Below are 985,240 nucleotides of genomic sequence, written 5' to 3'. Positions count from 1 at the left end.
GTAGGACCAATTCAGGAGATGGAACATCTAATCTATAGAAAGAAAAAAGGAGATGGGGGAAGCGGGCAAAATTGTCAAAGAAAGACATTTCCCCAGTATTGAAGGACCTGAATTTCCAGATTGAAAAGGCTCTAGTGAGTGCCTTGCAAAATGAATGAAAAAGACTCACACAAAAGCACTTAATCCTAAAATGTCAGAACAGCTGAGATGTTTTAAATTCCCTGAATGCTTCAGATAAAATAACAGAATCCAGACAAAAGAGCAGGCATGAAAACAGAGAAAGGCACTGGACTTCTTAATGATACTAGAAGCTAGAAGAAAATGGAGCAATATCCTAAATTCCAAGGAGAAATCATTTACAATCTAGGATTCTCAATAAAACCAACAAATCAATGAAGTCTAAGAGCAGAAGAAAAGTATTTTCAGACATGCAACATCTCAAAAAGTTTTCTTTCTATGAAATCGTTTCTCATGAAGGTACTTAAAGGTGTTTTCCACCAAAAAGAGGACTTAAAATAAGATTGTGGCAGGCCATGTCTCACTAATGTAGGCCTCCATAACAACTGTTTCAGTACTGAGTGGTTAAGTTAAATATTAAAAGCAAGTGTTCTTATACAAAGGCTGGAATGTAACAAAAGCCCACCAAGAGTGTTGCCTAGGCCTTAAAGCATGACAAAATAACAAAGAAGTCTTAACAGGGCCCATTTAGGATTAAATAAGTTTTATTGGGGATCTGAAGAAACTCCCCAAGCAACCACAAACAAGTTTATTGGGGATCTCAAGGAACTCCTCAAACCTCCGTGATTTAGTACTCCCTGGTGATCCTATGAAACTGTCTGGAGAGGGGCCTCGTTGCTATAGTTTGCCAGTAACTCTGCCATCAGACTGGAGCTATACCCTGTCCCCTCCCAGTTTACCCACCTTGGCCAAAAAGACAACCACAGGACAACAGGAACAGCAGAGAAGTCATCCTCCAGTTGTTCCTGATGTTCATCTTCTCAACCCCTAGCCCAGGGCATGTAGCTCTGTCCACTGTGATCTCTCATTTGTGTAAATATTCATGTATATATGTATTTTTACTTTTAATGTGTGCATTTGTGTTGAGGGAAGATAAATTCTTTCTGATTAAAGACTTTTTTTATACAAAAAAAAAAATAAGAATAGTATAGCTTACAATTCCTTTCAGAGGTACACGTTCATCATTTTCATATGCCGTTATGTGAACTGAAAGATAATGCTGAAAGAAAATACATACACAAAGAGTTTACATTATTTTTTTGATGTAGTTATACAAAATTATATATGTGTTTATTTTTTAATTGTACTTTAGGTTCTGGGGTACATGTGCAGATCATGCAGGATTGTTGCACAGGTACATACATGACGAGATAAGAATAGTCACCCCAGCACCTAGACCCATTTACATTAAAAAATTTACTGAGGCTCCAGATGAAGGTGTTCAGGACTCAGACTTTAGTTATAGATTTAAAGAAGTTAATCACTGATGTCTTTAGATGAATGCACACTTACATGTAGACATATAGCTTAGAAGATACATAAGCTCTGGAAAACTTTGTAATTTTGAGTTGGTCTGGCAATAACTTCCAGGCCTTCTCCCTGTAACTAGTTGTAGAAATAAAAACTCTCTTCCTCCCCAATTCATCTGCATCTCATTATTGAGCCACAAGAAATAGCAGCCTCACCCTCAGTTTGGTCCAAGAACAAGATGAAGACATGGAATCAACATTGGAGAAAGGGAAAGAGGAATATCCAGGATGATATTGAAAGAAATTTCTAGGACAACAGTTGTATCACAGGCCTAAAAGTATAGATTGAAGCAAGAGAATGAATATCTCTGGAACTGATGTCTCCAAGAAAAAAAACAATGGGGTCAATAGAGTTCCTGATGTATTTCATCACAGTAGAGCTGTATTCCTGTTCTAACCAAATTTGTAGATGACTTCAGGGTAGGCATATAAGAGATGAAACAAACAGAAAATAGCAATTATTAACCACAGGAGGAAAATTTATTTCAAAAACAGAAACTTCATATTTATAAATGTAATTATAGTATTTCATGTAACTTAGCCTTAACATTTATTGCATAATTATCTTAATCTAAGCACTAAAATTGATTAAATGAAGAATTATAATTGTAGTTTCTATAATATTATAGGACAAGGGTAAGAGAAACTGGGTGGAAGAAATATGAGAGAGCTAAACTCTCTTCTTCCGTAGTAGGAAGTCAGTGGATAATTTCCAATATTGAAAACTCAAGAAAAGGTATTGTGAGTATGCTTCATGGTAGAAAGGGTAAATGCCAGTGTTAAGAGTAGAGTTCAACTATCAGATGGTGATGAGGACTGAAGAGTAACAGTGGTTAGGGCTGGGCTGCTGTTTTCTGTTATAAATGAAGATGTCATTTCACCTGCATTGCTTTGATAAATACAGCATTAAAAAAAAAAAAGATCTGTAGGTGAGTCTGTTGCATAGCCAGGTTTGAGAGCTATTGAGAGAAAAAACAGAGCAAGGAACATCTGTCTCCATCACTGCAGATAGAATACATGTTAAAAAGGATATGCCTCGTCTACATGAGTGACATTCTAGAGGGAAAAAAAGGCGGGGGGGCAGGCGTCGTGGCTTATGCCTGTAATCCCAACACTTTGGGAGGCTGAGGTAGGCAGATCAACTTGAGGCCAGGAGTTGGAGACCAGCCTGGCCAACATGGTGAAGGCCCATCTCTACTAAAAATACAAAAATTAGCTAAGCGTGGTGGTGGGTGCCTATAAGCCCAGCTAGGGTGGATGAGGCAGGAGAATTGCTTGAACCTGGAAGGTGTAGGTTGCAGCGATCCGAGATTGTGCCATTGCAATACAGCCTGGGTGACAAAGCGAGACTCCGTCTCTAAACAAATAAAAATAAAATAAAAAGGAAAAAATTTATGTCAATTATAATAATATTTTATCTTTGCTTTCTAACTTAGTTCTTCACTCAATGAATATTTCTTGAGCACCATTATTTACCAAAAGCACTGTTAAGAAGCTCTGAGGATACAACAAGGAGCTGCTGCCAGGACAGGGTTCCTTCCCTGAAGTCAAGTGGGACATATAGACAATAAGCAAGAAAAAGGATTAGCAGACCACCTACAGATTGTCATAAATGCTAAGAAGGAAGTGAATAGAATGACAGAGAATAAAAAGGACTAGAAAGAAGGAAACAACTAAGTTACAAGTCTTAGAATCATAGTTATATAGTGGGAACTTAAATCGCTTAGCCTTTCTGAGCTTCAATTTTTGCATCTATTAATTGCAGATAATAATTACAACCTCACTGGTTCTTAAGAGGATTAAGATGTAGTAAACAAAAAAAAAAAACTGAAAGAATTTTCAATGGATAGATTCCTTTTCAGATATAAGGTATCACCCTTAGGGGAGCCATTGTCTCCTCTTAATTGGTTTCCCTGCCTCCCACCCTAGGTTTCAGTGGTACACATTGTCAACAGTGAAGTCACCTAACCATCATTTTCATTTTGACATTCCGATCTTCAAATTCTTTGGCTTAGAAGTATGTCTAGTTTCTCAACCTTGGCTTCAGGGACTTTTACAAATCTACAAGCAATTTATCCAGACTTATCTCCCACCTCACAGTTACCTCTCCCTCTTCCTCTCCAGCAATAGAATACTTTATGCTTCCACATTTACTTTATTTTCTAATTTACATACAGTAAAATTCACTGTTTTTGTTGTACAGTGTTCTATAAATTTTGACCAACGCATAGCTGCATAACTATCACCATGATCAAAATGCAGAATAGTTCCAACTTCCCCACCCGCAAAATTCCTTCATGCTATTTCTTCATAGTCAACCCTATCCCCACACAACCCCTGATAACCGGTGATCTGCTCTTTGTCACTATAGTTTTGCCTTTTCAAAATGTTATATAAATGGAATCACATTGTATATAGCCTTTTAAGCCTGACTTCTTTCACTTACCATAATGTATTTGAGATTTGTCTGTTATTGTGTGTATTAGTCGTTTTTTGTTTTTTTTTTCATTCTATCAAAGTATCAAAGTATAGTGTTTCACTGTTTGTTTATCCATATCTCAGTTGAGGGACATTTGGTGTTTTCCGAATTTGGGCAATTATGAATAAAGTTGCTATAAACATTCACACACAGGTTTTATTGTATGAACACAAATTTTCAGTTCATTTGGCCAAATACCTAGGAGTGAAATTGCCAAACCCATGGTAAGTGCATATTCAGCTTTATAACTGCTGAACTTTTCTGAAGTGGCTGCACCATTTTACATTTCCACCAGTAACAGATGAGTTCCAGTTGCTTCTCTCTTACCAACACTTGGTGGTGTTACTGAGATACTGGAATTTATTTGTTTTGCCATTCGTATAGGTGTGTAGTGGTATCTTGTGGGCTTTTAATTTACATTTCCCTAATGACTAATACTGGTAAGAATCTTTGCATGTGTTTACCTGCCATGCATGTATAGTCATTCCTCTGTATTCTCCAGAGATTGATTCCAGGATCCCCACTTTTATCAGAATCTGCACATATTCAAGTCATTCACTTGGCACTGCAAAATCTACTTTGTGAAATCAGCCCTCTATATACTTGAATTATGTGTCTGAAAATACTGTATTTCACTTCACCTTTGTTTTATTTATTTATTTTTGAGAAGAAGTCTCATTCTGTTGACCAGGCTGGAGGGCAGTGGTGTGATCTCAGCTCACTGCAAACTCCACCTCCTGGGTTCAAGCTCTTCTCATGCCTCAGCCTCCGGAGTAGCTGGAATTATAGGTGCCTGCCACCATGCCGGGCTAATGTTTGTATTTTTAATAGAGACAGAGTTTCACCATGTTGGCCAGATTGGTCTCAAACTCCTGACCTCAAGTTGACCCACCCACCTTAGCCTCCTAAAGCACTGGGATTACAGGTGTGAATCACCATGCCTGGCCTCATTTCATCTTTGGTTGAAAAAAACCTGCACATAAGTGGACTTGTGCAGTTCAAACCCATGTTGTTCAAGGATCAACTGTATATTATTTGGTGAAGTGTCTGTTCAAATCTTTTGCCCATTTTAAAAATTTGGTTTTGTTTTGAAAAGAAAGAAAAGCTGAAGGACTCAAACAACATGATTTCAAGACTTATTATAAAGCTATAGTAATTAAGAGAGTGAGGTATTGGTAAAAATATAGGCGGGGAGAGAGATCCAAGATGGCTGATGATTAGCAGCTCGGGCACGTACCTCCCAGTGAAAGCGCAAAGAACGAGAGGACGCCACACTTTCAGACGAATATTAGTTGCTCACGGACCAGGAGATTCCCAGTGGAGGAGCTCCACGGGTCACCAGGGCGACTCTTGTGGCCGGCGTGGCGGTTTTGCTGGTGCCTTAGCACACCAGTTCTTAGTGCAGAGTCCGGAGATTCCCGGGCAGAAAAGCACCATCAATCGTAACACCGCTGTTTTGGCCGGCTCAGTGGATTGCTCAGATTTCGGCGCAGGGAATCAACAAGTTGGACGTCAGATACCCAGTTAGAAAGTCGGTAATTGTAAAGACGACAGACAGACAAATATATAATGAAGGGAAGAAATCAGCGTAAAAAGGCCGAGAATACTCAAAATCAGAATGCCTCTCCCTCTACAGGGGATTGCAATTCCTCATCAGTAACGGAACAAGGCTTAATAGATTACACGTGTGTTCCAATAACAGAAGCAGGTTTCAAAACGTGGGTGATAAGAAACTTCTGTGAATTAAAAGAACTTGTTCTAACCCAATGCAAAGAAACTAAGAACCTTGAAAAAAGGTTTGACGAAATGTTAACGAGAATGGACAATTTAGAGAAGAATATAAGTGAATTGATGGAGCTGAAAAACACAACACGAGAACTTCGCGAAGCATGCACAAGTTTAAACAGTCGAATTGATCAAGCAGAAGGAAGGATATCAGAAGTCGAGGACCAGCTCAGTGAAATGAAACGAGAAGACAAGAATGCAGAAAAAAGGATGAAAAGGAATGAGCAAAGTCTCCAGGAAATATGGGACTATGTGAAAAGACCTAATTTACGTTTGATAGGTGTACCTGAATGTGATGAAGAGAATGAATCCAAGTTGGAAAATACTCTTCAGGATATCATTCAGGAAAATTTTCCCAACCTGGCAAGGCAGGGTAATATTCAACTCCAGGTAATACAGAGAACACCACAAAGATATTCTTCAAGAAGACCAACCCCAAGGCACATAATCGCCAGATTTATTAGGGTTGAAATGAAGGAGAAAATACTAAGGGCAGCCAGAGAGAAAGGTCAGGTTACCCATAAAGGGAAACCTATCAGACTTACAGCAGATCTCTCAGCAGAAACCCTACAAGCCAGAAAAGAGTGGGGACCAATATTTAACATCCTTAAAGAAAAGAACTTTCAACCCAGAATTTCCTATCCAGCCAAACTAAGCTTTATGAGCGAAGGAAAAATTAAATCTTTTGCGAACAAACAAGTACTTAGAGAGTTCACCACCACCAGGCCTGCTTTACAAGAGCTTCTGAAAGAAGCACTATACATATAAAGGAACAACCAATATCAGCCTTTCCAAAAATATATCAAAAAGCAAAGAACTTTAACACAATAAAAAATTTACATCAACTAATGGGCAAAACAGCCAGCTAGCATCAAACGCCGGTATTAAACTTTTATATATTTTAATTGGATAAAAAGCCAAAACCCATCGGTATGCTGCATCCGGGCCCATCTTACATGCAACAATACACAAAGACTCAGAGAGAAGGAGGAAGATTTACCAATCAAACAGAGAGTAAAAATAAACTAATAAACAAAAAGCAGGAGATGCAATTCTCACCTCTGATAAAGTAGACTTTAAAGCAACAAAGATCAAAAGAGGCAAGGAATGACATTACATAATGGCAAAAGGATCAATGCAACAAGAAGAGCTAACGATTCTATAGATCAACGAGATAGAAAATTAACAAGGATATTCAGAACTTGAACTCAGACCCGGAACAAGTAAACTTAATAAACATTTATAGAACTCTCCACTTCAAATACACAAAACATACATTACCACCTCACACCTATTCCAAAGGTGACTATATAATTGGAAGTAAATCACTCCTCAGTAACCACATAGCATTTCATAGGTTTAAATTAAATATTGGTTGGCTGTTTGTTTGTTATCTTCTTCCCTTATTCCTTCCTGACTACATCATTAAGTATAATTATCAGTATAAAAGAGGTTTTCAATACCCATTACTAAATTGCATTCTAGCCTGGGCAAGAAAGCAATACTCCCATTCTCTCTCCCTCTTTCTTTTCCTTCTCCCTCCTCCCCATTCTCTCTCTCTCTTTCTCTTCCTTTTTCCCCCTTCCTATTCTCTCTCTCTCTTTCTCTAAAAAAAAAAAAATATATATATATATATAGGCAACAGATCAATGGAACAGAATAAAGAATCCAGAAATATACCCATGCAAATATGGTCAGTAAATTATTGGGAAAGGTGCAAAGACAATTCAGTGGGGAAAGGACAATCTTTTCAAAAAATAGTACTGGAACAATTGGACATTGACATAGAACCATGATCCATATCTCTTACCTTATATAAAAATTAACTCAAAAATTGATCACAGACCTAAATGCAAAATATAAAATGATAAAACATTAAAAGAAAACACAGAAAATCTTTGTGATCTTCAGTTAAGAAAAGTGTTCTTAAATATAGCATCAAAAACACAATACATAAAAGAAAACAGTTGGTAAATTTGACCTGATCAAATGTAAAGATTTTGCTCTGTGAAAGATACTGTCAAGAGAATGAAAAGGCAACCCACAGAAAATATCTGTAAATCATTATTACTTTCCTATAGAGAAACACACTTTGATAAATATGCCCTAATAGTCTAGTCCCCTTTGTAACTAAAAACCCGTATACATTTGCAGACACTGCATATGGATTAGATATACTGCAGTGTGTTACCATGGAATGAAATAAAACTTTACCAAAACAAATAAGTACCATGGATGGCATCATCTTACAGATCCCAAATTGCTCTCATCATGGCTTATCCCCGGGGAGGTCATATCTAATGAGGGCAAGGCTGGAAAGGAACATGTATTTTATAACTGTAGATAATGTCTTGAGTGGATCTGTGAATATGTATTTATCTAAACATACAGTTACAGAAAGTTAAAACACATTTGAAAAAAATTCTAAATCATATATCTTATTTGGTTGACATAGCAACTCTATTGTTTCATTTTGTTGCCACATCTACTGTTGTATTACTGTTTTCTTTTAAAATCAGAAGACTGGCAAAAAAAAGAAAGAGAGAGAGAGAGGGAGGGAGGGAGGGAAATATATTTAGCTCAGGCTATCTTTAAAAGAAATAATGAAACTTTAGGAAAAGGGGTCTGTACTTGACTCGTTCTTTCTCTCCAACTGGTTGGCATGTGAAGAGATTCAAATACCTTTTCATTTTGGTATATTGAAAATTAGAGTCATAAATAATCATTGGGAACTCTGGAGTCTAATGTATAAAATTAAAACATAATATTTCTTAAGCAATCTTTAGAAAGAGTTTCTACAGCATACTCTGGAAAGAATGGAAACTTGGCATTACAATATGCTCCCCATCCCCAAAAAGTTATGCTGTTATGGGCTAAACTGTACTCCCCCCAATTCATATGTTGAAGTCCTAATTTCCCTACCTTACAATGTGACTATATTTGGATACAGGGCATTTGAAAAGGTGATTTAAGTTAAAATGAGATGGTTAGCGTGTGACTGATTTCCTTACAAGAAGAGGAAATTGAGACACACAGACTCTAGGGATGCTCACATACAGAAGAAAGATCATCTGAGGACACAGAGAAGGTGCCCATCTGCAAGCCCAGAGGCCTCAGAGAAAACCAATCCTGCCAAAACCTTGATCACGGACTTCTAGTCTCAAGAACTATAAGAAAATAAATTTCTGTTATTTAAGTCATCCAGTCTGTGCCACTCTGTTATTGCAGCCTCAGCTAACTAATACATACACCAAGGCATTTATTCATACTCATAATGTCAGCTCAATAATATTTTTAATATAAATGAAACATAATATTTTAAGATTGAAAACAAAGCAAAACAGAAAAACTAAGAAATGAATGTAATAGATGTGTTCAGAAGTATTAGACCAAGTATCCAAACCATAGCAGCGTGATACTTGCAAAAGGCAATGTCAAGGAATGATAACATGTCACTGAAGGAAATTTATCAAACACAAGCTAAAATCAGACAATGTTAGAGGCTTAGTGTATTAGAGACCACCCTAGCAGTCTCATTTTAAATTACTCGCCTTTTGAAAAGCCCTATCTCCAAATACAGTCACATTCTGAGGCACTCAGCTTCAATACATGAATTTTGGGAGGACACAATTCAGCCCGTAACACTTATACCTTGGGAGCTGAAGTACTTTTTTTTTTCATCTTTTAATGTTCATGGAAGAACATGCATTTTCTTTGACAAAACTTGTCCTATTTTTCTTCCCTGAATATGTAATATTTGCTGCATAGCATATTACCACAAACTTAGTGGCTTAGAATAATACCCATTTATTATCCCATATTTCTGTAGGTCAGCAGTTCAGGTAACACATGGTTGGGCCCTCTGCATAGTCCTCACAAGGCTGCCATCAAGGGTTCCACTCAGGCTATGATCTCATCCAAACTCCGGGTCTTCCATACTCACTCAGGCTGTTGGCAAAATTTAGTCCCATGCAGCTATAGAACTCATGGTGGCCTTCATCTTCTGCAAAGCAAGCAGGTGAGCAATTCCTGCCTTTGAATCTTTGCCATACAAAGTAGTGTAATCATGGGTGTGAAATCCCATCAGATTCACAAGTTGCACCCATATTCAAGTGGAGGAGATTATACCAAATGTGTGTGTCAATGGGCAGGAATTTGGGGATTTGTCTTACATGTGTGGTGTGGCTTTTTTCTTTTTATTTTTTGAGATGGGGGTCTTGCTATGTTGCTAAGGCTGGTCTCAAACTCCTGGGCTCAAGCGATCCTCCTGCCTCAGCCTCCTGAGTAGCTGGGATTATAAGCATAGTGCTACCCTGCTGGGTCTCTTGAGGGCCATCTTAAAATTCTGCTTATCACAATAAGATAATAAAATAGTAATTATATAGTGTAATACATAATTTCATAATTGAAATTACGTAAGTAATTTCAGTGTGATGAGTTTAAGTGTGTTAGGAATTTTCTGGTGCAAATGCCAGAAACCCAACTTAAGCACCTTTAGGCAAACAGGGTAAAGTATTTGAAAGATGTCATATATTTGGAATAAGTGTGAATAACCACAGTGCTAGGAGTTACATAGGTATGCAGAAACAACTAAACCAAGGTCTAGGCAGTAGTCACAATTCACTTTCTCTCTCCCCCATTTTTTTCCTTATCCCTCATTTTCATATTCTTCCTGTTACATGCACATACACATAAACATGCTAACAAACTCTGTGGAACAGTTTCTTCTATGTGGCACTGACAGTATTCAAGTTTCATAATTCATAGCTACTACTATGGAAGAGGGAAAAAAAATCTTAGCAATTCTAGTTTAAAAAATTCAAGAGGACTCCGATTGACTCCTCTCTCATATATCGAATATCAAGATCAGGCCCAGCGCTATGCCTCATAGCTGTAATCCCAGAGCTTTGGGAAGCTGAGGTGGGTGGATTGCTCGAGCCCAAAAGTTCATGACCAGCCTGGGCAACATGGTGAAACCCATCTCTACTAAAAAATACAACAATTAGCAGGGTGTGGTGGGGCACCCCTATGGTACCAGCTACTAGGGAGGCTGAGGCCAAGGGACTGCTTGAGCCTGGAAGGTTGCAGCTGCAGTGAGCTATGATCATGAGTCACTCCAGCCTAGGTGACAGAGTAAGACCTGTCAAAAGAAAGGAAAGGGAAAAGGGATAGAAAGGAAAAAGGAAAAGAAAGGAAAAAGGAAAAGAAAGGAAAGGAAGGAGAAAGGAAAGGAAAAACAAAGGAAGAAGTAATGGAAGAAGGAAAGAAAAGAAGGAAGGAAGGAAGGAAAGAAGGAAACAAATCAAGATCAGTCAAGTATCAACAGTTGGCAGAATTATGGAAAAACATGGCCGTTTCCCCTGAAACTACATAGTTGAAGTGGCATAAAAGCCCTTCTCAAGGGATGGGTGCTAATCTCTACCATTGATTTTTGCTACAAGCAGCTACAGGGCTGCTTATGGCTTTCTAACAGAGGACAGGTAGTGTGGAGATTCTATACAGAGTTTTCTTTTCTTTTCTTATTTTGACACGGAGTCTCGCTCTGTCACCCAGGCTGGAGTGCAGGTGCACAATCTCAGCTCAGTGCAACCTCTGCCTCCTAGGTTCAAGTGATTCTCCTGCCTCAGCCACCCAAGTAGCTGGGACTACAGGTGTACACCACCACGTTCTGCTAATTTTGTTTTTTTTTTTTGTATTTTTAGTAAAGATGAGGTTTCATTGTGTTGGCCAGGGTGGTCTCAAATTCCTGACCTCAAGTGATCTGCCCAACTTAGCCTCCCAAAGTGCTGGAATTAAAGGCATGAGCCACTGCACCCAGCCTCTATATAGAGTTTTGTATTTCAAAACTTTAGCACCCTTTTATTATTAATTTTTTTCTAAAAGATTGTTTCTAAGTTATATTTTCATAATTAAGATATTCTAAATGTACTAGAAATACTCACTATTGGTAGCAGGTTATCATGGAGTTTACAGTTGGTTTTAATGGAATCCATGTGCCTCAAAACTGTATGGAAAATTGGACAATTATATGAGCATATAAGAGGCACAGTTTTCCGGGGGAAATGGTTAAGACTCATTTGGCTCTAGAGCAACCCTGCTTGGTTTAAGTCATAGCTCAGTCACTTGCTACCTGGATAATCCTACTCTGGTTACATAACCTGTATGCTTCAGCTTTCCTCATCTGTAAAATGAGGATAATAATACAAACAAATCTGAAGGTTTGTCTTGAAAATGAATACACTAATATGTATAAAGGATTTAGAATGGTAAGAGTTTAGTAAACATCAGCTATTGTTAGTTCAACAGCACTCTTTTGATTCCTAGTAGAATCCAAATGCCAAAAAGGTTAAAAATAACAGATTTGAAGAAATCCTTTTGTAAATCCTTTTTAAAATAAACTTTAGTTAATCACATCCACATGTATCTGTTTTCTGACTCCATATGTTCATATACCAGGCTTCAAACCATGATGCAGCATTAATGACTATGAAGATTATCTGTGTGAGAAAGACCTACCAAAAACTCTTATAAGCAAGGTTTGATTATAAAGAAGCCAAGGCAATCTTTATAAATCCTTTTCCTTGCAGAGTGAGTCCGAGCTTTTGCTACCTATTTAGTAATGATAATCAATGCCCACATTTAGAATAATCTCTTTAGTACTTAGTCCATCGTTAATAGTATGAAATACATAGAAATTACTTTCCTGATAGCATTTATACCTTGCATTTAGTCACTAATAATCTTTAACTTCATCTCCTCTTCTTCAACTCTGGGGGAACGACTCAAAAGGTCCAAAGCGGTCTATGGGCCAGTGTTTCACTTCCTTCTAAACAAATGTCAGCTGGGCCTCTGCTTCTTCACAGGCTTTTGTTGGAGAATGTTATCATATGTACTACTGGTCCCTAATAAAAACTAATATGTACTGAGCACTTATTTTATGCTTAGTTATATACCAAGTGCTTTTACACACACCATCTCATTTAAGTCTTAAAAAAAACCCTGTGGGGTTGGTACTGGTATTATCCCTATTTACAGATGTAAAAAATGAGGCAGATAGAGGTCAAATCCATGATTCACAGTCTCACAACTTTTTAATGTAGGTATTGTGATTTGAATCCAGGTAATCGAATGCAACAGGCACATTCCTTAACCATTATCTATGCTGCCTTGCCAGTTAGTTCTTAAAAAGGAGAAGAGTGATTCTGAGAGTAAGGAGGGATGACTAACATTCATGCAAAATGACAGAAACAGTAGAGAAGATTAGGTCTTTTAAAGTAAAAAATAACTTGGCTGATAGGCAAACCCAAGTTTGAGAACTTGCTCCACAACTTTCCAGCTATATGACCTTGAGGAAATTACTTAGCTAAGTCTTAGTAATCTAGCTTGTAAAATGAGGGCAATGACAGCACTAACTTCACAGGGTGGTTATGAGGATTAAATGGCATTATGCCTGTAAAATGTTTATCAAGGTGGCTGGCATTTAATAAACACTGCATAAATGTTGCTTACTGTTATTATTATTTTCAGTATTTTATTCTACTTGGGCGTCTCAGCTTCAGACACCGCTTTTCTTTGTTTTTGTGGTTTAAGTACAGAGCTGTGTTGAACTAGGGTTGAGTCTTACTAATTCAAGCTCCAGGCAACCAGATCTTCACTTTCTTCCTGCAATTCTATTTGCCACCCACCATATCACTACTGATTTCGTGCCAGATTATAGATTTTCATTCACACATTTTAATTTAGAACCTTCCCTTTTATCTGTTTTTCAAGCATATTGTGTTAAAATTCCCAAATGATACTCTCAGAGTTTGCTACAAAGTCCTTATGATAGCTTTTAGAAAACTTAAAGTTGTTCTTAGGGGAACAATCATTGCTTTGCATTTCGTTGCTGAACAGAAAATCTAGAAGAACAATATCAACTTTTAAATGAAATTATATGCCTGGAAGGGGAGTATAAATATAAAAAAAGGAGAGCACCTCATTATCATTCTTTCAAGCTGTTGGAGTGAAACTTGAGTCATTGCAAATTCCAATATCAAAAACTCTCTTGGATATACTAAAGAACATCATTATGCACATAGCAATAAAATGAGGATGTTATTAGAGGGAGCCACTAAGAATAAAAGATAGCCAAAGCAGATTTCTAAAATGAATAATACAATAAGCTCGTTAATAAGTATTGTAAAATAGCTCTAAAATTTTCCAACTGAAACTGAATTCCTTGGGGTTCTTCACCAGCCAGGGGCATCATCTTTTTTTTTTTTTTTTTTCTGCTTAAATTACTCATATTTCTTTGCTGGCCCATGCAAGAATTTTCTACCTATAACTGTCTAAACACAAAGAAACATTTGATTTCGGTATTGATATTTATCAGAGTACTCTTCAAAATAAGTGAAATTAGGCTTTTTACGCCGGGGAACCTGCAAACGGCTTTTGAACGAAGAATAAGCATACGAAGAAGTCATGCTTCATCATTTTGCTGTAATCTTCTAAACTGCCTTCATGACGTAAAACTTTTAATTGCAGAACATTTAAGAATTATTGCATGTCTCTTCAATAAAGCTAGTCATTAAAGTTTATTTTTTAGTTGATAGTAGTATATTCAGAAATATACATACCAGTTCATTTCTCTTGCCATTTCCGTTTACCTCATACAGAGGTTTCAAGTGGGATCTCTGTCACATTCACATCCAGAGATTTCGGCCCTAAGAACTGTTCATTTTTAATGTTTGTAGTTTCAATGATTTAACTTTTTCTTTTTTCTCATTTTTTTGCTGTGTGATTATAAATTATAAATTTCTGAATTAATTAGCTGAGTAGGCTACAGTGTGGATAATAGAGCTAGTGTTAGATCATTTTTAAAGGTTTTAGGTCTGTAAGGAGGGAAAAAAGAAAAGGAAGTCGGGGAGTCCCCATACCCCACACTCTGTTCAAAGGTTAGGAAATTGTGGTCAGGGGTTCCTTTCCTTGGCTTCCACCATCTGAAGGCGTCTATAGCAAGAATTAGAATCAAAACCAAAGAAACAAGAAATCAGCTGAAAATAAAACACTAAGAAATGGTAGCTTATTTTCTTTTGCCATGCTGCAAACGAGGGTCGAATTTTTAGCAAAAGCTGATGGAGCTGCTGGCTGAGTTTTTCCTGGAGCAGGCAGTACGTGCATCTCCTCCTTCGCGCCTTCTCCCAGCTCCTGCCGCGTTCGTTGACTGAAGTTATTAAGGCAAGGCCTGCGCCTCGTCCAGACTCCGACCAGGCCCCGCCCAGCCCAGAGGTGGGCTGCTCCCGGCATGGGGGCGGCCCAGCCCCAACCACCGAGAAGAGGACCTTTGGTGTCCTAGAGCGGCTGCAGGCCGTGGGCCCGGGTTGGAGAACACGGAGTACCTGAAGCCGCTTCTGTTGTCCCGCGCGGTCTCCTGCGTTCCAGGAGCCGGCACCTGATTCCCTACGCTGAGTGCGGCCCTCTGGCGGAACGGCGTCTGTGGCGAGGAGCAGGGTTCCAGCCTGCTGCGCTGACGCGGTCCCTGGCATTTTCCGTGCTGGCCCTGGGTCGCCCTCGACGCTGCTTCCCGCCGGGAGCCTCCTCACTGCAGAAAGGCGCTTCACCTGGGGCGGCCGGCGGGGAACCGGACCGAGCTGGGCCCCAGGCCCGGCGCTGAGGCTCTCGGGCCGCCAGACCTCCTGCGGGTTGCTTCACTTTCCTCGGTTTTCTAGACCCCAATTTTGGGGTTGAATCCTTGCTGTGGTTTTGTAAGAATTAAATAATAAGGCTAACACCAATCATTGCTGCTTACTCGGTGCTTCCTGTGGGCCTGGCAATATTAACAGCTTAACACGAACTCGTCTGCATTCATTCGCTACTCGTTGACTTTCCTATCAATACTGCAAGGTGCTGGAGGGGCCCCCACCCTTTGGTCAGTAAAAGTGCCAGGGTCACTGACCTTCTGAAGACGTTGAGGATGAGAGGTTTGTTGGAGTCTGGAAGTGGAGAGAGACTGAATAGTTAACTACAAAACACGTTTTTTAATTACAACTTCGAGAGCCGATAGCGGGAGACCCCTTTGGGGAGGGGTGGAGGTCGGGAAGGGGAGGAAAGGAAAGGCTTCCCTGAGGAAGTAACGTTGCAGCTGTGACCTGACAGATGGGGCCGAACCAGCTGGACTCGAATTGTGTTTCAGGCTTAGGGAATAGCGTAAGGACTCAAGCTGTTTCCTTCCAGCTTGCGTCCCTATGCTCAAACTGGTATTTGGCACACACCAGTAGTGGAATGCCACTCAATGCCTTATTCTCTTCCCCTTCTCTCAGCTCTGTCCCCTCCACGTAGTAGGAAAATGAAGCTGGTAACTAATTTTGGCCCGAATAGTCCTGTTATTGTATCTATTACACTCCACCATGCAGGTTCTTCCTCTTTTTGATCAAAATAGGTATTTTTGAAAATGTGAAGAAAGCAGTATCATCTTTATGGTTTCTCATTGCCTTCTAAATCAGATATAAACAACAAACTTGCTTGAGGTGTTCTCTGTCAAACCAAGGACCTACATTTAATTCCAACTTACAATCCGCTGCACCCTTTCGCTATATTCCTTAGTTGATGTTGACTCCATTTGGAACCCTGTGTTCAGCGTTGAAAGCATTGCATATTCTGAAGCAATTGTGTTCTTACTCAGCGCAGGCATTTATGTTATCCCAAGAATCTCCCTACCTCCAGAACATGTTTACTTCTTAATCACTTCCTGATAGTAAGAAGACTATTACTCTAAATAGTTACAATTATTGAATATAGACATGTTTTTGAATTAGAAGAATCCTATCCCAATCCAAGGTATAATTTGCTGATCCCATGCTGATTCCTTTTCTTCCCACTCCGTGTCCTTTCATCTGCTATTCCCGAGTCCAGATGCCAGCCAGGCATTTGAGAACCATCTGATGGTAACAGGACGGAGGCTGACTCAACTTCACTCCACCACCTGCCTTCCTGCCTTCAGGGAGATTTTGTACATAGCTTATCCTTTAACTTCTGCTTGTTACTGTTCACAGCACTGTGATTCTACTTTAGGCACCTTCTATACATTCGTATTCGTTACTTTTTTTCTCCTCTTTCCTGTTTATGATTAGAAAGGTGCCTTGGGCAGTATGGCCATTTTCACGATATTGATAAAAAAAATAAAAATAAATAAAAAAAAAATAAATAAATAAAAAATAAAAAAAAAAGATAAAAAAAAAAGATAAAAAAAAAAAAAAAAGAAAAAGAAAGGTGCTTAACCTATTTTATTTCAGAACCAAAAAAGAGATCAAATTATAATGATAACATGAGTATAGTATTATACTAAAGGACACTAGTAAGACACTCAGTTCCTGCTCTTTGTTCCCATAATATTTTGTGAATATGTCTGATAGTATTTAATACATTGCGTTATGACTGGTTGGTTGTGTCATTCTCCACTTACTAATTAGACGTCTTTGAGGATAGAGATTTTTTAAAATGTTTTTCTTCATTTGTTCTTGTACTTAGCTCAATGCCTGGCAACAAAACAAACAAAAAAAATCATTGTTGAATCAGTTTTTAAGTGAAATAGGAGTAAATGGGAGGCTCCAGTCTTTGAAAATGCCTAGAGATCCCTTCAGAATCCTCACACATTTTCATCAATCTTCTTACCCTGTAAATAAATATACTTTCCTCAAACGTTAAAGATATTTGTAAAATAAATTTATTCAATTTATTTTTTTCTATTACAGTGGTGTGTGTGTGTGTATATCTGTATGTAGTTATATTTAAACTATGTAGGAGAAAAAGAGCAAGTCTGTGAAGTATCATTTCCCCATTTACCAACAAGACAATTATCTCAGAAGGTTAAAATGTGAGAGAAACAACTAGTGTTCAAACCCTGCTCTTACTGATGCCACAGCCAATGTTCTATCTTTGGTAGAAATCAAACTGTATTTTTCTTATTGTTCAAGTAATGTAATTAACTATAGAAAAATAAGAAATCACAGATGAACAAAATAAAGCAAAAGTAAATAAAATTCATCCATGATTTCATCATTCCAAGCCAACAATTGTTAACATTTTTGTGAATACATATATATACACACATATTACATATGTACAGTTGTTTGGAGTTTTTTTACAAAATGAGAATCACGCTAATTTTAATCTTTTATAATCTACTTTTTTGCTTAACAATATGTGATAACTCCTGTCTCTTGATTCATTTATTTCGGTTCTTCATTCTGGGCACTATTTACATATTGGGCCAGATACTTCCTTGTTATGGAGTGTGATAAAAATTCTTTGCTTGACCAAACTTTATCCAGGCTCCTGAATCTTCTTCTAGGCCTGTCTGTATACTTTCTTGTAAAATCAGACTTAGCAACAAACCTTTTTCCTCAGTTTAGTGACTGCCCCCGACCACCCAAATCCTTGATATATGATCACCATCGATACGTTCCTCATCCTCCAACATCCCTTAGATGAATTCTCATAACCCTAGCCTGTCATCAGCAAGAATCCTGTTCGGTTGTGTTAGCCAAAGTCCTCCTTATCCTTGATGCTTCCTCTTAGCAGTTTTCTATTCACTTATCCTACCCTGTTCCTTGTCTATAAATTCCCACATTTCCCATGCTGTATAGAGTTGAGCACAATCTCTCTCCCCAACTGCGAAATCTTATTGCAGTTGTTCCTATCCCTACGGCACTGATCTTGAATAAAGTCCTCCTTGCCGTGCTTTAAGAAGTGTCATTGATTTCTTTTACAGGGCCTGTCCTATGCAATGTAGAATATTTAGCAGCATCCCTGGCCTTTATCCACTGTATGCCATTAATACTACCCCTTCTTCATTGTGGCAAACATAAACGTCTCCAGACATTGCCAAATGTCTCCTGGAGGACAAAATTGTCCCTGGTTTATTCTAATATTAATCATTTCTCTTTTCTTGACACTTGCCTACCCAATGACTATTAGAAACTCAATAGTAAATGTTTCACATTTTGCATTTTGTTCTAGAAATAGTTAATATCAAGTTAACAGAAGTATTACAAAATTAGATGTTTTAAACTCTTTATTAAACTCTGAAATAATGCCACCAAACTCTGGAATGCTTTTTCATCTTAGAATGTACCCTTTTTATGACCTGTGGATTTGTTGTTTAAAATTTAAAAGTTAGCTTTGAGTGAATGAAGCATAAATTGTCTTAAAGGAAAGGTATAGTAACATTATGAAAAAGAGTATTAAGACTGATAGCCTTTGGGAGAAGTGAATTTGCTAAATGAGTGATTTTGATAAAATTTTTATGCACAGATATATGTACTTGGTTGATTTTTATCATTGCAATGTCTTTTGTATCTTTGATATTCAAAAGATTTCTACAATAAGTACATTCTTACACTAAAAATTCTTGAACATCTTTCCAAGTTTAAAAAGTCAGAAATTTTTAGAAGCTGTTACATTTTACTTTTTCAAAAATGTTTTTGGCCAGGCACGGTGGCTCACACCTGTAATCCCAGAACTTGGGATCACGAGGTCAGGAGTTCAAGACCAGTCTGGCCAACATGGTGAAACCCCGTCTCTACTAAAAATACAAAAATTAGCTGGGCATGGTGGCACATCCCAGCTACTCAGGAGGCTGAGGCAGTAGAATTGCTTGAACCAGGACCTGGGAAGTGGAGGTTACAGTGAACTGAGATAGGGCCACTGTACTCCAGCCTGGGCTACAGAGTGAGACTCTGTCTCATAAAAAAAAAAAATTTTTTTTACTATTAAATGAAAACGCATTATAAAAATTGCATTAAACATGCAGTTTAATGAATTGCTATAATAGGAACACCATATAATCACCAATGCAGGTCAAGAAGTAGAATATTGGTAGGGCTCAGAAGCATCCCTACGTCCATGCCCATCCCCAGCCACAGCTTCCTCTCTCTTCTTAAGTGTAGTTCCTTCCTGGCATTTATGGGTAATATGTAGTCACTTCATTGTTCTGTTTATTCTCTATTTTTAATTTTAATTTTAATTTTAGAGACAGGGTCTCAATCTGTCACCCAGCTTGGAGTGCACTGGCACCATCATAGCTCACTGCTGCCTCAAACTCAAGCAACTCTCCATCTCAGCCTCCCAAGTAGCTGGGATTTTAGGTGTGAGCCACCACACCTAGTCCTTTTTTAATCTTTCACCACAAAAATGTGCATCTGTTTACACTGGAGTTTAGTTTTGCTTGTTTTTGAAGTTTATATAAATGGAATTATACACTATGTGGTCTTTTTTATCTAGCTCAAAATTATGTTTACGAGCTTCATCTATATCATTGTGTACATTACATTTTATTTATTTGCACTGTTGTATTGTTTTACATTCTACGAATATATCACTACCCTTGATGAACATTTGCTTTTTTCTGGATTTGGCCAATATAATGCCTGTTGATACACATGTGCCTACATTTTTGTTGCCTATACATCTAGAATTAAATTGGTGCATTTAAGAGAACACATTCTACAAATTCATAGCAAAATACCAAACTGTTTCCCAAAGTGGATCTCCACTTATATCTCCACCAGCAGTTTATGAGATTTCTCGAATTTTCATATTCTTGCCAACACTTGGTATTTTTAGTCTTTTTTATATGTAGCCATTGTGGTGGGTTTCTAGTGGCTTTAATTTGTATTTTCCTGATTCATAATGAGGTAGAGCACCTTTTCATGTGTTTATGAAAAGATATCCTCTTCTTTGACATCTGGTCAAAATGTATCCTAAGTGTCTGGTCAAGTTTCTTGATCATTTTTCTGTTGAGCTTATCTTCAATCTTTTTCTTAGTATTTTGTAGTAAATATTTTCTCAATATGAGTTATTTGTGTTTCATTTCATTTCATGACTTGTTTCTTTACTTTTCAGTTTTCAACTTTTCTAATTACTCTGTATTAGGAATATGTCTTATGCATAACATTTAATTAGATTTTGTGGCATAATTCTTCTGAAAGTCATTCTGTTTTCATAGGCAAATGTATTGATATCATAGACATCCATTTTACGTTTCTTGGTTTTTATCTTTTATTATGTGATTGATACCTTTTTTATGTTTGTATTTTATATTTATATGTATTCCTTCTAAAAATGCAAAAAAATGCATTGTATGTTGTTTTTAGGCTAGATGTTACCATAACTTTCTTTTTTCTTTTTTGCTCAAGAGCAAAACTCTGTCTCAAAAAAAAAAAATTTGTTCTTTATTTCTTTTCAATATACATACTATGCACATATGTATATATATACTTCCCCACTCTGAACAATAGGTCCTTTTTATTTCTACTCTCTGCCCTCTAAAACCTGAGTTAAATTAAACTGTATTTTTATATTCTTCTAATGTTTACTTCTATATCTTGAAATGTGGTTCTATATTTATCACTTGATCTGTCAGCTTTAAAACCTAACTTTGTAACCTCAGCTATAACTTAGAGAAAATCAACATGTTACATACCTCCCACCTTTTTACTCTTTCTCCTCTCCTATTTTGTGAATTATATATATTTCTATATTTACTGTAGCCCTCATGGTTGTTTTATTCTTAGTCTTAAGTTAAGTTAAATGGAATCACTGCTTTCCACGGGTACTGTTGGAAATAATGTTAGTGTGCCAGTGTTGTTAGGAGGGCCAAATGAAAAAGAATCAACATTCATTAAATTTTACTGAGAATTTAGTGTGTTGTAAGTCCTATGCCAGGTATCTGGGAATATAGAGGGCAACCACATTGTCTCTGCTTTTAGGGAGTTCCCATGCTCATGGAAGTGACAAAGAATTTCAGTCCCGTGTGATAAGACGTGTGCCAGAGATAAGTACCCTGTGCTCCACACCAGAGAGAAGGTGTTCCTAACTCAAGCTTGGGGATACCAAAATGATCGGATTCTGGGAGGAAGTGCTACTGATATCTTATTCATGTGTCTTGAAGCATGAATAGGATACCGCTGACTGATAAAGGGATGAAAGGAATTATTGGTCTAGAAAACAGCAATGGCAGAGGCATGAGAGAGAACCATGTTTAGAAATTTGCAGTAATACTGAACTTAAGTCTGGTCTTAAGCTAGTGTGAGTAGGGAAAAGAGAAGTGAGGGAACTAAAGAAATGGGCAAGAGGGCATTCATGAAGGCTGTATGGAACTACTGTGGGGTCTTAAGTACAAAAGTGACTGACTGGATTTGTATTTCTGATGAACATTGGCAGCAGCAAAAGTGTGGACTCAATGAAGCCAGACTGGAGGAAGGAGATGAGTTGCATAGTCACCACTCTCAAACAAGGTGATTCTTTGTGAGACTGACACCAAGACTTTAAACTCTTCATGAGGAGTGACTGAAAATGGACTGGAATGAGACTGGTTCAGGCCAACTTCCACTGAGCTATTGATGTCCCGTATAAGAGGGGATTTAAAATGAAATTACCCAGACTTTAGGGAATGAACTGATATTGGCCAATGTATTTTGATGTAATTATCTTTGGGAACAGGCTCATATCCCTATTTGGATGGGGGGTGAGGGGAGGGAATGGGGGATTGAGGTTTTTGTCTGCAAGGAATGTCAGCCATACTGAGAATGAAAACTGGCAGGTTTCAACTGGGTAAGAGGAAAACTTCCTCCTGTTTCTGGTGCTATAGTCAGTTTAGAATAAATTCAAAGGCATGGAGAGTCCTGGGGCATATCCAGAGGGGAAGCCACCCCTGGACAGGTGGATATTGGCTAAGAACAGGATCTCTGGGACCTTTGCATGGGTCTGGGCCTGTGCAGGCTGTAAGTAACTACCTCACTCTGCTTCCTTCTTTTTATTCCTAAACCTGCAGTGAAGTTGTGTCAAAAGTTATAGTCTGGACTCGGTTATACTGTGGGGAATTCAGGAAGGGCCTAGCCCGTCTTCGGAAAGAAATGCAAAGGAGAGAGCAGTACACTTGTTGGTAACAGAAGTCATCTGCAGAAAGCCACACTCAACTGAGCTGTCATTGTGGTCTTACAGAAAGACATGCAGCCTTAGAGCCTTAGAGGGCACATGGCCCCTGGAGACCTGCTAAAGAGACCATATGGTGGAAACTGAGAGTTCTCAGAAGCAGCTGGTGAGTCATCTGATGAGGGCTTTCTGGAAATTAATCAGGGTTGAAGCCATTATAGTTTGTGCCATAAGAAAAAGGGATTTCCTTATTTTATACCCACAGGATAGTGTGATCTTGCACAATGAGGTCACACAGTCATCCATGAAAACAAGGATGAGGGCCAAATAATGCAGAGGGAGTGATGGAGGAATACTGAAGACAGAAAATCGGCAGGGTGTAGTAACATTGAAATCTGGCCTAGTGGTAAACACTTGAAAATCGCAACCATAGAGATGAAAGTCGGGGCTATAGGTTTAGATAATATTGCCAGGAAGAGGGTATTGAGAAAGTACTTTGTAAACAGTAAAACATTTCTAAACGTTAGCAATTAACTTCACATCCTAACAAAGTAGTCACATTATTTTATAAGCACATTTCATACATTTTTATTTAGTATGAATATATATGTATAGATATACGTGTGTGTGTAGTACGTGCTGTTTCTATCTTATCTTTTTTAATCCTAACCTTTTAAAGACAAAAACCTTTATGAAGTCCATTAAAGCTGTTGCTAAATTTCTTCAGTGCTAGAAGAGAATCTCTCAACCTTGGTAGTATTATTTTGGTGTGGGCTGGATAATTCTTTGATGTGGGATAGTCCTATGCATTGTAGGCTGTTTAGAGGCATCCCTGTCTTCTCTACCCATTAAATGCTGGTACCTCTACTCCACCTCCTCCCTGGCCCAGTTAGTGTGACAAATTAAAATGTCTCCAGACATTGCCAAATGTCCCCTAGAGGGCAACATCAACCCTGCTTGAGAACCACGAGTAGACTATATGTAGCCATAAATTAAATAGTGCTAAATCTGAGATTTAATTTTTTTCTTTTTTTTTTGAGACAATTTTGCTTTTTTGCCCAGGCTGGAGTGCAGTGGTGCAATCTTGGCCCGCTGCAACCTCTGCCTTCTGGGTTCAAGCGATTCTATTGCCTCAGCCTCCTGAGTAGCTGGGACTACACTGCGCTACCATGCTCAGCTAATTTTTATATTTTTAGTACAGACAGGGTTTCACCATGTTGGCCAGGCTGGTCTTGAACTTCTGACCTCATGATCTGCCCACCTCAGCCTCCCAAAGTGCTGGGATTATAGGCATGAGCCACCGCACCTGGCTGAGATTAAAATATTTTAAAGCAATGAATTTTATAATGGGAACATCCATTCAACATTACGGTAATAATTTCTAATTTCATCTGTTCTATATACAATGCTCAGGCATTCATAAGTTTCAAGCTGAATGTCCTTTGTGGCATATTAAAGGAAGTATCAGCAGAACAATTAATTTCCCTCAAACTGATTTGAAAATTTGTCAGTATTCAGAGGAAGCCTAAGTTGAAGTGTGATAGTGTTCACTTGGTAAGCCTTTCCTTTTTCAGCAAGTTAAGAGTTTAAACAAGTGACAAGAAGATTATTTTTATTTCTTAAGAAAATGAATGTTTAAAAAATCTGTAAGCACTTTTGAATTACCATTTAGAATTTAGTAACTGATATATTAAGCAGAAATCATTCCGTACCATTCATTTAGAGTTGGACCACAAAAGCAACTCACTTGTAGCTTGATTCAATAATTCTGAATTAGGTTTGAAAATAAGACGTTTTATCAAACATATCACATAATTCAGAACTTATTTATTTATAATTTATTCTGTACTTCTCACAATTACCTTGATTTAGAGAGAAGTTATCATAACAAACAAACAGGTGTTAGAAAAAAAATGGCCTCCTGCTGTTAGGATCTGCTTGTATTTATGATTTTCTTTTCTTCTAGTTTAACTTCACTTTCAGTTTTCTGCCATTATCCAGAAAAGGAACACCACTAATCAAGAGGTAAATGGCAGTTTTATATTTTCATGGATAAATAACACAGACTTTTAGTGCTTAGAGGAACTATTGCTACACCCTTCATTACGAACATAAGAAACTGAGTTCTGGAATAAGTGACTTATTCCAGTGTTCGTAGTTTCAGTGCCACTTCTTAATAGGGGGTCAGAAAGTTTCCTCAGATAACACGTGAAAGAAGTGTGCCCAAAGACTACAGAAGAGTGGAGAACAGGACTGTCTGGTAAAATGAAAGAAAGCATGCCAATTTGGAAGGCAGAAGGATCGCAATTCAAATGGCTCTGTACCTATTAGCTGGCTCTACCCTTACATGGCTGGATTATTTGGAGGCAAGTTGGTTAACTTATCAGGTTCTCAGTTTCTACATTTGAAAAATGAGGCTAGTGACATCTAATTTTCAGTTGTTGGAGAATTAGAAATAATATATGAATAATGTATATTGTATATCCAAACATGAATCACAGCTAAGTTGTGTAGTAAATGCTGATTAATTCTAAATAGTATTCCTAAGTATAAAAACAACATACATGTAATACATAATATAGATAAAAGCTATACTTATATATAGTCTATATTTTATATATAGCTAAAGGTTTATATATATTTGAGAAACAGTATATTTTAATGTAATTGAATTGATCAGTATTCTCCTTTATAAGTCATATACACATATTTTCTTGTGTGTAAATAAATCTATTTGTTTTCCTCTTCTCTATTGTTTTTGAATTTAAGAAATGGGTTTGAATGTATTTATTTAAGTGGGCTGAGCTGATGGTATATCACATGAAAACTTATTTTAATAAAGAGAAAACCTATGGTTTTTGTTCTTTTTGTAAATTGTGAAATATATGTACATAAGAATGTATGAAATGTATACACATGATATAAATAGTAATAACAAAGTGTACATTAAGTATCTACTGTTTCTGTTACAAAATAAAACACTGTCAATAATTGGAAGCTCCTTTTTTGCCTTTTCCTGAACATGGCTCCTTCCCTTTCCATGGAAATAGCTACACTTACTTTAAAGATAATCATTTTCTTGCTTCATTGTAATATTTACTCAACCTGTGTATGCATCCCTAAATGACCAATTGTGTCTGTTTTTGAACTGTGTATAATAGAATCATAATGTATATATTCTGTTTCTATTAACTTTTGCCACGATATTTTGTGAGATTCCCACATGTTGCTAGATGTCCATTTGGCTTCTGTATGGGGATCCATTGTATGAGTGTGTCAATACCCTTTCTGCTATAATGCATATCTTAGTTATCTTCAGCTTTTCCATATGACAAACCAGGCTGCCATGAATGTTCCAATATATGATTCTTAGTGTACATGCACAAGAATCCTTCTAGAGCACATACCCAGGAGTATAAATGAGGGTAAAAGTATGAGTGTATTCAGCTCTACTAAGTACTGCTAACCTCTTTTCCAATGAAATTGTATCAATTAATACTTCTACTAATACGGATAGGAGACTCCAATGTTAACTATATTTGATTTGAGGTTTTAATTTGCATCTCTCTGGTTACTTGTCAAGTTGAACATCTTGTTTGCATTAGCTTTTAATTTCCTCTTTTGTAAAGTCCCTGTTCTAGTCATCTGCCCATTTTTCTAGTAGGCTGTATATCTTATTCTATCATTTTATAGTTCTTTATATATTCTTTATATTGGTTCCTTGTCAATATTTGACAAATTTCTTTGCCTAATTCGTAGCTTGTCTTTTCATTCTCTTTATTATGCTTAAGTGTTTTTGTTTGAGACAGTATCTCACTTGCCCAGGCTAGAGTCCAGTGGCATGATCATAACTCCTGGGCTCCAGTGATTCTCCCACCTCAGCCTCCTAAGTATCTGGGACCACAGGCATGCACCACAATGTCCAGCTAATTTTTAAAATTTTTTGTAGGGACAGGGTCTCACTATCTTGCCTGGGTTGGTCTCAAACTCCTGGCCTTAAACAATCCTCCTACCTAGGCCTCTCAGAGTGCTGGGATTATAGGCATGAGCCACTGTGCCTGGCCAGATGTTCTAAATTAAATGTAACCAGATAATGCTTCTTTTCCTTTATGATTAATGTCTTTGTGCCTTATTTGAGGAATCTTTCCTATCAAAGACTATAATACTTTTTACAAATTGTTTACAAAATTTTTCCTTATGTCAAAATCATAGGATGTTGTCTTACATTTACTTCAAAGCATTTATATTTTCCCCCTCACATTTAGGTCTTTAATTCACCTAAAATTGATTTTATGTATACTGTGAGGTAGGGAGTCAAAAAAATTTCCCCTAAATGAATAATATATTTTTTCTGCATCATTTAGTAAAGTCTATCTTCTATCCACTGATCTATGATGTGACTTCTATTATATATTAGGTTTCCATATATGTGTGAATTTATGGGGGCTTTTTGTTCTGATTCTTTAGTAATGTCTTAATTATTATGTATTTATAATAAGACGGGAATTTAGGCTAAGTATCTTATACTTTTTTCTTCAAAATGGTCTTGGCATTGTTCATTTGTTTTGTTTGGTTTTTCATTATACAGTTTTATAAAGTCCTATGAAATACTCTTGGTATTTAAAAAAACTGCATTGAATTTATAGATTAATTTGTGGGAAATTGACATTATAAGAATATTGAGTCTACTTACCCATAAACATGGTGCTGCTCTCTGTTTAGAATTTATTTTTTCATAAAGATCTTAAAGATTGTTATAAATGACCATTGCATCCCTCTCACTTTCAAATTCAGATATCAAAACCTAATTTCCAATGTGACGGTGTTCGGAAGTGGGGCCTTGGGGAAGTAATTAGGTTGCAGGGGTGGAACTTTCATGACTCGATTAGGGCCCTTATAAGGAAAGACATGCTGTCTTTTGGCTATGTGAGGATAAAAGGAGACAGCTGTCTACAAACCAAAAAGAGGCCCCTCTCCAAACATCAAATCTGTCAGCACCCTGATCTTAGACTTCCCAGCCCTTCAAATTGTGAGAAGTAAAATCTGTTGTTTAAACCACCCAGTCCAGGGTATTTTGTTGAAGCAGCCCTAGTGGATGAAGACACACATGTTCTGTAGATTTGTTTCTATACGCCCCTGACAGACACCTTCTATTTGCCTCTCCTTATCTACTCACCACTCTTCTGTGCTTTCTCATCTCTGCTTTGTTCTTTATTCCGGGAGGAGGCTGACTTGTAAGGACTATATCCATGGGCTCCTATCCTCTCTGTCTGTGATTGCGTTCAGCCAAAAGGGAGCTTCAGCAGTAGATCAGAGAATGAATGGGAGGACAGAGAGGTCGGGGTATCACTGATTACTGTTTCTCTTACAAGGCTACCTTGGGTTGGCTATGTCCCTACACTGAGGGTTACTTCTCCTCTCAAAGCGGTATAAATCTCTTTTTTGCTGGGTTTTTCTCTTCATCCCCATGAGCAGAGTGATAACAGCTTCTTATATGATAAAGAATAGAAGTCCAATAATTGGACATTAAGGGTTATTTAAGGTTTTGTCCTGGAAGAAGAAAGAGAACATTTTTCATAAGTATGAGATGGTGACATATTTCACATGACATAGAAATATAGCAGAAATAAACACATGTGAAAAGCCTTTTTAAAATAATAATAATCATTGAGCACAAACTATGTGCCTTGCTTTGTGCTAAGTGCTTTACATATTTTATGTCAGTCGATCTTTATGATAATCTTATTAGATAGGTTTTATTGGCCCTTTTCACAAGTGAAGTTTTAAAAATGATTTCTCAAAGTCACCAGGACTAGTTAGTAAATAATAGAAGCAGGAGTTTAACTTAGATCTGCCTAATTCCAAATCCATTCTATTAATTTTCTTGCTGTTCTGCATACATTATATGGTTAAATTAATACTCAAAGAATTATGTTCTTTTAGGATGTAGTTTCAGTTAAGTGATCAGGATGTAGTTTCAGAGGAGTGATCTGGCTGGATGATCCTAAGAGATTAAATAATGAAGTGGCAAAGAAATAAAGACGGCAGTGGCATACCAGTTATTTGATAAGTCTAATAATAAAAGGTTGGGACTAAACAGTATGATTTGCTATTCATCTCATTTTTTTCTACAAATTCTATGCCACACAAAGTCTAACTTTTCTCACCCTGAGAAATGCTTACTGACCCTCCCTGAGGAGTACTCTACATTATTCTAATAGCAATGCCCCAGTTTTACAGGGGTTTCTTATCCTCATAGGGAAAAAGAAGCTAGACAATTAGCTTCTTGGGGACAGAGCATCTCATTCATCTCTGTATTCCAACCACAGAGCCTGGTATGCTTCGAACTAAACATTATGATTTGGACTCTACTATTTGAGTCTTGCTGCAGGGCTTCTTTATACTCATTAACATTAATACAGTGACTGTCTTCCAGGTCACCTTGTCCCAGCAACACAGAAAAAGATATTTATGTCTGCCATCCTTCTGGCTTTCCTTCCTAATAGCTCTCCTACCTAATATTTAAGCACAGACAGGTGCCATTTAACAAAAACCACCGAAGAAGGTTGGGGGAATAATCAGCTTTAACCTTGGATCACAACTCTCAAAAGAGAGCAATCATTGCTATCACAGGAAACAGAGAAATTCTCTGAGGATAATAGTCAAAATGTAGAATAAAAACTAGTGCCCAGATTCATGGTGAGAAGGTAATGGAATACGTAACATTTTATCCTCCCCATCTCAGATGAACAAAGACAAAGAAGAGTTTAGGTCATGGCAAGGCTCATAAGAAAGGTATGAGATGTTCTAAAGAAGAGGACACAGTGCAGCTAACTCAACTTTGCTTATTTCTTTTCATGTATCTTTCTTGTTTTTATAGTATTTAAATTTTTTTAATTATTGAGTTTTGTGGGTATGTAGTAGGTGCAAATATTTACGAGGTAAAGCATTTTTCCTTCCTTCAGCTCACATACTTTATGCTTTTAACATGCTTCTTAAAAATGTCTTTACTGTAGAAAGTCACAATAATAACAGTTTAACAACAATTATTAAATTATGGTACACAAGAAGTGTTATTCAAATAATTGGGAAAAGTAAATATGGAAAATAAGAACCGTGAAGACTATAATAAAAGTCTACTCGCAAAAGATCACATCTATCCAACTAACATGAGGGGAAAGGAATCAGCAGGATATAAATTGTACTTATGAATGACTAATAATGGTAATAATAATGACAATTACAGGTCAATCCTTCTACTTTGAAAACTGAAATAAGTGGGAAGCCATGAAAGACTGCTAAGTATAGAACAAAAATCTCCTATTTCTGGTTTAAAGTTTGGAAAGTGAATTAAAAAGATGTAAAAAAAAAAAAAGTGATTTACCATAGCATGGCTGAAAGAGAATGATGCTTTGAACAAGAACTCTGGCTGCTCATTTTAGTCTCCATAATTGAATGGCGTGATAAAGCATAGTACATGAAGAAAATATCTGATCTAAGTGATGTTAGAGAGGTTTTTACAAGATTTAGAAGCCCAAAACTATAAGGTAAAAGACAGTTCAGGGTGAAGTTAGATGTCTTATGTGCTTAGTAACAGAGAATATGAGCTATTTTTAAGTTTAGGAGAAAGTTTTCCAAGGCTTAGACTCTCTCATATTTCATTTGGCGTGTCAGCTAGATGGATTTCCAAATAAGTAAAACATTCGATAGTTTGTAATCTGTTTCTTTACTGGAAGCCCTTTTTTCTCTTGAAGGTAGCCTGTTAAATGTGGGTGAAAAGATATTTATGTCTACATAAAAGAGAAGTTTAAAATTAATTCCATCTTATGGAAAAGAGAGTGTAGTTGGTAAAATTTGCTTGCAAAGTATTGTAAAACTTAGTGGAAACAGTTTTAAGGTCTAGTTTAATATAAATTATAATACATTTTTCTTTACTATTCATCTAGTTCTCTAAATGCTACTCTATTGATAATACAGTTTTGAATTATAATAGTATCACAATAATAAAATCATCATAACAAAATGGAGATGAAAAGTGAATTCATACTTAATAATATTTTACATTTACTTGACCTGACATAATTTTCAATTTTCATAGAGAAAAGTTAAAATTAGATCTCCAGTCCAGGAGTGGACAGAATAATATGTGTAAGTTGTTTAAAAGATCATTAGCCAATCTAAAATAAAAATATATCAGATATATAATGTCTCAATGAAAATAAATGACTATTATTCCAAGCTCAGTAAAATAAAAATACTCCTATTTATATATTTATGCTCCCTTTCTCAGACATTGCAGCCTTTAGCATCTCATAAATCCTAGCTAATTACATGTCAAAAGGAAAGGTTAATTATAAATTTAATATGCTTCCCTTTTCTATCTAATGAATCAATATCACACAATGGAGAATGCTAAGGGGCTAGAAGAGTAAGACAAATACTTTAAAATAACTGCTTTAGGTTCCATTTGTGAAGAACTTCCTAAACAGTGATGCTGCCCCTTAATGGAAAAGGCTGCCTTGCTAGGCAGGCTATTTATTCAACAACCATTTATTGAGCGTCAACTACATTTCAGGCACACTATGCTAGGATGTGGGTTGTATAAGGAACAAATATATCTAAAACAATCTTTTTGCTCTCAAGGAACTCACAACCCTAGAGTAATGAATGCCTTTATTTGGAGCTCGTATTCCTGCAATTCCCTAAGAAGTCTGTATGATACATGACCCCTTAGCTGCTGCTGTCAAAGCAGTCCCTTACTGGAATGGCTGGTTGAGCTACAGACCTCAGGAGTTCCTTCTTGCCAAAGAGTTTTTGGTTTACTTCCCAAAAGAACTGTTAGACTTTTCTAAATACCATAGGATTTTGTAAATTTAAAGCAACACGTAATAACTTAAATAAATCAAATATGTTTAATATAACAGGATTATAATTTCTTTTTACAATTTGAAAGAGAATAACATGTCTTTGTTGATGTTCCCTAACTCAATAGAAGATCACTCTGTTGTCAAAATTATCAGCATCACAGGTTGGTGATGTGAATATATTATGCTTCATTAAGCTGTGCTGCTCTGGGAACATCAATTTATCTTTCATCTTATTTACTTTATATAAAAGACTATAGTATCAGCATCGACTTAATTCTCTAATGTGCTGTGAATCATAGTTTTTAATAACATAAGAAAATGCTTATGAGACTTGTAATGGGTCGATGGTGGATCTCAAAAAGGTATGTTTTCGGCTCCTAAATCCCAGAACCTGTGACTGCAACCTTATTTGGACAAAGGATCTTTTCAGATGTAATTAAGATCTTAAGGATCTTGAGATCCTGTATTACCTGGGTGGGCCCCAAATCCAATGGCAAATGTCCTTATGACACTTCAGGCAGAAGAGAAGACACAGACACAGAGGAAATGTCAATGTGAAGACCAGGCAGAGATTAGAATGACATGGCTTCAAACTGAGGATGCTGGAGATCATCAGAAGCTGGAAGAAGCAAACAATGGATTCTCCCCAGATCTTCTAACAGGAGTGCTGTGGCCCTGCTCACACCTTCATCTCAGACTTGTGGCCTCCAGAACTTAGAAAGAATAAATTCCTTTTGTTTTAAGCTATGGAGTTTGTGCTAATTTTTTTCAGCAACCACAGGGAACCAATACAATATGCTAAGTGAATAAAGTAGGACATGAAAATGTATTTCCATTATAATTTCAACTATATAAAAAGATGTATGGGAAATTTTAAAAGAAACTCATCAACATATTGGCAATGACTGCCTGTAGCTGATAAAATTGTAATAACGTGTTATTTGCTTGTTTATAATTTCTGTATTTTCCAGATTTGCTAAAATGACTCTATTATGTAAGGAAAAGTCTTAGAACATCAAGGAGGCAACATAGTTTAAAGGTTAAGACTGTGGGTGCTGGAACCAGATGAACTACTTTTAAAAAGACCTGCTTCTTAATAACTATGCATCTCAATGATCTCTTTGTTTCTCTGTTTTCTCATGTGAGAATAATAAAATTGACTAAAGATTATTTTAGGATTTAGTGACTAATACTATATTTTATCTATTCTGAAGAGAATCTTTTTTCACCCTTTAACATCTCTGATATTGGGCCATGACTTACAGTTGATGGTAGTTGCTTATACATGTAAACTTGGCTGTTGCTTTTCTTGTAGTTGCTACATCAATTGAATTATGTATATTGTAGTGCTATACAATTTGAATTTATTACCATTTAAAATGCCTTCAACATTACATTGATTCACCATGAAAACAAACATTGTTGTGTATGGACAATGGCACCAAAGTAGAGCAGGAGGGCTTAAATTTGATATTTAGTAAAGCAAGTATTTGTCCCTGAAGAAAAGACTGCAATTCCACTTATTCATGCAAAACACCCCAAAGAGGAAGCTGTGGTACATTTTGTGACTAAAATGTGAGCCTATCATATACCAGCCAATGCCAAAGAAACTGTGTAATCCTCAGAACAGATGAAAGAAATTTCAAAGTAATGAGAGGCTGGTATGATCAATTCATGCCTTGTGCAGAACCATCATTAAGATGTCAAGCACCAATATGTCAGAAATTTCCTGTTTACTTTAGATAGAAGTTGCTTAGCTTTCAACAACATGTTGTTCAATTGGAGAAAAAAGTATGTGTTGTTTGTGTTATCGTTTAGTCAGCACTTTTTCAAAAAAAGTTATTTCTTAAAGATACGTAGGGAAATGGTGCATCTTACAGTCAGTAACATCTCAGTTTCAATGAAATATGATTCAAAGAAATACTTTATCACCATGCCCAATGTAAGGTTTGAATGAAGCAACCGAGGTTCAAATGAGGCAACTGAGGCCAGTTATTGTAATAAAGAAATTTAATCAGCTCCTGGGCGAGGTTCTGCTCTCCAACAGGAGGGGCCGGAGAAGCCGTGCTTGACTTCTCTGGGACGTGGGGTTTTATAGGGAGTGGAGGCGTTTTGATTGGTTGTGGGGAAGCAGGACATGCATGGGGTAAGCTGCCATTGGCAGGTAAGCAGGATGCAAAATGCTATTGGGCAGGTTTTGGAAAGGCTTCTTTTAAATTTTGGTGGGGTTCTTCAATGGTTGGCTAGGTGCTGAGTGCAGAGGCTAGTGTCGAGTGCAGAGGCTAGTGTCGAGTGCAGATTTGCATGCTGAGTGCAGAAGTGGGCGTGGGGGAGTTTAATGGTTGGCTAGGTGCTGAGTGCAGAGCTTGGTGTTGGGTGCAGATTTACGTGCTGAGTGCAGAAGTGGGCATGGAGTGGTGACATGGTTTCTAGGCGTGGAGGGGGGTGGGCGTGTCTGAGCTCCCGGCGAGGCGACCAGTCTTACACCCAAAACATGGTAAGTACTTCCTAAATGTTAGTTATATATAGTAAGCAGGAAGAAAAGCAGATTATAAAGTTGTATGTGTAGCTATCTCACTGCAAAAAACAAACAAACAAACAAACAAACAAACAATCAACCAAGATTTAGAGGGAATATATAAAAAAACAAATGATATTTGTTAGATTGATCAGTTGGTGGATATTTTTTCTTTCTGTTTTCAAATTGTTAGAGACTTGTCATCTTCTCACAATTAAAAAAATTTAATCGAAAAATGTATTTTGTAAACATGATTAAAAAAATCACAATAGTTTAAATTGTACATTAAAAAAATGCAACTCTCTCTCCCATTCCAGATACCATTTGTTTTCCCAGAAGCAATTACTTATTTCATTTTCTTATATAACCTTCTTGATTTTTTCTGTGTATAAATAGCATATGTGTGTTTGTACATATGATTATAAACACTTCATTCTTATACAAATGAAAGTATACTTTACATACTATTCTCTATTTTTATTTACACTGTAATGGTATAAATAGTATATTGTTCCATATCCCGTATAAATCTTAATTCTTGATAGCCACATAGTATTAGTATCCATCAGGATTTAGTACAGGAAGCAGAAATTACTCTAGGTATATCAGAAAGAAGAGATTTAAAACAGGAAATTGAGTACTCACAAAATTGCTGGATGGGTTCATGAGGCAGAAGACAGGGGTCTGCTACTGGATACTGATCTCAAGGGATCAGCACTGAGATCCACAGGTCAGCAAATTGCTGCTGCTTCCACTGCTCGAGCCCCACAACTGCCTCAGTTCCCCTGAAGCTGGTGACCAGACACTGATTGCTATATCTGGGTGGATGCCTCCAGGTTATGATAAAGCTGATAACTAGACACTGGAATGCTGAGTCTAGCTGCAAACCCTAATGAGCTGGCAGCTCATATAAAGGAGGCCTCCATTTACTTCCAACTTCCAGATATCACACACATGTTTCCCACTGGTGACATCAAATTCCCACCCAGAACTCTAGCTGCAAGAAAATTTGAGAAAACTGTTTCTTCCTGTGGGCAGGAACATAGAAAGGGGTAGAAATATATCCTCAGGGCTAATTCACCATAAACAGCACAGTGCCCCACAGTGTCAACGCACTATAAATGACTTAACTAGTCCCCAACTGTGGGAGTGGTGGTGTGTGATATGTAGACCTATTATACAACTTTGCTATAATAAACAATGTGCCAATAAATATCAGTCTAAATACGGCTTTGAGCATCTGTCATAATACAATACATTCTAAGAAGTAAAATTGATGATATTATTCTTTATAGACATCTCTATATATTAAGTAATAAACTTATTATGAAGTAAAACTGGTGGCACTATAAGTTAGTTGTAGACAACTTTACATAATAATAAACAAAAACTCACGTCACACTAGCTGAAACACAAAATAGCATTAGTAGCTCAATTATGCCATCAAGGATATATTTAAAATTTTTTAAATGTTGGCTGGGCGTGGTGGCTCATGCCTGTAATCCCAGCACTTTGGGAGGCCGAGGCGGACAGATCACGAGGTCAAGAGATCAAGACCATCCTGGCCAACACGGTGAAACCCCGTCTCTACTAAAAATACAAAAAAATTAGCCAGGCGTGGTGGCAAGCGCCTCTGGTCCCAGCTACTCGGGAGGCTGAGGTGGAAGAATCACTTGAACCCAGTAGGTGGAGGTTGCAGTGAGCCGAGATTGAGCCACTGCACTCCAGCCTGGTGACAGAGCAAGACTCCATCTCAAAAAAAAAAAAGAAAAAAAAATTTTTTTTAAGTGTTTGTGTAATGTTTAAAATCATACAGAAGAGTGCCCCACATTCCTGTTTGCTTTATTGCTGTAATATACAGAAACGTTTTAGAAATACCTTTATTCCTCTATCTTAAAACCTAAACGAATGCCAGGTTTGTAGCTTTTTGCCTCTCACCAAAATCTCCGCCCCACTGTGGCTTCATTGTGTTTACCAGGCCTGCACTGGGGACAGAACAAGAAGGGGTGTGGCACACAGTTTAGAGCAAAAGTAACTGGGCCACCAGGGACGGCAACTATGAGCTCAGTAGTGCAGCATTCCCAACCCCTGCACCACCCAAAGGAGGAGTAACAATAATTAGCGTTCTTGGAGTGCTTGCCAGAGGCCAAGCTTCGTTCCTTCATTTAATCCTCAGGATGACTCTCTGAGGAATAGCCACCATTGTGATCCCCACACACAAATAAGAAAAGCAATCCTTAGAGAGGTGATGAATGCGCTCAAGGTCACAGGGCTTGTTTTTGCAGGAGCCTTTGAATCTCAATCATCTATCTCCAGAGGCTGTCCTTGCCATTCTCCTAGAATGTGGATTTGTTCTTTCTTTCAGGACTAAGCAATAATTCCTGAAACATGAATCTGTCTGAGGTGAGGGAACGCTGATATTTGGTGTAGTCAAAAAAGATGGAATCCCAACCTTAGGAAAACCCACATGTTCTATAGCCACACACTCTACCTCATATGCCAATGTGTTCTCATTATGATAACAAGCAGGAGAGTAACTGCAGATTAGAAAAAATCTACTACTGGAAAAGCAATGCATAGTTCGTGTATATTTTCATTTAGTCAGCCAGCCAGCCAGCCATTCATTCATTAACTGGCTGCTATTCACAGAATACTGTAGGTCTGTGGGGACTAAGAAAATAATACAAGTTACAGTCTCCCTTATGCCCTAAAGGAATTTACAATCACATTACTAAGAATAGATAAATACATATCAAAAATTTAAATAATTATAGTACAAGACAGAATAGTATCTTTGTAATGTTCTTGTGAAATTTAAAAACTCTTACACTGTAATTTTTAAATATAATTTTTATGTAATTTGTTCCTATCATACTTGTAATGATATGAATATATTACGGTTTTAAAACAGAGTAACTTTCGCAATGTATCATGACGTACTCAGTTCAATCTTCAACTCCATGAAAATTACATGTGCCTTTAATCCTAGTTCTAATTTCTACTAAAGACAATATTTTTTTCAAAAAGTTCCCTTTAAAATGATTTTTTAAAAATGGACCAGGTGCTGTGGTTTACACCTGTAATCTCAGCACTTTGGGAGGCCGAGGCGGGTGGACCACAAGGTTAGGAGTTCTAGACCAGCCTGGCCAAGATGGTGAAACCCACTCTCTAATAAAAATACAAAAATTAGCCAGGCTAATTTTTGGTGGTGGGCACCTGTAATCCCAGCTACTCAGGAGGCTGAGGCAGAGAGTTGTTTGAACTTGGGAGGCAGAGGTTGCAGTGAGTCGAGATTGCACCACTGCACTCCAGCCTGGGCAACAGAGAGACTCCGTCTACAAAAATAAATAAATAAAATAAAAGCCCAGCCCTGCATCCCTTGATTGAAACTGAAGACAAATATTCCCCTTCCCAGCAGCCAGTGCGTTCAAGTGGGTTGAAGGTAGAGTGAATACGACCCAATTTTGGTGAATTGGATGTCCCTATGTGAGGTGAGGTTCAGAGGATGGCTAAGGCTGGTTGTGGCCAGTGCCCAGGATTGTGGAGTCCCGCAGGGTGGCAGTGAGTGTCTAGTGGTTGTATCCTAAGAATACTGTTACTGTGATGTGATTGTGACCTTAGCTTGACCCTACTGGGTCCTATCCATTTTTTCAGCCTAATTTCAGCAGTCCTACCAGCTCAGGTCCAATCACCTTACAATAAATTCGTTTTGTTTTTAGCCTAAATTAGCCAGAATCAGTAGCTGTTTGACACCAAGAATCCAGAGGGATAGGATTTTCAGCAGCCTTGGGGCAGGCATTTGAGGGTGTTGAGTGCAGTGCCTCTCTACTGGCAGTGGTGGCTGCAGCTGAAAGAACTGTCTAGGGTCTCCGCTATGGACAAGATCAGCACCCCGTGCCTGGCTCAGTTTGTGATTTTTAATTTATTTAATTTATTTTTTGTAAATTAAATAAATTTCAGTAAATATAGGCTGCATATTCCTAGTAATAAACAATGAAGTTTAAAATTGCTGGCATAATTTGCCTCCCTAACCCTGAGATGTTTACTTACATCAAAAGATCTGAAAAAAAAATAATTTCTGTACTACTGTGTAATATTATCTAGAATATTTGTTTTATTAAATTAAAATTAATTTTTAATGAATAATATTAAACACTAGCAAACAAGAGAACAGCACCCCGTGCTGCCTCTGGCAGGTCTTTGAGTGTCACCTGCTTTATGGGAAAGTGCTATGCTGAGATATAAAAAACATTGAATTGCTTAATGATAGGGAATTAAAAAAAAAAAAACACTGAAGGCCAAGGGCAGTGGCTCACACTTGTTTTCCCAGCATTTTGGGAGGTTGAGGCAGGCAGATCACCTGAGGTCAGGAGCTCAAGACCAGCCTGGCCAATGTGAAACCATTTCTTTATTAAAAATACAAAAACTTGGCTGGGCATGGTGGTACACACCTGTAATCCCAGTTACTCAGAGGCTGAGGCAGGAAAATCGCTTGAACCTGGGTGGCAGAGGCTGCAATGAGCCGAGATTGCACCACTGCACTATAGCCTGGGCAACGGACCAATAATCTGTCTCAAAAAAATCAAACAAAAAAAGGACACTGAAGCCTTAATTTTAATTCAAGCGTTGCTGCATTGCCTTTTAGGCCTCAGTGTCCTTTTAGGCCTGAGTGTCCCATTCATACCCTGCAGTGATGAGAACAGAGCACTGAAAAGAGCCCTCCCTGTGTTAGGGTTCTGTGAGTCTCTTCTATCATTCCAGACAACTAAGGTTGTGATTGCCATTTCTTTTTTTTTTTTTTGAAACAGGGTATCGCTCTGTCATCTAGACTGGAGCACAGTGGCAGGAACATAGTTCACTGCAGCAGAACCTGCTGGACTCGAGCGATCCTCCTGCCTTAGCCTTCCATCTAGCTGGGACCACAGATGCATGCCACCACATATAGCCACGTATTTTTTTTTTTTTTGGTACAGATAGGGTATCACAATCCTAGGCTCAAGTGATCCTCCCATCTTAGCCTCCCAAATGCTGGGATTACACATGTGAGCCACTGTGCCTGGCTCAGTTTGTGATTTTTAATTTATTTAATTTATGTTTTGTTCAGTAAATATAGGCTGCATATTCCTAGTAATAAACAATGAAGTTTTAAATTGCTGGCATAATTTGCCTCCCTAACCCTGAGATATTTACTTACATCAAAAGATCTGAAAAAAAAAAAAATTTCTGTACTACTGTGTAATATTATCTAGAATATTTGTTTTATTAAATTAAAATTAATTTTTAATGAATAATATTAAACACTAGCAAATATATTCTTCAATGCCATCTAAATATTATTTCTACTATACTAAGAAAGTAATACAAGTTACAGTCTCCCTTACACCTTACAACCACTTCAGAAAAAAATCATTAAATGCATATCAAAAACTGAAATAACAATTAGAGTACAAGACAAAACTGTATCTAAAAATTCCCAAAACAGTAGTTTTGAATATGCATAAAAATGTATGAAGAATGTATTAGTCAGGGCTGACCAGAGAAATGGAACCCTTGAATATATGTGTGTGTATGTGTATATATACGTGTATGTGCATGTGTGTGTGTGTAAATATAGACAGACAGAGAGGGAGAGATACAGAGAGAGATTGATTTTAAATAATTGGCTTACATGATTGTGGAGTTTTGAAGCCTGGCAAACCCAAAATCTGGAGGGTAGGTTGGCAGACTGGACACCCAGAGGCGTGGCAGTTGGAGTCAGAAGACATTCTGCTGGTCAAATTCCCTTTCCTTCAAGGGAGGTCAGTCTTTTTTCTCTTAATCAACTGATTGGATGAGACTGACCCACATTATGGAGGATAATCTGCTTTACTGAAAGTCTGCCAATTTACATGTTAATTTCATCTAACAATACTTTCACAGAAGCATCTAGAATAATATTTGACCAAATATATGGGCACTGTAGCCTAACCAAGTTGACACATAAAATTAATCATCATAAAGATCTGACATATGGTTAAGTGTGAAAATGAGTAATGTGGAGAGAAAATGCCATCTATCATTGAGAGAAAGGAAGAGAGAGGGTGTCATGGAAACAGTGTGGATTACACTGTGCCTAGGGAGAGGTAATGATGACAAGAACGTCTATTGTCTTTCTCACCCTCCAGATAGTGAATGACAGGATGTAGGTAAGTATGCTGCTAGCAAGGAAGATTCTTCCAGCTCTTTCTTCCCACATCATTCTCAGTGACTGGCCACTTACCCTCCCTATGAGCCCATCTGAAACCTAACTAATTTAGATGAACTTAGACCTACTACACATCTTTTAGAACAAAACAAAATGTTATTAAACCAAGATAATCACAGCTAACATTTATTGAGTACTTCTTATATGTATTAGCCACTGAACTAAGTGTATTATCTAATTTAATGGATACAAGACACAACAATGTAAAATAGGTGCTACTGTTAGCCCCACTTTACCAATGCAGAAGACTGAAGCTCAGAGAGGTTAAGTCACTTGCCCTAAATTACACAGCTAATTCCAGGAGAAGCCAGGATTTAAATCTAGGCCTGCTTGATGTAAGAGCTTATGATTTTCACCACCAAAATGGATGTAAAAAAAAGATTTAAAAAGTGCTACCTAGGTAAGAAATTGTCAATGGCTTAAATTTATCTTTGTTTGGATTTTCCCCAAAGCATACTTGAGACAACATTTTGAATGTATGTAAACTCATCTGAGAGGTTATTCTGAGAAACACAGTGAGGGTGTGAGGAGATAGGCAGAGACGGGAGGTCAGCTGACAAAAGGAGTGTTAACCAATACATCACTATGTAAGCTCAGTGCCCTGGAAACTCTCCAAGAGACTGCAGAACATGGCTCAGAACTGACCTACCAAAAGCAAGGAAGCTGGCATTTTAATCCACCAGTTTTCATCCTTATTGGGTAACTGTTGTTCCTAAAGATGTTCATTCCATGCTTTTACTCTGTTGGAGGGAGTGTAAATCAGTTCAACCACTGTGGAAGACAGTGTGGCAATTCCTCAAGGATCTAGAACTAGAAATACTATCTGACCCAGCAATCCCATTATTAGTTATATACCCAAAGGAATATATGTCATTCTACTATAAAGACACATGCATACATATGCTTACTGCAGTACTGTTTACAATGACAAACACATGAAACCAACTCAAATGCCCATATACTATGGAATATTATGCAGCCATAAAAAGGAGTGAGATCACTTTCTTTGCAGAGACATGGATGAAGCTGGAAGCTACCATCCTCAGCAAACTAACACAGGAACAGAAAACCAAACATCGCATGTTCTCACTCATAAGTGGGAGGTGAACAATAAAAACACATGGACACGGAGTGGGGGAAAAACACACACCTGGGCCTGTTGGGGGATGAGGGGAGAGGGGAGTGAGGGGCTGTATTAAGGAAAATCGAGTCCACAAGGGGCCTAGTTTCAAAGGCAAGAGCTTCCCAGCGCCATACCTCCATCCACACCCCTATCCAGGAATGTAAAGTTCTTCGTCTGCACAGCTAGCTAGAAATTCCAGGTGTGCTGCTTTGTTCAAAAAGCCCTCGAAAAGCTCTGGGAGGAAGGGCCTCTGTTGCTGACCTAGCAGCCAATCCGGTATCAGAGTCAAAGATCAATCACTCCAGGGGAAGTTTGAAAGAACTCCTCTCATTGGAGGAGAACATGAATGGGGCGGGAATAACTCCAAGGTTAAAAACCCACTGCTCCTTATCCATAGGGATTCCTCCCTTGGATCCCCTTCCATAGCTCTCTTCTTCTCTCTCTTTCTTTCTCTCTCTCTGCCTAATAAATCGCTCTTTGCAAAACTCTTTGGGTCCACAATATTTATTCAAACGGTAAGCTCACATCGCCTCTGAGGCCCTATTCCCCATTCCTGGGGCAAGAGAGGCCAAGGACCTGGGCACAACGGGGAAAAAATCAGATCAAAGAACTGGAAGCTCTTTGGGACGCCACCGCAGCTCTGCTCCCGTCCCAGTGGCCGTTACATCTTCGGCAAGCATGGCAGAGAGCTGAGCCCCTGCGCCCTGCCCGGTTACAGAAGGAAACCTAGATGATGGGTCAATACATGCAGCAAACTACCATGGTACACGTATACCTGTATAACAAACCTGCACCTTCTGCACATGTATCCCAGAACTTAAAGCAAACAAAAAAAATACAAAAAATAAATGTTCCCTGGCACTTCTGACATGTAGCACACATGGGCCGAGCAGGAGGCACAGGTACTTCAGGAAGCCCTTGGTGTGCACAAGAACAGGTCCCTGAAGTTACAAATGACCCATGGGTTGGGCCCATGGATATGGGTGGGACATTGACAGATAAGATACAAATTAATTAAAACAATTAATAACCAGAAACTTCCCTTGTTGTGTTTGAACAGTTAATTTCATAGACTTCTGCTTTTGTGAAATTGTATCATAAAATAAATTAGTTTTCATCCTTTAAATTCTCAATTTAAGGAATGCTTGTAATATTACAAAAAAGAAAATAACTAAAATGATATCCATTTCTAAGAACATGCCAGAATTGATAAAAGATTCATATATTTAAAAAAATGCTGCTTCTCTGAGAAAATACCAAATGGCGGATGACGCAGATGCAGTGGGCTGGGGGCAGGCTCTGGGGGCACGGGGATGGGGAACCGCCGTGGCTTCCGCGGAGGTTTCAGTAGTGTCATCTGGGGCCCGGCTTGCAGCCGTGGAAAGGGCCAGGCCTGGGCAGAGGCCACAGAGCTCATGGAGGCAGGGCTGAGGATAAGGAGTGGACGCCCGTCACCAAGCTGGGCCGCCTGATCAAGGACATGAAGATAAGTTCCTGGAGGAGATATATCTCTTCTCCCTGCCCATCAAGGAGACTGAGATCATTGACTTTTTCCTGGGGGCGCCTCTCTCAAGGAAGTGGTTTTGAACAGTATACCAGTCCAGAAGCAGACCCGCGCCGGCCAGCGCACCAGGTTCAAGGCGTTTGTTGTCATCAGGGACTATAATGGCCACATCGGTCTGGCTGTTAAGTGCTCCAAGGAGGTGGCCACTGCCATCCCCGGGACTGTCATCCTGGCCAAGCTCTCCATTGTTCCCGTGCACAGAGGCTACTGGGGGAACAAGATCAGCACGCCCCACACTGTCCCTTGCAAGGTGACAGGCCACTGCGGCCCCGTGCTGGTGCGCCTCATTCCTGTGCCCAGGGGCACTGGCATCTCTCGGCACCTGTGCCCAAGAAGCTGCTCATGATGGCTAGTATCATGACTGCTACACCTCAGCCAGAGGCTGCACTGCCACCCTGGGTAACTTCCCCAAGGCCACCTTTGATGCCATCTCTAAGACCTACAGCAACCTGATCCCCGACCTCTGGAAGGAGACTGTATTCAGCAAGTCTCCCTATCAGGAATTCACTGACCACCTCCTCAAGACCCACACCAGAGTCTCCGTGCAGAGGACCCAGGCTCTTTCGGTGGCTATAACATAGGGTTTTTATACAAGAAAAATAAGGTGAATTAAGCCTGAAAAAAAAATCACAATGTTAGCTGGACCACCCCAGTATTTCTCTGGAGAATCACCAACCGTGGTCACAAAAATAATTGCTGCTGTTCCCATGCTGGAGACACACAGCTATGTGTGTGCCTGTAATTGGGTTGCCCCTGCAAAACTGAAAGCTTGCAGCTGTTCTAGAAGGTAGGATACTTCCCTGTCTCTTTGAAGTGCCACCCCAACGACTTTCCAAAATGAATTGTGTGTGCATCCTTATGATCTAATCTTTTTTTTTTTAATGCATCAGACCTTCCCAAACATATTCTACAATCCGTTCAGCCCTGTTTTCGTGATACAGCAATAAACAAGCAAAGACTCTATTTTATTTATATAGGTAACAAACTGGATTTCAGAACTGAAATAAACTAAAGCAGTAAACAGCCAGACCACAATTTCCCCAAAGGACAAAGTTTAGGGCCGTTTTAAAATTGTTTATTTGTGTTCTTATCATGTGACAATAGCTTCTAATTGATTCTAAGTCATGGATTCTAATACATGTTTTCCACGCACTGCTTGTAGCGAACGAGGAGAAGGACCAAGACCCTTTTAATTTTTTTTTTTTTTTTTTTTGAGACAGTGTCTTGCTCTCTTGCCCAGGCTGGAGTGCAGTAGGGTGATCTCAGCTTACTGCAACCTTTGCCTCCCAGGTTCAAGCGATTCTCTTGTCTCAGCCTCCTGAGTAGCTGGGATTACAGGCACCTGCCACCATGCCTGGCTAATTTTTGTATTTTTAGTAGAGACGGCGTTTCACCATGTTGGAAAGGCTGGTCTCGAACTCCTGACCTCAGGTGATCCGCCCGCCTCGGCCTCCCAAAGTGCTGGGATTACAGGTGTGAGCCATCGTGCCCAGCCTACTTCAGTTTAATTTCTGAATGCTGTGTTATGACTTCATAATTACTAAGTTCAAAAGAGAATTCAGATTGACTTTTTTTTTTTTTAAACATTCTTCATGGAGAAAATGAGAAACTTGTTACAGAATTTTTAGAACCATCTTCCAGATACATGGAGAGTTTGTAAAGAGGATCTTGAAGAAAATGGAAAGGTATCGAGAGATGCCAGTTCAGTATAACTGAGTTAACCTGAGGGTGTTCTCCCGGAAATACTCTACTAAAATTATATCCTAGGCTAAAAAACCCTTAGCTTTTTAGCCTTGAGTTTATTTCCTATAAATACCACAGCCACTAAGTTTATTTAGTAGAGATTATAGTTATTGCCTCATAAAAAGAAAACACCCACAATTTATCTCCTTAAGAATATTTAATCTAGAGGTGAGTTTTAAAGGACTAAAAAGACCAGTTTGGAAAGTTGAAAACTACACTTATAGATGGAAAATATATATTCATGCTATAGGAATTTTTAACCTTCTTATAAATGTGAGCAAAAGATCTTAATGTCCTTTAGGACGTAATTTTTATTTAACAGACAGTTGTCACCATGGATATTTTCTTTAATCTAGAAAAGTGCCTTAAAGGGTAATTAGACCAAATAATACATTGAGAATGAATAATAGAAGACTATATCCATTTCCATCATAATCAAAGTCAAACCCACAGCTCTAATTCAACATTCAGTAGTTGAACACATCTAGGTGGAAGATCCTTTGGGAATTTGCAGATTTTTTTTTTTTTAACTCAAAGTTCATTAAGCAAAAACTTAATCTAAAACTGCCAGACTTTGTACCCCATGATTATCAGGTTATTCTTGAGAAATTCTCTACCTGTCTCTTTGTCTGCATTGATTTCCTGGGTCTCAGCAGCAATTATTTTTTTCCATGTGAGCTTGAGAAGAAGCAATTTATGTTTGTCTGTTTATGTTAGGACACTGGGAGTGAAGAATATATTCTACCTGCCCTTTGCAACTGATATTGCCAGTCTCACCATCAGAATTATTACACAGAATTATTTTGCCTTTCATATATGCTTACAGAGAGAGCTAAATATTTGAGATTTAAAAAAGAACACTCCACTAGAAAGAATAAAATATAACCATTCTTCAAATTCAATGTAAAAGTTTTAAATCCTACTTAGGGGGTGATAAAAACAGTCTATCTTATTTGTTTCCAAAGCTAAACAAAGAAAAACTAACTGTTCTGGAATGAGTAGGAATGCAGAACTTAATTTCTTATCAGGTTGTATCTATGTTAATGGAAAAATAAGTCCAGCATATTGCATTTTTATTGTGTTACATTTCAGAAACACAAGCACAATGAGTTTCATGTCAATTATGACTGCTTATTTATAGATAACAAAGTTATTGCATTTCTGCCCTCTATTATCTTTCTTCAGTTTCCATTTTTAGTATATTTCTGTTGTTTTGTTTTAACCCAGACATTCTCTCTGAATTAACCTCCTTCTATCTTTGGCAGCATCCTTCTCTCTTCCAAGGATTTCAATACATTATTATGTTCTGCACATCCCAGTAGCTGCTAGAAAAAAGCCTTCTGTATCTGCTGCCCTGTAATCCAATTATAATCACACAGTGCCATTTTTTGGAGGTGTTTATAGTTGGAGATACTTAGTTTACAAATTAAATAAGACAAAAAATTTGTGCTTCTGAATGTTCAGTTGTCCTTTTTAAGGGTCAAGACACATCAGCTCTGTAAAACTCAGCTTCTTCATCTATGGAGAGAAGGGGTTAGAATACATTAATCTCTAAGGTTTCTTTCAACTGAGATTCTAGATCTTAGACTCTGCATCAGAATGCCTAGGTTTGAATATTCACTATTTCTTTACCACTTTGAAAAACTTGCTTAACCTTCCAGTTAACAAGAATAATAATACCTAACTACCTAGTAGGTTTGCTATAAATATTAAATAAATTAATGCATGTAAAGCACATTGGATAGTGTTAGGCATATAAGTATGCTTTAATAAATGTTAGTTCCTATTAATACTATTTAATAATATCTTCATTTTGTAAGTAGATATGTATTTAAGCTTTCATTTATTTACTTACCAAATATTTATTAAACATTCATTTTGTATAGATCTATATTGGGGATACAAAAAAAAAGTCAAATAAGACATTATTTCTGATCTCAAGCTTGTTAGAGTCTTGTGGAGAAGAAAAACAAGTAAACAAATGATTATAATTCAGTGGAGTAAGTGCTTTAATAGTAGAAAGAATCCTGGGCATGGGCGGGATGGAGTGAGGCAAGGCTCACGGTGAATGTGATCACGTCTAAGTTGAATCTTAAATTTGACCTGGAGTTAACCAGAGTCAGCAAGGCACAGGGCAGTAGGAGGGGTAGGGATTGGGGGATGGAAGGAGGTCCAAGTAGAGGGAGTATCATGGGCCAAGACTCAGACGCATGAAAGAGGATGAAGTATTTAGAACTGTAGATGTTCTGTTAATCTGGAGAGGGGGATACGTGCAGCAAGTGACAGGCAAGCTACTTAGGTGGAGCGAGTGCCAGCATTTAAGAGAGCGTCAGGGGAGGGAGGATTTGGGAAGGAGACTGAGAAAAAGAAGCCTGGTGGGGAGAAGAAAATTAAGATTGAGTAACAGAAAACAAGGGAAGAGAGGACTCATGTGGACACTCAATTGTGTGGGATGCAGCAGGGAGCTTAAGTGTTACTTGTTTCTGCTTCTTCTGTTTTCCTTTGGATTAACTGAGCTTTTTTAATGTTTCCATTTTTCTCCACTTTTGACTTACTACCTATACTTGTTTCATTGATATTTTTAGTGGTTGTTCTAAGGCAGGGGTGGCAAGTTTTTCTGTAAAGGGCCAGACAGTAAATGTTTTAGCTCTGTGGGTCCTCCAAATATGAAAGCAAATTAACTTGGCTGTGTTCCAATAAAACTTTATTTACAAAACATTAGGCAGGCCAAATTTGGCTGGTAGGCTGTAGTTTGCCAACTCCTGCTCTAGAGTTTACAATATACATCTTGACGTTATCATGGTATACCTTTAAATAATATTTTACCACTTTATATTTTAAGAATTATGCTACAGTATACTTCCATTTTCTTCCTCTCCTACTTTGTGCTGTTCTTGTCATATTGTCATAATTCTTCTTCTTCTGTTATACTTCTACACGTGTTATAAAGTCTACATAAATACATACCCTGCTTTTATTTTTACTTAAGCAATGATCTCTTTTAAAATATTTTTTTAATGAGAAAAATCTCATTATTTTTTATTTATGCAATGATTCACCATTTCTGGTGCTGCTCATTTCTCGGTCTAGATCCAAGTTTCCACATGATGTAATTTTCTTCTGCCTCAGTTGGGACTGGGAGTGACTGCAATACTAGGAGCAGGTCAGGTATCCATCTTTTTCCCCATGCTCCTGTCATGTGGCTAGCTTGGGCTTCCTCATGACATGGCAGTCTTAGGGTAGTTTTTTTTTTTTTTTTTTTTTTTTTTTAACCTGATGGCTGGCTTTCGCCAGAGCAAAGGTTCTAAGAGTAAGTGCTTTCGGAGACCCAGAAAGAAGCTAGTAGGTTTATTTTGTTGTTACCTAGCTTTGGAAGTTATTCAATTTAATTTCCATTATGTTAAAAAAAAAAAAAGTGAGTTACAGGGTTAGCCCAGATGAGGACTACTCAAGCGCTTGAATATCGTGAATATGGTTCGTGGGGAAGGGAGGACATTCTTAAACACAGACTCCCAAATGACAATAAGGATTTTTAGGAGGAAGAAATTGTTATGTATAGGATCCTTGAGGAAAATATTCACTGACAGGATGATAAGATGAGACAGTAGGGCTTTAAAGGATGTGTGCATTCCCCATAAGCCAAAAAAAAAAAATTGCTGATGGTGAAATGAGTACATCCCCTTAGGAGGATCTGGATTTGAATCCTGCCTTTTCCATTATTAACCCTGTTTCTGGGTTCTAAACCTCACTGATTAGTTGGTGGGGTTGGGGAGATGCCAGAAATACCAGTATAACTCAAAAGGCCTGGATTCTATCAGGGGCTCATTGAAAAAGAAAGGAGCTATTATTACTCATAAAATGATGACATTCCAAGCTGTGTAAAAATGGAAGTTTACTGCAGCCTTGACCTCCCAGGTTCAAGCCATCTTCCCACTTCTGCTCCAAGTAGCTGGGACTATAGGCACATGCCACCATGCCTGGCAAAACCTTTGTAATTTTTAAGACAAGTTTTCACCATGTTGCCCAGCTGTTTGGCTGCTTTTAAGATTTTCTCTTTATCATTTATATTAATCAATTTGACTATAATGTACTTTGGTGCTTGTATTAATTTGCTATTGCTGTGGTAACAAATTAGTATGAACTTAGTTTATCTTATGGTTTTAGATATGAGATGCCCAAAACTATGCCCTTAAGAGTTAAACTCAAGGTGTTGGCAGGGCTACCTTCCTTCTGGAGGTTCTAGGGGAGACTTCATAACTTGTCTTTTTCAGCTTCTAGAGGTTGCCTGTATTCCTCGATTCATGGCTTACTCCTTGCTCACTCTGACCTCCACTTCCATTGCCATAACTTCTTCGATTCTCTCTTGTCTCCTTCTTATAAGAACCCTTGTGATTACATTGGGCCTGTCCATATAATTCAGGTTAATTACCTCATGACAAAATCTTTAAATTAATCCTATTTGCAAAATATTATAAAGTAACATTCACAGACTCCAAGAATTAGGACATGGAGATCTAGGGGGACCATTAATCTGCTTACTATAGTGTTTTTGTTTTGTTCCATGTTTCTTCACTTGAAGTTTGTCGAGCTTGTTATATCTGTGGATTTATCATTTTCATTAAACTTGGGGAAATGTTTCTTCAATTTTTTTTTCATTTTGCCCTGTCCTTCCGTCTGTGACTTCAATATATGTTTATTAGACTGCCTGATAATGGTCCCACAAGTCATTGCTTCTGTATTCATTTTTTCTTCAGTCTTTTTTCTCTCTGAGGATAGTGTCTATTCAGTGTCTTTAAGTCCAATGATCTAATTTGCTGTAATTTCATCCAATGTATTTTTCATTTCAGGTATTATATTATCACCTCTAAATAAACATCTAGGTCTTTCATCTATCTTTAATTTCTCTTCTCATTACGGTTAATGTTTTCTTCTACCTTCTTGAACATATGAAATATATTTATAATAGATGTTTTAATCTTTTTGACTGTTGATTCTAACATATTTGTGATTGATTTTCTCTTACCTGACAATCATGTTGTCCCACTTTTTGCATGCCTGCTAGTTTTGGCTGGATAACAGACATTTTGAATTTCATGTTGTGAGTGTTGTGTTTTGCTGTTTTTCATTAATTCTTGTTGAGCTTTGTTTTGGGACATAGTTAAATCACTTTGAATTACCTTTGATAATTTTGAAGCTTGCTTTTAAGATTTGTCTGGTTTGGATCAGAATAGCCTTTAGTTTAGAGCTAATTTGTGGTTGCCACTAAAATCATATCCTTTGGAAATTCTGATCAATGCCCCATGTATGAGGAGGTCTTCCCACCTGGACTATTGTGAACATAAATTACTCCTAGATATGCATGAATTCTGGTAATTCCTATGCTTATTCCTTCCTGTTGGTTTACTCATTGGCCTTGGGTAGTTTCCTTACAAACATGCTAACTCAGATCAAAACTCAGCTAAAGATCTGAGGAAAGTCCTGTGCAGACCTCTTTATTTGCAGTTCTTTTTCTTCTTTACTTTGCCCCATAAATTCTAACCATATTGGCCTTCATGCATTTTAAAATCAGTGAGAATGCCAGGCCCTACTTATGTTGTGGTCTTCTCATCAATAAACTGGGACAATTATAGGATTCTTCTCTTGTGGATTACAATTCTGTACTACCTGTTATCTAATGTAGCATACATTAAATATACTAACCATTGTTTTATATATTTGAAAACCATTGTTTTATAAATTTGTCTGGTTTTCTAACTGTTTAAGGTGGTAGGGTAAATCCAGTCCTTATTACTCCATCATGATCAAAGCTTTTAGTATATTTTAAAGTATAAAAACAAACATACATTAAATATGTGTATTTATATAACAATGATTTATAAGCACTTTTACAGCCATTTCTTCAGAAGCCTTTCTTAAAAGAGGAATAGTCAGTACCAACTTCTACTGTCCTTAATTCCACAATATCTGGGTCCCTAAATCAAAGACCAATCACAATATGAAGCAGGCAGCATATTAACTACCTCCCTCTCTGATATGGTTTGGCTGTGTCCCCACCCAAATCTCACCTTGAATTGTAATAATCCCCACATATCAAGGGTGGGGCAGGGTGGAGATAATTGAATCATGAGGCCAGTTTCCCCCATACTGTTCTCGTGATGGTGAATAAGTCTCACAAGATCTGTTGGTTTTATAAATGAGAGTTCCCCTGCACAAGCTCTCTTGCCTGCTGCCATATAAGATGTGACTTGGCCCCTCATTCTCCTTCTGCCATGACTGTGAGGCCTCCCCATCCCTATAGAACTGTGAGTCAATTAAACATCTTTCCTTTATAAATTACCCAGTCTCAGGTATGTCTTTATTAGCACCATGAGAACAGACTAATATACTCTCCATCTTCCATCAAATGAGATTCAGAATTTATTTAGGTAAATAGCTTACAGTAACTCCCTTAATTGTCCCTCTTGCCCACCTTTTAATCACTCTAATTCTCAAATATGATGGTTAATTTTATGTGTCAATTTGACTGGGCCACAGGATGCCTGCACACCTGGTTAAACATTTTCTGGGTGTGTCTGTGAGGGTACTTTAAGAAGAGATTAGTATTTGAATTGGGAGACTAGGTAAAGCAGATGGCCCTCCCCTGTGGATAGGTGCCATCCAATCAATCCATTGAAGGCTTAAATGGAAGAAAAAGGTGGAAGAAGGCTGAAATCTCTCTCTGTGTGTCTGAGCTAAGACACTGATCTTCTCTTGCCCTCAGTGCTTCTGATTCTCAGGGCTTTAGACTCAGCTTGAAATATAAGGCATTCATCCTCCAGCTCTCAGACTTTTGAACACCACCATCAGCTTTCCTGGGACTCTAGCTTGCAGATGGCAGATCACAAGACTTCTCAGCCTCCACAATCATGTGAGACAATTCCTTATATAAATCTTATTACTTCTCTCTCTCTCTCTCTCTTCCCTCCACCCCACACTGGTTTTGTTTTTCCTGAGAATTCTGACTAATACATCAGGGTTGGGTTTCCATGGTCCTGTCTCTTCTCTGTGACTCTACCTGCCATGGATACAGCTGACTATACTAGAGCTGGGCCAATCATTAAATAAAATCTGTGACTAGATGGAGGTTGCAAGAGACCATGGGTAATAAATAATGAGAGATTTAGAGTCTGTGTGGTTGGAGTATGCTCTATGAACTCAGGAGCTAGAAGCTGCCACTATCAGTGTGGACTGAGGCAAGCTAGCCAACAGATGCAAAGAGAGAAAAATGTAGCATATGTCCAATGAGAAGCAGAGATGGTAAAATAAGGCCTGTGTTCCTGATGATTTTCCTATTCCAAATTCCAGTTGCTTCCTGAATTCCTGACCTTCCTCTTATGATAACCCTATCCTTCTCTTTCACTGAAACTATTGTTACCGGCCTGGATTTTGAGTTGCCCAGAGCAAACTGCTGGGTTTCCACATTCCACATTCAGTCTCCTTTGCTGCCAGTCAAATTTGGGGAAGGCCCATTTTTCTCTGACTTGCAGCTCTTTCCACCACTATGTGCTACAGTTTACAGGATTTGCTTTTTATCTCTGGTCTTGGTAACTTGTCTCTTCCCGTTGCCAGATCTTCCCGGGCCACTGAAGTCTTGCCCCAGTCCTCAGTGACTGCAACCTCTCTGCCTTACCTGCAAACTGATTTTTGGGATAAAGCCCATCTGACTCAAGGGCCATCCATCCACGGTTCCTGGCTCCCGCACTGCTGCTTGCACTGAGAGGGACCTGTTGTGACCTGTTGTGATCTGTGTGACCTGTTGATCACACAGAGGAGGCCGCCACTCTCTACATACAAGGCCAGACCCAAAGGTGACACAGGGTTTTCTTCTGATGTGATAATTTTTGGGACAAAGCAGGCTGCTACACTTTCTAATATTCTTTCCAATCCAGTCAAAGTCATGGGAGGAGGTTAGGCAGTAAGAGAGTGGAGCACTGTTCATCATGTCTCCCCTTAAGAGAGCACCTCACTAATGCCAATCTATATAAAAATGTGTAATTGAATACATTAATAATGACGACTGAATTTGCTATTTTCCTGGATTGCAACCACAAGGAAAACTGACATTTTCAGAATAAAAATGGACAAGTATTGCCTCCTGTATCTTCAGCACATATTGTTATTAGAGTTCATTTTTTATTTCACATGCCCACGTTTCTCTCCAGCTGATCATAAATTTGTAAGCCCTGACATAAAACAATTTTTAGCAAGAGGGTGCATGAGGAAAGTCATAGTGGGTTATTAAGGCAGTACAGAGAAACCTAAATATTAATAGGTCATAAACAAATCTTTAAAATGAGCAGTTACGTAACTTAAGAATACCAGTGAATGAAATCAAAGATATGAGATTCCATGTGAATTTATACTATAATTATTAAATTATTAAACTCTTTCATGAATTTATCCAAACGCAACAGATATGAAGATGTTTTAAAGAAGAGAAGGTTTTTGTGCCTCTAGTGATTTTCAGGGTTTTTTTTGTTTTTCCATTTTATGACCTGACCTAAAAAGCCAATGTCAATTTCTGTCCTGTAATAAATGCCTTTCTATCCAAACCAGAGATATTAAAATAAAGAGTATATTATGTCTAACTTTAAAAAGTGACCACCTAGCCTCAAATTCAACTTAACAAAACTTAGAAAAATCAGCCAAGGATATGAATAAAAAATGCAGAGATGACTAAATACAAATGACTAATAAATACTATATATAAAAATATGTTCAACCCTCTTAACAAAAATTCAAATTTATATCACAAGATGGTACTATTGTGGTACTATTATTTCTTTATCTTATCAATACAAAGTTTTAAGAAGATAATACTTGACGCTGGTAAAGATACATTGAAATGGTCCCTCAAATACTGCTGATGGGAATGCAAATTGATGCAGGCTTTCTCAGAATAAATTTGGCAATAAATATAAAGAACAGTGGCCAGGCACAGTGGCTCACGCCTGTAATCTCAGCACTTTGGGAGGGCATGGTGGATCGCTTGAGCCCAGGAATTCAAGACCAACCTGGGAAACATTGTGAGACCCTGTATCTCAAGTAAAAGATATATAAAAAGAACAATTAAACATGTTTTTCTTCAGAGATTCTATCTTAGGAACTAATCAGAGACATAAGAAAGATTTATGAATGAAGATTGTTGTAAGAGTAAAATTTAGAAAAAAAATTTGTGTCAAAATAATTTTACCTGCAAGTATCTGAAACCATGATACAAGCTGACTTAAATCAAAAGCAAATTTATCTCACATAACAAGTACAGAGGGGGAAGCTAACTTCAAGCCTGCGATTCAGTTATTCATCAATGTCATAAAAAAACTAAGTCTTCATCTTTTCTGTGATTTTCAGAAGTAAGATGGTTGACCACTCAGAATTCACAATGTCTAGAGGAAGAAAAGAGACTGTATTTTCTAAAGACTCTCTCTCAGATGTGAGAAAACTTCCCCAAATCTTTCTAATCAAACTTCCTTTCATATATTATTGGCTAGAAGTAATCATATGCCATTTCTGAACCAATCATGGGAAAGGGAATTGTATTATTCTTAGACCAGTTGGCTCTACTAGAACTTGTAGTGAAATCATCTTTTTACGATGTATGGTTACTTGGAGGAAGACTATATTACTGGAAAAAAAAATTATTCTTTTTGGAAAATAGAAAGGACAACCCAAAGTGTGCATTATATATCTAAATGAATTAAAACAGTGGTATGTTAAATTATAGTACATTGATGTTTTATGGTAGATGATTATCTGATCATTATAAATCTTGGGTTTTAGGAATGTTTAAAATGAAAAAATTATAAATGCTGTCTTAGTCAGCTCCTGTTACCATAACAGAATATCATAGACTGGGTGGCTTAAACAACAAAAACTTATTTATCATAGTTTGGTAGGCTAGAAAATCTACGATCAAGGTGCTGCCTAATTCAGTTCTTGGTGAAGGCTCTATTTGTGGCTCATAGATGGCTGTGTTCTCACTGTGTCCTCATAAGGCAGGAAGAGAGAGAGAGAGAAAAAATGCAAATTCTCTGGTATCTCTCTTTATGCGAGTACTAATCTCATCATGAAGGCCCCACATTTTTGACTTCATTTAATCCTAATGACCTGTCAAAGACCCAGTCTCCAAATACCATTATATTGATGGTTAGGACTTCAAAATATGAATTTGAGGTAGGAGGAAATGGCACAAACATTCAGTCCATAACAAATGCTATATCAAAAAAAGAGAGACTATTTTTGATCTCTCAGGCAAGGGAAAAAGAAAAAAAAAGAAAAGAAAAATGTATATACATTATACCTATGTGATACATAACTATACATGTTAACATGTATGGAGGTAAATCAGAAAAAAATGATAAAAAGTTAGCTGTGTATATCTATGTATAATAAGATTATTGTTGATTTTTATTGTCTATTTTTCTACATTTAAAATTTTTTTTACATGGGTATATATAAAAAATAAAAAAGTTATTTATAAAAATTCAACTCATATTTGAGGCTTATGACAGATCTAATTTTAGTAATGTCAATTCTCCACCTTTACTGTGTGGTTCATAGTTTTTGGATCTACAGAAGACCAACTTTGCAGGTTTATTAGGTCAGAAGTTTTTAAAGGCACTTCCCTTTGACTATTTATACAGTATTCAATCAAATAGCTGTTGTTTTACTACCCAAAGATTCAGCCTACCTTTGATACCAGCACCTGGAGTACTTGTGATAAACTTTTTGAGGAGTGCACGGTAGTGGCAGCAGCTGTCTCCTGTTTGGGGCTTGATGGCATCTGTCTCTAAGACAACTGATTGAGGACCAGTGTGAAATACTCCTTTTATAAGTACATGGCTCAGTGGCCCTTTGACTAGCTATAGCCACATGAACATATTTGAATAAGTGGGACCCTTCTATTGTCCGGTTGAGACAGGCCCAATAATCTTATCACCTTTGGTCTAAAGGGACACTGAAAGAGTTGGATAGGAAACAATTCCAGGACTGGAAAAGAAGGCTTTTAGGGTGTTCCTTCTAACAGACAGGTAGGGTAACCAACTGTCCCAGTTTGTTCGTTAGGGACTGACAGGTTTCCCAGGATGAGAGACTTTCAATGCTAAAACCAGAAAGTCCCGGGAAAGTTGGGATGGGTTTGTCTCCCTAGTCACAGTTCCAGAAACTGCTAGAGCCAAAAGAGCTACACCTTGGTGTCACTGAAAAACGATTTGGGGAGCTGAAAAAGTATTCATATTATGTTTTGTTTTCTTCCATTTTCTTATTAACATCTCTCTTGGAACATTCCAGGCTGTTTCTGTTGCACTACTAAGGAATGGTATTTTTTGCCTCTTTCCAGCCAGCAGTCAAGGGAAGCAGAAAGACTCCACGGGCCTGGCTGGGTGTCAGTATCAGGAAACCCTTAGAAGACCGAGGGAAGTAAAACCCAATGGGAGAGGCCTTTCTTGTCCAGCAGGATCTCCTACAGAAACTTTGCCCACTAAAAAAATTTCTTTTTAAAAAATTAAAGATTTCATCCTTTTACAAGGTCTGCAACCTAAATTTTTGTTCATCTTTATCTTCATTTTCAGTTTTCAAGCTCTGTTGTCATGACAACATCATGAACTGAGTAATTAAACCTCCTTAATGTTTGTTTGTGTCTGCTATGTTATTTAAAACTGCGAGGTTTTCTTTAAAAAAACTTGATATTTTATTTCTCATTTGCCTCAGAAATTCTATGGACTTATGATGCTTCTTTTGGACATGAACACCAGGGCCATATTCAACACATAAATTATCTCTAAGAATTTTATCATAGGCCTTATCTTCATATATAGAGGTTATGTGCAAAACTATACCGTGTTTTCACAAGGTTGTACAGATCAATGCATTCTGTGCAGTACGTTACACACTGCCCTACTTTTTTCACTGGTGTGATTATCAGAAAGGTGAAGAAAAAAACCTTAAACTGTGAAAATGCTTATGTAGCTAACAGCAGCATGCAATGAGAAACTCAAGAATATGACCATTAGGCTGGGTGCAGTGGCTGAAGCCTGTAATCCCAGCAATTTGGGAGGCCGAGGTGGGATGATCACTTGAGCCCAGGAGTTCAAGACTAGTTTGGGAAACATAGGGAGACTTTCTCTCTACAAAAAATAAACAAAATTAGCTGGGTGTCCTGGCACAAGCCTGTGGTCCCAGCTACTTGTAGGACTGAGGTGGAAGGACTGCTTGGACCAGGGAAGCAGTCATGCTGCAGTGAGCCATGATTGTGCCACTGCACTCAAACCTGGGAGACAGACCCTGCCTGCCCCCGCCGCCCCCAAAGAACATGAGAGTTAATAGTATACTTAAGAAATTAATGATTAGTGTCGTTTCCAACATTGGATGTTACTGAGAAAAAAAAAAAATTTGATACTTGAATTACAATTCAGACAGGTTTCTTGAATAGTATATTAACTGTACTGAATGGATGGCTAAACTCAGACATCCATGCCTTTAGGCTAATGAGATGCATTTTCTTTCTTTCTGGAATTAGCATGTGAATGCACGTGCTTTAGCATCTGAATGCTTTTGCGTTTGTTGAATGAATCAGTTTATTCTTTAGAATGTTTGGAAGAAAATATGCTTGAGAAATTAACCAATATTATTTTTTTCTTTTTATTTCTTCTACTTCTCCCTTCCTTCAGGCTATGTGTCAGTTTGATCAGATAAAAAATGTGGCAGAAAGAGAACTATCCTAGGTATCTAGACAGACTTTCTCATAGGCCACCTAGAAATAAGATTCCTATGTTCCAAATGTGGCACCGAGGTTGCAGAGCTGTGCTAAGCAGCACAATGGACCACTCTGCTATAAATCAGATGGGTGGACAATTGATATCCAGAGGGGCCCACCTTGGTCCTGGGTGCTGAAACCTTGGCCTAACTGATGGTAGGTAGGAGTTGAAATGGGTCCTGGAGTTAGGAAGCAAAACTCCCCCAAAAAGCTATATTTAAATGTTCTGAAGGCCATGTAAACTGGGGACTGACCAAGATGGCCTTAATGCTCCCCACAGCTGGGCTAAACTTTACACAGTCTTGTTCCTGACCATAAGTTTCTGACCTCCCTTTCTTAGAACATTTTCTTTAAAAAATATTGCAATTGTAAATTATTTTTCTGCCTCTTTGAAATGTAAATCTTTCACAACCCAGGGATGTCTTTCTCAAGGAGCTGGAGCTGGGAGGCATCCCTTTGAAATGTAATCATCAAAAAAAAAAAAAAAAGAAAGAAAGAAAGAAAAAGGGCTCCTGTCTCCTAGTTGCTGTGGGAAGGAGGAGCCTAAGTTGATAGTAAACAATGAGTAAATAAACATGACTCCCTGAAACATCCTCCACTACTTTCCCATAAGCTTACACTAATCTTACTGTGGAGTTGGGTTCAGTGTCTCTCTCCTGCTGCTTTCGTTTCTCTCCCTTATTGCAATAGTCTTGAATAAAGTTTTGCTTGTCTGCTTAACTAGTCCAGTGCAATTTTTGTTTTCATTTTTTTTTTTTTAGAGATGGGGTCTTACTGTTGCCCAGGATGGACAGCAGTGTCTATTCACAGGTGCCATCATAGCGCCCTTCTGTCTCAAACTCCTGGTCTCAAGCGATCCTCCTGTCTCAGTCTCCTGAGTAGCTGGTACTACAGGCATGCAACATCATGCCCAGCAACTTTTCTTTTACAGAGCTCAAAATTAAACAATTAAGCTGCCATATAAAATTTAAAAAGAAATTATTTATTGTACAGTTTAGCTCACAGCCTGAAATTCATAACCCTTAAAGATAGAAACATTTCTCCTCTGCAGGTGGCTCCTAAAATCCTGAACATTTTGTATATTGGAATCAGATTCAATAATACATTATTTCCTTATAAACCTGCTTCCTTTTTGAAATAACATTCCTTATTTTTCTTATCACCTGATATGGTTGCTGCTTTTTCCCTTCAATTTGATCATTTGTTTTCCCTCTGGGGCATAAAAGTTGTTATGAGGACTGGAAGTGGGATCTATAAGCTAACTAGCACAGAGCCTAGCCCTTCACATCCATTCAGTCAGTACAAAGAGAGCTGCATTCTTTCATCAAAAAACCAAAACATTCTATAGTCCATAAGCAAAGAAGGGAAAGTTTTAACTTTTAAGGCTTTTTTTTCCCCACAGCTTGAGAATTCAAGACAATATACATTTTCTCTTTTAATTATAAATACCAGAAGAACTATAGCTTAAACAGTAAAGACTTTTAAAATTCCACATAACAAGAATGGTGTTGTAAGTAATTATAATGAACACAGGTCTGTGGGTCAAGAGTCTGGGCACAGCAATTGCTCAAATGGGTCTTCTACTCAGGGCTTAGCAGAGCTGAAATCAAGTCATTAGCTGGACAGGGCTCTCATCTGGAGGTTCTTTAGGAGATTCTGCTTTCTAGCTCATTCAGTTCGTTGGCAAAATTCAGTTTCCCGAGGTTCCCATTTCCTTGACATGGTTACCTTCATTTTCAAGCTAGCAACAGCACTTTTAATCCTTTTCGTTCTTGGAATATCTGACTTTACACTCTACTGCTAGCTGGAAAAATATCTCTGCTTTTAAGAGCTCATGTGATTCCACTGGACACACTTGGATAAGCCAATATAACCTTCCATTTTATGTCAGCTGACTAGTACCCTTAATTACACCTGTGAAGTCCATTCTGCCACGTAAAGTAACATTCACAGGAGTGACTCCCAGAGAGAAGGTCATGAGGCCCAAAATTCTGCCTACCACAGATGGATTTGGAATATATTTCATAGGTAGAAGTGAAAAAATGAGCTTCAAAAAGTATTTAACATCTTATCTAATGACACATTTATTCCTTATCTAGAAACTTCTTTTTTCTTTCTTTCTTTCTTTTTTTTTTTTTTTTTTTTTGAGACAGGGTGTCACTGTTGCCCAGCAGGCTGGAGTGCAGTGGTATGATCACAGTTCACTGCAGCCTCAACCTCTGGGCTCAAGCAATTCTCCCACCTCAGCCTCCTAAGTTGCTGTGACCACAGGTACCCATCACCATGCCTCGCTATTTAACTTTTTTTTTGTAGAAATAGGGCCTCCTTCTTTTGCCCAGGCTGGTGTTGAACTCCTGGGCTTAAGCAATCCTCCCACTTCAGCCTCTCAAGAGTATTGGGGTTATAGACATGAGCTACCACACCTGGCCTGGAAGCTTCCTTGAGGCCCCAATCATTTCTTTGAGTTCTCCCCTTCATCAGTCTGTAAATATCCTACTTGAGATCTTTGGGTGTGCAGAAAGAAGAGAACAACAACTATCACTCAAGAAAAAATTTGAATTTGGAAATAAGAATTTTGGTTTGTGAGGCAAAAAACATGATGAAATAAAGCAGGAATTTGTGAGTGTGGAAGTCACTTTTCCTGTGGCTTTTCTTCTGCCTGGGTGTGCTGGCATGAAGGAAGCAGTAGAAATTAGTAAAGAGCAAAATAATCTGGGACTTGGAGTCAGATATGATATGTGAGCAGGGGAAACCAGAAGTGTTTCATATTAAAGAAGGTAAAATAGCAAAGAAGATCCAGCAAGCCCTAAGCAGGAAGGGAGCAAATAAAGGCAGAGACAATGTTAAGGCCACACAATATCATTGACTAACTAACTTCTTTAGGAAAAAAATTTCTTAATATGTGTACATTTTAAAAAGAAACCATTTTCATAAAACACATAATTTCACTACTTAGAATTGACCCTGTAATTTTCTAATGATAGTCAAATATTTATCAAGTTCCTTGTCAAGTACATTATATACATACATACAAACATGGGGGGCTATTATTATATTTTTAAATTTTTTAATTTTTTGAGATGGAGTTTTGCTCTTATCTCCCAGGCTGGAGTGCAGTGGCATGATCTAGGCTAGCTGAAACTTCCTCCTCCTGGGTTCAAGAGATTCTCCTGCCTCAGCCTCCTGAGTAGCTGGGATTACAGGTGCCCACCACCACACCCAGCTAATTTTTTTTTTTTTTTTTTTTTTTTGTATTTTTAGTAGAGACGGGGTTTTGCCATGTTGGGTAGGCTGGTCTCAAACTCCTGACCTCAGGTGATCTGCCCACCTCAGCCTCCCAAAGTCCTGGAATTACAGGCGTGAGCCACCGTGCCTGACCAAGGCTGTCATTTTCCGGAGGAAAAGGCCGCAGTGAAAACTGAGTGGACAGCTTGATAAATCTAAGATAGGAAAATTTCTTTGAACCAAAGGACCTTTTGGAATGTTCTATTTTTTCTCACACACCCAAGACCTCTGCAAAAAACATCTACCACAACCATAGAAAATGTACGTTTTAATCTACTGTTTCTTCCAGCAGATACAGATTTGGATTTTCAGCGAGGAACAGTCTCACATTCTTGGTCCAAATTTTTAAACTGCTAAGTCACTGTGTAAGAAACAGATGACTAGATGTTGCTTTCCGTCGCCTTGGATCAGCTAAAACAATTGCGCCCTCTAGCCTATGAAGTCTGTTCTGCAAAGGCCATTTCAACAGTGTTTGCTTCAGGTTTATCCTTAACTTTGGTTCTTGAAGCCAAAAGTCATAAAAAATGTGGTAGAGATTCACAAAGACCTCTCCAATTTTCTCTTTCAATTATAAATAACAGAATAACTAAAATGAAAACAGCTTAAACAGTGAAGACTTTTAAAATCCCACATAACAAGAATTGTGTAATAATGTAATGGCATAAATAAAGCAATTAATCTCATTTGGGTGCATAAACTGGCTACTGTGAGGTTCATTTACTTCCTTAGCTCTACCAGAAAAACAAATTAGCTACACTTTCGTCCTCATATTTGAGAAACCTTACATATTATAGGAAAAATATTCCCTAAAATATTACTAAGTAAGAAGTTATTGATCATTCCCTAATAAAGGCACATGACTAAACTCATAATGATAAAGTCTGGAATTTGCCTGCTTGCCCTTTATGAATCACCTGGCATTTAGGATACTGATTTTTTAAAAGCTACATTTCAGTCAGTTAAAACCACCTCAGCATCTTTAAAGAATGCTTAGATTTGATCTATTTCTACTTTTACTTTGAGGAAATCAAGCTGGGAGTTCTGAGAGCACATTCTGTTTGTTTATTTGTTCCTTTTATCCCTTTCTGTCCTCTCTGCTTGCTAGAGCACACCTCACCTTGAAAAGAACTCATCAGCAGCTCTCACAATGGGAGTTGCAAAGCCTTCATCTAGAGCCACATTTAACACAGTTTCATTCTTTTTCTGCTTTGATTTTGAATAGTGCATATGTTTGAACACACTAACCACATTTTGGCCAAGTTTCCTTCATAGAGTTGGAATTCAGATTGGTTGTCAGGTTATTTAAAATAACTTTCTATCTGGATTAGATCCCTGATAATTGCTCTGATCAACTATGGTACATGGTTAAGGTAAAAAAAAAAAATACTGAGAAGAGACCTTAGTTAATCTGATCTTATTTCATAGACAAAGACAAACGGCCAGTTTATTTTAGTTAAGGAGACCAGGAAGGAAGAGGAGACATCATTAAAGAGTAAATGTTTCCAGCAATTAGTTTCCAGGTTGTTAAGCCCAAATGATTGATCTCATTTGGTTATTTTAAAGGCTACTTGGAAATAAAATGGAAACAGTTGGGAATACTTCCTTTGTATATAGAGAATTTGGTTCATGGGAACAGCTATGTGTGCCTGAACATTTTGTGTCACACAAACTCCTGCATTTGACGTTTCCATCAGAGAGAACAAATAAAAACCATCTTAGAGCTTTCAAACACTCAAGCCATCTGGGGGCTTTGAAAGATCTTGTCATTTCAGAAGTGAAGAAATGGGGATGCTCTCAAGAGCGAGGGCAGCTTAATGGATTCCCCCAAAGCAACTTCTCATGACTTAATTACTCTAAAATTTTCTATTTTTTTACATTGCCTAAAATTCTCATCAACAAGAAATTCATTTGATTTTTTAATATCAAAACCTCATATGAAGATAGTAAACACCTTTGGGATGGTTAAGGTAATCTCTGCCATTCACAAATGTATGTATATAATCAGGTGAGATTGGTTTAATAAATCTTTGGGACAATAAAGGGTATTTTTCTTAATTAAAAATTATGATGGAAAATTCAGTATCAGTCATGTTTAGTAGTTCTTCCTCTTCTCTAATGTTATGTAAGAGTCCCAAGCAGCTTGCGCTATCCAAAAACCTCAGAGAGGAGAGCCTGGTATGAGCTCATCATAGTTGCACTGAGATCCTCATTATTTGTGCTTATTACATGGCACTCTGCTGATTGTGGCACCTGCCCCTTTGCACCAAAGTCAGCCACTTGGCTCTCTGAGGAAGCTCTAAAGGCTGAGGCACTCTGTGCTCAGCAAACAGGCACCAGTCCCATCAGACATCCTTCTGAGTTTCTGTGTAGGGGAGGGCATGAGTGTCAACTACAAGAACTTACCACCCCTTTACTTCTTCTAGGCTCTGGAAGGCATCCATACTTAGAGGTGGGTTCTCCCCTCTCTTTCAGTCAACAGAAACCTTCCCATCCACACAATCCTGCTGTTACAGTGAGAGAGAGAGAGAGAGAGAGAGAGAGAGAGAGAGAGAGAGAGAGAATAGAGAGACAAAGACAGAGACAGAGAGAGGGAGAGACCTTTTTTTTCTTTTCTTTTTTTTTTTTTGAGATGGAGTCTTGCTCTGTAGCCCAGGCTGGAGTACAGTGGTGCCATCTCGGCTCACTGCAACCTCCACTTCCCGGGTCCTGGTTCAAGCAATTCTCCTGCCTCAGCCTCCTGAGTAGCTGGGATTACAGGCATGCACCAACATGCCCAGCTAATTTTTGTATTTTTAGTAGAGACAGGGTTTCACCATGTTGGCCAGGCTGGTCTTGAACTCCTGACCTTGTGATCCACCCACCTTGGTCTCCCAAAGTGCTAGGATTACAGGCATGAGCCACCGTGCCCCACCACGCTGGAGGGACCCTTTTGAAAACAAAGACTTAACCTTCTCCTGAGCAAAGACAGCTTCAGACCTCTAGGATACTTGCCCTTTTGAGAAAAGAAAGTTAAAAGACCCTATTATGGAGAGTTCTTCAGTTATCTATTGCTATGCAGTGAAAGGTGGCTGGGCCTGGGGTCATCTTGAAGGCCCTTCCACTCATTTATAGCTGGTACCTGTACTAGGGATACTCCAACAGCTGAGGCTGGAACAGCTGAGTTCCTTGGGCATCTCTCCCTCTATATTGCCCCTCCACATGGTCTCAAGGAAGCCTCAGGGCAGCTGGACTTCTGAGTGGCCGAAAGCTTCCAGAGTGAGTAGAGTGAGTATCCCAGGGCCACCAGCAGAGGCTGCCTGGTCTTTTCTAACCTAGTCATGAAGTGACTCAGTGTTATACTTTCAGTGTACTCTATTCATTGAGGGAGTCATGAAGATCCACTCAGCTTCAAAAGGCGGGGCCGTGCACTTCACTCTTGGTGGGAGAAGTGTGAAAGAATTTGTGAACATGTTTTGAAACCACCACAAGAGCATATAAGAAAGAAGCAGGAGGAGGAGGAAGAAGATAAGGAAGAGGAAGAGGAGGACAAGGATGAAGAGGAGGAGGAGAAGAAATCATTTGTTTCTCAGATTCTCTTTCTCCCCCATGTGCACCCATGACCACCAGGCAGCTGCGAACTATCTCCCTTGCTTGGAAATCCTGTGTAAAGCTCTCCTGCTTTCACTTTTGGTCTCACTGTCCCAAAACCTGATCATCCCTCTCCACCATGCCCCTTTAGACTAAAGCCAGGTTGGGTTCTGTTTCTGATTACTCTGCAGTTCTGTGCACTGAAAGCTATGGACAAGTACTACTATTTCAGTCCTGGCCAGACCATGGGGGGAACCAGGTCCCAGCCAGGGCAAGAAACAGCTCCAGTTGTCTGGGAGGAAGACTAGGAGGTGTTAGAGGCACTGAGGTTTGAAAAAGAAAGCTTGGCATATACAAGTGGCATTCTTTAAATCAGCAGTTCACTGGGCTTTCTGCTTTGTGGCTAAGAATTGGAAAAATGTCTCTGGGCTTCATGTCTTTACTCTTAGAATCCCATGGTTTCCCTCAGAGGACACAGAGCACAGACTGACTTTGCTGGTGCTGACGGTAGCTCCATATGGATTGCCTGTGAGCCTCCACTCTCACTTATAAAATGGGCAGCCTTGAAGGATTAGGCATCTAAAACTTTTACTATGATATGAGTCTGGCCCATATCGTGTTTTTTTTTTTTTTTTTTTTTTTGAGACGGAGTTTTGCTCTTGTTACCCAGGCTGGAGTACAATGGCGCAATCTCGGCTCACCGCAACCTTCGCCTCCTGGGTTCAGGCAATTCTCCTGCCTCAGCCTCCTGAGTAGCTGGGACTACAGGCACGCGCCACCATGCCCAGCTAATTTTTTGTATTTTTTGTAGAGACGGGGTTTCACCATGTTGACCAGGATGGTCTCGATCTCTTGACCTCGTGATCCACCCGCCTCGGCCTCCCAAAGTGCTGGGATTACGGGCTTGAGCCACCGCGCCCGGCCGTTTAGCAGTACCTTTTCTTTAACAAGATCTATCCTAAGCTCTGACCTACCCACTTACCAAAGAAATGGAGCCATAAACCCACTGTATATTGGATTTTACTTATAATAAGTGAGGGTCTCACCACATTAACAGTGATTCAGAATCACCTTGCAGAACAGATTCTTTCTGTCTCTTCTATTAAACTTTTTCTTTTTTAACAATTCACAAAATTTGGGCAGATTTGATTCATTTTCAATTTTAAAAATATTATTTCTATATAATTCCTCCTCAAAGAAGTGCTTATTCGTTATACATAATTCAGTGAACTATTTCTTTCAGCCTCTATAGGAAAAAATCGGGAAAGCAATTCCGTTTCTTCTTCTGCATATAATGAATCTTTCCCCATTTCTTGTAGTTAATGTCTTAAAAAATAAAAATGAATGACAGCCTGAAACATGCTTCTCATATTCATCTGTGATGTTGTGTGGTTAATAGTCCAGTCTCACATTTGCATGGGACCAGCTGTCAAAGATGGCACCGCAGGGAATCCACTATAATTTTAAAACATGTTGCAGAGTCACATACGTCCATAAATCTAAATTCACTAGAATGCTTATGGGGACATATTATCATCAGATTTGAAAATAAACCCTTTATTGCTTTCATTTTGAACTTCACCCTTTACTTGACTCAAATTATCTTTATCAGATAATGAATGAGGGCCTTCATCATGAGTTCACAAGTTTCCAGGAGCAATTTCATTTGCAAAACTTCTTAAAATTCTTATCAGAGTCCATTTTGGACATAGGGCAATTTTCTCTGTTCCTTTTAAGAAAAGTCTCTTTTACCTAGTTAATATCTATGATATGTTACAGTTAACATGTAATGGGAACAATAGTCAAAACCATAAATTAGTTTAATAAGTGCAGATTAAGAAATTTGAAATCCACGTATTGGCAATCATAAAAATATAGTGTCCTCATCCCACACATAGTAAAGATTGGCACAGCCTACAAAGCTGTCTCTATCTGCTTGATAAAAACCATTTTTTACTTATATATAACATAGCCCTGAAGTTTGTTAAAAGGGAAGAAATGGAATTTAAGCCAAATATTTTCTCATTAGTTCCTAAAACATCAATGCAGTTACTAATTAATTTATTTAGTGATTTAAGATTAGAACAATGTAAGTCATAGCCTTTATTCTTGCATATTCCTGAGAATAAGTATAAAAATCTTAAATAAGTATTCATTCTCAAAAATAAGTATAAAATAATATTTAGATGGGATTTAAGCCTTCCTGCAGCACCCCTATCCCAATTCCAAACCTTGGAATAGTTTCCCAATACACAAAAAATGAGGTGACTAAAATTTTCAAACCTCTCTCCAAAATGATTGCACTAAATTCAATAGGTGTGTGTTGGGGGCAACATGTTATTTTCTATTTCTCCACAAATATACCCAATACTAAAATGAAAGCTAAATCCCAGTAAGGCATGTAATTGTCTACATCAGACACAGCCAAGTGTAATATCCCATTAAAATAAAGAGATCTTTTTATTCTGAAGTTAGTTGTGGCTCCTTATAGTAAACTTTCATCATGTATCTGTGGAATTAAATATATAAATACATATATAATTATAAATAATTTCTTCACATGCAAAGGTCATTTATCTTAAAAAGTGAAAATAAGTTTCTTTTGTAGTTGAAAAAAAGCTAAGCTAAGGGAACTTGAGTATGTTCCTTAAACCTCTCTGAGCCTCCATTACCTCATCTGTGAAGTGGGCAGAAAAATACTTTCATGTGGAAGAATTAGACAAGAAGCAGAAGTGGTCGGTTTATTATTTCTTTAGCTGGGATAGGTGGGTCTCTTTCTCCAGTCCTGACCTTGGTAAATCGCTGTGTAGTGATTACCAAGCACCCTCTTCTCACTCGCTATTGTTCCACCCCAGATCCCCTTCAGAGCCTGCCATTCCCCTACCCTGTACCTCAGTGTTGTCTAACCTGTCCAGTTCTGCCAAGGGGCCCCTAAGGGATGTTAAAGAAAACTCCATGTCTGGAATTGCAGATGGTGGGTCCAGCCTCAGAGGAGCCCCACCTCAGCCTACAGATGGCTTAGGGTGCTACTGAGTTCACTCACTATCAGGGACGATTTCACTCACCCTGCTCTAGGTTTCTACTAGGCTTGTTCCCCATCTTTTTCTCAGCAGATCATCTTGCCTCCTGCGACACTAGAAAAATGGAGACCTAAAGGCAGGTGCTCAGCTTCCACCTCCTCCCTGGCTCCCATTCTAGCTCTGTTGCTCATTTATTTTATTTTATTTTGTCTCTAATCAGTGTTTGATCTTTCCTTCTTCATTGATTTCTCCTCATCTTATAAATGTAGCCAAGCCCAGCCAATCCAAAAAGAATTCCTATCAACCCTGCTTTCTTCTCCAGCCACCTTCAACCCTCAATCGTTTTCTTCTTTCATGGCTAGTATTCCCGAGTGTCCTGGACAATCTCCATTTCTATCCAGTATAGGTTCCATTCCTATTATGTTATTGGTGCTGCTGTGATTAACAATGATTGCACTGATGAATTCAACTTCTAGGAATGGGAACTAGGCACTGTGGATACAGTGGTAAGGCAGACATGATTCCGTGGGATGCCATGCTGTATCTTTATGGAACATAAAATATAGTGGGGTGTCAGTTTTGATCCTTTGGGAAACAGTTGCCAAGGCAGAATTAGCTATGTAAGAGATTATTGAGGGAAATGCCTGTGAAGAATAAAGGAACTGGAGTAGGCAAGGAGAGCCCTTAGATCACAGTGCAGGTGGGATATCTGTGCAAAGAGAGAAAGAGGGAAGGGTTGTATGGGAAGGACCACAGACCACAGTTCAGTTCTAAGAAAATCTCAGCTGTGCTGATAGGGCATCCTGGAGCAAAAGTTGCCTGTCAGAGGCATCCTGTTGCTATAGAATGAATGTTTGTCTGCCCTAAGTGCATATGTTGAAATCCTAACCCCCAAGGTGATGGTATTAGAAGATGGGGACTTTGGTAGGTGCTTAGGCCATGAGGATAGAACCCTAATCAGTAGGCTTAATGCCCTTAAAAAAGACTCTGGAGAATTCTCTTGCCCTTCTGCCACATGGAGACACACTGAAAAGAGAGCCATCTATGTGCCAAAAAGTGGGCCTTGCCAGACACCAAATTTGCTTGATCTTGAACTCCCAGCTGTCAGAACTGTGAGAAATAACTTTCTGTTGTTGAGAAGTCACCCAGCCTATGGTATGTTGTTATAGAAGCCCAAACAGACTAAGGGAGAAAACTGATACTGAGAAGTAAGGGTGCTGTTGTAACAAATACCTGAAAATCTGGAAGTGGCTTTGGAATCGGATACTGGGTAGAGGCTGGGAGAGTTTTGAAATGTGTGCTAGACAAAGCCTACAATTGCAATGAACAGATATTTAAAGGCAGTGCTGGTGGTGGCTCAGAAAGAGACGGGAGCCTCAGAGAAGGCCTCAATCTTCTCAGAGAAGATTAACCTAAATGGTCATGAACAGAATGCTGTTAGAAATATGGACAGTAAAGCCCATTCAATGAAGTCTCAGGTGGAGCAAAGGAACATGTTATTGAACAATGGAGGAAAGGCCATCCTTGTTATAAAGCAGCAAATAACATAGAGTCGTATTCATGTCCTAGTGTTTTGTGTTTTGTAGAAGGTACAGCTGGTCGTAAGGGGCTGTACATATAGGCACAGATGGGTGCTGAGAAATGCTGAGTGTATGATAAATTATGCTGTTGGCTAAGAACAGCAGCAAGGAAAACCGAGCCAGCCCCGCAAAGCAGAAAACTGCTCAGGATAGTCTAAAGTAGCAAAACAGTATATGTATATCATACACCAGTTAAAAACAATTCTCTAAGCATGAGATATGTGACCCTGCCCTTGTGGCTCCCTTGTGGAAAATACTTTCTGGTTTGTCCTTCATCAGTGGTAAGAAGGCACCAGCTGCCTACCTAGTTTATGCTTGGTTCTAGGAGAAAACACAGAACACCTGCTGTTAATAATAATCACCTGTTCAGAGAGAAAAACTACATGGGTCAGAGTCTCCTTGAGGTCTTCAGCCCAGAATGCTGTCAGCCCCCTGAGGCTCTCAAGTCAGAAGGCTGTTGGCCCCTGGATAGTCCCACTTTGCTGTTCTATCTGGGTCTCTGCTTCTTAATCCCTTCAGCACCATTTGGGTGGGGATCTCTGTGGCCAAGCTGGTCTCAGAAGATGAGATCTGGAAGAGGGATCCCAGAGCACCGGTGATGAAGATTTAAACCACCTGCCTTTGCAGTTTACTTGCGCTCTCTGGTCTTGCTTCTGGCTGCAGATTTTTAGCAGCACTGGCCAATTTTGCCCCATTGGATACCATGCTCTATTAATTTTCTCTGCAACTCCCTAGAGTCAAACGTCCTTGACTGTCCCTTTGTCCTTATTGATCAATACAATAATTGTGGGCTTCTGGCTTTTAGTGGCTAAGCACCACTTCTTGGCTGTATTAGTTCACTTCTTCATGATGAGTCCAGCTCTATGAACGCCTCTTTTACCATTGTCCCTGGCCTGCAAAGGAGGCCACCACTGAATATTCGAGCATTGCTGCTGCCCCTCTCTCCAGTACATTCCTGATGGCTGTAGCAAATGGTATATTCTCTGGGTCCTTCCATGGAATATCATCCTGTGGCAGGTCTTCTGGTTTCATATACTATACCTACCCAGCATCTCACTTTCTACGGCTTTTTTATTCCCTCCTCCACCATGTGCAGGGCAACTCAGGCATTTCCATTTTGCCTAGCATAGGACATTATTTTTTCCAGGCTTCTAATAGTCACCCTAGTTAGAAGTTTGTCCTATTCATTTGAGTCCTTGCCAGGGTGGTGAATCTCATGTCCGGAGGAAGTGCTGCAAGTTACTGAATTTCTACTTATCCAGTTTCGTGTTCTATAATAACTCCCTTTATCAAGCACTCTCGAAATTCACTCCCGAGGGTATTTTCCCAGCTCTTTTATACACATGCTGGTTAATTTTTGCAACTCCTTCAACAGAAATCTCCGTCTTTGGTTTTCAGGTTCAGCATGTCCCCAGCTGGATTATGTTATCTTGACAGCCAGGAGTGTAGGCAGAATTAACCCCTGAAGAGGGTACCTATTACTTTATGGAGGAAAGACCTTTGAGATATCTTTCTTCTGAGGCTGCTAGCTCTTCCTCTGGAGAGGCAGGCTCCCTCCCTAATTTCTGAGATTTCAGGGGGCTCTGCAGAGGTAAAATTCACAGAAAGATTGTTTAGATGTCCTCATTTTGTTTCAGAAACCAGGTTTTCCCAACCTCAGCCCTTACCTTAACAAACAGATCTGCTTTGTCTGTACATTTAAATATCTCTGGAGTTAGGCAACCTCAACTATCAGACCTTAACTTTGTTCCTCAGCTGTGATCGTTCGACCACTGCAGGAGAAAAGGGTCCCTTTGTAAACTACTTAAACTCATACTTAGCCCTTAATTGTTTGTTAACTCTCATTTCTCATTATCCCCCTGTGGGGCTTCAGTACAACTTACTAATAACCAGTCATTAACCAAAGTAGGCTTTCTTGTTCCATTTTTCAACTGCTTAAATCATCTCACTGACAAGGGCATTTTCCTTCACTGGATGTTTCCTACGTCATCACCTTCCCAAAGTCATCCCAAACCACCTTTCCAACCTCCTCTCCTGACACCTGCCTTCTCTCATAAGCACTTTAGGCTGACTGTTCTGTAAGCATTTTTTGGAGCTGCATCCAGCCTACATGACTATGGGGTTGTCTTGGCCTACAGTTTTCATTGTTCTTCTCATCCTATAATCCGTCATTGTTCAATGGTCAGCCCAGGCATTGTCTACTGGAAGAGTCACAGAGAGAACATGCATTTGCTTTAGGGTCAAACAGTCCTGGGCTATAGTCTCAGCTCTACCACTTACTGCTGCAAGAATCCAGCAGCTTTCTCAGGATGGAAACCCCTTTGCGAATGCTCACGTGCAGGCACGGTTGAGTTTCCAGGTGAGCCCCAGAGTGCAGATCCAGGCTATGGTAAGGGTGTATTCAGGTGCCCAGTGGGTGCAAATGGAAGCTGGATTGGGGTTGGGGCTTTTAAACATGCATCCAAGGACTTTTAAAAGCCAAACTACCTCTGTAGGCCTTGGGAAGCCTCAACCAGTCAGAAGAGATGAGATAGTGACTGCTGGAGTGGTGAGATGTGAAGCAGATCAACCAGTGGCACAAAGCAGGTCTGTTAAGGTAAAGGCTGAGGTTGGGAAAATCTTTTTTTCTTTTTGAGATGGAGTTTCGCTCTTGTTGCCCAGGCTCGAGTACAATGGCATGATCTCAGCTCACTGCAACCTCCACCACCCGGGTTCAAGTGATTCTCCTGCCTCAGCCTCCCGAGTAGCTGGGATTACAGGCATGTGCCACCACACCTGGCTAATTTTGTATTTTTAGTTGAGAGGGCATTTCTCCATGTTGGTCAGGCTGGTCTTAAACTCCCAACCTCAGGTGATCTGCCCACCTTGGCCTCCTAAAGTGCTGGAATTACAGCCGTGAGCCACCATGCCCAGCCCAAAATTTGGTTTCTAAAATGAAATGCGGACATCTGGGAAATGCTTCTGTAAGTTTTACCTCTGCAGAGGTAAAGTCTTAACAGTGGTTAAGAGCCAGAATGGATCTAGATTCAAATCCTGACTCTGCTACTCAGCTGAATGACTGTGGGCAGTTTAGTTATGCTCTCTGAACTTCAGTTTCTTCACGGGAAACCTGGAAGCTAAGCCTAGTGACACACAGTAGTGAGGGCTGACTGACAGAGTGTATAGAAAGTATCTGGCACTCTGCTCACAACATTCTGGATAAAATGAAGAAATAACACTGACCAGTTCATGTTCCTGTGCTAGGTGAGGGGCTCTGCCATAGGTGGCAAAGGGGATCTCCTGAGTGGATTCTAGGCCTGATGAGGCCCCCAGCTGGCTTCCTTTGTCCCTAAAGCTCCTTGTTTTTTCTTTTTCCTGACTCTTGAACTCCCTCTGGGCGCTCTGTTTCTGCTCAGGTTGCTGGGCAAGTTTTCCCCAGCTGGTCCCCAGTGCACTATCTCATTTATTCCCTTACTTCATCACAGTTACCTTCTCTGCCTCCCCTTGATTAGGGCCTTGCTGGGGATCCACCCAATTAATCTGGTGAAACAATTCAGGGCAGGGCATTAATGACTGATAATGCTGCCTTCCTTCTAGGGAATCTGCTGTAGTTTAGTAAAAATCTCCTTAACTTGGTGCAAAGGAGTGACAAATGGGTTAATTTCAGGACCCTTTCAAGGTCAACACTGGGACAACAACCTACATACAATGATCAACTAGGAGGGTTAGCAGCAGAAGTGTGGCAGGGCTCTACTGTCCCTTAAATCTGGTTTATGTTGCAGAGGCAACAGGGCTACTTCAAGGAGCATACCAAGCAGAACTGTGCAGGGGAGAGGCTCCAGACAGGTGCATTTTTGAGCCACTGCTTCGATCCAGGACTCAGCCTGTCTCGCCTGGCCTAGCACAGAAGGCTCTTCTCTGGTCTTTCTGCCTCCTTGACGGGTCTCTCTCCCTAGTCTCTCTTTCATACCAGTGCTGGAGGACCTTTAGAAGATCCATTCTGGAGATGTCATCCTCTTGCTTAAAATCTTTTGTTGGGTGTCCATTACCTTCACGATACAACATGGACGTCTCAGCCTGACACACAAGCCCCTCCTGTCCAGCTCCCTTCTGCAGCTCATTTCCTGCCACCCACAGCACACACACACACACACACACACACACACACACACACTCTCACTCCAGACTGATCAAATGACTTACTGTTCCTGAAAGTCCTGAAGACCTAGCATTTGCAGTTCCCAGCACCTAGACTATCTTCCTCCTCACCCTGTGCCCTGACACCCCCTGGCACCCTGCCTGTCATCTCCACATTCTCCCTCCCTTTGATTGTCCCATGGACTCCTGTCCATTTTCCAAGATTCATCTCTTATCACATGCTGGTGACAGTGCCACTCTCCTTCCACTCTCACTGCACTCTGGCAAAATGAACTCTTTTCTCTTTTGCCTACCAAGCATGCCTCTGTTATAATATTTTCACTTTAAAAAACATGTTTGGCCAGGTGCGGTGGCTCACGCCTGTAATCCCAGCACTTTGGGGGCCAAGGCAGGTGGATCACGAGGTCAAGAGATCGAGAACATCCTGGCCAACATGGTGAAACTTTGTCTCTACTAAAAAATAGAAAAATTAGCTGGACATGGTGGTGCATGCCTGTAGTCCCAGCTACTTGGGAGGCTAAGGCAGGAGAATCACTTGAACCCAGGAGGTGGAAGTTGCAGTGAGCCGAGATTGCACCACTGCACTCTAGCCTGGTGACAGAGTGAGATTCCGTCTCAAAAAAAACCAAAAACCAAAAACCAAAAAACATGTTTTACCCACATTAGGTAAAAGTTCTTTGAGCATTTGGAGCCTGCCCTGTTTGTTTGAATTGTCAGCTTCAGAGATTCAAGACAATCAATAAATGTGTTCTGAGCAAAATGAATATGGCCATGAATAACCAGAATTTAATTTTCATTTTATATCCATCACACATTATTTAATCTCTCATTCCTCCATTTCCTATTTTGGCAAAAGAAAATCAAATGCCTACCTCTGAGGATGGAAGTGAGATTTTATGTATATGAAGTGTCCTGTCTCACGCTGGGCACAGAATTGGCTGTCACATTGGGCTGCTGCTGCTGCCACCTTAACCCACCTCAGTGTAGATCTGGGTTGAGTTGCAGTACCTTTGAAGATACACCTCAAGAGTCAAAGGAGAAATCAAGAAACTCGGGGAAAACCAGAATTCACCAGTGTCTTCTGTGTGCCTACCCTTATGCCGTGGCATTTTACACACTGTTCCCAAGGCCCTTTCTGGGTGTCCTATTTGCTGTCTTTCCTCACTGCTTAGAATTGGAGAGTAATAGTGGTTGCTCAATAAATATTTTAATTTATATGAATGGAGTAGAATCTTTCCTATATTGATTGGTAGTTTACAGAGCACCCTTTTCTTCTGCTATACCTTCTCAGTAATTAAGTTACGGATTTTCCTTGAACAACAACTACAATGCTGACAGATTTATATGCTGTTACTGTTGATTGCTTGAAAGAGACTAGTCCTTCAGACTGGGATAAATGAGTTTGGCTCCCAGTTTTTGTCAGCTTTGTGAGTAAACAGTTCAAAGAAATAAATCTCTACTGTGGTTGACATTTTCTCTATTAACAAGTAGAGGGAGTGAAAGAGACAGAGAGAAAGATTCCCATATGTGTACAGATACATATGGAGATAAATATTCCTCCCATTTGATAGCTATTCAAAGCACACTACTAGCCTGGTGCCCTGGAATAGCCTATTTGTTAAATGCTAGAAGAATCAGGTAACTCTACAAGTTTCAAATTGCTACTGAATGTCAATCTTTGAAATATATTGTCTGTTCAAATAAACTGACAAGCAAATTTTTCAGAAGGCAGGAGAAGACCTTCTGGATGTAAAAGGAAAAAAAATCTAACAAAGAGCTCTTGGTTATGAAACACTTTAAAAACAAAGGGAGGTGACAATAAAATATCATTTCTTTGGCATTGTACAAATTCAGTCAGTACCTGGGCAAGGCTATTTCAGTCCTTCACTACCAGATCTGAATTATAATATATGCTGTTACTTATTGCTTACAGAATGTTGTCTCTTAAGAAATGTTTCTGCGAAAGTGTACTTATATAATGGCATTTTCCTGATGTCTAATTTACATACATTTACTTATGATTAAGCAATTATATATAGCATGCCTAGTACAGACCAGGTGTGTTTTAGATACTGGGGATGTTGCCAACAACAAGACAGTATTTACTCTCGTGAAGCTTACATTCTGAAGGCTGGGGCTGGGGAGATGGAGAAAGCATGATTGTTAAACTTATGAACAAGAAAAATATTATAGAGTAAAAATATTATGCACTAGGAACATAAAAGCCTCTACAGTGAGAATGGGCTTGGTGTGTTGAAGGATCAGCAGTCAGGTCAACGTAGTTGGAGTGAAGTGACAAATGTAGCAGTAGGAGATAAGGTGGAGCATTAGATGTGGCAAGTCTAGATATTGAGTTTGGATTTTACTGACAGTGCAAATGGGAAGTTGTTGGAGGGATTTTTAACCTCAGTAGTGAAAAAATATGAGGAACATTTAGAAATGTGGGTAGAGAACAGATTCCAGTGAGTCAAGAGTGGAAACAAGATTTGCAGTTAGAAGGTATAGTTCTGGGTCAGGAAAGGAATGATGGTGGCATAGACTAGGGAGATGCTAGTGAAGATGAAACCAGTGGGAAGATCCTACATATGAGTCATGTATGGCTTCTGTTAACTGATTGCTCATGACACTTTTCTAAACAAAATTTTAAGCATGGGAACAAATTCCCCTGTGAAACAATTCCAAACCTGCCAAAGAGTCAGCAAAAAATAAAATATGTTCACTTTTTGGATATTCAAATGCTAAATCTAAGCCAAGCACCACGCTTTACACTTTATCTTGTTTAATCATCATTACAACCTTATGAAGGAGATGTTATAATTATTCCTATTATGCCAAAGATAATTGATGAGGAAACTGAGACTTAGAGGACTGAGGTCACACAGCTAATAAAGGGTATAGCGAGGACTTGTAATCCAGGCCAATTTCTACCAAAACCAGTGAATTTAACTACCAACCTAAGCCACTCTCCAAGAATGAAATATAAAGTGATTCACTGTAAACACCCTCTCTTCTATCATAGTTTTACTAAGGACTCTAGGTTTTACTATTGACTCCTCCTGGGGAGGAGCACATATCTAGAGTCTATGGGTGTGACTTTGGAATGGAGTATAACAAAGAGGACCAAAGAGTTACCAGATGGATTGTACATTTCTCAAGCTCCATCCTGTGTGCAAGCATCTGGCCAAGCATTTATAGGACAGTTTTCATCAGTAAAAAGGGGCTTAACAACCCACGTTTGTGTTATAATTTGAAAATCTTGTTGACTCTCTTTCAGTGCCTCATACCCTTACAGTTCTTTATCCACAGCCTCTTTTCATACCCTAGTCTAGGCCCTTATCATCTGGTGCCTAAGGAAAGTAATCCTTATAGTTTACAAGATTCCCTTTCATGCTCATGAATGGGTAAAATCAATATTGTGAAAATGACCATATTGCCAAAAGCAATCTACGAATTCAACACAATCCCCATCAAAATACCACTATCATTCTTCACAGAATTAGAAAAAAAATCTAAAATTCATATGGAACCAAAAAAGAGCCCACATAGCCAAAGCAAGACTAAGTAAAAAGAACAAATCTAGGGGCATCACACTACCTGATTTCAAACTATACTATAAGGCCATACTCACCAAAACAGCATAGTACTGGTATAAACATAGGCACATAGACCAATGGAACAGAATAGAGAATGGAGAAATAAACCCAAATACTTATAGCCAACTGATCTTCGACAAAGCAAACAAAAACATAAAGTAGAGAAAGGACACCCTTTTCAACAAATGGTGCTGGGATAATTGGCTAGCCATATGTAGGAAAATGAAACTGGATTCTCTTCTTCACCTTATACAAAAATCAACTCAAGATGGATTAAGGACTTAAAATCTAAGACTCGAAACTATAAAAATTCTAGAAGATAACATTGGAAAAACCCTTCTAGACACTGGCTTAGGCAAGGATTTCATGACCAAGAACCCAAAAGCAAATGCAATAAAAACAATGATAAAAGTTGGAACTTAATTAAACTAAAGAGCTTTTGCACAGCAAAAGGAATAGTCAGCAGAGTAAACAGACAACACATAGAATGGGAGAAAATCTTCACAATCGATATATCTGATGAGGGACTAATATCAAGAATCTACAAAGAACTCAAATCATTAAGAAAAAACCAAACAGGCCGGGTGCAGGGGCTCATGCCTGTAATCCCAGCACTTTGGGAGGCCAAGGTGGGCAGATTACCTGAGGTCAGGAGTTTGAAACCAACCTGGCCAACATGGTGAAACTCCGTCTCTACTGAAACACAAAAGTTAGCCAGGTGTGGTGGTGGATGCCTGTAATCCCAGCTACTCGAGAGACTGAGGCAGGAGAATTGCTTGAACCTGGGAGGAAGAGGTTGCAGTGAGCCGAGATGGTGCCACTGCACTCCAGCCTGGGCAACAGAGCAGATTCTCTCTCAAAAACAAACAATTCCATCAAAAAGTGAACTAAGGACATGAATAGATAATTCTGGAAATATGATATACAAATGGCTAACAAACGTGAAAAATGCTCAACATCACTGATAATCTGGAAAATGTAAATCAAAACCACGATGTGATACCACCTCACTCCTGCAAGAATGGCCATAATACAAAAATAAAAAAACAGTAGATGTTGGCATGGATGTGGTGATCAGGGAACACTTCTGTACTGCTGGTAGGAATGTAAATTAGTGCAGCCGGTATGGAAAACCGTATGGAGATTCCCTAAAGAACTAAAAGTAGAACTACCATTTGATTCAGCAATCCCACTACTGGGTATCCACCCAGAGGAAAAGAAGTCATTATACAAAAAAGGTACTTGCACATGCATCTTTATAGCAGTGCAATTTGCAATTGCAAAATCATGGAGCCAACCAAATGCCCATCAACCAACGAGTGGGTAAAGAAACGGTGGTATATATATATATATATATATATATATATATATATATATATATGATGGAATACTACTCAGCCATGAAAAGGAATGAATTTACAGCATTCACAGCAACCTGGATGAGATTGGAGACTATTATTCTAAGTGAAGTAACTCAGGAATAGAAAACTAAATATCTTATGTTCTCACTGATATGTGGGAGCTGAGCTATGAGGACACAGAGGCATAAGAATGATACAATGGGCTTTGGGGACATGGGGGGAAGGGTGGGATGGGTGCCAAGGGATGAAAGACCCCAAATAGGGTGCAGATTTGTTGACGGGTGTACCAAAATCTCACAAATCACCACTAAAGAACTTACTAATGTCACATCCACCTGTACCCCAATAACCTATGAGAAAAAAAAAGATTGTCCTGCAAAAACAAACAAAAAAAGCCAAGAAATCACGCCCTTTCACATATATTATATTAACTCTCACAACATTGTGAAATAGATATCACTGCATTTTGTTGGTTTGTTGATACATATATCTTTTTTCATACTTTAACATATTTAAAATCGGAATTGAATTATACTCAGTGGCAACTTATTAAATTGCCATTGGCTTGAAGACAGTTGTGGTGTATTTGTCATTGCCTCTACGAGCTCATTCTTATTAAATTGCCATTGGCTTGAAGGTGGTTGTGGTGTATTTGTCATTGCCTCTATGAGCTCATTCTTATGTATTTTTCCTGGTAGTATGAATGAAACTCAGTGTTCTCAACTTCTAGATTTCAATAGACTGTTCTGGTTATTGCCTAAAAGCGAGTTCTATATATGAGTTCTGGTTATTGCCTAAAAACTTTTCATGAACACCTTTGAATATTTTCCAACAACAAAACTTCCTAAATGAATGAAGCTTGAAAAAACATATTGCAAGGACAATAGTGGACTACTCTTAAAAAACAGTGCACTGCCGGGCATGGTGGCTCACGCCTGTAATCCCAGCACTTTGGGAGGCCGAGGTGGGTGGATCACAAGGGCAAGAGATCGAGCCCACCCTGGCCAACATAGTGAAACCCCATCTCTCCTAAAAATACAAAAATTAGCTGGGCATGGTGGCTTGTGCCTGTAGTCCCAGCTACTCAGGAGGCTGAGGCAGGAGAACTGCTTGAACCCTGGAGGTGGAGGTTGCAGTGAGCCGAGATTGTGCCACTGCACTCCAGCGTGGCACCTGGCGACAGAGTGATACTCTGTCTCAAAAAAAAAAAAAAAACCCACAAAACAAAACAGTGCATTGCCAATGCATCTATAGCACAAGGCATAACACTGTACACATCAAACATGGATGTAGGTACTTTGAATCAAAGAGTGATCCAGAAGAATTGTAGTATGGATGTCAAGAAGTTTTAGGAATACTTTAACCCAGAGATTCTCAAACTTTCTTGGTTGATGGTACTTCTAGTTTCTTGGTACCTTTTTCACAGTACCCCTAGACTAAAATAAATATCAAACATTTCCATTTATGAAATAGTTAGGTCCAACAACTTAGTAGCCATTTGAAAAAATGTTTTCATTTTATCCTTAAGTAACTAAAATTACCTACTTATGGGATCGGTGTGCACTGCACAACATTCCAAATCTTGGGATCAAATTGCACATTACCTTCTTCATTTCCTATTCCTTTGTTTTTGCAGTACTCACATTAAAAAAAAAAAATCACAGCAATTGCCAAAAAACCAAGCTTCACAAAATATGTCATCCAAAGGAATGTAGCCTGATCTAACGTTGAAATTGTCACTAATGTTGGGCTAGAAGTTTATACCATATCTGAACAAATGTCAAGAATCACTGTGTTAAAAATATTATATCCCACAGCATCCCAGTAAGTGCCCAGTAGCTCTGTGAGGTGCTGTGGTGCACAGTTTGGGAACCATGGCCTTGAGCAATCCATTTTGCTCATAGTTTACTTTTATGAATGTATGAGGGAAATATATGATAAAAAGCAATGTCTAAGTATAAAAGATCAATTCAATAAACATGAATTAAAAATTCCAATGTGATAAGGAATCATTTTGCCATAGTTTTATTAAAATTTTTCTTTCTTTGTGTATGCCTAACTGTTTCTAATAACTGATGGCACCTTAGTTAAATTCTATATTACAGATCAAGCTAATAAGGCATTGGATTCTTAATTGATCTCTCTGACTCTAGGCACTTATGCTATATGTTGTTACCAGATCAGTTGTCCTAACTTGTATTTTCACTATGTCACTTCCTCTTATCAAATTATTCAATAATTTGCTATGGCCTATAAGATAAAATTCAGATTTCTCAATGTGACAAGTAATACTTTCTGCAATCTAAGATACCTACCTTGTGGCCTTACCCTGTCTCTACCTCTCAGAGACAGGAGACTCTCAGCATTAATGAGTAAATCACTTCTCCACTCTAGGCCTCAGTTTCCCTATTTATAAAATGAGAAGTTGGACTCAATCACTGGTTCCTAGTTTCTTTGAAAAAAAAATTAGAGACTGACTTAGTGTTACCAGGTTTTAGCTTATGATTAACTCTAATACTTATATAGGTACAGTTGGCCCTCCATATTCATAGGCTTCACATCTTTTGAGTCAACCAGTCACAGATCAAAAGTTTTTGAAAATATGGATGGTTGAGTATGCACTGAACATGCACAGACCTTTTTCTTGTCATTATTTCCTAAACAATAACGTATAGCAACTATTTCCATAGCATTTACATTGTATTAGGTATTAGAAGTAATCTAGAGATGATTTAACGTATACCAGAGGATGTGCACAAGTGATATGCAACTACTACACATTTTACAAAAGGGACTTGAGCATTCGTGGATTTTGTTATCTGCAGGGGTCCTGGAACAAATCCCCCACAGATACTGAGGGATGACTGTCATCTATTTTAATCGTCTTGTGTTGCAACTAAAGTGAATTATATCTCAAAATAAATAATAAAAAACTGAATAAATTACCTGTAAAAAAAACCCTCGATCTATTGTCTTATTTTTTTCATTTAACTATAGACATCTTTATAGACTGTTAAGCACTGGTTCTTAGAACTACATTTGAGACCAAACGGTGAGACCTTTTCTACTCAAATTGTAGCCTTAGATCAGGGACATCACATCACCTGCAAGCTTGTCAGAAATGCTTCATCTCAGGTCCTGTCCTGGACTAGCTGAATCAGACTATGCATTTTAACATGATCCCCGAGTGACTTGTATCCATATTAAAGTCTGAGAAGCCTTGAGCTAGATGCCATTCAGTACACACATTCTCTATTATTTGTGATTGTCTTGTACAAACAACATAGCTACCTAACGATGACTTGCACTATGACTTATATCCAACTAATCTTGTATTGTTCCTCTGAGTTGTCTATTGCTTGCCTACCTCTATGACTTCCTCCTATCTATTCTTCAACAGTTGGCTCAGGTTTCATCTTTGCTTCTCTATCTTCCAGCCTTGAGTGACTTTAGAAAACTTGATTTTTCAGTCTAAATCAGTTTCTTCAACCATAAAATGGGAATCATAATATCTATTTCATAATGTTTTTGAAAAGATTAAATGAGCTAGTAAATGTAAACTTTGTACCACAGTGCTTGGTGTAATAGGCCCTCAGTAAGGGGTAGCTGCTATTGTTATTGTCCTTGTTCCTATAATAATAGTAATAATACAACAGTATACTAAGCAGACAAAATATACTGCCCTGTGAAGATTACTTTGTAGTGTGTACTGCTAAATAAATGCTTTTTAGGAACTGTAGTCATGCCTTAATTTGCCACGCAGTCACTTGTAGGCACAGTGGGTCTTAGAGATTGCTGGAAAGCTAGTTGTGAGATTTTGTATGCCTTGCTTATAATATTTATCATATTATGTTTTGTATTATGGCTATTTAGGTGAGCAGTTTCTCCCATTGCACTTGACACACAGTATGTATGCTTAGTGAATGAAAGCCTTGAGGGAGCCTTTGTCCTTTCACCATGAGATAGCTGTGGCAAAGGCTGTCTGAACAGCCATTTTGGATAAAGGTGTTCTCGGTTCCAATTAGATGCTGTTCTCTCTGAATTATTCTGCTTGCCCCAGCTGTTTAATGTGGATATCAGTATAGCCTCACTATCTTTCTTTCTTTCTCTCTCTCTCTTTCTTTCTTTCTTTCTTTCTTTCTTAGACAGAGTCTCACTCTGTTGCCCAGGCTGGAGTACAGTGGTGCTATCACGGCTCACTGCAGCAGCAAACTCCTGGGCTTAAGTGGTCCTCCCCTCTCAGCCTCCCAAGTAGCTGGGACCACATGCATGCACCACCATGCCTAGCTCATTCATTTTTGCAAAGATGGAGGACTCCCTATGTTGGCCAGGCTGGTCTCAAACTACTAGCCTCAAGCAATTCTCCCACGTCAGCCTCCCAAAGGGCTAGGATTAGAGGTTGAGCCACCTTGCCAGGCCCTCAGTATCTTTAAGTTGTCTTGTCACAGATGCTAATGGCTTTAGGGAAAACTTCTAGCTAGAAAAACAATGCCAACTACAGGATGGTAAAGAGTGCACAGACTTTCATAGTATGTGATGCATCATAGTATGCGATGCATCCATTCTCTCTGATTTTCCAATGTGGCCCTTCTTGTAGTGTTAGATGACTACGTAAAAAAAGATCTTGGAAACTTTAGTGTAAATATAAATATTACCTCTAAACAAATTTCAAGGAAATAAGGAACTGCCAAATGGTTTCTTTTGGCCTTGTCTGCTCCATGATGTAACTGATATCATTCCTTTTCCATTAATCACTCAATTTGTTTTGGTAAATCTAAGGTAAATACAACTTGTCCTTACCTTTGGTAAGGTCAAGGCTGTGTGCTTGTGTGAATCCATTTCCTGAAACTAACTCAATATGAGCACAGAAGACTGGGAAACCAAGGTTGTCTGGTTCACGAAAACAGCTTAAAAATCACCCTCCAACTGGGGTCACCCGCCTTACTGGAGTCTCATTGGCAATTTGCTGATTAGTTTCTCTTTCTATAAGAAGCATCTCTCATTGGAAACACTCGTGTCCCCTTCATCCTCAAATCTACTATCTAAATCCAGGATGCTTGGGGACATCTTTAATTCAGACATTTGACTGAACAGAGCCCTTTTTCCCCCAAGTAGCAAGTTATGCTAAATGCAGGGTAGGAAAACTCAATAACTCATAGAAAAGGCATTCATTTTACTTTCAAATTTCAATCACCAGGGTGAAGGGTCAGGAAAGGCCATGACAGAAATTCTTGCAGAAAATCCCCCTGTTGCCCTGCAGCCAGTCATCTTCCTGCTGCATAAATCATTGCATTCTGTGGAATGTCAGTGCCAGCTGTAATCGGACTGCCAAAGAGAAGGGCTTTCTTCAGGGCTTCTGACTGAGGCAGTTGTATTTATTTGGGCTTGGACTGACAGCTGAATGGCCCTTTCAAAATAACAAGATTCATGAAAGAGTTGTTCCTATACATGCACTTGGCGCTGGCCTGGTCCCACTGTGGCAATGTGGAATCCGCATTGCTGTGCATGGTCTCTGCCTGTAGCACACTCAGACCCCTCGGTTCCCTCTAAGGTCACCTGAGTGGCTGTTCGTGTCCTCCTGCTTCACTCCTTTTGGTAGAATACCACATTTAAAAGACAGAGAGGATACAGACTCTTGACTCTAACATGCAGCAAATGAACAAAGTAGGAAGTCCAGAAAAATCGGATTTTTCTAAACCAGATATTCCTGGACTTCCTTAACCCTTTTCATTCTTTTCTGCTCTCTGCAGAATCAGGAATGAGATTTATAGGCAGGCTGGAGGCTGGCCTCAGACATGTAGGGAAGGATATACATTTGGCTTTCACCATCTTGTCCCACTTTTTGCCTCTCTCCCAGAGAGCATCACTTCCTTCTTATCACCTGTTTTCTCAGCTCACTCACATGTGCTCATATTCCCCTCCTCTAGTGCTCGAAGACTTGACTTCTGCACCCATCCTCTCCCGTTATGGGCCAAGCTGTCTCCCACCTTGGTTGGAACAAATGCAAAAATAGTGTTTTGCTTTATTCAGGAAGGCTGGGGGGAGGAGAGTGCAGCTCATGGGTTTGAGAGCTCCTGTTAACCTATGCTTTCTGCACACCCAGAGAACAGTGAAGGTTGTCAACCTGTTGGGATAAATTCTGCCTATAGGAATCTCAAAATGAACTTTTCCACGTAATTCTTGCAGGATGAGAAAATGTGTGCCAACATTTCCGCAAAGAAAGAAGTTAAAGGAACTCATCTGGCCAGAGATTCTCGAATACTATGTGCATTGGACCCCCTGGGGTTCCCACAAGTGAGTCAGAAGGAAGGAACCTCACTCCCATGGTGCCTCTACTTATGTGGGGAGTGAGGTTTCTTCTACCTGCTTTTCAACCATGTTTCACATTTCCATGAAGCATCTGGCCTTTGGCACCAGCAGGCATCTGTTTCTTGTTTATGTCCTAGGATCTGAATGCTGCAAGGCAAGGACTTCCCTCTGGCTCAAAGCAATCACCCCACACATCCCTGAGAGAGCTTTTTTTTTTTTTCAGGTCAATAATTCTCAAATTTAAGCTTGTACCAGATTCACTTGGAGGCCTTGTTCAAACAGATTACAGATCACCAACCTCTGGAGGTACTAATTCAGTAGGTCTAAGGTAGAGTCCAAGAGAATGCATTTCTCATAAATTCCCCAGTGGTGCTGATGCTGCTTTTGCTGGGACTGCACTTTGAGAACCACAATTTTATCTGAGATGTGTTTGTGTAGCAGAAGTTAGTGATTAACCCTCAGTGAGGTCCCAGGAAAGGGTAGCCTGGAACAGGTGAAAAAGTCAGATGTTGGCCTTGGGTGTGACACTGTCTTTCTCTGACCTCATCATCAGCCTGGACATTTCTTCTGCTCCTGATAAAAGGCAGTGAAACACATGGAGCCATGGCTAACTTATTTGTCCCTGGATCCCTCCCTCTTCCTATTCTTCCTTTCTTTTCCTTTTTTCTCTCCTCTTCTCTCTTCCTTTTGAAGGTCACTTTCTCTGAGATACCATGTATGAGAAGTATCACAAAAAAGTAAACCAGAATCCCATTTTAGCAACAGATTTCAACTAAGTTTGAAAAGGAGAGCCCTACGGTATGGAGGAGAGTCCTATAAGGAGTGAAGTAAAAAATTCAAGAAGGACAGAAAGATTAAATCCTTCTCCAGCTTCAGACTCCTCTCTTGCAAATTATTTTTTTCACTAAGAGACACAATCAGGCAAATGAAACACAAAAATATTGCTTTTGCACCATACATATTTTACTTAATCTTTACAACCATATGAAGTAGTATGGTTACTAGCCTTTTTTTAGATGAGGAAATTGAGATTTTGAAAAGCTAGTAACATGAGCACACTCATACAGGGACTCTGCTCCAGAGTAAATATCTTAGTCCTAGGTCTGGGATGACTTCCTTCACAAAAGCCACCACAATGAATGTGACAATAATGGTGTGGGTGGGGGGTCATGGGGATCATAATTCACAGAGGAGCTATTTTGACAAATAACCAGAAACTGGAGAATGGAAAGACATTTGCAGACTGGCTAACAAACTCAGAGGATTAGAATATTCATGAGGAATAAAAAGTAAGAAAATGGAAGGAGGAAATGAAAACTTTCAATTGCTAGGGGAGAGGTCAAGAAAAAATCAGTCAATTATACAAAGAACTGGTCCAGTATTGTTTCCTTATCTCTGTTACCATCCACAGTGGTCACCTGGGCAAAGCCCCAGGTCCTCGATTGCTCTTTAGTACCCGTAGGGACCCCACAGAAAATCGCTGGGTGTGAATGTAGAAACCCTCCAGACTAGTTACTCTATGCTCCAATGGCCCTTGCCCTCATCCAAGCTTTCTGCCTCCTGGGACTACCTTGGTGTTTGAAGCTATTATCCTTTTGCACCTGGCTCTGCTTCTGTATTTTATTCCAACTTCACTTCCTAGCTGACTGATGAAACTCTCTACTGGAAGCACCACCTATCCTCAAACTCAGCACTTCCAAACTAAACAGCTTCACTCCCAAACCACTTCTCCTCCTGACTCCCGTTTCTCCTGTTAACCAGACTTGAAAACAACAATCATATTTGGTGCCTCATTTTCTCTTCCACAGAATTTAGCCAATAACCAAGTTGATACAAACTTCTACAGTGTCTCTTTAATCCATTGTTTTTCAATTACCAAGGCCTCAATTCTAGTTTAGACCCTCATTTTCTTTTTCTTTCTTTCTTTTTTTTTTTTTTCTGAGACGGAGTCTCACTCTGTCACCCAGGCTGGAGTGCAGTGGTGTGATCATGGCTCACTGCAGCCTCAACATCCTGGGCTCCAGCGATCCTCCCACCTCAGTCTCCTAAGTAGCTGGGACTACAAGCTTAGGCTACCATGACTAGTTAATTTTTATACTTTTGGTAGCGATGGGGTTTTGCCATGTTGCCCAGGCTGGTCTTGAACTCTCAAGCTCAAGCAATCCACCTGCCTCAGCCTTCCAAAGTGCTAGAATTACAGGCATGAGCTGCCACACCAGGCAGAGATCCTCATTTTCTTTATGAAACATTATTACTGAATCATTTTTTCCCTTGCAGGCACTTTCAGTCTCTCTCAACACTTACCTGTTCTCTACCTTAGGATCAGATCATTCTGGAACTGCTCTAATCATGCTGCTTCTTTGCCTAAAAATTTTCAGTGGCTCAAGTGCATTTTCTTCAGATTGGTTTCAGAGGCTGGCAGGGACACCTGCTGTTTTTTCTACCCAACAGGCAGTTATTTATTTGGTAAGGCTTTAAGTTTCTTTACAGGCACCCATTCCTTCATTCTAGTTTGGCTGGTAGTGATCCTTCTTCTTGGCTCTAGGAGTGAACACATGATGAATCCTCCTAGACCCAATAATTGGATCAGGGATAGGTATATATTAGTTAAGTCAGATAGACGAATCTCTATTCTGAGACTTTTGTCTGAGCAGTTGAGAAAAAGCAGCTCATTTTCTGTTGAGGCTGCTAGAAGTCACTATGATAAAAGACGAAAGTTGCCAGGAATTACCAACTACAACGTGAAACCAACAGAAAAGAAAGAGGTGTAGTCTACTGAGCAAAGTGACAATCCCTGAATCCAGCTTTGAGTGAAGCCAGAGCACATCCTTGACTTTGTGTTTTTTTGTTTTTGTTTATTTTTTTTAGAGACAGGGTCCTCACTATGTTGCCCAGGTTAGTCTTGAACTCCTGAGCTCAAAGGATCCTCCGGTCTCAGCCTTTTAAGTAGCTGCGATTACAGTCGTGTGCCACCACACCTAGCATTCTTCCTTTCCAGTTAAATAGGCCAATACATGTCTTTCTGAGCTTAGTTCAATTTTAGTTATGTTGCAGTCATCTTCAGCCTACTAAAGAATCCTGACCACTATAGCTTTCTTCTCTTTTTAAACATCTCTTTCAACACCTCTGTCATTTGCTAAACCATTCACTCTTGTCTCAAAGCATAACGATTTTATATATCTGTGCTTTTGCTTGTGCTGTTCTTTCTATCTGGGACGCCACTTGCAGGCATCTCCATGGCCCAATCTTCTATCTATTTCAGATGTTACCCTCACATATGATGTCTTTTCTGCCCTTTAGCTACATAAAGTCTTATCTCCATTTGAATTCCCCCATTCCCTGCTGAGTCTTCTTTGCCATTAAATTTTAACATATTTCACCAGTGGTCCACATTAGATGCTCAATAAAATGAAGCTAATGCTTGTTGGATTGAGTTGATTTAAGGTCCTCAGGAAAATAACAGGAAATAGCTTATTATCCTTTCTATATCATACCTAGCTTTTGTTTCTTCAAGCAGACAGGTAGACATTTTCACTGCTACTTCTTTAATCACACATGACGCTGTAAACTATAATTTTGCAGAATAAAAACACCTTTATTTGAACCTGTGGGACATAGCAGTAAGTCTGGTTTTAGGAAGATATTTTATTTATTTTAATATTGGTTGCTTCTCTTTGTACATAAAATTTGTTGTTTTTGTTGATCTTATTGTAATTTTGATGTTTGTTTTTTTCAAAGTCAATTTTGTTGATTTGTTTTACTAGCAATTTCAGTATTTTTGAGGCTTCTATATATTGCTTTCTTCTTTGGAATACTGCAAAATTCTTTGAGTCTTGTTCAAGTTTTAATATGACATTATTTGAAAGGAATGTTCAGTTGTATTCAGTGTTTATGTAACACCTGCCAGTTTATCCTCTGAGTAATTTACAACTCCTCTAGGGAACAAGAAAGTAACCAACAAGGTAATCTGGCAGAAGAGGGGTTCTTTCTATAAATTCCAACCTGAGTGGTTAAACAAGAAAATTTCAATCAAACACCTTGAGCTCTTGTCTATGTGATGCCAAAGACACGCTTTCTGACCCTAAGTTAAAATAGTTACTTTGATGTCACATAAACACAATTCATGGAATCAACATTGAATTTGAAAGGAGTCGCAAGACTGAAATCCAGACCTTTTCCCCCTGATTGCCACAGGCTGCATAAACTTGAAGGGCTGCTTTATAGCACAGCAGAAAAAAAATCTAAGACGTTATGTTTGTCTTAGAAAGTGGCTTAGGAAAGGAACTCTAGATAGTTTATGCTTTTTCCCATATTCAACTCATATACCATTGAGAATTTTTTTTTTTTTTATCAGAACTGAAGGATGGGGGAACTTGTATGTTTAGATTTTATATGTATGTGAGTTTCTGAATCAAGGTATTTCGGTTTCCACATGCTTTTTTAGCTGGCTTTATAAGTAATATTTGCACTGTTTCTACCTGATTTTTCAAGTAATACATATATACTTACAGAAAACAAGACTACAGGCAGGGCACGTTGGCTCCCGCCTGTAATCCCAGCACTTTCAGAGGCTGCCGAGGCAGGAGGATTGCTTGAAGCCAGGAGTTTGAGACCAGCCTGGGTAAAAAAGGAAGACTCCACCCCCGACACATCTCTACAAAAAAAAAATAATAATAATTAATTAAAAATATTCATGTTGTAGCATGTATCAGTACTTTATTCCTTTAAAAAAGACTACAATATTATTTTATAGCCACTTTACTGATAAAATTAAGAGATTTGGCATTCCAAGTATTGGAGAGGATATAGATTAACAGCATCTTTTATATGTCAAGAGTTTAATTGGTCCAAGTACACTGAAAAATAATTTGGCATTATCTTGAAGAGTTGAGAATTCATATACCCTATGGCACAATTGTACTCATTAGAATATGCCCAGAGGAACATGTACCAGGAGTTAATGTACAAGAATGTTTACAGCAAGCCTGTAACAGTAATAAATAAACCAACCAACCAACAAAAACTGGAAACAACTGAAATGCCCAGAGACTAGGAAATGTATAAATTAACCATTGAATAATTAAGCAACAGTGAAAATGAATGAATTATAACTACATGCAGCAGGCTGTTAAAATCTAAGTAACATACTGGTGAATGAGAAAAGCAAGTCTCAGAAGACTACATACAACATGATGTCCTTTAGTAAAGTTCAAAAGCAATGAATGCTAAACAAGATTTTGTTTAAGCATACATACATATAATGAAAAAGAAACATAAGAGAATGATAAACCCCAATTTAGGAAAATGATTATTTATAGCAAGAAAGCAAAAGCATGCAATAGGGAAGAGTAGATGGGAGAGTTAAATCATTGTTATTGTTCTAATTCTTGGATTGTGTGGTAATTTGTGGGTGTTTGTTGGGTTACCAAGAAATAAAATGAGACAATGCTATGAATAGGCCAATGATGGTAGCGTACCATTAACCAAGAATTGAGATGAATCCAATTCTTTGTACCTGAAGTCCAGAGTTTAAAAATAAAGGACAACAAATTCATACAAGAATAATAAGAAAAATCCATGTTATCTGGAAGTACTTTTTTCAGTTTCAGGTAAACAAGAACCAGCTTCCTTATCTCTTCTTAGACTGACATTCTTAGTAGGACCTTCATTCTCAGGAAGGCTAAAGCTAAAGGAGCATGCTGACCAAGGCTAACCTCTCTTAAAAGGATCCCCGAAGTCCTGTTTAGCTTCTACGAGCCTTTTAAAAATTTCTGCCTTTACTTTTCATTGTTTTTTTAAATTTCTTTTTTTTGAGTTGGAGTCTTGCTCTGTCTCACAGGCTGGAGTGCAGTGGCACAATCTTGGCTCACTGCAACCTCCACCTCCTAGGTTCAAGCGATTCTCCCGCCTCCCGAGTAACTGGGACTACAGCCACATGCCATCACATTCAGGTAATATTTTGTATTTTTAGTAGAGATGGGGTTTCGCCATGTTAGCCAGGATGGTCTTGATCTCCTGACCTCATGATCTGCCTGCCTCAGCCTCCCAAAGTGCTGGGATGACAGGTGTGAGCCACCACGCCCTGCCAAATTTCTGCCTTTATTAATTCTGCTGGTTCGCACCAACTTCTCTCTACTTCCCTTCTCTCTTTCACACTGCTTCTGTTTATTATCTCTTATTGCTCCTGATTATTCATGACCTCAGTGTCTTACCTTCTTTCTTTGTTATTTGGTGCTTTGTTCCCAAAACAAATGATTCATTCCAATGCCTTAAATTCAGAACTCCTTAGGAGAGATCTATTTGGGCAAAGCTCACATATCAATCACCTAAAATGTGTCTAACCAGCAGGTTTATTAATTGCCTGCCCTGATTCATTCACTTGGGACCACAGGTAACTTTTGGGAAAATCTCTTTTGAGAAGGGCTGTGGGCATGGCGGACATTCCAAAGTGTGGCTCATTCAGGACAGGCCATCTCATAATGCACAGCAACATAGGCAGGAAGAGCATAAGGTATTTAGGAAGAGGGAGGATTTCTATCTCCTATGGTTTCAGAGAACATTAGCAACTCATTTTGGACTAATGTGTAAAGAATTCTTGGAGGAGGTTTTTTGTGTTTTGTTTTTTAAAGGAAAAGAAGGAATTTCATATTGACTTGGGAAAGGCTTAAGCAAAGAATTGAGGAGAAAGGAATGAGCCTGCAGTGAACAGAAGTAGGCTGAAATATTAGGATATCTGAGATAGTAAGAGAAGAGAGAGTCTGGTGTAATTGGTAGAGAGAAATTGGTGATAATATTAATCAATCAATTCATTCAACAAACATTTATTTTTGAATAGATACATGTACATGAATTAAAATATGTTAAGCACTTAGAATAGTGCCAGGTTTTGTTCCAGGTCTTGGTATATACCAGTAAATAAAATCACAAAAGTCTCTGCTGTGTGGAACTTATATTCTATTATTATTTAAGTTAGGAGCTTAAATAACTTGACTCACTTTATCTTCATGAGAGTACTCTGAAGTAGAGTCATCTATATAAGCTTGAGTGATTTACTTTGTGCCAGGCTCCACTCCAAAAGTTTTACACACTTTAATCCAGATCCTCCTTACAACAATCTTATGAGTCAAGGTAATGTTATCACCCCCATTTTACAGGTGGGAAAACTGAAGCATGTGGATAGGTTAAGTCACACAAGCAATAGGTGGTAGAGCTGGGAATTAACTAGTGGATCTAGTTTTAGATTCTGTGATTCTTGTTGTTTTGTGATGATGCTTTTCTGCTGTGCTGTAATATTACTCAAGACACAGAAGTAGATATTAAAACTCAGGTCTGACTCCATACTGTAGATATTCTGGCTACATTCATACACCCTACAATTTAGACCTTGAACTTGATCTATAGAACGATAAGAAGTTGTTAAGTAGCTTCGTGAAGAAGGTACAGTGGTCCAAACAGGGACAAGTAGAAAAAGAGAAAGAATGAAGATGGTAAATTCAAGTAGGAAGTTGCAGACACTGAGGTGAGGGTGAAGTGTGTACAGATCAAGGACTAACATGCGAATAAAGTGGTCAGAATGAACTGCATCAATATTAGTTGCCAATCTGTGGGTATCATCAACATTTGGGAATTGACTTGATTTCAGATATTCTATCTAAAAGAAGTAGAATGAGATAAGCACAAGCTTTACCAATATCACAAAAAATACTGTATTATGAACTTCATGTACATGGCAACCAACACTTAAAAGAGGAAACTATATGAAATAAAAAGTAAATTTATCTTTTCTCTTTCTCCCCAATAATAATTAGTTTTTAAAAAATACAACTGATGATTATAATCATAATTCTAAATAATTTCTGTATGCATCAATTTAACAATATCTGTTGATGCCTAATAATACAAAATGAGCAACTAGTGCTCCCACAGTATTTCTGCATTTCTGTTATCATCCCAAATTATTGGTCTTACCATGGCTTTTACAGGGTTGTTGACATTTGCATTCTACTTTATAACTGTAGTTATCTTTCATGCTTTACATAAAGGACATTTTTTTCATAAATTAGAAACCAAAACATAAAATGATAAATATTATGATAATGTTCATTTTATTCTCTGTATAATTGACTAATGTGACTGGAACCACAGAAAAAGAAATGTAGTTTATGTTATCAACTTGTGCCATTCAAAAAATAAATTTTCACAAAGAAGGCATAAGTGGATTTTCTTTTCTTACTCTCTACCAATTATTCAGAATCACAGTATCTCTAAGTTTGCTTCACATTCATACAGTGATTTTTCTGGTTTAGTTTTCTGTTTTCCTGACATTTTTAGTTGCCTTTCATCATTTTGAGTCAATGAAGAAATATGACTTTTTCTATTACACCATTAAGCTTTCTGGCTTCTTTGTTATTCCTCTTAGAATAGAAGTCTGCTAATATCCAGGTCTGATTTTGTATGATTGCTTTCTATGATTGCTGGTCAGCTATCTTTCTGATATTACTTTCCTCTTGCATTCTTAGCTTAGTCTGTTCTTTTGGAGTCCATGTAGCCTTCTTCAGTGAATTCTTCCTTTTTTTCCCCGTAGTATATCCTCAAGTATTTTTGGGAAAGTAAATGGAAGCAAATTTTTTGAGTCTCCCAGTGCCTAGAAAAATTGTTATTTTGCTTATACGTTCTTCTTTTAATAAACATTCTAAACTAGTTTAAATTAAAAATAATTCTCCTTCAGAACTTAAGGGTATTGTTCCATTGTTTTTTGGTAACCAATATTGCTGTTGAGGAGTCTAATGCTAATCAAGTTTGAATTCCTTTGTAAAGGACCATTTGTTTTTTCTCTCTAAACTTTCAGAATGTTTTTGAAAAATCATGAGGACGTGACTAAATATGTTTTTCTTTATTAGTCATACTTATAGGTTGTTATGAGAGTGAATGAGACAATCCATGGAAGGCACTTAGTAGATGATGTCAAGAATGTTATTCATGCTAGTTGTAGTCATCCTGCTCAGAGGTGAATAAGCCTTTCAACTTGAAGAGTGTCTTTCTTTAACAAAAATGTTATTCAGCTATTTTCTCAATAATTTCCCCCATGCCATGTTTTCCTCATTATGCATGACTTATTAGACAGATTTTAGACTGCTCAGCTGTATTCTTTGTATCTCTGAACTTCTTAAAATTTTTCATATTTTCCATCCTTTTCTATCTTTGACCTACTTCTGAAAGATTTCTTTTACTTTATCTTTGCTACTTTATTATGTATTTTATTTTGGTAATTATGTTTTTGGATTTTTTCTTTTATTATCCCTTTTTATAGCAGCTATTCCTGTTTTATAGAAGCTATATCTCATTGGATTGATACTAATTCGAATTCTCAAAAAATTCCTTCTTCCTCTACCCACCCACCCCTGCTTTTCCCTTCAGTTGTTTATGTCCTCAGCTATTTATTCCTCTGGGTAAATTTTTATTCTATTTGTTTCTCTCATGCCATGGATGAGTTTTGGTTTTCTACTCAGATTTGTGAATTAAGGATGAGGTTGGTTAATAATGATCACTGATACAGGTTTCTTCTGCTGCTATATGGGCCTTTCCTTCACTCCAGGATTGCACCGTGATTTCTATGTGTGTGTCTCTCATTGCCCTCCAGATATGGGGACAGGGCACAGGTAGGATTACCTCCAGTCACACTCTTTTTGGTGCCAAAATATTCAGGGTTTTACTCTGGAGCCATCTTTTCTTTAGAGACCAGCCCTATGGTTTGTCCCAAGGACAAAAATAATGGCAACCACTTCCAGTTTAAGTAAGGAGCAGAATGGAGGGACAGAGCTGTTTTGAAGATACTTCTCCAGGTTGCATCCTGATTGCTACTGCTGTTCTTGCTTGTCTCTCCTTCTGACTTTTAGTTGTGAGCCTCTCCACTCCAGGAAGAGAGGCTCCCACCTGTACTTCATCCCTCTTGCACACATTCTTGGCTATAGTTCTTTCAGCTTTAACTAATCTATCAGTATAATCTACAAGTCCATCTTATAAAGGTCTGTCAAAAATCTCTGGCCTGCTGATAGCTGCTCTTTCCTGCTTTCAGTATTATTATGCATTTATCCTTCTTCAGATATCTTAACTGTCACTTCTGTGGGACTTGGGGGAAGATAAATACAGGTTTTCAATCAATTTCCTGAACCAGAACCTAGCTACTACATTTTGATGGGCTTAAGTTCATTTTTGCTTGCATCCTTGAAAACTATATATTTTCACAAGATAAACCTCATGTTCTGGTATTATAGCAGTATCACAGTGAGCTACAAATTTTAAAAGATGTGAATTTTGGGAAAGGCAAAGTTTAGGCACTTCAGCAGGAAACTGGGCCAGTGAGCTAATCTGTGGCCTCACTATCTGGGGAAGGACTCATCCCCTAGAAATTTAGCTAAATGACTGACCATCAGTGGATAGTTTCTGATATGCTTTGTGCTTGGGAAAGAAATAAAGAAGACTAATTCCTAGAGGGCTGAGTAATCTTTTTAGGATCAGTTAAAGTTAGTAAGAAAAATCTAGAAGCTCAGCTCAGACAGGCCCGCAAGTAGCATTCATTGACTATCTTATTGTTGTGTTTTCTTGACTCAGCAGGTAGTATTTATGGCATCATAAAACAACCATGGAACAAGAAACAGAGAGCCTGTTATACAATGTACTTAGTGTGCAGTAAAGTATTTGATTTTCTGGTGAGGATCATAAGTAAGCCCAGGGCTTGGTTCTCAACACTGGCAGCACATTAAGAATCGTCTGTTGGACTTTAAAGTCCTAGCACCCAGCTCAGTAACATCAGACTCTCTGGAGACAGAAGAAAGCCATCAGTGCCTCTGGAAGCTCTCTGGTGTTGAGAGCCATATCCCTAGAGAAATTCACAGCAAGGGAAGGGAAGTTATGTCCGTTATGCAAAGAAGGGAATAGGATGTTTTTGGTACAAAAGAAGGGGGCAGAAATACCTGAGACTGGGTAATTTATAAAGAAAAGAAGTTTAATTGGCTCATGGTTACACAGGCTGTACAAGGAAGCACAGCAGCATCTGCTTCTGGGGAGGCCTCAGGGAGCTTTTAATCATGGTGGGAGGCAAACTGGGAGCAGGCATCTTACATGGCAAGAGCAGGACTGAGAGAGAGGTGGGAGGTGCTTCACACTGTTAAACCACCAGATCTTGTGAGAACTCATTCACTATCACAAGAACAGCACCAAAGGGGATGGTATTAAAGGACTCATGATAAACCAGCCCCAAGATGCAATCACCTTCCACCAGACCCCACCTCAACACTGGGGATTACATGAGATTTGGGTGGGGGACATATCAGGATGTTCATTGCAGCTTTGTTCATTTCTGCCAAAATTTGGAAGCAGCCGAGATTCCCTTCATTAGGTGAATAAATAAACTGTGGTATATCTATATATGGCTTAAGATTCAGTAATAAAAAGAGAAAAACTATCAAGTTAGAAAAGAAACATGGAGGAACCAAATGCATGTTACTAAGTCAAAATATCCAATTGAAAAGGCTACATACTGTATGATTCCAAGTATACCACATTGTGGAAAAGGCAAAACTATGGAGACAGTAAAAAGATTTGTGGTTGTGGGAGGAAGAAGAATAGATAGAGCACAGAAGATTTTTAGGCAATGAAACTGTTCTGTATGATAATCATGAACACATGTCATTAAACATTTGTCAAAACTCACAGAATGTACATCAAGAATAAACTCTATGCAAACTATGGATTTGGGATGATAATGATGTGTAAATGTATGTTCATTGATTGCAATAAATATACCACTCTAGTATAGGATGATGACAGTGAGGGAGACTGTATGTGTGGGAGGGGAGGGGGTATATAGGCACTCTCTATAGTTTCTGTTCAATTTTGCTGTGATTCTAAAACTATCCTAAAAAGTAAAGTCTATTTAAAAAAATTTTTTAAAAAGCAAGTCAGGATAAGGAGTTGAAAGTTTAGACTGGAGCTAGTAGATTGCTCTTATCATTTCTTGGACAGGGAATTACATGGTTAAGAGGAATGTTTGAAGAATGACACCTTCCACAATGTATAGAGTGGATCACAACATCAGAAAGCTATGGCAGCAACACAGATGCAAGTTGATGAGAGAAAATGAAGGTTTGGTGATGAGCTGAGATTTGGCAATTATGAAGAAAAACTTGATGATTGACAACTCCTCAGTGCAAGCCCTGTTGTATTCTTTTAATTATTCTGATAAATGAAAGTAGTGAAGTCATCTAAAAGGAAAGGCAAAAGCATGAATTAAGAGTTGAAATGTGCATTAGGTTCTAAAAAATCTGTTCTTCAGAACAAGGCTGGAAGGCTGCACATGGGAGGCACTTGAGTACATTAAAAAGCCACTGTGAATTATTTTAAAAATCTAATTTGCAAAGGCCACTGGCATTGCTTGGGTGCATTTGTAAATCAGGCACTCACTTAAGTCATCTTCAGTGGCTAAAGCTGTAATTTCCATGCAAAGGCTCAAAATATTAAATCATTAATTGAAAAACAGTACTTTGAAAATCCTGTTTGCAGAGTTCATTCAGCTGGGCAGGATAGGGTCAGGCCAGTTTTTCATCTGCAGAATAGGCTAAGCCTTTTTGCATGATTGCTCTGGAAAACAAATCCTTCACATGGCAAATGAATGACTCCTTGGTCTGTTTGCTTTATTAAAGGCTATCGTGGTCCTTTTTATTTATATGCTCTCAGTTTCTGCTAAACTCACAAACTTGAATATAAAATGTCCGTGCTTATTTAATCTGCTAGCTATTGTTTATTCCCTCTCTTATGAAGCCAGGGCTGGCAGACTCAGCTTTTATTACAATGGCTATAAAGCGTCTGTGGCATCTGTGACAAGGGCAGGGGTCTGCTGCTCTGTGCTCTTCTGCTGCAGACTGGCAACTTGGGGTAGTGAGCACAGATGCTCCCCAAGCTCTCCCTCCTACCCCCCAACTGCTCCTGCCAAGCCTAGATCACCTTTACAGAACAGAGGGTAACTCAATGTCAGCATCTCACACAAGCTAATCTTTCCTCTGAGGCAGCTGACAAAAGCTGCTGAGAACAGGCGAGTGATTCTGGATTCCCTCTCTGAAGGTCTTTGCTGATTTCAAGGTCAGGTAGGTAGTGCACATGGTATCTTAATTAGAGCAGATGCCACAGAGTCTGGAATGAAATAGAAAACAGGGAGAAAGAGAATTCACGTGCCTCATCTAGTCCTGATACTTTCCCTATGTTACCACATTTTAGCCCTCTCCCATCTTAAGAGATAAGAAACATTATTTTTCCTCTCCTTATAGGAGAAAAAAATGAAAGCATAGGGAAATTTAAAAACCTGCAGTCAGGCATTCTGATAAGCAGTGACTAGTAAGTGCAGAACTTGGGGGGTTAAGCCAGGCCTGCCTAACTTCAGAGCCCAGGGCTTTTCCCTCCACTGATTCTTGCCTTGGAGGATGGTCCCCATGCCTTGGCCCATGTTCCCATGGGCTCCCAGCATTCTGTGCCTTCCCTACCTGTGCCTTCATTACTACATTACTTCCAAGTCCTTGCTTGAATGGCAGGACCCAAGGGCTCACGCATAAAGTCATTTCTCTGTCCCTCCCACAGAATGCAGGTCAGTTGGGAAATTCTCATTCTTATCACACACATCAATTTTTGTCAGCGGTAGGATTAATTTAGCCCATTAAGTAGTTTCCCATTAGGCTTGAGGCTTAACTGAGGTGTCAAAATTTGATGTCTAATATTTTATGAATTACACTGATATGCTACTTCTTTGATTCCTTTTCATAGTCTGTGTTATGACCATCTGGATACCTCCTTCTCTTGGAGTTTTTGGGATGGTGGCCAAAGCAAGTACAGAATACTGAACAGATCAATATAGTTAAGCACATTACCATAATCCACAGACATTAAAACATCAATACCTCATTCCCCTGACAAAGCTTATATCAAACAGAAGGCTCCATGGCACGATAGACAGATTCATTAGGCTTTCACCTCTGGGAATGGGTTTCAACAAGCTTAGGTCACTTACAAAGATGAGTTTCATGTTCTTAACTTTGCCAAACTTTTTGTTTATTAGTATTTGGGCTCCAATTGTGATCCAATCCAATCAGGCCAACAGCTTTTCCTTATGAAAGGAACATTCTCCACGTGTCCCATCAAATGCATAATGTCAACATAAGAATTTATTTGAGCTGTGGGTGACCAGTATCCTGTTCTACCAAAAATACCTGCAAAAATTTAGACTGAGAAGCTTTGCATATAACCACATCAGTATGTTAATCCAAGACATGAAGAATCATAATTATTTTATTTTTTTCAGAGACAGGGACTTGTTCTGTTGCTCAGACTGGAGTCCAGTGGCACAATCATAGCTCACTGCAGCCTCAAACACTTGGGCTCAAGCAATCCTCCCAGTTCAGCCTCCCAGGTAGCTGACACTATAGACACAATACACCATACCTGGCTAATTTTTAAGAATTTTTTTAGAGATGGAGTCTCGCTATGTTGCCCTGATTTTGAACTCCTGGCCTCAAGCCATCCTCCTGCCTCAGCCTCCCAAAGCACTGGGATTACAGCCACCACACCTGGCTTCTTGAGGAATTTTAAAACTTGGCAAATATTTCTTGGGCACCTACTGTGTGCCTGGCACTGTTCAGGACATGAGAGACATAGCAGTGTGCACAACAGACTAGGAGTTTATCTTGTAGTTGAGGAGACAGATAAGGAAACATGTACATAAAGTCATCTCACGTAACTATAGATGCTGGGAAGAAAACAGACATGATAATGTGACGTGGGGGCACACGAGGTAGGGTGGTGAGAGAACTTTCTGAGGAGTTAGATCCACTATGTAAAGAAAGTGGCCCTGCAGAAAGGTGCCCTAGACAGAAAGAATAGCAAGTGTGACTGCCTTGAGGTGAGAATGAGCTTTGTTTATATGAAGAATAGAAATCAGGCCATGGTGGCCTTAAAGTCAGAGAGGTTGGCAGGAACTAGATCATGCAGAGCCTTCCTGGCCGTGGTAACTGGAGGATTTAAATCAGAGAAGTGACATTACTATTATTGTTATTTAATTTGATTTTACTACTTATTATTATCATTAATTATGACTCTTTTTTTAAAGTAAACTTGTTCATGCTATGGCAGGGATTCTCAACAGGGGGTGATTTTGCCTCCTGGGAACATTTGTCCCTGTTGGGAGACATCTTCGTTGTCACACTGGGGAGTGCTACTGACATCTAGTGGGCAAAGGCCAGAGATGCTAAACATCCTACCATGTCTGGACTACTCCCTACAACAAAGAAATAGGAACCCTAAAATGTCAATCCTGACATGGCTGAGAAAACCTGAGTTATGGCAGGGAGAATGGATAACTGGAGAAGGAGATAGAGTGGAAGCAGGAGGCTGGAGCAAAAGCTCAGGAGAAATGTTGGTTATTTGGACTTGGAAGGGTAGCAGCAGGCCTGTAGAGAGTGACTCAGGATATATTTTGGAGATAAAGCTGATAGGACCTGTCAGTCAATTAGCTATGGAAAGTAAAGGAAAAGGAGCCAAGGGTTACTCTCTTATTTTCAGTGGGAGCAACTGGGTAGACAGTGAGGTCATTTACCAAGATGGGGCACAATACATAAGGAATAGGTTGAGAGAGGTAAGATCAAGAATATTGTTTTGGACACATTAAATATGAGCTCTGTTAAACTTTCCTGTGGAGATAGCAAATGAGAGCTGAATATATGAGTCTGAAACTAAGGGTGGGGCCAGTTATCAGCATGTAGATTAGGGGACAAAGTAAGGAAGAAGATCTAGTGGTGGGGGCCGGGAGAGAGAAGTTAGGAAAGCAGGAAACTACAGTGCCCTGGAAACCACGGGGAAAGGATTTGAAACTGATGCTATCTATGTTGAATGTTTCTGAGGTGCCAGTGAGATAAGAGCAAAAAATAACGCCAGAATTTGGGTGGCCTGACTGGCTTTGGCCAAGGCAGTCGTGACACAGACTATCACAGCTTTGTTGGAGTGGACAGGATTGAGTTCTGATTGAAGTGGGCTTCAGAGAGCAAGGAGGTGTAGGAAATGTAATCAGAATATTACTTCTTTCAGTAAATATTGATGAAAAGAGAAGCAGAGAAATAGGGCAGTAACATAATTCCAATTATAGAACAACACAAAAAGTGTTATTTTAAAAAATAGAGTTCTTTTTTTTTAAGTCCCAATTTGTGACATTTGAAATTAACCAATAGAATTAAATGAATATTTTCATGGTGTTGCAGGTGTTGGTAAATAACACATGCATTTCATTCAAATTAGAATTCCATTTTATAAATGAAATTCAAATAAAATTTTCTAGAACCACTGAAAAACCACTAAAACTTTAGAATGGTAATTTTTGGAAGAATGCATTTGGAATACCACTATACAAAATTAGTTTTAACAGCAAAATTTCATGCATCAATCAATCAGTAGGGCAATAAACTTTTACTCACAATAAGTCCTTTCTCTTGACCCTGAAATTATAGCAAGATTTTAATCCTGTTGCTGTCACTTTTTAGCTCTTTGGCCTTGAGCAAATTACTTAACCTCTTGACATGTAAGATTCACCATTTGTAAACCAGTCAAGGTGAGAGTGAAGAATAAAGGAAATAATATATGCAAATGTGTGTGTCCAGCATGGGGCCCACCTTCTCCCTTCTTTCTGCCACCTCCACTTTAGAACTCTCTGACCAAAATTAGCCTTGCAATGACTTTGTGTGGAACATTACATACAGCAGTGCTGGTCATCATGGAGGCTCTGGCTCTGGTTTTGTCCTCAGCTCACCTGTTACGTCTTTGCACTTCATCAAGCAAACATCTAGACCCAGAATGCAATGGACTTTGCAAACACTGGTTGCCTATTACCTTGAATTTATAAATGATGTAAAACTAAGGAAAGATTTGCTTTTGTGGTTTCTGGATTTTGGTGTATGAGATATCATAGAAAACTAAATATGTGTAAGCTGTGACAACTTCAATGAGACCATGCCACCATATTTTTAGATTAGGGTTTAGACACAGCCAGGACCATAAAATAGTTATTTTTCCCCAATGTTCCAACCACAAATAGAAGGTTTTTCAAAGCAAGGAAGATAAAAAGACCAATAATAATAATAATAATAACTCTTGAATTATTTATACCAGTAGAAGTGAAAAAAAATTACTTTCAAATTTTAAAAAAATTGCCTAATATTGAGATTGTTGAAGAGAAAAGAACTTATTTGTTGATTTGTATTCTATTTTCAGTAATGGGGATTGCTAAAAGGAATCCATACAGGAGACAAGGAAATTGTGGTAATGAAATCTTTGTATAATTTAAGCTAAGCAATCATCTCCAGAACACCAAACCACAGGCTTCCCGTACTCATCAGTCCAGATGAATGACACATTCACAAATGTATCATTAGAATGAGCAAAAGGTTTCTTGTTTTGTTTTTTATTTTTAGACATTGCTAGGTAATATTTATTTATGTGCAATTTATAAATTCTGTCAAGTCTTCAACTGATTTAAATGAACAAAAGACATCACTAAGTCATAGGCTAGAGTTGGAAGGAAGCTTAAAAAAGCCAAAGGCCCGTCTACTCCTCAGCAATGTTCATAACCATTGGTCATCCAGGTCTCCGATTCAACTCTCTAGAGATTTAGAAGTGACTGTCCAAATAGGCAGCCCATGCCAATTCCAATCTACTCAGAGGTCTATAAATTCTGTCCTTTAAAGCCACACAGAAACAGGCTAATGGCTCTTTCTATGCAGGCATTGCCTGTAACACAACTCAACTCCTAGTAGAGAGTGATGGCCATGGGAGTGAGGGGATGATTAGGTTGCTGTAGGTGGGTCACCAGGCACTTCAGGGCTCTTGCTTCTTGTGAGAGGAGGGAGTACTGGTGAGTGAGAGTGGATAATGCTGTCTGTTGACACTGATCATGTTTCAAGATACAGTTTGAACCTTATGGACATGCTGAAGGATGTATGTGATTTCAGTCCCAATTACAGCTGACACCAAGTGAGTTTCACATATTTTTCCCTTGCAGTCCCAATTTCCCCACTACCACTCTGCATGTCTTAGGTTGGAAAATGAACATTCCAGAAGTCATCTATGTGAATATTCTGGGAAGGCAGGGAAAATGGCAGGGCAAGAATGCTCCCAGATTAGAGTTGAGGACTGTCTTTGAGATTTTAACCTATGTCCAGCACCCTTCCTGGGCAGCTTCCATGATGAATGAATTCTGTCTTCAAATATGGAGTGCACTTGGGCTTTCAAACATATGAACGTCTCTTACTATCACACGGAGTCAATGCCAATAAGAATTAATTAGGATCTGCTGATCATTCCTGCCATGCCCTCCTTTATGTAAACAGAGAGAGCGTCCAAATTTCTTCAGGCTCAAAACGGGGTGCAAAAATTCCATAGTCCTCCCATGTACCAGCATCCTTAGTGTAAGACTTCTAATACAGAAAATCTTCAAAGGTTCCATTTTCAGGGGATGTTTTTTCATTTTGATCATGCTTTACTTTCTCTTAGTGTTATTTTTATCTGTCTTGGATTCATTTTACTTTCTTAAAAACATTTGTTTTTTTGAAGATGAGGTGTCACACTGTTGCCCAGGCTGAAGTCCAGTAGCACAATCATAGCTCACTGTAGCCTTAAACTCCTGAGTTCAAACAATCCTCCCCCTCAGCCTCCCGAGTAGCAAGGACAACAAGTGTGTGCCACCATCCCGAGTTAATTTCTTTTATTTTTTTGTAGAGATAGGTGTCTCACTATGTTGCCCAGACTGGTCTCAAACTTCTGGCCTCAAACAATCCTCCCACCTTAGCCTTCTAAAGTGCTGAGATTACAGATTACAGATGTGAGTCATTGCTCCTGGTGAATTTTTTTTTTTAATTTTAGGTTATGTGGGTTACTTTATAGCCCTGAGACAAAGTCAATTAATAATAATGAAGCAGTGTCTAGTTCAAATGATTTTCAGAATGTTAATACTTAAAACCCTTTAAAAGTTAAAAATATGTCCTGCTTCCCATATTATAGTAGTAGAACATTTAGTAGCCATTGGTTGAGAAATTTTATAATGAATAAAGTGGAAGCTTTTGAACACGTCCCAGTAGCAATTGAACAAGTCTACAAGTTTGAAAAACATAATAGAAGTGAGTCGCATTAATCCTTTAAAGGTAGTGCTTGGTATGGACACCAATGCACTAATTCTTTAACTCAGTCTCCACTTAGAAGTTTGCACCCACCCTTTGCCCATGTTCCCTCCTTCCCTGCTACAGACTTCCATGAAGAACCAACATCTTTCATTAGCAGCTTCTTGATTCATAATACTTACTGGTTTTGCCCAGAATGCAAGCTAAAGCTTCTAGCTTGACCTAATTGGATTTTACGTTAAAACCATAGAAATTTGGATCTGGAAAGGATAATAGAGGTCATCTAGTTTTACCTTATTAATACCCAAATAAGAAACCTAAGACCCCAAGGCTTAGAAGTGGCTGCCCTGGAGCACAGAGTAGGACAGAACCAGGTCCTCCTGGTAGCATTCTGGTCCCAGTCTCTGCCTGGGTCTGGTGCACAGAGCTACTAGGTCTGCATCTGGAGCACTGGCCGCTCCAAATGGCTGGAAGATTCACTGGTATCAGGCTGTGTCCTGCTACTAGCATCCTATTCATGTAACTCCTCTTGCCCAGAATCTATTTCTCCCCACAATCACTTGGAAGCAATTTAGTTCATGGTCTAGATTCAGCTAGAGTAGAACCCTTCCATGAAGCATTTTTAGACCCTCAAATAAGACAACCCACCTCTTTTGTGCTTCTACTGTACAAATAATAAGAATAATGTCTAACATTTACTGAGCACTTACTAAATGCCAGTAACATTGCATGTTACATCTCACTTAATCCTCATAACATACTATGCCATACGAACTATTATTTGCCCCAGTTAAAAAATAAGGAATGAAAATTTAGGGATATTGAGTAATTTGTATAAGTGTCAGAAGTGAGATCCTCCCTCCCACAGTGTGAGTCAAGCATCACACCCTTAACCACTCTGTTATGTTGCTGTGTATTGCACAATAGTTGTAGCAAAGCATCCATAACTTCTGAGCGTACTTATGTTTTAATGTATGTCTTTCTTTCCCATTAGACGATAAGCTCCTCAGAGGAATGAATAATATTTTATGTCTTTTTTTTTACCCTATAACTAGCAGTTTCTGTCAGAGAGTATGTTCTCAGTATGTATTTGCTAAATGAATGAATGCATGAATGAAATAATCACTGCAAAGGTGGTTTTTAACGTACAGTTCCAAAAACAGTTCATGCATAATGATCATTTACAAGTGAGAGGGCAGAACTAATGATTTATCTGCATGAATCATGACTTCCCCAAATAGATACAAATTGTGGCAAAAATGTCAGATAACAGAAGTCTTTATATATTAGCAGAGTCAAATATTGCTATAGGCCAATATGGAAACTTTAGATTTCTCTTTCTCCCTGAATCCCTTTCTCTGTCCACAGACCCCTCCTTGTTAAGGAAGAGCGCAGAGGAAGCAGAGAACTTGGAAGTAGCATTAGAATGGAATCAGGAGAGCTGGACCCAAACCACTTAGCTCCAGTGAGACTGGCATGTGAGACAGCCTGGAAAAACAGCTCTTTCCATTTCTTCTAAGCAGGGATATGCTCTCTAAGGCCTTGTAGATGCAAACATTCTGGAATTCTAAAATTCACCAGGTGGTCTGTAGGCTGATCCAAAATGAAAGTCATTTGAAAAAAGTCTGTTATTTTGGGCTTCCCCAAAGCATATATTTTCTATATTGCAGAGTTGAAGCTGCATTTTGAAAGGCAGAAAATAAAGATTTAAAAAATTGAAACTAAACCTGTGCTTCTTTTGTAGGGGCAAGGCCCCAAAGATTTTGTGTTTGTGGTGGTGAAAAGAATTAGAGCAGGCTGGGCACAGTGGCTCATGCCTGTAATCCCAGCACTTTGGGAGGCAGCTGCCTGGGCAACACAGCAAGATCCTGTCTCTACAAATAAACAAAAAATTACCTGGGCATAGTGGCATGTGCCTGTAGTTCCAGCAGAGGTGGGAGGATCATTTGTTTGAGCCAGGGAGGTCGAGGCTGCAGTGAGTCATGATTTTACCACTGTTCTCAGCCTGGGTGACAGAGTGAGACCCTGTCTCTAAAAAAAAAAAAAAAAAAAAATTAAAGGAGCTCTCATATATAGGAGGGTTTTAGCCAGGAAAAGCAGGAAAGATGCTTATGACCCTGAGCTAATCCCCTAGCCCATCTTGGTCTACCTGTCTGTCAAATGGAAGGGTGGGAGCTCATCAAAGATCTCTTCTAGAGCAAACATTCCATGCTTTCATGTGCTCCTGAAATCAACTCAGGATCTCTCTTCACACCACCAGTGGGGGTAAGCCCCCATTTGGAAGCCCCTGTCCACTATGTTGCCACTTCTTCCACTGCCTTTCTACTGATACTGTGGCTTTGGTCATGTCCATCATCTCTGTATGACCATTATAAGGTCAAATTCAATTGCTTCTGTTGGTTGTTGTTTTTACTTTGATCCCTATCTATATTTTTGGAGGGGGATGCTTGTGAATTATCTAAGGAAAGGCAAATGCTCATGTATGTCATATTCTAGCTGTAAGTCAAGGGGTCTGCACCTATCTCTTACAATAAGAAAAATACAATATGTATGTATTTAACATGGGACTTTAGCCAGGCATGGTGGTGCACATCTGCAGTACCAGCTACTTGTGAGGCTGAGGCAGAAGGATCATTTGAGCCCAGGAGTTGAAGACCAGCCCGGACAACATAGCAACACCTTATCTCTAAATAAATAAATGAAAAGGAAAAAATAAATAAACTGGGATTTCCCTTGGAATGAGTATTCTTAATTTTATAAATAAATGATTTAGTTTGACACTTGAAATCATCTTCATTATTAATTTTCATGATTCTTCTCATGAAATATATTTTGCTTTAAAGAATAAGTAATAATAATTTAGTGTTTGAAATTAGCCATGAATGTTCACGATTTAATTATTATAACGTGCTATGACATTTTTAGCGATAACTATGATAATCACAGCACACAAGTTTCCCATAGATATTTTTGGATGAATTATGTCAGTTGTTCTTATAAAGCTTCCTTTTATCCTTTACCACTTTCCCTTTTAAACTTGCTATATATACTTACAGAACAGCAAAATTTCCCACAAGATGTTTTAATTTGCATTTCTCTCAATGACTAATCTGACATGGCAGATAGGAGATTCTTACTGTTTCTATCTCAGTAAATGCTAACCAAGTATTTTGTTTTTGTGCATTGAGAAATCTAGTAATAATAGAAAAGAAATAAAGAGTCCGATGTTTGCATGTTTTCATTCTCAAGATGGCCATATTTTTGAGATCATCCTTTTTTGCAAAATGTCAGTCCACATTTCCATTTCAGTAACTTTGCTGTAATGGAAAGTCATACAAGTGTCGCCAGAATCAATAGTTTAGATTCTTGTGTCTGACTCTGACAGAAGGATTGCTGTATATACCATGTGTTTCCATTTGATATTACCTGAGTTTCTTATTTGTAGTTATCTTTTAGGATAGTGTGATTCTGAGTCTTCTTTACTCCCAAAGTGATACATGATTTTATTGTCGTGTTTTTTTTTAAAAAAAAAACACATTTTGTCATTTGTAAAACATTGAGTAATTATTCCATTTCTCTGTATTTGTACCAGGAAGGAAGCATTTATCTGTCACATTAGTTGGCAAACTAATGCTCCGTAAGCTTCCATTGGATGTTTTCTACCAGCTATTTATAGCCAACTAATGGTCACTTTTCAGGAATTTTTGTCCATGTTCCACATGTTTGTTTGTAACAAGTCAGTTAACGGCCAAGAAGTTTCAATGAGAAGACCCCTCAAAAACTGGCTTCAGCAGTTAGAATGGCGATCATTAAAAAATCTGGAGACAGCAGATGCTGGAGAGGATGTAGAGAAATAGGAACACTTTTACTGTTGGTGGGAGTGTAAATTAGTTCAACCACTGTGGAAGACAGTGTGGCGATTCCTCAAGGATCTAGAAATAGAAATTCCATTTGACCCAGCAATCCCATTACTGGGTATATATCCAAAGGATTATAAATCATTCTATTATAAAGACACATGCACACATATGTTCATCGCAGCACTGTTTACAATAGCAAAGACCTGGAACCAACCCAAATGCCCATTGATGATAGACTGGACAAGGAAAATGAGGCACATATACACCGTGGAATACTATGCAGCCATAAAAAACGGTGAGTTTGTGTCCTTTGTAGGGACATGGATGAATCTGGAAACCATCATTCTCAGCAAACAGACAAAAGAACAGAAAAACAAACACCGCATCTTCTCACTTATAGGCGGGTGTTGAACAATTAGAACATATGGACATAGGGAGGGGGGCATCATACACTGGGGTCTGTTGGGGGGGAATAGGGGAGGGACAGAGGGGGATAGGGAGGTTGGGGAGGGATAACGGGGGAGAAATGCCAGATATAGGTGATGGGGGGATGGAGGCAGCAAACCACATTGCCATGTGTGTACTTATGCAACAATCCTATATGTTTTACACATGTACTCCAGAACCTAAAGTGAAATAAAATATATATTAAAAAAAAAACTAGCTTCAGGATTTTCTGCACCTATTGCTGGTTAGAAATAGGACTTGGGAAGTATTCATCTGCACTTGTCACCAAAAACAAACTGAAGATCTATGATAAATGGAGGCATCCACATATGAATGGTAGTCTAGGTTTGTAAATGCAGACCATGTGTGTAATTGCACTGTTTCTGCTTGTGTTTACAGACCTTAAGTAAATCTTGCATCTGGCCAATGGGATACATCTAGGAGAGCCCTCATGACTATGAGAATGGAAACCACTAAGTTCAAAGGGTAGCCAGGAGCTGAGGCTGAAGGATGGCAAAGATTAAGACAGAGAAAAATATTTCAATTTGTGAAAGAAATGAGATAAATAAATTGCCTGACTTATTAGTAGTTTTATTTTTGAAACAATCATAAAGATTTCTTGGGAAGGTAGGCAGAAGGACCAGAAACAGAGAATGGGGGCAAGGCAGAGGTTAAATAGACATGTCCAGACTGAGAGATATAAGCAAAAATCATTTCCAAACCTGGAGAGAACAGGACTAAGTTGACCATTCAGTAGCATTTATTGAGTACCTATTGTATGTGAGTCACTGATTATATTACTATGCATTTCCAGCTCACTACTAAACAGATTGCTACTTTGCTGGCATTGCTGCCTTGAGTGGACAGGCATTACTGTGTCTGTCCAGAACAGTACTCCTTCTTTTCTGGGGAATCATTCTTCACTCATTCCAACCATGTGGCTGTGCTGATGGAGGCCAATCTTCCTCCCTCTATAAGGAGTGGGTACCTAGCACAGATGGGCCAACCTTTATACCCATTTTTGCTTGCCACAGTGACTGTACTTGGTTGTATGACCTAGGTCAAGCCAATCAGAGTCCTTTCTCAGAATTTTTCTAACTGCAGCTGGTAGGGCAGATCCCTCTTTCATCCCTTGTCATCAAATTTTCAGGATGTTAGCCTAAATCTAGCTATCATTAGAGTCCTATAAAGACAGCTGGCCTAGAGGACCAAAGCTGACATTCAGAAAGAAGAGAAGAAAGTGGAATAGAAACACAGAGAAACATTGACCTGTTGGCTTTTGAGTTCTGTAACCAATCACCTATGAGGTCAGATCCCAGGTATTCCACGGCATTATGTGGGCTTATTCACTTCTTCAGAGAGTTAGAACTGTGTCTCTGCACCTTGCAACTAAGAATCTTGCGTATCCATTGAAATTTGTTATTTTGTTGAGATGATTGTCATAATACTAGAAGAAGTTTTTAAAAAAAAGGGTTGAAGAGGAAAGGCATATACTAGGAAGATGGAGGCAGAGGTAGTATGGAGAACTGCATTCCCAAATCTTGGCCCCAGGAGAAATCACCAAGCCCTCAGTCAAGAGCAGAGAAAGCAAGGGACAAGCCACAAGCCAGCGATTATAATCTGACATAAAGAAGAGATTGCTGGTTCACCATTCAGTTGCCGGATGTGTTTTGAACTAGTGTAGATAATATCTTATCATGGTTAGGCTATTAGTGCATTACCAAAGCACAAATGCTCAGGTTTATTTTCTGAATCCTGATTTGAGATCATGTAGTTTAAGAAGTCACTCTACACAAATAGTGTCAGCATTTAGCTCATCCGTCTTTTCAGATTAAGCAGAAATCAGACACCAAAAAGAAAAATAGTAAACTCTGAATATCCTGGAAGAGGCAGGAACAATAGAATGGAATAAATGTTAAGCAACAATGACACATTTTAGGTCTTGTTGTATTGATTTAAAGAAAGTAACTCAAAGTAAGTAAATATTCATTGGAAGATTAGTAACTGTAAATAACTGAAAACCCAACTCAACTGGTTTAAGCATTCCAGAGAAATTATAGTTTACATCATTTATGTGGGGGCCTTCAGGTGAGGTTGATTGGGGTCATATCCCTTTTCCCTGTAATTCTCTAGGCATTTCCAATACTGTGACTCCAGGTTTTCAGTAAGGGCTTCTCTTAGGAAATACATGCTCCACCTTTCTTTTTGTACAAGCCCTGTTAAGACTAGGCTTGCCTTTTTATTTTATGACCCTTCTGAAGACCACAAGGCATTCTAGCCCACTGAGTTTTCTTTCCAGGTTTTCTAGTGCTATAGACTCAGTTGGCATGTGGTCACAATTCCCATGTTTAACCAGCTGATTTGCTATCACATGACAATGATGGCCAGTTTCCCAGACTAGAATAAAGGTTCACTATCTTCTACCTAATTTCCACTCAACAACTCTGGCAATTTACAGTCTGTTACTTTCAACTCCTTATTCCTGGGAACAAATTCTGGGTCCATTAAGATGTGTTTGGTTGGAAGTAACAGAATATGCAGAGTAACAGAACATTCAGCTTAAGCACTGAAAGTGCTTTATTGGCTCATATAATGCACAGTTTGGCTCACACTGATAATACCAGCACTTTGGAAGGCTGAGCTATGAGGATCCCTTGCGGCTAGGAGTGTGAGAACAGCCTGGGCAACATAGTGAGACTCCATCTCTCCAAAAATAAAGTTTGGTGGTCATGTAGCTTTAAGCCTGGTTTGATCAGGGCTCTGGCTCCATTTCTCCAGCACGCTTGGCTGTGCCTCTCCCTGTGTTGGTTTGGGTTTCAGGCTGGTTTCCCTCATGGTAGTGGCATGGCTGCCAATGGCTAACAAGGCTATGAGTTTCTTGTTTACAAATAATTTCTTTCTAAATTTTACAGCTTTTCTGTCACATTAGTGGAGAGACAGGAGTTCTGGCCCACAACTAAGTTGTAGGTAATAGTTCCCCATCCCTACCTATTAACCTAACAAAATGTAAATCATTTGCAAAATTAGGAGACAGGAAATCTCAGCCCATTAATTATTTTTACAAGCATTTTTTTTTTTTAGGGCACCTGACACTAAGCAGGTTTTTAACCTGTGATTCACTTTTTTCTTCTTCTTTCCCTCAGATAGAACAATTTTCTTGTTTCCAGATTGATATGTGACAGCAAGGAGGATAGACGGTTGTTGGTAATAATAGGAAGACCTTGGGAAAGGGGCCGTGTCATAAAGAACATGCCATCATCTTACTTCTTCCCATACGGCCTATTATGGGCTAAATTACGCCACTCACTCTCACATTCATATCTGGAAGGGCCTATTCCTCAGTACCTCAGAATGTAACTATTTGGATACAGGATTTTAAAAGAGGTAATTAAGTTAAAATGGATTTGTTAGGGTGGGGCTTAGTCCAATATGACTGGCATCTTTATAATAAGCGATTAGGACAGAGATAACATTGACAGAGAAAAGAAGATGGCCATCTAAAAGACACAGAGAGAGGCCTCAGAGTGAAACCGACCCTGCCAACACCTTGATCTTGGACTTCTAGCTTCCAGAACTTGGGGAAATACATTTCTGTTGTTTAAGCTTCCTAGTCTGTGGTATTTGTGATGGCAGCTGTAGCAAACTAACACTCGACCTTCTTCCTTCTCTCTTCTCATCTTTCTCTTAGAATTATCAGTAGAAAAAGGAACAAGTCATTTTTCAGAGGAGTAACAGGTAGTGGTACAATATTACCACCCACTATATGCACACACCCTGGGATATAGAGACCTGGTTGTATGAGGATGTCTGCTCCTTCATGCCAGCTCTGCAGAGGGTCCCTGGACACCACTTTGCATCCAGGACAGTCATATTATAGACTCATAATATACTCTGTTCTTTTTTGCTAAGGCATAAACACATCATAGTTTTCAAGTTGAATTCCTTAAGAATGAATTTAAGCATTGGAGTAGTTTATGTATAAACCTGTGTTTATTTAGAATGTCTAACTACATGTTCAATTAGAAAGGAAATAATAGGTTATGAGGAAGATGTAGTCAGAGGAGTACCTATAAATATCCTAAGGCAGGGGCCTAGCCCTCTCCTAGCCCTCTCCTCTGTGAAATGTGCAGAAATGTCCAGGAGAAGGCCTGGGGGAGTCTGGGGAACATACTCCTTCCTTCCTTAAATAAATTCTGGGAAATTCCCAAAGAAAAATAGCAGAAGGAAGAAAATTTGGAAAAGACAGCATAAATAACTCAGAAGTCACAGCAAACAATATTAGATTTGATGGTTCAAGCTTATAATTCTCTCCCCAAAGTGCCATTCTTTGAGAGCTTACATGGAACTATGCTTAAAACACCACCTTTTTCCATCACTATGCCCTTCGTGATTTAAATGTCACAAATAAGCAGAGTACAACCTGACACCACCTCAGTCTTGACAAGAGATCAAGGACCACAGCATCTGCTGTTGAACTGGGTACAGCTGTGAGTTCAGTTAGTGGACAAACAGTCTAAATTGCTCCTAGCTGCTGATCTCAGAACAGTTCTCACTTCTCACCTAGGCAGCTATCCTGTTTCCCAAGCAGTTCAAAAGCCCAGCAATTTGATCATGTGATAAATACAAATAAAGCTTTTGGTTTCACCCATCCTTCTTTATTATGAACACTGGGTGAAGCCAACTTAAGGGAGTAAGTGTTCAAGGAAAGAAATAGTTACTGTGTTACCATTGAACAAAAAACAGGTGGGTGCAAATTCCTTACTTAGTTGTTTTGTTTGGTTTGCTTCATTTCCTTCCACCCAGACCTTCTCCCGCTCTCCATAACCTGTTTTGTATTCTCCTCGTAGATCTAACCCCTCCTCTCCAAAGAAAGAAAGCTAAATTGTTTTTAGATAAAAGTGTCATCTGGCTCCCTCAAAATGGGAAATTCAATCATACAAATGACTGTACAAATGACTGTGGAGGCTGGTTTTCCATTTCCAACGTGGTGTCACTTAGAATGAGATGTTCCTTAGCAGCTGTTGTACATTATTATGGAGGCTGAAAGCCCATTCCGCCAATCACAGCAGAGGACACCTAAAGCTGCTGCGACTCCCTCCACAAACAAATTACTTGAGGCTGTAAAATCTTAATTGCCAACAGCAACCAAGAAAGCAGACTACATTTGGGAAGTCCAATGTACCATGCTTGGAGTACAAGCCAGAGACAGAAAATGGGAGCAGTGACTTGCTGTGTGGTCAGGGGACCAATGAGTGACTCTTCACACTGTCAACTCCTCTGTGAGGTGAAGGTATAGGGGATCTGAGAACCACCAGAGGGGAGGGGCCACAAAGCTTGGTTGCATGTCAGCTGGCCTCAGCCAGACCTCTACCCTCTCATTCCAACAAAATATTTTCCTGGGCCTGCTGCCCTTCTCTGTTGGATATTGTTCTTTAGGTAAATTTAAAACATGTTTTTAAGGTTAGTAGATACAGTTTAAGGACAACTTTAATTTATGAAATACACCTGTCATACAGTCTCATGATTGAAGAAAAAAGGACTAATGATTTGAGACACCTGGCAGAGAATAATTCAGTGGAAATGTACAATAAAGTCATTCTAATGTGCTCAGATAACTATTATCCCCACAAGATGGGGGACAATAAATTAAAGTGCATTAGCTTTTTCATTTGGCATCCACAAAGATGGTAAAGGGAAAGGGAATAAATATTTGCTGCCTGTCTATCTGGGGCCAGGCCTTAGTGTAAAAGATTTTCATATACATTATCTCATAGATTCCTAGAAAACCTTGTTAGAAATTGTTATTTCCATTTTTACGGGTGAGGATATTGAGGCTGACACTATTTAAATTGCCCAAATATCTACACAGAGAGTGAGTGAACTAGAATCTGACGTAGCTGACTCTGTGTTCTTTTCATTACATATTTCAATTTTGGTTATATGACTTTAAGAAAGTAGATACCAGTAAATCTTTCCTACCTTGGGTATGCTTGATTTTTAGAGTATGTGCTATATGAAAATAGTATGTCTTTGGAAGCAAATTTCTCATAACTCAAGTAACATAAGTTTCTCCTCAGTATTTTCACTTCCACAATCGTCTCTTCCATTTTCCTATTTGCATGAGCAAGGAATTTATAATAATAGAGTAAAATAGTAATGCTAGGAAATACGTGATCATAATCCTCTAAAAAATACTAAAGTGCTAGTCCAGGGGAATACATATAATTCTTCCCTTCATTGAAAATCATGAAGATACCATGGGTCATGACAGCAAATGAAAGCCATGAAGACAAATACCAAAAAAAAAAAAAAACCCCAGAAACCCAACAGGCACACACACACACACACACACCCTCAGGGAAAACTCTGTATGTCTCCAAGGCTTGCTGGTGAGCTCCTTATAGAAAAAAAAAAGTGAACAGAAGATCTCATATAGGAAATAAATGATGGTTTGGCTGGCTTGGCCACTGCTCCAATTGCTGGTGTGAGTCTGAAGGCTTGACTGAGGGAGCCCAGGATTTACACAGCCAAGGGACAAACCAAGCCAGTTTACACCCTGCAGGAAAAATGTGGAAAAATCAAGGCCAAAGGTTTAGAGGTAGGACAGAAGTTGAAGGTGCAGAGTGCAGAGCCAAGAGGTGAGAGTTTGGTAGAAGTGGAGATCAAGGCAAGAGCAGGGCAAAAACAACACTGAAGGCAATGACCACGAACAGCCTTGAAGCATTGGTAAACCTCTCCCATGTTGGGACTGCTCAATCTTTAAAGTACAGTGTATGTAACGTGGGTGGTATGTGGTAGAGTAGACAAGTACCTAGGATGGAGAGCCACAAAATTATCCATGCATTCTATACGGAATTATTCTTGTTGTTTTTATATTTATTTTAAGGTGGCTCTCCCCAGTTCCAATAACCAACACCTCCATTCTTCTTTGCAGAGAAAGCACTTTATCCTTTTCCTTTCTGTGAGGTTACTCCTACTGGACCTCTTCCTGATGCACATATGCTGTTGCATTTCTCTGTTACACATTTTCTTACCATGTGTAAGAAAATATTTCTGCCATGTTTTCTATTATTTACATTATTCCAAGTGCGATTTACATTTCTTACTGAGTATTATAGTCATTCGTCTGTCTCCTTTTCATAAAATTCCCTGAAAAAACATTTAAAGCTGGAAACAAAGTATTATTTCCTGTAAAGATGGAAAAACTTAGAACATCAGCATTCAGATAGCCCTGTAGCCATGGAGCCCAATGGAAACCTGCCCTCTTATACAAATATTTTCCTTTAACATTACACAAAGAATCTGGTGTATTAAGAGTCCCCCTGGAAAACAAAGTAAGCACTACTATAAACTTGCTTTGCAATACCTAGGCAAGGAACATTGGAACTCCACCTTGAATTATAAAACATTGAAGCACAAAACATTGTTGGGCCTGCGGTTGCACTTAAAATAAGATAAATGTAATTCTTAAGCTAAAAATCAGAAAGCTGTAAGTCAAAAGTGGGCCTGGGTTGCAGTGGGAACCCCCTCAGACTCTTCACTTGTCCTCCCTCTTCACCCCTTGTAGGGAAGAGCCACACCTGGGGCTATGTGTTCTTGGCCAATGTACTTGCACTCTGCCTAGAGCAAAACACATGCTCTTCAAGTAAGTGTGCCCTAAAGGAAATATCATGGAGGCAGAGGAATACTCTGTCAAAACTCCTACTCCCTCCATGCAAACTTCTTCAGAGTATCAGAGAGGTGTCGAGACCCAGGGGTCTTCAATCAGGTTGGTTTCAGCAAATCTCTCAATCAACTCTAAATTCCATTTGGGGTAGAAAACCAGGGAATGGTATTTTCTTCTCCCTACAGCTCTGAGGCTTGCTTTGATTGAATATCTTGATTCATTAAAGGCAGATCAGACTCCAAGGTTCTTTAGAGTTAAAATGTGCCTGCAAACAAGTTGCCAGCATACTTAGCCTGATTTTTCTTCTTTTAAATTCAGAACACCTCCTGAGGTTTCTTCACTACGTCCTCACACAGTCCCCTTAGTGGACTCATGGTTGGTCTGGTTAAAAGCAAGTCTGAACACTATCTTCCCTAATGTATCTGCTGTCAGCTGACAGATTCTAACTTGGTTGTGTTTCCAGATCTTTGTCTCTTATGGTTTGAAAATGGGAATATACAGCTGCAATGTGGCAATCAAAGTGGGGGAGGTGATCATTTACATTCTAACACACAGAGACTTCCTAGTCAAGGTTACTTATAAATCAAATACATGCCATTTCATAAACACCCCCAAACAACTGTATTTCATTATGAAAATGTGAAGCAGGGCAGTTAATGGGTATCTAAGGACTAAAATCAATTTAACTTACAGGCACTCAGCTGCTATAACAGTTGTGAACATGTCTGAATGTTAATAAACACTGATTAGTATTAATATCATACAAGATTTTAAATGTGACTGGCATGAAATTCTCAATCTAATGGATAGGGAAGACTGTTGACAAAGATTTATTCTCTTTATTCTCTTGTTGACAGAAATTTTCATAGGCTTGACAGTATTACCATCAGTTTCACAAGTGTACTATGGCACTTCTTGATTTTTAGAGACTATAACAATCTCATGAAAAGAAAGAGGGTTGAACACTCATTTGTCACTCAGACATAACACTGAAATGGCACAGAGTAAACCAAGGAGCAGCAAGTGAAATGTGAAAATGAAGAGGAAAGAGAAAGTGAAGATGTACAGGCCATGATAATATAGAACAGTGGTGCGAATGAGGGGCCGTTCCTCAGAGAAGTTGACAGTAGCCATGACCTCCAAAACAAGTGATAATGCAGAGACACAGCTTACTTTTGTCACCTTTCAACACAATGTAAAGGAGCAAAATGAAGAAGAAAAATACATTGATTGGAATTGCAGAGATGTCAGATTTTAGCAAGTTTCATGTGAATTCTATTTTCTCACTCACCATTATTTGCCTTGACTATTCTGTATATGAAATGTCTCCCACTCAGAGTGGAGAGTAAAGGTCAGGATTACTATGAATCAGTGGGTTTTACTTGAATAATGTCTCTTTTCTAAGAATTGAACACAGTTAAATACAAATATTTCAAAACCACTTGAACTTCCACCAGTCTCCATCATAGGAAAAAGTATACAAAGAGGCTCAACAGTTGTTTCACCTAAAAAAACAGGTGAAAAGAAAGAGAACACTACCTTTAAAAATGCAATCAAATTTAAATGACAGTCCATGCAAAATTTTTGTTTTGGAAATTGGCAATCAAATTCTAAAACTTAGAAGGAAAGGCAAAGAGCGAAGTGTAGCTAAGGCAATCTTCAAGAAAAACAAAGCTGGTGGACTTGTATTATGAGATACCAAGAGCTGTAATAATTAAGACAGTATGGTAGTGGCACAAGGATTGGCAAATAGAACAATGAAAGAGAAAAGTCCAGAAATATGGTTACCTGATTTATGCAAAAGGTGACACTGCAATGCAGTGGGGAATGAATAATCTTCTTAATAATAGGTGTTGGATCAGACACCCAGATGGGGAAAAATAAATGTGTACCCCACCTCTCACCATACAAGAAAATAAATTCTAAATGGGTTGCAGAACCAAATGTGAAAGGTAAAACAATAAAATTTCTAGGAGAAAATGTGGGAGAATTTCTTCATGACTGTGACGTGGGCAAAATTCTTAACCTTACAAAGAAAAAGACTGATAAATTCAACTTTAAGCACTACGTATTAAAGGATCCCATTAAATGAGTAAATCTACCACCCATGGTGTAGGGAAGATATTTGTAATACAGCTAACCAACCAAGGACATAAAACCTGATTATGTAAATAATAATGCAAATTGGGAAAAACTCTAACACATTACTGTGTTTTTTTCTGCTCTCACACCACAATAATCATCAACACAGAAGACTTCTGGGACCAAATGTGTGTGTGAGGGGGCTCTCTCCACCACCAAGTGGGCATTCAGTTAATTCTCCAGTGGACACCAACTGGGTGTCCTCCCATTCAGTTCCAACACTATCTACCTGGAGATTACATCGGATCTCACAGGTTGAGGACTCAGTCCCCAAGACTACCAACCTTTAGATACCATTCACAAGTCCTGGCCTCTGGAACTTCTGATCAACAAGCTTCAAGTTGAGGGTCCCACGACCCCCTCTTCAGGTTTGATTACTTTGCTGGAGTGGCTCACAGAACACAAGGAAACACTTACATTTACTGGTTTATTATAAAGGATATTACAAAGGATACAGATGAAGAGATGCATAAAGAGAGGAGGAGAAGGCATGTGGAGCTTCCATGCCCTCCCTGGGATTACCACCTTCTAGGAACCTCCATGCATTCAACTATCTGGAAGCTCACCAAACCCTGTCCTTTTGGGTTTTTATGGAGACTTCATTACATAGGCATGATTGACAACTTTGTAGACATGTGACTGAATAAAACGAGTATGATCTCGTACCAGTAGATTGAGTGGGGAAAACCAGCAAGATTCGTCTGTTCAGATTCTTCTTGACCTCTCTGTGCAGCATTCCTTCCTCCAGAGTATGGGGTGGGACTCTCTCTGGAATAAGGGTCTTTTGACCCACAGATTAGAGTCCTGTTTTGGGCAGGTAAAAGGAAGCCAGGATAAAATTAGAGAGATTCTGTTTCCTGGGGCCTGCTCCTGAAGCCTAAAACACCCCAAAATTATAACAAAAGACTGTAACAAAGGCCATGGGATTTATGAGACTGTAACAAAGGCTAAAGGAGTTATGATCCAGGAACTGTGGACAAAAGCCAACATATATATATTTGATATTTGTTATTCACAACACAAATGAATAAGAAAAAAATCTATATTTTTTAACATATATATATATAGTAAAGGATATTACAAAGGATACAGATGAAGAGATATATAAGGAGAGGAGGGGAAGGTGATATATATATATAAGTTAAAAAAATATAGATCTTTTCTTATTAATTTGTGTAATAGGAATGAATATATATATATGTACATATGAAAAACACAAATAAGGTAATACAAAAATAAGGTTTTACTTGGACAGAGACTATCCAAGTGGCCAATGAACATATGAGAATGAGCTCAACTTCACTGATCATAAGCAAATGCCACACTGAAGAAAATAAAATATACTTGTCAAAAGTAAAAGTTGAGTATTATCACCTTCTGTTACACTTAGTAATTGGATGTTCTTTCTTGTAGGTCTTTCTGTTAGTACACCTGGCCAGGTGGCCTACTCTAATGGGCAGTATGTACACAGGTAAGGAATGCTGCACTTACCTCCTTCTTGGCTTATGTGTATAACCATTTCTCCTAAGACAGGAATAATACAGGACGATCACAGGAAAATAGAAAATTCCAGGCAGCAGTTTCACATGACTAGCAAAAGGAAATTATAGGAATAACTGCAGAATCTAGAGGCTGATAAGATTCTGAAAAACCAAGGTGTAGGCCAAGCTGGCTAAGACTGACTGGACCTATACCATGGCACTGGATTTGACTGAGGATTCACCTAGGACCTCATTATATGCTCGTTAGCATACCAAACCCACACCCATCAGTACCGTGACAGTTCTGTGAGTACTCATATTTGTTGTAAAAATGAGTGGCACCTCAGTTCCCAGAAATCTCCATCTTTTTCCAGGAAACTTCATGAGCATTCCACTCTTTGGTTAAAGAAACTCATAAAGATAGCAGCCCCAAACGCCATTGTATGTGACTCTCTCTAGAGTATGTCTACACTCCCCTTTCTTGAGTGTGTCCTTTTTGTTTTGCAATAAATCTCCATACTTTCCCTGTTTTCTGACTCGTCTTGAATTTATTCTGAAGAAGGTATCGAGAGTCTGGACACTGGTTGGGGTTGAGGTCCCACTGGCATTTTGGGACCTCCCCCAGACAACTGGCATCACTCCTACCCAATCTATTGACGCAAAGCAACAGGATCTACTGAGTACACGTATCTTTGTTTTATAAGTGGGCTTCTGGGGTCCTGGTAATGTACTTTCTCTTTTATCTGGATATTGATTATATAGGTGTGCTTCGTTTGTAAAAATCATCTAACTGTGTACCCATAATTTATACATAACTTCTCTGTATAAATGTTATACACATATTATAGCTGTTATACTTCAATAAAAAGGTTTAAAAATTAAATAACCACCTGAACTTAAAATCTTAATGCATTCTTATTGTCTGCTACAACCTACAGGAATATTGAAAGATTTACTAAAACAATGAACACACACACACTCTATACCTATATTCACCAATTAGTAAAATTTTCAACAATTAGTAAAATTTTGCCACTATACTTTACTTCTGAATTCTTCAGTGTCTCTCCTAAAAACAAGAACATGACCATACAAATACTTGTAAAGGAAAAAACAAACTACTTTTTTCCTCTCTACTTTCACATGCAACACAGCACAGAATACTTCTTTTTCTTTGTTTTAGTAGACAGTTTAAAAACTGTATATATTTATTGTGTATAGCATGATGTTTTGAAATATGTGTACATTGTGGAATGGTTAAATCGAGCTAGTTAACATATGTATTACCTCACATACTTATCTTTTTTTTTTTGTGGGAAGAATGCTAAAAATCCACTCTCTTCATGATCTTCAAGAATTTGTTATTAACTATAGTCACTGTGTTGTACAATAGATCTCTTAATCTTATTCCTTCTAACTGTAAATTTTTATCCTTTGACCAGTATCTTCCAAACCACCCTGCTCTCCCAGCTCCTGGTAACGACCACTCTACTCTCTGCTTGTATTGTGTTCAATTTTTTTAGATTTCACATGTAAGTGAGATAATGTGATCTTTATCTTTCTGTGCCTGTCTTATTTCACGTAATGTCTTCCAGGTTCATCCATTTTGTTGCAAATGACAGGAATTTCCTTTCCTTTTAAAGTCTGAATAGTATTTGATTGTGTATATATGCCACATTTTCTTTATCCATTCACCCAATTGTTACAGTAGTGTAGCTAGTCAGACAACAGCAGGGCAGAAGAGCAACTCCCCCAACCAGGAATGTCAGATGACTATCAGGTGATGGTTAGGCAGTTATTAATTATTGTTAACTGTCTCTCAAAAATAATAATTGTTCACAGCCAGGACCATGGAAAGGTAGTCTCCCCAAAAAAATAGGAACAACCTGAAGCTTGTGATCAGCAGCTTCCCCAGAAGATCTCAGGAGTTAGGGAAGTGGGCTTACACATTGTGCAGTAAGAGGCAAAATGGAGACACTTTACTGGTATATGACCTTATAGGAACACTCAACTGGTAAAGGAAGAACGTCTCAACTGAGTATGCATACAACTTCAGTAAACACACTGTGCATGCAGCCTCTCCCAGGCACTGGCAGGCCACTGTACATGTGGACAGCCCACTCCAAGGGAAGAATCAGGGGAGAAGTAATGCAACCCTGGAAGCATGCCAATGTATAAAACTCCAAGTCAAAGGTCAACTCGCACATTTGATCTCTCAAGTTGCCTTCTTGGCCCTCTTTCAAGTGTATGTTATACTTCCTTTCATTCCTGCTCTAAAACATTTGAATACACTTTCACTCCTGCTCTAAAACTTGCCTGGCTGGGAGCAGTGGCTCACGCCTGTAATCCCAGCACTTTGGGAGGCCAAGGCAGGCAGATCACGAAGTTAAGAGATCGAGACCATCCTGGCCAACATGGTGAAACCCCGTCTCTACTGAAAATACAAAAAAATTAGCTGGGCATGGTGGCATGCGCCTGTAGTCCCAGCTACTCAGGAGGTTGAGGCAGGAGAATTGCTTGAACCCAGGAGGCGGAGGTTGCAGTGAGCCAAGGTCGTGCCACTGTACTCCAGCCTGGCGCCTGGTGATAGTGTGAGACTCTGTATAAAAAAAAACAAAACAAAACAAAACAAAAAAACTTGCCTCAGTCTCTCACTCTGCCTTATGTCCCTCAGTCAAATTATTTCTTCTGAAGAGCAAAGACTGGAGGTGGCTGCAGACCTCTACAGATTCGCCACCACTAACAAAGTGATGGACACTGTAAGGTATATTGCCAAGTCAAAATGAGGAAACTGAGGCCAGTGTGAGAAAATGAAAATCCAATTTATTCAGCTCCCGGGCGAGGTTCTGTGGTCCGGGAAAGGGCCAGAGAAGTCGCACTGGGCTTCTCAGGGTGTGGGGTTTTATAGGGAGTGGAGGTAATTGATTGGTCTTTAGGGAAACAAAGAGCAGACAGTTTCATTGGTGAGGAGGGTTGATTGATCATTAGGGAAACAAAGAGCAGACAGTTTCATTGGTGAGTTTCATTGGTGAGGGGGTTTGACTGATCACTAGGGAAACAAAGAGCAGACAGTTTTATTGGTGAGGGGAAGTCAAGGTGCCGATGGGGCGAGCTGCCATTGGTTGCCAGGCAGGACTACTGGTGGGTTGACCGGCTGGGGAGGTCAGTGTTAAGCTGCCGTTGGACAAATCTTTGGCAGACTTTTTAAATTTTGAAGGAGTTTAGTGAGGAATTCAGGAGTGGGTGTGTGGAGCCTGCATAGAGAGACCAGATAGGAGTGGGTGTGGGTAGCCAGCATAGAGAGGTCAGCACGGGGAGAGATAAGTGTGTCAGCATGGAGAGGCTGGCACGGGGAGAGATCAGTGTGTCCATTTAGCTCCCGGCGAGGCAGCCGGCCTTACAGACACTTAAGTTAATTCCATCCCGTAGCTATTGTGAATGATACTGCAGTGAAGATGGGAGTGCAGAAGTCTCTTGACATACTGTGAGAAGGTATTTTAATGGTCCATTTGCAAGACATGATAAATCTAAGCACTGGCAGTCAGCCTGTGGACATAACAAAGCGAATGGCTCATGCACCAAGAAAGTCACGATAAGTGAATGGAACGTAAAGGAGGGGTCAGCCCATAAAGTTTCATTATTGGAAAATCAAAACTTAAGCAGGGAAGGGGTCCAGGGTATGACCTTATAAGGGGATAATGAAACTTGGGTGATGTCCGGGAAGATTATAACCCCACAGAACTCAACCAATGAGAACTGGTAGAGGGACTTAGATGCTAGGAAATAAATTGCCTGCTGTAACTGGCCCGGGTGTGCCTGCCTACCAGACACCCGATCTTGCAAGACCGCCATTAAAAATCTCACTTCTGCTATTCTTCGTGTCTCTGAGTCCATTCTTTGGGTTTGGACAGGTAAGTGTGTTTCTCACAATATCAATTTCATTTTCTTTGGAGATATACCCAACAGTGGGATTGCTGGATCATATGGTATTTCTATTTTGAATTTTTAAAAGTTTTTTTTGAAATTTTTGAAGTTTTCTATAATGGGTGTACTAATTTACATTCCCACCAAAAGTGTACAAGTGTTCCCCATTCTCTACATCCTCAGCAATACTTGTTAGCTTTCATCTTTTTTATAATGGCCATTCTAACAGCTGTGAGGTAATATCTCATTGTGTTTTTGATTTGCATTTCTCTGATACGTAGTGATTTTGAGGATTTTTTTCGTTTACTTGTTGGACAGTTGTACATCTTTCAGAAATGTCTATTCAGGTCCTTAGCCATTTTTAAACTGGGTTATTTGTTTTCTCACTATTTAGTTGTTTGAGTTCCTTGTATATTTTGGAATGTTAACCTATTATCAGATATATGGTTTGCAAAATGTTTTCTCCGATTCCACATGTAGTCTCTTCACTCTCTTGATTGTTTACTTTGTGGTGCAGAAGCTTTTTAGTTTGATGCCATCCAATTTGTTTAGTTTTGCCTTGTTGCCTGTGCTTTTGTGGTCATAGACAAAAAATCTTCACCCAGACCAATGTCATGAAGCTTCTCCCTGTGGTTTCTTCCAGTAGTTTTACAGTTTCAGGTCTTACATTTAAATCTTCAATGCATTTTGAGTTGATTTTTATATATGATGGAGGGTCTAATTTCATTATTCTGCATGTGAATATTCAGTTTTGCAATACCATTTATTGAACAGACTTTCCTTTCCCCATTGTACAGAGTACTTCTGTGACCAGATGTGTAGGGATTATTCCCCACATGCCAAGCAATTCTCCAACTCTCTGAATGCCAGCTGGATGTCCTATAAATCACTCCAATTCTGACACTACCTGGAGAGCATCAGATACCACAGGTGAAGGGCTTAGTTCCACAAGACTGCTCCTACTGTAGATGCCAATCACAAGTTCCAGGCTGTGGCCTGTGCTTCTGATTGACCAACTATAAATTGAGGTTCCTATGCCCCAATTCTTGGGTTTGATAATTTGCTAGAATCACTCATACAATCCAGGGAAACATTTTATGTACATTTACTGGTTTATTATAAAGGATATTATAAAGGATACAGATGAATAGCCGCACAAAGAAATGTATAGGGCAAGGTATGGAGGAAGGCATGTGGAGCTTCCAGGCTCTCTTCAGGCGTGCCACCTAGCACACACCTCCAAGGGTTCAAGAGTTTTTATACAGCTCAATCTCTAGGCTCCTGACCCTCTCCCACCCTTTTCTGGAGGTTGGGTGGTGGGACTGAAAGTTCCAACTCTAATCCTCTAATCCTTAGGTCTTCATGGCAACCAGTCCCTTCATAGGCTATCCTGGAGCCCCACCCTAAGTCACCTCATTAGCAAAAACTTAGGTATTAGGCAAAGGGTGTTATGAATAGCAAAGACATTCCTATTACTCAGGAAATTCCAAGAGTTTTAAGAGCTTTGTGACAGGAATCAGTGACAAAGACTAAATATATTTTATATTATACCACAGCACTACATAACCACAAGACCATGATTATCCTGAAAATATGTAACAGTTCTTATGTAAATTCCATGTTCAAATTTCTCCAATTGTCCCAATAATATCCTTTATAGATTTTTGTTTTCCTAAAGTTCCGGGCCTCAAACAATTTGTTGTCAAGTCTCTTCAGTAGCAGTTGCTCTCCTTCTCCAGGCTGCCTGGTGAGGGAGACATTCTACGTTCTCCACCCTGCCCCAGTCTTCCTCCCAGTGCCCACTGGGGTCTGTGCAGAGTAGCCTGAAAGTGCTTGTAAATGTCCCTTGTACCTGAGCCTTCCAGTGACTCTGTATTTTCATACTTGCCCATACTCAACTTTTAGCAATTCATTAAAAATTTTACCTTGAATCTCACTCACTTGTCTAATGACCTCATCTTCCTCTGTGCCCTGCCAGAGGCAATCCATGGCTCATGCACTGTCTCTTCCTGGAAGCATCCATTTTTAACGTAGATTTTATATTAGTTAGATACATTGGAAAACATAGGTCTTAGATGGGTTCAAGAAAATTATGCCTTTATGCAATATGTAACATTCGCTTGATCTTGGGGGTTGGAATGACACTTTCCAACTTTCTACATCTTAAGAAGCTAGAACTCAACTTGATTTTAAACATTTAATGTATTCTCTTTCACATTACAATTTTGAATGTGAGACAATTTGAGCATCAAAATGATGCCTTCAAGCTACCTCTTGTGACTTTTTGACACGGTGTTATTTGTTCTTGAGCACTTCCTTTCTAGTATAAGATCTTCCATGCTCACACTGTATTTTTTCTGCTTCAGATCTGGAATTGCTCTTGTCTTTACAGATCTTTGGTTCTTTTTAGTAGGAAGTAGCAAAGGGAGACCTGAATGCTAAATGTGTTCATTGCCACCTGGTTGTCATTATTTCTAGAAACTTTTAGTGATAAAGCTAACAAATATATACTTTAAAAAAAATGTTAGTTTGTACAGATGTTATCTATTCCATTTCCACACCATACTCCCCCTTTCCTTCTTCATTTCTTTATTGTATTTTCCCTTCCATGGTAAGAACTCTGGTTCAAACATTGATAAATTAAATTTAATCATTGTCTCTATTTTATAAGAAAAATATATTTCAGGATAAGTATATTTATACTAGTGTCAAGAACAAACCAACTAAGTAAAATCCAAAATTTCTTGCAGTTCTGAGGGTGTATACTGTATACATACATTGTACTGTGTTTAGAAGTTGCTTGAATTGATTCATTTTTGGTGCTTATGTTAAAATTTGATATTCAAAATTTTAGCTTCATTTGTTTTTGTTTATATTCAATTTAAGGTTTTTTCATCCTTGTAGATATAATTGTATTTCTTAAAATATATAAAACATTACTTCAGAAGTAAATTGTATGTTACAAGATATACTCGGGTGGTCTCACTCCCTTCCCTATTCCTTCCATTCTGTTCTCATCCATCACTTGCAGGTAATCGGTTCCATTAATTTCTGATTTATACACACATTATACATGTACATATTTACTTAAAGACCTGCAAAATATGCAAGTGGATTTGCTAGCAGTTATCTTGGGTTTATGAGTGCAAATTTATTTACAAGAGAGGAAAATTTCCTTTTTTTCTCATAAAGATGACAACTGACTTGAGAAATTAAAAGCTTCTTGAAAATTTTTATGCAGAGAATTGTGTTCTCTTGCATCATCTGTCAACTATAATTTTTTGTTGTATTAGAGCATAACAGAAAATATGACTGTTAAAGACTGTGATAAACATTAATACATTTCTTTCACTTTTTTTCCTATATTTCCTTTCCTTCCCCCTTTCTTTTCTTCCTTTATTACATGGATACTTATTTTTTATCCTTCTAAGTATGAGGTACAGAGATTAACAATACAGGTGAAACTCCTTCCTTTAAGACAGTAATATTCTATTTGGGGAGATAGTGAATGAATAAAGCAGTATAGAAAGATGAGCTACCATTTCCCCATATTACCGTAGGCTGATGACAGCAGGTAAGGTGAGGGATACCTATGAATAGTCTGAGTTGTGTTAAATCTCAGTATCCACCTACTTGCCTTCTTCTTTCCAGGTTGAACAAACAGAAGTTAGGAAGAGGTCATTAATGGTGTGAAATTCTCTTCCTTCCCTTTGTTTAACCAGCCAAATTTGCTTTGACATATGTTGGAGATGGGAGTACGGGGAATAAAGACTGTAAAACAGAAACTCCTTTGCAAACTAACTTTGAATTTAGGAGTTTGGAGAGATACAAACAAAACTATATGTTTGTGCAAGAATATCACCTCAGCCCCATCTCAGCAGAGTATTGCTGCCAAAGGATGATGTCAGCAGTTATGTAGTTAAATTAGTCATAGGCATAGTGCTGGTTTTTTGCCCCATGGCAATTTGTAACATTTGTCCTTCATTTCCAGATTTGTTACCAGATCATATAAAATCCCATAAATTCAAAAGCATTGAATGTGCTTAAAAAAAAGAAGAACATGTTATGATGGAAACCAAAGTGATATTAGTTAGCTCTATACAGATGTTTATAGATGGTTCATATAGCTGTTACATTGTCCTTATAAATAAATGGACTTAGGATCAGACTTTAAAATCTAACCTGTGTATAACTATAGGAGCTTCTGAACTTAATTAAATAAGAATTGATTCTGTGTCTTTACGATATATATCTTCCAGCAACATAGGGTCCTAAAGTCATTTAGTCAGGAATCCCCTGTAGTCAAAATGATCTTTGAAAATTCCTACATGGATTTATGTATGTAACTGCATAATATTTCTAAAGTTTGAAGACTATTGAGTTAGTCTCTTAAAAATGAATAAAAATAAGCTCTCAATGCATTCAAGTCATTCATCCTTTAAGATAATCATCAAATCTCTGGCTGGCATGGGGATAGATGAGAATTCTAAGATGTCTTTGCTTATCTTCAGGATAACTTCATATTTTAATAGCAGGAAGCACATTTATTTTTAACACTGTGGCATTAATAAGGTATGTATGTGAAAGCATCTAGTCCAGGGCCCAGCACATAGCTGGTCCTCAATAAATAATAGGGGCTGATTTTGAGTCTAAGATTTGTTTGATCAGGGCCACATGCATACTGATTTTAAAAAGTAATAGAGAAAGACTCAGCCACCTGCTGCTTGTCATTTCAAATATGCATTTCTGGTGACTCTGCTGAACTGCTGTCACACTCATGCCTTTGGGAAATGATTTTAAGCTCCCTTAAGTGGAGTCACACTCAACCAAAGGATAGGTTCTCAAATCAGTATGAAAAATAAATGCATTTGGACAGCATGACTAAAGTATAGATGTCTTCTTATCTGTAGTTCAGTGCACAATTAATTTCTCCATCATTCCCAAATCTCTATGTTCCCTTTTTCTTCCTTTCTCATCTCTATCAGAGCCCGTGAAACCTTGCAGGATGCCCCTTGCTGAGTTTTTTAGCATTTTTTTTTCTCAATAGGAATATGCAGACTCTAGGAGAACCTCCTTGGCAATTATTTAACTTCCCAGTAATGACATAGAAACAATTAAAGCAAACTTTCTTAATTTTACTCACTTGAGTATTAATTAATTTGGAAAGTAGTGTGGATTATTTCTGTATCTATGTCTAAAGCTTAATTAAATTAACCCCTAAGAGGAAATATAGCCTGTTTATAGAAGTGCTCTTCTTTAAATATTTTCATTATCAATTTTTATAACTAAATTGCAAACATATTCCTTGTATTAAAACACACACACGGCTGGGCACAGTGGCTCACACCTGTAATCCCAGCACTTTGGGAAGCCAAGGTGGGACGGATCACTTGAGGTCAAGTGTTCAAGACCAGCCTGACCAATATGGTGAAATCCTGTCTCTACCAAAAATACAAAAATTAGTTGGGTATGGTGGCCGGCGCTTGTAATCCAAGCTACTCAGGAGGCTGAGGCAGGAGAATCACTTGGACCTGGGAGGCAGAGTTTGCAGTGAGCAGAGATCTGCCACTGCACTATAACCCGTGTGACAGAGTGAGACTCTGTCTCAAAAAACAAAACAAAACAAAACAACAAACACACACACACACATACACAGACAATAGAGAAGAATATAACGTGAAAGATCATAATCCTTATTGTGCTGTATTCATCCATTTTCATGTTGATAAAGACAAACCCGAGACTGGGCAATTTGCATAAGAAAGAAGTTTAATTGGACTTACGGTTCCATATGGCTGGGGGAGCCTCAAAATCATAATGGGAGGCAAGGAAGAGCAGGTCCTTTCTTACATGAATGGCAGCAGGCAAAGAGAGAATGAGGAAGATGCAAAAGCAGAAACCCCTGATAAAACCATCAGCTCTTGTGAGACTTATTCACTACCATGAGAACAATATGGGGAAAACCACCCCCATGATTCAGTTATCTCCCACGGGTCTCTCCCACAACACGTGGAAACTATGGGAATATAATTCAAGATAAGATTTGGGTGGGGACGCAGAGCCAAACCATATTACATGCCCCTAAATTCCAGTCCACTCTCCAGAGACAACCAACTATGTTAACAGCTTTGTGTATTTCTCCAGAACTTTAATTTTTATTTGCATATGTATATGCAATTTAAAATATTTAGTATTGTTTTCTTTGCCTTTATATAGCAATACTGTAGTTAAGTAACAATATGTTGTAGTTCAATTTGCTTTTTTTTCACTTAACAATGTATCTTGGTAAACTTTCCCTAACCACGATCCACCTCACTTTTTTATTTTTATTTATTTATTTTTACTTTAAGTTCCAGGATACATGTACAGAATGTGCAGGTTTGTTCCATAAGTATATGTGTGCCATGGATGTTTGCTGCACCTATTGACCCATCCTCCAGGTTCCCCCCTCTCGCCTTGCAACACCCAACAGGCCCCAGTGTGTGGTTGTTCCCCTCCCTGTGTCCATGTGCTCTTGTTGTTCAATTCCCACTTATGAATAAGAACTCACCTCACTTTCAAAAGTAAACTTGTGTCATACCATTTTTCTGCAGTAATGCATGTGCCATATAATCTATTTAGTATTTACATATTGATGGATATCTAGTTGTTTCACTATATAAATCACGCTTCAAATAACATTAATGTTCTTGTTTCTTTGTGTACATATGTATTTTTTTAGGACAGCTACTTGGAAGTGAGTGAACCTCCTAGTCATAGACAAAATCAGAAGATTTTACTATATGGTAAAAAATTGTCCTCTCACAAAGACTTTGTCATCATATACCAAGAATGCAGGACAACATCTACCTCCCTCACATCTGAGCCCTTCAGTGATATTGTCTCCTCAGTTTTTTACAAATAAGATGGAAAGTAAATTATATCTATTTACTTTAATACATGTTTCTCTTTCATAGAGAAAGGGGACCATTTTAAACTATATTTATTAGCTATTCATGTTTATTTCTTCTGTGTAATGTTCTTTTTACGCATTTTAAAGTTTGAATGACCATCTTTTCTTAATGATTTGTAAGAATTCATTATATTATTTTCATATTTATTTATTTTGGGTTATATATTACTCATCTTTTAAGATGTCATTTTTGTCTTTCAGAAGTTTTTAATTGTTACATGGTCAAGTCTTTTCACTTCTTTCTTTTTTGTTTCTGGATTTTGGATATTGTTTCAGAAAGACTTCTCTACCTCTATGTTACAAAAATATTCTCCTATGTTTTCTTTTAAAATTTTTGTATGTTTTAATTTTATATACAGAATACTTTAATCAACAGAAATTTATATTGCTATATGGAGTAAAGTAGGCACCTAACTCCTTTTTTTTCCTGAATGGATAACTAGTTGGTTCAATTATTACTATATAATTCATGCTTTCTTCATTCATTGGGAGTGTTTCTCTTATCTTTTACAATATACCCATATAAATTGGATTTGTTACAGATCTGTCAATTCTATTCCATTTATAAATTTGTAAATGATTCTTCAAATACCATGTCTTTTGAATTGCTATAACTTTATATAATTTTTTTGAATCTGATGGGGCACATCCCCCACTTGTTTTCAGTTCTTGGGTTTGAAAATTCTTTGTAAAACTATTAGAACATACTTGCTAATTTTATTATAAGTACTATATACCCTTATCTCTTTTTCATCTATTTTTGTCAATGAATTGTGAAAGGAGTAAATTGACATCTTCCATTAAAATTCTGGTTGATTCTTCCTTGTAAAAACTTATTAGTGATTCCTCAACATATTACAAATCTATTGTGTTAAATGCATACACTTTCCTGACTAGTATGACTTCTTAGTGGATGGTAACTTCTTGCTAAAATGAAATATAATTCTTCATTTATTTTAGTGCATTTTATTTTTCAAATCTATTGATACATATTTTTATAGCACTTGTTTGAAATAATCTGTTTTTTCCCTTTATGTTCAGTCTTGTGTCGTTTTGTTTCTTGTAAATAGGATGTAATTGGAATTTTAAAAAATGATTTTGACATATTTAATATGAAATTTAACCCATTCACCATTTTTGTATTATATACTCCAAGTTATTCCTTTCATTTTATGTTTCTATTGACTATGCTATTTTCTTCTTTACTTAAAAAATGTTCCTACCATTTACTGGCTTTATTGAATTTTTATTTTTTCCCTTAATATTTCTGTTAATAATTTGGAAGTCAGTCATATTGATTGCAGTCTTCTAAAAGTTGTTTCTGTGTATTTAAAGGACACATTTAAACAACTTCTTTTTCCCTCTCCTTTTTCACCTATTCTTTCCTTCTCCTCCCTTCTCTCTTTCTCTTCCCCTCCCCTACCTTCTCTTTTTCATGATATGTGCCATGTGTCTTCAGTTTTATGTCCTCTCTCTCTCTCTGTACTTCCCTCTCTCTCTCATTCTTCTCTTCTTTTTCTTTGTTTTCTAGGATATTTTCTAAACTTGGTCTTCTGTATCTCTATTTTGTTTTCATCTTGATTCATTTTCTTATTAAGCCTTTCAATTTATTATTTTTCAAACTACAACAATCATGTTGTCAATGAAAAGAGTCAAACTCTGTAAAATATTTGAAGAGATTTACTCTGAACCAAATATGAGTGACCATGGCCCATGGACATAGCCCTCAGGAGGTCCTGAGAACATGTGCCCAAGGTGTTTGGGGCACAGCTTGGTTATATACATTTTAGGGAGGCATGAGACGTCAATTAAATAAATTTAAGAAGTACATTGGGTTGGTCCAGAAAGACAGGGCAAGCCAAAGTCTGTGGGGGGCGAGGGGGTGGTGGTGGTGTGTGGGTGGAGCTGAAGGTAAATTTAAACATTTTCTGGTTGATATTTGGTTGAGTTTATCTAAACATTTGGGATCCATGGAAAGGAAATGTTCAGGTTAAGATAAAAGATTGTGGGCCAGGCATGGTGGCTCATGCCTGTAATCCTAGCACTTTGGGAGGCTGAGGCAGGTGGATCACCTGAAGTCAGGAGTTTGAGACCAGCCTGGCCAACATGGTGAAACCCTGTCTCTACTAAAAATACAAAAATTAGACACCTGTAATCCCAGCTACTTAGGAGGCTGAGGCAGGAAAATTCCTTGAACCCAGGGGTGGAGGTTACAGTGAGCTGAGATTGTACAACTTCACTCCAGCCTGGGTGAAAGAGCGAGACTTTGTCTCAAAAAAAAAAAAAAAGATAAAAGATTGTGGAGACCAAGATTTTTTTGAACTCTTCCAGTGACTGCCCTTAGAGACAAGAGATGACAAATATTTCCTATTTAGATCTTTAAAAGATGCTAGACTTTTAGGAAATCTCTTTAGAATTGGGAGGTCCTGGAAGAAAAAGATCTAGCTATGTTAATAGAGATTATTTACAGATGCAAATTTTCCCCCACAAGGACAGCTTTGCAGGGCCAATTCAAGATATGGCAAAGAAACATGATTTGGGGTAAAATATTTTGATTTTCTTCCTTGTCTTGTAATGTTATGCTAGAGTCAGGTTGGAAAGTAAGTCATGATATGTAGGGTCAAATAAAACCCATCTGATGAGTTAGGGTTTGTAAGACATGACTCCTCAAACCCCTTAGGTAGGAATTTGGGAAAGATAAAAATAATCAGAGGTTAGTTCTCAATGTTTTAAATTTAAAATAAACTTTTTTCTGGCTTCTTCTTAAAACCAGTCTTTTCTTATTTTATGAAGACAAGACCTTCTTTAGTCTTTCTGAGAATATCAATAATTTTTTTTTTTTTTTTTTTTTGAGACAGTCTTACTTTGTCTCCAGGTGCCAGGCTGGATTGCAGTGGTGCGATCTTGGTTTACTGCAACCTCTGCCTCCCAGGTTCAAGCAATTCTCCTGCGTCAGCCTCCCGAGTAGCTGGGACTACAGGCACACACCACCACGCCCAGCTAATTTTTGTATTTTTAGTAAAGATGGAGTTTCACCATGTTGGCCAGGATCATCTTGATCTCTTGACCTCGTGATCTGCCTGCCTTGGCCTCTCAACGTGTTGGTATTACAGGCAATAATTTTTTTTAATAGTTATTTTCTGCCCTTCAAATTATCTTTCCTTTCTCAGAAGTCATTTGTTTTCTTTGTTCATGGGTTTTTTTTTGTTTTTTTTTTGATTCATGCATTCAGTATTTGTATTGATTTGTTTGGGCTGCTATAACAGAATACCATAAACTGGGTGGCTTAAACAACAAGAATTTATTGCTCACAGGTTGGGAGACTAAGAAGCCCAAGATCAAGGTGCTGGCCAATTTGGTTCCCCAGTGAGGGTTCTTCTGGCTCACAGAAGTTTTAAGCTCTGCTTTCTCTCTCTTCTTATAAGGACACTAATCTCATCATAGGGGCCCTAATGATCTCATGTAAACGTAATTATTTCCCAAAGACCCCACTTTCAAAAGTTGTCACATTTTCAGTTAGGGCTTGTATTAATTTGGCTGGGGGTGGGGGGGATACACAATTCAATCCATAGCGGTATCCTAGGTTATCAGTGCATGTTTATGACCGAAAAAACTAGGTCAAATAATAGGTAGTGTATTAGTTTTTTATTGCTGCGTAACAAGTTACCACAAATTTATCAGCTGAAAACAACACAAAAAGATCTCACAATTTCAGTGGGTCACCAGTTGGTATGAGTTGGTTGGATCCTCTAGTCTGGTTCCATCTGGAGGTGGAAGCATGTTAACATGCTGGTTTTGCAAGTTATCCAAAATAAGGAACTGTGACACTAGGAATGCAAGTCCTTAGGATATTTTATTCCAGAAAAAGGAACTTTTTAAATAGGATATTCAATAAACATAAATTTTGTTCTGCCTCTCTTAACTTCCTATACCTAACCAGGAACCTTAGATAAGTACTTCACTTTCTTTATCATACAGGTCTTGGGTTTTAACCTATGATCAAGCATTGCTGTAGCCTGTTGCTGAGGTGGATTGAGTTAGGAGATCTCACTGGCCCTGCTGTTCTGTATCAATCTCTGATTAATTTTCCTGACAGCAGCCCCGGGATCCCATTCTGAACTTGCCATTTGCTCAGTCTGAGCTTGAAGTTTTGCTACCTCCTTCATTACCTCTGAAATTGTTGTTGTTGCTGGTAGTGGTGGGGGGAGGTTAGTAGGGTGTGTGTCGGGGGTGTGGCGGGGGGAGGCTATCTTTTACTCCATTTCATCCCATGTGCTTTCTATTTCCTAGGAATTTTTCACAATTTCTGATCTGTTGATAGCACTTTTAAAAACTAAGTTATTTTCTTGTGATTCTAAAGATTTATTCATTGCAAAATATGTTTTCAATTTTTTAAACGGATTTGAGTGGAAAAGGAGGTAGATGTGTGGCTCAGTCCAACATTTTGCTATAATCTCATAAGATTTTTTTTTACAATTTGGGTTAACTGTCTGCTGGTAGATAATTTAGTCAACTCTCAAATTGTTTTCTTGTCCTTTTATTCTCTTAATATTTATTCTTCCTTCCTTAGTTGTCCAAATAAAGAGTACAAAGATAAGGCAAATATAAAAATCAAATATCATTTTTCCTTTTTTGTTCATTACTGTGGAAAAAAAGCTGACTCTGGGTGAAACTGCTGGCTGAAATAAAGCCCATGATTAGTGGGTGTCCTCTCTGCCTGAATCCCTTTTGCATGTGAAGGGTAGAGATAAGAATAAATTGGCTTAAAACAGATTAACAGGAGAAAAAGCATATTTAATTACATATGTATGCATGGGAGTCCCACCGAAATATAAGGCATCAAAGGAGGGCCAGATCATTGAAGATTATATAGTATTCCGAGTCACAGAGAGGAAAAAGGTCTTGGGGCTTCTGAGAGGTATTGGAGACAAGTTATGGGAGGGTGAGGGCAGGAAATGTGTTGTGAATAAAGGTTGCCTCATTATGGGATAAAAAGTCTCTCAGGTAATTAAAAGTCTCAAGCAGCCCTTTTTCTGGTACAGATACTTTTACTAATGTTGATTTATTTTATAGACATAAATATCTTTTACAAAAGTCCAGCTTTTGAGAGCTACTTCTGTATTTGCAGTTTCTCACAATAACCTGTTTGAAATATGCTACAAAAGTATATTTTGGAGTGGCATATTCTGGTCATCTACAGTTATATTTTGTCCTGAGCCCTAAAACGTGGATAACTGAGGCACTTTCATTACTTACAAATAACTAGAACATTTTAATGAAACAGGCTTATTCAATAAGCCCTCAAAAGCAAAAAGAAAATGGAATCAACTTAGTAGCCTCTCTTAGGGAACTAAAGTAAAAGTACTGAGAGAGCCCAACCTTACAAATAATAATGAAATTTCCTAATTGGATGATAAAGTACAAAATGTCTTGTCATGAGATAATATGACATAATTTAGCTTATGATTTAAGGGAAAGAGTTTAAAGAATCAGATTTTGAAAATCATATAAATAAATCAAACAACACATGCAACTAGTATATGTGCAATTATACAAATACATATACAATTTATTGTCCAACTCACAGAACAAGGTGCTCAAATTTGAACTACATTGAACTAAATCTATAGTAAACTTGTATGCTAAATGTATATAAGAGATCAGAGCATGAATTCAGATCCTGAGAGAGTAGTAGTAACTGACATATAGGGCAGGGGAGAGCCATTTCACATGTTCTTTCTGCAGAAATACAGTAAAGGGAATTTTTAAAAAAATGTTTCAGAGAAAGCCATGGTTTGCAAAATGGGCCAGGTGGAAAGAATATTAATTCTAATATACAAGGCAAGCATTCGAGGGTGAAGGACTAGAGACTGTAATCCATCCTTTTCTATGCCAGATTGAGTGCCATCCATACCATGCCAGGAAAACGTTCTTTTTAGGGCCATGAACCCAGTGAAAAATTGAGTACCACCTATAAATTCTATTCACTCCCTTTTCCAGATCATTAAAGGCATTAAACTAAACCAGACCCAACATGGGCTCTTGCAACGCCCTACTACACATTGCCCTAGAGTTAATTATGCTATAATTAATCATTCGCCCATTGTTTATAATCACCCAAGCATTTTTAATATAACTAGATTCTTATTCAAGCCTGTTTTAAATTACTTTTGCAAATGAGATTTGGAGGTCCAGATACAATGATCCATTGGCACTTACATTAATCAATTATGCAGCACTTTCTCTCTCTCCTCCTTGGGTGTTTTTCTGATAGAATATGCCCTCTCTGCAGATCTGTGTTTCATGTTAGACATAAAATATGCCCTCTCCTGTGCTCTAGTTGTTTACAACTTTTCTCTTTCAATAACTTCACCATAATTTTTTAATCTGTTGACATAAAAACAACCAGATAATATTGATCCAAATCATACTTATTGTTTAAAAAATTAATTATACATCTGCTTTATTTCTTATTCACTTCTCTGCTCATGTCTTTATTTTTAGTAATTCATGCTAGTGCTCCATTTGAAGTAACTTGTTTAACTTGTTGATGTATTTCTTTAACATCATCTAGTCCTTTTATGCTTGGATGCATGTCATATATATTATCCTTTTGGACGTACCAAATAGTTTATTACTTTTTCAGACTAAATTGTAGTTATTTTTCTCATTTCTTCCTACATATTTTCTTATTTCTTCTATACACTTTCAAAAACAATCTTTTATCTTCCTTTTAAGTTATGCATCTATGCATTTATTACTAGACCTTATTCTTTTCCAGCTCTCTATGTCTTTAACTAATAAAACATAGTGCACATAGCTAACCATAGTTTAGAATCAAATAATTTTATAAGGTTTGTAAGGAAAAATAATAGTTTCCCATCCCCACTCCAGCATTTCCCTCTTTGAGAAACAACAAATTTCAACACATTGCTGAATATTTCGTTATTTACCTCTATGACTTGAATTAAAGTGCTTGAATTTCTTATCATATCGTTTTTATTTTAGGCATTATCTATTGCCTTCCCATTATGGAAGTTGGGATTTTGTCATCTGTACCATACCAAGCCTTACCTGTTCCTACCACATATGTATTTCGTTTCCTTTACTTCATTCTCCACATCATACTTTTTATTAGATTAAAATGAGGGTTTATTTTATTATGACTACCTAAATGCTATCTGAAATTGAAATAAATTATAAACTCTGATAAGTTACTTTTACTTGATCGTTACTTTTACTGCAGAACTTTTTGGTTTTTCCTGGAATTAATGATTATTTTCCTCTTTTTTGATTTTTGTTTTACTTATCAATCATTCATCCCTTAACTTATGTATTGATGAATGCTCCCCTCAAGACTGCTAGACTCATTAGATATTATCTTCATTTCATCTTCCTATAGAAGACTCTTCCAGAGCCTCTGACATCGTCCAGTCTGAAATGGCGGCACTCTAGGTCTGATACTCCGCTTTCATCCTGGGATCCCCCTTCACCACTGTCCTGGGATTCATTTATCTCCTCTTCTGTTGGCTCTCCTGGTCCCTCAGTATTAGGTTTTCCACTTTCTTAGCTTATTCTCCAAGCTTTCTAAAAATACAGGCATGGGAGGTGATTTTTTGGGGGTAACTTGCATGTCTGAAGATGCTTTATGTCCATGCTTGTCCAACCTGCAGCCTACAGGTTGCCTGTGGCCCAGGATGGCTTTCAATGTGGCCCAACACAAATTCGTAAACTTTTTAAAAATATTATGAGATTTTTTTTTCTCATCAATTATCATTTGTGTCATGGTATTTTATATGTGGGCCAAGACAATTCTTCTTCTTCCATTATGGTCCAGGGAAGCCAAAAGATTGGACACTCTTGCAAGTTTACACTGTCCTTATACAATAATTGGCTAGGAATAGAGATCTGGATTGGAACCATTTTCTTTCAGATTGTTGAAGGCATTACTCTGGTGCCTTGTATAATAGCTTCCAACATCATTGTTGAGAAGTCTGACGTATTATGTTTCCTGCTCTTTTAGTACTTAATGAGTTTTTTCTTTCTTTCTGGAAGCTTCTATTTCTTTTCAATTTTCTCTGTGTTCTGCAACTTTACAATGATGAACCTTGGTGTAGATCTCTTTTTATCTATATGTGCTGTAGATTTGGTGGCCCTTTAAATCTGGAAGCTAGTTAACGCAGTTCTAATGATTTTTTACCCCTGATTACTTGTTGATTGCTTCCCTTCTATTTTCTTTCTTTCCTCTTTTGGAACTCCAGTCATTTGAATATTAAACTGAATTAGACTTCTCATTTTATTCTCTTTCATTTTCCATATTTTTGTTCTTTTGCTCTGCTTTCTGAGATATTTCCTTAATTTTATCTTTCAAGCATTCTATTAAATTATTCATTTTTATCATATTTTCAGTTTCAAATATTTTATCTAGTAAGTTCAGTTTCAGATTCTAATAGATCTAATAGAATATTCTTTTTTTAAATGGCATCCTGTCTGGTTTCATTTTTGCATCATCTTTTGCTACCTAAGCATATTTTCTCCAACTTTTTACTATGAAAAATTTTAAACATATATAAATGGCAAAAGAGTAGTAGTATGATGAATAACCATAAAAATTCTACCTAAATTCAATAATTGTTAACATTTTACTTTATTTATTTATCTATATTATGTATGTATGTATATAATTTTTTTGCCAAACCACTTGAAAATCAATTGTAGACATTGTGTCACTTAACCCCTAAATTCTTCAGTGGGTCTAGGATGATCAACTCATCCTGGTCTGGTTTTTAAATGGAAATTCTTGTGTCTTGAGAACCTCTCCACTCCCTCACCATGTCCCAGCAAACCAGGACAGTTGATCATCCTAAGTGAGTGGCTCACAGTGATGATATTCTCCTACAGACCCACAGGACCATTATCACACCTAAGAAAATTAATGCTAATCTCATCTGATTCAATTCTACATTCAAATTTATCTAATTGTCTATTACAGCATATATATGCATATGTGTGTGTGTGTGTGTGTGTGTGTGTGTGTGTGTACTGTCTCTCTCTCCCTCTCTCTCTGACATTGAGAAACCAGACCAGCTACTTACAGAATAATGCTATTTTGAATTTTTCTAATTTTTTCTTCTGGATGTTCTTCAGCTTTCTGCTCTAATAATGTTTTATACTGCATGCTAGTACTAAGGCTAGGAAGTTGAATAGATTGAGGTTAAATATGTTTGGCGAAAGCATTCTGTAGATTATACCATCCACCTCAGAGCACATCACAGTAGAAGGCACAAAGTATCAAATTTTCCCACTATTAAGTTTGAACTCTCAAGTAAGGTGATGATCAGCAGATCTGTCTACTGTAAATGAATGTTATTTCCTTTGCAGTTAGCAGGTAATCCACAGGATGGTATTTGGGGGCTCTGAAAATATTCTGTTCCCCACAACATGATTTTAGCATCTATTAATGATTTTTATTTGGAACAGTATTACAAATGTAGTTACAAAGTACTGATTTGTCTAATTCACTCATTTCTTCTACATTTTTTAGCTGATAGTCTTCTATAACAAAGAACTTACCTTAAACTATAAATAAAATGGAGGTTCTCATAAAGAGGGTCAGTAATTGTTTACTTTTTTCTCTTTCATTGCCAATTTTCAGAGTGAGGAATGGTGCTATTGCCTCCACTGGTGGCAAATAGGGTCTCTCTCTCTCTCTCTCTCCCTCCCTCCCTCTCCACCCCCCATATCTGGAATTATAGATATTTTTGTTAATATAAAAGATTTAAAAATTAGTTTACTAAGATTTTCTTAAAGTCCTGCCGCATAGAAAAAGATTGATTTCTCTTGATGATGGTAAAATGAACAATTTGTTTGATCATTTTCCTATTGCAGTAGTGTTTAATAAAGTGATTCCTGGCAGCTTATTTTCTAAAAACTCAAACAAAACACCAGATATAATTCTGGGTATGTAAATATCTATCTCTCTACATGTAGTTAGTTACTTTTCCCAAAATGGAACTAGAGTGGCGGTATCTATCAATGTCCACCATTCGCAAATACCTTTGCATCTGTTTTCACTGTGGGGTCTGTCTCTCTCCCCTGACTTAAAGAGTAAAGCTGATTGGATCTGGCTAATGGGCATCTGTTTCAAATGCTGGTGAGCCTGCCATAGCCTGTGTCTTCTGCCTCAAAAAGAATAACTGGGCCAATTACCTTTCTTTCCCAGGAATTTGGCATTGGAAAACTGAGAAACTAAAGCAGCTAGCAGTAACACTGAAGTAGAGGTAGGACCAGAGAAGCTTTGATAAGCCATGTTAAGCAACAACCACATGAAAGGCAAAGTCATGGGGAGATGCTGTAAGCAAAACAGGGAAAAGCAAGTCAGGTGGGTTGATGAACCAGGACAGTGTTGTTCATCTCTGGGAATGGCACCATCAGGTATCCAGTAGCCCCAGCCTAATGCAAGACATTGTTCTTGCATACGTATGGTAACAGGCTTAACTGCATCCCCTTCAACCATTCTTCAAGCAATTCTCCACCAAAAATATAAATCTTATCCTGTTATCACTACTCCCACCTCAACTCTTACCCCTATAAATTTCATAAAAGACTTCCCATTTTTCATAAAAGGGAGATAGAACTTCCACATGGCTTTTACTGAAGTACCATATAGTCTCCCTAGCACATCCACTTCAGTCTTCTTGGCGCCTTGTTCTCTCTTTAAGCCATTGTAACTTCCACATACTGCCCCTTGTTTCTGGAGCACTACTGCCTCTTTCTTAGACAACTCTTACTCCCACTTCAGCATTGGCATCACCTCTTCAGGACACTCATTCCTCTCTTAGAGCCTCTAACAGGTCTGTGAATCCCCTCTTCACAGTGTACAGTTGAAATTGTTTATTTTATATTTGTGCCTGTTTAACATCTGTCTTCCCCACTATTCTAGAACCCCTGTGGCCACTGTATCTGGTTATTGCTCACTATTTTATCTCAGTATCTAGCACAGATATTGACACATGGAAGTGACTCAGCAAATATCTATTAGATGAATAAATGAGAAGCAAAGAAGCCAGGGAAGAAGGAGAACATGAACTTGCTTCTCTTTCGTTCTCTCCACTCCACATTTGATTCATTAGTCAGTTGTGCAGAATCTATTTGCAAAAATGTGGATTCACACCTGAATCTGAATACTTCTCATTACCCTCACTTCTGCTAACCTAGTCCAAGCCACCATTAACTCTCATCTGAATTATTATATTAACCTTCTTCCTGGTCTTCCTTCTTCTCTAGGTCCCTATAGAGCAGTCAGAGTGGTTTCTTAAAACACCAGTCCCACATGACACCTTCCAATGCCTCCCATAACAAAGAGAGTAAAGTCTAAGCATTTTCACACTCATGAGCCTCTGCATGATCCTTGGCTACTCCCTCTAGTTCACCTTTCCCATTTCCCTCTTCACACTACCCAGTCATGCTGGCCTTTTTGTTATTCCCTCAACACATGAAAACCATTCTGGCCCTAAGAATTCAAACATTTATATTTTCTTTGCCTGGAATACGTTCCCCTACATTGCCTCCTCCAATCTTTCAGGTGTCTGCTCAAAAGTCTCCTTCCCCGATAGGCCTTTTCTGACCACTCTAACTAAAATAGTCCATCTGCCATCCCTGTCAATCTTGTCATCTTTTTGTTCTTTTTCTTCATAGAGAATTTTACTTTCTCAGATTAAATCACACATTATTTTCTTATCTCTCTAGTGGAATATAATAACCACCAAACACCATATTGCTATTGTATTAGGAAAAATCAGGGTCCAGAACAAAAGCACCTAGAGTTTGCTTGATAAATATTATGGGATGAATAAATTAGAAAGAAAACTAGCACCAAGACAGTGCCCAGCACATAGCAGTTGCTCAGCATATAATGCTACTGCATTCTAAAGATATTTAACCTTTGATATCATAAAAAATTGAGACTGAATTCTCAAATTAAGACAAATATAAATGGCATTTTAAAACAGTATATTTAATGGAAGAAAGAATAATCTTTTCAATAAATTATGCCAGGACAACTGAATATGCACAGGCAAAAGAATGAAGTTAGATCCCTACCATATACCATATACAAAATTAACTGAAAATGAATCAAGGACCTGAATGTAGAGCTGAAATCATACAATTCTTAGAAGAAAATATGATTATAAATCTTTGTAACCTTGGATTAGGCAATGATGTCTTAGACATGACACCCAAAGCACAAGCTACGAAAGAAAAAAGTGGATAAATTGGGCCAGGTGTGGTAGCTCGTGCCTGTAATCCCAGCACTTTGGGAGGCTGAGGCAGGCAGATCACCTGAAATCAGGAGTTTGAGACCAGAGTCCAGCCTGGCCGGCATAGTGAAACCCCATCTCTATTAAAACTACAAAATTTAGCTGGACATGGTGGTGCATGCCTGTGATCTCAGCTGTTTTGGAGGCTGAGGCAGGAAAATTGTTTGAACGCAGGAGGCAGAGGTTGCAGTGAGCCAAGATTGTGCCAGTGTACTCCAGTCTAGGTAATAGAGTGAGACTTCTTCTCAAAAAAAGAAAAGAAGAGAAAAGTAGATAAAGTAGATAGATAAAACTTCAGAAACATTTAAAACTTCTTAGATTCAAACAATACCATCCATAAAAATGAAAAGATAATCCACAGAATGGGAGAAAATATTTGTAAATAAAATATCTGAAAGGGTTGCTACTCAGAATACATGAAGAACTGTTACAACTCAACAATATGGGCGAAGTATTTTAATTGACATTTCTCCAATGAAGATAAATAACCAAAACACATGAGAAGATGCTCAACAACATTAGTAATTAGAGAAATGTAAATCAAAACCACAAGGGATACCACTAAACACCTACTAGGATGGCTAAAATATTTTTTTTTTTAAAAAAAAGGAAAATAGCAGGTGTTGGCAAGGAAATGGAACCTGCATAGGTTGTTGATGGGAATATAAAATGGTACAGCCATTTTGAGGATCCTCAAAAGGTTAAACATAGATTTACTATTGGACCCAGTAGTTCCACTCCCATGTATATATCCAAGATATTTAAAGGTGTACATCTACAAAACAGTTTGAACATGAGTATTTATAGCAGCATAATTTGTGGTAGCCAAAAAGTGGCAACAATACTGATGTCCATCAACTGATGAATGAGCAACAAACAAATGTTGTATACATACAATGGGATATTATTCAACCATAAGAAGGAATGATATATTGATTTGTGCAACAAAATGAATAAACCTTAAAAAAATTAGGTTAAATGAAAGATGCTAGACACAAAATATCACATATTGTATGATCCCTTTTATATGAAATGTCCAAAATAGGCAAATCCATAGAGACAGAAAACAAATAGGTTGATTGCCAGGGGCTGAAGCAGATGGGAAATGGAGTGACTGCTAATGGGTACAGGGTTTCTTCTGGAATGAGGAAAATGTCCTGGAATTAGATAGTGGTAATGGTTGCAGAACTTTGTGAATATACTTTAAAAATCACTGAATTTTATCCCTAAAAAGTGTGAATATTGGTATATAAATTATATTTCAATAAAAGAAAGAAAAAACTAAGTACAATTTATGATCTCATTAGAAATATCCCTGTATAAAGGCATTATTAGTTTCCTCATTTTGAGCTATAATTTTCTTTTCAATTCTTTATTAAATTTTTAAGCTCATTTTTGAATGAGAGATAATCATTGACAATTTTCTGTAAAACAAAAGCAAAGAAGATGAAAGAATTAGAATAAAATCATTTAAAGTAGCTCTTGGTCATTTTGTATTTTTTATGTGGTCAATATGTATACATCTGAAGAGAACTGCCCCAGGGTCTGATGGCTTCCTAATTTCTATAGTTGCTCTCATGATGTCCTGCTGTACTGTGGTAACTGCCTCTGAATTTCCAAGAGAATCCCTTTGTAACTAAAATAACCCACATTTAATTGACTGGTTAGGTGAGTTACTGTGTCTTACAGTCATACAAACTCCATGAGAACAAGCATTTACTTCCCTGTTTTGTTTTATTTTTTTTACGTAATCATGTAGTATTAAAAATCTATCCAATGTCAGTAAACATACACTGTATATGAATCATATAAAATGACTATATAGTGTTTCATTTAGCACAGATCTCCACACATAGAAGTAACTAAAATGTAAAATCTGACCAGTTTTCCATAATTAGACTTTTAAATTTAAGCACATTTATCTTCTTCATTCATTTGCATACTTTTGTGAAAGAAAAATAAATCTTGGGGCCCCCAAATCACTAAGCTAAAGGAAAAAGTCAAGTTTAATAGTTTTTATTGAATTTTCAAACACATTTTTCTAAAACAAACCCTAAAATCTTCTCTGGAGAAAACAAAACCTAAAAAGATGAAAGACTTACAATAAACTGATTAATATTTTGAGGTTTTATTTTTTCCATTGGGGTTAAAAAATGGCTGAACAGAAACCAGAATTCAGAATTCTGTGCAAGAGAACTGATGTCAGAGAGAACTGATGTCACACAGCCTGTGTGCTGACCCATGGAAAAAAGGGCCAAACAGTGGCTTTCCAGTTTCTTAGCCTTAGCTGAAGAGTGTGCCTGTAAAAGCGAGATTTTAAAATTTGGATCCTCATTATCCATAACGAGGATCATTCTTCTGTAAGTCATATGTTTGAGTAAAGAAGTACTTTACACGAGAACACAAAATCAAACACCGCATGTTCTCACTCATAGGCGGGTGTTGAACAATGAGAACACATGGACACAGGGAGGGGAGCACTACACACTGGAGTCTGTTGGGAGGAAACAGGGGAGGGACAGCGGGGGGTGGGGAGTTGGGGAGAGATAGCATGGGGAGAAATGCCACATATAGGTGAAGGGGAGGAAGGCAGCAAATCACACTGCCACGTATGCACCTATGCAACAATCTTGCATGTTCTTCACATGTACCCCAAAACCTAAAATGGAATTAAAAAAAAAGAAGTACTTTATTCAAGTTCTTATTTCCTAAAATTAATTTTGTTTTTAACTTTCTTTTCAGTTGACTCTAACCCACCTATGGGAAATTGGACTCAGCTAAGTATGGAAGGTAATAGAACTGTTTTTTTGTTTGTCTGGTTGTTGTTTTTTTTTTTAGTTCCACTTCAGTTTACTAACAAAATAAATAGAATTATTTCTTTTTCTTTCTTAGGTCACTTAAACCTCTATTATTTTAAGTGTAATAGATTGTAATGGTTCAGTGTGTGTGATTGACCAAATTGCTCATTCCAGATAAACTGGATTTTCAGGGATTAAATTTATTTAGAAGGGAAATGACAGAAGAACACTGTGATTTATAAAAAGGACAGAATGATGAGCTCAATGAAAAGGTTGGCCGGATGCTCTGCAGTATCTTCTTAAAAATCTTTGAGGTTTTTTTTGACCCAATCATCCTAGAGATAATTCAAACATTTTTTCCCCTAAAATTCTTCTCATAAAATGGACTTGGGTATTCTCAGTTTGTAAGATTAACAGTTTGAACAAAAATTCATTCCCAATTCCCTTAGTCATTCCAAAAGGACTGTTTTGAACCTGGCTTACAGCATAGAATTAATTCTGAGTCTCACAGGAAACGTATTTTGGAATTTTTGGGAGCGGCTGCGGGAAACAAAGCTCTCGAACACCGAATGGGGAAGGAATGAATTTATTATTATTATTATTATTATTATTATGGCCAGGAGCTGGGTGATGGTTCCAAATTACCCAGTTCGTCTAACAAAGGAAGGTTCTGTCTTTATATAGGCTTACACTCCAGATATTACATGTGGAAGAATTTTAGGTTTACAGCTTTAGAAATTACGTATGAAAGGGTTTCGGGTTTACGGTTTTAGGAATCACATATGAAAATGTTCTAGTTTCCAGATGGAGGTTCGATCTTGTTTTAAGTAAAAACAGTGTCTTCCGGAGAGTTTCCCTGATACCAAGCATATTATTTACAGGAAGGTAAATTCAGGAGGTGCCAGTCAGCCAGTCTTTCCTTCTATTGAAATGCATTGTGGAAGTTGAGGGGGAAGTTGACCCCAGATGCCTGGGTCTCCTTCCTCACCCCCTACTTTGAGACCTTCAGTACTTTATAATATCAGCGAGAGGTCTCACTCTTATTTTCACTTTCCAGATTCTTTGAAGACACTTATTGATAATGATTTATATAATATACTTGTGATGTCATTTTTCTGGTCTATTACAGCAATAAAGGATTTCTTTTTTTTTTTTTTTTTTTTTTTTAAAGAACTTGTAACTAAAATACATAATGAACTAACTTTCAAAATCAATTCCACTTTTTTTGTGGGGGTGGGGTGGGGCAGGACATTGTCTCGCTCTATCTCCCATCCTGGAGTGCAGTGGCATGATCTTAGCTCACTACAGCCTCCAGCTCCTGGGCTCAAGCGATTCTCCTGCCTCAGCTTCCCTAGTAGCTGGGAATACAGGCACACATCACCACATCTGGCTAATTTTTGTATTTTTAGTAGAGACAGGGTTTGGCCATGTTGGTCTGGCTGTTCTCAAACTCCTGACACCAAGCAATAAAGGATTTCTTAGACATTTAGAAGTACAAAGGGGGAATAAACAAATAGCCACTATCGTTATTACACTTATGATGAGGGTTTTTAATCCTCCCCAGGCTGAGGACCAACCTTTAAACAAGGACTTAGGGTTGAATTTATGTCATACCTACACAGGTACATGTGCTAGTTTGGTTATATTCTTAACTGCATTACCCTGGTTGGTTATGTGCACGCAGCAGTTGGTTAGTTTGAATTTTCCACAGACGACTCCTTCAGCTTCCAGCAAATAATCTAGGGCCAGCTGGTTCTGATAAATCCCATTTCTCATTTGAGTTTCTTGGGCCAAAAGGGACAGAGCTAATTTTTGTATTTTTAGTAGAGATGGGGTTTCACTATGTTGGCCAGGATGGTCTCGATCTCTTGATCTCATGATCCACCCACCTCGGCCTCCCAAAGTGCTGGGATTATAGGCAAAAGCCACTGTACCCGGCCCATTCTTTGTCTAATAGTTGCAAAATTTTTCTTCTAGTTTGGCATTTATGTTTTGACTTTGCATATAATCCTTTTTTTAGTATTGGTTTTTTAGTAGCTTTATTGAGATTTTATACACATACTACACAATTTACCCATTTAAAGTATACAACTCGTTGACTTTTAGTATATTCACAAAGTTGTGCATTCATTGCCACAATCTATTTTAGAACATTTTTATTACTCCAAAGAGCTACTCTGTAACTCATTCTTCTAGCCCTAGGAAACCATTAATGTACTTCTTTTTTTGATTTTTTTTTTTTTTTTTTTTGAGAAAGAGTCTTGCTCTGTTACCAGGCGCCAGGCTGGAGTGCAGTGGCAGGATCTCGGCTCACTGCAACCTCTGCCTCCCAGGTTCAAGCAATCCTCCTGCCTCAGCCTCCTGAGTAGCTGGGACCACAGGCACGTTCCACTATGCCCAGCTAATTTTTGTATTTTTTAGTAGAGACAGAGTTTCACCATGTTGGCCAGGATGGTCTCGATCTCCTGACCTTGTGATCCACCCACCTTGGCCTCCCAAAGTGCTGGGATTACAGGCATGAGCACTGCGCCTGGCCACCTCCTTTTTTTAATTGAAAAAATTTTAAAATATTTTAGTAGTTTTTAGGGTACAAGTGGGTTTTTTTTTAATTTCAATAAGTTTTTGGAGAGCAGATAGTGTTTGTTTACATAAATAAGTACTTTATTGGTGATATCTGAGGTTTTGGTGCATTCATCACCTGAGCAGTGCACACTGTAACCAAGGTGTAGTCTTTTATGCCTAACCCCCTCCTATTCTTTTCCCTGAGTCCCCAAAGTCCATTGTATAATTCTTATGCCTTTGTGTCTTCATAGCTTAGCTCCCACTTACAAGTGAGAACATATGATGTTTGGTTTTTCATTCCGCAATTACTTCACTTAGAATAATGGTCTCCAGTTGTATCTAGGTTGCTGTGAATGCCATTATTTCATTCCTTTTCATGGCTGAATAGTATCCCATGGTATATGTATACTACAATTTCTTTATCCACTTGTTTACTGATGGGCATTTGGGCTGGTTCCATATTTTGCAATCACAAATTGTGGTGCTAGAAACATGCATGTGCAAGTATCTTTTTCATATAATGACTCCTTTTCCTCTGGGTGGATGCCCAGTAGTGAGATTTCTGGATCAAATGGTAGTTCTACTTTTAGTTCTCTAAGGAATATACACACTGTTTTCCATAGTGGTTGAACTAGTTTACGTTCCCACCAGCAGTGTAGAAGTGTTCTCTTTTCACCACATCCATGCCAAGATCTATTATATTTTTATTTTTTGATTATGGCCATTTTTGCAGGAGCAAGGTGATACTGCATTGTGGTTTTGATTTGCATTTCCCTGAAAATTAGTGATGTTGAGCATTTTTTCATACATTTGTTAGCTATTTGTATATCTTCTTTTGAGAACTGTCTATTCATGTCCTTAGTCCACTTTTTGATGGCTTGTTTGTTTTTTTCTATATGATACAAGTTCTTTGTAGATTCCGGATATTAGTGAGGGAATGTATTCTCTTCCCGGGTCCACAAAGGGGCATAGTTTCAAAGGCAAGAACTTCCCAGCGCCATACCTCCACCCACGTCTCCATCCGGGATCTTAGAGGTCTTTGTTTAACTTTTGCACGCTCGAGAAAATAATCAAAGATCAATCACTGCAGTGGAAGTTTAAAGAAACTCCTTTCATAGGCTAAAAAACTTAAATGGGGCGGGAATATCTCCCAGGTTAAAAGTCTCCTTCTCCCTCATCGGAGCGGACTCCATATCTGGATCCCCTTCCACGATATTGTGGACGCTGCTTTTCTGTCTCCTTTTTCTCTCTCTCTGTCTAAATAAATCAGTTTCTGCAAAACTCTTTGGGGTCCGATATTTACTTATAAGCCACTGTGCCCCAATGGGTCCTCCTTCCCATTCTTGGGTGGGTGAGGGACCAAGGGCTTGGAAGAACCCATCCTAGCAGGGGAGCTGAGCCTCCCCCATGACCCGGAACCCGGTCTCATCATTCCTTTGTCAGATGTATAGATTGTGAAGATTTTCTCCCACTTTGTGGATTGTTTGTTTACTCTGCTGATTATTTCTTTTGCTGTGCAGAAGATTTTTAGTTTAAGTCCCATCTCTTTATTTTTGTTTTTGTTGTATTTGCTTTTGGGTTCTTGGTCATAAAGTCTTTGCCTAAGCCAATGTCTAGAAGGGTTTTTTTCTATGTCATCTTCTAGAATTTTTAGAGTTTCAGGTTCTAGATTTAAGTTCTTGATCCATCTTAAGTTGACTTTTGTATAAGGTGAGAGATAAGGATCCTGTTTCATTCTCCTACATGTGGCTTGCCCATTATCACAGCACTATTTGTTGAATAAGGTTATTTTCCCCACTTTATGTTTTTAATTTCCATCTTGATTTCATTGTTGATCCATTGATCATTCAGGGGCAGGTTATTTAATTTCCACATTTTTGCATGGTTTTGAGAGTTCCTTTTGGAGTTTTCAATTTTATTCCACTGTGGTCCTAGAGAGTACTTGATATGATTTCAGTTTTCTTAAATTTGTAGAGACTTGTTTTGTAGCCCATAATATGGTCTGTCTTGGCGAATGTTCCACATGCTGATGAATAGAATGTATATTCTGCAGTTGTTGGGTAGAACGTTCTGTGAATATCTGTTAAGTACATTTGTTCTAGGGTATAGATTAAATCAATTGTTTCTTTGTTGACTTTCTGTCTTGATGACCTGTCTAGTGCTCTCAGTGGAGTATTGAAGGCCTCCACTATTATTGTGTTGCTGTTTATCTCATTTCTTAGGTCTAGTAGTAATTATTTAAAGATTTGGGAGCTCCAGTGATAGGTGCATAAATATTTAGGATTGCAATATTTTTCTGTTTAAGTTCCAGTGTTAGTGCATAAATATTTAGGACTGTGATATTTTTCTGTTTGCTAAGTCCTTTTGTCATTATATAAATGTCCCTCTTTTGTCTTTTTTAAGTGCTGTTGCTTTAAAGTTTGTTTTGTCTGTTATAAGAATAGCTACTCCTTCTCCTTTTTGGTGTCCATTTTTATGGAGTATCTTTTCCCACTCCTTTATCTTAAGTTTATGTGAGTCTTATGTGTTAGGTCAGTCTCCTGAAGACAGCAGAAACTTGGTTTGTAAATTCTTATCCATCCTGCTATTCTGTATCTTTTATTTATTTTTTGTTTTTATTTTTAGAGACAGGGTCTCACTCTGTTGTCCAGGCTGGAGTGCAATGGTGTGATCTCAGCTCACTGCAACCTCCATCTCCTGGGTTCAAGCAATTCTCCTGGCTCAGCCTCCCGAGTAGCTGGGATTACAGGCACATGCCACCACATCTGGCTAATTTTTGCATTTTTAGTGGAGACAGGATTTCACCATATTGACTACACTAGCCTCGAACTCCTGACCTTAGGTGATATGCCCACCTTGGCCTCCCAAAGTGCTGTGAGTACAGGATGAGCCACCATGCCCAGCCTGCTATTCTGTATCTTTTAAGTGGAGCCCTCAGGCCATTTACATTCAACATTAGTATTGACATGTGAGGCTGCCTGAATACCTTGCTTTTTTAAAAAATTGTGTTTTTGTTTTAAAGGTCCTGTGAGATTTCTGTTTTAAGGTGGTTCTATTTTTGGTGTATTTAAAGGATTTGTTTCAAGATTTAGTGCTCCTTTTAGCAGTTCTTTTAGTGCTTGCTTGGTAGTGGCAAATTCTCTCAGCATTTACTTGTCTGAAAAAGACTATCTTTTCTTCATTTATGAAGTTTAGTTTCACTAGATACAAAATTCTTGGCTGATAATTGTTTTGTTTAAGGAAGTTGAAGATCAGGCTCCAATCTCTTCTAGCTTATAGGGTTTCTGCTGAGAAATCCTGCTGCTAATCTGATAGGTTTTCCTTTATAGGTTACCTGGTGCTTTTGCCTCATAGCTCTTAAAAATTCTTTGCTTCATCTTGACTTGAGATAACTTGATGACTATGTGCTTAGGCAATGATCTTTTTGCAATGAATTTACCAGGTGTTCTTTGAGTTCCTGTATTTGGATGTCTAGATCTCTAGCAATGCTGAGGAAGTTTTCCTTGATCATCCATTCCCTCAAATATGTTTTCCAAACTTTTAGATTTCTCTTCTCCCTCAAGAACACCAATTATTCTGAGGTTTGGTCATTTAATATAATCCCAAACTTCTTGGAGGCTTTGTTTATTTTTTTAAATTATTTTTTCTTTTTCTTTATTGGATTGGGTTAATTCAAAAACCTTCTCTTCAAGTTCTGAAGTTCTTTCATCTGCTTGTTTGATTCTATTGCTGAGACTTTGCAGTGCATTTTGCATTTCTCTAAGTGTGTCCTTGATTTCCAGAAGTTGTGATTATTTTCTATTTATGCTATCTATTGCACTAAAGATTCTTCCTTTCATATCTTGTATCTTTTTAAAAATTTCATTAAGTTGGACTTTACCTTTCTCTGTTGCCTCCTTGGTTAGCTTAATAATCAACCTTCTGAGTTCTTTTTCTGGCAATTGAGGGTTTCTTCTTGGTTTGGATCCATTGTTGGTGGGCTAGCATTATCTTTTGGGAGTGTTAAAGAATCTTACTGTGTCATATTACCGGAAATGTTTTTCTGGTTCTTTCTCATTTGGGTTGACTATGTCATAGGGAAGAGCTGGGGATCAAGGGCTGCTGTTCAGATTCTTTTGTCCCATGGAGTGCTCCCTTGATGTGGTGTTCTCCTCCTTCCCCAAGGGATGTGGCTTCCTGAAAGCAGAACTGCAGTGATCGTTTTTCTTTTCTTTTTTTTTTTTGAGATGGAGTCTCACTCTGCCACCCAGGCTGGAGTACAGTGGTGCAATTTTGGCTCACTGCAACTTCTGCCTCCCAGGTTCAAGCAATTCTCCCACCTCAGCCTCCTGAGTAGCTGGGATTACAGGCACATGCCACCATATCCAGCTGATTTTTGTACTTTTAGTAGAGACAGGGTTTCACCATGTTGGCCAGGCTGGTCTTGAACTCCTGGCCTCAAGTGACCCACCCACCTCAGCCTCCCAAACTGTTGGGATTACAGGTGTGAGCCAACAGAGTTACGATCCCAGGTGGATTATGGTTGCCTCTGGTGTGTCATGCAGGTCACCAGGGAAGTGAAGGAAAGCTGGCAGTTACAGGCCTCCCCAAGCTTGCACACAGCCCAGAAGGCCAGGCTCACTCCCACTATGCCCCTCCCCCAGTTACACTCGGTTTATTTATAGGCAGTAGGTAAGCAGGGCTGAGAACTTGCCCTAGGCTACTAGCCTCCTGGCTGAAAAAGCAAGCAGAGCTTTCAGGTTTTGCACCGCCCTGCCTGCCATGGCTTCTGTGCTGTGTCTACGCTCCCAATTCACCGCCTTTTCCAAGTTTTGTCCAGAAAACTTCACGTTTGTTCAAAATTGTTACAAAGTTCAGCTGGAAGTTTCCTTCACCCTGTGGTCTTTTCCTAGTTCCTCTGGCAGCCCTCCCAACGACCTCTGCAAGACAATGTCAGAAGTAGCTTCCGAGAAAGCCCACAGGGCTCTTCCCACTGCTTCTTCTAACCTTGTATTTTGCTTGGCTTTCTAAATTCATCTCAGCTCCAGGTAAGATCAAATCTTCCTCCCGTGATCTGGACCTTCAGGTTCCCTAGTGAGGGTGTGCGTTTAGGGGCAGATGATCCCCTTTTCACACTTTGGACACTCATAATTTTTCGGCTACCTCCTAGGGCCTGCAGGAGCAATCTGCCTCCTGCAAAGGGTCTGTGGATTCTCTTGGCTTTCCTGGTATGTTCCTGTGGTAGTTCTTGGAGCAAAAGTTCTCAATGTTCGAGTCTCCACATGGTTCTCTGTTCATCTGAGTGGGAGCTGCAATTTAGTCCTGCCTCCTATCTGCCATATTCCCAAACTCCCAATCCCACTAATCTACCTCTATCTCTATAACAATTGGTTGGGTTTTTTTACATGCAAAAAAAGATTATTCTTCTCAGTTTTTTATCAAATTTATCTCTCTTTTTTTATACTTACTCCCTTTTTTGTACTCCTTTTTTTATTCTTCTAAAGAATTTTGAGTCATAGTTTGGAAGATTTCCTTATTCCCAAATTATGATAGAATCTACCTCTTCTTGTACTTGTACAGGTTTTTTGGTTTTTTTTTTACATTTAGATCTCTGATTTATTTGGAGTTTATCAGGTGAATCACATGAGGTATCAAGCTAATTATTTTTTCCCAAATGACTATATAGTTCCAACACTTCCACTGAAAAAAGTGTCTTGGTATTAGTTTCCTATTGCTGCTGTAACAAATTACTACAAATTTAGTAGCTTAAAACAACACAAATTTATTACCTTATAGTTCTGCAGGTCAGAAGTTCAAAAGCAGCTTTACCAAGCTAAAATCAAGGTGTTGGCAGGGCTGCATTTCTTCTGAAACTTCTAAGGGAGAATTTATTCCTTGTATTTTCCAGCTTCTAGGGTCTGTCACATTCCTTGGCTCACAGGCTTGTCATCCTGAATTTTGCTTTTCATTTTCTTATTTTGTTCCTTTGTCTCCCTTTTATAAGGACACTTGTTATTGCATTGAGTTCACCTGGATAATATAGGAGGATATCCCCCCTCAAGATTTTTCATATAATCACATCTGCAAAGTTCCTTTTACCATTGAAGGTAGCACATTTACAGGTTCTGGGGATGAGGATGTGGACATCTTTGAGGATTATTATTTGGCCTACCACATCATCTTTTCCCCAGTGTTGTAAGTTGACACTTTTACTATGCATCAATCTTCAATAATTGTGTCTATTTCTGGAGCGTCTATTCCATTTGTCTGTCAATGTGCCAGTACACACTGTTTTATTTAAAAAGACTTTATAGCTTCTCTAGCCTTCCACTCTTACTCCCTTGCTTTTTTTGAGGTTTTTCTTGGCTGTTTTTCTTTGTTTATTTTTCCATAAAAATTTCAGAATCAACTTGTTCAACCCAAGAAAAGAAGTGTGTTAGTATTTTATCACAATTGTTTTACATTTGTGTGTTAACTTACAGATATCTGATATTTTAATAATGTTTATTCATCCCATTCAAGAATATAAGATGCTCTGTATTCATTTAAGTCAAATTTCATGACTTCAGGAGTGTTTTTTATTCTATTCATATAGGTTTTCCACATTTTTTACTAAGTTTATTCCTAGATATTTCTTTTTCACTTTGCTTTTTTAAATGTCTTCTCTGTCTTTGTATCATCAACCCCGTTATTGTTTGTACATATATAGAGGTATTAATTTTCTTAAACTAATTTTACATCTTGCCACTTTACTCAGTTTATTGTTTGTATGTTTTATTTTCTTGTTTAGCCATGTAAAAATCATAAAAAGATTTAAAAAATACTTACGTAGTTGAATTTACTAATTTTTTTATTGCTTCCAGATTTTGAATCGTAGTTAGAAGGCCTTACCTACTCTCAAGTTACAAAGACATTCACCTTGAAGGCCGGGTGTGGTGGCTCATACCTGTAATCCCAGGCTGAGGCAGGCAGATCACTTGAGGGCAGGAGTTTGAGACCAGCCTGGCCAACATGGTAAAACCCCGTCTCTACTAAAAATACAAAAATTAGCTGGGCATGGTGGCATGCACCTATAGTCCCAGCTACTCAGGAAGGCTGAGGCAGAAGAATTGCTTGAACCTGGAGGGTGGAGTTTGCAGTCAGCCAAGATTGCACCACTGCACTCCAACCTGGGTGACAGAGTGAGACTCTGTCAAAAAAAAAAAAAATCACCTTGATATCCGGATATATTAACAAATCAACTGAAAATAGTCCTTTTTGCCTCTCCCTTTCCAAGTTTTATACCTCTATATATTCTCTTTTCTGCTTTTAAATAGTAATAGAGATAGTGGGAAACCTTGGCTTGTTCTTGACTTTAGCAATAATGCCTCTAGAGTATCCTTACTAACTTAGATGCTAGTTTTGGCTTTGAGAGGTATATACCATATACAGTGATGCTAAAGAAGGATTCATTGATACCTATTTAACCAAGTATTTTTATCTGGAATGAGTATTGAATTTTTTTTTTAAAGATCTTTACAGGGCTTATGAAGATGAGCATATAAATTTTCTCTTTAGATATACTAATATGGTGAATTAGATAAATAGTTTTCCTAATATTAAATTATACTTGCATTTTAAACCAAAAATAAAACTCTAAGCCTCTCAAGAATCTGAATGACTCCCTCCCCTTGGCCAAGTACGTTTCAAAGTTAACCTGAAAAACTAGTTCAGGACATGATGAGTAGGGGGCATTTCACATGCCTCATTATACCTTCCTCTCTTTTGGAATTACTATACAATAGGCTCTTTAAGTTTGATAAGAAACATTTACAATCTATTTTCTCTGAAACCTGCTACTGGAGGCTTCATCTGCATGATAAAACCTTGGTCTCCACAAGCCCTTATGATAACCCAGACATTCCATTCCAGTGATTCCATGTCTTCAGCTAATAACCCTTTCAACCAATTGCCAATCAGAAAATCTGAATCTGCCTGTGACCTGGAAGCTACCCTGCTTCCAGTTGTCCTGCCTTTATGGACCAAAATGCCTAGACCCAAATTGTAATCTGACTACCTTGAGCACATGTTCTCAGGATCTCCTGAGGACTGTGTCATGGGCCATTGGTCACTCATATTTGGTTCAGAATAAATCTCTTCAAATATTTTAGAGTTTGACTGTTTTTGTTGACATGTTCTTATAAACATTTGTAAATTTTTTCCATTTTAATGGCTAGTTGATTCTCCTTTGTTCTTCCTAATCCTATGCATCTGTGTTTTCATTTTCTCTTCCTAAGTTCAGTAATTTGGTACTTTGTTGATATTTTTCAATTTATGAAGTTATTTATTGAACTTTTTATTGTACTGTTTTCTTTTATTATTTCTGAATTTTGGCTTTTATCTTTTGCTTTTAATTTTTTCTAAATTAATTTTATTTATTTTTATTCTATTTTATTAATGTAAATGAGGAAATGGCAACTCTTTTTGTAAAGGATCAAATAGTATATATTTTTGACTTGGTGGGCCATATTTTTTGTACTGCAACTACTCAATTCTCCTTTATAGTAGGAATGCAGTCATAGACAATATTTAAATGAATGGCATGGCTGAGTTCCAATATAACTTATCAAAACAAACAGTAGGTTGAGGTTGGCCCGCTGGCTGTGGCTTGATGACCCCTGGTATGAGTTGTTAAAGCTATGAATTTTATTTTGAGAACAGCTTTAATTGTATCCTATAGATTATGATATGTAGTGATTATTTATCTTTGGTTTTAGAGATTTTTGCAATATCAGTGTATTTTCCCTTTAACTCAAGCAGTATATATAATAGTTTATAACATGTTCTTCCTAATCTTGAATTTGGTTTAAAAATGCAAGTATAATTCAGTGTGCTGAATTAGGTAGGTAAGTCAGATAAAATGTTCTTTTACAAAATGTTATTTCTAGTTTTATTGCATTACAGTTAGCTAATTTATACTAGTTCTACCTCATGGAACTTATCGAGATTTTCTTTGTTACCCAAAATATGGTAAAATGTCATTTATGCTCCATAAATGTTTGAAAAGACAATGTATTTTTATAACCAATGAATAAAATTTGTTATATTTTTATTATATTCATTTTATGTTGTGTGTATATTTGTTTCCTTAACTTGTCTTGAACTGAGTGAATTAAGGGTCTCTTTTTATTAGATATATCTGCTTCTCATTATATTCCTATATTTTCTGCTTTATTACAGCTGCTGTGTTATTTATGTATAGGTAATTATAACTGTTACAGTTTCATTATGAATTATGGCATTATACAATATCCTTCTTTGTCTTGTCATTTATTGCTTTTTTACTTGCATTATTCTATTTTATCAGATATCAAAATCACAAACATTGCTTATATTTTATTTTTACTTTTGCCTTATATACTTTTAACCATTCCTTTGTTTTTAGACTTGCTGAATCACTTTATTTTAGGTATATCTCTTCGGTGAGTTAGACTCACTTGTATTTATAAATAAAATTGACATATTTGATCTCAGGGGCATGTACAATGTGTCTTGTGTTGACTATGTCTTTCAGTATGCAATGTTACTTTAGCTCTTTTAAAACTCTTGGAAAATTTTTATATACTTACAAAGGGTTGTGTTTTTGTTTCATGGTAGCCTTTATATTAATAATTCGGTTACTGCTTTTTGTCCCCTGCTTTTTCTTACTTAGCTTTTTGTTATCATGAAAACTTTACACAACATGTTTTGATGGCCATCAGTTAGCTCTGCAGCAGTCAACAAGTTTTTTCTATTTTCTCTCTCTCTTGCTTTTCTTCCCATTATTTTTAGTTTTATTATTTCTATTTGTCAGAACATATAACATTGTATGTTCTGCAATGTGGTTACCTAATGTTGGGTTAGTTCTACCTCATGGAACTTATTGAGATTTTCTTTGTTACCCAAAATATGGTAAAATGTCATTCATGTTCCATAAGTGTTTGAAAAGACAATGTAGTTTTATAACCAATGAATAATGTTTCTTATATTTTCATTATATTCACTATGTATCATATATATTTATGTATTTATTATATTGATTATAACATTGTATGTTCTGACAAATAGAAATAATATATACTACTTTTCCCCTCTTACCTTCATTTTGTTTTAATCTTAAATTTTCTTTCTTTTTTTTTTTTCTTTTTTTGAGACGGAGTTTTGCTCTTGTTACCCAGGCTGGAGTGCAATGGCACGATCTCGGCTCACCGTGACCTCCGCCTCCTGGGTTCAGGCAATTCTCCTGCCTCAGCCTCCTGAGTAGCTGGGATTACAGGCACGCGCCACCATGCCCAGCTAATTTTTTGTATTTTTAGTAGAGACGGGGTTTCACCGTGTTGACCAGGATGGTCTTGATCTCTTGACCTCGTGATACACCTGCCTCGGCCTCCCAAAGTGCTGGGATTATAGGCGTGAGCCACTGCACCCAGCTTAAATTTTCAATTAAATGTTAAAGGCTCACCACAAGTCCTTTACCTGAGGTTTCTCTAATTATTTCTTTGTTGGATGAAACTTGTTCTCTACAGATTCTTGCTTTTCTTATTGTTTATTTATAATAAATTATTATAAATAAAACTGTTGGGTCAAAATGTGTGTATTTTATAAGACTTTTCATACATATAGCCAAATTGTCCACAAGACACCAATTTATAATTAACCAGCTGTATATGATAATTTGCATGTCTCAAGAAAAATACTGTAACGTGTATTTTAAGTTGTTATATATGTACTTTATTACATATTCATCATCAATCAATTTAACAAGGAGTTATTTTAGTGAGTTTACAAACACTTAGGAGTTCAACTCCTAAGTGTTGCATCAAACTCAGAACACATTTTGTGTCATCTTTTAAATGTCTTTCCTTAAGTATATGACAATTAATATATATTTTAGTTCTCATATTATTACCTTGTCAGGAGAAATACATATTTTCCAATTCTTTAAGTAGAGTTTAGAGTTCTGTATTTTTCTAGTGAACTATTTTTGCATAATAGTTGATGTCAAACCTAGTAGTTTAAAAAAGCCTACCATTTTGTTATATCTCAAGATTTTGTGGTTCAAAAATTTGGGTGATTTTTATGCTTTATTGGCACTAACTAGTGTCATTACACAGTGTTCAGTTGGCAATTGAGCTGGTCTTGAGGATCCAAGATGGCATCACTTACATAGCTCATGCCATGGCAGGGATGGCTGCAGGCTGGCTTTAACCTCTTCCTCTCCATATAATCTCAGGACCTCTCTGTGGGTTCTTCCTAACAGGTAGCAAGCTTCTTATATTGTGGCTTTAGGGCTCAAAGAGCTAGTTTTAACAGAGATGAGAAGTAGAAGTTACCAGTTTATGTCCCAGGCTTAAAAATGGACACAGCATGCCTTCTACAATATTCTATTGGTCAAAGTAATCATGGAGCCCAGATCAAGAAGAGATGACTTAGAACTCACCTGTTGATGAGAGAAGGGTAAAGGGAATTTGTAGCCATTTTGAGTCCACCACAAATATTCCCTGAATGATTGCATTTTTAAAATTGATTTTCTATATTCTTAAAACTTGACTGATAACTTAGCTGGATATAAAATCTTCGACTAACATTTTTGTTAAGTTTTTTGAATATGTTCCTCCACTATTGTCTTGCTTTGTTTATTGCTATTGCATCATTAATGTCAATTTTATTTTATTTTTTAAGTGACTGGAGAACTCAAAGGATATTTAATTTTTAAGGTCCAAGAGTTTTATTAACTTACACCTTCAAGTTTACTAATCTGGGAAAATGTTCCTGGTAAACAGTGGGTTCTTTCATATGTAAATTAAGAACTATTTTTATTTCAGAAAACTTTTCTTTATAATTTGAATATAGTTCTAGTATGTTGTATTGCTTTAACTTCTAGGAATTTAATCATATGTACTTTGGATCTTATTTTCCTGTTCTTTTAATAGTTTTTACCTTTGTCTTCATTTCTACATTTCTTTTGGTTCTTTTACTTTCTAGACCATATAATTCTTACTATATTGGGTCCTGTGCATTTTCCATGGGTATCTTATAATTTAGTTTTTTTAAAAAATGATTTTGTTGGCTGTGTGCGGTGGCTCATGCCTATAATCCTAGCACTTAGGGAGGCCAAGGCAGGTGGATCACGAGGTCAAGAGATGGAGACCATTCTGGCCAACATGGTGAAACTCCATCTCTACTAAAAATACAAAAGTTAGCTGGGCGTGGTGGCGCACGCCTGTAGTCTCAGCTACTCAGGAGGCTGAGGCAGGAGAATTGCTTGAACCCGGGAGGCAGAGGTTGCAGTGAGCCGAGACTGCACCACTGCACTCCAGCCTGGTGCCTGGCAACACAGAGAGACTCTGTCCCTCCCGTCAAAAAAGAAAGAAAAAAGATTTTGTCTTTTTAAACAAAATTTTTTTCCATGAGTTTATTCAGATTGTATTTTATATCTTCTTATTGCTTGCCCATTACTATTCTGAATTTTTAATTTCTGATCCATGATAGTCCTTCACATTTGCAGTTACTTTGGGGATTATATTTAGTTTCAGTATTCCTCTCTTTCATACTTTTGTTATTTTCCTTTGCTTAGTTTTTTTAGTGTTTTAATCTGCTGACAAGTTTTATTGTCATTTTGTTTTTTTCACATCATAACTGCATGGATCCTGTTTTTTTTTTTCTTCATGACTATTTGTACTGTGATTTTCAAATCCAGAAAGAATAAGCAATTCTGTTCTAAGGAGAAGGGAATTGGAGTATCTATTTCTTAGTGCAAGATTATCTTCATTTGTTGATACAGTGCAGTTCCCTTAATAAATTTTGCTTTAGAAAAATGTTTTCAGCTTTAATTTTTATGTTACAATGTTTTAATAGGTCCTTATATTCAGCCACTCCCTTTGCCTTTATTGCCAATTTACAAAGGACATTACTTCCTTCTCAACCAGAAATGGGGCTTTCTCAAAACGGACACCTCTAGTTTGTTTGTATTCTTAAGAGATGGGGGTCTCTTAAAGGTTCAGCCAGGATGAACTTGAACTCCTGAGTACAAGCAATCCTTCTGCCTCCATCTCCTATGTAGCTGGAACTACAGGTGCATACCACAGCACCCAGCTATTCTGTTTTAACACATTTCCCAGCCCCTTACTTTTGATTCATTAGTAGTCAGGTCTCAGATTTGTTATTAGTATTTTCCCACACAAATGGGATTCTCATCTTTTTGAGATGAACCCACTATACTCTCTTCTCTTCCACATGATCTCTGCCTGACCATTAAATCTCTTGTGGGTCCTGGAGCTAATATTGCTTGTCTTGGATATTTGTTTTTTAACTTGTATGTAAATTAAAGTTTGTAGTTTTCTCAGTCTCTTAGTTATCATGTAGGTGTAGGCTATGGGTAATTTTACTGCTACATGTTCATCTGAATATTTGTATTATAAAGGATGTGCAGTGGTTTTCCAAAACAGGTAACCACCATTTTTACTTAATCATATACTTGTGTGTACACACAGAGGCACACACATGAACACTCTTTTTTGAAGTTTTTTCTCCACGTGGAGTTTCTGTTTCCTATAGATTATTCTGTTTCCTTGTTTTTCATTTTTATTTTTTTGAGACAGAGTCTTGCTCTGTCACCAGGCGCCAGGCTGGAGTGCAGTGGCACGATCTCGGCTCACTGTAACCTCTGCCTCCCGGGTTCAACCAATTCCCCTGCCTCAGCCTCCTGTGCAGCTGGGATTACAGGCACGTGCCATCACGCCCAGCTAATTTTTGTATTTTTAGTAGAGACGGGGTTTCACCATGTTGGCCAGGATGGTCTCAATCCCTTGACCTTGTGATTCGCCCGCCTCAGCCTCCCAAAGTGCTGGGATTACAGGCGTGAGCCACCGCGCCCGGCTCTGTTTCCTTGTTTTGATGCCTTTGTCACGTTGGAGGCTTTTCCCCTGACAACTGGTTATCCGTAGAAGCTGGAGATTTTAGCATTGTGTATGGAAAGGTCACTCATTTGCCCTGTTTTCAGTGTTTCCTATTCTACATACCTTTTATTCTCTCCAAGTTAAGTCTTTTCGCTGTGGCTGGGCAGGATCAATAACTTGGCTGTGTGGAATGAGAGACAGGATACGGCGATCTAACTGCTTCTTAAACAGCCTCTCACCCTAGTCCTCGTTTTGAGAATTCCTGTGGCCGGCAGCGGTGGCTCACGCCCGTAATCCCAGCACTTTGGGAGGCCGAGGCGGGTGGATCATGAGGTCAGGAGTCCGAGACCAGCCTTACCAACATGGTGAAACCCCGTCTCTACCAAAAATATAAAAATTAGCGGGCATGGTGGCGCGCGCCTATAATCACCGCTTCTCAGGAGGCTGCGGCAGGAGAATTGCTTGAACCTGGGAGGCAAAGGTTGCAGTGAGCCGAGATTGTGCCACAGCACTCCAGCCTGTCAACAGAACAAGACTCCTTCTCAAAAACAACAAAAAAAGAATTTCTGTTAACCCTCTCTTCTACAAATACCTACTCCTACTTATTTCCGAGGCTTTCTTGAGATTCTTTGTTGTAACTCTTTCAACTCTCGTTGCTGCTGGCTTGTTATGTCGTTTTCTCACATCTATTCTGATATTTAATTTATTCATCTGTTTTCTGGCTTCCAAGACATTGTTGCTGTTCTGCTCCTAAACTTTTCTCTATGTTCTTGCAGGTTGATGTCTTTTTCAGTCCCAGCACTATTTTTTCATGGGGTTGCAAGAGTCAAGATAGATATGTTTCTGTGACATGCCATCTTTATTGTCTGGGATTTTTTTTCTCTAGATATTTTTAAAAATCACTTTTACTCTTGCTTGCATTCGTTGGTATTACTTCATATAATTTAATTTGATTCTGCTCTTATAAAATCCCAACTCCCCACTCCCCATCGTTCTCCAGAGCTTTTGATGAAAAAACATTTTTCTATGCTGCTGCACCCCCACCTTCTTTTTACCTAATTTCCAATACCAAGATCCTCAGGGCTCCTAGTTGTACTTCTGGTCATTACATTGGAGACTCTTTGTTATATATTATTTTTCAAAAGAATGACAAATGACTGTATTCTGATTATGATATCACTTGTTAGAGCACATATTTTTTCAAATTTGGCACATATTTTCTACAACATACAATCAAATCTCATTTGATTTCTAAACTGCATAGAAGTTCCTGTTCTCTGACTTAAGGGCCTTGGGTCCCTTCTTTTTAATATACTTCATTTGATCAGGAGATGCCCTATGTTTACTCTCACAATCATGACTGTGAGCAATGCAAGTTTCTCAGTACAGTTTTAAAATCCATGAATACCTTAAGTGAATATTCTTAGTTCAAACAAAGTTAATGGAAACAACGTGAGAAAGGTCCTTACACTCTCTTGACACCCAAACAAATACAACTTCTGAGTTTCTTACCAGCGTCTATGCATATACATAGATACATTTTTATAGGTATTATAGTGTATATACAATTTTTTGTTTAGTTTTTCATTTAATGTCTCAAAATAATTTTCTTTGCTGTTGAATAGTCTTCAGAATTTTAAATCTTAATGACAGCACAGTGTCTGCCAAAGATCATTGAAAAAAATCACAGTAAGCTGATAAGAGAGAAACCCATATCATTTCTCCCAAGCAAATCTAAATAATACAGTAAAAAATCTGGATGGAATTGCTTATGGGAAATATATACTATCACAGTTTCTTCCAGTCAGATGATAACTAGCCCATATTAAGCTCCTCATTTTGACCTGTCTCAGCTCTAGCCCCACCTTGACTGTGAACATGTTTAACTTCTTTCACATCTTTGTGCCTTCATAAAGTGTAACTATAGAAGTTCTGGTATTCAGCTTTGTCTAAGGAGCAGGTATGCAAACTGGAGCAACCCTCCTTGACCCCAGGTTGGGCTGGAGAGCTGCCTTCAAAGACTGAAGGCATAGTAGTGGGGAATCCATAGGCCACTAGGCCTGGCCACACTGACCCTGTGGCATAGCTTTTCCCTTACCTACAAAACCACAAGTCCTTTTGTGGTTTCTCCTAGTCACCTCTCCCCATATATGTCTTCTATATTTGTCCCTTTCCCCTCACACCCCATATTCAGTGCTAGGTATGTTTATTCTAGATCAAATCATGTTTCCCATGATCATCTCACCATTCTTCCTGCCACCACCCTGCCTCAGGCCTTCAGAATCTTATCATTGATATGTTACAAATGCTCCTTACAGGATTTCGTTCCTTCCCACAGGTCTATTTCCCACAGCTCCCAAATACCCACTTGCAGAATATACACATATACAATGTTCCCCCCTGCCACTTGCACACTCTACTAGTAATATGGCTATGAGTTATTTTTCTTAAGGAGCATCCAAACATGTCACTCCTCTTCATTTATTAAAATAGGTTTACTGTGTAGTTATCACATGCCATTTATTATGCTCTAATTTTGGAAATACAGAGTGTGTTAGTCACAGTTCTCTAGAGGGAGATAACTAATAGGATGGAGATATATATATATATATATATATATATATGGGAGTTTATTAACTCACACAATGACAAAGCCCCACAATAGGCTATCTACAAGCTGAGAAGCAAGGAAAGCCAGTCCAAGTCCCAAAACTGAAGAACTTAGAATCTGATGTTCAAGGGAAGGAACGGCCCAGCACAGGAGAAAGATGTAGGCTGGGAGGCTAGGCCAGCCTCATCTTTTCACATTTTTCTGACTGCTTTATATTCTTTATATATATATATGTACTTTAAGTTTTTAGATACATGTGCAGAACATGCAGGTTTGTTATATAGGTATACATGTGCCATGGAGGTTTGCTGTACCCATCATCCCATCATCTACATTAGGTATTTCTCCTAATGCTATTCCTCCCCTAGCTCCCCACCCTCACAGGTCCCAGTGTGTGATGTTCCCATTCCTGTGCCCATGTGTTCTCATTGTTCAATTCACACTTATGAGTGAAAACATGCAGTGTTTGGTTTTCCGTTCTTGTGTTAGTTTGCTGAGAATGATGGTTTCCAGCTTCATCCATGTCCCTGCAAAGAACATGAACTCATCATTTTTTATGGTTGCATAGTATTCCAAATGTGTATATGTGCCACATTTGCTTTATCCAGTCTACCATTGATGGGCATTTGGGGTGGTTCCAAGTCTTTGCTATTGTGAACAGTGCTGCAGTAAACATATGTGTACATCTATCTTTATAGTGGAATGACTTATAATCCTTTGGGTATATAGACAGTAATGGGATTACTGGGTCAAATGATATTTCTGCTTCTAGATCCTTGTGGAATCGCCACCCTCTCTTCCACAATGGTTAACTAATTTACACTTCCACCAACAGTGTAAAAGCATTCCTATTTCACCACATCCTCTCCAGCATCTGTTGTTTCCTGACTTTTTAATGATTGCCATTCTAACTGGCGTGAGATGGTATCTCATTGTGGTTTTGATTTGCATTCCTCTAGTGACTAGTGATGATGAGCTTTTTAAAATATGTTTGTTGGCTGCATAAATGTCTTCTTTTGAGAAGTGTCTGTTCATATCCTTTGCCCACTTTTTGATGGGGTTGTTTTTTTCTTGTAAATTTGTTTAAGTTCTTTGTAGATTCTGGATATTAGTCCTTTGTCAGATGGATAGATTGCAAAATTTTTCTCCCATTCTATAGGTTGCCTGTTCACTCTGATGATAATTTCATTTGCTGTGCAGAAGCTCTTTAGTTTAATTAGATCATTAGATCCCATTCATCAGTTTTGGCTTTTGTTGCCATTGCTTTTGGTGCTTTAGTCATGAAGTCTTTGCCCATGCCTATGTCCTGAATGGTATTGCCTAGGTTTTCTTCTAGGGTTTTTATGGTTTTAGGCCTTACATTTAAGTCTTTAATCCATCTTGAGTTAATTTTTGTATAAGGTGTAAGGAAGAGGTCCAGTTTCTGTTTTTTCCACATAGCTAGCCAGTTTTCCCAACACCATTTGTTAAATAGGGAATCCTTTCCCTATTGCTTGCGTTTGTCAGGTTTGTCAAAGATTAGATGGTTGTAAATGTGTGGTGCTATTTCTGAGGCCTCTGTTCTGTTCCACTGGTCTATATCTCTGTTTTGGTACCAGTACCATGCTGTTTTGATCACTGTAACCTTGTAGTACATTTGAAGTCAGGTAGTGTGATGCCTCTAGCTTTGTTCTTTTTGCTTAGGATCATCTTGGCTATCCAGGCTGTTCCTTGGTTCCATATGAAATTTAAAGTAGTTTTTCCTAACTCTGTGAAGAAAGTCAATGGTAGCTTGATGGGGATAGCATTGAATCTACAAATTACTTTGGGCAGTATGGCCATTTTCATAATATTGATTCTTCTTATCCATGAGCATGGAATATTTTTCAATTTGTTTGTGTCCTCCCTTATTTTCTTGAGCAGTGGTTTATGGTTCTCCTTGAAGAGGTCCTTCACATCCCTTGTTAAGTTGTATTCCTAGGTATTTTATTCTCTTTATAGCAATCATGAATGGGAGTTCACTCATGATTTGGCTCTCTGTCTATTACTGGTGTACAGGAATGCTTGTGAGTTTTGCACATTGATTTTGTGTACTAAGACTTTGCTGAAGTTGCGAATCAGCTTAAGGAGATTTGGGGCTGAGATGTTAGGGTTTTCAAATATACAATCATGTCATCTGCAAATAGAGTCAATTTGACTTCCTCTTTTTCTATTCAAATACCTTTTATTTATTTCTCTTGCCTGATTGTCGTGGCCAGAACTTCCAATAGTATGTTGAATAGGAGTGGTGAGAGAAGGCATCCTTGTGCCAGTTTTCAAAGGGAATGTTTTCAGCTTTTCCCATTCAGTATGATATTGGCTGTGGGTTTGTCATAAATAGCTCTGATGAATTGGAGTTACATTCCATCAATACATAGTTTATTGAGAGTTTTTAGCATGAATGGGGTGTTGAATTTTATTGAAGGTCTTTTCTGCATCTATTGAGATAATCATGTGGTTTTTGTCATTGGTTCTGTCTATGTGATGGATTACGTTTATTGATTTGTGTATATTGAACCAGCCTTGCATGGCAGGGATAAAGCCAACTTGATCATGGTGGATAAGTTTTGATGTGCTACTGGATTTGGTTTGCCAGTATTTTATTGAGGATTTTTGTATCAATGTTCATCAGGGATATTGGCCTGAAATTTCCTTTTTTGTGTGTGTCTCTACCAGGTTTTGGTATCAGGATGATGCTGGCCTCATAAAATGAGTTAGGGAGGAGCTCCTCTTTTTCTATTGTTTGGAATAGTTTCAGAAGGAATGGTACCACCTCCTCTTTTTACCTCTGGTAGAATTTGGCTGTGAATCTGTCTGGTCCTGGGCTTTTTTTGGTTGGTAGGCTATTAATTACTGCCTCAATTTCAGAATTTGTTATTGGTCTATTCAGGGATTCGATTTCTTCCTGATTTAGTCTTGGGAGGGTGTATGTGTCCAGGAATCTACCCATTTCTTCTAGATTTTCTAGTTTATTTGCATAGATGTGTTTATAGTATTCTCTGATGGTAGTTTGTATTTCCGTGGGATCAGTGTTGATACCCTCCCCTTTATCATTTCTTATTTTGTGTATTTGATTCTTTTCTCTTTTCTTCTTTATTAGTCTGGCTAGTGGTCTATTTTGTTGATCTTTTCAAAAAACCAGTTCCTGGATTCATTGATTTTTTGAAGGGTCTTTCATGTTTCTATCTCCTTCACTTCTGCTCTGATCTTAGTTATTTCTTGTCTTCTGCTAGCTTTTGAATCCGTTTTCTTTGCTTCTCTAATTCTTTTAATTGTGATGTTAGGGTGTCGATTTTAGATCTTTCCTGCTTTCTCTTGTGGGCATTTAGTGCTATAAATTTCCCTCTAAACACTGCTTAGGCTATGTCACAGAGATTCTAATACATTGTGTCTTTGTTCTCATTGGTTTCAAAGAACTTATTTATTTCTGCCTTCATTTCATTATTTACCCAGTAGTCATTCAGGAGCAGGTTGTACAGTTTCCATGTAGTTATGTGGTTTTGAGTGAGTTTCTTAATCCTGAGTTCTAATTTGATTGCACTGTGGTCTGAGAGGCTGTTTGTTATGATTTCCATTCCTTTGCATTTGCTGAGAAGTGTTTTACTTCCAGTTATGTGGTCAACTTATAAGTATGATGTAGTGCTGAGAAGAATGTATATTCTGCCAATTTGGGTTGGAGAGTTCTGCAGAAGTCTATTAGGTCTGCTTGGTCCAGAGATGAGTTCATGTCCTGAATGTTCTTGTTAATTTTCTGTCTCATTGATCTGTCTAATATTGACAGTAATGTGTAAAAGTCTCCCACTATTATTGTGTGGGAGTCTAAGTCTCTTTGTAGGTCTCTATTTGCTTTATCTGGGTGCTCCTGTATTGGGTGCATATATATTTAAGATAGCTCTTCTTGTTGCATTGATCCTATTACCATTATGTAATGCCTTTCTTTGTCTTTTTTGATCTTTATTGGTTTACAGTCTGTTTTATCAGAGACTAGGATTGCAACCCCTGCTTTTTTTTTTCCTTTCCATTTGTTTGGCAAATGTTCCTCCATCCCTTTATTTTGAGCCTATGTGTGTATCTGCACGTAAGATGAGTCTCCTGAATACAGCACACCAATGGATCTTGACTCTTTATTCAATTAGCCAGTCTATGTCTTTTAATTGGAGCATTTAGCCTGTTTACATTTAAGGTTAATATTGTTATGTATAAATTTGATTCTGTCATTATGTTGCTAGCTGGTTATTTTGCCCATTAGTTGAATGCAGTTCCTTCACACTGTCAATGGTCTTTACAATTGGATATGTTTTTGCAGTAGTGGGTATTTGTTTTTCCTTTACATATTTAGTGCTTCCTTCAGGAGCTGTTGTATGGCAGGCCTGGTGGTGACAAAATCTCTCAGCAGTTGCTTGTCTGTAAAGGATTTTATTTCTCCTTTGCTTATGAAGCTTAGTTCTGCTGGTTATGAAATTCTGGGTTGAAAATTCTTTTCTTTAAGAATGACGAATATTGGCCCCCACTATCTTCTGGCTTGTAGGGTTTCTGCAGAGAGATCTGCTGTTAGTCTAATGGGCTTACCTCTGTGGGTAACCTGACTTTTTTCTCTGGCTGTCCTTAATATTTTTCCTTCATTTCAACCTTGGTGAATCTGAAGATTGTGTGTCTTGGGGTTGTTCTTCTCAAGGAGTATCTTTGTGGTGTGTTCTCTGTATTTTCTGAATTTGAATGTTGGCCTGTCTTGCTAGGTTGGGGACGTTCTCCTGGATAATATCCTGAAGTGTGTTTTCCCACTTTGTTCCATTCTCTTCGTTGCTTTCAGGTACACCAGTCAAACGTAACTTTGGTCTTTTCACATAGTCCTATATTTCTTGGATCCATTGTTCATTCCTTTTCATTCTTTTTTATCTAATATTGTTTTCACACTTTATTTCATTAAGTTGATCTTCAATCTCTGATATCTTTTCTTCCACTTGATCGATTCAGGTATTGATACTTTTGTATGCTTCACAAACTTCTCATGCTGTGTTTTTCAACTCCATCAGGTCATTTATATTCTTCTCTAAACTGGTTGTTCTAGTTAGCAACTCCTCTAACCTTTTATCAAGGTTCTTAGCTTCCTTGCATTGAGTTAGAACATGCTCCTTTAGCTTGGAGGTGTTTGTTATGACCCACCTTCTGAAGCCTACTTCTGTCAGTTTGTCAAACTTACTCTCCATCCAGGTTTGTCCTCTTGCTGGTGAGGAATTGTGTTCTTTTTGAGGAGAAGAGGCATTCTGGTTTTTGGAATTTTCAGCCTTTTTTCCTCATCTCTGTAGATTTATCTACCTTTGGGCTTTGGTGTCGGTGAGCTTCGAATGGAGTTTCTGAGTGGACGTCCTTTTGGTTGATGTTGATGCTATTTCTTTCTGTTGGTTAGTTTTTCTTCTAACAGTCAGGCCCCTCTGCTGCAGGTCTGCTGGAGTTTGCTGGAAAACTACTCCAGATTCTGTTTTCTTGCATCACCAGCAGAGGCTGCAGAATATCAAAGACTGCTGCCTCTTCCTTCCTCTGGAAGTTTTGTCCCAGAGGGGCACCCGCCATATGCTGGAACTCTCCTGTATGAGGTGCATGTCAACGCTGCTGGGAAGTGTCTCCCAGTCAGGAGGCTTGGGGGTCAGGGACCCACTTGAGGAGGCAGTCTGTCCGTTAGCATAGCTCCAGTGCTATGCTGGGAGATCCTCTGCTCTCTTCAGAATCAGCACAGCAGGCAGGAACATTTAAGTCTGCTGAAGCTGCACCCACAACCGCCCCTTCCCCCAGGTGAGATGGGAGTTTGATCTATACACTCCTGACTGAGGCTGCTGCCTTTTTTTATAGTACACCATCCAGAGGGGAGGAAATTAGAGAGGCAGTCTAGCTACAGTGGCTTTGTGGAGCTGTGGTGGGATCTGGCCTGATTGAACTTCAGCAGCTTTGTTTACACTGTGAGGGGGAAATCGGCCTACTCAAGCCTCAGTAATGGCGGACGCCACTCTCTGCACGAAGCTTGAGCATCCCAGATTAACTTCAGACTGATGTGCTGGCAGCGAGAATTTCAAGCCAGTGCATCTTAGCTTGCTGGGCTCCATGGGGGTGGGGTCAGCTGAGCTAGACCACTTGGCTTCCTGGCTTCAGCTTCCTTTCTGGGGAGTGAATGGTTCTGTCTCGCTGTGAGGAAGCCCAAGCAATCTAGAAAGGCCACTTGAGAATGTTTTGGCCTATGGTCCCAGTGAGTTAGGTCCTCAGCCAATAGCCAGGATCAACTCCACTGCCAGATACATGAATGAAGATTCTAGCCCTCAGTATTCAAGCCTTCCTTCTGAAGGTCCGGTTATTGTGGAGCAGAGATAAGCCATCCCACTCACAGAAACCATGGGAGATAATAAATGATTATTATTAAAGGCAAGTCTCTTTAGTGAGTCTTGATTCCCCTCTGGGAGGTATACTCAGACTTTCAGAAACACTGTGTTGACTTCCTTTTCAGAAATGAAGATGAGAACAAAAGATGCATTAATTAGCTTATTTCTTAAGTCACCATCTGTTCACCTGATCATAACTCCCTGGGTTGCACTTTTGGAAAAATTTAACCAAATGTAGCTTATACAAAGAAATGGAGTTTATTGCTTTAAGTTTATGAAAGGTCCAATGTGAATCCTGCTTTCACAACCTTCCAAGTTTAAGTCTAACAACAACAAACAACTATCCTCTCAGCAGATCCAGCAAAACATCTGACTACATTTCACTGGCCCTGATTGGGTGTGTGTCCTTCTGTGGACAAATACTATATATCAGGGGAATGGAATGCTCTAATTAGCTAGATCTAAGTCACAGGAACCTCCTTGAAGCACATGAATTGAAAATGCAGAAGAAGGTGATTCTGGAAAGGCTTCAGGATTTAGTTAAAAAAAGAAGGATGTATAGATGGATAAAAATAACACTTGCAAAGAACCTGAATAGTGTAACTTTCCTCTGCCATATCATTCCTTAATATTCTAGTCTTACCACATAACCTGCCTGGGGCTGATGCCATCAATCATCAGGGACCTGCTGGGATCATAACCTGGTTTTGTGTCCAGCTCCCTTTCCCAATTCTTGGCCTTTATTTTGTGCTCTACCATTAACTTAGTGGCTCTTCCATGAGCCTTCTCTTTTTTTGGCCCTAAGCTAAATCCTAACTTTGGATATAACATTACAGTAAAAATCTCTACAGACTGTAAATTTCCCTATGTCTTAGCTAATATACTTGTTTGGTTTGCTCTTTTACAAGTTGAGGCTGTAATATAAACAGAATTGAGTTAGCCTTTGAAAGCCACACTGATTGGATTTAACTTGAAGGTTCTTATAAAATTCATCCAACCAGATGTTTCAGTCTCTGAAATTCTTAGCCATATAGGAGGATGAGAGGAATCCAGAGTGCAATGCAATGACACTTTTTATTTGAACAACAAGATCATTGAAAAGCAATCTGAGAATTGGGAATTTATCTTTACCATACATACCCTTTTCTCCTAAGAATCTGCTGTACATGGCTAAATTTTTATTTGCAACATTATAGAACTCAATTCAACACAGTGCTTATTTGAAAGAAGTGTTTTAATATATTATTAATTTTCAATCATTTATAGTGACGGAATTTCCATATTATGACTCTGTGAGTCAAAACAAGTCTTTTTCTTTCCTTCGAAGTCTTTTTTAATGTTAATTCTGCAACCACACTTAACCAAAAAAAAAATTATATTCTTCCTTTGTGAAGTTGTTTACTAAATAGAACATAAGACATTTTATCATACATACAGAGAATAACTAGCTGAGGAGTCTATTACATATAATCATAAATACAGTAAGTAGTATAATATTTTTAAAATACTTACCTACCTCTGAACTGCAAATACGCTTTGCTCAATACAGTGGTGCAAATTAAGATTATGAATCCAATAAAAGAAAAAGCCTTAAGTTTACATGGCTAATCCTTTAGGAATTGCATAAAAGGTAACTGCAGAAATATACTTAGAATGATTTACTTTTCTCAATAGTTGCATTTTAAAACAATATATTTTTCTAATAGATTTTCTGTATAATTTTTATCAGTATTTTATTTATTTTAAAATGTATTATTAATATTATTTTTGACTGACAAATAATAATTATGTATGTTTAAGGGGTACAACATGATGTTTTGATATATGTATCCAATGTGGTATGATCTAATCAAGCAAGTCAACATGTTTATTGCTTACCTCATGTATTATTTTTTATGATGTGAGACATTGAAATTCACTCTTTTATTTTGAAATGTATAATATGTTATTATTGACTATAGTTACCCTGATGTGCAGTAGGTCTCAAAACCTATTCCTCTTGTTGATCTGAAAATTTGCACCCTCTGATCAATAACTCCTCTTCCCTCACTTCCCACCCTCCCAGTCTCTGGTAACCATTGCTCTACTCTCTACTTCTATGAGTTCTACTTTATTAGATTTTACATGTAAGTGAGATCATGTGATACTTGTCTTTCCATGCCTGGCTTATTTCACTTAGCATAATTTCCTCCAGGTTCATCCGTGTTGTTACAAATGTCCAAATTTCCCCTCTTTTAAGGCTGAATAGTATTCTATTATGTATACATACCACATTTTCTTTATTCATTACCTCTTGATGGACATTTTAGGTTAATCTCTATTATGGTTATTGTGAATAATGCTACAATAAATATGGGAGTGCAGTTATCCCTTTGACATGTTGATTTCAGTTCCTTGAATATATATCCAGAAGTGGGTTTACTGGATCACATAGTAGTTCTACATTTAGTTTTTTGAAGAACCTTTATACTGTACCAATTTACATTCCCATCAACAGTGAGCAAGAGTTTCCTTTTCTCTGCATCCTCTCCAGCACTTGTTACCTTTCATTTTTTTGACAAAAGCCATTCAAACAGGTGTGAGATAATATCTCATTGTAGTTTTAATTTGCATTTCCCTAATGATTAGTGATGTTAAGCATTATTCATGTACTTATTGGACATTGGTATGTTCTTTAGAGAAAGTCTATTCAGGTCTGTTGCCCATTTTTAAATCAGGTTGTTTTCTTGCTATTAAGTTGAGTTCCTTGTATTTTGAATGTTCAACTCCTTATCAGATGTAACATTTGCAAATAGTTTCTCCCCTTCTCTAAATTGTCTCTTTACTCTGTTGTTTCTTTCGCTGTGCAGAAGCTTTTAAGCCCATATAATCCCATTTGTCTATTTTTGTTTCTGTTGCCTGTGGTTTTGGTGTCATATCCAAAAAATCATTGCCCAGATCAGTGTCACGGAGCTTTCCCCCTGTGTTTTATTTTTGTAGTTTTACAGTTTCAGGTCTTACATTTAATCCAGTTTGAGCTGAGTTTTTTTTTTTTTTTAATATGGTATGAGATGAGGATCCAATTTCATTCTTCTGCTTATGGATATTCAGCTTTTCCAACACCATTTATTGAAGAGACTGTTCTTTCCCAATTGTATGCACAGAACATTCTGTGACCAGATGTGTAGAGAATTTTCCCTAACACACCAAGCAATTCTCCAACTATTATGTAGAATCATAAATCATATGCTATTTTAAAAATATCTGCCAATCTCTGAACTGCAAATATGCCTTGTTGAGTACAGTGGTGCAAATATGATTATGGATTCCATAGAGGAAAAAGGCTTAAATTTGCATGCATTGTTCTTTAGGAATTGCATAAAATGCAATGACAGGAATATTTTTCAAATGATTTACTTTTCTTTGTAGTTACATTTTAAAAATACATATTTTTCCAATAGCTTTTCTGTATAAAATTGCCAACATTTTAATTATCAAAGTTTTTGTTTGTTTTGTTTTTGTTTTTGCTATCAAAAGACTGTTCCTTCATCTGCTATGTGCAGGAACTAAAATAACTTTGAGTTATATAAACTGAGGTCTTGGAGCTTTACTCTTAAAATTATATAATTCTATTTTAGCAAGGTTAACAAAAAGGAAGTTATGCTTATACCCTGATCAATTATCTGATGTTACCTATGCTTCATGAAAGTAGAAACAGGGTTCAGCTGTAGAGAGTATGGCCCTTTTCATTTACCAGTTTGCAAAACAAAAGGATTCTAAGTTGAATATAATTGTACATAGTTGCCAAACACACATTCAAGATCTTTTATTATTGTTGTTGATGATGCATTCAGGGTTATTCCTTTCAGACTGATGTCTACTGGTTGTCCACTTTTTGTTCTCTGTATGTTGACCTTTCACAACATAGGATACGTAGTGTTGGTCTCCCATATTATGGGACTCACAAGATCTATAGCTGGGCCAAATATAGTGGGGAGTGATGTTCAGGTCTCAGTAGATCACTTGTTTCTATACTCTCTAAAACTGATATTTTATTTGGTGGATCAATGCTCCCATAAATCTATATTAAATTAATTAGTCAGAGACCAGAAATGTGTCCTACTTTGACTATCAAATATTTCTGGATGTAAGTGTCAGAAAGGAATTGTATAATACAGATGAATGGCCTTTTCTTGTTCTGCTGATAAGTCTGCTTCTATTCTTATTTCATTTTGGTTAGCAGTGAAAGGAATTCAACAGACACTGTTAAGTATTCCATATTTTTATTCTTTCTTCTTTTTAATAAAAGGATGCCCTATGTTTTAGCTTAGAACATCACTGCCTAGCTGGAGATGGCATTTCTCAGCCTTTCTTAGAGGTAAGCAAAGCCAAATGGGATTCAGCATAATAGACTGGGATAGGACCATACATGTGGCAACTTCTCGTCATCTCCATAAAGAGAAATCACTTCCTCTGAGCTCCCTCTTTTCCCATTCCTAACATTAGGGAAATGCAACTGGAAAAGCTGCCTTAGACCTAGAGATGTAAGCTATGTATTAAGGATGGTTGGTCTGACCCAGCAGCCTGGATTTTGGATGAGCGTGTGAAGTAGTAACCCCATCATTCACTGTATTTGAAGGTCTCTTTGTTTTATCAGCTTTGCCTGCATCCTAAATAATGGGAAATCTCTGAAAATCTTTTTTATTTTTTAATTTTTTGAGACTGAATTTCACTCTTGTTGCCCAGGCTGGAGTGCAATGGTGCTATCTTGGTTCACTGCAACCTCTGCCTGCTGGGTTCAAGTGATTCTCCTGCCTCAGGCTCCCAAGTAGCTGGGTTTACAGGCATGGGTCACCACGCCCGGCTAATTTTTTGTATTTTTAGTAGAGACGGGGTTTTGCCATTTTGGCCAGGCTGGTCTTGAACTCCTAACCTCAGGTGATTCACCTGCCTCGGCCTCCCAAAGTGCTGGGATTACATGCGTGAGCTGCTGCACACAGCCAGCAAAATCTCTAAAAATGTTAACACTCCTATAACCAGCATAATCACTGCCATTTTTATTGTCCTAATGAAAAAACCTTTATCCATTGTCACCTGATTTATTCAGGTGAATAAATCTGAATAAACTGCCCATGTCAAGATTAGCATATCAACAATGACAACATACAACATTATAGGTGCAATACAACATGCTGTACAGATTATGATGACAACAGCAAATACATGTATGTCTGGAGCAGTACTTTTATGCTAAAGGCAAGTTTGAGTAATGTGTGTGTACAGACTTCACATCTCTTCACCAGACTCTGGAGTATCAGAAAGAAGGTGACATGCTACAGATCCTTTGGAACAAGGCGGGAGTGCAATCAGGAAACGGGGCAATGGAAAGGTGTGACTAAAGTATGGAATCTCAAGTTGTATCTCTCTTGGAAATATATTTGCTGCTAAGTAACTGGTACTAAAATCTATGATATTTTGAAACTGAAATTGACAGTTTCAGTGAAACTTTAGGGCAAACATATCACTCTTCAAGGGCAAAAAGGCAGAGTATAACGTTCATCATCTAATTTGTGACTTTAGGTAAAATTCATCACCTCTTCAGGCTGCCATGACCTATCTTCTGCCCTCCTCCCTTCTCTAGTGCAAAGGCTGGCGGAGCAGAGACTCCAGGACAGCTGCAGGCTGACAGGAATTGCTGGCAGTGAAGTTGTCTTTAGGTTTTTCTGTATCATTAAAATTCTATTTCCAAGGATTTTAATGCAGCAATGGAATATATTAAAATATTTATATTACTTACTAGTCCTACTTAGCTACACATAAAAAGTTTATTCTAGATTCAAGGTCTCTGAGTCTTAAAGCTTCATAGATAAGAGTTTTTCTTTCTATAATCTGAAAAGGAGGTGGATGTGAGAATTTCTCCTTGGAAAAAAACACAGCCTCAAGCATCTGAGACCTTCCTGCCACAAATTTACCCTCTCCTGAGAAGCTCAAATGTCCCCTCCAAATTTATGAATATGTAAAAAGGAGCTTGCTTTTCATGCCTGAGTACATGGGGCATGTACTGCTGAAAATCCCTGAAAAATAGACTTAATTAGCACAGGAAAATGCCCAAGAGCAGTCATATAGGGACAAATCAAATGACTCTAACTTTATAAAGCCTAGCAAACTGAAGAATGTCTCTTTCCCACAGATCATGAGCAATACACGTTATTCATTTTCAGGGCTCACATTTACAATTCACATTAGTGAAAATTATCATACTCCAGCAAGGTCAGTTAAATTAGCACTACTGTGACCTCTTTGCTGTGTGTCCCAGCAATCATTCAGTGTGCTAAGTCAATCTTAAGGGCAAGTCACTGGGACAGGTCCCTGTGAGGTGAATGCCATCATCATTTACACCATAAAATCAACTGTTACTATGTGCTAGTTTTGAGTTGAATAGATAGAATAAGGACAATTTGGTCCTCTTATGAAACACAGAAGCTAGTTGAGAAGCAAGAAACAAATATGACAAGCTTAACACTTTTCCTTAGCTGCTAAGTAGAATAAGAGGTACACAGAAATAAATTCTTAATAAGTTGCTCAGCCCTTGGCTAAGGACTTTCCATGTATAATCTCATGCAATCCTTTCTACAGCTTCTGAGGTATTATCCCTGTTCTAGAAAACTGAGGTTTAGAGAAGCAGTTTGATTAAATTCACACAACTGATAAAACAGGTTTGGGATTGGAATCCAGACCTGTTTTCTCTAACGATTTGAGTGTAGTGGACTGACTAGATTTCTTGGAAGAGAAGTAACCTGATATGAGCTGAATTTTAGAGGACAGAACATATGGCTAAAAGAGCCTTCCAAGTCAGGTATGAGGCACTATAGTCTGGATGTTTGAGTCCTCCTATAAGTCATGTGTTGAAACCTAATCTACAAGGTATCAGGATCTTTAGGTGATTAGGGCATGACAATGGAGCCTTCATGAATGGGATTAATGCCCTTATAAAAGAGGTCCTAGAGAGACCCCTTTCCCCTTCTTCGACATAAAGACACTGCTAGAAGCACTGTTTAGGAACCAGGAAATGGACCTTCACCAGGTACTAAATCTTATGGCATCTTTATCTTGGACTTCCCAGCCTCCAGAATTTTGAGAAAGAAATTTCTGTTGTTTATAAGCCCCTTGGGTAGTGGTATTCTGTTATAGCAGCCCAAATGGATGAAGAAGGTAAGAAAGGACTGGAATGTAGAAGCCTGAGGCTGGCCTGTCTGTCCTGAAGCTCTCAATCCTGGGGTGTGATTACCTTCTTCCTTTTGCTATGGCATTCAGAGAGCTACAGTTGTTTCTAGTATACCCACTTTCTGCATTTACATTTTCTCTTTGTTTCACTGGTGGTCTAATAGTGTGAGTTAGCTTTGGGGTCAGAAAAAACTGCATTCTATAATTCAAAAAAAAAAGTCCTCAGTTTCTTTCTATAGAAGGGCATCTGGATATTAGCATTTCCAATAGTACCTAGGAGCCAAGAAATGCATAAACACATCAGAAAGCTGACTTTTCATTGTGTCCTTGAGCAGCTCATTGCAATGGAAACTTTAGTCCAATTAGGGTTTATGCTGCAAACCTAAAGTTCCAATAAAGCTACTAAATTTGTAAAGAAGATTCTGTTTTAAATCTGCTGGAAATTTCAAGCTGGTATCTCCTAGGGTTTCTAAGATACAGTTGTCTCCAAATTGGCCCTTTGTGTTGTGCCCTAGGGCAGCACAGCAGAGCTACAATTGTGTCTAATTAACCTCCTGCTAAACACAAAATGTCAGAAAGGCAAATCACCAAACTAGAGAGGGATGCTGGGTTGTTGTTATTTTCAACAAGGATAGAACTAGCTATCCTGTTTTAGATTTTCGAGGCAACTACTCTGAAATTTGGCATAATATTAGCATGATTTGCATTTCAAAGATGAGATTTGAATAGGTCTTAACTTTGATGAGGTCGTATTTTAAAACCAGTGCTGAGAAAGGCATAGAGATTATTATACCTGAATATTAATTTGGGAGGAGGTAAGATTCTTTAACTAAGTTCTGGATCCATGCAAAATTCTGTTTTCTGCATAACTCAAGGTGACTATAATAGCTGTTTTTTTTCTTTGTTCAATAATGTGGTAGCCTGGCAGAGAGAGCAAAAAACTGCCTTATAATTCAGTCAGGATAAGCTAAAGTAAGCTTTAGTAACAACTCAAAAATCATAGTGCTTTAAATACTAAGTCTTCATTTTGCAAACACACTACACATCCATTGGGTCAGCTGGAACCTAGCTTAAAGGAGGCTCTATATCTGTGTTACCACAATTGCCAATTTGTTTTCTATTGCTCCGTATCAAATTATCACCAACTTAGCAATTAAAACACAGACACACACATGCTTATTTTCTCATGGGTTTCATGGGTCAGGAATCCAGGCATGGCTTGAACTGGGCCCTTGGCTTCACAATCTCTCACAAGGCTGCTATCAAGGTGTTAGCCAGGACTGGGAATCTTACTTGAAGGTTTTTCTGGGGCAGGATTTGCTTCCAAGCTTAAGTGGTTTTTGATAGGTTTCAGTTCCTTGCAGGGAGAAAATGTGCTAGCAAGATAGAGTTTGCAGTTTTATGTAACACAATAATGGAAGTGGCCTCCCATCACCTTTGCCATATTCTGTTGATTTGTTGCAGGTCACTAAATCAGCCAACACTCAAGGGGAGGGGATTGCACAAGGATGTAAATTACAGGTGGCAGGGATTATTGCGGGCCATCTGAAAGTCTGTCTGCCACTCACCAAAGCACACACACAAAAAATGGACATAAGAGTTCATGCCTTGACTCTTAAAGACATAATACTTTCACTTCCATTTCATTGGCCACATCAAGTAATGAGGCCATATGGCAATATCTATCTTGTGTGTGGAGTGTGAGAAGGATGGAGGGTGGGAAAGATGTAAACCTACCATATACCTGGACAGAGGAGAAACAGAACATTTGTGCATAGCCCCAGTGACAATCAAATTTTGTCTATGAAATAAAATCACTTCTTTCTCTATAGGAAGATTACCAGTTATAAACAGATCAGTGCATAGAACAAGAGGCTAACAATTAACCAAGTAAATTATACTATGATACCATTGTCTTAGCTTGGTTTCCCTAGAAGCAAACCTTAAGGTGGGAAATTGAGTACAAGTAGTTTATTTGGGAAGTGATCACAGGGGAGTGAAGGTGTGAGAGGGGAAGGGAAGGAAGCTAAAAGGAGTGTATCATCACAGTGGTTGTGACAGTGGGCAACTGGTTCTCTAACCCTCTGGGAACACTCCTAAGATTTATCCCACCTATGGGATTGGAGAGGTAGGATATTTATCTTTTGACTCCCATCTGTCATTGGCTGGGGCTATTCCTAGGGGCATTAACTCTGAGCATTTCTGGCCTGCTCTTTGACTGGCTGAGAGAGGGCACTCAGACTAAGAGTTTGATCTGTTTGCAGTAGAAACCTGTTTACATGCACTGGCACAGCAAGTGATGAGGGTTTTTATGGCCTGGGCCCAAAAGTATCTGCTACAACCATTAGGCTTGTCTCATATTGTGCTGAAAATGAAGGGAACTGGATTTTAGAATGAGGTTTTTATACCACTGAATAATTTGATATCTGTGTCATTGAAATTCTGCGCTCCTCTCATACCCTGAGCTTGCTTCTAAGTTTATCTGGAAAAAAATAGTAGTAAAAAGTAATCGCTAAGCTTCTTAGTTGTAGATAACAATGAGGTTATTCATTACCATTATTTAGTAATAGTGATGAGTAATAATAATAAGCCCGAAAGTCCATGCATGCCTTTATAATATCACCAGAAGACTGTAGAAAAAAGGGGAGATGGTGGGGGGACAGTTTGTTATTATGACCAGTAACTTTCCTACTTCTTATCTACATATGGCTGTTGATGAGGTATGAAGGTAATAAAGCCAAAGGCATCAGAGGCTGGGGAACTCTGAGAGGGGTGGAGACACAGGAATGGGAAGATAACTTTATAACTTAAGGTAACTTCTTGGCATGTGTATTGGTTTACTGGGCCGCCATAATAAAAGTACCATGAATTATGTGACTTATAAAACAGAAACATATTGTCTCACAGTTCTGGAGCTAGAAGTCCAAGATCAGTAGAGTTTGTTCCTTCTGAAGGTTGTAAGAATCTGTTCCATGCCTCTCTCCTAGCTTCTGATGGTTTGCTGACAATCACTGGCATTCCTTGGCTTGCAGAAACATAATGCCAATCTCTGCCTTCATCTTCACATAGGGTTCTCCCTGTGTGCATGTCTGTGTCCAAATTTCCCCTTTTTATAACACTAGGCATATTTCATTGAATGACTTCATCTTAACTAACTACATCTGCAATGACCCTATTCCAAATAAGGTCACATTCTGAAGTACTGGGGGTTAGGACACAACATAACAGAATTTCAGGGGGATACAATTCAACCCATAACATCATGTAATGCAAAATATATTGTCACTTCATAGATCTAAAGTCCAGCCTGCCACCTAAATTCTAAAGATTCCGTGAAGTGTTTCTCTTTCTTTGTAAATATAGACACCCGCCTTTTCCATAGCATAAAAACCTGCCATTGATTTTAGATAATTTTTCATTTTCCCATAATTGTTACATGTGCAAGTGTCTCCACAGCAAGTTTCTCAAAGACTGGAATCATAAGAAACCCATGTCTGTGGCAATATTAAGTCCTAGATTCCTTTAACATGGGTTGACATAACATCAGGTGACATATACCCTTTTCCACACTAAGTTCTAGAAGGGCAATGGTTCATAGTCTTGTTGAACTTTACAAATACAGATTCCTGGGCTCCATGAAGAGCTAGATAATCTGCACTTTGGGGGATATGAGGTATATAAATCTGTGTGTTCATAAGCTCCTCTAGCAATTTTGATGCAGCTATACCCATAGGCCAGTACTGGGGAAGCTCTAGGGTAGAGTCTACTCCTCATTGAATCTTTAGCCACTGCTTGCCAAGTCTGTTGTCATTTTTACATATTTCTAGCTCTTCTTCTGGGGTAGCATAAAATATTAATTCTTAAAATTCCAGGGTATCACGTTGGTAGAGATTCATGATCAAATAGGTTTGAGATATGCTAAGTTAATAACAGTAAAACAAATTTATCTAACACAGGACTTTTCAAAAATTATAATAGGGTAATATACATTGTGAGCTGGGTTAGGGAAGGATGGTATACAACATCATTCATTCTTATTGTACTAAAGAAACTCTTTTTTCCTAGGGTATCTCACAAGACCATTCTTGTGAAGAACACATTTTGGGAAATGAGATGAAAACTGGAGTCAATCTCAAGAAGCCTGGCTTCCAGCACCACCATTATTATTCAAAAGAGCTAAGACTTCTTTGAATCTTATTATTTTCCTCATCTATAAAATTAAGGAAATTTGTTCCAGAATATTTTTTAGATATTGTAAAAATACTTATTTCTGACTCACATATAGTGTGATGTTGTTTATTAAGAAATCTATTTTGGTGCATTTGAGTCTATCACATTCAAGAGCAACTGAATTTCTACCACTGTAAGGTACTAGTGACAGGAACCATAAAAGAAAGAATCATGTTTCCTCAGGATAGGAAGGAGAAACAGACATTTACACCTTTCCTTATCTCTCTCTCGCTTTACTCTGACTGCACTCCCCTTTCCTCCTATATCGTCCATGTCTGTCTTTGGTACTCTGAAGAAACACATGCGGCAAAAGATGCAATAAAGTGCTATGCTATTTTCTACTTAGCTTCATTATCACCAGAGAGAAGATATGCCAACATGAAAATCAATGAAGAGTTTACTGTTCTTTTCTCCTTACAAAGGAAATCTTTAAAATGATTCCTTATCAGAAAAATTTGGCCTAGTGTCCCTTTGTGAGTTTCATTTAATTAAAATTAGGATAGAGAACTAATTCAATGACAAGTTAAGTGCAATGCTACAGGCAAATTTTTGACGATCCAAAGAAACAATTTCTAATATTGAATAATTTCTGCATATTGCTAGCAGTGGATGACACAAAGGGAAAGCTAGCGTGGTCATGATCCCAGATGTTGGAAGTTTGGCTTGAGGACTTGAGAGTAGCCTGTGGAGCAGCAGTTCTCAAGGGACTGGTATTTTCTTCCAGGATATGGTTGCCAGATTTAGCAAGTAAAAATACAGGACACCTTGTTAAAAAGGAATTTTAGAGGCACCTCTTTTTTAAAGTAAAGATATATCCCAAATATTATGTGGGACATATTTATACTGAAAAAAAAATCTGTGTCTCTAAAATTCAATTTTAACCAGGGATCCTGAACTTAATTTGGCAACCCTATTCTGAGGAGCTTTTTCATAATTTGTGGAGGAAATTTTTGTCATCACAGTGATGGAGGGAGCAGGGATGTTAGATATTGTGCATGTGTTGAGTGTTGAACAATCTTCCACAACAGAGAATTGTCCCATAGCCACATGACTTTGCATATCCCCATGGACATTCTTGAAAACAAAGTATTTTGAGTTGGTTTCAATGTACAATGAATTTAACATACAATGGAATCTTAAGAATCACAATGCAACGACTATGTAAATTAAGGGATGATTTGACTTTTTGTTTTAGTAATTTCAGCTGTTCATTGTTCCAGAAAATCATTTCACCTATGACAACAATGCTTGAGGTATTTCAATTGCCATCATAGTGATTTTATGTGGGTGTGCAAACATCCAATTGTTCATTACTCTTGTGGTATTATTAAGCCCAACTTCTTACTTACTACTTTTAGCTTGTTTCCTTTTACATTAAAATTAGGGCACTATATATTTAGTTCAAAATATTTGTGTAGATAATGTCACCTGTCCTGTGAATTTCATTTCAGGAAAGTAAGGGGCTCTTGGGTTTGATACAGTTGATATTCACTGGTAGAGGGGCCTGGTACCTCAGATTGTCTACTATTTTACATGGGTAGACTCCAGTAGTGGGGGAAACACTTTGACTGAAAATGGTTCTAAAATTTTGGAGGAAAAATCAAAATGTCACTACTATGCAAACATATTGCAACCTCTTTATCTCCTCCTTTCTCACCTCTCTAAATCTCTCAGAGAAGCATGGAAATCAAATCTTCATTCTGCTTTGTTTTAAAAATGCTGTTTTCCCCCTAAGCGTTTGGAAACTAATCACATCATTGAATATCAAATTTATTTCTTGGCATTAATCAAAGTTGTGTTTTATGAGTCCTGACATTTCTAAATGGAAAGGAAATTTAAGCCCTGAGGCTGCTTAGGGTTTACTAATACTGATACTTCTATCAGAATAAGTAATGATAATGTTGATTAGGGCTTAAAAATATATATGTTTCCAAGGGAATACATTGTCTTGCTAAGTAGAGGACAGCCCAGATCTTGAAGATATCCAAACATAAAGATTACAATTCACATTCTAGGCTATTAAGCAGTTTGTCTGGCAGTTAAATTTCTATATGATTCCTTGAACCACCATTATTATAATAAATCACATTTGGGTAAAATTGATGTTGGAGATGCTATCAGGCTGTCTTGGGGAGAAGAAGGGGAAAAAAGGATGCTAGTGACAAGAGAGGTGACTAGGAAGAAGGACAGTAATGAGCTTGGATGTTCTGGTTACCAAGTGCTATGTAATAAACTCTCACCAAAATTCATGGCTTAAAACAACAGCCAATTTAATTATATCTCGTAATATTAAGGATCAGGAAGTCAGGCAGGGTTCACATGAGCATTTCTGCTCCATGTGGTGGCCACTAGTCACTCTGCAGAGATATTCAGCTGGAGGATAGTCTAGTTTGGAAGGTCCAAGACAGCTTCATGTGCATATCCAATATCTTAACAAGGAAAGTTAGAGGTAAGGTTCGTCTAGGCTCCTTGTCATCTCCATGTGATCTTTTCTGCAGGGTAATTGGTCTGCTTACGTAGTGTCTCAGGATTGCAAGAGCGATCATTTCTTGAGATGTGAAGTGGAAGCAGCTGGTCTTTTGGCCTAGAAGCTAGTGCAGCATCATTTGTGCTATATTCAAAACAGTCACAAATTCAGAGGAAAGAAAAATAGTCCTCACCTTTCAAGAGGAAAAGGATCCCAAAGAATTTGTGACCATCTTCAATCAAAACCATCAGATTTGAAGGAAAAAAAAGATAAGCAGGTTGATGGACACAAATGAGACTACCCCAAGATGCAAAGTACCATGTTCATGCAGGAGAGATTGTGAAAAGAGATAGAGGAAAATGGCCCAGTGCAAGATGAAACAGAGTGTGGTGGATGGACAGAAGTACTGCTACTATGATCCTGAAGACATCTGAAAACAGGTTAAATTTACAATGTCATGAAGCATGACAATATCATGCTTGCTAATACAAAAAGGTACAGCAGGCGAATATTTTCAAATATTATACTGTGTCTATTTTATTTCTGGAAGATTACTTCTCCAAAGGCCCTCTGGAAAGTGAGGAAAGAACACGGCAGACAAACGATTAAGTGGTTTCATCTGGACTTCCAAGTTAAGTTCACAAAGTCCATTTTGCTCAAGAGTGTGAAAGTGTTAAGTTGTTTAGATAAGTAGGACTTGCAATTTCAAATGAGCCTAAACATCAAGGAATCAAAGAATAGAGGTTATAAAATGGACCTCAAAATAGAAAGGATACAGTTATAATTGCTTTGTCGAGAACTGGGAGATGTGACTCTGCTTGAAAAGCTATGTACTTTTTAATATGTGAATACTGCAGAGACATGAGGCATATGGGTCAGGGAAGAGTTCTTTACTGGTATAAGCAGATCAACAGCCAGAATAACATTGCAGCACCAGTTCTGAACACCTAGCCCTGCAGGAGATAAGAGCCATGAAATCTTTTTATGTAGGTGCCAGGGGACAGGAAATAATGGATTTTCTTCATTTACTTACAGGAAAGAGCCAACTGCTTCCCACTTCCCTCCCAAAATAAGAGAGGAAAAAAAAAAAAAAAAATTTTGCTGCTTTCAGGTGGGGATGAAAAGGATCCGGGTTTCTCACCTTAACCATTTGGATTACAAATGAAATGTCTCCAGGAGTGTGTTCCAACCTAGAGAGGTCCTGATCCACTCTTTATACGCAAATTCCTAGGAACTAACCTAGATAACTATCATAGGACAACTGACTTTAGGGGAGATAAGAGAAGTTTTATTATCATTTCAGATCACAGCAATTAGCTCCATTATTTAGGGAAACATTGGCTACAGATCTAATCTTTATGGTATGTGAAATGTTTCTAGGGGAAGTGAGAGCCAACTTTTTTTCCCTCTTTCTATCAGTTACATTTCCAAGTTTCAGGAGGCTAGTGCATTTTACAAGAGCACTGATGAATTGAGGAAAGTTTCATACCCCCACAATGGTGCAACAGTAGTTTCCCAAAATGTACGATAGCAATAAAAAAAACTTGCTAGTCTGGGAGGTAGAGATGGGGTTTAGGAGGCCACATATACTCAGAGGCCATAAGACTAGGCTAAATAAGGTACCCAAACTGATCATTTTGTAATGCTTTTAGTTGCATGTACAGTGGCCAGATAACAGTGGTATAAGTAAATAGGCATTTTTTTTTTCCTCTCCTAACAAGAAATCTGAAGGTCTGTACTCAGAGAAGTAATCATTAGTCCAGATTCCTCCTGCCCTCTTAGTATGTAGCTTGCTGGTTGCAAAGTGGCTGCTCTACCTCCTGCCATCATGTAGGTATTACAATCACTAAGAAGGGAAAAGAGCAAAGGTAAAAGGTGTCAACTTTTTTTTTTTTTTAAAGAAGTCCTTCTGAAAAGCCTGTAAAGCCTATCCATTTATATCTTAGTACCCATCTCCAGCAAAAGGAAGTTCAAAAAGGTAAATATTGGTACTAATCACATCGATACCCTGAACAAAAATGGGCTTCTTTCAGCAAAGAGAAGAGATAGAGCTATTAGAAAGGCAACCAGTGATGTCATCCATCACCTGGGCCTCAACTGAGAAAGAAGCACAAAGCTATACAAGTCCCATATAGTTTGGGAGTAGGCTGACTGCCCCACTTCCTATCTGGAACTGTAGGAGGAGGCTTCCTCTCGGTGTACTGGCATTGTCACAATGTGATGAAGTTGGGTAGAAAGGTGGAGGGGTGTGTTTAGATGGAGAGAGGCCTAAGCACAATATGAGGTTTTGTCCAGAAGTTCACTTCCCCAGTAGGGTACTCAGAAGGGAGGTAACAGCAGTGGACTAAAAGATGCCCCAGCCAGGGGTGAAGAAGATGTAGAAGATATGGACCTTGTCACTAGAGGCTCTGGCAGGGACCACAAACATCAACATCATATTTCCATTCAAGCCCCCAAACCAGGTGTGACCAGATACATCAGCAAGCATAGCACTACAGAGGCCAATATTGAGATCCCAGGGAGGAGGACAGCAGCAGAGGCCAATGAAGACCTGCGGCAGGTCTGTAGATCAGACACACTCCCCAACACTGTAATGGGAGATAAGCTCCCCTGCCCACAACTGTAATATTGATGCAGGGGTGGGTGGTAGGAAAAGCTATACATTTTGAATTGTGTAACTATGAATCCTGACCTGAACCTAATAAATGAGAGACTAAATTTCAAACAATGTGATTAAATTACCTTTAATTTGCAAAATCAAGACATTTTCTCCAACATCTGAAGAAATGATGAGTGGGGATGGGGTGGGAACTTGAATTAGTTGAATTTAATTGTGGAGAATGTAAAGAGTTAATATTTTTGCATACCTGAGCAGTATATAAATTTAAAATCAATGGTCATGGATAAAATTAGGATTATGGTGTCAAAGTTATTAAAAATTAGAAATAAATGTGTGACTATTTCTGATATCTAAGTAAAGTTATGAACTGATTTAGCTAATTCCTTTGTCAATGAAAAGAGCCAAACTCTATAAAATATTTGAAGAGATTTATTCTGAGACAAATATGAATGACATGGCCTGAGGTACAGTCACAAGAGGTCCTGAGAACATGTGTCCAAAGCGTTTGGGTTACAAAGCGTTTAGAGGTTCCTAACCTCTAAAATCTGGCTCCCTGAGTAGGAGGAACAGGATTGTTAACAGACAGTTTCGTGGTAACAGCAAAAGGCTCTCCTGATTCCTACAAGATGTAGTCAGTCTTCTCGGTATAAACACAGTGATCTTTCTGGATTCATGACTACACATGCATTTGAGATTTTTCCATTACATTATTTGAACTACTCCCTCTCAAGTTCATAACAAGTGGTGTCACCTGTGAGGCCATCAGGGAGCCCAGGAATTTTATGTCTTAAATCTGTGTCCAGATTACAATAGCGTAGCTAAGTCACATTACAGTAATTGCAAATATGCAACTCATTATTTTCTTTGGATCACTGGAGTGCAGCACTAAAAACTCTAAATTTCAATTTTTGGTTTATTTCTCAAAATAGAACTCATTACATCCAGAATTTTATGAGTCTCTTTAGGAAGATAAGGACAGCTCTCACCCTATCACCATGAGGGAAATAATCACTGAAGGTACTCTGCGGCCTGCATCTCCCATACCTAACTTCCTTCCTTTGCCCAAATTCATCAAGGTTTGATGGTACCATCTTGGATGAAAAGAGGAGGATAAAAGTGCATGACAGGAAAGTTTATGTCACCAGCTGGCTTAATGAAAGATGCTTGGGAATTGATCTTCTAAATATTTTTGAGTTTTTAATATATAACCAAAAATAAAGAATGTAGTATTTATTGGCATGTTTCATGAGTTAAATTTAAAACTTTATTGTCAGGGCTCTTAATTGAAGTAATTTAAAACTTGGCCCACACTTGCATGGATTAGTAAGGTGAAGTGTTGTCTTTTGTGTTGCCCACTAGACCCTCCAAATGACCCTGCATGAAGAAGGGAATAAGCCCAAAATGGCAGGATCAATGCTGGGCATCAAATCACAGCAGGACAAATCACAGTATTTGAGGAGGCTGAGCATAGGCTTGATCTGAGCTGAATCTGACAGGTGAAGCTTGTCAGCAACAGCTGGATGCAGTGGCTCATGCCTGGAATCCTGGCATTTTGGGAGGCCAGGGTAGAGGATCACTTGAGACCAGCAGTTCAAGATCAGCCTGGGCAACATAGCGAGCCTCTGTCTCTACAAAAAATTTAAAACATTATCCAGGTGCAGAGGCATGTGCCTGTACTTCCAGCTTTTTAAGAGGCTGAGGTGGGTAGATTGCTTGATCTCACGAGTTTTAGGCTGCTGTGAGCCATGATTGCAACACCCACTTAGGCCTGGTGACAGAGCAAGACCCTGTCTCAGGAAAAAAAAAAAAGGTTTGCTAGCAAGAGTTTCTGGAGCAGAGTGAGGCAAACTATACTTTGCTGGACAAAACTCTAGCCAAGTGTAAGGGTACAGTAGGATGGGTTCAGGGAATAGATTCTATTCCCTTAAGAAGGAAATGTAAGAACTACACGGAGATTGGGGTAGAGTTCTAGTACCAGAAAGACAAACCACATTAAGAAACCAAAGCAAGAGCCAAGTCATAAGCAATGTATACCACTGGTCGAAGGGGAAAGTCTGCAGCCAGATAAGCCTGAGAATGCCTGGAGGCCTACCCAAGGTACCACAGACCCCTGCCACAGATGGGAAAGGGGTATTTAATAAGTATATGAGGCTGGTTCGTGGAGGTATGAGCAACAGGGCTGCCTCATTCTACAACTCCAAGAGCATTTGAAGGGCAGCCCTTGCCACTACCCAGTAGGGATTGGGGAGGGACTCACAGGGAATATGGTATGGAGTTGTCCCATGCATTTGCCCTGAGTGGGAGAAATTTAGTTTGCACATTTAAAGTCTTTGGAACTTTAGTGTGGTGCAGATGGAGCAGAGATCACTGACAGCAAATTTCTTTGTATTTGTGCACATTTGAGACGTAGATTTAGAAATAATTCTAAATGTCTTGCTGCAAGTTAAGCATAGCGTATGTGAAGGGTCAGGGAAGCATTTCACTTGAAAGCAAATTTTACTTGTCAGAGGCAAGAATCATGTGTTTTTTGATACCTAAGTGCTTTGATTCTTATCTTCAGATTTATTTGTACACGTTTCTCACATGAGCCTGGAAAATGTTACACAGGGAGATCAACAACCAGCTAAACTGTGAGGCCAAGCAGGATCTGAAAATTGCCAGAGATTGCAATGTCTGGCTAATGGAACACATTTATTTCCCTCCATTGCTGCATCTTCAAGGTATGCCTGTCAGTCACTCCTCACAACGATAAACTACTGTTTTATTCTGGTGTCTGCACTCCCCTTCCCTCAGATGAGAATGATAAACTATAATCTGAAAAGTTGCAAAGGTTTGCACAGAAAATAATTCTCACTCATTTTCTTCTAGCTCAGCTATGATTGATTGAGTTCAGTCATGATGACACAAAGCTGGAGCTGTGATCACTCAATATCCCTTCATCAGAGAAAATAAATCAAAGGGAATAGCGCCATGTGGCAGGGAAGTGAGGTATCCCAAAGCTATTTCTGTGGCAGGCTGGGACAGTAAGAGTCTCCTACAGAGGCTGAGTCTCTCATTTTTATTTTCATGATTAGGTTAGCTCCTTTTCAAAGACGTACTGTGACACTCACAAGGGGAGAGCCCATGTTACCTGCCTCAGCTAAATATGCCGACAGTGAAAGGGTTAGGAACAGACTTTCCCCTCTTTTTTCCCTGAGTGAACTGAAAAGCACTTTGAAAATATATTTAGTGTCTTTTAACATTTCTGGGCTCACTGCTGGGTAGTGTTTCTAGAAGCCAAGTAGGGATATAGAAGAGTCACTCTCAAAAGCAAGCTGAGTTGAGTAAAACTCATGATCTAAATATTCTGTTCTAGGTTGGGTGATGAGGCAGGATGGGATGACAGTGCATCCTAGTTACCAGAAACCTTGGACCCTCCTTTGAGGCCTTCCCCTCCTTCTATATCCCCTCCAATCCATCACCACGCCCTATTGATATTACCTCCTAAATGTCTCAAGTCCATACACTTGTTTCTATCTCAATCTCTAATACTTGACCTTCACCTCTCACCAGGACCCCCTGCCAACACCAAGCTGTCCTTACTCCCATTCCTGTGCTCTCATAGTCCTTTCCCCACTTGGCAGCCAGAGAGCTGTTTTCATAATGCCAATTAAGTTATACCACTGTCTTAATAAAATTCCTTCATTGGCTCACTTTGCACTTCAATGAAATCCTAATTCTTGACTGGGGCCTTCAAGGTCCTACATTATCTGACTTCTCTCTCCCTCTGTTTTTACTTCCTGCAACTTATTGATGATCCTCCAAACACACTGACGTCCATCTTGTTCCTTCTGCTCTGCACTTGCTGTCCTCTCTTCCTAGAAGGTGCTTCCTTCCAACCTTGGCTTCTTTGTACCATTCAGGTAATCAGATTAATGTCCACTCCACAGAGCATCCTTCCTAGCCGCCGTTAGATTTTCATTCTCTTCCAAATCAGTCACATTTTATAGATTAACCATTCATCCATTAATTGTTCATCTTCAACAGACTGAGGGATCTCTGAGAACAAGTATCTCACCCTTGTGTCTAGTAATAACTGGCACCTAGTAAGCACTCAGCAGTGAAGGAATGACATTCTGGCTCTAATTTCCAGCCCTGAGTTGCTGAGTTGTTCTAGCTATTAGGCTACCCTGCTCTTAGTGTTACATTAGCTGGATTTCCTCTGGTTCAAGGCACTACAAGAGACAATTTGATATTATACTCATCTTCTGATCTATGCTGCTTTGACTGAGTTCTGCTTATGAGAGTGGGCTTAGCCCATGACTGACCAGGAATACCAATGACTGTTATCCAGGTTCACTAGCAGACAGTGGGAAGGGATAATATGATAGACAAAAGAACACCACAAACTCACTAGCCCTCTTCTCCAGTATGTGTCTGAGAATATATATCTACTTGAATCAGGATCTGTGAATGCTTTGGCTGATGGAATACATTGAGAATAACACTGTGCCAGACCTCAGCCTAGGACTTAAGACATTAGTTGCTTTCATTTTTGGCCTCCAGAAACACACTCAGGGCTCTCTTAGAGCCCTGAGCCACATGGAAGAAGTTCAGCAATCTTGCAAAGAGGCCATGTGGAGAAGCCTTGAAACCACAGGACAGTAAGAGGGCCCTGGCTAAGCCCAGGCATCAGCCGACTCAACTAAGCTGTTAGACACATGAAAGAATGCTTTTTGGACCCCCACAAATCTGAACAGCGACCAGCTGAAAGTAACTTGAATATTGTATTCATTGATTGAGTGGCCCCAATCAATGCCACGAGGCAGAAGAATTGCCAAGCTAAGTCCTGGCCAAATTTCTAACCTATAGGTTTTGAACTTAATGAATTGACTATTTTTTATGATGTTAAATTTTGGGTGGTTTGTTAAATGATGGTACATGACAGGACAAGCATGTAGACTGATTTTTGAACTTCAAAGAAGGTATGACTGTCTACTCGCTTCCTACTTTGAAAGAAATAGTTGTAACTGCCCAGCAATATGATATGCAACAAGACCACAATCAACACTTGGGAATGAAGGGTGGGTGATGAAGGTAGTTTCACAGGTGCAGAAGCAGATTCCTGTTTTTTAGGATGGTTGATCTAAGCCACAATAATATCAAGAATATCTCATCAGGACAGTGCATAAATAAGAAATACCATTATAATAACCAGTTAAATTCCAATCCAGTTTTCCTCCAGACCTAGCTGATAAGCCTATACAGACAGTGTGTGATGTGGTAATTATAGGTGTACTTTATCACATGCTAATAACAGCATCTGCTCATGATTTCTAAGTTTATTTGAGGATGCACAACATTCTCAAAGATTAGTCTTAAAAGGCTTTTTGGCACCCTCTACCAACCCATTCACCAAATCCACTAACAGCAAATAAGAGAAAATCTCAGCATTTTTTTTTCCTGCAGAGTCGTCTTTCTTGATATTGTCTAAACCTAAAATGCACTAGAATATATTTCTGTTTGTTTTAATCACTGCTATGTTCTCAGTGCCTAGAACAGGTCCTAGAACATAGTAGGTAATAAATATTGCAGATAAAATAAATTGCTGCATTAGAAAAAAATAAGACACAATTCTGGGCAGAGGTGGTCACTCTCTAGAGGTATCAGACTACCAGCATCTCTTCAAGGCCTCAGGCGTGCCCAAGTATGGTTCAGAAGATTATCACAAAACACTTTATTTAAAAAGTGTTGAAGTATACTTTATACCATTTAAGAAAAAAGGATGAAGAATAACATAAATAACACCCATGTACTACCACCTGGCTTAACAGCCAGTATATTGCCAACAATGTTCAATTTACCTAGTGTGGCCGTCCCTGGGTGCCTTCTCCATCCTGCCCCTGAAATATAATGGCTAGACTTAATTTAGTGTTTATCAGTCTCACACATTTCTTTATAATTTTATTATATGTATATGTATATGTATCTTTAAGCATCAGTAGTGTGTTGCATGCTTTAAATTGTATGTATTATTTTACTGCATAAGTTCTTCTGTAATTTGCTCTAGTTTACTATTTTTTAAATTATACTTTAAGTTCTGAGGTACATGTGCAGAATGTGCAGATTTGTTACATTGGTATACACATGCCATGGTGGTTTGCTGCATCTATCACCCCGTCATCTGCATTAGGTATTTCTCCTAATGCTATCCCTCCCCTAGCCTCCTACCCCCTGACAGGCCCCAGTATGTGATGTTCCCCTCTCTGTGTCCATGTGTTCTCATTGTTCAATGTGCACTTATGTGTGAGAGCATGCAGTGTTTGGCTTTCTGTTCTCGCGTTAGTTTGCTGAGATTGATGGTTTCCAGCTTCATACATGTCCCTGCAAAGGACATGAACTCATCCTTTTTTATGGCTGCATAGTATTCCATGGTGTATATGTGCCACATTTTCTTTATCCAGTCTATCATTGATGGGCATTTGGGTTGGCTCCAAGTCTTTGCTATTGTGAACAGTGCTGCAATAAACATATGAGTGCATGTGTCTTTATACTAGAATGATTTATACTCCTTTGGATATATACACAGTAATGGGATTGCTGGGTCAAATGGTATTTCTATTTCTAGATCCTTGAGAAATCACCACACTGTCTTCTACAATGGTTGAACTAATTTATTCTCCCACCAACAGTGTAAAAGCCTTCCTATTTCTCCACATTCTCTCCAGCATCTGTTGTTTCCTGACTTTTTAATGATTGCCATTCTAACTGGCCTGAGATGGTATCTCAATGTAGTTTTGATCTGCATTTCTCTAATGACTAGTGATGATGAATTTACTCTAGTTTATATTTAAGTGCAATCTTTCAGAAATTCTATACACATACATGTGCACACGTATATGCAGACCTACTATATATGCTGCTTTGTGACCTCATTTTTTCTTTACAGTTTTTCATCCTAAGACATCTCGCAAATACAAAAAGTAATATAAAAAACCCAAGTTGGGCAAAACTTAAGAAATTAAACATTGTACCCCATGTCTTCCCTTCCTCCACTGCATTCAGCTCCTCTCCACATAGACATTTTATGTTTTCTATCTCCCCGAAATATCTAATATTTGTTTATATTTTTTAAAACTTCATATTGCATTCTGTTCTGAAAAGAAGAGATGAAATTATGACTTTTGAGGTTCCGGGCTTCCTATAGGGGTGTCAGTTCCAGCTCCCAACCTGGTGAGTGCCATTGCACCATTACTTGGTTTCAGGTCCCCTCCTGCCACCTCCCACTCACTCCCCACCATCCCACAACTTCATTACACCTCTATTCTAGTCTCTTCATCATTCAGATTCCTTCAGGGCACACTGTGGGTATCACCACCACTCATATTTTTCTCCTTTATTTTGACACTTGTGGATTTTCCTGTTTTATTATGAAATCAATCATCTATGCCTTTTTTTTTTTTTTTTTTGAGACAGAGTCTCACTCTTTCTTCCAGGCTGAAGTGCAATGGTGCAATCATGGCTCACTTCAGCCTTGAATTCCCAGGCTCAAGCTATCCTCCCACCTCAGCTCTGGAGTAGCTGGAATTACAGGCACATGCCACCACATGCCAGCTAATTTTTTTTTTTTTTTTTCTTAGCGACAGGGTCTCCATATGTTTCCCCAGCTGGTCTACTACCTCAGACTCCCAAAGTGCTAGTGTATAGAGCACCCTTGACATAAGTAACTCCATCTTAGAAAAAGACTCTATCTTCTATTTCAAAAGGCACTTTGCCAACAGGGACGAGATGTTTTGCCTGATCAATAAAGACTGCACCCAGCCAGGTAAGGACATAACCAAGCATACTCTTTCACTATCAGTCCTCACCAGAGGACTCTGTGGTCATAAAAAGAGCAGGACTTCAGCAGCTCCTAACACCCATCGTTGCTGTCACTTGTGTTAAGCACCTGGTATCTGCCGCCAAAGGCTCTGCCCACAACAAAGACTCCTCCTCACAAGAATGACAGATCACCTGGGCAGACCAGGATATTCTTTTTGTCTACATCACTCTTGCTCGACTGGTTCACTAATCCTTTTTCCTATCTGCTTAATGTTAAATGTTTGTTGTGGAACATTTAGTCTATAACATTTATATATTGAGTAAGTATACTATTATGTATGGTTTGCAACATTGACTTGTGCAGTGACTTAATCTCGTGGCTCTGACAGGAAGTACTAGGAAGAACTGCCTCCTTGGAAACTCCATGGAGCTCTTGTCTTTTGTAATTGAAATAGCCTTAATAAAAGTCAGACATTGTGGAAAGACACAGATGTGTGTGGACCTGGTTATCTCTGATTTGCATCCTTCACAATAGCTGGGATTACAGGCATGAGCTACCACACCTGGCCTCATCTACGCATTTTAAAAGATGTTTATTCTACCATATGCAGCTTTTCTAGGTGTAGCAGGGGAGTTTTCAGGATAAGAAACCTGCCAAATTTCTGCAAGTAAAAGTCTTGAAAGTTTCCTAAACATTCTAAATATGTATTGTAGTCAGCACAAATAGTAATTTCCCATAAGAATTTCACAATTTAAATAACTGGCAGATATTTATAAAACATCTGCTAGATTTTATTAGGGGTATGTCAATTTAATCTAAACAACTCACTTTGTTTCAATGTTAACGTGTTTATATAATAATTTTTGTTTTCATAGCTATATTTTATAATTATTAGAGAATAACAATACATGTCTGATAGGTTAAGAAAAAACCCAACAGACTTTTCCTTTATTAGAATAAAAACGAAGGGAATTCCTTCATAGTAGAGTAGTAAAGAAAAGGAGAGGAAGGTAGTTCAGGGACAATCTCCAAACTGGTTAGAACAAGTTTAGTTAGAAAGAACATTCTGAGTTGGATTGACTAACTCAGATGTGAAGGTGCATCCATTGTTTGGTAAAAAAGGTTTTGGTGTGACCATACAAGCAAGTATAACCATTAGTTATGACCAGTGGAAAAATGGAACTCTGTAAATTTGGGAAGCTCTGTTCTAGAACTACACACCAAATATCAAGTAGATATTATTTCATCTGAGGTTCATATTTTGTGGTTATGATTCCTTAGATGTTTTTATTTTGTGCTGGTTCTCTTTTTATATTTGAAATTTCTCTCTGATTTAGTAGGTATCCTGGCTAGCTTCTGACCTCTCCTCCTCATTTTCTGGCCTCTTGCTGCTTCAGCTCCTGGAGACTCATGCATTTCCACAGTGGTCTCTTACCTCTGAGCAGTTGAGTTCAGTCAATGACAGGCACTAGGATGGGTAGAAGGAAATGAGTTGCATATGAGATGAATGAGTATGAGTACTTGTTTCCACAGCATGCTCCCTGACAGGTCATCTTGGGTTATCTGTGTTTCTCTACTCAAGGTTGTGGTTCCTGCCAGGCAACATTTCCATACAGTCTCCTGGTTACGGTAACTCTTGCCCCTTCAGGCTTTGAATGGTCCCCGTATCTCCTTGCTACTAGCTCCACACACCATTGACACTGCCTACCTCTTTATTAAACTCTCTTCAAATTATTTAACTTGATTGTTCCATCCAATTCATGCTGACTAATACAGTTGGATAATTTTGGTGTGAAATGAGGCAAGGATATTGAAAGTGAACAACCCTGCTGATATGGTCAGATATATTTTTTAAAAGATTGCTCTGGCTGCAATAAAAAAACAATTGTAAGAAAGCCAGGATGGATGTGGGTAGATCTATTAGGAAATTTTATAAGTTGCCCTGGAGAGACTAATACTATTTGTCGTGGATTTAGATGAGGAGATGATGATGATTACTCTCAGGTTTCCAGCTTGCATAACTGGAAAACATAACAGCCATAAAATGGAGAACACTGGAACAAATCAGGTTTTCCAAGTACAGGCAGGAGCTCATTTATTTTGATTCTGAATGTGTTTAGTGAAAGGAGTCTTTGGGACATCCAAAATGAGGGCAAGGGGCCAGCTGGACTCTATGGGTCTGGGAAGTTTGGAAGATGTAAATTTGTGAGACGTGTACAGAGATCAGATGGCCTGAGGACAGAGTAAGGAGTGAAAAGAGGAGAGGACTAGGAATGAAACTTGAGGAATCCCATCATATAATGACTAGTGAGAGGCAAGGTGTACAAATGAAACTGAGAAGGACTAGCCAGAGAGCAAAGAGGAATTCAGCTATCAAAATAGCTCTGAGTCTAATACAAATATTGGACAGACTAGTCAGAGTTTTTCCAACATTCAGATCCGTCTCACCTGATGATGACAGCCAATGGTTGCAAAGTCTCACTAGGTTTCTCTCAAACCTTGGGAAGCCACAGAGACAGGTTAGGTCAGGGTTTAGTAATACTGGCTCAGAGCCAGATAACCTGGGTTTGCCTACTAATTTCATCTTCTGTCATCTAAATGAACTTGGGAAAGTTGCTTAACCTGTATCATCCATAAAATGGAGATAAATGTATTGCTTTCATCTTAAGGCATTGTGAAAATTAGACAAAAATAATGTATATAAAGTCTATAGCACAGTGTATGACACACAGTAAATTTTGGATGTTATTCTTTTCATGAAAAGATTAAGGAATAATACCAGGAAAGCAAAACAAAACAAAAGGTAAAAGAAAGAGAGATAAAATATAATGATAGAAAGCCCAGACACACATTTCAGTAGGTTAGTGAGACTAGGGAATGAGGAAAAGCAGATGACAATGGCAAGTAACTCTAATCTACCCCTGCCAGCTTCCATACCCTCTCCTGGTTTTAGTACTGTTAAGTCCTCACAAACCCCTCAATCTGGGGAAATTTGAGATAGTTAGTTACTCTACTGATATCTCACTCTGATACTGAAGAAAAAAAAGCAACAACACTTCCCTCAACCAGTTTGACACCAGGGGTTATAACTAACTTGCTGTTTATGAACAGAGAAGAGAGGATCCCTAAAGGGTATGATTTAAGGGGGTACCAAAAACCTTTTGTCTCTAAGTCACATTGTTCCTCATTTTCAGTCCACTTTCTACTTCTATTCCATTGATTGATCCTGCCTGAAATTCTGAACTGGCTGACCCCTGGGCTGGGGCCACCTGATGCTTCCTTGCAATATCAATGCAGCCTCAGAGAAGCAAGAAAGCTCTTAGCAGGCACTAACATTTTACCTAAATATAATTTATCAAATTTGTCAGTTCCCTGGCAGATGCTGGTGGAAATGGATTAAAATGATGTAAATTTTAGTGGAGTATGTAGCAGGTCAAGAAAGAGTCAGATCATGGATGAAATTCCACACGCATTGATTTAGATAGGTTACCATTGTAGAAACGTCTAGTCCTCTAGACAAAAATTTCCAATTATTTTTTTCCTCTGAACACCTGTCCCAAGTTTCTCTCTGTTTTGGGCTCCTTGGCAAATTATCTTTGGAAAACCTGACATGCTATCTCTCCTTTCTTTAGAGATTCAATATGCAGAGTAGCACAGTAAGAGCTCTGAGAAGTCCAGCATTAAATAATCCTTTTTAATTTTCTTTAACTCATCATTTTTCCATTTTTTTAAATCATTAAGACTTTTGCAGTAGTATATCTCAGAACTAGTATGCTGCAGAACAGTTTTTAGGAAAAATACTATAATTTTTGAAGAGAAAAAAGTTCCCTCTGCACACTGAGGTAAACAGATACTAAAGAAATAAAATAACCACATAGAGGGTTAAAAAAAAAAAAACACATCTGCTTGACAATAGGGCCAGGTCTGTATTCATTCATTCATTCACTCATTCCACAAATCTTTACGATGACTAAATGTGACCACTGACAATGGGGCAGGCAGAGTTTCACATGCTGGAGATATAAGAAAGAGCTAGACAGAGACCACTTTCCCAGAAGTTTCATCCTACAGGGAGACTATAAAATTGAACCTAGGCTTTTAATCGTCTTTGAACATGTTTGTAAAATAAACCTTCAGAACACGAGGTGAGATAAAAGTCCCTACTGGAGTTTGGATAATTACCTTGCTAACTCCTGACCTTGTGGACCTAGATCTGAATCCTAATTCTGTCAGCCCCTGCTTCAACTCCTCTCAATGTCCTTGAACCTCAGCTTTCCTCTATGGAATTATCACTCTAGATGTTAGTATGCTGAGGTATCTTCAGTAGAATAACCAGTTCTAGCCCATGACTGACAAATGCTAATCCTGACGTCCCAGATGGATGGATGAGCCCTAGATCTTCAGGGGACAGGATGGGGTTAAAGTGGTAGTGCTGAGGAAGGAATTCAGCAGCAATTATATATATTGAATTTTTGAAATGTCATATAAATTCACATAAATATATAAAACATTCCATTTTATTAAACAGAAGGAGGAAGAATTACTCTAAAACTCAAACACATGCTTGTCTTGAAAAGCAAGGGTTCAAGCCATGTCTACGCTACTTCATTTCAGATATTTCATATTTACTCCTTTCAAGGTAGCACATCTGAAGTATTTCAATTATTTAGTTATATAAATCTAAACAAAGGCAAAAGGAGTTAGAAAATTAATGTTCTTTTTTTTTTGAGATGAAGTCTCCTTCTGTCACCAGGCTGGAGTGCAGTGGCACGATCTCAGCTCACTGCAACCTCCACCTCCCGGATTCAAGCGATTCTCCTGCCTCAGCCTCCCAAGTAGCTGGGACTACAGGCATGTGCCACCATGCCCAGCTAATTTTGTATTTTTAGTAGAGACAGGGTCTTACCATGTTGACCAAGATGGTCTCGATCTCCTGATCTTGCGATCTGCCCACCTTGGCCTCCCGAAGTGCTGTGATTACAGATGTAAGCCACTGTGCCCAGCACAAAAATTAATGTTCTAATATGCACTGCTATTTGTAAGATGAAATCATATGTAAGTCTCCTGGCCAGTGGCCAAGATAATATGTCAGTTGCAAAAATGAGAGTAAGAGCATCTTCAGTAGCTACTCTAAAGCTGAACTAAGTTAACAGATAAAGCACTTGCCATTTAATGACATTTTTAAAAAGAAATGAATTTTTCTCTTTAATTTCCTATAAGGAAAATTTCAATTAAAAATAAGTGCAATGTTAATAACTTCCAAAAATGACAATAGGCTCCTTCATTTTAAATTACTAAAATATTTTTCATTATTTTATAACTTTAGGCAGTAGTGTCCTCATAAATGTTTAACAACTGGCTCTTTGAGTAGGGAAGAGGGGTTCTGATTTGTAGCATTTGCCAATTTCCATGGTGTAAATACACTCATTTACCGTGGTTGGTTTCAAGCTACCAGTGTGATATTTTTGAGCTGAAAGCTACATATAATTAGCTTTCTTCAGTCAATGTAAGCCAATAAGAGTGGCCTACTGCACACCACGGATTAGATTTTCTTGTTCTGTGTACAGGTTTACTCAAATGCTTTTCTTACAATTAAGGGAACTGCCACCAGGTGATGAGAACTGCATGAATCCTGTGTTTCCAGAAATACAAAGAAATTCATATCATGAATCTTGAATTTTTGAAGTCTACATTAAAGAAAACCCAAATGCCAAACTATAGCTCTTTATTAGAGTTGCTAAATTATGTACAGATATTTAACATTTTTTTCTTAAGAGGTGGTATAGCATGGTGGGTAACAGAGTCAGAGTCCTAATGTTGAGTTCAGACTCTGCCCCTCTCTACGTCTGTGATTTGGGGCTAGTTATTTTATTTTTTATCTCTTTGTACTATTGTTTCATTACCTGTGAATAAATAGAGCTAATTATCACATTAGCTAATGGAGTTATTGTGAGGATCAAATGAGATAGTATATATAAAGGGCTTTGTAACCATGCATAGCACAGTGAGAATTTAATTGTATTAATATTATTAATGCCACCAGCTACTGCTAATGAAATACACTCATCAAGTTGTTGATTGAGGGTTGGCCCAGCTGCAAGATATGCTGGGACTTTGGCACTCTAGGGTCAGTGAAGAGGAGTGGATCTGGAGACAGCCAGAGACTTGCCTGCTGAACAACTAGGGATGGTCTCCCAACTCCACCACTTAGTGACTTTACCCCTCTATGTCTGAGTTCTCATATGTAAAACAGGCACAATAATGGTACCTAACTCATAGCATTGTAATGAAGATTAGCATATGTATATAAAGCACTTCGAATAGCACATTGGCATACAGCAAGCACTTGATAAACAGTTATTATTTTTTAAGGCATAGACTGTTGAACACGAAGTGTGCTAAAGTTGTGACTTGGCCAAAAGCACAAGTGTCATCAAGTGATAGCAGTAGACTGCAAATATTGTTACTGTCTCCTTGGTATGGGTTCAGGAAATGGGGCAGAACAACATATAAGGACAATTGTTCAAATTAACTCATAGGAAAAAAGAAAAACAGAAATAAGGAAATAATAAGTCACTGACTGAAAAATATAATTTGATAGCTTTTTCAATAGTTTATACTAAATTATTGTGCTACCACAGCTTAATATTTCTCTAGGTTATTCTTCACATTGTAGTAATAATTGTTTTCCAATGTCTCTTAAATCATCTCTGGAAATACGTTGCTCCTAGAAATAGCACTGTGCATTACAACCATATGGAGTCATTATGAAACATACTAATTCTTAGAAACTGGCTTAGTTATTCTAGGGTAGGACCTGGACATCTGCATTGTTTTCAAATGGCCCAGATTATTTAAGTGTGCAGCTGGGCTGAGGACTTCTATCTTAGAAGAAGATGGTTTCAGAATTCAAATCAGTGGCCATTAAAAATCTTTTCCTCACAGCTGCTAGCTTTGAGTATTGCAGCATGATGAATAATTCCTGTGACTCTCTCTTTTTCTAACACTACCGAAATCAGATTTTAATTTCTCTTTCTTTCATTAAGCAAAGGGGGAAAAAAGAAGTAAGAAAGAAGAAAAAAAAAACCTTTCAACCAACATTTTTGTCTTTATTCAACCTATATTTGTTGAACATCTGCTATAGGACAAACATAGTGTTGACTTCTAATGAATAATGTAGATTTCATAGCCTGTTAAAGAAATGTGTGGACTGAAGTTCAAAGAGTACCTCCTACCTGGTTAAAATTAATTTGCAGATTTTTTTTTATTAGAAAGAAAAGAAAGAAAGAGAGAAAGAAAGAAAGAAAAAGAATGAAAGAGAGAAAGAAAGAGGAACAGAAAGAGGGAGAGAGAACGAGAACCTTGCTCTATTGCCCAGGCTAGAATACAGTCTAAAAATGGGTATTAAAAGCCTCTTTTATGCCAATAAATGTGTTTAACAATGAAGACAGGAAAGAATAAGGGAGAAAAATAACAAACAAGCAGCCAACCAATATTTCATTTAAACCTGTGAAATGCTATGCAATTGCTGAGGAGTGATTTACTTCCAATTATGTGGTCACTTTTAGAATAAGTGTGATGTGATACTGAGAAAAATGTATGTTTTGTGGATTTGGGGTGGAGAGTTCTGTAAATGTTTATTAAGTTTGCTTGTTCCAGGTCTGAGTTCAAGTCCTAGATAGCCTTGTTAATTTTCTGTCTCGTTGATCTGTCTAATATTGACAATGTAGTGTTAAAGTCTCCCACTATTATTGTGTGGGAGTCTAAGTCTCTTTGTAACTCATTAAGAACTTGCCTTATGTATCTGGATGCTCCTGTATTGGGTACGTATATATTTAGGATCATTAGCTCTTCTTGTTGCATTGATCCTTTTACCATCACGTAATGCCCTTCTTTGTCTCTTTTGGTCTTTGTTGCTTTAAAGTCTATTTTATCAGAGATGAGAACTGCAACTCCTGCTTTTTTTTCTCTCTCTCTCCATTTGGTTGGTAAATCTTCCTCCATCGCTTTGTTTTGAGTCTTTGTGTATCCTTGCATGTGAGATGGGTCTGGATGCAGCATACCAGCATACTGGTTTTGGCTTTTTATTCAATTTGCCTGTCTGTATCTTTTGATTGGGGCATTTAGTCCATTAAAATTTAGGATTAATATTGATATATGTGAGTTTAATACTGCCATTTAATTTTAGCTGGCTGTTTTGCCCATTAGTTGATATAGTTCTTCATTATGGTGATGCTCTTTACCTTTTGGTATGTTTTTGGAATGGCTGATACTGGTTGTTCCTTTCTATATGTAATGCTTCTTTCAGAAGCTCTTGTAAAGCAGGCCTGGTGGTGATGAAATCTCTGAGTACTTGCTTGTTCGCAAAAAATTTTATTTTTCCTTCACTTATGAAGCTTAGTTTGGCTGGATATGAAATTTTGGGTTGAAAGTTCTTTTCTTTAAGGATGTTGAATATTGGCCCCCACTCTCTTCTGGCTTGTAGGGTTTCTGCTGAGAGATCTGCTGTGAATCTGATAGGCTTCCCTTTGTGGGTAACCTGACCTTTCTCTCTGGCTGCCTTTAGTATTTTCTCCTTCATTTCAGCCCTGGTGAATCTAATGATTATGTGCCTTGGGGTTGCTCTTCTTGAGGAATATCTTTGTGGTGTTCTCTGTATTACCTGGAGTTGAGTATTGTCCTGTCTTGCTAGGTTGAGAAAGTTTTCCTGGATAATATCCTGAAGAGTATTTTCCAGCTTGGATTCATTCTCTTCGTCACATTCAGGTACACCTATCAAATGTAGATTAGGTCTTTTCACATAGTCCCATATTTCTTGGAGACTTTGCTCATTCCTTTTTACCCTTTTTTCTCTAGCTTTGTCTTCTTGTTTTATTTCATTAAGTTGGTCTTCGACCTCTGATATCCTTTCTTCTGCTTGATCAATTCGACTGTTAAAACTTGTGCATACTTCGTGAAGTTCTCGTATTGTGTTTTTCAGCTCCATTAATTCACTTATATTCCTCTCTAAATTGTCCATTCTCATTAGCATTTCGTCCAACCTTTTTTCAAGGTTCTTAGTTTCTTTGCATTGGGTTAGAACATGTTCTTTTAGCTCACAGAAGTTTCTTATTAACCACCTTCTGAAGCCTGATTCTGTCAATTCATCACACTCATTCTCCATCAGGCCTTGTTCCGTTGCTGATGAGGAGCTGTGATCCCCTGTAGGAGGAGTGACATTCTGATTTCGGGTGTTTTCAGCCTTTTTGCGCTGGTTTCTTCCCTTCTTTGTGGATTTATCCACCTGTCATCTTTGTAATTGCTGACTTTCAATTGGGTCTCTGAGTGGACGTCCAGCTTGTTGGTGATGAAGTTTTTTCTGTTTCTTAGTTTTCCTTTGGTGGACACCCCTCCCCCACAGAGCTGGACCTTCCCAGGTTCAGCTGTGCTTGCTATGAAACTCTCAATCCTCAGCGCTTCCAACTGCTGTTTTTTTGTGGGGGTGGGACCAGCCAAGCCCGATCACCTGGCTCCCTGTCTCAGAGCCTCTTCTTTTTTTTTTTTTTTTTAATTGAACGGGCGACTCTCTCCCAGGTGTTCCAGTCGCCCACTGAAAAGACACCAGAATCCGTGTAATTTCCCCTGTGGCAACCCACCGCGCTGGCTGAAACAGCAGAGTTGAGATTCGTGGCACTTTTCTGCCCTGGAATCTCCCAGTCTGGCTCCCTGCTTCAGTCCCCTTTTCAATCAGCTGAAATGTATTAAGTACATTCTTATTGTGCAACCACTATCTCCAAAGCTTTTTATTTTTTTTGAGACTGAATCTTGCTCTGTTGCCCAGGCTGGAGCACAGTTGCATGATTTTGGCTCACTGCAACCTCCGCCTCCTGAGTTCAAGCAATTCTCATGCCTCACTCTCCCAAGTAGCTGGGATTACAGACATGTGCCACCATGCCCTCCTAATTTTTGTATGTTTTAGTAGAGACAGGGTTTTGCCATGTTGGCTAGGCTGATCTCCAACACCTGACCTCAGGTGATCTACCCACTTTGGCCTCACACAGTGCTGGGATTACAGGTGTGAGCCACCAGCCCAGTTTACAGAGCTTTTTTCATCTTTCAAAACTGAAACTCTATACCCATTAAATAACAATGCACCCTCTCACCTCCACTCCCAGCCAGAGGCAGTCACCATTCTACTTTCTGTATCTATCAGTTTGATTCCTCTAGGTACCGCAGATAAGTAAAATCGCATAGTATTTGTCTTTTTGTGACTGGCTTATTCTCCTTAGCATAATATCCTCTAGGTTCAACCATGTTGTGGCATATATCAGAATATCTTTTCTTTTTAAGGCTGAATAATATTTCATTGTATGTATATATCACATTTTGCTTGTCCACCCTTCTGTTGATGGTCACTTGAGTTGCTTTCATGTTTTAGCTGTTGTGAATATTTCTATGAAAATGAATGTACAAACATCCCTTTCAGACCTTTCCTTATGTTTTTGACAATTTTTTTTAGAGTTGGGTCTGGTTCTGTTTCCCAGGCTGGAGTGATCATGGCTTACTGCATCTCCAACTCTTGGGCCCAAGGGTTCCTCCCACCCCAACTTCTGAGTAGCTGGGGCTACAGATGCATGGCCATCATACCCAGGTAAGTTTATTTATTTTTTAGAGCTTGTTGCTATGTTGCAGTGGCTGGTCTTGAACTCCTGGCCCCAGGTAATCCTTCCACCTTGGCCTCCCAAGTTTGCTGGGATTACAGGCATGAGCAACTGAATCTGGCTGAAACCCTACTTTCAATGCTTTTGGATATACACTCAGAAGTAGAATTATTGGATCATACTGTCATTCTATTTTTAATTTTTGAGAAAATACCATACTGGTTTCCACATTGACTGTGCCATTTTACATTCCTATCAGCTGTGCACAGTGTTCTAATTTCTCCACATCCTCGCCAAACCTTGTTATTTTCTGTTTTATCGATAGTAGTTATCCAAATGAGTGTGAGACGGTATCACATTGTGGTTTTGATTTGTATTTCCCTAGTAATTAGTGACATTGAGCATCTTTTCATGTGCTTGTTAATCAATTATATATCTTCTTTTGTGAAATGTTTATTCAAGTCCCTTGCCCATTTTGAATCTGGTTGTTTTTGTTGTTGTTGAGCTTTAGGAGTTTTTCTATATATTCTGGATATTAATCCCTTATTAGATATACTATTTGTAAGTATTTCCTCCTATTCAGTAAGTTGCCTTTACACTCTGTTAATGACGTCCATCAATGCACAGAAGTTTTTAATTTTAGGGAAGGCTAATGTCTATTTGTCTTTTGTTGCTCGTGTCCTTGGTGTCATATCCAAGAAATCATTGACAAATCCAATGTTGTGGGGATTTTGCCCTATATTTTCTTCTGAGTTTTATAGTTTTAGGTCTTATATTTAACTGCTTGATCCATTTTGAGTTAATTTTTGTATATGGAGTTAGATAAGGATCTAGCTTCATTCTTTTGCATGTTATTCTTTTGCATCCAGTTATTCCAGCATCATTTGTTGAAAAGACTTTCCTTTCCCTCATTGAATGGGCTTGGCACCCTTGCTGAAAATCATTTGGCTATGTGTATGAGGGTTTATTTCTGAGCTCTCTGTTCTATTCCAGCAATCTATGTGTCTGTCTTTATGCTAGTTATTTGGGTGAAATTTTGATAGGTGGAAGATTACTATTAGCATCAGTAGAGGATCAAAAGAAATATCAGAGCTATAGAAATCCGGGCCAAGAAAATATTTTTAGCCTGGCAACATGTAAGCCATGTATTTATATAACCCAGCTTCTAGCCACCTCCAGTTTGTACTGGCATCTTTTGGAGCAGAAGCAACAAAAATAGCCCAACACAACCTCTGATGTCTTCTTTTCAACATTTCTCTTTCTGCATGCCTCTGTGGTTCCTCCTTGCTTTATCTGCTTTTCTCACAATTCCAACAAGCAGGCTGACGTGGAGGGAAGATTTTTTTCAGGTTTTGAGCTTACATTGGGAGGGATAAAGTAACTAGTTTGTCAGTCACTTATACTTTAGTGTACAATACAGAATGCTGATGATCTGGTGTACTTAGAGGTCACTGAGACAGAAATAGCAGAGAGAAACTACTTTGACATCTACTTTGCTGCAGAGTCAGGACTATAAAAACCCAGATATCTGTTTGGCATTTCTTTTACCTTATTGCTTCCTAATGGTGGAGCCAAGAGCAGGTGTTTTAGTAGAAGTTTGGCTAAGGGTTCTCAGTGCTTTCGGCTGGGTTGTGAGTGCAAACAATGTGGCAAAGGATGCCAAACAGGATGATATCAATGAAAAGCATTGCCTGCCTTTGTATTTTGCAAAGACATGGTCCTTGATCAAATTTGACTGAGATGAATTGGGTATCATGAAATATTGAACTAGTTTCAAAAAAGGTGATGTTTGTCCCATTCTTACTTAAGTTTGCAAGATGCGCTCAGCTATTCAGAGCACTCACACAGAGTACATATTTGAATATCACCACAGGATAATGCTATTCTTGTTCTGGGGATGATCAGAGGGTTTCAGGCTCCCGCTATTTCACATTCCGCTTGCTAAAAAGAGAGAGGTGAAAATCTCTCACAGCAGGAGAAGCTCTTTCCTTGTCAAAAATTCTCACATAAATCATAGTTTCTAGTTATTCTCTTAATCACTGTACCCTTGATTTTCCAATTTCATAATATTTTTGGAAAGTCTTAGTACACAAAGGGCATGGCAGTTTAACAATAATGGTGGGCAAGAAAGGAGTCTTTGGTATGTTTTCTGTGTAAAGCAGCCAAAAAAAATCCCACCTAAATTTTCTTCATGGTTCTCCAGGGTTACCACCTAAGGAAAAAATCAGAACTGAAAACACTTAAGCCAGAAGACATTGTACTTGGAGAGCTTACTTGGATTGCCTGACTTGGAGCTTTTTTGTTCCTCATTTGTGATTTTCATGGGCTACCAATATGCTATAAAGTTAGGTATTTCTCATCTGGGTTGGGTGTGAGATTTCTTATTAAAAATGAAGTTATAACAGGAAGACAAAATATAATTGTACCAATCTGAGATTATGGCTGGAGTACATTTATTCAAAGAAGATTTCTTCTTTTAACAGCTATTAGTTACAGTCTAGGTAAAAATTTCTGCATGCCTTTTAAAATTAAGATATTTGAAAGAGGCCTTTTTGATGCTGTGTGCTGAGTCTTGAAATTGTTTGAGTGTTGCTGCCAAAGACTCTTAGTGCTGAACCTGAAAAGATGTTTCAATGGACAATCATGTAGAACATTTAGAGGAAATGAGCATTTGAATGAATCATTGACCCAAACAAGAAAACCTTCCACATTATTTAAAATGTATCAGAAACCCTCAAGTAATCATCAGCAAATGTGAGTTCAGTGGAACATCCCTAGATCTTTGCTCCAAGAGCAAAATGGTGAATCATCCTTCTAGGGCCCATCAAAAATTAACGTTCTTCAAGGCTCCTTTCATAGCACTTACTGTCGGGTGTGTTTTACCTTATCAAAGGAGAATATGAGTAGGAGGGTGTTAACATAAGCAGTCAAGCCAAAAAAAGTCATTATTCCCTACAATTTTCTGCTCGTGTATAAAATATGACTTTTTTATATTACTATCCAAACAATCCTACTAAATAAACAATGAGAATTAATCAAAATTAAAATGATAATTGTCTATGGTCTCTAATCTGTCCAAAATGATTCATCTATTTGAAAGATTTGTTGAACTTGTTGCAATTAAAAATAGATCTATGAATGCTGAAAATATTATTTTATTTCTTATCTGAGTGGTGGATACATGGGTGTCTTCACTTTGTATGTATATTACACCTCAATAAAATGTAAATATAGGTAATATAAGACATCCTCTATAATAATAAACTTGAAAAAATATTTGCAGCTCATATCATAGACCAAGGGTTAATTTTCCTAATCTATATGTAACTATATATAGTTATATAGGTTATATATATAAACCTCCTAAAATCAAAATGAAAAAGATCTATAACCCAAGAAAAAAATGTGCAAAGGACATGAAATTATATTATAGTTCACAGAAAAAAGAAGTACAAAAGGGTCTTAAATATATATGATAATGTGCAATCTCATTTCAAGAGAAATATAAATAATACTTTATTGAACAGAACTTTTTGTCTATCAGATTGTTCAAGGTCAGAAAGATTGTTACCACTATGTGGCAAAATCAAATCTCTTCAAGATTTTCTATATTACAGAGAGATGTGAATTGCTACCACTTTTATGGAGGACAATTTGATGATATCTATCACATTTACAAATGGATTTTCTTTGACCCAGCAATTCTACTTCTAAAAATTTAATCTATAGACATGTTCAAGAATTTGTAAATTGACACATATACAAGGATATGCGTGGCAGCGTTGCATGAGCAAATGATGAAAAGCAACCTAACTGTCTGCCAGTAGTGGACTGGTAAAATAATACTAAAGTCAAACAACAAGATACCCTTAGCCCCAGAAAAGAATAGGAATATTCTTTCTGAGCTGATGGAACAGGAAATTTTCCCTGACCACTTCACAAGACTCATGAAGGAGGTGACTCATTTACTCAGCTTGTAGCTCTCAACCCCTCACAGGGGGGAAGCATGCAGGTGAGTGGGTGCAGGGGCCAGGGCAAGTACTTCTGGGCGATGGCAGAAACAGAACTCTGTACGACCCTGTGGCAGCATCTAGGGGGATACTCATGACCCACAGAGCTCCAGAGGGCGTGTGTTACTGTATGCGCTTTAGCTTTGCTGTCTGTGGACAGCCTAAGTGTTTAACAGTTCAGTTTAACAGCCGTCTGTATCCTGAGCTCTTGTTCGGTGTCAGGAAGAATCAGGTTGCACAAACAAGTTGAAGATGGGAAATGTAGGAGATTTTATTGCTAATGGAAGTGGCTGTCAGTGGGATGGAGAGATGGAAAGATGAAGGAGTGGGAAGGTGGTCTTCCCCTGGAGTTTGGCCATCCCTGGTCGAACTCTTCTGAGGTCCCACTGTCAAGCTGTCCCTCTGAAGTCAAGCTGTTTCTCTCCAATATCTCTCCTTCTCTGCTGCACCACTCCAAGTATAGGCTGGGATTTTTATAGGTATAGGATGGGGGGTAGGGCAGACAAGGGTGGTTTTGGAAAAGGCAACATTTGAGCAAGAAAACAAGAATGTAAACTTCTCATTTTGGGCTGCGGGTTCAGCTTCAGGGTGAGGCCCTAACTGGCGACTGCCCTCCTCTACCCAACATTTCCCTGCCTTCTGTCCATATCACTGATATGGAATGATCTCCAAGATATATTGCTGGGTGAAAATAAAAACAAGGTACAGGACAGTGTATATAGTACACTATTATCCACAGAAGAGGGGGAGATTATATATTATATCTGCTTGTATATGCACAAAATATACCTAGAGAAATAGATCAGAAATTCATTATTATTATTATTGCTTATTTTCTTGCTTCCTGACTTCTAGAATGTCAAGTTGGAGGACAGAGAGATATTATCACAGCTTTGTTCACTACACCAATTAGAGAACCTGTTACACAGAGAAGGTTAGCACTTATTGAATATTAGCACTCAGACACATCCAAATACACAAACAGGTTTTACACAAACCTCAATATAAGTCCATCGATACATGATGCTCAATAAATAAATAGAGAAACTCACATTATTGATTGTTCTACAGAAAGCAACTGGGTGGCTTGGGAACTGAGGTTCAAAGAATGTGTTTCATTACATATCTTTCTGTACCTTTTGGATATTGAACCAAGTGAATATATTATTTCCAAAATAAAAGGATAAAATTTAAAAAATATGTCCATGAATTTCTGTCCTTTCAAATAAACCTGACCATGTCTTGCAAATAGAAATAGGTCAGAAGCATGGTGGGTGCATGAGGGATCTTATCCAGCCTTAAGGGGCTGATAGGTCAGAGAAGTCAATGAATGTAGTACAATTCAGTTAAAAAAATCAATCCAGGTATTCTGTTCTGTTATGTTTTGTGTTGTGTACTAATTTTTAGTAACTGTTTATGTTGCTAGTGAGTTATCATTGTTACTAAAAAGGCAAATTATGTCTGGGCGCAGTGGCTCATGCCTGTAATCCTAGGACTTTGGGAGGCTGAGGCGAGTGGATCACCTGAGGTCAGGAGTTTGAGACCAGCATAACCAACACGGCAAAACCCCCTAACCACTAAGATACAAAAAATAAGCTGGATGTAGTGGCGCATGCCTGTGGTCCCAGCTACTTGGGAACCTGGAAGGCAGAGGCTTCAGTGAGCTGAAATCATACCACTGCACTCCAGCCTGGGTGACAGGGTGAGACTCTGTCTCAAAAAAATAAATAAATTAAAAAAAAGGCAAATTACTAAAAAAGCAAAAATTTTGGTAGGAAATTACAGAGTCTCTTTCAATACCAGTTCCATTACTCTAAGAAATTCTAGGAATCAGTTAAAGATTGTGGTTATTCAGATTCTAATTCAATCCTATATTTATTGAAATATTGTTGTCTTTCTGAAGAATGCCCTTTATAGAATGCCCCAAATAGAATTCATATGACACAAGAAAAGAGTCTTGGCATTAAGACAACCAGCTTGTTGGGTTGGTGTCATGTCTTATTTGGTGTTCAGCAGGCGTAACACTCTGTAAATAATCGAAACTGTTTTTGGCAGTTAATTAGCAAATGGTGGGGGCTGTACAGCCAATCTGGTTGTGCCAACGTTAATCGTTAAAGTAGCTGAGAAAAATTAGGCCACATGTAGTAATGGCCTTAATTCCTCATGATGGTAAGATATATGTTTAGTGAAATTGTTTAACTCTTTCATAGTATTGATATGAATAGGAGACAGGGAAATACTGGGTAGAAGAGGGCAGTTCCCCAGCAAGGGCTCCACCCTCAAGCCTGGACCCACAGCCCAAAGTGAGAACTTTACATCCCACTTTTCCTGTACAAATGTTGCCTTTTCCAAAACCACCCTGGCCTGCCCTGCCCCTAATCCTGTACCCATAAAAACCTCAGGCTCCACTGGTAGTAGCATGGCAGAGAAGGAGAGAAGAAAAGAAATAGCTGAATGTGGAGAGAAGCAGCTTGATCTCAGAGGGATGGCTTGATGGCAGGACCTCGGAGAAGAGGTCCCTCCAAAGTCAAGTGGTCCCTCTGAAGTCAAGTTGTCCCTCTGAAGTCAAGTTGTCCCTCTGAAGTGAAGCTGCGTTTCCAGGGGAAGACTACCTTCCTGCTCATCCCCTTTCCGGCTCTCCATCTCACTGAGAGCCACTTTCATTAGAAATAAAATCCCCCGCATTTACCATCGTCAATTCATTTGTGCAAACTGATTCTTTCTGGATGCCAAACAAGAGTTCAGGATACAGAAGGCTGTCACACTGAGCTGTTAAACCCTTAAACCATCCATGGACAGCAAATCTAAAAGAGTGCACTGTAACACATGTCCTCTGGGGCTCTGAGAGTCATGGGTACTCCCCTAGATGCTGCTATGGGGCCCCATGAAGTTCTGCTCAGTTCCCAACCTACCCAGGAGTGCCCAGAAGCACTCATCCTGGCCCCTGCACCTGCTCACCTGTGTGCTCCTCATCCCATGAGGGATTGAGAGCTGCAGGCTGAGTAAATGATCCATCTTTTTAATAAGTCCCACTAAGGAATCGGGGGAAATTTAGTTTCATTATTAGGATAGAGAGATCATTTTCAGCGATCACATTTGGTTTTTGACATGGAAAACTTGCACTGTCACCTTCCCTACTTTTGAGGTTTTGGGACTCAGACTAGCTTCCTTGCTCTTCAGCTTGCAGATGGCCTACTGTGGGACTTCATTTTATGACTGTGCGAGTCAATACTCCTTAATAAATTTCCTTTCACATATAAATCTATCCTATTAGTCCTGTCCCTCCAGAGAACCCTGACTAAAACAGACGTTGCAGGTAGTGGGGAACTGCTGTAAGGATACCCAAAAATGTGGGAGCAACTTTGGAACTGGGTAACTGGCAGAGGTTGGAACAGTTTGGAGGGTTCAGAAGACAGAAAAATATGGGAAATTCTTCCTAGAGAATTGTTGGATTGGCTTTGACCAAAAAGCTGATAATGATATGGACAATAAAGTCCAGTCTGAGGTAGTCCCAGATAGAGATGAGGAACTTGTTGGGAACTGGAAAAGGTGACTCTTTTTGAGGTTTATCAAAGAGACTGGTGGCTTCTTGCCCCTGCCCTAGAGATATGTGGAACTTTGAACTTGAGAGAGATGATTTGGGGTATCTGGTGGAAGAAATTTCTAAGCGATGAAGCATTCAAGAGGAAGCAGAGTTTGGAAAATTTGCAGCCTGACAATGCAATAGAAAAGGAAAACCCATTTTCTGGAAAGAAATTTAAACTGGCTGCAGAAATTTGCATAAGTGATGAGGAGCCAAATGCTAATTGCCAAGACAATGGGGAAAATGTCTCTAGAGCATGTCAGAGACCTTCAGGACAGCCCCTCTCATCACAGGTCTTGAGGCCTAGGAGGGAAAAATGGCTTTGTGGGCCAGGTGCAGGGCCCCCCTGCTCTATGCAACCTTGGGACATGGTGCCCTGTGTCCCAGCTGTGGCTAAAAGGGGCCAACATAGAGCTCAGGCCGTTGCTTCAGAGAATGCAAGCCCCAAGTCTTGGCAGCTTAAATATGGTGTTGGGTCTGGTGGTAAACAGAAGTCAAGAACTGAGGTTTGGGAACCTCTGCTTAGATTTCAGAGTATGTATGGAAATGCCCGGATGTCTAAGCACAAGTTTGCTGCAGAACCATGAGGTTCTCCTCATGAAGAAACTCTGCTAGGGCAGTGTGGAAGAGAAATGTGGGATTTGAGCTCCCACACAGAGTCCCCACTGGGTGCTGCCTAGTGGAGCTTTGAGAAGAGGGCCACTGTCCTCCAGACCTCAGAATGGTAGATCCATTGACAGCTTGCACTGTGCACCTGGAAAAGCCATAGACACTCAACACCAGCCTGTGAAAGCAGCCAGGAGGGGGCTGTACCCTGCAAAACCACAAGGGTGGAGCTTCCCAAGGCTGTGGGAGCCCACCTCTTGCATCAGCATACCCTGAATATGAGACATGGAGTCAAAGGAGATCCTTTTGGAGCTTTAAGATTTTGAAATGGCCTCATTGCCTGAGGAATCATAGTAATTTGTTTCATGACCAAGGAAATCAAGGAACACAAACTCCAAGGGAGAGGTTAGAGCACTAGTTTAGTAAGTGAAAAAAAGAGAGAAAGCTCTCTGCCACAGAGAGGGATCCTGAAAAAGGGTTGCCGTTTTACAGTTGAATACAAAGGCTTTTATCAACAAGCTAGTGTGGAGGATTGTTTCATTCACATAAGAGCAAAAAAACTGGTTAGGACTAGGTATATCATTTGCATAAGGTGTGAATTTCTGATAGCCCGCAACCTGCCCACATAGTGCGCATGTGGGCTCTTGACCAGAGTTACTCCATGTTGTTCAACCTCCCTTACTGTGCATGTGTTAGGGGGCAGAATTCTTCATTGCAGAGGTGCCTAACCCAGTGTAGCTCCTCTGAGGTGCCTAACCCAGTGTAGCTCCTCTTATCTTTGCAGCTGCAGACATGTTCCAAGTAAATCTCCCCCTGTGTAAGCTTCCTTATCTGGGTATATCCAAAAAAGGAAAGGAATGTGCTCACTGAGGCCCACTGTATATATGTGAAGCTTGCTGATCGCAGAAAGCATCCTTTTATGCTGGACCTTGCTTACTTATCTGTGTGTGAAGTTTAATCTTTCAGGTTGCCTCTTCCATCAGAAAGGAAATCCAACTGAGAACTTTGCCCTAGCTGTCTGCCTAACTGCTTCCTTCCTTTCTTCCTTCTCAATTTGACTACTCTGCTAGATTTTGAACTTGCATGGGGCTGGTAGCCCCTTTGTTTTGGCCAATTTCTCTCATTTGGAATGGGTGTATTTTTTCAATGCCTGTGCCTCTATTGTATCTAGGAAGTAACTAACTTGCTTTTGATTTTATGTACTTATAGGCAAAAGGGAATTGCTTTGTCTCACATGAGACTTTGGACTGTGGACTTTTGAGTTAAGGCTGAAATGAGTTAAGACTTTGCGGGACTGTTGGGAAGGCATGATTGGTTTTGAAATGTGAAGACATGATATTTGGGAGGGGCCAGGGGCAGACTAATGTGGTTTGGCTGTGCCCCCACCAAAATCTCATCTTGAAATTTAGCTTCCATAATCCCCACATGTCATGGGAGGGACCCGGTGGGAGGTAACTGATTCATGGGGGTGGGTTTTTCCCGTGCTGTTCTCATGATAGTAAACAAGTCTCATGCGATCTGATGGTTTTATAAAGAGCAGTTCCCCTACACACACCCTCTTGCCTGCCACCATGTAAGACGTGCCTTTGCTCCTCCTTTCTCTTCTGCCATGATTGTGAGACCACCCCAGTCATGTGGAACTCTGAGTCCTTTACACCTTTCTTCATAGCAGTTGAAAATGGACTAATACAGTAAATATTACCTGGAAGCACACAGTGTGCATCTGTCCCTCATGGATGATGCTAATTTTAATCATCTGGTCAAAGTATTGTCCAGTTTCTCCACTTTATAATTACTGTGGCTTTCCCTCAGTTGTGATCAATCAGATGTCAGTAAGGAGGTATTTTAATGCTATGCAAATATCCTGCTCCTCACTAAATTTCCTCCTAAGTTTAGCATGCATTGGTGATTCTTGTATAAACCAGTCTTTACCACCATGGTTGCAAATGATGATTTCCCAAATCCAATATTCCCTTGACATTTACCAGGAAGTCCTTGTCATTCTGTGTTAAGCAAGAGAAGTAACTTATATGCTATTATCTATCTATCCACCTATTTACCAATCATCTGTCTGTCATTAGTAAAGACTCATGAGTTCATATTTTTCAATAATTTATAACTCATTATTTTACTTATTCAGTTGTAAACCTATTCAGTTGGCCTCTGTGACTTTGTGACATGCCTCTATTAAAGACTAAAATCTGGATGTTAAGTATACTGATTGCTACTGGCATGTCTTTGCTTCTTAGCCATTTCTGCAGTTAGGAAATTGTACAAATAAATACACACACATAAATATATACATGTATCTATATACTGGCATTATGATAGCCAGCCTCCAAGATGATCTCCAATGATCCCTGGCTATGGATATTCATACTCTTAGGTACATATAACATTGGATGAAGTCTGGTCAGTGTGACCAACAAAACATAGCGGAAGTGATGGTGTGTCACTTCTGAGATTCAGTTGTAAAAGACTGGCTTCCATCTTGGTTTCTCTCTCTCTCTCTCTCTCTCTCTCATTATTTTCTCTGGGAGAAGCAAGCTGCCACGTTATGAGCAGCATATGGAGAGGGTCACCTAAAGAAGAAATAAATCTTTCTACCAACGACCATATCCGTGAGCTTGGAAGTGGATCCTTCAGCATGTATCAACTTTTCAAGATGATTTCAGTCTTAGACGGTAAGACCGGTTGTAACCTCATCAGAGACAGTGAGTCAGAACTATCCAGCTATGCTATTTCTGGATTCCTGACCCACAGAAATTGTGAGATAATAAATATTTTAAGTTGCTAAATGTTAGGCTAATTGTTATACATCAGTAGGAAACTACTACTACTACTACTACAACACACACACACACACACACACACACACACAAATCATGAGTACATACCACAAGAAAGAATCCTATGGGAAGGGACTGATATCTAATACATCTTATGGAACTGGCCTACTGTGACCACCCCCACAACTGCATAAGTAAAATGTCAAGGTTTGGAGATCTGCCCAAGCATTACCAAAGTATTTAACATCCAAGTTCAAATTAGAACCGAATTCTTTTGGTTCCTAGCAGTCCCCTTATTCTAAGGATTCATTGAACTTGTTGCACTGGTATGAATTCAATAACTAACTTAAAATTCACAGTGCTTTAAATAGGTTAATCATTTCTCAGGGCATTTATGTTTAAAACTTAAAAAATAAATTGAATCATTTCCTCTTCTTTTTATCTCGAAATCAAATGCTACAGGGCAGATTTTTATTCATGGTTCCTCTATTAAAACAAGGCATAATTGATCAAGTTTTAGTAACATTTTGATGTATTGCTTTTGAAAAAAACTATTTGCTAAGAGATTAGTAAATATGATATCTGGATAAACAGTTGCCTGCAAGTTGAAAAGCAAAGGTTCTTCTCAATTAACTTATATCACATTAGATATTTATGTCAAGTGGGTACTTCATGGAATTTGACATCAGGACAAACATTATTAATAATAAATCTATCTTTCAGGTATATTATAAAGTATAATTAGTTACTATCTGAAGACTGCTTTGTATGTAGAAACTGCTTTATAAATTCCAAGCACTATTTCTCATTAATAACCTTGAATGCATTTGACATTAATCAAATGTGAGTTAATTTGATATGAATCAAAATTGATCATGACCTAGGAGTGGTATAAAAGATGTAATTATAAAACTTGATAGTTCTAATCAAGTAGGAAGGAATGCATAATGGAAAAAGATATAAACATTTGAGAAAAAATTAAACACTAATCAAAATAAAAAATCAGCTCAGGGCTCAAAGAAAATAATAAAGTTGTGGGGTGGGGACACAATAAGACAACCATTTGACTATTGCTTTGGATTAAATGATATTCTTCTTTTGCAGAATTGGTAATTTGACTTCATGTGAATATCCGAAAGGAATCAAAGCAAGGAAGTAATTACCCCCATAAATCCTTGCAGTAGTTAAAGACTCATAAAAATTTCCAAAGGGTCATAGATGGGCATCTTTTATTTCATTGGGATTAAGATGAGCTCCTTTTCAAAATGTTGCCTAGTACCTTGAAGTTAAAACTATTGCATCTAAAATTCTTACAATTCAACAATAAAAAGACAAATAAGCCAATTATAAAATGAGCAAAAGAACTGAATACACATTCTTCTTAATAAGACACAGTTAAGACCTCATTTAATATGTTGTTAGGTTCTTGGAAACCGTGACTTTAAGAGAAATAACATACAACAAACCCGATTTTACTATGGGCTAATTGATATGAGTAACAGTTAAGTTTCTATGGTATATTTCTGGTCACAAAAACATCACCAAAATTCTAAATAAAGTCCAAGACACTTCTAATATTATACATGGAAATAAATGTGAGCTCTGCACACATTTAGAAAAGATCAACAAAACCAAGATCATTATTTACCCACTTATTCCAGTTCAGGATCACAGGGGGCCAAAGCCTCTCCCGGTAGCTCAGGGAACAAGGCAGGAACCTGCCGTGGCCAAAATGCCATTCCATTACAGAGCATACTCATACACACACCCATACTCACTCAGACTGAAACAATGCAGACACATCAATTCACTCAATGGGCATAGCTGTAGGTTGTGGGAGGAAACCAGAGTGGCCAGAAAAAAACCATGCAGATGTGGGAAGAATGTACAAACTCCAGACAGACAGTGGCCTTGGCTGGGAACTGATTTTCTTTTTCTCATCAACATTATAATGAAATGACATTGAATGAAACAATATTATTCAAGGATCTGTTATATGCAAATGGCCATTAAACACACGGAGAGACATTCATTGGTCATTAAGGAAATGGAAGTTCAAACCACAATAAGATACCACTTTATACTCACTAAGATGGCTAGACCCGAAAAGTCAGGTAATAATAAGTGTTGGAAAGGATATGGAGAAATCAAAATCCTCATACACTGTTAATGGAAATGCAAAATGATATAGCCATTTTGGAAAATAGCCTAGCATTTTCTCCAAAAGTTAGAGATAAAAACTACTCCACACCTAGTAGGATGGTTATAAATTTTTTAAATGAAATTAACAAGTATTGGTGAGTTTGGAGAGAAATTAGAACTCTTATATATTGTTGATGGGAATGTAGAAAGGTACAACCACTGTGGAAAAGTTTAATCTCTCCTCAAAAAGTTACAGAATTACCATATGACCCAGAAATTTCACTCCTAGGTATCCACCCAAAACATTGAAAGCAGAAACTTAAGCAGATACTTGTACACCAACATTTATTGCAGCATTATTCACAGTAGCCAAAATGTAGAAACAACCCAAGTGTCTATCAATAGATGAACTGATAAACAAAATGTATTATATAGACACACAATGGAATATTATTCAGCTATAAAAAGGAATGAAATTTTGCTACATGCTACAACATTAATGAACCTCAAGCACATTATCTAAGTGAAATGAGCCAGACATAAGAAGACAAATATTATGATTCTACTAATATGAGGTACCCAGCATAGACATATTCATAGAGACAGAAAGTAGAATAGAGGTTACCAGGGGTTGAGGGAAGGAGGAATGAGGCGTTATTGTTTAATGACTATGGAGATTCAGTTTGGGGTGATGAAAAATTTTGGAAATAGATACTAGTGATGACGGCATACATTGTGAGTATTAGAATTAATGGCACTGAATTGTACACTTAAGAATAGTTAAAATTCCATTTTTCCACATAACTACATTTTGGTCAAATTTTTTAATGCCAAATTTTATGTTATATACATTTTACCATAATTTTTAAAAATTAATAATACATCAAAGCCATGAAATTGTACTATTAAAATTGGTGGATATTATATGTGAAGTATATCTCAATAAAGCTGTTACTAAAAACACACACACACATAACTATGGCTGCTGAAGGCAAAAATACCTCTTAAATGTTACTTACACACATATACACAAATAAATATATTTGTATATTTCATCTCTGATCTCAAGCAAGCTTTCTTTTCTTTTTTTTTTTTTTTTTTGAGATGGAGTTTTGCTCTTGTTACCCAGGCTGGAGTGCAATGGCACGATCTCGGCTCACAGCAACCTCTGCCTCCTGGGTTCAGGCAATTCTCCTGCCTCAGCCTCCTGAGTAGCTGGGATTACAGGCACACGCCACCATGCCCAGCTAATTTTTTTTGTATTAGAAGGGACGGGGTTTCACCGTGTTGACCAGGATGGTCTTGACCTCTTGACCTCGTGATCCACCTGCCTCGGCCTCCCAAGCAAGCTTTCTTAAACCCCACTAGTCCCATTAGAATTAGTCCTACCCATGCTGTTCCTCTATAGCATTACCACAGCTAGAATTACCACAGTTGAAACTAGATTGCTAGTTCCATGAGAACAAGTGCTTTTAATTCATTACTTTTAATTCACCATTGCTTCCAAGTGCCTAGCATAGTGTCTGGAATAAAATTGTCGGATGGATGAATGGATGGATGGATGGATGATAGGATGGATGGATGACTGATTGGGCTTAAAGTCTGCATGAATAGCTATAAGTCTTGTCTGCTGATAATTTAACACTTGCAGAATTAATGGGTTACACAGGACAAAGAGAGTTCAAATAAGGAAGTAAATAGCACCTGATTCTCAAAATTGCCTTAAGAACTCACCCTAAGAGACATACTTAGAAGCATATTGAATACAGTTTGAAACATTGTTAAAGAAAGAGTCACCCAATTCTAATTTGAAAAGTAAGGCAAGAGGTTTCTAATGGTGCTATATTGTAGTTGGATAAAAGATTCACTTATACATTATATGAAAAATGAATATGGGAGATAAAATATTAAGAGAAACTTTAAATTCTAGAAACAAACAAACATAAACTACTGATATGAGAGGGAAACTACTCAAAGACGTCAAGAGATCTAATTTATTTAGTTAAAGAAACATTTCAAATAGAAAAACTCTAAAAAAAAAGTCTAACTTGTGAGGAAAACAGACTTTAGATTGAAGTGGTCTGAAGAACAGTAAGGCAAGAGCAGAGGGCAAACTCAAACTGAAATTGGAAAAATATTCCTGGAGCTAATTACAGTCAGAAAGTGGAACCATTCCCCTAAAGAGGTAATTATAGTAAACTCAATAGCGATGTTCAAATGGAAATTAAATGTTTATGGAAAATGTGGAGTTCATTTCTCTGAGAGAGGAGGTTCTTCTGGCTGACTCATGAGTTCATTACCCTCTTCCATCTTCTCCTTCTATTTTTTTTTTTTTTTTTTTTTTTTTTGCCTCTTATGAAGTTTTCCATTGTATCTGAGACTGGGTGTAGCGAGTGTTTTACAATTGTGTACTTAGTCAGCATTTGACATTTTATAGGAGACATTAGTTTAAATACCATATGTAAAACTTCACCAAAAAAACTAGGTCAGTGAAGGTTTGCAATATGATTTCTTAGCTTCAATTCATTGCAAGAAAGTATCTCAGGCCAAAGTTTTCCAATCTGAAGGACATTGAAGACTAGTGAAATATTCAAAATCTCTTATTTAGATAGTTATTCATTCTATTTTCTACAGAAAATTGGTGCATTTATATACTTCAAGATACAAATTGTGATTTCTGGCTCAAATAGGAAATTTAGAACAAATGCTTATCTCTTCTCTCTCCCTAGACCTCAATGAAATGATAGTAAAGAATTAAACCCATATCACATCAGTGGAGGAGAAATTTTGAGACATTTCTAGAAAATAAAAAAGAAAGAAAGTCTGTTGACAGATTCAACGAAGCAAAGACAAGACAACTCTGAGCTGTGTATGTGAAATAAAAATGCTGATAGTCTGTAGAAACTCAGTGGAGCAGGTATGATGATGCTAAAGAACCAATGAGAAAAACAGCAAAGGTGCTTCAGGCCAGCAATCTGGAAATCAACACTGTCAGACAAAATCACAGACAGCTTAGGAAACCATCACTATTGAGGGGAGAGAAAAAGGTATTGTACAGATGAAACAAAAATCCTATGAAAATGGAACAAACAGAAGTGGTCCTTGAGAAAAATAGAATGGATCCAACACAACAAATAGCAAAAGTAAGGGGAATAGGAGATGTTCTGACATGATTAAAAAAAAAAAAAAAAACGGGCCGGGTATGGGGGCTCACACCTGTAATCCCAGCACTTTGGGAGGCCGAGGCAGACAGATCACGAGGTCAGGAGTTCTGAAACCCCATTTCTACTAAAAATATAAACAAATTAGCTGGGGGTGTTGGTGGGCATCTGTAATCCCAGCTACTCGGGAGGCTGAGGCAGGAGAATCATTTGAACTTGGGAGGCAGAGGTTGCAGTGAGCCTAGATCGTGCCATTGCACTCCAGCCTGGGCAACGGGGTGACACTGTCTCAAAAAACAAAAACAACAACAACAAAAAAACAAAAGTTAATGTTTCTTTTATCAAGAAGAGCAAATTAGAACTTTAGGGAGAAAAAAAACCCCTTTATAATAAAGCAAATTGAATTATGGCCAGATTTGGATGGAAAATATAAAGATAATTCATGTTAGACATTCATTATAGGAATATTAGTCTTTGAGTGGCCCAGGACATGGGTTTTAATTGTTCCATTATTTAAGAGTTTTTATCTTATAGTTTTAAGGCCAATAGGCTGTATAGTTTGATCATTACTAGACTGTTCTGAGTGACTTGGAACCAGGAACTTTGCCTAGGTACTACAGTGTGCAGGAACTCCCAACTGCATGTATATGCAAAGTGGTGGAGATTGATGTGTGCCTTATACCTACCCACCCCCACAGTGATGAGTGTGTGACATCACTCTTCAAGTGGTCTTCACCTCTCCCAGACTTTACTAGTTTCAGGAATGTTGTCTTGAGCAGTGCAGAGAAGTAGGGAAATGAATTGCTGTGCCCCATAAAAGATTCTGTACAATTAAATTTGATCTTTGGCTTGTCTATTCCCAATTTTCTGTGCCATATAGCCCTACCTTCAAGTATAATGAGAGAGGTATGGCCACATGCCTTTAAGTCATTATAAATGGTGACCTCTCCTGGCTGCTAATGGTGTGGCACATATAGCTAAAGCCTCTCTTCTGGAAAAGGAATATCTTAACCCCATAAAAATGTCCTAAGGATCTAGAAGACAAGTAGACAAATCAGCAGAGTATTTATTGGTTTTACTCTAGTATTGGTATGTTATGCAATGCTATTAAAAATATTTTTTAGAATTCTGAAAGATTCCTGCTGCATGACTTCTTGGAATGAAATATTATTATGAAATAAACTATTATGACATAAACTATTATTATGAAAACCATTCATTTGTGCTTCATAAGTGACAGAGCAAAAAATCCAAACTACTTAAGCCAGATCTGACAATTAGGACTTTGTTAGATCAAAAGAATGAAAACGTAGTTTATAGGCTCTGGAGCTGAAAGTTCAGGGTTTGAAACTGGTTCTGCCATTTACACGTTACTATACCTGTCTTGAGTTTCAAATTCCCTAAAATGGGATCACATACACTACTGTGTAAAACAAAAATAAGCCACCCTAAAATACACTTCTTTGACATATTTCGGGATGGCTGTTCAGAGGGCTGCAGACACAGGAATAGCTCTGAAAAGCTGTCCTTTTGTGAGGGAGATTTGCATCTGTAGAGGAAATCTGCAGTCATAAAATAAACAGCAGATGCAAACATCCTTTCTTTGAGGCTCCCTTATCTGCCTTATCTGGTTTTAGAAAAGATTAACTCACAGGAAAAAAAGACTCTAAAGGCCTGGCATTTTTAAAGTTCAGACAGAGAAACTTTTACCACAGCTGGTCTTTCTGAGGGCTGCTTCCCAAAGAAATTCATCTGTATAACAGACAACCTTGGTATTTCCTCCCCTCATCTCCCCATAACCGCCAAAACCTGTGGCAACTTCACCCAGGAGCTCCAAGGCTCTATTTCTTTCTTTTTTTTTTTTTTTAAATTTATTTTTATTTATTTATTTATTTATTTTGAGACGGAGTTTTGCTCTTGTTACCCAGGCTGGAGTGCAATGGCGCGATCTCGGCTCACCGCAACCTCCGCCTCCTGGGTTCAAGCAATTCTCCTGCCTCAGCTTCCTGAGTAGCTGGGACTACAGGCGTGCGCCACCATGCCCAGCTAATTTTTGTATTTTTTAGTAGAGATGGGGTTTCACTTTGTTGACCAGGATGGTCTCGATCTCTTGACCTCGTGATCCACCCATCTCAGCCTCCCAAAGTGCTGGGATTATAGGCGTGAGCCACCGCGCCCGGCCCTATTTCTTTCTATACAAGGTAAAAACTTCAGTCATGTGACCCTTCATTGAGTCTCATATTTTGTGTGGCTCCAGTGCACATGTGCATATCAATAAATTTGTACGCCTCTTCACCTGTTAATCTGTCTATTGTCAGTTGTTTTATAGACAGAAATTATCAAACCTTCAGAAGCAAAGGGAGAAAAATTCCTTTTGCCTCTACACTATTTACTGCATAGATTGGGTTAAATGAAATAATATTGTTAGATGAAACACTTAACATAGTCCCTGGCACTTTTTTTTTTGGAGATGGGGTCTTGCTCTGTCACTCAGGCTAGAGTACGTGGTGTGATCGCAGCTCACTGCGGCCTTAAACTCCGGAGCTCAAATGATCCTTCCATCTCAGTCCCCCAGTTAACTGGGACCACCAGCATGAGCAACCATGCCTGGCTAATTTTTTTATTTTGTAGAGATGGGGTCACCCTACGTTGCCCAGGCTGGTCTCAAACTCCTAAGCTCAAGCAATCCTCCTGCCTTGGCCTTCTGAAGTGCTTGGATTACAGATATGAGCCACTGCACCTGACCTGATCATTCACTTCTATCAGAAAATGAAATTAGATACTGTATCCCTAATATATTTATATTTCTTTAAAATTATATCCATGTAGCCCAATGTGTTACACAATCCAAAAAAATTAAAACAGAATTGTTTAAGGGATACAACGCAAAATAAATATAAAGAAAAGTTTTATTACTTTCTCCCCACATCCCAATAAGTTATCTTATGCAAATCCTTGCATACATGTACCCTACTATGGAGACTACTACAATAAAGGCTCAAAATGATAGCCATTTCCCAAACAATCTAGGTTTGAATCCAATCTCATAATTCTCCTCTATAATCTTCTACTATTCCTCTCTAAACTTACCTTTCACTGCTACAAAAGGTAAATCCCATAGTATAAGGAGCTTTCTTTCTGCAATCCTGGTAAGCCACACTCACTGCAATTGAATGCTCAGCTCCTTTGCTCAAGAGCCTTCCAGGAAGGCCCTAAGTGACTTCCCCAACACATGGAGTCCCATGTTAGTCCTGTCCTGTCTATTGCCAGCCCCATGTGAGTACAAGCTATCTTGGATCTATGATGGAATATTGAGTGTCGACTTGATTGGATCAAAGGATGCAAAGTATTGTTCCTGGGTGTGTTGCCAAAGGAGATTAGCATTTGAGTCAGTGGGCTGGGAGACGCAGACCCACTCTCAGTCTACATGGGCACCATCTAATCAGCTGTCAGCGTGGCTACAATAAAGCAGGCAGAAGAAGTTGGAAAAAGAGCAGACTTGCTGAACCTCTGGACTTCATCTTTCTCCCGTGCTGGATGCTTCCTGCCCTTGAACACTGGACTCCGAGTTCTTCAGTTTTTGCACTCTTGGACTTATGCCAGTGGTTTGTTGGGGGCTCTTGGGCCTTTGGCCATAGACTGAAGGCTGTACTGTCAGCTTCTCTCCTTTTGAGGTTTTGGGACTCAAACTGGCTTCCTTGCTTCTCAACTTGCAGAAGGCCTACTGTGGGATTTCACCTTGTGATTGTGTGAGTCAATACTCCTTAATGAAGTCCCCTTCATATACACATATATGCTATTAAAGTGGCGTCGTTCATCTGTGGTAATACCCGAGGTTTGTTGCCTCATGCCAAGGAAATCAAAGACATGGACACATGGAGTGAGGTTAATAGTAGAGGTTTAATAGGCAAAAGAAAGAGAAAAGAGAATAGCTCTTTTTCCTGCAGAGAGAGAAGGGGTCCTGAGTGGGTCTTTTGGTTCCGTGGTGAAATGAGACAGGCTTGATGAGGCTGTGTCTGATTTACATAGGGCCCAAAGATTGGTTGGACCAGGTGTGACATTTACACAACATGTGAAGGAGCTGGCCACCACATCCTAATTTTTTTTTTTTTGAGATGGAGTTTCACTCTTGTTGCCCAAGCTGGATTGCAGTGGCATGATCTTGGCTCACTGCAACCTCCACCTCCTGGATTCAAGCAATTCTCCTGCCTCGGCTTCCCAAGTAGCTGGGATTACAGGCTCCCGCCACTATGCCCGGCTAATTTTTATATTTTTAATAGAGATGGGTTTCACCATGTTGGGCAGTGGCCTCAAACTCCTGACCTCATCTCAGCCTTCCAAAGTGCTGGGATTACAGGCATGAGGCACTACACCTGGCCTATCCTCATCTTTTATTATACAAATGGGTTTTTTTACCTGGATGGTGCCCTGTTGTCTGCTCCTTACTGTGCACATGGTTGATAAGGAAAAGGGAAGATGGAGCTGCCATGTTGAACATGCCTATCCCACAGGTAGACTTTGCTATTGTCACAGCTGCTGGCATTCACTCGTGCAAGATTCCAACTTGCCTATCTATGTTTGCAGCTCAATTTTACAGGCGGCTTTTTGTTAGAAAAGAAATGATTTGGGGGCTGCTTTTTATTAAAAGGGAAACCTTACCGAGAACTTCCTTACCTTCATTATCTGCCTAAATAATTTCTTTTTAACTCCTATATCACTATTAGTTCTGTCCCTTTAGAGAACCCTGACTAATACAGACTATTTGGCATAAATGTCTGTTTATCTTGTCTCTCCAGCAAGGCTATTGTTATCAAATGCAGGTTCAACCACTCGCAGCTTACAAAACCAATTAGCAAGGTTGAGGTATGGTAGAAGGAGGGTGACTTTATTATAAACCAAAGCTAGCAGTAGGGAAAATGATCCAGGCTCTTGCCTTAATGGAACCACTTCAAATTTCCAAGTAAAATTCGAGGGTTTATGAAGGGTAAGTTTTGGCATAGAGGGTATGTAGTGGGTAGGCAGTGCAGGTCTACACGACTTGTTCCAATGACTTATCTTGAGTTATTGCCCCATATTGTGAATGGGTTGGCATAATCTCAGGCTTGGTTGGGTTGTAAATTAACTGTAGCCTTGAAGCAATCTCTTGGTGGGGGAGATTTCCTTAGGTGCCTGTGTCAGAGGTGTTTCAACCACAGCACCTCCATCTTGAATAGGGGCTGGGTAAAATAAGATTGAGACCTATGTGGCTGTATTCCCAGAATGTTAGGCATTCTAAGCCACAGGATGAGATAGGAGGTCAACACAAGATACAGGTCGTAAAGACCTTGCTGATAAAACAGGTTGCAGTAAAGAAGCCGGCTAAACCCCATTGAAAACAAGATGGTAAAGAGAATGACTTCTGATCGTCTTCACTGCTACACTCCCAGCAGTGCCGACAGTTTACAAATGCCATGGCAATGTCAGAAAGTTATCCTATAAGGTCCGAAAAGGGGAGGCATGAGTAATCTACCCTTATTTCGAATATAATCAAGAAATAACCATAAAAATGAGCAACCAGAAGCCCTCAAGGCTGCTCTGTCTATGGAGTAACCATTCTTTTATTGCTTTACTTTCTTAATAAACTTGCTTCACTTTATGGACTCATCTGGAATTCTTTCTTGTGCATGATCCGAGAACCCTCTCTTGAAGTCTGGATCAGGATCCCTTTCCAGTAGCATCTGTAGTGTTTCCAAATAATTAGATAACACTTACAGTGTGAGGGGGCACCCAGTGGTTAAATGAACATTAAGAATAAAACTTTAAAAATTGGGTACTCAGTTACACTATCGATCTGCAGACAGAGACCATGTCAGGTTTTTGGTAATCTCTGGCACCCAGACAGTCTGGGCGCTGAGGAATATGATATCTTCAGAAAACATCTGTTGAAAACATTCACATACAATTTATTTGTTTTTAAAAAGTATCCTGATGACTTCTTTGTCTAAAAACTTGTTCCACCACCAAACTAACAATAAAAGTAGACGTTTCTTGCTACATCTACTTCTTAAAATCAAAACAATCTAAGAAGTAAAGAGAACTTTCTTATTTTTCAGATGTAGAAACCAGGATTTTGGGATATTGTGTGAATTTACATGTTTAAAAAATTCCAAAATAAATATTCAGAGTTCAAGATAATTCTTAATTGATCAGAATAAAAATGGCTGGAGGGCATAGAAAGAGAATTTGGATATTCTTTTTATCGTTGGTTCGAATGAGACTCATTAGGACAGGATAACCTCCTTCTGTCTTCCTTGCCTCTGTACCTAATTTGTCTCCAACTCTAGGTATTATTTTATGCTCTGCAAAAGCACTAGGCTTTTAAAATCTGTCAAAAAAGAAAAAGAAAAATCAACTCCCCTTGTTATATAAGGTACCCTGAGAACTGAACATAAGCAGTGCTAGGCTGTTAGATGGCCTAAGTGTAAGATAATGACTATCGGATAGAAAAAAATCAATTGTCTCTTTTTCCCCACCCCAGAAAGTGCTCTTTAGGGGATAGATAAGTGCAGGCTGTAAATAGTTTATTACTTGGTAGTTCTTTCTAATAGCAGGTAGCACCAAGGCTGACAAGGTAACAAGTAGTCACTCATCCAAAGGTCACTTGCTCTGGCCCAGCAGCCTTTTCACTTGGAAATACAATCTGGGTCTAACATTGATTCTAAAAGAGAGCTCATTATACCGCAGCTCCAGGCATCAACTTCGTAATATTTTTAAGTTGTGCTTCTTTTAAAAAATAAGCTCAGACTTGCGATATTTGTGCTTTATTGCTAGTGGAAAGAACAGATTATCATAGTTAGCACAACTGCTTTTATTGAGAAGTAGAAGCCAGGTAGTGGAAAATAAATATTGTGGCTGTGTGTGGGAAGCCTAAAATAAAATTCATTGCTTCAGTTAGCTTTAAGAAAGAAAAGAGGTGGGGATGGGGCTCTGGTTCCTTTGGATTTCCATTGTCCATGCAAGTGGATAGGGAGACAGAGTAGGGTCTGAAGGGTGCTGCTGGGGAGGGGTTCACTGGGGATCACTGAGCAAAAGGGAAGGGCCTCCGGATGGCTGCAGGCACTCTAGACCAGCTGGAAGCCCTTGTATAGTAGCAGAAGACTAGTTCTGAGCTGCCCTGCACTGGGCAGAAAGGCTAGAACCCCAAAGATTTACATTTACACTTTTCAAAAAAACTCTATCCTTAAGAGTAAACCCAAGCAATTCTACTGGGATGAAGTAGAACTTACATTAAAGATGTGATTTTCCTCATTAATCAAGGAAGGCACTCTTCTACTTCTGGCTTTAGTAGTAATATTAGCAACATTGCACACAGACAGTTAAATTTCAGTTATTTGGCATTGATTTAGTTTTGGCTCTTTGGGAGCCAATTAGTTAAAAATTGAATAACGCTGATTATTACATATGATAAGTTTTTCCTGATTATGTCCCTTGTTTAATTTCATACACTATTTATTTACACATTTTATAATGTCTGCTTGACCATATCTCCCACAGCAGTCTTCAGAATCACTCTTAAAATGGAGCTGGACTGACTGCATATTTCATAATTCAGCCCATATTACTTGCAGAGGGAAAATGACTCACCCCAATATATTTCCATGGCTTGTGATTTGCTTCCATGGCTTATATTTTGAAACCTAACTATTGGCAAATTATTCTTCATGTTCAGTAATTCCTTTGGAAAGTTTCCTTGATTATGTAAATACATTTCAGAGGTAGGTTATTCAAGCCAGCTTAGATTTGTGTGCTGGCCTTGCAGTAACTCCACAATATATTACCCATAATTCTTTCCATTGGACAGCCCCTACTTATGTCACACTGCAGTAATGCAGCTTTATCTTGGGGCCATCACCACTAAAATCTCTACTTCTCAGAGGTACAGCATTACAAGCCATTTTGAATCAAACCACACTGAAATCAGAACTGCCATTTCTATACCTCCCTGAAGAAAATGTGTTCCTTAGTTTTAAGCTAATTAAAATGAGCAAAGGGTCACTTTGCTTCAAGGAGAATAATGGAAAATCCGTGTGCCTTTTCTCTTACATTTGCCTTTGGTCAGCTGATTTTCAGGAAGCTTCAGAGGGCAAAGGGGAAGTTTTCCTCTAGCCCTTACATAGACTATATGTGACCAAAAGAGAAGTACTGCAGAGCTAGGAAATAATGAGAATTCCAAAGCAAGATAAAGAGATAGAAAATATGAAAGAGATATTAAGGGACATTGGGGATAGAAAAATCAGAGCCTATATATATCTAATTAAAGTTCCGGAGAAAGAGGAGATGTAATATTTAAATTAAAAATGGCTTGGATTCTCCAAGAGAATTGCCTTGTCTATAAAGAGACATGAGGTATTAAATGAAGGGAGCACGCCAATTCCTGAGGAGAGTAGGTGAAATCAATGTACATCTGACAACACTGTATTGAAACTGAGAATATTAAGATCACATAGAAAATCCTAACAGCTACCAGAGAGAAAAGTCAGATTATAAGCTTAGATAACTCACCTCTGATGTGTATCCAGATCATAAAGAAAAAAACTAAGATGTTACTGAAAATGCTATCCTCTACCAGTAGTTGAGTTTCACAACATTGTCTGTATTATGAGGGAAATTTATTTCTATATAATTTTGTACCCTGCTATCTCACTGAATTATCTCAGCATTTACATAGTTTTCTACTGGATTCTTGTGTTTTCCACGTAGAGAATTACATTACTTAGAAATGACAGTACTGTTACTTCCTTTTTCCCAATGTTTATTCATTTGTCTTCTTTGTCTTTTCTAATTGTATTAACCAGGACTTCCAGAAGAATATGAAATAATAGTAGGCATCCTTGTCTTGCTTATTAGTTTATAAGATCATTTCCAGGGTACAATTTTAAATTAACATGATGTCCCTTTAAGGTGAAAGTGTCTTGTTCTTCAACATGATAAAATGTATCTACTAATTCCTATTTTATTTATGGATTGTTTATGAAGAATGGATTTGAGTATTATTAAATACATTTTCAGCATCTGTCAACATGATCATATACTTTTATATTTTATTAATGCGATACATTATTTTAATAGTTTTTTTCCTGATGTTGAATTATTCCTATACTTCTAGATAAAATGCCACTTGGTCATAATTTCTTATCCTTTAAAAGTGCTGCTGAGTTTTGTTTATGGATGTTTTATTTAGATTATATAGTCATAAGAAAGATTAATCTGTCATTTTCTTTCTTTTCTTATTTTTGCTGTCATATTTAGGTTCCGGTATCAATGTTTTCTCATTTTATAAAATTATTTGGAAGCTTTACTTTTTGTCCTATGTTCTAGAGCAATTTAGGTAACATTGGAACTATCCTTTAGGAGCTAAGTAGGATACTATTGTGAGACCACATGGACTTGATAATGGTGTGGGGCTTGTTTTTTGACAACATTCCATATTTCTTCTCTGATAATTCCTGTTTATATTTTCAAATCTCTTCTCAGGTCACTGTTGGTTATTAAATTTTTTCCCATGAAGTCAATCATTTATCAAGAGAGTTAACACACACACACACACACACACACGCACACACACACACGGCTTAAACCAATCGCAAACTTACAAAAGTTGCAAATTAATACAAAGAACTTTGGTTTTCCTGACGTCTTTGAGAGTAACTTGTTGACCTGTTGCACCATCATCCCCAAATATTAGTGCAAGTTTCCTACAAACAAGGGAAGTCTCCTTTATAATCACAATATGAGGATCAAATTCAGGAACCTAACATTGATATATTCCTACTAATTCTTAAACCCATTTAAGTTTTGCCAGTTGTACTGAGAATGTCTTTTATAGCAAAAAGATCTAATTAAGAATTATGTGTTCCATTTAGTTATCACATCCCTTTAGTCTCCTTCAGTGTGGAAGGAGATATTCTGTCAGTGACATTCATAAACTTGGCACTTTAAAACATTATAGGGCAGTTATTTTGTAAAATGCTCCTCAGTTTAGGTTTGTCTAATGTTTCCTTATGATTAGATCCTGATTAAGTGTCTTTGGCAGGAATATCACAGAAGTTATTAAAAACCTTTTGATTTTATGTAGTTAAATGTATCACTTTTAATTGTCTCTGGATTTTGAGTTATAGTTAGTCTTTCCCACACTAATATTAAAGAGGTATTCACCCTTGTTTTCTTTTGACATTTAAGTTACTATAATTTTACATTTAGTTCTCTGAGGAATCTGGAGTTTATTCTTTGGTGTATTGTGGAATCCAATTTCCTTTTCCCAAATGGCTACCTAGGGACATCTTTGACTCAGTAATTTGAGGTGCCATTCTTATCATATGCTGAATTTCTGTATGAACTTAGATCTCTATCTGGGTTTTCTGTTCTGTTTAACTTGCCTTTCTGTCTATTCATGCATCAGTACCACACTGCCTTAATTATAGAGGCTTTCTAATATGTTTTAATGCCTCATAAAAGTAGTCCTCCATCATGCTTTTCTTTTTTTGGCGCCGCCTCTTTTTTTCCTAGCAATTCTTGTATTTATTTTTATACACAACTTTAGTATCAACTTATCTAATTCCATACCAAAGCTTGTTGGCATTTTTATTGGGATCGCATTAAATTAATAAATTCATTTAGGGTGCATGTCATGAGTTTTCCTATTCAAGAATAGCGGGTATACTTTTCATTTCTTCAAGTCTATGTTTGTGTACTTGAGGAGCAAGTTTTAATGTTTACCTCATATGGATTTTAGATATTTCTTGTCAACTTTATTCCTAAATATTTGTTACTATTATAAATGTGGTTTTTTTCTCTCTGCCATTATGTAGAGGACTTTATTTTGAAATGGGACAAACTTGCCTCGCCTCTGCAGCTTCCCCCGTTCTTCTTCTATGTAATATGTTATCTATCCCATAAACCATCCCTCTACATGAACAACCATTCATTTATTCTTTTAGCAAGTAGAGAGGCCAGCATGTGCTAGGCACAAGGCCACCATGTATGGTGTATGTAGGTGGTACACTACCTGATTTCAAAGCACACCATGCACAGTGTGGTCTATGGCCCTTTAGAGTCCTGGCCAGGAAGCCCAAAGCATCATCTTTGATATCCATACAGAAAGGACATAGAAAGGTCTGTAAGAGAGCAATTTGTTATAGAATTGCATCTGGCAATGTCTGACAAACTTTAGACACTTTGTTCTGGGAGGAGCTTGTATATTACTTAACATAGCAGTTATCATCATGTAGTATGATTACTTGATTATGTGTCCATCTTCTCCCATCTGAGTCCCTCTTTGAAAGGAATGAAGTCTTAATTACTTTTGGATTAACAGTTTGTGGCACATCATACCAGGTACTCAATAAATGTTTATTGAATGAATGAGTGAATGAATGAATGAATTATATTAATCACTAATAGTCTGTACTCTGAAAAAAACATGGATTGCCTCTTCTGGTGGCATTTTCTATCTCCTGAAAATTTAAAATGGATAATTTTTTTCCTCAGAGTAAGAAGAGAATATAGTATTTTAGACTTACTATATTAAAATATACCATTAAAGTGAGATTTTCCCCTAAAGTAGTTCATTGAGTGTGACCACTCTTCATGGACTTTAGAGCCTCCCAGAACCTCTCTTTAGCGGACGTTTCAAGATACCAAAACCACTGGATTCCTTATGAGCCCTCTGCATGTTTTCAGGTATCACAGGATGTAGACTTGTCACTATCAAAATTCCTCTAGCTAGGAAAGAAGGATTTCTCTCTAGATATAAAAACCAAAGTTATTATTATTTTTTTTTTAAGAGTAGCCTTTAGCTGAAACTCACTATACTGAACATAACTGCATTCTCTCACTCTAGTGATGCCCCTTCTAAAGTCTTAAATTGAACTCACAGTGAGTTTTTAAGGCTTCAGAAGAATAGAGTGCTTTCAAACATTTTTCTGGCTTTCTTTTCCAGGCAGAGTTGTTCACTTTTATTCTCAGAGCTATTCAATTTGGTAAATCTCTTCACAAATACCAAAAAATGTTTCATACCTTTTACAAGCACAAAGCACTTTTTTTTACAAGAATCCTCAGGTAGTAGGCAAACAGCAGCAATATTCTTAGAAATGATTGTGAGGAAGTAAATGCTACTGTTGCATCTCTTCTCTCTCAGAGAAAATGAGACATCAAAAGGTGAAGCAAAAAATGTCATAGGTAAAGGAAAGTTACACGGAATGATCGAATGAAATCTAATCTCTCAAGTAAGTACCATCAGCCTTTCAGAAGCAACATCCTAAAGGTCATTTATCTTCCGATGGGCTTACATTTTCTGAGGGTGGGAGCGGGAAATGTGAAAGAGAGGAGATTGTGTGATGACTAAGACCAACTCATTCTTGAAGAGTGAAACAGGTGGTTGACTTTTAGCTCTGTTAGTTGGTGGAGAAAGCCATTGCTTCTCACAAAGCACAAGGAAAGAATATTACCATGGTAACTCTTGAGATGATGGAAAAGAGGAGACAGTATTCCACTTTTGTGCTTTGAGAAAATGCACCTGAAGTGGTAAGATGGGCAACTCCTACACAAAAACAGCAGGAGACTTGCACTGGTGGCTACAGCCAGGCTGAAGGCAACTAAAATGTTACCCCTGTGTCACTCGTGGCTCTAAAAAGTATAGATTCTTGACTTTTCTCCTATTTTGAAAAATATTTTTAAGAAATGTCATTTGCCAAAGTTTGTGGGGATAAACCTTCATCTTCATAATTTGGAAGAGAATATTACATTTCAGCTCTCCTGAATCAATTTTATCCTATTCATATGATAAGAATAAGTAAGTCATGACAATTATCTCCAAATATTAGGGACTAGATTTTCTATTATTTCAGAACAAAAGGTCAACAAGTTAACAGGTGATCCTAACGTGAACAGCATGTATTTAGGTATACAATTATTTCCATAATAACATTTGAACCAAATATACATTTGTAGTTCAGATTGCATAGTGTGACGATGAAAAAAGATTATTTTCAGTCTAAGATATTTTAAAAACTGTCTGTGTTTCAAAACGTAAAAACTAAAAGTTTTCTATAGATCTAGGCCTTTATAATAATTCTTGAAAAACATACTTCATGAGACTCATTTAATTCCAAAACAGATCTGCACAGTCTGTGATCTCTAGAGGTATAAATACATGTAGAGTTATTGTTTTTTAATTGCCTGCAAATTTAAATTAAGCCTTGATCCTGAGATTAAAGATTACCATAGCCTTAATACTAAAATCAGTATTTTTAATGTTGTTTTTGTTGATACCTTTTGCTTAGCTAAAAAATAATTCATCCAGTTGTCTTTTAAATTGTTGCAGTCATTCTTTTGACTTTGAACTTATGATAGCAGTGAGTCGTGGATCACAGAAAAAATTAATATTTTCTCTGCTGAGATCAATTTTTTAAGACTGCATAACAATAATATGAATGAGTCTACCTTAATATAAATAAAAGTAACACAATTTAAAATAAGCTTCATAAGGGATCCATAACTAGCCCCTTATAATTTGAAAACAAGCAGAATATATAAGACAACCAAAGAAATTCTAAATTCAAAACCCTTGTTGTAACTATTGATTAGCAAAAACTGTACAGGGTATCTGTAGCTTAATTCATGTGATTATGGTAAACAACTCTGATATTATATCGTTTCTGTTCACCATTACATAGTCAATATTCTTGGTTGTGAAAAAACAGCTAATCCACCTTTGCCAACTTTAGAAAAACAACTTGTAACTCAAGTTCAATTCGTGGCACAGCCAGCACCTCTATGATCAACAGCAGAAAACACACATGTTCTCTGGTAATAAATATCAGCAAAGGGTGTGCATATTTCTGTTCTTCAAATGACTGAGTCAGTTTAATCTAATTTTAGTTGAAAGATTTATTCATCTCCGGTTCTGCATCAGAGACAAAAATTACTTTATTTGATTAACCGTGAGGACTGGGAAGAAGTCTTCCATATATCTTAATATTCAATTCTAATGCATTCATTAGGAAGAAACAATTCCATAACCTTAAGTAAATTGTCTTAAATTGGAATGGTCAAAACAAAAATCTTAATACCCAAATAGAATTTAGTGTGTTACATAAGCATGCGCAATCATCTAAAATTAAAACTAATCACTTTGTATCAGAAGCGGTAATAAAAGCCAAGTTCTGCCTCATTGTTCTCCAGTGAAGCATGAATAATTCATGACTTAGGTAAGCTTTCCATCTCCCTTGGGTCTTCCACAAGATTTTACCAATTTCACTATTCAAATTCTATCTCTTTAGAGCACTTTAACCATGCTAGAACTGAAATGATGCTAGACATCAAACCCTCTGATATTATTTGCAGATGTGTCACTCACGCAAAGCAGAGTATGACCAGGTCTTATGGTTCCCACTCTTCCTGAATCTGGCCTGGTTCTTTTCCATACTCCTTAACATTCTCCCTAAATTCAAATCTTTTCTTTCTTTCTTTCTTTCTTTTTTGAGAGAGGGTCTCACTCTGTTGCCGAGGCTGCAGTGCAGTGCAGTGGCATGAACACTGCTCACTGCAGCCTCAGTCTCCTAGGCTCAAGCAATCTCCCACCTCAGCCTCCTGAGTAGCTGGGACTACAGGAGTGCACCACCATGCCTGGCTAGTGTGTGTGTGTATGTGTATGTGTGTGTGTGTGTCTGTGTGTGTGTGGTGTTTGTTTGTTTTGTAGGGACAGAGTTTTGTCCTGTTGCCCAGGCTGTTCTCACACTCCTGAGTTCAAGCAATCTGCCCTCCTTGGCCTCCCTATCACATCTACTTCTCTTTTATAGTCAAATCTTCCACTGCCTCCCTCTTACAGGTGTGAGCCACTTCACGCAGTCTCAAATATTTTCTCATTCAAAAGTATCTGGTCCCATCTATTCTTTCCAGAAAGCTGCTATACGGGAAGATAAAAATTATCCTTTTTTTTTTTTTTATAACTGAAACTCTTCTTTTTATAGCATTTTAAAACTTCATAATAAATGCCCCTATCTGTAGTGTCACTGGTTTCATCCATCACATATATTTACTCAGCAAACATCTATTGAATTCCCACTGTGGGTGATGTGCTAATGATAGAAGACTCTAACTCTGCCTTCAAGGAGGTGACAGATGAAGTAAGCCAAACATTAACATACTGGAGGTGAGAGCTACTATCCCACACAGACAGAAAATGTGGAGAAAGTTTCCCAGAGAGGGAGAACTTTCACTTGTTCTTCAGGGGTGAATAGGAGTATCCAGGTGATTGCAGAGTAAGGAGAATAAGAAAAATAACTCTAGGAGGAGATGAACATCTATGAAGGTGAAGAGTTGCAAAATGGCACAAAAATTTTAGTACAGGCATTATACACTCCAATGTCACCAGGCACCAGGCAGTTAGTGTGGATGAGAAAATGCAGCTGAATGCAGGGCAGTAGGAACTGATGGGTACTAAACTGAATGTGGGCCACTTTGAAGGCATGGGCCTATCATAGCCATGTAGAAGGACTGCAGGTCCAGAGAGGTCAGATCTTCCTGACTTCTCAAAAGAAGCCAGAAATGTGGATTTTCATATAGTATGTTGAAATTATTCACTGTTAGCAATTTTTTTTAAATTGCCACTCTGTAGACAAAGTAAAACATGTCTTCTGTGTCAGGCTGAATAATGGTCCTGAAGATATCCAGTTCTTAATTTCTGGAACCTGTGAATATGTTATCTTAGTTGGCAAAAGGGATTTTGAAAATATGATTAAGGAGAAGAATCTTGAGATGAAGTGATTATCCTGGATTATCTGAGTGAGTCTCAAATGTAATGACACTTCAAGTGTCCTTAGAAGAGGGAGGCAGAGGAAGATTTGACTATAAAAGAGAAGTAGACTGACATAGAGACAAGAGATGAGAATTATGTGAAGAAGGGTTCACAAGCCAAAGAATACAGGCAGTCTCTAAACTAGAAAAACAAAAACAAATACAAATACAAATACAAAAACTTTCCCCTGATCCTGTAGACGAAACTAGCCTTCTAATAACACCTTGAGCTTAGTCTGGTAAAACTGATTTTGAACTTATGGCCTTCAGAACTATAAAAGGATAAATTTGTGTTCTTTTAAGACACCATATTTGTCGTAATTCGTTACAGCAGCCATAGGAAAGCAATATATTTTCTGACCTAATTCAGCTCTTGAGCTTTTAGTTTGTAACCTTTGCTTTAAGGCCACAGTTAAAGTTGTGTTTGGGATGGTGTGCCTACATGGAAAATAGCTAGAATTAGACTAGAGAAGTGAGCCTAGACTAGACTCCTGGTGTCATTCCTATTACCTTATTTTGTAAAAAAACATTTGTTGACATGTTATTCTCCTCTGTTAGACTATGAGTTTCTTTGGGACAGGAACTGTCTTATTCTCTTTGTGTCTTCATTCCCTAGCAGAAGGCTTGGCACAAGTTCTTTGCTTAATAAATGAATGAAATGCAAGGTTTAAAGAGAAGCTGGAGCCAAACCATCAAGCGCTTGTTATTGCCATATCAAGGAATTTGAATTTTATCCTGAAAGAGATGGGGAACAAATGAAATGTTTTAAGTATTATAGGAACATGAGCAGTTTTGCTTTCTAGAAACTGACAATAACTTAGAGAATAGTTTAGAAAAGCGCAAATGAAACCAGTAGATTGGCTAGAAAGCTGTTGTAATACAGGAATCCTATAACACTGGAGAATAGTTGAGATAACGAAGATTGAAATTTGTCCAAGAAATTTGGCAATTACAAAGATATAAATACTCTTAGCAAGACAAGTTTCAGCAATGAGGCAAGGTATGTAAGGGTAGAGCAGAAACCACATTACAATGGACTGAGCAGTGAATTCAAGGTGGAAGTTTGAAAACAATGTGCAGAGGTGGAAAAATTAGCTCTGAACATAGATTGTAAAATGGAACTGGAAGTTATCTTGGGAGAAATTGAAGAAGTTCTTGTCTGATTAATTCCATTTTGTCTGTTAAGTGGGAGTTGAAATTCTTTCTTGAGAGTAGTAGTGGGTTAGAAGACATGAGGAGAGTGGTGAAGGCTTGGAATACTTACTAAAGTTAGATGATGGAGAAAGTGAGCTAGCTAGGAGAATAAGGATAAATTGTAGGCAGTGTGAAAGACCAGCAGACACTACAGGCCATGAATCTGTGTAGGTTCCATATCAACCCAGTTGTATGATTTTTCTCCATGGTTGGTACAGTGAAAACAAGAGGCCAAAAGAGTTGAGGATATTTATATGTCATAGATCTCTGCCAGAAAGAAGGAAGTGAAGCCAGGACAAGATTGACGGCCTAAGAGATGATGATGGGATTAAGGGTCAAGGTGCTAGAGAATAGGCAGCAGAGAACCAAAATGATAGGATGCTCTAGTCATATAACAACATGTAGAGGTCTTTTATTTCAGAGTTGGAACCAGTCTGGTTTAAGGAACAGCCTTGAAGTAGGTGACTAAATGGGAGTGGGCAAAAGTCTGTAGAGCTGAGGAGAGAAATCTTAAGACAAATGTGATGCTAGAAGAGTATGTGTAGATATTGAGGTAACCCAGAAGGACTTTGGGTGGAGAAGAAGGCAACAATTCAATGAACTTTTTTGCAGCTCCACTTGTATCAGGTACTGCATTAAGGGATGAGACAAACTCAGTATGAACTAAAGAGCACACAAGGTTGATCAGAGAAAACTGGTAAATAAATGTATCCCATTTAGTATGTGGTAGATAGTAACTGACATGAAATACCCAATTATAGTTGGGATACAAAGGAGAAAGTATACTCAACAACTTGACAATTTCAGAGATTTCACTGAGGAGGCAATGGGTGCCAAAGTTACTGGGGAAATTAATTTGGAAGTAGATAGATGGATTTAGGACAGCCAGTCCCTATGATATACAAGTGAAGATGCAAGCACCAGCAGTGTACATGAAAAAAATGACATCTTCCCTCCAACATCTCTAGCTGCCCTAAATCCAGGCTTTCTCAACCTAAACCATTCAGCACATCACCAGTCCTACTGGCCTTAAATATCACTTTCAACACATCAGTTTCCTTATCAAATCCTTCCATTTTTTTCCAGTTCCTACACCATTGTGCCTAAACTCCTACATCACAGGGAGATAAATGTTGCGTAGGCTGTTTTACTTGTGCCACATTCCCTGTCCAACAATACTTCCCACCACTTATCTATCATGTACTCCTACAATATGTCATCTGCTTCCCTTCTCCTTGACTCATAAACACTTATGCTCATTCCCACAGTTTTTTTCCATGTAGTCTCCTCACTTGTAATATTTCTCCCGAAGTTCTCTTCCAAATGAAGTCATCCTTCATGGTCTGGCTGAAGTTCCATGGCTCCCATGGAATCTTGAGTATCTCTGAATCACTTTATTGCATATCACTATCCTTAGAACTGTGCTATCTGCTTGAATTCTCTAATGGTTCAAGTGTGTTAGACTTGTTTTCTCAAATGAGGTCTCTGAGGAAAGAGACATTGTTTTATATCCCTAGATTCTGACAGTAGTTTGTATTAAGTTGAGCACACAGTAGGTATTTGAGAGACAAATTAATATGATAGAAAGTATCTGAATCAAGAGATCATTTTTTAAATTCAAGCTTTCCCTTTCAGGCTGACTTCTCTTTATTTGGGAATTGAAGAGCCTGGATGCATATCACTTAGACCACTTTTACCTCCTGAAATATGACTCTACTAGATTCTAATTATTTTAGTTATTTGCCCAGCAGCCAAGATAGTAAAAATTATGTACATCATATTGATTTGATTCTAAGATTCTATCACATGGCATGCACTGTATTTAATAGGTGAAAAACTAGATATTCAATGTCACTTTAATTGTGAGAGTTAAGCTCAGTGATGGGTCTTATGTAGATATGCAATAAATATTTATTAATCATTTATTAAGAAAATATTTAATGAGCATCTATTATGTGTCAGGCATAGTTTAGACTCTGTAGGACACCATAATAAACACAACAAACAAGCTATTTGCTCTCTTCGAATTTATATTCTAGTGAAAGCAGACAGATAATAAATAAATGTATAATATAATGTCAGGTGTCAGTAAGTGGTATGAAGAAAAATAAAGCATGGAAAAGGGATAGAGAGTCATCAGGGTGGTTTCAATTAAGACAGTCATCCTTATTTCAATTTCATACAGTAAAGACATGGATATTCTTGTAGACCTGTGCATAGTCAAGTGCAGATATAAATATATAAATAGGTATAAATATGCAGGTAAATATAGATCTAAACCGTCTAGATATAACATTCATTATATTCCATGTACTGAGCTAAGGTGCATCATAGTCACTAGTTTGTCTATCCTTTCAACAATATTTTGAGATAGGTATTACTCCATGTTGCCAATGAAAAACCTCAGGTTCAGAGGCTTTAAATAAATTGCCCCAATTTACTTAGCTATAAAGTGTCAGTAGTTGAAACCACACTGCATTTTCCTGTTATCTGCATAAGAAAACATATTATGTTGATTTTCTTGCACAAAAATATTCAAAATTAGAATAGGAAGGTAAACCATTATGTATTCTGATTATGAGAAAGGAAATCTATTTTCATTTTAAATATGTCTTAAACACATTTACAACATCATACTGAGTGGGCAAAAGCTGAAAGCATTCCCTCTAACAACTGGAACAAGACAAAGATATTCACTCACCAATCCTATTCAACATAATACTGAAAGTTCTAGCCAGAGCAATCAGGCAACAGAAAAATAAAAGAAAGGAAACGAGGAAGTAAAATTGTCTCTCTTCATTGATGATATGATTCTGTACCTAGCAAACTCTAAAGATTCCACCAAAAGGCTCCTAAACCAGATACATGACTTTGGCAAAGTCTCAGGATACAAAATCAAAGTCTAAAAACCAATAGCATTTCTATACATCAATAGCACACAAACTGAGAACTAAATCAAAAATGCAATAACATTTACAATAGCCATACAAAAAATAAAATATTTAGAAATGCATCTATCCAGGGAAGTGAAAGATGGAATTCTACATGGAGAACTACAAAACACCACTGAAAGAAATTGTAGATATCACAAAGCAATGGAAAAACATCACATGCTCATGGATTGGAAGAATTAATATTGTTATAATGTCTGTACTGCCCAAAGCAATGTACAGATTCAACTCTATTCCTATCAAATTATCGATGCCATTTTTCACATAATTAGAAAAAAAAAATTCTAAAACTCATATGGAAGAAAAAAAGAGCCCAAATATTCAAAGCAATCCTAAGCAAAAAGAACAAATCTGGAGACATCACATAATCCAACTTCAAAGTATACTATAGGGCTATAACAACCAAAACAGCATGGTTTTGTTACAAAACTTGACAGACTAATGGAACAGAACAAAGAATCCATAAATATAAATGTATCACATACAAGAACTGATCTTCAAAAAAGTCAACAAAAATAAACAATAGGGAAAAGACTTCCTATTCAGTACATGGTACAGCAAACCATATGCAGAAGAGTGAAACTAGACCCCTATTTCTGACCATATGCAAAAATTAACTCAAGATGGATTAAAGACTTAAATGTAAGACCTCAAACTATAAAAATCCTAAAACAAAGTCTAGGCAACACTATTATGGACATCAGTCTTGGGAAATAATTTATGACTAAGTCCTTGCATTAGGCCATTCTTGCATTGCTATAAATAACTGAGATTGGGTAATTTATAAGAAAAGATATTTAATTGGCTGACAGTTTTGCAGGCTGACAGTGCTGGCATCTGCTTGACTTCTAGGAAGGCCACAGGAGGCTTACAACATGGTGCAAGGCAAAGTGGGAGCAGGCACATCACATGGTGAAAGCAGGATATATATAAAGGGAGAAAGGGAGAGAGAGAGAGAGCGAGCAGGGAGAAGGTACCACATACTTTTAAATCACCAGATCTTGCAAGAACTCATGATCACAAAGACAGCAGCAAGTCATGAGGGATCCACCCCCATAATCCAAAACCTCCCACCAGATCTCACCTCCAAAATTGGGGATTACAATTCAACATGAGATTTGAGCAGGGACAAATATCCAAAGTATATCATCGAGCCTGTGGCCCCTCCCAAATCTCATGTCCTTCTCACATTGCAAGATACAATCATGCCTTCCCAACAGTTCCCTGAAGTCTTAGCTCATCTCAGCATTAACTGAAAAGTCCAAAGTCTCATCTGAGACAAGGCAAATCCCTTCCACCTGCGAGCTGAAAATCAAAAACTAGTTAATTATTTCCAAAGATACAATGAGGGTATGAGCATTGGGTAAACATTCCTTCTTCAAAAAGGGAGAAATCAGCCAAAAGAAAGGAGCTACAGGGCCCATGCAAGTTCAAAACTTAGCAGGCAGTCATTAAATCTTAAAGCTCCAAAATAATTCCCTTTGACTCCTTGTCCCACATCCAGGGGACACTGATGCAAGGGGTAGGCCCCTAAGGCCTTGGGCAGCTCTGCCCCTGTGGCTTTGTAGAGTGCAGCCACCAAAGCTGCTCTCACAGGCTGGAGTTGAGTGCCTGCAGCTGTTTTAGGCACAGGGTGCTGGTGGATCTACCATTCTGGAATCTGGAGAATGGTGGCACCCTTCTCACAACTCCATTAGGCAGTGCCCCAGTGGGAGCTCTGTGTGGAGGCTCCCACTCCATATTTCCCCCTGGCACTGCCCTAGTAGGGGTTCTCTGTGAGGGCTCTGCCCTTGCAGCAGGTTTCTACCAGGGCACCCAGGTCTTCTCATAAATCCTCTGAAATCTAGGCAGAGGCTAGCAAGCCTCATTCATTCTTGCATTCTGTGCACCTGCAGACTTAACAGTACATGGAGGCCGCCAAGGCTTATGGGTTATGTTGTTCAGAGCAGCAGCCTGAGCTCTACCTGGGCCCTTCTGAGCTAAGGCTAGAGCTGTAGTGGTCAGGATTCAGGGTGGAGTGTCTCAAGGATGTGTAGGGCAGTGGGGTCCTGGGCCTGGCCCATAAAACCATTCAGTCCTTCTAGGCCTTAGGGCCTGTGAGGTTAGGAGCAAACTGAAAGATTTCTGAAATGCCTTTGATGTCTTTTTCCCATGTTTGGCTATTAGCACTTGGCTCTTGTTTTGTTATGCAAATCTCTCTTGAAAATGGTTGATCCACAGCCTGCTTAAATTACTCTCCCAAAAAAGCCATTCTTTCCTTGTCACATGACTATGCTGCAAATTTTCCAAACTTTTACACTCCTCTTCCCTTTTAAATATAAGTTCCAACTTATTTCTTTGCTCCTGTGTCTGAGTATAGGTTGTTAGAAACAGCCAGGCCATATCTCGAATGCTTTGCTCCTTAGAAATTTCTTCTGTTAGATACCCTAGGTAATCATGCTGAAGTTCAAACTTCCACAGATCTCTAGGGCATGAACACAATACAGTCATATTCTTTGCTAAGGTATAACAAGGGTGACCTTTGTTCCAGTTCCCAATAAGTTCCTGATTTCCATCTGAGACCCTGGCAGCTGGGACTTCACTGTGTATCGCCATCACCATTTTGGTCATAATGATTTAACCAGTCTCTAAGAAGTTCTAAACTTTCACTCATCTTTGTGTCTTCTTCTGAGCTTTCCAAACTCCTCCAATCTTTGCATGTTACCCAGCTATAAAGCATATTCCATTTTCAGGTGTCTTTATAGCAATATCTCATGGCTGGTACCAAATTTTCTATATTACGCCATTCTTCCACTTCTCTAAAGAAATACCTGAGACTGAATTATTTATAAGAAAAGAGATTTAATTGGCTCATGGTTCTGCAGGCTGTTCAGGAAAGCATAGTGGCATCTGCTGCTGGGGAGGCCTCAGAAAGCATCCATTCATGGCAGAAGGCAAAGGGGGTTCAGGTACATCACATGACAAGAAAGGAGCAATAGAAACAGTTGGGGGGTGTTCACACACTTTAAACAACCAGATCTCTCAAGAATTCACTTATTATTGCTTGGATAGCACCAAGGGGAAGGTGTTAAATCATTCATAAGAAATCCCCCATGAATCAATCCCTCCCACCAAGCCCCATCTCCAATGTTGAATATCACAATTCAACATGAGATTTGGGACAAACATACAAACTCTATTAGTTCTCAAAATCAATTGTAACAAAAACAAAAACTGACAAGTGGGATATAATTAACTAAAGAGCTTCCACACAGGAAAAAAAGTATCAACAGAGTAAACAGACACCTAAAATATGAGAGACAATATTCACAAACTATGCATCTAACAAAGGATTAATATCCAGAGTCTATTAGGAACTTAAACAAATCAACAACCAAAGAAACAAATAACCCTATCAAAAGGTGTGCAAAGGACATAAACAGACAGTTCTCAGAAGAAAACATACAAGTGGCCAAGAAACATAAGAAAAAATGTTCAACATTACTAATCATCAGAGAAACTCAAATCAAAATCACAATAGGATACCAACAGCAGAATGGCTACTAATAAAGTAAAAAATAATAGATGTTGACAAGGCTGCAGAGAAAAGGGAACACTTATACACAATTCAGGCCCTATAGAAAGCAGCTTAGAGATTTCTTAATGAATTAAAAACAGAACTGCCATTTGACCCAACAATCCCATTACTATTTACTCAATGGAAAATAAATTGTCCTACCAAAAAGATATCTGCACTTATGTTTATCACAGCACTATTCACAATAGCAAAAACATGGAACCTAGTTGCCCATCACTCATAGACTGGATAAAGAAAAATGTAGTATATATACACCATGGAATACTACACATTCACAAAACGGAACAAAATTATACCCTTTGCAACAACATGGATGCAGCTGGAGGCCATTATCCTAAGCAAATGAACAGAAACAGTAATCCTAATATTGCATGTTCTCTCTTATAATTGGGAGCTAAACCCTGGGTACACATGGGCATAAAGATGGAAACAATAGACACTGAGGTCTCCAAAAGGAGGGATGGAGGGAATGGGGCAAGGGCTGAAAAACTTTCTGTTGAATACTACTATGTTTACTATATGGGTGACAGGATCAATAGAAGCCCAAACCTCAGCATCATGCAACATATCCTTGTAACAAACCTGCTCATGTATCCCCTATATCTAGAATTAAAACTAAAAGAAAAAGTCTTAAGAGATCAGAGACCCTTTGTGTATTCAAGAATTGTGATGGAATATAATACAGCCATAAAAACCAATAAAACAACTGAATATGAAGAGATCTCCAAGATACATTATTATATGAAAAAGCAAAGTATAAAATTGTTATATGTTATGCTGTCATTTTTGTTTAAAAGTGGATGGATTCTTTTATATTCTTGCATATGAATATCTCTAGAAGACTACAAAAAATGCGTGGTTGTTCTAGAGATGAATAGGAGGGAGGCTTACTTTACACAGTGTATACTTTTCATAATCCTTGAAACTTTTCCTATGTGTATGTATTGTTTATTAAAAAATAAATCTAAAATTAAAAATGTAAAATTGGAATTATTAATGTCAGTGAGACACCCAAATTGTTGATAGAACAATCTTGTGCAAATAGATCCTTTTCTTAACAAGTCATACAAATTTTCAATGAAAGAGGTTTCATTAATGTGTAGATACAATGAAAATTGATGTTACAATAAGCTTGGCTTTCTTCAATAATTGTGGAACAATAATCCTTTTATAAACAAAAGATTAATGGACAAGTGGATGATACCTGAGGATTCAGAAGTGAGTACACAATCTGAGCACTACGGTGAATGTATATGCAGTAATTAGCCAGCAGACATTGAAAGAATGATAGGATCCCAAAAGTCGCTTCTAAGTATTAATATAATGAAATAAAAATTTGAATTTTTTCCCCAAAATAATCCAAACTTTGCTACTATATAGAGTTTTCTCTTCAATGTTTCAAGTCTCCACTGAGAATCTATAAGGTAACATATAAGTCACAAAAAAGTGGTCAGAAATAAATGAGAACATACCAGAAATCTCTTTATATAAAATTATAAGCATGCCAAAAGCCAGTATGACCCTTTTATTTAATGTATTTTAAATAAGAAACACAGTTTATACTAATCATTTGCCCTTTTGAGTCATAAAATGTAAGTTTTTAGATGTAATAGGTATGTCATCTAAAAAAGTTTTACCTGATTCAAATTCATACTCCTCATTAATAGAAGGTAGAAAGCAGAGTACAACCTCTGTGTAATCCCCTGGAAATCAGACCTGTTATTAGCCATCCTTGGGTATCACCATTTGCTGTTCAATAGACTTGCCGCTGATAAAGCATTTATCTGGTAATAAAAGCTTTTTATATATTATATGTGTCAGCTTTGTGTAGTTAGTCATATCTGCAATTAACTCTCCTTTACAATAAGCTTTGTGGAAAGATGTGTGAGTACTGGAAACAAAATCAGCACAGGTTGATGTTCTGTGTCATTTTGTAGGCTACTTTGGCTCCAGGAAGAGAAGGGTGCCAGGTTAACACAAAATTGAATATAGCATAATCTTTAATTTCTGAGACAAGTAATTAACTGGTTTTATATTCACCAGTTCCGCATCCATGGAAATATGAGCTCTTCACTTTGAAAATTCACTCATAATGATGAGGCTACATTCAGTTTTCTTCACCTGATGAAGCAGGTGGATCATTAATATGTCTGACTGCACTGAATACTATACCCATTTACAGCAGAAATGTTCTCAACATAAAACTAATCTACTTGGCCTGAAATGAGGCTCTGTCATCCTTACCATTATTAGTATCTTGCTGTAACCAAACGACCCACATACCTTTGAATTTTTACTGCATTCTATGAATTAGTAAATGGGGACTCTCATGGTTTACTCAATTAATGATAAACGTTTTACTTTCAGGAAGGATTTTTTGTCAGTCTGCTACTTTTTTTACTGATCCATGACTATTGTATATATTTATGGGGAACATGTGATATTTTGATACATGAATATAACGTGTAATGATCAAATCAGGGTAATTGGGATATCCATCACCTTAAACATTTATCAGTTATTTGTGTTGAAAATATTCTAAATCTTCTCTTCTAACTATTTTGAAATATAAATTATTGATAAAGTTACCCTACTATGCTTTTGAACACTAGAACCTTTCCTTTGAACAGTATTTTTGTACCTATTAACCAAACCCCTTTCAGCCTCTAGTAACTACCATTCTACCTCCATGAGATCAACTTTCATTTTAGATCCTAGAAAAGTTTTGTTCTTTTTACTAAAAAAAAAAGTATGAACACATGATTTGTCTTTCTGTGCCTGGCTAATTACAAGTAATATAATGTACTCAGTCTCATCCATGTTGTTGCAAATGACAGAATTTCGTTCTTTTGTATGGATCAATAGTAATCTATTGTATACATATACCACATGTTCTTTATCCATTCATCCACTGATAGATGCTTACGTCAATTCTACATTTTGGCTATTTTGAATACTGCTATGATAATCATGGGAATGCAGATATCTCTTCAATATATTAATTTCCTTTCTTTTGGATATATATCCAGTAGTAGGATTGCTGGATCATATGGTAGCTCTAGTTTTAGTTTTTTGAGGAACCACCATATGATTTTCCATAATGGCTGTACTAATTTACATTCCTGTCAACATTGTACAAGCATTCCTCTTTCTCTACATCCTTGCCAGCATCTACTTTTTTGTTTTTAAAATAATAGCCACTTTAACTAGAGTGAAAAATCTCACTGTGGTTTTCATTTCCCTGATGATTAATAATGTCTTGAACATTTTTTTCATTTACCAGTTGCCCATCTCTCTGTCCCCTTTTGTGAACTATTTAGATCAATTGCCCATTTTTTAATCTATTTGATTTTTTCTGCTGTTGAGTTGTTGGCCTTCCTTATATATTCTGCTTATTAATCCCTTGTTGGAAGAGTAGCTTTCAAACATTTTCTTCCATTTGTAGATTGTCTCTTCGCTGTCTTGATTGTTTCCTTTGCTGTGCAGAATTCCCCAATATGATGCTGTTTTTCTACTTTTGCTTTTGTAACCTGTGTTTTCGAGGTCTTACCCCAAAAATTATTGCCCAGACCAATGTCCTAAGTGTTTCCCCTATGTTTTTTTCTAATAATAGTTTCATAGTTCTGGATCTGACATTTAGGCCTTCAACCATTTTAATTTGATTTTGGTATATGGTGAGGTCTAGTATGGGGTCTAGTTTTATTCTTCTGCATATGGATATCCAGTTTTCCCAGCACCATTTATTGAAGAAACTGTCCTTTCCCCAGTGTATGTTCTTGGTGTCTTTGCTAAAAATCAATTGGCTGTAAACACATGGATTTATTTCTGGGCTCTCTATTTTATTCTATTGGTCTGTGTGTCTGTTTTTATGCCAGTGCCATGTTGTTTTGGTTACTATATCCTTGCCATATATTTTGAAGTCAGGTAGTCTGATGCTTCCAGCCTTGTTCATTTTACTCATGATTTTTTTTTTTTTTTTAGAAAGAGAAAAAAGAAAGAAAGAGAGAGAAAAAGAAAGAAAAGAAGAAAGAAAGAAAGAGAAAAAAGAATGAAAGAGAGAAAGAAGAAGAGAAAGAGGGAGAGAGAACAGGAATCTTACTCTATTGCCCAGTCTAGAATGCAGTCTAAAGATAGGTATTAAAAATCTCTTTAATGCCAATAATTGTGCTTAACAATGGAGACAGGAAGGAATAAGGGAGGAAAATAACAAACAAGTAGCCAACAAATATTTCATTTAAACCTGCGAAATGCTATGCAATTGCTGAAAAGTGATTTACTTCCAATTATGTGGTCACTTTTAGAATAGGTGTGATGTGATACTGAGAAAAATGTATGTTTTGTGGATTTGGGGTGGAGAGTTCTGTAAATGTTTATTAAGTTTACTTGTTCTAGGTCTGAGTTCAAGTCCTAGATATCCTTGTTATTTTTCTATCTCATTAATCTGTCTAATATTGACAATGTGGTGTTAAAGTCTCCAACTATTATTGTGTGGGAGTCTAAGTCTCTTTGTAAGTTATTAAGAACTTGCCTTACGTATCTGGGTGCTCCTGTATTGGGTGCATATATATTTAGGATCATTAGCTCTTCTTGTTGCATTGATCTTTTTACCATTACATAATGTCCTTCTTTGTCTCTTTTGGTCTTTGTTGCTTTAAAGTCTATTTTATCAGAGACGAGAATTGCAACTCCTGCTTTTTTTTTTTTTTTTCCTCCTCTCCATTTGGTTGGTAAATCTTCCTCCATCCCTTTGTTTTGAGTCTTTGTGTATCCTTGCATGTGAGATGGGTCTGGATGCAGCATATTGATGGGTTTTGGCTTTTTATCCAATTTGCCTGTCTGTGTCTTTTGATTGGGGCATTTAGTCCATTTAAATTTAGGAATAATATTGATACATGTGAGTTTAATACTGCCATTTAATGCTAGCTAGCTGTTTTGCCCATTAATCGATGTAGATTCTTCATTATGTTGATGCTCTTTGCCTTTTGGTATGTTTTTGGAATGGCTGATACCGGTTGTTCCTTTCTATGTGTAATGCTTCTTTCAGAAGCTCTTGTAAAGCAGGCCTGGTGGTGATGAAATCTCTGAGTGCTTGCTTGTTCACAAAAAATTTTATTTTTCCTTCACTTATGAAGCTTAGTTTGGCTGGATATGAAATTCTGGGTTGAAAATTCTTTTCTTTAAGGATGTTGAATATTGGTCCCCACTCTCTACTGGCTTGTAGGGTTTCTGCTGAAAGATCTGCTGTGAGTCTGATAGACTTCCCTATGTGAGTAACCTGACCTTTCTCTCTGGCTGCCCTTAGTATTTTCTCGTTCATTTCAACCCTGGCGAATCTAATGATTATGTGCCTTGGGGTTGCTCTTCTTGAGGAATATCTTTGTGGTGTTCTCTGTATTACCTGGAGTTGAGTATTGTCCTGTCTTGGCAGATTGAGAAAGTTTTCCTGGATAATATCCTGAAGAGTATTTTCCAGCTTGGATTCATTCTCTTCGTCACATTCAGGCACACCTATCAAATGTAGATTAGGTCTTTTCACATAGTCCCATATTTCTCGGAGACTTTGTTCATTCCTTTTTACCCTTTTTTCTCTAATCTTGCCTTCTCGTTTTATTTCATTGAGTTGGTCTTCGACCTCTGATATCCTTTCTTCTGCTTGATCAATTCAACTGTTAAAACTTGTGCATACTTCGTGAAGTTCTTGTATTGTATTTTTCAGCTCCATTAATTCACTTATATTCCTCTCTAAATTGTCTATTCTCATTAGCATTTCATCAAATGTTTTTTCAAGGTTCTTAGCTTCTCTACATTGGGTTAGAACATGTTCTTTTAGCTCACAGAAGTTTCTTATTATCCACCTTCTGAAACCTGATTCTGTAAATTCATCACACTCATTCTCCATCGGGCCTTGTTCCGTTGCTGATGAGGAGCTGTGATCCCCTGTAGGAGGAGAGGCATTCTGATTTCGGGTGTTTTCAGCCTTTTTGCACTAGTTTCTTCCCATCTTTGTGGATTTATCCACCTGTCGTCTTTGTAGTTGCTGACTTTCAATTGGGTCTCTGAGTGTACGTCCAGCTTGTTGGTGATGAAGTTTTTCTGTTTCTTAGTTTTCCTTCTGTGGATGCCCCTCCCTCACAGAGCTGGACCTTCCCAGGTTCATCTGTGCTTGTTGTGAAACTCTCAATCCTCAGCATTTCCAATTGCTGTTTTTTTGCGGGGGTGGGACCAGCTGAGCCTGATCACCTGGCTCCCTGCCTCAGAGTCTTTTTTTTTTTTAGTTGAACGGTCGATTCTCTCCCAGGTGTTCCAGTCACCTGTTGAAAGGGCACTGGAATCTGTGTAATTTCCCCTGTGGCAACCCACTGCGCTGGCTGAAACAGCGGCATTGAGATTCATGGCGCTTTTTCACCTGGGAATCTCCTGGTCTGGCTCCCTGTTTCAGTCCCCTTTTCAATCAGCTGAATGGGTGATTGCCTTCCTGGAGCTCCAAACACCAACTAAAAGGGCACCCAGTCCTGTATACTCCGCACTGAGAACTGCCATGCCGGAGTGCCAGCAAAACAGCTGCGCTGGCCAAAAGAGTCATGCTAGCGACCCGTGGGGCTCCTCCGCTGGGAATCTCCTGGTCTGTGGGCAACAAAAATTCATCTGGGAGTGTGGCGTCCACTCACTCTCTGCGCTTTCACTGGGAGCTGCAATCCTGAGCTGCTGCTAATTGGCCACCTTGGATCTCTCTCTCTGATTGTTTTAACTATTCACATCTTTTGTGGTTTCAAACACATTTTGAAATTGTTTTTTCTATTTTTGTCGAAAATGTCATTGGTATTTGGATAGGGATTGCATTGAATCTGTAGATAGATCACTTTGAGTAGTAAAGATATTTTAACAATGTTAAATTGTTCCAATCCATGAACCTGGGATATCTTTTCATTTTTGTTGTGTCTTCTGGATTTCTTTCATCCATATTTTATAGTTTTCAATGTAGAAATCTTTCACTTCTTCGGTTAAGTTTATTCTTACTTTTTTTTTTTTCTTTTGCAGCTATTTTAAATGGGATTGCTTTCTTGATTTCCTTTTCAGATTGTTCACTGTTGGCAAATAGAAATGCTACTACTTTTTGTATGTTGATTTTCTATTCTGCATCTTTATTGAATTCAAATATCAGTTTCTAAGCATTTATTGATAGAAACTTTAGGTTCTAAATATAAGATCATGTCATCTGCAAATAAGGATAATCTGACTTTTTCCTTTCCAATTTCAATGCCCTTTCTTTCTCTGGCTAAGATTTCCAAAACTATGTTCAATAAAAGTAGTAAAAGTCTTTGTCTTGTTCTGTATCTTAGGAGAAAGGCTTTAAAATTTTCCCCATCAGTATGATGTTAACTGTGGATTTGTCATATATGGCCTCTATTATCTTGAGGCATGTTTCTTATATAGTCAGTTTGTTGAGAGTTTTTATCATGAAGGGATATTGAATTTTTCAAACACTTATTTTTGGTTCTATTGAGATGATCATATGATTTTTGTCCTTTATTCTGTTAATGCTGTGGTTCCCTATGCTTTGGGGGCAAACTCATTGATGTGTTCAACCACCTGTTTCTCAGGGAGTAGGATGTTGCATGGGCTCAGATGCCAAGGACATAGCTGTACTACTGGGTCCAGGCAGTGCCATGATACTGCAACCCTCTGGGTGGATGTGGAGGGATCTTGGTGGGGTCCTAAGGATGTGGCGGTATAGGGACTATTGGGCCCCAGGGCAGGATGAAAGTCCAGTGTTGGCTGTTCTTTCAAAATGGCACCATCTTGCAGCAGCTTAGGGGCCAGAGGTGGTACTCCTCATACATACTCTCTCTGGAGCAATGTGCAGTCACATGGACTCCAGGCAGCTCTCTATACTAGATTCAGGAATTGGGAGGATGATGGGATTTCACAAAAAATTTTATTCATCTCTAATAATTGTTAACCATGTTGTAAGATTTTTTTTTATAAGACTTGAAATTTAGGTCAAGAAAACCTAAAGGATTTATGTGACTCATTAACAAATGGTTAGAATAAAAATAAAATAAGCTTCCTCTGGATTATAACAAACAAAAAAAAAACACCATTTTTTCCCATCAGAGTGGTTTCAAAACAGTAAAGAAACACATTGGTAAAGATTCCCTTTGACATAACATAAAGATTGAGATGGGGGCCAGGCGCGGTAGCTCACGCCTATAATCCCAGCACTTTGGGAGACCGAGGCAGGTGGATCACGAGGTCAAGAGATCGAGACCATCCTGGTCAACATGGTGAAACCCCATCTCTACTAAAAATACAAAAAATTAGCTGGGCATGGTGGCGTGTGCCTGTAATCCCAGCTACTCAGGAAGTTGAGGCAGGAGAATTGCCTGAACCCAGGAGGCGGAGCTTGCAGTGAGCCGAGATCACGCCATTGCACTTCAGCCTGGGTAACAAGAGCGAAACTCTGTCTCAAAAAAAAAAAAAAAAAAAAAAGATTGAGATGGAAATAACAGAATTACAAAAAAGATGTTCTTCTAAAGTTGAAAGTATAAAAGATGCACAATTAGAGAGCTATATTAGTCATAAATCTAGGCCACATGTCTGAGACAAGAAATCCTATGAAAAAAGCACTTGAACTAATCTAATATCTATAGGTGGACCTGTTACCTCAACTATCATGTATGCAACTGAATCCTTTGAGCTCAAGCTGCCTTTGAAGCCCTGCACAGATGTACATTAGTGGTAAAGGAATTGCTTTTTCCTGCCCACTCCTATGTAATGTGACAATTTCCAGACATCTTTATACAAAGAAGGCTTGTTTGAGGAGGAACAAAGATATGTACAAAGAAGGGCCAACATTTTTTTCTCAAATCACTAGCCATCCTGTCTGTTGTTCTGTCATCCTTGACCGAATACGTGTCATCTATTTTCTACCAGACATAATACAAGATGATTAAAATAATATAAAGAGAATGTTAATAATGTTCTTCTCTTCTCTGTACTACAGAAAGAATGTACATTTACTCAGAGTAGGTAATAGCATACTTAGAGATGCTAAGCATATATACCCCCACGTAGAGAACAATAATTCACAGTATTCCATCAGCCCCCTCCCCCGCAATGCATGGGGAAGTAGTTACAGGTAAGTAGAATAAGTGAATCTATGTGGTCCAGACTTAGAGTCATGGAAACATTAGAATGTGAGATGGCTTAGAAAGCATGAGAACGTTAAGAGAGGTAGGAAAAGGTGCCGTACCTCAAAGCAATAGCTTAAAAGATTGCATATGGGCAGGAGTAAGCAAGGTATATTCAGAGAACAATGATGGGGCCAATGATTGTCTTGGATTGGTTAGTGGGGCTAAGTATTAATTTGGAAGAGCAACCAGTACATAACATGGAGTCTAGATTTATTTCTTACTGACATTAAACACCCCATTGGAAGATCATGAGCAAAGGAAAATAAATTATGCATAAGTACAAAGCTTAGCTACATAGAAATTCCCTGAAATCGTAAATTTGTTATAAAAGCACTTCACTTAACCAAAGGTCATATCCTCATCTAGACATGGTTGAGAAAACCAGAAGCAAGCAAAAAGCAGCCTTGAGTATTCAGGGGGGAAAAAATCACAAAACCACACACTAAGGTCATCCAATTAACCATTAGAAAACTCTCAGACTTTCACTTAAAAATCCAATTTCTTTCTTCACTGCAGATTAGAAGCAAGAAATTAAAAGGGGTAGCTTCTAGACTCGGGCATCTGACAGTTATAATATGTGATAGCTGACAGAATGACAATGAAAAAAGAGACAGAAAAAGTATTCAAAGCAGCCTTAAATTGAGAGATGTGGGTAATTATTTACCTGAAATTGAGATCAATTATCTCAGTAAAAAAATCTTCATTACATTATTATAATACCTCATTTTCACTCTCTAATAATTTTGTTCCTGTAACAGAAATTCACATTGTACAATACTATCCAAAGGAGTATAGCTTAAAAACATGCCAAAAGGTCAACCTTTCTCTGATTTTCTGACCAATTTCAAATATTACATCCTTTTTTGTATAATAGTTTCCAATTATAACATGTGGTTTTACTTACACTAGATATGTCTAATATTTGCTTCAAGAGAGCTCAATGAAGGCTATTGTACAACTATAACGTCTTCCTTGTAATGCTATAATCACATTATTTGCAGAAAAATAAAAAAGTTCTAAATAAAAATGTTTAAAGTCATATGTAGTCTAAGAAAACATCTTTTTTTTCTTTCTTTCTTTTTTTAACCAGGCCGATTTCTTGCCATCACAATTCTCTTCTCATTGATTTCAAATAGCATACAAACTGGTCTAAGTGAACATATAAAAATGGAAATTGCTTCAAGGCTGAATATAATCCTGATATAGCAGTCATACTTTGTTGCATTTCTGTATTAACCATTAACCCACAAAAAACTGACAACCTTCTCAGGTCTAGTATAGAATCTTGCATTGGTACCTTAGGCTGCCAGATCCATGTCCAAATGTGGCCGGAGAAACATGAGGATGGTGTCATGGTGTGAGAATCCTGGGTTCCTCTCTGGGGCAATGATGTGATGTCTAAAATTAATGAGAAATAACAAAACCAATGCATTTTGAGTACTTATTATACCCAGACACTGTTCTAAGCTCGTTCCCCAAATTAACTTGTTTAGTTTTTTTAAAAGCCCTATTAGGCAGGACTATTATCAGTCCTACTCTAAATATGAGGCAACTGTGGCTGAAAGGTTACGTAACTTGGCCACATTACAAAGCTAGAAAGCAGAGTCTAAATTCAAAAGTATGTCCGTCACATGAGAGTGATTTGGTACCTCAACTGGGATTTCCCCATTTATTTATTAATTATGGTACCTGTCAACGAAATACTAAGATTTGCTTTAAAGCTGTAGAGCTGACATCATGCTGTAGCATGAGCATTTCCCTAATCAGCACTCTCCACTACTCCAGTTTTATGAAAAGGATAAATGACAGTAATGTAGAATTCCAGATAAATTTAGCACTAGCAATCTGCATTTCACTTTCTGATTTTCAGGGATATGCCTGCAATTAATTTCATGGCCCACTCTTCAGCATTAACAGAGGTCCTCAATATAACGATTTACTTTTGTGGGAAGGCATGCATAGGTACATAACTGCTCTTGAGGTTCAGTTTGTGGTCATCCCTACTGAGTTACTCAAGATTCTTTTGGTTGCAAAGGATGTAACCCAATCCAACTAACTAAGCTAACCTAAAATGTTAAGGGTTTATTGTTGGCCTCAGGTGAAGCTAGATCTAGGTGCTCAAAAATATAGTTCATATGTTCTTCACCTTCCTGCTTGCTTTCCCCTATGCCGCCTTCATTCTTAGGCTAACCTCAAGTGGTGTCAAAATGGCTACCAGCAAGTCTGGGCTTAGCCACCACATAAAACATAAAACAGTGTTTCTTTCCCAGTGGTTCCAGCAGAAAGTCCTAGAGTTATGTTCATGGCTGTGACTGGCCTGCTTAGGTCACAGGCCTACTCTTTAACTAGTCTTAATAGTCAAGACATATATTATACCCAACTGTCATGTGCCAATCACTGGCTTCAGAGTGTGGTTTAGCCCCAGTAGTATCATGGGCCTTAACTGAATCAACAGAGGAGGGTCAATTCCCAAAGGAGTTGATTTTACCTCAATGTAAGGAAACAGATACTGAGCAGGGATAAACCACAGATTACCATTATATCCATCTTGGCATGCCAGAAGAATAAGTTGCCATCTTGTCATGTGACTTTGAGGAGATTTGGGGAATCTCCATCACCACGATTTCCCTGTGGTGAACTAATGTGTGGTGAGTCAAGGTAAGAGTAAGCCAAAGAATACTAATAAGGTCTCACTGAATCATACCAGTGCAGATTGTATAGACACAACAATAGCAGCAGAAAACGTAGAGGCTATGGCAATCAGAGATGATATGGCTGCTTGGGCAAAGACAACCTTTAACACAGAGAGTAGAGACATTGCTGCCAAAGAACTTTGCCACACAACAATCCACAGACCGAATTCACATGGATAATGCTTATTGTGAAAGTAACTGCAAGTCACACATGCATCAGCCTTTGTAGTCTTGCAAATACACAGAAAGCAATACTGTCTGTCAGCAGTAGTATCTTTAAATGCAAAGAATGCTGCATGAAGATACGATATGAAAGAGCTCTAGTATTCTCCACGTACATTATTCTAATTTGATTCAATTTCTCATGCTGCATAGGTTTTCATTCATTGAAAGTTGCAGTCACCCAGTTCAGACAATTCCCTACTTATAAACACATTGTGTTAAGATACTTCATTTGTAAGTCAGTACTTTTAAAGTTGAAGCTCATTTTTACATTGCAAATTTATTATAAATTGTAGCTGGATTCTAAGACTAACCCATGAGTATTAATCAATTAATTTGAATGTGCTTAGTACAATGCCTAGCATATTGTAAACTCTTAATAGATTAAAGCTTTAATTAGTTATAAGCATGAACAAAATCATCAAAATAATTTTTTAAAATAAAAATTCAAATTAAGGTAATAGCACTTAGAAAAATGACAGATAGGGACACTCAGTAAGGTAATATGAAAAATTAAGTCCTCAATTCCACTTAAAGAAGATACTTAATATATTTAAGCTTAAAGATTGTTTATTGTTACTAAAGAAGAATTTACAAAATTATCATACTATCTTTTAGAATATCATATTACTTAAATTATTATGTTTTAATTTTGGAATTCTATGTAGTTACAAAACTGAAATTTGGGAGTATAACTAGATCCCAGATGGGAATAGTATTTAATAAATTGTTTTTAATTTACAAGAAATTTTCAGAACTTCTTTTTCCACATACTTATATCTGGATGCAGTTCCACTTATAAATTGAGGACACAGTATACTACTATTACCATAAAAAGAACTGTAATGGGGACACAGCCATAATCAAATTTACATCTTAATTATTTACAGTCTTCTCTTTGCAGCCGGAATAGTCTATGCTTCAGAGTTGTTTTGCAGACAAAATGTCATCCAGGATTTGTACTGCAAACACTCTTTGGACACAGGTGACAAGTTCTTTCTGGTAACTTACATAACTTCTCAGTAAAATAAACTTTATTTAAGAATTAGTTCTACAGATCTATTATAGAATAATCTAATGCTAATTTCAATGTGTTTTCAATTATATAAATGCTAAAAATATCTCATCTCTATCACTTATCTGACCACTTTTAGTGACAACTTTGGGGAGACTTAATTTTAGAAAATTAAAATTAATTTAAGAAATAAAAGTATAAGATCATGGGTATCTAAGAAATTTAATGAGCTAGCATTAATAAGATCACCTGATTAGGATTGGGCTGCTACTTTCCAAGTATCTGCCATACAACGTGTCAAAAGAGATGGTGTAGACACATCAGGACTGAACTTTGCTTCATTCTTCTACTCAGTCAACAAGTAGTTATTGAGTACCTAATACGTATCAGGCATTTTTTTAGTTCTAGGGAGGCAAGAGTAAACAATCTGTGTCCCAGTCCTCTATGGAATTTACATACTTTATGACAAAGACACAATAAATTTTTCAGTACTTCTATTCTTCTGAGGGAGAAAAAAGCAGGGTGAGGATAAGGTTGGGAAAGGGGGCAGTCATCAGGGAAGTCCTCTCCAAAGAAGCGACACCTGAGAAGAGACTTTAATGGGAACACAAACTATGCAAAAATCAGAGAGACAAGAGAGAAGTGCAAAGACCCCAGGTGGGACAAGCTTATTGTGTTCAAAAAACATCAAGACCATGGTGGCAACAACCAAGTGAGCGGACAAGAGAGGGAGTATGGTAGAAGATGAGGTCAGGGAGAGGGCCAGATCCTGTAGGGCCTTGCAGATTATTTTAAGGAGGTTGGGTCTACTTTAGTTGTGATGAGAAGGCATAGGCTGGGAATGGGAGAGTGACATGATATGTACTTTGGAGAAGAGGCTCTACAGAGGCAAGAAGTAGGACATTTCAGCAATTTGGGCAAGGACTAATGTTCCTGCAATTTTGTAATACTGACTCTTTACTACCTAATTTTCAAGGTGAAAAATAAAAATTGTTTTTGTGCAAATGGTATGTCAAGAACACAAAAATCAGCTGTTTAATCTTTGTGGGGTGGTACAAAGGCAGCTGGAATAAAATGTCTGTTTTATATTGACTGTAGGGAAACTGCTTACCTCAACTGCCAATTTACAGAGGATCTCTGTGGATGTTAAATCAGAGAAGAGTGCGAAAGGTAAAAATATCTTGAAACACATCTACCACTTTGTCTTCCATCCCCTCCCGCTGTTGACAGCCTGACTCGGGTGCTGCTATAAATCAAAAAGCAGGAGATGCACTGCAAGCACTGAACATCTTCCAAAGTAAAATGCTGCCATCTGGAGGCTTCCAGAGTACAAAAATTATGCCAAAAAAAAAAAAAAAGCCAATGAATCCCACAAACACTCTGTTTTTGTTTGATGTTTCTATATGCAAGGGATTTTATTGAGAAAAAAATTTTAAAAGGTCATTAATTCAAAAGAAACAAGAATGAAATTGCCCAGTCTCACTCTCTTGCTTTGCCTGGCCCAATTTATGAAGTGGAACTTGTTTATGTTGGTTTTGAAACCTTTCTATTTATTAGGCTGTAAATTTATTATACAAAATTTGCATAGTATGAAAGTTTGTATTCATTTCTTTTCCCTCTATAGCAACTAAGACTAGGTGCCTCTTCAAATGGTATATCTTCTCTGTCTCTTCCATGATTACTGATCTATTCAGGTTTTCTATGTATTCCATTTTGATAATTTATATTTTTCTGGGAAAACATTCATTTCTTCCATATTTTTAATATATCATCATAGAGTTGCAAATAATATTCCTCTATAAAATATTTAGTCTCTTATCTACCCACAGTTCCATAGAACTTTTTATCTTTAATATTATATCCTTTTACTTTTCTCTTTTATTGTAGGATTATGAGCAGGAGAATGACATATTTGGACTATGTCCCAGAGAGATAACACTGATGATAATGAATATAATGGACCGAAAGAGAACACCAGGAACACTGTTTAGAAGGCAACTATAACATCTCAGATTAGTGATGACTGACATCTGAACCATGGAGAAGATTTTGTAAACTAAAACTAGTAGGAATTCTGACCACCAATGTGTTTATAAGACAAACAAAAAAAGGTTAGCATGATGCTACAGTTTCCTGACTAGGATAATGGGGACGTTCGTAACCAAAGGGTAGAGAAAAAATAATTTTTTGAGGGGACATTTGACTTTGAGGTGTTGGAAGGATAGCCATATGAAAATGTCCCATCAGCTGGAGCTAGACATATAAGTCAAAGCTAGAAGTTGCAGATGAAGTTATGAGATAGGCTGAAAAAAAAAATGTAGAGAGAGAAAAAAATGGGTGTATTAAGATGTCAATAACTGAAAACTTTTTGTAAAGCTTTCCATTTTGGGGCAGCTGAACAAAATCAGGGAGCACATTACAGAAGCCAAAGGAGAAGAGAATTTTAAGAAGGACAAGGTTTAGGAAAATCATAGCACAAAACAAGTAATACATTAAAATGATGATGAATTTGACTATACAACAGAAGAATAATTTTCGTATGAAACAAAGTAACATAAATTGGAAAAATATTTCCAATACATCTGGCAGTCATAGAACTAATTTCTTCAATATATGAGCATTTTAAAGTCAATAAAACCATAAAGGAAAATTTGATAAACGTGGTTTTATCAAAAAATAAAAATTCTGCTCTATGAAACTCCTGTTAAGAAGATGAAAGAACATTGTTCAGACTAGAGAAAACAGTTGAAAACCACATACCCAAAAAGAAATTTCATCTAGAATATAAATAACTCTCAAATCTCAAAAGCAAAATAAACAAATGATCCAATTAGAAAATGGGCAAAAGATATGAAGAGACATTTTACCAAGAATGAAATAGGAATGGCAAATAAGCACATGAAAACAAGTTCAACAACATTAGCTGTTAGGAAAATGCAAATAAAAATGATATATCATTACACATCTATGAGAATGACTAAAATAAAAAATGGTGATAATACCAAATACTGGCTAAGATAAGGAGAAACGTTATCACTCATACATTACTGGTAGAATATAAAATGGTACAAACGCTCCGGAAAGTAACATAGCAGTTTCCCTTAAAAGTAAACATGCATTTGCCATATGATGCAGCTGTCACATTCTTGGGCATTCATCTGACATGAAAATTTATGTTCACACAAAAACCTGTTCATGAATGTTCACAGCAGTTTTATTTGCAGCTGCCAAGATTGAAAACAACCCAACATCCTTCAATGGGTGAATAGTTAAACTCTGGTACATTCATACAGTGGAATACAACTCAGCAATAAAAAGAATAAATTTGTATAATAAACAACCTGGATGGATCTCAAGGCTATTATGCTTAGTGAAAATACTGACCTCAAATGGTTAAAATCTGTATGGTTACATTTATATACCATTCTCCAAGTGAAAAAACTATAGAGATAGATAAACGATCAGTGGATGCTAGGGGACAGGGACAGGGTGGATGCTTATATAAAGTAGCATGAGTCTCCAATGTCCATTATACCACTTTGTATGCCTTTGCATACCCATACATTAGCTCCCACTTATAAGAAATACAGTATTTGGTTTTCTATTCCTGAATTACTTCACTTAGAATAATGGCCTCTAGCTACATCCAAATTGCTGCAAAGCACACTATTTCATTCTTTTTGATGGTTAAGTAGTATTCTGTGGTTATATATACACATTTCCTTTATCCACTCATCAGTTGATGGGCACTTAGGCTGATTATTGCAATTATGAATTGTGCTGCGACAAACATACACAGGCATGTGTCTTTTTAATATAGCTACTTATTTTTCTGTGGGTAGACACCCAAAAATGGGATTGATGGATCAAATGGTAGATCTACTTTTAGTTCTCTGAGAAATCTCCATACTGCTTACCATAGAGATTGTACTAATTTACATTCCCACCAGCAGTGTATAAGTATTCCCTTTTCAACACATCCATGCCAATATCTGTTGTTTTTTAATTTTTTAATAATGGTCATTCTGGCTGGGGCAAGGTGGTATCTCATTGTGGTTTTAATTTGCATTTCCCTGGTGATATGTGATATTGAGCATTTTTTCATATGTTTGTTGGCCATTTGCATGTTTTCTTCTGAGCAATGTCTATTTATGTCATTTGTGCACTTTTTGATGGGATTATTTGTGTTTTTTCTTGCTGATTTGTTTGAATTCCTTATAGATTCTGGGTATTAGTCCTTTGTTGAAAGCATAGACTTTCAACATTTTGTTCCATTCTGTGGAGTGTGTGTTTACTCTGATGATTATTTCTTTTGTTGTGCGGAAGCTTTTTTATTTAATTAGGTCCCACTTATTTATTTTTATTTTTATTTTTATTGCATTTGCTTTTGGGATATTAGTCTTAATTTCTTTGCCTAGGCCAATATCCAGAAGAGTTTTTCCTAGATTTTCTTCTAGAATTTTTATGGTTCCAGGTCTTAAGATTTAAATCTTAATCTATTTTGAATTAATTTTTGGTATGGTCAGAGACAGAGATCCAGTTTCATTCTTCTACATGTGGCTATCCAGTTTTCCCAGCACCATTTACTGAATAGGGTGTCCTTTCCCCAACTTACATTTCTGTATGCTTTGTCAAAGATCAACTGGTTGTAAGTATTTGGCTTTCTTTCTAGGTTCTCTATTCTGTTCTATTGATCTATGTAACTACTTTTATACCAGTATCTAGTTTGGGCTACTATAGCCTTATAGTATGAAGTCAGGTAATGTGATACCTCCAGATTTGTTCTTTTTGCTTAAGATTACTTTGGATATTCAGGCTTTTTTTGTGTTTCTATATGAATTTTAGTATTTTTTTCTAATTTTTTGAAAAATGATGTTGGTATTTTGATGATGATGATAAGAATTGCATTGAACCTGTAGATTGCCTTGGGCAGTATGATCATTTCCATGATATTGATTCTTCCAATCCATGAGCACAGGATGTATTTCCATTTGTTTGTATTATCTATGATTTCTTTCAGCAGCGTTTTATACTTCTCCTTGCAGAGATCTTTCATCTCCTTGGTTAAGCATACTCCTAGGTATTTTATTTCTTTATTGCTGTTGTAAAAGGGATTGCGTTCTTGATTTGATTCTCAACTTGGTTGTTGTTGGTATATAGCAGTACTATTAATTTGTGTACATTGATTTTGTAACTTGAGACTTTAATAAATTCATTTATCAACAGTCTTTTGGAGAAGTCTTTAGGATTTTCTAGGTATATGATCATATCATTGGCAAACAGAGATAGTTTGACTTCTTCTTTTTCAATTTGGATGCCCTTTATTTCTTTCTCTTGCCTAATTGCTCTGGCTAGGACTTCCAGCACTATGTTGAACACAAGTGGTGAAAGTGGGCATCATTGTGTTGTTCCAGTTCTTAGGGTGGATGCTTTTACCTTTTCCCTATTCAGTATGATGCTGGCTATGAGTTTGTCATAGATGGCTTTTATTATTTCGAGGTGTATTCCTTCTATGCTCAGTTTGTTGAGGATTTTTATCATAAAGGGATGCTGAATTTCACTGAATGCTTTTTCTCCATCTGTTGAGATGATCATGTGGGTTTTGTTTTTAATTCTGTTTATGAGATGAATTACATTTATTGACTTACATATGTTGAATTACATTTATTGACTTATATATGTTGAACCATCCCTGCATCCCTGGGATGAAATCTATTTGATCATGGTGAATTATTATTATTATTACTACTGTTATTTTTTAGAAAAGGTCTCTCTCTGTCACTTAGACTGGAGTACAGTGGCGCAATCATGGCTTACTGCAGCCTTGACTTCTTGGGCTCAAGCAATCTTCCCACCTCAGCCTCCTGAGTAACTGGGACTATAGGTACACACCACCACACCCATCTAATTTATATATACACATACACATATATGTATATATATGTATGTGTGTGTGTGTATATATATATATATAGTAGAAATAGTGTTTCACCATGTTGCTCAAGCTAGTTCTGAACTCCTGAGCTCGAGCAATCCTCCTGCCTTGACCTCCCAAAGTGCTGGGATTACTGGTGTGAGCCACTGTACCTGGCTTGAATTATCTTTTTGATGTGCTATTTGACGTGGCTTTCTAGTATTTGTTGAGAATTTTTGCATCTATGTTCATCGGGGATATTGGTCTGTTTTCCCTTTTTTTTGGTTATATCCTCTCCTGGCTTTAGTATCAGGGTGATACTGTCTTGATAAAATGTGTTAGGAAAGATTCTCTCTTTCTCAATCTTTTGGAATAGTATCAGTAGGATTGGTACCAATTCTTTGGGCTGTGACTCCATCTAGCACTGGGCTTTTTTTGGTGTTGGCAATTGTTTTATTACTGACTCAATCTCGCTGCTTGCTACCTTGGTCTGTTCAGGATTTCTATTTCTTCCTGAATCAAACTAGGAGGGTTATATGTTTCCAAGAATCCACTTCCTCTAGATTTTTTAGTTTGTGTGCATAGAGGTATTCATAGTAGTCACAAATCTTTTGTATTTCTTTTGATCTTTTGTATTTCTGTGGTGTTATTGTAATGTCTCCATTTTCATTTCTAACAATGTTTGAATCTTCTCTCGGTTAATCTAGCTAATGGTCTATTGATTTTGTTTATCTTTTCAAAGAAGTGACTTTTTGTTTCATTAATCTATTATATTGTTTTTATGTTTAATTTCATTTAGTTTTGCTTTGATCTTTGTTTTTTCTTACTTTCTACTAGCTTTGGGTTTGTTCTTGTTTCTCTAGGTCCTTGAGGTGTGTGTTAGGTTGTCAATTTGTGACCTTGTAGATTTTTTGATGTAGGCATTTAGAACTATAAACTTTCCTCTTACATTGCTTTTGCTGTTTCCCAGAGGTTTTGATAACTTATATCACTATTATCATTCATTTCAAAGAATTTTTAAATTTTCTTCTTGATTTCATTGTTAACCCTAAAATTATTTTGAAGCAAATTAATTTCCATGTATTTATATAGTTCTGAGGGTTTCTTTTGGAGTTGATTTCTAGTTTTATTCCACTGTGGTCTGAGAATATACTTGATAAAATTTGGATTTTAAAAAATTTATTGAGTCATATTTTGAGGCTTATGATATGGTTTATCTTGCAGACTGTTCCAGGTACTAATGAGAACATATATGCTGCAGTTCTTGGGTAGAATGTTCTGTAAATATCTATTAGGTTCATTTTTTCTAGAGTGCAGTTTAAGTGCAATGTTTCTTTATTGACTTTCTGCCTTAATAATCTCTGTCTAGTGTTGTCAATGGAGTGTTGAAGTCCCCCACTATTATCATGTTGTTGTCTATCTCTTTTCTGAGGTCCAGTAGTAATTGTTTTATTAATCTGGGAATGCCAGAGTTAAATGCATACATATTTAAGATTATAATATCTTCTTGTTGGATTTATAATTTTATTATTACATAGTGACCTTCTTTGTCTTTTTGTATTGTTGTTGCTTTAAAGTCTGTTTTATCTGGTGTAAGAATAGTATATTCCTTCTCACTTTTGGTTTCTGTTATAGAATATCTTTTTTCACTCCTTTACCTTGAGTCAATAAGAATCCTTATATGTTAGATGAGTCTCTTGAAGATGGTAGATATTTGGTTTGTGACTTTTAAATCTGTTCTGCCAATTTGTATCTTTTAAGTGGAGCATTTAGACTACCTACATTCAGTGTTTAATATTGAGATGTGAGGTACTGTTCCAGTCATCATGTTGTTACCTAGATACTTTGTTTTTCATTGTTATTGTTTTATAGCCCTTATGAATCTTTATGCTTTCAAGAGGTTCTATTCTGGTCCATATAGACCTTTTGTTTCAAGATTTAGAACTCCTGTCAGCATTTTTTTTGTAGGGATAATCTGGTAGTGAAAAATTCCCTCAGAATTTTCTTGTCTGAAAAAGACTATTTCTTCTTCATTCATGAAATTTAGTTTTGCGATACAAAATTATTGGCTGATAGTTACTCTGTTTAAGGAGGCTAAAGATAGGATCCCAATGCCTTCTGGCCTGTAAGGTTTCTGCTGAGAAGTCTGCTATTAATATGATAGGTTTTCCTCTATAGGTTATCCGACACTTTTGTCTAACTGCCCTTAGAATTATATTCTTCATGTTAAGTTTACATAGCCTGATGACTATATGTGCCTTGGTGAAATACTTTTTCCAGTGAATGTTTCAGGAGTTCTTTAAGCTTCTGATATTTGGATGACTAAATCTCTAGGAAGGCCAGGTAAGTTTTCCTCAATTATTCCCTCAAATAAGTTTCCAAAGCATTTTGCTTTTTCTTCAACCTCAGGAACACCAATGATTCTTAGGTTTGGCCATTTTACATTATCATATTTATTGGAGACTTTGTTCACTTCTTTTGATTTTTTTTCTTTACTTTTGTCTGATTGGGTGAGTTTAAAAGGCTTATCTTTGAGCTCTGAAATTCTTTCTTCTACTTGTTCAAATCTATTGTTAAAACTTTCCACTGCATCTTATAATTCCCTAAAATGTGTCTTTCATTTCCATATGTTCTGATTGGTTTTTCTTTAAACTATCTACCTCTTTAGAAATTTTTTCATTCATATCCTGATTTAAAAATGTTTTCATATTAGTTTTCACCTTTCTCTTGTATCTCCTTCAGTCATTTAATAAGTAACCTGTTGAATTATTTATCTGGTATTTCAAAGATTTTGTCATGGTTTGGACCAGTTGCTAGAAAGCTACTGTGATCTTTGTAGGTGGGGGACAGTTACAGAACCCTGTTTTGTCATATTACCAGAATTATTTTTTCTGATTCCTCCTCATTTGGATAGAGTATTTCTTCTAATTATTTTAGAATTTTTTTCAACTGTGTTTATATTTTAATTTCTTTTTCTTTTTTTTCTCCTTAAGGATATGACTTTAATGATTATAGTTTATTATAATCTAATTCAGTTCTGGGTGCTTTCAAGAGTGACTGCATGAGTTTCTTGTTTATAGAGAGTCTTTATGATGGCTTTCTCAGATGTTGGTTGTAGTAACAATGTGCTCAGTGTGTGGGCAGATTCACTGTCTTCTGTGGGGTAGAATGGCAGAGATCTCTTGAAGCTTATCTCATTCCTCAGTGGCGTGCAGTTTTTTATTTATTATTTTTCCACCAGTAGTTTATTTACTTGGTTAAACAGTTCAGGATTCATGCCAGTAGCTGTGGCTAGAGCACGTGGATAAGTGCAATACCCAATGGTGGGGCGAGGTCCCAGTCTTGACAGAGATGGCTAAGGGAGCTCTCTGTGAAACACACTGAGGTCTTTTCACAGGGAGGGAGGGAGCCACCTCAGCTCTCCTGCAAGTCAGCATAAAAGCAGTCTGCCTCCAAACCAAACTCCTGACCCAGTGTTCCAGCTATTTAGATCAGACAGGCACCTCTTTACATCTGTAGGAATGCTGATGGTCCATGCAAAGAGGGATTGTGACTCTATCCCTTGTGGAAGCCTGAACTGAAGAGCAGTCCTCCTGTGGGGATGTAGTCACCCTTAAGTGCTCCAGAAAGTCTGTCTACAAGTACACCCACACCAAGCTCCCACGAGAGAAGCCCCAGCTGTGTCTGCACAAAAGAATACATTTGTGCAGCCAACAAACATGAAAAAATGCTCATCATCACTGGTTATTAGAGAAATGCAAATCAAAACCACATTGAGATACCATCTCATGCCAGTTAGAATGGTGATCATTAAAAAATCTGGAGACAACAGATGCTGGAGAAGATGTGGAGAAATAGGAACACTTTTACACTGTTGATGGGAGTGTAAATTAGTTCAAACTTTGTGAAAGACAGTGTGGTGATTCCTCAAGGATCTAGAAATAGAAATACCATTTGACCCAGCAATTCCATTACTGAAAGGATTATAAATATTTCTATTATAAAGACACATGCACACATATATTCATTGTGACACTGTTTACAATAGCAAAGACTTGAAACCAACCCAAATGCCCATCAATGATAGACTGGATAAAGAAAATGTGGCACATACATACCATGAAATACTATGCAGCCATTGTAAAAAGGATGAGTTCATGTCCTTTGCAGGGACACGGATAAAGCTGGAAACCATCATTCTCAGCAACCTGACACAAGAACAGAAAACCAAACACCACATGTTCTCACTCATGAGTGGGTGTTGAACAATGAGAACACATGGATACAGGGAGGGGAATATCACACACTGGGGCGTGTTGGGGTGGGAGGGTGGAAGGGCTAGGGAAGGGATAACAGGGGGTGGGGAGATTGGGAAGGGATAACATTAGGAGAAATACCTAATGTAGATGATGGGGCGATGGATGCAGCAAACCACCATGGCAAATTTATACCTATGTAACAATCCTGCACAACCTGCACATGTACCCCAGAACTTAAAGTATAATAGAAAAAAGAAAGAAATTCCCTTCTCCAAAATCCTTCATTAGCACCAGGGCTGTCTAACTGTTGGGGTAGAGCTGCAGACTTTCCCCACTGAGCCCAGTACTGTACCTGTGCCTCTGCTAAAATAAACTTTTCACAAGCAGAAAGTTCTGAGACTCAATTTCTGTCATCTGGATTCTTTTGTCCCATGGAGTGCTCCCTTGATGTGGTATACTCCCCCTTCTCCTAGGAGTAGGAGTCCCTAAGGCCCAATTCTGCTGTTCCTTTGGGTCTAGCCATCCAGTGGGACCACAATACTCCACACTGGGCTGGAAAATGTCTGCAAATTCTGATAGGGATGGCAGGGGACTGTTATAGACTCTGTGAGATTCCTTGGCTCTCAAATTCCATCTATAATAGTAACGAACTGGTCATGTGGGCAGACGTAAGACCTTCTGGTTATCTACCCAGATAGATCTATCTTAGCTTTGTTTACCCCAAAACAGATGCAGATTTGGTTCTTTGAGAGGTAAGCCCAGAAGTGAGACAGGGAAGGAAGGAAAGCAAAGACAGTGTTGATGAGCAGGTTACCACTGGGGGCGAACTAGGCCTCAATCCTTCTGGAGATCCTCTCAGAAACTACGGGAGATACCTCAGAATTGTCCTACTGAGGGATAAGGAAGCTGGGGTATATACAACATCTCTCAACCTCATTGGTTGAGGATTATTTCAGAGGTGTTAATGCAGTTCTGAGAGCACACCCAGGCCTAGAGAACACCCTCAGCAGAGACACTTGGGAATCCATTGGCATGTACAGGGACCAAGTGCAGGAAATCTCCAGAGAAGACTGAATGGATATGGGCCAGGCAAGAACGAGCTATTCCTGTCATAGCCTCAGCACCCAGATCAAGCTCTGGAACATGTTACATGCTCCATAAACAAGAGCCAAACAAAAAGGAAGATTTAGAGATGGATGAATAAAACAAGGGCTGAATGGGATTCTAGTAATTCTACTACCTGAGAGGACGAGATTTTCTTTCTTGGTGTTGGCCTTAATTTTGATCCAGGTTTTTAATTTTTACATCCTCTCTGTTTATATACTGGGACAGGTCCATCCTATTTTTCCTGGCAAACACTCCTCTTCCTCTTCATCTCTGTGGTTGCTGCTTCATATTCCTCCTTCATCAGCAAAAGGTGTTTCCTTGTACCCACCTCAGAGAAAAAGCACTTTCAGATTGACTTTATTCCTACTCATTTTTCAGTGAGAAAAACATTGCCAGATTTCTTAGAAATAAATATCACATTACTTATTGATCCAGTTTTTTTTTCTGGTATGTAAGCTATTGCCTATAAATTAGCTGGCCTACTTTTTAGAAGTTGCATTAATTCTTTCAGGACAATTTAGTACCCTTTAGTGCACAAACAGCAATAGAAGCTAAATTTACAACATGGAAGACTGGAACCATTAATCTAGATCAACGCATTCTAGGGACCACTTGCTTCTTTCCTCCTTTTTATATTGTTTTCATCTGGGTTATGAATAGGACATCTTGTCCTAAGCAAAGAAGTATTATATCTTTGGGACATTTAAATTCTTGATTAATAATACTAAAAGTCTTTTAACCTTAAATGAATATTGCTGATGTGCACATTCTTTTTGCTTTTCACCCAGAGCTCTTGGTTCACATAAGCTTGGCTTAATTTTATTACCCAGCAAATACTCAGTGAGAATGAACTTCAACCATGAAACAAATAATAACCCAAGTATTGAAGATGAGACCTAGTGGGGTGTGATGAGATCATGGGTGTGTATTCTAATGGTTTAGCACCATCCCCTCATGAGATCTGGTTGTTTGGAAATGTGTAGAACCTCCCACTTTGCCCTTTCTTCTTCCTGCTCTGGCCATGTGAAGACATGCTTATCATCTTCTTTGCCTTCTACCCTCATAGTAAGTTTCCTGAGGCCTCCCCAGCCATGCAGAACTTTGAGTCAACTAAACCTCTTTTCTTCATAAATTACCCAGTCCCAGGAAGTTCTTTATAGCAATGTGAGAATGAACTAATATAACTATTAAATAAATGTATTTCTCTTTAAGGGTCCTATAGTGGTTAATTTTATGTATCAAATGGCTAGGCCATGGTACCACAGTTTTTGGTCAAACAGCAGTCTAGATATTGCCGGGAAGATAATTTTTAGATATGATTAACATTTAAAACTATAGATTTTGAGTAAAGCAAATTAGTGTTTGAAATGTGGTTTGGTCTTACTGAATCAGTCAAAGGCCTTAAGAGAAAGCTAAAGTTACCCAAGAAAGAAAGCATTCTGCTGCCACATAGCCTTCAGATTTGAGACTGCAACATCATCTCTTCCCTAGGTCTCCAGCCCACTTGACTGCCCCTAAGATTTCAGACCTGTCAACCTCCAAACTGGTGTAAGCCATATTCTTAAAATAAATCTGTGTGCATGCATGTGTGTATTAATTCTTTTGGGGCAATTGCATACACATATTTTGCTTTATTGCATTTTGCAGATATTGTGTTTTTTCACAAACTGAAAATTTGTGGCACTCCTGCACTGAGCAAGTCTATCAGTGCTATTTTTCCAATTGGACTGACTCAGATTTTGAAAAGCGTTCTGCTGTGGCTAAAATGCTATCAAACAGCATTGCAGACTACAGAAAACTCTCTCATAAAAGAAAAAGCGAATTGACGCAGCAAACTTCATTGTGGTCTTATTTTAAGAAATTATCACAGCTATACAAACCTTCAGCAACTATTGCCTTGATTAATCAGCAACCATCAACAATGAAGCAAGACCCTCTACCAGCAAAAAGATTACAAGTTGCTGAAGCCTAAGATGATTGTTAGCACTTTTAGCAACAAAGTATTTTTAATTAAGGTATGTACATTGTGTTTCTAAACATAATGCTATTGCATATTTAATAGTATAAATATAACGTTTATTTGTGCTGGGGAACCAAAAAAAAATTGTGTGACTCCAACATATCTACAACCATCCGATCTTTGACAAGCGTGACAAAAACAAGCAATGGGGAAAGGATTCCCTGTTTAATAAATGGTGTTGGGAAAACTGGCTAGCCATATGCAGAAAGCAGAAACTGGACCCCTTCCTGACACCTTACACTAAAATTAACTCCAGATGGATTAAAGACTTAAACATAAGACCTAACACCATAAAAACCCTAGAAGAAAATCTAGGCAAAACCACTCAGGACGTAGGTGTAGGCAAGGACTTCATGATCGAAACACCAAAAGCATTGGCAACAAAAGCCAAAATAGACAAATGGGACCTCATCAAACTCCACAGCTTCTGCACGGCAAAAGAAACAGTCATTAGAGTGAATTGGCAATCAACAGAATGGGAAAAAATTTTGCAGTTTACCCATCTGACAAAGGGCTGATATCCAGAATTTAACACGAACTAAACAGATTTACAAGAAAAAAACAAACAAGCCCATTCAAAAGTGGGCAAAGGATATGAACAGACACTTTACAAAAGAAGACATACATGAGGCCAACAAACATATGAAAAAATGCTCATCATCACTGGTCATTAGAGAAATGCAAATCAAAACTACATTGAGATACCATCTCACGCCACTTAGAATGGCAATCATTAAAAAATCTGGAGACAACAGATGCTGGAGAAGACATAGAGAAACAGGAACACTTTTACACTGTTGGTGGGAGTGTATATTAGTTTAACCATTGTGGAAGACAGTGCGGCGATTCCTCAAGGACCTAGAAATAGAAATTCCATTTGACCCAGCAATCCCATTACTGGGTATATATCCAAAGGATAATAAATTGTTCTACTATAAGGACACATGCACATGAATGTTCATTGCAGCACAGTTTACAATAGCAAAGACCTGGAACCAACCTAAATGCCCATTGATGATAGACTGGACAGGGAAAATGTGGCACATATACACCATGGAATATTATGCAGCCATCAAAAACGATGAGTTTGTATCCTTTGTAGGGACAGGGATGAATCTGGAAACCATCATTCTCAGCGAACTGAAACAAGAACAGAAAATCAAACACTGCATGTTCTCACTCATAGGCGAGTGTTGAACAATGAGAACACATGGACACAAGGAAGGGAGCACTACACACTGGGGTCTGTTGGGGGGAAATAGGGGAGGGGACAGCGGGAGGTGGGGAGTTGGGGAGCGATATCGTGGGGAGAAATGCCAGATATAGGTGAAGGGGAAGAAGGCAGCAAATCACACTGCCACATGTATACCTATGCAACAATCTTGCATGTTCTTCACATGTACCCCAAAACCTAAAATAAAATAAAATAAAATAAAATAAATTTTTGTGACTCGCTTTATTGCAGTGATTTGGAATAGAACCCACAACATTTCTGAAGTATGCCTGTGAGTGTATATACACACACACAAAATTGAGCATGACATCACTAATCTTAAAATCCAAAATCTGAAAAGCTCCAAAGTCTAAAACTCTTTGAGTGCCAACATGATGCCACATGTGGAAAATTCCAAACAGAACCTCAGGATGGGTCAGAGTTAAAACACAGGCCCACACTATAGTTTATCCAGCATCCCAAAGGAAAAAAGGATCCTCTCAGCCCCGTTCTCCATTAAATGGAAACAGATGTCTGACTCTTTATATATGCAAAAAGTATACATTTCATAGTCCATCAGTAAACTGAAAGAATTAGATATTGAGAAGATTTGACATTGATAATGAGGCTCCAGACCACGCACAGTGGCTCACAACTGTAATCCCAGCACTTTGAGAGGCTGAGGTGGGTAGATCACCTGAGGTCAGGAGTTCAAGACAAGCCCAACCAACATGGTGAACCCACGTCTCTACTAAATACAAAAAATTAGCCAGGCATGATGATGCATGTCTGTAATCCCAGCTACTTGGGAGGCTAAGGCAGAAGAATTGCTTGAACCCAGGAGGTGGAGGTTGCAGTAGGCTGAGATTGTGCCACTGCACTCCAGCCTGGGGGACAAGAGCAAAACTCCATCTCGGAAAAAAAAAAAAAAGATAATGAGGCTCCAGTTGTTCATTCTTTGACTGGCAGTGAAACAGCAGAAATTGTTCTGAATCAAGGTTATCGTGATAACATTGATAATGAAGATGACATTTGTTAATGCTGCAGAAAAAGTGCCAGTAGACAGCATGGTGAAAATATGTGATGGGCTTATTGAAGGACTAGAGAAGTCTGCATTCATAACAGAACAAGAAATCATGTCAGTTTATAAAATCAAAGAGACAGCCAGAAGCATTAGCTCACTCCTGTAATCCCAGCACTTCAGAAGGCTGAGGTGGGAAAATCACTTGTGTTCAGGAGTTTGAGACCAGTCTAGGCAACATAGTGAGACCTCATTTCTACAAAAAAAATTAAAAATTATCCAGGCATGGTAGCATGCACTTGTCGTCTGGGCTACTCAGGAGGCTGAGGTGGGAAGGTCAATTGATCCTGGGAGGTCGAGGCTGAAATAAGCTATGATCACACTGCTGCACTCCAGCCTGAATGACAGAGCAAAACCCTGTCTCAAAAAAAAAAAAAATCAAAACCAAAAATAAAATCAAATAGAAGATAGACTTCTAAGCCACCAAATTTGGGTTAATGAGGCAGATGACTGGAGGAAACATTTTAAAAAGCCATCCAGAAGAATGGCTCTTCATCCCTAGAGGATCCACAACCTCATCCCTCAACTGTTTCTGATTGTTTTTTTCACCTTAAGAAATCGTTTTAAATAAAAACACAGCATTCAAACTAGGTGCGATAGTTCTAGCCTATGGTCTCCGCTATTCAGGAGGTTGAGGCAGGAAGATAGCTTGAACCTAGGGGTTCAAATTCAGTCTGAGCAACATAGTGAGACCCCATTTCTAAAAATTAAAAAAAAAAAACAAACCCACAGCATTATAGATGGAGACTGACTGAAAGCCTGCTGTTGTTTGTTGTTTGTGTTGTTTAACAGCTGATACAGGTATTCTGGTCGTGCTACTGTGCTGCTTAGTTACCCTGATATTATATTTTCACTGTATTAATTAACTGTTAAGTGCTTAAGTGTGAATAAGTGTAAGAAAATGATTGCTTATCCATTGCATATTAATTCAGTCAAGAATGATGGTGATGCCAAAGAACCACAGGTTATCTACATGGGTGGCTGAGAAAATGACACCTTTGCTTTCTGATGGTTCAATGTACACAAACTGTTTCATGCACAAACGTATTACAAATATTGTGTAAAATTACTAAACTTTAGCTATGTGTATACGGTGTATATGAAACATAAAAGAATTTTGTGTTTGGACTTGGGTCCCCTTCCCAAAATATCTTATTATGTATATGCAAATATTCCAAAATCTGAATAAGTCTGAAATCTAGAACACGTCTGGTCCCAAGCCTTTTGGATAAGGAATCCTCATTACATATATACCCTACTAGTTTTATTTCTTTGGCGAACACTTGTTCCTAAATTTCAAAGAAAGTAAATCTTTAGAGGAAAGTCTTAGTTGAATTTTTATGTTTAGGAGAATTTCTTCCTTGATAATCCTCCATTGTTTCAGACACCAAATTGGGTATTAAGGACACAAAGAAGAAAAATCACGGTCATTGTTCTGATGTTTCAACATGATGAGACAACAGCAAAGGTATATGCAAGGGAGGAAAGGAGGCTAGGAAAGCTTGAGAGAAAGTCACATTTGAGCTGGATCTTGGGAGATTAGTAGGAGCTGGCTACCTGATAAAGGAAGAAGGGATTTTCTAGACAGAAGATTTGAGTTAAACATGGCAGCCATCTCCAATAATCATACATTTATTTAATAAACATTTAATGAATGTATGTTTTGCGTCAGAGACAGGTTTTGTCCCTAATTTTGACCCATGTTTTTATATCTCCTTCCTCAGGCTGGGAAAGATGAATCATATTTATCCTGCTAGATGGCTGCGTCTCATAGTTCTCTTCCCTTCAGAACAGAACATATCCCTGGGGAATAAAATGGTGAGCAAAAGCAAACAGAAAGGAGATGTTTAGAATTAGTTTTGTCAGCTAATGACAGAAAACCTAAAATAACAGTGGCTTATTAGAAAGAATGTTATTGTTCTCTCATGATCTAGAGTGAACAGATAGCAGTGGACTTTATTTTTATCTTACTGTTCCATTAACCTCATTAGGCAGCCATTGCTTGGTGACTCAAGATGGAGGCTTCAGTTCTATTTCTCTTGTCTATAGTATTCTAGCCAACGGGGTGTTGGGGGGGGGAAGGAAGAAAAGATGAACATTTACCTTCTCTTTAAAGACACTTCTTGGAAGTTCCATACATCACTTTATCAATATCCCATTTTAAATAACTTAGTTCTATAACTAAAACTAGTTTTCATTCCTACCTAACATATACTCAGCTAAAAATTGAAGAAGAAAAGACAAATATTAAAGGTCAATGGATTGCATTGCAGAAAGGAGAGAATCAGGATGAATATTACTCTGAAGACTATACTCAAGCTAAGAAACAGAGTTGATAAGCAGAAGTTAATTGTGGTTTTATATCTTTTAAAGTCTTTACTACATAATTACATTGTTTTAATGGTAGCCATTTATAGCTAGTTGCTTAGAAGAAAAGTATACTTGAATTAAAAAAAAAACAGGTAACAAATTTATTTTTGTCTACGTGAGTTAATTAACCCATGGTTATGGCAATTGGTTTTTAAAAGGTGAATTTATGCCCAATAGTTATCTCTTTATTTTTTAATGTTTTGAATCCTTCATATGATTCATGTGAAGGGAAAACACAGAACTAAAAACACAAATAGAAGTCAATAATAAGGTTTTGCTATTAGTTTTTCACCTATAGCAAAAGTAAAAAATGTTTTTAATTATTGTATTCAACCATATCTACGTGGTGGCCCTGGAGAAGCAGCAGTCAGACCTCCTTTCAAAGTACTTGCTGTGAGGAACATTATTGACTGACATATCTCCACAAGCTTCACATGGAGGCCACACACTCTCCCCTTGCTCTCAGCCCATGACTAAGCAAACAGTGGAGATACTAGAAAAGTAAGCTGTGAGATTTCCAAGCCCCATCCTCAAAAGGTCTCATAGCTTCTATTCTCAGTCTTCACATGCCAACACCACAGGAAGAAGTCCAGGCATCTTCCTCAAGAATAAGATACTAAACAGAGAGAATAACTCAGTCAACAGCTGACACCAACCACCAGACCTAGAAGAACATCTTGAACCATCTAACTACACTGAAATTACCAAATAACTTGTAACCACCTGAGCAATCCCAGGCAAGACCTGTAGGAGAACTATGTGGCTCAATTCTATCCATATTGCCAACCCACAGAATCATGAGCAAATAAAACTGTTGCTGTAATAAGCTAGGAAATTTTTGAGCATCATATTAAGCAGCAATAGATAACTAACATGTACCATAAATAGAAGGTATAGGGTGATTAAAGACTTAAAAAATATACATGACAAATACTAACAAGGTAAAAGTTCAGCTCTACATTAATATCAAATAACATAGATTTTAATGCAAAAGTTACTTTCACAGTTAAAAAGGTAGATATAATTCTAAATTGTGTATGACTTATAAAAATTCTCAAAATATATAAAGCAGAAAAAAGGAAATGATGCAACTATAAGAAGTAGAGGCTGGGTGCAGTGGCTCAGGCCTGTAATCCCAGAACTTTGGGAGGCTGAGGCGGGTGGATCACTTGAGGATAGGAGTTCGAGACCAGCCTGGCCAAAATTGTGAAACCCCGTCTCCACTAAAAATACAAAAAAAAAAAAAAAATTAGCTGGATGTGGTGGCGGGTGCCTGTAGTTCCAGCTACTCAAAGGCTGAGGCAGGAGAATTGCTTGAACCCAGGAGGCAGAAGTTACAGTGAGCCAAGATCTGCCACTGCACTCCAGCCTGGGCAACAGAGTGAGATTCCGTCTCAAAAAAAAAAAGTAGATTAATTCAAAATTAACAGGATGGTTTTAGTGATTAAAATAAGTCAAGCAGACAAAAAAAAATAGGCATAAAGGATATTTAAGATCCTATACCCTATGGTGGGCAGAATTCTAAGATGGTTCCCAATAAAGCCCTCTGATATACATAACCCATATAACCTTCTCCACTTGAATATGTGCAGGAACTGTGAACATGATGTGACAGTCAATTCCTTAATTACATTATGTTATATCCAACCCCATCTTGCCAGACTAGAGAGATTCTTGTGCTGGCTTTTGGTAAAGTAACATGTCATTAGGGAGAGGATCCTTTGGCTAGGACAAGAGTGGGCTCTAGGAGCTGAGAGTAACCCTTGGCCAACAGCCAGCAAGGGAATGAAGACATCAGTTCTACAACCACAGGAACTGAATACAACTAACAACGTGAATGAGCTTGGGAGATGACCTTGAGCTGCAGATGAGAACACTGCTGGTGGATACTTTGATTTCAGTCTTGTTTCCCATGAGCCCATGTCCAGACTTCTGACTTACAGAATCTGTGAGTTAATCAATGGGTGTTGTTTTAAGCCTCCAAGTTTGCATTAATCTGTTATACAGGAATAGAAAACTAATACAGTGGTACCTCCTTATCTGAGGGGAATACATTTCACAACCCCCAGTTAATAAATTATGTGAATGTGGTCTTTCTCTCTCTCCTAGAATATCTTATTGTACTGTACTCTGTTACAATGACTACACGATGAGATGAAGTCCGGTGAATGACATAAGCCTTGTGATGGAGCATTAGGCTACTATTGACTTTCTGTATTCCTAAATCTGTGTAACCACCCCTTACTTGCACTAAATGGCTTGATGTCACTCATTTCAGAGGATCACTTGCTGAAGTCTCCATATAGGTTCAATGCTTTCTGGTGCAAACTACATTGCTGTTGATTGGAACACATTTTCTGTTCATGTCTTCTATTCACAAATTTAATGCCTTTTCCACCTGAACTAAGCACTTATTATGCACTGGGGCTGTAACTTTTACAGTTTAAGTTGCAACAGCAAAACTAACAGGAATGTCTTTTTCCTTCTTTGTGATTTCACAGATAGAAGATTCATTCTTACTGTATCTTTTAGCAATCTCAGCATACAATTTTTTTCTTTCTTTATTAAGTTGAGAACTGTCACCTTTTTATTTAAAGGAAGCACTTTATGCCTTCTCTGTGGCACATCTGAATTACCATCATTGCTACTCTTGCAATTTGGGGACATTAACAAGTAAAATAGGGGCTATTTGAATGCAAGCACTGTAATTCCATGACAGTTGATCTGATATCTAAGAGGGTTATTAACTAATGGGTGGGTAGCACATATAGCATGGCTACACTAGACGAAGGAATGATTCACATCCCTAGTGGGACAGCGTGAGATTTGATCACTGCTCAGAATGGCATGCAATTTAAAACTTATGAATTATTTCTGGAAGTGTCCGTTTAATATTTTCTGACTGTGGTTGACCATGGGTACCTAAAACAATGGAAAATGAAACCACAGACTACTGTATACATTCAATAATTAGAGAAGCATATCCTCAACGATGCATGGAATATTTAAAAAATAATCACAAACAAGGTCTTAGGGCAGATTTCAGCAAATTTCAAGTTATTGATGTCATACAGATTATGTTCTCTGATCCAGTACAATTAACACTACAATCTATATATCAGTTTCAGGGCATCCAGAAGTTTTCAGTGCTCCAGGGTAGTCTAAAATTGCTAACAGTGCTATATATGAGCAAAATCCTGACCTCAAGAGAAAGAGGCCACCATGAGTGAAAATATTGGAGACAAATGACTGATGAACTCTGCAATGGGGCTGTGCCTGGAGAATTCACAACAGGTCAGGCACTAGCTGTACTTCCAAGTCACTGGTCCAGGGTCCATAGCAGGATGAACAATTACTGCAAGGACAGTTTTCTCCCCACCATCTTCAGAAATAAGAAAGCCTCTTCCCTGCCACACCTAACAGTTTCTGGAGAAAAGCATGTAGGAGAGAAGAGAGACAAATACTGGTAGTGACCCAAAAGGGAATGAGTGTCCCCAAAAGACTAAATGGACATAAACTGAGATACTATCAACAAGCAAAGTTTAAATTTCACTTAATTTCCCTATTATACAACATAGGTGGCTTGTGCTTTTTCCCGCAGCTGAGAGGAGTGTGAGTGATATTTTAACACACCACATACAATTACACAATTTTCTTTTAAATGAGTTTTAAAGAAGTGTGTGTGTGTATGTGTCTGTGTGTGTGAGAGAGAGAGAGAGAGAGAGTGTTGCTCTGTCACCCAGGTTGGAATGCAGTGGCTTGATCACACCTCTCTGCAACCTTGACCTCCCAGGTTCAAGTGATCCTCCAATGTCAGCCTCCTGAGTAGCTGGGACTACAGGTACATACCACTACACGGAGCTATTTTTTTTTTTTTTTTTTTTAAGTAGAGATGAGGGTCTTGCTGTTTCCCAGGCTGGTCTCAAACTCTTGAGCCCTGCAATCCTCCCACCTCAGCCTACCAAAGTGCTGGGATTACAGGCATGAAGCACCATGTCTAGCCTACAGGAACAGTTTTTAAAGTCAGTTCATAATATAGCATCTCATGGTAGGTATTTGCTTGTTAGACTTATCTCTATACGAGGACCTCAAACTCAACTGCTTAACAAAGACCAGGCAGATAACAGACATTAAATGAAGCAAACTAAGTTTAACAGAATAGGATATGGTAGAGTCTTTGACAAACTGAGGAACACAAGCCCAAAATGAAACCATCCCAAATTCTGTGGACCAATTCTAGTTGATGGGCCACCGTTTTTCATCTTCCATAATATGAAATACGTATGTATAGTTGCTATCTCTATAACAGCTTGATCAAATTGTATCATAATCAAGTATTTTTATATCTGTTTCTCCCACAGTGACAGCCTCCAAATGTTGGAACATTGTCCTATTCATCTTTATATTCCCAGGATATATCTCCTAGCATATAATAAGCCTGTAATAAATGTTTGTGGTGGGAACGGTGAATGAAAGAATAAATGCACAAGTGCCCATAGCAGCAAAGAAATGCAAATTAATATATTAACTGAATGATAGTAAGAGTAATCAAATCAGGAACATGAGCATGAGACAACTAACAAAAGTCTGCTTCTCTGTGATGTGGAATGCAAACAGCTGACAGCTCTCTGCTTAATGACAGTCTGTGACCTGAGATTCTAGAAGCTCAGTGTTTGAAAAAGGCACTAATTTCTTTCATTTTTAATTAGGTGACCAGTGATGAGATTATTATTGCTAGAGACAGGCTGATTAAGAAGTCACTGACAGTCATTTGTCCTCCTCAGAGAGCTGTCACACGGGTACATTTACATAATGACAGCTTCCCAGCTGGGAACTCTACCCTGCTTGTGTCACTTCTGGTGATAAATGCTGGTCCCTCACTGTTTGGGACTTCAGTAAATTTTTCCAAGCAGTCAGTCTTTTAGAGGAAACTTTAAATGAAAAACCTTAGAAATGGAAATACACCCTAAGGGAATTTGCTAAGCCTTCTACATCTCTTTTTTTCCCTAGGAAGTTTAAGGTAGTGGTTGTAGGGGTGGGTTCACCATTTCCATTTAAATGCTTGGAAGAATTGTTTAAAACTGTATCACCTTAAAGGAGGTGGAGAATTATAGGTGAGCGTGTGTGTGTGTGTGTGTGTGTGTGTGTGTGTGTGTGTTTGTGTGTGTAAGGGGTTGGGAAGTGGGGGATGGGTGGAAAGTTCTCACCTAAATATTGTATCTGAAAAGCAGAGAAAGGCCTTTTCACTTAATAAATGTTTAAAACTGACAATATCAAGCCTCTAGATTGCCTTATTTTAATTTTTTTCTTATTTTTAATTTTCAGAAACCCTTCAAGGCTCATTGTGTTTCTCCATTTTTACATAAACAGTTGATTACTTTAACAAAATAAAACATTCATCAGTATAAGTCAAAGACAGGGAGGAGAGAGGGGAAAGCGGGGCAAGGGGAAGGAAAAGGGAGAGAGAGGAGGTAGAAAGGAAGACAGAGAGAAGGAGAGAGAGGGAGAGAGAATTCCTCTTCTGATTATTTCATATTAGTGAAGCCTGGGTTATTTTCTAAATGGAATGTCATTAATCAAGTCCTGAAGTTGAATCATAAAAAAGACAAATGGAAAAACAGCACACCAAATGCTGCCTTCAAAACAGCTGAAAAATATAAGACATTAGCTCATTTGGATTAAGTGTTCTAAATTAAATAAAAATCCAATTATGCAAAATAAGGAAAACTGGTTTACAATGTTGCGAGTTAGGAGTACTTCTGGACTAATAATGATATTCTATCCATGTGTCTGAAATTTTCTGAAATAGGTGAAACAGTTTTCATGTATTTTATTTACATTATTAATTTGGTAAATCTATTTTTCCATGGTTATGCTAAGTACAGAATCCACATCTAGATTAAAAAGGGCTTATTCCAAGAACACAAGGAATTCAACATCAGAGAATCTACAAATGCAATTTACCATATTAACAGACTCAAAAAAATATTCAGTACAATCATTTATTTTGCTTGTAGTAATGTAATTTAAGCAGGACTTGGTAGAGACAGTTTATCTCTGCTACACACAGCTTTAGTTGGGGTGGGTCAACTGCAGCTGGGCAGATCAACTTACTTCCTCACTTACTTGGCAGTAAGTTGGTACTAGCTATCATCTAGAAGCCCAGATGAAATTTTTAGGGAGCCTCAGTTCCACCCCAAAGGGCTACTTGGACTTCTTTCCACCATGGCCACCGATTTCTAAGAGCAAGTGGTCCAAGGGACTTGGGTGGAAGCTGCAAGGCTTCTTATGATTTAGTCTTGGAAGTCCCAGAACATCATGTTCACTGCATTCTCTGGAGTGAAGCAAGTCTCTAAAGCCAATCTAGATTTAAAAGGAGGGGACTACCTAGTCTGATTTATGGATGCCAGCCTTTATAGGAGTTATATGAGAACACTAGCAGGTTACACCTGGAGATCTGGGGGTTCTGTGGGATGGTAGAGCACCTCCTCTGTCAGGGGGCAGAAGTCATTGATCCTATAGGAAGCTAAACCTGGATGTAGCCTTTCCACTCAATGGAGGAGGTGAGTCTCAGCTTTTTGACCAGACAACCCACAGTGAGCACCACAATGAGTACTTTAGCCAATCCTTTCATTGCATTCCAGGTTTACTTGTCTATTTTCATCCATTGTGATGGAAACTTCCTGGGCACCTTCAATATTTCCCACCATCAGGTGTCTCTGTTCTCTCTTCCTGGAATTCCTATTATTTGGACATTGAATTTCCTAGACTAGTCTTCTAATTTTCGTGTGTGTGTTTTTTTTAATTTGTATTTTCCATCATTTATCTTTGTTCTGCTTAGTGGGGGATTTCCTCAATTTGATCTACCAATATTCTATTGAGTCTCTTCCTCGCTGTTACTGTGTTTTTAACTTCTAAAACTTCATTTTATGACTTTAAAAATGGTTTATCATCCAGAGGTACAAAGAGGAGCTGGTACCACTCCTTCTGAAACTATTCCAAACAATAGAAAAAGAGGGACTCCTCCCTAACTCATTTTATGAAGCCAGCATCATCCTGATACCAAAGCCTGGTAGAGACTCAACAAAAAAAGAAAATTTCAGGTCAATATCCCTGATGAACATTGATGCAAAAATCCTCAATAAAATACTGGCAAACCGAATCCAGCATTATGATCAAGTTGGCTTTCTCCCTGAGATGCAAGCCTGGTTCAACACACACAAATCAATAAATGTAATCCATCACATAAACAGAACCAATGACAAAAACTACATGATTATCTCAATAGATGCAGAAAAGACCTTCAAAAAAATTCAACACCACTTAATGCTAAAAACTCTCAATAAACTAGCTATTAATGGAATATATCTCAAAATAATAAGAGCTATTTATGACAAACTCACAGCCAATATCATACTGAATGGGCAAAAGTTAGAAGCATTCCCTTTGAAAACTGGCACAAGACAAGGATGCCCTCTCTCACAACTCCTATTCAACATAGTCTTAGAAGCTCTGGCCAGGGCAATTAGGCAAGAAAAAAAAATTAAGGTATTCAAATAGAAATAGAGGAAGTCAAATTCCCTCTGTTTGAAGATGACATGATTGTATATTTAGAAAACCCCATCATCTCAGCTCAAAATCTTCTTAAGCTGATAAGCAACTTCAGAAAAGTCTCAGGATACAAAGTCAATGTGCAAAAATCACAAGCATTTTTATACACCAATAATACACAGAGAAACAAATCATGAGTGAACTCCCATTTACAATTGCTACTAAGAGAATAAAATACCTACGAATACAACTTACAAGAGATGTGAAGGACCTCTTCAAGGAAAACTACAAACTACTGGTAAAGGAAATAAGAGTGGACACAAACAAATGGAAAAACATTCCATGTTCATGGATAGGAAGAATCAATATTGTGAAAATGACCATATTGTCCAAAGTAATTTATAAATTCAGTGCTTTCCTCATCAAACTATTATTGACTTTCTTCACAGAATTAGAAAAAAACTACTGTAAACCTCATAGGGAACCAAAAAAGAGCCCAGATAGCCAAGACAATTCTAAGCAAAAAGAACAGGTACCATGTGACCTGACTTCAAACTATACTACAAGGCTACAGTAACAAACACAGCATGGTACTGGTACCGAAACAGATATATACACCAATGGAACAGAAAAGAGGCCTCAGAAATCATGCCACACATCTACAACCATGTGATCTTTGACAAACCTGACAAAAACAAGCAATATGGAAAGAATTCCCTATTTAATAAATAGTGTTGGGAAAACTGGCTAGCCATATGCACAAAACTAAAATTGAAGCCCTTCCTTACACATTATACAAAAATTAACTCAAGATGGATTAAAGACTTAAATGTAAGACCTAAAACCATAAAAACCCTAACAGAAAGCCTAGGCAATACCATTCAGGACATAAGCATGGGCAAAGACTTCATGACAAAAACACCAAAAGCAACGAACACAAAAGCCAGAACTGACAAATGGGGTCTAATTAAATGAAAGAGCTTCTGCACAGCAAAGGAAACTATCACCGGAGTGAACAGGCAACCTACAGAATAGAAAAAATTTTTTGCAATCTATCCATCTGACAAAGGGCTACTGTCCAGATTCTACAAGTAACTTCAACAAATTTACAAGAAAAAAAAAACAACCTCATCAAAAAGTGGGCAAAGGATATGAACAGACACTTCTCAAAAGAAGACATTTAGGCAGCCAACAAACATATGAAAAAAAGCCCATCATCACTGGTAATTAGAGAAGTGCAAATCAAAACTACAATGAGATACCATCTCACATCAGTTAGAATGGCGATCATTAAAAAGTCAGGAAACAACAGATGCTGGAGAGGATGTGAAGAAATAGGGACACTTTTATACTATTGGTGGGATTGTAAATTAGTTCAAACCTTGTGGAAGACGGTGTAGCAATTTCTCAAGGATCTAGAACCAGAAATACCATTTGACCCAGCAATCCTATTACTGGGTATATACTCAAAGGATTATAAATCATTCCACTATAAAGACACATGTACATGTATGGTTACTGCAGCACTATTTACAATAGCAAAGACTTGGAACTGACCCAAATGCCCATCAATGATAGACTAAATAAAGAAAATGGGGCACATATATACCATGGAATATTATGCAGGCATAAAAAAGAATGAATTTGTGTCCTTTGCTGGGACATGGATGAGCTGGAAATCATCATTCTCAGCAAACTAACACAGGAACAGAAAACCAAACACCACATGTTCTTACTCATAATTGGGAGTTGAACAATGAGAACATATGGACACAGGAAGGAGAACATCACGCAATGGGGCCTATCAGGGAGTGCAGAGCTAGGGGAGGGATAGCATTAGTAGAAATACCTAATGTAGATGATGGGTTAATGAGTGCAGCAAACCACCATGGCACATGTATACCTATGTAATAATCTTGCATGTATCTGCACATGTATCCCAGAATTTAAAGTATAATTTTAAAAAATGATTTAGCATCCTCTTCTTCTTCAATAGTTGCAACATTTTATTACTCAGAGGATATTTTAAAGAATATTTTTTGTTTTACATTTTCTTTTACATGGTGTATTAGTCCATTTTCAGGCTGCTAATAAAGACATAACCAAGACAGCAATTTACAAAAGAAAGAGATTTAATGAATTTACAGTTCCATGTGACTGGGGAAGACTCACAATCATGGTGGAAGGTGAAAGGCACGTCTCACATGGTGGCAGATAAGAGAAGAGAGCTTGTGCAGGGAAACTCCCTTTATAAAACCATCAGATCTCATGAGACTTATTCAGTATCTATCATGAGACTATCAGGGGAAAGACCCATTCCCATGATTCAATGACCTCATTATGGTCCCTCCCACCACATGTGGGAATTGTGTGAGTTACAATTCAAGATGAGATTTTGGTGGGGACATGACCAAACCATGTCATTCCACCCTTGGTCCCTCCCAAATGTCACACCCTCACATTTCAAAACCAATCATGCCTCCCCAGCAGTCCCAGAAAGACTTAACTCATTTCTGCATTAACTCAAAAGTCCACAGTCCAAAGGTTTATCTGAGACAAGGCAAGTCCCTTCTGCCTATTAGCCTGTAAAATCAAAAGCACGTTGGTTACTTCCTAGATACAATGGGGGTACAGGCATTGGGTAAATACAACCATTCCAAATGGGAGCAATTGGTCAAAACAAAGGAGTCACAGAGCCCATGCAAATCCAAAATCCAGTGGGGCAGTCAAATCTTAAAGCTCCAAAATGATCTTCTTTGACTCCAGGTCTCCCATCCAGGTCATGCTGATGCAAGAGGTGGGCTCCCACTGACTTGGACAGCTCCACCCCTGTGGCTTTGCAGGGTATAGCCCCCCTCCTGGCTGCTTTCACAGGCTGGCATTGAGTGTCTGTGGCTTTCCCAGGCACATGGTGCAAGCTGTCAGTGGATCTACGATTCTGGGCCCTGGAGGATAGTGGCCCTCTTCTCACAGCTCCACTAGGCAGTGCCCCAGTAGGGACTTTGTGTGGCGGCTCTGACCCCACATTTACCTTCCACACTGCCCTAGCAGAGGTTCTTCATGAGGGCCCTGCCCCTGCAGCAAACTTCTGCCTGGGCATCCAGGAGTTTCCATATATCCTCTGAAATCTAGGCAGAGGTTCCCAAACCTTAACTCTTGACTTCTGTGTACTTGCAGGCTCAATACCATGTGGAAGCTGCAAAGGCTTGGGGCTTCTACCCTCTGAAGCAACAGCTCGAGCTGTATCTTGGCCCCTTTTAGTCAAGGCTGGAGCAGGTGGGACACAGAGCACCAAGTCTCCAGACTGCACTCAGCACACGGACTCTGGGCCCAGCCCATGAAACTATTTTTTCTTCCCAAACCCCTGGGTCTATGATGGGAGGTGCTGCTTCAAAAGTCTCTGACATGCTCTGGAGATGTCTGCTTCAAAAGTCTATAAGCCATTGTCTTGGTGATTAACATTCAACTTCTCGTTACTTACGCAAGTTTCTGCAGCCAGCTTGAATTTTTCCTCAGAAAATGTGTTTTTCTTTTCTACTGCATTGTCAGGCTACACATTTTCTGAACTTTTATGCTTTGTTTCCCTTTCATGACTGACTGCCTTTAACAGCACCCAAGTCACCGCTTGAATGCTTTGCTACTTAGACATTTCTTCTGCCAGATACCCTAAATCATCTCTCTTAAGTTCAAAGTTCCACAAATCTCTATGGCAGGGGCAAAATGCCACCAGTCTGTTTGCTAAAACAAAACAAAAGTCACCTTTGCTCCAGTTCCCAGCAAGTTCCTTATCGCCATCTGAAACCACCTTATCCTGGATTTCATTGTCCATATCATTATCAGCATTTTGGTCAAAGTCACTCAACAAGTCTCTAAGAAATTCCAAACTTTCCCACATTTTCCTGTCATCTTCTCAGCCCTCCAAAGTATTCCAAACTCTGTCTGCTACTCAGTTCCAAAGTAGCTTCTATATTTTCAGATGCCTTTTCAGCAGTGCCCCACTCTATTGGTACCCATTTACTGTATTAGTCTATTTTCACACTGTTTATAAGGACATAGCAGAATGTGGGAAATTTACAAAAGAAAGAGGTTTAATGAACTTCCAGTTCCAAATCACTTGGGAGGCCTCACAATCATGGTGGAAGGCAAGGAGGAACATGACACATCTTACATGGATGGCAGCTGTCAAAGTGAAAGAGCTTGTACAGGGAAACTCCCCTTTAAAAACCATCAGATCTTGTGAGACTTATTCACTATTACGAGGACGGCATGAGAAAAATCTGCCCCCATGATTCAATTACCTCCCAGTAGGTCCCTCCCACAACATTTGGGAATTGTGGGAGTCACAGTTCAAGATGAGATTTCGGTGAGGACACAGCCAAACCTTACCACCTGGATAGTTTCTATTCCCTCCAAGTTGCTGTTTTCAGCAAGCTTTGGTCCTCATTTTCTTTTTTGCAGTCTTTTTTTTTTTTTATTGCATTTTAGGTTTTAGGGTACATGTGAAAAACATGCAAGATTGTTGCATAGGTGAGTACGTGGCAGTGTGATTTGCTGCCTTCCTCCCCATCACCTATATGTGGCATTTCTCCCCATGCTATCTCTCCCCAACTCCCCAACCCCCGCTGTCCACCCCACTGCCCCACAACAGACCCCAGTGTATACTGCTCCCCTCCCTGTGTCCATGTGTTCCCATTGCTCAACACCTGTCTATGACTGAGAATATGCAGTGTTTGATTTTGTGTTCTTGTGTCAGTTTGCTGAGAATGATGGTTTCCAGGTTCATCCATGTCCCTACAAAGGACGCAAACTCATCGTTTTTGATGGCTGCATAATATTCCATGGTGTATATGTGCCACATCTTTCCTATCCAGTCTATCATCGATGGGCATTTGGGTTGGTTCCAGGTCTTTGCTATTGTAAACTGTGCTGCAATGAACATTTGTGTGCATGTGTCCTTATAGTAGAACGATTTATAATCCTTTGGATATATATCCAGTGATGGGATTGCTGGGTCAAATGGAATTTCTATTTCTAGTTCCTTGAGGAATCGCCACACCATCTTCCACAATGGTTGAACTAATTTACACTCCCACCAACAGTGTAAAAGTGTTCCTATTTCTCCACATCCTCTCCAGCATCTGTTGTTTCCAGATTTTTTAATGATTGCCATTCTAACTGGTGTGAGATGGCATCTCAATGTAGTTTTGATTTTCATTTCTCTAATGACCAGTGATGATGAGCATTTTTTCATATGCTTGTTGGCCTCATGTATGTCTTCTTTTATAAAGTATCTGTTCATATCCTTTGCCCACTTTTGAATGGGCTTGTTTGTTTTTTTCTTGTAAATCTGTTTTAGTTTGTTGTAAATTCTGGATATCAGCCGTTTGTCAGATGTATAGGCTGCAAAAATTTTTTCCCATTCTGTTGGTTGCCGATTCACTCTAATGACTGTTTCTTTTGCCGTGCAGAAGCTGTGGAGTTTGATGAGGTCCCATTTGTCTATTTTGGCTTTTGTTGCCAATGCTTTTGGTGTTTTGGTCATGAAGTCCTTGCCTATGCCTATGTTCTGAATGGTTTTGCCTAGGTTTTCTTCTAGGGTTTTTGTGCTGTTAGGTCGTATGTTTAAGTCTTTAATCCATCTGGAGTCAATTTCAGTGTAAAGTGTCAGGAAGGGGTCGAGTTTCTGCTTTCTGCATATGGCTAGCCAGTTTTCCCAACACCACATATTAAACAGGGAATCCTTTCCCCATTGCTTGATTTTATCAGGTTTGTCAAAGACTGGATGGTTGTAGATATGTTGTGTTGCCTCCGAGGCCTCTGTTCTGTTCCATTGATCTATATCTCTGTTTTGGTACCAGTACCATGCTGTTTTGATTACTGTAGCCTTGTAGTAGAGTTTGATGTCCGGTAGTGTGATGCCTCCCGCTTTGTTCTTTTTGCTTAGAATTGACTTGGCTATGCGGGCTCTCTTTTAGTTCCATATGAAGTTTAAGATGGTTTTTTCCAGTTCAGTGAAGAAGGTCATTGGTAGCTTGATGAGGATAGCATTGAATCTGTAAATTACTTTGGGCAGTATGGCCATTTTCACGATATTAATTCTTCCTAACCATGAACATGGAATGTTTCTCCATCTGTTTGTGTCCTCTCTTATTTCATTGAGCAGTGGTTTGTAGTTCTCCTTGAAGAGGTCCTTTACGTTCCTTGTTAGTTGTATTCCTAGGTATTTTATTCTCTTTGTAGCAATTGTGAATGGCAGTTTGTTCTTGATTTGGCTCTCTTTAAGTCTGTTATTGGTGTATAGGAATGCTTGTGATTTTTGCACATTGATTTTGCATCCTGAGACTTTGCTGAAGTTGCTTATCAGTTTCAGGAGATTTTGGGCTGAGATGATGGGGTCTTCTAGATATACAATCATGTCATCTGCAAATAGAGACAATTTGACTTCCTCCTTTCCTAATTGAATACCCTTTATTTCTTTTTCTTGCCTGATTGCTCTGGCTAGAACTTCCAGTACTATATTGAATAGGAGTGGTGAGAGAGGGCATCCTTGTCTAGTGCCAGATTTCAAAGGGAATGCTTCCAGTTTTTGCCCATTCAGTATGATATTGCCTGTTGGTTTGTCATAAATAGCTTTTATTATTTTGAGATACGTTCCGTCAATACCTAGCTTATTGAGGGTTTTTAGCATAAAGGGCTGTTGAATTTTATGAAGGCCTTCTCTGCATCAATTGAAGATAATCATGTGGTTTTTGTCTTTGGTTCTGTTTATGTGGTGAATTATATTTATAGACTTGCGTATGTTGAACCAGCCTTGCATCCCCAGGATGAATCCTACTTGATCATGATGGATAAGCTTTTTGATGTGCTGTTGCAATTGGCTTGCCAGTATTTTATTGAAGATTTTTGCAACTATGTTCATAATGGATATTGGCCTGTATTTTTTTTTTCTTGTTGAGTCTCTGCCAGGTTTTGGTATGAGGATGATGTTGATCTCATAAAATGATTTGGGAAGGATTCCACTCTTTTTGGATTATTTGAAATAGTTTCAAAAGGAATGGTACCAGCTCCTCTTTGTATGTCTGGTAGAATTCGGCTGTGAACCCATCTAGACCTGAGCTTTTTTTGGGTGGTAGGCTCTTAATTGCTGCCTCGACTTCAGACCTTGTTATTGGTCTATACAGGGTTTCGACTTCTTCCTGGTTTAGGCTTGGGAGGAGGCAAGTGTCCAGGAATTTATCCATTTCGTCCAGGTTTTCTAGTTTATGTGCATAGAGTTGTTTGTAATAATCTTTGATGATGGTTTGAATTTCTATGGCATCTGTGGTGATATCCCCTTTATCATTTTTTATTGCATCTATTTGGTTATTCTCTCTTTTCTTTTTTATTATTCTGGCCAGTGGTATGTCTATTTTGTTGATCTTTTCAAAAAACCAGCTCCTGGATTTATTGATTTTTTGAAGGGTTTTTTGTGTCTCTATCTCCTTCAGTTCTGTTCTGATCTTAGTTATTTCTTTTCTTCTGCTAGATTTTGAGTTTTTTTGATCTTGCTCCTCTAGCTCTTTCAATTTTGATGATAGGGTGTCAATTTTAGATCTCTCCTTGCTTCTCATGTGGGCACTTATTGCTATATATTTTCCTCTACTGACTGCTTTAAATGTGTCCCGGAGATTCTGGTATGTGGTGTCTTCATTCTTGTTGGTTTCGAAGAACATCTTTATTTCTGATTTCATTTCATTATTTATCCAGTCAACATTCAAGAGAAAGTTGTTCAGTTTCCATGAAGCTGTGCGGTTCTGGGTTGGTTTCTGAATTCTGAGTTCTAACTTGATTACACTGTGGTCTGAGAGAGTGTTTGTTATGGTTTCTGTTCTTTTGCATTTGCTGAGGAGTGATTTACTTCCAATTATGTGGTCAATTTTAGAGTAGGTGTGATGTGGTGCTGAGAAGAATGTATATTCTCTGGATTTGGGGTGGAGAGTTCTGTAAATGTCTATTAGGTTTGCTTGGTCCAGGTCTGAGTTCAAGTCCTGGATATCCTTGTTAATTTTCTGTCTCGTTGATCTGTCTAATATTGACAATGGGGTGTTGAAATCTCCCACTATTATTGTGTGGGAGTCTAAGTCCTATCATAAGTCATTAAGAACTTGCCTTATGTATCTGGGTGCTCCTGTATTGGGTGCATATATATTTAGGATCGTTAGCTCTTCTTGTTGCATCGATCCTTTTACCATTATGTAATGTCCTTGTCTCCTTTGATCTTTGTTGCTTTAAAGTCTATTTTATCAGAGATGAGAATTGCCACTCCTCCTTTTTTTTGCTCTCCATTTGCTTGGTAAACCTTCCTCCATCCCTATATTTTGAGCCTTTGTGTATCCTTGCATGTGAGATGGGTTTCCTGGATACAGCACACTGATGGGTTTTGGCTTTTTATCCAATTTGCCAGTCTGTGTCTTTTGATTGGGGCATTTAATCCATTTACATTTAGGGTTAATATTGTTATGTGTGAATTTGATACTGCTATTTTGATGCTAGCCGGCTGTTTTGCCCGTTGGTTGATGCAGATTCTTCACTGTGTTGATGCTCTTTACCATTTCATGTGTTTTTGGAGTGGCTGGTACTGTTTGTTCTTTTCTATGTGTAGTGCCTCTTTCAGGAGCTCTTGTAAAGCAGGTCTGGTGGTGATGAAATCTCTGAGTACTTGCTTGTTCACAAAGGATTTTATTTTTCCTTCACTTATGAAGCTTAGTTTGGTTGGATATGAAATTCTGGGTTGACAGTTCTTTTCTTTAAGGATGTTGAATATCGGCCCCACTCTCTTCTGGCTTGTAGGGTTTCTGCTGAGAGATCTGCTGTGATTCTGATGGGCTTCCCTTTGTGGGTAACCTGACCTTTCTCTCTGGCTGCCCTTAGTATTTTTGCCTTCATTTCAACCCTGATGAATCTGACTATTATGTGCCTTGGGGTTGCTCTTGTTGAGGAATATCTTTGTGGTGTTCTCTGTATTTCCTGGACTTGAATATTGGCCTGCCTTGCTAGGTTGGGGAAGTTTTCCTGGATAATATCCTGAAGAGCATTTTCCAGCTTGGATTCATTCTCTTCATCACATTCAGGTACACCTATCAAACGTAGATTAGGTCTTTTCACATAGTCCCATATTTCTTGTTGACTTTGTTCATTGCTTTTTACCCTGCTTTCTCTAATCTTGCCTTCTCGTTTTATTTCATTGAGTTGATCTTCAATCTCTGATATCCTTTCTTCTGCTTGGTCAGTTCGGCTTTTGAAACTTGTGCATGCTTTATGAAGTTCTCATGTTGTGTTTTTTAGCTCCATAAATTCACTTATATTCCTCTCTAAGTTTTCCATTCTCATTAGCATTTTGTCAAATCTTTTTTCAAGGTTCTTAGTTTCTTTGCATTGGGTTAATACATGTTCTTTTAGCTCACAGAAGTTTTTTATTACCCACTTTCTGAAGACTGATTCTGTCATTTCATCACACTCATTCTCCATCCAGTCTTGTTTCCTTGCTGGTGAGGAGTTGTGATCCCTTGTAGGAGGAGAGGTGTTCTGGTTTGGGGTGTTTTCATCCTTTTTGCGCTGGTTTCTTCCCATCTTTGTGGATTTATCCACCTGTCGGCTTTGTAGTGGTTGACTTTCTGATTGGGTCTCTGAGTGGACATCCTGTTTGTTGATGATAAAATTATTTCTGTTTCTTAGTTTTCCTTTTAACTGTCTGGCCTCTCTGCTGTAGGACTGCTGAGGTCCACTCCAGGCCTTGCTTGCCTGGGGATCATTTGCAGCAGCTGCTGAACTGTAAAGGTTGCTACCAGTTTCTTCTTCTGCTTTGTCCCAGATGGATACCTACCAAATGTCAGTCTGAGCTCTCCTTTATGAGGTGACTCTTCGGATATACAGGGGTCAGGGAGCTGCTTGAGTAAACAGTCTGTCCTTTATATTATCTCAGGTGCTGAGCTGTGAGCCCCGTTGGTCATTCAGAGCTGTTGGGCCAGTAAATTTAAGTCTGCAGCAGCAGGACTCATAAACCCCCTTTTTTTCCCCCAGGTGTTCTGTCCCAGGGAGTTAGGGCTTTATGAGTTTCGCTGTGCTCCTGCCTTTTTTTTTTTTGTTCAGGGCTGCCCTGCCCACAAGGAGGCAGCCTAGTCACTCTCAGCCTGCAGAGGCTTTGCTGAGCTGCTGTGGGCTCCGCCCAGCTGCCATGTGAACTTCCCTGCAGTCCTGTTTATATGAGTGTAGTTAGAACTGCTTCTGCTATGTTGGCCCACCTCTGTAATGATGGACTCTCTATGTAATGACGGGTTGCCTCAGCAATGGTGGGTTGCCTCAGCAACGGCAGGCTGCCTCAGTAATGGCGGATGCCCCTCCCCCACAGAGCTGGACCGTCCCGGGTTCAGCTGTGCTTGCTGTGAAACTCTCAACTCTGAGCGTTTCCAATTGCTGTTTTTTGGTTTTTGTTTTTGTTTTTGTTGGGGTGGGATTAGCCGACCCTGATCACCTGACTCCCTGTCTCAGAGTCTTTTGTTTTTTAGTTGAATGGTCAGCTCTCTCCCAGGTGTCCTGGTCGCCTCTTGAATAGGTGCCAGGATCTGTGTGTTTTCCTGTGCGGCGACCCACTGCACTGGCTGAAACTGTGGCTCTGAGATTTGTGGCACTTTTTTTGCCCGGGAATCTCCTGGCCTGGCTCCCCATTTCAGCTCCCCTTGCTGGCTAAGTGGGAACACAGTCCCGTTTACTCTGCACTGGGAGCCACTGCGCCGGAGCACAGGCAAAACAGCCACGCTGGCCAAAACAGCCGCCCTGGTGACCCGTGGGGCTCCTCCGCCTGGGTATCTCCTGGTCTGTAGGCAATAAAAATCCATCTGGAAATGCGGCAACCACTCACCCTTTGCACTTTCACTCAGAGCTGCAATCCTGAGCTGCATCTAACTGGCCATCTTGGAACTTCTCTGTCCTCATTTTCTATGGTAGCTTTCCTCCTATACCTGGCAATACTTGGCTGCATGTCCTTGACTGATTAAGAATGCGAAATTAAAAAGTTAACTAGAAGCTTTTGGCATGTGAATGAGGCCTGTCAACTCTAGGCTTCTTTATAAGTTTATCTGGATAAGCTATTTTAAGAGAAAGATCTGGTGTTGATATCGTTAGGTATTCCCTTCTGGCCTGATCATATTTCCAAGAGTCCTCCAATACTCTGACTGGAGAGTGAACATCTGGCTGCCCTTATTTTGGAAGCCAAATAAGGTATGAATGCGAGGAGTCTGCATTCAGCATTCAGTTAAGTATATGGTCTCTCATTCCCCGTTTTGGGCATAGAATCCATGTATTCTCAACTGTGAACTGAATTCCCTTCCCCACCAGTCCCTATGCTTTCTGATCTATAATCAAGTTTATAAAACCACCCTAAAATTGCTAAAGTACTATGTATGTATGGCTGTTTAACTTCTACAAATTTTTTAAGTTCATTGGTGGCATAGTGCTGGGTCCTAGAAACACATTTCATGGATTTGAAAACCAGACTTTGGGTTTTCAAGATCTCCTTGGCTCAATCGATCCATCCACCTTGGTTTCCCGAAGTGCTGGGATGACAGGTAAGAGCCACTGTGCCCGGCCTCAAGTACAAATACTTAAGATAACTTTTGCATAGTATTTATGAAATTTGATCATCATATATATCATTGAAAAAAAGACCTTAAAAAAGTTAACAACTTCTCTTTTTGTTTAGTAGGAAAATTCAAAGTCATTTATAATAATTTCTAGTTTGTTCTTACTGACTTAAACTTCATCAGTTCTACCAAAAAGTAGAGAAAATGATACTTTAAATTTTTATTATAATTTTAATAACAACAATTAAAACCATCAAACAACCACTGCATATGTCAATTTAATAAAGCTTGTATGTTATTAACAGCCAGCTAAGCCCCGTGGGATAATTCTTTCACTCTTTTGGTGAGACGTAGGTGTTTCAAAGAATTACCTCTTTCTTTGGTAATTAAAGCCAATCAAGATTTTTTGCATTTCTACTATGAAAATGAATGCCTTTTTATGTCTTATTGCTTAATTAAGGGATATAAGTCTCCCCTGCTGATAAAAGTGTTTTGCCACTTAAAAACCAGCATTGCAGTATCTCTTTTTCATTTTCTGGTTGAAAGTTGTCTTTATATAGCATGAAGCAAGAGTGACATCTGGTGATCAATAAGTTTATCACATACAACTATGCTCTTAGAAATAATTCATTTGTGTTTTAAGGTTTCTATTAAAAAAAACTTTTTAAGTGGGTACTTTTATATTTCATGAACTTCAAAAGCTGCTTTTAGGTAAAACATGTAGATTATTACAAAGGTCATAAGAGATGGGCTATATAATGAAAATCAATCAAGGGATATTTTCAGTTTCATGAGCACAAAAAATGGCAACTAGGTTTATCTTGTTTGATTTGTAGGAAAGCTGAAACCTGCTTTTTATGTTAAAAAGTATATCGATTCTTCTGAAAATATAAGGATTTTGCAGAAGATTCCTCCCACAAATATTTTTTTAATCCAACAATAAACAAAGCAAAGTATAATGACACTACTATCAACTGTGAACTAAAAGAATGTGTCTAATCTTGTCTAAAAGCTCCACAAGTCATCAATAAAGAATAATTCAATTTATACCATAGTAAATATAAATACCAAGGTCAAAAGAGTTTCCTTTCTGGAAAGGTCAAGGTATATAGCAAGACATTAAAAAAAATTTTTTTCAGCCTGAGCATCATAAGAAAACTTGTCACAACAAAAATAATTTTTTAATTGTCCAAGCATGGTGGTGCACATCTGTGGTCCCACCTACTCAGGAGGCTAAGGTGGAAAGATTGTTTGCTTGAGCCCAGAAAGTCAAGGCTGCAGTGAACCATGATTGTGCCATTGCACTCCAGACTGAGTGACAGAGTGAGACCCTGTGTCAGAAACAAACAAACAAAAAACACACACACATAAACCCCAACAACTTCTTTGGTGTTCTCCAGTTTGGAAGTACCACATCTGATGACAGGAGCATACTACAAAAAAGACATGGACTATATTCTTTGGATCCTTAGCCAACATTCTAAGTCAGGAGTTAGAAGAGATACCAAGCCACAGAGGTTTTCTCCTTGACCTACTACAAAGTGGGAGAGAGATGAGGATAATTCCTGGGGACCACTAACTTGTTATTCAGTGAGAGTGACAAGAAAAAGCAGATGAGTTCAGGGATGTAGGTGAACACACACACATACACACACAAATGACAAAAAACATGGTAACTATTCACCAGTGTGGTTCACTCATCTTGAAGAGAAGAGCAAAACACACTGAAGGTAGTATGTCCTCCCAGTTGGTTAGGACATACTATATCACTGGCTCAACTCAGCTAGCCTCTGGTTCAGGGATTTCAGCAGAATTATGAATAAAAAAGACAACAGAAATAAATTTTCCTGCATACAGTTGCCCATAGACATAAATGACTTTTCACTCATCTCATATAGCTTCATAATTGGATAGAAAATACAAACTAACAATATGTAGTCTTCTAGCTTGAGCTCTAAGTGAAGACTCAGTGTACAGGGAAATAGGAAAAGTCAGTAAGAATTCATGTATAGTATTTTTGGGCAAATAATAATCCTATATAAACTATTCTGATTCAAAGTTGAGAATAAAAGAAGCAAATAATAGAACCAATGCAAAAGTTTAGCAAAAGGAAAAAAAGTGAACACCAGCATCCCAAGAGCATACACTGGAAGAAGTTTATTCCAGAAAAAAGAAAAAAATATCATAAAACATGACTTAACAATGTCAGAGAAAAAGAAAAAGAGGATAAAATAAAATAGAATAGATGGAAGTAAGTATTTTAGGAAGAAGATACTTCAAGTTAATCTGGAGCAAAATTTACCCTACAAAAAAGTGAACTTATGACATTTGGATATATTTAGGATTTCAATGCAGAGGGAAAAGACAAAAGGATAAACATAGTGTAGGAGAAAAAAAGATAATAGACAACAGAAAGGCAACATATAAATGTTTTGTATAAATAGAAGGACAAGCCCTATAGAACAAAAACAATGGAACTTTTATAATATGGAAGCATATATACCTGAATCTACACATCTAAGGGGATCACTGTATTACAGATAAAAATTAATGTAACTAGAATAAGCCACTCCACAAAAATCATCTGTAAATATGGTATCTTATTTGTTTCATTTAATTATTCAGTTCCCTAACTGCTTTATTAAAAGAAAGTTTTGTATCTCCCTGTGGAAACTCCATTCTCTCACAGACCTATCCATGAATTCTCATGGCCATTACAATCCCACAAAGCTCAGAAGAAGGATACTCCAGCTTCCACATCCATGCAGGAATAGAACTGCATTATGATCAGCCCATCTTTGGAATTGGTGCAACCCAACAGATTATTGAAAAACAGCCCATTAGGCAAACACACAGGAATAAGGTGGCAGGCAAGAATCATCAATGGGTGTTAAAATTAGCGGGTAAAATGTAATGAGAAATAAGACAGGCTCAAATACTCTCCTTTGAAGATATTTATTATTAATTGAAAATAGAAAGTGTACATGGAAAAACCCTGCAGACACCATGTTGATCAGGTGATAAAAGGTAATGTCGTGGTAATATGATACATTGATATCATGTACCTCTTGATACGATTCACTGAAAAGAGCACAAATTCATTTCTGTGTTTTTTGGCCAAAAAATGCTTAACTCCAAAGTAATACATAATGAAACACTGGACTAATCCTATCTGAGGGACATTGTAAAAAAATGAAAATACTGACCTATCAAGCTCTTCAAAAGTGTCAAAGTCATGAAAGGCAATGGAAGACTTAGGAAATGTCACAGGTTAAAGGAGATGAAGAAAACATGACAAATAATTGTAATATGTATCCTAGACTAGAAAAAGAACACTGGTGAGAAAATGACAAAATTATAATAGGATTGCAGTTTAGTCTATATTGTTTCAATATTAATTCCCTGGCTTTGATAATTATATTATTATTATGTATTTATGTATATAATATAACTGAGTCCCAGTTGCCCATGTTAGTTACAGACTCCTTAATGTATTCTTTTTTGACTTTCTACTTTGGCTGTCTCACTTTTAGCATTTTCTTACTTGTGCCTATATATTATGTAGGATGTTAACATTAGCGGAAGCTGTGTAAAGGGTATATGGAAATTTTCTGAATTGTTTTTGTAACTTTTCTGTAAGTCTAAAATTATCTCAAAATAAAAGGGCTGTAGCTCATGCTTGTCATTTCAGTGCTTTTGGAGACTGAAACAGCAGGATCACTTGAGGCCAGGATTCAAGACCAGCCTGGGCAACATAGCAAGACCTCATACCTACAAAAAAATTCTTTTAATTAGCAAGGCATGGTAGCATGCATTTGTATTCCCAGCTACTTGGGAGGCTGAGGTGGGAGGATCACTTGAGCCCAGGTTTGGGAGACTGCAGTGAGCTATGATTGTACCACTGCACTCCAGTGCCTGGACAACAGAGCAAGACCCTGTTTCTAAAAAAAAAAAAGTTAAAAATTAAAAATGAATTTAAAATGAAATGGTTTTTTAAATTAATATAATTCACTAATCTTGAAACAGATCCCTGTCCAGGGCACATTGTCCTTTGATGGGAATGATCCATTCCCTCAAAGCTAATCAGCTAAGTTTCTTCTACCCTTGGGCTCCTTGGAGAGAAGTCTTTTGTGCTGGTTCCATTCATTTCTCATACACAGATACATCCCAGGGTTTCTATTAAGCTAGGAGTGCTGGGGTAGGATTGGTTTCTGGGTTAGGCCTTCTCACTATATCAGAATCATATCTGCCTTTTCTCTGCAGAGAATAATCCAAAAGACAAGCAGCATTTTCTTTCTTTCTTTTCTCTTTCTTTCTTTCTCCCTCTCTTTCTTTTTCTTTCTCCCTTTCTTCCTTTCTTCCTTTCTTTGAGAGAGAGTCTCACTACTGTGTTGTCCTGGCTGCCTTTGAATTCCTGGGCTCAAGCAATCTTCCTGCCTCAGCCTTCAGAATAGCTGGAACTACATGCCCAGCTGTTTGTAATTCTTAAAACATAAAGGGTCTGATGATTTTCCTTTCTCTGAGTTATTCTCCCATTACTTCAGTCATCCTACATGTAGCAGACATGGCTGCTTTCCCAGCCCATATCCCCTTAACCTAGTGAGTTCACTTGCACATACTGTAGACAGCTTCTAGCATGCTGAGGTTCTCGCCTCAAGTGCTTCTTCTCATTGCCTGTGAGCTCTTTACACCATCAAATGCAAGAAGTCTTGGCCAGCAGGTATGACCTACAGTGTGGGAAAGTTGAGCCCCTGAGCTTCCAACAATGGGGAAAGGGAGTGGAGAAATAAATGCTCCATCCTTTCCTCCTCTCCTGCTATTATTTAGAGGAATTTTTCCTGTATTTTGTCAGAGATGGCCTGAGTCCCAGTTGCCCACGGTAGTTACAGACTCTATAACGTATTTTTTTTTGACTTTCTGCCTTGCTTGTCTCACTTTTACCATTTCCTCACTTGTGCTTCCTAGAATAATCTAAAAAGCTATCACACCCAAACTGTAACATGGAGTTAATTTAATGATGAAGATAAATGTTCACAAGATATTCTGAAGCAAAGAATAAAACATAGTAGAAAGTAGCATAGCCAATTCATGTCTAACTAGCATGCGATGTGACTTCCTTCCCCTACAACTAACCATAGACATTCTGCTGAAGCTAGAAGGTGGTTGGTGTATCCCAGTGCCAACCCCCAAATTGTGGAAACCCCCAAACTGTGGAAAGCACATGGACATGGAGTATGTGTATGGGGGAGAAGGGTAATGTGAAGAGGAAGAGGAATGTGTAGGTAGAGTAAATGAAGTCCAGACATGAGGGACAGGCATGGGCTGGGGAGGCCTTCTTTAGTTCCTCCCTTCCCTGTCCCTCAACATTTCCTAGACATGCCCATTGGCTGTTGCAATGCCATGTGTAGCAGCCCTATCCAAGTGCCCCCTGGAGGTACTGGGTAACAATGAGTAGTGCAGAAAGTTGGCTACAGACTGGAGCTGATAAGGGTCAGTGTAGGCCTTTATTCCCACCTCTCACCATCTTCCTATGTCCTCAGCCCTCCATTTCCACCCTCCACACTCAAATGGCCACAGGATAAACAGTTAAAATTTTAAAAGGCAGCCCCTGTTCCTGAGTGGTAGGCATAGGCTGGGGTCGGGAGTGAGACAAATGAGTGGTTGAGCCCAGATTGTTTTATTCCTAGACATTGCAACACTCCTAAATAATCTAGGGTGACATAAGCAAGGGCCTATGTTTTCTCCCCTCCCCTAGCTAAATATTTTCTGTCAAGAGAATCAGGCCCAAGGGAATATGAAGGGGTAAAAGGAGATCACTGAAGAGTACACACACAATAACACAATAAAAGAGATTACTTTCATACTTTTTTAAATGTTAGAAGAAAAAAAGATATGTCACACAGTTAGAATTACACAGTATATTGACTTTTCAGATTGATTTCTTTCACTTAGTAATATGCATATAAATTTCCTCCCTGTCTTTTTATGGCTTGATGTAGTCATTAGTATTTTATTGTCTGGATATACCACAATTTATTTATCCTTTCACCTACTAAAGGACATCTTGGCTGCTATAAATATCCTTGGGTAAATATCAAGGAGTGTGACTGCTAGATTGTATAGTAAGGACATGTTTAGCATTGTAATAAATTATCAAACTGCATTCTAAAGTGGCTGTACCATTTTCCATTCCCAAAAGCAATGAATGAGATTTCCTGTTGCTCCACATCCTTGTTAGTATAATATTTGGTGTTGTCCGTGTTCTGAATTTTGGCCATTCTAATACCGTTCTAATAGGTATGCAGTGGTATCTTACTGTTGTTTTAGTTTACATTTCTCTGATGACATATGACGTGGAGCATCTTTTCATATGCTATTTGCCACTTGTACATCTTCTTTGGTGAGGTGTCTGTTAAGATCTTTAACCCCTTTTTTAATTGAATTTTTTGTGTTCTTATTGTTGAGTTTTAAGTGTTCTCTGTATATTTTTGATAACAGTCATTTATCTTTTCCAAATTCTCTCAGTCTGCAGTTTGTCTTTTCATTGTCTTGATAGTGTCTTTTGCAGAGCAGAAATTTTTAATTTTTTTGAATTCCAGCTTTCTCTTTAATTATTTCTTTTATGAATTATGCCTTTGGTGTTGCATCTAAAAAGTCCTCAATGAACTCAAAATTATCTTTTAAGAGATTTTCCTGCTATATTTTAAGGGTTTTATACTTTCTCATTTTACAGTTAGGCATATGATTCATTTTGAGTTAATATTCATGAATAGTATAAGGTTTGGGTCTAGATTAATTTTTTTTGAATGTGAATGTTCAGTCATTTCAGCACCATTTGTTGAAAAACCTATTTGTCCATTGGTCTTTGACAAAGGGCAAAGGCAATACATGGAGGAAACTTCCATGTATTGGAAGCCCTTTGTCAAAGACCAATTGACTCTATTTATATGGGCCTATTTCTGGGCTTCTAATATATTCCATTGATCAATGTGTCTTTTTTTTTTTTTTGCCAATACCACATTGTCTTGATTACTGTAGCTTTACAATATGTCTTGAAGCTGAGTAGTATCAATCCTTAAACTTTGTTCTTCTCCTTCAGATTTAATATTGTGTTGGCTATTGTGTGTCTTTTGCCTGTCAATATAAAATTCACTTTTTGTTTTTTAATATTTGAAAGGTATATGCATTTTATTCTAATATTTTGTGTTTTAAAACATGTAAAAAGCAGATTAAAAACTGTATGTAGTATTTGACATCATTTGACATGATTGCATAAATATTTAGATGGCATTTGAAAAAATATGTGGTTACCTCTTGGTTGTGAGACTACTGGTGATTTTTAAATGTTTCTTTTTCTAGGGCTGGGTGCACTGGCTCATGCCTATAATCTCATCACTTTGGAAGGCCAAAGAGAGAGGAACACTTGAGCCCAGGAGTTTGAGATTACAGTGAGCTTTGATCACACCACTGAACTCCAAGCTTAGGCAACAAGGCAAAACCCTATCTCAATGCTGTTCAGGGGCAGCCACTATAACAGAGCTGAATCCAGTTGCTGGGCTGAAGAGATAACAATCTTTTTCCAGACAATTAAATTGCTATTTAGGGAAGAACTAATCTTTGTATTTTCATTGCCACACATGATCACATACAGCTCATTTGCTTGTCAAACCCCTATAGACACTCAGCCTGCCCAGCAGGTTCCATCCTCTCTCATACCAGGGGAGACCCTGGGATGACTCATATAAACTTTAGAATCAGTTTGCCAATACCCATAAAATAATTTGTTGGGATTTTGATTGTATTGCATTAAATCTATAGATCACATTGGGAAGAACTGACATTTTGACAATATTGAGTCTTCCCTATCCATAAACATGGAATATCTCCCAATTTACTTAGTTCTTTGATTTCTTTCATCACAGTTTTGTAATTTTTCTCATACAAATCTTATACACATTTTGTTAGATTTATAGTTAAGTATTTTATTTTTGTGTGTGCTAATGTAAATTGTATTGTGTTGTTAATTTCACCTTCCACTTGTTCATTGCTGGTATATAGGAAAGCAATTCACTTTTTTTTTTTCGTATTAATCTTTTATCCTGCAACCCTGCTATAATTGCTTATTAATTCCTGGAGCTTTTTGTCAAGTCTTTCAGATTTTCTACATTGACAATCATATCATCTGCTAGGTCTTTTATTTTAATTACACATTTTATATACTCTTGTTTATGTGCTTATTTTTTCTTACCAGTAATTTACAAAAAAGAGAATACAGGGGTGAAATAACATACTTTGTTTCTCTAGTAAATTTTTTCACAAAATAGAGTATGTAATCAAATCTTTTTTTTTTTTTTTGAGATGGTGCCTCACTCTGTCACCAGGCTGGAATGCAGTGGCGCAATCTCAGCTCACTGCAACTTCTGCCTCCTGGGTTCAAGTGATTCTCCTGCCTCAGCCTCTTGAGTAGCTGGAACTACAGGTGCATGCCACCACGGCCAGCTAGTTTTTGTATTTGTAGTAGAGAAGGGGTTTCATCATGTTGGTCAGGATGGTCTCTATCTCTTGATCTCGTGATCCACCCACCTCATCTCCCAAAGTGCTGAGATTACAGGTGTGAGCCACTGCCCCTGGCCAAACCTTTCGTTTAATAATTCACAAAACTCTGCTTTGTTTCTCAGATAAAAGACTTCCTTTTATCCTGAGAAGAATAATCATCTTTAACTGATAATTGATTAGAGATTCTGTGTCTCTAGGGCCTGTTCTCAAGGAGTTTCCATCTGGTGCAGGAATTTAGTTGCAGGTAGAAATAGAAAAGTGAACATGATATCCCTTCACGAAGGTTTGCTGACCACACATCGTCACCATATTCTAGGATTTTTCCCTCTCCTTGCCAGGTACAACCTGACTCATGCTAACAAACAACTTTCCAGCTGCTATGATGTGTCCAACAAGGCCAGTTGGAGCTATATGCAGGCCAGGTCATGTTCAAAATGGCTGGGACAACTTGGTACAATACTAGGGCCACAAAGGAAACTTCACAGAGATTCCCCAAACCCCCTCTGTGGGGATGACCTCAGCTGCTGCCAACATTGCATCTGCCAGGAGAGCCAACAAAGTCTACTGCTGCACATGATTATGTCAGTTTAACCCTACATTGGAGTCTGGCTGGTGTCCTCTGCTATCTAGCAACCACAAGTGAAAATGTAGGCCCCCAAACTCCCCGAAAGACCTCAAGACCATGGTTTGGTTCCTGGTTAGAGCTGGCCAAAAGAGAAATATGAGAGAGATTTGAAAAGTTGTGAACTTAGAGGCAACAGTTAAGAAGAGGAAACAGCTTTTCATAGATGCTGACACTAGCCCTGTAGAGTCCCACTCTAGCAGCTGGATGTGCCTGGCTTTCCCCAAGCTCTGACTTGTTCATCTGTGCCAGTGCTTTAGAGCAACTCGTCTTTTCATAATCCTTCAACTCCTTTATTTTCTCCAGAACTTTACTGCCTCAGCACTTCTCTCAACTGTATACTGTCCAATTCCTAAAATAAATCCTTATTCTATATACTCATAGTCTTTCTGTTTCTCTGAATGAGATTCATGGAAACACCTGCTCTGCAATAATCCATGATAGCAAAATGGGTGCTCTGTACCTACCTGTTTCCCTGCATAACTCAGCTCCAAATAAAAATTGCAGGAAGTTATATCTGATTAGTGGAATTTAATTCATGTTGGCATTCAAGCAAATGAGGATATCAGAAATGTGTGGGCTTGGTTTTGCTTTTAAGTATTAAAATGTGGAGATAGTATCTGTATCAGTCCTATTTGGAATAGCTGATACCCTTAAACTGAGTACTCTGAGGCTAGTTTTTGGTTTGGGAAAGTAACAAGGGATCATTCCTTATCCCAGGGATAGTAAACATGGAGACTGGTTATAATCTCTAGGCCTAAGGGGTAAATCCAGGAGACAGATAACATAAACAGACAGAGGGTTGAACAGACAGGAGATGGGGCCTTCCACAGAGGGACACAGCTAATCCACTGTGACCTGTCAGAGGTAAATATCTTGACAGTTTTCTCTTCCTACCCTCTGGTGTCTTCTATGGCTATGCACTTTCCTACCTCAGGTCTTTGCCCATGCTATGGTCCTCACCCCTTAGTGTAATTAATTCCTGACTACACTTCTGATATCACATCAACTATTACTTCAATCAGTAATATTTTTTACGGTGACTGGATGCAGTTGCTCACACCTATAATCCTAGCACTTTGGGAGGCTGAGGTGGGTGGATTGCTTGAGCCCAGGAGTTTGAGACCAGCCTGGGCAACATGGCAAAACCCCACCTCTTAAAAGAAAAAAACCAAAAACTGGCCAGGCATGGTGGTGTGTGTCTGTAGTCCCAATTACTTGGGAGGCTGAGGTAGGAGGATCACCTGAGTCCAGGGAGTTCAAGGCAGCACTGAGCTGTGATTGTAACATAGCACTCCAGCCTGGGTGAGAGTGAGACCGTGTCTCAAAAAAAGTAATATTTTACAAATAATATTAAAAATAATTGCTTATTTCTGCCACAAAAAGACTTTGCAGCATAAGTTTTAAAATGTATGTTGAAGACACTTAAGGTCCTGTGAAATTATTTACAATAGTAATTCTTAATTTTAAAATTCTACTTCATCATACAGCAATGTTTATAAAATACAAGTGAATAGAAAAATGTATAAAAATAAAAGTATATAAAATACAAGCTGAAGTATTTTACTATTCAAAGGTAAAAATTTTTTTGTTAAAATAAGTTTGTTTTTCTTTTTTCCTTTTTATTGACTCATGGCCTTGCTTTGTCAGCCAGGCTGGAGTGCAGTGGCACAATTTCAGCTCACTCAGCCTCAAACTCCAAGGCTCATGCAATTATCCCAACTCAGCCTCCTGAGTAGCTGGGACTGTAGGCATGCGCCTCCATGCTGGACTTTTTTGTTGCTTTTCTGTAGATAGAGGGTGTCTCTATGTTGCTTAGGATGGTCTCGAATTCCTGGCCTCAAGCAATCCTCCCCGCTCAGCCTTCCGAAGTTCTGGGAAATAGGCGTGAGCCACTGTGCCCAGTTTAAAAGTTTCTTAATGCATATCCTCAATTCTGTACTACCAGTGAATTTGTACCTTGGCTACACACATGAGGATAAATATCACCAGGGGACATTTTAAAATATAGTACTAGATTCCTACCCAGATCAATTAAATCAAAATCTCTGGAAGGTGAGACCTGGAGTGAGTGTATGTGTGTGTGTGCGCGCGCGCACGCATGCGTGTGTGTGTGTATTTTAAATTCCTTCATAGGAGAGCATAGTCGAAAATCAATTACCCACACTGATGAGTTCACTAAATAAGAGAAATTGATTCTTCTTTTCCTCTAGTTACATAGCTATAAAGCCCTAAAATTGATTTTTTTAATACTAAAATAATGTATTTTTAAAATCTTTACATGGAAGAAAACTCTTTTCCTTGAGGCATTTAGATTTCAATACCACAGTACATTTAGAAAACTCATAATTTGGATACAGCAATTTATTTAATACATCTTTTCCTTTCTCCAACATTTCTTTTTTACTCTCTGAAGTATTTTATCTTAATTATTAAAGGTACTGGGAAATAGTTTAGAAAATCTTGCATGAAGGTATCTCTTTCTCTCTACTTATTTAATGTAACTTCTCTGAACTTTTTTATCTTGTTGTACCAGCTCTGAGGCCTGTTTACCCTTCCAGTAGCCTAGTTTAAAAGGTCAGAGATGGGGCTCAGAACATCCTACCCCAAAATATGATGCCTTGGTATAATGTATATTTTAAACTGAAAGAATTTGAGAAAATCAAAGGAGCAGGAAAGTCTCTCTGACCTTTTCCCACCACTCTCCCCTGAAGCAAGTCATAAAACCTAGGAAGGATTTTCTGACCTTTTCCTGAAGCAGGTCATAAGACCCTCATGTGAGAGGTGTCCTCCTATACCTGGAGGAAGGAGCATCCAGGAGCCGATCGTAATCTGGAAAGACACAGTCCTGAATGCCATAATCCCAAATGACTATAATCCTCAAAATATGAATGTGGAAAAAATCATTTAAAAATTTCTTTAAAAGGTATTTATCTATATTTTTAAGGGGAATTTATTTGAAAAACATATAAAAATGCAACAGAACACTTCACAGGCTACTTTACACAATAAAATCGGCAATAATAATATACATATTTTTGCAAGTATAAACATTGAGGTACACTAACCACAGTTGCACAGATATAACAGTTATGGGCAGATGAACCATATTCATGAAGAAATAGGTCAAAAAGGGAACTGTACAAACACATATTACCATGATTGCTAGTTGTGTGCAACCGCTTTGTAACTATAGTTATTTGAAATACCATGACCAACAATCTAAGTCTTTTGACAAGATTGATCAAAAACTGTGACGGGGCCAGGCACAGTTGCTCACGGCTAACACTTTGGGAGTCTGAGGCAGCAAGATCCCTTGAAGCCAGGAGTTCAAGATCAACATGGGCAACATAGTGAGACCCTGTCTCTATGAAAAATTTAAAAATTAGCTGAGCATGGTAGCACATTCCTGTAGTCCTAGCTACTGGGGAGGCTGAGGTGGGAGGATCCCTTGAGCCCACCAGTTTAAGGCTTCAGTGAGCTATGATCTAGCCACTGCACTCCTGCACTTCAGCCTGAGCAACAGAGTGAGACCATGTTGCTAATCAACAACAACAACAACAAACAAACAAAAACTACAATGGGTGACCATCACATATGCAGTTGCCCCCAAAGCCAAGATCTCCAGAAATTTTATCTTTCACAAATTCATGTATCTTTCACAAATTCAAAATGAAGAGAGAGGGATAGCTCTTCATTTATTGAGGAAGTTTCAACAGTTTAATGTTTATGCACAGTTCTTACACACAAAGTGTTCATGCAGTCAAATTTGTGGAAAAAAATGCATAAAACTAATTAGAACTCTCTAAAAGTCTCTACATAATTGATACCTCCAGTATTGGAAATGATGTTAAGATGAAATACATAGCATAGCAAATTGCTTTACTAAATTTCTAAGTATTCCTTAATCCAGTCAAGTTGACACCTATAATTAAGTCCACAAGTCCACCTCTTCTCAACTTGGCACCCATATTCATCTCCTAAAACCAACTTAATTTCCAAATAAAGACAATAACAAGTTAATAGTTCTGCTTAACATGATGCAATTATCCTGTGATTGTGATATTGGGGATTTTGGATGTTAGAGATGGGATTTTAACGTTCAGAATTATGGTGCTTGGGATTGTGTCTTTCAAGATTATGATCCAAACCTGGAGACCCTTTATCTCCAAAGACACAAAGATGCCCAGAAGAATTTAAACAAGAGGCCTTGCAAAGTTTCCCCCAGTTTATTACCATTGATCATACCCATTTTGTCTCATCATATTTATCTTCATGAAACCTACTATAAAGAAAAATTCAGGTCTGACATGGTAGTTCATGCCTATAATCCAAATGCTTTGCGGGGCTAACGTGGGAGAATCACTTGAGGCAAGGAGTTGGAGGCCAGCCCAGGCAACATACCAAGACTTCATTTCTTCAAAAAAAATTTTAAATTAGCTGGGAGTGGTGGTACATGGCTGTAGCCCCAGCTACTAGGGAGGCTGAGGCAGGAAGATCTCTGGAGCCCAGGGGTTTGAGGATGCAGTGAACTGTGATCACACCATTGCACTCCAGCCTGGGAGACAGAGAGAGATCCTGTCCAAAAAAAAAAAGAGAGAGAGAGAGAGAGATGACTTAATGGTCTTTTTGGGTCTTCATTTCTTCATAAAGGCACTCATGTCATGTAAAACTTATTAAGTGAATTTGTATGCTTTCCTTCTACTAGTCTGTCTTCATCAGTTTGATTTTTAGGCCTAGTCAGGGACCCCAAGATTTTTGAAAAATACCTTTCCTCCTCTACATCAGATTGGTGTAATCCATATCCTCAATCATCTCAGAAAATTTTTACATAAATGTAATTTTTATTTCCACTAAAATTATTCTCTTTGTGCTGTCTTTTCTTATTTTTTACCTGTATTAAATTTTTATTTTTCTTTTTTATTTATTTTCCTTATTTTATTTATTTACCTCTTTGTGCTGTCTTTCCTTATTTTATTATTTTTCTGGTTTTGCTTTTAAGATTATTCATGGATCTTCTCTAATCTCCCCAGGAATACTTTTATTTCTTCCTACTCTTAAAGACCCAAGATAGTACACTTTTAAATAAGTTCTACCATTTTATTCATTCTAGCTTTGATGATCTTAAAGAGTCTTTGTGAAGATTTTAGGGGCTCTGGAAAATTATAGGAGAACTTAAAAAAGAAATTATTCTTTCATTTGTCAATTTTACAGTCTTAATGACCTTAGAGGATTTTTCTAAATAAGAGGCTTCAAAGTAATTTGATTTTTTCTTTTACTTCCTATTTTCCTTCTTGGCAGTCTGACTGTTAAAAGAGAAACTGAAAATTTCAGATGAGGCTCTGAGGAACTCTTTAAGAAGCTGCCTTTGAATCTATTTCTTTCTCTTCTATCTAACAGAGGTTTTCTTCCCACTCTGGGGTAGAAAGAGTTTTTAATGAAGTTTTCTCCCTCTCCCAGTGGCCTAGTTTTAAAATAAAGGGTGGGTTTTTTAAACATGAAAATTTTCCAGAGCACCTTTCTTCTTCACCTTTTTAACAGCTGCTGGCTTCTTGTAAAAAATCTGCCTTAGCATCTTAAAGGCACTGGGGAATTAATTATTGAGGAAGTTCTACATGGAGATATAGTCTTCTTTTCCACTTCAAGCACCTTGTTCTTTCTGCAAGCCTGAGATGGTTTTCTCTGATGAAGAACAACATGATATAATGAGAAGTGTTGACTGAACCTAGCTCTGCCTCGTGGTTGTGAAATTCAGGTGTAGATGAAAGAACATGGGTTTTAGAGTCAGAATACAGAGTTTGAGTTTTCTATGAAAATCACCTAACTACATATTTATAACAGATTCACTTAGACTCTCTCAGCCTCAGTTCCTTTATCTTGTTGCTGAGGGAATCATATCTATTCCCATAGAGTTATTGGGAGAATTAAATTTTATGATGATGGGGTTCAGGCTAAATATTTTTGGCTGAAGAAATCTGAGAAAACGGAGAGATCCAAGATGGCCCATTAGGAGCAGCTCAGGATTGCAGCTCCCAGTGAAAGCACAGAGGGTGAGTGGATGCCGCATTTCCAGATGGATTTTTATTGCCCACAGACCAGGAGATTCCAAGGCAGAGGAGCCCCGCAGGTCACCAGCACAGCTGTTTTGGCCAGTGCAGCTGTTTTGACTGCACCCTGGCACAGCAATTCCCAGTGCAGAGTAAATGGGACTGGTCCCCCCGTTAGCCAGCAAGGGGAGCTCCGGGAAGCTCCGGGAAGGCAGAGTCACTCACTCATCTGATTGAAAAAAAGGGGACTGAAACAGGGAGCCAGGCCAGGAGATTCCTGGGCAAAAAAGTGCCACGAATCTCAGCACCGCTGTTTCAGCCAGCGCAGTGGGTCACCGCATGGTAAATCACACAGATCCCGGCACCTTCTCAACAGGTGACTATAACACCTGGGAGAGAGCTGATTGTTCGACCAAAAAAAAAAAAAAAAAAAAAAAGGTTCTGGGGCTGGGAGTCAGGTGATCAGGCTCAGCTGGTTCCACCCCCACAAAAAAAAAAAAACCCAAAAACCAGCAATGGAAAATGCTCTGGGTTGAGAGTTTCACAGCAAGCACAGCTGAACCTGGGATGGTCCAGCTCTGTGGGGGAGGGGCATCTGCCATTACCGAGGCACTCCACCACTATGGAGGCAATCCGCCATTGCTGAGCCAGCCTGCCGTTGCTGAGGCAACCTGTCATTTCAGAGAGAGTCCATCATTACAGAGGCGGGCCACCATTGCCGAGGCAGTTCTAACTACACCCATATAATCAGGACTGCAGGGAAGGTCACATGGCAGCTGGGCGGAGCCCACAGCAGCTCAGCAAAGCCTCTGCAGGCAGACAGTGACTAAGCTGCCTCCTTGCTGGGCAGGGCAGCCCTGAGAAAAAAAAAAGGCCGCAGCACACCAGAAACTCATAAATAAAGCCCTAACTCCCCAGGTCAGAACTGGGCAAAATAAAGGGGTTTATGAGTTCTGCTGCAGCAGACTTAAACGTACCTGCCCAGCAGCTCTGAATGAACAACAGAGCTCACAGCTCAGCACTTGAGCTACTATAAAGGACAGACTGTCTCCTCAAGCAGCTCCCTGACCCCCATATATCCAAAGAGTTACCTCATAAATGAGATCTCACACTGACATTTGGTGGGTATCCTTCTGGGACAAAGCAAAGAAGAAACTGGGAGCAACCCTAACTGTTCTGCAGCTGCTGCAGGTGATCCTCAGGCAAGCAGGGCCTGGAGTGGACCTCAGCAGTCCTACAGCAGAGGGGCCAGACTGTTAGAAGGAAAACTAAGAAACAGAAATAACTTCATCATCAACAAACAGGACGTCCACTCAGAGACCCAATCAGAAAGTCAGCAACTACAAAGACGACAGGTGGATAAATCCATAAAGATGGGAAGAAACCAGTGCAAAAAGGATGAAAACACCCGAAAACAGAACAGCTCTCCTCCTACAAGGGAACACAACTCCTCACCAGCAAGGGAACAAGACTGGATGGAGAATGAGTGTGATGAAATGACAGAATCAGGCTTCAGAAGGTGGGTAATAAGAAACTTCCATGAGCTAAAAGAACATGTTCTAACCCAATGCAAAGAAACTAAGAATCTTGAAAAAAGATTTGACGAAATGCTAATGAGAACAGACAACTTAGAGAGGAATATAAGTGAATCGATGGAGCTAAAAAATACAACACGAGAACTTCGCGAAGCATGCACAAGTTTCAACAGCCGAATTGACCAAGCAGAAGAAAGGATATCAGAGGTTGAAGATCAACTCAATGAAATAAAACGAGAAGGCAAGATTAGAGAAAACAGGGTAAAAAGGAATGAACAAAGTCAACAAGAAATATGGGACTATGTGAAAAGACCTAATCTACGTTTGATAGGTGTACCTGAATGTGATGAAGAGAACGAATCCAAGCTGGAAAATACTCTTCAGGATATTATCCAGGAAAACTTCCCCAACCTAGCGAGGTAGGCCAATATTCAAGTCCAGGAAATGCAGAGAACACCACAAAGATATTCCTCAACAAGAGCAACCCCAAGGTACATAATCATCAGATTCACCAGGGTTGAAATGAAGGAGAAAATGCTAAGGGCAGTCAGAGAGAAAGGTCGGGTTACCCACAAAGGGAAGCCCATCAGAATCACAGCAGATCTCTCAGCAGAAACCCTACAAGCCAGAAGAGAGTGGGGCCGATATTCAACATCCTTAAAGAAAAGAACTTTCAACCCAGAATTTCATATCCAGCCAAACTAAGCTTCATAAGTGAAGGAAAATAAAATCCTTTGCAAACAAGCAAGTACTCAGAGATTTCATCACCACCAGACCTGCTTTACAAGAGCTCCTGAAAGAGGCACTACACATAGAAAAGAACAACCAGTACCAGTCACTCGAAAAACATACCAAATGGTAAAGAGCATCAACACAATGAAGAATCTGCATCAACTAATGGGGAAAACATCCAGCTAGCATCAAAATGGTAGGATCAAATTCACACATAACAATATTAACCCTAAACGTAAATGGACTAAATGCCCCAATCAAAAGACACAGACTGGTAAATTGGATAAAAAGCCAAAGCCCATCGGTGTGCTGTGTCCAGGAAACCCATCTCACATGCAAGGATACACAAAGGCTCAAAATAAAGGGATGGAGGAAGATTTACCAAGCAAATGGAGAGCAAAAAAAAGCAGGAGTTGCAATTCTCATCTCTGATAAAATAGACTTTAAAGCAACAAAGATCAAAAGAGACAAAGAAGGACATTACATAATGGTAAAAGGATCAATACAACAGGAAGAGCTAATGATCCTAAATATATATACACCCAATACAGGAGCACCCAGATACATAAGGCAAGTTCTTAATGGCTTACAAAGAGACTTAGACTCCCACACAATAATAGTGGGAGACTTTAACACACCATTGTCAATATTAGACAGATCAATGAGACAGAAAATTAACAAGGATATCCAGGACTTGAACTCAGACCTGGAACAAGCAAACCTAATAGACATTTACAGAACTCTCCACCCCAAATCCAGAGAATATACATTCTTCTCAGCACCACATCACACCTACTCTAAAATTGACCACATAATTGGAAGTAAATCACTCCTCAGTAAATGCAAAAGAACGGAAACCATAACAAACAGTCTCTCAGACCACAGTGCAATCAAGTTAGAACTCAGAATTCGGAAACCAACCCAGAACTGCACAGCTTCATGGAACCTGAACAACTTTCTCTTGAATGTTGACTGGATAAACAAATGAAGGCAGAAATAAAGATGTTCTTTGAAACCAATGAGAATGAAGACACCACATACCAGAATCTCTGGGACGCATTTAAGCAGTCTCTAGAGGAAAATATATAGCAATAAGTGCCCACATGAGAAGCAAGGAGAGATCTAAAATTGACATCCTATCGTCAAAATCGAAAGAGCTAGAGGAGCAAGATCAAAAAAACTCAAAACCTAGCAGAAAATAAGAAATAACTAAGATCAGAGCAGAACTGAAGGAGATAGAGACCCAAAAAAACCGTTCAAAAAATCAATAAATCCAGGAGCTGGTTTTCTGAAAAGATCAACACAATAGACATACAACTAGCCAGATTAATAAAAAAGAAAAGAAAGAATAACCAAATAGATGCAATAAAAAACAATAAAGGGGATATCACCAGATTCCACAGAAATACAAACCATCATCAGAGATTATTACAAACAACTCTATGCACATAAACTAGGAAACCTGGAAGAAATGGATAAATTCCTGGACACTTGCCTCCTCCCAAGCCTAAACCAGAAAGAAGTCAAAACCCTGAATAGACCAATAACAAGGGCTGAAGTGGAGGCAGCAATTAAGAGCCTACCACCCAAAAAAAGCCCAGGTCCAGATGGGTTCACAGCCAAAATCTACCAGACATACAAAGGGGAGCTGGTACCATTCCTTCTGAAACTATTCTAAATAATCCAGAAAGAGGGAATCATTCCCAAATCATTTTATGAGACCAACATCATCCTGATACCAAAACCCGGCAGAGACTCAACAAGAAAAAGAAAATACAGGCCAATATCCATGATGAACATAGATGCAAAAATCGTCAATAAAATACTGGCAAGCCGATTGCAACAGCACATCAAAAAGCTTATCCACCATGATCAAGAAGGATTCATCCCAGGGATGCAAGGCTGGTTCAACATATACAAATCTATAAACACAACTCACCACATAAACAGAACCAAAGACAAAAACCACATGATTATCTCAATTGATGCAGAAAAGGCCTTCAACAAAATTCAACAGCATTTTATGCTAAAAACCCTCAATAAGCTAGGTATTGACGGAACGTATCTCAAAATAATAGAAGTTATTTATGACAAACCAACAGGTAATATCATACTGAATGGGCAAAAACTGGAAGCATTCCCTTTGAAATCTGGCACTAGACAAGGATGCCCTCTCTCACCACTCCTATTCAATATAGTACTGGAAGTTCTAGCCAGAGCAATCAGGCAAGGAAAAGAAATAAAGCATATTCAATTAGGAAAGGAGGAAGTCAAATTGTCTCTATTTGCAGATGACATGATTGTATATCTAGAAGACCCCATTGTCTCAGCCCAAAATCTCCTGAAACTGATAAGCAACTTCAGCAAAGTTTCAGGATACAAAATCAATGTGCAAAAATCACAAGCATTCCTATACACCAATAACAGACTTAAAGAGAGCCAAATCAAGAACGAACTGCCATTCACAATTGCTACAAAGAGAATAAAATACCTAGGAATACAACTAACAAGGAACGTAAAGGACCTCTTCAAGGAGAACTACAAACCACAGCTCAACGAAATAAGAGAGGACACAAACAGATGGAGAAACATTCCATGTTCATGGTTAGGAAGAATCAATATCGTGAAAATGGCCATACTGCCCAAAGTAATTTACAGATTCAATGCTATCCCCATCAAGCTACCAATGATCTTCTTCACAGAACTGGAAAAAACCACCTTAAACTTCATATGGAACCAAAAGAGAGACCACATAGCCAAGTCAATTCTAAGCAAAAAGAACAAAGCAGGAGTCATCACACTACCAGACATCAAACTATACTACAAGGCTACAGTAATCAAAACAGCATGGTACTGGGACCAAAACAGAGATATAGACCAATGGAACAGAACAGAGGCGTCGGAGGCGACACAACATATCTACGACCACCCGATCTTTGACAAACCTGACAAAAACAAGCAATGGGGAAAGGATTCCCTGTTTAATAAATGGTGTTGGGAAAACTGCTAGCCATATGCAGAAAGCAGAAACTCGACCCCTTCCTGACACTTTATGCTAAAATTAACTCCAGATGGATTAAAGACTTAAACATAAGACCTAACACCATAAAAACTCTAGAAGAAAATCTAGGCAAAACCATTCAGGACACAGGTGTAGGCAAGGACTTCATGACCAAAACACCAAAAGCATTGGCAACAAAAGCCAAAATAGACAAATGGGACCTCATCAAACTCCACAGCTTCTGCACGGTGAAAGAAACAGTCATTAGAGTGAATTGGCAACCAACAGAATGGGAAAAAATTTTTGCAGCCTACCCATCTGACAAAGGGCTGATATCCAGAATTTACAACGAACTAAAACAGATTTACAAGAAAAAAACAAACAAGCCCATTCAAAAGTGGGCAAAGGATATGAACATATTCTTTACAAAAGAAGACATACATGAGGCCAACAAGCATATGAAAAAATGCTCATCATCACTGGTCATTAGAGAAATGAAAATCAAAACTACATTGAGATACCATCTCACGCCAGTTAGAATGGCGATCATTAAAAAATCTGGAGACAACAGATGCTGGAGAGGATGTGGAGAAATAGGAACACTTTTACACCGTTGGTGGGAGTGTAAATTAGTTCAACCATTGTGGAAGATGGTGTGGCGATTCCTCAAGGACCTAGAAATAGAAATTCCATTTGACCCAGCAATCCCATTACTGGATATATATCCAAAGGATTATAAATCGTTCTACTATAAGGACACATGCACACGAATGTTCATTGCAGCACAGTTTACAATAGCAAAGACCTGGAACCAACCCAAATGCCCATCGATGATAGACTGGACAGGAAAGATGTGGCACATATACACCATGGAATATTATGCAGCCATCAAAAACGATGAGTTTGCGTCCTTTGTAGGGACATGGATGAACCTGGAAACCATCATTCTCAGCAAACTGACACAAGAACACAAAATCAAACACCGCATGTTCTCACTCATAGACAGGTGTTGAACAATGGGAACACATGGACACAGGGAGGGGAGCAGTATACACTGGGGTCTGTTGGGGGGGTGTGGGGGCAGACAGCGGGGGGTGGGGAGTTGGGGAGAGATAGCATGGGGAGAAATGCCACATATAGGTGAAGGGGAGGGAGGCAGCAAATCACAATGCCACGTATGCACCTTTGCAACAATCTTGCATGTTTTTCACATGTACCCTAAAACCTAAAATGCAATAAAAAAAATAATAAAATAAAAAAAATAATAAATAAATCAAATAGAATTATTGAGTAAAACTGAAATCAATCTTTCAAGATACAATTTGATGAAATGGTTCTAAACTACCTTTTTGAATAAGTATATCCCATCCGAGGAAGTAATGTTAACTTTTTATCTGTGGGTCTTATCTAATATATTTCAAATACTTGGTAGCTTCATGACACATTCCATTTGCATTTAAAGGAATAAGTATCATGATCTATACTGCCTATCCTATTCTGAACTCAGAACTTCTGAACATGGGTCAACACCTTATTTCTGAGACCAAACTTTACCTTTAACAGAAATATTCATTAGACATATGTGACTTAATTAATCATTGAAAAAGGTTTTCTTGAGCAAAATAAACTTGATATTTTTATTTTTGGTTCCTCAGAGGTATTTAGACTCCAGAGCCAACTGCTGTGGTGAGATTTGGGATGAGAGATGGGACATCGGTGTGCCCTTCTTCTGGACCACTGGGAATTCAGACATTATAGGCAGATGAATTTTAGGAAAAGGTGCATAGGATGTTGATGGCACTTAGAACTATTCATTTAAGTGCACATAGTGTCATTGTTTTTAACCTTACATGTATTTCAAGCTTTATTTATGTTTATGAAATAAAAGGATTCATTCTGTTTAAAGAAACTTCAAGTACCATCAAACTGGTGATTCAAAGAACTTTGGAAGGTATTAGATGTTGTCCATTGCTGTGGAAATTACTCAGTGATGGTTGTCATCTACTGCATACAAGTAAGCTATACCATAGTTTTAGATTCTTTAGACAATTCTACATCTAATAGCTTTATTTCTAAACAGAGTTTCTATTGTATTTCTGACCTATAAAAATTTAGATGCGTCTTTCAGATTTCTTACAAAAGTGATTTTTTTTCTTTTCTGCTTTACATACACTCATATTTATGACCTTAAAAATTATATACTTTTTTTTTTTTTGAGACAGACTCTCGCTCTGTCACCAAGACTGGAGTGCAGTGGTGCGATCATGGCAGTCTCAACCTCCTGGCCTCAAGCATCCTCCTGCCTTAGTCTCCCAGGTAGCTGGGACTGCAGGTATGTACCACTGTGCCCAGCTAAATATTTTATTTTATTTTTTGTAGAGACAGAGCCTTGATATGTTGCCCAGGCTGTTCACGAACTACTGGGCTCAAGTGATCTTCCTGCCTTAGCCTCCCAAATTGCTGGGATTACAGGCTTGAGCCACCATACCCAGCCCCAAATTATATTCACTTAAGAAGATGTCATGACCTTTTCTTGTACATTTTTGTCTTAAATATATAAGTGAATATGTTACTTAAGAGATTTCAAATGGCAGTACTTTTTCCTCTTCTGCCCCAAGTAATTATTTCTTCTTCCAGTAGCCTAGAAATAAAAACCCAATATAATATTGTAACAAATTATGATTTAGACAGAAAATGGCAGAATACAATCTGTGGGCCCAATCCAATCCAACTCAAAGCTTCTTCTGCTTCTTCTTCTTCTTCTTCCTTTTTTTTTTTTATAAAGGGTCTCATTATGTTGCCAAGACTTGTCTCAAACTCCTAGCTTCAAGCAATCCTCCCACCTCAACCTTCTGAGTAGCTGTAGCCAAGAGCCATCATACCTGATCCAAGGTCTCTTTTTATATGACCCATGAAGTCAGAGTGGGTTTTACATTTTAAAATGGTTAGGAAAAGGGGTGAGGCCAAAGTGGCTGACTAGAAACCGCAGTGTTCAGAGCCTCCCATAGAAAAAACACATAAGTGTGTGAATCCTTCACTGGCAACCAAGATATCCAGGTTCTCTCATCAAAATTGACTAGAAGGCTGATGTGACCCACGGAGAGAAGGAAGAGCAGTGTGGTGCAGTGGCCCACCTAAGAGTCACATGGGGAAGGAGAATCCCCCCCGCAGCCTACTGCTTTTTCCACGAAACTGTGCAACCTCCAGATCAAAAATCCCACTTGCAAACCAACGTCACCAGGGCCTAGTGTCGTCTGAACCCTGAAATGTGCAGATTCTTAGAGCCTCTCAGCTGGAATCTGCTTCAGCCTACGCAACTCCAGGGGAGGAGGGATGATCAGCACCTGCTGCCTGCTGTCTAAGCCCTTTGAGCTCTTTGGGGAAGGGGCAGCAGCCAGCACTGGGACTTGCAATTGCCTAACCTGCTAATCTTCCTAGGTGTGGGAAGGGCAGCCCCCATTTCTACAGCTCCAGACTGTGCTCTTCCCCTGCTGTAGCCAGGGAGGCCGGATGTCTTGGTTTCAAGAGTTGTCCCCACAGTCAAACAGAGCAGCTGAGGCAGTCTGCAACCAGCGTGTCTCTTCAGGCCTAACCCTGACCCATCCTTACTCAGTGGGGCTTCCCTGCAAGATCTCCAATAACTCCAGCCAGAGCCTCAGAGAGCTTGAGCCCCTAGGGAGAGGGGTGGCAACAGTCTCTGCAGACCAGGAGACTCAGCCTCTCCTCCTGGTAGTTCTGAGAAATCCAGGCAGCTCAGATGAGTGTCCTTCCCCTCCAGAGAAACCCTCTCAACCAAGGGAAAAAATATTTTGTTAAACGGGTCCTGCTCCCTGTGCCACCCAACTGGGTAAGACACTCCAACAGGGGTTGTCAGATAACATATATAGGAATGACCCTACTGGCATCTGGTTGGTACCCCTCGAGATCAGAGGTCCCAGAAGAAGAAGCAGGCATCCATCTTTGCTGCTCTCAGCCTCCTTGAATGACATCTCCAGGCACGGGAGTGAATCAGATGAATAGGGCCTGAAATGAACCCCCAGAAAATTACAGCAGCCCTACAGAAGAGGGACCAGACTACTGAAAGAAAAACAAACAGGCAGAAAGTGACAACAGCATCAGCAACAATAACAACAACAAAAAGGTCCCCACAAAAACCCCATCCAAGGGTCAGCAGCCTCAAAGACTGAAACTAGACAAACTCATGAAGATGAAAAAGAATCAATGAAAAATTGCTGAAAAACCCAAAAGGCCAGCATGCCTCTTCTCTAAATGATCAAAACATCTCTCCACCAAGGGCATAGAACTGGACAGAGGATCAGATAGGATGAATTGACAGAATTAGGTTTCAGAAGATGGTAATAAAAAACTACAAGGAGACAAAGGATCATGTTCTAACCCAAGGCAAAGAAGCTAAGAAACTTGATAAACGGTTAGAGGAATTGCTAGCTAGAATAACCAGTTTAGAGAGGAACATAAACGATCTAATGGAGCTGAAAAACGCAGCATGAGAACTATGTGAAGCATACACAAGTATCATTAGCTGAATTAATCAAGCAAAAGAAAGGATATCAGAGTTTGAAGACTACCTTACTGAAATGAGACATGTAGACAAGAATAGAGAAAAAAGAAGGAAAAGAAATGAACAAAGCCTCCAAGAAATATGGGGCTTCATAAAAAGACCAAACCTATAATTGATTGGAGTATCAGAAGAATGGAGAGAAATGGAAAGAAGCTAGAAAATACAATTCAGGATATTATCCAGGAGCTCTTCCCTAACCTAGCAAGAAAGGCAAACGTGCAAATTCAGGAAATACAGAGAACACTGCTAAGACACTGCATAAGAAGATCAACCCCAAGACACATAATCATCAGACTCTCCAAGGTTGAAATGAAGGACAACTGTTAAAGGCAGCCAAAGAGAAAGGCTAGTTCACCACAAAGGAAAGTTCATCAAACTGACAGCAGACCTTTCAGCAGAAACTCTACAACCCAGAAGAGATTAGGGGCCAATTTTCAACAAACTTAAAAGAATTTTCAACCAAGAATTTTATATCCTCCAAACTGAGCTTCATAAGTGAAGGAGCAATAAAATCATTTCCAGACAAGTAAATGCTGAGGGATTTCATTATCACCAGGCCTGACTTGCAAGAGATCCTGAAAGAAACACTAAATATGGAAAGGAAAAACTGGTACTAGCCACTACAAAAACACACCAAAATATAAAGACCAATGACATTATGAAGAAACTGAGTCAACTAGTGTGTAGAATAACCAAATAGCACCATCATGACAGGATCAAATTCACACATAACAGTACTAACCTTAAATGTGAATGGGCTAAATGCCCCACTGAAAAGACACAAACTGGCAAATTGGATAAGGAGTAAACACCCATCAGTGTATTGTATTAAGGAGACCCACCTTGCATGCAGAGACACACACAGGCTCAAAATAAAGGGATGGAGGAAAATTCACCAACCAATGGAAAGCAAAAAAAAGCAGGGGTTGCAAACCTAGTCTCTGACAAAACAGACTTTAAATCAACAAAGACAAAGAATGGCATTACATAATGGTAAAGGGAACAATTCAACAAGAAGAGCTAACTATTCTAAATATATATACACCCAATACTGGAGCACCCAGATTCATGAAACAAGTTCTTAGAGACCAACAAAGAGACTTAGACTCCCAGACAGTATTAGTGGGAGACTTTAACACCCCATTGTCAATATTAGATCAACGAAACAGAAAATTAAAAAGGATATTCAAGACCTGAATTCAGCTGTGGATCAAGTGGACCTAGTAGATGTCTACAGAATTCTCTACCCCATATCAACAGAATACACATTCTTCTCAGTGCCACAGGGCACTTATTCTAAGATTGACCACATAATTGGAAGTAAAATGTGCTTCAGCATATGCAAAGGAACTGAAATAATAACAAACAGTCTCTCAGACCACAGTGCAATCAAATTAGAACTCAGGATTAAGAAACTCACTGAAAACCACACAATTTCATGGAAATTGAACAACCTGCCCCTAATGACTCCTGGGTAGATAATGAAATTAAGGCAGAATTCAAGAAGTTCTTTGAAACTGATGAGAACAAAGAGACAACATATCAGAATCTCTGGGACACAAAGCGGTGATAAGGGGAAATTTACAGAACTAAATGCCCACATCAGAAAATGAGAAAGAGAAAGATCTCAAATCCACACCCTAACATCACAATTAAAAGCACTAGAGAGTCAAGAGCAAACTCATCCAAAGCTAGCAGAAGACAAGAAATAACTAAGATTAGGGTAACTGAAGGAGATAGAGACACGAAAAACCCTCCAAAAACTCAACAAATCCAGGAGCTGGTTTTTTGAAACAATTAACCAAATAAATAGACCGCTAGCTAGGCTAACAAAGAATAAGAGAGAGAATAATCAAATAGACACAATAAAAAATGATAAAGGGGATATCACCACTGGCCCCACAGAAATACAAACTACCATCAGAGAATACTATAAACACTTCTATACAAACTAGAAAATCTAGAAGAAATGGATAAATTCCTGGACACATATAACCTCCCAAGCCTAAACCAAAAAGAAGTATAATCCCTGAACAGACCAATAATACGTTCTGAAGTTTAGGCAGTAATTAATAGCCTACCAACCAAAAAAAGCCCAGGACCAGACAGATTCACAGCTGAATTCTACCAGAAATACAAAGAGGAGCTGGTACCATTCCTTCTGCAACTATTCCAAACAATTCAAAAGGAGGGCCTCCTCCCTAACTCATTTTATGAAGCTGGCATCATCCTGATACCAAAACTGGGAAGAGACACAACAAAAAAGAAAACTTCAGTCCAATATTCCTGATGACCATCAATATGAAAATCCTCAATAAAATACTGGCAAACTGAATCCAGCAGCACATCAAAAACCTTATCCATCACGATCGAGTTGGCTTTATCCCTGGGATAAGGCTGGTTCAACATACACAAATCAATAAACGTAATCTATCATATAACCAGAACCAATGACAAAACCCACATGATTATCTCAAAAGATGCAGAAAAGACCTTTGATAAAATTCAACATCCCTTCATGTTAAAAACTCTCAATAAACTAGGTATTGATGGAACATATCTCAAAATAATAAGAGCTATTAATGACAAACACACAACCAATTTCATATTGAATGGGCAAAAGCTGGAAGCATTCCCTTTGAAAACTTGTACAAGACAAGGGTGCCCTCTCTCACCACTCCTATTCAGAATGTACTGGAATTTCTGGCCAGGACAATTAGGCAAGAGAAGGAAAGGTATTCAAATGGGAAGAGAGGAAGTCAAGTTATCTCTGCAGATGACATGCTTTTATATTTAGAAAACCCCATCATCTCTGCCCAAAAACTTCTTGAACTGATAAGCAACTTCAGCAAAGTCTCAGGATACAAAATCAATGTACAAAAATCACAAGCATTCCTTTATATCAACAATAGGCAAGCAGAGAGCCAATAAAATACCTAGGAATACAGCTAACAAGGGATGTGAAGGGCCTCTTCAATGAGAACTACAAACCACTGCTCAAGGAAATAAAAGGACACAAACAAATGGAAAAACATCCCAACCTCATGTATAGGAAGAATCAATATCATGAAAATGACCATACTGTCCAAAGTTATTTATAGATTCAATGCTATTCCCATCAAACTACCATTGACATTCTTCACTATTTTATATTTCATATGGAATCAAAAAAGACTCTGTATAGCCAAGACAATCCCAAGCAAAAAGAACAAAGCCGGAGGCATCACGCTACTTGACTTCAGACTACTACATAGCTACAGTAACCAAAACAGCAAGGGTACTGGTACCAAAACAGACATATACAACTATGGAGCAGAACAGAGACCTCAGAAATAACACCACACATTTACAACCATCAGATCTTCAGATCAGATGGTTGTAAATGTGTGGTTGAAGATCAGATGGTTGTAAATGGGAAAAATGATCTCCTATTCAGTAAGTGGTGCTGGGAAAACTGGCTAGCCATATGCAGAAAAGTGAAACTGGACCCCTTCCTTATATACACCTTATACAAAAATTAAGTCAAGATGGATTAAAGATTTAAATATAAAACCCCAAACCATAAAAACACCAGAAGAAAACCTAGGTAATATCATTCAGGACATAGGCATGGGCAAAGACTTCATGAGAAAGAAGGAGAAAGCAATTGCAACAAAAGCCAACATTGACAAATGGGATCTAATAAAACTAAAGAGCTTCTGCACAGCAAAATAATCTATCATGAGAGTGAACAGGCAACCTCCAGAATGGAAGAAAATTTTTGCAATCTACCCATCTGACAAAGGTTTAACATCCAGAATTTACAAATAACTTAAACATATTTACACAGAAAAAACAACCCCATCAAAAAGTGGGCAAAGGATATGAACAAGACACATCTCAAAAGAAGACATTTACGTGGCAAACAAACATATGAAAAAAGTTCCACATCACTGATCATCAGAGAAATGCAAATCAAAACACAATAAGATACCATCTCACACCAGTCAGAATGGCGATTATTAAAAAGTCAGGAAACAACAGATGCTGGTGAGGCTGTGGAGAAATAGTAATGCTTTTACACTGTTGGTGGGAGTGTAAATTAGTTAACCATTGTGGAAGACAGTATGGCAATTCCTCAAAGATCTAGAACCAGAAATACCATTTGACCCAGCAATCCCATTACTGGGTATATGCCCAAAGGAATATAAATCATTGTTCTATAAAGACACATGCACACATATGTTTATTGCAGCACTAGTTACAATAGTAAAGACTTGAGACCAGGTGCGGTGGCTCATGCCTGTAATCCCAGCACTTTGGTAGGCCGAGGTGGGCAGATCACCTGAGGTCAGGAGTTTAAGACAAGCATGGCCAACATGGTGAAACCCCATCTCTACTAAAAATACAAAAATTAGCCTGGCACAGTGGCACATGCCTGTAGTCCCAGCTACTCAGGAGGCTGAGGCAGGAGAATTGCTTGAACCTGGGAGGCGGAGGCTGTGATGAGCTGAGATCGTGCCACCACACTCCAGCCTGGGCAAAAGAGCCAGCCTCTGTCTTGGAAAAAAAAAAAGACTTGGACCCAACCCAAATGCCTATCAATGACAGACTGGATAAAGAAAGTGTGGTACATATACATCATGGAATACCATGCAGCCATAAAAAAGAATTATATCATGTCCTTTGCAGGGACATGGATGAAGCTGGAACCCATCATCTTCATCAAACTAACACAGGAACAGAAAACCAAACACTGCATGTTCTCATTCATTACTGGGAGCTGAATATTGAGAAAACATGGACACAGAGAGGGGAACAACACACACCAGGGTCTTTTGAGGGGTTAGGGGGTGAGGGGAGGGAACTTAGAGGATGGGTCAATAGGTACAGCAAACCACTATGGCACATGTATACGTATATGACAAACCTGCACATTCTGTACATGTATCTCAGATAGATTCTAATAAATAAATAAATAAATAAAATGCTTGAGGAAAAAATTAGTAATATTTCATGACATGAAAATTATATAAAATTTCAATTTCAGAATCTATAAAGTTTTACTGGAACATAGCTATGCTTCTTTGTTCACATATGTCTATGCCTGTTTTTATACTATGGTGGCACATTTGAGTAGTTGTGACAGAAATTGTATGAACCAAAATGTCTAACATATTTACATTTGGCTCTTTACAGAAAATGTTTGCTGAACGTTGTGTCAGCTAATTATTGTATGATTAAGAGCATGCCTCAGGCTGGGAGCAGTGGCTCATGCATGTAATTCTAGCATTCTGGGAGGCCAAGGTGTGAGGATTTCTTGAGCCTAGGAGTTTGAGACCAGCCTGGGCAACATGGTGAAGGTGGAGGTTGCAGTGAACCAAGATTGTGCCACTGCACTCCAGCCTGGGTGACAGCGAAAGACTCTGCCTCAAAAAAAAAAAAAAAAAAGAAAAGAAAAGAAAAGAAAAGAAAGAAGAGCATGCCTCAAGGCAGAAATAAAATGATGCATGCATATGTCAGAGGCATTTGAACCAGAGTGATTCCATCTTGAATTGGGGTTGGGTAAAATGAGGCTGAGAGTTACTCAGCTGCATTCCCAGGAGGTAAAGAATTCGTAGTCACAGGATATTTATAGTTAAGGGAACAGATTAATAATGTTTAACAAATAGACCTAGGACTTAACAGACCCAGGAAATGTCTTTATGTTCCTTTATCTTAAGAACAAAAGCACTCTTAATTTAAGAATAGATTTTGCTTTAAATATAATAATACAAATTCTTGCGGAAGACACAGTTACACAGAGACCCTGCTGATAAAACAGGATGTAGTAAAAAGCCAGACAAAATCTGCCAAAACCAAGATGGTGATGAAAGTGACCATTGCTCATTATATGTTAATTATAATGCATTGGCATGCTGAAAGACACTCCCACTGGCACCACAATAGTTTATGAATGCCATGGCTATGTCCAGAAGTTACCCTATATGGTTTAAAAGGAAGAGGAACCCCTAGTTCCCTGGGAACTCACTCCCCCTTTCCCAGAAAACTCCTGAATAATCCACCGCTTGTTTAGCATATGATCAAGAAATAATGATGATAACAGCCAACCAGCAGCCTTTGAGGCTGCTCTGCCTATGCAGTAGCCATTCTTTTATTTCTTTACTTCTCTAATAAACTTGCTTTCACTTTGCTTTGTGACCTCACCCTGATTTCTTTCTTGTGTGAATTCTGAGAACTCTCTCTTGGGGTCTGGATAGGGCCCCCTTTCTGGTAACACAGGACTAAGTTGATTTTTAGCATTGGTCTTTTTAAAAGCAGAACTCAGTTTGAAATGGTATTTTTTCTAGTGGTTTCCCACATCATTCAGAATGAATTCTGAAGGCATTAACTAGAGCAAAAGAAGGTCACTCTCGATATTGCCTGTAGCTACCTCTCAGATTTCTACTATACTTCGCCCTTAGTCACTCTGCTCTGGCAACACTTCCTCCTTACTGTTCTGGGAGTTGTACCTCAGGGCCTTGACGTTTACTGTCCTCTCCCCTAACCCCATCACCTTTGGGCATAACCTGCTTGCTAATTGCATTCCTCGATCTGTCCAAATGTTACCACATTAAGAGGCCTCTGTTACTTACCTTATCTAAGATAGCCCCAGTTCCCATAATACATACTCCTGTTTTCTAAAAGGTAAGCTCCCTCGCCCAACCCTCCCAACCCTCACTGCCCACTGGCTGCCCCAAGAAATAGGCACTTTGACAGTTTTATTCTATACATCTTAAAAGTGTTTGGTTCAGAGTAGATGCTCAAAAATATGTGTTGAATGAATTAATTAATAAATATATGATCCTCTGAAATGGATATATGAGAGTTACTGCATCAAATAGTGACTCATGTCTAAAATGCTGCAAGTTACATTGACAAAATAAATACATGCATGTATGTACTACCCTTTGTTGATGAAAAGATTTAAGGCAGAAAAAAAAGGAGAGTAACCCACGTTAAGGCAATTGTGGCTGAAATTGAACTACTATTGGCTAGACTGGTGGCAAAACAGGTGATAGCTGTAGACAAGATGAAGCCAGTTTAGGAAGATCACATGGTGTGCTGAAACAAAGTGGCCTGTGAGCTGTCTGGAGCAGAACCAACAGTGACCGTGCACCTGCTGGCTATGTGTTAGTGGTCCTCACTTACAGGAGCTCATTAACCATGGAAGAGCTGCAGGGCCAGCCTTTTCACAGATATGGAAATTAGCTCTCAGATAGAAAATTTGCTTTAACTTTCTCTCATTTATGCAACTACAACTAGTAGATTTTGTAAATGATAAAATTGCCAAGTGGGAAAACAAAACATTGGTGGTGTTTTGTAAAATAAAATTATGCTGGATTTATTGGAATTCTTCAAAGGAGAAAATGCGGATGAGGGGGACTGGGACTAAATACTGAAATTCTGGTTTATTTATTTATTAACAATTCGTTATGGAAATAACACAAGGAAGGGGGTGGGATTTTGTCCAAAACTGAAAGTTGGCCTGAAGAGAGGAAATAAACAGAGTAGATAGATGAGAAGTTTGAAGGGTTGATATCTTAATAATTAGTGGTAAGATCAGTCTTTTTAGCATCTTTATAAATGATGTGGAGGAGGTCTTATCAGAGAATCACTGGGTTTAAATGAACTTTTTTTTGTTGTTTATAGCAGGAAGGATTTAAGATAAGAAACTGCAGTCGTGGAGTCGTTAATAAATTCTACCTCTACTTGAATGACTTTGAACAGCTGACTCTGGACCAATCAAATGCACTGTTACCATCCAAAAGTGGAAAAGGAACTCTGTATGCGTGTGTGTGTGTGTGTGTGTGTGTGTGTGTGTGTGTGTTTATGAGAGAGAGAGAGAGAGACAGAGAGACAGAATGGGATGGGGGTAGTGGGAGAAGTAATTGAAGGTGGAATCAAAATGGGAACTTTTGAAAAACAGGGCTAGAATGTGTTTTAGGTTGGAAACACTACTGATATTTTTCTAAGGCATTAGTGAATCCCCCCTAGGAAATTCTGACACCAGTATCAACACAACAAGAAAACCCTTTTCTTAAGCTTTTGTAAAACCAAGTGTTAATATACTTGGAATATTGTGTATTTTTTATTGTTATTTGTGAATATCGGGAAGGTTGAAGGGCAGCTAAACTCACTGAAAGGATATGGATAAAAGATGGGCTGCTTATAAGGCTTAAGAGAGCATGAAAACATGAGGTTGAGAATAATAATGTAGGACATAGGGTGAGGACAGCATAGTGGCTTTTGTCCAGTAATTTTTGCCAGTCAAGATCTGCTATGACTTGGATATCTGTTGCTGGTTCCCTGGGTGTAATTCAAGACTTTATATAACCTGGATTTATTATAAATTGCCTTCCCCAAATCATCTCTCATTTCAGTCTCAGATCATTGCCACACAGCATCAGAAATGCATCCAATTAACAAAGGTTAATTGTTGTCATTATCATTATCATACTTAAAAAACAGTCAGCTGCTCCATTCTCTGAAGCCTTCCCAAAAGATCTCCCCCTCCCTCGTCAGGATTAACTGATCGATTTTTTTCGGTTTTTCAAAGCACACATCTTTTTTAAAAAAATTTTTTTAGGTTTGGGGGTACATTGAAGGTTTGTTAAATAGGTAAATTCATGTTACAGGGGTTTGTTGTATAGATTATTTCATTGCCCGAGAATTTATGCCTAGTACCCAATAAGCTTAATTATATCACACTTGTCAATTTTTGCTTTTTTTGCATTTGCTTTCAGTGTCTTTGTCATGAAATATTTGCCTATTCCTATGTCCAGGATGGTATTGCCTAGATTGTATTCCAGGATTTTTATAATTTTGGGTTTTACATTTAAGTCTTTAACCCATCTTGAATTGATTTTTGTATAGGGTATAAATAACAGAGCTTTTTTTTTTTTTTTTTTTTTTTTTGGTGCTACTTCCCAGCCAGAAATTTCTATGACTGGCAGCACTCCTGTCTGGGCTTCGCTTGACCCCGGGCTTGCCACTAGACTTGCCCTGCCCACTTGACCCTTGAAGGCTGTACTCAGCTTGTGCTACCAGCCTGGATTTCATACCTGCTAAGGGTGAACCAGGCGTGCTGGCTGCTGTGATGGGGGGGTGGCTCCAGGTGCTGGAGGACAACTCCAGGTGGACAACTCAAAGCAGGGGCTTCTGTGTGAGGCTATGGCTGGACCAGGCATACCACAAGCAGCTTCTGTCCTGGGTGCTGGTGTTTGCACAAGGGGAATGTGGGTGATCAAAAAACTTGGGAGACACCAGCAACCATAGAACCCCAAAGAGGGTGTTATGGTGTGTTACAGCTCTGGCTCAGGGAGTCTCAAGGTCTGGGCCCCAGAAGGGTTGCAGCTTATCCATGCTACAGTTCCTTTTGTACCCACTGTTCCATGGGTCCTCATTTCTTGTCCACATCCAAGGAGAATGAGGTTATACAGACAACCAGAGAGTAAGCAAGGTGGAGAAGAATTTTATTGAGTGATAGAATAGTTCTCAGCAGAGAGGGACCTAAAGTGGGTAGGGTAGTCCCCCACCTGGAGGTGGGTTGACCCTACCCAAAGGCAGGTAGTACCCCCATGTGGCTCAGTCCAAGGTTTTTATAAGCTGAGAACTGGGGAGGTGTGGGCTGTAGGTAGCCTTGGAAAAGGCAACATTTCATTGGTTAAAAAGCGTTATTCAGAAAGAACCAATTGGGAAAGAGCAGGCAAACAGGAATAGAAGTTCTCACTGTAGTCATGGACTCCATCTGGAACCAGCCACCTGCAACAATCTGGAAATTTATAAGCAAAGAGCAGAATGAGGAAAACATTGAATAAAAATTACTAAGAGGGTACTGCTGAAGGTGGTTGAATAGGAACAGCTCTGCAATCCAGTGAAAACTCAGAGGCCACTACAGGTGATCCCCAGGCAAGCAGGGTCTGGAGTGGACCTCCAGCAGTCCTTCAGCAGAGGGGCCTGACTGTTAGAAGGAAAACTAAGAAACAGAAAGAAATAACTTCATCATCAACAAACAGGACGTCCACTCAGAGACCCCATCTGAAAAGTTACCAACTACAAAGACTACAGGTAAATAAATCCACAAAGATGGGAAGAAACCAGTGCAAAAAGGATGAAAACACCCAAAACCAGAACACTTCTCCTCCTACAAGGGATCACAACTCCTCACCAGCAAGGGAACAAGGCTGGATGGAGAATGAGTCTGATGAATTGACAGAAACAGGCTTCAGAAAGTTGGTAATAAGGAACTTCTCTGAGCTAAAAGAACATGTTCTAACCCAATGCAAAGAAACTAAGAACCTTGATAAAAGGTTTGACGAAATGCTAATGAGAATAAACAGCTTAGAGAGGAATATAAATGAATTGATGGAGCTGAAAAACACAACATGAGAACTTTGCGAAGCATACACAAGTTTCAATAGCCGAATTGACCAAGCAGAAGAAAGGATATCAGAGATTGAAGATCAACTCAATGAAATAAAATGAGAAGGCAAGATTAGAGAAAAAAGAGTAAAAAGAAATGAACAAAGCCTCCAAGAAATATGGGACTACGTGAAAAGACCTAATCTACGTTTGATAGGTGTACCTGAATGTGACGGAGAGAATGAATCCAAGCTGGAAAACACTCTTCAGGATATTATCGAGGAAAACTTCCTCAACCTAGCAAGACTGGCCAATATTCAAGTCCAGGAAATACAGAGAACACCACAAAGATATTCCTCAAGAAGAGCAATCCCAAGGCACATAATCGTCAGATTCACCAGGGTTGATATGAAGGAGAAAATGTTAAGGACAGCCAGCAAGAAAGGTCGGGTTACCCACAAAGGGAAGCCCATCAGGCTCACAGCAGATCTCTCAGCAGAAACCCTACAAGCCAGAAGAGAGTGGAGACCAATATTCAACATCCTTAAAGAAGAGAACTTTCAACCTAGAATTTCATATCCAGCCAAACTAAGCTTCATAAGCAAAGGAGAAATAAAATCCTTTACAAACAAGCAACTGCTGAGAGATTTCGTCACCACCAGGCCTGCCTTACAAGAGCTCCTGAAAGAAGCACTAAACATAGAAAGGAACAACCAGTACCAGCCACTCCAAAAATATACCAAATGGTAAAGAGCATCAACACAATGAAGAAACTGCATCAACTAACAGGCAAAACAACCAGCTAGCATCAAAATGGTAGGATCAAATTCACACATAACAATATCAACCCTGAATGTAAATGGGCTAACTGCTCCAATCAAAAGACACAGACTGGCAAATTGGATAAGAAGTCTAAACCCATCAGTGTGCTGTATCCAGGAAACTCATCTCACATGCAAGGATACATACAGGCTCATAATAAAGGGATGGAGGAAGATTTATCAAGCAAATGGAGAGCAAAAAAAAAAGCAGGAGTTGGAATCTTAGTCTCTGAAAAAATAGACTTTAAACCAACAAAGATAAAAAGAGACAAAGAAGGACATTACATAATGGTAAAAGGATCAATGGAACAAGAAGAGCTAACGATCCTAAATATATATGCACCCAATACAGGAGCACTCAGATACATAAAGCAAGTTCTTAATGACTTACAAAGAGACTTAGACTCCTACAGAATAATAGTGGGAGACTTTAACACTCCACTGTAATATCGGATCAACGAGACAGAAAATTAACAAGGATACCCAGGACTTGAACTCAGACCTGGAACAAGCAAACCTAATAGACATTTACAGAACTCTCCACCCCAAATCCACAGAATATACATTCTTCTCAACATCACATCACACCTACTCTAAAATTGACTACATAATTGGAAGTAAATCCCTTCTCAGCAAATGCAAAAGAACAGAAATCATAAGAAACAGTCTCTCAGACCACAGTGCAATCAAGTTAGAATGCAGAATTCAGAAACTAACTCAGAACCACACAACTTCATGGAAAATAAACAACTGGCTCCTGATTGTCGACTGGATAAACAATGAAATGAAGGCAGAAATAAAGATGTTCTTCCAAACCAATGAGAACGAAGACACCACATACCAGAATCTCTGGGACACATTTAAAGCAGTGTCTAGAGGAAAACATACAGCAATAAATGCCCACATGAGAAGCAAGGAAAGATCTAAAATCAACACCCTATCATCAAAATTGAAAGAGCTAGAGGAGCAAGATCAAAAAAACTCAAAACCTAGCAGAAAATAAGAAATAACTAAGATCAGAGCAGAACTGAAGGAGACAGAGACCCAAAAAACCCTTCACAAAATCAATAAATGCAGGAGCTGGTTTTTTGAAAAGATCAACAAAATAGATCACTAGCCAGATCAATAAAAAAGAAAAGAGAGAAGAATCAAATAGATGCAATAAAAAATGATAAAGGGGATATCACCACAGATTCCACAAAAATACAAACCACCATCAGAGATCACTACAAAGAACTCTATGCACATAAACCAGTAAACCTGGAAGAAAAAGATAAATTTCTGGACACTTGCATCCTCCCACGCCTAAACCAGGAAGAAGTCGAAACCCTGAATAGACCAATAACAAGGGCTGAACTTGAGGCAGCAATTAATAGCCTACCACCCAAAAAAAGCCCAGGTCCAGATGGGTTCACAGCCGAATTCTACCAGACATACAAAGAGGGGTTGGTACCACTCCTTCTGAAACTATTCCAAACAATTCAAAAAAAGGGGATCCTTCCCAAATCATTTTATGAGACCAACATCATCCTGATACCAAAACCTGGCAGAGAAAAGAAAACTACAGGCCAATATCCATGATGAACATAGATGCAAAAATCTTCAATAAAATACTTGCAAATCGATTGCAACAGCACATCAAAAAGCTTATCCATCTTGATCAAGTAGGCTTCATCCCGGGGATGCAAGGCTGGTTCAACATACGCAAGTCTATAAACGTAATTTACCACATAAACAGAACCAAAGACAAAAACTACATGATTATCTCAATAGATGAAGAGAAGGCCTTCAACAAAATTCAACAGCTCTTTATGCTAAAAACTCTCAATAAACTAGGTATTGATGGAACGTATCTCAAAATAATAAAAGCTATTTACGACAAACCCACAGCCAATATCATATTGAATGGGCAAAAACTGGAAGCATTCCCTTTGAAATCTGGCACTAGACAAGGATGCCCTCTCTCACCACTCCTATTCTATATAGTATTGGAAGTTCTAGCCAGAGTAATCAGGCAAGAAAAAGAAATAAACAGTATTCAATTAGGAAAGGAGGAAGTCAAATTGTCTATTTGCACACGACACGATTGTATATTTAGAAGACCCCATTGTCTCAGCCCAAAATCTCCTGAAACTGATAAGCAACTTCAGCAAAGTTTCAGGATACAAAATCAATGTGCAAAAATTACAAGCATTCCTATACACCAATAACAGACTTAAAGAGAGCCAAATCAAGAATGAACTGCCATTCACAATTGCTACAAAGAGAATAAAATACCTAGGAATACAACTAACAAAGAATGTAAAGGACCTCTTCAAGGAGAACTACAAACCACTGCTCAACGAAATAAGAGAAGACACAATCAGATAGAGAAACATTCCATGCTCATGGTTAGGAAGAATCAATATTGTGAAAATGGCCATACTGCCAAAAATAATTTATAGATTCAATGCTATCCTCATCAAGCTACCAATGACCTTCTTCACTGAACTGGAAAAAACCACCTTAAACTTCATATGGAACCAAAAGATAGCCCACATAGCCAAGTCAATTCTAAGCAAAAAGAACAAAGCTGGAGGCATCACACTACCTGACTTTTAAACTATTCTACAAGGCTACAGTAATCAAAACAGCATGGTACTGGGACCAAAACAGAGATATAGACCAATGGAACAGAACAGAGGACTTGGAGGCGATGCCACACATCTACAACCATCTGATCTTTGACAAACCTGACAAAAACAAGCAATGGGGAAAGGATTCCCTGTTTAATACATGGTGTTGGGAAAACTGGCTAGCCATGTGCAGAAAGCAGAAACTTGACCCCTTCCTGACACCTTACACTAAAATTAACTCCAGGTGGATTAAAGACTTAAACATAAGACCTAACATCATAAAAACGCTAGAAGAAAATCTAGGCAAAATCATTTAGGACATAGGCATAGGCAAGGACTTCATGACTAAAACACCAAAAGCATTGGCAACAAAAGCCAAAATAGATAAATGAGACCTAATTAAAGTCCAGAGCTTCTGCACAGCAAAAGAAACAATCAGTAGAGTGAATTGGCAACCAACAGAATGGGAAAAAATTTTTGTAATCTACCCATCTGACAAAGGGCTAATATCCAGAATGTAGAAAGAACTAAAACAGATTTACAAGAAAAAAATAAACAAATCCATCCAAAAGTGGGCAAAGGATATGAACAGACAGTTTACAAAAGAAGACATATATGAGGCCAACAAACATTATGAAAAAATGTTCATTATCACTGGTCATTAGAGAAATGCAAATCACAACTACATTGAGATACCATCTCACCCCATTTAGAATGGCGATCATCAAAAACCCTGGAGACCACAGATGCTGGAGAGGATGTGGAGAAATAGGAACACTTTTACACTATTGGTGGGAGTGTAAATTAGTTCAACCATTGTGGAAGACAGTGTGGCGATTCCTCAAGGACCTAGAAATAGAAATTCCATTTTATCCAGCAATCTCATTACTGGGTATATATCCCAAGGATTATAAACCATTCTATTATAAGGACACATGCACACAAATGTTTATTGCAGCACTGTTTACAATAGCGGAGACTTGGAACCAACCCAAATGCCCATCAATGATAGACTGGACAGGGAAACTGTGGCACATATACACCATGGAATACTATGCAGCCATAAAAAACGATGAGTTTGTGTCCTTTGTAGGGACATGGATGAACCTGGAAACCATCATTCTCAGCAAACTGACACAAGAACAGAAAATCAAACACCCCATGTTCTCACTCACAGGTGGGTGTTGAACAATGAGAACACATGGACACAGGGAGGGGAGCATCACACACTGAGGTTTGTGGTGGAGAGCAAACCTCATTCTATTTCTAAGTTCTCCATTCTGTATCAACACCTATTTTGATTTTTTGGGCACCCTGAAGTATATATTCTTATTTTACCAGACTTCGGAATAATTTCACATATTGTAACATATTATTGTAATGGGAATAGTCTGAGCCATAATATCTATTGGTTTTCTACGGTTTATCATATGAGCCCATCATATATTCACAGTAGGAATAGATGTTGACGCACACGCATACTTTACATCAGCTACTATACTTATTGCTATTCCTACTGGAGTAAAAGTCTTTAGCTGACTAGCTACGCTGTATGGTGGCAACATTAAATGATCTCCCTCAATACTATGAGCTCTGGGCTTTATTTTTCTTTTCGCTGTAGGTAGATTAACAGGAATTGTGCTAGCCAACTCATCATTAGATATTGTCTTACACAACACATATTATGTAGTAGCCCACTTCCATTACTAATGTCTTATCTATAGGAGCAGTATTCACTATTAGGTGGCTTTATTTACTGATTCCCACTATTCTCGGGTTACACACTTGACCAGACTTATGCTAAAATTCATTTTACCATTATATTTGTAGGTGTAAATTTAACTTTCTTTCCACAGCATTTTCTCGGCTTATCCAGAATACCTCGACGATATTCAGATTATCCTGATGCATGTACTTACTACATGAAATATTATTTCATCTGTAGGTTCATTCATTTCCCTAACAGCAGTTATTCTAATAATCTTTATAATTTGAGAAGCTTTCTCTTCAAAACGAAAAGTTTCAACCATTGAGCAGCTATCTACTAACCTAGAATGACTTTATGGCTGCCCTCCTCCTTATCATACATTTGAAGAGTCCACTTACGTAAAAGCTCTAACCGAAAAAGGAAGGATTTGAACCCCCAAAAATTGGTTTCAAGCCAATCCCATAGACCCTATGACTTTTTCAATAAGATATTAGTAAAATAATTACATAACTTTGTCAAAGTTAAATTATAGACCAAAATCTATATATCTTAATGGCAACACCAGCTCAACTAGGCTTACAAAACGCCACATCCCTATTATAGAAGAACTTATCGCTTTTCATGATCACGCCCTTATAATTATTTTCCTAATTAGCTCACTAGTCCTATACATTATTTCCCTAATACTTACTACAAAATTAACCCATACTAGCACCATAAACGCCCAAGAAATCGAAATAATCTGAACCATCCTGCCCGCCATTATCCTTATTATAATTGCTCTTCCATCCCTACGTATTCTTTATATAAAAGACGAATTTAGCAAACCCTACCTAACCCTTAAAGCAATTGGTCACCAATGATACTGAAGTTACAAGTACTCAGATTATGAAGATTTAGTCTTTGACTTTTATATTATACCAACATATTTCCTTGAACCCGGCGAATTTTGACTTCTTGAAGTAGCTAATCGAACAACCCTGCCAATAGAAGCAGATATTCGTATTCTAATTTCATCACAAGACGTCTTGCACTCATGAGCTGTCCCATCACTGGGCGTTAAAATAGATGCAATCCCTGGAGGCTTAAATCAAGCTATACTAGCCTCCATACGACCAGGGCAAATGCTCAGAAATTTGCGGGTCAAACCACAGCTTCACGCCTATTGTCCTAGAATTCATTTATTTCCAAGATTTCGAAGTATGAGCCTCATACTTATACATTGTATCACTGTAAAGCTACTTAGCATTAACCTTTTAAGTTAAAGACTGAGAGAACCCCTCTCTCTACAGTGAATGCCTCCACTAGATATTTCACCATGACCAATGGTGATCCTATCAATAGTTGTAACCCTATTCTATTTTTTTATTCAATTAAAGATACTGAATTTTACTTTCCATATTACCCCATCGTCAAAACTAACTAAAACACAAAAACCTGAGAACAAAAACGAACCAAAGTCTATTTACCTCTTTCAATATCCCAATAATTTTAGGAATGCCCCTAGTAGTATTAATTATTTTATTTCCTACTACACTAATTATGCCCTCTAACAACCTAATCAACAACCGACTTTCCTCTCTTCAACAATGACTAATTCAACTTACACTAAAACAAATAATAACAGTTCATATCATTAAAGTACGAACTTGATCCCTCATACTTCTAGCCCTAATTACCTTCATCGCCCAAAATAATCTTCTCGGACTTACACCTTACACATTTACACCAACTACTCATGTATCAATAAATCTAGGCATGGCAATTCCTCTGTGGGCAGCAACCATGCTGATAGGACTTCAATTTAAAACAAAAGCATCCCTTGCCCATTTCTTACCTCAAGGAACACCTATTCCACTTATTCCAATACTAGTTGTTATTGAGACAATTAGCCTATTCATTCAACCATAGCATTAGCCATATGGTTAACAGCCAACATCACAGCAGGCCACCTATTAATGCACCTACTCGGAGATACTGCACTAACTCTCCTATCTATCTCTCCTCTTCCACAATCACCATCATTATTATTATCCTACTAATTACCCTAGAATTGGGCCTAGCCCTAATTCAAGCCTACATCTTCATACTTCTAGTAAGCCTCTATCTGCATGATAATTCATAATGACACACCAAATACATGCTTACCACATAGTTAACCCAAGCCCCTGACCACTAACAGGAGCCCTGTCAGCCTTTCTATTAACCTCCGGCCTAATTATATGATTCATTTCTATTATACTCTCCTTCTCACCGCAGGATTATTAGCTAGCGCAATAACAATATTTCAATGGTGACATGATGTAGTCCGAGAAAGCACATACCAAGGCCACCACACCATACCCATCCAAAAAGGTCTCCGATATGGGATAATCCTATTTATTATTTCAGAAATCTTCTTTTTTGCTGGCTTCTTCTGAGCATTCTACCACTCCAGCTTAGCCCCAACTCCACAAACAGGAGGACATTGACCTCCTACAGGTATCTTCCCTCTCAACCCAATAGAAGTACCGCTCCTAAACACAGCTGTTCTACTCGCATCAGGAGTCACAATTACTTGAGCACATCACAGCCTAATAGAAGCTGATCGAGAAGAATCAGCTCAAGCGCTATCCATAACTATTGCACTAGGAATTTACTTTACCTACCTACAAATATCAGAATATTCTGAAACCTCCTTCACTATTTCTGACGAAATCTATGGCTCTACATTCTTTATAGCTACAGGCTTTCATGGCCTTCATGTTATTATTGAAACCACTTTCCTTGCCACATGTTATATTCGCCAGCAATTATATCACTTCACATCCAATCACCACTTCGGCTTTGAAGCTGCCACATGATACTGGCATTTTGTAGATGTAGTATGACTATTCCTCTATATTTCTATTTACTGATGAGGATCTTACTCCCTTAGTATAAACAGTACCACTGACTTCCAATCAGTAGGTCTTGATAAACTCGAGAGAGAGTAATTACTCTAGCACTAACCCTAGTGACTAATGTCCTACTAGCTTTACTACTAATTACCATTACATTTTGACTCCCACAATTAAATACATATGCAGAGAAATATAATCCCTATGAATGTGGATTTGATCCTACAACCTCTGCCCACCTACCCTTTTCTATAAAATTCTTCTTAGTCACTATTACATTCCTTCTATTTGACCTAGAAATTGCCCTACTATTACCTCTGCCATGAGCAACCCAAACAAATAACCTAATGCTAACAATTAATAAAATTCTTGTTCTACTTGTTATCCTAGTATTGGGATTGGCCTATGAATGAACTCAAAAGGGGTTAGATTGAGTTGAGTTGGTACATAGTTTAATCAAAACAAATGATTTTGACTCATTAGATTATGATAAATCATATTTACCAAAGTGCCTTTTGTCTACATTAATACCACACTAGCATATTTTATATCTTTACTAGGATTATTAATCTACTGATCTCACCTAATATCATCCCTACTATGTTTGGAAGGCATAATATTATCACTATTCATTATAGCTACACTCACAACCTTAAACATACACTTAACATTAATATATATGGTACCTATTATCCTTCTAGTATTCGCCGCATGTGAAGCTGCAGTAGGCCTAGGTTTACTAGTCTTAATTTCTAACCTGCACGGCCTAGATTATGTGCAAAACCTAAATCTACTTCAATGTTAAAAATTATTTTACCAACAGTTATAATACTTCCAATAATATGACATTCAAAAAACTATATAATATGAATTAATATAATAACCTGCAGCCTATTAATTAGCGCTTTTACCCTTATATTCCTATATCTACCAAACAATTCATGTAACTTATCACTAATTTTTTTCTCAGACCCATTAACATCACCTCTCTTAACCCTAACAGCCTATTACCACTAATAATCCTAGCAACACAACAACACCTCTACAACAACCCCCTCCCACAAAAAAAACTATACATCTCAATACTAATTTTTCTACAAATTTCCCTAATCATAACATTTACAGCCACAGAACGAATTCTATTTTATATCCTATTTGAAACCACCCTAATCCCTACCTTAATCATTATTACCCGCTGAGGATATCAACCAGAACGCCTCAATGCTGGCTCATATTTCCTATTCTATACACTAGCAGGATCTCTTCCATTACTTATCACACTTCTCTATCACTTAAGCAGCTTAGGATCCTTAAATATACTGACAATAATAATTTACACTAAAGAAACATTACTTTCCTGAACTAACAATATTATATGGCTAGGGTGTATAATAGCCTTTATAGTTAAAATACCCCTATACGGACTTCACCTATGACTTCCTAAATCCCATGTTGAAGCCCCAGTTGCTGGCTCAGTAGTACTTGCAGCAGTCCTACTAAAACTAGGTGGCTACGGCATAATACGAGTCACCCCTATTCTTAACCCTCTAACAGAGAAAATAAGTTATCCTTTTCTTATATTATCTTTATAAGGTATAGTAATAACAAGTTCCATCTGCTTACGACAAGCTGACCTAAAGTCACTCATCGCCTATTCTTCCGTTAGCCATATAGCACTTGTTATTCTAGCCATCCTTATTCATACCCCCTGAAGCTTTACTGGCACAATAATCCTAATGATCACCCATGGACTTACTTCATCTCTATTATTTTGCTTAGCAAATTCAAATTATGAACGAATTCACAGCCGAACCATAATATTTACCCAAGGCATCCAAACACTAGTCCCACTCCTGGCCTTCTGATGACTCTTAGCAAATCTTGCTAATCTCGCCTTACCTCCAACTATCAACCTAATGGGAGAACTATTTACAATTTTAGCTTCCTTCTCCTGATCCAACTTTACTGTCATATTTACGGGATTCAACATACTAATTACAGCCCTATACTCACTACACATATTCACTTCAACGCAGCGAGGACCATTAACATATAGTACTAGTAATATAAAACCTCTATGCACACAAGAAAATACACTAATACTTATACATATGACACCAATCCTCCTCCTCACTCTAGATCCCAAAACAATCATAGGTTTGACACCCTGTAGCTATAGTTTAATAAAAACATTAGATTGTGAATCTAATAATAGAAGTCTATAACTTCTTAACTACCAAGAAAGTATGCAAGAACTGCTAACTCATGCCACCAAGCTTAACAGCTTAGCTTTCTCAACTTTTAAAGGATAGCAGTTATCCATTGGTCTTAGGAACCAAAAATATTGGTGCAACTCCAAATAAAAGTAAAAACGCACTCTTCCTTCACTCTAATAACACTAATTCCACTACTAGCACCCATCATAATTACTTTAATCAACCCCCACAAAAATTTTTTATACCCACATTTTGTAAAACTAGCTATTATTTATGCCTTTATCATTAGCATCCTATCCATAACAATATTTATTTTTACAGGCCAAGAATCAATAATTTCAAACTGACATTGAATAACAATTCAAACTATCAAATTATCAGTAAACTTTAAGCTAGATTTCTTTTCCATAATATTTACCCCCGGAGCATTATTCGTTACCCGATCAATCGTAGTATTCTCAATATGATATATAAGCTCAGATCCAAACATTAATCAATTCCTCAAGTACTTATTTTTCTTGTAACGATACTAATTCTAATCACCACTAACAATCTATTTCAACTTTTCATTGGATGGGAAGGAATAGGTATTATATCTTTTCTACTAATTAGCCAATGGCACGGCCGAACAGATGCCAACACAGCAGCCCGACAAGCAATCCTTAATAATCGCATTGGGGATATTGGCTTTATTTTAGCAATGGCATAATTCTTCCTATACTCTAACTCATGAGACCTTCAACAAATCTTCATTCTCAACTCTACCCCAAACTCCTTCCTTCTAATGAGCCTCCTCCTAGCAGCAACAGGAAAATCAGCCCAATTTGGTCTCCACCCATGACTACCCTCTGCCATAGAAGGACCTACTCCAGTCTCAGCATTACTCCACTCCAGCATAATGGTTGTAGCAGGAATTTTCCTAATTATCTGCTTTCATCCCCTGATCGAAAACAACTTGCTCACTCAGACACTCATTTTATCACTAGGGGCTATTACCACCCTATTTACGGTAATCTGTGCTCTAACACAAAATGATTTAAAAAAGATCGTAGCCTTCTCAACCTCAAGCCAACTAGGCCTCATAATAGTAACAATTGGCATCAATCAACCACACCTAGCCTTTCTTCATATCTGTACCCACGCCTTTTTTAAGGCCATGCTATTTCTATCTGCAGGATCTATTATCCACAGCCTCAACAATGAGCAGGATATTCGAAAAATAGGAGGCCTATTTAAAATTTTACCTTTTACCGCTTCCTCCCTTGTTATCAGCAGTTTTGCACTTATAGGCATACCTGTCCTCACAGGCTTCTACTCAAAAGATCTGATCATCAAAACCGCCAACACATCGTATACCAACGCCTGAGCCCTCACAACTACCCTTGTAGTCACTTCCCTCACAGCTATGTACAGTATCCGCATTATTTTCTTTACTCTAATGGGACACCCTCACTTTACAACTCTTAATTAATGAAAATAATCCCCTACTAATAAACCCAATTAATCGCCTAGCAGTGGGTAGCATTTTCGCCGGGTTTCTTATTTCTAATTGTGTTCCTCCTGCCTCACACCCTCAAGTCACCATGCCATATTACCTTAAACTTACAGCTTTAAGCATAACTATTTTAGGGCTCCTTCTAGCAATAGAACTTAACTTCATAACCAACAATATAAAATTAAGCACCCCAGTAAAAACTTTCTACTTCTCTAACATACTAGGCTTTTACTCAATCACTTCTCATCGCTTTAACCCTCATTCAAGCTTAACCGCAAGTCAGAGCTTTACATCAACCTTACTAGACCTATTCTGACGGGAAAAATCCATACCAAAAATAACAACACAAGCTCAAATCTCAATTTCCACAACCACATCAACTCAAAAGGGCCTAATCAAGCTCTACTTTTTATCTTTTTTTATTCCACCTACTCTGGCACTAATCCTAACTATTTAGCCCCCACCCCGAGTAAGCTCAATTGCAATATGTATGCCCATAAACAATGCCCAATAAGTAACTAAAACAACTCAAACACCATAATTATATAAGGCAGCAGCACCCGTAGGGTCTTCATGAATCAACCCTGGCCCCTCACCCTCATAAATCATTCAACTTGCCACAGTCTTATAATTAACAGTAACCTCTACAGTTTTATTGGGATCACCACCTAATAAAGCTACTATAGTTATCTCTATTATTAAACCCAACATGAAAATCCCTAAAATATCAATACTTGATACTCATGTCTCAGGATGCTCATCAGTTGCTATTGCCGCAGTATAACCAAAACAACCATTATACCACCTAAGTAAATTTAAAAAACTATAAGCCCTATATATGATCCACCAAAATATAACGTAATTACACAACCTACAGCACCACTAAAAATTAACACCAACCCGCCATAAATAGGTGAAGGATTAGAAGAAAAACCCACAAACCCCATTACTAAAATAATACTTAATGAAAATAAAGCATATGTCTTTATTCCCACATGGACTATAACCATGACTAATGATATGAAAAACCATCGTTGTACTTCAAATATAAGAATAATAATGACCTCCCCCCATAAAACACATCCACTAACAAAAATTATTAACAACTTGTTTATTGACCTCCCCACACCATCTAATATTTCCTCCTGGTGGAATTTCAGCTCACTCCTAGGCACCTGCCTAATTATTCAAATCATCACAGGCCTATTCTTAGCCATACACTACACACCAGACACCTTAACCACTTTCTCCTCAGTTGCCCATATCACCCGAGACGTTAACTATGGCTGAATAATCCGCTATCTACATGCCAATGGCGCCTCTATGTTCTTCGTATGTCTCTTCCTTCATATCGGCCGAGGCCTATATTATGGGTCTTTCCTTTTTCTGAGGACTTGAAATATCGGTACCATCCTACTACTTACAACTATAGCCACAGCATTCATAGGTTATGTCCTCCCATGAGGCCAAATATTCTGAGGGGCTACAGTAATTATGAATCTTCTATCAGCCATCCCCTATATTGGATCTGACCTTGTGCAATGAATCTGAGGTGGCTTTTCAGTAGACAAAGCCACCCTCACACGATTCTTTTCCTTCCACTTCATTTTACCCTTCATTATTGCAGCCCTAGCAACTATCCACCTCTTGTTTCTGCATGAGACAGGATCAAGTAACCCATCAGGAGTGACATCTGACCCCAACAAAATTACATTTCACCCCTACTACACAACTAAAGACATCCTCGGACTAACTTTTCGCCTCCTATCCTTAATAAGCCTAACCTTATTTATACCTGACCTTTTAACCGACGCAGACAATTACACATTAGCTAACCCCCTCAACACCCCATCCCACATCAAGCCAGAATGATATTTTCTATTTGCATACACAATTTTACGATCCATCCCCAACAAACTAGGAGGCGTCCTAGCCCTTATACTCTCTATCTTAATCCTAATAATTATCCCTATAACACATCTATCCAAACAACAAAGCATGATATTCCGACCAATTACCCAAATCCTATTCTGAACCCTAGTGGACGACCTACTTACACTCACATGAATCAGAGGCCAACCAGTCGAACACCGTTTTGTAACCATTGGCCAAACTGCATCCATTATGTATTTCCTCATCATTATTACCCTAATCCCCGTCTCTGCTTCAATCGAAAACAAACTACTTAAATGATAAATATCCTTGTAGTATAATTTAATACCCTGGTCTTGTAAACCAGAAATGGAGAATATCTACTCCCTAGGACAATCAGGGAAAGAATATCTAATTCTACCATCAACACCCAAAGCTGAAATTCTAAGCTTAAACTATTCCCTGAGCAGCTAGTAAACCTTTATATCATTGAAGGCCCAGTCGTAAGGTACTTTGTAAGTACATACAATATAATATCTCCACCCTGCTATGTAATTAGTGCATTATTGTTTAACCCCATGAATAATACAAAGTACTGCAAATGCTTAATTATACATAGCACATTGAATTAAGACGCGCATTAAATCACTATAAACAGCTTATAAGCAGGAACTATATTTCCACATTGGACCATAGTACATCCAAACCTGAAAGTACATCAAAATATAGTAATACATGGATATCATTCAGTACATGATATCATTAGCCGTACATTCGTACATTAAGTCATTGATCGGACATAGCACATTATAATTTGGCAGTCCTTCTAACCATGGATATCCATACCTACATTTGGTCTCTTAATCTACCATCCTCCGTGAAACCGACCCGCCCACATCTGCCGTTCTTCTCGCTCCGGGCCCATATAGACAGGGCTTGGTTATACTGAAACTATATCTGGCATTTGGTTCCTACCTCAGGGCCTCTCACCAAGATCGTGCATACATTCCCCTTAAATAAGACATTACGATGGTGTGGCACTATCATCCTCTTAACTGAGTCACGGGAGCATGGCGTGCCTGGGTGGGGTTTATAGTAGGGGGAGAACTCTTCAGCATTGCCGGGAGGCTCCGGAAGTTTCCCAACCACCGTCCTGTGGCGCCTGAATGTGCTTTGCCAGACTTTATGCTATCATCGCACCTATATTGAATGTCTTGGCCCCCATCCCCACCACTAAGGTGTAATTCAGTCAATGGTTACAGGACATAATAAATAATTAACTAGTATTTATACCCAATTCAAACCCAAAACCTACTGCCCATAAACCCTATAAACACAACCCGTATTTTCTGAGGCAGATACCATACATCCCACTATTAACATTATTTCCCACATAGATTCTACGAACTGGAAAACATATACACCCTGCACCATCCTACACACCAACGGATAGTACTGCCCATGGTTAGTCCCCACATACCTTAAATTATGCCCTTCAGAAAACATACTTATAATAATAGAGAGTAGTAAATTAAATTTCCAACCTATATAAGCCCACTACTATTTATTTTAGCACTTATCAAGTTAATGTAGCTTAATATTTAAAGCAAGACACTGAAAATGTCTACCCCATAAATATATAGGTTTGGTCCTAGCCTTTCTATTAGCTCTCAGTGAAATTACACATGCAAGCATTCACAGCCCTGTGAAAATGCCCTCTAGATTATCATAACATGAGAAGTGAGTATCAAGCACGCACACATGCAGCTCAAAACACTTTGCTTAGCCACGCCCCCACAAGAAACAGCAGTGACAAACTTTTAGCAATAAACGAAAGTTTAAGTTTCACTGACCATAAGAGTTGGTCAATTTCGTGCCAGCCACCGTGGCCATATGATTGACTCAAGTTAATAGAGCCCGGCGTAAAGAGTGTTTAAGATTTTATCCCTATAAAGCTAACCTATAACTAAGTCATAGAAAACCCCAGTTATGGTAAAATATTTTACGAAAGTGGCTTTAATACCCTGAATACACTATAGCTAAGGCACAAACTGAGATTAGATACCCCTCTATGCTTAGCCCTAAACCTCAATAACTTAATTAACAAAATTATTCGCCAGAACACTATAAGCAATAGCTTGAACCTCAAAGGACCTGGCAGTGCTTTACATCCGTCTAGAGGAGCCTGTTCTGTAATCGATACACCCCAATAAATCTTACCACCTCTTGCCATCAGCCTGTATACCGCCATCTTCAGCAAACTCCTTAAAGATCGTAAAGTAAGCAGAAGTATTATAATAAAAAAGGTTAGGTCAAGGTGCAGCCAATGAAGTGGGAAGAAATGGGCTACATTTTCAAAATTAGAAAAATTACACAATAGCCTTTATGAAATCTAAGGGCCTAAGGTGGATTTAGCAGTAAATCAAGAATAGAGAGCTTGATTGAAACAAGGCCATTAAGCACGCACACACCACATGTCACCCTCCTCAAACATCGCATAAAAGTATATTAACAATAAGCCACTATACACTGATACAGAGGGGATAAGTCATAACATGGTAAGCGTACTGGAAAGTGCGCTTGGACGAATCAAAGTGTAGCTTAAATTAAAGCATCCGGCTTACACCCAGAAGATCTCACAACAAATGATCGCTTTGAGCCAACTCTAGCCCAAACCCCCATACAACTATACTACTTAAATACAATAACGAAACCATTTACCTATTACAAAAGTATAGGCGATAGAAATTCTATTTTAGGCGCAATAGACATAGTACCGTAAGGGAAAGACAAAAATCCTAATAAAGCACAATAAAGCAAAGACAAATCCTTATACCTTCTGCATAATGAATTAACTAGAAATAACTTTATATAGAGAACTTCAACAATGCCCCCCGAAACCAAGTGAGCTACCCAAGGATAGCTAAAAGAGCACACCCGTCTATGTGGCAAAATAGTGGGAAAATCAATGGGTAGTGGCGACAAACCTACCGAGCCTGGTAATAGCTGGCTGTCCAAGACAGAATCTTAGTTCAACCTTAAATTTACTTATAGAACCATTTAATCCTCCAGTAAATTTAATTGTTAGTCTAAAGAGGGACAGCTCTTTAGACCCTAGGAAATAACCTTTACATAGAGAGTAAAATATTCCACTACTATAGTTGGCCTAAAAGCAGCCATCAATTAAGAAAGCTTTTAAGCTCAATACCCATTTACTCTTAATTTTATTCATTACACTGAACTCCTAAAACACATTGGACTAATCTATTACTTAATAGAAGCAATAATGTTAGTATAAGTAACATGAAATTATTCTCCCTGCATAAGCTTATCTCAGACCGAAATAACTACTGTTAGTTAACAGTCTAATCATTACATATCACAGCTTAATTAACTCATTAAATAAACTGTTAACCCAACACAGGCATGCATCCAGGAAAGATTAAAAAAAGTAAAAGGAACTCTGCAAACTTTAACCCCGCCTGTTTACCAAAAACATCACCTCTAGCATTATCAGTATTAGAGGCACTGCCTGCTCAGTGACACATGTTTAACGGCCACGGTACCCTGACCATGCAAAGGTAGCATAATCACTTGTTCTCTAAATAGGGACTTGTATGAATGGCCACACGAGGGTTTAACTGTCTCTTACTTTTAATCAGTGAAATTGACCTATCCGTGAAGAGGCGGATATGACTAAATAAGACGAGAAGACCCTATGGAGCTTCAATTTAATAATACAAACAAATATCTTAAAAACCCATAAGCACTAATCCACTGTCAATGTATTATGAATTTTGGTTGGGGTGACCTCAGAGTACAGCACAGCCCTCGAAAAACACATACCAAGAACTCACTAGTCTAAGTAAATCTACACTTATTGACCCAATAACTTGATTAACGGACTAAGTTACCCTAGGGATAACAGCGCAATCCTATTTTAGAGTTCATATCGAAAATAGGGTTTACGACCTCGATGTTGGATCAAGACATCCTAATGGTGCAGTCGCTATTAAGGGTTCATTTGTTCAATGATTAAAGTCTTACGTGATCTGAGTTCAGATCGGAGAAATCCAGGTCGGTTTCTATTAAATATTCCTCCCAGTATGAAAGGACAAGAGAAATGGGGACTACTTCACAAAGTGCCCTCACAAATCAGATGACTACAATCTCAATCTTACAAATTATTACTCCTACCCAAGAACAGGGCTCGTTAAGATGGCAGAGCCTGGCAACTGCATAAAACTTAAAACTTTATGATCAGAGGTTCAACTCCTCTTCTTAACAATGTGTTTATAGTCAACTTACTTCTACTAGTTATTCCTGCCCTAATCGCTATAGCATTTTAACACTCATAGAATGAAAAATCTTAGGCTATATACAATTCCGCAAAGGCCCTAACATTGTAAGCCCTTATGGAATACTCCAACCAATTGCAGATGCAATAAAACTCTTTACGAAAGAACCCCTACTACCCACCACATCCACCACAACCCTATACGTAACTGCCCCAACCCTAGCCCTCTCCCTCGCTCTCCTTATATGAACCCCTCTCCCCATACCATACCCCCTAATTAACTTCAACCTAGGCCTCATATTTAAGAGTAGGGGACAGCAGGGGGTGTGGAGCTGGGGAGGGATAACATGGGGAGAAATGCCAGATATAGGTGATGGGGAGAAAGGCAGCAAACCACATTGCTACATATGTACCTATGCAACAATCCTGCATATTCCTCACATGTACCCCAAAACCTAAAATGCAATAAAAAAATATATAAAAATTACTAAGAGAGTATATCAAGTTAAGGAGATTCTTGCTAAACTGATCAAATAGGATTCTTGCTAAAGACAGGCCAAAGACTTATACCTCAAATGTGAAGGATGGGTATCTTGGTCAGATCTCAAGCATGATCAGATATCAAGAGTGGGTGGGTGAGGATTCTTTCTAAACTTACTTAACAGGATTCTTGCTAAAACTATGGGCTACGTAGGCCAAAGACATAGTGGAGGCCAAGACCAGGGCCTAGCTGAAAAAAGGATTCAGAGGAATTTGTGTAAGGTTTGCTCAAGGAGAGAGTCTTTGCCAAGATAAATGTATCAATGAAAAGAGTCAAACTCTGTAAAATATTTGAAGAGATTTATTCTGAGCCAAATATGAGTGACCAATGGCCTGTGACACAACCCCAGGAAATCCTCAGAACATATGCCAAAGGTGTTCAGGCTACAGCTTGGTGTTACACATTTTAGGGAGACATAAGACATCAATCAATGCATATAAGATGTACATTGGTTTGGTCCAGAAAGGTGGACAACTCAAAGCAGGGTCTTCTAGGTCACAGGTGAATTCGAGAATTTCCTAATTTAAAATTGGTTGGAAGGATCAAGTTACTGTCTGAAGACCTAGAATCAATAGAAGGGAACGTCTGAGTTAAAAGGTTGTGGAGACCAAAGTTCTCATCATGCACACAGAATCAACAGAAGGGAATGCTTCTTATAGACTTAAAGACTCTGTTCTATCAGTCTTAAGGTCTCTGTTTTAATGTTAATACTGGTTAGCTGTGCCTGAATTCCAACAGGAGGAGGGTATAAAGAGGTATGTCCAACCTCTACTTTCCATCATGGCCTGAATTAGTTTTTCAGGTTAACTTTGGAATGCCCTTAGCTGAGGGGAGGGTCCATCAGTCAGTTGAGGAGCTTAGAATTTTATTTTTGGTTTACAAATGCAAACTTTTATTGAATGCTTTCTCTCAATAATTATAATAATGAGAACCTTTTCCAGGATACCATCTGTCATTACATCACTTCTTTTCTTGTACTTCATTAATCAATGAAAAGCAATTGCAGTCATCTCCAAGTATCTGTGTGTGGGGTATTGGTTTCAGAACCTCCCACAGATAATGAAATCTAGGGATGCTTAAGTCCTTGATATAAAATGGCATAGTATTTGCATATAAACTATACTTATCCTCCCATATACTTTAAATGATCTGTAGATTACTTATAATACCCAATACAATGTAAATGCAATGGAAATAGGTATTATACTGTATTGTTTAGGGAATAATGAAAAAAGCCCTGTCTATGTACAGTACAGATGCAACCATCATTTCTTTTCTCAATATTTTTAATCCTCAGTTGGTTGAACCCAAGTGTAGGACACACAGATATAGAGGGCAAATTGTATATTATTTTCCTCACAGAGTTTTTCTCAAAACCATGATTGGTGAGAGAATAACTTAAAGACAGATATGTGTAGTAAGTTTCAATAAACTCAAAAATGCTAAATCGAGGAACATGTGAAAATAAAAATAATATAAAGACCATAACATTGAAACTTTAAGTATTTTACCTCTTTTAAATAAAAATAGAAACATGTCTGAAATGAATTAAAATAATTTAAATCACTACATTAAAGTGACCTGCTTTTAAGTAAATAGAAAGCTTCAAAACAATTCTCCCACTTTCTACAAAGAGGAAAACGTTACTCATAACATTTTGTTACCACAAGATGACTTATATAAACAAAATGATTTTAAATGACCAGAACTCAGTCATTTACCCAATGACTACCGTCCCCCTCAAAGAACAATTACAGATTTCCAAATGTGCAACTTTAAAAAAATAAACACCTAGATGCTTGTGAACTTATATAACAGAAAGCCTCTCTGAAAGAAAAGAATATTTATTTGGGAATGGAGCATTGTAATGGGTATATTCATGCCATAGGAAACTATGTGCACATTCAGGGAGGTGAAGTAAGATAAAAGTTTTTAAAGAAAAAAAAATGAGGAGGATTACATAACTGTTTGGAAAAAATAATCCTTGGCTACAAGAGTCTTATCATTAATAACAAGTGTGATACCAGCCCAAGGTCACTTATGGGACAGGCAGTTGCTGGACAGATATACTTGTACATTGTGTAAGGTTATGATGGCTTTTGTGCAAGCTTATGATTTTTGCAGTCTTCTGCTATAGTTTTTCTTATCAGGCATACAAGCATGAGAACCCTCCGTTCATGGCCTTCCCTGGCTGTATTTGTCAGGGATTTCTTATTATTAATGACTCTGTTTTGATTCTGATAACTTTCATACACCCAAACTGCTACTGACCCTACCTTTACTTCCCTGACCACTGAAACTCATGTGACCTTTGCTACAAGCTTTTCTATCAAGTCCAGAATTTGGAAGATCAAGAACAGCCACAGTTGGGCTGCCTAGTATTTACCCCACATACTTGCTCCCTGTAAACCGTCTAAATGATTTTTGTTTACTTTGCTACCAATTAAAAAATACTTTCAATTAGAAATTTTATTTAGGATAATAAATATCATTACTATTGCTACTGTCAGCATATCCATACACTTGAGCAGATAAAGTACATGGGGCTGATAGCTTCTTCTTATGCATTACTTCACTCCTAGTGCTTTTTCTGAAAGTTAATGGAGAACAACTGCATTGGAGCCAATTGGCAAATGGGATTTGTGCTGAGGGAGGAGGATAGAGAAGGAAATGGCAGGCTTTTGTGAGGTTGTTAGGACAGCTTGAGGGTAGTGAGAAAGAAGCACACTGAAAAGTGGAAGAAAATAGTGTCAGGAAAAACTGTGGAACACTTATGTTGCTGAGTCCAAGTTTGTGTGATTCACCACACAACAATCAGTAAGTTACGAGAAGAGGTGTTGGGGCAAGGAGAGCAAATTTATTCAGACAGCCAGCAAACTAAGATGATGGTGGATTAATGTCCTAAAGAACCATCTTAAATTAATAAGAATTTGGCTCCTATTATGTTAGGGTAAATGGGAAGAAGGAGGGGGTCAGATCAGGAGGTAACCAGTGACCACAAACGTCAGCGTCAGTGAGGGTCCAAGGAGGTTGTGAAACTTCTGTCTTTGGTCAAATCAAAGTGCTCCTACAAATCTTAATAGGATAATTAACATTATCCTATTATTGCTAATATCCTAAAAGTTACAGAATATTGTAATTCATGTGTACACCGTCCTTATCTCCACAGGAGTTAGTTTAGGAAAGAGACTATTATCCTTACTTTAAGTTAAACTATAAACAATTCCTCCCATAGTTAGCTTGGCCTATGTGGGAGATAAGCAGAAGCAGTTAACCTAAAGGATATCACCAAGTGGGGACAATTACAAGCAAAATAGAGTCAGTCATGCTAGGCCTTCTTTTTACTGTTACACTTTGGAGATGATTGGGTGTTCTATGGAATGCTTGGTTTTGTCTAGCTCAAGTTTCTTGTTTAGCTACATCTTTCATTGCCTCAGAGTTAGGTTACCACTCTTAGCTGTTGTAAACAGATAGCAATACAAATAATTCTTGTCTATCAAAATGCAAATACATTTTTGCTAGTGGGGATGCAATTGATTATTGCCCTGTGGATACCCACCAGCTTTGCATCTGTTGACAAATTCATTTCAGCCTATCTGACAGCCTATATCTTTGTTTGCTCCTTGGATTCTTCTTTGGCCTTTTCAATACCTTTCTGGTTCCCTTATTAATTAAAGAGTTTTAAAAAATCTTTGACACGTATTCATTTTACGTTTGTTAAAAACACTGATTTTCTTTTTAAAAATTTTAAACTTTAGCCTGGGCACAGTGGCTCACGCCGGTAATCCTAACACTTTGGGAGGCCAAGGGGGGTGGATTGCCAGAGCTCAGGAGTTCGAGACCAGCCTGGGCATCACGGTGAAACCCCGTCTCTACTAAAATACAAAAGAAATTAGCCAGCCTTGGTGGTGTGCACCTGTAGTCCCAGCTACTTGGGAGGCTGAGGCAGGAGAATTGCTTGAACCTGGGAGACAGAGGTTGCAGTGAGTTGAGATTGCGCCACTGCACTCCAGCCTGGGTGACAGAGTGAGACTCCATCTCTACATAAAAAAAAAAAAAAAGAAAAGGAAAAAGCAAAAAAATTAAGCTTTTAACAGCTTAAGAGATCGTCCTCCAAGATGTCCATAATGTCTGATATAGACGGGGGCTGGGGCATATTGTTGGAGATGTACACTTCAAAGGAACCCCAGCAGATAAAACAAGTTTTGTGCCCCCCTACAGATGAGTATCAAGCAGTAACAGAACTTTTAAGTCTGTTGAATGTGTTTCTCGACTTTTCCCCACTCCACTGATTATGCGTATGTGTATTTTTGTTGTTGTTGAGACGGAGTTTCGCTCTTGTTACCTAGGCTGGAGTGCAATGGCGCGATCTCGGCTCACCGCAACCTCTGCCTCCCGGGTTCACGCAATTCTCCTGCCTCAGCCTCCTGGGTAGCTGGGATTACAGGCACGCGCCACCATGCCCAGCTAATTTTTTGTACTTTTAGTAGAGACGGGGTTTCACCATGTTGACCAGGATGGTCTTGATCTCTTGACCTCGTGATCCACCCGCCTCAGCCTCCCAAAGTGCTGGGATTACAGGCGTGAGCCACCGCGCTCGGCTGCGTATGTGTATTCTAACCTCAAATCAATTTAGAATTTTTTGCTCGTCTGCACAGAATATATACAGATCAGTGAGTTTTTAAACTTATAACTTCAGTTCTACAACTGAAGTTATATCCTACATGTCTGTGTATATGTGTTCATAATTCAGAAAGCCTTTACTTCTTGTTTTGTACCTGTAAAATGTGTATCTTTTATCTCTGGAGAATATTAATATGCTAGTTAATAACGTTTCTTAAAATACCTCTGTTCTAAAAGGAGCAGGGACCCCTTCTTAGAGGACTGTCAGGCCCCTCAAGCATAGACATAAAGGAAAGTCTTGAGATTCTTTAAGGGAAATTCCAGGCACCTACCTAGCCTTGAGTAGCAAATACGCAACTTGATAAGCAAGAAGGTAATAGTAGCTTAAAACAATAGCCAAGGAGGCTAAAATAATGGGGTATTTGGTTACCCTATAGATCTTGGGGTGAGAACAGGGATTAACTGTTAACCAGCATGAGGGATCTTTATTAGGAGGGTGAAAGTGTTATAAAACTGATTTATGGTGATGATTGTACCACTCAGTAATGTTACTAAAAATCATTAAGTTGTACACTAAAAAGGGTCATTCAGCTAGACGCAGTGGCTCACACCTGTAATCCCAGCAATGTGTGAGGCGAAAGTGGGCAGATCCCTTGAGCCCAGGAGTTCGAGATCAGCCTGGGCAATATGGCAAAACCCCATGTTTACAAAAATACAAAATATTAGCTGGATATGGTGGTGTGTGCCTGTAGTCCCAGCTACTGGAGGGGTGAAGTAGGAGGATCACCTGAGTTCAGGAGGTCGAGGCGGCAGTGAGCCGTGGTGAGACCACTGCATTCCAGCCTGGGCAACAGAGTGAGACTCTGTCTTAAAAAAAAAAAAAAAGGATGAATTTTATGAAATGTAAAATATATCTCAGTAAAGTCCCTTTAAATATTTTTCTAAAAAAAGAAAGATTACATCTTAATATATGACCCCTACCAAATAGATCTGCCAGCTTGCAGACCTCAGATAAGGAGAAAATAGGTACTAAACTCTGACCATTGTTCTTTGTTCTAAGTTTCTTTGAGGGACTTGGAAAAAGTCACACCCACAAGCTAGAGCTAACATTCTTTTCTGCTGACCCCAAATTTTTAAACAAAGCTTCTCTTCCTTAACCAATTGCAAATCAGAGAATCTCTGAATCTACCTGTAACCTGTAAGCCCTGCTTCAAGGTATCTTGTCTTTTTAGGGCAAAACCAATGTTTAACCTCAGTGTATTGATTCGTGATTTTGCCTATCATTTCTGCTTTCTTGAAATTTACCCTTGCCTTTAAAAACCCTCAACTGCAAGCCATTGGAGAGATCAGAATTTAAACATTAGCTGCCCTATCATCCTTGCTTGGCACTGTACAAATAAATGCCTCACTTACCTCGCTGCTATCCTGATGTCAGCGTTTGATGTTGTGCCTAGCAAGCAGATCCCAGTTCGGTTCTGTAAGAGTTCTTTCTGACTGATTCATAAAGAAGTGCTGATATAAATTGAATATCCCTAAATTCCCAGATAGTAAGGAAATCAAATGTTTAATACTTAAAAATATTGTACTTAAAAAAAATCCATTCTGTAGAAACAGCTAAATAAGGAACATTTTAGAATTCAAATTTATATAATTAAGTGAATCTTTGGTAAATGAGACTAGTAATTTTAGTTTTCCTCACTCATAAGTGGGAGTTGAACAATGAGAACACATGCACACAGGGAGGGGAACATCACACACTGGGGCCTGTTGGGTGGTGGGGGGCTGGGGGAGGGATAGTATTAGGAGAAATACCTAATGTAGATGACGGGTTGATGGGTGCAGAAAACCACCATGGCACATGCATTCCTATGTAACAAACCTGCACGTTCTGCACATGTATCCCAAAACTTAAAGTATAATAATAAACAAAAATAATTTTGGTTTTGCAAAAGAGCTATGTCTTCTCTCTAATTTATCAGTGTTAAGCATATGTGTATGTAAGGGAGAAAAACTTTTCCTTTACCTTCTTAGATTCAGTGATGTAGGGCTTGTGAATTAGAATGACAAAAGACAGATTAACAAGCAAAAAGATATATTTTTATTCACATACATACATATGTGGAAGTTCATAGAAAAATGTAACACAAAGGGGCCATCTGATTTTGGGCCTTGTATATCATCTTAATAGAGAAAGGGGTGGGGGACAAAGGACACTTGGGAAAACAAATGACTTTTTGGAAAGACAAAGAAGCCCTTAGGAGAGTATATGAGAGATATGATAGTTTTGTGAAAATGTCTTTATATGAGTGGCATAGAAACTTCTCATCACCAGTGATGAGAGTCAATCTTCCTTGGTTGCTCCTAGGGAGGGGATTTATGTCAATTGAGCTTTTTTTTTGAGTTCTTCTGGGAGGCTCTGTTTTTAGGTAGATAGATTTCAGGGATCAAATGACTGCTCAAAATGATTTTTATGCTACAGAAGCATGTTGTGGACCCATTCATGTGCATTTTATTGGAATTTTTCCCCCACCCAAGCTACAGGCTCACTGATAAAATAAGCTGACATTACTCCTATATAATGTTTAGGATTCTGAAAAATGTAAATTTTGTTTAACGAAATTGAGTCACTACTCTAAAAAATTTATTATTTCAACAGTAATTATGTTTTATAGTATGTCAGCTTTAAGATAATTTCCAAGATCTTTAGGTAACTTAAAACCTTGAACTGTTACTAAGTTAATTAATAGATAATCACTGAATCCCAGGACAATTTCTAAGTAAATAAGAACACTGAACCATTAATTAAACAGTTTAAACTTTATCTACTTTTGTTCCTTATTTTATATGCTACAGAAAGGCTGTATTTTTCAGTCATGTTAATGAGTATGTTTATTTTTACCACCTTAAGAAGACGTAAACCAGATGTGCAATTGCTGTAGAATGTTGTGTTTTGTGTGTTCACATGCTACAAAGTAAAAACAAAACAAAATGCTTGTGCATGCCAAGAAGTTTGACAATCCAACCTCTTGGGAGAAAAAGTTTTCCTCTACTCACTTAGGTTAGAATGGTTGGGGCCTGCAAATTAACCAACAACAGATAGACTAGCAGGAAGAAAGACAAGATTTATTTATGCCTACATATGAAAGTCATTCAATAATGGAACAACTTGCTGAACAGCCAGAGGTAAACGTTTATATACAAACTTAACCAAAAAAGAGTAGATTTAGGACTCTAAAGGGAAAGTACAGAAGGTTCTATTGGGTTTTTGATGCTAATGAGCAGCTGAATTCATACTTCTGGTGGTAAGAGTTAGTCTTTCAAACAAGAAACTTCCACTGAGAAGGGGTTAATGGCTGCTATATTTGGGGAGTACCTGCTTAAATTTAGATAATGTTTCTCTCTGCGGCTGTAGATTGTTCATATATTTTCAGTTTAAAGTAATTTTAATCCCTTCTCTCCCTTACCATCATTTTTTTCCTCTGTGAATTAAAAATCAATAACTTTGTTAAAAGTTATAATTATTAGGGATGGTTGAGACCATAACAGGAGCAATAGTAACAGAGAAATAAAATTGGAATTGTGCTTTTGTTTTTCAAAGAAAAAGTGTAGGTTTTCTTCCTCCCTGAAGGCAAAAACGTTGTTTTCTTAAATCTTCAACTCCTTTATTCCAAAGAGTGTAAGAACTTTAAGGACTCCAAAGAGCTTTGGTTTATATGAGAAATGGTAAAAAAAAAAAAAAAAATCTATTTTTTTGAGTCATTGAACAATAGCAATATCAATCATATGAATCCATTGTATATTAAAACAAATAACATTGTTTTTGTGAAAGATAACTGTATATGTTTAATATAAAAAGTATGTTAGATATAAAAAAGATCTATTGATCTATCTATTGATCTATCTTTTTTTTTTAGAGACAGGGTCTCAGTCTCTTGCCCAGGCTGAAGTACAGTGGCTCAATCATGGCTCACCGCTGCCTCAAACTCCTGGGGTCAAGTGATCCTCCCATCTCAGTCTCCCAAGTAGTTGGGACTACAGGTGTGCACCACCACACCCAACTAATTTTTAAATGTTTAGTAGAGATAGAATCTCAGTATATTGCCCAGGCTGGTCTTGAATTCCTGGCCTCAAGTGGTCCTCCTGCCTCAGCCTCCCAAAGTGCTGGGATTAGAGGCATGAGCCACCACACCTGGCTAAAGTAACAAAATTTTCTAAAGCCAAAATATATGAGAATGACATTGTTTTACATTTTTGTAAATCTCTTAAATATCTGGCTTACTAGAAAATATCGGATTCACATGTCTACATCTGCATTTAATCTGTTGTACTATGATACATCATGTAGTCTCTGCACTGTAAATGTGTGAGAATGAAAAAGGCAAATACTATTCTAATATTATGAAAGTAGTTTTTACTTCGTACACCCCCAAAAGGGTTTCAGGAATCTTAGTTTCCAAGACTGTACTCTATCTTTAAGAAAAGCGCAAGTTTATGCTAGAATATAAAAGTATAATGAAGGAGAAAACTTGAGTGATTTTTTTTCTTTTGATTTAATATAACAGTATGAAAAGAGATTCTAAAATATGTTAAATTTTAGCATACTCAGTTTTAATAACTTACTTCCTTGGTTCACAGAGTAATAACTGTCACCTATAATATAAAAGCTTACCTTTTACCTTTCCTGTTATCTGCCTACATAGCAGAGATTCTCTGGCTAATCAGATTACATTTTGTGTTTACTTTATTTTGATTTACTATGTTCTTTACTATTTAAAGGAAAAAAAGTCTCATTTTTGAAAGAGCTAAGGTTCTTTACAATCATCTTACCAAAAATTGTTTATCATCTTTGATTAAACAGGTAACTAAGAACTGTTCCTCAGCAACCCATGATCCTACCTTAATTAAGTGTCTGCATAGCTTCTGACAACTTTTAGAAATACATTTCCCAAAATTAAAACCCTAAATTTAGAAAAAAATTATTTTTTATATCCCCTGCCAAAATTTATTTATGTATCCCAAAATATATTTCAGATTTCTAAAAGGCTCCTGGAAAAATCACAAAGATTTGGTTTCTCACCATATAAAAAAAGAAAAGCTAGAAATTAGGGTTTTTTTTGAAATGTTACTGTTATAAGAATTAGATGGGAAGAGTTGTCAGATTAGAAGAGATGTTCAATCTTCCCTAGAATGTTTGTGTAGGCAAATGTTATTAATACAACTTTTCACAATGTATATGCTTTATGGGAAGTTCTTAGAGATTTGTCAGTGTTCCTGCTATCTATAAGTTTTTACTCTCAGGGGAAATATGATCAAAACTCATGAAATAGTTTTTTTGTTTGTTTGTTTTAGAGACAGGGTCTTACTCTGTTACCCAAGCTGCAGTGCAGTGGCTTGATCACGGCTCACTGCATCCTCCAACTCCTGGGTTCCTGAGAAGTTAGGACTACTGGCCCATGCTACCACACCTGGCTACTTTTAACATTTTTTGTAGAGACAAGGTCTTACTATGTTGCCCAGGCTTGTCTTGAACCTCTGGCCTCAAGTGATCCTCTCTCCTCAGCCTCCCAAAGTGGCTCGCAGGTATCATGAGCCACTGCACCTGGCTGGAAACTCATGAAATAGTTATGTACTGCATCACAATTGAGAATTTTACTTTCTTATATTATTTTGCAGTAATAAATGAACCACAGCCATTGCCTTTTTATAATCTACGTGTAGTTTTTACTTTACTCTCAGGCTTGCCTGAAGACTCTAAATTACAGCCCAGAGTTTGTATCTTTTAACAAATAAGTACAGTTTTAGAGACTAGTGGAAATGGACCACACCAGGTACTTTTAATTGTTGGCACTTCAACACACAGACTATTGCTTAAGCTTCTGAACTGGTATCACTTAGATAACTTACTTCCTTTTCTTTTTTTGAGACAGTCTCCTTCTGTCACCCAGGTTGGAATCCAGTGACATGACTTGGCTCACTGCAACCTCAGCCTCCTGGGTTCAAGTGATTCTCTTGCCTCAGCCTCCAGAGTAGTTGGGATAACAGGCGTGCGCCACCACGCCCGGCTAATTTTTTTGTATTTTTAGTAGAGACTGGCTTTCACCATGTTAGTTAGGCTGGTCTCGAACTCCTGACCTCATGGCCCACTCGCCTATGCGTCCCAAAGCGCTGGGATTACAGGCATGAGCCATTGCACCTGGACCACTTAGATAACTTTCAGACCCTACCTTGAATGAGTCAGAATTTCCAGAACTCATTTTAGTCTATAAACTGGTGACTCCATGAAGGCAGACTGCTAACCAAGATCCAGTAAAACAAAATTAACTACAGAGGACTGAGTGGAATGGTGAGGGACATTTTATGGTTGTTATTTGTCTGGAATATTGTTGATGTGTTACTGTTCTATTTTCTGGATATATCAAAAAGCCGTTTTTTTCTTAAATAATCTGTAACCCACAATTCAGTTGAATACCTTTGTTTGCCGAAATAAAACATTTTTACATGGTATCCAATTGTCACTGACTCACTCCCCAGAATTGAGAGACTTTTACTAAGTCCCTGTGCTTTCCATGACAATACAGTTATTTACATACATTTAATAGGAATTTATCTGCTTTTATACCAGGATACAATTGGATAGATTGTACAACTAAAGCCTTGCCTGAAGTGTATGATTTCAGAATGATGCTCTTTTACTCAGACATGACAGGTAACTTTTATGAAAAACAAAGGTTGACTTTACATATAGAACAAATATTTATGAAGCCCACCTAGTAAAATTAGTTTACATGTCCCAGGTTTACAGATGATTAAAGGAAGGTCACATACTGGCAATCCAGGAAATTTAGACAATTTTGAGAACCTCACAAAGAGGGGAAATTAATCTATAGATATTATAGAAGAAATCTGGTGAAGGTAAGTTTTGGGTCTTGATTTCTAAGCATTAAGATAGCAAATAATAGAAGCTTTTAAGATTCCAATCCAAAATTCCTTATGATACCTTCCAAACAAAAGTTTATTCTGTGGGAATTAGAACTTAGTGCTTATGTTTGAACAGCAGACCCAATGAAGCTTACATAGTTTGTTAACACTCTTCTTCATAAACATTCCTATAAAAGGCCAATTAGTAAATATTTTAAGCTTTGTGACAGGACCAGGACAAGGATGAGATGAGTGAGATGTATTAGTGTCATGCCAAGCCATACTGGAGTCTTAGGTTATAAAGGATGAAAAAACACCTTTCCTTCTACCATGGCTGAGGTCTCTACAACAAAAGACAGATTAAAAAGAGAAAAACATGCAAAATTATTTAATACAAGTTTTACTTGACACGGGAGGCTTCCCAAAGAAATAAAGAATGAAGAAACAGTTGAATCTAAGGGTTTTTGTATAGTAGGTTTGATCCAGAGTAGACAGTCATGGAGACAAATAAGGCAAACAGTATGATCTAATGGTAATAAGCTGGGGGAAACTTAGCAAGGCATGCTTGTTTTGATTCTTATGGGCATCTCTGAGGGAGGATACTCTCACATAAGGGTCCGGCTTCATATATGACCTGCTTCTGGGGAAGTTTGGAAGACATTCCTCATATTACTACTATAAACTTTATGTGATCATATTGTATTATTTTAGTATGGTACATCCATTTCTGTGACAATTTTGAGGACTTTTAAACTACAAAAAAAGAAAAGTATTACTAGATGTCCTATAAAATGCTGTGTTGTCTGGCCCACCCCTTCTCATTATTTGTGACTTTTATTGCCTCTTAGCTATTTTATCACTCTATTAGTTGTGGTAAACTGTTAGTAATGCAAATGACTTTTGCTGGTCATGCAATTGATTATTTCTCTGTGGAGTCTGACCACTTTTGAATCTACTGAATTCATTTCATCACTCTGGATTACCTCTATTTGTGTCTTCTTTGGAATCTCCTTGATTTGGCTCTATACCCTTTTCTAGTTTCCTCAATAACTGAGTTAAAACATTCCTTAACATATCTTTATTTTTTGTTCAAGATTCATCATTTTGCCTTTAAAAAAATTTATCCTTTAATAATGGGTTAAGATATACATAAGTTATTATAAAAATCCAGTTATACACTCAGGAAATTGAGGATATATATGGAATGATTCATGTGATCCAACTATGTGGCAGGGTGTTGGGGATACAATTATGAATAAGGAAGACAAGTTCCTTCCTTCCAGAATTTACAACCCTGTTAATTTCCTGGTCCTTTCTATTGATTCATCCATTCATTCACTCTTCTATACTGTTTATTGAAGCATACTGTTTATTGAAGCTGTTAGTACTACAGCTCAGTCACATTTGAGTTGAATCAACTTTCTCAATCTAGCCTTTAGGCCTTAAAGACGTGTTTAACAATGTTGCTGTATGAAACCATGTAATGCATTCTACCCAACATTTGTTGATTAAATAAAAATCTTAGTTACATTTCTTCAGCTTTTTTAAATAGAAGAGGAAAAGGTTCTACTCTCATAATTCCTATGACTACAAGACTAGTAACAACTTACAAATAAATTTTTATTCTATTATGATACTGTGTACTATATTATCTACGGAATGTATATACTTACCCAATGATGCTGTTACTGAAAATGTTTCTCAAAATTCTTTGGAATTGCCTTCAAATATACAAGTACACTATTATGAATACCTCACTGTGATATTCATCCATTTAAGGAGGATCTGATTTTAGAATGGGCCAAAAGTCTTTTGGAAAGAATTTTAGTCTCATTTTGCAGATACGAAACTAAAGACAAAAAAATATATAAGGTTTTAGATGACCTCTTTTACTTTCCTTGAGTGTTTTACCACAAGAAATGTAAATATCATCCAAAAGACTTTTAGCATTTCAAAGTAAAATAAAGTATTGAGTACTAAATGAAATGTCCACTTGAGTCCTTCCAGTCCTGCTCCCCTGCTTCATTTACCAGCGGGTGCCACTATTAATGATATGAAACATATTAACACCAACCTTTTCAGTTTATAAAGACAGAACTATATGTACTAATCACACATAGATTTTTTAAAACCTAGAATCATGCAATACATATTTGTCTATAATTTTCCTTTTATTCATAGTCATTTACTATGGGTTTCTTTTTAGTCAGAATAAGAAAATTGTTATTCATTAGTTTTAAGAGTTATTCAATTTTTTTGTGGTAGCAGATCATAGTTTATTCAACCATTTTTCTATTAATGGTCATTTGTTTTAGTATAATGCAATTGCAAAAAAAAAAGAAAAAGATGCTTCAATGAATATCTTTACATTTATATCTATTGTTGTAATATCATTTCTGTAGGATATTTTATATATTATGTAATATTAAAATGTTATATATATTAAAGTTATATAATAAAATAAAAAACTATATAAGCATATTTTAATAGATTTTTCCAATTTGCTTTTTCAAAAGATTGTAGAAGTTATTATGCCTCCCAAGTATTCTTGAAGAATATCAGAGAATAGCAGTTTTGACATGCTCACCAACACTGGATTGTATTAATCTTTTAAGTTTTGACAATGTGATGAGTAAAAACAGAATTTCATTGTTACAGCAATTTGCATCTTCGTAACCAATAATTAAGTCAAGCACATTTTAATGTAATTATTGATTTTTATGTTTTTCTTCATATATTCCTTTTCATATTTTTGTCTAATTCCCATTTTAGGTTGCTTTCTAAATTATTATTAATTTCTAGAAACACTCTAAATATCAAAATGCCTCTATTAACTCTTCATTCCATGTAAAACATCCATTTTCTCCCAGTTTTTTGAGTTTTTTCGGATGTGTCACTAGCTATATACAAATGTGGCTAGGTGAGGTGGCTCATGCCTATAATACTAGCACTTTGGGAGGCCAAGGCAGGAAGACCCTTTGAGCCCAGGAGTTCAAGACCAGAAATTAGCTGGATATGGTTGTGTGCACCTGGGGTCCTAGCTACTCAGGAGGCTGAGTAAGGAGGCTTGCTTGAGGTCAGGAGGTAGAGGCTACAGTGAGCCATGATAGTGCTACTGCATTCCAGCCTGGGCAACAGGGTGAGAAACTGTCTAAAACAAATAAAAATGTATAATCAAATCCATCACTCCCCTCTCTAAAATTATAGCTTCCCTGCATTGATTAGGAAGCAATTTTTTTATTTCCAAAGAAAAATAATAAAATAATAATCAGTGTGTGAAATACAACAAAAACCTTCTCCAGCTCCTAAGTCAAAATGAGAAATCTTAGTTTTAAGCCAAAAAAATTAATAACCAATTCAACTTATATACTCAAAAATCTAAAAAAAAGTAAACAAAATGACTCGTAATATATTAAAATAATACAATATAATCACATAAAGTTTATTACAATAATGTGAGTATGACTTACTAGTTAGAAATTTGTTAATGTAATTTATCACATCAGTAGGGCAAAGATTAAAAAATGTATAATTATTAATACAAATGCCCCCCAAATCATGAAATTGTATCCAATTTCCACTGCTGCTTTTTTAAAAAATATAAAAATAGGAATTCAGGAAAAAGAATATTTATCTCAAATAGCCAAAATCACACTTAATTTTGGAAGCACTAGAATCATTAGTTTTTATATTTCAGGTACGTGACATCTTTGTTTCATCACTGTTATTTGATTTTGCTTGGAAAGTCCATGCAAATGAGTAAGATTAAGAAAAAGAAATGAAAGCTATTTATATAGAAAAATGAGCCAAACTAGAAGATTGGATAATTTTCCACCTAAGAAAATTTTAATTCAAAAGATTTAAGAGCTAATAAGCAAATTCATGCAAGTGGCTTTTTTTTTTTTTTTTTTTTGGTAGAGATGGGCATCTTGCTATGTTGTCCAGGCTGTTTTCAAACTCCTGGACTCAAGCAGTCGTCCTGCCTCAACCTTCCAAAGTGCTGGGATTACAAGTATGAGCAACCATGCCCAGCTAAAGTGGTTTGTAACAAAATAATGATACAACAAGTACTACATTCCTACCTAGCAGGAATTACACTAACTAAACAATGCACTAGAAAAAGCATCAATTTCCAGTAGTGAAAATGCTATTAAGTAATGAGAAAGAAATATTTTTAAATGTCCAGGAAAATGTAATACTTTATGAGGGAACATAAAACTTTGAGTAAATATAGAACTATATCATGTTTCTCAAAGAAATATTGCTATTTAGACATGCAGTGGCTCATGTCTGTAATCTCAGCACTGTGGGAGGCTGAGGCGGGCAGATCACGAGGTCAGGAGTTCGAGAACAGCCTGGCCAACATGGTGAAACCCCGTTTCTACTAAAAATACAAATATTAACTGGGCATGGTGGCATGCACCTGTAGTTCTATCTATTCAGGAGGCTGAGGCAAGAGAATCGCTTCAACCTGGGAAGTGGAGGTTGCAGTGAGCGGAGATTGCGCCACTGTTCTCCAGCTTGGGCGACAGAGTGAGACTTCATCTCAAAACAAACAAAAAAAGAAATACTGCTATTTAAAAATATGTCAGCCATGCATAGTGACTCATGCCTGTAATCCCAGTACTTTGGGAGGCCAAAGTGGGAGAGTTGCTTGAGTCTAGGAGTTTCAGATCAGGCTGGGCAACGCAGTGAGACCATGTCTCTTCAAAAAATACAAAAAAATTAGGTGAGTGTGGTGGTGGCTATTTTTTATCCCTACAGTTTTGCCTTTTTAGGAAAGTTATATAAAGGAAAACATACAGTATGTAGCCTTTTGAATTGGACTTCTTTTACTTTTCATATTTGTTTGAGATTTATCCATTGTGTGGATGTACCAAAGTTTATCCATTTACAAGTGGAAATATTTTTGAGTGGTATTCATGTTTTGACAGTTATGGATAAAACCTCTATAAACATCGGTATACAAGCTTTTGTGTTAACACGTTTTCACTTCTCATTTGTAAGCAGCTAGAAATGAGATTGGGGGAATGTAGGTTAAATTTTATAAGAAACTGGCAACATGTTTTCCAAAGTGGATGTACCATTTGCATTTTCATCATCAGTATATGAGAGTCTGGCTGGGTGTGGTGGCTCATGCCTATCACCCAGTACTTGGGAGGCTGAGGCAGGAGGATCACTTGAGGCCAGGAGTTCAAGGCTACTCTATGAGATTTTTAGTGGGTTCACATTCTTGCCAACACTTGCTATGTCATTCTTTAATTTAGCCATTCTAAATAGTTGTGTGATGGTGACTCATTATGGCTTTAATTTGCATTACTCTCATGAACAATTATGTTGAACTCTACGTTTAGAAACAGTTTTTAAGCTGACTGCTATTAGAAGGACTCTACCCCAGTGAAATACTAAAGTCATTTCTCCATTGTCTTTGTTTTCCCCTTTCAAGCTTTCTCTCTGTTGGCTGAGAAAATAAAATCAAGCCCTAGTGCTTGTTTCAGTCTACTCAGAAGGCTGCCAGAATTTTCCTGACGTTGATTTTTTTGTTCGTTTGTTTTACTTCTGTGGATTATGGTTTCACTTCTGTGGATTATGGTTTCACTACCAAAGGATGATAATGAGTTAGGAAATCATTTGGAATTCCTTGAAAATTATTATTGATGTTAGCAGAAATGAGGAGCTCTATTTCTGTCATCCTCACTTTCTGTTTCACACACATATGCATATGAATACCTCACATAGTCTAAAAAATGGTGGCTTTTCAAAAAATGTATTCCATGCTCATGTTTTATTCCAGAAATTATTCTTTACCCATAAAACCTCCCTTCAAAATTTCTTTTCAGAGTAATTATTTTCCAACTTGATATTAGCAAATATTCCCTTTAATGTGCCTAAAAAGGATTAATTTTCTTCACAGACTACTCCCCAAAACTATATCCATGAGAAAAAACTAAGAAGCATATCTCAATACTGTTCAGGTATAGATTGGAATGTAAAGGAACAGTCAGAAATGGGACATTTCAGGGATGAGAGAAAGCTAGTTAGTAATGAAAGTAGATGAAACTGTATGAAACAGGCAATGCAATTTAAAGTAGGTTTTAGGGTTAACTTCCCTTAGAATTAACTTCCTTTAGAAATAACACATTTTCTTGCAGTTCTTTATGGATTCTCGTCTCTTACCAATAACTATGTGCCCCACAAAATTTTCCAGTGAAGATTATGACACATTTTAGGCCTCTTAAGACTTCCAAAGTAAATTTTCCTTTTTTTTTAATTTATAAAAAAGATGGGGAGGATATTGCTTATCATTTCATGGTTGACATGGAAAACAGCTATATTAATTTTTAAAATAGAGTTCCTCTGGATCCACAGCACATGAAAACAGTACCTATTTGCAGTTATTACCTATTGACAACTCAGCAGTGAACATCTTTGATTTGTAGTGCAATAAAGATTTTAATTATTCAAATTAGACCTAATTCATTAATGTTTAGAGATGTCAAGTTTTTACAAATGTTGAAGACAACAGAGAGGAAATATATTGATTTGCCAGGGAAAATCATTGGCAAAACAATGGAATTTGCAAGAGCTTCTGCCTCTTAGTACTCTTCCCAAGACATAAACACACTCTCTCTCTTTTCCAAAATAAGATTTAAATGAAGATATAAAGCAGTGTTGAAAGGAAAAGAAGTTAGCAAGGACAGCATACTACCCATTATAATGGTTCTCAAACTTACAAAACGAATTTCCCTTGAGGGAGCAAAAGATCCTTATACCCTATTTTTTACTCATTCCCATTTTTCAATTGAGGATGGAAGAGTTGACTCAATACCAAGTGTTGCTGAACAAACAAATTTAAGAACATTATGTTTCATGCCCGGCATGGTGGCTCATACCTGTAATCCCAGCACTTTGTCAGGCTGAGGCAGGAGGATCACTTGACTCTGGGAGTTCAAGACCAGCCTGGGCAACATAGTTAGGCCTTGTCTCTACAAATAATAAAAACGATTAGTGGGGCATGGTGGTGCTTGCCTGTATTCCCAGCTATTCAGGAGGTTGAGGTGGGAGGATCGCCTGAGCCTAGGAGGTTGAGGTTGCAGTGAGCCATGATTGTGCCACTGCCCACTCTAGCCTGGGTGACAGAGTGAAACCCTGTCTAAAAACAGAAAAAAAAAAAGATGTTTCTATCTGCTTTAACAATTGGGTACAGATAATATTTTTAAATCCCTGTCCCCTTATCTTACTTAACATGTAGTTAGTAGGAACTAATGAACCCTAAATAATGGACCCTAAATATGGTTGATACATTTGTATGACAACGTACTGTAGGTGTGACTGAACAACATACAATAACCTAAATGTGATAAACAAATGATAATGTATAATTAAAAAGCATGTAGAACAGAATCAAAACCTAAGCCCACTCAATATAACACTAGTGATATGTTGATAAGGTGTCCTGCCAGAATAGGGAGTTTATGTGATTTACGAGGTTAGAGAGAACAGATTCCTAAGTCATTTTGTCCACTGCTTTCAGATTTAGGTATGACTCCAGCTTTCTATTTTTAAAAAGGAAAAGCAACTAAAAAAAAAAGGTCATTTGTCATCCCTTTCTACATCTAAGGAAAATTATCCACTCCCTGAGTGGTGACAAAGACCAGTGCTTCATTACTTTCCACAGGAGCAAAATAAGGTTAAAAAAAAAAGGCGGGGGCGGGGGGAGGAATTACTAAACCCAGCAACATCGGATAGATAGGTGACAGCCACCTGCAGTGGCTCCGATCAGAGTGATCTCTGCCTCACTACTCCTGCCACCACCCTTCCTCTGTTGCCCACCTGCCTCAGGAGAGATTACACAGAACTTAAATGGTTATTTCCATCCCTCCAGTTTCCGGATTCTGGTTATCATGATTTTATCTCCAGATATAGGGAATGAATTAGGAAGTGGCAACCTGCTACTCATCAGACTCAGGGTAGAGCACACAAGTTTGGGACATAGACATTTCGTTATTCTAATAATACCACAAATTCTTAACACACAGATTTGTGAAGGTGACTTGTCATTTCTGAGTCACTAAAAGTAGATTTAATTCTCTTCCTATAATGTGCAAGTATGTAACCACTTAAAAATTATATAATAAGAAATACAATGTCATTAAATTTAGGAGGAGGCCAGGCACATTGGCTCATACCTGTAATCCCAGCACTTTAGGGAGGGAGGTGGATTATTTGAGGTCAGGAGTTTGAGACCAGCCTAGTCAACATGGTGAAACCCTGTTTCTACTAAAAATACAAAAATTAGCTGGGCACAATGGCTCACGCCTGTAATCCCAGGACTTTGGGAAGCCAAGGTGGGTGGACTACAAGGTCAGGAGTTCGAGACCAGCCTGGCCAACCAACATAGTGAAACCCCATCTCTACTAAAAATTAGCTGCGTGTGGTGGCAGGTGCCTGTAATCCCAGCTATCTGAGAGGCTGAGGCAGAACTGCTTGAACCTGGGAGGCAGAGGTTGCAGCAATCCAAGATTGCACCACTACACTCCAGGCTGGGTGATGAAGTGAGACTCTATCTCGAAAAAAAAAAAAAAAAAGAAAAAAGAAAAAAAAAGGAGAAAAAAATAAATTTAGGAGGAAAAATATTTACTATTAGGGAGACACATGTAATTTCTATTTCCTATAGGCACTGTTTCTGTCAGTTGAAAATGAGAAAATACTAATTATAGAATATAGACACACACAAAATTGAAGGAATATAAAGTTGAACATCTTTGTATTACATTAATTCTATTTAAGGAAAAGATAAATATGTGAGTCTTAAGCAAAAAATAAGCCCATACCTTTGTCTCAATTATCTAATTTATGTAAAAGTGAGAGAACAAAAAATAGTCTGTGCATGTATTAACTTCTGATTAGTTGTTTCCTTTCATGAGCTTCAATTAATCTTTGAAGTTATAGATAATTGATAATTTGATTTCTGCCATTAAAACTACATCAAGTTTTGGTATTCATAGGACTGTATTTGAATATATGCTTTATTCCATGCAAAAATATTCACATTTGATGCACAAACGATTACCAGAAACAAAGTGACTTAAAATAATACATTTATTATCTCATAGTTCTGTAAGTCAGAAGTCCTGGCATGGGCTCAGCTGGGTTCTCTGCTCAGGTTCTCGCCAGGCTGAAATCAAGGTGTCAGTCAGACTGTGCTCCCTTCTGTAGTTCTGGGTATTCTTCCAAGCTCATGTGGTTGTCGGCTGAATTAAGAATTCTGTAGGAGGGAAAGCCTGCTTTCTTGCTGGCCATCAGCCTAGGGGCTACTCTCCATTCTTAGGGGCCACTGCCATCTTCTGCCACAAAAGCCTCTCTACAACATGAAACTTTACTTCTTCAAGGCCAAAACAAAACCATCTGCTGTTGCTTTGAATCTCCCTGACTTGTCCTTGACCCTCTTTTTAAGAGTTCACTTGATTATGTGGATAATACGCCTTTATTTATGTATTTGGTTCTTTTTGAGACAGGGTCTCTCTAACTCTGTCACCCAGGCTCTGGAGTGTAGTGGTGCAAGATCATGGCTCACTGTGGCCTGGACCTCCTAGGCTCAAGCCTTCCACCTCATCCCTTCCACCTCAGCCACCAGATTAGCTGGCACTACAGGTGTAAGCTACCATGTCTGGCTATTTTTAATTTTTTTGTAAAGACAGGGTCTCCTTATGTTACCCAAGTTGGTCCCGAACTCCTGGACTTAAGTGATCCTCCTGTCTCAGCCTCCAAAAATCTGCCTTTAAAATTCAGTTGATTGACAAATTGAGGTACTGACAATTTGAGAGTAAACAAAGTAGGAATTAATTCTGATGGGTATGATAGTCAACTAACACAGAAATACCACAACTGCAGACTGTGGTAACTGCTGTGAAGAAAATGAACAGGGCAGCGTGACACAGTAACTAGGGAAGAACTCTCATGACGGGAGGTGATATCAGGGCTGATATCATCTGGAAACTCAGAATGAATCAGTTAAGAGCTGAGTTGAGGGAAGAACAGGCCAGGAAACAGCTGAACTTTCATATCATGTCTGAAACAAATTATTGAGGAGTATAGATTGCCCTCCTGAAGGGAATTCTCTGGAAACCTGTTTTCACTATCATCTTTGGCCTTGAGTGTTTTAGCAAAAACACAATATGGAATTAAATTTACTGAACACCTGGATGTTCCATGATTTCCAGATGCATAAGACAATGTCTTCTGCCCTGAGAGTGCCTTTCTAGGCTATCCATCACATTTATCACAATTATTGGGATCAACGGCACAAGAACTTTGTTCTCCTTGACAAATGGTGCTATAGGATGTTTTAGCTATTTACCACAACCACCATTACCCAACTTCAAGCATGAAAACTGTTTACACAGGCTGTCTTTTTATAGGAAAATGTGAATTTCAAAGTGAGTATAATCTATTTAGCAAAGAAGAAAGAAAAACGTTACTTTTTACCTGTTTTGCAACATTTTAAATTTATATACTGGTTTTCAGTGTGAATCTCAGTATGTCATAACTCAACTCTACCCTAGGTTGGGATACTATTCAAATACATAACTATTTTATATTATAGAATCCATTATTTCATCACAGTAAGTTATTCATTGAAATAAGTCATAAGAATATACAATTTGGGTGTTTATTTTCTCCCTATATCTATCATTCCCTTCCCTCTATCCAGTTCAGAAAGAATTCACTAAATCCTGACAACTCCCATCAGAAATGTTTCTCAATAACAACCTTACTTCATTCTTCTCAGAATGTCTAAGTTCCTATTTTCTTTTTTTTTTTAAGTTTCACTCTTGTTGCCCAGGCTGCAGTGCAATGGTGCCGTATAGGCTCACTGCAACCCCCGCCTCTGGGGTTCAAGCGATTCTCCTGCCTCAGCCTCCTGAGTAGCTGGGATTACAAGCATGCGCCACTGCACCCAGCTAATTTTTGTATTTTTAGTTGTGTGGGGTTTCACCATGTTGGTCAGGCTGGTATTGAATTCCTGACCTCAGGTGATCTGCCCACTTCATCCTCCCAAAGTGCTGGGACTACAGGCGTGAGCCACCATGCCTGGCCCTAAATTCATACTTTTGAGGCCTTGTCACTAACCTTTTGATCAACTTTAACTGGCCTTCCTTCAAAGAGCTTGCTTCTCCTCTAGTCCATCTTCTACATAGTAGCCTGATTATTTTCCTGAATACTGAACAAAATTCCTGTCCTCATGGAGCCTATGGTATAATGGAACAAACCAAAAATTTTTCAAAACGTGATAATGAGCTACAAAAAAAATAAAAACAGGGTAAGATGAAAGGGCAAAGGAGGGAGTAACTTTAGATAGGCTGGTGACATTTGATTATAACAAATGCTAATGTCCTTCAGCTAAAGAGCAGCAGGAAAACACCTAGAGTCAAAGGAAGCTGGGTTTAATGACTTGTTGCAAGGGGTGGGGGTGGGGGGCCACTCTCCATAAGTGGGTATTGGTATTGTGAAAAACATTACAGCTTGGGTTAGGTGATTTTGGGGAAGTGTCAAGGTTTTGCTCTGGATTGGATGCTGGCAGGAAACAGGTAATCCTGTAACTGAATATTTTAATATTTGCTATATTAAAATATTTGCAGGAAGAATGGAGCAAGACTAAGGTTGTAATTGGTCAAGAAGCAGTGGTGACTTATATTAACCAGAATCCTTGGTCATTTTTGTGGTTTAGAGACTGTTCTTGTATTTGCTGTGTTTATACATGATTATGGGGTCTTATTTTTGTCTTGTCTGTTACAGTTACAGAGTGACAATAACTGATACTGATGTTTTGTGAGATTGTTTATATTTGATAGAACACTCAGAACTGAGAATGCCAAGACAGCTGCCAGTACCACAAATGCATAGCTAATAGTGCCAGTCCAGCTCCTGGCTGTCCAGGGTTGGTTCCCACTGCAACCCAGCTCCCTCTGTTCCCCAACTAGCAAAGCCATCAGCTGCTACATTTGTCCCTTTAATTGCAATTTATGACTCTTATTCATAATTTTGTATCTTTAACATTTACAACAGTAGTATTATTATTTAGGGTACTGAGTTCCAAAACTCACTGTGGCTCTCCTGATAATAGTAGAGAACTAGTGGTATGATGATGGTGGGTGATGAGAACAGACATGCAAAATATCTTAACTATAAAAAACAGGTATTATTTGTCTGCAGAGTCCAATAGGTAGACCAAAGACAATCTGCTTGTGGCTAAATGGTTTAGAAACTGGGAGTAAGAAAACGAATATTGTAAATTTTGGCAACGACTTCAGAAGTCCCAGAGTCTGTTGCTTCATCTCTAAAAACAAGAAGATGAAGTTGGATGGTATGTGTAGTTCTGATATGTTTGCATGGGGCCAGGCTGTCTGTACAGGAATCATATAGGGAGCTTGTTATCATCAGGTAGAGATTCAAGGGCCTCATCTCCAGAAAGTATAAATCATCCTAAGTTTTTGAGACTTATCCATGTTTTTTTTTCTTTTGTTGCTGAGTTGTATCTAATTAGATGAATATATCACTTCATTAATGATGGACATCTGGGCAGTTTGTCGTTTTTGGTGACCACGAATAAAGTTGTTAGGGATATTTTTGTACAAGTCTTTTTATCGATATATGCTTTTATTTCTCTGGATAAATACCGAGATGTGAGACTGCTGGCTCATAGGGCAGATGTGCATTTAACTTATATGAAATAGATAGGTCACTTTTTTTTTTTTTAAATCAAACTGGGACTCACTATGCTACTCAAGATGGAGTATAGTGGCTACTCACATGCATAATCGCAGCAAACTGGGTTCAAGCAATCCTCATCCCTCAGCCTCCCCTGCTGTAGCTTGAATGATAGGTACCACTACAACTGGTTCTGACAGGTTCACATTTTTGACATAAAGTAACAAAACATTTTATAATACTCTTGCCTTTGGTCAAAGTGCAGCCTACTAGAGATGTCAAAGGATCTGTTATAAGGTCTCAAGACCTTTTGACAAATATATCGCCTCCAGGGTTCTTGGAATTCCACATCACTGTAATTAGGCTCTGAAAAATGGATACTTGAACGTGACAGACTTAAGACTAAAGTCATTTCTGACAGAGGACAGAATTAACAAGTATTTGATAGCATGTTTGAGTGGAGGCTGGGTGGGGCTGTAACTCTCAAGTTATCCTTAGCAGATTTTTTTTTAAACACCTGACACTTCCACCCTTCGGCAGGTAACCAAACTCTATCTAAAGGAAAAGAGAAACCAAAAGAAAGAACTCTTTCACCTTCCTGCTAGAAACATCCACCTCTCCTCATTCTCTGTAATCACAATGAAGAAAAGCATCCTTCCTAAAGTACTCTTCATTCCACCTTCTCCCCTTATTTCTCTCATTAGAGTGGCTCATTCCCATCGGTATTTGCCTCCTCCAATTTTTCCCTCGTGAAAGTTAACCTCGATATTGTTAAACCTTCTAAAGGATTGCCTGCACAGCTATTTACTCTTTCTAACCGGGATCACCAAGGTTTGTTATATAGCAGGCACTGCACCTTCATGTTTAAAATACATAATATATGACTAGACAGGATTCCGAGGGTGCAGATAATGAAGCTATCTACAGCTTGTAGCCTGCGTGTTGGATGGCTCACTGAATGAGGAAACTGCTTATCCTTCAGCTGTGTATGGGTAATTTGATATATGCTTTCATTCTGAAATAAAGTTGTGGAAAGGCAGTAGTACGCAACAAGTACGAAAACAAGTGGGGAAACAGTGGTGCGGCACAACCAATCAACCCCTCACATGACTTGGGTGCGCATCACCCAGGAGCCGCGCATCTGCCACTTCGCCCGCGGCGCGGTCAGCGCCCGCACCGGCCCTTCCGGCGGAACCCGCCTAGCAGTCTTCGAAGGGGGCCTCAGTTTCCGAGTCGGGAGTAGTGATGGGGGGTGGAAGGTGAGGGGAAGAGCCGAGGGGCTCCCGGCCAATGGCAGCTCTTGAACTTACACCTCCAGACGTCAGCGCGGCTGTGTAAACGGATGTCACACAGCAGGCTCGGAAGTGTCTCCTCCCGCCTCAGAAACGCGGCGCACGCCCAGCAGCCTCCGAAAAACCTTAGGCGGCGGGAGGGAGGGGCGTGCGCCGCACCCCGCGAGCCCAGAGTCCCACGCCCTCGCCGGCCGGCCTCCTCCCCGCCGTGTCTGTGTGGTAGCCGTCCCGGTTGAGCAGCCGGGCGCCGGCGTCCTCGCCACAAGCGCGCCGCCGCAACTGGCTCCGCCCCCTGCCGGAACGGGCCGCGCGCTCCTGCAGCGCTCAGCAGAGTCGCGGGCGCGCGCGCCGCCGGCAGAGCCGCAGTTAAAATGGTCCGAGCGGGACCCGGCCTTGCCCCCGCCGCGGAGCTGACTGACTGAGCCGGCTGACCGGGCCCGACTGGTCGCCTAGCCGGCAGGCTCGCTCGCTCCCTCCCTCCCTCGCGTCCCTAAAGCTCGCGCCCATCGTTCTCCCCGCTTCCCTGGGCAAAGCATGTAGCCCCCTTCGGGCACTCCGGCGGCCCGCGGCTGACGCCCACCCCCCTACCGTCGCGTGTGTGCCCGTGTGTGCGTGTGTGTGCGCAGCGCGGGCGACCCCGCCGCGGGCCGGAGGCCGAGCCAGCGAGCGGCCTGCCCCGCTGCCGGGAGCTCACCTCTCCGGGCCTCCCTCCCTCCCGTCCCGGTGCCCCTCCTCGGGGCCTTCTATATGGGCCACCTTCTCTCGAAGGAGCCGCGTAACCGCCCGAGCCAGAAGAGGCCTCGCTGTTGCAGTTGGTGCCGCCGCCGGCGCCCTCTCCTCAGGCTGCCCCGCCGGACCCCAGCCAAGGTGCCTCCTCAGCCGGCGGCGCCCCGGAGCCGGGACTGCTTCTTCCGCGGGCCCTGCATGCTCTGCTTCATCGTGCACAGTCCCGGCGCGCCCGCCCCCGCCGGCCCAGAGGAGGAGCCGCCGTTCTCGCCGCCGCCGCCGCCGCGGGACGGGGCCTACGCTGCCGCCTCCTCCTCCTCTCAGCACCTGGCGCGGCGCTACGCGGCCCTGGCCGCCGAGGACTGCGCCGCTGCCGCCCGCCGCTTCCTGCTATCCTCGGCCGCCGCCGCCGCCGCCGCCGCTGCCTCGGCTTCGTCGCCCGCCTCCTGCTGCAAAGAGCTGGGGCTGGCTGCGGCCGCCGCCTGGGAGCAGCAGGGCCGAAGCCTTTTCCTGGCCAGCTTGGGGCCGGTGCACTTCCTGGGACCGCCCGCCGCTGTGCAGCTTTTCCGGGGGCCGCCGCCGCCGGCCGAGCCCCTTACGCCCCCCGAAATGGTGTGCAAGCGGAAGGGGGCCGGGGTCCCCGCCTGCACCCCCTGCAAGCAGCCCCGCTGTGGCGGCGGGGGTTGCGGCGGCGGCGGCGGCGGCGGCGGTGGGGGAGGGCCTGCCGGGGGAGGCGCCTCGCCGCCCAGACCCCCCGACGCGGGCTGCTGCCAGGGTCCGGAGCAGCCCCAGCAGCCGCTCTGCCCCCCGCCCTCTTCTCCCACTTCCGAAGGTGCCCCCACCGAGGCTGGCGGGGACGTTGTCCGAGTCGGGGGCACCGCCCCCTCGTCCTCCCAGCAGCAGCGTGAATGTGGCGACGCGGACTGTCGGGAGCCCCCCGAAAACCCCTGCGACTGTCACAGGGAGCCGCCCCCCGAAACCCCAGACATCAACCAGCTGCCGCCGTCCATCCTGCTCAAGGTGGGTCTGGGCGAGAGGCGCAGGGATGCTCGTTTTCCCCCCACCCCCGGCCCCCGCCTCCGAGGCTTTCTCTCTCCTCCCCCTAAGCGCGGAGGAAGGGGGGTTCCCTGACAGCCGAGGGACGTCCGAACGGGAGACTGGGAAGCCAGTTGGTCCTCTGCCTATGGCCTATTTTTTGAAGTATGAACTCTTGCAATCTACTGAATGTCTTATAGCTTGACTCTATAACCCACCCTTCAGGGTTCAGCTATTATTAGAATCCCAACCCAGTGGTTTAGAAACTTCGCAGGTATTCTGTGGGGGAAAAAAAAATTTGTTTTTAATCAATTGAGGAATTTATACTGAGTGGGTAGAGGCTTTGCATATCAGTATTTGGAAGTGTTCAAACATTACTTTCAGGTTTAATGGCTGGTAGTTAATGTCAAACAGTTAACTTTTATTGAGCATTTACCATAATCAGGCACTGCGCCAGAGCTTTATATATACAATACCCCATTTATCCAGTTAACGTTGCGAGATAAATATTGTTAATATCTTTATTTTGTACAAGAAGAAACTGATTTCTCCGTGCCGTGGAGCAGGGTTTACAGTAGTGAGTCAGGAAGAAGTGGTCTTAGCTCCTGTGGAGCTGACAGTCTAGTGGGGCTTGAAGTGGTTGAATGACTTGTGCAAGGTCACATACAGAAAGTAAAGGGCAGATCTAGGTCTTGAACGAGGTAATTTAAGACTACCTGATTTAAAAATTCCTTTGTTTACTATGTTGTAATGCCCTCCTGCATTTTAACCCTTACGTAAAAGCATACAGATTACCAGAGGTAAGCACAGATGTGTTTTTTTGTTGGGAGACCAGTGAGTAGAGGTAGATGTCCTGGATGAAATTTGTGTCGTTTTCAACTACCATATTTTGCAGTTTTGTCAATGCTAGTGACAACCTTAGGTACGTAATAGAGTTTTTATTAAGTTATTCTTAACTTTTTTCCTCTTTTTCTGCCGTCTCTCACCCCACCCTTTCTGGAGCGTAATAAATATAAACCATTTTCATTGTGGATGATACTAGAGACTGGCCATAAATAACCTTGATAAGAATTTGGCTAATTTTAATATTACTGAAGTAACTTTAATTAATTACAATTATTTTTGTCACCAATATGATTTGTTTGACTAGACTTTTTGCATATTTACAGTACTGTGTGTTTGGGTCTGTTTTACTGTGATATTAATGTTCTTGTGAATGATACAGCAAGAAAGTGGGAAAACTTACATTGCCTTCTGTCAAGATGTAATAATCTAATTCTTATGGTGGTGTGCTTGTTGGAAGAGTAATTGCTTACTCTTTGTGTGCAGAGGAGCATTTTAGGACAAAGGGAACTTTCTTGAGTCCTTTAAATCGCTGGATGATATGGGTAAATAAAATATCAACAAATTTTTGGTGTAGAAGTTTGATTGCTGTCTTATTTGACAAGTAAGACTGTTTCGGAATGAACCAAAACAAAGCCAGGTACCTTCTACTTAAACCATTATTTCATGAAGTAAAAAAAACATTTTAATACCAAGAAAAAAAAAAGGAGGGATATCTCATAATAAAGAGAAACTCTAATAGAATAAAATAAATTTATTATATTAATACTGCATTGTTCTTTTTCATATTTTTCCCTGTGGATGGTTGAAAACTTTATCTAAAGGACATTTGGGAATTACATGGGCTTGCCCTATTGTGTGTATTTGGACATGTTATGTAGATTTCCATTTTTTGTATTAGAAAACTCTAATAAAGATTCTCTGTCTGAGTCTCATGGTCCTAGTGGTATTCAGCATGAAGTGAGTTGTACTATCTGTGATGAATTGAATTAGAGATTGTTCAGTATCTGCTAACCCCAGTTTTTGGGGGCAGAGACTCAGGATTCATATCTTGTTCATTGCTCTGTCTCCTTTAAGTGCAGTGCCTAGCATATAGTAGCACTTAGTAAATACTTATGAACGAATGTATGCTTAGGTCTTTAAGAGTCTGGGCTGAAACTCGGGGTAATATGCCACACCACGAAGAGACATTTCTAAGGAATGTCCATATTCTGACTTTAGTTTGAGCCACTGTAGAGTCTTGTGGTGAAAGGGTTTTGGCTCTGCTTCTGGTAAAGACTGGAGTTGTTTGACTTGGAGAAAGGAAGACTTAAGGAGCTATGACAATTATTTTTTTCTAATATTAGAACAGTTGTTGCATAGAGAGGCACAAGTCCATCATCACTATTGGAAAACATTCTTTGAAATTATGCCCTGTTCTGGTACTGGGTCCATAGCTTTTATAATTGTATTGCTTTTGCTTCTTTTGTACTAGGAAGTTACTATAGCTGTAAAAAACAAACAAACAAAAAAACAAAATGAGGCAGGTAGAATTTGGGAGAGAAATGTGAGGATGTTTAAGAATTAAAAGAATGTTTTTGAGTAAAGCTACTGTGCTTGCCCAGTGGTGTTTTTTATTTTTTTTGGTATGGCAGAGGAGAAAAACTAAACTATATGTTACATCAGAGGCCTATTTGTGGCTCAATATCAACAAGGATGTTTTTCCTCTATATAGGTTAATAAATATGATGTGCTTTAAAGCAGTCAAAAATGCATTTTAATATAATAGTTTCTTTAAAAAGTTGTTTAGCTTTGGCAGAATATCCTATTTTATGCTTATTACCCACATTTTAAATTTCTTCACTTGGATAAACAAAACAAATCTGGATTTAGTCAATGATCTTTGGTTTATAACAGCCGTCTCGCTTTTATAAAAAAGGAAACTAGCCTTCAAAGAAGATAATAGCATGTTTAAAACAAGATGCTACTTGGTTCCAGTGACCATGCCTACGTGTTGATTGTTAACTGACAAATTAGCCCTTCAAGACCATATAGTCCTTTAACCTTAAAAAATGATCTAGGCCCCCTAAGTTTTTATTTTCTCATGTGTAAAATAAGGAGGATGAGCATAAAAATATCCAAAGAAATTTAACTTTGACCTGTGCCTGCATGAAGAGTTTGGTGAATCCTTTCCACACACAAAAAAGTATAAAACTGGCAAAATTGCCCAAAACTATTTAAACTCTGGAAATCAACTAAAATCAAAGAAAAAAAATGAGAAACATTTATTCTTAGGAAAACTGTTAGAGCTTCAGGTAAGAATAGCCCAAGTCTACAGCATTCTTGCATGGGCCCCTACTGTGACCTCTTGCCCCAGCACCTTTGGCAAGAAGTGTAGTTTGGAAAACCAGCAGCATTGCTGCCAGAGAGCTGATTCAATCTGGGACAATGAGTAAAAACCTTTGTCGATAAAATGTAGTGAACTTGGTAGGGAAAAACAAGGAAACACCATATATTTGCTAGTTTAAGATTGTAGTGCCAGTTGGAATGAGTGGAAAACTAGCCATAAATTAAAAGGTAGACCCTGGAAATGGGAGGAACCGTAAAGGGATATCTCTCCACATATCCTGGCATATTGTGAAACTGTGCACATGTATAGGGGAGACGTGAGGTTATCTAACTGAGAGCAAGGGCCAAGGCAGATGAGAATTCTCTAAGCTTTGAATGTGCCCTTCTTAACCCACACACAGATTGAAGAGCAGGCTCAGGCTATTTGAGCATATCTTTGGCATATTCATAGCTGAAAACTAAGCTATTTAGACACAGGATAATTTCCCTAGAAAGCCAGGATAAAACATATATATGTGAAGTAAAATCTAAACAGAAGTATTCACACTGCCCAGAACAGATTTCACAGTTTAAGGCCAGACATGTTAAAAAGCTCAGAAATATAAAATTCTACACTGACTGTTATCTAAAATGTCCAGTTTCTAACAAAAAATTTTGAGACATGTAGAGACAGAAAAATGTGACCCATACTAAGGGAAAAAGAAAGCAGTTAATAGAAATTGACTCTGAGTAAGCCTAGATATTAGACTCAGCATAGACTTCAAACTATTATAAACATGATAAAAGAAAAGAAGCATTATTTAAATAATTACAGAATATAATGACATTTACCCAACAAATTGGAAATCTCAATAAAGAAATGGAAGCTATAAAAGTGTTTTATTCTTTTTGATGCTATTGTAAATGGAAGTGCTTTCTTAATTTCATCTTCAGATGAGTCATTGCTAGTATATAAAATATTTGTTTATTAGTGCTAAAATTAATTTTTGTATTCTCTGGGATTTTCTCTATATAAGATCATGACATCTGTGAATAGAGGCTATTTTAATTCCAACTGCACAATTTGGATGCCTTTTATTTATTTTTCTTGCCTAATTGCCCTGGCCAGAGTCTCCAGTACAGTGTTGCATAGAAGTCATGATGCATGCATCCTTGTTTTGTTTCTGATTTTGGAGAAAAACTTTTATTCTTTTACCATTAAGTATAATGATAACTAGGGGTTTTGGTCGATGCTGTTTCCCAGGTTGAAGAAGTTTATTTCTGAATGTTTTAAGAAAGGGTGTTGGATTTTGTCTAGTGCTTTTTCCTGCATCAGTTGGGATGATCACATATTTTTGTTTTTCACCTTTATTAATACGGTTTGTCAAGTGGATTTTTTTCATATGTTGAACCATCCTTGTATTCCTGGGATAAATCCCACTTGGTCATGATGTATAATCCTTTTGGTATACTGTGGATTTAGTTTCCTTATATTTTATTGAAGATTTTCACATCTGTCTTCATAAGGGATGTTGGTCTGTAATTTTTTGAGATTTCTTTGCCTGGCTTTGGTATCAGGTATGCTGGCTTTATAGCATGAGTTAGGAACTATAATCCCATCCTCTCATTTTTGGAAGAATTTAAGATAGATTGGTGTTCATTCTTATTTAAGCATATTACTGGTGAGGTCATCTGGTCCTTGTCTTTGTTGTAAGTTTTTTTGTTTTTTATTATACATTCCATCTTTTTACATGGTGTACATCTTTTCAGATTTTCTGTTTCATTGAAGTCAGTTTTTATAGTTTGTGTTCTAGGAATTTGTCATCTGTATCACCAATTTAGTAGTATACAGTTATTTGGGTCCCAATTCAAGCAATTCTCCTGCCTCAGCCTCCCGAGTAGCTGGGATTACAGTTGTGCACAACCGTGCCCAGCTAATTTTTGTATTTTTAGCAGAGCCGGGTTTCACCATGTTACCTAGGCTGGTTTTGAACTCCTGACTTCATGATCCGCCAGCCTCAGCCTCCCAAAGTTCTGGGATTATAGGTCTTAGCCACCATGCCCAGCCTTTGATTTTTTTTTTTTTTGACATGGGGTCTCTGTCACCCAGGCTTGAGTGCAGTGGTGTGATCATAGCTCATAGCTATGTAAATGGAAGTGCAGCCTTAAACTCCTGGGCTCAAGTGACCTTCCCTCCTCTCAGCCTCCTGAGTAGCTGGGTCCACAGGCATGCTGGTGCATACCTGGTTAATTTCTTAAATAATTTTTGTAGAGACAAGGTTTTGCTATGTTTCCCATCCTGATCTCAAACTCCTGGCTTCAAGCAGTCTTTCCACTTTGGCTTCCCAAAGTGCTGGGATTATAGGTGTGAGCCATTGTGCTCAGCCTGATCATTTTGAAGAATAAACTTTTGGTTTTGTTGATTGTCTATTATTTTTCTAGTCTATATTTTATTTGTAGCTCTGTATTGCCCCTTGTTTCTACTTGGTTTGTGTTGAGTTTTTAAAGTTTCTTAAGGTAGAAGTTTAGGTTGCCAATTCAAGATCTTTCTTGTCGTTATTTGTATCTATATTCCATACATTTTGCTATATGTGTTTGTTTCATTCATTTCAAATTATTTTCTAATATTCTTTATGAGTTCTTCTTGTTGATTATTAAATTTTCATGTATTTGTAAAATTTCTAGATTTCCTCCTGTTAGTGATTTCCCCTCCTCTTCCCTCCCTTCCCCTCTTCTCTTCTCTTTTATTTTTTGAGACAGAGTCTCACTGTATCACCCAGGCTGGAGTGCAGTGGTGTGATCATGGCTTACTGCAACCTCTGCCTTCTGGGCTTAAGCAATCCTCCCACCTCAGTCGCTCTAGTACCTTGGAGTACAGGTGATGTGCCACCACATCTGGCTAATTTTTGTATTTTTTTGTAGAGATGGAGCTTTGCCATGTTGCCCAGGCTCATCTTAAACTCCTGGGCTCAAGTGATCCGCCTGTGCTGACCTCCCAAAATGTTGCAATTAATAGGCCTGAGCTGCTTTTCCTGGCCTCTGTTACTGATGTCTAATTTCATCATTGTTATGGGAAAAGATACTTTGTATGAGTTTAATATTTTAAAATCTGTTGAGACTTGACTTGTATTCTGATATATGGTTTTTGAGAATGTTCTTTGCACTTCAGAAGAGTATGTATTCTATTTTGTGTAGTGTTCTAGAGATATCTGATAGGCCCAGTTAAGTTTTGTTCTTCGGTTTCCTTGTTCATCTCTTGTCTGGTTGTTGTATCCATTATTGAATCTGAGGTGTTACAGTCTTCAAGCATTAATGCAGAACTATTTTTTTCCTTTCAATTCTGTCAGTTTTTGCTTTATATATTGTTCCATGCTTTTACTTTCAATCTGTGTATGTTTTTGGATCTAAAGTGAGTCTCCTGAAGACAGTATATAATTGGATTGTGTTTTTAAATTTCATCCTGTCATTCCTTGTGTCTTTTTTTTGAGACGAGGTCTCAGTCTGTTGCCCAGGCTGGAATGCAGTGGCATGATCACAACTCACTGCAGCCTTGACCTCCTGGGCTTAAGCTATTTTCCAACCTCAGCCTCCCACGTAGCTGAGACCATAGGTGCACACTGCCATGCCTGGATAATTTTGTCATTTTTTTGTTGAGACAGGGTCCTGCCATGTTGTCCAGGCTGGTCTTGAATTCCTGGGCTCAAGTGATCCAACACAGCCTCCCAAAAGTGCTGGGACTGCAGGTGTGAGCTACTGTGCCTGGCCCTAGCCCTATGTGTCTTAACTGGAAAGTTTAGTCCATTTACATTTAGTGTAATTACTGATAAGGAAAGACATTTACCGTTTTATTATTTGTTTTCTCTGCGTCTTATATTTTTTTTTGTCAAGTCCTCTGATGCTGTTTTTTCTGTTAGATATTTCTAGTGTACCATTTTGATCCCCTTCTCATTTATACATATAATATTCACATGTATTTATTTATATTTGAATTTATATAAACATATATATAATTTATGTTTATATAATTATGTAATTTATAGTTATATATAATAAACATAATTTATATGTTATATAGTATATAAACATAAATATATATAGATATATATTTAAGTATATTTATATATTTGAATATATAGATATATCTATATATTTAAATATATTTATATATTTGTATATTTAAATAAATATATAGATTTTTTAATTTTTAAAATTATATATATTTGAATATATAGCTATATCTACATATTTAAATATATTTATATATTTGCATATTTAAATAAATATATAGATTTTTTTTAATTTTTAAAATTATATATTTGAATATATAGAAATATCTATATATCTATGTTTATATAATGTGAGGATTATATATATGAGAATTATATATATGTATAAATAAAATATAATAAATAATTATGTTTATTTCTTAGTATTTGCCCTGGGCATTATAATTAATACTATATTTTATAACAATCTAGTTTGAATTAATACCAGTTTAGTTTCAGTGGTATATAAAACTTAGCTCCTATATTTATTGTTATTGTCACAAGTTATACCTTTATGTATTTGGTGCTAATCAACATAGATTCATAATTACTGTTTTATGTAGTCTTTATAGGAAAGAAGAGTCATTACAAACCAAAAACACATTAATATGCACTTTTATATTTACCTATGTAAATACCAATCATTACTGGTGTCCTTTATTTCTTAAGTGATTTTAAGCCATTGTCTGATGCCCTTATGTTTCAACCTGTTGGACTCTTTTTAGTATTTCTTTTAGGGGAGGTCTACCAGTGACAAACTTCCTCAGTTGTTTATCTGGAAAGATCTTAATTTTGCCTTTATTTTTAAAGGGTTGTTTTACAAGATAGAGGATTCTTGGTTAACAGTTTCCTTTCAGCACTTTGAATATGTTATCTCACTGCCTTCTGGCCTCCATAGTTTCCAGTGAAAAATCAGTTGTTAATCACATTAAATGTCCTTTTTATGAGTTGCATTTTTTTTGCTGCTTTCAGGATTCTCTCTTGGATTTTTGTCTTCAAGAGTTTGATTATGATACATCTTAATGTGGATCTTTTTGCATTTATCCTGCTTGGAATTCATTGAGTTTATGAGCTAGATTCATGTCTTTCATCAGATTTGGAAAGTTTTAGGATTATTTCTTCAAATATTTAGGCCCCTTGAATTCTGTCTTCCTTCTGTGACTCCAATTATATGTATGTTAGTATGTTTGGTGGTGTTCCATGGCTATGTTAGGTTCTGTTCATTTTCCTTCAGTCCACAGACTCAGTAATTTCAATTGGCCTATCTTCAGGTTTACTGATTCTTTCTTCTTGGAGAGCTTCAATGGATTTTGATGCTTATCAAGAAAGAGATATGATTATAAGAGGTGGTAACACACAACAGGCTTCATTGGGTGGCAGTTGGACAGTGTTATATGAGAGGAAAATTCCTTTACAGTGTGAGGCTGTGCAGAAGCTTATAGCAAGGTAGGCCACCATCCAGAAGTGGAGGATGGTAAGGCAACCCCTGGGGGGACAGGAGAATCGGAGAGCGGGCTTACTGGTCTAGGTGATGTCACTCAACAGCATGGTGGGATGTATAAAAATTTGAGTTTGGTACTAGTGGGCTCTCGCGCTAGTGATTCTCATCCTGCGGGGAAGAAATAACCTCGGGACCAATACACAGAAATCATATTTGGCTCATTTATATAACACTTCTGCTTGCTCTAATCTGTTGAATCTCTGTAGTGAATTTTTAAAGGTCAGTAATTGTATAATTTAGTTTGAGAATTCTTATTAGATTTATTCATAATTTCTACTTTTTATTAATATTCTCCATTGGTTAAACATTCCTGTTTGGTTCTCATGATTTCCTTTAGTTCTTTGTCCACAGTTTTCTTTAGCTCTTTGACCGTGTTTATATTGTTGATTGTCTTTGTCTAGTAAGTCCAATGTCTAGGTTACCTCATGGGCAGTTTCTTTTCATTTCTATTTTTCTTGTGAATAGGCCAGCAAACTAGCCCTTTGCAGGCCAAATCCCCTGCCAGTTTTTGTAAATCATGTTTATTGGAACATAGTTGCACACATTCATTTATGTTTTGTGTGCCAATAAAACTTTATTTGGTTATCTGATTAGAAAGATGGAGTTTCTCTCAGAGATATAGCCACCTGTGCTGCTGTGTAGTTTTGTGTGACTGGGGCTGCTTTTATGATGATAAAATTAAGCAAAGGTAGTGGGAATTCCTTGCATACTTGTGGAATCACAGAGTTCTCTTCCCCAATTCTTTTGGCCAGAATGGTGGGTTTACTTTTGGAGTCTGCTACTGACAGAGCATTTGGGACATAGCCATAGGGAGAAAAGAGAAAAGGAGAAGAAAGGAAAACCAAAAATGAGGATTCTTCTCACATTCTCTGTCTTGTGGAGGCCCATTTTCCTGGTCCTTTGTCCAGAAAGATAGCTTTTTCTCTGAATTTTTGTTGATTGTACCTCCTGTACATTTCTGTACAGGGACCATCCTGAATTCTATGCTAGGAGATTAAAGAAAAAAAAAACCCAGAAAACTCATCGTTGTTATTGGCCATTCTTCAAATTTTGGCACCCCTTCACAATCCATTTGTTATTAACTTTTTAGTGTTTTGAGGTAATTGCTTTTAGTATATTGTCCAGATATTTTGGTTGTAATGACTGCAAGTGAAAGGATGTAGTGGGCTTAATACATGTTTGCTGGCATTGGAGACAAACTTGCTAGTGACTTTTATGATTTTTTTTTTTTTTTGACATAGAGTCTCGCTCTGTCACTCAGGCTGGAGTGCAGCGGCACAGTCTTGGCTCACTGCAACCTCCGCCTCCCATGTTCAAGTGATTCTCCTGCCTCAGCCTCTTGAGTAGCTAGGACAACAGGGGTGCACCACCACGTCCGGCTAATTTTTGTATTTTTAGTAGAGACAAGGTTTCACCAATATTGGCCAGGCTGGTCTTGAACTCCTGACCTTATGATTTTCCTGCCTCTGGCTCCCAAAGTGCTGGGATTACAAGCGTGAGCCACTATGCCTGGCCGCTTTTATGATATTATATACTTCTCACTAGACTTGTTAGAGGAAAAACAGTGGTTGTGAAGGGAACAGGCAGTTATTTTCCCAAAGCTCAAGATTTAAACATAATAAGAGATTCTAGCTTATATGTCTACAACTTTTGTCCATATAGAGGTAAGTCATTTTAGGTCATAGTTATGATTGAAATCATTTATGTATTACAGCAAGTCCTTGAATGATAGCCTTTATTTAGTTCAACATCTGGTTATAATGTTGATGAGAAAAAAAAATTTCTAGCTGGGGCCACAGTCTGTGTAGAGTTTGCATATTTTGCCCATGCCTGCATGTATTTTCTCTGGGTACTCTGGTTTCCTCCCACATCCCAAAGCTGTGTATGTTAGGTTGTGTATAAGGTGTGCATGTGTCTAGATAGTCCCAGTATGAGTGAGTGTACATGTGTCCTGTGGTGCAGTGGTGTCCTGTCCATTGTTAGTTCTTACCTTGAGCCCTGACCTCTGGCCACTTGCAACCCTGAACTGGAATAGTTGGGTAAATAATTATCTTGTTTTTATTAATCTTTCTTAAATGTATAGCTCACATTTATTTCAGTGTTTAATATTATTTAATAATCCTTTAAATTAATATCATTTGTGCTCACTTTTATTTGCCTCAGAATATCTTCTTAGAGTTGGTTCATTTCTGGATCTCAGTGTGGCCCACACATGGTATTTGTTGATGTAGCTTTTAATTTTCCAAGAGTTGTATTGGCCTTCACCTGACCCTAACCATCTTTTTATGATGTAATTTTTAAAAATTATTTTTTAAAATAGATTTTATTTTGGAATAATTTTATTGTTTATATTTAAAGTATATGATGTTTTCACATGGAATACTTCTAGATCTATAGAAAAATTGCAATGATAGTATAGAGATTTCTCCTATGTTCCTTATCCAGTATTGATGAAAACAGTCAAACTCTGTGAAATATTTGAAGAGATTTACTCTGAGCCACATATGGGTGATTAGTGGCCGGTGACACAGCCCTCAGGAAATCCTGAGCATGTGTGCCCAAGGTAGTTGGGGCACAGCCTAGTTTTGTATATTTTAGGGAGACACGAGACATAAGATATACATTGGTTCGGTCCAGAAAGGCATGACAGGCTCAAAGTCAGGGCTTCCAGGTTATAGGTTGTTAAAAGATAAAAGGTTGCATTCTTTTGGGTCTTTTATCAGCCTTTCACTACATAGTTTACATGTGAGGGGGGTAGAGGAATAATCACTTATGCCTTAGTCTGACTTTTTACATAAACAGTACTACAGAGGAAGCTATCATATATGCATTTGTCTCAGGTGAGCAGAGGGATGACTGAGTTCTGTCTGTTATTTGTCCCACATGTGTGAAGAGAAGCTATCAATTTACATGGTCAGGGTGAAATTCAACAGAACTTTGCTTTAGGGTCAAGATCTTGAGGTCTACAGAGAATTTCCTTGTGGGCAAATTGTAAGGGAAGTATGTAGCTTTATTTATTTATTTATCTTTAATCCTTGTAGCTATCTTATTTAGGAATAAAATCGGAGACAGGCTTACCTGATGCAGTTCCCACTTTGACTTTTGTCTTTGGCTTAATGATTTTGGGGTCCTGAGACTTATTTTCCTTTCACACTAGTTTGCTTCCCCTAATTTTATTTTCTTCTGACACTGTGGTAGATTTGCTAAAACTATGAAACCAGCATTGGTAAATTACTGTTAAACTCCAGTCTTTATGTGGTTTTCACCAGTTTTTCGATTAATGTCCTTTTCTGTCCCAGGATCTAACTGGATTATATTAGTTGTCATTCTTTCTTAGTCTCCTCTGGATTGTGATAATTTCTGTCTTTTTTTTGTTGTTCTTCATGACCTTGAATTTTTTGAGGAATTTTGATACAGTGTAGAATGTTCCACATTTTGTATGTATTTTTTCCTTAATATTAGATTGGCTTATGGATATATTGGAAAAGATACCATGAAGGTAAAGTACCTTTCTTATGATTTACTTTTCTTTTTCTTTTTTTCTTAAATTACATATAAAAAGTTCACATGGCTCCAAGGTCAAACTGTAAAACTTCAGAATATTCTCAAGTTTATCACTCTTTCTTCTCTCGTCTTCTTTCCTTTCCCAGAAATGTAAACAGTTTTTTAAATTAATTTTTGGTTTATGCTTTCAATTCATTTTTTTAAACACAAGCAAACACAAAGATATACATGAACACAAATGTTAGTATGTGTGAGTTGGTTCATTTCTGGATCTCAGTGTGGCCCACACATGGTATTTGTTGATGTAGCTTTTAATTTTCCAAGATTTGTATTGGCCCTCACCTGACCCTAACCATCTTTTTATGATGTAATTTTTAAAATCATTTTTTAAAATAGATTTCATTTTGGAATAATTTTATGGTATGTATTTAAAGTATATGATGTTTTCACATGGAATACTTCTAGATCTATAGAAAAATTGCAATGATAGTATAGAGATTTCCCCTATGTTCCTTATGCAGTGTTGATGAAAACAGTCAAACTCTGTGAAATATTTGAAGAGATTTACTCTGAGCCACATATGGGTGATCAGTGGCCTGTGACGCAGCCCTCAGGAAATCCTGAGCACGTGTTTCTCTTTAAGGCAGTCTTTTACAGTGACTTACAAAATGGCTACTTCTATTCAAAAAGGTTTTCTTTTTTAAAAAGTTAACTTTTTCTAACTAATAAAAACCTTTTCCTCTGCCTTGAAAATGTTTAGCACGTATTACATGGTACCATTTTTTTATTCACAGATATTTTCCAATTTGTCACTGGATGAGCGTTGCCTTTCTGCATCATTGGTTTGCAAGTACTGGCGTGACCTTTGTTTAGACTTCCAGTTTTGGAAGCAGCTGGATCTTAGTAGTCGTCAGCAGGTATGGAATCGAATTCCAAGTAACACTCATATGGCCTACTCAAAAATATCTTTATTTCTCTTCAGAAATCTTTACTGTCTTGTTTTTTTTTTAACATAGTTCAAATGACTATAATGTACAATTTTGTGCTTTTGTAGTTTTTTGTGTATCTGAATTCAAGTTAAAGCTAGTTTCTCATAGTAAATAAGATAGTTTTTTTTTGTGTAGATTGGTAATTTAGGGTTGCTATTTAATTCTTTTTTTCTTTGTCTTTTTTCATTACCTTTTCAAAAAGTTGTTAAACTTTTTTATTGCTGGACATCATATTACTATTACTAGCTTAATAGTAGAAAATGATGGCAAACATTTCTGTAGTACTGCCTCTGTGCTGTGTACTGTTCTAAGGGCTTTATACATATTAATTCATTTGATCTACCCAGCAACTCTATAAGTAGATACTGTTATTTTTTCTGTTTTACAGATGAAGAAATGGAAGTAAAATGGGCTAAGATAAATTTTATTTTCTTAACTTTTCTTTTGGTGGACTTTCTACTCTTCCTGTTGCTTAGCTGCCTAATGTGTTTATATAGGGGCGTAAATTAGGAAAAAAATGTTTATCGCTAACAGTTTTTTGGACTTGTTAGATCCCATTTTTAAAACTTGGTAGTATTTGCATTAGAAATTTGCAAAAATATCAATAAGAATAGGATTTTATTGAAGTACTAAACCTCTTCTAAATTCTGCCATGGTATATTACTACTGGTATCCTGACAAATGTTTACCAACTGGCTTTAAAACAAAAGCCCTGATTTGTAATATTTGCCAATTTCTATTACATAAATACTCTCACCATGACCAATGTTAGGCTACACGTTATGCCATTGAATGCAGATTTGGAAAGAGGGGCACACTATAAACTCTTGTGAGTTGCTACGAGCCAGCTATAGCATACTGGTAATGTATATGTTTGTGTGTGTATAACACACACTTTAGCCAAGTTAAGCAAGCTCATGAGGATTTGTGCATAAGTTGTTCCCTTTCTGTTTTTCTGCTTTATTAATAAGAGGTTAAAACAATTAAGATAATTTGTTATTTATCTGCTTGTGTTCATGACATTTATGTCCAAGGAGAATGGTGAGGGAGTTAGTTGTGGACAGTGGAATGGAGAGAAGATATGTGTAAAGCAATCTGTCAGCTTGTTATTTCATTACTCTTCAATGTTTGAGTTATTTATTATGAATTAAAACTAAGAATAGCTTCCTCACTGACACCACATTCCCTCCCCTCCCAGCCCGATGTTGGTAGTAAGGTATGGAGAACGAAAAAGTAAAAAATAAAAGGAAAGGTATGTCAGAGTTTTAACTTTTTCAGGAACTATGTTTATGCTGTTTCCAACAAGCCTAAACATAGATAGTTTTATCTTTGGCTCTTACTCTGAGTGCTGCTTAACAGTGTAGTTCTTTCCTTCTATTCTAAATTTTATGTGCATTTTCTATCTCCATTATTTTACTGAAATTACTTGAATAACATTAGCTATGTTTTGTATTTTGAAAATGTGGTGATTGGGCACAGAATATGTAGAGGCTGGTTTAAAAAAAATTCAGATGGCCATCTGAGTAAAACCAGATGAATTCTAAGCTTACTTATATTTAGCATTGACTATTCTGAGAAAAACTTTTTGATGTGGACATTTCTATATAGCCTTTGGTGTTCTGATTTGCAAAATGGTATATTTTCTAACCCATGAATTATATGAGAGGTAGCATTCTCATAGAAACAGTAAAAGATTTAAAACTTACGTGCTTGTTGTATCATCTGATATCAACTGTAAAAAGTGAAAATACATATAACATTATGACTGATGTAAACTATTTCATGGGTTACAAATGGAAAGTGAAACAGTGAAAATCTCAATATAGTTTTGTTTGTGGTGAGTTTTTGTTGAATTTGAAGGTTTAATTAAAGTGAATTTTCATAATAAGGATAGATTTTTAGGCTTTTAGTGAAACTAACACATATCCTTTGTTGGTGTTTTCTGATACCACTTCTGACATCAAATATGTGGGATTTTCTTCCACACCAGCAAACAATTTTCTGACACTAACTGGATGTACAACAATTCAATTCTGCTAACTCCCAGAGTATCACTGAGTTTAAGGGCTTAGTCCCACTAGACTACCCACACTTCAAATGTCAGTTGCAAGTCCCAGAAGCCACCTGGACTTCTCACTGACCAGTTATACATTTGTGAGTTCCCTTAATTTCCTTCTCAGTTTTCATAATTAGTCATAACTATTCACAGAACTTATAGGGGTTTCTTATAAAAGATACAGCTCAGGACCAGCCAAATGGAACAGATGCAGAAGGCAAGGTATGGGATATGCCACCCTCTCAGCACTTTGATGTGTTTACCATCTGAATCTCTGTCATTTGAGTTTTTATAACCCAATCTCCAGCTTCCCTCCCCTCCTGGAAGTAGCACTGAAAGTTATCACCCTCTAATCAAGGATTTAGTCTTTCTGATAACCAGCCCTCATCCTGAAGCCATCTGGGCGTCTCACTCTAAGTCACTTCATTAGTATGAATTCAAGTATGGTCTAAAGGGCTTGTTATGAATAACTAAAGAAATTCTATTGCTTTGGAAATTCCAAGAGTTTTGGGAGATCTGTGGCAGGAATTCGGGACAAAGACAAAATATAATATTTTTATTATACCAAATTCTTGTTATGCTTCAATATTAAGAAGGTTTATTTTTTGATTGTATTGTACATGCTGTAATATAATTAGTATATTGCTTATTGAGGAAAATTTAGTTAAAGAATGGAAAATAAGTTTTTATTTGTAGCAAAAGTTTAAATTTATTGCTTTTTCTCTTACAGGTCACTGATGAATTATTGGAAAAAATTGCATCAAGAAGTCAGAATATAATTGAAATCAACATTTCTGATTGTCGTAGTATGTCTGATACTGGCGTATGTGTTCTAGCATTTAAATGTCCTGGACTTCTTAGGTATACAGCCTACAGGTGTAAACAACTTTCTGACACCTCTATTATTGCGGTTGCCTCTCACTGTCCTTTACTTCAGAAAGTTCATGTAGGCAACCAGGACAAACTTACTGATGAAGGACTCAAGCAGGTAAATTTTAGCATTTATAAAGTGATTTTACTTGAATTAATTCAAAATGTTTTCTAGCATTTTAATGATTTTGATAACATTTTAAATGATTATGGTAAAATAATGCTGAGACTCAAATGAGTCATTTTTTTAGATATTAATGGATATTTGTTTAGATTATTGAACTACAGTGCCGTGGTTATAATCAGTAAATTAACTGCTGTGTTTTGTAGTGAGAGCCTGAACTTCTTTGACCAGCCATTTTATTAATTTGTGCTTTTGTTACTTAAATTTTGTACCACATTTTGCTTTAGGCAACTGTGTACTTTGGGTCAGCATGAGGTTTTAAAAGTTAGCTTTTAATTTCCCTTTTGTTATACTAGATGGCATACATGCTTAAATTTAAGGCATAAATGGAAGTTCAAATTGAAGAGCATAAAAGTTAGAACAAAGGGCTAATTACCTATATTTGGCATAATAACTGGGTTAAAAATAGTATTATGCATTCCTTCTGTTTGTTATATTTCCTTTGGAAGTGACATTTAAGGTTTCTTGGCTCAGAGTGGATCATTTATTCAGCAGATGAATCTCCTTAAATTTAAACCTTATATATGAATTAACTGAACGCTTAGTATGACAAGAAATTTGGGAAGATTATCCTAAATAATGAGTACTGGGTGTGTCAGTACAATTTGTGTATTAAGAATGTTACCAACTTATAAGGGAGCCTATTTTGTTTGCAGAGGCATATTGTGCAAAATGTCTTATTTGTTTTAATATTTTTCTTGATTCATTTCTGCTATGTACAGGATTATTTACTAGCAAAGCATTTTATGAAGTTCTTAAACATATTAATCTTTTCTGAAGAAATATATATTTTGTGTATATAGCATGATTTTATTTGATCAAAATTTCTCAACAATTTATCTTTTACAAAGAAACATTTTTAAAACATGTATCTGTTTGTTAAGAACTAGATTAGATCTATTTCATATTTAATTCTGATATAACACAAATAGTAGTTTAGCAGGCTTCTTAGGGTATAGCTAGTAATCTTTGTGAAAAAGAATACGATCATAGTCATGGGTGAAGTAGAGAAGGAGCAAAATTTAATATGCCAATCAAGTATTATGAATTTATCTTATATTTACAACTTTGAGACTAATTATGTGAATCTTCCTTAGAATGTGAGGTATTTTGGAGCCTGTTAACTTACTTAGATTAGATGTTTCCTTCAGATTTTTATGGTTTCTGAATTATGAATTAATTACATGTCAGGTAATATTCTGATAAAAGTAGCAAAAACAATCAAATTTTTCCCCCATAGGTAGTTTTCTTCTTAAGTAATTACATAGGATATCATTGCAGTGTAGAGAATATTATCCTGTACTTAAGACTGCTATAGCAGGATGTGTCTGATTTCATAATAGACTCTTTTCCTCTGATGGAATAGTGTTATGGGTATTGTAGAAAGAGAACGGCTTTCATATATGCATAAAGTAGAAGGGTATATTAGAAAGAGAATGGATTTCATATATACATAAAATAGTAAAGTTTTATGAAACAATACATATCCTTATGTGCAGTGCTTATTGATATTATCTTTTCTGTTCTATACTACTATGTTAAATAAATATTGGCCTTGGCCCACTCACTAAATTAATTTATGACCCAGTGATATTTCATAAATCCCACTATAGATTTATATTATGGTTTTAGTAAACTAACAATGTTATGTTAACATGTATAATAAAGTTATAAAAGCCTAAGAGGGAACTAGCCATAATTGATGATTGTACTGGGGCTGTTATTTTTTCTTGAACTCATTAATTTAGCAATTGACTGAATGGTTGATTCTACAGATTATCGCATGGTTTTGTTTTTTTACCTCTTCTGTAAGTAAAAATTGACAAGTGTTTTAGAATGAGGTATGTAAATTTTATTGATAATTTCTTTAGAATATGTTTTATTTATAACTGCCATAATTTTGATTGACTTTAGCAGACAACAAATATGTGTGCTTCTTGAATTCTGTCAGTTTGTTTACAAAATCAGTTGCTTAAAGCATTTCAGTTTGAAGCTCTAATAGATGTAGACTCTGATGTTTTAAATATCGGATTCTGCTTAACAATATTTCTTAAACATGGTGTAGCACCTAAAAAAGTCAGGCTGCTTTTGGCTGAATACTGTCCTTTTTCTGAAATACCACCCTGAAATATTTATATTTGTATTTTCATAATAGTCACTCAATTTTACCATTGGAATGTATTTCTATTATATACATCTTTTAAAACTACAATTATGTATCTAGGGGAAAATTCTGTTTAATCAAGAATAAAAAGCTGTTTCAATTTTCTTAATATTTTGTTATCATTTAGTACTTGCCAGCAAACAAACGATAATGGTAGTCAAAGTATTAAAATATAAGAAATTATATTCACTAAGTTGCAATTTTATGTGACTAATTATATGCAGTTTTAGCAGTTTAACATTCCAACTCATGGAGCTCAGTAGAAATTTCTGGAAATAAGTCACTGTAGGCTTTTTAAATATAAAATGGTACAAAAATAATAAATGTTAACATTAGTAGGTTTTGATCTGGCTATGTTATCAATTTTTAGATCTTTAAAAATAATTACTTAGAGTGCCATCAGCAAAATGTTGGACCAGGCAGCTCTAAAACCCTACCTTTCCACAAAAACATTGAAAAACAAGACTAAACTATCAGATTCAACTTTGTCGGAACCTGGAAACATCAAAGGTTTATACCAACTGAAGGAATGCTGAGACAAGAAAAAAACAACTGAAAGGTGCAAGGAATGCTTTATGGCTTTTTTATTTGCCTGAGTCTCATTCCTTCCCCAGCTTGGCAACAATCTTGAAGACGACAGTCTGAGTTGCCAGCGTGGGACCCAGATGCCCTGTTCCAGAGGTAGCAGAGCAGACCTTATTTGCAAATTATTGCATTTGTCTGATCAACCTACCTGAGAGCTACTTGAAGGGCTGATGCAGGTGCTTATATATCTCTTTTACCTAATTTGAACCCAGTCAGGCAGGGAAATTAGTGGGCATTGGTTGAACACATTATAAAACAAATGAAAACTTGCTTTTGGGCAAGCTTTTCTGGGCAATAGAGTATGGTGAGAAATGCAGTTGACCTGGGAGAAAGAGCCTGGCAGAGAGTTTGTTTTTATTTTTGTTTTTGTTTTGAAATTAGTACAATCAGCCTCAGTGTGTAGAAGGGAATTTAGAAAGCCACATGCATGCCCAGGGCAGGACACATGTTCAGGAAAGACCTAAGAAGACCATAAACTTTATCACTGTGTGCTTGCTAGGCCTAGTACAAGCAGGAAGTAAAGACCAAGGCAGAGTTGTGAATGGTATGGTTAAGTCTTAAAGGAATATCCCAGCACACAGCCAGTCTGCAAAGACTAGGATAAGTGCTTTTGTTTTTTGTTTTAGTTTTGTTTTTAAGCTTTGGCTTCTAAGGAAATCTCTTTCAAAACACTGGCTGAACACTAGCTAAGCCTTGATTAATCAAAAACAGTGAAACGTAGGGAAGTGGGGAGAATCTAATTTCCCAAGTTACTATATTATAATCTAGTATTTTAATATCTAATTTTCAACAAGAAATTATAGGCATGCAAAGAAAACAGTATTACCCATTAAAACAAAAAGAATAAATAGAACCCATTCTTGAGGAAGCCTGAACATTGGATTTACTAGATAAAGATTTTTAAATCAAGTATCTGAAATATGCTCAGAGATGTAAAGGAAACCATGGCCAAAGAACTAAAGGAAATAAGAAAAATAATGTATGAACAAATTGAGAATATCAGTGAAGAGTTAAAAATTATGAAAAGAACCAAATAAAAATTCTGGAGCTGAGAAGTACAATAACTGAAATAAAAAATTTACCGGAGGGATTCAAGAGCAGATGTGAGCAGGTGGAAGAAAGAATAAGTGAACCTGAAGATAGGACAATTGAATTTATTAAGTCTAAGAAGCAGAAAGAAAAAAGAGTAAAGAAAAGTAAGTAGAGCCTAAAAGACCTGTGGGACGTCCATCAAGCAGAAGAACATTCACACATTAGTAATTCCAGAAAAAAGGAGAAATAAAAGGGGCAAGAAGAATATTTGAAAAAATAATGGCCCAAACTTCCAAAATTTGGTGGAAGATATGAATCTATACATCCAAGAAACTCAATAAATTCAAGTAGTATAATGTCAGAGAGGTCTACACTGAGACACATTATAGTCTAATTGTGAGAAGTCAAAGACAGAATTTTGAAAGCAGTAAAAGATAAGTGACTCATCACGTACAAGCACTCCTCAATAAGATTTACAACTGATTTATCATCAGAAACTATGAAAGCCAGAAAGCTGTGGGCTGACAATATTCAAAGTGCTGAAAGAAGAAAAGTCAAGCAAGAATTCTGTATTTGTCAATACTATTAAAGAATAGGGGGACATTCAAGGGGACATTAAGATATTTCCAAATAAGCAAAAGCTAAAGGAGTTTGTTACTGATAGATCTACCCTACAAGAAATGCTAAAGGGAGTCCTTCTGGCTGAAATAAGATACTAGACAGTAACTGAAAGCCATATGAAGAAGAAAGAAAATTGATAAAAGTAACTACATAGAGGTTGAAAGGATAGAAAAAGATATTCCATACCAAGAGAGAGCTAGAGTAGCTGTTTTATTATCAAACAGCAACAACAACAACAACAACAACAAACATTTTAAGTCCAAAAGGGATCAAAGAGACAGAGAATTATTATATATTGATAAATACATGATATTAATCTGTCAGGAAGATATAGCAATTATAACCATGTGTGTACCTAACAACGGAATCCCTAAAATATATATAGATATATATTTTAGGGATTCTGTCATTTAAATCATAAATGAAAGAGTAGACATTACTACTGACTTTATAGAAATAAAAAGTACTGTATGAGAAAACCATGAATAACTGCGTACCAACAAATTGGATAGCCTAGATGAAATGGAAATTTTCTAGAAATACAGAAACCAGAAAAACTGACCCAAGAAGTAGAAACTCTGAGTTCCAGCTACTCGGGAGCCTGGGGCAGGAGGATTGCTTGAGCCCAAGAATTTTAGGTTATAGTCACTGCACTTCAGTCAGGGCAATATAGCAAGACCTCATCTCTTAACAAAAAAATGAAAAGGTAGAAAATCTGAAAATATTTACTTACAATAAATAAGGAAACTGAATCAGTTAAAAAATTGCCAATGAAGAAAGGCTAAGGACCAAATAGCTTTACCAATGAATGTTTTCAAATATTTAAAGAAGAATTAACAGCAGTCCTTCTCAAACTCTTTCAAAAAATTGAAGAGGAGACAACACTTCTTAACTTATTCTGTGAGGCCAACATTACCCTGATTCTGAAGCCAGCCAAAGACCCTACAAAAATGAAACTACAAAACAAACAAAAAACAGCTATAAACCAGTATCTTTAATGAATGTGTAAAAATCTTCAAAATGCTAGCAAACTGAATTTAGCAGCAGATTAAAAGGATTCTACACTGTGATCTACTATGATTTATCCAAGGAGTACAAGGGTGGCTCAACATACAAATATCGATCAATGTAATATACCACTGTGACCTACTATGATTTATCCAAGGAGTACAAGGGTGGCTCAACATACAAATATCGATCATTGTAATATACCACATTAAGAGAATGAAGGGGGAAAAACCCAATCATCTTAATTGGTATACAAAAACATTTGGTGAAATAAACAGCCTTTCTTGAAAAAAAACAAAACAAAACACCTATCAACCTAGGAATAGAGTGATGCTTCCTCAACATAATAAAGACCATATGTGACAAACCCACAAATAACAGATTCAGTGATAAAAGATGGAAAACTTTTCTCCTAAGATCAAGAACAAGACAAGAATGCCTGCTTTTGGCAATCCTGTTTTACATTGTGCTGGAAATTCTAAGGAGCAATTTGGCAAGAAAAAGAAATGAAATGCTTTCAGTTTGAAAGGAAGAAGTAAAACTATTTTTATTTGAAGATGACATTATTTTATGAATGGAAAACCCTAAAGAAACCACAAAAAACCCATTTGAACTAATAAATGATTTCAGCAAAGTGCCAGGATACAAAATCAAGATAAAAAAAAAATCAGTTGTATTTCTACACACCCCAAAAGAAATAGAACCTAAACGATTTCATTTACAACAGCATCCATAACTATAAATTTCCCTTTAAACAGTGCTTTTGCTGTATCTCATAAATTTTGATAGTTTTATTTTCATTTTCATTTAGTTCAAAATATTTTTAAATTTCTTCTTTGACTGATGCGTATTAAGAAATATGCTATTTAAATCTCTGGGAGTATTTTAAAGTTATGGGAGTATTTTCCAGTCATCTTTTTGGAATTCATTTTTAGTTTATTGTCTTAGAGCAGACATTGTGTAATTTTTATTTTAAATTTGTTAATATGTGTTTTGTACCTTGGAATGCAGTCTGTCTTGGTGAATATTACATATTAGTTAGAGAAGAATGTGTATTCTACTACTGGATGAAGTGGTCTATAGATGTCCATTATATCCAGTCGATTAATGGTTTTATTGAGTTGAACTATGTCTTTACTAATTTTCTGCCTGCTGAATTTGTCCGTTTCAGATAGAAGGATATTAAGATCACTAACTCTAATAGTGGATTTATCTAATTTTCCTTGTAGTTCTAACAGTTTTTGCTTCACATATTCTGATACTGTCTTGTTAGATGAATGCATGTTAAGGATTATTATGTCTTCCTGGAGTATTGTTTCTTTTATCATTATGTATGTCCCTCTTGATCCCTGATAACTTTTCTTCTTCTGAAATCTGTTCGGTCTGAAGTTATTATGGCTATTCCCAGTTTTATTTTAGTTAATAATTGTAATGCTTCTTAAGCATTTCTGAAGGATTGTTTTTAAGTACTTTTTCTCTCAATTTATAGTTGTCTCTTAATTTACAGTTTTATTCACTGTTCAGACCATTTTTGAATTAATTGAAATTTTGAAATTTTGTTTGCTGTCTAATTTTTGTGAATGCTCTTTTGACTTTTAAAAGAGGAATTCATTGCAAAATTAAGAGGAATGTACAGAAATTTCTTACATATTCCTATTCCACACATGCATAGCCCCTCCCATTATCAGTATCCCCCACCAGAGTGATACATTTATTATAATCGATAAACCTTCATTGATATGTTATTTCCAAAGCTCACAATTTATGTTAGGGTTCACTCTTGGTGGTGTACATTCTATAAGTTTGACATGTATCTGCCATTACAGATACAGTATAGAGTATCTTCACTGCTCTAAAAATCCTCTGTGCTCTGCCTATTTATTCACTCCACTCCTGTAACACCTGACAACCCCTGATCTTTTTATTGTCTTTGTAGTTTTACCTCTTCTAGAATGTCTGTGATCTGAATCATATATAATGTAACCCCTTTAGATTGGATTCCTTCACTTAGTAGTATGCAGTTAGGGTTCCTCCATGTCTTTTCATAGCTCATTTATTTTTAGTAGTTAATATATCCTGTTGTCTGTTGTGTACCACAGTTTGTCCATTCGAATACTGAAGGACATTTTGGGCGTGTACAAGTTCTAATAATTATAAATAAAACTGCCATAAACTTCTGTGTGTAGGTTTTTGTATGGACATAATTTTTTTTTTTTTGGTACTTTAAGTTCTGGGGTACATGTGCAGATCTTGCAGGATTGTTGCATAGGTACATACATGCCATGGTGGTTTGCTGTCTCCATCCCCCCATCACCTACATCAGGCACTTCTCCCCATGTTTTCCCTCCCCAACTTCCCTGCCCACTGCTGTCCCTCCCCTAGTTTCCCACCCCGCAACAGACACCAGTGTGTGATGTTCCCCTCCCTGTGCCCATGTGTTCTCATTGTTCAGCACCTGCCTGTGAGTGAGAACATACAGTGTTTGTCAGTTTGCTGAGAATGATGGTTTCCATATTCATCCATGTTCCTACAAAGAACACGAACTCATTGTTTTTTATGATTGCATAGTATTCCATGGTGTATATGTGCCACATTTTCTTTGTCCAGTCTATCATTGATGGGCATTTGGGTTGGTTCCAGGTCTTTGCTATTGTAAACAGTGCTGCAGTGAACATACATGTGCCTGTGTCTTTATAATAGAACCATTTGGACATAATTTTAAAACTTTTTTGGGTAAAAACCGAGGTATACACTGGATCATGTGATAAGAGTCTCCAGCTATAATAAGTATAATTCATCTATTTCTCCTTCTAGTTCTGTCATTTTTTACTTCATATATTCTGATGCTCTGTTGTTAGGTACATATACCTTAAAGATTACCAAGTCTTTTTGGAGTGTTGACTCCTTTATCATTATGTAATATCCCCTTTATCCCTGATAACATTCTTTGCTTTGAAGCCTGTTCTGTCTGAAATTAATTTATATGAATATGGCATATCTTTCTTCATCCATTTACTTTTAATTTATATATTTTTGTCTATTTAAAGTAGTTTTTTCTAGGCATCTTAGAGTTGGGTCTTGTTTTTTGATCTATTTTGACAATCTGTCTTTTAATTGCTATTTTTAGACCATTGATGTTTAAAGACATTATTTCTGTAGTTGGATTAATAGCTACCATATCTGTTAAAGTTTACTCTTTGCTGCCTTAGTTCTTTGCTAATATTTTTGTCTTTCATACTTTTTCTGCCTTTTGTGATTGTAATTGAGCATTTTAATGATTCAGTTTTCTTTCTTAGCTATCAATCATAGTTTTTTTCTTTTACTTTTTAGTTATTCTAGAATTCACAATATATGTTTATAACTAATTCAAATCCACTTTCAAATAACTTTGTACTGCATCACAGGTAGTGAAAATATCACAGGTAATGAAAATATCTTATAATAACAAAATATTTTAAAGTTTTCTGGCTGGGTGTGGTGGCTCACGCCTGCTATTCCAGCACTTGGGGAGGCAGAGGCGGGTGGATTAGTTGAGGTCAGGAGTTTGAGACCAGCCTGGACAACATGGAGAGACCCTGTCTCTACTAAAAATACAAAAATTAGTCAGGTGCCATGGTGTGCGGCTGTAATTCCAGCTATTCAGGAGGCTGAGGCACAAGAACTGCTTGAACATGCGGGAGTGGAGATTGCAGTGAGCTGAGATTGCGCCACTGCACTCCAGACTAGTGACAGAGTGAGACTGTCTCAAAAATAAAGTTTTTCATCCCTTATATTATTGATATTATATATTTCACTTATATATAAGCATATATATGTGTGTATATGATCAAATGCATTATTATTTTGAGCAAATTATCTGCTACCTTAATTAAGAATAAGGAAAAGTTTTTATTTTACCTTTATTCTTTCTCTGATTCATTCATTCTCTATATAGATCCAATTTTCCTACCTATGTCATTTTCCTTGTCTCCGAAGAAGTTTTTTTTTTTTTTTTTTTTTTTTATCATTTCTTAGAAGGCAGGTCTAGTGGCAACAAATTCCCTCATTTTTTGTTTGTCTGAGAAAGTCTTTATTTCTCCTTCACTTTTGAAAGAAAATTTCACAGGCTATAGAATTCCAGGTTGGTGGGGTTTTTTTTCACTTGAAACTTTAAATATTTTACTCTACTTTCTTCTTGATTGCGTGGTTTCTAAGGAAAAGTTGGATATAATTTTTATTTTTGCCCCTCTATAGGTAAGGTGTTTTTATCCTCTGGCTTCTTTCTAGATTTTGTTTTTTAACCTTTGATCTCTTGTACTTTGAAAATGATATGCCTATGTGTAGTTTTTTCTTTGTTTGCAGTTTTCCTGCATGGTGTTCTCTGAACTTTTTGGATCTGTAATTTGGTGTCTGATATTAATTTGGGTAAATTATTTGTCATGAGTACTTCAGATGTTTCTGTGTTCCTGTTTCTCTCTCTTTTCTTGGTATTCATGTTTCACTTATGTTACACCTTTTGTAGTTTTTCTGTGCTTCTTAGATATTCTGTTCATTTTTATTCAGTCTTTTTTCTCCTGATTTTCGGTTTTGAAACTTTCTATCATATTCTTAAACTCAGACTTTTTTCCTCAGCCATATCCAGTCTACTAATGTCTCTTTTTATAGTGCCTGTTGGTTCTTGCATGTTGCCTACTTTTTTCATTAAAGCTCTTAGCATATAAATCATAGTTTTTAAAAATTTTCTGGTCTGTTAATTCCAACATTCCTGCCATATCTGACTCTTGTTCTGATGTTTTTTCAGTCTCTTGAAATTGTGTCTTTTGCCGGTTAGTATGCCTTGTAATTTTTCATTGAAAGGTGGACATAATGCACAGTTTGAGTCTCCCTAACTCAAAATTCCAAAATCTAATATAGTCTAAAACTTGAAGCTTTTTAAGTGCTGACATGATGATACTCAAAGGAAATACACATTGGAACATTTCAGATTTTGGATTTTCAGATTAGGCGTACTCAACTGATAAATGTAATGCAAATATTAAAAATCTGAAAAATAGCCAAAAATTAAAATGCTTCTGGTCCCAAACATTTTGATTAAGGGATACTCAACCTATACTGGGAAATGCAACTTTTGTGAATGGCCCTTTAGTAATGGTTAGGTATGGGGAGAGGGGAAATGTTCTATAGTTTTAGGATTAGGTTTTAATCTTTTGGCAGGTTTATGCCACTGGACTACCTTCATCAGTGCTTCTATTTTTTCCCCTATGCTTAGGTGGACTAGGCTAGCTAGAGGAGGCTGGAGTTTGGTATATCCCTTTCCTTATATGGAAGACTAGAGCTGGCTGGAATTCAATCTTTCTCTTCCCCCTAGGAAGGTTAGGCTCTGACAAAACTCCCACAGGTTAGGCTCTGGTAAAATAGTTCCTCCTGAGAACAGGCCTTGTTAAGAATAATAGAATGCTCTGGCATATTTCAAAATGGTTACTTTTCTCCTTTCACTGCTGTATGCATGAGGTGATTTCTCTCCAATATTCTCCCTGAGGACCTGGAAGAGTTCCTGTAGATAAACTCACAAAAGCGTGAGTGTTGTCTTATAACTAGGTCCCCCTGGAATTTTTAATTGTTAGACTTATCCACACTGTGCCTCCAGTATTTTGGCAAATACAGTTCAGGTTTTCCTACTCCAACCCTGGTTCCCACTGAGGTTTCTAGTAGTAATTTCTCTTGTGGTGAGTTGTGCTTCTCTGTATCTGCCTATCTGTTTCTGCAGTTTTGCGGCAGTGGTTTGGTCTGTGTCCTCATTTCTCTGATGGATCTAAAAAGAATTGTTAATTTTTCAGTTTGTTCAGCTTTTTATTTTTTAGAACAGAGCGGCAACTTCTAAAGTCCTTACATGCCAGACTGAAAACCAGAAATATTTTTTTTAAAGCAAGCCTTACAGTTACTGAATGATCATCCTCATCTTGTTTATGTTCAGTTTTGTGCTTTATTTTGTGGAAAGTCCAAGATGTTTCCCAAATCCTTCTAACTTGAATGGTCTAGAATAGGCCTTATTCTAGGGCATTGTTTTTGCTCCCAAGGTATCATCTTTTTTGTGTCTCAGCTGGACTCCAGGGCACTAACCAGGATTTCTCCCTTTTGACAGGGTAGAGCTCCAGTGTCTCTAGCAACATTGAGAGATTTAAAGACTCTCAGCCAAATTGGTAAATATATCAGTTATAACGATTGACTTTACAGTGCTTGGTTAGTCTGGAACTTAGGACATTTATGGATGGCTCAATGGTGATTAGTGCAGATAGGCACTGATTAGGTGCAGTCTTGCCAGTTATATCCAGTGATGTCTGAAAGAGTATCAGTTTCTGCAGTGAGATTAATGGTGGTTTTACTCAGTAGTAGTGAATCATAATAGCTTCTCCTGTGAGGCACTGTTCCCCATATCTAACTACCTCAACTGCTGGTAATTTTTGCATATGCCATCCACATGGTTCTCATCTTTGTGTGGTTATCCATGTGACCTCTATGAAAAGTGATTTCCTTATAGATAAAGCCACCAAAGCTACTTTTCAACTTCAAAACACCATGCAGTCAGTTTAAATTTTTTTTCCCCAGTCTGCAGCACTGTGATTTATGTCTCTTAACCTGAGGTTCTACAACTTGTCTATTCACGTTGATGTTTAAGACTTCACCAAAAATCTCCCTTATTCCTTCTGTTAGTATATAGATTCTGTTATTTTATTTCTCAGTATTTCTAGCTGTCATACTAACTGTTGAGGTCTCACAGAGCCTCCTCTTCACTGCTCAGGATGTTATCAGGTTGATAAATATGACAAAGAAGTAGTGATGGAGGAGCAAGATGTCAACTTTAGGACTCAGAAAATCTAAGGTAGAGAATGTTGCTTTCAAACAGTGATAAATGGGTTTGTTAACCTGACTCTGGAGTTGGCTAACTGACTAGTCATTGGCTATGCTGACCAACAGAGTGGCCCCCAAATAGAGAAGTAAAGATAGCTTGCTCCCTGTGTGTAGTTTATTTGCAATAGAAAGAAGTATATATACTTACGAGCTGGAAATGTCCAGTTTATTTAAATAAAGAATAATCAGCGGAGAGACTAGGAATTAGACTAGTTGGGCTTCCTGCCGAATGAAAAAACATCTTCCCCTACCATATCTGTTTGCATTTTTTAAAAAATGTATTCACTTTTGACTATTTATTGCTGATTCTTTTCTGTCAAAGATAAGGATTTAGCTCACTTAGACTTCCTTCCCTTGTGTCTTACCCTCTCATCCTTCCAACATAATTCTTTTATAATTTTTGTTAAATAAGTATTCAGTATTTACATTTTACAATTATGTACCTACCTTTTTTTTTCTCTAAAGCATTTTATTTTCATTGGAATTAATAGATGTCTTTTTTTTTTCCTTTACCTAGTTTTTATAGTCTTAACACTAATAAAGACCAAAGCTTTCCTCCAGTTGCATTAGTGTGTCTATATGTGAATACTTAATTAAATTTACTGCCTTAAAGCAGATTTGCCTGGAATAGTCTAGTCTGGACTTCTTGTATACAAGTGTGATTGTATTAGTGGTCATCTTAGTATCTTACCACTGTTATTCTTAAGGATTTCTTCCTCTTGCTGTTTGGTTAGATCTTCTATTACCCAGATGTCATGTTTCCTTTCCCTTGGTGTATTCTCATGTTTTGTAGAGCACAGATTCCAATACTTTCCTGATAAAGAGTATATGGGAGGTAAATCTTTTGATAACTTACATGTCTGAAAATGTCTCTAATTCTACTTTCACACTTAATTCATAGTTTGACTCCTGAGTACAGAATTCTAGGTTAGAAATAATTTCTCTTCAGAAATTGATAGGACTGGACTGTTGCTTTATTTTAGTTTTGTTAAGAAGTTTGATGCATTTTCATCCTAATCCTTTCCATGAAGTTTATCTCTGTAAGTCTGTAGAATCTCTTTAAACTCATATTTCTGAAACTTTATAATGATTTGCATTGCCATGTGTCTATTTTGTCATTTGTGCTGGACACGTGGATGAGCCCTTTCAGTCTGGAAGTTGATATCCTTTCATCCTGGAAAATTGGATAGAACTATTTGTTTGAATTTCTCGTTTTCGCCGTATATGCTTTCACAAATCCTTATATCTTCAGCAGTGTTTTTTGGTTCTCAGCTATGTGTGGTATACCCCAGTCCAAAAACTCTATGTTTTGCTCTCCCCAGAGAAATACAGTTTTTAGCCATTGTGGGAAAAAGGGGAAGGTCTGCCTATGCAGTAATGGGGAGGTGATCTGAGGGTTTAACTAATTTTTAAGCGGACTTTCAAGAATTCTAGTATTTCTAGCCCCAACCTCAGCCTCACTGCCAGACATATGTGAGCCTATTGAGAGTTCTTTAGTAGACTTCTTTGCTTTTCCCACTGTTGTCTTTGGATTTAGTTTTCTTAGGTCCAGTGACATGCCATTGTACATTTGTTATAGAAATATATATGCCTCTTTTAATGAATTCAATAAAATCTGATATCTAATGAGCATGATGAATACTAATGAAGGAAAATATTTCAAGGTATCTGCAACAGTGATATATGAAATAATCTTTGATTTCTATTGCTTACAAAGTCTCAGGTATTGCTAAACTACTGTGGTGTTTTTCATGTAATAAGGAAAGGGTGAAGTTCACTTAGAGGATAACTTAAAAAATGAACATGTCCTTTTTAAAAATCTGCTTTCCTGGACCCCTGAATTATCTCCTTGGGCCAGGTAGAACTCTTGGATTAACTGGAACTTAGTAGTATATGAGGCCACAGTCATGGTTTCTTGTATTTGCCCATTTAAAATGAACTTTTTTATAGTGCATAATCCTGATCAGCTTTTTCATTCAAATATTTATTTATTTATTTATTTGAGACAGAGTCTTGCTCTGTTGCCAGGGGCCAGGCTAGAGTGCAGTGGCGTGATCTCAGCTCATTGCAACCTCCACCTCCTGGGTTCAAGCAATTCTCCTGCTTCAGCCTCCCGAGTAGCTAGTACCACAGGTGCGGGTGCCACCACGCCCAGCTAATTTTTCATTTAACGAATATTTATTAAGTGTCAACTAAGTGTAAGATACTCGGCACCAGAGATACCTTATTTAACAAAATAGAGATACCTTATTTAACAAAATAAACAAACCACTATCTTCATGAAGTTTACATTTCTGTAGGAATATTTAATTGGTTGTAGTGCAGCCTATATTAGAATAATGTAGTTTATATCTGTTACCACCCCTGGAAAAGTAACTAAATTCCCACATGTTTCCGATGTCATTATTTTACTTGAAACAACTTGGAAGTTTTTAAAAATTATTATTACAAAACTAATGTTTATTGCAAAAATTAGAGAAGATTCATAGTCAGAAGGAAATAAAAACTCATGTACTTGTCAGGATTAACCACTGTGAACACCTTGGTATGTATTTTAGTCTCTTTTCTGTACACAAATACATATGTATGCATTTAAATATGCATAATTTCTTTATAAAATTTGATTATACTATAAAAGTTATATACATTTTTGTCAAATGTTTGTTCCAATTTTAATGTTTATATAATATTCAGTTTTATGAATACGCCATAATTTATTCAAGTGTAATTTTTTTTTTCCTGATTATTAAGACTAAAAAGAGGCTGGGTTCAGTGGCTCACACCAGTAATACCAGCACTTTGGGAGGCTGAGGTGGTAGGACTGCTTGAGCCCAGAAGTTCGAGATTAGTCTGGGCAGCATAGCAAGACCCTAGCTCTACAACAAAATTTAAAAAGTAGCCAGGTGTGGTGGCATGCACCTGTACTCTAGCTGCTCAGGAGGCTGAGGTGAGAGAATCTCTTTAGCCAGGAGGTTGAGGCTGCAGTGAGCCATGATTGAGCCACTGCACTGTAGCCTGGGTGACACAGTGAGACCTTGTCTCAAAAAAAAAAAAAAACTAGAGTAATAAATATATAATTTTGAACTGTTAAGTAATCTGTGTACCTTGGTGGGCATGTAGTATGAGTTAGTTGAAGCAGGGAGGAAGGTAAACATGTTGATATAGTACTGTTTTAAGTTATGGATTGCTTACATTCTATCGTATTTTAAAAGTAACAAATATTTAACTCTGACATGATTATTTTCAAAAAATATATATGACAATCTCACTGGAAATATATTGTCTTTGTTATGTTTTGAGCATTCAGCTAAATCTCTTTGTTTACAGCTGGGCTCAAAATGCAGAGAACTCAAAGATATTCATTTTGGCCAATGTTACAAGATCTCAGATGAAGGCATGATCGTCATAGCTAAGGGCTGTCTGAAATTACAGAGAATATACATGCAGGAAAACAAATTAGTAAGTACTTGTTTTCATCCTCATGTTGTTCATTTTGTTGCTTACCTTCAAATTCTTTCTATTATTTATAATTTTTTTTTTCTGCTTGTTTTCTTGTGGTGGTTCAAATACTACTTTGTCTAAAGCAAAAATTCTTTTAAAGTGATGATTTTATAACTTGATCTTTTAACTGAATAGATGGTGTTTGTATGTGCTACTTGCATGTTAAAAATCCCTCATTAGCATGTGCTAATTTGTCTTTTCGAATGTGGACAGTGAACTAATGCTGGTAAATTGGAAAAATCAAATTTATTTGCCAAACATAAGTCTATGGTTGTAGTTCTTTCCGTATCTCTAGGGATTATAATAATTCTAGACAATCAGAATTTTTTAATGTCCTGAAAAATGTACTCTTGTAAAATAGAGCCTTTTACTTAGTATGATAAAAAATGGGATTCAATAAATTAGAGCAGATAATATGGGCAATTACATAGATTTTATATTTTAAGCACATACATGGGTAACTCAGACACATTTAATGTATAATACTTAAACGTCTTTTAATCTTTTTTATTGAGAAGTAATTCACATAAAATAAATTTCCCCTCTTTAAAGTATACAACACATCGGTTTTTAGTATATTTACCGTGTTGTGCGGTTATTACAAGTGTCTAATTTTTGAATATTTTCATTGCCCCTAAAAAAATCCTGTGCCCATTAGCTACCACTCCCCATTTTACCTTTCTCCTAGTCCCTGGCAACTGCTAATCTATATTCTATCTCTATGGGGTTTTCCTATTCTAGATATTTTGTATAAATGGAATCACATGATACATGGTCTTTTATTTCTGGTGTCTCACTTAGCATGATGTTTTCAAAGTTCATTTGTGTTTACCATGTATCAGAGCTTTATTAATGTTTATGTCTCAATAATATTCCAAAGCATTTACATTTTTTATTTGATAGGTACATCATATCAATTAAAAGAAAAAGTTGTCATTAGGAGGCACCAGTAGGAGTTCTCAAAATTGAAAAATAGCATACATACAGTCATGGGCTGCGTAACAGTGTTTTGGTTAACAGTGGATAGCATATACAATAGTGGTCCTGTAAGATTATTATATAGTGTATTTTTGCCTCTTCTATGTTTAGATACAGAAATACTTAACATTGTGTTACAGTTGCCTATGGTATTCAATACAGTGACATGCTGTTCAGCTTTGCAGCTTAGGCTCAGTAAAAACTATACCGTATAGCTCAGGGCTTTAGTAGGCTGTTTGGTCTAGGTTTGTGTAAGTACATTCTTTTTTTTTTTTTTTTTTCGTTGAAGAAAGAAAAAAAAGAATGAAGAAGAGGAAGAAAAAGGAAAAGAAAGAGAGCGAGAGAATGGGAGTATTGCTTTCTTGCCCAGGCTAGAATGCAGTTTAGTAATGGGTATTGAAAACCTCTTTTATACCAATAATTATACTTAATGATGTAGACAGGAAGGAATAAGGGAAGAAAATAACAAACAAGCAGCCAACCAATATTTCATTTAAACCTATGAAATGCTATGTGATTACTGAGGAGTGATTTACTTCCAATTATGTAGTCACTTTTGGAATAGGTGTGAGGTGGTAATGTATGTTTTGTGTATTTGAAGTGGAGAGTTCTATAAATGTTTATTAAGTTTACTTGTTCCGGGTCTGAGTTCAAGTCCTAGATGTCCTTGTTAATTTTCTGTCTCGTTGATCTATAGAATCGTTAGGTCTTCTTGTTACATTGATCCTTTTGCCATTATGTAATGTCCTTCTTTGCCTCTTTTGATCTTTGTTGCTTTAAAGTCTACTTTATCAGAGGCGAGAATTGCATCTCCTGCTTTTTGTTTATTTATTTATTTTTACTCTCTGTTTGGTTGGTAAATCTTCCTCCTTCTCTTTGTTTTGAGTCTTTGTGTGTCGTTGCATGTGAGGTAAGTACATTCTATGATGTTCATACAACTACAGAATTACCTAATGACACATTTCTCATAATATTTTCCTGTCATTAAGCAATGCATGTCTGTATTTGAAAACGTTGTCAGAGTAGTCCTGAACGTATAGTATACCACAAAGAAGACTTGCTTTTTTAATTGTACTTCAAAAATAAAGAGATCTTTTTATTGACCCTTGGAATTTATAACATTTAATAAATATTACATAATAGTCATTCTTGAGACAGTAAGATTTGGTAAAGAGAGTTAGGTCTTCTGTGTTAGAGAGACTGAATTTTTGAATATTGATATCTACTCACTTGCATTGTGACCCTGGGAAAGTTACTTGAGTTCTTTATACCTCATTTGTAAATGAGGTTATTGATATCTGTCTATTTGCTGGTTATAGTTTTGAGAAATAAATGACATGGTATCTTTAAATTGTCTGGTGCAAACTATGACTTACAGGAGACATGTAAAATATAGTAGTTTTTATGGCATCACAGCTGTATTTGTTATCTAACTTTTGGGTTTCACTTTACATCCAAGATAAATTAAGGGATGGTGATCTCAATTTAGAAGTTTTCTATTCCTCAAGAAATAGGATATTTGCTAACTTGTATTTTTCTTGTTGAGTAAGCATAGAGAAATAGTTTTATTGGCACATGAAACAATTTTTAGCCAGTGGTTTCCCAAAGAAAGCAACTTGTTTTGTTTTGAAGGTTCTTGTTATGTTCACATTAGTTTTTTTCTAATATTTTGGTACATTGAAAAGATGTTATATACTTAAATGCTAAGGGAATCAGTTTTGTATTTAGTTTTTTTGATTAAACTTTTTTATTTCATTGGAAATTTGAGGTAATTTTGCTAAGTCTTAAAGGCTAATTCACTACAGTTTTTCCCATTTAAGTTTCTTAGAAAAAGAAATGTAGAATCATTTGAACTATTTATTGGATAATTGAGATATTGATAACTAACCTCCCATAGGAAGTTTATATTTTTTAAATTTATGAAACAAGGAGAAATATTTAAATACTTGCAAAGCTACAATTTTAAGTAGTTAGGATGTTTTTATTTTGACATGTATTCTTATTAATGTAACAGCAAATATTTGAAATTAGCAACTAATACAGATATGTACAGAGAACATGTCAGAAAGAATGCCGTAAGAATGTCACCTATGCTTTGACAAATACTTATCATTAGCCAAATTATTTTGCTAATTCTCTTAATAAACTGAATCTTCTCAAAAAGTGTTAGAGCTTAATTGCATAGTCTAAAAATAATCATAGCATAGTTTTAGTATAAACTTTGCTGACTAAAATATGAAGTTGTTTTGGTAGTATTTGAGTATACATACATCTTTTCATATTATATCTTGGCCTTTAGATGGCAGCATTGTCTTTGTATATTTCTGTGGCTTAGTTTTTATGTCCTTGATGTAACTATAAGGATGTAATGCTTCTACAAGTTTCTGCTCATGTTATGGTTTATTTTACACTTTTGTCCTTTATATGACCTTAATGGGAACATTTCTTCTTAAGTAATTCACAATATTAGTTGTGTCTAGAATGCTACAGGATGAAGTTACCATATTATGCAAAGTGGTAAGATAGTAGAACATTCTTATTTGTGGCAGTGGTTTAAGTAAGATAAACTTTAGAATAGGGGAAGGATTTCAGTGTTTATGAGGGAGAAGTTTTATTCATGTGGAAAGTGAGGACAATGATTTGCCTTAAATGAGTTATAGTGAAGCAGAGGACTTAGATATAGAATTTTCCCAAAAGAGAATGAGTTTCTGTTTTAGTTATTTTTGAGTGAGACAAATGTGATGTACCTTCATAGGTAAAGTTTGTATTTGCTATAAAACTCTTGTGTTGACTGTACAAATAGATTTGAGGAGTACAGCTTCAGTGAGGGTCTAGCATATTGTTTGTATCTGTCTCTTCTAGAGGTAGGTTTTATATCACTTCTGTATAGTGCATGCGACAAAGCTATTTTTAAGTCATATTTAGTTTGAGCATATAGTTATTAATGATCTAGAAACCTCAGTTAAGTATATTTCCTCTGCTTCTGACTTTCCCTGCACCAAATTCTACTTCTCTACTTTTTGGACAGAGAAGTTTTTTGGGTGGCTTTTTATTCCATTGTAAAACAATGAGGTCGGATAGATTATCTGTCATTTGTTCTGTAGGCTGATGTTTTAAAGTACTGGAATTTTATTTCAAAAATGACTTCTGTGCTATGTGTCTAGTGTCAGCATTTTTGATGTAGATCTATACATGTTATGTGTGTATTTGGTCTATTTTTACATTTTCTACTCTGAAGAATTGGGCTGTAAACTATTATAGATTACTCAATTGTCAGTAGAATAATAATGTACTATAAATAGATTTCAGAAGGTTATAGGGAAATTATGAAATTTCCTCATTGAAAGTTGATTTCCTGAAAGTTAATTCTGACTGTTTACTTTTTCAGTTTCTTAGTTGATATTTTACTAGTTTTATAATTTTGTGACTTCTCTTAGAGTCCTTTGGTTGCTGCAGTAACAATATTCTTTTAAATTTAATTATCCTTTGGAGGCTTACATGAATGATATAGGATCAAATTCACCTCTCCAGGCTTTTTTTTCCCTCTCCAGGCTGAAAGCATTTTAAGTGGAAATGGAGGCAAAGACCATTTTTGAGTTGCACTGAATTCATTTAAAACCTTGATCTTGCTGTTTCTTACTCAGGTGACTTGCTTTAGTTATCTTAAATTTTTACAGGGAAGGAAAGATCTTTGTTTTCCTTCCTTGCAGAAAGGATACAATGCTACTTCATACATGTTCTTATGAGGATCAAACTAAATGAGATTAAGAGGTAAAGCACCAAATAGGTTTTGTGGCCCCAAAACACAAGAAGGCTTTAATAAAGGTTTTTATCCTCTCCTGTCAGGAGAGGATATTGAAGCTTATTATTTGCTTTCTGTAGTTTACTAAACTGAATTGAGCTGTATCAATGCCTAGTATCACCTAGTCTGATTTCACCGGTTAGCTACTGACAATTTAATGTTTTATTTATTATTTATTTTTATTTTTTGTTCTTTGCTGTGATTTGAGGCTGTTGTAGCAGTTAACTGAAAAGATTGGTAGCCATGTTGATAACTAGAGTAGTATATAAGATAAACATTTGTGTCAGAGTTTAAATAGCAGTAGTTAATTCAGCATATGTGAAACCTTCCATTTCCTGACTCTCTTAGTGTTCACCATAGAGTTAATATATTAATGGATTTAAATATAAGAGTTAATAAGGAGATTGTTTGTCCCCGTCCCTACTATACTCTTGATGTCTTATTTCTCAAATACTCCCTGTGAAGCGAGTTTAATTGTAATACCAGACATAAATAATTTACATTTTGAAGGATTTTGTAGAAAAGGGCTAAGTACTCACTTTAGTCTCCAAAATCATCAAGCGTATACACTTGCCTTCAGTGTTCTTTCCCCTCTTAATGTATGGAACATTTACTTAAACCCAGAATGGTAGTTTCCAGTGAACAGTGATATTTGAATATAGCGTTCTAACGGAGTTGACCTAAAGATACTGAACCTCATCTTATTGTTGTATACGATTGTCTTTGTCCATTTGGGTTACTGTACCAAAATACCATAAACTGGATAACTTATAAACAACATGTCACAGATCTGGAGGCTGACAAGTCCAAGATTAAGGCACTGGCAGGTTTGGTGTCTGGTTTATAGACATCTTCTCCCTGTGTCCTCACATGGTGGAAAGGCAAACAAGCTCCCTGGGGCCTGTTTTATAAAGGCACTAATTCCATTTATTAGGGCTCTGTCCTCATGATTTAATCACTCCCCAAAGATCCCACCTCCTAATAACATCATCTTGGAGGTTAGGATTTCAACATAGGGATTTTAGGGGTGCACAATCCTTTAGACCATAGCAACTACATTTCAGAATTTTGCTGTCATTTGTTGGTAATGGAAAATATTTAATACAAGTTATCTTTTATTGAGCATTTTTAATATACCAGGTACTATGCTGTTTTATATAATTAATCTTCATAACTACCACATGAGGTAGCTATTTTTATCCCATTTTACCAGTGAGATAATTGAGGCATAAATAAGTTAACAACAGATAGATATCAAAGTCAAGATTCTAATCCAGATCTGTTAAGATTCTCAAACCTTTCATTTCCAGCTCTTTGGATTCCATGGATACATTACCTATAATGCTAATCCACACACCTTTGAACAAAGTAACAGCTTCTGAAAGACATTATCTGCCTTTAAAACACTTATGGACCAGTGCTGTGAGACATTAAAGGAAGAAGTTAATTACTAGCAGGAGTAGAAAATCATTTTTTAGAATGATAATTGATTTCAGGAGAAGCTGAAAGTACCAGCGGAAGTGTATTCAAAACTTTTTTCTAGGAAAATACATTATAAAAGTGGAAAGCTAGTATTTAGTGTTGATCTTAATCGTATATGAATATGAATATAATTAATAATAGAATTGCAGTATTTTATACAAAGCTCTGTATTGCAAACATAGTATTTTATGTTTTTGTGACATTTGGATTCAGAAGCTATACCATTTAATTTTTGTCCAGAAGATTTAGTGGAAATTTTAATGAATTCATGAACTGATAGCTGTGTACTCTGTTCCTTAACACTTGTTTCAGATGTTCATTCAGTTCAGTTAACATTTGAACAGTTACTGTGTGCCAGGCACTGTGAGAGGTGTTGAAGCATTAAACAAGAGTTATACTGCCAAAGAGAAGAGATTCTGGTCTCATGATAGTGCTATAGAAACAACAATTACAAAAATAGTTATTCTTATGTGAGGGATAAGGGAGGAATCTGAAAATCCTATAAATAGTAGGTGACATTTGAACTGGGTTTTGAATTATATATAGTGATGTGATGATTATGCAAGGGACATATTTTGGGATAAGGTAATTGCAGTAATGGGAAAGAGCATTAACAAAGATAAGGCATCAGAAAAATATGGGGAATGTTTAGTAAGTGGTGAGTGTTATAGTGCCACTAGGTTGGTAGGCTGGGTGGTAAGGAAGTGTTCATATTTGGGTCTGGAAAAGAAGGAAGGGACCAGATTATTAATTTTTTTCAGTGTCATGCTGTGGAATTTGAAAGTCTCTAGGTAATAATAATTATAGCATGGGATTTTAGCAAATGTGAAGTGTGATCAGATTTTAATGTCTTGTTTTATTTTTCTATTTTAAGAAATTAAGAAAAATGTAGAATATAGAAAGGAGTAATAACAGCTGTATGCCCATCACCCAGAAATTGACAGTTAACATTTTATTAAATTTGCTGCTGCTTCTTGATTAATAAAGCAAATAAACTTCAAGTCTCTGTAGTCATACACTTATACTGTTGTCCCATTATTCCCTTGCAGAGCAACTGCTGTGGTGATCTAAAATGCTTTAAAAAATATTTTAATATGTATGTGGATAACCATGATGTGGTATTTATTTAGTTTGTGGTCACATGTAATTTATATCTGGTGTCATATGGTTAAATATCTGGTCTCACAAAGTATATATATGAGTCTACAATTTGCATTTTTGCTTTTATTTTTGAGATCTAGCTGCAGTGAATATGATGCATTCTTTTTCGTTGTTAGTATTCTGTTATGTGTATAAACCTCCTGGTTATTCATTCCCTATTGAAGGACACTTAGATTGCTTCCACTGGTTTACTATCAGAGACAGTGTTGCAATAAAATTATTGTACAGATCTCTTGTGCTCATCTTGAAGAGTTTCTCTCGGGCATATACCTAGAAGTATATATAATATGGTGCTAAGATATATACATTTTCAGATTTTTTAGATCATGTCAAATCACTCTCTACTGGTAATTGAAATCATGTTTTAAAGATGTATCTGGCTGATGGAGTGTCAACTCTTTTGAGGTCCAGGAGTATGCACTCATCTTTTTATCCTTCCCTCCTAGTGTTGGAATATAATAGACATTCAATAAATACTGGTTTAGTGACGGATGGGTTACTACTGAATTGAGCATGCTTTAAAAAATGTATCACTTAAAATATTTTGGTGACATATTTTATGAAATAAAAGATTAAAATAAAGTTTAAAGATAAAGAATCAAATGTTTTTTCACTTTTCAAGTAAGTAAATTGTTTTGATCTAGTTAGCACATTAATGGTGCTATTCTTTGTGTATCAAATTTATCCAGCCAAAGTCACTAATGTACTCAAAGGGTTTTATTTTTTGGGATAATTGTCTTTAATAACATTCAATTCTGGTCAATAGAATATAATTCTTGTCAGAATTATGTTGACTTGCATATTTTTACGTTAATAAAATCAGTTTTATTTTGTTAAAGTAGTATTTGAAAGATCCAGTTTAATTTGAAACAAGTTTTGTTTTTTTTTTTTAAGTAGAGACAGAGTCTCACTGTATTGCCCAGGCTGGTCTTGAACTCCTAGGCTCAGGCGATTCTCCTGCCTTGGCCTCCCAAAGTGGTGGGATTGTAGGCATCAGCCACCATGCTTGCCCTAAAACAAGTTTTTGATGGTATAATTTCAATCTGAAGAATAAACCTATTTTTACTCATTTTAAATTATTTGCTAGATCTTAACCTCTTACTCTCTTTTTAGTCTATTGGTGTCTTTCTCTTAAGGCTGTTGTTGTTGTTTTTAATCAGATATCTTGCTAGGAACATAAGTGAATTGTATTCTGCCATTTGAAGGCACAAAAAGCAATAAAGAATGAATGTGTATTTTTTCTTTCCCTGTGTGCCAGTGTCGTATAGAGGATAGACAGTGACTTTGGATGATATCCAAATAATTTTTTTTTGAATGCATTATTTTTTACCCAGCAGATTTACCTGCTTAATTATATTAGGTTTAGTAATATTAAAATTAGTTCACAAACTCTGGGGACTCATCAACTGATGATAGGAGATGACCAAATGCAAACAGGATCTCAGGAGGAAGCTAGCTTAGTATTAAAAACTCTGATAAAGATATCCCAGCGTGAATAATGCAGAATTTGTTATGGTTTAAAATACAGAACTCCACATAGTATTTAAGTATTCTTTAAAAATATGTGTATTTTTGGATCAAATTCAAAAGTGCTTCTTTTGGGTTTAAAATTTATAATTGGTAGATTATTCCTAGTGTTATAATTCTTTTACTGGTGCTTTCCCCCCCACCTATATAGTCTGTATTTTAAGCCCTGTTTTTTTTTAATAAAAATCTAATTTTTATTTGCTTTCTTTTTTGACTACCTGTTAAAATCAGAGATTTGAAGCAAAACAAATTATCACTAAGATACAAGCATGAAAATGCAGTCTTGGGCTTTGTGCTCAAGTGTTGGCAATAGGAGATAGTGGGTTGAGTAAAGAGTTGAGTTGTTAGGCTTAGCAAACAGAAATTTTATAAGATTAGATGGCAGTGGCATGCTAGGAGTACATTAAGCCTATCATTTATGAGCATATGTTCCTGAACTACCTTTCTAGCCTGTCAGTCAACAAGTGAGTTATATTATTTGAATCTAGGAATAAGTTTTGGCCTATGTTTTTATCCACAGTAATGAGGTTCTACAGTTTTAGGATATCCAAGAGTTAATCCCAATTATTTCAGTGATTAGGCTTAAAGGAAGGAGAATTGGAGAATCAGCTTTTTTTTTAATATATGTTTTTTATTGCATTTTAGGTGCTGGGGTGGGTACATGTAAAGAACATGCAGGATTGTTGCATAGGTACATACATGGCAATGTGGTTTGCTGCCTCCATAAATATAGTTTACAAACTGTAGTTAAATCTGGCTTCCAGGTAGTAGGATGCAGTTTTTCCATCATTTTATTGTAGTCATTATCACAAAGATACATTATCGTGAATGTTCTGTGCCACTTGGGCCTTTGTCAGGCAACCCTGTCTTCAGGCAAAATATACACAGGCGATGTTCCTGTCTAAACCTGTGTGCTAAATACTGTTTCTATTAGTGCTGCAGATTTTGTTTACTCATATTAGGTAGGTTGTCTTCTGCTCTCTTTCTTGAAATTATTTTCAAAGATTTGAACATAAAGTTACCTGATAGACAGTAGAAAGATGAGTAGTCATATGAGTTTTGGGTAGTTTTTTTTTTTTTTTTACTAGATTGTCTAGATTTTAATAGCCAAGAAGTGTAAAAGCCAGATAAGTCCATATAGTTCTGATACTTACTTTTTTTTCCAATCCTTCTTGTGTTGCATCTTAATTTGTGTAGCCATATCTAGGTTGCAGAATATATCAGTATAGTAATTTTCTTTAGTGCTGCCGTATTTCATTATTTTTCTTTCTAAAGTATGGTGGTAGAAGTACTCAAGTTACTTCAGGAGAGTTTGGGGATAAAAACTTTGTAGTGTCTGTTACCAGATCTTCATTGGTTATTTTTTAAGTGGAGCATAAAATCTAGATGGTTATCATTCACTTTAAGAAGACATATAAATAAATATATTGAGACTCTGTAATACAAAAAAAAGTAATTGTAAATCTGAGTCCTTATTTTCTTTTTTACTGAATAGCTTTGAGACTATAAAGAAGGCATATATTTATATTCATTAGTGTTTAAATGTCCAAGCGAATACTTAGAGGTTATAAAATTGTTTGCATCATATCCTGCTAGCTTTTCATTTTAACTCCTCTGAGAACATGATAAAATTTCCATATCTTTTTACTAGGTTAATATTTGAGTATTTGAAGATAATTTTGTAGTTTGCTACTTCATTTTAAGTTGTTGTGGGACATAATTTTATTCATACACACACACATATACCCTTATTCCATTAATATATTGATAAATCTGTCATATATAATTATAGGCAGTTTCATTATGTAGTATGCATTCTATAGTTTATATTTGTTTTAAGCTTTTTTTGGTGAAGAATTTAATGGATAAAATTATGAAAGGATAAAGAAACATTGTATGTATTCCTCTGAATTCGCTCGTGAACTAAGATGTTTCCAAAGGTTGACTTTTATTGATCATATCGACAATCCAGGAGTGTTCTTTCCAAAATACTGTTTTTATCATTTCAGAAATCTGTAGTCGCTCATTTCAAAGATTGCTTCAGTTACTAGTCTCTGTCTCATCACTATCCGTACTTGTCCATTTATCATTCACTTCTTCTTCTTATGTTTTTTCCAAAATGTGTTCATTACTACTGTCAAACTTAGCTCAATATTATTTTTTCTCAAATATTCTTTGAGAATGACCCCACATTTTTTACTTTCCTGTATTCTGTCAGCTTCCAGTATTTAGTTGGTTCTTATTAATACATTGATAATTTGTTGTAGGGTTGAGAGTTTTAGTTTAGTAATGTTTCCCCATGTAACTCCTTAGAATGGGAATGAGATTGTTTGCATACTGGTTAAAGAAATCTATGTATTCTTCAGTGTTTTGATTAAATGGATAGTTGTTAGAATTTCTTAAGAATAAATTTTTTTCAATGTATGAATTGTAAATTTTCTGAAATGGACTGCCAATGAAGATGAGCCATTTATACACTTAAGTTCTTTTGGTTTAGTTCTGGAAAGATTCTCTTTGAGATAAGGAAGGAGTTTCTTTTCAAGTCACATTTTAAATGAGACACATATCAGTAACTTTAAACATGAATGTTTATACTTTAATATGTACACAAAAGTATATGTTTTAGGATATAAAATTCAATTTTTATTAACTGAATGGGTGAAATATACTTTATTCTATAGCAGTATCAAGTGATTCTTCATTAGCATTCATATGAGAAGAATGGCAATGATAGTTTGAAGAAGTAAAATCCCAAATAAGTGTGGTTTTTTTTAAGAATTAGATAGATTTTAGGATGTGATTTTTTAAAAGTGAAAGTTGAAACTTACGGCTTTAAACATTTTTATTACAAATTACCTATTATATATTTTCATTTACATGGTTTACATCTCATTGAGGATATTTGGTTTGTTTCAGTATTTCCCCCAGTGCATTTTCATCCTTCTGTTTTCAGGCAACCCTACCAAAAATCTCTCAGGACTGCTATGAAGTGTGATCTCTTTTCTTTTGTCATATTTTAATTACCTGATTCTTGAAAAGATGAAAGTTAGCTAGTTGCTTCTGTGGTTGAGTTTGTTCAGAAGAGCTTGACTTTATTGTTGCAATTAGAAAGAGGTAGATATAATATATAATATTTGATATATATTTGCTCCATGGTACCAATAAAATTCATCAGGAAGATCTGGCATTAAATTTAGTTCAGAACACTGGCATTGCATACCATGCAGAAATTACACTGGCAAGTTTTTTTTTTTTTAAATACTTTCTGAAATGGACTGCCGATGAAGTTTTTTTAAAAAAAGACTTAATTTGATAAATTCTTGCCATATATTTTAGTATTTTTTCTTTAATATGTTCTAACAATTTTGTAGAATCGAAAATGAGAAAAGAATGCCCAAAAATAAGCTTAGATATTTTGTTACAATAATGCAGTTTGTTTTTTTAATTTTCTTAAAGGATTAAGTGACATTTGGACGACTTGAGAGGGAAAAAAACTGGACAAGTATTGGTTCTGCCAAACTGTATTGTTTATCCTTGGATTAAATTGTTGTGTTTTTTCCCCCTTCTAGAAGTAATATATTTTTCTAGTATACCCTTATGAGTTTCTGCTGTAAAGTTAGTCCAAGTATATAAGAATAATCTTTTTTTATATATTAAAATCTATTTAAAACAATTACATTTTTCTAATATACTTTATATTATGATGTTTTTAGATTACAGTCAAGAACAAGTTTGTTTTTTTTTTAGAATAATATAATTACGCTGATTGCTGATCAGTACAAGAATAGAAGGTATTTCACATCTGGTCTTCAATAGGGGTAAATCATTTTCAGTCTAGTGTGTGCTTTTGCCTAGTGTCACAGGTTAATTCTTCAGACATGGGTACATTCCCCTTTTCTGTTAAGGCTTTACCTTTGTCAGCTGTTGTAGAAACGAACTTCCAGTTATTATCATCAACTTGTAATCACCTTAATGCTTACCATCTATGTTTGAGCTTCTGTATTTGTATATATCTAAGGTCATTTGTTTTTATGCATTATAATTCTATATTTTCATTAAATTGGCATGTAACTTATAATCATGCAGTTTCCTCTTCTGGTCCTACTTTGCAAAATTTAAAAAAAGCTCTATTTGTTTTTTTTTAAGATGGTGTTTTAACCTTAAAAATAATACTAGCCTCTAAGCCTGCTTTTTTGGCAAATCTCTTTATTGCATGCCTGATAATGAGCCATATATCACTGTATGTGTGTTGGGGGGGCTTGGGGAGTGCAAATATTTATATTCAAGAATTCATAAAATGTTTTAATGATAGTGAAAAATTATGAATAAAATGGTATCAAAATGATATTTGATCTGATTTTTCTAATTTCTAACATTTAAAAACTATTATTATTCAATACCTTAAGAAAAAGGTTGTACATATTCACCACATTATTTAACAAGACTAGTGGAATTTATTTTCAATTTTACCTTATTCTCACACCAGTGTTGTAGAATTTGTAATTTAACAATTGAAATGTTTACTTCTTGTGAATACGTGCATTGCTCTAGGGGACTTTTCCATTTTTAGACAGCGAATGGCAGTACCCACTAAGTAGTGGTCCTTGTAAAACTTCGGTGGTTTCATTTAACCATTAACGTGCCCTTTGACAGCTGGCCTTTACTAATCTCACTCCATGGATTTGAAATTTTTTCCTTAAAGCTTTATAGTTGAATTATAATATATTGTGTCCTTTGTTTTCTCCTGGAAAAGGATTTTAAACAAACTTTCTATTGCACTTGTTGAATATGTATTTCATAGTAACCACCATGAAGTTTGCAGCATTTAAGAAGATGAAGAAGCAAAGATAAAAGATACACATTCAAGAAGGCTTGGTTTCACAGTTGGTGCATAATCCTTTCTGCTGTCATTGGTACCCTAACCCTGTACCTACCAGAACAAAAGAAACTGAATTGAAAATTGTGGGAGCTGGGGAACATTCTGTTGGCAGCACATCGCATGGCCCATAGGCGTTGTCAGGTCTCAGTTTGATGCCCTTTATTCTTTCTGACAGATGTGAGGTAGGGTCTATGAGGGGGAAGTCATTACTAGAGAGAGGGCAGTGTCAGATCAAAAGTAACCAGTGATCAAACAAGGTAAAAGGCTGTGGAAAATAGGCTCTCTTTCTGGACTCAACACCTGCCTCATCACTGAAGGGAATAGTCCTTATGTGTCAGGGCAAGTTGATTTTCTTTGATGTACAGTGAATTAGAAGTCAGAATGGAAGCTTAACTGGAGCACAGAAGATTTTTATTTCCTACTTCTTGGGCAATTTAGATATTTAATTGTTTTTTTACCCTAATTACCTAGAAGTCATTCTGTTGAATAAAATATTAAAATTTACTCATTCTGACTTTGTTATCACTATATATTTGGAAATGGTACTAATAAGCAATTTCCAATAGTATTATAGGTCAGGCTTTACAAGTCATTAGACTCTCCATTTCTCACAAGCTTCTATCGTGACTTCAGTCACATCATTTGTAAAATATAATGGTGGATATAAAGTGCATAGTCCTGAGGTTGGCACGTAGTAGGTCCCCTCATGGTAAAATTTGTGAAGTTACCTCACTAAGTAATTTTGAATAAATTCGAATTAACTCTTTGCACATAAGTACTTACTATGTTTTCTTTTAAAGTAACCCTTTCTAATCAAGTCCATTGAAAGAAAATATAAAGAGAGAATATCATTGGGGTTTTTGTTATGTGTGGTTCTTTTCCCCTGCCCTTTCATCTTTAGAGTATGTGACTAAAGTCCAGAAGGATGATATTTTTGTCTTTTATTAGCTTCCTGTGTGGATAAATTGACAGTTGAGACTACTTCTAAAAATTTCAGTTACATTGCTTTCCTTTACATTAAGAGCAAAGAGTTGACCACTACTAGCTTTCAATGTCTCAACCTTTGGTATTTTAAATACTGCCACATTTTTATTCAGGTTCATAAATAGTTAACAGTCATTATGTCCTCAAAATTCTGGATGTAAGAGTTTATTTGATATTACTTATTTTCTAGTCAAAGGAATAAAGAATCTTACTACTTAAGCATTTTAAACGTGATTTTTTAATCTAGTAATTTGTCTTTTTGTCTTTACATGAAGTCCCATGTTTGATTTTGATACTTTTAGGTAACCTTAAATCTTCTTCCTTTATACATTTAGAAATATAAATATAAAACATAAAATATATTATGTTGCATTGTCTTCACATTAATATTTGGCTTATAGACTACTATTAGTTATAAATATATTTTATGCTTGGGAAATTTTAGAATAATATGTTGAATATAAATATACAGATATTGCTAATTTGACTTAAGCAAAATTTGCTTATAAATTATTATATGTTTTGCTTTGGCTCTCATTTTAATGTGGTTTGACTTAGAAGTTCTTATATAAGATTTGGTATCTATTTTTGAAGGTTTTTTTTTTTTTTTTTTTTTTGAAATTTACAAGATCTTAATACAGATTCATTTCATAATCTATAGACTCTTTTTTTTCTCTTGCTTTTTACTTTTTTGATTGTTGTTTAACATGTTTGTCCTGGCCACATGGCTTACACCTGTAATCCCAGCACTTTGAGGGGCCGAGGTGATGGATCACTTGAGGTCAGGAGTTTGAAACTTGCCTGGTGAACATGGCAAAACTCCGTCTCTACTAAAAATACAAAAATTAGCTGGGCATGATGGTGCACACCCATAATCCCAGCTACTCAGGAGACTAAGAGAGGAGAATTGCTTGAACCTGAGAAGTGGAGGTTGTAGTGAGCTGACATCATGCCACTGCACTGCAGTGTGAGCGACACAGAATGAGACTCTGTTTCAGAAAAACCCAACAACAATAACAACAACAAACAAAAAGTTTGCCCTGAACTACCTTTGAGGGACAGTAACTTGAAACCAATATGGTAGTATTACTCTAATTTAGGGAGAAGAATGATTTTGGTTTTGGTTTTCTGAGGTCATTTCTACAATCCTTCCTTTAACTTGAATATTTGTTTAAAAAGATTGGAGTTTGTTGATATTTTAATATTAATGTTAGAAGTAACATTTATAAAAGGTGAATTTCTGTAAGTGAATATAAATTATTTTTTTCAAAATGGACCTCAGCAGCATAGAATTTTACTAGTTGTAATCTTTGGTTCATGATGTACTGTGGTAATTGGTCCAGGCATAATCTTATTTCATTATAAAAGTTACTTTAGCTAAAAGCTTTTAAACCTTTACTCAGGAACCCTCCATCTATACTATTAACTAGAACATTATCAATAACTTTCATCTACCTGTGCATTCCTCCCTTCTCTCATTTGACTCCCCTTCAGAGATAATCAGAATTAACCACTATCCTGAATTTTATGTTTATCATTCTTTCCATTTTGTTACATTTGTATATATGTCTGATCAATAGATTATTTAGTTTTTACTAGTTTTTAAGGAGGTCATTGATGAACTGGTTGATACTATTCAATTCTAACTTTTAAGATATTCTCCACTATATTTTCACATCAAGTTATTTCAGATTTTTAGATTGAATATGTTGTATCTATATGTTGGTCCCTTGTATTTTGCATTTTCCACTTATAAGTTATATTCATAAATATGGATAATAAGGTATTTTTTTCCAGTTTTGATTTGTTGTAATTTTAGCCAGTCCTGTGACTTTATGTATGGGTTAGAAGATTTACTCTGTTAGGTGACAGGTGTAGTTGATCAGGAATAGCCAACCATTTCCCAGTTTGGAATGGAGATAAGTGAATATTAAGCCTACCAAATGACTTCTATATTTTACTTATCAGTGTGTAGTATCATCATTAAGAAATTCAACCATTGTAATTTTTCATAAGGATAAAATGATTGTATTAAATTTCTTTGATTGCTAGAAGTGCTATTAATTTAGTAACAGCTTAAAAGAAGAAAAATGGAAAAACACATTAAACATACATGTTGATTTTAAGACTTGGATTTCAAAACTACCCATTTCCAAAAAAAAAAAAAAAAGTCTTTTTTTTTTTTTCTTTAACAGCTTAGTTAATTGGTTAGTAGCTTAGTATTTGACTCATACACAGTTTTGGTAAAATCAAACCAAACAAAATATTTGCTTTCACTACAGATGGAGTTTTTTCCATTTTCATTTTTAACATATATTTTTATGTAAAATAAAAATATATGTTCATAATCTGCCTTCATACTTTTGCTAGTCCTTTGGAAATGGGGTTGATTATAACTAAGAATAGTCAGTGCTCTAATGGTTAATGACTTATTGATATTGAGTGAACTAATTGATAACATTTTACTAGAGATCAATTAGGACATTTTAACTTTGACAACAATGGATGTTTTTTCCTTTTGAATAAGTTATGATCAATTGTATTTACAAGGATGTAGGATATAGAATATATTTTTGTACCAGTCTCAATTTTTAGGAGATTTTCATCTAAGTGGAAAGCTTATGTGGGTGCATGTATGTATGTGTGCATGTGCGATGATGTGTGTGCATATATGTATAAAATAAGGTGGTGAAGTGATTTCAGATTAATACAGTGTGAGTTTAGGGGTTTTTTTCTTCCCTTTTTTTTATATTGAGACTATACTTCTTTGCTTTATTAAGTATTCTAGGAAATCTGTATTTGTTGATTTGTATGTGTTCTTTAAAATATATCTTGGTGAGATTGCTTATGAATTATTAATATAAAATAGTTGACATTGAAAGTTTTGGGTTGTAGTTTGAGAAGTTTTACATAATTTATTGCATCGAAGTTTATTCCTTATTGTTTTAAACACATGATGAAGCTAAACAGTAATCCCTTGCATGCTTTTTAAAACAATGTCAAATAATTTTATAAAGATAAAATGGTATAGCTTCTTGGGTTTTCTTGATGTAGATTAGTCATTTGAATAATTTAATGGAAAAAAGTTATATGGTTCATAGCAGTCATTTCCTTATGATATTTTGGAGAAGGGACTGGATTTTGAGAGTGATGTGACATTATTTTATACCCTACAAAACTATATTGAAAGCTAGGGCATACATGGTTCTGTTCTTATAGGTGGTATGATCCTAGCTCCATAAAATAGTTAGTCTTTGGCTACTTTATGGTTGTTAGCTATGTGGATCAGTTAATTTTCTGTAACCCCATATCCTACTGTTCTCTAAGTATTTATTAAATACTAACCACCTATGAAACAGTATGTTTCCAGACCCTTTGTTCATAAGCCATGCCAGTCCACTGACTTTATAGTAACTTTTAACTCATAGGAGTAATTTCCTATTATGTTGTATTTACCTATCTAAGTGCTTGCTGGGGAGGACAGTAACACCTGGTATCAAAACCACTGTTCCAGAGCCTGGACTGTAGCGTCTCATATTTTGAATATTGTATTTTAAGAGTAAACATTTGAAATGATGGTACTTACATAATATTTAATTTACTAATGATAACTTGTAAGTTAGTTCATCTTAAAGTGAAATATTTTGAAGATTTAAGTTAAAGGAGCTATTTTATAGTATAAAACATGGTTTACTCATTACAATTACTTGTTCTGATAATTTTTTGTAAAGACATTTTGCTATTAAAGACTTGTTTCATTGAGCTGTGGTAGTACTTGGGTAATGCATAGGTAGCAATACTTGAAGAATTAAATAAAGTGAATTGAGTTTTGGCATTATTCTATTGAGTTGATATTTGTTTATTTTTAAAGACATTGTCCACTATATTTTATGAGTCCTCCCTTATGAGAACCTGCAGTTAAGTATTCCGCCTGGTCTTAGTACTAGGGAAGGCTAAACTTCTAAGTAATTGTTTTCCTTTATTATGATAATGCTGTGAATTTTATTAAAGATGTATAGTTGTCCATTTTCTCTTTGCTTTGACATCTAAGAAACCAAGAAGCAAATAGTAGTCCATCTAAGGCAAAGTATTCAGGACTTCCATCTTTATTACAGATTAACTTTTTGGAAAATGCTTCTTTTTCCTTTTGCCTTAATGTTTATTTCTACTTGTTTTTCTCCTGTAGAGTTTATTTCCAGAAAGAACTGCCTCAATTCCTTTTTGGAAAGAGACAAGACATACCTAAATATAAACAGAAGTTCTTACATAAGTATATTCTAACTTTAAAATACCTTCTTGTTTGCATAGGCAATTGTAGTATAATGAAAGGCACCTTGGAACTTGAATTGGGAAAATCAAAGGATAGATAATTACCTCTGTCTCTCAGTGGAGTGACCTTTAGCAAGTGACTTCGAGGTGGTTTTCTCATTTATAGCATAAGAATAACATTACTACTTTAGGAGTAAGTCAGATATATGTAAAAGTGTAAGTCACATGTTAAATGAGTAGATTTTCCCTTCAGTCAGTTACCTGTTAAAACTCTTGATAAATACTGAAAGCTATTCATAATTTATAAATATGTACTTGGGACAATTTTGTAATATATTGAGATATATAAGAAAGAGGCCCGGCCGGGCGCGGTGGCTCAAGCCTGTAATCCCAGCACTTTGGGAGGCTGAGGCGAGTGGATCACGAGGTCAAGAGATCGAGACCATCCTGGTCAACATGGTGAAACCCCGTCTCTACTAATACAAAAAATTAGCTGGGCACGGTGGCGCGTGCCTGTAATCCCAGCTACTCAGGAGGCTGAGGCAAGAGAATTGCCTGAACCCAGGAGGCGGAGGTTGCGGTGAGCCGAGATCGCGCCATTGCACTCCAGCCCGGGTATCAAGAGCGAAACTCCATCTCAAAAAAAAAAAAAAAAAGAAAGAAAGAAAGAAAGAGGCCCGTATAATCCCTCTTCTTATAAAAATGTGCATAGTATAAAATTCTAATAATATAGAAAAGTAGAAAAATAAAAACTGAAAGCCTCCTGCTAATTCCTCTGGTGATTATTTTCAGAAAACTTTTAATACACATACCATTATCCATGTATCTGTCCTTATTTTCAAAAATTATATTGCATCTTCTCTTCTACAATACTTCATTATTGATAGGTACTATGGCTCTTTTCATTTTTTTACATCACAAAGCTGTAAATTTTGATGGTTTTCTATCAGAAGAATATATTTTCATATTTTCCCACCCTTTTTATGTTATCTTGTTGATAATTTTGATGAAACCAAGAGGCATGTCTTTTCTACATACTTCTCTTTATCTCCATTCCTAGTGTTTTTATTTATTTTTTTATTTTTTTGAGACGGAGTTTCGCTCTTGTTACCCAGGCTGGAGCGCAATGGCGCGATCTCGGCTCACCGCAACCTCCGCCTCCTGAGTTCAGGCAATTCTCCTGCCTCGGCCTCCTGAGTAGCTGGGATTACAGGCACGCGCCACCATGCCCAGCTAATTTTTTTTGTATTTTTAGTAGAGACGGGGTTTCACCATGTTGACCAGGATGGTCTCGATCTCTTGACCTCGTGATCCACCCGCCTTGGCCTCCCAAAGTACTGGGATTACAGGCGTGAGCCACCGCGCCCGGCCTGTTTTTGTTTTTCTTTTAAATAACGTCCATTTCTGCTGCTGTCATTTTCTGAGACCACCAAATAGTTTAATACCTGGAGTTAGAGATAAGAATAAACAGGCTTAAGATGCTTTAAAAAATGTTCAATACTCGGTCATATCATTAGTGAACATATTTTTCTTTTGGGAAGTTACTAATGCTTTCCTTAAGGCTAGGCTGGACAAAGGGACACACAGTGAAAAACTTCTTGGTGCTTACTCTCATCAGGTGGTTTGTGGGAAGGTACTTTTTGTGTCAGACAGATAAAGATTCCAATACCAGTATAACCATTTTACAAGTTGTAGGTTCCTTGTTAAGCATTGGAGATGATATAATCTCTTGTTGTTGAGAAGATCAAATGAACTCAGTGTATGTAAATTGTACAACAAAGCATCTTGGGAAATAGTTGTTCACAAATGTTAGCTTCCCTCTTGTTAACTTTGCAACTGCTGTTTTTCTTCTGTCTTCTTCATGACCAAAGGAAACCTGGAATTATTGCGAGAGCTTTGTTGGTAGTGAATGCTGTTCTTACTGAGAACTAAGCGAGGGGAAAAGGTAACCAATGGTTGCGTTATGTATTTGAGGGTCCAGTGAGCCTTTCATCTTGGGAATTTCTGCAAGAGTCATATTTAACCTTTGTGTTTACTTGTTTTCAAAACTCTGCCTACACTTGTTACATCTTTTATATTTTTTACTCCTAGTCACATATTCTCAGTGGGTGTTCCAGTCCATTCATTTTTTTTTCCTTTGGTATCTATCATTTTCTTTGCCACCAATCTTCATTCTTTCCAGTTAAATGATCTTACTGTTAAATGGCAAATACTGAAATCATTAAATATGAGCTACATCATATAATCTGTAATTTACCTGACTGCAGAAAACTCAAGTCAGTTTGGTTAAACAATAAGAAGTTTATTGACTTATAACTGAACTGTGCTGAGGTAGTTCAGGCTTTAGAGTTTAGTTAATTCAGTGTCTCCACAGTGCATTTAGGGAGCTAGTTCTTTTTGACTCTTGGCTTAGCTTTCTCTTATGTCAACCTAAGTCTAAGTCTGGATTTTACTTCTGGTTCAAAGATTGTTAACAATTCCTAAGTGAGTGTTGTATGTATATCATAGTTTATTATTTTTTATTGCTGTGTAGCATTCCATTGTAAGGACATACAACAATTTGCTCATCCATTTACCTGTTAATGGATATTTCACTTGTTTCCAGTTTTTTTTTTTTTTTTTTTGAGATGGAGTTTTGCTCTTGTCACCCAGGCTAGAGTGCAGTGGTGTGATCTCGGCTCACTGCAACCTCTGCCTCCTGGGTTCAAGTGATTCTCTTGCCTCAGCCTCCCCTGTAGCTGGGATTACAGGTGTCTGCCACCACACCCAGCAAATTTTTTTGTTTTTTTTATTAAGGTGAGGTTTCACCATATTGGGCAGGCTGGTCTCGAACTCCTGACCTCAGATGATCTGCCTGCCTTGGCCTCCCAAAGCGCTGGGATTACAGGCATAAGCCACCGTGCCCAGCCTGTTTCCAGTTTTTAACTATTTCATATAAAGCTGCTGTGAATATACATGAGCCAGTTTTTGAATGGACAAAAGCTTTCATTTCTCTTGAGTAAATTTTTAGGAATGAGTTGGCTCAATTATTTGGGAAATGTATGTTTAACTTGAACTTTGTGAGAAACTGCGAGTTTTGCAGAGTGGTTATGCCATTTTATACTCTTCCAGCAGTGCTTGAGAACTCCATTTGCACTACATTTTCACCAACAGGTGGTATTATTTTTAGAATTTCAAATTTTAGCCATTCTGAGTGGGTGTGTAGTGGTACCTTATTGTGGTTTTGACTCTGAGTGAGTGTGTGGTGGTACCTTATTTGGTTATCCCTTTGTCTAATGATGTTGAGTACCTTTTAATGTACGTATTAGCCTTTCCTGTCTCTTCTTTTGTAAAATGTCTGTTCAAATCTTCTGCCTTCTTTTTGTTTAAGACAGAGCGTCTCTCTGTCACCCAGGCTGGAGTACAGTGGTGCAGTCTCAGCTCACTGCAACCTCCACCTCCTGAATTGAAGTGATTCTCCTGCCTCAGCCTCCCGAGTAGCTGGGATTACAGGCGTGCACAATCCTGCCCGGCTCATTTAAAAAATTTTTTAGTTTTAGTACAGACAGGGTTTCACCATATTAGCCATGCTAGTCTTGAACTCCTCGCCTGAAGTGATCTGCCCCCCTCGGCCTTCCAAAGTGCTGGGATTACAAACATGAGCCACTGCACCCACTTAAATCTTCTGTCTTTTTTTTTTTAATTGGTTGTCTTCTTATCAGGTTATAAGAGTTCTATATTTTTGATACAAGTTTTGTGTCAGATGTATGCATTGTGATTACTTTTTCTATGTGTGTATCTTTTCATTTTCTTAATAGTGTCTTTTGAAGAGTGCAAGGTTTTAATTTTGATGAAGCCCAATTTATTAATGGTAAGTACTTTTGGGTCTTGTTAAAATCTTCTGATAATATCAGTTGTTTTTCTCTGTTACTGTTTGTTTATCATGTTCACCACCAAAGTGTAAACTCAGTGGAAATAAGGAGGTTATCTTCCTTATTCCTTGCTATATCCTCTGTCTAGAAGAGTGTTGGGCACATGATAGTTGCTCAAAATTAATTTTTGAATGAATGGATTCTTTTGGTTTCATAGGCTAGAAAATGTTATTTATTGCTTATGTCATGTTGACTTCTATTCTCTGTATTTCACCTGTCACTATTACTGTCTTGTTTCTTTAGGTTGATTCCTTGCTTTTCTATTTTTACTTCTGACTCCTTAATCCTAACCCTTTTATGTGTGTCTGAATTGCAGTAGCATCTCCTTACGCTTGTCAGCTGCCACCACTTCTCCTAGGTTTACCTATAACCAAATTCCAGACAAATCAGATATTTACTGTTTTTTTTTAATAATATTGCTTTCCTGCTTAAGAACTGATTTAAGCTCTATTATAGCTGGTGAGGCTGGACCTGCCATGTTAATATTTCTTTTTCCCTTTACTCTTATTTTTTGCAGTTTCTACCTTTGTTTATACTTTTTCCTGGAATACTATCCCTTTTTCTCTTGCTAAAATCAATCCCACTTATTTTTCAGGTGTGCCATTTATTCTTAAGATTAAATTTTTGCCTAACTTACCCAGCTGAATATTTCACAGATACTATATTTTTGTGCCTTTAGAATTGTTTGTTCCTTGAGATAAGAATTCATGCTTTCTACTTCTTTGGTAAAGTTTGGAATACAAAGATAATACTTCTTGGTTTATCACTCTTTTCTTCCTTGACTGAATTTGATGGCAGTACATGGCAAGTTTATGCCTTTCTATCAGTTTTACCTCTTAAATTAAAAAATAATTGTGGTAAAATATATATAACATAAAATTTACCATCTAATTCATTTTTAATTATGCAGTTTATTGATGATAAGTACATTCACATTGTTGTGTAACCAGTCTCCAAAACTCTTGTTATCTTGCAAAACTGAACTTTATACCCATTAAACAACAATACACTGCTTTTCCTCCAGCTCCTGAAAACCACCATTCTACTTTGTGTCTCTGTGACTCTGATCCCTCTAGGTACCTACTTTCTGCCTCTCTGACTTTGATTCCTCTAGGTACCTCTTCTAGGTACCTTAATTTCTTTTTCAGATTGTTCATTATAATCACACAAAATTGTCTTTTGTGACTAGCTTATTTCATTTAGCATAGTGCCCTCAAGATTCATCTATGTTGTAGCATATTAGAATTTTCCTCCTTCTAAAGGCTGCATGATATTACATTGTTTATATGTGTACATGTGCATGAGCACGCACGCACACATACACGCACACACACATATATACGTATACACACCACCTTTTGTTTATCCATTCATCTGTTGATGGACACTAGGTTGCTTTTACTTTTTGGTTATTATGAATAATGCTGCTACGAACGTGAGTACACAAATATCTCTTTGAGACCCTGCTTTCAGTTCTTTGGGGTATATGTTCAGAAGTGAAATTACTAGATCCTAATATAATTCTATTATTAATATTTTTAGGAACTGCCATACTATTTTTATAGTGATCATACTACCATTTTACATTTCAGCCAACAGTGTACAAAGATTCTAATTTCTCCACATCCTTGCTAACACTTGTTATTTTCTGTTTTTCTTAATGGTAGATATCTTAATGGATATAATGTTGTATCTTTTTGTTTTGATTTGCATATCCTTAATGATTCGTGACGCTAAGTATATTTTCATGTACTTTTCTTGGCCATTTACATACCTTTGGATAAATGTTTTTTCAAATACTTTACCCATTTTAAAATTGGGTTATTTTGTTGTTGAGTTGTAGAAGTTCTTTATGTGTGTTTTGGATAGTAACTCCTTATCAAGTAATGATTTGCAAATATTTTATTTCATTCCATAGGTTTCTTTGTTATTCCATTGTGTTCTTTGTTGCACAGAAATTATTAATTTTTATGTATTTTTATTTTTACTTTTGTTGCCTGTGCTTTTGGTGTCAAAACTTAGAAATCATTGCCAAATCTAGGCCAGGCATTGTGGCTCACACCTGTAATCCCAGCACTTTAGGAAGCCGGGGTGGGCGGATCATGAGGTCAAGAGATTGAGACCATCCAGGCCAACATGGTGAAACCTCGTCTCTACTAAAAAATACAAAAAATTAGCTGGGCGTGGTGGTGCACACCTGTAGTCCCAGCTACTGGGGAGGCAGAGGCACGAGAATTGCTTGAACCTGGGAGGCGGAGGTTGCAGTGAGCCAAGATTGCGCCACTGCACTCCAGCCTGGTGACAGAGTAAGACTCTATCTCGAAAAAAGAAAAAAAAAAGAAATAATTGCCAAATCCAATGTTGTAAAGCTTTTGCCCTGTATTTTCTTGTAAGAGTTTTATACTTTTAATTCATATGTTTCAGGTCTTTAATTCATTTTTAGATAATTTTTACATATAGATCAAGCTGAAGGTCCTACTTCATTCTTTTGCACATAGACATCCAAATTTCCCAGCACCATTTGTGGAAAGACTGCCCTTTCCTCACTGAATAGTGCTGGTACCCTTGTCGGAAATCATTTGACTTTTTATGCAAGAATTTGTTTCTTCACTGTTTCATGTATTTGGTCTGTGTCTGTTTTTTTTTTTTTTTTTTTTTGGCCAGTACCACACTGTTTTTATTACTGTAACTTTGTAATAAGTTTTAGAATCAGGAAGTGTGGGACTGTAATTGGATTCTTCTTTTCAAGATTGTTTTGGCTATTTCTGGTCCCTAGATTCCATATGATTGTTAGGATGGGTTTTTCTTTTTCTGCAAAAAATGATCTTGGGATTTTGATAAGGATTGTATTGAACCTGTGTATTTCATTGAGTAGTATAGACATTTTAACAATATTAAGTATTCCAGTCCATTAACTGAGGATGTCTTTCCGTTTGTGTCTTTAATTTCTTTCAGTAATATCTTGTAATTTTCAGTGTATAAGTCTTTTACCTCTTTTAAGTTTTATTTCTAAGAATTTTACTCCTTTTGATGCTACCATAAGTGGAATTGTTCTGTTAATTTCTTTTTCAAATTGTTCATTATAAGTGTTTAGAAATGCACCTGGTTTTTTATGTTGATTTTTTTTATTCTGCCACTTTGCTGAAGTCATTTATTAGTTATAATAATTCTTGTGCATGTGGAATCTTTAGAGTTGTTATTTATAATATCGTGTCATCTGTGAACAGATAATTTTATTTCTTCCTTTCTAATTAGATGCCTTTTCTTTCTTTTTTCCCTCTGATTTCTCTGATTAGAACTTTTAGTACTAGTTAAATAGAAGTGGCATAAATGAGCATCATGTCTTGTTCCTATTCTTAGAGGAAAAGCTTTTAGTCTTTCACCATTGAATGTGTTGTTAGTTGTAGGTCCTTTCTGTCAGTTTTTATTGAGCACTGTTGGTTACATCCAGTGTACACATTATACATTTTCTAGCTATAAACTGACCATCTTATACTGGTATTTAATAAGATTTTGGAGCTTGATCTTTTTTTCCAGGAGTCTGGCATATAGTAAGTTCTCGAATAACATTTTCAGTGACTGTACAGGCCTTGATGTACAGTATAGACAGGACTTTTTTTCTTTTGAGACTGAGTCTTGCTCTGTCACCCAGGCTGGAGTGCAGTGGCACAGTCTTGGCTCACTTACAACCTCTGCCTCCTGGGTTCAAGTGATTCTCCTGCCTCAGCTCCCGAGTAGCTGGGATTACAGGCACCCACCACCATGCCCGGCTAATTTCATTATTTTTAGTACAGATGGGGTTTCACTGTGTTAGCCAGGATGGCCTGGATCTCCTGACCTTGTGATCTGCCCTCCTTGGCCTCCCAAAGTGCTGGGATTACAGGCGTGAGCCACTGCACCCTGCCCTGTACAGGCCTTGATACTAAACTTAGCACCCTGTTTGGAAACACCTATTAAATTATTGATGGAAATGTAATAGATAATTTGAAAGATCTGGAGCAGTAGTTCCCCTCTAATATTTGGCAAAATCAATATTTATTATTATTTTTAGAAAGGATCATGGTTCGAAAATGAAATTATTTTTAAAAATACAAACCAGGAAGTCGTTCTTCTACCAATCACCATCTGCTACAGTGCTCTCTATATGTAATTAGTGTTTATTAAAATATGAGAAAAAATAATATATTCTTATACAAAAAAGTAGCTATTTACACAACGAGCAGGATAATATTTACATAAAAGTTAAACTAGTATATACATATATATGTCATACTTTTCCCCCCCAATGTAACAGGTCTCTCATAATGGGTTCATAAGATTGCTCCCTTTTTTTCTCTTTTTTTCTGGAACTGTGGTATAGTAGTCTAGTATTAGGAGGTTGCTTAATTCTTTCAATCAGTAGCCAGTTGATCACTAGACACTTAAGATATGCCATTGTTTTGCAATTACATAAATTATGTCATTTATAACTATATTGTACAAATTTGGGTATATTTTTAGGGAACATTCTCAGAATGGGATTCCTAAGTCAGAGGGTACAGGCCCTTGTGATTTTTGTAGATATTGCTAGATTTCCTTCCTTGATGATTATACCATTTTGTATGCCTGTATGCAGTGGATTGAGAATGCTTGTTTCCCACATTCTTATCAGTGGTGTGGTGTTCAGCTGTTCCGTTTTTTGCCATTTTGACAGGCAAGAAATGGTATCAGAGTTGGTTTTAATTTGTGTTCCATTATGAATCTGATTGGGAATGGTATGTTTAAAAACCATTTAGATTTCTTTTTCTGTGACTGTATACTTGGCTCATTTTCCTGCTTAATTGCTAACCTTTTTCTTCTACATTCCTAGGCACTTTTTATAAATTAAAGATATTAGTTCCTCATACATGATAGGAGTTGTAAATTTTTTTTCTTGTTTGCCATTTAGTTTTAGCTTTTGCCTATAGCAATTTTGCCATGCAAAAGGTTTTTTTTAAATTTATTTACGTTTACTACTTTTTTGTTTTTTGCCTTCTAAGTTTTGATTTATAGTTAGAAAGTTAAAACAGCACTTTTTGAATGGGCTGGAATATCCATAGGTAATAGGAGCAGTAGCAGTATAAATTGACAATATGGTATCTGTCCAGGGACATTGGAACATGGTCAGGACAATAGTATGCAGATGTACTCTTAAAGAATAGCATTCTGTGCTAGTCTACTGTTCTGTGAATCAGTGGCTATTTTTTATGTGAAACAGTATGGAAAGAGCTTCTGGCCGTTTTTTCAAATCAGTACCAGTAAAAGACATGTACTTGATTTGGTCAGTACTTGGAAAGAAGTTGTTTGCTGTCCTCAAAGCAGCAAAATAAGTATTTTAGAGTTGTGAATTTACCTCTAGCAATAGACACTTTGATATTGTTTCTTCCAGTTCAATATTTTAATATTATTATATACTCAGTAGTTAAGGATGTTAAATGTAAACATTACTTGGATTTGAACATACTACAACAATAAATGCATTTGCAACATGTGATAGGTAATAATAGTAATAATAATAATTTATTGTAAGCATCAATGAATAGGCAACATGAAGATTAGTGTTACTAGATATATTGTGGAATACATACTCTTAGGACACCTCTCTTAAGTGTATTACTTGGTAATTGTTTATTTAACTTTAGATATTTGGCATAAAGTTTGGTTTGCATTTGGCATTAAACATGTGCTTTTTCTTTAAATAAATTTACATGATTTTTCTAATTTAAAATCAGCATTATCTGTAAATTGTAACAAAGCTAATCTGTTTTAAGAAAACCTTGTTTGAAGATAACCTATTTAAATATGATAATATGCTGAAAATCAAGGTTTTAGAGGCCATAGAATTACTTTGGTTAATTATTTTCTTAATTGTAAAAATGAGGGTTTTCGTTCTTGACTAATCTAGCAATTACATATTTAGTAACTGATATCTAATTGGAGCAAACATCATGGGAAGTAGAAAATAGAGTTGAGCCTTCCCTCAGATTTAAATGTTTAAATGAAATTTAAAATTGTCAAAACATTTAAAGTCCTAACTTACAAAGATTTCATTTAAAACATTTTCATGTTAAATAGACTTGTAAAAGAGATTGAATTATTATAGTCCAATTATTTTTTTAGTTTTCTTTTCTAGACAGGAGAGAAAAGACCAAAAAAAAAATTTTTTTTTTGGATGCTTTCCAAGAGCTCTATGTGTTTGCATGAGAAGTTACAATCACTTGATTCAAGTCTGAGTTTTATTGGACAGGCTTGTCTGGTGGGTTAAAATCCCCTCATGCTTTCCCAGATGATTACTGGCTTGTTTTTCTTCCCTTAAAAATAGTAAGAATTTTTTTTTTTTAGCTATACCAGACCAAGTGACATAGGCCACTTTGGGTCTGTATGCTGCTGGCTTAAAGAAAGGATGAAATATGAAAAAACAAAGAAGGGCGTAAAAGAAGAGGTAAGGAAAAGAACAAAGCCAAAGGTAAAAGAAAGGAAAACATTATAATTTTAGAGTGGTGAAATAATTTCTAGGAAATAAGGAGACAGAAGTTTGAATGCTAAGTGTTCTAAAGGCGGACCTCATCATATTAGAAAATGTTGTTTTTTGAGGTAAGAGAATATATTTTTTTAAAATATCAAAATTGAGTAATTTTTCATGATATATAAGTAATATTCAAGGCCAGTAAGTCACTTTGGGACCCTAGAAAACAGGGTGAGTACACATATTTGAGAAAAAAAGACTGCTGCTGACTTTTTGGTGGTATCTAACCTCGACTCTAGTTTTTATAGAAATAGAAGTTATATATTTAAAAATAAATTCTTAAATTGAAAAAGTGAAAGTTGTAAAAAATGTCATTATATTTTTTTCTGAGAGATAATTTTCTCCAGTTAAAATAATAATTTTTAGATTTTTGTCAATTTAAAATATGTGATTTTTAGGGTTATATATAATTTTCATAATTAGGTTGTGTTTATTCAAAAATAACGTTTTAAAATTATTTTGAAAATATTTTAACTCTGATAGAAAAACATTAAACTCTTCATATTATTTCAAATGTTTTATAAATTCTGTTGAAAAATATTAAATAAGTCATTTCATTTGTTAATACGTTTGCATTACAGTGCATAGTTAAAATTCATCAGGTATAACCTTTCCCTAATGATAGTTAATTGTCCCAATCAAATTACAGATGCTTTAATTCAATAAATAAAATATTTAACTTTTGTTTTGCTGTAGGTTTAATGCCACACTGATAATTTTCACATCCAGAAAAATTTCAGTGCAGGTGCATAATTAATGCTGTTTTAATGGGAATGACTTGATATTTTGCTTTTTTTAATGTTAATTTGCCCATTCTGCACTAGAATGATCAGTTTCAAGAACTAGTTTTCTTCTGTCATTTTAACACTATTACACAGAAGTTGTTTGTTTTTTTTTTTGACAAGTTTAAGTAGAATGGCTTATTTAAAATATTTTTGTTGTCATTGCCTGTTTTCGTAGAATAAAATCATTGGAAGGCAGTGCCGCATGTCCCCACCTTGTGTCTTTCAGGGGAATAGACAAAGCAGAATGTTCCATGTGTGAACTCAGTCATAATCAGTCATGGGTGGGTTTGGCTTTGATTTGGGATATGTTATGACTTATTTTTTTAAAATCAGTATTTCTTTTCACTACAATTTTTAAAACTGCAAAGTTAACAGAGCTTTTAAAATATTAATTGCTGCTATTCTATCATAAATATAATGGAGGCTAGGCAGTTGTTTTCATAACCATCACTTGTTTTACTCATAATTTTTAATGCCATGGATTGCAACATTGAGCATTTCACTGTCTGAGAGCATCATATTTTATCTTTATCTTATATGCTGTTAATTCTAGGTACTCAAATTCTGGCTCTTAATTCTGTTGCACTGAGTGCCAGAACTGCTTAATGAAATACAGTTTTGATGAGAGAGAATCAAAATATATCCCATATTCAAAAGTGTATACAAATAGTAAAAGATATTAAATGCTGTTAGTCTTTAAAACTAGTTTTCACTTCCTGCCTCAAAATATCAGGGATACATATTTTTTTAATAGTATTGAATTATTTGGGATTTATTTGGAAATCAAAATAGAAATAAATATATTAAGAGAACAGTGGAAAGTATGTAATAGGAGGTCAGTAAATACTTTTTGATTGATATCTGTGTATCTTACTGGTTGTTTTGCTAAAGACATAGCAAGGATGAAAAACAAGTGCATAAGTCAGTAAGTTACTGGGTGCATTAGTGTTCTGTTATTGAGTACAGTATGCTGGGTATAGCTCATTAGTAGTTTATTGATGAACTAATTGTTGATTATTAAGAATACAGGGCATTTTTGTTGTGCACGTGGGCTTTTTCTCCTGTATTAAGGAAATATAATGTTCACTTGTTAGGGAGGAAAATGTTTATAGGTTTTTTTAGCTATCAGTGTATTATTTTACATTATATTCAGGCATTGGAATATTTTATGATCTGTTTCATAAAAGTCGTTTTGAGCCAGAACCATATATAATTTTATAATTAATTATCTATAAAGCTTTTGTGTTAACAAACATGAATTCTAATAAAAACAGTAGCCTCATTTGATTATTTGCAGATGCATAAATGGATAGAATGTATGATTTTAAAACCTTTTGCATTTGCATCACTTGAGTTGTAATACTTTTACACTAAAGAATATTGTTCCACTTGATTGCTGAAATTCTATGTAGGTCTTGGGATAGATATTTAATCATATTGTTTTAAGATAATATGATGTGCTTATCAGTATAACTTGTTCATGGATTTGGCATATTAAGATGTTTGAAAATTTTTTAAATTGTACTTAGGTAGTTAACCTTTACCATATTGTATCCCCATTTTTATACCATAACAGAATATTTATAAGCAGATCATTAATTTGTAGAAATTTAGCAATAATTAAAAACAGTATTTAAAAAAACTCCAAAAAGTTTTCAGTTGATGTGTAGTGGTTCTATATATTTTGCAGGGACATGTGATTTTTTGATACCTGCATACAATGTGAATTGATAAAATCAAGGTAGTTAGGATATGCATCCCCTCAAACTTTTGTCTTTTCTTTACATTGGGGCTATTGCAAATCTCTTCTAGTTAACAAAACAAAACAAACAAACAAAAAAAAATCAGTAATTTATTGTAACTTTTAAATATGTGTTCTTTATGTTAGAATTTAAAAAGTTACAACGAAGGTTTTATGTATATGACATTAACAAAGAAACGAATATATATGGGTTTGATGTGGGGGAACCAGTTTATTAACTTTGCATGCTTTAACCTTATAGTGGAAAACATAATTATTATAAATAACTTTAAATGTGATAAATTTACAGTTTGATAAATACACAATTATATAAAAAGGTAGAGAACATTTTATTGACTCAGTGTTAAAACTTATACTTCATATAATTAATTGGATGTATAATAAGAAGTTTCCAGTGGTTTAATACTTTGGTGTGATTCAGTGATTACTGATCTCTAAAAAAATCAACAGTATAATTTCCCGTATGTACTATTTATTTTAAGGTTTCCTTTGGTATGCTGTTTTCTGGTTCATGACTTGCTTATTGTTTTTGGAACATAATACTGTTTAAAAATGACTATTTGATTGACAAGGCTAAAACCATATTGAATCTGGTTAGTGTAATAATGAATAGACATCATTAAACACAGGAAATAAGTTTTGTCTTCTGAATTTAAAAGTACTCCTCAGTGTTTTGTTTTGATATTTTAATGTTAAAAATGTTACAGTTCAGATTTGAAGATAGCTATTATTTATATGATATACTTTTGAGTGCCTGCTGTGTTAAGGTTCTGTACAATGTTGGCTAGCACTTGTGTTTTGAAAAATGATTTTATTAATCATAAATTAAATGTCTTTTAGGTTTAATATTTAATCTAGAACAGAAGTAATTTATTGTTGTAGGAGTTATTTCGTAAGAACTTAGAATTTAAAATTGATATTGCCATATAAAAATGGTTTATAGTTCACATTGAATTCTTTCATTGTTGATTTTTTTAAAGATATATTGTCTAGCAAAGTATTTTCATAACAGTTTGTCACTGTTTTTTTTCTCCTTTGAAGTTTTCAGAGGGTCATGCAAGCAAGTATGGATTCTACTAAAAGTCTTAATCTTTTTTAAGGGAAGAGTTTTATTAGATTTCATAATATACAGTATTTCATGTATTGTAATACATAATTTTCAGGATAGATCTGTGTGAGCCTTACTCAAAGAGATTTTATTACTGAAGACCCTTCTTTAACAGATGTCATGAGATAGCCTCATCATTAAGGTATGTGTGTTTGCAGGGCAGCATTATAATCAGACTTCAATTATGTTTTGTGCCCATTTTGGAATGTTTAAAAATGAAGGCTATTTACATAATGGGTTTATTTTATACATCAAATATGATATTTCTTAGCATTATCAATTCTGAAGTATTTTATAGACTTATGACATGTTAACTGATCTTTAAATATTGTGTTTTAAATGCTAGAAAAACATTAGATTTACATCCTAATTGAATTATTAAATGATGTTGATTAGCAAGCCTAATTCAGTTGTTTTGTTTGGCAATTCTTTATGTTTTTACGAGAGACTATGATGCTGAAGTTAAATAAGCATATGATTGATGCTTTGTTGGTTAAAGGATATTTTTTCTCTCTTTTTTTAACAAGGTTAATTTTTTCGGAATACATTCTCTTGGTTGTATTGTAATTAGAAATAACACAGCGAAAGCAGTATGTTACCAGATTTGGTTAAAATTATCCAAGCTTGGGATAATTTTTAGTGTGTTAGTTTATTTACATACAAATATTTTGAAATATGTATTTATTTACACTTTAATAAATAATAGTGTACTGATTGCACTGTTACTAAATTTATACATAAATTACATGTTTTCACCTTGACATTTAAAAGCTCAAAATATTATAAATGAAAGAATCTTGATGATCTTACTATTTGTATTTTAAATGACAAACTCAGAAAAAGTAAAACTAAGAATATATTACTAAAACTGATTTTCTTTCCATCTTCTCTGGATTTCATAGATCTAATGGATTCTAAAAAGATAAATGAGAATTCCTTTTTTGATTATTTTATCTTTTTATTTTAGTAATAAAGTAACCAAATTTATATGTTGTTTTCCTGAGTTTTGTCTTTTCTTTATTTTCTAATGAGCTCTATTTTTTTAAACCATGGTAATTTATTGTAAAAATGAGTAATCTGTCATTCTTCATCAATTTTTAGAGGACAGTTCTCATAGTGAAAATAATGATGTATTACCTGGTGTTTGTTATTTAAATTTACATAAAATTGTAAATAAAAATGGAAAAAAAAATAAATTTGAAAATAAGACAATAAATGATCTTTACTATTACAATAGGTATGAAACTTACCTACTAAATTAGTATTATGATACCTGTATTGACCTAGTGTGCGATATTTTTTGAGACTAAAATAAGACTGTAGATTTTGAAGTACTTTATAAATTATGAAATGTTTTATAAACATAGGATAGTAGTATTATATCTTAGGACTTTAATGACTTTCTTGCCTGGTTTTAAAATAATGAAATGAAATAAATGCATCATCACTCTTAGAAGCAGTAATTTTAGACACTTTGATTTTTTTTTTTCCTGGTGGTGGTTCTTTTTTGGCCTAATTTCTAGGTAGTACAGATCGACTAACTTTTGAACACAGTATTAATCTGAATTAAATTTGTAATATGGAAGAAGAAGTATTCAGGCTAACTACAAAATTTAGAGTTAAAGTGAATAATGGCTTTTGGAATACAGCATATGCCAAACATATGAATGAAATGTTAAATTGTAAATCATTTCTCTTATGCTTATTTTCTAAACTTACTTATGGAATAGTCTTAGGAATTTTATGTTTTCACAGAATTACTTTTTTCTTATACATCTGGTCTTTGTAAATATAATTTAGAGGCTTTTTGATTATGCCATTTTAATATTGGCAGACAGTGTGAAGACCACGATTATTTTTAAGAGTGTATTTCAGTTGATAGATGTCTTTTTTTCTTTTATCACAGTTCAGGAGAAAATATATTCAGAAGAATGTGGAAACATGTTAGCATTTAAGCCTCCATGATTACTTATTAAATATTGGTGGTATTAAGATATTTTAAATATGATCTTTCTTGCTCAGATTTTAGTTTAAATTTTGTTCTATTTTGAAGTGATGGAAAATAGAAATGTTGCAAAAATAGCACAAAGAACTCCTGTTTACTTTTTACTCATATTTAATAATTTTAACATTTTTGTCACCAAATATATCTCCTATTATGTTATATTTTTATCATGAAAACCTACATCTTTCTTTATGGTAACTCAATATTCATATTAGTAAGAGTTTTATTTGTAGATTTGTTTTATCAGGTTCTTTTTCCCATGTAAACCTTATATAGTAAAATGAATAGAATACTGTATTAGTTGTTCAAAAGTATATGCTTTGGGACTAGAACTGATGAGCATTAAATGATTACAACTTACAGATATTTACCTCCTTTCATATATGTGGTATTCCTTGTCACTCAGGCTGATGAATGAAACAATAATCTGTATCTTAATAATGGGTTGAGGAATAATAGACAATAGAATATGATAATATATAAATGTAAATAGTTGAAAGAAAAATCTTTAAACTTGATTACCAGCTTGTGATAATTCTTGTGCTACTGTCCAACTCTTACTGAAATGTTAATGAGCAGAATAGTTTAGTATAGCTACTAAGTGCATATTTTGTAGTTGTTGACTTACTTTAAATGAATGACAGAACTAGGTCTGTCTGTTTTAATTCTTTCCTCACCAACATGGTGGTGGACTTCTTACATGGCATAAGGTAGAGTTGAAATTAAATGGCCTTAAGTGTCTACTTTTTGAAGGCAGCTGGGCTGTTTTTTTCCAAATTGAAAATTCTGCTCCCATAGGATGTGTATCCAGTCTAGGTGCCCAAGGCTGGATGTAAATATAAGTGGTAGGTAGGCTTCTTCCAGAGAAGTTGTGATCTCTGGTACTTCTTTTAATAGAATAGATTATCTATACTTCTATATGATTGGAAGTACGTTCATCAGGTAGAAAGCTGGATTAGATAAATGTCTACTTTATCATCTCTTCTTATGATTACTTTATTTCTTCAATGGGTAAGCAGTGAAGGTGACCCAAGAGCAGAAGTTGGAAGGAGAAATAAAAGCTGCTTGAACATTGGACAGTCAGATTTTTAGTAACTAAGATTTGATTATGTGTGAAATATGTCCTGTCATTTAAAAACATGATGGTAATTATCAATTGGAATTTGTAATTGATTAAATTCATTTTATTTCATATGAATAACTTCAGTCTAACCTAAAAATAGGAAGTCAGAGTCACTGTTATTAACTTATTATAGTTTAACTGCTGAAATGACTATGCTGATAACTTAGAAATTATCAATATTGGAGTAGTTTAATTAGAGGGCCTGGAAGAAATATATACATTTGTGAATATATTACATAGAATAACTAAGTTGGCCCTATGGACAATAATAGAATGAGACCCATTTCTTTGTATGCCCTTAAAATAGTGAAAAATTTACATAGTTGTGTTTTTAAGGGTAGAATTTTGTTTTTACTATAGTATTACCTTGGCTTGGAAGTAACAAATTTAAAATTGGAATAACACGGGTTTTTTTCCTTTAGTTTTAAGGTGCTTTTCAAGTATAACTTAGGTTTATAAGAGTTTTTTACCACACTTTGGCATTTGGGCAGTGTCATAACATGTGTGGCTGCTTAAATAGAAGATATGTGTGAAATTACTCTCATCCTACTATTGGGGCTGCCTTCCAGCAATGGCTTGGACTGCTACAGTCAAGCAATCTGCTACTCAGGATATGTAAGTTTAGAAAAAAGAGATTCATTTTTTTTTTTTTAACAGAGAAAGGAAATTGCTTTCTACATGGAAATTAGAAATATAGGTAGTTCATGAAATACAAATGAGCAACCTTCTAGGAGTTGATTTTTTTAAAGTTATGTGTTTTATAGGAGTTGAGAGAGATTGGGGATGCTTATTCTTTCTAGGAATGTTTTATGTAATGAATTTTTAATCTATTCTGCAATAGCCTTTTACATGAGTATGATGTTGATGGTATGTATTATTAGACTTAGCCATCTTTTATAAGAATGCTTTTATAGAAAAAAATATATCTTTTTGAGTCCTAGAAATGTGTCCCAAAGGCACATTTCTGTCTTCTGATGGTAGCTTCAATGACCTGGATAGAGTGTCAAGCAGTATGCTAGCTGAAGCTGTAGGAGATGGGGTCAGGGTCTGGAGAATAGGTTTTCTACAATAGTTTGAAAGCCAAAGGGACTAACTGGAACTCTTCCTATGTAAGTACCTAGAACACATGCAGCATTTCCTGGCTCTGGGCCTTTATCTCTCTTCTCTTTCATAGGTTCATTGTTAGTCCTTTGTTATTATGCATTCTCTTTCTAACTAAGAGCTCCTTCTTCTTCAACTAACAAGACACAAAACAGTGTTAACATTTCTTTCTCTTTTCCTGTCATCAGAGCAAATCTATCTTTTTTTAGATTCTCTGTGAACTTATGCAGAATGGCAAATGGAGATTTGGAGATGAAATAAAAAGACTCTTAGGAAGACTCTGTCCAAGGAAAGATACCAGTGGTGGATCTTTGGGAATTCAGAGACCCAAAATAATTTATTGTATATTTGGAAGACTACTTAGACTTCCTTGAAGCATATTAAGAGTAAAAAGCATGAAGAAAATTAGTGATAAAAAGTATGTAAGAAGGCCGGGTGCTGTGGCTCACGTCTGTAATCCCAGCAATTTGGGAGGCCGAGGCGGGTGGATCACCTGAGGTCAGGAGGTCAAGACCAGCATGACCAACATGGTGAAACCCTGTGTCTACTAAAAGTACAAAAATTAGCTGGGTGTGGTGGTGGATGCCCGTAATCTCAGCTACTTGGGATGCTGAGGCAGGAAAATTTCTGGTACCTGTGAGGCAGAGGTTGCAGTGAGCCTACATCATGCCTTTGCAGTCCAGCCCAGGTGACAACAGTGGGAGTCCATCTCAAAAAACAAACAAACAAAAAAACAAACTGTGTAGGTAGGTTGACTTTTCTGCATCGGGGAACTGAAGGTAGAATGCAGTGATTTCAGTGATGCTTACCTTTCCCCCATTCCCTTTTCTCCTTCAGTCCCAAATTTTATTTGTGTTGAACTGGTCGTGAATTGTTCTCTGTTAGAAGCTAGAATGGCAGTGGCTGTCGTTATCTGAAGAAGTTTACTGGCATTTTGGCAAAGAGGTAATGCTGAAAGGAGATTAAATCTCAACTGGCAACTGCAGGTAGTGAAGGCTGGAGACAATTCGTATGTAGGACATGTGTAAAGAAGGAACCCTGACAAGTCACACATTTTTATTTAAAATAATAGAAACTTACACTCCATATTAATGATGCTTAAGTAGTGGTGTAATGGTTGTCTTAAATGGCAAAAGAGAAGAACCCTTCAATAGTTGAATAAATTTCCTAACATATATAATCTATTTATTTTAAGTAGCTAGCTTTAAATTATTTCTTGAAACGGTTTAAAAAAATCTCAAATTTCTGATTCAAAATAACTCTTATATAAGTAATTTACTAGAAAATTTCAAATTGTATATATTGTAACCACAACTGGGTTATTTATTTAGCTACATGGTTTAAATGAGCAATTTCTGTTATAATTAAACTTTTTGGGATACAGATAACTTGACAGAATCATTAAGTAGAAATAGCGTGGCCAAATTTGGGACAGAAGATTTAAATTTTTTTTTAGAGTAAAGCAGCTCTTAGAGTAAAAACATTTAGTAATTGAGGGCAAGTTATTTGGATAGAAAAGGAAGTCCATTGGCTAGGTAGTATTTTAAAGGTCAGGATATGTGGATAGTATGATAGCGCTTTTCTCTTAACATTGCAGTCCTTTTGCATATATTGAAGAATGTAGTCCACTCAGAGGTCTTATGTGTTTTGTGAGACCTCAGAATTGTAGAACTGTGATCTTGTGTAGAAAATATGCCAGATGCATAGGAATACCTTCATCTACTGAGGATACTTAGGAAGGTGATGCTTAGGAAGACCTGAATTACCTTCAAACAATTATTTTAAGACATTTCTTAATGCATGGAAATTCATCTGCCTTTAAAAAACCTTAAATATTTAACTTACAGAATATATTTTGTATTTTGATAAATACTCAATTTCAGAAGACCTTTTGTGATTTTTAGCCATCTAACATAATAATTTAAACAATTGTTTTCATTTGAAGTATTGAATATAGAATATTTGTTGTTGCAAATATAAGTAGATGAGGGGTAGAGAATCCTTTTATTTCTTTGTTTTACTTTTTTGAATTACAAAATCAATACATTCTCACTAAAGGGAAAACCTTGGAAAGCACAGTAAAGTACAAATGACAGAAATCACAAATTACCCATAATCCACCGCCAAATACAAAAATCAATCACTGTTTATATCTGAGTGAATGTTTTCTGTGTAAATATAAATTGTATTTTATAAAAAATATTTTATTATTTGTATGTAGCTTCACTTATTAATATATTTTGAACTTTATTCTAAGATGAATAATCAAATAGAACATTAGTTATTTATGGCTGGGAAATAATGTATATGTTAATTTATTTGGTATTTTAAATTTTCTCTTTCTTGCTCTCTGTGTTATGCTGTAATGAATATTGTAGTTACACCTTGGTAGGCATCTTGTTTCCTTTGTTTTTTAAAAGATGAAAATAGCCTTTTTTCTGATTAGTAAAGATAATGCATGCTGGTTGGAATTTAAACAGTACAGTAATGTCTTTTTAAAAGTGTACATTTACAGAGGTCTTTCAAACACATAATCTAATGTTAATAATTTGGTCAATTTTATTTCACACTTGTTAATACATATATGTATAGATATAAATGTTTTTATTTTAATATTAAAATGGCTATGCTCTGTTATTTGGGGATATGCTTATTTACACTATCTCTTATACATTATTCTGTGTGAAGGAATACAGATTTTACCATCATTTTAAAAAACTATTTTGATCTTCCATTGTATTGATGTGTCATAGTTAGTATAACCAATTAATTACGTTTCATATTTAGGTTGTTTCTGACGTTTCAGTATTATAAGCATCCCTGTAATAATTCTCTATTGCCATGCCAGGTTTTTGTTTTTTCTTTTACTCTTAGAATTATTTCTTGGAAATATATTCTGAAAGTGAAATTTTGGGATCCAGAAGATATTTGCTTTTAAAATTTGCTATCCATTGGCAGATACCTCTCAGGTAGAATAGTTGTGTCAATTTATACTCTTACCCACAGTGTATATAAATGCTCTTTTCCTTGTATCTATTCCAAACCATAAGTTAGCCATTTCAAAATGATTTAAAATTAGTAAATTTACAATTATGCTTTTAAAAAATTAATGCTACCTGATTTATTTTCTTTTCAAGTGAAAATAATTGTCTTATCAATTATAGTTAAAGGATGGAGGAAGTGAACGCCAAAGTTAATTCTGTTCTGAGTAGCAACCTGATGTGTCACAGTGCTCGTTCAGATTCTCTTAGTAATTAAGCAGTTTTGTGTAATAATTGCCAATTCAAAATCTGTAAGGGAGGTTTTCCTCCCAAATTACAGTTAATATTTCTGTCACAATTTCCATTCAGCAAAACCTGTTTTGACTGCAGAATATACTTGGAGGAGTCGGAGTCCTTGCTATTGTTAAGATGATAGTACTGGTTTGAATTTCCATTCCACCCTTACTAGCTTTGTGATTGTGGGCAAGTTATTTACCTCTCTGCACCTCAGTTTTACTAATCAGTAACATGGGAATATTTTCTTATAGGATTATTATAATGAGATAATATATAAATATACTTTTTATAATGCCTATACACTCAAGACACTAAAAAATGAAAATCACCATTATTTGTTATTATTTCTACTACTATTATTTTTACTACTACCATTGTCATTTTTACTATTAATACAATAATGTTCTTTGTCATTCCTTAATTTTAGTTGATAAAGATTTTTTTTAAAGGTCATGATAGTAAAAAAACAGCAGTAGTAGGCATTTCTTTGGATAGCTAGAGTAAAAATGAGGACAAGATTGTGTTTCTATTTACAGGAGTAAACAGAACCAAGAACCTGAATCTGTGAGGCAGTATTCATTGATCATACAATATGTAAGAAAATGTGTATGTATATTTTATTATGTCTCCCATTATACACTACTTAAATGAAGTTGTTAAATTGTGTATAACATATAAACATAGATAAAACCTAAAGCAAACTGGAATTGCTTATAAAGTTTCTGATGGTTTGCCTTTTGTTTATTCCTTGATGTTTTATAGCAACATATCTCAAAAAAAGCAATTTTTTCCTTATCTATCTTATTTTAAAGCTATGTTAATGGGTCAGGATGAAGGGTAATTTGTTGTAGAGGCTCTTTCATACAGCAGAACATCCTGTCATTCATAGCAACGAAGTACCTTATGCAAAGATGAACTATCAGTAATGACAATATACATGTTAAACAGAATCGGAGGTTGATACGGTATACAACAAAACAAGATATGGCTGAGTGCAGTGGCTCACACCTATAATCCCAGCACTGTGAAAGGCCAACGTGGGAGGATTGCTTAAGGCCACGAGTTCAAGACTAGCCAGGGCAATATAGTGAAACCCTGTGTACAAAAAAAATTAGGTGTCTACGGTGACACATGCCAGTAGTCCCAGCTACTCAGGAAGCTGAGGCAGGAGAATTGCTTGAGTCTAGGAGTTTGAGGCTGCAGTAAGCTATGATTGCAACCACTGCCTGGCTGGGTAAGAGTGAGACCCTGTCTCAAAAAGTAACTAAATAAAACAAGATTTTACATATACTACAAAAGAGTTAACACCTTTGACTAGATAACTAAAGATCACTTACTTAAATTTAAATCTTTTTTTTTTTTTAAAACAGTCTTTCAAAAATGTCTTCCTAAGGAGAATAGCAGTATAATACAGCATTTTCTTAGTGACTCAAATTCATCACCGTAAATACCAGTAACAGGTCCTGTGTTACACACGTTGATACACTGAGGGACAAGTGAGATGCTTAGGGGTACTTGACCTGATGATCTCAGACTATTACTTTTTGGGTTTCACGATGGATACCTAAAGATAATGTATATCATAAAAAAAAGAGGAAGTGTAAGAACCAATAAATGGGAGGGATTAAAGGAGGCATAATCAGTACAGTTAAATTAGTACATTTAATAGTATGGAGTAATTGCTAGTGTCAATATTTAGAGATAACCCTTGGAGTATTTTTAATGTACTCACAAGTGATATTTAAGTAGTGAAGAGAGAGAATATGAAGGTTCAGTTTCTTTTTATATGAGACTTGCAAATTGTACCCAAGTTAAAATATGCCTCTGTGTTCTGTAGACACGATGATGGAAAAATGCTATCCTGTATTTCTTAAAGTGAACATGATAGAATATGTGACAAACCATGCAGTGAAATACACCTTTACTTCAAAGAAGCTAGATAACATGTTCAAAGATAAGTTATAATAATAGTTAACATTTGAATATGACCCTTTAAAAAACACTATAAATATTTTGTCTAGTTTAATTCTCACACTATCTCTGTAAGGTAGTTACTCCATTTTCCAGATGAGGAAACTTGAAGCTCAGGGAGATGACTGCTAGTATATATCAGGTACAAGGTTAGAAACCTGGCAATATGGCATCAAAATTCATATTCCTAACTACTACCATCTGTGTAGCAAATTATTAAATATAATGTTTTAGACTACAGTGTGCTAAAAGTTGTTCTTGGAGACCTATATCCTTTAGTAATTTGTATTAAATGCATAATCACCAATGTTTGTAATTCACAGCATCATTGATTAAGTCTTTAGGCCTACTTGAGGCAGTAGGAAGTATATTTTCCCCCATATATCTAAAATGCAGAATTATGGTATCAATAAATACACATGCTTTTTTCAAGAAAATGTATAAAATTTACTGCCAAGGTAAAAAAGGTCTCCTAAAATATGCAAATCCATGTATGCTTCCATTTATGTAAACAGGTATGGATAAGATTAAAAATCCAAATGCAACAGCCTTTGGATATTGGGGATCTACTCAGGTTACTACAGCAGTATCCTAGATCATTGTTAATCTAACTCTACTAATGGGTTTTGATATAAATTTATGAGATCCAAACTGGCATTTTTTAAAAGGAAAAGAAGCTATCAGAATGTGTCACATAATAAGGGTAAACATTGTTCTATAGAACTTTTATTTTCAGGACTGGAGAGTTAAAACAGATGGATGTTTCTTTCTGTCCAGATTGTTCAAAAACAGTTTCAAAGGACTACCTAACAGTGTTCTGACTTTACTCCCTTTTTGCTGAGATTCTTGAGCAATTTTCTTAGTCTTCTCTTTATTTTCAGTTCAAACTGAGCATGCCCAAAACTCAGTTGGACTGAACTTGTATTCTTAGCCATCCTCTTCTGTTACTATATTCTTCCATGTTCCCATTCTTGGATAAAGCCTTTCTGCGATTTTTCCTCTCATACAGGATGGAGATGCCACACTTCTTAGTATACTTGACAGTGACTCTCGTGGCTTCACTTATGCTTAGCAAACTTCACTTCTTTTTCCCCCCTCCCTTCAACTTTTAAGTTCCAGGGTACATGTGCAGGATGTTTGTTACATAGGTAAACCTGTGCCATGGTGGTTTGCTGCACAGATATCTCATCACCTAGCTATTAAGCCCAGCATCTATTAGCTATTCTTCCCTGGTGCTTTCCCTATCACCCACTTCCAACAGGCTCCAGTGTGTGTTGATCCCCCCCATGTGTCCATGTATTCTCATAATTCAGCTCCCATTTATACGTGAGAACATGAGGTAGCAAACTTTAGTTTTACTGTGTCCTTACTAACCCACTCTGTGTTAGCCAAATCCACATCTGGTTTTCTGAGCATGCCATATACACTCATTTTTTCCTGCTAACAATTTCTCTTTGCCCTCTTTTCTATTGATTTATGACAGCTTTATGAGGTAGATCTTATATCCTCATTGTTCCTATGGAGAAATAAAAGCTCAAAAAGTTTACCTTTTCCTAGATTCTTCTTTTAAGAATTGGAAATTGAGAAACAGAATCAGTTTCTAATACAAAAGTTTTATTGTAGATATTCAATAGAGTATTGGTCCCTCATGGAAAAGTTTTATTCTTACTATAGAGAAGGATAAGGAAGAGGTCTCCCTTTTTGCAAGGAGGTAAACGGTTTTTAGTTTTTAATCCAGTATGGACAAGGCTGAGATATGAGGTAACAGAAAAGGAATATTGATTGATTATGAGAGGTAGAAATTCCAACTGAGGGAGAAAGAGAAAGATTTCTTGGTCCGTAGGCTTTTTCTTTCTTGCATTGATAATTGTAAGAGATGCTGTTTTTCTGAAGTTGATTTCAGTTTATTTTTGTTCTTGGCAACCCAAAGGGCAAAATTAAAGCAGATAGATATATTTATTTATTTATTTACTTATCTGACTAATCTTCATTTCATTTAAGTAGGGGAAATCTTCACTGAAAGTGATTATATCCTTCAGATTTGTTCAGGAATTTTGGAATTCAGGAAACTTTTCATGATAATTATAAATGATAATTATGTTATATAGTTAACTCATAAATGTTGAATAAACCTATTGGGTTGAATTACTAAATATTAAAATGAAATAATATTGGCATATTATTTCTGAAGTACATCAGTAATTCAAATTAAGATTCAGATAGTTTTTCTAGAATGCTGTTACTTGAAGAAAAACAGATTTAAAGAAGTATAATGTACTAGATACAAATTTTCATAGAGATTTTGGCTGCAACAAATTTAAAACATCTATCAAAGCGTTTAATGCCCATCATAGGTTATTGGTTTTGATTTTAAAAGTGTAATAAAATTAAAATGGGTGGAGATACATGTCTTTGGGCTATGAAAGATAAATTAGTTGGAAGGAACATGGTATAAGATTACCCTGCCAAATAAAAAGCCGTATTTGATTTCCACTATTTCACTGATTCTCAAGCTCTGGTCTAAGAACCCATTATACTCTTAAAAGTTATTTGAGATGTCAAAGAGATTTTGTTGTTATATCTATTGATTTTTTTTTCATTTGAAATTTAAAATGAGAAAATTTGAATATATAAGCATACATTCTATTTGTCATTGGGGTGATGATGTTATCACAGGTCATGTAGTCTATGAAAAATTTCACTGTTAATGAGAGAATGAGAGTGAAAAGGCAAATAATATGTTACTGTTATATTATTATTAAAATAGTTTTGACTTTGCAGATAACCTGGACAGATCCCAGGTAATAATCCCTGGACCAAACTCTGAAAATTTCACTTGTAGTTAAAATACTTCCACTTTAAAACCCTGTTTAAAATGGGAGAAGCCTTTAGTTGAAGTAAAAAATAAAATCTTCAGAATACATATGTTGTAAGTGGTAGTTCGGCAAACTCTTCTAAGTTCAGAATTATTTTCCACAGTGAAAGAAAGCAGTTTGACTTGTCTTTATTTGCATTTAGTCTTAAATTGGAAAATCAACATATAAAAAAGGGGAATGAGTAGTGTTGACTGTGTGTGTGTGTGTGTGTGTGTGTGCGCGTGCACACGCGTTTTGGAGGAGGTGATCTGGTCAAGAAAAATTGAACTGGGACTAGAAATTTGTTCTGGTGTCTCATTAAGTTAACATTTATGTTGGCAATATATGCATTTTGCAGCCCGTTTTTAGTCATACATTATAGTTTACTATACGACTATTACTTATTCCCTATACTCACTAATTCAGAGTTAGTAGAGGGACTATATTTTGAAACATTTATGTATATACACAAATCTTATGATCTTTTAGAGCTTTAGGAAGAGTATATTAAAACTTAAGCATTTTGTAATGTTTGTTATGAACACAAACTAGATTTGGACCAAGGGCTTAAATGTAATGGTGAAGCTATATAATTTCATGTTCAGTTTTCTTAAAATGTTAGTGTTTGCAGTTTTATGTGTTAGGTACTCTACTTAGGAAGTGAATGTAAATCACCTTTATGTATGGAGTTACATGTTCATTATTTGTGACATTTTTGGCTTAAATGATATGGCTTTTCTTTTTTATAAATAAAAATTATTTTGGACTATGAATTATCACTGATTTGTCTTTCAACTTAGGGTTTTCTTTAGAAAATGGAGCATATCTGTATGTAAATTCCATAGATTACATTATTGAAAATACTGTTAGTATGTACGTAAAAGATAAATGTCAGTGGCTGAATGAACATTTTATATTAAAATATCCAAGAAAATACAAAACATTTCATTCCTTAAAGTATTATTTAAATATAGTAAAATTAAGAGTTCAATTAGGTTAAGGGTTTGATGAGGAAAATTATCTTAATTACAGCTGTTTGATTAAAAGAAATTTTTCAGGCTTTGTGTGTAGAATTACATGTTGTAAGTATCTGTTAATTTTCCAGGATTTCTCTCAACCCTAGGCAATGATAGGCTAATGCTCTGTTTTAAAAGGGTTAATTTAAAAGTGATTATTTCCTTAAGCTATAGACTCATTTAGAGAGGCTTCTAGAAAGACTTAACTCTGTAGAATTAGGAAGCAATATATATTTCCTTTACTTTGGGATTTTGTTTAAAGCACTCATTCCATAAACTGGAAGTGAACCCTATTACCCTTGTTTTGGAAATAAATTGTTCTTCAGTTACAATATATTGGTGTATTCATGGAAGTATTTTTGACTAGTGATGACTTTATATTTACTTGGGATAATCATTACACTTATCTTTGTCTTGATTTTAGTGTACACTTTGTGTTTCCTTGGATGTATCAATTTAGTTACATTGGATGACGTATATATTTTTCAGATAAAGGAGACTTGACCAATTACTTTATTGATTGGTCCACATTTGTGGCATGTTTTTCAGAAAGACATTTGATGGGTTGGCGCACAGAAATGTCATATTCCAATCACGACTTGAGAAATGGTTGGATTGCCTGTCCTACTAGGAGGTATTCTTAAAATTAGTTATCCTGTTATATTATGTCAATATGTGTATCTCCCATTAAGAATGAGACATAATGAATTTTGTTATTATCAGAGTTAAAAATCATATTAGGTATTTATAGGTATGATAGGCATCTATAAAATTTATAGAAATTATAATTCTAGGGATTAATGCGCTGAACTTTTTTGGATTCTAAATTTTTGATGGTTGTCCTAAATGGAAAAACTCTGTCTCTTAGTGGATAGTTATTAATACACACCATTTATACCAACAACTAATATACATTTTCCAGGAATGATAAAATTTTATCATTCACATTTCATCCAATAATAAGTGTTACTTCTCCAGTGTTTGTCTTTTTTTCTGGAGATTAGACCTATGGTACTGCAATTTAAAACAAACAACTCCCCCTGGATCTTAACCACAGTTCATTTTTGTTGCATTCAACTGTATAGCAGTTAGCATAATATTTAATTTTTTCCCATTAGAAGTGTAGCTGCAAGTACTGTATGAGAAAGATGTAAGAATCTTGTAGCATAGATAAGCTGTTGTAAATGTGTTAAATTTAGTAAAATTACTGACCCTAAAATTGTTTTGGATTCAAATGATGCCAGCAGTTCTCTATGAAAAAATGACTTGCATTGTTTTTAAAACTTCTTTTTATTAATATGCATTTTTAAAGTTCTTCAGTCCATCTTAGGTTTTTATCACTTAATTCATCTGTATACATATATATCCCCTCTATCTTAAGACTGAGTAGTAGAAAACTGAGCGCCAAAGGCCACTGAATTAATAACTAGAAGGAATAATAGAATTCAGAGATCTCTGAGTATTTTTGTACATTTTCATACTCTCAGAGACAAAAAAAATGGAGTAAGAAGCTGTAATTAAAATGCTATAGTAATCACATCATGAATCAATTTGATTTTACAAAATGAAACTTTAGTAGGTCTGTTACTTTTTATTGTGTACATGTGTATGTATACTATATTTTACTCTGTGATCTAATTATAGACTGTATTTTAAACTATTTCAGACTTTAAGTATGTATACACACACATATTTTTTAATACTTATTTTACTATGATCTTTAATTCTAAATCATTTTGAGTCATCAGTTTTTTGGAACTAGCAGAGAACTTTACTCTTACATATATAACACAATTCCATATAGATCTTCATTATTATGAATGCAAGGTACTAAAAATATAGATCTTTATTTTTTCCTTCTCTTTGTTACCTTTTTATTTGTGGGTGAATGAAAAAAGCTAAGTGAGTTATTTCATACTAATGAATACTTTTTAGGTCTAGGAGCTGCCCTCCAGGTTTTCTCAAATTGCTGCCATAGTGAAATAAAACCATTTCTTCTGTATATAAAACATGGTTAAACTTTACAGTGGAAAATCTTCATGTGGAGATAAGTAATATAAAAAGAAGATCTTTTATAGTCATTAGTTTTAAACAATTATCCAAATAATACCATAGATAATTGGATTCACACATTTAATGACAATTATTATATTTCTTTCTGGAAGCATTTGTTCAACAATTCCAAAAATTGAATATAAGAAAAAATAATAAATGTATTTGTTTCTAAATTGGGCCACTTTGAACTAAGTATAGAAGTAGAAAAAGTTTGAATGTATCTCTGTAAAAAGAATTTTCCATTTGAGATCTTTGACATAGGTGAATATTGAAGGATACACACACACAGACACATGTAGTTTTTCCTTGCTGCTCTGTTTTTTTAATCAAGTAAATGGAGTTCTTTAGTATCAATGAGTAAAACTTTTGAAAATTATTTTACTTTTTAAGTTCGTAAAAGATTTTGAGTCAGAGATATAAATACTAAATCATTTGTATAAGCAGTGATTATTCTAAAATGTTAATGAAAATCTCAAGTGAGCTGCTGATACGTAATCATCTATTTCTGGTTTTGAAAATTTTATAAACTGAAAATTGTAACAAGAATTGTCCATAAGAATGGACATACTCCTTTTAAACTTTAAGAAATTAATTTTCTGAAACTTTTAAATATAGGATCTAGATTTGGACATTTACCTTTATTTACCCATCATTTTAGATGTTCTGGGAAGAAATATCTAATGATTTTTCCATGGCATCTATCCTTTTTTTCAGATTCTCGACTGACATTTTATCGTGTTATTGTGTCCACGCTATTTAGTTCCTCCTGGAGCCTTCCGAATTTCACATGCACTGCTTCAATCAGCTCCTACAGAGTGGATAACTTACCTAGGGACCCAGGCCTTACTGGACAAGCAGCCAATCATGAACAGGGGCAGACTGGCCTTTTTTTTAAATTTTAAATTTTATAATTTTTGCATTTTGAAGTATAGGTATTCATTATAGCAATTTATTGGAAAGTTAAAAGCCAGAGAGCTTTTCTGGAAAAATATATCTTTATCTAAAATTGAAGAATTATATGGATATTAGCCCACCCGTTTTCTTTTCTTTCATTATTCAATAACTTTTACACTGTGATTTAAGCACTTTTCTATCTCTATAAACTAGTGTGTCTTTGTTTTTTAGTACATATTTGTGTAATGTAAATTTGCTTATATAGATATGAAAAAGTAGTTTGAAAAAAGTACTATGTATGTACAAAATATACTTTAATGGTATCTTGGAGTTGGAGATGGGTGAGTGAAAACCTCAGTTTTAGTTAGGAAATAGAAGAGGGATTTGCCCTAAGGAGCTTTAAACTAGGTGCAGATTGGGAATTTATCGTGTATGTATGTCATAAAGATATAAAGGTCCAACTCTGTCATTTGTTTAAAAGAAAATAAACCTGATAGAACCCTGAGAGATTTTTAGCAATTTTAAATAATTTTAAAAACTGTTATAAATCAGACTGTTTTACAATAGCAGTAAAAATTAGGGGCCTTTTTTTTTCAGATATGTACTCATATTGAAATGAGTTGTCCATATTGGGACTTAGGTAATACAGGAAAAAGTGTTGTACTCTTCTAATAAATACTGACACTATATGTGAAACTGAAAGTTAATATTATTATTTAAATGAGTGTGCTATACTTTTAATGTGGATATGAAAAATTCATTTTAAAAACTGTAAGCATAAATATATTTTAAATGCTGAAGTGTTAGGTTTTTATTTTTTGTTTCATTCTGAAAATTATGTATGAATTAAATTAGGTTTTTGATTATTGGTTAAGAATAGTGAATAAACAAACATGGTTTTAAAATTTAAATGAATTAGGAATTGTAAGACTTTGATACTTTAATATTCTATACAAGGAAGATAGTATATTACTGTATCAAAGGATGAACTGTGTTTTGTGTTGGTCAAGAACTTTGCTATTAAAAAAAGATTCATATTTTCTACAATTACAACATTGTTTCCCATCTTTCAGACTGAATTAGTGTTGATATTTTTCTTAGCACCAATAGGCAAGTTAGTGAAATTTAATTTTTATAAAGAAAAACTTAGGGCTTTAGATGTTTTCGGTAAAATTTAAAGCCTATTGAAGTTGTTTTGTTGAGATTTTAGTAGTTTAAATCTTTGACTCTCTTGCTTTATTGGTCTTCTTTGCCTAGTGGAGTAGAAAGAAACAGCTTTTTCTATGCACAGATTTTATACAAAAACAGTTTTTCTCAGTGCCTTCTGTTCTTTATTTAGATGTTTGGAAACCAAATTCTGTATATCTTGTTCACATAGTAGTAAGAAGTAGCAAGAAGACTATAACGTCAATACAAAAAATTATTGTTGGGGCATTGTCTATCATATGGAGCTGTACTTTGTAGAATTTCTGTGGTACTTCGTTTCTTTCTCCCCAGAAAAGAAAAATAGATTAGTCATATAATACTAAATTAATATTGTATAATATAAGCCCTACATGGGTATTTGTGACAATTGAGGAGTAATTGCTTTATCATTATTCTGTTAAGAAGTAATTGCATTGCTTTTGGTGATTGTAGCTTACATTTAGAATTCAGTCAGTTGGGTCATATGCCATTTTTATAAATGAAGAATATAGTGCCGTAAAATGTGAATTTCTGAGATACATGGATTCTGATTTTGCTGAATTTTTTAGTTTTGTTTTTTTAGGTTTGTTATAAGAACTACATTTCTACCAAAGGAGAGAATGTTAAATACTTACTTAATAAGAATTTTAAAGTATAAGTTAAGTTGGGATAAATGACTTAAATTATTTCTTAAATTGTTATGAATAAACATTTTTTGAATTTTATTTCTGAGTTGCTTAATGTTTTTTGTAGTACTGAATGTCAATTTTGAAAGCAATGTTTCAGAAACATATAGAGAACAATTTTAGCAGTCTTCTATAGATAGGTCAGTCAGTATCATTCTTAAAATTCTCTTTGAAGGTATCCAAAATTATTTAGAATGAACAGTTAATGTGGTGTTTATACATTTTGTTTTTGATGTTTGAGTCTTTAAATTGCCACATAGTCTGAAAATAATTTTATTTTACTGGTAATGCTTTTGGAATATTTATTTTCTTTATATATGGAGGTTGAGCACCATCTATTGGCCAACCTGAAGTATATTAATTTGTGAATTCAGCAAAAATTGTTACTTAAGTTCCTTAATTACTGAGGTTACATATGTTACATAATTTTGTCACAATATGGACTTATGTCTGAAAACTTTACCTCTCATAAAATTTACCAGATTGCTTTGACCGTTGTAGGATTATAAAATGACTTTTACTATTTAAGTTTCGAAATCTGCTATATATTACTGAATTATAAGTTATCCTTTAAAAGAGGTGAATGCTCTTAACCCTGTGTTAAGGATAAACCCTGTTTATTTATGGGGTTATTAAAGATGATTATTTGCTTTATGTGGAGATTATCCAATTGAAGAAGAATAGGCGATTTATATATTATTACCTATGCATGCTAGATTTATTATTTCAGAAAATGATGCTAAATTTAACATTTAACATAATAAAATACTTTTTGTTTTCCTTTAATATCAATTTGAAGGAAAAAAGTGTATTATCAAATTGAGCAATAATGGAATTAGGTATATTAAAAAGAAAAATTGCCATTTTTGTTAATATATAATTTTAGAATTTTGATTTTTATCATATTGAATGTGTTATTTTGTTTGAAATGGATATTTACAGTTGAAGTATGTATTAGTAAAGTATTAATTTTCTATTTTAATGATAGATTTAAAATAGATATTAATAAAGCTACCAGTTTTCTTAGAGCAAAGCAAAAAAATATATATAAAATGATGTTTCATGATCTCAAAGATACTAAAAATGTGTATTCAAGACTAGATATAGAAGGCAACTCTGATACTTCTCTTCGTTCCTGACATCAAAGTGAGGCTACAGCTGTATCAAGTCTTAACCCTCATATATTAATAATGAACAGTAAATAAATCAGTGCTTTTGGGTTTTAGGGAGGTTGATTTTTTTTATTTTAGGCTGTACTTTTTAAACAAATCATTCAGTACTTAGATGTATTCTTAGAAAGAAAATAGTTATAAATAAGGCAAAAAGAAACAAGTTTAAGAAACTTACATTAGTAGTTTATGTTTCGTAACAGAAAGTCACTGATTTTTTATATAAAAATAAAGACTTGGGCCCGGCACGGTGGCTCACGCCTGTAATCCCAGCACTTTGGGAGGCCGAGGCGGGTGGATCCCAAGGTCAACAGATCGAGACCATCCTGGTCAACATGACTTGTAGTGTCAGCTGTATTACATTGTTTCAAATTATAATCATATCCTGATTCCCCTTAACTCCTGTTGCTTTTTCCTTATCCACTTAATGTCATCACTTCTTCCTAGTGTTCTAATCTAGAAACTTGAGGCTCAGTCTTGATTCTTCCCTATCTCTTATCTTTCTCCTAAAAATTTAGTGTCTAAGCTTTGGAAATAACTTTATTCTTTCTCTTCTCTTCACAACTCTCCTATTTCAGTCTTCCTCATCTCTCTGACAATTCCAGAGAGCTTATTGTGTAATGTTGAGTAATTGAATTAACTAATGTTATTATCTCCAATCTCTTTCATGTTTCATCATATTCTTACTAGCACTGAAAGGTTTTGTTTGTTTGTTTGTTTTGTTTTTGTTTAATTTTCCTACTAAAACACTTCGCTGGTCATTTTAAAGATTCTTTAATGGCTGTCGACTATGTGCTACACAATTGAATCTAAATTCCTTAGAATATCATTCACTAGGACTTTTATAGTCTTGTTCCAATTGACTTTTTTAGCCTTACTTTTTTCCTTTCCCCTTCCTGTTCCTACCTTTTGAGACCTGAAGCACAGGGCAAATTTGTGAAGTGTTACTTCAAGAATTAATCATACTGGTTTGAGCTCTCCTAGCAATTGGATTGTATTACTGGAAGATCTCTTATTATTAGAAGGTTTGTTGGTTATGTGTGTATTCATAGTTGTGAACTCTTTGAAAACAGTGACTGATTTGTTTGTTTGATCTGTCAATTTCAAGTCTTAAGGACAGTGCTTGGCATGTAGCAGTCTGTATAATATAGTAAAGAGTATGAACTCTGGAGCAAAACTGCCTGTGTTCAATTCTTAGCTCTTCTACTTTGTCTCCTTGAACAACTTAATTCCTTAGCCCTTGAGTAAAATGGGGATTGTAACAGTATGTTATTACTGTGAGGATTAAATGTGTTAGTATATACACAATGTGCTTAGGACATTACATGGTATTATGTACTCTGTATATAGGTACATATAAGAATTAAATACTCTGTTATTTTTAATATTTAAAAATATTAAAATGAATAATTTATGATCTTTCAAAATTTGGAAAAGTACATGAATTTGGGAGAAAGTTCTTAAAAGTTTTTTTCTTGTAGCAAAATATCACAAATTAATGTTAATTGAAAGTCTTTTTGACTGAAAAATATTTTGTTTAAAATTTTAGTAACTAAGAATCAAATTGTGTACAGTTTCAGTGAATAATACATCATTCACAGTTTAAAAAAAGTACACTTGGCGCTGTAACTTACGCCTATAATCCCGGCACTTTGGGAGGCCAAGGCGGGTGGATCACGAGGTCAAGAGATCGAGACCATCCTGGTCAACATGGTGAAACTCTGTCTCTACTAAAAATGCAAAAATTAGCAGGGCATGGTGGCGCGCGCCTGTAGTCACAGGTACTCGGGAGGCTGAGGCAGGAGAATTGCTTGAACTCCGGAGGCAGAGGTTGCGGCGAGCCGAGATCATGCCATTGCACTCCAGCCTGGGTAACAAGAGCAAAACTCCGTCTCAAAAAAAAAAATAAATAAATACTTTTTTTGTTGAAGTTGTTGCTGTATTGTGTTAAAGTAATGCCATTCTAAATAACTATTAACCAAAATGTGTTTTTTTAGAAATATAAATATATTAAGAACAAAGACTAAATTGGCACCTTATCTGTATAAGTAGACTTTTAAATTTAAAAACGAAGACGTAACATAGTTGTTTTTGTTTAAAGATAGGCTGAATATAGTAGCATTAGTAGGTGTCTTTGAAAAACAAGTATGGATATGAAGTAAGTCATTCTGTAACAAGGTTTATTGCAGAAATAGATTTGCTAATTAATAATGTCTTAGATTTGGATTATTTTGTTTTTTAACTTGTTTCTATATTGATTGTCTCGAGTTTTCTCATCACTTCTAGCCATGTTCAAAGTAAAGATATACCTTTATGCAATTTGCTTTCAGTGTTTTTGGAGGAAGAATATGGATGGATACAAATGTCGAGAAGAGACAGTTAAATTTGATTTCTTCAGTTTGAGATTTTTATTCATCATTTGGCATTGTAAGATGAAGGTTAAAAGTCTCTGTTGGGATATAAACTTCTGAACCTAGGCAGTTCTCCTCAGAAATTCATAAAAATATTTATAATGAATGAGAACACTGAGTAATGTTAATATTAGCTTACATGATAAAACAAAGTATTCTTTTTAGGAGCCTACAGTTATTAGGAATTACAAAAAGTATACACTTCAAATAATAGAGTAATAAGAATTCGTCCTTTTTTGGGTTAGAACTTATATTTTGAACACTAGTGTCAGTAAGAATATATATATATATTGTATGTCTTTTCAAAATACTGTTCATATGTATTGTTTTCTTTCTTTGATTGAATGCTTATGTCAGAAATAAGTATAGATTTGACAATCTCTATTTGTTTAATATCATATCTGCTTTGAATTTTTTTATCTTAATGATTGAAATACATTACTTCTCCTTTTTTTTTTTTTTTCTGAGACAGAGTCTTAATCTGTCTGTCACCCAGGCTGGAGTGCAGTGGTATGATCTCGGTTCACTGCAACCTCTGCCTCCTGAGTTCAAGCGATTCTTGTGCTTCAGCCTCTGAAGTAGCTGGCATTACAGGCATGTGCCACCACGCCTGGCTGATGTTTGTGTTTTTAGTAGAGATGGGATTTCACCAGGCTGGTCTTGAACTCCTGTCCTCAAGTGATCCGCCTGCCTTGGCCTCTCAAAGTGCTGGGATTACAGGCATGAGCCACCATGTCTGGTCAAAATGCATTACTTCCCAGTGAGATCCTTGTTGTTGATACTGTTCTTAAATAATTTGTGCAGTGGTAAAATTAACAACAGCAAAAAAAGTTTGCTTTTTATGGTGTTTCATCTTTTGATTATAAAATATACCATGATTTAGCAAGCAAGTCTGATTTATTTGGGGAAGTTACTTAAACATATAATCTTCATTTTAGACCTATAATTTGGAAGCTATATTTTTGTTTTGGAAATTGTATATGATTTCCTAAAAGTTGTATAGGATCAGGTAGAGAGTTAAAACTTAGGGAAATTATAGAGGAAACAGAAGTATTCCAATATTATTTTCTAGGAATAAAATTATGCCTTTTCCCATGTTTCAGAATGTCTTTCACTTATGGAATTCACAGTTTTCACACTTTATTTTAGATGTGAAAGCTTTCACTAGTTTCTTATGAATAGGCCACTAAAATTAGTGTAAAATATTTCAATTTTCTAAAATAACTCTGTATTACAATATTTCACTTTATAATGAGAAATCCTTACTGTAAGATGTAATGATTCCTACCAAGAAATATTTTAAAGTATCAGCAATAACCATATTTTCAGACTAATAAGAAACTAATATAGGTTTACTGTTTCTAGTCAACAAGTATTTTTACAGTGTCTAATAAATACTGACAGTATACCAAGTCTCAGTATTTCCCAATGAAATATTATTTAGGAGGAGAAAGACATTAATAGAGAATTAAAATGTGATGTTCTAAGTGCTATTAATAAGGCATGATGGAAAAGAAACTTAGAGTATTGCTTACGTCTTCTTGGGAGTTTAGAGGTTTTTTGTGAGGTCATGATACCTCAGCTCGTTTATAAAGATTTGAAGAATATTTCCAGGTCGATAGTATTAAATAAAGAAGGAATTTTAGGTTGAGGGAGCTTTATTTGCAAAGGTCTGGGGGCCATTTAGAGAGCAAGATCAGGAAGAACGGACTGTGGACCATGAAAATAAAGAAGGGATTTTAGGTTGAGGGAGCTTTATTTGCAAAGGTCTGGGGGCCATTTAGAGAGCAAGATCAGGAAGAATGGACTGTGGACCATGAGGCTAACTAGAGATATAATAGAGTATAAAAGCTTTTTGGATGATATTCTAAAAATTTTGGATTTTATCCTTTAAGCATTGGGGAGGCATTAAATAATTTTGAATAGAAGAGTAACATATATCCATCTATTTACATTTTTGAATTATTATTCTGATCATTCTCTAAAGGATGGAGATAGAAAGACAAATTAAAGGAATTACTGCAACAGTACGGTAAAGAAATGATGACCACCTGAACTGAGGGCAGTGATAGTGAGAGGAGAGAAGGTATTAAGGAAGTAGAGTCAGCCAGCAAGTCTTGGTGATTAATTGTATGTTGGGTTCAGAATGTTTTTTGCAGTACTCAAGACTGACTGCTGGGTTTCTGGCTTGAACTGCTAGTCACTGACATAGGGATTAATGGAAAGAGGACATAGTTTTGGGAATGGGTGGGCTTCAGTAGTAAACATGTCTCATTTGAGATGTCAGAGAACACTTGGTTAGGAATGTCCAAGTATGCAGTTTGATGTCTTGAGATCTGGAGCTCAGGACATGGCAATTCGGACATTAGCGTCCCGGTCCCAAACTCACTTCATTATTTTCATTTTTTTTTGTTTGTTAATATTCCTCTAAAAAAGGGTAAAGTAATGACAATAAGGAAAACTTAGAACTTAGGTTAAAGAAATTAAAAAAAAAAATGTCTGTATAGAGCCTATTTCACACTTTAAGAAAACTCTCTGGGATTCATTTCTCCTGCCAGTAATTTTAGTTCTTTGCCACCAGCTGTCTTGTGATCAGTGAAGTTGTTTTAAGGAAAAGTAGAGCAGATGATGACCTGGCTGTTCTGAATACTTAGAAATTTAGAGGACATCTAACTTTTTAGCATGCCTCCAACTCACCTAAGTGAACCGTTTGTGTTTTTTTGTTGGGTATGTCATTGTTTCTCTCTGTTGGTGTGAGAAGTTGAGAGTTGACAGAATGTAATCATTAAGATAGGTGAGAATAATTGTTTTGATATCATTACCACTCATATCATTTATTTCACAGTTGCAGAAATGGGACTAGTCCAATATTTAATAATACAACATTTTATATGTATTATATAATCTACATGAGAGTAGGTTTTGGATGCTGTGTTCTTTTCAGGACAATTTAAATCTATTTTTTAAATTATTTTAAATGACGTTGCATATGTGGTATGAACTTTTGTTTTGACTTTGCATTTTTAATATTCTGTATATCATAGGAATGTTTTGTTAATTTTTAAATTGTGATCTATATCAACATACAGAAAAGCAAGATTAAACATTAATATTAATCGAATCACCATATATACTTGAGATTGCTTAATATGCCATCAATTTACAGAATGTAATTCAAATATTATTTGCAATAACAATCACCAAAATATCAATGAATAAATCCAACAAAAGATATGTAAGACCTTTATGGAAAAAGTTATACAAGTTTGTTGAAAGATGTCAGATTTAAATAAATGGAGAGCAGTGTTATGCTTTTGGATGGAAAAACAGGAATTTCTGTTCTATAGTTTATTCTGTAATTTCTATGATTGAAAAGAAATTTCTATGATTGAATGGAAATTTCCCCAAAATTAATCCATTAAGTTCAATACAATTCCAATTAAAATCCCAACTAGCATTTTCTTTTTACAACATTTGACAATCAGATTTAAAATTGACATGAGAAAGTAAGAGCAAGCAGAGCCAAATAATTTTGAAGAACACTAAGGGTAAATTTATCTTACCAAATACCAGGATTTACCATATAGAAATAGTAAAATAATGTGATCATGAGACATGGAGTAAAAAAAACAACTAATGGAACAGTCTGCGTTTTCAGTCTTGCTTCCTAACTCCTCTTTGTATATGACACGCCAGCCAACCTGAGCTATGTGTGCTAACATTCATGCCTAGTACTCTGCATTTGCTATTGCCATTCTATGGAATTCTCTTCATCCCTTTGGACTCTACTTCACTGAATCTTAGGTGTGTTATTAATTTATGTACTACTAAGAAAAAATGTTGCCAATTAAACTGACATACCATCATTGCCAGATACACCCAGCTTCAGAGATATTAAAACATAAAAATGTGTCTTAAGATTTATGGAAGATGATATTTAAAATGCCACTGTCTCCACTAAAAAGATTCCTTAGTTCGTCTTATCTGAAAGTAGATTCTCTCCCTATGAATCTGCGTAGCATTTATTTGTTCATTTTTGTGAAAGTTTTACATAGCAAAACAGACTTGTACAAAGGTTTTCCCCTGAATTTTTCATTTTAGAAGGTATCTCCTACAAATTTTAATAGGACCAAGAGTTACCAAATATTGAGCACATACTGTAAGTCACATGATAGTTGCTTTAAGGATATTATCCTGACTGTTAGGCAACCTTCCAAGGCAATTTCTGTTCTTCAGATTTTTACATAGGAAACTGGAACTTAAGAGTTTGAGAAATTTTCCCCAAAACACAGTTGTAGGATTGGAACCCCAGGCTGCCTAACTTCAAAACCATGACATATCATGTCATGTTGTGCCAGCATTTGCTTGTTTCCTCTCTGCTTCCCTCTCCTGATTACAGTAAGCTCTTTGAGCACAGTCACCATGCATTTTGCATCTTTATAGTCCCCATACCTTCTTATACCATTCCATGAAACCGCATGAATGGCCAATATCTGTAGAATGAATAGAAGCAGAGAAGGAGATCAGGGCACTTCTTCAAACTGATACTTCTTTATATATTGGTCCAGTGTTTATTTGTGTGTGAGATCCGCACAAAGGAGGTGTAATTGAGGCTGAGCTATTCCTTTAAAAGCATTCAAATGTTAGAACAAAGAATAGATACTAATTCAGGGAGTATGTTAACATTTTACAAAAACATTTTTGTATTAAATTTACATATTCATTATAGAAAAGTTGAAAAGTGGAGAAAAATAATAACACATTATCAGGCGTGTACTGTGAACCAGGTACTTTGTATGTATTGTATCATTTAATTTACAAAACAACATTATCATGTAGGTATTATTGTTATCTTTATTTTGTACATGAGAAAGCTGTAGCTAAGAGCCGGTCATTCATTTATCCATGATGTCATTACTAGTAAGTAGAGGTGTTCCAGTTTGCTTAACTTCAGAGTACACACTTCCCTCTTTTTGTTTGGTTTTCTGTATTTAAACTTGGTATAAATGGCATCAATAGTGAACTTTCTGCAGTTTTCATTTTATGCCCAACACATTTTGATTTGTTATTAACATTAATTCATGCTGTTTTACTTCATTCAAATAATTTAAAATGTTTCTAAAAGTAGTAAGTGTGCATAGTTTAAGAAGTCAAAGTTATGTTTAAAGTGAAGAGTAGATACCTCTCTCCATTCCTTAGTCTTCTCCACAGAGACAGCCGCTTTCAGCTTTTTGTTATTGTATTTCCTCTTTTATTTTCCTCTGTATTACCCCACACAAATTTCTCACTACCATTTCCTGTCTTTTAAATTTTAATTACATAATGCCTTTCTACTATGAAAGAAAATACTTTTCTTCCCTTCCATCATTTTCTGTTTTTCTTTTTTCTCTTCCCATCCTTCCAATATATGATGTCACACTATTATTGCTATGTGAACATTTGCAACAGAGCTACATAATGTACTATGTTCAGTTTTTCCCCCTTTTTGTAACTGTTGTTATTTATAAGCATACCTCATTTTATTGTGCTTTGCTTTATTGTGCTTCTGAGATACTGTGTGTTTTACAAATTGAAGGTTTGTGGCAACCTTACATCAGGCAAGTCTGTTGGTACCATTTTTTTCAATAGCATGTGCTAATTTCATGTCTCTGTGTCATATTTTGGTAACTCTCACAATGTTTTATTTTTTTCTAAATGTGATTTTAAACTTTTTTTTTGTTAAAGTTTTATTTTAGGTTCAAGGGTACGTGTGTAGGTTTGTTATATAGGTAAATTGCATGTTATGGGGGTTTGCTATACAGAATATTTTTCCACCCAGGTAACAAGCATAGTGCCTGATATAAAGTAGTTTTTTGATCCTCATCCTCCTCCTCCCCTCCACCCTCAAGTAGGCCCTGGTGTCTGTTGTTCTCTTCTTAGTGTTCTTAAGTACTCAGTGGTTATCTCCTACTTATAAGTGAGAACATGTAGTATTTGGTTTTCTGTTCCTTTGTTAGTTCACTTAGGATAATGGCCTCTAGCTCCATCCATGTTGCTGCAAAGGATAGGATTTCATTCTTTTTATGACTGCACAGTACTCCATAGTGAATATGTACCATGTTTTCTTTATCCAGTTTACCATCAATGGGTATTTAGGTTGATTCCATGTCTTTGCTATTGTGAACAGTGCTGTGATGAACTTGCCCATCCATTTGTCTGTAAGGTAGAATGATTTATATTTCTTAGGGTATATACTCAATAATGGGATTGCTGGGTTGAATGGTAATTCTGCTTTGAGCCCTTTGAGAAATCACCACACTCCTTTCCCCAATGGCTGAACTGATTTACGTTCCCGCCAGTGGTATAGAAGCATTCCCTTTTGTCCACAGCCTCGCCAACATCTGTTATTATTTTTTTTTAATAATAGTCATTCTGACTGGGGTGAGATGATATCTCATTGTGGTTTTTCTTTGCATTTCCCTAATGATTAGTAATACTGAGCATTTTTAATATACTTATTGGCCATGTGTATGTCTTCTTTTGAGAAGTGTCTTCATCTCCTTTGCCCACTTTTTAATGGGATTGTTGCTTTTTGCTTATTGATTTAAGTTCCTTATGAATTCTGGATATTAGACCTTTGTCAGATGCATAGTTTGCAAATATTTTCTCTCATTTTGTAGATTGTCAGTTTATTCTGTCAGTAGTTTCTTTTGCTGTTTAGAAGCTCTTTAATTAGGTCCCATGTGTCAGTGTTTGTTTTTGTTGCCAATTGCTTTTATCTTTGTCATGAAATCTTTGCCAGGTCCTATGTCCAAAATAGTATTTACTAGGTTATCTTCCAGTATTTTTATAGTTTTAGGTTTTATGTTTAAGTTTTTAATTTATCTTGAGTTGATTTTTGTAGATAGTCCAAGGAAGGGATCCAGTTTCAATCTTCTGCATGTGGCTAACCAGTTATCCCAGCACTGTTTATTGAATAGTGAGTCTTTTTTCCCATTGGTTGTTTTTGTTGACTTTGTTGAAGATCAGATTGTTATAGGTGTTTGTCATTATTTCTGGGCTTTCTATTCTGTTCCATTTGTCTGTGTATCTTTTTTCTACCAGTATAATGCTGTTTTGTTTACGGTAGCCTCGTAGTATAAAGTCAGGTAACGTGGTGCCTCCAGCCTTATTCTTTTTGCGTAGGATTGCTGTGGCTATTCAGGCTCTTTTTGGTTCCATATCAATTTTAAAGTAGTTTTTTTTTTCTAATTCTATGAATAATGTCATTGATGTTTCATAGGAATAGCATTGAATTCATAAATTGCTTTTGACAGTATGGCCATTTTAACAGTATTGATTCTTCCTAACTATGAGCATGGAATGTTTTTCTGTGTCATCTCTGATTTCTTTGAGCAGTGTTTTATAATTCTTACTGTAGAGATCCTTTACCTCTCTGTTTAGCTGTATTGCTAGGTATTTTATTCTTTTTTTGTGGCTACAGTGAATTGGATTGCATTCTTGATTTGGCTCTCAGCTTGGATGTTGTTTGTATATAGGAATGATACTGATTTTTGTACATTGATTTTGTTTCCTGAAACTTTGCTAAAGTTGTTTGTCAGTTCAAGAAGCTTTGGGGCAGATGCTATAAGGTTTCTATGTAGAGCACTACATAGTTCTAAATTGAAAACTTTCTGGAAAGGATTCACCATTCTAGATGACATTAAGAAGATTCATTTCTAGGTAGAAAACCATATAGTCTGCAACAGGGATAGTTTGACTTCATTTTTTCCTATTTGATTGTCTTTCATTCCTTTTTCTTGCCTAATTGCTGTGTCCAGGATGTCCAGTACTATGTTGAATATAGTAGTGAGAGAGGGCATCCTGTTCTTGTTCTGGTTTTCCAGGAGAATGCTTCCAACTTTTGCCCGTGCAGTATAATGTTGGCTATGGGTTTGTCATAGATGGCTCTTATTATTTTGAATTACTTTTCTTCAGTGTCTAGTTTGTTGAGGGTTTTTAACATGAAGGGATGCTGAATTATATTGAAAGCCTTTTCTGCATCTATTGAGATAATAATGTTGTTTTTGTTTTCAGTTTTATTTATAAGATAAATGACATTTATTGACATGTATGTTGAGCCAATCTTGCATCCCAAAGATAAATCCTGCTTGATTGTGGTGAATTAGCTTTTCGATACACTGCTGGATATAGTTTACTAGTATTTTGTTGGGGACTTTTGCATCTATGTTCATCAGTGATGTTGGCCTGCAGTTTTTTAATTTTATTGTCTCACAACATTTTAAACCTTTCCATTATTATTATATATGTTATGGTTATTGGTGATATTCAAGTTTTAATTGTTTTAGGGTACCATGATCTGTGTTCATATAAAATGCTAAGCTTAATTGGTAAATGTTGCATGTATTCTGACTGCTCCACTGACCTGTCTTCCAGTCTGTCCCTCTCCTGCATCTCTCTATTCCTTGAGACACAACGATCATGAAATTAGGCCAATTTATAACCCTACAGTAGCCTCCAAGTGTTCAGGTAAGAAGTAGAATCACATATCTCTCACTTTAAATCAAAAGCTAGAAATGATTAACATTAGTGAGGAAAGAATATCAAAAGCTGAGATAGGCTTAAAGCTAGACGTCCTGTGCCAAACGCCACGTTGTGAATGCAAAGGAAAAGTTCTTGAAGGAAATTCAAAGTGCTACTCTAATGAATACATAAATGAGAAAGCTAAACAGCCTTATTGGTGATGTGGAGAAAGGTTTAGTGGTCTTGATAGAAGATGAAAGCAGCTATAAAGCCAAAGCATGATTCAGATCAAGGACCTAACTTTCCTCAATTTGATGAAGACTAAGACAGGTGAGAAAAATGCAGAAAAAGGTTTGAAGCTAGCAGAGGTGAATTTATGAGGCTTGAAGACAGAAGCAGTCTTCATTACATAAAAGTGCAAGGTGAACCAGTAAATGCTGGTTTAGAAGCTGAAGCAAGTTATCCAGAAGATCTAGCTAAGATCATTGATGAAGGTGATTACAGTAAACAATATGTTTTCGGTGGAGATGAGACAGCCTTATATTGAAAGAAGATGACATCTAGGAATTTCATTGATAGAAAGGAGAAATCAGTACCTGGCTTTAGAGGAGAGGCTGACTCTGAAGCTGGTGACTTTAAGTTGAAGCCAATGCTCATTTACCATTTCAAAAAATCCTAGGGCCCTTAAGAATTCTGTTAAATCTGTTTTGTCTGTGCTCTATAAATCGAACAACAAAATCTGCATCATACCACATCTGTTTATAGCATGGTTTACTGAATAGTGTAAGCCCACTGTTGAGACCTACTGCTCAGAAAGAAAAGATTTCTTTCAAAATAATACTACTCATTGACAATGTACCTGGTTACCCAAGAACTCTGATGGGATTTACAAGGACATTAATGTCATTTTTATGCTCACTAACACATCTATTCTGTAGCCTGTGGATTAAGGAGTTTCAACTATTACTATTTAAGAAATACATTTTGTAAGGCTATAGCTGCCATAAATATGATTTCACTAATGGAGCTTGGCAAAGTAAATTGAAAACTTTCTGGAAAGGATTCACCATTCTAGATGGCATTAAGAACATTCATTATTCATGGGATGAGGCCAAAATATAAACATTAACAGAAGTTTGGAGGAAGTTTATTCCAGCTCTCTTGAATGACTTTGAGGGGTTCAATACTTCAGTGGAGTAAGTAACTTCAGATGTGGGAGAAATAGCAGGAGAACTAGAATTAGAAGTGAAGCGTGAAGATGTTCCTGAATTGCTGCAGTTGCATGATCAAACTTCTTAGGGATATGCAAAGAAAGTGGTTTCTTGAGATGGATTCTACTCCTGGTGAAGATGCCGTGAATATTGTTGAAATGACAAAGGATTTAGAATATTATGTAAATTGAGTTCATAAATCAGTGTCAGGGTTTCAGAGAATTTACTCCGATTTTTACTCCATAGTAGAAAGAAGTTGTGCTGTGGGTAAAATGTTATCAAGCAGCATCACATGCTACAGAAAAATCTTTCGTGAACAGTTCATTGATGCATCATACACCATTGTTGACTTATTTTAAGAAATTATCACAGCCACCCCAATCTTCGGCAACCACTACCCTGGTCAATGAGTAGCCATCAACATTGGGGCAAGACTTTCTACCAGCAAGAAGATTACAGCTTACTGAAGGCTCAGATGATCATTTGCATTTTTTAGGACTAAAATATTTGTGTAAATTTACCAGGTACATGTGCAATTTTGTCACGTACATAGGTTGTATAGTAGTTACGTCAAAGCTTTAAGGGTGTCCGTCACCCAAATAACCTACATTGTATCTGTTAACTAATTTCTCATCTTCTTCCCCCACCCCCTCACACTCCCTCACTTTTCCAATTCTTCCTTATCATTCCACTACATCCAAGAGAACATACTTAGAAATACAAATGATATTTGTCTTTCTGTACCTGGCTTGTTTTACTTAAGATAATGACCTCCAGTTCCATCCATGTGGCTGCAATTTTATTCTTTTTTATGGCTTAGTAGTATTTTGTTGTGTGTATATACCACATTTCCTTTATCCGTTGATGGACACTTAGATTGATTGAATATTTTTTGCTATTGTGAATAATGCTGCAGTAAACTTATGAATGCAGATATGTTTTTGATGCAGTAAACATAGGAATGCAGGTATCTTTTTTGATTTCTTTTCCTTTGGGTAGATGCTCAGTAGCAGAGATCAAATGGTAAATCTATTTTTAATTCTTTGAGAAATCTCCATACTGTTTCCCTAGAGGTTATACTAATTTACATGCCCACCACAGTGTATAAGTGTTCCCTTTTCTCTACATCCTTGCCAACATGCATTATTTTTTGTCTTTTTAATAATAACTGTTTTGCCTGGAGTAAGATGACATTTCATCATAGTTTTGATTTGCATTTCTCTGATGATTAGTAATGTGGAGCATTGTTTCATATACCTGTTGACCATTTCTGTGTCTTCTTTTGAAAAATATCTATTTACATCTTTTGTTAACTTTTAAATGGGGTTATTTGTAGTCTTTGGTGGTTGGTGAGTTGTTTGAGTTCTTTCTATATTTTGTGCATTAGTCCCCTGTTAGATGTATGGTTTGCAAATGTTTTCTCCCATTCTACACATTGTTTCTTCACTCTGTTTGTTATCTCTTTTGCCATGCAGAATGCTTTTAGTTTAATTAAGTCACATTCATCAATTTTTGTTTTTGTTTCTTTTTTGAGGTCTTAGTCTAAATTCTTTGTCTAGATCAATGTCCAGAAGAATTTTCCCTAGGTTTTCTTCTAGTATTTTTATAACTTTGGTTCTTACATTTAAGTCTTTAATCCATCTTGAGTATATTTTTGTATATGGTGACAGATAGAGGTCCAGCTTTATCCTTCATATGGCAGTCCAGTTTTTCCAGCATTATTTGTCCTTACACCAGTGTTTATTCCTGTCAACTGTGTCAAAGATCAGTTGACTGTAAATATGTGGCTTTATTTCTGAGTTCTGTATTCTGTTCCACTGATCTATGTGTCTGTTTTTATACCAGTACCATGCTATTGTGGTTACTGTAGTTTGTTACCAGCTTATGTGATGCCTCCAGCTTTGTTCTTTTATGACAAAATTATAATATAATTTGATATCAGCTAATGCGATGACTCTAGCTTTGTTCTTTTTGTTCAAGATTGCTTTGACTATTTGGGCACTTTTTTTGGTTCCATACTATTTTTAGGATTGTTTTTTCTAATTCTGTAAAAAAAATGACATTGATATTTTGATAGAGATTGCTTTGAAACTGTAGATTGCTTTAGGAATGTGGTCCATTTAATGATATTAATTTATTTGATCTGTGAGCATGGGCTGTTTTTTGATTTGTGTCATCTATAATACAGTTTCTTTCATTGAGGTTTTTGTGGTTTTCCTTGCAGAGATTTTTCACCTCCTTGGTTAAATGTCTAGGTTTTTTTTTTTTTTTCGTAGCTATTATAAATGGGATTGCCAACCTGATTTCTTTTTTAGCTAGATCATCATTTGATATATAGAAGCACTGTTGATTTTTTTGTATTGATTTTGTATCCTGCAACTTAAATTATTTATCTGATCTAAGAATTTTTTAATAGGGTCTTTAAATTTTTTTAGATATAAGGTTGTATCTTAACAAACAGGGATAATTTGACTTTTTCTTTTCCAATTTGGATCCTTTATTTATTTTGCCTGATTGCTCTAGCTAAGACTTCCAGTACTTTGTTAAATAGGAGAAGTAAAGTGGGCATCCTTGCTTTGTTCCAGTTATTAGAAGAAATGCTTTAAGTATTCATCATTCAGTATTATGGTAGCCGTGGTTTTGTCTTATATAGCCTTTATTACTTTAAGGTATGTTTCTTCCATGCCTGTTTTGTTATGAAGAGTTTTTATCATGAAGGGATGCCTAATTTTATCAAATGCTTTTTCTGTGTCTAATGAAATGATCGTATGGTTTTTGTCCTTGTTCCTGTTTATGTGACATATCACATTTATTGATTTGCAAATGTTGAACCATCCTTGCATACCTGGTATACAACCCACTTGATCATGGTATATTTTTTGGATATTCTGTTGGATTTGGTTTGCTAGTTTGTTGAGGATTTTTGTGTCTGCGTTCAACAGAGATAGTAGTCTGCAGTTTACTTTTTATTTTATGACTTTCATTTTGGTATTGAGATGATACTGGATTAATATAGTGAGTTTGGGAGAATTCTGTCTTTCTTGATTTTTTTGAAACAGTTTTAGGAGGATTGTTGTTTTTTGTACCTTTGGGATAATTTGGCTGTGGATCCATCTAGTCCTGAGTTTTTCTTTTATAGGGAATTTTTTTTTATTACTGATTAATCTTTTTATTACTGACACATTATTGGTTTGTTTAGGTTTTCTATTTTTTTCTGGTGCAAACTTGGGAGGCTATATGTTTCCAGGCATTTATCCATTTCCTCTAGATTTTCTAGTTTGTGAGCATATAAGTGTATGATGATCTTTTGTATTTCTGTGATTATCAGTTTTAATTTCTCCTTTTCATTTCTAATTTTGTGTCTTCTCACTTCTTTGAATAGTCTGTGTAGCTATTTATCAATTTTGTCTTTTTCAAAAACCAACTTTTTGTTTTGTTGATTCTTGGTATTTTTTAAAGTCTCTATTACATTTAGTTCTGCTCTGATCTTTGTTGTTTAGTTTCCTCTGCTAATTTGGAGTTTAGTTTATTTTTGCTTTTCTGATTCCTGGAGATTCATTTTTATATTGGCAATTTGTAATCTTTCTTCTTTTTTGATGTAGGTATTTAATGCAATAAACTTCCCTCTTAGTACTGCTTTTCCTGTATCCCACAGGTTTTGGTATGCTGTATTCTGTTTCCATTTATTTCAAAACATTTTAATTTTCATCTTAATTTTTTCATTGACCCAGTTGTCATTCAGGAGGATGTTGTTTAATTTCCATGTAGTTGTAAAATTTCCGGAGACCCTCTTGGTATTGATTTCCACTGCAGTATTGATTTTCTAGTTTTATTCCACTGTGGGCTAAGAAGATACTTAATATTATTTTGATTTTTAAAAATGTGTCAAGACTTGTTTTGTGGCTTAACATATGGTCTGTCTGTTCAATATTTTGATAAAAAGAATGTATATTCTTCAGTTGGCCAGAATGTTCTGTAACTTCTGTTAGGTCCATTTGATCTAAAGTCCAGTTTAAGTCCAGTGTTTAAAAATGTTTGTATTGATTATCTGTTTAATACTGTGAGTAGGGTGTTGAAGTCCTCCACTATTATCGTATTGCTGTCTGTCTCTCTCTTTAGGTCTAGCAATACTTTTTTTATGAATCTGGGTATTCCACTTTTGGGTCCATATGTATTTTTAGAATTGTTATATCCTTGCACTCAATTGATTCATTATTATATCCCCCTTCTCTCTGTCTTTCTCTTTTTTTACTGTTTTTAACTTAATGTCTGTTTTATCTGATACGAGTATAGTTACTACGGCTTGATTTTGATTTACGTTTGTGTGGAATATCTTTTTCTATCCCTTTATTTTCAGTTATATATGTCTTTGTCTTTATAGGTAAGGTCAGTTTCTTGTGATCAGCATATAGTTGGATCATGTTTTCTTTTTAATTCATCCAATGTATAGCTTTTAATTGGAGCATTTAATCCATTTACATTAAAAAAATAACAAATGATCAACAAATAAAGAGTTGGTTTTTGAAAAAGACAAACACTGATATGTGAGGTTTTATTCCTATCGTAATTGTTTTCTAAATTCTTTTTTTTTTTCTGTATTTGTTACTGTAGTTTGGTGATATTCTGTTGTGGTGACATTTCTTTCTCTTTCTTCTTTGTGTGATTACTTTGCCAATGAGTTTTATATTCTCATGTGTTTTTATGAAGGTTAATGTTGTCCTTTTGCTTCCAAGTTTAGGACTCCCTTGAGCATTTCTTTTAAAGCCAGTTCTCAATATTTGCTTGTCTGGGAAAGACTTTATTTTGCCTTCTTTTATGAAGATTAATCTTGCTGGCAATGTTTTCCTTCAGCACATTCAGTATATCATCTCGTTTTCGTCTTGTCTGTAAGGTTTCTGCTGAGAAGTTGCTGTTAATCTGATGTAATTTCCTTTATAGGTGACTAGGTGCTTTTTTTCTTTCTGTTTTCAGAATTTGCTCTTTTACTTTGACTTTAAATAGTCTGATTATAATGTGCTATGGCAAAGTCATTTTTGCATTGTATTTGCCTGGGGATCTCTGAGCCTCCTGTATCTGGTTGTCTATATCTCTTGCTAAACTTGGGAAGTTTTCAGTTATTATTTCATCAAATAGGTTTTCTAAACTTTTTGATCTCTCTTTTTCTTTAGGGATACCAATAATTTATCAATTCAATTGCTTTACATTGTCCCAAATATCTTGAAGGCTTTACTTATTCTTTTTTAAATTTTTTTTTTTGTTTTTATTTGACTGGATTATTTCAAAAGAGTTGTCTTCAAGTTCTAAAATTCTTTCTTCTGTTTGGTCTAGTCATTTTTGGAAATTTTTAAAATGTATTTTCTATTTCCTTCATTGGATTCCTTAGTCCAGAATTTGTTTTTTCCCCCAAAGATATCTCTTTGGTAAATTTTTCATTAATGTTCTTAATTGTTTTTCTGTGTTCTTTGTATTTGTTTTCAGACTCCTCTTGCATCTTGTTGAGGTTCTTTAAATACTTAAAATTCTTTATCTGGGGTTTTGAAAAAAAATTTTTTTTTTATTAAGATCTATTGGTAGAGAATTATTGTCCCTCTTTAGGGGAGTCATATTATTCTACTTTTTCATGTTTCCTGTGTGTTTACACTGATTTCTGCTCATCTGGTGAAATGGTCACTTATTCCTAGTTTTGAATTTATTTTCCTTGGGGGCAGGGGACTTTAGAGGGGAGTTTTTTCTGTTTTTGTTTTTTGTTTGGTTTGTTTTGTTTTTCTGAAGTTGTGACTATGATGTTAATTGAGTAGGATGCTTTGGTGTTGTTTCTGGGTGCATGTAGCACTTAAGTTTCTGTATGATTATGAATATTATTATTTTAGCTAAATAGCTTTTCTGGTATCTGTGGTTTCCTCAGTTTGTTAGAGTGCTGTTGTTGGTGGAGGCTGTGATGAAGTTGTGCTGGGTTCTGGGATGTTGGATGGCCTGGTCTTAAAGTTTTAGTGGTGACAGAGGTGGACTAAGCATGCCTATCTTTGTTACCAAGGCTTTGAACACTGGCAACTGTGTTAGTGATTCCAGGCATGCTGATTCTTGGGCCTCTAGGTGTCTTTCTTGGATGCTGGTTTTAATAGAAGTTTACTGGACAGGTGAAGTGGGCTCACAGGTCTCTGGGTTAGTTGGCATGGCATTGTTGATGGCAGTAACAGTGTTGAGATACTTTTCTGGGTTCCAAATGCTGTGTGCTTGTGTTGGTAGTGGTTGAAATGTACAGGCTGGCTTCCAGGCCAGCAGGTGGTGCTTACAGTTAAGAGCCAGAAAGAGCAGGGTATTTATGACCAACCTCAGTCTCTCAGGAGGAGTGCTTCAGTGTACCAGGTGGTAGATTGGTTTGTAACCTTTAGGATCCTGAATCTCTCACTCTGTCTTGTCAAGGGAGGTTGGGCAAAGCCAGGCACATTTGGATTGGTCAAGCTTGCACTCAGGCCCTGAATGGCAAGTGCATGCACCAGCTGTGATGGGAAGGTGATGCAGTTCTCAGGCCCCTGGTAGAATGCTTGGGTGAGTGGTGGTTGCTGCAGCATTGAGGTCCAGCCACAGGGAGGGTGGGGCCAAATCTAGTGGCTAAGGCCCTACATCCCATTCATATCCCAATTCTGGTGGGGCTCACTCCCCTGTCCCGGCTCTTGCAGCTGACCTTGCTGTTCAGTCAGACCTGGCAGCTGTACCTAGCTTACAACTCAGTCATGGGCCATTGGAGCCCCTGCCAAGCTCAAGACCAAGCCTCTGTAGCAACTTTCCTCCTGCTTAAGTCCCAGAGACAGTGCCTTCTTCTAACACTGGGAGCTGCAGCCCATGTCACACTTTTTTTCTCTGTCCTGGTTGCAGGAGTTCACCCTCCCACTCATGCCTCTGTCTGCATGCAGCAGCCCAAGTTTTCCTAACACCTAGAACTGGTGAAGCAGGTTGCTAGGACTGCACACAGTCTTTTAAGAGCTAAGATTGAGAATGGCATCTTACTGTCTCTTAGGTTTCAGAAAGGATGTGGGACCCAGGGTGTGTTCCTTCCCTGAAGTACTTCCTTTTCACAGTCTTCTAGGCACTCTGTAAGTTAGATTTGGGGGTTGGAGGGTCGACATTCTCTGGTGGCCTGGATTGTATGATTACCTTGTAGGAAAGTGGGAAATAGGAGCCTCACTTAGCCTCTCCCATATTGGAGAATAACTCCCAATTCCTGGCCGGTCCCAGCCAAGCAGGTTGCCTATTCTCTTTTTCCTTCCTCGTTTGCAGTGTTTCCTTTTGCTTTTCTATTCCTGTGTTTTCTCTTGGGCATGTATTCAAAGTGTGACTGTCTAAACATGATTTGGGTTCTTGTAAGCACATGAGGCATGCTTGAAATGCTTCTAGTCAACTATCTTGAAAAAAAAGTATTTTTTAGTTAAGATGTGTGTATTTTTTAAAGACATGATGTTATTTTACACTTAGTAGAATACAGCATAGTGTAAACATACCTTTTATATGCACTGGAAAACAAAAATTCATATGATTTGCTTTTTTATGATATTCACTTTATTGCGGTGGTCTGGAACTGAACCTGCAATATCTCTGAGGTATTTATTTGTTTTTTTAGTGGAAGTTAATAACTTCTAAAACCTCCATTTGCTTAATTTTCTTTGTACCAATTACTGCTTCTTTTTCCAGACTGGGAGAACTTTAAGCACTTTTTAGAATGACCAAATAAATTAGCGTTTGGCTTTTTGTTGTTGTTTTTAGAGACATTCCTCCTGAAACTCAGCCTTCCTGCTTCAATTTAGGTTTCTTCTCTCTCTTTTCTGTATTAGATTTCCGTTTTTCTTCATTCTATATTTTTCTTTTACTTGTTTTACACCTTTAATTTTAATTTTCCCAGTAGTTTCTTGAGAAAGAATGCATGAAGGTTACATTTTCCCCCCAGAAAGTTTAATAAGTTGATAAGAAGTTAATTCTTCTATAAATCCAATAAACTGATTATTTTAAAAAATAATACCCAACAATAAAATCAGATTATTTCCTCTCATTAGTTAACTAGTTTGGGAGGAAAAATATGGTGAACTGCTAGCTTGTTGAAAAGTTTCCCTTCCAGTTTAATGCTGTCAAAGATATCAGGTTAGTTGAATTTAATACATGATAAAAATGCAGATTTAGAGAAGACATAGTTAGCATAACTCTTTGTATAAAAGAGGCAATGCCTACTGTAAAGCAGTGTCATCATTCTGTAGAATGGCATTTATTTTAAGTAATTTTTAGTTTAAATGAAAAAATCTAAATTGTAGTGTTTAAAGGCAATTATAACCTACTTCTCATGTAAAGATATCTCACAATCTAAATATCGATTAAATGAAAAAGAAGTCCTCTAATTGCTTATGGAGAAAAAAATTGACCAGGGTATGCATTGGCTTATGTTTTATGGTTTTTAAGTGGAAGTTTTCTGTTTCTGACAATGTAGAGAAGGCTTTTTACATAAATAACCTTCCATATATCATTTCTAAATGTCTGAAGTCTTGAATAATAATTTTTTTCTTGAGTAGTCAGCAAATGACATCTTAGTCATTAACTACTTTAGGATAAAAGCATTTTGCTAACATTGAGCTTCACTCAAAATTCTTACTTGTTTGGATTGGCATATGCTGTTTATCGTGTTGTATTTGGCTTGTTTGTTAGGTGTCTTTTTTTCTCCTTAGTAAGAAATTTTACTGCTAGTTAGCTTGTCAGAGATCATTATAAACAGAAGGATAAAAATTCTGGTGGTAGCTTGCAGTGTTTTATACTGAGCATTATTGATCCATAAAGACTTACAATATATTATTCTAAGGTTGTCATTGCTAGAAAGGACTGAATAAGGATTAAGAAACTATGTTGACAGAAGTCATCACTTTAATGACAGGCAATTTAGTTTGCAGTAACTGAAGCAAGGAAAAACGCAATCAATCATCACAGCAAGGATTTTCACAAATGTTTACCAGTCTGTAATGAATGTTGCATAGATCATCAAGGTCATTTGATATCTTCTCTGAAAGTAATGTTTTCATATTCTAACAGAGCAATTCAAGTATTTAAAATAAACTGCTATGTCCATTTCTTGAAGTTCTGTAGTACAGTGAAGGAGTAAAATATGAAGGATTAAAAAGTTAAGAAACATTAAAATAAATTCAGCTAATTAATTAAGCATTTTGTTTCATACTTGGAGTTAGACATGTTATTTTTCCCCCAGTGATAATCTCCTCAAGTGTCTGGCTTAAAAATACACATGGAACCTAATGTGTATTTTTACACATTAGTTTCTTAATGTCTCTTCAAATTGTTTTCTCTTGATAATGTTGAAGAGTAAATCTATATGCAGTGTACAAATTCTCTCCTACCAAGATTCCCCATCCACATTGATTCTGGGATAGTAAATGGGTTGGAATTAGGAGACTAGAGCCACCAAAGAAAGTTAGGTACATAGGCTTGTTCATTAAGCATTGCTGAGGCTGCTTCTGGAATCCATGGCTGAGCAAGCTCTAGATTTAGAATTCAGATTTCAGGCTCTGTCCATTGCTTCGTGGATGATTTAGTCAGGAGACTTAAGTCTCTCTTTCATTTCCCTATCTGGAAAATTTGAATAATATCTTGCTCGTGTGATGGTTGGGAAGATATATTTCACAACTTTTGTAGAGGCCTATAGTTCTTGACACAGGTGGCGCTTCAGAGATGTTAGTTTATTCCTGTTCACCATCACTCCTATCTCGTAGCAAAGACAGTAAAACATTTGACCTATTTAGTGGCAATAGAAGTAGGCAGAAGGGAGTCATAGTTACTATTTTACATTCTATGGAAATATATTCAGGGTAAGTCATAGCATGCTTAGCATAGGCCAGGCCACTTAAGATGACAGTTGTGGTATTTTTTTTTTCAGTTGGTTTAGTAATTTCACACACTGGTTTGACGTAAAATACTTTAAAAAAAACCACAAAAACCCTCCAAAACAATAAGCAAGGCAAAAAATCTGAACTAACTCTTTGACCAACTTGTTTGTTGGAGTCTTGTGTCATAGGTAGTGCCTTGGTCAGCCAGACTCATTGTAGGCTTAGGGCGAAAGAAGTGTCCTTATCCTCTAATTTATAAGTTGTGCATTTCTATTTCATTCAGCATTCATTATAAGTAACCTTACAGGTCATTAAAGGTATAATGTATATATGTGTGTATAAATTGAATTCTGAGTGAGTTGAGAGTTATTTGCGAATGTAGTGTTCATACTGGTAAGGAACTCTGTTTTGCAGGGTTACAAAGACTTGGGGCTTAATTCTGTCTTGGTCACCTCCTTTTTTGTGGACTTGAGTAAATTAATCTCTCTCTGCTCTTCAGTTTCCTTATATGTGTAACTAGGATAATAGTACAAATAGTACTGTTATTGGGAAAGGAAGTGAATTGTATGCTTGCACTTGGGGTTCTGTTTTAAATTAAATATTGTAACAAATGTAAAACTTGTAACACATACAAAATGCCTAATGTCATTAACTATGATTATGTTTTTCATACCATACTCTGCATAGAGTAATTTATTTTTATGTACATACACATATAAATCATTTTGCTGTAACTGTATTCATTATGTGACTTTTTACAATTAGGACACTAGTCACATATATAACAGGTTTATGATGACAATAATATTGATTTTATCCTTTTATTGGAAAAATGCAGGATAATTTGTTATAGAAATTGTAGCTAATGGCCAGGCGTGGCGGCTCACGGCTGTAATCCCAGCACTTAGGGAGACTGAGGCGGGTGGATCACTTGAGGCCAGGAGTTTGAGATCAGCTTGGCCAACATGGTGAAACCCTGTCTTTACTAAAAATATAAAATTTAGCCAGGCCTAGTGGCACATGCTTGTAGTCCCAGCTACTTGGGAAGCTGAGGCACAAGAATCACTTGAACCTGGGAGGTAGAGGCTGCAGTGAGCTGAGATTGTGCCACTGCCCTCCAGCTGGGCAACAGAGTGAGACCCTGTCTCAAAAAAAAAAATTATAGCTAATATTTTTGGTTGCTTTTTGTGTGCTACTTATTGTGCCAGTGTACTAGCTCATTTAATCCTCTAAACCACCCTATGAGGCCCATTTTAGGGCCTTTTGCCCTGGTAATAGCCTCATTTTATATGTGAAGAAACTGAAGCACAGAGGTTAATTTGCTTAAGGTCACATAGGTAGTAAGGGAGCCAGAAATTCCTGTTTGGAGATCTTTAAAGAATTCTTAATGCTTCCTTCGTTATTTTCTTACTAAATACTTGGAAGGCATTTTTCCAATGGATGAAAACAATGAATTAACTATTACGATGTTACAAATAGATACATGGAAAAATCTTGCATTTATTTCTGTCTCTCCGAGGATGTTGTTTGAGGTGTTGTTTTATAGTTTATAATATATTGGCAGGTATTTCCCAGCTCATAAACATGTGTTAATCTGCCAATATGTTCTCAAGAAGTTGGCTGTATTTGTAGTTTTCTTCGTGGTAGCTGCCCATCCTTCATAATGTGTGGTTGTAGGACTTTCCTACTTTTTTCTCCAGAGTTTGAGTCTCTATTGTAATGAATAAAGAGAACGCTTATAGTTTTGCCAGGTGTGAGGGATTCACCAGCTATCTTAACCTGCTTTTTTCTGTGTGTATATTCTGGTGCCTCCTGCCAGATTACTGAATACGTAGAGAAGAACAGGAAAAGCATAATAAGAGCCCAGTGATATATTTCATGGAGTAAGTCTTCAGTTTGGAGCAACCTCTCTTTGTTTCAGTTCTCCTTATCTTAGCAGTGATCCTTCTAGCCAAGCATAGGGCCTGGAACTTAGAATGGGCTTAATAAATGTGTGTTGGGTAAATGTAAATGAATATATAAAATGAATGTTCTCTTTAGCTTGTAGCATTCTTTCCTTATCACAATCAAACAGATGTTGGGCTGAGAGTGGGGGAAGGATGAGAAGCTGCCACACATAAATATGATTTGGCCATTTGTTGGATTAATAGAGAAGGTAGGCCTTCTTTAATAGACTGGAAGAGGAAGGGAGCTCCAGTTTTAGTGGTTTATTTCACTGGAGGAAGTGAGACCATCATGTGTTATGAGTTCTACTATCATTTGATTAGGGATAGGTACCTACTTTTCATTAACCATATTCTCTTTTGTTGCTATTTTTTTTTGCATTATCTTTATTTACCAAATCATTTGTCTCCTTCATTTCCCCTGCTCTTCTTGGATGTAATTATTGGGAAGGGAAGTGAATTGTATGCTTACACAGGGAGGTAGGGAATATGGAGAAGGAGAAAGGGAAAGAGGGAGACATGCATGTTTATGTGAAAAAATAGACTTATGGGGGAGAATTTCAGCAATCTGTTAGTCTTTATGTTTATGCGGTTTTCCTCTCTTCTCATAATAGTAAAAAGCGTACAGGAGAAATAATTTAAAACCGTCAACTGTTCAGTTATTTCAACTTAATAATTTAAAACTGTTAACATAACTGTTACTGTGACTTTAAATAAACATCATTCTGAGAAGGAAAATCTTAAATGGCAATTATCCTCAAAGTTTGTGGCTAATAGATACTTGTGTTTTCTGGTTTTGCTAAAGAAAAATATCTCAAGGTAAATTTCCTTGAAAACGTGTTTTTTGTAAAAATAACCTAAGAGTTGTCTCCTTTTCATTACAATGGTTGCTAAATATATGATTTATACATTTATAAATAAATATATGATGTATAAATTATATTTAATTTTAAATATTAAAATATGATTTATATATTTCTAAATAAATATGTGATTTAACTGCATCATAAATATAGGATTTAGCTGCATTTCGTTAGATACATATATGAGGGAAACAGTCTCTCTGAACCTGCAACTGGAGTGAATCGTAGGGGAGATTGCCATCACTTTTTTGTAGGGTATCCACAGACACTGAAAATTTCTCAGTATTTTAAGATTTCCTTTTCCATTAAGAGCTTCCACAGTTTTCTTAGAATCTAATTCTGTATATGGCAACATGCCTGGCATCCATGCTTTTTACTTATCCTGGGTGCTTTTAGATGCTTGGAGATTTACTTCTTTAGTATCTTTTAATCTGCATGTTTGAAATCTTGTCTTCAAAGTTGTTGAGAAGATCTTTTAGATTTGATACTTGGTTTTGCTGCCTTTTTTTTATCCTTTGGTTCTGCCAGGACCTACCTAATCTCCACTGAGGGGAATATAGGCACACTCCTTTACCTTGATATTTGCAGCAACAGTAGAAGGGGGAAATGCATTTCAGGGCAGTATCTAGGTTTTATTCAGTGTTTCAAGTAGTAAAGTAACTTGATTTAAAAAGAGAAAAACCCTCATCTAAAAGATTTCAGCTAATATTCTTTTTTTTTTTTTGAGACAGAGTCTTGCTCTGTAACCAGGCTGGAGTACAGTGGTGTGATCTCAGCTCACTGCAGCCTCTACCTCCTGGGTTCAAGTGATTCTCCTGTCTCAGCCTCCTGAGTAGCTGGGATTACAGGTGCACACCACCATGCTCAGCTAATTTTTGTAGTTTTGGTAGAAACGGGGTTTCACCATGTCTCGATCTCCTCACCTCGTGATCCACCCTCCTCTGCCTCCCAAAATGTTGGGATTACAGGCTTGAGCCACTGTGCCTGGCCTCAGCTAATATTCTTTATTATTATATTTGAATATCTTTTTTTGGTGGTGGCCCTGTCTTAGGTACTATGGATTCCAAGACAAATAACACATGATTCTCTTCTTTGGAAGACCTTAAAGTCTGTCTAGGTGGTGGAAGAGGGACATGGAGGGTGTGGGAAAAGATTTAGTACCTGTATTTTAAGCTTCTTGCCTTACTTCAGATTTTTTGAGGTCTGGAGAATGAAGATTCTTCTTTTGTGCACCAATTTTATGAACACGTGGAAAAAGAAATAAAAATCAAGGAATTTACAGCTTTTTCATCTGTATCCAATATAGCCAAATTTGATGGGAGTAGTTACTGTGTATATTCTTCCCACTAAGTTCTTGAGGTTATACCTGTCTTGGGTTATCCCTAGACATAGTGGTATCAATACTATTGCTCTGATCATAGATGTCGTTCGAAACTAAAGATTGAAAGCTTGCATAACAGTGTAAGGAAATAATTAAAGAACTTAAGAGCATGCTACCCCAAAATATGCCATTTTGGCATATTGACTATTTTGAGGTGAAGGCATTTGAAAAACAGTAGGTGCAGGAAGATCACTATCACCTTCCTCCTACTCCTTAAAAGCACAAGATGGAATTCCTACATGAAAGAGGTCCTACTGATATGAAGGAAAGTATCATTCTTATCAAGGACGGGAAGTTGAAGCTGAGGGGAACCTGTACAAACAAACCTTATGAAACCAACCTTTTATCTTCCTAGTCACTTCTCTGCCTAAATAACTACCCTAACTGAAGCCCCTTTGCTTTTTTATATTTTCATAAGTTACTTCTCTTTGTCTACCTCGTTATATGAGTATTCAACTTTGAGTCTTTGGGTCTTCATATCTTTATGAAGGCCCCTGTGCCAAATAAAATTTGCATTAAATAAATGTGTAAGCTTTTCTCCTGTGGATCTGTCTTATGTCAATTGAATTTTCAGGGCCAGCTTAAAAACCCTAAGATGGTAGTGGTAAAATTCTACCTCCCCTAAAGAATACAGTCCAAGATAATTCATATAGTCAATTTTAAAGTTCTTTAATTAAAAATCTATAAAAAGAAGATATGTAATAACTAATAGTAGCCTCTTTTGAGTAATATTTGTATATCTTTAAAGAAAATGCATTTCTTTCCTTGCCATTTTTTTTCAGTTTGAATTCTAGCTTTTTAGTTTGATACTTAAAAATACATTCAACATAGTTCTGATTGAACAGTTTATCAGAGAAGGAGTGAGGAATCAGGCATTCTGCAGTGACTGAAGTATTGTGCCAAGTGACTGATGCATCTCAGAAGAAAAACATGAGAATTTATAAAACCTAAAGTTCTGGTCCTTTTCTGATAACGTTGAACCAGAGCCATTTCATAGTTACAGATTTGCCTTTAAATCTTATACTTTGAGATAAAATGCTTCGAAAGTAAAAAGAGGAGTGTTAGGTGAAGTTAAGTATAAAAGCCACGGCACACATGCATGCATTTGTGTCTGCAGACACACACACACACACACACACACACACACACACACACACTCTGCCATTAAAATTGTTGCCTCTTAGGAATAAAATGAAAATAGAAATGTCACTTACGATTTATTCATGAGTCAGATATCCACTTTATGGATCATGTAGACCTTTAATTTCCCTTTATTCTTCCCCTCTCCCCAGTTTCTCCCCATCAACTGCCTAATGTTTTCTGTTTTTTTCGTTCTTATTACTATACTACAGGATGGGACATGTCCAGGATACAAAATTTAAATTATCCAACTTTGTACTTTGTTAGCAGTCAACAAAAAACTAACATTAATTGGAAATTATCTTTTGCATTTAGTTGTTAATGCCATCCTTGTTTATAATTATTATAAATAAATGAGAGTTCATTGTTTAATAATAAAATTTAGAAAGTATATTTAAAACAAAATAGGCATGAATATTGGTTTTTCATAATGTCTTAAGAGACAGGTCTTATCTAAAACGTCACTCCGCAAGGAGGCCTTCTTTACCCCTATCAAATACAGCAGTTCTAATCACTTTTAACCCTTGTATCTGACTTTATCTGACTTCATAGCACTTATTTTATATATTCATCTGTTTGTCCAGCCATCTATATATTGTCTTTCTTTTGGTTTATTGTAAGTGCTGTGGTGAGCAGTTGATCGTCTTTACTTCAGCATAGTGCCTGTCCTAGAGTAGGCACAAAATATTTGTTTTAATAAACCATAGATGAGGGAAGTAATTTGCTTTTTTTTATAGAAATGGGGAATTAATACTTAACAATGATAAGTTTACCAATGTTACACTACTTATGACTAGGAGTAGAAGTAGTATTAAGTAGCACCCTGCATCTTATACTGAATATCTTGAACGCTGATGAATTATATAATTAAGAAGTTCCAACCACCTAAATTTGTTAATCTCTTATATAAACTAGAAGTTGAATATTTTGTGGTTATGTGAAATTTCTTATTGTAGTTCTTAGATTTCTAGTTCAGTAGTAAAAGTTTGGTCTGTTTTCTAAATGTGTTCCATAACATGTCTTTGAAATATTATAGCCTTTGCTATGTTTGGAGACTTCTGTGCATAGATGCTTTAAAAATGTTACATTTTCTATTTATGTAAATATTTAACTCAAAAGTATATGGGAAAATTTAGATTTGTTGTTGTATAGATTTAGAAACTTTGAAATAACAGTAAGGGTAAACATTTTCCAAACTTAAAATTATTTTCAAGCTAACATTTGCAAGTGCTGTTTAACAAACTTACAGACCTGCCTGCCCTGAAAAGTAAGATTAGGTGTATGTATTATGCAGCATTTTTTAGAAATACATTGAATAACTGGATGTAAATGCTACTAGATGTTTGATATTTAGATTATATGACAATTTCAAATATACAAAGATTTGATAATGGCATTAGATTTTCTTAACTTTTCATTATTATTTAGGGAAACTGGTTCTTTATTGCCAAGTAGATTTTTTTAATGATGTCATAAATAATTTTTACTGATATCCATTATTGGAAAATCCTTAATATGTAATGCTAATCCCTTCAAAATTTTACTATCTAAATGTTAAATATCTTTAATAGTAAAAGCTTTTTTGAGTAATTTTTGTATAGGAACCTTAAATGCAACTTATGGTATAGAATAAATAAAAAATTATGCTGTAGAATAAATCTAAAAGTGAAATCTAAATAATTAAAAATTAATTTTCATTCTAATAGTTCCCCTTATCTATGAGGGATCTCAGTGGATGTCGGAAACCTCAGATAGTGCTAAACCTAACTGCCCTCAATCAGAACACATTTCTGTTGTCTACAAATTTAATGCCTTTGCCATCTTATCTAAGCACTTTATCATGCACTGTAGCTACAGATTTTGCTGTTTTGAGGTGTGATGGCAAAACTAGCATGATTTTCTTTTTCCTTCTTCACAATTTCACAGATAGAAGATTCGTTCTTACCACAGATTTTAGCAACCTCAGTATACCATTTTTTCCTTAAGTCCAAAACTGCTACCTTTTTACTTAAAGGAAGCACTTTATGGCTTCTTGGTGGCATATGTAAATTGCCAGCATCAGTAGTCTTGCACTTTGGGAACATTATTAAGTAAAATAAGAGTTTCTTGAACATAAACACTGCAATACCCTGACAGTTGATTTGATAACTGTCCAGCCACTAAGTGACTAAGGGTGTGTAGTGTCGACAGTGTGGATATGCTGGACAAAGGAACGATTTATGACTTGGGTAGAATACAGCAGGATGGCATAAGATTTCATCATGATACTTGGTGTTCAGAGTGATGTGAAAGTGAAAAATTAATAAATTTTTATTTCTGATATTTTCTGCTTAATATTTTTGAACTGTGGTTGATAAGTAACTGAAACTATGGAATTTGAAACTGTGGATAAGGGGGACTACTGTATTCAAATTTTAAAATTAGAATTATAGTTCCTTCTAATAGTTGACCCTTACTTAAAGTTACAGGGTGAGATTTCAAGCAAATTCTGGCTATTTTTAAAACTTGAAAATAAATTTCATATATTTTCTGTGCCCCAACTCCACCACACTTAATCATCTGTTATAGATACTCTAAAGTTCAGAAACATGGAAGATTTGGAATTAGTTCACCTAAGTAAGAAGAAGCTGAAGGGCAACTAAGTATCTCTATATATGAAGAACCATATTACATTTCTGTAAAAGTTAAACTTAATTGTAATCTTGAGCCTTACTATTCAGTGTGATCTGAGGACCAGCAGTATACCAGCATCACTTAAATATTTGCTAGAAATGCAGGAACTCAGGTTTTACCCCAGACCCACCAAGAAACAGGATATGCATTTTAACTGTGGTTTGTATGCACATTAATTTTTGAAATCTTTGGTTTAGAGTAAACTTCTCAAACAAAAGAGATCCTGATCTTGTAATGATTAAATATTGTTTTCCAGAGATTTTTAAGATATTTAATAATTGTGCAAATTCCGTTAAGTCTTGGTTAAAGTAAGGATGTTACTGTGTATGGGAGCCTTAAGAACAATGGTTGGTTTTGTTATCTCTTAATGAATGATATAGATGTTAACAAAATACAATTGAGCTGGAGAGGATGTGGAGAAATAGGAACACTTTTACACTGTTGGTGGGAGTGTAAATTAGTTCAACCACTGTGGAAAACAGTGTGGCGATTCCTCAAGGACCTAGAAATAGAAATTCCATTTGACCCAGCAATCCCATTACTGGGCATATATCCAAAGGATTATAAATCGTTCTACTATAAGGACACATGCACACGAATGTTCATTGCAGCACAGTTTACAATAGCAAAGACCTGGAACCAGCCCAAATGCCCATCGATGATAGACTGGACAGGAAAAATGTGGCACATATACACCATGGAATATTATGCAGCCATTAAAAAGGAGGAGTTCACATCCTTCGTAGAGACATGGATGAACCTGGAAAACATCATTCTCAGCAAACTGACACAAGAACACAAAATCAAACACCACATGTTCTCACTCATAGGTGGGTGTTGAACAAGGAGAATACATGGACACAGGGAGGGGAGCACTATACACGGGGGTCTGTTGGGGGGGAGGGGGATAGTGGGGGGGGTGGGGAGTTGGGGAGGGATAGCATGGGGAGAAATGCCAGATATAGGTGAAGGGGAGGGAGGCAGCAAATCATACTGCCACGTGTGCACCTATGCAACAACCTTGCATGTTATTCACATGTACCCCAAAACCTAAAATGCAATTAAAAAAAAAAAATACAATTGAACATTGGAGATCACTGATAGGATCTTTTTAGTGTATGTTGATTTTATTTATTAAATCATTATCAAGTGGTACTGGGCTTAATATATAGTCTAGATATAATAATGGGAATTGTTGAGAACAGTAAATAGTATTCCCAATGGTGGCTTTTGGTCTCTATCATTTGAAAATGTATATGGTTACTTAGGTCAGATTTTAGAATTGTATTAATATCTTTTTTTTTTTTATTTTTATTTTTTCAAGAGAATTAAATCGTTTATTGATTACACATGATAATGGATGATACACAAGCTTCATTCCCATCTATAATTTTATCTGGTACCATTATTCAATTTAGATATATTGCATAGGATGTGCCAACAATCATCTTTATAACCAGTAATTCCATGATTTTGCTTGGGTAATCCCTTTTAATCGTGAACTTCAGGTCACAACAGTAACTATTAGTTCAACTACACCAAGGTTTCTGAAGACAATGGCTTCTTCACCCAAGCAGGTTGTATATAAATTCCAAATAGAACCTGGCATCACCCTGAAGGAATTCTAACTTCACACTGTTGGGAAAGTTTACCAAGATGGCTTCAGAGTAGACTAACTTTACACAGCACATTAAAAAAAAAGACATTTATTCAGCGTCACGATCAGACTATTACATTTAGCAATCAACAGCATGGGTGCAAAAAAGAAAAAGAAAAAGAAAAAATCTACATTAAAACCCTTTGTTGGAATGCTTTACACTTTCCACAGAACAGAAACTAAAATAACCTGTTATACAATTAGTCACAAATACAGTCCTCGAGTTTTTTGCCCATACACATGAGTATTTGTCTAAATCATGTCTTCTTTGTAGCAGCTAGGCCCTGCCACCACTGTGCTTGGCTGAGTTCACAAATCTGTTGTAACCTGTAGCTTCCCTGTCACTTCTCTGGCTCTCCTCTCCTGCTAAGCTTTGTTTCCTAATTAAAATCTTCTGCCACTGCCATAGCTACTGCTGCTACTGGAACCGCCATAGCCACCTTGGTTTCGTGGTTTGGCAAAGTATTGGCCGCCACCACCATAGGGGCCAGAGCTTCTGCCTCCAAAGTTTCCTCCCTTCATGGGTCCAAAATTTGAAGACTGATTGTTGTAACTGCCAAAATCATTGTAGCTTCCACCACCTCCAAAATTGCCTCCATCATTACCAAATCCATTATAGCCATCCCCACTGCCACCATATCCACCACCACCGTGGCTGCCACCAAAGCCACCACGACCACTGAAGTTTCCTCCACGACCAAAGTTGTCGTTCCCACCGAAACCACCTCCACGACCACCACCAAAGTTTCCAGAACCACTTCGACCTCTTTGGCTGGATGAAGCACTAGCCATCTCTTGCTTTGACAGGGCTTTCCTAACTTCACAGTTGTGGCCATTCACAGTATGGTATTTCTGAATGACAATCTTATCCACAGAGTCATGGTCGTCAAAGGTTACAAAGGCAAAGCCCCTTTTCTTGCCACTGCCTCTGTCAGTCATGATTTCAATCACTTCAATTTTTCCATACTGTTCAAAATAATCTCTTAGGTGATGTTCTTCAGTGTCTTCTTTAATGCCACCAACGAATATTTTTTTCACAGTTAGGTGGGCACCTGGTCTTTGAGAATCTTCTCTTGAGACCGCTCTCTTTGGTTCCACAACTCTTCCATCCACTTTGTGTGGCCTTGCATTCATGGCTGCATCCACCTCCTCCACAGTTGCATACGTGACGAACCCAAAGCCCCTGGATCGCTTGGCGTTTGGATCTCTCATTACCACACAGTCTGTGAGCGTTCCCCATTGCTCAAAATGGCTCCTCAGACTCTCATCGGTTGTTTCAAAGCTCAACCCTCCAATGAAGAGCTTCCTCAGCTGTTCCGGCTCTTTAGGAGACTCTGACTTAGACATGATCGCAGGGAGAAGAGAGACTTTAACGATGCTGCTTCGGCGGCGTCCACGGGCAGAAAGGAGCAAACTGACGAACGTATCTTGTATTAATATCTTTAAATGTCAAATTAAAATTTTTTTTCCTGAAGATTAGTGCAAGTAGTTTTCTTTTTTCCTTCTGATTAGGTAAAATTACTGATAAAATATTTCAAAAAATAAAGTAACAGCTGCCTCAGGTTAGTCATATAATCAAAGCACCTAAAAGGGGAATGAAATAATCAGTGTCTAACTAAGAAAACAAGAGAAAGCTTTTAAATGTAGATAAATCATTGATTAAAACAAAACTTGTAAATTATTCTGTCGCTTCTTTTAAAGATTTTTGTGTTCTTGACATATTGTATATATGTCTTGACTATAATTCATATAGTAATCTTTTAATATAGAGGATGGGTCATGAATAAAAGAAATAGGACTTTTGACCCTGTGACAATGCCAATAAAAAATTAAAAACCATTTATCAACTATTACTATAATTCTCTCTGATTGTTTTTATGTTTACTGATATTAGATAGCATTAGGAAATGTAAACTAAGGAATTAGAAAACAATTGACTGGTTTATTCTTTCATGGAAATCAGAAGAGTTATAATTGGTACTTTCATACTAAGATTTATTCAGCTAAAGTTACTGTCATAAGTCAAGAAAGCTGGCAAGGCTTAAGAGAGCTAATCTCATCTTTGCACTCTGAACCTTTTTCAACAACTGGAGATCTATTTAGAAAGTCTTCTAGATGAAAATATGAATACTTCCTAATTCATTTATTTGAATGTCAGAAAATTTTAATTTATTTTTAATTCAAATCTCTTTATTTTCATTTTAAACTTACTAATACCTGTACATTTAAAAATTGAAATAATATAAAGAGCTAGTATAGAGACAGGGACCATCTTGTTATCCTACTTTATATAATGATTTATAAAGTTGACTACTTTCATCTAGGCTCTCTTTGTTAGCCAGCTTAAGTAATTTAGTTCCTTCATTGATTCTCTCTTCATCTTTTGACTACTTGGGACCACACACCTGACTCTTTCAGTGTTTTAGGTGCTCTTAACTTACAGATGTTACACTGGTACACAGTACCTGTTGTATTTCTGAATCAGTTAGGATCAAATGATTTCATTGAAAAGAGGAGTTTAAAGTAGAGATTGTTTTTTTTTTTTGAGACAGAGTCTCGCGCTGTTGCCCAGGCTGGAGTGCAGTGATCTTAGCTCACTGCAACCTCTGCCTCCCAGGTTCAAGCGATTCTCCTGCCTCAGCCTCCCGAGTAGCTGGGACTACAGGCACATGCCACCATGCCCAGCTAATTTTTGCATTTTTACTAGACATGGGGTTTCACTATGCTGGACAGGTGGTCCTGAACTCCTGGCCTTGTAATCCGCCCACCGGAGCCTCCCAAAGTGTTGGTATTACAGGCGTGAACCACCACACGTGGCATAAAGTAGAGATTCTTGAAAAGAAACGAATAACAAATACTTCACATTAAGAGTGAAATTTGCTTATCATACGGGTAGTTTGTTCTATAAGCATAATTTTCTGTTTCTCTCATATCATGGTTTTTTGGAGTTAAGTTCCGTGGACACTTTGCAATGCGGGGAAGTCTACGGGAACTTTTTCAGGATAATGTGAAAATACATAGGTGTGTTTTTTATGTAATAAATAATATTGGCCAATAATTATAATTTTGAAATAATGAACATTAATGCTTTTTTAAGATGTCTGCAGCAACTGTAATGTGATGTGGAAACACCTTTGATTTTTATTGCTGACAACTACTGTGGTTTCTTGACTATATTTATAATAGAAATGCTGAATAGAGATTAGTGAAAGTAGAAATGTAATAAAGTTTAGGGAAAGTAAATAGAAATATTTCAAATAGAGGCCAGGCGCGGTGGCTCACACCTGTAATCCCAGCACTTTGGGAGGCCAAGGCGGGTGGATCACGAGGTCAAGAGATCGAGACCATCTGGTCAACATGGTGAAACCCCGTCTCTACTAAAAATACAAAAAAATTAGCTGGGCATGGTGGCGTGTGCCTATAATCCCAGCTACTCAGGAGGCTGAGGCAGGAGAATTGCCTGAACCCAGGAGGCGGAGGTTGCGGTGAGCCGAGATCGTGCCATTGCACTCCAGCCTGGGTAACAAGAGCGAAACTCCGTCTCAAAAAAAAAAAAAAAAAGAAATATTTCAAATAGAAATTTAATGTAAACATGTAATTATTTTTCCCTCCAAATTTATGGACCCATTAGAGTTTGTGGACTCCAGGATAATAACTCTTTATCTGACAACTTTACTGAATTCCCTTATACTGCAATTTTAAAAGTTTTATTGTTTTTTTCCTAGGTGGATATTTATATCATCTAAAAATCATGATAGTTTTTTTCCTTTCTATCCTATCTTTACAAATTTTATTTTCAATTTAATTTTGTCCAAGACCTCTACAGCTGTGTTTGAGTTGTGTTGATAGTAGTCTCCTTTGTTCCTGACCATAAAGGAGATGCAGACCCTCCATTAAGTGTGGTGTTCATACAGGTTTTTGTTATACAGGTATTCTTTGCTAAGATTACTTGGGGCCAGAAATGAGATAGGAAGTTGGTGTAGCAAGATTCTCAATTAATTGGTTATACATGGTTCATGAATTTTGGATAGTGAGTAGTGAGAACTGAGATAGTGAGGAAAATTAAAAATTGAACATTTATTTGAATTAATTATGTCACTGAGTTCCACTAGCTGGTTTTCAGCTAAGTTCAGATTGAACAGTAGCCTTGTACAACTTTTACCAGGTAAGGAAGTTCCTTTCACTTTATAATTTAACACTTTAAAAAATTATAAATAGGTAAGAAAGGTTATCACATGCTTTTCCTCTATTAAGTGAGCAAATTATAGGTCATGTTGAACTAAGTTTACTTTCCAGAACACTTTATAACAATTGTATTTTAATAAAGTATTGGATTTATTTCGCTCATTTTTTTTTGATGGAGGTTTTTTTGGTTGTTGCTTGCTTTTTTCCCACCTAATTCCTAAGTGAAGTGGGCCCATATTTTCTTCCTGTAAATTGTCTAATTTTGGAATCAAGATTCTAGTAGCTTTTTATAATGAGCTGGGCGATTTTATACTCTTCTTATCTGCTGTAACAGCTTGCATTAGAAAGTCATTAATGTTTCTTAAAAATTTATTAACCCCACTTGTAAAAAATCATGTAGACCTTTGACTTTTTGAGAGGGATGCTTTGAGTACCTTCCAAATTATTTCATAATTTTTGGTATATTCAAGGCCTCTATTTCTTTGGACAATTTTGATGTGTATTTTTTTCTGGGATTTTTTCCATTTTATGTAGATTTCCAAATTATTAGCCTATATTTATGGCACTTAAAAAATATATTTAACATTTTGTATTCTCTCTTTTCATTCTGTATTTTGCTGCTTTCTCCCATCCCTCCCATCTCCCCATCTCATCCCTATGTTTGATGAATCTTGAGAAAAGTTTATAAATATTTATTAATAAGTTTAGTCTCAGGAAAGTAACCTTTTGAAAATCTTCCCTATTGCATTTTTGTTTGGAATTTTGCTGATTTACTCACTTTATTATTTCTGTGCTTCTTGTTTTTGTTGATATTGTTTAGAGTTTTAGTTCTCAGTTGTTCTGAGTGTTCTTTGTTTTTTCCTTTTTTTTTTTTGGCTTGTGTTTATTTTAACTTTGTAAAACAATAACAGGTAAAATATTGGGTAACCCTTCTATCCTGTATATTTACATCATCTTTCTGATTTTGTTTTTTATTTGAGTACTTTCTCTAGAATGTTTTTAGTTTGGGTCTTCATGGAAAAACCTTCTGTGGCCTTGTATGCCTAAATAATTTTTATTCTGGCTTCATTTGTGTGACAGTTTGGCTTGATGTAAAATTGTAGAGTCAAAATTGTTTTCTTCAATACTGTAAAAATATACTCTTGTACTCATGTTCCAAGGTTTATCTTCTTTCTCTCTGGAAGATTTAGAAATTTTATCTTTTTGTTCTAAAATTTAACAATAATGTGGTATGAATTTATTTGTCCTATTAATTTTTTCATTATGAGATATTTCATCTTTCTTTTTTTCTTTTTTAGTTCTGTAGCATTTACTTTAACCCTTCAAACTTTTCTTTGTCTCTCTGTCAACCTCCCTCTTCTCACCATTTTTTTCTGAGCCTCCTGTTATCTGGATGTTCACGTAACTGCTTCTGTTCCTTGGCTTTTCTTTCATGTTGTTTTATGTTATTCTTTTGTTTTCTTTTATCTTTGTTTCCTTTTTTTTTTTTTTTGAGACAGCATCTTGCTCTGTTGCCCAGGCTGGAGTGCAGTGGTGCGATCTCGGGTCACTGCAACCTCTGCCTCTCACATTCTAGCAGTTCTCCTGCTCAGCCTTCCAAGTAGCTGGGACTACAAGTGTGCACCACCACGCCCAGCTAATTTTTTGTATTTTTAGAAGAGATGGGATTTTATTGTGTTAGCCAGGATGGTCTTGATCTCCTGACCTCATGATCCGCCCGCCTTGGCCTCCCAAAGTGCTGGAATCACAAGCTTGAGCCACCACTCCTGGCCTATATTATTATTTTCTATTGTCTTTTAAGAAGGACCCATAATGTGATTTTTCTGACTCAACAATTTATCCTATAATTCTTTTTATCCTGCTTTTTCTCTATTATATTTTAAAATTATATCTTTTTAAATTAATACTTTACATTATTTTTAATGATTTCTTATTCGTACTTAACATTGCTGATTTCTTACTGCTTAGCTGTATCATGTTCATTTTGAATTATTGGGATATATTTCAATAATTTTGCTTCAGATATACATAAAAGCTCTCCACAAGACAATAAGGGGAGCCCAGATTTTTCAGTATGTAAAGTGCAAGACTGTGTGATACCGATATCGGTGAAATGACTATAGCAAACTCGCGCAGATTGACAGCCAGAAATCCTGGGAGTTGGGCTCTGAGCTGAATCTTTCTTGGTCCTGGCTGTAGTTTGGTGACACCTAGTGGCCATTGCCTCTTCTGCTCCTCTGGCTTAAAGTTCCACAGGTTACTTTTGTGAGCTCCAGGACAGTGGCAGCAATCCCAAGAATCTCTTGGTTAGTTGTCTCTCATTTTGTGGGCCTAATTGGAATGATTGGTCTGGGAGAAATGTAGGGGTGTAGGAACTCGTTCTCTTCTTCCCTACTTATAAATACGATGTTGCCTGTCATGGTTGTACCGTTTCCTTCACTTCCTATATCCCCCTTTCCTTTTGCCTACTGAGAGGGGAAGCCCATGTTATATGTTTAGATGGTTGTATTTCTTTAATAGGTAGATGTTTTTATTAGTTGATTTTTAGATCAATTCTTATTTCCTGGATATAGCTACCGTGTGTGGCAGTGTGAATTGGGAAGGGCAGAAGGCCAGCCTCTGGTCATTGTTAATCTGGCAGAGAACCCCAGGAACCACTCAATCTCTGCTGTTCACTCCTTGTCTCTTCACTACCTATGGTTTTCACCTTTACTTCACAAGTCCTTAAGCTGCCCCATATTACTAATTGTTAATGCTGACATTAACAACTAGTCCTCTCCTGTCCATTGTCTATGCCGTGGTAAAGGTGTATGCTTTACCTGTCTTTAGAAGAGAGGCAAGAGTAGCATGGAAAAGTTTTCCAACAACTGGTTTCCTCTCAAATTAGGCTGCAGCATTCTGATCTGACTTCAACATACATAGTTTTTCTTTTTTTTTTTTTAAGTTTCTTATAACTGTTTCTCTCACTAAGCTAGTTTCTCCAGTATTGATTTTTGTGGAGGAAGCCAGTAGTGGACAGAGTTTACCATCTTGATAGGAACAATGATAAATCCACATTTCAACTTAGCCTAAGTTATAAAAACTGTTAGTCCTAACTAGGTAAATTTAAAAATAATAATTTGACTGAGGCAGGAAAATTGCTTGAACCCAGGAGGCAGAGGTTGCGGTGAGTTGAGATAGTACCACTGCACTCCAGCCTGGGTGACAGAGCTAGACTCCATCTCAGAATAATAATAATAATAATAATTTATTGTTTGCTTTCAGATATTTAAATTTTTATTTTGCTGGCTATTGAAAAACATTCCTTTTAGATACCCTCTGTATCCTTATGTGATTCTTTTGCCTTCGGACTTCCTTTTGCTTTTTGTTTTGCTTTACGTGTTTTACATCTTACATTATCACATCTTTGACACTGAGAAATTGTCTTGAACTTCTTTAGAAGTGCTCACATTTTTTCAAGCAACATTTTTACAAAGCCCTTTCACATATTTAATCATATTCATTTCTGAGGCTGTATGGGTGAAACTATAAGGCTAAGAGAGATTTTGTGTTAGACCTGATGATACAGCCAGCAACTGGCAAACCAGGAATGTAAACATGAGACCAACTTGAATTCCAGGGCTTTGTCCACCACACTACAGCTACATTGAGGTTACATTTTTTTTTTTTTTTTAACATCGGAATCTTCTGAATGCTTCAAAAGAAATTCTTAATTTCAGTTTTCATAATAAAATGAATTTCATAGTTTTAGCTTTTCATAAACTTTTAAGTTAAAGATTTCCACAAAACTGTCATATCCCATATTGATAGACATTTTTGATGGATTGTGGTATGTATATTTTTAACCAACATAGTTTCTTTGTACCTGACTTCCTCTTAGATCATATCTCTTCAATTCCTGATTCTCATAGCTTGAAAACCAGTGTTGTTTGTGCTGTCTTTCCTTCATTTCAAATTATACTGTAAAAATAGCTGATAGTCGCCAAAGATTTATTGTTTGAGGGAGAAAAAAACCTGCCATTTTTAAAGCATAGAAACTTGTTATTTAAATGGAAATTGTGTAATTGCTTTCATTATGATCTATAGACTGCCTTGGAAATATGAGGGCCCTGGATAAAGCATATCACAACTTTTATTATGTCTAGCTTTATGTATTATGTTTATTATGTTTAGTTTTTCTATTGGTTTCAGAGATCTAATTTGGAATTTCTTTTAAATCCTCTGTGTGTTATCACTTCAGAAATATATCCTGGATATACTCTTCTGTTGACTAGCTTTCCACAAGCTAGATTGTAGGATCCTAGAGTGTTTTAGCAAAAAAAAAAAAAAAAGATGTTAAAGACCATTTATCCTGGCTTCCTTGATTAATCTGAGGAAATGCAAAGGTTAAATGATTTGACTAATCTGCGTCTAGCTAATAAGAGACTGAGCCTCCTTAGAGCCCAGGTTTTTTGACTCCAACTCTGCTCTTTATATGCCACTTGATCTCCTTAATGAATGACAAACAGAAGTTTTGTAATTTTTTTCTTTGAGCCTATTCTACGTCTAGAAATCTCACATTATTTTTCTTTTCAACAGCTGAGTGCTTCTTTGCTACCTATTTTTTTTTTTTTTACCCCAGCATGTGAAAGGGTAGAAAGAAGAAAAACAACCTTGTTCTTTTTAAGTTCATGTTTTATATTCATCTGCTCAGGCTGCCATAACAAAATCTCATAGACTGGGTGGCCTAAACAACAGAAATTTATTTTCTCACAACTCTAGAGGATAAAAAGTCCAAGATCAAGGTCTGGCAGGGTTTGATATCTGGTGAGGGCTGTCTTCTGGCTTTCAGATGACTGCCTTCTTGCTGTTTCATCACATAGCAGAGAGAGCATAAAAGCCACAGCGCTGTTGGATTATGACCTCACCATTATGACCTTATTTAACCTTAATTACATTCCAAAAACCCTATCTCCAGATATAGTCTGGAGTTAGGAAGTTACGGCTTTAACATATGAATTTGAGGGCAGCACAATTCAATTTATAGTATGCTCTATATATCATAATCTTGTGATTGTGATGTAATTTGCATTCCTCACAGTTGGTGGCATGCCTGCCTCAGCATCCTTAATGTGATCAGTCTTTGAGATCAAGGTATGACTGGTCTGGGGAGATGCAGGTTGATACAAGCACAATTTTTTCCGCTACCTTTGACAAAGCACACACAACCTCATAGGATTGGTACCAACAGGTCTTTTGTTCAAAAAATCATAATATAATATGTATGTGAACAATTTAAGATTATTTTTCCCATTTAAATCTTCATGGAAGACATTATCAGGTCATGATTGAGTCCACATGTGCACATATTTTGGCATCAGAATTCCTGGTTTCTTGGCTCTGCTACTTAGTATCTGTGAACCTGGATAGGATTTAGTCACTGCCTCTGTTTCTCATCTGTGAAGTGGGTAGGATTATATCACAGCTACTGACAGTGAGGATTATATGAGATAGCGCCTGATAAATAGAAATTATTCAGTTAATGATAATGATAATTATTATCTTTTTGTTGTTGTTGTTGCTTTTCCTGAACTTTGGAGCTCAAATGACTCTAGCTCATTTGTTCTCAGTATTTACCCTAAAGATTCCTCACTTTGTCATTTATGGCCTTGGTAAGCTTTAATTATTTCTTTGTCTCATCTTGGTGGGCGTATGCTTATAGAAGATTTTATCCAAGTCCTTTGTTACTAAATTATTCAAATGAGTAATTCAGAAATCAACTTATAATATTCCCAATAGTCTCTATTTTACAGATAAGGCAACTGAGGCTCAAAGAAGTTAATACCTGTTCAGCTAGGGTGAAACCAGAATTCTCTATTGAATCTGTCTTCGTAAGTTGTGCTGTTTCTATTGCATTATGTTAAAAAAATTTAATATGTTTAAGTGATAGTAAATCAGTGTTAAATTCTGTAACGTAAAATATCTGTAACCAATATAAAGCCCAGGTAGTTTGTGATCCAAGCCTAATGGACTCATTCAGCTCGAGGCTGGTAACTGAAACACAGTTAAAAACAATTTAAATGTTTATATTGCTCCTGAAAATGCTAAAGGGACGCCACTGCCATAATGTACACCACAACTTTAAAAATATCCTTTAGTGAAGAATTTTGTGTTGAATTCTTATTACATGCTTAGAAAACTAAGGAAAACACAGAACAGGAAAAAAAAATACACTTATTAACCTCAGGTAAACAAAAACTTATGCAGGGAAGGAGAAGGAATAATAGCTCACTACTATTACTGGATTATCAGCTCTGAATATTTTTATATAGTCATAGCTATGTAAATACTAAATGTGAATCTAGCTACAATTATAATACAACTACATAAGAAAGATTGGGTATATGTTGGGTCTGGGTGAAGGATATATAGCTTCATTCTCATTTTCATATTTGAAAATTCAAATGCCTAAAACTTGAAATCAAGAAGTAGCAATATAAACATTTGGAGATATGGCATTTGGAGATATGGAAGTAAATTCCAAAATAATCATGAAAGAACTGAAAATGTTTACCTCTGGAAAAGGGAAAATGGGGTAGAGGTGGTGGGGAAAGACAAGTCTGCTATTTTTCAAACAAACCTTTTGGATTATTTGGTAATTCAAGCCAGGTGCCTATGTAATTTTAATAAAATGAAATAAAGAAAAAGCAAACTTTTGCCCAATGATAAATATTTTAACTTGACTTTAGCTGATGTTTTGTTTGAATCTCAAGATAAGCATTGATTTTCTTTAGAAGGCATAGTACTTAATTAATTTGCCTAATATTAATTGAATGTCTGCAGTGTGCTAGGCATAGCAGGGGATGTAAATGTAAATTAGACAATAATCCTTCCAAGGAAGTTGTGATCTTGTCAGAAGATGAGATATATGCAAATAACAGAAATGGAAGATTGTAAGTAATACCTGCCAAGAGAGCCGGCTTTTCTTAGTCTTCTTGACTCTGAGGTTTGCCTCAAGCTTTGGTTTAATAGTACAGCTCATATTTCCAATGATCTTGGTCTTGCTTATGATTTGCAAAATTGGTTTTATTCTAGACCTTTATCTGTTTCCAATCTTGGTGATCTTGGCCCTTGCCTTACGCCTTGCTTTGTTTAGCATTTTCTTTGGTGGGTGTCACCTAAGTCGAATCCCAGTTAAAGAAATTCAATAGGAACAAAACCTTTTCATCAACATTATATTTTCAGTTCTAATTTTTCTCTTACTTATGTCAGAGCAAATGTTTCTTTATTTGTCAACAAATGTTTTTTTGAGTATCTGTGATGGGGCAGAGGTAAAACTACTGAAAGGCTAGATATAATATTTATATTACATTGGAACCAAATCACCCTCACTTTCCTTCCTGTCCAGTCCTTTGAGTCCGAGTCTCTTAGTTGGAAAGGTTAGAACCTAGGAGTATGATTTTACAGATGAGAAAACAAGCCTAGAAAGGCTAAGTGGTTTCTCTCAGGGCGAAATGCTAGGCTATTTTCAAGGTGAATATAGAAGCCAGTATTCAAAGCTTTTGCCAAAATTTGTTGTGCATGCTTTTCATGAGCCTGGCTTTTTACTAATTACTTTTACACATAGATTCTTACTTTATCACTATAATAACTCTGTGTTTTAGGTATTACTTCCTACTGCTCCCCAACATCCAAAGAAGAAGTTTGGAATTTATGTGCAGAAACATATTTAAATCTCAGTTTTCCTAAGTGATTTGCCTAAAGATTGACTTCCTAGAAAGAGGCCTTAGGAAAAAAAAAAGTTCTGTTGTCTATTTTGGATGTTAAGACTCCCATTATCTTATTTTCAACCAGTTTACTACACCAATGCAATGTGTGGAAATAAACTAACATGTCTCACGTGTTAGAAATGACATCTGCCTTTGTTTTATGCAGGCGGTGAAACTAGATCATGTCATGGATCTGGTCAGTTTTTCCTTGGATGTAAGCCCAGATAACTCCTGAGATTAAACCTAAATATGAACCCAACGGAATTCTTTTAAATTCCCATAAACCAGGAAAACCTATTGGTAATAAATTAAAAATCAATTAATTAGATTACTTTAAACAAAAAGTGAAAAGAAACCCTGCTATCTGTTCTTTTTTTTTGAAATTAGCTTTGAATTGGTCAAAATGTAGGGATCATTGAACAGACATCAAAAATTGTATTAGTTTTTAGATTTATGATTTTATGAAATACTACAAAGATAAGATAGGAATAACTGAAAAAGTGAAAATCCATGTTATGGCATGTGTATGTATTAAAATATGCTGTATGCTAAGCTTTCAGTACACAGTAACATACTTCTATTTTTAGAATAATTGTATTCTGCCATTATTATGTTCTATCTTAATGTTTTTCAGAATTTGCAAAATATGTATTTTAGTGTGTGAGAAAATAAACCACAAATTCTATGTATACATATGTAGGTGTATGTATGCATGTATATGTGTATTTTTCCTTCTGATTGATGTAGATAATACTTAACACTGTTTTCCATCAAGTTGTATGAGTTTTTTATACATGCTCTAAAGCCACACTAAATTTTTTTCAGCATCATACATATGTATGTAAAGCAATAACTTTAGTGTACAGATTGCATAGTGTCATATTACAGTAAATTGTGACTGAGTGGCGTGTATGTATATAGCCAGTTGAAGACATTGCGATTAACTTAAACATTGACACTTGATAATTTTTCTGAAGGTTATAATGCAGTACTTCTAACAGCCCTATCAAAGAAAACAAAGGATAGGGTTTTGCTCTCTTTAAAATAATTGTTTTACCATGATTATTTGGCTTACCTTTGTGGGGGGAAATATATATTTGTGTGAAATTATGACTTAAATTATTAAATATTCTACAAATTAACATATTGTAGCTCCCTTGCAATACAATTAAATAGGAATCTGTTACTCTTTAATATTACAGAGTTAAGTGAGCATCTTGGGAAATTAGAGGCGTTTATGATTATCATTTTCTCCCAGTGTTCATTTCATCTCTTGAGAATAAATGAAGCCTATAGAATGTCCTGATGATGATTTCTGATCCTTACCAGATCAGCAAACTTAGTCACAACAATGACTTAAACAGTGGAGAGAAGGAAAGCATTTGGGACAGTTTTTTGTCTAGTTGGGTATTGGCAGGGAAGACACTATAGGCAGAGAATTTTGGAAATTTTCAGTTGCTCTCTTGTCTCCTCTAAAATACCGGAGAATATATAATTTATCCAGTTTAAGCTTAAATAGGGAAATTGTCTTGAATATGTTGTGATTTTGGGGGAAAACTTTGTTCTTTCTTTCCTAGAAGCACAGTTTACAGTTGTCAAAAGACATAATTATCTCATTTACCAGTAAGTTTCTTTAATATATAATGCAACTTGAAAATTCTTTAAATTTGAAGTTTAAGATTTTGTAAAATTTATTCATACCCTAATCAGTTGTTTCTATGAATTCAAAATATGAGCTTACATAAGAATACCTATACTGTGTGAAAAGGTGATTTCACATCTACTACAGCATTACTTTTATGTAGATACCTCTTTATAATTTCTTTTCTTTTCTTTTTTTGAAACAGGGTCTAGCTCTGTGGCCCAGGCTGGAGCACAGTTGTGCAATCTCCGCTCACTGCAACCTCCACCTTCCGGGCTCAAGCAATCCTCTCACCCCAGCCTCCCGAGTAGCTGGGTTGGCAGGTGCCCACCACTACCCCTGGCTAATTTTTGTATTTTTAGTAGAGCTGTGGTTTTGCCTTGTTGCCCAGGCTGGTCTGGAATTCCTGGGCTCAAGCGATCTGTCCACCTTGATCTCCCAAAGTGCGATTATGGGAGTAGGCCACTGCACCCAGTCCTTTTTACAAATTTTTAATTATTTGCTGTATTTGCCTAATTACTTCTTAAATTATTGCTAGTTCTAATTATCCCTGATGGCTAATGCAGAATGTTAGAACCAAGGAGAATGGACTGAGTAGAGGAGTCATCAGCTGGTGGCAAGATGCAAGCTAATTTATTTATTTTCCTTTTATAAAGAGAACAAAGAAGAGGGAGGAATAGAATTTTATGAGATACATTGGTAAGACATATGACATTGAAACAACCATTAAATGGTGAATAGTATTCCTGTAATCTGAAGAACTTTGAGTGGAGAGGTAGTATTTCATGCTTTAATAAACATGAGTAAAGATTTAAAAGTAATACATTTAGCAGGTATGACTCATTTGGAGACAGTATTCAAAGAGCCATTCTACTTGCATAAATACTAGAATTGCCTTTACAGAAAACCTGTTGAGGACAGAAATAAAAATTTAAAAAACCAAAAACCAAAACCCTCACTTTTCTTTCCTAGAATAAAGTGCCCTTTCTGTGATTCATGAGACCTGTCTTACAGGGAAAATTTCATATGGTACAGGTTGGGAAAGCTTTTATTCTCTTCATTAGCTTTAACAGTTACTTTGATCATGCAGTTACAGTTATGAAGGTTCGTTTTGAGAATGCTTTATTGATATGGTAATCTGCTTTAACTTTCTGAGGTGGTTTATTATTGTAGTTCTTTGGAATCTCTCAGATCATTGTTATAGACTCCTAGATCCTTTAGAGGATCCACAGATTCTACTTGGGGGCCTCAACATCTTCACATCAGCCTTTCCTAAGAGTGTAAGTGTAACTGACTCATGTGGATGATGGTCCAGATATGCTGTGCATAATAAAAATTTGAGAATTTCTCAGTTAGAGCGTAAGGACAGCAAAAGGACCTTTTACCCAGCTTTGTGGATGAAATAGTGTTTGCCTCTCTGCTGTCAGAGAAATTTGATATCTGTACAGCTGTCTTGTGGCCTATAGTTGTTTCTGTGATGTTTTGCCCTCAAACCAAAGTCAAGGATAGTCTTATATGTGTTCGTGTATCCTTCTATGTGTAGTAGAATATATTTAAATGGCGTTAGGTTTCTAGGCATATGTGCATTGCCAACTTTCAGATAGCAAATTACTACAGGAATTCACACTAAATATCTTACTATGTTTTACATGGTTTTAGTCATCTTGTTTATTCCAGAAATTTTAGAAGCAATTTGAAAATAATAATCTTTTAGAATTCTGGTTTTTCAGAATTAGTTTTGTTTTTAAAAAAACAACATAGGATTTTGTCTTAACAAAGAGGCTGCTGATTTAATTTTGTACGAATGATGTTTTTTAACCTTGTAAAGCACTGTTCTTCAAGCATGTATTAATGTTTTACCTTGCAGCTTAACTACTCTGAATACACTTAAGCCAGTTTATATGCCTGATAACAAGAAACACTCCCAGTTATAAAATTACAAGAATAGAAGGAATCTTAGTGAAAAACTAGTTTATAGTCACAGATGAAGAAACTTTATAAGATATTGGCAAATTGTTCTCAAAAATGCTTATGAAAATTCTCACCAATATTGGAAAAGTTCTCTTTTCTTTATATTCTCTCCAGCACCTGTGCAAGAGCTTCGTTAAGATTCAGCAATTCCATTTCTACGTACACACGTATCTATATATACATATCTTGTCACACTTATTGTCCATGTGTTCAAAGAGACATGCGCAAGAATGTTCATTGTATCATTGTACTAAAATTAATAAGAGAATTGATAAATTACTCTATATTAAATAATGTGAAGTGATTAAAATTAATGGAATATGTCTACATGTATCAATGAATATGTGTATATCTTAGTCACATAATATTGAATGAAAAGATAAAAGCAAATTGTAGAAGGACTATACAATATATTATTTATTTAAAGAACACAAACCTATAAAACGCAATTTATATAGGATTGATGGAATATTATTGAGCTTCACAAAGAGTTTACATAATGTGGGGAAATATGTGTTATGTATAGCAGGGTAGCAAATTGTGATTCTAGCTAAAGGAAAGCTACTACATGCCGTGTTTACAGTATACATTCTTCCATTTGAAACCTGCTTGTCCTGTAGTGTTGCCAACTTCTCTTGGCTCTGTTTCAGGAAATTTTATGAATTTTGAAAACCGGACATTAGATTGTGTCCTAATAATGAAGTCTGGCTATAGGAAGATTTCTATTAAACTGTTATTTGTTTCATCTGATAAGAGGACAATAGCATTTGGGTGGCTATTATCTTTAAGGCCCTAAATGACAGGGAACAAACTTAATTTTCCTACTATCTCTACATAAGAAAATAATAATAACTAAAAATACCATCTTGGAATAAATATATGGGAACATTTACACCCTTAATAATGAAGGGACTCCAAGCGAAGACATCATTGAGATATTTTTTACTCTGCAGGTTGGCAAAACTAAGCTTGATAATTTCTGGTTGTGACAAGTGCATGAAGCAAGAGACACTCTTTTCAATGGCTGGTATCAATCAGTGCAGTTTTTCTGGAAGACAGTATAAATAAATATCTCATAATTAAAAAGGCCCATTTTTTTTAATCTGAAAATTGGACTGCAAGGAATTATTGCAGATAATTGGCACAAGTTTTTCAAAGTATATCTACGAGGATATTTGTTGAAGTAGTTTTTGCAATAACAAAACAAATAACAAAAACAGGAAATAGCTTAGATATTCATCAATATAAAATTGATTATATAAATTTATGTTTTCATGTGACGGAATACTGCATAGCTATTAGATAAATGAGATAGATCTATGCATGCTGATGTGCAAGGTTCTCCAAAATATTTCAATATCTCCAAGATGGTTTTAGGTAAAAAAAAATGCGAACAATATGTCAAGTTTGAAACTATATAAAATCAAAAGGAAAAATAAACAAGTACAGATACTATGCATAAGCATTTGCATTAAACAATTTATAAGCAATTACAAGAAACATAACAATGTTTGCTTTTGGAGAATGTAAGTAAGAGAAAGATGACTTTTACTTTTCATTTTGTATCTTTCAGCACTCTTTGTATTTTCTAACCCAATACATGTTTTACTGTGCTTGTTTTTTAAATGCCGCTAGACTTTATGTCAGAATTTCTATCTCTTCATCCTCTACTCTTATTCCTTTATTAATTATAAAATACTACTAGCTGCAACAAGAAAGCAAGCAAAGATCAGCAAGTGATTATATAAAACACAATACAATTATGTTTTCAGTGGGCATAGATGGTCACTGAAAAACATCCTTCAAAATAGGTCATTATTAATAATTATTTATTGCCTTGTTAGTTTAAAAAATGATGTAAAGGTCAGAACATTAATGGCTAAAGCCAATTGGTCATTAACTGTGGTAATCATTGACCTTAAAAAGGAGAATTGGTCTTCTAAATGATTTTCTGAAGTTGTTAATAACTGTATTTGAAGATTAGCAGCTATATTGTGATGACAAGCCTGCCAAAAGACATTGTCCCCATTCATATGAAAAATTATGTTTTTAGTGTATAATTTGCTGTAGCATTCATCAAAATTATGCATTCTTTCTAAAAGGAAAAAATTGATTGGTACCAGCTGCAGTGCCAAGGTTAGAATTAATGGTACTGAAACATCTAAATTTCCTGGCTTTTAAACCTTTTAAAAACCTTTGAAGAGATTTATATGGGCTCTTGGATATGAAACAGTTCTTAAAAAAATAATAAGGTCACTTTTTTGTTGCATGCCAGAAATGTGTTTCCTAATGTAGGAGAGCTGTCAACTCCTTCTGACTATTTTTACAATCTCTTCATTCATTACTGTTTACTTTTGGATAAAGGAAAGAAGAGTTAGTTTCTCTGCCCTAATGTGGTGGTCCCCAGCCGGACTTTCCTTGTATTCATATTTTGTTAGTACAAGAATGTATCTAATTGTGGTCAGGTGACCTCTACTAGCATGTTCCAGAAAATATATGTCGGTTATGTTTTGTAGTTCTCGACTCTGTACTGTTTCTTATGGCATCTTGCTTGGGGCAGTGGAATATGAACCGAGGCCAAACACAGTAGATAACATTCCTGAAGTCTAGGGTGCAAAACTCCCTTTTCTTTTTGTTACAACGTAGGTTGTACTTGTATACAAGGGTATGGCCTTTCAAATTGCAGAGAAACAAGCTTTACTATTTGAATAAGTTAAATGTAGAATTATCTTAATTTGTCACAAAGTGCATGATGCTGTTTGTAATACTGACTAGATATGTTTCTATATATTAATATCTTGGTATAGAATAAGGCAGTGTATATTTTTGACCAGATAATAAATAGAATGAACGTTCACTTTTAATATATTGCTCCTCTCATGTTTAAAAATCATGTGCAGAGCTCTTATATCAGTCAGATATATTCCTGGCTGTCTCATACCCTCCCTAGCAGGAGAAAAGACTGAAATCTCCCTTTCTTAAAGCTGTAACAGGGTAAGGCATGTCTAGTCATGGTGGTGCAGAATCAGAGGGTTAGACCAGTCTCTAGACCAAGGAATGATTAGTGTACCCATTTTCTGGTGAAAAAGGGAAAAAATGGTAAAAGGAGCATTAACTCTGGGTTGAATCTGGCTTTGAACTTTTCTCATCCTGGACTGGCTTAAGTGTCTTGATGTCAAACATAATTTAGAAAACTCCAGAGAAGAGAGAAAGTCTATTGTATTAATCCATATTTTTACTTCTCCTGTTGCTCCTTCTTCCTGATGTTTCAAGATTCCTTCTTTAATCATTGGGATTTCATTTCATGAACTGTCTATTATACTTTTAAGGTAGGGCTGCTGGGGAAAAAATTCTGTAAGTTTTTCTTATCTATGAATGTTTTAATTTCCTATTTGTTCCTGAAGGATATTTTTTTTCTGGATATAGAACTCTGGCTTGACATTTCTTTTGTTTTAGCACTTGAAAAATATTGCCCCACTACCATTTGGCCTCAATGGTTTCTGATGAGAAATCTGATGTCATTCAAACTGTGTTTTCAGTTTTAGTTGTAGAGAGATCTTAACTGCTTTTTTTTAAAAATATATATATATATATATATATATATATATATATATATATTACTGCATTTTAGGTTCTGAGGTACATGTAAAGAACATGCAGGATTGTTGTATAGGTACATACATGGCAAGGTGGTTTGTTGCCTCCATCCCCATCACCTGTATCTGGCATTTCTCCCCATGTTATCCCTCCCCAACTCCCCACCCCCCACTATCCCTCCTCTATTCCTCCCCCACAGACCTCAGTGTGTGATGCTCCCCTCCCTGTGTCCATGTGTTCTCATTGTTCAACACCCACCTGTGAGTGAGAACATGCAGTGCTTGATTCTCTGTTCCTGTGTCAGTTTGCTGAGAATGATGGTTTCCAGGTTCATCCGTGTCCTTACAAAGGACACGAACTCATCATTTTTTATGGCTGCATAGCATTCCATGGTGTATATGTGCCACATTTTCCCTGTCCAGTCTATCATCAATGGGTATTTGGGTTGGTTCCAAGTCCTTGCTATTGTAAACGATGCTGCAATGAACATACGTGTGCATGTGTCCTTATAATAGAATGATTTATAATCCTTTGGATATATACCCAGTAATGGGATTGCTGGGTCAAATGGAATTTCTATTTCTAGGTCCTTGAGGAATCGCCACACTGTCTTCCACAATGGTTGAACTAATTTACACTCCCACCAACAGTGTAAAAGTGTTCCTATTTCTCCACATCCTCTCCAGTATCTCATCTCCAGATTTTTTAATGATCGCCATTCTAACTGGCATGAGATGGTATCTCAATGTAGTTTTGATTTTCATTTCTCTAATGACCAGTGATGATGAGCATTTTTTCATATATTTGTTGGCCTCATGTATGTCTTCTTTTAAAAAGTGTCTGTTCATATCCTTTGCCCACTTTTGAATCGGTTTGTTTTTTTTCTTGTAAATCTGTTTTAGTTCTCTGTAGATTTTGGCTATAAGTCCTTTGTCAGATGGGTAGATTGCAAAAATTTTTTCCCATTCTGTTGGTTGCTGGTTCACTCTAATGATTGTTTCTTTTGCTGTGCAGAAGCTCTGGAGTTTAATTAGATCCTTACTGCTTTCAAGATTATTTTTGTCTTTAGTTTTAGGAATTTGGTTATGATATGTCGTGACTTGTATTTCTTTGGGTGTTTCATTTTTGACATTCACTCATCTTGAATTTGTCGGTTTATGTCTTTTAACAAATTTGGGGAAATTTCTGCGATTATTTCTTTAAATACTGTTTTAGTCCTATATTCTTTCTCCCTTCTTTCTGGAATTCTGATAACATGAATGTTAAATTTTCTGTCATAGTCACATAGGTGTCTAAGGTTATGTTCTTTTATTTCAGTCATTTTCTCTCTGTTTTTCAGATTGGGTACTTTTTATACTATCTTCAGATTCACTGATTCTTTTCTCTGTCGTCTTCATTCTGCTGTTGAGACATCCAGTGGCTTTTTCATTTTGGTTATGTATTATGTTTTTTAGTTCGAAAACTTCCATTTGGTTCTTCTTTATATCATCTACTTATTTACTGAGACTTTGTTTGTTTGTTTGCTTCAAGTATGTCTAATTGTTAAAGCATTTTTATGATGGTTGATTTACAATTTTTGTCAAATAATTCTAAAACATGTGTTCTCCTTTGATTGTCTTTTCTTAAGTTGAGATTTTCCTAGGAACCGGAAGAGCAACAGAGCAATGAATTGTCTGAATTTTCTTTTTGCTTCATATATTACAGACTAGGTGCTAGATTAGCAGATAACCCAGAAACACCAATGAGTACAAATAAAAAAGTCCCAAGGAAATACTGCTCTTTCTAGCCAAAGAATCAGAGTCTTCATGTGTTTGTTTTACAAATAATGTCCAGAGTTTTTAGCTGTTCTTAGCTAAATTGCTTTCTCTTCTTTGAAGCCAGGGCAATTTTTGCATAATTGTTTTAACATTTATCTCATGTTATTATGGATACTTGTGCACATTATCCCACCATCACCACTATTGCAAACACGGACATACTAGACAGCGCCTTTATTTTTTTGAAAGTGTGCATTATCACATAGTTGGTGGTGAACATTTATGAATTGAATTAAATTTAATATCTACTCCCAGTCAGGCCGTCACTTTACTCATGCATACTCTGGATATAGTGGATTCCACAATGTTAGGTAAGTACAAATTACTCAGTATTTCAAAGAGACTGAGTCTCCTCAACAAAACTAATCCAAATACATCATTGAGCAAAGATATGCTTTTCTTGATACTTTTGTTTCTTAAATGAAATTCTGAAAATTTAGCTATTTCCTCCAGATTAACATATAATCTTTTCTACCTTTTGCCAGATTAACTGATTTATTTTAAAACAATTTTACCAAGCTTATATTATGTGAATTCTTTACTTGCATATCTCCATTAATTCTTACAACTCAATGGGAAATGCACTATGGCAATTCTGTTTACAATGAAATTATTATGGTTAGGAGAGGTTAAGTACGTGGCTGGTGGGTTGAGGAGTGAGTGATTCAAATCCATTCCTTTAGACTCTGGATGCAAGTCTTAACCATTTGAAATTATAGAAACTGTTGTCTGCCCATTTCCTTTTGTATATGTGCCTATACACATCATGTTTGCCAGTTTCTTTTTCTTTTCTTTTCTCTCTTTTTTTTTTTGAGACAGGGTCAACTAGTCTGGAGTGCAATGACATGATCATGGCTTACTGTAGCCTCAACCTCCTGAGCTCAAGTGATCCTTCCACCTCAGACTCCTGAGCACCTGGGGCTATAGGTGTGCACAACCATGCCCAGCTTGCTTGCTTATTTACTTACTTATTTTTGAGACGGGTCTCACTATGTTGCCCAGGCTGGTCTTGAATTCCTGGGCTCAAGTGATCCTCCCACCTCGGCCTCCCAAAGTGTTGGGATTACAGTTGTTGAGTCACCATACCCGGCCTCTTGTGTTTGACAATTTCTAATGTGTATATTTGTAAAATATGAGGAAGAGGGAGAGATGTGTACTGGGAGAGTAAAGAAAGACTCAATATATATGGCACCTCTTCCTCATCCAACCTCTTGTACTTGATTTTAATTCCTGTAGTTAGAAATAACTACAGGATATGCAGTTAGAAATATGTAGGGTATGTATTTAGAAATAACTATAGGAATTAAAATCAAGTACAAGAGGTTGGATGAGGGAAAGGGCCAGAAACTGAAGAAACCGTATGTGGGAGAGAGAGACATTGTGAGGCAGTGGGGTCCAAATAAAAGCACTGGATTGATTTAACTCATTCATGTGTTCAATAAATGTTTATTGAGTACTTACTTTCTGTCAGGCCCTGTGCTACTGATACTTGTTAGCTTGGACTTGAGTAGAAGAGTTATTATGAAAATACCCCAAAACCTCGTTTGACCCCTCTACTTGGAGAGGTAAATCTGTGTCTTGGTGTTGTACAATGTGAGGTCTGCCCTTTCTGACCTTCTAATTTAAAAAAGTTAAACAGATTTGTATAATATACTTGCTTTTTTCTCTCTGCCAAAAGTGACAAAGAAAATGTCTTCTTTGCTTTCCTGTTACTAGCATAGTTTCCTTTGTAGAGGTTAAGTGTTTGTACCAAGAGGGCTGGGTTAGGATGGATGGTGGATTCTCCATCTTATTTCCCATTATTGGAGAACATTATTTAAAGAAGGTGGGATTTTATAAGCTGCTTGAAATGTAAGAAAGAACATTTAGTGAGCTGTGAATTTATTTGTCTGACATGATGAAAAATGTATAACCTAATTTTAGATTTTGTTTTTTGACGATAGGTTTTCTTGTTTAAAGAATGTTAACATGAATATGTAAGAAATGTTCTATATTCATACATCAGGGTGTTTGTTTTCTTTTTTTTTCACAAGTAATTATTGTCTTTCATTTATGATTAAAACACAGATTATTAGGGCTTTAAACCTTGGTTAGATTTTATTCATCTTGGGAAGCATTTTCTCCTGTTAAAATATTAAAGTCTAGTCTGAAATATTTTCACAAACACAGGTGACTTTTTGAAGGTCGTGCTCTTGCTCTTGTGCATTTTCTTTTTGCATATTGTCTATCAGACTTCCAGGGATGGGTATGTTCTTTGTTGTTATGGAATATTGTACATTTAAATCAAATCTATTCATATGTATATAAGTTAAATACCTTAATGGAAACTTTCTTGATGTATTTTCATTACAAATAAGAAATTTCACTATTTTACTTAATACTCAAGATTTCATATCTTTAAGACCATTACAAAGCCTAATCTTGAGTATATGTACATTGTTGTGCTTTCCAGAGATTTTAACAACAGTAGAATATGCTGCCATATTCAAGTATCAAACAGTTATTTGGATACTTTTTAAAATTACCTGTAATTTTAAATATATTACAAAGTACAGGTAAACCTGTTATATACAGTTTAACTTGTTACTGATATTTTCCTAACTGGAAGTTTTGTTTAACTTGCATTTTTTCCCCCAATATATAACTTCAGCCTGGTTATTAAGTATAGAATAGAACAGTTTATGTATTGTTTTCATTTCTATTTCTAATGGTTTGGAGAGGTTAGGTGCAACATACCATAATGAAGTTTTTCATTAAATGATTTATATTCTATCTAGTACAATGATAGAAATAAAAGTTAGTGTACAATAATATTCAAAATGCCAGCTCCATATAAGTGGAGAAAGGCAGTATTTATATGTTGAATAGTGGCTAGCCCTTGTTAAGCACATTGTATAGTATATGCACAGCCCACAGGTCTTCTGAAGGAATTGTCACAAGAACCCCTTTAGATTGGTATCTCATTTTTACACTTTTCAGAAAATAACTTCCTCAAGGTCACATAGCTAGTAAGAAGTCGAGCTGGATTGCAACGTAGACACACATTCCACTGATTTCATAGGGTTGCATAAACTTTAATTTTCTTTTGAGATAAATTAAAGTTTAATATTATTGATTTTAAATTAATATAAGATTTATGCTTTCATTCCATATTATGACCAGTCAGTTAAGAAAGGGTATGACGGGCCGGGCGCGGTGGCTCAAGCCTGTGATCCCAGCACTTTGGGAGGCCGAGGCGGGTGGATCACGAGGTCAAGAGATCGAGACCATCCTGGTCAACATGGTGAAACCCCGTCTCTACTAATACAAAAAAAAAATTAGCTGGGCATGGTGGCGCGTGCCTGTAATCCCAGCTACTCAGGAGGCTGAGGCAGGAGAATTGCCTGAACCCAGGAGGCGGAGATTGCGGTGAGCCGAGATCGCGCCATTGCGCTCCAGCCTGGGTATCAAGAGCGAAACTCCGTCTCAAAAAAAAAAAAAAAAAAAAAAAAAAAAAAAAAAAAAGAAAGGGTATGACAATGGGCAAAAGGATTCAGAAGAAATTTGAGGAAAGAGAACTAGTAAAAGGAGGTAAGGTGACAAATGGAAATGCTGGAAAGGGGTGAGGACAACAAACGGCATGGAGAGGAAAAGGTATTCAGGAAGAGGTTGAAGAATAAAAACACAGAAGGCAAAGTCATGTAAGTAAGAAAAAGACCACAGACAGTTTGAAAATCTAAATACATTGCCTTTATCGTAGCTGGCTTTTCCCTTGTTTTGTGAATTTTAGCATGCCTCTTGAAATACACTAGCTCTGCCACTGCTCAGAGCTCTTCCACTGTTTTTGTATGTTACCCTTCTAAGACGTAAGTTCATCTCATTCTTTATGATTAGAGGATTCAGATTTCAAATTGTATATACTATTTCTGTTTTGTTCTGTGTTCATATATAACACATGATATATTCACACCATCAACTTTTGGTAAGTGATCTGTATGGTGGATTTAATTTAGCCTTTAGTAATACTGTTGTACATTTCTTTTTTAGTCTTTAACCTTATCTGTTAATTTAAATATCTTATTTAGAAATGAAATAAAGTTTGACAAAATGGAAGAGATTTCATTACTTTCAGAGAATTAAAATACTTAACCAAATGATTAGCTGTTTTTAAATGAAATACCTACTGGGCTCATGTACAATCTTGGGAAGATTGCTTAACTTCTCTCTTTCTTCATTTGTAAAACTGAAATTGCACCTGCCTGTTGATCTCAGTAAGCTAATGTGCAAATGTATGTATGTGACAGAAAGTACTTTGTAAACATTACTGCTATACACACCTATGGTTGTTACATTAGTAGATTACGTTTTGAATTACCTTTTTCATGAGTTAAAGATGGAACAGTCAGAGAATAATTCTTCTGTTTCATTTGGATTATCTCAATATTAAATTTCTATAAATGAAAACAGTATTAGTCAAAGAAATTTGGTCAGTAAATTGAAGGAAAGTGGACAAGTCATGCTTAACTTATTGTAGGTCTTTTTAATAGAGACAGATCTCTGTGTCATTAGTTGTAGACCAGTGTCTTTCTCTTTCACAATACTTTAACACATAACTTATCAATCTCTTTTTATCAGCCACTCTGACTTTTCCAAATACAGTACTAGGCAAGATAGAATGAACAAAAATCAGGGAAGTTCAAATAATCAAATTATCAGATTCTCATTGGATGCTAATAGAGTTTTAAATATTTAGAAAATGATTAGTTATGAATTCCAATGCCCTTGTTGACAAAGAATCAGTTATTATAAAGTTGTGGTAAAATTTTAATAAGATCTAAAAATCATTTGGTGTATTATTAGCTACATACAACTATTCTTAGTTCATTTTTCATACTAAGTTTCACATGAACATTTTTGCTGAATTATTTTTTTAAATATATGAGTATTATGGTTATGATTTTTAAAGGGACTTTCATAGATACATTGAAATAATTAAATATGTTTTGGAGGTAGATGAAGCTGACCATAAAAAAAATGAGCCATGAATTAGAAATTGTTGAAGCTAGAAGATTGTTAAATGGAGGTTTATTTTAGTATTTTTGTCGACTTTCATTTTTTGTTTTTGAAATCTTTCATAATTAAAAGCTAAAATATTTCACTGCTTTGTGCTTCTAGTTGCTTGATGAAATAATTACATAGGGCTAACTTAAAGTCAGAGTTATAGGCCAGGCACAGTGGCTCACACCTACAATCCCAGCACTTTAGGAGGCTGAGGTAGGAGGATTATTTGAGACCAGGACTTTGATGCCAATCTGGGCAACATAGCAAAAACTCATCTCTACAACAACAACAAGAACAACTAGCCAGGCATGATGGCACCTGCCTTTAGTCCTAGCTACTTGGGAGACTGAGGCAGGAGGATTGCTGGAGTCCAGGAGTTCCAGGTTACAGTGAGCTATTCATGTCTTATCGTACTATCTATATCTTGAAAAGTTGTAATTACGATTATTGATCAGTTTATCTTTTAGTCTTTCTGCTCAAGATTTGAGTAGTTTACACACCACAATTACCATATTATGATATTCTGTGTTTTTCTGTGTACTTGTTAGGACCAGTGAGATTTGTACCTTGAGATGGTATCTTATTGCTTATTAACATCCTTCTCTTTCAGATTGATAAACTCTCTTTAGCATTTCTTGTAGGACAGATCTAGTGTTGATGAAATCCCTCAGCTTTTGTTTGTCTGGGAAAGTCTTTATTTCTCCTTCATGTTCAAAGGATATTTTTTGTTAGATAGACTATTCTAGGATAAACTTCTTTTTTCTTCAGTACTTTAAATATATCATGCCACTCTCTCCTGGCCTATAAGGTTTCCACTGAAAAGTCTGCTCTGGATGTGTCAGAGCTCTGTTGTATGTTACTTGTTTTTGTTTTTCTTTTGTAGCTTTTAGGAGCCTTTCTTTATCTTTGACCTTGTGAATTTGATTATTAAATGTCTTGTTCATTGAGGTAGTTCTTCTTTGGGTTAAATCTGCTTGGTGTTCTGTAACCTTTTTGTGCTTGATATTGTTATCTTTCTCTAGGTTTGAGAAATTCTGTTATTATCCCTTTGAATAAACTTTCTATTGCTCTCTCTTTCTACTTCTTTTAAAAGCAGTAACTCTTAGATTTGCCCTTTCGAGGCTGTTTTCTAAATCTTGTAGGCATGTTTTATTCTTTTTTATTCTTTTTTCCTTTGTTTCCTCTGACTATATATTTTCAAATAGCCTGTCTTCAAGCTTACTGATTCTTTCTTCTGCTTGATCAATTCGATTAAGAGACTCAGATGCATTCTTCAGTATGCCAGTTGCATTTTTCAGCTCCAGAATTGCTGCTTGATTTTTAAAAATATATATTTTAGTCTCTTTGTTAAACTTATCTGATAGGATTCTAAATTCCTTCTGTGTGTTATTTTGAATTTCATTGAGTTTCCTCAAAATAGCTATTCTGAATTCTTTTTGAAAGGTCACCTATCTCTATCCCTTAAGGATTGATCACTGGTGCCTTATTTAGTTTGGTAAGGTCTTTTTTTCCTGGATGGTCTTTTGGATGCTTGTGAAAGTTCTCTGGTGTCTAAGCATTACAGAGGTATTTATTATAGTGTTTTCAGTTTGAGCTTGTTCGTACGTATCCTTCTTGGGAAGGCTTTCCAGTAATGCTGTGGCTCTTGCATAGAGGTACTACCTTGGTGGTCTTGGATAATATCTGGAAGAATTCTGTGAATTACTAGGCAGAAACTTTTCTCTTAACTTTCTCCCAAACAAATGGAGTCAGTCTCTCTCTCTCTCTCTCTCTCTCTCTCTCTCTCTCGCCCTCTCTCCCCCCTTTTCCCCCACCCTGTGCTGAGCTATACCTGGAGCCAGGTGTGGAGTGACACAAGCACCCTGTGACCATCACCAGTGGGACTGTGCTGGGTCAGACCTGAACCAGAATAGCACTGGGTCTTGCCTAGGGGCTGCAGTATAATCACTATCTGGCTACTGCCTATGTTCATTCAAGGCCCTAGTACTCTACAATCAGTAGATGGTCAAGCCATCCAGGCTTATGTCCTTCCCTTCAGGGTGGCAAGTTCCCCATGGTCCTGGGCGTGTCCAAAGATGACATCTGGGGACCAGGACCTGGAATCAGAAACCATAGGAATCTACTTGGTATTCTGTTCTGCTGTGGTTGAGCTGGTACCCAAGCCACAAGAAAAAGTTTTTCCCACTCTTCTAACCCCTTTCCACAAGAGAGGAGTCTCTTCTCGTGGCCACCACTACCACAGGCCCACAGGGAGTACTGCCTGGCTACCATTGATGTTCATTCAAGGACCAAGGGCTTTTTAGTCAGCTTGGGATGAGTACTGCCAGGCCTGGGACTCACCCTTCAGGGCCGTTGGCTTCTCTCTGGCCCAGGGTAGTTATAGAAATGCCATCCAAGAGCCAACACCTGGAATCAGGGTTGCCAATAGCCCAGTTGTTGTTCTACCCAACTGTGGCCCAGCTGGTACCTAAGCTGCAAGATAAAGTCCTCTTTAGTCTTCTGTCTTCTTTTCTCAAGCAGGAGTTCTTTCCCTGTAGGCACAACAGCTAGGAATGCTCTGAGTCACCCATGAAGGCAGCACATCTCTGAGTCTCACTCAAGGCCCATGGCAAGCAGTTACTGAGTTCTGCTTCTGATTATTCAGGCCCTGAGGGCTCTTTCTAGTCAGCAGATCATGAATCCTTCCAGGTCTAGGTCCTTCCCTTCAAGATGGCAGGTTCTTTTGTGCCTTAGGGTGTATCTAGAAATGTTTTCCTGGAGCTAGGTCCTAGAATGTGGGCCTCAGGACTCTATCTGCTGCCCTACCTCACTATGACTGAGCCAGTACTCAAATTGCAAGACAAAGTCTTCTTTACTCTTCCCTATCTTCTAGCAGAAGGAAGGAGTCTCTCCTGGAGCTGTGAGCTGTGCTACCTACGGTTCAGGAAGGGGTGGTGCAAGCACTCCCTTGGCCCCTCTCGCCACAACTGATATCTCATTGTGTCATATGCACCTCAAGTTCACTGGCTCTGAGACCAGCATAGGACTTACTTAGGAATTGCATTCTTCGTGACCTAGACTGCCTTTCAAGTTTATTTAGAACTTCAGAGCACTTTAGCCCAAAGTGGCAGGCTTGCCAAAACTAAGGTTTTGACTGGTGGGATGGGAATTCCCCTCTGACTAGGGCTGGTATAAAATGCTCCCTCCATGGGCGCCAGCATAGTTCTGCCTGGTATTGCTTTCCACGGTGACAGGGCAGCACTGAGTTCAGATGCAGGGTCACAGAGTCACTGCACTGTCCCTTCCCCAAGCACATAGATTCTGTCTGTGCCACGTGGCTGCTGCCAGGGAATGGTGGAGGACTGGTGGTGGCAATTCAGGAGTATCTTTTCAACTGTCTTTAGTGCCTCTTTCAATGATATGAAGTTAAAATCAGGTATTCTGATCACTCACCTGAGTTTTGGTTCTTACAAAGGTGCTTTTTTATGTGGATAGTTGTTTAGTTTGGTGTTCCCGCAGGGAGGATAACTGGAGGCAGGTTCTGCTCAGCCATCTTGCTCTGCCTCCTACAGTGAGGTATGATCACGCTACTGTACTGCAGCCTGCGTGACAGAGTGTGACACTGTCTCTAAAAAAAATGTCAAAATTATATTAGCACATATAAGTTCTTAAATCTTGTTTTTCTCATGATATGTAAAAGCAATATTTATTTAAAAAGTAGTATTTGTTACAGCTCTCTACTGAAATGATATCAGTCATGTAATTAAAACAAAATATTTGAGAAAAATATTTGTACTAATTTACTATAATTTTTAGTAATGTGTTTGGCTCATTTCCACATTAACCACATGTGGAATTATGGCTTATATAGAAAATAACAGTTTGGCTGGGCGTGGGGCTCCCAGAACTTTGGGAGGCTGAGGCAGGTAAATTGCTTGAGCTTAGGAGTTTGAGACCAGCCTGGGCAATGTGGTGAAACCCTGTCTCTAAAAAAATACAGAAAAAAAAAAGAAAATTAGCCTGGCATGGTGGCATATGCCTGTGGTCCAAGCTACTGAGAAGGCTAAGGTGGGAGGATTACTGGAGCCTGGGAAGTGAAGGCTGCAGTAAGCTGTGATCGCACCACTGCACTTCAGCCTGGGTGACAGAGTGAGACCCTGTTCCCCCAAAATAAGTAAATAAAAATTAAAAAGTCACAATTCATTGACTAATGCAAATGACTATATTAATATAGTGACCACACTTGAAATAGATGTTTAACTTGTGCCCTTCTTACTAGATTGTAAGCTCCAAGAGGGCAGCCTGTCTTTCTCAATCATTGTATATAGCAAAGTACTTAGCACATAACATGTACTCAGTAAATATTGTTGTCTGACTGTGGTTCGAAAGAAAAGTACTTTAAGTAATCTGCTTTTAGATTTATTTTAAAAATTTACTAGATATGAAGTTTTTATTAAATGAAGAGCACAATGATGAAAGTCTTATTGAAATGATTTATAAAGTGAATCCATACCAAGTATTTTTCCACCATATTTATCTGTTTCCTTTTATGTGACAAGTGCCAGTATGTTTTCTTTTTTGTATTACTGTTTCAAATAAGAAGGCTTCCTGGTGCATTAATAGTACGTATACATACTGTACCCTGTAAAAGACATAATTTTCACATGGATTTTGAAGACTTGAGTAAGCAAATGGAAAAATTTTCTTGCATTCCATTTTTAAAGCCCCAATAGGAAATTTAAATAAATTTCTTTCATTTAGTATTTCTGTCATCACAGTACTTCATATACTCTTTGTACAGCATCAGATACGTATGTTTAGTGACACTAACGTGGTTAAGCCTGACTAAGGCTCCCTGGGTGTGGTATACTATTATCCTCTGGGTACATGGGGCTTATTTCATCCATAGCCTCCTGGACAGCCTCCTTGAGGCCAAAATATCCCTTTAGTTGGTCTTGTATACACTTGCTGGACTTTAAAGTGCAACTTTCTCTTTATTACCCTGCCCTTAAAGTGCTTAATGAATGACTCCATCAGTCATGGACCTGCAGTCTGTTGGAACTCAAGGGGATATTAAAGTCCATTAAGCTCATATGTTTCTATATTACTAATAAAATAGCCTCCTTCAATATAAAGTCACAACCATTCTGCTGGCATTCGGTCTCCCATAACCTTGTTCTCTCTTTAAACTTGCTTTCAGATCTAGTCAGAAGTCCTTAGGGGAACTGAACTGGGATGCAGTCTACAGATTAAAATATTCCCAGAGATCTCACTGGTAGTTATGGGAGCTAGGCCTGTTCACATCACAACCTGTTACCTCTGCTCTTGGAGGCAGAGACTACCTCATCTTCATACAGCATCAGCACTTAACACGAAGTGTTGTGCATATAGTAGGTGCTTGTATATTTGTTGAATTAGAGGGATTTAGGAGACTGAGTATACCTGAGTGAAATAAACCCTTCATTAAACACACTATAAATGTGCCTTTATTATTTTCAAAGATAATGCCAACTCAGTGGACTGAAGTAGCTGTTCAGGATTAGAGTAAATTCTCTTGTGCTTCCCTAAACCAATAACCTGTCCTGATGGCCACCATTGCTCTCTTTCGTTACCACCCATTATGTGGCAGAGGGGATAGTCAGACAACCAAATTGTCCCACAGGCTCCTGCCCAGAATCTGTATGACTGCTCTAGACTGGTAAATCTCACTGAACTGGAACAATGGAAATGATTTCCCCTTCCTGTATAAGTTTTGTCAGGGCAGAGCCTAGCCTAGGGAAATTGCTTTATGCTGGCTTTATTTTGCATTCAGAAGATGAGGTTACCCTATGAGCCCCCTGACCACTTGGCCTGCAAGAGATGAAAAAATTAATCAAAGATTGGTATTTCCCCTGGAAAATAACCCAGAAAGTAGCCTTGCTATGCTGTGGGTCTTTGTTTTGCCCTTTTTCATTGAGGGTGGAAAGAAGGTCTTGAATTGGTCCTGAGGTCTTGAGTAAGATTAGTTGTTCACCCCTGGTAATTCTTCCACATTGTTACTATTTTCTGTTTGTTTGCTTTTTGTTTTTGTTTGTTTGTTTGTTTTGAGATGGAGTCTCACTCTGTCACCCAGGCTAGAGTTCAGAGACGGAGTCTTGCCCTGTCATCCAGGCTGGAGTACAATGGCATGATCTCTGCTCACTACAACCTCTGCTTCCCAGGCTTAAGCAATTCTCCTGTCTCAGCCTCCACCACACCCAGCTAATGTTTTGTATTTTTAGTAGAGACAGAATTTCACCATGTTAGCCAGGCTGGTTTCAAACTCCTGGCCTCAAATAATCCGCCTGCCTCAGACTCCCAAAGTGGTAGGATTATAGGCGTGAGCCACCACACCCTGCCTGTTTGTTTTTTTAAGAGACAGGGTCTCACTCTGTCACCCAGGCTGGAGTGCAGTGGTATGATCCTAGCTAACTGCAGACTTGAACTCTGGGTTCAAGTGATTCTACCGCCTCAGCTTCCCAAGTAGCTGGGACTACAGGCATAAGCCACTATGCCCAGCTAATCCCATATTGGTTTTTCAGTTTACTTCAGATACGTTGAAGAGTCAAAGTACTGCTATTAATTTCTTTGAAAATTCTGTTCTTAGCTTTGTGATGCCGTTTATCTAATTCTTAGCTACTACTTCTGTGTGCCACATGAAGCCAGTAAAATCAATAGTTCAGTTTTTCTTGGCATTAAAAAATATAATAGTATTGAACCAGCAAGCCATTGACATGCATCAAAACAGTACTTCATTTATTCATTTTAATTTCTGGAGCTTCTGTTGTATGTGGGATGCTGTACTGAACTCTAGGGGTAGAGTAGTGAGGTAGTGAACAGGATAAATGGAGGGATCACAAAGTGAGCAAGGAGAGGGCATAGTGGGATGAAATGAGTTGGATGAGATAGGATCAGGTCATGCAGGGCCTTACAGGTTATAAAAGGAGTTTGGATTTTATTTTAAGAGTACCACTGGAGTATTTTGAATAGCAGATTGACATGATTTGATTTGTGCTTCTTAAAAGATTACTCTGGCTTGATGAGTGGAAAATAGATTGGTGGCATCAAGAATGGCAGAAGGAGGTCCATTGTGTAGGTTATTCCAAATATCCAGGAAAAGAATGACATATCTTTGACCATGGTGGGGGCAGTAGAAATGGGCAGTAACAATGGGTTATATTAGTGCTGTAGATGGCCTTGAATATACATTATGGTAATCTCGTACTAGTACTGTAGATACTAGTATAACCCATTGTTATACTAGCCATTGTTGTACAATCATTCTTACTAGATTTAGTCATGAGACTTTCTGGATTGATTCCAAAAGAATCATTAAGAGAAGGATTAAAAGTGCATATTTTCAGGCTCTGAATTAGTTGTCTGGGGTAAAGTCTAGGGAAATTTTTTTTTTTTTTTTTTTTAGTTTCTAATTAAAGTCAAAAAATACTGTTATATTGTTTGGTATATGCATGTAGGATTACACAGAATAACTCTATAATGCCAGCAGTATTAAAATGTCCAAGATTGTTCCACCTTTTTAGAATTAGTACTGCAAATTCCTTTCCTTCCCAGATATGCTAGCAATTATTCCCAAAATATCTTTTCAGCACAGATTACAAAATTCCTCTTATTTGAATCAGTTTTATTCTGATAAAGCTAGATCTCTTTTCCCATAGTCCGCGTGCCTGTAATCCCAGCTACTCAGGAGGCTGAGGCAGGAGAATTGCCTGAACCCAGGAGGCGGAGGTTGCGGTGAGCTGAGATCGCGCCATTGCACTCCAGCCTGGGCAACGAGCGAAACTCCGACTCAAAAAAAAAAAAAAAAAAGAAAACATCAAGTCTTAAAATAAGACTACATTGCGTCTTTTTATTTAGAATCTTGAAATTTACATAAAAGCTATCCCTTTCCTTACTTTTTTTTTTTCTTCGTTAGTTTTAATCCTTTCTAGATAAAACTGCTTCCTTGGATTTCAGTTACTACTTTTATGGTTTTATAATTTACTACCATTAATGGAGCTTCTTCAACACCTCTGAATTAGATTTCCCTGACCCTCTACTATGCTTCCATCTTTTGGAGGGGTTCTCAGGATATACAAGACTATCATAGCATCAGTACCAAAGCGATTCTATCTGCGGGAGATGAAAACAGTAATCAAGTGGTAATTCTTCTCTTAGAAAATTCCTTAGAAAGTAGACCCATTGTGCCTTGATTTCTGCCATTCTACTTGTCTGGAGGTAAAAGGAAGGCCTTGAATTTACTCTTGCATTTGAGTGAGATTAGTTCTGTGAAAGGAATCATACCCTAATTGGTGTAACATAAAAAGCGCAGGTTTTAAAACCTAAAAGACCAATGTTTAAAACCCAGTTTTGCCACCTGCTACTTGTTTGATTTGGAGGAGGAAGTCAATCTCTAATATGCTTATTTTAGTCACCTATTAAATGAGAATAATTATGCCTCTCAATACTATTATGAGACTCTCAGATGATGGATAGAGAGGACTTATCTGTGCACATGGTAAGGCCTTAGTAAATGTAGCTTTTTTTTTTTTTTGAAACAGCGTCTTGCTCCGTTGCCAGGTGCCAGGCTGGAGTACAGTGGCACGATCTAGGCTCACTGCAACCTCCACCTCCCGGATTCAAGCAATTATCCTGCCACAGCCTCCTGAGTAGCTGGGACTACAGGTGCGTGTCACCATGCCCAGCTAATTTTTGTATGTTTAGTAGAGATGGGGTTTCACCATGTTGGCCAGGATAGTCTCGATCTCCTGACCTCGTGATCTGCCTGCCTCGGCCTCCCAAAGTGCTAGGATTACAGGCGTGAGCCACTGCGCCTGGCAGTGTAGCTATTTTTATTGTCTATTATCTCTTCAACCCTGTGGCTGCTAGTACCCAAATCTCAGCTGAGTGTGAGCTGCCTAGAAACTGAATCTCCAAGTTTAAAAGTAGAGTAATCCACAGTCCCAAATCACATTTATAAACGGTAATTCTCCAAGCAAAATTGGTGACCCCGTACTGCCTGTCTTTTCTTTATTCTTCTTCTAGCCAAGAGTTTCTTAGTCATATATGGCCATTTCTGCCACAGTCACTATTACTGTTGTCCCCCAACTCTGCATTTTCTAAGCCTATTATTTCTGCCTCCTGCAGGGGCTTCTCTTTTGTCCCTACATTTGATCTCACAGGAATCTACCATCAAAAGATTTCTGATTGAGTGCAGCCCTCAAGAGCTTATGAGAACCAACATTCTCCTCCTTTTCCCTTTTGCACCCTGAGTCTCTGGTTTTCATTTGCCTTAGGTTTAGCAGCTTAAGACTTCTAAACTGAAGCTTTACTAGGATCTTGATGTATGTTGATATTATTCAGGCTTTTAATGGTCCTTTTGAGTTGAGTACAATAGACATTCCTTATCACCAATGCTTTTCCTGGTGTAACACTAAATGCACCTACTTTCTTTTCATGCAGTTATAAAAGTGTAGCTTGACTTTTAGAATGCCAACTTAAGGAGATGATTTTTCTTTACCTCTGCCATGTGAATCATGTTGAATCTGAGGGTTATCTTTCTCTTTGTCACTATCATAGTGACTGACTGAAAGATCAAAATCTGCTTTGCAAGCTGAGCTCATTTTTCCCTAATTTTCCGATGCTTCTTTGCAAATCCTGAATCACATTTGCTGTCTGCGTACTAGTTCTCACCTATTACCTGGTTTTCCCATAGCCCGTGAGTATGTATGATTCTTCAAGGTGTTCCAGGAAGAAGTTTTAAAATTCCTCTATAGCGTATAGTCTTTTCAATAAATGGTGCTGGCAAAATTGGATATACCTATGCACAGATGAACCTTTGCCTTTATTTCACACCATAAACAAAGATGAACTCTGAGAACATCATAGACCTAAATGTCAGAGCTAAGAACACCATTAAGAAAATTAAAGACAAGGCACAGAGTGCAAGAAAACAATTGTGAAACAAATATCTGATAAGGGTGTGTATTCAGAATATATAAAGAACTCCTACAACTTAATAAGACAAATGACCCAATTTTAAAAATGGATGAAAAATTACACATATATTTGTGTGACTCACAAGTTCTACTACTAGATATTTACTCAAGAGAAATGAAAATGTATATCCATATAATACTTATGTGTGAATGATCACAGCAGCATTATTTGTCAAAGCCCCAAATTGGAAACAGTTCAAGTATTTATCAACTGGTGAATAGATACACAAAATGTAGTATATCCATACAGTGGAATTCTACTCACTAATAAAATGAATAAACTACTGTATTAGTCAGGGATTCCTAGAGAGACAGACTAATAGTATGTGTGTACATATATATACATATATACATATATATATATGTGTGTGTATATATATATGGGAGTTTATTAAGTATTAACTTACACGATCACAAGGTCCCACAATAGGCTGTCTACAAGCCAAGGAGCAAGGAGAGCCAATTCAAGTCCTAAAACTGAAGAACTTGTAGTCTGATGTTTGAGGGTAGGAAGCATTCAGCATGAGAGAAAGATGTAGACTGGAAGGGTAGGCCTGTCTCGTCTCTTCACGTTTTTCTGCCTGCTTTATATTCACTGGCAGCTGATTAGATTGGGCCCACCAGAGTAAGGGTGGGTCTGCCTTTCCAGGCCACTGACTCAAATGTTAATCTCCTTTGGCAACACCCTCACAGACACACCCAGGATCAATACTTTGCATCCGTCAATCAAGTTGACATTCAGTATTAATCATCACAAGTCTACCCCTTGTCAACTTGAACCCATACACATCTCCTGAGATGATACATAATCTTCAAATAAAGACAATAATAAGGTCATAATAACACCTAACATAGTACAATTATCCTTCATACAACCAGAAACTCACCAATCCCCAACCCAAATACGATTTCATAAAGTTAACAATACTTAAATGCTGATGTGAAGTCAATAAATCTTATGTCTCATGATAAAGGAAAAGGAAATAAAATGAAGATATTTTCTTATCATAATTGTATACATGTACAAACATGTTTTTAACAAAAGAAGGAATAAATAAATACTCATGACAGTTACAGTCCTAATTTGTGCAGCTGGTCATGTGGTAGCAGCTGGTATTGATGACTACCTGCTTCTACTACCCACTGGGTATTCCCTTTGCCTTCAACAAGCACCTCAGCAAGTTGTGTTTTTTTTTTTCCTGGTGAAGTGACTCAAACTTTCATCCCTGTAGGGTCTGGACCATTTGTATTCTTGCCTGGATTGGGCTGTTGTAGTTTCCCATTTACCTTAATCACAGGGCATGGTAATACTAAGAGATGCCTGAATAGATCTCCTGTATTCCATGCATACTCTTCCTACCTCCGTTATATAGTAGTAAACTGATTTCATCTTGATAGTCCCGGTCAGTCACCCCAGCCAACAGTATAACTCCCTTCTTAGCCTGTTGACTTAAAGGTAGGAGGAGCCCAAAGTGTTCAGATGGTAATCTTAACTTCCAGTTTAATGGAATCGTTGTTGTGTCTCCTCGTGGCAGCGTTCCTTCTTCTAGAACTAAGACCTCTAGGCCAGCAGAATGTAATGTCATGAAAACAGGAAGCAAAAATTTTGCTAGTAGATCACTAGGGGTAATGGTGAATCATGCCATTACTACTACTACTGATACATGGAATAACATGGATAAACCTCAAAACATTACACTAGTGAAAGAAGCTAGAGACAAAAGACTACTTATGGTACAATTCTATTTATATGAGGTTTCTAGAAAAGACAAAAGTATAGAGATAGGTTGCAGATCAGTAGTTGCCTGTGGGTGAGAGCTGTGATTAACTGCACATGAGCATAGAGGATAGAGGGAATTTTTGGGGTGGTGTCATGAAAGTGTTCAAAACTGGATTGTGGTGATGATTATATAACTGTGTAAACTTTTTAAAACTTGACGAACTATACTCAAAATGAATGAATTTTATGGTATGTAAATTGTACCTCAATAAAGCAGTTTAAAAAATTGTGCATAGTGCTTGGGTTATGACATAGCCATTTAGTTTTTGCTTCATCTCACCGCAAGATGACATAGTCCTTTATCTCATGAGCAGTATTTCTCAAGCTTTAAGGTGTATAAGAATCACCTGAGGATTTTGCTAAAAGCTGATTAAGATTCAGTAGGTCTGTGCCAGGACCTACTATTTTGCTTTAAAAAAATTTTTTTTTCTGTAAGTTATTGGAGTACACATGGTATTTGGTTACATGAGTAAGTTCTTTAGTAGTGATTTGTGAGTTTTTGGTGCACCCATCACCCGAGCAGTATACATTGCACCCTATTTGTAGTCTTTTATCCCTTGCTCCCTTCTACCCTTTCCCCCAAGTCCCCAAAGTTCATTGTATTGTTCTTATGCCTTTAGATTTTGCTTTGTTTTAAGAAGAAATATTTCCATTGGTTTCTGGGGAACAGGTGGTATTTCATTACATGACAGAGTTCTTCAGTGGTGATTTGTGAGATCTTGGTGCACCCATCACTTGAGCAGTATACACTGAGCCCAATTTGTAGTATTTTATCTCTCACCCCCCTCCTACCCTTTCCTTGGAGTCTCCAAAGTTCATTGTATCATTCTTATGCCTTTAAATCCTCATAGCTTAGCTCCCACTCATGAGTGAGAATATGTGATGTTTGGTTTTCCATTCCTGAATTACTTCACTTAGAATAATAGTATTCAGTCCCATTCAGGTTGCTGTGAATGCCATTCATTCATTCATTTTTATGACTTAGTAGTATTTCATCATGTATGTATACCACAGTGTCTTTATCCCCTTGTTGATTGATGGGTATTTGGGCTAGTTTCATATTTCTGCAGTTGCAAATTGTGTTGGCATAAATATGCATGTGCAAGTATCTTTTTCATATAATGACTTCTTTTCCTGTGGGTAGATACCCAGTAGTGGGATTGCTGGATCAAATGGTAGTTCTACTTTTAGTTCTTTAAGGAATCTCCACACTGGTTTTCATAGTGATTTTACTAGTTTACATTCCCATTAGCAGTGTAGAAATGTTCTCTTTTCTCCACATCCATGCCACCATCTATTACTTTTTAATTTTTTGATTATGGCCATTCTTGCAGGAGTAAGCATTGTGGTTTTGATTTGCATTTTCCTGATCATGAGTTGATCACTTGTGATGGTGAGCATTTTTTTCATGTATTTGCTGGCCATCTGAATATCCTCTTTTGAGAACTGACTATTCATGACCTTGGCCCACTTTTTGATGGGATTGTTTTTTCTTGTTGATTTTTTGAGTTGTTTGTAGATTCTAGATATTAGTCCTTTGTCAGATGCATAGAATGTGAAGATTTTCTCCCACTCTTTGGATTGTCTGTCTATTTTGCTGACTGTTCCTTTTGTTGTGCTGAAGCTCTTTAGTTTAATTAAGTCCCACCTATTTATCTTGGTTTTTGTTGCATTTGCTTTTGGGTCCTTGGTAATGAAGTCTTTGCCTAACCCAGTGTCTAGAATGGTTTTTCTGATGTTATCTTCTAGGATTTTTATAGTTTCAGGTCTTAGATTTAAGTCTATGATCCATCTTGAGTTGATTTTTTTATAAGGTGGGAGATGAGGATCCAGTTTCATTCTCCTACAAGTGGCTAACCAGTTATCCCAGCACCATTTGTTGAATAGGGTGTCCTTTTTTCACTTTACGTTTTTGTTGGCTTTGTCTAAGGTCACTTGACTGTATGTATTTGAGTTTATTTCTGGGTTCTTTGGTCTGTTTCATTGGTCTATATGCCTGTTTTTATACCAGCACCATGCTGTTTTGGTGACTGTGGCCCTATAGGATAGTTTGAACTCGTAATGTGATGACCCCAGATTTGTTCTTTTTGCTTAGTCTTGCTTTGGCTATGTGGGCTCTTTTTTGGTTCCATATGAATTTTAGGATTGTTTTTTTCTAGTCTGTGAAGAATGATGGTGGTATTTTAATGGGAATTAAATGGAGGCACATCCCATGCTCATAGATTGGTAGAATTAATATTGTGAAATTGACCATACTGCTAAAAGCAATCTACAGATTTCACGTTTTTAACAAATTCCAAAGTGATGTCATTGCTGCTGGTATGAGAACCACACTTTGAATGGAAGGCATTAGAATTTCTTTATTAGAATCTCCTGGGGAGCTCTTAAAATAAAATTTTATTTGATGTAGAGCTCTATCCAACAAATTAAATCAGAAATCTTGTTTGGTGATTCTATTGTGCATTTAGGTTAAGAGCCTTGACAAAATGGGATTCTTTCTGCCATAGGGAGTCAATAACAAACTTTCACCTATATCTCCTTATACACAGCCATCTCATAGTTTAGGTTATAACTGAAGACCCCCAAATTAAGATCAGGATCTCTTGTGATAACAAGGAGAAGAAACTAGAATGCTTTAACTACACTCCTTTTGAATAATCTCTTACACATTTCAACCCTTTAGTCCAAATAATCAGAATACAGAAGAAAGGGGAACCTGGAGTGATTATGATAATAGTTTAAATCTGTTAAATAATGACAATGTGTCATACATTGTTCAAAACATTTTACATGCATTATCTTATTTTACCTTCACATTTTACCCTGTGTGGTAGGTACTGTAATTTTCTCTATATTATAGAATGAACAAAATGTATAGAGAGGAGAAATGACTTATTCAAAATCACACAGCTAGTAAGTGGTCCAACTGGGATTTGAAGCTAGGCAGTCAGACTCCAGGGTCCCAGAGAAGCTGATACCCACTAGTACCTGCTTCCTGTAATCTGTAGTCTGTTTCTGCCAGACCTTCTGCCCCAAATTCCTAACTGATCTATCTTTGGGAAGTGGAGCTGGATGCTACCCAAATCTTCAAGGCCCTTTTATTTGTCTCCTAAAACATACCCAAGCCTACTAACAGTGTTTCTGTATCCTCACGACACACTCTTGCCTTGCTTTCCAGGACCCTGTTGATGTTAGAGATTCCTCTGAGCTATCTTATTCTAATTGCTTGAGCTGAAAGAGAACGTCCCAAGAAGCACATTTTTAAACCCCATTTTTCCTCTCTGAATGCTCTGGCCTCTTGGACCTGAGTTTTCTTGTGCCCTTAATCCTTATCTGAGTTCTTCTCCTCTCCTCAAAGATAGATATAGGGAAAACTTAATGTTAAACTGAAATTGAGCAGGGTGTTTAACCAACTGACCATGTACTTAACCTCTGTTACCCTTTTTTGTTTTTAATAGTGATTGAGTTTCATTGAAGCTTCCAGCGATTTTAGTGCCTCAAATATTCTTTGTTAACATAATGCCTTTAGAATGCTAAGTATCAGGAAGCCTATTTTTAATTTATCAATGGCACCCTTAGTCTTAATATGCTTAAGCATACTTTACTTTTGAGGGGAGAATTAATCTTTTATCACATGTACCGTAGATGCTGTTGGTTTCATTATTTTAGGAAAATGTTCTTATGATTGTTTTAGCATTAATGCTATGCACATACCTCTTTTTCCAATATCTGTTCAGCATAGATAAGGAAGATACAAAAAGAATGACCCATACTAAAGCTAATGCCAAAGAGATGTAAGTTGCAGCTGTTTGAAAAACTAACAAAGATGTTAAACTTGTTGATTTCATCTTGACTGTGAAGAAAGTGAATCTGAAATTAAGAATATGATGGAGAATATTTGGACTTTCTTTTATAAGCTACATCTTTGGGAAACCTTGAATATTTAAGCACAATTACAAGAAGATAATTCTATAAATGGAAATGTTTTGGAGGTGGGGAAATAAAAAAGGAATTTTATTCTGCCATTCATGTGAAGCAGGGCTACTTAGAAAAGCCAAACACTGTCAGTGTAACTTCTTTGCAGCACTGGGGACTCAAGCTTTCACATGCTTATGAGTCACTTGAGGACTTGCTGAAAATACAGTTCCTTGGGCCTTACTCCTTTCAGTTCTGAGTTTTTAACATAATAAAACTCAGGATTGTAATACTCAAGGTTTTATTCACGGTTCTCCACAGAAACAGGACTATTAGAATATTGCCTATATGTCTGTTGATATATTTTTCTAGAGATTGATGTTAGGAATTGGCTTCCATGATTATGGAGACTGAGAAGTTCCAAGATCTCCATTTGGCAATCTAGTGTTCCAGGAGAGCCAGTGATATAGTCTCAGTCTAAGTCTGAAGACCTGAGAAGTGCAAAAACTAATGGTATAAATTCTAGTCCAAGTTTGAAGACCTGAGAACTGGGAGAGCCAGTGGTGAAAATTCCAGTGCAGGTCTTAGTCAAAGGCAGCAGAAGACTAATGTCTTATCTGGAAGATAGGCAGAGAGAGCACCAATTCTCCCTTACCCTGACTTTTTGTTCTATTCAGGCCTTTGACAGACTGGACGAAGTTTCTCTCCATTGAAGAAGGCAATCTGCTTCACTCAGTCTACTGATTCAGTTGTTAATATTACTCGGAAACTCTCACAGAAATACCCAGAATAATGTTTAACCAAATATTTGGGCACCTCATTGTATAGTCAAGTTGATATAGAAAATTAATCATGGTACAGATCAAAGTTGAGTCACTTGTGTAAAAAATGTGCCTCCTTCCACTTTTTTAAAAAAGTCTTCATAAAACACATGAACTATATCAGAAAATAAAGCCACTAGTACAATGACATTTAAAAAATCAGTATATTAAAATAGTACAAATATGCCCTTTGTCTAAAATAAATAAAATAAAGGAGAAGTAAAAAGTATAATGGAGTACATAGAAGGAAAAACAATTTATTTGCTTCTTTCAGTATTTTCTGCTAAGTACCAGGGATGATTCTAGGTGCTGATGGGGACCTAGAAAACTAAGTAGTTTTCTGGGTCATAGGACTTTCATTGCTAAGACTGAAACTGTCTGAGGCAAACCAGAATGGTTGGTTATTCTAGGGGAGAAGGAGGGAAGAGTTATTTTCAAAGGGGAAGACCGACAAACTAATATGTGAGTAAGTATGTAATGTGATCAGTAGTGATAAGTGTTATGAAGAAAATCAAACTGTGCTCAGAGACAGAGAGAGTTTAGGAGAGTTATTTAGGAGCCATGAGTTTAGATTTGATCAGCTAGGGAATGAAGTAAGATGAAAAAGAGAAATGAGCTGAGGACTGAGATGAGATAGACTCAACCAAGTGACCAAGAGCCAACAGTAAGGAAGGAGGAAAGCTAGAATAGTGTGATGCACAAGAAGCAACTTAATGAATTGTTTCCAGAAGACTCATCAACTGGAGTTTTCTTTCTCCAGTTGATGTTGCTGAAATGCTGGGATGAAAACTCAGATTGACCGTTTAATTAATAGAATGGTGACAGTGATTGAGAGGGACAAAAACTTGATTACTGTGAGATCAAGAGGCCGTGGAAAATGTATATATTAGCTTGCTAGGGCTGTTATAACCAAGTACCACAAACTGAGTGGCTTAAACAATAGAAATTTATTGTATCATAGTTCTAGGGCCTGGAAATCCAAGATCAAAGTGTTGTCAGGGCCATGTTCCTTCTGAAGGTGCTGAGAAAGGATGTGTTCCAGGCCTCTCACCTAACTTCTGGTACTTTTTTGGCAATCTGGTGTTCCTTGGCTTGTGGCTGCATAACTGAGTCTTCACATGGCATTCTCCCTGTGTGTGCATCTATGCTCCACCAGTTATGTTGGACTGGGAGCCCACTCCACTCCAGTACAACTTCATTCTAACTTAGTTACTTACAACAATAGCAGCCGTTGTTTCCAAATAAGATCACATTGTGAGGTGCCGAGGGTTAAGATTTCAAAATAGGAATGTTAAGACATAATTCAACCCATAAAAATGTAGTATATCCATACAATGGAGTATTTTCAGCCTTGAAAAGTAAGGAAATTCCAACACCTGTTACAACATAGATGAACCTTGAAAACTATGCTAAGTGAAAGAAGCCAGTCACAAATGGTCACAAATAGCGTAGTTATTTTTATATAAAGTGTTTAGAATAGGAAAATCCAGATTGTCAGACTTGGAGGCAGTGGGAAACAGGGAAATAACCGTTAATGGACATGGGGTTTTTGGAGGGTGGTGAACATGTTCTGGAATTAGGTATCGGTAATGGTGCATAACCTTGTGAATATACTGAACTGTACACTTTGAAAGGGTAAATTTTATGGTAAGTGAATTAAATGTCAATAAAATATATATATATTGGCTGGCTGTGTTTGCTTACGCCTCTAATCTCAGCACTTTGGGAGGCCAAGGAGGCTGGATCACTTAAGGTCAGGAGTTTGAGACCAGTCTGGCCAACATGGTGAAACCCCATCTTCACTAAAAATACAGGAAAAAAAAAAAAAAAAAAAGGCCAGGCACGGTGGTTCACGCCTGTAATCCCAGAACTTTGGGAGGCTGAAGAGGGCAGATCACGAGGTCAAGAGATCGAGACCATCCTGGCCAACATGGCGAAACCCCATCTCTACTAAAAATAACAAAAATTAACTGGGCGTGGTGGTGTGTGCCTGTAGTCCCAGCTACTTGGGAGGCTGCGACAGGAGCATTGCTTGAACCCGGGTGGCAGAGGTTGCAGTGGGCCGAGATCGCGCCACTGCACTCTAGCCTGGTGCCTGGTGACAGAGCAAGACTCTATCTCAAAAAAAAAAAAAATTAGCTGGGCATGGTGGTGCGTGCCTGTAGTCCCAGCTACCTGGGAGCCTGAGGCAGGAGAATCACTTGAACTTGAGAGGCAGAGATTGTAATGAGCCGAGATTGTGCCACTACACTCCATCCTGGGCAACATAGTGAGACTCTGTCTCAAAATAATAAAAATAAAAATAAAAATAAAACCAAAAAAACAAAAACCAACCAAACAAATATATATGTATATATGTGTGTATGTATGTGTGTGTGTGTGTGTGTTTATGTGTATATATACATATATAAAAATATATATATTTTGACAGAGGGAGGGGAAAAGGTAAAGAAGTAGAGGTAGCCAGTGTCAACATCACTGAGTCATTTTCTATGGAAAAGCGTACAAACATGGGGTGATGAGAAGTGGATGTAGGGTCAAGAGAGGACTTTTAAAAATACAGGAATATTATAGCATGTTTGTATGCTGACTCAAACCATCTAACAGAGAGGGAAATAGTAGTGATGCAAGGCAGGGCTGAGGGGATTTTCAGAAGCCAAATCCTTGTGTTCATTGAACTATCACCTTGAATAACTTTATCCATGTCTCTTCCTAGGTGACAGATCAGTCGGTGAAAGCATTTGCTGAACACTGTCCTGAGCTTCAATATGTAGGCTTCATGGGTTGTTCAGTCACTTCTAAAGGAGTCATTCACCTAACCAAGGTAGGTACTATGGCTGCTTTTCCTTGGTGAGCCCTAAATTGTTGAATTTACTTAAATAAGGGATAGTCAGACCATTATAGAAGTATACTAGTGTTTGATAAAGTTAAAATGAGTTGAAGAAAGCAATACCAAACTTATACTTTCTGAAATGGAATACTCATTTAAACAAGAAGTTTTTTGCTTTTTCATTGCTAATGGCTATGAAATATATATAAGAATCATTTAAATGTAATCCATTGTGCTCAGAAGATATTTTGATTGAATTTTAAGTGCTCATATATCACTAGATCCTATGAGTATTTGGCTTTAAAAAGTGAATATGGTCAGTGCATATGATCAAGTTGAATATGTAAAGTGAAAAGAGAGGTGAATATATGACATAAACTTACATTGTGTTTCAGAACGTTCACTAATATAACAATTACATGAAATTTCATATTTTTAGAAATGATCAAACTGCCAGTTCTTTTGTAATCTCTCACTGATGTGACATCTCTACTGCTTTCCAGAGCTTTAAAATAATTCGAAGCCAACTCTCACATCTGTGTAATGGAAAAAATAGCTACTATAAAATTTACCCACATATTATCTGAAATTTGTTGCTGTATAGCCTTCGGTTCTATCCTATAGTACCTAGGAAAGTGAATGTGAGTCTTGCCTTTTCCAGCTTATAGCTAAGCAACCTTTTTCTTCAACTTTCTTTTATTTCACAACTATTAGAAAGCTGCTATATTGGCAACACAATGATGAAAAAAAACAGGTAAGATCCCAGGTCTCTTCAGTTTGATATCTTCAGATCTCTTTGAGCTTACACTTTAATGGGATATAATGTCTTTCTTTACTCCCTAGGAAATGAGCAAATATTTATGAGTTACCTAGGACTATGGTAGGGCCACACAATGAATAGGACCCTGGACGCCATTATAACCTCAAGTTGGATTATTGGGTCTATCACTTAGCTAAGTGGGAAAATTATTTTTTAGGGTATTAAATAAGGTAATGTATATGTAAGATGATTGAATGAGAGTAGAGACTACAGTAAATGCTAAGTAAATATTAACTATTAATATTAAAACAGATGTCAGCAGGGTGTGGTGGCTCACACCTGTAATCCCAGCACTTTGGGAGGCTAAAGCAGGCCGATCACATGAGGCCAGGAGTTTGAGACCAGCCTGGCCAACGCAGTGAAACCCTGTCTCTACTAAAATACAAAACTTAGCTGGGTGTAGTGGCATGTGCCTGTAATCCCAGCTACTTGGGAGGCTGAGATGGGAAAATTGTTTGAACCTGGGAGGTGGAGGTTGCAGTGAGCTAAGATCGTGCCACTGCACTCCAGCCTGAGTGACAGAGTGAGACTCCATTTCAAAACAACAACAACAACAACAACACAACAACAACAACAGCAACAAAAACCAGATGGCATAGTATCTAAATTGCTGGAAAATTAGTACAAAATTTGATTTTAAGAAATCAAATCACTATTCTAATCTAGTGTATCTAAAAGAGAGCCTGCGGTTGTACCGTGTCTTAAAGGACTGATTAGCTTTAATTTTATTTTGAAGATCAGAGCCTAAAGCTAGAGGAGAGGATAGGCCTGTTATTCTCAATTATTGCTCTATCAGAATATCTTAGTGTAACCAAGACCATATGTAACCATAATTTTTAATTCATTTTCTATAACCTTGGCCTGAACATCTTGGTAGATGAGTTTTTCTAGTCACATTTAATGCCGTTTATGGTGTAGAGTAAAAATGCCTTTGGTTGAACAGATTGTGCACAACAAGTGTTGTGATGGCCATATGTGGGCTTTTTATGATCACTTGAAATTGTACTCATTAACGACAAAACAAGACTTATTAGATCAGTGAGTGCTTCCCTGAGCATTTTGAGATGGCCAAAAATTATGGTACACTGATACTTAAAAGACCACTATTATTCTCTGTGATAAAACACAGCTACAGCAAATGTCTGTATTGGAAAGCTCAATTTGCTGAGATGGTTCTTCTGAAGATTATGGGCAAGGATTACTGGTTTGGTCTGTCAACAATCAGAATCTATTGGACTCAGAGTTAGTCCACAGAGTTTTGAGGAACATCTTTGTTCTTCAACAGAGACTTTGCTTTGATGAGAAAACTGTTGTGTACAACGAAGCGACTAGTGTTGCTTAGTTTTCTGGATTCAAGTAAAGGCAAGAAGACATTTTATGCATGCATAGGTTCTACAAAGCTGTTTTAATTGGTTTATCTCTTGAAAAGGGTAGAACTCAGTTTTTAATAAAATTAATGCTTTTTATTTTATGAGATTTGTATTCTGGTAGTGTTTTCATACCAGTTACTAAGACATTCACAAAAATTTTTGTAATTATATAAACACCCCTTAAAAAGTTGTGTTTTCCTTATCATCATAGTACATAATAAAATAAATGATCAGGAAGATGTGAGATATAGAGTGTTGAGAGCTATTAACCTAAATATGTTTTTACATGATTTAGAAAAATCTGACACATGATGTCACTACATCTCTGGCTTTTTAAGTTTACTAAGAGAGGCAAGGAGCATAAAATCTCTATATCTTAGTTCTCTGTCTTTGAAATTATGTGCCTGTATTAGATGATCTGTCATCAGATTTGGAGTTCTTGAACCCTGAAGAATTTATGAATTTATGAATCATTGGCCTAGAAGGGACTGTGAGGGGCTCTCATGGAAACTAAGAAATATCAAGTCTAATTTAGTAGGTTAGAAGGGAAAATTGGGGATTTGTGATATCTTAGATTGTTAAATCAAGGGCAGGAGAACAGATGATTGGGAATAGATGGAAGGACATTGGTATCCTCCTGTGGTCTCTTGGATTTAATTTTATTTTGATTTCCTCAGGCTTGACTGAATTCTTGTTTACTTTTTATTATTTACTGATGGCACACCATTGTTACTTAAATTCTGCTAAAAGAAGCCTTCTTTTTAAGCTGCTATGACTGTGTAAATGAGAGTCCAGAATTACCAGACTGAATGCACACTGGTTGATAAGATAAAGTCAGATTTATGGGACGATGTTTGGAAACTTAGAGGTCCATATTTAAGAAGCAAAGATAAGAATTTTTGAGGTCTATATATAAGAGTTAAGAGTATTAGTGACTTGTTTGTGGTAGAATTGGGTCTCCTCTAACACAAGGGTGTTCTTTTCACTGTAGTGTACTTGTTATATAAATATAAAATCTCTCTATCTTGCTCTCTTTTCCACTTTTAAAAACAAGTTCAGAAAATGCAAATATATAGTTACCTTCAGTGTTTAGACTGTGGAGCCTGCATGTCATTTGCCACTAAAGAGACTAGAAAGAACATGTCAAAGGATCCAAAAGCCAACGTGAAATAGCTCCTACTGACTTAAGCTGGGATATTTTGAGCATTGAAAAGGAAGATTCTGCAAAGAATTAAAATAAATCAAATGGGTTTATAATGACATAAGCAAAATGAAACTGAACTTCTTCCAGCTTACGTGGAGTAACGGGCCAATTTTTTTTTTTTTTTTTTTGAGATGGAATCTCACTGTGTCACCCAGGCTGGAGTGCTGTGGCACAATCTTGGCTCAGTGCAACCTCCACCTCCTGTGTTCAAGCAATTTTTTGCCTCAGCCTCCTGAGTAGCTGGGATTACAGGCACCTGCCACAACATCTGGCTAATTTTTGTATTTTTAGTAGAGACAAGGTTTCGCTAGCTTATCCAGGCTGATCTTGAACTCCTGACCTCGTGATCCATGTGCCTTGGCCTCCCATAGGGCTGGGATTACAGGTGTAAGCCACTGCGCCCAGCCAGGGGCCAAATTTACTCTCTTCCCTGAAAAAAACATTTAAAAAAAAAAACAGACAAAATATATGAAACAGTGGTTTTTAAGATAGATATCAGGCAACCAAGGGCATTGGTCCCCCGCGATATGGGAAAAAGGCAAGAGGAGCGCTATGATTGTCTCAGTTTACTGCATTGAAAGAGTTTCCATACTGCAGCACAGGAAGGGGCTAACTCAGGTAACACATAGCACACTGTCTGAGTTGACAATACAGAACAGAAAGGCCAGGCAGACCAAAACAGCCAGATTTCAGAGGACAAAACACTGGAGTGGAGAGAACTGCATAGAGAATCCCAGAGATCTGTGGGTGACTCCTCTTATGTGTTCATCTAAATAACCTGTGAGTAAAGACAAAATCAAAAGAGAAATTAGGAAGTATTTTGAAATGAATGAAAAATGAAAACACATCGTATCAGATTCACTGTGATTCTACTAAAGTACTACTTAGATAAAAATAATGAAACAAATACCAATATGAGAAAAAAGAAAGATTTCAAATTATGACTTCGACTTTCTTTTTGTGAAATTTGAGAAAGAAGAACAAATTAAACCCAAAGTAAGCAAAAGAAAGGAAATAGTAAAGATCAAAGAGGAAATCAGTGAAATGGAAAGCAAAAAGAAGAGAAGAAATTATGAAACCAAAAGCTAGTGATTTGATAAGACAGATAAAATTAATAAATCTCTAGTTACACTGATCAAAAAAAAAAAAGAGAAGACATAGTTGCCAATGTTATAGCTCAGAGGGTTGACAAAACTATAGATACTACAGGTATTAAAAGGATAACAAGGGAATATTATGAACATCTTTTTTTTTTTTTTTTTTTTGAGATAGAGTTTTGTTTTTGTTGCTCAAGCTGGAGTACAATGCGATCTTGGCTCACTGCAACCTCTGCCTCTTGGGTTCAAGTGATTCTCTTGTCTCAGCCTCCCAAGAATCTGGGACTACAGGGGCCCACCACCATGCCCAGCTAACATTTTGTAATTTTAGTAGAGATGGGGTTTTACCATGTTAGCCAGGCTGGTTTCAAACTCCTGACCTCAAGTGATCCACCTGCATCAGCCTCCCAAAGTGCTGGGATTACAGGCGTGAGCTTCCACACCCAGCAAATGAACATCTTTAGGCCTATCAATTCAACAATTTAGATGAAATGGAAAATTTATTTGAAAAACACAGACTACCAAAGCTCACTTGAGAAGAAATAGATAACCGAATACCCCTGTATTTCTTAAAGAAATTGCATCTGTAGTTAAAAAATTTCCACCAATACTCTAAGCCCAGATGACTTCATTGTTGAATTCTGCCAAGTATTTAAGTAATAAATAATACCAATTCAACACAAGTCCTCTAGAAATTGGACTATTATTACCTACATAAAAAAACTTAATAACGACACTCTAAATGAAGAAAATTGAACACCACTATCTTTCATGAATATAGATTCAAAAATAATAAGCCAAAATTTGGAAAATCGTATCTAACAATATTTTAAAAGGAAAATGTGCCATGACCTAATAGACTTTATTCCATAAAAGCAAAGTTGGTTAGGCACTCAGAATAAATCAAAGCTAGGAGATCAATACACAAAAATTTGTTGTATCTCTATAGCAAAGGAAACAACAGAGTGAAAAGACAGCCTATAGAATGGAAGAAAATATTTCAAAACCGTATATCTGATAAGGAGTTAATATCCAAAATATATAAGGAACTCAACTCAATAGTAAGAAAACAAACAACCTGATAGAAAAATGGGCTAAGTACCCAAATAGAGATTTTTCAAAAAGAGACATTCAAGTGATCAGCAAGTATATGAAAACAATGTTCAGTATCACTAATCATCAGGACATGCAAATTACAACCACAATGAGATATCACCTTACGCTTGTCAGAATGTTATTATTAAAAGAGGAAAGGTAACAAGTTTTGGTGAGGATGTAGGGAAAAGGGAGCTCTTGTACATTTTTGGTAGAATTGTGAATTAGTATAGCCATCACAGAACACACTATGAAAGTGACTCAAAAAAATTAGAAATACCGTAAGATCCAGCAATAGTGCTGCTGGGAATATATCCAAAGGATATAAAATCAGTATGTTGAAGAAATGTCTGCATGCTTATGTTCATTGCAGCACTATTCACCGTAGCCAAAGTTGGCATGGAATGTCCATCAAAGGATAAATGGAAAAAGAAAATATAGTATATACACACAACGGAATACTATTCAGCCCTAAAAAGAAGGAAATTACTGTCATTTGCAACATCATGGATGAAACTAGGGGAACATTATGTTAAGTGAAATAAGCCAGGCACAGAAAGACAAATACTGCGTGGTCTCCTTACATGTGGAATCTAAAAAGTCAGACTCATAGAGCCAGATTAGAATGGTGGTTACCAGATGCTAAAAGGAGGGTAGGGATTGAGGAGATGCTGGTCAAAGAATACAAAGTTTCAGATAGGAAGAATAAGCTCAAGAGATCTATAGTACATCATAGTGACTATAGTTAATAAATATATTGAATACTTGAAAATTGCAGAGAGAGTAAATTTTAAGTGGTCTGCCACAAAACATATGATATTGAAGCAGACTTTCATTGTCTGAGATAATGCCTGGAGTTCTTGTCCTACCTACAAGATGATTAAGGAACACGGACACAAAGGTGAGGTTAGAGTGAAAGTTTAATAAGGAAAAGAAGAAAGCTCTCTGCCAGCAGAAAGGGGGTCCAGAATGGGAGTATCCACTATGGGACTGGGGTCCAGGGTTTTTATGGACTGGGAAGGGGAAGGAATGTGCTTAGTCTGTGGGCTGTCTTGGCGAACGTGTGACTCAACTTGGCCTGGGATCAGTCAGGGGCTGAGGTGATGATTCATGGGGACCAGACTTATAGTCTAAATAAAGGAAAGTAGAGCACCCACCAGAACTCACTGGAGCCCACTATGCCCATGCCCACAAAAGAAGAAACTTTACCTGGGAGCCCACTGACTATACAGAAGACAAAGGCATTTCTGTGCCAGGCCTTGTTCCCTTATCTGAGTGAGCTGGAGATTTGCGCAAGTTCTTACCCAAATGGGCCGGAGGTTCTTCTATCTGTGCAGCCACGGGCATGTCTCCAGGCACAACACCCCGAGCTAGTCCCCTTATCAAGCGGTGCCTGCCGCTTGAATCTTTTCTCAGGCTGCTTTTTACGTTATGTGGGGATGAGACACTGACCCATGGGCAGGGGGCTCTCTGGGACCCTTCCCTTGTTATCTCCCTAAGGCAAGCTAACTAACTCTTTAACTATGTGAGGTAAGGCATATATTAATTATCTTGGTCTGGCCATTCCACAATGTCTACTTATATCAAAACATCATATTCTACACCATAAAAACATACAAATTTTGTCAGTTAAAAAAATTAAAAAGATTTTTAAAAGAAGCATTAAAAAGTTATGTTTTTATATGCTAGCAATGAATAATCTGCAAATGGTATAAGGAAAAACCTTTCATTTACATTATTATCAAAAATGATAAAACATTTATAAATTTAACCAAGGATTTCAAGACTTGTACACTGAAACTCACAAAATATTACTGAGAGGAATTAAAGAAGACCTACATAATGAAAAGGCATCCACTGTTCATCTGAAAATACTTAATATTGTTAAGATGGCAATATTACTACTCAAAGCACTTTATAGAGACAATGAAATCTCTATAAAAATCTAAGCAGCTTTTTAAAATGGAAAATGTAATATTCAAATTATTATTGAATTGCAGGACACTTCAAGAGCCATAACTATCTCAAAAAAGAAAAACAATGTTGGAGGACTCATTTGTCCCAATTTTAAAACTTACTACAGAGTTATAAGAATCAAAACATCATGATACTGAAGTAAGAATAGACATATAGGTCAATGGAAGAGAATTGAGACTCCCTAAAGAAACTCACACATCTATGTCTTACTAATATTTGAAAGGGTTCTAAAACCATTCAATGGGAAAAGAAGAGTCTCTTAAGCACATGGTGCTAGGATATCTGGATATCCATATGGAAAAGAGTGAAATTAGACCTCTACCTCAGACCATATATAAAAATTAACTGAAACATGGTACAAAAACCTAAATGTAGGAGTTAAAACTATGAAACACTTAGAAGAAAACATGGGAGAAATCTTCATGATCTTGAATTCAGTAATGGATTCTTAGATATGATACCAAAAGCATGAGCAGCAGAAGAAAAAAAAGATAAATTGGACTTTATCACAATTAAAAACTCAAAGGATACTCCCAAGAAATTGAAGAGGCAATCTACAGAATAGGAGAAAATATTTGCAAATCCCATATCTGGTAAGTGTCTTGAATATATAAAGAACTTATATCTTAGCAACAAAAAGACAGCCTAATTTTTAAAAATGTGCAAATGACTTGAATAGATATTTCTCCAAAGAAGATATACTTGGCTGGCAAGTACATGAAAAGCTGCACAACATTATTAGTTATGCAAATGACTGGGAAATGCAAAGCAGAAACCCCAGTGAGGTACAGTTTCACATCTAGGATGGTTGTAATCAAAACATGGACAATAGCAAATGTTGACAAAGATGTAGAGAAAGTAGAACCCTTGTACATTAATGGTGGGGATATAAAATTATTCAACTACTATGGAAAACAGGCAGTTCCTCAAAAATTTAAATATAGAATTGCCATATGATCCAGCAGTTTCAATCCTAAGTATAGAATCAAAATAATTAAAAACAGATTTCAAAGAGAAACTTGTACATGAATGCCCACAGCAGCAATATACACAATAGCCAAAATATAGAAACAATGTAAATGCCTATCATCTCGTGTATGTATAAGCAGAATGTGATATATTCATACGGTAGAATATTATTCAGCCATGAAAAAGAATGATGTTCTGAAACATGCTATAACATGGCCTTGGAAGCATTACGCTAAAGAAGATATGTACAAAGGCTATTTTTCTATATTATTCTGTTTATATGAAATGTCCAGAATATGCCCATGTATACTGGGTTTCTTTCTGGTCTAATGAAAATGTTCAGAAATTAGATATTGGTGATGGTTGCACAAGTCACTCAATGTACTAAAAACCATCGAACTGTATACTTTATCAGGATGACTTTTATAGCAAGTAAATTTTGTATCAATAAAAAAGTTCTAGAAGAACATATAGGAGATAACTTGTGTGTGACCTTGGGTTAGACAAAGATTTCTAAATTAGGATACCAAAAGCATGATCAAAATTAATAAAAAATTACACTTTATCAAAATTAAAATCTTCTGCTCTTTGACATGTACAGTGATTCCCCCTTATCCTCTTGGGATATATTCCACACCCTCCAGTGCATGCTTTAAACCGTGGATAGTACCAAGTCTTTGTGTGCTATGATTTTTCTTACCCATACATACCTATGATAAAGTTTAATCATTAATTAGGCACAATATGAGATTAATAACTAATAATGAAATAGAACAATTAGCTGTAATAAAAGTGATGTGAGTGGGGTCTCCCCCACCCTGTCAAAATATCTTCTGGAACTGTACCTTGGGTAACTGATACCACCCACGAGAAGTGAAACTGCAGGTAGGGGAGAGGGACCCCTGTACTGTTAAGGAGACAAGCCCCAGATTGGGGAAAAAAAATTGAAAAACATATATCTTATAAACTAATTATGTCTAGAATATATTAAGAACTACCACAACTCAATAAGAAAATAAGCATATGAAAAGATGTTCAGTAGCATTAGGGATTAGGGACATGCAAATTAAAACTATAGCAAAATACCACCACACACCTATTAGATTAATATTAAAAATACTTGCCATATCAAGTGTTGGTGAGAATTTAGAGAAACCAGAACCCTCTATTAATTCAACAATTTAGATGAATGGAAATTTCATGCAAATTAAGGGGAGAGTCCCTTTTCCCTTATCTGCAATTTCACTTTCTGTGGGTGGTATCAGTTACCCAAAATACAAAACAAGAAGATATTTTGAGGGGATCGGGGAGACCACATTCACATCACTTTTATTGCAGCATATTGTTATGATGGTTCTATTTTATTATTAGTTATTGTTATTAATCTCATATTGTGCCTAACTGATTAAATAAATTTTATCATAGGTGTATGGTACAATTAAACATACTTGTGGTCCAATTTTACACATTGTGAGAATGTAAAATAGTCCAACCACTTTGGTAAGCACTTTAGTAATTTCTAAAATTGTTAAATGTGTACCTGCTATATGATAGTCATTCCACAACTAGGTATTTACCCAAGATCAGTGAAAGCACATGTATGGTGAAAGACATGTATCCATATGGCAGCTTTATTAGAAACAGTCCCAAACTGAAAACCACCCAAACTTCTGTCAGTTGGTGTACGTATAAACAATCTGGCATATTTATACAATGGGATACCACACAGTGTGAAATGAATGAATTACTGATACATACTATAGCATGGATTAATATCAGAATAATTCTGCTGAGTATAATGAGCCAGATGAAAAAGTTTTGTTTCATCTGTAAAATTCTAAGAAATGCAAATATTTGTCTAGTTACAAAAAGCTCACCAGTAAGGAAGGGGAGGGAGGAGAGAGGAACAAAAAGGAAGGAGTATAAAGGAGCATGTGATGACTTTGGGGGATGACATACATTATGTTGGTTGTGGTGAATATTTCATGCTGCACGTCTCAGAGCTTATCAAATTATACACTTTAAATATGTGTCAGTTTTTCTTCAGTAAAGCTGTTTTTTAAGAAAAGCTCATTGGTCATTTTTGGAACTTAGTAAGGCAGCAGTTTATTACTGTAAAAATGAGTAAACAAAATGAGTATCACACATTTATCCCTTTTTTCTTATAAGAATTACATAAAAATAACCACGTAATTCATAAGGGAAACAACTTCTGTATAGGATTCTAGTAACAAATGGAAGAGGAATGATAGAATTAGAAAATTACAGTTTTGCAGTTGATGGACCAAGGCAATGCTCATCGTCAAGGAAAGCAAAAGCGATTGGATGTGGATTGATATTCTCATTCAGGAATATCATAATGGAGGGAAGAAGTTGATACAATTTAACTCACTGATCAATCTTAGCATGAAGAAAAGTGAGACAGCCAGACCTTAAGTACTCGTGAGGTGATGCAGAGACTACAAGCATCACTTATATAGTATTCTTGCTACTAAAAAACAAAAATTAGCAAGGCAGAGTGCAGGGCGACTGTAATCCCACCTACTAAGGAGGCTGAGGCACAAAAATCGCTTGAAACCCAGGAAGTGGAGATTGCAGTGAGCCGAGATTGCACCACTGCACGCTAACCTGGATAACAGAGTGAGACTCCGTCTCAAAAAAAAACAAACAAACCAGGAGCCTGAGTCTAATCTGCCTCTGTATTTACCCATTTACAGGGATTAAAGCATTATGTTAAATAACACCACAAAAAGACAGTCACCTAAATCCAGATTTGTCTAAGGCAAATGACCCAGTTTCTCCAAGAAAAAACATTGTAGGAAAAAAACAGAGACATTTTCATAGAAAACACTCAAGACAAAACAACTAAACGTGATGTGGAGATTTTGCTTGAATCCTGATATTGAATACTGATAGTAACAAAACAACATTAGAATATATATTCTTTAGACTATTGAGAAAACTTGAATGTGAAATGGTTATTGGATGATAATAAGGTATTATTGTTAGTTTTGCCAAGGATGGTAGTGGCATGCTTGTTAAATTTTTATTAGTAAGAGACACATACTTTATTTACTGGTAAAATGACACAGTATTAGGGATTTGGTTTAAAATATTACAATGGGACTAAAAACAAGAAAAAGACAAAAGTGCATAGGCCAATAAAGGAAACAAAAATGGTGAATATATTGGGCCAGTATGGTGGTTTGTACCTTTAATTTCAGATGCTTGGGATGCTGAAGCGGGAGGATGGCTTGTATGACAATAAGGGACATGCCTTTTAGAGTCATGGTAACAGACCCTGTTTCTAAAAAAAAAACAAAAAAATTTTTTTTAATTAGCTGGTATGGTGGCACATGCTTATGGTCCCAGCTACTTGGAAGGCTGAAACAGGAGGATCCTTTGATCCTTTGATCAAGAGTTAGAGGCTGCAGTGAGTTTCAATCACACCACTGCACTCCAGCCTGGGCAAGAGTGAGACCTGTTTCCGAAAGAAAAAAAATGTAAAATATTGATAATCAAGCTAGATTTTAAGACATGAAGGTTTATTATACCTCCTGAATACTTTTGTTTATATTTAAAATTTTCCATAATGATTAAAAAAAAACTTTTGAGGGTTCAAAAAATTAAAAATGTTGATGTTATTCTAACATAATAAAATTGTACCATTCAGTATTATACTTTTCAAGAATACATAATGACATGGAAAATGCTTAGGATAATAATATGTATTAACAAATATTATTTTAAAATTCAGTTGAATAGGCTACCTATGGAATCTGAAATGCCAAAAATGGCAAGTTATTTTTACATGTAATTCAAAGGCAAGCCTTAGAGATGCTGTAAATTCATCAGTATAATGTCACAAATCTCTTGTGAATTTATTTATATCAAATCAGTTCAAATGATTTCAGTCAGTAGTCAAGAAGACCTTTTTTTAGTCTGAGTGTGATGGCTTATGACTGTAATCCCAGTACTTTAGAATGCTGAGGTGAGAGGATCCCTTGAGCCCAGGAGTTCAAGACCAGCCTGGGCAATATAGTAGGACCCATCTCTACAAAAAACTAGCTGGGTATGGTGGTAAATACCTGTAGTCCCAGCTACTCTGGGGGCTTCAGGTGAGCAGATTGCTTGAGCCCAAGAAATTGAGGCTACTTACTCTGAGCCATGATCATACCCCTGCAATCCAGCAAGACCGTGTCTCTGAAAGGAAAAAAAGAAAAGACCTTATATTAAATAACTATTAAGATGGTAGATAATTTTTATTTATATTTATAATATTTATTTATCAACATTCAATTTATAAACATTAACTGAATTCTTGGGGTATGTTGGGTATAGGTTTGGTGAGTTTTTTTTTTGATACTGTTTTTTAAAAACAGAGTTCCTTAGGAAGGTAACAGACAGCTAAATAAAACTTGTGATATTTTCTTGTATCATAATCACATTTAAAGAACTTCGAAAAAGCACATATTTTAAAAGTGCTTATGGTTGGAAATATGAAATGTTTTTTAAAGGAAAACAAAATTGATTTTTTTCAGTTGATTTAACATAAGTAACTGAAAGAATGTTCATTCATGCAGCTAACTCAATTTTCATCTTCTTTTTTTTGTTTATTCAGAGACTAGAAATGAAAAATGAACTTTCTTGCCTTCCAAATTTTCAAACCACTGATTAGTTTAGATTGCTTTACTCTACAGAAATAACATACTGTTTTACCACTTAAATGGGAATACTGCTGCTTTGTCATAGATTATTTCATTTGTTTCTGATTAATTATAGGTGCTTGAGTGATATTCTGAGATGTGGAAAATATGTTCTTAAATCCATTCAGCTCTAAAATATTCCCTAATGAACATGACTTAGTGAGTACAGTATTATGAAAGGGTTTCATTGGTTGACCTTGTTTTTGGTCCTTTTAAGCAGTTAAGAGTTGAGCTAAAAATTGAGTGTTGAGAATATAAGCGTTGATTATCTAGGCCTGAGGTGATCCATTAATTGATCTTTTTTTCTTAGAAGTTTGCCAAGGCTAGCAAAGCATTTATTGCTGTCAACAAAGCTAATTGTGACTGCTGATTGTATGACCTAGGACAAATCACCTAATCTCTCTGCCTCGGTTTCCTCATCTGTAAAAAGAGGATGATAATAACATCTATCTACCTCTAGGGTTGTATCAGGAAGAGAGCTTGGCACATAACTAAAGAAATGGTTGAAAAATGAAAAAAAAAAAGCAAATTAAAAAATATAAATCATGACGTACAAAAAACTTCCTCGTAACTTGTTAGTCCTGATTCACTTATATTCTTTCATTAACATAAGATAAAATAATTTTATGAAAATAAATCTTATTTAAAAACTTTATAACCTTTTTTTCTACCTGAGTGCCAGTGCTGAATATTAAGATTAATAACTGTTTGTTTGCTCTTTGTTATATAATTTTTTTTTCTTTTTCTGCTGACCCATTAAAGGTAGCTTAATTATTTAAGTTAAACACACTGTGTAACTAAAATAGTATTTTTTAAAAATCATTTTAAAAAACTCATACTGTGGCAATACACTGAATCTGGGGGATACTGTAGATCCCACCATCTACTGTTTCACTTTCCCAGGTTTCAGTACCTGCAGTCAACCACAGGCCGAAACTGTTAGATGTTAAATTTCAGAAATAAACACTTCATAAGTGTTAAATTACAACTCTTCTAAGTAGTGTGTTGAAATCTCATACTGTTGCACTCCCTCCCGGCAGGGCTGTGAATCATCTTTGTCCAGCATATCCACGCTGTATATGCTACCTGCCTGTTACTATATGGGAAAACATATAGTATAGATAGAGTTCAGTATTATGCATCTCCCTTGGCTAAGGGGAAACTGGGATATACTCTTCTACCTTATCATTATTGCCCAAATTAGTGACTTCAGTGTTTTTATAAATTAGTATAGACAATGTCTACGTAAGCAATAGCAACTTACCACATTTATTTTTTGATGCTGTTTAGTCAGTAATATCTGATCAGTGAGGCTACTCTTTTTATATTTTATAACCCTTATTATTCACACTCTAGTTGTAATGTGTATTTGTTTGTGCTACGTTTTCATTTCAGCAACTGGAATGGCAATATGTATCAATATCACACTACTAAAATAAATGAATTCATCTTTCAAATAGCTCAGTTTGTAAAAGTCCTAACAAATAAAGTGAGCCAGTGAGTTTCTCTGTGGCATCTATCTTTTGATAAAATGGTTGCTTCAGGCTTTAACATAAATATATAAATATAAAATGAAGAGAATTGGCAATTGTTTTTGAAAGGGCCTTTCTTGGATCATGGCTTTATATTTTAAATATTACTTTGTTTTGCTTATATTATCCTCAGTTCACTCTTTGAATGTTTATCATATACTTGTTTGCAAAATGTGGTTTTTGTTGAAAATACGCTTATAAAAAGGATTTCCACTGTATTTTATCTGGTCTCTAACACATGAGGTCAGTCTTTATCCAAGAAAGATATTATGAGCTGTTGCTTTCATTCCTTTTTGTTTTTTCTTTCAAATTCATTCACAGTGTTTTGTGGCAGAAATTTTATTTAGGGATCAGTGTCACTCTGCTTCCCCTAGTCTTGTGGTTTATACATGAAGAGTGATAGTGAACATGGACGGGGTCCCATTTCTAAATCAGCAGAACAGACTGCCTAAATTCAAGAAACCAGGTTTGGACCTTAATGAGAATAAATTAATGATTTAATTTAATGAGAAAAAATAAGCAGATCTCATTTATTAACTTGAAGTAAACATGTATTGAGAATTACAGAGAGTTAAATAGAATCCAGTTAATTTAAAAAACATAATTGATTAAAAACATTGATAGTTATAGCCAATTGTTTTGTAGATAGATAAAATACTTAACTATATTTTATTTTTAATTAATTCAACTATCTTATTTCAGCACCATTTTTACTCCACCTGGGCAGATCTTGCCTGCCACAATCAGCCACAGGGAAGTACCTGTCTATGTACATATTGTTTATTCATTTATATACATACTTCAACACAGTACACACATCCACACCATGCTAGTTGTTAATCACAGATAATCCAAAGAATCTATGTATTATCTTTTTCTTTGCAATTTTGTTTAATGTCGTTTGAAGTCTATAGTGGTGATGGAAAATATTCTACATGAGTCTGCAAATAAATTATGTTGTGTCTTTATTGTAGTAGCATTCTTTGAAAATAGAGAATTCATTTTCATAGTAGCTCCCTATTATTAAGAGTTACAGGTTGGTTGTTATGAGACAGAGTGTTGTGAAATTTTAGCTTGGAACCTCAACATTTTAGCAGAATTAGGGCCTACATGTTATTACTCACTGTTTTCTCTAATAATTTTTGGATTAGAGTTTGGTTTTGAGCTCCCGCTTCTCTAGACACACTTGCCCAATAATAGAGTCCAATAGAGTACATTGACTAAAGGCAATTGAGCTCCCCACATGTTTGCTCTCTAGCCCAGAGGTATTACAGGCATTTACACAAAAGCTGTTGATCACAGTGTATTTACAAAACCTTCAGGAGCATAGCTGCTTCCCCCACTGTAGACTTCTGTTCAACTGATTTTATCCCAGTGGGATGATTGGCCATCAATTTTTTTTTTTTTTTTTTTCAAGAAAAAGCTTTCCCCTGGAGCTTTCTCTGTTATATTCACTAGAGGAAATGCTTGGTTATTGTGTTTTATCAGAGGCCCTTTTCAACATGCAATTGACTATCAATCTTGAATCTTTAACAATGAAACAATACTCCTGTGCCTGAGAAAGCAGCTTTCATCTGGCTCAAAGAAGAAAACAAACTTGGTCAGCACTGTGGGTTTCTCAGGCAAAGTACAGGAATACGCTGGCAATTATTCCTGTTTCTGGATTGTTAAAAAGAACTCCCATTAGAGTGACTCTGCTTCTTTTCATTGCTAGAAATCTGTGCCCCACTTCCTCCTTCTTTTCTTTTGCTTCATGCTGCTTGCCCTCAAAACCAAGCCTCCTTGCCCTCAGGACCTTTCTTCTCTCTAATCATGCTCTTCTATAGCTATATTCCATAGGGGGCTTCACTTTGCTGACTGCATTTGGTGGGAGACAGGAATGCCAAAGAGAGGCAGAAACTACAATAAATGTTTCTCTTCCTCCCTCTCTGTCTCAGGTAGCAATTTTGGCAACACCTCTGTCTCCTCCATGTTTCCAGCCCTGGACTGATCCAGGGTAGTAGTTCCATCTTCTGTTGGCTGACTGTGGCTTGTGGGTCCCAGTAACGCTGACTCTTCCTTTTGTGTCTTCAGCTTTGGGATGCTGAAGGGATCAGCTTCAATGTCTTTAGCTTTGGGATCTGGTGGTTTCCTGCTGTTGCAAAATTTGTGGCTTACACTACCATATTCAGTTTTTCTTAGCTGCTCCTTCACCAAAATAACCAATTCCCTTAATGAAATTCCCTTCATGTAATTTCATATTTATAGTAGTTTTTGTTTTCTTAATTATACCTTGACTAACACATCTTCCTTTCCATGTCATTCTGGGTTTCTTACATGAAATCACATTTAAGACAATAGAACTGATATTTATTTTCTTTATGAGAGTATTGGAACAATTGGGATGATAGCACAGCAGAAAATTGAACATAATATAAGATTTAAATTAGACCTGACTCTTTCTTAGACCACCACTGATTCCATACTGATGTCCTGAATCCAGACAAGCTGTAGCTAGAAACATAAGGGCAGCCAGTTACATGACAATTAAGAATAATAAAGCTACAAGTTCATGATGAGGTCCAAGAATAGGGTAGAGTGCTAGCTGCTTAATTACAGAAAGATAGTTTTCATACATGCTCCGAGCAACAACAGAGTTGTAATGTTTTCTCAGTGCTATAATCTATAATGTCAACTTAGAGAAGCAAATGTAAAGAAAAGTATTTGACTAAAGAAGTTAACTTGTGAACTAGTTATTTGAGTTATTGGTTACTAGTTATTTGAAGCTATATCTTAGATAGTTTTGGTTGACAATTAAAAAACAATTCATGTTATCCTGTTTATACTTGTTTATTTGTTTTAAAAAATCTCATGTTTTTGTATTGGTGTGAGAAGGTATAAGTGACCAAAGTATGTAATACTAAGATAAATTATAAATTGATATTTAAAGGCCTACCTTAGATGTTCACTACATATTGTCATTTTTAATTTTATTTCAATTGGCCGAAGCTTTTGAACTCATAGGAGGTTAAAATTGGTTGAGAGAGCAGTTTTACAGAAGGGCATTTCTTTGTATCAGAAAGTAGTGCTTTAATATATAAACCAAAGTTATAAATTTTTGCACCTCATTTAAAAATACTTTTATCATCTCCTTTAATGATAATTTCATATTCCATGTTGTTTAATATCAGGGAAAACTTTACAGAGATCTTTCTGATTACCATTTTTTACTGATAATTGATTTAGTCCCTGTAGCATAATCATTAACCTAGACTTTTAGGTCTTTCACTTCCAGCTCATAACATTGAGTATAATTACAGAAGTCAGGAAGTAAAAGTTACTAATTCCAAATTGAAATACTTTGTAGACCAAATGCTGTTGCTTCTTGGAACTATTTGTAGAACAATGTAAAACGAAGTAAAACAAATGGGATCTGATTCAGTGTTTCAGGAGTTCTTGACCTGAATTTCGAATACGAATCCTTACCTGCCCTTTAAAAAATTTGACTCTTCTAAGATTGTTCTCACCTGGAAAGTGTTCATTCCTTCACTGTCTATCACAGGTGACTGCAAGCACTTTGGTAATAACCATGAAAAATGAAATCAAGTACAATGCTGAAGCTTGTGGAAGAAATACTATTTTTCTTAAATCTGCATCATTATTTATTTTAGGACTATTTATTTATTCTGTGACTCCTGTTGCAGTAGTATGTAAGACCCGATTGATTCATTTTTAGATTATTAATATTAGACTTGTGGCTTTCTTTGCAGACTTTGGAGCAGGGGTTGGGAGAGAAGTATATATTTTGGAATTTTTTTGCTCATAAAAAATGACTTAAAATTGGAAGGAGAGAGAGCTGCTGCTGAATGCCTAGGTTATTTGGTTTCTTCCTGGGCGACTTGAAGCATTCTAGGCCTATGCAGTAAACCCTTTCTACAGAGAGAAGCCGTAGGGACCTGTTGACGGGGTCTCATGGTGTTTCTCAACATATTAGAGAATCTTTTGTGATAGCATAGAAGATCCAAAGATTGCAGGTGGCCCAGCTGGTGGTTATCATCATGTGCACCACAGCTTTTTGGCTCAAAAGATGAAAATTTCTCATCCACTCTTTGAAACAGTACCTGGTCACGGAATAGAAAAACTGATTTCTGAAATTAAGGTTTAGGAGTTTTTTATTCACTTTAGGTTGAGGTCCATAAACAAGAATGTAAGGCCATGAGATTTTCCATGTGAAGGTGAGTCCCAGTTGTATACTGTAAACCAGGAAAAAAAGATATTTTATTTGAGAGTATAGATATAACATTTCTGTAACATTTTTGGAATGCCAGAAAATAAAAATATATGCCAGAACATTCATTAACTTAAAAACCATTACTGTCATTCCTTTGTTTTTCAGCTTAACACATTTAGAAATAATGAGTGAAATGATTTGACTGTATTGCTTTAATAGACAGTATAAGATCAAGAGGCCAATGTACAGGTCATTGCTTTGCATATGGTAAGCTTTTGTCTTGGGCTAATGACATTTTAGTTATTTCATTACTTTAAAAAATACGATTGTAAAACTTTCATTTGGAATGTATTTCCAAAACTTTTGACCCTTTGAAGAATGATCCATGAGTGCAAGTGACTGAAACTGGTTCAAAATTTTGTGAACAGTCTCTCTTTTTTGTAAATCTCTGAACTTGATATGAGGAAGTGAAGTACACAACCAGTCCAATTAGTTGAAGCAATCTCTTCTTCCTTGCATTCACATTTGACTTAATTTACCCTTAATTTACTTAAGCTTTGATTTTTTTTTTCTGCGTTAAGTGAAACAGTGTGAATATTTTATTTTTTAATTGAAGGGAAATTTTCATTCTTAGCTCCTGCTGGGTAAAAAAGTGACAGGGCTGCTTAGCGCTGCTAACTTTAAGTGCTGTTTGTAGTTTGTTATGAGCTCTAGAAATCTTATATGGAGAAAAGAAAGAGATTTGGTGGAAAGAAAAGTCCTAGGAAAAAAAGTCAATTAGAGACTGTGTGGCTGCCAGAGTGAAAGAGGAGGAGCAGAGCAACCATTCTGAATTGGTATATTGAGAAGCAGAAATCCAATTAACAAATTCACATTTCTGCAGCAGCAGACAGTGATTAAAATTTTGGTGAACTACTCAAAATTCCTGCCACATACTTCAAATGGATAACTTATAGAGGCTCTTAAAAAAAGTTCTTCATTTTAAGAACAAATGTGTAAATAGAGAACTCATTATGCTTCTTTTTCTGAAATGACCTTTAATTGTATGCAATGAGAATGTTGTTTTTTATTATTTAATGTTTACATATTACTTAACTTTATGTTCAAAAAGAACTTTAAAAGCATGTAGCCTCAGAGCTACAGATCCTGCATTTGATGGAGTTAAAAGAACAGAGAACTGATTTGTAGAAACTTAAATAAATAAAGTCATATCTAAAGTTTTGATCCTGATTTCAAAATTTACTCATTCAGTTCTAAGCATTTAATAAATGTGTTTAGGCCAGGCACTATGGCTCATGCCTGTGGGAGGCTAAGCTGGGTGGATCACCTGAGGTCAGGAGTTCAAGACCAGCCTGATCAACATAGTGAAACTCTTTCTCTACTAAAAATACAAAAATTAGCCGGGCATGGAGGCACATGCCTATAATTCCAGCTACTTGGGAAGCTGAGGCAGGAGAATCACTTGAACCCAGGAGGCAGAGGTTGCAGTGAGCTGAGATTGCGCCATTGCACTCCAACCCAGGCGACAATGTGAGACTCTATCTCAAATAAAATAAAATAAAATAAAAACATGTTTAATGCATCTAGTACTGTGTTAAGGACTGGTGACACAAAAGTGAATAAGACATGGTCCTGACCTGCAGTAGCTTCCTTTTGTCTCTAGTGGGATGAACACACACTTAAATTAGACCAGATTATAAAGCAGCGTGGTTAACAACATGGTGAAAGGATGAGCAACATCAGTGTGTGTATAGAGGGCAGAGTCTCCTGCTGTGAATACTGGCATCCCAGGTAGCTTTGCAGAGGATATGCACTGGGGCTGTGAAGACTGAATTATGCTGTTATAGACTAAGGAAATGAATTTCACCTTGTAACTGCCTCAGATGGCCTGGGGGACACTATTGCTATAAACCTATTTTTTTTTTTTTTTTTTTTTAAGAATTGAACTAGGCTTTTTGCACTCTGTTTTATTACTGTGAGAATGTATGCCTGCATATTAATTCAATCAATTAATTCAAAATTGATTCACTATAAATTGTAAGACTACTGTTTGTACCTAGCTAACAATGAATTTAACACATTTATATATAATTAATACAATTATATATTAAATGTAGAGGCGTAAATGTCATTTGTGTGCTACTGACTCCTAAATTTATTTGACATCTCTGCTTTGTTATCTGGGCATCTCAAACATAGTATATTCAAAACAATCTTTCCTGCCTGCCCCCAAAATATCTTTGTTAGTTACAACAGTATTTTCTGATTGCTTAAACCAAAACTCTTGGATTCATCCTTGATTCTTCTTTTTCTCTGATGCTCCTTAAGATATTTGTCAAAAAATTCTGTTGATTCTACTTTCAAATACTGTATAGCCAAAATCACTTCATACCACCCCCAACTGCTATTACAGTGGTTCCAGTCACTGATAACTTCTTGACTGAATTAATTCAATATAGCTTCTCTCTGCTTCCACCCTTGTGTCTGTATTCTGGATTCAACACAGAAGCTAGGGTGATTATTTCAAAACGTAAATTGGAAGATGGTACACTCCGGTTCAAAACCCTCCAGGGCTCCCCAGATTCCTCAGAGCAAAAACTAAAATCCTTACAGACCCACAGGACAGTGTGATCTATCCTTCTTAGCTTCCCTCTTTGACCATGTGTCCTGTTGGTGTTCATTCCGTTCACTCTGTTGCAGCACCACTGGCTCCTTAATCATCCTCCAAAGCACTGGGCCAGTTTCCATCTCAGGGCCTTTGCACTGTTCTGACTCTTACTCCAGATATCAGCCTGGTTTTGTTCGCTCCTTCACTTCCTTTAAATCTTTGCTCTAATATATTTTCAGTGAGATCATCCTTGACTGCCTGTTTAAAATTACACCCCATCTTCCATCTCTCTCTTCTCCATCCAGCTTGTCTTCCATAATTTTTCTCTATAGTACTTAACACCTTTTAACACATTTTATAATTTGTTTATTATATATTACCCCCAACCCCCCAACTAGGAATATAATCATTCTATGGACTGAGATTTTTGCTTTTTTATTCACTGCTGTATTTTTATCAGCTAGAGAAGTTCCTGGTACACAATAGCTGCTTAATCAATAGTTACTGACTACATGAATAATACCTTTTGCATTTTTTGAGTGATTAAAGAGACTAAGCTTTACAAATTATTTTTGTACTTTCAGTGACTGGATTTAAATATCAGTTGCTCTGCACCAGAGAAGTGATTACCAGTCCAGGCTGAGATCAACTGGATATCTTTTTCAGAAATACTAATGGTTCACCCTGTTCCAAGCTAATTAAATAAAAATCTCTAAGTATGGGGCCTGATTGTCAGTCTTCTTTTTTATGTTCCCTGGTTATCCTAACTTGTAGCCAAGGTTAGAGCCAGGTGCTCAGGAAACATTTAAATGAATGTGAATAAATGAATAAAGAGTTACCACAGCTACTACCTCAGAGACTCAGATTAGGCCCAGCTTAAGTATCAAGATTAGATTTCAGATGTTTGTAATGAGAGATTGATTCCGAGAAGCACAGCCTAAGAAAGGCTGGAGGGGTAGAAGGAAGGGCTCAGGGAAGGGAGGGTGACGAGGAGAAGTCAAAGAGGGCATTCCTAAATAGTTATAGCAGGAAGGAAAGATTGTTGCCTTGTCCCTTGGCAGCTGTTGCCAACTAATGGTTCCCCATTTAAAGAGCATAGATATGTTGGGAATTACCTAGTTAATAATTTGCATTAAGGCAAGTGTACTATATTTCCAAGACTTTATTTTTTGCTCTCCATATATGAATCAAAAAGACTTTGTGTAGAAGATGAGATTTGAACCAGGTAGTAGAATAAAAGGAAGGGAGAGGGAAGCAGATACTTCTAAGTTATCAGAGTAAAATAAGTGAAGTGAGAGCAGATTTAAAATAATGAGCACAGTTCACTGAGCATAGTGAGAACAACTCAAAATCTGGGGAAAGAGATTCTAGTTGGCTTAATGGATTTCAGGAAATGATAGGGATGGACAGTGAAGGGCCTTGATAGGGAAGTTCTGGAATTTCTTTTTGCAGCAGAAATATTTTTGTTACTTAAAGGCTTTGGAGAAGGTAGGAGATTTGATCAAAGTAGTTTCAGGAAGATTAATCTGGCTGGTGATGTGGCAAGAAGGAGTTAGAAGGGACAACTTTGAGGAGAAGCTGGGCTGTAACGTCCTAGAAAGCGAAACAGAATGGATAAAATGGAGAATAATGTCAGATCTGTTAGGAGAATGGCAAAACCAAACAGGCCTTGGATTTGAAAATAATGCAAAGAGAAAAGCCCAGTGTGATTAAGAAGTCAGTGGGTGAAATACACTTTCTCTATGTATTAAGAATACATAGAGAAAGTGCCTGAGAATTAAGATCATAGCTGCTATTGATTCCAAGACCCTGGAAGTCCTGTCTTCATAGTTAGTACTAACAATTTTTATTGTCTCTACCAAGCTTTAAGGATTTTAGAAGCCTTTCAGTTCCACTCTCAGGGCTGGGAAGGATTTGCCTGATTTCCTAAATATGGCTTATTTAGATTTTTATTGCATTTCAATATGCTAGCTGAGATTCCAGCCTAGTTAATGAGTAGAAGGGATACCACTTATTCCCTCCCTTGTCCAACCAAGTCCTTCTCTAAGTTAGATACCAGACCAAAGTGTAGAAGTCTTTCTAGACTTGGAAACAGATATTCTCCCTGCCCCTTTTCTTTTCATTCCCAGCAGTCTTAGTTTCTTTACTTTTTTTCTGCCTTTATACTTCAGTATCTATTGCTACCACCCCCTTCCCTTTCTCCTTGAGTCACTCTCCCTGTCCTTAATAGGAAGCTTTCCCCAGTTTTCATATAACTGCCTTTCTCTGACCCTTCTGTCTTCCTCTGCCTTTAGGCTTACCCTTGGTCTCCATCTTGACAACCTGACAGCTGTTTGGCGGATTAGTGTGTGGTGCTAATCTATGCCCAGCAAGCAACCCCTTCATCAGCAAGGCAGCCTGTCTTAACTTGACTTTGCTCCCTAAACATTACAACTGCTTAGAAACCTAGTCCAATAAAGTCAACATATACAGTACTGGCAAGAAGTAATTTAGGTACTAATTAACATTTGAACATACTTAACTGTATAGAAGTTTTTATTATTTTCAGAAATTACCACTTCTAAGTTGTGTCACTTAAATTATCCTCAGTGTCCTGAAGTGATAGAACATCCATCCTGCCTTTGCCAAGGTACTGTGAGTCCTCTTTTGTTAGTTCATCTACTTCAGTCACTCTGCGCAATTGGGGGTTTTGTTTCATTTTCAACTTTTGTAAGGTCTAAAGAAAATTTGGAAGCCATTTGAGGTCTTTCTATAATCCAACAAGCCTGTGTTTCCTAGGTAACATTTTAGTGTCTCATTTTATATTTAAGTACATACATGGCCATACCAATCATTGACTAATTTTAGTCCTTAACATGAATTAATTAGATGTCACATTTTTTTCAAATAAAAGCAGTATTAAACTGAAAGATGATTACCTACATTCTACATTCTGACTTGGGTTTCTTTAAAATACTTTACTAAGTGTTTAAAAATTGGAATGAAACATTTAGATCTTGGTTGTAAGGCTTTGCTTATTCAAATCCTCTGTGATTTGTATAACTCACAACTACCAGTGAATTATAAGGAAAGTAAGTTTAATTAAAATGTCAGTTTCCTAAATGTAATTATCTGTTTGAGACTATGAAGGATTATTTTAGGTAGCTTTTTATGAAACACTGGAGGGCACCATTATGAAATTCTCATGGCGAAGGAAGGGAGTTGATGAATTTGACAGAACTGTTTGTGGAGTTTTGAATAAAAATGCCACATCTCATAGAAGTGCTAGTTTTATGTCTTGTAATGATGCTGGTTACTGGGTATTAGTCTGTTGGAACTGCCTTTGGATACTGTCATATTTCATGTTGAGTTAGCCACAGTAGTTATAGGCAAGGCCGTGTGAACATAGTGACTGTCAGCTCATGAAAAAATGAAAGTAAAATACTCCTTAAGATCCCTGTAGAATCCTGGAGTGTAAGAGCTGAAGTAAACCTTTTTCCTCATGGATGCAAGAGTAAGAAATATTTTATTTATGGACAGTACATACAGAGTAGTAAGAGGCACAAGTAGACCAGTGTCATCCGTCATCTAGTTTACGTTACTATGAGGTGTAGGCCTGGATTCTAAAAGTTCAAGAGTGAAATAGAACTCAAGTTTTAGATATTTTTGGATTTCCACAAGTCTATAAAATATTTTAGATTTGCCAACATCTGTCTATCAAGTATCTGCAATTTGATAAGTTATTCCAGCTTTGTTGGCACTTAGTTATCTTTCCTATGATGAAAGACTGAACTGGCACGAGCAGCTTTATATTTTCTTCTTTACACAATTTTTATTGTATGCTCTCACCAATCTTCTTCCTGATATGTGTTTTTTTTTTTATTGTGGTAAAAATGTACATAACATAGAATTTACTATTTAAACCATTTAAAATGTACAGTTTAGTGACATCAAGTACATTCAAATTGTTGTGATGAAGAGATACATTACAATGAAGGAAGCCAAAAGATAGGTAAGGATTCACATAGAAACTCTGTGTCAGAAGCTGTGCTGGAACCCCAGATATGCATGTGTAGGAGATAGCTATGTAGCTGGATAAAATTTTTGTGACTTTGAATCTTCCTAGAAATTATATTAAAGATAAATTGGGAAAATAAAGTCATGCTGTATGTGTATTTTGCATGGTTATATTCAGTAGTTCACATATGCATATGGTTACAAATAGCAAAATTAATGCTTAATGCTTATAAGTTTAAGAGTCATATGTCAAAGTATTTTCAAGAAGCCCCGAGGGTCCATTTAATGTAATTTATTTCTGACTTTCCTGTGATACCAACATGAGGCTGCTGTCAGCACATGAGCCCAGAAAGCTACCCAGCATCTGCAATTCACAAGGGCCTATCTGCTTCTTTTTACATGTTGCTGGAACAGTATATTTCCAACAGTGATAAAAACATTTTGGGTGTGGGGATCAAAAATGCCCTGTAAAGAAAGCTAACTGTAAAGACAATGTGGTTTGAAAAAAATGGGTGATTTTTAAGGAAGAAAATAGAAATGCGGGGAACAGCAATATGAGGATTATCAAATTTAACAGTGATTCAGAGTTCCTTGACACATACAAGTTCATCTTTGCTCAGTCAAAAACAAGAAAACTTGACCAATGAAACCATTTTATCCACCTCTCTAGCCCTAATGCAAAAATCTTGTGAAAAATGAAACTTTAGGAAACATGAAAAGGCAGTTAACCTGTTTTAAGATACATGTATATGGAAGCACGTGACTATTGACAAGTATGAATTGAGTAAAAGCCAGAAGCTGTGCAAATATTTTCATAAAGTGTTTCCATTAAACCCATCTTCCCATGAATAAGGGTTGCTTTAAGAAATTTAGGAAGATCTCCTCACTTTCTCACTATTTCTGTTCTATCTCTGCCTCTCTGTCTCTGTCTCTCTCTCTTTCTTCTGACAAGAGTGGCCACATCTTAACTGACTGTTTTCTAGGAAGTACTTTCTTGGAAGCTGGAGACAAACCTAGAGGAGACGGCTGAATGGACCAAGCCTCTCCCTCTGTGCTTTTGTGAGCATAAGTATCTAAAGAGGGCAGAAAGCCTCAGCATTTAAAGTGGGCAAGGATATTCCCCTTGAGTGAAGCCTGGCTTTTTTTCAGCAATATAATGTCCCCTGCAGCTTACCTGTATTTGTTTTCTACTGATGCACATAAATTACTACAAATTTAGCAGCTTAAAACAATGTACATTTATCATCTCACTAGCTCTGTGGGTCAGGAGACCAGACATGGCTTAGCTGTGTCCTCTGCCTAGGGTTTCACAATGCAATCAAGATCTCAACTGGGGCTGTATTTCTTTATAGAGCTCAACTCTTCTTACAAGCTCATGTAGTTGCTGGAAGACTTCATTGCCACGTGGTTGTAGGACTGCTGGCCATCAGCCAGTGGCCAATCCCCAGAAGCTTCTCACAGTCCTTTTCATAACACAGCTGCTTAGTTCTTCAAGGCCAAGCAGGATAATTTCTCTGACCTCTAGACCCTTTGTAAAGTCCCAACTGATTAGGTCAGGCTCACCTAGGATACTTTCCCTTTTGATTCATTCAGTATCAACTAATCAGGAGCCATAATTATAGCTGCAAAATCTTTTTGCTTTATAAGGAGAATTTCCATCCTAATCATGGGTCCTGTCCACACTCAAGGGGCAGGGATTCTGGTAGAGCATAGGCCATTGGGATCATCTTAGAATTTTGCCTACCATACCTGTTTATTTTCTCGCTGTGTTTCTCTCAGGGTCAGGAGGTGGGGGCAGGATTCTCTTTGCTCTCCATAGCTGCTTTCAGACTATTAGTTTCCTTCTTCTCATGAGAAATAACAACAAAAAAACACTGAGTCTGAGACTTGTGCTTTTTGGCATTACTATTGTCTCTTTCATTTTATTGCCATCCTATCCTATCCTATCCTATCCTATGAATCTTCCAGCAACTACATGAGCTTGTAAGAGGATGTGAGCTCTTGAAAGAAATATAGCCCCAGTTGAGATCTTGATTGCCTTGTGAAACCCTAGGCAGAGGACGCAGCTAAGCCATGCCTGGTCTCCTGACCCACATAACTAGTGAGTTGATCAATGTACATTGCCATCTATCCTTCTGGTGTCTCCTGTTAATAAAAGATGTTGGCCTTTCATTTTGCTCCAAGCCTAGCCATGACTGTGGGTGATTTCAATTTCTGTGCCCACCACATGCAGATCAGGTATGAGAAGGAAGAAAGCATGGCAAGGAGCATGCATATCAACCCTTTGTTCCTTTAGGTGAATTCTAGTGAGGTCAGAAAAGTTGTAGAAATGTATTTTGCTGTTTATTTTGTATTTTATTTCTCTCTCTCTCTCTTTCTCTCTCTCTCTTTTTTTTGGTACCTGTAGATGCTTTAAGAAAAGTTAGCTACAATGAGAGGTAAGATCTAGGGACCAGGGGCTATGTTTGCAGCAAAACTTTAGAGCCCACACAGCTTACCTTAGAGCCCTGGGCTTAGTATTGACTATAATTATTTCAGTAAGGTGAACCTTGAAGGAAGGGAAACTGAGGGCGTTGACCCAGGTTCTGACTGGTCAATTGCCTGAAGCTGTCAAGATAGTCAGAAAGATCTATGTTTTAACAAGAGTGAGTCCATTCCTGTGTGCTTTGGTTGCCAAGTACCAATTATGTTCTGATGTTGCTGAAGCCCTTACCCTGCAGTTATTGAATAGGAACTTTGTCCGACCCCATTTCTTCTTTTCTTGTCCTGCCTCTGTTCTGGAGCATCATTTTGCTGAGTCCCATACTGGACTGGATGTGACTTCCTTGAACATCTCACCTGTTAAGGCAATTGCAGAGAGCTTTTCCTGAAGCTCTGCCTTTTCTAATGCCTACAATCCAACCCTTAGAAGAAGCTGGAACAGATGCTTGCTGTCTCCATTAGAAAGAATTTACCTACTGTCGTGGACCTTTTTGTATTTTATGTGCAGCAGCTATCTCTTTTTATCTCCATAGTTGGGCAGCATGCTTCAGAGGGCATCGAGTAGTGACTCTGTGAACTCACTCTGTATAGCTTCTCTCATTGGGAGCTGAGGTAGAAAGAGAGTGTGAGTACTGCCTGGCACGTTTGCCTCCCACCCTTCCAATGACCATTCTTTTGAGCCATGCTGTCCAGCACTATAGCCATTAGCCACATACAGATATAAAAATTAAATGTAAATTAATTAAAATTAAATAAAATTAAAAGTTCAGGTCCCCTGTCACACTGGTCACATTTTAGGTGCTCCATAGGTTCAAGTGATTAATGGTTACTGTATCAGACAGCAGAAATATACAACATTTTCAGTGGAGATTCAAGTGTCTACTCTTCCCTTGCGATTTAAGCTAAACTGACTTAAATTCCCACACACTTAGCAACTTAAAACAGCACCAGTTTATTATTTCACTATTCTATAAGACAGACGCCCATCTGACACAGTTCTCACCAGGCTAAATTCAAGGTGTCAGCTGGATTTTTTTCTTTCCAAGAGCCTGAAGGGAGCATCTATTTTCTTGCTCACCTCTGCAGGTTATTTGGCAGAATTAAGTTCCTTAAGGTTGTAAGTCTGAGGTCCTTATTTCTTACTGGCTGTCAGCTGAGGACTGTTTCCAACTGTAAAACTGCCCATATTCCTTAGCTCCTGGCCCCTTCCTCAATATTCAAAGCTAGTAAAAGAAGCTTGAATCCGTTTCATGATTGAAACATCTCCTGTATCTTCCATCACATCTCTCTGACTTTCTCTGAGTAAGTCTGTGCTTATAAGGGGCTCCAGTAATTACACTGGGCCTACTCAGATAATCTAGGATAATCTCCCCATCTCAAGATCCATACCTTTAATCACATTTGCAAAATCTCTTTTGCCTTATAAGGTAACATATTAGAGCATAAATATCTTTGGTGGGAGGGATATTTGTATTATTTGGTCCATCATATGCCTCCAGATTAAGTTTTGCAATTATTAAGCAAAAATAGCTTAATATTTGAAAAGGTAACTTATTTGAAGAGGGTAATTAAGATTCTACCACTGTTATGTAAATATTATCACTAATTTGCTTTAGAGGCTAAACATCAGGGGAAGACCGGAAACTTAAAGAAATAGATGAAGACATGGAGAAGGTGGAACCTGGAATTTTTGCTTCTTAAAACACATTTTATATTGTTTCATGTTGAAACACATATCCATAATAGTACAGTTTAGAGTACATTGATAATTTATCACCAGGCTATCTCTGAATTAAACGTTTACTCATATTTCATCTTTTAAAAAATGAAAAAATCTATACAGAAATGGCATTATACTTATGAAGATAATATCTGAAATTGAACAATGTTATAATAATCTTACCAAATTGTAGGTACTTAATGTAATATACTCAATAGCTTGCCTGCCTATCAGACAATAGATTTCTAACTTGATTTTTTTTTTTCTGTTAAAAGAATTATTTTTATTTTTTATTTTTTATTTTTTTTTTTATTGCATTTTAGGTTTTGGGGTACATGTGAAAAACATGCAAGGTTGATGCATAGGTGCATACGTGGCAGTATGATTTGCTGCCTCCCTCCCCTTCACCTATATCTGGCATTTCTCCCCATGCTATCCCTCCCCAATTCCCCACCACCCCACTGTCCCCCCTCCCCCCCAACAGACCCCCGTGTATAGTGCTCCCCTCCCTGTGTCCATGTGTTCTCCTTGTTCAACACCCACCTATGAGTGAGAACGTGTGGTGTTTGATTTTGTGTTCTTGTGTCAGTTTGCTGAGAATGATGTTTTCCAGGTTCATCCATGTCCCTACAGAGGACATGAACTCCTCGTTTTTAATGGCTGCATAATATTCCATGGTGTATATGTGCCACATTTTTCCTGTCCAGTCTATCATCGATGGGCATTTGGGCTGGTTCCAGGTCTTTGCTATTGTAAACTGTGCTGCAATGAACATTCGTGTGCATGTGTCCTTATAGTAGAACGATTTATAATCCTTTGGATATATGCCCAGTAATGGGATTGCTGGGTCAAATGGAATTTGTATTTCTAGGTCCTTGAGGAATCGCCACACTGTTTTCCACAGTGGTTGAACTAATTTACACTCCCACCAACAGTGTAAAAGTGTTCCTATTTCTCCACATCCTCTCTAGCATCTGTTTTCTCCAGATTTTTTAATGATTGCCATTCTAACTGGCGTGAGATGGTATCTCAATGTAGTTTTGATTTGCATTTCTCTAATGACCAGTGATGATGAGCATTTTTTCATATGTTTGTTGGCCTCATGTATGTCTTATTTTGTAAAGTATCTGTTCATATCCTTCGCCCATTTTTTAATGGGCTTGTTTGTTTTTTTCTTGTAAATCTTTTTTAGCTCGTTGTAAATTCTGGATATCAGCCCTTTGTCAGACGGGTAGGCTGCAAAAATTTTTTCCCATTGTGTTGGTTGCCGATTCACTCTATTGACTGTTTCTTTTGCCGTGCAGAAGCTGTGGAGTTTGATGAGGTCCCATTTGTCTATTTTGGCTTTTGTTGCCAATGCTTTTGGTGTTTTGGTCATAAAGTCCTTGCCTACGCCTATGTCCTGAATGGTTTTGCCTAGGTTTCCTTCTAGTGTTTTTATGGTGTTACGTCTTTGTTTAAGTCTTTAATCCATCTGGAGTCAATTTTAGTGTAAGGTGTCAGGAAGGGGTCGAGTTTCTGCTTTCTGCTTATGGCTAGCCAGTTTTCCCAACACCACTTATTGAACAGGGAATCCTTTCCCCATTGCTTGTTTTTTTCAGGTTTGTCAAAGATCGGGTGGTTGTAGATATGTTGTGTCGCCTCCGACGCCTCTGTTCTGTTCCATTGGTCTATATCTCTGTTTTGGTACCAGTACCATGCTGTTTTGATTACTGTAGCCTTGTAGTAGAGTTTGATGTCCGGTAGTGTGATGCCTCCCGCTTTGTTCTTTTTGCTTAGAATTGACTTGGCTATGCGGGCTCTCTTTTGGTTCCATATGAAGTTTAAGGTGGTTTTTTCCAGTTCTGTGAGGAAGGTCATTGGTAGCTTAATGGGGATAGCGTTGAATCTGTAAATTACTTTGGGCAGTATGGCCATTTTCACGATATTAATTCTTCCTAACCATGAACATGGAATGTTTCTCTGTCTGTTTGTGTCTTCTCTTATTTCGTTGAGCAGTGATTTGTAGTTCTCCTTGAAGAGGTCCTTTACGTTCCTTGTTAGTTGTATTCCTAGGTATTTTATTCTCTTTGTAGCAATTGTGAATGGCAGTTCGTTCTTGATTTGGCTCTCTTTAAGTCTGTTATTGGTGTATAGGAGTGCTTGTGATTTTTGCACATTGATTTTGTATCCTGAGACTTTGCTGAAGTTGCTTATCAGTTTCAGGAGATTTTGGGCTGAGGTGATAGGGTCTTCTAGATATACAATCATGTCATCTGCAAATAGAGACAATTTGACTTCCTCCTTTCCTAATCGAATACCCTTTATTTCTTTTTCTTACCTGATTGCTCTGGCTAGAACTTCCAGTACTATATTGAATAGGAGTGGTGAGAGAGGGCATCCTTGTCTAGTGCCAGATTTCAAAGGGAATGCTTCCAGTTTTTGCCCATTCAGTATGATATTGGCTGTCGGTTTGTCATAAATAGCTTTTATTATTTTGAGATACGTTCCGTCGATACCTAGTTTATTGAGAGTTTTTAGCGTAAAGGGCTGTTGAATTTTGTCGAAGGCCTTCTCTGCCTCAATTGAGATAATCATGTGGTTTTTGTTTTTGGTTCTGTTTATGTGGTGAATTACATTTATAGACTTGCGTATATTGAACCAGCCTTGCATCCCCGGGATGAATCCTACTTGATCATGGTGGATAAGCTTTTTGATGTGCTGTTGTAATCGGCTTGCCAGTATTTTATTGAAGTTGTTTGCATCTATGTTCATCATGGATATTGGCCTGTAGTTTTCTTTTCTTGTTGAGTCTCTGCCGGGTTTTGGTATTAGGATGATGTTGGTCTCATAAAATGATTTGGGAAGGATTCCCTCTTTTTGGATTATTTGGAATTGTTTCAGTAGGAATGGTACCAGTTCCTCTTTGTATGTCTGCTAGAATTCGGCTGTGAAACCATCTGGGCCTGGGCTTTTTTTGGGTAGTAGGCTCTTAATTGCTGCCTCGACTTCAGACCTTGTTATTGGTCTATTCAGGGTTTCGACTTCTTCCTGGTTTAGGCATGGGAGGAGGCTACTGTCCAGGAATTTATCCATTTCTTCCAGGTTTTCTAATTTATGTGCATAGAGTTGTTTTTAAAAATCTCTGATGATGGTTTGAATTTCTGTGGCATCTGTGGTGATATCCCCTTTATCATTTTTTATTGCATCTATTTGGTTATTCTCTCTTTTCTTTTTTATTAGTCTGGCTAGTGGTCTGTCTATTTTGTTGATCTTTTCAAAAAACCAACTCCTGGATTTATTGATTTTTTGTAGGGTTTTTCGTGTTTCTATCTCCTTCAATTCTGCTTTGATCTTAGTTATTTCTTGTCTTCTGCTAGGTTTTGAGTTTTTTTGATCTTGCTCCTCTAGCTCTTTCAATTTTGACGATAGGGTGTCAATTTTAGTTCTCTCCTTTCTTCTCATGTGGGCACTTATTGCTATATATTTTCCTCTAGAGACTGCTTTAAATGTGTCCCAGAGATTCTGGTATGTGGTGTCTTCGTTCTCGTTGGTTTCGAAGAACATCTTTATTTCTGCCTTCATTTCAGTGTTTATCCAGTCAACATTGAGGAGAAAGTTGTTCAATTTCCATGAGGCTGTGAGGTTCTGGGTTGGCTTCTGAATTTTGAGTTCTAACTTGATTGCACTGTGGTCTGAGAGACTGCTTGTTATGGTTTCCGTTCTTTTGCATTTCCTGAGGAGTGATTTACTTCCAATTATGTGGTCAATTTTAGAGTAGGTGTAATGTGGTGCTGAGAAGAATGTATATTCTGTGGATTTGGGGTGGAGAGTTCTGTAAATGTCTATTAGGTTTGCTTGTTCCAGGTCTGAGTTCAAGTCCTGGATATCCTTGTTAATTTTCTGTCTCGTTGATCTGTCTAATATTGACAATGGTGTGTTGAAGTCTCCCACGATTATTGTGTGGGAGTCTAAGTCTCTTTGCAAGTCTTTAAGAACTTGCCTTATGTGTCTGGGTGCTCCTGTATTAGGTGCATATATATTTAGGATCGTTAGCTCTTCTTGTTGCATTGATCCTTTTACCATTATGTAATGTCCTTCTTTGTCTCTTTTGATCTTTGTTGCTTTAAAGTCTATTTTATCAGAGATGAGAATTGCAACTCCTGCTTTTTTTTGCTCTCCATTTGCTTGGTAAATCTTCCTCCATCCCTTTATTTTGAGCCTTTGTGTATCCTTGCATGTGAGGTGGGTTTCCTGGATACAGCACACTGATGGGTTTTGGCTTTTTATCCAATTTGCCAGTCTGTGTCTTTTGATTGGGGCATTTAGTCCATTTACATTTAGGGTTAATATTGTTATGTGTGAATTTGATCCTGTCATTTTGATGCTAGCTGGCTGTTTTTCCCATTGGTTGATGCAGATTCTTCATTGTGTTGCTGCTCTTTACCATTTCGCGTGTTTTTGGAGTGGCTGGTGCTGGTTGATTTTTCTATGTGTAGTGTCTCCTTCAGGAGCTCTTGTAAAGCTGGTCTGGTGGTGATGAAATCTGGGAGTACTTGCTTGTTCACAAAGGATTTTATTTTTCCTTCACTTATGAAGCTTAGTTTGGCTGGATATGAAATTCTGGGTTGAAAGTTCTTTTCTTTAAGGATGTTGAATATCAGCCCCCACTCTCTTCTGGCCTGTAGGGTTTCTGCTGAGAGATCTGCTGTGAGTCTGATGGGTTTCCCTTTGTGGGTAACCTGACCTTTCTCTCTGGCTGCCCTTAGTATTTTCTCCTTCATTTCAACTCTGGTGAATCTGATGATTTTGTGCCTTGGGGTTGCTCTTCTAGAGGAATATCTTTGTGGTGGTCTCTGTGTTTCCTGGACTTGAATATTGGCCTGCCTTGCTAGGTTGGGGAAGTTTTCCTGGATAATATCCTGAAGAGTATCTTCCAGCTTGGATGCATTCTCTTCGTCACATTCAGGTATACCTATCAAACGTAGATTAGGTCTTTTCATGTAGTCCCATATTTCTTGTTGACTCTGTTCATTCCTTTTTACCTTGTTTTCTCTAATCTTCCCTTCTCGTTTTATTTCATTGAGTTGATCTTCGACTTCTGATATCCTTTCTTCTGCTTGGTCAATTCGGCTGTTGAAACTTGTGCATGCTTCGCGAAGTTCTCGTGTTGTGTTTTTCAGCTCCATCAATTCACTCATATTCTTCTCTAAGTTGTCCATTCTCGTTAGCATTTCATCAAGTCTTTTTTCAAGGTTCTTAGTTTCTTTGCATTGGGTTAGAACGTGTTCTTTTAGCTCACGGAAGTTTCTTATTATCCATTTTCTGAAAGCTGATTCTGTCATTACATCACACTCATTCTCCGTCCAGTCTTGTTCCCGTGCTGGTGAGGAGTTATGCTCCCTTGTAGGAGGAGAGGTGTTCTGGTTTTGGGTGTTTTCATCCTTTTTGCGCTGGTTTCTTCCCATCTTTGTGGATTTATCCGCCTATTGACTTTGTAGTTGCTGTCTTTCTGATTTTGGTAATTTTAAGTCTGCAGCAGCTGAACTCATAAACCCCCTTTTCTTCCCCCCAGGTGTTCTGGCCCAGGGAGTTAGGGCTTTATGCTTTTCAGCTGTGTTGCTACCGTTTTCCCTGCCCACAAGGTGGCAGTCTAGTCACACTCAGCCTGCAGAGGCTTCGCTGAGCTGCTGTGGGCTCCGCCCAGCTTCCCTGTGAGCTTCCCTGCAGTCCTGTTTATATGGGTGTAGTTAGAACTGCTTCTGCTATGCTGGCCCGCCCCTGTAGTGACGGAGTCTCTGTAGTGGCGGGTTGTCTTGGTTACGGCAGATTGCCCCGGGAACTGCAGGGTGTTTCCCGATGGAGGACACCCCTCCTCCACAGTGCTGGACCTTCCCGAGTTCAGCCGTGTTTCCAGTGGCGCCCTCTTTGCCCGGGAATCTCTTGGCTTAACTCCCTGCCTCAGCTCCCCTTGCTGGCCCAGAGGGGACACAGTCTTGTTCACTTTGCTCAAGGAGCCGCTGCTCCCTGCCCCCGGTGCAGGCTGAGCGGCTGCTCCGGTCCAGCCAGCGGCGCTGGGAACCCGTGGAGCTTCTCTGCCTGTGAATCTCCTGGTCTGTGGGCAGTTAAAATCCGCTGCCCTGTGTGCCGCTGCATCAGCCGAAGCAGCGGCTCTGAGATTCGTGGCGCGATCTTGCCCGGGGGTCTCCTGGCTTGACTCCCTGCATCAGCTCCCCTTGCTGGCTCAGAGGGAACTCTGTCTCTCTCGCTCTGCATAAGAAGCCACTGCCCCCCGCCCCAGGGCGTAGGCTGAGTGGCCACGCCGCTGAAACCAGCGGTGCTGGCGACCCGTGGGACTTCTCCTGTGAATCTCCTGGTCTGTGAGCAGTAAAAATCCGTCTGGAAATGCGGTGTCCACTCACCCTCTGCGCCTTCTCTCGGAGCTGCAATCCCGACTTCCTCCTAGGCGGCTATCTTCCTTCGCTGGGCCGCCGTCTCCTCCTTTCAGCGCTGGACGCCACAGGCTCTGGACTTCTTGGGCTCTGGGAGTAGGCGCAGTGGAGGCCATGCTGTTGCCACCTTGCTGCCTCCAGCCTCCAGCCTCCAGCTAGAGTATGGGCAGATGGCGCCCAGTCCTCTTCCTTCTCCCGCCCAGGGCGGAGCAGCCTCCAGCATCCAGGGAGAGTGCAGGCAGGCTGCACTCTGTCCTCTTCCTTCTCGTCCTGCCCAAGGCGGAGAAGCAGAGACCAGGAAGCCTGGAGTAGGATGAAAATCTCTAACTTGATTTTTAAGACACTTGAGTAAAATCTACTTGCTTTTAATGTTTGTTGCCATTCAAATATTCACCATAGATTTCTGTACTACACTCATGTTTAATTTAATGTGTAAAATATTATATATATAATATATTTAATTAAAAGATTCTAGTTTATCACCTATTTTAAATGTTTTACAATGATATGCTACCTTGTAATAAACTCCGTTTAAAAATTTTGAGAATGAATACAGCATTTACCTTTTTCATCTTTCATTTTATTTATCTCATTAGCTAAGAAACCTTTCCAGCTTGGACCTACGTCATATCACTGAACTGGATAATGAAACCGTGATGGAAATTGTCAAGAGATGCAAAAATCTTAGCTCTCTCAATCTCTGTCTGAACTGGATCATAAATGACAGGTAACCATTGTAACATGTTAAAAATACTTTTCTGGAGGAAGACATGTAGCAAATAGTAATTATCGTTATAACAAGGCATGTCTTTAAAATTGAATGCAGTTGTGCCTTTCAGATAGATACATTTAAGTTTTGAACACCATCTAGATCTATACATTTACTCCAATTTTTGCTTGTAAGTGCAGCAAAGTTTTTAGGTGCTTTAATACAAATGTTTGCCTCAACAGTTGTAACAATAGTAAGCTGTTGAATTTTTTCTTTGATAGCCATCTAAGACTTGCCTGCTTTTCCCCATGCTTGTAAGTTGGTAGTGATATATTATTTGTCACTTTAACATTTTTTGCAACATTTGTGATTGATTTTAATGATTTGGAGAAACCATCTGAAACATTATACATTTAAACCCTTTCCTAAAGGTGACATTTTTTTTTTTCAGAGATGGAGTCTCACTATGTTTCCCAGGTGCAATTCCTGGGCTCAAGTGATCCTTCCACCTCAGCCTCCTGAATAGCTTGGACTACAGGCATATATGCCACTGTGCCTATATTACTCCATTCTAGTATTGCCATAAAGAACTACCTTAGACTTGGTAATTTATAAATATAAGAGGTTTGATACATAGTTTTGCAGGTTGTATAGGACGTATGGCTGGAGAGGCCTCAGGAAACTTACAAGCATGACAAAAAGCAGGCATGTCTTACATGGCCAGAGAAGGAAGGAAGAGAGTGAAGTGGGAGGTATTCCACACTTTTAGACATCCAGTTCTTGTGAGAACTCACTCACTATCAGGAGAACAGCAAGGGGGAAATCTGCCCCCATGATCCAGTCACCTCCCAACAGGCCCCTCCTCCAATATTAGGGGTTACAATTTGACATGAAATTTGGGTGGGAACACAAACCAAACCATATCAGCGCCTAAGGATGACATTTTCTTTTCAGTATATACATGTAATTTGTTTCAGAAATGGAAGTCTTGTGGTGAATAGTTTAATATACAGTATAGAATTGGAAGTTTTTTTCTTATGAATAATGATTAACCCATTTTTCTGTGAAATATTTCAGGAAGGAAGAAAAAAATACAGGAAAACCCTTAAAAGTAGCCTATTATAATGAAAACAACTGCAGAGTAGCACTAGTACTACTGATTAGGTAAATTTGTAAATATGGGCATGAGAGGATTCTTGCCCAGTAAGTTTCCCAGAATTTTTATTTTAAGATAAGTTTCTAAAAATATTTTCCTTTCAAAATAGAAAGCACTACTTCAGCTAAAATTAGAACCTATTTAGATTTAAATATTCTTTTAAAAAATAGGAGAAATAATTTGTTGGTGTCAGATAATGCTTTAAATTTATTTCCCCTCATTTTTTTTTTTTTTTTTGAGACTGAGTCTTGCTCTGTCACCCAGGCTGGAGTGTAGTCATTGGCACGATCTCCCCTCACTGCAACCTCCGCCTCCTGGGTTCAAGGGATTCTAGTGCCTCAGCAACCCAGTAACTGGGATTACAAGTGTGCACCACCACAACTGGCTAATTTTTGTATTTTTAGTAGAGATGGGGTTCTGACATGTTGGCCAGGCTGGGCTCAAACTACTAGTCTTAAGTGATCCCCCACCCCCCACCTTAACCTTTCAAAGTGCTGGGATTATAGGCATGAGCCACTGCACCTGGCCTCTCCTCTTTTAATTTCCTTTTATCCTTTAAAAATAAAACCATATAGATTCCATTTTTCCCAATTTTGGTAAATTCTAGGGTTGTTTTCTTAAATTACCCTTAATTACTCTTTAAATTATGTGATAGCCTTTACTTCACTCTTAATTAGTAAAATTTTTCTTGAAAAATGTACTCATCTAGAATGGGTAAGTGATCACCATTTATAAAAATTCTCTTATTTTTGAGTAATATTCACCCTATGAAATATATCAATATCTAAAGAAAATGGAACTGGAGGTCATTATTCTAAGTGAAGTAACTCAGGAATGAAAAACCAAATACCATGTGTTCTCACTTATAAGTGGGAGTTAAGCTATAGTTGTGCAAAGGCATATAGAGCGGTGTAATGGACATGGGAGCTCAAAGTGAGGAGTCTTGGAAAGGAGTGAGGGATGAAAACTGCCTATTAGGTCCAATGTACACTACTCAGGTAAGGGGTACACTAAAATCCTAGACCTCACCACTATACAATTCATCCATGTAACCAAAACCACTTATGCTCCTCAAGTTATTGAAATTAAAAAAATTAAGAAAAAGAAAATTCAAATAAATTAACTTTTCTGAAAAGAAAGTGTATAAAGTAAAATTCTCTATAATCAACATTGTATATAAAAATTTAAAGTAATCTTTAAAAAGCTATTCACAACAAATAATAAAGTACATAAATAAACAATATCTTGTGGGCTTAGGTATCTAACATTAGTTTAATATATTACCATAAATTTCTTGGTAATACGTTGAATTAAAAGGAGAAAACTGTTTCTGCAACAAGATGATTATATTCCAAAACAGTTTTCAGTATACACGACATGTGTAGAAGAGTCATTAATTGGAGACTACTGTAATTGATAAATAAGATACAGTCTATACATGGTTATGGTTATATGAATTATCTAAGTAAATATTTTGCTTAGGTTTGTATCATTTAATTAAAGATGGGAGAATAGATTTCTAATCTTCTAGTTCTAGACTACTGTAATTGATAAATAAGATACAGTCTATACATGGTTATATGAATTATCTAAGTAAATATTTTGCTTAGGTTTGTATCATTTAATTAAAGATGGGAGAATAGATTTCTAATCTTCTAGTTCTTTAAATGCTAATTTTGTTGTAACTGGGTAATTTACAAATGAAAATGTTGGGAGCTCTCACTTTGCTTATCCTTCCCTTTGTTAGGCTTCATGTACTCAAACCTTGTGCTTTTTCAGTCATTTTTTCCTACTTAACTGTAATGGTTATTTGGTGTTTGATGCTAAATATATGTATTGTAGAGATTTATTTGCAAGGAATGAAAGCGTATTTTTATGTTTTTAATGGAAAAGTTTGGACTGAGGAAACGCATTTTAATGAGGTTGAGCAGTAGCATTTTAAAGATCAGGCTCTTTTAGGTTTTAATTACACTACTTGCACTTATCCTGTATACTGTAATAGAAGTTTCAAACATTAAAACCCACTTTGCAGTATCATCTAAATTACTCATCTCATTGTTCTTGCCATACTATATTACTAAGCTAAGTAACATTTGTAATTATATTGGTGTAAATCTAGAACTTCTCATCAGACTTAATTATAATTTCAGCACTTAGCTGAGATAGGTTAGTAACCTTCCACATAGAGGGCACTGGAATGCACTAATGCATTTAGCCTATCAATTAATTCTGTTTTACATTCGTTCATTATTATTATCCTCCAGTAAATCAGAAAGCATTTATTAGCCCCCAACTAAATACTTGATACTATGTCTCAGACTATGGGGCACTGAGTTCCTGCTGTTCTCAAAGGTCACTCTCTCTAGGTGACATAAGACTTAATGATAATAGTGAGCCTTGTAAGGATTGAGGGGTTGAAAGTAACCTTTATTACCAGGTAATTGATAGGCACTTTATAGGTGTTCTCATTTAATCTCTTCAACATCTTTTGTTCAGGGGAAAGTCATACTATTTCTATTAAGTCTAGACCATTCCTTTGACTTTTCTTTGGCTTTTCAGTGAATGTATTTTTCCATCGTCGTTGCAGTAAAAACTAAGTGAGGACAAACAAGAAAAAGTGAATGGCTAATCGGTCAATTTTCCATGTCATAGTTGGGATTCACATACAATTGACATTTATATATAAAATTCTTAATTTTTTAACTAAGCTCATTATTTTCTTTCATATTGAAAGTATAGTGGAACTTTTAGATATTAATTTCTATACAATACCTGTTACAAGGATTTATCCTGAATGTTTAGTTTTAATAAAGGATTTCTCACATTAAGATAAACTTCGATACTTGTCACAGTCCTTTATATATAAGATTTACCCTAGGCTTTAAAAGTTCTTATCTGTGAGCATTTTTTAAGTTCAAAATTTTAAAACATGTAGTAATCGAAAGACTTTACTGTTATGGTGCCTTTTAGCATTTTCTGGTCCTTGAATTGATGATCTCTGTGACTAAGACATGCTGCTCTTTATCTTTGTTTTTCTAAAAGCACTTTTTGTGTTTAGAGAGTTAAACAGCATGATATTTTCTTGTATTCAGAAGGATGGTCTGGTAGTCATTTGACATTTACCATTGCTTTTGAATACAAATAAAATCCAAGTGTTTTATGAAAAGAGGACACTGACTATTTCTATCACTGATTTAAATTAAACATCTGGTTATTATGTCTCCTCCACTTTGATTCTAAGTTTATTGAAATTTTTTTGGTATTTATATTAGTCTTTATTATTTCACATCCAGTTTGGTCTACAACATTTTTATATGTTTGACACAAAGTCCAAAAGCAGCATATTTTGGGTGTAAAAGCTGATGTGTAAAAAACTAAATGGTCTGAGCATTGTTATAGTAATATACTTATAATGGTTCTTTTATTCTTTTTTGTTAATAATAATTAAATAAAATCTAATTGATTTTAATAGATCTTTACAAAAGCTGTTTTTAGTTTTTAAACTATCAGAGAGCTAATCTCATTTTCAAATTTTAACATTGGTCCTGAAAATTAAATTACTTTAATCCTATGTTTTATATTCCCATTATCAAATATATGAGCCTTTTTTTGACAGTTGACCATGCTTGCTCTTGAATTAGGAGAACAATATAGAAAATACTACAAGATAAATAACATTATCTAATAAGTAGCTAAAATCACAAAGCATAACAAAAGCCAGCGTTGTTGTTAATATCAATTATGTTGCCATAATTTGCTGTGTGAATCTTGTATTTATGTAAAGGAAGCTACTTCATCACTGCATATTCTAAAATTTGGAAAATTTTGAATCTTAGACTGGTATCCATTAGTAAAAAATAAGGTTTACAAAATATTACTATTTTATTCTATATGTGCTAGAGGTTAAAATAGTACCTATAGATATTCTCTCTCTCTTTTTTTTTTAAAGATGAAGTCACACTCTGTTGCCCAGGCTGGAGTGCAGTGGCATGATCTCAACTCATTGCAACCTCTGCCTCCCGGGGTTCAAGTGATTCTCCTGCCTCATCCTCCCAAGTAGCTGGGTATACAGGCATTTACCACCATGTGGGGCTTATTTTTGTGTTTTTAGTAGAGATGGGGTTTTACCAGGTTGGCCAGGCTGGTCTAGAACTCTTGACCGCAAGTTATCCATCCATCTTGGCCTCCCAAAGTGCTGAGGTTACAGGTGTGAGCCACCGCCCCCACCCAGATATTTCAATTTAAATATAACTTTTAAATAAGACCATTTGAAGTTGCAAACTGGTGAGCCACAGCTGAGTCTAGTCCACAAAGCTGTTCTGTTTGTCATACACAGTATTTAAAAATTTTGAATTAGTTGCCAGCACTTTAAAAATTGGGATATTTCACATAAATATTCTGAATTCAGGCTTTCTTTTGGAAAAGTTGTGGACCCAATAATAATAGGCTCACATTTTCTCATGTCAACATTCTTTCCAGGATGAGGAATGGACTGTTCTCTTTGGCCATTTTCCATTTATCCACTCTTCCCACCACGCATGATCCATTTTCTTTATATATCTGCCTGTCCCCCACCTAGTCTACAAACTGAATTCTCCTTCCTTAAAATTGAAATGTAGAGAATTTTAGATATTTCATATTGAAATCATATAGTTCTTTTTAAATTGCATCTGGTAAAATATATTAAAAAATGATAGTGAGTTCATTAGTTTACCTAAATTAGTTACTTATTATTTCAGGCACTGGAATGTTAGTCAACAGGTGGAAGTTATAGACGGAGACAGAATGAAGTTTAAAATAAGTTAAAACCTTGATTTTCATCAGCTGCTTTCCAAAACAGAGAATGCACTCTTTGTTAGTGTTCAAACAAAGTGCTGTAAAAAGAGTTTCCTGAATTATAAGGAGGGTTGGACTAGTTTATTAACGTTCCTCCAACTCCAAACCTATGATTTAAAGTTGCTAGTTTTAAAATGAATTCATTGGCAATGTTTAGTGTTTGATTCATGATTCCTTTGTTTTCAATATTAAGAAAACTCTTAAGACTATTCTCTCTCTCTCTTTTTCTTTTTTGTATAGAAAAATCCCTCTTTTGTTTTTTTAGGTATACTGAGGTGAAAGTTGTAGAGTGACAGATTACTTCACTACCCCTTTCAGTGAGACTGACAGCACCTTGCCTCATGTAAAACTCAATGAGGCTTTATATAAAGATTTTTCTAACTCCCCTGATCTTCTCTGGATGTTTATTCTGTTTCTTCTTTCAAATTTCCGTTGATTCAATAAAAAACGGTGATATTTAGAAATAAAGTTCAGAGAGGATTTGAGCAGGTGTTGGTGATATAAAATATTTGCTGAGTGCCCATTGTGTTTTATTTCCAAGAATTGTTTTGTGAACATATGCTATATATTGTATTTATAAGTGTTCAAGGACTGGGTAGATAATCTACCATCTTCCTGTGAATGTCATGTCACAGTGGACTTAGAATTTTATTTCATTTCAATCCCCTAATATTACTTAATTCTCCTAGAGACTGAGGTTTTAAAGATTGCCCAAGGGGAACAAACCTATCCATTAAATCCAGCAGGCAGAGTTGAATACGAGTTTGAGAATATTTTGTTTTCTATTAAAGTTAAGTGGTGTAGAGGAGAGAAATACTTTTCACCTTGGAGTATTGAGTGTGAAGTTTGAGCAATTTTCTATCATAAAAGCCTGAAAACTTGGAAATAAAGAGGTGGCAAAAATAATGCTGACTGTTGAAACTGCTTGGTGGGGGTATTTATAGCAGCACCGCCCTGCCTCTATAGAATGCAGAGCAATCTGTCTGCAAACTTTTGGTGCCTAATAATGTGTCTGGGTTGGTTAGGTAAAGCGTTAGTAAAATTGAATTTTAGCTTATTTCTTTAATACACTGAATAGTTTTGCATATATTTGTGTTTTTGCAAAAAGAATAATGAAATATGTTTTATTGAGTTCTGAGAGGATTGTAGAAACAGAATGAAGTCTTTCTAAACTAGAGACATCAGTTTGAGGTAAGCATATTTTTGGCACTATCTTTTTTTATTCACAAATTTACATTTCTGTGTAAGACCATCCCTAGAAGAATAGATTGGTATTGGAGTAACTATTGTTCCGGACTTCCAAACTATCTTTAAAAAATCATGAGGCCTGGCAGTAGTGTCACCTCTTGTCATCTCAGTACTTTGGGAGGGAAAGGAGGGTAGATTACTTGAGCTCAGGAGTTTGAGACCAGCCTGGGCAACATGGTAAAACCCCATCTCTAAAAAACAATTTTTAAAAATTAGCTGGGTCTGGTGGCACATGACTGTAGACCCAGCTACGAGAGAGGCTGAGCTGGGAGGATCGCTTGAGACTGGGGGGCAAAGGTTGCAGTGACCTGTGATCATGCCACTGCTCTTCAGTCTGGGAGACAGAGGAAGACCCTTTCTCAAAAAAATAAAATTAAATTAAAAACCATGTCTTCTCTGTTCTTCTGTCCATCAGAGCTTCTTTCTAAAACCATAATTGGCTGTGTATTGCTAGAGAGGTAGGAGTGTATATTTTTTCTCTCACTTTCTTGTTTCTGGAGCAAGGATAATAGCAATAGCTATAATAGTTACCACTTAATTACAGTCTGTTCCAGACACTGTTCTGTTTATACATGTTGTTTTATTTAATCTCTACAACAATGCTGAGGAAGGAATTATCCCCATTTTCAAACAAAGGAATTAAGGCCCAGACATGTTGACTAGTTCACAACTAGTGGAACCAAGACTGGAACCCATTTTCATGTGTCTTCAATGTCCAAGCTCCTACTATGAAGGGCTCACTGTCTTCCACATCTTTATTCTGCTTCAGACCTAGAGTGACCATATAGCTTGGTTTGCCCAGGATAGTTACAGCCCTTGCCTATTATTTTGGCATTCTGTCGGGTTTAGTATTTGTGTTGCTGCTCTTCCTAAGTTCCAGAATATCTTGGTTTAGATGATAAATTAAATGGTCATACGACCTCAGACATCAGATATGGTTGATCATTCTAAACATAGTTAGAATGGTACCTTTTCTTTTTCCTATGGGATATCTGAAAGTTGACATGTTCTGAATATTTTGGAGCATATAGCAAGTTGTGGATATTTTTTGAAACAGCTTATTTTACGTAAAAAGTAATTTTTCCAATCAACCCCATTTGTAATTCTTCATTTCTTATGATGTTTCTTGAGGAAAAGTAGAAAATGTTGCCCACTTTTTTGTTTTGTACTACACATGACTCATAGTTGGTCTGAAAAAGAATTTCCTTAATGAATTTTGATTAGGTATTTATTTAACTTATAATGATGCACAGTTATTTTTACAAATATTTCATTATCTGTAAATGCTACCTTGTTACTTGTAGTAAATACTTAACCATTGCAGATTAAACCACTATATAACTACTGGTTATATACTTTGAATAAGTTGTCTTTCAGTTAAAAAGAAGGAAGTTGGCCCCACGCAGTGGCTCATGCCTGTAATCCCAGCACTTTGGGAGGCAGAGGCGGGCAGATCACGAGGTCAGGAGATTGAGATCATCCTGGGAGGCAGAGGTTGCAGTGAGCCGAGATCATGCCTCTACACTTCACTCTGGAGACAGAGTAAGACTCTATCTAAAAAAAAAAAAAAAAAAAAAAGAAGAAAGAATTGGCACAATTAATGTCTATACTTTTTTAAGTATGTGGGATTTTTCAAATAATTGGTGATATTTTACTCCAAAATGCAAAGCTTTTCTGGTAAAATTATTTGTGCATTTATCTTCAGATGAGATTCTTAGTGCATTCAAATTTAAAGAAATTTTTTCAGTTGTTGGGTAGGTAGTAGTATTAGATATCAGTTCTGATATTGGTTCTTTTAGTACTTCTAGTGACTAAATATCATTTTTAAGGAAATATTAATTGCTATGTAACACCAGAGTATTTAACCTGGTAAAATAACTTTAAAGGAAAAATCTATAAGATGTGTGTATATTTCAGCCTGCTTTGATTTTTAACTCCTAGAGAGAGATGGGACTGAATTTGATGTGGGTGATTTTGGCATATTGATTCTCCATGTTGACACTATTTTGTCAAATAGAATAATGTGAATATTTATTATAGTCCTAACATGTAATGGTAATTTTTAATTTCTGTGTTGTCTTTGATTCCTAGTGAGCAATAGTGCCTAAGTGAGCATTTCTATAAATACAAGTAGTAGTAATTAACAACTTCCATAGAATCACATTATGGATATTTCTGGATGTGCTACTCTAAATGCTGCAACTGCTTTTGTGTTTTTCAGGTCATAAAAAGATGAGTGAACAGAGGTAGGCATTTAGCTTGCAGGATTTAAACATATTTTCCATGTTATGAAATCATAATTTGTGATTAAATTATAGGAAAGAATGAGATACATTTTATATAATGATAAATACAGTGCTATAAGCACATGGATTTAGAGACTTCCTAGTCTCAGATCTGTTTTAAAATTGCCAGCAATGAAGAAAATCTTCATTTATTGATGAAAATGATGATAGCGTATTGACTGCTTGGACAAATTTATTCCATCTTCCATTTCTCCCAGGTGTTGTCTTATTCTTAATCCACCAAACCAAAAGTGGCAATTAAAATAACTCACTGTTGTCAAATTTTAAAAATGTATGATAAATGAAGCCCAGTAAATAGTGAAAATATGAGAAAGGTGATTAAATCTGACAATTTTCTTGTAAAAGACTTGAGATGATAAATATCTCCTGTGATTAGTTATTAATTTGATGCAAGGGATTTTGCTTCAGCCTAAAATATTTTATGAACAGTGGCATAAAGAAATATTTTAGAAGATAAGTACACACATGTTTAACCATAGGAGAAATTGCCGGAACTTGATTGGTAATAATTAAAAATGGCAGACATGACACGCAGGTGTCTGGGCTATTTTCTGTATGACAGGTACTTTCAGAAATTAAGAAAGGGAGGTGTTTCCTGGAGACATGAAGAATGACAGAATACTTTCAGCTTGAACCTTTATGCCTCATGAAAATGGAAAGGTTTTATGTGTATCATTCTTCAACTGATAAAACATTTAATTTAAGACAGTATAAAATTACTCCTTACTTACTGAAGTATGAAAAAAAACCAAAGTTGTTCCTTAACAATTATAGTTGCACTGCTACTAATAGTTTCCCTTAAAATGAATATGAATTCCTTTTATTTAAAGAAAAGATGAAATAATAATGGTGATTGTAATGAAGTGCTGTATCATGTTACTGTCTAGCTGAATCTATAGCATATGGCTCTGTTGGTGGCATGTATTATTGTGTGGCTGTGTGACATTTTGTTTATGAGTCTTTCTCCTTGTAAGGAGGACCTGGGTCTTGCATCCCCCTCCCTCACCTCACAGCCCCCTTCCACTCCTGCTTCCAGTCAGCACCTCACACAGCGCCCTGCTCAGAGAATAAATTTATCCATTTGTGTTGAGAGAATGATAGATCATGCTTTTGTATGATGAATACATTTTCTTTTAAATTTGGCTCAAACTCTGGCTAAAATCCAGGCAATTGGTTCAGATTCTTCTTTTCTAACAGATTTGTTTATTTCTGAATGAAGTTGATGCTTCATAAAGTGAGGATTTAATGTGTTTGTTCAGATTCAGATAGAGCTTGCTTTATGTAGTACCTGCTATTTGTCTGAAAGCCATAGTCTCATTTTTGAACAAGAAATAGAATTTCAATGTTCAATCAATGGGTTTTGCCCTTTTAGTAGGGACTTTGGAATACTTTGAGTGAAGAAGTGAAGAACCAGAAACTGTACTTGCCTTCCATTTATACCTTGTATTAATTGAAAAGAGATGGAGGAGACAGTTGCAGCTTATTTTTTCTTCTTTCTTTCTTTCTTTTTTCTTTCTTTCTTTCTCTCTTTCTTTCTTTTTCTTGGTGAAAAAAATATGGCTATATGAGGAAAAAAATCTTACGAGTTTTTCTTTAACTCTTCTTGTAGTACTTTTAAGTGCTACTTTTAAAATGTATATTTAGTGTTTGGTTAATTGCTACTATGAACCTAAACACACTGATTAAGGCCAGGTTCACATTAGAACAATTATCTGGTTAATTGCTCTGGTGCAAAAAGAGGCTAAAAAATCATCAGAACATCAAGTTGTGAAAGCACTGGCAGGAGTTTCAAAACCACCAAGCATACCTACTGCAAATCACATCAGCAAAGCAATTAATTTAGGCTAATTGCTTTTCTGTTTGTTCAAGATGCACTTTGGAACTGTCTTTTGAAATTGTGGCAATTAAGATTAGTGAGCAATATAATTAAAAAATGTTAGAATAGTCACTATTTTTTTAAAGTGGTACTATTTCATATAAACCTGTACAGTATATCTCTCATCCATGTAGTACTTTGAAATAATTAAAAAAATAAGATTATTTTATATATTTATAAGATCTCCATAAAAAGTAAGTTGAGGAGTAGATTACCTATTCCTGAACTATAGCATAGGGTTATCTTTAATTCTAATTATTAGTTAGAATTGACTAATTTCAATAATTCCTCTTATGATAGCTTGCTCAATATGGTGAGAAATAGCTAGCCACCAAAGGTGACATTAGCTAGTGGTATTTCCTCCAGATGAACGTATGTTTGGTTTCTCATATGGCTTCTCATAACATAATCAGGATTTTAAAAAGTATTAAAAACCAGATTTGACACAGTTCACATTGAGGTTTTCCTTGTTATTAACTATTATAATTTTGATAGCATCCATTTGTCTAAAATTGTAAACTACTTAAGTTTCCAGCTGTTTCTCTATGAGGCAGTGTTATAGCATGTCCAGCTGAAAAGAATGACAATTTTAGGAATCAGTTCCTTGTTAGGAAATGTAGTAATGCCATCATTGGGGGAATAACCTTTCATTCCCCAAACTGTCTGTTCACCATATTGTCAAACAAGCAAGTGCTCTTTCCTTTACCTCTCTCCTTCCATAGAAGCAATTCTTATGCAGTATGTTTAGTGACATATCCTGCCCCATGAAATTGTTCAAAGAAAATAGGTTGTATTATATTGAGGAGTGTGGCTCCTCAAATGAATCTTTTAGAGACACACGTGTTAAAGGAAGTCCTGATAGTAGTTATCATTTCTTCACTGTAATAAATTTGATCTTTTCATAATTCAGTATGAATAGATCTTTGGACATAGCTAATTAACTACATCACAAAATTAAATTTTTCTCTAGGGATTATTTTCATAGGAAAAAAGTATATGTGCTTTTTATGATATGTTTTTCTTCTTTTATAAACGTCATAGTTTCTAGAAATGCTACATACTCAATCAAGATTTCCTGGTGTTGCTATTTATTGTGGAATGTTCAATTAGAAAGCTGCTGTTGGCCAGGCACGGTGGCTCACACCTGTAATCCCAGCACTTTGGGAGGCCAAGGCAGGTAGACCACTTGAGGTCAGGAGTTCGAGAGCAACCTGACCAACATAGTGAAACCCCGTCTCTACTAAAAAAAAGTACAAAATTAGCCAGATGTGGTGATACATCTTGGGAGGCTGAGGCAGGAGATTCACTTGAGTCTGTCTGTAATCCCAGCTACTTAGGAGCTGAGGCAGGAGAGTCGCTTGAACCTGGGAGGTGGAGGTTGCAGTGAACCCAAGATCGTGCCATTGCACTTCAGCCTGGGCAACAAGCAAAATATCATCTCAAAAAAATAAAATAAAATACAGAAAGCTGCTCTTGTAGGTAAAAATACCACATTAGATGGAAATCAATTTATTGATCAGATCAAATAGAAAAGTGTTGGAGGCTCTTAAAACACAGAAAAACCAACCAACCAAGCAACTTAAATGATGGTATTAGATGTGGAGTCTGGATCTTGGTCTTCTGTTGAAATCTGTGACTGAAGCAGCAGAGTAATATTACTTCATGTTGGGGAAAATGCAAGCTAGTACTTACTTTTGCCCTTTAAAAACTGACTTCTGTGATTACTTATAGTTGAAAATATAGGTACTATAAAAATTTCTCTATTTTGTAGACGGTAGAAGATGTCAAAATATAGCCACAGATTGTGGCTATATATGCACTTTTTTGTGCAGTATGACATTGCCTATCCTCCCATTAAAAGGTGGTGGAGTCTTTTTCTCTCTCCTTCTATCCCCTTGCATTTGTGCTGGCTTTGTGACTTGGCTGTGACTAATAGAATATGGTGGAAATTTTGTTGTGGAACTTGTGAGCTTTGGCTACAAGAGGCCTTGCAACTTCTGTTCTTGCATTTTTGGAATACTGCCACCAACATTTAAATAAGCTCAGACTTGTCTTTCTAAGAATAAGAAATCACATGAAGATGGAAGTCTAACCAACAGCCAGGACACGAACTGTCAGACATATGAGTAAGGCCATCTTAGACCATCTATATTAGTCCATTTTCATGCTGCTGTTAAAGACATACCCAGACTGGGCAATTTACAATAGAAAGAGGCTTAATTGGACTCACAGTTCCATGTGGCTGGGGCCTTCACAATCGTGGTGGAAGGCAAGGAGGAGCAAGTCACCTCTTACATGGATAGCAGCAGGCAAAAAGAGAGAGAGAGAGCTTGTGCAGAGGAACTCCTCTTTTTAAAACCATCAGATCTTGTGAGACTTTTTCACTGTCGTGAGAACAGCATGGGAAAGACCTGCCCCCGTGATTCAATTACCTCCCATCAGGTCCCTCCCACAACACGTGGGAATTCCAGATGAAATTTGGGTGGGGACACAGCCAAACCATATCACCATCCAGTCTTAGTCAAGCTTTCAGATTGCTGCAGTCTTTGGTAGTAAAACTAGGAGAACTACTTAGCAAAGCCCAGTTCAAATAGCCTGTCCACAGAGTTGTGAGCTAGTAAGAGTTGTTTTTTTAAAGCTGCTAAGTTTTAGTGTGGTTTGTTATACAGCAATGAATGACTAAGACACTGACTTATAGCTGCCCTATGTGGTAAATTTTAAGTCAGACTAAGAGTTTTTCATTCATTAACTTATTTAATTATCACATTATATGACATAGGTTTCATTATGCCCTGTTTTACAGATAAAACAAAATGGAGCATAGAGAGGTAGAGTGTCTTGCTGAAGATCACAGATAGCAAGTGCAGAGCCAAGATTGAATGCAGATCTGTCTGACCTCAAAGCCCCTGCTATTTCCTAGCTATCAAACTGCCTCTAACACCTTATTCTGAATTTAAAAATATGATTGGTTACAACAAGCAGTTAAACATACCTGGGAGTCACTGAAATACAAGTGCTAGCTAATAACATTACAATAAAATAAGTATTAAATAAAATAAATATTACAATAAAACAACATCCATTTGCAGTTTCTAGTACTGCTATTTAATCTTGAGTATTCATTTAGTGAATGCAAGGAGAAAAAGGCTCATAAGGGCCTAAGTCTGAAAGGGAGAATGTGAAAACAAAATTTAAAATATGTAAATATAAGCCCTTGACTTTATATACATTAAAGATAGTTTTGGTATTTCACAGTATTAAATATATGTATTCTTTTCTCCTCTGTTGTCAAGTTATGGAGAAATGGAGAGGGGAAAGAAGACCCTTCCTTAGAATAATTGTGATTGTGGCTTAATCACCGCTATATTTTTGTCTTCAACATCTTTGTCTTCTAATAAAAAGTCTTATAATGCTGGGTGCAGTGGCTCATGCCTGTAATCCCAACACTTTTGGGAGGCCAAGGCGAGTGGATCACTTGAGGTCAGGAGTTTGAGATGAGCCTGGCCAACATTGTGAAACCCTGTCTTTACTGAAAAAAACAAAAATTGGCTGGGCATGCTAGCGATGCCTGTAGTCCCAGCTACTCAGGAGACTGAGGCAGGAGAATTGCTTGAACCTGGGAGGTGGAGGTTGCAGTGAGCTGAGATGGCACCATTGTACTCCAGCCCAGGAGTTAGAGCGAGACTCTTGTCTCAAAAAAAGGAAAACAGAAGTCTTATAATAACATAATTTCTATGGTATACAGGTAATAATGGAACTAATATCTACCAAAAAACTTCACATATAGAAATGGGAATCTTCATTTTTGAAATTCTTTTAACTAATACTTAAATGACAATACATCCATAACTAGTTAGTAGGTGATTGTGACATATATATCTTATCATACCCATTTACCATAGCGACACACTAATCAGACCTGCCTCAGGATTTTATTGCTTGTTAAATATTAATGCCTGGGAGCATTTTCTCTGTGATTTATTTTTGTATTTTGATAGCTATTTTCATTTAGGAAATACGATTTCCATTTGTTTTCCTTTTAACTTGAATTTAAACTGAACTCCCATTTTTGCTTTTGACATAATCTTTTTTCATTAATAAATTACCAATGATTTTAATATTTTATTGTATTGTGCACACATGCACATGAATATATTGCTATGTGTGAATATGTATTTGGAGAATCTTATTTTAGGTTTGGGGAAAGAAGGAAGAGGGTTATACTTTATTTTTTTAGTTTTAATTTACACTCAGATGGATTATAAATTTTTTAGAATGTTACATTGATAACAGCATGGGAGTTACAATTATAGCCAGGAATTGTGACTTTTCCACAGTCTTGGGCTCCTAACCAGAAGCTGAGTAAATGCATGCTGATTGATTGATTGGATGGCAATCAAACCTAGTGAATATAAGCCTATGTTCAAGGTAAGATAAAAGAAAATTGACCTACTCAAGTTGAACAAGAAATAGAGCAAGTCAAAATAAGTCTGTAAAAATCTTCAAGTTCATTTAGTGGGGGTAGACATAGCCCTTAAAAATACTCTGTAAATGTAATGGAAGAGTTAAACAGCACTCACTGAATTAACATAGAATGGTGGCTTATGTGTGAGGTACATGGATTCAGTTTTAGTCTAACTGACAACATGTTAAGCTTACTAGATTAAAAAAAAATCTAAATACAGGAAAATAAAAATACTAGAGAAACATAATATTCTTGTGGCAACAGTTTATTTGGGAAGAGATGATAAAATATGTCAAGACAGTGCCCTGGCTCTCTTTATTAAATTTAGTAAATACATTTGAAGAAAACTAAAACAACGGTTGTTTTCTATAACATTTCTTTCTGCAGATTAATAGACATCTATGGGATGACTATCTTTGAGGAAATATACATTACTTACATAGAGTTAATATTTTGGGTATTATGATCTTGTTGGAATTAGAAACTTACAGTAATTTATGTCCTTAAATAGATGTCTATCTTTTTTTTATTTCCAAGATTTTTCTCACAAGTTTATTCCCAGTATGGAGACATCATTATGTTGCAGAGGAGCTTTTTCGTGTGATGGCTCTTGGCAGCCATCCATCTCTAAGTAGGACATAACAGTGAAGCTTGTTAGAGGGGGAGAAGTGTAAAGTATTACCAGGCAGGCCCTGACAGACATTTAGACATCCACACAGACATTGTTGCTACTTGATGGCCATCTTCCATTGTGAAAAATGTAGCTGTTTAAAAATGGACAAGGTCACAATAACTTTACAATGCTACACTCCTGTTGTTTATGGTATGCACATATATTTTACTCCTGATTCTTTCCCCAGTGACAGGGTTTTTCTTATTTTTAATTTGAATGCTTTTATTATCTTTACTAACTTGCCGCTCTTAGTTGTACACTATATTTTAGTCCTCTAAATAGGTTCTCTATCTGCACATTGCACTTGGTAAAGCGTTTAGAATTTGTGATGATCCACACTGGTTGTCTTGGGGGTATGCATAGGAGAGAACATAGAATAGTAACACAGAGTGGTAGGAGATCCTAAATCGTAGCTCTCTAACTGTGTTTTATTAATGCTTATATTAGCATTGATTTCACTTCAGCTGGATGTTGGGAGGATGATATCCTATAAGCATTTAGGTGGAGCAGACTGCCTAGGATTCCACCTAGGCATATTAATCTTGGAAACAGTTAATCCTTAGGCTGTTGATGGAAAGTCTACATATGTGTTATTTCAAACGTTCTATTAAAGCAATCATTTGAAATGTGCCAATTATATATGTATGAAAATTTCAGAATATACAAAAAAAAAATTCTGTACATCCGTAATGAGCTGCAGTCACTCTTTAAATTATCACATTTGTAAGCTAGACCCATTTGAAAGAAAGATCTCCAATCTTATTGCAAAAGTAATTTTCTCAGTGAGATCACTCTTACCCTTCCCCTCTCTTTGTTAAATTTCAAGAGAGTAGGTGTATCCAATTGGGTTGTTTCATTTTAAATACATATATGTGAAACTTACTTCCAAAGACTGCAAAGTAGGAAAATCAACAACTTTTGACTTTCTATTTTAAGGGCAGCTGGAGTAAATTTTTGTTCAATTTTTATTTAATTTGCTGTGACTACTTTTGACATTCACAAATTATGTCATTCACTTTGACATGCAAATAGGAAAATGAATAACTTTGGGATTCAGATGTGAAGAGCTCCTCACAGGTGCTTAGACGTGTTGCCTCCCACCTCCTCATTCCTCCTTTCCCCAGGAGCAATGATATGATCTCTAAAAGAGATGTAGTTTTTCCACTAGCTTTTGTAAAAGGCTTCTTTCTTTCTCTTTACTTTTTTGTCACTGTAGTCTCTTATGACATTTTCTCAGGTAATTTATTTCCCCTTTAATATGGGTCTTCTTCCCTTTCTTAAATCTGTAGAATATTTTCTTTTATTGTTGTCAGTGTCACTGATGACATTTTCATCTGATTCTTGACATATTCATTTTATAAAACATGGCTTTGTAAGGAGTTTTTTGGTCACTGACATTTTGGCAAACACTTGCCAGTGGCCACCAGAGAAGGTCAGTTAGATTCAAAGCAATGACATAAATTATCCTGAAAGGCTTCTTCAAATACCTGTGAATAGAGCTTGCAGTGGGAGCTAGGAGACTGAGGTGCTTTATGTTTTTGTTTTTGTTCCAAACTTTTATCATTGGGTCATTCACTATATAACCTTGCTAAACTTATTTAAGTTCTCTTTTATGCTTGGGGTAATGGGAACCCACCTTAGTGAAATGTTTGGAGGCTTAATCATGTTTCAAAAGCACCTTGAGCATGAATCATTAGTTCATTATTAGAATGGTGGCTTGGGTGGTACCATCAATCATCAATGCTTTATCACCATCTTAGCCTCATGGTTTTCTGCAAATTGACAGTGAAGGTCTTAAATCAAACTTTGTAAAGACACTAGCAGATTCTTGAAGGTTACTTATTGCTTATGGTGTGGTAGCACTGAAGTGTTCACAATTATCTGAGGAATATAAGACAATTATAGTATACTCATTGTATTCTCTGTTTTCAGATTAAATGGTCAAAGTATTCAAATTCATAAGTAGAGGTGAAAATAAACAGTGACTTCTCTTATGTTTTATGCTATCATAAAATAAGATCCCTTTATATAGCTATTTTGTATTTTTGTGAAATATTTTTCATTTGGATTTTTCATCCAAATATATTTTAATGAGTTACATTTAAAAAGATATATTTTAATATTATCTGCACATACACACACGATGGATTAATAAACGATTAAATGAAATTCAAAATATTCCAGGAAGCATAGCTTTTAATTTCTAATTTCTAGCTCAGTTGAGAAAATGATATAGTGACTGAAAATTAACTGTTTGATTGTTTATGTATAATTTTGAGCTTGATATATTTCAGGAATCAAGATCTGATTGGAAGTAGTGTCAAAGGTCAGCTATTTTAGCCTTCTGCCAACAAGCTCTTTGCTCTTTATCTATTGCATATAGCTCATTGTTTTTTATTTCTCATCTTATTACCATGTTTTCTTCATATACCATTTGGGTCCACTTTGTTAACATATCAAATCACACTCTATCTGACACTCAAAATGTTTTTTACAACTAAAAGATCAGCACTTTCTTAGAGCATTTTTTAAATCAGGTAATTCATTATCGGTTTTTTAAAAAGACTGTAACACATCCCTTAACTTTGTAGCTTAGAAACGTCTATGAGAAATTTAAAAATACAGAGGTGGCTCCCTGGAGCGTGTGTTTTGCAGGAGCAGAGCAGGGAGGGCACAGTGTACTGCCAAAGGGCACACTGCTAGAGGTAAGACACTGGCAGGTGCTGATTTTTCTTTGCTTGGGTCTTGCTCTGTTTTTCCAGGCCCGTGGCTTGCAGATTTATTAAAATGCTAATGCTATTTATTCCATTTTTATTGGCAGCTCTCCAGATTTGCTTATTGATATATCTGAATTACAGTGGAATGCAACAGCAAAGTCTCACTTGACTCTTTCCTTAGATTTTTGTCAGTGGAAATATATATACCTCAGTGTGAGATAGATCATATGTACTTTTTAATCTGTATGAAAGTGAAACGTTATAAGGGAACTGTCAACTGCTTGAAAATGAGCTTTTAGTGGGATAGTGAAATGTCTCACATGGGCTTCTTCCTTAGGTTAGTATATTATTTCACTCCCTGAAGAATAATCATATTTTCAGTGACAAGCACTCAAGTGTATTTGTGGATTTCCTTTGTTGTTTCCATTTTCTGTGCTTTGATATTTCACATCTTATGCAAACTGACTAAAGTGTAGATTAATAAACTGCAGACTATCCACTTGTGACTTGTAGCAGATGGAGGAGTTTTCATGTTCCTACATGTCTTTCTGAAATTTTTAACCACAGACACTCAGAATTGTAAAGAACTTCTGAGCAGTACAACCCATCTAACACCTGTGTTTTGCTATTTTGAAACTGAAGCTCAAGGATAATCTGTGACCTGTCCAGGTTCATGCAGCTAGTTAGTGATGAAGGTGAAGTCTGAATGCTGCTTTGCGTTAATTGTGAGGCTGTTATATCCCGCTATGCTCAGCTACTCCCTTGCCTTTCTTTATTAGAAATTTATTTGTCACCAACACTTGTTTTTTTTTTCATGGTGTAGAATTGACTGTGGTCTCTAGATTGTAGGCTCTTGTATTTCTTTTATGTTCCTTTGAGTGGAAAATAGCATACACACAGTAGATTTTTAGTAAATATTTTTTAAAAGAAAATCAAGACTACCCACTGTTCAGAGATTTTCACTGTTTACATTTTGATGATCATCGTTTCAGTTATATGCATATCCATGTGTAAATTACCCACTTCCTTCTGCAATTACACTGTCCGTAATATTTTGCAATTTGCATCTGTCACTCAACTTATTTGTTTTAATAACTATATACCTATGTCACCATTTCTAATAGGTTAGTGGTAAGATTTAGCACAGTGTATTTAACCAGTCTCTTATTAATAGACATTCTAACCAGTTCCAATTTTTACTCCTATAAATAACTCTATGATAAACATTCTTATACATATATCTTTGTATACTTTTTTGTTGTCTCCTTAGGAATAATTTCTTGAAATGGAATTTCTATGTCTGTGTCTGTTTCTCCATACCTATGCCAATTGTGGATGCTACCATTAGCTATTTTGGAGTATTTAAAAATGGCTTTAAGGTTTAAGAACTGACAAAACTTAGAATAAGTTATTTAGGCACAAGCGTATTTTTCACTAAGGGGCAGAATATGGTAGTAGGTATGAGCATCAGCTCTGGAGCCAGACCATCTGGAATTGAATCCTGGCTCTGTCACTTTTTACCTGCTTGTTATTGGGCAAGTTACTTAACCTCCCTGTTTCTCATTTTCTCATCTGTACTATGGAGACAGCAGTAGTACTTATTTAATAAACTTATTGTGTGATTTAAATTTATTGTGTGATTATATATGTGAAGTACTTAGAATAGTTCCTGGCACATAGTTGACTCCTCAATACATATCAATTATAATAATAATTATTATTATCAGTCAGTGAGTATTTGATTTCTGCCTACAATTTATAGTACATGATGTTGGAATGTGGAATTTGAAAAGAAATGTGAGAAATTACCACAGTGTTAAAAAAAAAAAAAGCCCTACTGAAAACTGGAGGAGATAAGATGTTAAGTAAATGAAAGTTGCATAATTAGGTTAAATAAAGCAGAACTACAGCCTAAGAAGAGGCTTGAACTAAGACATCATTAATTACCAAATGAGTGATATATTCATGAAATAGGGTCCTCTTATAATACTTGAAAGGGCAAAAATGAAGTTTGTTCTACTTTTTTATTCTAACAGGAACAAACCTTCTGATTTAGAGTGGTCATGTGTCTCACTTGGTGCAGCACAGTCCTGGTTTGTATGGCTTAATGTCATGGTTGGATAATTAATTAATTATATGCTTATCCTATTTCCTGTTGATATCTTCTTTCTGTCAGTGTCATTGTAATGTCGATTCTTGCTTAGGCCTGAGAACTATTTTGATTACTAAGGCATCTTTGCTCATTTGTTCTATTTTGGAGTGATTTTATAGTTTGATTTAGAGGACAATCCTATTTTCAGGTGCTCAGGGAAAAGCTCATACTTGCCTATCATGTACTGCTTATAAATGTCAGGAGAGAAAATCTAGAAAAATAGTTCATTGTCAAGTTTTAGATGATCTGCATGTTGCATTAAGATAACTAACGAAGACTTTATTTTTCTGGATTAAAGAGAGCAATATTTTAGGCAATTAGGTGGAAAGTTTTAAAACTATAAGTAAAACAAATCCCGTGTTTCTTGGACTTCTAACATATAATTTTGCACACAAGTTTGCATGTAATCCTAAACATGTTTTGACCAATCCGTAGTTCTCTATATCTTCAATACAGATTTTTAAAAATGTTTTAATGTCCTGCATTTTTGACATCTTAGCCCATTTTCCTGTATTTGATTGTCAGTTGAACCTTCTTATTTTCTTGCCTTTGGAGTCACAATAATACATTTTAAAGGATTGAGAGTTTAGTCTTTCAATTATGAATAAATGATAAGGAGAATGTAAAAGAATAGAGGTTGACTCTCTGATGGTCCCTGGCAAAAATGAAACATTTTAGCCTCTTTCGTTATGACTGTTTTCTAATTAGATATTATCAAATGTGAGAGGAAAATGCTTGTCACATTTGGATTTATTATATTATGTAGGAAATTTATGCTCTGAATCATAATGGGACTAGATGACTTTTTTTCTGATCTTGTTAAGAATATTATAAGAGTTTGATCCAATACAATTTGTATTTCTTAAAAAATCCTTTTTTATATGTTAGGCACTGTGCTTTGTACTAGTGATACATAGTTGAATCAGAAATGGGCTCTACTCTGAGGGGTTAATAAGGCCAGTAGATGACTACTTAGGATTTCAGAAACGTCTGCACATCAGTACAGAATGATACCAGTAACCACTAACACTTCTATAGCATTGACTCTGACAGTTACTATTCCAAGTGTTTTATATATATTAAATTTCTTTTTTTTTTTTTTTTTTTTTTGAGACAGAGTTTCGCTCTTGTTACCCAGGCTGGAGTGCAATGGCGTGATCTCAGCTCACCGCAACCTCCACCTCCTGGGTTCAGGCAATTCTCCTGCCTCAGCCTCCTGAGTAGCTGGGATTTTACAGGCACGCACCACCATGCCCAGCTAATTTTTTGTATTTTTAGTAGAGATGGGGTTTCACCATGTTGACCAGGATGGTCTTGATCTCTTGACCTCGTGATCCACCCACCTCGGCCTCCCAAAGTGCTGGGATTACAGGCATGAGCCACCGTGCCCGGCCCATATATTAAATTTCTAATAACCCTGTGAGGTGTTACTGTTATTGTGCCCAGTTTTCAAATGAGAGAACCAAGGCACAAGAGATTAAATAACTTGCTCAATGTTGTATAGGTAGAAAACAATTTTCTATTCCAAGTGAACTATTTTGAGAAGCATTATTCACATGTCACTGTTTTGTGTCTTATAAATATTATGAGAAGTAGTTGCTTATGTATTTCAAGAATGAATATGTGGAAATTACTGAATATAATTCATTCATTCATTTACCAGATTTTTGTATGTAAAATTGTTTGTTTTTGAGACAGAGTCTTGCTCTGTCACCCAGGCTGTAGTGCAGTGCCATACCTCACTGTAACCTTGAACTTGTGGGCTCAAGCAATCTTCCAGCAGCCTCAGTCTCCCAAGTAGCTGGGACTACAGGTGCACATCACCATGCCTAGCTAGTTTTTACATTTTTTTATAGAGGTAGAGTCTCAGTGTCTTACTCAGGCTAGTCTCAGATACCTGGTCTCAAGCAGTCCTCCTGCCTCTGCTCCCAAAGTGCTGGGATTATAGGCATGAGCCACTGCACACAACCCCAGGTGTTTATTGAGCTCCTACCTTGATCCAACATTTGGAATAAAGCAGTGAGTAGAACATTCGGGTTTCCTACCTTCACATAGTTTAAAATTCAGCATTAATTTGCCACAGAATTTATAATTTAGCAATATTTGCCTCACAGAGTTTATAATTCAACAATAATTGTATAATACTTTTGCCACTTTACAGTTTCATAATTTTTATTTACCACTTGTAACTCTGCTGAGCATGCTCTGAAACCTTATTTGCTGTTCCTATATAATGGTTTCCAATTTGCCTGTGTGGACAGTTTTTAATTACTGTATATTGTATTTTTCTATAAGCTAGATTTTCACACATTGTATAATAAATTCATTAACCTGCCTTTTATATGTCTGGTATCATTGCACTTGCTGATGAAAGGTGGTCCCTGGCTCTCACTTAGGTTTTCTAATTTAATTATGAACTACTAACAGGGATATAGTATTTAACTAAAAATCCTATTGCAATCAAATTTCTTTATATATGTAGAGAAAATGAATATGCTTTTATTATCATAATTAGAAAGTAATTTTGGACCCTGAGTTGATTCATTATTGCCCAGTGGTGTGAATGCCTGCTGGTTATTGCAGCTGATGAGGAAGCTCTAACTTCTGTGGAGGTCTTGGGATGCAAATGGGTAGCAATTTGTGAAAAGAATCAACTTACTAGTTGAATTTGTGGGTTATTTATGTATTTATTTATTCCCAAGATGCCACAGTTTTCTCTCCAGGGACTCTCTAAACATGTTACTATTTATGCATAATCTTGGATGTTGAAAAATAAATTCCCTTCCCCTACCTCTCCTCCAGGGACCTAGTATTTCCCAATGTGGAGGCTTAAAGGCTTGAGGACTAGATGACCTTCTCAGAGGCCCAAAAGCAGGGTAAAGAAAAGCGTTCTTGTTCTCAGCAAGGAAATGGCTCCCTTCACAGACTCAGCCATAAGTCGTCTGGGTTGACTGGCAGCTAACTGTCCAACAAGGCCCTTGTCAAGACTCTTACTTCCCCACAGAATTATGTGGGGCCTGAAAAAGGCTCATGCCCATGGACCACAGTTTGTTGTTTTAAATCATTATTATTTTTAGATCTTTGGGAGTAAACTTCTCTCTTCTCTAGTCCTTTCTCCAACTGTCCTAAATAACATCTGAATTCACTTTTTGACTTTCAACCCTGTTTTTAGGTCTAGTTTTTGTCCTCAGAGTGGCTGCCTCTAGTATATGAAAAGGGCTTTCCTATGGAATTTTTGTCTGTAGTTCAGATATTAAACTAAACATGGGACATAATTTATGAAAAACCAATTTTCTTATTGGTTGCTCATTTTGTCCCAGTACAATGCCAACCCAATTTCACTCTGTATTCTCAAAGCTACTGACTGAGAACTTTCTTCTCTTTGTTTCACAAGAAAGTAGTGGTTTGTCTAATTACTATACTGTAGTTACAATTATAGAGAAAAGGTCAGTCTAGTCATTGCCAATTAAAGTAGGAAAAAGCCACATTTATAATCACTAAGTGCCATTATGTCAATTTAATGCTGTTCATCAGCGTGTAACCCGTTTTCTAAGACATATAAATCTAATCGTGGTATTATAGTACGCTCACCTTATTAAAGGCCTTTGGTACTGCAGAGAAGAGATTATTGCAAGCAACCTATATTAACTATATATCTTTTCACTGTAGCTCATCATACCTTTTAAGATCTGAGTTTTGTAAAACCTAGCCAACATGAGTACAAATAGATCCTCCAAATCACTGGTTAGCCCTTTTATTTTTAGTATTTGACAAAGCAAAATAACCTGTTGAGATTGAGGTTTCTCTAATTTTTTTTAACAGGGATATACTATATAATCATGCATTGTATACTATTGCAATCATGTTTCTTTTATATGTAGTCAAAGTGTATAAATATTTACTCTCCTAATGAGAAAATAATCCTGGGTTTATTTATCATTGGTATTTCCGCTTTTATATCTTCATGTAGTATTTAAGGGATTTTAGCTCATAAAAGACATCATAGATTTAGTAGAAGTAAAGAAAATATGATACAAATAAAATATTTTCATTAGTTTCACCCATTATGAAAAGTCTATCTGAACACTTTTGAATGTACTTTAAACAATGTTTTAGTCTATTCAGGCTGTTATAACAAAATGCCATAAACTGAGTGTCTTATAAACAACAAAAATTTATGTCTTAAATTTCTGGAGGCTTGGAAGTTAAGATCAGAGTGCCAGCATTGTTGGGCTCTGGTGAGGACCCACTTCCTGGCTCGTAGATGGCACCTTTGCACCGAGTCCCTACATCATAGAGGAAGGAGCTACCTTTCTGTGGCCTCTTTTATAGGAGAGTGAATTCCATTCAGAAGGACTCTGCCTCTGACTTAATCACTTCCCAAAGGCCCCATCTCTCAATACCATCACCTTGGTGGTTATGGTTTCAAAATAAGAGTTTTCAGGGAACACAGACATTCAGACCATAGTATATGCTATGCAGGATGTATCACATATCAACAGATTATTACATATTTGAAAGATTGTCTTCCTAAATTTTCCTTTGCTATAAGATTTTTATGGATCAAATTTCATTATGTTTTGAAGTAAGAAAAAGCAGAAGGAAAGTTTTTTGGCTTAGAGTTTTGAGGGATATGAGAAAACACCTACATCTTGATACTGAGATGTAGATTTCTCTGTTCAGAGTAACTGTCGTAATAAGGTCAAGGACATTCTGATCTTTATTCTCTGATACCCTTATAAATCTAAAATACTGCATTACTAATTGAAATACCACCACTCACTTGTCAGAAACGTATTATACTGGTTCCCTTTTCTTTGTTCCAGTGAGGTTTGAGGTATATTTTCCAATTTTTGAAGTTCTCCATAGCTACATTTGCCTCTTCTGGTATCTTCTACACCCCAGAAAAAGTGTAAAACCCAAAAGACTTGTCAAGGCTTTCTTTTTTTGTTTTAGTTTCCAGATGCTATTGTCTTGAATTTCTTAATCTGAATATTTCTTGGTTGATTACCTTAAACTTCCTACTGAGCCTACTTTGCTCTAACTGAAACTGAAGCTGAGATATTCCACTTATCTGCATAATCAATGACTATTATCTTGACTCTCTAGAAATCAAATTTTGGATTGAATTGATTTTAGAATCTTTAATCCTTGGTTCATATGTCACCCAAATAGTGCCTGGTTCTGCTTTTTCTGCCCTAGTCTCTATTTTTCTTAATGTTTGAACAATGCAGCCCTCTACCTCCCCTCACCCTGGGCACATGGATGCACATGTGCACATGTGGGTGTGCAAATGCACGCACACATGCACGTACACACACACACATACACACACACACCCCCCACTGTTACTGCTTTACCATTATAGTTTTATTTGTGGAAATTTGACATCTTTAAAGTCTTTTAAGACACAGCACTTTTTATTTGCTTAAGCCCCTTTTTTGAGGTTTTAATTTTCTTATTAAAAGTTTTGTATATTTCATGTTAAATTTAGTTTTATGTATCCAATAATTTTTTGGCTATTGTGAATGATATTGGTTGACTGTTTTCTAATTAGTTGTTATTGGTAAATGAGAATAATTTTTACACATTTTACTATACTTATGGATGCTAATTTTATAGTTGATCATCTTTCTGAACCTATGTAGCTTTAATAGTTTTATAGACGATTCTCTTGAATTTGAAAGTAGACAGTTACATCATCTGAAAATAAGGATAAATTTGCCCAGTCTTCTCTAGGATTTTTACCTTTTTTTTATAATTTATTTTTATTTTTTTAATTTATTTATTTTACTTTAGGTGCATACTATATCTGGCATTTCTCCCCATGTTATCCCTCCCCTCCCTTCCCACCCCCCGCTGTCTCTCCCCTATCCCCCCCAACTGCCCCCAGTGTGTGATGCTCCTCTCCCTGAGTCCACATGTTCTCCTTGTTCAACACCCACCTATGAATGACAACATGTGGTGTTTGGTTTTCTGTTCTTGTGTCAGTTTGCTGAGAATGATGGTTTCCAGATTCATCCAAGTCCCTACAGAGGACACGAACTCATCGTTTTTTATGGCTGTGTAGTATTCTGTGGTGTATATGTATCACATTTTCTTTGTCTGGTCTATCATTGATGGGCATTTGAGTTGGTTCCAGGTCTTTGCTATTGTACACAGGGCTGCAGTGAACATACATGTGCATGTGTCTTCATAGTAGAACGAGTTATAGTTCTTTGGGTATATACCCAGTCATGGGATTGCTGGGTCAATGGAATTTCTATTTCTAGATCCTTGAGAAATCACCACACTGTCTTCCACAATGGTTGAAGTAATTTACACTCCCATCAACTGTGTAAGAGTGTTCCTATTTCTCCACGTGCTCTCCAGCATCTGTTGTTTCCAGATTTTTTAATGATCTCCATTCTAACTGGCGTGAGATGATATCTCAGTGTGGTTTTGATTTGTAGATGTGTGGTGTTTCTTCTGGGGTCTCTGTTCTGTTCCATTGGTCTATGTCTCTGTTTTGGTACCAGTACCGTGCTGTATTGATTACTGTAGCCTTGTAGTATAGTTTGAAGTCCGGCAGTGTGATGCCTCCGGCTTTGTTCTTTTTACTTAGGATTGTCTTGGCTATGCGGGGTCTCTTGTGATTCCATATGAATTTTAAAGTGTTTTTTTCCAGTTCTGTGAAGAAGGTCATTGGTAGCTTGATGGGGATAGCATTGGATCTATAGATTACTTTTGGCAGTATGGCCATTTTCATGATATTGATTCTTCCTAACCGTGAGCATGGAATGTTTCTCCATCTGTTTGTGTCCTCTCTTATTTTGTTGAGCAGTGGTTTGTAGTTCTCCTTGAAGAGGTCCTTTACATCCTTTGTTAGTTGTATTCCTAGGTATTTTATTCTCTTTGTAGCAATTGTGAATGGGAGTTAGCTCTTGATTTGGCTCTCTGTTTGTCTGTTATTGGTATATAGGAATGCTTGTGATTTCCGCACATTGATTTTTTATCCTGAGACTTTCCTGAAGTTGCTTATCAGTTTGAGAAGATTTTGGGCTGAGACGACGCGGTCTTCTAGTTATACAATCATGTCATCTGCAAATAGAGACAGATGACTTCCTCCTTTCCTAATTGAATACCTTTTATTTCTTTTTCTTGCCTGATTGCTCTGGCTAGAACTCCTATTCAAGAACTACTTGAATAGGAGTGATGAGAGAGGGCATCCTTGTTTAGTGCCTGATTTCAAAGGGAATTCTTCCAGCTTTTGCCTGTTCAGTATGATATTGGCTGTAGGTCTGTCATATATAGCTTTTATCATTTTATAATATGTTCCGTCAATACCTAGTTTATTGAGTTTTTAGCCTGAAGGGCTGTTGAATTTTATCGAAGGCCTTCTCTGCATCCATTGAGATAATCATGTGGTTTTTGTCTTGGGTTCCATTTATGTGATGGATTACATTTATGGATTTGCATATGTTGAACCAGCCTTGCATCCCCAAGATAAAGCCTACTTTGTCATGATGGATAAGCTTCTTGATGTGCTGTTGCAATCTGTTTGCCATTATTTTATTGAAGTTGTTTGCGTTGTTGTTCATCATGGATATTGGCCTGAAGTTTTCTTTTTTAGTTGAGTCTCTGCCTGGTTTTGGTATCGGGATGATGTTGGTCTCATAAAATGGGTTAGGAAGGATTCCCTCCTTTTGTATTGTTTGATACAGTTTCAGAAGGAATGGAACCAGCTCCTCTTTGTACGTCTAGTAGAATTCGGCTGTGAACCCGTCTGGACCTGGACTTTTTTTGGTTGGTAGGCTATTGATTGCTGCCTCTACTTCAGCCCTTGTTATTGATTTATTCAGGGTTTCAACTTCCTCCTGGTTTAGTCTTCATAGAGTACAAATATCTAGGAATTTATCCATTTCTTCCTCGTTTACTGGTTTATGTGAGTAGAGTTGTTTGTAGTAATCTCTGATAGTAGTTTGTATTTCTGTGGGATCAGTGGTAATATCACCTTTATCATTTTTTATTGCATTTATTTGATTCTTCTCCCTTTTCTTTTTTATTGATCTGGCTAGTGGTCTGTCTATTTTGTTGATCTTTTCGAAAAACCAGCTTCTGGATTTATTGATTTTTTGAAGGGTTTTTTGTGTCTCTCATCTCCTTAAGTTCTGCTCTGATCTTAGTTATTTCTTACCTTCTGCTAGCTTTTGAGTTTTTTTGATCTTGCTCCTCTAGCTCTTTCAACTTTGATGATAGGGTGTTGATTTTAGATCTTTCCTGTCTTCTCTGGTGGGCATTTATTACTATAAATTTCCCTTTCGACACTGCTTTAAAGGTGTCCCAGAGATTCTGTTAAGTTGTGTCTTCATTCTGGTTGGTTTCGAAGAACATTTGTATTTCTGCCTTCATTTCATTATTTCTCAAGTCGATACTCAAAAGCAAGTTGTTCAGTTTCCAAGTGGTTGTGCGGATTTGAGTGTGTTTCTTGATCCTGAGTTCTAGTCTGATTGCGCTGTGGTCTGATAGACTGTTTGTTATGATTTCTATTCTTTTGCATTTGCTGAGGATTGATTTGCTTCCAATGATGTGGTCAATTTTAGAGTAAGTGCAATGTGGTGCTGAGAAAAATGTATATTCTGTGGATTTGGGGTGGAGCATTCTGTATGTGTCTTTTAGGTCCACTCGGTCCAGCTCTGCATTCAGGTCCTTGATATCCTTGTTAATTTTCTGTCTTATTGATCTGTCTAATATTGACAGTGGAGTGTTGAAGTCTCCCGCTATTATTTTGTGGGAGTCTAAATCTTGTTTTAGGTCATTATGAACTTGCTTTATGTATCTGGGTGCTCCTGTGTTGGGGGCGTATATATTTAGGATAGTTAGCTCTTCCTGTTGGATTGATCCTTTTTTCATTATGTAGTGTCCTTCTTTGTCTCTTTTGATCTTTATTAGTTTGAAGTCCATTTTATCAAAGACTAGGATTGCAACCCCTGCTTTTTTTTGTTCTCCATTTGCTTGGTAAATCTTCTTCCATCCCTTTGTTTTGAGTCAGTATGTGTCTGTATGTGAGATGGGTTTCCTGAATACAGCACACCAATGGGTTCTGACTTTTTATCCAGTTTGCCAGTCTGTATCTTTTGATTGGGGTGTTTAGGCCATTTACATTCAATGTTAATGTTGTTATGTGTGAATTTGATCTGCCATTTTGTTACTGGCTTGTTTTCTTTCCCATTAGTTGACTCATTTTCTTCATTGCATTTTTGGTCTTTGCCAACTGGTTTGTTTTTACAGTGACTGGTACTTGTTCCTTTCCATGCTTAGTGTTTCTTTCAGGAGCTCTTGTAGGGCAGGTCTGGTGGTGACAAAATCTCTCAAAATTGCTTGTCCGTAAAGGATTTTATTTCTCCTTCACTTACGAAGCTTAGTTTGGCTGGATATGAGATTCTGGGTTGAAAGTTCTTTTCTTTAAGGATGTTGAATATTGGCTCCCACTCTCTTCTGGCTTGTAGTGTTTCTGCTGAGAGATCTGCTGTGAGTCTGATTGGCTTCCCTCTGTGGGTGACTGACCTTTCTCTCTGGCTTCCCTTAGCATTTTTTCCTTCATTTCAACCCTGGCGAATCTGACGATTATATGCCTTGGGGTTGCTCTTCTTAAGGAATGTCTTTGTGGAGTTCTCTGTATTTCTTGAATTTGAAATTTGGACTGACTTGTTAGGCTTGGGAAGTTCTCCTGGATAATATCCTGGAGCGTGTTTTCCAGCTTGGATTCATTCTCCCCTCATCTGCAGGTATACCGATCAAGCATAGATTAGGTCTTTTTCACATAATCCCATTTTTCTTGGAGGCTTTGTTCATTTCTTTTCTCTCTTTTTTCTCTTGTCTTGCCTTCTCTTTTGATTTCATTAAGTTGATCTTCAATCTTTAATATCCTTTCTTCTGCTTCATCAATTCAGCTATTAAAACTTGTGTTTGCTTCACGTAGTTCTCGTGCTGTGTTTTTCAACTCCATCAAGTCGTTGTTTATGTTCTTCTCTAAGCTGGTTATTCTAGTTAGCATTTCGTCTAACCTTTTTTCAAGGTTTTTGATTTCTTTGCATTGAGTTAGATCATGTTCCTTTAGCTCAGAAAAGTTTGTTATTCACCTTCTGAAGTCTGTTTCTGTCAATTCGTCGCAGTCCTCCGTCAAGTTGTGATCTTGTGTTGTTGAGGAGTTGTGATCCCTTGAAGGAGAAGAGGTGTTCTGGTCTTTGATGGTTTCATCTTTTTTGCTCTGTTTTTTTCCCATCTTTGTGGATTTACCTGGCTGTGGTGTCAGGGAGCTGCTTGATGAGGTCACTTGTCTGCCTGTGGAGGCGCTACTGGGTTTCTAGGGACTCCTTCAGGTTACTAGGGAAGTTTCCTGTGTCTTTTTGTTTATACTGGGAGATTAGGCCTGCACCTTCAGCTGACCTGTAGGTGCTGCTGGGTTGTCAAGAATGCGCCTTCCTGTTGCTATGTAGGCTTCCTGTGTTTTTTGTTAAAACATGTAGCCCAGTCCTACCCGTCTAGTGGTGGGTTTTGCCCTTCCTCCACTGGGCTGGATCATTCAGGGTTCATCTCAGACTGTGGCACTGGCTGCGCAACCCGCTAGAGTCAGAGCTTCAGCCCTCTGGGGTTTGTGGGGGAGGGTAGGGACCGCCCAGCTGCACGTGGCCATCTCCCTCTTTCAGCTTCCTCTCTCTCTGGTCGTGGGGTGAGGGCCCACCCAGCTGCTCCCACTTACAGTTCCTTCTCTCTCTGGGTGGGGGTAGGGGACGATAGTTCAGTCGGCAGGCTCTTATTCAACTCTGCGCTTGTAATTCCCAGTGCTTGACTGGCAAAGATCCCCTGTTCTGTGTATTGCTGAGGCTTTGGGGGAAGTGCTTGGTATCTGGACCGGAGTGCCAGAGGGGAAGCCTCTGACTTGCCGGTCAGATGCACTTTCTGGGTGAAGCAGCACCCCTCCCCACCTTGGTCTGCCCTGAGTGGACTTTGCTCACCATTGGACCAGACCCGCTGAAATGCACCTGGTACCTCAGTTGGAGCTAGGAGATCTCTGGATTTCTGCGTCTCTCTTGCTGGGCGTTGTGCGCTGGAGTTGTGTCTAATTGACCATCTTGGATCCACCTCCACACCCTTTTATTTCTTTAATATACCTGATTGTATGTTCTAGATATTCAGGAGGCAAGTTTTGTAAGTTAAGTTTAATTCTTTAAATCTACTTCTTGTTTTTTTCTGTGAACTTTCCCTCTTTTCTTTTTCTTCACTATTTTTTAAACAGATAAATGAAATAAAATGGCAACAAGTATTAATGGAAAGTTACCATTTTCTGGGTAGGGTTGAAAGGTAATATATAGATAGAATTGATACATTCATTCTACTTAACATTGAACTTTTAAAAAGCTAAACTGGGTTACATTTTTGTTTTTAATTTCTATCAAGTAAAAATTAGTGGTTCTCTGTTTCTTTATATATTTTCTTTTTCTGAAGTAGTCATTAAAATATGGCTCTTCTCAAATAGTACCATTCTATGAATTTATTTTTCATATAGTATGCTAAGAAGAATCAAAGTTCAATTCACTGGTTATTGAGTCTTCATAGACTGTTTCTAAAGCTGTTCATAGAATACAGCAAACATGATCTTTTGAAATAAAAATGTTTTATTTGTGAGTTTTCCTATTTTATCTTTAAAAGAACAAACCTTTTGTAAGAGATATCTTGACATGTTTTCATGACTAGATCTATATAAAATAATGTAACTTAGTAGTGATTCAGAATTTTAGAACATTTGTTCATGGAATGTGTATTAATGCCCCTGTGTTGTCAAAGGAGATGAATTATTTGCAATGGAAAAGTCTTTTGGGAAGAAATTTTTCTCCTTTCATTTATTTATTTATTTTTTGTCTCTAATTATATAACATTTGTATGTTGTCCCTATCTTAGTTTTTTTTCCAGTTTGTTCAGTGCCACACATAGGAGTGCATGAACTGGAAAATCAAATACTAGATGATGCATATTATCAGATGGTAGGTATTTGCATATCTAAGAGCTAGATCTATCTCTTGTGTTTTGATTCATTGTATAAAATAGATTTATTGAAATTCTTATTTTTAAATATGGAAAATAAAGATTATTTAAAGAATGATTAGAAATAATGTTATATAATTTAATTTTGAAAGATTGTTAGTTTAGCCTTTTGTATAACTCATTGTCCTGGCCCTCACTAATTTAATTGTTTTAATTTTTTTGGTGTCTGTTTGCCATGCAAATGTGCTACCATATTTGCATTAGAAACAAATTATTATTCTTAGAACTTCAGATTAGAGCAGTTTAATTAATTGCTTCTTTTAATTTTTTGGTTTTTTAAAATTTGATATACAAAACTAAAAATATGTATCAAGAAAACATAATTTCAGATTGAGTCGTAAAATGATTCTGAAAACTTGTTTTTATGAAAGAAGATGAAAACTTATTTATACTAACTATTTTTATAAGAACACATTTCTAATTTCTTTAAGTAAGGAAAAAACAGAAATAACTAAGGATTCCTAGTAGGGTGACATTTCAACTAGCTTTGATACTTTCTCTACTACAAGAAATTTTAACTCTCAACATTGTAAAAAAGACAACTTAAAAAAATACTTCAGTGTAATATGTCTAAGATATATAAATAGGATTATTTAATTATTAGCCATATTACTGTACATGTTTCCAGAAATTACTGATATGAAATATATTGATTTTTTTTCTACTTTCAATATATACAATTTACATTTCATAGAAGATTTTGTCCTCTCAATTAATTTTATGAACTCAAGTATATGTATTAAACACCTAATATATTCCGACACTGTGGTAAGTGCTGGGCACAAAAAGATAAGTAAATAATGTGATCTCTTGTCATAAGTATGAACCAATAACTAAAGCATGATATGATGCCTACTGTAATAGAAATCATGAGAAGCAAAATTAAGAATAATTCCCCGTTAAGGTTAAATAAGCAAATATTCTTCCCAAGAGTTAATAGTTTATCTTGGATAAAACTGTCCTCAGCTAATTAGAACTGTTTATAGATTCCTTCTGTAAAATTAAGATTAAATTTTAGTGTCTTTTTTCTAGCAAAAGGTAGTCTTTTTATTTGCAGTACTGTAACTTTCCAGGCAGTGTATAAGAATTATATAATTTTGATATGCTGTAAATAAAATTTTAAAAGGCAAAATGCAGAGAAAGATAATAATTAAAATAGAAAATAACCTGAGGGCATAAAGTGTTTATTGCAAGATGAATTCCGTAAGAAATTTTTATTTTTATTTTTTGTTCTAAATCATAATTTAATCTAGGACTAATTTATATCTGAATTCTGATGATATTTTAGGTGTTTACAAAAATCAGTTTATGGATTAGGAGCTGGGGAAATTAGGAAGGCACACTCGTAAGTTCATCAGAAATCAAAATAAATTCTTACTAAGCATTTCAAGGATCTGCTAGTCAAAATATTGTTCAAAGTCAGAGAGTTTTAACCCTCTTAGCTACTTGGGGGTTAATTGTAGAGACCAGGACCAATTTAAAAAAAAAAAATTTGTTTTTTGAGACAGAATCTCTCTCTGTTACCCAAGCTGGAGTGTAGTGGCGCGATCTCTGTTCATTGCAACCTCTGCCTCTTGGGTTCAATTGATTCTCCAGTCTCAGCCTCCTGAGTAGCTAAGATTACAGGCTTGTACCACTACACCTGGCTAATTTTTGTATTTTTTAATAAAGATGGTGTTACACCGTGTTGGTCAGGCTGGTCTTGAACTCCTGACCTCACGATCTGCCTGCTTTGGCCTCCCAAAGTGCTGGGATTACAGGTATGAGCCACTGCACCTGGCCTAAAATTTGTATTAATCTCTAACTGGAAACCACGAACAGCTGTAGAAACCTGCTTGATGTATTAATATCTCAGTTTTTTTCTGAGAAACTTCACCTGAGGTTTAAAATGTATATATATACTGTTTTTGAGTTTATATGTGTGTAATTAGTTTCCTTACTTGGTTACAAAAGACTTTAATCAGCTTATCATGAATATTAGTTTTATTAGATTAATTTTACTGGTAGCTAGTTATAGGAAAGTACCAAATTAGGTTGTTTTTTCTTATTAAATCTGAAGGGTGGCCTGATTTCTTGTTAATTTCTAATCTGTTGCTTAAATTTATGGAAATCCCCAGTTTCTTGATTTCTTGTTTTACTTCCTGCTTTCAGAGCAGTCTATGAGGATTAGGTCCTTCTTGATTTCTCTGGGGTTCATTGGTCTGTTCAGGGGTAATGATTGGCTGGGTCTCCTTTGTGCTTCTGTTTTCACCAGCTTCACTCATCTTTTTAAAAATATTTTTTCTCCTTTTTTTCATATCTTCTTTTTGTCAGCTGTGATCTTTTCAACACTGTTTTCTTTTTTTCCCTCTGAATTTATCTATCTCTATTTTTTGTAATATCCCTTTCTCTCTCCTCTCTCCCATTCTCTCATTCACCCATTTTGAAGATAATCTTGTTCTCTACCAATCCAAATTCAATGTTTGCTGTATGGTGGAAGGTAGAGCACAGCTGAATCAAGTAATCCACCAACCTGATGTTCCAGTTAGCAAATTTGAGGAATGGGCTCATTTGAGCTATTTATTAGCAGATTTGAGGAACTCTCATTTGGGCTATGTGAGAGTTCCTATATAGCCACAGAAAAGAAACACTGCCTGCAAGAAGGAAATTATAACAGGTTAATTGGGCCCTGGACACCTAGTTGGTTTGTAAATACAGGTGTAAAGGATGTTGAGCATTTTGGATGTTTTAAAAATCAGTTTTTAAACACAGTTTTACAGAATTATTAATCATCTGTAACTAGTCCTGACAACAATGTAGAGAGTGTTCTCATGGATTGAACCTTGTGTCAGAAGATGGTTCTGACTTTAAATGAAACTCCGTGTTCAAGAAGGCAAGCTGGCTCAACCTTGATATTTTTAAAATGAAATTTCTTAACTCTTAGTTACAGATTTAATTGTCTGTGGACCAAGTGCTGATCGTGGAACTGTTGGGTTACCACCTAGTCGATCAGCAATGTGAAGGCTAGACTCTATAATAAAACTTAAATTCTTATTTTCTTATTACTTATCCTTATAAGTCTTTTTCACAAATATTTAATATCAGGTTTATTGAGCCTACCAATCCTGCAAAATATGTAGAACAAATTATATTATTATATTAAGTGGAAAAACTAAATTCAGAGAAGTAGCGTATCCAGTGTTATCCTGCTAGTTGGTGAATTTACTTCAGTGCCATTGTCATAATGCTTCCTAGCTGAATAGTAGTTTCCAAATAGCAAAGTAGGAATTTTAATTTAGATCCATATTTCAAGATTCAGTTTATGTGCTACCATATCAGGATTGCCAGATAAAATAAAGGCTACTATATTAGTGCATTCTCACGCTGCTAATAAAGATATACCAAAGACAGGGTAATTTAGAAAGAAAAAGGTTTAATGGACTCGCAGTTCTACATGGCTAGGGAGGCCTCACAATCATGGTGGAAGGCAAAGGAGGAGCAAAGTCACATCTTACATGACAGCAGGCAAGAGAGAGAGCATTTACAGGGGAACTGCCCTTTATAAAACCATCAGATCTCATGAGACTTATTCACTGTAATGAGAACAGCATGGAAAAGACCTGCCTTCATGATTCAAGTACCTTTCACCAGGTTCCTCTCACATCACATGGGAATTATGGGAGCTACAGTTCTAGATTTGGGTGGGGACAAAGCCAAACCATATCAGATGCCCAGTTAAATCTGAATTTTACATAAACAAGAAATACTTTTTAGAATATCTCATGCAATATTTGCATTTTTATTTACTAAATATGGTAATCCTGTGTCACTTCCAGGGTCCTTTTCTAATTTTCATGCCTCCGAACAGAAGGATACATGATGCTCCCTGAATTCCAAAATTTTTTTTTCTCTCTGCGGTACTTTGTATTTCACTTTACTTGTTTGTAAAATTGACTCTTCATTTTTATGAGACTGAAAGCTCCTGTAGTCAAGGCATTTAGTTTTAAGCATTTTGATGCTCTATCAGTTGACAGAATGAATTCTTAAATCTAGTACCCTGCTGAATCATATTGGAACCTGAGGCAAAAATAGAAAAGAAAGTGTGCCTCTATATACACTTATCAGAATATCCCCTCATATTTTGTACCAAATGAGAAAAAATTAATAAAAACTCTACAATAAAAAAAAAGTGACTGTATAGAAAGATCCACAGTGCCCAATCTGTTGGACACCATTATGTCATTCTAAGTAGGGGACTCTACCAGTTCAGTAGAAATGGCTATTTCCATTGCATAATAGCAGAGGGTTATCAAAAAATAACAGAGTTTGTTTAAAATGTTGATATTTTGTCCATCATAGGTTTTTGCATTAATTTTTTTGTTAAAAAGTATTGTACTAAGTTATTATCTTGATTTTTGAGTGTTTTGGGTACCCCTTAAATTTTGTACTTCTAGGTAAATCTTTTGGGAGAATTCATGGAGTAATTTCATATTAGCATCTACTTATGTTTTTATATCTAAGTCACCGATGTATTCAGGTTCACAGGTGATTGAAAATCTTGAGGACTCATTGAGTTTTTTATTTTCATAAGTGAAGAAACTGACCACAATGGCAAGGTTGAGAGCAGAATTTCTAACTTACTGCGATTTCTGCTGGCCATTTAGGCTTCCCTGTGGAAGAATGGATCATTTAACTCAAGCCTTCTTTTTGCCTTTGATATCAAAGTTCTTAAGAATAAAGAATGTCATTGGAGCATATTGTGTTCATTATTGGAACCATGAATGCATGTTGATCTTCCCTAGATCACTTACTTTGAATGTCTGCCAGGTTTTTCACAGAGGTCAAAATGTAAATGGAAACATAGGTGTCCTTATATAAATTGCCTTTCCATTTTGCATAATAGGAAGATCAGTTTTGGTTTTTATGGATAACATTTGAGCCTAGGTCACAGTTACTTTCTCAAAAAGTTCCACTATTGTAATTACCTGTCTTAGTAAAGTTTTTTTCTGGTTGTCTACAAATAGCTATGCTCTGCCTTGAATTGCCCTCTTGACTTCTGATTTGGGAATTAAGATTTTGATAGAAACGTTATCTCACCTTCCTATGTAGTTTGCTTCATTAGAGCTGATAAAGTAAGATCCACAGCAAATACAGAACATTGGAGATGTGACAGACAACCTGTTAAAACTCTTTTATGAGACAAGTTAGGAGTTTGATTGACAGATTGTCCTGTAATATTTGTGAAGCAAAGAGAATTTTCTTATTAAATAAGGAGTCTGATAGGCTGAATGTGATAGACTTAGTTTATTATGGGAAATACTGTATTTGAAGCTCTAATTCAGAGAAACTTCAAAAGATTTAGGGGAAAAAAAGACTCTTTACATTGAGTACTTCAGCAGAATGTTGTGCTAAAACTGTAGGCCTCACAATAGAACCTATGGTAGCATTACTTAAGTAAACATTCTGAGAAAGACAAACTGGTTAATGTAGCATCCAAAATGAATAAGAGACCCACACAAAACCTAAGGCTGTAAGATTATCATGATAAAATGACTGTGTAGAAAGCTGTGGAAAAGATAATATTGTAGTCTCAAAATGCTAGCTCACTAATTATTAATTATGTAAGGCAAAGGTATTTTTACAATAGGGAAATCCAGCAGATGGCACCTTAATCAGGTGATCAAATATCAACTCCAATAATGAGGAAAATGGTTATTATGTGCCTTCATATGTGATCCTCTCATCCTGTGGGAAGTACAGCACCTCTTACTGTATTCTTGCCAAAAAATGTTTCATCTGAATTTGATCACAAGAAAGCAAACAAACAAATCAAGATTATGGACATCTCACAAGACATCTAATATAGACTTTTCAAAATCGTCATTGTGATGAAACACAAGAGCAAAAGTTAAAGGAAAATGACAATTAAATGCATTGCATGATCCCTTGTTGGATCCTAGATTGAAAGAAATCTATTAAGAGCATGACTGGGGGCCAGGCATGGTGGCTTACTCCTATATTCCCAACACTTTGGGAGGCCAAAGCTAGAGGATTACTTGAGTCCAGGAGTTTGAGATCAGCCTGGGCAACATAGAGAGACCCTATTTCGACAAAAAGTAAAAAGTTAGCCAGGTGTGGTGGTGTGTTGCCTGTGGTCCTAGCTACTGGGGAACCTGAGGTGGGAGGATCACTTGGGCCCAAGAGGTTGAAGCTGCAGTATGACTGGGACAAGTAGAGATAGACTGTACCTGAGAAAAAAAATGATTGCATCAAAGTTAAATTTCTTGGGTATGATAATGATATAATGTGATTTAATAGGAGAATGTCCTAGTTCTTAGGAGATACATGCTGAAGACTTAGGGATAACATGTTATGATGTTTGAAATTTACTTTCAAATGGTTTTGCAAAGAAAAATGTATGTAGAGAGAAAGCAATGAAGCAAATGTGGTGAAATGTTAGCAATTGATAAATCTGAGATAAACATTCATGGGTGTTATTTTTGCTTTTTCTTCTTTTAGTATGTTTGAAAAATTTCCAACAAATAAACATTAGGTTTTTAACCACATATAAGATGGAAAGTTAAGGTGCCTAGGAACAGAGGGCATCTCTAAAGAATTCTTTGCTGTCAGTTTTTGCTGCCTTATGCATTGGACTTAGGAAAAAAATAATCAAGGTAAGAAGGAATATTTTTAAAACATAAGCCATATAGTATGTAAGAAAACAGAGAGAGAACATGGACTATCTTTTTTTTTTTTTTTTTTGAGACGGAGTTTCGCTCTTGTTACCCAGGCTGGAGTGCAATGGCGCGATCTCGGCTCACCACGACTATCTTAAAATTAGGGTTATTTTTTCCATTCATAGTTAATTAATGGATAATTAACTTGGAGTTAATAATGAGAAGGATTGAATATGACTTACTGAACGTTCAGAGATTGATATGTAAGGTGGTTAAGATAGCAGAAGAGTCTTCATAATGCCAAACTGAAGCCACTGTACAGATTGTCCAAAGAGACTCATGTGTCAAGGGTAGTTAAAATAAAAGAAGCCAGGACTAGAGCCTAGCCCTTTTATGCTTAACACATGTGTAACACACTTCAAAGTGAGACTGAGGAAGCTTAAATGTGAGATTTACTTAGGAGGTGATGAGAAATGAGAGTAATGAGAAACTGAGTAGTCAGAAACTATCTTTGAAGGAAAGAATTTGTAGCTAAGATATTCTTTACATGATATAATTTCTCTAAATTGTATGTAATGATAAATTTTAGGTTTTAATAAATAAATTAAAAGTTTAAGACTCTTTAAAAATTGAATGTTTACTTTGAAGGGTATAAGAAAGATAAATCATGTATAGACCCCACCCTCAAGGAATTTATATTGTTGAATTATAATATATGTATCTATAAATCATTGTCATCCTACAAGATACACTGTGTACATTCCACAAAACAGTGGTGGAAAGACAACAGGCTTTGGAGTCATGTAATTAAAACCTATCATTTGCCATGTGCTTTATAACCTTGATAAAATAACTTTTCTTGCATTTATTATTAACAAAGTAAGGAACCTCTGTTTTGCTTGAGTCATGAGGACAGGACTGACATGTAGTTAACATTGAAGAGATTATAAACATGATAATATTAATGATATTATTGTGACATACTTTTGTATAGTTCAGCATTCTGTATTTTTTCCAGAACCCATACCATGACCTGCCACTTAGTGGCAACCATAGAATTATATATGCTGCTGTAGAGGATGAAATTATTTGGCCTGATATGTCCTGTGAGACCACCTTGAGATATTAATCTGTAATATTTGAATGTGAATATTCAATTTTTCAGAGTCTACCTGACCATACTCTTAGCCTGACACATTTTATCATAGATTTTGTCACCTATGTAATTCTATACATTTTGCCTATTTTTATTTCTTTATGTAGATGAAATCGTACTGTGTGTATTCCTCTATGTCTTGCTTCTTTTGTTTGATAAAAGATAAACTGAGGCATAGTAAAATTTTAGAGGATTTATTTGGACAGTGATTCATGAACCAGGCAGCTTTAAACCATGGATGGTTTGGGGCTCCACTAAAAGGACACAAGGGGAAGACTTTTATAGGATGAATGTGGAAGCAAGGCAAATGAAATATTTGATTGGTTAAAGTGGAGCACTAGCCTTATTTGGATCATCTCCATGGAAAGTCTCAGTGGAATGTCAGGATTCCCTGGCACTTGTTTTTTCTTTGTTTAGTGGTTATATATTCTTATCTGCTATTTTAATGATTTCACTTATATTTTAATATGCATACTTAACAAAGTATATAGGTAATCAATATGTACTCTTTTGTCAGGTTTACTACTCCCTTCCCTATCAGAAATAATTATTGTTTTATACAGTTGATGTTTACAGCTGCCAATATATATGCAAGTGTTTTTGCTTGCATCTCTGTCCTTACCTTTGAGATAATTTTTCTTCCTTCTCCATTGTGTTCTTTAGAATTTCCTTTAATGATAGACCCTTTTCAGCTTTTTCCCTTTGCATATATTATAGTTTTTTTTTATTCTTTGGGAATATAGTTTGGCTGAATATGAAATTCTGCATTATTTGTTATGTTTTCTTAGCTCATTGAAGATATTATTTTACTGTTTCCTGGTACTCTGTCTTGCTATTAAAAGGTCATTATAAATCTAATTAACATTCTTACATAAGTGATCAGCGTTTATTTTCTGGCAGGTTTTAATATCTCCTCTCTGTCTTTGGTATCATTCAGATTTATAATGAGATATTGAGGTGTTTATTTTTTTACTTATTATGCTTGTAATTGGGCTCCTTACATTTGAGGATTGATGTTCATTATTTCTCTACATTCTTAGTATCTCTGAAAATTTTTACTTTTTCATATGCTGATGTGTTCTTCTGGGATTCTGATTACAAATGTGTTGTTTCCCTCTTTGTATATTCTACTTAATATCTTGTAACCTATCCTTTTACTTGTTTGTTTGTTTATTTATTTCAGACAGGATCTCATTGTGTTGCCCAGGCTGGTCTAGAACTCCTGACCTCCAGTGATCCTCTTGCTGCCTCTGCCTCTCAAAGTGCTGGGATTATAGGCATGAGCCACTGCCTGGCCCATATTTTACATTTTTGATGAAAATTCATCAAAATTGTGTTGTGCCAATTTCGTCTAAACACGATACTTTCCATTGAGTGTAAAAGTAGGGGAGAGGGGAGATAGCAGAAGAGAGAAAGATGTTGTTACCTCAGCTTTTATTTTTTTCTGCTTCTACTTTATCCTGGATGTTGGAAAACTCTGAGTTCTTGCTGCTTGCTATGGTCTGAATGTTGTTGTCCCTCAAAAACTTACAAGTTTAAATTGAATACCCATTGTGATAGCATTAAGAGGTAGAGACTTTTGGAAGGTGATTAAAGTCATGAGGGCAGAGTGCCCTTATAAAAGAAGGTGAAGTGAATGCCCCTGTCCCCTTCCACCATGTGAGGATGCAACAGCAAGGCATCTTCTATGAATCAGAGAGAGAACCTTCACCAGATATTGAATCTGCTAGTTCCTTGATCTTGGACTTCTCAGCCTCCAAAACTGGGAGAAATACGTTTCTATTTCTTATTAATTACTCAGCCTAAGGTATTTTGTTATAGAAGCAGCAACAGACTAAGACCCTGGTCTTCTGGCCTGTGCGAGATAAGGTTTCACAGATCCCTTTTTGCTAGAATCTGTTTGGGGATCCCTAGCCTACACTTGTAGGGTCCCCACCCCAGGATACATATTCTCTGAATGTTTCTCTTCTCCTCTATGTGGAAACTTTAAATAGTCTTTGGCATGAGAGAAATGACTGATTCTCCAGGAGTCTTCTAGATCTTTGGGTGATGGCATAAGTTATATAGCTTTAGTCCTTAATGCATAAAAGCCCATTTATTATAACTCAAAAGCCTGAGTAGGGTTTATAAAACTCAAAGAAGGGTTTGATTCTTATTTTCTCAGGATTGCTTCTCTGAGAAAATTGTGAGGTAGACTTTCGTAGCCATTTTGACTGGGGAAAGAGGGTATGGCATTTCAAGAACTGAGCTGGGAGTGAGTGTGAAACTCCTGTTAATATATCCTACTTTAGTGATAGTGAAAGAGAAAGTACCACTAGAATTACCATGGAGACCATGAATCAAATTAATCCTCATTTGAATATGGGGATTTGTACTTCCCTTTTTTTTTTTTTTTGGTACCAAAGTGGTGAAATTAATACAGATTCTAAGATCCTGGTTCAGCTTTGGTGATGAGTCTTAATATCTTATGATTACCACTGCTGTGTTGCGCATTTCTGTCTCAATGCTGATGGTGATTGTCTCTATATTGTAATAAATTATTATTATTATTATTATTTAGGCAACTGAAGATTTAGTGCTATATTTTGTAAGTAAAGTGGTTCCTTTGCTGTCCTTTAAAAATGTCCTTTGGGAACTGACAGAACCACTTAAAGTTCTGATTTCAAATAACTCTTCAAAATTGACCTCACTGTTGTTTAAAATAATTTCCATTATCTGATAAGTCATTTTCTTTATTTGTAGAAATGGGACTAAAAATATAATAATCTGTTTCATATCCTTGACTTCCCCATAGTAAACATTGTAAGATACTTCTTAACATTTCTGTGTTAGTAAATGAAAGTAAGTGGGAGAAGGAAGGAAATTGGCCGGTTAGTATTGTTTAATGAGGGAAATTATTAAGTAAGCTGCTCTGGTGGGGAGATAAAATGGAAGATGTCTTTACCTATCTGACATTGGATTTTATGAACTAAAGAGTTCTGTCTAATTCTAGCAATTCTGAAAGAGAAGAAATTTGTGATGCCCTTGTCTTTGAGGAATAGAGTTCTGCTTGGTACTATGTGATCTCTACTTATTTATTTCTATTAAGTTCATTGTTTTGTTTTTGATGCCTTTTTCCTACAAGTACTTCTTTACTTGTAATGACAGAAGTAGAAAATTATCTGACCAGTAAACTTAATGCATGTTTTTAAATCTAAATTATATTATTCAATCCATCATTGGCAAGTGCTATAAACTAGAATATATCAAAGTATATGGAAAATTCGGTCCTAGTTTACTATTTTCTTAAAAATTTTTGTGAAACTCTGATAGTGCAGCAATTGTTTTCTCTACATAATGCCATTTTTTTCTTGATTCTAGTGGGTTTTGATTGAAAATGCATAATCCTAAAACAATGTGTTTAAAATGTTATTATGCTTCTCTATCACATTTGCATTTTTAAATATAGAAAAGTTAGCAAAATTATCAGTCTGTAAGTCTAACTAAATTACTTGAATATTAAAGATGTTTGTTTTCAATTTATATGGAGATTCAGAGTCATGAGCTCTATTTTACTGGTTCCTCCAGGTAAAATAGGCCAACTAAAAGATTTTGTCAGTTTCATTCCTATTATGATTTAATTTAGTTGGAGAATTTCAGTAGATTATATGTGTTAAAGAAGTTTCTGATAAGAAAAAGTATGCAAAATCTATTAGACATACTGTATGAGGAATGTTTATGAAATAGTTTAAAATATAGGCAGTAAGGAATTATTAGGTACAGTTTTTTGCCTACAGCAGTTGACTATCAAATGATTAGAAATGTTGGAACACTTGGTATATCTTTGAAAGAGAAATCTTTAGAAGTCTGTATCTACCCTTGGCAAGTAGCCAAATCATGTATTATGGCATTTTAATATAATTTTGTTTTTATATCAGATTTTTAAATATTTTTAGCAGTGGGAAATTGCTTTCTCCAGTAGACACATGATTAAATTATGGCTTTTTCATGTTAGAAATAATTCCAGCATATTTATATTGGTCCATGTGAATACCTAAATTCGGCCCAAATGATTTACTATTTATCATATCATTTTGGGTTCATATAGAATTAGTTTTTTTAAGCGCCTTTTAAGAAATGTGCATTAACTCCTTGAGGGCATTAGAGTATAATCTGGAAGAAAACAGTGTTCTCCTTGAAATGGTTCAAATAGAAAACCTCTTTTTAACTTAAGATTCTTTTTAATATGGTCAAGTGTGTTATAAATACCAAAGAATTACAGAACCAAAGTAAGGTTTCCAGGGATATCACCCTTTCTTGGTGCTGCTGTCATCATACAAATGTGAGTTGCTATTCTATTTTTCAAAAGCTGCAAATAAGGAGATGCTAAAATATTTCTCTAATTTTTCAGTTATAAGTTTTTTCCATTAGGTTAAGTTTTGGGGGTTTTGTTTGTTTTTTTAAATCAAAATCTCTACCAGCTTACTGGGACATAGATTAAGAAATTAAACAGTGTGAGTTATGTTTTCCTTGACAAAATGGAGTATTTTCTCAAATTCATATGGAGCTAAAATGCAGACATATCCACAGACAGGATGATTATCAGTCTAAGAAAGCAGTTTTGGGTCTTTTTTTTTTTTCATGAAAAAAAGCAAGTTCACAAGTATGAAGAATATAGAAGCACCTTTATTTCGGCTAAGGGACTCCAGGAAGGTTTATTGGATGTTTCTTGGAGCCATCTGTGCTTCAAAATATACTTAAATATTCATATACATAAAAGAAGATGGCAGAAATTTAGCTACAAATGATTGTAAAAGCAGAGGCAGAAGAAAGCAGGGTAGAATCAGAAGACTGAGTGTTCCACTGTGACCAAACATCTGTTGTAGAAAATCTGGTCATGAAGAGATGCATGTGGTTACACTTCATGTTCTTTATGAACTACTACAGCAAATGAATAAATACATTAATAGAATGTTCTTTGTACACACACACACACACACACACGAATGCTGTTCTTCTGGTAAAACATGTTAACTGTCTGTTTATTTATTGAAGAATGTGTTTAGTATCTGAATAATTGTGTGTGGTGGGATCTGTAATGTCATATTTTCTCCTTTAAGCACTTAAATTCATCATGTAAGGGAGTGATCGCCAACCTTTTTGGCGTCAGGGACTGGTTTTGTGGAAGACAGTTTTTCCATGGACTCGGGGTTGGGGAGCAGGTGGTTTCAGAATGAAACCATTTCACCTCAGATCATCAGGCATTAGATTCTCATAAGGGCCATGCAACTTAGATCCCTCACATGTGCAGTTCATAATACGGTTCATGGTCCTGTGAGAATCTTATGCCCCTGCTGCTGCTGCTGATCTGACAGGCAGTGGAGCTCAGGTCATAATACTTGGCCACTGCTTACCTCCTGCTGAGTAGCCTGGTTCCTCATAGGTTGGGGACTCCTGGTATAAGGGTTTTTACAGTTTAAAAGAAATCCTGTCTAACTTCTCATCAACATTTTTTTTCCTATGGTTTTCCTTGTTCCCAACTGGTTTTCAAATAAAATGCTAAGTATTACTAATTGATATTATTTATGTAGGCTGTAGGCAAAAAATCAGTTAACAAATTGATATTTATTTATAAACAACATTTTGGACAGAGCTGCTCTCTGTGAATGCCAGAGCACTGCTGCTTTGAGTCGATTTAAGAAAATAAATAATAAGGTGCATCTAGAAATTCAAGTTCAACTGATTTACCATTTACTCTATCATTTGGGTCTGTACAGATTTAGTTCATTAAACACCTTTTAAGAATCTCTTTGCTAAAAGTAGACTGGGGAAAAAGTACCAAAACAGTCTTTGAAAAAATTACTATTTGCAAAAAAGATTACAGAGGAAGTAAAACGTTGAATTCAAAATAATTATAGTTAGAGTGGAGCCTCTTACAGTTTCTGAAGTACCAGTGCAAAAATGATAGGAATAGAGAGAGAATATTTTATGTGTAGACAAATCAATGCCAACCAAAGTGAGTTAGGATGTGTTTGTATTTTTGTGTTTATACATGCTTATCTTGTTATTCTGCTACTATGTGAAACATATGCTTTTAAGTGCCAGAGATTTAAAGATAAATCTAACAATCTCCATTCTGAAGGAGCTGATATTCTAGTAGGAGAAACACATTTTTTAACCAATAATTAAAACACAGAAAGAGAGTCGAACATACTGAGCTCTGCTGGAAGATATCAGAGAGCAGGTGAATCAACTCAACTTGCAATGGGAGCGGTGAGGTTGGAAAGATTCATAGAGATGTGATGTTTACACTGAAGTTTGAAGGATAAGGGACTTTCCCATGTGGACATTGGAGGAGAGCAGTGCCCACATGTGCAAGCCTGGGGCATAAAACAACGTATAGTCTGATTGCTGGAATCTGACATGAGAATGAGTGTTAGAAAGTGACTGAAGCAGGCTGGGCATGGTGGGTCATGCCTGTAATTCCAGCACTTTGGAGGCCAAAGGAGCCGGATCACGAGGTCAGGAGTTCGAGACCAGCCTGACCAACATGATGAAACCCCGTTCCAATAAAAATACAAAAATTAGCCAGGCATGGTGGCGGTGCCTGTAATCCTAGCTACTCAGGAGGCTGAAGCAGGAGAATCGCTTGAACCCAGGAGGTGGAGGCTGTAATGAGCCGAGATTGCACCAGTGCACTTCAGCCTGGATGACAAGAGCAAGACTCTGTCTCAAAAAAAAATAAAGTGACTGAAGCAAACAAGGTTCAGGTGGGTCTTATAGAGATTAGGACACCATCTTGAGGTGTTTGGAAATTTCTCCAGAGGCTCCACATTGCCTTTAGATTAATTAGGCAAGCAACCTGATCAGATCTGTTTTTAGAAACAGAACTCCTGTAGATGTGTAGAAGAGTGGCTGGAAAAAGAAAGGACTGATGTTTTTCTTTTCATTGAAAAAAAATATTGATTAGTTCCTACAATGGCTTAGGTATATGGTTTGAGACTTCGGGGTTACAAAGCAAAGAAAACCTGGCCTCTGCCCTGCTCAGAGAATAGCAGGGATACAGCATTTTTAGCACATAAAAATATAGTATGGAAAGGTCTGTAGTGATAGTAGTCATTTTGACAACAGGAAAAGGCATGTGTGAAACTTCCAGGTCTGTGTGTCTTTTGGGGTTGGTGGGTCAAGGGAGGGGATCCAAAGATGGTTTCACTAAGAAGGGAAAAATGTTGGACATGAGACGAACTCAAAGTAGAATTTTGCCAGTCTGATGATCTGTTCTTCCAGGTAGATAAGCCATCCTGGGCAGACAAAACCAGACTGTAGGAGGAATGCCATGTGTGAAGCAATAGAAATTTCTCACTGTTACTAGAGTATAGTGTGTGCAAGAAGCAGGCAAGGTAGACAGGGGCCACCATGAAGGAAACTCTGGATAGGGGAGTAATATCACATTTCCATGATAGAACAAATAGAAGAAGATTAATATCAAGATGTAAGAAAATTGATGGAGGGAGACAATTCAGGTGGTCCAGGCAAGAGATAACATACCTAGTTTATAGGCAGGGATAGGGAGAAAGTATTAAGGGAAAAGAAGTGAAAATTAGAAGGAGATAGAATTAATGATTTGGTGTGGAGAGTGAAAAAAAAAAAAAGAATGGCTGATGTTTCTTGTGTGTGTAATTGGGTGGTACCATTCAATGAATAAGGAGTCATCTTGAATTTTGGGGGATATTTTTGAGTTTACATCTACTTGGCTATTGAATGTATGGAGTAGAACTTGGGAGAGAAATCTGAGCCAGATATTCAGGATATGTCAATTTATAGGTGACTGTTACAGCCTTGGGCGTGGATGCGTTCTCAGGATTGCTATGGCATTAAGGCCCAGATGTAACCTCAACGAACATCATTTCTAAGGAGTGAGCAGAGGAAGCAGAAACACTGGAGAAAACAAAGAAGAGGAATCATTTGAAAAATAGGCAAAGTTGTCACCTGAAGCCAAACGAAGAGAAAATTTCAAGCAAGAGGTTGTCGGGTGCCTCGGAGAGTTATGAAGGTTACGGACTATGGGAAGCAGTTTGGATTTGGCTTTAGGAGGATCTTGCAAAAGAAGTTTTCTTTTTTTTCTTAGCAAAGGACATGATGGGTTGCCAGGCACAGTGGCTCACCTCTGTAATCCCAGTGTTTTGAGAGGCCGAGACAGGTGGATCACTTGACCCCAGGAGTTGGAGGCTAGCTTGGGCAACAGAGTGAGACCCCATCTCTAAAGAAAACAGAAAAATTGCTGGGCGCTGTGGCTCATGCTTGTAATCCCAGCTGTTAGGGAGGTAGAGGCAGGAGGATAGCTTGAGCCCAGGAGTTCAAGACCTGCCTGAGCAATATAGCGAGACCCCGTTCTCCACAAAAAGGAAAAACAAAGACAAAAAAAAAAAGAAAACAGAAAAATTTTTAGCTGGGTGTGGTGGCATGTTCCTGTAGTCCCAACTGCTTGGGAGGCTGAGGCAGGAGGATTGCTTGAGCCCAGGAGGCAGAGGTTGCAGTGAGCTGAGATCACGCTACTGCACTTTAGTAGCATGGGTGACAGAGAAAGACCGTCTCAAACAAACAAACAAAAAATGATGGGGTGGGGAACTAAACCCAGATTATAGTATACTGAAGAGTTTCACTTTGTTTAGTCTTTCAAAATGGGAGAAACTTGAACATGTTTAGGGGCTAAGGCAAAGGTGATAAGAGAATGAGAGAGATATAAGTGAGAGGAAGGGGAAATTCATGGAGCAGGTTCAGGAGGAATTCAGAAGGCATGCAAATTGTACACTAAATCACTAGTAAGTAAGTAGTTAAGAATAAGGTAATATTGGAAGGAATTAACCTGAAGGAGGCAGAGAGGTAGATGCCTTCCAGCTCTGAGAAAGAGGATGGATGCTGATTAAACATTTATAAGAGTTTGTGGAGTGTTAGAAGTTGAGAGAATGCAAGCTTGAGGTCTTATAATTGTTCTTTCAAGCCAATCAGGTTCTGAGATTCCCTGAGCCAGGGAAGAAATTGGTAGGGCCCTTGGGACAGAAGCTAAATTTTGGAAGAGCTGCTATGAGAAGTGGCAGAGGGAGCTGACGAGCAGAATGTAGAATTGCTGAGTGGTTTTTGAGAGCTTGGAAACTGTAAATTTTTAGTGGCATCAGTCCACGTGATTGTGGTATTTCCTCCAGCAGAAGTCAGCAGTCCAGTTACGAGAACTCAAAAAATGCTGATTGAAACTGAAACTGTAAGTGCTGTGAATCCAAGATGGTATAAGACACCTATCAAATTTCATAAATTCAGATTTGTAGATGACAGTAGACTGAATTATTTTGTCATTTCTAAAATTAGTGAATGCTGTATCTCAGGTGCTAAATGGACACAATTTGTTTTCTATGTAATGTTGCCTATCCAGGAATATCCTCCATTACTTAAACACTGTAATCACTACACACATGCTTCCCCCTTTCCCCTATCATGCGTGTGTGTACACACACACACACACACACATACAAAATATGGCATGATCTTCATTCTTCCAGTGCCTATTTTTGTGCATAAAATATTCTTATTTCAGTTAGATCATTTTATCTGAATATTAAAGATTTCTGAATTTGTCCACATATGAATACAAGATTACTCCTGATAAATGATTCTATTGCAGGGAGATGAATGCTCATTCCCAATGAGTTAGTAAATCTGGGGCAAGTCTTACGTAAGTCTAGTTCTTATATGGCTCTCTCCGTAAAATCTGCCACAAGCTTTTATTTTCCCTCTTAGATAGGCAACATGATCTCCTCTTTCTGCCTCTTTTTCATATTTTGTCCATATTGCACTTATCACAGAATTTCATGGTTCTTTCTGTATAATTTTGTATTCCATGAGAGTGGGGACTGAGTCTTACTCATCTTTGTATTTCCAATGTCTTCCTGTTGCCTAATGCAAATTGCACATTAAATCAGTAGTAAGTGAATAACTTCATGAGTGACTCATTACTTCTTCAAAATAAGTTAAGTGAGAGGAAAAATTAAACTTTATGACTACCTATAATTTCTCTTTGTCCCCTCTTCCCACCTGCAGTATCTTCTGATTTGCCTTTTTAACCTTTGACCAATTGAAGAGAAGAAGTTTATCTCTTGAATAATATCGGGCCCAATTATACTAGGCATTGGAATAGAAAAAAAAAAAAAGTATGATATCTACACACAATCCAAAAGCTCACACTAAATCTTCTACCAACGTTATTGATAAGCAAAAAGAGAGAGTTTTAAATTCTTCATGCTTAGGTTTTATGGCTAATGCAAATTTAGAGTGAAGCTAATGAAAAATTAGCCAGATGTGTGAAAGAGGAGGAGAAAAGGGAGAGAAGTAAAGTGTTTCTATAAATGTCAGTAATCTTGATGTTTGTAGTCTGAAACATATTTTCTTTGCTTGACCTTGTTTTACTTTTGTTTGTAAGACATCTCCAATTAGCTAGGGTCTGTTTTAAATATAACTTTAGACAAATTACTGAACAGCACATTATCCTACCAACAATCTTGTCCTTTTGATTTAGGATCTTTAAGTTATATTTGCATTTATAAAGTCCTGGTCCTGAGAACTTTCTTAGGAAGTTACAAAAAATTGACAAAAAATTCTAGAAAAATAAAACAAGGTAACATAAAATTCAAGTAGTGTACAGTTACAAATAGTTTTAATAGAACTTGGGTTTTTATCTTGGAAGTGTTGTGCCCAGATTATTGATAGTCTAGGCATAGATAATGTGTTTCTTAGCAACTCATCCAGTTCTTACTGGATCTAAAATGACATGTGATGCTTCTCTTTATCCCAACATTTGAGGTTTCATTTTGTTCAAGAGACATTGTATGAAATAAATGTGTAGGTGGTCCTGTTAGATCATTTAGTTTGAGGAAGAAGGGTGCTACTAAGATACCTGCCCAGGAGTTTTTCTTATCAAGTTGATTTCATGACTTTCTCTTGAAATATATAATTCACAAGTACAGTACATTTTCTGAAGCAAGTAATTGCTGGACAATGATAAGCTCCAGAATAATGAAATGATCTTCTAAGTGGGCAGTTATCATCTATGGCAGCTTTTTCAAAAGTGGCATGCCACTTTATTCTCATGCATGATTACTAATAGGTGATCATGCCAATTTTTAAAAACACAGAGGTTATGTGATGTGTCTGATTCTGTGAAGGTGGGTGGTGGGGAGAAAAGGAGCAACATGCTGTGACTTTAGGCAGAGATCAGGGAGGAGAGGCTCTTCCAAATAGTGCATGAAAGAAAGCAGTGGCTGATCCTCTTACCTCCCCCTACAAAAAAAAAAAAAAAAAAAAAAAAAAAGCCTTGCCTTGCCAACACCTGCTATGTATCATGCGCAGATAACCAATTTCCATAGAGTTAGAATGAAATAAAGTATGCTTATAAGAGATTACACTGAATGTAATTATCCTTCTTAAAAATGCCAAAGACATTTCAAGATTTTTCCATGTTTCGTGATTAACATTATGATTGTCATCTTAAAAGAGATATATTTAGTTCATAGAGAGTTAAGCTATGGCAACTTTGATAATACTATAAGTTAATATAGCATTTCTGATAACTCTGGTTTTTAAATTTTACTACTCTTTGTTTAAAAGATTGGATGATGTTATCTGATCATCAAAATGAGTTTCTTGGAATTTGAAATGAATGTTACCGTTTCTTTAAATATACAATTTTAAGTTATAGTTTTGAAGTAATTAAAGAGTTAAAATTTGGTTTCAAAATAACATCAGTAGTAATCTGGATTCATCAAATCTTCCTTTTTTGCTATATTAAGAAAATGTGGAATGATCAAAGCAATTTTTCATACTAACAGCAATATGAGGTTTCCTATTGAGTTTAGACCACATTCTTAATAACAAACACTCACAGAAATTTCTGGGGATTATCAAGCACTTGTATGTTTTTGCAGTTGGGCTTTATCCACAGTGCAAATTTAATATAATTATGAACTTTTTTCTGAGGAATTAGTTTTGTGTATTAGTATATATCATTTTTGGTGTAAGGAAGGTACCACTAAATATGACATTGTATGTTTGTATGGATTGGCTGCAGTAGCTATTCATAGCTATTTCTTTGACTAAAGTCCTTTGCTCTATATTGCTTGACTGAGCAAGAAAAACTAGTTCTTATGCCCACAACCCACTTTGGAGCAAGAAAAATCATTGTGTTAACTTGGTGTTACAGTGTACCCAGAAATGTGTTAGAGAAACTTGCTATCATTGTGACTTGGTGGTTTTGGATCTTTTATTTGAATGCCTAATTTTTCATATTTACCGAGCTTAAAATGTGTTTGTCATTTTCCTTTTTTTGTGAGAATAAAGGGAAGTTGTTCAGGGTAAATGAATGATTCAAGAAACATTAACTAGTAGTAATTTGAATTAAAGAGTTAAGGTCATAAATACAAAAAAGGTCTAAGGTTTTTCCATCTCCAAATATAAATGGTTTGACCTACCTGCATATTTTTCTTTTACATATAAACAGCATACTTATTCGTATTTTCAGTTGACAAAAAAAATTTTCTTCAGAAGTCATCTTATGTTGTTTCTCCCCCAAAATAATTCAACTTGTTTTTCCTCCTATTTTGAAACAGCAACCATTGTTGCTCATTGATGATTGAAATACCCCTTATACTTGCCATGGCCTACAAAGAACTATATTGGAGGCATTGACACCTGGATAGTATGAGGAAAAGATGAATATTTTAGAACTTACTTCTTTGCCTCCATTCTGATGCTTCCCAAAATAATTCATCTAAAGAATTTCATTTTATTGGAGATCAGATATGTCCCATTTATCACAAAGTTTAGAGTGACTAATTGGAGAGGATATAACTGTCTTATTCTTCTGCTTCTAAACTCCATAAGCCCTAAATCAAAAATTAAGAGGAAAAGGAATGCCAAATGCAAATGGCATTTAGAACAAAGACCTTTTTTTCCCCACCTTTCTCTGGATTTTTCAAAATTCCATGTGTAGCCTAAGTTCCTTGTTGTTTACTCAGAAGAAATTTTTTAGGAATGTGAGGAATTATGAAGGAAGATAGACAAAAAAATCTAGGTTTGTTCACTTCACTACTGATAAATGTACTTTAAGATGTTAGTGGAGTACTGAATCTCTTACAAACGTGGTTTGATTCCAAGGATATTAGTTAAGGTGGTTTCTGATCAGGATCCAGATGCTTGCATAATTCTTTCCCTTTTACATGTAAGGGTGAAATTACCAGGAACAGAAACAGCACATGTGAGTAAATATTACCCTTGTTCCCACCTTCACTCCTAGTTCTTATTGAAACTATCCCCTTTAAATATGAAGGAGCTGTTGTAAGGAGTGTTTTGTGGGTCTTAGCCGATGTTATCCATTGGTACTCTTCCATCTGATTGATGTCTCCAGACCCCTTCTTCAGTGAAATTCTGAAGCTACCACTACATATATTGCTACCCTTTTTGAGTCTGTAAGTTTCTGATCAAATTACTTTAGAACATAAGGGATAACAGTAATGCTTTTTATTTAAATATTAATGACCAAAATATATTTAGATGATGTCATTATTAAAATACAAATTCATTAAGCACTACAAATTCCATAGCAGCTGCTTTTGCTAATAAGGAGGAGAAAGAAAAGAAAATGCAGGAGAAGCTTAATTTGTAGAATTGGGAGACAAAGCATCATCTGAGGATTTCTACAGAAGAAGCTGCCAACCTATGGGGAATTCAGGAGCCTGGAGGATGTTGGAATTAGGATTGGAAATCAGCAGATACATCAATATAGTACACATCTGTATGGTTTTCAAATGTTCTACTTCATGGAGAGTTTCTTCAAATATTTACTCTTGTCACATTGTTAGTTCTCTGTGGTACCTCTCCTGATACAACTGTGCTTTTCTTTCCTTCACTACACTAAGCTGGGCTCATTTTGGAAAGAGAACTCTGTTATTATCCTAGAAAGAGTGGCTGCAGTTCAGATACGTGGTTTTGGGGAAAAAATAAGTTGGATTTTTATGTGTCTTTTTCTGAAATTACATCTATCTGTTATTTAAAAACTTATGGTTAGAAATACAACTATGTCCCCAGTTTAAGAAAACCTCATGTATTAAATTATAAAAGTAAAAACCAGACAAAGGGCATAGGGAATTATTTACATTATGAAATAATTTCTTAAAACGAAGGATTCACTCTGGCTCTCGTGATAGATTTTTCTCTATTTATGACTCCGTATATGTTCATAGGTTTGCTTCCAGCTCTGATTTATATGAAATATAAGAGTTTCGGTTTTTTTGTTGTTCACATACTTTCCCTTTAGTGGAATATTGTGGTCTTTTAGCAAATATTAGAGTTGTTTGCCATTGGCAATATCTTGAGAATCACTATTTATTGTTTTTTGCCATTTTTGGAAGAAATGAATCTAGATTGTTTGACTTTTGTAAATAATGGTAATATATCTTCAAAACAGCTAATAAGGACAGCCAATTTTTAACCTTGTCTTACAGCCAATACTTAAATTTATAGTATTAGAACATTAGAAGTTATTTAAAAACATATATTCTTCCAAGTGTACTGAGACATTAATAGAGCAGCTGGTATTTATGGAATACCTACTGTGTATTGGACTTCTGCTGAACGTTTTACTTGTGCCAACTCATTTGACTCATTTTTACAGACAAAGCAATGGGAGCATGAAAGTTAAAATACATTTGAAATTTTATAGTCGGTAAGAATAGACACAGAATTCAAGTTGAGATATTTGACTACAAACCCTACATTTTTTGTCTTTTCTTCTTTTTGTATTGTTTTCCTCTTCCTTTTCTTTGCTTTCATACAGACCAACCTATTTTCTTCCTTTCTTCTCAGCCCTCCATTTCTTTCTTTCTTCCAGCAGATCTCTGTATGCTGTCTTGATTCCTGTCATCGTGGTAGGAATTCAGTGATGCTCTCAGGGAACTTAAAATTCAGTCTCTAAAATGCACTGTTCATTTGTGCTCTGAATGAATGAATGAATGAATGAATGGAGCAAATAAAATAAATACTTCAGATTTCTCTCCTAATTTCAAATAGTTTATTATTGCTGCTTATATGTAAGACTACTGTGGCAGATAGAATTCAAATGTATAAACTATTAATATTTAAATACAGTGTATGAATATCTCATTTGTGGCCACTTCCCCCAGGTATAGTAGTAGTCGGAGACCCCTGGAAGAAAAAAAAAGAGCCAAACTTTTTATAAAAAATTTTAGATATACAAACAGACGGAAAAAGATTAAGACAAGGTAGTTTATGGGGCAAGTTTAAAATTCATTTCAAAAATTTCATAATTTTTTACGCTTTTTCTCTACCTCTTTATGAATAATGCTTTTAAAATTATCATCATAGTGCTTATACAGTTTTACTGTTAGCCTTTGCATTCTTCTAGAATCTTCAGTGATCCTATTAATGACGATTGTTGTTTCCCAATATGCATTTGAGTGGGCATTTATCAGTTTGCTTAACCATTTCTATTTTTCTCTTTGAAGGCACTTAAAATTCTTATTTTTTCCCACTGCTATTATGACATTTCTTTATTTTGGTTCCATGTTTATATGCCAGGTTAGAGGTAAACTGATAGTGGAGCAGAGATGTTCTTATGCTTATTTGGAAATACGGAGTGTGGGTGAGGGCTGGCAATGTAAACTTCAGTGGTCCTAGTGATCTTTTCACAGCCTGACCTGGGAAATCAGATACTGCTTTGTATGGTGAGACCATCATTATTACTTAGTCAGATAAAATATCTGTCAAAAGGAGGTAATAATGAAGGCAAAGGTATTTTGTAAATCATTGTTTACTGAAAGCTTACTGAAATGCAGACATTTTGTACTTGCTAATCAAATCAATTAGAAAATAAAATTTCCCTAATTGAATTTTTAAAGAGAAAATATTATTTACATAATTTTTCAGTGTTTGTTATATATACAGCATATTATATAGAGCAAAATATTATTTATTCCCTTATAAAGAACACATTTTCCTTAGTAGTGTTAATTTTGGTTAATATCTATTAACAAGATGTGAGCATTAGTGTATTAAGTAATTAGGGGTTTCTGTTCTTCTGCGTGTAACATAACAAACAGATCTTGGTCTATTGTGGTCTTTGCTATCTATCTATAAGAGATAATTTTGATTTAACAGCTGTGTGAATTGTTTACACGTTTGCATTTCTTAAAAAGGAGTTTTTCAGTCAAGGTTAATATAAAATAATTCATTTTGGAAGGACTCATGATTATCCTTCTAGTAAAATACTAGATTGAATATGATTGTACATGCAAATGTATGTGTCAGTTACTCTTAAATAATTAAAATGATTTTGTAAAAATAAAACCTGAAAATTTAGCCTTTACATTTATTGAGATAACTTTTATAAGAGAAAACTACAAGTTATAATGGAACCATAATTACTATAGCTATCTAATAATTAGCATTCATAATTATAACAAATGCTATAATAATTTTTTCTTACTAATCAATGTTTGAAATTCCCTCTGTAGTAAAGATTTATATTTTGATGAAAATGTGTTCTCTTGCTGCTCTGAGAATATAAGGGAATTCACAGTGGTGATTAGTTGGTAAGAAATAAATCCCACCCCATTTTTTAACCCCCCTAATGGAATGTTTTATTAGAATTTTCTTTAAAAGTGTGGGTTCTCATTATTAAAACCAATAATGCCCATGTAAGTTATCTTTTCATAGATGCATCCACCTCACTGCAATTTTAAATCATTTATAGTCATCCTATTAATGAAGACTCTGGAGGTCTCTTCATTTGTGATTTGGGTAACTGCATTCTTGGGCTGCTTGCAAATCTTTCACAAATCACTCTTATAGAAAAATATTGTTACCAAACAGTCACATATTTATTTATAATAGAATTCAGAACTTCCACTGGTGAATAGTCAAGGAAACATATTTATTATTTAAGATTCATTAGATGCTCAAGGAGCCTTTTAATGTAACCAGGAAGTAATAATTTACTGGGGTTGCAAATAACTTGAACCAAGAAGTTTGTGTCAGAATAGACATAAAACAAGCATAGATCTAAACCTGCAGAATTGTTCCTATTCCTGTTTGAAATAGGTTATTTATTTCAGTAACAGAGTTGAGAATTACATAGAGATTTATATGGAAACTATGTCTCTTGAGTTTTGCTGTTTTTCTGAAATTTGAAGATTTAGAAAGACTTGGAAAATTCAGAGCAATGAAAAAAATTACTTATTCTATCTTCCTTCTTCAGAAACAAAATCTAAATGAGAAATATTGTAAGATGAGGACCAGGACTTCAAAGTCAGTCTTTTAGATTAGGACCCAATAATATGGTGTTATTAACTGAACTTATAAGAGCTATCCTCATCTCAGCACACCTGGCTAATGTGGTTGTGCCATCTTTGAGTCCATAAATCTTACACAATTGCCAGTCTATATAAAGTTAAAAAAAATACAGTAGGATATTAAAGCAGACATTCCTTAACATTTATCAACCTAGAAGTTAATAAATGTTCCTGTAAGGTAGCAATAGAAAAGAATTGGTTTGAGATATTTTCAGCATACAGAGAAGCCATCTTTACAAATGAGCTTGTTCTGAGTTTTTACATTTTATTAACCAAGTTAAAATCTTGAAATACTTTTTGTTTTCTTTATTCATTTAAATTGAATTGCATGTAATAACAGCCCCTGACATCTTATCCACAGGCCTAGTAATCATTCTATTGTGGGTTTAGGGGCATGTCCTAAAATTATATTACTTTATCCAGATACTTTTGAATACTATTATTGTTTTCCACTCCCACTCGCAGCATCTTGATTACTAAGATTTGAGATTTTCTGCTAATTTTAAGGTTTGCGATTCTTGGGTTAGAATGTAGAGTTCACATGTACATATGAAAGGGAGATTTTTTTTTTCTTCCTGTCATTTCTTTCCTAAGCCAAGTCTCAGTTTTGATTTCACAAAACCTTTTTAGTGTTTTCTTTCTCTCCCATGATAAAAATATTTTAAAAGTAAATTATATTTATTATTGTGTTCATGGTTATATGAATAAAAGTGTATGACAAAGTCTTAAAGGGAACATGAAAAATGAAAACAGTTTATATATGATTATTCTTCCTTTGAAACAATTTTTCTCCTTTTAAAATATTATTTTAATAAAACAATCATAAAAAGTAGAATTTTTTATAGAGACTTACCAGAACTTGTATTGATTCTCAATTGTCTGGTCACTTTTTATTAGATTATCAAGTAAATGTAGTTAAAAGAAATAGCTTATTTAGATTAAAAAAACTATGCAACAGCCTCTCGAACAACCTTATTTAAAAAATGATAATTTAATATTATTTTAAATATAAAAGATCTTAGTTTACCTGCCAATAATTATTTTTATTTATTTTGAAAATCTTTGTTCCATTCAGGTTTTGGAATAGATTTTAGCAATCTATTATGGTAATGAATTACTGCTTTAAGAAATGCAATTTGATATATTCTCAGGAGTTATGTAACTACCATGACATATTTTTACTCAGTAATTTTCATCTCAGTAGAGACATATTTAAATAAGTAATGTTATTCAAAATGATTCCTGAAGTCTTTTGACTCGTTTTCAGTCTATAGAAAATATTAAGGTTAAAACTGCAAAGTGATTGAAGCTAAATGGGAGCCTACTTTGATTCTAAAAGAAAATGATATTCAATTAGACAATTTCATACCTGTGAGACTTTTCGACAGATAGTGGTAGGTTGTCTATTTTAAGAATGTTAATCAGACTACAGATAGATTCCTTAGAAATCTGTGTATGCAACCCTGCTTGAAGATGCATTCCCTTAATTTACAATACTGTCATCCTGTGACTGACAACTAGTGAATACATTGCATCGATTTCATAATACTTGACAGCCTATACAACCGCAGAACAAATTGGCAAAATCCCAGTTCTTGAAAAGACAGTACTGAAAGAGCCTTTTTTTTGGTTCTCTCATTCTTAATTCACGTGCTCCATCAGGATGCAGTATCAGTAGATTGATTGCTTACCATTGAAAGAAAATACAGAAATTCAGATTTTTCTGCTAACAATAGTCAAGACCGTAGAATGAGTTTTTAAGTCTATCTATTTGATACAATTCTCTGAGTATGTAATTCTCTCAGTCATAATTGGTATAATATTTACCTAAAAATTATATCAACCAAAAAATCCCATTTAAGTAGTTTTGGGGAAATGAATTCCTATATACTATGAACATAAATGTAGTAATTGAGCTTGGTTGGGCTCATTATTTTGTTGCAAATATTTAAATATCTAGATATTCCTGTTGAAATTATATATACTTTTGAAAAGTTTGTTTTCCTTATAGTTGGTGTGATCTATAGAAATATACATGTGTAGCTGTACTCGCTGGTGTTTCCCAGTTGCTTTCTTTAGCTAGTGTTGAGTGATCTGTATCTCATTAAAATTTTAAACTGCTTGAAATAAAAATGTGCTGTAGATCTTCACATAATTTTTAACTGTGCTTTGTAGACTCTTGTTGAATTTGGTATTTTAATCAGTTATCATGACAAACCATCAGAAGTGTGTTGTGTTCAGAGGGAGCACTCATGGTTGCTGTTTTTAACATGGAGTTTCTATGTGCCATAAGGGCAAGTTACAATAAGGTGACAAATAATTGTTGGTATATTAACCCTTTCACTTTTCATCTGTTTTGTAGCCTTCTTTTGTAATGTAATAGCATTTTTAGTACTGAAGCTGAGCCAGGCTAGTTGACTAAAAAATCCCTAGTAGCACAACTGACTGCTCATATTAGAGAAAATGATACCTGAAATGAGGAACATTGGCCTCCATCACAGATGGAAATCCAGTGAAAACAAAAAATGATTACTGAAAGTTGGTTACATTTTCTGATAAATTGAGGATTAAAGAGAAATTATTTTTTTTGTTTTTGAGACAGAGTCTCGCTCTGTTGCCCAGGCTGGAGTGCAGGGGTGTGATCTCGGCTCACTGCAACCTCCGCCTCCTAGGTTCAAGTGATTCTTGTGCCTCAGCCTCCCCAGTAGCTAGGATTACAGGCATGAGCCACCATGCCCAGCTAATTTTTGTATTTTTATTAGAGACGTGGTTTCACCATGTTGATCAACCTGGTCTCTAACTCTTGATCTCAAGTAATCCACCCGCCTCAGCCTCCCAAAGTACTGGGATTATAGACATGAGCCACTGCACCCAGTGAGAAATTCTTAATAATTAATTGATATATACAGAAAACAAAAAAACACATTGTTTTATGAAAATGTACAACTCTGATTTGAAAGTCCTACCAGGGGATTATTATTCAAAGGTTTGTCAATATTTAGATGGATTTATACATAGCATATTAAAAATTAATTTTTAATTCATGCTTGTTTTTTACTAGATTAATTTCATTGAAAGCCATTGGCATTTGGGAAGTTTTTTGTAAAAATGTTAAAGATTATGCTTTCAAGTATATATCATATTTTCTATAGATTTTTTGAGACAGAGTTTTAAAAAATCTATTAAAGATTTTTTTAATTGGAAACAATACCGTGCTTCATTTCCCCCTTCTTAGCTCATTCCATGTCCTAAGCACTCTCTTTTCTCATCATCTTCTTAACTCTAAGCACCTCCCTTTCCCCAAGGGAACAAGCATAATGTGTCAATAATCTTTGAAACCCAAAGTCCTGTTAGTTATGCCAATTTGACTGTGCATTTTATTTATATGAGTAAGAGAAGAACATTAATGGTAATTTCAAAAAGGAAGAAAAAAGGCATAACCCCCTTGTGCCAGCACAGCTTTTTTACACTGTTTTCTTTCCTATTATGTTTTGAACAAGACAATGACAGTGATTTGATGTTAGTCATCGCTGTAGCTCTTGAGTATCAGGATTTATCACTGTGGGCCTCATCATAACCTAAATTTGTACTATAGTGAGAATGATAGGCAATTTGAAAGCTACTTCTACAAAGATATGTGTTGATGTCTTCCAAATTTGTAATTACTTTCTTAGATAAAACTGGCTTTAAAAATTTCATATGTATATATGTGTATTTTTCTCCTCATTATTGTTCACATAAGCAAACTAAAAAACAAAACACACACACACATGTATAAACAACAACAATATCAAGTACAATATACAGAAGCAAAGACAAGATTGAAATTGTATTGGGAACCCAAGGGTTTCTGGTGATTTTAAATGGAAATTTTGTGATGTTTATAGAAGCATTCAGTGACTACTGAGATTTTTTCTTTTTTTTCCCTTTTACTTTTCGTTAACAAGGTATTTCCTTTTTTTTTGTTTTGAGACGGAATCTTGCTCTGTCACCCAGGCTGGAGTGCAGAGGCACAATCTCGGCTCACTCACTGCAACCTTCACCTACCAGATTCAAGTGATCCTTCTGTCTCAGCCTCCCAAGTAGCTGGGACTACAGGTGCCTGCCACCACACCTGGTAAAAATACAATTTTTTGTATTTTTAGTAAAAATGGGGCTTCACCGTGTTAGCCAGGATGGTCTCCATCTCCTGACCTTGTTATCTGCCCGCCTCTGCCTCCCAAATTACTGGGATTACAGGCGTGAGCCACAGCGCCCAGCTGACAAGGTATTTTCTTTTGACTCAAAATGGCTTTTTTTTTTTTTTTTTTTTTTTGCTACATGTGCCTTTAGGTGAATTAAAGGATAGACTAAACATTGTCATCTAAAATATTGTGCCATGAAAGCTTTTTAAAGTCAGTGAGCTTTGTCCTCTGACCCTTCTTTTAGGAAATAGGCCTTTAGCTGACTCATGCTATATATATATTCTTATATAGCATGAGTTGCTCCAAGAATTAATTACACACATGTAAAATAAGCTATGACTGGTGGTAAAAATATAAACTGTCAGTTTCTTCTTCTAGGGTCTTAGCTGTCTAGAATGTTAATAAAATTTTGTTTAATCTGAAGTAAATATAGTCTGATTTGAATTGGATGAAATTTTTAGGTTTATTACTTTAGCAGGCAATTTTTAAAAACTGCTTAGTGATTTAACAAAAGAAATTGAATCTTAAATGAAAATAGAGGGAAGTGAATGAACCTGATCTAGTTTCACCTACAAGACCTCTAAAATAGTTTTGAAGAAAATGTGCCTTTGGACTGATATCTTATATGCCAGGTTCTAACCTAGTGCCCAATTTTTTTTTGGTCTGATTTTCAAACTGATCAAATTAGAGACTAAATTATGCTCTGTATTTTAGTCAAGCCATGTGCTATTAGCAGGGCACTCTAGGACTATCTCTAGTCTACAGCTGACCAGAAACTACTTGCCTCTGCACCTCTTATAACTGCACATGATTGCTCTAGAGGAAATTCTCAAAACTCCATTCCATCAGAGTAATCTAAAATTAAGGAGTTGAGAAATAGGATTTTTACACTTGTGGGCTTTCAGAATTTTTGTTGACTCTTTGGGCCCTTTGGACTGTAAGAATATACAGGTGTTATGTTTCACTTGGTTACCTGCCCAGGAAAATAGAAGGGCATATACGACTAAAAAAAGATTTTCTGGTTCTTTTTCGGGTTTAGATATTTTTTGAATGTTAACCTATAAACACATCAGCTTAAAAAGAATCCTCTCCTCCAACACAAAACTATAGTATAGTTCTGGTAACACTAATGAAGATTATATGTAACTATCAGCCCAAATTTCTATTAGCATAGCCCACTAAAGCTGTCACCTTCCATCAAAACTGTCATTTTTCAAAGGTTTAAAACATTTCATTACCTGCCCCTTCCTTACCACCCTCCATAGAATACTCCTATAGTTACTAATTGATATAAATATAAATTCTAAATATTTCATTTAGGAAGTTCTTATTCCAGGCTAACTTCAATTCTAACTGATATAAGTGTTATCCATTTTGTTTAGTTTTGATTATGACCTACTTTTATTGATTCCTCTGGAACTCTTACAAAACATTCCAAGTTTATTTTTATGTAGCTTTATTTCATCTTTCTGTATAGTACAAGCAGAGAAAGCCCCTAAGTTTAAAATCCCTTATTTATTTATTTAAGGTACATAGTGGGTGTATATATTTATGGGGTACATGAAATATTTCAATATAGGCATATAATATGTAATAATTACATCAGGACAAATGGGGTAAGATTATGTTGCATTGCATTTTAGTTTTCTAATATGTTGCTTAAATATGTATGTTTTTGGTTTCAAGCATTCTTTCTTTTTAAAAAAAATAAAAAACAGAATTTTATAGCTTGTAGTACCTAGATAGCAAAGAGAAATCGTATTAGCCGGGTTTCCAAACTCTAGCCCTTTTCCTTGAACAACTAGTTAGATAATTTCAGGGATTGTTTAGTTGAACATGGATTTTTAATCTTAGGATATTGCCCTAGTCGTTTTCCTTTCTTGAAAAGCAGATATTTGATTGTGGTTAAATTGTGAAGTTGTAAAGCTATGTTAGCTAAATTTTTTACTATGTCAGCAAGCAGAATATTGTTTGCACTTCTTTGCTTTTTAAATGCTGCTCAGGGAGCTGCGTAAGTTATAATTGATGCACAGAAGAGATTTCAAATTTTATATGCCTATAAATTGGCACTGCTACATAGACTAGAAAGATGAGATTGGAGAAGTTATTTTCCCGTGAGAATGATACAAATTACTGTCAAACTGTTTATGCTTGCTGTAAAAATATTTTCAATGTACAGGTATTTGCTTACTATCTGGGTAGCACTCTTATTAAAGTAGAATAACATTTTGAGCCAAAATGAAATGTTTTCAGTACCATTGCATATTGTAGTAGGCTGGTTTAGTCATTCCTGGGCTTAAATGCCTGTAATTATGTTTGTTTTTTAAAATTCTTGAATTTGCTTAAGTTTGGAGTTTTAGAATTTTTAGGAACCATAGCATTTATAACAGTCCAGCCTTCTTATTTTACATATGAAGAAACTGAGGTTTAGAGGTGTTTAAAAAATATGCCAAGGTCAAAGACCTAAAAATTTGCATGAATGGAATTAAAATAAGTTTTCTTGCATCACTCCGGTTCTTTTTCTTTTTCTTCTTTTTTTTTTTTTTTAACATATCTCATATCTTAGGAAATTGCCATGCTTAATATGTATTCGTTTCAGGAATATAAATACCTTTACTTCTTCCCAGTTTACACTTAACCTCTAGATGACCTGAAATTTGCAGTGTTTAAGATGAATTTGTTGGACTCATTTGGTGAAGTTGGCCAAAACTTTAAAAATATAGACTAAAGTGGGCGTAAGCAAATATGCATCTCTTATTTTGTGAAGACAGTTTACTAATTTCAACAACAGGAGTGTAAAGTGATTCTTTACCATAAATAAACTTCCAGTCACTAACCCAAACTTACTGCATTCTTTAATATATTTTCCTAAAGAATGCTGGTTGGTAGGTGGTCTTTAGTTTGGATCAGGAGAAGAACTCCTATCCCTAGGTTCTTTGGAAATTTGAATTCTTCATTTTGTGAGTGATGTATCATAATAGTATTATGTTTTGCAAAAAAAAGTATTATTATGCAAAAATAATAGTTTTGCATATGAAAATACTGATTTTGACTCATCATTTAGGAATGTACGTTTTTGTTTTACTTTCCCATTTCTCAGTAGCAGAATCTGCGAGATCTAATATTTTGCAGTGATTTTTTGTGTGTGCTCCATTGGTATATAGATAAGAAAACAGAAATAGGGAGTATCAGCTAATGAAAGGTGACAATGAGACGACAGTTTGAGGTGTGCTGAAATAGGATGAAACTAGGGTTTGCTTTCATTCAGACTGCTGGTTTTTTTCTTTCATCCTAGAAAGTAAGTTCTAAGGAAAAGACTCGGTGATATCTTTACCAAAGATTCAATAACATGAGAACACTAGAAAATAATTTGTTTATATTCAAGTTATCAAAATAGTAGCCGAATATATTTCAGTGCCCACAGTGACATTTATTTTAGGATTTGTGTTTAGGAATTGGCTTGCACACATGATTGCTGATCTTTAGGTAGTTTCTCTCAATTATTTTAAGAATTGCTCCATGTTGCTTTTTAGAGCTTTGCCTGTGTTGGGAGCAAAGAAAAAGGTGGGGAGAGGGAAATTGACAGGCTAAGGCACTTCTTTCAGGAGAAAACTGTATTGAAAATAGAGATATCTGAGCAATTCTTGGAGAATCTTAACTTTCCTGTAAATAGTTTTGCCAAAACTGTGTGGTGGCAATTAAAAAAAGCAAAAGACAAAAACTTACTCAAGCACATGCACATCAACCATCACACAACAAAAAAAGAAAACCTTTTTCTAAAAGATCCAGTATGGAGAAGTAGGAAATTTTTTATGCAGCCAAAGAATAAAGAGTAAAAATCACACTAAAACATGAGAAATAATGCATGTATCACTCAGCCCTAGCCTTTGGCCACAGATTAAGATCATGTGTTGGCGATATCAGAAGCAGATGCTCTTATGAACTAAATGTTAGGCTAATGAGTGCGATAGCACTTTTGGTAATCAGAGGTGACTGTGAGGAACATGTTGTTTTCTTGCACATGCTTTTCTGAAATGCTCTAGGAATGAGAGCATACTGTAGGAAGAGGCAGAGGCAGGAGACAGTGCTGTCTGGATAGTTCCTCATGGACATTTTCTGTAAAGCATTTTGCAGATAAATAATGCAGTAGACAATATTAAGAGTTGTTTGCATTTTTCTTCCTGACTTTGAGTATATGTTACTCAAGGTCTTGCTTTTGTGTGAACGCACAATTGGCATTTGTTTTACATTTCTATAATGTTGATTTTCTAATTATATTCATTTCTCTCTAGAGATTATTTCCTTTTCTTTCCTGCTGTATGCATGCAACTACCATTCATGGTAAAATAAATTACTATAAAACATAAGTCCATATTTTAAGGGAAATTTATAAGTGGATTTATTAAGACTGTAAGTCATCTTTGTTAAGTGTGCTCTGAATGAAGAGACCACCTAAACAGGCTTTGTGTGAGCAACAAGGCTGTTTATTCACTTGGATGTGAGTGGGCTGAGTCTGAAAAGAGATTCAGCAGAGGGTGGTGGGATAGGAGCTGGTTTTATAGGTTAGGAGTAAGTAATGGAAAGTTACAGTTTAGAGTGTATTTTTGTAAGCCAGGGGCAGGGGGCTGTCACGGCATCCAGTGTTACAAGGCTGACCTATCACTTGAGGCAGGAACAGTGGTAGAGTGTCATAAGCTCAGTTAATCAGGCCACAGGGTCCAGTGTCACAAGGTCAACTTATCAATTGAGGCAGGAACAATGGTGGAATGTCACAAGGTTGGGTAATCAGGCACTGCAGGAGCTAGCTATTCCTCTCCTTTTGCGATTTTTCTGTTACCTTAGACTTTCTGGCTCTGGGAGGCTATCTATAGGTGTATGTGTGGGTCACAGGGGTCACCATTGGCATGACTGTGGTGTAGTCCATAGTGCAGTCAGTTTGAAGAACCTTGCAATCTTTACGTTTTCCAACAATATACTTAATTTGTGATATTTGCACAAAAAATTAAAATACAATTGTTTATGAAGTATAGCACTATGGTTAAGAACATGAAGTCAGGAGCCAGACCCTGAATTTAAATCTTGGCTTTGTTGTATATGAGCTATGTGACCTATCAGCAAGTTATTTAATATCTGTATGCTCAGCTTCTTCATGTTTAAAATGGAGACTATCCCATCTACTTCATAGGATTTTTGTGAAAGTCAAATATATGGGTATTGTACTTAGCACTTTATATTAAATAAAAACTACTATTTTAATATTATGATATATATAATACCTAGTATAATACCTGGTACATGATAAGCCCTTTTCAAAATGTGATTTATGATTTAGAGTATAAAATTTATTGCCTTTTAAAGATGTTTTTAATATTTATTAATTTGATTCCATCTGTCTCCTAGTGCCTAGAATTAGAGTATTAGTCTTTCAAATGAAAGCAAAACTTTAAGGTTGGAATAGATATTAAAAATATAGAGTAACAAAGTATCTCTTGTCATCATCTTTAAAAATAAGATAAACTTTTAAATTATAAACATATTTTTGTATCAATTAGATTTATGTAGCATTTTCCTTTCATATAAAAAAGTTATATTAAAATATGCATGGACTCATTCTGTATAACTTAGAAAGATTTTCTTTCTTGCTTTACATTTTTGTCAAGACTGTGTGTAGAGCATATAAATATGTGCTTCTATTTGTCATCATTTTATGTATTCCGTTGCCCAAAAACATTAAAAGGATTTTCTTTTTTTTTGTTGTTTTTTTTTTGAGAGGGAGTCTTGCTCTGTCACTAGGCTGGAGTGCAGTGGCATGATCTTGGCTCACTGCACCCTCCACCTCCTGGGTTCAAGCAATTCTCTTGGCTCAGCCTCCTGAGTAGGTGGGACTATAGGTGGGTGCCACCACACCCAGCTAATTTTTGTATTTTTAATAGAGACAGGGTTTCACCATGTTGGCCATGATGGTCTTGATCTCTTGACTTTGTGATCCACCCGCCTTAGCCTCCCAAAGTGCTTGGATTACGGGTGTGAGCCACCATGCCTGGCCAAAAATATTTTCTTAATGGTATAGCCTATTCACTTAAAAATTATTTAACAGTGAAGGGCTGAATCTGAAACTCCTTTAATTTTCTGAGCTTTTAAAGTTTGTTTTGTTTTTGGTTCTTTTTTTAAAAAAGTAACATACATATGGTGATTAAGGATAGGCATTCATTCATTTATTCAATCGGTATTTGAGTGTGTCAAGGCACTGTTCTAGGCATTAAGGATACATCAGTGAAACATTTATTTATTTAGAGACAGGATCTTGCTCTATCTCCTAGCTCTCTGCAGCCTCAAACTCCTGGGTTCAAAGGGTCCTCCTGCCTCACCCTTCTGAGTAGCTAGGACTACAGGCATATGCCACCAGGCCTGGCTGATTTTTATGATTTTTTTTGTAGAGACAGAGTCTTGCTATGTTGCCTAGTCTGGTCTTAAACTTCTGGCTTCAAGTGATCCTCCTGTCTCCACCTCCCGAAGCCCTGAGATTATTCATGTTAGCCATTGTATCCAGCCACAATGAAACTTTTAGATCAAACAATAAACTCATAATTGTATCAATTAGATTTTTCTCAATGATATAGGAACTTCATAGTCTTACGTGTGGATAGCAACCAAGTACATATTCAGTACATAGAGCTTTTCTTTATCTGTGTCATGCAGTTAAAGATGTTTTTTATTGTCTTCTATAAAATATCTTAGTTAATATGCAATGGTCAAATCTGAAACATCGTCTCTTACAAAGATTACACATAATAGAATTATTTATAGAACTTATATCTTATTATAAGCCACATTTTTCATTATTTTGGATAACTAGTGGTGCTTTGCTACCTGATTTAAAATAGTTTTATTGGCCAGGCGCAGTGGCTCATGCCTGTAATCCCAGGACTTTGGGAGGCCGAGGTGGGTGGATCACGAGGTCAAGAGTTTGAGATCAGCCTGGCCAATATGGTGAAACCCTGTCTCTACTAAAAATACAAAAATTAGCTGGGTGTGGTGGTGGGTGCCTGTAATCCCAGCTACTCATGAGGCTGAGGCAGGAGAATTATTTGAACCCAGGAGGTGAAGTTTGCAGTGAGCCGAGATCATGCCATTGTACTCCAGCCTGGGCAACAGGGTGATACTCCATCTCAGAAACAAAACAAAACAAAACAAAAACTAGTTCTGTTTAGGCTATAGATCAACCTCTTTGTTCCAAAACACTGGAATAGGGGAATTTTGTGCCTTTCTCCTTCCTCACAGAGAGTTTGTGTTCCACTAAGTGACATTAACATCCTGTTCTCAAGCTGTTTTCCTTTCACCTACTGCTTAGTTTTTTGAGGTGGGAATGAAGGTAGGCAAAAGTTAATTGTAGACCAGCACAAAGAGCACAATGCAGCATGTGTTTGCAATAATGATGAATGGACACTATGAAGCAAGTCTGATGACAGGACCTGATCAAGCAGTGCTCTGGAGCCAATGGGTGACCCATCAGATACCACTGGTTATGGGCCACCTTCTTTATTTTTTGAAGTTCTATAACATGGAAATCCAGTCACAGGTTAATCTTTACTAAATTTTGTTCTACAGAATTATTTAAAAATATAGGGAAATGATCAGGAATTTCTGTTGTTATAATGTAGAGGGATTAAATAGGTTCAAAATGAGTAGATTGTGTATTCCCATTACATAGAACCTTGTGCAAAATGTCTAATTCAAGTAACAAGTTAGTCTACAGCTAATTCCTCCTCATTGGAGTATTAGATGTTCTTATTTAATTTTCCGACAAAAATATGAATGCTGCCGTTTCATTGATCCTTAAGGCCTTATTCCAGAACTTTCTTCATTGAGTTTTAGAAAAAGAGAAATACATTCTTTCTGAAGTTGAGGGTCCTGATTTTCTCAGTGTTAACAATGGGCCCTATTATGCTGCTTCCAACTGAGCAAGGCTAGAAAGAACTTCACAGCTGGCTGGGCACCTGACATGCCCAAGGCAGGTACTCTGACCTGCTCATATAGCCCTGGTTCCTCCTGGGGAGAATAGCAGTTTCCATTCCCTGAAGTGCGTAATTTATTCCAGGCTATGAATAGAATGAACTTGTTGATTTGGGACTAGTGGCATTCCCCTTGCATAACCTCAGGACATGATTATCCACGCCAGGGTCATGCAGGAGCTTCCCATCTGACCCTGAGCAGTCCTCACCCTGAGCACTTAACAAGAGTGATAAGAGGCTATTGGAATGTCACATTCCCTTGAATTTATTTATATTTTTAATAAGGTACTGGCATCCTCTTTTGCTTTTATCTAAGCCTGACTTTCTAGAAACTTGATTACAAAAAGTCTATTAACTCCATGAGTTGTTAGATTAACTATATTAATACATGAATCAGGAAAATCATAGTCCTATAATGTTTCCTTTTACAGCTCATGTGTTTTTTGAGTTCATAAAATATGCAGAGCACTGCATTAGGTTCTATCAGTGACACAGAAATAAACAGGAAATAATGGTCCTGCTCCTGAGGCGAGACAAAAACTGGAGACAGAGAAATTTGACAGTAAGTAGAAGGAAACATATTAATGAATAAAATTATGAGTACCGTGGTATAACCAAATACTTGTGTATTTAAACACAAAGGACAAACAACAGAGAGGAGGTGATTAGGAAAGACTTCTTGTAGATAGCAATTTGTACTAAATCTTGGAGTGCTTAAATAGGGCTCAAAAGAATGAAAGGGTCACTGTCAGTTTTTGCTAGGTATGGGAAAACTGTTATCTTCATACCTGACGTGGCTACTTTGTGGTTGCTCAGTAATTTTTGAATTGAGTCAATTTTCCCCATAGAGGAAGAAAGACTAAGGCCTCTAACAGAAGAATCAGCCCCAGTACTTCAGATTCTAATGTCCTTCAGGCATATGGATTTGTGACCAGAAGAGAAGGGACATATATTAAAATTAACATATTTGAAACTTGACTGTATTTTGTGCTTTAATTATAGAAATGAGTAGGAAAAATAGGAGGGGACATTTATCATTTACTATTGGCCAATTTAAGAAAAAAAACAAAAAAAGAAAAGTTGAGGAAATAGATAAGATAGTGAAATGGAAATTTCTGATGGAATTTCTAAGGGAGAATTAGACAAAGAAGAAAATAGTCAAATTATAACTTAGACTTAAAAAAAAAGTTAGAGTATTGGCCGGGCACAGTGGCTCAAGCTTGTAATTCCAGCACTTTGGGAGGCCGAGGTGGGTGGATCATGAGGTCAGGAGTTCGAGACCAGCCTGTCCAATATGGTAAAGCCCTGTTTCTACTAAATGATACAAAAATTAGCTGGGCGTGGTGGTACACGCCTGTAGTCCCAGCTCCTCAGGAGACTGAGGCAGGAGAATCGCTTGAACCTGGGAGGCGGAGGTTGCAGTGAGCCGAGATCGTACCACTGCATTACAGCCTGGGTGACAGAGTGAGCCTCCATCTCAAAAATAAAAAATAAAAATAAAAATAAATTAGAATATTGACTTTTAATTTAGGTACTCTGCCAGGTATTTTTCAAAGATTTTAAAATATCTGGAAAATACTCCATGTTGTTCCAGTCTTAGTGGCCTGGCAGCTATGTAAAGAAAATAATTGCAGCAATTTGAAATGAGTGCCTTTTGCATATATGAATAAAGTGTGGTGAACTAGGCCAGAAAAATAAGGAAATATGTAAAGGGTAGAGGAGGCTCCCCAGAGGAGGTGGCATCTCATTTGAATCTTCATGGATGAGTTAGGAGTTTTTTGGGAGAAGGGAATATAGTAAGGGTGTTTCAGAGAAAACCACGTGTATAAAGATAGAAAGATCAGAAGGATCACTGCATGTGTGACAAGTTGGATGTGTCCAGAATACAGCATAAGACTGGAGGTCATAGTGAGAGAGGAGTCTAGAGAGGTAAGTAGAAGCCAAAGCATGAAGGACTAGGGATATTATACCAAGAATTTCGAATATTATATATACATGATGGAGAAGCATTGAATGACTTATGCTAAAAAACAAAATTCGAAACACCTGCATACTATGGACTACAGAGGGAGATCATAAGAAAGACAACCACTCTTCTGGGGAGGTTGTCTTCAGGCACTCAAAAGGGTCCAGCGTTTGACATACCGACATAGGCTTTCCTACAACAAAGCCTCTAACAAAATTAGGCTGTCCCGAGTCCCTGGTAATAGCACTGTTTACCTTTATATCAAGAAGGTTGGGAAAGCACCAAAATCTGTGTGTGGCATGTGCCCAGGCAGACTTCGAGGGGTTTGGGCTATAAGATCTAAAGTTCTTATGAGATTGTCCAAAACAAAGAAACATGTCAGCAGGGCCTATGGTGGTTCCATGTGTGCTAAATGTGTTCATGACAGGATCAAGCATGCTTTCCTTATTGAGGAGCAGAAAATTGTGAAAGTGCTGAAGGCACAAGCACAGAGTCAGAAAGCTAAATAAAAAATGAAACTTTTTTGAATATTAAAACTGAAAAGACTTGCAAAAAGAAAGAAAGAAAGAAAGAAAGACAACCCACCGGAGAAGATTGCAAAGCCCCAGGGAAGAAAATAATGACATTTTAAATGTCAGTAGTGAAAACCAAAATGGAAAAAAAAGGATGAACTTAAGTGGGATCAGGGATGTGTTGCAAAAGGTCTTACCCATGTGGAGGCTGAGGGAGATGAGGGACTCTAGAATTTTCTCAAGTTTTTAGATTGAACACCTGGTTAGATGGGATACTGTAACAGAATTGTGGAAAGCTGCAGTACAAACAACTTTTGGATGGAAAAGAATGGACTCAGTATTGACTATGTTGAATTTGAAGTTATTTTAGGTCCACCAGGCAGGGATGTCCCTTAGGCAGTTAGTTGGGTTTGAATCTGAAGATGGAAGTCGGGACTGGAGATAAGGATTTTGGAATCATCCAGGACATAGGTTATAGTGAAAATCTTATATATGCGTGGAGTTTTAAGAAGAGAACAGGCTCAAGTGTTATACTTGGGAAAGCACCAACAGTAGTTTTGAGCAGTGATAATACGTGAAAAAATCCTGAGGTAGAATTATACCATGTCATTAAGGCAGCCTACCTGCCAGCTGTTATGTGGTAATACCAAATAATCGAAACTTCAGCCTCCTGCCATCTCTTTCATTTTCATTCCTTATGGTTCCTAGTATTCTGACGAAGAAGAATCCTTGAAGGAGTTTTTCCCTGCTGTCTAATGTAGGGCTTCCCAAACTGTGCTTTCTAGAGCATTTCTGGCAATTCTGCAAGATGTTAATAAGCATTCACAAACTCCTATGTCAAAAACTGAAATATGAAACATTTCTTAATTGCAATCCTTCTTAACACTTTTAATAATGTACACCAGGAATTTCTAAGAGGGACTGTAGTTAGTAGCTCCTTCCTGAGTTCCCCTTACCCCAAACCACAGACCCCTTTTCTTTAGGGACTACCTATTAATATCTTCTTTTTTTTTTTTTTTTAAATGCTCATTTTTTGATTGGAGAAATTAATGTCATCTTCATGGTCATTTGGGCTTTCAATATTTGAGGGTCTTTTGTATATGAAAGGTATACTAATAGTTACTGTGTTTTAATTTACAAAGCTGAGTGTTTTCATAAGCCTTTAAGCTCAATTTATAAATCTTATTTTATTAATAAATCTAGTAATTTGGGATTATATTTAAAACACTCATTTTCATTTGTTCTTTAATTAGTGATCAGTTAGCTTATACATTTGACAGATTAAATTCTCCTAAACATTTCACATCATTTTCAAACTTGATTAATTGCATTCCTTTAGACTTTTCAAACTGTAACCCCCAATATGCTTAATTTTCCCAAGCACTCTAAATCTCTGGGAAGGCAGCCTTACAAATCTAATACAAGTCTTCCTGAGCACTTAAACAGCACTTTCTCACTGAAAGCCAAATGCATGCCTTAGTCAATCAGTTTTCAAACACTCTATATAAACTTAGTCAATCAAACTGTCCTTAAGTATTTCAAATTAAAATGTCAAGATTACTACTAATTGCTTTAAAATATTTTAAATAAAAACCACAAGCCTTAAATATCGATTTCCTAATGTGTCAGATTCTCTTAAATGTTTCACACACTTGAACTAACAAATGAAATATTCCTAGCCCTAACAAAAGTATGAAAATTACTGTTTTCACCAATTCCATTTTTTAAAATATATTCTCCCTGTTTCTTGTTGAGTGTCACCTACCTGAAGGGCAGAGAATTACCCTCAGCCCTGCTAAAGTTGAGGATACAAGGCTGCTGGCCAGATTGGGAATTAAATACCTGGGTGTTAATTCCAGGATGGATCTATCTGAGCTGTGTTTTTTTTTTTTGCGTGATAAGAATTTTTTGTGCACATAAATTTTTTTTAAAATTGTATTATGCATCTGTCATCCCATTATTCTTTATCTTATTAACCAGTTTTATTATTTTTAGTTGCCCAATTTGAATTAATGATATTCACTACCCTGCCATGGATTGCAGTTAATCTCTTAACTATATAACTTGATCTCCACCTGCTTTATATTTTGTTGTTCTTTCTCCTAGAATGCTATTCTTTAATAATTTTACTGATAAAAGGCAAAGAAGCCCTTACTAAGCTCCTTATTATATGCTTTCTTAACTTTAGTGTTTTTCTTGTTTCTGCTTTCTTTTTTGTTTACTACACTCCTTCTATGGCAATTTTGTTCACCGTCACCTTTATTTCAAAATTTTCTTTTCATCTTTTTTCAGGCCATGACTTATTAAGTAAAATTTCCAAGCCAATGATTATTTAGCTTAAAAACAAACAAAATCAGTCATGGAAGGTGGTCAGCTTGTCATGTTATTTACTTTCGGTGTGATTTTGGACAAGCTCATTTTAATCTCTGAGCCTTGACTGCCTCAGCTTTTAAACCAGATGAATATCTTACCTGTCTGCAGGCAGGGGCCAAATGAGAAGATATCTTGGGGCATTCTCTTTCATCTCTGATAGCTCTAATTCTTACTGCTTTTCATCTTGCTCAGTTGCTCTTTACTGACACGGTCTGTATATGCGGGTCATTTTGTGGAACTACTCAGAGAAATAACTTTTTCAAACTTTAATTAGTTGTAAATATTTAAAAACTGGGAGATTTTACTCTTTTTTTTCCTAAAGATGGAAAAATGTGAAAATACTGTGTCTGCATTTCTCCTTCTCCCCAGCAGCTTAAGCTGACTTCTGTCTAGTGTCCTGTGCTTTCCAATTTGCCTCAGTGCCTACCTCATCCGTTTTGTAATGAATTGAGCCAATGGGGTTTACATAGAAACAGTTGGTGTAAAAAATAAGGTCAGTTCTAGAATTTAAGGCCCTAAGTTTATGTATATGATAGTATGAGCTTTTTAAGGAAAATAAAGTTTTAAATACTGTAAATTTTTTGTATCAGCTTCAACCTATATACATACTCAATTCTCATATAAAAACTAACTTAGGTTTAAAAAAACCAGTTAATAAAGCTCATGCTTCTCCTGTTTCTATTTTTTTTTTCTTCCAGTGTGAACATTCTGATTTTCCGTTGGTTACTAGGAAGAGGTGAATACTTTTGTTTGTTTAACATGAGGACTCACTGTTCTACCAGGTTATTGCACTTGGAGATATAGATACTTTCCTATATTTCTGAATAATTATTCCTCAGGTTCTTTTTCTGATATGTCTTGAATTTGTGCAATTGTCAGGTAATTGATGCAGTCATTTAAAAAATTGCTTTTAAATTATGGGATTATGATCTTGTATACACTTAAAAAAGTGGACACCATATTGAAATTACTACATTTTTTGGACTACATTTCTGTATAGGATTGGAGACACTCTGTTAATATTCCAGATAAGAAATCTGCTACATGTTTGTCATTTACTGTGGTTTTCTGGACTTAGGACATGAAATTCTATCAAGCAGCTTGAGAGCAATATTAAAAAATGATGTAGCATCACAAGCCAATGATAAATATGTTCACCATAAGAATTTAAATGTGGTGAATAGATGCAGTAGTGTGATTAGCATTCAGTGGCCTATCTCTAATTTTCTTTACCTGCATTGAAAAGCCAACCAAGCTTGAAACATTTTCAGTGTGCCAAGCATTTGTGTACTCCACTCAGGATCAGGGTAAATTTTGCCCTTTTGAATGTCTTTCTGATATACATAGTTTAAAAAAAAAAATGTCCACAACTAAGAATATAAAAGTCACTTAGTATCCTATACCATCACAAACAAAGAATGTGGCCACTAGCACACAACAACTTTATTTCTCATTATTGGCTATAAAATTATTTTCTTGCCTAATTTGTTTCAATCAGACATTTAGTGATGTATACCTAATTGTCTTTCATTAACAGTCACAATTAATATAAATGATGATTTATGCTTGATGTCATACTGAATTTATAATAATTTGGAAACAAGAGACAACTTATAGGGAATTGAATGGAATAAACTCCGTAAGATACAAAACAAATCAGAAGTACTTTAAGAGTAAGCAAATTATTATGATGCACAATAAATACATAAACAATTGTGAAGTTCTGGGAATTGGCTTTTGTAAAATGTGTACATGTTATATTCATACAATGGTGTATAAATTCTTTGGGAGGGGGACTTTCTTGTTTATTTCATTAGAATGATAATGAAAATTAGCTTCATGACCTTCATATACAGCACTGCTGTGTAATACAAATAGCTAACTGCCACAAGTCTATTTCTATAACTGAAAGAGACATACAAAGGATTATGTTGTTTAAAGGACTCATAAAATTAATAACTATAAATTTCTTCTACATGTAAAAGTTCTAAAAAATAGAATAAACTGAAATGGATATTTCTAAACTAATTATGCCTTAAATCTGATGGACATTTTCTTTTGAAAAGCCAATTTTCTGAAGAATAGTTATACACAGCTTCATTCCTGGCATGATTATTTCAGGTGTAGTGTTCAGGGATTATTTCAAAGCAGACAGATATATGATATAGAATGATTCTGGGGACAGACTTTCCAGATTAACAAGAAAAGAGAATTTTAAAATAGGTATACCTAAAATTGGACATTTTTTATGTGAGGAGTGCTTAATTCAATGAGGACATTTCTCAGAGAGATTTATTACTTTTTGATGGTGCCTCTGTGACTTTTATGAGAGTCCCTCAGTAGCTGTCCTCCATCAGAGAACATCTCAGAATTACTTTTTTTCTGTCCACTTCCCCAATTTTTCATTTACTTTACTAGATTTGCTCACATTTATTACCCCTATTCATATTTCCTTCCATTCTTGACACATTGGAAGAAAATTTAAGAAAACAGTTTTCCCAACACATACACATATGTGTATATATGCTATATATATGTATATGTATGTGTATACATAGTTTGAAAAACAAATGTCCACAACTAAGAATATAAAAGTCATTTAGTATCCTACACCATCACAAACAAAGAATATGGGGCCACTAGCACACAACAACTTTATTTCTCATTATTGGCTATAAAATTATTTTTTTGCCTAATTTGTTTCAATCAGACATTTAGTGTGTGTACCTAATTGTCTTTCATTAACTGTCACACTCAATTAATATAAATGATGATTTATATTTCTATATATGCTATATATATGTATATGTATGTGTATAGCATATATACACACAATACAAGCTTAGCATAGCATCTGTTTCTCTTGCACATTAGATTTAAAGGCTCACTAGCTAACATGTGTTTAAAAATTGCAGATTACATTCCATCTTTTAATTTAGAAGATAAAGAGATTGAGATCTAGCCAGGTTAGCCACATGCCCATGTGGTCTTCAGACAGAGGCATAGCTCAGATGGGAAGGCATGACTCTGATGCCCTGCCCATACCTTCCCTTCAGTACTGCCACATCTGGATGAAGGAGGTCTGGGTGAAAGAAAGAAGTATAAGAAAGACTGGGTGAGGTATTAGCAAACTCTAGATTGCAGTCAACTTGATCACTATATGCTAGGCAATTTTAGGAATATGACTTTCTGTCTGTAAATGGAGGTAGAATAGATGAATATTAGAAAGATTAATTAAGAATATGAATGGTGAATTAAGAAAAAGTTTGGGACCAATGAGATGTCACATAATATCTACTCCCACTTTACCCCTATTTTAGAGTTAAAATATCAGGAGATATCAGAGGAAGTAAAGTTTTATGAAAATACAATATTTGTTAAATTTAGAATATTTTGACCTTGAAGCATGTTAGCATACCATTTCATCTATCGACGTTTGATTGGGATCCTTTTACAACTTTCATTTTGCTCTTGATCATGTTCATGTATTCTTTCTCCTTCTTAAGCAGTAATATATTTTAAAACATGATTAAATGCCTTGTTCACTAATTCTATCACCTATTTATATGTCTATTATATTGATTGTTTTTTCTCCTCATCATGGGATATGTTTTTTTTCTGTTTCTTTTCATGCCTGGTAATTTTGACTGGATGACAGACATTATGACTATTATGTTGTTTGGCATTGATTTAAAATTTTTAAAAAAATATTTCTGGAGGCTGGGCATAGTGGCTCACGCCTGTAATCCCAGCGCTTTGGGAGGCCAAGGTGGGCAGATCATGAGGTCAAGAGATCGAGACCATCTTGGCCAATATGGTGAAACCCTATCTGTACTAAAAATACAAAAATTAGCTGGGTGTGGAGACACATGCCTGTAGTCCCAGCTACTTGGGATGCTGAAGCAGGAGAATTGCTTGAACCTGGGAGGCGGAGGTTGCAGTGAGCCGAGATTGGGCCACTGCACTCCAGCCTGGTGCCTGGCGATGGAGCAAGACTCTGTCTCAAAAAAAAAAAAAAGAAAATATTTATGGGCCTTGTTCTGGGAAGAGTAAAGTTGCTTAGGCACAGTTTGACCATCTTTGGCTTGCTTGTAAGCCTTTTTGGTAAATTCTGAACAGTGTTTATAGTCAAGGGCTAACTTGGCCACACTAGTGAGGCTTTGCCCTTTTGAGCCCTTGACTCAATGCCCTATGAATTAGCAGGTCATTTCTATCCAAGATCATTGAGTATCAAGGCCTTCATAAGCTCTAGATATTTTCCACTTCTTCCTTAATGATGCTTCTTTCTCTGGAGTCAGTAGTTTTCTTTTATATATGACCAGACCAGTATTCAACCAAAGGCTCAATTGGACTGTGACTGTCTCCAGAGCTTGCCAGGCCTTTATAAGCTCCAGATATTTTCCACTTATTCCTTAATGATGGTTTTTTCTCTGGTCTCAGTAGTTTTCTTTTATATATGACCAGACCAATATTCAACCAAAGACTGAATTGAACTGTGCCTGTCTCCAGAGCTTGCTCACTTGCCCTTTCTGTGCAGCTCCTTCCTTTCTGGTACTCTTCCCAGCAGATTCTGGCCAACTTGGTGTCCTAGAGCCCTAAACTCTGTCTCCTGAACCAAGCAAGACTGTTGGGCTCTGTTTGGAATCTCCTTTCTCATGCCACATCTGGAAACTCTTTCCAGGCAGTGAGCATTTTACTTATGCATATTGCTGTCCTCATTTGTCTCCCTTCTCTCAGATATTATTGTGCAGCATTACCCCTTATTCAATGTGTGTCGACAAGTTTATGATAGAGTGCTAACATGATCTCTATACCGGGTTCTCTGAACACTGCTTGAACTTCTGTAAGCTCAAAGGCAGAGCCTTACCAATTTATTTGCAAACATTTATTGAGAGTTCATTACATAATAGGATTTTCTTAATTATTGGAAATACAGAGATGAATAAAGTGTGGTCCCATAGCCTTGATGAAAAAGCTAGCATGTACAGTTTTTTTTACACTGACTGAGATTAAAAGATTATTATAATTGGAGATTATCCTGAGAGATCAGAAGGTCTTAGAAACTTTGTGTTTGCAGTATGTAGCAGATAACGAGATCTTGTATACAGCATTCAGTAAATACTAAAGGATGAAGGATAGTGCAGCTAGTGTATAGGCATATTCTGCTAAGAAATACTTACAGCTTTTGTTCTTAGTTCCCAAGAAAAGATAGCTTAAATCAATGAGAATATGATGATGTATGTTTTAGAGGGAAAAAAAATCTAACTTATTTTAATTTGGACTATCATGAATATTATTTATTGACAATTCCAAAAAACTTTAACTGTCACATTGATATCTAAGTTATATAGTCTTGTTTTGCTTCTAATTGTCATATCAAACAATTGAAAAGTACCAATCCTATCAAACCTTCATTTGTAACTGCTGCTTCCCCTTTCTTCTTTTTTTCTCTTCTTTTTTTATTATTTTGCTTATTTCTGTTCATGTTTTGAAAAGCAGGGTCTGCAGATAGTTATTTATATGTATGAATTCACTGGTTCATTCTAGTGCGAAATAGGTCATTCTGGAACAGTGAGAAATGTGATTGCTGAATTTCAAGCAGTTTTTGCTGCTCAGCTGGATCTGTAGAAAAAGGAAAGGGGTCAGGCCAGCACTTGTTGAAGATTTCTTGTTGCCATTATCCTAGTGAAAGAGACTTGATGCTGGTGAATGTGAAGTATTCAATATATTAGGGAGGAGGAAAGAGAGGCTTAGTATCAAGTTTAATAATTATTACAGTATTTTATTTTAACTTCTCTTTAGATGGTTAATACAAAAAACACCTAAAATGCCATCCTAATAAAGATGTGTAGGGCTCTTTCTCCTTAAAAAAAACCTAGGAACCGCGAATAATAGCACTGTGAAAATTTTGAGGCACAAATTCGCCCGTTTTTTTTTTTTTTTTGCATGACAATGTACTGAAAAAGAAAGAAAACTGCAGTAGGATTGGCAGCTTATGATTCTTATAAAAAATTAAAAGAAATTAAACAAGAAAATAAAGAATACTTTGAAAAAATTGTACATTACTCAGTATTTAAAAATGAAAATCATTTAATCTTGTGCCTTCTTTTCCTCTGTGTGGAAATTAGGGTTGTAAATAGGAAACTACTTTCAAATGGTAAACTGTTTACAAACTTGACAAAAAGAGCCATTAATTAAAATCTAATTCCCACATTCAAATGGCAATTTTGTTTATGAATACAGCCATTAATTCATAGGTTTCTTTTTCTTTTTTGTATGACATAGTTGTAATGTACTGCAATTATTTCCATTAATATCTAGTTAAGAAATTTCAGAAATTCTATATTTAGAAATATGTACTTTAGTCTATTTCAGTTGTTAATATAAAAAATAGGCTGCATTACTGAAGAATTTCTTTCAAATTAAACTTGAAGAGAGAATCTTATAAGAGATTAATTCAAAATTATGCTCAGGTTCTGCTTGGGTGTTCTTGAATCCAGTGGTTTTTCTCATATTCATTTTAAAGCAAGTGAGTGAGAATGAGTACTGACAGAACACTGAGAGCTTTGCTTGGCTGGTCAAGGAGCAGGTGTGAGCTATGGGTACACCCTTCCCATTTAGGAGCTGTGTGGTACTGACAGACCATGATCTTAATCACTTATTGACCTGTAAGCTAGAAGAGAATGAAGGTGTCTGACTCAGTCATATGGCAGACTTTTAAATGGAAATCTTCATTATAAAGAAAGGGAATTCTTCTTTCTCAGATTTTAACAGAATGGAAGTGTTCTCTCCCTCATCCCCATGACCCCACCTTCTGTGGACTGAATGAATTTAATGTTTGGAAACTGATTCAAATAAAAGGTAGTGTTGTGATTAAAGCTATCTCAGAACATTTTAATCATGTATTGCTCTTGTATTTATATACATTGTTTACATTGAGCTAATGCAATAACATAATTAAAGATTCCCCTAGGACTGCTTAGAAATCTGGGAGTGGGGCACTAACCGGTATTACATTGTGTGGGGGAAGGAAATTTCTCTTCTTATCCTTTACTAGGTTTATGACCGAGACCCCTATAACAAGACAGATTATCAAGAAAAAAATACAAATTTATTTAAATATAAGTTTTAGGTGACATCGGGGCCTTCGTAAGGAAATTAAAACTTAAAGAAACAAATAAACCTGTATATTTTTATGCTAGGTTTGATGAAAAAGTCAATCAATACAGAGAAGTATGATTAGACAAAAAGGTTATGAACTAATGGTAATAAACTGTAAAGAACTTAGCAAGTCTTGTTTGTTGAGATTCTCCTCTGTGTCCCTGTATCGTCAGAGATGAGGATGTTCCCTTCTTGTGGATATAGAATGGACACCTCTCACATGAAGGTCTTGTGACCTGCTTCAGGGGAAGGTTAGAAAAAGGATGTGGGGAAGGTGAGAGTGACCTTCCTCCTTCTGCTGTTTTCTCAAATGCCAAGGTATCATATTTTGGGGTAGTGTGTCCTGACCCTCTTCAATTCTCTCCATTACTCTTTGTCCTTCCTTTTGTAAACCTCAGACATTTCCCTTACTGTTCTCCCTTTTTACTTTCCCAATAGATCTTTGCAAGTGTGAGTCTTTTGGCCCACGGGGGAACCAGATATAATGGGGGTGCTTTTCCTAACTTGCCTTGTTTTAAGTAAGGACACAGATCTAGGATTTCTAAGGAGTGTTCTACTTAGTGCTGAAAAAATGGAGAGGATTATCAGTGTTTTTTACAGTAGAAAACTTAAGGAAACATTTAGAAATCTTTAGTAACAGTTACTCATGTCTTTATTTAAATATATAGATCTATCCTAACATGATTATTCTAGACATAACAACTTCATTCATTCGTGAATCTATCAAACCTTTGAACATACTAGATGTGTAGCCTTAAGTGCCCAAAATTGACTCCTATATCTAAAGAGCTTATAATACTTCACAGTTTTCTAAGCACTTTCATTAAGGTTCATCTGATTGTTTATCTACTTATTTAACAAATACTTGTTGATGTCCCTATTGTTAGCACTGGAGTTACAGCGGTGAATAAAATAAAACTCCACTGCCTTTGTGGAGTTATATTCCAGCAGGAAAAATGATAATGGACAAGTAGAAATATTCTTTACCTCACACAGTGCTAAGAAAAGTGTAAGAGATTAAATGGATGTAGAGGGTGGGGTGTGTGTTTGCAGTTTGAACTACAGCTCATGGAGGAGCTGACGCTGGAGCAGAAACTTGAGTAAAGTCAAGGAGTAAGCCACTTGGATAAAAGAGTAAATAATAAGTAAAAAGTTATTATTATAAAAGCAGAAACACATTGGTGTGTTTGAGAAACAAAAAGAAGGGCAGTATAGCCAGACCAGATCAGAGAAGGAGGGAAAGGCAGCAAATAAAGTTGGGGCGCTAGCCAACGGGCAGATTATGTTGGGCCTAATAGGTCATGCAAAGGGGTCTGGATTTTATTCTAGGTGCAATGGAAAGCCATTGGAAGATTTTGAACAGGAGAATGACAGGCTCTCAGTATTGGTTTAAAAGAATCATGCTGGCTAGTGGGTTGTGAGGAGATAGTACTGGGGAAAGAATGGGAACCAGATAAATCAGGAGACATGTTACAGTAGATTAAGTGAGATATGATAGTGGTGTCCACTTGGGTGATAGGAGTGGAGATTATGGGAAGTGGTCAGCTTTTATATATATTTTGAGGATAGAGCCAACAGCATTTGCTGCTGACTTGGATGTGGGAACTCAAGAGAGGAGTTAAAATGACCCCCCTATGCTATTGCTCCACACTGCAGTTAAGGAATGAAGGTTCCAATGTGAGAAGTACTTTCCCAAAGCTAGTTCTGTTTTAGAACCTGGATTAACACTGAAACAAACTTAAAGTTTTTCTTTTTTTTTTTTTTTTTTCTTGTTTTTTTTCTTCTGTTCAGAAAACTAAGACCATTCTGGATTTAAGCAAGGAGGCGACATTCTGGATATCTGCACTCTAAATATAACAAACACCCTTATCACCATAAGGGTCACACACAATTTCATTGTGGGGTTTTTTTGTTTGTTTTGTTTTGTTTTGTTTTTCTGAAAGCACACACTCAAGATCCTAACAAAAATCTTTCAGATTGTTTCATCCCTTCCATTCCATGTCTCTTTTCTTTAGTAGGACAGTAATGAATGATCGACAGCCACGTGTGCTTTTAGAAGGAGAAAGGAATACTTAAAGAAGGGCTCTTATGAAGCAGAAACAGAAAAGGAAAGAGAGAATAAATTGGGAATTAAAGTACCTCTCATTTATTTGTGCATATTATTCTCTATCCATATTTTCTTTGTGCATATTTTCTTGTACCCTGTCAGCCTGGATGTCCAGATAAGTTAAGGCTGATCTTAGTCCAAGCTGCAAATAAAGTTGGAGACTGCAGATAATTTCTGTTTTCATTATTAAGGAATTAGCTAATGTACAGACATTGTTTATGTTGTATTACGTACATGACACTTATCAAAGTGCTGATAAATTCTCACTTATATAACTCATTTAATACTCACCGAAGTGTGCAAGGAAGTTAATACTTCAGATTTCCCTACTTTAAGATGAAGAAACTGACCCCAGAGAGGTCAAGTGACTTGCCTTGGGTTTGTAGAGGTATAGTGGAGTAGCAGGGCTAAGATTACCGTCCTTCTCATGAGAAACAAGACGTGTGTTGAATCCAGTGAAAAGGGAGAACGTTATTTACGTTTCATAATTCAGCAGATTCTGAAGTTTTAGATAAATGAAGAGGAATATAGGGTTAGAAAAAAAATGTTCCCTGGGATATAATTAATTCAATTTCATCAAAAGCAGAATCAAAGTGTGTGTGTGTGTGTGTGTGTGTGTTTAGCAGATATCCATTGGAAGGATACAAGGAAGATGAGCACAATGATGGAGTGAGATGCGCTCTCATTAGTCAAGCCTTAGGAAATCCCTCGGGAGATGGGTATACATCCTGACTCTGTTAAAGTGTCATGGGATCCTTGGAGTGTTGCTTTGCCAGCCAGAAACCTCTGTAGCTGGTGGCACCTTTCCCTGAGTTTTGCTCTAGCCCACTGGGCTTGTTCTACCCACTTGGCTTGCCCTTGTAGACCAGATCCCCCACTCACCAAAGGCAAGCCAGGTGCGTGACAGGGGGTGTGTGAGCGAGCAAGTGCAGGGTCCAGCCACTACACACAGCCAGGTGTGCCAGCTGCGGTAGGGTGGGCAGCTCTGGGCACCAGCATGGGTACCAGCTCCCTGTCAGTCTGCGGCTGGACCAGGAGTACTGCAAGTGGCTTCCAATGTGGGCACTGGAAAATGTGGTGGTGCCTTGAAGCTTGGAGATACCAGGAACCACAGAGCCCCAAAGAGTGTGTCACAGCCCTGGCTTGGGGAGCTCCTAGGTCTGGGCTTCCCAAAGGGCCACAGTTCTTCTCTCCCTCTTGTCTCCTGCAATGTGGCAAGTGGGGTTGGGGGCCATGTTTCAGCCCTGTTTTTGTTACAACTCTTTCGGTCCCACCATTTGGTGGGTCCCAATTTCTTGTCCTGTGTCCAGGAAGAATGAGGTACACAAACAATGGGAGGGTGAGCAAGGCAACGAGGTGCTTTATTGAGCCATAGTATAGCTCTCAGGAGAGCAAAAGTGGGTACCTCCTTTCTGCAGGCAGGTTACCCTGATGAGTGCAGCTCTCAGCAGAGAGGAGACCTGGACTGGGTAGCTCCCATCTGCAGGAAGATTGTCCTGTTGTTTCTGCATCCCTGAGTTGAGAGGTGACCCAGAGTTGGTAGCTCCTATCCACAGGCAGGTCATCTGCCTTCTGCCCGAGTCTGGCTGAGTCTGGGGGGTTTTATGGGCTTCAGAGGGGAGGAAGTTTGTGCTGATTGGTCCATGCACAGCCATGGGCAGCCATGGTCGGCAGGAAAAAGCACTGTAAGTTCTCACTCTGGTCTGCAAAACTGGCAGTCTGGCCCCCAGGCTTCACACCATCCCTGGTCTGCAGGTGGGACTTCACCCCGGATTTGCCCCTTTCTGCCTAGGAGCCTGTCTGCCTCCTGCCACCATCAACCTGCTATCCACAGCACCCAGGCTGTTCATGCTGAGGGGTGCCAGCAAGCTTGTGCTGAGCTGCCCTCAGACCCCTGTTGACCTCCCTCTGATGGTTGTCAGTGCGTCGCAAATTCCAGAGACCTCTGTGGCAGGGGTAGAGTGTGTCAGTGCTGCCCCCAGTGTGTGTACACCCGGCTGGGTTGCAACAGCCCCAGGCTTGGCCTCAACTTTGCTTCAAAATCAGCATGGGTGTCAGGAGTGGGGAGATGCCAGGCAGCAGGAGCAGGTACTTCTGAGCCTGTGGGGCAGGGACCTGCCTAGCCCCAGGAGTGCAGCAATGCCTGGGTCCACAGCTATGGCTGGGCATTGGTAGCTGCATCTGAGAGGGCAGGGCTCCCTCCCCTCCAACTCAGAAAAGGGTGAGGCTCCTGGCTTTTCCAAGCTCCCACCACCTCTGTGGAGCAAGTGGCCCTGGCCATGCTTCCCGCACTGCAGTCAGCATCTTGGCAGCCACTGCTCCAGACAGGCTGCAGCTGCCATCAAAAACAGTACCTGTGGCTTGCCAAAGTTGTGTTTATGTATGTGTCATCTGTTCCTTTAAAAATACTTTTTGCCAGCTGGGTACAGTGAGTCTCACCTGTAATCCCAACACTTCAGGAGGCCGAGATGGGTGGATCACCTGAGGTTAGGAGTTTGAGACCAGCCTGGCCAACGTGGTGAAACCCTATCTCTACAAAAATAAAAAAATTAAAAAAATTAACCAGGCATGGTGGCAGGTGCCTGTTATCCCGGCTACTTGGGAGTCTGAGACACGAGAATCACTTGAACGCGAGAGGCAGAGGTTGCAGTGAGCTGAGATCGCACCATTGCACTCCAGCCTGGGCAACAAGAGCAAAACTGGGTCTCAAAAAAGAAAAAAAAAACCTTTTGCCTTGTTTCTCACCACATATTCTATTCAACTTACGTATTTTATTAAGGCAGTTTATAATCTGTAATTCACCTTTTTATTTTTCATGTTTTATTTAAACAGCTTTTGGAATGAAAAGAATGAGATTTCTCTTGAAGGAATGTAGCAAAATGAAATTGTCCAGCCTCAAAGGACAGCGAATTATAAATTAATGACTGATCATGTAGACACTTTGCTTAACAGTTAAAAAGCATTTATGTCTTTATTTCATCTAATTAACAGAAAACACCAAAATAATATACTTTTCATAGTTGTATTTAAAATTCAGAGGTTTTCACTTTGGGAGACCGAGGGCAGGCGTTGGAGACCAGCCTGGCCAACATAGTGAAACCTCGTCTACTAAAAATACAAAAATTAGCCAAGCATAGTGGTGCATGCCTGTAATCCCAGCTACTCAGGAGGCTGAAGCAGGAGAATCGCTTAAACCTGGGAGCTGGAGGTTACAGTGAGCTGAGATCTCACCATGCACTCCAGCCTGGGCAACAGAGTGAGACTCTGTCTCAAAAAAAATGAATAAATAAAATAAAATTCAGAGGTTTTTAAGGAGGAAATTTTACATAATTGCTTCTTATATTTTCCATTTTTCAAATTTTATGAGAATTTCCTTTAATTTTTTTCACCTCTCTAAAAAGTGACAACTTTATTGAGATGTAACTACATACCACAAAATTCATCCATTTAAGGTATACTATTCAGTGGCTTTAGTATTTTCACAGTGGTTTAATATATTCATATTTAGCATATTCACAATTTAGTATATTAAGTATTGCTACTATCTAATTTCAGTAAATTTTCATCAGTCCAAAAAGAAATCCTGTAACCCATAGCATCACTCCTTGTTATTCCTTTTCCTTAGCCATTGGCAACTATCAGTCTACTTTTTGTCTCTTAGGATTTGCTTATTCTGGATGTTTCATATAAATGGAATCCTGTAATATAATATGCACCCTTTTATGTCTGTTTTTTTTCAGGTAATACAATGTTTTCAGTGTTCTTTCATGTTGTAGCATGTATTCACTTCCAAACTTCATTTCTTTTTATTTACAAATAATATTCCATTGTACTGATATACCACGTGTCTGTTCATTAGTTGATAGACATTTAGATTGTTTCTACTTTTTTCCTATTATGAATATTTGTATACAAGTTTTTGTGTGGACATATATTTCCATTTCTCTTGGATGTATACCTTTGAGTAGAATGGCTGGGACATGTGGTAGGTAACTTTACATTTCATATTTTGAGGAACTCCCAGACTCCTTCCCAAAGTGGTTGTACCATCTTATAATACCACTAGCAGCATTTAAGAGTTCTAATTTTGGCCGGGCACAGTGGCTCATGCCTATAATCCCAGCACTTTGGGAGGCTGAGGCAGGCAGATCACCTGAGGCCAGGAGTTCGAGACCAGCCTGACCAACATGGTGAAACCAGTCTTTACTAAAACTTCAAAAACTTAGCTGGGCATGGTGTTGGGTGCCTGTAATCCCAGCTACTCAGGAGGCTGAGGCAGGCGAATTGCTTGAACCCAGGAGGCGGAGGTTGCAGTGAGCCGAGATTGTACCATTGCATTCCAGCCTGGGCAACAAGAGCAAAACTCTGTCTCAAAAAAAAAAAAAAAAGTTCTAATTTCTACACATTCTTGCCATCGCTTGTTATTGTCTGTCTTTTCAATTTTATTTTCGTTTATTTTCTTATTTAGAAGAACTGAAAACCTGTCCTGCTTGCTTGTTCTACATGCTCAGTTTTTCCCTGTTTTAGACTGTGGTGGAGATGGTACCTATGGTATAGTAGAAAGAGCTCGAAACTTAGAAGAATTGGCATGAGTCCCTGTTTAGCACTTACTGCTTGAATGACCTTGAGTAAATCATTCAGTTCACTTTTGTGAGCTTCGATTTCTCCCTGTTTAAAATAGGATTAACTCTTGCTTCCCAGCGATGATCCAGTAAAGCAATATGTAAAATATATTAGAGGATCAGATTCTTTTTCTTGTTCCTTTTCAGTCACCCTCCCTTTTACTCTCTCTTTGATGCATATTTCTTAATAAATAAGGAGAGATATTAAGTAATTTTGTTTTAACGGCCTTTCCCTAATAGGATATAAACCCTAAACAAGCTTTAAATTTCCTTTCTGTCTTTGTAATTGTTAGTTAACAGTAGAAGTAGTTGTATCAGCAGAAAAATTGAAAGCAAAGTTTGTCTCCTGCTCTATTCCATTTGGGAAGAATTTTATAATTTGTCTAGGATAATAAATGAAGTAGATAATCTACATATATGGATAATTAAGAGATGAATGCGGCTTTTTTTCTAGTACTTAAATTGTTTTCCCACATTTTTCTTAATTATTCTTATAACTTAATTATGTATCCAAAGAAAGCTGTGTTTTCGCCTTTACCTTCTTTTCAGGTAAAGGCAACTTTGAGAACATATGCAAGGTCTAATGGCTTAAAAACAGCATGTGGCCTTAGTCTTCACTGGTTTACAACAGCCAGACTTTTCTACTACAGTTTTGCCTGAATCACCTTCTGAAGCCAAATCAACACAATTATAATCTTTCACAAGTGCTATCAACTTTCTTTTCATTGTGTTTTGCCCTCTCTGCCACTGGCCTGGCCCATCATTCCTGTCCAGCCCCCAAGGTCCACTTCAGTTGCACCTTCTCCAAGAAGCCTTCTCTTCTCTTTCTTCATTTATTAGAATCCTTTTTATTTACTGCTATTTTGTGATATAAAAAACTATTCATACATTTTAAAAAATCAGAATTGTGTACTCCCCAAAGTACTCTATATGTATCCTTCCAGTCATTTTAAATATATATCCAAATACATTTTTGACACAGATGAGAATATCCCATATATGTTGTTATGCACTTGCTTTGTCACAAAACCATGGGTCATCTATTGCACTCACTGAATGAATCTCTTACTTTGTATTTCTGTTTTTATTTAATGTTTTTATTAGTGTATTAGTCTTACTCTCCCAATTAAAATAGACACATCTTGGAGGACAGAGACTGTATCTTAAACTCTTAGACTTTTGTTGTTCTCCATCAGGAACACACAGAAGTCTGCCCTGCAAGAGACACTCTGTAAGTGTTGTTGGTTAAATTGGACATTTTGAGCCTATTCTTAGTGTGATCTTTTGTAAATTCAAGAGAAATCTTAGAGGATCGACTTCTTTATTTTCACTATCGGTAATCTTTCTAATTAAAATAACATTTAGAAGTACAGTTACATGTAAGATTAATATTTGGTTTGCAGAAAGAGTAAAACTGATGTTGGAAATTTGAGAAGGCCCAGCATAAGGCATACTGTCTGTAACAATTTGTTTTGTAAAATGAGGGAAAAGGATAGCAGGTAGAGGGAGATGAAAAGGGTAAATCAACAAAAAGTAAAACAGTGATTTGGTTGGGGATTGAAAGAAAGGGTAACTGTAGGGAAACTTTTTGAGAATTCAAATACATGTAGTCAATACAAAACCTACGGAAGAGACCTGTTATTCTTTTAACTATAATAAAAGCCCTACTGGCTTCCCAAAATACCTATTCCATCAAGGAAAAAGATAAGCTTTGTGTGTAAATGAAAGAGAGTATCTCTTCTTTGTCTTGAAACAGTTGAAAAATAAAAAGTTTTACTACAAGAGTATGAGATTGCCTGATAAATACATGATATAAAAGCTCAAAATTAATCTTTTGACATACATTTGTTTACTTTTGATTCACGCGAAGACTAATGTTATATTTTATTTTTTTCCTAAATTTGATTAATAGTATTTTATACTAAAGGTTCACAATGAAGATATCAATGACAGAATCTGGTGACCAAAAGGTCATTTTTAACAGTAGTAAATAATGTATTGTTTTTGAAACAGGCAATGGCCGGACTTTGTGCATTTTCTAATGAATGCTATTTGAATTTTAAAGTTCTTCATGCCACTGGAAAGCAGAATGGCTGCCGCTTAAAACCATAAGCTGCAGGAAGTTTCCTGAACTTTTAGAAATTGAATTACTGAATACAGGTTACCTTTTGCATAATTGTATAAAGCTGATGAAATGGGTCTCTTTTGCTCTGATTGCTTTCCAAATTCTACCCAAGTGAATTCACAGCTGATGGTTTTAAGCAGAGCAAAGACAGATTAACTGACTCACATAAAATAAAACCTTTAGAGACAGAAAAATTAAATAGTCCTACAGGTTCAGAAGATGTTATACATATTTTCAAAATACCCAGTAATTCTTACGGCAAGTACCATCTCTCCCTCTGATTAACTTCATTGTGGTGTTTGTAACATATTTTACCTGGTGCTATTAGTTGATATTACATCTTTTATTTAGTTTCTCAACTTTGCTTTACAGTGTTGAGAATAATAAATGTCACTGGCAAAAAAAAAAAAAAAAATACCATGAGAAAATTGCTTTGTTTTAAGATTATTCTATTAAAGGTATTATTTATATATTATTTCTGCCAGGAATGCTTTAGATGGTTAAACATTAGTGACACACATGGAGACGTTATTCCTGAGTGTGTGTTTGCAGAAGTATCTTTTCATGAAGGTTTTCGTCTTGCCTTGTTTTTTTATTTTTTTATTTTGGTACTATATATCTACACACACCATTGTGCAATGATGGACTTAAATGAAAGCAAAACAAAAGAGAAGCCAAAAGTAACACAGTTGCTGTGGTCTGGAGCCCTTCTGACCAACAGAGTGGCCTAAGCTAAAATGGAGATACCCCACCCCACAAATACACCCACTTCAAATTCAAAGGAGTAATGCAGACATTATTTTCATTTAATAGATAAGGAATCAGTATCTTACAAAGGTTTAAGCAATTTGCCGAGATCTCAGTTAGTGGTGAAGTCAGGATTAAAATTCAGGTCTGTCTGATTGGAAAATTGGTTTGATTACCTTAGTGCTAAAACTTTTGATAGACATAAAGCCATTTTTAGTGAAAGAAAATTAAAATTTGTAATAACTTATATTCTTGAGACTGAAAATGATACAGAACTAAAAAAATCAGCATTTAAAAATAGTGCTAAGTCACTTCAGAGTTTTTGTTTTGGTACCAGGATCTTTTATGCCCTCTGTATCTCTTCAGATTCTGACTCTGTGAATGTCCCTCTTTGGAGACAGAAACACTTTAATGAACATCTGTCTCTCAAGGCTGTATTTAATCCTTCCTCCTTGGGGCAGAGTACAAGCTGCTGAAATGAATTCAACTCAACTCACTTAGGCCCCAGCCACTTAAATTCCCTGTTGCACCAATTCCCTAGTCCTGGAGTGCAGCTGCCCTGGGAACTCGTGAACCCATTCACACAGGTCTCTGTCAAATGTGCCACTTTCTCAAGCAGTTTTTTGCTTCTGTGATGTCTACTTTGAACTTTTTGCAAAGTATATCCTTAGCATTTCTTCCAGACTTAAGTGGCATGCCCTGTATAGTCAATTCTGTATTTTTAGTAGCTTTGAAACATTTTTGTTCATTAAAATAAAAGCCACAGATTACTGTAGGTGGTAATTAAAAGTTGGTACTTTTTGTCCAATACTTTTCCCTGCCCATGCACTATTGAGAAGCGTGGGAGAAGATTGCTTGGGAAATTACTATCACAAAGTATATTTTAAAATGGCTAATTATAAACATTTTCTCCTCTTTTTGTATCACTTAATGTTGAAATAAGGCAGAGAGGTAACTCAATTTAGTTCAAAAGGCATTTTCTAAACAAGAGGAATTAGCTGAGAACTGTTACATTAATAGACACTGCCAGTGGCTGTATTCTGCATACAAAACACTTGTTCATGTTTTCCTTGACCTCCTTTGATTGTGCCCAGCACTAAGTTTATACTGAATGGGCTCAGTCTGGTCTTTGGCAAGCATCAGGGAGTAATGAATAGTGGAACATCGAAAGGCTTAAATGTCCTGGCACAGGCCCTGTGTCAGTATGATGAGCTAACCACAGCATTGTTCAATGAGAAGGCCCTGTGTTCCTTTAGAAATAAGATCTTGGCTTGCGGACAGAGGTCTATGTACACACATTGAATTTCTCTGTCTTCCAGCTATGCTATTCCATTCATAATTAAACTTTGAAAGCAAAGTTCTGAAGAGGTTCTTCAATGAGCCTCTCCTCTGAGTATGCCCAGAAACAAGTGGCTGATGTAAAAATGGCATAGCCCTACTCTTATTTGGGAGCTCTCCGAAATTTAAGTCCAAAGACTTGAAGAACAAACTCTTTAAGCTGGAGAGCAGTGTAGACATTCACTGTTTTTCCCCCAAAAGGTCTTCCCTCTGAAAGTTACGGTAATCACAGATTTTTGCTGCAGAATTTCTGATGTTCTGATCTTTTATGTTTACAGCTCCATCTGTATTTGTAGTGAAATGTCTAAATTTGTCTCAGTACATCTCAATTCCAAGAATGAATTGATCTTATGAGCAGTTTCCCCTTGAAAACAAAGAAAGGAGGGAAAACTAGGCTCTAGAGATGATTAAAGCTATGACATTAAAACTTGCCTTTTCTTTCTAATTTTTATTCTTAAAAATAGAACAAAAATTTTATAGTCAGAATCTGCCAGAAAGTACCTAAAGAAACCAGGAATATTTGGGTAATAGAAACGTATGCTGTTGATATTGTAAATTATCAAGAAGAGTCTCCTAGGAGTCCTTCTAAAGCATATTTTAATTTTGTGTTATAAAACCAGCTGCCTGGTAGGGTATAAACAGTTAAATAAAACCATCAAGAACCTACATTATACAAGTATTTTAAATCTGAAGATGTTTTAGAACTACTCATAGAAATACTTACATAATAACAACATCATTTCTGGGATTTGCTTAAAGACAGTTTGATGTAAGGATAAGTAGGTCAGCATACAAAGGAAATAAGATTAGCCACGAATTCATTGTTGGCCTGGGTGATGCATACGTGCAGATTCTTATACTATTCCCTCTACTTTTTAGATGTTGGAAATTTTTCATAATTAAAAGTTAAAAACTTTTTTAGATGGTTCAGAATGATGGTTTCATAGGATGAAATGTTTTCTTGCTAAAGTAACACGGTGCAAAGATCTAAACTACTTCATAATCTTTAAAAATTTGTATGCTATGCAAATAATACAATTGTAAAGAATCTATTTTTACTTCAGTGATTGCATTTAGAATGCTAGCTGTGAATATGGTTATAAAAACCAAAATATAAATAGTTTGATTCCTGAAATGCTTAGAGCACTGAGATAATTGGGATAGTTTAATTAATTTCGAACATAGGTTATTTGCAGGTAAACAATACTAAAAACATTACTATTTTGGAATACATAGCAGTAAACCCATACTAGACAATCTAATTTCTGTGAGATGATCAATAAAATGGTTGTATTCTTATGGTTACGATTTTTCATACCATTGTGGTGTTGGAAACATTTTGATTAATAAAGTGTCAGTTAACAGAATGAAAGATGATGAAGGAGTTAAGAATATGCCATCCTCAGACATGCCATTCTAATATATTAACTATTTTGAGGTAAAGACACTTGATAAACAGCAGGGGCAAGAAGGTCACTCTGACCTTCCTTCTGTTTCTTAAAAGCAGGGGGTGAAATTTCCAGTGAAAGATGTCCTCCCTCCCTATATCAGAAGGAAAGTATCATTCATATCCAGGATGGTAAGTTGAGGCCAAGGAAAATTCATACAAACAAACATGAAACTTCATCTTCCTAGTCCCTTCTCTACCCAAAAGACTCAAGCCCAAGCCTCTTTGCCTCGTCACATTTCCACAGTTGACTGCTTTTTGTCTAAATTTGTCTAATGTTTTGTCTATAAATCAGTATCTAAATGTTCAACTCTTAACTGCATCTTTGGGTCTTCATTTCCCTATGAGATCTCCTGTGCCCTGTAAAACTTATATTAAATTAATTTGTTTGCTTTTCTCTTGTTGATCTGTCTTTGGTCGGTTTAATTCTCAGGTCTAGCCTAAACAAACTAAGAGGACAGAGGCAAAATACTGACCCCCTACAATGTTCTGTGTACCCAAAGTAGCAGATAAATATAAATATATATCTACTTATATAATAAGCTGTTTTATACTTTATTTTTCATTGGTTTAGTTCAACCATTATTGGTCAACTATATTAAAGTTCAGGTTTTTAAAAAAATGTAGTTATAGTATTGCTTATTTGTGGGGTGGGCATATCTTGATGGATTCCCATTGGGAAAGCTTTACTCTAATGAGGCTATTCATGTTAGTATTCCAGGAAATGGAAATACCAAGTAGTTGCTGGTAACTATTGAGTAAGCAGGATGAGTCTTTAATGACTCTGCTCTTATCTATTGCTACTCTTAGTATTTTCTTGAACATAGCAATTCAGAGCCTAAGTAACCGATCATATATTCTCTGAAGAATGCTACAACTTAGCCATTAAGTTATTAGTGATGATAAACATGATATAAACATGTAAACATGTTATATTCATGTTTACAATCATTTACTTCTGCCACATGAAAAAAAATTATATTGTTTTGTTCAGCTTCCATTCCATTTGAGAAATATTTTTTTTAATACTGTTTTTTGTGGCAAGTTGACCCAACAAGTTAATAGGAGGTGAATCAAAGCCTTTATTTATTTTCAGATAGGGTCTCACTCTGTGGCTCAGGCTGGAGTACAGTGGCACGATCATGGCTTACTGCAACCTTGACCACCTGAGTTCAAACTACCCTTCATTAAGAAATCAAATCCTTCATTAAGAAAAAACATACCCTATGATTCATAGACTGTGCAGATACAAATGAAAGTCATATTTGCAGTATGTGATAGCCCAGATTAAATTTTTGTTTTTTTCAGAATACTATCATCAGATATTTATTGAAATTTTGCTGAAGTCTCTGTGTTTTCATCCATGTGATCATACACTTGTCCATTTGTTCATTCAATATTCATTTAGTGTGTACTATGAACTGCTTCTAGGAGATGTAGTGGTGAATAATAGACAAGTTTTCTGCTGTCATGGAGCTTGTGTTATAGGGATTATGGACAGATAAGTAAGAAACCTGTTAGACAGTAGAAAATGTTATTCAGAGAATTATCGTAGCATGATGTTATGGAAAGAGAGATGCTAGGTGGTCAGGGAAGACATCTCTGAAGATATAATCTTTAAGCTGAGATCTGAATATTGACAAAGAGTCAGTCATGCAAAAATGAATTGCTTAGTTCTTTTGTTAAAAACTAGAATGTTAGAGCTATGTACAACTTTCATAGTGGCAGGCTTTTGTCCAAATTATATATATGTATTAGTCCATTTTCATACTGCCGTAAAGATACTACCTGAGACTGGGTAATTTATAAACCAAGGAAGTTTAATTGACTCACAGTTCCACATGGCTGGGTGGCTGGGAAGGCTTCAGGAAACTTAGAATCATGGCAGAAGGTGAAGCAGGCACGTTTTTCACAAGGCAGCAAGAGAGGGAGAGAGAGAGAGTGAATGCAAAGGTGAAACTGCCATTTATTAAACCAGCGGATCTCATGAGAACTCACTCATTATCACAAAAACAGCATAGGAGAAACTGCCCCTATATAGGATCCAGTGACCTCCCACCAGGCCCCTCCCTTGACACCTTGGGATTACAATTGGGAGATGAGATTTGGGTGAGGACACAAAGCCAAACCATATCAATAGATGTATAACCTTAGTTCTACTAGACCCATCAGTAAACTAGCTAAATGTCCCCCGCAGGTGCCTTTAAATCTGTACCGCTCTTTCATTCATCAACACACTATAGGAGCTTTTTAACTTCCAGTGCAAAGCCCAAAGCAGGATGCTTAAGTTTGATATACTTCTCTGGCCTTTCATTTATTGTTGTGAGGCCTGCCTGCCCTAACCCAGAGCTTCATACTGTCCTCCCATTGCTCAGACAGCTCCTTATTTCTTGATCCTTTTCCTTCCATACTCACTGGCCATCCAGGCACATTTGTTGCATGCATCCCACACCCCATAAATAAGAAAAGCCGATTTTGTCTGCTTAATGCCAAATTCTTGTTCTTCTGGAGTTTACTTCTGGATAATTTGATTCATCCTGAGCTGAGCCAGTGAGTGCAAGAAAGTTTGACGATGTTCTCCTTCTCTGTGTTCCATTACAGTTTCCCTTGCTTGTCAATCATGTTTTCTTACTCCAGGGTAACATAAGCACATATTCCAGTGGTCTTTTGAGGCATCTCCCATACATTTGGTATTAATTTTGAACTGCCACCAAAGACATTCTGGAGAGAATGGGCTTTGTAACACTAAGGTCATCCTATGTGGGTAACTGCCTAAATTAAGAGCTGTTCCTGCTCATGTCTGAAAAACACTGTATTTTCTATTTGCACAGGATCACTGTTATTGATAATGAATTAATGGCTTCTTACTGAGATGAAAAATCATTTTGCTAATGCTCCATGTGTGGACTCTTCATGCCTAAATAAATAGCCACTTCAGTACATAGGCAAAGGATAACTAACATTTATGAGCAAAATCAGAATATTTTATGTTGCAATAATCATTCATGTTTTTTTGGACTCCTTAGCTTTATGGAATTGCAAACAAGAGTAACAGTTTTAAAACACTGAATCTATATCTAGGAAGATAACTAGATTGATATGGTAATCATGCTGTTTAAACAGATTCAGAGAAGTTTTAGCTTCTTAGAATTTTAAACTTTTAAAAAACAATTTTATCTATATTTTTAGAAGTTGTGTTTTGGCATATAGAGTATGTCCATGTCTTGCAATGATTTTACCTGTCTGGGAAATAGATTTATCTGTTTTTCTTTTTTGAGAAGACAGTTCTTTCCATAAAATTTCCTAGTTCTGGGCCGGGCGCGGTGGCTCAAGCCTGTAATCCCAGCACTTTGGGAGGCCGAGGCGGGTGGATCACGAGGTCGAGAGATCGAGACCATCCTGGTGAACATTGTGAAACCCCGTCTCTATTAATACAAAAAAATTAGCTGGGCACGGTGGCGCGTGCCTGTAATCCCAGCTACTCAGGAGGCTGAGGCAGGAGAATTGCCTGAACCCAGGAGGCGGAGGTTGCGGTGAGCCGAGATCGCGCCATTGCACTCCAGCCTGGGTAACAAGAGCGAGACTCCGTCTCAAAAAAAAAAAAAAAATTTCCTAGTTCTTTTCAAACAATCAAATTTGTGTCATTTTGTTCTGGCATCTGACTTAAAAGGTGAAAACTCTATGAATGATGCCATTTATCATATAAATTCTTAGTATGAATAAAATGTAGGTAAATTTTCCATTTATTGCCTCTGGTCTAATAATAAAATTGCTGAATTGTATGTAATGGATTCCTAACACATTATATGTTCCTAATACACCAAATATTGTTAAGATTTGTTGAAGAATCAAAAAATTATCTAAATTATCAATAAATTATCAAAACAGATGCTAGATAACATTTTGTTAATTTATTTGGTTAGTTACTTACTGATCTACCCTATACAGTATATGAGATTAGGACTAGAAGAGACTTCTTCAACAATTTCTTTGTTAATAGCTTACTAAAATACTTTATTTAAATTTTATTTAGATTGAGTTTTTCCACACAGTGGGCATAAATACCAAGCCCTCTCTTTCTTCCTAAGTGTGGTAAAGGTTAAATAAATACCACATATTAAGTGAGAAAGCATCTGAGGTTCCCACTGATACCTGTTCTCAGTTCTTTCTTTATTTTCATACTGTAGGTAAACATTTTTTTTTTTTTTACCATTTGATGGTATTTATAAAAGTTGATTTGGGACCTTTAAAAGTAGAATTCTGGTGGACACATGGAAAATGCTAACTATTAATAGGAAGAAAAACTCATGAACCCCCTCAAATGTAAATATATTGCATGTTATGATTTTTAAATGAATGTTGTAAATGGCTTATTTGCTTTTTAAGAGGACTCACTTCTATACAAAGTAGAAGAGCTAAATATATCACTTATCATATTTGGCCAGAGAAGCAAATTTTTTCCTCAGTGTGATGATTGCTTTCCTACCAATTTTGAAATGCTCTGATAAAATACATAAGAAATAGGCTTGCCACGATAAACATTAAGTTGATATTTCATAGACGGTTACTCATTTTTTTTTTGCATCCTTGTTCCTGTCAATTTTGATATAACCTTTCAAAATTTAGTCTCTTAAACTCATTTTTATTGTTGCTTCAGCCTCCATGAGATTCCGAATCATAGTAAGTAATGTAATAATTAGTCCCAGGAATGGTTTAGACAATAACATTTTTAGAGCAGACTATGAGGGCCCTTTGCAGATTTTGAAAGGATCTATTTTCAATTACAAAAAGACCTTTCTTTCATAAAATAGTAGGAGCACATTTGCAACCTTATTTGTCCACAGATCTGTTTTTATACATGAATGAGGAACTTGTAAATGTTGTTCATGTGAATGAGCAGGATGAAGTTTAAAAATAGTTTTCAGTATTCTTTAAATATATTGAAGAGAGATGGAATGAATGTGAATAGGAAAAAGTTTTCTGGATTTCTTCTCCAAATAATGGAAAATTGTTACACAGTGTTAGACACTTGTCCTGCTGGCATTTGTATGAAGGATCATCTAGTAGTCACCCCTCCTTTGTATGCCGGAGTTTGAACAAGTTTCTGGACATAAGGTATACAGAGATACATAATTAATTTCATCTTTTTTATCAGAATGATGATTTTATAATTTGTGCAGAAGAGCTTACATTTGCTTTTTATTAACTGAATGGTCAAGAGAGCTTGATTTGCACAAAACAATGACTGAAAAAAGCACATGCTACTATGAACTGTAGATTGTGTTTTGTGCCTGTGTTCTAGTAAAGTAACCATTTAAAGTTGAAGAGCCCAAGGCTTTTTAACTGTTCAGCCTTCAGAGACTATACTATGCGGAGGTACAGATTTTGATTTTTAATCCATAGACTTTATGCTATTATTTTAGAACAGGTGATCGAGAAACTACAAAGGGGAATATAGACATCTAAAATTAAGGCTTATAGTACATGCAGATGTGTTCAAGCTCCAACATCCTGAATCTGTGGTTTTCCAAGTATTTAATGACTTTGATTTTTAAAAATCACACTGTTTCTTTCTACATTATCATACATTTACATTACATCTTGAAATAAATTTAAGCATTAGAATAAAACATAGACACCCCACTGAGTTAAAGATTTTAAATCTTATTCTATTGTACTTACCCTTAGACAGATCCACCCACTTAACTCTGAGGTCTGCATATAATCTTCACTGATATAAATGCAACAAAATTACTAAATCAAAAGATGTTTAAAACTGTCAGTGTAGGATTGTGAACTTGAATAGGTAGAAAAGGAAATTCTTCTAAGACAGTAAACACTGTATGATTAAATATTTTTTCATTGGTGACCCTTAGGGAATATATAGTAGTGTAAATTACCTTTTCAGCTTTTGAAGATGAGTTTCTTATTAGAAATTCAAAGGAAATCTTCTTTAGTAATCATTTTAATGCTCCACATCAGTGAAGTCGACTTTGCTTCCTCATAAAGTTTTGTTTTTCATTGGTAATTTACTGACAAAATGCAGTAAGGGGTGGTGCAGGACTGAGTTTTCTAATAGAACTTAAGGGGGCAGTAGTTCCAGGGGAAGATAAACTGCACTAAATTACTCATTTTTGTTTTTTTAAAGTAGATTAAAATTTTTAGTGGGAACATTATAACAGTTGGTTATGGCATGTAAAATACAGAAAATGGCATTTTTCAATAGTAAACTAATTACTGGTTTGTTAATAAATTATAAAAATTGAATTTTAATTTACTTTCTGGAAGGGTGCTTGGAAGTATGCGTGATGCATGTATGGGGAGAGGGCTAATGTGTTGAAAAAAGGGGTCTGCATATGTATAAGGTTAAAATATTAATTGTTAAATTTTGTTATTGGTTTAAGTGAATGGTTTAGAAGAATGTTTTATTCTCCCTCTCTATTGCCAATTTTCTGTATAGTTATTTCACACATTGATTATATGTTTATATTACATGGGAATCAAAGAGAGTATACCATATTCAGTCTCCATTCATAGTCCTTTCCTTAAAACAAAAGAAAATATCAAAATTCTCAAAATATGTCATACATCTTAACAGTATGCACAAATTCAGTAGTTACTGCTTATTTTCATTCTGTTCCCTTTGGGAAATACTCATCCCTCAGGTGTGTAATTGAAAAGGGCTGCCTGTGTACTCATTTCGGGGAAAGCATTTAATGAGACCTATAAATGATTCTTGGCAATAGAAAGAAAACAACTCCAAATTATGTAAATTCCATATTTACAAAAAAGATACACCCACTCGCCAGGCACAGTGGCTCATGTCTGTAATCCCAGCAATCTGGGAGGCTGAGTTAGGCAGATTGCTTGAGCTCAGGAGTTTGAGGTCAGCCTGGACAACATGGTGAAAGCCCGTGTGTCTTAAAACTACAAACATTAGCCAGGTGTGGTGGCACGTACCTGTGATTCCAACTATTCAGGAGGCTGAGAATCATCTGATCCCAGGAAGTCGAGGCTGTGAGCCATGATCACACCACTACACTCCAGCCTGGGCAACAGGAGTGAGATCCTGCCTCAAAAAAAAAAAAAAAACATTCAGCAGCTCCAGCCTCACTCTCTCATTTCTGAAGGCCAAGTCTTATCTACTCTCATTATATCCACCTTTCTCTGGAATGCTAAGGGCCATTCAAAAAAGTCCAGACTTCCACTGGTCCAGCATACTAGGAGAAGGCTTCATAGAGCTTCTCTGATCTTAAAGTACAACAATGACACTAGTTAATTTTTGGTGGTGCAGTCCAGTAAGTTTTAGTATGTAAAGTAGTACTTTTCTCAGCCTGGCAGATCACAGGACGGTCCCAAAGCTAATGCCAGAAAATAAACAGATACTGTGTTGACCAGGCAGAGGTGTATGACACCTAAATTAACAAAGAAAATATGTTGTCGGCCGGGCGCGGTGGCTCAAGCCTGTAATCCCAGCACTTTGGGAGGCCGAGGCGGGTGGATCATGAGGTCGAGAGATTGAGACCATCCTGGTCAACATTGTGAAACCCCGTCTCTACTAATACAAAAAAAATTAGCTGGGCACGGTGGCACGTGCCTGTAATCCCAGCTACTCAGGAGGCTGAGGCAGGAGAATTGCCTGAACCCAGGAGGCGGAGGTTGCGGTGAGCCGAGATCGCGCCATTGCACTCCAGCCTGGGTAACAAGAGCGAGACTCCGTCTCAAAAAAAAAAAAAAAAAAAAAGAAAGAAAATATGTTGTTATACATTATTTTACTGTTACTAAAACTAAATATTTTGTATTGATATCCATGTATTATTATAATCTACAGCATAATCTTAAGATTAGAGCATATTAAAAATTTACGGGAATTCCTATATGTACCTCACTTTCAGTAAAATGCTTTTAAGCAAAATGCAGATTTAAGGAATTCACAAATTAAGTTAAAAATTCACTCTGTAAGCAGCAGTTCATTTCCTAGGGTCCTGCTGTGCTAAGCCTTGTTTTAGGGGAGTGTATAGGGTGTTTTGTGTGTAAGAAGTAGGGGGAAAGTATAAGCCCTAATTCCCATTCTCAAGAAACATATTTAACAACCTACTTAGAGAAAAAGTAAGGTTCATATAAAACAAACAGCAGAGAAGCAAATAATAATAAGAAACCTGCAATAAAGTGCCCAAGTGGGTAGTGTATTAAAGGAAAAAGTAAAAGCAGACCTCCCTTTCCAAATCAAAGTGTATGCAAAACACCAACACAGAAAACAGAGAAATGTGATTTTTTATTACTGTAATTTTGTCATACAAGGTCAAATGTATATAACATTTACTCAAAGCATTCAAAAAAATGAGGCCATTTAAATAAGTAGCAAAGGGACTGATCTGTGGGAAGGACTCAATAAATGTTAAATACTGTTGTTGGTATTAGTTATATATTATGTGCTTTGAATAGCCATGGCAATACGCTATTAGCCTCAGCTTTCAGTTTGTTTCTGTATTTTGTTCAGGCTGCACATTGTAGAGACGAATTTTGATTCACACAAATAAGTAGTTGTACGTGGTGAGGTTTTGTTTGGTGGTAACAGCTTGCTCTGCTAACGTCACGTTGTGATAGTCTTCAGTTAAATCAAGAGGGCAAGAAAAGAGTTTCTTTTAACCAGCACCCTCATGCACACCCAACAGAGGAAACAACAAAAAAACCTTAGTGGCACAAGTTAAATAATTGGTTATTTTAGTAAACAAAAATAGGTAATAGTGACTGTGTGTTTTGTATTCATGTTAAACCTATAAAATACAACCAGGCATTTGAAAATCCCTTAAAATATTCTCATGAAAAACTAACTTTCCTGCGGGGTGTGGTGGCTCACACCTGTAATCCTAGTACTTTGGGAGGCCAAGAAGGGTGAATTACCTGAGGTCAGGAGTTCGAGACCAGCCTGGCGAAACCCAGTCTCTACCGATTGTACACAGATTAGCCGGGCGGGCATGGCGGCTCCTGCCTGTAATCTCAGCTACTCAGGAGGTTGAGGCAGGAGAATCACTTAAACCCAGGAGACGGAGGTTGCAGTGAGCCGAAATCGCGCCATTGCACTCCAGCCTTGGCAACAAGAGAGAAACTCGGTCTCAAAACAGAAACAACAACAACAACAGAAGACTAACTTTCCAAGGTATGTGCTCTGAGAAACCCCGGTAAGTCTTGTGAGATAGGGGGTCAACAAACCACGTAGTCCATAGGCCAAATATGGCCAACATCTGTTTTTGTATGGCCCACATGCTGAAACTGACTTTTATATTTTCAAAGATAGAAATACATTTTTAAAAAAGAAAGAATTTATTGTGATGTGAAAATTATATGGAATTCTAGTTAATTATCTATAAATTCAATTTTATTGGAGCACAGCCATGTTCATTCACTTACATATTGTCTGTGAATGCTTCCCTGCTGGAGTGGCTGAGCATAGTAGTTTTGATGAAGTCCACGTAGCCTGCAAAGCCTGTTATTTACTATCCAGCCCTTTACTGAAAAAGTTTGCCAACCCCTTCCATAAGAAATATTAAGGTGGAAAAAGAGGGGGGACCATTAAATGCTGAAGCCAGGGAAGGCATCGTGAAAGAGTTGGTCTTGACTCAGGCTATTTGGGTGGACTAAGGAAGGTCCACACAATGAAGGAAAATACAAGAGAGAAAATATAGAAGACTAAGGGTGAATGGCTCGCATTTGGTACACCATAATCAAATTCATATATGTGATTTTTTTTAAGATGTCAATAATTTGTCAAAACAGGAGATTTTATCTACTCAGATTAATGATGATACATGTTACTAATAGTTTCTTTATGTTATGATCAAGCTTATTAAAACATTCTACTTTGACTGGGCATGGTGGCTCACACCTGTAATCCCAGCACTTTGGGAGGCCAAGGCGGGTAGATTGCTTGAGGTCAGGAGTTCGAGATCAGACTGGGCCAACATGGCTAAACCCCGTCTCTACAAAAAAAAAATGCAAAAATTATCTCATATAGTGGCACACCCCTGTAGTCCCAGCTCCTTGAGAGGCTGAGGTAGAAAGATCACTTCAGCCCAGGAGGTTGAGGCTGCAGTGAACTGTTTGTGCCACTGTACTCCAACCTGGGTGACAAAGTGAGACCCTGTCTCAATACAAAACAATAGCAACAAAAGCATTCTACTTATATTTATTAACTCTTTGGTCATTCTTTTAACAAATATTTCTTGAGTGCCTATTGTGTATGAGGCAGTTTGTCAGGAACCTCAGTTGCAATGGTGAGCAAAACAAAAACTAAACAAGGGGAAAAAAGCTATGAGTCCCAGCCCTTTTAGGAGCTTACAGTCTATGGGGAAGAAGGAAGTTTCTCAAATAATCACAAACAAATAAAACATTTTCCTAGGAAAGGCTGTAGTTGACGTCAAGGATCTGAGCATATATTAAGTAGGTCCAGAATTAGAGGACCATGAGAATCTTCCCTGAGGAGGTAGAGATTAAGCTGAGATTTAAGGAAGAAGCAGGGGTTATTGTGGATGGGTATGGGAGAGTGGTGAGCATTTGAGTCAGAAGTAATACAGGTGCTAAGGGTCCATGGTAGGAGTAACAGTGAAAATCGGCTCTTGTGGCCAGGTACAGGGAAAAGGAAGAGCTTAGTGCAGATGGAAATTGAGGCAAAAGCCAGGAGATGCAGCGCATTGTAGCCACATTAAGATTTTTGGTCTTTACCCCAAGAGCCTCAGATTTCACTGAAATGTTTTAAACAAGGGGCACAAATTCTAACTGGCCCACTAGACCAGTTAGAAGGTCATTGCAGTCCAAGTGAGAGATGAGAGCATTTTGTTTTATGATAGAGCCTGCAGAGATAGGGAAAAATGTATTGTGAATCATGTTCAGAATACATTTTGGAGGCTGTAGCAACAGAGCTTGATGGATTTGAATATGGGGAGACGGTGAAGGAAGGAGAGATTTTACCTAAGACTGTTTAGTTTTGGTTTTTCATGAGAGGATGAATAGGAGCACCATTCTCTGAGATAGGCAACTTGGGAGGAGGGCTGTCAAAAGTTCACTCTTTGGCAGGTGGAATTTGAGGTGCCTTTGAGGCATTCATTTGAAATGTTATGTAAGTAATCTGTGTGTAAGTTGATTATGCATGTCTGTGTATCAGTGATCTGTGGATAAGTGCTGCTTTAGAGCCATAAGTATGGCTGAGAACACCAGAGATTGCTAATAGAATGAGAAGGGAGAAAGGCATTCTTTTGATAGAGCCTCACTCTGTTACCCAGGCTTGAGTGCATTGGTATGATCTCGGCTCACTGCAACCTCCACCTCCCAGGTTCAAACTATTCTTCTGCCTCAGCTTCCTGAGTAGCTAGGACTACAGGCGTCTGCCCCCATGCTCAGCTGAGTTTTTATATTTTTAGTAGAGATGGGGTTTCACTGTGTTAGCGAGGATGGTCTCGATGTACTGACGTCATTATCCGCCTGCCTCAGCCTCCCAAAGTTCTGGTTTTACAGGCGTGAGCCTGGAAAGTATATAGAGGAGAAGCAGAAAAATGGGAATAAAACTAGAAAAGTATAGTATGGTAGAAGTTAAAGAAAGAGAGTGTCAAGGGAATGATAATGTTTTAGAAAAGTCAACAGAAAGAGATTAATGAATGTCCATGGATTTTGTGAAATGAATGTCTTTGGTGACCAGAGCAAGAAATGTTTCAATGAGTCAGTGAGACTAGAATCCCTAAATCATTGTTTTATCAGTTATTTATACCTTTAAATATATTAGTTGTAAAGAAAACCTACAATCCCAGGTGTGATCTTTCTATTGTTCAATTGATCTCCAACTTTACAATGGCAGTTAATTAAAAATGGATTCACTTAAAAGAAATTTGCTTCACAGCAAATTTTGACCGAAAACATCTATTTCCCATCACCTAAATATTTAAATCTTATCCAGATTATACATCAAATCCCCTTTAAAAGCGGGCAATAATGAGAAAAAGATTCTTGTTGCAACATTTACAGTTTTTTTTTTTAAAAAAGCAAAATTGGTGAGTCATGAGAAATATATTCCACAAAGGCCTTTTCAATTTTAAGTAGATTTTCAGCAAACTTAATTGTATTACTTCAATTTATTAAATAATGCCTTTCTGCCTCACCAAGATTAGTTCTGTATGTGGCTATAAGGAAGGTTGAAAAAGGGAAGGATGGGGCATATTGTTTGTTTACATGTGGCTTCTCATATGTATTTAATTACTTTTCTTCTGCTTTCTTTCTTTTTTTTTTTGAGATGGAGTTTCGCTCTTGTTACCCAGGCTGGAGTGAAATGGCGCGATCTCGGCTCACCGCAACCTCCGCCTCCTGGGTTCAGGCAATTCTCCTGCCTCAGCCTCCTGAGTAGCTGGGATTACAGGCACGTGCCACTATGCCCAGCTAATTGTTTGTATTTTTAGTAGAGACGGGGTTTCACCGCGTTGACCAGGATGGTCTCGATCTCTTGACCTCGTGATCCACCCGCCTCGGCCTCCCAAAGTGGTGGGATTACAGGCTTGAGCCACTGCGCCCGGCCTGCTTTCTGTTTTTTATAATGTGAAAGTGTGTTACAATGTGAAAAAGGACAGAGATTGTATGTTACTGTTGGATTCTTCAGAAGCAGGCACTGAGATGGAGATTGGGGTATAAGATGTTTACTAGGGATCAACTTCCATAAAAGAAAGTATGAAGGAAGAAGGATTGAACATAGGTAAAATTCAAACTGTAATGCAATCACAGAGATGCTTTGGCCAAGCCAACAGGAACTCTGGAGCAAGCTTTCCCTGTTGGAGTGTCCTGCTTTGGGTTGACATGGATGAGTGTTTATGTCCCCCCTTACTCAGTGGCTGTTGCAGGCTGCTGTTTGGAAGAGGCTGGCTGCTGCCCCACCCAGTAGTTGGCTGCAAGTCCTTATTTAAAGAATGATCTGAGCAGTGCATCCGTCTCTACCACAGCATATTGTAATCTTCACATAATTGAATTGAATACTTGTATATATTTAAATTGGTTTGGATCTTTAAAAAGCAACAACTTGCACTTACCCAGTCAAGGACTTAATAGGCTCATGTAAACAGAGGCCCAGGGGTTCGGTAGGCTTCAGAATTTCCTTAATCCATCAGCTCCAGCTCCATTCGCCAGAGTGTTCTGTACATTGTCCTGTTCAGTGCTTGCACAGTGTATAGAAAGTGTATGTCTATTCAGTGTGCTTTTGCTGCAGCCGACCTTTCTGGTGGTAGCAAGGTGCCTAAGACCCCACATCTGCATACCATGTAGTCCAGGAGAGGAAAGACCATCTGGTGGTATTCCACTGTAGAGGTGAAAGGGGGTGATACCTTTCTTCACGCATTATAAGGTTCATAGCCAACATTCCTATAAAACAAGACAGGTTAGCAAGAGAAAAAACAAATTTATTTAATCAGAGTTTTATGTGACATGGAGCCTTCAGAAATCAAGACCCACAGACCCAGAAAAACTGTTTATTTTTTATCCTTAGGTTTGATGAAGGATAGACAGCTGTGTTGAAATATGATTGGATAAAAGGCTACAATCTAATGGTAACAGATGGGAGGGTGGGTGGACCCCCCAAAGGCCTGTCTGTTTAAATTTTTCCCAGCCTCTTTGTGTATCATTTCTTCTTTCTGATTATGGGGCAGGACTTCTCTGAAATGAGGAATCTTCAAGGGAGAAGGAAAAGAGTGACCTTTCTAGGTTTTATGGCTTGCTCTGGGGTTGAGGAATTCCAGTTTCTAAGATCTTCCATGGTGGAAAGAAATTCTGATTTCTATCAATAACTTTGGTAGGGCAGAAGAAGGGGCAGGAGATATGACAGAAGGTCAGAAAGACCTTGCTTCCAAGGCTCTTCCAATGTTCTGTGTTGTTGTTGTTGTTGTTGTTGTTGTTATCGAGACGAGGACTCACTGTGTCATCCAGGATGGAGTGCAGTGACACATCTTGGATCACTGCAGCCATTGCCTCTCAGTCTCAAGCGATCCTCCCATCTCAGCCTCCCAGTAGCTGAGACTACAGTGCATGCCATTACACCCAGCTAATTTTTTTTTTTATTTTTCGTAGGGACTGGGTTTTGCCATGTTGCCCAGGCTGTTGTCAAACTCCTGGCCTCAAACAGTCTATCTGTCTCTACCTCCCAGTGTGCTAGGATTACAGGCATGAGCCACCACACCTAGCCCCAGTGTTCTGTTGTTCAAAGTATTCAGCATGCTAAGGTACCACACACTGAGGTGTCATGTTCTGAGCTCCCCGCAACAGCGCACAGTGTTCAGGCACAGTCCTGAGACAAGCTCAGCCTGGACCACATGGGGTTGGAATAGTGGCAGAGGTAAAGAAGGCAATAATTAGCTTAGCCTATGTTCAGCCATCTATTCTTGGAGCCACTAGTAGAGTCAACTTGTCCTGGAATCCTTTGGTTTCCCAGTGAGAAACTAGGGAGGGGAGACCACCAGCAAACAATGAGAAATGGATTTTTGGCAAATTCTTCTGTCTGTGTTGTTGTCAGATGATAATCAGTTTACTTTACCTGTGTGGGCATAACTCTAGACCAAGCTACAAACAAAAAACTTAGTTACTAAAAACCAATTATCTTTGTTCTTTTAACTGTTACTTGTGGATCAAATTAAACTTATAAATACTAAAGTTTTTATAACTTTTTAAAGTTATAAGTTTTATAAACTTATAAAAACTTATGACTAAAGTTGTCATAGAGTTGGACATCCAGTGAAGGGAAGGAGGAACTATGCAAAACTATGAAGTCAAAATTTGAAATGGATATGTTTGACTTTCATCTTGTCTTTTTTGCTCTGGTTCACCTCTGGGTGAAGATAATGAGGAAAAAAATTGAAAGAATCAAGCAGCTTAGATAATTCAAAAATGTAAACCCAAATTAAATCACTTCAAGCTTTCTTTTGGGTCAAGTTGCAACTCCAAAGAGAAAAGAGAAACGAATAAAACTGGCATATAGGAATTGTAAGTGTTAAAATATTTATCTACATTAAGAAGTTCCTAGTCCCATCTGGGACACCTATTGTACTGATGGAAGTAGACCCTACAAAAATTTCATTTTCTTGGAGATTTTATTAGGTTTTTTGTTTTTGTTTTTTTTTTTTTTTTTTTACAAAACATCAGCATTTGATTTCTCTGCCTTTACTAAATGGTTGAGATTGCAGGCTGACACTTATTAATTATACCAGATTTCTAGTTTTAATTAGAAAATCTCTTCTGAGACTAAACCTTTTTACCATTAGGCTGTTTGAAACCTATGAGATAAAAAGGGAGAGTTCTTTCAGAAAATTATTTACATGAATTTAATTAATGATTATAATCTCCATGGTCATTTTTGCAAAAGAGCATTTAATCCCTTAACCAGTTTTCATGATTTGCATTTTGCAAAAACATGTTGGCCCTGCAGGCTTATTATCTCTGAGTTGTGTTTCTTTTCCAGATCAAACTTATTTTGGGTGAGTTTTATTTTGCTACTGCTCCAAGCCCCGTTTCATACCTTAACACCTGTTTCTCATGCAGAGCAAACCGATTGGTAGAAAAGTAAAGTTTGCTTCCTTTTGCCAAGACAGAACATAGCCCTTGGCAAGGTTACCTTTGAAAACAGTTTTTCATGCAGAGACCGTATACAAGTAGCATTGCTGTTGCCAAGATCCTCTGACTAATGACGGGTCGGAGAGATGGTGTATTCTTTTTCATTGCTTGCGGCACGTATATGTGGCATTTCTTCTGAGAAAAGGCACTCTAGCGTTTCAAACACAAGCTAGAAGTTTAACCTTCCAAGAGGAAGGTCAGTGTTACTTTTTATTGATAACACAGAAGAAAGCCACTTTATAAGAATATGAAAGATAAATTCTTTGCTAAGTAAAAACGATTAAACATACTGAGCTTTCCAGCTTTCTTATGAAAATCAGTTTGAAACTATTTTACATTTTCAAAGTTGCTTTTGTTTTCCATGCTAGCTTGGGTGTCAGTCAGATCCTTCATTTTGATGATGCTGAGCACCAGTCTCCAAGCTGTGGAGACATAGTAAGGATTCCAGGCCCAGGTCCCTGTATACAGCTGTCTGTTCTGTTTTGTTGCTGTTATGCCATATTTTTTTTGGTTATGTTTAATCGTATTTTATGAGAATATTTACATTTCCAGTATGCTTTAAGCCATCTATAGTTAACAACGGTTTCATAAACTCTGAGGCTGCCGGGCATGATGGCTCAGGCCTGTAATCTCAGCACTTTCGGAGGCTGAGGCAGGTGGATTATTTAAGGCCAGAAGTTCAAGAGTAACCTGAGCAACATGGCAAAACCCTGTCTCTAAAAAAAAAAAAAAAAAAAAATTAGCCACAAAAAATATGGTGGGATGTACCTGTAGTCCCAGCTATTCAGGAGGTTGAGGTGCAAGAATGGCTTGAACCTGGGTGGCATAGGTTGCAGTGAACTGCGATCACACAACTGCACTCCAGCCTGGGTGGCAAAGCAAGACCCTGTCTCAAAACAAACAAACAAACAAATAAACTCTGGGACGATGCTTTGTTTCACAAGTTGTAAAACCCTAGAGAGCAGTGTTTTGTGAGTTTACATGGAGCTAAGAAAATAATGGAAAATATTTTATTCCTATGTGCATGATAAAAGAAGCTGCTTTCTTAATATCTCTCTCTCTATGTGTGTGCAGGGGGATGTGTGTGTGTGTATCTGTGTCTGTGTGTCTGTGTGCTCTGAGTTGAGGGTGAGGGAGAAGCCATGGAGATGGATTGTTTCTTGCTTTATTTTCCTTTTATTACGTGGATGTTTTTCACATTAAATATTTTTATTATTTTACACCTTCTTAAATATTGATTATTTGGGGTTATAATTTTTCAGTTTTCTTATATCTTCCCCTCTTCATTCATGGACAAGGGCAAAATAATGCATTAATTCTATAACATTTCAGCAATACTGCTACACAACGTTGCCTTTTTAAACAAATGTAAATAGCTGATTGAAAAGTACATTTCTTTAAATAACAAATTTTATTATCCCAATCCTACTGAAAGGCTCCACTTACTTCCAGTTATTGGCAGAATTCAACTATTTCACTTTAGTTCTACAATCTTTTTATATTTATTTTGGCCAAACATGATATGGTCACAGAAAGTTCAGTCATACAAAGATAAGGAAATAAATTCTGCAAAAGAGACTGGAAACGAAACAATAATGTTATAATTGTTTGATTGTTACTATTAATATTTTTTTGATGTTTTAAAAAAGGGATTTGTAGAGGATCACTCTTAACTATCATTGGGATTCATGTTCTACCACACTTTGCAGATTATAATGGAATATTTCCAGGACTGGAAATAAGAAAACTTGAAAAAGTAAAGAGATTGCTACTTTGTAAAATGTTATCTACTGGGAAGTAGAGGCAGCATGCCGGGTGGCTGCTTACACCTGCATGTCACTAGAAACTTTTAGAATAACAATGACAATAACAAACATGTTGAGCACTTGATATGTGTCAGCTGTTATTCTAAGTACTTGTAGATAATATTGACTCATTTAATTTTTATAACAATACTATAAGGTGTATTACTGTGCTAGAGATAAGAAATCATAGCCAGGCGCAGTGGCTCACACCTGTAATCCCAGCACTTTGGGAGGTAGAGGCAGGTGGATCACTAGATCAGAAGTTTGAGACCAGCCTGGCCAATGTGGTGAAATCCTGTCTCTACTAAAAACACAAAAATTAGCTGGGCATGGTGGTACTAGCCTGTAATCCCAGCTACTCGGGAGGCTGAGGCAGGAGAATCGCTTGAACCTGGGAGGCAGAGGCTGCAGTGAGCTGAGATCACACCACTGCACTCCAGCCTGGGTGACAAAGTGAGACTCCATCTCAAAAAAAAAAAAAAAAAAAAAAAAATCAGAAATCAGAGACCCACAGTCATATTTCTAGGAAGTGATATAGCTGAGATTTAAACCCAGGAAACCTGAGCCAACTGTCCTTGGTTCAACTGCTGTTCTTTCCACGTTATAGTATTAGCGTTTTTTTATCAGAGGGGGACTTTAAGAAATCCTCTTTAATAATCCTCCTTATTTTTCATGTAGCCTCCTATGTAAATATATAACTGGCTCAGAGACACTGAGTAACTTTCCAAAGGTCAGACTGTCGGGACAGAGGCATGATTATAGATGAGGCTGTGCACCTTTTGGTTCCATGTTTTCTCGCCTACTAGGCTTCCGCCCTGGTAACAATACTGGAGGCTTATCTAATAGGAAACCTCTTTTCTCCTGCTCTATGAAGAGTTGAGAGTTGGGCTTAACTCCTTCCTTCTTGATGAACTTGCAGCCCTGAGTGTGATGTTCAGCTAAGTCAGCAGACTACAAATTTACTTGGAGGGAGGTAGAATGGGGAGGGAAGCTGGACAAGCGCAGGTGGAGTGGGGCCTGGAAAAATGACTTGGACATTTATTTGTGAGGCAAAGCTTGAATAATATTTGACTATGTGATTGTAAGGAGATCCTGTTACTGGTTCTTACCTTAGAAAAAGCAGTCTTAATGGTAAGGAAACCTAATTTCTCAAAATATAAACGCTGTGTTCACATTGTAAAATGAAAAATAAAATTCCAGGCTCCCCAACCAACTGAATCAATCCTTCCTTTCAGCCAAGGAGATTCTAAAGTAAACCTGAAAATCTAATTCAGGCTGTGGTGGGAAGAGTCAGACATTCCTCATTATAGTCTCCTTCTTTAGGAATTCTGGCACAACTAACCAGCATTAACATTAAAAAGAGATCTAAGACTGACAAAACTGACTTTGTTTTGATAAGATACAAAATTTCAACCTGACTCTAGTGTAGTATCACATGACAGATAGCAGGCCTTGGTCAAAATTTTACCCCAAAATATATTTCTTTGACATATTTTGAAATGGCCTTACAAAGCTGTCTCTTATGAAGAAAATCTACATTCTGTAGAGAATCTCTTTCCCTTTCCAGGTTTCCTTCTGATCCAGGAGAGGTTAAAGAGTCTGGCACCTTTTTAGATCTGATAAGAGACATTTAACATCTATTCTCTCCAAACCTGCTACTTGGAGGCTTCATCTACATAATAAGAACCTTGGTCCCCAGGACCCCTTATCTTAACTCAGATACTCTTTTCTATTGATTCCATGTCTTTGGATAATAATTTAACTCCTTCAACCAATTGCCAATTCGAAAATATTTGAATCCACCAACACCTGGAAACCTCTACTTCGCGTTGTCCTGCCTTTTCAGACTGAACCAATGTATGTATGTATACCTTACATATATTGATTGATGTCTGCCTGTAACTTCTGTTCCCCTAAAGTATATACACTCAAACTGTAATCCAGCCACCTTGGGCACATGTTTTCAGGACCTCTTGAGACTGCTTTGGACCTTGGTCACTCATACTTGGCTCAGATTCCTTCAAATATTTTACAGAGTTTGGCTGTTTATCATCAATAACATGAATTTTGGTATATGACTCTACTGATTCCAGATCTTGCCTTTACTGACAAAGTGCATGACTTCTGAACAGGATGGGAAATGTAAATGCTTTTAAAACATAAGAATCGTTTCCCCGATGGCAATTTGGTTGGAAATATTAATTTCAGAGGAAAATTCTATTCTTACTATAGATATAAATAATTAATAGAACAGATCATTATCTTTTGTATTTCTATGTGAAAATTAAATTTTAGATGTAGGTAGGCTTTTATTTTTAAAAGCACCAAAAATTTAACCATAAGTTAAAATTTAACCATAAGTTAAATTTATCTGGTTGTAGTTCTTTGCTAAGATATTTTCTTTAACTCATATTCATGGGGTTCCATCAGCCATATTCACAATGTCACAAGGATACACTGAATAAATCTAGTACCTGCAGACAGTAAGTAGGTGGTGGTGTTCAATCCTATACAGAAGTGCTGTGTAATACCAAAACACTATGCTTAAACAAGGACTGCCTCCCTGCCTTGATTCTTAATTGGATCTGTGCTCTAGGGGGCATTAGGTTGAAGTGAACAAAAATGTAGAAACAACATTCCATTTTTGAAGCCAAGTCAGTTAATCACACAGTACATTTCAAAAGAGTAACTTCTAAGAAATCGTTGTGTAAATTAGGCCCATTGCAATTGCTGAGTAGTTAACATGAGACAAACCTGTTTTATGCAACCTAAAATACTTCACAATTGCTACTTCTAAACCCTCTGTGAGATAATCCTCAAAACCTCATTGCTGGCACCCACAAAATAACCATAAAGTTTTTTTTATAACTACATTGGTTATGTTCTTCCAGTGAGCCTGTAATTACACATTTAACTTTTTAAGCAGAGGTTAATAATAATGATTTTTTAGTTTAAAGGTATTTTATTTTTCTCTAATACTTTCTCTCGTCCTTTTGTAATACAGAGGATTAAAGCATATGTAAGGAATGTTTTGTCTTTAACAGTATTGAAACTCTACCCGGTGGCTTTCATCATATCGAATAACATCAAATACATTACTAATTCTAATTTTATTTTAATCAGTAGTCAGCAATTGTATCTTTAGGCTTCCTATTTCAAAAATATGTCAAAAATTCTAAAAAACCCTTGTGAGAGAGTTTCAGGATCACTTTGATCCATTATTACACAAACTATTTTTCAGCAACGTAGTTTAGATACTCAATAAAAGTTTCCCACTGGTCTCATTAAGAATCACCCAGCTTTCTAGGCCGGGCACAGTGGCTCACGCCTGTAATCCCAGCACTTTGGGAGGCCAAGGTGGGTGGATCATGAGGTCAAGAGTTCAAGACCAGCCTGGCCAAGATGGTGAAACCCCCTACTAAAAATACCAAAAATTAGCCGGGCATGGTGGCATGCACCTATAATCCCAGCTACTTGGGAGACTGAGGCAGCAGAATTGCTTCAGCCTGGGAGGTGGAGGTTGCAGTGAACTGAGATTGGGCCACTGCACTTCAGCCTTGTCAACAGAGGGAGAGTCTGTCTCAAAAAAAAAAAAAAAAAAAGAATCACCTAGCTTTCTAATAAGCATGTGTAGAGGCCTTCCCCTCTTCCTCTGAAGGTTGACTGAAAAATCAACTCACAAAAGGCAGATTAATAACAGAAGAGAGATTAGACATGATGACTCATGCCTATAATCCCACCACTTTGGGAGGCTGAGGCAGGAGGACCACTTGAGCCCAGGAGTTTGAGACCAGCCTGGGCCACATAGTGAGACCCTGTTTCTACAGAAAACAATTAGGTCGTTCAAGGCTGCAAGATTGAGGCTGCAGTGAGCTGACTGTGCCACTGCACTGCAGCATGAGCAACAGAGTGTGATCCATCTCTAGTAATAAGTAAATAAATAAGAGAAAAGGCATACAATGTATTAATCTGTACACAGGGAGCATCACACAGTGATTACCCAATCCCCCTCTCCCCACCCCACATTGGAGTACAGAAGCTTATATACTATTAACATATTGAGGTTACAGAAAGAATGGAGGCTCAGAGCATAGCCAAAAACAAGTAATGGTGGTAAATCAGTGGCAAGGCAGGTTATGGGAGGGAGAAAAGAGGAAGCCTTAGCTAGCAAAGGTAGTCTTTTTGTGTAGATGAAACCTCACAGGTAGCAACCCTCAGAGAAAATAGAGAGTAAATGTTTCTTTCAGATCTTTCAGGTGTCAGACTCTCAGTTAATCTTTCCTAGATACCCACAAGAGAAGGCCTGCCTGCATCAATGTAGATTCTCTACAGATGCAAATTTCCCTCACAAAAGACAGCTTTGCAGGGCCACTTCTGTTTGCTGGCTTTCTGACAGTCATCTCAAAATATGTCAAAGAAATATATTTTGGAGTTAAATATTTGGATTTCCTTCAGTTCCCACTTCGAAACTTTAAAAAGTTTCACATATGACAACCAAGCTGATAGCTTTGGAGAGATTTGGGGTAGAGGTTGTTAGAGATAGACAAAGGAAAGGGAAAACAACTTGAGATAAGCAAAAAAGAGCAAATTTAAGTATGTCATCTCATATCTTCTTGAATCAGTCTCTTACTCCTGAAAATAGATTTGTTCAGTTGAACAGCTGTGTCCCAGTCCAGGTGGTGGCATTGCAGATGGGTGAGGCCTCTCTATATGATGTAGGCAAACAGATTTTTAACCAGAGGCATTTCTGTGGAAACATAAGAAAAACAAAGGTTAATGTCTGGAGTAGTCTATAGACTAGTTTTTTTAGAGCCTCTGAAGTATCTTCAGATTACAGTGGCAATCTGACAGATGTTTCTGGATTGTAGTTTGAATCAGGTGTTTAAGTGAACTTTCTGAGTAGTCTATACAGCAGCAGACATGAAGGTTGTTTATATGTAAGTTGGTGTGCGTTCTCCCGAAGTTCATTTAAGTTGTTTAGCTTTCATTTTCCGGGCTTTAAGAAAAGCACAGTTTTAATTTCTAGTGATTCGAAGTTAGAAGAAATGGAAGAAAAATTTGAAAATGTTAGTTTGGAGACTTGTAGCCAGGAAAGAATTCAGGATTCAGTCTTAATTGTAGACAAATAATAAAAACCCAAAAACAATGAACCAGTACAAAAATGGGTATTTTCTTTTTTTTCCTTTTTTTTTTTTGAGATAGGATCTTGCTTTGTTACCAGGCTGGAGTGCAGTGGTGTGAACATGGCTCACTGTATCTTCAATCTCCTGGGCTCAAGGGATCCTCCTACCTTAGCCTCATATGTAGCTGGGACCACAGGCACATGCTACCACATCTGGTAAATTTTTTGATTTTTTGTAGAGATGGGGTCTCATTTGTTGCCTAGGCTGGTCTCAAACTACTGGGCTCAAGTGGTCCTCCTGCTTCAGCCTCCCAGCTTGCTGGGATTATAGGCATGAGCCATCATACCTAGCCTATAATTTTCTTTTGAAACATATTTTTTTCTCTCCAGCTGTTGTGGAAGAATTTCACCTGACAAGAAACCCAAATGGCACTCAGAGGGTCAGAGGAACACAGTTTATTACACCAGCGGGCCCAGATGGGTTTGTGCCCAAAGGTCTGGACCCCCCAGCCTGGAACAGCACACAGCTTTTATATATCTGGGGCAGGGGGAGTAACTCAAGGTTTTAGGCAACGTGGCAGTTTCTCAAGGGACTTCCTAGTGAGCAAGCAGGAATCGAGCATACAGAAGCAGATAGTGGTGGTTAGTCGGGCAATCAGGAGATTTTTTACAAACTTTTCACTTCATTCCCCACTTTGATGTTCTTTTATGAACTATATAGAGCATCATCTTTATATTTCAGTTGAGTTTGGTGGTTGATAACCCCGGAGGGCTAGCAGTTGGGCTGTCGGTTTTTTTTTTTTTTTGAGACGGAGTTTCGCTCTTGTTACCCAGGCTGGAGTGCAATGGCATGATCTCGGCTCACCGCAACCTCCGCCTCCTGGGTTCAGGCAATTGTCCTGCCTCAGCCTCCTGAGTACCTGGGATTACAGGTACATGCCACCATGCCCAGCTAACTTTTTGTATTTTTAGTAGAGACGGGGTTTCACCATGTTGACCAGGATGGTCTCGATCTCTTGACCTCGTGATCCACCCGCCTCGGCCTCCCAAAGTGCTGGGATTACATGGGCTGTCATTTTCTTGACTACTGTGGCCTTTATGAAGCACTGGAGTGCACTGACTAGGCAGGGGCTGAAGGTGAGGGCCATGAAAAGCATCAGTACAGACCCTAAGAAAGGCAGGACCCATTGAGTCTAAGCTTCAAGTCCTGGGAAGCCCCAGAGGCTTTCTGACTCCATACGTCACCTTTAAATGCGATCCCCTCAGTTCCTTGACCTTTCCTGTTACCATTCCTGACTGATTTACATAGACAGCATTCTTCCTACAAGAAGAGGCAGGTACCCCTTTTTCAGCCGTAAGTCAGTCCAAGGCCCTGTGGTTTTTGCAGTACCACGGCTGCTACGGAATTTAATTGGCTTTGCAAGGACATTAGGGAGTCGGCCACCCTTTCCATGTCCTCTTTGAATTCCCGGGACAGTTTATGAAAGAAGTGGGCTGAAGTGCTGATGCCTCCTATCCCGGTGTCTATTCCGGCTGCCGTGCCTGTTCCTACCAGGAGGGGAAGCAATACAGCCTGTTTGGACTGGTAGTGGGGATTTAGAGCCATCTCAATTTCTTGGTCTGTTGCAACTGAGATTTCTAGGGTTAAGAATGCTCAGATACATACTCCGGCCCAATTATTATTATTATTTTTTTTTTAATTTTTTTTAGACCGAGTTTCACTCTTGTTGCTCAGGCTGGAGTGCAATGGCACGATGTTGGTTTACCGCAACCTCCGCATCCCAGGTTCAAGCGATTCTTCTGCCTTAGCCTCCCAAGTAGCTGGGAGTACAGGCATACGCCACCATGCCTGGCTAATTTTGTATTTTTAGTGGAGATGGGGTTTCTCCATGTTGGTCAGGCCAGTCTTTAATTCCCGACCTCAGGTGATCCGCCCACCTCGGCCTCCCAAAGTGCTCAGATTACAGGAGTGAGCCACCGCACCCAGCCAACTGAAACATTTTCATAAGGAAGATGTTGATAAGGAATCTCAGATTAGACTTTTAATATCTGTGAGGCTAGGAAGTCAAGCCAAGTATTTACCATCAGACTTTGCTTGCATGTATGAATTGGGTAAATTTTTCTTAAGGTCCCAAAATAACTTGGGGTTCTTGGACCTGTCAGAAAGTGATACTCTGTACTTGCCACAGATCAGGAACCTTGTAAAAGAACTATATAGATAAGGCACCAGACCAGTCTTTCCAAGGAGTTTTTTTATTGATTCCATAAAGTCAACCTCAGTTCCTTGAAGTAGTTCTTACATATTTGAAAATGTGCCATTCCAGTGAAAGCCTGAGTAAAATAAGAAGTCTGGCTAGCAAAAATGGCTTTGTTATGTAGATGAAGCCTTCCTTAGGGAGAATAGGTGATAAATGTTTCTTTTCAGACTTTGAATGGTGTCAGACTCTCAGTCTCTTGTGGATCTGGGGAAAGACATAGAAAAGGGAGGGGACATGGCTGCATTAGTGTGGATTTTCTATGGCTGCAAATTTTTCCTACTTAAGGTAGCTTTGCAAGGCCACTTCTGCCTTATGCCCAAGCAGCAGCCATTTAAAAATATATCAAAGAAGGGCCAGCTCGGGGTGGGGAGGGTTGGGGAGGGATAACATGGGGAGAAATGCCAGATATAGATGAGGGGGAAGGATGGAGGCAGCAAACCACCTTGCCATGTATGCACCTATACAATAATCCTGTATGATCTGCACATGTATCCTAGAACCTAAAGTACAATAAAAAAATAAAACATATATATGTATATCAAAGAAATATATTTCAAGGTAAAATATTTATTTTTCTTTAAAAAAATCACATTTCATGCTTTTTAATAACTTTCATGAACAAAACCAAATTTCCTGTACCTTACTTATAGAATTGTTTTTCTTATATATAGGAATTTTAATTTTTATACTTATTACAATGTTAACTCTTAATAACACTTATTTTCAGTGAAAAACCTATAAAGTAAGCCATTTTAATGATTTACCAGATGCAGAGCCTAGGATAAAGGACAGAGCTATGAAGGCAATGCCTGGACAATCTAATTTCTCCCAACAGGGCCAAGATCCACTCCTGAGTCAGGGAAGACAGGTCCTAGGTGTTGTGCCCAGGCCTTACATTGGTCACTTCTCTAAACCTTAGAGTCTAAAAGCTCACATCCAAAGATATAAACTCAAAGACAAATTAAGCAGGTATGAGAAATATCACAGACACAACAATATTGTGACCTTAAAACATCTAGCAGAGATAGTATAAACCTGTCTCACTAAACAATCCAGGCCAAGATGTCTAAATTCTAAAGATTTTCTATTTTATTTTACCAACACTTGTAAAACTATCTTTATTTACCAAAGATTACTACAATTATTGGACTTGAAAAGCATTTGGGCTCATTTCCTTAATTTTTGAATACTCATTTATTTTATAAGTCAATTTGACATCATAAAGATAATATGTAAACATAGACGTATACACATATATGCATAGAAATACAGACAAACACAAATAATGACATTCTAACTTTGACTTTGAAAGTTTAGCTGTGAGAAAGGTCAAAGTCACTAGTTTTAAAAGGATGGTTGGATTCAAACTGCCTTTGCAACAGGAAAAGCTAAAGTTTTGTCTGTCTCACATGGTTGAAGCCCTTATGGAATTTTAGAGAAAACAGAGTGGCAAATTTTCATCTCAAAGCACAGAGACTGATGGAGAGTTTAAGTTTAAAGATGATTTTGTGTTAGTTAGAGGAAGATTAAAAATGATGCTAAGGTAGCACAAAAATCACAGGAATTTACCATAGGATTGTATAAGAAGGCCAGTTTTATTTAGATAGGTGGCTTTTAATTTGATCTGTTTCCCAACTGGACCACTGAGCTCAAGGCGGAGCCCATTAAGGAACAGGGCCAACAAAGTATTTTCAGTTTTTAGGGCCTAATAATGTAAGTATGTGAAAAAACATGCACAGCTGGAAGGCAGACCATCTAGATCTTTAAAAAATAAAGAATTTCACTTTTACATGGAATCCTGTTTCCTCACAAAAGAGAAGCACCATGGGACTTGACAGAGCAGTGCTTTTACAATGCAATTTGCTACAGAGACATTTCTCTTAAGAGTTTAAACCATGCCTTTCTTATCTCAATGCACAAGGAAACCAGTAATAATAAACATTTACTGTAAACAGCTGCTGTCAGCTACCTCCAAAACTGCAGCTCTCACCAGTGACTTGTCAGCCATCACAGATAGAAAGGTCAAGTGTTCTCCCACAGTACAAAGTAATCTCTGGTACCCACAAAAGCCAAAGCGATCAGGTAATGTAATACAGAAGAGAGCAGAGTTTTAGACCTGAGATGAATCTCTCCATGACTTTAGACTCCACAGGAAGACAGAAAAGGCAAAAGAGAGGTGAGCGGTGCCTTTTTTGTGTGTTCCTTAAGGAGTTTGAGTCATTAGACATCCCCTGTAGATCCTTTCATGTGTACCTTAAAAGGCAAACAGGAAGAAAGATTAGAGAAATAGTATTAATGGGAAAACAATTCATAAAAAAAGGAAGCAAACAGAAGGACCAAACACATAATTTTAAAAATGTTTTTAGTCAACTAAAAAATATTTAAAAATTCCCAAAACAGGATTCAAAAAGAGAAGAAGCAGAAAGTTCATTAAATACACATATTGAAAACTAGTTTTTAATTAAGCTGACTTCTGACCATAGAGCTCTTAAAAAAAAAAGTCTTTTCAAATCTCTTATCAGATTTTAGCCAGGACAAGCTGCCAATATTCCTGGCTTTTAAACTCTGTTTTATCAAAAGGTACTCTCCGAAGTTAAATGGGTACCCCAAAATATCAAAGGCCGCACAAATTTCGAACCAAAATGGACCACTCGTATTAATGTGTACACTGGGAGCATCACAGTCCCCCAGTGGGTTGCAGCTTTTCTACATTCTTGAGGTTCCGGAAAGAATAGGGGATCAGAACATAGCCCAAAACAGGTAATGGTGGTAAATCAAGTTACAGAGGCAAGAGGCTCTGGGGGAGAGAGGTTTGGCCAGTGTGTTAGTCTGTTTGCATTGCTATATAGGAATACCTGAGACTGGGTAGTGTATAAGAAAAGAGATTTATTTGGCTAACATTTCTGCAGGCAGTAGGAGCATGGCACCGGCATCTGCTTGGCTTCTGATGAGACCACAGGAAGCTTGCAATCATGGCAGAAGGTAGAAAGGGAACCAGTGTATCATATGGTGAGAGAGGGAACAAAAGAGAGAGGGAAGAGGTGCCAAGCTCTTTTAAACAACCAGATCTTGTGTGAACTCATATAGGATAGCTCACTCATTACGGTGTGGAAAGCACCAAGCCATTCCTGAGGGATCTGCCCCCATGACCCAAACACTTCCCACTTGGCCCGCCTTCAACATGGGAGGTTACATTTCGACATGAGATTTGGAGGGGACAAAAACATCCAAATCATATCAACTAGCAACGGGCATCTTGTTATGTAGATGAAACCTCACAGGTAGTGACCCTTGGAGAGAATCCAAGGGTAGATGTTTCTTTCAGATCTTTAAGGTGTGAGACTCTGAGATAAACTTTCCTAGATCCATCACTTGAACCCAGGAGGCAGAGGCAGCAGTGAGCCGAGATCGCACCACTGCACTCCAGCCTGGGTGACAGAGTGAGACTCCGTCTCCAAACAAACAAACAAACCAAACAAACAAACAACACCTTCCCTAGATCCAGATAAGGGAAGGCCTTTTTGCATGAATGCAGATTCTCTATAGATGCAAATTTCCCCCAGGAAAAGCAGGAAATATATATTTTGAGGTAAATATATTTTTATTTACCTCACATGCCCAGGAAGTACAATTCCTGCTGAACCATGACTAACCACCTGAGGTAAATATATTTTTATTTCCTTCATATGCCTGTTACCAGAAAGGAGTCCTGATCCAGACCCAAGAGAGGCTTCTTGGATCTTACACAAGAAAGTATTCAGGGCAAGTCCGTAAAGTGAAAGCAAGTTTAAGTAAAGGAATAAAGAATGGCTACTCCATAGACAGAGTAGCTCCAACGGCCGCTGTTTGCCCATTTTTATGGTTATTTCTTGATGATATGCTAAACAAGGGGTGGATTATTCATGCCTCCCTTTTTAAGACCATGTAGGTAACTTCCTAACGTTGCCATGACATTTGTAAACTGTCATGGTGCTGGTGAGAGTGTAGCAGTGAGGACCACCAGAGGCCACTCTCGTCGTCATCTTGGTTTTGGTGGGTTTTAGCTCTGTTTGTTACTGCAACCTATTTTATCAGCAAGGTCTGTATGACTTGTATCTTGTGCATACCTTGCATCTCATCCTGTGACTTAGACTGCCTAACCGTCTGGGAATGCAGCCCAGTAGGTCTCAGCCTCATTTTACCCAGCCTCTATCCAACATGGAGTCACTCTGGTTTAAACACCTCTTACATGCCCAGGAAGTACAATTCCTGCTGAATTAGGACAGACCATTTGAACTTTCCTGTTCACATTTCATCATCATCTCAGATCTCAAATGTCTTTGACTTAGATTTCTAAGGTAATGTTCCTGAGAGGGCTTGCCTAGTGATTGTTCTAGCACAGTGATGCAGCTGGTCAGTGCACTGCTAAGGATAGCAAGATGTGAACCTAGGGCTGTCTCAGCCATAGTCCAGAGTTGTGATGGAAATAATTCTGAGAAAAACCAGTTTGCAGAGGTGAGTGGAAAGAGACAGAAACAAAGAAGGGCTTCAATATCCCTGTTTCCATTTATCCCTGAATGCATCATCCTTAACTCAATTCATTGACATTTTATGTAGTTAGTTCAAATTTCTTTCACATTCAGCAGAAGAGACCTCCTGGCTTAGATACACCTCAGCTAGGTTTCCATAGCACTCCTACAAACCTCTGTGACTCTCACTTACCACATTGCTTAGTGTTTGTCTCTATGAAGAGAGATGCTGTCTTCATTATTATTTAGCAAAGAGTCGGCCAACTAATGGTTAATATGTAAATATTGAATAAAGAATAAATAAGCGAGCAACTATATAGATTTCCATGTCCTTCTGTTTTTCTAGCATGAAGAGGGTCTAAATTTACTTGACTTTGCATTTCCTGGTCATATGATAACTTCTTATAAGACATGTATAGCTAGGCATGGTGGTGCGTGCCTATATTCCCAGCTACTCAGGAGGCTGACACAGAAGGATTGCTTGAGCCCAGGAGTTTCAATTCAGCCTAGACAACATACCAAGACCGCATCTCCAACTGAAAAAAAAAAAAAAAAGACACATACAGAAGCTGTAAAATGTTTTATAATAACCAGCATTTATAGTGTTTTCAGTCTTGATAATGTTTGCTCTTTCCTTCTTTTTTTTACTTTTCTCCTAGCTAAATATAGTTAACTCCTGGTGCCTGGTTTCATGAGCATGACCTAATCTACTGCATGAATTCATATCTATGTTATTCCAAGTATAGAAAATATACTTTATATTTATTTATAAATATGGCACTGAGTCCTTTCTATGACAATGGCCTTAACATATTGGATTTTCAGGGAAACTTGTTTATGGTGTTCTGTAAAGCCTTGTCATGTTTGTCTTATTATCTTCATCTGATGAACCTTCCAGATAGACCAGGGGACTTACTTTGTTGTTTTTTTAGTTTTGGCTATTTTTTATTTCTTCATGTGTGATATTTTTTATGGCAAGTTTTTTTACTTCAATTTGGATCCTTGTAGATAATACCTTATAATTGGCAGTAATTAAATTCAGGAGTAATATTTTCTTTCCTTTTACTTGTGTCTCAAGTCACAAATAAAATGAAACGTGAATCAAGTCACGTTTCTTTTCAGAAACTAAGCAGGGTGTTAATAAATATTTAAAATATGTATTCTCTTCACCCCTTGTCCCTACTTTAGTGCCTAATTTCAAAACCAATTTGGTTCAGACTTTTATCCATTAAGAGTTACTTCCCAGTAGATTTGGTGTTACTCAGTTTAGGAGTATAGCCACAGAGTTTTTCATTTTTTATTTTGTCCTCTTTACTGTGTCTTTTAACCAACTATTGCTGTGGAATATCACTGAAATATAGCCTTTCTAACTTTTTAAACTAGACATAGGACTAAAGAGTTTTGATCCTGAGGTAAAAATATGTGTAAGTTAAAAAAAAAAGCATATATATTTCACTAATTTTATGGTCATGATATCATATACTTTTATCTTTTTACCTCAGATTTAGTTCTTTTATTTGTGTTACTATAGGACATCTTTCTGCTAAAAGCAACATATTTCGTATCAGAGAAGGTAAATGTACATTGGCCTTCCTTTAGACATCTCGAGTGTTTCTAATAAAAAAGAATTTATGAGGAATGAGTTAATAAGTGTTGTGATTTGTTGAAGTCAAAATATGGTTGAGGATTTCCTTTCTGTACTTTCTAAGGAACGTTTCTGCCGATTGTGCCCTGTAACTGTTCATTCACTTGCTATTGCTCATACTTTAATTTCTGCTAATAACTATTTCATTTTTACAATACTTTTAAAGGCTTGGGATGATAATAAGGAGATTTTTTTGGTATTCTTTCTTACTTCTTTACGCTCTGTTACATGAACTATCTAAAACTTTCGTTAGGTATAGTTAAGTATGAGGAGGATAAAGATAATGACTACTCTTAGACATGTGGAATCTCAATTGAAGTTCATGTAGATGAGTGTTGCTGGCATAAACACAAGAGCAAAGATCAATACTCAGAATGCATTTGGAAATCATTCAGGCAAAGTGATGTACCCATCACTTTGGAATAAACGAGGTTACCCGAATTCAAGAGTGCTAAGGAAACATCTCTAACTTTATGTTAGGAAACTAAGAAACAATCAGGAAGACAGAGGAAGAACCAATCTGGTGGTGCAGAGGAGAAGACAGTTTTATGAAGGAAGTATTTGGCATATTAGATTGCACAGAAATTGTGCAGATAAGATCCTGAGCTAGGCCTTTGATTTAGGAAATTCTGTGATTTAGGTAATTTTGGTGGTGGTGTACTCTAAAATGTAGGGGATAGAAACTGGATTATAACATATCAATGAGTAAGTGAAATAAGCAGAAAAAGGGATAACAAGTTTAAATGATTTAGCCTTTACTCATGAATGAAAGTGGAAAATGCAATAATCACTTCAGGATAAAGTAGAACAAGGGAAGTCAGGATAAAGTAGAATAAGAGAAGTTTGTTTTAGGATTTGAAAAACTTGAATATGAGGAAACAGAGAAAGACTAAGAGAGGGGAAAAGGAAGGGAAAGAAGGAGAAAGAAGAAGACAAAAAGGAGGAAAAGGAGGAAAAGGAAGTGGGAAGGGGGACAGCAGGGGAAGGGAGTGACTTGGAATTAATTTGGTTGTCAATTTAGATCTGGGTTGAGATTGGCACAAAGAGGAATTCATGCACTTCAGTGAAGTCATCCACACAACTGGAGATCACAATCATAATGTAAATTTTTATTTCTAATTTGAAGTCTACACATGAGATGTGACACAAAAAGAGTTCTTGATTTTTCACCTGTTTTTGAGGCCTGAAGCAGATAGTTGCAGTTTACAGATTATCCTCCATTGCCTTAAACCTAGAAGGTCAAGTGTGGTAGGGTCATGAAAGTCTTAGTACTCACATTTCTATTGCTGAAACACAATACTAAAGTGCATATTTTGGCAACCAAGCCAAGAGTTATGTTTTGAGAACTGTAGTGTGACAACTGAGTTCATCCCAGAGATGAGACTTACAGCTGATAGTGCCATTTGCATCTCAGTAAACATATACTGTTGTCACTAATTGTTCCTTTATTTTATCTCAAGGTGCTTTGGATTGCAATTAGTTGAGACAGCTTTTTCTCCATCAAGAAACTGTGTTATTTGGTTTTAAAAATGAAAGTGTTATGGCAATGTCTTATCTGCTTCATCTGCAAAATTCCTGAATTTAAAAGATTTGTAGAACTAAAATAAACTCTTTTACACCACAGAGTTTCTTTAAAATCCTGCTGCGAATTAAAATTGCATTTCCCAGTGGTAGTTACATGGTAGTGAGTATTCTGGGTTTGGGCCTCTATTTTAGAGAGCCTTTATGCTCTACTGCACTCTCGAACTACTCATCCTTAAATTATCTTAATCTCACTAGTCCAGATAATAAGGACTAGGGTTAGTAAAAACTGTCCAAAGCAAACTATATATTTTTAATTAAGTGACATTAACTTGGATGTCTTTATATCTATGTTTTCAGAAATGCTGAGATCCTTGCAATTGAAGTTTGGTTTACCCTAATGAGTTTACACTAATGAGTACTGTTTTGATGTATGTAATGGAAACGACAGTAAGAAAAGCAGATGCATCATGTGAGATGGGTTTGAAGCATTTGTGGTGATAAGGTGTACCCTTATTAAGTAAACTCTGTTGGGAACTTAAAAACTGTATAATTTTTTGGTTTTCATTTTATAGCAATTTAGTTCTTCATGGTATTATCAAAAGCTCTTTGCATTTGCCAGCATGAAAGATAAGATTTTTAGTAATAGTGAAGAACTGTTGAAAATATATTTAAGAGTTAATGTCTCTGAACCTAACTGTTTTTTAAAGACTACCACACTTTGTGTAGATTAATGTGCAATCCTGAAGGAAACCATCATTAACCTGATCAGAGCCTTAAGATTACATATGTTAGTGAATCTTCTGTAGAATTTGGCTTTGCAGGACTTTATTAGGTATAATGGAGTGATAGAGTGAACATATTAATTTTTGATGTGATTTCTAACATTGATAGGCTCATTTACAAATCTGCTACATGAAGAAATACCTCTACTTAATTTGATGTTTTAATGCATATTATTTTAATTTGAAATAAATGCCATTTGTCCAGAGAAACAACTTAGGACAGCAATAGAGAAAGAATCAACCAATTAACTTAGATAGTTAATTCTCTTTGTAAGACTATTTCAACAGATTAGTTTTGTTATTTGATCACTGGAGTGCTGTCTAGCTTCAAAATAATTATAGCTAGTAGTCTGGAATATAAAGTGAAAAAAAATCCGTTATCAGCACTATAGAACTTTGTTTCAGGCATCTGCATGAGAAGGTTTTGAAATTAGAAAGATATATGTAAGGAGTCATCAGCTCTCATTTCTTCCTCCAGCTGTGTGGGGCATGACACCCTTTGAAACCAAGAAAAGTTAAGACAGTTTCTTCACCAACTGTAACCAGGCTATGAGGAAGGAACATTTTCCTTTCTTCCCTGGATCAGCAGGAAGTTTACCTCTGTGATTTCCTGACTTGCAGGTTATAGAATCTGCTTTTTAATGAGTATAATTTCCTTTGTAACTTCTTCCTGTGAGTTCTTACTTTTTATTTATGCCTACTGTTGGCCTGATACACAAAAACACATTAAAAGAGATAGCACAAAATTATCATTTAAAAATGATTTTTCCTTATTGTTTCATTGCACATAGTTCCTATTTTTAAAATAAAATGTGTATTCTAGAGTAGCCTAGCCATAAGCCAAATTGTTGAATCAAATACTAGTCTCCTAAATCTTTAATATCCACCTTTTAAATATAATTCCACTTATTTAGAGGGGGAAACAAATGATATTATAGTTTCAGTAGACAGGGTTCAATTTTAAATTTTAGGGCATGTTCTCTGGGTAGTTTTTCTTATTTATCTTAGCTCTGCCCCCAAAATAACATGTCTTAAGGATCAAAATATTTTTTCCTGTAGACTGTGAGGGGTGTATATGTATGTGTGTGAAAGTGTCACTCTCACAACTTCAAGCATTTGTTTTAACAGAATTATCTTATGATCTTGTTTTCAGCAACATAAGATGTTCTCTAAATGTTTTCTTATATCAATTCTAAGGCCAACACTATTCTAATTACCCCATTAGCTAGCACTGCTGTACAAGTTTGATGTTTTTTTCTTCATTTTTGCTTTAAACTGTGTCAGTGTTTCAATTGTAAATGCTATTTTCCAGGCATCCATTGCACAGTAGAGTTTGTATACACTCATTTTGGACTAACACTTGTCAGAAAAAGTCTGTTAGAAATTAGGAATATTTATATTTTATGGATATAAAGAGAAGTTTGGGGTGGCTAGTTTTAACAAAGGCATCTTTGACTCAAAGTTTTCGATGATACTTTTCTGAGTATTGACTTTTGCTATTCAGTAAACTAAGTATGTCAAAATATTTAACTGAAAATCAGTGTTATATGTGTATTTTAATTACTGTGCACTTCTGTGAGACATCTTAGATTCATAAGCAAAAATTAACAATGTTGTGATAATTTCATATGCACGATAAAAGGTAAAGATTTTTTTTTAAAGAATCTAAAAGATGATATTCTATTAAAGCAACTGGATTTTTTTCAAATACTTCAGGCTATCTGAAGGTATGAGTGAATATGAAATGTCAATATATGAAGTTTTATCCTTTTTTTTTTTTGAGATGGTGTCTTGCTCTGTCACCCATGCTGGAGTGCAGTGGCGCGTGAACTTAGCTCACTGCAACCTCTGCCTCCTGAGTTCAAGCAATTTTCCTGTCTCAGCCTCCCAAATAGCTGGGATTACAGGGATGTACCACCAAGCTTGGTTAATTTTTTTGTATTTTTAGTAGAGACGAGGTTTCACTATGTTGGTCAGGCTAGTCTTGAACTCCTGACCTCAGCCTCCCAAAGTGCTGGGATTACAGGTGTGAGCCATCGTGCCTGACCAATACATGAAGTTTAAAAAAGTGAAGTAGTGAAGCAGCTGTTAACTGTCAATAAATGTCCAAGCATGATTGACCAGAAAAGAAAACTGCAATTTGAGAAAGTGCGCTGATATATAATGGAGATCTCATCCACATGATTTGTTAGATGGTAAACTGTACTTTAGAATAATGTGCTTATCCTGTAACTAGAATTGGCTATATTTTTATTTTTCAACAGGAAGTGACAAATATTTATGAATGTAAACTAAACCTCTGTTACTTGTCCAAATCTTGGATCAGTTTCAATTCTCCTATGAAGTTATACACAGTACAGTAGAGAAATATGGAGGAGCAGATCCAAGTTTATTGGTCCTGTCACTTTTATACTTGCCCTCCACCCCTTAAGAAATCATATACAAACCTACAAATACAAAGTTGGGTTCTAAATGTGCAGTAGTCTTAATCATTGTTAAAATATCTTATGAAAAATGTATAAACACAAATGCCCATATGAATCCAGTGCTCGCACCTCTCTCAAGCCTTAGAAACAGTCCACATAGTCTAGAGGCCCTCAAGCTCATAGATTATAGAAACTGACTTCCTAGTAAATATATTTATTCTGTTAAGTTTTTGTTTTCCAGTTATTTATAATAGGAATTTGTTTCCTTTTAATTTTAGGAGTGTTTTTGCCTGTTCGTTTATTTATTCAGTGTTTATTGAACTCCTCCAATTGATGAGGTTCTATGCTTACTAATCAGAACAAAATGATAAGTGCCCAGAAGGAAGATGAAAGAAGTACACATATAAGGAAAAAAAATACGAAGTAGATATTAAGTTTGTTATGCATGTCTCAAATAATAACATGTATTGTTAAGGGCATTAACAAAACCCATATTGTTACAATAACAAGTTTTCTTCTATGTTTTATAAATTATTAAAATGACATTCATCATATTTCCTTTAGATACTCATTCAACAAACAAAATACATTCTAGAGTATGTCTTTCAGTACATTTATTTAAAACTGCTGTAGACTCAGTTTTATAAAAGTATAAAATACTGTGACCTTGCTTTATTATAGATATAAGAAGAAAATTAATACTTCATTTTCAGAAAATGTTATTTGTAGAATATGTTTTTGCTTTAAATTGTTACTTAGCTTTTACATCTAAATGCTCAGTGCTCATTTTCAAGATTCAAAGACTTTACTTAATTTCAGAAGAATTTTCTCATATATTTTTATATATTAACCAGAAGTTCATACTGTAAAGGCACATCTGTTGTATTTTGAAGAATTGGGAATAAAAGTGAGTAATTAAGATATTCCATTTCAGATAAACATTATAATTATAAAAAACAAGTGATTTAAAAAACTAGTGAAAATATGTTAGTTTGTAGAAAAGTTAAAACAATAAAATGAAGGAAAATTATAATCATTTTCCTTCTAAAATGATACATTATGAAAAGAACATTTTAATATTTTGGCTCTGTACTCAAATTTTAGATACTAGTTATACACCTGAAACCTATTTTGCATGTCCTGCATTATTTAGAAAAATTCACAAATAGTTGATAAGAGATGGTATTATAGTTCTCAAGAATTATGTAAGTTGTTTGAAGTCATTTAGTATTAAAATTATAATAATTATGATAAATTATTTTATTTGAAGTCTTACAATAAAGCCAGTAAGGTCATATACATGTATTAGTTCATAACAAGTACATATCCCAAACTTTTTTGTTTGTTTGTTTTTGAGACAGAGTCTTGCACTCTTGCCCAGACTGGAGTGCAGTGGTGCAATCTTGGCTCACTGCAACCTCCGCCTCCCGGGTTCAAGCAGTTCTCTGCCTCAGCCTCCCTGGTAGCTGGGATTACAGACACCCGCCATCATGCTTAACTAATTTTTGTATTTTTAGTAGAGACAGGGTTTCACCATCTTAGACAGACTGGTCTTGAACTCCTGACCTCATGATCCACCCACCTCAGCCTCTCAAAGTGCTGGGATTAGAGATGTGAGCCAGTGCTCCCGGCCATATCCCAACCTTTTTATGACAAAAGGGATTCAGTGGTAATGTGTGTGTTTAGTTTATATGTTATATAAATGAATGTTAATAGTTATTGTATCCTAGATATTTTAAATGCTAGGATACTGTTTTAACCCAATATAGTGCCATGGTTAATCACAGGACAAGTTAGCTGAGTATGAATTATCTATTAGATTTCATGACCTTCTTTACAATCAGTGTCATGATGTCTCTTTTGTTCCCAGTAAAGGTATTTTGGAGTCTGACGTTTCAAAGCCTAGGTCTACCCACTTACTTGTCCCACCTTCCTCTTAGCTTTTAGAGAATTTCTTATCAGGAAGGGAGTCCATGAAAATCCCTGCCGTAAACCTAACCTTCAATAGTCCCCTGTTCCCTTATGAAGCCATTTCCTTCCCCAGGTACCCAAGTACCATTAGTTTTGGGGATTTTGTTTTGTTTTGTTGATAAACATCCCTTTCTCACGTGAGACTCTGTTGGAAATTTTAGGATTTCCAATTCAGACAGTCCTGGTTGTTTTATTTTACTCTTCCCACAGTTTTTTTTTCTTTTGTCTCATCACCTCTTGCTTCAGAGGTAGGCAAACAGAAATTTTGCCCTGAAATTCCAAGGTTACTTAGGAAAGGAGACTCTTTTAAAACCCAAGTCTAAAATATTTTCTTTCATGTTGTACCTAATTCATTTCTTGTTTTCCCATCTATCAAGCAGTATACTCCATGTGATTGATGGTCTTATTTTCTAGGGATCTGTAATCAATCATACACCTTGAATTATTAGCCCTGAGAATAAGAAGGTAACTAGAAGCAGAATTTATTAATTTTGAATTATCTTCCCCTCTGTAAAAATTCATTGTAAATCATTCTATAGTCACAACATACAAGGCGTTAATTGCCACATTGTGATTGGGAATTCAGGAAAAGTTTTTACCATTGATAAAATGTAAAAAACAATTTGGTAATATCTTTCCAAATAAAAAATGTATACTTATTGACACAGAAATTCTGTTGTAGGTATTTAAACTCCTACATGTATAAAATAATGTTTAAAGATATTTCATGTTATGTGCTATTTGTATGTCCCATGTCCATGTTAAAACTTAAATGTTCTATATATGGAAAGTTAAAAAGCAAAATGTGAAAACAGCATGTATGCTATGCTCTTATTAAAAGGGAAATAAATTGTATAAATACATACATGTATATCATACACATATACACACACACACACACACACACACACAGAATATATTTGTAAATTCACCAGTTACCTCTGGAAGGTCATTTAAGAAATTTCTTTAGCCAGGCGCGGTGGCTGGTGCATGTAATCCCAGTTACTCGGGAGGCTAAGGCAGGAGAATTGCTTGAACCCGGGTGGTAGAGGCTGCAGTGAGCCAAGATTGCGCCACTGCACTCCAGCCTGGGCAACAGAGTGAGACTCTGACTCAAAAAAAAAAAAGAAAGAAATTTCTATTGGAGTAGTCTCCAGGGAAAGAAACTGAGCTTCTAGGAATAGAAGAGGGAGAGAGGTAGACTTCATTTTCACTCTCTTAATTGTTGTAGCTTTTGTTTGTAATGCCTAGTTGAGTAAAAAATAAAATATCTAATATTAAAATTAATTTTAAAAAGCTAAAATTAAAAAGAAGTAGTCTAGATGAGAACCTCTGCTGGAAGGAAGCTGCAGGAAGGCTGTCCTGTTTAGCCTAGGAACTGTGAGATAAAATCACCAAGCCCTTTAGTTCTCACTCTGCCCATCAGGCAAATTCTGTACTGTAAATTTCTGAGTGAGTGAGAATAACTACTCTGACAAGACTAGCAATTCAACTCGCATTACAATAATGTCTCATTCTAAAATAATAAAGTCACATTATAAAGGAGTTTGGTTTTCATGATTTTGTCCCAGAGAGGCTTTTCAGTTTCTCTGTATGAGCAAAATTATTTCTGAAGTGAAGAAATAAGACTAGATCCTGACTGTAGTGACCTGGATAAAGTGCTGCCCTTGAGAGACCCTGCCAAGCAGCTGGCCAGCACTCTCCATTGGCACCTCCATCCATGCCTGTAGCAGGGCTGAATGTACATGTCCACCACTCATCCATGGCCTCCCCTACCTTAGATTTTAGTTTCTTTTCTTCAGTTTTTATTTCACAGACTGAAATGAGCTCAAATCCCAAGAGAACTGGGAAAATGACTGCTCATTATGTACATTACAAATTGTGTAATTATTTCTCAGAAAGTGAAACTTGATGGACTCATAAAAGAAAATTATCTTTATGCAGAATAAGTCAGAATAGAATAAAAAGCACAGTAAGCGATTGACTGACATAAATATAGGTGTGCCTGCAATATGTATTAATAAACAGGGCCATAATGTTAAGGGGCCAGAAGCTATTTCATTTTAAAAATATCAAGTGAAAGTTATCTCCATAATTATGAATATTTAAACAGCATTATTGCTTCTCAATATATAACATATGCAAACATACCACATCATTTTTATTACCAAAAAGGAAAAAATAATTAAAACTATAAAAAGCTGTTCTTAGTGTCATGTTAATGTGTCTTTGTTATTGCCATTTATCTCCAAGATAATATAAAAAATAAATTGAGAAATAATACATCAGTAGATGATAAATTTTATTCAAAGCAAATGGTTTTGAAAAAATCACTGTTGTTTTTCATCCAAGAAGACAACAGAGAAAACAAGAAAGGCATATCTATTATAAATATCTGTTTTGTATTTATATCATTTAAAAAATAAAAGCTTGCATTCCCCCTCCAATTTTCAATTTAGCTTGCCTTTTTATATGATTTCTGTCTTACCTAAGTTTTTAAACATAAGGAAGGTTTTTACTCATTTTAATGAATGTATATATGAAGGACTTTCTTGCTTTCCAGTATATACTTATATGTTACTTCCCTTGTGAATCTGAAAAATTCAGAATAGTAGTTCATAGATTGGGTTTCTTGTTTCCTTACATGTTAAAGGTATTACAGCAGGCTGAGAGTGTGAGAGCTGCAACAGAGAGAGATTGACAGTTCTGGTTTTTGAAAGCCACTTTAAGGTAAGGTTACTGGATAGTTATGATCTTATACCTAAGACTTTCCTGTAACTGATATGAGATTACATTTTTGGATAGGTGACAAGGTTAGTTACTGGCTTCTCTCCAAGTTTAGATACCAAGGCACTACGGTGTTTCCTCTTCTTGGAGCACTCCACATAAGACTGCCACTATCATTTCTCACCATAGGGAACAGTATAGGACAAATGCTGAAGTTCTGTGCTCAACAGTGCCTCCTCTTTGTACATTTAGGAATGTCGGCTTTCCATGGTGAGAGGTTAAAGCAGTTTTTAGAAGAGGAAAAAAATAAACTTAGAAAAGAAAAACACATGTTTGGGTATAAAATACTCCTTGACATAAGTGAAAAGAATGTGATATAACATTGTATCTCTAGTATGATAGTGTATGAGAGAAAAGCGAGAAAAAAACACAAAAAGAAAACAGAAAAGGTAAAGAAGTGACCAGTGACTGTACTAATAATACTCATGGTATTATTTGTTCTCTCTTTTCACTTTGCCAAACTTCAAATTTTCTTTTATGAACCCTTATTGTTTACATAATAATGAGGTGAAAGGAAAGCTCTCTACTTTGGAAATCTGATAATTTTATCTTGTTTATGTTTTTGCAGTTACTTCTTTGTGCGTTCTTTTCATATGCTGTACATTTATAGATTATATGTTGAAAAGACAAAAATAAGTCATAGAAATGAATAAATATAATAAAAATATTTAATGAATAGTTTCATGCTGCAAAAAAGACGTGAAAATTGCTTTAGCATTTAAATACCTAGATTTAAAAAATGTTAAGTTTCATTAGAGTAGGAAGTTTATCTATTTAATAGGTTTTCTATAACGTAGAATTCAGCTCATTCCCAGCTACAATTGTTGGTGATTATTATTTATGGCTCCCTTTAGAGAGTTTTCCTCATTGCTTTCTTTTCTGTACTTAATAGAATAGCCAACCATAATAGTTGTTGGAAAAGTTTTGTGTTCTTTTTAATTGATATCTATACTATTAAAAATATGAATTTTATATAGATGGATTTCTAGCTTCATGTTAGATAGTCCTCATATCCACGACCACAGAAGCATGATGTCTGTATGCTAATATGCTTACTTAATCTTTAATACATTATATTTTAATAATATAGGAATGCCAAGCTACGGAAGAGCAAATGAAAAGGTCATTTTTTATTCATGTACTACTGAATGTACCTTCTGCTTGTAGCTCATTATACATGCAGTTGAGCCCAATTTTTTAAAAGTGGAAAGTATACAAAATTAAACCACAAGTTTCGCAACTAATGTTCCTTTTGTAAGAGGAGTCCTCTCCATCTTTTCAATTTTATTTATTCTGACTGATTGTTACTCATTTGTGCTTCTCTCTTCTCTGTTATAGTCAGAATTTCTAATCCCATTTCAAGCAGAAGGCTGCCACTTTTCATCAGAGGAGAGGCAATAAATACACATCACACTTATATATGCGGGCTTTCATCTGGGGAGCTCAAAGTGTTTTATGCATAAGTAGCATTTCCCTTGGCTTTCTTTTAAGTAGAAAAAATGAATCCTAGAGAGCTTAAATGACTAAAAGAATCCCATACCTGCAACAACGAAAGTCATGATTTTAATTAAATATATATATCTGTGAAAATACTCAGGATTCTTGGACCTGGATATCAGTTTATATACTCTGCTTGAAGAGTAACAAAATTGTGGAAAGTAAAAATAGGTACTGGTGCATTCTTGTCATAATCCAGTTAGGGGTAATGGTGGCATAACAAAAATGAGCCCTAAAAAAGAGTAATTTTACAGACTTGACTATTCATTTAATGCTTTTAAATATCAAAATTATAAAAATAACAAGTGGGAAAAAGTGTTGTCAGGGTCAACTTTTGAATGATTTGTGACTGTGGTTGAGAGGGCCAGAAGAAAGGGCAGCCTGTAGAAGCAGTCTAGCCAGGGCAGCAGGAAAGGCTCGTTCTGGAAATGAGCCTTGTGCTCATTTTCTGCCTTCTCTTCCTCCTCCTTTTTGCCAAAGGCATAAATCATCTCATTGGTATTAAGGGAAATGTGGATAACTAGTTGTAAAATCTTGAGTAAGAGATTAATAGAAAATAAGAAAAATTTTTTTTTGAGATGCAGTTTCACTCTTGTTGCCCAGGCTGGAGTGCAGTCCTGCGATCTTGGGTTCACGGCAACCTCTGTCTCCCAGGCTCAAGCAGTTCTCCTGCCTCAGCCTCCTGAGTAGCTGGGATTACAAGTGTGAGCCACCATGCCCAGCTAATTTTTGTATTTTTAGTAGAGATGGGGTTTCTCCATATTGGTCAGGCTGGTCTCGAACTCCTGATCTCAGGTGATCCGCCCACCTTGGCCTCCCAAAGTGCTGGGATTACAGGCATGAGCAACTGCACCTGGTCAGGCAAAAATTTTTTTAATTAAAAAACCCAGGCTGAGTGCGGTGGCTCAAGCCTATAATCCCAGCACTTTGGTAGGCCGAGGCGGGCGGATTACGAGGTCAGGAGTTCAAGACCAGCCTGGCCAATATGGTGAAACTCAGTCTCTACCAAAAATACAAAAATTAGCTGGGCATGGTGGTACATGCCTGTAGTCCCAGCTACTCGGGAGGCTGAGGCAGAAGAATCGCTTAACCTCGGGAAGGCAGAGGTTGCAATGAGCCAAGATCGTGCCACTGCACTCCATCCTGGGCAACAGAATGAGACTCCGTCTCAAAAAAACAAAACAAAAATGAAAAAACCCAGACCATCTTGTTGGAAAGATGTCTGGTTTGTTATAGGCCTGTGGTTCTCCCCCTGCATTGCACTGCATCTGTGAGGAAGGGCCCCAGGAATATAGAAAATCAAAGGAATGGGGACTAAGGACATCTTTTTTCCCCCTCCCCTTTTGGCGGTGGTGTGCGGATTGATTTAATGCATGCATGTAGAGGTGGGGTGAAAGGACTCTGGGAAGTTTGGTTTACATTGAGAAGGGAGGCCTAGGATTGTGTGTGGGTCAGGGGATGAAATGAGAAAAGTTGCAACCTGGGAAAGAATGTCTGAGAGACAGTTATATGGGAACTGAGAGAGTTAAATGTACTGGTTAGAAATTGTTGATTGTCTGTGATGAGCAGGACTTTAGGAAGATCACTTTCTGAAAAAGGTTTTTTCAGCAGTGTGACTAGACAGTAAGAGACTAGTGGTTACATAAAGTACTACCTGATAAGAGTTTATTGAACTCACTGGCATGTGACAGTTTTTGCCTGGTGAAAAAAATATATAAAAAAGTGCTGTATGTCCCATGTAATCATTAGAGATGGCTGGCTGAGAGGAAATGATATAAAATAATAAACAGATTGGCCAAACAGAAGAGGGATGCCCACACAATCTCACTGTACCACTTTACCATGTGTAATCCAACCAGAGTACTTTCTTAATAATTTAATTACTGAATCAACTGTAAGAAAACCTTTGTTTTTTATTTAGCCAAAAAATAGTGTGAAGCAGAATCACTAATACCAATCAATATATTTTTAGCTGTGATATAGCTATTATTTATACATATGTGGAATAAAGATATTTAGATAACATGTAGATTTGTACTTAGTATAATATTACTACATATATAGGAACTTCAAGTGTCCTGCTGAATATATATATTCATATATTTTGATATATATTCAGTATATATATGTTTTATATATATTCAGAATATATGTCAAATATATATTCAGTATATAAAAATATATATTTAGTGTATATGCATATATATTCAAATAGTGAATATATATATGTTTATATATATTTCTGCTAGAAAACCAATATAAAATCACTCTCTACATAGGTATGATGCAAACACTTATTTTTTTCTCCAAATTATCCTTATAAAATTTACAAATACTCCTGAGTGTTGTAAATGGCAGTCAATACAGTACTTGGGGGAAAATTGTAGGTATATTAGCATGGAAACATAAACCTGTCTGAAATAAACCATAAACCATGGAATTTCAGACACCTACTTGATACTCTCACTACAAACATTTCATACTCAAAATTGCCATCTGACCATGATGTTTTCAATGGTTCTCTTTGAAGAACAAAAGCAGTGAAGCAAGAGGGCAGAACAAGAGTATTCTGAGGCCATATCCTGCTGTGCTCATAGCTGTTCCTCCTTAGCCTTTCCACCTGGTGGCCCTGGACTAGACCTCTGGAGAATTCCAGGTTGTACAAGATGGGGTGCCTCTGACATGCCATCCTGCTGAGGCACCGTTGCCAAGTCTGGTAATCAGATGGTAGCAGGACAGCCACTTTCGAAAGTTGTATGATCTTGGAGCCAGTTCTCTTTCTTTTTCTTTGAGACAGAGTCTCACACTGTTGGCCAGGCTAGAGTGCTGTGGCGCCTTCTTGGCTCACTGCAAGCTCCACCTCCCTGATTCAAGCAATTCTCCTGCCTCAGCCTCCCAAGTAGTTGGGATTACAGGCGTCTGCCACCACACCCAACTAATTTTTTGTATTATTAGTAGAGATGGACTTTCACCATGTTGGTCAGACTGGTCTCAAACTTCTGATCTACCCACCTCGGCCTCCCAAAGTGCTGGGATTACAGGTGTGAGCCACCACACCCAGCTTACTTACTTTTTTTTGGGGGGGGATACCAATTCTCAATCCCTGTAGACTAGCTTTTTCATATGTTAATGGAAAGAGATGATAACCCCTAAGGCCCTCTGCCAGCTCTAATATTCGGATTTAGTCTCATCCGCCTTGGAACTGTTTCTTGTCTATACCTTTAGAATAACGCACCACAGGTCTGAACCTTGAGAAAAAGCACTAAAGGTTTCATTCTGTGGTAATTGTACAGGAATAGCACAGTGCAGTCCATATTCAGATTATTTTCAGAGTCAAGTCTGAAACATCAGAAGTTGTTCCTTGGAATATTAATAGGTCTTACACTTGGGAAACACAGGCAGTCAAACCAAGTGAAATGAGCCTTTGTTCTGCAATACTGCTCAGAGCTTTTTCTATGCTCATATATGCATTGTGACCCTAGGATCTGAGGGTTCCAGAATGATTTGAATGAAGTCTCCCTTTTTTGTTCAGAAAGTCTCTACATTCTGGGAAATGATGACTGCGGCTCTTCTCAACCCACAGACATATTCAGCTAAACAATCATCAAATATACTGAGTATTCCTCTTGCTAAAATCTGCCCTTCTACTAACTTGCTGTAGCTCTGAGGGGCAGCTTCTATAGAAGTGCCTCAAGGCATTGGGCTATGAATTCAGTGTTAGGAAGAAGTGTAGGAATATCAGAATAAAGAATTACAGTACAACCTTGCCCAAATTCACCTGCATTTCAGTTCCATTCTCCCTTTCTTTCCAAAACTCCATCTCTACTAAAATACAAAAAAATTAACCGGGTGTGGTGGTGTGTTTCCGTAATCCCAGCTACTTGGGAGGCTGAGGCAGAAGTATTGCTTGAACCCGGGAGGTGGAGGTTTCAGTGAGCTGAGGTCGGCCACTGCACTTCAGCCTGGGTGACAGAGTCTAAATAATAATAATAATCCATGTAGACAATAGTAGGAGTGCATATCTTGGCTTTGAAATTCTTTCTAAATGTAAGGTGTTCCTCTTAGAGAAAGAGGAACGTTGTAATCATGCTTACCTCAGTTTAAATCTGCCACTTAGATATAATAAATCAGACTGCTATAAAACTGAACTTCTGTTTGTGCAACTGTAAAACAGAAATGGTCAAATGGTAAAACAGACTAATATTTTGCAGAATTAACTAAGTAATTACTTAGCAGATTACCATTACTACTGAGTGCTCACTAATGTTAGGTAACTTTATTCTTTCATTGTCTAGCAGGTGGTCCTAGAATTCGGAATCTAGTTACCTGGTCTCATTCCTTTACTAAATCATTGCTAATTTGCACAACATAGAATATTGTTGGCCTAGACTTAAGTTCTCTCTATTTCAATTCCTTCATTTGTTAAATGAAGATAAAACTACCTCACATGGTGTTTTTTATGGATAAACTGAAATAACAGATGTGTAATTAATTCTGAAGGATTCGAAAATGTGCCAGTTAATCGCACTTATTCTTAGTAGTGGTAAAATTATTATTGACTATTAGTCTGACAGAGGGACTTTTTGTTTCTTGTAAAATATCTATTGTAATGGGATTGCTGAAAGAGCACACTATTTTAACAAAATCCCTTAGGACATATTTAAGAAAAAGTACTGAGGTTCTTGTTTTCCATCTTACATGGGAAGATTTATGTACTTTTAAACATTTGTATACAAGTTCTTTCATCTTCAGCTGTACAACTGTAAAAGATTTAGGGTTTTTGAAGATCGTGCATTTAATTTTTAGCTGAATTGTATATAGATCAAATCCATGCATCAGAAAGGCTCCAAAAAGAGAATTTATTGAGCTTGGGAGATGGAGTTAACAATTTATAAGTCTTTGGGACCCTTAAATGGGAAAGATGTGAGAAATGTATTTTTTGAGAGGCTTAAAAACTACACTTTAAAACTCTGGGAAACTGTCTTTAAATTCTTACATGAAAAATCATACTGTTTATTTCTTCTGTTATGTTTAAGATATGTCATCAAATCTATTAATTTCACTATACAAATATGTTGTTGGTATTAAAATTTTGCTCTAGCTGTTTTAATGTGTTTTCAAATTAATTTCTGATGTGAACTTTTAGTAGTTTGGTCCAAACATTTAAGGCATTTTTTGTAAACTAGATTATTTATTCTGAATCATGTATTATGTTTATATTATGTCAAATACTTTTTACTTAAATTTTTCATTTGAATATTTAACCTCTTTGAATAGACTAAAGTTTTTGACGGCATTTTCAAAATGCTTTTGGATGGTGGACAGCTTGCCTGTCTTTTTCTTAAGTCTCTGTTCTCTTGAACATTTAGGAGAAAGATCCAGATTACTGGGCTATGTCTCTAATGACCTGTGTGCTTATTGTGTCTGTTGCAACTATCTATTCATAGTTCACTTTCCAAGTGAGAATAGTTAGGTAGGCATATTATAATGTCTATAGGAGTTAAGTGTGTATGCAGAAAAAGTCTTAACATTATATTTTTGAGAAAAGATGTCCAAACATGTAAATTATTGTTCCATCTAAGATGTGCTTAAATTGGTGACATTTCAAAAGTTCATAGACTAGGTGTCTATTTTTATTCCATGAATGATGGCAGAGAGTGCTCCTTAACTAGTTTTCTAGGAGGTCATCAAAGAGTATGTGAACTTCTCTATTAAGTTTCATTTGTAGTCACAGCACTGTCTCAACACTGTGGCTGCCTACATTTCATGAGAGGTCATCATTTCTTATCTGCATCAATATATTAGGGTTGACTACTTTGTGTATTTGTAAAACTTATCACCAATTGGCTGGGGTGATAGACCCAGCATATGCACTAATCATGTCTCAGATCATTTAGAGTTTTCTATTTTGTGCGTAACTAATCACAGAAAGGGAGTGAACAAAACTAGAAAACTAATTACAGAGAAATTATTCCCCACTACCTCGTGTAAGAAACACAGGCTTTCGTAGTTCAATAGACTTGCTTTCACTGCAGGTGTGTGCTGTTCTGCAACTCTTTGTAATACTTGAGAGGCAAGTCTCTGACCAAAGGCTCTGACTTCTCTCTGATGGGCAGTTGCCAAGGAAGTTATCAGTATTTACATCCACAAGGCAACTAAAGACCATCATAGACACCCACCTATGAGTTAAGATAATCCAAAGGTCTTAACTTAGTCTTAACAAAGTCTTTACCCCAAAGGAATGTGTGTAGGGTATAAAAGAATTAATAGGAATATTTTGACTAGACAGATAAGTTTATGTTGGATAATCAGTCATGTTGAGAAATGCTATGATATATATATAAATAGTTTTAGAAAGCAACCCCTGATTATTTTCCATGTCTTAGTCAAAGCCAGTGGAGGGGAAGGTATGTGATTCCACGTAGATCTTAGTCTCTCTATAACCTTGATCATCATGAACTTTAATTTATATTATTTTATTATTATAAGTCTTTATTTTCAAAGTAAGCTAAAAATGACATGAGAACTAGACATTTTTTTCTTTTTCTTTTTTTTTTTTTTTTTTTTTGAGACGGAGTCTTGCTCTTGTTACCCAGGCTGGAGTGCAATGGCGCGATCTCGGCTCACCGCAACCTCCGCCTCCTGGGTTCAGGCAATTCTCCTGCCTCAGCCTCCTGAGTAGCTGGGATTACAGGCACGCGCCACCGTGCCCAGCTAATTTTTTTGTATTAATAGAGACGGGGTTTCACAATGTTGACCAGGATGGTCTCGATCTCTCGACCTCGTGATCCACCCGCCTCGGCCTCCCAAAGTGCTGGGATTACAGGCTTCAGCCACCGCGCCCGGCCCTTCTTTTTCTTTTACAGAGAGATTAGAAGGTGCATTTGAAATTCTTGTAACAAGGGAGGTAACCTTAAAAAGATTTATTTCTCCAGGTGCAGAATAACGGAAGATAATTTTTAAGGCTGAATATCCAGTTCTAAATTTTAAAAATTCATTTTTTCATTATAGTTCATATAATTTTTACTTTACATACATGAGGAATCACATTTATTTTGAACTTTTTTTTTCCTAAAAATTCTATGTCATTTAAAAATCTGTCACCAGCAGTCTAAATTTTAAAAATCATCTTGGAGAATACTTGTCTGGTAATAATACTGTAGTATATTGATTATTGATAATAATGTTATTTTATTATTAAAAAACAAGAGGAACAATGTTGAATTAAAGAATCCATATCATTCTATTATTTTATTGAAGATGAAAAATCTTAAAAAAAAAAACAACCTTGGAATTCAAATGACATTATTACATGCTTGGCATTTAAGAGTTTTTAGTGTCTTTAAAACTATATGACAGACTTCCACTTTGAGGAAGATAGAATAAGCATACTTTTCCCTATTTCCTCCACAAAGTACCACTAAAATCTCAGACATTACATATCAAACAAACATAAGAAGACTCTAAATTGTGAAGAGAAGAGGCAGACTGACTAGGGAGCTTGAGACCTGACTTATAACTTGGTGGTGAGTTCCCTGGATTTTCTTTTTGTTTCATATATCTCAGATTTGGAGGTGAAAAAGCTGGCAGTCTAGAGACAGCAATGGGCACAAACAGAAATGTTCCAACAAAAGCCTACTTTCTGTAGCCAAAGGACCAGGAAAGGGACAGCCTTACAAGAGAAAAATCTTTCAGATAATAACTACTCTATTCCAGGCAAGCACCACAGAAAAAAAACTATTGCCCTACTCTTACCCATTCAGCAAAGGCTGAATAGGAAGCCTAGACTTTTACCCTTGCAAAGCTACAGTGGGACACCTCAGTTAACACCACTGTGGTTTTAGCAGAGAATGATAAGCAGGAAGCTAGAGCTTCTATTTCTGCCAGCTAGTAACTATCTGCCATACATACTCCACATGCAGAGGTGTAAGTAGAAACTATAGAGGAGTTTCCACCACTGCCCAGTAGTGATGAGGTGACTCTCCTTTTCTTCCTGGAGTCTTATCAGAGGAGGCCTAATGCTGAAAGAAAACAAGTGTCAACTCAGAATTTTATACCCAGTGAAAATACCCTTCAGGGATGCAAAAGAGATAAAAACACTTTTTTTTATTTAAATTTTTATTTTACTTTAAGTTCCGGAATACATGTGCAGAATGTGCAAGTTTGTTACACAGGGATACATGTGTCACGATGGTTTGCTGCACCTATTGACTTATCCTCAAAGTTCCTTCCCCTCTCCCCCTATCCTACAACAGACTCTGGTGTGTGTTGTTCTTCTCCCTGTGTCTATGTGTTCTCATTGTTCAACTCCCACTTATGAGTGAGAACATGTGGTATTTGGTTTTCTGTTCCTGTGTTAGTTTGCTGAGGATGATGGCTTCCAGCTTCATCCATGTCCCTCCAAAGGTCATGATCTCATTCATTTTTATGTCTGCATAGTATTCCACAGTGTATATTTACCACATTTTCTTTATCCAGTCCATCATTGATGGGCATTTGGGTTGGTTCCAGGACTTTGCTACTGTAAATAGTGCTGCAGTAAACATACATGTGCATGTGTCTTTATAGCAGAATGATGTATATTCCTTTGGGTATATACCCCGGTAATGGGATTGCTGGGTCAAATGGTATTTCTGGTTCTAGATCCTTGAGGAATCGCCATACTGTCTTCCACAATGGTTGAATTAATTTACATTCCCACCAACAGTGTAAAAGTGTTCGTATTTCTCCACAGCCTCACCAGCATCTATTGTTTCTTGACTTTAATAATTGCCATTCTGACTGACGTGAGATGGTATCTCATTGTGGTTTTGATTTGCATGTCTCTAATGATCAAAAAAAAGCTCACATTGAGCTTTTTTTTCATATGTTTCTTGGTTGTATAAATGTCTTCATTTGGGAAGTGTCTGTTCATATCCTTTGCCCACTTTTTGATGGGGTTTTTTGGATTTTCTTCTTGTAAATTTGTTTAAGTTTCTTGTAGATTCTGGTGAGTAGACCTTTGTCAGATGGGTAGATTGCAAAAATATTTTCCCATTCTTTAGGTTGCCTATTCACTCTGATGATAGTTTCTTTTGCTGTGCAAAAGGTCTTTAGTTTAATTAGATACCATTTGTCAATGTTGGCTTTTGTTGCAATTGCTTTTGGCATTTTTGTTATGAAGTCTTTGCCCCTGCCTGTGTTGTGAGTGGTATTGCCTAGGTTTTCTTCTAGGGTTTTTATGGTTTTGGGTTTTACATTTAAGTCTTTAATCCTCTTGAGTTGATTTTTGTATAAAGTGTAAGGAAGTGGTCCAGTTTCAGTTTTCTGCATATGGCTACCCAGTTTTCCCAGAACCATTTATTGAATAGGAGATTCTTTCCCCATTCTTTGTTTTTATCAGGTCTTTTGAAGATCAGATGGTTGTAGATGTGTGGTGTTATTTCTGAGGTCTCTGTTCTGTTCCATTGGTCTATATGTCTGTTTTGGTATCAGTACCATGCCGTTTTGGTTACTGTAGCCTGGTAGTATAGTTTGAAGTCTGCTAGTGTGGTATCTCCAGCTTTGTTCATTTTGCTTTGATTGTCTTGGCTATACAGTATCTTCTTTAATTCTATATGTAATTTAATTTTTTCTAATTCTGTGAAGAATGTCAATGGTAGTTTGATGGGAATAGCATTGAATCTATAAATTACTTTGAGCAGTGTGGCCATTTCATGATATTGATTCTTTCTTTCCATGACGATGGAATGTTTTTCCATTTGCTTGTGTCCTCTCTTATTTCCTTGAGCAGTGGTTTGTAGTTCTCCTTGAAGAGGTCCTTAATGTCCCTTGTTATCTCTTTGTAGCAATTGTGAATGGGAGTTCATTCATGATTTGGCTCTCTGTTTATTGTTGGTGTGAAGGAATATTTGTGATTTTTACACATTGATTTTGTATCCTGAGACTTTGCAGAAGTTGCTTATGCTTAAGGAGTTTTGGGGCTGAAATGATGGGGTTTTCTAAGTATAGAATCATGTAATCTGCAAACAGACAATTTGTCTTCCTCTCTTCCTATTTGAATACCCTTTATTTCTTTTTCTTGCCTGATTCCCCTGACCAGAACTTCCAATAGTATGTTGAATAGGAGTGGTGAGAGAGGACATCCTTGTTTTTTTTGTTTTTTTTTTTTTTTTTTTTGAGATGGAGTCTCACTTTGTCACCCAGGCTGGAGTGCAGTGGTGTGATCTTGGCTCACTGCAACTTCCACCTCCTAGATTCAAGTGATCCTCCTGCCTCAGCCTCCTGAGTAGCTGGGAATACAGGCATGTGCCTCCACACCCTGCTAATTTGTATTTTTAGTAGAGGTGGGGTTTTACTGTGTTAGCCAGGATGTTCTTGATCTCCTGACCTTGTGATCTGCCTGCCTCAGCCTCCCAAAATGCTGGGATTACAGGTGTGAGCCATTGTGCCTGGCCTCATCCTTGTCTTATACTGGTTTTCAAAGGGAATGCCTCCAGCATTTGCCCATTCAATATGATATTGCCTGTGTGTTTGCCATAAATAGCTCTTATTATTTTGAGATATGTTCCATAAATACCTAGTTTATTGAGAGTTTTTAACATGAAGGAATGTTGAATTTTATCAAAGGCCTTTTCTGAGTGTATTGAGATAATCATGTGGTATTTGTCTTTGGTTCTGTTTATGTGATGGATTACATTTATTGATTTGTATATGTTGAACCAGCCTTGCATCCCAGGGATGAAGCCAACCTGATCGTGGTGGATAAGATTTATGATGTGCAGATGGATTCACTTTGCCAGTATTTTATTGAGGATTTTTGTATCGATGTTCATCAGGGATATTGGACTGAAATTTTCTTTTTTTCTTGTGTTTCTTCCTGGTTTTGGTACCAGGATGATGCTGGCTTCATAAAATGAGTTAGGAAGGAGTCCCTCTTTTTTAGTTGTTTGGAATAGTTTCAGATTTGTACCTCTAGAAATATTGGGCTGTGCATCCATCTGGTCCTAGGCTTTCTTTGGTTGGTAGGCTATTAATTACTGCCTCAGTTTCAGAACTTGTTATTGGTCTGTTCAGGGATTCAGCTTCTTCCTGGTTTAGTCTTGGGAAGGTGTATGTGTCCAGGAATTAATGCATTTCTCCTAGATTTTCTAGTTTATTTGCATAGAGGTATTTATAGTATTCTCAGATAGTAGTTTGAATTCTGTGGGGTCAGTGGTGATATCCCCTGTATCATTTTTTATTGTGTCTATTTGATTTTTCTCTGTTTTCTTCTTTATTACTAGCTAGTGGTCTTATCTATTTTGTTAATTGTTTTCAAAAAACCAGCCCCTGGATTCATTCATTTTTTTTGGAGGGTTTTTTGTGTCTCTTATCTTCTTCAATTCTGCTCTGATGTTAGTTGTTTCTTGTCTTCTGCTAGGTTTTGGATTGATTTGCTCTTGCCTCTCTAGCCCTTTTAATTGTGATGTTAGAGTACCGATTTGAGATCTTTTTGCTTTCTGATGTGGACATTTAGTGATACATATTTCCCTCTTAACATTGCTTTAGCTGTGGTCCAAACATTCTGGTATGTTGTTTCTTTGTTCTCACTGGTTTCAAAGAACTTCTTGATTTCTGAGTTAATTTCATTATCTACCCAGGAGTCATGCAGGAGCAGGTTGTTCAATTTCCATGTAATTGTGTGGTTTTAAGTGAGTTTCTTAATCCTGAGTTCTAATTTGATTGCGCTGTGGTCTGAGAGACTGTTACGATTTCTATTATTTTGCATTTGCGTGAGGAGTGCTTTACTTCCAATTTGTGGTTGATTTTAGAGTAAGTGCCATGTGGCACTGACAATAATTTATATTCTGTTGATTTGGGGTGAATAGTTCTGTAGATGTCTATTAGGTCCTCTTGATCTAGAGCTGACTTTAAATCCTGAATATCCTTGTTAATTTTCTGTCTTGTTGATCTGCCTAATATTGACAGTTGGCTGTTTAAGTCTCCCATTATTATTGTATGGGAGTCTAAGTCTCTTTGTAGGTCTCTAAGAATTTGTTTTATGCATCTGGGTGCTCCTGTATTGTGTACATATATATTTAGGATAGTTAGCTTTTCTCGTTGAATTGATCCCTTTACCATTAAGTAATTCCCTTCTTTGTCTTATTTGATCTTTGTTGGTTTAGAGTCTGTTTTGTCAGAGACTTGGATTGCAATCCCTGCTTTTTATTTTTGCTTTCTATTTGCTTGGTAAATATTCCTCCATCCCTTTATTTTGAGGCAGTGTGTGTCTTTCCATATGAGATGGGTCTTGACTTCTTTTCCAGTTTGCCAGTCTGTGTCTTTTAATTGGAGCATTTAGCCCATTTACATTTAAGATTAATATTGTTGTATGTGAATTTGATCTTGTCATCATGATGCTAGCTGGTTATTTTGCATACTAGTTGATACAGTTTATTCATAGTGTCATTCGTCTTTATAGTTTGGAGTGTTTTTGCAGTGGCTGATACCAGTTTTTCCTTTCCATATTCTTGCAAGGCAGACCTGGTGGTGACAAAATCCCTCAGCATTTGCTTGTCTGGAAAGGATATTTCTCCTTCACTCATGAAGCTTAGTTTGGCTGGATATGAAATTCTGAGTTGAAAATTCTTTTCTTTAAGAATGTTGAATATTGGCCCCCAGTCTCTTCTGGCTTGTAGGGTTTCTGCTGAGAGGTCCACTGTTAGTCTGATGGGCTTCCCTTTGTAGGTGACCTGGGCTTTCTCACTGGCTGCCCTTAACATTTTTTTCCTTCATTTTGACCTTGGAGAATTTGATGATTATATGTCATGGGGTTGATCTTGTGGAGTATCTTAGTGGTGTTCTCTGTATTTCCTGAATTTGCATGTTGGCCTGTCTTGCTAGGTTGAGGAAGTTCTCCTAGATACTATCCTGAAGTGTGTTTTCCAGCTTGTTTCCATTCTCCTCGTCTCCTTCAGGTACTCCAATCAATCATAGGTTCAGTCTTTTTACGTAGTCCCATATTTCTCAGAGGCTTTGTTCATTCCTTTTTATTCTTTTTTCTCTAATCTTGTCTGCATGCCTTATTTCAGCAAGGTGGTCTTCAAACTCTGATATTCTTTTTTCTGCTTGGTTGATTCAGCTATTGATACTTGTATATGCTTCATGAAGTTCTCTTTGTGCATCTGGGTGCTCTTGTATTGGGTACATATATATTTAGGATAGTTAGCTCTTATTGTTGAATTGATCCCTTTACCAAGGGATCAGTTCTCCTGTTGTGTTTTTCAGCTCCGTCAGGTCATTTATATTTCTCACTAAACTGGTTATTCTAGTTAGCAACTCCTCTAGCCTTCTATCAAGGTTCTTAGCTTCTTTGCATTGGGTTAGAACATGCTCCTTTAGCTCAGTGGAGTTTCTCATTACCCATCTTCTGAAGCCTACTTCTGTCAATTTGTCCATCTCATCCTCTGTCTGGTTCCGTGCCTTTGCTGGAGAGGTGTTGCAATCACTTGGAGGAGAAAGGCACTCTGGCCTCCTGGGTTTTTAGCGTTTTTTTGATGATTCTCATCTTCATGAGTTTGTCTAGTTTCAATCTTTGAGGCTGCTGACCTTGGATGGGGTTTTTGTGGGGACTTAAAAAAATTTTTTTTGTTGTTGATGCTGTTATTGTTGCTTTCTGTTTGTTTTTCTTTCAATGATCAGGTCTCCTTTCTTAGGGTGCTACAGTTTGTTGGGAGTTCACTTCAAGCCTTCTTTATCTGGTTCACTCCCACACCTGGAGATGTAACTCAAAAAGGCTAGAGAACAGCAAAGATGGCTGCCTCCTCCTTCTTCTGGGATCTCTGACCTTGAGGGACACCAACCTCATGCCAGTGGATTGCTTTTATCTAGGGTATCTGAGAACCCCTCTGGGAGGGTCTTACCCAGTTGGGTGGCATGAGGAACAGGACCTGTTTAACGATGCACTTTGGCTGTTCCTTGGTGGAGGGGGTGTGCTTCGCTGTGGGGAACGCTCATTCATCTGGGCTGCTTGGATTCTTCCAAACTACCAGGAGGAAAAGCTAAGTCTGCTGGTCCACAGAGACTGGAGCCACCCCTCCCCCTAGGGGCTCAGGCCCAGGGAGACCCAGGTTCTGTCCCTGAGCCTCTGGCTGGAGTTATTGGAGTTCCTGAAGAGAGGCCACACCCAGTGAGGAAGAATGGGTCAGAATCAGGCCTGAAGTGACACCCTGGCTGCAGTCTGCCACATCCAGTGTGTTGGGCTGTTGGGGACACCTCGTGGGACCAAGCTGTCTAGCCTCTCTGACTCTAGCAGGGGAAAAGCATGGCCAGGAGCTATAGAGATGGATGCCACCTTTCCCCCACTCAGGGAGCTTAGTGTCTTAGGCAGTTATGAGTCCTAATGCTGGCTGCTGCCCCTCTCCCAAGGAGCTCAAAGGGCTCAGACAGCAGGCTGTCCCAGTTGTGGTGCTGGTCACCCCTCCCCCTGGGGACTTGGCAGGCTTAAGCAGATTCTAGCTGAGAAGTGGTTGAGAATCTGCATGGCTCCAGGGTTGGGACTCTAGGCCCCCATGGTGTGGGCTCACGAGTGGGACCTTCCGATCTGTGGGTTGCACAGTTCTGTGGAAAAACATAGTTTCCCCAGCTGGGTAACACACTCACTTACCACCTCTTTTGGTTGCGGGGGGGGGGGCTCCCCTGCCCCAGATAGCTCTCAGGTGCACCACCGCATCGCACTACTCTTCCTTCCTCTCCATGGATCACGCCAGCTGCCTAGTCAGTTCTGTTGAAAGAACCTTGATACTTTGGTTGCTGGTGCAACATTCATATGTTAATTATGGTTCCTTTCCATGGGAGCCTCTGATCGTCCCTGCTTCTAGTCTGCCCTCTTGGCCCTGCTCAATCCAAGACATTTTTCATGTGAAGGGCAACTAAGAGAATTTGTCACCAGGAGACCTACCCCAAAAGAATGGCAAAAGGACATTTTTTAAACAGAAAGGAAATAATAAAGGAAGAGACTTTGGAATATCCAAAAGAACATGGTAAGCAAATGTGGTTAAATACAATAGTATTTTATTTTCCCCTTGAGTTTTCTAAATTGTATTTGATGGTAGAAGCAAAAATTATAATGCTGCTTGATGTAGTTCTAAATATAGGCAGAGGAAATATTTGATTACAAATGTGGGTGGTAAAGGGATACAAAGAGAAGTAAGGTTTAATACTTCACTCTAACTGATAAAATGACACCACCAGTAAACTGGGATAAATTATGTATATATAATATAATAGCTAGAACAACCATTTAAAAAGTTATATAAAGAGATACTCTTAAAAACAAGATACAATTCTAAAAAATGTTCATGTAACCCCAGGAAGGCAAGAAGGAGAAAACAGACAAATGCAAAACAGAGAGAACAAACAGAAAACAAAAACAATAAAATTGCAAACATAAGCCTAAGTTATCAATAGTTACATTAAGTATAAAGCTCTAAATATTCCAATTAAAAGACATAGATTTACAGAGTTGATTTTAAAATGTGATACAGATGTATGCTGTGCTTAATAAACTCACTTGAACTATAACAATATAGGCAGGTTGGAAGTTAAAGGATAGGAAAAGTTATATTATGTAAACATACTAAAGTAGAAGTGCCTATATTAATATCAGATAAAGCATATTTTAAAAAATTTCAAGAGACAGATGAAGACATTATGTAATAATCAAAGGATCAATCCCCCCATTAGACATAGGCATCCTAAATGTTTGTGCAGCAAACAACAGAGCAGAAACATATGTGAAGAAAAAAACTGGTAAAATTGAAAGGAGAAAGATAAATCCACAATTGTAGTTGGGGACGTCAACATTCCTCCCTCAACAATTGGTAGAACAATTAAAAAAATATCGGCAAGGATACAAATGATCTCAATAACACTATCAACCAAAATGATTTAATTGATTTTTATAGAATACTCCTTCAAAGAACAGTATTTCACATTCTTTTCAAGTAGCCATGTGGCATATGCCAAAACACACTACATCCCGAGCCATAAAACAAACTTCAAATTTAAAAGAATTAAAATCATATGGATTGTATTGTCGACCACAATGGAATCAAACTGGAAATCAAAAACAGAAAGATATCAGAAAATTCTCTAAACACTGGGAAACAAAAAAGACACTTCTAAATAATTTGTAGGTGAAAGAAGTCACAAGAGAAATAATTTGAAAAATACATTGAACTGAATTGACATGAGAATACAAAGTACAATTTTCTAAATTTGGTATTAGAAAACTGCTAAAATAGTACTATGAGGAAATTTATATTGCTAAATGCAGATATTAGAAAAAAGGGAAAAATTTAAATCAACAATCTAAGCTTCTACATCAGGAACCTAGAAAAAGAAGAGCAATGGAAAGCCAACACAAGCAGAAGGAAGGAAATTATAAAGATAAGATCAGAAATCAATGAAATTGAAAACAGTAAACAATAAAGTCAATGAAGCAAAGAGCTGATTCCTTGAAAAGATCAATAAAATTGACAGACCTCTAGCAAGACTGACAAAGAAAGAGATAAGATACAAATTACTAACATCAGGAATGAAACAAGATATTACTACAAACCTTGCATACGTGAAAATATAATAAAGAAATACAACAAACAATTCTACACACATAAATTTGACAGTTTGCATGAAGGAAAGCACTTTCTTGAAAAACACAAGCTACCACAACTTGTCCAATACAAAACAGCTAAGTTGAGCAGTCCTATACTTACTAAGGAAGTTGCATTGATAATTTTTTTAATCTCCCAAAATAAATCTCCAGGTCCACATGGTTTCACTGGAGTAATCTACCAAATATTTTAAGATGAATTAATGCCAATTCTAGACAATATTTTCCAGAAATTAAAACAGAAGAAAACATTTCCCAATTCGTTTTATAAAGCTTATGTTACCCTGATGAGCAAAAATCAGAAAAAAATACACTTCAAAGAAATAAAACCATAGACCAGTTATTCCCCATGGATCCTTTACAAATATGAGCAAATAGAATTGAGGACCATATAAAAAGAATCATGCAGTATGGCCAACTGGAATTTATTTCAGGGATTCAAGGCTGGTTTACTATTCAAAAATCAAATGATCACATGGTTGTATCAGTTGTCAAAAAAGCATTTGACAAAATTTAACATCCATTAATAATAAAAATTGTTTGCAGAAAGATAGAAAGTGACAGGAAACTTTCTCAGCTTGATAAAGAGTATCTACACAAAAACCCTACCACTGACATTATTCTTAATGATGAAAGATTGAATTTTTTTAATTAAGATCAGGAACAAGATAAGGATGTCTGCTCTCACCCCTCTTAATATAGTACTGAAGTTCTAGCCAGTGCAGTTGGCAAGATAAGGTAATAAAGGCATACAGATTGGAAAGGACTAAATAAAACTGCCCCTATCTGCAGATGACCTGATTGTCTATGTGAAATATCCTAAGGAATTTATTAAAACATTACTGGAACTAGTAAGCATGACTTCAGGATAAAAGGTAAGCCAACAAAAATGACTATTTCTATATACTAGCAATGAACATGTTGGACACCAAAATTAAAAACATAAAATGGGTGGGATATAGAAGAACACCATGAAGGATCCTTGTAGTGATGGAAATATTCTGTGTGTAACTGTATCAATGTCTAGGGGAAATGAAGACAAAAGTCTATATACAAATATTTATAGAAGCTTTATTCAAAATAGCCAAAACCTGGAAATAATTCAGATGTCCTTTAATAAGCGAAAGGTTGAACAGAATGTGGTATGTGCATATCGTGGAATACTACTCAATAAAAAGGAACAGACTATTGATACATGCAGCTACCTTGATGAATCTCAAGAGAATTACAGAGTAAAAAAATCAGTCTCCCTAAATTATGTTCTGTATTATTCTATTTCTGTAGCATTCTTGAAATGACAAAATTGTAGGAATGGAGAACAGATTAGAGGTTACCAGGGGTTAAAGAAGGTGTAGGGGTGGGAGGAAAATGGGTGGGATATAGAAGGACACCATGAAGGATCCTTGTAGTGATGGAAATATTCTGTGTGTAACTGTATCAATGTCAATATCCTACTTGTGATATTCTACTATAATTTTGTGAGATGGTGGAAACTTGGAAAGGGCACACGGGCTCTCTGTGTATTATGTCTTTTGACTGCATGTGAATCTACAGTTCTCACAAAGTAAAAGGTTTGATAAAAAATTTGAGTTATAGAATGGATAGATGAGTGTGATAGAAGAAGTATAGTAAAACATTAGTGGTAGACTTTAGGTGGTAGGTATAAAGGTGTTTACTATAAAATTATTTCAACTTTTCTGTATTTTTCTAAATTTTTACAGTAAAATATTAGGAAGAAAATGGAATTTGAGAATTTGGGATTATTTGAAGAAAAGGGGCTGAGTGCAGTAACTCATACCTGTAATCCTAGCACTTTGTGAAGCTGAGGTGAGATCACTTGAGCTCAGGGGTTTGAGATCACCCACATAGTGAGAGTGCATCTCCACTAAAAATCTAAAAAATTAGCCAGATGTGGTGGCATATGTCTGTAGTCTTAGCTGCCCTGGAGACTAAGGTAGGAGGAACACTCGAGCCCTGGAGTTTGAGGCTGCAGTGAGCTATGATTGTGCACTCCAGCCTGGGTGACAGAGTAAGACCCTGTCTCAAAAAAAAAAGCGATTTGCTTAGTGTCGAAGGTGAGCCATTCAAGGTTCTTAGCATGATTTTGGCTTGACAAATGCCTTGTGACATGAGAAATCCTTTCTACTTAACACCCAATTGTGAAGGTTGATTAAACATGAGCCTCCTTTGTTGGAAGGGGGAACATTCTTGTGTTGAGAGTTTTAATATAAAATACTAAAGAAAAAAGCTCTTAACTATTTTACAAATGTATATTTTATGATTCAGAAATATTTAATAATAATACCTACCAGTTAAAATAATTGAACTCAAACATATGAAGCACTGTACATATATTACATCATAATATTCCCAACCACCCCATGAAATCATTATCTCCATTTTATTACTAACGTGATAGGACCGCAGAGCTTATATAACCTGGTCTGTGTTCATACATTATGAGACAAAAAGCAGATTCGAGCTAAGATCTCTGATTCCAAATCCTGTGTCATAATGCTTCTCGCTTATGATACATTATTGTGATTTTTTATAGCTATTTCATTGCCTGATATGTCTAAACCAAATCACTCTAACAATGCTAAGGCTGCACTCCACTTGTATATTCCGACATATTTAATGTCTCTTAGTCAACTTTCATGGTAAAAACCTCATGTTCACAAAGCCTCAGAAATTATATCTTTATTCTTGCATATTATTTGGCAATTAACTTATTGTTTTGAAAGGGACAACTAAATCCAAGCCAGTTTAAGAATATGTAAGAAATATAAAATAATTGTGTGGAAAGGATTATATTATTCATGCTGCTTTTGATTTTCTTTTAAAATCCAGCAATATTTCTTGAAATCTTTGCATATCAAGGAAAATATATATCATCTTATTCCATGCCCGCATCTGGATACCATAATTTATTTAATCTATTCTATTTGTATGTGCAGAAATAGAATTTCTGGGTCACAGGAAATAGTTATTAAAAGTTTTCTTAGTTTTTAAAAAATCATCTATCACTAGAATCTAGTATATCCTAAGGTCATGTATAGTGGTCTACAAGTATACATTAAGGAATAAATAATGCTAGACCACACTCTAGAATGGTTTTGCTAATTTATGCTGCCACCATGTACATGTGTTTTCCCCTAGATCCTTCCCAAAGCAAGGCATGAAAGTTGGCAACTAAGTCCACAGTCTCTTTTTTATAAGTAAGCTGTTTGTAGAGTGAAGGTAGAAACTCCAAATGATTAGAGGCTCCTGTTAGTGACTATGTTTAGGCTGGCTCCCAAACAGCAAAAATGCCCACAGCATTTTAGAAAAGGCACTATCTGATTTCTAAATTCTTATTCATAAGCCAAGATCTTGTTATTATACCCAAATATTTAGTTTTTATAATTTGGAAAGGTTGGTTTAGAGAAACTGTAATATAAACTTTTCTGTTTTGTTTCCCAATATATAAAGTAATGTGCTTCAACATTTTTACTATTTTTAAATAAACTGCCAAACAATATCATTTTAAAATTTATGATGATGAGGAATTCTGGCATGAAGCTTTAGGTACTAATTATGTATTGATTTTATTCTGATTTGCTGCTTTGTTACATTTTCTAACATATTTGAGATGGGGCTATATTAAACCTGTAACAAAATATATCTTATTAAGATCAATTTTTTTCTACTTTAGTGGTCAGGATTTATATAGCCTTTGGTGAATTCATTGTTGTCCCCCAAGTATATGAATAAAACTCAAAATTATGCTAGTGTTGATATCCAGTTATACAATATGAAGACTGATAATTTTAACAGGAAGTGATATTTAAATTCTGGTACTGTATAATATTGACTATGAGTATTTTGCATAACTTTGCTTTGGGAAAGAATCTTATTTTAGGCATTTTTTTTTTAAGAGCAAAGTTCAAAGGCATCTTACTTTCTTACAACTAGCTAATATAAACACTTTATTTTTAGCTACTACCAATTCTTTTGTTAAGTAGGCAGAATATAAATAAATAACTTGTCACTGTTACAGTACTTACTAAGTCTAGTTCATATATTTTGTCTTTGATCGAATGCCAAACATAGCTTTTGGAAAACCCTCTAGCTTCTATGTTATATTTATTGAAGCTATAGTTGTATCACATAATCTTTATTATTAAAACTGTAAAACATCATATCATTTCCTCAATTTATACTGCTTTAATTTTATATTATTAATTAAATGATTTACATAGTTGAAACAGTATTTTCAGCAGTATTTTAAAACGGTTGAATCTTTGGACTCAACAAGGGATCCAAAAACTTTCATTAAAGAACGAAAACTTGTAATGCAGTAAAACGCCCTTTTTTCTGCCCTAGAGGGAATTAGTATTTGTTCATTTAAAGAGTTAAAGCAAGAGGAAGATTGTGAAATAAAATATCTTAAATATTAGTATCTTTAAAAATCATTTAAATGTCCATTTATTCACTAGTCTTCTACTTAAGGCCTGTGATCTTTTATCTACAACTAAGTGTGCTGTTGGGAGTTTCATGTTTTCTTTCTAATAGAAACCACACATTGAGTGCATCAAAAAGGATTGCCAGTTTTCAGTACATCATAGTGGGGTGATCACTAAGATACTTGTGAAGCAATTTAAGTGTAGAGACCTTTTAAATTTCACCAACTTTTATTCTCTAACTTTTTACAATTATCTCACAATTAATTCAAAAGCATTTTTTTTTGTGAATTGCCTTTATCAAATATACACATTCAATGTGGTTTTATAGAAATAATTATCTTTTACTTTCATATTTATTTATTCATTATTATATAACATTTAATTAAGTTGCTCAAGTAAAGTAACAAATATGATAGGCATATAAACAAATTTGAGCACAAACAAAAATGTTAAGTCTACAAGATAATGAATTTGTGAAATTTCACGTTTATTGTGGAAAGTTTCAAACACATATAGAATCATATAATGAAACCTTGTGTATCCATCACCCAGATACAGTTGCCAACATTTTGCCATTCTTATTTCATCTTCTGATCCCCTAAACTTTTGGGGTTTTTGGGGAGTATTTTAACATAATCTCAAAAAATTTATTATGTATAAATGCTTCGGTTATTGCTAACAGATGGGTTTTTTAAAAAATGTATACATACAGTACTATTATTACAATTAACAAATGTAACAATAATTTCTTAATATTATGTAATATGGAACCTATGTTAAATTTTTCCTGTCTCAAAAAATGTCCTTTTCAGCTTATTTATTCAAATTAGGATCCAAGTTAGGTCAAGTGTTTTATTTGGTTGATATATCTCTTAGGTGTTTTTAAATGACTAACATCTCCTTCCCTTCTTTTGCATGTCGTTTATTTGTTGAATAACCTGAATCATTTGTCCTGCAAAATTTCTTTCATTCTGCATTTAGCTAATAATCTTCTTATGATGCCATTTCATATGTTTTGCTGCTTGCCTGCTTCCCTTACATTTCTTGTTAATTGATAGGTAAATTAGAGGCTTGTTTAAATTCAGGTTTTTTATTTTGGGGGAAGATACTGGATAGATGATGTGGGTAGGTCTGGTTATATGAAATCAGGAGGCACATAATGTCTAGAAATAAAGGAAGATTTAATTCAAGTAATAATGACTAAGACATGTACCAGTGTATCCAAGGCACTATTCTAAACCCTTTACATATATCATTTATTTTAATCTTACAAAGACCCTTTGTGGAAGATCCTATTGCCCCCACTGTACAAATGAGGAACATGAGACACTAACTTGCTGAGGTCTCCAAGCCTGGATTTGGTCCCAGGAACTCAGACTGCTGAGTCTGTGGCCCAGAGCACCCTATCATTCTGCCTATGGAAGCCACTGCTTGAGGTACCTGGAACATGCCTAACTCTTTTTACTGAATTAAAGTAAAAAGAGTTAGGCATGTTCCAGGTACCTCAAGTAAACATGTTGTCTTAATTCTGTAAGTAAATAAATATTAAAGAGTATATATGTTAAATAAAATGTACTTTTTTTTTTTTTTCTGAAGACGGTTTCACCATGTTGGTCAGGCTGGTCTTGAACTCCCAACCTCTGGTGATCCGCCTGCCTTGGCCTCCAAAGTGCTTGGATTACAGGCATGAGCTACTACGCCCGGACAAATAAAATGTACTTTTGAACTATATTGTTTACCTCATCTACCTTCTTTGAAAATAATACCTAGTAAAACCCATATTGTTTTACTATGGTATTTTCTCTCACGATGACAAATTGTGATATTTTCCTTGTCTTAGAGTAGGAATTTTCATGGAAAGTAAATTTATCTCCCTTAGGCAAGTGTTTCTTTCTTTTCCAATATCAACAAGTGTAAAATGAGTTTCCTGAAATTAATGGCAGTTTATAACTTTCAATAGCTAATATTGTCAAAAATTATTGTAGCTTTTGTTGCTTTTTTTTTTTGCTTACTATAAAATGAATATTATGGTTTCTTCTCAATTCTTTTGTCTTATCTAGAATAGGAGATATATTTGCTGAGAGAAATTCAGCAGAAGCTACTTTATGTTTTCATCACATATTCTTCCTTATTTATATTTTAAACCCTAGGGATCTACACATGCAGCTTTTTCTCCTTTTAAATCCCTCTGTTTTGTTACTAATACTTTTTATCCCTTTTATTAGACAAGTTTTGCCTAGGTATTTGTCTTCTTAACCGTAAGTAAACCAGTCATCATGCCTAAATATAATGCTCTACTTTGTTGAAATATTCTTAATATAAGTAGTATTCTGAATAATAAAAATGATTCAAATGCTAATTTTATAACAGCATGACTTGTCTTATTACCATGCCGCAATTCTTCTCTCATTCATTCAACAAACCTGTTTTGAGTATCTCATCCAAGATAAGCATGACCCCTGCTGCCAGTGGGTATGTGATGAATGGTAGCTGGACAAGTCAGGCCAGAACTGGAGGAAGTCAGGTCAGCATGATGACATACTTCATACAGTGGTCACAACAGAACAAAGGCAAACTAGGGGTTAGGAGCAATAGTCACTCTGAGAAGAGGCAACTGCTTGGGTCTGAATTATGGGTTTCAAATTCCTGTGGAGGCAATGTATATGGTATTCACAGAGATTGCAAGCTTAAATTTCTGTAAGGGCCAGATATAGAATGTAAATGAAGAAAGTACATCCAGTGTAACATTAGGGAATGCTCAGATCTGTGACAACTGGAGAGTACACATCAGATCTAAAGTTATCCATATTCAAGTATTTATTTAACACCCTGACTCAGCCACACAAAATATGGCTGACTCTCATGGGATCTCAGTATATGAAAGGTTTACTGTTTTGAGAAACCATCTATGTAATAAATATGTGTAGGGGACCCACAAAGTTATGAAGAATATATGAACCAGAAGTCAATATCCAGAGTTTTAAGTTATATTGAAAATAATAGATTGGAGCCAACATGTGAACAGCAACAACAACAAAAAAACCTGGCAAGTCATCTCAATCCATAAAACAGGAAAATAGACTGGCGCCAGTACAGTTAGCAGTCAGTTGCTACAAACTCATTCATTCTCCTGGATTACTGTTAGGCATACTAGGCACACAGCCTTAGTTTATCAACATGACAAGAGCAGCATGAACAATCTGAAAAAAATTAGACTTTGGTTTTAATTGCACAATTTAGTATTTTTGTTGTTATTTTTCACAAAAACTAAGGAGAGAAAAGGAACTATATTTTTTCCCCAGGTCTTCATGGCCTCTTCACACCTTTATCTGGCCTGGATCAAGCAATAATATCTCATATTGCAGGCATAGAGTGCTTTAGGTGTTTGGCTGAATTCTAGACTCGAGGTGGCTGGGCATGGGCATTGGAAGCCAGGCTCAATAACAAATATGGTGGTACTGCATTTGTGTGACTACAGCCGGCTGGCCATGTAAAAATTCTTTCTCTCCCACTTAATTCTGAATGTCTTTTTATAACATTTGGCATTTGTTATGCTAGCTATTATGAGAGATTTTGAAACTCACAGATTTGGGTTCTGTATTAATTTTTGCAGTAAGTATGCATTTATCCTCCTTTGCAATTATTTGTGGACATTGATTCTAATCATTGTTCTTAGAAGAAAGGTATAAACATAACTACACATTGAGAGATCAGTTTCTTTAAATTTGAAGACAATTGAGTAATTTGGAGTCACTTTCCATGCCTTTCTGTATTAGATCATTTGTAGAAAAAATTATATGTTTATTGGGGGAAGGATTCCTATGAATAGTCTTTCATTGCTTAGAAATGCCAAACATTGTAAAGAACAATGAGAGAAGATAAATTCATGTCAATAAATGAAAAGCTTGAGGTTGATAGTAAACTTGCTTTAAAAAGAATTAGATTGAATATTCTGAAAGTTATATGGCATAATTGAATAGTGTAAAAGTGTAAAATGACTTAAAAGCTTTGATACAGTTTTTAACTTTGCAATTATTTCTCAGTGGTTTCCATTTTTAAAACAATTATCTTATGAAAAATAATACAGTTTGTCTCTCTAGTAGTACAAAGCATCTTTATGTTCCTTTGAAAATTTCTGAAGTTTTAGCATGTTTAAGTGAAGAATTTTATTTCATATGCAATATATGTAGCTATGAAAATCAATAACTGTATGTTTCTTAAAATTGAGCAATTTACTTAAATATTAATTAGAAATAGTAAAAGAAAATAAATTCCTTTTTTATTTTCAGTTATTTGAAGAAAACTGCTGGGAGATACATGGTATCTAGCTTTACTATTTGCTGGCTAATGTCAGAGTCCCAATCCAGTTTCTGGCAACAAAATTTTAAGAATTCTTTCGGTGATAGGATAAGCAGTGTACCTTTTAAGTTGCACATTATATAAGGTCTTCCATCAAATATTCAGTTAGAGCAGAAAACTTAAATGAAAAATCTGATGCTAACAGAGGATGACAGTTTGGGACTAATTTTTTTTTTTTTTTTTTTTTTTTTGGAGACAGTTTCGCTCTTGTTACCCAGGCTGGAGTGAAATGGCGCGATCTCAGCTCACCGCAACCTCCACCTCCTGGGTTCAGGCCATTCTCCTGCCTCAGCCTCCTGAGTAGCTGGGATTACAGGCACGCGCCACCATGCCCAGCTAATTTTTTGTATTTTTAGTAGAGACAGGGTTTCACCATGTTGACCAGGATAGTCTCGATCTCTTGACCTCGTGATCCACCCGCCTCGGCCTCCCAAAGTGCTGGGATTACAGGCGTGAGCCGCTGCCCCCGGCCCCAGTTTGGGACTAATTTTAAAATCGGTTCCCAACTTCCAATTCAACTTATGAGAGATAAAGTGGAGAACTGTATGTAATGCAATGTTGAGGGCTGTATGCAATGACTAAAGGTTTCTGTCCTGAAGTTTTCTGTTGGTTGTTGGATATGTAGGTTGCTTGAAAGAAAGGTGATGAAATGAATAGAATTAACCATGAAGTTATGCCAAAGAACTAGCATGTAGAATGTTATCTGGGACCAGAGAGCTATTGCATGGGATCTACAATAAGTATTGCCTGTAAAATGCATAAATTATACCACATACATGTGCTTTTATGTCTTGTACACTTTTTCAAAATTCTGGAAGTATATGAATTACTTTAAAAATATTACCCAGTTTCTAGTTGCTTTTTGTCAATATTTCCTTAATCAAAAGATAAAAAGAGTAGAATTGTTATTACGGGATCTTTAAATTTTTAAATGTTGAACTGGTCTTTACGAACTCACCAGAATGGCTAAAATTTGAAAGCCTGATAACATCTACATTGTTGAGGATGTGGAGCAATTAAAATTCTCGTGAGTGTTGTTAGGAATATAAAATGGTATAAAAACCTTGGAAGAAGATTTAGCAGCTTCTTATAAAACTAATTGCACACCTACTACGTGTGTACTACTAATACTCTGTGACTCTGCAACTTCACTTTTAGGTTTTTACTCACAACAAAATGAAAACAGATAAAACTAAGCTATTGTAAAATAAAACAAAGAAACAAAAACATCTTAAACAGTAGTTGCATTTGTGAGTGGGAATGGGCATTGGGCATGAAGGAACTGGAAGGTGTTAGGAATAATTTAGATCTTGATAGGGGTTCAAGGTAGACATATATATGCATTTGTCAAAACTAATTGCTTTTAAGATTTGTGCCCAAATCACAAATTCAACAGTGAGTAAAATGTACTTAAAAAAAGAACCATTAGCAAACATTGAACTGTAGTTTATGATGTGTATGCTAAAGTGTTTAGGAGTGAAATGTATCAATGTCTACACTTTGAAATGCATAAAAAATAAGATAAATTTATGGATGGATACAGGGATAAATAAAGAGATAGATGGATACATTTGAGATAAAGCAGATGTAGCAAAATGTTAATTATAGAATCTAAGTGATGGATAATGGGTTTTTTAACTGCACAATTCTGTCAACATTTTTGCTTGAAATTTTCCCTATTAAAATAGCAGAGGCAAATTGGTCTTTAATCTAAAAAAAGGTTGAAGTTTCAAATACATAACTTTGGGGAAGTTATTCTAATTCAGGCTGAAGATATGGTAGCATTTTTTTTTTTTTTGAGGTGGAGTCTCACTTTGTTGCCAGGCTGGAGTGCAGTGGTGTGATCTTGGCTCACTGCAACACCCGACTCCCTGGTTCAAGCGATTCTCCTGACTCAGCCTCCCGAGTAGCTGGGATTACAGGCACGTGCCACCACGTCCAGCTAATTTTTGTATTTTTAGTAGAGATGGGGTTTCACCATGTTGGCCAGGATGGTCTCGATCTCCTGACCTCATGATCTACCCACCTTGGCCTCCCAAAGGGCTGGGATTACAAGCGTGAGCCACCATGCCCAGCTGGTAGCATTCTTTAAGTGTAGGTTTTCTTTTTTCGTCTTTGTCAAAACAACTTAAAATTTTGTTCCATCCAATCACATCATTTTAATTGCCATTAACATATTACCCTTATAAATCAAATTCCTTGGTGTTATACATATAATCCAGTGATTAATTTAACATCATTCTTAGACACTGTATTAGTTTCTTGTGACTACTGTAAAAAATTACCTCAACTTTGTAGTTTGAAAACAACGAAAATGTATTCTCTCACAATTGTGTAGGACAGAAGTCCAAAACTAGTTTTTCTGGGCTGATACCAGGGTGTCATTTCCATATGGATTCTCTAGGGAAGAAACCATTCCTTGTCTTTCTAGCTTTTGGTTGCTACAGGAATTCCTCAGCTTGTGGCCACATTACCGCAATCTCTGTCTCCATGGTAATAATGCCTTCTCTTCTCTGCCAGTGTCAAATCTTCATTTGCCTCTCTCTTATTAGTATGCTAGTGTTTGCATTTAGAGCCCACCCAGATAATCCAATATAAAATCTCCTCATCTCAAAATTATACCTGCAAACACTTTTTCCATGAAAGGTAACATTTATCGGCTCTGTGAATTAGGACCTGATGTCTTTGGGGGCCACCATTCAGCATACTACAGTATTTTTTAAGTGTGCCAGGTTCCGTGCTAGGGCCTAAATAATGATAAATAACATTTAATTGCTTACTGTATGCTAGGTGCTGCTCTACGTACTTTACATTTGTATTTTTGCTAAAGAAAAAATTGACTTGATTTAATATAAACTTACTGTACCATACATTTATTTCTTGCATATGTCAAATATTAAAACCCCAGAGTGCTAGTTTTGTGAGAAATGTACTTTAGGAAATACTATTTTATTCTAAATAAGCCTGCCTTATTTATGTGGAGGATATTTAAAGTTGACAAGATTGTGAATTCTCTTTGGGAAGAGATTTATTTTATCTGTCTTTGTATCCAAATAATTAATGGCACAGTAGACATTAGCAAATGTTCGTTAAATGACTAAAAGTATCTTTGCAAACGTTATGAAATATAACCTTCACAGAATCCTTGATGGTAGATATTATAATTTTCATTTTATAGAAGAGACTTAGAGAAGTTGAATTTAGTTCCAAAAATCAGTAACATGTCCTACACAAACACACACACACACACACACAAGAGTTTTTACAGTCAGCATTGGAGATATAGTTCCATTATCTATAACCAATTGATTTTCTACCTGAAGTGTTAAAATTTAGTAAAATACTGGTGTAGTGAAATATCATCTCTGTTTTATTACTGTGTTATGTTACTAACCATGTGCAATTATGCTTTTTGTATTTTTAAACTTTTTTTTTGAGAGACCAGTTTCTCATGGATTAAGTTTACAATGCTATTAAGAAGTGGGATGAAATCTTCTGAATGATACAGAATATTTCTTTCTTAAAACTTTAGCCTTCCACCACAAATGCCTCAAGCATATCTAGCCATTTTGTAGCTTCTTTTGAATATCTGATTTTTTAACTCCTATGATATTATGAATGAATTACCATGCTTCCGTATTTCTTTGGTTCTTTGAAAGCTTGAAATTTTATCCCACTTGTGGAAGCTTTCCAGGTATTAATTATTTGAAAGCCTTCAGGATGAGTGTATCCCAGACTTTATTATTATTTTTTACTTATTTGTTACCCTCCTTGCCTTTCTCAAATGTTTCTTTTATAGTTTTTATGAATTTCTAATGGAATACAGCTAACTATAAGTAAACAGCTAAAATAAATTTGGGGGCCTTAGTAATTGTGCAATATATGAATGTATTATTTCTCTTCTTTTTCCCCATTACAGTGTTCTCTCCACAAACTTAAATCAAACCACTAACTCGACTAATCCTTCCCTGCGTATATATCCACATTTGCTAACTTGCTTATACTGTTACCTTTTATAATTTCTATCACTTTTTTCAGAATATGATGTGCCATTGAATTGCTCTTACTTTTTCTGTAGCCCCAAATGTTGCCAAATGGCCTAGGAGTATTGTGAATCTAGTGACCCTGTGTTTACCTTTCAATAGAAGATCTCCAAAAAAATAATTTATGCTCTAACTTTATTTTTTCTATAAAATTCTATCATTATCAGGACAGAATTCATGATTCTCCCTCATGACCTACAGAAGCACAAAACTGACCAACTGACTCCAGGCACATTTACCTGCCATCTCTTTCAAATGCCTGCCATTGCTCTTGCTTCCTTATTCCACTAATGACTTTTGAAAATAATAAACTATTTCTCCTGAACTCTCAATCTTTCTTTCGCAGAATGCCACAATGTTATTCCTTGGGTACTTGAAAGGAGTGCTTTTTGTGTAGAGCAGAAATTTTAATACTGTTACTCCATTTTGCTAAATGGTTTGTTGATTATGCAGACAGAACAGTAACTGTATCTATTAATAGTAGATCATTTAGAAATATGCCAGAGAGATGCACTGTTCATTTGGGTTTCTCCTTTAAAATAATGTAAATCTGAGTACTGGATTGGGAATGTTGCTTGTTTCTGCTGGCTGTCAGACGTGTTGCCTGCAGAGGTACCCACTGCCTGAAACAAATAGTGAAATGTGCCTTCTCTTTTCTCCTTGTTTACTTACTGTCTTGCTTTTGCAACTTTCTACAAGGAGAAAATGGGTAATACTTCCTCCCTGTGGTCTCTTATCAGTCTTACACACTGGTTTCATTAGCTTTCCACCACTCTCCCTATGAACAAAGAGATGTGTTTCTCTTCAGAGGGAATAGACTGGTGACTAGTCCATGCAAAGCAACCTGAATTTTTGTGATTATGGTATTTCAGAGGTTAGGCTGCTAAATTATTTTATTCAGTACACACACAACAGCTATGTATTTGTTGATTTAGTGACAATATTGATTAGAAAAAATATATTTGTTAAGAATTCTCTTGACAAATGTATATACATACATACACATATAGACTACATAGTCCTTTGATGATAAATCATCTATAACTAAGTCTTTGCATTGTTAGATAAATTAAACAGTTTAGAAAGAAACCTCTAGAAGTATATTTATTTTACAGTGAAATGGGCTTTTAAATATTAGGAACCACTGAAATGGCCTGATAGCCAGCAAAGCTAAGTAGGATTCAATAGCCTATTCTGAAATTTTGAAATCTAATCCTACAGCGTTTACTTGAACATTAAAAAGGAAATGTGGATGACTTTGTTTCTCTGTTCTTCAGGTAAAAAAATAATAATAACCGAAATCAGTGGTCATCCTTTATTTTGGATTAAAAAAATAAACTATAATTTTATAAGAGAATTATTGGTTGATGTCCTTTATTGTCATTTATAGAAATATGTAGACTTTAAAAACAAAATCATGTTCTCTTTTAAATATGGTCTACATATTTCTATAAATAAAAATAATTATTTTTTAAGGAAAAAGTTACCCCCTGTGTAAACACAGTGCACCAAAACAACTTAACATGACCTGTTGCCTCTTTTTTTTTTTTTTTTTGCCTCTTTCTTATAAATGTTAGAGCAAAGATGATTTGCCTCTCATGTGAACATTAATGTGCAATTATGTGGGGAAAATCAGAGTAAAGCAATGGCAGTCCCTGAGCTTTGGAAGCAGCTTTTATATATTCAGTGATGATCCTTGAGACTCAAAGCATTCAGAGTACAATCTGGCTAAGCATCAATAATGTCAAATTTATGTAGGTCCCCACCTTCCTCAAACTTGTATGATTCTTCTCCTTTCTTGTTTCTGAATGACTATGTGGGTTACTTTGTTCCCACTGCGCACACTTTTCCTGCTCCCTAATCTACAACTGCTTCCTTCTTCCTTCCCTTTTAGAAAATAACAAGGAGACATGACCATCCTATTCTGACATCCCGATTGCAGGATTAATTAGTTTTATATAATCTCTACATAAAATCTCCTGTAAAAAAATTTTATTTTAGTTTTGATCAGGCCAGAAGTTGCCAGGCTTAAAACTTAATGACAAAGTGCAGGCTTCCTGGTTGAAGCATACAGGAAACATTTGGAATGAAGATGTTGACCTGCTTTCCTCTGTATTTGATTATAGCTATCTAATTGTAAGCTTTCAAAGGCATCAAATCAGGTACCCTCTTCATTGCATTTAAAACAACTAATTTTTTTTTCTATTACTAAAACAAAATTTTGAGTGATACATTGGGATGCTTAGAATCATTCTTAGCTCAAGTGAGAAACCATTCTTTTAACTTTTATAAATTATCTTTACCTCCTGTGTTTTATAGTGTTCTGAGAATTTGGCTTATCCAAAAAGAGATTCTATGTCTTCCCAAATGAGAAGGAAACCTTTTGTCAGCATCTTGTCTGAGTTGCCTCCTTGGCTACGCAGGTCATGGGAGGTCTATGTTGAACATCAGTCTTTGGCTGTATCACAAAACTAGTATTGAAGCACAGGCCAACTCCCAGAGCACAGGGGTTAAAGAGGCAATTAGTCACTACAAAGCAGAGTTGTGGCTGTCTTCTGGTGAGGAAGTGCTTAACTCTTTCATGAATGATGCCTGAAATCTCATCTTCTGAGTGCTTTTATATTCCACTAAAATAATTTAGTCAGACATTTTAAATTAAAAGTGAGCTTAAAATACATGATCTGTTGAATTGAGATTTTCATATCAACACTTGTAGCATTAGGATAAAGGGAACAGACTGGGCAGAGAGATTATCATTAATTATATGATTAATATTTTACCTGAATTTCACAGCATTCATTTTAGCTATTTTGAAGTCTGACAAATCTCTTTACAGTATTTCTAGCTTCGCTATTAATGTTTGTCTTTATTATTTGTGGTGAGCAGCAGTTTGGAGCTTGCAGAATTTTGCCTGACTTTTTTTCAGGAAAAGAATGGCCTCTAAAGAATTACAATTCATTAACCTGGATTGTAGTTTTAAATGTTTTAGTATTTCTGTTTTTCTAGGGTCCTGAGCTTTGGTTTCCACATAGTAAATCATTGTTACATGTAGGGTGGCAAAGTCTTCTCTTCTGCTCTCTGTGTTAAAATATGCCAGAACACCATAAAGATAGCACTAGTCTTAACTATATCCAAATTGTACAGTATCTGGATTCCCTTCAAGTTATGGATTATGAATTGATGGAAACTCAAAAACCTTAAAAGGTAGAGGAGGTTTCTTAGCATTTCCCTATTCAAAGTAACTACATGTGTTTCTACTGAAGAATGAATAAACTGGTGAATTAGGAAAGCTGGCCTTTAATTTTTTTCTTCCTTTTCTTTCTAGCATTTCCTTTAGTTCTGAAATGTTTTCTTTACAGGACTAAAGGAAATGCTTACCTTCAGTTGATTTTTAGTAATTATAGAAATGGTAATATGATTTTGCTGTTTCTAGGTATGAACATTAATATCAACTACAGCCACAAAAAATAAATGGTATTTGATCCATCAAGGTTATAAGTATTATGTTTATCATTTTATAATAATGTGGCTTTTGGTTATATCTTTTAATATTTCTAAAATATAGTTTACACTCAACAAAATATTTTGAATTCAATAAATAAGAGCTTAGCATCTTTTTCTGCTTCTTGCATATTCTGAGGAATGCTTAGAAAATGTTAACTCACCTTGTTACATAAGGTTTAGGGTAGTTATGGTAAAAAGATGGAGCAATGGCTAAAATTAAAAAGAAAGACTTTTGGTTAAATATATCTGAAATATTAAAACCAAAGCCATGTTTCTTGCAAGTTTGTTATTCAATTTCTATACTCACCCTTCAGAAAATCCTTTAATCATCTTGTTTTCTTAATGCACAGCTTAAAGAAAATGTGCATTGTAAAATATTGCAGCCTTTATTCTAACTAAAAAACATTTTTAAAGTATTCTAAGAAACACTCAAATTAAATTTAAACATTTTACTATATACATGAAGAAAAACATATTTTCATAACGGCAGTTTGTGATGGCCATTCCTAAATATATGAAAAGTATTATTTTGTTGCTATATTACTTTTCAATGCTAAATCCTATTCTCCAATTAGAAAACTTGTTTAATGTCACAGACACCCAGGGAGAGAGTGGTCCAGAAAGAATCAGCAAATGACATCTTCTCTGCCTTCTTTCCCTTAAAGGTGTAACACCCTCTGTTGGCAAAGATGCAAAGCCATAGAACTTAAGTTTCAATCACATTTCAGTTTGTAGGCCACCTCTTGTGCTGTGTGTCATTAAAACATAAACAACAAAACACTACTATTCTAATTTTGTAGCCTTCTATTACTTCTCAGTGTGACAAAATGGGCATCAGTTTGCTACTGTTTAAATAGCAAGAGCTTAAATTAATCTCAGCCACACTAATCAGATATTGGCTTTCTAGAGAATAACATTTGGTAGTGAGAACTTAATGAGTGTCCCAAGATAATTGTTGTTAACTGGTGGAGCTGGTGACATTTTGCATGTCACTCCTAGTCTTTGCCCCTGTGGTATATTAAGAACGTGCTTTGAGCAAATGCTCTCGCATTTTAATTGCGAGCCAACCTTAAACAAAAAATCTTTCTTGCAGTAAACATTTCTTCTATGAGCACATCTTCAGAAGTTTACATGAAAAATTGACTCAGGTGTATATTTGGTATTTTGTTGTCAATAGGATTGAATAGAAGAGCATTTACAAATAAGTACACTGTACAATACAAAGTGCATTTAACATATCACTTTGATACCATCTGTCACGTTCCAGAAATAATCTTGTGTTTGTCATTTATGTCCAGCTGTTTAACTTGAAGATTAAAAATAAAACTATTTCATGCTATTTCTGCAAGGTTAAGGTGTACTATTACTTAGAAAAAGTAACTATAAATATAAGGCTCATAAGTGAGATTGTATTCTAATATATTAAGGAGAAACATACTATTAATAGATTCTTGATTGCTTGGCCTTTTGACTGAGATCAAGTGTATTAATAGATTCTTGAATTGACTCATCTTGTAAAAGTTTACCTGTAAATTTATCCCTTTTGCACATAGAAATCTTTTATATTGTGCATTTTCTGAAAGCAGAGTAAACCTAAACCTATAAATTGTACTCATTCATTTACTGCACTGGGATTGGATTATCCTTCAGTAAAACTTGATTTGGAGCTTTAGAAAAATCAATCAGATATCATTATTTTTTCTGTAAGATACCAAATTGTGTTTTGGTGACCTCTGCTATCATTTAAATGACCCATGTATGAATTAGTCAGGATAAGCTTCTGCAGCATGGTATTGGACTGTTTGCTCTCTTGTTACTCTCTCTAGATCTCATAAACACTTTTTACTCCCTTCGTGTGTGTGTGTGTGTGTGTGTGTGTGTGTGTGTTGTAGCTACTTAAGCCCCTACCCACTTATAATCTATGTAACATAGTTTGGATTCTTGGCTTCTTTAGTTTCAAGAAATGATGAAACAGGTTCTATTTCTAAAACCTCCAAATAGATCACTTTTATGATTTGTTGGTTTCAGGAATTTTGAGGTTTGATCCACATGTTTATTCAACCTTAAACATACCTAGCTCCCAGTTGCACTTATTTGCCAGTTACTTTATGGCATTCTTCATAGTTCTTTGTTTTAGATCTGTGGGATTGTTTTTGTCTTGTTGCATTTGTGTTTCACTTAAAGATATATCTATTATTCAAATATAAAAGTGACTTAGGAAAGAACATTCCAAATTTTATTTAGAAATTCACCAAGCCACATACTAATGCATCTCTAATGGGGATATTTCTTCTCACACCTCTGAGGTGATTGAGCCTGTCCTTTAAAGTGAGATTTGCAAACCAGTGTCTGGCAGCTCCAATTAGCTTCTTTTGGGTTTGAAGCACATCACAAACAGTAACAAGGTCTCCCAGGACACTCCTATTGCAAGCGATGTAGTCATATTTCCTCATTAGTTCTTTTCAATTGTCACTAATGCCATGTTCTAGCTTTTGAGTAGGAGACAAAAAAACATAAAAATTTGGTATGTATGTAGAATGGGCCATTGTTTTCCATAATTCAAGGCTCTTTTGAATTTCTTTCATAGTTTTGAAGCTTACACAGCTTAATTCATTAACCTTTACCCTTCACATAAATCATATGATTAGGAATCTATTGCTAAAGAGACAGATTTTCCCTCCACTGAAAATAAGTAATGCCTTCTTATCTTTAAAAAAAATTCTATCTAGCTTACAAAAGTAACCTTTCTGTTGCTTTTCATATTTCATCAAATGTTTCAGGTGCATTTTAGAACATTATCAGAAGCAAGTGAGCATAAAATTACATTATCATCAAAAATAACTCTGGATGCTTAGGATACTTTGGAGCAGGTTTTCTGGCCCTTTTTCTGTATTCTAAAAGAGTTTATATATATATATGTACTCAACAGCTGTTACTCAAGAATTTACAATGGTAGCAATGTTTTTTTTTAATTCTCTTCAGACCCCTGCCAAAACATAAAAGCAGGAAAATAAACTGAGGGTAGGCAATTCAGAATAAATTAAAGTATATTTAAAAGATCCTAAGATATTTTATTTGGAGAACTTTTTCATATGAACTTATCTTGTAGAGAATGATGATATATGGCTCCAAAAAATGTACATGATTGTTCTGTGATTCCCTGGAGGGGAGACTAGAATGTATGTCTTTTGATTCCTTTATTCTCTCTTGTTAAGATAGATCTCTCCTTAGGGTTTAGTAGTCTTAATTGTGCTTGACTTTCATGAGCTACTTTAAAAGTATTTTATATTCTTCAGCATTTATCCACTATGCCATTTTCCCATGTTATAAATTTTTCTTAATTATCTTATACATTGTTACTTTCTGTAAGGAGACAGTCCTTTTCCAAAATTGTATTAACTCCTTATGTTATCATATATGAAGAGGGAAATTTTTGAACCTACTGATCCATAGAGAATGTTGGCCATATGATATTCTGAGCTTTGTCTGTAGGAATGATGGGACAAGGGGTTGGGGAAGAATAGGAAAAATTTGAATTCTAGATTCTGAGTTTAGAGATTCATGGCTTGCTCCTAGGGACCAAATTAATTCATCACTGTGATTAATGAATATTCTTCTATGTGATATCTGTGAGTGAGAAAGGTGATGAAGAAGTAAACATCTATCATACTCCTTCTCACTTCAAGATGATCACTTTACACACATTTCTCTCTTTTATTGGTATCAATTTATAAATACCTCTTAACTTGCTGTATCTATAGTCCATAACTAAGATTTATGAGTTTGTTTTTGCATACATACTATACAGTGAACTGGGAATTGCTCTGATTTTAATACACTAAAGGTTATGACTTGAGCCAAGATTCTTTGTAAAACAGTGGAATTATTTGAAGTAAATATGTTCACAGACTTGTGTTATGTACTACTTGTAAATATGTTATAGAAGGGACTCTAAAAGTTTCAGGCAAAAAGGACAGTCACCACATACGATCTCTCCACATGCTGTTACCACATGCTGCCTGGTAAACGCTACCTAGATGGTTTATAAGACTTCAGGCACTAGCCAGGAACATGAGGTGGTGTTCCATTTCCACCAATTTGTAGTAATGGGATAATACAAACCACTTCCGTTTTCAGTTCTCAAAACAACAGCTGTTTTATCTACTTATTTCAACCACTCAATTTTGTGTTTTAATATATATGAAGTTTCTGTCCACAATCACAGAACTTGGGGTTTCTCTTCTTGCATATAAAATCCATAACAGATACAAAATTAATATTTTGCTACAAGTCTTCCAAGGAGTATGGTTTTGTCTCCATGAATTTTTATTTCAGGAATAGTTCTATGTTGTACCTGACTTTTGGCACACTGGCTGTGATCAGGGTAGTTAAAAGTATTTGGAAACCTTGTGTACCTAAACTTTCAAGAGCAGAGCAAAAGTCCTAGGTGATTCTCTATAAAAAGGAAATTGCTTTTCTCTTATATTTCTCCCTTTTTTGTCTGAAAGGCATTGTTCACTCTTAATAATGTGTTATCTCTTGGCCACTGTATTGCCTCCTGAGTATGCCAAATGATTTTATAATATGTATTCATGACTGTCTACACCTCTTGAACTTTTCTCTGTCAGTAAGTGGGAAACCTGATGTCCATGACCTTTTATCAGTTTTAGGACAGTCTTTATCCACTGATTGATCACCTTATTTTATATGAATGTTGGTTTTTGTTGCCTATGCATTAACATTCGACTTGGCTTATACAGTGAAGTCAATTTGTGTCATTTGCTATTTGTAGTTATCTGGATGTCTTTAATGTTCATATGTGTTTATATCATATCTAATGTAAAATCAAGTAGAAAGAAGATAAATAGGATATCGCATTTGTTTAGAGCGTAATCAAATATAAATCAGGCATTTTGAACTATTTTAATAGAGCATAAGAACAAACTACAATTAATGATTTTTGGTGGCCATGCAAAACATTGGATCTGTTAGGTTTTTTATAATAGAAGAGAACATTAGATATGTATATTTGATTTGACAGAAAGTAGTCAGATTACTTTTTAATGATTTAGGATATTAAAGTCATCTGGGGCCTTTATTTAATACCCGTAGCATGTAAAAATAGTTTTTACCATATAAAATGAGATTATTGTTGGTAATGTTTCATTTCTGTTTTTATCCTTTTTTAATGAATTTATTCAAATATTATGTTAAAACCATATGACGTGGAATTAAGTTTTAAAATTTCCCTGACAATCAGTATCAATCATAATTGGATTGTGTTACTGTTTTAAGTTTCCTATTTTAGACATGGAAAAGCTTATCCATTTTTTTATAAATCTTTTTTTTAATAGTGAAAAAAAGAATGTTTATTTGGTTATTCTGAGGAAATTTGAAATGTTTATCATTCCATTAAAATGAAATTCCTTAAAAATATTTTAAAAGAAATATGTCTTCTCTATAACTAATTTAACCTTCAATAATGAATTATGTGAAGTAAAATTGTATAAAATTTCCTGACATTTTATGAAGATTCCTACAAATAAGCCAGACAGCAAATAAAATATAGGAAAGACAGAGATGGATACTGAGTAATTTTTTGATAGATTATGCACACAGGTATCAAATTACTTGATCCTTTCTTCCTAGAAAAGGTTAATGACTCTTTTTGCTTTTACCCTTTACTTAACTGTTATTTATAAAGATTGAAACAGGGACTGCTTTGAAGGGTGCATTTGCCTGTGTGTCAGTATGACTGCACAAATTTTTCTGATATTATAGGAAACTGAGCCACCAAATGGATAATATTGTTAATCATTACTTTTAAAGTTCATTCAATTCTGTAATAAAACTTCCACTAAGACTATTAGAGCAGAGTACACCATTAAAAAAATAATAATAACTTAAATGAAACCAGAAAAGACAGTCTTAAATATCTATATCTATATTGCTAAAATGGCCTAAACCTATAATTTATTTTAAAAATTAAGAATAACATATTTTAAAGTAAAAGATTTTAAAGTTACGTGTGCATATTTTCTTTCATCTTTAATCTGTTAAAGTTATAGCTTTTTCGAATATATTTTTGTATTATGTGGAATAAAGTTTTGCAAAAAATATTATTTCAGTGTTACCTGATTCCATCATTAATAGTTGAACCATGTGTGTATAACCATCTACCTATAATGACCATCTATCTATATTCTACAGTTTTATTATAATTATTTTATATTATTTTATTATGTAAATGATATATATTCATTAAATAGCATATGTTTACTAGTGCTTTATTACCAAATGTAACATTTCTCTTATGAGACTCTTTCTAAGCTCTTTGGTTTTAAAAGATGCACTAGTCATAAATGTATTTAAATGAAGTCATTTAGGTATGAAAGCACTTCACTTTAAAGCAGAGAATATAATACCTTTCCTGAAACATTTTGAAAGAAGGTTATTGACAGAAGAGAACTGTGGCATTCATCAAATACTGACCTCTTCCTGTTATATTCAAACGCTTGCTAATTTAACTTGAAATGCATTAGTATAACTCACCACATTTTGTGTATGTTTCAGGTGTGTGGAGGTCATTGCAAAGGAAGGACAAAACCTGAAAGAGCTGTATTTGGTGTCCTGTAAAATCACAGATTATGGTAGGTAATGAACCACTGCCTTAATCCTTTTTAAGAATAAAAAGTTACAAAATCATTGAAAGTTTTTAGAAACAAATCGAGAGCTGTATCATAGAGACAATCGTCATTTATGCTTATTCTGACCATAGCAAAAAATAAAAACAAAAAAATTCATGAGCTAAGAACAATAGTAAAATGAATATGCATATGAATTCATTGCCACATGCAATCACCCACACATACACACATGTATGTGTGCACACAAACACTCACACAAAATTTAAAAATGTAGCTAAAAGAGGTATACAATGAAAATAAGTTTCAGGACAATAAAATGTTGGGCATAATAAATATAAATAAGAAAATTATTACAGAGTTTATTTGCTTAATGTAATATCATGTCAAAGGCATATCTGCTGACATTCTAAATGACAAACTTCTTAATGCTTTAAATTCTGAAAAGCATTGGAAATGTTCATTTGTGTATATAGGAAGTAAAGGGTATACATTCATATGCAACACTTTGAATTATCTTAATTTTCAATATTCTTTTAAAGTGGAGAAAAGCAAATTGTTTTCTACAATTATGAAAAATATGAAGTCATATTGTTGGGGTAATAAAGAAAAATAACGTAGACCTTCCTTTTTTGTTTAATATTATAAAATTTTTCTTAACCATTTGTGTATTTAATCTAATTACATAGTTTTAACCGGAAAATATATTAGGCTTTATAAGAGAATGAAAAGGTTTTCTTTTAGCTTTTCTGACATATATATACACATATATATGTGTGTGTGTGTGTGTGTGTGTGTGTGTATATATATATTCTGCACATGTACCCCAGAACCTAAAGTGTAATAATATATATATATATAAATAAATTTATATATATTTATATATATATTTTATTACACTTTAGGTTCTGGGGTACATGTGCAGAATATGCAGGATTGTTGCATAGGTAGATACATGGCAATGTGGTTTGCTGCCTCCGTACCCATCACCTATATCTGGCATTTCTCCCCATGTTATCCCTCCCCAACTCCCTACCCCCTGCTGTTCCTCCCCTAGTTCCCCGCCACAGACCTGTGTGTGATGCTCCCCTCCCTGTGTCCATGTGATCTCATTGTTCAATACCCACCTATGAGTGAGAACATGCAGTGTTTGATTTTCTGTTCTTGTGTCAGTTTGCGGAGAATGATGGTTTCCAGATTGATCCATGTCCCTATAGAGGATACAAACTCATCATTTTTTATGGCTGCATAGTATTCCATGGTATATATGTGCCACATTTTCCCTGTCCAGTAATCATAAATGGGCATTCGGGTTGGTTCCAGGTCTTTGCTATCGTAAACAGTGCCTCAGTGAACATACATGTACATGTGTCTTTATAATAGAAAAATTTATAATCCTTTGCATATATACTCAGTAATGGGATTGCTGGGTCAAATGGAATTTCTATTTCTAGGTCCTTGAGGAATCGCCACACTATCTTCCACAATGGTTGAACTAATTTACACTCCCACCAACCGTGTAAAAGTGTTCCTATTTCTCCACATCCTCTCCAGCATCTGTTGTTTCCAGACTTTTTAATGATCGCCATTCTAACTGGCATAAGATGGTATCTCAGTGTGGTTTTGATTTGCATTTCTTTAATGACCAGTGATGAAGAGCATTTTTTCATACGTTCGTTGGCCCCATATATGTCTTCTTTTGAAAAGTGTCTGTTCATATCCTTTGCCCACTTTTGAATGAGTTTGTTTGTTTGTTTCTTGTAAATCTGTTTTAATTCTTTGTAGATTCTGGATATTAGCCCTTTGTCAGATGGGTAGATTGCAAAAATTTTTTCCCATTCTGTAGGTTGCTGATTCACTCTAATGATTGTTTCTTTTGCTGTACAGAAGCTCTGGAGTTTAATTAGATCCCATTTGTCTATTCTGGCTTTTGTTGCCAATGCTTTTGGTGTTTTAGTCATAATGTCCTTGCTTATGCCTATGTCCTGAATGGTTTTGCCTAGGTTTTCTTCTAGGATTTTTATGGTGTTAGGTCTTATGTTTAATTCTTTAATCCATCTGGAGTTAATTTTAGTGTAAGGTGTCAGGAAGGGGTTCAGTTTCTGCTTTCTGCACATGGCTAGCTAGTTTTCCCAACACCATTTATTAAACAGGGAATCCTTTCCCCATTGCTTGTTTTTGTGAGGTTTGACAAAGATCAGATGGTTGTAGATGTGTGGCATTGCCTGCAAGGCCTCTGTTCTGTTCCATTGGTCTATTTCTCTGTTTTGGTACCAGTAACATGCTATTTGATTACTGTAGCCTTGTAGTATAGTTTAAAGTCAGGTAGCGTGATGGCTCCAGCTTTGTTCTTTTTGCTTAGAATTGACTTGGCTATGTGGGCTCTCTTTTGATTCCATATGAAGTTTAAGGTGGTTTTTTCCAATTCTGTGATGAGGATCATAGGTAGCTTGATGGGGATAGCATTGAATCTATAAATTACTTTGGGAAGTATGACCATTTTCACAATATTGATTCTTCCTAACCATGAGCATGGAATGTTTTTCCATCTGTTTATGTCCTCTCTTATTTCGTTGAGCCGTGGTTTGTAGTTCTCCTTGAAGACATGCTTTACGTTCCTTGTTAGTTGTATTCCTAGGTATTTTATTCTCTTTGTAGCAATTGTGAATGGAAGTTCATTCTTTATTTGGCTCTCTTTAATGTCTGTTATTGGTGTATAGGAATGCTTGTGATTTTTGCACATTGATTTTGTATCCTGAGACTTTGCTGAAGTTTCTTATCAGTTTCAGGAGATTTGGGGCTGAGATGATGGGGTCTTCTAAATATCCAATCATGTCATCTGCAATTGGAGAAAATTTGACTTCCTCCTTTCCTAGTTGAATACCTTTTTTTTCTTTTTCTTACCTGATTGCTCTGGCTAGAATTTCCAAAACTGTATTGAACAGAAGTGGTGAGAGAGGGTATCCTTGTCTTGTGCCAGATTTCAAAGGGAATGCTTCCAGTTTTTGCCTATTCAGTATGATATTAGCTGTGGGTTTGTCATAAGGATACCTAGTTTATTGAGAGTTTTTAGCATAAAGGCTGTTGAATTTTGTCAAAGGCCTTCTCTGCATCAATTGAGATAATCATGTGGTTTTTGTCTTTGGTTCTGTTTATGTGGTGAAGTACTTTTATAGACTTGTGTGTGTTGAACCAGCCTTGCATCCCCAGGATGAATCCTACTTGATCGTGATGGATAAGCTTTTTGATGCACTGTTGCAATTGACTTGCCCGTATTTTATTGAAGATTTTTGCATCTATGTTCATCATGGATATTGGCCTGAAGTTTTCTTTTCTTGTTGAGTCTCTGTTGGGTTTTGGTATCAGGATGATGTTGGTCTCATAAAATGATTTGGGAAGGATTCCCTCTTTTCGGATAGTTTGGAATAGTGTCAGAAGGAGTGGTACCAGCTCCTCTTTGTATGTCTGGTAGAATTCAGCTGTGAACCCATCTGGACCTGGGCTTTTTTTGGTTGGTAGGCTATTAATTGCTGCCTCAACCTCAACCCTTGTTGTTGGTCTCTTCAGGATTTTGACTTCTTCCTGGTTTAGGCTTGGGAGGGTGCAAGTGTCCAGGAATTTATCCATTTCTTCCAGGTTTACTTATTTATATGCATAGAGTTGTTTGTAGTAATCTCTGATGGTAGTTTGCATATCTGTGGAATCTGTGATGATATCCCCTTTATCGTTTTTTATTGCATCTATTGATTATTCTCTCTTTTCTTTTTTATTAATCTGGCTAGTGGTCTATTTTGTTGATCCTTTCAAAAAACCAGCTCCTGGATTTATTAATTTTTTGAAAGTTTTTTGTGTCTCTATCTCTTTCAGTTCTGCTCTGATCTTAGTTATTTCTTGTCTTCTGCTATCTTTTGAGTTTTTAAAATCTTGCTTCTCTAGCTCTTTCAGTTTTGATGATAGGTTGTCGATTTTAGATGTTTCCTTGCTTCTCATGTGGGCATTTATTGCTATAAATTTTCCTCTAAACACTGCTTTAAATGTGTCCCAGAGATTCTGGTACGTTGTGTCTTCGTTCTCATTGGTTTCAAAGCACATCTTTATATTTGCCTTCATTTCATTGTTTATCCAATCAGCATTCAAGAGCCAGTTGTTCAGTTTCCATGAAGTTGTGTGGTTCTGAGTTTGTTTCTTAATCCTGAGTTCTAGTTTGATTGTACTGTGGTCTGAGAGATTGTTTGTTATGATTTCCGTTCTTTTGCATTTGCTGAGGAGTGATTTACTTCCAATTATGTGGTCAATTTTAGAGTAGGTGGATGTGGTGCTGAGAAGAATGTATATTCTGTGGATCTGGAGTGGAGAGTTCTGTAAATGTCTATTAGGTTTGCTTGTTCCAGGTCTGAGTTCAAGTCCTGGATATCCTTGTTAATTTTCTGTCTTGTTGATCTGTCTAATATTGACAGTGGAGTGTTAGTCTCCCAGTGTTATTGTGTGGGAGTCTAAGTCTCTTTTTAGGTCTTTTAGAACTTGCTTTATGTATCTGGGTCCTCCTGTGTTGGGTGTGTATGTATTAGGATCATTAGCTCTTGTTGCATTGATCCTTTTACCATTATGTAATGCCCTTCTTTGTCTCTTTCGATCTTTGTTGTTTTATTCTCTTTGTTGTTTTTAAAGTCTATTTTATTAGAGACTAGGATTGCAACTCCTGCTTTTTATTGCTCTCCATTTCTTCCTCCATCCCTTGATTTTGAGCCCATGTGTGTCCTTGCGTGTGAGCTGGGTTTCCTGGATATAGCACACCAATGGGTTTTGACTTTTTATCCAATTTGCCAGTCTGTGTCTTTTGATTGGGGCATTTAGCCTATATACGTTTAAGGTTAATATTGTTATGTGTGAATTTGATCCTGCTATTTTGATGCTAGCTGGTTGTTTTGCCCGTTAGTTGACACGGTTTCTTCATGGTGTCAATGGTCTTTACCACTTGGTACGTTTTTGGAGTGGCTGCTACTGGTTGTTCCTTTCTATGTTTATTGCTTCTTTTAGGAGCTCTTGTAAAGCAGGTCTGGTGGTGATGAAATCTCTGAGCAATTGCTTGTTTATAAAGGATTTTATTTATCCTTCGCTAAGGAAGCCTAGTTTGGCTGGATATGAAACTCTGGGTTGAAAGTTCTTTTCTTTAAGGATGTTGAATATTGGTCCCCACTCTCTTCTGGCTTGCAGGGCTTTTGCTGTGAGATCCACTGTGAGTGTGATGGGCTTCCCTTTGTGGGTGACCCAACCTTTCTCTTTGGCTGCCCTTAGCATTTTTTCCTTCATTTCAACCCTGGTGAATCTGACGAGTATGTGCTTTGTGGTTGCTCTTCTTGAGGAATATCTTTTTGGTGTTCTCTGTATTTCTTGGACTTGAATGTTGGCCTGCCTTGCTACGTTGGGGAAGTTCTCCTGGATAATATCCTGGATAATCTGAAGAGTATTTTCCAGCTTGTATTCATTCTCTCCGTCACATTCAGGTACATCTATCAAACGCAGATTAGGTCTTTTCACATAATCCCATATGTCTTGGAAGCTTTGTTCATTTCTTTTACTCTTTTTTTTTCTCTACTCTTGCCTTCTCGTTTTATTTCATTGAGTTGATCTCTGATATCCTTTCTTCCGCTTGGTCGATTCAGCTATTGAAACTTGTGTATGCTTCACGAAGTTCTTTTGTTGTGTTTTTCAGCTCCATCAGTTCATTTATATTCTTCTCTAAGCTGTTTATTCCCATTAGCATTTTGTCAAACCTTTTTTTCAAGGTTCTTAGTTTCTTTGCATTGGGTTACAACATGTTCTTTTAGCTCAGAGAAGTTTGTTATTACCCACTTTCTAAAGCATGTTTCTGTCAATTCATCAGACTCATTCTCCATCCAGCCTTCTTCCCTTGTTGGTGAGGAGTTGTGATCCCTTGGAAGAGGGGAGGCTTTCTGGTTTTTGGTGTTTTCATCCTTTTTGTGCTGGTTTCTTCCTATCTTTGTGAATTTATCTAACTGTGGTCTTTGTAGTTGGTGACTTTCAGATGGGGTCTCAGTGGATGTCCTTTTTGTTGATGGTGAAGTTATTTCTTTCGTTTTTTAGTTTTCCTTTTAACAGTCAGTCCTCTCTGCTGTAGGACTGCTGGAGGTCCACTCCAGACCCTGCTTGCCTGGGGATCACCTGCAGCGGCTGCAGAACAGTAAGGGATTCTGCCAGTTTCATCTTCTGTTATCTTTGTCCCAGAAGGATACCTGCCAGATGTCAGCCTGAGCTCTCCTTTATGACATGTCTCTTTCAATATACAAGGGTCGCGGAGCTGCTTGAGGAGACAGTCTGTCCTTTATAGGAGCTCAAGTGCTGAGCTGTGAGCTCCGTTGTTCCGTTCAGTGCTGCTGGGCAGGTACATTTAAGTCTACTGCAGTGGAACTCATAAGCGCCTTTTTTTCCCAGGTGCTCTGTCCTGGGAAGGTGGGGCTTTGTTTATAAGTTCCTGATATGCTGCTGCCTTTTCTCAGAGATCCCCTGCCCAGCAAGGAGGTAGCCTAGTCACAGTCTGCCAGCAGAGGCATTGCTGAGCTGCCTTGGGCTCTACCCAGCCTCTGTATGAACTTCCTTTTGGTTTTGTTTATAGAAGTATAGTTAGAACTGCCTCGGTAATGGTAGTCCACCTCTGTAATGGTGGACGGCCTTGGTAATGGCGGATTGCCTCGGTAGTACATTAGTAATGGTGGACTGCCTCAGTAATGGCGGACTGCCTTGGTAATGGCAGACGCCCTTCCCCTCACAGAGCTGGACTGTGTTTTAATATATTTTTCTTTACTTGTAGTTTGTTTTCTGGTCTGGCAATTATATTTCTATTTAGACATGGTTAACTCTCTTAATCTTCTATGTCTTGCATTGTCCAGGCCCTAAAGGATTCTCCCTGACCAAAACAGGATATCAGGATATACTGAGTGTGTGTGTGTTTGTGTGTGTGTGTGTGTGTGTGTGTGTGTGTCTGTGAGAGAGAGGGAGAGAGAGTAGGTATGTGTCTGTATGTGTATTATATATATACACATGTAGATTTGTTAATTAACTAATACATTCATTCATTCATTTGAAACTTGTCACTACTTGCTCCTCCAGTCTTTTTATATATTTCTCCCTTTTTCACTGCCAATTGTCAGGTAGCTAATAGCTGGAAGCTATGGATTAAATCTCTTATAATGAACTCTTCTGAGGTTCTTCAGTGTAAATTTTGCTAAAGTCACACTTTGTTCTGAAGGCATAGAGATACTTTGTGTCATAAGAAAGGCAGTGCCTAGTACCTACTATTAAGTTATCAATAACAAAAAGAAATATTTCAGAAGATACAGAGAAGAGAAAAAGCTCTGGAGTTGAGACACATCTGGAATCAAGTTCTGTCTCTGTAATTTGACCTTAGGGAAGTTTCTTCCCATACAGGATGCTCTGTTTCCTCAGTTGCAAAATGAGGAATTAATATCTGACTTCATGCTTCTGTGTGTATGTGGTACCTAATCTCGTGAGTAGCACAGTGTACACTGCTAGTAAATGTCGTTCTTCTACAGGAGTGGGATAAAAACAAGATTCATTCAGAATTCTGCCCCCTTTCCTAATTGGAAGACGTTTATGTTAAAACCTTACCAGTACAGTTTACATTTATATGTGTCTCTCAATCATTTTAGTTCAGTGTTTCTCAACCCTGTCGGCACATTAGACTACCTGAAGAGTTTCTAAAACATATTGATGTACAAGCCTTACCTAAAACTAGTCAAATTAGAATTTCCTTGAGGTGGGGCCCAACCAGTGGTTTTGTAAAACTTGCCTAGATGAAGATAATGTCAGCCAAAGTTGACAACTGATCTTGTCCATTTGAGCAGAATCGGAAGTGAAACTTTTGTGGACTTTCCTCTCCATGGTGATAAGAAATTGATCATGCTTTTTCTTGGACCTCAGTCCCTCTGGTTCTCAAGCTCTCTGACCCATCTTATCTTCCTTTTTCACTAGGATTTCAAGTATTCAAAAGGTTCATGGTGAAAGTCTTTGCATCTGTCCAAAATGTTGGGGCACAATTGAGGAAAGAGGGAAAGGTTGATAGGTTATGAGATTGTAGTACATTTGCTATCTGATGATACAATTAAACAAATTATTGAAAGCTCAGCTCATCTCATCTTTTTCCCACTATAATGCCAATGCTATGTGCGTAATTTTTGTTCAAAAAGGCAGCAAAAAGATTATTCATTGTAACCAGAGAAACAGCGTGTTATTGCAGATAACTGCTCTGCTGGAGAGACTTGTGTTCCCCCTACCCTATTATTACAAATTCTAAGAAGGAAAAAGAGGTTCCCTTTTCCTTCTTTAACTGGATAAGTAGAAACATATTCTATAGGACTTGTTGATTATTGAAGCTACTTAGAAATTGTGAAATTTGATTTACATCTGATACAGGGGGAATTTCATCCTTTAAGAGACCACTCCATAATTCTGCTTCCTGTTGCTTTACTTGTGTTCAAGCTGGTGAGTCTGTTTTGGCCTCCTCTTTCTATGGTGGTGGGTATGTATATTCTTTTAGTACAATATGCTGAGATTTTTTTGTTTTTTATTTACAGGCTTCATTGATTCAGAAACAGCCCCTCACCTGGCATATCATTTGTAATTTTTGTCAAGATTCTCACAGGTGTTAAATGTAGTACCATAATACTTAGTAACGCCCGGCCAGGCTGTTACAGAATTACATTTATTTTAATTGATATATGATATAGTTGTCATAAAGAAAACAATCATGCTAATAGGCTTCTTACTCCCCAAATTGAACACAGATCTTTATGGAAAAGCAGTTATAAACAAATCAATAATTCAGACACCGCTAAATAGAAAATACAGTCTTAGGAAATTGCTCCCTGAAGAGAAATATAATATTGTCATTCCTATATCACTGGACAAATGTATATAATTGGCAGTGTTGTGGAAAAAATACTAAACTTAGAGAGTTCAGTTAAAATTCCAGCTTTGCCACTTCTTTTCTTTGTAATCTAAAGCAAGTTACATAACTTCCTAGTTTTGCCATCTGTTAATCCACGTGATGATATGTGCCACAAACTTTAATGAAAATCAATATAAAACACCCATGTAGTGCCTGGTGGCATAGTCAGCACTCACTAATTGGCAGGTCTTATCACAAAAGAATCTTTGTTCTCTCTCCCTCTGAAGAAGAATTAGCCCTTCTCCTCTTCCAAATGCAGCTTTTCCGTTTATGGAAAATCATTATTTAGCAATTTGACCTACATTAGTCTATACCTGCCTACTTGATGTCCAGAGCTAAGCTATCTAAATAAGATTTTTGGTAGAGAATAGAAAAAGATACAGCAAAGTGTCTAAAACCTTTTATTTGGCTTCCTCTTAGATTTCTCAGCTATCTCTTCTTTGAGCTACTTTCATTTTCTGTGGATAATTTTCTCATTGCTCCCCTAGCGCTTTTCTTTGTTCCCGGAACAATTTGTCAGCGAATACTTCCCACCATACTTTTTGGCTCACTTTTCTTTTGAAAATTTACTTCCTTCAGAAAAGTGTATCCTTGGGATTAAGAGAAAGACATGAAGCAGAAATCAGCTTGTGTCACTCAGGCCTAGGGAGGAAGTGGTCTTTCTCTCGGGCTGAACAGCACTTCATACGGTGTAATAAATGAGATGGATGAATAAAGCGCTTGTCTCCATTAGTGTCTCCACAGTGAATTTTACCATTGTGATCCTTGTGTCTGGGGGCAGTTGTAAAAAGGACCCAGGTTTCTTTTGGGTTATCACATTATTTTTTTCACTTTAGCCCTCCTGTGGGCCCTAGAAATACACTCTTGAGATATTTTTCATTTCCATTTTTAAGTAGTGGAATAATCTTTAATTAAAGAGGACTGGAAACACTCAAATATTGACATTGTTGTTTGGGGACATACAAGGTCACTGACAACCCACAGCCTCACTAAATACTATTTCACATGCTTCTCTGTGGTTTCCACAGACCCGTGGACTGCTCTCCTGGGGCTGTCTTTGGCCGCCCAGTATTCTTGATCGCAGTACTAACCTGGGACTTTTTAATATAATCATGTGACTTGACAAAACTTTTGAATTGCTCTGGGCAAAAGGTCTTCCAAGTCAAGAAGGTCACATTATACATGATTATGATTGGAGAAGTCATTTTAGTTGGGCTGCCATATGTCAGACATGATAAAAAATATTTGATTCTGTCAAAAGTAATATTCTGTCAAAAAATATTGATTCAGCACCCACTATGTGCTGGGCCATGTGCTAGATTCAGATGTTTAGTTTCTACATTCCTGAAGGGATAATTCTGGTAGGATCCAGAGGACAGGGCTAGCCTGCTTATTAAAAAAAAAAGTAATACATCTTCTTTTCCAGACAAGAATGGCAGGGAGTGGCCTAGTGACATTAGTCATTATTTTGGTGTAACCCATGCCTCACCCCAGCCTTGTTTACCTTCTGATACTATTGAAAGATTAAAAGGTTGTACTTTCCCTACCTCTCCTTGGGATAAGAACCCTTTTAAGCTGTTAGTTAACCCAAATTAGGATCTGGAATACATTATCAAAGTAAATACACTCATGAAACAAAAGAAACCCCAACAAGCATTCTGATTAACCCCAGTATCAAGAATGCTTCTCTTTTGTTACCAGGCTAACACTGATAAATTATTTAAGAAAAACAAAAAGCAAACTCTATACCAAAAATAATTTTGCTCTTTATTATATTATTTTATTTTTCATATTATTATGTATGCATTACGTGATCTCCCATTTTAAATGAAATTCCTTGTTTTTTCATTTTGTGTTTTGCTTTGTTTTCAAATAGTATTTTAAACTGCTCCAAGATTGCTAGGTAAGATTCCACTCCTTTTGTCAGGAGGAATATTACTTTTGTCATTAGGAATAACTCTAATAGTTGTAAAGTGACAGAGAAGAACTTTAGAAAATACATTTGTAAGATAAGAAGAATGTCCTAATGTTTACTTTTGATTATTCACACTTTTTTCCATTCTATTATTTAAATATAGATAACTTTTATTGTTTCTAACAAAATAGTACTAAACTGCTAAATCTATTCTTGCAAATTTTCCTTGTTTATATTTCCATCTTAAAAGTTATTCCTCTCCATTTCTAAATTTTATTTTATTCCTGGATTCCTGGAGTTCCCCATTACCAGATTTGTGTTCTTACTGTTACATTTAGCTGGTGTTATGTTCTTTTGCTTAGAAATTTGATATGGTTTGGCTGTGTTCCCACCTAAATCTCATCTTGAATTGTACCTCCCATAATTGCCATATGTTGTGGGAGGGACCCACTGGGAGATAATTGAATCATAATGGCGGTTTCCCCCATGCTGTTCTCATGGTAGTGAATAAGTCTCACAAGATCTGATGGTTTTATAGGGGTGTCCCCAGTTCGCTTGGCTTTCATTCTCTCTTGCCTGCTGCCATGTAAGATGTGCCTTTTACTTTCCACCATCCAAGGTCTGATGGGTTTACAGGGGTTTCCCCAGTTCGCTTGGCTTTCATTCTCTCTTTCCTGCTGCCATGTAAGATGTGCCTTTTACCTTCCACCATGATTGTGAGGCCTCCCCAGCCACGTGAAACTGTGAGTTTATTAAACCTCTTTTTCTTTATAAATTACCTTGTCTTGGGTATGTCTTTATCAGCAGCATGAAGGCAGACTAATACATAATGGAAATGATTTTTTACCCAAAATTTGGTATTTAATTATTAAGCTTTTCTAAATACTTTCTTCTTTGTTCAACAGCAAAGAAGTTGTTGACATTCTTTCCTATTTCCTAAGTCATCCCAAGACTGCAGCTAAGTAACCTTGAAATAAAACACTGAGCAGTGACATCTCTTATCACTGTGTCTTGCTAGAATAGACTACAAATGTCAAATCTTTTGAGAGAGACTTCTTAAAACATTCTTTCAAGAAAATACCACCACAACCAATTCAAAGATTAGCTTCACATTTAATAGTTTTTTAAAATTAAGAAACATTCTGACCTTCATTTAGAAGACACATGAATCTGTTTTTGTGTGCTAACCCCTTAACTTTCTTACCCCTCAAAGTACATATATGTTATTGTTCTAAATTAGTTTTTATAGCTAAATAATAAATTTATATCTTTAACTTTTAACTGAAATATTAACTTTTTATCTTTCCTTTCCTCAATTTCTATTAGCATTTCTGAGGTATATTGTCTAATTTTAAGTAGCTATGTTTAACATTAATCTTGTGAAGCAATCTTCTATAGGTATAGGAAATTTGTCCCAAATTATATTGAGTCATTTTTCACAAAGTTCCCATCTTTAACCCTCATTACATAGTACCCTTGGATATGCAGGCTAAGTATTGTTTTCCATGTACTATGCAATGGTGTGTGTATATTTATATATATAAAATTATTGACCATTGTCAGTATTGTATCAGTGATGGTTAGTTCTAAATGGAGCTGGAATGAACACCAAGATAATTGCAATAATGCTGGACTTCCAGTATCCCAAACAAGAAATGATTTCCTAATGTTTAAAACTTCTTGAAAATAGATATCTTGAGTGGTAGTGAGTTCTCTATTATAAGAACTATTAAAGCAGAGATAATATCTGAGGTAGGATGTGGAAAGAAGGAACATTGGGTAGGGAATCAGCCTATATGATCTCTAAATTCCTTTCTAATCCTGGGGTTCATTCTAGACTGGTTTTATTATTTTTGTTTCATTCTTTACTCTGTGTGTACATGCTACTGGCAGGGTGCTGGGGAAATACAGAGGTGGATGAGAGGTACTCTTGCGTTGAGAAAGAAGACAGCCATGTAAAGTTTTCTACCTATGAGATGTTGAGGCTCAAAGAGTGGACAGAATCATCATAGACTGCAATATCTGGAGAAGGATTTGTGGAAGGGGAGACATGGGAGAACAGAGAGGAGAAGGAAGGGCATTTGAGGTAGTACAACCCTTGGAAAGGCTCAGAGCAAGAACAGGTGTCTCAATGGATGCTTTTTATGCGTTGGTTATTTTAAAGAAAGAACAGAAATCATCCAAAGTGATTACATGCAAACATGGAAAAATTTTTGAAGGAACTTTATGAAAATATTCTAGTTGAAAATTCAGGGTAAGTTCCAATTTTTATTGTGACTTTTCCTGTCTTATGCAGAATTCCCATAGTAACAACTTCTATTAACATATGATATGTAAAAGGAAATATTACTTTGGGTTATCACTACTAATCAAGTATCCAGTTAAATTAGAAATAAGTCAAATACAAACTTTTATAACAATAATAACAAAGATAGAATAGCTAAAATTTATTGGATGTTTTCTGTGGGCATTATTCATTTGATTTCCTTAGTATTCTACTTTAGGTAGGTACTATTAATATTCAAGCTTCCAGACATGGAAACTGAGACCTGGAGAGCTTCAGCTTTACATAATTTGTAACAGTATAGTGTGGATTCAATATTAAGTCAGTGTCTTGCATAATCACTCAGAGGTCAGTGATATGTTTGTATTTATTATTAGTGACACTTTTTTTTTCCAGCAGGATTTTCCCAGATGTCAGAGCCTTAAAAATATAACTAAATCCAAACAGCCATATTTGTTAATCTGCATATGAAAAAACGTCGTAAAGCAGCTACCCCATGAGATCTAATTATATTCTTCTAGAACTTAATAGGTTGAATTTACTTATTCACTATAACTTTACCATGATGATACCAAATATAAGTTGCATGCCGTGATTAAGTGTTCTGTAACTGAAAGGGGAAGACTGTCATTGATATTCAGTATGTTGATGTATTCAACAAATATCTTCCTAAAATGATTTCAAAAGTGTATATAATTCTTCATGAGTTAAGAATTTTTCTTAATCCTCTTATAAAATTATTACAACTAATTATGAGAGAAGTAGTATTACCTGTTTTCAATAGATGAGGAAGTTGAGGCCTGACAGGTTTTAATTAATTTGCAAAACAGAAACTAACATCCCACCATTGCAGATGCAGATGACTTTTCAAATTTCTCTTCTTTTCTTATAAGACTTATTTCTTCATTTAAGTAGTGGTTTTAAAGCAATTTAAGACAACATTAAATGAGATACTTTCATAGTAGGTTTAAAGTGCAGATAGAGATATATAATTATACCATTTCCAGAAATGTAAGCAATTGCCGTCTTAAATTCCTTTCTTAACCCTGCACTTAGAAGTTCTCAGGCCTCAGTGTTACCATTCACCCTCACTTGCCCGTTAACTTTTTTTTCTCTTTTTTGAGATGGAGCCTCACTCTGTTGCCCCGCTGGAGTACAGTTGTGTGATCTTGGCTCACGGCGACCTTTACCTCCTGGGTTCCAGTGATTCTCCTGTCTCAGCCTCCCTAGTAGCTGGGATTACAACCAGGTACCACCACGACCAGCTATTTTTTTTTTTTTTTTTTTGTATTTTTAGTAGAGACAGGGTTTCACCATGTTGGCCAAGCTGGTCTCAAACTCCTGACCTCAAGTGATCTGCACACCTTGGCCTCCCACAGTGCTGGGATTACAGGCATGAACCACTGCACCCGGCGCCATTAACTTTCTTCTCCTGAGAGAGCCTCTCCAAGAATGTTCTCTGAGAAGTCAAGATCAGGTCCCTCTTCAATGTGGCTTTGTGTTCTACCTACTCCATTCTCTTTAGCTTTAGTGTTCCTCATTTTCTGAGATATAATGAAAAGTAGAGCAAAAAGGGAGAAAAAGCTTTAGAGCTGCATCCCTTTCTTTTAAAGTATCAAACCATATCTTCTACTCCCAAGTGTTCTCTTATGGGTTTACCTGCTCTTTAAGATAATTTTGTCCTCACCAGCTGATGTTGGACTAAATCTATTTCACTACTTACTAGTTAATTAGCCTACTTAAGACACTTAACATATGATTTATTTTGAAGAAAAACAACAATAAAAACAAAACAAACATCTTGCAACTTTCCTATTTAGAAAGTAAAAGTAACACTCAAAACACAATATAAATTCAACATTAAAATAATTCATTATATTATAAGTTTATCACTGATTAGAGTCACATTCTTGTATCCACTAACACTGACAGAGTTAAGCCTCTCCAGAAGGTCTTTGCCTTTTCATCTCTTAGCTGGACTCCCTTGGATAAATACCAACTTGCCAGTTAACCTGAGTTCCATTTATTTAGCAAAGGCAGGAATAGTACATACATTTTTTTCATTTATTTTCCAATTTTTAAAATATTGAGTGGTTTTGCATCATCTCATAAAGGTGATCAATGAAGAACTGTTGTTGTTTAATTAGCATTTTAAACTCAGTGATCCACTGCAATTTTTTTTTAATTGATGCTCAGATTGCCCTGTTTTTGGTAGTGGAAGCTTCTTCAAGTTGATTCCTGTTTCCTTCTGACACGGACTCATTATGTCAAGATACACCAGGCTCTTCTTGTGCACTTTATGCTAGAGACATGGGATCATCCATTTTTCTAAAGAACCCTGCTTCCTTTGATTGAATTTTTCTAATTCTGTGCTACATTTTGAATCTTACACCCCTGTATCTTATGCCTTGTATTCCTCCAGCTTAAAACCTTTTATATTCCTCATCACAGGTCCAGCCTTCTCATTACAACTCAGTAAAGTGAGCCCCTCCCCAACAGGTTTTAAAGCATCCTCATTCGAGGATTCCCAGTATACTAAAAACTTGTAGTTTCTTGAATCCAACACTCACTTAATCCCTAGACACATTTTCTACCTTTGGAGAAGCTAGAGGTGGGACTTGGGAAGAAGTAGTTTTACATTTTAGCTAGTCCATCAGCTTGCTAGGATTCTCTTCTGATTTTGTCTCAAATTTTCTCCATTTGTTTTACGTAAGTGTTGAAAATGGACCCCTTGGACCTAGTCATTTGGAAATAAGTAGAAAAGTGTTCAAACTGTATGGTATTACATTTATTGGCTTTAAAACTTCTTTGTCCAGCAGTGAGAAATCTATTTTGCATTTAAAGTGCTTGTTGGACTCTCAGTAGATTAATTTTATCACTTAACACGATGACCAGAAGTTTGAAAAATACTGGTCTAGTTCAACTTCTCTCTCAATATATAGGTAAGAACTGGATCTGTCAGTGAATGACCTGCTAGAAAGTAGAAAACCAGTGGATTTCCTTGGTACAAAATGGACACTGTTCTCAAGGTGGAAGGTGCCAACCTTCCCAAGCTCATCAGATCCCACACATTGATCTTATTAGCTATAAAATCAGGGGTTAATATTCCTTCCATCTCATATTTTTGGGAGGCAAAGAACCAGACAGTTTCCCCTGATAGTTTCACTGTAGGATAGATATTAAATGGAACTTTCTCCTTAGGCAAAAAGACCGTTTTATTCATCTAATTTCCCAATTAAGTAAATCAAACTTACTTTTAACTTAAATATTAAACTGTTAATTTTCACCCTTATCCTAAAACACTCCCTTGGGCTTGTAAGACTCAGTCACCTAGAATTTATCTGTCAAATGTGTTTCTTTCCTTGGGTTTATCTGCATGACATTAAATAAATACTTTGAACTTTTCAACTTTTCAAACAATTGTGTTAAGTTGACGTGGCTGATCCAGCCTCCGTGCCTCTGTGTGCAGTGTATGCCAAGTGCCTGAAAGTGACTTGGCTTTCATTGAAAATGACTGAGTGCAGGCAGAGAAAGTATTTTAAAAAACTAAAAATTAGGAATAAACAGAAAATTCACTCTGTCTTCAGGAAGTTATGGTACTTTTCGATTTGCCTTATATATACATATGTGCTTTTCAAATGAACTATGTTCATACTGATATAATATACATTTTGCCTGCCAAAATACTTTCATATGGTAAATAATTCTTAGAAGCAGAAGAAAAAAATTGTGCAGAAAACTAGCTAAGTACTGTTTGATGATTGATACTTGTGTATTTTTAATCGTCTCTATTTCTTTCTTAGGTTAAATTTCCCTGGTTTTCTCTTCCTACTTACTATCCCTTTCCTCACATATGGCTCTAGGAGCTTCTCCAAGAAAGCAGTTTGCTTTGAAGATATTTTATTTCTGCTCATAAAGGATTCTTCTGTTCTACTATTAGAAATAAAATCACAGTAAAATCCTAATAGGATCCAATCCCTTCCTTGCCCTTTGTATGTTTGGAAATCTCTCCAAAGTCAGCCTTTTAAAGTCAGATTTGGAGGTTTGAAGTCCAGAGATGTCTCTCTGGTGTTCTGAGGAGCAGGCTCTTGTATGAAGAGCACCTCATGACCAAGCTGCAAGCATACAGAATCGTACTTTCTGAATATGCTAGGAGAGTGTATATTTGAAATTTTAAATTATTTCTATCCTATAGTAACCAATTAATTTTTAATGAATAACACATATTATTACACACATATATTATACTAGCATACCTATATATGTGCATCAATAATAAATAAGGTTTAAGCACTCAATTTTGAACAGCAATAAGGAACTTAAAATTTCTGCTCTACAAAATAAATGAAGAGTTTCAAATTTAATCAGTCTGATTTTATGTTGAGGCAAATGTACTTGGCTTTTTTTGAGAATCATACCTTCTGGCCTGGTTTACAAAAGAAATTGGGTGAAATCCTCTAAAGTGTTTGTCAACTTTGCCATTATAACACACCTTGCATTCAAGGTTTGCAAATGATTTACTTTCTAAAAAAATTATGAATTAGAACAGATTAAGTGATATCTTCTTTTCACTGTCTTGGATCCTGACAAAATTTTAAGTGCTAGAAAGGGGGATGAGTGTATCAAGCAAGTTGATATTTGCACATGATTTCTGGCTTCTTTGTTTTCACAGCTTTTGATGCTTATACTTACCAGTGTATGATTTATTAGTTATTTACATGCCTGTGAAATGTGTTATTATAAAGTCTAGTCCCTTATTCTCCTAATGCATATTTTCCTCACATTCTGTCACATTTTTTTAAATTTCCATAATATTTTGGGGCTACACAGAATTCAGGGAACGAGCATGAATATGTGCCAAACATGTAAACATTATCCATCACATTCATCATTCGGTGGAGGAACATGCTGATTCTAGAGCTGGAAGAGGTCCTTGAGGACAAATAGGACACCAAACAGTAGAAACCTGATGATGCCCCCACACATCCCTACATTATGTGGAAAGGTAGAGACTTTCTATAGTTATGCTATCTTTTGCACGAAGCTCATGCTTCATCTTCATTCCTAGACTTGATTTGAAATCTATTCTACTCTTTCAGATTTATGAAAAAATATACTTTTAAAATTTTGTTCAAAAATGTGGCCTTGATTTTTAATAGCCTACATACCATATACTTTTAAATTAGTTGTTTTAAGATACAGCATTCAAATTCGAAACCTACTATAATTTCCCAAGTTTTTCTGGTAATGGGAAGGCCCTGTAAAACATTTTTTACATGCAGTGGGCTCTACAAATATTTACTTTTTTTTTTTCAACTTTAAGAAACTGGTTGAAAATTGTAGAATTAGACTTTGAAGCTGTGTGGTGTATTTTTGGACTATTACAAATCTATCTAAATCTACAACCTGCTAGGAAAGATCGGATCCCTTCCAGCTTGTGATTGTAATATATGATTTGTGTGGACTCTAGTCTGTCTCACAAATGCATTTAGTATTTTCTGAACTGAGCTTCTGTTCTGTGCCAGGCAGGTTTCTAACTGTGCGTGTTCAGTCCACTGATTGACTGACTGAGAGCCAAATTATTCTCACTAACACATACTCAATTCCCAACTACTACAGAAAAGATGGACTCCAGGGCCAAAATTGGACCCTCACTAACAAAGCTTGCTTTCTGCCAGTAGTCGTACTTATACAGTGAATGAAAATTCAGTGACCTATATTCTTCCATTTAAATCCTTAAAATTTTAAATTAAAACTTTGTCAACAGTAATTCTAACCATACTGAGGCAAAAAGAGCGTTCCCTGCAATCTGGCAGCACTAAATATAATTCATAACTATCAAAAATCCGTTTTCTCTGCATAACTTTTAAGAACGCTCCTGATGTCTTCAAAATTCCATGCAATTTTCTTTAAAAGTTGGTTTGGAATGCCACTGTGCATCTTGAAGCCCACATACAGGGAGTTAAATTACAGCAATAGCATATTTCTCAAGCACCATATAGTTGCAAATCCTTTATCCTGAAGTACATAGTAAAGGATTTTCTCCTTGAACAGTGAAGAAAGTTGAACTTTGGGGTTGTTTCAATTTAACACATGATGTGCTGCACACTTAAAGCTGTGTTTTGACTTTCCTACTTTTTCTTCTTTATTCATCCCTGCTTCCCGTAAAAGGAGTTAAGTATGTAATACTGATTATAAAACTGGATCCACCTTATCACTGTTTTCAAAGCATCATATCCCTGCACTGGCTAATGTAAGTACTTCCTTTTCAGTGGGTTAATCTAAATACAGAGTAGAGGGCTGTTTATTCTCAAAATCATTTCTATCACTTCATCGTAACCACTGCTGTTCTTCCCTGTGTAAATGGCATCACTATTCACCTTGTTACTTGGCCAAAACTTTGATCTCCCTGATGCTTCACTTTCTTTCTCCCTTTCATCACATCCATTTGCAAACCAGGTCAACTCTATCCTCAAAATATATTTCAAGTAGAGCCAGATCCACCGATAACTGTGTTAACCACTTAACTGAATCTCCTATTTGTCTTGTTCCTATTTTATAGTCTATTTATCACAGAGCAGCTTCAATGAACATTCTAAAATTTTTTTGAATGAATTAAAATGTCATTTAAATTAACTTTTTATGACTTTAGCAATGTAGTGTTTATCCTGGGTTACATATAGACCTACCAAAAGAAACATTAAAATTTAAACATTACGGTGCCTTGCCTACCATTTAGTTTAAATTCAACTAAATATTTAGACATTTAGCCACCATAGGCCACCCTTGGCACAGTGTACTCAGCAGGACAAGAGCCTTAGCTTACTGCAGGGCAGCGTCAGGTGGTTAGCTTCTGTAGGAGACTTTGTGGTAGTCCCGCGTCACAGTTCACCCAGCAGTCAGGAGGCTCTTCTTTTACGCACCAGATGAAGACTCATGAGTATTTTGCAATTAAATCATGTTGTATGATAATGGAATACTATTTCATTTCTATAATGTAATGATTTTAGAAATGTTCTTTATTAATTTCTTATATGAGCTTTTTTGAAATAACATACAATTTCTTACCTAATTATTTAGAATAAGTAGGATTACATTATTTGTTAGTTTATTAAAAAATGGGGAAAATTGTGTTCATTAAGTGAAATGTATGAGGCTTTCACACACAAATATTTGTTAAAATATCAAATCATATTTTAGTTTACCCAGATTCTTGAATAATATTTAACTGGCTATACAATATTAGGAATTAAAATGTGTTTTGTGTATTTTGAAGATATTATTCCACTGTCTTCTGGCTTGCATTATGCTGAAAGAGCTGCCAATCTTTTTTCCTTTGTCATTTTTCTTTGCTTGCAATATCTTCTTTTTACTTTTAGTGTTCCACAGCTTTTCTGTTATATCTCTTTGTATGCGTTTCTTTTTATTTATCATGCTCAGAATTTATAGATCTTCCTTAACCCGAGGACTCAGTTCTTTAATTAGTATGGGGAAAGTTTCGATCATTATTTTCTCAAACATTGTCTTTTTCCCATTGTCTCTATTCTGGACATTTAGTCATATGTTAGACCTTCTCATGCTATGTTTTTAATCTATTAATCTCACTTTTATTTTATCCATCCCTATGCTATAATGTGTGTTATTTTCACATCTATCTTATGATTTGCTGATTTTTTCCTTCAGCCCTGTTCAATTTGCTCAGTAAGCTATCCGTTGCATTTTTTTAATTTCAGTGATCATCTTTGTACTTTCTAGAAATTGTGATTCTTTTTCATAAATCTGCTTTGACTTTTTTTCATAGTAACATGTTATTTACTCATGTTTTCAACTCTCTTTATTTCACAGTTTGAATATACTTTTACTACATTTATGTCTGATAATCTAAAATCTGAAGTCCTTTAGGATTTTATTCTTTTATTTCTTCTTTTTGCTGGCTCTCATTCATAGTGACTTGTGTTTTTGTTTTGTTTTTAATTGTGAGCTTCTATTTGATCTTTATCTATGGGAACCCAATGTGACCTTTGTTAATGGATGTGCCTTCAAAGATCTGTGGTTTGCTCCACCAAGAAATCTGGGACACTATCGGTTTGGACTACTTTCAGTTTATTTCTTGGGCAGGGTTTCCAAGAGCAGAAAAAAAGGGTAATTCACTCTCTGTGTTCATGTGGTTGGCCTGTGACTTTAAATCTCAGAGGAGATATTTTTTCCCCTTATCCCACATGGCCATTAAACTCAGGCCACAAATATTAGCAAGTTTCTTCAAGGTAACTGTGGCATTCATACCTAATTTTAGATCCTTAGCTTTTTACATTTACTTTCTACACATTTATATATCATAAAACTCGTGCATTTTAAGCGTACATTTTTATTATTTTAGTAAGTTTGCAGAGTTGTGAAATCATCAAAATTAAATTTTAAAACTTTTTTTCACTCCATTAAGATCCTCTTCTCTATTTACAGTTAATCAGTGTTCCTGTTCAACCTCAGGCACCTAATAATGCTATTGCTAAATAATATTCCATTTTATGGCTGTACCACATTTTTTTAATCCTTTCACAAGTTGATGGACACTTGGATTATTTCTACTTTTTCACTATTATAAATCATGCTGCTATGAACATTCTCATGCAAGTCTTTAATTTGAACACATGTTCTCATTTATCTTAGGTAAATACTTAGGAAAAGGATTACTGGGTTGCATCATAAATTTTTTCTTACTTTCTTACTAAGTCAGGTATGTGTTTTAAAGAATGTGAATTTTATTTTATCCAGCATTTCTATCTATGTTGAAGTGGGAAAAATTTGTGGCCGGTCTGGAGCACAAGAGTTTTTGAAAGAGAAGTGGTTTTTTGTTTGTTTTAAATCTATAAGAGAAATTTACAATTTGAAATTTATGTCGTTTGAAAATATTCATTTGCAAGGTAATGATCATATTTTTGCATCTCTTTTTTTGTTTTTAATTATTAGAATCATCAAGGTTCTTTAATAGCACAAGAGGAAAAATTTCAATAGGATGTTTAAAGTATTAGCCAATAATTTTTTTTTTACGTTCTGAGACATAGGAAACTAACCTTAAGAAACTAAATCTCTGCTGGGCGTGGTGGCTCACGCCTGTAATCCCAGCACTTTGGGAGGCCAAGGTGGGTGGATCATGAGGTCAGGAGATGGAGATCATCCTGGCTAACATGGTGAAACCCCATTTCTACTAAAAATACAAAAAAAAAAAAAAATTAGCTGGCTGTGGTGGCATGCACCTGTAGTCCCAGCTACTCGGGAGGCTGAGGCAGGAGAATCGCTTGAACCCAGGAGGCAGAGGTTGCAGTGAATTGAGATTGCACCACTGCACTCCAGTGTGGGTGACAGAGCAAGACTCCATCTCAAAAAAAAAAAAAAAACTAAATTTCCTTCTGTATTTTCAGCCAAATAAATATATTTTTAATTTACTCAAATATTTAAGTATAGAGTACTTAAATTCTACCTTTTTATTATGAGAATTAATTTAAAACATTTAAAATGATGAAGCAATTTAATTAGGAATTAATTCCATTTTGTAGACATGGTTTTGACTTATGCTTTTATTAAAAACATAAAAACATTCCCACATATCCTTCTTATTTCTCTGTTTGGGGTTTTTCTTTCCCTAAATTGGTTCAAAACTATTCAGTAGTTGAAGTTGTTATATATATGTGTGTGTGTGTGTGTGTGTGTGTGTGTGTGTATACATATATAAATTACACAGCTAGCAAAGTCTTCTACCACATGTGAAGAGAATCTTTCTTTTTACCTTTAGGTTGTTTAGGGCTTGGAGGTCAACATTTTAATATTATTAGTTGCTTTGAAGTTTTATATCTGCAGATCGGTTTAATGAATATGTGCACAGCTATTTTATAATTTCCTGTGTACATTGTAAATTAAAGGGAGCACAGGTGTGTTTAAATGTTTATCTATCGTGTTGGAGCACTTAGGATTCAAGGACTTGTGCTGGATTCTATTTCACTAGCCAAATGCATTAAAATAATTTATTGTGCTATGTTTCTCTTTTTCTTTTCAACAAAATCATTTTTGCAAGATCCTTTAAAATGGATGTTGTTTTCATTCATGGAAAATTTCAAGAACAGAAGGTTGATTTAAATGCTTTTAACTAATCATTTAACATTAATGCACTGAATCATTGTGGAGATGCTGAAAGCAATTTAAGGTTCTGGTATATGATACTCTCTAGTGAGATTTTATTGTCTTGAGATTCTGGCGTATCTATCTTAATACAAAGTTGAAGATAGAGTTTTTATTCCGTGTATGGATTACATTAGTATAGGATGTTATGAAATTTATTTTTCCATCAAGTGTATGTATTAAATTTTAGCAGTAATCAGATATCCATTGTCATTTTTAAAATAATTGTTATTGCTTCTGAGTGTGCCATCTAAGAAGAGACTTGATTTTCCTTGGTAGAGTCTGAAACGAACAAACAGAAAAGGTGATTAACATGCAGCTCTAAATAGAACTGTTTTTTTTATAGTACTGCTGCAAGGAACCTGTCTTCATCTTCTCCCTGCATACTTTTCATTACCAAGTGTACCCACATCTTTCTGTTTTCACCCTAGCCTGGTGAAGCCTTAGCAGCATGTGTATAAGAAGCTTCCGGTTAGACCAGAAGTCAGCTCATCTTCAGGGCTGCCAGGGTGAAGTTGTTATTGACATTATTATTCACATATGCATACACACAATAATAAAAACAAAGCAGTTTTCATTTACACAGGTTACTAGACACAACAAATCTAGAAGGGAAGAGGCATTATCCTCATTTTACAGATAAGAAAACAGGAACCCAGGAAAGTTAAGTAAAGTGCCCAAGATTATACAGCTAGAAGTAAAACTCATTCACATAACCTCTATTCCCAGGCTATCCTGACTTTTTGGTTTGGGAGGATTTCCTAGTTTCTATCCACCTTGTCTAGCCTTTCATTATCTTCTTTTACTGGTTCGTAATTGGTATGCCCATTTGTTTCTTTGCCTTGACTGTGGTATACAAATGCATCTCCACTTCAGAATGTTGAACAGATCACACTTAAGCACCAAAGACCATGTGTATTCACTTATCCATTCATTCAATCAACCAGGAAGTGTTTGTTGAGTATTTATCATGTGTAAAGACCTCTATATTTGGGGGAGCATAAAGATGAAGATAGATGCTTCCTTTTGCTTATAGCCTCTTTGAGAGCAAGGTCTGAGTTGTATCTGTGTATGTGTGTGTGCATGTGTTATTTAGAAATATGAGAATGAAGGGAAAAATTGCAAGAAGCAGCTAAAAGAGTTGAAAGTGGCTGGCTTAGGGAAGTGTGGTTTGGGTATGTGGGGGCATACAGCATGAGACTGCTAGTTGTAGTGCACTTTAAAAATGCGTGTGTCTGTGTGGCATGTGTGTGGTGTGTGTGTGTGTTTCTGACAAAAGTAAAAACAAAAATAAATTTCGAAACAGTATCCTACACTTTAGTAGAATGGCAGAGACATAGAGACAATGTTAGATATTTCAGAAACATAAACGTCTTGCATGGCCAGTGCCTAAGATACGGAGGTAAAAGGCATAATTCTCTCAATCAACAAATATTTGTCAGAGACCTAGTACTTGCCTATCCCTGTGCTAGATACTACAGACACAAAGATAAAATATCATTCTTATCTTCATCCTACTCACTCTATCTCAAACTAATCTTGGGGGTTATAGACCTATATAATGTAATATGACAAGTGGGCTATATGATGATATGCATCTACCAGATACCTGGAAAGTATAGACAAGGTCCTCCCAAGTCACCTGGGGCTGGCACTGACGGCAAGGAGAGGACACCAGAAGACATGGAGGGAGACAGGGGCAGGAGTGCTGCTCAAGCTTGGCCTGATTGGGAAGGGCAGGGTATTCGCCTTCAGTATTTAGACTTTATGGTGGAGAATTACCTGAGATAAGAGTGGGAAAGGAGTTTGGAGAAAGGTGATGTCAACCTTTAACTCTGAGTTTAGACTCTATGCTATAAATGTTAGGCGTTATTGGAGATGTTTGAAGAGGCAAGTGTCAAGTCTAATTTAATCTTGCAATGATAGAACTTTAGCAATGGTGTGGAGGATGGTTGCACAGAGAAGAGCTTCATGAAGAAACCAACAGTAAGGAAGATATTAGAGTACTTGAGGATGACAAATTTCAGGTTTCTCAGGATTTTGCTTTTGACTCTCTGACCTCAAAAATTTTATGTACATATATGTTGAAATTGGTATTCTAGTGATACCATATCAGTATCACTATGTATACTTAGAATTTATATTTATATATTAGAAATTTATTCAGAATATGTGTATTTAGAACTAAGTTATTTAAATATTATCTCTCGATTATAAAATTAGTGGCCAAAAATATTTCAGGTAGCACTGTAACTTGCTAAATACCTATTGTTTAATATCACATGAACATCTGTGACTCAAAAAACAGTTTGCAAATGGAATTCTTTTTTTTTTTTGAGACGGAGTTTCGCTCTTGTTACCCAGGCTGGAGTGCGATGGCGTGATCTCGGCTCACCGCAACCTTTGCCTCCTGGGTTCAAGCAATTCTCCCGCCTCAGCCTCCCAAGTAGCTGGGACTACAAGCGTGCGCCACCATGCCCAGCTAATTTTTGTATTTTTTTTTTTTTAGTAGAGACAGGGTGTCACCTTGTTGACCAGGATGGCCTTGATCTCTTGACCTCATGATCCACCCGCCTCGGTCTCCCAAAGTGCTGGGATTATAGGCGTGAGCCATCGCGCCTGGCCTGCAAATGGAATTCTTAATGAAGTTTAACCCTTCATGTTTGAGTTGAAGAAAGTAATTGTTATGTATTGTCACTTGCCTAAAATGTCTTTGATTCTTATTGTTGGCCAACACTACCCAATGGAAATTTAATGGAAGTCACAAATGTGAGCTATATCTGTAATTTAAAATGTTCTAGTAGCCACATTGAAAACAGTGAAAAGAGACTGTATTGTAATAATATACTTTATGTAATAAAATGAAAGTATTATTATTCCAGAATGTAATCAATTAAAAAATACTAATGAAATGTTTCACATTCTTTACTTATGGCAAGTCTTTGAAATCGGTTATATGTTTCACATCTATAGCACATCTCAATTTGGGCTATCTGTGTTTCCAGTGCTCAGTAGCCATGTGCATCTTTGGACAGGGCAGCTCTAGAATAACCCTCTGTAGTGTTAAAACCCCACTTCAGGGCTGGACACAGTGGCTCATGCCTGTAATCCCAGCACTTTGGGAGGCCAAGGTGGGCAGATCACGAGGTCAGGAGTTCGAGACCAGCCTGACCAACGTGGTGAAACCCCATCTCTACTAAAAAATACATAAAAATTAGCTGGGCGTGGTGGCGCATGCCTGTAATTCCAGCTACTCCAGAGACAGGCAGGAGAATTGCCTGAACCTGGGAGATGGAGGTTGCAGTAAGCCAAGATTGTGCCACTGCACTCCAACCTAGGCAACAGAGTGAGACTTCGTCTCAAAAACAAAACAAAACAAAACAAACCAAAAACCATCCACTTCAGGATTCATTCTAAATTTATTGAAACAATAGAAAATGGTTGTCAGTGTGGACTTTAGTTTCTTTCTTTGTGGCAAATATGCAAGCAGTCACTGAACGTGAATTTTATTTTGTTTATTGTCTTAGTGACTCAGGGTGTTGATTTATCCATCTAGTTAACAGACCTTAAGTTCACCTCCTATCTCATTCTTCTGAGGCTTTTCCTTTCTTTTTATAATCACATCCTTTTGTTCTCAGTCTTAGTCGCATTTATAAATAAAGCAGACTGTTCATCTGACATCTTGGAATGCAGACAGGAACATCAGACAGAGAAAGAAAAAGGAAACCATCTCCTTCATAACTGCTTGCCCTCTTGTAATGAAACCTGTATTATTTGATATGATAATGAATCCTTGAAATTGTTTTCAAGATGCCATCTCCTTAATACTCTTGGGTAATGAATAGTGAGAAGCACTGTTCCCTCATTACGATGCTTGGAGCGGTCTTGGACACCCATGTGGTGTAGAGCCACTGTAGAGAACATACATCTGAATTGTGGACTTTGCTGTATGACAAACTCCTGCAAATGATGACATGTTACAGAATATCAGAGTTCAGCATTTCAATTTTACTTATAAGTTAGGATGGAGCAGAGAGACCAGCTCTAAGTATTTTGCTAGCAATTTACCATACATTGGATCCCTTAGTCTTCACAGTTATCAACCTTCAATATCTGTATTATTAGTATTATACTGGCAAAGAAATATGCCCAGAGTATTTGCCTGTGTTGCCTAAGGATACAATGTCGGTAGTAGAAACAGGATTTAAAACCAGATCTCACTGACCCTAAACCTTCCGCTACAATATACTGCCTGCTCAGATAAAAATCTTTCATCTCTGAACACTCCTTGCTGTAAGTTTTCAGTGGGGCATGGTGCAAAGGGACCAGGAGACAGTTTCCAGTCTCAGCCCTGATATTAACTGGTTATAAGAACATGTGCATATTCCTCAAATTCCCTCTAATATTTTACATCTGCATCTGTCACAGACAATGTGCTAAGAGTAATGATGTTAAAAATTCAACCCGTTTTTCCAGGAGAAGTACCATGATGAAATCAAATTCTCTCTGTCCTCCAAAATTACCATCTGCTTAAAGAAGGTGGAGGTTTCAATGCTTTGGAGTCAAGCAGGCCTAACTTCAGAACCCAGCCTTGTGTCTTAATATCTGTGTGAAGACAAGTACATTATTTAGTCTCTCTGGATCTCAGTTTCTTCACTGTAAATTGAACTTGGTAAAGAATCAATGAGAAAATATAGTAGATAAATTTTATTCTTGAGAGTTTTACTTGTAAAACATTCATTATATAAAAGTTAAATTATTAGTGTTGGGTGATGCACATTGGCTCATACCTGTAATTGTAGCACTTGAGGAGCCCAAGTGGGCGGATCACCTGAGGTCAGGAGTTCTAGACTAGCCTGGCAAAACTCTGTCTCTACTAAAAATACAAAAATTAACCAGGCATGGTGACGCACATTTGTGGTCTTAGCTACTCAGGAGGCTGAGACATGAGAGTCACTTGAACCCAGGAGGTGGAGGTTGCAGTGAGTTGAGATCTTGCCACTGTACTACAGCCTGGGTAACACAGGGAAACTGTCTCAAAAAAAAAAAAACTATATAGTGTCACAGGAATTCAGAGAAAGATAAAGATAATTGAAGAGATGGAGTGTTATCAGGGAAGATTTCAGAAAAAAATGAAAATTTAGGCTGGTAGAGAAAGGAAGGAAGGACTTGTATAGGAAAACTCAGCAAGACAGAGTGATATTATATGAAACAAAGGGAAAAAATCAGGCATGGCATATATTAGGAAATATGACATTTGTCATGCTTTGTGAGCATTTATATATGATCAAGTTGCTGAGTTTTTAGTCATAAGCTAACCATAAAATTAAGTAGCTGCTTCTGCCTGAACATATAACTGTAGCTTAAAAAAAATAAAAAGAATATATCTTTTGAGGTGGACTGTCTTTTATAGACTCAGCTACTGCACTGTGCTTCATCAACTGGAGATTCTGATTTTTTGGGCAGCTTCATTGTCTCACTTTTCCATGTCTGTATTTTTCCCTTTTTCATATTTGATGTCCTGAACTTTTACCTTCTTTTAGAATAACAGTTTTGTGCTTTGTATTAGGTTTCACAGAACTAATTTAAATGCTCATTGATTTAATACTATTTATTTAATTTATTTAATGTTATTTATTTTTATTTCATAACATTATTAAATGAGGCCAGATTACTTGAATTTCTAAGTATAAATCTCATGTATTTTTCTAAAATAAGTATTTTAAAGATACTGAATAAATTTATAAAAGCCTTCAGAAATTTGAGTTGAATTGGCTTTGGTTACATTGATACACATACACACACAAACAAACTCTTGTGAAACGTTTGATATTTTTTTTCTTAAAAGTAAGAGAAAGTTTGTCTTCTCTCAAATAAGTCCTACTAGAATTAATGAAGACTGCATTCTGGGTTTTTGGTTCTTTTGGTTTGACTGATAGAGTTTAAATATCCTATATGAAAGAGTTCTCTTAATGGGAGCTAAGTCATATGCAAGATTATTCCAAATTCTTCAAACAGCATGTGTTTTAAATAAATCAGGTTAAATAGGAAATAATTGGCTTCTAAAGCATTTAAATTAGAAGAACGACTTCTGTATTTTATATGTATTTATAAATGTGAAAATATTTTTCTAATATATAAAAATTAAGCAATAGCAGAACGGTGTAGGTGATAAGTGTTAAAATACTCTAGTACCATGTAAGTTCCTTTTCTGCTTTAAAAGTCTTCTTATTGATGTAAATATAGAGAAAATTGAACGTCTATCATAAGTACGCAGTTTGGTGAATCTTCACAAACTGAAACACTCTGTAACCAAAATTCAGATCAAGAAACAACATTTCTATTATTGCCATGGTGCCCCATGACTCCAGTCATTACCCTATCCTGAGGGTAACCGGTATCATTACTTGTAACAGCTTAGATTAATATTAACTTCTTTTATACTTAAAAAAAATGTTAAACATATATAACATTATAGAAATATCGGTATAGGTTTTTTTGTTTGTTTGTTTTGTTTTGTTTTGTTTTGTTTTTGACAGAGTCTCACTCTGTCTCCCAGGCTGGAGTGCAGTGGTGTGATCTTGGCTCACTGCAACCTCTGCTCCCACCGGGTTCAAGCAATTCTGCTGCCTCAGCCTCCCAAGTAGCTGGGATTACAGGCACCCACCACCATGCCTGGCTAATTATGGTATTTTTAGTAGAGATTGAGTTTCACCATCTTGTCCAGGCTGGTCTTGAACTCCTAACCTTGTGATCCACCTGACTCGGCCTCCCAAAGTACTGGGATTACTTTGGTACTGGTGAGCCACCGTGCCTGGCCCTGTATAGGCTTTATATAATATGCTTATTGCCTTTTATGTTTATTTTTTAAAATATGCCATTTTAATATGATCTTCAGCCTGAAGATAAACTAATTTTTAATTAAATACCTATGGCCTCAGAAGGAGGGAGACTGATATACATGTGTGCACACATACACATACACAAAAGATTTTGCCTTATCACAAATTCTTCTGATTTAAAGCAATATATTAGCAAGAAAACATACTATTAATGATAAGAAGAAAAAAAAGAAAACATTATTTCATTTAATTTTTTTAATATTTGGAATTATTTGGCATCAAACCAGAGGATTTTATTTTTAAACACAATATTTGTGATATCATGTCACTAGGCTTTAATGGAAATAAATTAGAAACTTCCTAGAATGGTAGAGGAGACAGTCTGGCTTTCTGAATCAATATTTATTATGCCTTTTCCAAGCCTTCTTAATTATGAAACAATTTTCACCTTACAATTTTATTTTAAAATACGTAGAATTAACCATAATTTTAATATGATTTTAACGTTATTTTGAAAATCTCTATCAACTAATTCTAACTTTTTAACTTCTATACCACAGCCCTGATGGGAACACTGTGAGGGAAATGTTTATTCTTAAGAAAAGGATGTTAGTCTGAAATGAGTTTGATCTGGTAGCATAGACTCTGTTCAAAAATTGTTTAGCTGGGTCATTATCAGGTATAAATTTTGGTTTGCCACATGTTTTGTTTAGGCATTGCTATGACTTAATTATTGGGGCTAGCACCATGATACCAAGGAGTGTGATTTGACAGGAAAATTCCTGAAAAATGGTAAAATATATACCTTTTTTTTTAAACTAAACATTATGTTTAAAGAAGACATCAGACGTAAAAATGGAAAACACTAGGAAAATGTGTATTAGGTTAAATGTTTTGAGAAAAATATAAGAAATGTTCCTATTTGTTTAGGGCTTGGCTTTTAGATGTGTGAAAAAGCAACTGCCTCGACTATTTATTGCTTAGTCAGCTAAATGTAAAAATGGAGGCTTCACTGACATTCAACTTTCCTAATATATTAGAAATGTCAGATAATCAAGTATTTAGTAGCTTTGCTTAGAACATGTTTGCACCTGGAGATTGAATAAATCCCTGTATCTCTAAATTTTTACCTAATGATTTGTTTAATAAACTCACAAATTATAAATCAGAAATACACATGGTTAAAGAATAATCACTCAGCATCTTACCATGCCAGTATGAGAATCTTTCTTTTTAGCCCTTACAGGGTTATAAAAGCATTAAGGCATGAGGAAAAAAGTTTTGGGAATAAGAAAAGTACAAGTGATAGGACTTAGAAAGGAAAAACAAAAGTGTAATAATTCTTATGCTGGGTAATGGCTTAATTAAATAAACCATCAAAATAATAGAACATGCTATTTGGTATTTGCTATAAAATAGTCGGTCAGTGTATTCATAGAATAGAGGGAGAAGGTAGGGATATATAAAAAATACTTTTGGCTGTGGGTTAATAGTTGCAGCTGAATGTTGGATACATGTAAGTTATTATACTATCTGTCTACTTTTATTTATGTTTAAAATTTTCCATGATAAAAAAGTTTTTAAAATGTGTACCTCAAAGCACACTTAGAACTGACCTAAATAATTCTTCCTGTTTCAGTGACACAAGTGGCATCAGTTGCCTTTTTTATCATGTAGAAGGACAAAGGGGAAAATCTACCTAGTAATGGTATGTTTTTCACATTACATAAATAATGACAGAAATTGGAAGAGTTATATAGCTTTTTTTATATGCCTTTCTTAGGGCTAACATTTTTCTGATTGTAGTTCCAGTTTCGAGGAGACAAAGTATTTTTTTCTGATACAGTAAACTAGAAAATTTCACTTTGTTCTGTGTTTAATACTATACTTTCCATGTTAGATCAGGGTATTTGGTTAGTGATATGTTTTATTTCCATAATAGAAAGTTAGTTCCATCCTATTTGACTAAATCTATTGAACATTAAATTCTGTAAAGAGAGGCAATTTGTATCTGTTTCTTATTTATCATAAAGAAAATCCCGACATTAAATGGTCATCTACCTGCCCTAATTTTACATTTTTAAAAGTCATTCTACACCCACACACACAAAATTAATATTATATGTTATAATTACATATTATATATAATTAATATATATATGTGTGTGTACATATATAATTTTTATCTCAATATGTTAGATGTGAACAGGCAAAAGTCATATTTCATTTGTCATCTCACTTCATTTGGAAGAAATTCTGATACTCATTTAAGCAATTAGTTTTTATTTTATTAAATACGGTGATTAAATCTCTCAACCTTAAGCAATGGAATGATATGCTTAGATATTTTAAAGTGGGTTTTATATAAGGTACCCCTGAAAATAAATTATGTTGACTTCTCATTTTCCAAGCTGATGAAAGGATATTATTAAACCGCAGATAAACCATGCAGGATTGTTCTTCTCCCAGCATAAGCAGTATTTAAATACCGAAGATAGAAAGAGATAAAATAGCAAGAGAAACTTAGATCTGAAAGAGCAGGTTATTTCTGGGGAATAGGAAGGATGCATGTAGCCAGTCTGCAAACTGTAGTGGCCACCCTCTCTCTGTTGTAGCCCTGCTGGGCAAGAACACAGTAACTTGCAAGGCCAACACAATCTTCCCTCTTAACACTCCAAAACCAATATAGGCTCTAAATATAGTAGAAGGGAAACAGTCTCAACTGAGAAAGGGAATGGAGTGAAGCAGTAGAGAAAAACTATCTATGAGCATGGTATGAGCTCTTTTAATTATAAGGAACTAAGAAACAGCAACTCAGTCAGGCCACCTCTTCCCACCTTAACCCCATCCCCCAAAAGAGCATGTATTTATAAGAAGGCAAATAATCAGGTGTGAAACTGAAGAGGTGTAGGGAACTAAAGCAGCTCTCTTGTTGGTTTCTTCTCATGAGGGCGCTGCTGCATTCAGTATCTCCTCAGTTTTCTCCGAACTTCTCAGCCTCGAATGGAGCTAGTCCCCTGCCTCTGTAACCACTGAAAGTTCTTATTCCTTCAGTAGCTTTAGTTGTCCATCTTTAAGACTGCTCATATCCTTTATCTTTCTCGAGGTACAGTAACAGTGATCTAACTAGGTCATTTTGACGCTACCCCTACACTTTTCTGTTTCCTTTTTGATGATGCCACACATCAGTGTTAGCTCAGAGCCTCTGTAACTAGCCCTTTTCAAATAAAAACAAAAGATTTTAACTAGCAGGCTGTAGTCTTGGTCCTGGCATCATTCTGAGAGTCAATATTTATTATAAGGATAAAATTAGATGGTTATTAAGATGGTACTTCGCCTGCGGAAGTCTGAGACTGAGACAAATCCTGCAGTCTCTGAGAAGATGCATACACAAGATACCAAGAGATAGGTTCCCTGGGGGCCGAGACCTTGTCTTTCATGTTTCTGTTTGGATCTTCTGTTGCTTAGCAGTTTGCCAAATAAGACTGACATCACTTCTTATATTAAATAATTATTCATAATAGTAACTAATGTTTATTGAGCACTTGCTATATGCCAGCCCTTTTTAAGGGTTTCACATTTATTAACAATTAATTCTCACAACTCTTCTGCTAGGGATTTATTATTAGTTATTATTGTTATTAGTTCCATTTTTACAGATAAGAAAGCTAAGGCACAGATAAATAGCCTGCCCAAAGTAATGCAGTTTTTAAGTGATGAAGCCAGAATTCAGATTTATAGAGAACAACTTTAGAGCTTGCTCTAATTATTATTCACTTAATAATCAATTAATACATGAATAAATGATGATAAACTTTTTTTTACGCCAAAGCTAATGCAGAACTCTAATTTTAAAAACACATTGTCCTTCTGTCTTAAGGAGCAAATGAGTTTCGCTCCCAAACATCAATCTTATAATTAGTAACTCTGTTGAAATAAAAAGCCCTACCCATCCATACTATCCCAGACCTTGTCCCCTTTGGGCAGTAGCTCCAGTTCTATATGCCCCAGCTGAAAGTAGAGGGATGTTGGGAGCTTGAAGTTACCTGACTAGTCTCCTGTCACAGGAGGATGCCAGCAGAAAGGAACAGCCACAGTAGATAAAGAAAAGCTCTTACCTCTTTTGAAAGTTTCATCCCTAGAACATGTTGCTCAGTTACCATCCGAGAATCCAGTTTCAGATCTGCACTCTTCCTCCTATGAGAGAAATGAAACGGGGTTAGGGGAAGAGAAGAAAAGAACTTCACAGCTTTCTTCTGAAGCCCAGCAGTGGTGATCCTTTTTGTATAGAAATCCTGGAACAGTTCTAATCAGTAAACCTGGTGGAGAAATTAACCAGTTTTATATTTGTGTTAATTTAGGAAGTCACAATATGTCTTTATTATTTATCTAGAAATATTTCAAGTTGCAAATACACCCTTATTTAGATGTTCTGATGAAAACACCTTCTTGGGAAATGTAAATTAGTACAGCAACTATGGAAAATAGTATGGAGGTTTCCAAAAAAACTAAAAATAGAACTACCATATGATCCAGCAATCCCAAAGCTGGGTATATATCCAAGAAAAAGGAAATCAGTTTATTGAAGAGATATCTGCGCTTCTGTTACTATTGCAGCACTGTTCACAGTAACCAAGATATAGAATTAATCTGTGTCCATCAACAGCTGAATGGATGAAGGAAATTTGGTACATATTCACAATGGAATATTATTCAGCCATAAAAAAGAATGAAATCCCATTATTTGCAGAAACATGGTTGGAACTGGAGGACATTATGTTAGGTGAAGTAAACCAGGCACAGAAAGACAAATATCACATGATCTTATTCATATGTGGGAGCTAAAAAATATTTCATTTCATAGAGGTAGAGAGTAGAATGGTGGTCACCAGAGACTGGGATGGGGGTACTCAGAGATGAAGAGAGGTTGGTTAATGGGTACAAAAATACATTAAAATGGAAGGAGTAAGTTGTAGTGTTTGATAGCATAGTAGGACAGCTATAGTTAACAACAATTTATTGTATATTTCAAAATAGCTGGAAGAGAAGATTTGGAATATTCCCAACACAAAGAAATGGTAAATGTTTGAGGTGGTGAATATTTCAATTACCATGACTTAATCATTGTGCATTATGTGTATGTATGTATCAAAATGTCACTTGTACCCCATAAATATATACAATTATTTTGTGTCAATAAAAAGAGAAAAAAGAAAATGAAGACATCCCATGGGCAAATAGGCATATGAGTTAAAGTAATAATTTGGGATTATGCTCTTCATTATCAGGTATTATTAAGAGTTGGCCTCTTTGTACAAGATTCTTTCTTGGCCATTTTCATTATTATGAGAAAATTTTGCCTTGGACTTAAATTCCAGGGTGGGCAGTTACTTGGATTAAGCTAAACAAAACATCAGATCATCATGCTATTATTCATTTTTAATTAATGGACCAAGAAATGTAAAGATCGCACTGTTATCTATCACAAAAGAATTTCATCCTTTTAATTCACTTAAGCAAGATTTTTGCATTTAAAAACTAATCATCCAAATTTGATCTATTATCAATAGAACCCATTATTTGGATCTTTGACATTTCACTTATATGTGGTAAATAATATTTAATTTAAATGCATTGCCTTTATTTTAATAGAATGATTTATTTAGTCCTTTGCAAAAATACTACTTCTAAAAGTAAACGTAGAGAAAGGACTATTTGTAGCAGCCTATATTTTCAACTCATATCAAATTTTCAGTGCTCTAAAGGTGTTGATTTTGCTTATGAAAGTGTTAGCACTCTGTATGACATCTTCAAGAGAAGATGATTGAAAAAAAATTTTTAATTGCAAAAGTGGAGGGAAAGTGTTGACCAGTAAGTTTCCAGATTAATCTGTTTCTGCAGTGGAAAAAAAAAAAAAATGTGGTAATGAATTGAAAGGCGCTATCTTGCTAGACTCTTAGATATAGAATTACTTGGTTTCAGACTAATCACAGAACTCAGGATGTTGTAACAGTATTATACACAGGATATATTTGAAGAGGACTCCTGAATATTTTGTCATTTGACCTTTATTATTTTAATTATATTTTTAAAAAGAAGAAATACATTAAAATTGAGAAAACCTGATGATATTCTTGTTTTTATTGGTGATTTAAAATTATCATTGGTAGTTTTTGTGTGTTCATTTTCAAACATATCTGTATAAAAATAAAATAAATACAACAGTACTCTCTTTTAACCAATATTTAGACATAAATATTTAACTAATTTACAAAATAATTCTCTCAGTCATCAGCACCCAATTCAATTTCATCTAATACATCCTGTGATGAGTTCAACATGGCCAAAGAATTCTATTTTATTATTAAAATGGTATAGATTTTTCATTGTTTGGCCTGACCAGAGCTTCTCACTCAATCCTAACAGTATTAAAAAACTCTTTTCCAGTTTTCTTATACCCAACCAGGGTTTTCATAGCATTCTATTCAACATGTGCTAAATTACACTAAATTTCTTGATTTTGAATATCTTTATTGTAAACATCAATTAAAAATAGTAGACAAGATTTTCATGAAGAGATTTTATCTTCTGGACACACAATATGCAAATAGCATGAGCAAGGCTCATGCCAGGCCACCCATTGCAACTATCTTACTAGATGAGTGTCTTGAGCTACTCAACACTTTTCATTCACCTGAAAAAAACTGAAATATTTATGAAGGAGTGCAAGTATGAACTTATAAAAAGTGTCCAGCTTAACAAGTTTCATTCTGCAAGTGATAGTCATTATTATTTTAAAATAAAAATCTTATTTTCAAGATAAGTTTTAGCACCAGGGAGGAAAAATTCATTCACCTGCCTAACCATTATGAATCTGAAATTTCTTTTTATGAAAAGGTGATTGTTGGTTAAAAGTTAAGCAATAGCAGATGTGAGAAGCTGAAATCCATATTCCTTGTGTGGGTTTGGTTTTTGAAGATCAGTTAGAAAATACGTTAATGCTACTTTTTAAAAATAATCAAAGGGCTGTACAGAAAAGATAACTCAATTGTATGTGCTATCTTATACTTTAAATTCCCTCTCTTGTGTTTTCCTCTCTCTTCTCAAATGAGCTAGTACATTTTCAGCCATTCTTCTATAAATCCTGTTGCTCAAAAATGTATAAAGGTTTATAAAAGTATGTGACATTTTTGGCCTCAGTTTATTAGTATTTTCAACTTAAGGTGTCAATAAATATCTATAAACATTTGGAAACTACAGTAGCATTAAAATTAGAAAAAGAATTGATCAACCAAATAAATATAGTTTTTCCACAATTTATCTTCCAAGTTAAAATTGCGTTTTTTTGTTAGATGTTACCACCCTCAAATCTGATTCTTAGAATAAATTTTTAAATTTTCAATGACTAATGATTTTGAAAATTGTCATTATAAATAGGGCTGCATATTTGTATGTCACTCTACTAATCAGAAATTTATAGTGCACTATTGTAAAATATGCTTTATTTTTTTAAATGAGAATATCAAGTTCTTGTTAAAGTAATTTGAATAAAATATAATTTAAAAGAATAGTCTACTTTAACCTTACAATTTTAAGTGATGTGATTTAGGTCTTTTTAAACAGTTTACTTGGTTTTAGTAAGTATCCTTGTTATATTCAAGAGATAAGAAAGATAGGACACATTGGGATTTGAATTCTATAGTATAAATGAAGATACTTGCAATCTTACTCATATTGCAAACAAAATGATTAATATACATTAATATAAATTCTGTTAGGCTTGTGTTATGTCGTTCTAACATTTGATTAAATTGCTTTTTTCTTTATATTTAATCTTATAATTTTTCTTAGCCTTAAAAAGATTAATTTGTGAGGGTTAACATCATTTGTGGTTATAAGTCAAACATGCTAACAAAAGAAGTCTCTTAGAATAATTGTTTATGTCAGGTTTTCTTATGTTATCTTTGTTATGGTTGGCATAACAAGACAAGAAGTATATTTATCAGCATAAAAAACTTAAACCTGTATTAGACATTAAAATATGTACTTCAGCTACAGATATGGGTTATCTCATAAATTTATTATGGTTGGCTGTGTAGCTTAGATTCAATTACTGATGATCTAGTAGATTATATATCTAGTCAAAAGAGTAACTTATTTTAGCCACATATTATTATAATTTTCTAAGTTGTTAAGTTTTGTGTCTTTTAACTGTTTTTATAATGGAATTTTTCAAACATTAGCAATAGTCTACAGAAGACTATAATGAAACCCTGTATACATAGCCAAGCTTTAATGTCACCAATAGACAGCTAAACGTGTTTCATCTACACTCTCACCTTCCCTGCTCTCTTCCCACATACTGGATTATTTTGATGCAAATCCAAGAGAGATTATGACTTGTTTAAAATCAGCAATTTGTATTTATAAATAGTTGACCATTTGCCTCTGGCATGATGTTATTGTTTTTTGACAAATAGAAAACATTAAGAGTTCCCTTTTGGAGTAGTTGCCAAAGTTTAATATGAGATCATTCAGATGTATATGAATCATAACAAAGGTGAGAAGAGGTATGTGGATATAGATGGCCTGATAAAATGATCAAAGTTATTTTATACTATGTTTCACAGCAGTGTAGAAAAAAATGAAGTAAACAAGAGACTAATTTAAGAACGTCCACTTAGGGCAATCTGAAAATACACATCACAGGCAAAGAGAGAATAGGTATCAAACTCTGACAAGCTTTCAACAGAAAAGACAGAGTGTTCTCCAAGGTAATCCTGGAATAACTACACAGTCTGCAGCACCTCCACTGAACTTTTAGCTTTCTCTTGAGACACTTGGCCACATGCCATATCAGCCGATGCCAGCAGTACAAGGACTAATCATCCTTAGATGTGGCATGCTCTGAAGGTGCATATAATTCTTTCAAAAACTGAAATAGGATCACAAGACTGAGGCATCTATTTCCAATTAATTTGGTCACAGGAGTTTATCTGTCATCTTTGTTCTGTCACAGCAGTTTGTGGTAAACCTGCTTCACATGGATTATCAAATATTAAGAACAGTGGATTGCAGAATTTTCCCCCCAGTCAGTTCCTATTTTGTCACTTTTGGTTTAAAGTAGATGAAACTAGGCATGGGTTTAAAAATGAACTTGACATTTTCAAACTTCCATGAAAAGGAATTGGTCAAACTTCTGGCACGATGACATAGTAGGTTATTGTATACACCATACTAATTCATTCTGATTTTCTACAAAAGGTAGGTATAAAGTTTTTACTCTAGAAAAGTATATGCAACTTCAACAAAAATACTCTTGTGCTTTTTGCCCCAAAATGCACATATAAGGATTCTATGCACAGTATCCTTATCGTGTGCCAAAATGAATGATAGTTTTCTGAATAGTATTTCTCAATATTTAAATATATCTTATCTATCTTAAAAGCATAACAAATTATTTATTCCTCTGTGGTCATATAATTCCAGTACCAAACAAGTAGGAATTTAGATGGCATGGTAGCCATTTTTAATTTTTATTTGACTTTGGTTCAGTGGTTTTTAGTCTATTTTGGTTGCAAGAAACAAAGCCATGCTTGGGTTTGAGCAAGTAAAGGGAGAGGACATTAGAAGGATGCAGTGTATGCTATAGCAAGTAGGTCCCAGGAATTCATAGGCATTCAGGAACTGAAGTTGTGTAGCTGGCTTACTATACCCTGGAACTAGATCCTGAGTAGCGTTGCGGACCTCATCAGCATCAGCACGGGAGACTAGATCTTTGTTAATATTGTCATTCCAACAGTATGTGCTCACTTGTTAATAGTAATACACTCTGTGTGAATTTTGTAAAAATATTGTACAATTTGTTACAAATTGACATAATTTAATACCTTGAAACTTTAGGGAGATGGAAATGGGACTGTGATTCTTGGACATGTTTTAAATATCTGAGCTTACCTTTATAATAGCTATGGAAAGTTACTAATATTGCCTCTATATAACTTGTCCAATTTGGTGCAACCATCTCATAAGGGGAAAAGCTGAAAATAAAAATCTTACCGATACTAACCCTAAGGCTGAGCTTGCTCACTTGATAGTCTGCCTGTGATAGAAATTAAAAGAATATACAAATATAGGAAGACTTATAAAAATCACTTATGTTTAAGGAGCAGAGTTGGTGACCCCATTTCCTTTTTTTTTTTTTTTCCTGGATGTCTTTTTCTTCACTGCAAAACACATAAAACCAATCTAGGACACCCTCTCCACCTTTGTTCTCACTGTGTCCTCTTCTTCCTGTCTCTATTATTCCCTACAATGCCCAATCTCTTCCATTTCTATTTCTGATGTGTGTTAATGAAGGTGGAGTATGATGCATCTACCCAAAATAATTTGGGGAATACAGCAAAGATGCCAGTTTCCAGTCCGCTCCGGACTTCACCCTCCTCTCCTGGCTTAGGTGTTCTAACATTCTTATCATCAGAAGCACTTCTTTGGGATTGACCCAAGAGGATATGGTTTTATTCTCTGAATTTCTGGTAAATTTGTGTCAGTTTTGTGGAGAGAAGTTCCCCATCAACCATATCCCTCTCTCTCTGCTATCTCAGTATTTTTTTTTTAATGAAGTTTGTTCCTTGTTATGCAAAAGACAAAGAATACTGGGCTCAGTGGCTCATGCCTGTAATCTCAGCACTATGGGAGGCTGAGGTGGGAGGATCACTTGAGTTCAGGAGTTTGAGACCAGCCTGGGCAATATAGCAAGACCTCATCTCTACTAAAGAAAAAAAAATTTAACTCGGCATGGTGACACACACCTGTAGTCCCAGCTACTTAGGATGCTGAGGCAGGAAGATCGCTTCAGCTTGGGAGATTGAGGCTTCAGTGAACTATGATCCTGTCACAGAGTGAGACACATACCTCAAATAAAACAAAACAAAACAAAACAAAAACTGATAGCATGCAGCTTGGAGGAAATAGCAGTGCAGCACTACATCTCGATAAGGACATAGCGTCAGAGAAAAGTCATCAAGTCCAGCCCAGATGAAGAGAATAAGACTTCTATGAATTAATAAGAAAGGGGTGAAGCAGAGGCTGACTGAAGGAGCTAGAAAACCAGGGTGGGGGTGGGGGGAAGAATGACTTATAATGGATTGCTAAGAAAATTTTAGCTATTTCCCTAGCTTTTATTTCTGAGAACAACCTTATAGGTGTGTTCCCCATGGCCAAATGTAGCAGTGGGGCATGAGAGAAGCACTGTAGTCAGATCCAGGAAACGTGAAAACCATTCCTTTTGTTTCCAATCTCAAGACTTGATTATAATGAAAATGCTGCCAGACCCTTAATTATGAAAGTACAACAGGGCATTAATATAATTCATCACCTGTTAGAAAGAGCACTTGTGGGCTATTTACTAGAAATCTATTAAATATGACATGAAGACAGATTGCACTCCATTTCTTAACATGACATTATAATCAGGATGTATGCTCAGTAAAATGGTTTATAGAACTCTTGTCTGTGTGTCCTATCAATTAACCTAAAATGTGCATAAGTGAAGTGTAGCTAAGCAGCACCTTTAGCAAATGGATGCATTTTTTTTCTCTGGTTCTCAGTAAAGGAAAGTTTCATTTTGGAATATCATTGTTTTTATAGCAAATTCATTGCTATGTGTTTTTTTTTAAAGCATTGAGCAAAAGCATAATAAAGCAAAGAGTACTCACCTCATGGTTCTATTACTGAATATTGAAGGATTTGTTTTTAAATGAACCTGGTACATTTCCTTGACATCCTAATATAAAAGCCTTTTGTGTAGATAAGGTCAATATTGATGGCCCAGTACTGTAATCCTGTAAAGTATGCGTGATGTACCTTATAGTACAATTACCCTTTCAAGCTTTCAGTTTACAAGTGAAAGAAAATTTATTTATGTACTAAAGACAAGACTCTCTTTTACTTTAAGTGGAGAGTACTGTATATTCAAATATCTTTTATCTTTGTGCTTAAGATTCATCCTGCTTCTTTTTTAACCTTAAGATATCGTTTGAAATTCCCTTCATTAAGTTATCATTATATTAATAGTTAGGTCTCTACTCTTTGAGACTCCATATTGTATTAGAAATGTTGCACAGTGAAGTAGCAATCATGTATAATATTGTTCACAATCAGCCTTAGATTAGACCTCTTTGTACATTTTTCTGTAATAAAGTTACATTCATAGTTTTATCCATAGGGAGGCATTGTGTTTTCAGCCGTAATGAAGGGAAATGGTAGAAGAGGTAAATCAGCATGGTGGGGTAAAAAATTCAGGTAGATGTGGCTCTAGAATCAATGCTGTTTTTACTTACTGTGTTTGTTCATTGGTTTTTCTCCCCTCCGCATGCTGGCAAGAATGTCAAGTAGAATGTTTTTCTTGTATAATGTTCCCTGCCCTTGTGCCATAATTTGTTGGATTTTAAAACAGAAACTGCAAAAGCCAACTGAGATTTCTTTAAAGAGAAAATGCTTTCTTCTGGGCAGAACGGGGAAGTGTTCTGTTAGACCAGTGGAACACTCAAAGCGGAATGCAGTGGGTGGGTGATGATGACCTCGTCAGTCCTTCTTCCTACGCCATTGCCTATCCTGACTGAGCAGCTTCCCACCTCTGCTCTTTCTGTTCTGCTCCAGTAAGAGGTTGCTCCTCTAGCAAAACCTCTATGCTGTGGAAATGGAGAGGAGCACTGACCCACAGTTGTAGTCACTCCATGTAAACATCCTCGTAGGTATATCCGAGACCAGAACAGATGTGCAGAAACAGTAAAGAAAAAAAATGTTAGGCTGATACCAGATTTCTAGCTTACGAGGCCTTTAGGTTTGAACAGGATCCAGTCCATAGGATTCATTTTCACTCCTGGCTCTCCATGTACTCTTAGCCTTATCTCCAACTTCTGTCTAGCGTGGACACCTTCTCAAGCCATGCTGGGCTCCTCCTCACTCTCCCTTCAACATCTACCCTCGGCCCAGTTTCTGCGACCTTGCCTGTGCCTCAGATGCCCTCTCACTTACCCTCACAATTGTGTCTCGTCTCCTGTATGAATTATAAGCTCCCTGATGACTGAGAAGCACTTATTCACTTTTGTATCCCTCCCAGAATTTAATACAGGATATTGTACTAAGTAGACATAGTAAATAGCTGTTGTTTTAAAAAAATATTATTGGCCAGGTATGGTGGCTCATGCCTGTAATCTCAGCACTTTGGGAAGCTGAGGTAGGTAGATTACTTGAGCCCAGGAGTTCAAGACCAACCTGGACAACATGGTGAAACCCTGCCCTACCAAAAATACAATAATTAGTTGGGTGTGGTGGCATGAGCCTGTAGACCCAGCTGGATTGTGGAGGGAAGTTTGCTTGAGCCCAGGAGGTCCAGGCTGCAGTGAGCCATGATTGCACCACTGCATTCCAGCCTGGGTGACAGCAAGATCTTGTCTCAAAAAAAAAAAAAAGTATGTGTATATATATATATATAAAGTAAAATTTGTGGATGGTTTTAGATCTATATTACCTGTAGGGTTAAGTTAATTGAAGGGTAGTCATGACAACTCTTTAAATAGAAAGGTGATTATTTTATCCCTTCTCAGTCTTTTCTCTTATAGGCCAAGCTTCATCAGTCCTTTTATCATTTTCTTCATAAGAAGATTTTCACCATTCTAGGTGCCTTATCAGTTTACTTTAGCTGTAGTTTTCTCTGTATAGCTTCTGCAAAATAAAACTGGAAGCTCTCTCCCTTTAAAAATTTCTGATAATGCAATTTAAGATCTTTTTAGTTCATTCAACAGCCACATCCTACGTAAGTTCATACTGAGCATGTGGTCAAGTGACACCTCATGGTCTATTTCAAATAAATGACTATTTCTGCCATCAGCAAAAAAAAGGATTAAATTTCAAGATTTGTCAGAACATACCAGATGCATTTACATTTAAAACCAAAACCGTTCTTGTTAAGGATTATTTATTTCTTTTTTTTTTTTATTTTTGAAAGAGAGAAAGAAAGAAAGAAAGAAAAAGAATAAAGAAGAGGAGGAAAAAGGAAGAGAAAGAGAGAGAGAGAATGGGAGTATTGCTTTCTTGCCCAGGCTAGAATGCAGTTTAGTAATGGGTATTGAAAACCTCTTTTATACCAATAATTATACTTGATGTAAACAGGAAGGAATAAGGGAAGAAAATAACAAACGAGCGGCCAACCAATATTTCATTTAAACCTATGAAATGCTATGCGATTACTGAGGAGTGATTTACTTCCAATTATGTAGTCACTTATGGAATAGGTGTGAGGTGGTAATGTATGTTTTATGTATTTGAAGTGGAGAGTTCTATAAATGTTTATTAAGTTTACTTGTTCCGGGTCTGAGTTCAAGTCCTGGATGTCCTTGTTAATTTTCTGTCTCGTTGATCTATAAAATCGTTAGGTCTTCTCCTTTTGCCATTATGTAATGTCCTTCTTTGCCTCTTTTGCTCTTTGTTGCTTTAAAGTGTACTTTATCAGAGGCGAGAATTGCATCTCCTGCTTTTTATTTATTTGTTTATTTTTACTCTCTGATTGGTTGATAAATCTTCCTCCTTCTCTTTGTTTTGAGTCTTTGTGTATCGTTGCATGTGAGATGGGTCTGGATGCAGCATACCAATGGGTTTTGGCTTTTTATCCGATTAGAATATATATAAGTTTAATACTGGCATTTGATGCTAGCTGGCTGTTTTGCCCATTAGTTAGTGTAAATTTTTCGTTGTGTTAATGTTCTTTTCTTTTTGATATATTTTTGGAAAGGCTGATATTGGTTGTTCCTTTATATGTATAGCGCTTCTTTCAGAAGCTCCTGTAAAGCAGGCCTGGTGGTGGTGAACTCTCTAAGTACTTGTTTGTTCGCAAAAGATTTAATTTTTCCTTCGCACATAAAGCTTAGTTTGGCCGGATAGGAAATTCTGGGTTGAAAGTTCTTTTCTTTAAGGATGTTAAATACTGGTCCCCACTCTTTTCTGGCTTGTAGGGTTTCTGCTGAGAGATCTGCTGTAAGTCTGATAGGTTTCCCTTTATGGGTAACCTGACCTTTCTCTCTGGCTGCCCTTAGTATTTTCTCCTTCATTTCAACCCTAATAAATCTGGCAATTATGTGCCTTGGGGTTGGTCTTCTTGAAGAATATCTTTGTGGTGTTCTCTGTATTACCTGGAGTTGAATATTACCCTGCCTTGCCAGGTTGGGAAAGTTTTCCTGAATGATATCCTGAAGAGTATTTTCCAACTTGGATTCATTCTCTTCATCACATTCAGGTGCACCTATCAAACGTAAATTAGGTCTTTTCACATAGTCCCATATTTCCTGGAGACTTTGCTCATTCCTTTTTATCCTTTTTTCTCCAATCTTGTCTTCTCGTTTCATTTCACTGAGCTGGTTCTCGAATTCTGATATCCTTTCTTCTACTTGATCAATGCGACTGTTTAAACTTGTGCATGCTTCGCAAAGTTCTCGTGTTGTGTTTTTCAGCTCCATCAATTCACTTATATTCCTCTCTAAATTGTCCATTCTCATTAACATTTCGTCAAACCTTTTTTCAAGGTTCTTAGTTTCTTTGCATTGGGTTAGAACAAGTTCTTTTAATTCACAGAAGTTTCTTATCACCCACGTTTTGAAACCTGCTTCTGTTATTGGAACACACTCGTAATCTATTAAGCCTTGTTCCATTACTGATGAGGAATTGCGATCCCCTGTAGAGGGAGAGGCATTCTGATTTTGAGTATTCTCTGCCTTTTTACGCTGATTTCTTCCCTTCATTATATATTTATCCGTCTGTTGTCGTTGTAGTTACCGACTTTCTAACTAGGTCTCTGAGCAGACGTCCAACTTGTTGATTCCCAGTGCCGAAATCTGAGCAATCCACTGCGCTGGCCAAAATAGCGGTGTTAAGATTGATGGTGCTTTTCTGCCCGGGAATCTCCGGACTCTGCACCAAGAACTGGCGCGCTAAGGCACCAGCAAAACCACCGCACCGGCCACAAGAGTCGCCCTGGCGACTGGAGCTGGACACGTGGAGCTCCTCTGCTGGGAATCTCCTGGTCTGTGAGCAACAGATATTCGTCTGAAAGTGTGGTGTCCTCTCGTTCTCTGCGCTTTCACTGGGAACTACGAGCCCGAGCTGCTAGTGATCAGCCATCTTGGATCGACTCTTCCTATTTATTTATTTCTTAAATCTCTTTTCCTTTTCTTCATATACTTAGAATATAAGCAAACAGGATGTATTTCTTGAAATATAAAGGCATGAAAATAATCCTTCCAGTTTATTTTGTTGTATCACATGCATCTAAAATTGATGTTCTCTGAAGGATCACTCAGGATTCATGATGAATACTTGTTCAAATAAACAATAAAAGGCCTAGTTAGATGTCAGTCCCATAATAGAAATGGTCATTACTAATAATCAAGCCCCTATAATAGATTTGTACTCTTTTAGAGAAGACCACGTTTGCTGCCTCATTTCCAGAGGGGGCTTGTGAGAAAATCAGTGCCTGAAGTCACAGCTGTCACACTCTGGAGTCTCAGCAAGGGATGCTGGCTTAGAGAACCAGCTTTCCAAAGGGTCAAGGAAGCAGAAACTGATTTCTCACACACCATTATGCAATTTAACTAACATAACAAATGCCAAATAATTGCTGGCACTAATGGGTAGGTAGATGTTTACTTTGTGTGGTTACCATGGATTCCTTTAACATTGATGGGCCTGCTGTGATTGAAATGCTGGAACTTTAAGGAAATAGTAATGATATGATTAGCTTGACTCAGTAATTTGAACAGGATTTATTTATCCAAAAGATGATTGAAACTGTGTTATACCCAACTTGCTTTGATTTAACGTATTATTCTATTTTCTGGGGATTGTTTCAGTATTACGTAATTACATTTAATCCAAGGAGACATGTATATATTTTATGTGTAAAGCTTATTGAGCTATTCAGTTTATTGACTTATACATAAAGTTTATAGTGCTCTTAATATATGTCAGGAACTGGAATAACCATTTCACATGCATTATCTCATTTAATCTTCACAAGGCCTAATTATCTCCATTTTACATTAGAAAACTGAGATAGAAGTTAACTTGACAATGATTCCACATCTGGTAAGACCCAGAATTTAAACACTATTTGGCCCCAGATCCTATGTTTCAACCCTTACGTGTGGTTCTGTAATCCCCCAACAAGTTCTTCCTGCTCCCCTGCACAAACAAAACCAGTTCACTGAGACCGTGGTATTGCAGTAGAGAGAGAGTTTAATTAACGTGGGGCTAGTCACATCCAAGACAACAGAGTTATTACTTAAATCTCAAATATTCAGCCAGTCTCTCCGAAGGCTTGGAGGTTAGGGTTTTTCCAAGGACAGTTTGGTGGGCAGTAGGGTAGGGAATGGGGAATGTTGATTAGTTGAGAATGAAATGATAGAGTTGTGGAAAATGGTCCTCATGCACTGAGTCAGCCTCTGGGTCAGGTCCATAGACAGATTGAGTCACAAGTTCTAGGTCCAGGTGGAATCAGTCAGTGGCCAGAAATGTAAAAGTCTGAAAAAACATCTCAAAAGGTCAATTTTAGGCTCTACAATAGGGATATTATCTACAGGAGTAATAGGGAAGTTACAAATCTCCTGACCTCTGGAACAATGGCTGGATATCATTTAACTGCAAATATATCTTAGCAGAATTCAGCCCCTTTCATAATTCTAACGTTGTGGCCTTTCATTAGTTTTACGAAGCAGTTTCAGCCCCTGAACAAGGAGTGGGAGCAGTTTCAGAGAGGGTCTGTTATCATCCTTGCTTCAAAGTTAAACTATAAACTAAATATCCTCCCATTGTTAACTTGGCCTACACCCAGGAATGAGTGAAGGCAGCCAGCCTGTTTGGCTAAAAGTAAGATGGGGTCAGTCATGTTAGATTTCTTTCACTGTCATAATTTTTGCAAAGGCAGTTTCAGTCCTCTATCCAGCAGTATCAACATTACTTGGACACTGAGAAATGCAAATTCATGATTGAATGAGAAACTCTGAGAATGGGACCCATCAACCTGTTTTAACAAGCCCTACAAGTTATTCTGATCATGCTACATAAAGTTTGAGATCATGGACTTCCACTGTTCCCTTCTCAGGCCTGGGTCTCCAGCTAGCTTTCCTAACCTACATCTGCCCAGACAGCTGCAGCTGATTTCTGGCTTTCACTTCCCGTCCCTACAGCCCTTCCTTTCATCACGTTCCTGTCTTTAATGAACCCAGCCGTACAAGAAATATTATTATGTTTATTCAAAGAACAAACTATGTGCTGGGTTTCTTGAACAAGCACTTTATCTAGTCATTATCTGATGAAAGTTATGAACTTCCTGCCCAGAGAAGTGCACATTATGTATGTCTGTGTAGAATGTGTTCATCATGTTTGCCTGGAGCCAATCCATTGAAAGTCCATAGATTCGAGGTGAAGACTCTCAGGCAGTGACTATAAAGAATGCCAAGATTATATCCAAGACCCATACATGCCCCTCACAGCAACAATAATAGCAGCTCGCCTCTGTTGATTAGCATTTTTCTAGAAAACAGTCTTGCTTCTGACAGTTATCTATGTGTGAACTTAAGCAAGACTAACCTTTTGGGAGCCCCAGTTTTTTTCTCTGTAAAGTAGGAGTAGTAATACCAACCTTGCAAGATTGTTGAAAGTTTAGCAATAATAAATGTAAAGTTCCTAGCATTATAGTAGCATACTCATTAAATTGTGTGTGTATTCCTTATCATTTGGAAATTACAGACAATTTCAAAGAAAATGAATGATAACTCATAAATAAAATAAATGATAACTCAGAGATAATAACAATTGCTTCTCATTTTAAAAGCAAATTTGGAATACATGCAGTTTACTAAACTCTAAACAGTTCTTTGTTAACCCTCTCAGAAAGAATTATCTCCAATGAATAATTTAGCGTAATACATGAATAAGTCTTAGCTCCTGCTTGCCTATACCAAACTAGATATTTTTGTCCCATAATAGTGGCAAGGGATAAGCATATTTTTAGTTTTAATTTGGTACTTAAATGGCAGACATTTCCAACCCTATTCTCCCGTTCCAAACCAACCCAATCATATATGAGCCTGGAAAGAGAGAAGGGAGTGAAAGTGAATGAGATTTAAAATTTATCTCATTGTCTTAGTATATTCTAATACTTATAATTTCCCCTCAACCTCTGTGAGACTAGAATCAGCTGTCTTTTCTCTCTAGCTTATATGGCTTGAGACCTTAGTTTAAACACTATTTATTAATATACTGGAGTCTGTGATATATGTTATTGTCTTGTCCTTTTTTCTCCAATTGATTCTATAACATGAAATGTCCTAAAAAGCAGGAGAAAATAATCATGTCATTAAAGCATTTTTAAAAAATGAAATGTGTTTTTTTCTACTCATATCTCACATGGTCGGTTCTTCATTGTTGTTTAGAACAGGCATCACCAAATAGTCAAACTGCAAGCCCAAACTAGACAATCATGGGAAGTCATAGGCAGACAATTCCTGCCTTCACGTTTCTGCTGCCAATATCACCACCACTGAGTCTTTGCCTTTATGACTCCTGATCCCTGAGCTGATGGTATATGAGATGTGAAAATAACTATTTTGACGTTTCTCTATGTAATCTGTTTACTTGCCTGTGGACTTAATCCTAGTAATTAAACATATATTAAGAACTATAATGAAAAATAAGATAACTGTAGAGAAGTCAATTTCCAGAAGTTTTTGGCAAGCTTTCTAAATTGGTAGATTTGTGTCAACCAGCCTGTTTTATTCTGGATGTGCTAATGAGCAGTCAAAGCCAATACATGAAGAAAAGGAAGGAAGAGGAGAAATACCCAAGCATATTTATAGGCAATTCATAGCTGAATGACTAGACTCTGAGTATCTAAGAATTGATTTTATAAAATAACATATTTAAGAATGAGAACTTTCTCAAGTTATTTTACTCCCAGAACAAAGACTTTAATCTTACTATATTTTTAGGACTCTTGTCTAGGGCAGGCTTTTGGTATAAATAAATGATGCATTAACATTATATGAAGACAGAAGTGTATGTGCCAGCAGAAAACTAAATGGGGGAGAATTGTATGTTTATACAATACAACTCCAAGGTCAGTTCACTAACTCCTTGCTGAACATCACAGCTCAGATATTTTTTCTTCTTTTGATATATGTTCCTTTTTCTGCTAGTAGATATCCCTTTAGCAAACATTCCATAAATCTGAGTCTAGTGAGATAATTTTTTATTAACTCTCCCTTTACCTATTTCTGTGCAGTTTTGTAAATATCTAATAAGCCATTGCATAAAACAACCTAGTAATCTGAAAAAACTGAACCTAAAACTAAAAAAATTAGAAAATAATCAACTAACAGACCATATGGCAGTTGAATTTTCAGTCAGTAAATATTGTTGATTAACCAAACACTGTTCCTTAAGGACATTGCTATTTAATTGTCTCTAGGTATGTTGTTTAGATCCTTTGGAGATTGCAGCAATGGTGACAGAAATGTTGCCTGATGGAAACTGTTCTGGGATCACATTTTTGAGTGGAAATTAAATTTACTTACCTAGTTAAAAAATGCCAGTGAAGAAGCTTTATAACTATTAAGACATAATTGTTTTACTCCTTTTTGTTTAACTGTATAATAGGGTATGTAGTTTGAAGTCTAGAAGATAAAGGAATTTTTTTAGAATACATTTAACTTTAAAGTTATTTTTGCTAGTGTTTGCCTCTCTATGCAGTTACTCAGTACGTATGTTGTTGACTATCACAGTTACCTAGATTGATGAGGTCTCTATCTTTAACTTCTTATATTGGCTTAAACATCCTTTTACATTTTACATTTTAGTGTAATGTAATTATACATTTTTAAAAGAATTAGATTATTGCTGTTTTAAAAGTTCCACAGTGACAACAAATAGTGTAGTAAAGATCACCCTTTGCAAAACTTTTGTTATAATTTTACTTTCTGTTTTGCAAATAGCAAATCTACCCAAAGTGGTATAAATTTTTTTTTTTTTGTGATGAAATATTAACTTACACTGGCTAAAGGAAAACAATGAGTGGAATTATTATCAATTTAGCATCACATTAATTCAGCCCCATAAATTGTTGCTCTTTATCAATAAATGAGATTTTGTCTAACTAGAGCCTATCACAATTAGTTAAGTGTACTTTTTTTTTTTTTTTTTTGTATTACCCTCTAAAGTCTTTACCATAAGCCAATAGGGGCCTGTTGATTGGAGATATTCAGAATTCAGTCCTGCTGCCTGTGTTAGATTCTGTTCTGCATTTTTCATTATTTCCTGGGTGACGGAATTCAAGGCATACTGATTAAGTTTGGAGATTACACTAAGCTAACAGGAGTTACAAACACTAGGAACGCTAGAACTAGAATTCAAAATGATCTTAATAAATTATATAAATCACATTTCAAAATTGTGGAACAAATTCAAGGTTATATCCTGAAAGAGACAGCAAACTATACTGTCAGCAGAGGGAGGAAGATTGTCTGAGCACAGATATGACAGTTAGCAGAGTGGGGCACACTCTAAAAAAGGGGTGTACAATCTTTTGGCATCCCCGGACTACAGTGGAAGAAGAATTGTCTTAGGCGACACATAAACTACACTAACCCTGATGATAACTGATGAGCTAAAAAAAAAAAAATTTACAAAAAAAAATCTCATCATGTTTAATTATGAGAGCTCTTATGAATATGTATTAGTCTGCATTCAAACCTGTCCTAGACTGCATGTGGGCCACGGGCCACAGGTTGGACAAGCTTGCTATAAAACAAGACTGAAAAGGCTAGCTTTGCTCTGCAAAAGGCACTTTTAGCTCTTCTGTGGCCAGAACTACAGAAAATTAAAATGAAGTATACCCTGAACAGGCTCCATTTCCTGAAGCCCTAGTTCAATGAGCTGGTGAGGGCAGACCCAGAGAGTGCTGCATGCATTGAGGACACCTTTGAACATTGTCCATAGAGAAAGTGTGGGTGCCAGGCCCTCTTTAAACACCACCCATTCAGGGAGCACTTGAGGACTAACAGAGATGGAGACGGGGTAAGAGGTTGTTGGCTATTAACAAAGCATGCTATAAAACTCATATGATATTGGGATTTAGGGAATTAGGAAATATATGATTCTTTGTTATGTTTGGTATTGTATAAGCTTTTATTAAACTATTTTGACAACTTTGAGTTTCTACATTTTAGAGGTAAGTGTGAAAATTGGGAAAGGTCTATAAAAAAAAGTGACAAATGCTTATGAGATGTAAAATAGGTCATCTGGGAAAAGATTAAAGGAGTTTGGTTGCTTAGCCAGGAAAATAGAAAGCTAAGAGGTGACTTAATAACTGTCTTATAGTATGCTTATTATAGTAATGCTTATAAGAATAAGAATAAGAATGCTGACCAGTTCTCCATCCCTATGGAAGAAAGAACAAAAGAAAATTGTTTAAAGTAGCAAGGGGGAGCTTGATCTTACATTGGAAGAAACTTCTTGATTATAAAATATTATTTAGCCTGTCTAAGGCTACCAAGGAACATGATGTAATCTTTGAAGATGTTTAAAATGGAATAAACACTGATCTGGTTGGCTTTAGAGTTGACTGGATGGTAGAAATGAGCCAGACAACCTCTTGAGGAATCTAACAGTTCTATCCTTGTTATCAATTATGAGTCATCTTTCCTTCTTATCTACCTATAAAGATACATTTACACTATTTATATTAAGCCCTTATTTGACAATTTCAAGATATAATTTTATTTACTATTTGCCTCTCTCTAAATAAGTACACTTTTTGTTTTCTTTTTTCTTTTCTTTCATTTATTCAGCAAGTATCTATTGAGTGCCTGCTCTGTGCAAAGCATTGTGCACAGGGCTGTGAGTGATACAAAAAAGAACTGGACATTCCTTTATTCTTCCTTCACACACATTTTCTGGGCACCTCCACTCTGCTAACACTGTGCTACATGCTCAGAATTCAAATACATGTGCAGAGGGGGCTCTAAAGAGCTCAATCTGGTGAATGAATATAATAAGTACACAGAATTACAGTGCAGTGTGATGAGGCCTTTCCCAAAACTATGAGCAGGAGCCTGGAAACACATAGGATACAGTGGAGGCATCTAATACAGAACTGGGGTGAGGAGTTAAGGTTTGCTGGAGGAAATGACATGGGAGCTGAATTGGGGTGGGGTGGGAAGGAAGCCCAGAATGCTCTAAAATGCCAATAATCGTGAACTTTTTGTTCCTACCCAATAGGATATATACTAGCAGTAGACATGAAAATGTTTGTTTCACTTTATCAACTAAAATGTTAGTGATTCTGTCCTCTGCCCTTTGGTCTGTAATAAAACAATGAAACCTGATTTACAATCAGTTCTGTTATAAAGTGACAAAATCATCACGCTGTGCACCAAATTGTAGCTTATGAGAAAACAGAATCAGTGGTAAACACTCAAGAACTTTATCAGGAACACTTAAAATTTTTAAAGGATAGGGACCTCATAAAAAATAGCATAGTCTTACATGTATTAAGTGGTTAAGAAATACATACTCATACTACAGAGCTACATATATACTACAGTAAATGTGGCAGTGCATGTTGAAAAAGACCTTAAGTTTACATGTGGAAGTTGACATTAGAAGGTGATGGTGACACGGTGGAAGTAGAATGATCTGAAATCCCATGTAAAGATGTAGCAGCAGATGTGGAGGGTTGTGGCTCATAACTGGCCCATACATATCACAGGAGGTGAAATGAGATAGCTGGTAGAAGTTAAGGTGTGTGCTTGTGTGTGCTTTGTGAATTTCATCTCCCTACCCCAGTTCAGCCTAGTGCAGTTTTCCATGTTGAACTGGTGTTTTCCACAAGGAAATGGTAAGCAAATGTAATTTGCATTATTCTCACATTTTCCCCCAATATGTCAATCCTTTTGGAATAAATTTGTGACTTCAAAACACATTTTATAGAAGAATTGACTGTACATTGTTGCAAATTAAGTTTATAATTTTTTACCTCACATCTGAAATTTCTAGCATACTGTGTTTAGATTCTGTTAGGCATATTGTAATTTTACATAAATCCAGTTTTCTACTTAACTAACGCTCACATTAGCAACTTCCGTTTCTTCCAGAGCAACATTTACCTCTGGGCTTTTCTAACACGGGGAGCACCTGCAGGGAACTTGACAAAACAGGTGAAGGTCATGCAAGCGCAGATAGTTTTCCTTGCAGTCAGAGCCTCCATACCTGCAGCAATCCTTGGGGAGGTGCAGTAACAAAGGCAGCAGGTCTTTTTCCACTCTGGCAAGATAAATGACCAAAGTTTCAAAGGAGAAATCACAGGAGAGTGGGACTTTGGCCATGGATCAGCCTCTACTACCAGGCATGCAGAGAGAGCCATGCATGCAGGAGCAAAGAGTTGCCTTCTAGTAGAGTTGATAGGTCTAAAGAACTGGCCTTTTCTTTCTGCTCTTATTGTTGGCTTTGGTCATAGATTCTGGCCTGAGGGATAGGAGAAAACCCCACTAGAGGAAATTAAAGTTAAGGGCAGAATCTCACAGTAGCAGCTGTGAGATTGGTTAGTGTTCGCTGGGCACCTGTCCTTTTTCTGAAATATTTTTCCCGCAGAAAATATGAAAGGGATGTTTCGCTGTCTATGCAATGTGGTGGTCATTTTTTTCATCTAATTCAAGTGTTTCTGCAAGTAATGCAGCTCTCAGTTATATTATCTAAGGTAGGAGAGACGAGAGTTTTGAACTTGGTAACAAAGAGAACCATCACAGCTCCTCTTGTTCATGCTGAGCCCTAGAGTCTCCAGTGCAGAAAGGGAGCAGAAAGTTCCATCTGCTCAACTCCCAGATTAAACAGCCATTACATAAAAATGGGGAGCTGAAGGGTTAACACACACCAGATGATAAAATCCTTACATAGCCTGAAGCAAACATTCAGCTGACAAAAATGTTATTGTATGTTCTCTCTTGAAAGCCTTAAGATATGCTTGGGTTAATTAGATTTCCAAATATGCAAATATGCCCTAGTGAGGTTTTTCTGAAATGCACCATTTTAAAATTATGTAGCATGGCATTAGTGTTCAAAATACTGAATTGTAAGAGGATGCCTGAATAGCTTACTAACATATCATATAAATTCATAATTGATCAAACCCATTTATTCCCCACTGTCCACATTATACTGTTCAAATTGGGTTAGAAAATTTTATGGAAATTAGGTTCTCTAGCATGCTTTAGGGGAAGATTAAGGAGTAGTTTAAATTACAGCCATAGTTCTTCAAAAATGCCAGTTCGCTTGTCTAATACCAGTGTTTCCAGGGTGTTCAGTTTGGGGAACATGAGGCTTCTACAGTACTTAGACTGTGGATCTCCTAACGGAAATTAGAAGAACACAAACTTTGATCTTAAGGGGAAAGATATTTTAACAAGGGAATCTGAATTGACTTAACTTTGTTCACCTGCTTGTGCCAGTGAATTATTTTAGGATTTCAATTTCTAAATAGGTTTTTCTTTTTTTTTAAATATAGAGAAGCATGTCTTTATTTAGGTGTTCTATATAAATGGGTTTCTGGTTAAGTAAAATATTTAGGCTGTGTCCATTAAACAATAATGAGTCATCTTTTCTGGAAACTTTTCTAAAATGCATTACATTTTTCAATGATTTATTGAAGTGTATACTAAAGTGTACTAATCACAAACCAAAAATTTCTGTGTGAGTCAAATGTGCCATGCCCACAGACCCTGCGCGGTATGGAAAGCTATTTATCCATGCTTTCAATGACCTAGACCACGATGTTGACAGCCTTTTCTGCAAAAGATCAGAGAGTAAATGTTTAAGTTTTCCAGGCCACTTAGTCTCTGTTGCTGCCACTCCACTATGTCATTTCACTGGGAAAGCAGCCATAGACAATGTATAAGTGATGAACATGGGTGATTTCCAGTAAAACTTTGTCATCAAACAAGCAGTAGGTTGAATCTGGCCTGCAGCCTGTGGTTTGACAGCCCCTAACTTATGCTTGGGTAATTTTGAGGAGTTCTTTCTTGGGTTTTTTTTTGTGGTCGGGGGGGTTCATCATGGCCATTTTTGATGTTTTAGTGTTCTTGTATTCCTACTTTTAGCACTGTATCACTCCTTTTTATTTACTTACTTTGATGTACTTTAAACTACATGAAAAAAAAACTAGCTTATCAGAATTGTTTCTAAAATAAGAGGCACTAGGCTCCAAGAGAGGTTCATATGGCTTTCCTATAAAGAAAGTACAGAGGGCATTTGATATGGCATTCCTTCTCAATGCATATTCAGAGACAATTTTTATTTATTTCTGGATTCTTTACCTAATTGTTGGCATGTAAAATAGGTTTTGTATTAAAAGAATTTTGTTATGATTCATTGGGTTTTTGTAATGATTCATCACATTCACTTATAAGTAAAAATAAAATTTTCATCTACATTTTCATGGACATAGTTTAGTGTTTCTTATCCTGTGTTTTCCATATTTATGAATGGTTTAGCAAGAATAACAGATGTATCTACTCTAAAAGAAGAGACTAAATTGCCTTTTACAGATGAGAAGAAATTGCCCTGCCCTCACCATGATCAGTGTACTATAATATTTTATGATTACATCTAGCTTTACTTTATATATATAAGTAAACTTTGGTTCTTGAATTTTCAGGAACGCTTTAATCTGCACACACGGCTTAGTTGTTGAGAGCACTGGATCTGTGTTCAAGTCCTAACTCTATCAATTGTAGCTGTGTCATATTAGACAAATTACATAACTTTTCTGAGATTCATTTCTTCCATGTGTAAAATAGGGACTCCAGGGATACCCACCTGAGAGCATTGCTTTCTGTTTCTTTAATGCTGTTGCCCTTGTTACTCTTTTCCTCCTCCTTTCTGCCAGTGACACTTACATCAAGTCTAGGTGTAAAACTTAGCATGTAATCAAAACACCACATTTATACATGTGATCAAAACACCAGATTTAAATATGTACTGTTTTGTCCATTATACCTCAGTAACACTGGGAACAACTTTTTTAATCTCAAAAAAATAAAACCTAATATGCTGTTTGTAATACCACACTGTTAAAGCCAGTTTATCATTGAAGCAGATAATACCTAAGATTAGATAAAATTATTTGTCTCATCTTAAAGTAGGTGGCCACGTGATATGTGGAATATGGGAAGTTAGTATTTGTAACATAAAAAGCTACATCCAATTACAGAAAATTTTTTATTCTTTTTGCTGTTACATCATTAAATATTTAAGGTATAATTTACATCTAATTTGATATGCGTGCTAGGTAAAATATTGAAAATGTTGTTTGAAAAGGGTCCTAAAATATAGACTGCCTGCTCTAAGACAAGGGCATATAAACTTAGCTCTCAACTTTGGTCAAGTTCTTCTATGCTTGCAAGTCTAAGAAGTTCTAGAGATTTGATTCTGATCTTCGATATCCTACTTACTGTCACTGCAAGAATTAAGTAGATCTAGCTTCCTAATGAGCAACTTTCCAACAGTTAGTATTATAATAATATTTATAAAAACATCATTCTCAATCTCTTTGGTATACAGAATTTAAAACAGTGTACAAGAAAAAGAAAAAGAGATCCTAACTCATAAGAACTCCAGTAACGATATGAATAGTATAGATGATGGAAAGTACCCCAGGTAGATAATTAAGAAAATTGGGTTTTAATCTTGTCCACTGATTCACACTGACAGCCAGATCAAGTTACTTAATCACTCTAAGCAAGAGTTGTCCCATCTTTAAAAGAGAAGATGATACTTTGGTTTTATGATTACAGAAAAAGATACTTCTGCATTCATCTCTTGAAAATTACCCCAAAGCAAGGAAAAAAGAAATACACAGTTCAATTATGATTAAAGTAGATCACTGGGCCCCTAAAACACAACCTGTGAAGCAGGAAAGCAGATGGAAGAATAATAAATGTTCAGAATGATGGAAGAGTTTTGGAACTAGATGTGGTGACAGTTGTACAATAAGGTAAATCTAATTGATGCCACTGAATTGTGCACTTAAAAACAGTTAACATGGCAAATTTTGTTATATATATTTTACCACAAAAAATTTTTAAAGGAATCATAAGGATTTAGTAGAGAGGAGTAAGGTCAAACAAAAATGCTTCCAGGTTGAGAGTACGAAAGAACAGCTACACAGTTTATCTCCCAGAAAAGTCTGAGAAATTGGAAGCCAGGTAGTAACAGAAAGTAGGGGGAGTGAAAACAGGGACTGCTTGAAAGTGTGTATAAGTTACAACTGGATCTCCTGATCTCTCCTTCCTCAAAACCTTCTCTGTCACTGGACAAATGACCTCACCACTTTCATCCTGGCAGGAAATGATGCTCTTGGAAGATTGAATTAGAGAACCTCAGGGCTTAGAGGCTGCAGGGACTGAAGAGGGTGAGATCAGACTGAAAACACAGGGGTGAGAGTATGGTACTAAATATAAGATCTCAGCCCCTTCCACTGAGTAACTCCAAAATACAGATGGTCAGGACTTATCCCTCTGAGCCATTTCACTAGAGCAGTCTTAGCTCTTTTAAAAATATGGAGATGAAGAGCCAAAGCAATGGCTTGAAAGAGTTGAAAGTAGTTGTGTCTGGAGAGGAGGAGGGGAAGGGATAGGACAAATACCCTGAAGTTTTCAACAGGCTTTTTATTATCGTGTGATTTTTAAACTATATGCCTCTAGTTCTTTGGTTTTAAAATGATTAAAATAAATTTGCAAGGCATAAAATCAGGGAAAATTTCTAAGAGTCCATTCTGCCTTTGTTTGTTTTAGTAAGATTCAATCATACTGTCTTTCATAGAAAAAAAACTGTAACTAGACTTTTGATTTTTTTTTTCCCCTAAGAGGAAAAATATCACCAAAATAGCTATTTCTAAGGAGTGCTAATTGGTGTCATCATATTTTATGTGTAATGCATATTTGTACTGGGAACACATTTTTCCCTCCAGTAATTATATATCTGTACACTAGACTGTGTCTATTTCAAGATCACTAAATTGGTCCTACTTCAGAGTGTCCAGTATAATCTGGACTGGCTATAGCTCCATGTATAATTTTTCCTATGAAGAAAGCATTTGCTAAATAATGGAACAGGGTATGTTTAAAAACATATTTGAGGGAGAAACGTTCTATCTAACATCCAGCTGCTTTGTATTTGCATTGAAACTTCGTGCTGATTTCAAAGGATCTTATCTATACTTTGGAGAAGGTCTCGGATTTTCTATTTTACCGCATATTTCCATATAGAGATATCTCATTGGCCTACTCACTCATTGACCTCTGTTTTAATTCATTTTTGTAAATCTAAACAATAAGTTGATTTAACAGACATTGTTATAATAGGTATTTTTCCAGAGAGTTCTGCAGTTGATTTATGCAGTTCTTTATGTCTGATCTCATGAAAAGACCATTTTCATCTTTTGTTTTTATTTTCCAAACATACAAGCATTGTTAAACCTCTTTAGAAACTGCTTTTGAATAGTCATTCTTTGTGTAGAAAAACTACAGTATATTCCTTAAGTGAAATTCAATCAACTACTTTCATGGTAACTGGGCTTAAAAGACATCAGTGAAAATACCCACACAGGCTCTTAAGATCAAGGCATTTGTTTCAGCTGACTTTAGTATGTACTTATCCATTGTGCATCAAATGATGAGCAAAATAGCCAGATTTCTAATAAGCAAGTACAATATAGACAAAAGAGAACACTGATTTGGGGTCCTAGTGTCAAATGCGGTAAAGCACTCTGTTTATAGCAGGTCAGGCTTGGGTTTACAATTAGCACTAATTACTGAGAAAAAAATCAAAACCTCAGCTTTAAGGAAGGACACTTTTCACTGCAAGATCAAAGCCAGTCTCTGCAGAATAGGAAAGCCTCTACCACTTAATTGCACTGAAGTGCTAATTGGATTGTAAGGTACTTTCATGAGTTTCCCCAATTAGCCAGCCATTCCTGACAAAATCCAAAAAGAAGAGATTATGAGTTCTTAGAGCTTTTGTCTATATGGTTGTGATTTGTATACCTGAGTGAATGTAGCCTTGCCTTCTTTTTATGTAAATTGGGGTCTTTGGGGTCTCAGTTCTTAGCTTGCTATAAATAGCCTTGAAGGTAAAGCTATCCATTGTATACAGTCTTAACTGTGTACTGACGATAATGGGACAAAATTTAATGGGGACTATCAGTTTTATTAAGATTCCTAATTTGAAGTATGAGAATTGGGTACAGCTTCTTGGCTCAGGATTTTCACCTTGTGTAGTTAGGATCCAGTTTGGATATTTGTGTTACATTTGATATTTGTATTACATTTTATTACTCTTCATTTTGGGCAATTTTTTGAAAGAAACAGATAATCAGTAATTTTGTAGGTTTATTTTCTAAATAATAAGTTTTATCCCTGAGAATAATTGATGGCTCTGATTGTACCTTGCCAATACACTGTATCCCTTGTGATTTTGATTGTTGCTGTTTGATCATATAAGGCAGCAACAATTCTGCCAGCTCACCACATGAAAGCTCATATGACAAAGTGATCTCTTCGGGCAAAATTATCCATTTGGATAAAGAAAATGGGAACCTTTGGTTGATGCCAGGTCTTCCCTACACAAAATGAAGAGAAAAGTTGCCAGCTGTGCAGTGAATTCACCTGTCTGTACTAAAGTGGAACCATAATAAATCTTATAAATCTCCCACTGACATAAAAACTATGCTACTTTATTCACATTTCTCAAACTTTGTTTGGACATTTGCCTAAGTGATAAATGTGTTAGGTCTCCATTGTGCTGGTAAAGCAAGAGGAACTTAGGAAATTTCTAAAGAATTTTTGGATGTTCTGAATTATCTGATGATTAATTAAATAAGAATCTATTTCCCACAGTTTACTTTCTGTTCTATAAACCCTAGAGTGAGTTTTCAAATAATAAAATTGTTGATTTGTGTCTCTGAAATTTGAGTCTGACTTAGAGAAGCAACATGATTTTCCATGCTCCCAGGGCTAAATGTGCTTTATGCTCAGTTATTGTATTTGATAGTAAATGGAGGCATTATGATAATAATAACACCTACTATGTATGCAGTTTATACTGTTAAGTATTTTATATACTTTTTCACTAACTCTTACAATAACCCTAAAAGAAAAAGTAGTAGTACTATCCTCATTTTAAAGGAAATAAAACAAGTTTAGAAAGGTTCAATAGCACAGCCATCAAGAAACACAACTCCCAACTAGAGAATCCACCATTAAAACCCGCTTTTTCTGACTTCAAAGCTTTTGCTCTTGGCTCGTTAAAATTAGTGGCAAATTAGATCCCTCCCCTTATGTTTAGTCTTGGCACCTTCTTGTACATTTCTTTTATAAAACGTATAATTATGTATAGTATACACACACACACACACACACACACACAGAGTTTTGTTTAATTTCTCATTTCCCATTTTGGGAGCAGGGGACTACATCTGTCTTATTCGTCAGTGCCTAACAACAGTACCTGTCTCACAATAGGCCCTCACTAAATGGGTGGATAGATATGCCAGTACCAGAGCCATGGGCTTCTAATTCCGAGGCTAATCCCTTAAGTACCCTCTCTGGTAAAGTTCTTCAATTTATAAAAGATGTATACTTTAGTAAAAGATCAGGACACCAAAATCTTAGAAATAATAAAAGGAAAATATCTTTGATCTTTGATAGTGTGAGATTAGCACCTTCAGAATATTTAAAGTGTTGTTTTTTTTCCTTCACCAGGAACATATAACTTTCAGTTTCAAATGAAAACGTTTCCTAAAGGAGGATGTGCTTTGTACCATGAAATTACTCATATAACTTTTAAAAATTAGATGTTGGTGATACGTATTGTTTAAAATAACTGTCTTCTCAAACCTTATACTTTTGCCAAATTTGGGCATATCTACAAAGACTTCTATATAGATCATGACATAACTGAAGTCATCAAAATAAATGTATCAAGCAATATAAATTTATTGATGTCTACTTTCTTATTTATGAAAAAAATTAACTTATAAATAGACATATCTCCTTCAAATAAAATCAAATTTGTTCATTAAAAAAAAAAACTTTTAACACTTGCCCTGTTATTTAATTCCAGAGAAACTAGCTCATAGATAACTTTTAAAATGCATTTAATAATGTAATAAGCAATATGAATTTAAAAATTTCCCTTGGCATGTAGGATAGTAACAATAACATCCATGTATGTTTTTCAGATTTTGTATGTAAATGGCATTTTCTATCCCAGTTACATGTATTTGTCATCTTTAAAATGAGAAAAATATCAATATCAAAGGACATGTGTTGTGTAGCTGGTCTGACACAAAATAGATAGTTGATGATTGGTAGCAATTTATATAATAGAATGTTATGGTCACAGTGAAAGCATAGATTGCTAAATGTCATTAATGCTGTTTTACTCTACATAAAAAATTTTGTACTACAAATCATAACTATATTATTTTATAAGTTTAATTTTTTTTCAGGCCTTTTTTCTTTTTATTTTTTAATGATCAAAACAAAGCATCTAAAACCGCAGCTTCTGGAAGAACCACTTGTTCTTGCCTGTCTTGTATCTCTCCTCAAACTTGACCTTGGCCTCTCGTCGGGCCTTGCGTTTAAGGGCAGGATATAAGTTTAATTTTTAACTGGTAAAGTATATACATGACATAAAACTTGCCACTTTAACCATCTTTAAGTGTACAGTTCAGTGGCATTGAGTACCTTCACAATGTTGTATAACCATCACCACAATCTCCAGACCTTTTTCATGATCTGAAAGAGAAATTGTGCAGATACTTTATTTTTAATCTTAAAATGATTCTTCCTTTTAAAGAATTATACAATAGAAGTACATTTAACAGATATATATAGTAAACATAATTTTGTGCTTATATTTGTTATTCCAAAGGCATTTCACTGTCTGATGAGTCACATTTATAATTAATTTCTTATTGTAATTACTCATTGTGTAAAAGTATCATTTTTAAAATGCTGAGCTTTTCTTCTTCAAACCACAAGAACCTGTCTCCTATCCTGTCTTCCCTCCCACCTATCTGCACAGACATAGACCTGTCCCATGATCATTTGAAATAAAGTTTAGCTTTAGCTGAGAAACCCATGCAACCATGAGATAGGCTGTCTCACATCGAAATGCAAGTATTCTTGAATCAGGAATCTTTTGACAAATAAAATATTTATCAGGAAATATATTTTATGAGTTTATGTTCCATTTTATCCAAATCATACCAGGTTTTGACTCACTTTGTTTTAACCATGAGTTTGGATCATATGTAACTACTTCCCTGTCCTTGCCACTTGCCCCACTCTTACTGCCTACTCCTACTCTCCACCCCCATCACATTGGTTAGTCAGAAGTTGCCTGGCCAGGTATGGTGGCTCACGCCTGTAATCCCAACACTTTGGCAGCCGAGGCAGGCAGATCGCTGAGCCCAGTAGTTAGAGGCCAGCCGAGGCAACATGGTAAAACCCTGTCTCTACCAGAAAAATTTCAAAAGTTAGCTGGGCTTGGTGGTACGTGCCTGTAGTCCTACCTACTTGGGAGGCTGAGGTGGGAGAATCACTTGATCCTGGAAGGTCAGGGCTGCAGTGAGCCAAGATTGTGCTAGTGCACTCCAGCCTGGGCAATAGAGCGAGACCTTGTCTCAAAAAAAAAAAAAGAAAGAAAGTAAAAGAAAGAAAAAGCAACTGACAGCACCTGAAGTTCTATGTCTGCGCCTCTTGCACATGTTGCTTATTCTACCTCAAGTGTCCATCTCCAACTTGGACCCCCACTTCTTTGCAGCCAGCCTGTCTCTTCCTATCACTTTTTACTCAGCTTAGACTTCACTTTCTCAAGGAAAACTTCTCTGGCACCCATCCTACCTGCCTCTCCTCAGTTCCTCAGTAACTGCCTATGCATACCCTCTGGTAACATGAGTCACACTCTATTGAGAATATATACTTACTTGTCCTTCTTTGTCTGTAGATTTGGAACTCCCTATAGTTTGGATTGTGACTTATCTGTATCTCTCTTTCCTAGCACAGTATGTGGCATGAAGGAAGAGGCAGTCAGTAAATAGTTATTAAATAAATGTTACGGTATTAGCATTTTTTCAGTTGTAGTGGTAGTAGTTGTAGTCAGACCAAAATACAATGGATTGCTGGATTTGTATTTTTTATTTATCCAGAAACCTTTCTGAATTACTTTGGGACAACATGGATTAACCTAAGGGACATTATGTTAAGTGAAATAAGCCAGGTACAAAAAGACAAATACTGAATGATCTCATTTATATGTAAAATCTAAAAAACTTGAACTCCTGGAAGCAGAATGTTGTATGGTGGTTACCAGAGGCTGGGAGTGGGAAGGAGCAGAGACTTGTTGGTCAAAGATACAAGTTTCAGTTAGAAGAAGGAATGTGTTTTTGAGATGTGTTGCACAGCATGGTGAATATAGTTAGTTATAATGTATATTTTAGAATTGCTAAGAGAGTAAATTTTCAATGTTCTCATCACAAAAATGATATATGAAGTTATTATTCTGTAATGTATACATATCTTAAAATATCACATTGTACACCTTAAAAAAAAGAGAAAGAGTAGACGAATGAGTAACTATTGAGAGACTTAGTGAGGACAAACTGTGTCCCAGATGATACTTTTACTCATTATGTAAAAGTATTATTTTTAAAATGTCAATCTCAGAACCCTGGATAAATGAGTAAGCTTTAGTCCACATGAAAAGCAAGGTAACTAAAGGAGCAAAAATAAAAAGGATCTTAGAACCAATAGGAACCACAGAGTTCTCCAAATTTCTGTCCATATTATTCCTGTTCTTGATTAATCTGAATATCGGTTTCCACAACAGAGTAAGCCCCGGGACTTGTGTGTCACGTGGGAAGAAAAGTACATAGATTAATTTTAGTCACTGAGAATAGATCTACTGAAACATCCCCTGAAGTAAGTATGGATTTTATTACAAAGTGCTGAATAAACTTCCCAGAGCTTTTCTTGCCTTTGTAAGACTATGTTAGTTCCACAGATGAGAAAACAAAGTGTCAAAGAAGCAGGGAACTCAGAAGTTGTTTCTAACCACAACTTCAGCAAACTACTTTAAGCTCTATTCTGTGTCAATCAAGGCTAGGTTTGAAGGGACCTGAAAACTATAATGTTTTTAGTAAAAAATGTCACACTTAGTCCCCATATTATAAGAAACATTATAACAAAACTTTATACATTGGGGATGTAATAAAAGCCACTCTTATTAAAATATAAACAAGATGGGGTGGTTAACATGCTTTTCACAGTGTGACCATTGAAACATACCAAGCAAATAAACCAGTGAGTTTGATGAGTGAGTGAAAGAAGCATGAGGTTGATTAGAACCAGGTGAAGGCAGGTGGGGCAAATCAAAACATATGTACAGAAATAAAATCTATTTTAATATTAAAGTTATGTGTGTGTGTGTGTGTGTTTATACAGCAGCCCTGTGTGTGTGTGTGTGTGTGTGTGTTTATATAGCAGCTCTGTATGTTAAATAATGATCATGACTCAAAACACTTTAGTTTTCTGTTTTACTAAAAGTAAGTTGAAAATACATAAGGTACTTCTAAATTGTTCTTGACTACCCCTCTTTAACAAAGTGCTCTTTGTACCCTGCTAGACCCAGGGCTCTGTGACTGGTAATTTCACCCATCAGCATTCCTAAATTAAGGTTAATGGCCAGTCCTGAATGCAGATGGCCCCCACCTATGAGGAGAACAATTCCATGGCCCAAGCACTCATCAGAAATATCATGGTGTGTGATGCATGTAAGAGAAGGCCCTTTGATGTAAGCACCAAGGCTGTTACCATGGAGACCACATGATTCAAGTCACTTCCTGATGCTGAAGCACCTGATCTTCAATTCTTCACTAATTTCCACAGAACCTTGACCATACTTGACATTTTAAACTCTAATATGCCAGAATTTATTTTAAGAAAGTGAGTGATCTAGATACAATTTAGAACATGATGTAATTTTTCCATTATTTTCTTACTTCTTAGCATTATGACAGGATTATTTTCCATTTAATTTCGAATGTAATTCTTTTAACTTAGATATGTCTGAGAAAGCACAGGCCTGCCTAATATACGAAAAATGGGTCACAGGTATTAGCTGGCAGCCACATTATCTGGGAAAAGACAGGGGCTGGAAGAAGAAACTGTTGTTTAAGGGCATGCCAGGAGCACCTATATACATGTTCATTTGACAGCTCTTGTACCATTCCTTGAAGAAGTGAGGCTGCAGGACAGAGGAGCACATAACAGCTATCTACAGATTAAACAGCTAAGTCATCTGTGTTTCAGTGCCTTTTAAGGACAAGTCACCCTCTGGCTGGCATAACTATAGAAGGAAAGATAATTTAAGCTTTTCTTTCTTTACAAAAGGAAGTAGGAAAAACTATATGAGATGTTGATTCACAAATTTTCTAGCTGGCTGCAGTGCAAATTACTCTGAGGTCCATATACTACATGTTTAGTTCTGAGAGTAAAGATTTTATATTAGTCCATAAGAATCTTAGAACTAAAAAAGGAGAAACATTGATGGCCATAAAGGGAAAAGAGATATTTAAATTTATGAAGAAAAAAAAAACCTGGACTATCTTTTCTCCTTCTATTTTTACTCATGATTCATTTTTTTTCAAGCTACTCCATTTCTGTGTACCAAAGTTGACTCATAATCATAAGGGAAATAATTATACTGTTCACCTGTATTACATGGCCATTGAACTATTTTAACTTGGACCTTTTATCTGCCATGTCAACAATGAACAATGTATTACTTGGACACAGGGTCTCACTCCCTACACAGAATGCTTGGGCCACATTCTGCTCTTTAAGGATACATTGCATATGTTGATGTCTGCTCCCCACAGAATTGAGCAGGTCATCTTAGAACTGCTCTGTGAAAATGGAAAATGGAAAATGGAGATTCATTTTTCAACATTTTTGTTTTCTTCCTCAATCCAACTGAATCACTAGGAAGTTTCTACCACAATTATATTTTAAATATGTACAAATTATGGCCTATGCAAAGTACAGTCAAAAGTGCTTACTTTTTTTATATGTGTATGTCAGTGTGTGTTTGTGCAGTGTTTGGGCATGGAAACCAGTTTAGGTTAAATCTGAGGTGATGTGAGCACAGAACTGCACAGTTATGTTAGTTGGAAAAAATGATATGTGCCCCAAATTTAGAAAGCATATGTCACCAATGAGTTAAAATTTGTATGCAGATCTGAAAGATTATCTCAACACTCTGTTCACTAACATCAGTTTTGAGTGTAGTATTTTTTAAATAATATGCTTCTAAGTGTGTATGCTAAATAAGAATTAAAGCTTCTCTTCTTGTTGAGTGGTTTTTTTAATTAGACCTGGAGCCAGTTTTTTCTAACCAATGGGAAAAATGTTCTTTCCTTTTTCTCCATTCCAGTGTTAGAACTGTTTATTAGCATGTTACTTCCTGATCACACTAATTGGCTGAGTATAGTGAACCGTCGGTGGAACCAGATGTTGTTTACACCCACTCTTCCTGGGTCTCTGTCCCTATTATCCTCACCTGGATTACTTACAAAGCAGGGGCCCTTTGTCCTGTTAGCTGTATACTTCTGGTGTAAGGAATCTTAATCAGTGACACTGAAAGGTTGAGAAAGCCCAAAAGAAAGAAAGGCATAATCAGGAAGTGACTATATTAAGCAAAACAATGAAGCCATGTAAATTTAAAATTAAAGGAGTTAATCTCACAGTACTGAAGGTGGCAAATTACATCCTAATTTTAAATGTGAAACCGATACTAATTCGCTTGCTACCATCTCAACTCTATCAGTGCCTAGAGTTGAGCACTGAGAAAACCCAAAAATTTGCTTGTATTTTGGAGCCAGTTCTTTTTGATGCTTCTCTTAATTTTTTCCTAAGCTGTCCAGTAAGCATTCTGTCTTATGCCCACCCCCTGAAAATTAATTTTATGAAATAGTGGTAAAAATTTTCAAGATTTCTTGAAATGAGCTTGTCTTGGGGAGTTAGGAGCATACCACCCCAGAGTAATCAGTTTCTTTTATTGGCTACTGTTTTGAAGTACATTCTGTGGACCAGCTGCAGAACAAGTTAATTGTCACTGTGGGGATTGAACTAATTATACTATCTTTGAAAGCCTCCTGTGTGTCAGATTCTTAACATAAATTTTCTTTAATCCCTAAAACATCTCTATGAGATATTAAAATTTTTGCTTTCAGACGAGAAACCTAAATCTCAGAGTTTAAGTAACTTGCCCAAAGTTAGATTTTAGAGGCAAAAACTAGAGTTGATGCCTTTGGACTATCTGACCTCTGATCACTGCCCCTTACACCTTTAGAAAGAAAGCTCAATGTTACCAGTGCCATCTTGTATACAAGTGAATTGGCCAACCAAGTTTTTCTATAGCAACGGTTCTGAAACCTCGTGAAAAATAAACACCTTGGAATGTAGTAAAATTGCAGATTCCTTACTGTACCTGCAGAGATCTCAGGAATCTGAATTTTTAACAAGTCCAAGGTAATTCTGAAGCAGATTTCTACTTGGAGAATCACTTTCTAAAGATATTAATAAAATTATTTCTATTATCTATACATTTATCCATTATACTTGAAGGAAAAGGAAGTTGACTTTACTACACAATAATTGTTTTGATGGTTTTATGACAACCCCTTTACCATCTAAGATGCCTTCTGTGTCCACTTTCTTCCTCCCAAGAAAGCTGAAGGGTTGGTTTTGCTTTCTTCCGATTAATTAGAGGTAATTGATTTTTTAGCAAGTAATGCTAAAGATGTTTTTATTTTCAAGGGATCAGAATTTATTTGAGATTGATATCTATTTGTATTTTGAGTAACCTTTCTTTTGACACTTTTAGCCATAAACATTGATATTAATTAGTAGACACGACTTTTTAAGAGCTCTTTGAGAGGTGGGCTATTCTGAAACTAGATATAAAAGCAGGCTACCTTGAGAATCTGTGTCTCTGAGCATTTAGAGGAAAAATAGGTTTAGGCACACTTTTTTGTTATGAGACAAATTTTTAATTTACAAAATTAGTTTTGCCATAAGCTAGTGCATTTTTCATGGAGAAGGGCTGTTGGTGACACTTACTAAAGTGTTGTAACATTTTGCTAATTTAAAAAAGGTCTGCTTCAGATCGATTGCGACCTTATCAATAGGATGATCTCATTCATCTCCTTTGGAGACTCTTGTCACAGCCCACTGCAATAGCTCTGAGCTGCCTCTACTGTGATTGCAAAATCAACATTAAAGAGGGTTTCAAATCACTTTGTGGTAAAGTGAAGCATCTTTGTGGTATTTTTTAGTTATCGGTTTTTAAAAAGTAATCTTTCTTAGTTTTTTGTTTTTAAAAAAATCTCAAACTCATGCTACTCATGTTAGACATTCTAATTTTTTTTGTTAAGTCTAAGAGCTATTTAGGTGAGAGGAAGAGTTATTTTGTGATATGTATTGAATTTATGGTCCTTTTGCCCAGTTGTTACTCCTAGTTAATGTTAATTTATTTATAAAATGTATTCTATTATTTCCTGCAATTTTTTTAATATCAAGAAATAAAAGATGACATCCTTTCTAGTTTAGTAGTTTTTAGCATTTTCTTTTTCTAAGAAATTGTTTTATTATTAGAAATGATCATTTTATTTCCTTGAAGTTAGGTAAAACTTAGGACAGCCAATTTTCAAAGTGTGTTACATATTCCATACTTAACATCTATAGGGTGTCAGTAAATTAACAAGATTGAATTTCCTGGGTGGCTTTGGAAGTAAATCTTTGACTTTATGAACACAGATAATTTCAAAGCAGAAATTGTGCAATCTATAATTCTTAAGCCTAATTTCATAGATCGGAATTTCCTATAACCTTCTTCTGTTTCTCTTCTGCTTTTTATATTTATTAATTTTGTTCTAACCTTTCTAATATTAATTTATCTCAATTGTCCTTCATTTATAGTCATTTGTGATCAAAACCACTTTCTTTCCATCTGCTGTCTTTTCATTCATCTCTCATTTTAAAATCTGTTTCCTCTCCTGTAGACTTATGAATATGCCATGGTATGTGAACTTTGAATAATTAGGAGGGTAAAAGGATTTTCTACTTTGGAGATTGTCATTCTCCCTGTGTACCAGTCTGAACAATTAAAATCAGATGTCTTTGCCTTCTAATGATTCCTTTAAAGAGAGAGTTTCCTTTTGGGGACCCCTGCACTCTGTAACAGTGCTTCTTCCATGGCCTACAGGCCCACTGACTGTGGTTCACTGCATGATTCAGCCTACTTTCTAAACTGCTCTTTCCTAATGAGATACCACTGGTCTTTTAAAGTCATTGCTATTTTAAATTATTTTTATGTGATTCAAATAGGTGTCAGGGAAAGTATTTATTTAAATGGCCCCATTTTGGTAATGTGCATAATACTTGATGGTTATTTTATATCCATTTTATTTTGTGTATAACTATTATTTACCTTTCTTCTCACTCGAAATTATTATATTAAATAAAATGTTCTTTTAAGAGGAATATTTATTCAGAACTTAGTTTCTATGGTTTTAATATTCAAAACTATCAAAATATTTGCAAGCATTTTACATGTTTTAGAGAGATGTCAGCCAATAACAAGTTATAAAGAAATATGATTCAACACAGTGAGGATTTATTGAGTACCTACTAATCATAAACTTTTCTAGGTCTTATGAGAAATACAAAACAATTTAGAGTTTATTCATTAGTGACACAGTAAGATATATGATTTAGTATCAGAATAATTGGTGGACTCAATCAATGTTCTATAATATTAGAGGAAAGAGAAATTAACATGAATTAATTACTTTGGAGGTTTTGATTGAAGAGCTGATATGTGCACTTGTTCCTGAAAGATAGATATAATTTCAATGTACTCTCTATACCAAAGATTTTTAATGATATTTAGAAGGTAAAAAGGAAGAAGATAAAGGTGATCTTACGATTTCATGCAGGGATTACCTAGAGAGTGAGACATCATTAGTGAGGAAAGATGTCATGGGAACTGGCTTGCAACAGAAGGTGAAGACTTTGCTTTTTGATACTTAAAGTGTGAGGTCTAGTAAGAAGGCAGAAATACACGAGAACAAGTGAGATACCAAAGCCAGAAAGGAAAGCAGTATTGTATGATAGAGGGCAGTGCATAACTGGAGTTTTGGAGACCTGTGTTCTAGTTCCTTTTCTGACACCAACTTGATGGGTAAATTTAGTCAAGTGACTCCATGGCTTCCATTTTCCATTTTTTAAAGTATTAAACAAGAGTCTTGAAATTCCTTGTACCTTTAACATACTGAAAATAAATATTTCAGAATTCTCCTCTCAAAAGCAATAGCTGAATCTACAAAAGTACATATGACCTGTGAGAGGGGAGGAAGATTTAGTGGGAGTAATGGAGGAGGACTGAGCCTTGAGAAACACTGTAGTTTTAAATTTCAATTATATATATTTAAATATATAGATAATATATTATCTATATATAATATATATATTATATCTATTAAATATATATATTTAAATTTTTAAAATATATATTTAAATAAATTTATATTTATATTTAAATATATATTTAAAAAATTTAAATATATTTAATTTTTAAATAGTTTTATTTTTAAATATTTAATATTTAAATATATTTTGAAATTTAAATATTTAAATAAATTTTAAGTATATTTAAATATATATTTTAAAATATATGATATATTATCTATATTATCTATAGATTTCCCCCTAGTTATCTGCATTGAATATTTATATATTATATATCAGGAAAGTCAAATTAACTTATTACCTGTTCTAAGAAAAGCTGGATTTCCTTAGTCCAAATCATATTCATGTACACTATATAGTTTAATCTCAATGTGAGAATATTTCAATATGCCATTTATGCTGTTTGAATAGTTCAAATAGCCTTGCTTTAATCTCTGATTACTTATTCAAGGTCTACGTCTTGGAACCATGCCAATATTCGAAATGGAACCACTGAAAACGTCATTTGGTTATTTGACGGTATATTAAAATTTGAGCTATTTGATGGTATATTAAAATTTGACCCTTTCATAAAAAATAATTGTATTAAAATACTCATCATTTCTAACCAACTCTGTGACTGAAGTCTACAAATAACAATTAAAGTTTATCCCTAAAGATGATGCTGAAATAGTTGCAGTTATGGTGGAGGCAGATGTGGAAAACTGCCAGCACCTAATAAATCCACTTTAGCTTCAAGACTATTAGCGAAGCAAAAAAAAAATCAATTTCTGTTTTATCAAAGGAGATAAACAATAGAAAGATCATTGTAGAAGAATACAAAGAGTAAAGGTAAAAATATTTGAAAGAGAGGAGCCATCAATTATTTGTGTTCTGCACATAAATTGGCATGTATGTGCGTACTTGCACAAATGACTAAAGGAGTCTTTTTTAATGCTTGTATTTTCCTATTATTGATATTCTACAATTGTTAAAATAGTCAAAATTTTCAGATATTTATTGAGCTTATATGCGGCAAGAAATATTCAGATTATCCTTTATTCTTATGAGTATTTACTGTTTGGGGACAGCTTTCTTTTAGATAGTTGTGAGAAAAAGCTTTGAAAGGCCAATTAGAGTTTTCCTTTTTAAAAACTAGTTTTGTACAAGTAAAGGTTGTCTGCACCCATCTCACAGGTGCTATGCGTAGAACTTTTCTTAGTACTGTTGGTCTATGAAAATGTGTTTGATGCAATAAACTGCCATTTTTAGCACAATTATGTACTAAATACTTTAATACACTATTTAATCCTCACAACAACTTGTTTTCATTCTTGGAGAGAGAAATTCAGACAGATAGCTGACATCATTGCCTGAGATTACATAGGCTAGCAAATGGCAAAGCCAGAGTTAATGTCTGTTTGCTTAACCCTCTCACATACTGCCCTTGATTTCTTGGCCATCTGCTCAGGGCACCATGCTCAGTGCCAGGTATGTCAAGATAAAAAAGACTTTCTCCCTCACCTCATGGCATCCAGTCTAGCAGGGTAGGTGCATTGCCTTTCCTTGTGAAGCCCACCAGCAGTACCAGGTCGCTAGGTCCTGCCAGAGTATATGCTTCCCCTAGATATCAAGTGCCATCAGCTAAGCACCTGTTATGCCAGAACGCACTGGCAGTTTTTTATGTGAATGCCAATGTGATGGTTCCTGAAAGTAAGCTCTATACATATATAAAACATTTTAATTGTTATGACACTAAATTACTGAATTACAAGTACTTTTCAAGTCTTCTGATATTCTCTCAGCAGAAAATAGGGAAGAAATATTGCATAAGACCAGAATTAAGCAGACATATTACCCATATGCATTGAAAATGTGTTTATGCCATGTGCATCAGAACTCTCCGGTGCATCGAACCTGAGACTGAGCCAGTAATGAGACTTACTTTTTTCCAGCACCCTGTGACCTTCTGCCTAGCCAGTCCATTATGACAATGGCAGCAGCAACTGTGCTCAGCTCACCACATGACGACAGCCTTTCTAGTGTGTGCCTGCCATTTATTAGTACATTAGTGGCCGGCCATCATCCAGATGCCCAGCCGTGACTATCACACAAAGAAAACATTAGCTTTCTTGGATGTTGCTATTATAATTTGGAAATTAGTTTTGCCTTCATGGCTGCATCACATTTGGAATCTCTCTTTGATGTTGTTATTAGTTTGTGCTCATAGTGCTCATGATAACTGTTACACATTAATCACGTCCATCATGTGATTCTTAATTTGCTCTATTATGACAAATGGATTTAGACACAAACTTGCAATTGCCTATTTTGAGGTTAATAGCAGATTTGGGGTTGTAATTGGTTCCCAAATATTCAATTTAGGGAAATTATTTCTCACCCAGCTCTAAAACATGTTCTAAGTGAGTGATTTGTATTTTTTACTATCACTGCAAAATTGTGCCAGATGAGACCATATGAGACATCTGAGTTCAGTAATACACCCAAAAGTTTCTACTAGAGTGGCATATTTGTGCATTCTATGGGGCGTTCTGCTTTTTGCCATTATCTCATTTATCTACCCCATATTTATATGTATCTCAAATTATTCCAAAACATTTTATTTTATAAATGCTCTCTTTACGGGGAATATTATATAATGATTATTCTATATTCAGAATGTTAGTAGTATTAATAACTTCCAATTAAACTTTTTTAGTCTAATGGCAAGAAGATGTTTGTAAAGATTACTATACATTTTGATTTTCTCTGAAATCCCTTTCTTAAATAGGGATTAAATATTGCATATTTAAAATAATTGCATATCTAAAGTGATGCCAGAAATTTGCTTTCTAAATGAGCAGAGAGGTCTCCTATAAGGTCCTCTCTGGTTGCAGGGACTTCTGTCTTTTTCTTGGGTGGTTTGCATAGACTAATGTTCCCCTTCTGCAGCAACCCTCCCCCTTGCATGTGAATTCTTGTACATCTCCAGAAAATCGTACACTTTCAACTATTCAGAAAAACTTTATTTTCTAACAAATCTTTAGTAACAGGAAATTAAAGGCATATGGGATACCAGTCAACAAAGTGACTGCAGAAAGTTATGAGACATAGAAACTTAGAAATTAGAGGTGGAGTACATTCACAAATCATCTCCTTTAGAAGCTGTGTAGAACATAAACTAACAGTCAGACTCCAGAACCAAGCAGCTTGGATTTTGCTCCTGTTTCAGCTACTTCCCGTTGGACAGTGGGCAAGTCACTTAACTGGTATCAATTTCCTCATCAGTAAAATGGCAGTATCTATTTCATGGAGTCGTTGTGAGGATTAAATTAATAATTTTGTAAACTTCCTAGCACATCATTAAGTGCTTAGTAAATGTTAGCTGTTATTATCTGGTCTGTGCTTTTATTCAAAGGGAAATTCTTTTCACATGGTTCTAAGAGAGTGATCATTCAGTCTATACCTAAAACTTTCCCTATTAAAGAGCCATTTGCTCCTCTCCCAAGTATTTTCCCCTCATTTTTGAATAGTTCTAATAATGACAATGAAAGTCTTCCTTCTTGTGACTTTTGTACTTTGGGTCCAGCCCTGCTCATTAAAGCATCTAGAATATGTTGTCTATAAAAAGATTTTTCAAATATTTGAAGTATCTTGTCTGTCTACTCTTCCAGGTATTTTCTTCTCAAGGGTAATTACCCAGGTCCCTGAACTTTCATATGTAACATTCTTTGCAGGCCCCTTACCTCCCTACTTGCTTTAAATTGGTCATTAATGTCCCTATTAAGATATGGTACCCAGAATAAAACCAAATATTATCTGACCAGTGCAACATGTTACTTCTCTTGTTTTATATATAAATTATATCACGTTCTAAGATTTCTTTAAAAATTTTTTTTGTGAAGTGCATTGACAGATGTGGTGTGGAAACCACTGTGCTCTTAGATTACTTGCCATTCACCTAAAATCCTTAAGGTCTTTTCACACTAACTGTGAAAATGCCCTAAGCTATTTTGGGTACTATTGATTTTTTACCCTAAGTGCAAGACTTTATATAGTTACTAGGAATCTCCTTGTTGACATAGTGATGAGAAAAAGACACAGGTTAAAAGAAGTTTTAGAAAGGCTTCACTAGTTTTTCAAAGTGCCTAGCTTAGTGTTATACACAGAGCAAATGCTCTGTAAGTCTTTATTGACTATTAAATTTTCAAATAGTTAACACTCATTGAGTGCTTACTATGTACCAAGAACTGTCTTAAGCACTTTATAGGCAGGTTCTGCTTCTTAGTGGCATTTTATAGCATGAAATTTATAATGTAAAGAGAGGTTCTATAACTTTCTCAAGCTCACATAACTAGTTAATGATGGAAAGGAAGGCAGGAATTAAATCATGTATGCCTTGAAGGCCAAGGAAGAAATTTGGGTTTAATTCAAAAGCCATTGATATGACATTAAAGGGTTCCCTGGGGAGAGGCACAGCCAGGTTTATGGATTTAAAAAGATGGCTCTGGTTACTCTCTGGAGAGGAGATTGGAGAATGGCCAGAGTGCAAAGAGGCCACCACAAGGCTATTAAAGAGTATAAGCAAGAGGTGGTTAGGCCCGGGGGGAAGAGCAGCAGAGAAGTGCATGGTTCGGGGTCTGTTGCCGAGTTTAAGTGTTCAGGATTTGGTGATGGAATGAGCGTGTGGTCAAGCAAAGGAAGGAGTCCAGGACACTCACAAACCCAGGTGTCCAGTTTCAGTCAAAAGATGACAATTGTTATTGAAAATACAAATTAGTTAAAAAGAATTAATTATATGATTATGCTAGGTAAATACTCAGAAAAAAGTGCGTGACTAAATGTACAGATTATATATGTTAAAGTTAAAATAAGAGACTATTTTCAAAAGGTTTATTTCTCTATTGCCTCTTATTCTTAGGGAAAATTATATATGATAATACCCTTATGAGAAAATGGAGCCTATTTTTTTTTTTTAACCATAGTACCTTGAGAGATTTTTCTCTCTATAAGAAAATGCCTTTTTCCCATGAGGAAAGTTGGCAGGCAGCAAGTCCCATTTGTTCTTTTAGGTGTCCAAGTCTTTATAGTCTTCTCTGATATATTTCTATGAGATTAAATCATGGATACATGTGTCTAAACACATCTTCTGTTCAGAGTGTTTTAAATGTTTAGGTAGAAAAGGAATAGAAGTGTAAGGAGGTAAAAGAATTTTTTTAAATAAGAAAATCGTAGAATTTTAGCCTGTAAAGGAGCCTTACAGATAATGTCTACTAAGCCGCTCATTTTAGAGTTGACCAGAGAAGTTATTCTTTATTCAGGCTGGAGCCCTAGATCCTCACTCTCCACTACCATGATTTTCTTGGAAGCTATCTGCTAGAACCCTGCTCTTTAGAAAGAACCAGTAGATAAAGAAACACAATTACAAGTTTAGGAAGAAGTAGCTTCCATCTAATTTGTAGAAATGATCAGAACAGAAGAATATATTAGTGAGAACTTCACATCTTAGGAATTAGTATATTTGGCAGGTGAGAAAAGGGGGAAAAAGAGCTTACAGTGGATACTCCAGTGACAATCAACAGCACATGGTCAAGCCTAAGCCAAGATAATGAGGAGCCAGTAAGCACCCACAAACCTAGGAGTCAAGGTGAGCCCAAGTTGCCAAGTGGGCTGGTGGGCATATTTTAGATACTGAGAAGAAACTCAGACACCTCACAGCCCAGGCAAGGCCTGCACCATGTTACCTGCCAGAGCTTAAGGCCCACAGGAAGGAAGAAGCATGAGACATTTCAACTCAGAAGCTAAAACTAAAGTCTTAGTACACAAGAAACTGAGACCTAGAAATTGTCTCTGTTGCCCATAGCAGTGCTGCAGTAATGGCCATTGTACTTTACCTGTCAGGAACTGACTGTCAGCCATCATTTTCTGATCAGCCTATGACGAAAGTCATGTTGGTGTGATTGGAAGGTAGAATTGAGTTCATCGAGAGAAGAAGATGAGAAAAATAATGCATCTTTCACAACTGAGGAGCTAAATCAATACATCTTATAAGGGCTTTCTTTTTTAATTCTTTAACTTTTGAGTAGGTAATACATTTACATGATTCAAATTGCAGAAAATAAAAAATAAAAAGGTATACGAAAAAAATCACCCTCCAAGTGCCACTGTGCTCTACCCAATACTCATTCCTGCCAATTGCTAAGCACAGTTCTTATTTATTATCCATTCATGGGTATTTTTCTCTATATGCAAGCCAAACAAATACAATATTCTTGTTTCTTTTCATTTTTTACAAAGTGATGCTATAATATACACTCTATTCTGCATGTTGCTGTTTTCATTTGATAATTATGATTACTTTCTCAATATACAGTCATCTCAAGCCCAAAAGTTATTCAGGGGCTTCTGTCCCTGACAAAAGTTTAAAGATACAAGATTGTAATCCAAGATTAAATGAGATTAGCTGGGCACTGTGGCCCATGCCTGTAATCCCAACACTTTAGGAGGCCAAGGCTGGATGATCACTTCAGGCCAGGAGTTGGAGACCAGCCTGGTCAACAGTGTGAGACCTCATCTCTACAAAATAATAATAATAAAATTAGCAGGTGTGGTGGCACACACCTGTAGTCCTAGCTACTCCAGAAGCTGAAACAGGCAGATCACTTGAGCCCAGGAGTTTGAGACTGCAGTGAACCATAACCATGCCACTGCACTCTAGCCTGGGCAATAGAGCAAGACTCTGTCACTAAAATATGTGTGTATGTGTGTGTGTGTGTGTGTGATCAATAAAAGTAATAATACTAGAACTTTCGGCATTGTGCTTAGAATGGCTTTATTTAATTACACTCATGTGTCTGGGGTTGTAGCAGATGGGGTCTTAACCTTATTACTAGCCAATCTAATAATACTGAGTGAGTAAAGTAATTCTTCCATTTCCTTATTTGCAAATAGGAAAGGGGTAGACTGACCAAACTTTAAGGTAAATTCTAATTCTAAAACTACTAATACTGTGTACTTTAAAATCTCTGTCTTCAGGCACTGGAATATGTCTGGCTATTAGATTATCATTATAGAGATACATGCTATACACAACTTCTTCCAAAAATAATTGCCTTAAAAGTGAGTTTTCAAATTGTGAAAATTTCATATATTCAGCAAAACATAGAGAATAGTATACAAACATCAGTGTACCTTAGCTTAAAAAATAAATTTTTACAAAGAAAATTGAAGTCCCTAATTACATTCCTGTCTCTCCCCTCCAAAAGTAACCACCCTTCTTATTTTAGTATTATAATTCCCAGTCACATCTTCATAATTTTGCTTTATTTGTATGCATCTGTAAACAATATGTATCATTCCTTTGCAGATTTTGAAATTTTATATAAATCATATGTGTACATTCTTCTGCATTTTGCTTTTTTTGTTTTGTTTTGTTTTTCGGCATTATGCTTTTGAGATTTATCCAGGTCGTTATATGTGGTCCTAATTATTTCATGTTTGCTCTTATGTATTATGCCATTATGTATAACAACCCCAACTTAATTTTCTCTTCTCATATTGTTGGGCATTCAGGTTATTTTCCACTTTTATATTACAGTGCTGCAATGAATATCCTTGTGTATCTCCTTGTGTCTAAGAATAAATATAGGAGTACATCTTCAACTTTACTAGATATTGCCAATTTGCTCTCCAAAGTAAGTTGTGCTAATTTATACTCTCACCATCAGGTATAACATTTCTCATTGCTCAATATCCTTGCCAATGATTGATGTTGCCAGACTTTTTAATGTTTGCCAATCCGATTGCTGTGAAACTGAATCTCCTTAAGGTTTAAATGTATATTTACTTGACTTCTGATGAGGTAGAGCATTTTTAGATATGTGTATGGAATCCTCAAGTTTCCTCGTATTTTAGATTGTCCATTCATATCTCTTTTTATTTAGAAGATTGCATTTTCCTATTGATTTGTAGCTATTCTTAGACAGCCTGGATGCTAACATTTTGTCAGTTATATTTTTTACTAGTATGAATTCTCCAAATTCATGGCTTGGCTTTTATTTTATTATGCTATCTTAATGAACAAATTTTTCATTTTAATGTAGTTGAAATTATCTTTTGCTTTGTTCTGTTTCTTTTAGTTTGCATTTTTAAGGCCTTCTTTATTCCAACTTTATAAAGATAATTTTCTCCTAAAAGTTTGAATTTGCTTTTTATTTTAGATCTTTTATCTACTTGAATCCAATAGTCTTTTTAAAAATGTGGATATGCATTTATTGATTAGTTCATTCTTTTTTGAGTGTCATTTAATTGAATGAACAAAAAAGACATTCCAGAACATGTAGCAATCTCATCAAAGTTAATAGCCTAACAAAAGTATTTATCTATTTCAAGATGGCTATCATTGCTCAAAATATTTTTAAAATTATCTTTTCAAATTACATCCGATGTCAGCTATACATTACTTAACAACTACCAACATTGGTAAACTTTTTTCTTTAAGGGCAGATTTGATATTTTGAAAGATTCAAACTCCTTTAGAACATGCTTGCTGATGAAGCTGGAGAGTAACGTTTTGGTTTAATTTAAAATGAAATGTAACTGTGAAATGTTAAGATGGCCTTTCTTGGATGAACATAAAGTGATTCTGAGGGCAAACACTTAGAAAAATTTCTCAAACTATTTTGAAATAAAATTGACCTTAATATAAATAAGGGCATAAAACCTCTATTACATTCATTTGGAAGTTTAACCTTGGTATATTTAACTCAGGTCCTCATGACTTAGCAAGACAACCAGATGTGTAAATGGAAGACCAAATGAATGAAATACTGAGTGATGAATGCAAAATAGACAAATGTATAAAGTATATGGAAATAAGGTATGTAGGGAGGATCTCACTATGGAGAGGAGTCAAGGAAGGCTACATGGTGATGACATTTGAACTGAACCTTGGAGGATGAAAATAAATTATTCACGTGAAGGGCATGATACGCTAAACACACAGCATATGCAACAGAACAGAAGGACCAAGTTGTTGTCAATATGCAAGGCACCTTCAAGATCAGGGGTTTATTTAGTATGGCCAGAAGTGCTTCATTTGGTAGTCACAGATTGGTCCCTCACCACGAAATGTAACTACCAAAGTCTTTTAAGCATGGAAGCAGCATGATCAAATTTGTATTTTTTTAATCAGAATCATCCTGGCAGTAGTGGGTTAGACAAACTTTCTCTAAAGGGCCAGTTAGTAAATATTTCAGGTTTTATGGACCATACAGTGTCTTTCACCACTGTAACACAAAAGCAGTCGCTGATAATTCCTAAAGGAGTGGGCAGATGCTTTATATACCAAAAGCAGCAGACCAGATTTGACGCTGTACCATCATTATTTGACCAGTGGAGTAGAGGATAGCTTGGAGTGAAGATGGGTTGGAGAAGAGAGGATTAACTAGAAGGATTGCAGTAGATTGTGTTTAAAAAAAAAAAAAAAAAGGCCGGATGCGGTGGCTCACACCTGTAATCCCAGCACTTTGGGAGGCTGAAGTGGGCGGATCACGAGGTCAAGAGATTGAGACCATCTTGGCCAACATTGTGAAACCCCGTCTCTACTAAAATACAAAAATTACCTGGGTGTGGTGGCTCGTGCCTGTAGTCCCAGCTGCTCTGGAGGCTGAGACAGGATAATTGCTTGAGGCCAGGAGGTGAAGGTTACAGTGAACCGAGATTGCGCCACTACATTCCAGCCTGGTGCCTGGCAAAAGATCGAGACTATGTCTCAAAAAAAAAAAAAAAAAAAAAAAAAAAAAAAGATGAGGTTCTAAACCAAGACTATGAAAGTTGGGATGAATGAGAAAAATGTTGCTAAAGAAATTTGGCAACACTGCTTGGAATGTGTGGGGGCTAGTGTTAAGGGAAAGGGAAGACCCAAGTTAACCAAAAGGTGGATGGTGATGGCTTCAACTAAGGTGGTAAACCTAGGAATAGGTGAATGGTGTTTTCTCTTTGTGGGGGAAGATGGTGTGAGAAAAGAAGGCTCAGTGAGGCAGCTGAGAGAAAAGAATGTGTTTCAGTTTTGGCATACTGAATGGAAAGGGCTCACAGGGAGATTTGGGTTATTGAACTTATGTCTCTAAAGCTTAGGAGAGTCTGGCACTCAAAGCATAGAGTTGATTGAAGTCCGCAGGATACAGTAAGTGTTGTGTAGTGGGAGACAAGCGATGACAGAGCCTGGGCTCACCTACATTTACAAGATACCAAGGCAAAGAAGAGCCAACATGAGTGAGCAAATACCTAGAGAGGCAGGGTAAGGAGCATTCCACAAAGGAGAGACGAACAACTATTCCAGACGCTAGCAAAAGGTTAATTCAGTGAAACGAGGACCTGGAAAGTGTTTGTTGTATTTGGAAAGGGAAATAAGTTGGTGACTTTTGTCAGAGCAGTCAGCATGATGAAGAAGTTTCCAAAATAATTTGAGAAGCAAATGGAAGATGAGGAAATGGGGAAAGGAGAATTCTACTTAGATGAAGAATTAGATGGGTTTTGTTTTTATTTTTTCCTTTCAGGAAGGGAGAAAATTGTCCATGTTTGTGCACGGAGAATGGAAGCTGGTAAAAATAAGAGATACTAGGGGAAAGGTATTGTCAGTGGAACAGAATCCCAGAGGAGTAATCATGAGTGCACTGGGAGCACAGGTGGAGAGGTTGGCTGCATATAAGGGGAAGATGGGTAAAGGAATTGAGGTAAGTGAGAAAAGCTCCAACCAAATGTCCTGGTTCTCTCCCTTGGAAATCATTCAAAGTTAATATAATGGGCAAGTCTTCATGGTTTGAGTGAGCCATTTGTGGTTATATAGTGAGGAGGAGATAGGTGTGGCATCAGTAGTTCTTTGTTAGTAAAAATTTGCAGATCAAGTTGGATGACTTCTGAGAAGGCCCATTTAATTGCAGCAGAGGTTATATGATGAGATGAGGAACACAGGAGTTTGAAAAAATGGCTGTGGAACCTGCCATTGGGAACCTGAAATGTCATGGTCTCTACCCTCCACCTCTGCTCTGAACTTTCTAAGAAGACGTTTTGTTTTTCCTTTTAGAGCCTTGCATTATCTGAGGAACTATGGTGGTGGAGAAGGACCCAGCGAGGGCATGTTAGGCACTGTGAAGATGGTCATGGGGCCTCAGTAGACATGCCGGTGTTGCCTGCATGCACATGTGTATGATCTTAGCCCTGTGCCAAGAGGTAGAAGCTCTACATGGGAGCATCTGTGCCCCTGGCCTTCTCTGGCCAGGGACCAACATGGCACCTTGAGTTGGCAGCAGACATTGTTACATGCAGCACAGCCCTTAGCCATTTGAGAGCCAACAGTCAGAATCTCCACAGTAGTTCAGTAATAGAACTTTCAGTCACGACGGTCACTGAGGGAAGCCTACGAATTCTGTCGCCTTCTTTCTTAACAACTGAAATAATTTAGCTATATTCTGCCACATAAGCTCTGTTGGAGGAAGGGGGATGCATAAGATGCTGAATTAGGTTCCAATTGAATTATTTAGTCCTCTTGATGCTGAAAGGTTCTTCTTATCTTTTGAAATGTGAGTGCTAACTTGAAGACAGTGAACAGTTTCTTTTTCTATATCTCTAATGTGGGATCAGGATTATATCCGTCCTTAGTCACCAAGTCTTGTGTTAATGGAACTAAAACTCTCTAGGGAAGCATCCTAAACCTATTTAACATTCCCAAGCACTAAAGTTTGCATTAGGACTTTTACATGAGCTAAGGTGTCTATAAAAATATATGCTTGCAGCCAGGTCCCTAGTGGCTTCACATCCGAGGAAACTGTGGAGCATCCGTCATTCTAGCTAAGGGTTGGAATAACTCACTGCTGCAGATACTTCCATTATGTAACCCAGCTGAGGGTGTTGTGCACCTGTCACAGCAGAGGTCAGCCATGATTCTGTAGAATAGTGCAATGATTCAAGTGATTTTTAACTATTGTCACCTAAGATGCAATGATAGAGAATCGTGAAATTTTAGGGAAAGAGAGTTTTTAACATGAGTGGTTGATTTCCTTTTTGCTTCATTAAATGCCATGGCTTATCAATGTTGTGTCATCATCTAGTTCTGTAACTTAACCCTTCAACACCCTGGTACACATCTTGCCAACAAACCCATAACTTTAAAATGTAATTGCAGAAAAAATTGTATGTGGGATTTTTTTTCACTTGATATAGCAATAATTTTGTTTGAGACACATTTAGAATCATATCTTAAGTGAAATGTCCTGAATTACTGGTTAAGTTTTGCTGTTTGTATGGCACATGTTTAATAAAGCACTTTTCCCCCCATAAATTAGATATGAAAGCCAAGAAGCTGTGGTTCTCAGCCTAGGCTGCATATTCAAATTACATAGGAACTTCTTTAAAATACTGATGCCCACGTCCTCCCACAGATTAATTGCATTTGATTCTCTGGGGATGGGATCAGGGCCCCAGTATTTCTTTAAAAGCTCCCCAGGTGATTCTAGTACGTAGCCAGGTTTAAGAATGCCTCCCTTTTAAAATGCAAATCCAACTGTGTCTTGGTTTAAAATCTTTCCTCAACAGCCAAACTCCTTAGCAAGGCGTTTAAGGTCCTTTCCAGAATGGATCCACTACCCTCCCAGATAAACTCATACTACTCTGCTGTACACGCCCACCCTCCAACTACTTCATTTGTTCTAATAGGCGGCCCTACCTTCCATCTGCACGTGTTAGCAATACTTTGAAGAAGACACCTTCCCCACTAAAGTATTTCCATTTTTAAAGATGCTCTTAAGATCACCACCTTACTTAACAAGCCTTCTGTGGTTCTTCCAGGCAGCATTCACTCCTCTCTGTACCTTGCATGCTGACCACCTTGTAAATACCCCATCTCACCGCTGTTGGTCTATGTCCCCCTCTTCCAAAAAACTGAGTTTATGTGATGGTTGGATTCATGCCTTACTATTTTTTGTATTATTCACAGCCTAAAACACGAACTACATGAATGAATGAATGGAATTTATTCTAAAAATGCGTTGTATGTAGCAGTAGGTGGGTTCTGGCGTCAGACTTCCTGGGTTCAAATGACAACTCTGCCACTTACTGGTTTTGTGACCTTGAACAAGATATTTCATGTTTCTAACTGCCAATTTGATTATCTACTAAGTAGAAACAATACTGTTGCCTACTTCAGAGGCTTGTGGGACTGAAATGGGATGCTAGTCATAGAGTGGCTAGTTTACCACTTAACACATTAAGCACTAAATAAGTACTCACTGTAGTTATTCTTATTACTCCTTAATTGATTTTCATCTGGATGGAATTTTAAGAATTATTTGTAACAAGAATAGAGCATGGAACAGGTGAAATATAGTCAATGAAGTTTGCATCAGCCTGGTCTGGGTCGGCCGAGCCCTCCTGCTCTTCTCTTCCAGGGACTTCATTGATTAGTCTTGAGAAAGGAATATATGGGAATTAGCTAATAGACTTTGGAAGATAGACAGAGGATTCTGTCTTTTGAAAGGATATGCTATGGCAAGAGAGTGAAATAATTCCGATTGTATAATATATGAACAGAATTATTCTATACAATTTTACATGATTGAAAATAGGAAATACTGGAAACAGGGTGATCCTCCACTCTGACATAAAATAATGAGAATCTACTGAGGGTAGAGACTGCCTCTGAATTCCCCACTATACAGCAGCCTGACATTAAAAGTTGGATACACGCTAATACTTCATGGCTAGAGTCATCTACCCAGAGGCATTTGTTGAAAGCAGATCTCCACAGTCCTCCCTGACCAGTGATCTGAGTCTGTGGAAGTCCTAGTAGTTAAAAGGAAAAGAAAGAAGATGGAGTAAGAAGACAGAGAGGAAATAAACAAGTCACTTATTTACTGTCTCTCATGTTGCATGCCCCAGAGGCACCAGGATTGTCAAGTCTAAGATGTGCAAAATCACAACTGTGATGACTGAGAATGATATGAATTCAACCTCAAAATGTAGCTGTAAACATTGTTACTACATTTTTACTACATGTTACCTATAGGTAAAATGTCCCATAGCGTAATACCTGGCACATCATGTGTACTCATTAACTATAAACTGTTGTTGATATTATGAGGATGATGAAGATCATTCATGACTCATTCAGCAAGTAGTCCACTTCCAGAACATAGTCAGGAATGTTGGTTCGGATGATGCACTAAAATTCATGCTAAAATCTCTTTCATCTGAATGGCAATAATATTCTATCTTGATATTCAAGCTTGAGAATTTTTGTATTATAGAAAAGAAGTTTATAGGTCCTAGAAATACAATATTGTGAATAACTGAGAGTATATTCAATGCATTTTAAAACAATTCTTTTCATATTTAATTACTGTAAATATTTCAAAATCCATAGAATGGATAAGACCAAAGGATAAAGAAGGGCCACTATTATTCAGGTATAAAAGTGAAGCATCTGGCTGTTTTCTAGAAGATATGTTCATGGAAATATAACATATGGGCAACATATGGAGAAAATCAGGTTGGAAGCTCTCTGGAGAGTAGACTAATATATCAGCACTAAGCAGATGTAAATTGCAGTGCCTTAGTCACCTACTGACTGTTTCTCTTAGCAATTAAAGAAGCTTTTCAATAGCTGAAAGTGAAGTTATTTTTAAAGATAAAAATCATTTTGACACATATTTACATACAATGTATTTATTTTTATCCTTAGTGTTTAAAGTTCATGCTACTTGTTCTGACTACAATTTGTGAAGACCGATGTCACTAAAAGATAAGTGACTAATAACCATTTTCACCCTAGGTTCATAGAAACTAGTGACTTTGATGCCTAGAATCATGTTTTCCCACATAGTTTTTCTCAGTATGAGCTGCCCCATTTTTTGATTATTGATAAGCAAGTTGATCTCGGCTTTTCTGTTTTCCCAGGATTTTTTTTTCCCTTAAACAGCTTGGCTGTATCATTTTGAATGGTACTTCACTGGGTTCTTTAAAGCATTTCTAACACTCATCCGGCTTATGTTAATCCCATTTCAGGTCACCATAAAGCAGTTGTTTTCGTGTCTAATCAGCAGGCTTGCATAATCCACAAGAAGCCTGTTGTCAAGTGCAGGTCTTCAAGCTGGTAAATTTGCTGCATTCTGGGATTGTGTTGTTTGTGCTCCTCTCTCAGTGTTTACTATTATTTAAAGTATTACTTACATGTGATGCTGATGAAATTGTGCAGATAATCAGATGTGGTCAGTTCAGGTCTCTAGCCATGTACTAGAAGGTTGGACATTCATCACTTTGATCTTGACCTTGTTGCTACAGTGAGTGCACACCCTGTCTGCCGACTCAAAGGTCATACTGGCCTTCTTGATTTGATTTTCTACTCTGTCAGTCAGTATGCCATTAGGCAGAGTGCTGCCAGTGACCCCTGTAATCTCAATATTGCCAGTGAGAGGTGTGTAGGATTCTGTCGATGGGGGCAAGTACGTGATCTCATGCTGTAATTCAATTCAATGTGTATTCACTGCACACCTACCATTTGCCCAGAAATACACAGTATGCCACAAGAGAGATAAAGGCACAGTTTCTACCTTCAAGGAGCTTAGTATTATTGTATGATGATGAAAGTTCATCTTATGATTAGAAGGGACAGACAATAATTACTATTGGAGGTCAGAGTAAGCTTATCAGCATTTTGGCCACTGGATTTACTCTGCAGTAAGATCTGTAATCATGGCCTGTCTTTCTGTGTGTGCGTTTTGAAAGCTCCCATGACAACCTACAACAGCAGCCCTTGAATGACTGCCTCACAGGCTTTTAATGATATTCAGAGAGGTTAAGTGGAGTTTCCCAGAGGACAAAAATCACAGTCTAACACTGGCTTCTGAGTCCCTTTTTCCACCCTCAGAGAATGCTGCACACAATAGATTGGATAAAAGCAGGCTGATTTGCATCCTTGCTTTACCCATTGGTGACTAGGCATCTCAGCCTATTTATGCTCAGATGATTATTGGATGTTTCACATACATTGTATAATATGTTTTTTCACTAAGGTGATTCATAGCCTTTTGTGTTTACAAATGAGAATATGGATTTTTTTTTGTTTAATAATAGGACTTATTTATTATCCAGGTTTTATCCTGACTTTGTTTCAATTTAAAAAACATTTTTCAAGGCTGACATTAGCCATTGTGTTTTTTTCCCAGCCATTTTTTTAAATCCATGGTTACTTTCAGTGATGAATTGTTTAGTCTCATTTTTGTTCTTTTTTGAGTTGCTTTATACTGCTAGTGAAACTCCTGCTAGATTGCTTAATATAATACAGAAATAAGTGTTAATGACAAGTTCTCGGTAGGTAAAGCTGCTCATCTTGTTTCTGTTGTAATTTATAATCCAGAGAGTTTACCATTGTAAATATTTTAAAAAGTCATCTTGCCACCCAGCCTCATATTTACACATGGGATTTACAGGTCCAATGTTAGGTCAAAAGTCAGTATAAAACAGGAATGGAGGCTCTGATGTCTTGTCCCTTGGAAATGTTTTCAGAAAACTTCACAAGCAGATCACTGTACTGTGGATATAATGGGCTGCTTAGCACATCTCCAATCTTCACCTACATAGGGGCCTTTGTGTAACACATCAGTCATTCTTCTAATGTAGCATCATCAGTAGTTTCGAATTCAAGAAAGGTAGGACAAAAGAATAGTTGTTAGATCTGCCAATGTAGAAGGTGGTGCAAGGGGAGGAAGAATAATTAGCTAGAAGGCAAAAGAAAAGCAGCAAACTTAAGAGTATTCTCAGCCCCTGGGAATATTTTTTTTAAATAAATAGTAAGTTAAGTAACTTACAAGCTTCTTTGACCCCATTTAACGGTAAATTGAGTAATCTTGCCATCCAAAACAAATAAACGTAAAGAGAGAATTTATACTTTGCCTTTTTTAGCTATTAAGAATTCGAAACGATTTGAATATAAAACAGTTATCTGAATTTTGAAGCTACATGATGCCTTAATGAGAGATTATAAAATACTGAATTTGAAATCAAGCTGATTTTCAAACTCACGCAATATTGCAATTGAATGCAAACTAAAAAGAAACCATCAATACAACTTAAAAAATGGATACCATACTTCTCGTAATAACATAAGGAAGTAAGATTTTTTCAAAACAGATGGCATACTGCAAAGTGGCTGATATGAACTAATGGATTATTAATATATGGGTATTGACAATTTGACTATTATAAGTTTAAAAGAAAATGCCCAATTAAGTTTTTCTGTGTAGTTGACCCTACAGCCCCACTAAGATTCTCCAGGATTTCTTGAGCTTGCAAACAGTTCTAATTGATTAACAGGTGGCATGCAGTTTGTTGCCTTCCCCCACCCTCTCAGGTTGCTATGGTGATACAATCTTAGCTTCCCCTCCATTGCTTCCGTGTTCCAGCTGATCTATGGAATGAGATCTTGTGAACCTATTGGACAAACTGGTGCTGGCATTTCTATTCAGACTCGTTACCTAACACTTCTGTTTGGCTTAATAATTGGAAAATGTCCCTTTATACCAACATGCTTACATCTTGCAAAATTGTCAAAGAAAAAAAAATGACGTAATTCTGTTATTACCTCTCGATTGTTACTCCTAAAGTACAAGAATATAAAATGTTTTTCAGGCAAACCTTGAAAGCATATTCACCTTCTTTCTTAAAGATTCTTAACTATCACTGTGAAAAGTGTTCCATTACCACTGACAACACTTTTTTTTTAAAAGATGTTAAACACAACATTTTGAAATGAGGCATACACACATACACAAACACAAACACACACACACAGATGCTTCTTTTATTTAAAGTCGTTTTGAAAATCAAAAGCATCGTTTCATTTGTTTTCTCTGGTGTGTTTTTACAGAAAAGCTTAGGCATAGCAGTAACACTTATATACCTTTGCTGTATTCTCCTGCCAGTGTAAAAAGGATAGCAGTCACTTTCAAATCAATTCTTAATAGTCCTTGATTCTCAAAGACTTCTATTCACACATAACAACCAGAATCTAATATAAGCAAACTTTGCATCTTCAGTAAGGAAACAGACATTTAATACATAAAATGTCAGTTCTTATTTAAACAGTATCTTATGTGTGTAAAGTGCAAAAAAACAAAAGACACCATCTTGTTGATCTACAGACCATTCTTTTCTGTAGACTAATGGCAATGATAACCTTCTTAGAACAACTCATTTCACAGACCACCTGACTTGAAGTCTACATTTTCAGAACACTGTTTTATTTCCAGTCAAAAGAATACTGTGTTTTAGGCCAACATTTGGCACCTACATGTTTAATATGACTTTACATTCTTTGCAAAGTACATTAAAGCATGTGCTAAAATTTGTGTCATTAGGGCAGTAGTTCAAAATGCATTACCATAATTTTATAGGAAATATAATACATAGTGAGAGATTCCAGCTCTTGTGACCTCCTGAAGTGGCCTGTCTGAAATTCAGTCATAGCCACTACTGGGATTCTCCCTCTCCACCACCCCGCAATAAAGACCTAAGGAACTACTTTTCAGATCTGGTAACTGGGGCTAGTCTGCAAAATTAAGTGCCTAGTGAGAGAATGAGAAGATTAAGAAAACAAAATAGGAAAGAAAATTAAAAAGTAACCTTTAAAGTTGGGAGTGTACTTCTAGTTTTAAAAAGAAAAAGACACCTTTGGTGAAGTTATAGTGGGTTCAAGGTTTAAAAGAACTTTTCAATAATTTTACTTTGTGGTAAATGGTTTTAAAATATCACAATATCATGTCTGCTTAGTCTGTCATGTTGACTGTTTTGAAACCAAGAAAAAGATTCATTTTATTTATGTAAAATGTTCATTTATGCTATTGGATGACAACCAAAAAATTTTTTTAACTAGAATTGTTCTCAGTTTGCAGTGCAATGTATGTAGTTAAGTGTGCCATTTTTGAGACAGAATTTTGGTCAAACTTTACTTTTAGATTATTATTATCCACAATGAAAATAATTTCTTTCCTAAAGCCTAGATGTGTCATGGAAAGTAAAAAAGGTAAATGAAATTAGAGTCAATTATAAGAGAAGTATTTCAGATACTATTAAAAAAAAAAAGATTTTTCACATCTCACAGTGCAGCATGTGTGATGTCAAAACACAGGTAGGACTTAAAGTCTCCTCGAGTCCCTGTCATATGGCAGCACAGTTATAATGCCTTACACTCAAGAGGAGCCACAGTGGTCATCTCCCTGTAGGAAGTCAGACTGCTTCTTTTATATAATTCATGTTTGAAGCTGATCATGTGGGGTATGAGTTCACATCCTTTTGTTCCCTTCCCCAACCCCCATCGATTTGTTTTGTGTTTTGAAATTGTCAGATGAAAAGAAATGTAATGGTGAAAATCAAAACAGTTAGGGAGAGTTAGATCCTAGAATAAATCACAGATTTTTTTTAAAAATTCCTAACACTACCTCGCACTTTGCAAAAGGAGGAAGAGCAAGCCAAGATGAAAACTCATAAGCAGAATCAAAGACAAATTGGTAAAAGAAAGGAAATAGAGTTGTATGCATTTCAATGACTACATTTTAAGTCTATTCAGGGAACAGTATTATTTAAATCTGTATACTTACCATAAATTGCTTGCGTGTTTGAAATAATTAGAAAGACAAGAAGAGATTTAGATTTTCCATTTATTTGTGTTCTGGTTACCTTGATGTAAAGAATACTGACAGTATGGATCTAAAACCAGAAATACCATTTGACCCAGCAATTCTATCACTGGGTATATACCCAAAAAATTATAAATCATTCTATTATAAAGACACATGTACATGTATGTTTATTGCAGCACTGTTCACAATAGCAAAGACTTGGAACCAACCCAAATGCCCATCAATGGTAGACTGGATAAAGAAACTATGGCACATATACACCATGGAGTACTATGCAGCCATAAAAAGGATGAGCTAATGTCCTTTTCAGGGACATGGATGAAGCTGAAAACCATCATTCTCAGCAAACTAACACAGGAACAGAAAACTAAACACTCCACGTTCTCACTCATAAATTGGAGTGAACAATGAGAACACATGGACACAGGGAGGGGAACATCACATACTGGGGCCTGTCAGGGGATAGGGAGCTAGGGGAGGGATAGCATTAGCAGAAACATCTAACGTGAATGACGGGTTGATAGGTGCAGCAAACCACCATGGCATGTGAATACCTATGTAACAAACCTGCACATTCTTCACATGTATCCCAGAACTTAAAGTATCATTTAAAAAAACAAAGGAATACTTGAGAAGCCCATTAACTGATATCGTAAGTGACTACTTATTGTTTATGTCATAAAGTAAAAATTTGCCTACTGGACCAAAACAAAGATAAGTAGATAGAAAATATTTGCGATGCACATACCCAGACCGAATGTGTGGAGTAATCAGCGAGGAGGTGAATTCTGAGCAGACCTGTGAAACTGGATAGAATGGCAAAGGCAGATTATCTCCCAAGTTCCATCTCATTCTTTACCTATAGATCCTAATTCTGTGCTGCATTAATGGTAATCCCAATGATATCAGTCAACCATTTACAAGGCACTTTAACATAACTTACAGCATATCCTCAGAATAAACATATAAATTCAGTACCTTTCCATACCTCAGATAAGAACACTGAAACTTTTTTAAAGTGACATGGCCAAGCTCCCACTGCTGAACCTCAAACTTCCTTTCCTTACTGCTGCCATCACCCATCTCCCTATACAATTCCATTTGCTCTTTCCAAACCACGTGTATCTCCTTTTTCCTCGTTCATAATAATCATGACCTTATATCCAATTCCTAAATTTCCTGGTTTATATCCACAATCAACACTGAACAAGACATCTTATGTATTTCTTAACTGGCTCATTGCTTTTGGCAGTGATAGATTTTTTAAGCTTAGAAGTAATTTGGATTCTAAAATCTGTTTTAGAGATAGTTTATGGATTCTTTTCTCCTTTGCTATTCTTTCCAGTCTCCCTTTAAATGTATTTTAACAGGTAATAACTCTTATTTAGAAATAAATCATGTTCATTTTGAATGTTTTAAGATTGTCTTTGATTCTTAAAAATTTTTCCCCATATGCTAAAGGAGAAAAAAGACTGTTTAGTTCAGACTTGGGATACAATTGTGCTTTTAAAACAAATTACATTTGTTTTATTATATCTATTTGGGCTAGAAAGTTCATGGACAGTGGCAGCACTTTATTTCAAACTGTTTAATCAAATTGCACAAATAGAGTAGTAAAGAGCACTTTCCTCTTCTTCACAATAGTTACACCTGCTGCTAGCCACATGGAGTTCATTAAAATATCCAGCCTCCTTCTGTTCATAGAAAATTTTAAATACCAACATAGTCTTTAAATGTAATCTTTTCCTAAAAATCTAGTATTCATTAAGAGTACTACTCAGAAGATAATTTATACCAATGAGAACATGCTATTATATGTCTCATAAAATTATAAAATAAACTTTCTATTCACATGAACATTTCATTCAGTGAAATTTATTGATGCCTATGCAATGCCAGGTAGTGTGTAAAGTACTAAATGAGACATTAAAATGAGCCAGACAAAAATCCTTCTTAGAAGGAAAGTCTAGACCAGTGTCTTTCAGAGGCTTTGCCTCTTTCTACTAACATCCAAATCATCTGCAGAACTTGTTAAAAATGCAGATTCATGAGCCCCACTCCAGATCCACTGACTTATAATCTGCAAGTGGGATTCAGGAATCTGTGCTTTTAATAAGCCATCTTATTATGTAAACCAGTGATTAATAAGCTAGTGATTCTGAGGCATATTAATTGGAGAGGCACCTGTATGTCAAAAAGACAGACAGGAAAAGACATAGAAGTGCAATACTGAATGATAGTTATTCTAATAGAAATGGCATTGATAAACACTTAAATTTATGTTTCTAATGAATATAAAATGTGAACATGTGACATTACATATGGAGTGAGCACCTGGATAAATATGTACCTATGTTTCTATGTCTTAGGTGTCTTTAAGTTTTCACAGAAATTAAACATGTTCTAGAGATTCTGTTTTGAACTAGATATATCAGAATGAGGTCATGTTTGCAAGAGTTAGGAATAAATCCGCTATGCAATGAAGTAGAAAGATACCTGTATAAATCATGCAATTAAAAAAAAAATAACCAGGCCTGATGGCTCATGCTTGTAATCCCAGCACATTGGGAGGCCAAGGTGGGTGAATCACTTGAGCCCAGGAGTTCAAGACCAGCCTGGGCAACATGGCAAAACACTGTCTCTATAAAAATACAAAAAAAAAAAAAAAAATAGCCAGGCATGGTGGCACATGCTTGTAGTCCGAGCTACTTGGGAGGCTGAGGTGGGAGGATCACCTGAGCTTGGGAAGTCAAGGCTGCAGTGAGCCAAGATTGTACCACTGCACTCCAGCCTGGGCAATGAGAGTGAGACCCTGTCTCAAAAACAAGCAAACAAACCTAAAACAAACAAACAAATTCTCTTTAACATGAACAGCAATAAAACTGCTAAAGAGGTTTTGACTTCTTACACGTGTCCTAGCAAAAGCAACATCAAGTCGATCTACTTGAGGCCAACAGTACATACAACCTGGTCAGTTCAGATGGCAACTGGCAGCATCTCAGAAATATCCATCACTTGGGTTTTATTGTTCTGCTCCATGCAACTGACTTCTCAGCACAACCAAAAGTGATAGTTCACACTGGTCACAAAGCCTGTATACATAGCCCGAGGAAAAAATGTCTTATTTACTTTTTATCCAGTACTTCAAAATGGTAAATAGAACTAACTTCCAAAAGATGCTGAACAATCAATAGAAAATGTCAAAGTAGGAAATATTGACAAACTAGTATAAATAAAACTTTTTAAAACATTGATGTACCTTTCCAGTATTTATTTAAAAAGTACTAATTCCAGTAAATCAGTCACCTTCATAAATATACAAGCAGTAACAGTTTGTCCTGTAGATCATAATTGTATATAAATAGGTAACACAACAAACTGAAATATAAAAGAACTTCAGGAACCTGCTAGATCCTCGATTCATTTCTCTTCTTTCTTTTGTGTTCTTCCATTTAATAAATGCTTACTAAGTGATGGTGCCAGGCTCTGGCCCAGGCACTGGGGCTGCCACGTAAAATGAGCACACATAATCATTCCCTCCACTTGGGGTTTATGTACTAGTTGGAGAGGCAGGTCATGAAAACTTGAACAAATCAAGTAATAAAATAGTGCTTAAGAGAATTTACAACACTTCATGACAGAAAAGAACAGGGTAGGTGCCTAACTTTACATAGGATTGTCAGAGAAGGCTTCTCTTGAAGGAAATAGTCTAAGTACAGGCCTGAAGATGAGAAGTTGCTGGCCACAAGAAGAGCTGGGTAAAGAAACTGAGAGAACAGTGGCCACAAAGGCCTGGCAGAGGGGAGAGAGTTTGGTGAGTGGAGGAAACTGATGAAGATGAACACAATCCCAGGAACAGGGAGAGTGCGCAAGAAGTTGGATTGGTGGACTGGGACATAACTCATATAGGCTGTGGTAATGTGCTTGGCTTCTATTCTGATTGCAACAGGAGGCCGTTGAAGGGTGTTATACAGAGAAATACGATCAGAATTACTGTTTGAAAAATTTACTTTGGCTGCTGTGTATAGAATAGTTGGGGGTAGAAAAAAGATCAGATAGGGGACCATTGCTGTGGCCCAAGGAAAGATGATGGTGGCCATGGAGATAGACAAAAGTGAATGGATTCATGGTTCATTAGATTTTCTTCTGGAATTTAGTTGAAGTTGTTAGGAGGATCATTTTTAGGAAAACTATATCCAGAGTTTATGGGTATAGCAGTGTAGGGAAAAGGACATAAAAATTTTGCAATTACTAGCTCCCATCTCTTCTCCCATCCTAGACTCTGTCCTCTTTGGAGTGGTCATCACGGAACCATTTTGCCTTTGTATATACAGATGGGGGAGAAGATGGAACAAGTGACTCTCCTATAGGCTTTCTCTCTTTGATTCCTTCCACAAAGATCTAACACATGATGAGGTCCTCTGGATACGTCAGCAAGTATTTCTTGGAATCATTGTTTCATAGGTATCTGATTCCAACTCCAGTTTTTGCCTTTTACACCAAATTCATATTTTCAATAAATCAACACTTTAGATTTAGAGGTAAACCTGAAGCTTTTATAAACTCGTAGTATCAGAATAAATTGCATATATATGTGTGTGTTTAAATATTTTTATTTTGCCATTGCACACATATATATCCTATCATGGCTAAACACTGTTTTTATAATAATTTACTACGTTTTCCCACTAAGTAGTAGTAAAAGTAAGAGCATTTAGGTGAATGTATCAGATTTAATAATGCCAAACAAATGTGGCTCATTTTAAGTAATGAGACTAGAGTAGGAAAGAAGCATCAGGACAAATCTGAAACCACAGAATAATTAGATTTAGGCTTTCAAAAGCACTTGGCTCTGTATCCTCCATCCCACCCTCAAGGAAATTAAAGGACAAGCCATTAAAAATGAATTCTTCTCTGAAGACTTTCCCTATTGTGCCTGTTTAGTCTTCACAGTTTTCAATATTGACAGTGAATTTCTTTTCACCACCAATATGGCAAGTTCCTTTGAGATAAAGAGAGATTTCACCTTTCATTGCCTTGTGTTATTTCCCCTCTACTGAACTATGTAAAGAAAGGTAAATGGTAAAATGGCAGTGCATGAAATGGAGAGCTTTGGACTATTCACTCCTGCACAAGAAGATTGTTTTCTTTTTTCTGGTGTCAGTTTATATTTGGGGAGAAAAAATCTGCTTTAGAAAGAATTCTTCTTCCAGAGAGGTAATTAGGAAATACATAACTTCTGTTTTAAGGGCATGTTTTCTACAAATGGCTGCCTACACTTAGGGACACTGATAATTGTGTGATTGTAGGTGAGCCCACAGCTAAATAGCAAATGAAAGATTAGGACTTGGAAGATTAGGGATACATGCCTTTTGCTCTGCTTATAGTAACAATAGTAGGTAATCCTCTTAAAACCACTACCCTCTTTCTCATCAGACTCTCTCCTTCCCCAAAAAAATAAATTTTTGAAGCTATTTATCAGTGAACTAAATGTGCAAATTACTTGTCTTCCTCAAATCTGAGCATATAAGATTACTTAGAAGTAATATTACTGAGCTGAGTTTCTGTATGTACAATTAAATGTAATATTATTTCCAAATACAATACATCCTCTTCAAAAAGAATAGCTAGGGAGTATTTGGGGGTGGGGGTCATCTTTGCTGCCTTAAAAAAAAATCAAAGTGTGTAGCTTTTTGTCTCTTGGAAAGAATCCTAGAGCCAAATTCTCTTAAGTAAATAAAGGTTTAAAAGAATAAATGTTTCACAACTAATGGTGTGAGGGATTGCTACTGTATATGTATTTCCCTGCAAAGCTAGTCAAAGTCTTTTTTCTCACTGCCTCTTTAATCTTGGTGAAAAAGCTTTCCTTAGAGCTTGAGCAGGCCCCATAGGAGTCCTATTTTTTCTTTACGTGTTCCCACATGCTGCTTCTCTTTACCAGATTTTAATATATACTTGTTTCCTACACCCATGTTCAAAGAGAAATAGTATTTTCTTATATTAATTATTATTTAGAATTTTCTTTTTTATGGCAGGGACTATCCAAGAACCTCGTTTCCCAGGGTAGCCTTAATATTTTAAAAAGGTTTGTGCATGGTGAGAAATGTAGTCATTTTTAAATATCATTTGCCATTTTAAAAATATTTGGATATTTGATATCTAAATACCAGAGGAGGTCAGTTATAAGAGCAGGTGAATTTAAAAGAGTAATTGCTAACATGATATGAAGAAAAGCCGTGTGCAGCCTCCCTCACTCTTGCTTCTTAACTTCTTGGAACACATGTAGAATACCACTCAGCATATGGCAAGAAAAAGAGTAGGTTGAGTTTCGATTTATCATTATAAATCATCAAAAAATTAAGATCTTTTTCCCCCTCATAAAGAATACTGGTTAAAGAACCTTTTCTAAAGAAGGAAATGACTAAGCTAGTGACAAATATTATCTTGTGATAGATAATAGGCTCTTTTATTTCAAGCTTATTTACTAGAGAATCATTATGTGTTCATAGTTGCCTTATGAGATCTTAATTAATTAAAAATTTCATTTTCTATATGTTTTGGTTTTCTCATTTGGCTCATACTCCTTTATGTGAAAGAAAGTGATTGTTTCTAGCTATTGAGCACATAGGCTTCTCAAGAATCAAAGTTTTTAAAGCCTTCTATCAACGAGTCTTTTTTTTTTTTTTTTTTTTTTTTGAGATGGAGTTTTGCTCTTGTTACCCAGGCTGGAGTGCAATGGCGCGATCTCGGCTCACCGCAACCTCCGCCTCCTGGGTTCAGGCAATTCTCCTGCCTCAGCCTCCTGAGTAGCTGGGATTACAGGCACGCGCCACCACGCCCAGCTAATTTTTTGTATTTTTAGTAGAGACGAGGTTTCACCATGTTGACCAGGATGGTCTTGATCTCTTGACCTCATGATCCACCCGCCTCGGCCTCCCAAAGTGGTGGGATTACAGGCTTGAGCCACCGCGCCCGTCCTTCTATCAGAGAGTCTTAAGCATTTGCTTGCTCCTCTACAACATCCACTTCTTTAGGAAAGTAACTCTAGAGTCAGAGTAGCCATCGCATTTTTCCCTCATACAGTTAATTGCCCACACCATTGCATGCAACATGGCCCTGAGCCATTATTTAAATATTGCTATTATATAATGTAGTTACAGTTCTTATTATTAGAGGCCATTTATTATTTATAATATGTCACTCTTGTCATGGCTAGTTCACCAAAATAGATTAACCTTTAACATTTTAAATATTTAAGAGAAATTGATTTAGCATTTATTTTCTATTTAGTGTTTATATTAAAAGTCATAGGACTTTAGGGGCTTCATTTTAATAACCACTGAGACCTACTCTGTATATAGCTTTAGGTTTAACTGTTTTTTCTAAAAACTTGCTCATTCACTTATGTAATTTTCAGTTACTATTTTTAGATACATCTCTTATTGCTTTATTTTATTTAAATGTTTAACCAGTAATTGTATTGTGCTTTGTCTTTAAATAATATTCAAGTCAATAGTCCAGCAAAAACAAATGTTTCCAACTGAATGGGCTATTAAAATCAAATCATAACTCACTGGAGAAATCAGTAGTAGATAGCTCACAAATGTAGATTAGTAACTGAAAAGAATGCATTTTTGAAGTACTTAGTGTTCCTAATTTATTTTGAAGCAGAGAATAAACATTGTCACTACCACCTTCCCAACTGTCTTCTTCCATATTATCTTTTTTAATGGAAAAAAAGGAAGCATTTACTTCTTTCCCTATCATAGGCAAGCTAATTATTCTGCCTTCCTAACTATTGACCTGAGAACCAGCTATTAGACGAGTAGGAGGTTTGCCAGAGATCATGACACATGTTAATCACCAAATTAAGCATTGGAATTTTCTCACTGTACACAAAGGCAGAAACATGAATTTACCTACTCAGGAGATGCAAGGAAAAAGAGCAGGAAAGGATGCAGGTAGTCAGAAGGGTTATACCTAGTATAATCAGAAAACAAAGATGCAAGTAATACAGGTTTGGTGGGAAGGACAAATAAGTTAGCAATCCTACCTATTACGTAATCTGTCTGTAATCTCTGTCAATGCACTCCTACCTCCTCTTCCTCATCTAGATCATCGAGAACAATATGGGATTAAGAGCTTCAGCTCTGGAGTCAGTTCTCCCAGTTACAGCTGCAGAACCATCAGCAAGTTACTTACCTTTTTAAGTCACTATTACATCATCTGTAAAACTGGATTTATGCAACATATTTAGTGAGTGCCTCTAGGAGCTAGGGCTTAGCAGTGAACTAAATAAAGTCTGTGCCTTCAATACTATCTACCTTATAAGGCTGTTGGAGGAGTCAATAGGATATACAGTTTGACACAGTGCATCGCATAGAGGATGTGCTCAGTCAATGTTAGATGCTTTCTTTATTAATGCCACAATTCATGTGTAAAAGCATTGCATTAAGTGTTATAAGAAATGCAAAAAAGTCTGTGAAAGAATGAAACCCATCTTTTAGTATTGATAGTCTGTTTGCATATTAAGATATTGATTACTTTAGTTTGTAATTCCCTAAAGTGAACTCTGAGACAAGGATTTGAATGCATGTAGTTTATTTACAAGGTTATCTTAGGACATACTGGTAGGGGAATGGGGATGAAGGAGGAGTCAGAAAAATAATAGCCAGTAGAGAGTGCATTAATGAACACATTACTACTGTGGACAACTGGTGCTCAGTCCCACTTGGGAGTTTCTGCAAGATGACAAAGCACACCTCAGAGCTGTCTCTCCAAAAGAAATTGGGATATTTATTAGCCATTGCCTCTGTCATTGGCCAGGGGCTGCTTTTGGGCAGATAATTCTATGGCATTTCTAGCCAGCACCATATGCAATCCAGGCATGCTCTGGAACCAGAGAGCACTGTCAACAAAGTCACAGACAGGTACTTTGCAACAGGAAGCCATTGGCCTTTTCAGAAACAGTGATCATTGAAGGAGTTGGGAGGGCAGTGATAGCATCTGCTACGTAGATCTTCACCCCAAAACTACAACATAAGGAAGGATGTGGCAAGATCAAAATACACAGAAAGATAGGAGGAGTTTAACTGTGAAAACATTGGGTTTATAATTCTTTTTCTTAGAATAAAGATGAAAATAGTATGGAAACACGACACCTGAGTTATAGAAAACAATATACTTGGGAGTTTTTCTTTTGAGAAACATTACAGGTAATTGTTTGGCACCGAGGAACATTTTAGAATAGTCACCACTATTTGATCAGCTCTTTTATCAAATTAGAACTTAATTATATAACATCTATATGAAAAATCAATGTTTTTTTCTTAGTTGCTTAAGCACTTGGATACGCCAAAGTAAATTGAATCTTTACATCAATTTTCCAGGAAAAGAAAATGATAAAAATCTTTGTCCTTGAGGTTCCACTTGATAGGGTCAAAAGCAATTCTTTCATGATATTATACCATAACACAAATCAGAAATGCGAAGATTTCAGAATTGCTCTGTTTCACATATTATCTTCTTAGTTTGCCTCTGCAGCTGAACACATGTTATTAGGCACAAGAAATTTTGTCGAATTCTTAAATTGGTCTCGAGAATTTCGTGATGGATGGTTTACTCAATTTAAAACAGATCATCTGGTGAAATTGCTTTCAGGTTAAAAGGAGGATTCCTAAGATTCTTAGGGCAGATCCTCACAATTACCTGGTTAAGTCCTGAACTGCTAACCTGTAGAGTATGAAGATGCTGGGTACATTGATAGTGTTAATATGATAAAAAGAGAATTCTAGATGGAGAATAGAGTAGCCTCAAAGCCAAACCTTGTGTTCTTTAAAGTTTTATAGAGGATTAGTACTGGCCTGACCACTTATTTACAATTTTTTTTAACCCATCTTATTCTGACTAATCTAAACCTTCATTAATGATTATTAATTTGACATGAAGTTCTATGCAAATGCCTAGATACCATCTGGAGTATTCTACCCAGTTACATGTAATAAATATTTCTCTAATAAGACTCCTTGTACCCAATTAGAAATGTATGTGGCTCTCTGCCATGAAGCTTAATTTTTAGTGGAACCTAAACCACATTAATGCAGACAAATAAAGTGATCTTTTATGTACTTCCTTCATTTTTTGGTATTTCCTGGTGACGGCTGCAAACTAAGGTCTGAAAGGAACACTCTCTCAGAAGACAAGTCTTGCAAAGTTGGGCTTAGTGGCTCACCCCTGTATTTGGAAGGTTGAGCCCAGGAGTTCAAGTCTAGCCTGGGCAACATAGGAGGACCCCATATCTTAAAAAACAAAACAAAACAAAAATACCAAGCTCATATGCCACTTCTTAGGCAGAACTTCTCTGGTTACTGAATCTAAAATAGCAGCCCCCTCTCCTGGCCCCTCACTGCCATCACTTCATCCAGTGTAGTTGTCTTCAGCACACTCATCACTCCCTGAAGTTCTTATTCCTTCATCTCTTTCTTTGTCTGACACCCTCCACTAGCATGTTACAACTTTGGAGGAAGAGAATTATCTGGCTTGTTCATTGTAAAATCCCGGTGTCAAGGACAGTGCTTCCCATAATGTGGGCGCTCAATAAATTTTTGTTGAATGAATCAATGAAAGAGTGGATATTAAAATCCTGTGCCTTTGAAAATAAATGTAGCATATCAAGTACCCTAGTGTTTTAGGGAAGAATATTAACACTTTCTAGCTTAAAAATGCATTTCATTTTACTACAACAATAACGTAAGCTTAAAAAAGAGTCAGCTTTTCAGGAATAGAATGCTGAGCCATTGACCGTGGGTTTCCTGAAAGGGAGCACTAAGTGCAGGGGTTGAGAAGATGGCCAGGAGGAGATGCTCTTGGCCATTGTGCCCAGCAGCTGTGGAACTGTATTTGGGAAGTATTCAGGAGGTAAGGCTACATGAATCGGCCAAGACACAGGAGGCTGAGAGAAACCCTGTTTTCTTAGGGCCTACATCGCAGCCATTCCCTACTTATCAGGCTCTACTTGCCACAACTAGGAATAGGAAGAAAACGCCATAACAGGCCGCCAGAGGAAAGGACAGGTGGAGTGTACTGGAGGCAAATACACCAGGGGTCTTCAGAGCAGTCCAGTCTGTGCTTTCCTGAAATGACAGGTCGTTTATTCTTTTAACAAATACTTACTGAGCACCTTCCGTGGCCTAGTACTGTTTCAATTCCTGCCTTGTTTCTTCTCCTCCTCCCCACAACACATTTGCATACCCGTTGCTACAGTCATTCTACTTTTGACTATTATTTATTAGCCTTTCATGAAAAATTTGGTTTGCAAAAAGGGCTTTGCCACGATAACAGGTCTGACAAGCCTTCTCTGCACACCTTATTAACACTGGTAGGAAGTGCTTTAGGCACTAGACAGAAACACCTGTTCCAAAACACAGAATGAAAGAAAAAATTGTAATGCTTTATGACCCACTACAGTATTCCTTCCTGTCCTCCAAGACGTTGAGAAGTCTCTGAGCTTATCCTTTATACCAAATCACTTATGTGCAGGCCTGTTTCTTCAAAGGTGGCAGATGACCCTGTGCCTTCTGGGTAATTGAGATTAAAAGTTAGGCTTCTGCCTGTTATATTAACCTCACTGTGGTTTCTTCTTTGACTGAATGTGAAGTAGCTGGGCTTTAGGATTCCTTCTGTTGTATTTCCCAAGATGTGAGTATGACAGGAAATTTTATTTTAAAACAATATTATGATCTATGGACTTACTGACAGAAGATGTTGGTTTAAAAAACAGAGAGTGTCAATCTAAGAAATTGTGTGCAGCTATGCTGTTAGTCAATTGCTGAAGGTATCTCATTCTCATTCATGGAGCTTCCATGGAGGGTTTTGTTAAACTATTGTGTTTTCAAGGTCTATGCAGTCTTCTACCCAGTGGGCCATTACCCACTGGGATTGAGCCAGTTAAGAAGATCCTTGCATAGACTCAACATCTTCTTAACCAAAATGAAAACAGTCTCATGTTGCCTTTTGTATCTGTTTGAAGGGAGCAGTATTTTTAGGGAAAAAAGAAGATACTTCTAAAGCTCTATAGTCATCATTCTGTGCCCTAGGACATTGATTTTTCAGACATTGTAATGTATTACATGAAGAAATAGTCTCATTTCATACATATTAGTGACTCTAGTGCCCACAGCATTCACGCACACATTGCACACCATCCACGTTTAGAGATCAGCATGCCTTGTGGTATTTCTGACTGAGCTCAATCCATTTTGGAAACGAAATGTTCCATACACTAAGGGAAAACCAGGTCTTATTGGCTTCTCTCTGTCTTTCCCAACATCCTTTAGTGCTTGTGTAGGGAAGCCAGCAGCAGGCATCAGTGTTCAGAATCTGTCTGGAGATACCCAGGTCTCTGCCATTAGCTTTAGAATCCATGTTTTAGTCTGCTGGCTTCCAACAATACTGCCCCACCCATGTGCGCAGAGAAAATGCGAGCTTTATATTTAGCAAGTGCTGAATAGTCATTGAAATTGAATCAGGATTGAGTAAACCTGGGTCAAATCTGATTTGGGTTATGTGACTGTACCTTCCCTGGCTTTCTAGACAGAAGAGCAGCCAGCAGTGCTCAGAGCAAGAGCTTCCCAAGGGGAAGCACAAGTGTTGGTCTGTTCACCTTGGGCAGCTCTTGCTGCCCCTTCCTGATTTCCAGCAGCCATCATGACAGCTGACTTGGATTTAACTCTTCCACTTGTGTGTGGAGTTGGGTTTTTTGTAGTAAGTAAGAAAATGTTGGCTTGTTGCCTCCATTTTCTATATTCCTTTTTGCCACCAGCCCCTTCCTCTATGCCATGCCACCATCTATGCCTTGCGCTTTGCCATACCGCTTCCTGCTTCTCAATGCCATTGCTTTCATCTCTAAAAAAATTTTTAAAGCGGCTCATTAAGTTTTGCGTTACCGATTTCTTAATGCTTTAGTGTAAATACGTGGATTAGGTGGGATACATTCACACAGCTACTGCCCTTGCATCGTATTTGGCACATTAAATGAAGGTGGCAAGTATTTAACTTTACAGAATTTCTGAAGAAGCCCCAGGGACTACACTATAGTCACTGGGCAACTAGTGTGCAATTAATTAACTTTTCCACTGTTGGAAATAAAAAGTCAATGATCAGCTCCCCCATTCCCATTTAAATCTGAAACATTCTATTTAAACTGTTAGATGAACAATACAATGTTATTTGGTACTCAATTTATAATGGTCAAACAATGTTAGTTTTAAATCATTTACCCTTAGAATTTTCATGCAGCTATCTATATTCTATGGCTTTTATAATGTATATAATAGCATGTATTTTTTTCAACAAGCCATAAACAAGGGAGTTCTATGAAAATAGAAATGCGTTGTAAACCACAATCCTGACATGAGCAACTTAGTTCCTAGTGAGATTGTGGAGCAATTTTCACGGCTTTTAGGGCAAAGCAGAAACTTGTAGTGGTGACAAATTATACCGTGGAGACCTTTTAAACACTTAGCCTTGGTGAACATTAAACCTGTCTGTTCAACAGGTTTATTGCAGAATTAGGTACTTCCTGGAGAAAGATTCACTCTGCCTTTGACATTGATGTAAATGTGGCTTCTGCTAGATTTATAAAGGGTGCTACACAGAAGTCATTCAATTTTCTCAAAAGTTCACTTAAGAATTTGGGGTGTGGATTTATTCATATTACAGACATCTCTTCATTATCCCTTGAAGTTGACCACCTAAGAAATATTCTCAGTTTCATATTGAGTTAGGTTTTCCAATCCCTTCTGGTAATTCATGTATACCTAGAAATTATATTAACTCTTTCTGGCCACCAGAATTTTGCTGATTAAGTGACAAAGGCAGTGCTACTAAGACTTGGAATTCCTATATTAAGATTTACATCTTGGCTAACATGGTGAAACCCCATCTCCACTAACAATACAAAAATTAGCCGGGCATGGTGGTTGGTGCCTATAATCTCAGCTACTCGGGAGGTTGAGGCAGGAAATTACTGGAACCCAGGAGGCGGAGGTTGCAGTGAGCCGATATCACACCATTGCACTCCAGCTTGGGCAACAACAGTGAGACTCCACCTCAAAAAAAAAAAAAAGAAAGAAAAGATTCACATCCAGTTTCAATATGAATGTGATAGGCCCAGTCACTTTGGGTCTCAGTTTGCAGATTTCTCAAAAATGAACTAAAATGGCATTTGAAATGTCTAATTACTGAAGAGGAGTCACAACACTGAATAACTTTGCTGTTTTGGTTAAGTTTTAAGTATGCGTTTTGCAACTGTGGCATAGAACTAGATCTTAGAAGGTTATTTGGTTGCACTATATAGCCATCATTCAATTCATTTATTCTGTATTTAGTGAGTACTATACCCTAGGAATTGTCCTAGGTGCTGGAGAGAAAGTACTGAAGAAAAGAGACAAAAATTCTTGCCCTTTTGGGACTTACATTCTAGTGTCAGTAAATGCTGTAAACATAGTCAGTTGGTAAGTGATCTGGAGAAAAATGATGCAGGGCAGGGAAGATAATGGAGAATGGGTGCAAGTGCCATCTTAACAGGTAGTCACGGAAGGCCTCATTGAGCAGAGACCTCTATAAGAAAGATCTGAAACAGGAGAGAGTGTGAGCCATGAAGATCTGGGAACAAGAGGATAGAGCATATCTGAAGGATGGGACAGGAGGATGATTCATTTGTTGGTGGAACAGGGATGAGGGCAGTGTGCCTGGAGTGGAGCAAGCAAGAGTGAGAGCAGTAAGAGATGAGATCTGGAGGTAGAGGACACTGGAGCATGTAAAGCCTTTATGGCCTTACCTGAGTGAGGAGAGAACCCACTGTGAGCAGAGGAGGGACTTGAACTGATACACTTTAAGAGGATCACTTTGGCTGTTCATGAGAGTAGATCCTCTGGAGACAAAGGTGAGGGACCTGTCAGGTGGCTGTTGTGATCATCAGTAATCCGGGCTTTGACCCGAGTAGGAGCAGAGGAGTTGGGGAGAAGCTGTTAGATCCTGGATCGATGGAAAGTGGAGCCAACAGGACATACTAATAGATCAAATACAGATATAAGAGCAAATGAGGACTCAAGATGATGCCAGTGTTGTCATCCCAAGTATTTATTACGTAGCCAAAATAAGGAATCCAATCTTTATTTAGTCAGGACCCTGCATTTTTTCTCTCTCTCTTTTTGACTCAGTGCAAAATCTGTTTATCTGTCTTTAAAAAGAACATGCTACTGGTAGTATTTTTTTTTTTTTCCTGTAAAATACACAAAGTTTTACTATGGTGTAACAAAATAGAGATGCTGCTTGAGAATTTAGTTTCCAAACACCCAGGTTCATCACACAGCCCCTCCCGCAGTGTAGTCCACCGGCAGTGCAACCCAAGGGAGGGTCAAGTTTAAAATTTAACAAAAGCAAGAGCTTGTGCCTGGTTTTCCTGGACCTGCAAAATCCAGAGGAGGGCTGGGCAAAAGTTGATTGGTGTAGTTACTCACTCAGCCAAGCAGCAAGGCTAAGCACTGGGAGTCAACAAAGGAGTATGACACATTCCTTGTCTTTGAGGAGCTTAAAGTCTCATGAAAGCACTTTGGCTATCATAATTCAGTGGAACACTAGGATTTTGTTTATCAGAAATAGTTACTTTACTGATAAATGTCTGCAAATGTATGTCATTTACAGACGTTTATCAGTAAGGCAACTGTTTCAAATATTTAAATGACATACATTTACAGACATCAGTAAGGTAACTATTTCAAATACAGATACTGATATTTTATAGATAGATAGATAAATATTTCAACATGTTTTTATGTATATAGAAACCAGCAATATAGGTATGTGAATGCAAATTTATCTATAGTCTTGTCCCATATTTTAGTATTCAGAAATTGTTTGGCCATCCTGATGAGTAAAAGCAATAGTAAACTAAGAGTTTGTACAAGCTACTCAAGTTTTTTGTCTATGAAAAAGTTGTTTGGATAGTACCCAAATTAATCAGAAGATATTGATCAAAATTCCTTTTAAAAAACTCTGTACATTTGAGTAATGTAATCTCAGCAACCCTCTCAGATTTGCCAGGAGTTCCCAGCCAGCTCTTAGAGATACACCCTTGACTGGGTTATGACTGTCCAAGGAAGTTAGAGAGCAGTTGCATGCAGACTGTGAATCACTTCTGGTTTTGCCACCATGAGGACTGCCCCAGCCCCAGAGTCTTCCAGGGAGCTCAACCTCTCTTCACAGCAGGGCCCCATTGCTTTGGCTCTTCTCCCAGGAGGTAGCTGAGGGAGCTGCCTGCATTCCTGAGAATGAGTAGATCTGCCCAGACGCTCACTAAAAGGCTTCCTCAGCAAGGAATGAGGGGACATGGAATGGCAAGTCAAAAGTAAGTAAGGTGGAAGGATACCTTACCTGAGGATTGTTCTTAACATTTCAATGATTCTGTGCTGATTCTGTAATAAACATTTAAACCATTATTTCTCAATCTGCCCAGTGGAAGGTAAATTTACTAATCTATTTCTTTCTGAAATTGTCTTGTGAAAGTTTATTGCTGCTTAACTCCTATAAGTTATTGAGTTTGTTTTTTCCTTTTCCCCCTCCTAGTTTTAAGCTTTCTTTAACTCATTTTGGAATAAGCCAGAAAGAAACAAAATCATAAATTCTAAATCAAGCACTTAAAACGGAACTGAAGTTCATTGATTAAATATGAAAGGGAGCATCTTTAGCAAAATGAAAGCCAAGCTTTTAAATCTTCACTGAACATTGGTTAATCTTAAACCGTCTTGGCACTAGTTTCTTCATACAATTTTGCATATCAGGTGTTTACAGACTAAATAGTAGATGAGCTCCAAGTACACTATGTCATTTAATGTCAATGAGCTAACCCTGTTTATTCGGCGCTGTGCTTAGCAATTGAAATCATCTGCATGAAAGTGCTCAGTATGCTACAATTAAGAAGCATACTTGTGGAAGGCACACTCTCAGTTCATTTTTTAAAAAGACCATCTGTTTCTTGGTATGCTACTTGTGCAGGTTTTTCTTTCATCTTTCACCTTCTTTAAAAAAAACCCACAGCTTTGTAAAGCTTTTGATATTATTTCGTTCTTAGGTTTTATAGAATGCTCACTCTCTGGATTTTCAGCTGTGGTTTTACCAGCATCCTCACAAGATCATTTTAAACCCTCAGTAATCTTAGAAATTAGAATAGGAAATTAAAGAAGGCTTCTCCCACCCCCTGTTTGCTCTCTTCTAGCAAGTTGACAGTTGCTGTCAGCAACCAATAATAATAGCTGTAATGGTAATAGTAGTGGTGGTAGTAGTAATCTATTAATATTTGCAAGTTAACAGGGTAAAAGATATTCAAGGTTTACAAAGTGAACTTTTACTAGTTTCTTTGAAAAGTCTTTATGAAGAGATAGAAATATACTGACAGACTATGAAATAGGAAATCCTAAATAGGATTCTCAAACCCAAAGTTGCTATGTCTTAGTGCACACCTTTGATCATACTCAGGGACTGACTAACTTAGCATGTTATGAGAAAAGGGTTTCTGCTTCTGAGTATTTTTAATTCAGAAAACAAAAATTTTTAACCACATATGTTTGAGGCATTTTTCCATTCAATCTGTTCTGAAGGCAAACTATGTACATTATTTTGTGGAAGATGAACAAGATAAAGGGAAGAAGTAAAATATTCTTTAGTTAAATAGCACATTTTATGCCCAGGAGCCATGGGAAGTAGGACAGCTTATTTGAGAGGTTTATTTTCTTATATAAGAAAGAAGAAATATGTTTGTATAGCCTGTGCTCTGGAATAAAAATAGCAAATTTTAGCAAACTGACTTCATTTTAAATGATTAAACATAATACCTATTTATTGTTGAATGTCTTTGAGGAAAGAACAGCCTTTTCTGAAATTGCATAGTCCAAGTATCTTTATTTGGTGTCATTTTTATCTCATGAAACTGTATTTAAAAAGTTAAGCAGGAGGTGATGCAGCTTTGAGGAAAACTACAGTGTCAGAAAAGACATTAGAGTACATGGGGTAACCCTACTCCCCTACCCCCATGCTCAAGTAGAATATGCATAAAGTTGGGTTCTTGCAGTGATTTTAGTCTCAACAAAGAGCATTCCCAACCTCTCTTATAAATTTTGTTTTAGACTTTAAAAGCATGACCTTAACCATGTTTAGATGGCCTTACATTTCATAAAACCTTGTGAAAACAAAGGATTGATTATTATAGTCTCAAACCACCTAGTCTTTATTGAATAAATATGGACATAACACCAGGGATCTGGACTTTATGTTTACTGCACCATGTACACTACCTAGCAGTGGCTTAGGTAAGGTCTGTGCTACATAGAAGATCTTTAAGCAACCAGGTTATGCTCTTACTAGACTGCCCCATCAGAAGAAGAAAAATCTATTGTCTGGAGCAAAGAAAAGTATTAAATGAATCTTTAAACAGAGAGAAAATATCTGCAAAAGATGAGAAGTCCAGAGGTGCCTACTGGTAACATGCAGATGTGGTATCACATATCCTTTGTCTGCTGGCAGATGTGTAAAGTTCTTTGAACCAATAGATGTCAGCCTGATTGAACACAGACAGCGGGAACAGCCGGAACTGGCAATAACGATGAAATGTTTGGGAAGTCAAGTTTGGATTAAGGTATTTGGTTCGAGCAGTTGAATAAGGCAGCAGACGAGGCTAGAGTAAACACAATCCTCCTGTTTAGCTGTTGATTTATTATAAGTACCAAAATTACTTTTGCTTCTACATGCAAAAAGGTACATTCAGCTTCTAAAATTATATGTCCCAAGACTAGATTACGCAAGAACATAGTGGCTCACTGTAAATTTCTTAGAAGCTAAGGGGAAAACATCTCATTACTTTCATAAGTTCTTGCAGAAAAGAAGACTGTTGTGTATTTTTTTCCAGACTATTGGTGGAAATTTTTCTTCACATATAAAGAATAAACCAGTCCCCTATCCCAGCCCCTACCCAGTCTGGGAAAACGCTCTTATGAAATAGCAGTTCTCTAAAATAAAAACACCAAAGACATATTAACTAGGGTTCTTTTTTTTATTGTTGGCATTGAATACAAATCAACATTAAATCTGAGACAATTTTTAGTGTCAGATTCCCAGATCTAAAATAGGGTATACAAATTTAAAAAATTGGCAAAAATGTTTTACTTATGTTTTATGCAGCTTGTAATGGTTGAGACTCTTCATTTAGAATTCAAACATCCCTCTCCAGATTCCATATGGAATAAATTTCAGGGCGTGCCAAAAATAATGAAGAGATGCTTGGGTCTAAGCAAATAATGTATTTTAAAATTTCAATTATAGTAAGAAACTAGATTTTCTTTATACAAAAGATAGTTTATTATCTTCTTCATCAAAGACTAAAATGTAGTTCAGTGTTCTATACATGTTTATTTTTAAAACCATTAATCGACTAAATGGAGTATTGTCAGGAATCTTTTGGTTGCAATTAGTAAAAACACCAACTCAACTGATTTAAACAAAGAAGGGAGGGTTATTAGCTAATGGAAATTAAGAGGTAGTTCTAGTAATGTGTAAGGTTTGGAGCAACAGTTCACATTTCCCAGGCTTCAGCTCTGTTTTTCTCTAATTCCTTCCACTTTGTCTTTAATATATTGGTGTTATTCTTAGGCAGACTCTCCTTATGGTAACAGAAAGGGCTACGATAGCTTTAGACCTTATATGTCATAAATACCATCCTGAAAAAAGAAAGAAAATCCCGCCAGCATTCCCAGCAAAAGTCCTGGGGTCACTCGGATGGGACTGACTTATGTCAAATGCCCACCCACCATTGTGGCCAGGTGGGTGGAATACACAAGTGTGTTTAAGCCATTGAAGACCTAACCCCAGAGGTGAGGATGGCTTCAATCTGGCCTAAGTACAGTTAAGAATTTGGGATGGGTTGATTCTTAAATGAAAATTGAATAATTCGGGGGCAGCAGCAAATTTTCCCTGCACCTGTGAATCTAAAAAAAGATACAGACTTAGATGCTTAAGCTGAAACCAGTTGGGGAAAGTTTATCTTGCCTATCATCCCCTTTACCTTTCAGCAGAGAGAACTCATCCAATTCCTTTATTTGGGTATTTCCAGGTAGGGATGGTGCAGCCTTATCTTTTGGAAGCAAATTCACTTTTTGAAGGAGTAGTGTAATCAGTAGATAAAGGAGAGTTTTCCCCCATGACTCCAGTAACCCATCAATCTACCTAAATTGACTATACTCTCTGATTTGAAACACTGCTCTCGTTTCAGTGAACTACTTGTAGGGTTTAGAGAAAAGCTAAATTTGACAGGAATCATTTCACCAGTTTTACTGTAGGTTTTTAAACTAAATCTATAATGAAGTATTCCTATAGAACTAAATTTTCATACCATAAACTCATGGTTGCATTTTATACTTACATCATTGTGTGAAGTGCCTCTTGTTAAAAAAAAAAAAGAAAAAAAAACCTAAAATGAAACCTAAAGTCTTTTCCCTTTCTTTTTCCTGCCTGTCTACATAATATCATCAAAATATGCCCATTTCAATCCTGTGTGGCATGCTCTTGTACTGTTTTTTACAGCTCTAAAATTGCCCTGGCTTGGCCCTAATTTGGATTTGAATTTTCACCCACAGCTGATAATTTTTGCAGAATAAGGAATGACACTATTGCCCTGAGCAAATAGCATCTCTTTCATGTTCTTTACAAAGCTAAGCGCCAAATGCTGTTCTTAGATGTTAAGGGGGAGGAGTCTAAGCATTAGAGTGTGCCCCTTTCTCCCTTCCACCCTGCACCCCTAATCTCCAGGATGCAGTGCAGTCAAGAGTTGGTAGACCTGCTTCACTTAAAGTTCAATGATTCTCAAGGGAGCTCTAAACCTTTTGAGCCTAAGTAGCACTCCCTGTGGATCAAGGGAACATAAAAAGTGACACCGTCATCATTGTCATGATCATCACTGTCATCCACATCACCACTGTCTCTTCACAATTCTTCTCTTCCTACACTCCCATATCAGAAGAAAATGTTACTTCTCTTAACCCGACCATCTGCACGTACACTTCTCTCATCCCATCTCCTCTGCCCTACTCCAAGACTTGACATGCCATTTCTACATTCTGCCTACTTGGAATGTAACTAAGGCAACAAAACAAACCTCCCTTCCTTCAATCTGTCAGTTCCACAAAAATGCCACCTTCTCATTGCCCTTCATGGCTACTCTCTTGGTGGTAAATAATGTAGTCCATACCAGCTTCTTCAGCTTCTTTTACCCTCGCCATCAACTCGCACGTTCTCCTAAAGTCTCTCTAGCCACTCTCCATATGTATTGTGAGCCTACTGTGTAAAAAGCTAATCATTGTTAAGATAAAAAATAAATAAAAGATGATCTCTGCTTTTAAAGCACTTGTAATCTTATGTTAGCTATTTCCCACCCTTTGAAATTCTTCAAAGGGTCCCCAGGAGCTAAGGTCTGATGTACACCTACACATCAGACCTTAGCTCCTCCCTAAGTTCTTATACTACACTGTTTCAGAACATTTGATTCCTTGGCCAAATATGAAAACAAGTGGCAGAGCTAAAATTTGAACCCAAGTTCTTTGGGCACCAAATTGTGCACTTTCCTTATTATTACATTTTAATTGCACTGATAATATATGAATACATTGTCCCTTAATAACCTGTATGTTGTTGTCGATAAAACTGAAGTTCCTTTTAGCTACCAGTCTCCCTCTTCATCCTCTCTTCTCTTCCTTAGTGGAAAATACTTTCATAGTGGTACTACTTCCAAACAATTTTATAAATATTTATATGTATGTACCCATCCAAAATATATGGCGTTTTGTTTTTATTATGTACATAGAATCGGAGTATAAATATCTGTCAATAACATGCTTTCTTCATTCAACAGTATTCCCTGAGATTCATCCATATTGATACCTATAGATGTACTTTGTTCTTTTAACCACTCTGCGTATACCATGAAATGAATATACTATGTTTTATTTATTTATCTCTCTACTGGTAAACATTTGGCTCTTACTCATTTTTCACTATTACAAATACTTCAGTGAACCTCTTTGGGTGCAGCGAGCAATGTATTTTGCTAGTTATATACTAACGCTGTACTTACTAGCTATGGGACCTTAGACGAGTCACCTTAACAATCTGAGTTTCATTCTCTTCATCATGGAGTTGTGATGAGGATTAGATGAATAATGTATGTAAGGTGTGGAGTTACAGGCTTGGCACAAGGTGAGTACTCCGGATAAAGAGAGCTGTTCATATTGTAAATGTTTGGGTCCTGAGCTGTGTTCATTTTCAGTTTAATTACTACTTCCAAATTGTCCTCCAGAGTGGCTACATCGATTTATGCTCCCCTCAGCAGTATGAGAAAGTGTCCATTTACCTAATTCTTACCCACACCTTCTATTATCAAACCTTTTTATTTGCTATTCTGTCCAATGAGAAAGATCCTCTCAGTGACATTTTAATTTGCATTTCCCTGATTACTAGTGAAGTATAACATTTTAATGTATTTACTGGCCAGTTTCATTTCTTCTGTAAATTATTAGTAGCCATTGCCCATGTTTCTGTTTTTATAGACCTTTGTAAAATTTAAAAATATATATTCTTGACCCTATTTTGTTACATGCTACAAGTATTTTCTCTTATTCTGCCAATTAAATTTATCTTGGCTTAAAATATATTTGTCTTTTATAAGAATTTAATTTTTGAAGCCACATTTATCAATCTATTCCTTTATGTGCTTTAAGCCTTAACAGTTGAGATTTGAATTCCAACTCTGTCACTTGCTGACTGTGAGGTCTGGAACAACTTCGTAATCTCTAGATGCCTTCATTTCCTCAGATGTAAAATGAGAATAATAATAGTATCTACCTTATAGATCGCTGTGAGGTGTGTGAGTTAATGTATATAAAGTACCTGGCACAGAGTAAACATCATGTAAGTGTTTTCTATTATTAAGTAAGCCCTCTTCTATACAAAGTCAACAGATATTCTCCTCTAGTTTCATAATTATTTCAGTTTTCAAGTCTTTAATCCACCTAGAATTTGCTTTTTATACGTAATATTGGCATCTGTGTATTTGAATACAGGAAACATGAATTTTCTCTACATCATTTATCAATATCCTTTTACCTCTGATTAGATATAGCACTTCTCTTACAGATAAAAATTTTCATATATCCACAGGTCTATTCCTGGAATCTCTTCAGCTAGACTGTTTTGTCACCAACACTGTAGTGTTATTACTGTAACTTACATAATGACTGTATATCTAGCAGATTCATCCCACTCTTAACTACTTTTTAGAATTATCTTACTTATTCTCACATAATATTCTTTCATATTAATTTTATGATTAATTTCTTAAACTTTCCTTAAAAATCATGTTGGTATTTTTAGGGGATTACATTGAATGTAGTTTTGCACAGAATGATTTTTCTGAAGACAAAGGACATTATTTATGGCATTGGATTTTCCCATTCTTAAATTTGATATAGCTGTCCATTTTAGGTCTTCCTTAATGTCCTTTAATATAGCTTTATACTTTTTCAACAAAGCTATTTAATATTTTATTAGGTTTATTCCTATATAACATTTTTTTGTTGTCATTCCTAATGTCAGTGGAATCTTTTCTCTCTTATAAATTCTAACTGGTTCTTGCTACTATATTAAAATACAACTGGTTTTGTGGATCTTGTAACTGGCTAACTTAGTACATTTAAAAAATATTTTTAATAGTGTATCAGTTTGAGTTTCTTGCATTTTTTTAGGTAAGCAATTGTATCCTTTGAAAATCCTGATCATTTTGTCTATTTCCAACTTTTAGGCTTTATATTTCTACTTTTTTACTGTGATGATCTAGGACCTTGAATATACTGGAGACTGGGAGTGTTCGAGGCATCTCTTACTTGTTTATGGCTTTAATGGACACTTACACTACTGGACCATCAAATGTGATGCTGTCAGTTTCAGATGGACACTTTTTAGTGAGAATCTCTGCTACACCATGTTCTTTCTCATTTTGTTGTTTTGAAGACCAAAACAATTGCCTTAAAAGTATGTGCCAGCCTTCTAGAGGTCCTAATATATATAGTTTATCACTGATTAAGTTTCTAAAAATGTAAGATTTTAAATTTACTTGATTTGCTTCATACTTAGTTTTCAAAAGAGTCAGACCCAATTGTATTATTTCTTTTCTTCCTTTAACAAGTTCTTTTTTTGAATTGCTTAAATAGTTTGTCCCCTAATCCCCCATGGCCAGGCCTTTACCCACCCTGGATAACCTCCCTCCCCTAAACCCCCATTCCACACTGCAAGCAAATGACATTGGAGATTCTGAGCTGCATTTGAGTGGCTTGTGGTGAGGTCACTTTAGTTCAGTGTATGCAGCTCTCCAAGAATAATTTAGTGACTTGACTTTTCTAAAGAAGCCAGATTTGTAGAATGCAACCAAAATGAATCATATACATTTAGCTATTTAGCAGCAATAATAGTAAGTTAAATGTAAATATATTTGTTTGCCTTCCCCAGGGCTGACTTTTATTCCTGAAATGTTTAAATCTCCTTGGAAGTAGAGGATGGCTCTGGTCTGGTCCCAGTTCTTCAAGAGTGAGGCTTGATGCATTCTGATGGCCTTACTCAATCTTTGTGCTCAGCCCTTCTGCTCACCTCTCTTGTCTCTGCACTAGAGCTTTATGTTTTATTTAGAGTCTCAGAATTCATTGGGAGAGGATGTGAAGGAGATGCTGCCATTGTGTTTTCTTGAAAAATCCCTCGGGCAAAAAGTCCTTAATTAGTGAGAAAAGTAAGATTTTGCTACTTAAGCTTATGATGCAGGATAGGCTGAAGAAATATTTTAGTTTAGGGGAAAAATGTTTCAAAGGCCTCTGGAACTAATAGCTGTTCTTTGTATTTCTATCATTCTCATTGTTGTTCAAGGATTTTAAAGACAATTTCATTCAACCACCTTCCTAAAGTTCCATGTGCTCATTAGGCAAGGCAGCTAATTATGGTTTGAAGCTCTGTTGGTCTAAAGAATATGCAAGTTATGTGTAGCCACTGAGCAATAAACATTGTTCACATACAGTAGGTATCGTTATTTGAAGCTAATTTGACAGTCTTGAAGCACTGTGCACAAATTGTGGCTCTTTCCAAGGAAACTTGGCTCAATTGTTCTTTCTGAAGTACTCAGGATCCACTTAAAGGAGTTAATAATGAGTCTTCAAAATGGTCTGACTGGAAATACTCCCTTCACTGTGTTTTTACTCAATCTACATTGATTCACAGTATAGAATTCTATTTAATTTTGTTCATTTTTTACTCAGAATCTCAATATAAGTTGCTCTAAACATCTATTTGTGTTCATTTAAGTGTACAAATGAGACTATCACGGGTTCAGTTAATCATAGTTAAGATGGGGCACAATCTATCATGACGGCCACTTGCCGTGCTGCAACCAGCAAAGGTGTGCACTGGCACAGCAGAGAGGACCATTTCAGAAGGAGTTCACTGTCCCAGATCCACAAGCCTGCGGCTTTGGGAGCTGTTAATGCAGTTCAACTTCCCAAACTGGCATTTAACATTTAACATTGTCCTCAGAAGATCTCAAACTGCATTTCCCACCCTGATGCTCGAGGTTTCTCTCCAGAGATTTAAATGCTCCCTGATACGCTCATTGAACTCCATTCTCCCATGAGCATTCCCACCCAAGGGCCTTTGCCCCACTGTCCTCCTGTCACTTTCCAGCCCTCTTGTGCTTCAGTGGCCCTGCTCATAGCCCACTTCTAAGTATTCTGACTACTCCAGCATATGTGAGATTATCCCTACATATAAATCCATAGCTCTTTATGGAGAATTAGTTGTATATAGGTTTCTGGCCACATATCTCAGTTTTTATATATGTCATCTTCTCAAATGAGCTCAGAGTTCCTTTAAATTTGAATATATGAATATTTTTGGCTTTAATTGATGTATTTTAAATGTCTCCCACTCAACCCATTCTTTCGTGCCTAAGAATTTGTGCCTGGAACTTAACCTAGTAGATCCCTATAATCATTTTTTGAATTAAAGAATGGATTCTCTGTGAGAGACAGTATTTGAATATTGAAGAAATTAGCAAATAACCTAGCTATGACTAAATAACCAAAATACATCAGAATTAGTTCTTAGCCTACTGCCAGGTAGAATCACGTTGGTTATTGATTTGCTTAGTTGGCTCCATTTTTTTTGTTTGTTTGCTTTGTCTCATTTTGTTTCATTTTGGAGAGATACTAGTTTGCAGCTGTGCTGAGCCAGGCACTGTGTTGAGAGTTCACAGGGGTTAGTACTGAGCTTGTATGTGTGTGTTTGTGGCTTTTGAATAATTTCATTCTAAAAGCACAAAGGATGCTTATAAAGCAATATGACTGATCTTTAACCAACATAACTAGAACTTCCCCATTTAGATCATTGTTATATCACCTTCAAATTAATCGTCTTTTGAGACTACTCCTTATTCATTACGCCGTAGTCACACTTCAGAGGTCTTTACAAGGTCAATGTGTGAAGTGTAAATGGATGATATGGTCAAGGAGAGGTAGAGGACAACAAGGTAGGAAGGTGCAAATTAGCTACTAATGTTTTGCTCCATTCATCAATGAGTTACTGTACATGTCATGGGAGTTTTATCTATTTTACAAAGATATTAATTGTGATTTGAAAGTTTGACTATATTTCTAACTCTGACTAGAAAATGTCTGCCTTTGCATTTCAGTATCACATTACTTTTCATGCAGAATGGAAACTGCTTTAGAGATATTGCCTAATTGAAAGAAAATTAAGTTTAATGTAACAGTAGTATTATAAGCTACCTAAATATTGCATAATGTTTAGGAATGTGTAGTTTCTTTGTTTTGTTCAGATTGTTTAAATGAAAAGTTATTCCACTCCTTGGTTGCTTTTAAATCTCTTTGATTAGTTTACTATTCATAACAATTTCTAGTTATTAGCTCTCTTCCTAGACATGTTCTCCCCACTCAAGTCTTTTTACCTTCTTTCTTTTATGAGTTTTATCTGATTATCCACTGGTATGAGGTGGGATGTTGGGGTCAGACAGACCGGGGCTCCAGTCCTGTCCCTAGTTCTTATTAACTGTGGTCCTTAAGTTGCTCAGTCATCTGTAATGTAGCCTCCTCATTTAGGTGATACAAATAGTATCTACATCACAAGAATGGACTGAGGATTAATCGGTAAATGTACCTGAAAGTACTTAGCATGATGTTACCGCAAAGTAAAAATTCAAAAACCGTCATTCGTTTTGTCGTTGCTATGTTCATTCAAAGCGCTTTTCCTAACAGTGGGTGCTATATTGCTTTCCCTCTTATTTTACTTATATTTAAAATGATTTATATCCATTATGTGTTAGTATATGAAGCTAAAAGTAATAAATACTGGATATATTCTATTCACATTTAGCATATACATATAAATATAACATCTTAAATCTCTACGATGTTTAAGGAACGTACCTTTTAAAAAAAATACATATTAGTCGAAATTATTCTGACTACTTGCTGGCCTGTCATCTAGTTTCCGGAAAAAGGTCAAAATATACATTTGGATCCAGGGAATTTAATCAGATTTGCTAAACTCCTTGAGAAAAAAAAAATAAAAAAGCTTCTCTCTAGGCATGTAGTCTACCTCTTTTCCTTTTTGGTTCCTTTGGGCATAATATTAGATTGGTTCCCAATGTGGTCATGCCCTTATATTCCTGCTGAGTTTGACTGCAGACCCATACTTCATTCTCAAGAAATGTTGCCCAGAGGCACATATGCACAAAGGTAGACACACAAATTACCACGGGAGGCCACAGCGGCCTGAGGCAGATGAGGCCCAGAGAAAATGTGAAACATATAGAATTTATTAAAAGGGAATCTCTACCCCAAAAGTGTAATATGAAATTCCAATATGGAAATAACTCCAGATGGACAAAGTCTTGAAAATATCTTTTAGTGTGGGTGAGTTATAGCTTCATGTACATATCCAGAGAGAGAAGATATATACATACATACACGAACATAGCACATACAGTGTGATCATATGTATGCTCAGGTTGACCTGTTGCTGTCTGTATTTAACTATACATGTCTGTCATTGTGTGTATTTGATGTATTTTAAAGTGTCATTTTCACAATATCTACAAAGTATATATTATTTCACAAATAGCAAACAAATATTAACACGGATGTCTGAGGAGGTATTCCGTACACCTTGTTTTAAGGTGATTCTTGCTTAATAACAAAAAGATTGTATGAGAAATCAAAGCAAAAGGAATTAATCAGAACAATGTTGGATAAAATCTTGAGTTTAGGATAAGCTCTTTTTAGAAATATATCAGATATTTTAAAAAGAAAATGTTTAAATGGGCACAGAATAGTTTTATACTTATGAAAGAGGAATCAGTTTTGCATTAATGATTATTTAGATGAAAACTGTTTTTATGTATATATACAAATAGTTGCTACATACTGAATTGAAATTTTTCTCATCTACTCATTTTTCTCATCTCTTAGACTATAGAGTAGTAATTTTTAAATTAATATTTTAAGCATTATTATTCTTTTATTTTTTATGAATATCCACTATAGATAGTATATATTTATACTATATATATATTATATATGTAAATCCACCATATATATATATATATATATGTATATATAGCAAAAAGTTCACCTGCCCTGTTTGAGTTGGAAGCAGGAAGCTAGGAATCTCACTTATTTGGGATCTTCCTTTTCTCTTCCCTCCTCTTCCCTCTGCACCCCACCTTTACCCTCCTCCTCCTTCTGCCTTACCCCTGGAAATAAGGGACCCAGAAGTTTTTACAGCAGAATTGGGGGTTCTTCAGCATTGTGTTGGAATGTCACTCCTGGTGTTAAAATATCTAATAGCAATTAAGCATATGTTATATCTTCTTAGAATGATAATATATAAGCACTGATGTTATTTTACACATTTGGTCCTTTAGCAAATTTATTTAAGCAAAATATACTTTTGGATTTTGTTATTATATTTGATTATTAGCATGAATAAATATTCTATTAAGGAGCCCAGTGTATAGGCCCAACCTATTTGTCAGTGGATGTTACTTACCTGCCAAAACCTGAATTATCTAGTGTTTATGATGTCTGTGCCTTTGGTTCAAGCCCCAAACCAGCCTATTTAAGGAGAGAAGGTTGGTTTTCTTCTTTTATATATGCTTGGTATGACTAGAAACTAGATATAGTTTTATATCAGATGATGTAACAGAAAGCTTCCTTTCTAGGAAAGCTAGATTGGAGTGGGGCAAGACTGAAGTCAAGGAACCAGTTACACTGGGTCTTTGACTGGGGAAGAGATGATGGGGATCCAAACAGAGCAGAGTCAGTGGGGTTGGAGACACTGGGAGAGATGGTAGAGCTATTTAGGAGACGGGATCAATAATGAGTTACAGATTGAATGTGGAGCCAGGGGCAGGGGGAGTAGAGGGTGACTCTCCTGGCTCCGATCTGGACAACTCCATGGTGCCATCATGAGATGGGAAATAGGAGGAGGAATAGGTTTGGAGACAATATAGTGAGTTTATAAATGGCCATGTTGCTTTTGAGTACCTCTGGAGCATCCAGGTGAAGCCCTGGAGGCAGAAATGCAGTAGAGAGCTTTGGAAAGGAGATCCAGGCTTGGAGTCATTAATATTTTAGAAGTCTGTTTGTTTTGTAATGAATTATACAGATATCAAAGTCAAAATGTAATTCTTATAAATATGTAACCATAGATATTTTAGAGAAAGCTGCCCTTTTACTGCTTGGATCATGTGATCAATACTTCTTTCTTGCCAACCGGTGACATGGTGCTCTAATGGCCTTAAGAAAAAAAGCACTTGAGAAATGAAGAGCAGCAGAGTGAAACTGATTCTGAAGTTGCACCAATAAAGCTCGAATCATGATATAAAAACAAATGTCCCGTCATTTTGTATTTTTTGTTAGGATGGTTTCTACTTTTCCTGGTTAATTTTGGCATTATTAATTTCTCCCTAAGCAAGCTATAAATCCCTTATAGTTAAAGACCTATCTTTACGTTTTTCCTTTTATTCTGTCTTCACCTATCAGCAGATGCCCCACCACTGTTTTTTAATATAAGAATATAGGCTTTGGGACCAGGCGGACTTTGGTTTGAATCCTAGCTTTGCTGCTGACTAACTGCATGACTATAAACAAATCATTCCACCTCTGTTTCCTCAGTTTCCTCTTCTGTAAAATAAGGTCTATGCTAATATTACTTATTAATTTGAACCACTTGTAATTGCTGATGTTTGGACTACAAAAATATCAATTTTGTGTGGCTTGCCTTAATACATTGCAGTGTTATAGTAAGGATGAGATACTGTTTCAAGTCCTTGAAAATGCCCAGTAAATGCATTTTTCATGAATTATTGTATGTTTGACTACTACTGCCTCTGTAAATATACCTCATTAATTCTTTTCAGTGATAGTTTCTTTTAAAGGCATATCAAGTAAAGCTAATATGGAAACTGAAAATTAAAAGCAAAAAAATAATGTAGAATGACATGTCTTACTGTAAGGTCTGTAAAATGTGAAATATTTTCCAGAACTATGTTGCCCAGGTCTTTTTGTTCTCTGTGTAAGCTTAGATTACAAATCAAGTTACAGTTACAAAGATAAAATCTAAATGATTTATTAGTTTTCATTTTGATCATATAGAGGTCGATGAAATACACAAAGAAAGTTTTTGAGTTTTATAAATTACTGAGACAAAACACAAAATTTCTATGCTCTTCACTTTTTATTCAGTCAGTGTGGTGAATGATGATTTTTATTATACAAACTACAGTAAAATTTCAATTGTCTGGAGATCAATTATCAACCAACTTCAACTAGAACACAAACCAAAAGCCTGCAAGTTATTAAAAAAAAAACACTTTGTGCAATTAAAATCAATACCACAAGGTGCATGCATAAAATCTCTTGTACTTTTGTTTTTACATTTCCATAATAAGAACTTTAAAAAAAAAATAATGGCAAATGAGAAGAAAATACTAAAAGATACTTTTAGATGGTCTCCAAGAGTGCATCATCTTCAGGTAGCTGCTTTACTCTATGGAAGGAGAAGAACAGCCTCTGAGATACTCATGCTTTGCATAGGTCTGAGGGATAAGCCTAACTTAGCTGTTTGAAATTTTGCAGTGTTGATTTTGACCACTGCAACTCCTACTCTAATAAAGAAATGCTGTGGTAGGATAATAACACATGGCAACTGCTCTTTCTTGCCTGTCTCTCTGACACTGCTAGCTGCATTAGTAGATTGCCAGTAATAAATATTTCTTTAAAAACCTGCTGTGATGATGTATTGGATACATCAACTTATTGATTTACTGTATCAATAAATTAAATCATTTCAGAGAAATCTCTTGTCCTTTCCTCCCACAAAACCTATTAATTTCAACTTTATATACTGTTGTGACAAGTGTGATGATCTGATTTCTCCAAGTATCCAGCAAACTTAGGAACCACTGAGGAACGGCTGTGAAAACAAGGGAAGAGAGATAAATACATAGAAAAACTCAAAAACCACAACATAATGTGGAAACAATTAGAGCAGAGATTCCAAACTCCATGGGCCATATTCAGCTCGCAAACAGGTTTTGTTTAGGTCTCACAATGTTGATCTACACGGTGTTTTTGTTTTGTCTTGGTTTTTTTATTTTTTTGGTTGCTAACAGTTAAATGTCAGGTGATACACATTTTTAAGAATCTATTTCAAGTCTCTCTTGAAGAATTGAAGATCTAGCAATGCTGCATCTGCATTCCTGAAAGGTATTCGTTCTCAGGAATTTTAAATGACTGCAGTGTATGTAGTTCCAGTTTATCACAGCCCCCACTTTTATGGAGGGCATTTCAATATCCCCAGTTCCTACCCTTCCCCATTATCTCCCCAACACGGAGGGCCAGTGTTGGTTGCCATTTATCTTTGTGTGTTTTTAAAAATAGTCTGGTTAAAAAGAAACTGAACAATATACTCGTTACATCTGAGTCACCATCAAAAGCAAGCAATAGGAAGGCTGGCCCAGAGGAATGAGTGGCGGATACAGAAAGAGAGCAAGTGCATGTCTTTATGGAGGAGAAGGATATTTCTGTGTGTAATGTGCAAACAAATTGTGTCCATGTCAAAGTAATATATAAAAGCACCTTTGCCTGTTCCCTTTACCTACATGGGCCCTTTAGGCATTGGGGTTTAGTAAAATCTCTTCAGTAGTTCTGAGCACAGCTTCTTCCTAAAGCAGATTGAAATCATTATCATTAAGGAAAGGTTTGCCTAGATCTAATAAAAGCTATTTAAAAAGATAAGAAAGTAAAAATTTCCAGAACTATTTCTATCCAAAATAGTTATTAATAAAATAAGAAACCTTTGGTGTATGAGATGAGCCATTTGAAATTGTCCATATTTAACAATTTTTGACCCACAAAACTGGCAATTTTACATGAAATAACCCACTGTAAAGTGATAATGTCGTGCTACGTGTTTATCTCACTTATGTGGAACTCCTTCTTTCCCTCAATACCAACTAAATGTGCTTTATCCAGGTTAAGAAAATTTATAATGTACTGAAGAATGGTTACAAATATTATATAACTCTTATAAAAACAATTAAAACACTAGATCATGCCTCATTACAGTCTTAAATGCAGCTTATGTTCATGGATGTGATAATATACTCAGTAAAATCATTAAAAGTATTTTTAAGTTGATAAGCCCTCCATTATGAGCAGATAGTAGCTTTACAAATCCTCTAATCCCCTGAAATGTAATACTGTCTCTGGAGAGGCTTACTTTATTTAGCATCTAATAAAATCTGTTCAAGAAATTAAGTACATTGAACTTTGTTAGTTCTCCTCAGTGGATGCAACTTGCTGCTTTTATAGGGTTCACTTTAACAAGGATTGTAACCTAAAATTCAGTAGATTTTATTATATAAGAAGCTTCAAGAAATTCAGAGTACTTAAGTAGAAGCTTTTGGGAATGGAATTTTATTTGAAATCTTTCATTACTTGATGTCTCAAGAGTTCTGTCAAGTAATGTATTTAATGCACACAAATAATTTTAAGCACATAGTAGTTACATATACTGTAAGCATATCTAAAAAATGAAATGTAGTCATCAGTAGATAGAGAACTACATTATCTGATATTCTTTAGTTAGAACAGCTTGTTTTTGTTGAAAGCATAAAATTTTAAAGAGTTAAATGTTAAATTCTGCCTTTTAACCTTCAAAGCTATTATCATCAAGGATAAATTGCATTTCTTAAACTAGTAATAGTTTGTTTATAACTGTATATATAAATATTTATGATATTACTGATTTGGGAGAACTGTCAATCATAGTCTATTTTCTTGAAGACATCTCTCTTGACCTGAAAAATAGTTGGCTGAATATGATGACTATTATATAAATTGTGGGTAGATGATAGAAAGAAGTAAATGGAAGCATAATACTATTACATCAAGATTTGCTTCAATTAAACCAAGTGAAATTAGCCTCACTAAAAGACAAACTGAATCAAGCCTTGTTAATAAACTTATTTTAGCAAAGAAAAAAAAATCCTTACTGAAAATACTCTTACAAAACATATCAGGCGTTTACTTGTTTGTTTTCACATATCTTGAAATAAAAATATTTAGTATACGTAAGGTGTTCGTTAAATCAGAATAAGTGTTTCAAATATATTATGAAGATTCAAATTATAGAAACTGTTTCTTGAGACTATTTAGAGATGTTTCAAACATTCAGAATTTATTTTTTTTTAATATTTAGGGGATACAAGTACAGATTTTTAAAAAAATACATGTTTTGAGTGGTGAAGCATGGGCTTTTAGTGTACCCATTACCTGAATAGTGAATATTATACCCAACAGGTAATTTTTCAACCCTTACGCCCTCTCCTCAGGATTTAATTTTATATATTATTTTACTCAATGGTAAATACAGTTCTCCAGCTGGCAAAGTACATCTAGATATGTACAACTTTTTTCCTTTAAGAGGGCTGGAGTGCAATGCAGCAATCATAGCTCACTGCAGCCTTGAACTCCTGGGCTCCGGTGATCCTCCCACCTCAGCCTTCCAAGTAGCTGGGACTACAGGTGCCTGCCACCACACCTGGCTAATTTTTAAAGTTTCGTAGGGACAGGGAGGATCTCACTATGTTGCCCAGGCTTGTCTCTAACTCATGGCCTCAGACTGTTCTCTTGTCTCAGCCTCGCAATGTGCTGTGATTACAGGTGTAAGCCCAGCCCATATAACTGTCGATCCCCTGAAAATTAACTACTGATGGCCTACTGTTGATCAGAATGCTTACCGATATCATAACAGCCAGTGAAAACATATTTTCTATGTTGTGTGTATTATACACTGTGTTCTTACAATGAGGTAAACTAGAGAAAAGTCATTAGAGAAATGCAAATCAAAACCACAATGGGATACCACCTCACACCAGTTAGAATGGTGATCATTAAAAAGTCAGGAAACAACAGATGCTGAAGAGGATGTGGAGAAATAGGAATGCTTTTACACTGTTGGTGGGAGTATAAATTAGTTCAACCATTGTGGAAGGCAGTGTGGCAATTCCTCAGGAATCTAGAAACAGAAATACCATTTGACCCAGCAATCCCATTACTGGTTATTTACCCAAAGGAATATAAATCATTCTACTATAAAGACACGTGCACACATATGTTTATTGCAGCACTGTTCACAATAGCAAAGACTTGGAACCAACACAAATGCCTATCAATGATATACTGGATAAAGAAACTGTGGCATATGTACACCATAGAATACTATGCAGCCATAAAAAAGGATGAGTTCATATACTTTTCAGGAACATGGAAGAAGCTGGAAACCATCATTGTCAGCACAGTAACAGAGGAAAAGAAAACCAAACACTCCATGTTCTCACTTATAACTGGAGTTGAATAATGAGAACACATGGACATAGGGAGGGAACATCACACACAGGGTCTGTCAAGGGTGGGGGGATAGGGGAGGGATAGCATTAGGAGAAATACCTAATGTAGATGACAGGTTGATGGGTGCAGCAAACCACCATGGCACGTGTATACCTGTTTAACAAACCTGTATGTGTATCCCAGATCTTAAAGTATAATGATAAATTTAAAATGTTAATAAAATAATGAAGAAGAGAAAATATAATTATTATTCATTAAGTCAAAGTGGATTATCATAAAGGTCATCATTCTCATCTTCTTCACATTGAGTAGGCTTAGGAGAAAGGACTGGTCTTTCCGTCTCAGGGGTGGCAGAGGAGGAAGAGGTGGAGTACATGTAAGAGGAGGCAGGAGAGGCAGCTACATTCAGTGTAACTTTGCAGAAATACAACATAATTTTTGTCTATTTTCCTTTTTCACTAAAAGCGTTTCTCCATGGTACCAATTCTTCTTCCACCATTTGCTTTAGTTTCAGTGCCCGCTTCATAAAAGGGTTCATGTTATTTAAAAAAAAAAAAGTCATAAACAGTCTTGAGTAATGGGAGCCCTTCTGCCAGATTGTCTAATGTCAGTGTGTTTTCTTTCATAGCTTCTTCTTCATCTTCATCCTCATCATCTGGCACTGGTTCAAAAGTACTTATCTTCATCAAGTTATCTCTTGTTAATTGTTATGGTGTAGTATCTGTTATTTCTTGAATTTCTCCAAGATCCTCATCTGGAAATCCTCCACCCCTCACTTTTTTTTTTTTTGACATTTCCACAATCTCATTCATGATTTTCTTGATGGACTCTGTCATAAATCCTGTGAAGTCATGCACATCTGGACAGCTTTCTCCAGCAGTGATGTTTTTCACAGCTTTTTTTTTTTTTTTTTGTAATAAGAATGGCATCTTCAATGCTGTCATGCTTCCAGACTTTCATATGTTCTTTCTATCTGGGTTCTTTTTCACAGCATTGATAATTCTTTCCAAAAAGTACCACGTGTAATGAGCCTAAAGGTCCTTGCAACTTCCTGATCTAGAGGTTGAATTGGAGACATTACATTTGGAGGCAAGTAGACACTTTGATGCCTTTAGTGTTAAACTTGTGGAGTTCTAGGTGGCCAGGGGCATTGTCCAATATCAAAAGAACTAAAAGGCAGTTTATTCTTGGCATGGTACTTCCTGACTTCAGGGACAAAGTGTCCAAAAATCCAATCCAGAAAAAGAGTTGTCATTATCCAGGCTTTCTTGGTGTACAACCAAAGACTGGCAGCTGGTATTTATCTTTTCCCTTCAAGGCTCAGGGTTAGCAGCTTTCTAGATAAGGGCAGTATTGATCATGAATTCAACTACATTTGCACAAAACAGTAGAGTTAGCCTATTCTTTCCTGACCTAAATCTTAGTGCTTGCTTCTTTTCCTTACTAATGTTCTTTGTGTCATTTTTTCCAGAATAGGGCACTTTCATCTACATAACAAATCTGTTCAGACAGATATCCTTTCTCTGCTATGATTTTCTTTTTTTTTTTTAATTGCATTTTAGATTATGGGGTACATGTGAAGAACATGCAAAATTGTTGCATAGGTACACACGTAGCAGTGTGATTTGCTGCCTTCCTCCCCTTCACCTATATCTGGCATTTCTCCCCATGCTATCTCTCCCCAACTCTCCACCCCCCGCTGTCCCTCACCTATTTCCCCTCAACAGACCCCAGTGTGTAGTGCTCCCCTCCCTGTGTCCATGTGTTCTCATTGTTCAACACCCGTCTATGAGTGAGAGCATGTGGTGTTTGATTTTCTGCTCTTGTGTCAGTTTGCTGAGAATGATGGTTTCCAGGTTCATCCATGTCCCTACAAAGGACACGAACTCATCGTTTTTGATGGCTGCATAATATTCCATGGTGTATATGTGCCACATTTTCCCTGTCCAGTCTATCATCGATGGGCATTTGGGTTGGTTCCAGGTCTTTGCTATTGTAAACTGTCTGCTATGATTTTCTTAATGACATCTGGGAACTCTGCTGCCTTTTGGTTAACAGAAGCTGGTTCTCCTATTATGTTGTTCTCTTTTTTAAGCTAAACTGCTTCCTAAAATTATCAAACCATCCTTTGCTGGCATTAAATTCTCCATCTTTAGATCCTTCACCTTCCTTTTGGTCTAATTTGTCATTTACTGTAATTACTGCATTTTTTTTCTGAAATTATACTGAAGTCTATAGATATGCCTTTCTTATACTAATCCTCTACCCACATAAAAGCTGTATTTTCCATACAAGATAAAAAGGTCTAGTATTTCACCAAAAAATGCCAAATTTTCATGCCTGGTGGCATAGCTGCAATGACAGCTTCACAAATTTTCTTTTCTTATTCTCAGTGGTAATTACATTGGATTTGTTTATTCTGATATGACAAGCAACTGCAGCTGCAGACCTCAGTCTATAGTACGTATCAAGCAATTCAACTTTTTCTTGTAATGTCATGGCTTTTCTCTGCTTCTTGGGAGCATTCCCAGCATCACTAGTAACATGTTGTATATGTCCCATGATGTTATTCCAGGTTTACAGTATTGCACTAAACGTGATCAAAAATATACAAGAATACAAGAACTGCAAGAGATCACTTTTTTACTATGATATACAATCACATACTGTGATATGTGAGATGTACGGCTCACATGGAGATGATTAGTGTCACACAGTGTTTTAAGTGGATGCTCACAATACTCCCCTTCTACTTGGCTCAGCAATGAACAGTATTTGCATTGTCATAATAGTATAAATATCTTCTATTTTATTTATTTTCCTGCTACACTGAAAATGAAGACAAGGACTTTCTTTTACTCATCTTTTTAATAATCTTTGTTATTTTGCATGAGATAATCATACAACAGATATTAGTGAAATTAACCCAAATTTTAAGAATTCCTTGCAGAATTTGTTTATCAACATTATTGACTCTCTTTAACTTCATAATTCTTAAACAAAGTAATGATGCAGGATACTTCTGGTTGACACAAAAATGAGTATCCCCATCAAGAAAGGCAGATCCAGCAATTCTTTGTTTAGAGTCATGAATCTCCAGTAGTATACCAGTATCTGAAGAGGTGAGAATGTCTTTGAAGAGTCCCAGTTTCACATCCCAAAAATGTCAGGGAAGAGGGATCCAATGGACAGACCATGTTGATGAGCCATCTGCATTGTCTGTCACCTTGCCTCCAAGTGGAGGAGATTGCCAGAAGTGAAGTGGGCAAAAGAGGATGACAGAGAGCAAGTGCCAGAATTCAACACAAAAATGACCCAAATTGTTGTTATTAATACCATGTAACCCTTTAACATAGAACCCTGAGAGGACAAGTGTGCCTGGATAAAGGAAATAATAGATTTTTGGTAACGACGCTAGACACACAGACAGCTCTAGCTCATTAATCACCTCCCCATATTCCCCACAGATAACCAACCCCAGTCAATCCAAGAAGAAACAATCTGAAAGGAACAAACATAGGATCATTTACAGTACCTATTTACAGTACCTTGCATTTTATTTGAGAGCATCATTTGCAGAAAAATGGGGATAGGGAGTGAAGTGAGACCAACAGAACAGGAGTAAAGCTTGTGTATCTTGTGTCTAAAGGGTTTTGAATCTATATAAGTTAAAAGAGCTTGTCAAGTTCCAGTTAAATAAATTGCCATAGAAAAATGAAAACATGTCCTGATAAAGGTATTGACCTAAGAGACAAAGGAAAAACAATATAGCTTCAGACATTAAAAGCTACGTACATATGAAAGGTAAGAAATCATGTTGGACTTAGGCTTCTTCATAGCAAACTGATGGACCTATCTGTAAAGACTTAAAGGTAAAATTAAGGATGATCCCAACATTGACTATTTAGCCATGTTGTTTCTTCCTAAGCATGAGGGTACCAGTCTTCCTTAAGCATACAAGAACTTAGGGATTATATGATGAATCTTTCTTTTTTTTTTTTAATTGTACTTTAAGTTCTGGGATACATGTGCAGATCTTGCAGGATTGTTGCATAGGTACACACATGCCATGGTGGTTTGCTGTCTCCATCCCCCTGTCACCTACATCAGGCATTTCTCCCAATGTTATCCCTCTCCAACCTCTCCACCCCTCGCTGTTCATCCCCTAGCCCTCCCACCCCCCAACAGACCCCAGTGTGTGACGTTCCCCTCCCTGTGCCCATGGTGTTCTCATTGTTCAACACCCACCTATGAGTAAGAACATGCGGTGTTTGGTTTTCTGTTCTTGTGTCAGTTTGCTAAGAATGATGGTTTCCAGATTCATCCATGTCCCTACAAAGCACACGAACTCATCATTTTTTATGGCTGCATAGTATTCCATAGTGTATACGTCCCACATTTTCTTTATCTAGTCTATCATTGATGGGCATTTGGGTTGGTTCCAGGTCTTTGCTATTGTAAACAGTGCTGCGGTGAACATACGGGTACATGTGTCTTTATAACAGAATGATTTATAATCCTTTGGGTATATACCCAATAATGGGATTGCTGGGTCAAATGGAATTTCTAGTTCTAGATCCTTGAGGAATCGCCATACTGTCTTCCACAATGGTTGAACTAATTTACACTCCCACCAACAGTGTAAAAGTGTTCCTATTTCTCCACATCCTCTCCAGCATCTGTCTCCAGATTTTTTAATGATTACTATTCTAACTGGCATTAGATGATATCTCAATGTGGTTTTGGTTTGCATTTCTCTAATGACCAGTGATGATGAGCATTTTTTCATATGTTTGTTGGCCTCATAAATGTCTTCTTTTGAAAAGTGTCTCTTCATATCTTTCACCTACTTTTGAATGGGTTTATTTGTTTTTTTCTTGTAAATCTGCTTTAGTTCTTTGTAGATTCTGGATATTAGCCCTTTGTCAGATGGGTAGATTGCAAAATTTTTTTTCCCATTTTGTTGGTTGCTGGTTCACTCTGATGATTATTTCTTTTGCTGTACAGAAACTCTTAAGTTTAATTAGATCCAATTTGTCTATTTTGGCTTTTGATGCCATTGCTTTTGGTGTTTTAGCCATGAAGTCCTTGCCTATGCCTATGTCCTGCATGGTTTTACTTTTATGGTGTTAGGGTTATGTTTGATGAATTTTTCTTTAAAAAAAATGCTTAAACGTGGTATCTAGACACCAGACATTAATCACAATAAACATCTCAAAAACTTAAAAAAATATATGGATGAAAGCATACTAAGTATAGAACCAGAGCAAAAGAACCATGAAAATTATGGTTATAAAAGAAGACAGAAACATTAAAACCTGACAATGTAAAAATAATAATATAGCTAATAAAAATAAGACGAGGAAGAGGGAAAAGGGAGGAATGCCTGCCAGTTTTCTCATCTTTCCTAGAACTGATTCCTAATAGGTTCTGTCTGAGTTTAAAGTGCAGAATTTTTCAAACGACTCCAAATTATTAAAGCTTTCATAAAATTTGGTCTTAATTGATGTAGATTCTTCTAACAATTATTACATTTTCATTTTATAGTAAGGAAATAGCTGAAATTCTGTGATTCTTATAGTTGTAATTTGGTCTCTTTATTTTGATTAAATTTATGTAAAAACAAATACATTTTTAGAAGCATGTATAATTATATATATGAATGAGAGTTATGTATAAATCTCACTCGTGTAATTATATATAAGAATGAGATTTATATATAATGTCCCCCATGATAGATTTATATATAATGTCCCTCCAGCTGGTTTTCTTCTTAACTCATTCCAGGCAGGATTCAGATTATTTGCAACTGATAATGGTTAGTCAGGTTTGGGACACATGCCTACCCCTAGCCTGAAGAGGGCAGAGAATCTTGGATCATATGCCCCAAACTGCATCCTATGGAAAGAAAAACTGAGGGTTTCTTGTGAGAAAATGAGAATTTATGCCAGCCAGGTAAAAACCACCAATGTCCTCCATCTTTGCCTCACTTTAAAACTTGCAGTAAAGTAAGCTTCTCTTCCACTCAGTATTTCACTAGAGGAATTAGCTGATTTAGTTTATCAGATCTGTTCCTTCATTCCTTTCAAAGTAATTACAGGCTGCTGCTTCCCTGTCTCATGACACTGATTATTAGCTAAAGCTAATTCATCAGCTGGATATAGGTGAAACACCTTTAGCTATCTTTCAGGAAAAGCTTAGTAAATTATTTGTCATTCTCCAACCCAAGAAATGTTCTCCCTGTAAGTAAAAGTTTATTAGATACCGTGAGAGGTCTTTGGGTTCAGCCATTTTCTGTCCAAGCTATAATTAGAAAGCTAGACAAATTATATCAACTCCTAGGGAAAAATCCACACACATACTCTTTTTAATAAATCCAATTTACTCTATTTGCTTGGTATTAACAACTGTTAATGTTATGTCCAAATTCCCTTCCTTCCTCATTGGAAAGAACTATATCACTTCAGCCAGTACATACAAATGGATAGTTAATTACTCGGCACAGAGGGTTATGTGATTCATCACTGCAATGTGGAAGTGAATGTTGCCAATTGTCAGCTTTTTCCAAACTACATAGTGTTATATGGTTTATGTTACAATCAATGGTGGCAAATCTCCAGAAATAAATAGTACCTAGGTGTCAGAGACTCATTAAAATGATCAGTCTGTAGTCTTTCATCAGTGATTTCCAAACCTGGCTATGTATCAAAATCACTTGGTGACATTTAAGGAAAAAAAAAAAAGATACAGCATTTATCCCCAAACCCTCTGGAATCAGAATATTGTTGGTTGGGTCAGGGACAGATTCAGGATTTTGTAGTACCTGAGGATTATTCAATATGGAATCTCTCTTTAAGAAAAAGAATATAACAGTGTCTTGTTTTTACAGACTTTCCAAAACATATTACCATGTGAACACACCTCTAGGCCCTTCTAATGTGTAGGTTCATATAAGTGATAAATCCTGAAGCTCAACCTTCATTAGCTTCATGCTAAGTCTACCTGTGGGTTAAGGCCTAGGGATAAATGTGTGTTTGTGTATTTGTGTGTATATATATGTGTATGTGCACATGTGAACAGTGTGCTTGTGTGCATTGTTTAAGCTCCCAGATGAGCAGATTCAGAACCGGGCCTCTCCCTTCTGTAGCATCCATCCTGCTTATTCTATGCACCTCAACTTCTTTCTTTCAATGTCTTTCCTTTCCCTTCCAGCTTTGTTACTTCCTCTTGTGCTTTCTTTTTCTACCTCCCAGTCCTTTGATTTTGTCCTCTACTTTTTCATTGGTTCCAAATCCTGGCAATGATACCCACAAGTCCCATTGCTGGATTTTTGGATTGAAATAATCGCTGGACTTTCTGAGAGATAGACAGGTATATTAGATAGCAAACTGGGAATGAAAGGGGCCATGTGTAGGAAGATAGTAGAAAAAAATAGAAAACAAAAAGAACGTAGAAAATTTATTGTTTGCTATATTCTAATCTAGCTCTCTACTAAACTATCAAAACTCAAAATGTTTTGAATTTAATGTTTTTGTTTCCTTTGCCTTTCTTATGGCAGAAATGCCCATAGCAAAAATTATTGCAAATAATCTACACTAATCCACACTCCAGACAACAGCCTCTGAGTTACAACTGTTCTGGTTGCAGTTAGGGAGAAACAATTGTGCTACATTTTCTGTGTTTAGTTTTAGTTTGTAAATAGCTTTATGCTTTTTTTTTCCACATAATTTTACATGATTTTAGGTGTTGGATTTTGGCACCAGTAAATAGGTTTGTTTGCCTTGAGGAGCACTGGATTAGAGAGAAAACTCACTGTAGGAAATGTCAAGTTCTTAGTTTTCTCTGGGAAAATGAAGTGATCTATTCAGTAGAAACTTTTTAAAAATGTTTTTCTTTTTACTTTGTAAAAATAAAATATGCATAATATTGAAAAAATTTAAATACACAAGCATGTAAGGAAAAATATGTATTACATATAATCTCCCCCAAGCAAAGACATCTCAGTGACACAGTCATCACGGTGATTGATGTACTTGTAGCTACTCAGTAAATATTTTTAGAATAAAAGAATGAGTGTAAACTCTAGAGAATAAACAAGACCCCTTTCTGATTTTCCCCCAAGTGCTTATAATTGTGATAACTAATATGTATACATAGATAGTCCCTAGCTTACATGGGTTTGAGTTAGGATTTTTCAATTTTATGATGGTGTGAAAGCAATATGTATTCAGTAGGGACAGTACTTAGAGTTCTCATACAACCATTTTGGTTTTTTTTTCACTATAGTATTCAACAAATTTTATGGGATATTCAATAACTTTATTATAAAATGGGCTTTTTGTTAGATGTTTTTGCCCAACTATAGGCTGATCTAAGTGTCTGAGCACATTTCAGATGGGCTAGGCTAAGCTGTGATGTTCTATAGGTTGGGCAAATTAAATGCACTTTCAGCTTATGATAATTTCGATTTATGATGAGTTTATTGGGACATAACCCCATTGTAAGTTGAAGAGTATCTCTCTTTAAACAAATATATATTGAATAATAACAAAGACTCAGCTAGACACTGATGACGCAAAGATGAATAAGAGTGGTCTGTGCCTCCTCAGTGGAGTTCACATCCAGTAGAAGAAATCAGCATATTGCCATCAATCCAAGGACACTTAGACACACAAGGACACAGCAACTTTGTAAAATTCCATGTAAGAAATTTCTTTCCAATCTAAGAGCCAAGAAAGTTTTTTTACTTTTTGCATCCTTGAGTCCTCTTTTTCTCACTCCACGTTCAATCTATGAGCATATGCTGTTGGTCCTATCTTTAAAATCTATTCAAAATTCAACCCCTTCTCTCATCTCTGTTATGCCGCCTTGGGCCAAGCCATTATCACTTCTTGCTTCGATAATTGCAATGGCCTCCTTATTGGTCTTCCTGCTTCTGTTCTTACCTCCATACAGTCTGTTCTCAACCCAGAAGCTGGAGCAATTCTTTGAAAATTTAACTTAAATCATATCACTTCTGTGCCCCAAATATTTCGGTCGATTCCCATTTCATTTAGAGTGAAAGCCAACATTGTTAAATATGGCCAGCAAGGTTATTTTTCCACCTTCTTTTCCATTAACTCCCTGATCTCATCTCAATGGCACGCCATTGTTTTGGAACAAACCAGCAGCTTTCTACCTCATGGCCTTGGCGGTAGGTTTTCTCTGCATGGAAAGTCTATCCCTTAGATGTCATTATGGCTTACTCACCCACTGCTTCAGGTTTTGGTCAAATGTCACTTTCTTTGTAAGGCCTTCCCTATCAGACTTCATTAAAACTGCAACACTCTCATCCTGGTCCGTGTTATATTTTTCTCCAAAGAATTAATGCCATCTGACAAATTATATATTCTACCAGAATACAAGCTCCATAGGACCAGGAATTTGATCTTTTTATCCCCAGCTGCTGAAACATATGCCTGACACATAGTGGTACTCAATTTATATTTGTCAAATAAAAGAAAAGATAATCTATTCACTCTGCCATTATCCCCACACGTTCTTCCCTTTTCCTCTGGTTTCCTTTGCTTCACTATCAAAATACTTTTACCGTGTTTATTGGTCAGCCTGACAACATGTATGTTTCCACCAACCTTGGTGTCTTTTAAGTGGCGTTCACTGAAATCACATCCTACTGTGCTGCACACTGGGTCAGACAGTTTTTTGTTGTTGTTGTTGTTAAGATAGGGTCTCAGTCTGTCTCCCAGGTTGGAGTATAGTGGCGTGATCTCAGCTCAATGCAACCTCCACCTTCTAGGCTCAAACAATCCTCCTGCCTCAGCCTCCCCAGTACTTGGGACCATGGGTGCACGCCACCACACCCAGCTTATTTTTTTAATTTTTTGTAGAGACGGAGTTTTGCCATGTTGCCCAGGCTTGTCTCAAACTCCTGGCCTCAAGCAATTTGCCTGTCTTGGCCTCCCAAAGTGCACAGGCATGAGCTACCATGCCCAACTTCAGATAATTTTTTTTTTAAATCTGAGACCTGCTTAAAACTGATGCTCTGTCTACAGTGGTCTGAAAAACTCAGTTTAGAGAGCAGGACAAGGCAGATATATGACAGAGACACTAATGTACTTTTCCATCTCTACAAACCAACATATTTAAACTCAGAATTCACTTCTCATAAAGTGAGGAAATCTAATGTAATGTCAGGATTTTGAAAAGGATGCGTAATTCTTTGATAAGTAATATATGTATTTATGCAGACTGGAATAAAAAAGAATCACTGAACCAGGGACTTTAGGTTCTCAGCTAATGTTAGAGTTGTAAGGTTCTTCTGCTTCTTCATCTTTAATTTTAAAATTTAACAGGGGGATTGTCAGGGGAACCTAACATTCTACTCCAAGGGTTGGTTCCCACCAAATACAACACTACTCAAAACCAGAGCAGTGGAGCAATTTCCTGTTAAATATAGGTTAGTTCTAAATATGCCCCCTGTTTATGACATTTTTAGAAGTCACGTATAGGAATCATTTCTACATACTCAATCAAATTTGTGTCTTTCTGTCTTCAAAATAAAAAATAAATAAGAAGGGACAAGGGGTAAATGCTTATCCTTGCTGCTGATGCTTAAAAGACATTTGTTTAAAAAATTCTTCACTTGAACTGACTTTTCCACCAACTTGTTCATATCATAGGAAGGAAAGCAGACGCAACCTGTAACTAAGGTTTGAATTACGATTTCAGGAGTTACAGGGCAGGAGAGCCTCTTCCCAGAAAGGTCAAGGGCCACAGCCAGCTTGCTCCCTTTGTGAGTCAGATAATACCTGCGTGTTGCTATCTGAATTCAATAAGCAGAGTTATATAAAACGAATGTCCCTGCATGCAGCTGCTTGACAGTGCTAGCACAATTCAAATGTTTAGTCTCTAATGTTACCCATCATTGATGGGCAATCATTTTTATTATTTGTATTTTTCCCTTTATTTTCAGAGATTCAAAGTCCTAAATAAAAAATACTCTTTAAAATTTTCACAAACAATTGAGCATTTGCAACATTTTCTATAACCTTATATTTTCCTGAATTTACCTGAGTTTCATGTCTTCAGATTACATGGGAAATTATCTGTTGTTTAGAAAGCTATTCTTTGTTGTTGTCTAATAACAGAAAAATTATGTGCCTTCCCTTCATCAGTTTAATGTAGTAGATATCTACCAAGTATTACAAGGGTAGAGGCACTCTGCTAGAATTTTTTTTAAGTATGAGACAATGAAAAAGATACATAATACCATTAATCCTTAGGGGAATGGAAATTAAAAACCCAAATAAGGTGCTACTACATACCCACTGGAATGGCTGTAATTAAAGAGAGACACATCATCAAGTACCAAGTATGCAAGGGAAACTGGAACCTTGGATACGTACTGGTGGGAATGTGAAATAGTACAGCCACTTTGGGAAAACACTTTAGCAGTTTTTTATAAAGTTAAACATACACTTACCATGTTACCCAGAAATTCCACTCATAGGTAATTACCCAAGTGAAATGAAAACATATATCCACACAAAGACAGGTATGCTAATGTTCACAGCATTATTATCTGCAATAGCCCCGAGGCAGAAACCACCCAGATGTCCATCAGCAGAATGAAATATTATACAGCATTGAGAAATGAACACATAACACTTACCAGTATACATAACAACATAAATGGATCTCACATGCATAATGGGCAGCTAATTACCCAGAAAAATGTTTGGCGTTTGACTCTATTTATATAAAGTTCAAAAATAGGAATGGTAATGTGTGTGACTGGAAGTCAAGATAATGATTATCCTTGTTGGGGGAATAGAAGTGACTGAAGCGGGGATGAAAGACTACCAGCGTGCTGGGCTTGCTCTGTTTCTCAGTCTGGAAACTGTCACAGCTGTGTGAACTTTGCTAAAATTCATCAAGGTGTACCCTTCAGACATGTGCAACTTTCTACAGTTAGATATGCTTCCAGAAAGTTAATTAAAACTATGAAAAATGAGTGACACTTGATTTTCAGACATTCAGAGGTCTTAGATAAAACACACTCCATATTCGCTGCTTCAAGGATTTTACAACCTAATGAGGAAGACAAACATGTTGATAAATAATTTTAACATGAAACAAACTCTGGTAAGTGCTACATTAGAAATATAAAATAAGTACAATGAAGAAAAGGAAAATGTTTACAAAATATTGCAACAAAAGAACAATCTGGAAAAATGTTTTAGAGTGTGGTTAGTGTATGGTTTACTATATATAATAGGAAGAATATAATAATGTGTAAAAATGGATGGAAAGAACATAAATTAGAAGTAAAGAGATATGAAAGTATTTAATTATATACAAAAGTAACTACGGTTTGAGAGGCCAGATTGTTTTAAAATGTCAGAAGACATTAGCTATTTATATCCTTAAAGCAGACTCTTTTGTTTTTAGTTGACTGACTTTGCCCAAGCTGTAGGTCATTCTGTTCCAGTGGTTCTCAGCCCTAGCCGCACATCAGGATCACAGAAGCTTTTATAGCTTCTCCCGAAACAGACTCTCCAGGGGTGGGACTCAGGTATCAGTACTTTGAATATGCACCTGTGATTCTCCTGAACAGCCTGAGTTAGGAATCATCCCTGTAGTCCCTGTGGGGTGGAGGCGCCTTTGCAGGGACCATCAACACAACAAATGATTCCGAAAGTGTCATTTCTTTGTTTTTAGAGTTCTGTGGCTTCTACAAAGGGGAGCATGTTTCATATTTATCTCTTTGTAACCATGCCAAGAAATTTCTTTGCAAATGGCTTTTATCGAAGTATTACATGAAAGATGTTAATCCTACTGTTAAATTTTAACACTAATTCTTTCAAGCACTAGGGCTTTTCTTCTGATTTTATTACAGGTACATAGATCCCTAGCAGAAGATAGTACTGGAAAGGACAAAATGGCACATGCAGGTCGCTTGTTAATGCACTTGTATGACTAATCTTCCTTCTATGAGGAGGAAATGTATTTTTAGCCCTCACATTTATATATCCGATGTTCCATTGTGAAAATGTTGTCACTTAGAAAATTTTAGTCCTCACTTAATTCATTCACTTGTTATCTATTATTAGCTTATCTTTGCTTTTTTTCATTCCTTGTTTTGAAATCATTTTAGAATTACAGAAAAGTTGCAAAAATAGTAGAGTTTACATATATTCTTCACCCAGCTACCTCTAACAACCTATATAATCAGAATACACTTATTAAACCCAGGAAATTAACATTGAAACAATAAAATTAGGTGAACTACAAGTCATATTTAAATTTAACTATGTTTCTACGATTTGTCTGTTCCAGGATCCAACCCAGGACCCCACACTGTATTTAGTTGTCATGTCACCCTAGTTTCCTCCAAGTTGTAACAGTTCCTTGTTCTTTTTTTTTTTTTTTTTTGTATTTCATTACCTTGACTCTTTTGATGAGTACTAGTGAATTAATTTGTAGAATGTTTTTCATTTTTGGATTTGTGTGATATTTTCTTATAAGTACATTAAAGTTATTCACTTGGCAAGAATATTGTAGAAGTGATCAGAGAGTACATATGATGTTAATATGTTTATATTTATCTGGTTATTTGTATTAGTATGGACTTGTGGATACTTATTTTATGAACTATAATCTATGCTATCATTGATTTTGATGCTCAAGTTGTTCCAGCTTTGGTCACTGGCAGCTTCTTCTGATTGGATCCTGTGTCCTTTTGAAATGCACCCATTCTTTTAAAAGCTCTTCTTTTTCTGACATCACTAGATGTTCCAGACTCATCTTGTATTTTCCCTGCTCTAGTCCTGGAATCAGCCATTTATCTACGAAGCTCTGATTCCTTTCACTGGAGAATGATATTTAGAAACCAAGATGTGAGTGGTGCTAGGATGCCACTGCCCCCAGTCCCTCTCAGCAGAAAGAGCTAGGAAATATATGCATGTATTCTAAACCAGGCATACACATATACACTACTTCTTACTTACTTCTATAGCTATCTGTGTATCTGTGTATATGTGTGCCTCTCCTATTTTCTTATTTGTAACTTCTTTCTCTAACAATAAAAACACTAGCTGCCATTATTTACAATCCTAGATTACATAGAGTAGTTAATGAATTCCTAACTCATACCCCTGTGACAAATAGATTTACTTACTGTAGTACAGTATTTGTTTGCTTAGAGTTCTTTTTGGTTTTTCTCTTATAATATACAGTTAAGATCATGTTTCCAAAGTGATTTAAACTCATTTTTAATTCCTTTCACCTTTGGCATAGTTGTATTATTCATCTGGGTTATGCTGTTTATTTGGGTTCATTTGTTACTGTTTGTGTTTCTCTTTGGATTCTTTCTTTTTTTTTTCAATTTTAGGAAGTGTGTAAAGCATTACTATGGTTCAGAGGCAAAGCTGTATAAAAAGAGCTATTATAAGAAGTTTCTCTTCTTCTATCTCTTCTTCCTCACAACCCCACCTCCACATCTCATGCCAGCTTTGTTATTTTTTACCAACTTAAGTTACAGTCTTTTGTGGTGTCTGGTTAATGCTTCTTCTATTACTTATGCACAGATGAGCAGATTAATATGTATTTTTTTATATTTTCTTTTGCTTTTTATGAAGGGTAGTACCACATCATATAAACTATTTGCCCTTTTCTTTTATTTCACTTAATGATTTGAAAATTATTCCAGATTAATTCCTAGTGATCCTCCTTATTCACATTTTTAGAGCTGCATAGTTTATTCAGTTGTGTGAATATAGCATAGTTTATTCAATCACTCTCCTATGTATGGATATTTATGCTGTTACCATTATTTTGCAACCACAATTAGTGTTCCAACAAATAAACTTGCATATATTCAAGTAATTTTGTACTATTAGAGGTATATTGTCAGAGCAGATTCCTAGAAATGGAATTTCTTGGTCAAAATTAAGTGCATGTGTGCTAAAGTCTCTTAATCACTCTGTTGGTCATCTGTATGCCTATGGGAATGACTATTAGGGGGTTAATGTATATACTTCATCAACACACAAGTTACTGAACTACAGCTTTTAATTTGTGTACCTTTTTTAAAATTTAACTTTCTTCATTAGTTGCACTTAGCACATTAAAAAGTATATTAAAATTGCATTGGAGTTAGGAATTAGTCTTGCATAATTTATTCCTTTTCAAGGTTCAATAAATAGCATTGTAATATGTCAACAGCCTCTAATGAAGGTAGTAATCATACATTACATTTACAGCCCTATCAGCCCAGGTGCAGACTAGAAGTTTATGATCACTGATAGAGAGTAGGCAGTTCAAGAACTCTAGCAGTGACATAATGACTAAGTGTTTATATAATGCTATCATTTGCCCAGAGTTTATTTTTCAAAATTCTTTCAAGTCTTTTCATTTTATAGCAACTACACAACTGTAGAGTGGATTAGGGAAATAACAAATAGATCATGACATTTATGTAGTACAAAGTCCTTTACATCTATTATCTCACTTGAACCACAAAACAACCTCATGAATTAGAGAAGACATATAATCTACATACCCATTGTTCAGGTAAGGAAGCTGAGACTCAGAAAAGTTAAATGTGGTCTCGATGTCAAACATCTACTAGGTAGTAAGCCTAGAACCAAACTTGAGACTAGACCACACTACAGGTTTTATAGCTAGCTTATGAAACAACAATGAAAAACTGTCCAAGGACATGATATAGTCAAAGAGAAGCAAATCACTTGCGTATATTTTGGAATCAAAAGTGGTAAAGAGAAATCTGTTCTCACCATGTGCAGGCTTTACTCCCACCCTAGGTGCTGCTGCTATAACAGAATAAGCACTGGCCTTGGAGCCAGACAGCCTCAGTTTGCACCCTGGTTCTGCCACTTTATTCAATTTTTGGGCCGTGGTGAACTATTGAAACTGTTTTCTTCCCTCTGAAATGGGTATTGTTCTGCAGCGCTGTTGGAAGAATTAAGAGTAACTTCATCAGAGAGACCCTCCCTCATACCCCCAGCTAAATGTCATTCTCTCCTGCAGTGGTCAGTCCATTTCCTTCAGAGCCCTTGTCACAATTTAGAGCTATGTTTACTTTTATGTTTATTTGTTTCACATCCATCTCTTCTGCTAGACTATAAACATCATGACATCAAGGACTCTGCTAGGTTTTGTCACTCTGTGTCTCTTGTACCTGCCCCAGTGCCATTAGTCACTGAATAAATCTCTGAAATGAGTCTTCCCATTTTCTTGTACTTGTTTTTACTTCAGTCACATAGAATACCTGCAGCCCGCTTGTCCTTTCTCCTCTCTTACTTTCACACAAACGGTTTCCTTTGCCCAGCATACGTATCCTTGCTCCTTTGTTTATCTGGAAAATCCTTACTCATCCTTCAAGACCTAACTCAGCTGAGGGTTTCTGATGTATCCCCGTTTCCCTGAAGCGTGAGGGAGATTTTACGCCCCCTTAGCTTGCCTCTGTTATAGTCGTTACAGCATTCAATGAATATTTTTAAGAGCCTGCTCTGTACCAGGCATGTGCTAGGTCCTGCATACCGCAGCGAACAGGAGCTGTCGCTCTAATAAGGGAATGGGTCACAAAGAAGTAAACAAATAACAACATTCCCAATAGCAATAAATGATAGGATGATCAGTTCTGAGTAAGTTGACCTTTGACCTGAGATCTGAAAGGTAAGGACTTGGGAAAGGGAAGAGATGGGGGGTGAGCGTTGGATTGTGACTGTTTACTGGGCTGTTCCTCATTTCTACCCTACCTCCCACCCACCCCGCACCTCCACTCAACTGGCCTCTGAGCTCCATGAATCTTGTATTCCAAGTAGCCAGCACAGGCCCAGTATGTCACATTGCAGTTCCACCACTGGTGGTATAGCCTATGAGAACTGCAAGGCACCTTGCCCCATGATTCTGCTGGGAGCTGGATTCCAACTTAAAATCCACTCCCCTACTTACTGTCTTATGACACTAGGAAAGTTATTCAATCTCTTTATAATAATCTGTTTCCTGATTATTAAAGTGAATATAACAATAAGACTTAATAGGGTTGCAGTTAGTAATAAATCAGATAATGCACCTGAAATTCTTAGCCAAGAGCCTGGCACATGGAATGTAGTCAATAAATGTTGGCAGAAATGCTCCAGAGCTCACAAGATGTTTATTAAGTAAATGAATGAGCTAAGAAATAATAAAGTTCCATTCTTACTTCGGTAATTAATACTAGGTCCAAAGAAAAGCTGAATACCCTAACTTATCTTCAGTTGCCTTCTTTATTGTGTATTTTAGTTTGTATAGAAAGAAAGAAAGAAAAAGGAAAACATCAAACATCAGTGATTTTACCACCCAGAGTCGATAGCTATTGACTCTTCATCTGCTTATAAAGCAGGCTGTGATAGTCTAGGGCTTTTCTGGATAGTACAAGCCCTTTGTGTTCTAGCCTCAGACCTCCATAAAACAACTGCACAAAATCTACCAACCTCAGGCCATCCTGCAACTGGTGCTTTGTCATCTTTGGAGATGACAATTTGAGCATTTTGTATTAAAATGGATTTATTTTATGCATCCCCTACTTCACTTTTCATAGCAGATCTCAGAATATCATAATCAATGAAAGTTATGATGATACCAGAAAGAACAATTTTCTTAGGTCAGAGACACCAATGGTATTAACCTGGGATGTTGCTCCTGCTACACAAAAATAGTATTCAGATCATTTCTGCAAACCTTTAGTGGTTGGCAAATCCCCAAACCCCTTGGAAAACTTTAAATATCAAAACAGCATGCACAAAGATGAAAACATTAACAAACTGGTACATAAAGAATTTTTTAAAAATTATCTTTCTATTGCTCTCTATTGTATTTTCACTGGAAAACACTGAGATCATGATTGCTGTTTTTATAAACATTAAATATCTGGCTACTTGGGAGTGCTTTGATACTGGAATGTACGGACACGGGTTTTCTAGTTAAAAAAAAAAATAATGAGGTAATTAGCAAAGAGATTTTTGCCAAGTAGTCTCTTCTGTGAGCTGTAGGAGTAAACATTTGTTAGCATGAGTACTTCACTCTAAATTATCCGTCTAGCCAACATGTTTTGGGAACTAGCGTTCACCTTTATTGTAACAGAAATCAACTTACGCTATCTTAGAATGAGCAAATTATCAGAAAGCCATTTCTCCTTTGTTTTTGAGATTTGTGGCATCGTTTTCAGGGTTTTGATTCACAAACTGATGCACCATAAACTGGTGCTGGAGGTACTGAAATCTGTTTTTCTGCTCCATAAATATAGAGGTGGGCATGTTTATCAAAGTCGGTAGAAAAGAGCGACATTCACCAATTGGTCACTCTGATGGGGTGATAGGTTATGGGGCTTTGCAGTGATTAGTAGTGCACATCATAAATTATGGGATAAGTGTCTGCACTTTGTTGGTGGTACAATGCTAAGCAACTGAGAAGACTCCAGATGCTCTCATAGTTTACAGACAACAGGCTGTATTTTATATGTTAATAGAAGGAAGACTTCTGATAGGATGAGGAAATTCACCATAACAAATGCATTCTCTTTACTGTACTCTAGCATGGCACCAATTAAATTCAGCCATATGTATCATGTACTCTTAATTCCTAGCAGTCCCAAGAAGGACTAATGTGAAAAATATTACATAATCTTACATTTTACAGGTCATAAGCAGATGGAAAAAATTATGCCAATTGTTAAAGACATTCACATGCAGCATAACACACCTCAAAACGGTGCTTACATGGGTTTTTCTTTAAAAAAAAATTAAAGTTATCTTGGGTAAAATTTAGTTAGTACTTGGGTTTTTTAAAAATGTTATATGTGTAATCCATTTTAATTTATTCCTTCTGCAGAGCTGAATGAAAGTACAGGTAACCTTGTAATGAATAAAACTGATAAAAGGTTATGTCCAATGAAAGGGAAATTATGGAACGATTATTCACTTTGCAAAAGGGTTTGTCATAGGGAAGCTTTCCTAAAGCATTTCAAATTTAATTTAGTTTATAGAACATTCATTTACACACAAAATTTCAGGAACAAATTTAGTGAGGAAATGAGATAAATGGTCATAATAAGATAGAGATCCTGTACACTGCTGACGTTCATGCTTTCTCTCTGCTCCGTCTTGCAGCACTGATAGCCATTGGGCGATACAGCATGACAATAGAGACTGTGGATGTTGGATGGTGTAAAGAAATTACAGATCAAGGAGCCACCCTGATTGCACAGAGCAGCAAGTCTCTGAGATATTTGGGGCTGATGAGATGTGATAAAGTAAGAGTTGTCTATCAAGTTGTTTGCTTTCTACATATCAGTATAGTTAATAGCTTGATGTAATGTCCTCCCTTCTTCTCTATCCCTACCCCCCATATATCATATATTATATATACCATATATATATATATATAAATAATTATAGCTATGCATTGTTTGCCTGCTTTTGTAAACTAATCTGAGATTATCTTTGCATTTCCCCCAGTTAATAATGAATTTTGTGCTTAAGCAGAAAGAAAAAATAATCATATACTACACAGTCTGCTTAGAGTTTGGCATCCTATTTACAAGTCCATAGACTAAAATATAAAAGGTTACATGACAAACTGCAATTTGCAGAATCTAACCATAAAATTCTATTCTGGATTCCAAGTTTCCGGTAGTAGTAAAGGTGGAAAGAACAGTACCAAATTGTTTTTTCACAGGTATAACTTCAATACTCAAGATTTATGTATTCTGGCCATTTGGGACCAAGAAAGGGCCAGTGAGGGGATATGTGGGACCTTGCATCTCCCCATACATCAGATGCCACTCCTAGCACGTGATAAAAAATGGTTCCAGAGGTCCTGGCAGAAGGCTTGTGGAGCCAACCAGGGATGTGAGCATGAGTTTAGGAAGTGGTACAGTATTTAACATGGGACCCTTTGAAGACTGAGAAAAGAGATAATAAAAATCTATATACTGACACCTGTAATCCTAGCACTTTGAGAGGCAAAGGCAGAAGGATCACTTGAGCCCAAGAGTTTGAGACTAGCTTGAGCAACATGGCAAAATCTTGTCTCTACCCAGAAAAAGAAAAAAAAAATTAGCCAGGCATAGTGGCACATGCCTGTAGTCCCAGCTACTCGGGAAGTAGCTTTCAGTTTTATTTATTTGCTTTCAGTGACCTTCTATCAGTCTGTGGTGAGCCCAAGTAGTTGAAACTCCTGATGCAAGTAGTACAGATGTATTTAGGTGAGGCACTTCTAAGGGGTTGAGGGGGAAAATGCCTGTTGGGGGTCAATGTCTCCCTAATACTGGGGTTGGGGCTAGGCTAGAGTGGTAGAATACCCAGAAGAAATCAGCAAAGAAGAATACTTCTGACATAATAAATAAGATTATTCCATATCGGAGCTCACCTGAGCTCAGTAGCCCGAGGTCACAGTGAGCCATAATTGTGCCACTCCACTCCACCCTGGTGATAGAGCGAGAGCCTGTCTCAAAAGAAAACAAAACAAAAAAACAATACTGGACATCAGGCACTCAACAGGTGTTTTCTTCTTTGTTTGTTCCATGTTTTCCCTATAACAAGTCCCTATGATAGTTATTTGCATTGTGAAGGGGAGAAAACAGAGGCTCAGAAAGAAGTCAGTGGCCCAGGGATACTCTGGCAAGACTTTACATCAGGCCTTTGGAATATGTGTCCAGTGCTGCTGCACAACCCTGGGGCAGTCTCTGGCCATGGGGACTGCTTCTTTAGAAAAGATCCAGTTCAGATACTGGCTCAGAATGTGCCATCATCTGGTACTAATTTACACATGTGTGATACTTTTGTAAATGGTGATTAGGGACAAATCTAGCAAAATAACGTTAAACTAAATAGACATGCCATTCAAAGGGCATGCATTTTCTAAATGTAGCAAATCTGGGGGCAAATGAAGTATGGCCCCTTTAAAGCCCTTGTGTCCTTTGTCATTTTTTGTTAATTGACTAATTCTTTTATCCAAACACTTTAGAATCCCAAATTTTACTAGACCTTTGCCAGTTAGTTATGTTTAGAGGAATGTTATTACATATTCTCAGCCCAGCCCAGAATCGACTTACTTTGTAATTAAGCAACAGCACTGAGACTCAGGGGTTGAAAGTCTCCCACAAATCTTTTTACTAACCAACCCAATGCTGCTGCTAACCTTGCCACTTTAAAATGACTTCTGTTAAGACAAGTTAAAGGGTCCACCATAGGCAGAGTTCTCTAGCAGCAGGAAACAATGACAGCAGAGCTCCTCGGTTTCCAGCAGAAGGAACTGCCATGAGTGCTGTCTAACTAAAGCTACCAAAATGTAAGCACTCATGCGTATGCGTCCACAACCATTCTCAGAAATTGGCCATATTTCTAATCTGTCATCTTTAGATTTGTTAAGATCAGCTCCATCTTCAGAGATACATTGTAAAAGTTGTATGTTACAGTTACTACGGGAGAATATTATTCCAGACATATTTGCTGACCAGCATTTTGCTGATTGTAAGTTAAGAAAGGGTTATTTTCTACCCAAATGCAAATTAGTCCAAAATTAAATAGAGACACTGTTCCGATTAGCTGTATCCCTGAGGGTTTTAGCCCTTTCCCTGGGCTGCCTCTGAATCCTTTCTCTAACCAGAGAGCTACTCTGAGGGCCCATTGGCTCCAGCACGATGCCGTCTGGTCAGAGCCTGTGCAACGCAGCCCAGGGAGATGCTGGACCCAGCCTTGCTGTCTGGCTTCCTCAGACTTAAGGCAGCTCGGAGCCAAACACGAGAAGCTCTGTGAGGATGGAAGACAGTTCCAAACCACACACAAAGCACAAGTAAAGCCTTGCACAGAAAAGCATGCTTGTTGGTTTAGTTGGATGGAAATCTAAAGTAGCTATTCAGTTTTCAGATTTTGTAGCATGCCATCCATCTCCAGATTTTAAGTTACCATCAAGATTCAAAGGGAGATTTGAGTAGCAAAGAAAAGAAATTCATAGCAAGGGTATGGTCTGTGGAGCCCAAGTTCAGGTTCAGATCTGGGGTCTGCACTTACTAGTTATGTCATCTTGGGCAGTTACTAACCTCTCAGTGCCTGTTTCCTTGTTTGCAAAATGAGGTTGATATTAGTACCTATCTTGTAGAAATATAAACATTTAAATGAGTTAACGTATGTAAAACACTTAGAATAATGTCTATTATTTATATAATGCTCTGTTACTGATTATTCTGATATCATCAATGTTATTATATTAACCTGTGCTGATACTGGAATTTCCCAATGAGAAAAAATTATATTACCTGCTATCCCATTTTGAAAGAAACTTAAAAAGAAAGGGAAAAAAATAAACTGAATGTTTTGCCTGTATGCTTTTTCCTCACCTAAATTTACAATTAAGATTATTTTTTTATACAAAGATGTTAGTAATTACACTTTCTATACACTTTGCAATGGAAAACTAATGCCGCCATAGGACGCTCAGTATTTGGAATCAGTTTATTAACCATCTACTCCAACACAGGGATGCAGAAAGATTTGCATGGGAGAAAAGGGTGAGTTGAAGATAAGACAGTTCAAGTATATAGGGAAACAGAAAGTAACAAGAAAAATAAAGGTGAAAAATAAGAATAGAAACAAGAAACAGAGAAAAACTATGATTAGGGAATGGAGAAGAAGATACACTGTCTCTTGCAGTCTGTGATCATCTGTGCCAGCAAAGCATTAAAGAACAAAATTAATTTGGGACTATCACTTTGCTCCCTACCTTAACCAAATCTGCTAACCACTAATAAAAACCATTAGAGTTCTCCTCTGTGTTTCTGCACATCAATGGGAGCCAATGGAGGAGGGAGGGAACCTCAGTATTACTTAATAAACCCCTCGGTGAGGAATGGTGTCAGTAAGATCCCTGCACTGGAGAGAGATGGAGTTTGTGAAGTCTGCATGTCCTCGCGCTGGCATTCCGTGATCCTGTGGTTCTGAGAAAGAACATTTTAGTTGCATGTTCTTTCACATTCAGTCAGTTTTACTGAGGGCAACTTATATTTAATTTGGAGGCTATACTTTACCAAACTGAAGCTTTTTTCCTCATTTCAGCTTTTGAGGAATTGCAAGAATAACAAAATGCTTTGTATTTGTTGTAGGAAAACAGTGTTTCCCCCACCACCCCCAACCCCCATCTCTCTTGGTAGGTTAGCAGAGAACAAATGAGAAATGTTAAACATATTCATTGCAGATGAAAGCAAAATGCACTCAGATTGTTAAACAAGGGCTAAGCTAAACTGCAGTGAATATGTTTGGCTACAATATTGGCGATTCCTAGGGAGGAGTCCTCCAGTCCTTCAACAATGCAGCATTCCCCATGCAGTTGTAAAGTCAGGAAGTGCATTAAGAAGCCCCTGTTTGAGTAGCTTTTCTGATTGCTGGATGGATAAGCATGTTAGAGGGTTTTGAAGCTGACGCCACTTAATCTCCTAAACTTTAGTGCATTGTAAGAACCAAGAGAAGAAAACGCTGTGTGAGACGGCTTTGATGAATTGGGGTGAGCTTATATTCTTAAACACTGTTCAAAGGCTTACTTGACCTTGGGAATTAGAGTTGACCCGAAATCACCTATCAACTTAACTCACATTTATTTGGTGATTTAGTTAAAAATACTTGTGTAATCAACAGGAGTCTCTAATAAGAGCAGTATGTTTACTCTATTTTCCACAATTATAGACAGTTGCTTTGGTCATAGAAATTGTTTTTGTGAGTTCAGTGATTTCTAGATTCTTTATAGATCTGTTCTTATTATTGTACAATATTTTCTTCATTTCTTACAAGGCAGTTTGGATGGAGAACAAAACTAAAAAGGACCAAGAAAATCATGGGAAAGCTGTAGGGCAAATGGAAATGCAGTGTTCAAGGTTAATGAAAAATGTTTGGGGTGACGAGGTTGATGAGAAGGGAGGAGGCACCGTGGCCTGGCACTGGTGGAGAAACCAGCCCTCACCAGAGGCAGCCTGGCTAGTTTGCGAGACCTCGGTGATAAAATGTCGTGGTAGAAACCTCTGCAGTGTGTGTTAATACAGAAGTTTGGAGACGCAGGCCTAAATTATGAGCAGTGAATAACATCATAAACGTAGCAATTCTCAAATGCCAAACCCTTGTGAAAAGCAGTTGGATGGAGAAATGCTGGAGCTTTTAAAAGCTCCCTTTCACTTTCTATTTTTTTTTAACTTCATGCAGAACTAATTTTATACACTGTTCATTTGATTTGAAAATGCCAGCGTCTGGGGTATCATTAAAGAGCGTTATTGAGGGAGCCACTCTTGGCAAAGCATTTTGCTTAAAATGCTTGGTTCTTTATGTCCCTGCATAGTTATAGATAGGAAGGAGAAAGTGTGCCTTGGTTTACCTAATCCCACCTCCGCCTTGGCCCGGAGCAGGTAGCTACCCTTCTGCTGGGGTTTTTCTCCTTGGCCAGTAGAGGCACCTGGAGGGCTGTGGGGGCCACATTACTTAAGGAACAGACATAAATAGATTGTGAAAGGTCCACCCCAAAGTCCTATGACCAAAGCCTCTTGGAATTTCTTTGATTTCTAGTTGACATAAATTAGAATTACACAGGCGTGAAGAGCCCGCCCAGTAAAGATGAGAGAGTCTGCCGGGGAGGAGAGATGCCTCTGTGTGAGTCTATTGATTATCCAGCTGCCTTCAGGCCAGGGGCTTCTGTGGAGGCCGACTACTATTGATCCACACCATGAAAATAATCAAATTAATTCATTTCTCATCAAACTGCCATTGCCAAGACCTTTCTCTTTACCTGCCCCAATTCCTGAAGTTCTTAGTTAAGGAGTGAAATAGTGATTTCTTTTAATAAATGTTGCTATATTCTTCAGGACATAAGAAATCCTGGTTTTCACATGGAGTTCCACATTTTTAAATGGTAGAGAGGTTTTTTTTTTAATCAAATCAATAAGAAGCCAATACGAAAGCAAATAATAGAAACCAGTCAGCTCTTTTGAGCCAGGAGTCTGCTTTACAACCTGAAAATATCTAGGCCCAAGTTTTGCGTGCCCAATTTAATGTAAAAATATTCAGGAAAAATTGACCACTGCATATTTCAGGAACTAATTATTGTAAGAGAAAGCCTCAACAACCTAAATATTTGTGTGGAGAAAATGGAGTTTTTATCAGCTTGTTTAGGAATCATGAGCAGGAATGCCCTGTGGGGAAAATAATATAGGACTCTGTAACTAATGTACAGAACTAACTGGAAAAATCAGTTTCAGAGAAAAATAATTTGAGGGGCACTGTGTCCAGGACTGTTTTGGTAGCAATTCAGCCATGAAACAAAGCGTGTACCTGCAGGGACTCTCCTCTTCCCTGCCATGTCTGGGCAGCTGTTTCCAGGTTGCCCATAGCCAAAATGTAAGATTTAAATTTGATGCCATATCAAAGAAAATAAAGTAAAAAAAGAAAACATTCTATCCGAGTAAGGCAAGAGTGGTCTGACTGTATTAGACTGTGCAGTCCTCTGTTGTGGGTGACATAACCCTTACTCAGCCCACAATGCCATGTGCCCCAAAAGAAAGCGGGGATGAGAAATGGTGAGAGAGTGCGGCTAGGGCTCTAAAATCTGAACTTAAGTCCTTCACTGGAAGCATCAGCATCTTGTTCCTTTTGCTGATGAAACAGTTTCTCCAGGTGATTTTCACACAGGAGCACTTTAAAACACATTTTACAACCCTCTCCTGATTATTCCTGGTAATTGAAACAGGGAAAAACACATCAGCTGAAATTCAGAGGTTACCTTTCAACCTCATTTTAGTTAAGTGTTTCATCTCTTCTTCCAACCCTGTTCACCTGAACTTCTAAGAAGTGGTAACTGAAAGTCCAATACGGTATTTAAATATGAAACCAAGAAACACTGATGTGGAACTTTATAAAAGAGGTTAAGTGGTTGAGCACTAGTGTCAAACCTCCATCATTTTACTATCTGTGGGACCTGGGGCAACTTAATCTCTAAAAGCCTCAAATTCACCAACTGAAAAATGGGGATGTTAGGGTTGTTACAAGATTAAATGAAATACTGTGATAAAACACATAGCCCAGTCAGGCACACTGTAAGCACTCAATAAATGTTAACTACTGTTAGCATTAGCATTATGTTTATTCACATCTACATACCTGCTCTGGAATCTTGTATCTGATATATTAATCACCTGTCCAACAGGTTCATAATATTCTAGCCATGAATACCAATTCACAAGCTCAGATCTTCATAGAAACACTAGCCTCCTGAGATTAAGGCAGCAATTCTTGAAAATGATAGAATTTTTTTTAATCATTAGGACGCACTAAATTACAGCCAAACTTATAGAGAAAGAAGAAACCTGGAACCGGTAGGAGTCAGTCCTTTCTTTTGAGCAGAAAGTGAAGATCTGCCAAGTCAAACAGCCAGTAGTGTCCAGGCTGCGATTTGTTTGGTTTGTTTTTTCAGGAAAATCAACATCTGTGTAGAACCTTTTAAGGGAATGTGCTGCAAGTAGCTGCTTATGTTTTTCTGGCTTCTGTTATGGGAATGATGGATAGTGAAATTGTTTGTTTGCTTTTAAAAGGGGGAAGGAGAGAGCCTCCTGTTCCCCAAATACTATAGGGTGAATAGATTGCTATGTTGGAGTTTGCCTGAAGGCACCCTGGAGTGTCATTGCTTTGCAGTAAATAATCTCCTTGGAGCTTTGATTTGGTTTCAGTAATTATATGAAAGAATTAGATTGTAGGATCATATTTTTTTTCTAATTTAAAAATAGAAAAGGTAGCAGCAATTCCTCAACGGAGCTCAGATGAGATCCCAGAACTCCTAATCACCTGACTTCACCAAGTAGCAACAAGGCCAGTCTGCAGTGACCAGGTGACTGAGGGACTACTGCAAATGGGGAAGGAATGGCTCAGCCCACGTGCCAGGCCTGGCCATCCAGCAGCAGGTCTTCGGGACCTTCCATGCTGTGCCAGGATAAACCCTGTTCCTGTTTGCAAGCAGTTTTTCGGAGAAAAACTAAGCCTCTCCTGCCTCCAACTTTTATCATATATTTTATTAATAGTTTATTTTTCCAAGAAATACCTTTTGAGTGGCTTACTATATTCCAGTCACTGTGATAGGTGATAGGTCAGAAAAAACAGTGAACAAGATATACTCCCTGCCCCATGGGCCTGTAGCCTCTAGGAGAGGACAAGCAAACGGGCAACTACAGTACTGCAAAATTACATATTATTTTTTTAAATGACACCCAAGGTTATGTTTCTTTTGAACAAAGAACCTCACTTTGAGCCTACATCAGCTTTCAGCCGTGGTCCTCTAAGCCTCTTTTCTTGCCATTTTATCTAATTTCTGAAAAGGATTGTCTAGGAACAGTTTTCCTTACTTTCTCATCACCTGTTATGATCCATTTCCATTCCCACCATGCACTGATGCTGCTGTTTTCAAGGTCAGCAGTGGCCTCTGTGCCACCAAATGCCCTGGCCATTTTTCTGTCCCCACTTCCTCCATCTCTTGACAGCAGCATTCATATGGTAACCACTGTGTCCTCCCTGAGAATGCTTGTCTCTTCCACTTCACCAGACTGCCAGCTTCGCTTATATCTATGTGTTCCCTACCACCTCCCTGTGCCGCCATTCCCTCATCTGTAAAATGAAAATAATAGCATCTATCTCACATTGAGAGAGTTGAGTGAATTAATCTGTATAGTGTTCCTCATATGAAGCAAGCAATAAATATTAGCTCTTACTTGTTGTAGTGGTTAATTTTTACCCTTCCTACCTCCATCTCTTTCCTTCTCCTTATTAGAATATAAGATCTGTGGGTTTCTCCTTCTATGTTATATTACCAGGACCTGCCACAGTAGCTGGTACATACTAGTTGCTAGACAAATATGTATTGCATGCTGGATGGATGGATGGATAGATGAATAGATTGGACTGTCTTTCTCATCTGCATTCTCTTCAACCAGAGCAGCCCCACTTTTATTGCTTTATGTTGGTTTGTGAAAATATTATACAACTGAAAGTAAGTTTGAAAACCATTAGATCCCACTGCCTCTTAATAATTTAATAGATTGTAAAAAGCATCTAGACAGAGGAAAATAAATAAACAAATAAGAAAGGTCCCCCCTTGGATGTCATATGAATGCCGTATAGCTGGGGAGTTCTGGGGCAGCTGCAAGCCCCTGGGGATCCCAACAGTCAGATGAGTTTGGCATCTGCTGCATGGTTGGACTTGGCATCCTTCTGAGCCCAGCCCTGCAATGCTCTGATTTACACACAGTTCATCTTCTGAAAACCAAGAACATCACTTATTTTCAGGTTTTTGAATCTACAGATTTACCGATCACATTAATGCAGAATAAATTTTTGCTGATCATAAATTTGTCTTAGGAAACAGGTCAAATTCGTAAATTCTACATGATGGAAATGGCAATTTTAGAAAGATTTTTTTCATCAAGTGTGCACTGGCTGATTACCATTACCTTATCCTTTATGTAGGAAAATAAAAACTGAAATCAAAAAGCCATTATGCACAAAAGAAAACACATTTTTTAGTTCAGAAAGCTTTCCCCCTCAATTATGTTTTTCAGCTTAAATTTATGAGTTTAATTCAGAAATACCCAGATGTGTTCCATAAATACATTGCACTTATCACTCACTCAGTGACTATATTAATTATCTTATTAGGGCCTAGGTTTTTTTTTTTTCAGATTGTTGATCTTTTGCTGAACCATTTGGAGCACTGCAGATGACTCCCTTATGCAACTTTCTCCATCCTGGTGTTCATCTGCACCACACGTGCATATGCATAGATGTCAGCATGGTCAAGACCATGGCCAGTGGTTTGTGGCCTTAGAGAGGCCAACACAAGGTTGTGTACCTGGAGCTTGTATGCACTTGGCTGGAAACACCTTTCTCAGTGGAGGATCGTTTGGTGATACAGGGAATGAAAATGTCACTAATTTTTCTCTCTGACAGTCTGGTTGTTGGACTTCCTGTCACACTAATCTCTAATTAGAGGCTTCAGGTTAGCGAGCCCCAATTCTCACTTAACACTGCAGGCGTTTCTGTGATCCCCATCCTCCCAAGTTCTTTGCTGCATTCTCACTGTGCTAATTCAAGTGAATAGAAGCAGTGCTAGTGTTAACAGGCAACACACATTTCATAAAAAAGAGACAGCATGAAGCCAGGCCTGTTGTGATATTGACAGAGCATAGCACTTCCAATCATTGCAGATTCTGAAATGGAATGACTGCATTTGACAAAGTTGACTGAATTTATGAGCCTGCCTCTGTCAGGTTCATTGCATTCTCAGTATCTGTCTTATTGTATACTTTGGGATTTTTAGATGAGGTGTTTTTTGTTTATTTGTTTTTTGCCACCCAAGAGTAATATTTCTTACCTCTGTATAAAAAACACATCCTTAAAGACCCCTGGCTACTGGTATGAGGTTCATGCATGAAGCTTCGTACATTATGGATGTTCTGTGGTCAGCTGACTCCCATATTTAGCAGGTCGCTTTTAGGCTCCAATGAGATAGTCAACTTTTCTTCTTAAAATTTATTTTCTTAAAATTGTATTAACCCAGCACTTTGGGAGGCTGAGGTGGGGGATCACAAGGTCAGGAGAACAAGACCATCCTGGCTAACACGGTGAAACCTTGTCCCTACTAAAAAATACAAAAAAATTAGCCAGGCATGGTGGTCAGCGCCTGTAGTCCCAGCTACTCAGGAGGCTGAGGCAGGATAGTTGCTTGAACCTGGAAGGCAGAGGTTGCAGTGAGCCGAGATCGTGCCACTACTCTCCAGCCGAGGCAACAGAGTGAGACTCCGCTCAAAAAAAAAAAATTGTATTAAATACCTAGTCATGAATAGCCTTTCCTTCCATGTCGTGGGTTTTCCATTGAGGAAGCACTACGTCCATGTGAGAACTGGGGTTAGGAGAATTTTTCTTTCCTTCCCCTTAGCTGTTGGGAAGGTCAGATGGAGGCCTCATTTGGCTTTGCCTAACTAGAGATCTAAGACTTGATGCTGAAGGAGAGGAAGCCAGTCTGTTTTTACCACATTCCAAGAATACACCTTTTGTTTCAAACAGTGATGAATATTTGAAAAAAAGAAGGGCTAATAAGCCACAGTAGCAATAGTTCCTTTTCCCCAGAACCTCTAGCTCAGAGGTGGAGGACACCATGGGAAGTGGGCAGGTGCTTATTTCAGACCTTACCTTCAGATCTCCAAGTACAGAAATCACCTGTGCATTCTAGGAGCTTTTCAATCAGTGCCTTTAAACCAGTAGGTCTCACCTGATCTGCACTTTGGAGTCTCCCGGGAGCTTTAAAAATACTGATGCCTGGCTCTCTCTCTCAACCAAGACTCCAATATAACTGGTCTGGGAAATGGCCTGGCCATTGGGATTTTTAAAAGATCTTCAGCTAATTCTAATGAGCAGTTGGGTTGACAACCACTTTATTCTTGTTTGTATCTTGCTTGCAGTTGTAGACACAGTTTCATTCATCCCCTGTCAGTAAACATTTATCCTAAGTTTGTTATATATGAGTCACTGTAGGGTTTATGGCAGAAGGCCTTGGTTTGTCTGAGAAAGGAAGAGGAAAGGAAGGGAACGTGAAGCTGATTACAGAACAGAATAAAGGAGCCAAGTGCTAAGGTAGGAAGCTTAGCCTCGCCACTGAAGAGAAAGAGGTGAGAGATTGAAAAGCGGCACCAGATTCCTAGTTCTCTGCTCTCACCATAGGAAACCTCAGCAGAATGTGGCATGTCATCCAAACAGGGATGTGCGAAGTCCTGCTGCAAAGGGAGAGAGAGAGAATTATGAATGTCTACACAGGCCCGCAGAGAGCAGGCACATGTTGTCGGCTGTGCAGGATCCTGGAAAAATCGATGTATCGTCTGCTCTTTTTTGCTTTTCTTAGTGTCTTATTTAAAATATTTTAAACTGCACTTAGATGACTCACCTAATTTACATGCAAATTTGGGGTGTTACTAAAATTCACATTACTCTGATTTTATCCTTTTTAATACGTGCCCATCTTCGAGCCTGTGGGCACCAGCTGAAAAGCGCATTAAGGTCTGTTTGAATATGCATCGTTCACAATGACTTTTGCTGGCACCCGGTGAATACCAGGTTCCACGGATACCCACTATAGTTTCCCAGAGAGCCAAGAAACGCAGAGAGAAGCAGGTTCCGGAGGCGTATTGCCTCAGAGACAACACTCTGCCTCTGGGCTGCCAGGAGTCAGCCTCTGGGGCTGTTACCAGTGAGTGACATTGCCCAGGAAGTCTGTGAAAAGTGACAGACCAGTGTGAGGGCCCAAGCCCTGAATGAGGAGGCAGGTGCTGAGTGTGCTATTTGTGAGGCCTTCACAGACATATGGTGGGCACTTTACTTTTCCAACCTGCAGACAAAGGGGTCCACCTTCTTCGGCCCTCCCTTCCTCAGAGCAGAGCTATTTCATGCAGGAACTTACTGTTGGATGGAGCAGGAGAAACATTGCATAGCTTAAAAAGTAACGACTGATGAGTTGTTTTATTCTAGCTCATAAGCTGGTTTCCTTTCTTCTCTGAGTAATATGTGCGTATTCTGTGCATGTGGTGCACAGACTGACACCTCCTCATCCTTCAGAAGTCCACAGAAATACCACTTCCTTTGGAAAGCCCTTTCCAACCCTCAAGGAGCAGGCCAGGTGCCTACTGCGGGCTTTCTTCTGCAGCAACCTGCACTTCCCTAGAAAGCACTTCTCGGGCTTTGGTGTTGCTGGTGTCATGGTTCCTCCCCTGCTGGGTGATAAGCTACAAGAGAGCAGGGGCCATATCTGACTTGCAGGCCATTCTACCCCTAGAACAAGGGAAAGTGTTTTTATGGGCGAGAGACTGGAAAGAAAGCAATGCCTGTTTCCGGTGTAGTCACGGATGGCCTATCCAAAGGCCCCTTGTCAGTCCTGCAGCTTCATCACATTTCCATCATACTTCAAAGAAGTCTCATGCAACCCACAACTCCACAGTAGACCATTCTGCAGGCCAAGTGAGAGCCATAATTTACATTTAGAGCAGCCATTTTGAAAACATTGTCAAGGACTTTGAAATGTATTTATATGCAAACTGCAATCTCTTTTATGTTCAATAAAAAAAAGGATGTCAGTAAACACTTTATAGGGCAGGGGATCAGCTAGGCTCCGGACTGGCACTTTCCATACCATACCATCTTACCTAGGGGCCAGGCAGTGTGGTACAGTGCAGAGAGCGCTGTGTGTTGGGGTCTTGAATTCAAACTCTAGCTGCCCTTTACTAGCTGTGTGAAATACGAATTCCATCTGAGTAGGGGTATTCATGCTTAAATGTCTGGGAAATAATAGATGCTCACTAAATGTTATTCCCTTCCTATCTTCCCAGTGCTTACCTGAACAGAGACATACTTTTGTTTTGCCTTATTGGTTATTTGAGTAAAAACTTAACGAATTGTTTACAAATATTTTGCCAAAATAAACCATGCTAAAGAGAAGCATCTGATTGTCTGTTACCACATGAAAGCCTAATACTACGTGTTTAGCAGTGGGCTCATGGGGCAGTTTTGGTGGCAGAATTTCTCCTTATCTGAGATTGCCATTCATTGCATGCTCCTGAGGCATCAGAGACTAAACACTACCATGTCAACAGAACCAACCGAAAAAAGAGAGCCTTCACATCCAAGTGAAGGCATACCAACTCCTAAAGCCCACGAAATCAGACGATGAAATAGCATTGCTTTGAGTCAGGAGACCTGTCCACAATTTATCCTTTGCTGTCAGATAACTATGACATTAAAAGGGAGTGTAAACATCACAACATTTCCAGATCTTCTGCCCTCCTGGGCTGCCATCCTGAGCAGGCTGCTGATGCTGTAAACACCAATGTCAAATCCTCTGAACTGTGTGGGGTTTGGCCAAGTTTTGGAAACTGACTCACGTCCAGGATCATTAGCATGCCTCTTAGTCTACACACCTGGTTTACTGTGTCATTGATCTGTATGGAGGGTTGCCATCAGCTAATCCAAAGTGTAGCTTAGTACTACCTGACAGCCACACGACCCAGCACAACTTGATAAACCACCATCATGAGCTGCTTTGGGCTTCTGTGCAATATTATTGGAAATCCTAGGGAAGATTTATCTGGAAAGAGGTACCTGGTTATGTCAGATGGAAAAGACAATAGCCCAAAGAGTCACTATGGGTATGAACTTCAGAGGATGAAAGGAGTTTGGGGCTACCATAATATCAGGACTTTACAGACTGCTACCACTCTAGCTGGAACAGTCTGGGAACAAGGTCCGCTTATCTCTACAATTGCTGGTGTAGTACTATTTGGTGCTTTTTAAAATGTACTCAATACATATTCATTGAACAACTCTTATGTGAATTTATCCAAGACATATTTATTGAGTACATACTATGTGCTAGGGATTTGACAGTGAACAAAACCAGCAAGAACTCCTGTCTCATAGAGCCTGTATTCTAACAGGTAAGAATGTACCAGACAATGCCTGTAGGACTACAAACAAAGAGATGACTAAAATTCTCATTGTTGTTTAATCTTAAGTGTGATTTTAATATACTCAGATGTCAAATATTTCCCCTATCATAAATATGTCTTCTTTTAAAACCTGAGTCAAAAAGGAAATAACAATCACTTAATGTAAATGGTTTCTTCTGCAAATTTTATCAGAAATTACATTTTTTGAACAGTAGGTGTCATTGAGGAAATAAGTCAGGCCTAGGTTTACACTTAATTCTGGAACTTTCTGAGGAAGGTATTAATAAAGTAAAGAGACTGTAATGGCCTAGATAAATTGGTTACACTAACTCTCTGTAACTCTAAAGGTTTTCTCCTCACCCTTCCGTGAGAGCAGCAGCCATATCATGAAACTGTGGTGTGATTTACCTTCATTAGCATAGCAATTTGCCTCACATTTTCAAAAAGTGCTAATAGATGTTAACTCAGAATAGATTAAAATACCAGACAAATTGCTACTACCTTAAAAAGAGTTATAATAATTTTGAAAATGTAAATTATGATTATGCAGCATTTGGAAAGAAGTATAAAACCCAGTCTTTCTTAGATTAAAAAAAAACTTGTGGCACATGGTTTCTTTCCCTTTAATCACAGTAATTTCTTCAAATGACAATGCAGCATATTTTTTTAGGAAGATACATTGCATTTTGTAAATCTCATGTGTCGTATAGGAGTTGCCATTGATAGTTTTCAGCAAGAGGAAAAGAAATTGAATACAGAAAACGAGGAATCATTGGGAAATTATAAAAAAAAACCTTCATCTTTAATGTTCCTTTTTTATATTACATATATTTTATGAGTTGGAACAGAGAGAGGTTCTTTTTATTCTAGCAAGTGGAGTTGTGCATGACAAAATGTCTGCAGAAATGTGTGTGTAGGCATAACGATGTAAGGGGATTTGGACTCTGCTGGTGTCTTACGCTGAATCCTCTATGGCACCAAAGCACTTATGGAGTCCATACAAAGAAAAGGGGAGCATAATTTGTACTTTTGAGGAGTAAATGAACAGAACTTCAGTATAAAATTTGTCACACTATATTGCCAGGAGAGATAATAAGTAAAAGATAGAACCTTCCCTAAGTAGAACCCCATGTATTTCCCCTGAATAATATCTACCCAACAGAACTTTAAAATGAAATTTTTGCATTTTCCCCACTGCTTTGTTTCCTAGAATTTACAGAATACAGCTAGCAAAAGGATTGCTTAGAAGATACATTATATCCACAGAGGATTACTGGTGCCGTTTTTCTTATAGTTACATGAAGTCAAATTATTGTCTATTCTTACCCAAAACCTGTGAAAGCCAGAGAACAAACACATCATCATCTATATTCTCAACCACAGATGTGTTTTACTTTCTGCAGCTGAAATAGGTAAATTGCATTTGGTGAAATCAAAGGATATATAAAATACACTGGGGGAGCTGGCAAAATAAATTAACACTACCATGAAATTATTTACTAAAGTGAACAATTATCCTCTAATTTATATACTTCATAAATTCATATCTTCATGTATCAAGTTTGCTTAAGGTGAATTATATGCCTTTTCCTGGAAAACAGTTATCACATACAGATATTTTTAAATTAATTGGCCCTCTAAAACAAATTGCCTGTCAACCATAGGTACAAAACTCTGTACAAGCCTGTGTATAAATTGGAAAAGATGTACCATAGAAAACAGTTCATATCATTAACGGTGAGTTTGAATGTTTTCTCTGATCCATTCTTTTCTCATTTATTTTTAGTTAGTACTTCCTTGAATGCCAAGTGGCTTGGACTACATTTACTTCTTTGCAATGTGATGCAGATTTTCCAAGGTTCCTCTCTGACCAAATGACTTCAGCTCTCCCTTAGTGAAACCTGCATCCTTTGGTTTGTTTATAGCAGGAGGGAGTCAAATCTTCTAACTGCAGCATCGGGAACATCTGTTAAACAAAAGGAACAACTTCCTGACAGTGGTGTATTAGTCTGTTTGTATTACTATAAAGGAATAGCTGAAACTGGGTAATTTATAAAGAAAAGGGGTCTAATTGACTCATGGTTCTACAGGTGTACAGGAAGTGCAATGCTGTCATCTGCTTCTGGTGAGGGCCTCAGGAAACTTACAGTCATGGTGGAAGGTGAAGGGGAGCAAGCATGTCACATGGCGAGGCTGAGAGCAAGAGAGAGAGTTTGGGGAGGTGCCATACACACTTGTGAACAACCAGATATCCAGAGAACTCCTCCACTATCTCGAAGACAGTACCAAGCCATGATGGGCAGGCCCCCATGAACCAAACACCTCCCTCCAGGACTACCTCCAACACTGGGGATCACTTCTCAACATGAGATAGGAAGGGGACAAATATCCAAACCATGCCAAAGTAGTTACTTAAAACCTGGACTTTGTTATTAAGGAGAGTTCTGGAATCTGCTCAGGAAAGCATTAAGATAAAATAGATTCTTCCTGTGCATGGAGAACATTCTAAAAGTTATTTCTTGCTCAGAACAATATTAATTAACACTATAGAGAATTGGTGGCTATAAGAGATCATGAATTAACTCTTGCACTCAATGACCATTTATTGAGTACCTTCTGCAATAGTGAGAGCTGTCTATGGTGGGCCTTTTATGTCAGTCACAGTGCTAGGCAATTTTTTTTTTTTTTTTGAGACGGAGTTTCGCTCTTACTGCCCAGGCTGGAGTGCAGTGGCACTATCTCGGCTCACCGCAACCTCTGCCTCCCAGGTTCAAGCGATTCTCCTGCCTCAGCTTCCCAAGTAGCTTGGATTACAGGCATGCACCAACATATCCAGCTAATTTTTTGTATTTTTAGTAGAGACAGGCTTTCTCCATGTTGGTCAGGCTGGCCTGGAACTGCCTCAGATGATCCACATGCCTGGGCCTGACAAAGTGCTAAGATTACAAGCGTGAGCCACCACACCCAGTCTTATCCTGTCTTTACTGTTGAGAAAAACCAAATCTTAAAGAAGTAATATGATACAGTGTGGTGATTCCTCAAGAATCTAGAACCAAAAATACCATTTGGCCCACCAATCCCATTACTAGGAATATACCCAAAGATTATAAATCACTTTACTATAAAAACACATGCACATGTATGTTTATTGCAGCACTGTTCACAATAGTGAAGACTTGAAACCAACCCAAATGCCTATCAGTGATAGACTGGATAAAGAAAATGTGGCACATATATACCATGGAATACTATGCAGTCATAAAAAAGGATGAGTTCATATCCTTTGCAGGGACATGGATGAAGATGAAAACCATCATTCTCAGGAAACTAACACAGGAACAGAAAACCAAACACCACATGTTCTTGCTCGTAAGTGGGAATTGAACATTGAGAACACATGGACATAAAGAGGGGAACATCACCCACCAGGGCCTGTCAGGAGTGGGGGACTAGGGAAGAGGCAGCATTAGGAGAAATACCTAATGTAGATGACAGGTTGATGGGTGCAGCAAACCGCCATGGCACATGTATACCTATGTAACAAACCTGCATGTTCTGCACGTGTATCCCAGAACTCAAAATATAATTTTAAAAAAGTAAAATTAGATTCCTTAATCATATCATATAAAAATAAAACCTGGTAGATTAATTTAAAAAAAAGAAGTAACATGAAAGCAGGATTCAAACCTGTTTCTGGTGGCTTCCAAAGTCCATGATATGAACCACAGTTGCTATGGTTCTTTTCTATTTTGAACAGCCCAATAGATGGAAAGAAAAAAGGCAATCTTTAATCTCCAGAGGCTTTTATTCAGGTGGAAGAGATAGACAAGTAGACAGATAACTGTAGTGCAGTATGAGAGTGCTCAACGAGAGGACGGATCTTTCAGGCTGCCTGCCGTGGTGTACTGGGAAGGGGTGCCTAACCCACCCTTGTGGGTTGGGTTGCTTAGGGAGGGCTTCCGTGAAGGAGGAGATTCTTAAACTGAATACGAGTTCCTTAAGAAACTCTTGGTCTTCTTGATTAGTGTGTTAGTGTCTGGCTTTGCCTTATTCTTGGATTTCTATTTTTTATTTGTAGTTTGTGTTTGTTTTAGCATTCACTCACTAACTCACTAACTATTCATTCACCATTCCTGGCTCATCATAATTATTACAGATCTTACATTGGAGCAAGAGAAACAGACATTAAACTAAGCAATCATAAACTAACTTAGTACAATAATAAGTACTATGAAGAAAAGTAGGCAGTGTTGAAAGAGTGAATGATCTGGAATACTTATATAACTTAGGGAGGGGAGCAGGGATAAGGCAGTGATCTAAATTTGCTGGGAAAATGACATTGAAGCTAAGAACTCACAGATGAGTAGGAAGTAGTCATGAGAAAGGGTTCGTAATGGAGAAGTGAGGTAAAAAGTACTCCAGGTATGTGTAAAGATCCCAAGGCCAGAGGAACTTGAACAACTTGATAAACTGAAACTAGGCCAAGTGGCTGGATAGTGTCAAAAATATGCAAGAGGAATAGGCAAGGCCAGATGATACATGATTCTTAAATGTTCTATTATAAGCTCTCTGAACTCTAGACTTACAGCACACATTTAAAAAAAAATCTATTTCTTAAAAATTCTATTAAATTCATCACTTCCTATTTCAACTCCAATTTGTCTATCAGTTTTTCATTTTTTATTCAAAATTATTTTAACTTTTGAAAATAAAATATTATCAGTCATAGCTTTTTCACAAAAGTAATTAGCTATATGGCTTTGTTGAATTTGGAATAAAAGTTGACTTAAACACAAGCAAGTCGTAATTAGAGAAATGCTCTGGCAAAGATTAAGTATCATCAGCACAATGTTGAAATACCAACTCTCAATAATGTAAAAAGATTAATACACAACATAGTATTCTAGATCACTTAGAAAACATCATGCTATTTCAGAATAGTGCAGATAGCTGAATTTCATGATCTTCATACTTCTAAGCAGGCTTTCGAAGCAAACAGCAAGGGTTTGATCTTTTTTTAGGTTTTTCCTAGTGGTCCTGATCTTTTCCAATAATGGACATCAAGAGGTATGCTCAAAAATGTGTATCACAAGTACCTTCTTTCAGACTGGCTTACTCGGTATAAATGAAATATTGATGTAGTTGAAAATGCTCAAGTGTTCAATAAAGATTTTAAATAAAGCTACCTAAAAGTTGTGGTTCTTAGGTTAATCATTTATTTATCTAAAGGATGAAGAAAACTCTCTACTTCTGTGATATGAACTGCAATCAGCTTAAAAATAATTGACAAATTAATCCCTTCACAGCACAGCAATTGTAAAGGTGTTAGTTTTAATTAGGCCTGTCTGATTGCCTTGTCTAATCAAGAATCAAGGTGGCATCTTTGATGGTTAAGGTCTGTTGGGGCCATCTCTGACCTGCCAGCCATGTATGTTTTAATTATTGATTCCTCACATTTCAGCCCTTTTCACAAAGGAACTTGAAGTTTGCCGTACCTTAACATTTAAAGGGAAGAAAAATAACATCTTCCCCAACACTCTGTCTAGAATCCTGTGTATCCTCTCCTGCATTCCACAATTTCTGTCCTCAAAAGTCTGTCGGGTTGATGATGAAGTCCAATGCACAGTAGAAAGCTATCTTACTGCTTCTTTACCAAGCACTAGATTTTCAATTGACATTGTTAAGATCTTGACAAATCACAGTCATTTATGCTTCTAGAGAACACTTTTGATTCCTTGGTATTATGTCTTTTAAAAATACCTAAGGGCAAGTGTGTTACCGGAAGATCAGAGAGGTCAGATGAAAGGGGACACGTACCTTCTCACAAAACCCTCCTTCACATCGCTAGGAGGATCAAGGCGAGGGCTCCTCATGCCACGGTGAGCTGGCTGCAGCATACCAGTGAGCATGGGCAGCGGGTGGCATTGGTAGTCCCTGTGCGTGATGGTGGCTCTTCTTTGTTTGCAGGTCAATGAAGTGACGGTGGAACAGCTGGTGCAGCAGTACCCCCACATCACCTTCAGCACTGTCCTGCAGGACTGCAAGAGGACCTTGGAGAGAGCCTATCAGATGGGCTGGACCCCCAACATGTCTGCCGCCTCCTCCTAATGCTCCCGCCCCGCCTAGTCCACTGGGATCGTTCAGCAGAGCAGAGGAGAATTGTACATTTGTGGGGCCGATCTCTCAGAAGGGTTTTAACTGTCACCTGTCTGTGTGTGTCCAAGTATGTGTATTTGTGTCTTGCTGCATACCAAAAGTGCAGTTGTCGTTTGTTCCCAAGTGAGCTGGCTTTTTTTCTTAGAAATTAAAGATTATGAAAGCCACAAACCTTTTAGTTTTAACTTCAAAGGCTTCTTTCTCTTAAAAAAAAAAAAGTTTTTTAATAGAGTCAAAATATTGGATGTATTATTTTGAGCTTCTAATTGCTGCCACTTGGAGCTGTCCAAATAAGAAGGCCTTCTTTTTACATGGGATGAATTGTGCACTTCTACTGATGATGACTACAACAGAAGTGATGTTACACGTGCAGGCACTTACACTCACATACTCACACATGTGTGCACATCTGCACCAGGGCAGTGTCTTTCTAGATCATTTCCTGACAGAGAAGCCTTCTTCCAGGCCACTAAGGGAGCATGTTATCCACTGTGGCACGCCCTAACTCCGTGTATCCACGGGTGGCCAACTTGCTATCTGTTGGGTGACTTAGGGACTAGAAAGAATAAAGCCTATTGTAAATTTTTGTATGGAGGCAACAATCTGAACTCCCCTGGCCAGCTCACAAAAGTTAATTATTCATTATCCTACAAATGCATTCTGTTGAGCACTAAAAATTTTAGTTGGTTTTATGTTGACATTGTGTTAGCTTTTATTTCCTGGATGTTAACTGGTCAGGATATATTTTAATGACATTTGAAGCTAATCTTAGCATTGAAGCCACCAATGTAATTAATGGTGTGCAGTTACTTTAAAAACTACACATCATTTCATTATTTTCCTAATTTTGGTAATTATTAAAGTCTATTTCTGAGATGTGAGAGGGTAGTCATATTAATAGAAGATTCATGAATGAGATATAAGTAGACAATCTTTCTACTGTTGTCGCTTTTTTTGCTTTGCTTTGGGTTTTGGGACAGGATTTTTGGATATATGCATGTTGTCATTTTTGACTAGTTCTCATGCTACTGCAAAGATTTATTGCTAGCTAATGTATGAGTTAAGAAGGAAAATTAGAAAATCTGTTCATTGAAATTCTGTTTACACTTGTCAGGAATAAGCATTTCTTTGTTTAATTAAAGATTGCCAGCTTCAGTTAAGACAAGACCTATCAGTAAATGAATATATGTTTTGATTTAACACATCTTTACAATTAATTCATAATAGGGACTCAGGCTCAAATAATTGTTCCTGTGTCTAGATTTATAATGAGGACATCAGGGAGCCTTTTTAAGCTAAAGAGTGATTATCTTCCACAGTAGAAGTAGTAACTAAACCCTAACTTGTGAATTTGCTATTTATTCTTCCCTGAGTGAATATAACTGTTATTTGGTCTTTAACAGATATACTGAGGTTTGAGTTTCACTTTCTTTAAGTCCCACATTGCTAACATGACATTAGCTGTAAAAAAACAAAAGATAGCTTTACATTTGAATGCCATTTACTGATTTCCAATGATTCTCTTTTTTTGTAAACAACTGTTTCCTTTGATTATGTCAACATGTTTCTGATGTGGCATTTTTGTTTTAATCCCAATCAGTTAGAAAAATCTAGTCAGTAAGCACCATGAGTATTTTTCCCATAACTAAATGGGTTTCTAATTTAATTTGAAGGAAATAAAATCTGTGTAAGAAAAAAACTGTTTAACATGAATAAACTGTATTTCTTCTTACACTTTGAACTATATCATTTTCATATCCACCTCCCCACCACTGAAATATCTTATTTCACAGTATTTTAACTGATTTTTAATCCAAAACTAATTTATAAGACAGTATGTATAGTAATAGTAGCTTGAGTGAATATGCAAAAGTTTAATTTTTATATATGTCATACTATATTTTAAATAGTTAAAAAGACAAAAGAAGGGAGAGCCATCTATGATATAGATGGTACCATTTCAGTTCAAAGTTGTAATAATCTTTGGAGTGTTACAGTTTGATTGTCAAATGGTTTCAGAGTGTATGATTGATTTTTTTAAATGTTGCATTGTTTGAATCTGAAGTACAGCACTATAACATGCTTTAGCTTGGGGGGTGGGGGTGGGGTGGGACTTGCACTTATTCTCTAAAATGTTGACTAATCCAGAAAGCCTGATGCAACATAATCTGGAAAACTGCTTTGGTACATTTGTAGAAATCTGTAGAAATACCATATCCAGCCTCAAAGCATTAATCTCAAAAAAACAGCCAGAAAAAAAGCATCACCTTGAGTGATCCTGTGATGGTTTTTGAATGTGTTCTCATTAGATGCTTTGAAATGAGGCTTAAAATAATTTTTCTGGGCAATATAGAGTTTCTTTTTTTTGCTTAGAATGTCGTAAATACATGTGAACACGTTTAATGCAGGGCTTTTTATTCTCTCCAAAATGTCAACAGTATTTTCAGAATAAAGACTATGAAATATATTGCTGTAATGGAAAATTCTGGTCCTTTGTCTTTAATGTCTTTTTGAGTGAATAAAGAAAATTCACCCGGTTTGTAGTTTCTATATTTCTGTGAATCTTTGACCTTGCAACGGGTTGCAATAAAAGGGAAACAAAACACTGTGTCTTTTGTTTTATTTTAGAGACAGTAAATGACCTCCCTAATGCTGGTGGGGTATGATGCATGCAGTAGTCTGTGTTTTTGTGTGTTTCATTACAGAATTTTGTAGGTTTGACTAACCCAGAATAATAAATGAGACTTGAGTTTAGGAGTTTCTAATTGGGTTGGTAACTACAGAGAGAAGATTAAAACCTCAAGGATTTAAATAAGTGTGTATTAGTCTGTTCTCACACTGCTATAAGGACATACCTGAGACTGGGAAAAAGGTTTGATTGACTCACAGTTCAGCAGGGCTGGGGAACCCTCAGGAGACTTGAAAATCATAGATGGGCCATGCGCAGTGGCTCACGCCTGTAATCCCAGCACTTTGGGAGGCTGAGGCAGGTAGATCACCTTGCTCAGGAGTTAAAGACCAGCCTGGGCAACAGGGCAAAAACCCGTCTCTACCAAACATTCAAAAATTAGCTTAGCATAGTGACAGGCACCTGTAGTCCCAGCTACATGGGAGGCTGAGACACTAGAATCGCTTGAACCTGGGAGGTGGAGGTTGCAGTGAGCTGGATTCTGCCACTGCACTCCTGCCTGGGCAACAGAGGGAGACCCTATCTCAAAAAAAAAAAAGTGTGGCAGAAGGGGAAGTAAACAAGTCCTTCTTCACAAGGCGGCAGGAGAGCAAAGAATGAAAACCAAGTGAGGGGAGAAGCTCCTTATAAAACCATGAGATCTCCTGAGAACTTGTTCACTATCACAAGAATGGCATGGGGGAACCACCTGCATAATTTAATTACCTCTCACTGGGTCTTTCCCATGACACATGGGGATTATGGGAACCACAATTCAAGATGAGATTTTGATGGGGACACAGCCAAACCATATCAAGTGAGTTGTTTAAAATCCCATTTCCTAAATAGTCATCATTTATATAGCCATATATTCCGTTTCTCCAAAGTATAAAACATTTATTGACTGACAAATATAGGCACTGGAGATTTAAAGATAAATGAAACTCATTCCCACTCTCAATTTACTCTCAACAATAACAGTGAAGTACAATAGATATGATGATGGACAAAATTATGGGGAGTGCACCTAGGACCAAGCAGCAACTTTGGGAAGGTAGAGCTTCACAGGGGAGGAGCTTGCCCTGAAGGCTAGAGAAATAGTGGGAATTTACCAGACTTGCTTGGGGGAAGGAATAGAAGGCAACCTGGAAAATGGAAAAACGTGGAAAGGCATGAGGGAATGAGATAGCATGGAAAGAGCAGGGCCCTTGAGGTAACTGAGTTTAACAGGAAGGTGTGTTATACTGAGGCAGCAGGTGGAAAAGGTTCCAGGAAGAAAACAAGGGCAAATCATAAATGTTTTATGGCCTACTGAAGAGATTAGACTTGTAGGAAAAATCAGATCTAGAAAAGCCTTGCCCTAAATTATTCCAACAAGTAAAAATGTAAAATGCAGGGTGTTTACTTATAATAATATGGTGAAAAGGACATCTGAAAGATTTTCTGCTACATAACATCTAAAAATGTTCATTAAAGTATTTTTGAAAACCTCTTAAAGTGACCAATATACCTGCAAGAAAGCAAAAGAAACTCCCTTGGCCCAGGACAAAGCGTGAACAGGAGTCTAGAACAGGGATCAGCAAAGAGTGGCCCCTGGGTCAAGCATGGCCAGACACATATTTTTGTACTAAAGTTTTCTTGGGACACAATCATAGCCATTTGTTGTTACATTCTCTGTGGCTGATTTCATGCTGCAACAGTAGAGTTGAGTGGTTGCCACAAAGGCCATGTGATCTACAGAGTCAGAAAGATTTACTCTCTGGCATTTTACAGAGAAAATTTGCCAACCAACCTGGTCCAGAGAGGTGTTTCTCAAGTGCAGACCCCAGATCAATCACATCAGCATCGCCTGGGAACTTACACGTACAAATTCTTGGGCCCCACATGAGACCTACTAAATCAGAAACTCAGAGAGTAAGGCCCCCAAATCTGTGTGCAAATCCTCCAGGTGACTCTGATGCATGTGCTAAACTTTTATCGCTATAGAGACAAGCCTGGAAACAACCAGAATATGGGACTATATTGATCACGATAGCCTAGAGGACTTGTGGAAAATTTAGGGGCAGTGAAAATTGAGAATCAGAGTCTACCTCACAGAAAGCCTGGATCCCTGAAAGGCTCTACCCTTTTAAAAACAGTGAACTGGCCAGGCACGATGGCTCACGCCTGTAATCCCAGCACTTTGGGAGGCCGAGGCGGGCAGATCATGAGGTCAAGAGATTGAGACCAGCCTGGCCAACATGGTGAAACCCCATCTCTACTGAAAATACAAAAATTAGCTGGGCATGGTGGTGTGCGCCTGTAGTTCCAGATACTCGGGAAGCTGAGGCAGGAGAATCACTTGAACCCAGGAGGCGGAGGTTGCTGTGAGCCGAGTTCCGCCACTGCACTCCAGCCTGGTGACAGAGCAAGACTCCGTTCCACCCTCCCCCAAAAAATGGTGAACTACAATAAATCAAAAAATTGAAGAGGCAGAGAGTGAGCAAAGTAACCATTCTCAGCCTGGGCTATTCATGGATTTTTTTTTTTAAGGGCTCCCCTGCAAATTAACAGCTACTGGCTAACAACATTCAAATGGGTCTAAACCAAGTGTGGTGGTCCATGCCTGTAATCCCAGCACTTTGGGAAGCCGAGACAAGAGGATTGCTTGAGCCCAGGAGTTTGAGAACAGCGTGGCCAACATGCATGGGAAGACTCTATCTCTGTAAAATCTCAAAAAACTAAAAAAAAAAAAAAAAAAAAAAAAAAAAAGCCAGCTGTGGTGGTACATGCCTGTAGTCCCAGCTACTTGGGAGACTGAAGTGGGAGGATCACTTGAGCCTGGGAAGTCAAGGCTGCTGTAAGCCATGATTACACCACTGCACTCCAGCATGGGTGACAGAGCAAGATCCTGTCACACACACACACACACACACACACCCCAGATGACGTTAGTAACTGAATCTACACTGTTTGCATAGTTTATGTTGCTGATAATTGTATTTTTAAGAGGATTCATGTCAGTGGTGCTCAGTGTCTGACAAAAGCAAACAAAAATCATCTCTGGAGAAAGGTACCCTCACTGCAGGCTTCCAAAGAAACCCCAGAGATAGAATGCCAGCAACTATGAACCCACAATCTAAAATCAGAGAGAAAAAAAAGGACATAAACTAGGATTATTAGTGCAAATCAGTAGAAACAGCAAATAGATCCACATCCTCAAAGACTTCAATATTACATTTTCAGACACACACTACTACAAAATAAACATGTTGTATTAAAAAATTGTTTGACATGTACAAGAAAAAAGAAACTACCAAAATGAACAGACAAATCAAAAACCAAACAGTATAAAATTGTAAAAAGGCCAGGCACAGTGGTTCACACACGTAATCTCAACATTTTGAGAGGCCGAGGTGGGAGGACCACTTGAGACGAGGAGTTCAAGACCAGCCTGGGCAGCATAGTGAGACCTGTCCCTAAAAATTTTTAAAGTAGCTGGGCATGGCACTTCTTGTCTTAGGTACTCAGGAGACTGAAGCAGGAGGATTGCCTGGACCCAAGAATTCATGGCTACACTGAGCTATGATCACACCATTGTACTCCAGCCTGGGCAGCAGAGTGAGACCTTCTATTAAAGACTGTTTACTATTATTATAACTTCTATTTAACACGCTAATCAGAGAGCTAAGCCAGCACAGAACTATCAAAATGAAAGGGTAGGGGCCATAATGGAAAGGACAAACTGAATTACATACAGCCGACAAGAATATGGACATAACAGGCAGAGATAAGCAAAACCTCAAAAGAATATAGAAAATAGAATTACAAAGATTTAAAAGTTACTTGGATGTAATGTTCAAATATGATACTCATTTACATTTCTATATACCAATCATGAAGTAGAAAAATGTAATTTCAAAAAATACTTTTTACAAAAGCAACATAAAGTAGCATTCCTTTATGAGTCAATTACAAAACTATATTAAAAGACAGAAAAAAATGTAGAGAGCAAACATCTTCACGGAAAGGAAGATTGGTCATGTTGAGAGACTCGTCTCCATAGGCCTCTTGCATTTCTGCATATCTTTCAAGCAGAGGTTGCTTACTTACTTGCTGCCTTTGCTCTGGATTATCTTTTCAAAGATGTTCTTATGGTGAACAGCCTTCAAAGACAGGGATAGTGTCTCCCTCTAGAGCAGAGGGTAAACATACTTGCTGTTCCATATAAAATACTTGTTTCCTATGCTCAGTGTTCCTCTCCTGTACCACAGCCCAGTACAGACACAGGTGTCACCCACCCTCTTCACATGTCCTGTGGGAATTACAGCTTCAGCATCTTCAGGATCAGCATTTCAGGAAAATGCTGATACTCTGGCTACTGCCATTGCTGTGGGTAATAAAGTCCCTTGTCTCTGATTCAAGAGTCTAGCATCTTCTGCCAGGATCCCTGAAACTATCGGACTGACGTGAATTTGCAAGTAGAGTAAAATCTCAAACCTCTCAGAGTTCTTAACCCAATAATTCTCCCCTAATTGATCTATTAATATCATGCAATTCCAAACAAAATCCTAATAAAGCTTTTTAAAATCATACTCAACAAGCTTATTCTTAAATTCATTTCAAAGAACAAACCCAAACTCATTTGTATTTAGATAAATGCAAATTAAAAGATACAAAGTTTATGCCCAAAAAACTGGCAAAAAGTAAGTCTTGAATGATTAAGTTTTGGCAAAGATGTAGAACAATAAGAACGCTTACACATTGCTGTGGAAGTTGGAAAAGAGTTTGGCATTATCTTAAAAAACTTAAACACGCACATACAAGAATTCCCTTTGTAGGTATATACACCAGAGAAACATTAACACATGTGAACCGAGAGATGTGTACCAAAATATGCATAGCAGCATTGTTTATCACAGCAAAGCAAGGAACTTTTACATATTTAATTCAATAAAACAAAGTAGCAAAAATGAGTGAATTGTAACAACATATCTCAATACAAGTGAATCTTAGAGACAGTTGAATGAACAGGGCGAGTCCTAGAAGAATGCAGAAAGCCGTACATCATTTTATAAAATTCAAAAACCAACAAAATTAAATATCCATTATTTAGGTATGCAAGTGAATTTAGAAAAAAAACAAGGAATAAGAAGAAACAATTTCCAAAATTTCAGAGTAGTTGTTATCTGTGGGAGGACAGGCAGTGGACTGGGATCTAGGACCACAAAAGGCCTTCAACCAAGTGTGTAGGTTCTATTTCATATCTTGAAGGGTGGCTTTACCAGAATTTGTTTTATTAATATTAAACATATTTTAAGTTAAATGTCTGTAACATTACATTACATCAAACATATTTAAAATATGTAACAATATTTTGCATCCAATATTAGCATTCTAAATTAAAAACGTTTTGTGTCTTATTTAAATCGATGGACTGGCTATCAAGAATTGTTAAACCTAGACACAAGTTTGCCCATCTGTTTGGTTATGGAGGTTATCTCTGCATGAGGCAGAGCTTACAGATTTCTGTATTTAAGCAGGTGGCAGAGATAGGAGAACCCACTAGGCTCACCCTTCTTCTCCTGCGCTGGGAGCATAGCACTGTGTAAGTGCCTGGTTTTTAGCTGACACTCATTGGAATTCTAAGTGGAACAGCTGTTCTTGTTGTGCCGTGACAGCTGTGAGAATTCATGTGGCATATCTGTCGTGTCATTACCATAGAAATCAGAGGACCACTACGCAGGTTTCGTAAAGCAGAGGGGGGCCCTTTCATTATCACTTCATTTTTAATTACGCCAATAAATCTGGTATCAAAACCTCTTAGAAGAATACAGAGACTCATCTGATAATGTGATAATCTAGAGTTGAAATGGAAATTTAGTTAGGGCCAAGCTTATCCCTTTTATTATATGAGTATACCACAATTTATTTTCCCATACTACCATTGGTGGACATTATTGGGGCATTATGCTAATTAAAATTAATTCCATTTTCATGAGATATCTAGTAGGTACAAATGCAGTTACAGACGCTTCCTCAGTCCCTGAAATGCAACCGTCTCCAGGAAATAAACTTCAGAAAACTAAAAATATCTAAAAACTAGCCCTTCAGAGCATCCCCTTTCCTGTGATTTTCCTTGACTAATAAAACCATGTGTGGATGCCAACAACCCAACAGAAAACAGAAACATTTGAAAGGGCAGGCATTATTTGATTCGGCTCTTTTATTCACCATATGACGGAAAAGACATTCATGCATTTCTCGAATTTTTCCCCCACAGTTTGGCATTACTTAAAAGATCTGGTGATGAGGGGCATCATCGTCAAGTGGCCTGAGGATATTTAGCTAAACCAGACCAGTGGACACTCACTGAGTTCATTTCTGTGGACTGAAATCTTCCAGTGGTGCAGCATGTGCACGTGTGTGTGTGTGCACGTGCGTGCGTGCACTCACGTGTCCATGCACCATCTAACCATGAACGCAGCCTACTGAATGCAGTCTATTCAGCCCTCTGTGGTTAACATAATGGAAATTTTAAAATTAGTCATTACATACAAGATATTTTAAAAAAACAGTCTCACAAATAGATGTTGCCTTGATGGGCCTAGTAGCTACTGACAATGGCGAGATTTATAAACAATGCCAAAATGAATGAAGAAAGCTTAGCAAGTTTGATTTTGTTGATTCTACTGGATTCTTAAGCAACATCTTGCAGCTGAATCATTTACTAAGTGAAAAAAAGAAATCTTGATAATTGGTCTTAAATAAAGCTTTTGTTAAAGTGTTTTTTCAATTTCAAATCAAAATTGGATTACACTATGGAATTCATGGATGTAGAGAGGCAAATACTAGGAAAAACAGTTGTACATAAATAATTATGCTTAATGTGAAAATTAATCTACTGGCACTCTATTAGATAATTTAGATGAGTGAATTTGCTCTAAAGTAAACTTTAAAATAGGAAACGTATTTGTCTTAGAATAAGTTTGTACTAATGGACGAACGTTTAGTCCACTTCCTTCCGCTGTAGCTGCTGTTGAGTGTTACTGTTCCCATTTCTTCTCAGTCCTACTTCATTCTTAAAATTAGCCAAAGAGACTAAGAAAATTAGTGATTAGAATCTTCATGCTTCTTAGAGTGAAAATGATGCCCTTGGGCGTGATCTTCAAACAAAGAATTGGGGAGAGAAAGAGATGATGGTGGCAGGGAGAATTAAATGAATTATGTAGAACACTCAGTGATGTTTTAAAACACGAGATTGTGAAATACACAGAAAATACGTAACACCTATGTGTACAGTTGTAAAATGATTAAGAATCAACACCATGCAAGCACCATTCAGGTCAGAAAGGGAACGTCACTGGCACTCTGGAAGGTCTTTCCTCACACACCCCCTCCCAGACCCAGGCATCTTCCTTCCTCCACATGTAACCACTCTCCTGGCCTCTGTGAAAATAATTTTGTTGTTTTTATTTTTGTCATATCAATATAGTATGCATCCTTTAAAATGTAGTTTGGTTTTCCCTGGTTTTGAACTTTACAGGAAAGCATCATGCTGTGTGTATTGTTTTGTGACTTTCTTTTTTTACTCAGTAGTGTTTATGGGATCCATCTATTTTGCTGTGTGTAACTCTAGTCTATACAGTTTCATTGCTATGTGATTGTCTTAGTCCACTAAGACTGCTATAAAAAACGCCATAAACTGGGTAGTTTATACACAACAGAAATTTATTTTTCATAGTTCTGGATGCTGGAAAGTTCAAGATCAAGTCGTCAGCAGATGGGTTGTCTGGGGAGGGCCCACCTCCTCATAGAGCCTTCTCACTGATCCTCACGTGGTGGGAGAGGCAAGGCAGCTCTCTGGGGCTTCTTCAATGAGGGCACTAACCCCACCTAATCACCTTCCAAAGGCCCCACCTCCTAATACCATCACCTTGGGGGTCAGGATTTCAACGTACGAATTTTGGGGGACACAAACATTCAGACCATAGCAACAATATTCCATTGTGTGGATATGCTAACATTAATTCAGTATACTACCGAAAAGCATTTGGTTTGTTTCCAAGATGGGACAATTATAAACCCTGCCACGAAGAAGATCCTTGAACAGGTGTCCTAGTGCACCCAAGCACATATATCTCCAGGGTACATACCTAAAAAAATGAATTGCTAGTATTTCCACATTTTCAATTTTATTAGGTGATGCCATGCCATAACCTAATAAAGTTTCAAAGAGGTTGAACCAATTCACATTTTAACCTGGAGTGTATGAAAGATCCCATTGATAGCCAGTTTGCTTCTGATTGCCATGTAGTGGTATCTTATCATGATTTAGTCTGTGTTCTCCTTAATATTTAAAAACTGGATATCATTTTGTATGTTTATTGACCACTTAGGAAATAATGTTTCTAAATTCCTTTAACAATTGCCTTTACGTAGCAGAGAAAGAAAGAATATAGACAGGAAAGGATTAAAAGGATTGCCATAATTTCACTGTGGATTATAGCTATTGGAGCAAAAACTATTCTAAGAGGGCAAGGAAAGCAAAGGACTCTTTAAGAGGTTTGCAGGTTTAAAAGACAAAGCTTTCTTCCCCCTTCACCGTCTTCTGACTTTATTACATCTTGATGTGTGGAAGGAGGTCATTATTTTGAGTTTAAATGAGAAGCTACAGGGATCTGAGCCATGCCTCAATGCAAGATTGTATGGTTATTGTGATAATGCAATTTAATTGAATATCATGTAACCCAATGAAATAAGAATGACAAAAGGAGAGTTGGCCAGGCACATTGGCTCACACCTGTAATCCTAGCACTTTGGGAGGCCGAGGTGGGAGGAAGGCCTGAACTCAGGAGTTTGAGACCAGTCTGGGCAAAACAGTGAAACCCCATCTCTACTAAAATACAAAAAATTAGCCTGGTGTGGTGGCATACGCCTGTAGTTCCAGCTACTTGGGAGGCTGAGGCAGGAGAATTGCTTGAACCTGGAAGGTGGAGGTTGCAGTGAGCTGAGATTGTGCCACTGCACTCCAGCCTGGGCGACAGGGTGAGACTCTGTCTCCCCCGACCACTGCCAAAAAAAAAAAAAAAGAAAAAAGAAAAGAAAAGAAAAGAAAAAAAGAGTTGTCATTCTTCTGCTGTGAAAACAAAGTTGAATGCTTTGGAAATCTCGATCAAAGGCAAGACACAAAAAAGTCTGTCAAATTAATTGCAAGGCACACAAGACATAGAATGTGAAAAAAATATATAAAAACCTAGAAAGATTTTGCATTTATATTGCTTCAAAAATGCTTTAAATTTTTACTCCTTTTTAAAGAAATTAAGACTAGAAATTGTAGATACTATGTTACAGAGGTGGTTTATACAAGAATGACAATGTGGAACACAAAGAGAAAAGGCCTTGGCCATATATAAAAAGAAAACAATGAATGCACACACACACACACACACACACACACACACTTTTGGATGAAAGGCAAACTGTTTTAAATATGTGTGTAAATATATACCTTTTTAATGATTTTTAGTCAGCTTTTAAAATTAAATAACCAACAAGCTGTTCTGATCATGCTGATAAGAGAATTTTTACTGCATCTACTTAGGCCAAAACATACACCCACATAGTAGAAAAACAATGTCTTAAAAAGTAACATATTTTTTCAATTGAGGTATAATTTACCTTTAATAATATACACACATAGTACAATTCTCTGCGTTTTGATGAATGTAGAGACTTGTGTGGTAAACACCCCAAACAAGCTATGCAACATATGTAAAACAAATAATATAATGCATTTGTATCTGTGTGTGTGTATACACCACCCCAGAAATTTCTCTAATTTCCTCGTGGCACCACAGGAAATCATTGTTCTGATTTCCATCACTTGTTTCTTTCACCTGTCATTGAACATCTTCTAAATGAAACGAAACAGTATGTCTTCTTTCTGTGAGACTTCTTTCTCTCACGAGATTAAACTTTTGTTGTATCAGTTGATGCTGAGAAGTATGCCATTATATAAATGTACCAGAATTTATTTATCATTCTCCTGTTTATAGACATTTGGGTTGTTACTAATGTTTTTACTGTTATAAATAAAGCAGCTATATGTATTTTTGCATAACCCTTTTTGTGGGGTATAAGTTTTCCTTTCTCTTGGGTAAAACCTAGGAGTGGAATTCCTGAGTCATAGATATGCATGTAAATACACACCTTTATTAAAAAAATACCAAACTTGTTTTTAAAGTGGTTGTTCCATTTTCCACTACTATCTGTACCATGAGTGAGAGAGTTCCAATTCCTCTACATCTTCACCAACATTTGGTGTTGTTGGTCTTTTAAATTTAGCCATTTTTAAAATACATGGTTATATCCCAATATAATTTTAATTGCCTTTCCCTGATGACTAACGATGTTAAGCCCTTTTTCATGTGCTAATTACCCGTCCCTACATCTTTTTCTGGGAAGTGTATGTTAATGTCTTTGATCTATCCTAAAGTAATGTTTGCATTACTAAAAGCACCACGTATTAGGTTGGTACAAAAGTAATTGCGGTTTTTGCCATTAATGTCAATGAAAGTAAGTTTATACGCATATCTGTGAGTCAGGAATTCCAGTCCTAGGTATTTACTCAAGAGAAAAGAAAACACGTCCCACAAAAGTTATTCAAAAATATGTATGGCTGCTTTATTTATAATAATAAAAATTTGTAACAACCCAAATGTTTAATATTTCCAAAATCAATCATGTTGGCAATTTTTTTGTAAATCAATTGACCATATATATGTGGATATATTTCTGGACTTTCCACCATGGTCTAATCATTTATTTGTCTATCCTGTGCCAATACCACATTGTCCTGATTACTATAGCTTTCTAGCAAACCTTTAAATCAGTAGCATGAGTCTTCCAATATTATTCATTTTCAAGTGATTTTTACTAATCTAGGTCCTCTGCATATCTCTATAAATTTTAGGAACAATCTCTTTTTTAAAAATAAAAAGGCCCATTACAAATTCTGATTGAGATGTGCTTCAATGTCTAAATTAATTTAGAGATAATTGACATCTTAATAATATTGTCTTCTAGCCCATGAACAAAATCTATTTCTTTACTTATTAAAATCTTCTTTAATTACTCTCGGCAATGTTTTATTCACAATAGAGGTCTTACACTGCTTTCATTAAATGTATTCCTATTTATTTTATGCTCTTCGATGCTGCTATAAATGTAACTTACAAATTTTTTATTTCTAAGTTGTTCATTACTAATATATAGAAGTGCAACTTGTTTTTGCACATTGTCTTTGTATCCAGTGACCTTGCTAAATTCACTTATTAGTTCTAAGTAGTGATTTGAAAATTTCTAGAATTCTTTAATCAAAAAACGTATGTCACATATGAAGACAGTACTTACTTTTTTCTAATATCTATACCCATTTTTAAACTTGCTTTATTGTACTGGCTATGACCTTAAGTACAATATTGAACATAAATAGTGAGACCTAACTTCTTTATTCCTGATCTTAGGAGGAAAGCATTTAATCTTTCACAATCAAGTATGATCTTACCTGTAAGGTCTTATAGATTCCCTTCATAAAACTAAAAAGGTTCACTTTTTCTAAGTTTGTCCATGGTTTTTATTACAAATGGGTGTTGGATTTTGTCAAATATTTTCTCAGTCCTTTGATATCTATCTTATTTACCACTTCTTGTATTCTTTGTTACTTCATGTTTATATAAGACTCTTCTAATTTTTTTTAGTCCTGAAAATTTTCTTCTTAGTATTTCTTGAAAATGGATTGACATGATCATGGAGATTCTCTCACTTATTTTCTTTCGTTATAGTATGACCTCATAATATATTCCTCTATTTTCTGAAAAAAGTGTATGTAAAATTGGTAATTTATCTCTTAAACGTTTGAAAGAATTCCTCAGTGAAATTACATGGGCCTGGGGTTTCTCTGGAGGAAAGTTTGTTATTGTTTGTTTTCTCTTGTGTCAGTTTTTCATTGCATCTGAGTTGTAGAATTTATTGGCATAAAGTTGTATGTAATCCCTTATTATCTTTTTAATATTTGTAGAATCTCTAGTAATGTCACTTTTCCATTCTTTTTTGGTTATTTGTGGTCTCTCTCTAACAACACAGAGAACCAAGTCTTCAAAAGTTTAAGATCATCAGCCAATAATTTAATTACCTGATGCAAAAAAGTCAACAATCTACAAAGGAAGATAACAGAAACCAGAATCTCTACCAAACAGAATCTACAGTGTCCTTCGTATAATAAAAAGCTACTAGGTACATGAAGGAAAAGAAAAATCTGACCCATTTTCAAGAAAAAAAAACCAGTCAGTTGAAATAAACCTGATATGATCTAGATGTTGGAATTAACAGACAAAGACTTTAAAGAAACTATTATAAATATGTACAAGTACTTTGAGGGAAAAAAATGGTCATAACAAGTGAACAGATGGGGAATCTCAGCAGAGAAATTGAAGCTATATTTTTTTAAAAAAAGGAAATTCTAGAACTGAAAAGTACAATATCTGAAATAGAAAATTCATTGAATATGGGCCTAAGAGCAAATGCAAGCTGGCAGAAAAAAGTGTCAGTGAATGTGAACATATAGCAATAGAAATGATCCAATCTGAAGAATGAAGATTTTTCTTTAAAAGCTGGTGGGTAGCCTGTGGTACCATGTCAAGCAGTCTAATATATGTGCAATTGGAATCCCAGACAAAGAGCAAGAATAGGGGAGAAAAATATTTGAAAAAATAGTATCCAAGTCCCTTTTACTTAGAGGAACTTAAACCCCCAACTCTTGCTTGGCAGCATCTGCAGAGCTGAACTACATTTTTAATTTTTTCAGCCCTCCAATTGCCACTTCTACCGGGCTCTCTATAGCCTCCTCATGCAAGCACAGAACAGGAGGCAGCAAAAGATTTGTGGAAAGCTTATACGCAGATTCTGATTCGTCCCTTTAATTTCCAGGATTTTCCCCACCCAATTTCCAGTCTCATGGACAACCCCAAATCCATTCCCTGACCCTTCAAGTCTGTAAGATAGCAGCATTCTGCTCAGGTTCTAACCTTCCCTGTACCTTGTAGACTGGGAAGTACACTCAAGGGAAAAGCCATATAAAAGTGGTTATCACCCAATGAGTGTGGTTCCTTTCTTTAAATGGTCGAATCCTTTTCAATAGCTTTTTTGTTGTTCTCCAGTGACTTCAAGAAGGCCACTCCCACCCCCGCACCACCCCCTGCTGGCAAAATGTTGAAATATTATCTATGGAGGGTTAGTCTAGTGTAAGCTTCCAGAACGACATCCCTTAGGTACTGATTTTAAAGATGCCAAATTTAGATACACTGGTGTTTTTAGTACTATATACACACTGTCTACACTAGCAGAAGTAGGTAGCTCCTTGCCTCCCAATACCCATATTCTTTTTCTTCTTCAGTGAAAAACACCCATATCTGATGTAGAGTCACAATGCACATTTCCCAGTCTGCCTATGACAATAGGTAGATTTTTATCTTGTTCTAGCCACTATTAATAGTAGTTGAAACTAATCCTAACTAATTTAAGTGCAAGGAGACTCTCATATAAGTAATGCAGCAATAAATACAGGTATAACCATCATGTAGGACTTTTTTCAGGGAAGAAAGTGGTAAAGTAGAGAGGCCATTAGTCTGAAAACCAGAGAATCTGCATTCTAGTCCTGCTTCTTCCAACAAGGCTACATATTTTGGGCAAATCTCCCTCTCTGGGGTGACCATCTCCTCATCTGTGAAAATGTTGCATTAAATTAGTCTCTCATTTTCCTCTCCTCATTCCACTGAACCTCTCCAAGATATAGATAATATTTTCACTATTTTAAGGATTTACAGAGCTTTATATATATGTAATTTTTAAAATGTTTTAATCATGAATCTTTGCTTACAAACAAAACTACTTTTACCCCTCATTTTAAAGGAACATTTTGTGACCAAAGTCAGAGTCTATGATTCCATTGATCTTCGTTTTTTGACCTTATGCTTCTAATGGAAAGACATCAATTTTTTCAAGGTACCTCTCTGCTCACAAAGATTTCCCTAATTTTTTAAGAGGCTGGAAGCAGTCGATGGTACAAATAAAACACATTTTCAACAGTGTTGAGGCTCAGAACTGTGACTGAGATTATAAAATGGTTTTATTTTCTAGATGACTATTTTTCAAACTAGAAATATGTTTTGCATCAGTGATGTGTTAAGGTCAAGTCAAGAAAAGAGACAATATGTCCCATGTCACGGAGACCAGGATAATGAGAGTGTTCTCTGGGAGATGGCTCAGAAGCTGTTCATTTCACCGGCAAAAGGTTATACCAGACAGATTGTTTCTCATTTGATGTCTTAAATTAAACTGCTGACATGGCCTGCCTCAAAGTAAGAAGCATACGTGTTTGCCAAACAGACCCTAAAGAAAATCCCTGTTTGAGAGAGTTGGTTCCTTTATCTGCAACCTTTGAGACTTCTGTTTTTAAGATATGCTTAGGAATTAAACCAGGTTTTCAATTACAGAGCAGCTCCCTAAGTGTTCATGAAGAAGGCTTCGTGATTCTGAGACTTGTTGTTTTGTCAAAGTGCTGCGGGATAGAAGTGAGATAAATGCTAGTTCCTATTTGGAGTTTAGGAACATCACACATGCAAGATGCACATGAGATCATAGAAGAATTACTGAAGATAGAGAGAATGGACCTATGGAAGATTCGCTCTAGCCACTGCCCTCCACTTTGGACCTGCTTGCCCTCCTCAATGGCCATTTTCACCCACCCCAGAGCTCAAAGAAGACCAAATAGACCAATGTCATGGGGAATGGTCTGCAGACCAGCAACTTCAGCCTCACAGGCTCTATCCCAGGCATCGGAATCTGCACTGGAACAAGATCTGCAGATGATTCAAATGGACTGATCCTCAGTCCAGAGAGGATCAGCCAGGCACAGTTCTAGGTTTGGAAGATACAGTAGGGAATAGAACAGAGAAGTTCTGTTTGTGTTGCACTTACATTTTAATGAAAGAAGGGAGAAAAAGCAATAAACAAGCAGACAGGTAAGTGTTTGTATTTCTGAAGGTCATAGTGCTAAGGCAGGGAAAGAGGGAAAGGAAGCCTAAATGTGGAGTGAGGGTTACTACTTATACATGATAGGCAGGGAACTCTTCACCAAGAGGGTGAAATTTGAACAGAGATATAAAGGAAATAAGAGAGCAACCCAGTGAGTGAGTGGTCAGAAGACCTGAATTCCAGCCCCTCTCCCCAGGTATTGCAACATTTTGCACTTAACTCCTTAGTGGTACACTAGGAATAAGAATACCAATGATGGCGAACTCATGGCTGATCTGTGAGGATCAGATATAATGCAGATACGAACGAGTGCTGTTAACTTTGTCTGCAAGGCTGTAGACTCCTTGGCCTGTTGCCTGTAACTCACAGAGGGACCAAATTCGTGTAATGTGAAGTTGCAAATTGAAGTATAAAGAGTTGAGCTTTGTGTACTTAATCTAAGCCTTCCTTGAGCACCATATACAACTCGTGGCCTCACTTCCCAGTATTCAACCCGTGCCCCTCAACTTCTTTCACCACGGACCTTCCCTCGCTGATGTCCTACCTGGACATCCTCCCTCACTCCTCCTGCTCACACTCTCCTCCCTATGACCAGGCCTTTAGTATCCCCTCTCTTCTGACAGCTCCTCACCAACTTTTGCTCAGATCCTTGCCCTTCCCCAGGGTGAAGGCCCTCTCCAATTTCTTCTGTTGGAGAGTGTTCTTCTCAATGCAGTAGCTCTTGCAGAATTTACGTAGGACATTCATATCCTCCTTGCTCTCATTTGTTTTAGTTTCTGTCTCTTTTTTTGACTCCGAGAGCAACAGTATAAGCCCTCTTCTAAGAACAGAGACATGGAATGCTCGGCCTCTGTCTCAATCGCTGGTCAGGAGGTAAAGTGACAGCAGTGCTGCCACCTGAAGAGTGCCCATGGACATGACGTCTGACGGAGAGACCCTCGGCAGGGCTGCACTGCCATTGATGTCGTGGAGTTTGTTCCTCACTAACAATGTTTTTTCCTGGTTAATTTGAGAGAATGTCTGTATTTGGTGTTTCTGTAATCTTATTTTGTGTTTCAGTTGAGTAAGTGTTGCTGAATATCTGTAGAATGTGTGATAATTTTTTGTAAAAAGAAAAAACTCAATAAAAGAAACATTAGCATAGAAAAATATTTTATGTTGTGTAAAACAGTTGGCTGAGGAAATGTTTTAATGCATTATATCAAAATGCTACAGACTCTCAGCAGATTACAGGAGACAGCTCTGTTTGGCACCGAAGGAGACCCCACTCAGCACTGCCAGGTTGGGAGAAGGGCACGGGGAGAGCGAGGATCAGAAAAAGGATTGAACATCAGACGGTTCCCTTCAATGAAACCAGCATTTGCTCAGCACCGTCAATGAAAATCATTGTTCTTCGTTCATTGGAAGACACACTAATGAAAAAGATGTCCAACCCATCTTTCAGTGGCCTACAAGCTAGCGATGATCTGGGTATAAACATTAATTCACTTGGCTTATCTTTACGGAAGTTACTATGAGGAAGGGACTGTGCAGGATGTCAAGAAACAAAGATAAAACAGATGTGGACCATGCCCTTAGTTCAGTAGTGGTGAGAAGGCATGTTCATGAATCATCCTAAGATAATGTTAAATTAGAATGGTAGATTTTGACATTAATGATTTTATATCATATTTTGAACATAGCATTTCATAGCACTTCACAGCCCTGTTTGATGGGCTTTTATTCACAGAGTTTTTGTGACTTACAGAGTTGCAAAGGTCATGCTTCCCCTCTGTAGTTCATGCTGCCAACTTCACTGACAAGTGCTTCTCACCCCTTGAACCTCTCTCTTCAGCTGACCTCATAGGGACTTCCCATAGTAAATGCTCAATAAACATTTGTGTGTGGAATGAATTGGACCTGCTGTGTGCTTGCTGAATTTTATGCTAGTATGCCCCTCCATTTAGTTCACGTTGCGGTCCCCTGACCTTAATAACAATTTGAGCTGCATATAACCCACACTGTGGAAAGAAGTTTAATAATAGCATCCCCTCCACCTAGGAGGACAAATTCTGCAAGGGAAGCCCTATATTCAGACTTCAGTTAAAGTCTCAAGGCTTCTCTTGCAGAGAGCGCAAAGTGGCAGAATGCAGATCAAAAGCATCAATCATGTTTTGTTTCTTTGAAAACATTTAGTTTCGAAAGGTTGAGGCATTTACCACCAACGCCACTTCTAGCATCTCCTTCTTTTATATTACCTGACTGGAAACTGAAGACATTTGTGCTGTCAACTCCGAGGGCCAGCAATCCCTGACTCAACGCATCTTAATGCAGAGTCTGAATTTTCAGTGGCATGTGGACCATGGCTGCTCTAAGTCCATACCATTCCCATGCCATGAAACTTAGCACTGCAATAATCTCTACTCCCAGCTCACTGGGAAAAATCTGAACATCTTACCTTGCTTCTGAAGGGTCACTGATCCCCTGACCTACAAAAATGCAATAGCCATTGGGAAAAGGTTGGGAGAGATAATATAACGGAGGCCTAGAATACTGGAGTCTTAAAGTGCCGCAATTGAGGCTTTAAGAAAAAAAATCCTGTGACTTAAAAGCACCATTTTTTTTTCATTTTGCACAAAAATAACATTGGAGTAAGAGAAATAGGAAGTATATCAATTTTTAATAAATACAAGCCACAAAATAAATTTAATAAATTATAAATGATAAAATTATTGAAAAATTAAATATTAAACATTCTCACATAAAAATGTAGAACATTTATTAATTAGGGAACATTTTCAGAGTAATACTTGCACTTTAAATGCTCCTAACTTTTTAAGCATGCAACGTTGTAGACCTGGAGAAAGCGGTCTTGGTGTATTTGCGTGGCTGGTCACACTAAAGGGATGACACGATTGGTCAGTTCCCTGTAGGATGGTCCGTCGGGGGGCAGGCACCAGATGGTCGGTGGAGTAGGCAGGAAATGGAGCCTGAGATACATAGATTTCTGTTTTCCAGCTTTGATTTCAAATACAGGGAAGGAAGATCAATCATAATTTGATTGATCATTTCTGGCAGAAATCTGGATGAAAGACTGATACAGATAGACCTGGGTCTTTCCCAAGAAATTTGAGGGAAACTGAGCCCTGGTGTTCTTATTGTGGAGGTTGGACTGGAAAAGATGGGAAGAAAAGACAATGAAAGAAGTCTCTGGAGAGGGGCAAGCTGTCATTTTTCTTCTTAGATTGTTGTGGTGCCTTTATCTTTTACCCTCTAATTTACACACAATTATTCTTTGGGTTCTCCCTGCCATCTTCGCCCTCACCACATGGTGGGAACACAGAGGGCTCAATTTGTCCTGCTAGGTGGAGGGATGACCACATCGGATCCTGTGTAACACCATTGGCCTGTTTCATGAGGTCTCCTGAGTTGTTTGAGGAGAGGGAAGGTGTTCGGCTTGGAAATGTGCTGTGCAGACCCCTCTTCCCAGAGGAACATAGGGCCAGCTGCAGAGAGTGAGTGAAGTTAGCAACCAGTATCAGCTCCAGCATCAGCCTCAGCTGCAGAAGCCGCTTTGCTGGTCTTAACTCTTTCAGGGCAGCCTGCAAGAGACTCTGATAGGGAATATTCATTCCAGAACGCCCAAAGCTTTGTGGGTTTGCATTGCCGATCACCTTCTTCCTCTGATCAATACTGTCTCTTCTCCCTTCCCTTTACATATTGCTCTCTAATAAATATTGTGCTCCCTGAACTCTGTGTCAGTGACTGCTTCTAGAGAGCCAGCCTTGCAACAGATGGCACTGAGAGAAAAAGGGCTGAGAAAGCTGGTGGAGATAGAGTTTGAAGCTGAATCACTCAGCACCTGCTGGCAATTGGGGCCTGTTTTTCTGGTGATAGGTGGAGTACTGACAGCCCTGCACCAGGTGGTGGTCCTATTGTGAATTGAGATGGTGTATTGGGAAAGAACTAGTGAGAGCAATCTACAGGGCGCCTGGCACTTAAGAATAAGCAGACATAAAGAGAGTGGGATTGGCTACTGCTAAGCATCACTGATCCTCTCCAAAAAGATAATGCACAGCTGAAGATGAGCAATAAGCAACTGACAGCCGGGAATGCAAGCCCCAGGGACTCTTTGGTCACACGCAGTGAAGCTCTCATCTCCTCCAGCTGGAGGATGCAGAAAGCCAAGGACTACGCCCAGGACTTCAAGTCAGAGTGGCTGACGCAACCAAGACAGGTCTGTTAACCGAAGGTCAGGGCTCTGGTGGAGAAAAGCAGGGACCTTGACCGGGGGAAAAGGACATCTGGGTGAATGACTCCAAAGAATGTATAGCAAACCCCAGTGGGAGAATAACAACGCAGGTTTCTGATGCTCTGCAGTGAAACCATGTTATCCTCAGTGGAGGATCACACACCTTTTGAAATAGAACTCTTGGCATACTAACTAGGCCCTGTTAGAGACAGAGTATCTGACCAATGCATCCCGGTTTGCCCAAGATCATCCCAGCTTTTCTGGTTTTAGCACTGAAAGTCCCATGTCACAGAGAACCCTCCAGTTCTGTGCAAACTGAGACTGTTGGTCACACTAAGCACTGGACACCAAGTGACCATGCAGCCTGAACTGCCCGTCATGGTTTGGGCTCTGTAGGCCCACCACATCAAAAGGTCAGGCAACACCAGCAGTGAGATGGGAGTGACACATCTGGGATCAAACACAGGTGGGACCAAATACTCGAGCAAGCTGCGTCAACAGGTGGCCCAGATCCATGCACCACCACCGTTGCACAGACCCTGCCTTGGTTCCTGCTCATGAGAGTGTGGGGCATAGTATGTGACCAGCTGAAAATGGAGGGAAAGCCTGAGTTTGCTTTACAGATGGGTGGCTCAGTGTGTAGGCATAAGCCAAAAATAGATGGTAGCTTCAATATAGCCTCATCAGCAGTGGCCTTGAATGACAGCATCAAGGGACCATCCTCCCAAAGGGCAGTTTCAAGGGCCACACCTGGCATCAACTTGTGTAGAAAAAGAAATGAGCCATGATTGGAATAGACACAGAATTGTGGGCTATAGTGATGTCCCTGCTCTCTGGTCAGGCATTTCAAGATCCTTGTATCCGGGGACCAGTGGGCACGAGCAGTGGTAGAGGTGACTGAGCCTGATCATCAGCAGAGGATGGGCCGCCGTTACACCGTGGGAGCAGGAGGAATATGTGAGGAACTCACTGGGTGCTTTTTTGCTCCCTTGCCCAATTGTAACTGTCAGTGGACAGGGTCAGCAACCCTAATCAGAGAAGGTCATGGTGACCAGAGGCCTGGCCCCCTGGAGACGATGATCTGGGTCGAGCCACAAATGTGCACAGAGGTGTGACCTGAGAGTGAGTGGAGTCTGAACTGAATAGTGGAGGAGGAGACAATGGTGGTCACTTGTGGGTCCCCAAACACCTGCCCTGCCCAGACAATCACATGGACACTATATTTACTCATGAATTTTCCTTTTCTTTTCTTCTTTTGAGGCAAGGTCTCCCTTTGTCACCTGGGCCAAGTGCAGTGCTGAGATCACAGCTCTCTGCAACCTCAAGTTCCTGGGGTTTCAGGGATCCTCCTGTCTCAGCTTCTTAAGTAGCTGGGACTGCAGGTGCTTGCCACGACACCTGGGTGATTTTTGAAATAATATTTTCTTTTTTTTTGTAGAGACAGGGTTTTGCCATGTTGCCCAGGCTGGTCTTAGACTCCTAGGCTCAAGCAATCCTCCCTCCTCAGCCTCCCAAAGTGCTGGGATTACAGGTGGGAGCCATTGTACTGGAACATGAATTTCCCTTTTCTAAGTTTCCTCAGGAAGAGAGGTCCATGGATATCCTGGGAGAGTTGTTTCCTGAACATACATGGAGAAATGAATTTGAGTGGTCCAAAGGGTAGGCTGCGGTGGACAGAGATTTGACTCCCAGATCCCTTTGGGTGGAAGAACAGATACACCTCCCAGATCCCCCTTCAGGGAAGGACTTGCCACCCAGCTGTGAGCAACACAGTGGACAGATGCCTCCCCATCAGTTTTCTTACCATCTAGCCAAGCTGCAGAGTGCTGCTTGCTTGAAGTCACATGCTCCCAGGACAGCTCTCATTGATGACTGCGTCAGGCAGAGTAGCGTGACGCCCGGCCAGTTCAGCCAAACTCGGGGCACTCGGATGGGCAGTACTCTCTCCAAAGCACCCACTAGCTTGGCTGGGGTTGGTCACTCCTGCAGCATAATTTTACTTCTCCCTCTGCCTAATTCTGCATGGTTTGCCTTCCACTCACAAATACTATTCCCTAAAAAACATTTGGCACCCCAAATGCCATCTAAGCTTCTGCTTCTGGAGAATGCATTCCATTGCTATCTCTGAAAGAATCTTTGGCTCCAGGGCGAGGCGTTAAGGGCAGGAGATGAAGATTACCTCCCCATCCTTGTGATGGATGCTTAGCAAGTCACCTTGCAGGCCTAGGTCTGTCCTGAAGCAATCACTGGTTAGAGATGATGAAAGTAGTGCTATCATGTGGCAAAGCAGAGCTTTAAAGAAACGCTTCTAAGGCATCTCAGGGCATCGGTCTAGACCTACAAAAGAAAGGCCACTTCCAGGGCTAAAGGATCCTTGGCTATGAAGGTTTGGCACATGTAGGACCAGCATAGCTGGCTGACTTGACGTGACATGACATTACAACCCCCATCTACCATAGATGTGGACGGTATCCAGAGAGAAGGTAGGGAGAAGCTGCAGGGTGTCAGCTGGTCACAGTGGCAGCCTCGTGTTCAGGTGGCCTGTTGATTTGTCTGTCTTGCTTCCCTGCCTAATGCCCTCCTATCTATTTTGATGGCAGTGACTGTGCTATTTCCTGTGGTCACTGCAGTGCCAAGCATAGAGCCTATCCACAAGAAACATATTTGTAGATGGACTGAAAATACTCGAGAAAGGAGGCCTCATATCTCAGAAAACCTCCAGCTTTCCAGCACTTAGAAGAGTCAGTGTGGACTCCTGGAGGTGATCAGTAGTCAGAACAGCACTGACGACCTCTGGGGAGATCTGGTGGAGCCAGAGTTAAAGGAAATCTGCATATGGCTCTAGTTAAAACTCTGGGAGTTTTTTGTTTTGTGTTGTTTTTCATGGCTGGCATGGCCTCAAAGCATGTGTTATACTTGTCACATGGATATATGGATGGATGGATGGATGGATGGATGGGTGGATGGAGACAGAGAGTAGGAAAGAGGCAGATCACTTCTGGAATGTATCAGTTAGAGTGCTTTGGGGTGACAGTAACAGAAAATCTGACTAAAAGCAGCATAACAGTGAGATGATTATCATCTCACAGAAGGTTGGTGACAGAGTCTTCTAGGTTGAATTCCCTGGTTCAATAATGTTATCAAGGGCCCTGTCTCCTCACGGTTTGGTGTGGTGGTTTCCTCCTCTGACTTGAGTTGATCCACAATCTGTCCCCTCATGGTTGCAAGACAGCAGCATCAGCCTCAAAGTCATATTTAGGGTAGGAAAAGAGGCCGTTCCTTCTTGCATCTCACGTCTACCGTTAAGAGCAAGAAAAGCTGTTTTATCAATCACAACAGACAAATTTATGCCATAGGGACAAATAACCTCCAACTCTTGGTGTCTTAAAACAATACAAGTATTGCTTGTTCCTGCTCCATGTCTTAAAGACTTGCAGGCTCACCATAACGGACCCAGGCTAATTGAGGCTCTCATATTAAAAAGAACTTCAGATTTTGTAGTGGCAAGGGAAGAGAAGGCTGGATGGTCTAGCTTCTGTTGTTAAATCCTCTGGCCTGAAGTGATACATGTAACTGCGTCTTAGATTTTGTTGACTAGAATGCTGTCATGGCTGTGCCTAACTTCGGTGGGATAGGCAGGTACAATTTGCCAGATACATAGAAGTAAACAAGAACCAGATTACCAGTGAACATGAGCAAAGATTTCCAAAACAGCCATTTATAGAAATCCCAAGCCTCTCACATCTCTGTGGTCAAAATTGAGTCACATGATCATAATTAAATAAAAACCCTATCCGGATGTATGGAATCAGTATCAACCCTGTGGGCCAAAGAAACATTTGTGGATTGATCTTGGTAGGCAGACAACTTATCCACTGCCTGCTACAAGAAGATGTATTTAGCAATACCTATGAGTTCATTGAAAAGGTCCTTCATAAAAGGGTTTCCTTTAGATTTAGAAGATAATGGCTTTGATGGGTTAGCATCTTACTGACAGTCCATTAATCGCCACGGGAGAGTCAGATCAAAATAGATCCTGCAATGGGTACTATTAAGGATTTTACCTTCATTCTCTAACAGCTTTGAGGGACAAATAATGAAATGTAAACAATAAGCAAAGCTCTGGTTTGTCAGGCTTTCCCCATTTACTCGAGAGACAGTAAATATTCCAAAGCAAATAACCAAATAAAAAGTCTTTGAAAGAAGTCCATTCATTCTCTTATTCAGAGTTAATGTGAGAGAGCTGAACTCAGCAAATCCTGTTAGTTTTTTCCTTCTCCCCTCTCTTTCCACCCCTCAGCCTCTCATAAGACAACATAAGGGGACTGTGTCCTATTCTGCCACAGTGTTGGTCATCAGATGTTTATTATTTTGTGGCAGTGTAGGGGCCGTTTAGATGAACAATTGGCATAGGAGGGGAGGATTGCAGCAGATGGTTGAAATTCTAGAAAAATGCCCTAGCTAAGTCAGCCTCAGCACACCTCCCACCCCATGAAGATTGAAACTGTTCTATTTCTGGGGGTTACAAACCTGGAAGCTTGTTGCCTCTAGCCCCCTTGAAAGAAAAAGCAGAGGGTGAAAGAGGGAACCCAGTCTGTATTACCAACTTGATCCCAGCCCCCAAGCATGCGTGTGTGTGTGTGTGTGTCTATGCGTGCATGTGTATGTCACATATGGCAATTTGAAACAGTTAAACATATGAAGAACTTTTTCATTCACAGATGGCAAAAAAAAGGCATTTATTTTTTCATATAACACATTCCTGGGATTTGGAGCCAACAGCCTCCAGGGAGCCTCCACAAATCCACTCCGTGCCCTGGATGACTTGGGTTTATGTTTGAAGGTCTGCTCCAGCTGAAAGATGAGTAAAATCATGGGTAAGTCAGACAGTTCCCTGTTGGCTACAGGGGCCTAGGGGCGCTGGTTATTTCAACAAGGCTATATGAAAAAGTCCAGTTCATAACATTTGCTTCAGATGGACCCACCTGTCTGAGGCAGCCGGAGGAACACACTTCATCCATTGGGCTAAATCCTTCTTGCAGTCCTTAGCTGGCACCGGGCGCCACAGCTCTTCTGGGAGGGTTTCTGGGGCTGCTAGGGGAGAGTGGAAGTAGATTTCCTGTGCAACTGCCTGCCCCTTCACCAGTGAAGCAAACACTGCTGCTTTCCAAGGTGCTCGCCTGCTGCAATGAGAATAAATTGGGATCCAGAGTACCCAGCCAAGGCACCAATGCTCTGTATGACTTGCAGAGACAATTGTTCCACTGTGGCTCTGGCAGTAGGAAAGGAGAGTTAATTAAATCCCATTGTAAAATTAAGTAGCATAACTATATATTTTAGAGCCAGCGTAATTATGCCTTATCTTGGAGCATTGTTAATTCTTTGGGACTGTGATGTATTCTTATCAGAAATTTTTATAGAATTCTAGAACTAAGGGGGTTTTAGAGATCACATAGTCGGGCAACTCCATTTTATAAATATGAGAACAAACCCAGAGAGGCTATGTGACAGACCAAAGCCTACAGTAAGTCTCCTGACTCAACATCGAGTACTCTTGCCATTTCATTTGATCTGTATTTTGCACAGAGCTGAAGTCTACAGCAGGTGAAAATAGCAGAGGGTCAACATAGTCTCTGAAAATGTCTTGGGAAGTCACCATGTGGTGACTAACACATCTGTCATTGAGTCCAATGCTGCCAAGTTTGACTTCAGAGTCAATGCAATCGTTATTTCTTAAGTTGCACACCAAATGAAATAGTGGGTTGGAGTTTGGGGGGCCTGCTATGTGGAAAATGAGTCTTTTTAAACAACCACAATCTGTAAAGATGCTTCTACCAGGCGAGGCACCCAGAACTGAGACCAACTCATGGATCAGGAGAGTCTTTAGGTGAAGACTCGAGAGACAGTAAATTCAGTTTCTCTTCCTCCATCACAGCTGAAAGTGGAGATCTGGTAGGTGTGTTGTTATTTTGAAGGTCACCGTCAATACTTATCTCAGAAGTCTGCCATTTTGCACTCCGCCAGCCCCTCTTTTCCTGGCCCACCAATGGAATCGTTGTCCAGCATTTGGATTTTGTCAGTTTCCTACAGAGAAAGGGCATTTGTGTAGTTTTAGTGTGCTTTTTTCCTGCAACAAGTGGCACTGTAATCTTGATGTATGCCTGGCATTTGTGTTTCTTTTTCTACTAACTGTTTGCTCTTGTCATTGGTTCATTTTTATATTTGGGTTGTTAGTTGTTAGTCTTTTTTCTTCTCTAAGAGTACTTTCCACAGAGAAATTAGTGCTCTGCCTGTTATATGAGCTGCAGTTACTTTTCTCTTTTGACTTTCTTTCTGCATTGAGAAGGTTTTTTAATGTAAGTAAATTTATTAATTTCTTTTTTTATGGATCCTGAAGTTTTAGTCATATTTAGAAAGGCCTTCCCAAAACCAAAATTATGAAAGAATTCTCATGTGTTTCCTTTGTACTTTTGTGATTTTACTTTTCACATTTAAAACATGGATCTTGCTGTATAGTGAAAAGTATGGATTCAATTTTATTCTTCAGCACATGATACTCGGTTGTCTCAATTCCCTGTATAAAAAGTCCATCTCTACCACATGCTGAATTCTATGCGTATTTTATTCTTCTCTTTTGTTTCAATGGTGTACTGATACGGCAACAACACAGTCTTTAAATACGGAGGTTTTGTTAGTATGTTCTAATATCTCCTAGGGCTGATCTCTCATACCCCTGCCCTTGCTGATTATTCTTTAGGCATTTCCAGGTTATTTTGCTTATTTTTCCATATGAACTTGAAAATCAACTTAAGTCGAGACTAGGACTTGTTTATTGGAATCATGTTAAATCCATAATTTAGAGAGATTGATATGTTAGTGATGAAAACATTATTGATGAAGAACATTTTGGAACTCTTCATTTGTAAAAGCCTCAAGGAGATTCTGATGGTGTCTGCCCACTGACCTCCAGACTCAGCAGTGAATGCTACTGAACCAATATTAGGATTGTGTTTTACTTGAAGGCTGAATCACCCAGAAAGCCAGAGCTGAAAAAGGTCAAATGTTTTTAAGTGTTTTGGTGGGAGTTCTGCCTACATCATTGTTAATAATATGGAATATATAAGAATTCTCAACCAGCAGGTTATTCTAAATGACATCTCCACATAGCTCAGCAAAGCCATTTCATTACTGTTGGATAAGTCTGGCCCTATGCGAAAACTGTAAAGTGACCAATTTTGGAAACCTCACCCTTCCCATTGTTTTATTATTCCCCCAAAATGGCATTTCCCTCCCTTGTCTAAAGCTGTCAATAATAACTCCATGCTATTTTCCTTTTATCAAAACCTATCCCTGGGAAAGAATCTGATATCAGTCATTTACACATTACCAGGAGATTCTTTCCGTCTGACAGTGAAAAGAAAGATTGCATTTATTTAAAAGACTTTTGAGCACCTGGGAGCAATTGGAGGAAGCAGGCAAGGAACATTCCAGCTGTCCCTGAAATATTACCAGGTGGATCTGCACCTTCTATGTCCCTTCTTCCAGGCTGAAGAGGACCCTGCAGACCCCAGGAGAGGCTCTTATCATCTTCCTTCCCCTTCTCTGAGAGGAATCACAAAAGAAGACAAGTGATTTCATTGTGACCACAAATTAAGAGGAGGCCATCCGGAAGGAAGACATTTCCCTTCTGTGCTGAGGCTTGGCAGTAGGCGTCCGGGATCAGAGTCCTCCCTCCGTAAGCCAGAAGTGGTGTGATTAGAAGCACAAATATGAAGTGCATTACATGCAACTTCTCTCACAACACACGCAAAGCAATCAATCTTCACCTCTGGCAGCCACACCAGGGAGGCTGTCTTTCCCTCTTTATTTATTGACTTGCCCTTGACCAGCCCTTAACGTATTTGTTTTTGTCATCACAAGGTTTTTGCTTAAAATCCAGCCAGTCCTATTTCCTTCCTGGGATATAGATGGCTCATCTGTCAGCTTCTTTCGGCATTAGTGAAAGATACCTAAACCATATTGTAAAATAAAGCCCGCCCGACTGTGATTTAGTGTCATGGAGTTTTTTAGGTTCAATGGTTGAAAGTTTTAAAGAGCAGAGAGTCTCTGCTTTGAGAGAGTCAGAGAGTCGGAGAGTCTCAGTCCCCTACTCTTTGGAGGCTACTTCTAGGGTCCCCCTGCCCAAGGCTCCTTGGGATCTGCTAAGAAAACCTTGATATGCCTCAGGCGTCATTCTCCATTGCTACTGCTTTGGAATGAAAACTTTGTCCCATCTCTACTGCATTTGAACACTTGAAAAACCCACAGCTTCACCCTCAGGTGTAAGGGGAGTCTTTGGAACAAATGTGAAAGGAATTTGTTACTGAAGTTCCTGAATGTGAGGCGCTGAGTTGAGAACTGCACATCATTTTTAAACACCGCAGCAGAGTGACTCTGCTTCAAGAGCTGACTGCGGTGCACAATATTAAAGACCCCAATTCCCTCTGACATTGCTTCTTTTCTCTCAGCTTCAAAACTTAAACAGAACTGGAAGTGAGACTTGGGATGACAGAGAGGAGGATACAATTCTGACTGCAGAAGACTGTGTTGCCCCGTCCTTGTTCTGGCCACTCTCTCTCTCTCTCAGGCAGGCTGTCTGGTTTTTAATCTTTGGACTTTTGATTAGGCTTTCATAAGAATGCACATCACAAATCAGCTGTGCAATAACCATAATAGTTTATTTTTCTCTACCTCTGGTTAATTTATATTCAGCCCTGACTCTGCTGAGGTAGAAGAAGTGTACCCTCTGTTGAATCGGGGTTCCACCTCACCTTTCTCTCTGGTATGGCATTTGCTGGGCCGGCACTTACAGAAGGGAGAAGAATGTGAAGAGGCTGTGGGAGGGGATGCTTTCGATCGTGGAGTATCTGCCTCTCAGGTTTCTGCTTAGTAGTCTACCAGCCCTTCTGCCTCTGTCCTCAGTCCTTTGCTCCTACTCACCCAGACCCCTGAGGCCAAACATCTCTCTCAGCTTCATACTTGAAGAGTCATCATTTTGCTCCTTTCATGCTGTGTGCCCTGCTGAGCCATGAAAATCTCCGGAAGATGGTCAAGGGTCCTCCCCTGTCTACCTAGATTCACTTCACAGCCATTTCATCCCTTTGGGAAAGACACAGGGGCCCTCTGGTCTCGGATTTTGGAAAGCACCTTGGGTTTTCCTGCTTTCACGTGGCTTGGCACAGAAGGCAGGGTTAGAGATGCTTCTATTCAGAAGACACTTCTAACTATCTGTGAGCTCATGGATTCTTCTTGTCTCTCTTTCATCTTCCCCAGCCCAGGGAATTTTTTCTAGTCTGACGAGTTAAGAGTATAGAGGAATAAATTTCTACATTTTCCCATTCAATCTACAGCTCTCAAAATTTTTGTCTTTTTATCTTCTAGGGAGACTCAAGAACTAAGGCTTTTGGAAGACAAAATCCAGGAACACAATTTTGCTTTCAACCCTATGTAGCATTCTTTCCCTGTAGAATGACCCTAAAGTGGCCCAGCTGCTTGAGTGAGTATAAAACACATTGATTAATATTTCAAAGATATTATTCTGCCACAAAGATAAAATAGCATAATAAGCAAAAATCTCTTCTTGAAAAGTCCCCCCATTGTAGCTCCTAATGCCTGCTTGCTAAAGGGTGGAGTGAAGCAATATATCACCATGAAGAACTCGAGCAAACTCTGTGAAATTTGGCATTAGTTTTTCAAATATGGCTACTTTGAAGCACACCGATGTTTGTTTCTTCTTTCTGAAGTGGTTGTGTTCTAATGTCTTAGCTTAAGCAAATGACTTCAAGCACCCTCTAAGACCGTATTACCAATACGGCGGTGAGTACCAGGTCTCTTCCTAACTTGTTCTCTGCTGCCCTTGTCCCTCTTGGTATATTCTGAGGGCAAAATTTATAGAAAAATGAAGTGTAATCTTCAGTATGATTTTGTTATCTTTCTTTTCTCTAACACATCCTCTAGAGGATGTGTTTTATTTTTCCCATTTAGAATTCAATTTTCCTTAATATGTGAATGAATGCCTGAAAGACACTATTTTTCATATGCTTAATTTTTCAGCATGTTGTTACTCATTTAAACTTTCTTTTTAATTATAAGTTCCTTTTACACATTTTGAAGCCAACAATCCCACTGCAAAAAAAAAAAAATTCTTTTTATTCATTATACCAACTGGATATAAAAATAGCTATATGAAAAGGAAGTTTATTTTGAGATTCTTAAAGGTAATGACTGCAAATATCAATGTAGACCTCAATATTCAACGTTGTGCAAATAAAGACATAAATCCACACATATGCACGAACACCTATAAATGTAAAGATATATTTTAAGAAGGAATGATACAGAGATAAAGAGTTGGTAGACTATGGAGCAGGAAAGAGAATGGTGGTGCCTAGGAAGGAATAAAATAAAGTAAATTAACATTTAGGAGATTTCTGATACATGCCTGGGACTTCTCAAACCTGTGATGCAGACATTATAACCTCTGTTTTGCATACGAGGAAACTAAGACTCAGGAGGGCTAGGTATCTTGCCCAAAGTTACGTGTCTACTTAGCAACAGAGCTTGGCCTTGAATTTGAGTCAGTGGGACAACAGAACATCCTCTTTTTGCAATAATACTTAATTGTGGTCAATTCAGTATCTGCGGGGTGCCAAGAAAGGTGCCTGGGTATACTTACCTTGTGTTTTTTATACTTAGAAAAATCCATGCCAAAAGATTGGCTAGAAGGAATACAATGGAAGAAGATAGCCAACCGTACATTCGTAAACGTACTAGATCCATTTCACACATTGAAAAAAGGTTGGCTATAACCAGTCTTGTTGAAGATATTGATTTGATCAAGCAATCTTTCAAGATATGATCCAGGTCTTTAGCAAGAGCTACACCAGTTTTGCAATCCACTGAGTGGTGACAGGAGTTCACTTCACACCATCACAAATTTCCCACAAGAGCTAACAAAAGCTTACAGCTTGCTAACATGTGGAAAAGTGCAATATTCGACTTACAAAGTGAAAGTAATATGTCACCATTGCATGGTACAGTAATAAACTACGTATGTATTATAAATGATGTGGAGTTGGGCAGAGAGGGCAAGGGTAAGTCTTCATACAGAAGACGTATTGTGAATTTAGTAATAGCTGGAGATAACGCATTTATGCAGCCAGACACAAACACATTCACTTCTGACACTCAGTCTAACAACTTGGAGTATAAATGCCTTTGTCTCTTTACCTTCAGCATGGGACTAAAATTCAGGTGTTTTCATTTTAAAATCGGTTCTTGCAAGGGCCATGTTTTTGGTAATGCTTTTGGTCCCTTTAGACTCTTTAGTCCCTCAGGAAAAAAATACAATTGACTTCAGTCTAATTTTCTTGAAGACCTAATCTTTTAAATAAAATTCTTGGTAAAATATGTAAACTTTGTATAACTAATGCCTTAATGAGTGCCCTGAGATGTTTTTACTCTTTCATTTAAACCAACCAACCAACCAGCCAATCAACCAAACAAATCTCTTAGATGACCTATGTCCAAACTAAGCAGCGCCAATCTTTACAAGCGTATCTCCATATTTTAGCAGCAGTTCCCCTCTCTCTTTTCTAATTAATTATTATGTTGGTTTCCAAACTGGCCACTTAAAGAGGAAAATTTTTTAAGATGGTTATTACATAGAAATGGAACCAAGAACTAAAAAACGTAGTGAATATATGGTTAATGAGCTTCTCATCCACTGCCAGAAAAACTGCTTCAGGATAAATTCATTCTTCTCTGAGGTAGACTTACTCTCAAAGTCACAAGGAAGACATCAAGTATCCCAGGAACATTGGAAAATTCAAGGTGAACATTTTTTTTTCTAATTTTAAATAAAATTCACTGCTTTGTTATATCACTTGAATTACCCCAGAGATATTCTGAGACAGTCTTACGTAGAAAGACTAACATGAGCTCTTGCACCAGAAGCCCGGGTTCCAGTCCCTGAACCACTACTTCTTAACCAGCTGATGCTTAGGGATTTGCTTGGTCCCCGCGAAGCCTGGTTCCCTAACTTATAAAAACCAAGATCAGTAAGTCCATTTTCTCACAGGGTCAAACAAGGTAATATTTGAAAATATTTTTTATACTCTGAGAGTTAGTACAGATTTTTTAAAATATGACACTCGTATTTGAAATGGTAGGTATTTACAACAACAGTTCAATTACCTTTGCACTCTTCTTTACCATTGTAGGGAATTGTGACCACATTAGGAGTTAAATAGGCTTTCATATGTCCAGGCTTGTAACCACAACCACCACCAGGGGAATCTTTTTTTTTCTTTTCTCTTTTCTCTTTTCTTCTCTTCTTTTCTTATTTCTTTTCTTTTCTCTTTCTTTCTTTCCTTCCTTCCCTCCCTCCCTCCCTCTCTCTCTTTCTTTCTCTCTCTCCCCTCCATCCTTCCCTCCCTTCTTTCTTTCCTTCCTTCCTTCCTTCCCTTTTTTAGACAGGGTCTTGCTCTGTCACTCAGGCTGCTGTGCAGTGGCATAATTATGGCTCACTGCAGCCTTGACCTCTTGGGCTTAAGCAATCCTCCTGCAGCTTCCCGAGTAGCTGGGACTACAGGTGCATGCCACCATGCCTGACTAATTTTTATTATTTTTTGTAGAGATGGGGTCTTGTTCTGTTGCCCAGACTGGTCTCAAACTCCTGGCTTCAAGCAATCCTCCTGCCTCTGCCTCCCAAAGTGTTGGGATTACAGGCATGAGCCACCATGCCTGGCACATTTTCTTTCATAGGGGGAAAAGTGTGAACTGATTTCCAATCAAACAATTAGCACCTAACCCATCTCTTTATTTCTTTTTAAAATAAAGCCAATTTGTTGGTTGAGGATGCACCTATCCAACAAATATTCTGCTTAGTGCTGCCTGGAATTCAGGGTCCTGCTGTGAAGGAATGTTAAGGGACTCACTATTCCATAAGCTTTTAAAGAGCAGGGACTATCTTTGCATCTTTAGCACTAGGTGCTGTGACAATTGTTTGAATTTGGCCATTGAACTGAATGCAGTGTAATAAGGAGGAGGAGAAGCCATGAGTTGACAGGTGTCGAGTATCAACGCTGGTCTAGATGCCCTGCTCAGGGCACATCACCAACCGAAAACAAGGCCCGTGGCTGAGGTGTGTTTGTGTGTAAAGGTGGAGTGTAATTCTGCTTCCTCTGTGAGGCTGTGTATACATTTTTATTTCTGTCATGTGTAGATAGACGATGGTAAGTGAAAAGAAAATAGTCAGAAATTAGATGACCAGCTTCATGTGCAAGTCCACTGATGTGACATTTTGAGTAAAATCTGCTCTTTAAAAAAAAAAAATCCAGTCCTTTCTCTCTCTAGTTCTAAAAGTTAGTCTGCTTTGCCTTTTCAATCTGAATTTCCAAATAAAAGGCTTATTTTAGTTATTTTATCATTTCAGTGTAGCTTAACTTTTTTTAATAAAAATGGAACAAATTATAGATGAAGAACAAAAGTCAGTCTATTTGTAAATATATTGGTGTGTTTCACTTCACTCAGATGTCTCTCTGGTCTGAATTAGGCTGTAATGGGGCCAAACACTGGATGGGTTTTGTGGGGAAAAGCCAAGTAGTTCATTTTAATTACTTGTTGCCATATCTTTAAACAATGCACCAAGCGTAGAAATGTTCAAAATATCTTTCCTTCTGTCTGATTTCACTTTAGTCAATTCAAATTTGGCATCACTGCTTTCTGAAATATTTTTGATTGTAGAGCAGTTGGTGATTTTAATAATTTAGTGTGGAGAAAGAATGAAGAGAAGGAAATTGGAATTTAAAACACAATGGCAAAAAAGTTAATTTAAAGTGATGTTTGGCTAAAGAAAAAAAGGTTCCCTTCACGATGCTGTTGTGTAATTGAACGGATTAAGGGAACTGACGGGAACTTCACTGGGTGTCTCAGAGGAGGCCTCTGGGGTCAGCCCTTGGCTCTTGTGCCCCATGTTAAACAAGTTTGTCAATTTTCCATCAGATTGATTTTTCTCACAGGTCTGAAGGCCTTGTCTCATTTCGCCTCTTTTCCACAGGGGTTCTTAGCATTGCAAACATCCATTTACTTTTGTTTCAAATTGGGAAGAGTGATTTTTATCTCTGAGAGATTATCAAAGAAGAAACCACTGGAATTGGAAGACCTTGTTTAATATGTAGACTATATTGGTCACCTACCATTTTCTTTCACTATTTTTCTCTTTTGAAATGAAGTACCCTTTTAGGACAATCATGTTTACCTAGTTTACCTAGAGTTCTCTTCCACATTTGATTTTTTAAAAATATCTGCTTTAACAGAGGTTTCTGAAGATCAGATGGGTTATTCCTTCTAAGACAAGTTGTTAAGTGTAACTATGAGCAGATTCTAAAGAGATTCCTGGGAAACACACATACTTACTAATGTTAGGAGTTGATCTACTGGTCCAAGGACATCAGCAAGGACTCAAACACTGCATAAAGAAGCGAGCTCCTGGCTCATAATCCTTAGTTTCTTCTTGTTAAATATTGGATCCCTCAGGTTGTTTTTCTTTTCATTGTGTTCTGTTAGTTCCAAAAAAGAAAAATTGCTTTTACTCCAAAAAAAAAGTTCCTTTAAATGACTTTTAGTCTTATGACTTCCTTTTGAGTTTTTTGGAAAGCTTATAAGAAAAACACCACATTTACATAAGCAGAATCAATTATATCTTCCATTGCTGTCCTTACACATACTTGGCTATTTCTTATTTAAATAGGAAATCATGAAAATATGTACGTCGTGCATTTCTGTTTTCTTAAACTTCCACACATTGTCTTCACATTCGTGATCTCAGTTGCTCCCCACCATGGTGCTGAGAATAAGGGAGAATGGATGTTACCATCCCCCATTTACAGATGGCGTGAGTGTGTTCTACCTTAAGGCACACACTAGTCGAGGCAGCGTTGGATCTAGAACTCAGGTCATTGGACTCCTCAGTCTCTGCCCCTTCCAATGCATCCTGCTGCTTGAAAGGGCTTGTCAAAGACCGTGAGTCCCTTGAATAGATTCCCTGGCAATTTTTCCTTTCCAAAAAAAAAAAAAAAAAACAACATGGAAATAGGTTTCTCATCCTCAAGACTACAATCACTTCATCACATTAATATTAATCTTTCATTTGGGGAAAATTTCTCATTTCCAGATTCTTGACAAAGAGTCCAGTGAATAAATGAACTCTGCTCTCTTTCCTACCTGCTAATTTATTATCCGTTTTAATATTAATACCCAGGGCCAAGCTTAGAAGGAGGCAAAACAGGTGTCTGTGATTTCTGAAATTCTCCCATGGTCACACTTCTTTCTTCACATGCCTTTGTCCCCAGTGAAAATGCAAATAATTCTCAGAGAATCATGAAACAGTAATTGAAATTTTATTTCGTGCTTATCTCTGTGATTATAATTATAAATAATAACTAATATACATTTAACTCTTATTGCCAGGCCCTGTGCTGAGCATTTTTCACATATTATCTCACTTAACTATAAAACAACGCTGTACATAGGTCCTATTATTTTTCTCATTTTGCAGCTTGGAAAATTAAGTCTTCAGTGTTTGTCTGTTCTCACACTGCTATAAAGATACTACCTGAGACTGGGTAATTTATAAAGAAAAGAGTTTTAATTGACTCACAGCCCTGCATGGCGGGGGAGGCCTCAGGAAACTTACAATCATGGCAGAAGGACAAGGGGAAGCAAAGCATGTCTTATGTGGCAGCCGGAGAGAGACAGCAAGGAAGTGCTGCACTTTAAAACCATCAGCTCTCATGAGAACTCCCTCGCTATCATGAGAACGGCAGAAGAAAAACCGCCCCCATCATCCAGTCACCTCCTACCAGGGCCCTCCCTTGATGCAGGAGATTGCAGTTTGAGATGAGATTTGGGTGGGGACACAGAGCTAAGCCACAGTGGTTAAATAACTTGTCCAGGGCTCAGAGCTGAGTAAAGAGATAAGGAAAGGATTTGGAACCTACTTGGATGGGTCTTAATCCTTTGCTTTTAATAATCATGCTCTAGGAATTATTTTTTTCTACCTGTGAGAAATCCGTGGTCTAGTCAGGGAGTGAATGGTAGAGTGGGAGCAGAGAACTATGGGAACATGGAGGAGAAAGTGTCCCACTTTATCTATAGCAGAGAAGGCTTTACAGAAAGGAAGTTGGAGCCTGGATCTAGAAGGATGGGTAGCAGTTTTCCAGGATGTCACCACCACGGGTGACGTGGAAAGGGCATTCCAGGGAGAGGAAACAGCCAGGACAAGACAGAGGAACACAAAAATTGTGGTGTGCTGGTCAATTACAAGTAGTTTGATGTGGTTGGAATAGAGACATTTAGAAGTTGGAGCATTCACCAGGTGTGGTGGCTCTTGTCTGTAATCCTAGCACTTTGGGAGACTGAGACAAACAGTTGTCTTAAGTCCAGGAGTTTGAGTCCAGACTGGGCAACATGGCAAAACCCCATCTCCACAGAAAAATTTAAAAAAAGAATTAACTGGGCATATTGGTGCATGCCTGAGATCCAGCTACTAGGGAGGCTGAGATGGGAGGATTGCTTGAGCCCAGAAGGTTGAGGCTACAGTAGGCCATGATGGTGCCACTGTACTGCAGCTTAGGTGACAGAGTGAGACCCTATTAAAAAGAAAGAAAAGAAAAGAAAAAGTGGGAGCACAGATAGAAAATAGTTTGAAAAGCTGCAGGTAAGTATCAGATGACCAAAGATCTAGAATGTTCTGTGCTTCATGTCAGAATTTTTCTTTTGGAGTAATAAGGGACCATAAAATATTTTTCAGTGAGGTGAGTATGATTGAATTTTTGGCAAGGAAAAGTAGTGTATGGAAACAAGAATACCATTCATCAGATTGTTACAAATCCTAAAAAACACGAGACTGGCTGTCTTAGCTATGTATGCTGTGTAACAAATCATCCCTGAACTTAGTAACTGAAAACAACATATATTTCTTATCTCCCTTTTTGTGGATCAGGAGTCTGGGCATGGCCTACCTGGGTATATCTGACTCAGAGTCTTTCAAAGGGCTGCAATCAAGGTATCAATCAGGGCTGCAGTCATCTCCAGGCTCGACCAGGGGAGGGTCCACTCCTAAGCTGACTCACATGGCTGTTGGGAGTCCTCAGAAGACCCACCTCCAAGCTCAGTTGCATGGCTACTGGCAAGCCTCAGGTTCTCATCGGTTGTTGGCCAAGACATGAGTTCGTTGTCACATGGGCCTCTTCATAGAACTACTCACAACATGGCAGCTGGCTTCCCCCAGAGCAAGGGCTCTGAGACAAAGAGAGAGAATGAGGGAGAAAGAAGACTAGGGAGAGGTAGAGAGGGTTAAAGAGCAAGAGAGAACAAGTAAGACGGATGCTAGAGTCTTTGGGCATCTAGCCTCAGAATTCATATTCCTTAAGTTTTTGTCATACTTTGTTAGAAGCAAGTCTCTAGGTCCAGCCTTCTCAAGGGCATGAATACAAAGAAGCAGGGTCATTAGCAGCCATTGTGGGGACCACCTAGCACACTGGCCTTTTGTAATGTTGTTTGAGCTGCCTACGTGGCCTCAAGATGCTGATGGCAATTGGGTCACTTAAAATAAAGATCTGAAGTGAAAACGTAAGTTGGGTCAAACTACACTTCTGTGTGAAGCAATTTTTTTTTTTCCAGAAAGCTCTATGGCAGCTGTGTTTGAGAATGGGGCATGGCCTTGATACATTCTCATTTACTTAGTAAATATCCAAGCACCCTCTGTGCATGAGACACGATGTTAGGCCTTCAGGTAGTACTTTGGTATGTTGCTCTTCTGTTTCTTAATGGGGGCTCCACCTCTTGTGGCCTTGTAGTAATTAAGGCCATTATAATGGTGTGAAAATGTAAAGTCACAAGCCCTCAGATCCTTGTAGTAGTGCCTAACATGACCAGAGGAAAGGCTAGGCCCCCAGAGTGATGACCTTGGCAAATGAAGCAGCTGTGGATAATCACCCCATGTGAAAGGCCAGGCTAAGGAAAGGCAGTGCTCAGATACGGTTGAACTACACTGTGTGCAAGCTGATCTAGACAAGCCGGCCGGAATGCACAACTGACTAGCACAGGAGCCCAAGCCCACTGCTGCCTTCATTCAGGCAAACTTGGAAAAAAATCGTTTCGCTAGAACCATAATTCGACTGTGGCGGAGTTCATGTTCTGCAAACTCAAATACATTATTGATAGGGGCATTTTCTGCTTATCTCTACTCAAGGTGGATTATATAGTTTTTTTAAAAAATGAAGTAATCATTTCAGACCTTTTTTTAGGTAATTTAAGCATGTTAAATCTGATTATAACAGACACCATTACAATGATAACAGCCTATAGAGATCTAATACCCAAATGATGACTCGCTTCTTACAAACAATATTCAATATTCAAAGTAATTAGGGCAGCATGTTAAAGTTTGTTGAAATGGGATTTTTACCTACATCCAGATAATTAAGATGAGTCAGTGGTTTTCTTGAAATCTCCGGATAATTGCTTCACTTGCCCTCTTGGGGAATATGTGAATAACTGAATCCCTGTGCAACCCAAGGCAGAATCCCAGGTGTCTGAAAGAAGCTGTAAGTACCTCACACTTTGGTACAAAATCCAGTTCATTATTCAAGAAGCAAAGAAAGTACAGCAGTTCTCAGATAATTAAATGCCCAGCCTGTCAACACTCAATGTGATACATGAACACGTGAGAAACTACAGTGAATTACAACTTTCGGGAGAGATATATGACTAAAGCTGTCCACAGCCAAGCTTTGGGGAAAAAATATCACCAGAGCTAGGGAAATAATATCACTGTTCTGCTCAAATATGACTCAAGTTCTTCCATGCTGCTAATTTAATTTCTATCCTGTTGAGTTATTCTTTGTTTCCCCACTCAAGACTGCTGAGTCGTGTGGCATGTAATGGAGCCGTGACTGCCCTAGGGAAGGGAAAATCCTCTCTCTATGGAGCACCCATCACCACACTGGCTCTTTGACTTCACAGAACCTTCCAAGTGTCTGGCCTTGCTTCTTTCTCCTCTCTCATTCTCTTCTTTCTTCATGTCTATCCTTCTCCAGCTTGATTTGCAACATGCTCATGGTTAAGGTTATTGTTAGGACCAATGCTTCTTGTCTCACAAAAACCCAGCAAGCAGTTGAAGCTGCCCTATGCACCCCTACATATTTACAACACTAGTATATTTGGAATATTTGAACTGGGAACCCACCCTGACTTGGAATATGAATATCATAATCATCTCTTATATTTGCAAAGCATTTTGTGCCTTTCCAAGCCTCCAAATCTTTGTAATTTTATTTTTACTGACATGCAAGGCAATACTTTCAAGTTTATATTTTCAATGAAGAAACGAATACAGAAAGTTGAGTCACTTATCTAAGTTCACACATGTTTGGTGACAGGATTGGGATGATATATTAATCTTTCCAAGGAAACGGGTGAAAATAAAATCTTAATACCTCTCCTCCCTGTTGTTATCAGTTGGTGCAGCAAGCATAAGCCCTGTTGTGCATGGATCCTCAACAAACTTAGACCTTCACAACCTCCTTAACTTCTCTACCGCTCCCCGTGAGGTTGTTTTTTTCCTTGCTTTGGATTCAGCTTCCTGATCCCAACCCAGCACCATCAATGCCTTTATCTGGCTGCTTGGAATTGCCATATTCCAGCAAACCAGGTCTGTACTCTTTTCTCAGGGTGCTCTTCTTAGCGCTTTTTTTTAAATTGACACCTGGATCTTCCCCAAGGCTGCAGCTCTTGCATGTCTGGCTCTTACTCCATCCCATCCACTATGCTTCAAGGCTACCAGGAAGGGTTGGATCCTCTTTGCTTCTGCTTCTGCTTGACCATAACAGCCCCACCTCCTTTCCCTATGAGTTAGTTCGATCATGAACTAGACCATTTGTCTATATCACCCTGTCCCATTTCCAACTGATCCATCCACTGACCTATGGGTTCCTCTGCTCTACCTTCTTCCATTGTTTTTGTATTGAGTATAGACTCCATTAAACATCTTTTCAAAAATACATTCATTCAAGTAACTTTAACTCTCTAATACCTCTATATTATCCTTCTTGGTATCTTTCCTGATCTCTGAGCCCATAAATGCAATTTACTGTCATGCTTTATACCAGTTACCATCACTACCATTATGACTACCATTAATATCACTTCCACAACCACTGCTATTATTACAACTCCTACTACTTGTATTATCACCACCATCTACCACTGATTGAGTGAATAGTCTGTGCCAGCACAGTGCTAAGTGCTCCACATGAATTATCTTTTATAGTCTTTACAACAACCCTGCGAGGTAGGTCCTACTATTATTACCATGTTACAAATGGAGTCTGGAATTTAGCAAGACTTACTGCCTGTCCCACTTAGTTTGTACCTATATGAATAAAACTCCTATTTAAAAGCCCCTGCTATAGGCCTGATCGGCTTCCTCAATTAAGTGCCGAGCTTTTTATGAGTGGGAACCCTGTCTTTTTCATCTTTGAATCTCCAGAACCAGGTAGAATAGTGGCCCACACTTCACAGCTCAGTTAGTTGTCATCAATGAAGGTGACTTCAATGACATTCAAACATTTCTTTGAAGATCACTTATACCACACACTGGAGATACAATGATAAACAAAATAAATATTATCCCTTCAAAATTTATGGTAAATAACATGGTAAAGACCAACAATTAACATGCAATTGCAGTGAGCCATGCTTATATTTCTGGGTCCAGGACAAGAGTGCAAACAGAAGCCCACATACCATATGCCTAAATGTTTAAAGCTAATAAACTGTTAAACAAAATATGTTCTATTTTCCTTCCTTGACAATTATATTTCATTGAGACAAATTGAAAAGTATAGTGAAAGTATGGCCTTTCTATGAGTTAAAGTTAGCAAAATGTCAAAAATGACTAAATTAATTGTTATTGCATATGTCTGGGTGTTTTGTTGAAGAGCTGGAGATGTTTGAATGAGTAATAAAATAAAGACATACATAATTCATGAACTATTATAGATTCATTTCATAAAATTTATTTTTTCCTTCATTTCTACAAAATCACTAGTTAAGATATTATATTCAACACTTTTCATACAATTTGTGTTCTATTGAGACTAATGTCTAAAGAATTAAAATATTAAGATACAATTATATTCAAATACATATATACAAAATTTGAATTTATTTTCATCAAAATGTAAATTAAGACTTAAAAATAAATTGAAAGTGTCTTATGTTTTCAAAACCAATTTTCCTTTAATGGAAAGTAGAATGTGGTTGCCAGGAGCATGGGGGAGGGAGAGAGTTGTTGTTTGAGGGTGTAGAGTTTCAGTTTTACAAGATGAAAAGGTTCTAGAGATCTGTTGCATAGCAAGTGCATATAGTTACCACTAAACCTTAAAAAGTACTGCATGCTTAAAAATGATTAAGATGGTGAATTTTATGCTATGTGTTTTTTACCACAATGAGAACAATTTTCTTTTGAAATGTTCAAAATGATCTCTTAAAAGGCAAAAAATAAGTTATAATTAATAAATGTCAAATTTTAAAATAAAGAACATTCAAACAAAGACCAGATACTTCATTTTGTAACTATGTACATTTTTATTTTAAAAAACCCTGCAGCTTTAGCTGTAAATGTCTATCTAGCTGTCTGTTAGAGAATCAGTATCATGCTTCGCTCATGTTGCATACAGACCTATGTATAGATACACACTTCAGAGTGATTTCTATTAGCAGCTATGTGTAACTGTTGTGACTGTCATGTTAATATGTTGTGTACCTTTGGGATCTCCAACTGGAGAAAAAAGAGAAGCAAGTAAATGGACATTTGGCACCACAGGGAAATGGTGCTTTGTTGCACAGCAATCCATAGCATTCATGCTTTGTGAGAGGAAGAATATGACAAGTTAATTAATTTGTCCCTGCTCTTACCTAAGCACTTCTGCTGGTGAAATCCTCCCTGTATTATGAGGCAGAGTCCATCCCTTCCATCTCCCACCTTAGCAGATGACACCTCACACAGTTTCATGCCATTTGGATATGGTCACCATTTGTTTTGAGGACTTAAGGCAAGGCATGTGAACAAGTGTTTCCCTAGGGCTTAAGGGTGTTGTTCAGGAGAATGGATGTTTACAATTACAAATAGCCAGGTGCTCCCATTGAACTTAGGATCTAGAGTGATCGGGGGTCCACAGAATTGCCAAGTAAAGAAAATTGAGCATCTCCTGGCTTTCCCCACCTCCACTTCTGGAGCTCCTTCCTTTTCTTTCACAGCACTGGGAATCCAAAGCTTTCCACTGACAATCACGGTGGCACCCCCTCTTGTTAAGGCCATGTGCTTTCCTCCTTTCCCTTTACTTTCCCCTCATTCTTACCCCACAGCAGAATTTCTACTATTTTTGGTGCCAAGTTTGCAGTTCACCTACGACTTGCTCTCTCCATAATAAATATCACTTTCCTAAGAGCAGAAGACTTAAGCAGGTGCCTTTCCAGATTATATTCTTGAGTTTGATCAGTGCCTTTTGGATCCAATGCCTTTTCCCAGAAGATCAACATCAATACTCAAAATTCAGGTCACTATAGCCTGAACATGGGGGACTGGTGGGTGGACCTCAGCATAGCCAAAAGTTTTATTATTAAAAAAAGTCACAATTGTGAACTCATTTTTCCCCATTCAAATATTTTTCATTTAGTTAACTAATTCCACTACTGTTAACCACTTTTCCATTATTTCTGGTCTTAATTTAACCTCATTTTCAAGGGTCAGAGTGATATTTGGTTTTAATGTATCACAAGAAATCTCACTGTGTTTGGTGTTCCTTCCTGCTTAACAGTTGATTCTTCAGAGATATAAAGGAAATTAAGAAACTGGTTGGTTCTTTGTTTGGCCCCTGTATTCTAATTCATAAATTTGATATACACTTTAGAGTAGTATAGACTATGACATGTCACATGTTCTTTAAAGTCAGGCTTTGCAAAAACTCTACCTCACAGGCCAGTGACCTTATGTGACAGCAATAGCAATATTGGTGATTGTTGAAAATGCCATTTAAGGATGGCAAGAAAACTAAAATCCTTATGAAAGGTAGTGAAAGTTAATTTCCATAGACACTTTTCAAAATTAAATAGTTGAGACATATTACATTTTTCTCATAATTCTAAAAATAATTAGATCACAATGTGGATTAATTTCTTGTCACATTTAATTTTTTAGACAAAAGCTGTTGTTCAGTTATAAGCACCAAAAAAAAAAAAAAAAAAAAAAAATCCCCAAATGATACCATTCAGACAGTGTTACTTCCCATTTTTGCCCTTGCATTTTGCTCTAAGAAGTAACGATGAGGTCTCCTAGAATTAGTGTTGCAAACCAAGATGGGATTTGCCATCTGAGTCTCATTTTCTAAAAAAATAATAAGGCCATTAAACAATCAAATTGTCAATTAAGAAAGAAATCTTCAAATTAACTCCTCACGATATTTCAGGTGATAGCTTTGACTGTTCAAAAATCTTATTATCAATGCCAAAAGTACAAAAATTATGCATATAGTATCCTGGCAGCCATAATGGCCTATTACCCGAGGATAGCCTGGTTGCCAGGATCTTTGACTCTATATTAAGAAAGACCTGGGCTGTCATTCCAGCTTCGCCATTCACTCCCTGAGTGTTACCGAGTAAGCACCTTCACCCCTCTGAGCCTTGGTTGATTTGTCTGTAAAACCGTGAGGATGAAATGAGTACATGCAGAGTGCTTAGCACAGGTCGAAGTTCAGTTCATTTTAGAAAGCCACACCGAGGAAGCTAGCACCATTTTCGGAACATTACAAATTACTGTCCATCTGGCATCAAATTAAGACTTAAGAGTAAAAGAATAGCTTTGCTATGGAGAAAGAATCAGACTTGCTGAGGACCATTTGAATCCCCAAGGCCCTGAAGGTTTTGGGACACTTCCAACTTAAGTGTGTGGAGTTACTCTCATCACCTTGATTTCCTAGGAACTAGGTTACCTTGAACTCCCAGCACCTGGCCTCTTGCCTGTTGTGGAGAAGCTCCTGAGAACAGGGCCTAGGTCAAGGCAGCGGCCAGGAAGACTGCAGGGTTGCTGGAAGGCCCTGCTGTGGAGGGGATGCCTGAGGAAACTTTCAACAGCTTCAGCTCAGCAGTGAGTGGCTGGAAGACCAGTCCAAGTGGGTGGGCAGCATCTGTTAAGGATGTCCAGCCTCATTCACTCGCTAAAATATTCCCTGAACAGCTGAAGTGGAGGCGATCTCATGGCAATGCCAGAAATCTGGGTTCCGTAAGCCTAAATGGGAGAAAGGATCTCCCCACATCCCTGCCCCCAGAGCCACCACTTTCTCTGCCTCCCTTATTCTGGGCCAGTCTGGTTCATCTTCTGCCACCAGACCTGTCACATGGCCTCTCCCAGACTCAAGAGTCAGATTACCAGAGTTCAAGCCCCACTCCACCACTCATTAGCATTTGGCAATTCACTTAATCCTTTGAGTCTCCATTTACTCATCTGTAAAATAAGATTAATTAAAATTTATTTCAACAAGTGGTTGTTGAGGATTAAATGGTAGAATACAAAATTCTCAATAAATATTAGCTCTTATAATCCTTCAAGAAACAGTTATTTCCTGAGTGTCTAGTGTGTGCCCGGCAGGGTGCTGGAAACAGGGGATTCAACAGAGAGCAAAGCCATTGTGCTCTAGGAGAAGAGAACAGATGTCCATTAATAACCATACAGTGACAATGGTGGTATGCAGAAAAGGTTCACAGTGCTATGAGAATATATAATAAAGGGCCAGGAAAGGTGTCCCTGAGAGTGTGACAACTTGGCTGACCTCAAAAGAAAGCATACTCAGCTTCTGTCCATCCCTGTCTACCTAGTCCCTGCTGGGCCCCACTAAATCCTCAAGGACTGAAGCTGCCCCTCCCCTGCCTCAGGAGTCAAGCCCTTCTCTTTGCCCAAAGGAAACCACTCCCTGTCTCTACTGGTCTGTGTCCTCCCTGCCTTCTGGCTTCAGCCCTGCCTGTGAAATAGCCAGGTGGTGGTATGAACTCAGGTGGGGGTCCTGGTCCAGCACTACCAGGGCAGAACTTTGGAACACTTTGTGAAGGGTCCCTAAGTGGCAGCCACAACTATGCATTTCCTGTGAAATGTGTGGGCAAGTTGGGAAATGCTTGAGGGGTCCATGGTTCAAGGATGACTCTTTGATAGAAGATTTAAACTATGATCTATTTAAACATTCACACCTGTAATTCCAACACTTTGGGAGGCTGAGGTGGGTGGATCCTTTGAGGCCAGGAGTTCGAGACCAGCCTGGCTAACATGGTGAAGCCCCATTTCTACTAAAAATGCAAAAAATTAGCCAGGCCTGGTGGCAGGTGCCTGTAGTCTCAGCAACTTGGAAGGCTGAGGCACAAGAATCTCTTGAACCCGGGAGGCAGAGGTTGCAGTAAGCTGAGATAGCACCACTGCACTCCAGTCTGGGTGACAGAGTGAGACTCTGTCTCAAAAAATAAAGAAATAAAATAAAATAAAAATAAATGTTCAGATTAGCCTGCTTAAGGAGAACCAGGAAGCCGGTAAGTTCTTCAGGTCACAATCAAGATCTGAAATTTAAGCATTAGCTTGTGGTTACTGCACACTTTGTTCAATGGTTTCATTTTCTCATGTCTAAGTCCTCTTCCCCCAGCTGCATGCCCCTCCAGCACACTTGAGCAGGCCCCCGCCTCCCACACTATGCCTGCTATGCTGCAGTGGACCCATTCACTGTTTCCTAGACCTGTGGGAACTCGGGTATCTTCCTGCCTGAACTCCTGCTATTCCTACAGCCTACGTTGTCCTGCGTCTTCTCTGTAGACTTCCATGACTCTCTACCCCAAAAGCAAAACTGACCTTTCCACCTTCTACAACACCTACTGGCCTTCTATTTGTCTGGGCTGATCAAGGCTGGGGATAACTCTACATTCCCTGTGCCTAGCACATAGCAGGCACTCAATAAGTTCCTGTGAAACTGACTCAACTCTCTCTGATCAGCTCTAATACCCCGTCAGCTGGAGCCTCCTCTTTCATAAAAAGCAACAATATTTAGAAAGAAAGCATCATCTCTGTTTTATTACCTCCTTATCATGTATTGGATTCCAAATCTTTAATCCTTTCTTGTATTTTCTTTATCCTAAATCTTACCCTCATTTGAACTCTGAACACATTGTTGGAACTTTGTAAAAGTTAATAATAATACATTTTATACTATATTTATTTGTCTAAAATTATTTTCGAATATGTACATATATAGATAGAAGCATCGCGGAGTCCCACAGATATTTATAATGTTTGACTCACTCCAGAAAGATTCCTGGGATTTTTGCTGGGTCAGCCATCTGGCCGCTGTACTGTGGGCTGCCTGGTGTATCACTGCGGTGTCTCCCAACCTTCCATCCCCGTTTACTTGGGTGACAGCTTGCTTCAGTGGTCAGATCCAGCCCTCAGCCTGCTTGACCCCTTCTCCCATGGAAGTCAGTCCTTGGCTGGTTTCAGTGGACATTGTTGAGATGGCGGCCACATGTCAGAGGTAGAGAGTGGAGAGGAAAGAAGAAGAGAAAGGGGGAGCTCCCAGCTGCATGACTGTCAGGGGCTTCTGGTGGGGGATTCTGACAGAGTCAGGAGGTGAGAGGAGGACCAGCTGCTTAGCAGCTATTTATAAGACTGTCATATGGGGAAGTGTGTCTGGCCGGCAGAAGCGAAGGGGGGTGGCGGACTGAACTGGCTCCTTATTTAGCTTTATGACACACACGCAGCCCAACTGTGAGAACCCACTCTGTGTGGAGACACCTGGTCAAATCTGCCTCCGACAGACGGTGGGAAAGAACATTGACATTTCTCAATGGAATTGAAAGATGGCAGTGCAATTGGGTTTTCAGCAAGAACAATCAACTTCTTTCCACCTTGCTTCCTTCCTTGCTGAAACTCTTAGGCCTCCCATCAAATGGACTGGTGTTACCTGCAGCCGCTGCCCCAGGGGTGCAGGCCCCCTCCAGAGAGCCCTGCAGCACTGACCAGGAAAGAGCAGAAGCGGAGTTAGACTGTTCTTTCAGCTGGGCAGGAGCAGTCAAAGGCTGGAGATTTTTATAAAGCCAGCCGAGCCGCGGGAGACAGAGTGACTGTTGGTCTCCTGGAATGGAGAGAGGTTAATAGTGTGGTGCATTTGGGGTCTGTTTGGGGACCAATGGTATTTAATGTGTTTATTATTGATTTGGAGGAGCGAGTGGATACTAAGTTAGTGAAGGCTGTGGAGGGCACTAAGTTATTTCACTTAGTAAACACCACAGAGAGTTGCAGAGAATTCAGGAAGGATTTTTCCGTGGAGTTAAAGAAATTAGAAATGAAAATGTCTTGTTAGATGATGTACTCTGTCCCACTGGGCTGACATAGAATTGTTGCTGACAATAGAAAATATTTCCTAGAGTTTAATTCAACCTCAGTTTTTAAATGCCTTCAATGTGCTCACCTTCTTCTGGGAATATGGAAGTCCTGTCTGTTCCCTAATGCTTGTCTCGTTTTTCTTTATAAATTCCTCCTATTATGCCTCACAGTTATATCAGGGAGATGAGCTCTCTTTGTGGCTTCTCAGTATTCATTTTCTGCACAACACCATGAAGGTAGGCTGTTAACATTCCTTCCAGCCAATTCTGCTCTAAAGTAGTTCTTTCATCTTTTCTTAAACTGTTTTGTCATTATTCATTCTTCCTACTTCCCAAATCCTGGTAGCTGCCATAAGCCCCTTTTCAGGTTCCAAAAGTAGTTCGATTCCCAGGCCTGGTAGGTCATCCAGATGGCCCCACAGGGAAGAATATCATAGAAATATACAAATAGTAGTTAGACATATACCTATTCACATGTCTGTATAATACCATGGCCTGTGGTTGGAGCTCACAGTCCTAAAATTCATGTTTGTCAGCTGATTATATTGAAAACCCATTTCCAACCTGCCATCCGGGCTCATTACCAGCATTCTTGAGTTCCAAGTATTGACCCCTGGCTCTAACTATTTGTGTTTCAGCTTACTATCCCCCCAAAAACTGGTTTGCTGCTTTCAATTCCCAGAACAGAAAGTTACAGGCTCCAGTGAAGCTGTATGAAGCATTTCTTGTTGTTTAAAATATTCTTGAACGTGCCGAGAGATGGAGCAGCTTGATGAGAGACGGCTCTTTACATAAATGTAAAATGAAAAACCTAATTGGTGCTTCTCATCTCGATTGTTTAACAAAATCAGGAACATGGATAAACATGATTTGAGGATGAAGTGTAATCTGTATACAGCCAAGACAATGGAGGAGGACGGACCCCAATGTTTTACCCGTTTTCAATTATGTTTTCCTTCCCCCCGGTAGAATCTTCTGACTTGCACTCCTTTTGCCACTGTGTAAAAACCACCTATTTCTTCCCTACTCCACAGAGTTTAGAGGAGGAAGAGATGGCATAGCTCCTGCAACTCAACCTTGAGTAGGATAGTCAAAAAAACACTGAACAAATGTAAATAAAAGAATGACCACATTCTCAGTAGTTGCAGTTCGATGACAAGCGGAACCTGCCAACTTGTTTCAAGTGTGTAGTAGGAGTGCTAGCCTCCTTATGTCTCTTATCAAAAATCAGATATTCTCTCCCTGGAAATGTGCCCTCTCAGCTCAAGTGTGCAGGTTTGGGAGGTGACATACAAGGAGCTTTGGGGCAAAAATAGGATTCTAGCTCAGCCAGCAAGCTGAGCCCAATCAATACTGGTAAGCATGGCGTGACAGATGTTGTAGCCAGATTATTCTTACATCAAATATGAATAAAGCCAATTATGCAAAAACCACTGTCATGAGCAAATTTATTTATAGGTTAATAATAGAAAATGAGTGACTAATCTTTTACAGTACTTCCCAATGTGAATTCTTCTATCTATTTCTGCATGATGCCCTGGTAGTGCTGCGACATGCCACCCGCACCCTCTTCCTTCAGGACGGAGGCCCTCATTTCCGTCCTCATTCCCAGCTTCTGAAAGTTGGGTGGAGGTGGTGACCTGCAGCTATCATCTGACCCACTCTCCAGGAATGGGCCTAAGGTTGGTAACGGCTACTTACCCAAGTCACATCTTCTCCTGGGGGCAGCCAATGACTGGCCCATTTCACCCCCAACAATGTCTTATCTGAGAGCATGCCCTAGTAAATTTTCTATACTCTCCTTTTCAGAATCTGTGACCTAAGATAGATATGTAGGACAGGAATTATTACCTCCTTTACAAAAATAGAGAAATGGAAGCTCAGAGCAGTCACATCTTCCCTTTCATAGCACTTATCATATTTTATTGTTTAATTATAACTCTCTCCCACTCCAGTGAGAAACCACCAGAATCACCGAAACACTTTCTCAAAATTCACATGCTCAAGTGGGTACCCTGAAGATGCTATGCAGCTCTACTAAGGCTGGGCTGGGGTCTCAGTGAGAGCAGTTTGAAAAGCTTCCCGGGTGATCATGAGGAATGTCCTGGTTTGAGAACATCTGGGAAGAAGCGCCCAGTCTTTCTTGCACATCATTTTGTACCCAGAACCTACGACAATGCCTGGCATATGGCAGCACTCAATAAATGTTGAATTAATGAATGAATTCCCTGGGATCACAGGCTGGTTCATAACAAAGTCCTAGAACTCCTGGCTCATTGCTTTCACTGCTGGAGGTATTAAAAGAAACAAAACTTTCTTAGCAATATCTTAATCATCACTCCTTTGGCAATTGTTTATTTAACTTCTTCTTAAAATTCCTTCCAGCAATGGCAACAAAAATAAAACCATACACACACAAAAAAGCTGCATACAAATGGGCTCTCTTAATAATGTTACCACCAAAGTGTATGGTACAATCTCCACTGCCATCCCCCACTTCGGAGTCATCTGTGCTAGAAAGATGATGGATACACATATTAGTCTCTGGTCGTAATGAACACATCCATTATAAAAGCAATAGTAACTGCAACGGGGATTATGTGCTTGGTGAAAACATCTCCAGTGCCTTGTAAACACCTCAGCCTTCTGGCAGCCCCCCCTGTGGGCCTATTTACTGCCTCTACGTTGCAAGGTAGCTACTGTCTAATTATACACAACTGGCTTGGTTAATCCTGCATAATAATAATTAAAAACAATTCATATTTTTTTCTTTTACTCTCTTTATTAACTTTAAACTTTTAAAGCCTCAGAGGTCCCTGTAGAATCAAAAGCTTATTAAAATATCAAGACACGCGAGCCTTTACAAGTGCATATTATTACATTTGTTTTTGTTAACATGACAAGGCCCAAAAGAAACTCAGCAGATTTCTGAAGATCAAAGCAAAGGCACTGTGAGAAAAACTGGACTGCCTGTGCAATGTCACCCATAGTCATGAAGAAAACAGCAGGCCGCAAGGAGCCTCCCTCAGTAGTGGCTCAGATGGGCAGGGCAATGTCCAGGGAGAGAGAGCACAGCAGGGAGAGTGGCTCCACCGACTGCAGGGAGCCTGTGGCCTTTGGGCGGTCCTTAGGGAGGCCCCCTGGGCTCCAGGGACTTTTGGTTACCTTGGTTACCTGGCTCCTGGAGCCCTGGTGTGAGATCTAGCCTGTGGACTGGAGGATTGGAGAAAAAGTGGGGAAGGGAGGAGGAGGCACTATTCCAAGCGCTGGGCAGCTGGAAGACTTGGAGTGAACCAGGTGAAGGAGGTGTCTGCTTGGCTTGTGGGAAAATAAGACACTAAGTCTCACCTACTTACATAAACCCATGTGCACACTCTGGGAACACATATGTAATGTGTGTTCTAAAATGTCTCTGTCCATGGGCCACAGAGAAAGCAGTGGGCCTGGCCTCCAGGCTGCATACTTGAGGCTGCCTTCTCTTCTTTGATTTCTTTCCCCTTCTGGAAACTGCCCTTTGCCTTATTTCACCTCAACTCTGGGAGAGCTGGGACTGAGTTGTGTATGTGGTGTGATTGGGCTGCTGGCTTCCCCAGGGTGGCCTCAGGCCCTGAAGGCTCTCAGATTAGCCCAGGTAAACCTTGTTACTAAGTCCCCAAGTGGATCCTTCATATTCCCTAACCAAGGAAGAAATCCACACATTCTCTGCAGCAACAGAGCATTAGACTGAAATGGTTGGAGTGGTGGGGAAAGGAAAGATTCCCCTGCTTATCTATTCCAACTAATGAGCACTAAATATTTTAATTGGTCTCAAGAAGCAGAGGAGAGTGTGGATCCATGTAGGCCACACAGAGGCAATTGTAATTCTAGACAAAGAGTATCTATTGAGCCCCTTCTGGGGTCAGGCACTGGGCTAGATGTTTTGCAAATTTGTAACCTCCTACTTGAGGTAAAAGAATTATTTGTGACTCAAATTTAAGTACCTAGTACAATGACTACACTTAGTATGTATTTATTAAATGGGTTAACTCATTTGTAATTCTCACAGTAACCTCACATGAAGAATTAATATTCCCATTTAGCTGATGCAGAAAGTGAAGTTAGGCAATTCACCTGAGTCCCTGCTTCACACATTCCTCCCTTGGCTATCAGGGCACTACACTCTCGTGGTTTCCATCCTATCTTCCCCTCGCTGGTTCTTCCTTTTCTCCCTGATCTCTTCATTTTAGTGTGCCCTCTTCTCTAAATTTACTTCCTTGGTGATCTCATTGAATCCTATGGCTTTAAATACTGACAACTCTCATTTATATTGCCAGCCCAGACGTCTCTCCCACACTCCAGACTTGTATATCCAACTGCCGCTCTGCATCTATCATCTCTGTTTGGAGGTCTATTGGATATTTCAATCTCACTGTGTCAAAAATTAAACTCCTGATATTCCTGCACGTGCTGCATTCCCCAGCTCAGCAATGACAACTCCACCCTTCTTGTTGCTCAGGCCAAAAACCATGGCACTATCCCTGACTGCTCTCTTTTTCTTAAAATCTATCCATCCTCTATCTTCAAAATAGATCCAGTTTGGGATCTCTTGTACATCCTTCAGCATCCTGGAGGATGTATATGCAGCATCCTGTACATCCTGGCCTGAACCTCTCTTATCTCTTGCCTGAGTAACTGCAGCAGCTGATAGGTCTCCCTGCCTCTATCCTTGGTCCCCTAATGCTGCAACTAGATCCTGTCACTCCTTTGCTCAAAACCCTACAATGCACCCCATTTCACTCAAAGGGAAAAAAAAGACAAAGTCTTTAACAGTCTACAGGGCCCAATATGACCTACTGCCCTGTCGCCCAGGCTGGAGTGCAGTGGCACGATCTTGGCTCACTGCAACCTCCGCCTCCCAGGTTCAGGCAATTCTCCTGCCTCTGCATCCCAAGTAGCTGGGATTACAGGCATGTGCCACCACGCCCAGCTAATTTTTTTATTTTTAGTAGAGACGGGGTTTCACCATGTTGGTCAGGCTAGTCTCAAACTCCTGACCTCGTGATCCACCCACCTCAGCCTCCCAAAGTGCTGGGATTACAGGTGTGAGCCACCGCGTCCAGCCCTACTGCCCTCTCTTACAGGTGAGATTTCATCTTTAATTATCACCTCACCCCCTGAGATTCAGCCACCCTGGGTCTCACCTTTGGTCTCGCTGTTCCCTCTGCCTGAAATACTTTTCCTCCAAAAATTCACAAGGTTCACAGGACTTAAATCTTTATGCAGATCACACTTTCCCAATGAGCCTCTGGGACAGTGCTACTTAGCTAATTGAGATAAATACAAAAATAAAAATGTGTAGAGCTTTTCCAGCAACTTAACATTGCCCTGACATCCAGGCACGTGAGGGTAGGCCAATTCGGGTATTGTTGCACTTGGGGGTGAGGCATATGTGATATGAGTTTACACACTAGTCATCCAGAGTAGCACTGTAAACTAAGTCTGCAACAGATTGGAATTTAAAAAAAAATAGTTCCTTGCCATCATGAGTTTGAGAGGAATTAACTTCTAGAGAGCACATGGCTGTTTAGGAGGTTGCTCAATGTTAAACTGGAACTTGGAGATCGGGGAAGAATTTACTCCATTGTCTCCAGTCCACCTGACACTTTCATGCTCATACAAATTCATTTCACCTTTTTTTCCTCTCAATTTATTAAGGACCTTTATTCTCTTTTTCCCGTAGAAAGTTGTGTGCGATCCACTCTGTTAACTTGGTGAGGGAAGCGGGAGAGGTAGAGCTACAGAGACAAAGAACACAGCTGCTGATTGTGACAGCTGCTGCTTCTGTTACTGAAACTGGGAATTAACTGAATTGGAGAGATTGGATGGAATTAGCAAGCTGTTGGATGGATCCTCTGGGAATGGGTTCCCGGAGAGCTGGTAGGGATGGAGGTTTTGGGGGGAGGGATGAGGTAGGAAGCTCCCTGAAGACTCTGGGTGAGCACTCGCCCTGGTGCAGCTGGAGCTGCAATCAGCTCTCTCATGAGCTGAGGGGGCTCAGTTTCCCCAGCTTTGCCCCTCATTAGAATCATTACCTACCTCCCCCTACAGCAGACATTTTCCTCCTTTTCTTTCTATCACCTGTGGTAAAGTAGTTATCTTGATCAGGGAAGCATGAAGGGCTCTGACATTTTAATTATCATCTGTCTCCTTGAACAACAAGAATAAGAGGAAAAACAAATCCCCTAAGAGTTACCTGCTGGAGGGTTTTACCAGGTCTCATTTTACCCTAACTCTCTTTGTATAGTTAAGCAGGGGCTGGGAGTTACAGAAAAGGGGACCTATGAAAATACACCATGGCGGCCAGCAGATTGGAGCTGAGATGGGCTCCAGGAGGCGGGGCCGGGCAGTGTGAAGAGGACTGCACCGTCCTGGAGCTGTTACTTAGCACTTCTCCGAATTGTAAGCAAGTTACATAATTTCTCTTTGCCTGTTTCCTAATCTGAAAATAGGGCTAATACCAATGCTACTAGATTGATGTAAGGATTATATTCTCAAAATGTATATAAGGCCCTTAGCACAGACTCAGATACCTCGTGGTGCTCAAATAGTAGGCAGTGGGAGCAGGTGCTTTCAGTGAGTAATGTTTATGTGAATTTTACAAATTTCTGTGTCCCTTTCTTCACTTTTACTCTCTGCTTCACTGTGGAAAACAAAATTAGCCCCTCCCCCAAGGTGTCCACATACTAATCCCTGAAACCTGTTCGTATAATTTGGATATTAGTCCCCTTCAATTCTCATGTTGAAATGTGACCCCCAATGTTGGAGGTAGGCCTAGTGGGATGCATTTGGGCCATGGGGGAGGATACCTCATGAATGGCTTGGTGCCCTCCCCGAGGTAATGAGTTCTTGCTCTGTTAGTTCACACGACAACTGATTGTTAAAAAGAGCCGGGGACCTCTTGCTTTCTCCTGGTCCCACTCTTGCCATGTGATATGCCAACACTTCCTTCCCATTCTGCATAATTGTAAGCTTCCTGAAGTCTTCGCCAAAAGCAGACATTGACACGAAGCTTCTTGTCCAGCCTGCAGAACCATGAGCCAAATGAACCTCTTTTCTTTATAAATGACCTAGTGTCAGGCATTCCTTTCTAGCAATGCAAGTGAATTAAGACACCTGGGTATCTGTTACGTTACGTAGCAAAGTGGAGTGAATGCTGAAGATGAAATTAAGATTGTGGGAGGTGGAGGTTGCAGTGAGCTGAGACCGCCCCACCGCACTCCAGCCTGGGAGACAGAGCGAGACTCCATCTCAAAAAAAAAAAAGATGTAATATATCATGGATTAACCAGGTGGGCCCAATGTCATCACAGGGTCATTAAAAGCAAAAGAAAGGCAGAAGAGAAGGTCAGAGTAATGCAATGTGAAGTCTTCCTCTCTGTTACTAGCTTTGAAGACAGAGGAAGGAGGCTGCAAAGCAGGGGTTGTGGTGGCCTCTAGAAGCTAGAAAAGGAAAGGAAAGGGATTATTCCCTAGAGCCTCCATAAGGAATGCAATCCAGGCAACTCCTTGATTTTAGTCTCACAAAACCCTTTCAGACTCTGACCTCCAGAACTGTAGAATAAATTTGTGTTGTTTTAACCCAGTAATTTTGTGGTCATTTGTTACAGCAGCAATAGGAAACTAAAATATATCTCACTCCATTTGGTATGCATAGATCTGCAAGAAGGCAAAGTTCTTATTTAACAGTTATTTAATGTTGAGCACATGCTCACTGTGTTCTTGCTATTTATGAAGTGTTGTTCTAAGGTTTTTGGGGAGAGTGGAAGGAATGTAAGACTGCCTGTGGGGACTTACCATCTAATTGGAGAAAATAGGTTCATATGAAATCTAGGACACAAAGTAGTTTAAGAAGGGGGCATTCACTGTGGGGTTGTGACTTTGAAGGGATAGTTAGGATCTGGATATTCATAGGCTTGGCACTCATATGAAAGAATTATATGACCAGGCATGGTGGCTCACGCCTCTAATCCCAGCACTTTGGGAGGCTGAGGCGGGCAGATCACGAGGTCAGGAGTTCGAGACCAGTCTGGCCAGCATAGTGAAACCCCATTTCTACTAAAATACAAACAATTAGCTGGGTGTGGTGGTGTAGGCCTATAATCTCAGTTACTTGGGAGGCTGAGGCAGGAGAATCGCGTCACTCTCAGTGAGCCGAGATTGTACCATTGCACTCCAGCCCAGAGGACAGCGTGAGACTCCATCTCAAAAAAAATGAAAAAGAAAGAAAAGGATGATGTATGTTTCATCATTGTGCATGGAAGGATGCAGCCAGTCAGACTTTCCACCTTCGTGACTGGTTAAGATAGACAATAGTGCAGAAGTCAGGATGTGTCCTAACTCAATTGCTTCTTAGATGGCAACCCTAGGACACATCACTGTATCTTTTTCACTGGTAAAATGTGGAAAGGACTCAGAGGATTTTTATAAGGATTAAGTGAGACATGACCTATGAAAGTACTTTGTAGACTATAAAGAATACATAAAACTAAGCTTTTCTCCCCTAATCTCTTTTGTAAAAGTTGATAGTCTATATCCAACTGGCATCCTCAATACTTAAGCATAAAAGCTGATGCAAGCAACCTCTGGCTTAATCCAGAGACTGCCAGATAAAAACCAGGGGTGCTTTTGGGAAATTGTTAATTACAAGCAGACAACTCTTCTTGTATAGACAGGCCTATCTTTATAAGCACCAGCACAGAGCAACTTCTAGAAAAACAATTCTAGGAAGTAGAAACTTTTGCTTCGGATCATAGGATAAGCAAGGTGGCAGGAAACGGCAGGTCTTTCATAATTCTTTCATGATTCTGTCTAGATAGAAAGGATTGATTTCAAATGTTAGGGTATCAGGGTAGGATTCACTCTGCATTAAAGCTTTCTGGGGGTGCAAGGATATATGGAGGATTAGAGCCTGGGGGTGATTGACAAAGAAGTACAGATAAATTCCCAGGGACTGGATCCCCAAGCAGTGTCTCGTCTGACAGCCATTCCTACTTCTTCCCTGGTCTGAGAGCATACAACTCCATGGGCCAGCAGTCATTCTCAGTCCTTCCCGGTCCCAGCCTACCCCATAAGCAGCAAATGGGTTGAGGCCAGCAGAGCTTTACAAACTGGAAAGCAGTGGCTCTCAAAGTTTGATTCTGGACGTGGCAGTGGCAGTGGCAGTGGCAGTGGCAGCAGCACCTGTTAGAAATGTAAATTATTGGCTCCCACCTCGTACCTACTGAGTCAGAGACTCGGGTTGTGGTCCCAGCACTCTGCTTCAATAAGCCCTCTAGGGGATTCTGGTGGATGCTACAGTTTTAGGACCACTGCTATCCAGTTATAGCATGATTCCTTTCCTGAAGTGTTTCCTGGTATTTCTCCTTCCCTAACTTGGATGTATGACACTTTCCTCTGGGCTCCTAGTTAAGGGGACAAACAATCTCAGTATTATCACTGAGAGACTGTGATCCCAGAAACTCCTTAGTCTGAGGCAGATTTAGATAGTTGGTCACTCGAGATAGGATTTCATTCATTAAGAGAGAGCTCACCAACTGATGCCCATGGGTCCAACTGAGCCCATATTTGTGATCTGCAATTTTTAAAAAGGTAATTAGGGGATCAGCATTTAAAAAATCAGTAGATTTTACCTAAAAATCATAAGTCCTGGCTCCTCTTACAAAATTGGGCATTCTGGTCACATAGGGCACACATTCCCATGTGGAAATGCTAGGCTGGAACACAGGAGCCCTTCCTCCTTTCGAGATGAGCAATGCAGGATGTTTAGTCTGTGGTCTCTTTCTCTCTCTAGCATCTTTATTGCTGACCCCTCTGTCTACTCTCAGCACCACAGCCCTAGTTCAGGCTCTTACTGAGCCTGTTCTGATCTATTGAAACATCTTCCAACCAGCAGAAGGCAAAGAATACGAGTTTAGCATTAGGCAGAGCTGATTCAACAGTGCTTCCATCCATCCATGCATTCATGCATTCATTCATTCATCTATTTGTTCATCTTTGTCTATACCATACAACAAACCTTATTAGACAAAATGTGACAGATACAGAGAGCTTAGCAATTTACTTAGCCGACTATGTCTGAGCTTTCCCCTCTGTAATTTAAATGAGAATCGTAGCACCCTCTTCATAGAGCTGTGTGGATAAGATGAAATCATAGATTAAAAGCCTTACCACAGTCCTGACACACCCAAGAAATGTTTGTTCCTTTTCACATTATGTCTCACCTCTCCAATTCCTCCTGCTGCATATGCCACCATAGCCGGCACTGATGAAGTCACTCTGCAGTTCAAAGACCTCCACAGGGCTCTCACCATTTATTCAACCAAGTGTCACTTCTCAGCCCTGTATTGATGATCTTCACCTGTGCTTTACACATACCCTATAAACTCACTGATCCCTACATGCTCTTCCAATGTCTCTCTCTTCCTCCTGGAACATAGCCCATGCTCATCTTTCCCATGAAAATCTTCACAAAATATTTCAGATGTCAGTTTCTCCAAGAAGTCCTTCTTAATCTCCTTAATTAAACTTGAAAATGGCTCTTTTCATTTTTCACCAATTGTATTTTTCATGTCTTATGGGAATATATTATATGTATCCTAGCGTCCTTGCAGGACCTGGCACAGAGTAAGAGATATAAACAAACCTGTGGGTGACAAACACATTCAGAGACTATTGTATTATGACATGACAAGCATGATGATAGAGAAGCATACAGAGTCCTAGGGTTATGAAGACACCAGACTCTTCTTCAGAGGGGCAAGGAAGCCTTCTGGGAGATGAGGACACCTAAGACTGAGTAGAGTTTTGCCAGCTGAAGGACACGGGGGTACATTCTAGGTTCTATCATCAGATAGTTTGTTGGGCTATTTCATCTGTTTATACCCAAATTAGTGGTTTGGGCCATGCATTCTCTGAGGATGGAGATGACTCAAATGTCTACTGGTGCCAGGAAGGTAACACAAGTGAGTGAGACAGGAAAGATGTGAGGGACATACACTGTAGACTAAAGATCTTGCACTGCTCCCCTCTAAAGGGGGAAGGCCTCCTCTGTTGTAGCCTAGCATTTCCAGGCAGGAACACATGCCCTGTGTGATCAGGTTGTCCAATTCTGTAAAGGGAGCCAGAACTTCCAATTTTTAGGTAGGTATCTACTGATTTTTAAATGCAGATCCCTTATTCACCTTTTTAAATAATTGCAGATCCCAAACATGGGCTCAGTTGATGAGCTGTCTCTTAACTTCCCATTGGTCTTTTCAGGCCAGTGCTTAATGAGATCTTTCACCACCAGCAGTCAGGACCCCATTGCTCCAGTACCCACTCCACTGAGGCTCTTTATAGAAATTGATGTGGTTATTTGTGAGCCTCAAGAGGATTTACTCTTTTGCTACAAGGATTTGGGAAAGTACAACAGATTTTAGAGCCAAGAGGCTATGAGTAGTCTAATTATCACTGATGATAAGAATATAATTTTTTCTTGATTATAACTAATTATATGATATTTATTGTGTCCCTGATAAATCTATAAGTAACAGGTAAATTAATTTTGATAACATACATTTTAAGAAGAAGGCCATGTTAGAAGAATGTCGTAGCAAGAAACACTGTGTAAGAAAGTGGTGCTATTGGCCAGGCGCGGTGGCTCACGCCTGTAATCCCAGCACTTTGGGAGGCTGAGGTGGGCAGATCATGAGGTCAGGAGTTCAAGAGCAGCCTGGCCAACATAGTGAAACCCCGTCTCTACTAAAAATACAAAAGATTAGCTGGGTGTGGTGGTGGGCACCTGTAATCATAGCTACTTGGGAGACTGAGGCAGGAGAATCGCTTGAACCCGGGAGGGAGGCAGAGGTTGCAGTGAGCCGAGATCACGCCACTACACTCCAGCCTGGGTGACAGTGTGAGATTCCATCTCAAAAAAAAAAAAAAGAAAGAAAGAAAGAGTGGTGTTATTACCAAATTCAAAGGTGGAGCTATTCCTAAGATAAAATTAATCAAATTTTCACCTTTAATTACGTTTTGTTTTTAAAGTGACATTTTAAGGCAATTAAAACTTGCTCTAAAATATACCCTGCTCTCACCATATATGTGTGCACAAATATACACACACTTGTAAACTTGCACTTGTGTACGAGGAGATCATGAGTTCTTTTTGCTTGAGATTATTTTCTGCTCTCTGCTACTCTGGCTTTCCTTGAGATCAAAGAAAGCACTCTATACCTCATGTATCTTAAGTGATTAAAATCACCGCATAAGAAATAAGACAATTTTCACATTGGTAGCTGTGAATATGAATTAATATCTTTGCAAAGGAGTATAAAAATTTTTGTTTAAAAAATATTACATGAGGATGTTTATTCCTATACAATTTTAGATTATATTTATTGAAATATCAGTCAAAAACCACGTAAGGCTTATAAAAATACGAGTTGCTTTAAATTCCGATCTGTCTCTTTTTCAGTGAAATTACTTCTCTACAGAGACTGCTACTTCCTCATAGGCCAAGGAACACCATGAAAATTCACAAAAGCCCAGAGTGCTCTTGTTAATAGACATTATCTTCTGTGTTTCCAGAATGTTCACAAGTGAATGTACCTAGTGTTCTATAAAATGCTCTCATTCAGTATTTCGCTTCATGAAGCTTTCTACACAGCAAATATATTCTGTTTATTTTAGTGAAATTCTTACTCATGTAACTGATTTCAACTAGTTAAATTCTGTATAGAATAAAAATGCAGTTTACTTTGAAGAACAGAAGAAAAACACAGTTCTAAGCCACATTTACTTTCCTCTAGTTTTGAAATGTTTTCCAGCTTTTTTAAAAAATGAGAATTAGCATAAAGTATTTCCTGGGCATCTCTTAAGGCTGAAAACTAAAGAAAATTGAAATAATGGCCTCTGTGTTTGGCTTCCTTCCTCCGTAACTGAAAACTCTTCCATATGTTTGCTGTCTTACCCCTCCCCACCCCCCACTCAGTGCCTTTTTATTTCTAAAATGACTGATCTTGTCTTCCTGTTTCTCTGTTTTGGCTGTTATTATCTGAGAATGGTAGGAGGTCCACAGAAATTGCTCTGTGCTGGTGGAAGGCTCCCATTAATCGATAGATGTAGAATATCCCTCCTTGTTGAGATATTGTGCCTTTGTGTCAATGATTAGATCACTCAGAGGTTGGAGCCTCAAGACATTTACATGGATAAAGAGAGTATTTTATCATTTGCACTCTGAAGTCTTTAACCCTCCTCAGATTTCCAAAAAGCCAAAGAAAGACCAGGTTTTTTTTTGGCTGTGGGCTGCCCCAAATGTGATTCCGTGCAAGAGCGAAAAGGTAGCACCAGACCAGTTCACGGCCAGACCTCTGCAGGGCTGCTGTTGTTGTTGACAGTAATGCATTGACTGCTTCCTCTTTAGGCTTAGAACAGTGGACTTGCCACTGGGGCAACAGCTCAGACTATGTCAAGGACAGTGAGTTGATCACGCCCAAGCACCTGGCTCAAATTAGAGCTTGTTAAGGGGCATCTGGGAACCATATTGACTGGACTCACCTCATACCAAAGATGATTTAATGCTGAGAGCCATTTGAGCTCGTTATTTCACCCAGAGTCAGGATATGCATTAAATTTTAAAACTCATAGGCTGGTGCAGTGAGTCACTCCTATAATCCCAGCTCTTTGAGGGGCCAAGGAGGGAGAATCACTTAAGGCCAGAAGTTCGAGACCAGCCTGAGCAACACAAAAAGACCCTGTCTCTAATATAAATCAATAAACAAATGAAAAAAAACTAAAGTAAGTAAAATCTATAATAAATAAATAAATCTCTATCAACTCACTGTGTAAGCTCCTTTGTGAAGGCAAAGACCATCTTTAAAATCTCCAGTTCAAGTTTAATTTATATGTCCAAAAGCAAACTATTTAAATACCATTCTCTGGCATTCTCTGTACCTATTGGTTACTAACTTTTCTAGTTAGTTGATTTTCTTTTCTCTATGGTGTTTGTCTGTGCTCTTAGATTTGATGTTTCCCTTCCTTTATTTAAAACTGTTCTCAGGAATGATCTGGAGTCAGTCATTTCTACCTTAGTGAGAACTGGAGCACATATGTCATTTCTCCCAGATGAATCTATTTATCTGTAACAATAAGCACTTTGGGAAAAATTTTAATGATAAGAAGTTCTAACATTCAAACAGGGTGGGAGTGACCTCAGATGTGTCATAAACATTTCCCCATCCAGTCTTAGTTGGGAGCCTGACGTCTTCTTCCCTTGGTGAAATAGTTTTAAATGATTCACCATTAGCATGATGGTTCTCCTGCTACATCTGGATAACCATTTAGAAGTTCTCTGATATTTCCCACATTCCTCCCTAGAAATCCTCTCCCCTGCAATATACAAGTTAGGTAACTTATATTCTTGAAAAGCACTGAGAAAAACTTAATGTTAAAGAGGCCTGAAAGTCAAGGAGCTAAGATAAGATTCACAATTCTCATCTCCTGCCTTTATAAAATGTGGGTTGCCATGGTGATAGAAGGATGGGAAGTAGGAAGAGATGAAGATATGTTATAAAACTTTTGTGAACATTTTCTCCTATGTATCCAGCCTGGACCAAGATATTGCTGAGTCAAAGTCTCAAACTCACCTGGAGACTTTTTCTCATTGTCTCTGCCTTCTCTGCTGTCCTGGGACCTTCAAAGGACCAGTGCTGCCAGAGGGCTTTCTCCTCTACAGTTGGCATTTTAAGTCTTCTTTCTAATTTTGGGATGGAAAAGTAGGAATTTCAAATCTCATCACGTGTGTGGATGCTTTTGGTAAGGGTCAAGGAAAAGAGCATATGCTTGAGGTTGAACTGTGCATGTGAGTGAGGTAGACCTTGTCGCTGCATTCTCAAGATTCATAGCAAGAGAGGAGGAGGGCACAGTGAGTCTTTTGTTGTCTTTTCCTAAGGAGTTCAGGTATTATATCTTTCAGAATATGTCTCATTTACTAAGCACTCTTAGTTGAGGTCCACGAGGCTCTTATGTAGAGAGATGACCTGCAGTCACCATCTCTTTGACTGTTTGTTTACTACAGGTAAACAGTCTTTGACTGTTTTGTGAACTACAGGTTCACAAAAGAAATTCTAAACAAATGCACATTTCCTGACTAGAGAATTTGGTACCAGAGGCTTCATTAGAGTCCTCTGGTTTTGGATAGCTGAACTGGATCTCAAGTGACTTTTGTCCCTCAGGCTCAAAGTCTGTGATTTAAGTCTGTTACTCGTAAGCTTATACTAGTGTTGGCCCTGCAGGCTGTGTCAGTCAGAAGGCAATAAATGGCAGAAAATAACAAACACAAGAGCAAGTGAGAGTGAAATTCTCCCTAAAGTCTAGAGCATGTGGGGTCTGCCACCCACTCCCTGTGTCCTGATACCTGGACTCCGTGTTGGACCCACTGGGCTCTCTATAGAGAGAATGGGAGGGAAGCAATTATCTTCACACATTGGAAGAGGTCTTGCTCCTCTCATCACACCAGTTTTGTGAGAGGGGACAAGAGGGACTGAGGAAGAAAGACAGGAGCCTATAGAGAAAATCCGAAGAGGCTATTTGTGTAGACAGATGAGCTTTGAGCTTCATTGTCTGTTTGTGTCCCAGTGGTACTTGGGACCTGAGGGACTACCAGTACCTGTGATCTCAGTCAACATTGCTACTTGTCTTCTTCATCATCAAAGCTCCTTCTGGACTTGGGCAGTTTTATAAACCCTAACACCTCTGTGGTCCAGGGGAGTAACCTTAACGTGTGAAGGGGGCCAAGTAGGGATGGTGGGGAATTGGAGAGCACAATGGGAACAGCTTCTCAAATCCAGCTGATGGTTGCCATGAGAAAATGCTTTGTCAGATATTTCATTTTTTTTCAAGTGAAGCTAGGAATTCAGATTTTATGTGAATCACTTATTCTTAGAATGCTGGCTCAAGTAAAACAAAACCAAACCAAACCCTGCTTTATACCAGATATAGCCTGTGGATGGCCGGTTACCAATTTTTGCCTTAAGGTTTAGACATTAAAACATTTTCCAAGGTTTCTCTTTTTTTTTTTTTTTTTTTTTTTTTGAGACAGAGTCTTGCTCTGTCACCAGGCTGGAGTACAGTGGCGTGATCTTGGCTCACTGCAACCTCCACCTCCCGGGTTCAAGGGATTCTCCTGCCTCAGCCTCCCATGTAACTGGGATTACAGCATGCACCACCATGCCCAGCTAATTTTTATATTTATAGTAGGGACAGGTTTCACCATGTTGGCCAAGCTGGTCTCAAGCTACGGTCCTCAGGTGATCCACCCACCTTGGCCTCCCAGAGTGCTGGGATTACAGACATGAGCCACTGCGCCTGGCCTCCAAGGTTTATCTTCATGAGTGTTATGTGAAAACATATGTTTGGGAAATTCAAGATAGAGTGAGTCACTAATACATAGTAACTTATACTTTGGGACACTCAAATATAAATAAAGAAGAGTCTCTAAAGAATATATAGAGAATTCAACTGCTTCTTCCTGCTTTCCTTGCCTATGCCCTGATCCAAGGCACCATCATCTCTTGCTTAGGTTACTGTAATGACCTCCTAAATCATCTTACTGTGTCTATAACTGTCCCTTACAGTTTATTCTCAATACTGCAGCTGGAGGGATCCTTTTGACACATGTCACATCATGGCTCTCCTCTGCTCAAAATCCCACAATCGCTCCCATTTCACTCAGAGGCAAAGCCCAGGCCCTTATAGTGGCCTTTAAGGCCCTCCCTGCCTTGGCCCTGTTCCTCTTTGATCTCATTTCCTACTCGTTTCTCCTTGCTCACTCTGCTCATGCCCTCCCAGCTTTGGGCTTCTGTACTGGCTGTTCCCACGGCCTGGACTACTCTCCCGCCAGATATCAATGTGCACTTGACTCGCTTGAATAAACAAGCCACTCTAGCGTATAGTTTGGATGTCCTCTCCAAATCTCATGCTGAGATGTTGTCCC

At 37.0% G+C, this 985,240-nt stretch overlaps 3 protein-coding genes and 1 pseudogene across 3 annotated transcripts; 3 read left to right on the top strand and 1 right to left on the bottom strand.

Moving 5' to 3' along the window:
* The first annotated feature begins 42,737 nt into the window (after positions 1–42,737).
* Positions 42,738–43,622, top strand: LOC105722401 (small ribosomal subunit protein uS5-like; annotated as a pseudogene).
* Positions 43,623–375,512: 331,890 nt separating this feature from the next.
* FBXL17 (F-box and leucine rich repeat protein 17) lies at positions 375,513–921,348 on the top strand. The gene is made up of 9 exons (XM_012459737.3): positions 375,513–376,929; positions 389,940–390,062; positions 392,921–393,178; positions 408,870–409,001; positions 538,451–538,558; positions 575,377–575,507; positions 752,311–752,387; positions 898,189–898,331; positions 918,552–921,348. The coding sequence occupies exons 1-9, from the start codon at positions 375,931–375,933 to the stop codon at positions 918,690–918,692; spliced, it is 2,112 nt and encodes a 703-aa protein (XP_012315160.3). The 5' UTR covers positions 375,513–375,930; the 3' UTR covers positions 918,693–921,348.
* LOC135274894 (heterogeneous nuclear ribonucleoprotein A1-like) lies at positions 492,905–494,618 on the bottom strand. Its single transcript, XM_064376206.1, has one exon. The coding sequence runs from the start codon at positions 494,571–494,573 to the stop codon at positions 493,611–493,613; it is 963 nt and encodes a 320-aa protein (XP_064232276.1). The 5' UTR covers positions 494,574–494,618; the 3' UTR covers positions 492,905–493,610.
* Positions 646,391–649,894, top strand: LOC110567585 (large ribosomal subunit protein eL34-like). Its single transcript, XM_064375743.1, has 2 exons — positions 646,391–646,403; positions 648,481–649,894. The coding sequence occupies exons 1-2, from the start codon at positions 646,391–646,393 to the stop codon at positions 648,873–648,875; spliced, it is 408 nt and encodes a 135-aa protein (XP_064231813.1). The 3' UTR covers positions 648,876–649,894.
* Positions 921,349–985,240: the final 63,892 nt, after the last annotated feature.

The sequence above is a fragment of the Aotus nancymaae genome, unplaced genomic scaffold (assembly GCF_030222135.1).
Source record: "Aotus nancymaae isolate 86718 unplaced genomic scaffold, 86718_ANA_hifiasm-v0.15.2.pri h1tg000014l, whole genome shotgun sequence".
Lineage (NCBI taxonomy): Eukaryota > Metazoa > Chordata > Mammalia > Primates > Aotidae > Aotus > Aotus nancymaae.
The sequence above is the reverse complement of the archived record's forward strand: the minus strand, read 5'-3'. Positions and strand labels throughout refer to the sequence as shown.

Excerpts from the sequence above, each read along its gene's own strand:
- FBXL17 (XM_012459737.3), top strand. The coding sequence starts at position 375,931 with ATGGGCCACCTTCTCTCGAAGGAGCCGCGTAACCGCCCGAGCCAGAAG. Across the intron at positions 376,930-389,939 it reads CGCCGTCCATCCTGCTCAAG|ATATTTTCCAATTTGTCACT; the intron begins GTGGGTCTGGGC and ends TTTTATTCACAG. Across the intron at positions 409,002-538,450 it reads ACATGCAGGAAAACAAATTA|GTGACAGATCAGTCGGTGAA; the intron begins GTAAGTACTTGT and ends GTCTCTTCCTAG.
- LOC135274894 (XM_064376206.1), bottom strand. The coding sequence starts at position 494,573 with ATGTCTAAGTCAGAGTCTCCTAAAGAGCCGGAACAGCTGAGGAAGCTC.